General features: G+C 39.1%; 2 protein-coding genes across 12 annotated transcripts; one reads left to right on the top strand and one right to left on the bottom strand.

Moving 5' to 3' along the window:
* Positions 1-73,594: 73,594 nt before the first annotated feature.
* On the top strand, positions 73,595-446,732 carry BMPR1B (bone morphogenetic protein receptor type 1B). 10 transcript variants are annotated; one of them, XM_070392498.1, is made up of 13 exons: positions 73,595-73,808; positions 234,389-234,490; positions 287,314-287,408; positions 386,924-387,080; positions 398,230-398,332; positions 398,838-398,940; positions 413,840-413,936; positions 414,988-415,126; positions 419,071-419,263; positions 420,433-420,730; positions 434,521-434,696; positions 437,665-437,795; positions 442,853-446,732. In XM_070392498.1, the coding sequence occupies exons 4-13, from the start codon at positions 386,938-386,940 to the stop codon at positions 442,976-442,978; spliced, it is 1,509 nt and encodes a 502-aa protein (XP_070248599.1). In that variant the 5' UTR covers positions 73,595-73,808; positions 234,389-234,490; positions 287,314-287,408; positions 386,924-386,937; the 3' UTR covers positions 442,979-446,732. The 10 variants fall into 10 exon arrangements, with proteins under 10 accessions (XP_070248599.1, XP_070248591.1, XP_070248627.1 ...); XM_070392490.1 differs by having other exon boundaries at positions 386,921-387,080; XM_070392526.1 differs by lacking the exon at positions 287,314-287,408 and having other exon boundaries at positions 386,921-387,080.
* A 2,284-nt stretch (positions 446,733-449,016) lies between these two features.
* Positions 449,017-821,307, bottom strand: UNC5C (unc-5 netrin receptor C). Of its 2 annotated transcripts, XM_070392470.1 has the most exons (17): positions 821,012-821,307; positions 610,392-610,613; positions 575,641-575,784; positions 554,620-554,723; positions 521,793-521,973; positions 520,399-520,566; positions 517,963-518,127; positions 501,674-501,730; positions 499,487-499,678; positions 498,476-498,820; positions 495,551-495,638; positions 484,886-485,054; positions 481,014-481,247; positions 466,330-466,479; positions 463,975-464,139; positions 456,854-457,032; positions 449,017-455,831 (listed from the first exon to the last, which is right to left on the bottom strand). In XM_070392470.1, exons 1-17 carry the CDS (start codon positions 821,133-821,135, stop codon positions 455,666-455,668), a joined length of 2,853 nt encoding a protein of 950 aa, XP_070248571.1. In that variant the 5' UTR covers positions 821,136-821,307; the 3' UTR covers positions 449,017-455,665. The 2 variants fall into 2 exon arrangements, with proteins under 2 accessions (XP_070248571.1, XP_070248580.1); XM_070392479.1 differs by lacking the exon at positions 501,674-501,730.
* Between the last annotated feature and the right edge of the window lie 218,620 nt (positions 821,308-1,039,927).

The following is a 1,039,927-nucleotide window of genomic DNA, read 5'->3' as shown; positions in this document are numbered from 1 at the left end:
TGTCCTTTAAAAATGTTTATTACTGAAATTATTTATTGGAACAACATGTCCTATCAAGCATTCTTTTGTATCATATATCACATTCAAACAACGTAAGTCCACATTTTCACATTTTTCATTGACTAGGGTCCTTTACTTCATGCTTAACTCATCCCGCTCTCACTAGCTAACTTTTCTATCACTAGATAGGCTCACCTACTCCTCATTTGTTTATCGGTTTGAGTAAGAATTTTTCCCCCAACTGTGTAAAGTTAAGAGGAATGTTTCTGTCGCAGGCTGTATATTGGGAATAAAAGACAAATTCAAGTCTATTTGCTCACAGTATATTAAACTCCAGAAGCCAAACTTATAAGGGCATCAAGTCTGCATCTGACATTTTAATAGCTGCTGTTTGGTTTCTATCAATCACGTCATTGCACATTAAAATGCACCGACAAAATAAGAGATCTGTCATTCCTTCGTTAAGAAACAGTAATCCAGTACAAGATTTATAGGCTTAAGACTCAACAGTGTGTGTTCACAATAAATCCCCATTCAGTGCTCAAACCAGAACAAGCCTGCCTGTCGTTCAATGTTTGCTGGTCAAATGTCCCCAATATAAGATTATCAAAGGCTTTCTTACAGAACTACATATAAAATCCTTTTTGCCTGCAAAAGCTTAATTTAGGTTGGCGGTTTCCCTTTTTGAGTAGTCTCAGACAAGATCTTGGTTATATCAGAAACACATAGGTACTGATGTATTATTAGCGGGCCTGGTGTTAATTAGGGAGAATTACCAGAAATAGTTTGCTTTGTGGGAATTTATTACAGAATCACACTTGACTGATGGCAGAATAGGAGTTGCTGAGAGAGAGCAGCTCCCACTCATAACCGCTAATTAATAGGGTGCCAAAATTCCGCAGAGGAGGTTTCATCCCGAGTGTGGGAGCCTCGCGGGGAAAATGGTTCCTTTGCACTATTTAAAATTTAAAAGAGGAAAGGGGCTAGGACACATGGCTACCCAACAGGACTCTCAGACTGATACCGTTCTGTGGTGTTCTTATGAATGAGAGCATTGAACTCAGGAAGCACTAAGCCCAGAAGTTTGTGAAAGCACCCGTTTCCCCCCAAAAGTCAGTAGTGGGCTGTGTAGTGATCATACCCGGGAGATATGCGTAGTATTTTGAATGTGGCAAGTGTCTGATTCGCTCAAATCTTTGTTTTGTGAAGAGAATTCAAAACACACCGTTTGTCTGCCGTGTTGTATTTCTGAAGTTTGACTCTTTAGTCCATGAGTTACCAGTAGACGCTGTCCGAGTAGGTGGCAAGGTCACAGCAATGCTTAAAGGGAAAGGTGTGGCTTCCACACCCTGAATGCCGCACTGGTGTGCGGGGGGCGGGGGGGGGGGGGGGGGGCAAGGTGTGTTTAGTGATTGGCACCAACGGCAGAGCACTGGGGGAGCCCTAGTAAATGAGTTTGCCAAGAAGGCAATTTCCCCCCTGTGTGTGTAACTGTGTGTGATCACATACAATAAAGCTGGGAGCTGGTGCTTAGCATAGAAGAATAAGAATAAAACATTTCCTTGTCAGAAAACCACTGATCGCTGACCGCAGGGAGAAAAGTAAAACAACTTAGCATTCACAGAGAGTGTAGTTTTTCAATTTCTCTTCAGGCAAATATAGTTCCCAAGGAAAATGACTTCTAAGTGCCAGGTCCCTGAACCGATTGACATGGTCTCTAATGCATCCAGTGTTTCAAGGGACAAGGTTTCTGTTGAATAACTGGGTTCCCAATGAGTTTTTCATCATCAGGCTCTCAATTGTCACATTTGCTCTCTAGTTCAAATACACTTAGGTTTGTTTTTTCTCCTTTTTTTCTCTTGCTTGTAAAGCACACACAGCTGGTGCTGTTCTAAGCACTTACTCAAAAATGCCATTGTTTAAAGTGTTTCAATAGACGATAATGTCCTCAGAGGTGTCTTGATTTTTTTCCTAGTGTATCACTGATGTGGCAAACTGTTCTCTTGGTAAATAAGACGGTAAATGAACTCCAGTGACTTACCACACAAGTATAAATTTCTATGTAAATAAAAGCCTTTGCTTCGGTGACGCGATATTGATGTCACGTGACCCTGGAAGCCTGCTCTGTCCCCGTGTGGTTGCGAATCCTGAAGCTCTCAGGCCTCCTTCGTTGAATGAAATGGAGAGAAGAAAGCATGGAGCTTTCCAAGTATAAACTTGGAAATATAAGTCAAAGTAATTCCGGCTTTACAAACTGAAACTCGCCATCCATTTTGCTCTGTATAAATGATTTTGCTGCTGCTGAATAATTTTTCTTTCCTGGCACCATTATCAGTGCTTCAAATGAAGCACGAACTTAATAAGCACTAAAGTGAACCCAGTGCTTCTGCCCCAAGAAAAGATATAAGTCATATTGTGACTGTATTATAATTTGCTTACTCATGAATATCCAGGAGGTTCTCGATCAGGGGTGGGCAAACTTTTTGACTCGAGGGCCACAATGGGTTCTTAAACTGGACCGGAGGGCCGGAACAAAAGCATGGATGGAGTGTTTGTGTGAACTAATATAAATTCAAAGTAAACATCATTACATAAAAGGGTACGGTCTTTTTTTTTTTTTCTTTTTTTTTTAGTTTTATTCATTTCAAACGGGCCCACGGCTGTTCTAGATGAACTTTAACAATATCCACGTGGTATAGATGTGAGAGGAAATCAGAGCTTAGCGGGAAAATGTGTTTGATTACTCCTGGGGGTCAGACAGGGTCCAGTCAGGAGGCAGAAATCACACAGTAACTTACGAGAAGTTCAATGTGAAGAATTACTAAGCTGTGATAAGAAAATAACTGTGAAAATAGAGAGAGGACTCCAAAGGTAACGTAGGGCTGAGAGAGAGGACCCAGGGAAGGACAATGTTAGGAGGAGTTCCTTGTTGGAGAGAGCGGCTGTGGTTTCCTGAACTGAAGGGCAGAGCACTCTGTTTGCTGAGACTGGGCCTGGGAACAAGGCAGCAGCCCTCCAGAATGCAGGTGAGCCAAGGTGGGTGGGTGTGCAAAGGGCGTCGGGGTGCTGCTGTGGGTCTGAGGCCTGGAACACAGGGTGTCCGCATCCAGAGGGCTGTAGCAAGGTGGCCACCGGCCCCGGCCAGGGATGTGAAGTCACCGATGTGTGCACTGCGTGCACTCTGGGGCAGAGCTCCACCAGATGTCCCCACACACACACCATGGATGGACCACGCAGCCCGAGCAAGAAAAAGCCAAGTGCAGCACCTGGGACCAGGAGAAGTCCTTTCCTTCTGAAATACTGCCTCAACTCCCTCGGCTGATGGCCGACAAGCTTCACACACTGTCAAGGAGAAATGCTTGGGGGTCCAGTTTATTGTCACAGAGCAAGTAGTGAAGGTAAACTTGGAACTGAAAAATCAATAAATTGACAATTGGCATATCTGGGTGCAAAATAAGATTTTCAACTATATTGAAAGCTTCATAATCCAGGACACCTATGCATATTTTTAGGGAAATGGAAAGTCAACACTCAATTCTTTTTTTATTAAAAAAAAACACCTCTGATATTATGTCTTCAGTATGAAAAGTAAACATAATGTTTCATGGACTGTATTTTTCAAGGTCGATCCTCTAAACATCCAGTATAATCGAACAGTTCTAAATATTTCAGAGATTTAATTAGATCTGTGCTAATAAATAAGCAATGGGTTTTAATGGGTTAATTTTATTATATACTCTAATGCTTTTCCTATAGTTAAAACTAATAAAACCTTCTTAGTTGAAGGTTTGGGTTTGTTAATTGAGATTTCAGAAGTTTTCATGTATCAACCTAAACCCTTATCATATAAAAATGTAATAGCAAACATATTCACAATTTCCCTTTCTCAATAAACTAAACCATGAAGGATGAAGCCCCATGGGTGTATAAGAATGCCATATTTTTTCTATACTCTTTGTAATTCATGTGGTATATTATCTGTTACACTAGTATACTGCAAGGTTATAAATTTGGAAAAACTCCAAGAGGCAAGTATTTTTAACACACATATTAGACATAAGAAAATTAAAACTCAAATAATACTCTGAAAACATAGTTATAAACTGGCAAATCCAAGACTTAAACTTTCTAATAGATTCTAATAGATTAGAAAGAAAATTTACTATAGCATCCACATTCTCTTAAGAGTTCCTCTTATTAATAAGGGACAATCCCAAGTTTTCAGTTAGTAAAGAACAGGTTTAGGAATTACTTAATTTTGATAGAGTATATAAAACTTAAAAGCTGTGTCTCTGACTGACGCAGTTGCCTGCAACCCAGATGTCAATATTTGGGAAGTTTGCAATCGGACCATCTGTTCTGCAAGGGTATGTGTGATGTGGTCGGCCTCTCTGCAATGCACCATTTGCTGTTCTTTGTGCTTTTGCTACATTTCAAAGAAGTACAGGAATCAGAGTAAGTTGGTTTGAAGTGTAGGTAGCACCAAATGTGATACCACGCAAATGTTGGGAAGGCTGTAGGAAATGCAATAAAAATTACTCCCACATCCAGAGCTCAATAATAGCTCTTTATAAGAAGTTGGAAAACAGGCCAGAATGGGTGCCACCTAGCTCAGTGTCACTTTGCAGTGTGATAAAGTTAGTTCCAGGCTGTGAATCTGAAGAATGGAAGATGGAAAAGGTGTGTGACCTCAGTGAGAAACTGCATATACGTCCAATTACACTGACAAGGTTGCCTAAGGTTCTTTTTTTTTTTTTTACTCAATTGAAATAAAATCTCTCTGCAATTTGGTAATGGCAGGCACCACTGCTAGGGCTGCTGAAGCATAGCTGGAAAATCCAGCTGCCCTCACATCTGTTTTGCATGACCTTTCAATCATCAGCAAATACTTGTGCCACTAGGAATGGAAGTCTGGGTAGGTTATGGCTATGTGACTTTTTAAGCTATCGCTATGGAAAACATATTGAAACAGAATTCACGCATGCCATGTATTGTGCCCAGAAATTATAGACTTGTCTGGGTGGTGTTAAGGCTTTGACCTACCAAGAGCGCTCACACCTGCTTCTTACATTCAAGTTGTTAATCCTTTGTTCAGAAAATGAGACATATTGTGAAATATGTGAATGGACTGCTATGGCTGAAGTCTTAAATGTTTAGGATCTGAAAGTGGTTCCCAGTAAAATAACCTTGATGAAATATTGTCGTTTAGACTTTGAAAGCTTACGTTTACTATACATCAGAAACCTGCGTGGCTTGACTTGGCTCCCGGCTTCTTTGAAAGCCAGGACTTCATTATGCAATGCTTGTTTGAGTTCCAGGTTGGAGTGAAATGTTCTGAAAATAAAAGAAGAATCTCCTGAAAAGATTGTAATGAAGTTTACTCTCATGTGAATAAATCTCCTTCTCCCACTAATGGGCAGGGAGTGGGGGCGGGGAGCCATTGGAATATGTTCAAGAACACAGTTCAGTTTATCTCAAGATCAGCGCAAGCTGTTGTGCAAGCAGAGCTTCTCCAGTTACACTGAACATGGGGGACTGTGTGTAAACGCACAAGTCAGGTGCTCACAGAGAGGGGACTTTGCTTTGAAGAACACTGAAGGGCACTGGCATTTGACAGACCTCTCTGAGTGTGAGTCTGGACTGCACCCAGTTGGACGTGTATGTAGGGCTGCCACAGGCAGGCTGATTCGGATCACCTCCAAATCACTGGTGTCACTTGTTTTGCTTTTTACTCGACATTTAAGTAGAGGGATGGCTGAGCACTTTATGGAGAGAAAGGAGGAGGTGGGGGAATCCCTGGAAACAGAGAGAACCTCCTAGAAAGCTCTGGCCCACTTAGCTCTGCCCCATCCTTGTCCACCCCACTCAGCAAAGCAGCCCTTAGTCAGGGGTGAGCCGGTGTTGCTCCACAATCTCCCTTAAGAGTCTCGGTGCCTGACTCTCCAGGGCTTATCAACCCCATCCAACCCCGAGGAGTTCTCTCTCCAAGGATCACCCTCGTCAGTTACAATGTTTTCCATCTTATAAAGTTCCCAGCGATGTTTTTAGAGCTTCTTGTGGATCGGCACCCTGGGCAGTCCAACAACTTCTGTGAGTGCTGTTCCCTCACTCATGAACCTCTGACTTGGAAAAGCTACAGAACATGTCGAACCTTTTTGTCATTGTTGTTCTACTAGTGTGTCCCCTCACCATCTTGAAGGACACTTCTCTAATGTCTTGGAGACTTGTTGCAACACTTAAGTGAGGTAGTGTGTGCACATACCAGAGCCACAAAGAACCTATCAGGCCTCTTTTTGAGGAGATAGTAAGATGGAACAACTAAAAAAAACTAATTAAGTTGTCAATCTTTTGTTCATAAAATGAGACATAGTATGTAATATGCAAATGACTGCTAGAGCTTAAATCTTGTGTTGCCATGTAAATTTGGAAATTGTCATCAACTATCTCAAGAGATTGACAATGTGCATAAAAGCTGAAGAGTCTCGCCATGAAAAATTTAGAGAGGTGCTTCCCAAATATATTTGACCACAAACCCCTTTATTTATAGAGCATCTGGTATTACCTTATTTGACATAATACAATTTGGAAAATACTGGCTTATGCTTTCCCGTTTTTAGGGTGAATGCCCTGAGTCATGCCTCTCTTCACATTTTAAACTAGTGGTTCGCAAACTCTGGTGTGCGTCAGAATATTCTGGAAAGCTTGTTAAAACCACCTTGTTAAGCCCGGCTGGTGTAACTTAGTGGTTGAGTGTCGACCCATGAACCAGCAGGTCAGGGTGTGATTCCCGGTCAGGGCACATGCCGGGGTTGCGTGCTCGATCCCCAGCAGGGGGCGTGCAGGAGACAGCAAATCGGTGATTCTCTCTCATCATCGATGTTTCTCCCTCTCCCTTCCTCTCTCTCTCAAATCAATAAAAAAATATAGTATACTTTTAAAAACTACCTTGTTGGGCCCCACTCCCAGATTGTCTGGAGCCGGGTGAAAATCTGCATTTCGACCATGTTCCCAGGTGTCGCTGATCCTGCTGGCCTCGGGAAGCCTAGCGAAGCACCTGTTCCAGAGCCACACCAATGCTGCCACGTCAAAACGCTGAGCGGCACCCCCAGGCCCATCCCAGACACGCTGACCTCCTGGGGTGGGATGGGCCCAGGCACTGCCTTTCCGAGGCGCTGGGTGACGCCACTGCCGGCCCACAGGCCACAGAAACACAATGGTGAGGGGTCTCCGGAGACTCCAGGTACAAACCAGCATTTTCTCTCTTCTTCTTGTATCTAAAACCAGAGGCTCACTCTTCTGTTTCCGAAAATTAGATGCATAGAAAACGTGATCTGCTGGGGAGTTTGGCAAGTTTATTTGAGTCTTTCCTTCCCAGAGGCCGGTGGCACTGCTGGGAGCAGGTCCCCGGCAGGTCAGGTCGGCCGTGCCCGCGCTGGGCTGGGCCACTAGACGCCTGCAGTGGACTGCAGCCTGCAGGTGGCAGCTTTGGTTTTGATTTCGTCATTTCAGATCAGGCACGTTCATTTCCCTGACCTTTAAAGATGAACTTCAAGCGCAGGGGGAGGAGCAGTGAGTTACGGAAGAGCCAGGAGTAATGGATTTGAGCGTTGGCCGTTTGATCACTAATTCTTTCTCTGATCCTAGAAATGGTACGTATCCAATCCTGACCAGACCTTCCTTTCCTATAAAAAGTAGCTGGATCAGTGGTTTCTACACTTTGTTTGTTTGTAACTCTCTTTTGAAACATCTTCAAAACCTAACAGAAAGCAGGCAAGGGGTGAGCACTTGGCACTTTCATTTCTTAATCTTTTAGCCGAAGAAACTTCCAATTTGCAAAAACAGTAAAGAAACCCTGGATTCCTCAGGTTCTCAGGAACGGGATTTGTACATTACTTACCCGGAAGGCCGCCGAAATTGCTTCCAGTCCAACGTGAAGCCACCTGTGGGGGTGGTGGGTCTGCACTTAGGTCACCTTCCCTGCACTGACCCTGGCTTCTCCTAAGGATTTGTTGTTGTTTCTGTTTTTAATCATAATCTATTTCTTCAATGCTTTTCCCCCTAAAACTAACAAGCAGGGACTTTGTTTTTTCCCCCCAAACTATTGAAAACGACTTCAGTCTGGGCGGGAGAGGTAGGAAGAAAGGTTGTCTGCAGCCACGCAGGGAGGTCTGGGACTTGCTTTGTTTTCTTAGCTGTGCTGTGCAAATGAACTGAAGGTTTAACACTTAGGTGCTGTTTGAAGCTCTAATACAACAGGGCCTAGAGGTGGGAGCCCAGCAACACGGTTGCCGGCCTTGCCCAAGGCCCCTCGCACAGCTGTTCTGGGAGCTGCGAGGCTGAAATTTGTTGCCATGGCTTAGACCTAAACAAACCGGCGTCTGTTCTGGTATGTAGGCCCTGCTCTTCGAGGACAGCGCTGCTCGCTCACTCTACCTCCATCTGTGGGACATACGGGTTTCAGTCATTTCTCTACCGGTCCCGTTCTCAAGGGGCAGTTTGTTATATGATATAGTGCCTTGTCACTTAGCCACCGACGCCGTGGGGTTGGAATCCGCCCGTTCCCTGGCTTTTCCCGGCTACACTGCAAGCTCTGTCCTCAGGGACCTTGCTGTGGGACCACCTTGCAGGCGTTAATACTTTTCCCACTAAACCTGCTTGGACACAGGCCAACCTGAGTGCTGTACTCGGCGGAGTAATGGAGATTCCAGGACACCCTTGGTTCGTTTGGAGGCAATGGAGCACAGTATTCCCCTCCTCCATCAGATCCTAGAGCCGCCCTCTTAAAAAAATAATAATTAAAATATATATATATATAGTTGAAAGTATTACAGATGTCTCCCATTCCCCCCCCTTTAAGCCCCTCCTCTCAGCCCCCCCCCCCCCCCCCCCCGCCAGATCTTCACTACCCTATTGCCCATGTCCATGGGCTATGCATGGAAGTAAGTAAGTTCTTTGGTTTATCTCTTCTTGTCCCCACATCGAGGTATGCCAGCCTGTTCCATGCAGGGCCATCCTCTTTTAATTCTCTCTCTCTCTCTCTCCATACCACCCACCCCCACCGCCGTCACTGCCGCAAAAACACACACTCTCTGGACATGACCCTCCTTTTGGATTATAGTACAACAATATTTGGCTCTGTTTTTGAGTTTCCTCCATCTCAGAGAACTTAGAGAAGCAATTTCAAGGAGTAGAAAGTCTCCTAAGAAACAGTAAAATCATATTACTTCTAATTCCATGCAACATAGTGAGGAGCTAGAAAATGCACACGCATTCTTGTAGCAACATAAAGTAGAAACACAGCAAAGGAAAACTATAGCACAGACACAACGCACAGGTCCTTTTAATTAGGACAGCCTCTTCCCCTGCGTGCGCGCACACACACACTCGCCACGTGTTAGTAACGACAATGGTATTAAGTTCTTTTCCTGGCAGCTGAAAGAAAGGCGCTATGTGGTCTGCACAGTCAGGTTTAAAGGATGCAAACAAGCGTCATTCCGGGGAAACCTCCTGGCCCTGGATTCTGGAAGGAATGTATTGTGCGGGTCCTTGTGTGAGAGACCTGGGGTAACCAAACGGCCCATGCTTTCAGAGGCTGAATGGCTAGGAAAAAACCATCCTTTGTGTGAAGTCGTATTTCATATCAGCGGCTTCTGAGAGCAAAATAGTAAATCTCGGCTCAAAACACATATGTGTGAGGGAGTGGAGTGAACATGGCCCGCATATGTTGGTGCCTCATCCAGTCTTTCACACATTCATTTATGGACCAAATGGGTATTGGAGCACCTAAGAATTTACATTGTACCATTTGGGTCACCAGGGATTTAACACAAGTCCCTTCCCTCCAACAGCTTGCATTCCAGTCAGGAGAGACACCATCAACAAGGCACCGACTGATGGTGCAGAATATCAGACGGCAAATGCGAACTGAAGAAGGGGGAGGGGAATGTGAGTGTGGGCTAACCAGACAGCAAGGAAGGGAGGGAGGGAGGGAGGGGAGGAAACACGTGGATATTTGAGAGAAGGTTGTTCCAGGCAAAGGGAAAATCTTGGCATGTTCAAGGAACAGCAAAGAGCCAACGGGGTTGGAGTGAGTGGGGGTGGAGAGAGAGGAGGCTGGGGAGGGGGTGTGGGAGGGGGTTGGGAAGGCCCCAGAGTGCCTGGTGGACCATTTTAAGGACTTTTGGCTTTTACTTTAATGATAAATAGTTAACAAGTCCTTCAGGTTGGTATATGTTATTCATTCTCTCTCCCCCCCTCAATCCCCACTTGTGAGGCAGGTCTTTGGCAACTGGAGGGCCACATTCCACTGTCGGAATGAATGAAGGCCTGAGTGTGTCTGTACCATTACTAACCACCTTTGACTTTTACTGTGATTTGCTCACAGGGCAGGGCTTCCTGAGCACTCTATTTTTGGCTTGTAAGAGAAATTATGTAGTTCTCATCTTGATGAAATTTCACAAGTCTGGACTCCCTCTCATTTCCGTAATACAAAATTTAGTAGTCTCCAATTTTCCCTTTCTTGTTTCTTGCTGTTTCTGGGGCTGGAGGAAGCTCATTCTCACAGGACCACCGCGCTCTGAGGTGGCCTCTGACGATCCCTTGTTCAGATCAGCCCTGAGGCCCTGGGAAGGGGCCCCCCATGGAATTCTTAAGGCCCAGGATGAGTGGGAAGTAGGTGAGGTGACCAGCGGGTAAGTGGCTGGCCGCCCAGGAGGTGAAGTCGAGGTGCCCGCGTCCACAGGTGAAGGGAATGGCGTCTGCCTTCTCCCCAGGAGCCCCCGAAAGAACGGCTGTGGAACTCCACTTGACATTTAAAATGAGACTCTTGTCTTTTTTTTTTTTTTTTAATTTCATCGGCTCATAGTCTTAAAGCGATTCTAACCACTGTCCTAGAGACCCGCAAAGCTTTTGGGGAATTGCAATGTGATCCCCACCCCAAACATTTTTGTCCAGAAAAAATAACTATCAGGAGCAGTTCAGAGGTAGAAGGGGTCCGTAAAACATATCATGAATGTCTGCGGGTTAAGAAAGTATCTGAACATGTGAAGACTTGGGTGTTGGGGACTGGCTTGGTGGTGGAGGGTATGGATTTAGGTGTGGCTGGGCGCCTCAGACCCTGTGCAGCACCGTCAATACAATGGCTTCCTCCCTCCTGCCCTTTGCTCGTCTTCTTGAGTGTCCGTCCAGCTGGACAACATTCACCTTGTTCTTCAAACTGCCTTCTGGCCAGGGAACAGAGTGTTCAAAACTCTACACACAATCGCCTCTAAGCACATGCAAGAATGTCTTATACTCACAACACTATTTGTGCCTGCTGGACTCCAAGCGCACCGTGAGCATTTGGCAATGTGTGTGGCTAGTTTTTAGGAGCTTCAGGATGTTATGAACATTTGACAGCTGATCTTTTATTCCGTGTAGGAAGGACTAGTGGGCGTTGCGTCCTCCATGACCACCCGCCTGGGCCCATCCTTCATCAGAATAACCCCCCAAACACGTCTCTCCAATTCTGCCTCCAGATCACCACCTCTATGTGACATCATGGAAACTCGGTGCACACAGATCTCCAGCAAGATCTGTGTTGGACAGATATTGAAATGGATTGCTGCAGGAGGCCTTGCTTATCTCCCTCCAGAGCGGGGCTTATCGCCCCAGCGAGGCTTTGATGAAAAACACTCCCCGGGCTTCCGCGTACCTCGGTGCATCCAAAGCATTTCACCAGCAAGTCTGAACACAGCCCAGAGCAAGATGAGAGCCGGATCTTGTTAGCAGCTCAGAACGAGGGCCATGTTTTGGGGATAGATGAGGAAGCAGCCGTGACAATACATTCTAGGTGTTTCTATTATTGATGCTGTTATTGTCATTTAACTGGAAGGGTAGAAGTAGTTCCTGGTCGTGGCTGTTGCAGTTGGTCCCCGTTGGTTTTGAAAAAGCAACCGCCAGAAAGACATGTCTTTTCCAAGTCGGAATCGGCCTGCCCGGGAGGTTGCTATGACCGCAGGGTTTATGTGTGGGACGATGCTTCCGACCAAATCAGAGTTGGAAACCTATGCAATGTCTGAGTGTTTACTTTTCAAGTCATGACACTCCCTCTGAGGTTAGAAGTTGGTAGTGTGAGGTGATCATTTTCAGCACGTTCTCTGAAATCCAGAAGGAGACAAAGGAATGTTAGACAAAAAGAAAGATTTGGGGTGATGGCGAAAACGAGTGCTTGTGGGGGATTTCACGAGGTAGCCTATGGCAGAGTTAGACCTTCTCTTCAAAGCCCATGTTCTACGCCCTCATCAATAAATCAGGAGGGTTGGACTCAATTGCTGATTTCAAGAACATAATGAAAAGAAAAGGTAGTTTGGGGCTTTAACTAAGTCAGGGCAACATGATAGTCTTCTTTTCTTCTTGTTAATCCTCTCCCTAGAGTATTTCCTCCATTGATTTTCAGAGAGTGGAAGGGAAGGCAAGAGATGGAGAGAGAGAAACATCCATGTCAGAGAGACACGTGGATTGGCTGCCTCCTGCGGGTACTTGGGGATCGAGCCCACAGCCCAAGTATGTGCCCTTGACCAGAATCGAACCCAAGACCCTTCAGTCTGTGGACTGGCGCGCTAACCACTGAGCAACCCGCTAAGGTGACAGTCGTGATGATCATAATTTTTATCTTTTATCACCGAAACTGGAAACAAACAACATGTCCACTGCCAGTTTGGACCTTTATCTGGCCATCAGGTTTTAAATGTTTTAAACATAGTTTCCAACCATACAAATTCTGAAGATTGCACATCCAAAAAGTCAGATTTCTGTTCTGATCTCAGAAAAGAGAGCCTGGGGCTTCCTGATGGGCTGGAGCCGCGTGGCTGCTTGCCCTGGTCCTGACACGACTCCCCATGTGCTTCTGTGACACGCTGAGCACTTCGCTCGTCCTTGCTCTCTGCCTGTCCCAGCAGACACTGAGCATGAGGCCCCTGACTTAATAATGAAGAGTTATGGAGGGCGCTCAGGAGAGTAACATAATTAAAGGTTGAAGAAGCAAGGAAAGGGACCAAGCGATACGTGAAAACAGATCTTTAAATCTGCGGCGTATGGCTGTTCATAAAATGGCTGGGAATCCTTCATATTCACTGACCTTCGTTCAGATCTTCCCATGGAACAAGCTGTGCTGGGGAGTGAAGTGCTATGTGTAAGCTGCAGGGGCCGGCGAGTGCGCCGTGTTACTGTGGGAGGTGCTTTACCGACTGGGTCTGACCCTTGTTTGGCTGCCGTTGAAGGCCCATCTAGGCAAAGCAATTGTGCCCAAGATTACATGACGGGAGAACTGCTCTCTGTAGACTGTGGGTAAGAAAGTTCATTCCTAATGGTGTAAAGTGATGCAAAGTACCAGGTTCTGAGTAAAGTTCCTAAGGGAACTATACACCATGTAATGAGTCTGATTTTTTTTCATGTTTTATGAACAGAAAGTAATGTTACAACCCTCCTCAGTAGATGTCCAGGGTTACGGTGTGGAGGAGGCGGTGGGCTGTGGCTCCCCTGTTAGCCCTGAGACTGGGTCTGAGAATGTGCTAAAGGTCTGGGTCCCACAGTCCTCTCCTGCCCTCCCAGTCTTTGACAGAGGATAGGAGCCAGTCTACCTGAGAGCACATTGGTGGCCTGAAAAATAGAAAACATAGTCCATTTTTGGTTCTGAGGCTTTGAGGTTTTGTGCAGCATTTACGTTTCCAAAAACAGCAAAATTCAGAGGTTGTCAATTTTTAAATTTTCTGCAGATTGACAACTATCATTTGCTATGCAAATCATTGCATTGAAAAAAAAAAAGACTATTTTAATATCAAAGAAGTTGTAAGGACATAATCTCAGAATAACTGATAATTGTTCCCAAATATACATTGTTGGCAATCTAGCCCTGACGTACATAAACGCATTTGTTTTTACGGATACAAATTTGCCTGATCTTGCTCTGAATGAGTGAATGTTTTAACATAGTCTGGTATTTGGGAACATTTGTTCTTAACAGCACCCATTTACAAATTGAAATATTTTTATTGCCACTGTGATTGAATTTTGATTATTGCTTTGTTTTCATGTTAAACATCTGCCAAGTTTTGTTTTTTAACTTCACATTATCCATCTGCCAAGATTTTTCCCCAACTTTTAATTACAAAAGCCATTATCACAACATCTTCCTGTGCTTGTAGAAATGACTTACAGGTATTTATAGTCGGAGTTCTGTGTCACTTCTGAGCACATTCCTGAAACCTTGCGGAAAAGGGCCTCTCTGCCCTGTGTACTCGAATTCGCAGTTCTGCCTGTGGTTACAGTTTGATTCCTTTTAATATAAGCCGTGCAGTGGAGGTGAATGCTGCTTGCTGGTGGTCATGGGTAAGGCAATTATGAAGTCTGACATTATTCTTGGAATGATTTTAAGCAAAATATCATAGTTCATCAAAATCTGTCTGCAAAAACGCCAACAAGTTAATAGTCATTTATGTACAGAAGGAAAAAATTATGGCTGCCAGACCACCTTCATGTGGGAGATTTGGTCATAAATTTTAAATATCCATTGTGAGAATTATATTATGTGTAAGGAAATCAGCATCCTGCAGTTTTACAAGTGGGCCTAGAAGGGCATAATGCACAAAGAAAGATTTAACAAGAAATGTGAGCAGAACAGGCAAGTCAGCCATCTCTAAACCTTCTGGTGCCTGCTAGAACACTTTTGCATAAGGGCATAGTTCCTAAGGTATTTTTTTTTAAGTCAAAAGCATGGCATGGAGTCCTGCATGTTTTAAACACTCAATGTTGCTACCATTTTTTTAATGCTTTCTAGGTGCTAAGTGTCTGACGTAGATCACCTAACATAAGCTTTGGAAGAGCCAATGAGTTGTAGATAGTGATGAAGCTCAAGTCTACTGAGATTGGTAACTTGCCCAAGATCTCAACCTGGTAGGCTAGCCTGTAGCTGGCCCTGGTACCATTTTTTTTTTCAAGGCCCTATCTAAGGTTAGGCAAATCACAGAAGTGTGCCCCACTGGACAAAGGAGTTATAAAAAAGTGTCAGCCGCCTATGTCCATATAACCCTCTCCCCTAAAAGGGGGGGCGGGGGGGATTCAGCCAAGACATCGTGGGTGTAGATATCATCTTTATAAAAAGGAAGTGTCCCCGGAGCAGACACAGTGCTGCACCAGGGCATAAAGCTTGGTGGGCAGTAGGCTGAGTTTTAACTCCAATTCTTGCCTTACTCCCTCTGTAGCTTTGATGCGTTACATCAACTGCCCTAGGCAGACCATATAGCAAATAGAGCTCCTGGGAGCCAAACCCAGGCTGTGTGACCCTGGAAGTACATGCATGATTCTCTCTAACCTTCCTTACTCATCTTTAACCCCTGGGTCAGCCCAATGGGCGGGTATCTCTATCATCCATGCACAAGGCAGCACTGTTTCTTCCTTTCTTCCCCTTTCCACCAGCATTCCGTTCCCATACCAGCGGTCGGCAAACTCATTAGTCAACAGAGCCAAATATCAACAGTACAACGATTGAAATTTCTTTTGAGAGCCAAATTTTTTAAACTATATAGGTAGGTACATTGTTATTAACTTAATTAGGGTACTCCTAAGGCTTAGGAAGAGCCACACTCAAGGGGCCAAAGAGACGCATGTGGCTCGCGAGCCGCAGTTTGCTGACCACGGCCATAGGCCATCTTTGCCTTTACATCCCCAGTGAATGAGGCAGCATGGACCCTGCACTCACAGAACTCATGTTCTAGAGACATCACAGTTTCATAAGCAGTTAAACAAGCAACTGATGCCCACGCTGGTGAGTGCCAGCAGAGGGGACATGGAAGGAGCCCAGGAGGTTAGGGAGGGGCACCTCACGTAGACTGGGCATCACAGGAGACTTCCGGGGCAGCCGGGGCTAAGCTGGTAACTGCAGAAGCAAGAACAGGAGCTCACCATGAGAAGGGTGGGGCACGAGATGTGGGCCGTGGAGAGGAGCAGGGCGAGGATCATGAAGGACCTCCCTGGCCACTGCGAGGAGTTTGGAAGTTATCCTGGGGCGAAGGGAAACCATTGAATGTTTTTAAGCAGAAACATGGCTCTGAGGTTTGCCTTTCAGAAACATGATGTCTTCTAAAATAGTCCTGCGTGCTCATGTTTCCCTATGACTTCAGAAGTTTGCCTTTACTTTACACTCATGTTGCATAACATGTTATCTGTTTTTTAAAAATAATTTGGAATCATTTTTAACAACATTTCTAATCTTTCCCCAAAAGGTTACTCTGGTCTGCAGACCAGACTGGCCCCCACTGTCCTCCATCACAGCATTTAGCGCAGTTCTCTGCAGGCTCATTTCTGCAAGGCTTTGTTTGCTGCTTCCCCGATCTGAATATAAGCTCTATGTACTTAGCACAGTAAATACTCAATAAATATTTGTTAAATAAATATCCAGTCATCCCCAACAGATGATCCTTGGGAGCTGGAGCCCAAGGCATGATTTGGAAACTCCCTGCCACTGAAGGGGAGTTTAGAACAGGCTCTCAGGTTGGGCACAGTTAACGCTGTGTTCCATGCGGCCCTCCCTGGGTTGACATTACGCTGCCATTGTGTCTCCTCTGGGGGAGTCCATGGCTCTCATGCTCTCATTATGAACAGACATAACTTATTAGAGACATTTGCCAGCCTCTGAAAAAAGTAGGGCTTTGGCTGCTGGAGCAGAGGGATGGCCAGTATCTCCCTCAGTTTGGAGGCCTTGGAACTGAAGCCTTTACAAACTCGTATCTTAACATCTACTTACATCTCTTGTTTTGGACTGCAAACCGGATTACACATTGGCCCTCATCAATTCAACAAACATTTATTAAGTACTTGTGTTCCTAGACAACGAATCTGGTTCTAAAGTAATCAGGAGCAGACACTCTCTTTGGCCACTGGGCTAGCTTCCTATTTGTGCTATAACATTTTTCACAAACTTAATTGCTTAGAACAACAAAATTGTATCTTACAGTTCTAGGGGTTCAGAAGGTGCTATATTGTGATTTAGAATAAATATGTATTTAGTCTTTGTCCCCATTCCTGGCCCAGAGGTCCTAAGTCCCTTGTAATTTCCTACATGATGAGAGCAACAGAGGTGTCTTTTGTTACGTTAATGAGATAACTTTTGAAAGCACCTAAGGATGAGGGCTGGTTGCCAGGGAACCGATCTAGTGATTGAAGGTTGACCCCAATGGCCAATGATTCAATCATGCATATGCAATGAAGCCTCCCCCAAGCCCCCCAAAGGATGGGGTTAGGAGAGCTTCTGGGTTGGTGAACCTGAGGAGGTGTTTGGACAATGGAGCGCCTAGGACAGTGATGGCGAACCTATGACACGCGTGTCAGAGGTGACACGTGAACTCATTTTTTTGGTTGATTTTTCTTTGTTAAATGGCATTTAAGTATATAAAATAAATATCAAAAATATAAGTCTTTGTTTTACTATGGTTGCAAATGTCAAAGAATTTCTATATGTGACACGGCACCAGAGTTAAGTTAGGGTTTTTCAAAATGCTGACATGCCGAGCTCAAAAGGTTCGCCATCACTGGCATAGGGAGTAAACTGTTTATGTGAGTTCTGTGAGCCCCTGTAGCAAATTAATCGAATCTGATCTGTAGCCAGTTGGTCAGATGCACAGGTGACAGCCTGGACTTGCGATTGGCCTCTGAAGTGTATGGAACTGAGCTCTGTGGGGTCTGATGCTCTCTCCAGGTAGATGGTGTCAGAATTTAGTTGAAATGCAGGACACCCAGCTGGTGTCTGAGTGTTACTTAGTGGTGTGGGAAAACATACACACTGGAGTTGAAATTGGTACCGCACTGTAGAAGTCCAAAATGGATCTTGGAGGGCTCAAAACAAGGGCTTGACCGGGCTCTGTTACACTTCTGGAGGCTCTAGGGACACATTTATTTCTTGCCTTTCCCAGCTTCTGGAGGCTGCCTGTATTCCTTGGCTCTCAGCCTCTTCCAACAATTGCATCACTGTGACATCTGCTCCCAGAACCACGCCTCCTTCTCTCACTCCCCTCTTTCATGTATAAGAACCCCGGAGATTACATTGGCACATCTTCATAATCCAGGATAATCTCTCTATCTCAGTCTCCTTAATTTAATCACATCTTCAAAGTCCCTTTTGCCATGTAGATACTATGTTCCCAGGTTCTGAGGGTTAGGATATGGACCCTTGGGGGCTGTTATCTGCCTACCTCAGCTGCTACCTGGTGCTTATATCTAATTGGTTTTTAAAAAATGGTGTGGATTTTAGACTCAAATTAGTCCAAATCCTGATTCATCCCCCTATTTCCTAGAAATACAACTTTAGGAATGTTATTTATCTAAGCCTTGCTTTTCTAATCTGTCAAACGGGGAAAAATATTACCTTACTTCATAACGTTATGAAGTTAATAGACAATAGTACATGTCACTGCCTGCACCTAGTAAACACTTTAAAATGTTAGATATTACCATTGTTAATTCCTTCTTCTTGAGCATCATCCCTGATAGCACATGATTCTCTTTGAATTGGGGAGATTTTCCAAGGTTTGCCATATTTCACTATTTTCTTACCTAAGATTTTGGTTCACTTAAAATTTTATAGTTTTCATAAAAGGGACCTATAAAATACTCAATAAAAGGAAGTTCAGAAATAGTCACTGAGCGCAATACCAGTTTTTAAAAATGGCTTTTCATTCCACAAAGAATTTTATGTAATTTAGAAGCTGAGTATGCCCTCAGAAATGTTTTAAAAGTGCATCGCTGCCACTTCAGTAGGTTCAAAATTCCCCTCCGCCTTGGGTGCTTGTGGTCTTTATTAGCGCCTACTTTCCTCTCTTGAGACTTGGCCAAAATTGCTTCTGGACTCTTTACTAGAATCATCATGACATATTTAGGGCTTGCACTGTAAATGAGGCTGTGCACACCCCTACCCTCCTCTCTAAAGCTAAATTCCCATAGAATAAGGCTCATTTCCTGCTGCTTCTTTTCCAGCTGACTTTTGGATAATCAATTTCCTATAAATTCAAAATGAGATGCCAGTTTGCCATAAAAAATTTAGAAAGATCCTCAGCAGCTGCCTGACGCTGCCTTAAGGCAAGGCTCTGTTAGCCCCTTTCATTTCCTTTCTCCTGCTGGAGAGCAGGCTCCCTGCCGAAGGACAAGCTCTGCTCCTTGCTGACAACGGCACTCCGTGTCTCCGCACTGAGGTCTGTGGACGTATTTTGAAAACCTTGCCAGGACAGAAGGAACAGTGCCTTTGTTGAGGCCATTTCTAGGAGCTCTGAGCTTTGAACAGGACAATTTTCGCCTTACATATGTTTACAGAAGAATTACAAAACTGAAATATGATTATGAGCAATGAAGTTGGTTTCTAACAACATGCCAGAAATTCTACATCCAATGGCAGTAGATCATCTATTCATTCATTGCACTTACAGGTATGAAGTTAAAAGATATTGTTAAATGACCAGAGTTTTTACCCGTGAGTAGTACATGTTAAACCCTATGATCACACAGTAAGTGTAGGTTACTGCTTTTGCAGAATAGATGGTTCCTGAAATATTATGTGTTAGATTTTTGTAATTAAGTTGTTATGAATGCCCTATAGGATTTAATCATTTTAAACCTTCTTTCAGTAAATCTTTTCGTATAACCGATACGTTCTAAAACAGTAATTGGAGTGGTGTTGACACAAGCATAGACAAACAGTTCAATAGCAACAAACAGAAGGTCCAGATTTAAACCCATGAACACAAGAAAATTTAATCTTAAGCCACAGAAAGTCACCTTTTCAATAAATGGTGCTGCTGTTACTGGTTTCCCATGGAGGGGGAATATTGGATTTATACTTTTCATTACACACAAAAACTTATTTCAAGTGTATAAAGATGGAAATGTAAAAAGTCAACCTTCAAAAGCACTAGAACAAAATGTAGGAAAAAATTTTTATTACTTTGAGGTAGCATAAAAGTTGTAAAATATCTCACACACATACCTAACTTGTTTCCATATCTTGGCTATTGCAAACAATGCTGCAATGAATGTGGGGGTACATATATATCTTTTTTAGTTAGCGTGTTTGTTTTCTTTGGATAAATACCCAGAAGTGGAATTGCTGGATCATATGGTGGTTCTATTTTTAACTTTTTTTTGAGGAAACTCCATACTGTTTTCCATAGTGGCTGTACCAATTTACATTCCCACCGAAAGTGCACAGGGTTCCATTTTTTCTTTTTTTAAAAAAATCTTCACCTGAGTTATATTTTCATTGATTTCAAAGAGAGAGAGAGAAACATCAATGGGAGAGAAAAACATTGATCCTTGCCTCCCGTAAGTGACCCTACCAGAAACCAACTTTGCAACCTGGGCATGTGCCCTGACTGGGAATCAAACCTGTGACTCTTCAGTACAAGGGAGGATGCTCCAACCAACTGAGCCACACCAGCTAGAGCACAAAGGTTCCCTTTTGCCCACATCCTTGCCAACACTTGCTAGTTCTTGTCTTTTTGGTAATAGTCATTCTAACAAGTGTGAGGTGGTGTCTCATTGTGATTTTGAATTGCATTTCCCTGATAATTGTTGAGCACCTTTTCATGTACCTGTTGACCATCTGTATGCCTTCTTGGGAAAGGTGTCTATTTAATTCTTCTGCCCATTTTTTAATCAAATTGTTTGTTTTGTTGGTATTGAGTTCTTCCTACATTTTAGACGTTAACTACTTATCAGATATATGATTTGCAAATATTTTCCCCATTCAGTAGATTGTCTTTTTATTTTCTTGATGGTTTCCTTTGCTGTGCAGAAGCTCTTTAGTTTGATGTAGTTCCATTTGTTTATTTTTTGCTCTTGTAGCTTTTGCTTTTGGTGTCAAATTAAAAATATTGTTGCCAAGACTAATGTCAAGGAGCCTACCACCGATGTTCTCTTCTAGGAGTTTTATGATTTTATGCTCGTCTTTAATCCAGTTTGTGCAATATAATGGTTCCTTTCATTAAGACAATAGTTTTATTCTTTTGCATGTGGCTATCAAGTTACCTTAACACTATTTATTGAAGAGACTGTATACAATTTTCCTATTGTATATTCTTGACTCCTTTGTCATAAATTAATTGACCACGTATGATATGTGGGTTATCTCTGGACTCCCTATTCTGTTCCAATGCTCTGTATGTCTGTTTTTAGGTAAATTCCATGCTGTTTTGATTACTATAGCGTTGTAATATAGTTTGAAACCAGGGAGCATTATGTCTTCAACTTTGTTCTTTTTTCTCAAGATTTCTTTGGTTATTTGTGTTTGTGTGTGTGTGTTTTCATACAAATCTTTGGGTTATATTTCTGTGAAAAATGCCATTGGAATTTATAGAGATTGCATTGAATTTGTAGATTACTTTAGGTAGTATAAATATTTTAACAATATTCTTCCAATCCATGAGTATGGAATATCTTTGCATTTTTGCATCATCTTCAATTTCCTTCACTGTCTCATAGTTTTCAGTCTTTCACCTCCTTGGTTAAATTTATTTGTAGGCATTTTACTTTTTATTGATGAAGTTGTAAATTTGATTATTTTCTTCATTTGCCTGTCTGATAGTTCATTATTAGTGGATAGAAACACAACAAAACTTTTATATTGATTTTGCATCCTGCAACATCATTGAATTTATTGATTCTAAAAGTTTTTCGTAGAATCTTTAGGGTTTTCTAAATATAATATGTCATCTGCAAATAGTAACACTTTGACCTTTTTCTTTCTGATTTGAATACGGTTTGTTTCTTTTGCTTGCCTAATTGCTCGGATGGGAACTTTCAGTGCTATGTTGAATAAATATGGTGATGGTGGGCATCTTGTCTTATTCCTGGTCTTAGAAAAAAAGCTTAAAGCTTTTCACCATTGAGTATGATGTTAACTTGGACTTGTCCATATATGATCTTTGTTATGTTGAGATACATTCCCTCATTTTATGCATTTTGAGGCTATATTCTGAGGTGCATACACATTTAAATTTTTTGTATTTTCCTGGTGAGTTAAGTATTTTGTCTTTATTAAATTACTGTCTTTACTTATAGTAATACTTTTTTTTTTGGCCTTAATGTATAATATAGTTATGTCAGTTGGGGGCACTGCTGATATAGAGCCACCTTAATTTTCTTAAACAACCCAGGTGGTGTGAACTTGGACTACAAATCCAGGCCAGGGCTGGCTGGCCTGTGATTCTCAACCATATCCTGAAGGTGTGGCGCATTTGCACCCCTGCTTGTTGTGGGAGGACTTCCTGTATGCGATCCCTCATTTCTATTTCATTTGTCAGGCAAGGCCATTACGGACCCATTTGCAGATCTGAATCTCTTCGAGCAGTGGTTCTCAACCTTGGCTGCACACTAGAATCACCTGGGAATCTTTTTAAAATCCTGATTTCTGGGCCTCATCCTCCAGAAATTTTGTTTCTTTGTTACTAATGTTGTGGCCCCACCCCATAACAAAGAAACAGAATTTCCGGAGGATGAGGCCCAGAAATCAGGATTTTAAAAAGATTCCCAGGTGATTCTAATGTGCAGCCAAGGCTGAGAACACTGTCTTAGAGGAAGAGGCATCAGCCACATTACTAAAGCTATATAGATGCCAAAGTGTCTTTTATTCTTCTACGCTCCTTAAATTGTGAATTTTATTTGGAAGTGGTTAGAAGAATATCAGACAAAAGTAGTGAATATACTTAAGTGCTATGTTTCCCAATTATAGCTACAAAATAATCTTTTTATAAAAAATACTGTTACGTGACTAGCATGTGGTGAGCTTAGGATTCAAATCCAGACAGTCTGACTCCAGAGTTTACAGAAATCAGGTGGATACAATAAAAAGTTAATCAAAGTAAGAGCTCTCTTCTTGATGGTAAAACCTGGCCACATTTCTCCCTATCATGTGCCCTTCGAAAAACACCTGTTAGAAAACCAGGATTCCACATTTATCACCATAATAAAAGCCTCCATCATTGAGTTCTCTTCTTTGAAATTCAACAAGTCTGACTACAACAATTGAAAAATATTGTTAGAGAAATCTTTCCTATCGTCAGTCAGCATTTGAACAAAATGAAGGTGTGTTCTCATTAACATTACACAAATGTACCGCATAAATCAATATTGTTTACAATTCACAAAGTACATTCATATCCTATACAAATGCTGTCCTTGGAAATGGCTTCATGTTCTTTGCCCCCTTAAGAACACATTATTTGTTCATTTTCCAATTTTGTTTAAAGAAAGTAAACTGGGTGTCACCTTCTGAGGTTAATATATTCATAAATTTCTGTTAAGTTCTTCCCAGTTCTTAAACTTTATTCTGAAGTAAAACATCCTGTCTTCCACCCTCATTTTCTGGCAACAATTCTTTTGCTCATGGTGCCCAATAATGAAAGTCGGTATGATGTTTAGCATATTTAATACATTTATTTCCTTGTCTATGACTAAGCCATGTTTGTAATTTTTCGTAAGCCTGTCCTTTAGAATTTTCTCTTTTTTCAAATTGTGGAAACTTTGGTACTATTGGCTCTTGATCTAATGGTTACAAGAGAATATTTAATGAGTTGGTGGCAGTTTTATTGCCCCTTAAACATTTAATAGGTTTTCTGCATAATTTCTCAATGTGTTCTTATTTGTTTACTTTTTTATATTTTTGGTGTAAAATTGAAAACTTATGGTATTGAATTTTATGACATTGGCACAATTCCTCCTCCATAGTGGTAACATATACTTCCATTATACTCTTATTTCTAGGGGCTAAAATATGAACTTAACAGCGCAACATGGCCCCGATCCATAAAGTTTTATATTTGGATCACTGTTACAAATTGAAAACTTTTTCTTTACTAAACTAATATGGTTAGAGTTTCTTTTTATTTTCATTGTCACTTAGTATAAATACACTGGCAAACTCTGGAACTACATTTTGTTATCTTTTTTTTTTCTTAATTAAACATCAGTTTGATCAACTTTGTTGTACTTGCCTAAGTCTGTTCTAATGGAAATGGCACTGGGGGAGAAGTCAGGAAATTCAGATTCTAGTCATAACACAGCCGCTCATGTAGATGCTGTGATCCTGAGCCTCTACGCAGAGACCCAACATTTCTTAAGGCAAATTATGTTTAAACAAAAATCTTACAATGTGAACATCAGACCATCTGAAAGAGAGTGCAATGTATTATCCTTACGGCGTTATTTTATAATTCCAGAAGGATGCAGTTTACTTGATCAAGCAAGTCAGCCCTTACCAGAGACGGGGCAGAGAGGATTTTTTTAGTTGTTTGAAATTACTATTTTGCTCTTCATGGTTATTTAATTCACAAACACAGTAATTATTCGCTTAGAAGGTACCTTTGTTAACAACTTTTGCAGATCACTTTATAAAAAGCTTTCTATCAGTCTGTGCACCACTGGCATCTCTATTGGTATTTATATTCACAATTTAGCAAAAATAAAGTTTAAAGAGGCATTTTTAAAAGTCAGTACTTTAAATGGGAATAATCCTAAGTAATACCGCAAGTGTTTTAGTGTGGTATTTAGACTTTGTATAAGGGGCACAGACATAAATGTTTTTGTTCTCACATTTCATACATGAGAAAGTTCATGACAATTTCTTCTCTTGTCCTCTGGAGAAAGCTCCGAAGGAAGCTGACTGCGTTTCTCAGTTGATTTTATTTTGTTTTATTTTTCTCTCAGTTGATTTTAGCCCAGCCATTCCATGCATAATTCAGAACCCACTGTTATGAGACAGAACACCATTCTGTTTCGTTACAGGAAAGCTGAGTGTGAATGCCCACTCTACCTTCTTGTTCATGTCTCTGAAGCCTCACTGGGACCAGCACCCACTGATGTCTTTGTGCACATACTTCCCTTTTGGTGACCTAACCCCAACCTTCATCTGTGTCCCCGCAGCCATCCCAGAGGGAGGACTTCTCAGCAGCTCTTCTCCCTCGGGGAACCACTCCCTCCACCCTTGCAGGTTGTTCAGGAAATCTACCCAGGATCTCACTCATAAACCTCCTTATTCCCCTCTCCTGTTCTCAGTTTCCTAGCAAAACTTGAAGTTGTCAGTACCCATTCCTTCGCACTGGTGGTTTCAGACCCAGTCTTGCCTCCTGCTTTGCTTTTGTGATGCTCCACAGACCAAGCCTCAGCCAGCCTCGCCGCCTCACCCAGCCCTTCCAACCACTGCATTGCTCTTGACCTAACTGGGCAGAAACAGCCCCTGCCTGCCCTGCTGCCTCACCCTCCCCAGGAAACCCAGGAAGGGTTATATTATAAGCACCACTTATAATTATGGTGTTGCTTTTGTGAGTTGAATAAATTCTAAATGAAAGATGAGTTAATATTTAATTAAATTTATTTATGTATTTCAGAGAAAGAGCAGAAGGGAGGGGGGAGAGAGGAAGAGGGAGAGGGAGAGAGAGAGAGAGAGAGAGAGAGAGAGAGAGAGAGAGAGAATGACTTGTTCTTCCACTTATTTATGCATTCATTGGTTGTTGCTTCTTATATGTGTCCTGACCAGAGGATCAAACCTGCCACCTTGGTGTATGGGGACAACTGAACTACCTGGCTAGGGCATGAGTTTATGTTTTAAAGTTACAGTTGTTTAGGCTGGAATTCTTCTTTTAGTTCAAAGAAGGACAGAAAGAGCCCTGCAAAATCAATTTCTTCTTTTTTCTCCCTGCTGGTCTCCAAATCAGCTAAGACTCTTTGAAAGCTTGTTTTGCCATGACCATGTAATACAAGTCCTCTTCGGATGAACTTAACCAATGTTCAGGTAATAGTTTTGGACCCTATTTTATGTGTACACTGAATTAATTAGTATTTAATTTAGTAATTTTATTCTTGATGCCTTAATGAATAATTCATACATAGTTGTAGCACTGAAAGGAACTTTGGTCTATGTAGGTGGGCAAACATCTGAAAATACTGAAGTAACTATTATTTCTCTAGTAATGTATTTCTTTTCATTGTTTGATGAAACAAAATTTATTAGGCATTTATGCTCTACAGGATCCTATAAGGGAAAAGTTTACAATCTAATGAACAGGTCAAAATAATGAAAGTTCATCCCAATATTTATTTCTCCCCTCTGTTAAAAATCAAAATTCAACTGAGTAAATCTGAAGACCCAATTGGCTTTCATTAGACAATTCATGAGTCAGGAGTGCCCTTCTAGTTGCTAGATGAGAGGCTGCCTGGTTCATGTGTATTTTTGAGATGGATTGAAGCCTTCCCCTGCTGTATGGCTGATACCTTCAATGGCCAAGAAACTGTTAGAAACTATGTTTTCACCTTTAGACCAATGTCTACTGGCATATGACCTTTTGTTGACCCCTTGTCTCACGCTGATATGACCAGCTACTGTGACTCTTAAAGGTTTTATGCTGAAGTCCATCAATAGCAGGTTAAGGAAGATATACAAGACCTCAATTCAAGGGGCCCTATTGGGTAGAGTCTAAAGCCCCAGGACTGGGTATTCTAGAGGCGTTATTAGAGAAGCACCGCCTTCTAGCCCCACCAAAAGGCACCTGACCAGGTACTCCTGACCACTAACACACTTGCAAAACTAGAAAGCATCGAGCCTTGGGCACACATCTCACAGCTGAAGAAGGCTTCACCTTCTGATTCTTCACACCAGCTAGAGACCCCCAAATCAAACTGACTACGAGGAGAAATAGCTGACATCAATGTAGACTGCTCCCACCCAAGATGCCAGATGAAGACTTCCTACCTTAGCTACACATGAAACCCTTTTCTTCTGTTCTTTTTCCCCTGCCATTGGACTACAAACAGCACCATCATCCATATCTCCCAGGCCATTGCTAAGGGAGGTAACCTCTGTAATTTAGAACAACTTTTTATTTCAGGCTAGGATAAAATTACTGGACCCTTGGCTTGAATGGGAAAATGTACCCCAACAAGATTTATCCTTGTCTGTATCAGTTGAGTCTACAAATGCCTAGCTTGCGGGCGTAGCTGAGAACGCCTCTTAGATTCTCTAACTGTGCTCTAATTGTTCTAGAAAGGACATGCCAGGAGGCACAATCCGTGATTTAGGGTTTTCTAACTTTGGCAAAGCCAGATTTTTCTGGTTATAGATAATAATAGGAATATCATCAGACACCTCTTCTTAACTCCTGGAGACATCATAGATCTGTTTGCTAAGGCATTAGCTGCCCAGGAGGGATCCTTAGACGCACACTGAACAAGGAAGTATCTGTGCTATGGCCAACACCACCTGCTCTACCTGGATCAACACTCCTGGGGAAGTTGGAACATAGTTACATAGCATCATTGAGAAAGCCATTTGGCTTACAAGGGTGACTCCTACAAAGGGGGCTTTCTTGGTCTTGGTCTTGGGGGCTATGGTTCTGAAGCGCACTCCTACCATTGGGAATTATTCTTCGTCTGGTTATCATAAAGCTCTCTCTGTATTCTCTCAAAAGCTTTGAATGTGTGTTCGCAGCAGCTAACTGCCAAGCCAGTGACCTCCCTAAGACTGGAATGTCGAAGAGGGAACAAGACCGATGTATGGATTATGAACCTGGAACCATGACCTGTGAAGGTGACAGCAAAAAGGTCACGTCACACCAAGGAACAGCAGAGCTGCAGAGCAGCAGCTGAGGGTGACACCAATGCCTCAATTTTGTATTACATTTCTCAGTTAAACTGAGAAGTATGATCAAAGGGCAGGGGGGTGGAGGTTACTAAACAGAAAACTGGCCCCAAATGGTGTCACTTGTGCTGAAAGCCCATGATACCAAACATAGACGGAATTCCTGAACTAACTGCAGTTTCCGCCTCTCCCCAAAACTGTCTTAGTCAGCCTGGACTTTTCTGATCAATGCTGGTGAGGTACTCTGCCGGGTAAGACCCACAGCCTCCGCACTTGCTTGAAATAACCCACACTTTCAACTTCTTAGTCCTACCCTAAGCCACTTTTCAAATTTCTTAGTCCCACCCTCTTTCTTCCATTGCATACAACTCACCGGCGGCCCCTCTGGTTGCTAGGTGGGCCGCTGCCCATTCATGGATGGCTAATGAAAGTCAATTAGATTTTCAAAGTCACTTGGTTGAATTTTGTTTTTTAACACTTCCTTAGATGCTTATCTTATAGGCTTATTTGTCTTCTTGCAGGAAGGACAAAATCCCTCTTAAATATACTGTTTTCACTAAATCATGAAAGATGTTTTATGTCATAGTTCCACATAAAAGCTTCAGTTCTTATACTGTTAAACACAGTATTATGTCTTAAACCCTAAACATTCTTGCTTGTGAGCTGAAAATCAAGAATCAGGATCCAGTCAAGCCCTTCCAATTGCTTTTGGAACAGGTGTGGGGGCAAAGCTGTGAAAACAGAAAGCTGAGCACCAAGAATTCCCAGGGCCTTCGAGACCGGCGCAGACCAAGCCAAAGGGTGGTCTGGCATCCCCGCCAAATGGCACAGCGTGCTCTAATCGCTGTATATTTTGAGAGCAAATGCCCTGGAATAACAAAACATTTTTTACTTTATTTTTACATTTTGAAAAATTGGGACTATGACAGTTGTGAGAATTTTCTGTGTTGGAAAGAGAGATTATGGGGAAGGCTCTGAGCTTTTTCATTAGGGAAGCGAAAGAAAGACACAGGTCCCTGTTCCTGGGGTACAGTCTCCTAGGGTTGTCTGTGCCCCTTAACATTGGGCTCGAGGGTCCTCACAGCCGGAAGTGCCGTGGGAGAAGGCAGAGTGTGTCACTGTGTCCCGCACAGCGCTCCCCAGGCCTGCCACCGCACTGCGACTCGGGCCCCTTCTGGTGCTACCACCCTCTGGGCCCTGCCCCCAGTGCTGCTGGAGCCCTCTGGGTCAGGGAGCGGTAGGGACTCCGTGCTCAGGAACCCCAAATCTTGTTTTGCTCCGTGGACCGGTCAGTAAGCATCTGTGGGACTCCATTTCCTCATTCAAACAGGATAAATAACACAGGCCCCTCGCGGGGTCAAATGAAAGGATGTATACAAATGGACTTTTCAAAGCTGAAGTCTAAGGTGTGAAGGTGGGTATTTTGATTTTCACGACGAACTGCCAGTCGCTCTATGTGCTTAGAAGTTTTAGGGAGGGAGAGCATGAAAACAAGAAAGGTGTTAGTTGAGAAAAAAAGAATTAGAAGAGATGTAAGGCCAAAATAAAATGAAAGTGAGAGGAAGGTAAGGGGGAAATGGACAAGCAGTCAGAAGTGGGAGGTGAGCTCAAACACTGAGTGTCTACTGTTGCTGGTTACAAACCACGAAAACACACTGTAGGTTGTGCTGGGGCGAGGGGCTGGGAGTGTGAGGACAGGAGCAAAGGGCAGGAGTGTGAGGAGGGAATTTATAAGTGATGTGGGGACAATAAGCACACTGTAAACTCCTAAAACAGGAGCCATTTTTATCTATTTACTTCACCTTGTCCAGAGCAATAATGATTTTTAAATATATAAATAAAGTCTTAAATCTTGCAAAGCAAAAAGAAAGAAACCTCTGACAATCTTAAATTAAAAAAAAAGTCATTTATTGGAAAGCTACTGAACAGCTCACAGAGATTCTAGGAAAAACCAAAGGATCAGATCTGCTCGCAGGGATGATGGGAGCCTTTCCAGGGCACCAGCAGCGGCCATCCAAGCTCTTACTTCCTCCTGCCTACAGTGCACAGAAAGGAGAAACAGCCTAGAGATCTTATGTTGAAATTTCATGGTTTCTTTTAACATTTTATTTTGAAGTAATTTAGACTTACAGAAAAGTTGTGCAAATAGCACAGTTCCCGTATACCCTTTCCCCAGCCTCCCCCAGTACTAACATCGTGTATAGCCACAGTGCAATGATCAGAAGCAGGAAATGGACTTTGGTGCAATACTATTAAATAAGCTACGGGCCTTATTTGGGTTTCACCAGTTTCTCACCAAGGAGTGTTAGTTCGACGGAGTCCGATCCAGGGCTCCACTCTGCATCCCCTTAGCCTCCTCCAGCCTGTGAGGTTCCTCACTCCTTCCTGTCTTTCTTGACCTTGACACCCTTGAAGAGTACTGGTCGATTATTTTATAGAATGTCTCCCAATATGGGTCTGTCCAATTTTCTTTCTTTTTTAAAAATATTTTTATTGATTTCAGAGAGGAAGGAGAGGGAGAGATAGAAACATCAATGATGAGAGAGAATCATTGATCAGCTGTCTCCTGCATGCCCCCTACTGGAGGTCAAGCCCACAACCCAGGCATGTGTCCTTGACCGGAACCTAACCTAGGGCCGTTCAGTGCACAAGCCAACGCTCTATTCCCTGAGCCAAACCAGCTAGGCCTGTCCAATTTTCAAGGATTAGCTTTCAAGGTTAGATCTTTGGTCAGGGCATGTACAAGAAGCAATCAATGAATGCATAAATAAGTGGGAAAACAAATTGATGTCTCTCTCTCTCTCTCTCTCTCTCTCTCTCTCTCTTGTTCCCTCTTTCTTTTCCCCTTGCTCTCTCCTCCCTCCCTCTAAAATCAATCAATCAATAAAAAAATAAACCAGTTAAATGTTCAGACTTATATGATATGGTGTGGGAGGAAATATATTTAAAATACACATAAAATCGTTGTAAAGAGGATATGTAGTCCCGTTAGAAAACCAGAGGCCAATGGTAGGAATTGTTCCAAAAAGAAGCAGCTTTCAGTAAGTGTGGGGAGAGTTTTATGAAATAATTTGCCACCATTTTGATAAAAGAAAGTACACAGGGGCTCCACACTCTAGCCTCTAAGTCAGGAACAGCCCTGGGGGAGAAAAATTAAGAGCCTAGAGTAACTAGAAGGTGTTAAGGAGGCAATAAAACCTTTTCCTCTACATGGCAGCCAGGAACTGGCTGAAGGAGAAGGTGCCAGGGGCCATGAAAAGGTCCAATAACTTGAACCTGCGGCATTATTTCAGATCACAAAGTTTAGTTGGAATAACTGATAAACACTTTGCATAAAATGAAGTAAATGTTCCTAATTTATAGGGTCAAGGGGAAAATGAAAGAAAATAAAACATACTTAACGATGGCCGGTATTCAGTAAACAGTGAATAAACAGTATTCATTTTCACAACAAACACCCAATTGAGTGTTCATGTAGTTTTACATTAACCATTTGGGCCCTAGTCCTTTGTACTCATAGTAATGACTTCTGAAGTGCCTTTTAACTCTGAAATGCTATGACTGCACGGCCCTAAGTGGGGAATTTGAAACAAAAAAAACCTGCATGTTGGACTTGTAGAAAGGCCGACCCAACTGCCTTCATTTATTTATTTATTAAACACTGGCTATGTGGCAGGCATTATGCTAAAGGCCAGAAATTTTTAAACTAAATAAATGGCACTCATTCCCTGACTTGCTTCAGCCTCACATTCTATTTTGACAGATGACCATGCAAACAAAGTACTGCTATGTAGTATGGCAGAGCAGTGGGCGAAAGGGGTGGTCTTCCTGTGTGCGTGGGGGCTGGCCCATGACGAATGAGAAGAAATGTATCCAGCCCTAGTTTGTTTGGCTCAGTGGATAGAACACCAGCTTTCAGGGGTCCCAGTCCCAATTCCAGTCAAGGGCACATGCCCGGGTTGCAGGCTCCATCCCCAGGAGGCAGCATGCTGGAGGCAGCCGATCAATGACTCTCTCTCATCATTGATGTTTCTATCTCTCTCTCCTTTTCCCTTCCTCTCTGAAATCAATAAAAAAATATTTTTTAAAGTTTTTATTAAAAAAGAAAGAAATGTGTCCAGGAGAGGACAGTGCACATTAGGTAAAAGAGTTTGTTTGAACCAAGGCATGGGGATGTGGAAGTGCAGGGTGGTTTAGTATCATTCTTGAGTGTGTAGACAAGAAAGTGGTTGAACATGAGTCACATTCATTTGGCAAGTCTAGAGTTTGACCCCTACAGGCAATAGGAAGCCATTGAATATTTTTCAGTAAAAGAGTCACAAAATAGGTAATATTTTATGAAGTATTTTTCATCAGGGTAGAAAATAAAATTAATGGGGAATGACTTGAGGCTGAGAAAACAGTTTGAAAGACTATTTCAACAGTTCAGGTAAGAAGCTATGACTTCAACTATGGCAGGACCCATGGAAATAGAGAGGAGGGGAGGAATTTCATATGTATTTGGAACTATGGTAGCCTCTATGAGCTCCACATCTGTAATATGGCTATCAAAGTATTTACACTAACCTTCTCACTGAAAAGAACTACAAGTGCTGTGCATGTGTGTATTTTTTTAATCATCAAAATGCAAAAAGAGAAGAAATATTAGGCCAACACCCATGTAAAAGGCAGTAACCAGAAAGGCAAGCAGAGCTGTTATGCTGAACTTGGCTTAATTTATCAAGGCCTTGGGGAGTGTGAAGGGCAGAAGACAGAGCCTTTCTAATGTAAAGCTGAGCAGTCTCACAGGCAAATTCCTAATATAACTGGGACCTCAAAGGGTTATGCCACATGTGTAAGGATGTCAGAGTGAACTAATAATAAACTCTCTCTGCTTCTTTCTCTCCCCCAACCTCAGGGGATCGTAAGAATTGCAAGAAAAGTTATTGGGCAAAGCAGGTATGGGGGAAAATGAATAAAGCAATCTCTGAGAAGTTTCAACCACAAGCCTGTGCTAAAAAAAATTTTTATAGGCAAATTTACATCTTTTGAGAGCCCTCCCCCCGCAAAAAAAGTTCAAGCCTTGAATTTCACTTAAAGTGTTCCAGGACTGCTAGTACCCCTGTGTACCTAACAGAAGTATGGGCCCAGCACGCTTCCGCTGTGCTACTCTGCTGCTCCTAACAGAAGTATACAAATCCCTGTGGAGAGACCCACCTACATTTAGGACTCAAAAAATTAAACTAGAATTTTTCAAGAGAAAAGAGTAGTTGACAGTGAAAGATAATGAAGCACACAAAAAGATAAAGTACCATAGGCAAGAACAGCAGGAAGCAAAACAGGATTGGTATAAATTTCAAATATTGATATGAGACACATTTTAGGGTAAACATAAGTATAAATTTATATGTTTAAGACAAATCATTTTAAGGAAAGAAAAGACAAACTTAAAGATACTTGCAGGGAACAGGAAAACATTTTTCAAAAGTCTAAGCAGATTTTACAATGAATAAAACAGAGCTAGACGAATGATAATTGAAATTAAAAACTCAATAGGCAGCTTTAACTGCAACCACAGCTGAAGACGGAATTAGTGAAGTTAGACAGGGGCCAGGAAAGGCCTTATTAAGAACCAGAATTTGCAAAAACCTAAGGCAAGAGTATGTCAGGTAGAGGGGATAGAAGAGCAAAGAACTGGAGAAAGGAATATGCTTACATGTTAGAAGACAGAAAGAAGGCCAGGGATCTGGAGCATAGCCAGTGAGACAGAAAGTATAGAAGTTGAGGTCAAAGGAGGAGGTGAAGGCTATAACACATAGGACTTCCTGTTCATAGGACTTCTTGCCATATGGAGTTGGATAGTACACTAAGTGTGATGGGAGCCACTGGAGAAGAGATTTTAAGACAGTCTAAATTATATTTTAGGAATCACATTCTGACTATATTTTATACAGAGTGGATTGTAAGGGGATGATAGTGAAAACATGGAGAACATTTAGAATCCCACTGAAGTAGTGTCAGTGAAATGTGATGGTAGTGCTGATTAAGGTAGAAGGAATTATAAATACTCGGATATCTGATTTATGGTGGAGGTACTGGGACACGATTCTCTGTGGGTCTCTCATATTTTTGCATGTCTTGTAGAAGAGGCCCTGGTGGTTTTGGTTCTGGACTACCTTTTCTGGACTATATCCCTCTGTAGAGGGAACAGACTTTGAGAACAGAAATAGTGTCTTTCTATGGAGCAAAGAGCAGGCATGCCTACTGGCCATTAGAAAAGATTTGGCTTCTTCAGGTTCAGTATTCCTCTCCTAGAAAGCAATCCACTGTGCATGCAAGTGTCACCTCATGGCCCTGTGAAAACTGGGTCTTGACGAACTGGTGTAAGGAAATGCTAGATCTCTGGCTCTAACTGATGAGTAATAAACTTCTTTGTCTCCAACTGGCTATCCTCCTGCCTTTGCCAGCATCCATAAAACTGGGGCGTGGTAGCCTGGTAGGTTGCAAGTTGGGGAAAGTATCAGACCTTCCAGAGTTCTTGACAAGAGGTTGAGACTGCACAGTGATCAGCACAGTCCAATAAGAATGAGACATTGTCTGAGAAGAGTTCCCGGTAACAGAAAACCCAAGGTTGGGGGTCCTTGGAAGTTCTGGCAATTTATATAAGGGAGAGTCAGCCATAAGAAGGAGAAAGTAGACCCTGACCAGGAGGATAAGGACAGAATTGTATCCTAGGTATGATAATTGATAAGAGCAGGATAGGACTTCAGTTCTAGACGTGTGCCAGAGCACTACATTAGGGTGTGAGAAGTTACTTAAGCAGAGGGATCACAAGAAAACCCCAGTGATACGAATGAGGGCGTGTGGAGGAAGGAAACCCAGACACAGAAATACGTGCGTGAGCGGTTGAACAGTGTGGTGAAGTATCAGACAAGGAGGTTAACATTGGGCAAACAGTGATGAAAGTGAGAGTCAAAGGAACACAGTTGGCACACTGTGGGAAGAATGTGGGCACAGAGCTCTGACCCAGGAGCCCTGGCCCTGGCTCATGTCAAAGAGGGAAGTACTCAATAGAGCTTCACCGGAAGGGGGGCCAGTTATGGCTCAGGCTGTATTAGTTACCGTCTGCTGCGAATCTGGATGGATTTAGGACTAAGGGTGTGAAATGGGCAGGTCACTTGTTGGGGCTGAGAAAGTCAGAGGTATTAGAAGTGAGTCAGGTGTTGACATGTGTATTCACGCTACAAGCAAGTGCCGTCTAAGTAGGTTCTCTCTTTGCTTCTTGTCAGACATGCCCTCATCAACTGAAGCCTTGGCAACAAATGTCAAAAGACAGGAATCTGTAAATCGACTAACTATGGGTTAAGGTTATTAATTAATTGTTGAGAGAGAAGCCCCTTTACCGTGGTAATTATAAACTCCATTTACCCAGAGCATTCAAGTGTCCCTGCCTGCAGGATATGGCAGAGCAGGGGCCAGCACACTCACCAGTGGACACAATGTTTCCCTCGCATCTTGGACGTTCACCACCGACTTGGAATGTGTGGTGGTGCTGGAAGGGTTTGGGGGCCCAGAACCCCCAGGGGAGTGAAGCTACTAAGTGTGTTTAACAGTTCAGGTTGTGTCAAGTGGGGTAGGTCCAGCCCTGCTGTGCGTGTAGTGGGGACTCCACTGGAGAAGACAAGGGTGAGAGTGGCCCCACAGCACGTGGGTGCTGGGAAGGAAGTTCAGGGATACGCTTGTCCCTGGTCCCGGACACAGGCTCTGCACCTGGGAGGAAATGACTTCTGACATAAGGTGAGTTTATGATGTTTAAAATGCCTGGAGTGTTAAAGTAAAATAATAATTTTTTTAAAAAGAGTCAGAAAAGTCCTGCTTCTATGACTCCATTCTCTTGCATTGATGCCTTCCCGTTTCTTAGCATCGCATGCCACAAATCTTTCAAATCTACTTCTCGTTTCTACCTTTTGCATGTTGTAAACACTTGATATATACAGTAACGATGTCCTCAGCCCTTTTTGACTGCTTCCAAGACATATTTTCCTTAGAAACTGGTTTCTTAAATTATCAGTTACTTTTGTTAGGAATATTTTCTTTTTTTCTTAATCTTTATTGTTGAAAGTATTACATATGACCCCCCTTTTCCCCGTTGACCCCTTCTAGCCTGCACCCCCGAGGCATACTTTCAATCAGAAGTAACAGAATACCCAAGTAGCTGTGGGTTAAGCAATAAAGACTTCGGATTATTTTACACAACAGGAAAAGTGAAGGTAGGCATTTGCAGGTTTCATGAAGAAACAGCGATGTCACCAAGTTCCCTGGTTCTTTCTACTTTTCTATTCTATCATCTTTCATCATGGTAATAACAATTTGGCTGTAACTTCCTCACTCGGGGATGCAAAGCAGAAAGAAAGGGAGGTAGTAGAAGGCCTTTGCCCAAAAGGTTGTCTTTTCACCTGGGAAGAGCACTTGTTTCCAGATGCAATGTGCTATCTCTCCAGCTTCCCTTTGGTAGAACTGGATCCTTACACATTAGCCCAAACTGGGCCACATGCCTAGCCCAGACCAATCGCTAGCAAAAGAAAGGGATTATCATGATTGACATAGGACAGCATGTAATGTCAATCATGTAATGTCAACATGGGTCAAAATTTGCTGCATATGGTAATTACCTTTGGAGCTTTAAAATAATACGGATACCGCAGACTCACCTCCAGAGATTCTGCTGAAATCGTTCTGGGGTGTGGTCCAGGCTGCAGACTGGTTTGTTTCCCAGGCGATTCTAATATGCAGCTGAGGTTGACAACTGCTACCTACAACACCAGTCATAATCTCTGAGGGCTGGAAGGAGGGCCTGGCCTTTTCAAGGGCTCTTAGCTTCCAACTGAATGAAATTGAAGTAGGAAAATGACTGCTGGTATGCTTAGATTCACACTTTGTTCAACCTAGCCAATCCAGGGGGAAGGTTCTCTTTGCCAATATTTCCAGCAGAAGTCCAGAACTGAGTCCCTGTCTTTGGGTCTGTGCCATCCTTGAATCAATCATTATGGCCAAAGGGATAGAAAATACTAATGAACCAATCCTGGGTCAGTGCCAGGAAAGGAAATTACATGAATGGAGCCAAGTAGACTGCGAGTGGGAAAGGGGAAGCATTCTCCCCCAAAGGAACATGTGGGTGCTGTTATTAGAGAAAAGGGGAAAGGAAACCCAGGAGGCTCACTAGTGCTCAGTTTATATTTATTAAATGAGTGAGTTGTAGAGTTCTATGTATTCCTCATCCTTTCCGCCCCTAAATGAGCACAGGGCGTAGTTAGCACACCTCAGCCTTATTCAATCTGAGTTCTATTCTCCACAGGGACTCTATTGATTCACAGGATGTGGATCTTTGAAATACAATTTCTTTTCTCTTCATGTGTTTAGGACTATTATTTCTATTCTCAGGCAGTGGAGTAACTTCCACTAAACATAATGAGGACAGTGGTGTGAAGAAAGACATACATTTAGGAAATAAAATTGAGTGTTTTTGTTCAAGTTCAACCCTCTGATTATGACAGTACCAACTGTGCATCTATACTTGTTAAATGTTTTGTATCATAGAATATCATACCACCTGATTATCCATTTTCAGTAAGCAAAAGTATTTCACCTGAAAATAATTGTTTTCTTCACAATCAAATCAGAATATGGCTTTATTGCTGATACTTTAAAAAACAAAACAAAAACAACTAAGTCCTATTGTGGCTTGTTACCCTGCCTTTGTTGTCTATTTGCGTATTAGCATAGCACTAAGTTACAACCTCCGCAGGTCCTGCAGGAATACCTGGGACACAGAAAGCACAGTCACGAAGAAGAAAAAGTTCGGAAGCCAGAAGCATTTCACACAGTTTGTATCCTGACTCTGTGACTCTCTACTGTGGATTAATCATTAGCTTTAGGGTAATTGCTCTGCCTGCTGAGTTTTTCAAGCATTTTCCAAAAGACATAAAAACAATATTTTTATAACTGCTTACATGAGGGAGCAGTGAGGTGCCTCTTACAACCTCCAGGTAGGGTGAATAGAGGGGACAATGTGGTTTTTTTCAACATCACTTGTGACACTCAACCCAAGTCAAGCTGGGAAAGGAGAAATGTTGATGAGTCTTGTAGGGTTTTTGTTGGTGGTGGTTGGTTTACTTATGTGCTTGATTTTAATATCTTATATAATAAAAGCCTAATATGCAAATTGACTGAACAGAGGAACGACCAGTGGAATGACCAGTGGAATGACTGGTGGAACGAATGGTGGAATGACCAGTTGCTATGATGCACACTGACCACCAGGGGACAGATGCTCAATGCAGGAGCTGCCCACAGCCTGCAGGCCCCAGGCCAACCAAGGTGGGTGCCAGGGGTGACAGTGGTGGCAGGGGGCGGAGCTGGCAAGCTAGTGGCACTAGGCCGGCCAAGGTGGGTGCCAGTGGGGGCCCCGATCACCCCGCTGGTCACCCCACAGATTGGCCCTGAAAGCCAGCCAGGCCTAGGGACTTTACCTATGCACAAATTTCGTGCATCTGGCCTCTAGTAATATATAAAACATGTTTTTACTAGCTTTCATAGGTCTATTGACTCAAAGCAAACAGCAAAGGAAATGAGGGTTTCATTGTCTTGTTTCATTCTGAGTACCTTGAAAGAGAAGTATTCTGCAGAGTCAAAGTTTTCAGTACTTTCTAGGGGTGTAGGCACCATGGTGGTAGGAGAAGCAGGTACTCATGTGTGTGTGTGTTGAGGCGGGGGAGGGTTGGTAACAATACACGGGACATAGAACACAAGGATTGAATTATGTTTTTAATGCCTGACACTCTAAAAATCACCAGCTCATCCCAACGAAGGAAATTTACACATAATCCTTTGATTTTGCATCCGTGTGAGAAACCTCAGTCCCACCTCAGTTATATTTCCTTTTTTCTTTTTTGGTACTTTTCATTGGAAATTTTAAAAAGATAAATGCATACAAAGAAGAACATCACATTTCTACCACTCAGGATGAACCAATCTTAACATCCTTCCTTCCTTCATTCCTACTTTCTTCTTTCAACTTAATCACTCTTTTATTTTTAAAAAAGGATACATATTGACTATAAACAATCCAAACAATAAACATAAATACAATATGAAAGAAAAAGAGCCAAATTGCTCATTCAGAAGTTACCATCATTAACATTAGGTGAACAACAATTGCAATATTTTTCTTTCCATGTAGAAAAACAAAAATTCTTTTATAAAACTGGAATCATACTATAGATGCTGCTTTTAATATAAAAGTATTCATTAATTTTACTTGACTTTAAGAAAAAGGAAAACTGAAATGGAAGAGAATTAGTAGCTTAATACATACTTATACATATGAATATACATATACACCTCAGGAGATATTGTTTTCTCAAAAATTATGCTAAGGCTTAAAATAACTGAATAATTCAAAGTTGGTATCGTCATGATTTTTTTTAAAATTATTTTTAAACAGTAGAAATTGACCTTTGGTTATAGAAGCTAGAACAGGAGAACCCTCATAATACCTCATTTTCTCTCCTTCACATCCTGACTTTTGTTGTTATATTATTGCCTTTATATTGCCCAGGTTTATAGTTTAGCACTTTGTACTGTAGAACATATGCTTGTTCTTATTAATTCTATGTTTAAATGTACTTAGTGCTACTATCATCTCATCGCAACATTCTCATTTCTACATTCAGTATTTTGAAACAACTCAATGGCTGGATTTCATCATCAAGTAATTTTTTTCAGAAGGGCTTATAGGGCTGTATTCTTATGTTCCTTTCTTGAGGTGATGTTGGTTAATAAAATTATATAGGTTTCAAGTGTACAATTCTATAATACATCATCTGTATATTGCATTGTGTGCCTACCGCCCACAGTCTTGTTTCCTGCTGTCATCATACACTGCACCCCCTCTACCTTCCACCACCCCCACACCCTCTCCCCCTCTGGTAACCACCATGCTATAATCTGTCTGTTAGTTCCTATGTCTTATTTGTTCATTTGTTGCTTTCAGTTCTGTATTCCACATATGAGTGAAATCATATAGTTCTTGACTTTTTCAGTCTGACTTATTTCGCTTAGCATGATATTCTCAAGATCCATCCATGTTGTCACAAATGGCAGTATTTCACCTTTTCTTATGGCTGAGTAGTATTCCATTGTATATATGTACCGCATTTTCTTTATCCAGTCATCTATTGAAGGCCAAGACATGGAAACTTATGTTCCTTTCTTTATCTGAGAATTCTGCCTGTTGTATTTATATTCGAACATTTTGGTTGATAGTAAAATTTATGGGTCATACTTTCCTTTTCATCAGAACTTGGCAAGCACTATTTCATTGACTTCTAGAGTTGAACTTTGCTTTAAAATAGATTGAAAATATAGGCTGATATTTCATTCCAAGTAGATTTCTTTTTCTCCCCCCCCCCCCCCGCCCCTGTAACCTGAAGTTCAATAATTTAATTGTGTGTGTGTGTGTGTGTGTGTGTGTGTATAAGGCTTAAGATTTCTGTATCAGATTTTCTGAAATATAGTTTGTATCCTGCAAATATCATTTTTTTCTTTATTTGAGAGAAACTTTCTTATGTTATCTTTGAATATATCGTCTATTCTTTTTATGGGCTTCAGAGAACACAGTTATCCTTATTTTGGAATTGACTTTGTTTTCCCAAGCTATCAACCTTTTTACATTTCAATTGAAATATTTTTTTTTCTCTCTCACACAAAGTGTCCCATCCGTAAGATCTTTTAAAATTATTATTGTTTTGTTATTCTCATTAAGATGAGCAGTGCAAAGCACTTAAAAGGAATCTCCTGTGTATTAAATTTTATATTTTTCTGTCTTGAGTTTTTGTTCATTTGGGTTTGCTTTGAATTTTGTTGGTTTGTTCCTATGCCCTTGCTTCTCTTTGTTGGTAGGATCTTGTTTTTTGTCATTTTAATGTTTGCACATTGCAGAGCTGCTGGGCTGTTTCTTTTTGTACTAATAATGTGTGAGTGGTTTCTGAACTCTTTCCATAATATCTGAGGGTTGTTGTTTTTTTCACTTCCCACCTACAGCTTGCGATTCTATACGTCCTTACCCTTTTCTCTGTGCCTGTAAGGAATGCAGGGGACAGGAATAGTGTGTGGCTATGTTAGAGAGCCTGGGGTCCTGCACCTTTTTCCCGAGATGTTATTCCACATCCCAAACAAGAGTGCACTCCAGCTCAATCCCATTTACACCAGGGAGGTCTCCTGGGCTGTGGATGGCTTTCTGTTTCACCCATTTTCCCCTTGGGCCCGTTCCCACTATTTCACAGTCAGAAGAGGAATTTGATAATAAAACCAACTCAATTTCTTTTCCTCCATATTTGGAAGTTTTTGTGGGAATTCTCAGATTTTTGTGAACCCACCGTTACGCTTTCTGGACAGCTGAGGGCTGTCTTCTAACCAAGCTTTGTCTTTCACCATCACTTCATTTTGAACCCGGCGGTGTCTGACTGCAGTGCTTATGCCTCTTTCCATTTTGGGTGATTTGATAAATTTTTCCTTTGTTGGTTTGCACATTTTTTTTAAACCAATGAAAGGCAGATTTAATGGTGCGGATAAAGCATGTACTCTGGAGTCGCCCTGCCTGGCTTCAGGTCTCTGCCACTTGCTCGCACTGAGACCAGGGGTCAGATATTCAGTTTCCACGGTGTTAGTTTCCCAGTCTGTCAAGTGCCTTTCTGACAGGGTCGTTACTAAGATTAAATCAGTTGATATATGGAAAGCGTTTAGAATAACTTCCAACATATAGTAAGCACTTAATGAATGGTAGATGATCTTTTTGTTTTTATTATGGCTAACTTTAAGTATTGAGCAGTGGAAAATTCTTTTCAACCTATTACTTAAACCAGAAGTCTCTGATTCTAGTCTTCAATTTCATAATCTTTTTGCATCTATGATACACATAGTCTAAATCCACAATGAAGTTACTCAGAGATTGTATCCATCGGTCCAAATTTTCATTTGCAAACTCAAATCATATCAGCATGCCCATTTTTCTCCATCTTCCTTTTTCTCAAAAAAAAAAAAAAAGCTGTCACATGTTAAGAGTGAGAAAATCTATGACTTCGGGGGAGTTTATTAAGCACTTAACAAGATCTGGTGTATGGTAGGTACCAATCAATGTTTACTGAATAAAGATATTTAAGAGTTGCTTCACATTGGGCGTTTTTTGTCCCTCTAAGGGTCATTTGAGAGGCCATGCCATTCTTTTATGTATTGTGCATCCTGAAAAGAACCAATTAAACTAGTCATCTAGACATCAGTTTTTATTGTTAACATGGTATATTTTAAAATATTTATTTTGGCTCTCTTTCAAGAAAGCTGACCTCTACCGGCGTTGCCCAAATAGCGGGCCCTACAGGTGTGCCACAACCAGGGTGCGCAGGCAGTACTATCGATTCCTTCTGCAGGTGGGCTGAGCCTGGGCAGTTGGAACTCCCTGCCTTGGGCCTTTTCTGCTTGCACTACCACAGTGATCACTGAATACGTGCGCCATGGCGTGGGAGAGGTTCGGAAGCATGAATCTATGCAGTCAGGAGGTAAATCATGCTGCACAGCAGGAGCCCTCAAGTAGATCCAGGACAATCAGGCTAGAAAACCAATGACGGGCTTAAGAAGGTCCACAAAACCTCGAAAGTTCTGTGCAAAGTTTGGGACGTTGTTTTTCTGAGCAAAGGGTTTGTAGTTTACAAAAACCACAAGAACAGTGTTTTTCAAAGTGCAATCTGAGATTCAGAATCATCTGAAAACAATGATATTAAAAGTATAAATTCCCAGGGCCCATCTTATTGGATATTAAATCCTTTTAAATTACTAAAATAAAAAATCCTGTGTCTAGCAGCGGTTCTCAACCTGTGGGTCGCGACCCCTGAAAATACATCCTGCATATCAGATATTTACATTACGATTCATAACAGTAGCAAAATTACAGTTATGAAGTAGCAACGAAAATAATTTTGTGGTTGGGGGTCACCACAACATGAGGAACTGTATTAAAGGGTCGCGGCATTAGGAAGGTTGAGAACCACTGGTTTGAATTTCTTTTTTTTTCCTATACAAATGTCAATTTTATTAAAATGAGGTAGGGGTAATGCTTGTGGCAAAATTGTAAAAAAAGAATTTATGGTTCGTATTTGACAGTAAGTCTGGATTTAGTGATAATATAAACAGGTGACAACAAGTTAATAAGATCTTATGCTTGACTGATAAGAGTTTACTTGTAAATAAGAGAGATAAAAATTTCCTTTAATTCTCCACAAGTTATATACATTTCAAAAACTTTGAATGGAAGTTATAGAAAAACTAACTTTAGATCATAAAAAGAACTTTCTCTCAATCAAAGCTGTTTAATGATGGAATGGGTCCTTCTTGGCAACAGTAATTTTCCATCTCACTAGAGGGATTGAACAAAAGGGCAAGTTCACTTCTAAGTATACTGTAGACAGGGAATTCAAACTTCAGGAGTATTGGGATTCCACTGTTGGGGTAGTGCTTGTGGCACATAAATATATGGAAATATTTTTCCTATAGAATTGTATTGTGCCCAATGGTTTAAATTACTTTTTCACTTGATAGTAATATATTCTGTTGATAAATCTTACTTAAAATTTAAAAAACAAAAATTATATTCTATTTTTCAATTACAGTTTACATTCAATATTATTTTGTATTAGTTTCAGGTGTGCAGTATAGTGGTTAGACAATTAGAATATACTTTTTAAAAAATATATATTTTATTGATTTTACAGAGAGGAAGGGAGAGAGATAGAGAGTTAGAAACATTGATGAGAGAGAAACATTGATCAGCTGCCTCCTGCACACCCGCTACTGGGGATCGAGCCGGCAACCACGCCCTTGACGAGAATTGAACCCAAAACCCTTCAGTCTGCAGGCTGACATTCTATCCACTAAGCCAAACCAGTTAGGGCTAGAATATAATTTTTAATGTTTACCATTTATTTAATCTTAGGGATAGTCATATGATAATACTCTTTTAGTTATTCTCTGATATTAAATGTTTAAATTTTTCTTACTCTTGGTAATTATATACAATATTGCAATGCACATCCATGTATGAAAATTTTGTATATATCTGCATTGACTATTGCTGCACTAACAAATTACCCCATACTTAATGGCTTAAAACAACAATGAACATTTATTATCTTCACATTTTCTATGAGTCAGGTTTTAGAGAGAGGCGTAGCTGGGTGGTTCCTAGGTTGTAGTCAAGATGTCAGCTAGGGCTGTAGTCATCTGATGTTTTTGTTTGTGTGTTTATTTGTTTTAAGCATACAATACAGTGTTACTAACTATAATCACTATGCTGCACATTAGATACCCAAAACTTAAAATTATTCATTTTATAACCAGAAGGTTTATACTTTTGACCAACATCTCCCCTTTTCCTCCTGGTAACCACAATTCTTTAAGCTTGGCTCTTTTAGATTTCACATATAAGTGAGATCATATGGTATTCATCTTTCTTTGACTTATTTCATTTAGCATAATTCCTCAAGGTCCATCCATGTTGTCACAAATGGCAGGATGTCCTTTCTCATGGCTGAATAATATTCCATCATATAGAAAAATACATATATTCTCATATTTGCTTTGTGCATGCATCATTAGGTTGTTTCCATATCTTGGCTATTGTGTAGTATGCAATGTGCAATGAATATGAGAGTGCAGATAGCTGTTTTTGAACCTGTTTTTATTTTCTTTGGTTATGTAACCCAAAGTGGGATTATTGAATCATATGGTAACTCTATTTTTAAGTTTTTGAGGAACTTCCATACTTTTTACCATAGTGTCTGCACAAATTTCAGTCTTACCAACAGTGCACAAGTGTTCCCTTCTTTCCACATCTTCATTAACACTATCTCTTGTCTTTTTGATGTCAGCCATTCTAACATATGTGAGCTGATATCTCGTTGTGATTTTGATTTGCATTTCCCTGGTGATTAGTGATGTTGTACACTTTTTTATGTACCTGTAGGTCTTCTTTGGAAAATTGTCTACTCAGTACTTCTGTCCATTTAAAAATAGGAATGTTTAATTAATTAGTAAATTTATTTACTTATTTTTTGCTGTTGAGTTATATGAGTTCTTTTTAAAAATTTAAAATATATATATATGTTTTAATTTTAGAGAGAGCAGAAGGGAGAGGGAAAGAGAGGTAGAAACATCAATGAGAGAATCATCCATTGGCTGCCTTCTGTAGGCCCCCTACTGGTGCTTGCAACTTGGCCATGTGCCCTGACCAGGAATAGAGCTGGTGACTTCTTGGTTCCTGAGTCAACACTCCACCACTGAGCCACACCAGCTGGGTGAGTTGTATGAGTTATTAACTGCTTAGGGGTTGTATAATTTGCAAATATTTTCTCCCATTTCATAGGTTGCCTTTTCAATTTGTTGGTGGTTCCTTTGGTAAGTTTTTTAGTTTTAGTCTCACTTGTTTATTTTTGATTTGAGGCCAATCTAAAAAGGCATTGCTAAGGCTGTTGTCAACAACTTACCCCCTGTTTTCTTCTAGGAGTTTATGGTTTCAGGTTTTATATTCAAGTCTATAACCCATTTAGTGTGTGGTGTCAGGTGGAGGCCTAGCTACATTCTTTTGCTTGTGGCTGCCCAGTTTTCCCAACACCATTTATTGGAGAGTCACCAGAAGTCTTGCCAGAAGCTGAAGACTGACTTTCATGGCTTACTCTCATGGCCAGCAAGATAGTGTTGGTTTTTGGCAGGAAGCCTTAGTTCTTCCCATGTGGGCCCCTCCACAGGCTACTTGAGTGTTCTTACAACATGGCAGCTGGTGTCCCTCCCCAGAGCAATAGATCTGAGAGAGAGAAAGCCAGACAGAGCTGTTCTTTTCATGATTTAGTTTTAGAATTCATATAGCAGCGTATCTGTCATGTTGTGTCTGTTGATGAATTAGGCTCTATCTTTTGAAGACAAGAGTATTAAAAATTTTTATGGGTGCATTTTTAAATCACCCCAACAATTAACCTTAAAATAAATTCCTAAAGATGGGCCTTGAAGGACCAAGTGATATGGAATATGTTAAGGGTTATGTATATTTCTGAATTGCCCTTCAAACAATTTATACTAATTTAACTCCTATAGCAGTACATATGAGTTTTTATTTTTTTGAGCCCAAGGGAACACAGAAATTCTCTTTAAAGCAGGGCCTTCGCTTGTCCAAAAGGTGCCTTTGTAAGAATAAGAAAATGGTGTTCCTTCTCTGGGCAGACATAGGCCCCCATCACAGTGTATGGCATGGTATAAGGAATGCCAGCTGGTTTTCAGCTCTCCCTGGCCTCTGGACTCAACACCCTGGTACAGTGGCCATGTTCAAAGTTTATTTTTTTCTGAACTAAACTACAAATTTGTCTTTTTCTACTCATTAAAGCATTTTGAGTTTTCTTCTCATTCTAATCATTAAAGAATGGCCCTGTCTAATTTACACTTTAAATTTATTATTATGTATATTGGAGAATAATAACAACTTACTTCCTTAACAACCTGTTCTATACACATTTTACTAAATTGGGCTGGGTTTCTTATCCGGGCTTGCCCTGTTTCTAGCCACTATCCTAAATAAGGGTAGTGCTGTGTCACCACATTATGACAAAATTGTCTGTGATTGAAGTGATTCTCAGTTTGTTATGATACAGGCGAGATTCTAAAATGCTAGCCAGGAAAGTTAAGTATGTACTTATAAGCATCAATTGCTATTGACCATATTCACAGCTTCTGCTTTTCTTTCTTTTCTTTTTTTTCCCCTTTCATTTCCTGTAAGGGGATGTGATAAACCACAAAACTGGCTGTGAATCCTACACCTACTACCCCTTGCCATCCTGGCACTTATCTATATATAAAAGCCTAGGTGACCTTTACAACCAAACAACCGGAACGACCGGTTGACCTGTCGACCAGTCGCTATGATGTGCACTGACCACCAGAGGTCAGATGCTCAACACAGGAGCTTCCCCCTGTTGTCAGTGCACTCCCACAGCCAAACTCCCACAACCCCTCCCCCTGACTGGCCCCCCGATTGGCCCTGATGGGGGGAGGCCAGCTGGCCAGGCTGAGGGACCCCACTCGTGCACAGATTCGTGCACTGGACCTCTAGTCTTTCATAAAATATGCAAGCATATTTATGCCAGTTGATATAGGAACACAACAGCCTATTCACATGTTTTCTATTAGAAAAAATATTTAAATTACAATGTTTATGCTGCTTAAACCAGGCTATAATTACCATCCATTGTAATGTAACCCTCTCTGTTTTTGTACAAGATCAACATCAATTTTTCCATAGTTTTATTACTGTTACTTTCAATCATCACTCATGTCACATCCTTCTTAAGATTGAAAAATATTTTCATTAAGTGGTAAAAGAAAGATTTTATAACTGAAGTTTTGGGAACCTTGTCTAATATAAATGTGGATGATATTGTTAAACAGTTTGACTATTTTAACTGATCTGACCACGGCGGTGTTTTTGTTTGTTTGTTCGTTTGTTTTGTATTAAATTGACCATTCAGTTGAATCATAAACAATACAACTGTTTATGTGGTTAGCATAATGAAGCCAGAGACATAGTTGCTGTTTCTCAGCTCCAATATTTGGGCATGATATTATCATATTCAGTTCTTCATTAAATCTACGCTTGGCAGTAGGTATTAAGAAGAAGCAAGAGCTCGGATTTACTTCCACAAGACTCATGGGAAGTATAACTGAAACATTACTTAGAATGTAATTGCTTTTCCATCAGAAAATTTAAAACTGAGAGATCACTTTTCCAGGTGTCAAATAAGCAATGAATTTTTTTTTTAAGTGACAGAGTTGCTGACACTTATCAAAATATATTCTTTCTATCAAACAAAAATGAGTTCCACTATCCCAAGAGCATCCAACCTCACTCATAAAAAATATTTGAGTGGTCACTGCTAAATAGATATGAGTTAAGTAATTTTCATGAAGGTGTACAAATCCTAATATGACTAAAACAGGAAGCATACTAGTGCCTTAGAATTCATTCTGAAATGGTCCCATTTCAATAGATCAAACAGAAGTATTTTAATAGACATCTCAATTCTCCATGTCATCTGTATTATATTGTAAGAAATCTCCTTTCCTCTAAAATGTGAGTGTCCTTTCTTTAGTTGTCAACCTGAACTTTACATCAGCGGAGAAAATGGTGTGAGAAAAAGCGTTAAGTGGGCCAAGAGTTTTGCTTAAATCAATTTCTGTTAAAGTGCTTTCTCATTTATCACCTCTGAAAGGACATTGAACAAAGGCCCTCTGAGGTAACTTTTGTCAGAGTACCAGGTAAACTGCTGCTTAAACATTAGCTTAGTCTAGAGTCTGAGTCTTGAGGAAGGAGGGGGCCGTCTTCAAATGTTAATCTATTAGAGGAACTAAATTTATTTTGTTGAGTAGTGAGCTTCTTTTTCAAAAATAAAAATCGGTCACTTGAGGCTTAACGGTTTCATGTCCAGGGTGGGAACGACAGTGTGAAGCGTGATCTAGGCAATTAAGAAATTTAACGGTTAAAAAAAACAGATGGGTGGATCGCTGGAAAGATCCTTTCCAATGCGACAGTATAAAAGGTTTTATGTGTACTGTGAACCTGGAATATTTGGATCTTGTGGGGGAAAGTTGACTTTGCTGGCAGAGTTTGCTGACTTTTTTTCTTCTTGTTTTTATGTTGTCTTGGTATGTGGCACCAAAACCAGACTTCAAAGTCAAGTGCAGATTTTATATACGTGGGGAGTAAAATCATGTCTATGAGGCGTTTTCACAGGTTTTGTTTTATTTATGCAAGTGATCAAAGTCTAAGGGTAAAACAAGAAAATGTAAGGTGAGATGCCGCTTGGACTAAATGGTCTTAATATTTAGGGTACAGCTGTTTTGAGGGCACCATGTATCTGAATTAGTCCCTTCATTCTCCGCATCTCCTTTTTGGCAGGGACATTCTGAGGGTAGACCAAATTAGAGGTAGGCAATAAATTGGAACACAAAAGGAAAGATTATGCCTCCACCGAGCCTGGCTGCACCACCAATGTTTATTGGAACTTTTTCTTTTTTATTACCACTTGGAATTTGAAAGGAAAAAGAGAAAATCTTTTCTGTTTTATCACTTATGTTGGATGTAGTCAGGAGGAAAAAAGCACCTGTGGGGATTTTAGTATTTATTTCTGTTTAAACGAGAATATAAATAGAGCCAGAAAACCCTGACTGTACGTGTGTACGTGTGCTTGCATGCGTGCGCGGGTATACAGTCTCCCACCCCCTCAGAAGTGGCTGTTACTCTGAATGAGGGAAGCATAGGATAGGATGCTGCATAGAAGAAAATATACAGTGATAGACAAAACTTCCAAGATGAAAATGAAATGCATTGACCTTTTATTTTTTATTTGATTCTTTTTTGTTGTTGTTAATCCTCACCCAAGGATATTTTTCCATTGATTTCAAGAGAGAGTGGAAGGAAGGGAGAGAGAGACGAAAACATCAATGTGAGAGAGACACATCGATTGGTTGCCTCCTGCACATGCTCCGACCTGGGGCTGGGGATTGAGCCTGCAACTGAGACACATGCCCTTGACCAGAGTGGAATCTGGGACCCATCGGTCTGCAGGCTGTCTCTCTATCCACTGAACAAACCAGCCAGGGCTGATTCTTCAAAATGCACTTTGAAAAATATATAGCATGGTACGCTGGCACATTAGGTCCTCGATAAATATTTTTTAATAAATTATAAGCTAAGCTCCTGCAGGCCTCGTGACCGCTGCACGAAGAGCAATAACTCCTGCTCTTTGCAGGCTAGCTGCAGGACCAGGTCCCCTGCCGTCTCACCCTGTGATTTCTGGGAGTTTGAAAGGAACGTCTTACGTGAGCTGAATAGCAGGTCTGCATGGCCTCTGCTGCATCCCTCTTCTCGATTTCTGCTGATTAGAAGCTGCTTGAGGGGCTCGACATGGCCATGCTGATATCTTTGCTAAGCTGCAGCCTTCTGATCTTCTGAGCAGCGTCGCTGAAGTTCTGTAGGTCTGTGTGGACCACAAAGGCTAGGCTCTGCACAGCCTCATGGAGAAGCGTGTTCATGCCCTTCCATGTAAATGGCACTCCCTGGAGCTGTGCTACAAGGAAGCTCTGCTTTCACATTCTCCGGGTATTAAAAAATGGTACTGTATTCCCTTGCTTCCATGCTATGGCGATGGCGCGTTGGTGAGAAAATGGGGAAAATCCTCTTTCCCTCCATGCGATACACATGTGGCCACCTGAGCACTGACGAGCCCTGCTGCGTCCTGTCTCCTCTGACAACAGCAGCTTCAACTCCTGGCTGCAGCCGCTCTCTACACAGGCCCCATCAGGTGCAGGGGGACCAAGATTCCAGAAGGGTCGATTGCTGACCCGTTCTCCTAGTCCTGACTCCACGAGCCATGAAAAGATTTCACTCAACTTGAAGAGAGCCCGACACATCTATTTATTAGGCACGTTTGTCATGTTTGATTTTTTGTTTGAGATCAAGCCTGGACTCTGGCTATATTTTGAGTAAATGAATGAGTGACTGGATTTTGGTGTCTGTACCTATACCTATATCTGTATTAAACTTGGTTTGTGATGGGAAAAAAAAATAATAAAGCCTATATGTGGAATTGGTGGAGTTTAAACCTGAGATCTATCATCAGCATCTGTTGGAAAGATAAGTTCATTATCTCTATGTTTTCTGTTTATTTAGACCCTCTCTGTATGATTGGATGAAACACCTTTGAGTTTGATAGAGAATCCTCACTAAACTTCCTAGTAAACTGGCCATTGACTGAACAGTAGGAGACGGCCCCTGGGGGACATGTTCTCTGGGGGAATTCCTATAATGTCAGGGCTGTTTGGGTTGCTTTACGTGATGGATACCTAATGGCCCCTGGGGCATCTTTAGTGTAAGTAACTTTACCCTTAATTTCAAAACAAAACCTCGGTTACCCTTAAGTCACAGGAGAATTGTGGTTTTCTATTTAGAGGTGCATTCACAGTCTGGAGCCCCTGCTGTTAGGGGCCGAACTCCCTAATGGGAAGAGCCAGGACCTCCAGCCAGAATGCAGTGATCAGCACTCACACCCACACATCAGCCCGAGGCCCTGCAGCAGGGAGTCTGCGGATGCAGGTTACTGAGGACAAGACGGTATTTTGCTCCCTCGTGCAGTTTTTGTTAAGTGTAGTGGTTCTAACCCAGTGGTTCTCAACCTTCTGGCCCTTTAAATACAGTTCCTCATGTTGTGACCCAACCATAAAATTATTTTCGTTGCTACTTCATAACTGTAATGTTGCTACTGTTATGAATCATAATGCAAATATCTGATATGCAGGATGGTCTTAGGCGACCCCCGTGAAAGGGTCGTTCGACCGCCAAAGGGGTCACAACCCACAGGTTGAGAACCACTGTAAGTCACTACTCCTTCTGTAATATCTCCCAGTTTTCCAGGAATATGCTCATTGGATTGATTCAAAGCTTTTGAAAAGCACTCTCTATTCCTGATAGATAAAAGTTTAAACCCTTCAATTTGCTAATAAGGCACTGAATAATGTGGCCCCCAACCTCCCCTTCCCCAGTTTTATAACATCTCTGGCTGTATGGCCTATGCCCGGCCAACACTAGACAGTGTCATTGCGCATCTACATCTGACAGCCTGCTTGGCGTTCCTTCTGTCTGGAACCATCTGCCTTCTCTTCTTGCAACATGGTCTCATTAAGCCATAATAACTACAGTCTTTAGGGCTGTTTACAGATGACCAGTTCCTCCTGCTTTCAGACTCTTGGTAGGATTGCTTTGCCCCTACCCCATTTTAATTTAGACATGGTCGTGTGACTTCCTTTTTCCAGTGTGCTGTGAACAGATGTGCTATGTATCAGGCAGAAATTGAGAGGACTGAGAGTCCCTATGCACCCCCACCAGCCCTGCCGCCACCCCTCCCACCCCCCACGGCTGGGACAAGGTATGTGTTGAGATGAAGTATCTGCTGAGCAGCAGCAGTTCCCTGCCAACTAGAACTGGATGTGTAAGGAGAGAGAGAGAGAGAGAAAATTTGGAGTCTGTGTGAAATCAACAGAAATTTTGGTGCAGTTGTTACCTGGCTTACCCTGATTGACATACTAACTGAACCCAATTCAAATGTTAGTTTATCTAAGAACCAGGCTCTCTCAGAAGAACCCTCTGTCTTCTAAGGGTCTTTTCTCCATTCACTGTGGCAGAGCCGAGAACAAAATAGAAGCTGAGCCTTCAGCAGCACAAGCTGTATTCAAGGGCCAGAGAAAGGAGAGGCGGGAGTGGAACTCATATCAACTTCTGGAGAAGTCTGGGGGAGGGGCACCACATAGTGAAGGGAAGGCATGTGCATTACTTTTGGGGGGTTGGGGCATCACCCCTTCCTTCCCTTTTAGGGTCAGAGTTGGATCTCTCAGGGCCAGGTGGGTGCGGTTACCATGCTAATGTATTATAATGAAGTTCAGGGTCTCCTGGAGGTCAGGCTGGCTCTGCTTGTTTTTTGTTATTCTAGCCCTCTTCCCTTTTACCCTAGACCTGAAATGGAAAGATAAGTGCACAGGATTTCAATAGCGAGGGGGCAATACCTCTCCCTCAAAGGCACATTGATCACAGGGCTCAGTGCTTCCCTAATGCTTTGTACATAACTTCATGGCTGCACTTGCCACGGTGCAGTGATTGATCTTTATTGACTAGACTCTTTCCCCTGTCACACTTTGAGCAGCCCCAGGAAAATACCATATCTTCATCACCATGGTTATCCTTTCCTGGCGTCGATGTTTACTCATTCTCTGGAACACTTTTTGGCACATGGTTATTTAATGACTATTTTTAAATAAATAAGAAAAAAGGACAGCAGGAAACCCACTTACCTTTTATGATTAGAAGAAGGTTTTTAACAGCTCCTTTGTTCAAACCGGGAAAATAAACTCATTAAGTTATCAGGGCAAGCTTTTTTTACTGTTATTCATTTAAAGTCAAGAATGTATTAAATTTAGGTAAATGACTATTTTTTCCTAAAATAATCTCAAAGGTTGATAGTTAATCATTTTATTGATTATGTTTAAGATCATTAAAATCTGCCTCTGATAAAGTCATTTCTTACCTCACTCACATTAAATTAATCATCAATATTGTGGTTGCTTATAAATATTTCATTAATTCAGTAAATATTTATTGACTGTCCATGCTGTATCTGGCACTGTGCTGAGCACTGAGGATACAGAGATGAGTTAAACACTGTGCCTAATATCAGGAAACTTACAGCTTAGTGGCACAGAGATATAAACAATTAAAATACAATGTATAACGGCCATGACTGAAGCACACACATACATCATTTGTGAACACAGAAGCAATAGTCCAGCCTGAAGAGTTTAAATCAGGAGAGTGACATGATCATATTCACAAGGGGAATCAAAGATGGCTATAGGGTAGTGCCAGAGATGAAGACCATGGAAATAGAAGCACATGTAGATGAAACTTAATAGAATGATTTGGACATGTTGAGTTTGAGGTATGGGTAGGATATCCAGGCTCTATATCCTGTGGAAAGTTGAAGATACAAGTCTGAGCTTAAGAGAGACCTGTGCTAAAGACAAGGACTTGGAGTTAGCAGCATTCAGCTAGAACACAGGGCCCAGCAGGTAAAGAATAGCAAAGGAGAGATTCAGACAGATAGCAGAGCCATGGTTCTCCGGAAGGGAGAAGAGCAATACTGCCTCAAAAGGGGGCATTCTGACCATCACGATGATTCAAATTGGAAGTGTTATTGGAATTTACTGTCCTACAATGAAAGGACAGTTCTACTCAATAAAAATTATCTTGCATTGCGTGTGACTTTTGAATATCCTGGTGGACACTGATGCAGGTAAAAACGGGTTCTGAGTCCAGAACTGACTCCATTTTATATGTAAACAAATGATTTATTTTTCAGGGTTTTAATATATAAGGATTTTCCAGAAATGTAGCTACCTGATAAATAATTGTGTGGTTGTTTTTTTATGCCTGGAAGTTTTCCAAGAGTTCCTTACCATTTTAGAAAATCATACAGTTGATGACAACATCATTCATGGTATTTGAGTTATACAATTGTATTAATCTATGTTATAATTGTCACCATGGATAATCAAAGATATAGGTTAAAGAATTTGATTATTTAATTATGGCTTTTAGTGTAGTTGAATCAAAGTATTTACATATGGAAGTATGTACTAATTTATTATTAATTACTCCCTTCTCATTATATTAGTTAGCATATTTTACGGACTGTTTTTAAACTACATGTTGAAGAAATATTATTCATTCATTTAATCTCAGGATCCTAAATGGGGTACCACATGATGTATATGTATGATAAAAAGGGGGGCATTGGGGCTGAGTGAGTCTGGTAGGCTATCTCCAAACCCGAAAAGGCCTGCGATGCACTGTGCTGCGTTCTCAGTGACAGCAGAGCCGAGATGAAACGATTTGTCATTTATTTTTGAAGGGATTTCCTTGCATGCCCTTAAAATGGTCACTGACGCTGCAGGCTCCTGAGCTTCAGAGATTACCTCCCATCCTCTGGGGGGGCGTGTTTCTAGCAAGGCAGAGGCCTCTGCTCATCTTTCAGAAAGGTTCGGTGCACTAGTCTTCAACAGAGAGGGCGGGCCACTCGACAGGCCCAAAGGGTTCAGCAGAACCTGAGATGTCGAAGTTCTTGAGTGCATTGACTGAGCTTTTACTATCCCAAGTCTCAGGCTCTTCCAAGCCTGGTGCTGTCATCAAACTGACTTGGCGGGTTTGAGAATGCAAGCTGTCTTTCTAATCCAGGTCAAAGCCCGACCCCCTGCTTTTTCTGCCCTCCAGCTGTGGGAGATGAACTTCTTTATCAAGGAAGGTCTATGACTCATACTTCGTAAACTGGTGATTCATCACCATTATCTTCACTGCCTTTTTCTACTGCATCAGTAATACCCAACAACAGCCATCTAATTCCCTGGTGCTATAACCAGTATATCTCTGTACTTCTGAAATGACTGAGACAATAGCACCTCTCCGTGCATTCCTTCCACCATCACCCGATACTCCTTCATGGCGGTGAACAATGCATTGCTGCAGTATTCCAGGGGCTCTCATAACCCACCTCTGAGCCCCTCCAAGCCCCATTATAGAATTGTTCCTAGGACCACCTCCAGTTCTGAGTCCTAGGTTGGATTTCCTAGAAACCACTCTGAGGTGGAGGTCTGCATGTAGCAGGTTTCTTGGGGTGGGTTCCTGGAGTAGCACCTGCGAGGAAGGCATGACTGGGCAGAGAAGTCAGTGGTAACAGAGCCTCAGCTGATGCCACTGGGGGTCTGCAGGTGGGAGTCTCCCAGATTAAAGCAAGGAGCTCTGGGGACTTTAACATGTCACATTAACCAGTGATTAAATGAAAGCAAACCTGAGGAGAGGACCTCACACTGGGACCTTACTTTGACTAAAAGTAATTCCCAGAGAAGAATGCCGTTATGACCCATAACAGCCAAGTGATCGTTATTACCTCCAGCTCTAGGGGGTGGGTGGGGCGGCAGAGGTGCCTTGGTCCTGGGGGGACCACCTGCGTGGTGCACCGCAGCAGCGCTATGTTAGGAATCGCTATTTTAGAGGTACTGGGAGGGGAAAGGGACATGAGGATTCCAAGCAGCGGGAGCGATGAACAGAGTCGTGTTCTTCCCTGGACCCCTTTTTATTGCCACTTACTAATTCAACCAAGACGAGGTGGAAAGAGCATGAGCGTGGGAGGCAGACAGACCTCTTTTCAAAATTACAGTCTGAAACTTGCCAGCGGTGTGACCCCAGACAAGGTATTTTAATGTATACTTCAGGGTTTTTACGTGTAAAATGAGGCTAGAAATGCATTGACATGGGGCGATCATAACCATTAACGAATAGTTGGCATTTATGAGTTTTTGCTCTGCACCAGGAGCTCTTCTCAGTGCTTCTCATGTATAAGTTCATTTACATGGACTAACCTTATCAGGGAGGGATTATTCCCAGTTGTTTCACAGATGAGGAAACTGAAGCGCAAAGATGTTCAGTACCTGGCCCAAGATTTCAAAACCAGTAAGTGATAGGGATGGAGGTTTGAATGTACATAGTTAACGTCACAGCCTTGACTTTTAACTATTATTCTGTGTTGCCTTGTAAAGTATTTTGTTGAAAGAACTCATGAATGTAGAGTACCTGCCACACAGTAGGCACTCAATAAATGATCATTTCCTTCCAGTTTCCTCTTGGATGAATTTCTGGAATTGTCTAGTGTAGCTTGGTCTTCTGGCCCATGTCACAGGCCTCATATGACCAGAGCCTATGTGTTTTATTCACGTCATGTACTCATATATTATTGCAAAATGCTGAAAAAACATTTATTAAATAAGTGAAAGAATAAATGACAATTTTAAGAAAATATTGTCTAGTAATAATCTGTAATATGATTGTGGTCTTGGTTATACTACGATATACACTGTCAAAATGTATTGCATTAAACACTTAAATGGGTAAATTTTATGTACATTATTCCTCAATAAAGCTGATTAAAAATAGCTTCAACTCTTAGAGAAATAAAAAAGAAACATTCTGTAATACATTGAGTCACCATGGGATGCTGAGAAGAGTTTTCTATCACTAGAAAGGGAATCTAGTAATACAATTAGGTCTTCCATTGCAGGAAGATTAAGTTTCTAGTTCAACCAAGATAATATAACAACTTGGGCTCAATGTTTCTTTAATTGATTTACCGTTTACTCTCTGCTGCTTCCATTATTCTCAGAATACCCTGAGTAAATTGTAATTTTAATTTTTAACATGACTTACTAAATTTTCTAGGAAATTGAACCTCAATAGCATGGTCATTCTGGCCATATCCATAAAACTCAATGAACAGGAAACGGCGTATTGTTCTGTAGTCCCAAATAGTCACATACAGTAATCTCAATCGGCCATGTTAACACGGGAGGATATTCCACATTAATGTTATGCAGTCTGGAGTAGGAAGACTCCCTCAAATGCTATTATTTTTTAAAATATATATTTTATTGATTCTTTACAGAGAGGAAGGGAGAGGGATCGATCAGCTGCCTCCTGCACACCCCCACTGGGAATGTGCCCGCAATTAAGGTACATGCCCTTGACCAGAATTGAACCTGGGACCTTTCAGTCCGCAGGCCAATGCTCTATCCACTGAGCCAAACTAGTCAGGGCGCTATTATTTTTTATTATAAGAGGGATGAGGTGGTTTCATTAAGTACATTTGTATGTTTATTTTCTTAAATTGTCAAACCCTAAACATAACTTTATGTTACGACTACAAATGATGCCACTAAAAATTATACCATTTGGTTTGGAAATAGTTAATAGTCAACTTTGAGAATCAATATTGAAAGTTTTTATTGTGTAAAAACAACTTAACTTGGTTTTCTATAGTATTTATTTCCTCAGGAACTGATCTCATGATAATAAGATAAAATGCTGTATTGGGTGTTTCAAAAAGTTTATGGTTATATGTTTATAAATAGAACTTTGTTAAAATTATATAGGGCAAATAATGATGTTTCATGTTGTACTTAACTCCTGGTTTAATGATTTTTTCCTTCTAAAATGATTTGCCAACTCTGGAACTTTTCAGAGTTTAAACTTCTCATATATTAAATATGCATGAACAAACTTTTTCTGGGGTCCTCAAAGTTTTCTTTTTTTAAGAGGATCAAGTTTTCCCAAGACTAATAAGTTTTAGAAATGCTGAGGTAGACAAAAAGATCCAATATCTCAGCCTCTCAGTTCCTTGCCTTTATTGAAAGCGTATTTACCACCTAAGTATAATGGAAGAACAAGCGGCAACCATTCATGTCTGATCTCCACACAGAACACCCAACATAAGCAATTTCCTTCTTAACATCTCCAATTAGGTGTCTCAGGGGCTCCTCAGGCTCCTCATGTCAAAGCTAAATCTCTTCATGTTCTCACTAAACAAGTTCTTCTTCAACTTTTACTGTTTCAGAAAATGGCATCATGATCCACCCAGTGCCTTAAATTAGAAGCCTAAAAGTAATCTTCTATGCCTCTCTTTCTTCCACCTCCATGTTTAATCATTTATTAAGTTTTGTCATTTCCGGTATCTTTTTTTGTGTGTTCACCCTTTAAAAATATTTTTAAATTTTATTTATTTACTTAAACTGAAATATATTTGACATACAACATTGTGTAAATTTAAGGTGTACAGCATGTTGATTTAATACATTTATATATTATAGTATGATTGCCCTTGTAGCATTAGCTAACAGCTGCACCACATCACATGCATGCACGTGAGTGTGTGTGTGTGTGTGTGTGTGTGGTCAGAAAATAAAGCTCTAATTTTCTAGGAAGTTTGATGTTTATAATATAATATAATATAATATAATATAATATAATCCTATATAATAAAAGTCTAATATGCAAATTGACCAAACAGTGGAACGACTAGTGGAATGACTGGTGCCTATGATGTGCACTGACCACCAGGGGGCAGATGCTCAATGCAGGAGCTGCCCCCAGCCTGCAGGACCCCAGGCCAGCCAAGGCAGGTGCCAGTGGGGGGCCCCCTGATTGCCCTGCCGGTCGTCCCGCAGAGGGAGGCAACCAGTGGCGGCGGGTGGGGCCGGTGAGCAGGCGGCGCCAGGCCAGCCAAGGCGGGTGCCAGCAGGAGCCCTCCCCTGATTTCCCTGCCGGTCGCCCCACAGATCAGCCCAGATCTCTGGCCAAGGCTAGGGACCCTACCTGTGCAAGAATTTCGTGCACCAGGCCTCTAGTATAATATTATAATTAATATAATATAATATAATATAATTAATATAATTAATATAATATAATATAATATAATATAATATAATATAATATAATTAATATAATATAATAATCACTGAACTTTGTATTAGATCTCCTGGACTTATTTATCTACTAGTTGCAAGTTTGTACCCTTAAACATCTCTTCTATTCTTCTCCCACCACCCTCTGCCCCTAGTAATCACCATTTTACTCTCTGTTTTTACAAGTTCAGCTTTTTTTAGAGTCTACATAAGTGATATCATACAGTGGAAATCTTGCCATTTGTGACAACATGGATGGACCTTGAGGTTATTATGCAAATGAGATTAGTCAGAGAAGGACATTTCTTAATGGCTCTCAAATCTGTGTATTACTCATCTCCAATCCCAGAGTCACTATCTTAAGTTAGGACCACCAGCAACTCAAATCCTGATCACTGTGACAGACTTCCAAGTGTCTCTTTGTTCCCCTCAAATCTGCATTCCACATCTTGCACAGATGATCTGAAACAGTGGTTCTCAACCTTCCTAATGCCACGACCCTTTAATACAGTTCTTCATGTTGTGGTGACCCCCAACCATAAAATTATTTTCGTTGCTACTGCATAACTGTAATTTTGCTTCTGTTATGAATCATAATGTAAATATCTGATATGCAGGATGTATTTTCATTGTTACAAATTGAACATAATTAAAGCATAGTGATTAATCACAAAAACAATATGTAATTATATATGTGTTTTCCGATGGTCTTAGGCAACCCCTATGAAAGGGTCGTTCAACCCCTAAAGGGGCCGTGACCCACAGGTTGAGAACCGCTGGTCTGAAACAAGCTAGTCATGTCACTTTCTCATCAAAAACCTTTTATGGACTCTCCATTCACCTTAAGGCAAAGTATAAACTTCTTAAAGTATGCTCACTAAATGATAGTACCTACTTTTTAGGTTGTCTTAAGGGGAATAACTATGATACCTGTTATCGTCCTCTTTTAAGATAAAGAAACTAGAGCATGGCGTGGTTATGTAACATGTCCAGTTTATCAGTCAGCAAAAAAAGATCCACTTTGAGTTAAGAAGTAAGGAATTTATTATAGTATTGGTGTAGTATTATGAACTGTTGGAAAGAAGGTCTTAAAGGAGAAGCTGAAAGATCAGAGGGGTCACCAGCAGGTCAATGAGAAAAGCCAAACACATTTAGCCATACAAGGGGGACTGTGAGAGTGCTGGCAGGTAAGTCTGTGGGAGCTGATGACTTTGTCGGTCTGCAGTTAAGCACCCAGTGGTGCTCCTTGGACTGTTCTTGGTCAGAGGAGCCAAAGTTGAGGAGGAAGAGAGCTGGGAGTAGAACAGAGGATAGTGAGGACAAGCTGGACTCCTCCATACACCTCTAGGTCTGTCCATCACTACATCCAACCATGATGACCTTAAGAGGGTAATGGCTGCAGCTTCACTTCCATCTCCTACATCTTGCACAAGCTCCTCATCTGGTCAAAGCTAACAGAGGACTAACTAGGGAAAGAGAATATGAAGTATGAGTCTCAAGTTGACCAGGTTGATAATAGAATGATTCATCAAGACACAGCTTATAAGTGTTTCAACCAGGATTTGAACCCAACCAGCCTGTCTCAAGTTCTGTGATGGTCCCCCTTATTATGGCCTTCCTGATCTGATTCAAGATTGCTTTACTTACCTCTGCTATTACAGATTCCTGTTGTACATACTCAGCATCAACCATACTGAACTACCTCTGTTTCCCGACTATGGGCTGATCTCTCTGCCTTTTGGGCAAGTGCATCATACAGCCTGCCTTTCTTCGTCCATTGTCTGGCTGAGTGTTATTTTCCTTTCAGGCATCCCTACGCTATCACTGCCTCCATAATGCCTTCCTTAGCCTCTAAAGCAGTGATTCTCAACCTTGGCTGCACATTAGAATCACCTGGGAATCTTTTTAAAATCCTGATTTCTGGGCCACATCCTCCAGAAATTCTGTTTTCTTTGTTACTAATGTTGTGGCCTCAGCCCATAACAAAGAAACAGAAATCAGGATTTTAAAAAGACTCCCAGGTGATTCTAATGTGCAGCCAAGGTTGAGAACCACTGCTCTAAAGGTTGATTTAAGTACCCTATGTGTGATAGGATCTAATGCTTGATGCAGTCTTAGGACTTACCATGTACCCTCTACCAGAGCAGGTGCCCGACTGTCTTGCTCACTGTAGTTACCAAACACCTAGCACATTGGCTAATAAATCATGAGTAACCACAGTTTACTAATTTCTTATTTATTTAACTCCCTCTCTGAAATATAAACTCATTTGAGACAAAGATTTTTGTCTTGCCTGATGTACCCTCAGCATCCAGCATAATGTCTACTTGTATAATATATGGTGAATTAAAGAGGCCAAAAATAACTGGGGAAAACTTAAAATTCAGATAATCAGTTGAATATGTCCTCTACCCGGTAAGTTTGGTAGACAAAGAACTTGTGAGAATTAACGTCTACTTGAATACTCTTCAGGTTATATCATTAGACTCATTAATCACTCTTCTCTATTCCTCTTTTCAGGTATGATTACCAAGGTAAATGTATAGCATGAGATGCTAGGTTATTCTCTTTCTAGGTTTGATAACACCACAGTGAAATTGCTTCTTAGGAGATTCACAGGTGGGTAGTAAAGATGTGAATAAATTATGGTTATCAGAGAAGGGGGAAAACTCTTTGACTTCCTTTGACAATTCTTGTTGATTATCTTGTTCAATTACTGGGAGGGCTGGGTTGAGCAGTTCTGCTGGCTCATGAATTCTGATAAAGTCCAGGAATGAAGTAATTATGGTGCCCGTTCAGAAGGAGGCTGCAATCCAGATGTAGTATATAGAAAGGTAGAGTTACTAATGTGTTTTCTATGAAAATACACTGGTTTAAATAGGAAAACCAAAGCGAAAGAATGTGCTGCACATTAAAGTGAATCCTAAATCTTATAAATCCCTCTATGAGGAAAAGAAACATGGAGGAGGAAATTACATGAACTAGAATGTGATCTTGGAAAAGATATGTAATGTATTCTTAGTGGCTCTATTGGCATGCCACAGGAGAGGGAGATGAACATTTTTTAAAGGTAAAATCAATAGTATCAGCCACCTAAACTAAACATTAGGACAAGATAAGCTTTTGAGGGATAAAGAAAACAGTTTTAAATAAATGATTAGCATGTCATACAGTTTTACTTATTTTAACAAAAATGCAACCAGAAGTGTTAATTAGCAAGTTTATGAATCCAGGCTCTGTTTATGTGGTCTTATGAAGAATAATTATTTGTTAGTATAAGATTTTTAGTCCTTGATACTGAGTGTCAACAAAGGCGAGTGTTGGCTGAGCCTGGTGAAAGATGAGATGTTTATGATATGCACACAATTGTGGAAATTCAAAATCAGACTTTTTGTTTAAACAAATGATTATGGTTAAAGTAGAAGTGTAAACAGGACTACAATTCATGACACATCCATTCTTTTTCCTGCTGCAGTCATTAGCTTTTCACCTTCACAGTCATGCCCATATGACTGCAGTAAAATAGACCATGACTAAAGGATTTGGTAAGACCTTGCTTTACCTGAAAACAACAACAACAAAAACCCAGACAAGACAGTAAGCAAAGTGCTGTGAAGTGCTGTTTAGTGAATTCCCTATACGTACAGAATTACATAGCTAGGCTATGGGAATTCAACTGTCTGAATCTTCCTTCTTTTCCAAACCTGTTATATGTATATTGACAAATTCTAGGTCTACATTATACAAATTAGTCAGATCCAGGACTTAAATAGTTTTGAAGAAATGGAAACCTTGGCATCAGGGTTTTCCATTTGCTGTCATAGCAAGATCTATATTACATGTGAGGAAAATGGTTGAATGCAGTCAACCTGGTCATAATATATAGAAATAAATGCTGTTTTTTTTTTATTGTGGTAGATTGGTATACAAGATCATATGTATTTTATAAGTTTATAGCACCACTACTAAATTCAGAAAAAGATTATATGCATTTCAGGTGTACAACTTTATAATTCATTATTTGTATACACTGCATAGTGATCACCACTGTAAGTCTAGTTACCAACCATCACCATGAATGCTGCTTTTTAATAACATAGTAAAACTTAGGAATCTTAAAATTAGAAGTCTATTCTCTCGTGGGTATGCTGAAACAAGGCCTTCAAAATGATTATTTATTAATTGGAAGGTGCTAAGTAGAATGGCAAGAATTCTGAGCGTAGTGCCTTTTTGGTATAACAGATAGCAAGGCTGGTAGGTAACTGGATTCTAACCTTCTCACCTCCCTATGAGCATCACACCTGGGCACTAGTCTATCATACTCCCAAGGAGAAGTCATCCTGGAGAGCCAAGATCATTAAAAGAACCACAGCAGCTGCTAAAATAATATTGTGCTTAATACCTTAGCTACCTCTACACTAATTCTAGGTACATTACACATTTATGTGCTTTCACAAATCTTGTATTTTAAACACAAAATTGTTCAGTTGCTAAATGTAAAAATATTATCAATAATTTTGAGATTATGATGAGTTGCAGATACAGTAATAATTGTTTAAATTTACCTTTATTGTTGAAAGCACTACAGGTGTTCCTCTTTTTCCTCCATTGACCCAGTAATAATTCATGTAAGATGTTCTATTGAATGATTTGAAAGTCATTAAAAGCCCTCACAATCATTAACTTTTTGGTCAATTGCCTTAATTACTTTCTCCTCATAAAAGTGCAATGGCTTGGGCAGCGTAAGGTGCAACTTTATTAATGCCTGTTCAAAAGCAAAAGTAGTCTTACTTGAAAAGAGTATTTCTAGAATACTCTTCATGCTTGTTCGGTGTCCTTTGGTTTGTTAGCACTATTCTAAATACTGTTTCTGTAAAATGTGCACAGTAGGCTATTGTCACAGGTTTCGTTTCTTGTCAGCTTTGAGAAAACTCTCTCTCTTTCCCTTTCTCTCACAGAACTGATACTTGGAGTCTGAAGGGTGATATGCCTCTATTTCAGGACTCATGTTAGAGTATTAACATGGTTTAACTCCATTTACCCTTTAATTCTGATCTCTCTCTCCTCTTTCCCCTCCTTCTTCCTTTCTTCCCCTTCCCTCTCTATATCTATCTATCTCATAAATATAGGACAGAACAAATATACTATGATTTCAAAATGAGATAAGAGTTGCCTGATTTATATATATATATATATTCATTAAACATGTATTCATGTTGATTAATATGCTACAAAGTGTGCTACATGCCAGGGGAAACAAAAATGCAAAGATATAGTCTCAACCTCAAGAAGTTTAGCAGTTAGAAGAAGAGAAAAGATGAAATAAAAACTTAAGATTTAATATAATTTCAATGCCTTAAAACCTTCACTAGAAGGAAAGGGAGATGCTAAGTTAAAATATTTCCTTACTATCTGTTAAATTTGGAATTTCAATTAGGCATAAAATTATATTTTTAACATCAAACGATATTGAAAGTCCTCTCTGGTATCTGCATGATAGCTTTCATTAACATTTCACTGTCTGTGATATCATCTCCATAGGTCACAGCGGTGAAGTAACTTTAAGGGAGTGAAACATGATAAAATAGCTTCAATCATTAAGTGTTTTCCTGTTTTTGTTTCATGGTAGAACAGTATTCTAAGGTAAGTCCATGGTTCTAGATGGATTTGTTGCTAACAGCAAAAAGAATGAAATGATGTATTTGGTTAGAAGTGCACTAGCTTGCACTTTTCATTATAGATAAATGTGTGGCAGTGTTCAGAAGTTCTGGTTAAGAATGTGAGCTCTATACCCTAAAAAACCTGGCTTTAAATAACCACTCCATCATGTACTAATTCTATATGTTAGCAAGTTACTTAATTTCTCAAAACTTCTTTTTCTTCCTCACTAAAATGATGGCGTTAATAGTATCAAGGAATAAATGAGATAACAAAGTAAATGTATAGTACCTAGTACATTAAAAAGCAATGAATGAATTATATCCATTATTTTTACCATATTATTGTTCTTGGCATTTCAGTTCAGTCCAAATATTATTTCATTTGATCTATAATAGCAGTTTGTGTGGAAAAATCAATTTTTATTATTCCATAAGAGCACTTGGTAGTTGAAACAGTAATGCTATGAAATTGATATACATTGTCATACTAGGCTATTCATTCTTCATATGTTTATCAAATCCTTAATATGTACCAGGTGCTAGATTACTAATTGTGTGTTTGTGTCCTCAAGGAGCTGTCATTTACATCAGAAAGGAACTTGGAACACTGCGTGTTCAGATAGGAATGCTTGAAAATCTGATGACATCCTCAGCAGTATATGATTTGATGACTGTTTTCTTTTTACCATTTAGAGGTAATAGTTTTATTATGGACTAAATGCCTCCCGCTCCCAATTCAGATGTTGAAATTCTAACCCTTAATGGTGAGATTGAGCCTTTGGGAGGGTAGAGCTCTCAAGAACGGGATTACTACCCTTATAGGGCAAGAAGGGACCAAAGTTTTCTTCTTTTGCCATGGGAGGGACAGTGAGAAGTCCGTCATCTGAAACCTGGGAGCGGCCCTTATCGGAACTAAACCGTGCTGCTACCTTGATCTCCAACTCCTAGCCTCCAGAACTGTGAGAAATACATTTCTGTTGTTTAAGCCACCCAGCCTATGATATTTTTATTGTATCCATCCGAATGGTCTAAGAAAATAGTCTTTGAATTCCTGAACCAGGAATGAAGTTACTGAGACAGTAACTCCCAAGCCTGACTGAACTGCTACCATCTAGGCCTTCCCCATTCCATACCTGACCCAAATTACTACTCAGGTTGGCCTGGCCATTTTGTGCAAGGCCATTGCTTGCTTTGACTGCACAGTAAATAAAATTGTGTGGCTTTTACCTTCACTTAAAAAACATTTTTCTATTTTGATTGTTTTTAATAAATCCCAAACAGAACTCCATGTATCTATCTGCCTATATAACCCATTTGTAGGGTATTAATTGTTAGTTCAAATGACCTCTTCTGAGTGGCCAATACAGTTAGAAATCTACAGAAGGTTCTAAAATCCAGCCTCATGAGTTTAACATAAGTGTGAAGTTTTATTGTTCTATCTTCTTTCAACAGCAAAGATATATGGAACATCTATTATGTCCTAGACACTGTGACATGTATTAAGAATATTAAAAAGTATTAAAAAAATGACAGTGGTAATGCAGAAGTGTGAGGAGTGACCAATTTGCCAGAGGAAATGAAAACCTATTTCATGAACAAAAAGACATGTGACTAGGGTCTAGAACAGCAGTTCTCAACCTGTGGGTCGCGACCCCTTTGGGGGTTGAACGACCCTTTCACAGGGGTCGCCTAAGACCATCGGAAAACACATATATAATTACATATTGTTTTTGTGATTAATCACTATGCTTTAATTATGTTCAATTTGTAACAATGAAAATACATCCTGCATATCAGATATTTGCATTACGATTCATAACAGAAGCAAAATTACAGTTATGAAGTAGCAACAAAAATAATTTTATGGTTGGGGGTCACCACAACATGAGGAACTGTATTAAAGGGTCGCAGCATTAGGAAGGTTGAGAACCACTGGTCTAGAAGGTGAATGCCAGATGATGAGGGGATCGTGGTCAGGGGTCCAGATGGTATATTAGCCAGAAGAAATGGTGGGAGGTAGAAAGATGTCCGGCCAGCAGTCTGTGAGGTTGAAGTTTTTGGTAAGAGATTTGGCTGGAAGGGAGATAGTGAGCCCAGATTGTGATGCACCCTGAAGATCCTACTGGGATGCATGGACCTTTTCATAGACAAATGAGAAACTTAAAAAATTTTGAGCAGGTGAGTTATAATCATATCTTAAACATTTCATGTATTCTGACCTGTTGTGGAAATATCTAACTCAATTGAATGAAGAGTGCTTAGTGACCAAATCACAAAAACGATGTATCCAAACTGAATTCTTTCTTCTAGAAAGGAAAGCTATCTAGATATATTTGAGCGATTTACTCAGTTTTCCTCCTTGATCTTTTGCTTCCTCATTCCTGTTTCTTTTTGTTTGGTTGGTTACTTGGAGGACTTGTTTTCTCTGTTGGTTCTTTCCTCCTTAGACTTCAGTTATTTTCCTTTTCCTTAGTAATAGCATGAAACTTCCAGAATTTGTTGAATATTGCTAATGAGGTCTGTGGCTTTGTTCTACAGTATGCCCTGGAGAACATCAATTTAGCTATTTTGTGGCATGCAAATCTATATACCTTTCAATGTTCTAGTGTGGATATCTTCCCAATAAATAATTTCAATGCATATTATATTCTTAAAATTAGGAATGTCAACAAGAAATTTCTAAAATGTCATCTTTGAGTTAATATGATTATATAAAATATTATTTCTGACACTAACACAGTGTTAAATCTTTCTGAATAAATATTAGGCACAATCTGAATTCACGGGACAGAGGTTCATTTTTTTTTCTCCACTAGCTTAAAAGAATTTTCAAATTTAAGAACATATGATGTAAAGATAGGCTTTCAGTTAGTAAGAGTCAAAACCCATTCTTTTCCGGTAGCTTAATAGATTTACTCATGTGTTTTTGTTCTCTAACGTTCTGTTCTCTTTTCTAATACAGAAGGAAATAGTTGCTGTATATTTCTTCCTGAGGCACACATTGTAAATATACTGTGAGTCAGGGAAACACTGAAAAGTTCCAAGGTTGGCAAATTATTTTAGAAGGAAAAAGTCGTCAGGAACATGAGACTCCAAAGAAACAGATGTAAGAATTACTTTTTATAAATTTTGTTGCAGAACTTTTTTCCTATTTTTCCAGTTTGAGGAGTTATGTAGGTGTATGGAGTAGGATGGTTCAGAAAAAAAAAGATGCTTGGGCTTTAGAAATTTAGAAAATACATTTTTAAAGTTGAAAAGAAATGACATTGTATTCCAATTAAATTTCAAAAAAGATTAATTTATATCATCAGCTCTGGATAATTTGCAGCTTATAAGTTGGTGGGTATTATATCTGCTTTTATTAAAAGTTGGAACAATGCTGACAGCTAAAGAAAGTAAAATCATTTTAGCATTTCTACTTCAGGTTTTTTTTTCATGGCTTGTTTCTGTTTCAATTGAGGAATTCTATTTTTCTTAAGCTTGCATATCGAACAAAATTAATTTGTTATGTAACTAGAATAACTAGAATTTGTGTGTGTTTTTTCCCATATGCAATCACAGGTGTTTGTTACAAATTGAAATAAAGAGAATAGCAGAAAATAGAAGTTTTAGGATATAAGCTTGGGAGTACTTTGAGGTATATTTTAATTGCGAGATAATCGCTGACATGTTTTGCATCAGAATGAATTATTAGCAACAGTCATTCATATTAATATTAAAGTTATTTAATATCCACATTAATATTAACAATTATGTGAATTATGTATTAATTATATTTATGTTGATATTTGTATTAATATTTTACATTATTCGCATTAATGACCTTAAATATAGATCCAGCATGTAGAGAGGGGTCTTAGAGATTTTTGGTCTGCCCTCCCACCCACTGTAGCAACCCCTTCCATAATATCCCATCACTACCTCTCCTTGAATGTTTGTAATGGAATCTCCCTACCTTATGATGAAACTTCAGCATGAAAAAATCGGATTTTGAGCTAAACGCACCCATTTCTAGCCAGCAAAAATGGTTGTGTTAAAAATAATGTGGTTGAGGAGAATAGGAAAAGACAGGGAAGGCATCCTCAGGAAGTTCACAGCTTGGCATTAAGTGCTGATCCAGGGAGTGAAATGTTCAAAGCCACAATCCCAATTGTCCCATGTTCCTGGCATTACTGGCTTCCCCCGGCAACTGCTAGCCCTCCAAGAGCTTAGGAAGCTGCTTAACAAAATGTAAAGGACTCAAGTACTTTGACTTTTTATACTGTCTAGGACCAGGCTCATATATTATCTTAGATTCAACATCTTTATGTCTTTTTGTGTAGTGTCTGTTTATTAGATACTTTAAAATGTTCTCATTGCTCTGGAGTCGTTTAGTTCACTGACGAAGGCTCAGGTGCTGTCGCCACATTGCCGGGGCTCATCTCCTGCCTCTTCCACTTTGTAGCATGGCCTTGAGCATGTTATCTGGCTTCTCTGGGCCTCAGTTTCCTGATGTGAAAATGGGTATAAAACAGTACCTCCTCTAAGACTTCAATGTGTTAATATGTGTGAAATGCTCAGTAGTGTGCCTAGCCCACGGTAATTGTGCACAAATGTGGCTTTTATTGGAGAAGCCACACATTTCACCAGTACTCATACATTCTTGTATGAACAAGTGAGGATTTAAATGCTCAAGTTATGGAGAGGTTTGACCTTTCATTTTATGTATGTAGAGTCAATGCATTAGCAGTGGGTTATAAAATAACCACAGCAGTATGAATTGTGGAGAAAATAAAATATTTCTTCCTTCCATTGCGATATTTCTTTCACTTGATTCCCAAAGTATCTCAAAAAAGAGACAATCTTTTATTCCACATTTAGAGAGAAATAATTTAAAAGCGCATGGTCTAGAATGTTACTTAACATAGTATACCTTGATTTATAATAAAATATTATGGTGGTCAGATCCTATTTAGTTTTGCAAGAGGAGTAGAGGCAAAGGGGAAAGATGTGGGAATAAGGGGTATCAATGGAGAAGAAAGAGTTGGAGAAAATGGGAAGCTGAAAGCACAGAAGCCAGTTCACATTACCTTGCTTCCAGGTCTGTCCCATTTAACTGTGAATTCCCCAAATTGAGTCCCGTAAAGCTGAGCAAACGTCTCCCTTAATGGGAAATAAGCCTGCGAACTCACTCTGAGTCCTTCCTCTTGCTGCCTTGGTGTCCTCTCCTGAGATGCTTTGCACTTTTAGATGATTTATGTTTACAATTGGGTAAAAAAGAAATTGTGCTTTTGCCCAAACTTGTCAGGCCACCAAAGTGAGCCGCTCTCTCCTCTTGTCCTCAGTAGCTCCTTCCCTAGTAATTCCTGTTGCAATCATGAGCACCACATCCCGGTAGCCCTGTCACTGTCTTGGTTCAGATCTTTACTCTTTGCATGAAAGACTCCTAATTGGTTCTGTGCTTCTGTTTCTCCTCTCTAGGCACTTCCAAATGATCTTCCCAAAATCCCGAGGCACCATTTAACTCCCTGGTTTAAAAATCTCTAATGCGTCCCCATCGCCTTACAAGGAAGAACCTGTTTCATTAGCTTATCTGATGAGTCCATTCCTGAACCCTGCTTAGCCTGAGATTCATTTGCTGTATTTGCTTCTCATGACTTGGGAACAGCACTGGGCCACCAGCTCTCCCTAAGGCACCGTGCTTTTTCACACGGTTCCCTCCGCTTAGAAAGCTTATTCTCTTTTTAACCACCCTCTGTTCTCTGAACATCCCTGATAAAATGGGACAATTCTGCATTTTTTTCCTGGCATTCCCAGGTTGAACCATCTTTTCTTCCATGATCCAAAAGCCATGTGTTGATTACTTCTCAGAGAATGTTCTAATTTAAAAAAGAATCTTGTCTCTTATGAGTTTCAAGAAAGAATGGAGAGGGTTTGAATCTCAAACACAGGTGTGTGGCATGCCCTGGGTACTCAGTAAATGTTGATTGCTTAATAGCTTATACCTGAGATTCCACATCCCCCGCCTATTGGAATCCTGCTTTCTAGGGTCCAACTCAAAAGTTTCCTTAATTGTGCCCTCTCTGATTCCCTTCCACCCAGAATGTTTTTTACTTTCTTCTTCTTTTAAAAAAAATATGTTTTTATTTATTTGAAAGAGAGAGGGAGAGAAATATCCATAGGCTGCCTCCTGCATGCCCCCTACTGGAGATTGAGCCTGCAACTCTGGCATGTGCCCTGACCTGAATTGAACCAGTGAGCTCTAGGTGCATGGGGATACTCAACCACTGACCCACACCCGCCAGCAGAATGCTTTTTCAAAAAATGAAAACCTATAGAAATTTCTTTATTCCTCTGATCTGGATTTTTTAAAAAAGTTCTTTATTTTTTAAAGTATTACATATGTTTCCTTTTCCCCCCATTAATTAACCTCTCCCCAGCCGCCCCCCATGAATTTTTTTTTAATATCTTGTAATTTTAAAAACCTACCTACTTTTTTTGGTAAGTTAATTGAAATGGAATCTCTGTGTCTTCCCTACACAGAGATGTCTACATTCCCTGGATCAATGTTTGTGTCCAATAGATGCTTAGAAAGATACTAGGGGCCCAGTACAAGAATTTGTGCACCTTGAAAGGAACTGTGGGCCACGAGGCTGCGGTGGGCACAGGGGCGGGTCGCAGCCCATCCTCTGCGCCCCTGCCCGGCACCTCCTGCAGTGGCCCCCGGTCCCCTGTCTGCTGGCAGCCCTGCTCCTGCCAGCCCTGCTCCTACCACTGCCACTGCCACTGCCACTTCCACATGCTGACAGCGCTGGCCCTGCTTGCACCTGCTGACAGCGCAGAGCGATTGGGGCCAGCACCAGCAGCAGGTGCAAGTGGGGCCGGCGCTATCAGCAGTGTGAGCAGCAGCTGCTGCCCCGATCACCCCTTAGGAGCAGGGGGAGGTGGAGAAGCCCTCAGGGGTGATCAGGGCCAGCAGCTGCCACCCATACCCACTGACAGGACTGAGCTATCAGGGCTGACACTGGGTGCTGGCAGCAGGTACGAGTGGGGCTGGCACTGGCAGCAGGTGTGAGCGCTGGGCGGGACCCTGGCGCATGGGAGCAAGGAATTTTCAGTAACCACCAGAGGCTCGCCCCGATGACACGACTGGCACCCTGCTTTGGTCTGGTGCCCCCACTCACCTGCTCCACGAACCTGCCGTGGCCAACGCCCGCCATGTTCCACGCGTGTCCCCTGGTAGTCAGCGCACATCATAGCAACCGGTTGTTTGGTTGTTCCACCATTCGGTCTATTTGCATATCAGCCTTTTATTATATAGGATTTGCTGTATAGAGTTAAGCCAAGGACAGCCAACCCTTAGTACAGCTTCTGAATAGATGTGGGCAACTCCAATACACTCTGTTACAAAACGTTCCCTACAATATTGGATTTACTTCACTGCAGTTTGTGAGGACTGAAATTCTAAGAGGGAAAAATGTATTTGTCAAATTAAAGTTATCAGTAATTCACACAATAGGAAGGGATCCATTCAATCAGATTTCTTTCCTCTTTAAAGCCAGTTAATATCAGAGAATAGAAATGATAGAACATTCGACTAAGGACCAGGAGGAAGGTGACGGAAGAGCAGAGAGGACTTAGGGTGAGGGTAAAACTGGTGGACTCTACCTTGGGAATCTTGGGACAATAAGATAAGTACTGGTACTAGGGACTGGAATGAAGGTGGAGTAGGGGTGGTGAGATGATACCAATGGCAAGTGCTACTTGTTGAAAACTTTCTATTGTTAGGTTAAACAGAACTTTTTTTGTTGCAGTCTGGCCCAGGAACCAGAATACAGGTTAGTTCTGAAAATAATGTGGTCCAGAAACATTTTGGGGCAAATAGACTTTCATGGGGACCCTAACATTTCTTTGATGGTAAAAATGTGCTCACATTTCACAGACTCTTCATAAGTTCCTGGAGCACCACCTGCCTCTAAGTGGGAGCTGCATAAAATAAATTGATACATATTTGGATTTATGTTCTTATTGATAAGTTTCAAAGATTATATTTACTGTCTAGTATAAAAAAGATTTAATGGGAATAATCTAAGAAAAGGGAGGACTTGAGAGAAAATAGTAGGCTAAGAATTAAATAGACAATAGAAATACATGTGAAGAAAGTTGTAAAAGCCCAGCTTGTGTGGGTCAGTGGTTGAGCCTGGCGGTCACTGTTGGATTTCCAGTCAAGGCACTGGAGTTTTGGGGCTCCATCCCCAGCAGGGGGCGTGCAGGAGGCAGCCGATCAATGATTCTCTCTCATCATTGATGTTTCTCTTCTTTTCTGAAATCAATAAAAGTATATATTTTAAAAAGATATTTAAAAAAAGAAAGTTGGAAAAAAGCTGTATCAGTGAAATTGTATTACACTATTTAAATCACACACTCGATGCTCACTAGAGAGGGTTTATCAATACATTAGGGAGATGGCAAAATTTTACACGAGGAAATTAATTCTGGAGGATAGGCAGCTGAAAGGCATTGGGAGGAAACAATTATTTGGAAGTCATTAGCTATCTCCCTGGGAGATAGAATTGGCAAAAAGACTGAATTTAAAAGTCTCCTGAAAGACTGTGGACATATATTTACGTTCTTAAAAAATGTTTCAACACTTAAAGGTTTAGCAAGGAGACCACAAAGTAAAGACATATACTTTTCCAAAATAAACAGTCCTAATTGTAAAATGTCATCAAATACAAATGGAAGGAATTTCCTTTTTGGGTTAGTTTTTGTTTGCTTGTTTTTTAACAGCTTCAAGATATTTGAAGAAAGGACATATTTAATTTTCCTAGGAGACCCAACTCTATGTTTCAGGGTTCTTCAACTCCCTGTCCAGAACCGCAGGCGTAATTCGATGTGCATATGTATTGTTTTTACGAAGTGTGTCAACGTCTTAGCAACTTCTCCAGGGTCCATGGCCCTGAAAAGTTTAAATCTACTGCACTAGGTCAGCTTTGGGGGCGCCCTTCCAGCTCTCAACAATCTTTGTGCTTCAAACATAGATTTGAAAATAAATAAATAAAATAAAAACCCCTTCTTACACACGAGAAAGCGAGCATCTCTGATGGAAATGCAAGTGATACTCCGTGAACCACAGGGAGCTTCGACACTTCACCCCTGACCCAGGGCCGGGGCCTGCGTGACGCCCCGCAGCACCCCAAGGCCAAGGGCCCTTCCTCGGACCGGCCGCGTGCCCTGGGGCAGCTCCAAGTGCGCCGAGCAGTGTAATCCCTCCGTTAAGTGCTTGGCTCGCAGTCTCCAATCACTAGTGGGAGCTGGAGAGGGCAAGTAAAAAAAAAAAAAAAAAAAAAAAAAATTCCAGCGGCCGCGAGTTGCAGAGGGAAGAAAAGTCCGGGGCGCGCGGCGGGGCGGCCACTGCAGCCGGAGCGGACGGTCGCGGTGCGGGCAGCGCGGGGCGCGGAGCGGGCGCGAGGCCTGTGCGGGCGCCGGGCGGTGCGGGACGCGGCCCCCGCGGCGCCGGGGCAGGGACGACAGTGCGGAGCGCCGCGCCGGCCAAGGCGGTAAGACTCGGGCGGACCGCGCGGCGCCCCGAGTGCGGGAGGCGGCGGCGCCGGGCGGGAGCTGCGGGCGCCGGGCTCGGGGTGGCGCTCCCGGCGGGAGGGAGTGTGCAGGGGGGTGAGGACTACAGCCGGCGGCTCAGCCGCGGGGCGGAGGCGACGGGAGGTCCGGGGGTGGCCGCCGGGGCTTTGTGCGCGGGGGGCTCCGCCGGACCCCGAGAGCCCGCGCCCGCGTTGACCGGGGCCGGGCGGCAGCGGGCGGACACGTGCTCCGGCGCTGGGGGTCGGGACCGGCTGGGCCAGGGCTGGGGTCGGAGGGGAGCGAGCGGAGCGCAGCCGGGAACGGGGACCTGGCGGGGAGCCCGCCGCCGGCCCGGGAGGCACGGAGCCCGCGGCCCCAGCTCGCCAGCCACCTGCCTCCGACGCGGGGACCCAGCCCCGCAGCTGCGGACGGTGCGCAGCGGGCGGGTCCCACGTCCGCACTTGCTGGGACTCCCCTGCCACTACCTGTCCCTGTCCTCGGTCTGCGGCTCTGTCTGTCATGCTCCCAGTATTTCTGTCTGTCTGCTTCCTCTAATTCTCTCTCCCGTTCCCTCTTCCCACCCCCTCGGGCTCGCTCTCCCTGGTCAGCTTGTCTCTCTGTCTCCTCTCTCTGGCTCCCACTCTTTCGCACTCTCATCTAGAGCCTGACTTTGGGCTCCTGGTCTCTCCTTCCTCCTGGCCCTGGCGCTCTGCGCGCATCAGTCTACCTGTCCCTGCTTCGGTCGGTCTGTCCCTTGCGGCGTTAAGATTTCGGACGTGAAGAGAAGACCCCCCTGCAAGTTGCCCGGTGGGTGTCTTACTCCCTCTGAGCCCCGCTCAGCTGCATCGGGGCCCCTGGAAGTAGTTTTCGGTAGACGGGGAGCGCGGTGGCTTCCCTGTTACTGTTAGGAATCGCTCTCGTCACCTTCCCACCAGGGTGAGGTCAGTGACTGAGCAGCCACAGAGGTGCCCAGGGAACGAAATCAGGAGAGGAGGGCTGCTTAATGGCCTCCAACATGTCAGGGGGCTGTACCCCACAGACCTGCAGCGAAGCACCACCACCTGGGAAAGGTTCCTGACCTCCCCCAAGAAACACAGAGGCTCCACCACTAATGGGAGGACACAGCTGGGAAGCACAGGCAAATACTTTGAAAAAGCACCTACGAACATTTCTTGCTTCACTAAACTGATGCCAACCTGTTTTGTTTGTTTGTTTGTTTTGTTGGTGTGTTTTTTTACATATATTTTTAGGGTCCTAGTGACAACTCTCCTAATTATTGTTTTGGGAACCTTATGAGAAATGTTCTATGTCAACCGGGACATTTGTCTTTAAGAAAATACTCGTCTTTGTACTCTTATACCTCTTCACACTCTAGTGATCAAGAAGAATTATTTCTACCTGCAAAGAAAATAGGAAAGGATTTGTCAGTAATTTTGAAACACGAGACTTTCCCGAGATCAATAATTTCTTTGGAAAATTTTCTCTATAAGGATGTTTTGAAGGATATTACATCTTAGTGAAATATGCACGTTATTACACACTTAGGTCATTGTGCGATGCAGAAGAGGGTTGTGTGCTGTAAGCAAGGCATAGTAGTGATGGTTTTTGTTTTTATGGGAAACATAGCTGGGAAATTAATTGCTCTGATTTTCACTGTTTTCTTTAGTCATGTATAGTGTACCTTTGTTTTTAGCCAAATATGGCCCAGGGCTACAAAACTCGATACAGTGTGTTATTTGTCCAATCTGAATTACCATTTAGAAAACCACCTTTTCCTTTTGGTCACAAGATATAAGTTGATATGATCTCATTACTCCTGTGCTAGGGTCTGCTGATGAATTTTAATGGCACTGCTTTGTGATTCTAAATCAAAATGTTAGTGTTTGGTGAGTTAAAATCTTGATTTATGTCATGTTAGTGAATCATCACTATTTATGGGGGCTTTGCCACCTTGTCTGCCAGGTGCTGCCCAGCCTGTGGCCCAGGCAGGGCTGTCGGAAGCTCCCTGTTAGGGTATTGTCCCTGAGTGACGTGCTGCCTCTACTGACGGCGTGTTCATATACGTCCCCCTCAGAATGTTCCAGTCATTAAATAGTATTTATTAAAAGGAAATTGACTTAATATTTCCCTCATAAACTTTGAAAACTGTGTGCAAGATGGCCTGATAAATTATTTTTATTATAGTAAATGCTGATTTTTATTCGTTTATAAGGCAATTTAAAATGTGATATCTTTTGGTGCATGTAGCCACCTCCACACTTCCTCTGCGCTCAACTCCTACTTATCATTCACCTATAAAGTCAGTTGTCTCCTACTCCAACCTAATTTTCATAAAAACCCTCATGGCTGCCTCTTAAGCTTCTGAAATCGTCTCTTTCAGCATTCACCTCTCTGCGGTATAATTACTTGCTTGGCTCTTTGTTGCTGGGCTGTTTTCTCCGTGAGCTGGGGGTAGTATTCCTTTACTTTTTTTCTCTGAATTTCAGCGACCCAGCAAAGTACCTGGCATATGAGAAAGACTCAAAAAATCCTTGAAGGATGACCTGTGCTCCAATTTGTCTCTACCTTGCGGTACTAATTCTTTGTGGTTGCTTCAGGGAAATACTTGAGCATGGAGTAATCACAGATCATAGAATGAGGGATGAAAAGAGTCTTAGAAAGCATCTTACCACACACGTTAATAATGAAGATGAAGTAGGTGAGGCTCCAGGAGCTTGGACACTACGCTCGGAAGTAGGCAGCAAAGCCACCTGGGCTATAGAACTGAGACCTTGTGCTCTTTTTCCAGGGGCCACAGTTCCTTTCACTGGACTCATGCTTGCCTTCCTTCACTAGAAATTGATAAGTCTGTTGCTCGAAGCTAACAGTTATTATATGAGCACTGAAGATTTCTTCTCATGCCACCCAGAACAAGGTCATGCATGAAATGTATCAACTGCAGTCACTGATAATCATTTGTTACACATATGTATGGCGGTAATATTTGCCTTTTTAGAACACTGACTTCTCCGTGCTTTCATGTTTTGAGTGCTGTGTCATCTTGGGCAGACTAATTATTTCTACCTGCAAAGAAGATTTAGGTTCCTTGCGACTTACATGTTCTCTTCTATAAGTTTCTGCCTGTGTGTGGAAGGGGGGTGGGGAGAAAAGGAAGTTTGGACCAGATTAGGGGTTCTTTTTGAAGTTATTCTTCAGAGACCACCAGTTTAACTCCCGGAACAACTGCAAATTCATCTGTTTTACATATCAGACTTCCTTGTGAGCTTTTGTTTGAAAAAAGGCTAACACAGTTTAAAAAAGGCTTGAAGACCACTTCACTTGATGTTTTCCAATCTTCCTTCCAGTACTTGAATTTCATAATCAAGATAATTTCCAGCTTTTAAATGTGGGCATTCGGAGGATGGGTGATAAAGGTCTTAAGGACAGAAGGAGAAACTGAGTTTGCATGAGAGATATTCATTCCAGGTTTCCATGTGGCAGATTTGATGCAGTGGCCAGAATGGGGCGGGGGGGGGGGGGGGGGGGGGGGAAGAAGGGGGGGTGCACATGGGCCTGGCTAGAAATATAGATTCAACAGTCATTCACAGGAAGTTAATGATTAAAATTGAGGAAAACAATAACTTTTTAGGTATCTGGGAAGAGAAAGAAATGAAGATTTAGGGGTGGACAAGAGGGACATTTTATGATACTTCTGAATATTTTTTAAGCTCATGTATAGTATTAAGATAGAAAAGGATAGATAATGCATAATTTACATCAGACAACAATCTCTTTTCATGATTTTTAGAGCCTCTGCTTATATGTCAATTATCTTAATTACATCCATTTTTACTTAGATGTTTGAGTGCCTACGTTTGCCCGGCATTATTATATGCTCTGAGGACACGCAGCCATATGAGACCCAAGGTCCTTGCTGTCATTGAACTTGCATGCTAGAGAGTGAAACACAACGAACTATAAACAAGCACACTAGAAAGATCATTTCCAGTAGTGAAATTGTCATTAGGAAAACAAGATAGGGTGATATGACAGCAAGGGACGGGGGCTACTTTGTACAGGGTGGTGGTCAAGGAAGGCTTCTCTAAGGATGTTCTGAACAGCAAGAAAGAGCCAGCCCAGGGAAGATATGGGAGGACTTCCTGGCAGAGGCAACATTAAGGCTGTCTCTAAAGGGGCTGGGTGCACATTGGACTTAGGCAATTAGGGGAAATGGTAGGAATGAGGTCAGGGAGATAGCCAGGCCCATGCTATGAAGTGTGCATTTCATTCAAAGTAAATTTTATTGAATCCCTGGAGAATTTTAAACAGAGAAGTGAACAAATCTGACTTAGCATGTCTGTCTGTAGTGTGAGCAAGAATGTCTGGCGATGACGTGGGAGGCTATGAGAAGTCCTTAGCTGAGTGTTTGGTGGTTTGGCCACCGGTGGAACCGAGCAAGATTGATCCGACATTGTTCTTATCACAGAATGAGTCATTGAATTGAATCAGGCTTCCCCTCCCTTTCTTTCTTTTTTTTTCTTTTTTTACTTGATCTACATTACAGCAACCCACTGGTTCAACAGTTGCTTTTACTTTTAAATGCAGACCCCAGCACCTTACAGTTCCCAGATGTCACATAAAGTTTGTGTTCTGGTTACAAAGGAAAGGAAGCAAATCAGAATTCTCTAATCAGGTTCCAGTGTCATTTTTCTCTACCCCTCAGCTTTGAAAACTTCGCATGTTTCTTGAAAAATTTCACTGTAAAGTCTGCTTTGTTAGATCTGGAACTCACCCTTCATTGTATATACCCAACTCTTTGCAATGAACTAGTATACAGTAGGCATTCAGTAAATATTTATGGAATGTTGTTGGATGGAGTCTGTTAGAGACCCATAACTTTTTAAAAAGCTTTTTTTATTGATTTTTAGAGAGAGAGGAAGGGAGAGGGAGAGAGAAAGAGAAGTATCGGTTTGAGAGCGAAACATTGATCGGCTGTCTCCTGCACACCCCCTACCAGGGTTTGGGCCTGCAACCTGGGCATGTGCCCTGACCGGGAATTGGAATTTCAGCCTTTTGGTGCATGGGATAACACCTAACCAGCTGAGCTACACCAGCCAGTTTTGATTCAGCTGACTTTGTTTTGCCTATGTATCAACAAGTATATGGCTCCTTGGGCCTTCAACTTTAGAAGATATTAAATAGCAAGTTTAGAGATAAGTTTTCTGAAAGCTGTGTTTATTTAGTGGCTCAAGGAAAAAAGATACAATCCAATAATTTCTATAACATCTCTTGTCTGGCTGTCTTGAGATAAACATTTTAGTCATTTTTATAGCAGTTAGATAGATATAAACTTAAACAAGTACAGACACATCTGTCACTCGTTAATTTGTTGATTTATGAATCTGAAACAATTCCAAGGAAGTCTGTAATGATGGTGCCTTCGTCTAAATTAATCTCTTGATAGAAATCAGTGAGTGTTATCTAACTAATACACTTTACAACTGTCTATAAAAGGTACTAAATTATCTAATCTGTTCTTTTTCTGGAACAAACTACGTCTTCAGCTGTTGTCCACTAACCATTTAGCTGTAATAGTACACATAGTGGGGAAATACCCTCTTACTCCTCCTATTACAGAATGTAGCACTCTACTCAAATGGGGTTGCATACAGCTTGGACACATTTTTATATATCTAGCTATTATCTTTCATTGCTTCTTTAGCGCCCTTTCCGTTAGTCAAGAGTCCCTTCTATATCTGAGTGTCTTTTCTTACTGTGTAACTCAGTTTGCTAAAACCTCACACATTATTACATTGGCCTCTATGTCAGATACCTTCTGTTGGCCTCCAGATCCTCAGGCAATTAGGGGAGATGATAGGAATGAGGTCAGTGAGATAGGTAGGCCCATGCTATGAAGTGTGCATTTTATTCTCCCTTACGTTCTTTGCCCACTAGGCTACCTGGGTGAACCGCTCTGATTCCAGATGGCTTAGGGCCGTGGTCGGCAAACTGCGGCTCGCGAGCCACATGCGGTTCTTTGGCCCCTTGAGTGTGGCTCTTCCTAAGCCTTAGGACAATGATGGCGAACCTTTTGAGCTCGGTGTGTCAGCATTTTGAAAAACCCTAACTTAACTCTGGTGCTGTGTCACATATAGAAATTTTTTGATGTTTGCAACCATAGTAAAACAAAGATTTATATTTTTGATATTTATTTTATATATTTAAATGCCATTTAACAAAGAAAAATCAACCAAAAAAATGAGTTCGCGTGTCACCTCTGACATGCGTGTCATAGGTTCGCCATCACTGCCTTAGGAGCACCCTAATTAAGTTAATAACAATGTACCTACCTATATGGTTTAAGTTTAAAAAATTTGGCTCTCAAAAGAAATTTCAGTCGTTGTACTGTTGATACTTGGCTCTGTTGACTAATGAGTTTGCCGACCACTGGCTTAGGGCATTGGGAACCCCCAGCAGGAGATTGGAGTGGAGAGGCAGTACTTTTTCTTTTAGCTCCTTCCCTGCAGATCAGCGTTGGCTGCCTGTGTCCAATGCTCTCTCAAAGGAGTCTTCTCTGTATTATTCTGTCCTTCCAGATTCCAGTAATCTCTTGAATAGCTCCTCTGCTTTTACTATCCTGATTTACTCTACTACCATTTAGGTTCTTTCACATCCCTGCCTATACTTACTAAGTTGTTTGTAAATAAATCCCCTTCTACTTATTAGAAGTATTAGAAGTTGTAAGAATTAAGTGCCCATTTTCTGTTGATTCAGCTTTTGAAAGCCTCCTCTTTTTTTGGAACCTTCCTGGATTGATTGGTAAGAGCAGTTGACCTCCTTACCTCTGTTGGACATCTGCTTTCCAGTCCGAATTATATGCTTCCATCAGTGCGACAGTAGCTTGGAAAACCTAGGCTGTCATTATATAAACACTTTTCTGTTGACCAGTTTATTGCTTTAACCTTCTTACTTGATAGCCTGTATGCCTTCCGCACATGTAATTTGTTGTCTCATTCACTCTTTTATTCATTTGCTACTGCAGTGCCATATTTATGGAGTCACTTTTTAGGGCAGGCGCTGTGCAAGGTGCTCTGGATACAAAAAGGCAGATGTTTGCCCTTAATTGGGATGAGGATTAGGGAGGAGATAGGAAATAAAAATAAACTTAATATTTACAAATCCAGTTTGTGATGAGGGCTGTGAGAGAGAGGAGCAGAGAGGGCTAGCATTTGCTTGAGATCACAAGCAACTGAAAGGCCGGGGCTTTTCTGAGGGGCTTTTGCTGGCCTGCATCTGTTATGCAGGCTTTTCCAAATAATACAAACAATAAATGTCTTGAGAGGAGAGTTAGAAATTGCAGGTAAACCTACAGAAAATAAATTGCCTTAACCTAGTACCTAAAGTTAATATTTTAATATATGCATATATATATATAATAGACCCTTTAAGAATTTTCTTGTGCATTTTTATGTGTTTTTAAACAAAAAATGTCACATATATTATTTTGTTACTTGCATTTTCAATGAACTATACATAATACCATTCTATATCAATATATTCATTTTGAAACATAATATTTAGTGAATAATAATTTAATGTAAAATCACAAGCTTCCTCATCTCCCTGCTGGTTGTATTTATTCAAATTGTTTGTTTGTTTATTTATTTATAATCCTCATCTAAGGACAAGTTTAGAGAAAGGAAGGGGGGAGATGGGGGGGGTGGAGAGGGAGAGAGAGAGAAACATCTATGTGGGAGAGGAACATCCATAGGTTGCCTTCGGTACATGCCCTGAACCCAGGTATGTGTTCTGATCAGGAATTGAACCTTCAACCTTTCGATGCACAGGATGACGACACACAACTAACTGAGCCACTCTGGCTGGGATATTAGAATTTTTTAAAAGTTACATAAGCATGAAGAAGAAAATAAACATGACTAGTAATCCCACCATTAAATAAGCTTTAGAAATTATGAGACATTGGAATTAGAGTATAGAAATGTCCTAACTCATACAAATTTTTACTTTATAATTCTTTTGGTTTATAATGTCTGATCAAATCTACACTAATAAAAGAGAAACATGGTAATTAGCATACGACCGCTACCCTTTTCATTGGCTAGTCAGTGAGTATATGCAAATTAACTGTCAGCCAAGATGGCAGCCGGCAGCCAGGCACTGAAGCGAGCAGGGAGGTTTGCTTGCTTCAGTGACTGCAGACTCCAACGTTCCCCGCCTCACTTGCCGGCCTCTCAGCTGCAACTCTAAGAAACTATGTACTATGTTGCAAATAAGAAGCTAAACAAAACTCCAGAAACCCGCTTTCAGTCAGCTGGGCTTTAGCAACATTGTATCGATGTTTTCAGCAGCGAGGCCTCAGAGCTAAAGCTGGCCCAGAATAAAAAAAAAAAAAAGAAAACAAGGAGCGGTTGGGAGCTTCAGTCACTCGCTTCCGGAAAATAGCCCTCAGCCCCTCACCCAGACTGTCCAGGCACTCCAGTGGGGACCCCCACCCTGATCCAGGGCAAACCAGCCAGCCCCCACCCATGCACCAGGCCTCTATCCTATATGGTAAAAGGGTAATATGCCTCCCAGCACCGGGATCAGCGGAGCAACGAGGCTCCCGGCACCGGGATCAGCGTGACAGGGGACAGCGCCCAAACCCCCTGATCGCCCTGCGGCTCTGTGTGTGACAGGGGGCGGGGCCACAACCTCCCTATCTGCCCTGCTCTGTGCCTGATAGGGGGGAGCTCCCCAATCCCCTGATTGCCCTGCGGCTCTGTGTTTGACAGGGTGCAGCGCACCAACCCCCTGATGGCCCTGTTCTGTGTGCGACAGGGTGTGGCGCCCCAACCCCCCCCCCCCCCCCACGGGCCCTGCTCTGTGTGTGACAGGGTAGAGCCATAACCTCTCCATCGGCCCTGCCCCGAGTGTGACAGTGGCGGCGTCCCAACCCCCTGATCGGCCCTGCTCTGTGGGTGATAGAGGGTGGCGCCCCAACCCCCCTCCACAGGCCTTGCTCTGTGTGTGACAGGGTAGAGCCATGACCTCCCCATTGGCCCTACCCTGAGTGTGACAGGGTGCAGCGCCCCAACCCCCTGATCCGCCCTGCTCTGTGTGTGACAGGGGGCGGTGCCCCAACTCCCCTATCGGCCCTACTCTGTGAGTGACAGCGGGGAGCTCTTCAACCCCCTGATCGGCCCTGCTCTGTGCGTGACAGGGTACGGAGCCCCAACACCCCTGATGGGCCCTGCTCTGTGCGTGACAGGGGGTGGCGCCACAACCTCCCCATCGACCCTGCCTTGAGTGTGACAGGGGGCAGTGCCCCAACCCTCCAATCGGCCCTACACTGAGCGTGACTGAGGGTGACATTGCAACCTCCCGATCCACCCTGCTCTGTGCATGACGGGGCGGCGCCCCAACTCCCCAATCGGCCCTGCTCTGAGCCTGACCAGGGGCTGCACCTAGGGATTGGGCCTGCCCTCTGCCACCCAGGAGCAGGCCTAAGCCAGCAGGTCATTATCTCCCGCGGGGTCCCAGACTGCGAGAGGGCACAGGCCGGGCTGGGGGACGTGCCCCCCCCCCCCCCCCCCCCCCGAGTGTACAAATTTTTGTGCACTGGGCCTCTAGTTAATTAAATAACAACAGAGAGGGAAAAACAATGTAACCAAACTTCTCTTGTTAATCATGTTGTAGGGATTTTTAGGTCTTCTACCATTGCTAGTTCTTTTTGTCTCATTAGATATTAAATGTGAAACTAGAGTTTGAAGTAGTATGAGCTATTTGACTAATTCAGATAAGCAATTTTCATATAACATTATGTTTGATTTGATTGCATTTGCTTTCTTGGGGTGTGCCATGGAACAGTGATTTTGTGGAATGTCAGGTGTGTAGCCAGCACAAAAAGGATCCTATGGGCGGCAGCAGAGCCTACTGGGTAATTGTGGGGACTGGAGTTGGCCTATCTTTGAATTTTGGCTTTATCACCTGTTAGCTGTGCAGCCTTGGCCGAGTTACTGAACCTTCTGTCTCAACTTCATCATTTGTAAAACAGGGATGGCAATACTAGTGATTACTTTATAGGTTTGTATGAGGATTAGACTGGCAAATATTTGTAAAGCACTTAGAGCCAAGCTAGGCACATGTAAACACCACGGAAGCATTTGATAAGTAAATAAATGCTAAAAGAAATCTGGGAATTGCTGATCTTTTAAAACTGCAAGCCTTCTTGTGCCTTTATTATGCTGATGTGCACTGTGCTGGTCCTGAAGAGGGGTATTTGACCATGGGGCATGTAGTTTTCCCTGCATATGTCACTGGACTAATAATGTTCCTCAGAACACACTTTGGGGAAAGATGGATACAAATAATCGGCTAAACATTTCACCATTCTTTTGCCAGCACTTGTTACTCTATCCATCGCATCTATCAGAGAGTAGGAACCCAGGTCTTGCTGTTTTTTTCCTTCTCCTTTTCTTTTTAGAGGTAAAATGAATGTTTTTCTTTATTGCCCGGAGAAAGGCGTTCTTGCCAGTATAGATACGAGTATCCCCTGGGGATCGCTGAGCCCCAGGTTTGCAGTGTATAATGTTTTCTAAAAAGCTTCTTATTATTAGTTTTTCTAATAATGTCCATACTCATTGATGTGAACGTGGGAATTATAGGGAACTGTAACAAATAAAATAAAAATCACTCACTCTACCACACAAAGATAGCCACTATTATGAACAGTTTGGGTCTTTTTTTTTTCTTTACAAAATTGGGAGCATAATATAATATGGTTTTGTATCCTGCCTTTTGTCCTGCTTTGACTTTATTTATATAATGTTCTCCATCCGAGACGTGCGGTGATTTCTGGCTTTCAGATGATTGGTAATCTACATTTCAAAAGAGCTTCCTTCCTTACGTACCAAATTCTGCGGCCTGAGACAATATGAAAATAAAATGGTGCATCTAGCATGAGTTTCTCTCTTATTTTAAGTATTCTCGGAAATTGGAACCACCTGGTAAGCAGTTGGCAATTCAGTTTAAAAGACCTGGAGTAGGTGACCTCAGGTTGCTTCATTTTTATGAGTCATTCCAGTGTTCTAGCCAGCAGCCAGACGGACGCATCGGAATCCACGACCAGGCTGGTTTGGAGGCATTACTGACTCACCCTGAGTGACTGTAAGTGAACTTATATCATGTTGAGATTAACTAGGAAAAGTTATCCAGGGACGCCCAAAATAAATATAACTACTATTTACGTTTTAAATGATAAATCTGTTCCCTCCATTGCATGTTGGAGGTAGGGTTCTAATAATATACCAACATGGAGGACAAACATTGTCTCTGACTATTTTATCTTGTCCTATAATTTCGAATAGGAAATAATATTATATTTATATGGCAGCACATAACTAAGAACTTTAAAAATACTAATTGTTTTCAGTTTTTACTCTGTGTGCTTCATGAAGTACATAGATGGATGCCATAATGATTAAAATATATCAGCTCAGTAAGCCCTTTTTCATTCATATGTTCTTCTTCAACAATTTTGAATCTTCAGCTCACTGGAGATTAAATTAATCACTCTTTACAACGCTTATCTTTTACATCAGTTAGCAAATTAAAATATTTAACGTCTTTCTGAAGAGAAAAACCATGCTATGTTGTTTAATTGAATTAAATTAGCTTTTCATGGAAATTTACCTAGGAGCTGTTTCTGGAATCAATTTGGAAAATGATCTTTGTATTCTGTGGCATTTATGTTTGATTATGTTTTTCTTAGTAATTCTCAATGGGCCTGATTCACTCCTTGCTTTAGTCATCAAACCCTTGCAATTTTTGTAGGCAAATTAGGCATTTCCTACCCCATAATTATGCATGTTTATGGATAATGTATGCTTCCTCCTTATGTTTAGATGGTAAAGAATTCTTAATTCTATAACCTAAAATTATCTATTTTATCATTCTGTAGAATATGTTAAGGCTGAGCTAAAAGTCACATGTAAATTAACTTCTTCCAAAAAATGTTTTGTAGAATTTAAATTTTGATGCTTTTACCAATCACAGCAGGTGCTGCTGCTTGTAAAAAAAAAAAAAGAAAGAAAAGAAAAAAAAAAGGCAGATAATCTAAAACTTCTTTTAAATCTATTGCCTGGGAGCAATCTGTATCTCAGGCACATCAAAGATTTTGTGCACTACATTTTTTGCATTCTCTCTTGCCCTGTGATCTGTGATTTACAAAGTCATGAAGCAATGGAAAATTGCTTACTAAAAAACTCAATTTTCTAGTTTTTTTTTTTTTAGCTGTAACATTTATCCTTTGTGATCAACAGCATGAAAATATATTTTATATACTTGGACTATAACTTAATGCCTTTATTTCTCGACTACTTCATATTTAGCAGTTTAAAGAACTTTACAACATATTTAGCTTAAAAAAAACACACAAACCTTTGCAGTACCTGCCACAATCTGGATGTTAGAACTGTGTTGTTTTTCTCCTCAGTCCTGTGAATACAGGAGTGTTCATTGAATTCTCTTTACTTCCCTCCTCTTTTCTTCTTCCTTCTCTTTTTCTCTCACTTTTGCACCTGATTTGAAAACCCTATTTCCTCTACTTTTTCTGAACCAGAGGGTGGTTAAACACATACTGGTTTTTATGATCCTGAGCCTCCAGAGCAGCGGTTCTCAACCTTCTGGCCCTTTAAATACAGTTCCTCATGTTGTGACCCAACCATGAAATTACTTTAGTTGCTACTTCATAACTGTAATGTTGCTACTGTTATGAATCGTAATGTAAATATCTGATATGCAGGATGGTCTTAGGCGACCCCTGTGAAAGGGTTGTTCAACCGCCGAAGGGGTCGGGACCCACAGGTTGAGAACCGCTGCTCCAGAATATTTCCTTAGTCCTTACTAGCTTACCATCCTGTGATGGATTGGAGTTTTTGACTAAGTTAGCATAATGATGATTAGTGTTCTGTAAATATGATCTTAAAATACTTTAATAATACTATAGACAGATAATAACAGTAAGGTGCATTTATGTTTTGTTATGAATCACTTATTTAATTACATATTTTCATTCAAAATATTTTTATGAAATGTCCATTTAAAAATATATTTTTATTGATTTCAGAGAGGAAGGGAAAGGGAGAGTTAGAAACATCATTGATGAGAGAGAATCATTGACCGGCTGCCTCCTGCACGCCCCCCCCACCGCCCCTCCCGGGGACTGAGCCCACAATCCGAGCATGTGCCCTGACCGGGAATTGAACCATGACCTCCTGGTTCATAGGTCTACACTCAACCACTGACCCACACTGGCGGGCAAAATGTCTGTGTTTTAAACATTTAAACAGATGCTTACAGGTAAAAAAACAAAACTAAACTAAAATGGTGCAGATATATATTATATAAAATATATTATAGCTATTACTTGGGTCTAGACAATTTTCATTCCTTTATATAATCTGATGTACAAAAATCTAAAATTTTATTATATAGGGTTTTCACCAAGTACTCTCAGGCTCCTATTTTATTTGAAATTCCATGTATTTATAATTGTGGTTTGAAAACTCTTAGGCAATCTTGAACACTTTTTTTTATAAGTTACATGCAGCCTGACTAACCATGAGACTGTAAATTCCATTTTTGGCTCATCTCTCCTAAACCTGGAAGGTATAATGCAGTTTAACAATAATATTTTACATCTTTAGTTTGTGAATAATGTCTTTCTTACAAGTGGGATTATTAAATATTTATGCAGTATGAAAGAACTTGATGCCATATATGTCAAAGAGATAGTCATGTCTTGCTCTAAGGGGAAAGATGTTTAAAATCACAGAAAATACACTATCAAAAAATAAATGCAGAGCACAAATAGCCTGAATATGAGAAAAATAAAATAAGTTAAGAACACTTATGAAGTGCCAAATTGATTCAGTCTATTATCCTGTCTTTAGGCGATGCCAACAGGAGATATATTAGGGAAGTCTAGGTCTGGTGTTTCATGATTTCACTTTCAAAATTTAATATTATATCCTCCAAATATCTTAGTTTTCCTCAATATAAACCACTGCTCTCTTTTGGAACTGATGAGAATTTCTTAGTTTGTTTAACTTCTTGGCTTTACATTTCATTCCTTAACCAAGTTGAGTATTATAGTTGAAATATAGCAGCCATAGCTTAATATTTGTCTTGTCTATACTTTCCATCGTTACATAGAGTCTGTGAGTCTTGACATCTATAATATTTCCTTGTGGCCTTCACCTTTCTAGACTCAAAGAATGCTGATTTTTCTTATTTTACATCATAGGCCTGTTCTGTGGACCACTTGGTCATTTTATTTTTATTTGGTTGGATTTTCCTCAGTTTCTAAATACCCTCTCCCCTTTTCCCTCTTTTTTGGAGTAGAGTTATTTTTTTATTCAGCAGCAGATATTTTTAGAGTGCTAGGCTGTATTAGACTAGAACTGCATGTAGTATTTCAAGTAGAGATGCCCCATGGTTTTAAATAGGATAAAAATCATGTGTTTTGCCCTAACCGGTTTGACTCACTGGATAGAGCGTCGGCCTGTGGACTGAAGGGTCCGAGGTTCGATTCCCATCAAAGGCATGTGCCTTGGTTGCGGGCACATCTCCAGTAGGGGGTGTGCAGGAGGCAGCTGATTGATGTTTCTCGCTCATTGATGTTTCTAACTCTCTGTCCCTCTCCCTTCCTCTCTGTAAAAAATCAATAAAATATATTAAAAAAAAATTATGTGTTTTGTTCTTGGTTGATGTTGGTGCCGTTGTTAGCTTTCTTGGCTATGGGAATGCATTCATTCCATGACTTTTAAGCTTCTTTCTGTTATCACTAAGGCTCATTATTTTGAGCAGTACAGTCTGTATATTTTCTCTCCTACATGCATAACCCTATAGTATTCTGCGTTGAATCATATTTGATGTTTCCCCCTAGTAACTCATAAAATTTTGGAAATCTTGTAGGTTATCCCACTAACTTGGCATTTCACATACTGGAAAAACTTAGTATCTTTTGCAGACCTGGAAAATTTTATCTACATTTCCTTTTCTACATCATTTATAAAGATGTTAAATAAGACCATTTCCAGCACCTTCCCTATTTATAGTTTTCTGCCAGAGTAATGCCTTTTTTTTTCACTGTCTTCTTTGTTTCTCCAGTAAAAAGTTCACCGGATCCTATGGTGATTCAGTTCTTTTTAATAACTTTTGTGGTAGTACCTTGTCAAGGGCTTTTTTAAAAAATGGAGTAGATTATATCTACTGATTTCTCCCTTGAGGCTCCACTCGGCTTTTAGTTTGCCAACACATGATCACCCTTGAAAAAAATCAAAGCTAGTCCCGCCCCATTGTTTGCTAAATTCTTCAGTGACCTTATGCTTTTGCATAGATCAGGGGTCCTCAAACTTTTTAAACAGGGGGCCAGTTCACTGTCCCTCAGACCGTTGGAGGGCCGGACTATAGTTTAAAAAAAAACTATGAACAAATTCCTATGCCCGTGGGCCGTAGTTTGAGGACCCCTGGCATAGATGGACCTCACGAATGTGTCAAATTGCCAAGAAATAATTATAGCACTAAGTTGAGGGAATGTGAAAGGCTGTGGATAAAAGAGATGAAATTTAGCATCAATGTGGATGGTTGAACTATATAAGCAAGCAAAAAATAAAGAGGTTACCTTGTTTGAGTCTTTCTTGTGTTATAGGCAATGTGCTGAATATCTTCTTTAACAGAGTAGTGATTGCTATCCCATTTTACATATAGATAAAAGAATTTAAGGCACAGCGAGGTTCCCAGGTGGTAGTCCAGGATTCTAGTATAGAACCATCCGATTCTAATTCTCTCTTTAAATGTTGGAGTACTGTTAGAGCCAGACATTGTGTTAGTTACCGGTGACACAAAGATGGCCAGCACCCTGATGGTTTGAGAGCTTGGAAAGACCCCAGAGGGAAGGAAGAGAACTGTGCGTACAACTGTGTGAGAGCATAGAGAAAGATTGATCATTGAAGAGTGCTCAAGATAGAGGCTTGGGTTATTGATCCTATTTTGAGAAGAGGGATGGATAAAGAAAGGAAATGTTCAAAAACTTTGGAAAAATATATTTTGAACCTTAAATGTTGTAATTTTCCCTCTCTCCCTCTCCCCCCACCCTTTCAGTTATGTATCATTTCTATACAGAGTACTGGCACTGTTTTTGTTGTTGTTGTTGTTTCTTTGTTTTTTAGAGCAAATGTACTACGTCTTTACTAAAGTGGACTTCCATTTGATCCACATGGTGTGTGTGTGTGTGTGTGTGTGTGTGTGTAAGAGAGAGAGAGAGAGAGAGGTAAGATGAAATGTTTTAGTGAATTTGGGAAATCAAATAGCTTTGGTAATTTGCTAAGAATATAGACATGCGAATGATGAAAAAAGATAATTTAAAATTGATCAATTTATCTGAAATGACATTTAAAAATTTAAACAATTAGTTTGAAGGAAGCACCGTAACATATGCCTAATAGTAAACATTGGATTGTGAGACTTGGCCAACGTGCAGTTGTTGGCAGGAACCAAAAGGTATGCACTAAAGATATAATAAAAATCTTCAAGGAGAGTTTGATCTTGAAATGCTTGTGAATTGTTTTTCCCCTAATATTTAAGTGGACTCTAGATCACCATGTGCAATAAAGATATTACCTGTATTTTAATCTCCTATTTTGATTTGTCAGAATGTGCTAGAGTGAAATGAAATTACTTCAGTCGCTTTCCAGGCTAGTTTGCAACCTGCTCAAACTAACGTTGTCTGCCGGTCAGATAGTTTACTTCATATCTCTTCATGCGTCTTTTCTATAAAGAGTCATAAGACCTCTTTTGCTTTTTACAAATTGTGTTTACAGAGCAAAATGCAATGAGGTCTTTTGGCTGTGGCCATGGAGTTTAGCTAAGGCAGAATTATTAAATTAAAAAAGAAATCTTTAGTTTTCCACATAACCAGATTAAATGTGTATTTTACGTGGAGCCAAAGTGCTATGGGGAAAGTGAAGTTTAAATAGATTTCGGCATTAAAAGTAAAATGGTAATTTTTAGAAATTTAACATTAAAATACTATATAATGTTAAATCAACACATTTTTTTGGAAGCCCAGTAATCACCATTTGATTTTCCAAAGGAATATAAACATCACAAAAACATACTAAGCTATAGTATAATTTGTAACAAATCGAAAGTTTCCTTGGAGTGACTTTTTATATTCCAAAATATAATTTTCCCATTATGGAGAATTGTATTTATGTTGAACATAAATAATCAGATATTTGCTTCACTAATGATCCAGATTATTTTAAAATCATGTTACTGGATTTAACGATACGACCTCTGTTCTGCAACCTTGTGTATACTGGAGGCTTGTTATGCATGCCAAGGGTATTTCCTTTTATTTGTTTTCATTTTACCTGCCATTTAAATCATTGAATGACCCTTCATAATTTTATTATGAAACCATATAATAAGGAAGGACTAGTCGATTATTTTTTACTTTAACTTTCATAATCTTATATAATTCAGATCTTCTTTGTGTTCTCATTTCTCAGGTCAAGTAATTCTTGTTTTGCAATTTCTCATCACAGTAATGAATGGATGGAGTAATATGTTTCAATATATTTATTGTACTTATTTTAGCATTTTACAGCTGTTCTCTCTTTCAGGGAAGGGGGGCAAGTAGTATGTTGAAAAGAACACAATTGGGAGGCAGGAAGGCCATAATTAGTATTGGAACCTCAGACTGATCATGGAAATAAAAGATTGGCCAACCTCTCTAAGGTCTTTCTGGCTCTGAAATGCTATGATCCTGTAACCCAAACTGGCAAATCTTATCGTAGTTGAGAATTGTAGTATGGCGCTAGTTTCTGGAGAGCAGGGCACCAAAACTGTTTCATGTTTGTGTTTTTCCTCTCCAGGTGGTTTTGCAATTTCAGAGACAAAAGAGAATATTCATGAGTTAAGTCCCTTCCAGACCTTATCACCTCTGAGATTTTATAATGATTTACAAGAGAGACTGATACTTACAAATTATGTAATTATACTGGGTATCATTTTACCTCTTGTTTAAATAAATCTTTTATTTGGGAGTTGCACATAATTTTGGTTAGTAGGAAGTAATTCTGCCTTGGTCAATACTGTACTTTTTTGGAATTATTTTCTAAGAACTTTAAGGCAGTTGTTGAAAAAGGTTTTGTTCAGAAATTAGATTCAGTTTCATGTTTGACTGCATTAGCTTATAATGGCTAATTTTACTATAAATAAAATATGCAGAGCATGCCAGCAATATAGGTTAGTTTTTTTGTGATTGTAATTTTTCACTAATCAATAGAGTGAGTTTTTTTGTGTGACTTATTGTTACCCATTCTAAGTATTCTCTTTTAAAACCCTTTTTAATATAGAAGCAAAGACTGAACTGGGTTGAAATGTACATTTAAGCTGGTTCTATGAGAAATTAATGCCCAGTGTATCTTTTCCTAAAATATTCTTTTTTTCTTATTGTTCTAGGATTAGATTAGTGGTCAGATTCCTTTAAAATATCTAGGACACTTGATATGTTATTATTTTCAAGTTGAATAGTAATTTTCTTTTAAGAACCATATTTTCCTACAGCACTCAACTCTTATTTTTGTATGTGGGAAGATTTCAGTGGTATTTTCTAGATTATCCATAGCAAATTTTTAATGTGAGCATGTTTCTGGGCAACCTTTCCCTAGAGCAGTGATGGCAAACCTTTTGAGCTCGGTGTGTCAGCATTTTGAAAAACCCTAACTTAACTCTGCTGCCGTGTCACATATAGAGATTTTTTGATATTTGCAACCATAGTAAAACGAAGACTTATATTTTTGATATTTATTTTATATATTTAAATGCCATTTAACAAAGAAAAATCAACCAAAAAAATGAGTTCGTGTGTCACCTCTGACACGCGTGTCATAGGTTCGCCATCACTCTAGGGATGACTGCTCTAGGGTTCGCCACTGCTTAGGGCAGTGATGGCAAACCTATGACACGAGTGTCAGAGGTGACACGCGAACTCATTTTCTTGGTTGATTTTTCTTTGTTAAATGGCATTTAAATATATAAAATAAATATCAAAAATATAAGTCTTCGTTTTACTATGGTTGCAAATATCAAAAAATCTCTATATGTGACACGGCAGCAGAGTTAAGTTAGGGTTTTTCAAAATGCTGACACTCCGAGCTCAAAGGGTTTGCCATCACTAAAGTATGTCAGTATGGTGTTGAAGGAATCTAGGCTAACAGTACAATTGTACTTACCGAGCTGAGTAAAATAGAATTGAGTAAACAAATTATCGGTGCCCCTCGAAATCCTTCCTGGAGCACTTGCTTTTAACGTGAATCAGGAAGCCGCTACTGAAAACGATTGAGTTGCTTGTTTTACATGACTTATTTGCTCTTAGGAGATAAGGGAAACACGATGAAGGAAAAAACTGAAGTTCTTAAGAAATGCTGAAAACGTTCTTGACCTAAAATTCTTGAATCAGAAATGAGAAAGAAGGTGAAACAGAGTAAGGCCCCTTCATGTGAAACTTTGGAAGTTGGATTGAAAAATGAAAACATAATCTAATTACCTTTATGCCCAACACATATCACTTTATTATGAATTTCTCATCCTGATACTCTTCTTTTTACTTGTGATTTCCTCCTCTTTTGAAATCTGATTTATAGTTCACTTTCAGAAAATATTCTATGAATCCCATTCCACTGGACTCACGGCTTCCTTTTGTCTGCACGCACCTGGTCTCCGTTCTTATGTTCTTTTCTGCACTGTATCGATATGTGATTACTCGTTTCCTGAATCAGTGTAATTAGCATCCTCACCATTTTAACTGTATTGAATGCTAAAAACTGTCTTTTGTGTCCCTGATTTTCCACATGTTTCACAATATGGGTACAGCACTCAAAGATTCTTGGTCAGTGTTGATTGGCGTCCCTCATTTGTATGGTTCTAACCTTTATTTCCTTATCATTGTGAAATTGTTCTCTTTGAAAAGAGATAAGGAGCCTTAAGACTTAAAAAAATCTATCATTTGTTGTATTTGTTTTAAAAATACATCCTGGGGCATGAAACAGAAAAAATATTCTCTTCTGTATTTTGACTAAAGCCAGTGTACAAGTTGTACACTGGAATTTGGAGGCAGATGCCTGGCTCTCTCACTCATTGTCCTGATCTATAAAATGGGGATAAGAAGAGCACCTCCTTAGTAAGGATATGTGGGAATTAAATGAAACACCTGGAACTCCACCTTATACAGTAATTGTTCAGTAAATGTTCACTCTTATCCTTTATTTTAGACTAGTGGCCCAGTGCACAAATTCATGCATATTGAAAGGAAATTAATTAGAAGAAATATTTTATTATCACTGTTTGCCCTTTCTCAGAGTGTCAACCAAATTCACAATCGACAATGACAGTTGGAAACACACGCGTGTGATTGGTGCCAGTGAGAGCTTTATATGTATAGTTCGTGTGCGAACCAACTTAGCCTTATATATATATAGAATAAACTTGCTTAATTAGACCTGCTTTCTGATTTAGCTAAACTTTTTTTTAAATATTTTATTGATTTTTTTATAGAGAGGAAGGGAGAGGGATAGAGAGCCAGAAACATTGATGAGAGAGAAACATCGATCAGCTGCCTCCTGCACGCCCCCCACTGGGGATGTGCCTGCAACCAAGGTACATGCCCCTGACCGGAATTGAACCCGGGACCGTTGAGTCTGCAGGCTGACGCTCTATCCAGTGAGCCCAACCGGTTCTGGCTGATTTAGCTAAACTTTTTCCAGCCCAGTGAAGCACCCCAACTTCTCTTTCAGGTAATTGTCAGCAACACAGCAGTAAATATCAACATGAAGCAGATTATTATTACAGATCACGCAGGGAGAACAAAGAATAAAATATTTAACTGCAGCGGTGTTTGACTATGTTCTGTGCAGTGAGAAAACCTGAAGTCATTTTCAAGGTCCACCATTTCTTACTTCTTTTCAGTCAGGTCAAGTTTCTAAGCTTTCTAAATATCCATTTTCTGGCTAATGAAAAGAAAATAGGATTCCACCGAGTCTCCTATCTACCTACTCCAGGACTTCTGTGAGGATCAAATGAGATGAGGCACGTGAAAACGCTTCACAGACATTTGGTTACAATGTAAAGTGTTTCCACCTGGCTATAAAGCAAGCTGTGTTCCTGGCTGAAGAAACTCTAAGGAGGCTAGTCGCTAGGGAGAGGAAGCTGGGCGTTGCTACATGACGTCATTATCTGGATGGTCAGACACTTAGCATATTAGTCTTTTATATATATAGATTGCCAGTACGCATCATACGTACCAGCTGGCCGGTCAGTTGGACGGTCGGATGGACGTACGGTCGGTCGCTTAGCCTTTTATATATATAGATGTCTCTAAGTGGCATTGGGGCTTGGCCTACTTTACCAGGTATCTGTAGGAGATTGTTCTGCTGAAACAGAATGAAGAAATTTTATAGTTAACCAATTTCAATGAGAAATAATTTTCTTATGTTTCCAAAGGCAAAATTTTTAGGGCACAAATATTCATATTAAAATGTTAACTGTCTAGTTAGAAACAAGAAACTCCTAGAGAGAAAGTTATTTCCTTCCCTTTTTATTCAATCTGGTATCCTTCTATTTCTATTTCAAATGCTTCTAAAAAAAGTTTATGTAATGAAATAAGAAGATCAATTATGTTCTTATTAATTTGAATGACATTTTCCCCTTGGATGAATTATGAAAAGTCTGGTTAAGTTTAACATTAGTGGAGCTTGAAGAGATGTTAATATTAAGCAAGTGTTTAGTTGCATGACATGATCAGTTTACACTATTGCAGAACCTTAATTAAAGTTTTATTAAACTGTGTAAACCATGATCCAGTTTGGATTTGAGAGTAGATAGACATCTGTTTCAAATATTATTACTACAGTTAGAAATTAATAGCTCTTTTCTCTGAAAGTCTGACAGTTTCCCTTTTGAATCTTTTGTTTCTGTCTTCTCACTGTTCCCTCTATTAAAATTTGTTTGAGATGTTAAGATTATCTTAAAAAATCACATTTATAATCTGTCAATATCTATGCAAAAGAAAAGCAGAGGAGTGTTTGGGGGTGCTTATAGAAGAACAATAAAACAAGACTCCTTTTTGTTTTATGTTAAAAGCAAGTTCCTGCAGCGCTGTATCAGAAGCGTTGAAGACAGTTTCCTTGACTGGGGGCCTGGTGTCTCATTCCTCCCACCTCTTTCTTCTCTTCTACTTTCTGCTTTTTTTCTTTATGAATTCAAGGCTAATTCTAGGTAAATTTTGGTGTCATTTTGCTCACTTAAGCTGTAAGCATAAAGTGCTCTAATTTTCTTATATTGTTTCTTTGCCTTACATTAGAAAATTCTCCAGTAAATGCTTTTTTGTTAGCTAATTGTATATGTGTTTTATTCTTAGTTCTGGAAAGGAATCTTGATATCATATTTCACTTAAATGGAATATGAATGCTATCTAGGGTAAAAATATTAGAATTTAAAATTTTTAGTAAACCATGCTCACTAAAATGGTAGAAAACACTACTTGGAGTCTGTTATTTGTAACCATTTTGATATATTTTTCTCACTCTCATGTATTATTTTTAGATTTTAAAAAAGGTGGAAGTTACCATCTTAATTTTACTGTGTAAACCATGTGTATTTATTTGATTTTTGCTTGAAATTATATTATGAATGTTTTCTCATATCATTAAATATGCTTCAATGTATTTTAATTAATAACTGAAAATATTATCTATTTGTTTACATTTTTCTTATTTTTCATCATAATTAATACATTAGTGGATTTTTTATGAATAGATCTTAATTTTTTATATGAAAGTTTTTATATATAACATCAAATTGCTTACCAGTGAAGTTATTCTAATTTATAATCCTACCAACAGTATGTCTATTTAATTTTACTCATAGTTTTAGGTGTGTTAATAAATATTTCAACTATATTCACAAAATCTCAATTAGGCTCAGAAAAGACAAAACAAAATATGAAAGACCCAAACAATGAAGTAGTTTTGAATAAGTAGGAACATGCTCCATGTTATTTTTATTTAAAAAAAAACACGAAAAAAAAAACCAGTTTTTACTACTTACAAATACTGACCATTACCTTTGAAATATAATTTCATAAATTTATAAATGAAATGCAAATTAACTTTAATCATTTTTCAATTATATGATTCTGCATTTAATTTATAACACTAGGAATGATTTAAGGAAAAAGCTATTAATTCACACAAAAATCTTTGAAGTCAAAGGCAGAAGTGACCTAGGGGGAAAAAAAATCTCATCCAAATTTTCACTTGATATGCAAATGAGATTTAAGATGGTTTTGTGCTTTGTGAAAATACCCTTGTATCATGCAATTGCTTTAAGAGGGACAGACTCATTTCTGCATCTACAGAGAATACTGTGCTGCATACTAGCCCAGGATGCAATCAGAAGGGTGTGCAGCCCTGTATGGTTTTGACAGGTCACCTGTCAAACTCAGGACATTGGTAGGGACAGAGTAGGACTCTGAAACTGGGAAGGGAAACATTTGGGTAGATGTGCTTACTGTATAGAAGCCTCAAGTTCACCTGTATTTTTTGGCCAGAGGAACATAGCCTTCCCTTCTCTGGAGTCTATATAGTGACCTTACCTGAAGTTAGTGCTTTATAAGTTGAAGCTAATACTTCTTGAGACCTGTCCCATGATCTCTCGTTACTTTCAGGTTGAATAGTCTGCGTAGGGTCTCATCTTAGCACAGGCTAATTGGGGGATCTCTGCTCCAAGAAGAAGGTACTGTATGTGAAAACAATTGCAAGGTAGTATGTCCTTTTAGGGATCATGTGAACATTTGTGGGAATAGATCTTGAGGATATTAAAAGATGGTTAAGACATGGACTATGAGACACTATTGGGTATAAATTCATTATCATATGGATACTTAATTGTGAGGTGGGAGTAAATGTTCAGGCTAGGGCATGTGGAAATGTCAGAATTTCATTAGCATGTTATTGAGGAAAGGGTCATAAATCTTAGTGAGCAGGATTAGAAAGGATTTGCTTCATAAGACTTGAGAATCCACCACGTACATTTCCTAGGACATTCTCTTCACCAAGGCAACAAGGGATGCATTGCTGAGCCTTCTGCTGACGGCCTAACCTGCTGTGGCGATAGATACTGAGCCCTCGATATGGCACAATCCAGCCAGCCCCTGGTGGCAGATGGGTTATCTTGGACATGTTTAATCTCGGAAGAGGTAGCAAATTGTCCTTACCCAGAATTGACATATATACCAGATAGAGGTTTCTTATTCACCTGCTTGCAGAGACGGGCCAGTATTATCTGACTGTTTAGTCTACTGACTGTCTAATATATTAGCATGATACCCCATGTGACATTTGCTCACACTAAGGGGCCTATTTTTTACTTGAGTCCATGATCACAAGATTCTTGCATCTTATTATGTCCCCAACACCCAGAAGCATGTGGGCAGAAGGTGGAGTGGCCTGTGAAATAGAGGAAAGGCTCGGTGAAGGTAGCAGCTTGTGGACAAGTCTGGGGTTGGATGGACTATATATGGTGCTGAGTTAATAGCTGATAGATAGATGATGGATGATAGATACAGAGATAGAGAGATAGATAGAGCTGAGTTGGTACAGACGTAAAGAATCTGGAGATGAAGGTTGAGAGTTGGATTTACCTTTTACCATCAATCACAGTGACCCTCTTGCAGATTTTATACTTCCTGTCTTTGCAGTTTGGGGCTCTGATGGGAAAGAGGCCCTGGTTCCTGGAGGGTGGGATGAAGAGCACTGTAGCTGGAGTTATCAGTGAGAATTCCATTGGGTGGAACCTGTGACTACCACCTGTTCACTGTGGGCTTATGACAGTGCACCGGCAGGCATAAAAGACGTTGCAGCTAGACCAGCCGACCTTGAACACCAGGGAATGTTAAGGTTACTACTACACAGTTGGTACAGGGAGCAGCATCCTGGTCCTGGGGAGTTCACTGGGCCCCATTCGGGTGCTTCTCTGCCTGTGGTAACTGTGAATGGATGATCTACACAACCATAGCCTGACAAAGACAAGGCAAGTAGAGGCCCAAGCCCCTTGGGAGTAAATGTCTGAGTCACCCCAGAAGGCAAAAACCCAGACTACCCAGAGCACTGGTCAGGGGAGAAGGAAATCTAAAATGGGACGTGGAGGAGGGGATGACAACTACAAATGCACTGAACCAGCTGTGCCTGGCACGTGAACTGCCGCTTGGTTTACGACTCCCTTTTTCCACGATTGCGGGGCACCACCATGACCTGCACCCTCCATCCTGGAGGAGAGGCAAGGGCCGCCTCCTGCTTTCTCACAGGAGAGCTGCATGTCTTAAGGGAGTGCAAGTCACCTGAGTGGCACCAGAGGAGGATTGCACTTCATCCAGTCTATGTGCCTTCTAGGCCCTCTAGGCCCCGCCTGCCCACATCTCAGCAGCTTCCTCTGCTTCCTCTTTGGAGCAGCCCTGGGATATCACCTGTCTTCACTGTGTGCCTGCCTCTGCCACCACCTCATCTTCGTCACTTCTGTCCCAGCCTCCTCTGAGGAGATGAGGGCCTGGCTCCACCGCCTTCATCACTCCCACTGGGATAGGAGGGTCAGTAGCCCCAGTGCCGAGGTGCCACCTGAACAGAGAGGCTGTGCTGCCTGGGAAGCACAGCTTGGAGTCTGAAGGAGGTGACACCCTGGGGTGGCAAACTGCCTAATAAGAGGCGGGAGAAGGGAAGGAGGCAAACAGTTGTTCATCTTTCCTTCCACAGCTCATTCTAAGATGCAGTGGTGCCATCAGCCTTTCTGTGTTGTGAAGGCTGAATATGCATTTAACAGGTAAACTGAGGCAGGAGGAGTGAGAGGTGTTCCAGAGAAAGAGCGGCAGCCTCTGTGGCATTATTAAGATCGGAAGAGGCAATCTTAATGTGATTGAGGAATTGGAATAGTTTGGTAAGTTGAGATCATAGGAGAACTGGAAAAAAAAGAGATTTGAGTGGCAGATAAAGGCCTGATCTTGAAGGTTTAAACGTAATCCTTGAGTTTAACAGTGATTGCCAAAGTGGTGAGCTTGTTCATGGAGGTGGAGGAAGAAAAGAAAACTTGTTAATACTTATTTTCAGTTTCATCCTTGATAAACTTCTATTTTATGTATATAAATATATTAGTATAGTAGGTCATATCTTATAAAATACATATCTTATAAAATATTTGATAGAAGCCAAGGAGAACCAATATGAGTTGTTACTGTTGCAACATAATGAGCTAACATAATCAGATGCCACTTTTTTATTTTTAAAATATTTTTATTGATTTCTGAAAGGAAGGAAGAGGGAGAGAGAGAGAGAAACATCAATGATGAGAGAGAATCATTGATCAGCTCCTTCCTGCATGCCTCCCCCCCCCACCCAGTGGGGATCGAGCCCGCAACCTGGGCATGTGCCCTGATCGGGAATCAAACTGTGACCTCCTGGTTCATAGGTCAACGCTCAACCACTGGGCCATGCCAGTTGGGCAGATGCCAGTTTTAGAACAGTAGCTCTATTGAGTGCCAGGATAGGTTGTGGGGTGGGGGTTCTGGAGGCAGAAGAGCTAATTAGGAGGTTTATGACTTCCAAATGCTGAGGATGCATCCTCACCACCTCCTCCCTTTGTGCTCTCACATCAATTGCACTGTTCAGATAGTCACAAAAAGGGGAAAATATGGCGTAACTAATTTCCTAGGGAAGGATATATAGAAAACCTGTTATTGGAACATTTTAAAAAACGTGGGTCTGGATTAACTTAATAGAAATGAAAACTTATGCCACTTTGAGCTTACTAAAACAATTGGGGAGGTAGGTTACAGTAGACAGAACTACAGACTGTGTCACCTCAGGTCTTGCTGTTTGAATTTCTGTTTGGTAGAGTCACATTGCATTTGTAAAAGCAGTGATAGTACTTTGCATATTTGGAGATGGCCGATAAATTGTCTGGTCAAGTGTGCATGCGCTTTTAAAAATGCTGTCTTAAAATTTTTTAAAATGCTGTTTTATTCTGCAGACATACCAGAGTTGGTGGTGTTTAGGTGAAGTAGTATTTGTAACAGTAGGTCTGGCTGTTCTATTGAACAGTAAGTTGGGTAAAGTTGCACACTGTGACAGATGTTTGCGGCATCAAAATGTGTCTTAACAGCCTGGACATCCAGTATGGGTATATATTGAACACACCAATATTGTAAACCTTTCTCTAGTTATTTACAAATACGGAATAATCAAACCTTTGAGAGGAGATTTTAAAGATGTTTTTAAAGTTTTACATTGATTAAAGATCAGTCTGAATGAATGGAATAAAGGACATTACTTAAGCACATCTCTTGATTGTTCTTCAGCCTCATCACGGACAGACTATAGATAACAGATTTTCCCAGGAGAACGTATTCTTTCTGTGCTTTCAGTTTGTGTGTTGCCCATATGTCTTTATTGGACTTCCTCAAGTTTCTACTGATCACACAGTTCCAATAATTACTGCCCCGTGTTTCTGGACGTTGTTATTTTGTGCTGTAAGGAGGCAACAACAACAAAATAACCTCCAAAGTAATTTTTGCTTATTTCTCATTTATCTTTAACCTGCAATTGTGATCAGGTTAAATAAGGTTTACCTATTTATTTAAATACTGAATATAATATGGAAATATATAAAGTATAAATAGTTTGGCCTCTGCTGGGGTACTCCGAGTTCAAGAAATATATGTAAGATATTAATATAATTTATTTGGAACCATTATTTTATCTATTTCTTGAATATTTATTTTTAAAGTGCTAAGGAAATATTTCAGGAATGTATATTGCTGAAGTATCTATCCTGTGAGCGGAAGTGCAGTTACAAATGTGTTGTATGGAAGAAATGATACAGCTAAATACTAAATACGAATTTAAAGGTGTTGGGAACTATTGAGGCAAAAACTGTGACTAACTTTAGGTCTAGAGGTTAACAGTGAAGTGGAATTCACATTGACCTAGGATGGACTATGTAGTATTTCCCAATTTTTCCTAATAACAAGATTTTCCTGGGTGGTGGAGGGTGTGTGTTTGTGTGTGTGTGTGTGTGTGTGTGTGTGTGAGAGAGAGATTGTGTATGTGTGTGTATTTTAAAACACTTCTGGGCCCTTCCTGGAGAGATTCTGATTGAGTAGAGTTGGGATGGGGCTCAGGAGTTTGTATTTTTAACAAGTACACTATGATTCTTCTTATTTAAGCATGCTTGGCAAACACTTGAGTGGGTGAAAGAGTTAGACTGGCAAATAGTGTCTATTGACTGCAGCTGCCAAACAAAGAGTAGTGCTTGTGCTGTTTTATGAGGACTATTTCCCATGTTAGTCAGTGGTTGAATTTATAATAATGATGATGGGGAATAGTCCTAGTCATATATAACTACGATGCTTCTTCATCATAACAGCTAGTGTTTAGGATATACCAGATATTGTATTTATTTACCACATATAGCATTTGTGATTATTAGTTATATGTCTCATCTGATTTTTTATTTCATTTATTTATTGTTTGAACAGTAATACTTTTGAAAATAGTTTAAGATTTCTGCAACTCTTATTTTATTTTTTAAATAATTCCTTAGTGTTGAAAGTATTACATATGTCCCATTTTTTACTCATCTAATTTTTTAAAAAATATGTTTTTATTGATTTGAGAGTGAGAGAGGAAGGGAGAGGGAGAAAGAGAGAGAAACATCGATGTGAGAATATTGATTGGCTGCCCTCTGCACACCTCTACTGCGGAGGGGTCCCTGGCATATGCCCTGGAATCAATGCAAGAGCTGACCCTAAACCAACTGAGCCATGTGGACCAGGGCTCACCTAATATTTTTAAAAGATTTTTTTTTTACTGATTTTTAGAGAGTAAGGGAGAGAGAGAACATTGATGTGAGAGCAAAACATTGATAGGATAGGCTGCCTCCTGCATGCCTCGTACTGGGGATTGAGGCCACAACCTGGGCATGTGCCCTGACCTGGAATTGAACCAGCAAACTTTTGGTGGACTGGATGTCTCCCAACAAACTGAGCCAGGGTTAAATTTTATTTTTTAATCCTCACCTGAGGCATTTTTTAAAATTTTTATTGATTTTTGGAGAAAAAGCGGGGGGGGGGGGGGGGGCGGGGGAGAGAGAGAGAGAGACATGTGAGAGAAACATCAATTGGTTGCCTTCCATACTTGCCCAACCAGGGATCAAACTCAAGACCAAGGTATGTGCCCTGACTAGGAATTGAATCTGTGACCTTTTGGTGTACAGGACAATGCTCCAGCCAACTGAGTCCCCCAGCAAGGGTTGGATCTCATCTAATTTTAACCTCATTGCATAGGTATGAGGAAACCAAGACTCTGAGAGTTGGGACTTAACTAGCGTCAAATTTAGTGAGTGGGGGAGGTAAGATTTAAACCCAGGCAATCTGTTGCCAGAGTTAGCACTCTTAACTGAAGTATAGATTTATTGATTCCCTCTTTCTTAGAGAAGGATTTCCAATTCCAGGGCTCCTCAACCCCAGCACCCTTAAAATAAGAAAGCAATTCTGGTAAGAGTCACTTTGGGAGTTTTGTGAAGGGACTGTTGCCGTCCCCAGTGAAATGTGGCCCTCAGCTCTCGGAGTGCTTTAGTGAGCAGAGAGGCACAAGTGGCCTGACGTGGTCCTAGGCCAGTGACGGCCAACCTTTTGAGCTCGGCGTGCCAGCGTTTTGAAAAACCCTAACTTAACTCTGCTGCCGTGTCACATATAGACATTTTTTGATATTTGCAACCATAGTAAAACAAAGACTTAGATTTTTGATATTTATTTTATATATTTAAATGCCATTTAACAAAGAAAAATCAACCAAAAAAATGAGTTCGCGTGTCACCTCTGACACGCGTGTCATAGGTTCGCCATCACTGTCCTAGAACATCCCCATTCTTAGTTGTGAGTCTCCAGATATCAGCTGAGAATCATACATAAAACCTCCATTTTCTCCCCCCCCAAATACACCCCCCCCCCCCACAAATCCCATTATATGAAGCCTCCCACACATACACTTTCTTGAAGCCAGGAAGCATCGTCACATGTGTTTTTACTTACTGACAGGCCTTCGGCAGGTTTAGCTGCCTCAGTCCTGAGGGTAAGTTTTATGGTGACATCTGCCTGTCAGCCAGAGCTGCAGAGTGGAGGGTTTAGTCCCGGTGCTGATAATCTGAGGTGTTGACTGGGGGTGAGGTCAGGGGTGGGAGAGTGTGATTTACACTTTGAGTCCTCAGGATTATAGACACTGAAGGTTTCTCTTCTCCTAGCCCTACTCCTCCCAACCCCCATGTTTTAAAACAGATTAATTAATCTTAGTGTTGAGATCTGCTCATTCACATTGCTCTTCCAAAAGCCGCATCCAGGGAGGAAGATAGCAGACAGGCAATGTCCTCAGCAGGATACTTGTTTTTTTTTTTGTGTGTGTGAGTCACTTTGGTTTTCATCTAAAACTTCCCAGTGAGCATCCCAGGCGTGTTTTAGTGTCGTTTCTCAGACTACCCCCATAAACCTTTTCTCTCCAGTCAAGTTTGAAACGAAGGAAAGATGATAGTACTCATAATACGCTTCTAGAATGTAACTTCATTGGAGCTTTCCCATCAGTCATTCTGGTGCGAACTTGTTCTCTCTGTTGCTCTCCTGATGTCTGAATAGATCATATCTGAATAGACTTAATGGTAACGACATCGGATGGAGGCACAGACTCAACCTCTCATCTCCAGGGAGAGAAGACACTAGGAAATTCCTTCAGACGTTTTAGACAAAGGGGAACTGAAAGCCAAATTTAAAAAATAGGTGATTTCGCTCTTGTGAAGATGACTGTATGTTTTTTAATTCTTTTTTTTAAAAATATATTTTATTGATTTTTTACAGAGAGGAAGGGAGAGAGATAGAGAGTTAGAAACATTGATCAGCTGCCTCCTGCACATCTCCCACTGGGGATGTGCCCGCAACCCAGGTACATGCCCTTGACCGGAATCGAACCCGGGACCCTAGAGTCAGCAGGCCGACGCTCTATCCACTGAGCCAAACCGGTTTCGGCTGTTTTTTAATTCTTGATTCCCCCCTCTTGTTTTGGGTGCATTTGATTCGGTGGGTGTCACTTTTTCTAAGTGGAATTCAGTCAAAACGTGTAGTATTGGTGATTGGAATAAATGTTCTCTTTTTAGACAGAACTAGAGGATGCTCCTAGGTTTCTTTCATCGTTGCCTTTGTGCTGTCTCTAGCAAAAGACATTCTTTCATTGCTGTGTCTACAGACAGACATTCCAGACTGTTGGCAGGACCTCATTGGCTACGTTAAGTCAGGAGTTGCTCTTTTAGCAAGGTTTACACATTTATTATCAGAGATATCATTTTTGTAGGAAGAGCTTTTGGATCCAGATGTGAGATTTTTATAGTAGTTTAAAGTTTATATTTAAAGCGTGTGTAGGAGATTTATTTTATGCCATTTCAGGGATTGGGAAATAGCCTAGTATAAAAGTTTACTTTAAGGCTTATTTAGACATTTACTTGTGGGAAGCAAAACTATTTTAAGGTCTTTTAGTTGTTCTACTGTTTTCTTTTGGTCAGTAAATGGCCTTTCAGTGAACAAGACAAGGACTATTAAACACGTACTGTGAGCGCAGTGCTCTTCCAGAATGCATGGGGGCTGCTGTGCAGGCGTGAAGCCGGCATGCCTGGGTGGCCTGCTTGCCCTGGCCATTCATTAGCTGTGTCACTTCACGCCAGTCCCTTCCCATCTTTGGACTTTAGTGTCCTCAGCTGTAAGGTGGATATCAGATCACAGCCGCTATTTGCCTTCCTGACTGGGTTATTTTGAGGATCAGGGAAAGCTATTCTTTTCACCTATTAAATGATTATCTAAAATTTAATTTATATATATATATATATATATAACAATTTATTCATGTGAGCAGGGTTTATGTAAAACAGATATTTAAAGAGCAGTGTAAAATAGGCTACAACCAAATGCAATTCTTTTTCCGCAGTCTGTTTTTTAGATCAGGAAGGGGAGAGACGGATGGAGGTGGGTTAGTTGGAGGGATTGGAGCTGGAGGGGCAAGTGTGGATAGGACACAGAGTTATCACGGTGGTAGGAAGGAAGGTAGGTAAGCTGATCAACCTGATTGTTCCCAAGGCCATGATTTGAAAAATTTCTGCCTTCATCTGTCATTCTAAATCCTTCATAGCGGACCCCCATGGTGCCTGGGACTCTGCTTACTCCTTTGTTCATAGTATTTCCTCTTCCTGGAATTTCTTCCCGCCTCTTCTCCTCCCAATCCACTGTCATATTTCTCATGACCGATGAAATGCCAGCACCCAGTGCCCTTGCTGCACAATTGAGCCTGCCCCCCTCTGCTTTCCTACCGTACTTTCTGGTGGACTCCATTATTGACAACACTTTGCGCTTGTTAGATGTGGTGGCCTGTGGTTTAAATGTATCATTTCATCATTATAATAGCTTCATAAGTTAGGTAGTAATATTATTATTCATATTTTATAAATAATAAAAATATTCCTGAGACTTTGGAAATTTAAATTTGCCCAAGGTCCTCTAGCTAATACTAAGGATATGTACCTATTCTTTGCAAGGATGGAGAATTGAAAGATACTATCTAGGTATTTGATTTTCAGAAGTGTTTACACAAATATGAAAGAAGAAAACAAGACAAAAATAGACGTGGAAAACTTTCCCCCTGGATTTTGCTGAGCAATAGATAAAATGTACTCTATGATTAAATAAATAAAGGATAAGTAATATGTTGAATTAATTAAGAGTTAATTATACCAGAATCAGGTCTTAGGAATGTATTTTCTCTTTTTTTCACTGGTGAGACTTTATATGATTTAGGTCCAAAGAATTCTCTTTTTTAAAAAAAATATATTTTTATTGATTTCAGAGAGGGGAAGGGAGAGAGAGATAGAAACATCAATGATGGCAGAGAATCATTGATTGGCTGCCTCCTGTACATCCCCCACTGGGGATTGAGCAAGTAACCCGGCATGTGCCCTTGACTGGAATGGAACCTGGGACCTTTCCGTCTGCAGGCCGACACTCTATCCACTGAGCCAAACTGACTAGGACCAAATAATTCTTTATTCTGGTTATAGGGTTCTGTTATTTCATATTTTAAAATGAACATATACCCAAGCAAATTGATTGTTTAAAAGTGATTTGGTTTGCCCTGGCGTGGTTGAGTGTCAACCTATGAACCAAAAGGTCATGGTTCAATTCCCGGTCAGGGCACATGCTTGGGTTGTGGGCTCAATCTCCAGTGTGGGATGTGCAGGAGGCAGCCAATCAATGATTCTCTGTCATCATTGATGTTCCTCTCTCTCTCTCCCCTCCCCTCTCTGAAATCAATAAAAATATATTTTAAAGTGATTTGGTTTATTTTTTGCTGGGAGGAATACTTTTCCAGGAGACAAAGCATGTTTTATAGGTAGTTGTAGTAGTTGCCTTGTATAATTGTGAGAGACAGGTAGGTAGGCATCACATTTGTTGGATGTTTGACTTCCTGCTTTTTCTAGGTCATTGGTTCTGGCTGCACCCCAAGCATTTGTGTTGAGATTGGCGTGACCTAGGACTGTGACAGAAGGACTGTGCGCCTTGGCAGCAGGCTTCAGGAGCTGGGTAAACTAGGCCACTCTGGGAGACTCTTCCTTTTTGTTTGTTTTTTTAACAAAGGTATCTTTGTTATCCCAGGAGTTCAAGCATCTAGCCTAAAATTACCTTTGTCCAAGGAGGTTGGTGAAGAGAGAGATGAGTAAGGTAAAAATAGAAGACTTTGTGGTAAATGTGGAATTTGAGCTGAACCTTGAGGGATGGTAGGTCTGACTTGGATGTGTGGCACAGAGGACATGAGCATAGATCTAGAACTGATACCCCATTGAGAGTCTTCATGGAAGTTTTCATATGGTTAGAGGAAAATGTTTCATGGGCCATAAAATTCACTTTTATTAAAACTCAATTGTACAGGGAAATATGTACTTTATTTTGTGTATAACTGATCTTGACTTTCTAGCAAGGCTCATTTACTCATTGCTCAAAGAGTGAAAAAACAAAACCAAACCACCCATTGAGCCAATCTAGGTTAAAAATAGTTTGAGTTTATAATTTTAGCAATCTACTTGGGTAATAATACTTCTCACTAGGAAATATCACTCATCTCTCAGATATCTCATCCTTCTTCCTAGCACATCTCCCAGATGATGCGTTGCACAGGATGCTGGGTAGGGGAGAGTTATTGACTTTGTGCCCATTGCCCACTGCCCTTCTCTCTGGGGCCATGCCTCTTGTTTCCCTGGTTGCTAAATGCGCTTTTACACTCCAGTGCTCATGCTTGCACCTGGTGAACTCATGTTCCATTCTTTTTCATTTCTCTCACTGAGTACTCACTTGCTGCCTCCAGGCTTCTCCTTGGCTCTTGCTGGACCATGGAACCCTTGAGGTCTGGCTGTGAGATGCACTAGGTCATGCCTGAGTGGTCCACCTCGCAGACCGTGTTCCAGCACTACCTCAGTTTATGGCAGTGACCTCCCTCGGAGAAGCTTCTTGGCCAGATTCTTAGCTGTGTCTGGGTCTGGTCTACCCCACAAGGCATTCCAGTGCAGTTCAGGAAAGCTACCCCTCAGTAACTCCCTTCCTGCCAGTAAACTGTGGTTTTCTGTGATATGGCTTCATCCCAGTTCTGTAAGAGCATCCCAAGACTCTCCAGTGAGAAAGGAGCCTGTGAGCATAGTGGGATTATGAGAAGTAAAGGAGCGAGAACACTTGTCTACTCATCTCAGTTTCCTGTCCTCTCCTTTTCCCACAATTCTCCCAGTGTCAAAAATAGGCAGGATTCTTCCTTCCTCTTCCTCTCAGACCTTCCTTATGTAGGATTCTATAGTTCAGCTCAGCAGAAAAGGCAAAGGCAGTGATATAGGGGCTTTATGCTATCTTCTCTCAAGATAATAACTTGGTTTACAAAGCTCTCATTTTGCTGCAAAAACTTACTCTCTGAATGTTACAAGTTGAGTATTTCTTGTCTTGCTTTGCCTTTGCAATTATTCTCTGGTACATCCTATTCTCTCCACGATGGAAGGGTGGGACAGCTATGGGAAGAGGTTATGTGCTCAAAAAGTCAAAAGGGAAAAAGCACATTAACATTTCAAAGTATGTTCCTTACAAGTGGTAAAAAGTGACTCAGAAAATTGACCCAGGATCTTTGAACCAGACTTTCTGTAATTTGTAGGATTAGTTGATAGCATGCTTAGAACTAGGGGCCCGGTGCACGAAATTCGTGCACTGGGGGCGGGGGTCCCTCAGCCCAGCCTGCCCCCTCTCACATACTGGGAGCCCTCAGGGTATGTCCTACTGACGGCTTAGGCCTGCTCCCTGCTCCCCTTGGAGCCGGCTCCTCCCCTGCCCCCTCTGATCACCGGCTCCACCCTTGCCCAGGCCTGAGGCCTCTGGCCGAGGCCTCTGGCCTGGTCAGGGGACCCCCAGGCCCTCCGATTGCCCGCTCCTCCCCTGCCCCCTCCAATCGCCAGGTCTGCCCCTCTGCCCCTCTCCCCCTGGCCTCCCCTGCCACCTGCCTGGCCAACAGGCCTGGACACTTCAGCGGCGGGGCTGAGGGGACTGGGTGCCGCCATCTTTGTGACGGAGTGACAGCTAATTTGCATATTACTCTTTTATTAGATAGGATGATTCTTTCCAAAAAGGATGTATGCCCAAACAGCATATCTGCCTCTTGGAAAGTTATAACAAATATTAGCTTATTAAACGTTCTGAAAAGTCTTGCATTAAAAAATGTATTTATTAAATTTTTGACTTCGAGGCTTAAAAATATTGTTAAATACCTACTAATTCTTAGAGCTCAAAACCAAACAGAAATCAGAGATTTGATGGCTGTTTATACAACTTGCTTTGTCATTTGAAAACTTTTTCTTTTTTTTTTTTGCCAAGGACCATTATTGAGCCTCTAAAGAAGGTATTTTTCAAAGTTTAAGTGTATATTTCAGACCTGTTCATCTAGTATTTACTTTGAACTGCACTTCAGGTAGAAATCATTTTCTTTGCGAACTTATTTTTTGTCAGAGTAGTTTGTGTGATGTGGAAACCATTGTGTAACACATATGCCTAAGCAGTGAGCCTTCTGTTAGATCCAGTTAGAATTTTCTCTTCCGATTAAATGTGAAATTTGAAATGTTGTTTCACTTGGCTATAGGCAAACAAATTCACTGGGGACCTCTTCTGTGCCAGCTTTCTGCAGACGAAGAGTGTAATATTAATAATATTTACGTTTACATAATTCTGGAATTCATTATAGACAGAAAAGGCTAGGAGGTAGACTGGCTGAAGTAATGTACCAACTAATAGTGCTTATTTGAGACTTTTTCTATGACCTACAAAATGAGTAAATAAATATGTTGTACCTGTTAAAGGGATAGATGAAGACCAGAGTTAAAGAAATAAGGACACACAGATTTTTGGAACTGGGAGGAACTGAGCTAGTGTCTTTATATACCATGTATTGAAGCAGAGAAATGAGGTCCAGAAAGTTAAATAATAATTTTAAGATTCTGAAATGAGCACTAAAATGTAAGTTTACCTTTGTAGGTAAGCTGAATGATGATTTAACATGTAAGTAAATTTGTTTTTGGATAAAACACTACACTGAAACTCAAGAAATTTTATTTCTTTTAAGATCTTAAAACAAATGTACCTTACGGATGTTAAATTCCCTCATTTTCTATCTATATTTTATTTACTGAAAGGAAGTATATTTGCAAAACTTATAAATATGAGAATGAATAGTTTATATTTTTATTTTGAAAATAAGAATATTTTGTGATTGATGACAAAGGAAAACTTCACTTTGTTGCAGAAGTCTTTTTGTCCCCCAGGTGGAATGGTTTGTATTGAGCCACCGGGAAATGAGCTGTATATCATACGTATACTGTTGTTCCCAACAGTTGCAATGGGTATAAAAGTTACAGGATAATTATGTTGTCCTGATGGGGGTAAGAGAATTAATATGAGGAGTAGTGGGAAAACAGTGCGGATGTAGATGGAGACTCTGGCAAAACCCTAATATCCTCTGGAAATGAATGCATGTTTTATTTTGTCCTAAACTGTTATTTTTTATTGTTGAAATCTCCATGTCCTAACACATGGTAGCTACTGGAAAGTTATATGTAGAATGAGTGAAGAAAATACATGAATGAATACACATGGATTTAGAAAGTTGTAGCCAACAATAGTGTAACAAAAGAAGATTTCCCATGCAATTATTAATACACTGAATTCTCTTACATTTACTTGATATTTTCTTTGCCTGGATATAGCAGTAAACCATACATAATGGAATCCAGTGCAGGGCGATAAATATTTTTCCAAGCAATACGTTTTTCAGAGATGACTTGTGTTGTTCAATTTAGCTTTATTCAAGGAAACCAGTCTTTTGTGATATACATGGGGTGTTCTCCTTACTGTGCCACGTTGATCTTAGGGGCATATATAAAATAAACTCAGGCTGTGTCAAGGCACTTTTAACACTAATCAGTGAATTCCGTCAGTGTCCACAGTGAGTATCTATATCTCAGGCCCAGAGTTAACAGTCTTCTTCATCCTAACTGGGAATTTGAACAGACTTAAGTAGTTGGCTCAGTCATTCACCTTGACCACGTTGTTGGTAGCAGACTGTTAACTGCTGGGCTTTAAACTACTTAAGCTCAAAGACTCTGTTTCCTAAGGAGCCATCAGAGTAATACCTGCCTCAGAGGGTTTGGGTGAGGATGCAACGGGTCATTTGATTTGTCACATTCAGGAGGAGTAACTAGGAATTCCTTCTTTACTTTCCCTCCTCTGTATTATGTTACTATATTGCAGGTCAAAATATAATTAACTTAGTTATGCTTCCAATGTTTTGATACTCCTTTCAGTACTTCTAGGGCTGCCAAATAAAATACAGGACACCCAGTTAAACTTGAATCCCAGATAAACAACGAATAAATTTTTAGTATTAATTTGTCCCAAATATTGCATGGGCATACTTATACTAAAAAGTTATTCATGTTCATCTGAAATTCATATTTAACTGAGTATCTTGTATTTTTATTTGCCTCATCTGGCAACTTTATTACATGCTGAATTTTACATTATTAGCAATTGATATTCCTTTTTCTTTTTCTTTTTAAATCTTTTTTTAATATATTTTATTGATTTTTTTACAGAAAGGAAGGGAGAGGGATAGAGAGTTAGAAACATCAATGAGAGAGAAACATCGATCAGCTGCCTCCTGCACAAAACAAGGTACATGCCCTTGACCGGAATCGAACCCGGGACCCTTGAGTCCGCAGGCCGACGCTCTATCCACTGAGCCAAACCGGTCAGGGCTGATATTCCTTTTTCTTATGACATTAAAGACATTACTATTATGTAAGCTCAATAATAAATATATAGTTGCTAGTAATTTGTGCATTATAATATTATATAATGAAAATCATATATAGTAAAATAATCAGATTTGATATAAAAGTTTGGTATGGTTTTTATTATAAATGCCTGTCTTAATTCCTTAATTTTTGAATTAAGAAACCATTGAGAGAGAGAGAGAGAGAGAGAGCGCGCGCACAAGAGAGGAGTTAGAGAGAATGAATCAATTCAGTAGAGAGAAACTGTGAATGTAATTTGGATTATAAATAAATTAACTAATGAAAGGAATCCACTTAAGTAATTAAGAATAATTTAACATCGACAGGTGAACTGTAGTAATGTGTCAGCCATAACTGGAACATTGTGATTGGAGACAGTAACATCATGATACAGTATTTTTGTCTGTGGAGAATAGAAAGTAAATTCTACCTGGACCCAGCATTATGTTTAATGGAACTTTGTTTTCTATAGCTTCAGCATTTAAAATAGTAAATAGTTTGCCCCAAACTCCAGGTAGAAATCATTTTCTTTGGGAACTGTTTTTTGGTAAAATAGTTTATAAATATTTAGACATTCTTAGATTTGAAAATTAAAAACTGTAGACTTTTTTATTGCAACATTGTTTTATTAATATTTGCAATTTTTAAAAAGTATATTTTTATTTACTTTTTACAGAGAGGAAGGGAGAGGGATAGAGACTTAGAAATATCGATGAGAAATATTGATCAGCTGCCTCCCGCACGCCCCCTACTGGGGATCAAGCCTGCAACCAACGTACATGACCTCGACCAGAATCGAACCTGGGACCTTTCAATCCATGGCCCAATGCTCTATCCACTGAGCTAAACCGGTCAGGGCAATATTTGCAAATTTTTATTTTGTATTTTTCTGTAATTGTGACTTTGTAGCATTTCTAAAATTAAATGAACATCCTATTTGTTTCTAATGCTATTTTAAAGTTTTTTGCATGTTCTTTTCTACATAGGCATTTTGTATACAATATAAGAAATATTTTTCTTATGGAAAAACCAGACAGAAAAATTACTCAGGGCTCCATTACCCAAAGAAAACTACTGGCATCTTTTTAGTATTTTGGTCTTCATCTTTATCTCCATATGTATTTTAGATTAGTCATAATTATACTATTATTTATAATATAGCAACATTACATAATTATAATTTTAGTGGCTACTTAATGCTATGTCTTGCTGGGGTATAATAACTTACTAGTCTAATATTGTTAGGCATTTAGTGTAGTTGCAATTTGTTTTTATTAGAAGTAATGTTGATAGTGAGCAGTTTTGGCATATGGATTTTTATATGGGCAAGATTTTACTTTAGGCTAGTTACCAATGATAGAATTGAATGATTCAAAGAAACATATAAACATAACGTTCTAGATACTACTTTCAAAATTATCTGAAAGGATTGTCCTTATTTTTGTCAACACTGGCAGTCAGTGTAGAATTCCTGCTTTTATGCCACCATTTCAGCATTGACCTTCCTTATATTTTCAGTAGTTTTTGCTAATTTGATAATTAAATAAAAGTAAAATTTGTACATTTCTTTGATTAATTATTACTGTGATTAAACCTTTTTAAGGGTGTTTGACCCCTGACTCTTTTTTTGTTCATTTTACTTTTTATGATAGTTTAATCAAATTTTAGAGTAACAATGTGCTATGTAGGCATGTGAGGGGACCTTAATAGGTTCTTGTTGCTTGAATATTGTAGGTAGGTAGAACATTAGATAAAATTGTCCTCTTTGGATACTTTTTAGTTTCACCTCCTATACACCATTATAATTAAAAACCCTGCAAGTTTGCTTGAAATGAAGTTATTACTACCCTGTGAAATGTACTAGCCCATCAGTTCTTTCATAATGTATAAGATGATATCACTTTCGAGTCTCTGAGGATCATGCTGACTGTAAGTCAGACTACAAGCAACAAATATCTAGTACAGCTGTCTTCTTCTTTATATCTAAATAGTGCTTCCCCCCATTCATGTATTCTGTCTCCATTTTGCATACACTATGCAATCCCTCCATGCCAGCTTGTAGAAAAGAGAACTAGTATTTGCATGAATAGTTTTGATCCTTCTCTTTCTAAAACACATTTGTTTTACTCTTCAGAAACAGTGGCCAAGAATCTGAAGGACTCAGAAATACCAGTCAGCTTTCTACAGTAGGAAAAAGTTTTTGCATAAAGCTAAATACCCATCTGGTCTCTGACCGTATCCAAGATTTGAATTAAAGTACAGCCAAGTGTGTACCCACGAGGAGAGGGAGGGACTCGGGGAGCTGTTATTATTGCACTCTTGAACCTGAATTCTCCAGAGGAGCAAGTATGTGTCAGTCCCACCTCTCAGTTGTATTGCAGTTGTCTCAAACCACAGAGGAGCAGGTGAATTTATAGCTTTTTTTGGACCCTAAAACAGGTTGGCAATGGACTAAGATCCAAATGGCATAGTGTTTTTTTCTGTCTAATGAGCTTTAAACTGAACTCTGGAGAAATGAGAAGGGAGTTCTATGCAGGCTGTCATTCTCCATCTAGCTGTAGCACTTTGAGGTACATTCCCTTGTCATTCTACATGTTGGCATTTATTTACTTCCATGCCAAAGTATTTTTACTATTTTGTGTCAATTTGTTCATTGTTTGTTGGGAATATACTGTCTTGAATGAGTGCCATACTCACTTAATTATACTCAGAATGCTAAGCAATATGTGGAAATTTGAAAAACACATAACTTACAACACTATGAATAGGTTATAACCAAATACTGCCAATAGTTGAAGAAGTCATTGTGTTCCTGTTTTGTGGAGTGATGTCTAGTCATTTTCCAGGGTTAGAAAGCCAGTGCAACGGGAGAAGCTTGAAATTTGGTGTGTGAATGGGAACCAGCAGTAACTGGTGTTGTGTTTTTGTCCCAAGGTCAGAAATGCAGCAAGATGGGGATGTAATCAGATGTTTCCTTACAGAGACAAAGCAAATGCAATATTATTTGTGTTTTGTATGGCGTGCAGAGCCAGATTAAAAAGTCTGTTCTCGAAATACATGAAATGTACTTTATACCTAAACCTCCCCTACTGTAAAGATGTTGGGAATTGGATATATTGGGGATTCCCAAAAAATGGTACACACTTTAACAGCTGAGAACTTGGTTTTCACTCCTTTTCAGTTTTAACTGATTTGAAATATTGGTGAAGCCAGACTAAGCTTTGAACAAAGAAAATGTATCTTAAAGTGCCACTAGACTTTTTTATGGGGACATATAAAAGATTAAGGTTCGGGTACAAAACCGGCAACAGTTGACAAATTGAGGGCACACAAATACTGAACAAAATGAATCTTGATGTTTGCGACTCCATTGTTTCACATTATCAGGCGTGCCTAGACCAGAATGGTCATCAGTTTGAAAATAGACATTGGAAAAAAATTATTCATTTCTGTAGATTCTTTCAAATTTTGAAAATGAACTATATGTTAATAAACACTGACTTTATACTCATTCAAAATGTGTATACATTTTTGGGGGATACCCTGTAGTTATTTTTCCCAATGTCTCTTCTCTTTAAGATTCTAAAGAAACAGACAAAAAGTGGTAGAACTATAATAACGAAGGATGAAACAATCTTAAATCTTTAAAAGAATAAAATTGGGTTACTTATTTTAAAAAAGTTAAATCGTGTTTCTTGAAGCTCTTTATTACAAGTAAAGCCAAAGAAATAGGCCAAGTATGCATTCCTACTGGGATCCATATGTCATTTTTAAACCTTGTGTGCTGAGTGGCTACCTCGGTGTCAGGCACGTAGTAGGGTGGTTAATTGATGCTAATTGGGTTAGTTAGGTATGATTGTTTAAAACAGGGATGAACTATATTAATGTGTTGTATAAATTATATTTATTTTATAAATTATATAGAATGGCATGTATTTAATGTGCTTTACATATATTTTATATGCTTTATATACTTATATATAAAGCAGGGATAAAATATCTGTATTTGTTATATATAATATGTAATATATATGAGGTACATATAAAAATCTTTTATAGTGCCTAACATAGTGATAGGAAGATTGTGTAGAAGATTTACTGATTACAAGGAAAAATCAGATGCTCATATGATTCCTTATGAAACGAGAAACAGTAGTATAATACTAGTAAAGGTGACTGAATACTTACTGAAATTTACAACTATTAATTTTAGACTCAATGAGTATATCCTAGTTACAAAATTGCTAACTGTTGTGTAACAAGGATATCCCAAATTGTGCAGTGCTTAGCCGGTAGAAGAGATCGAAGTTTATTTCTTATTCACATAAAGTCCAAAACAGATTTTCTGACCAATTACTGGTTCTCTGGTAGTGACTCAAGGACCCAGGCTAATCAAGCACTCAGGCTAATGCCTTTCCATGTATAACCTACGTGGGGCTTATGTGCATCAGGCCAGCTGCAGGGAAATTGATGTTGGAGTTTCTCCCCCCATGTTTGAAGGTGCTTCACATCCCATTGGCTAGTCCTCATCTAACCGCAGAGGACTGGGAATATAGTCTAGGATGCTAGACTACAGATAATGAGCCACAACCCAGCCTTCTTAAATCACTGTTTCTTTTCATTGGTGAATAAAATGAATCCAATCTGATTATTATACTCCAGTCTGGGCTGATTATTAAGAGAATTAATGTGGTTTTTTTTAAATCAAGCTTATGTTGAATGTTTGAGTACAAAACTCCTAATTTTAAGAACTGCTAAGCTTCAATAACTTGGTCATGACAGCTTTCTCCAGTGCCAGAGAGGGAACATTTGAATCCAAATATTTTCTCTGTATAAAAGGCCCACCCACAATAACATTCATTTGCAGAAGGAAATGATTTATTGCTCCCTGTGAATGAGTGCCAAAAAAAGTTTTCTACTGAAATATGGTGCCAGTGTTTCCATATAAACACAATTTTACCGTATTCAGAGACGTGGAAATGTATTTTTTCATAGAATTTATAGGTTTTGAGATGTAAGGGGTCCTCATAAAGTCTTTGTGCAGTTCAGAAAACTTGAAAACATTTAACTTTTATAGTTCAAAAATGCATCTTCTAGAAATGATACAAGCAATATCTAGAGGACATTGAAAACTTTTTTCTGTTCTTCCAATTTATGTGGTCTGTTGACCAGAGGATATTGGCTTACTGTTCTCATTCATTTAACAAACATTTTTTGGCATGAACTGTGCCCTGTGAGATAGACACACGCTTAGTCCCTAGTCCCCCAGAATTTAAACTCATTTAAGGAAGAGAAGGGCTAAGCTGTGAACTGTAACATGATACCCATCCTATTATAGAGGGAATAGTGAAAGAGGAAGAGACTAATGTTTTTGAGGAAAGTTTATGAAGTTTTCATAGATGATAGCATATCATCTTGTCCTTGAATAATCAATTGGTATTTGCCTGGAATAGAAAGAGGTTAGAGAATTCAAGGCAATGGGCAGGATGGGCAAAGTGACGGAAGTTTTGAGAATTCCTGGCACGATTGGGATCCTGGAATTAATTTCAAAAGGCTGGAAATGTAGCAATTTGGGGAGGAATTGTGGAATGTGAGCCTTCTTCAATAAGTTGAACTGGTTTTATACATCATACTGAGCCTTTCTGCTTTTTCTTGTAGGCACTGGTTCGGTATGTGAGTTTTTATATTTTTATTGATTTCAGAGAAGAAGGAAGAGTGTGAGAGAGAAACATTAATGATGAGAGAGAATCATTGATTGTTTGCCTTCTGCATGCCACACACAGGGGATTGAGCCCACAAGCTGCCTGGGCATGTGCCCTGACCAGGAATCGAACCGTGACCTCCAGGTTCATAGGTTCATGTTGGCCAGGAGGTCTGTGAGTTTTTAACTTGGGCAATGATATAGTCAGATCTGTATTTTAGAACAATAACCCTGTTAGCTCTGCAAATGATGTGTAAATGTTGAAAAGACCAGAGGCAGGGAGAGTGCAATCATTGGGAGTGGAGAGCCCAAACTGGTTAGTAGAGAGAGCCCACAGGTAGAATTGCCAAAAGTTCATCAGTTTGTTTCTGAAAGTATTTTTTTTTTTTGGTTTGTCATGAGAAATTGCAAAGATAACAATGAGTTAAACTGAGTAGCATAGTTGACTCACACTTTAATAAATTTTTAAAAATACCTGGTTTATAGACTTTGCAAGTCTAGGAAAACAAATAAAAATTAAAAATATATAAGAAGATTAAGATAACCTTTATTTTTTCTTGTGATAATGTTTGCTGTTTTACTCGAAGGCTTCTTCCTTTGCTTCACCTCATTGTCTAATTTTATTAATTGATGTGTTAATCCTATATAATAAAAGGCTAATATGCAAATTGTCTCCTTCCCTCGACCGGGAGTTTGAAAGGGAGTTCGACTGGGAGTTCAACCTGGGGGCAGGGCCGGCTGGCCAATTGCCTGTGGCCCCTCCCCCCTTACCCCCACCAGCCTGGCCTGATAAGCCCTGATTGGGCCTCTAGTTAATTACATAAATGTTTACAGAGCACCTGCATATAGTCAGAGATGATCTAGGTCAGTGGTTCTTAACCTTGGCTGCTCATTAGAATCACCTGGGAATCTTTTTAAACTCCTGATTTCTGGGCCTCATCCTCCAGAAATTCTGTTTCTTTGTTACTAATGTGAGAATTTCTGGAGGATGAGGCCCAGAAATCAGGATTTTAAAAAGATTCCCAAGTGATTCTAATGCGCAGCCAAGGTTGAGAACCACTGGCCTGGGTTGTGAAGAGAAATTATACCACTCCTGCCTGCATGGATTTTAATATTTTCTTAAGGGAGACAGATAACATATCAAATAAATAAGAAAATCTATACAGTGGCAGGTGGTCATAACCTGTAACTAAAGCAGTGGGAGCCACATGGCAACAGTTGAAGGGTCTGTTGTTTCTAGACTCATCAAGGAGAGCCACTCAGAGAATGGAACACGTGAGGAGAGACCGACAGGTCATGAGGAAATAAGCCATCGGGCTCCTACAGGGATTTCCAGGTGCAGGGAACAGCCAGTGCCAAGATTGAGGTAGAAACCACCGGTCTACAGGTGAGGGACCCCAGGAATGGAATAGTATGACAGGGAGGGAGAGGAGGTATGAGAGGGGATGGAGGCCAGATCACTGGAGCCTCAATGGCTGCTCTTAGGGTTTTGGCATTTTCTCTTGAGTTTAACAGGATGGGAGAGTTTTGTGTAGCGTTGTGACATCATCTGACTGAAGTTTAGAAGGAAAGCATTGGCTGCTGTGTTGAGAGTAGACTGCAGCTGGCCAAGGTGGAGGTGGTGAGGCGCTTAACTTGACAATCAGTTAAGAGAGAACAAGGTGGCTTAGACTAGAGTGGTAGCGGTGGAGGTGGGCCATATCTGTTGGCAGATTGCATACATGGTATCAGAGATGAGTCTCTCTGACTCCCCAAGGTTTTGGCCTGTCCAACTGGGAGATGGAGTTAGCAGTGTCAAGATGGGGAAAGCAAGAATGTGGGGTGGAAATAGCAGGAGTTTAGTGTGGGGCATCTTTAAGGTGCTCTGTCTATAAGACATGCAGGTGGAAATGCCAGGTAGGCAGTTGTCAAGTAGATCACCTTAGAAGTCTGAAGGTTAGGGTAGAAGTCTGAGTATGTTGTGATTATATTTGGGAGGGGGGAGAGAGAGAGATAGAGTTAATTTAGAACTGGTTGCAAAAACCTCAAATGTCATCTGTTCATAAATATTTAAAAAGATGATAATATTTAAAAATGAATAAGGATATGTTATAGTGACAAAAGTATTGTTTTTATAAAATTGTATTTCTCAGGGACCTCTTTCTGTTTTCATAATATTGTCTTAAAATTATCTTTTTAAAACAGATTCTCATTTTTAGAAATCTGGAATTTGGTAAAGGGGAACTGAAAAGATGATTTCTCTTTACTTTGGGTTCAGAAAGTAAGCGTTCCTAGCCCCACGGCATGTTCCCGCCATACATAAACATTGTGCTTACTAATTGTTTACCTATGTCCTTACCCTGCTTTCCAGGAATAAGCATTTTTGACAGGGTCACACGGTGAGTGCCAAAGAGCAGAACGGCGTGGTGGTTAAGAGTGTGGGCTCTGGAACACGTCCTGGCTCAGCAGTTTATTAGCTGGCTGAACTCAGGCAAACTCCTTACTGTCCCTCCACCTCGCTCTCCTTGTTAGTAAACTCACTTGACATAACGTAAGTATAGGATTGTTGTGAGGATTATAGATGTTAATGCATAAAAAGTCCTTAGAACAGCGCAGGGCATAGAGTAAGTGCGTAAATGTTAGCAATTATTATCTGCTATTGGTTAGTGAGATGGTTACTCTTTGCCAACATTTATACTGGGTCCTTTGCATATATTATTGTACTATATAATTTTAAACTATGTTTCTGCACAGAATATCTTTACTGCACAAAGTAACAGCATTCATGGGAAATTAAATTTAAAAAATGGTGTGACCTCTACACCTAAAATGAATAAGGTCTTTTCATTTCTTTCTAAGTCCCTCTGAGACCTGTTCATTTGCATATTTAATGTATCTTTTTGGCAATTTTCTATGTTGTAAAATGGTCATAATGATTATACATTTTAATATAACAAGAATTACATTACACAGTTATACCTCTGTTCATGGATATTTGGACTTTATAATCAGTACTGCTATCTAATGTGAATTATGCATATTGTCCAGCAAATAATTCTCATTTATTCCACTTATTTCCCAAGGTTATATTCCTGAAAGTGGAATTACTGGAAATTATTTTGTTTTCTTGCTCTAGAAACATTTTGCTAAATTTCTTCAAAACTGCACCATATTCTCCTATTAGTGATGTGTAGTCAATATTGGTATCAATATTAGTAATATTTTTTTATTTTGCTAATTTGGTGGTTATTAGAATACTGGTAAATTGGTTATTGGTAATATTAATTTTTGTTTTGGTAATTTGAGGGGACACTGTGCTCAGCTGGAATTAGGCTGTCTGCATTCAAATCCCAGAATCGCACCTGACTAGATGTGTGAGCTTGGGAAAGTTACTTATCTATTCTAAATATCGGTTTACTGGTCTGCAAAATGTGGAAACACCGTAGCCTGCCTAATATGGTTATTTTAAGAAGTAAATTAGATGATATGTATAAAAAGCACATAGTATCTGACATTTTATAAATATCTGACATATACCCAGTTATTTTCTTTCTGTACTTCTACTAACATGATCAGTGATGCTGATTTCAAAACAGTTTTGATTCTTGTTTACATTTTTATTACTTTTGTGTGGCCTTGGCCTATTTTATCCTAAACAATTAGTATATTTTTCATAGGATGTAATATATATGTTGATATTTTATCTGTCATTTTGGCATTTTATAATTTCTTTGGTATATTGGTTTTCCTCCCTTATATTTTATTTAAAAACTATATGTCATTACAACCCCTTCTTATATATCTGATAGTCTAGTTTATGTTAGTTTTTATATAATTTGAACTGTTTGGATATTCCTCTGCATTCTATTTGGAATTTTTTATAAAATGTGAAATATGGTTCTAAATAGTCCTACATTGTTGACCATTGTTCTTTACCATTATTTTCAATGGCTCAAGCTCTTCTTCATATGGAAATAAAAAAGATGATATAAAATGCTTCCTAATAAAAATCCGGCTACTGCATTGTTTACTATACTTTATCTTTCAAAGAGTGAAGTTTACAGAAGTTACAGTCATGTAGCTTAGAAAGCACTACTATTGAGGAAAACAAAGTGGCCCAGGCTCATCCCACTCAGTAAGTCTTTAGTTGGAAAAGAAAGGTGCAAGTCGTTTTTCCCCCATGTGCTTGTTTGTGGAAAGATAGTAATGTCACACCTGTAAAGTCTTTTGAGCATTCTTGGCCAGTGCAGAAGACAACAGTTTAATTCTGAGAAAAATGTACTATAAATTCCTTAGAAAATTTGTCATCAGGCACTGAACTTTTCAAATACTGTGTGTTATTTTCCTTTCATAGCTTCAGAAATTTCCCCTTTTCATTCTTTGATTACTCCCAGTTCTGGCTTTACTGTTTCTTAGGTTTGTGGCCTTTGACACCTTAGCCTCAAGGCCTCACTTTCTCTTCCTCATCTGCAAAATGGGAGTCCTAATACATCCCTTATAGCAGTGGCTCTCAACCTTGGCTGCATATTAGAATCACCTGGGAATCTTTTTAAAATCCTGATTTCTGGGCCTCATCCTCTGGAAATTCTGTTTCTTTGTTACTAATGTTGTAGCCCCACCCCATAAGAAAGAAAGAATTTCCGGAGGATGAGGCCCAGAAATCAGGATTTTAAAAAGCTTCCCAGGTGATTCTAATGTGCAGCCAAGGTTGAGAACCACTGCCTTATAGGCATGGCTAATAATCAACTATATGGTACTTTGTTGCATTCAGGTGGTGTCACTCTGATTGATCAGTGCCTGTGTCTCACTGGCTGTTAAATATGTTTAAAATTTCCCCTGCTTGCAGGGTTACTGTGAGGATGAGAGACAGTGTCTGCTATTTGCTCCAGGCTCGAGAGGGTGCTGATGGGAGATAGATGCTTTTCAAGAGAAGGCATACAGAAAATCCTTCCTGATGGCTCCACCCTTCTCCTCTGCCAGCCGCGTTCTTGAGGAGTTTCTCATACTGATGGCGTGTGTTATATACCTCAAATGCGTTGGGTGGAAAAGAATGGAAACCGTAAATCGAGCTGGGTGGTTGTTAACTATTGCTTCTCAGTAGGATCACCTGGGAGGCTTTTAAAAATGAAGTTAGAAGCTCTGACGTGGGCCCCAGGCAATCCCTTCTTACAAAGCTCTGCGGATGATTCTGATGTTAATCTAGGTTTGAGGACAAATACTCTGGATTATTTTTCTGTAATAAAAGCGGTACTGCTCTTTGCATTCTCTCTCTATTTGATCACTCTATTAGGACTTCTTTCTAGATGTCCCTGTGGTCAGTTCCTTACAGTACCTTTGTCTTCTGCTTTTATTTATACTCTTGCTATTTTAGTTTAGCCTTCTGGGTTTCCTTCTTTATTCATAATAATAATGTCCAATATTTATATACTGCTAACTTTGTGTCAGGCTCTAAGGACTCTCTATATTTAGCTCATTTAATTTCCATGAGCGCTACAGAGGATACGTACTATGATCACCCCCATTTTCATGTGTGAGGAAACTTAGGCACAAAGAGGCTAAATGCCTTGCTCAGGGCTACACAGCTAGTAAGAGACAGAGCTGGACCTCATGGGTAGAGTCTACGCTTTTAGCTTCCAGGCTCTACTGTCTCTGTAGTTGTCCCAGGGACTGTTCTGGGTGCTGAGATGAAAGCATCGGTTCTCAGATGGAACATCTACACTCGGTGGAACATACAGTTTAGTGGAAATTGTAAGCGTGCTCCTGATTTTTGAGTCAAGATCTTGTGTTTCAGCAAATGCTCCAGCCCTAAGCTATTCCCTCACCCCACATAAATACATAGAGTTGTGTATAATTGAAAATATATAGTATTCCTACTTCAAGAAATGTTTTATTAGTCTAGCCTGATTTGGAGGTGAGTGGACATTTATAGAAAAAAGTCCCATATCCAGTCTCTAGACCAGCGGTTCTCAACCTGTGGGTCGAGACCCCTTTGGGGGTCGAACGACCCTTTCACAGGGGTTGCCTAAGACTATCAGAAAACACATATATAATTACATATAGTTTTTGTGATTAATCACTGTGCTTTAATTATGTTCAATTTGTAGCAATGAAATTGGGGGTCAGCACAACATGAGGAACTGTATTAAAGGGTCGCAGCATTAGGAAGGTTGAGAACCACTGTTCTAGACCTTTTAAGTCTGTTTAATTTTCTCTTCCAGGGTTCATCTTGGGCCGAAGGGTACAATTTTATAGTTAAAACTTGCTCAGTCCTCTCAGGGAGAATGGCTTTGATATATTTTCCCCTCTTCCACCCCTCCCCCCTTCCCCCTCCCCCAGCTGGACAAAAGTCAAGTCTTCAGACCTTTCTTAACCTTCATTCACCATTACAACTTCTCTTCATGGCATCTCATTCTCTCTGAGCCCTGTTAAATGACACAAGTGGCTAATGAACTAATTGGAGCTAAAATATGGCTGATAATAGCTTCAAGAGCTACCCGCTCTGACTCCAGTTGCATTTTAGCAGGCGTTTCTTCGTGAGCTCCAAAGCAGGGACCGTGTGGGAATTCCAGGCACCCGGCACAGCCAATGGAATTATTTTTAGCTCAGGGGCCCTTTCATCACCCCCTCCAGTAACACCACTTAAGCAGCTGCTTACTCCCTGTGTGTGTAAACAAGTTCTTCCCCTCCTCTCCAAGGACCTAGATGTGAGCCCCTTATTCAAGCCTTCACAAATAGAGCATTGGTGGGGACCTTCCACTCTAATCTGGACGCTCTTGAGATTTTCAAGTACATGCTGACAGAGATTTTGTGGGAATATGTAAGTATCTGCTTCATGGTGAGAAGCAAGTTTTTAACAGGGAGCTCACCCAGTACTGTGCATTTGGACACAGTTGGTCAGACCTTAACAGTAGACCAGAATTTACTTATTGATGTTTTTTTTTAAAGGTTGGCTTGAAAACATTTTACTCAGTTATAGTTAGAGGAGGGCTTTCCTGCCAAAAGGTACAGTTCCCAGAACAGACTGTCATTCTGAGCTTTTGTTCTCTTCTCATTCTCCTTAGCACCATCTATTCTCTCCCTGCCCTCCCCGCCCCGCCCCCCATGGTTAGTGAGTAGCTGAACGAATAGAAATTTCCTGGGTTTATTTTCAGTGTTTACGACAAAACTGTAGGATTCTTGCAGTTTGGGAAACACACCTTGTTCTGAGTATTGCTCAGTACCTCCCGGAGTGAGGCCCATGGAGACCCCGTTATATACCTGAGCAAAGAGGTAAGGGAAGCTAGAGCAAGTCTCCTAGGATGCTCAACCTTGACTCTGCGGAGCAGGAATGTTAGCCAGGTGGCCCGATTCCAAAGTTTATGGCATAACTTCACCGAAAAATAAGTTATTAAATGAATTTAAAGACCATTGGGATATATGCCACCCACAATAAACCTTTGTTTTCTTGGAGAGCCTTGCAGAGCTCATGATTCTGAGCAGTTTATCAGTGGAGGGAACCTGATTGCCGGTCTGCCTTTTCTGTGGGACTGTAAACTCCTCCAGGGCAGGGAGAGCGCTTTGTTCATAGTTTATTCCTGGGACTGTGCAGGCTGTTCCATGGAAAAGTGTTTTTTAAGTGACGTAATGTATGATTCAAACATTTTTCTCATAAAGTTTCAGCAATGACTTGCATCAACAACAGAAGCCTTTTCTCTGAGTACTTGAAAGAGATCAGAACTTTTAAGGAGACGAACTTGTTCTCAGAGGGCTGTTGTACCTAGGATTCTAAACTCAGGTTGTAAAATACCAATGACAAAGTCAGAAATGTAGGTATATTTTCAGTTTTATAGGCAGTAACAAAGTTGCATAAATAGCTAATCTAGTGGATACTCAGAAACTTCATGTATTAGAAGAGGTAAATTTAAACCGATTAGGAAAAAAGAACCCAATTCATTTTACTTTTAGCACTCACTTCAACCAAAGAATATATGTTGCTAAAATTGGAGTTTTCAAAAATATGGTATTCCCAATAATTAGAATAATGGGTTCTAGGAGAGATCATTAGAGCTCACGGTGCACTGTAACTCTTCCCAGCTGTGACAGGGCACGCCATCACCCTTCCTCAGATTTTGCCTCAAAGCCTTAAAAGAATCTGTTTATAAACTGGAACCAATACTTAAGTGTCACTGGATTAACACTTCAGAATTTCATGTTTACACATCTATTTCACAACTCTCTTTAATATGCTTTAAAGCTGGCTGAGACTTATTTATGTGTTACACAGCTATACGGGGCTCCATAATCTATAGCTACTTTTTTTGGAAATTAAATTTATTGCCACAGAAAATTGTGGCGAAAATAAAGCCAAAAGGTGTTGCAACCTACTAATTGGAAACATGTATTCTGTATCTAGTAAGCATTAGTAAGCACTTAAGAGGTAAGTTTAATTTAGCATATTTGATGGTCAATACTAACAAAAAAAGATTTAAAAATATTGCTAGTAAAATTTTCTCAAAAATAACTTTGGTGTACACACACACACACACACACGTGTATATATAATTTCTTTAAAAACTTAAAACAATCTAAACTCTAATCCCAAATGGAATTCATAAAAAGTGTTAAGTTTTGGCTTAAGCTAATGTCGGAAGTGGTTCCTATCTGTAAGGATCTTAAAACAATGAGATCAATAGAGTACAGTAAAAAGCAGTACCCATGAATGTTTGAAGTGAATTCCATAAAACTCTGGAGTGCCTACTGTTTGTGAGGCATGGTGCTAGGCTATATGGATATAGGAATGGACACAATACAAGTGCTAAATTGTATGGATTTAATTATAACTGGAATAAGGACAAGGTTCATAAATGCTTTCTTCTGTGGCCTGGGTGGAGCCGCATTGTCAGCAGCTAGTTAAAAGAATGGGTTGCTTGTGGCCAATGCATCTGTTCAGGTGTAGGTGAGTGAGTCTGCAGCTGCCTTTGTTCCCCCTCCCACACGAATGAGACACTCCTTTCTGGATGCGGGTACAGAGCTCCCTGGTAGCACTTGTGTAGTGACTGCTTATCTGTCTGATTTTTTACTGGACTTGGAGCTCCCGGAAAGCAGAGACCACCCTTAGGTTTACAGTCCAGAACTTCATGGCACATTGAGCATTGTTAATGGTGGTTGGATTGATGGGTAATAGAATACGTTGGAAAGAACATGGGAAATTGAAAAAGAGAGAAGAAAGACCAAGGAAGAAGATGGACAGGGTAGAATAGAAGGAAAGGAGGAGCTATAAGAGAGAATAAGAGATGGCTTACCTCCTCTTTCCTGTCCTTTTCAGATAACACTAACTGAACTCCTGTCCCTGGGGGTGGGGAGGGCGTGATATGGCTTTGCGGCTGGGTTTGGGCTGAGGTGGGTCCCCAAAGGTTATGGAAATGTCAGTGCCATAGGCATGACACATGACTAGTTTGGGTGCATTCCAGGAATACAGGCTAAGCTAGGCAGTGGGGGACCTGTTCACCCCTATTTAGTCTCCTGAATAGCAGCTTTACCTCATCAGCTGCTGAGCCAGTGGGAAGGATACAACAAGACTTTTCTAGTGTAATGCTCTCCTGCCTAGCATTCTTTCCACAAGGCTGTGGTGCGGTCCCTGTCAGCTAAACTGTGGCTGGTGATTGCATTTGAATGGGAAATCGTATTCCTAAGGTGTGTACTTCAGTTGAATAACATTTTTGCCTCCTAGTTAAAAAGCATTCATGTGAAAAAATTAGTGTCTTCAGGTTAATTTTTGGTGTTAACGTTTGGCAAACATTTCCCCAGGCAGCCCCTGTTGGTGCCATACTGTAAGCTTTCCTGTTAATCAGAAACTCTTCGAAATGCTTAGTTGAAATACTTTGAAGTCATCTGTTACTGAGGGAGGCTGTGTTGAACTTTCTCAGCTCACATCCTAAATTTGGCTCACTGAAGTGCAGCGTAAGTTTTTAAAGAATTCTGAGACAAAGCTACTTTTCAAGATTTTGTTTAAAACGAGAGTGGCATGGACAAAGGGAAGGGCTCTTTGCCGTTGAGGGGTTGGTGGGAAGACTGACTGAATGGAAAATTAGCTTTGGTTCCCTTCTCTTCTGTGCTTCTCTCCTGGTGGGCAGCCAGGCTCCCTGGGTAGAGGTGCATGAGCGATGGGAAAAAGTGGGGGCAAGTCTGTTTTTAGATCTGTGCTTTGAGGAACTCTGCCCCCACTTCAGGGAACCAGTGGCTGGAAAGTGATTCTGAGAGATAACTGGCAGAGGAGAAGAAAATAGTGGTTACGGTTATGAAGAAAATATAAAAAGACCTGATTACATGCATAACATACATTACACAGTGAGCCCTTCACTGCACACACAGCCCAGCCTCTCTGTTTGCCAAAGTACTGACCCTACATGTATTTCCCGGGGCTGGTTTCTGCCTGAGATATGAAATAGAGAAAAGGTTCAGTGTACCTATCTGAGCAGCCTACAGATTGGAGAACATATTTATCTTGGTGTTTTTTTAGTTTTTAGAGTTGAAAGTCTTTGGTGTTTACATTTCTTTCAAAACTGCAGTTAAGTAAAATTAAATGCATAATGGAGCTACTAATTTAAGTGGTTAACAGTTTAAAGCATTTTTGTTTGGGCGTTGATGCATTAACGTACGGTATAATTCTAAAATTCTAATTGGCCTCATCACAACCAGCACTGCCCCGACATCCATCTATTCAGCAGGAAGCTGAGGAAACCTTCCCACCGTAACTTTTTCCTTCGTTGTGATCACCCCAGTTAAGAAGAGATTCCTTTCTTTGGGCTGGTACATAGCTCTGGGGAGCATTTATTTTATTAAATGGTGGTTGTCTGTTCCATGCCTGATTCCTTTAGTGTATCATGAGTGTGTGAACATAGCAGGTACCTAATCACCTGTGCAGCTTCTGTGCTTTAGCCACTTCATGGTTTGGCCCTAAGCACATCCATGTGATATTGAACTGACTCATACTTAAACATCCTAGTTATTTCCAAAAATCTCACTAGATCTAATAAATTATAAAACTCTTTTTTATGTGATGTTTAGAGGCTTAATTTTGTTTGAGAGAATGAAAACATTTAATTGGGAAAGAAGACCAATACCAACCTTATTCAAAACTAGAGGCCCGGTGCACGGATTTGTGCACCGGTGGGGTCCCTCAGCCTGGCCTGTGCCCTCTGGAAATCCAGGACCCCTCAGGGGATGTTGGACTGCCAGTTTCAACCCAATCCCCGCAGGCCAGGCTGAGGGACCCCAGGCTGCGGGTATCGGGCCAAAACTGGCAGTCTGACATCCTCCAAAGAATGTAGTAGTGCATGAAGTGGCAGGTAGCCGGGGAGGGGCCTGAGCCTGGGCCAGGTGCCGCGCCACTCCCACTCATCCTGGCCCCGCTGCGCCTGCCGCTGCTGCTGCTCAGTAAACTCACTGAGCGGTGCTCCTGCTGTGGGAGCGCACTGACCTGTGTTGAGCGTCTGCCCCGAGGTGGTCAGTGCGCATCATAGTTACTGGTCGCTTAGGCTTTTATATATATAGACTAGAGGCCCGATGCATGAAATTTGTGCAAAGGACTTGGCTCTCACAGCCCTGACCAGCCCTCGCAGCCCCTTGCAGCCTTGGCCAGCCCTTGCAGCCCCTTGTAGTCTCAGCCGGCCTTCGCAGCCCCGGCTTCATATGGAAGGTGGTCCAGACGGTCGTCTGGAAGGATGTCTGGAAGGTCGTTCTGTTTGGTCTAATTAGCATATTAGCTCTTTATTATATAGGCCTAGAGGCCCAGTGTACGAAATTTGTGCATGGGGGGGGGGTCTACCTCAGCCCGGACTGCGCCCTCTCACAGTCCGAGAGCCCTCGGGGGATGTCCGACTGACGGCTTATGCCTGATCCCACGGGGAGCAGGCCTAAGCCGGCAGTCGGACATCCTTAGCACTGCCGTGGAGGTGGGAGAAGCTCCCGCCACTGCTGCTGCGCTTGCCAGCCATGAGCCCAGCTTCTGGCTGAGTGGCGCTCCCCCTGTGGGAGCACATCGACCATCACGGGGCAGCTCCTGCATTGAGCATCTGCCCCCTGGTGGTCAGTGCATGTCATAGTGACCGGTCATTCTGCCGTTTGGCCAATTTGCATATTAGCCTTTTATTATATAGGATGTTTGAGTCACAGAAAACTTTTCTGTTAACACATTTCGTACCGCTCAGGAGTTTTCTCGTGTTTCGCGCGCCATCTATTAAGGACCGCTCACGAGTGTTCTCGTTTTTCATGCCCATGGAAAAAGGAGCGAATGTATATACTTATGTAAATTTTGTTTGGTCCCTCTTCATAGAGGAAAATGTTTTACGCAGTACCATACATTAAAAAACTACTAGGAACTTTAATTGTTTAATTGTTTTTGTAAATAAAAATGTTATAATTATTGAAAAACAATACCTAAAGTGCATTACGATGATTTAAATAACGTGCAGTTTGCCCCAAAACGTGTGGTCCCTGGCGTATGTCTTAGAGACTTCTATGTGGTACACAATGTGTTAAATCAGGAAAACAGTAGGGGAACCTTGGTGGTAAACTTTTGAGTAAACACATTTTAATATTAGGTAAATTTCTGTTTTGGTCTGTAAATTTGAAGCTATATGTAGTGTTCAAATTACTGTCTAGTTTGTATTTTCTAAAAGAATTTAGTTACTGAATGTTATAGATATGAATGGAGCCCTTGAGTTAGTTTAACTAATCTAAATTGACATTGTATTTCATTGGTGTATCAGTAATTTTGCATTCAGAGAGAAAATTCCAATTCAGACTGACTTGAACAAGAAAGGAGTTTATAATCTCTCTTAAGTGGATGTCGAGTGCCGGAGCTGATTGGTGCAGATGAGAGGCTCAATATTTTTATTGCAGACTTGGATATTTTGCTGGTAGTTCACCTATAGTCGCTGACAGTCTGTGTTGACTTCGTCATTTTGCTATTAGCATCACATACCACCTTCAGGGGAACATTTTAAGAGGAAGAACAGGTTCCATCTCTTTTTCTGTGTCTTTCTTGGTATGGAAGAATCTTGCCCAGAGCCTCAGAAAAGACTTGTCCTCTCTTATTGGAAAAAATTGGGCCACTTGCCCATTCCTAAATCATCATTGACAAAGGAAATGAATGACAATGACTGGCTTACACTTACCATTTGTGCTAAAATAGATGTTGGGGAGTAAATCAAAGTGGCTACTCTAGTAGATAAATCTACACTGCCTATGTACAGATGTCAGAGTGCTTTGCCGAATATGAAAGCAAAATGTATTTCATTGCACATCAGTGAAAATAGTTGTATAAGAAAAAAAACCCCAAATCTGATAAATATATATTACTTTTGTAGAGAAATTAAAAAATACGACAAGGGAACTTTTTCCTCTGGTTTTCTGAACTTTGGAGCCACATACATGATAACATTTCTTTTTTATTCCATGCCTTGCATTAGGGTATTACTTTCCCCTCCATGTCATTGATAACTGGGACAGGGTCTAAAAGTTTGAATTTACTGTGTGAAAAATACTTGAAACATTTGTATGAAAAGAATATGAAATATTTTCTTTCTTCGTTTTTTTGTTTCTTAATCCTTCCCTGAGCACATTTTTTCCATTGATTTTTAGAGAGAGTGGAAGGGTGGAGGTGAAGGGGGAGAGAGATGAGATAGAGAGAGAGAGAGAGAGAGAGAGAGAGAGAGAGAGAGAGAGAGAGAGATACATCAATCTGAGAGAGACACATCGGTTGGTTACCTCCCATACTCACCGCTACTGGGGCCAGGGATCGAATCTGCAACCCAGGTGTGTGCCCTTGACCTGGAATCGAACCTGCGACCCTTTGGTGCACAGGCCAACGTTCCAACCATTGAGCAACACTGACCAGGGGCATATTTTGTTTCTTATTTTCTTTGCTCATAGCCAGTCAAGAGATAAATGGCTTGACAGAATGGCATTGAGTGTGGAACTTAGATTTTTGAAGATCTATTGTGAAGCATAAATGAAACATTAGTTACTTAAATCTGAAGTAAGTAGAAATCTCACAGGAGGCTTTTGGCTGCAGTCTATTGGTAGTAGAGTTTATAGCTGGTGAAGAATGTTAAGGTTAAGTCAGGGTTGAAGGGATATTGCAGATGTTATTCTTCTGTCAAGGGCAGCCATTTGCACACCTGCAACATTGGGGTCTTCTTTCAGTGTGCATAAAAAGCTCACCAGACTTTTATGCCAGACTGTTTCCAGATTTACTTCCTGTTCACTTTGTTCTCTTTCCCACTGTGCTTTTCTGCCGTGTCCTCACTCTCATTTGTTTAAGCCATTTTCATAAGGGATGTTGTTCTTGTGGAGTTTAGATTTTCTTGTAATATTAAAAAATAGGGAATCGTTGAGATTCCTATTAAAAGTTTTTTTTTGCCCACTTAATTATCCTTACTATTAATAAGGTGATTATAAAGGGAAACTAGTAAATGTATTCTTTGGGGAACACCAGTGAAGGAGGAACATCTGGAAAGTTCTGTGCAATAATAAAAATGGAAACAGATGCATAATCGCTACCCTGCCTCCTGTCAGAGTCTCTGTTATTAGTAATTTAGGAAAAATTTTATTCTGTCTACCCACGAGGAAAGGTAAATATATAGTCATAATATTAAATTGTTGAAACTGAACTCAATACTTTTATACTAATCTTAGAGATTTCAGTGAAAGGAATCTTACATTTCCAAGGGTAACAGTTTTGCCAGTAAAATGCAGGAATTAAAATATAGTAACTGTGATATGACTTGCCAAACAGATGTAAATTATTTAACTAAAATAATTTACATGATTAAAAAAATGCAGCATATTACTACTTTCAAAATGATATAATTATAAAAATAAATCCAAATTACTGAATTCTAAAAAAAAAAGTTTATGGATTTTTAGGAAGTAATTTTTCTAATATGAAATATAACCTAATTTGGCTCACTAAATGAATACTCTTCCGAAAATGACATTCTATGTCGTAGGTGTTCTCTTTGCCCCATTTCTTTTTCTTTTTGAAAAAGCCTATATTGTTGAAAGTAGTACATATGTTGTGTCGCCCTCTCCCCCCGGTTGAACCCACCACCAGCCCTCACCACACTATTGTCTGTGTCCATGGGTCATGCATATACCCATGCAAGTCCTTTGGTTGATCTCTTCCCACCCGCCTTATCTCTGAGATTCCACAGTCTGTTTCATGCTTCGATGTCTCTGGATCTATTTTGTTCATCAGTTTATTTTGTTCATAGATTCCACATATGAGTGAGATCATGTGATACTTGTGTTTCTCTGACTGGCTTGTTTCCCTTAGCATAATACTCTACAGGTGCTCCATGCTGTCTCAAAGGGTAAGAGAGCCTTCTTTTTTATAGCTGCATAGTATTCCATGTTGTATATGTACCACAGCTTCTTATCCTCATTTCATTTAGCTCTTCTTCTGGAGAATTCTCTTGTTCTTTCATTTGGGGCTTTTCTTTTTGTCTCCCATTTTGGCTGCCTGTTTGAGTTTGAGCCTATGTATTAGGTAAATGTGCTAGGACTCCCGGTCTCTGGTGCAGGACAGTGTCAGAAGCTGTTTGTGACTGGCCCTGGGTATTGTTTGGAGCTATCAGCAACCCATAGCTTGTGGCTCCCTCCACTGGAGCTGGGAGCCTTTGGAAAGGACCAAGATGTGCACCAAGGTCTGCTTTCCTAGCCCAGAGTTCAGGAGGAGCAAGGCAAATGCTCAAAGCCTCCAGGGACCCACCTCTGCTACAGTCTGATTGTTACTCTGGCCCTCTTAACTTGCCTCAGGCTATGGACTCCACAGGGTGGGTGAGAGGTTTTCCAACAGGGTAGGGCAATTGCTTCTCCCCCAGGCAAAAGCTGGCTAGAAGGTAGAGGTCTGCAGGAGAAAGATGTCCTCTGCAGTAAGAGGGAGTGACTCAGCACAGGAAACCGGGGTGGCTGCCCTCCGAGCTCCAACCCCAGGGCCCCCAACCCTGGACTCTCCTCACACAGCTCTAGTCCACTCTGCCCTCCTTCTGCCAGAGCCCAAGTGAGTGGCTGTGCACGAAGTCTTATGCACTGACCCTTCAAGAAAGTACCTGAATTTCTAGCTGTCTGTCTCTGGATGTTGTGGGTACCCTTCTCAGTTCTGGTGCTCTGGGATGTGGGGGGTCCTGCTCGGGGTTTAGACACCAGACTTCTGAGTGGGAACCCCCACAGCTGAGATATCCCTTCGGAACTTCAGCTGCTGTTGTGGGAGCCCGGCCAGCCCTTCACACTTCCTACCTGTCCTTGGTTATTAGGGTTCTTTCCAGCTAGTTTTCAGTTGATTATTCAGGATGGTTTTTTTTCTGTATTTTAATGATAGTTCCAGATTGGTCCTCTCTGCCCATTTCTAACCCCCCACTGTGTTTCTCTGGTTGTGTTGGTTGACACTGGAGCAGCAAAAGCATCTTTTGTAGGATAAGAATTTCAAGGGATAGTTCCTCTGTCTTGACCTTTGGAAATCGAAATAATCCTTAAAAATCAAGTTTATATAGAGGACTAAGCTCCCGCAAACATATTATGTTTCTGTGCTGTTTTGAAATTGCTGCTTCTCAGTCTTTTACTCACAAATTCAACAAATATGTATGGAATACCTATAGTGTGCCAGGCACTGGATTAGTCACTAGAACAGACAAAAATCTTCTTCCTCACTGAGTTTACATTCTTTAAATCCTATTAAATATTCACTGATGCCTTCTTATTTTTTAAAAATAATATTTTTATTTATTTCAGAGAGGAAAAGAGGAGAGAAAGAAACATCAGTAATCATTGATAGGCTGCCTCCAGCATGCCCCACACTGGGGATTGAGTCTGCAACCCAGGCATGTGCCCTTTACCGGAACCGGACCTGGGACCCTTCAGTTCTCAGGCCAACACTCTTTCCACTGAGCCAAACTGGCTATAGGGCCACTGATGTCTTCTTTAAGAATTAAGTCTTTTCTTTCTTTTTATTCCCCTAGAAATTTATTCTTGCTATTCTTATGGCAGCCAGCAGTGCTTAGCTTTTAATACAGCACTATTCGTACTATACAGCACGGATCTTTCACTATAACATGAAAGATTTTAAACATGTACTATATGTACCGGTTAATAATGGCAAATTTTTGTAATAAAAGAAAACACGATAATTTCAGGAGAAACATCAAAAGTGCTTTATTCAAAGTAATGTCCATGGTGAGCTACACATTTCCCCATCTTTCAGGTAATTTGTGGATACCATCCCAATAGAACTTTTCTTGTTTTAAGGCAGACCATTCAGAGACCCGATTTTCCACTTCTTCGTACATTTTGAAGTGCTGCTCAGAAAGTGTGTGTGCCATCGATCGGAACAAGTGGTCATCTGAAGGAGCAAGGTCTGGTGAATACAGCGGGTGGGTTAATACTTCCCAGGCAAGATCTTTTAACATGTCTTTAACTGGTTTTGAAGTGTGTGATGGTGCGTCATTATGAAGCAAAATTACTTTGCCGTGTCTTCTGGCACATTCTGGTCATTTCACGATCAAAGCATGGTTCAAATTGATTATTTGTTGTCGGTAGCGATCAGTATTAATGGTTTCACCTGGTTTTAGAAGCTCATAATACACCGCACCTTTCTGATCCCACCAAACACAGAGCATTGTCTTCTTTCCGAAGCAATTTGGACTTGCAGTCGATGTTGATGGTTGACCTGAATCAACCCATGATTTTGTGCATTTGGGATTCTCAAAATAAATCCACTTTTCATCGCCAGTCACAATTCAATGCAAAAAAGACTTCCTTTTGTGCCGTTGAAGCAACATTTTACTGATGACTTCGGTTTTCTATTTGTCTTTCGTTCAGTTGATGTGGCACCCGTTTTCCTTCCTTTAAAATCTTTCCCATTGCTTGTAAATGATCGGAACTTGTTTGCTAAGCAACGTTTAATCTTTCTGCAAGTTGTTTTTGAGTTTGACATGCATCTTCATCCAATAATGCTTGTAATTGTTGGTCTTCAAACTTTTTCGGTTGACCTGGACATTCTTTGTCTTTCACATCAAAATCATCACTTTTAAAGTGTTTAAATCAGCATTCACAAGTATCTTGAGATGGAGCATGTTCACCATAAGCTTTCCAAACTATTCAGCAGCACTTTTCTTCAAAATAAAGTAATGAATTAAAACTTCCTGCAAATGCTCTTTTTGTGGCATGAAATTCGATATTTTTAAGTGTAAATATATCTATGATGTTAACATCTTCAGAAAATTTGACATATGAAGTTTTGAAGCTTGTTGTCAATACAACAAAATAGCATACATATAAAATCGCATATATATCAACATATGTGTAACTCCATCTATTGAAAAAAATCCGCATTATTAACCAGTACACCTAATAATCACAGTTTTTGTGATTAAAAGGAAGGAGAAAAAGAAAAGTTGCTGGATAAGATGAGTATAAAAGTTACCAAAGAGGCAGTGCAGTGTAATAGAGAGATGACTAGAATGTGAGTCAAAAGACATGTCATAACTTAGTTCCATAAGTTGGTGACTCACCCTGCTGCTCCTTTTCTAGGTGAACTAACTCATGGTAACACGCAGGGAGGAATGCCACACAGCTTTGCACAAGGTCTTTATAAACCATAGATTCGATCATATGTGAGAAAATATTTTGACCTGAACATACTTAAGGCCTTTTATTCCATTGCTTTAAATATTTAATTAGTAAATGTGAACAAATAATACAGATTTGTGGCTGTCAGTATTTCAGATTCAAAACAATGTTAAATTATGCATAACTTTTAATTAATGGATTGATGATTGAAGCATTGTGAGAATTTGATAGTCACACCACAAAGTACAAAAATTAGCTTTGCAAGAAAGGGTATTCATGGTTGGATGATCCATGCCTGATCTGAAGTTGAGATGCTGTTATTTTATTTGGACAGGATTTATACATGGTAAGAAGTTGGATTATTTCCAAGGACGGAATTATTTTCTGCTGAAATATATTTTAAGAAACAGTTCTAAAGAGTCAAATGTTGGTTTTTCCAAAGTGTATTCCTCAGAGTGTGGTAGATGTTAATAATTGTTCTTTGACTAAAGGATTTCAGGGTTAAACAATTTTGTTTAACAACTGTTAATTTACAGCAGAACTTTTCCGAGCTTTTAATATGCTAATGTGCACAGTGAAATTTTAAGAGGGCATCCAGAATATGTTGCATTTTCTCTAACAATACTTGAGAATGGATATTTTCATTTCACGAAACACCTACTAACAACACACTAAGGTGTTAGTCCTCGGAGTGTGGTCCAAGACCAGCAGCATCCGCCATCATCTGGGCCCCTCTCCCACACTTTGCCTCAGAATCTCTGAAGGTGGGGCCCAGCAGTCTGTGTTTTAACAAGCCCTCCAGGTGACTCTGATGCATGCGAGAATCACTGCACTGGGTTCCTGGAACATACTTTGGAAAATAAAGATCTAATGAACTTAAACTGTATATGCTTTTAAAATAAAGCCAGCATTCTGTTCTGAGTAGTGATATTTAGATCTCAGCTTTTCATGCAGGAGTGTGTGTGTGTGTGTGTGTGTGTGTGTGTGTGAAATCATCAAAGAAAAAAAAGTAAATGTATTCTTGCCAAGTAGAATAGGTGTGGTGGAATAAAAAAAGGTGTTGAAAGTTTATGATTCAGGATTTAGTAAAAGTGAAGTTGGATTAGCTTCAGATTGTGCATCTGACCTTACGCACCACACCCTGACTACTTTAGATTTATACTTCCATAAATTGAAGAAGTGCATAGTTGCACACCGTGGATTAGAAAGAATTTCTCAGGATTTTAATTTTCATGAGGAGCTTTGCCTTTATCCTTTTCTTAAAGCTTCTTGACTCCCTCAGTTTATTCCAGCAGGTCATAATTTCCTTACGATGTTGGTCTTTGGAAATTCTTTGAACAATTACTGGCTTAGTAGGGGCTTGGTAGGCACTGTGCTAAGTGCTGCAATATGTTGGTAAATAGGGTGCTGACCATCACACAGCTTGTTGTGTATGGGACGGTAGAGGCAAGGACACAGGATTGTCTAAGGAGAGACGTGCTCTGGTAAGAAGTCCAGATGCTAGGTAAGAAGGAGGGGCACACAGCCTAGACCTGGGGCATTGTGGAAAGTTCCTTGACAGAAATGCAGAATAAAATATGATGATGTAATGTATGAAGTTATTTGTATTGCACAGTGTTTAACTTAAAAAATAATATAGGAATCTTCTAAAGTGTTTCTAAATTTTGGAGGGAAAAGCAGTACTTAGTTTGGGAGCATGTCTGTGAACAGTGGGCACGTCCTTATGTAGGATAAATTCGGGGCGTCTGTCTTTTGTAAGTTGGCTTGTAGAAAAAACAAAGACCATAAGAATCTGAATTAAAAATGTTTGGAATTGGAATTTAATAAAATAAGTATATGATGATGGAGTTATCTATTATAAAAAGAATATTTATATTAAATAAATAACTCTTGCATATATTTTAGTTGTTGTGAATGCCCCTGGAAACAAATAACAAGTTATTTATTCAGATATCTTCCAAAGGGAAAACTCCAAATTTAGGGAAAAGATTAGAAATATTTATGACTTAACACCTTTCTCAGAGATGTTGATGTGTAAATATGATGTGTGATTAGAGAATTCTGTGTATATTTTACATTTATGTGCTTCAGTGTATTTCATCATTTGTGGATATAGCTGTCTCTTTAGACACATAAGTTGTACATACTGTGTGAATAAATCTAGTCTTAATGTTGAAGTTCCAATATTTGAAATATTTTTGAGTCACTCATCTTTATTAATTACCTGCTAATTATCAACATCATATATAGGACTTGATTCTATGTAGATTATAATTTTATATTCTTCCTCCCTCCCTTTTAAAAAACTCTTTTAGGTACTGTTATTTTACTGGGGTTTCCTTTTGGGAAATTTACCTCTAATAGAGTCTAGATAGATACTGCCATAGTGTCTGAATAGTAGAGGTGGATGTTAATTATATAAGTATGTATATAAGTATTATTATTATTATTTTGATTTACTGCTGGAGGTAAATACTTACCTATTTCAGACACTATTATTCCTCCAGTTAACTAGAATCCCTAAGCCTTGATGGAGAAGGTGTATTTGCTCCATGGAGCAGCTGGCTTACCTGCATAATCAGGTCGGTCTCTTGTAGAAAGGGGAGTATACAAGTCACACTGCATAGGTCAGATCCCCACTCTGCTCGCACATCAAACTCTGTCCTTTACAGAGTTTCCTCACCTTTAAAATGTTGATAGAAGTACGACCTGCTTCATAGAGTTGTTATGAAGATTAAAATGGTTAATTAGTATGAAGAACTTAGAATAGTCCCTGGCACATACTCAGTGATCAATAAATATTAGAGATCATCATGCTTTATTTGACCTTCAATAACCTTTCATTATTCTCAGGGTAAAGAAAATACCCTTAACAAGGCCCATGAAACAGCCCCATTATCTGGGCACTAACTGTTCTCCACATTTCTCTTTCTTTTTATTCTTTGGGGGATTTTGTACCTGTTTGTTATTCTCTCCCCTGAAATGCTCTCTTCCTCATCCTCCGTTGGCCAGCTGATTGTTTTCTCATGGTTTTAGCTCAAAGGTTACATCCATGCTTAGCCCAAAGATAGATAATAGTCCCACTAGCACTCCACATTCACGAACTAGATGCTGCCCCTGTTACTAGCTGTGTTCCATCTAGAACTTTCACTGTATAATGATACAGTTGGCTTGTTTGTCGTCTCTCCACACTACAGGGTATTACGGACCCACAACTGTTCTGAGCACACAGTGAGCACAGAGTAAATATTTGGTGAGTGTGCAAGTGAGGAAGTCGGTAAATTATGAGTAAATGAATTGCCCTGTGTACACTTGGGTATTATGCACATTTGGGTATTATAAACACAGTCACCAGATAATTCCTGATACATGAGATTAGACATTTTTGTTCTTGAAACTTAAGAAGGTAAATGCTTTCCTGTATGCAGGTGTGTTTGAGAAGTACCCACACAGAGTGTAATGTTTGGTTTAAATGAAATCATTTCTTTCGATATTTGCAAATTGTGCAAAATGGAACAAAATATTATTGTGCTTGAAATATGCTAATCATGATTTGAACATTGCCAGTCGTTCCCCATTACATGTGGGGATTTAAATATCGCAACTTGAACAGCTTTCCCAGGCCGCTGTGGGGCTGCCGGAGGCTCAGCTGTGTCCCTGGGGGTGTGCCTGCAGGGATCACCCTGAGGCAGTTGACTGCAGGAAGTCATTGAGAATCAGGATTAGTTGGATGCCAAAGGCCTTACCAGTATAGTGGGCACAGAGCACTTCCCTTAGGTCATCTCCCTTGTTTTCTCCTCTCCTCCTTGTCCCCCTTAAATTTGTCCCACTGTCTTCCCTACTTGTAGTATGTTTCTCCCTTCCTTTCCCCTCCTTCTTGCAGCTTTGTACACTTGAAAACGAACCCCTGCTCCTTCCTCTTTGGTTTGAAAAGCTGAAGGGAGGCTTTTTTTTCCCCTTTGAAATTCTTTTTTTTCCCTTTTGAAAGATTTCTCTTTTGAATGAATTGCTGAAGTCTGCTATAATAAGCAGTGAAAAACTGGTCAGAATTAAACCTGTTCAAAGACCTCAAATTCCTGTTTCACTAGGAGATTAAGGTTTAGTGTAGGAAATGAAATTCTCCAGTTTAGAACATTATGAACCAGAACCAATAAAATGGTTCACCAGAAAGGGAGTGTTTTATATTTTCTGGATCATTGATTATCCAGTACAGAAGGTTCAGCATCACCGACACACAGCAGTTAGCTGCTCCTGCAGATCTTACTCTGAAAGGGAAGTGGCGGTGGCTATTTGAGATATTTTAATAATAAAGGGGACTAATTTTCCCCCCACTGATTGGACAGTTCTAAGGAAGGCTGTCATTAAAATCTCAGGGGCATCTGAATATTGTGCCCTGTATTTGTTTTTCTTTGGAAATATTCTTTAAAGATAAAGAATAGTCATTTCTCCTCAGCTTGTTATCCATTTGACAAATATTTACCTTTGAAGTTTCTTGGCCAGTTTTAGAAGACATAGATTTTTTCTATAAGGTGTTTTAATTTTGTATAGAACACCCAGGCTTATCTTTACAGCAATATTTAAAATGCAAGACATGATTTGTTAACACTATTTTTTGGGGGGCGGGGCGGCAGCAGTTCGCACACAAGCTCTTATTCCCAGTGCATGCCAAAGCCATCTGAAATTATTTTCTTAAAGAAATGCCTTTAAAAAATGGAATGACTTTCTAGTAGGGTTAAAAATTTTTCAGAATTGCAATAAATGACATCAATTGGCAAAACATTTTACTTTGTCATAGGGGTAATCTCTTTGGTGATTAAGCAGATATGACCAGAAAGATGAAATAATGTATCTTTAGATGCCAATTCATCATGTGTCAATTTTGTAAAACTCTACTATGTAAAGATTCTGTCTCCTAAAACCATGCTAATTTTTCTTAAAAAGTAAGATTGCTAGTTACTTAAAAGCCATCGTTTTTCCGATTATCAGTAATGACGGTCCATGAAGTGGTTGTCAGTACTGTTTCTTGGTTTACATTCAAATCTTACTTTAGGGGCAGTCTTTCCTAGAGAGCCACTTTAAGGAGATGACTGCTGGAAACATTGAAGGACATTATTTTAATAATGACTCACCTACTTGTGGTTCTTCAGCATGGGTAGATGCTTTAAGGGCTTGGTGCAACAGACTAAAAAGGGCTTAGAGTTTTGGTTTTAAAAGGTAAATAATCTTGGAGACAGACTCATGGATACAGAGAACAGCTGTCAGAGGGGGGGGGGGTCCAGGCTGGGTGAGAAGGGTGAAGGGCTTAGCAAAGGAAAAAAAAGACTCATGGACACAGACAATAGTATGGTGATTGCTGCAGGGAAGAGGGCGTGGGGGGAGGTAGGAGAGTGGAAGGGGGTGTACATGGTGATGGAAGGAGCCTTGACTTGGGGTGGTGACCACACAATACAATATTCAGAAGAAACTATATTTTAGCTCAAAGGGCATATCTATGTACATTCAGAATTGTATACCTGAAACCTATATAATTTTATTAACCAACGACAGGCCTGGTGCATGAAAATTCATGCACTGGAGGGGGGTCCCTCAGCCCGGCCTGCCCCCTCTCACAGTCCAGGAACCCTCAGGGACGGGAGGTGACCCGGAGATCAGGGGAAGGCGACGCCCCATCACACCTCTGCTGCTGCCACTGCCTGTGCCTCGGGCTGGCCCTGGGTGGCTGGGGGGCTGAGGGGACTGGGGGACTCCGGAGGCAGGCGCGTGGAGTGGCCGGGCCCACCTCGGGGCGGGCCTGGTCTTTCCACACGCCTGCCTCCCTGGTGGCACTGAGGGGACCGGGCGCCACCATCTTGTGGCTGTGGACGCCACCCTCTTTGAGGGCGGGGCAGTCAGTTAGCATATTCCCTCCTTATTGGCTGTGGGCACCGCCATCTTTGCGACAGTGTGAGGGTCAATTAGCATATCCCCACTTTATTAGACAGGATGCTACCCCAATAAATCCAATTAAAAGAAGATAGGATACAAAAAAAATAAAAAGTAAGTTATTTCATTTACTAAGGGAATAGGTTTTTTGGCACACGTATAAAACTCAGCAGCGACAAAACTAAGCTTCCTCCTGCTCCTGGCTCCCAACCATTCACATGTCCTCTTCAGGGACAGTTCTGCAACCAGGTTCATCCTTCCGGAGATTTAGTGTGTGTGTGTGTGTGTGTGTGTGTGTGTGTGATACATAGATGCACATGATACCAAATAGTGTACCTAGCATATATATTAGAGCAGCTATGCATCTTGAAATACACTGTTATATATCTTGCTTTCATTTAATGTATTTTGTTAGTCATTCCACGTTAATACATGTAAACCTACATTATTATTTTAAATGCAGGGCATGAATCTGTTATAATATTTGGTTCCCCAGTCATTTTCTATTTATATAGATGTGTGCACAGAACCGCAGGAGTGTACTTGTCCCTACTGAGCTTGTACCGATTTCCACGCCCACCCACACTGTGGAAACTGTGTCCTTTCCTCTGTGCTACCACTGAATATCTTAGCAAGCTCTCCAACTCTTGCAAAGCTGATAAAGAAAATGTTATTTCGTTGGTGTTTTAATTTACATTTTCTTATTATGAGAGAGGTTCAGCATCTTTTCATATATTTAAAAACCACTTATGTTTGATTTTTTTTTTTTTTTTTGTAAAACGTTTCTTCGTATTATTTTTTTATGACTTGTTGGACTTTGTTCTTGTTTATTTTTTAGGCACTTACTATATAAAAGGGAATAAATAGCCCTTTGTGCAGATTTGGAAATATTTACTCAGTTTGTATTTTGACTTGGTTTATGATTTTTTTTTTGGCTCAGAAGCATAAGTAACTTATTTTTGCCATTTACTTTCTGCCAAGCACCCTTTAAAACCCTTTAATTCATCCTCATAAACTTATTTAATCCTCAAAAAATAAAAATAACCCTGAGGAGTTAAGTGATTTTGCCCGAAATCTCACAGCTAAATTGAACTCACGTAGTCTGGCTTCAAAGCTCACACTCTTAACCACTATACTGTACTGCCTAAATCCATTTTTCTTAAACATTAAAATTGAAATGCTTCTAAATTTCTTAAAAAACATATAATTTACCAGGTTATTTCCTCCTGATGGTCAACTGGTTATTAGCAGGTATACATTTTAATAAAATTTTTCAAACAGAACTACAGGGACAGTTTTACTACTCACTTCAAAGTAAAATGGACAGTTATTTATTCTTATACTCAGATTTTTACTTTTGATGCAAGGAATTTTAGGCAGAAACTGATATCTGGAAGGTAATATTTATAAACAGTAGTGTATTGTGCTTTATCTTTTTCTGTCTGAAAAAAATATGAATACTTATTTACTGTGAGTGGGTTTTAGGTGAGATGTAAATGTCAGACTGTTAGGAATATTCTTTGGCATTGCAGAACCCTAAGGCAGGCAACACATAGATGTGGAGTCAGGTTTTTATGGGATTCCCACCTTCAGAAAAGTGGGCAGAGGCTAGAGTGCTATCTAAACCTTAGCTCTCTATTACGCTTTCCTGGATAAGCCTATTATTGAGCAAGACCTTCTGTGAATACACTAGTTGGTTGTTTTCTGTCTTATATGTAAAAACCCATTTAAAAAAAAAACAAAACAACAACACTGCTTTTTTTTTTTTAACCTGATTGCAGTTTTTAAAACGTTCCTGCTTTGAAAATAGTATAATTTAAGGGCTTATCTGTAGTCAAATTTTATGGGTCTGCGATAGAAATCAGTAAATCATACAGCAGGTCCCAGAGGAGGAAGAGTTTCACCAGGGAGGGAAGGAAGGCAGGTGGGAAGGGCTCCGGGGATGAGATGGCCCCTGAACTACTTATTGGAAAAGGAGAAGGAAGCAGAATTGCAAATAGGGAGTTACACACAGAAGAGACACACTGTTCGCCTGAGGGCTGCAGGGCTTTTAGTGTGGTCATGTGGGAGAGAAGACACAGCAGTTGAAATTGGTTGCCCCAGGGGCAGTGCTGTGCAAAAACATATAATGTGAGCCACGCAGGTGATTTAAAAATTTAAGTTGCACATTATGGAAAAGTAAAACAAACAAACAAGCAGGTAGAGTTAATTTTCCACTTTAAGTAGAAAAGTTGAATGGTCTTTATTGGTAGAAAGAACTTTTCCCCTGAAACTAGGAGGCGGAGGAGGACAGGTAAAGATTCGTGTCTTGTTGGGGGTTTTGAAAGTCTAGGGAAAATGGAAGATGATTTATCAGGTATAGATTTTCAGGAAGAAAAGGAAACTTTTACAAAATCCAAATTGTTCATAAGTGAAGAACTCTATTACCTTTGTTCAGTTTGTTCACATTGAAGAAATGGCCTGTGATTCCGAGTGCCACGGAATATAGATGGCAAGAAATATCAAGAAAGAAGCAAGCGCAGTTTCATTCAGATTTTGGGAGGGCGATTCTGGGCTGACTGTGCCACAGACAGGATCTTGGAAGTTTTAAGCTAAATCATAAAGGCAGGGGTGGGTGTGGACTGATGGGCATTCTTGATGTCAAGCCCTAGGAATAGTGATGGAGAGAGAATGTGGAGCGAGAAAGCGGAATTGACTTGCATCCAAGAAAAGGTGAATGGATAATATAATCTTTGCTCTCTCAAGGCAGTGTTTATTCAACTTTTTTTTTTTAAGAAAAATATTTACAACTTGTTACATAAAATGTATCTCAAACACTTAAACAATGAAAGAAATGTACTGGCTCACAGGATCTAAAACAGTGATTCCCAAAGTGGGCGCTACCGCCCCCTGGTGGGCACTGCAGCGATCCAGGGGGGTGGTGATGGCCACAGGTGCATTTGTTTTAACTTTTTTTGTATTACCTTTCTATTCTGAGTTCAATAAATAGTTTCATAATTTCAAACTTCAATGTTTCTAATTTACACCTTTCTTTACTATATTTTACGAAAAAGGTAGAAACATTAATACATATATCTTTCTGTTTAATTGCTATTAAAATTTTTAAAAAAATTAATTTGCAGGGGGCGCTGAGTAATATTTTTTCTGGAAAGGGGGCGGTAGGCCAAATAAGTTTGGGAACCACTGATCTAAAAGGTCAGAGGTGCCGAAATCGGTTTGGCTCAGTGGATAGAGCGTCGGCCTGCGGACTGAAGGGTCCCGGGTTCGATTCCGGTCAAGGGCATGTACCTGGGTTGCGGGCACATCGCCAGTAGGAGATGTGTGGGAGGCAGCTGATCGATGTTTCTAACTCTCTATCTCTCTCCCTTCCTCTCCGTAAAAAATCAATAAAATACATTTAAAAAATAAATAAATAAATAAAAGGTCAGAGGTATCAGGCTCAGGCAAGGTTCACCCAGAGGCTCCGGGTGTCACAGGGACCCAGCTCTGTCTTCTGGGATACTCCGGGCTCTGCTCTGCTGCGCCTGTTGGGGCAGTGCCATCCTCAGATGGGATGTCCTCATTAAGTCACATCTTCATGTCTTTACTCTCCAGAGGAAGAGCCAAGTGCATTTGCCTGAGAGATTTCAGTGAGTGTGCTGAGACTCTGATTAGATGGCAGCTAGATTGTGAACTCCCACCTTGGGGCCAGGAATGAAGTTACAGTCCCTGGGATTACATGGGCCCCCAGTGGAAATCAGGGCTTATTGGGGAAGGGGAAACGATGCTGGTGATACACCGAGTTCCCACAGAAACAGTGGGAAGGGCGAGTGAACACTCCCCAGGGACCTTGGAAACACAAACTTAAAAAAAGCCTCCTGTTTTATATTAAACTAGAGGCCCGGTTCATGAAATTCATGCACAGGTAGGATTCCTAGGCCTGGCTAGCGATCACGGCCGATCAGGGCCTTTTGGCTGCTGGCCGGGGCCTTCCTTCGTTCTGCGCCGCCCCCTGGTGGTCAGTGCACGTCATAGCGAGCAATTGAACTCCGGGTCTCCTGGTCAAACTCCCGAGGGGACACTTTGCATATTAGCCTTTTATTTATATATAGATATTAATTACAGTTCTACATTATACTTCACAATACACTTACATAGAAATAAAATATTCTGCTTGATTCTTTGAGTAAAGAGAATGATCCAAAGCTATTGTTTAACCCAGGGGTGGGCAAACTTTTTGACTCGAGGGCCACAATGGGTTCTTAAACTGGACCGGAGGGCCGGAACAAAAGCATGGATGGAGTGTTTGTGTGAACTAATATAAATTCAAAGTAAACATCATTACATAAAAGGGTACGGTCTTTTTTTTTTTTTTTTTAGTTTTATTCATTTCAAACGGGTCGGATCCGGCCCGCGGGCTGTAGTTTGCCCACGGCTGGTTTAACCTGTGCCTTTAAACAGCCTTCGGTACCCAAAAGTGTTTGTAAGCAGGTCTTACATCATTTTAATCTGATGGGCTCTTTAAAACACATGTTTATGTATAAAATAAGGAGAACACTGAAAGGTATTTATTAAATATTATATCCTAGATATGTTTCAACCATGTTTTTATTTTATTTTTTAAAATTACGGTCCATTTTAAGGGCAAGTTACCCACATTTCACTTCTGTTTACAAGTCTTTGGAATTAGCCACCTCTTGAATATTAACAACCATGGTAAAAAATATCTGAGAACACATGATTTTTTAACATGTTTTGTACCCTTGGCCATTACTCTTAGTCTGTGAATGTGTTTAGTAGCTGTAATTGTGCTGCAGAACATTTTAAAAGCTAGAAGTGAACTCTTAACCCCAGGTTTCCTCGGAGATAATTACAGTATGAAAAATAACTAAGAGAAAGAAAATCCGTCTTCATTAATAAAAATGCCTTACTGGGAGTACTGTTCAGGACCTTTTACATTTAATGATATTTTCGTTTTATACATACATAAGCACACGCTTACGTCTGCCTGTCTGTTTTTAGGAAACAGAGTTAGTTATCCATTTACTCTGATACCCAGATCTTGGGATGGGATTTGGATAGTAAAGAAACCTCAGGATTATTTTCCATCAGGAATAGGATTTACTGTATGCCAGTCACTGTCTTAAGGTTTAAAATATAATTACATTTAATACTTATATCAACCCCGAAAAACTCAGGCTCCAGCACAGCCAGTAAATTATCACATTGTGGGATCCAGGCAGCTGGACTGTGGTGTCCCTGGTCTGAACCACACACTGTTTTATTCTTAGTTATTCTATTAATAAACAGGAAGCCTCTGCCAGGTAAAGCCAGGGGAGTTCATTATGAAAACAGTTTGCGGGGATCCTGTTCGGAGGTTTTCCACGTTTGAGCTCTGGCATCAGGGCAGGCTGTTTCCCAGAAGCTCACATCTGTGCGGTGCCTTTTGAAGTCACGCTTCACTGGGTCTTTGATGTGTTTCCTCTGTCCAGGTTCCTTTCAGGTGTCTGACTTCAGATGAATGGCAGTGGTGCCATTCTTCCCCAGCAGCATAATGGAGCTGGGGCTCTTTCATCCTTGTTACGCTGGTCAGAACAGGCTGGATTACTGGAGAAGTTTGTTTGAACTAATCAGAATATTGAGTTGGAGGTTTAGTTTTGGTTGTTATTTTATGTGTTTAGTTCACTCAATGACAAATTAAATTAGAAACTTAAAAAGAAAAGTGTATGGAAGCACCAAGGGCTCTATTCAAAAGCAGTGTGGTGAGTGATTTCGTTTTTGTTTTGGTAAGCAAGGACTGGATGAGGAGTCCTAAGGATCTTTCCTCTCTGGGCTCATTGGGATGCAGCTCACCTTCACCTCCCTTATGTGGGGCACTCATCTCATGCTTCAGTTTCACAATGCACTTCCAGTCTCATTGGCATAGTGTGGCTACCACCCTAGACAAAGAACTTCGAAGGAGTATTAAATGCAAGTATACTTTTCTTTCTGTTTTGAATCATCAGTATGATTTTAATAAGCATAAATTATTTGAATTATTTGAATATTTTCAGTGTGGATTGTTTACTTTGAATCATTTCATTGTGGATTGCTTTTCCATTGTGGATTTGCTTTTTCTTGTCCCCTACCCCCGTCCCATTCAGCTCCCTCTATTATAGTTACAGGAAACAAAACAGTCTTAAGGAAAATAGGTTTATTGGGAAGATTCAGAACAGCTCAAAGGAATAGTTGAACAATGAGGCTTTAGGATTGGAGCCAATTGCCTCTTGACTTATCTCTAGATATTCCCAGGTGTGGATGACTTGTCTCTGGTCATCTTCTCTGCTCAAGATTCAGTATCTGGGAGAACGTGTAGGAGGACCCCAGTCAGTTCCCCATTAAGCCCCTCCCCTGGGCCACAGGGGTGGGGTGCACCAAGTAGGGGAGCTGCTGCAGAAGGCTGGAGATGGGATGTAGGCCAGGTCTCTCTCTCTGCCTTCCTCTTTGCCTTTGTCTCTCAGATTCCACCCACACTCCCAGACATAGGCAGTCTAATTTGATGCAGGATTTTGCTCTAGGGAAGAAAGACATGCTGAAAAAAAGAAGTAATGGCTCTGAATCCCAAATCACTTTCATATTGATCGCTGGGTAATTCTCAGTGAGCCATGGTTTTCATTAATCAGGAGTGCAAATTGATAAGATTAATGAATGTGGCTGAGAGGATAATAGTGGGCCAGAACCTAGAAACCATGTATTTCCACCTGTGCTCTTCAGGGGAAAGCCAGAGAGGAAGGAGGAGGAAGAATTAGATTAGTAGTTGTGCTGGTTCCTCTGGTTTAGCTCCTTGGAGACCTCTCTGCTGTCACCACTGAGAGCAGCATAGAATGTTAACCCTCAAGGATGAGAGAAAGAAAATCCTCAATATATCACAGATGACATATTTCATAGAAGATTTTTAACTACATAATTTAAAGAGTAAGTAATTGGGTAAAAAGTTACATGAGGGAATAGTTTTCCTAGGCTAAATTTATGTTTTTTAGTCATTTTAGTTCAGTACCAAAAAGTTTTGCATTTTAAGGCAGTTCAATATTAATTGTTTGGTTAGAAAAGGTGAGACTGACAATAACCAGGAAATTCATATTTTAAGAAAGACTCTTTTTAAAACTTAGGGAGACTCCTATTTGTTTCAGTCACAGCCTAAAGTTTCTATCTCATATCTATATCCTTTATTAAAACCCGTTTTTAATTAAAATGCTGTCTAGGTATAAGCAAACGTGTGGGGTGTAGTACATTGACATGTAACCCTTTAAGAAGACATGCTAACTCAGTGAGTGTTATTATTTTGACTTAATAGGCGATCAGGATACAGGGAAAAACTGTAGAAGAATTATTTTCCCCCAGGAATCTGTATTTAATCTTTGTTAACTTATCAAGTATATTAAAATTGCAGTGAAAGTAAGCATAAAAATATCCAGCTTAATATAATTGAAGTATTGGCAGATGAGTTCTAGCCTATCTGTCATAATCTTAGGATTCAGTTAGGAATTCATAGGAAGGGTAAGCTAAGTTTCAGTTAAGCTCTTTCATTGAGTCTATGCAAGTCATTTTAGGAGGGGAATTAAAATTCATTGAATTGCTGTGTATAACAGTTCTCTGTAATTAATCCCCTTAAGTATCCAGTGGGCACATCTTTCGGTAACAGAAGTATGAACAGGGGGGAATTATTTTAAAGAACTAATCACTGCAGTGATTTTCATGTATTTTTTAGGGGGAATGTAGAATTCATATTCTGTGGGGGAAGAGACGTCCTGGGGAGGGAGGGACAGATGAAGATAACCTGAGGCGGCAGTGTGACTGAGTGCTGGAAGCCCAGCAAGGAGGCCAGCCTGCCTGGGGCGCAAGGACCCCGGGGGGAGCACCAAGAAGGCATTCGGAGAGCTGACAGGCAACACGGTCATGCTGGGACTTGCAGGCAGCCTTAAAGACTTCAGCTTGTATTTTTAGTGATATGGAAAGTCCTGGGAATGTTTTAATCAAATGAGTAACATGAGTTGTCATTGGCTTTCAAAAGAGCATTCTGACTGCTGCATGGAGAGCAATGCGAGGACGAAGGATGGGAACAGAGAGACCTGCTGGAGCTGCCTGCGGTGATCCCGGTGAGCCGGGGTGGAAGGCATGGCGCTGAGGACAGAGAGTACGATCCCATGTATTTTAAAGGACAAACTGAATAGATTGAGTTGGATGAGGGACATAAATAATAGGGGAGCATCAAGAACAAGTGCAAGGATTTTTTTTCAGATCAAAGGATGAATATCCATATATGGGCTGGCCAAGGGAGCCTGAGAGGTGAGGGTGTGGGTGAAATCAGGAGTTCGGTTTTAGGACATGTTGAGATGTTCATTAAAATGGATGGGTGAGGCTGGAGCTCAGGGAAGAGCCTGGCTGGAGATAGGAATTTGAGTTGCATTGCATATAGGTTTTTTTGTTTGTTTGTTTTTTAATATATTTTATTGATTTTTTACAGAGAGGAAGGGAGAGGGATAGAGAGTTAGAAACATTGATCAGCTGCCTCTTGCACACCTCCTACTGGGGATGTGCCCACAACCAAGGTACATGCCCTTGACCGGAATCGAACCTGGGACCCTTCAGTCCACAGGCCAACACTCTATCCACTGAGCCAAACCGGTTAGGGCGCATATAGGTTTTTGCTAAAGGCACTAGAGTGGATGAAACTAGAAAGTGAGAGTAGATAGAAACTAAACTTGAAGACTGACCCTGGAGCTCTCTGAGGTCTGGAAGTTGGGGAGATGAGGAGGAGCCAGCAAAGGAGGTGAGGTAGAAGGCCCTGTGTGTATCCAGGCAGTCATGTGAGGAAAGTATATTAAGGACAAGGAATCGATAACCTTAATGAAATCCTGTTTAAAGCTCAGCAGCAGGGAGGGTCAGCTGATGACCTTGATGAAAGCAGGGTGGCACATGGAGGGAAAGCCTGATGCAGTTGGTTTCAGGAGAGGACAAGAGTGGAAGAAGACTTTGTGGGCAGCAAGTGTAGACGGTTGTCTTGAGGAAAAAGGTATTTGGGGTACGAAATGAGGCAAGAGACTTTTTTGGTTTCCATTTTGTTTTTTAAAACATGGAAGTAAATCCAGCATGGGAATGATCCGGTTGCAAGATACAAGGGGGTGGAATGACACTGCTGTGCTGCTGTCCTGCGTTGGCCAGGGGACATGGGATCTAGTGCAAAAAAGTCACTGGGGTGGGGGCCTAGTCTGGATGGACACACACACTGGTTAGTCAGGAGGAAAGACAGAGTGTGCGGGCACAGACGCAGGCCCGTAATTAGATGTGGCGGGTAATTAGATAAAAGTGCGAGGGTTTTGGGTTTTTACTTGTTTATGTAGTTTGGTGTTTAGTTCTTGTGGGCTGTCCTATAGAGAGGATGGAAGGGTGTGGAAATGGGAAATAAGGGCTGGAGAGAGCAACCAGAGCTAGAAGCAAAGGAAAGGTCAATGGATTTTTATAACAGCGGTGGCCTGCTACAGGGTGTATTGTATTCTCTCTCCATTTATTCCAGTCCTTCCGTCAAAACCTCCAGCACATAGAGGATTGTCCCCTGATTTGCTTCTTTCCCTTCCGCTTCGTTCCTGTTGGTGCCGTTCCATCAGCCCCGACACTGCACATGAACGCCAGGGCTCTTAGTGTGCAAAAACTCTGACTACAGAATTGAGACAGTGCAGGGAGATGCCAACCTAGCCCTTCCTACCTTTTTTTTTTTTTAAATCCTTTCCCTCATGCTTCAGAGCAGTTGTTCTTCCCTTTTTGTGCCATGGGTCCCTTTGGCAGACTCGGGAAACGGATAGTTGCCATCCTCAAGATAATTTTTAAATGAAAAAAAAAATTCATAGTATTACAAAAGGAAACCAGTGAATGAGATACAGTTTTCAAAATATAAAAAAATACACATGAGTCTTTTTGTGCGTGAAACAATAAGCTCTAGTGGCATGACCGCCTCAATTTCAAAGTAGTTAATAAGTAAACAACATCGTGAGCTCTCTGTAACAACTGAGATCTGATATGAAAATGGATTTCCACTGGTGACAAGGTCACAGGTATTGATACTGTGACTTGTTGCCTATTTTCATAATTAAAGGAAATGCCACATTTCAGCTAAATATATATTTTAAAAAATCAGAGTGAAATCTTTCCACCCATCCACGTTCTAGCCTGTGTTCTGGGAATAGACCTTTAGGGCATGTGTAGACTTCAGGTTAATCACTGATCGTCTAGCCTCCTACCCCCATTTTCTCTGAGACCTGCTCCAAGCAGGTATCCTAGATTGCTTTTATACCCAAATGTCTTTCTCTATCCATGTGTTGTTTTTTCCCTTTCTTCTTAGAATAAACTTGCATTTCTTCTGTCTTCTGTCTCCCAAGAGCACAGTAAATAGCCTTACTTGCCTGGGTGTGGCCAGCACAGTGATTGGCATGTGTTCTTTAAATTTACTGCTTGTAGAAGGTGCTAATTAAATGTTTATTGAATAAATAAATAGATGCTCTATTTCCAATGGAAATTCACAAACCTTTGTATAAATTGGAGAATGCTAGAGTAACTGTCTTCCTGCTAGTGAGGGGAAAATCCTTATAGGGTTAATGAACATCATGCAAGCCCTATTGGTAAACTCAGTAGAGTATGTAAATTCATCAGTTAACATCCTCAGAAAGGAATACATTACATTTCCAAATTTAAGTAATTTTGATTTAAAAAAGTTGAGATTGACTCTGTCAAACCAATTCGTTGGTTTCCATGAATGGCTGGTAAAGAAGATGATGTTGAATGATTTATAACTTGCTGGATTTAAGAATTAAATTGGTTAACCTTAATTTCTTTAAGTCATATGTTTCAAAATATAGTTTAAATTTAAATTTTGCAAATTAATGTAGACATGAGTTATCTTAGATTAAAAGGATAGATTTCAATGGAAATAGAATTTAGTTTTGAGAAGAAGTCACTATTAGTATTAGAGCATGTTTTTTGTCCTTAATATAAAATTATTTTTATTCTATCAATTTCCTGAATTAAATTTTCTCATAATCCTATAACTGATATTCTTTGAATACATACCTCTAATTGAAATAGCTATTTTATCTTACTGTTGTTATTTTCTGTTATTCTTAATTATTGAATTGTTACTTGAATTTTTATATGTTTATATTTATGCCAACATAAATGAGTCAATGGAGGCAATTTTAAAGCTGTTAGATCAGTGCTTGGCATATAATAAGTCTTATACAATAAAAATAAGGAACCATAAACATACATATAAAGAAACATTTATTCTCTTCAACTATATAATAAACTTGTGTGTAAGCTCTTGTGCGTCTTGTGATCTCCTGTTTTTGTCTTGTACATCTCCTTCTACCAGACACACCTGGCATAGTGTTTGGCCCCTAGTAGGTTATCAATAAATACATGTTGCATGAATGGAAGCCCCTAAAGAGGAGTGGTCATTAGAGTGGAACAGATGGAGAAAATATGTATTTTTCTGGTAACTCGTGCTAAAGGTGAACACGGTTTTCCTTCTTACCTATGAGTGTCCAGTGCAATTAGTATTTCTCACATATACAAAATGAGCATGGTTATTGCAGGTTGCAGAGGTGGAAGGAGGTACAGTATTCAGCTAGGACACTGCAAGGCTGTCTTGGTTCTTTATGGCCAGCCTCCATTCTCATTGGCTCCATATGGACCACATCAGTTAGACAGCATTTTGAATGTCAACTGTGGGCATAAGTGAATATTTGGAAAAAAATTTATTCAATTAATCTGTATAGATAGAAAAAGTATATTTGTACATACATATATATGGACATTACTATATGTCTGATATGAAGCATCAATATAAATTTTAGCATATAACCAATATAAACAATTTATAAATTAAAGCACCTATATAAGTTAATTTCTTTAAGTCACGTTTCAAAATATAGTTTTGTAAATAAGCTATATTTTAATATGACTAAAAATAAGGTATTTTAACATGTTATTTTTCCTAGTTCCAAATGCAGTCATGGTAATGAAAGTATGTGATTGGTTTTATTACATTTAGATATTTGCCACTTCAGTAGGGGATTCAAATATTTTATAGGGCCATGAAAATTAATCAGTAGTATTTCCTTCATGTAATGATAGGCACCCACATTAAAATGATCTCATTCCATGTATCTTATTTTTTGATCATCATTGTCTTATTTCTCTCCTTAAAACATAGACAGAGCAACTACTGCAGTGTATATAAAGTAATTTTATACTTGCCAGTTGATCTTCCCTTGGGGGCTACTGTAGTTTTTATAAATTGCTTGCTGACTTCGAAGAAACATAGTCCTGTTCTTAGGAACTCATCTGGAAAGGGCATTTCTTTGGGGATATGGAGACCATGTGTGGAATTTCAGTTACAGGAAAAATTCTGGAATTTAGACAAAGAAATATTGGGTGGTTTAAAATTGAAAGTCCATTTGTGAAAAATTGGTTTGCTCTTAATAGCCATATTTTGTTTTTAGAACCTAATATATTGTGGCCTCCTGTCCCCAGTCTGGAGTTTTTAGACTCCTAGGGACCTGCAGACACAGATTGGTACCACTAGTTATATTATCCCTGTCAAATTTACTGATTTGAAGTAGTATAGTCTTGATTTATTTAAAATGAACAAATGCTGTTTATTACTTAAAACCAGCAATTTGTTTGGTTTACTAAATTTTTCATGACATGAAGTTCATAGCGTAAAAATAACAAAAAGGTCCCCAGGGAAAGACTCATGTCATTTTGAAGTTTGACCAATACAGTTGTCAAATATGTGAGATGTTCCCTCTGAAGATTTGTATTGATTAATGTATGTTAATTTGTAATGCTTAAGAACATAAACTATGTAACTGTATTTTACTGTTTTTGAAAAATGAGATATAATTGACATATATTAGTTTCAGGTGTACAACAAAAGATTTGCTATTTGTATACATTGTGAAATGACCTACACAAGTCTAGTTAACACCCATCACCATACCTCAATGCTTTCTTCTTGTGATGAGCACTTTTAAGATTTAATTTCTTAGCAACTTTCTACAGTAAAGTATTATTAACTCTAGTCACCATGCTGTACATTACATGCTGTACAGAACGTACATGTTTTATAAGTGGAAGATCGTACCTTTTAACCACCTTCACTCATTTCTGAATTGTGCTTTTTAGTGAGTATCAGAGTTTGGCCCTGGCCAGGTAGTTTAGTTGGTTAGAGTGTTGTCCAGATATGCCAAGGATGAGGGTTTGATTCCCAGTCAGGGCACATACAAGAATCAACCAATGAATGCATACATAAGTGAAACAACAAATTGATGTTTCTCTCTCTCGCCCTCCCTTCCTCCCCCTCCCTTCCTCCCTCCCTTCCTTTTTCTCTCTAAAATCAATCAGTAAAAAAAATAAAACAATTTGAAATACTTTAAAATTCTTGTTTAAAGTTGCAAATGGTTGTATTATATTTTGGTGATATGTGTATATTTATATATTATTGTCCTCAATTTAATGGATGTGATACTAAATTCATATTTTTTAAAGTCACTGTTATAGTACTGGGATTAAAAGATATCCAAAATAAGCTTTGCTCTTTTCAGGGCCAGTATTATTTCTTCTTTCTTTGTTTCTTTTTAGTTTTTTTTTTTCTTTCTTTCTTTCTTTTTTAAATCTTTTCCTTGCAGAGGTGACAGGAGGTCATGGTTAGACTAGCAGCACATGCCACAATCAGGCTTTAAGAACTCTGAACAGATATCACACTTCACCCTCAGTTTCTCCCTATCGCTTTAAAAACACTAAAGCTGTTACTGAAGACTGAATTTTGTATGGATGAATTATGCAGCATTGTGGAGTTAAAAAATAAATAAATAATTGTAGAATTTTTTACAGTCCAGTTTAATTTTTTTTTTTTCTGAAGGAAGGGTTTATATAGCCAAAATGCTAGCAAGAAAGGACCAGGTCCTGGCGCATACTGAACCAGCAGAAGCAGGCAATTTAATTTTTAAGAAAGCTTTGCTCATTACATTCTTAAATATGCTGATAAGAAATTTATCATTCTAGTGATTTGTAGTCCTTTTCTTCAGGAAGCTGTTTTAAAAATACCTAGCCTAAATTCTTTATACTCAAGTTATATTTACTCTTTCCTGTTTAATCTGTAGTTGAAAGTAAAGTAACTGAGTTATTGCATTTTCTATAGTCTAACTTATGTTTGAGGACTACCACGAAGCTGTGTAGCTCTATATTCCTTCAAATTCGATGCTGTCTCGTCTATTTTTAACATCACCTTAACATCCTGAGTGATAAAAGTTGATATGATACTCAACTGTAATCCTCATAAAATAAAGCAAAAGTCTCATGAAAATAAGTAAGTTATTTTTTATAAAAAATTTTAACACATACATTTTATTTTTTTAATCCTCACCTGAGGATATTTTTCCATTGATATTTAGGGAGAGTGGAAGAGAGAGGGAAAGACAGAGAGAAATATCGATATTGAACCCAGGACCCTTCGGTCCGCAGGCTGATGCTCTATCCACTGAGTAAACCCGCTAGGCTTAATACATACATTAAAAAATAACATGAATTTCTATATGGAAATAATTGGGCATGACTATTCCAAGAACTATGAAATAGATTCTTGTTTACTAGTATATGTGTAGCATCACTATGATGACCATAGCTACGATTCAGGCTAAAAGGAAATTGTTGTATCAGCGATGCAAAAGCAAGTAGTATTGTGATTGTGGGGGCAAGTGTTTGATGGGACGAACCACTTTTGACAAGACTTTGAACAAAACAAATTCCTTGATTTGCATAGTTGCGTTCTTGAAAAATTCAGTGCATATTAAAAACCTTTCCTAAGTACTATGTGTTTCCATAAAATAGAGTAAGTTCTATATTCTGATAATTATAAACATATTTTTCACTCTCATGAGTCTCTATTCATTCAAAGTCTTGAGGGACCCAATAATATTCTCTGTTTGGAATTCTCCTTTGTGTATTGCACTAAACTTAAGCAGACCTCTTTTCAGCCAGGAAAAGCAGGTAATATTTCCTTGTCATTTGGCGAGCCAAAAATGTGATCACTTATTTTCATAAAGGCCAACCCCAGGTGATTCTCTTGAGAATCTTTGCTCTAGGCTCAGCTCTTAAACATAGGGTCTATTTTCCAATGCATCGGGGTGTTTTTTGTTTGTTTGTTTTTCCTCCTCTGTAGACTACCCACTTTTTCCTATTTTATACTTTAATCAAAAAGGATAAGGTATTCATATTTGTTTATCTTAGAATAAGCTTAGTATCCATTGAATGGTATAAAATCTAATCATCTAGGTGTAAAAAGAAATCTTTAGGCAAATTACTGATTACTGACAAACCATTGGAGTTGATTACCAAAGAGAGCCTTTCCTCTCCTTTCCTCTAGTAAGTGCAGATTCACTTCATGGAAAGATTGAGCATTTTATTTTAAAATATGTGGGGGGATGATGACAACATGAAACATTTATAGAACACTGATCTAACAGCTGTGTTGCTTGCCTTATCTCTTTAAGTCTACTGGCCATCTGATGAAGCAGGCATGGTTAGAGCCATAGAGAGGTTAACTACTTTGCTCAAGGTCACACAGATATTAAGTAGTAGAGCCAGGATTTAAACTCAGGGTTCTCGGACTCTGCCACAGTTGCTGATAAGTTGCAGTGGTGTTCAGATGAGTCTTTTCAGAAGTGGCTCATCACAGTGAAAATGTGTCTAGTACAGACCTTCAGAGAAGCTAATTTCTAGTAACATTGATCTGTAATCCCCCTTCTTTTACCTTCTTTTGAGTCAGCTAGATGTATGGGATATAAAAGTAAACTGTGCACAGAAAGTCTACTTGGTGTTATTTAAGTGTCAAAATGGCAATGAGAAATTGATGGGGCCGAGTCCTTCAATCTTGCCAACATCCTGATGCTCATCAGTGATAAGTGTGTGAGCTTAGTCTGCCTGTGTGGTCTAGAATGGTAGAAAATATGAAAACATGGCCACGTTACTTAACAAAACTATGTGAATAACAAAACCCAGAAGGCGAAAGATAATGCTTATTTTTTCTTAACCCTCTCAACTTCAACTACTGGGAAAGCCTGCTCATTTTCCATTTTTCTGGTGCCAGGTACCAGAGAAGAAAAGGAGTTCGCCTTCTGCCACTGGCGATGTGTTTGTGACTGTTAGATAAACAGTGCCTGCGAGTCTCCTGTGTGTTGTTCTTTTCAGCGTTAATAAATTGATTTAAAATAAATAAAGTTACATGAAGGGATCAAATGAGCTCTTGTGCTTGACAGTGAAATAATCAGATTTTAACTTACTTAAAATTTAGAGAGGCTTCCCATTAAAAATAGCATTTGATTGCAGCTGCCTACACAGACAGCCTCTTCCAATTTTCTGCTAAAAGACGAATGAAGAACTAGAAACAAACAAAAGCATTAATGAGGAGGAAAAGAACTAAATTGCTTGACATTTTGATGCATTTCCTTTCCCTACAAGGAACTGGACTGGGAAACAGAGCCAATCTCAAGCCATGATCTTTGAACAGAGAGGAAATGGAGCAGCTCTCCGTTGAGGCAGGAGTGCTGCTTTTCTGAGGATGCTGTTGTATTCCCATCACTTAGGCCTCCATTATCTTACATCTGCACAGCAGCTGTCAGTACAAAGAAAGCAGCAAGAACATGAAGCAGAGGGAGAGTTGGAGCCACTATACTCTATCCTGAAAGGAACAGGTCACCTCAGGTAGAGGGATCAAGGTGGGAATGGAGAACGGAAGGGTAAGGCATTTTAGTCTGTGGGTGATTCTTTTCAGACCAACAGTGTTTAAAGCGAAGGTCCCTCTGCAAACCAGAAGACCAGCTTTAAACGAACTTAAGTCACTGAGAATTGGACTTGTACCTCTCTGTATTTATCTATATTCCGGCTACAGTATTGAGAAGGGATTTCTATAACCATCCAAGAGCACAAGGCAAGCCCTCTGTTTGATGGTGGACACCATCATCATCACAGGAAGAGGAAATAGAACAATTCAACTAAGTGGGAGCAATGAACATATACTGTTGTACTTCAGGCTAAACTCATGTCATCCTGGAGATGCAAGAGAAAAGCACATTTTTTGCAAATATTTAGAAGAACATTTAGAAAACTGTTTAGCATAGCAGAAGGTAGAAGGTATGGTGTCTGTGGAACGGCAGCAGAGAAAACATGTTTTAAGAAAGGTAAGGAACAATTGAAGGAACACTGAAACTGGGAGTGGGATATAAGTCTACAGAGGAGGCAAGAAAGAAGAATTAGTGTTTTGAAATACTAAATGAATGATGTGGACAACAAACTTGAGGAACTTTTATAGAATTTAGAGAAGAATCAAGATTGAAAACAGTGAGATGAAAGATAATGTGGGGAGAGAGAACTAAAATTGAGTCTAAAAAAGATACATGAAAATGATAAAAATCCAGCCTTATTGTTAGGCAAATAAATATAAATGAAAATAAAAATGTGTTCTCACTTTGTGTCAATCACATTAACAAATATTTACCAAGTGATACACTTTTGACACAAGTTCTAGTGAAAGTGCTCTTTGAAATGTACATTAGTTTGGCAACATTTTCTTAAAAAGGTTAGCGTGTAATCTGAAGGAACAAATCATATGTAATAAGATTTATATATAAAGATAACAGAAATTGGAAAAAATTAATAAAGTATGGGAGACTTAAATATTGTAATAATTTATAGCCATAAAATTATGGTTTTGAAATTATTTCATGATATAGAAATGCCCTTCCCATCTATATGTTATAAAAACCTAAGCGACCGTTCGACCATTCGACTGGTAGCTATGATGCGCACTGACCACCAGGGGGCAGATGCTCAATACATAGGTATGGAAACATGGAATAGACTGATGAATCTCAGAGGGAAGGGGGGAGGGAAAAGGGTGGGAAGAGGTTAATCAAAGATCTTACATGCATATTAGAGGCCTGGTTCACGAGCACGAGTGGGGTCCCTTGGCCTGGCCTGCAGGGATTGGGCTGAAACCGGCAATCTGATATCCCCCAAGGGGTCTCGGATTGCGAGAAGGTGCAGGCCAGGCCGAGGGACCCCACCAGTGCACGAATCCTCAAGTACAGCGGTTCTCAACCTGTGGGTCGTGACCCCTTTGGGGGTTAAACGACCCTTTCACAGAGGTCGCCTAAGACCATCGGAAAACACATATATAATTACATATTGTTTTTGTGATTAATCACTATGCTTTAATTATGTTCAATTTGTAACAATGAAATTGGGGGTCACCACAACATGAGGAACTGTATTAAAGGGTCATGGCATTAGGAAGGTTGAGAACCACTGCTCTAGTATAATATAATTTTAGTGTTTCCTCAGCTGGATGCTGATAGGTAAACAAGGAAAATAAATTTGGGAAGCTGCTTGCTACCCAAATTAGTTTTACTTCAAGGCATTTATGATTTGAAAAGTCATAATAACTGTTAGCACATTATAGACTCTGAGAAATTGTCCAATGAAGATATCTGCTAACTTTGCTTAAACTGCTTTATACCATTTAATATCATAGAAGACTGCTTTTAGTGGAATAGATATTAACATGATATTATCATCTGCAAGAAGAATGTCCCTTAAATACCAGTTTGGGAAACAATATATTAATTTAATAAAAATGAATGTAAATATACCAAATAACTTAAAATTATCTCTGAATAGTGGAATTGTTTTATACATATATGGATAAAAAAATTTTTAAATAAGAATTTCTTCAATAGCAATGTAATCCCTTTTTTTGTTGTTAATCCTCACCCGAGGATATTTTTTCGTTGATCTTTTAGAGAGAGTGGAACAGAGAGGGAAAGACAGAGAGAAACATTGATATGAGAAAAACATAGCCATTGGTTGCCTCCCACATACACCCTGACAAGAGCCTGGGCCGGGGAGGAGCCTATAACCAAAATACGTGCCCTTGATGGAATTGAACCCGGGACTGGATCAGCAGGCTGATGCTCTATCCACTGAGCCAAACTGGCTAAGGCATAACGCCCTTTTAAATAAGAAAACACAGTAAATGTATTATTAAAAAATAGGTTTGGAGAACTGCTGGTGTAAAACTCAGTAGTCATTAGAGGATATAAAATGGACCCATAATTCTGGTGGAATTTTATGGTTATTTGCTATTACAAAATTTTGGATCAGGTATTTAAAAACTAGAGGCCCGCTGCACAACATTCATGCACCGGTGGGGGAGAGGGGTGTCCCTCAGCCTGGCCTGCACCTTCTCGCAGTCTGGGAGTCCTTGGGGATGTCTGCCTGCCGGCTTAGGAGTGGGCCTACGCCAGCAGGTGGACATCCCCCCAGGGGTCCTTAGCACTGCTGCAGAGGCAGGAGCGGCTCTCGCCACCGCCGCAGCACTTGCCAGCTATGAGCCCGGCTTCTGGCTGAGCGGCACTCCCCCTGTGGGAGCACACTGATCCTCAGGGAGCAGCTCCTGCATTGAGCGTCTGACCCCTGGTGGTCAGTACACATCATGGCAACTGGTTGTTCCTCTGTTCGGTCAATTTGCATATTAGGGTTTTATTATATGGGATGTGGAGAGAGAGATTCTGAGCAAATATTTAATGACACACAGAGTTGGTTCCTCCTTAACTGTGTGGGTGATGAGTTCTAATAGACCAAAAACTTGAAAGAGTTATCCTGAGTCAAGTAGATGAACATAGTTGTTTCACCAGTATGTTTCATGATTTCATTCTAATCAAAGAACTGAATACAGTTCTTATCTTATTTGCTATTAAACCCCAACCATGAAACATGGGGCAGGAAGGTTAGCCACTGACGGTGGAGGGGGTATGTGTGTGTACGCTCCTGTGTGCATATGTGCACGCTGTGTTTAAGCTTTCTAACTTCTTCCTCATTTTCTTCACTTGTAATACATCAGTTTTCTCAACCTTCTGGCCCTTTAAATACAGTTCCTCATGTTGTGACCCAACCATAAAATTATTTTCGTTGCTACTTCATAACTGTAATGTTGCTACTATCTAGGTTTTGTTATGATGACTGTTATGAATCATAATGTAAATATCTGATATGTAGGATGGTCTTAGGCGACCCCTGTGAAAGTGTTGTTCAACCACCAAAGGGGTCAAGACCCACAGGTTGAGAACCGTTCTAATACATCAAAGTGAAAGATATTGTAATCCTATCTCTTCAGTCTTTTCCCACCCTTTCCAAATCAACTAAAATTCTAATTATTCACAGGTGAGATTAAGTCCAAAAGAATTCTTGTCTATGTTATTGTATTTCTCTTCTTTCAGAGATGACTCCTTTCTTTTTGCAGGTACGTTAATAGATAGGCATGTCAATATAGCTTACTATTGCCATATCATATTATTGTGTTAATGCAAGAATTTTAGACTAAAAGGCAAATCTGGAAGTGATTTTGCTCCTTGCCTTTTTGAAGAATTTGAATTGTGGTCCCATCAGACTGTCTAGAGCAAGTTAAATTGGGAGGTGAAAGAATTAAGCTTCAAGATGTTACACTTTATGTTACAATGGGTAGTATTCACTTTAAGTTGTAAAGTGAAGTTGAAAGAAATGTATGCTCTAGTCAATAATTCTTTTTTTAAAAAAACCCCCAGCTTTTTCTGTTTTCAATTATTCAAGTTAATTTTTGTGTGATTTAAACTGAAAATGGTAGGACACAATATGAACAGCTTTCTCCTGAGGGGTGTTTTAATGCTGACGTCAATAAACCAGTCTTATTTTATGTACTGTGGCATATATAGGTAAAAAGCATTACTCCTCCAACATTAATTAAGTAGGTAAAACAATTTCAGAAGACCCTGTGCACCTTTATTTTTTGAACATTCAAAGATAGAAAGTACCGGAATCCTCATATGGTCAGCTCCTGCATTCTTGATTTGGTGAACACTTTGATCAGTGTAGTGTGGCAGTTTTGCAGCCAAATCCCAAACCAGGTGGCATAAAGATGATGAGCTTTAAAACAGCAGGCTTCAGGGACAAGGCTTTTTTTTTTAAAGAGTTAATATGCAGTAATAATAATAATAACTGAGAAATATGTGAAAATAACAATAAAACAATTTTGAGTAACTTTGACCCAGAATGTGAGCAAATGACTTAATAGCATTTAAATGACTAAAGGCTAGTGTGGTTAGGATTTCAAAAGGAAATCACTTCCATTTTATCCAATCAAAATCCTCTTCCTGGGTCTCCAGGAGCTCAGCTAATGATTTGCATTGTGACCAGTGTGGTTTTGGGGATCTTCATCTGTAACTAATTAGAACTGTGTTTTGTTTTGTTTTTAAATCTGGAATTCCCACCTGGAACTCCCTAATTGGAATAGGAGAAGCCAGTTTTTCTGCACCCATTCTCCCTTCCCAAATAGTTCCCTACTATTTCCTAAACTGGGTGAAGTACTGCTGTTGAAGGGAGAAATTGAAGATTGAAAGAATTAACAAGGCTGTTTATTTTATACAGATTTCCCTACAAAGGGGAAAATTTGGTCGCCTTTGGGAAAGGAGGAAATAAAGTGAGGTGTGAGAATCAGATGATATAGGCTACAGACTTGAGGAGTAAAAATTGTGTATTTAGAAGAATGTGGAGTCCCAGAAACATCATTAAGATGCTGAGCAAATAAATACTGTTTCCAAAGTAGTCATCAGATGCTGTGGAATGAGATAAACATAATGTCACAAAGGGCAGCTCTTGAGGACAAGGGGCACTTCCTGTTTATTTTTTAATTCTTAGGTCTTAAACAGCAGTCTCACACAATAGGTTTGCTTAAGTATCCATCAAGAAAATGAAAAAACTGAGGCATAGGATTCGTTATATGGATTAAATTCTTTGTCTCTTTCTTCTTAAACTTCTATCTGTTGGTCTGTGTAGCGAGGTATATTCCTATTTTTAAGAAGATGTCTGCTATTTATAGATACTCATTTTATTCAGTTTTTGCAGGAGTTTGCTCTTCTTCCTGTTAATAACATTGAGATTACAGTGCAGTAAATTCTGTTTTTAATAGTTAACATGGAGTTTTGCAGATCTGAGTCATGTTGATTCTATGCATTTCTCTGCCAACCCATCTTACAATACGTTCTTTGAGTCCACCGGAAAGTTCACTTTCGTATGTCTGGGTGTCTTTTTCTTGCACAGATTCCCATTCTGTTCCATTTCATCCCATTCCATTCTTTATTCTTTCATATAGGTGTATAGATTTTTCACTTTTGCCTTGAGAGATAATAGCATAGCATTAAAAAAAAAAGAGGATCATCATAAGGCTGACTTTCATCCATGTAGGTGAACAGGCTGCATTTACTGCTTATCATTTTAGTGGAAATAATAATAGTAGTTGCTAACTTTCTATAGTATTTACTGTGTGCCCTATAGTACCTGCCTACCAACACTGAATCTTGACCGAAAAGCCTTAAAAGAAGGCAAGATGACTTGGGAGATCCCAAAATGTAACTAAAAATTATGAAACTTAAAAAAATAAAATAGTTTACAGAGTTCTGTGTTTAATAGAAGTGGTGCTTCTAGATAGCGCGCCGTGCTGTCTCTGTCCCTGCAGGACACTGGTTGATGGTAGTCGCCACACCAGGTGCAGGGAGACAGTGGAGGGTCTGTCCTTGGCACTCTGCGATGGTGAAGAGCGTGCTAGGATGTTCTTTCCCATAAGGTCCTCACTAAGATCTTCCGAACTGCAAGGTGAAGAAATGACCAGCACGCTGTATTTGTTTTGCAATTGCTGTTTGGTTTCTAATTTGGGTTGTGTATTTTCCTTTAATGCTTCATTTTGACATAATGTATTTTAAAATGGACTTTTCCTGTGGATAAACATTTTATGATAGGATTTTTCTCAAGTTCTAGGCGACAATGTGGCTGTGTTTTATTTACTTGAATCATTTGTGATGAGAACCAGACTCAAACTTATTTCAGAAATAGTGTTAATTATACAAATGAAAGAGGCAGATATCTTTGTGGTTCATCTACACATTTCATAGTTGCTCTGTAGTGCATTCCTGTAACCACATCTAAATAATCATACAGCATCTTTTAATGTTGGCAGATATTTTATACTTGCCCATTAGAAGTTGTATTTATTTAATGACTATACAACAATGCCTGGTTTCCAGGCGAAATGAGAGTCAGTACATGGGTAGGTAGTATATGGAAAAGAGGCTAAAGGTCATGGAAGATACATTCAGATATACATGAGTTGTGTATTTGAATTGTTCCTTTAATTTGTGTAGATTTTAGTTGATATCCTAATGGTACTTACAAAAACAAAAGTAAAAAAGATGGCAGGTCAGGATATGTTCTCAAGCATCAACATTTTGTGTGGGCACAATTCCAGGCGTAGGTATTGTAATAGCAATATTGTAAAGAAACAGTAGTCTGGCTTGAGTGCCCACTGCAACCCTGTCTCCATAAGACCCTATTCAGATTGGATCTCAGCCTCTCTCCTCGTTTACATCTCCTCGTAGCAGGTGGGAAGTAACGGTGACTGGTGGGAGGAGGTAGGACTAAAGATCAGGACTTAAAAAAAATTCGTTTATTAAAAAATCACCATCAAGAGACTGTTGAGAAGGTTTTGGCGGGGAGGAGTAGAGGTAGAGGGAGGATTGAAAAGTCATTCCGTGTATTAGTATGACTTGAATTCCATAGGAAGGAAATGTTTAGGTACTATTTCTGAGCCATGTAGTTTTGTTTTTTGTTTGATATTTTATATTATACATAAAAGTATTTTAATAGCTTAGTAGCATATGGAGGTTTGTTTTATCTGTTACAAATGATATACTTTAGTGCAATAGTTTATAGAGTTGTTAAGAACTTTCAGGTTTATATGTATATGTAGATTCATTCAGAAGAAAAAACGTAGATTTAGTGATTTTTACTATTAAAACAAATATGAGAATGTAGTACATATTTCAAAACACAAATCTGTGCATACTGTTTCCTACTTAAGATCTTTCAACAGTTCCCATTGTTTCAAGGTGAAGTGTCCAACATCTCTATCATGGGAGCCTCTTATTTTTCAGTTATTCATTTGCAAAGCATGTGCCTGTCTCCAGTCTACTCCTTCTCCCATCCCCAACATGGGGTTAAGACGTCATCCATCTTTTCAAGCTCTTTACATCAACATAGCTCCGTAGCTTTTCAGAGGATGACAGTTTCTTTTCTCTGATCGAGAAAATACGGGTCATGAGAGATGTCCACCAGCATCCGCCTACATTCCCACACATTCACACTGCCTTCCCTTCTTTCTCAGCATGAAGATTCTCCCCTGTCTGAAGCAGTATTTTTCTATTCAGTCTTTTTCTATTTTCTCTCCTTCTCTTCTTCTCTGCTAATTCCTTCTTTACCAACTCTTTTCCCTTTCAAAACTCTTCCCTGACCCTATGTCAGCTTCTAACTGCTGCTCTAACTCTCTCTGGAAGGAAGTTGTTCGTGTTCTTGACCACCTTTCATTGTTTATTTCGTTGTCTGTAGCAGGAATTGCTGTCACTAATGACCATTGATTTGCCAAGTCCCATAAACACTTGTTTAGGCCCTGTCATATCCCCTATATCCAGTGGTGCCACATATCGAGCACAATAAATATTAGTTAAGTGAATGACATTTTTCACTTATCTTACTTCTCTTCATCTTATTTATATGACTTCCCCTTCTATAGGCTCTTGTACTGGCTTTTTAATATCTGTGTTCTCTATTGTTGAAAGTAAGACAGATGTCCCCTTTATTTTGTTTTTTTTTGTTTTGTTTTTTTCACCATTGACTCCCTCCTCCCTGCACCCGCCCCTCCAAAGCTTTTGCCACACTATTGTCTGGTTCCATGTATACATGCATATAAATGTATCTTCAACAATAAAGATAAATTTAAAAAAATAATATCTGTGTTCTCTAGGTTCTGAGAGACCACTTTGTCTCTCACTCTAGCTTGATTTACTTTTTCTTTGGATAGACTCACATTCACAAGCATGCCTCCATATACTAGTAGCAGGTCTCTCACCTTAAGTCTTGATCCTGGATAAAAGACTTCAGTTATTTTGTGTATTTTAACTCAGTATGACCAATTTTGAACACCGGATCAATCCCATCAAGTGTAGTTCTTTTATGTTATTACCTATAAGTAAAACCCCTCTTAGTGACATCACTAGGTACATAAATACTGAAACCAGAATCTAGTATATTAATTTTGAGTCTTCCTCTTCTTTTTGTTCCCATATCGTAGGGCCTTGGCTCAATGACATCTCAATTTTCAGCTGGAATGGCCTTAGTTTAGTCTCTCTTCCTGCCTCTCTAGCTTTGGCTATCTATGTTTTGTTATTTTAATTCTTTTTTAACCTAAAGAAAAACTTTTTAGAGTTTCACATGAATACAGGACATTCTTTTCTTCTGGAGTAAATTAAAAATACTAGTTTTCAAATCTTTGGGAAAACAGAATTTTTCAGAACCTCAAAAAGTGATTGACACATTGCTTAGTGTTTATGGCTTAAATATAATTATGGCATTTTTGAAGATTAGTTTTAACTGCATATTAAGATAATAATGTACTTTCTTATTTAGTAGAAAAGAGGCCTGGCTCCCCACTGTCATTGGCTCTGGGCATGGGGAGACTAATGGGATTACATTTCCTTGAAAGGGGCCAAGAAATGCTCTTTGTTTCCAGTGTTGAAGGTTAAGCATGACTTTAACTGTTGTATCTGAGGGAAAGGCCAAGCTAGGCAGAGAAAAGTCAAAAGCCAATGTTTAATGCTGTGAAAAGAATCAGGGTGGAAATGATCTTGGAACATGAAAATGTTTGAGTTTATCCAAATGCATTTGACTTAATTAATCAAAACTATTGCATAAAAAGATGAGTGTTTATGTTCAACTTAATTTATTTAGACATATATTTCATCTCAGGGATTCCAAGTTTGGTAGAATAGACATGATGGATTGAATGTTGCCCTTTAATTTCTTCCTTAACTCATAATTTCTTGTTAGCATGGCTTATTTACATAGTAGCATGAGTCTTCATGCAGTCATTTAAAAATTCAATGAGTTCTCTGAGGACAGGGCTAAAAAAATCAAAGCCTGTATCTTGAATTTCTGTAAACCCATTTTTTAAAGATAAGAGCGTTGTAATTTGTGTGTAAATTCTTACTATCTTATCCACACATATAAAGGAGGAATGATTTGTTTTGCTACTTGCTAGATAATGTGTGAATTTCATTTTACTCTTTTCATCAATGTAAAAGATAAAACCTCCATAGCTTTTCTTTTAAAGTCTAGAATCATTATTCACATAATGTATGAAAACAATTTTACACTTTTTCCCCTTCAAACCTTTTTCCTTTATATTGCTAAACACTAGAAGAAAGTCAGATTTTTCCTGTGATGCTAAAATTTCTTCCAGATCGTATGCTGAAGTACCCTATTCCCTTTTCCTTTGAGGCCCTTCTTAAATGATCAGATGTAGACTTTTAAGTATATTTGGCCAGCTCTTTAATCTGAGTTACTTTGTCTAAATTTATACTCCTCAGATAGCATGCATCTTCAGTTTTCAGCTTTGTAAATACACTATACTTTAACCAGGTAGTATTTCTCTCTCTTTTAGGTTTGATTAAAATTATATGTATGTTCCATCTGTATTGTATAGGTTCAAAACACCTGCTTGGTTTTGAAATACAATTATTCATTATAAAATATAATGTGACTGTGTTTCTAAGTATGTATACTTTTCCTTATTGGTAACATTTTAATTTATTTTCCTGAGATCAAATAAATATCTCTTTCAAAAATTTAGTTTTTATCAAATTGTTTATGTTTTATATATGCTTGGTCTTTATTCTTTCTAAAGATGTGAGGATGAGTGCTTTTAAAAAACAGCGGTACCACTCTCTACTTTGAGGTCTGGTCAGTATTTGTGTAAAGCATAACAAATGTCTTTTAGGTTGAATACATCATTAGTAGTACTTTCAAGGTGATATTTAGCAAGTCTTATGGATAACAGAGTCGAAACAATATGTAGTTTATATGTTTAAAAAGTTACATTGCTAATGAAAGAAGTTGTAGAGGAAATTTAGATTTTTAAGGAAAAGAAATTTATCTTGTCCTAAACAGCCTTTAAAATTCTATTTTTACAAATTCTGTCCAGTCTTAACTAAATTTTGCTTTTAAACCTTTGGACAAAAATGCATGTTACATGGTTTCCTGCAGTGTGAACTTAATGCCGTATTTGGGCTTGTTTTTGTGATTTTCTTTCACAAAACTTGGAACGCAGTCTTGAAGAAAGGTTTTTGGCTCTCACGGGCCATCATAGTCACACAATAGTTCTTCATCACTGTAGAGTGTCTTGCTGATGTATCTCTCAGTTTTTTGACTTCCCCTTCTCTCTCTTTACTCTCTATTTATAGCCAAGACTTCTTGAAATGTTTCAACGAGAGAGAGAGAGAGAGAGAGAGAGAGAGAGAGAGAGAGGGAGGCAGTTTTACCATTTGTGATAGAGAACATGTTTACCTGGTTATGCTATTTGCTGTGCGATGATTATGGAATTACTGCTATAATAGAAACTGTCAGCTTTGAGTTATCAATACATGTTTTGGATTAATAGCATCCGTAGCTTTTATTTCTCCTCAGTCCTTGTGCTTGTTTCATCATTTAATTGAACTTTCCTTGAGTATGAGAGAGAAATCTATATTTTCTTATTACGAGGCTTTTGCATTATTTGTGGAATTCATATTCTTCTCACAAAAATTATCCCCTGTTAGCACAGTGATCGTTAATTGCTCCAGCAACATTAAAGATCTTGCATTGGCATCTGACCTTGCTCTGGAAGCGTTTTCTCTACATATGAGGTGATACAAAAGTTGACATAACTTAGAGTCTGAGGTTCCCCATAGGGGCGTGGATGGTGTCTGATGGTGTGCTCTTGAAGGACAATTGGGGAGCAGTGGAAATAGCCTCAGATGAGCAGCTGGAGAATCTGCGTTCTCAAGTGGACTCTTGTTGACTAGGAGTTTCAGGCATTGACCTTTAAAAATGATGATTTTTTTGGGGCGGGGGGGAGGACAAGGGAGAAGTATTATATTAAATGATGTATGTGCATTATTTTATTTAATTCTTATAGTAAATGTGTGTTAGGCATTCTTGTCCACGTTTTACAGATGAGGAGAACAGGGTTAGTGAAGTTGAGCAGTTTGCCCCCCAAGATTGACCGCACAGCCAGTCACTATAGAGCTGGAGTTCATATCCAGGGTCTATCTGACTCTAAGACTTAGCTCCTCACTGCCCTGCGTTCCGCTTCTTGTGAAGACCATGTGTGTATTGTGCAGAGTTAGTAAGCTAATGTGTACATCCTTTGTAAAGTAAGCTATGCGTCTCGGTATAGTAAAATAGGAACATATTTGGAACTTGGAACTGTTGTTAATCCCTTCTGCTATTTTTAGGCTTTCCATTTATTTCATAATTTTATATGTAAATATTTTACACCATCAGGATTGTTAATATTTTGCCAATGTCATGTCTCTTGATTTGTGACTTATTTGTGTTATTTTTAAAACCTTTACTAAGAGGGAAGAAAATCTATGATTCCCACCCCCACTTTGTATTCCATGGAGTTTTGTTCTGGAAAAAAAAAATCAATAGTTTTTTTCCTCAAGCTTTAGGATTTTCTGGACTTCAGAATTTAATAATTTGTTACATCATTTACTTATAATTTTATGCTACAGAACAGGATCTTTAATAACACTTTACTCTTTTGAACAATAGTACAAGATAAACACATACAGGAAAAGATTAATTGCTTCAGTAAGGATACTGAATAGTCAAAACATTTTAAACAACTTAGTTTACTACCTATTTACACAAGCTATTTTGAGTGTTGTGTATTGCTGAGATACTTGAAGGGCTTATTTAGTTGGGATGCATTGCTGAAATACCCTAAGGTTTGATTCTAGAATGCTTGAAAATTTTTAAATTGCAGGAGGCTAACAAGTGAATGCTTACTCATGTTGTAACACTTTTCTGTAATTTCCCTCAATTTCTGAGGTTGTCCTCTGGTACCTTTTTTTTTCTCTTCACTTTAGGAATAGATTTTAAGTACTCTTGATTCCAAGTAATTTGTCTAATTGTCTTAATGCTATCTTTATAATGATTTTAAGCTGCGGCACTCGGAGTGCGTGCCCAGGGGCTGGATAACTGACATCCAGGCCATGAGGTCTGCTTTCTCTTACTGGCCCCTGGGCAGCCTCTGTGACCTCACCAGGGCAGTTTAAAACATCTTTTACCCTCTAATCGCTTTGAAGGCAGAGTTTTAGAATATGGTTTGGGAATTCAAAAATGATAGTTTAAGAAAAAGTAAATGTAAATATTTGTAGACAAAGTTCTCAAGTCTAAACTAGTTTAAATACCCTCTAAAACAGCGGTTCTCAACCTGTGGGTTGCAATCCCTTTGGCGGTCGAACGACCCTTTCACAGGGGTCGCTTAAGACCATCCTGCATATCAGATATTTACATTACTATTCATAACAGTAGCAACATTACAGTTATGAAGTTGCAACGAAAATAATTTTATGGTTGGGGTCACAACATGAGGAACTGTATTTAAAGGGCCAGAAGGTTGAGAACCACTGCTCTAAAACTATAAAAAAATTTCAATATTATTTTTTTTAATGCAGGAGCAATGTGGTAAAAAAAGTCTCTTATTAGTTTCACGTATTGAGTGATGGCTACAAGTATTTGTTCAGAATTAGTATTTTGAAATTATATTTTTTGAGTACAGTAGAAGTATATGAAATTATTAACCTTACTTTCTGGTGCATCTACTGTTTTTTGTTATATGTAAGATTCATCTTGTACTAACCACATTTATATACCTCATTTTGTTCATGCATTCATCTGTCTGTGGGCATTAGGGTCGCTTTCACCTCTTGGCTATTGCGAATAATGCTCATGTGGGTGTGCAAAAATTTCAAGTGTTTAGAACAGCCCCAAGTAAACATTCAGCAATAGATAATCACTGGTTGCCCAGTGACTTATAAATGCTTTCTGTGGGCATACAACTGAAGGGTATAAGATAATTTCTGCTTCTAAGAAGTTTGAAGTGAAGACATTTCAATTTCATACTATTGAAAGGTAATACAAGTCCACGCTGACCTTAAAAGGTTTTGTGGGCTGTGTCTTCATTTATGAGAAACCCAGCTGATCAGGTGGCCCAGCTCCTATGTGCCTAGACCAGTGGTCGGCAAACTCATTAGTCAGCAGAGCAAAATATCAACAGTACAACGATTGAAATTTCTTTTGAGAGCCAAATTTTTTAAACTTAAACCATATAGGTAGGTACATTGTTATTAACTTAATTAGGGTGCTCCTAAGCTGGCCTTTGCTAAAAACGTCCTCAATCTGATTGAGGTACATTCGCTGAGGTCGACCCCTTCCAACTCTCTCACCCACACTCGTCTTGTATACTTGTTTCATCTATCTCCTTTCCGAAAACCGACTTCTGTGCATGGGCCACAAAGTTTCAATCGCACTGTCTGTGTGTGCCCGCATGTGGTATTTTGTGGAAGAGCCACACTCAAGGGGCCAAAGAGCTGCATATGGCTCGCGAGCCGCGGTTTGCTGACCACTAGGATAGACTATACCTGGAAATATTCTGTCTGAACTTTGCTCACCTTAAGCCAGACTTCCTGAGTGAGCTTTGGGCAACCTTGTGACAAGTGTTCCAGATGACATTATCTCAGCTCTCTGGTCTGTCTGGTCAGAGAGGTATATTTTTCTGTCATATCAGGACTCTCCCTAGGGTTCTGACCACCTCAGTATATGTCCTCAGTCTCCTTTTCTAGTTTTATCTTCACCACTCTTCTCTTATTTGCCTGTTTGCCTGAATTTTTGCTTGTTTCCTTCAAATACTTTTGTGTAGGTTGGATCATCTACCTGGTCTTTTTATGCCTTCTCTGATTTACTAAATCTTATACATATACTTCAAGGATATGAATCCTGACTTTGTAACGTCATTCATGTTACGTATTACCTATGCCTTATTGCCTTTAAAAATTGTGATAGAAAGTACATAACATACAATTTACCATCGTACTCATTTTTAAGTGTACAGTTCACATATAAGAATATTTATATTGTTCTGCAACAGACAGCTTTTTATTTTGCAAAACTGAAACTCTATGCTCATTAAATAATATCCCATTTCTCCTCTTTCCAGCCTCTGGCAGCCACCATTCGACTTTCTGTTTCCATGAGCGTGATCAGTTTAGACATGTCATATTAGTGGAATCATACAGAATTTGTCTTTTTGTGACTGGTTTATGTCACTTTGCATAATGTAGCATTTGACAGTATTTCCTTCCTTTTAATGGCTAAATAATACTCCATTGTTATGTGTATACTACATTTTGTTTATCCATTCATCTGCCTGAGGACATTTGGCTATTGTGAATAATGCTCATGTGGGTGTGCAAATATTTCTTTGAGATCCTGCTTTTAGTTCCTTTTTTAAAAAAATTATCTTTATTGTTGAAAGTATTATAGATGTCCTCCCTTTCCCCCATTGAATCCCTCTAACCTGCTTCTGCCCCTCCCCCCTAGGCCTGCACCACACTGTCTGTCCATGGGCTATGCATCTATGCATACAAGGTCTTTGGTTATTCTCTCCCTGACCCCCCCCCCCCCTCCCCGCCCACCCGCCTTTTCCTCTGAGATTCCATATCTGTTCCATGCTTCCATGTCTCTGGATCTATTTTGTTTGTCAGTTTATTTTCATTATATTTCACATATAATTGGGACCGTGATACTTGTCTTTTTCTGTCTTAATTCCCTTAGCGTAATTCTCTCTAGGTTCCTCCATGCTGTCTCAAAGGGTAAGAGATGCTTCATTTTTACAGCGGTATAGTATTCCATTGTGTAAATGTGCCCCAGCTTTCTTATCCACTGATCTTCTGATGGGCAGTTGGGCTGTTTCCACATCATAGCTAGTGTAAATAGCGCTGCTGTGAACATTGGGGTTTAGAAATGGGGTTGTTGGATTATATGGTAGTTGTATTTATAATTTTATTTATTTATTTTTAAAATATATTTTATTGACTTTTTTACAGAGAGGAAGGGAGAGGGATAGAGAGTTAGAAACATCGATGAGAGAGAAACATCGATCAGCTGCCTCCTGCACATCTCCCACTGGGGATGTGCCCGCAACCCAGGTACATGCCCTTGACCAGAATCGAACCTGGGACCCTTCAGTCCGCAGGCTGACGCTCTATCCACTGAGCCAAACCAGTCAGGGCTGTATTTATAATTTTAGAAGACCTGCCATGCTGCTTTCTATAGTAGCTGCACCATTTTACATTCCCACCAACATGTACAGGGTTTCTAGAGTCTCCATATCCTCCCCAGTGCTGGTCATTTTCTTTTTTTTTTTTTTAAACAGTAGCCATCCTCAGAGGTATGAGGTGGTGTCTCCTTGTGGTTTTAATTTGAATTCCCCTGATAGTTAGTGACGTGGAACATCTTTTCATGTGCTTATTGGACATTTTGTATATCATCTTTGGAGAAATATCTATTAGGTCCTTTGCTCATTTTTTAAAATTGGATCATTTTCAAAATTGGTATGTCAGAGTTCCTTATATCTGCTGCATATAAAACCCTTGCGAGCCATATAATCTGCAGATATTTTATCCCTTCCATAGTTTGCCTTCCCGTTCTGCTGATGGTGAAGTTTCTGAAGTTTGGTGCACGCCCACTTGTCCGTGTTTGCTTTTGCTGCCTGTGCTTTTGCTCTCCTATCCCAAGAACTCATTTCCAAATTCAAGGTCGTGAGGCTTTCCCCTTATGTCTTCTTTTAAGAATTTTATTTTAACTCTTAAGGTTTTTAATCCATTTTGAATTAATTTTTGTGTAAGGCAAGGGTCCAACTTCATCCAACTTCTTCTGCTTATGGATATCCAGTTTTCCTAGCACCATTTGCTGAAGAAACTGTCTTTTCTCCCATTGAGTGGTCTTGGAACCTTTGTCAAAGGTCACTTGACCAAATATGTGAGGGTTTGTTTCTCAGCTCTCTGTTCTGTTCTATTGGTCAGTATACCTATACCACCCTTTTTTTCTTGGCTTACTGGATATATTTTTTTTCTTTCTTTGAATTGGTTTGGCTGTTTGGGGTAGTGCCTTTAAAAGCTGTTGTTGGCATCTATGTGTGCATTTTGTTTTTGTTTTCTAAATTATATTTGTAATATCTCCATATTCAAAAGAATCTGTTTTGCTTGTTTCCTTTCTCTGAAAAAGACCTCAGAGTTGGGCATTTCTATAAATAGAGTCTGCAAACAGTATATACAAGAAGTTTTTATCCATAAGTGGCTTAAAAGCAATCCTATATAATAAAAGGCTAATATGCAAATAGACCGAACAGCAGAACAACCGAACAACCGGTCACTATGACATGCACTGACTACCAGGGGGCGTGTGTGGAACATGGCAGGCATTGGCTGTGGTGGGATGGTGGAGCAGGTGAGCGGGGGTGCTAGACTAAGGCAAGGCACCAGTTGCTGTCATCTGGGCAAGCCTCTGGTGGTTACAGAAAATTCTTTGCTTCCGCATGCAGTGATCCCCCCAGTGCCTGCACCTGCTGCCAGTGCCCAGCACCAGTCCTGATCAGACACATTGCCATCTGTGGGTGCGAGAGGCGGCTGCCAGCCCTGATCACCCCTGAAAGCTTCTCCACCTCCCCCTGCTCCTGAGGGGCAATCAGGGCAGCAGCTGACACTTGCACCCACTGACGGCACTGGCTCTGCTTGCACCCGCTGCTGGTGTGACCCCAATCGCTCCACGCCATCAGCAGGTGCGAGAGGGCTGGCGCTGTCAGCGCCTGGAGTGGTGGCGGTGGCAGGAGCAGGTTGCTGTCAGACAGGGGACTGGGGGCCATGAAGGGAGGGGCTGGGCAGGGGCACGGAGGATGGGCTGAGACTCGTCCCTGTGCCTGCTGCAGCCTCGTGGCCCACAGTTCCTTTCAAGGTGCACGAATTCATGTCCTGGGCCCCTAGTACTATAATAAAACCAATAACCAAAAAAAAGCTAATATTTTTTGTAGCTTATTCATGTTTGTATCTCCTGGGCTTGTTGCAATGTCTAGCATACAACAATTATTTAGAAAAGACTAGTTAAATTACTGCTGTAAGCCCCTTTTCAAATTGAATTTGTGTGAGTTGGATTCTCTGGTGAAGGGCCCAGTATTCTACTCACTACCAAGGTGTTCAGCTGGCTGATCTTCCAAAATAGTTGAATTATATATACTCAGTCCATGTATTCTATTTGTGCTGGATGGAAGGAATGCAGCTGAATAGTGAAAATGAATTTTCACTACAAAATAAGCAAGGGAAGGAAACTACAATGTCTGCATACTTGTCATAACAAAACATATAATTCTTAGAGATTTTCTCTGAGAATATAAATTAAGACTCCTTGAGGTAAGAGGATAACAAGTTTTCTGGTGTGATATGAATTAAAATCATTAACCCTATTTCAACCAAACTCTTCTTTGGTGAATTAAAAAAATCATTGAAGCTCTAGATTCTTAAAAAATTAGAACATAGCACAGGTATAAAGCCTTCCTCCGTAACAGATGTGTTTTTCACATTTATTAAAGCCCCGATGAATGACAGGAAATGTGACTATGTAATTGCTTTTTGCTGTCTGTGAATTCAGCCCCCTAAGCAAGGAAAAGGTTTCATATTTTAAAATAAATTCAACACAAACAGGTAAGTTAATGAATGAACAGCTGATGTTTACTTTTCTTCAAATTGAGTACCTGTGGTACTCCTCATCATTTGCTCATTATCAAACCCAGATTATCAGTGGTGTAAAGTGGTTTAAAATTCCTGAAATTGAATCAACATTGCTTCCTGTTAGATATATTCTCTTATGATGTGGTCATGGGAAATGACCGGAGACTTCTTTTTGTCCTAGCATCTGTCATTGGGTCTTCGGCATTCTGCTTCCAGAGTCAAGGCAAATTATCATTGAGGACTAAGGCGTGGAGTTTCTCTGGAGACTCAGTGCTTACACTGAGAACTGTCACGCCAGTAGATTGTTCAACATAAAAAGATTCCTGGCATCAAACAACAGTCCTTAGCCCAACAGTTTCATTTTATCAGCACTGCTATCCTTTTGATTTTGCTGTTAGAAATCACATTTTCACCTCTATGTTTCCTTGAGCTTAAGTTTATGGGAAAATGTCTGGAAGACATTGGGGCCCCTGATCTAAGCCTTGCTATCTCTTACTCTTCTCAATTTCACAGAAGGTTGTTAGTTTCCCACAGTCAAAATTCACTTTTTTAATTCTTTTTTGGGGGAGAAGGGCAAAAAACTAGCATCATGTGATTTAGAGATGTATGCTTGACTTAAGACTTTTACAAATTATTAGTGTTTGTATCTTTTGATAGTCATGAGTGCCCCACTCTTTAGGAAAAGAGATTATTATGGCAGGATGGAAAAGACAAGAAATAATAAATATTTTAAAAGTTCTAATATTGGGTTGTTTACTCAGAATCAAAATTCCTGTCATATAGTAAGTAGGCACTCAATATTTATTTTTTCAGTGCACAAATAAAAATTTAATGTAATGATCTTGAGAATTATCTAATTCATTGCATTAATCATTCTGAAGCTAACATTTATCATTGACTGTTAGGCATTTTCAAAACACTGTGACTTTTTACAGATAAGGGGATTGAAGTCCAGAGGAAGGTGAGTAACTCATTTAAGGCCAGGATGAGACATGTTTATCAATTCATTAATTCCTAGTTACTTGTCAGATATATGCTCTGTACCAAGACAATATTTCTAAGTGAATTGGTCTCATGTAGGCATTTCAAGCAAGACTACCTATTCTACATAAGGATTTCAATTTGATGCTCTTTGTAGAGTGATGTGATTTATGTTGATTGTGCCATTTATTAATAATTTTTCTCTGTGATTGGAATACTTTTAAACTTGCTATGGCTTTAAAATACAGAGTTAATAAAAACTAAATCAACTAATTTCTTATTTGGCATCATAACCCTATGAAATTTTCTTTTTTTTTTGTGAATCTAAATCAAGGTCCCTCCTGATTTTGGGTTAAATATATTATATTCCAACAAAATTCTATGGTAACTTTGAATTAACTGTATATAAAATTGATTTTATTTTGCTTTGGAATTGTGGGAATTTTATTGCACTAAGTTTGGTAGTCAAATCACTTTGTCAATTAAATTCAGATTTTAATTTGTTGGCCTACTTAATCTGAAACTACTATAATGAAATAGTATACTATAACTTCATACCCTATCTGTAATTCTATCATATGGAGTATACTATATTTTTTTATGTTTATAAGCTAGGAACTCAAAAATTAGTTCAAATATACATTTTTTTCCCAATTTAATTATTACATTGGCTCTGCATTTAAATTGACTAAAGGTCACCCATACTTTTCTCAAGCCAATAGATTAAAGTAATAGCAACTCAATTTTTCCCTCTTTGTTGACAGGTTGGAATTCAACTTATTCTTTCTTAGATTTGAAAGGAAGGGAAGGTCATTTCATGCTTTGTTGGTAAAATTAAGGGCATAGTAATTATTAAAGAGTTTAGGATGTTTGTTAGGCATCATTTTTGCTTTTTGACATTTTGAGTTTGTGGTATGCTGAAGTCAACCAAACGATAATATATTTTATACAATGAATGGAATGCACAATTGTTCCTTTAATTAGCTGTAAAAACACATAAGATAAGGAAACTGGTGTAAATCAACAGGACAAAGTGGATGTCGATATGTTATATAATGAGAAATTAACTTGTACCCTTTCATTTGAAATGCTAGCTTACACATTTAATCTGTTCAGCAAACATTTACACTCTTAGTAATAACCTTTTCCAAAATATTGCTGATATCATCATGATAACATTTTTGGAATTATGCTGTTTTCAGGCAAATGCAATCCATTATACTTTCAGGCTAGTAGTTCTAGTTGGCTGCACTCATTTGAGAGGGCAAATGTGAAACAGGTGGTATGGACCTCAGAGGGCCCAGCCCCGAGGAGATTGCCATTGACCTCGGTGACTTCCTGTGGAGGCTGCTTTCTAACCAGTTTGTCCCTCTGTATAGCTACTTTTTATAGTGAGCTGTAGTGTTTGGGCAATGTTACAAATACCTCTTATATTTTCCATTTAGTCTTTACAACAGCTTGGTAGAGACTATACTGTTAATACTTTCCCATTTTAAAGATGATAAAACTTAACTTTGGAAGCTTAAAGAAAACCTGTCCAAGATTACCTGGCTTGTAAGTGATAGAGCTGGGATGAAGTTACCACTGCGTGATCTTTATATTGCTAATGTTATACTGAAAACCTATGATATCATTTGAGCAGTTACCCACTAGCAGACTGTTGGTGGTCACATATCACTGACAGCTTCAGCTGCAAACTCACATCCTTGGCCAAATCCTGCATTTGGGTAAAATTCTATATTTCTCAAATCTCTTCAATATTGACCACCTAATTTGTTCTCAGTCAGAAACAAATATATAAATATTTCTATGGGAGTACCAATATTGACTCTCCTTTAAGTTAATCTCCACAGTTCTGTTCGTGCTTTTAAATAAATAAATTGTTGTAACGAAAGTGAGAATAAGGTTCAATAAAAGAGAATAGAATTTTAACCTTTTGGTTAGTGACTCATTATATTTTCTAGTTTTCTTTTTAAAAATTGTTCTGGAAAATATTTTCTTTATTATTTTATGCTTCCTGGAATATTTGTTTAATATTACAAGGTTAATGGCAAATTCTATGAGAGGAAATCACTGCATATTTCTTTGAAAATGCAATACTTAGGAACATGAATTAAATGCTTGTTTGAGTGAAGAAGTTAACATTCATAACATGATAGGTTTCAGACACAGGAAACTCTGGTCAGAAAAATCTTCCGAGTAAAGAGTGCAGGAGACTGAGGAGATCTGAACACCTGTTCACCAGGGCCGTGTCATTTTCAGATGTATTCTACATTATAATTCTATTGGAAGGCTTATGAATTCCAGTAATGTTTAGTTGCTCTCTTTTTAGAGTCTTCAAAAAATTAGTGAAATTGTTCACCCTTTTAAAAAACATATTTTATTGATTTCAGAGAGGAAGGGAGAGGAGAGAGAGATGGAAACATCAATGATGAGAGAATCATTGAGCATCCCACACTGAGGATCTAGTGCACAACCTGGGCTTGTGCCCTGACTTGAAATCAAATCGTGGTTCATAGGTTGACACTCAAGCACTGAGCCATGCTGGCCAGGCTCATTTGCTCTTTAGAAATGCTCTTTCTGGCACTAACTGATTTGGCTCAGTGGATAGAGCATTGGCCAAAGGGTCCCTGGTTCCATTCCGGGTCAAGGGTATGTACCTTGGTTGCAGGCTCCTCCACAGCCCTGGTCAGGGTTAGGGCTCATGCAGGAGGCAACCAATTGAGGTGTTTCTCTCACATTGATGTTTCTTTCTATCTTTCCCTCTCTCTTCCACTCTAAAAAAATCAATGGAAAAATATTCTTGGGTCATGACTAACAACAAAAAAAATATTGCTTTTTTTGTAATAAAGGTAGTGCCATCCACCTGGTGGCAGCCACCTGAATTATACATCTAGTACAGGGAGAAAATGAGAAGGCTCTAGAACAGCGGTTCTCAACCTGTGGGTCACGACCCCTTTGGGGGTCGAACGACCCTTTCACAGAGGTCGCCTAAGACCATCGGAAAACACATATATAATTACATATTGCTTTTGTGATTAATCACTATGCTTTAATTATGTTCAATTTGTAACAATGAAATTGGGGGTCACCACAACATGAGGAACTGTATTAAAGTGCGGCATTAGGAAGTGAGAACCACTGCTCTAGAACTTTCGAACCTAAATCTCTTGAATGACATCCTACTACACCTAAGGTGAATAAACACCTCTTCAACATGAGGCAGAAAGTGTTAGATGAAGAACAAGAACAGTGAATGTGAATTAGCTTTTAAGCATCTGGATGCCAGAGAATTTATAAGTCAATTTAGAGAGGTGCCTAACTTGCTTTTAGGAATTGGAGATTAAGTGAAATCTTAATGCAACTTGAAATGGCTTCAGTGAGATTGAGCCACTTCAGGTTCTATAAGAAAAAGAAAAAAAAAAAGATGAGAACATGAAAGAGTTGATTGACACTTGTTCTGTGTGAACATTGCAGGGTGAGCTGGTTCATAATAATGATGGGAAGATGTGCTTTATTTTTCCTATATCTTTTCTAATAACATGAGCAGTAGCATCATAAGAGTTACACTCTTGATGTGTTTCGCTTTAATTTATCACAGCGAAGTCTATCAAAATTTTTAATATCACATCTGATCAAACTTTTCCAGAAATAAAGTGAGAAGAATTCTGCCAAAAATTTTTATATCATTACTAAACATACTTAGTAAAGTTTTCAGAAAGTTACTCATTCCATATTTATAAAAGATTTCTTTGCTTGCTTTAAAACACAACAACACAATTTTAAGAATGAAAAAACAAGACAATTTAGAACTATTATTGTTACTGCTTTTTGGGCTATCAATACAGCTTAATTTTTCTCCCCCCAAGTTAAGGGTTTTGAGGTTACATTTTCCACTTGGTAAAGTCTAGTACATTATGCCATTATACTGAAAACTCGACATTGACTTGGGTATCAGAATCATGGAAATTTCCTCTTGGGGAGAGATGGTAGGAGAGCGAGCCAGAAACAATAGGTCTTGATCTGGCTGCTGCCTGCTTCCAAAGTATAGCATCTGGGGCCTGGGGCAGGGCTGACGTGCCAGGATGAGGAGTTTGGAAAAAGTTTCATTCATTTATGAGTCATGTTCCAAGTTGTTGATGGGATCAGGGGTTGGCTTCAGGGTTGGGATTTCTTGCTCGTCAGCGAACCAGAATAAATTGGAGAAGCAGGGAGAACCTCAGCCTGTGAAGCAGGCCCTCATCATTCTGCTGGGAGTGAGGATGCCTACAGACTTCTTTCCCAAGGAATAAGGTTTAGGATAAATGGAGACTGTAGGTTTAATCTTGACCCCACCCTTCAGTATGCAAGGCTTCTCACACAGTCAACCCTGGGAGTTGCTCAGCCCATAAGTTAAAATCTTCACTATATTTATAAAACACTGAGAACAAGGAACATAGGAACTGAAATGCATATATATTCTTCACGTAATGTCAGCTGTCAAATGTATTGAATTTCATTTCATATATGTATTGTCTAGAACTATATTTAATCAGACACTTAAACATACTTTTATTAGTGAAAATAATTCATGTTTATAATAGAGATAGCAGAGGTAAAAGGAATTCTACTAACTCAGGACTATTTATTTAAAAAAACCTGTCTTGTGAACCTATTGGATAGCCAAGTTTGGAATTATTGGCATGAGAAAGGCTCATATGTTGCCATCTTTTACTATTCTTTCTTCATTGAAGGACTGGGGAGGGGGCCATCTTTCTGTATATTGTTTAAATTTTTGTCTTTCTTTCCATAGAGGGAAATTATCTTAATAGCATGCAGAGGGAAGCATGATCGTCTTTATGCCTTCCCTAGTCCAGGAAGCAAGAACTAGTCTATCACCAGATCCATGTTTTCATGTGGGAACACATATAGCTTTGCCTTATCTTGGAAACAAGAAACACTGTTCACCTACCTCAGCAGAGTTTAGCTTGAGAGGGTGAGATCTGCCACTTCGCCTCTCCCTTCCGTTATTGTTCTTGTTTGTTAAAAGTGCCTCCTACTTGTTAGGTACTGTGCTAAGCACTCAGCAAACACTGTTTCATTTCTTGTCAAGAACTCTTTAAAGGAGAGGAGATACTATAATCTGTTCTTTGTACAGAGGATGACTTTATTAAGCAGGCTCAGATAACCTGGCGAGAATTGGTGGAGTGGACGTTTGAATTTAGGTCAGTCTGACTCACAGCACTTTGAAAAGATGCGGTGTTTGTGGTTTTCAAATAGGGTTGTCAGACTTCTTCAGAGGTCTTGATATCTGAGCAAGATTTCAGGAAAAATATTGAATGCATGTGTTATTCAAAGCACTAGACCAGCAATTTAATGGGACAGTTTTGCAAGTGCATAGCTTTTCAGGGAGGGAGAAAAAGGTGAAAAGAAGGAAGAAGAGTTCCTTAACAGTTGATAGTGAAGGGGGGAAAAGGAGGAAAGGGGCTACATTTTGGATTCTATAAAACAAAAGAAAATCACTGTGATCTCTCAGAACCCACAACCCTTGCCCCCTACCACCCATCAAATAAATAGACATGTGAACCATACTACCCAGCTAAAGTGCCAGCATCATCAGTGCATATAACACATCATCTGCATGTTGCATTATGTATTCATTTTTCCAGACTGACAGAAGAGAGCACCAAAAATATTCCGATATCACCACTCTAACAGAAGGAAAATAAATCCATACAGAACGAGTGAGAAAATCAGGAAATGAATTTTTGCTCAAATCATTAGTGCAATTGGTTGGAGGAAAATAACTCCCCTGCCCTGAAAACAACCAAGACATGGGGAAAAAAACCCCCAAACAAACCTATGTCTACACTTCAAACAGAATTCAAGTACTCAATAAGTATTTAAGTCACTGTAACCGGTTTGGCTCAGTGGATGGAGCTTCGGCCTGCGTACTGAAAGGTCCCAGGTTCGATTCTGGTCAGGGGCATGTACCTTGGTTGCGGGCACATCCCCAGTAGGGGGTGTGCAGGAGGCAGCTGATCGATGTTTCTCTCTCATCAATGTTTCTAGCTCTTTATCTCTCTCCCTTCCTCTCTGTAAAAAAAGTCAATAAGATATATTAAAAAATAATAAAAAGTATTTAAGTATATTATAACCCACCTTTAATCAGATGTTTTACAACTAAAAACAAATTGGGGGAAAAAAGCAAGGAAAAATGAAAAATAGTATTGAACTCAGAAAATAAATGGAAGAAAAAAGTTATCTCAAAAGTAAAGATAAATTAAAAGGCACCCAAAGGGGAATATACGCAAATGAAAATTAATAAAAGCTATCAAAGGAAGACAGGAAAAGTACCAAGAGAATGCAAATGACATAAAGCAGCAAAACAGATCAGAGAGAAAGTAATGAAAATGGAGGACAGGCAATGAAGGAATAATTTGACCTCCTGAAGAAGAAAAACAAATTTATGTATAGAATAACATAACTCTTAAAACTACAGTACAGGAAAACTTTCAGAAATAGAAAAACACCCTCAATATCTGCACATCAAATATCTGTTTACAAGGGAAATTTAACCTCAAAAAATCAACTCTGAGATTTAGCCTATAATCTGTAAAGGCAAAATAATTAGACTGGTTATCAGACTTTTCAACATCAACATACAAACAAAGCAAGGCAACAAGGAACAGTTTATTATTATCATTAAACTCAATGAAAATAAGAAAAATTTAGTCCTTCCTGAATACTATTCCAAATCTTTTAGCATAGCAAACAGCAAACATCAAATGTAATAAGTTATACACAATTGCACAAATTAATGCACATTTCAGACTAAATGCATCAGCCATAACCATAAATGTGAATGGGGTTAACTCAATTAAAAACATTTTCATTTTGGCACACAAAATAAACCCAACTGTGCACAATTCTGTTAGAGCAGTGGTTCTGAACCTTCCTAATGCCGCGACCCTTTAATACAGTTCCTCATGTTGTAGTGACCCCCAACCATAAAAGTATTTTTGTTGCTACTTCGTAACTGTAATTTTGCTACTGTTATGAATCGTAATGTAAATATCTGATATGCAGGATGTATTTTCATTGTTACAAATTGTTACAAACATAATTAAAGCATAGTGATTAATCACAAAAACAATATGTAATTATATATGTGTTTTCCGATGGTCTTAGGCGACCCCTGTGAAAGGGTCATTCGACCCCCAAAGGGGTCTCGACCCACAGGTTGAGAACTGCTGTATTAGAGAAACACCTAAATCAAGATGATTTTAAAACTCTAAAATAGTGGTTCTCAACCTTCCTAATGCCAAGACCCTTTAATACAGTTCCTCATGTTGTGGTGACCCCCAATTTCATTGTTACAAATTGAATATAATTAAAGCATAGTGATTAATCACAAAAACAATATGTAATTATATAAGTACTTTAAAATTTTTTTTTAATTGATTTCAGAGAGGAAGGGAGAGGAAGAGAGAGATAGAAACATCAATGACGAGAGGGAATCATTGATTGGCTGCCTCCTGTAGGTTGGACCGAGCCCACAACCCAGGCATGTGCCCTTGACCAGAATCGAACCTGGGACCCTTCGGTCTGCAGGCTGATGCTCTATCCACCGAGCCAAACTGTCCAGGGCATTATATGTACTTTTATATCGTTTTATTTTGTATATTTCATAACAATCTTTTAAATAAAAGAAGAGGTTGTCATTCCACTTGGTAGATGAGAACCTTCTTCTAAGCAGGTATTTTCTGAGCTGCTTCCTGCTCAAGGAGCCCTTCTCTTACTGATTTTGGCATAGCAGTGAGATGGCCACTTAAGTCTTGTTTTTATTGGTAAAAAGTAACTTTAAACTTTTTAAAATTACTTGAGTTAGACTTGTTTTAGCCCAACTGGAAAGTCCAAATTCGAAAAGAAGAAAATATTTCCATTCATTCTGTCACCCAAGTAACCCCTTTTAGCACTTTGGTCTCTATTCTTTTTGTCCTTTCTCTCCCATTTCCTTAGCAACTTCCTTTCCTCCTCTTTCATGTGCAGCCTCTATATGTGTGTAATTAAAAAAGATTTTATGTATGCACTGTTCTTTTATATAGTGTGATGGTGGGGCCAGGGACAATGATAAGTTACAAGTGGGAAGTTAGAGGAAGCCATGGAGAAGGCGACTTCTGATCTGGATCTCAGAGAATAAGGAAGGGTTTTTGAAAGGCAACAATGCGGAAGAAGATGATATCATGGTAGGTCAAGTTCTCTTACTAAAAGCACAGGGGTAGGGAACTGTAGATTGTGTTTGCAAATGCAAGCAATAGCGGCTATATTATTGTTCCTTACATAATGGCATGAATAATAACAGTACTGATGGTGAGACTTAAGTGCTTTCTATGGACTAGGCACTGTTCTGAGCACCTTGTAAACATTATTTAACTCTTTCCAATTGTATGAGGTAGGTGCGATTATTAGTCATGTTGTAGATAAGGAAAATAAAGCTTAGAGAGATTAAGTAGTAACTTGGTACGAATGACCCAAAATTTCTAGGCTACTCCCAATTTCAAAATTTGTTTAAGATTATTTACATGGATTTGAATTGTTTCATTGGATTTTATTGTTAGAAAAGTTACTAATGATAGATATCTAAGGAAACCACTTAGTCTGTTGTTTCCTGCACTGAAAATCTGACATTTTACCCATATTGAAATATTTTAAATTTTATAGTATACAATAATAAACTGAAATAAGAGTAGTTTTCAAAAAATATAGGCTTCAGTAGCCATATTTTTCTTATTTTAAATGTATACTGGAGATTCAAAGAATGAGAAAGACATTTATAATGTAGTTCTTTTAGTATGTCAGTACCAGAAGTCTCTCGTGGGTCTAAAAGAGACCCTCATCTTAACAACTTTCTGTTGTAAATGGGACAATGGTGATGTTTCAAATGTGTTATCCAAAAGGGAACTTAGTGAAGTTTTAGTAAAGATAGTTTATCCCTTGCCTTTTCTATTTTTAATTACACACACACACACACACACACACACACACACACACGTTTCAGAGAGGAAGGGAGAGGGAGAGAGAGAGAAACATCAGTGATGAGAGAGAATCACTGATTGGCTGCCTCCTGCATGCACCCCACCAGGGAGCTGGCAACCCGGGTATGTGCCCTGACCAGGAATCGAACCACGAAGTCCTGGTTCATAGGTTATGCTCAACCACTGAGCCATGCCAGCCAGGTGCTGGCCTTTTCTATTTTTATCATAACCAGGCTGTGGTTAAACTTTTCCCAATAATAACACATAGTATACTAGATTTATCAGATATCTTGCATGTTTGATAACTGTATTATTTCCATTTCTCAGATGAAGAAATTGAGGCTCAAATTAGTAAAATGAAAATAAGTTAAGATTGAAATTTAGGTTTGTGCAGCTCCAAAGCTCATTCATAGTCTACTCAGCAGTGCTAACATTTGGGTCCTTTCAACACACACACAAAAAACGGTCATTGAAAAAAAAAAGAAAGGTTTTTACTCTTTGTTCTGATATGAACAGAGGAAGTGCTATTCTTCCTGGGTCTCCCCTGGTTTTTCCCATTGATCCTGCTGGCCGTGGAGAGCTTTCCCGTCCGGAATCACCGTAATGTCCCACAGCCTTCGTGCTCCCAAACAGGAAACCTGAGAAGGAGCCACGGTCTCCCTGTAAGCAACAGATGGTTACTGTTTAAAGGAGGGTAAACTCTGGATCTCATCTGTGAAGTGATTTTAGGGTTTCGTGGAGTGGGTGGGTTTGGAGGCTTAGCTGAGGGAACAAGCTAGGAACAAGATTTAGGAGGAGGAGGAGGAAGAAATAAACAAACCCAATTTGTCTGTAGCTTTTTCACTCTTATATACTCCTTAATCACAATCACATGGCAGGTTGTATTTTCTGCCCCCTCCTCCACCCCAAACAGAGGGGGAGGGCATGGCAGGCTGTCGAAATTTGTAGTGTGCTGGCATCCAGCAAGTGAGCTTTGCTCTGGGGTAAGTCCTGTGGCTTGTTTTCTGCCTTCGTGAATAGAGCCTTTCCGTCTTTGCCAAGCCCACAGTTAATGCGGTCAAGGGATTTATTATGAAATGTACTAAATCTTGGCATGGAGCTAATTGCATATAACAAGAAGCATGCTAGGGGCTGGGACCTGAGAAGTGACACATGCAAGAAGCATTCTCTCTCTGATGCTGCTGAAAGAGGTTTTGTGTAGGGGAATGTCTGCATGTCTGCGCTTATTGCTAATGAGGTAACCCCTCACCCAAAGCCTATTTCTGGGTTACTTGTTAAAGGGAGTGCAGAGTTAGTTCTCGTTCTCTCTCTCTCTCTCTCTCTCTCTCTCTCTCTCTCTCTCGTTTATGAACAATTGGCAATTCAAGAATGAATGTTTATTTACTGATTCCAACTTCCCCTCTTACCATATCATAAAACATACATTCATGGCAATTTAAACCTATGTAAAGGTATAAAAGGTAACCAGATAAATCGTGTTAGCTCAGGCTGCCATAACAAAGTTCCATAGTGTTGGTGGCTGAAACAACAGAAATTTGTTTTCTCGTGATACTGGAGGCTGAAAGTCAGACCAGGTGCCACCATGATGCATCTGAGGAGGGTTCTCCTGCTGGCTTGGAGGTGGCTGATTTTTCACTGTCTCCTCACTTGGGGTGGGGGTGGGGTTGGTGAAGGTGTGGAGCAGGTGAGGGTGGGGAGCTCTCTCCTCTCTTCTTCTAACAGCACTACTCCCATCATAAGCCCCCCAACTCCCACCTCATCTAAACCTAATTATCTTCCAAAGGCTCCATCTCCAAACCATCACATTGAGGTGTAGGACCTCAATACAGAAATATTTGAATGGGGAGGGGACAGGGCACATTTTAGTTTATAACAGAAGTATATAAAGGAAGAGAAAAATAATGCATCTTTCTTAGTCCAGTGCATATCCTTAAAACTTTATTCATTGAAAAATTTTAATTTAAAAGTAATTGAATAATTTAACAATAAAAATGGAATATTGTGTATTCTTTTCTAATGTTTTCACAATATTTCACAAACAATTTCTAATGTTTGCTGTATGAATTTTCTCAAAGCTTTATTTGGGATATTTATCACCTTAATCTATGCATTGCATGTCATAGTGCTTAATACTTGTTTGGTATATTAAAAACTTATGTTTTTAGCATTTTTCCCACAGTACATACCTCATATGTCTTAATGTACTGAAATATACAGAGAAAACCAATAAAAGTTGGTTCAATGAACGATTCACATCCTTTCTTGAATATTATGAGAAACATTTGTCCGCATAACACAAAGAAATAACAAGAATTGGTTTAAAAGGGCACATTTAGGAATTAATGCAAAGTTTTATTTTTTATCTTCCTAGATTAGTAATTTTTGTGTGCACACAAAGCTAATGTCCTGATACTTAAAAGTAAATGGGAAGAGAATGATCTTAGCGGTTTCTCTCACATGGTTAACACTAATCTTTTTGGTACTAGTGGTTTTTGAAGTGGAAGTAATCCTTAAAACAAAACAGCTTGGCCACAAATTTCAGTCCTGGCACAGCAAAAAGGAAACGTTGGAGTGAAAGTGTTTGAAGCATTTGAAAAAAAACATTAACATTCAAAACCAGAACAACACAGAGATCATTTGTATCATCCCTCTAACATTGCAAATTCATTCATATTCAGGGCTTATCACATCAGTTTGAATTTTTATCAAGTGCCAGAAATTAGCATTGATCGCGATGAAAAAAACAATTTGATGAGTTACAGAGAAGGAACGGGTTGTTTGCCTGCTCATTCATTCATTCAACATTGATTTACTGAGGTTCTCCTGTGTTTGAGGCACTATGCCCAGTGCTGTGACAGCGAGATAAACAAATCAGCGATAGCATTTACCCTCGAGTACTTAATTTTGTACTTACTTCCCTAATGCCAAATTGAGTCTCTCCTACACGTATAGTACTGTCCTGCCTGTTGTTACTGAAAATACAAACTTCATTAAGGATAGTCCTTTCCAAAAAAGCTTGTGCCTCATCTAGGGAAATATACATAAACACATAATTGCTCTTAGTTATTAAGTTTAATCACTGGAGGTTCGGTGCCAGGTCTAAATAGAGGTTAACATTTAAGGAGAACATATGGTGTTCCTAAACCATTCACTGAGTCTGGTATGTGCTACCCCAGTCGTTTAAATCCTTGCTACCCTAAGGGTGGTCTGAAAAGCAGCAGCAATGCCATCACTGGAGAGAGGTTACTGGAAATGCACAACCTCAGGTCCCACTCCAGATCCGCGGACTCAGAGTCTGCATTTTAATAAGAAGTTTTGCATGATTCACATAGGTGTTGAAGTTTGGGAAGCTGTAATGCAAGTTTTGACTTGTATTCATAATTATATGAGATGAGATTTTATCTGATCTCATAGCTGAGCTGTTTTATTTGCACATGTATTCTTTTAACAAGCATTTATTGAACACAGAGATTTATTGAACATGCAACCAGGTGCTGTTGACCAAAAAACTGATGACCAAAAAAAAATAACTTTTAGCCACAATTAATAGCTTAATAAGTTCTGTAACCTAGTCAGTCTGGAGGATAAGGAAACTTTATAGAAGACTTGATACTTGACCTGGACCTTCTTAAAAGATCCATAAGGATTCATTCAGGACAAGAGGGAGAAATATCTCAGATTCTTCTCTCAGATTCCATTTATCTGTCAACTTTTGCATAGTTTAATTACTAGATATAGGTTGTTGAAAGTGTTTTAAAAAATTAGGTAAGCTCCCAAATCAAGGTTTGTATATTTTGGTGCATTCTGTGAATGAGATGTTACCTTTTTTTTTTTTAAAAAATATGCTTTTATTGATTTTTAGAGAGAAAGAAGAGGGATAGAGAGATAGAAACATCGATTGGCTGCCTCCTGCACGCCCCCTACTGAGGATCGAACCTGCAACCTGGGCATGTGCCCTGACTGGGAATAGAACCAGTGATCTCTTGGTTCATGGGTCAGTCACTGAGCCGCACCGGCCAGGCTCTACTACTTCTTAAGGAAATGTTATCTAATGAGCATTTGAGTCCAGTGTGAGTAATTTTTTACATTCTGAGCCTCAGTTTCTTTATGTGTAAAGTGGGAATATCAGTTCTACAATGTTTTAATGAAGATTACAAAAAACTTAGCACTATGTAGTCCAATAAATTATAATTGTTATTAATAATTATAAGAACAATTAATTTTTTCTTGACATATGTTGCTAATTTATATTAGAAAAAGGAAAATACAGTGTGATACATGTTTAAAATAAAAAATATTCCTCTATAATATTAAGTAAATAGTAAAAAATCTTCCTGTACAATCTAAAACATGATAAGGTAAAAGGGAGAAGTCATGAGTCATAATGCCCCAAAACTGAGGACATATTTTCACCTTTCAAAGAGGAAACTTGCAAACTTCACATTCTCCTTTGGCTCCAGACTCCGTACTTGACTTTGTATAGTCAATTCAGGACAGGCTTTCTCTGTCTATAGTAATGGGCCATTTCGATCCTTCTTAACAAGGCTTCACCCAACTGCCTTTCAAATATTTGAATAGTAAATTTGTGTGAAGTGGACTCTTCAACGTGTTGTGGGTGGGCTTCCCAAGAAGAAATGTATGCACCTGTTCTTAGAGAAAAATAGGACTTTTCTTTTTCTTTTTCTTAATTCACAAATTTGGGAAACACATTTGAGTACCAAGTTGATAAAGAGCCTTTCTCATATAAGCAGAAATTGAATTGATTTTCTCTAATCGGCGAGGAAGAAGTGTTCTTTATTCCGCGCTCAGATACTGGGTTCACTCACTGTTCTATAGTTGGACTCTCATGACTTCACAAAGATTTCTTGGTGCCTTTCCATCCGTGTAGAATGGCCATCTGAGAACCACCAGTTGAAGGAAAATGTCAATGGGAGGTGTTAACCTGAAGGAAGGTGAGAATGACGGAGAGCCCGACTGTGTGGCCTGGTCAGGAATGGACAACAACATAAAGGGGCCAAGGTACAGAACTGGCCCACAGTGAAATGTGCTGCTCTCGGTCAACAGTCCATTGTTGTTGTCGTTGGCAGTTCTTGAGAACCTTGTCATGTTAATGTAGTTACTGAAATTGAATTTGGAAATTGTAATGTTGCTCTCATATTTCACTTAAAAACAGTGCTAACTCCCACCTTGAAAGGGATCACATATATCTCATGAGGAGGGCACTGCTAATATTTTAGTAACCCCACAAGAAGGATAATGAAATGAAATACTGTACAAGCACAACCAGCTTGCACTTTCTTTTCCAAACTTGCCTGCAATGAGATACATAATGTAAAAACAACCCACTACCAAGTTCTCTTTGCAAATGCCCAAACGGTACCCATTGTGTCAGAGATCACCCTGGGTTTGTGTGACCTTGGCAATGTTTCAAGGGTTACATTTCACAGGAATCAACTGTTTTCGAACAGTTTCTCCAGTGTATTGGCACAGACCAGGTTTCCTTAAATAGTCAGCATTTATATCTCCTTTTCTCACCTATTTTCCTTCAGCAAACATAGCCATTATGGCATTTATAAAAGCAGAGAGAGACAGGGAGACAGGGAGACAGGGAAGAGGAGGAGAAGAGGAGGAGGAGGGGAGGAGGAGGAGGAGGAGGAGGAGGAGGAGGAGGAGGAGGAGGAGAAAAGAGAGAGAGAAAGGAAGAAAGGAGCTCTTCATTACCATTTGTGCAGAAATTTCCATATAGTCTCAGGGCAATGCTGTGATAACTTTTTGTATTTTAAGGGATTGGTTCTTTAAGGACTTCCTTTTGGGAACACTTTATTTTGCTTATTACTCTCCAATAGAACAGTTTAAGATATATTTATAAAACAGGACATGTATTTTCTTTGACATATCTTTCGGTCATTTTTCTCATAGTCATTGATTTGAATTTTGGTTATTTTGGAATTATTTGAAGAATAATTATTTTCAAACTTGGTAATCTTAGGCATTGAATACTAAGAGAGGCTGCTAGCTATTTTTTTTGTTCTTTCACATTTTAGCATACTTATTAAAAATGGCCAAATAAAGGCAATCCTTTGATCATTATTGGATTTAAAATTATATTAAATTCATGATGAAATTACTAATTTCCTCCTCTTAGCTGTCTAAGGATTGGGCTGAATAGTTATTCTGGAAGTACCGTCATATGGAAGAATAATAGTAGAAAAGAAAAATAGTTTATATTGATGTCTGAAGTTCTTGAATATAATTTCTCTTTGGAGAGACTTAGTAGTATCATGTCCAATTTTTAATGTAAACAAGTATCACAAAATTCTTTTTTTTTCTTGGTTTTACAGCTGTATAGCTGGTCCAAAGTTGAAAATGTGTTTGTTCTTGAAAGAAAAATAGCCCTCATTGCTTAGATTAATGGTGCTTTAAGACATGTTTATTCAAAGATGCCAGCAAAGAGGTGAATAGGCTAACCGCTATACATTAGAGATCATTGTGTCATTCACAACAGATGCAGTCAGTGGACTGTTTATGCAGCAGCCTTCAATTTTTCTTTGATTTATAATCTAGGAAAAAAATAGAAATGTTTTATCTTTATTTTTTCCTTTTTTTAACAAAAATAGGGGGAGTTTGGACAAAAATCCATTAATTATAAAAATTAATTTATGAAGAAAGCTTAGTTTGCCGCAGTTCAGCTGTGATGTTAAATTATACATTCAGGGTCTTTCAAGAGCTGTTCCATCGTAAAGTTGGATCAAGGAAAATTATCTTGATTTTGGTATCTTAGAGGCAGCTTATAGGTTTACACATATAATCTACTGGTTACATTTGAACATATTGCACTTCAAAGTAATCATTAAGAAATACGCTGGTGTTTATAAGGTGTTTGACATTTGTCTTTTTTGAAGGGTATAAAAAATATGCTGTATATAGCACTTAGTTGTTTTTTCTTTAAATCAAGATTTTTCCTAAACTGTTACGCTTCTTTTTTGTGTTCAGTTACTGGAATTCATCATATGAGCATTCTAAAATTGGCAAACGTGATTGCACTATATGCTTTATTTAATGCTAAAATGTAATACAAGCATATCAATCATAAAAGGAAAGGGAACTAACCAATCTGTGTTTATATGTAAGGTTTCTCAAGAGAGTTTCTGGTTGGCATTTGAGTTGAATTCTGTTGGTGACATTTTATATATATACTAGAGGCCTGGTGCACGGGTTCCTGCACCAGTGAGATCTCTCGGCTGTCCTGCGTCCTCTCGCAATCTGGGACCCCTTGGTGGATGTTGGAGAGCCAGTTTTGGTCCAATCCCCAGGCCAAGGGACCCCACAGGTGCACAAATCCATGCACCGGGCATCTAGTATGCATATAAGATCTTTGGTTAATCTCTTCTCGCCATCACCCCTTCCCCCTTCCCTCTGAGATTCATCAGTCTGTTCCATGTTTCCATGTCTGAGGTTTCTGCTCCTGCGTTGAGTGTCTTCCCTCTGGTTGTCAGTGCACATCATAGCTATGTGCTATGCCATTCGCTTAGCCTTTTATATATATACTAGAGGCCTGGTGCACAAAAATTTGTGCACTGGTGGGGGGGGGTCCTCAGCCTGGCCTGTGCCCTCTCGCAGTCTGGGACCCCTCGGGGGATGACCACCTGCTGGCTTAGGCCCGCTTCCCAGGGGGATGTCCAACTGCTAGTTTAGGCCCAATCCCTGATTGCCCCTAACCCCCTGCTGGCTTGATCTTGCCCCCAACTGCCCTCCCCTATCAGCCTGATCACCCCTAACTGCCTCTGCCTTGGTCACCACCACCATGGCTTTGTCTGGAAGGAAGTCAGATGTCTGGACAATGGTCGACCGGTCTAATTAGCATATTACCCTTTCATTAGTATAGATGTGTGTGTGTGTGTGTGTGATCAGTCTCACCAGTATTTCTTTAGATGTAACTTTTAGAATGGATAGCAGTAAAGACTTTCTACTTATAGATATTTATTTTTCATTTAATGATGTAGTTCTGGTTAAAAGCTTTTGGGGGGCTTATAAAAATAAAACTTAACTCAAATGATAAAAATGAATAATATCTTTACAGATTTGAAAAATTTGTCCTCTTGTTCTATTGAATTGAAGTTAATGTAACTTTTCAAATTTATTATATATATACTAGAGGCCTGATGCACAAAATTTGTGCATGGGTAGGGTCCCTAGGCCTGGCTGGTGATCAGGGCCGATCTGTGGGGTGACCAGTGGGGTGAATGGGGGAGGCCCTCCTGGAACCTGCCTTGGCTGGCCTGGTGCTGCCTGCTCACTGGCCCCACCCCCCGCCACTGCTGCTGGTTGCCTCCCTCTGTGGGGTGACCAGTGGGGTGATTGGGGGGCCCTCACTGGCACCCACCTTGGCTGGCCTGGGGCCTGCGGGCTGGGGGCAGATCCTGTGCTGAGTGTCTGCCCCCTGGTGGTCAGTGCACATCATAGTAATGGTGGTTCCACCGAGCAATCTGCTCTTTGGTCGATTTGCATATTAAGTTTTTATTAATAGGATATATCACTAACTTATATCACTGGGTCTGTGCATATATTCATAGCCCATAAGTACAATATTTTTGACAGTTAAATCTAGGTTTGATGATCAAAACACCTGTTTCAGTACAGAAAAAAAAATTGGGAACAGAGTTTTAAATTGACATTTGATAATTGGTTTTATTTGATTGTTTTTCTGATGCTCTGAAGCTTGCTGCATTCAAATATGAAAATACAAAATTAGTTCTAATTTGAGCCTGGTCTTTCCTCCACCAATTAATTATACTAGTAATTATCATTTCTTCGAGAACTTATTAAGTTCAAAACTAAAATATTATAGAACTCTCTAGGGTGTATTTACCAATATAAAATGTCTGTAAATTCATTCTACAATCTAAATAAGAATGTAACATTTTGAAAAAACTTTACTATGTTGTTACATTTTTTGTGTGTTTTAGGTTACATTAAGTTTCTAGAGTTTTACAGGAGTCATTTTTTTTTATTTGTTCCAATAGGTGAAATTACAGCTATGAGCAAATATTTGTCAAAAATTATTGGCTTTAGATTATTAGGATCTTTATATATAAAACCCTAATATGCAAATGGACCGAAAGGCGGAACAACCGAACAACTGAACAACTGAACAACCAGTAGCTATGACGTGTGCTGACCATCAGGGGGTGTGCGCGGAACATGGTGAGTGTAGGCCGCGGTGGGATGGTGGAGCAGGTTAACCAGGGCAGGACGCCGGTTGCTATCATCAGGGTGAGCCTCTGGTGGTTACTGAAAATTCTTTGTTCCTGCGCACCGTGGTCCCACCCAGCACTTATATCTGCTGCCAGAGCCGGAGCCACTGCTCGCACCTGCTGCTCTCATCTGGCGCCGGCTCCGATCGCTTGGCACTGTCAGTGGGTGTGAGCTGTGGCTGTTGGCCCCGATTGCCCCTTAAGAGCAGAGGTGAGTGGAGAAGCCCTCAGGGGTGATCTGAGTCAGCAGCCACTGCTCACACCCACTGCCAGCGATGGCCCCACTAGCACCCGCAGCTGGCTCCAGAGCTGCCACTCACACTTGCTGGTGGAGCCCAGTGTCAGTGGGTGCGAACAGTGGCTGCTGGCCCTGATCACCCCTGAGAGCTTCTCCACCTCCCCCTGCTCCTGAGGGGTGATGGGGGCAGCAGCCACTGCTTACACCCACTGATGGCACCTGCCCTGTTTGCACCCACTGCTGGCACTGGCCCCAATCGCTCCATGTAGTCAGTAGGGCTGGCGCTGTTAGCACATGGGAGCGGCGGCAGCAGGAGTGGGGCTGCTCGCAGAGAGGAGACCAGGGGGCTGCGGCGGAAGGGGCTGGGCGGGGGCTCAGAGGATGGGCCGAGACCCACCCCTCAGCCCACTGCAGCCACGTGGCCCACAGTTCCTTTCAAGGTGTATGAATTTGTGCACTGGGCCCCTAGTATGTTATAAGATGATTAAGTGTCAAAAACATGACTCTAATATAAGGAGAGACTTGGACCAATAAATTAAATTATATCCTGAATCTAAATAAGTGAAATGCAGAGAGAGTGCTGATTTGAAAGGTTGGATATCTTCTATGTATTTATGCTTATATATAGTAGTCAATATTCATGAAAGTCTGACTTATTGATTCCTTGGCTTACTCGTGAATCTGAAAAGGTTACAGGGAAACCTGAAACATTTTACCTGATAGGATTTTCATGCTTACATGTATCAGCTAGTCAGTATGGGTTTGCAGCCTCAGCCTTTTTTTCCTAAAGTTCTCTGATCAGGAGAGCTACCCTGTCCCCCTGGCCAAACCTGGCTCTGTGCTGCACCGTCATCATGACGACTGGGGATTCAGTCTGCAGTCTGAAATGACCGCATCTGGCTTTGTCCCAGCTCTTCCTGCTTGTGTAGGATGACCTTGAGTGGCCTCCAAAACTTCTTGTGCTCCCAATGTAAAGTGATAATAATATCCACCCTGTGTGACTCAGGGAGATTCAAGGAGATTCAAAGACATTGTAGGTGATGTGATACATTTGAAGGCATTTGGGAATTTTGGTTGGTACGGTCTTATTCTTATTTACTAGAGGCCCAATGCATGAAGATTCGTGCAAGAATGGGCCTTCCTTCCCCTAACTGCCGGCACCGCCTTTGCTCCGGCTGGGAGCCGCCTTTCTGCCTTCCCACACTGCCCAGAGGCCTGGAGTGGCAGGGGCATGTGGAATGCCTGCGTCCTGCCCCGCCCCTGGCTGCTTGGCACCTGCTTATGCAAATTAACCCAACCAGCTTGGTTGGGTTAATTTGCATACTCACTCCCAATTGACTGGTGGGTGTCACAAAGATGCGGTCAATTTGCATCTTTCTCCTTTATTAGTGTAGGTGTCTTCTGATCACCCAGAAAACTGTAACATTTGAAGCTGCCACCCCCCCCCCCCCCCCCACACACACACACCCTCTCTCAAAGTATCTGGTGTATTTTAGTAAAAATTTAAAAAATGAAGCAAGGTAAAAGTGAGCTATAACCCTGTATATTTCTTTCCAATCTTTGTATACATTTGAAATAAGAATTAAAAGCAATAATGTATAAATTCTTTTTCATGCTGCTTTTGATATGTAATATCATACATACCATGAGTTCTTTACCCCAAATTCTTTTTAAAAAAATATATTTTTATTGGTTTCAGAGAGGAAGGGAGAGGAGAGAGAGATAGAAACATCAATGATGAGAGAGAATCATTCATCAGCTGCCTCCTGCATGCCCCCTAACCACGATCGAGTCTGCAGTCCAGGCATGTGCCCTGACTGGAGTTGAACTGCAACCTCCTGGTTCATAGATCAATGCTCAACCACTGAACCACACCGGCTGAGCTCCCCAAATTCTTTTTAAATATTATTTTTGAGGAGTGTATAAAATGTTTGGCCGAGGAAACATACTGTGGCTTACTTAACTCTTCTTCTATACTTGGATGTTTAGATTGTTTCTAGTTCTTCATATTATAAAGTGCTACTAGGAACATTAAAAGCCATAAAATTTTATCTGATTTGGGTATGTATTGTTAATATTGGTTCCTAGCTGTGGAATTACTGAATTAAGGAGTAAGAGTACTTTAATGATCCTGATATTTACTGAGAAATTATTTTCTGGAAGGTTTTCATTGTTGTTTAAATTTGCTCCCTGGACTAGGCATTCTCTTGACTTTTCACACTTCAAACCCTCTTCACGTTTCTAGGTCTCGCTCTTTCAGAAACCCTTCCCAGACTTCCCCCAGCACACTTGAAGAGGGCCTCTCATTCTTCCAAGTGGTTGGGGACCCCTCATCCCCAAATTTGTTAATTTGGGAATTCAGTGTTATCTTAAGATAATAGCAGGTATATACTCGTATTAGTTTCCTGAGGCTGCTGTACTAAATTACCATGTTTAGTTGCTTAAAGTAATAGAAATGTATTCTTTCACAGTTCTTGAGGTCAGAAGTCCAAGAAGGACTGGTTTCATGAAGGCTAAATCAAGGTGTCAGTAGGCCCCTGCTCCTCCGAAGGCTCGAGGGGTGAATCCATTCCTTATCTCTTCCAGCTTCTGGTGGCTCTTGGCATCCTTTGACTTCAGGCCTCATCACTCCAGTGTCTGCCTCCATGGTCCGTTATCTTCTCTTCTGTACGTGTGACATCTCCCTCACCCTCTTTCTTCCGGACACTTGTGAGGGCACTTAGTGTCCACCTGGGTAATCTCCCTGTCACAGGGTCCTTAATCACACCTGTGAGGATCTCATCATATCCTGTAACATTCATAGGTTCTAGGTAATAAGACCTAATGTCTTGGGGGCCACCATTCAGGCCCTTACGATGATATGTTACTAACATGGGTTTGGTACTTTGAATAATGATTTAGTTTCTTTAAACCTTATGTATTAGAGCAAATAACTGATACCACTGGAAAATGATATAGTTGAATATGAAATGGGAATATGAATATAAAGACGTGAAGAGTTCTAATTAGTATTATCTCACTAATAGTATGTGACCTGCTGTTATGTGATTTATTAGAAATTTCCTAACTCAAATTCTTGAAAAGTCACTGAGAAAATTTTTAATAGTGTCAAAATTAAGTATATTAAAAACATTTCTTAAAATGGGACTATTTCTTCTGGAATTAAATTGGGCATATTTTTTCTTCCTATAAATACGTTTGGTGTCAACTAAATTTCCCTGTTCACCCACACGTTGTACAGTTGTAGTTTCAGGTATTTATTTCTGACAGTTTATATCAGGCACAGAGATTGCTACTCAAATCGCTACTGTGCAGTTCCTGAAAATAGCAGGTTGTCACTTCTAGACTCCCTGTACGAGGGAGGAGCTCGGGGAAAGGCAAGGGTTAGAAATAACCTGCCAGTTCTAATCTTCAGAACCTTTGCATAAACAAGATTGGAATGAAAACAGGGTTGGTTTTTTTTATTTTAAATTTGGAAACCTGTAACTTATCCAATCATAACATTCCATGCTGAGTGCATGTACACTTTCAGAAAGACAGCACATTGTAATGCATTAGGTCCCCAAATCTGTTTCAGTACTGGCTTTGTGTATAACTTGAACTTCAGACGTCAATTGGCTGGATGATGTATTTTGATATCGCATCCAATAAAATGGAAAGAAAAGATAAATAGCCAGAAAATTATAGTCAGCATAGCAGTAACAAGTCTTAAGAACATTTTATGTGTTAAATCAAAATGTTAAGTCCTGTACTTATAATTCAGAATTATAGATGTAAAGTTTAAGTTTTCATATGTATATACAAATATTTAGATATTTTCAGGGCTTAGGATCAGCTAAATACAATGGAAGTGTGCTAAAAACAGGGGCCAGGTGTGAGAAAAAGAAAAGTTAACAAAGAAAGCAATTTCAAATAAGCCAAACATCCTAAACCCGATTATTTTTTTTCAAGGATGCATATATTTATAGTATTAGTTGAGGCCATAATTGGGACAGTAAAGAAGATGTCTGTGTGTATTTGAATGGTAAGAAAAGCAAGTAATAAGTTATTTGGCTGCTTCTTATGGGCACAGAAGCAATTTTGTTATTTTATTTTTTTTTATGGCAAATCTTGGAACTCAAGTAACTTAAAAAATAGAATATGCTTGCAGGCATATTCAACATATACTCCTGGTCCACATCTATAAAAACTGTAAGACAATTCACCAAAAGATAAAGCAGAACAAAACAAAACAATAAAATCCCAGAATAGTTAAAATAGCCTTTAATAAGAGTGTCAGACCTCACATGATCCTGCCCTGTGTCATCCATGTGAAAGTAAAATAAGCTCTTGTAACACTAATGGGCCAACCTTCTGCAATGCCTTGGGCAGAGGTTGAAACTCACAAAACATTCTCTTCTTTCTAGGTGAATGGGATATAGAAAAGATCCATTGGTTTTCATGTTGAGTGTAGTGACCCATTAATGGGGCTATATCATCAATACAATGATTTATAACTAGCAATTCAATAGATTAAAATAAAATGGAAAATACTAGAGTGCTTCACACATAAGGATAAGCATTGCTTTGTGAAATTTTGTTTATAGTTTGTAACAAGAAGATTTATGCTACATAAATTTTCTAATAAATTATTCTTAGAGCTCTCCCTTAGTGGGCAAGGAGTGCCTAATATACTGCTAGACCTTTATGTTCAGATCTTGGGAGGGGTGGAGACACTATATGGTGGTTTATTATTGCCGGTAAGTAAATGGGGTGGGAGCAGATACAGAATGTTCTGAGGTGAATTTAACATGACTGAGAGATTCTTGACAAGCTACTCACTCTCCTAAAATTGTGGATAGGCAACTCAAAAGGTTGTGTCTAATCTAGGAAATAGATACTAAAACAGCAATGAAATACTGCTTTATACCTATCAAACTGGCAAAAAAAAAAAAGTCCCACACAAACAAACCAGTATCTAGTATCCCTAACATTTGCCTAAATGTGGTGAGGGAATTCTTTTCTATAACATTGGAAAGCAATCTGACAAATCTTGGTATAGTTGAAGATGTGCATATCCTATGACCCAGCACTTTCTTGGCTATGTGTCTACTGAGGAGAAAGGAACTCTCTTGCATGTGCACAAGAACACTGTAGTAGAGTGTGCATTGCACCATTCATACATGTATGTATCTGTATGTAGATAGACATATCAAGTTATAGATACATACTGACTGCATATAATACATGGATAGCTGATTTCTGCTATACTCTGTTTCATTAAAAAAAAAAAAAGAAATGATTAAGAGGGTAACCAAACTTGCTTTGAATTTTTTCCTTTTGTTCTCAATATACTCTGTGCAAACTGTGAGTGTGTACGTATGTGTGTGTACAAGAAACAACCTGACCATTCTTCTATTGGGGAACAAATAACAAAATAAGGTTTATTTATCCTGTAAATACACTAGAGCAGTGGGGTCAGTGAGTTAGATCTACCTGTACTAATGGGAAGATAGAAAAACACTGCAAAGAATTCATATAGTTTTTTTATATAAAACTTCCCGTTGTTTGAACCACCCAGTGTGGTATTTTCTTTTTATGGCAGAAGGCTAGAACACTAGTACACTTGTGAAAGTGAATAAATATGTACACATTTATGTTTTATTTTGTAAACTCAATTTTAATAGATAATGAACTTCCATTTATATCTTACTGAAATATGGAATCCTTATATTAAATATGTCACATGTATATTCTGGATGGTAATCGTATATAATAAAGAGATAATATGCAAATTGACCATCACACCAACACACAAGATGGCCGTCCCCATGTGGTCAAAGATGGCCTACAGGGGAGGGCAGTTAGGGGCGATCGTGCCGGCAGGGGAGCAGTTAGGCGTCAATCAGGCTGGCAGGGAAGTGGTTAGGGGGTGATCAGGCTGGCAGGCAGAAGCAGTTAGGGGCAATCAGGCAGGCAGGCATGTGAGCGGTTGGGAGCCAGCAGTCCTGGATTGTGAGAGGGATGTCTGACTGCCCTGTGGGATCGGGCCTAAACGGGCAGTCGGACATCCCTTGAGTGGTCCCAGATTGGAGAGGGTGCAGGCTCGGCTGAGGGACACACCCTCCCCACCCCTGTGCCCAAATTTCGTGCACCGGGCCTCTAGTACTTTATATAGTTCTTTGTACCTTAAATACAATGTCATACATCACTTCATTAGCTAGCAAGCTGACACCAATGACTTACTTTAAAATGCATTCCAGGGCATGGCAGTATTACAGTATTTATTTGGCCATATGACTTACAGATGTGCAATTCTATAATAATAATTAGTGCTTATGGTAATGACTTGAAGTATTAGTACCTCTCAGGCAGTTTGTCTCCTTGGTTAGATTTAATATTAATTTTATTTTATTCCAAAAAGTGGTAAGCAATGCATATAAATATGGTAGCAAACAGTTAGTTAGAATGTCAGGTTAATTTAAGTGATCATTCTTTACTTTGAGTAATAGCTAAATATTATTTACTACATTGGCCTTGTAGTAACTAGCTGTGTTGGTTTCCATTCAGCCTCACCAAGTGATTTGTGAATTACTAGAAAGAGTAATCAAAGATAAAATTGTGATCATTGGTGAAGCAATTTTTTGCTTCTAAAATGAAATATGACAATAATGTAAAATATTATTTCTCTAATAGCAAGCTTGGAGGTAAGCACTCTGGGGTTTTACGATTGTGAAATTTAGGTATGATAAAGACTGATTCTGAACCGGCTCACTTTTTTAGCTTTGCTTTGCTTTTATTCTACAACATGTCAAAGATCAAGAAAACAAGCTTGGGTTATTGCACTCCTCTATAACTTGTTTTTGTTCCCCATCCCTTAAAATTCTATGTTTACTTCAAATGGTACAAGAAGATAAAGGGAGTATTTTATATGAAATAGACTGCCCTCAATTTTGAATACTCTATTTTTAATAATCCTGAGCTTTAATAGTCTTGGAAACTTTAAATAATCCCTATTTTTTGGCAGACATCATGAGAATTGTTTGGGATAAATTATTTTAAAATAGATTTCTTCACTTACCTCGTGTACTATTTGTGAATTCCTTCACAAACATTGTCCAAAGACAGGGACATCTTTCTGTTAGTTTAAGGTGGTCATGACTGTCAGAGTGTCATGAATTTCTCCCCTGACCTAATAGCATGCGTTGACTTAAATGAATTTTCTTAGTTTTATTTATTGAATAGCAAATTATTTTATTTTTCATTTCCCAATTTTAATCATATTCAGAATATACAGATTATATTTTCACTTCCTATTGCTTCTGGAGTGGAGGCTACTAATTGCTAACAGAGTAGTTAATCCTTTGTAAACTATAGCTTTTATACTTTAAAAACAGTTCTTAATAACTCATATTGTTGATATGGATTAATCATTAAAAATTAATCTATATTTTCTGTGGACTTGGATTTTATAACGTCAGATCTTATTGTTACATTGCTTTCCTTCAATTTCCCCTTTAAGTAACTCCATTATATATGAAACCAAAAGGTAGGCGGTGGGACCTTGGTGCACATTCTGCGTTCATTTGCATTCCTGAGATACTGAAGGCCCTGTACCCAGAGTACCTCTCGTTGCCCCAACTTAGCTAAAGGCCAGTCCATTGAAGCTGGGCATGCGGAGGGCAGGGGAGCACATCTGTCTTTCTGATTTTATTTGAATTACTTCTCTGTCTTGATGGAAAGTTAGGAATTTTTACATTTACTAGGAGAATAATGACTTATTTTACAATTTAAATTGAATTTATCTTTTTTTTTTAACTGTTCATTCTGATTTTTCACTAATAGCAGTAATTTATTTCCTTTTGGGACACCTTAAGCTACAAAGGAGTATTTAAAGCATAATAAAATTTACAAAGTAATTTTGGTGATTTTAATGAAGTCTTTCACAACTAAGGTTTCTTCTTCTCAGAGAAACTCTTAGCTTCTGCTCAGCCAAGATTTTTCTCTTCTGAAAAGTATTTGGATGTAATTCACATTATCTCCGGTGACACTGCTTTTTCCTGGCCGCTGAAGCTGAGTAACTGTTCAGATTGAAAATTTGTTTCTGTAGATATTTTGATAAATCAATCTGTTTTCAGTCACGTCTGGTCGATTTGGGAATCCAAATGGGTACGTGCCTTGGAAATGCCTCTGTGGACCAAATTAAAATTAAAACCTCATTTTGTTGTTATGCTTGATATTTGCTATTTTTGTTATGTCAAAAAGCCCAGTTCAAATACCAATGCATTTCAGACCAGACATCGGAGTTTTACACAGGCAAAAATCACATAAAATATTCATGCTTCAGGGGCAGCAGCCAAAAGCAAAAACATTTCATGACTCCCTGGTAGTCTTCCTGACTGTTCATCCAAGAAAGACACATCCTTTCATTTTACATCTCTCTGGCCTCATCTGTTAGTGCTGAATTAAACACTGGAGGGCAACCATATGTCTCTTACTTTCAATATTGAGGGGAGAGCTCACATTTTAACTCCTCAATACAAACAAGGTCTATAATATTTAGGCAAATTATGGGTTTTGCAGAGCAGCTGCTGGATTATAATCTCTGCCAGGATTATCCCACCTGTATCCTGGCAGATATCTCAGAGTATAGCAGGTACTCAAACCTGCTGTCACATTTGAGTACCTTTCCAGCATGATGTTTGAGCCATAGCCCTCAGATCAGGTCATGAACTCTGGGCTGTGAAATATAATCAGTCACGTGGGGAGGTTTTTCAGAATGGGCATGCCTGTGCTGTCCTACACCTGCCCCCTTATCATTTCAGAGGTGGTAGCTGGGCATGTGCATTTTGGAGAAGCTCAGTGTATTGTGACACACTGATGTATGGTGACCAGGTGTTGACTCTACCACATGAGTATCATAAACTCTGAAAATATGTCACTGGCATTATTCCTGTTTTCAATGAGATGAAGGCATCATTTGTGGTTTCCTATGACATTGCCTATGACAGGTGGAAGGGAATCAGGCTCTATTAACAGTAAACTATTAGTCATTCAGCATTAAACTTCTCATTCGGGAAGTATTTAATTGGGTGCCTGTTATGTGCTTCAAGCATTCAGGATTTGATACTCAGGCCATAAATACATGCTCAGTCTGCTGTGTCCAACACCCCTCTCTTCTCCATTCCCTCTTTACCTAACTAACTCATCTCTTAAGACATAAATCAGGAAATGCCCTCTTGTTTCAGGGGACCTCTAGGTAGAATTAAAGGCCAACTCTCTATAGATCTCTGGAATCCTTAGCCTATTGCTGTCATCTTTGTATCATACTGTATATAAATGTTCTCATTATTTATGGCTTACTTGTGTGTGTTCATTCATTGAGGATAAGGGGTGGTGACTTACAGCCTGGGAGACCTTTATGTCCCCATTGCTGAACAGAAAGATGGCTTGTTAGTGTTCACTGGATGACTTATTCATTTCTCTATCTAGTAGTAGAATGAATGGGAATGCACACCTGGCTGGAGCCTTTATAAGTTAAAAGGTAAAAGGTCTTCAGGGAAGATAGATTCTAAAAAACTAGGGGGGATTTCACCTTGAACAGGAGACAAGGAGAATTGCAATTCTTGAACAGGAGACAAGAATTTTTCATAAGCATTGCATTTTTAGACTTAATTAGACTTAAAAGTATATTGGAACTTCAGAACTTTGTAAAGGTAAATGTAGCGTATTACTTAGTGTATGTATCCGATATTTTACATTTGAATTCAGCTTTTTGGTCACTTGTTATTTGTTCAACAAGCGTTGTTTGAATCCCCTTCTAAAAACATTATTATCGTGTGTCCTCTGGGAAGCTCTTCTTTCCTGGTAATCTCGAAACTCTCAGCTCCTCAGTCTCTCTTGCTTGCTTCTCACCCTAAACTTCTAAATGGTAGCGTTCCTTAAGATTATGTTCAGATCAACTTCTCATATTTTTATACATCATTATCTGTAATGATATTATCCTTTCTCAAGGTTTATCACATCATTCATATGTCAGTGATCCCCAACTTTTTTCTTCATCTTCAGTCTTATAGGTAGTAGTTCATTTCAAAAGCTCAGTCATGATTAAAGGGTGGACTGATGGTTATCTGCAGCTAAAGACAGGAACTTTCATTAAATCCAGTGGTGCCTCATTAATGCATTCATGTCAGCTGTCTTTTCTCCTTAAAAAAAAGATGAAAAACCCATATTCTTTGCTTTATTAACTCTTCCATGTTTATATTTCTTATTGACTCCTCATGACCTTACTCTCTGTATTAGTTTCCTAGGGCTGCTATCAGAAATGATCACAAACTTGGTGGCTTAAACAAAAACAATTAATTTTCTCATATCTCTGGGGCCAGAAGTCTGAAATGAAGGTGTTGGCAGTGCCGTGCTCCCTCTGCAGGCTCTAGAAAAGAACCCTTCCTTGCCTTTTCCTGGCTTCTGCTGGCTTCTGGCAGTCGTTGGCATCTTGCCATTTGTAGCTGCATCAGTTCCATGATACAAATCGGTGGATTTAGGGCCCACCCTAATCCAATATGATCTCATCTTAATTATTTCTGCAAAAGACCCGATTTCCAGTGTTCTGGGTGGACATCAGTTTTTGGAGGACCCTACCTACTATACTCTAGGTTTATCCATGCTGAATGCCCAACACGAGAAGCAGCTGCCATGTAGAGCCAGTGGACAAAAGCTAGGAAATGACCTCCAGACTTTACTGCTTATGAAGGTGTGGCCTTGGGCAAGTTACTTAATCAGTTTTTTTCTTCAACTTTTTCACGTATAAAATGGAGTTATGATAATGCCCGTCTCATGCACTTATTGTAAAGATTAACATATTTAATATATGTAAGGTGCCTAGAATAATAGCTAGCACAAAGGAAGCAAATGTTGGTGTCAACTGCCATTGCAGGCTTCTTGCTTAATAAACCTATAAAGATTCTTTCCTGAAAACTTTCTCCCTCTTCACTCTTTCTCTTTCTCACTGTGATGACTTCTGAGGTGTTGTGAAGGGTATACTATGATAGAGCAGCCGCTTTTGCACACCTTCAAGGCCAGTTCTGAACCAGAACCAACCCACTCAGAAGCCTGTGCACGGCTGAGTGGCTGGAGATTGTGGGGCTGATTGTGTCTCCAGATGCCCACGGTTGCATGGGACCCCTGGAATGCTAATTAATTTTCATATTTCCTTTTAAGTTACTTCTGTCGCTACAACAAAGGGTTTCTGAGCTGGGTCCCAGAGCGGCATTCTCATTCACTAACACCCTCCTAGAAAACTGTATTTGAAGCTTTCTTGTCATTTTTAAGACTCTTAGTAGTAAAAGGCAATCTAGCTTTGCAAATCTAGTTTAAAATAGGCTCTGGAACTTTAGGTGACATATTCATACTAAAGATGCTAGGATTACTTTAGACTGTGTGCCTTCCAATAGTGACACAGATTGATGGCAACTAAGGGACTCTAGATAAAGGTAGGTACTGTCTTCTTTCCTCTGAGAACCTTCTGCCTTTATTAGAAGGGATTTTTGCTTCAAAGCATGCCTCATTTATACTGTTCTCTGCAGTATTTTTCCCCCTCAAAATTGAAGAAAAAACACATCAAGAATCTGAGATGATGGCAGTGCTCTAAGCTTACGTTGGGACTCCAGATGTATTCACTGAAATAAATTCAAGTCTTTCCAGCCAATAGAGACCAATGACAAAAAATGAGACTTGGTCAAGCCAGTAATTTTATATATAAGTTTGGGTGTTCAATATAATTTGTAAATATATATTTTTTAGATATAATTGCTTATTTCTACTATACTTTGAATTTAAACTACAGTATTATGCATTTCAGATAATTCAGTTTAGAAATTTTTTTTGATAAAAAAAGAGAATTCATTAAACAAAGTTGACTCATCTAGTACTTATGGCAACCATATATATTATATCCTGCCTTTCACTTTATTGACTTGTTTTTGGCTATTGATAGATACTAATGTATTCAAAACAGACTAGTCTAGTCTTTTGTCTTTGCACAGTGGGAGGAGCTGAGAAAGTTATTCATTCATCAATGTTATTTAGAGTGTAAATTTTATTGACTTGATGTCAGACTCTAAGGATATAGAGATGAATGAGACTCCGCCTTATTTTTCAGGTGAATCTGGAACAGAGAATTGATGTGTAAACTGTTAAATTACAATGTAGTGTGAAAAGGGCAAGAGATGGAAATTATTAACCTTATCTAGGAATGAGGGTGGGGAGAAGAGCTGTGTTTTAAAACAAGGGAATCTTGTTGGCTGATAGAAACAAAGAAGAAAGTGAGCAAGGGCTTCTCAGTGCCATGCATGAAAAATAAAATAAAATAAAATAAAATCGTGATGTATTAAAGAATTACAAGCAACTTGGTTTTGCTTGAGTTTATAATGCATGCCTGTTCTGTTTTTAGGATTTGTCTAGTTGCTGCAGTCTTTGGTATAGTTTGTGGAAATTAAGAAAATGTTATTAACATCATGATACGTGCTAAATCATTTGAAGAGGTAATATCAGTGGAATGAGTGAGATTAAATCCTGATTACTAAAATCACAAAATTAGAGATTTGAGAAATATTAGCTAATACTAGTCATACCATTTTCAGTCTCCCGCTGCTCTAGTACGTCTGTGTAATGCACTCCCATTTGTAGTGGTGGCTCACCAGGACAATGACTCTCAATCCTGGGCACTGGTATGGGGGTATGTTCAGTATATGTGCTAAGGACAGTCTAGTATTTATAAAAGGTAAATCTCCAAATACGAATGGATTAACACTCTAGATATTAATTTCTCACTTAAGCGAAGTACAGAGTAAGATTGTTGACTAGTGGCAGGATATGAGGTGGGTGGAGGTTTGGTGAGGAGTGGGCTTAGCTCCATTTAGTTGCTCAGGGATCCCCACTTTCCAAAATTCCTTGGGTGTCCCCAGACCAGTGCCATACGTGAGAAGAGAGATTGTGCAGAAGGCCCATCAGTTTTTTTATCTGCCCCCAAGTCCTGAGGTGACATACATAACCTTTGCTCATGTTCCCTTGTTGAGACTCAGCCACAAGTCCCCACCTAAATGCAATAAAGAATGCGAAATGTGGTCCCCTTTTCAATGAAACGCTGTGGGAGATGACCACATATCTTTGCAGGATAACCAGCCACCCTTGCAACCAGGGTGTATTATAATTTTTAAGGGCAATAAGCGGGCTTGGGAGTAATATATAGTTTGAGAAAGGCTTGCAGGTGATTCCAGTATGTCCTCTTAGGGTATCTTCCTCTTTTCAACGTATTAAAATGAGCCAAATGCCTTTCTATGCAGGTATGGATCCTAAAATTTAGGGAGGGTAAGTCTTGGACAAAGTTAAATTTGATTTACTATTTCATGTATATCCTGATTTTGTTTCTTTTTCTAAGAAGTCATAGATAGGGTGGTGGTGGGATTGCTGCTGCTTCTCCTCCCCTTCCTTTTCTCTCTCCCCCTCCTCCTTTCCCTCCCCTCCCCACTCCACTTCCCCTCCTATTCTTCCTCCTCTTTTTCTTCTTTCTCCTCTTCCTCCTCCTCCGCATTATTATTATCTTTATGCTTTTTCCAGCCAATTTTCAAAGGCCATTTTCCTTAAAATTAGAATTCTTATAACTCTTAGAAATAATCACTTTTAAATACATCTGGAAAATTATATTGCTTTTGGAAGAGGTGAAAATACTTGGATTCATGAGGATTTGGTTTAATTTTTTTAAATGTAGTTTTAGGTATACTTAGTAAAGATTCCATTAGGAAATAATTTCCAAGTAGACAACATATATGTATTGTGTAGCTCCTAAGCAGAGATTGAGTGTGCTTTTTGCTGTCCATCTTCAGTTCAACAGCAGATGCTGTGAGATTTACATTATTAACATATAAACTTACTTATCTAAGAGGCACTATGAGTATGAAGACTAACAACAACAAAAAACCTTGGAATGAGATGCAGGATTGCTGCCACTGCTGATAATTGGTTTTGGTTTTGAACAAAGTCATTTCCTTTTGTTAGCCCTTGTAAGGAGTGGACTGGAGAGTAAATGAGATTTGTAGTGGGACAGATTTGAACCACAGTTTTCCAGTCCTCTGAAAGCCATTCTATTTAGGTATGTAAACTTTGTTCTGCTTTCTAGATAAATTCTTTTAAAGTATGACAAAGAGATGTGCCAAATAGTAGATGGTGTTTAGAAGATGATTTCTGGTCATTGTTCCATTGTCTTATGTTCATTCTTGCTAGTTAGTTCACTGTGTCTGTGTGTGTGTGTGTGTGTGTGTGTGTGTGTGTGTGTGTGTGTGTATGTGTGTCATACTATGTTTCAGGCTCTGTTCCTAGTCTCAAGTGGTCACAACATGCTCTCATGGAGCTTATGGTTTAGAGCAGTACTCTTCAATAAAACATTTTTAATGATGAACATGTTGTATATCTGTGGCCACTAGCCACATGTGGCTGTTGAGTACTTGAAATTCAGCTAGTGCAACCAAGGAACTGAATTCTTAATTTTATTTAATTTTAATAGCTAGACGTGCTGGCTGGTGGCTATTTTATTGGACAGTGCAAGAATAAGGGAAAATTATACATTATTCAGGCAATCACACCATAAAATGTAAAGTGTCCAGACTGGTAAGTGGTATGAAAGAGACAGATATACTGCTCACATGAATAGAGGTTTATTTGGCTTATACAGGACTTTAAAGGTTTACGTTTGGGTGATAGAGATGGAGAGAAGTGGACAAATTTGAAGGATCAATAGGGTGTAAAATGAAAGAGATTTGGTGATTATTTTAAAAAATTGGGTGAAAGTAGATGGGTCCAAAATGACTTCTAGATTTCTTGTTTGTGCAATGAATAGAAAGGCCTATTCACTAAGAGAGAACACTGAAAAAAGACCTGGTTTGTGAGTGAAGCAGATGAGCTTGGTTTTATAACATTGGGTTGGAAAATACAGGCTTGAAACACAGAATAGAGGATTGAGATGGACATAGCCATTTGATGGTTGAAGCTCTGAGCTTCAATTTGAGAGTTCAGTGTTTTATTTTCTTTATTCAAGTAAGCATTTTGATTATAATACATGAAAGCAGCATGAATCTTTCTTCAGATGCTGTGTCATTTTCTCTCACCCATTTTATCCGCCATTACTTATAAAAACTCCACTCTAAATTCTACCTATAGTATACAGTTAATAAAATGGGAAGTTAATATATATTTTTCCACATTAGAAAGAGAGCATTAATTGAGCCAAGAGGGCCCAGGACAAAGTGAGAAATCCCAGTGCTTAATGGTGGGTAAGCATATGAAGGAAGGAAACAGATAACGGCTTCTGAGAGAACGGAGGAGTCCGTGAACTTGAGATTCCAGTGAAGTCAAAGAATGGTCTTAGTGGATAGAGTTGAGTGAGTAGGCTTAGGGGAAAGAAGGTGATGGTTCATTAAAATGTTTGAATAAGTGAATTTGATGAGGAATGTTGGGGGGTACTGATAATATTCAGGATCTGCCTATGGGAATTGATGACCAAAATATAGAAAGTGATTATAGAGATTAATGGAAAAAGAGACCATACTAATTAATTAAAGTGAAAACATTTAATTCTATTTTGTCTAAAAGGCAGTCTAAAACTATTATTAGAATTATAAGGTGGTTAAATGTATTTTATAATGTGTATATATTTAAGTAGTAAGACATATATTTTATGAAATTCACTTGGTATGTTACATAATAAAGCGAATGATCACATAATATCTTTTAGGGAGGTTTTGATCATTTAAAAATTGAAGGTTTTTTGTAGAAGGTCATTTGAGAATGATTAAAGACGATTTATCCCATTATGTTAAAAATTTATGTACCCCCTCAACCTTGGCAGGTTCTATTAAAAAAAATGCCTGAATATTGTATTTGTAGCTTTGAAGGTATTATTATAAATTAAATCACCCACCCATGCTTTGAAATCTTTAAAACTGAGTATTTGTTCTTTTTTTTATTGGCTTTGACTGTTTTTGGCTGTCCTTACATTTTTGCTTCCTTTTTAAAATAATTAACTAAAACCACAACCTGGAAAGAACATGAGTTATTTGAATCTTATTCTGAAAAAGCCATTGAAGTTTTAAAACCTTCAGGGAAATAGATAGTTATCAAAAACATTTTGAATCACTCTCTGAACCAATTCTCACCCCTCCCCCCATCCTTGCAAAGATCACACATATATGAGTTGGCCTTTCTACTGAAGACTAAATTGTAAAATATAATTCTAAAATCATATTAAAAATAAATTGAATATAATTGTTCAGTTTGACAAATGTTACTTCTTGTTTTGCTTCTCTTTAAATGTTTTAATACCAAGACATTTAATTAACATGATGAAAATATCAGTACAAAGGAATGAAAATACCAATTTTCAGCTGTGATTTCTTTGATCATTTCTGTTACTTCATAGTTGCTACTTGTCTGTGTATATGTACAATTACACTCGGTCACCTTATCAATGGCTTCACAGGTAACAGCAACAAGAGGTTTTTTTTCAATTCTAGAATGAAAGACATTACTCACTAATTTTACTCAGACTTAAGTGTGGGGGCAATTACATTAAAATTGTACAAATATACTTACATCACAGCACATTAATAAAAAATTAAGTTCCTTATTCTCATGGGTAGCCTCATCCTTTTTTTTTTTTTTTTTTTTTGCTGTTAATCCTCACCAAAGGATATTTTTTCCATTAGTTTTTAGAGAGAGTAGAAGGGAGGAGACCAGGCGGGGAGAGGGGAGAGATAGATAGATAGAGGGAATAACATCGATTGGTTGCCTCCCAACTGGGGCTGAGGATGGAACCTGCAACCGAGTTATGGGCCCTTGACCGGAAATCAAACCTGAGTGCAGGGGCTGATGCTCTAACCACTGAGCAACACTGACCAGGGCAGATCAAGTCATTCTTTTTTATGTTTTATTAATTTTTCACAGAGAGGAAGGGAGAGGGATAGAGAGTCGGAAACATCGATGAGAGAGAAACATCTACCAGCTGCCTCCTGCACACCTCCTGCTGGGAAAGTGCCCGCAACCAAGGTACATGCCCTTGACCGGAATCAAACCTGGGACCCTTCAGTCCGCAGACTGATGCTCTATCCACTGAGCCAAACTGGTCAGGGCAAGATCAAATCATTCTTGACATGGAAATGGGGTTACTGTTAGGTCTGATCAAATAATTGAATGGATACCCCCTCCCCTGGGAACTGACCTTTAGACCACTTCACAACTGACATTCCCTTTAGCTTAGACCACATTCCGCTTGCTAAGACCAGTGTCTTTCCCTTTAGGACCCACCCAGAGAATTCTTTGCCCAGAAAAAGCCCAACTACAGTCCTTTAAAAATCTCTGACTCCTCATCCCTGGGTGTTGGTGCCATTTTGGTTTTCCAGATGACCTAATACATTAATAATTCTTTATCCCTTTCAGCCTCGTGCATTCCTCCTTTGGTGGCTCTTAACAGTTACGAATAAAAATATGTTCCTTTAATTTTCTAAAACTATCACCCCAAGACCATGATTAGGATCATGCTATTATATTAGGAAGTATTTTGAGCCATTCTTGTCTGTTCTGAAAAAAAACACCTGATGAATAAAAGTGAGGACAGTAAGATCATTTTGGCATTATATTATTTATTCTATTATTAGAAAGTATCTTTTAGTTGTTTATGAATATTAGTAATTATTTAAACTTAGTGGAAAAAGTATGTATTTGGAAGATTTCACTGCCTTTGGGTTAGGAATTTCCAGGGGTTTTTTAAAAACACAGTTTATATGAGTTTTAAGAACGTATGTGGTGAACTTATTTATCGTGTAACTAGAAGTTTATACTTTTTGACCACCTTCGTCCATTCGGCCCACCCTCTGCCTGCCTTTGGCAATCACCGGTCTGTTTTCTGTGAGTCCTGGGGATGTAATGTACAGCATGGTGACGATAGTTAACAATACCGTATTGTGTATTTGAACATTGGTAAGAGAGTAGACCTTAAAAGTTCTCATCACAAGAAAACAATGGTTTGTAACTGTGTGTGTGGTGATGGATGTTAACTGAACTCACTATAGTCATCATTTTGCAATATAGACATAGCAAATTGTAATGTACACGTAAAACTAATACAATGCTCTGTGTCCATTATATCTCAGTAAAAATTAAATGGTATCAGAAAGTCAGATCCAAAGCAGATTTAGTGGGTTCATTGAAAAAAAGAGGAAAAGGGGTGTTAATTGTATTTTCTATATTAAAAGGCATTCGGATAAGTTGTTCCAAGTGTAATAATCAGAACCACCATACCATGCACAAGGAAACCCTTTTTCTAAAGAGCAGCTATTCCTACTTCTTTTACGTATGTAAACTATTGCCCAGGTTTCTTAAGGTTGTTTTTTTTTATTGCTTTTTGATTATTTTTATTGAAATGCGGATTGTCTGTTGTTAAATAACTACATTAATTATACAGCCAGGGCCCAGCTTCTCAACCTTTTCCAGAAGAAGCCCCTCGTTTCCATTAAAGAGTTTTATGGGGGCTCCCCACACGTCAGATTTCACACAGCCGGCTACACTGACTTTTTATAAAGGTCTTTGAATGCGATGCCAAGGCCTCCCACTAATTGGTTTATGGGCTCAGTGTGGGATCTGTATCCCTGCCTGGGGAAGCCCATGTTAAAGGACTGTGGGAGTGAGGACTTGTCAAACATCCCCAGAAAGAGCACTAAAAAGTCCTGGTTGGCTGCACTGTTGTTGCCAAGGAGCATAAGCAGAACACGAAACATGCCAAATGCTGACTGATTTTAAACAGTGACCCCTATTTCAGACTATACTCACTTCATTACATTTTTGGGAGCAAATCAAATCCCAAATAGCTCCATAGTGAATCTGAGTGCTTATTGCAAGGTTTGGCACTGGTTAATTATTGTTTTCCAAGTGGTTAAACAGTCCAACTAACTAGTTATTTTTATGTATTCTTTCAAAGGGAGATAACTCATCACGGTTATCAGTGAACATTTAGTCTTGGATAATGTGCTCCAAGCTGAGTGCTTCATCATCTTCTTTTCCTCTGCAGAGGTTAAGGAAGCATGAGTACCCATTAAGCTGCATGTATCGACACTAAAAAGAGTGATTTCCCAACTTTAAAGAAGAATTGCTGTGGCAGAATGAAAACTCCTACTCCTTCGCCAGGCCCTGGTGTTTTCTGTGTCTCGAGAATCTGCTTGGCATTCTGAACCTGTCTTTATTCTAGAGACTGAACCAAGATGTTTGTGAGGTGTCGGTGTAGCTTCGGAGAGTGCTTCAGTTTGGTTAATGTTGACATGTGAACAGAATTAGTAGAGCCATGCTTCAGTTGGCTTAGAGTAGAAATACTGCATTTTGTAGGCACATAAGTACAACCTGTCTCCTTGAAGGTTGATAGCATTAAAACTAAATGACATATTGAGATTTTGGTGAATTTTGAAATTTCTTTTCTTTTTTGGAAGTTGGTGAAGGAGAAAATTAAGTAGAGTCCTTTTTCATGTGATCCAAATGTGCTCATCTTGAAAAATGATGTACATATTTCAAATAAATAATCTTAGATTGGCATTTCTTTGTGAAAAATTGTAATTATTTCCTTAGCATGTTTCTTATATGCATGTGTCACATGGATATTTTGTTTGTGTGATACTCATATGCTATTCTGTTATACTATTAATATAATAGCAATGTGTAATATAAGCACAGACCATAAGTGAAGCATTATGCGTATTAAGTGCACAATTAGTTTAGTTCTGCAAACTATAAAAAGTAATATCAGTAGTCTGCTAATAATATTTTATTTTTTAAATATGTATTTATTGATTTTAGACAGAGAGGGTGGGAGGGAAAGGGATAGAGACAGAAATATCAATGAGAGAGAGAGACATCAATTGGCCGCCTCCCACACGGTCCCCACCTGGGATTGAACCTGCAACCTGGGCATGCACCCTGACTGGGAATGAACCAGGGACCTCCTGGTTCATGGGTCAATGCTTAACCACTTAGCCACACAGGCTGGGCAATAATCTTTTATTAATGCAACTATTACTTTTGTTCTTTCAAAGGTGGTCATAAGATTGCAAAATCTAAAGCAGAGAGGAAGCTTGAATGGTAATTTCTTTACCATGGTGACTCCATGATATTTTTATCTCCATGATAATGTGTATTATAATTATCTTAATATATAAAATTATGTTAGCGTGCTATTATTTATTGTCTGAAAAATTACTTTTTAAAATCAGATTTTATCTCTGGATGACTCCTTGCTATGCCTTTATTTTGAATAAGGATCAGCTTTTATAGTATGATCCATAAAACCAGCCTTACTAATGTATATTAAAGATAAACATTAAGCTACATTTACAAGTTCTTCTGTGAACTTAAACCCCAAATTATGATGCAATCTTTTAACCATTGCTAACATTCCTTCTCTAAGTTGTACTAAAGAGAAGGGCCAAAATGCATAGAATACTTACTTGCACTGCTTCTGTGCTACTATTAGATTCCTACCTCTCAATAGAACTCACATCACAAGTGCTATTTCATTGACTCATTTCCAGTGTAGGTCTCTAGAATGTTTACAATCACACAAAATATTCTTGTGTAGAATTAATCCATCTTTACACAGCTTGCTTTTCTTCATCAGACACTTGGCTTTATAATTGTTTTATTCAAGATCCTTCTGTTCATTTTTTTAAAAATAAATATATCTTTATTGATTTCATAGAGGAAGGGAAAGGGAAAGAGAGATAAAAACATCAATGATGAGAATCATTGATTGGCTATCTCCTGCATGTCCCCTACTGGGATCAAGCACACAACCCAAGCATGTGCCCTTGACCTGAATTGAACCTGGGACCCTTCAGTCCACAGACTGACGCTCTTTCCACTGAGCCAAACCAGCTAAGGCCTTCTGTTCATTTTTAATGAAAACAAAACAAAATTGTGCCACCTCGTAATAAAATATATATTTGTGTTTTGAGTCATTTCCAATTACTATTACCAGTTAACATGTATTTGACATGATCTCAGTTCTAAAATGTACTTCATATTTTTAGTCTCTTTTAATCCTTCAGAGGAAGCACTATGTTATTTCTCTTCTCAGATGAGAAATTGAGGGTTAAGAGAGTTAAGAAGCTATTCTTCAGTCTCTGAACAAGTAAGCAGAGTTGGGATATCAATGCAACAGGCTTATGTACTCTGAACATTTTTGTTTATGAAAAGAAATACTGAACTTGAAGGTGTTCTTTAGATATTCTGATACATTGTTTTTTGGTGACTGCAGACTGGCTTACAGAGACTGCTCTAGGTACATAGTAATAGCAGATACATAGTAATTGTTGAATGAATTTCAGAGTCCAATTCTGGTGTTTATACTGGGTAGTGAAAAATGATTGAAACTTTTTGGATTTAAGTTTCTCAGATCTAGTTAGAAAAATAATGAATTTAGGTGTTGGAAAAATGGGACATCCACATGCAAAAGAATGAAATGGGACCCTTACACTATGCACAAAAATTAGTGAAAATCAACTCAAAATGAATGAAACTGTAACTGAATAGCTGCTAGAAGAAAGCATTGGGAGAATCTTCATGTCATTAATCCTGGCAGTGATTTCATGGGTATGCCACAAATAGCACAGGCAGCAAGAATAAACATAAACAAGTGGGACTCATCAAACTGCAAAGTTTCTGCACAGCAAGGGAAACAAACAACAGATTAAAAGTGCAACCTACAGAATGGGAGAAGATGCTTGCAAACTAGATATCTGATAAGTTAATCTCTAGACTAAATTAGAAACGCCAAAAATGCAATAGCAAAAAAACCCCTAATAACCTGATTTAAAAAATGGGGTAAGAAGTTGAATAGACGTTTCTCCAAAGAGGACATACTGATGGCCAACAGGTAGATATTAAAAAAACACACACAACAACCATGCTCAACATCACTGATTATTGGGGAAAACAAATCAAGTGAGATATCACCTTGGACCTGTCAGGATGGCTGTTATAACAGAAGACAAGTGTTGGCATGGATGTGGAGAAATTGGAACCCTTGTACACCATTGGTGGAATATAAAGTGGTGCAATCACTATGGAAAACAGTATGAAGGCTCTTCAAAAAATTAAATATAGAGCTATCATATGATCCAGTCATCTCACTTTTGGGTATTTATTCAAAGAATTGAAATCAGTATCTTGAGAACATACTAGCACACCCATGTTCTTTGAAGAACTGTTTATAATAGCCAAGATGTGGGAGAAATTAAGTGCTTATTGACAGATGAATGGATAAAGAAAATATAGTATCCTATCTAATAAAAGAGTAATATGCAAATTAACCATCACTCCGACAAAAATATGGTGGCGCCTAGTCCTCACAGCCCAGCTGGAGTCCTCCAGTCCCGGGGTGGCCGCTGAGAGCAGGGCCTGGTTGGCTGTCGCCATGGCGACCTGGGAGTGGCGACCTGGGAGTGGCCAAGCGGGTCTGGCAGACAGTGCACAGCAGGGCCTGCTTGGCCATCGCCAGCGGTGACCCGGGCAGCAGCCAAGCGGGCCCTGCAGACAGCAGAGAACCATGGGGAGCCAGCCGAAGCCATCAGTACAATATTTCCTGAGGGCTCCCGGATTGGAGAGGGTGCAGGTCGGGCTGAGGGACACCCTCCCCCACCCCCCATGCATGAATTTCGTGCACCGGCCTCTAGTACACATATAATGTCATACTATTCAGTCTTAAAAAAGGAGGAAATTCTGCACTCTATGATAAAATGGATGAACCTTGAGGGCATTTTACTGTATGTGAAATAAGTCAGTCAGAGAAAGATAAAAATACTGCATGCTTTATCTTCGTATTACATGAGGTATCTAAATTAATTAAAGTCACAGAATTATTTAAGAGTGGAATGGTGGTTGCCAGGGCTTGGGTGAAGAGGGAAATGGGGAGTTCCCAACCAACAGGCATCAAGTTTCATTTAAGCGAGATGAAGAAGCTCTAGAGATTTGCTTACAATTGTGTTTGTTATCAACAATATGTATTGTACACTTAAAGTTTGTTAAGAGGGCACATATGTTGTGTTTTTACAATTAAATATTTAAAAAAGAAAAAAAATAGATTAACTGTTCTTTCGATACAACGATCTTTGGTCACATGAAATATTTTTCAGAAGCTATTTTTTTTGTAGACTAAATAAAATCAGGCATGTTCTTCTTAGAGATGTAATAGTGGGAGGAGGGAGTGGTTACAAAACCTCCTTTGCTCTGCTTTGCAGTTTGAAATGTACTAGATTAGATGATCTTTCAGCACAAGGGTAATCTGAGTTCTAGATCTTCTTGATCGTGCTTTTCTGAAAGTCTGTCTTATACGTGGGAAGGGCATTAGGAAAATGTGCAGTATGGAGCTAACTAACACGAATAAACTACCATCGAGAGGGTTGCCTTCCAGGGTCAGTTGTTTCCAATTACTATGGCATTCAGTTTCAGGATGTTATGTCTTGACTAGCTTATGCTGTGTTGGAGACTGTGGTATTCTCTTTCATTTTTGGAAGAAATTTCTCTTCCTTCTGAAAATACTTTTCCTTTTCCTCCCTGCCCTTAGGTATTTAAAACATTTACTTGACACATCTGTATTACTCCTATGTGGCCACTTGAGTTCCTTGTTTTCACTTTTGTTGCGACAAGCAAGGTAAAGTTGGAGTTTCAGAATTAAGGAAATCATCCTACCATCTGACATATTTCCTTTATAGTGACTGCTTGCTTTTATATTTTTAGGCAAAGTTTACTGTACTCTTACATTGGAGAAAATATATATTATTTTGCTTTGTCAACATTACAAAATCTCAAAACAGGGGCTATTAAAAAGGGCAGAGGCAAATGTCTTCAGATACAGGATCAGAATATGTTCCAGACTTCATTGGTGGGGTAAGCTCTTTGATTGCCTCCCACCATTTATTTGCCAACTTCTCTCCTACCAAAAGCTCATGTTTTCCTTCTGATTGTCTGTGAATTTTCAGGGAAACTGACTTCACCTCCTGCCGTTCAGATCAAGACAATCAGGGTATTTCATCCTTCTGGCTCCAGTGAGGTATGCAGGGTGGGTATGTGACCTAAGCCAATTCAATAAACTGAATCACAGGACTTTGGTTGATATTTCAGAACAACAATGCTTTCTTTCTTGGTGAGCAAAGGGACTAGTCAGCCTCAGGAATTGCTGGCCCCTGTGTTGGAATAATGAGCTAAAACGGTATAGTGGAGAAGTGAAATGGAGCTGGGTCCTTGGTTATTTCATTGAATCATTGGATCAGGCCTTATCAGAAGCTCATACATACTTCTTAACTTTGCAGTAAGGGAGTCAATAAATCTCCTTTATGTGTAAGTTAGTTTGCGTAAATCATTGCCACTGACGAATTTTGCTTAATACTTCAAAACCTTTGGTACTTTTGCCTGGATCTTTCTAACTTAGTTTTCTTTCCTAGAAGTAAAATCTCCTGTCTGCGTAGACCTTAGTTTCCTCACCTATTAAATGAAGAGTTTGTATTGGACTGTACAAAATATATATTGGATTACTTTTTCCCTCTGCTTCCAAGAAGTGAAACTCATGCCTGCTTGATCAGAAATTTGTTGACCTCCCTCTACCTATTTAGAAAGACTCTAGAAATGTGGATTTCTCCCATACTATATGTAGAACAGCAATCATGTTATATTCTTTTAGTCAATTTTACAATCTACGATCAACTCTTTCTGTTTTTGTCCCAGAAATATAGGGACAAATGATAGGGCTAAGATTTATGATGCCAAAGTTAAGCAGCCTGTCCCAATCTAAATCAACTAATTTTGCTGTTTTTTAAAAATAACATACTGGCTTTCTAACCTTAGTTAGCTATATCCTAAATGTCGTCAATAGTTAAAATAGTTATTTGAAAATAGTTTCACAGATCAGCACAGATCTTTCACCTCGTATTAGAAGAATAACTCAGAGCAGATGTCTCAAAGATATTCTGAGTCCATGTCAAATTCACATGTAAAGAAAAGTACAGAAGAGCTTTGAAACTCTGACATTGTACTGGAGGGATTTTAATGAGAGCTGGGAAATTCGGACTTCAACCATCTATTTAACAAGATAAGCTAAGGAACCAAGCAGATTTCTAAGTCCCAATAAGGACTTCAACCATCTATTTAACAAGATAAGCTAAGGAACCAAGCAGATTTCTAAAGCTGAATGGGTGGTGATGGTGGTGGTCGGTAGGTGTTGGTGGGAAATAACTTTTATTGGATTGTGCCAAATGGTGACAGGCAGCAATCAGGGCTTTAAAAGAATTCAGTGAATGGTAATTTGCAACAATCCAGTTTCATGTAGCAAAGATTACCTGCAAGGCAGACATTTCTTTTTCTTTTTGAAAATGACAGCTTTGATATGTGTGACTCAATGATGAATGACTTTGTGAAATACTATTTATGAAAAATAGATGTGCTCCTCCAGATTGCACTGTAGGGCATTTAATGTTTTTTTAATGAGCATATGTTTTACAGATTTTGCAAATTTTTGTATCAAGCTCTTCTTGGTCTTATCTATAAAGAAAAAAAGCACATGATCATATTTGGGTCTTATATTGCTCTATTTTTTTCTGTTATGCTTGCTAACCAGACTTTAACAAAGAGCTTTCCTGTGTTCTGAAGTATTACTTAAATTAAAAATGTTTACACTTTACAATCTTAATTTAAGGCCAACCATAATATTAGCCTAGAGGAGTTTGCCCTGGAGTTCAGATGCATCTGCCATTTTGAATGGATGCTCCGGGGACCTGTCTTATTTTGTTTCTCTCAAGAACACCTTGTTAAATTTGGTGATCATGTCCAAAGTCAGCAATGCATGCTGAGTTTCATGAGTTATTTGGCTATACATTGGGTTGCATTTTTTAAAGCTGTCACTATTTTCATTGAATCTTATAGTGTTATATTGATTTATAGCTTGTGTGCGAGTGTGTGTGTCTGTGTATGTGATGGCTACATTTGCTTTCTGCAGATTAAGAAATAGTTTAAAATAGTATCTTTTCATCGTGTTCATAAGGTGAAAATCCAGTAGATAAAATTTAGAAAACAGAGGGCCTAAAATTTACTTGTGTTGCTTTTTAAAACACATGTTTAATTTAAAGCATTTCTTTTTTTCTTTTTAACTTATTGAGAGATTACTTTTTCCTATGGTAGAATAATAGGAGTTACTCTAAAAAAAGGTATTTCCTGTCTCAAAATTGGCCTAATATTTACTTTCTCTGTTAGAAAGTTATTTGTATGTAATCTATTCATCCAAATTTCCTAAGTTTCACTGACAGTTAACTGGTAAACTCAGATAATCTGGACGCAACCAGCAGGAATCAGCATGGTTCACAGGAAAGGAGCCGTAAAAGCTCTAAAGGACAGAGCAGTTCATTCACTCCTTGTGATGAACTGATTTGCCTCCAAACCTGCATTAATGCATGAGCATTTTCTATTAAATGCAGCAAGTACTGACAGTGTTACTATGGTCAGATTATTAGGCGCCTTGAGATGAGAAATAGCCGTGGCACATTTCCTGCCCTCATGGAGCCAATGGATCACTAGTGGCAGAAGACAGAAGCAAAAATCATACCAAAGACATATGTAGGAAGCATAGGGGACACAGGCATTCTGTGAGGGCTCCCCGAAGGACAGGGTCAGAAGCAGCTGGGGAAAGGAACCATTATGAAGGAACCAATGCTTGAGATTCTTAGTGAAGCATTAAGTAGCCTTTTTGGTGAGAGGAGATGGGGGAAGGCTTTCAGTTGGCAGAAATGCCCTTAGTACAGACTGGGAGCTTCAGATTATTAGGCCTTAAGTAGGTTGTTCATGAAGAAAACTGGCATGTAGTTGTGTCTTAAATGCCAGGTCAAGGAGTGTTTCATGTACGTACTTCGCTAGGCAGAGGGGAATCACTCTCGGCTCGAAAGCAGTAACTTGGAACTGGACTTTATGGGGAGCAGTTGAAACTCCTTAGGAAGAACTGGAATGCATTCGGAAGTTGCTCAAAGAGTAAAGGGCCTAACTGCACCTCGGAGGAAGGAATGGAAAGAAAGAGACAAATGCCTGGCGCATTGAGTACGTGGAATCCATTGTATTTGGCGATTATTTGAATATAGAGGCTGAGGGAGACTGGTGTTAAGGAAAATTCCAAAGTTTTGAGGCTGTGTGTCTTTGGAATGTTGGTTATTATTATTTTAAAAATATCTTTTTATTGATTTCACAGAGGAAGGGAGAGGTAGAGAGAGATAGAAACATCAAAGATGAGAGAGAAGCATTGACTGGCTACCTCCTGCACGCCCCACACTGGGGTTCCAGCATATGTTTTACAGATTTTGCAAATTTTTGCATCAAACACTTCTTGGTCTTATCTATAAAGAAAAATTACATGATCATATTTGAGTCTTATATTGCTCTGTTATATTATTTTTTTTCTGTTACGCTTGCTAACCAGACTTTAACAAAGAGCTTTCCTGTGCCTTAAGTTAAAAATGTTTATACTTTACAACCTGGGCATGTGCCCTGACAGGGAATCGAACCTGGACCTCTTTCATAGGTTGATACTCAACCACCGAGCCACGCCAGCCATGCTGGAATGTTGGTTATCTTATTGACAGAAATCTGAGGGGTGGGGGTTAGAAGAAGGAGCTGTTTGTGGAGAGAAAACAGGAATTAGGTAAAATGGACTTCACATGTGTTCCTCTCCTCCCATGGTACAGTGGTTCTCAACCTTGGCTGCACATTAGAATCACCTGGGAATCTTTTTATAATCCTGATTTCTGGGCCTCATCCTCCAGAAATTCTGTTTCTTTGTTATGGGGTGGGGCCACAACATTAGTCACAAAGAAACAGAATTTCCAGAGGATGAGGCCCAGAAATCAGGATTTTAAAAAGATTCCCAGGTGATTCTAATGTGCAGCCAAGGTTGAGAACCACTGGCTTAAATGAATCTCAAGTGCTTATTGTAATGAGTGTCCCAGAGCACTTCTCTTACTGCCCACTGAGGTTTCAATTGTAGTCAAAGCCATCATAAAATATTTCTTGGTATTGCTTTGGGGGATTGTGGCATATTTTTAAAACTTGGGCAGGGTGACATGAAGTGGAACAATGTAAATTAGAAATACTTGGTATTCTTAATTTTCATCCATGTTGTCTCGAATGTCAGTATTTCATCTTTTGTATGGTTGGGTAGTATTCTATTGTATATATGTACCACCTCTTTTTTAAAAGTTATTTTTATTGTTGAGAGAATTACAGATGTCCCCCATTTTTTCCCTTTTGCCCCCATCCACTGGGCTCCTGCCCCACCCCAGGCCTTCACCACACTATTGTCTGTGCCCATGGGCTATGCATATAAGTTCTTTGGTTAGTATCTTTCTACTCCCCTCCCCTTTCCCTTTGAGATCTGTCAGTGTGTTCCATGCTGCCATGTCTCTGAACCTATTTTGTTCATCAGTTTATTTTGTTCATTAGGTTTCACATATAAGTGAGATCATGTGATACTTGTCTTTCTCTGACTGGCTTATTTTGCTTCAACCTGTGGGTCTCCAAGAATGAAAATACATCCTGCATATCAGATATTTGCATTATGATTCATAACAGTAGCAAAATTACAGTTATGAAGTAGCAATGAAAATAATTTTATGGTTGGGGGTCACCACAACATGAGGAACTGTATTAAAGGGTCCCGACATTAGGAAGGTTGAGAACCACTGGTAGAGGGACTCTCCATGTCCCTCTACACAGTCTCAAAGGGTAAGAGATCCTTCTTTTTTTTTTTTTTTTTTTAAATATATTTTATTGATCTTCCACAGAGAGGAAGGGAGAGAGATACAGAGTCAGAAACATCGATGAGAGAGAAACATCGATCAGCCGCCTCCTGCACATCCCCCACTGGGGACGTGCCCGCAACCCAGGCACATGCCCTTGACCGGAATCGAACCCGGGACCCTCCAGTCCGCAGGCCAACGCTCCATCCACTGAGCCAAACCGGTTTTGGCTGAGATCCTTCTTTTTTTACAGCTGCATAGTATTCCATTGTATAAATGTACCACAGCTCTTTTATTCAGTCATCTACTGATGGGCAGCTGGGCTATTTCCAGATCTTAGCTATCTATCTAACTATATATATATAATAGAGAAATATGCTAATTAACGAGGACGCCCTAATGGGTCAACCGGACAGGAAGTTGTGGGCTCACAGCGTCTGGGGCGGGGCGGCAGGGGTCTCCATGCACCTGCGCTGGGGGAGGGCCTGATCAGCAGTGGTCACAGCTGCTTCAAGGGCCAGAGAAGGAGGAAGGGCCGGATCGGAGAGTGGGCGGCGCCGTGCGATTTCGAATCATGCGCTGGGATCCCAGTTGTAAATAAAACTGCATAGGGGTGCACACATTCTTTCTGATTGGGGTTTCAGACTTCTTAGGATGTATTCCCAGAAGGGATTGCTGGATCCAACAGCAGTTCCATTTTTAATTTTTTGAGGAAACTCCCTATTTTTTATCCATTCATCTATTGAGGGACACTTTGGTTGTTCCATGTTTTGACCACTGTGAATGATGCTGCAGTGAACATAGGGGTGCACATATCTATATGAATAAATGGATCTTGACAATATAATGCTAAGTGAAATAAGGCAGTTGGAAAAAGTCAAGGACCATAAGATTTCACCTATGTGGGATTTAAAGCTGAAAGCAATAAATGAACAAACAAGACAAACAAAAACTTATAGACGCAGACAACAGTATGGTTGTTATCAGAGGGAGGGAAGGTGGGGGGAAAGTGAAGGGTAGAGAGGGCCAAATATATGGTGACTGAAGGAGAATTGACTTTGGGTGATAAATATACAATGCAATATGCAGATGATGTATTATAGAATTGTACACTTGAAACCTATATGATCATATTAACCAGTGTCACCCCAATAAATTGAATTAAAAAAGGAAATAGTTTGTACATTTCATATGTCCAAGGTGCTATGCCAGAACTTTTTTTTTTCTGTTCTCACATCATATTTATCCTTAGCAGCTTTTGTTTCTCTTCTGTTATCATCTTACCGCTAAAACTATTTTTGCCAAGGTCATGGATTACCTCTTTTGCTGAAAACTCTGTTGGCCTCTTTTTAGTGCTTTTGCTGTATCTCAGGATCATTTGAATCTTCGGTGTTCCCGTCTCAAAACTGTTCTCTGTGCTCTCCTAACCCACTTCTCACCACCTGTGCCGATGCCTCTACGTCTCCTTTGCAGGTTTCTCCATCCCTCTGCCTCCTGCTGGGGCTCCCATGAGTTTAGTCTTCGGCTTTCTTCCCTGGCCCTCTCCTGGCTCATTCGGTCCACTTTCCTAACTTCATTTATTAGTGTTAAATGCTAATGGCTCTCATATCACCAGAACAGGTCTCTCCCCCACAAAACAGGCCCTCTTGTGCGACTTCTACACATCTCCACTTGGAATGTCCACCGGAGCGTCAGGTTTGACATACCCTATGTCCCAAGCTAAAGTCGTCTTCCTTCCTTTAATCCCAGTGGGTTTGCTGCTCGTCCTGTGTCCTCTCCATTAGCAAACTGCACTGTTATTCTCCCTGTTGCCGAAACCAGGAACCTAGGCATTGTCTATGATATCTTCACTGCTGTCTATCTCCTCAACCCAAGTTTTTAAATCTTTACTGTTTTATTTCCTTAATACTTCTCAAGTGTAGCCACCGTTCTCTGTTCTGATTATCATGGCCTTAGTTTAGGACCCGTGCTTTCTCACCTTGAATCACCATACGTGTCCCTTAACTGGTCTCCCTGCAGCCAGTTTTGCTCCTTCCATTCTAGCATCTGTTAGTCAAGGTGACTTAACAAAAACTCATTCTTAAATAGTTCCTCAGAATAAAATGCAAAATCCTCAGTATGGCATATGAGACTCTTGGATATATGGTGCTGCTTAAATCTTCTGATCTTGTATTTCATCACATGTCTGTGATTAGCTCCCAGTGGTCTTCAGAACCTAGCTGAAGCATCCACGGTAGCTCAGATCTGCCCTGTGCCCTGCTGTTCCAGGTGAGCTCTCTGTCCCTCCCTTGTGCTCCTGTGACACATGTGTTGAACTCTAAGACAATGTATGGCAATAATTTGTTTGTTATACTTTTAGTATTTATGGAGAGGATCTGTGATGCTTTGCCACATATACTTATTATTTGTAAGTATTTAACATAAAGCCAGTAAGGGTACAATAGGAATATTAAATGAATTAATGAGTAACCATACTAAGATCAATAGAACCCACATTCTATTCTGAAGTAACTCACTGCCTAGTGAGATTTATAAGTACAAGTAATTTAGAAAAGCCATCAGCAATTATGCTAGAATGTGGGATTAGCTATTAAAACTCATGTTTTTAAGTAGGAAGTGATCAAATGCTAATATTTCAAGAGACTATCTCTTGAGGATTCTATATGATAAAAGCCTAATATGCTGTGTCTGGTGTCTGGTCAGCCAATCAAAGTGTAATATGCTAATGATATGCTAAGGCCACTCAACCGCTCGCTATGATGTGCACTGTCAACCAGGGGGCAGGCGCTCCAACCAGTAGGTTAGCTTGCTGCTGGGGTCCTGTGAACAGGACTGAGTGAGATGGCACACTCTGGAGCCCTCCCGTGGTCTCTTCCTGGCTGGCCAACCTCCCACATCCCCCCCTGGCCCTGATCATGCACTGGTGGGGTCCCTCAGCCTGGCCTGTGCCCTTTTGCAATCCGGGACCCCTCAGGAGATATGAGAGAGCTGGATTTGGCCTGATCCCACAGGCCAAGCCAAGGGACCCCACTGGTGCACGAATCCGTGCACTGGGCCTCTAGTATATAATAAAATGACACAGAAATATTCATGACATTCAACCGTCTCTTTGAAATGAGGCATCATTATAACGTTTAAGGTATCCAGAGTACTTCACAAAACATTTTTATTGACTCTTTAAAACCTGTCTTTTGTTTTGTCAGTTTTAGGAGAACTCAACAAATGTGCAGCAGGGTGTATTAAATTTCTGGACATTTAGTTGGCTAGCTAGGATGCATGGGGATCAATGCTTGTTTTTCTTTTCCTTTCTGAAACTACTTATTATTACCTAATAAGATTGCACATGATTTTGGCCTCTGACTCTATGCTTTATAATTAATTCACTAATTACCAGAAATATAGTGCTTTTTTTTCCTCTGTCAAAAACAAATTTAAGAGGACATAATGCATTTTTAAGAACTTGGGCCTGTTTGATGAACTCCCAGAGTTAAAAATCAAGGGGGCAAAATTTTGTAGAAAATAGTCAGCGATGCCTAACAATTTTTAAAGTTATAAATGACTGTGTATCATGGATTTTTACATTGCTTAGCATAACCGAGACTGTGAGTATTAACTCTTTGATTCCAAGGACAGGATCTCTTTAATTGGTTTTTAAGTCATGATTCCAGAGCCCTAGAATTCTGAAGGATGTTTAAGGAACCTTGTGAGGAAGCCAAGGAGTAGGTGGGCAGGCTGTTGGTAGAGCTCTGTGGCCCTACCTTGCATCTTCCCCTCTTCAATCACATCCGCTGTTTTTATGTTGTCTATTGGAGGTGTTTTTTTTTTTTAGTTTTTTTTTTTTTTTTTAAGGATATTATTTAAGAGTGGGGGGGGGGGGACTTCTAAAATACTTTGGAAACCATTGGTTCACTTGATGCAAATATTCGAGGAAATCATTTTGTTGACAATCAGGAAACCCATGAAAATAGAAAATGTACAACATTTCTTTCATTAACTACTGTTTCCATGAGCCACCTACAGTGACATCCTCAGAGATTTGGGGGAGAGCTGTACAGTTAAGGTGCGACATGAGCAAGGTATCCTGTCTCCTTTGTTTTCCATCACTCGCAGTCAGCCCATGGCATTTCCATGTCTGGTCATTAGAACCTTTGGACCAGGGCCTGACTAGGATTGGGGGAAGTGGGAGGTGGGAATTTGGGGAACAGCGAGAAACAGAATTTTAATGCTTCCTAAGAGCAAGGGAAAGGGTTGCTGATTTTGCCAGTGTCATGGTGTTCTCATCATAATGCTAAGTACTTTCATTCCAGGAAACTGAAGACTCAGGGCAGAGTTTTATAGATTTTGGCGAAAGGCTGTTCCAGGGGAAAAGTAAATGTTTAAAGGTGCTGACCATTCCCCTAACTTATTTCATTCTTTTGGTTCCATACTTTTCTTTCCCACCCCAAATAGGATTATCCTAGGTGTAAAATCCAGATCACTACCATAGTAACCACACAAATACAGCACAAAAAAGTGCTATTTGTTTTGATTTCGTAGTGATGGAAAGAAAACTACACAGAGAGCTGTTTAAGGGACATAGATGATGGTACAAAAAACGTTGTCTATAGGAGATGAGTTGGAGTGTACTTTGCCTATACAATAATTTGTATCTGAGAAGTAGAATCTGGGGAGTAACTGTATCTTTTATACAGTTTTAAAAAAGTTGGCAATGTTGAAAACAACTCACTTTCAAAATGATATTTTTGGGGGGAGGGAAATTGAACTGTTAATCAGAAGCATGGGATTCTTTGCAGCAGAGATGGAAAAATATGCATTGCCATATGCAAAGAAGGTTGAGGGCAGTTTATCATAAACAGATGAGTATGTCAAATACATCCACACACACACCCCTGTTTTGGCCTCAGAAGACAAAATTCTAGGGCCACAGATAGAGAAATATTGTGTATTTGTACATCTCTCAGATAAGTAGGCGTTTTATTTATGCACATATTAAGAGGAAACAGTTTAAGAATAGGGATTAATCATACCTGGGGCAAAGATATTGGAGGTTATCAAATTTGCTGGACCTGGTTAGAGTGAGATCTGAGCAAGTGGTGAGAAAGTCACCCAGAAGGTTCTGATTCATCCTTTATTCCACTGCTGATTATACAAGAAGCATCACTGGACTCCGGACTCAAATTATTGAAGTGACTACAACCGCTTCAATTCTAATTGTAAAGGCAATATGTGTAGAATATAGTTCTACTGCCCAAAGTAACCTCTGTATACACTTTGGTGTCTTCTTTCTTCTTTCATATGAGTGTGCATCTTACATACAAAATCTATATAATACATTTTAATATAATGTGAATATTGGTATTAAAATTTGAATCAAAATGCACATGATTTCCTAAACTGCATTGTGGTTTATTCATTTAACAATTCTTTATTTTGTGCCTGCCATAACCTAGGGATTCCCGGAATTCAACATTCCCTGAAAGCATGGCATTTAATGACTTCTTAATATTCTATTACATGGTCATTTATTTAACTATCTCCTTATTGTTGGGCATTTACATTGTCTCAGTTTTTTGCTATTATAAATGATATTAAATTATTATCTTATCTAATTTTTTCTATGTCAGTATATCAGATTTTTTTCTGAAGTAAAAGCCCAGTAAATGTAATTATATTGTAATAATCCTCAATTTAATGGCGCTGAGTTTGGAGAAAATTAGCCAAACAATAGTAACAAATGTAAGACATAATCACTGCGGTCGTCTTTTCAGTCATCCAGAATTCTAGATGGAGTTTAAATGGCCTGGACTTGAACATCATTTTAGTGTGGGTGTATCACCATTGTAGCATAGTGCAGTTGCCTAGTATGTAACAGATATTTGTTATGACAGATGGTGTCATTGTACACCGAGTTATTCATCTCTCATGATTGTTCTTGACATCTCAACACCCAATTCTTATGCATAAACAGCTCTTAGAGCCTACCTGATCTCTTACACTCTTCTGGGTCATTGATGCTATAAAAACATTTCACTGTACCATGGCCCCACTGAACAAAAGAGAAGGAAAAATTTAAAGAGAAAAGAAAATTCCTGCCCAATGCATAGGTGTTCTGTTGTCTTGCATGATAATAAACAAATTTTGCTTTTGTTGAATTTTGAACTATGTATGGTATTTGGTTCTTTTAGAAACACCCTGCAAGTAGCTGATGGCTATAAGATAAAAGATAAGCCATAGTTCTCCTTCTCCCTCCCCTTTCTCTTCCCTTCTGTGGGGGTATGTGTGTGGGCGTGTGTGTGCACGTGTGTGCATGCTCACACATTCTCACATGTCTGTTTTTTCAAATATGCGATTCGGTTCATTCATTTCAGTCATTTGTAATATTCACAAACATTCAGTCCAAAGTGTTTAATCTTCCCACGAAGCGCTTCAGAGATTCGTCATATGAGATCATTGGTTTCTCTTTAGTGCTAAGTCATAGCAAATTATCATCTTTTTTTAGGTTGATTTTGTAGAGTGTTAAATGCCATTTAAATTTCCCTTAGATATGAAGCCATTTATTTTTCTCCTAATCACTTAAAATAGCAAGAACTAATCAACCAGAGTTTTTCTCCTGGTTATGAATACACCAATCTACCCCTGACTCACGTGCGTGTTTCTGCCTTTAGGTCAGTGGGAACTTGTCCCAGCCGTGTTTTCTTTATTTCCCTTCATTCCTAATTTCTCTGAGGAACAAATGGCAGCATAGTTAAGCATTAGGAACTTGTTGCCGAAGGTGCTAACCTAAACATCAGTGCCAGGATACGACTGAGACTTAATAGACTAATTAATTTGTCTACTGCACCCCTGACCTGGGGATTTCGTACAATGGGCTATACTCAAGGAACTGAGAGTCTGGTATCCAAAGTAGAGAAATGCAACTTTGTGTGCTTTATACATCAACATGCAATTAATACTGGGTTCTTTAAGAAAATAGATTTTGAAAATGGAACTTTATTCCATCACATGTTTTTGAAAATACGATACTGCAAGATTCTGTGTGCCTTTTTGTTTGTTTTCTTCTCTGACATTTTATAGCAGTGCTACACAGAACCCTCACGTTATTTAACCCAAATGTGCAGCTGACCTCCAGAGGAGCCTAATTATAGAGAATACCACAGGTCCTGAATTACCTCTTCTAAGGGAGGATGCCCTCACGACCACAGTAACTCGTAGGAACAAATAGGAACTTGAAGCTTGAATGACATTTTAAAAAGTGTTTGCATTATGAATTCCTGACTGTGGTGTTCATGTTCCTTTCAGTAAGAAGATTAGTTTTATTTCCTCTTATGTTCCTTTTCTCACTTCTCTTTCATGTTGGAGACAGTTTAAATATACTTGAAGGGCAGTTAACATTCGACTACCACTGAATCCAGGGCACTGGATAGAAGCTCAATTGAATAAATCTATTCATATTAGTTTGTCAAGCTATGGGTTATGCTTCTCTCTGGATCTTGAGAACCCACAGAGAGGTAACAAATAAATGCTTTCCTGTTAGGATTTTATTTAGAACAGAATTTGTGAATTTGGAAGCATTCATTAGACCACCAAATGTCTGCGGAGCAAACGGCAGGCACTGTGGTAGGCACCGCGGATAAAGCGGTGAACAAGAGTGACTGTTCCCAGCTCTGCTGCAGCTGATGGTCCAATAGTGGAAGTCACACAGAGTACGGTGGTTACCCCTTATTCGAGGTTTCAGTTTGCATGATTTCAGCTATCTGTAGTCAACCGCAGTCTAAAAATATTTAATGGAAAGTTCCAGAAAGAAATAATTTATAATTTTAAATTGAGTGCAGTTCTGAGTATGGTAATGAAATATTTTGCGGTCCCGCTGCATCCCTCCTAGGATGCGAATCATCCCTTTGTCCAGAGGAGCCACACTACCCGCCCCTTCCTTACTGAGTTGCCATCTCAGTTATCATCTAACTTTTATTTTGGCATACTGTTACAATTGACCTATTATTAGTTATTGTTGTTAATCTCTTAATTTATAAATTAAACTTTTTCATTGGTATATTTGTATAGGAAAAAACATAGTATTATATATGCATCCCCTGGGGGCCGTCTTGGAACATACCCCCTGTGGATAAGGGGTACTACTGCAAACACAAAGAATAACAACAGAACTCAAGACAAGGCTGCTGTGATGCAGACAGTGGAACAGGGTAAAGGGACAGAGAGCGACTGGAATGTGTGTGAGATGTTATGTTAGCCATGGCATTAGGGAATAGCTTTCAGGAAGGCTATATTGGACCTGAGAACTAAAGGATGCGATGGTAGCCTTTGGGTAGGGGCGGTCCTCATTCACTTATTGGCAGTCAGTTCACCTGAAGGTGCATATACAAGATTTTCATGCACTTCTCAGTACAGGTGTGCTGCATGGACGTACTCAGAGTCCATAACGCTCAGAGCTGATGCTCAGAAAGGATACTAGCTAAATGAACAGAATAAATAAATATTGGCGTATGATTTCAGGGGAAATTGCTTTGTCTTTCTAAAGTTATGTTGCCTCCAGTAGTGGAATAAAAGATTTAGGTGTGTGCATTTTTGTTTTGTTTTTATGGAAATGTGAAGTGAGCCTCACACGGACAGTTTTTGTAGTTATATATTATTTCTTTTATTTTGCAGGTTTCAGCGTGGTCAAGAGAGTGAATGTATCGGAAGTGGGTGTACCTTGCATGAATCATCAAGAGCATTGTATGCTATAAACATCAGCAGCATATTTATCTGGTTGGTATTCTAAATCAAGTCAGACTTGGCCTGATAGTACACCTCTTAGAAATTAAACCATTGATATTAAGGGAAAGACCATAAATTGATTTTGTGTATCAGCTTATGTTGGGACAATTCACCACGTGTCTAGCGAGGCCACGTATAAGTTAGTTACGGTGTTAACAAAGTCGTTTGAATTCCCGTGGGGTGTGTGTGTGAAGGGGGTGGTACTGGTGAAGGCAAGAAGTCAAATGGCGTAGAGGCCAAGTGAAAAGAGTGACTGTGGACTTTAGGTACTGCCTGCAAGTGAATGTTATTTGTATCCATTTTTAAAAGAAAACCTGGCGAACAGGTATGTTTGCAGCCCTTTGACAGGTTGGGGGTGGGCAGGGGAGATGAACATTGGAACATTTAGTGTTTGAAAGACAGTCCAAGATCAGTAGATAGATAAACATAGTTTCCAGTTTAGGCTTTAAAGTTATTCTTGACCTGTTTCTTCTTGTTTTTTTTTTTTCATTGGGAACTGCAGTTTTAAAGGTAGAAAAAATATTTCATTTATTCTCGAACTAAGAATGGATTTGATTTTCAGCAAAAATTCATGTTATATGTTGATGTTGTTCAGAGTCTTTTCTTTGGCTCTTCTCTCTACTCGCTCAGTTTAATTGTATTCGCCCACGTCTATGCTTTCAATGATTATGATTCAATTCCTCGAATCCCTTAGTTCAGATCCTTATCATTTCTCAGTTATACTCTAAAATAGTTTCTTAATATCTATCCACTTTTCTCCTTTCCAAACTGTCCACCATTTTGTCAGCAGAAAGGATATCTGATCCGACCACTCTACCTTCATTGACAGTCGATGCTTCCAGGATTATGTCCTTTGGTATATATGTCCTTCAGCTTCATCTCATCCTTGCCTGCCATTCTCATCTTGTCACTTGGCTCTATCCTTTCTATACCTGTATGCATAGCCTATGAGTTTTCTATAGTTTCTCAGTTCATTTGCTTGCTCATTCGTTCATGGTTTTGTTCCTTGGCACTTTCTGTTCCGTTTCTTGAATGGCATTCCTACTTATTGTTTACTTGGGAAATTTTTTATTTATCCTTCATGATTATATTTAAAGAAAATATTTTTTTCTCTATCATTCTTTCCCTGGCAGAGGTAGACACTTCCTTTCTCTCCTTCCATAAGCCTTGAATACATCTCTGGTTTGATTGTCCATATAAACTTTAAAATGTTTCCTTGGCTCTCTAGAGTGCTCTGTAAACCCCTTCTGGATAGACACTGCCTTCTGTTTTCCTCTTTATCCCTAGCCCTCAGCACATTAACTAGTAGGGCTTCAATTGTCATGTGTTGAATGAGCAAATTAATACATGCTTCATATTTAGCACATGATATTTATTATGGAACAAAAATTATAAGAATATGATTTAGTTCCTCTCAATAAGGTTGTGATTTTGTTTGGTGGACAAGACTTAAACACATGAAATAATTAGGGAACACAAGATAAGGCATAGTGTACAAAGGAATTATTTATATTATAAAAGTTTAGTTAGTAGATATACATACACATATACTCATACAGGTACACACATACCTACATACAGTAGGTGGAGGAAGAGCAAAGGTCAAGTTTAAGTATGACAGAGGCTTCATGAACTAGATAAGAGTGTAATGGGATAGTGAAGGGGTGTACCTTAGTGAGTCTTAGATTGTTTATATAGGTTTAGTATAAAGCCAAATAGTAATCGTTTTTATTTGTAAAGGGCCACAGATAAAACAGGAGAAATTAGAACAATGAATGAAAGTTGAGTTGGGTTCTTGGTATGTGTTGGAAAGAGATTAATCCATGCATAGTGAAATCTGCACTGAATAATTAAGTCCTAAATGCAGATGCCTGAGTAGGAAGGGGAATGATTGACAGAAGGATCTTACAGTGACAGTAAGGTAACTTCTCTTGGGCTGGGTTTAAACAATAGCTGTAAACAGTGTTTATTGGGATCTAAGATGTTACAACTAGAACACTGTTCATCCATGTGGGGAAAAGGAAAACAAAACCAGAAATGAAAGCAACACAAACAAGTCAGATTCATTAGTTTGCAGTTTGACAGTGAGAAGGGTTTACGTTGAGTAGATGAGTGGATAAAAGAACTGTGGTACATTTATTCAATAGAATACTATGCACTTGTAAAAAAGAAGGATCTCTGAACGCCTGAGACATCATGGAGGGACCTGGAGAGTATTATGCTAGGTGAAATAAGCCAGTCAGAGAAAGACAGGTATCACATGCTCTCACTTACATGTAGAATCTAATGAACAAAAGAAACTGGGGAGCAAAATAGACCCAGAGACATTGAAGCATGCAACGGATGTATTTCAGAGGGAAGGGGTGTGGGAGGTGGGAAGAGATTAACCAAAGAACTTACATGCATATATGCATAACCGTGGACACAGACGTAGTGCAGTGAAGTCCTAGGGGTGGGGTGAGCTCGGGGGAGAAAGGATTAATGGAGGAATAAAAGGGGACATCTGTAATACTCTCAATAATAAAGATAAATTAAAAAAAGAAAATGAAAAGACAAACAGAAATTAGTTAATTAAGAGAAACCATCTTCCTGAGGAGTCAAAAAAAAGAAGAAATGAATTGGAGTGAGCAGGAGGTTCACAAACAGCAAGTGATTAAGTCTACAAAGGCTGAAATCTACAGCCACAATATGTACTATACATTTCTCATTTTCATATTAGTTTCCTGAATGTATTAAAGATAAAGCTGACTCAATCCAGGATGTATGAAGCAGAAAGAAAATTTAGGGAACTTTATACCCATATCGTTCCCCAAGGTCCTTTGCACGTTCCATGGTCTTCTGTGCGTGTTTTGTAGATGGTGTCCAGAGTTTTTATTTGTCCTCATGGGAGAAATAGCAAATACTCATACTCCATCTCAGTCCAGAATCACTGCGATTTTTACAAATTCTTTTTGGTCCTTGGAACTTAGGATTGGAATATGTTCAAGCTTTTCAAACGTAGGGAGATAGTAGCTTCAAGGCACTGTGGAATCTGCGGCACCACAGAAAACGATTAGATTAATAGCTACGTTTACCACATACCAAACTCGCTTTCAAAGCACCTTATAATTTCCACAATACCCTATTTCTATGACAACCCTATTTGGAAGGGAGACTAGGGCAAAGAGAGGTATTTGAGCTTTGCCCAAGATCCCAGACAATCTGATTCTATAATCTGAACTTTTAATCACTGTGTCCCCTCTACCATTTGAGAAGGAAAAATATTTTTTAAGGCTCTGAGATCCTAAATTGGGAACCAACAACTTTCAACAAATGATTAAGGAAATTGATGATGGAACCAGATTCCTAAAGTGATGGATTCTTATGAGAATTCTGTATGTGAGCCAAAAAGAGCTACAATTAAAATTTTTAATTTTTCCCACATTTCTCCTTTGCTCTAGAGTTAATTTCACAACTTCTATAATTAAGGGGTAACCCAATACTATGAGTTTAAAGCCAGAGTAATAACTAAACTTTTCAACATAAAATTAATGGTTCTTGACAATGTAGTGGTCTGTGATATTATTAGGTTGTCATGAAAATTTTAAAATTGCAATTTGAAAGTGAGCTTGAGTGCCCATTGTACTTGCAAATTTGGAAATTTTCCTAGACTAATGCAGTATGAATCTGTGCTTGATTTTGTCAAGTTTGTAAAAATTCATAAACTTTGTTATTTAAAGTCAGGACCAGAGGAAACTGATAACTCATATTTCATATCTAGCCATAACTTCATTATTTTCTCATAATTCCTTGATAGAGGCAATCAGGTAGAGGTGATATATTACTCATACAATTTTGTAATATGTAGCAAACAATCTCAGTGGTCTTTTTAGAGTTTTTAGGGTTAGTGATTATATTTTCTGATTTTCAGAGGTTGATGTAACTTTCTCCAGATATTACGTAGGAAAATGTCTTGTTTTGGTTTGAGACATTTTAAAGCAGAAGTCATTTTAGGATACCTTGACCACAATTGAAGAAAGCCAACACTCATGAAAGTACCTGGAGAACTTCAACAGTGTTCTAGTTAGTGTAGCCAATGCTGTAATATGAATTGTTTATCTTGAATCAGATACTAATTACAAATTAATCTGATACTACTTCCTCCCCCCTTTCTTTTGGTCTAGGAACTGGGCCAACAATACTAATGCATTTGGAGTATGATGATGATGATGTAAAAATCAAACATTTATGAAATAACAGAATACAAATTCAAGATACAATTAGATACTGGATTTGGTGTGTGTGTTTTTTTCCCTCTGACTTCTTATAAATAAATTCAGGCTTTTGCAATATTGCTTTTGGGATCTTCACCATGCCTTAGTCCCTGCAGATAAAAATTTCTTTAGTCTTACCAGAGCTTTACGTCTTTAAAGATTCCTTTTTGTCTTTACCACAGTTGTTGAAGCTGTGAAGAAAGAGTATTTACTGAGTTGTACAAGACACATAGGCTGCCTTAATATGAGCTACATTGCTAGTTAACTTAGATTATTATTCAATTCAGTGTTTTGGGATTTTTAAAAATCATGTCAGCTATGCATTTAGGCCACTGTAACTACACCAAATTTATTCCTCTCCTTTATGCCGAATTGACTATATTACCAAGCTCTATTATTTTATCCTGTGTTGGTCTCCAAAATTCACCCCCAGAGTTCATTCTCACTTTCACAATTTTCTTCATAATTTTCTTTCATTCTTGAATGACTGGTGTTTGGCACAGACTTTTAACCGATTTCTCTGTTTTAGTTTTCATTAACCCACTGCATAAAAGTTGCTCTGAATTTTGAGGTACTTGGGGCAGGTGTATTATAACAATGCAGTAAATGATTATTGATTGGTTAGAAATGAGTTCTGAGTTCTCAGAGATAGAAATTTAGATACTTCATTTGAATGTTGGGACTTTTAATGATGACAATATATGTAATGAAATGCAGCTAGGTTCTTTCTTCACTACCTTTTATATTTTAGTTATAAAACTTGAACCCTGGCTATCCTGTAGGTGATAAAAGAGAAAAAAGAAACTGGTTATTTATTTTGAGTGAGTAAACATTTAGTAGTTCAAAATGGTAAAGCTAAAATTAATATTTTCTTCATATGTATTTCCTATATTTATTTGTAAAATATATTTAGACATTGAAAAAGATAAAAATTGTTATGAAAGTTTTAGCAGGCAATATGGGCAACATAAAGAAACAAAAGTCAGCATTTTTATAGACCTTTTTCACATATCTGTGATATTGTTGATTGGCAACCATTCATTTTTGGGAGCTTATTTCACCGGGTTGCTCTGTGTTTTCGAGAAAAGAAAACCCAAAAATGCTCATCTAATTCTAGTTTGTTGCTTTTTCATCAGAGCGTTTCAATAAACTTTTAATTGTTGATGCTGAGAAGTGTGCAGTAAAGGTTGTGTGAGCAGGGCTTGGCTTCTATTGTTTTGTGTTTCAAATATCACTCATCCATTTCCAGCAGGTGTTCTGCCAGCTGTGCCCCGAACGTTTCAAATGGTTGAGAATCTGTTTCCATACTTACCTTGCATTGTGGCTGTTTGCTGTAAAAGGAGTTCTCTGATTACATAGTTTTCTGACACAGCCGAAGACCGGCAGAGAGAAAAGCCAGTCTAATTGGAAGTGTACCTGCATGTTGTTATTGCGTCCAGAGAAGGAAGAAGTGGGAGGACTGGGATTGTCTTGTGTGTAGCTCTGGTGCTGATAAATGGGCTTTTCTTTTAATCGTGTATATTTTGGCACATATATTTATGTTGTGGCAAGAAGGAATTTAAATGGAGTCAGGATAATTTTATTTTCACAGCTGCTGGAAGATACAATATAAGAGTTTGAACACTCAAAATTTTAGAGCTAGGTGGCTTATTAAAATGGAGGGAAAGATCTCTTATATTTTGCCTGTTTGATGAAAGGTAAAACAATTACAAGGTCTTTTCTATCTGTAAAATTACCTGGTTTGTGATCATATGACTGGATTGAGAACATGTAGGACATTTTATGAATAGATCACACTTTTGTCAAGATGTTAAACGAACTGTTGAACTTCTTGAATATTTATGTTTCACACCACTGAGATTAAACTATCCTTTGTTTACTTATTATTAATCCACCAAATAAACCCGTCTAAATAGGCAGTACATTAAACAAATCCGTTTCCCAGGGTGATAAGTAGAGTTTGCCTTTAGCTATAAATAATCATGCCCGAAACATCTCATTTTCAAACTGTAGTTATTTGTAACTGATACCATGTTTAAATGTCATTTTATAGCTGATATCAAATTTAACCGTTGCTGTTACTTTATGGTATACCATTATTGGAATGAATTCTATCCCTCAGCACAACTCTAAATATAAGCAGGCGTTAAGAAATATTGCCTTACAGTTGCAGGCATAAGATACAGTATGTCCATGCAGATAAAATAGTCTTATTTGCAGCATTGAAATATGTTTACATTTAATAGAAAGAATAAAACTGATGAGGAACTAAGGGAAATATCCAATACTTCCTACGCTTATATACGGTACTGGGTTGTAAAACTGCTATGATCTAAGGTACTGCAGTATCCTCAGTCATTAAACCTTCCACTAGTAAGTGCTGACTTTTCCTATTTACTAGAAAATTAAAACAATTAGAACTCTCCATTCCAAAGTATATGCCAGTATATGTAGTCTAGCATGGTGGTAGGAAAAGCTGGCTCTGGTGTTCGCTGTTAGTACGTGAATTCTCACTCTCCCATTCATTTCTTGTGTGACGTTGGATAAGCTGCGTCACGTGTATGTTCCTCCATGCCTTTACCTCTGAATGAAGATAGTAGCAGTGCCTACTTCATAGGTTCGTTTGAAGGTTAAATGAATTAGTATGTGTACAGTGCTTAAGACAGGGAGCTAGAATAGCTTAGCTGTCATCATTCTGATGCTTGGTCCTCCCATCCCTAAGGAATGTAGGATGAGAATACTATTGTGGGGAAGTGGAGCTTCATATATCAGTGTTTGTCATGGTATTCATTTTAAAGTTGCAGAAACTAAAATTGAATGCTGTTTAATATTTTTTTTTCACAATGATATGATTAGTGGCAGATTTGGGACTTGAGTTTAAGATATTTTCAGTGTCTTGCATCTGTTCTGTTTTTTGTTATTTTTTTCTTGAGCACTCAAATACTTTTAATAGTTATAATTTACACTAGAGGCTCGGTGCATGAAATTCGCATGTGGGTACAGTCCCTTGGCCTGGCCTGCGATCAGGCACACCCCCCGCTGCCATCCACCCCTGGTTACCGTTTGCCATCAGGTGATTGGAGCCTGCTGGCCGGGGGGCAGGAATCAAGAGGTCAGCCGTTCCTGCCTGCTCGCCAGCCCCACCCCCACTGTGGGTTGCCTGCTGTGTGTGGGGTGACCAGCAGGGTGGGGGCCTGGGTCTGGTGCCGCCCGTGTCCCCCGCCACCCACCCTCGGTTCCCTGTTTGCCATTGGACGATTGAAGCCTGCCGGCCAGGAAAAGGTACAGAGAGGTGGTCAGTGCGCCTCATAGTGACTGGTCAAATGGTTGTTCTGGTCGTTCTGCTGTTAGGGTCAATTTGCATATTACCCTTTTATTGTTTAGTATAGAGGCCCAGTGCACAGGTGGGGGCCAGCCGGCCTGCCCTGATGGGGACCCTGGATCGGGGTGGGGGTCCCCACTGGGGGGCGGGGCCGGCAGGGACAAGGGGCCACAGTCATTCTGGTCTCTGGTCGTTCTGCTGTTTCACTCACTGGGCTTTTATTATATAGGACCAAAGGCCCGGTGTATGAAATTCGTGCATGGTGGGGAGGGGTGTGTCCCTCAGCCCAGCCTGCACCCTCTCCAATCTGGGACATCCCTCTCACAATACAGGACTGCTGGCTCCAAACCACTCACCTTCCTGCCTGCCTGATTGCCCCTAACCACTTCTGCCTGCCAGCCTGATCACCCCCTAACCACTCCCCTGCCAGCGTGATCGACGCCTAACTGCTCCCCTGCCAGCCCGATTGCTCCTAACTGCCCTCTCCTGTTGGCTCGGTCACCCCTAACTGCCCTCCCCTGCCAGCCTGATCACCCCTAACTGCCCTCCCCTGCTGGCCCGATTGCCCCTAATGTCCCTCCCCTCTGGCCTGGTCATTCCTAACTACCCTCCCCTGCAGGCCTGGTCGCCCTCAACTGCCCTCCCCTGCAGGCCTGGTCACCCCCAACTGCCCTCCCCTGCAGGCCTGGTCACCCCTAACTGCCCTTCCTTGCCAGCCTGGCCCCTAACTGCCCTCCCCTTCAGGCCTGGTTCCCCCCCAACTATCCTCCCCTGCAGGCCTGATCTCCCACAACTGCTCTCCCCTGCAGGCCATCTTATGGCGGCCATCCTGTGTCCACATGTGGGCGGCCATCTTGTGTGTTGGAGTGATGGTCAATTTGCATGTTACCTCTTTATTATATAGGACAGTTGTTGCTCCAAGTTTCTCTTTTCTCTAATTTGGCACTTCACTAAAATAGTTAAAATTGTGCAATGTATAGAGTGCAAACTTTTATAATATTCATGCTTTTCTAAAATCACTTCAAAAATTCTCACTTGGGAAATGGTCTGTATGTTTTCCTGTAAAATAATACTAAAATAAGGAAAACCAAACGCCTCTTTTAACATCTCCTTTTCTGACTGTGCCAGAGTGTGAAACTACTTAACATTCTGTGCCATATGTAATACATAGGTAAGCTCTTAAAATTAATAGTGTATTATTGCTTTCCATTTCTTTGAAGACCAAGATTCAGTCCATTATGCTTCTATGTAAAAATATATGATAAGTAAAGGGAAATAGTTTTCTTTGTTTAGATGACCTTGTATAGTTTCCTTCAAGGGCCTAATGATTTATATTGTAACTAGTGGCCCAGTGCACAAAATTTGTGCACGGAAGGGGTTGTCTCTCAGCCCAGCCTGCACCCTCTCCAATCTGAGACATCCCTCTCACAATCCGAGACTGCTGGCTCCAAACCGTTCACCTACCTGCCTGCCTGATCACCCCTAACCACTCTGCCTGCCGGCCTGATCACCCCCAACTGCCCCCCACCAGCCTGCTTGCTCCCAATTACCCCCCCTGCTGGCCTGCTCGCCCCCAACTTCCTCCCCCTGCAGGCCTGCTGACCCAAACTGCCCTGCCCTGCCGGCCTGATCGCTCTCAACTGCCCCCCACCCCCCCGCCAGCCTGATCACCACCAACTGCCCTCCTGTTGGCCTGCTCGCCCCCAACTGCCCCACCCCCCCCTTGCTGGCTTGATCGCTCTAACCACCTCTGCCTTGGCCCCGCCACCATGGCTTTGTCTGGAAGGACATCCGAAGGTCTCCCAGAAGGTCTCTCGGTTTAATTAGCATATTACCCTTTTATTAATATAGACTAGAGGCCTGTTGCATGAAAAGATTCGTGCAATAGGCTTTCCCTTCCCCTGGCTGCTGGCACCAGTTTTCCTCTGGCACCCGGGACCCAGACCTTCACTCTGGCCACCGCCTTCCATCTTCGCTCTGGATACAGTCTTCACTGTGGCTGGAGCCTTCAGTCTTTGCTCCTCACTCTGGCGGGAGTCTTCAGTCTCCGGCCGGGGCTGCTCCTGTAGCTCCTTCCGCCCCCCGCCCTCCCCCTCATAACTTGATCGCTCCTTCGCCTACAGACCTCGCCGAGGGGCTCCTGGGTTCCAGGGGGCCGCCTTGCCTCTGGCTTTCTGATCCAAGATCACGGGTCGTAGGCAAGGCGGCTCCTGGGTCCCGGGGGTGCCGCCTTGCCAGCTGCCCGGCTTTCTGATCGCGATCACTGGCTGGGAGGCGGGCAAAGGTGGCCCCAGTTCTCTGATCCAGGGCCGGGGGGCCCTGCTCTTTCCTGCCGCCTGGGTTTCCGATCACCGTTCTTCTGTCCTTCCCCTTTCACCTCCCATCATTGCGCCTAAGTATGCAAGTTAACCGCCATCTTTCTTAGCAGTTAATTTGCATATCACCCTGATTTGCCAATGGGAAGCATAGTGAAGGTATGGTCAATTACCCTTTTTGTATTTTATTAGATAGGATTTTTGCAAAGCTTTGTGGTTCACAATAGGGTATCAGACCGTGAGATGGTGATGTTACTTTTTGTGTAGTTCCAGTGGTAAGTGGGCTTCCTAAAGGCAGAACTGTAAAGAGGCCCTCATTACCTTCCCCCGGTGATTTTCTTTAATGAATTTTTGCTTTATTGTAATGCTACCGTAATGTTTACAGTGCAACCTGTATACCTGCATTGAAGAGACATTGAATGGCTTGGCTGTCTGCAACATGTAATACATTCCAGCCTTTTTCCGTGACATCATTGTTATAACAGACTTCTTTGAGAATGTGAACAGCAGCTGTACACTTGTGTGAGTTTTACTTTATGAACCATGACCACCTTTTCAGGTCTTTGCAAGTGATAGGGCAGCTTGATGCTTAACCAATGAAGCCAAACTCTGAGCTGTGAAACTGTGAACAGATCTAGTAATGTCATGGGCCCCATGTATGGAACATTTTGTAACACAACAAAGGAAAACAACAAGGGGGACTGCAATTTACCACATTGGCTAAGAGGGTTTTCTTTATCTCTTTCTCAGTGTAACTTCATAGAATCAAAGTAGAATTGCAGTTTGTGTCAATAGATATAGCATATCTTTCATTGGATTTTATATGGAAACTTGATCATATTTTCCAACATTTGACTGTTCTATTTCCCAGCTTTTAAAGAGAAAAGCAAAAAATTCTTGTTTCTTGAAGATGAAAAATATAAATGCTTATTCTTACCATAAAGGTAATAATTAATCTAATATGGCGGGACATAATCTCTTGATTAAGTATCTATGGACTATTTATGTATAGGAAAACAGATCTATCTATTTCTAATCTGTATAATAGTAAAGCAAAAATAAATCACTTTAACAGAGAAATTTACGTAACTGTTATAAGCCTACCTGAAAAGTTCCTTACTTCTTGTGTCTCAATAAACATTTTCTTCTTGAATAATAATTTATTACTGTAATTTGCAGTGACAAACTATGTGCTTTCCATGTGTCTCTTTTCTTTAGATAAAGTAACCTTGAAATAATGTCTTTTCCTGGACGTTTAAAATTCTGCAGAGAATTTATATAAGAAATCAAAATTCCTGAGATTGGAACATTTTTATAAGAATATCTTTTATAATTCCCTATTTTATTTTAAATCTAGACTTTTAGAACATCAGCAATCTCACATTGCTGAAAGCAGTGAGTTTTGCCATGGAATATTAGTGAGTATAGTTATCTCTTTGAATCTTAATACATTTTTAATACATAGGTAAGCTCTTAAAATTAATAATATATTACTGCTTTGCAGCCTTGAGCTCTAATTTTTAAGACTGCTATTGATGTCACTTTTCTTTGGGGATTAGTTGCTTCCTATGTAGCAATGTCAGAAGACAGAAATGTTTATTTTTCTTTTTCAGATTCCCAGTGAAAATGAAAATTGTTTGTGGTTTTAAAAAATATCAAATCTTGAATTTATTAAGGAATAGTAATTCTAAACTTCTATCATTTTTTCCATTGTTTTCATGTGTCGTTTAGTTTGAAGTGAAGGTTAAAGGAAAAATGGCTCTGGGAAAACTCTTATAGAAGGCATTGCAGCAGTTTTGAAATAAGCTACATAAAATGAACTTTTCTTAGTGGCAAGGTTTGAACCTATAGTATATATTGTTAAGAATAGCCTAGAATTATGAATAAATGGCGAGTTTACAGTTTTTAGCTTCAATTACTAAATTACTTCCTCTGGTTAAGCAAAAGGCCTACATTAAATACTAGTAGATATGCTGTTCTTTTTCAAATGCTATATTTTGAGATTAGAACTTTAGTTTATATCATGATATTCAGAAGGGCAAATTCAGATTAAAGACCTGTCTTTAGTAGAAAGGATGTGAGGTCAGAATCTTTGTGTTCTTATGATTAAATTTGGATTGATTATTACTCAAAGTTGAGAGATTTAATGGTTTGTTTATTGAATATGTCACAGCCATTTTGTGAACTTCTTTCAACAAGTGATATTTTCTTAGTTAAGAAAGTTGTACTTTTGCCTGCCAGATTGTCTTAACACTACTTACATGTTTATCTCATAGTGAAGGTAGCTTTAACAAATTGGATAAAGTGAGACTTCCCAGTGAGAGATTGCTTATAGAGTATTAGTATGGAATAAAACCATCTTAAAAATAGTCACAGTTCTTCCCAGATGCCTGCTTGCCTGTTCTGAGATAATTAGTGGCTGCCTTTCATGTGTATTAATCGTTTTTCTATCCTATCTAATAATAGACAAACATGGTAATTAACCATACCTCCGACATGCCTACAATTGGCTAATCAGGGCAATATGCAAATTAACTGCCAACCAAGATGGCGGCCGGCAGCCAGGCAGCTGAAGCGAACAGGAGGCTTGCTTGCTCCAGTGATGGTGGAAGCCAAGATTCCCTGCCTGCCACCGCCCAGCTCTGAGCTGCACTCTAAGCAACTATGTTGCAATTATAGAAGCTAAACAAACCCCAGAAACCTGCTTTCAGCCAGCCAGGCCTCAGAGCTGGAGTTGGAACAGTGTTTCAATTATAGAAGCTAAACAAAGCCCAGATAGCTGCTTTCAGCAGCCTAGGTCTCAGAGCTGGAGCCAAGCCTCAGAGCTAAAGCCGGCTCTCAGCTCCAGAGACAGCCATAGAAGGTAAATAAATCCCAGAATAAAAAAAGAAAAAAAGAAAAAAAGGAGAGGTTGGGAGCTTCAGTCACCCGCCAGCCTGAACGGCCCTCAGCCCCTCACCCAGACTGGCCAGGCACCCCAGGGGGGACCCTCACCCTGAAAGGGGTGTGACCAGCTGCAAACAGCCATCATCCCCTCATCCAGGCTGGCCAGGCACCCAAGCGGTACCCCTACCCTGATCCGGGACACCCTTCAGGGAAAACCAGCTGGCCCCCACCCGTGCACCAGGCCTCTATCCTATATAGTAAAAGGGTAGTATGCAAACTGACCCTAACAGCAGAAGGACTGAGAATGACTGGTCACTGTGACACACACTGACCACCAGGGGGCAGACGCTCAATGCAGGAGCTGCCCTCTGGTGGTCAGGGTGCTCTCACATGAGAGGAGCTCTGCTCAGCCACAAGCCAGGCTGATGGCTGCCAGTACAGCAGTGGTGGTGGGAGCCTCTCCTGCCTCCTCAGCAGCGCTAAGGATGTCCAACTGCAGTTTAGGCCTGCTCCCCGCTGGCAAGTGGACATCCCCCAAGGGCTCCCGGGCTGCCAGAGGGATGTCTGATTGCCATCTTAGGCCCAATCCCCCGGGGAGCAGGCCTAAGCCAGCAGGTGGTCATCCCCTGAGGGGTCCCAGACTGCAAGAGGCACAGGCTGGGCTGAGGGACCCTCCCCCGCCCCCCCGAGTGCACAAATTTTTGTGCACCGGGCCTCTAGTTAGATTATAACAGGGGTGGGGAACATCTGGCCCGTGGGCAGTATAAGGCCCCCAAAATCATTTGCTCTGGCCCTGCCAAGGCATTAGGAGTGAGTTAATTAAATGTTTGACCAAATATAGCAGGCTAATTTTTAAGTTGATAATTTTGTATGGCCCGCAGATGATGTTATAAATATCCAAACGGCCCTTGGTGGGAAAAACGGTTCCTCACCCCTATATTTTAAGGTCTTTGAGGAGTGGAACATTTTTTTACCTGTAACCCCTCTACCCGCTCCCTGTGATTGGGATGAGAGTAAGTGTTCAATATAAATGTGTTAACTGAAGCAATATGCTTGTTAGCCAGCTAGTATTTGGGAGTCAGGTCACATACCTTTGTGTGATTGGATCAGCTGGACAAGTAGCTAAGGATGGTGTAGTAGTAAGATTTAATGTTCTGGCTCATCTTGGCTCATTTAGCACCAGTCCTTGCAATTTCTTCTTCTTTTTTAATAATAGTATTTATTTATTATGAATTTATTTATCTGAGAGAGAGAGAACATCAATTTGCTGTTCCACCTATTCCCCACCTCTTCATGCATTCATTGGTTGCTTCCTGGAGATTGAGCCTGCAAACTTGCCACATCCGGAAGATGTTCTAAGGAACTGAGCTACCCTACCAGGGCTGCAATTTTATTTTATTCTTGTAAAGATGCCCTACAGCCTGCACCCTCGGGCTATTCATGGCTTTAGTCCTGAATCACACTTTCTCTAATCGTATCCCTCTTCCAGCTACTCACAAATTCAGATCATACTATAGCAGGTCCCTGAACAACATCATTTCATTCAACACCACGTTGGTATAATATTGATTAGGAAAAAAGTCAATTCCCAGCTGGGGCCACCGTCTGGGCGGAGTTTGCACATTCTCCCCCGTGTCTGCATGGTTCTCTTCTGGGGTCTGGTTTCCTCCCGATTGCAAACCTGTGCAGGTGTGAGATGAATGGCTTGTCAGCATTATCCCAGTCTTAGTGCCTGTGGGTGTGAATACACGTTGAGCTGCCAGGATAGTCCCTGGCCACCTCGACCTTGGACGGGAATCAGTGGGTTGGAAAAGAATGATCTTACTTGTGTTTATTCATCTTTCTTCAGTGTATGTGTAGCTCACATGTATTCCAGTGTTTAATATTAGAAGTATTTTTGGTCTTTATTTAGAAGTTTGGAGATGTTTTGTGACCAAAAATATGACATAGGAACCTAACTCTTATTTATATCAATTAGCCTGTGGTAATACTGGTTTCATTATGCATCATTTTGCTTAAAATCACAGTTTCAAAGAACTATCCATGACCCTAAGGACTTACTACACTGGGATTACTACTATGAGCTGTAACTTTTGGACTGCCATTATGTGTTAGGTACTTTATTTCTATGCAAATTCATTTAATTTTCAAGCACTTCACATGTGGAAACAAGTAACATGTCTAGTGACAACCACCAGACAGGGTCCCATCAGGGCTTTCTGACTCCAAACCTCTGTCCTTAGCCTCTTCCTGGTCACAGCCTGGTTCCCCTGTCGCCTGTTCCCTTGGATTTCTGTAACTGTTAAAACCCTTCTCAAGTGCCTTTGTCCACCCCAGGTGTGTTTTCTACAGTAATACCACCAGATTCATTCTGAAAGGTCTTAGAAGAAGAGCATGTTGCAAAGCATGAATGAAGAAGATGGAAGACAGGCTGAAATTAGGGCTAGACTAGAGAAAGCAAGAGAGAATCCCAGTGCCTCAGTCTCTGACTGCAAGTTTTCAATTTCCAAGTCAAATACTGTATATTTAAGCACAAAACCAATATTTCGGCCTAAAACTAAACCAAGTAAGTAGGTCTTTCGAGGCAACTAATCTTTCTCATCCAGATTTAAGCTAAAAACAAAGAAAGAGGAAAAGAACAGGGACATAAAGAGACATGGCTCTCTAGTCCCTATCCTCGAGGAGCCCAGGGCCTTTAAGAGTTCATATGACCCGAGGTCCTTCTTAGCCAGCCATGTGACCTCGGGCAACATCTATAACCGAGCTTAAATTTCATTATTTGTAAAAGGGAGATTGCAAGTCCAGATTCTGGCTGCACAACAGAATCTCCTGGGATCTCCCTTTCTTTTTTAAATATACTTTTATTGATTTCAGAGAGGAAGGGAGAGGGAGAGAAAGCTAGAAACATCAATGATGAGAGAGAATCATTGATTGGCTGGCTCCTGCATGGCCCTAATGGGGATCGAGCCTGCAACCTGGGCATGTGCCCTTGACCAGAATCGAACCCGGGACCCTTCAATCTGCAAGCTAATACTCTATCCATTGAGCCAAACCAGCTAGGGCCCACCTTCTTTTTTAAACTACAGGTGTCTAAATTTCTGCCTAAATTTGCTAAATCACAGTCTCTGCCTGGGCTTGTATAGAGGTAGGGAGTTGAGACGGGGTGGGGAGGTAGTGACGTATGGGGCTTGATTTGTAGCAGGCAGGGAGGCAGGGAATGTTTTTAAGCAGTTTACGGCTCTTCTCTTACAACAGTGAATGAAGGGAGGCAAAATATATGCCATCAAACAGGTAGTTAAACAGGTCTTTATTTTCTGAAATGTATAGTTTAGATTAAACGAATTTGTCAGCACATTCTCTGAAAAGAATAAAGGTGAAGTCAGTTAAGAGACTAGCCTTTCTTTTCATGGATGGATTTATATTTCTAATTTGTTTGCAAATGAAAATTCATTCATTCCTTTTATTCGTTTAGGAGCATGTTAATTGTGTGCCAGACACAAATTATGTTACTCCCTCAGAGAAAATAATTTAATCTTACTGAACTGCTGCCTACGTGTGGAATAATTGAATTGGGTGAGTTTGAATCAGGTGAAGAAGGCTAGATTCCTTAGGACCTTTTAATTGATAGGAAAAACGTGTTAATTTTCTGTCTCTCATTTGTACATTTCTCTTACATAAAAAGACAACTGTAATTTTTAAAAACCACAATTGTATTAGCCTTTGGTTTCATTATCAAATGCAGAAGGATGTGCCACAGATGGCATTGTTTATCGTTTGCAGTTTTTCTGGTCTAGTCTCCAGTTCCTGCTGTTTGTATTTGGAACAGGTTGCATTTCTTTTCCAGAAACCTTGTTATGGGGGACAAACAAGTCTCATTTAGACTTCGGCTTTAGTATTTGCCATTACATTTCTTTCCTCATTGCTCTTAAAATGTTGGTTGAGGTTCTCTTTATGGAATATATATTTAAAACTTTTTTTCATTGATTGACTTGAGACAGAGAAACAGAAACATCAATTTGTTGTTCCACTCATTTATGCATTTATTGGTTGATTCTTGTATGTGCATATGTGCCCTGACTGGGGATCGAACCCACAACCTTGGCATATCAGGCTGATGCTGTAACCAACTGAGCTACCTGGCCAGGCTGGAACATAATTTTACAGTAAGCTGGAGGCATCTCGAAGCTATTTCAGTTTCAACTAGCAGGCGGTAGAAAAGAGTAGCTGCTCTGGGCTTTCAGTTAATTTTTTTTTTTAAGGTCCAGAGATCACAAAGGTAAACCTACTCATCCAGATTTATAAATTAATTGATACTGAATTGATTGATACTTAGGGGCTTGAGGCACCATGGTTTAGTGGAAAGAAAAGCAGTTTTGGATTTGTCATAATGTCTCCAAGAGGCTACAGGTTGCTAGACTTTCACCTTCACAAGTTTCTTAAGTAAATTTCTTCACCAAGACTCAGTTTTCTTATCTACAAAATGGCGGTATTAATTCCTATCTGATAGAATTACTGAGGGTAAAATGACTTCTACAAATATGTATCAAATTTAATATTTTCTTTTAACTTTGTTTTATTTTTCAATTACAGTTGACATTTAATATATGACTTTCAGTTGTACAGCATAGTGGTTAGACATTTATTTAACTTACGCAATGATCCCCCCAATAAATCTAGCACTCACCTGACACCATGCTTAGTTAGCACCATATTGTTGACTGTAATATTGAGTCTCGATAAATGTTATTTTCCTCAGAGAAAGGGTTCCAGCCACTCTATAGGAGCATGGAAGTGTACATCACATGGGCATATCATGAAACCCAAGAGTTCTGTTATGGTTGATTGATCATTGATTTTTATTGACTTTATTTTTAAAGAGCAGTTTTAGGTTCAGAGCAAAATTGAGGTGAAAGTACAGATGTTTCTCATATGTCCCTGCCCCCTCATATGCATGGCCTCTCTCCCATCATCAGCATCCCCCACCAGGTGTAGCTTTGTCTTGGTTGATGTGATTAAATGGTAGGACATACAGTCAGACCGACAGACATCAGCAGGAGTTTAGAAGAGAGCCATGTCTATAAAAGCTGTGTTCAGTGAGAAGAGCTTCCTGGGGGTGCACCTTGAATGGAGTTGTATGTGAATAAACCACACCAGGCTGGGCCTTCAGACAGTGCTGGCAATGCTATTTGTTAAGACTAATAGCTAACACTCATAGCTAATATTAGTATTAATCCTAAGGGCAAACACTAACATAGGATACTACGCAAGGCATTGTTCTTAGTGCTAACACATTTAATTCTTACGTTAAATATATGAGGCAGTAACTGCTATGATCCCCATTTTAAAACTGATTAACGTGATGTTGCCAATAGATTTTACTTAGTTGTGATCATGGTGATACGTTCATTTTTCACAAATTCACAGTGAAATGAAAGCCTTTACAATACCTCAAGATCCAACATTTAAAATTGTCTCATCGTATTCTTAATCATGCCCTATAATCTTTCTTTTTTTTATATATATATTTTATTGATTTTTTACAGAGAGGAAGGGAGAGAGATAGAGAGTTAGAAACATCGATGAGAGAGAAACACCGATCAGCTGCCTCCTGCACATCTCCCACTGGGGATGTGCCTGCAACCCAGGTACATGCCCTTGGCCAGAATCGAACCTGGGACCTTTCAGTCCGCAGGCCGAGGCTCTATCCACTGAGCCAAACCGGTTTCGGCATATAAACTTTCTTTTTAAAGAAAAGTTCTTTTTTATCATAGCCTCATTCCCATAAAGACATAATATAATTATTAACAACAACACAAAAGATAAAAGGCTTTCCTGGTTTTGGAATGTGGGGTAGCTTATTTTATAATTTTATAACTTCTTTTATAATTTAGATCAGCACATCAGATTTGCATGCTTCCTTATTTGTCTGATTAAAAACAACTGGTAAAGCTCATCTCTAGTGAGAAATAGAACAGAATGTTGAGTTTGCAAAATATTTACGATAGTAGGTTTAATGTCTAGTTACTTGGATGCATAACAGGCTTGACTTTTCTTTTTAACAACTTTGATAGACTTAGTGTGCTCTTGTCAAACTTTGTAACATAAATTGTGTATCGTTGACAAATCCCATCAGTAGTTTTTTTTTGGCAGCTTTTTGGTGGAAACAGACTGATTTTTATTGTGTTGTTTAAAGGGAAAAATAATTGAAACTAATCTATCACTTTTTTCACTCATCAAAGAAGCTGAGTTTCAATTTGATTTGGTTGTAACTCTTTTTCTAGTGAGATGTAGGCTGTATTCTTTGTGACATCAAAGAAAATCCTTTAGCTTCTATCAGAAATAGGAATTGTTTACGAGATAGTTAAAGATGAACAGATTTGATTGTGATAAAAAATTTTTTAAATTGTGGATTCCTTTATTGATGCACACAGCTTTCAGTGATTGGTATTGGTTTGTCCATTTGCCAAAATAACAGATAAAGAGTCAATAGGGCCAGTGTGGAGTCCTCTAATTGGGGCCATATTTCTTGTGGGTATTAACTTATCTTTCTTTCTTGTTGTTCACAGACCTTGCTGTGGATTAGTGTTAACAATCCTGTGTTTGAGCATAGCTGTGAAACTGGATGCCTCACCTAGGAGGCCTGCCTTCCAAGGCGGTATATGAGGTGTGATTATAGAGTGTGAGATTCGCTTCCACTTGATGGGCATACTGTGCCCATGGAGTTTGCCCCTGTGGGGTGGTTTTTCGTTTTGCAGTGTGTGTGTGGGGGGGGGAGAAGGTGTTCACGAATTCTGTGTGGCTCTTCCTTTTTGTCTTTTGTCTTGCAAGACTTCAGGATGTTTGAAATGAGCTCTGGTACTTATCCTGCCAAGTTTGCTATTTCATTGGCTCTCTTTTGCTCCCCATTCTTCATTGTCTGCACTGTAATTTTGGATGAGAAACATTTTTTTGTTAGCTGGCCCACCTCTCCTGTATGCCTTTAGCTCATCACAGGGATGCTTCAGAGATGATTTTGTTACCATCCATTTTTTTCACTCAAGTCTAAGAGGTAACTCCAGTTAGTGAATTAAAATACATCATCCACTCTAAGATGTGTGTTCTAATTTCAGAGATGTAACGGTGAAAATATGCCTATTGCGGAGGTAAAAATTTTACTGATATAAGATGTATTTCTATCAAGGATATAAAAATATTTTTAAAAATCCACTTATTTCACTACACTATTTTGACAGATCAGTGAAATATGGTGGTTGCTATGGGTTATCACTGATATTTGATATATAGTAGAAGAGGCATAATATGGATGGAACCCAGATAAATATATATATATATATATATATATATATATATGCGCCAAATTCTATTCTTTGAGCATTTCTCTAAACAAGTCTGTTTTTAAAAGAAAAATTTTTTAAAATCCTCACCCGAGAATATTTCTTATTGATTTTTTTTTTAAAGAGAGAGGAAGGGAGAGAGGGAGAGAAACATCCATGTGTGTGATCCGTTGCTTCCTGAACAGACACTGACTGGGGATTAAACCTGCAACCTGGGTATGTGCCCTGACTGGAAATAGAAACACCATCTTTTGGTGTACAGGGTGACATTCCAACCAACTGAGCCATCCGGCCAAGGCAAGGCTTTCTACTTGTTAATCCATCAATTCTTCAACCATCAACATTCTACTGAAAAAGCAGTAATACTAGTAGTAATGTTATCATTGGGTCATTTACATATGGTCATTAAAACATGGTGTTTAATGCCATAAGCTTTAGAGGAAAGTAGACTTAGGTTCTTCTACTTTGAGCTTGAGCACATTACTTCATTTCTTTCAGTTTTCGCAGATAGTAACCACACCTTCTACATAGAGCTGTATTCTGGGTTACACATTAACATAAGGGGGCACTTTCCACAGTGTCTGGGCATGTGGCAGCTATCTTAGTCTGCTAGGGCTGCCATAAAATACCACAGACTGGGTGGCTTAACTATAGAAATTGATGTTATTAAAGTTCTGGAGGCTGGAAGTCCCAAATAAAGGTGCTGGCAGGGTCAGGTCCATAGGGGGTTGCAGATGGCCACCCTCTTGCTGCCTTTTCCCTTGGTCATCCTCTATGAGTGTGCATTCTTGGTGCCCTAATCTCTTCTTTCAAAGACAGCAGTGGCATTGGAATAGGGTTCCTTCTTACAGTCTTTTTTTAAAAAGTATATATTTTATTGATTTTTTACAGAGAGGAATGGAGAGGGACAGAGAGTCAGAAACATTAATGAGAGAGAAACATCGATCAGCTGCCTCCTGCACACTCCCTACTGGGTATGTGCCTGCAACCAAGGTACATGCCCTTTACTGGAATCGAACCTGGGACCCTTGAGTCTGCAGGCCGAAGCTCTATCCACTGAGCCAAGTTGGTCAGGGGTCAGGGGTCAGGGCCCTTCTTACAGTCTTGTTTTAACTTAATTATCTCTTGAAAGGCTGTCTCCAAATGCAGTCCCATTCTGAGGTACTTGGGGCTTCAGCATAAGAATGTTGGTGGGATGCAATTCAGCCATAACAGCAGGTCCACAGTATTGTTATTTAGAAATGCTCCTGGCTTACTTACATAAAGACTTCTTAGGTTATGCCTGGTGTCACAGTAGTGTGGTATCATTGTGGTGAAATAAGTGGATGTGGCCCAGGACAGGTCACTGAGAACATTAGGGTTTTCACTGGGTGGGGAGGATGGTAGTGCGAGTTTCAGCAAAAGGTCAGGAGTTATAAATAATGTCTGAAATCTTGAGTTTTGAATGGGAATGGTATGGTTGGAAAAATTGTGGGAGAAAGCTGATTTGGCAGGAAAATAGCTTCGTGTTTGTAAGTCGTGAGGGGATAAATGCCTATAAGATAAGGGGAGACCAGCTTTAAGAGTCACTTGAAAGCCTGGTTGTTGTTGTTGTTTTTTTTTAACTCACAGTAAAGACAATTGAACTGGAGAGTGATATGAAAAAAATTTTAGGAGGTTATAAACCATTTTTTTTTTTTTTACTCTACAAATTTCTGTGTTTTTAAAAATTATGTATTTTATTAAGATAAGCAAAAAGTATTATAAAATATTTAAGAATTTGGAGTCTTTCTCTTGGCCTTTTATTTTTATTTTATTTCCTCTCTTTTTTTATTGTTGAAACTATTACAGATGTCCCGTATTCTCCCCACTTTGCCTTCCTCCACCCTGCCCCTCCCCTCCCCGACCTTCATTACATTGTTATCTGTGTCCATGGGCTATATTTTTAACATGAAAAGTAAATATGTATTCACATATTACTTATATAATTAAAATAAATGCATTTTCAAAGCAATTGAAATGATCTTGCTAGCAATCCATAATGATGGTTAGGTAGTTAGCAGCCTCATAAGATGAGGAGCACCTTGAAACAATGTGTTCAGGGGCTCCCCTCTCCCTCCTCTGTGAGGTCTAAGAATTTTTCCCAAACCAGTAAGGTTGGCCTCCTGGGTAAGCCCTGAGTGAGTCAGTAGGCATTTTACAGAGACTCCTGAAAGTTGAATATTGCTTTGGATTATTAAAATATTTCTTACTTCTCACATTTCTGTTAAATATTTTTGCCATTATTACTGTCTGAGCCACATTGGCTATCTTTATAAGGATAGCATTCTTTCTTGAAATGTAATATAAAATTTCATTACAAAATATGTAGTTGAGTTCCATTTCATAAAGTTAATTTACTTCACAGAGCATTGGAAATGCTTTAGCTAGTGAAGTTTTGATCTTTGATTAAAATGTCAGGTAATAAAAATATTATGTGAGTTGAGATATATCTGAAAATCTAGGGTAGAGAGAATGTCTTTAGTTACAACTTGGAAAGTTTTGTGAATTATTTATTTTTGAAATCCCTTTAAAAGTAATAAAATAAAAAGATCAATGTGAGAGATAATTTAAAAATTAGTTTTCAAAGATTTAAATGTTAATTGAATTGTCTACAGGCTTTCAGTGTCAAAGTAAAAGCTTAATAGTTTTTGAATTATTGTTTAAATCGAGATTTAGTGTCAACACATGTTGAATTATTGCATGAGCCTAAGGACCAATCCTCTCTTAACTTGTTAGAGTAATCTGAGATGCTTAACTTTTATCTCTTTTAGCTAATATGAAAGGCCAATAACTTAGTGACTCTTTTGCTTTATGATTGCAATTTTAGTCATAAATCATTTTTTAAGGAAAGTAAAATTATGTCTCAATAAGAGGAAATATTGTATCTGTGTTACCAGTTCTAAGTGAAATATCTTGTCATAATGGTTGTATTATTAAGGCTCTTGTTTACTTTAAATATAATTTCACATCACAAATCTCCTGTGTGCTAGAATCTTCAAGAGATCTTATCTTTGGGCATTGTTGTGTCTTTTGTTTTTTTCCCCTACACGCTATGTCAATGAACTGTATTCAGGGACAACCAGAGTAAATGGGGTCAGTTTCTTTTATGTCCACGTGTATTTGGAATAGGTGATAGTAATGTTAGAACACAACAAGAGAAAACTATTTGACATCCTGAGGCAAATTAGGTATAAGGGTCTGCTTTAATTTTAAAAACAAAAGCTCTACTGTTTCTAGCCAGAAAACCAAATATCTTGGAGTTAAACATGGAAAATGTTTATAGTGCTGTATAGTTTTATTACTTCAGACAGAAGGAAAACAGTTTATTGAGTAACTTTTCAGCCAATAAGAAATTTTATACAGGCCAAAGAGGTGAACCAAAAAATATTTTCTGGTTTAGGGAGAATGAATGATAAAGGCTTAAAACACTTTAGCCATTCATTTCGAAATAAGTGTAATCTGTTTGTTTCGTTTTTGGCTTTTACATGACAGTAGACAGCTAGTCAAGTAGAAAGATTTGTGAGTTACAGAATTGTTCTTAAAGTGAAAAGGTTTGCCTTTTTTTTTTTTTTTTTTACCCTTCTTATCTGCTTTGCTGAAGTGCTTATGTGATGGCTGGAACTCAAGCAAATATCTTGAACCAAGAGCTAGCAGTGACATGTTGAGGATGGTGGGGGAAAAATGATACGAAGGAGACGGGGTCTTTTGGGATTGTCGAGTTTTCATACTAAACCTGTCTGTTACCTGGGGATTTTGTTTATGAGAGAGAAATAATTCTTTTTCTTGTTTAAAGCCATTATTTTTGGTTTTCTATCACTCACGACTGAACATACTAATGACGGACGCACCAGCCCTAGCTGTATCTAGTCCTGGATCAGTCAGCTGTGCTCTGCAGGTCCGGTCCAGCCTACTGCCTGCTCTGTTCATAAAGTTTTATTGGCATACAGTCCCACCCACCTGCTTCCATAGTGTCTACGGCAAGTGTGGCTGCTCTCCTGCTACAGTCAGAGTTGAGTAGTTGTGTTAGGGACCATGTGACCACAAACCTGAAACATTTATGACCCGACCATTTATAGACAAAATTGGCTGACCTCTCATCTCGTCTATTGATTGACCTCATTTGTTTTTCTTTGAAAATGTCTCTTTTATCTTTTCTTTCCTTATCCCTTACCAGACTAAACATTGTCATCTCATATCTGAACTACTTTAGATGTCTTCTTGGAAGCGTCATTAAATCATTGATAGTTTTATGATTTATTCACTTTATCAGATATACTGCAACATAGTAAATGTTATACTTTATATCACTTATACTTTATATCACTCCTCTGGTCAAAAATTTTGGTGACTTTCTATTTCTTGTAGCATCAGGTTATAACATTTTTGCTTGTCTTTTCTGATCCTTTATATTCTTTCCTTTATCTACAATGCCAAAATTGTTTCCTATTCCTTTATTTATTAATCACTTAACATGCTTTTTGAATACCAAAGTGTGCTAGGAAACCTAAGAAATCCTCAGTTCTAGTTATCCTTTGCTTGTGAAATAGGTGCAGCTTCTGATTGGTCTCATTGCCACTAGTGTCCCCAATTCTGGTCTGTCATGCACACTGCCTGCTGGGTGAGTTGTTGGGAAGGCAGGTCTGACCCTGTGACACTCCAGATTCCAGCCTTGGGTATCCCCACGTCACCCCCAAGACCGAATGTGCAGTTAAAACTCCATTTGTAGGGTAGTGTGCAAGGCCTTGTCTGACTTGGCCCTTGCTAAGCAATATTTTTGTAACTTGATGTCTTTTTTTGAGGCAACCACCTTTTACTCTGTCCTTGAGGGTAGCTTGTCATTATTTGTTATCGTTTGCTTGTGAAATAGCAGCAGCTTTTGATCGGTCTCATGCCACTAGTGTCCCCAGTTCTGTTCCTGTGGCACATGCAGTACCTCTTTCTGAGGTATCCTTCTTTCTCCCCTTTCCTGCAAAAACGTGTCCTTTTTAACTCTCACCAGGTGAAGCACGGATGCCATCTTCATCGCTAGGTGTCCCTTCCCTCTCTGGCTGAGTTCAGCACCACCCAGTCTGTGTTGTTATAGAGCAGTGGTTCTCAACCTTCTGGCCCTTTAAATACAGTTCCTCATGTTGTGACCCAACCATAAAATTATTTTCGTTGCTACTTCATAACTGTAATGTTGCTACTGTTATGAATCGTAATGTAAATATCTGATATGCAGGATGGTCTTAGGCGACCCCTGTGAAAGGGTTGTTGGACCGCCAAAGGGGTCACGACCCACAGGTTGAGAACCGCTGTTATAGAGTCTTGTACATACTTATTGTTGAGCAGTGATACTTGTATAGTTGTTGGTTCACACAGTGCCTTCACCTCTACTGAGACAGTGGCTCTTTAGACTTAAGTTTCCTGTCATACATTCTCCTTGCATCTTTCACCCTTCCCTCATGCCAGATGTCATAGCTGTGTTCTGTTTTTCTTGGTGGTGTTATTTGATTGATGTCCTTCTGGTTTACCACAACCTGACCCCAGGCCAGAAACCCGCAGCTTTGTGTTAACCATTACATTTCCCACTGTGAAGCTAAGTACCTGACATACAACATACATTCAGTACTTGGGTTGTAGAATAAGTAAATAAACTAGTGGAGGGTAAAGGCTTTTTTCTTTTCTATAATATTTGTGTCTGTGTCACATAGCTCAGAACTCAACAATGTTCATCACTAATGAAACCTTAAAGATTTTTTTTTTTAACACCAAGAGATTCTTTTCTTCAAATCTTATCAGGAGTCCAATATATAAAACAAATAAAAGCAGAGCCATCATGTTTGAATACTGCCCCCCCCCCCCCCCCCCCCCCCCCCCACTGGACTCCTGAGGTAATGTCACAGAATCCCTGGCCTGAGGTGCAGTTAGGAAATGGAGGGAAGCCACAGTTAGAGTGGGATTTGCATTGGCTGTACAAGTAGGTGAGCAGTGCTTTTCATTAGCCCTGGCTGTCGCTGTGCAAGCGGGCAAGCCATTCACCACTCTGGGACTTGTTTTCTTATCTTTGAAATGAGAGTTTCCTCTAATGTTCTTAGTGTTTCTTTCCAGCTATGTGAGTATGTTTAAAAGTTTCAGATTTAGCCCTAACCGGTTTGGCTCAGTGGATAGAGCGTCGGCCTGCGGACTGAAGGGTCCCAGGTTCGATTCTGGTCAAGGGCATGTACCTGGGTTGTGGGCACATCCCTAGCAGGGGGTGTGCAGAAGGCAGCTGATCGATGTTTCTCTCTCATCAATGTTCCTAACTCTCTATCCCTCTCCCTTCCTCTCTGTAAAAAATCAATAAAATATATTTTTAAAAAAGTTTCAGGTTTATCCCAGCCCTTGATCCTCACTTAGATTCCATCTCTTATTGGAATACCCTTCCCTCTCCTTTATGCTAATGCTGTTTTTCTTGAGCCCAAGACAACTTCCCACTCATCTTAGAAGTCTTCTCAAGCTACTCTGCTTACTGCATCTATCACATTCATTGTCTCCAGCACATAACTAGATTCTAACATGCAATTTCCCAGGACAGAGTGTCCATGCAGGAGCAGGTTTTAGCAAGTGCATTGGCCAGTCACCCATTTTGCTTACCTTTAACAACCTAATATTAGTTCAGAATATTAAGGTACATTCTTAATATGTATGTTATTTGCTTCTGAAGTTATGCACATTTTATAGGAACACTGTGTAAAGTATCTTTTATTGATCAATCACCTCAATTAGCTTTATTTGATTAATTGCAGAGACCTCATCTTATATTTCTATGTACTGCCTATCATTTCTGATTTACTTGTTGATTGATCATTTGAAAAGCAAACACCTGTTTAATTGCTCAAGTTATAAATAGAAAAAATGTGTTTTGTATATTATTTGCTGATATTGTAATTCAAATGAGATTGCATTTACTTTTACAAGGGGGACAATCCAGTAAACCCTTCTGTGTCCATTTTTCATTAGATAAAAGATAAGCACAGAAGAGAGACCTACTATTGTAGTCCTACTGGTTTTGATTCATAGCTCTGCATACTTTTTGTCAAATTGAAACCTCTTTGACTTTATATTCCTTATTGTTAAATGAGGGAATGCCCACTTTCTCAGGCCTGTTGTGAAGATGACTTGAACTAGCATCTGTCAAGAGCTATTCATGTAATAGGCACTCCACCAAGTTAATTGTTTATGGTATTTCTTACCCCTGGAGAAGTCTGAGGTAAGCTCTCTATAACCAAAGAAAAAGATGTAGATATTCGAGAGAGTTCATGCAATATGCATCCATTTATTTTCTTCCTTGGGTTATGTAAGATATTTCAAATTAAAGTGACAAGACTTTTTCTTTTTCTTTAGGCTAGTTTTCTCCTAGTTTAAGAACACTGAAAAAAATTAGAGAGAATATAGAGAGTTAATAACTTTGATTAAGTGTTTCAAATTCTGCGGGACTGATTTTTTTTGTTTTGAATTTATTTGGTGGTACACTGAAGAAATGTTCTTTCTGGTGAATATGTTTCAAAGAAAATATAGTTTGATTTAGACTGAAAGAGTAAACTGTGTATGTTCTCATGTTTACATATATATGCACAAGAGTATTGATATGATAAATATATCCTTAGGCACTCAACAGCTCTGAACAGTATTTTAAAAAGTAACAACCCTGTGATCCAACAATGGAACATTTGTGAAATTGGAAAAGACAAAGAAACATTGGAAAGCAAGGTCATTGGCACACAGGGAAAGCATTAGCCAGCAAAGCACTTAGAGTGAATGGACATGCGACCACACAGTTGTAGAAAAAAGATTCTGAATCTCTCAACACAAAGTTTTGGCTTTGGACTCCCTTAGTTTAAATATTGACTTTTGAAATGGGATGAAAGTTGATATATGCCGTGTTGCAATATCTTTCTCACCACATGTTAAGTGGCAGTAATGCAATCTTGTTGGATAACTAGTACTGTGTTTTTTTGATTTACAGCCCTGGTAATTTTTCTTGTTCTGGGAATACATTGCATGAGAACACATGTTGAAGCTAAAATTAGCTCCAAACCTACCTAAGTAAAAGTAGTTATTCTTCTCATATAACTAACTTACAAATATTTAGATTTTAAATGGTGTTTAAATCTATATATTTAATTAGCTTTCTCAGAAATTATTGAAAGAATAAAAATATGAGTATAGAAGCAAAAATAGCACCAGGAGTAATTACAATGAATGATAGCTCAGTTTTAGAAGAAACTAGAACACTTAACATACCCATGAAAAAAAACAATGTAAATTTTTATTATTATAAAAAACAAGCATATGTCCACTTATTCAAAGGATAAGAAATCTACTGTAAGAAAAACATACAAACTTTTGAATTGGTCATAATGTTTTTTTAAATAAATAGTTCATTATTCAGTGGATATTCTTTAAGTCATGAGTTCTTCATACTGAGCTATATGGAAATCCTCCCAGTAACTGGGTTGTTTCATAACCTTAACTTGATATGTATATATAGCATAAATGTTCTTGAGTTTATGATTTAATTGTCATGCTCAAGAAATTATAGCATTTTATTAGCTTTAAAGCACAGATAGATTGAAAACCTAAAGTTTGATGACTAAATTTAGATTATATGCAGTCATTGAAAGTATTTTATATCCTAGGTTTATACTGGAAAATTTTTATGAACATACCCAGGTGTATCTTAAGAAATGGTGGGGAAGTTGAACAGATTCTGGAAGTTCCATAAAGGGAATGACTAACATTTGGAGAAATGTTAGTCAGTCTGTAATGAAGCAATTATTTTATCTTAGGAAATGCCAAGAGGGAGCAGAGAAACCAAGTGTGTGAGGTATATACAGGGGTTGGAAAAAGTAGGTTTACAGTGGTGAGTACATGAAACACAGAGTTTATTCTTGTATTATTATTGATTCATTATTGCATTATTTATTTGTATTATAACTGTAAACCTGCTTTTACCACCTCTGTAATACTGACATGCAGCAAGGAGATAAAGATCTCAAAATATCTCAAAGTTGGATTATATTCAATCTTTGTAGGTTTGTAGAAAAATAAAACTATAGAATTAAGAGATAGTTTTCTCTTATATTTTTGACCAAGCCTTTTTAGATCTTTTGTGTACTTTTCAACTCTATTAGGTAGACATACAAACATATTTAACATCTTTCTCAGGCATAATGAATAATGGTATTTGAATAGAGAAGGCTGCCTAAAACCAGAACCATTCAGAAAGTAGAGACTCTTATAAATGCAACTTTACTGTTATAGATTATGTACATCAACCACAATTACTGCCATTTTCTAAAATTGCGCTCCATTTTCTTATTAACTTCTGTTAAAGAACAGGTAACTTTTATTTGCATGTGTTTTTGTCCATATGAAGGAGATTAGTTTTCTTTTTACTATTTAATAAAATGGTAAGAACATTCAAAATTCTGGTTGAAGTACTGAAAGAGCTCAAAATAAATCATATACAGAAATTTTTAGAGATCCTGAGATATCACACATAAAGGAAGAGTGATCCTAAGATCCTGAGATATCACACATAAAGGAAGAGTGATCCTATTCTTTATCTCACTTAGAAGGTATCTCCATAAAAGTAGTGGTAACATTTTAGTAGTTTGATTAATTTTCCCATTAGCTATATAAGTACAACTTTATATTCAGGGAGATATTGTTTCTATTTCTTTTTGTCACTTTCGGACTTTCCTGACATCTCTCTAGATGTCATTACTTAGTAATATTAGTATGCTTTTATTAAACTTTATTTTCTCAGGAAGGAAGAGGTAGCCAGAGACCAAAGTGATTACAGCTTGCTAGTCAGAGTGGCTCCCTCCTGCCAATGACTGTCCACCTCACTCCCATGACCAGACCTCACTGAGCCTCCACGGGGAGGATTATTATAAGGCTAAGCTCTGGCACGTGGTGAGTAATTAATTTTTATGAAAGTAAGGGCAAGTTTTAGAAAGCTATTTTTTATGGGCTGCCCTTTAAAATGAAATAATGAAAAAGCTATATTGAATTCTGGGCAAAATATGTTTATTTAAAAATTAGATATCCTACTTTTATTGGGTAGAAGAATGTCAGAGAGAAAATTTTCACTGCCTTTTTAGCCACTGAAATGTGAGCATCTTATCTAATAAAGAGGGGATATGCCAATCGACCGCCACATCATAACTGTCAAGATGGCTGTGCCCACAGTAGAGGCAGGGATTCCATAACACAATATGGCTGCGCCCACAGCGGCCCCGAGTTCCCATAACGAGCCTTAATGAGCAATAAGCAGGGACCTGAGGCTGTGTGGCGCTGGGCTGGGGCAGGGGACCTGAGGCTGCGCCCCCCGCCTGGTGGGGCTTGACAGGGGAACTCAGGCCATGCCCCCTGTCTGGCAGGGCTTGACGGGGGACCTCAGGTCACATCCCCTGCCCCAGCACCAGGCTGGGGGCCCTCAGGCTGTGCCTCCTGCCCGGGCACTGAGCCAGGGAACCTGAGGCCACACCACCCACCCCGGTGCTGGGCCAGGGGACCTCATGCTGCGCCTCCTGCCCTGGCGCCAGGCTGGAGGACCTGAGGCCATGGCCCCCCACCCAGTGGGGTTTGATGGGGGTGGGGTCGGTAAGGTCTGAATCTAGCCCAATTGGGTGGGCTGGCTGGGTCTGGATCTTGCGTGATTTTGAGGCACACATCGGTGGGCGGGGACTTGACTCTGGTTCGCGTGGTGCGCCCCAGACTCTGACAGGAAGAAGATTTTCATATACATTTTACTAATTTTCTTTCATCTCTGACACGTCTATTATAGAGAAAGGGCAAATAGCAATATTAAAATATTTCCTCTAATTAATTCCCTTTTAAAGTGCACGAATTTTGTGCACCAGGTCACTAGTGGAAGAATAGTGGCAATCTCAAAGTCACTTTATACCCCCTCAGTTCGTTTGAGCTTTGATCCTTATTCTAAAACTTCTAGGCAGCTCATGGTGTTGGGCAGGTGGCAGTCAGCTCTAGAACCCGTCCTGTGCTAGGTCAATGAGAATTTAAGATCTTTCTTGATTAGGGAGTTTTACCATTGGCACCATTATATTCTTTTACCTTTGTTCTGTGTTCCCAAGTAATTAGATCTTTATTCCTTGATATCCACGTCTACTCTCTACTCCAGTTTCTGCTCTTAGGTTTCTCTGGTGTTCTACATGCTTTGCCCAGCGTCCCCTTTTACTTGCTATGTGGATTTTCCAGGAAAACTTCGTACATTCCAGGTCTCCTTGCGTGGCAGCATTCCACCAATCCTTGTGAGTGCATTCTGACACTGGACATGCTTCCCAGGCTGGTGTAAACTAGGCCATTCATTCTGTTCCAAAGCGGAAGGCCTTTTTCCCATCCCCTCCCCCCCTTTTTTAACAATGGGTAATATTCTCAGAAAACTCATAGCCCATCACAAAGCCTTTGTTTTTCTTTCTAGTTTAGCCCAACAAAGTCCTGATTGCTTTCAAACTTCCCTTTTGCATTTTGGGTTTAGGAGCCTATGTTCTTACTGGAATCACAGAATCAGTAGAGCAGAACTCTTCCTTTTCTGTTTTAGTTTTCTCCTTAGCATTTATTACTAACATATGATGCAGTTCACTTTTGAATGTTGTTTATTATTTGTCTTCCCCACTAGAATATAAGTTCAATGTGGGCAGGGAATTTTGTCTGCTTTGTTCTCCTCTGTATATTTAGTTCTCTAACAAAGCCTGGTGCATAGTATATGCTCAATAAATATTTGTAAACTGCAATTATGACTTTGTCAAATAATTATGTCTTGAAGTTTAGATGTCTCCTAAGGAGTTAATGATCACTATGTTCTGTTTAAAAAGTTTCCCATACTTTTAAAAGTTTGAACATTTACCACACGTAAGATTTACAATTATAGATTAACTAGAGGCCAGTGCATGAATTTGTGCACATTGAAAGGAAATTCATTAGAAGAAATATTTTAATATTGCTTTTTGCCCTTTCTCTATAATAGAAGTGTCAACCAAATTCACAATCGACAATGACAGATCAAAACACATGTGTTTGATTGGCGCCAGTGAGAACTTTATATACATAGATAAACTTGCTTAATTAGACCTGCTTTCTGATTTAGCTAAACTTTTTACAGCCCAGTGAAGCACCCCAACTTCTCTTTCAGGTAGTTTTCAGCAACACAGCAGTTAGTATCAACACGAAGAAGATTATTATTATGGATCACACAGGGAGAACAAAGGGTAAAATATTTAACACATTGTATGCGGGTAGTTTTCATCACGCGCTAACAGGTGGCATGTGGCGCGGGCCATTTTTGCTAATTTTTTTGCGCAAATGGCAACGTTCAGTAAAATTATGATAACTTTAGTTTATGTATTTATACGTTACCCACATTCTACCGCTAGTCTATTAAAAAAACGTACTAATACGTGTCCTGCTCTCTACTTACTCCCAGTCAACGTAAAACATATAAATACGTTTTCCGCATTCAATGTGTTAAATGCAGCAGTGTTTTACTATATTCTGCGCAGTGAGAAAACCTGAAGTCATTTTCAAGGTCCACCATTTCTTCTTTTCAGTTGGGTCAAGTTTATAAACTTTCTAAATTTCCATTTTCCGGCTAATGAAAAGAAAATAGGATTCTACTGAGTCTCCTATCTACCTACTCCAGGATTTCTGTGAGGATCAAATGAGATGAGGCATGGGAAAACGCTTCACAGACATTTGGTTACAGTGTAAAATGTTTGCACCTGGCTATAAAGCAAACTGTGTTCCTGGGCTGAAGAAACTCCAAGGAGGCTAGTCGCCAGGGAGAGGAAGCCAGTCATTGCTAAGTGACGTCATTACCTGGTGCCCACAGCCACCGTTTCTGGGCTGGGCTGGGCTGTGGCCTGCACAATGGGGTCTCGGCAGTGCTTTTAAAAAGATAACTGTAAAGTCTAGTGGTTTAAAACAGCCGAACCAAAGTTATCACCTCTCCTGATTTTCTGGGTCAGGATTTGTTGCAGAACTCAACTGAGCGGTGCTTTTGCAGTCAGATGGTGTCTAGCACTGGAACAGCAGGAGGCTAAAGCGGTGAGACGCTCAGCAGGCTTATCTCTATTTATGTAGCATCCAGGCCTCTCTGTTTTCTCCACATTGGCTAGTTTAGTCTTTGTTACAGCAGCGTGCCTCCACAAGGTTGGACTGCTAATGTGGCAGCTAAAGGCTCCAAGATCACGGATTCTGATGAATGAATTAAATCACATTTCATTGCCTGGCCTTGAGGCACATAGTGTCACTTCACCATAGCCATAAGCTCATCCAGTTTCACGGAGAAAGAATTGAGATCCCATTTCTCAACAGGATGCAAGAAGAGCAGTTGGGATGGGGGAATATTGCTGTGGCCATCTTTGAAAAATAACACCTTCTACACTTCTTTGTATCCAATCTTTATAGGTTAATTCCAAAGTGATAGAATATAGATATACAAGTCAATGGAGATGTAGACAGTCTTTTATGGTAAACAAACAACAGCAACAACAAAACACACACACACACACACACACAACTTGATCATCCTTGTTTTCATTGTCAAATTTTGCTATTTAAACATTCAGTGAATTTCTGGTTACAGCATTTAATGAGACCCTAAAATTGATGTTTTCCTCTTGGCTAAGCCAAAATTATGATTGTGGGTGGTGCATGTTTTAAGTTATATCAAGTTCTCAGACATGCAGAATTTATGAATGGTAATAGTTTGAACTGGCCAGCTATTGAAACCTTGTGTTTTTGTAAGAGAAGAGGAAAAATGTTTCCTAAAAATGAAGAGAGAAATTTTAAATCTAGCTCCGTATAAGTACTGACAGGTTGTCCTATTGATTCTTAAAATTAATCTTTTAAAATATCAAGAGTCATTTGGTTGAGCTTCATGACTATGAACAGTGAAAACTTCATTAAAGGTGATGAATGTGCAGCTGCCAGCATCTCCTCTCTGCTGGGCCACCCCAGCTCAGTTTGCCTCCTGTCACTGCATGAACGTGCGCTGTGGAACGTTTCTGGCCGTTGCAGATGTTTAGTCTGCATCGGCTTGGACCCTGTTCACTGCATCTTATTACCTGGGTTTCCCCTTCTGCTTTTAGCAACAATGCTCCCCAGCTAGCCTGTGTGGGCGAGCCAGGCATGAAGCAGCTTGGGAAAGCCAAGAAACCAGAAAACTGCTACCTGGGATGACTATGTCTTCACAGGGCTGTCAGGGGCCACCTCCCATGCAGCCCTCTTCACGAGATCAAAGGTGACACAAAAAGGAATGGAAAACACCACGATAAATCATCACCACTTCTTGCAATGGTTGTACCTAGGAAAACACCCTACATTTTAGCCATCAACCTGGCCTACTGACAATGAAATTTTGGTCATCGCTAAATTGAAGGCAGTGTTACTTAGAGAATTATTGATCTTTTAAAATATATGCAAAATACAATTAAATAAATTCCAAAATGGGATTGATTATTTATGTAATAGTTATAATTTGCCTCAACAGTTCAACCTCAGGTAAATTTTTCTGAGATAAAATGTGAACTCCGGCAAACAGCCTAGTGAAACTGACAGTAAGTTTGTTCATTTAATTATAACCTGATTTTTTGAAATAATTGAATTGTGTTTTCAAACAAAGGATGTTAGAGCTTTAGGGAAATAGTAAGCCTATAAAAGCAACAGATTACAAAAGAATATGAAAACACTGAAAACTGGATCATAAGTAACATGAGGTGACAATTGAAATGTCAAATTTTGATAAAAATATTTTCAAGTTATTTCAGTTTACTTCAATTAGTAAAGTAGTTGTTATACGAAAAGGAGTAACAATTTAGTTTATTTAGTGTTATTATTTATTTATAAAAATTGAACCTGTCATTCAATTAAATGTTTTATTGTTAGTTTTCTACCCATATTCTAAAACTTGTTTATTTCTTTTTTTTTAATCTTTATTGTTGCAAGTATTACATAGGTCCTCCTTTTTCCCTCATTAATCTCTTCCAGCCCTTTCCTGTCCTCCCCTTCATCCCAGGCCCTCACCACCCCATTGTCTGTGTCCATGGGTTATGTATATGTGCATACAAAAAAAACTTATTTCTAAGAAGGTCAGTAATTATTGATTATCAGAGTAGTAATTATGTTAAGTATATGTATTCAGCATTGTGTAAGGTCAGATAACCCAAAATTTGTTAATAATTAAAATTGTTTAAAATTGATTTTTAGAGAGAGGGGAAGGGAGAGGGAGAGAGAGAAACATCAATGTGAGAGCAAAACATCAATTGACTGACTGCCTCCAGCACACACCCTACTGGGGATCTAGTTGCAACCCAGGCATGTGCCCTGACCAGGAATCCTCCAGCTACCTTTTGGTGCATGGGACGAAGCCCAACCAAGTGAGCCACGCTGGCCAGCACTGTTAATACTTTTAAAACAAACTTTTTAGGCCTTTATGTTTTTTCCTTCCCTCCCCTCCCAGCCTTCTGGCCATTCTCCACAGAGCTTTATGTGTAGCTTTTAAAACTGCTCAGCAGCTTCTCATTGCCAGGCAGATAAAAGGTAAGGTATGTTTTCATGACAAACCAGGCCCTCCAGGATCAGGCACCGTCTTCCCTTACATTATCGCCTGCCTCTCCTTGCACTGGAGCCTTGCTACATCACAGAGACTTGCTTCACATCCTGGCACAGACTATCCTCAGTCACAGCTATGCCTTTGCTCTACCTCTTTCTGGAATGGTTCTCCCCCTGCCTCTTCCTCTCCAGTGGTTCTCAACCTTCTGGCCCTTTAAATACAGTTCCTCATGTTGTGACCCAACCATAAAATTATTTTCGTTGCTACTTCATAACTGTAATGTTGCTACTGTTATGAATCATAATGTAAATATCTGATATGCAGGATGGTCTTAGGCGACCCCTGTGAAGGAGTGGTTCGACCGCCAAAGGGGTCGCGACCCACAGGTTGGAACCGCTGCTCTAGACTAATTCCTATTCACCTTGTTAAGACTTACTTTCACCTTACCTCCCCAATGATATAGTTCCATATATCTTACCACTATGTGTAGCTCTTGTACTGCTCTTATTACTGTGCATTATAGCTTTTGTCTGTGTGCTACTTGGAGGCAGTAGTTGTGTCTTTTTTTACTTTTGTCTGTTACAGTGCTTGGTATATATTAGATATTCAAAATTGTTTACAGAGTGACTGAATGATTTATGGTCCTGTTTTATTTTTCATTTGAGTCTGCAGTCTCTAATCTTTGAATCGTCTTTCTCCTTGATCTAGCCTTCTTATTTGGAGCACAGCAGTTACCTCTCATTTCATATTTTCAAGTATTTCTGACTTCTCTTTATTTTACCAAGATGGGAGAGAATAGTAGTCAGGGCCCTGAAGTGGTAATGTGTATTTGCAGAAGTTCATATAAGAACTATGCTGCTTTAATGTGTCTTACCTTCAACAGTGGAAGGTTAAGTCTTCATTATACATTCATTAATTAGGTGTTTCTTTAACACCACAAAGAAAGGTACTGTGAATATGGAAAAATGCATAAAACATAGCTCCTGATTTCAGTTAAGGTATTGTTTTCTGGAAAAGGGAAGCCGGATGTAACACAAGTTGGGAATGCTGTAGGTCTTCTAAAGGCACAGAAAGAATTCAGAGGCTGTTTTGAGGTAGATTACCTTGGCTGGCTTTATCAGAGAGAGAACTTTAAGAAGAAAGGGTTGAGTAGAAATTGCCATTCTTTTTTACTCACATGCTGTGAATTCCATAATAAATGGACTGTGTGGAAAATGTGTTGACTTCTTTTTTGAAATACCTTTAAAGAAAAATTGGGGGTTGTGTAATATTGATACATGCAATTTTTGATAAAATACTGTTTGGGGGCATGTAAATAAAGGAATATGAGTTTATGTTCTATGGAGTGGTTGAATTGTTAAATGAAATTCCTTCAGGTAGTTAGTGGATTTTCATATGCTATTAGACCAGAAGAGATGATATATCAGCAGAACTCTTAGGACTGGAGCTTCACACGATAGTTAAATTAATTTCCAGCTGATGGGGTTGCTTTCCTGGAATGTGAGCAGGATTTGGATAGCTTTTGCTTTTCTTACAATTTAATTTTGGTTCCTTAGTTTGTGCATGATTATTAGTTGTTAAAAAATAAGAATTTAAATTGACACTAAGATTTGGGGAATGCAACCTTTTACTACTGTGAGGAGACTTCATTCTCTACTAAATACACTCCAAGAAAGTGTGTTGATATGAACAATAGATACCAGAATTATGTGCCACAAAATGATGTACCATTTACAGCAGATGGGATCAAGTACTCATGTGACCCATATTCGAGGGATCCCATGGTCAATGTTACATATTAAAAAAAAGAATAATGTAAGCAAAATTTATGTACTGTCTCAAATGTTTTGTTTATCTTTTTTTTTCTCTCAAGAGACAGTGAAGTTACTCATGCCCTGGCCGCCAGGCTCAGTGGTTAGAGTGTTGGCCAGTGCACCTGAGGGTCTTGGATTCAATTCCCAGTCAAGTGCACGTACCTGGTTTCAGGTTTGGTCCCTGGCCCTGGTCAGGGCTTGGGGCATGTACAGGAGGCAACCAGTCTATGTTCCTCTCTTACATCAATGTTCCTCTCTCTCTCTCTCCCCCTCCCTCCTTTCCTCTCTCTCTAAAAGTCAATGAAAAAATATCCTCAGGTGAGGATTAACAAAAAAAACTTATTCACAAATGATAAGCAAATCTATTCTAGAATGTATAGGGCAACTACATAAAAGCAATGAATCAAACATGGATATAATTGCATTGGGCATTTCCAGGACAACTGTTTACCTAAATGATTTGAATTTTTAGAAGGAAGTATTTCCATAATTGCTTTTGTTTTTGTTCTGGAGGAGAATGTGTTTTGGAAGCTAACATATTCCTAAAGTGTATTTCTTCTTTTTACCAGATTAAATATGAAACACTTTACTTGCCTGGCAGAAATTTCAGATGCAATTTTAATCTTTCAATGGCTGCTTATGTAATTAGACTAAAACTTAAATTCCTTACTGTGGCTTGAATTCGTGCTTGTCACTTGGGGCTGCGAGTCAGAATTACGTGGAGGGCTTTAAAAGATACTGGTCTCTGCCTCCTGCTCCAGTGATTCTGGTTTAACTGGTCTGGGATATGACCTGGGCATCTGGGATTTTATTTTTGTTAATTTTAAATTAAAAAAAAATATATATATATATATAGATTTTTATTGATTTCAGAGAGGAAGGGAGAGGGAGGGAGGGAAAGAGAGAAATATCAATGATGAGAGAGAATAATTGATCAGCTGCCTCCCGCATGCTCCCTACTGGGGATTGAGTCTGCAACCTGGGCATGTGCCCTTACTGGGAATCAAACCATGACCTCCTAGTTCCTAGGTCGGTCGATGCTCAGCCACTGGGCCACACCAGCCGTGGGAGCATATGGGTTTTTTAAAGCATCATAGGTGATTCTAATGTGCAGCACAGTTTCAAAACCACTGGCCCAAAACACCCACCTCATCCCGTCACTGTCTAATTATTCGACTTCATTGTGTGCCAGCTCTTGCCTGCCCCTCCTTTTTTTTTGTTGTCACTAGAATACCCAGGGTGGTTCTTACCCAGGGGTCTTCCTGTTAGCAATTTCTTCTTCCTGGAATGCTCTTCCTCCACGTCTTTACATGGCTGTCTCCTTCTCATCATCCGGCCTCAGCTCCGGCAAGGCTTTTCCTAATCACCCCCGTGGAAGCTTTCTTTTCCCAGCACCATCACTTTATTCTGTGTAACTGTTATCACTGCATGCCCTTTCTTTTTCTCCATGAGATGTTATCATATTCATTGGTTAGTTTCTTTTTATTGGCCACAAGAATGTGAAGTCCAGGAGGGCATGCCCAGCATGTTTGGTTCACCATCATCTTTCTAGCACTTAAAACCAAGCCTGTCATATCACAGTTGCTCAAGGAATATTTTTTTGAGTAAATGAATATAAATGTTACCCTGGCCAGTTTGGCTCAGGATAGAGCATTGGCCTATGGACTGAAGGGTCCCAGGTTTGATTCCGGTCAAGGGCACATGCCTGGGTTGTGGGCTCGATCCCCAGTGTGGGTCATGCAGAAGGCAGCCAGTCAATGCTTCTCTTTCATCATTGACGTTTCTTTCTCTCTCTCCCCCTTCCTCTCTGAAATCAATAAAAATCTATTTTAAAAAATGAATAAAAATGTTGAGAAAAAGTGATTACGGGAATACGCATTGTTATATCTCCCCCCAAGAAATAGCCTTAAAAAAACCTGGGATCCCATTTTAAAAAATGAGAATAAATCATAGGATGAAATGAGTGAAAATGTCAATAGGCAAAGACGGAGTAAACCTAGAAATGCAGCAACACCCAAGACAAACTCTAAGGGAGGTGATATTAAGCCTGGGATAGATTCCACCAATTGAGGCCCTTATTCACGCCATACTTTGGGGCAGGGTGTGTGTGTGTATGTGGGGGCGGGGGGATCTTACTATCATCCTGTAGTGCCACACATTTGAAATTGTCATATACTCTGTGGTTAACTTCTATTTTAAGGAATCAGATGATCACCTCCCTCTGTAAAAAGCCTTCCCTGAGCTCAGTGACTAGGAAGAGTCAGGTTTTCTGTGCTGTCTGTCTGTCCCATGGCCACTGCCATGCCCTGTTATAATGATCTGTGCACCAGGCCTCTGGCCCCTTCTCCAGCCTCCAGCCTCCCTGAGAAGAGGAACTGTGTCTCTAGTGCCAAACCCATGACAGGTGTTTTCTTGAATGAAAGTGTAAGTAAATATGAAATATTCCACAAGAAACATTACAACTGCTAATTAAAATTATAAAATAGCCCTAGCCGGTTTGGTTCAGTGGATAGAGCATCGGCCTGTGAACTGAAACGTCCCAGGTTCATTCCGGTCAAGGGCACATGCCCGGTTGCGGGCTGGATCCCCAGTGGGGGACTTGCAGAAGGCAGTCGATCCATGATTCTCTGTCATCATGATGTTTCTAGCTCTCTCTCCCTCTTCCTTCCTCTCTGAAATAAATAAAAATATACTTAAAATTATAAAATATATTTGTCAGGAATATGAGGAAGCTGAAATAGTTTTTAATAGAGCAGAGCAATAAATAATGGGGGTGTGATGTTATGCACACTTAGGAAATTAGGAAAACGTTGCTGGTGCCAATAAGTCTGGGCACTAGCTTCTGACTAATACATGGCTTGTCATCTGAACAAGGTTTTCATCACTCACATGGGACTTTTTATACATTGTTTACCCTTTTTGATAAAGTTCTTTTTAATAGCTGCTATTCAGATGGATGCATTTTCCAGTAACACCTGATATGCATTTTAAAAGTAGCCTTTAATTGCTATTGAATGCTGGTAAACCCAAAGATAACTTTCATCCCTGTACTCTGAACTTTGATGTTCTGCCCAAAAGAAAATGTAGCCATCTTTGGGCATATAAATGTTTCAAAATTCTCTCTGTAGAGGCGCTATTCTTTCCATGGGTGCTCTTGACACAATTTTAGCACTTAAATACTACTTAGGGCCACTTTTTCAGATTATATCCTGCTTCAAAATCTCGACAGTACTACTATGCATAATTTTATCTGAAAGTTGGATTAGTAGGTATTTCAAAAGGGCAGTTACGCAGTTGAAATGAACATATTTTGGTTAATGTGCAATTCTTTATTGCCTCGTTTTCTGTCTATAGTGCCAAACCCATAACAGGTACTCAGCAAGTGTTAAAAAAAACAGAGAAGAGTGGCTACTCGGGACAGAAATGCTGGTCAGGTCTCCCCGAATCATCCTGAAATGCACGGTGGTGTCCCTGCTTTGCTGCCGGCACTCCGGGAACTGGTATGTGCTTTTTCCCTTCTGTTTTTCGGAGGGATCACTACCAGTGCAAATCGAGCCTTTTGACGTGTTTTTAAGAAGGAGGTGACAAGCAAAGAGAGAGAGGAGCCTTGAGTCACAGCATCCAAAGAAGTTTTCTCTTTTTAAACTTTAATTTGCATTCCCATATAGTTGGAGCTAGTCTTGTACCAGCTGCAGTTCCGTAGAAATAGAAGTTTACAGAAGGTCATTTTATGAAGAGACACAGAAGTGTGGAAGAGCTGTTACATTCAGGATTTCCAGTGAGCATGAGGTTGGGTATGGTAGGAGAATGTAATGTGGGATTTGTGGGCCAAAGGGAAATGAAACGGAAAGGGTAGCCCCCGGTCAGGATAGTGGAGAGGCCTGTATTCTGTGCTGAGAAGTTTGAACCCTCTGTTGTCGGCTAGAGGAGGTGTTGAAGAACAATCTTCCGTGGAGTAGTGGCGTTGTGGGAGATTGGCGGGGCAGCAAGGAGCGTGGTGACAGGAGACTAGACTGTGATTGTCTCAGTATTTAAGGTCCCATAAAAGCTCAACCTGATTTTTGGTAGGAACAGAGGGAAGGGAAAAGAGGGGACAAACTTGAGAGTCTATATTTCAAAGATAGACACCTGAGTATGTAGCAACTGATTGGAAATAGGAGAGAGCAGAAGTGGAACGTGGAAATTTTTAACTTGGATGACTGAGTGGTGGTACTGTCATTACCCAAGTAATATAATGTGTGTGTGTTGCCATTCTCAACAAAAATATGTGTGCTTCAAATTGGAAGACTTCAGTCTGTCCCCTAGAAATTATTATTTTTTCCACAGGAAAATAACTTTTTGAATACGGCCCCTCTGATATTATTGAAAAGTGTAGTAGTGAGGGCCAAGGACTTAATGAGAAAGGACCTGAATTCAGTTTCTGTCTCTGCTTTCATACTCTGACACATTGGGCTGTTCCCTTACCTGCTTTGAACTTTGGTTTCCTCATACATAGAATGGGAACACTTTCTCATTGGCTTGTCCTGATGATCAAGTGAGATGAAATGTGAAAGAATACTTCTTAAATACAAAGTGCCATGCAAATGTGAGTTGTGAGATTTGTACATACTATTAAGAGTTGGGCAGTGAGAGGTTTTACCCCATCAACAGGGATCCCTTGACCCTGAGGGCATGTTTTGAGATTCCTGTAGAATATTATTACATATTCTCTACTGGTGCTACTTAAGCATCAAGTTTCAGGTCCACTTTTCTAAACACAAATTGTTATGAAAAACACTTATTTCAATTCAGTGTTGAAGTTCAATACAAATTGTCTCCAAAATAAAACAAAACAGCTGGTGTGGCTCAGTGGTTGAGCCTCAACTCAGGAACCAAGAGGTTGCAGGTTTGATTCCAGGTCAGGGCACATGCCCGGGTGCTGGGCTTGATCCCTAGTAGGAGGCGTGTAGGAGTCAGTGAATTCATGACGTTTATCTCTCGTGGATGTGTCTCTCTCTCTCTATCTCTCTCCCTTCCTTTCTCTCTAAAAATCAATAAAAACATATTAAAAAACCAAAACAAAACAAAAATACAAGCAAGTTATTACTAAGTAGAGGTGCTGTTTAACATTATTTCATCTTTTTATTGGAGCATAAAAAAATTATAAGGACATTTTTTATTCTTTTCCTTTCTCCTTTTACCACCTACTTATCCTCAGGCCAATTCCAGCTCTGTTCTTGGTCACCTTAGACCGAATACCAGAATGAAGCAAATGGGAGGGGGGAGGGAAGGGGGCTCATCATTCCCTCCTGTTCCGTTTTCATCTATTCTAAAGTAGTAGGACTTTTTCCATTTTTAGGCTCTTTTTCTGCGATACACCTTAGTTAATTTTGATAGTACATTTCAAGAAAGTTTCAGGTCCTTTGAAGCAGAACAGCCAATAGAAACATTTTATATGTGAACCAAAAAAGAGTCATGGTTAGCTCATCTGTTTCTTGTTAAAATTAGTTTGCTTTATTTTCTTCCTGTTTCGCTTGCTTTCTTTGGAAATTTGTTCTGATTAGAAAAAGTGGCTTTAGAGTGAATAATTCTATTCCTCAGCTTTACGGTCTAAATCTCCCTCTGAAAACAGATTCATCATAGAGCAGTGAAATAAATGTTTTATTTTATGAATGATCAGATTTAATATATATTCCCATTTTCACCGCCTGATAAACAATTTTAACCATTCAGCGATATTTTTCTGAGCTACTGCCTTATGATGAATGAATAGTGAAAAAGGTCAGCTTAAATGTGGTAAACAAGTCTTTCCCTCCTCCATGGTGTTGTCAGTGTTTGGGGAATCCTCCCTGGCTGGGATTCCTCCCTTTGCACGCTAAGCAATGCATGGCGTAGCTTGTTCCCTGCTCTTCTTTCCTGCCTTAGAGAGGACACCTACTAATTTCTCCACATTTCAGGTCCACTGTCCAACAAAATGTACTGTAATTTTGTCTAGAAATAAATATTTCACTAAATTAATATCACATTGCTTATCATGAGTATCTATACTAGTATAAATGAAAAGATCCTCACGTGAGTTGTTCTTGAAAAAGTAACAAGCATTTAGAGTTCAGCTACACGTTTAGGACGAAAGAAAACTATTCAGAGATTAATGGAATTAAAAATTCTCATAGTAAAGATTCTTATTATCTCATAGATTTAACCTAATTTCCATTTTAGAGTGATGGTAGCAAAATTTAAATTAGAATTAATTCCTTCATTTTCAGAAATGGGTATTAAATTTATATGATGATTTTAAGAATTGTATACTTTTTTAAAAAGTAGGAATTGCTTGATATTATATTGCAAATGCTTGCTATATTAAAAACACTTTTTGGTATTATCTTTAGTAGTATATAAATATGTGTGTGGCTATAAGAGCAAAACAAATGGAAATACTGATACATAGCTGGGAACTCAGATATTATTAAGCACTTGTATAGTTTTGATGTAAGTCCATTTAGCAACAACTATCATATTAAAGTAACTTGATATTCCTGATGCTTTTCACTCTTTATATCACCTTATTTTATTAAACATAATTGAGCTTTATTATTGATTCTGGTTATATGTGTTCTACACAATATGAATTTCAGAACAATTCCTACTTATAAATGATAAAATGTTTTATTTAGTTTGGTGCTAGTTGGAAAGTTCAAAAAGACACCCATTCTGTGCTATGGCTTTCTTATTTAGTATTTTTCTTCTTTCAATTTATATACAACATTGTTCTAGTTGAAAAGAACAAATCACCTATTTATTAACTGTACAGTCAATACTTCTGAAACTAATCATGGGTAAGTACAATAAACTGGCAGCAGTGAAGGTTAGTAGACTTGTGTATGATTTTCCTGTGGGTCCCGAGAGCCCAAAGTATTTATTACTTGAGAACAAAAAGCCTTAGAGTTAAAGGTAAGTGACTCTGTATATGATACGACTAGCCGTAGGCCTGTAGAGGAAAGAACAAGGAGAAAACAGACCATTGTAGAGTCAGTTTTCTTTTCTCCTCAGTCATTTCCATTGAAAGCCACATATCCCCTCAGGTCTTTCTAAAATATGACGAGGAGCTTGGGTTACTAATATTTTCCTGTACCCATTTGCCCCTGAGGAGTACCTCGTTATTTATAGTGGTGGATAAATCTGTAGTATTCATTCCTGATTAAGTTTGTCAACAACATTTAAAAAATCATTCACTACTTAATCAATATTTTGCTTTTTTCACCTCTACCTTCAAGGAAGCACTAAATGAAAATATTAATGGGTAACTGGATTACAATTCTAGTTTCCTAACATTGATCTGATAGAGAACTTAGTATTACCAGACTAAAAATACTAATGCAGATATTTACCATCATACTAAACAAAGGATTAGCAGATTTTCTTGGCAATTGTATTTTTTTAAAGTTTCTTTTCCTTTGAAAAGTTTCTCTTACTTTCTATTGAAATTGCATAAAAATTCAAATGGTTAGTTAAAAAACAAACAATATAGTAATAAGTCAAGGATTTTAAAATTCTAATATTTTATTTGTTTATTAGTTTAATCATTTCTTCAGCTAACAAGTGAGTGGCTATATCTATGCCAGGTACAACAAGCTGGACCCTTAAAAATATGTTTTAAGTTTTATTTGGTCCTAGAATTTTCTGAAATTATATTTAGTGGAAGTGAAGAGTAAATAGCCAAAAGGCAAATAAGTACTTGAAAAATGCTCAACATTATTAGTCATTAGGGTAGTGCAAATTAAAACCACAGTGAGATTCTACTTTATATCCACCAGTATTGCTGTAATAAAAAAGATAGATAATTACAGGTGTTTGAAGGCTGTGGGGAAATTGGAACCCTCATACATTGCTGGTAGGGATATAAAATGATGCAGCTACTTTGGAAAACAGTTTCACAGTTCTTTAAAATGCTAAACATAAAATTACTATATTACTTAGCAATTTTACTCCTAGGCATTTATCCAAGCATAATGAAAACATATGGTCACATAAAAACTTGTACATTAAAGTTCATAGCAGCATTATTTATAGTAGTTCAAAAGTGGAAACAACCCAAGTGTCCATCAGCTGATGAATGGATAAGTAAAATGTGGAATATCTATACAATAAACTATTATTCAAAAATGAAAAGAAATGGACCACTGGCATTCAGTGACACAGGAAGTAATAGTAAACCCATTTTATTGATGAGGAAACTAAGGTTATAGAACTTATGTAACCGAGACAAACGAAACTCAAGTCAGCTTGACTTTAAAACACGTCACCTCGATACTGTAGTGAGTTGTTGGTATTATATCTGTTTGTAGTTTTAGGTTGTCACCTTTACCTTTCTCTTTTTGTCCTGGCCAAACTTTGAAAGCGAGATTTTATTCTGTCTCACTTCACTTGCTTACCTCTCACACCAATGGAACAGCTCAGCCACCATTGCTCTCTTTCTATCTTTTTAAATACATGCTTTGTTGAAATATAATTTGTAATATGCTAAAATTCATCCTTTTAAAATGTGCAGCTCAGATATTTCGAATCGCAGTGCTTGGTGAGTGTTATGTTTAATGGGCTGTTTTCAATCCCTTTCCTATTTGATCTTTCCGTGGCATCATTGTTGACCACTCCTTCCTGAATGCTCCATCCTCATTCATTTTCTCATTTTCTCATCCTGCTCCTACTTACACATATAATTGTCTTGCAGTCTGTGGGCTTCTCTTTCTTGACCCACCTTTTAAATGCTGGGTTTGGGTTACTTTTCATTATCCATTCTGTCGCTGAGAGACCTCTTGTCTTAAGGAACCACCTATGTTGGCCAGTGGCTCACAGATCTCTAAGTTTTTGTATAGAACACAAAGTTATTGGGCGTTTATTGTGTTTAAGACCCAGTTTAGGCACATGAAATCTGCGCTGTCACTGAACTTACATTATATTGGGAGAGACAGGCAATAACAATTAAATGATAAATAAGGAAGTTTGTCATTTTGAATAGTATGGTAGTGGTAGGATTCCCCGGAAGGTATTTGAACGGGGACCTGAAGGAGGTGAAGGAGTGAGCCACAAAGCTGTCTGCAAGAGAACATGCCAGTGCAGGAACAGCGAGCTGAAGGACATGAAGGGCAAACTTGTCAGGTTCATTAAGGAACAATAGAAGGACATGCGGGCTGGAGCTGAGAAAATGAGGGGGCTGCAGTCGACGCTGTCAGAGACATAATGAGGGGGCAGATGGAGTAGGGCTTTATGCATTATGAGAAGTTGAGCTTTTCCTCTGAACAAAATGGGGAAGCAGGTAGGGTTTTGAGTAGGAGGTGAATATTACCTGAGTGAATTTTTTTTAAGTAACTACTTTGGTTTCTGTGTTGAGAATCGCTTTATATTGGTTTCCAGCCCCAAAACAAGAATGAAAGGCTACTGAGTTGGTATCTTTCTCTCTCCTGTATTATAGGTCAATATATTTGAATGCTTTCTGAACATATACAGAAACCATATACTTGGTTATAGCAGATACATCAAGTTCATTCCATTAAAGACTAAATTTATCTTCCAAGTTGTTTCTTCTTTCTGTATACCTCTGCCTTGGCAAACACCCAGCTACCAGAAGGAGAAGCCACCTTTGACTTTTTAAAGACTACTTTTTTAGAGAAGTTTAGGTTTACAGCAAAATTAAGAGGAAAGTAGAGTTTTCCCATATGTTCTCTGCCCCCACACATGTGTAATCACTATTATCAGTGTTTCCACCAGAATGGTACTTTTGTTGCACTTGATGGGCCTACACTGACACATCATTTTTATCTGAAGTTCATAGTTTAAGGTTCACTGTTGGTGATATACAGTCTATGCGTTTGGATACATATGTAATGACATGTATCTATTATTATAGTGGCATACAGAGTATTTTACTGCTCTAATAACCCTCTGTGCCTTGCCTACTTATTCCTCTCATCAGCATCCCCTACAAATCCTGATCTTTTTACTATTGCCATAGTTTTGCCTTTTCTAGAATTTTCAGTAGGTGAAATTATAGTATGTATCCTTTTCAGATTGGCTTCCTTCACTTACTAAAAGGCACTTAAGTTTCTTCCATATCTTTATGGCTCGATAGCTCATTTCTTCTTAGTGCTGAATAACGTTCCATTGTTTGGCTGTGCCACAGTTTATCTATTCACCTACTGAAGGGCATTTTGATTGCTTCTGAGTTTTGGCAATTATGAATAGAGCTGCCATAAACATCTGAAAGTTCCTGTTTTTCTGCATCCTCTCTAGCATTTAGTGTTGTCAATGTTCCAGATTTTGGCTATTCCAGTAGGTTTCTGGTGGTATCCCATTGTTGTTTTAAATTTCATTTCCCTGATGACATGTGATGTGGAACATCTTTTTCATATACTTATTTGCCATCTGTATGCATATTTTTTTTGGTGAGGTGTCAAGGTCTTTGGCTCATTTTAAAAAGTGGTCTGTTTTCTTTTTGTTGAGTTTTAGGAGTTCTTTGTAAATTTTGGGTAACAGTCCTTTATCAGATGTGTCTTTTGCAACTATCTTTTTTCACAGTCTATGGCTTGTCTTCTCTCTCTCTCTTTCTCTCTCTCTCTCAGAGAGACACAGAGAGAGAAACAGAGACACAGAGAGAGAAACATCCAATGTGAGAGGGGCATCAATAAATTGTCTCCTGACCAGGGCCAGGAATCTAGCCAGCAACCGAGGTACATGCTCTTGACCAAAATTGGACCTGAGACCCTTTAGTCCATGGACCGACATTCTATCCACTGAGCCAAACTGGCCAGGGCTGTCTTCTCATTCTTTTAACATTGCCTTCTGCAGAGGTGAAATTTTTAATTTTAATGAAACCACTTTATCAATTATTTCTTTCATGGATTGTGCCTTTGGTGTTATATCTCAATATTCATTGCCATACCCAAGTCATTTAGGTTTTCTCCAACATTACCTAGGAGTTTTAGAATGTTGAATTTTACATTTAGGTTTTTTTCAATACATTTTGAGTTAATTTTTGTGAGGGGTATAAGATCTTTCTCTTGATTCAGTATTTTGCATATGGATGGCCCAGTTGTTCAGCACCATTTATTGAAAAGATTATCTTTGCTCCATTATATTGTCTTTGTTCCTTTGTCAAAGATCAGTTGACTATATTTATGTGAGCCTATTTCTGGGCTCTCTGTTCTCTTCCATTCAGCTATTTGTCTATTTTTCCCCCAGCACAACCCTATTTTGATTATTGTAGTAATTTTGAAATTTTTTTAAAATTTATTTCAGAGAGGAAGGAAGAGGGAGAGAGAGATAGAAACATCAATGATGAGAGAGATTCATTGATCAGTTGCCTCCTGCACGCTCCCTACTGGGGATCGAGCCTGAAACCCAAGCATGTGCCCTTGACAGGGATTTGAACCATGACCTCCTGGTTCATAGTCAACGCTCAACTACTGAACAAAGCTGACCTGGCAACTGTAGTAAGTCTTGACGTCTATTAGTGTCAGCCTCCAACTTTGTTGTTCTTCTTCAATATTGCATTGGCTATTCTGAGTTTTTTGCCTCTTTATGTAAACTTTAGTATGGGTTTATTTCTACAAAATGACCTCCTGGGATTTTGATTGGAATTGCATTGAATCTAAAGATAAAATGTGGAAGAACTGACATTTTGACAATATTGAATCTTCACACTTTTGACTCTTTTAAAAAAAAAAGTATATTTTATTGATTTTTTACAGAGAGGAGGGGAGAGGGATAGAGAGTTAGAAACATAGATTAGAGAGAAACATTGATCAGCTGTCTCCTGCACACCCCCCACTGAGGATGTGCCCACAACCAAGGTACCTGCCCATGACCAGAATCGAACCTGGGACCCTTCAATCCACAGGCCGACGCTCTATCCACTGAGCCAAACCGGTTAGGGCTACACACTTTTGACTCTTGATGTGTTCCTTTCTCTTCATTTGAATTTGAAGATAAAACCCTTTAAGGTCTTCTTAATAGGGCATATCACTTACTTTAATTTTGTCCACTGGTTTCCATTGATTAATTTGTTAGTCTCTTTTTTGTGCTACCGTTTAACACTCAACATTAAAATTCTCGCAGTTCCTTAAAGAAGTGCAGGAAGAATCTTTTTATTCCTTCTGATTTTGTTAGGGTACTGTTGAATCCACTTCCTTGCCCTGCCTGGACAACCTCTATCTTATTTAAATGACTCATATAAAGGCAGCATGTGGTACTGTAGTCCTGTATGGTTTGGGCTGAATTTCAAATCTACTGTTCATTAGTTAATATGATTTCAGACAAGCCCCTTAATAACTGTAAGCCTCATTTTCTCCATCTTCAAAAAGGCAAAGGCATACCCATCTGTCAGGGTTGTATTTAGTTAGAGCATGTATTTCTTAAGCCCCTGTTAGGTGGTAATTGCTCAATAAATTATAATGCTCCTCTCTAGGCACATGCTTCAGAAAGACAAGAGAAAGATTTAACTAAAGTCCATAGTTTTCATTGGGGCTCTCGCTTTGTGTGGTACAGTTCTAGGACTTTGCTAAATGCATAATGTCACGTACCTACCAGTACACTCTCACAGAGAATAGTTTCACTGCCCTGAAATCTCCTTAGAGGGAGAAAGGTGATGAAAAGTTTTATATTCCAGGTTAAAAACTTGGGTTTTATACAGTAGGCTAGCAGTCTCCAACTATTTTTGTTCACATACCTTTAAAAGAATTTTGAAAAACTATGTAACCACTCACACATTACCAAGTTAACATCTACAGTTTTTCACCTGTGGTAAAATATGTGCTTGCAAAGAATTTAATTTCTACCCTATTGGAACTATTGGACATTTTAAAATAAAACTTGTATCAACTATTTTAAGAATACCCAATGGAATCTAAATCCACAGTAATTTAATAAAACCATTATTCATTTAAATAATAATGAATAGACTCTTCTGTGAAAAGCTGAAAAATTTACATTACTATTTTATTTTCTTGACCTGTATTTCCATCTCACTTCCTCATAGAATTTTTATGTGATATTTTTATAGTTAAAAGTCTTTAACTGTTTTTCTATCATACTTCTCTTCAACAAAAATGTAAGGAATTAATTGAAATTTTAAAATTATGAATTTTCTGTGACCCTAGGGCAATCTACTATAGTAATATTTGGGATATATGAGAGTGTCCCTTTCTTCTGTGAAGTAAAAGGAAGGTTGTTGTGAATAAAGCATCGCTGTTAGCCGGATATTAATACAGAGTTTATGTAGAAGAGAATTTGGAAATTGACTCCATTAAAACTATCCATTCAATTGCTATCTAAAAGAAACCAGTCTGAAGAGGCTATAGTGTATGATTCCAACTATATGACATTCTGAACAAGGCAAAACTATAGAGACAGTAAAAAGACCAGTGATTCCAGGGGTTGTATAGGGGGAGAGGAGTAAGTGAAGTGCATTCTTTAAAAATTTGTTAAACAAATGTATTTTCTGCTTCACATTCTATGCTCCAGCAAGAACTGCTTGAAGTTCTATGTCATGCTTTTCCATGCCTGTTTGTCTTTATTGTCTTACTCTTTGCCTTCTTTGCCTCACTACCTTCTACTCATATTTTAAGATGCAGAAGTCTCCATTGAAGAATTACTTATTATACCTTTACTTCATATGCTCCCTCACTACTCTCCTATGGTCTCCCTTATTACATGAACACATTTTTTTTGTAGTTAGGTTTTCTTTCCCCTCTGAAATTGGACTGGAAGATCTCTAAGAGTAGGAATTACATATTATCTTTGTCTTTTCAGCAACTGGCTATGTACTTCTCCTGGTAATAAGTTAATTTATTGGAAAATTTTAATTATTGAATGAAACAAGGCAAAGTGGATTTCAATTGTTATAAAGTTAATTCTTGTGCAGAACTCTTTTGGGTCAGTTAAACTGTAAAAGGCTATTTTTGTTTTATGCTAGTTATTTTTCTGGCTTATGGTAAGGTTTCAGTAAGATTTCACATGAAGATAGGATTTTGAACTTAAAAATGAATTTGAGAACCACTCTTGTGCTAGAAAGAGCACACCATTGTGAGCAATAAGGGAAGGACTCTGGTTTTAACTCTGCTGCAAACTTCCCTTGTGACTTGAGAAGTTAACCAATCTGGGAGTCCACTTTCTCAATTATAAAATGAGGTAGTGACCAAATTATTTCTGAAGTTGCCTTTATTGTGAATTTAACCAAGGGAGGAAATTTTAATAAAGCAAACATACGATTATTCTTGGCTAAAAGAAAAAAAAATGTGACCTTGATTTATTTTCTAATCATTCCTACTGTGGATATTGTATGTGGCATATGTGTGTAATGCTGACCTAGTTCATATCATCTGCAAACATCATGGCTTAGAGTTTATCTTTAATCTGAAAAATATATAAAGTAAAATAATTATAATTATTTTTAATTATTTATAATTATAATTCTCAGGATTAAAAACTAGTAGTAGTTAATATAATATGTTGATTCATATAATTTAAGTTATGTTTTAGCTTTTTTCACCAAATACATAATTTGATCTTTATTAATATTATACTTTCCAGTGCATTTCTATAATTCTGGAACACAATATTTCTTTGTGTTCCATTACTCATTAGGATTTTGAACTAAAAAATGCAACCTTTTTCAATGAGGAGAATTCACAACTATGGCAGAAGATGCTTTTCTATATCTTTTGCTCATTCACAATATGTAGGAATTGTAGTAATTCAGTTCTGTGAAGCTTGATGGAATGATATTTAGGTCTGACTTTTATAAAGGGTTTGAGATTATGTTGTTTGGCCAAAACAAAGGCAGTATTTCCTTTCTTGTCTTCCACCGTGCCCAGCCCCCCTTCTTTCCACCTGCTTGAGGAAAACGATTTCTTCAGACAAACCTCATAATTGCCCTTCTGTGCCTGATTTGGGCCTCAGGAAAGGCCCATAGCATCTGTAAAGCTGGCAGCAAAATGGTATTTCCAGGCAGGCACAGGGTTGCTGGGTAGTGAGCCAATCCCCAGCTTTGTCTGAGCAGCTGAGAACTTTGCCTGCGCATTACCACGGTGTTCAGTAACACAGACCTGTGCCATGAGCAAGTAAAGCCCGGAGCAAGTATCAGGGTCAATATTTATAGACCACTACGTAGCTTGCCTTGCAAAGAGAGACAACGAGAGACGCGCACACAGAGGGCAAGGAAAGAAATACTGCCGTGCTGGGGGACGTTCATTTCTAATGTTTGTTTTAAATTAAAAAAGTTCTTTTTAACTGTCAGGTTCAAACCTCTGCTGAATCATAATCATTTGCCGCTGAGCTATGACAAGAGAGGAAACAAAAAGTTAGACGAGCAAGCCTGCCCTAAGTGAGAAGGTAAGTAATTAGCCAGCTCAGTCTCGCTTTTACTCGTAAACTCCATCTCCCTGTTGGCTGCTCTGCATCAGGGCGCATAGGGCTGTGCAGCGTGTGAACGCCAAGAGGGGGGCTGCCTGCTGTTTGAGACTGTTCTGGGTGGAGTGTAGTTTTGTGTGCTGTTCTTAAGAATGCTGTGTGCGTTCATAACACGCTTTAATAACGTGGGCGGTGGGACTAGGACGCCAATTTCATGGTGTGTCCTATCAGCGAGTTTCTGTTTCTTCATTCTGTCAAACTTGTGGTCTTCCTGTTGATAAATTCCTATTTGCTTTCTACCAGATTTAGAACATGAGTATTAGTACATTTCAGTAGCCTGTGGTCTAGACATGGAGTAGGGGGAAATTCAGGTGAACATGTGAAGATGAAGTAGTAGACCTTGTCAAAATGCCCACGCTCACACCCCTCTGACAGTGCACCGGCGTGAAATGATGGTCCTTGTGGGAATAGAGAGAACGAGTGATGGAAACTAGCAACAGTCTCCTTAATCCACGGGGCAGAAGGCTCCGCATGTAGGCGAGCTTCTCAGCTTGTCCAGTGACTTGTGAGATTGGTTCTTACAAAAGGCAATTCTCTACTAAAGGTGTTGACTTAACATCCCTTGCTCTACAAATTCATAGTTTGTTTGTTCCGTTCGTCACACGTAGCACTTTTACACACGCTTCTGGGGTGCTCAGTGCTGGAGTATGTTCAGTTAACATCATTGCTTTGCGTATCCCAGGTTAACACGAAGAGCAATGGTGCTGAAGGGGCAGAAAAATAGTTTTTGATGTATTGTCTGATTTAGAAAACTCATGGGATGTGTAAGCCTATGTTCTATATCTACTACACATAGCGTGGAAGGTAACGATGTTGCTTTGCTGGAAGTCCGGTGTTCTCTTGATGAGTCTTATCTACTGATGTAGTGAAAACTTCCTTGTGGCTGTGAGTTGTTTTTTTTTTTTTTTATTGTGGAAGATAAGCATTATCATGATTATTTAAAATTTTTAGGTTAGGTTATACATAGCAGATGATTACATAATTCCAAAGGATTTGACTTTGGGTGGTGGGCATACAAGGCAATGTACAGGTCATGTATCATGGAAATGTGCACTTGAAACCTATAAAATCTTATTAACCAACGTCACCCCAATAAATTTAAAAAAGGAATTTCTGGATTACATATTTAAGTTAAAAACAAAATAATCTTAAAGTTGCTGTACAGCTTGACTGTGGGCCAAAAGACATACAAAGAGAAGCGGATACGCTGGCACAGGTTTGTGTTAGGGCTGATACACAGGAGCCAGCTCATTCTAAAGTGAGATAAACTCCAGAGCAGCAGCTGGAACAGGTCTGCATGTCATCAGATGAGGCCAGTGGTTGTAGAGCATCTCTTCTGAAAATCACCTATAATTTTTAAAGTAATGCAAAATGTTTTAAAATCAATTTTATTCAAAAATGCTTTAAGGCTAATCTAATATCTAAATTGAAACTATATTTTAACTTTCATTTAATGCTTGTTTTAGCCTCTGAATCAAGCTTTTCCTTTGTACTTTTTTAAGCTCTGCATTCTAGTTTATTCATGAGTTTGATTTAGATTTTTGACAATAATATATTTATTTTGAAAATGTAGCCATGATTGATCTAGAATGGGCATTTCTTAATTAAATTTTTCTTTTCTACTGCCTCTGGGTAATATCTCATGATCAAGATTGTAAGTTCAGTTCTTAATTCAATGTCTTCTATTTATTCACTTTATACATCGTATAAATATATGATATTGCTTGCTTATGCCTTTCTTATTGGTCTTATTTTTATTCCATCTGGTATGTTGTTCCTGAGGTACTGTGTGGAAATTTTTGGTGGAAACAGGCCAAATAAAATTACTTCAATAAAAAGAAACTAAAGAAAGTTGTCCCTTGAATTAAGAGAAAAAATATAAAATTGTGACATTGGTTGACAATGTCTAAAATGTAATATATTTTCATTGAAGGTTGGTTGAGCATAATAAAACCTGAAATGCCTTCTTAATATATTTTGGCTTTAATGTTAATCTGATATTGGTTATTTATCACATTTGTAAATAACATTTTATATATAGATATATTATAAAAATGACACGAGGCCCTTTGTATCTTGTGTTAGCTATTGAAGCAAGATTAGTGAATTTAGCTTGAAATGTTAATTAAAGCTACCCTCCTAATGGATCTCACTGCCCCTACTCTCATACTCTCATTCCATCTGCTGTATGACCCTTAAAGGGGTCAACGCCCACACCATGGCCACTTCACTGTCCATGACCGCTTCACTGTCAGGGTACCTGGTACAGTGAGTCTCTTCTTGATCCCACTGCTACTTTTATTCTGCAGTCACCTTTTGCTCTTCTTTCTGGGTTATTTTCTACATCTCTCTTGCCCCCATGAGAGTATTCTCCTTTTCTCTGCCTTATGCTCCAGCGATATTGAACATCTTGTATTTCTCAAAATAATCCATACAGTTTTGCACTTTCCTGGAGTATTTTATGGTGCTCCCTATGCCTTGAAAACCCTCTTTCTAGTCTTTGCCTTTCAATCATAATGAAGGCATCCCTGCTGGCCCACTGTCCGCCTCTGTGGTCTGGCCTCCTGTATAGACCCTCTGTCACAGAACTTTGAAAGTCTGATATGTTTTGTGTTTCTTTTTCAACACGAGACTGCAAGCTACTTGTAGCCAGGCTATAGTTTTTTTTTAATGTTGCTCCAAGATCTAGCACAGCAAAAACACTCAGAACTTGAACTAAAGAAAAACTTTATTCTGTTGATCTTAAACCGCCTTTTCTCTTTTTAAAATTTTATTTTTTTTTCTGTCATCATTTATCCCCTCCATGTCCTCTTCCACCTCCACCCCTGCAACACCACATTGTTGTCCATGTCCATGAGTTTTCTCTCTCTCTTTTTTATTTTTTGCTCAATTCTTCCCCACCCCAACCCTCACCTGTCTGCCTGCTCTCTATTCACATGTCTTTATTTTGCTTGGTAGTTCAGTTTGAGTGAAATTCCACATATGAGTGAATCATATGGTACTTGTCTTTACCTGACTGGCTTATTTATTTAGCATAATATTCACCAGGTCCATCTATGCTGTTGCAAAGGGTAAAATTTTCTTCCTTTTTATGGCAGAGTAGTATTCCATTGTGTAAATGTACCACAGCTTTTTTATCCACTCAACTACTGATGGACACTTGGGTTGCTTTCAAATCTTGGCTATTGTAAACAATGCTGCAATGAACATAGGGGTACATACATTCTTTCAAATTAGGGTTTCAGGTTTCTTTGGATAAATTCCCAGAAGAAGAATCACTGGGTCATAAGGTAGTTGCGCTTTTAATTTTTTGAAGTAACTCCATACTGCTTTCCACAGTGGCTGCACCAGTCTGCATTCCCACAAACAGTGCCCTAGGTTCCCTTTTCTCCTTTGCTGATTTATTGATGATAGCCTTCCTGACAGATGTGAGGTGATACTCGTTGTGATTTTAATTTGCATTTCTCTGACACTTAGTGACATTGAGTATTCTTTCATATATCTATTGGCCATTTATATGTCTTTCTTGAAGTGAATATTCAGGTCTTTTCCCATTTTTAAAATTGGATTGTTTATTTTTTTGGTGTTGAGTTTTGTAAGTTCTTTATAAATTTTGGATTATATCTCTTTGGTCAAGGGAAACAAAAGAAAAAATAAACAAATGGTAATACAACAAAGGAAAGAGTTGTTGCACCAGCAAAGGAAAACATCAACAGAATTAAAAGACAAACCACTGAATGATACATCTAATAAGGGGTTAATATCCCACACTGTCTTTTCTTTATAGACTTTTATTTTAATATGCTTTTAAACTTTGATGAATTGGATTGCAGGAATGCCCCTCAAGTAGATGATAAGTGCTTTTGAAACAATAACAATGATTTAAATTTTTTATTTTCTTTCTCTTTCTACCACCAATCACAGTAACAGAAGACAGTGTTACACCTTCGAAAGGCCCAGAAAGAATTTCAGGAGATACTAGGTCCATCCTCATGTAGCTACAGAATTACAGAGTGCAATGACTCCTACTGTTACTGATAAAAGTATATACTACCTAATTATATTTACTACTAGGGACCCAGTGCACGAACTCATGCACCTTGAAAGGAATTGTGGGCCATGAGGCTGCGGTAGGCACAGGGGCAGGTCTCAGCCCATCCTCTGCACCCCTGCCCGGCCTCTCCCACCACGGCCCCTGGTCCCCTGTCTGCCAGCAGCCTCGCTCCCGCCCCGGCTCACCTGCTCCACCATCCCACCGTGGTCGACGCCCGCCATGTTCCTCGCATGGTCCCTGGTGGTCAGCGCACATCATAGTGACCGGTTGTTCGGTTGTTCTGGCTTCACCGTTCAGTCTATTTGCATATTAGCCTTTTATTATATAGGATTGTAGAGATAGTAAGGGATTTTTGAAGAAATAATAGAAAATTATGCTTTAAAAATTGTCAAACCTTAAGGGGGATATTTCATTTCAATTAGGAGAATTTGCTCCTCACAATAGAAATGTTGAAAGAAAAGGATGTCACTGATTAAAAAAAGTACGTAAGAAACAGCAGCTGTTTCTTTTAGTTCTGATATTCAATAAAAACAAAATTTATTTTGCCTTTAATTGTGTTTTATTTTCCTACCATACATAAAATACTTAGTTTGAATATGAAATATTTCATAAACCAGAAACACATGTAAAGCTTCATGCACAATTTAGAGTGATTCACAACCTTTAATTTGATTATTTTTACTTCTTAGTGCATGTGACCAGCAGTTTCCACTACTGTTGAAACCTTATAAACCTCTCCCCAACATTGAATGTGACTCTTTTGTTTGTTTAACCTTGAATTGTATCTGTCTTAGGAATGAAAACAAGATTGGTATTTTCATAGGCAAATGGAGTAGCCTTTTAATTTGCTTGGAGTGGATTATAATTCTATATAGAATTTCTCTTCAGATATTTTTCACCCATATAAGTATCCTGCAGTTAAATAGGTATGGAGAAGGGGACTTACCAAAGAGTTATAAGCATAAACTTTATGGAACTCCTGTCATATCAAATAATGTAAGTATTGTAAAACTGGAAGAACAGGGGTTCCTTTGGTTGTGGACATGGAAATGTACCTAGTTCCCATCAGCCAGTGATAAGAGAAACCCAAAGTTGCCTCAGTACTAAAAGATTACTATAAAAATAAAAATAAAAAGTAAGAACACTGCCACCAAGATGAGGTCAAAGAACTTTGTGGTTAGAATGAGGCATAAAGGATTTTGGCAGAACAATAAAGTCTTATTTTAATATTGTTAGCAGCCTAAGTTGCCAAAGTTTTTCTATAACTCTATATCATTGAATTCATAGAACATTAAAGGAAAAGAATAAATTAATCATGGATATGGAACCTTAAACCTCTTCTACTTTAACTTTTATTTTATAGATATGAGCAAATGTGATATGGAGAGACAATGTAACTTGCCAAATATTGCTTTTATAACAGGTATTTCATATTTTGATTAAAAAATTATATTTTATTATGGCTTTTTCTGTTTGTAATTGTTCTACTTTTATTCTGCATATGGCATGTAAAGCTCAGTTTGTCATATCTCTGTGTTTTGTGTTGTATTAGACACTTTTGCATTGTTTCATAACTCCCGAAAGTTAAAGCTAATAATTACTGCCCCCAACTGGGATGGGGTACTTTTCCACTCCTCACCATAATATATTCATATATATACTGGCTTTCATGGCGTCCCCAGTGCTCTCTGGTAGTACTGTCAGATTTATGCCCCATAACTATACTCCTTTTTAGCAGAACATGGCAGATAATCCTGAAGCAAAAGACAGAAACTGAAAAAAAAGCTGACGACATCTAAGGGATTCCAACAGAGAATATATGGTTATGTTTTATTTTATAACTTTGTTTTTAAGATGATTTTTTGTTCTAATTAATGGTTGGAAAACTTTTCCATTAAAGCAAAAATCAAAGAACCAAATGTGCTTTTGCAGAGTACATTGACTTTCATCTAGGGTTCTTTAAATAATGTAAGTAATTAAAGGGGCAGGGAAGGTCAAAACAAGCTTGTTTTGTATGTGTCAACTTCTAGTAAGATTTGGCTCCGTTATTTCTGTTCCCACCACTCCCTCCCCCCTCAAAATGAGGTTCTTTGGTTCCTTTAATTCTTATAAATATTAAGATCCCTAGAAAAAAACCCACTTGTATATCTAAAGATGAAATAATTTTTGAGCAAATAGCTGAAGATTGTTCTCAACCTCAGGCTATGATTTCTCTATCTTCTGTTTCCTCCTCCCTCAATTCAAAAATCAAAGTGACCATCTCAATCAATGGTAAAAGTCTGATGAACCCTTAGTGAACATTTTTCCTTAGACTGGTACTTTGCACTTCAAGTATATATCACCTGTCTTTGCAAACTCTTCCCTGCTAAGAGATTTATAATTTTAAATCTTTCCTAATAAGATAGGGGAAACTGATATTTTATTTAATTACTAGTGGACTTGAATCTGATGGCAGTATTAGTTACTAATATTTTATTCTTTATCATTGATCTACTTATATGCTTACTCTTTTTTTCGGAGCTGTATTTCTCTTGGGTTAGAAGAGTCTCTTTTTGGTAAATCAAGGATCTTAATTCTTTAAAGTTCTACTTTTTAAGTTTGTTTTATACATTTTAAACATTAAGTATGTTTTGAAATATATTTATAAAATCTAATCAATATATTCTTCATAGCCTTTCAAACTTTAAAAGCTCTTTTCTATCCAAAAATAGGAAAAAGTCTTTTTTACATTTTATAGCTTAATTTATTCAACTCTTAATGTTATGATTCACTTGGACTTTATTAAACAAGTGCTTCAGTACTTTTGTTGAATTATTATTCCCCTTCCCCCCATTTTTTGTTGAAGTCACCTCTATATTGTATCCTGTGCTGCAAATTTAAATCTTCATGTTACCTCTCAAGTTGTTTTGCATTAAAATTTTTATCTCTATGGACTAAAAGTTCATGTTTCTTGTGAAATGAAATTTAAGCATTGGAACATGTTAAAGTGTTGTTGGATTTAACTTGGCATGCTCCTTGAAATTACTGTAGACAGGAGGCTGTATATATTACTTATGTTAAAACAGACCTAATAAGAATATGATTCTGTGTGAGTAAGAAATTAGGCATTAATAATAACCACCATTTATCAAGGTTTCTAGATACATATATGGCATTAAACCAAGTACTTTATATGATTTCATTTAATCCTTGTAACAGACCCTTGAATGACTTATTCTGATTTCCTCTTTTCAGAATAAAGAAACTGAGACCCCCACATGTAAAGTAGCTTGATCAGCCTCACATAGCTAGTAAGTGATAGGGTCAGGATTTAAAGTTGGACCTGGCCAAAGTCCATCTCTTAGAGAAGCATTGCCAAAACCAGAAATTATGCTTTTCTCCATAAGTGATAATAGATGTGGGTCAGATGGCAAAACCCTTCTTAACTTGGGTCCATCTGTGAAAAAATGAGCTCAGGAACAGTGACATTCAGAGTAAATAGGCAAGTCAGTGGAATCGATGCTATAAAGAGGCTGGTATTATTGGGGATCAGCCCTGAAGATGCCAGAATCAAAAAATGGCAGGGAGTAATCGTATGCTTTAAATCAGTGTGAAAGATGCTAAAAAAGAAATCTTTCAACTTCTTCAAATGTTAGTACCCCTATTGGTTGTATCATTTTCTTCCCTTTGGAACCAACTCAGCCTTCAGTCCTGCCTCATATGCTTCACATACAGCACCATTCCCGCCCTCACACATCTGCTCATGACCTGGGCAGGAACATTGGCACGGACCTGCCAGGTCAGCAGGGAGTGATTGTGCCTTCTGGGTCCCTGTTTCTGGAACTACACGTTTCATTCCGGGGAGAAGTGAGTCTACCTGACTGGCATCCTTCATTCTCATCTCTATTTTCAGCTCCTCGGTTGAGAGATTCAGTTGTTGTGGTACAGAGCTTTGGTGTTTAAAGCAGAGAGGGAATTGTGGTATCATTAGACCTCAGTACATATATACTAATTGGTTACCTTGAAGACATAAAAGAGGAGAGCTTAATCTGCTGTGAATGGACATACCTCATAAATACAGTTTTTGTTTGTATATGTGTCGGTGTGTGTGGGGATCCATGTAAAAATTTATAGGAAGCCATAATTTGCAATCTTGTTTGTTATACATTTGGCCACCATGAAGTTATTTGTTTTGTTTTTCATTGAACTCAAGGCAACCTATTTTGCTTAAAGATAATCCAGGACTTTCTTCTCCTTGGGTCACTCTGCCCTTCGTAGATATGTTCATATATCTGTGGTAAGATTTACACTACACGTTGCTGGGTTTTTTAGTTTATAGCCCTGCCTTGGAAGTAATTATACTTTTTGTGTTATTAGTTAGAAAAGTATGAACCCGTCAGCATATGTACTAATTAACAATCTTAAAAATTTTAAAGAGATTACTCATGTTATTTATCCTTTTTTCTATAATTTCTTTTTAGTTTCCAGCTTTATTATATAGATGAGTAGAACTGCCCAGTGCATAGTTGGAATAATATTCCATATATGATTTCCTATATTAATTTCCCAGATAAATGTTTGCTTTTTCTACATGTAAAATTCACTTCACTAAGCGTCTCTCTCTTTTCCATTTCTCTCTATACCAGCTTTAACTTCATCAGTAAATCAATATCTCATTCACAGTACTAGTTTAGCTTACTGACCTTGAAATTTACTTGTCTGTTTATTGTCAGAGCTTGTTGACAAATTGAACTTGACAAGAATAGAGAAGGAAATCATGGTGACTTAGAACACATTGTTCTACTGAAGTAATTCACAATTCTTGAAATGTGTATTTTTTGTTTTTTTGTTTATATTAGTCAACAAACAATGAGTATAGTCTTTTGTAATCCTTTTAAATTATTATTGACTAGAGGCCTGATGCATGAAATTCGTGCAAGAGTAGGCCTTCCTTCCCTGGCTGCCGGCACCGGCTTCCCTCTGGCACCCGGAACCCAGGCTTCCCTCCTCTGGCCGCCCTCAGGCACCTGGGACCCGGGCTGGCTTCCTTCTGGCCCTGGCTTCATCAGGAAGGATGTCCGGAATGATGTCTGGTCTAATTAGCATATTACCTTTTTATTGTTATAGTTAGAGCCCTGACCAGGTAGCTCAGTTGTTAAGAATGTCATCCCAATGTGCCAAGGTTATGGTTCCATCTCTGGTGAGAGCATATACAGGAATCAACCAATGAATGCATAAATGAGTTAAACAACAAATCAATGTTTCTCTCTCTTCCCCTCCCTTCCTCTCTCTCTAAAAAAGCAATCAATAAAAAAATATTACTGGTAGAAATAGACAATTACTTTGAATGGCATTTTTTCTTGTGCTGTTGTGGCAGTCTAAAGTAGATTGGTTCTTTAAGCTCCTTAAGCACAATGTCAGCTTAAAGTACGTCTACGAAAACCATGTGTTCTTAACTAGGGGAGCTGATTTTGTGGTCAATTTGAAGCCATTCTTATACTTCATGTTTCCCCTAGTAGAAAAGAAATGTGATATTTATGCTAACATGATTTCAATTTCTTAATAATCCAAACTGCATATGGTATGCACCAGAGGTTGAAAATCATTTTTTTTTAAGTTTTGGTTAGATTTTAATGAAATATTTTCTGTGACATACATATGTTTCTGTTTACTAACTGTATATCATCAGTAGTATTAATTGATGCTCTTAGAGACTAAAGCATGTACCAGATCAAACACTGGTTCACAAACATTATAAGGCATGTAGAACACACAGATGGCCACTTATCCTTTGTGTTTCTGTCCTGCGCTTACCGTATGGCTCCTCACTTCTACACTGGACAGTTCAACAAGCAGGCTGACCTGGGATGACCTGGTGGACAGCAAAGGATCGACCCCGTCCATCCAGGAGCCATGCAGGCTATCAAACTCCAGCCCGCAACCCTGTTACCATCGTCCTTTACTGGCTCGCTCGTCTTCCCTCATCTTCTTCCTTTGTTTCCTGGTTATTTTATTTTATTTTATTCATAAGTGTCTGTTGCATCTTAGCCAGTTACGTATTATACCAAGTTGTGTGGTTGATTTTTTTTTAAAAAAAACTTTAACATTTCTATCTTTTTCCTTCCATTTGTCACCCAATTATATCAGAAAAGTCTTTTTTGGTACAATTTGAAGGAAATCTTTGTGATTTCAATGGAAATATTAAATGCCTGAAAGTAAGAAAAAAACTGATATCATAAAAATGTTAAAGTGCACTTAGTATCTTTCACAATTTTCCTAAAGTCATTTTCTCTCTGATTTCATAATTAATGGTGACTTGGTCAACATTATGCCATGGATTTGTATATAGGACAAGAATCTCATTTATCCTAGTCATTCTGTGAGCTCTTTCTTTTTTTATTACTCTTATTTTAAAAATGAGGAGTAAATTCAGGGAGGTTAAATAATCATGGCTAAGATCACAAAGCTTGGGACATAGGACATGTGGGATTGGAACCCAGTTCTTTCTGATTCTAAAAACTTTGCAGTAGAGAGTGTGGTTTTCTTTTGAGGTAGGTAATTTCACTTTCCCACTTCTATGCATTTGTAACTGTTTGAGACCTTGCATAGCAGTGCAGGCCACTTTCCAATGTAACCGAGGTCCAAACCAGGGGGCTGAAACTTTATTCCCTACAAGGAAGACGAGGCTCTGTTGTTACTTACAAACAGAAAAAGTAAATCTTAATTATTCTCCTTTCATTCCTTACTTTTCTCACTTCTGTAACCCTTTCAAGGTTCATTTATGTAAAGAGATAACAAAACAAATACTTAGGAAAGTATGTTCTTTCCAGATAAATCTACTCTGTTCCTTCAAATGTGTTTGTGGCAGGTAAATCTTCAAGTGTAATCGCTACACTCTTTGATTTCAGTTAGACTTAATAGACTTTCTCATTAGTTATAAATCACACTGGGATGAGTTACATTGTAGGTTAAATGTTTTTCCTTTTCCTTGCTATTTTCTAGGAGCTTTATTAGAAATTATGTGGGGCAGGAAATAACATTTAAACAAATATAATTTATTTTCAGACTAGTTAAGAAACTTAAAAAAAAAAAAAGACCACATGAAAGAAAGTAAAAGAGTAGGGAAAAATGACCTTTAACAATTATTGATATTTTTCCATGACCATTCTAGCCCCATATTTGTAATATGAAATTAATATGTAATTTAATGTTGTTATAAATTACTAGAGGCCCAGTGCACGAATTTGTGCATGGGTGGGGTCCAGCTGGCCTGCCCTGATTGCAGCCAATCAGGTCAGGCCACCAAGGGGGAGGGGACGCAGGAGGTTGGCTGACTGGCGCCGCCCCCTGGTCAAAATCCTGGTTGAACTCCCGGTCGAAGGGACAATTTGCATATAAGCCTTTTATTATATAGGATAATTCCTATTTGTAATTTTTTAAAGCATTTCCACACCCATCCCTCTTTTGACTTTTTGCTCATCAAATGTTCTGAAGCAAGTATATGCATTTATGAATGGAAAAATTAACATAAATTGAGGGTGGGATGAAGATCCTAGACTGGAAAGCTAAGAGTTTTGACCTTACCAGAATAGTTACTCACTCAATGAACGTAATTATAATATGTGAAAATATAGGAAAATAAATATGTAATTATGTTAACCCATAGCAGACACTAGCAGAAGTAATGAGTAGCAGGTGCAAGTCATTTAAGAAAAATAAATTATGAGAGTGTTAATACTGAGAACATTTTATGAATTTAATTTGGTTGTTTCTGAAACTATGAATTTAATATGATTATAGTGGCAGAACACCTAAACTGAGCTTGTAGGAGTCCAGTTGGAGACTCACTGATTTATCACATAAAAATTCTTAATCAGTTTATAGTGTAGTAGTAATATTTTCCTAAAGATTTTCATAGAAGTGTTGGTATGTTGATAAAGCATTTATAAGGAATACAGGCCAGTTTAAATAAACTACTGAATGTCGTCTTACTCTATATGGGGTAAAATGCGGATAGTATGATGATGATGAGTTATATGAGCTATGTAAAAAGTCATAAAATTTGAATGGAGTGCATTTATCAAATTGTTTTTCTTTTCCTTTAACTCCTTTTCTTTCTTCTCTCTCTCTCTCTCTCTCTCTCTCTCTCTCTCTCTCTCTCTCTTTGTTTATTGATTTGAGGGGGGAAAGAGAGAGAAAGAGAAACATTGATTGGTTGTTCCACTTATTCTTGTATGTGCACTGACCAGAGATCGAAACCTCAACCTTGGCTTATCCCCGAGTTGCGGTTTGCCGAGCTGCAGTTTGCCGACCACTGGCTTATCCTAACAAGTCTCTAACCAACTGAGCCACCTAGCTAGGGCTATTTCTTCTCTTTCTTATCATCTGTAATGACATGCTATGGGATTCAACTTTTCAATGCATCCATCCATGGCAGATACCACCAGTCCATTGGTTTTCTCTCCTTTTGAGTCCCAGTGAGTCTTGAATCTGAGCTTCCACTGAATAATCAGTGATTAGTTATTTGTACTGAGAATTCAAGTTGAACCATACTCACCTCATTTCATTAGCAGAAGCAGATTCTGCGTGGAAGAAAGACTTAACTATGAAAGAAGATACTTTAATATATTTAGAAAAAGATTTATTATTGTAGGGTAAGATAAGAATTTAGACGTAAACAGAGGACACAGTAGGAAAAAGATTAATACATCCAACAACATTAAAATGAAAAACTTAGAATGGATTTTTTAAGACTTGTTTGTCAGCTAGTGTACTATTTGACGGAAAGCTGTCTAGGCTGCTGTTTTACTGCAGTAAGTATTTAATTATGTGTAAGAGTTTTCATCTGTGACCTAGACTGTACATGAAGACCCCCGACAGCCCAGCTTTGGTATAAGAACACATTGCTGCACCTGCAGTGCTGTAGACACGGTGGTTGTTAGCTGCACCTTCTTTTCTTGCACAGTTTCTTCTTCCTAAAGGAGAGGTCATAGTAGGTTAAAGTTGATTTCATGGAATTGAGGAAATAGGATATTTAAGAAGTATTTATGGTGTATATGGCAAGCTCAAGCATCAGTGTTCAAGATAACCTTATTATCTACTTTGATAATTTATTTGATAGAGTCCTAAGATTTTGATAACTAATTAAAAGGGTAGGCTCTGAAGTTAGAGAGCTTGAGCTCTCAGCCTTCCTCTACCACCAAGTAATTGCATGAACTTTAAAGACACTAGTTAACTCTCTGGGGCCTCAGTTTCCTTTTCTCGAAAAGTGGGATTTTGCACTTGGGAAGAGTCCCCCTCTTGGCATGGAGAATGGGTGAACAGAATGAGACCTAATGAAAACGTTGACTTAAGACTGAGGCAGAAGGCTGGAAGATAGGGGGAACAATAAAGACTTGTTAAAAAGCAAAAACCAATTAGTAGGGAACAGGAATAGTGACAAAGACTCACATGTTGTCTGACCTGGGCTGGTATGGTTTATCAAGCTAGAAAATATAGCAAGGACTTGTTTTAGAGCGGCGGTTCTCAACCTGTGAGCTACGACCCCTTTGGCGGTCGAACGACCCTTTCACAGGGGTCACCTAAGACCATCCTGCATATCAGATATTTACATTATGATTCATAACAGTAGCAACATTACAGTTATGAAGTAGCAGTGAAAATAATTTTATGGTTGGGTCACAACATGAGGAATTGTATTTAAAGGGCCAGAAGGTTGAGAACCACTGTTTTAGAGGAATTGTTGGTACATCTCCACGTGTAAATAGTCATCTCGTACTTGGAAAGTAATACGCACAGTCATTCACAGGGCTGTGATTGTGTGCCTGCGCTCTGTGTCTCTCCTGAAGACTGTTTACATACATTCCCGCGGATGGTTGTTCATTGGTGTGTTTTCTGCTCCTGCTGGGATAAGTCCTTGTGTGCCCTGAAGCAGTGTCCTCTCTGTTTTGGAGAAACATCCTCAGTTATCCACTCTATTGCAACCAGTTTTCTCTAACAACCGCATCATCTAGGGCCTTATTTTGATGATCGTCCCTTTCTTTTTAGTGTCTTGGTGGACTTTGCTCTCAGAATCACCCCAGTTCAGAAAACAATTTCAATACCGTTGAACTTCAATAACAATGGAGTTAGCATCTCTGCTCCTCAGAAATTACTTGGTCCAAATGAAGCTTCATTAGACCAGCCCTTAGACCAGCTCTTTAAACTCCAGGGCACTGAAAGCAACGGAGAGTTCTATACCCACGTACTCCAGAGCAATGGCGTGTCTTTACGTTAGGGCTCTAATAAGAAAACCACTCAAGTATTTAGTAATAGTGTTATGCCCAGAGTTAGGGGTCCCCAGTAATCAGCCACCAGGGAGCCTTTTCCGATGCAAAAGCAAAGAGTCTTTATTCATACCCGGGTTTGGCTCCCAGCCTATTTCCGACGCAGCGGCGAGGAGAGAGAGAGAGACAGACAGACAGACAGACAGACACCCGGGAGAACAAAGGTTATATAGGGCTAGTCATTTGGGTGGGCTTAGGTAAGTGACGTGAGTTACAGAGATTGGTCACTCTGGTCAGGGTTTTTCAGCAGGGTCTTACAGCACAAAGGTTAGGAAGTGACCAGCACATTCTGAGGCTTGAGCCGTACCCCACTATAGCCTTATTAGGACCTTAGCTGCATTCCTGGAGCTTCACTGGTCCACTCAGGTGGTGGTTGGGGGAGTTAGGACAGTACTGGCATTCTTGTGGTCACTCTCAGAAAAGGGAGGGGGCTTAGGCTGAGGGCCCAGCCCTACAAGACAAGATGGAGGAGAGTTCTTTGTCCTTTCAGTAGCTAAGGAATATTTGCTTAATTGTAAGTTTTGGTGTCCATATAGATCAAAGTTGTGTTAGACTTGTAACATCTTATGTGATAGACTAGGGTCATCCTCAGCAGCTATCAGGGCATAGTGTATGTGTTTAATGTCTCCTCTTCTGTATATAATCTTTCTATCATTTAGGAATTGCATTTGGATGCAAGTAATGGAAACTGGAAATAACGGTAGAAAAAGAGAAGTTTATTGCTTTTTCATATAAATAAGTACAGAGGTAGGCAATCCAAGGAGGGTGTGGCAATTCCATAGACATCACGGATCTAGTCCCTAGCACGGGGCTTCCATCTTCAAAGACACATGATGGTCCTTGGTTGCTATTGCTGTTCCAGTTGTCATGTTCAATTTTTAGGCAGCAGGACAGAAGGAGAGATGAGGGATAGGTCATATGGGTAAACCTCCTACTCAAGTACCTTCTGGTGAGCAGCGATTCAAGATGTCCCACCTCTGGTTACATTTCCTGGCCAGCTTTTAATCAGATGACCACATCATGGTCTTTTAGTTGGTTATATTGCTGCCCTGAAAAACCAGGATTCTGTTGCCAAGGAAGAAGGGAAGAATGAATAATGGGTGATGACTAGATTTTTTTTTGGCCTCATATATTCTACTTAAGATATTGGTGGAAGTATTTTATAGGTAAGTAGAAAAATGGACGTTATTCTTTCATCATAAATTTGATGTGCAGGTGCCCTATCCTGAATTATCCCTGATGGGTAGCTTTAACATTCATTAGCATTCTAAACTGAGAAAACAATTCTACTTGTTTGTTCTTAACACATAAAGTTAAAATGCATGGTTCCATGTAGAGATTAGAATAACTATTCCTGTTAATATGTTAGATATTGAGAAACTCAGGGACCAGCTAAAGAAGTCTGTGTTTCAAGGTACAAATATGTTCAGAATCTTAGGTCTGCCCAAGGAAAGCTATGTGTTTTAGGCAGGAGAAAATGAGGCAATAATTTGTCAAAAGACACAAATGAATAAATTGAATTATTTCAATAATTACAGGATTTATGAATCAAAGGGAAATTGATTCTTGATATATTTGATTCATTTGCAGTCTTAAGTATAAACATTTAACCTAGCCATCAGACAATTTTATATGACTCTACCTAGGCTGCTTCTAATTAATATTGATTTTGAATTAATATTAGCTTACAACAGTTATTTTTGGTACTTTTCCAGCTGTGTAAATACCCTTATTGCATAAACAGACTAAATTTAATCACAGAATTTACTGTGCTAGCAGTATTTATAACATCATTGTGGGCCCAATGTTTTAAACATCTGTCCTTCATTTACTATATCTTTTATAGACTTTTATAACACAGGCTGAATTATGAGTATTTACACAAAGATAGCACAATAGTACTTGGAGGAAAGAACAAAATTTCTGAGAAAAGAGTTTCTTTATAATGAACACTGTTTAGGTTAGTAACGCTGACTCCCATAAAAGCAAATAGGGACCGGTCTGAAATAAGTAAAGAGCATTTTTAAGAGAGCTCCTGGAAGACTACATTTTTATAATATTAAAAATGTCGAAATCAGGTTTTAAAGGGGAGAGTTATGTTGCTGGTTGTTATTTTTAAATGTCTTTGTCTTGTGTTAAAACCATCATGCAGCTTTTCCATTAAGTAACAAGTTCTTCAACCGAAGTAACATTGTATGGCCTGGGGAGAATTAGGAAGGTGTACAAAATAGAGGAACAGAGTTAGTAAATAGGATTTTCAAAAGTGATTTTTTTCCCCCCCATCCAGCAATGGGAGACAATATCTGTCCAGTTTGGTTATGTAAAAGTCGTAGAATTTTATGTTTATAGTTAACTTTTAAGTTCCAGCCCTGCAAGGCTCCGCATGTATTTCCTCCAACTGATTTTATTTTGGATAAAATAATTTTTATCTGATTTTCCTTTGAGAAAACATAGACATTTGCTCCTTGGCTGCCTGACAGGTACGGCTGAGCACTAAAGGGCCCACGTGCATTAGCCACAAAAGACAGCCCGCCCCACACAGAGATGCCTCCCAGGCTGGCCGTTTGTCCTCTGCGAGAGGCTGGCCTGCATGAGAAACGAGGACTGAGACTGCCCTGCTCCTCAGGATCTCACACTTACTGTATAGCTAAGGGAGCGAGCAGTGTTCGTAAGGATGATTGAAGACAATCAGGAGATGTAAACTTCTGGAACAGAACCACTGGTGCTTGGGAATAGAAGCAAATAGTAAGGGCAAAGAGGTGGTGGATTTGGAAGAGACGCTGTTTGAAGTTACCAACCTGCATTGAACTCTGGATGTCTGTTGCACTTGTATTCTATATTATAAGATTAGCATTTTGTCGTACTGTTTTCTATTATATATCTGCTTACATATGTATATATTATTTTCCCTAAATAGATGGTGGGTTTTCTGTGGAAACTACTATCTTTTACTTCTTTGGGATCTTCTCTAGCATCTAGCATTGTCTCAGATACTTTATTAGCCTAAAATACAGATATTTAGCTGGACCTGGGTGGCAAATTCGGTTAGTCATGGTGCCTTGGTTCAGAGTTTTGAGGATCCTGAGGCTATGCCTGTGTCAGTAGAAAACAACTGAGTGATCAATTTGCCAGGGACTTTGATTTATATATTGTTATATATCTGGAGCTTAGAGTGGTGCCTGACAGTTATGTAAGTACTAAATCAATATTTGTTAAATGAATGAATAAATGATTCTGTAATAGTTGAGAGAGAAAAAAGAATGGCAACATTTTTGCATCCTGTTACTAAATTAATGCTAAAGTACCTTCTAATTCTAAATTCTATGATTAGTATTTGTTAATTCAGCAAATGTTATATCAGCATCCAAATTCAGAAGCTGGAGTATCTTAAAATTAATAGACTCTGTCCCCAAAATACAGGTTCCAGGGTAATAAGAATAAGTTAATAAAGATTATCTTTTCTGAGTGTTCAGTACCATGATTTAAGAAGCAATGAAAAAAATCACACCTATATTAACTTGATTAATATGTTTAAATTTTAATATTATGCTAAAATCCAACTAATATGCAACTAGTTAATTGAGTGACATTCTTCTTCAATTTACTTGCAGTTATATAGAGTGAAAGCTCATTAACCTGCCTGTGGATAAGGTTCAGGGAAGACTGAGTTCAGTGTTCTATGTGAGCACAATCGTATTAGACCATTTACCTGATTTCATCATTTAACATCAGCATCCTAGAAGAGACTTTCTACATTTTCAATTGAAATCCTTTACACATAAAGTGGATTCCTGGAGATCAAGTGATTAGAATTGCAGATATTTACTATCAGGGTTAACTAGTGCTCCGATCTCCTGACTTTAAAACTGATGCCTTTTTGAAATGTCAGTATTTCCCAGTGATTTTTCTCCTACATATTAGTTAAAGGAGATACTCTGTTAAAGAACAAAATGGCTATGTGCTATCCAGAGTGTCATCCATGAGGGTTGTGTTGGCGTGGAGATACGGGTGGGCTCTCTAGTACATGTGAGAAGGCGCAGCCAGAATAGTGGCCTTCAAGATAGTCTCTGGACTGCTAAAAGGTTTCCAAAAACCTTTCAGGGCGTGTGTGAATTCAAAACTCTTTTGATAATAATACTGAGATGATACTTACCTTTTTTACTGGGCTCATTTTCTCTGATGGTTCAAAAGCAATGGTAGAGAACGCTGCTGGCATCTCGATGCCAACCGAGGTAGTGGTGGCAGCAGGTGTACTGTTCACCATTGTGTTCTTTACTGTCACACCCTTGAAGAAAAAAAAAAAATGAACTTTTAACCTTAAAATGTCCTTCGTAAAGTAATGAAAATTATCAACTTATTAAATCTCAGCTTTGAGTACATACCTTTTTAATATGCTGTGTGATGAAATGAAGGTATGCCTAGCCCTTTCACTGCCTACTGGAGATGCTGCACACTGCAAGTAAAACAGTTTTACTCAAGGAATCGTTGTTGAACTAATTTCTTTTTCATGGATCAATATTTTTAATAAAAGAATGACTGACAGACTAATTATGGCAATTTAGGCTTGAATATTTTGTGCACATGTTCTTAAAAATGAGTGAAGTGAGCCTATCAAGGAAAAAATTGACAGTATTTGTGCCTCTGATATATTTTGAGCTTTCAAGTACAAATTCAAGTAAGTCCAGTTCTGGAAAACTTGTCATTGCCACCATAAGCTTGAGACTATCCAAATGTGTAAAATATCTTTTTTCTCTTTAAAAATTTTTTTCCTTACATTTTACATTTCAGTATAAACTCAAGTTCAGAAATCCATCCCTTTTTTCTCCTAACGTAAAATGATTTTTGCCTAGTTAATTCATGATTACACTTTGTACCATAAATGAGGAAATATAATAATTTAATATTCATACTACTGTATTTATCACCGTATTTATTTAGTTACCAGATTGATTAATTTGTTTTTCTTTGATGTGACATTTTTATGACATTGGTGCTGATAGTAACAGATGTGATTTCTTTTTGCTATTGCATAAATAAATGTGTTAACTTTTGCAAGTTTACCATGAGTCAGTAAAAATATTATTTTTGTCATTTATTGATATTTTCCAAGTGATTGATGCATGATATTATAATGGATAAAATATTTATTCGAAGTTCCAGGAAGTAGAATGCTTTTAATGTAGCAAAATACACTTATTTTATTGTTAGGATCAGATTTGACATCGCAATTAAATTTTAAGAAACTACTACATGTTGAGTTGTGGTGCAGTACCAAGGAAGAGCATCCACAATATCTGAAGGGCTATTGAAATATTTAACCCTTTTACAATTCTCTCTATCTGTGGGAGACCGGATTGTTTTGACATACTTCAACCAAAGCAACTTAGTCACAACATATTGAATGCAGAAGCAGAGTTCAGAATCTGTCTTCTGTTAAGCCAGATACTTTTCACCACATTATTTTTATTTGAGGGAACATGGCTATTATTCATGAAAATATTTATGGTAACATTCAATAGATTTATATTGTTATTTTAAAATTAATAATTATATATGTCTTAGTTTTAATCTCTAATATGGAAAATAAAAAATCGAAAAGAAACAGACAAAAATAAACAAACGAAAGTTCTTTGCGGTTCTTAATATTTTTTAAGACTGAAAAGGAATCCTGAAGACATCAACTTTGATAATTACCTAGACTCTAGATTAGAGCAGGGGCCTCTTTGCCTAGGTAGAGAGTGATGTTGCTTAGTTTTGTCTCAGTAAAAATTTTCTTTTCTTTTTCTTTTTCATTTATTGATACATTCAAGTAATAATTACTATATACCTTTTGTCCCCCAGATACCTTATTAGGTGGTGGGAGTTATTTCAAGTAAAGATTGTGTCCCCTGCTTATTTTTAAGCTCCTCTAGTGCCAGGTTCATGTGTTATATTTCTCTTTACCCTGTTATGGTAAAGTTGTTGAATATCTTTCTGATTTTCTTCATCTTGACAAATACGGAGATGTAGCTTGGTATTTTCATGTTTTTGCCATTTGCTACTATTGCAGTGATTGGCTAATACTTGAACAAGTATGTCATGTTTTCATTCCCCTTTCTTTATATATGGATTGTAAGGAAAAGACACAAAAATGGCATGGGAAAGAGAGAGATACAGAGTATTAACAAGGGATTTGCAAAGTGTTTTCCAGTTCTATCCCTAACTTTTGCAAAGCCTGGGGCAAGAATACAAATGGAGAATTACATACCATGTGCCAAAATATTTAAAGGGTACAAATTAGGCTAACATAATATTATATAAAATATGTTTATCCTTTTACCCTGACAGATATACCATCTAACTTATTAGAAAAATATATGTAAGGCAACAGTTTATGCCAAATAACTATGGATAGCACAAACTCAGAATGATCATCTTTCTACCAGTTTATTCTAGGGAGACGCTGCAGCATTGACCAGACAAGATAGAAGTGTAGGGAAGAGGATTTATCCTCATTTTTTTGCCATTCCAACCTCTTCTTCCAAACATTTGACACAGAGAAACACCCACTTTTATTTTCCTTATATAAGAGGAGGTTCTTTCTTCTCCACTCAATATTCAGCTGCGCAGCCATCTTGTGCTCTTCCCTTAACCCCACTATCCAAGACATCACATGTAATGCCCAAATGAGGAGTCTGCAAGGTTTCAGATCTTCAGTCTTCGGCTAACCATGCAGGCATCTCCTCTTCCTGACGACATTGCTCCTTTGAAGTCTTCAAATGAACCTGAAGTTGGAAGGCCAAGTTGTTCCAACGGAGAGTCCCATTTTATCTGAATCCTGTGCTGGACTACTGCTGGCTTGGGAGGGATGTCTGACCCTGGTCCTTGCCCGCCCCCCCGCCCCCCGATCTTCCCCTCTTCCTTCTTACTGTGCCACCAAGGACTTACCTTGCATATGTGGATATCTCAGCCCTCTTGTCCAAATCCTGTCTCACATGGCCAGTACTAGTTGCTCTTGGATATCCTTTTGGTTTAGGATTGTTCTCTCTGGCTCTTTGGGAAGAGAATTCTGGGGTCACAGGTATGCAGAGTGAGATCTGAAAGGAGGGATGGTAAGGTACAGATAGGCACATCCCGTTGGACCCTGGATCATGCAGCCAGAAGAGGATTGGAGCCACTACCTCCAAAGTGTAATCCTCAAAATAGGGACCCTGTTTTCCTGTATCTAAGGGCACTTCTGGTATGGGCCATATATTACTTGTATTAGAATGACCAGGTGTGCTCTTTAAGGATGCAGGTTCTTAGGCTTCACCATACCGGACTTAATGAATAAGAGAGCAGTGTGGCACAAAGGTGGGTGTTAGGAGTGTTGCCTGTCATAGGTAATGTTTCAGGTGTTTCCTGGGCAAACCACTGCAGTTCCCCTTAGCATTGCTATTTAATTGTGGCCTTCCAGGAATCTTCTTGACCATGTAATCTAACTTAACTCTTTCAGTAGCTCTTCGAGGTTATTATTCACATGTATCACAATGTATGCTGTAATATCATTGTGGAATTTGGGTCTTGAAATGGCCTTGGGATATAGCTTTCAGGCCAAGGTTCTACATTTTTTCATGAGGATTTGAAAATATTATTGTTATAGAGTACATTCTCTTGCAGTAATGGTGACTCTAGAGATTAGATAAACTTACATTTACATCAAAGAGAAAAATACTATTGTGAAACGGGTAAACAGATGTAGAAGGCTTCTGTGGAGGGAAATCTTCTTTAAATTTTGAGGAAAACTCTGTCATTTTAATAAAATCAAGTCACATTAAGTAACGCAAATTTTATTATACAAGTAAAATTGGAATATTAAATAATGAAATTTAGTTATTAAAAACTATATTAGCCACCTGTGTACACCTGTAACAGTGTAATAAAATTTGCATTTTCATTTTGTTCATAATTTGTATTTATGGTGCTTTTTATTTTGAGAAATAATTTTAGGTTTCCAGAATAATACTATCTATAGAGAAGTTACAGATCTAGCTGGGAAGTGTTTGGAAATACCTATATTATATTATTTTTGGAAAATCCTTTTTATCCAGTGATGTCAGTGGTGTATTAAAGTCCCCTACTATGATTGTATTGTTGTCGATCTCTCCCCTGATATCTGCCAGGAGTTTTCTTATGTATGTGGGTGCTCCTGCATTGGGTGCATATATGTTTACCAGGGTTATATCCTCTTGTTGTATTGATCCCTTTAGTATTATGAAGTGGCCTTCCTTATCTTTTGTTATGGCCTTCACTTTGAGATGTATTTTGTCCGATATAAGTATTGCTACCCCAGCTTTCTTTTCCTTTCCATTTGCCTGAAAGATATTTTTCCATCCCTTCACTTTCAGTCTGTGTGAGTGAGTCCCTTCTAATGAGGTGGGTCTCTTGTAGACAGTAGATGTATGGGTCATGTTTTTTTTATAGATTCAGCCACTCGATGTCTTTTGGTTGGAGCATTTAGTCCGTTTATGTTTAAAGTTATTATTGAAAGGTACTTGTTTGTAGCCATTTCTTTTTTTGTGTGTGACTGTTTTCTTTCTGAGCTTTTTATTTCTTCTTTTTACACCAGTCCCTTTAGCATTTCTTGCATGGCTGGCTTGGTGGTGATAAACTCCCTTAGCCTTTTTTTGTCTGTGAAGCTTCTTATTTCCCCTTTAATTTTGAATGATAGCCTTGCTGAATCCTTTGCTTTGCATCACTTTGTAGATTTCCGTCCATTCTTTTCTGGCCTGATGTGTTTCTGTTGAGAAATCATTTGACAATCTAATGGGAGATCCCTTGTATGTAACTTTCCGTCTCTCTCTTGCAGCCTGTAAGATTCTTTCTTTGTCCTGAACATTTGCCATGGTAATTATGATGTGTCTTGGTGTGGGTCTTTTCGGGTTCACCTTGTTTGGGACTCTCTGGGCTTGTGTGACTTTTTTCTTCCCCACCTCAGGGAAGTTTTCTGATATTATTTCTTCGAATAGGTTTTCTAATCCATGTTCATCTTTCTGTTGTTCTGGCACCCCTATTATTCGTATGTTGTTTCGTTTCATGTTGTCCCAAAGCTCCCTTAGGCTCTCCTCCTGTCTTTTAATTTTTTTCTCCAATTGCAGTACAGTTTGAGTGTGTTTTGCTTCCTTGTCTTCTAATTCACTAATTCGGTCCTCCGCTTCTCCCAGTCTACTGTTGATACTTTCAGTGGTGTTTTTTATTGCAGCTATGTCGCTCTTCATTTCTTCTTGGGACTTACTTAAGTTGTTGATTTTTTCATCTGTTTCTTCTTGCTTCTTGCATAGATAGTTAATTTTTTCATCTGTTTCTTCTAGCTTCTTGCATATGGTATTGATTTTTTCCTCTGTCTGGTGCATGTACTCTAGGACCCTTATTCTGAACTCTTTTTCCGTCATGTTGCATGCCTCTGTCTCACTTAGCTGCTTTTTTGGCGAGTCCTCCTTTTCTTTTCTTTGGGGGTTTCTTTGTCTACCCATGTTTGATCTCACTGACATATCTAGTTGTTTGATCTCACTGACATATCTAGTTGCTCCCTGGGTGGCAGTGGCTGCTCCCTGGGTGGCAGTGGCTCCTCGGGCTGTGGTTGCTCCTTGGGCAGTTGTGGTAGCAGCTGCTCCTCCGTTGGTAGCAGGGCCTCTGGTGGGTGCTGTTCACAGCTGTGGTGGCTCTTCTGGCTGGTGGAGGGAGGCTTCACACACAGTAACTGTTCCCCAGACAGAGCGTGTGGTGATCAGGAGGCCGCTGTTGCTTGAATCTGCTGCGTTGATTTAAAGGCACCAAATACAACACAACAAGGCACAACGTACCAGGCACTGAACACGAATGTATTTATGATATTAATAACCCCAAATAAAGGTGGCCACCCGAGCGAAGAGAGTTAGGAGATAAGGAAGAAAGAAGAGAAAAAGATAGAAGAGAAAAAAGAAAGAAAAAAAAAGGAGTGCAAAAATGAACTTGGAAAAAGGGAGGGAAAAAAAGAAGAGGAAAAGAAAAAAGTAAGAAAGAAAAGAGAATGAAGTATAAGAGGGGAAGAGACTATTTATATGAGGAGAAAACTCCTAGAGAACTGCCACTAATCCCAACAATTTACAGCAACAGATTCCTGGAGATGAATACAAACTACAAACAACCAATAATATCAAGCAACGCAAGGGAAAACAGAAGCACAGAAATAACCGGGGGGGGGGGGGGGGGGGGGCAGAAAAATAAAAAGAATAAGCAGAATAACCTTGCAAACAATCCTAAAAAAAACCCCCAATATACTCGTCAATCAAGCAAACAACAATAAAACAATAGAGAGAGAAAAGAAGAAGAAGAAAAAAAAATTTGGATAGTGAAGGAAGATAAGGGAAAGGTGTATAAGGATTTAGAGCAGGGGATTGCACAAAGGATATATAAGTAGGGTGAAATTTTGACAGGGGATAAAAAGAATAGGGAAAATCTAAAGCTGGAGTAGGGTAAGAGAAACAGGACAACAAAAGGGAAAAAGTGGGGAAGAGGGTTTAGCACAGAGGCAAATTGAGGTAGAGAAAAATGTTGCTAAAGGGACGATGAAAATAGAATGGAGAACAATGGTCCCAAAATAAAATAAAGACAAAATAAAATGACACTTTAAAAAATGGTAAAATGGTAGCAGTAATAATACTAGTTAAAAATAAAAATGTAGTAATTGAAAGGGTAAAATCAGGTGATGGGAAAAAAAAGAAAAAAAATGTTTTCTTAGTTAAAAGGTGAAAAAGTAATTAAACAAATAAAAATAAAAATGTGCAGTAATGCAGGTGCTTCAGATCTTCTACTCTTCTTTTTGGCACGCCTGGAATTCAGGAGAATGTTGAATTTCCCTCTGATACACTGTTCCTCCGTGTTGTAGGCCACAGTCCTGATTTTAAGGCAGGCTGTATTGGTCCCCCATACTGCCTTATCTGTATTTACAGAAGAGTCAGTTCGTGGCTCTGCCTCTGGGTGGCAGTGTGTCTGGATTGACCTCCAAGGCTATAAGTCCTCTCTGACCAGGAGTTGTCTATTGTACCTGAACCAGCTCCGCCCAGAGCTGGCTCCCCAGGCTCTGTTTCCCAGGCTCCCCCAAAACAATCTTCCCCTACCGGCTCCGCTAGCGACCCCAACTGGGCAATCCCATGCACTGGGTTCAACAATCAAACTCACAGATTTAAGAGGAAGTGTGTAAACAAGAGCCTGGGAAGCTGTGCGAACTCGCAGGGCTCCACCTTCCAGATCTGCACGGAGTCTCTGCGCGCGCTGGCCCCTGGCACCAAGTAGCCAGCCAGCTGGCGGAATCTGAGGCTGCCCCTTTGCATCCAGTCCAACTATGGGCTTATTTATAGTGTTACCTTCTGCGAGCAGCCCTGTGGGAGCCCTCCCCACTTGCGGGTCACGCTGGCCTCTATGGGCGCGGATTTTGGGGGGCGCAGATTACCCCCCGCGCACGCGTGCACGTTCCCGCTCCAACCTGAATTGCAAATCGCACCTTTGGGGGAAGTCTAACCTTTCCGTGGGGGGAAGCAGGTCTCCTCTGAGTTCATGTAGTCGTGCTGCTTGAGAGCTGTTGCCTCCGGGTAAGTAGCCGATCTCTGGATGCCGATAACAGCTACTCAAGATGGCGTGGTCTCGCCGCTGAGCTGGCGCCCAGGGGGAGGTTTTAGCCTCAATCTCTAACCATCCCCATTTTGTAGGAGTTCTCTGTCTTTCCTGGCTGCAGACTGTTTCTCAGCTGAATCTCCTCTGCTTGTTCGGGCTGTATGTTACCTGTTTCAGCTGCTCGGCCTTATCTTTACGAGAGTTCGGATTTATGAAGAACACGAAGCAGTGTCTGTTTCTGGAATAATATGCTTATCTGCTTCTCAGGTGTAAGCTCTGCGAAAAATGGAAAATACTTTTTAAAAAGAGTGACTGGTCGAATGTAAGAGTAACTAATAGTAGTTCTATAAAACTGATAATGAAGCCATTTACTCTACTCACTTTAAAAAATCTGTGGTCTTAGGCCTGTAAACTGTTATTTAGTAGCCGGGGGTTGAGGTGGGGGGGCGTTGCTAGTTACTACTAACCATACAGTACTCTAGTTGTTTCCCAGAGTTAATATTAACTACCACAGAATTGTAATTTATAATAGGAAAGTATTTCAGTCACTGGAATTGTCTGGATTATTTAGTATTTTGCATCTCTGTGAAATCCTGAATGGCCACTTGTTCATGGAATCATAGGAACTTTTTGGACAGCTATTTTGGAAATTATTTCATACAACTGAAGTGTCTTCCTAATGATACTGTTTCCCTTTTAAAAAATTGCCTAGGATTCAGTTTTGGCTTGCATAGGCAAATCCACATAGTCCACTTAAATAATGGGACCTGAATTGGAAGAGTTAATCTTCAAGTTCAGCTTGAGCTGTGTTTACTGATCCTTTTCTGTTTCTTGTTAATTGGCACCTCAGACTATGTACTAATTAATGGGAGAGCAAGGGGCAGGTGGCGCCGTTTTATTTTGATAATCCTTGTCAGCAATGTCTGTGTAATCTTCTTGTTTAATTATAATGAATGTGCATTTGGGGTGCATGAACTTTCAACAGCTTTTTTCACTGGAAGTTCACTGGTCAAGGACAGTTTTGCAGCTGTCAACCACTGCTACATCTTCCATACAAAGCCATTTGTTTTACCACTTTAGTTACGGGCTCACACAAATGAATGTCTCTAATGGAGGTACTATGTGTTTCTTTGAAACTAGACAAGTATAACTCTATCCAGAGAAATGAGAGAAATCTGCGCTTCCTTTAATTGTGCTTGTGTGTGTGTGTGTGTGCAGCGAGGGTAAGAAATTTTGTTTAAATAGGGGCATTTAACTTTTAGAGTACTTAATGGATGAAAATATTAGAGTAATGTTTTCTCTGGAAGGAAGAGCCTAGGCAGGAAGTCAAAATAAATGGAACTGATTTACTTAAGAATTTGCAAGTTTTAGTTGTGAAATGACTAGATAAATGATTCTGTTGGAAAGGAGGTGTAGCTCCTAGAAGAGGCATATTTTGCTCATTTCCATTTTAAAGAGACTGTTATGCTTGCAAGTGTAAAGGTGGGTTTAGGTAAAATAAATTCACAACAGTTTCGAAGTTTGGGGATCAGTCTTAAACTTATGTTCCAAGCAATGCGTTGTTTATTTGGGGGAAGCAGGAGAAAAGGAGGGAGGAAGAAGTAAAAAAACACCTCCCTGTTAATACCTTGAAACTTAGTGGAAAGGAAATAACACCCAATTTATAAGAACTCCAATGTAAACAAACAGGAGCTATGATAGGAAATAGCACTAGGGCCAATTTATAAGACTTGGTCCATGTTCATTTTTCAGATAAAACTTCCTGTACTTACTCCTAGCCATTTTGGGCCAGACCATAACCAAAATAAATCTACCTCAAGTGGTGAAAGGAAACATCTTAATTGGTGATATTTTTGAAAAATCAGAAATAGTTGCTTCTGCTATTGATACCTTGAGACAATTTAATGTATTATTTAAGATAAAAACGTAAATTTATATAAGTTTGCATGTTAATTATATATGTATAGTTTAATGCAAAATATTGACATTTATTGGTTTTTGTACCTAATCAGAGAATCTTCACTTAATTTAAATTTACAATTAAAATGAAAATAAAAATCTGTGAATTTCACCTAAACATGCGATTTTCAACCCAAAAGGCAGCTTTATTCCCGTTCCCCGGCCCCAGGGGACATTTGGCAATGTCTTTAGTAGATATATTTTATTTTTACCTACGGGAGGAGGTGCTACTGACATCTAGTGAGTAGAAATGGGGGATGCTGCTAAACATCCCAAAACGTACAGGACATTCCCCCACAAAATATAATTATCTGGCCCAAATGTGGTTATTGCTGAGATTGAAAAACCTGCTCTACCTAAATGATGCCTTCTACTGATGAAACACTATTTATAATCACTGGATTGTGAAGATGATGGAAATTTCCCATGAAATGCTATACAATTAAAGAAACAATCATATGTGGGTATGTAAGTATTGGGTTGTGTGAGATTATTTAATAAATAACATAATGGAACAAAGTTGGAGGGATCACAATACCAGATATGAAGTTATACTACAAAGCCACTGTAATAAAAACAGTCTGGTACTGGCACAAGAACAGGCATATAGATCAGTGGAACAGAACAGAGACCCCCAAAATCAACCCAACCCATTATGCTCAATTAATATTTGACAAAAGAGGCAAGAGCATACAATGGAGTCAAGACAGTCTCTTCAATAAATGTTGTTGGGGAAATTGAACAGATACATGAAAAAAAATGAAACTAGACCACCAACTCACATTATACACAAGATTAAACTCAAAATGGATAAAAGACTAAATGTAAGTCATGAAACCATAAAATCCTAGGAGAAACCATAGGCAGAAAAATCTCAGACATCTCTCGTAGCACTATGTTTGTGGATATATCACCTACGACAAGGGAAACTAAGGAGAAAATAAACAAATGGGACTACATCAAAATAAAAAGCTGTCCAGCAAAAGAAACCATCAACAAAAGGAAAAGGAAGCCCATGGTATGGGAGAACATACTTGCCAATGATACTTCTGATAAAGGGTTAATATCCAAAATATATAAGGAACTCATACAACTTAACAAAAGGAAGACAAACAATCCAGTTAAAAAATGGGCAGAGGGCCTAAATAGTTTTACTATATTTATATTCAAAATATAAGAAAGCACAGTAGTTACTTGGCTTAGAAAGAATGTAGTGTGACCAGAACAGGTGATATGTGTCATGTCACATGCTGTTGTGTTTATAAAGCTTGTATTATTTCCTTGGTGCAGAATAGCTATGTGTTAGAGATTTTCAAGAGGATGTTAGCCGAGCAGCTAAATTCAGGCCTCAGTTCATCAGATTTGAGATATTTATTATCACCTCTTACTCATTTGTGATCTTTTTGTTAAGATAGGGTCATAGATAAAATTTAAACCAGGTGTTTAATTACAATGGAAACAATATCTTGATTCCAAATTAAACAGTTGAAATTTCATCTACTCATTATTCTTCATTCATGACACTAATACAACTACATATATGCTGAGCAGTACTTATCAAACACCCTTTTTTGGCATTCTGGCATTCGTCATTGGCCTACCAAAAGTTGCCAGATCAGTTCTTACTGATTTCCTTGTATAATAGGGAAGATACACTATGTACACATTTAAAAACTATGCAATATTTTACACATACTATCTAAGGCATATGTAAGCAATGCAGCATAATAATATTTTTCTGTACAACAGTGACACTGTACCTCAGAAGTTTAAAATCCCCATTGTTAATGCTGCTTGATATATTGGCTGACATAGAGATGCTGGTTTGCTTTTTGAACTCCGGTCTATTCTCAGGTATTTTTGGCAAAGTGTGTTGTATTCACAGAGCTCAGCAGAACATTAATATAGACTGAGTATGTGAGAAGTGGGAAAGATTTTTGTTAAAATATATATGCCCCCCAAAAATAGCTTTCTCAGTAAATGAAAGGTAAGTTGTTTAGAAAACGATTCAGTCATCTTTAATGTCTCACTGCTGGGAGAGGAGAGCTAGGACAGGCCCTGTGGCCCACCGAGTCTGGGAGACGCAGGAGGCTTTGTCCACAGAAACACGAAGGCGCATTCAGCTCGGTGCCTGCAGTATATTTTATAAGGAAATCTGCGTCTAAAAATAGCTGCTGAATGAAACTTCTTTTAGAGCACAGGACCATATGGTTGTTAAAGGGCCACTTTGTTTTATTGGAAAGAAAATATGAAAACTCCCCATTTGGAAGCAAGTCTTAGTAGTGGCTGTTAGAAAACACCTTTTTGTGCAGTTACTAGGTAAGTGTTCCAAAACAGATGTGTTTGCTAACTACCTTGATTAAGAAACTACCTTAATCAGCATTTCTCAATTTCTGTTACAGTGTGCTTTTTATACAATCATTTGGCACATTTTGTTTTGTTTCTGTGTATTTTGGCAGATGTTCAATATTTGAACCAAAATATGAAATTGAAGAAAATTGTATTGAAGTTCTAGGTGATCTTTGCTATTTAGTCTTTAAAAAGTCACATGATCTGCCCAGTCCAGAGATGCAATGTTATCTTCTATGAGAGGAAATTTTTTATATCTGCAATGTTTATAAGTGCATGTGCCTATGAAGAAGTCCATTTCTGTGGCATTAATGCAGTTTCCGAAATGTGAGTGTATAAAAAGACTGGGAATTGAGTTCTAAATGTGACTTTATTAAAATGATATCAAATAGTATATGCCACAAAACTACTACCAATTTAAATGAATTGAAAAGATGTAATATAAAGTATTTTCCTCTGACAGAGGAAAAGAGGACAACCTGATTTATTGTAGGTAGGACTATGTTATGGATTACCAGTAATCTCTTGGAGCTGTTAAGTATGTAAAGAAAACTACCCTGTTAGCAGAATCATATTCTAAAGTTATATGAGGAAAACTTCAAGTGCTTTGTTTACCTCTATAAATGCAGTATATCTTGCCAAAACCGGTTTGGCTCGGTGGATAGAGCGTCGGCCTGCGGACTGAAAGGTCCCGGGTTTGATTCCGGTCAAGGGCATGTACCTGGGTTGCGGGCACATCCCCCGTGGGAGATGTGCAGGAGGCAGCTGATCGATGTTTCTCTCCCATCGATGTTTCTGACTATCTATCTCTCTCCCTTCCTCTCTGTAAAAAATCAATAAAATATATTTAAATAAATAAATAAATAAATAAATAAATGCAGTATATCTTATTTATAGTAAATTGCCATTATGTTTATTCTCTTAAATGTGAGAGTATTTCCTATTTCTGATGAAAACCCCATACAGTTCAAAGTAAATGAAACCTAACATATTTCCAGCTTGAACACACACATACACACACACCAAACTTTTTTTTTTTTTTTTTTACCTCCTCATACCTTTCTTCCCTCTCCCTCTCCTCTGGGACCTCTGCCTTCTATACAGCACATGCCTGCCAACAAAACTTCTAGTATGGCAAAATGTTTTAAATTTATATGTTCTTTCCAACTATTATGTCAAAGACCCTTGAACTTACTTCAGATCTAGAAGCAATGATGGAAGCCTTCAACACTCACTTCTTTTAAAATGTGTTTATACGTGTTTGTATAATACATTTTGGGGTTCCCTGGTTTTTGAAGCATATGCTCCAGTGAAACAGACCTCTCAACAAAACATATTTTAACATATGCATGTTTATACTACATGAATGAGAACGTTCTAATGGGAGGGCTTTAATTTTGTGCACTATCTTACAGGTTATACGCTTTCACGTGGGATATGTCCTTTGGTGTGTGTGACAGTATTGTGAGGCATAAGGAGGTTTCTGTTTCCTCGCAGGAACCGATGCTGAGGGACTAATTGCAGTGGAGCTGGGATCTGTGACCCTCAGTCCAAGGCCCTTTCCTTTAGACCACCCTAACAATTGTACTTTAAAATTCAGCGAGATAACACTACTTACTAATAGTAACTAGTTGCATTCAGATCTGCTGAATCTGCCTGTAATAAAGCCCAGGAGGCCAACATTCTTAGCTACTAGAGTAATGTTGATTCTAGTAGCTAATATATTAGAATCTCTAGTTGCACACCACATATTTTTGTGTATTAAAGGAAGAAGTAACATGAATTTATCTGATCTTGCTCTAGGGCAGTGATGGCGAACCTTTTGAGCTCGGCGTGTCAGCATTTTGAAAAACCCTAACTTAACTCTGGTGCCGTGTCACATATAGAAATTTTTTGATATTTGCAACCATAGTAAAACAAAGACATATTTATGATATTTATTTTATATATTTAAATGCCATTTAACAAAGAAAAATCAACCAAAAAAATGAGTTCCCATGTCACCTCTGACACGCGTGTCATAGGTTCACCATCACTGCTCTAGATTGATCTTGAAAACGGAAGATATTTCATGCTTTTCAGATTAAATTTTTTTTCTGCAGGCGAGTGCCCTCGCCTTTCAGGTTTTCCCAGGTCAGCGCTAGGGAAAGCTTTCCAAAGCCTCATGGGATCGGCAGAGGGGTGTCCGGTGCCGGTTCCTTCCCCTGTAACCCATGGCGCCTGCCCTTGTGAGGGTTGCCTGCCGAGTTAATCTGTGGCCCAAGCCATTCCAGAACACAATCAGCAAGAGTTTATTGTATCTGTGATACAATATGATACTCCACCTTACTTCAGACATTCCAAAAGTGTCCCTTGTGCCAGTTGTGTGCCAGGCAGAGTTATAGATGCTTTGGACTCTGTGGTGAACATGACCAAGTTCCTGCCTGAAAAGTGCTGATGTTCAGGATGAGTCAGATAATAAATACAGGAACAAAGATGATCAAGCGAGGAAGAGACAAATGATCTGAAGGACATAAAATAAGTTAGAAAAGTCGGTGGTTACTTTTGTTAAAATGGTCATAAAACTGAAACCTAAATAATGAGGATAAGCTAGGGAAACAAGTATAGGAATCATGAAAGGAAATGAATGTGGTGTGTTTGAGGGGTAGGCAGAAAACCAGCATTCATGGAACACTTTGGACAAAGGGGAAAGTGATAGGAAATGAAGTTAAAGAAGCAGGCAGAGGCCAAATCATGTCGGCCACTGTAGTGAGTGTGGTTTTATTTGTAATTGGAGGTTTTAAGCAGGGAAGTAATATGTGACTTACACTTTGTGGATGTAACTTTGATTGCTGAGTGGAGAACTCAGTCGGTGGCAGGACATAGTAGAATCAGTAAACTAAAGAGCAAGCTTCTCCAAGCTTCCGCAAGATACATGATGGTACCCTGAGCTAGTGTCTTTGCAGTGGCAGTGGTGAGAAATAGTTCAGTTTGGGATATATTTTGGATATAGTACTACCAGGTCTTGATATAATGGATTGGATATGAAATTAATTGGAATTAGGAGAGACCTAATGGTTTGTGAACAGAAATATATATCTTTTAGAGCAGTGGTTCTCAACCTTCTGGCCCTTTAAATACAGTTCCTCATGTTGTGACCCAACCATAAAATTATTTTCGTTGCTACTTCATGAATCGTAATGTAAATATCTGATATGCAGGATCGTCTTAGGCAATGCCTGTGAAAGGGTCCTTCGACCGCCAAAGGGGTCGTGACCCACAGGTTGAGCACTGCTGTTTTAGAGAGTGAAATGCTGATGACTTGGTTAGCTGGCTTGCTTGCATTCACTCATTCAGTTTTGTAGAAGTGTTAGGTATCCTGATAGACTCAGCATTTTGCACAGGAATTCCTTTCCAGAGGCTGCTGCTTCAGAAGGTTCCAATGCACTTTGTCAGAAGGAGAGAAGGTGAATGGGATGGATTTCTGAGTCAGTTTTTAAATTTCAAAGTGATTTTCAGGAACATCATTTTTGCTGGGAATAACTTTTTGACTATCTGTGTAATTGTGCTCAAACTTTCTATACACTGGAATGGTGTTTTTTTTTTTCTGTTTATCATATTTCTGTTTACCATAGTTTGGTTTATCAGGAGAAAGTGAAGAACATTGACCAGATTTATCCTATGAATTAAAAAGACTTGATACAGTCTTAATAGCTTATTTTAAGATAGTAAATCTCATTGTTAAACTCTTGTCTAGGTTTTTTATAGCTAGCATAGGTCTATGATTGCATCTTTATGTATCACAGCACATTTGACAGTATGTCAGGGCCCCTTGTATAATCAGTGTATACATTATATCTTTGCTCATACTTTATGTAGTATATGGAGGTTGATATTTGAATCTTTAAAAATTTTATCATATCATATACATCTCATTTTATTATATGTAAGATTCAATTCTGTAATCTTAGGAATTCAATCACAAATTATAACACTATGAACAACCCTAAAATTACAAAAAGGTGTAGACTTCAGAACACCTTTGTAAAGTTGCACCTCTGTACAAATTTACTTTTTCTCTATACTGGCTCTATCCAATTTATGCATGATTTCTCACCATTTCATACTTCAGGCACGTTTTGTCTTTATGTTCTTGGTGTTATTAGTAGTATTTTTCATTTTTCTGAAAAAAATTTATTTAATCTTTATATGAATTTTTAGATAACAGAAGTTTTTTTCATAATGGCTATATTATTTTAGGTAAAAATGATAATCAGGATTATTCTGAATCTCATTTTTGTAAAATGTGGTGAATTATGCTACAGTATGTATGTGTATATATATGTGTGTGTATACATATATATATATATATATATATATACACACACACATATATATGTATATATATGTACCATTTTAAAAGGAAAGGCAGATTTTTCTTAACTAAATATTTAAAAAATTCTTCATAGTCCATGCTATTTTTTCTTTCTCTGTGGCCAATTACAAAAGGAATGGTGCTCTTTTAGGGTCATAAGATCAACTAGAGTTTTTGTAAAACATGATGAAAAGCAGGATTCATTTCCAAACCCAGAATAACCTGTTTCCCCAATTGATTTTTTTCTTATGTGTTTTTCTTTTTAAATAATTTAAACTAAACTAATTTAATTTGTGGATTAATTTCTTGAGGTCTGAGATGTTAAACCAGTTATCTGAGATTATCTGATTAAAAACAGGGATGAGAGAAAACCAAAATTCCTCCATTTCTCCTGACCAAGTCCCACATGCTTTTTCCTCAGTGTGTGATTCTGAGGGGCAAACCCAGCTTGCTTTATTATTCAACTTTCCTTTTGAACCGATGATAAAATGCTGAGCCTTCATGTCAAGCCTGTTCTGAAGATGTCCAGAGTCACAATAAGCCCATTGTGATCAGAACAGCAAAGGGTAGCTACTTGCAAAGTTGAAAATCCTGAACTTTCTTATTATCTATATTCTAATTACTTTGTGCCTCAGCAGTCTTCAGCATACTGATTGGGAAAACAAGAGTCAATATACATAATCTTAAATAGATTATAAATGTTTTCACTTTCAGTCTTCTACTTCAATACCCAGACCACTTAGATAATATATTGGTACATGAGATGCCTGCTTTTATGCACATATTTGCATATGTTGTCTGTAATGTTCTATACTTTTTACTAGGGGTGCTAATAATTAATGGCCCTTTATCTGTGTATCATTAACTTTCCAATACTTTGTATTGTATTGCAGAGGCAAACTTTCTACCATGGAAGAGCCACCAGAGTATACTATTATTGGAATAAATTTACTTAATGAAGATCATTTCTTCAATGCAGAGGCAGAGGAAGGCAGGCCAGAAGCATTTACCGCAGGAGGTTTTATAGGGGATGATTGCAGACATTCCTAAAGACAATGAGGCACTGGCATTTGTTTAAGAGAGGGGCTATTTCACTCTGAGGACTCATGCTGGAATTAACTGGTGTCATTTTGAAGGAGGGTTTTGCTAATTGGCATCTCCCAATTGTATATAATGCCAACACCTTTTTCTATTAATTATTTCCCATAAGCATAGCCCAGTAAAGCCAAAGCTCAGTAAAGCCAAACTCTCTGCAAAGTTATTAAGGTTTAAGAGGAACTGTTGCAATTTAATTAGTTTCCAAAACCCTGTGTGAACTGTAACAGTTGGTTGGGATTACTGGTATTTGTAAAATTTTTGTTGTTTAAAGCTGGAGGCATTATGTTCATGTATTGTGGTGATGGCCTGCTGAGCAATTGCAAGGTTCATTATGCGACCAAGACTGTCAAGGGGCATTTATGGATATTCGTGTGCAGTGAACCCTTGAACTTGAACTGGTCATTCTTGTCTCCTGTGGCTGGAATTGTGTTTACTCTAAACGGCAGGAGAAACTTTAATTATGAAGCTAGAAAAGAGGCACAATTACCTCAGTTTAAAATGGCAAATGGACTGTTCATAAATGTACCTGCAGTTTTTCCCCTCTACTATAATAATGCTTTCTGTACTCTCAAGGAAACTCATCATAAAGCTAAGGTTTAAAATTTTTAAAAGATGTATTTTGGGTGGTAAATATAGACTTTCAAAATTTTGTGTTTCTGTGTAAAAGGATATTAAAAATCAGTTATCCAGGAATTCTATTTATAGACCAAATATAAATAAAATTTTAAATATTAATATGAAGTTTTAAAATATGGCCTAAGCATTACACACCAATTTAAAATATGGAAGCAATTAAAAAAGACAAGCTCAAGAAATATGCATATACATATTTATCAGCACATAATTATGTGTCAACACTAAAGTATATGTCACAATTATTAGACTAATGTCTTAGTTAGTGTCCCTCAACTAACTTTTAAGTTCTTGAGAATAGAAGCATTTTCTTAAGTAATCTCTGCATACTAGCTCCCAGTGCTCAATGCATAGAGCATGTTCAATGCAATTTTGTGAAACTGAATTGAAGAGAGGTATGAGAGAGACTGTGGTATATTAGAGAGGATTGCAATTGGGAATAAAAAGTTACTGTTGGGGTGCATGGAGATTGGTAGCAAGAGATGGAATTAGAGAATTAGGCAGGGAAGTTGCTTCTCTTCTCAAGTGCTTGGCTTACCTCCTGGAGCCATTGCAGCACTTTCAGCAGCTAATCACTCTGACAGCAATGCGGAGAATGGGAATGGGGCAGGAGTAAGAAGCCAACAGATTCATCCAGGCTGGGAAGTGGTATCCTAGAAGCCTGGGTTAAACAAGGGCTTTTTTGTTGCTTGTTTTCCTTAAAAAAACAAACAAAACAAAAAAACCGCCAAACCACTTAAAATTCTTGTTGTGGTAAAAGCACACAACATAAAAAAAAATTACGACTCAATCATTTTTATGTTACAGTTCGGTAGTATTCAATACATTCATATTGTTGGGCAGCCAATCTCTAGAGCTCTTCATCTCTGTGAAAGTGAAACTCTGTCTCAGTCTGCTCAGGCACCAATACTATAATACAATAGATTGATTGGGTGCCTTGAATAACAGACATTTACTGTTCACACTTTTGGAGGCCTGGTCAAGGTACCAGAAGATTGGGTTCTTTTTTTAAAAATATATTTTTATTGATTTCAGAGAGGAAGGGAGAGGAGAGAGAGAGAGAAACATCAGTGATGAGACAGAATCATTGATTGGCTGCCTCCTGCATGCCCTGCACTGGGGATCGAGCCCAAAGCCCTGACTAGGAGTCCAACCGTGACCTCCTGGTTCATAGGTCAACACTCAAGTGCTGAGCCATGCTGGCCGGGCAAGATTGGGTTCTTAGTGAGGTTCCTCTTCCTGGCTTGTCATACTGCTGTCTTCTTGCTGTTTCTTTACATGGCGCAGAGAGAGGGCAAGAACACAAGGGAGCTAGCTCAAGTCTCTTTCTCTTTTTATAAGGGCACTAATCCCATCATGGAGGCCTCATCTTCATAACCTCATCTAAACCTAATTATCTCCCGAAGACCCCATCTCCAAACCATCATAACAATAGTAATCTTTCCGTTACTGGCTTATTTCACCTAATATGTCTTTAAGGTTTATCCATGTTGTTGCATATCTCAGAATTTCCTTAAAAGAATATTTTGTTGTAAATAGACACTACACTTTTTTGTTCATTCAGCTATTGCATTGCTTCCCAAATTTGGCTATTGTGAATAATGTTGTTAAGCACCAGGGTGTATAAATACCTTTTCAAAACACTGATTTCACTTCTTTTGGATATATATATATACTCAGAAGCAGAATTTATGGATCATATAGTAATTCTATTTTTAATTTTTCAAGGAGTTATCATACTGTTTTCCATAGCACCTTCATGGTTTTACATTCCCATCAACAGTGCACAAGGATTCCAATTTTTCCACATTCTTGCCAATGCTTCTTCTTTTGTATGTGTGTTTTTAGAGCAGCCATCCTGTTGGATGTGAAGTGATACATCATTGTGGTTTTGTTCTGCATTTCCCTTATGATGGGTGATGTTGAGCATCTTTTCATATACTATTGGCCACTTATATACCTTCCTCAGAGAAATGTCTATTCAAGTCCTTTGCCTGTTTAAAAATTGGTGGTTTGTTGTTGTTTTTTTGGTTGTTATTGTTGAATTGTAGGCATTCTTTATATATTTTGGGTAATATAACCCTTTATTAGATATGACTTGTTTATTTTTTTTTCGTATTAGCTTGTCTTTTCAAGCTATTTATTATATCCTTTAATACATAGAAGTTTTAAATTTTGACGTGGTTCAGTGTATCTATTTAAAAGATATATATTTTTTTATTGATTTCAGAGAGGAAGGGTGAAGGGGGGAGAGATAGAAACATCAATAATGAGAGAGAATCATTGATTGGCTGCCTCCTACACATCCCCTACTGGGGATCATGCCTGCAACCCAGGCATGTGCTGTTGACTGGAATCAAACCTGGGATCCTTCAGTCTGCAGGCTGAAGCTCTATCCACTGAGCCAAACCGGCTAGGGCTAATATATCCATTTTTTATTGCCTGTGCTTTTGGTGTCATATTCAAGAAATCATTGCCAAATGCAATGACATGAAGCTTTTCTCCTATGCTTTTTTCTAAGAGTTTTATATACTTAGTTTTTAGATTTATGTCTTTAATCCATTTTGAATTAATTTCTGCATAAGGTATAAGATAAGGGTCTAATTTTTTTTTTGCAAGTTGATACCCAATTTTCCCCCAACACTGTTGAAAAGACTGTCCTTTGCCCATTGAATGGTCTTGGCAACCTTGTTGATGTTCTTTATGTACTGCTGGAGCCAAAGGAAAAAAGGGCCTTTGGTGCATGTAAATGAAGGAATGACCTAAGACAGAATCTTGGGGAGCCACTAGAGACTTTCTAAATCAGTTAGTCATGGAGGTAATTCCAGGAATGGATTGGCCAAACCTTGTCAGATCAAGAGCACAGAAGGAGGGACTTAGAGCAGCTCCCTAAACCAGAAAGAATATATATGCAATGTTTTGTTTTTTAGCAGGGTTTCTGAAATAGGAGGAAATGTTACAAACATGGACACAGGTGATTGACAGGCACTTCACCCTAAGGAAATATAAACTGTAGTAGGAAAGGCAGCATTCAAAAATAATTATAATGCAGGATAAAATAATAAGATATCATGAGAATGATACTGATAGAATGCTATGGAATCTAGAAGAAGAAACAATTACTTCTGCTTTGACTACCAGGTTGGTCTTCCTGGTAGTGGCAGACATAACCACAGAGATTGCTGACTAACCAAAATTTCAAGGTCAAAAGCAATAGAAAGCAATCCCCACTAATTTACACAGAAAACAAAATTATTAAGAATATATGTGCTAGTTCATAGAATCTCCAAGAGTGTATGTGAATCCAGCTTGGAAGAGAACAATACTTAAAATTTCATCCCAGAATTTATTTTGCGGTAAGGACACCATTGTCAGAACAGTTTAGTGAAGATAGTTCAACTTATGCTGCCCTCATCATCAGTGCTAGATCTGCCTTTGGAAAATGAATGTAACCGCTACTGCTCCCACTACTACCAGTCACAATGAATGTCCTGAGACCCTCTCTTAGCTTCCTATAAAGTCCAGACACATGCATCTGATTTGGAGGTTTCAGTCAGGTACTCATGCCCCAGCTATAGGAGAGGCAAACACAGTATCTGAGGTTTTTTTAGCTTCTGTTTTGATAGAGTTCTGTCCCAGACAAGTGGAAAATGGGCAACATATAGGAAGTGAGAAGGGCTTAAACCTAGGTGGCCACAAAGTATGACAATGTCTACAGAGATTAGAGAGATTATTTGAATTGCTGTAGAAGAAATAATAATATTTAGTAATACATTGGCAGGTGGAAATATGGGGTGGCAGTTCAGAAAAAAGATTTATCCTGATAGTCAAAGTGGTATTAGATGAAGCCTTGACATTAATTACAAGGGAGCATGTTTAAGAATAAAAGAAATCATTGGGAAAGAATCATGATCACCTATATTTATATGAACACAGAGGAAGAAACTGGAATGGCTAGGCCCTCATCATGGAAAACAAAGGAAGGGCTTCTAGTAAGTGTCTATTACATTTAATTTGTTCAATGTAGTATTAAATGTGATGCTCTTAAGAAGGGAAGTACTTGCAGTACCTAGTATTCGTTAGGGATGAAAAGGATAAAGACTAAGAAAAGTTCATTGGATTTTTTTACCTTGAAAAAAGAATTTTATTAGAATGGTGACAATAGAGGTCCAGTAGGGTCCAGTAGGGATTCGGGGATGGGGTTTGTAGTGGTAAATAGAGCAGTAGGGTAGGCTTCATTGAGATGAGGTTGAGTGAAGACTTGTGGGAGATGATGGAGGAAGCTAAGTAGATATTAAGGGAAGAAAGTGTTTTACGCAGAGGAGCAGCAGATACACGGCTCTGAGCCGGGGCATGGTGTGTTTGAGCAACAGGATGAGGAAGAGGGAGAATAATAGGAGAAGAGTCCAATGAGATAATAGGACCTTGTAAGCCATCACAAGGACTTTGAAAGGACATCCCAAGCACTACTCTAGGAGGGCAGCACTTTGATATTTCCTGTAGCCCAACATGAAGTTAATCTATAATGTTTCATACAATTCAGAAAAACCTCAAGCTTACTTTCCATAGGCTATTTCTATTTGTAACAACATCTGGAAAGATAACCAACACAGAGAGGTGATGTTATATAACCAATACAAAGTGAGGCAAGATTCTTTACTGAAGAGGCGAGGTTAAGCTATGCTGAATAATTTGTAGTCCTTTCACTGGAATTCACAGAGTGAAGGAAACATTTTGTTGTTCCATTGTCAATTTCTGATTATACACATATCATCTTAATCAAAAATTGAGAATTCTTTTTAAACAACTGTTTCTAAAAGAGCAGCTACTTCATAAGAACTTTCTTTTTTTCTTTGCACGTCCTTTGCTGGAAGTGCTAATGAGATGTATTGAGGTCTTGAGGTGTTTCCACTGTAAACTTTGGGGAGACCTCAGTGTGGAAATGATGATGACTATTTAGGTCAGATTGGTCATCTTAATGGACCCTAAATCATCGGGATAAATGCAAGTTTTATTCATTTTGGTTAAGGGTAGAGTTGAATGTTTTATTTGGCATAGTCCTTAAGATAACTCAATACTTGACTAATATTTCAGCTGGGTATTTGGTAGCAGCAGACATAACCACAGAGATTGCTGACTAACTGTAACAAATGTAGAGCAAGGGGGTCAAATAAAGGAATGCCTGTGTAACTAATTCTTTTGTATTAGACATGAATAATATTACAATTTTATGTGTTTCCTTTGGACTGGTAAAGAATTATTTTTGTGTCTAAATAGGACACTGGTTTTATCTGTTATTGTGATCATTAAAGCTCTTCCTCTTCACCTCCATAATTTAAGCCTCTTGCTTCTCTTATTTCATGCACGTCAAGTATTCCCTGATTTTACCACAAAGCTCTAGATCAGTGGTTCTCAACCTGTGGGTGGAGACCCCTTTGGGGGTCGAACGACCCTTTCACAGGGGTCGCCTAAGACCATCGGAAAACACATATATAATTACAAATTGTTTTGTAATTAATTATGTTCAATTTGTAACAATGAAATTGGGGGTCACCACAACATGAACTGTATTAAGGAGTCGCGGCATTAGGAAGGTTGAGAACCACTGCTCTAGATAGAGCACAGAGAGAACGGGTTGCACTAAGTCTGATTTCACTGTTCTGTGTCGTTCTCTGATCGAAAAAGGTCTGTAAGTGGGGGGTTCATTTCATTTCTTTCTTTTTTTACAAACTAGTAGTTTAAACATTCAAACCAACCCCCAGTCTTGTGAAAAATTATCCATGTATGAAATCTGTTAGAAAGGCTTTAGTGAGATTATCAAAAACTGTTACTTCTCATTAAAAAAATTCAAAACACTAAGCAGCTGTGCTTTATATCTGGGACAGGTGAAGGAAGATAAGGGGATTGTATTTATGTATATTTGGGATACAGTATGTTCCAGGCATCCTTTTGGTGTCAGCCATCTGTCATTAGGAGCATATTTGAATATACACAGTTGACTTCTGGTTGGTACAAGAGATGAAAAGGTTTAGCATGTCAAGAAACTGAGAACATACTTTATTTTTATGAAAATCTTTCTTTATATGCACGTAGATTTAAAATGTCACTTTAAAATAATTAACTTTCTGTAATCTTTGTATTTCTTCTAGCATCAATTTTTAAATGCTTCTAAGAAATGGACATATTGCACTGTTGAGACTGTCTATGGAAAGGCTAGTATATGCTAAATAAAAACAGAGCGTTTCTCGGTTATGAATGTCTCTTTTCGTACTTTAAGAAACTTTTATCATGTCATTCCTTATATACATACTTAAGTATTTTCCAAACAGTGAAAAATAGATTGTCCAGGACCTGTCTTCATATGGTGTGTGACCTTAAGCCTCGATTCTTTAAGTGTTCAAATAAGTGCTATACTTTAACTCCTATTATATTTTTATACATATATTAAAGTGTTCCTTCTTTATTTCTCACATATAGTCAGAGGGAGTTATGAGGAATTATACAAGATAAAATAAAATTTTATTGACATTGTTCCTATTTAAAATTTTATCTTCAGTTTACTTGGTGTTTCTTATTAGTTCAAGTTGGATTTGCATGAATTTAAGGCACAACTGACTTTAGAATGAAGTAAGAGTGATAGTAACCCTCTTTAAGGGGTGGTTTATGTATGAAAGTATGTTCAGATTTTTCTAGTGGCTAGCATGGGATGCACACAGGACTAGAGATGTTGATCTTCTGTTCAGGGATGTGTTGGAACTAATGATGAAAAGATCGTATCCTGTGAATACCTCTGCAACGGAGCTGCAGGCGAGTCAAGTTACTGCTTCAGTGGTTCAAGATGTTCCCATTGAGTAACTTTAATTCTGAGGAGTCTGGGGCCAAAGTGGTAACAGTTATGATATTAGGATAAACCCCTTTTTCACATAGTGCCCTGTAGTGGGGCAGAATGGATCCAGAAAAGCCTTCTCATCATGTGAAGAAAGCAGCCTCTTTTGTTCAGTCCGACTCATTTGCTGAGGAAGACTACCTGACAGGGTTCTGGTGCCTCCATTCACCCACTCATTCTTTCTCCTAAGCCTGCAGAGCGGCCTCACTATACCTCCTAATGCACAGGCCTATTCAAAGAAAAAGAAAAACAGAAACCAAAAAACCTCTTCCTCAGTTCCAAGGCGCCCCACTCACCTTAGTTGCTCCACTTATAAAATGTGCTTGATGATACCTGCATCGAAGGGCTGCTGGGAAAGTTAAATGAAATGTAAACAAGATACGGCTTTAAATTTGTGATAATATGTATCTATTTTAATTATTGTCATCATTTTTATAAAGAAAATATGTATTTTACAAAATACATATTTTACAAATATGTATCTATTTTAATTATTATTATCGTCACTTTTATAAAGAAATAGGAGAGGTCCATCTCTCATTTGATCTGAACCTGCTGACCTCTGAATGCACTGCCGTGGCTACCAGAGTGCCTGCTGTCCCCCTTCTCTGACGTGGACAGGTTTGAGATTCAGGGTAAGAATTTCTGGAGGTCACGTTCCCCGAATGAATTTCACTAGACCCCAGAGTCTCTGAGTCCTCTTTCTACTGAATGGACCGTTTCTGCCCCAGTTATTTCTTACGGAGCAAAAACATAGGGGGCCCTCGCTAGTGATTTGCTGGTATCAGATCCTGCCAGCCCTCACCAGTTCCAGGCCTTGTTGACACAGGCACTCGGCATTCTCATCTGTAAATGGGGGTGAGGATACTGACAGGGAGGCAGTGAAGATTCAAAGAGGTAGCATATATGGGGTACCTAGCACGGTGACTAACGAATAATAAAAGTTCACCAAGTGGCATGTATCATCATCATCATCATCATCATCGTCATCATCCTATACTCTATCTAGAAATTTCTTCTATAACTTGCTTCCCAGTTCCTGCCAAGACATCTTCCTCCCATTCAGTTTTAGCTTTTGGCCTGAAATAGTTATATCGACCAGGTCATGGATTACTCTATAGTGATTAATGTCAACAGTAATCTCACATTTTATGTGTCACCTAGTTCCCTACTACTAGGGTACAGGTTTGACCTTATTAGCTGTTGAATAACCCTGAAACCAGATAATAAACTAAGCAGAATATGCCTCTACTGGGTTAAAGGGAAGTCTGGAAGTTTGTTTTGCTTATTTTAAAATTTAAATTCTTTATTGTTTAAAGTATTACGTAAGTCTCCTTTTCTCCCTATTGACCTCTCCCTGGCCACCTCTACCCCCCAGGACATGCCTTTACCCCCTTCCCCTGTCTGTGTCCATTGGTTATGCTCATATGCATGCATACAAGTCCTTTGGTTGATCTCTAACCCCCTCACCCTTCACCTTCCCTCATAGGTTGGACAGTCTGTTCGATGCTTCTATGATTCTGGTTCTAGTTTTGTTCATCAGTTTATGTTGTTCATTATATTCCACAAATGAGTGAGGCCATGTGATATTTATCTTTCTCCAACTGGCTTATTTCACTTAGCATAATGCTCTCCAGTTCTATCCATGCTGTTGCAAATGGTAAGAATTCCTTCTTTTTTACCGCAGTGTAGTATTCCATTGTGTAGATGTACCACAGTTTTCTAATCCACTCATCTGTTGATGGGCACTTAGGCTGTTTCCAAATCTTAGCTATTGTAAATTGTGCTGCTATGAACATAGGGGTGCATATGTCCTTTCTGATTGGTGTTTCTGCTTTCTTGGGATATATTCCTAGAAGTGGGATTACAGGGTCAAATGCAAGTTCCATTTTTAATTTTTTGAGGAAATGCCATACTGTTCTCCACAGTGGCTGCACCAGTCTGCATTCCCACCAGCAGTGCACAAGTGTTCCTTTTCTCTGCCTCGCCAGCCAGCACTTGTTGTTTGTTGATTTGTTGATGATAGCCATTCTGACAGGTGTGAGATGGTACCTCATTGTTGTTTTGATTTGCATCTCTCAAATGATTAGTGACTTTGAGCATGTTTTCATTTGTTTCTGGGCCTTCTGTATGTCCTCTTTCGAAAAGTGTCTGTTGCTTTGGTTTTTAACTGTAGAGCTTATCTTAGCAAATTAACTGAGTTAATTTTCATTGGTAGTTTAATCACGCAAGTGGCCTTTATGTCTCTTCCTATTCTTTAATGTTAATTGCTTTTTGAGTATAGTCTGCTTATATCGTATGCAGGCTGTGCCTGTCCTTGTTACATTCATGGTCTCAATGAGCTTTTAAAAAGAACTCTGCAATCTCCAGGTAAGTGATAGTGTCATAGATTTAAGATACTCTATTATAAAATTCCATGAAGCATCTTGCTCTGATGAGTTTGGCTGTGCACTGATGGCCAAACAATGCCCTCCTAGTACACAGTGTTCCAGTGTTTTAGAAGATTATAGTTTGAGGCTTATTTGTTCTTTTTCTAAAGCTACCTCAGTTCTTTTGAATGAGTTGCGGGGAGGTAGGAAAGTTAAAAGACCAACATTGAAAGCCTATATCAGATGATATTGTCATGTCCATTCCATAATACTGGGGCTCTACACTGTTAATAATGATAATATTTATATTAGATGAAAAATGTTTTATGCTATTGATTGGTGTTTAATTTATATTAGGATATATGTGGAGTATTTTACAAATGTATCTCCTCTATTGCTTTCATAAATTCTTCAAAAAAAGATACCTTTGATGTGTGGTTGTTATACAAAATTATGTTTTCAGTTCTTGAAATATATACTTAAGGAACAATTAGTTTTGAAAAATCTTCTAAAGCCACTGCGACCTGGTTTAAAGTAAAAGTCTTGACATTGGAAAGCTTGGGGTGAAATCTGGATGTCTTTATATTTGTGTGTGAATTTTGTTTGTTGCCACTGGTAACTATAGAGAATTTTTTTTTTCCAAACAGCACCCTTTTAATAACAATGGTCTCCCCAAATATACTGTGGCATAGCTTTAAACTTGATTAAGTCTGTCTTGGACTCCCCCCTCCCTCTCCCTGAGTAAATGGAAGAAAAGTTTGGCAGGTTCCATGCTGTGCACTTGATTGATGTCCAGAACATCTGAAGGACTTTTGTGTCCTGCCTGCTCTCCATGAGTGCATAATGTGTGAATACTTAAAGAAGGTCAGCCCTGATCACATGTAATCTAGGCCTGAAAGCAGATCAGCAGTGACAGTCCGATCCCGTCAGAAAGAACACAAATCATTCTCTCCATGCTTCAGACAAGTTGTGGGATATTTTCTCTCTCTTTTTACCCCTTCCCACTCACGGGGACCTTGGCAGAGCCATGAAAGCGGAGGGAAGACGTGCTCAGAATGCTGTGTCCCGCGCTGGAGGGAGGAAGGGATTGTTTATTTGTAGGGATGGGATGGGCTTTCACTGTGCAGCTGAAGGGAGCTTCGGGTGGTTAATGACCAGCGATGTGGAATGCTGCAAATGAGAACGGGGTGAGAAGGCAGGAGGCAGCCCGAGAGCGGGCTGAAGTCGTGGTCTTTATAAACTCCAGAGTCAGGAAAGACGTTTCTGTGCAATTGAGTTCTAGTGCTCTTCCCCTCCCCGCCCCCCGCCCCATATGGAGTAACTTTTTATATCGTTACGTTAAGTGTATAGCCAACATTCAAAAAAAATAAAATGAAATTTTCTGTACTGTTCCGAGTGCACTTTTCTACTTTTGGCACACCGAGCATGAAAGTTTGAAAAAGATTTTAGTGCAAAACTCCAGCATGGTAGGGACCTCAAATCTATAGCTTCCAATGGCAAGAAGGACCTAGCTGTTGTTTTTAGGTGTCTGTGTGTTTGAATAGAAGTTTAATTAAAAAGTAGATGTTGATCTAAATAATATTAGCAGGGATGTTCAAGTAATAAAGAAAACATTCACCCCACTGTTCTCGTTAAGGATAATGAGGATATTGCTCCATTTTCTCAGATAAAAAGGAAAATATTTCTTATTTTACCTCAAAAACTTGCCTCGCTCCTTTTGAAATATAATCAGCTGCAAGAAGTAGTTGCAGTCAGTTCACACGATGTGCAAATACCTCCTTCAGAAATGAAGGCATTGCTTCCCTGTCTGCAGGATCAGATCAAATCAGGTTGTGCCTAACTTCTCCCTTCGACTTTTCCAGCCTCAGGTCGCTGCTCTGTAGGCATCTCCAGTCTCAGACTCTTGTGTTCTCTGCAAACACTGCTCTTTTTCTTACTCCTAAATGTCTGTGCTATCTGTTCTCTTAGCTTAGTCTTGCTTGGCCCTTCCTCCGCCCCGTGAATTCCTTCTTATCTTTGAAGACCTAGTTCAGATGCCTGTTCCCCACAAGTCCACTCCCCACCCCCAGAGTTAATCTTTGTTTATCCACTGGATTTCCCATGTTCCTTCCCTATAGCAGGCAGTAACTGTATTGCACTGTCATTGTTTGATTGTATGTTTGCCTTCACCCATTCCAGGGTAAGTTTTGTCCGGAAAGCAAGTACTATTCTTTTGAATATACATAATTTTATTACAGATTTTTAGGAGTCTGTGTGTTTGAACAGAGGTTGAATTAAAAAGTAGATGTTGTTCCAAATAACATAACATTAGCAACACTCACCTCATTGTTCAATACTCTAAAAGACCCAAAGTTTACTATTGATGCTAATTCCTATGAGTTTGCTGTGCTATCATACACAAGTCAAGAAATTAACCAGTAAATTTTAGAAACATTTAATATCAAAAGCCATTAAATCTAATTGTATAGTAGCCCCTCAAAAAGTTACAACCTGCATTTTTTTTAAAAAAGTAATTTTCTACAAAAAATCTTATCCGCTTTGCAAAAACCTACACAGTTTTTATGCTGAAGCTGCACTTGAATTCACACTCTTAGCAAAACAATCACCTGAGAGCACACACGTACTCCACACATATCATTACTTTGTAATGTTCTCATATCCCCTCACTAGACACAGTCCCTCGTACGGTTTAAAAACTGTATAAATACAAAAATCAAGAGATTGGGGGGGTTGTGAAAATAAGTCACAAATCAAAATTGTTAAAAAGATAGCGTAATTTACAACTGTTTCATGTACTTCTACTTCAATTATGTGAACATTTAATTAATAAAGTACAAATAACTTGAATAAATAAATATTTGCTATTGAAAACTTCAAAAACTTGATTTAACATCAGAAACACTTTGCATCCGTTAGTGTTCACATTGTTTGTGACCAGGAAGGAGCAATTTGGTAAATGTTACATTAAAGAACATTATTGTGAATCAGGGTTTTGTGGGATTATTTTTATCTGAAGGCAGGGGAGTAGTGAGAATTGTCAGCAAATTGCTGACCATTTTCTGATGTTCTCTTTTCTGAGCACTGTTGTTTATTTACTTATTTAATCGTATAAAATCTTCACAGTTAGGTAATGAATAAACTGTAGAACAGAGTTTAAATAATTTGCCCAAGATTATACAGATAGCGTACAAGGCTCTCTCTGCTCCACAGCACAGACTCCATTAATCTATAATGAGTGGGTCTGTGTAAGAACTCTACAGTGACATGTAGCAATGACACGTCCTGTTCATATTGGTAGTGCGATCTGAAGTCGTCCTATCCTATTTCCTTGTTTTTCTCTTGTGTATCTTTTCAAATTGAGACCTTTCTCTTAATATTGTCTCAGAGCTTTCTTTGCAGCCTCATTTGGTGTGTACTTTAAGGTGAGCATGCTGAATCATAAGCAAATTGGGATTGCCTTGCTAAGCCAGATTTCTGATCTACCTTATAACAGTTTTATTAGATCTTTCGAGCCTCGTTGTCTGGAACCTAATTACGCATTTTATAGAACATTGTTGGCACCCAGCATATGTTAAACCACATAGGCAAAATGGAAAGAATTAATAGGGATAGGTCTTGTAAATGAAAGAAAGAAATCTGCATTAACAAAACGTTGGACTCAGTGGAGACCTTTCCCCACATTTCTCATCTAACTTTCCGTTCATCTCACGTAGTTGGAAGTTTAAGTTCAGAGGCCCATCCTATATGCTGAAATCTGAAGACTTTAAAAAAAATCACCAATTCCGATATTTATTTATTATCAACTACATAGTCCAAACTTGTAACCTGTATTCAGAGTCCTGCACAATCTGGTTCTCATCTGTCCAGCTTTCCCTCCAACCATTTACTAATAGGAACTGCCTGCTCCAGTAAGATTTTTCTTCTCATGCTGTTGCACAAATGAAATATTAATCTCACCTCTAATTCTTGTTCTCTCCTCCCCATCTCCTCTATTCTGTATATATTAGTTATATTAGTTCAGTTCATATTTCAGCAGCCAGCTGTCCCTTCAGTGTTTGGCCTAGTCTAACCCTTCCCCTACTCTGATTTCCCATCTTTATTGAATTCATGATGAATTTATCATCTTTATGATTATCTTCATCATAAAACATCTGACATTTTTATTTAGTTATCTTATGTATATATAAAATGCTTATATTGCTTTTTCTGTGGTATTATAAATTTCTTCAGAAAGCACATAGTACAAAATCAGAAAGGGTTGCTGATATGAATTGCTTAGAACTGAATTAGGATTCCAGGAGGAGACCAACAATTCTCTCTTTATGCTGTGAACCATGTATGGATGCCCGTACTGAGGAAGTGTGAGCGGTGGGAGCTGTCCCACGTTTCAGCCATTCGCTCCACGTCCAGAGAGCAAGGCTGGCTTCCAAATTGGCAGTGGAACCATGTTGTGATGTGGCTCTGATCCCAAAACAGAAAGTTTGAACAAGAGATCCTATTGCTTGATTTTTGTCTGCTTTCCCCACATGTGACCCCTCTGCTCCTCATCACTCTGATTCATGTTAGTATGCCTCAATCTCCCTTCTTAGCTTAAAGGGATGTGGATAAATGATACTGAAAGACAACCTCGTTCACCACCCCCACTTCCATCTTCCTGACGTGTAAGTGGCATGACTTCTGTAAGATACAAAATGTGTGGGTTCTTAAGCGTAGGCTACTCCAAGATATCCTACATGGTTAAAATCGCCATGCTTCTGTTAAATGTCATCTCATAAAAGTGGGAGGTTTGGATGTTGGGTTGATAGCAGTATTTGTAAAGTCACTAAGAACCATTGTTGGGCTACCCTAAGCTGGAGAATAGATTTGAGTGGCAGCTAGAACGGTAATGCTGGGAGATGGCAGTATGTGTGCTGGAGCGGTGTGGGTGTCTCTTAAAAATAAAGAAGATGGCAGAGATGTTTTTCCAAGGTAATAAATCTTAAAATATTAAGTAAATACATCTGATGACATCTTAGAGTTAATCATTGCAGTATGTCTGTGGTCTCATAGTCATGAATCCTTAATAACAACTTCTGTTTGTGCCTGTCCGTGGCGACATTGCAGTTCCTACACATACTGGCAATTCATTTGTATCTCTTGCTATTCTTTTATTATTGTCAATTCTCAGAGAAAAAGAAAACAAATAGCCTTTTGAAGTTTTTTTGTGTTGAAAAAGCTCACCAGAATATCATGGAAAATCAAATTTTACAAAATGTTCATTGTTTACCTTGAGGCACAGTTACATTTAAAATATAAAATATTGAATAACTTACAGTGGTTTTATTTACATAATAAGTGGTTAGTTTCACAGTAGTTCTTATTTTCTACATAGGAAACTTCAAACTGTAGTCACTTAAATTAATTGATTAATGAGTAGCTTAACTAAAACATTTTAACTTAAAATATTCATTAAGGGCGTGTATTATAGGTGGCCCTTCTTCCTATCTGTGCACCTGACTCATAGGCATTTGCTTCATTATTTAAATGTAGATACGGGGTGAGAACACTGCCATAGCATGACACTTGATGGGTTGCAATATTTCTATTACTTCACCCTATTAGAAAACAACCACATTTTTTTCTCCTTGCCTTTCTCCAGTTCCCAGTGAGCAATGTTAGCAGAGAGAAACCCTTGAGCAAAGACATAGTCTCTCTTTCATGACAGTAAAGTGTAGGTGTGCGATGCTTTGGAATCCCTTCCTCCCTGCCCCAGAGATCTGGGGGATTTGGCGTGGCCAGGGCAGAGGGAGGTGCCTGCCTGTGCTGGCCCCTGTGTGGGCAGCTGGGTCAGGCGCTTTTCTTAAGAAAACAATCCTGCTCGGGGTCCTCACCGCCCTTTGTTGTCCTCCCCACGAGGTGATCAGTGGAAGCCTCTGTGGTGACAGCACCAGTCTGTAACAGGCTTGTCTTTCGCGGTCCTGTCTCGGGCTCGCTGGCAGGCTTGCCTGCAGCTCTGAGGAGGGTGGCAGCAGAGGCGTCTCAGGGAAAGAAGGGAAGGCGAGAAACAGGAGGCTTCCACCAGGCAGGTCGCACTCACTGCTCTCCTGCCGCAGTGGGTTGGCTGGAAGAACTACCCTGGCAGCTTCACATTGCCTTGCTCATCCTTCTGTCTATGCACACGAGGGGTAAGAGGACCAGTGCCCCACAGGACAGTGCTGACAGGGGCCTCCGTGAATGTCTGCTGTTGTGGCTCTTATCACAGAATGGAAAGTTCAGGGCAGAAGTTGAATGGCGAAAGGTTTTCAAACCCCATCCTCCGACTGCTCTGTAATTTAACTAGTTTCTCTGTGAGGGCAAAGCTTTCTAGGTAGGGTATTCAAATAATTTTAAAGTGACTCAAAGTTTCTGTTTTCTCTAGCAATTAAGAAAAAAGTGCAGCCCGCTTTGGAGCTTTGATTATAAAGATGATTGTCAGCATACTGTCACAGCTTATATGGGGAGAATTTAAGAAAATAACACTAATAAACTTTGTTTTGATCATTTTAAGTTGAATACGGTTAGATTTTTTATAGATTAGCTAATTAACTTTGAAGTTTGCTTGAATTTTTATATGGATGCATGGAGTAAATCTCTAGTTTTATAATGGCAGTAATTATAATTTGTGAATATGTCAGAATTTATGCACATTTAAGAACAGGGTTTGCTTAGTGATCATTTTGTCCAGAAGAATTATTTTTGTATAAAATTGACTAAAGGGTAGCACAATTTTTTTTAAAATAAAAGAGTAATTATAAGAGTAGGTGAAGTATTTTCAAGTTAGAAGAAAGGCGATTTAATGAACATGAAACAACTCTCTGATAGTGATTTGCAAGGAGGAAGTCATTGCAAGGTTGGAAATAAAGAGAAAATGGCTTTATAAAATTAAGCCAGGGGACAAAGGGAACATGTATGAGATCAAAATACATTGAGAGTTCAACCTCATGTGCTTGCAAATGCATTTTACAGAACCAATTGGCCATACTATTTATTTAAAAGTGTGTATTATCAATTGGCATGTACTTTTGATTGGCACTTATAAGATTGTTTTCATAATCTCAAAGTACTCCATGGCACTATTGCAATATTGTATTTTATGGCTTGGCTATGAGTGATGCTTTTAATTTCTGGTCTAGATAAATGTAGTTCAAAGGAGTTTTGTGTATTTATCTGAAGGAACAATGGGTAGTTCATTTACCTGGTTTGATAGTTTATTTTCCAAAAAATTGTTATTATCTGATACCTTGTAGAAGACTAGAAAGACCTCAGGGTAAATATTTCTTAAGAATGTTTCATGAAGCTCAAAGCATGATGTATGTGAGGTGAAATCCTTATTCCTATATTCATGCTATCCTATTTCTTGATTGCCTGAGGTAACTTTTCACTTTCTTTTAGCATTTTCCTTGAAACATATGCATATCTAGTTTATTATTGAGATATGTCAATAAAAAGCAAAGAGGCCATTTGCTAAAGACCGAATCTTCGAATCATAAAACTTAGGCTTAGAATAGACCTGAAAATAATGGATAGCTGCTTACTTTTCCAGTAAGGGAGTTGCTTCCCTTCAGGTAACATAGTCTTTTGGCTCCTTGTCCAGGGCACTTTCATGTGTGTATTTGTGGGTGAGTGTATGTTTCTACTAATTTATTCTGTAGCATAGTGGTTAAGAATATGAACCCTGGGCCCAGGATGCCTGGGTTTGAGTCTTAGCTCTACCACTTATTACATGTGTAAACTCAAATGAGGTATCTTATTATTTTCTCAAATTTCTCAGCTGTAAAATGGGGATAATAATATTTGCCATAGGGTTGATTTGATTACTAAATTAGTACACACACATAAAGCGTTTAGAATAGTATCTGGAACATATGATTAGTATCATTATTAATAATATTAATTTATGCAGGAATAGGAGACAACCAAACTGGAAATGTAAATTGAGATACAATTTCAAAAGAATCCCATAGCTTATTTTAGTATTATTAACATATTGAATCTCAATATGTATTCTTACCTTTGTCAACAATGAACTTTTAATTTTGGGGGGGAGGAATTTCTGTACCTATAACTTTTTATAAAAAATAAGTTTCATGGTTCTTATGATTTTTCCCTGATGAAGAAAGAATGTGCTATAAGCAGAGACCATGAGTTTAACCAAGACTAAACAACTTTAACTCTCAAAGTCAAATATTCATTGACATCTTGTAATGCTTTGCAATCATAACTTCTGCATATACTTCAGAGAGAGTGATGATCACAGAAATAGATAAATGAGAAGCACAGGCAGATGATGTGGTTATGATTCTTAAGTTAATGACAAAGCCAAGATTAATATTCTGACCTTAGTTCCATATTTAAAGTAATTATGTTTAAAAATAACTTAAGACATTTGGAGAATATGAGGTTCAGGCTAATAAAAAAAATTTTAAAGTAGATATATGGAAACCTAAAAGTTCTATATGGAAGAAATATGTACACTAGTGCCAAGTCACAGTAAGTGGAAGGAACTCTTCTCACTTGGAACAGAGTAGCTGGGGTGACCTGTGTGCGGGGTGATTCATCAGCCTAAATCTTATAACTGCTTACATCTTATCTTCAATGTTTTACTTGAGGAGACACAGGCTTAGAAAAAAGGAAGCAAGGGTACACCTTGGTAGATGCTTTGAACAACGTGTTTTGTATATTGGTACATTGTGATTGCTTCAGAAATGCATTTTTTAAAGGTGTAGGGATCGTGGGATGGAGAATTGCCGTCTTGTTCAAAAGTGAAAATATGAACTGTAATGGTGAAAATTTGTAGTTCTCATTTCTACTTAAAATGTACTACCCTGCTTCTTACTTTTCCAAACACAAAAGGGAATCACAGGCAATTATAATAAATATAGTGCAATGTGCAAACAGTATTAAAGCATTATTTTGGTCACTACCAGTCTTCTTAGTTCTGCTGAAGGAATTTAGTGAGGATGTAAATATGATGGGTTGAGAGACCTAAAAACTAAAGGACTCTTTCTGTTTGTTTTTTTAACACATTGGTCGCAATAATGTGCCCTTCCTGACATGGATGGGCCTCCTGTTCTGGAATTTAAAAAGGTGAGATATTTATTTAGCTTTCTGTTAAATATATATGTGAACATTTCTACAATGTTTTTCCCCCTTAAAATCATGGTAGTAAATTATTATAGCAATCAGATAAAGATCAAAATTGGCAGCCAACTTTTTTTTTCTTTAGATTAGGACTAGTTCTATACCAATAAAGACTTATAGAAAAAATAGGTGAGATAGGAAGTAGGAATCAGATCTTTTTAAATACATAAAATCCCCAAATCCAATGAATAAAAATAGCTCCCCATCTTTATGGTTCTTACATTTTTATATAACCTAGATTTTACATCCTGCCTCTTCATTGCCAGGTCATATCCCATAGATTTCCTATTGCAATATTTGTGTTTGACCTGGTTAACACTAATTTAAATTCAGAAAAATAAGTGTTATTAAAGATTTTAAGTAGGACTGAGGCAAATAAGGAATGCTATAACAGGAGGATAACAAACATAGCTGTGAATCTGTAGTTTCAAAATTAGAATCGTAAATATTGCTATAGGGCATCCGTTTTTGGTAATGTTTTAAGTGAAAAATGATCTGTGTTACCATATGGCAAAATACAGTGAAAATCTGAACTGTTAGACCAACACAGCTGTTAAATGCGTAAATGCAGTTCTGTGTTTAAAATATTTTCTTCTATAGCTATTATGTGGCACTTTCAACAATTAACCTCAGCCTATGAATCGGTAATAGCTGCAAGTGGTGGGGAGCATCACAGATGTAAGAAATTTGATCTCTGCGGTAATTTACCTGGGAGGAAAGTGACTAAACTGTTTGAGACTAGCTGTGTATGTACATCTTTCATTTGATTCTTGGAAATTAATATCTGAAACTGTTTTTTGACCCCTCCTGGGGTCCAGAGTAAAATTACTGTACACATCCAGCTTTTTAAAAAAAACCTCATGAGTATGTGCAGAAAACTGGCTTTAGTTCATAGGTTTTTACTGCCTGACAGTATCCTGTGGTACATAATGTTCCCAAATTCATCTTGGTATCTTCACAGTTTTTATGGGAGTTTTACATGTAAGGAAATAGTGACTTGCATCACTTGGGCATCAATCATTCAACTTCTGTGATGTGGGAACTGCACTGAAGCGATATCAGCCAAATGTGAGACAATTGAATATAACGAGGCATCTTAAAGTTTTTCTGTTTTCTTTCAAGTATAAGGTACGCCAAGGCCAATAGCGTGCAGCTTCAGAACAGCTGAGGCCAGGTTTGTTTTGCAAACTCTGCATGAAGTCATCTTTCTGTCATGTTTGTAGGAATATTTGTGATCAAACTATGCCTTTGCTGAAGTGCTTAGCTTCATTTTGGTTTCTCTTTAAGGAAAACGAAGGCAACATTGTTTTTCAAATCTGAAAAAAATCTGCCAATTCTAGATGTATATAATTTTAATAATTATGCACCTTTTTATAGGGCTCAATCTCAACTGAATGTTTGTCTTGGTTAAAGTTAATATACTCAATTGAGTATTGTTTTCAAATTCCAGTACAGAGTCTTTTTATGTGTTTTTTTTTTTAAGGTTAGTGTTATGAGAGTAATATGTTGTATTTACCCATGAATTCTTAGCTCGTTTGAGTGAGGGAATGGCAGCAGCTCTTTGGAGGAATATTTGAGTGGTCTCTGAGCTTCAGGTAGGCTCTGAAATCAGCTGAGCAGTTGAGGATTGTGCAGTGACCTGGAAAACAACAGGAGTTCCATCGTGACATGGTAACAGAAGGGACGATGCCATCTAATTGAGGTTGCTAAACAAATTGCCTTTTTACTTCCACACATTCCTATACATATTATACATAGCCACACACATATGTTTCTTATATATTTGTTTTCATAGGCTTATTACAGCTTATTGAAATCAGGGAATATCACTAAATATTTCCTACTTGATTTCCTATGCCCTGAGTGAAAACTTGTTCAAATTGGAGGCGGGTCTAAAGGAAAAGGACCCTCTTGCTAAATCATGTGGTTTCACAGACATATGACTTTTTTTTTCCAATGGGCATTTCTGGATATTTGTTTTTGGCCTGGATTTTATGAATATATACTAAGCAGTTTATTCGCAACATGCATTTTAATAGCTGTTATGAATATTATTAATCTATTCTACTTTACCTCTTAGAGTGAAAAATATATTTTCTGGGGGTTTTTTTGTTGTTGTTGTTGAACAGACTTAATGACAAACATCTTGCAAATTCAATTTTCATATATTTCATCTCTTTCTTATGCCCAATTTAATCTATCAAAGCCACACATTGTAGAAGACATCTGGTATTGAGCTTAAGCAGCTGGGTTTCATTTGTAAAGGTTTTGAGCAAATTTCGGTGCTTGCCAACAATAATATAGCAGTTGGCCAATGTGTTTTCTTTGTGGCAGCTTGGTGCAGTGTGGCAGAAGAGTCCTGAATTCAGGGTCAGGTGACATGAGGCTTTTCTGCAGATGTTGGAGGAGCACTGGCTGCCGGCTCGCTGCAGTGGCTGTCACAAAGGAAGCAGCCTGAGAGCGGTGTGCGATCAGTATGATCCATCCATTTGAGAAACAAGGAGTCCATAGTTTCCCTCATGTCCTGCTTCAATGTATTTCCTACATCAGAATCTCTGTAGGTCATTTTTAAGATGCACTTTCCTGTACCTCACCCCAAATCTACTAAACCAGATATTTGGGAGCTGAGCCCAGAAAGCTGCAGTTGATTAAGCTGCCCCCTCTCTAAGGGATTTGGTTCACCCCAGATTACAGTTAATACATTTCAGTTCATTCTTTACCTACAGACAAAAGCTATACCCCTTCCCTCTTCTTTTCTGACCAAGAGAAGAACCTATTTTATTATCATGTATTTCAAAGAAATAGGAATTGATTTCAAGAATAAATTACCTAGGTAATTTAGAATATCTTTCATAAAATATTACATTAGTATGGCCTATTATTTAATAAAAGAGTCCTGGCACTATTAAAATACTAGGGGCCCAGTGCATGAATTTGTGCACCTTGAAAGGAACTGTGGGCCGAGAGGCTGTGGTGGGCACAGGCGGGTCTCAGCCTATCCTCCATGCCCCCACCCAACCCCTCCCACCACGGACTCTGGTGTCCTGTCTGCCTGCAGCCCCGCTCTGCCGCCACCACTTCTCCCACATGCTGCTGGTGTGGAGCGATTTGGGCTGGCGCCAGCAGTGGGTGCAAGCGCCGGGCAGGGGCAGGACTGTGGCGCGCAGGAGCAAAGAATTTTCAGTAACCACTGGAGGCTCACCCTGATGACAGCGACTGGCACCCTGCCTTGGTCTGGCGCCCCCGCTCACCTGCTCCACCATCCCACTGGGGTCAATGCCTGCCATGTTCTGCACTCTGCTGCCTGCTGCCGATACCTGCCTGCCATGTTCCGCATGTGCCCTCTGGTGGTCAGCGCACGTCATAGTGACCGGTTGTTCAGTTGTTCTGTCATTCAGTCTATTTGCATATTAGGGTTTTATATATATAGACTAGAGGCCTGATGCATGACATTCATGCAAGAGTAGGCCTTCCTTCTCCTGGCTGCCAGCACCAGCTTCCCTCTGGCTCCTGGCAGGCACCCAGGACCTGGGCTTCCCTCTGACCCCGGCTTCGTCCAGAAGGATGTCTGGTCTAATTAGCATATTACCCTTTTATTATTATAGATTGCCCCTATTAACACTTGGAGTGCGGGTGAATTTCCCGCCAAAATATAAGATGGCTCTGTCTTTTGGTTTTGTTCCATCCACCAAAAGGGTGGATTACAAACAAATATTTGGTAATACGCAGTTACAATCGGCCCGAGTTTACACGTTTCCCGCACTCCACCGCAAATCTATATGAACCGAGTTAAAGACGGCTCCCGCGGAGTACGCGCAATTCACGCGAGCCGACTTAACTCGTTTCCCGCACTCCAAGTGTAATGAAGAAGGGATAATAAGTCTTAATATACTTGGAACAATCCAGGTATGAACTAAAGGATTTCTTTGAGAGTGAAATGGAGATGAGAATACAAATTTCCTCTTTCTAAGATATGTTAATTAAATAATCTCTATAGTCATTGGACACCTGATAGGCTCCTGGAATTTTTTTCAGAGTTTAACTCTGTGAACTACCCCCAGAAAGCATCCTATTGTCATTTGGATGCTCTTAAGCCTTATACCTACCTCTACTTACATTCAACGTGTTATTCCCAATGAAAATAGTTTGCTTATGAATGCATCTTCTATTATCTCAAAACATAACTTTATTAAACTACAATTCCATAACTTTCACTGGTTATTAAATATTACTGTGTCTTAAAAATTCTTAGAGGACTACTGTTTTAATATTAAGCTATAATTTCCCCCCATGTTTTCCAGATATAAATAAACAAGTTACATTTAAAAAAAGAGAATAGTTTGTCTTTGTAGCTGTTTATGCCATTTTGGGGACTGTTCTGGAAATAAACCAAGTTATAACTCTGCTTCTGCTAGAAATGCTCTGTGCCAGAATCCTTCCTACTCCAGTTTATCATTCTTGTTTTGCTGGTTCTGAGTCCAGAATTGAGTTTTCCAGATAAACACTGTGAGGTCCAGGGCAATATGGAAATATATGCAGAGAATGTGTGGTTTGTGTTCGGATTGCCTCTTTGGAAGGTAATAGGTAGTGACCGTCTGTTGTTAAAATGTCATTAACTAGAAATGTGCTTTTTACCTTGTTTTTCTTTGGAAATTAGCACTCAATGTAGTCACTTTAGGGAACTCCTGCATTCCTTCAGGGGCTTGATTTAAAATAAACACAAACACATACACCCACACATACACCCCATGCCGGAAAATATAACATTAAGAGGGTTCACTTGGGACTGTCTTGTTCCACGATCCGTGTCATTCATGGGCTATATCTGCAGCTTTTTAAAGTTTCTGGAGGAAGCTCTAAAATGCAGCTGTCTCTAATGTACTGTGAACCTTGAAAAGGAATTTCCTTTTAAGTAAAAACGGAAGTAGTTTGTGTGTGGGATGATGGCGCTAGAGGTTTCTTTTAACTGGAAAAAAAGTGCCATTATATAAACAAACATCTACACAACCTAACGTAAACCCAGTAGGAATATATGCTACTGGCACCCGCACTTCTACTTAAAAGACCGAGTTAACTTTAATGATCTACTTGTGTTTTCTCATTTTTACAAGTTGTTAGATGACTTACCTAAAGTCTCACTATTACTTCTAGAGCCAGAACCAGTACTTGGGATTCCAGAGTTTTAGTTTTTGTTCTTTGAGGAATGACATTTAAATTTGACTTCAGAATTGCTATTTATGCTGAGCATTTAGAAAGTCAGAACAAAGTCTTTGCACATAAACATGCTACTTAAGAGAGAGATTGCAAAAACACACATCTCCACCACCAGGAATAAATAATCCAGTATATGAATAAAGCTCAGAGCTCATAATTTCTGCTTTGGTTTTCCTATTTATTCTGATACATACTAGTTTGTAAATAGTACTCTATATTCAACCACATTTAGGCTATCATAATTTGGTGCTCAAGGGAATGCAACTTAATTTTTTTTTTTCTGAGCCACATTATCTTAGCATCTGATGTGAGGAGAAGATTAAGTTAGGAACACATCGGAGTTGTTTTCTAGGAAAAACATTTGCATTCTGCATTCAACAATGGAGGATACTTATCTTTTTCCTCTTCCTAAGTTTTCTTGTAAATGTTAAGTTGAAGAGACTATTTGCAAAATATCCTATGTTGCTATGACTGCAAACAAGAAATGTGATCTGCAGCTTTATACTTTGAGAGCGAGTGCCAACACCTCTACAGGTTTATTTCTTAGTGCTAAAATTACAAGGTTATTGTTCCTTTCCATTGTAGGGTATCACTTATACTGAGATCCTTTAGATTTACACATTGGATTTAACGGTTTGGGCAGTTGCTATAGAATGTTATAGAATAATTGATGAACTGTCTTTACCAGGTAAAATCTCTGTACTGTTGATCATAATTTTTCTTCCTCTCCTTTGACTATTTCTGTAGTAACTGTGAATCCAGACTGTGGCTTTTGCAAACTGAATGAGAATACTTGGTCTTTTGTTCTGTGGCTTTGGTTTGGTTCTTATCTTTGCTACTTAAGGGGTGTTAAAGATCTGTTGAGGATTTCATATCATCTTTTTGTATCTGCAGGATACTTGGAGCAAAATCACCCCCCAAAAGTTCTCTAATATTAATTTTACTTCTCAGTCTAGATTGTTTGTTTTTTATTCCTATGGCTTTCAGTGAATCATAACCTTATTAATTATAAAATAATTGAAAAGGTCTAGGGGTAGAAAAGTGGCATTTATTTTTAAAATATATTTTTATTGATTTCAGAGAAGAAGGGACAAGGGGAGAGAGAGAGAAACATCAATGATGAGAGGGAATCATTGATCGGCTGCCTCCTGCACGCCCCCACTGGGGATGTGCCCTGACCACGGATTGAACCGTGACCTCTTGGTTCCTAGATTGATGCTCAACCACTGAGCCATGGCGGCTGGGCAAAAAAAGCGCCACTCTTATATATAGTTCGTATAGATATTAATCATTTCATAGATAATAACTGGCATATTTCATTTGTGATTTTATAATTCATGAATCCAAAGATGCAAATGTCAGCATTCTTATCTGTTAATTTGTGAACGACTGCATTTGTAGATATTAAACACAGAGCAAGGTAGGGATACCTGCTCTTCTTCACATAAAAGCATATATGGTTTACAAGTTTTATAGCTATAGTAATTACAATAGTGTGGTTATGACTTATGGTAGAAATAGACCAATGGAACATAATAGAGAGTCATGTATATGGGAACAGTATGTGTAAAAGGGGACATTGAGGATCACTGGGGACAGGTAGACTATCTGAAAAGCTCGCCTTATACCATGTATAAAAATCAGCTCCAAGTATATTAGAAAACTAAGTGTAAAATTCAAACATTGAAAATGTTAAGAAAATAATAATAGCTAATGTTCCAGGTATTGATCTAATCATTTCACATATTTTAACTCATTAGCACTCCATACAATACGAGATAGGTGCCATTATTAGCCCCATTTTTTAAATGAGAAATGGGTTCAGAGAAGTTAAATAATTAGCTTCAGATTACAAATTAATACGTAGTAGAGTCTAGATCAGCGGTTCTCAACCTGTAGGTCGCGACCCCTTTGGCAGTCGAACGACCCTTTCACAGGGGTCGTCTAAGACCATCCTGCATATCAGATATTTACATTATGATTCATAATAGTAGCAACATTACAGTTATGAAGTAGCAACGAAAATAATTTTATGGTTGGGTCACAACATGAAGAACTGTATTTAAAGGGCCAGAAGGTTGAGAACCACTGGTCTAGATTCAACTTAAGATACCTGGTCCTTGTGTCCTTTCCATTAGCATGTATACAATACAACATCTCTTAGACGAGAATGTTTGTATCACTTAACATTTAAAAACAGATGTAAAAGCCCTAATCGGTTTGGCTCAGTGGATAGAGCATCAGCCTGTGGACTCAAGGGTCCCAGGTTCGATTCCTGACCGATGTTTCTAACTCTCTATTCCTCTCCCTTCCTCTCTGTAAAAAATCAATTAAAAAAAACAGATGTAAAAAACTCAAAGCAAAAAATATTTTATAATTTCTTAACAGTAAATTTAATAATAGTTCAACAAAGTAAATCACAAATAAGACACTTGGAAAGCCTGTTGTAAGACATGTAACTGAGAAATTATTATTATTATCAGTTGTATGTAAAGAATGTCTTCAAAAATGAAAAAATACAAAAAAAAGTGGCAGGAGGCATGAGCAATCATTCATAGAGAATAAAATGGAACTATAGAGGGAAAAGCTAGCTAAATAGAGAAATGCAAGTTAAAATAATATAAACTACAGAGTTTTGGTTAACAGATTGGCAAAATAATGAACTTTCTGAAATCATCAAGGTTTGGCAAGGATGTGCAGAAATGGGAACCCTGAATGACTGTTAATTGGAACATACACTGTTTCAACTGTTGAAGAGTGATATATCATTTATAGATCTAGATAGTAATTATATAAAATATTCATAAGGTTAAGTAATAGTTTCTTATATATGATAACAAAAGCACAAGCAAAACCAATGGATTTCATTAATTAAAAAAAACAACAACGTTTGTGCTTCAGAGTACATCATCAAAAAAGTGAAATAAGACCCTGTAGAATGAGAGGATATATTTGCAAAAAGTATCTACATAATTAAAGCCCAGCGACAATTATGGCGGAACTATCCGAACCACTGGTCGCTATGCTGCAAGGGCCCCAGGGCCAATTGCGCAGCTGCCACCAAGGCACTGGCAAAGAAGAACGGAAAGATGGCCAGCGTGAGTGTGCAGCTTGAGATGAAGGCCCTGTGGGACGAATTCAATCAGCTGGGCACCAAGGTGATCGTCACCAAGGCGGGCAGGTCAGGGCACCCCTCTCCCTGCTGCAGCCCTTCCCATGTGGCACCAATCTTGGGCAGCGGGCTTTGGCCTGATCCACGGGAGTGAGGCTGAGAAGCGGGCTTGGGGGGGGCATGGCCTGGCCACCTGCGGGTACAGCTCCTTTTCTCTCCAAGCCCTGACTCTAGCGACAGCCGCCTGGCACGCCAGGCCAGAGGGTACTGCTCAGGAGGCCAGGAAGGTGGCAGAGAGAAACCCTGTGGACCTGCCACCGGACCAGCAGCCCCGGACCCGGCACCGCCAGAAATGGGCCGGCTCAGAGCACACCGAGCTTGGGGGGAAGGCAGCTGCCAGTGAGGGGCCTTGCCACCAGCCGGCTCCCAGTGGATCCCACCTCAAAGGAAACTTGGTCTTTGGTTCCTTAGTTCAGTGTATCCTGGCTAAAAAGGAGCAGCTGGGCACATTTTAGGGGAGAATTAAAATTCTAAAACAATGTGTTCTGTTCTGTGGAGATTGCTACCCAGTTGTCTTAGGCCTAAATTCTGGGTGATCGTGGGGCCTGGCTCTGCCACTGGGACCCGTGTCTTCCAATTGGCCTGTATTTGTCGTAAGGGCCCAGAGAGAAGAAGGGGAACAAGTTTTCCCACGCAATGGATTTGACCAACAGACAAAGGAGAGTATGGGCTGTGCCTAATGTACACACAGAGACACCTTCTCTGAGTCTGCCTGGCCAAAGGGAGCTCAGTGCCTATTTGCAGAGCCTTCTGGTGGTTTCTGTTTCCTTGATGAGGCTGTCCTCCCTGGGAAGCCTGGGGCCCATGATCAGCTCCAGCTCAGTGGGTCTTCTCCAGGCCCCTCCCCCCAGCCAGCCCCGCCCCTGATCAACCCTGATCGGGGCAGGCTGGCCAGACCCCACCCATGCACGAATTTGTGCACTGGGCCTCTAGTATATTTGGTAATGAACACGAATGTAGATTGTATAAAGAACACTTCAAAATCAATAAGAATAAGATAAATAACCCCAGTTAAACATGGGCAAGTACCTGGATAGACATTTCTCCAAAGAATATATACAAATGACCACTAGTCATATGAAAAAGTGTTTAACGTTATTAGCTATTAGTGAAAATCAAAGCAAGACCACAATGAGATACTACTTCACCCACTAGAATGGCTGTAATACCATGTGTTGGTGAGAATGTGGAGAAATTGGAACCCTCAGACACTACTCCTGGGAATGCACAAAGGTGCAGTCACTTTGGAAAACAATCTAGCAGTTCCTAAAAATGTTGAATATTAAGTTACCATATGACCCATAAATTTCACTCCTAGATATATACCCAAGAGGAATAAGAACCCAATGTCCACAAAAAAACAAAACAAACTTGTATACAAATGTTCCTAGCAGCATCATTCATAATAGCCCAAAGGTCCAAATGCATGGATAAACAAAATGTTGTATGTCTACATAGAATATTATTCTGCAATAAAAAGGAATGAAGTACTGATACATACTGTAAGATGAATAAATTTTGAAATCATTATGCTAAGTGAAAGCCAGATGCAAAGATCACATGCTGTATTATTCTATATATGAAAAATCAAGAATAGGTAAAACTAGACTGTCAGAAAGCAGATAAGAAGCTCTGGGTTTCTGGGATGGGATGCCGGGAGCAAAGAATGGGGAATGACTGCTAATGGGTATGGTGCTTATTTGGGGGGTGATGAAATGTTGTAAAATTAGATATGGTCACACAGCTCTGTACATATACTAAAAAGCATTGCACTGAACATGTTAAATTGGTGCATTTTATGGCATGTGAATTATCTACACTAATAAAAGAGAAACATGGTAATTGGCGTACGACCGCTACCCTTCCCATTGGCTAATCAGTGTATCCTTATGCAAATTAACTGTCAGCCAAGATGGCGGCCGGCAGCCAGGCAGCTGGAAGCGAACATGAGGCTTCCTTGCTCCAGTGACTGCAGACTCCAACGTTCCCCGCCTGACTTGCCGGCCTCTGAGCTGGCAGTTTGAAACATTCTAACAAATATAGGCCGGGATCTCAGAGCTGGAGTTATACATTGTTTCGATTATAGAACCGAAACAAACCAGATACCTGTTCTCAGAGCTAGAGCCAGAGCTAAAGCTGGCCCAGAATAAAATAAAAAAAAGGAGCTATTGGGAGCTTAAATCAACAACCGCCAGCCTGAAAGCAGCCCTCAGCCCCTCACCCAGACTGGCCAGGCACCCCAGTGGGGACCCCCACCCTAAGGGTGTGTGGCCAGCTGGAAACAGCCATCATCCCCTCATCCAGGCTGGCCAGGCACCCCAGTGGGGACCCCCACCCTGATCCAGGACACCCTTCAGGGCAAACCAGCCGGCCCCCAGGCCTCTATCCTATATAGTAAAAGGGTAATATGCCTCCCAGCACCGGGTTCAGCGGAGCCGCGAGGCCTCCTGGCACCGGATCAGTGTGACAGGGGGCAGTGCCCAACCCCCCTGATTGGCCCTGCTCTGTGTGTGACAGGGTGTGGCGCCCCAACCCGCGCCCCCCCCCCCCACGGGCCCTGCTCTGTGTGTGACAGGGTAGAACCATAACCTCCCCATCGGCCCTGCCCTGAGTGTGACAGTGGCTGCGCCCCAACCCCCTGATCGGCCCTGCTCTGTGTGTGACAGGGTGCGGCGCCCCAACTCCCCCCACCCCCCAGCCCCACGGGCCCTGCTCTGTTTGTGACAGGGTAGAACCATAACCTCCCCATCGGCCCTGCCCTGAGTGTGACAGTGGCGGCGCCCCAACCCCCTGATCGGCCCTGCTTTGTGGGTGATAGAGGACGGCGTCCCAACCCCCTGATCCGCCCTGCTCTGTGTGTGACAGGGGGCGGTGCCCCAACTCCCCTATTGGCCCTACTCTGTGAGTGAGAGGGGGGAGCTCCTCAACCCCCTGTTGGGCCCTGCCCTGTGTGTGACAGGGTATGGAGCCCCAACCCCCCTGATGGGCCCTGCTCTGTGTGTGTCAGGGGGCGGCGCCCCAACTCCCCAATTGGCCCTGCTCTGAGCCCGACCAGGGGCTGCATCCAGGGATTGGGCCTGCCCTCTGCCACCCGGGAGCAGGCCTAAGCCAGCAGGTCATTATCTCCCGAGGGGTCCCAGACTGGGAGAGGGCACAGGAAGGGCTGAGGAACCCCCTTTCCCCCCGAGTGCACAAATTTTTGTGCACTGGGCCTCTAGTCTATATATATAAAAGCCTAAGTGACTGTCCGGCCGGTAGCTATGATGTCCACTGACCACCAGGGGGCAGATGCTCAACGCAGGAGCTGCCGAGCTGCGGTGACTTGGCAGCTGCGCTTCTCGGGTGATACACATGGAATCAGAGAGGAGGGAGCCCAATTCCGGGGTGCATCACCCGAGAACCACCCTCTCACAATCTGGGACCCCTCAGGGGATATTGGAGAGCCAGTTTGGGCCCGATCCCTACAGGGACCCCCGTGCACCAGGCCTCTAGTATTTCTATAAAGCTCCTAAAATATTCATAGGAAGGATGAATAGCAAATTTAGGATAGTGGGGAGAATGGGCTGGTACTTATTTGATTTTATTCTATAATATTTTATCCCTTAATGATAAAAGATATTAAGGTTTTATAAAAATGAATTGTGAGAACACAGTATGCTCAAACTTTCTTTTTGTATATTTTTAGAGGTTTCTACAATAAAAAAGACAACCAGAAACAAAATTAAGTACAGATCCACTCTCCCTCTCAGTTGGAAAACATTCTGGGTTTTTCTTTTCCCCTAATAATTGAAAACTTTGGTTCCAGAAAATATTCTCTACAAATGAAACATTGAATTAGGGCTCCTTCATTAACTGTTGTTTATCTCTTCTGATATCAATTGTAATAATATCTTATCTCTGAAATCAGAATTTTAGTGAGGCTATTATATTTACCATTTTATTAGTTAGTTTATGAGAAAAATTCTTTGTGATTAAGAGTTAGCATTAGTTTTGGTTAAAATCAGATCATTTTTCCTTTGATAAAAACTTAGAGTAGTCCACCTGCAATCCTGCTTGCTCAATTAAAGGGAAAAGATATCTTTTGGGGACAGCTGCTGTCGGTAATTCTGAGTCTGGGCCTTGTGGGAATCTGTTAATTTACTTCTGAAGCTTTATCATGAACTCTTCCTACACATATTAAGATTGTCTGGGGACAGCGAGCACACCTATAGGCCAGAAGGATAAATCCTGAATCAGAAACGCCTGTTACTTTTCTGTTTTTGCTGTCATGGGGTAAAGTGGTTGGGCCCACACTGACAACCGCTTCACAGACTGGAGGAACTCATAGTCATAACAAAACATTTCCCCCCAGACTATTGTTTCATGCTTCTCCCACTCAGGGCTTGGCCATCATTAGGTGTGAAAACAATCTCAATGCTTGATGTTTTTACATCAGAATATTAATAACAAGTGATGCTAAAGCTGCGTCAGGGTAAATTGGACTATAGTGTGGCCACATTCAAATACAGTTGAATCATCTTCTGTCACCATATATTTGGCCCCTTTCTACCCTCCCACCCCTGGAAGATGATTTGGCTTTGGGTGGTGGACACACAATGTATACTTGAAACCTTTATGATCCTATTAACCAATGTCACCACAATCCTATATAATAAAAGGGTAACATGCAAATTGTTCACCCAACCAGGAGTTCAACCTGAGCTCGACCAGGGGGTGGGGCTGACCTGCCAAATGTCTGGGGCCCCTCCCCCTGGCCGGCCCCACCCCTGATTGGCCCTCCACACCCCTACCGGGGGCAGGGCCAGCCAGCCAACCGCCCAGGGCCGGCCAGACCCCACCCGTGCACGAATTCGTGCATCGGGCCTCTAGTCAATTTAACAAAAAAACCATGAAGTGATATCACAAGCAACATAAAAAAAATATGGTTAAGCTCTGGCTGGGTAGTTCAGTTGGTTGGAGTGTTATCCAGTACATCAAAAGATTGTGGGTTCAATTCCCAGGTAGGGCACATACCTCTGTTGCAGGTTTGATCCCCGGTCGCATGCATATGCGAGGCGGCCAATGGATGTTTCTTTCATTTCCGATGCTTCTCTCTCTCCTCCTTCCTCTCTAAAATCAATAGACATATCCTTGGGTGAAGATAAAAAGAAAAATAGAACTGAAATACAGTTGTCCTGTAGAGGACAAGTTAAGTAAAAGTTATTTTAACCCCAGAGTCTATAAACAGGAGCGACTGGAATAGTTAAACAAACCAAAGGATGAGAAAAAGTGCAGAGCCAGAGTGTGTGGGGGGAGTGTAAATTGGGCCACAAATGGTGAATTGTGACTGGCTGGTGGTTTTCAAATTGTGGTCCTTGTGTCAGCATTACCTGGGAACCTGTTGGAAAAATAAATTCTTGGGTCCCAATCCAGATATACTGAATCAAAAACCTCAGGGGATGGCTCCAGAAATCTGTGTTTTAACAAGCCCTCCAGAGGTGATATGCACGTGCAGCTAAAGTTTGAGAGCCACTGGACTAAATTATGTTGCTTTGGCAATGCCAGGTGAGTAAGCTTGAACTTGATCCCACAGGCACTGGAAATTAGGGAAGATTTGTGAGCAGAGTTGTGGAATGATTAGTGTTTTAGATAAGGGAGTCTTCTGCTTTATTTTTCTAGTAAAGGCAGTTTTGTTTAGGAAAATATAAAAATTCCACAATATCTAGTGATCTTATTTAATCCATACTTTTTTTAAAAAAATATATTTTATTGATTTTTTACAGAGAGGAAGGGAGAGAGATAGAGAGTTAAAAACATTGATGAGAGAGAAACATAGATCAGCTGCCTCCTGCACACCTCCCATTGGAGATGTGCCCGCAACCCAGGTACATGCCCTTGACCGGAATCGAACCTGGGACCTTTCAGTCCACAGGCCGACGCTCTATCCACTGAGCCAAACCGGTTTCGGCTTAATCCGTACTTTTCAGAAGGGTATATTAATTTGTAGTTTCTGATAATTGAATATGACAGTTTTTTAGTGACTCAATAGAACTTTGGAAGTTTCCAACTTAAGTGATTTTTATTCACTATAAATTATAGAGTGAAGTTTTCTTTTGTATGTTACTTTATTCTGTGAACTTAAAAAATATTTTGCAGACTTAATAGGATCTAGGTGTACTCTTAAATCCTAAAGATATTGTCCAAATAATTTTAGAAAATGGCTGAGGCCATTCCCCAGGTCACTTAACTGTGTAATTTTTTCCCAAGTATGTTTTGCATTTTAAATGTTTTCATTTTTCCCTTAATCTTGTTATGTATCAGTAACACGTGGTGTGCTGGCATCTTCTGGAATAACACATTTGTTCCAAGTGAAAAGGACTAGGTTCAGAAAACCTAGTCAGCCAAGAAGTTTACCCGACAGAAACCTATATTGGGTCTAAAACTAATGTGCTCACATTTTCCATCAGAATTAAAATGGAATGAAATCAAGAAGGCACTATGAGAAGTTTGCTGGTCTCAGACCTGTAAGAACCGCATTAACTGCATATGCCATTTAGTCCTCTAGGACCTAGAGTCTAGGTCAGTGATGGCGAACCTATGACACGCGTGTCAGAGGTGACAAGCGAACTCATTTTTTTGGTTGATTTTTCTTTGTTAAATGGCATTGAAATATATAAAATAAATATCAAAAATATAAGTCTTTGTTTTACCATGGTTGCAAATATCAAAAATTTTCTATATGTGACACGGCACCAGAGTTAAGTTAGGGTTTTTCAAAATGCTGACACGCCGATCTCAAAAGGTTCGCCATCACTGGTCTAGGTGATAGACCGCATGTTGAAAAAGTTCTTTTACCTGGAAGTCTGAGGTAGGCTGACTATTCCCAACATATTCTGTCCCTTTTCCCTGCTTTATTTCTTTAGATTGTACTTATCATATATTTTCTTGCAACTACTCTAAGCCTTGTCAGGCAAGGAATTATGCCTATTCCCCCACCTCCCCACTGTGCTATGGCCTTGGGCCTGGAACAGAGCCTGGTACCAGATAGGTGCCCAATAAATAGTTGAGTTAAGCAAGTGAATGAATATGTCATGTAAAAAATTGTGATTCTGGCTGTATTGTAAAGTTGGATAAAGGAAATTAGGAATAGAGAGCAGAGATCAGGAGCCTGTTGCAGGCAACGGGGTAAGAAATGACGAAGGCCACATTTAGCATGGCTTCAACAGCATCAGTGCAGAGCTGCGGAAGGATTACAGAAAAATTTAGAAGATTAAAATGATTACGTTGTTGATGGATTGGGTGTTTTGGATGTGAGAGGGAGATGGCTAGGAAGATTCTCAGGTTTCTGGCTTTGGCAGCTGGGTGGATGGTGGTTCTGTTCATCAGAGAGATACTGAAGGAGGAGCAGATTTAGAAAGGAGAGGGCTAGGTGGAGAACCTTCAGGGAAGAAGGAGAACCTCAGATCTAAATATCTGAGTTTGATGTATCAGCAAGACCTCTTAGCCTGAAATTATAGAGACCCTGTAGTCGGCTGAATTTATAGAACTAGAGCCCAGAAAAGGACACTTGGGAGTTAACTAGTGCCTAGTAAGGGTGTTAACTAGTGCCTACTAAGGGGGGTTGTGACTTGATGTAGGCTAGTGATCTTGCCACAGTCAAACCAGGAAAAGCCATATATTACTCTGTGTTCTGTATGAGCATAGGAATTTTTAACTGTTGTTACTATTTCTTCTCTAGACTGTTTTTTAAGTTATAAAGAGAAAGCTTTGAAAAAGAGAAAAATTTAAAAAATATATCCGTGATTAATTTTTGTTGGTACATTTGGAAAGAATGGAAAGGCATTTATCTTAGGATGAAGTGTCTGAGTACCTCTAGAGTGCAAAGAATTTACCTTTAGCTTGTCCTGGCTAGCCTCAAACTCTATATTTCACTTTCGCAGCCATCTTCTTTTATTGAAAACATGTTGAAGTACTTTTTTTCCCTTTTAGTCACCGGAAATAAGTAAGCTCTTTAGTAAAACATCCAGAATGCATGCAATGAAAAATGTCTACATATATTGAGTAAGATTTCTGGCATATATGTATCTGCTTAGTAATATAAATGTTAAACGGTTATGTTCTTCCCCAACACATTTTTCATGTATTTTGAAGCTTAGATTTTTGCCAATACCTTTTATAACTCTGGTTGATTTTTATTACCTTATTTAGTAGAAGAGAGTCGAGCATCTTGAACTGGTTTTCAACCTAAAATTTATTTTAAAAATTTGATTTCTCAAGGGGGAAGCACTGTTGAAAAATACTACTATATACAGATTCCTAGGCCATTTGAGGATAGTGAGGGGAGAGACACTGCCCAGTGAAATTTACAGAAACTAAAACAAAACCACTCTGATCTGTATCTATTAGTTGGTGAGTGCACTTTAGCTTTGGGTGAAATCTTTGACTTGTTATTTGAATTTAACCCTTGCTGCTTATTCTCATGTTGACACTTTGCATTACTCATACGATGTTGATGATCTCATAGTCTTAGCTTGCATTGGATCCTCACTACTGCACAGAGGCATTAGGGGCTACACCGCCTATATTGCTACCAAGAAAACATAGATTCTGAATACAATATGTGGGATCTAAACTAGATTGCCAACAGTGAAATTATAGTTCCTTATTAGATGGAAGAAATTCAATTGAAGGGCCCAAAATAAAATCGAGATTATAAGAACCTTTTATATTTACTTAAAAGAAGCCTTGGGTACTTAAGGGCGCTAGGAATAGGCGTTAGATTTCTCCATAGAAACAGAACCAACAGGAGACATATATTAAAATTATAATATAAATTAATATATATTATAAAGTAAGCATGTATTTTTTATAAAGAACAGGCTCTTAGGATTATGGAGGCTGACAAGTCCCAGGATCTGCAGTCAGGAAGCTGGAGGCTCAGGAGCCAGTGGTGTAGTCCCAGTGCTGTGGCCACAGGCTGGAGACGAGGAAGAAGAGCTGATGTTTCCGTTTGAGTTCAAGGGCAGGGCTAGGTAGTTTGTATGTCCCTTTTCTTGTTTCTTGAAGTAGGCCTGTAGTGCTATCAACTTCTCTCTCAGGACTGCTTTCACTGTGTCCAACAGGTTTGGGGGGTTGTGTGTTCATTTACATTTGTTTCCAGAAAGTTTTTAATTTCTTGCTTGATCTCGTTGGTAATGCAGGAAAAAACCCCTCTGTCCCAGGTTGAAGGCAGGCAAGCAGGCAGGAGGAATTCCCTTATAGTTGGGGTAGAGTCAGCTGTTTGGTCATATTCAGGCTTTCAACAGATGGCATGACGACCATTCACATTAAACGGTAATTAATCTGCTTTATTGAATCTGTCAATGTAATTGTTAAACTCATCCAAAAATTCCCTCACAGAAATACCAGAATATTTTTTGATCAAATATCTGGGTATCCTATGACCCATTCAAGTTGGCACATAAAATTAACCATCACAATGACTTATTTTAAATCTGTTTAAATTCATTCAATCAATAAGCATGGCTCAGTCTGGGTTTCTAAAGAAGGAGACAAGTGTTAACCCTTAATAAACCAAAATAAAGTGATATAAAATAAAAAATACACGTTTTTCGTGTTTATATTATTTTTTGTTGGTTTGTGTTTTAATCCTCACCCTAGGATATTTTTCCATTGATTTTTAGAGAGAGTTGAAGAGAGAGGGAAAGACAGAGAGAAACATCGATGTGAGAGAAACACATCGACTGGTTGACCTCCTGCATGCATCCTGACCAGGGCCCGGGCTGGGGAGGAGCCTGCAACCAAAGTACATGCCCTTGACCAGAATCAAACCCAGGACCCTTTGGTTCATAGGTCGATGCTCTATCCACTGAGCCAAACTGTCTAGGGCTCATGTTTATATTCTTCACCAAGACATTTTTGTGTGTATGTTGAAGCTAAATACATGGACTAAAATGGACTTTCTTATTCTGAACTTGAAATTGTTGAACAGATGTTGGAAAATCATATACTTGTTTTTTCCTTTTTATTTGCTTATATCATAATACATATTCACCTGGAAGGTGGTAACATAATCATAACGTAATGAACTAATAAACGCTTAGTCTGTTAAAAATTATTATTATATCTAGAGGATACCACAAAAATGTTTTCTTCAGCATTTTTGGCCCCTGAGTTACATTATTCTATTCTTCATATTTGTGGCCCACTTTTTCTGCTGTGTGTTTCTGAATTCAGGCAGTGTAAAATGTTTGTGTTTACTGGACATAGTAGATAAACAAAGTTTTTATTTTATTTTTTCTTTGAAAAAGCATGAGAGTCCTTAGAAATATAATATTTAGCCACAAAGTATATAGCTTATCACAGACATGCCCCTTTCCCCATCCCCACCTGCACTCAGCCTCATCTACACTTTATGAATGGAAAAGTACCAGGCAATTGGGGAAACAATTTCAAGATTTTAATAAGTGTATTTAGATTATTTAGGCACCTTGGAGTCAAATACAAAAACAAAAATTACCTGATTATTTTTATTTTAAAAATTTAAAGAATTTAAATGATTTAAGAATTCTGAATTTGGCTCATATTGGAAATTATAGAACTAAGAACTCCATTAAATAAACATACTCATTTTCTTAATAGTTGTGTCTTAATTTCTCCAAATTTGAATGATATTTCTTGTTTCTGGTTACGTGATAATGATAAGGTAGCTACTTTTACAATGCAAAGGCTTTATGAAAGTGCCTTTATAAAATGTATGTTTATCTCTCTTGATTGAGGAAACAAAAATTGAAAGAGAAAAGGGGCAAAACCATTACTGTACATCTGGAAAAGCAAACGCATTTTCCCCTCTTTTATAGGTACCTTTGTCAGCCTGACTCAGTGAATCAGATGTGGTGGGATTGGAGTGATTTGCTCTCAGTGAGTTAATATTTGACTTGCCAGCCGGTCTCATTTTGTAGGCTGACCTTGGGAGCACTGGCACTGCCATGATATCTTGTGGGCATCTCCCCGCTTTGGGTAGCTAGGAAGTATTTGAGGCTGTGGCTTCATCACGAGAAGTCTGTCTGTGTGATAATAGTCCAGACTGCTGTGTGGCGTTCGTGTAAACACCACACTGTGGTGAATGCTTTCTCTGAAGACTCAAGTCCAGTGTGAAAACCTTTTTCTTTTTCTGAAAAAGGTTTGTGGCACTTTCATAATAGCCAGGCCTGCCCTGTTGATTTAGATCAAAATCATTTCCTCCCAACATCATAACCATTTTTTACTGTTCAGTGGTGCAGAAGGCATCATAAAGAGTTGGTGAAATGTTTTGGATCATTTGGAATTGAATGGGTGGTAAAAATGAAAATATCTTCCACAGAGGTGGTAGAACTTCTTCTAAGGGCAGAAATAAAAGTATCTCCACGCTAGGAATTTTCTGATGATATGAACCATTTGGAGAAACATCTAAGACAAAGCCGAATGTTTGCAATTCCACTTAGTCTTTCTTCATGCCTACTCTACAGTGGAGTCTTAACTGTTTTCTCTTTCACATTTTCGGGAAAGGATTCACAACTCCTCTTAATGCTTAATTAATATTTATGAAGTCCTTTGACAATGAAGGACTCATTAAAATTCACTTCAAAAGAAAAAGAGATAAAAATACTTGAAGACTAAAGCAAAATGTGGTGGCAACTAGAAATTCACATCTCTTTTTCATTGTGAATTGCCAAGTCAGGAACACTGCAAACAAGTAAGATTCTTTAAAAAAAAAATGTTTCTAGGTTAAAAAAATGATTCTGGGTAGTAGTTAGACTATAATCCACATATTTGATTATTACATAGTGACTTTAATTTTGCATTGACTATTATCTTAGATGAGTGCTTTTTTTCTGAAGATACTAGGAAATTCTACTTCTATATAGATGGCATATCACAGAAGATCAGACTTTGGAGTCAAACTTTTTGTGTTTAAATTTCAGTTTCAACTCTTCCTAGCTCTATGACCTTGTATATTTAGATTACTTAGGCATTTTGGAGTCAAATACGAAAACAAAAACTGAGGCACATCCTCAGTGACTCAGTTTCTGTATTGTAAGTTGGGGAAAATAATACTGCATGACTCATAAGCTTGTTGGAAGAAGCAACTGAGTTAACACATGAAAAACACTTAGAATAGTGCCTGTCACACTGGTGTTTTTGCCTCAAGAAACTTTCAATTTACACTTCTTTGGCCCTAATTAAGGCCCTTTGGAAAGATCTTTGTTTTCCCTGACTAAGGTGGTGCAAAGGAATGGTTAATGAACCTCACTGATGGGCAGCATTTCAGCTTCCTTTCTCATTTCAATTTCCCTCGTCTTCCCAGAACGTCAAGGCACTATGTCCTACCACTTAGAGCTACCTCGGACTGCAGCTGTTCTCTTGACGGAAACATGACATAGAATATAGGAATATCTACATATATATTCAGTTGCTTTCAAAAGCACAGTCTTTTATGAATGAGAAGTTAGTGAAGTTCAACAAGGTGTTTTGAAGCTAGAACAGTTATACCATTTTGGTGTTACTCCATGTAAACCATTGCTCCTTGGTAATGGAAATAAAGAAATACCTGAGCATGAAATTGGGTAATTGACTAGAAAGTTACTTGCCTGTTCATCATTACTTTAAATATGAAATAGAAGTATTGATATGAGCAGAGAAATACTAAGGCATCCATCCACATATTTCTTTTTCTGTGAGGTTTAACATTTGCAGAAGTAAGCACTGACCTGGAAACCAAACATTTGTGGTTCTGTTGATAAATGTATTCCTCTAAAGAACATCCCATTTATTCTGAAGTAATTTGCCATTCTACTTTACACACTATAGGTCATAAGATTAAATTTGTCTTTGCAAAGAGCTGAGTTGCTGTTATTTAACTCAAACCTTATCTTTAAGACAAGCCTCATAAATTTAATAACAATTAGTCATAGTTTCCACTGGAATTTTTACTGCTTTCACCATCTGTCCTTCTCAGTCTATACGCTAGGTGTTGGATCTGTTTCACAGTAACTGAATAAACTTCCACTTCTAATAACTATTTTCTGTTGGAAACGTGATTGCTATATTTATAATTTTCGAGAAGATGATAGTGAATCTGCTGCGATTTATTCTTCAGTTTTTAGATGTGTCATAGGGAGACTGTCTTTTCATTTGTTAATGTGTGCATGATACCATATTAGTAATGACCCGAGATTAGGATATATAATCCTTTTACCATTTAATGGCTATTGTGGGCTTGGTTGTGTACTCCTGGTTTTGAGTGCTAACTTTGCCTTTATAATTTTTAGCCATCTAGTCCTCATTTTGGAATGGAAATGCGTTAGTTTAGAGAACGCAACTAAATTATCTCTACATTTCCAAGGTAAGCACTCCGGGCATTAGTACTGATCAGTCTGCTTCTGTTTGCTATAATAAGGCTACTGTTTCTCAGCTCAGTGTGGTTTCTGGCTCCCTTCTCCCATCCAACCATTATCAGAACCCGGAGTCCACTTCCTTTCTAGTTGTCAAAGCTAACGGATCCAAGTTGTCACATTGTCTAATGCAAAGAGAAAAAGAAGAGAAAGAGGTCCAGGTGTTGAACTATGAATGTTCTGTAATTGTAAAACAGGCTTAAGTTTTTTTGTGTAAATGGCAGAATGCTCAGAATGCGAAGAGAATTTCTAAACTGTGTGCAGAAATGAAAATGTTCGGTGAATAAGCTTATCTTCCCCCAAGAGTCCTACCTTGATTTACAACTCTCACTTCACTGTATATGCAATAAAATTTCAGGATGAAATGGTTCTTTGCTTGGAGCGATGAGATTATTTTGTGCTCTGCAGAAATCCATTCCAACTTTATTAGTATTGCGCTCTAGGAAGGTCTTATAGTATAGTTGGCTTGTCTTTTAGTCCATTATGATAATGAATATGTTTACTTATATAAAACTACTTTGAAAAGCTATAAAGTAATCTAGCTTTTTTCAAAAGTTTTTTTATGTACTAAAAACTTATATGTCTTTCAAAAATTTGCATAGGCTAAAATCAGAATTGGATGCATATGTGAGCCAGTTAACATCAAAGTGTAATTATTTGATCACAAATTTCAGCTAATAATAATATACAAATTGCTCATGCTTCTATGGAGCAAACTCAATTTAAAGTACTGTTCTAATCATTTTACATCTATGAATTAATAAGTACTATTATCTCCATTTTTGCAGATGAGGAAATAGAGGTTCATGGAGGTTAAGTAAATAGTTTGAGGTCACATAGCTAATTATTAAAATTAATAATTGGGTAATCATATATAAGTAAACTGTACTACTTTTAATAAGTGGATGATAATTGATAGGCCAGGATATATATTTGCAATTAACTTGTTCAAGGTGGGGTAACATATATAACATGGTAAAGTTCCATGGAAACATCAACAAAGATGCATATATAGGGTGTCCCACAAATATATATATATACACACTTTAACAGCGTTTATAATTACTCAAAGTGTGTATACATTTTTTGGTACACCCTGTATTTCTGATTGAGAAATGTTACATAGATGGTGAAGGAGAGGGAGGCTGTTGTGGGCTGAAAGGATATTATGAGCAAAGGCATGGGGATATAAAAAACATGGTGCATATAAGAAGAATAAGGTGTTGACAGGGAGAAGGTCATGGTAAGAGATGAAATTGGAAAAGTAGGTTGAATCAGTTCACGAAGAACCCTGAATGCCTTCTTAAGAACTTTAGAACCATTAGAGCTTTTTGTTTGTTATGCTTTAGCTTTTTGGTTTTACAAGTTTATGCACCTGTGTTGTTATTTTTAGAAGGCAGCAGTGCAAATAATGGGCTATAGAAGTGGAGGGAGATCAGAGAATACAGCAGTAGTACTGATTAGGGACTGGGATAGAAATGAGAGGCTCTGGTTATTAGCTTATATTTTGCCATAAGGGAGCTTGTATTTTGCCATAAGGGAACAAAGCAGGTTTAGGAAAACCTATTCTTGTTACTGGAAAAAACAACAACCCAAAGCTAACATCATCATCATCATCATCATCATCATCCAGGTGATTTGGTTAAAATAGTTATGTGGAATAGTGAAGATCTCAGCTCAGCCTTATAACCTCATATCTGAGCCTCAGTCATTCATAAAAATGGGGATAATTGTACCACCTGTGGTAAGTTTTCGGTAAATAGTAGTTTTCTTTCTCTTATTTGTGGATCATTTCAGTAGTTATTTACTTGCCTAAAGTGTACACAGCATACTGTGATAGTCGATGTATACAGTAAAGGGTTAATTGACAAGCCACTTTCTACATACAATCTTTATTGTCTTCTTACATTTTAAAGTGAATGTCCACATTACCTATACATCCTCTTAGTTCTATTCCTATTAGAAATTGGACATTAGAATCCAGCAAAGTTATATAACTAGATTTATATGATTTTATAGGGTGCGGCAAAAGTAGGTTTACAGTTGTGAGTACTCAAAACAGGATTTATTCTTGTATTATTATTTATTATTGTATTATTTTCCATACGAACAACTGTGAACCTACTTTTTCCCCACCCTGTATATCAATGGAAGATCTGAGGTAAATGATTAAGTATAGGTTAGTTATAAAACTTCATTAGCACTTTATGTGGATATTATAGAATGTATATGTGTATAATTTTTTAATCAGTTTAACAAACACATATATGTTCATGTACGAATCTTGCCAAGTGCAAGATGCTAGGCAGATCTACCAAATTGTTAACGAGTAGTAGCTGATACTACCTAGCAGTTGGCGATAACTCATCAGGTGAATTGAATATGGCATACAAGGCATCTGTTTTTAAGATGCACTTATATAAAGTGCTCTGAAGGCAAAGCTGATAATACAACCCTGAATATGAGTTGGTAATGTTGGCGATGCATCATGTTCTGTCCTGCTGTTTCTTTGAATGGTGACACATGTATTTATCAGCAGTGGCAGGAGCTGTGTCTTCTTTTCATGAAAAAAGAATGCATATCAGCCAAGTAGAAGTTATGTAGAACCATCATGTGTTTGAAGTAGAAGGGAGGTTGGAGAGCATGTCTTCCTACCAACTCATTGGACTAATATGGTAATTCAGGATACACAAACTATTGTGGCCCCTAGGTTGCTTTTTATTATGGCAGCATTTTTAGCATGATTGTCCCCATCTTTTCTGAGCCTTCTATTCTTTGCTTGACCAGGCTAAAAGAACTCAAGTATTTTTGGCAGGAACTAGACTGACTTACACAAATGACAATGAAAACAAAAACACACAGAGCAAATGAGACACAGGACTGAAAGGCTATGGTAAGTAGCCATAACCTCCTGTGACTACTGGGTAACAACCATAACAGATTATGTTCATGCCTTTGGAACTCAGGACTTACTAGAAATTTAGCTGAAGTGATTTAAAAGGGGGCAATACTGCAAAAAAAAAAAAAAAGCGAAAGGAACTGGAAGTGTTTGTAAGTTCACATGACAGGATCAGACAACCCATCTCTCAGAGCAGGCTAATAAGATTTCAGGGTAACAGTATATTTCAGTGGTCGCTAGAGGAGGGCATGTGCTATCATGCTGCTGCTTCCTCTCTTCATGCACAGCCCTATAATACCTTATGGAGGAGGGAATTCACGTTTTGGTGCCACCACTCTCTGATGTTTGTTCTTTTTTGCTTTGTAATTTATTCCCATTTTACTAACACTAAGAAGAATTAAAGACACAAACTTAATCAGTTGAGTTAATATTCTGTATCAGAGCAAAATTCACCCTTTATTAACTGTAGTTTATAATTCAGTTAATAAAATGCTCAAAGGAAGTAAAAGTTATTTCCAGACTAATATGTTAGTTTAATTTTGGAAATTCACAACTGCTGTTCATTTTTGGCTTGTCATTTTTCTTTCTTTCAGTATAATATGGTCTCTTTAATCTATCCTAACCCCTTTCTCAGTAAACTCATTAATGCAACTCACAACATAAATTGTTTTATATGTGTGCAATATTCTGTAAATATGTAAATGTACATCAGCCTTAAGGTCTGCCTGAAATTAGGTGGGTAAAGTCAGGGAATATCCACCTATACATCCATATGTAACATATAGATACATGGCCTTAGTTGTGAAGGATTTCCCATGTTTGTAGCTAGGCAAGCTTGGATTTATTTTTATTTCTCTGTCCATAACTAGTTATGATCTTAGGCAATGAGGCTTGGATGCCCTTTCCCCAAATTCTTTATTAGGTAAAGGAAGTAGCTGGAAGTAGTTAGAGGTGTAACACATTACAGTGTTTTGGAATGTTTTGGTTACCAGAGCAGCCGCTACTTTCTGCACATGATTCCTTTCTTTAGAAACACCCATTATCACTCTCTCTGTTACCCATCCAGGGAATGTGGTCATGGGAATAGCAGTTACTGTGAGGCACTGTTATATGATGGTGTTGCCTCGGGTCATTTCCTTCACACTAAATTTCTAATCTAGACAGGTATGTTTGGCTGAGTCTTGTCTAGTGAGCTAATTCATTCATCGGTATTTCTTCCAGAAACATATCCTGAGAACCTGTGTTTACCACCTCAGCTTTATTTGGTAAATCGTCACCATGCTGGTTTTTCAAACCAAACATTCTGGCCATCCGGGAGATTTCCAAGTCAGTAGCATGGCTGGGGCAAGAAATGATGATTCCAACACCTGTTTCGAGCCATGTTATCCTGTTACACGTGTGACTTGGCCTATTATTGTAAGAGCCGGTGCTCGGTTACGTGTTTTGTATACAAGTGACTGCATTTTGGTATAAAGGCATGAGCATAGCATCGCAGGTGTTCCTTTCAGGGAGGGTCCTTTTGCCTTTCTCCCCAATACACTCACTCTCTCTTTGTCCTAAAACCCCTTTTCAGGTGGGCTGATCTAGGCTGGGAAAACAACTCCTTTTTTACAACCCAGAAAGGAAATTGTGAAGGCCAGCCACCCTCTGTGAGGCTGACTGGGGCCCTGGGTGTGTGAGAAGAGATGGGATCCAGCAGCCACATGGTGGGGGGGGGGGGGGGGGGACTCCCCTGAGATGACAAGCATGAATAAAAGTTCACAGTTAGGAGGTCTGTGTTGAATGGAGGGGGGCAAACAAGGATATTCCACACCTGGTGCTTCCTGTCTTTGCAGTGAGAGTGGGAGGGAAGAAAGACAGCTGGGTCTTCAAGAATATTGAGGTTTTTGAGAAGCCACTGGGATTGGGAGACAACACATGACAAAGGGAGGCAGAGGAGGACCTAGGATCAAACCAGCATATTCCGCTCGTCTCCTCCAGCAGAGAGAGCCTCGGCCCCCGTGTTCCTCACGCATGTAAAACAGGGAGTGGAGGCCTCTGGATTTGCTGCTTACTGACTAGAAGTGTGAGGCTGAGAGACTTGACATGTGCAGTTATGAAATGTGTATGTACGTTTTTCAGCCGCTCCCCATACTGCGCTCAGAGTAGCACTGTGCATCCTGCTCAGAGCATTAGCTCTTGTTCAAGGCCCTGGAAAAAGAAAATACAAACATGTTTGAAAGGTTTCAGTTTTTTGTGTTTTAGCATTATCCTGGGGGAGGGGGAGGTTGTTCAGTAGTGAGATATTTCTGAGGTTTGGAAAATACTAGGAACATTTGGCAGAAAGAGAGGTTTTGTGGGAATAATTTGTTACTGGTAGATCCTCACTGTGGACATACTTGTGGGAGGGTGTGAAAGGAAGGATTATACAAATACTGAATCTTTTGAATGAATGTGAGTATGATTGATAGTGATGTTTTAAGGCTCGGTGTGATTATTCTGGATCATTACTAAACGTAATTAGAAGGCAGACTTTTTCTAATCTTGATTGGGAACCCAATCATTCAATGGCCAGCCTTTCCTTTTGTGACTATTTTTTTAGTTGTTTTTTTTTTTTTTTAAATAATGTCACCTTTAAGTCTCTGAGTCTAATGCAGGTTTTGAGTGACTAAGTACACCGTTTTTAGTGCAAGCGCTGATCATATACCATTTGCTGGATATGCTACTGCCATTTTTCTGATCCAGGCTTGTTATACCAGCAGTGAAAATATAGTTTTCCCAAGACCAACGAACTAATCATTATTCTAAGCATTTGCTACTGATAGCCCAACATTTAATTTTTTGTGTGGGTTGTCTCAGTTCTCTTGGTGTAACAGACATGTATGTTGATTTTGAATATTTTATTGTTGTTCAACCCGTTATATGATTGGTGAAACAGCCCAGAAGAGGTGATAGTGGAGAAGGCATTAAAGGTTGGCGAAGCGGTGGCAGGGTGTTTGATGTTATGCAGCAGAGATGCTTTTGAACAGTCCTGCTAAAAAATACATCTCAGGAGATGCAGGATGTTTTCTAAAAGGAGTCCGCACTGGTGTGCTGTTCCTTCAGGGAGCGTTTGTAATGCGCACAGGAATGTGTTGGTGGAGGGATCAGATTCCAGGCTAACCCTTCAGTTGCTTTCAGTAGTTGACATAACACACACCTGTGTGTTCTCTTCTCTGACCTCAAATTGTTTTGAAAAGCTCCTGACATCTGGAGGTGTGAAAAGGAGCAGATTGTGATATGGTTTCTGACAAGTAGGAGAAGTAAGTTCTACATGTAGTGTTTTACCTGAATGTGGCACTTGATTTATCTCATGTCCTTCTAATCAACTGTAAGAAAACCCCCAGTGTTCCCTGATACATCGGTGTTTTTCTTGAAACATTGGAACATGCTAGAGAGAGAAACGTGTAAACGTATTTCCATGAAAAATAGCACTCATGTAGTGTTTCATTTTCTTGAGAGGAGTCATTTTAGAAACTCTCTTTCAAAATAGGGGAATTGTTTGTGAGTAGCAATAGCACTGACAAAGGAAACAGACCTAATGCAACCTCACCTTCTACATAGCAGTAGGTAAAGCTTTCCTTGGTAACATCAGCATCAGCATTGCCGTAAATGTTGTCACTTAAGAGAAAATATCCATCAAGTATCAGTAAATTTCCTTTGACCTTGAACTATTTGGCAATAACTTTGGTAATGGAATCTGTGGTCTTTTTATTTTCCCCCTTCCTTGGTCATATTTTCTTTTTTATCTTTTTATTTTATCTTTATTGTTGAAAGTATTACAGATGTCCCCCCATGGCCTTTTAACATGTAGGTTACAATATATATTTTATGTATTGTATTTATATTATAAAATAAAATGTTTAATATTTTTGTATTTCAACATCCCTGGGATCCTAGACTGATTTTTATTAAATTCACAGATTTTTCTTTTCAAAATTGGTCTTCCCTTGGTTTGGCATCAGTAACTTATTCCTTGCAATCTACTTAATTGAGTAGCTTCTGCTGTTTATCCTAAAATGCAGATAAATGGCTTTCAGCACAGTGTTTATAGTTTAATAGTTCCTAAAGTGAATCAGCATTATCTGCAAGCGCGTACGTGTCATTACTAATGATCTCTCTGCTTATACTTTCGTGCTAGTCAGGAGACACTGAACTCTACAAAGGCAAGAGCCTGGCACAGTTGGGGGTGGGTGGGCTGTTTGGGATGGCGCCTATTGGCAATACGTTCTTTTCCCTTATTGGTATAAAATGGGAAGAGAAATATGTGCTTTACCACAATTTTAGCGCACACAAAATTGCCACAGAATGCCATATTCTAAGGGCTGGGGTGAAGATAATTTAGGAAGTGGCTATTAGAGTTGTTTGATTCCAGGTTATCTGTCTAATTAATAATCAGCACAAGTTTAATACTTTTCTGGTTAGGCTATTTGACTACGTGATGGAAAATGGGCGCCACTGGGAAACGTTCATATTCCTAACAAAAAGCTGCTATGGTTTTAATGACGAAAACACATATTTTTGTTTGCCAAGAAAGATGGAGAGAAAATAAATAAGTTTATTAACTAATCATTTACCATAAATAAGACTTGTTCCTTTTGAAAGATCATCTTGCTCTTTCCTTACGGAAAACAAAACAAAAAACAACTGAGACTTTGCTCAGAGGGGGATCCAGCGGCCTGATGACCGAGTGAGTTAAAACTGACAAGTTGTACAGGTCTCTAGTTCATTAAAGAGTGAAAGTTCTTGCCTGCCATCCCCCATGATTTCCCAGTTGGTTAGGTAAACGTAAGATAATGGTTTCTCATGGCTGAGTACCAACTGTTAAATGTTGGTAAAATATTTTGTTTGATCTATGTTCTCTGTGAGTGTGGAAAACTTTCTAAGTGAAGTGGCACTAAGCATTGTCCTTTGTTTCCACATTAGTATTATGGTTTGGGAGCACTTTGGTCATTTAAATAGAACATGACTTAAGGATATATTTCTTACCTTCTTAATCTGACACTGATATTTAAGGTCATATATCCAATTTATCAAAATATCTCAGGCAAAAACATATGATACAAAGGTACATCTAACTTATGTTAATATGGCTCAATATACAGAAACACCTAAAGAAAGGGTTTATGAGAGATAATTATATTTCATGTGGCATCTTAAATTCAGGTTTCTTGTTCTTTTTTTTTTTGGTTGTTTATTGTGAAATCCCATACTGATAATTATTTAAAAGTGGAAGAAGGAAACATTTTGATCAAGAATATGATGTATGTGCAGGTACATTATTGGCATACATGAAGAGATATAAATTGGATGAGGAAAATTTAAAGGTAAGATCAATAAGGCTTTTTGGAGCCTGGGCCACTGAGTCTACTAGGCTTTATATGATTAAACACACACACACACACACACACACACACACACACAGATTGGTTTTAGAGAATGTTGTGAAAACTGAAGCCATTTGTTTATCGAAAGAGGGACAGCTTGAGCAGCATCAGGCCGGAGTGTTCCTAAGTGTGCCATACTCAGACTGAAGAGAACACAATCATTATTCTAACGTAGTCTCAATTCAGACCTTTCCTCAGTGTTTCTGCCCAGAGTCAGCAAGATTGTCCTTTGGCCTCTTATTCCTATAAATCACAGGGACGTGGATGGTGCTTCAGAATCTCAGCACTATTTTAATATTTAAGTATAATTTGGGGGAAATTTTTTATATTAAAATATCAGGAGTCTGTATATTGCTAGTCACATAAATACATACCCAAGACCCAGTTCAACCATCCTATTTCACTTTGGATGCTCAAACCAGATTGTGGGAATAGTTAGGAGAATATTAATATATTTTGTGGCATACCTTTTAAATCTTGGTCCTCCTTTGGTTGGCCTCAGAGTATGACTAGGGACTTGGATGCAGTATCACCAACACTAACGTCTGCATGTATGAATGTCTGAATATAGGGAAAAGCTATAAGACTTGCCAGATTTTGATGGGAAGAGAATGTTTTTATGGACATGGAATTCCTTTTGATCTAGTATGTATCATATGGAATTTTCTTAATAACATTTTTTATAGACTGATTGGCTTAGCAGGGAATTAATATCTAATGAATGAAAAAATAAAATATTGAGCATTTTCTTTAATATACACATTTAAGTTATATTTACATTTTAAAATTGATATTTTTTAAAATTTCAACTCTTTGTATATATAAATGAATGTTTTTTTGGTTTTTAAACCATCTGCTATTAGGAAAGGGTATCTGTTTTTTAGATAAGGTTTTAGATTATTTATTTAAAATGGCATGGATACTAGCCTGGGAGACAGATGGTTTTGTGTTTATAGAGAGTGTAAAAGGAAACAGTGAAAGTTTTGGTGTGAGTGATTCGTCAGCAGCCTTTTTATGACAAAAGAACAACAGTAAAAAAGGTAACTTCTCTCCCACTCTCCCAATTAGATTTTAAGGTTTGTGGGCATAGCAGTCATTTCCTCTTCATCTCTGTGAAACCCAAAGTGCTATGTAGGCAGCCTTGTATATGATAAATATTTCTTTAATTAATCTAGATTGGTAGCAGTTTTATGCTAGGTTAAAACAAGTTTGTTGTTTTTTTTTTGTTTGTTTTTTTTTTGCTGTTTTACCATACATGGTTAATAGGATAGTTGTGTCTGAAACATAAAGTTTATGTAAAAAAATTTAATGAGGCAAGTCGATATGGTGGGATTTAATAAAAAGACAAAATTAATGGTAATCATTTAGTTGTCATTTTTCCTAACATTTTGAACGGCTCCAAATTATAAAAGAAGTTTGACATTTAGTATAAGTAAACTTCTTAAAAATGTTTATGTAGCTGATCAATTTGTGAGGTTGTGCTTATTTTAAAAATAAACTTAGGAATTGCATGTTCAAGTACCCTTCTGAATGTCAAAGGATAATATAAAAAATAGATTTCTAGATATTCAAATGTCATCTATTTTTCTGCCTTGCATAGAATCAGAAGCAGCTTTTAACCATCTGGAAATGTTACATAATACACCGTGGTCACTGACTTTCTTTTGGTTTCTTCCTTTTTATTTATTTTATTTTTGATTCTAAGGTTTCCTTTCTCTTTTACCTTTCCATTGTCATATGCCATGTATCCTGAACATAGCTCAGTGCCTGGCCGGAATAATCTCTCTTGCCAGCTTATAATCAAAGGGCGTACTGAGCAAAACAGCTGAGCTGTATTAGGCAACCACAGTCTGGACTGCATTGCTTAACTGCTGAATAACACATCACAGGTGCAGGATTAGTGCTGCCTACGGTGCTGGTCTTTTTAGTGGAAACCCCTAGCAATTCTGTGCCTCCTCCTCATGTCTCATCCCAGGGAACCTGGCAATGATCTATCAAGCGCACAGAAATCAAATGTGAGTAGTGGGAAAGGCTTTATATCTTACAGAGGCTCGTTTTTCCCCTCCAGAAATTGTAAGCAAGATCAGTTAAGCCAATTCTGGCACAGGCACAAAAGAAGATGATAGAATTTAGTCTTTTCTTGGCATAGAGAGTGAAACAGAAAAATTCGGGGGGAGGGGTGTCAAAAATTTTATGCACAAAAAATCACATGGCAAGGAAATGCAGTTTAACTTAGCTGCCCCAGCACTGTATAATTTAGCTGACTTCTAAACTACAAGCTGAAATGTCCACATATATTGCTTTAGCTTTTGCATTGCATTGTGTTGGAGTACGTGGTGTGCTTGCTTCTACACATTTTCAACACTGTCCTGGTGAAAATTAAATGTTGTGGCTGTGTAAAGTCCTTGGGGTGTAATTTAACCATTCTTAGTTTGTGGCTCTGTGAATTCTTCAGCTATCTAGGACATATGACTAAATTCACGGATTATAAAAGTCAAGGTTGCTTTCTTGCAAATATGGCCTTTAAAAATGCAAAAATATGTTAAAATATAAATTAAGGATCTGAATATTAAAACAAATGAATGTTTTAAAAATAAAGTAACTAAGTCATTTACTTTTGATCAGGAAGGTTAGGAATTGTTTTAGTGAGGTCAAGTATATTCTCAGCAATGAAGGCGATTTTAGTAATTCATGTCACTTTTGGTGTCTATCTTAGAAAACTTTCTATGAAGCAAAGCACATGAATGTAAACAAAGCCCAGTAGATAGCACTGCAGGTTTTGAACAGTTGTGTATTTAGTTTAGAATTTTTTTTTCTTAAAACTCTATAATGGCATGCTAATATTCACATTGTTATTTTTATTTTATTTTTTTAATTAAATCTTTATTGTTCAGATTATTACCGTTGTTCCTCTTTTTTCCCCCAATAGCTCCCCTCCACCTGATTCCCACCCCACCCTCTGCCCTTACCCCACCCCCCCACTGTCCTCATCCATAGGTGTACGCTTTTTGTCCAGTCTTGCTGATTATCATTATTCCATATTTTTTCATCAGAGATAGATCTTTAAGTTTATTGATGATGGTAGTAGTTGATAACAGTGCATTCTGTGATATTTTAAAAGTATGTATGTATTTTATGCCTCAAATATTTATTTTTTGCCTCAAATATTTAAACACTTGAAATAGTGTTATGTGTGTATTTTTAAGTCGATAATGCTTTTTAACAATTATTCAGTTAGAGGATGCAGACAGTATGGGGAACAGAGAGATCCTAAATGCTTTCCAGGTTTTTTCTGTGGGGAAAAAGAATGGCATGAACATGGTGATTTGCATTTTGGTCTGTCTGGCTTCATTGTCACTTCTCTTCTCTACGTATATGAGTCTGTTCAAAGTAGTTTTACACATCAGGCTGACTTGGAAGTGCTTTGCAAAGCGGCAGAGTACGTTTTAGTGTGGGGGCAAGTTGAACATCTACTTTGATTAGCTTCAGAACTCTGTGAAGCAGAGCATTGATAGAAACGTCTCTGAATAGAACCCGAGTGGCTGGCCTGGCAGGCTGCCAAGTCTTTGACATTATTGTCGAAGAGACCATGTGTCATTTTCTTTTCCAACAATGTGGATTTGACCAGACACATTTAATATTTTTAAAAACAGAGATATTTAGAATTTTTTAATCGTTCTGTCAGCTATGATTATCCTATTTGGTGGGTATAGATTGAGTTGGATGTTAAATTATCTTTAAACATTGTGGCTACTTGCTTGTCAAGCCCCTTATTTCTTATATTGATGCTTTTATTGAACTACTTATACTCATGTTGTGTTTGGAATATTTTCAAAGATTTTTAGTTTGTTTGAACATTTTGGATGATTTTCTCCAAATTCAAAAGCATCTTAACATCTGAGGGAAAGGTTAACTGCTGTTTTACCTTTAAAGATTGTATGTGTGATAACCAAAGTACTGTCATTGCTATCATAATAGATTATTATGCATACTCAGGCTCAGAACTCTGTAGCAGTTGCCTATAAAACCAACAAATATAAGTGTCTATATTGTCTGTTCACATTTATGTAATCTATTTAATCTTTCCATGATTTGCACAGGTCCTAATCTAGTATCCCATACAACGAAACACTTGAATGATAGAAGGTTTCACTTTTTATCCAGGTGGTTTGGAGCCTCTTGGCAGGGTTTGTAAGATATACTGGTAAAATGTTGAAAACATGATTATTCTGCAGAACCTGAGTGATGTGGTAATGTGGATGTGTGTGGTGAAAAGAGAAACAATTGCCATTAAATGGAAACATGTAGAAATACTTGATGATAAAAGCCCCAGTGTCTATAGACAGCCAGCACATCTCCAGCATGTTAAAACTAAATGTGTTTTTCTTAACCTACTCAATAGTGTTAACAATGAACCACTGAAATGAAAAACTGTCCTTTTGTCTCCCTGGTTTTGCTGCTTATGTTTTCCATAAAAGATTGTGGTTGATTACTGCCACCCATAGTAATCTTTCCTTCTATGCACTCCTACCTAGGACTTCCTTACATTTGATAATTGTAAGTGGCATTGTGACATCTATATTATTGTTTTCATATACTATTTTTGGGTTTCCATATGTAGTTGATTTTTCTTACCATGTCCCATGTGTAGTTGATTTGTCTCACCAGCAAAATTATTATTTTATTGAGGATACTTCCAGTGCTCGGGGCCATTATGTTATGTAGATGGAATAGGTTTTATGATTACTTGCTAAATAAATGAATGTACCACAGGAAAAGAAAAAATTAATAACAACACATTAGTTGGCTCTGAACAAATTTTCAATGTTTCTTAAACCAAAAGGCTCTGTATTTTTATAGACTTTTGCTCACAGTGATGAATCTAGAAAAAAAGGGAAAGTAAAATAAAATAAAATGAAGTAATATATTTGAAGAAGAAAAGGAAGAGAAGTAGAAACATATAGGAGACTAGTGGCCCGGTGCACGGATTTGTGCACATTGAAAGGAAATCAATTAGAAGAAATATTTTAATATTGCTATTTGCCTTTTCTCTATAATAGAAATGTCAGAGATTAAAGAAAATTAATAAAATGTATATGAAAATAATATGTAAATTGGTTAATAAATAAACAATAACAACATGATATAACAATAACAAAGACATGATATAACAACAACAAAGACATGATATAAAAATAACAAAAACATGATATAAAAATAACAAAAACATGGTGTAAAAACAACATTGATAAAAATAATGACTGATAAATTGATTAAACTTATTCTAATATCTCCCTGTATACCACATTAAGAGTAAAAACACTTTCAGAGTGCTGACTAATTTCCCTTGTGATGAAGTATTTACAACTTTACCTTTAATGTCACATGCTCTTCGAACTCGAGAGAAAGCAACTTATAACTGAGCATGTCCGAAAATGGGTTCAGGTAGGAATATTCCTTTTCTCTCTAGAGTTTGTCCTTGTGATTTATTGATAGTCATCACAAATGCTGGCATCACGGGAAACTGTCTTTGAATTAATGTAAATGGGAGGCCAGTGTCAGATGGGGTCAAATAAATTCTTGGAATCAGAACAACTTCTCCTTCCGAAGATCCTGTTAATACTTCAGCTTTGATTATCTTAGGACACAATCTTTTGATAATAAATCTAGTACCATTACAAAGATCCCATTTACTATTAAGATTTCTCAGTAGCATGATGATTGCACCTACTTTCAATTTTAATTTATGACACAGCATTTCCAAAGGATTAATACTATTAAGAAATTCAATGGAAAATTTTCCTTTTTGGCATTATCTGTTGAATCGATGGAATCATCACTCAAATAGGTGTGAAATTCTCCATCGAGTATATCCAAAATTTCTTTATTTAATTTATGAACGTGCTCATTTTTAGGACAAAGAATTGCATGTTTAGATATATTTTTAATATTATCTATAGATAAAGGCAGCTTCAAAAATAGATTCGTTACAAATCATTTCACGGAGGATTTCAGTAGTATCCATTCTGAGAGCTATGTATATATTGCGCATGCACGAGTCAACGTTTATTTTTAAATTGCCAGTGTGCGTCATACGTACCAGCCGGCCAGTCAGTTGGGTGGTAGGACTGATGTACGGTTGGTCACTTAGCCTTTTATATATATAGATGAGTGACCAGGGACCAGAGGAACAAAAAATAAAATAAAATAGGAAAAGAGAAAAATCTGAAGAATTAAACAAACAAAAATAGGAATAGCAAGTTTCTGCTGCCCAAAAAAACAACGATTCTCTCTTACTATGTTCAGGGAATATAGTAGGTGCTTTTCTTGGACTATCTCATGCAGTTTTCATAGCAAACAGATGAGTGCTGCCACTCTCCACATCCTCTGTAAGGAAGGTTAAGTGACTTGCTTAGGCCACAGAGCAGGGAAGTAGCTGAACTGGGTTTGAACTGTTCTGTCTGTTTTATACTCTATCCTGGTCAAGTCTGCATCTACTGCTCGGGGAACACACCTGATACTGCTTTCTCACCCAACATTTCATCCCCCTTCACCTTCCCTTGTCCCTCTTTCCTCTGACTCCTGAAACTCTTGAAGAAGAAAGATTTCCATGCAGGTAACATTACAGTTAATAATAAGAAAGTATAACCTTCCCTTATAATATACTAGAGGCCCGGTGCATGAAAATTCATGCACTTTGAGGGACGGGGGTGTCCCTCAGCACAGCCTGCGCCCTCTCGTAGTCCAGGACTCCTCGGGGGATGTCCACCTGCTGGCTTAGGCCCGCTCCCTGGGGGATTGGGCCTAAGCTGGCAGTCAGACATCCCTCTGGCAGCCTGGGAGCCCTTGGGGGATGTCCGACTGATGGCAGCGGGCCTAAGCCATCAGTTGGACATCTTTAGTGCTGCTGAGGAGGTGGGAGAGGCTTGGCTTGTGGCTGAACAGAGATCCCCCTGTGGGAGTACACTGACCACCAGGGGGCAGCTCCTGCGTTGATCGTTTGCCCTCTGGTGGTTAGTGCATGTCATGGTGACCTGTCGATCTGCCATTTGGGTCAATTTGCATATTACTCTTTTATTATATAGGATTATTATATAGGATGTGATTTTGCTTTGGTATTTTTGAATCAAAATTGTATTTATATTTTGTTACTTTTCAAAAAAATTAGGCACATTTCCTAACTTTGTAGTAATCATTGGGTTTCATGTTGTTTATATGTATATGTGTGTGTGTGTATATATATATATATACATATATATATATATAAAGTTTTTATTACAACATAAAAATTTATTTGAAAATGTGTTAATAAAATAAAAACAGGTTAAGCAATGAAAATTGAGGAAGCTTAATAGACAGTAAATTAAATCATCAAATTGAGTGAAATGATTCAAGATTTAAGTGATAAAATAAAAATTAGTTATCTATTAAGTGTTCTTATTTAAGATCACTAAAAGTTATTTTTAAAATTAACATTATTTTTAAGCTCTGATTTAAGTTTTATTCCTGTTTATTATAGACTCTTGTTTTTAACAAATGCATTTAAACCAGTTTTAGTTAAGAAAGGAAATAGGCATTGCTTCGTGTCATTTATTATCATACACGATAGCTAGGGGTAGAAAGAATCATTCCCAAAGCATTGCTGGCCAGTCCAGGACTTTCAAAATTTTCTTCCATTCATCTTTTTACCAAAAATACTTAAGTGCAAACTAGTGTGATAAGAATTGCAATTTCTCTTCTTGCTCCTTGCCTGCCCTCTGGTGTAGAGGGGATAGAACAGTGAAGACACAAAATTTTACTACTTTTTTATATATTCAGAGAGCTAAAAAATAAGCAAAAAAGAAAATGAAGGAAAACAATTACTAAGTAGATCCTGTGGCACAAAATAATAATGTCATTTTTAAATGAATTTTGATAACTCAAATTCATTTCTAACCATATTCTGTATTGATACTTAATTTTCCTTACATTACCTTTGTTGTTCATAAAGATTGCTCTCTATGTATTTTAATGTTGGCAATGGATTCTGATGTTCTCTTCACTATGACACATAAAAACTAAAAATGTCTCACTTATGGTATATTTGCAGTGATAAAAATGTTACTGAGAAAAAAAATAATCAAAATTAAATATAGCCAAAACATTTTGGGATCTAATGGATGAATATAGAATTTAAAATTTATTAGTTGTAGAGTTGTAGTTGAATTGTACATTTTTTTAGCATTTCACTTTTGTCTCTGATTTTTCTGGGAAAAAAAATCTTGTTCCATTTTCTTTTGTAAAAATCATATGGAAGAGTTCATAATATCATAAACTATATAGGAATATTTTAAAAATAAACTTATTTATTAAGTTTATACATCAAAAATAGTTATTTTATTGTTTATACCAGGTTTCTAGCTAATAATTGTCCACTAATTCCAAATAAGTAGTTTAAAGAAACTCTGCCTTATTTCCTAACTTATGCAAGAAGAGATGCCATAAAAAACTTCATGTAACTATACACAAAGCAGCTGAAAACATGTATAGAACTATAACATATATCCCAGAGAAGATATTCAACATTCAAGAAAAATAACTTTCTATTTAACCTTTGTAATTGAATGAAAGTCACATTATTGCATGCTAATTATTAGGTTATTTCATGAAGTTTGATTAATTTGCCTGGGAATCTGTAAATCTCTTATATATGGAAGTCCTAAGTAATATAATTTAGTTGTGATTCATTAAGAGTACACACACAGATAAGCACACATGTCTGGAAGTGATTTTGTGGTTCATTTATTCCTAAAAGACTAGTGGTCCTTTGAAAAACGAGAACCAATTTACATTGGCTTCCACATGCCCTACTTTGTATTATCTTAGTAATTTGGATAGTTAACTCCCTGGGTTATAATGTAACCAGCTAATCTAAACAGGATGCATCTGAAATGTCTGGATTCACACTATGGGACTCAAGATTGGTCATGAGAGAGAGGAGGAGTGAGGGAGGAGAGAGAAGGAAGGTGACATATGCGAAGAGCTCCTAAAGAGTGACTCATTCAGTGTAGGATTTATTCCGTAGGAATTTCTACAAAGTCTGACTTTTCTCAGTATTTTTCCTTTACGTTTTCCTGTCAGCTTTATTAATAATTCTATTATTAAATATTTAAAAAGCTGCAATTGCCCAGAGTGCTGTTGGGAAGAAATAATCAATTTTGTTGAAATTCTGTTCAATTTAATTAAATAGAAGCCGTTCGCTCTTTAGCTTTCCTTGGTGGAAAAATCTTTTGAAGATTTAACGTACTAGTTTAGAAAATAAAATGTACTAAATTATACTTAATGTTTCTTTAATGGTTAGTCATCTTCCAATTGTTTCAATGATTAGCTTTTCTATAAAATTTAACACAAAATTAAGTAGCATGAGAATTAATAAAGACCTTACATTATCTTAGTGAGCTTACTAAATCAAAGTTTTTTATCTATTAAAGTCTGCCTTTGTTGTGTTTCAAATGGAAGGACACTAAAAATATAATAAAATGTGAAAAATATATTTTGATAATTGGACATTTGATATGTGGGATATATCTTCATTACTGCTACTCTATTCTTCATCTGGATATTCACCATTATCATAAATACATATCTTTGTCTTACCTTCTAGCTCTTACTTCAGCATCACTATTATCAGACTGAATTCATATCTTTATAAAATGATTATTCTTTGTCAAGCATTTAATTGCCATTTTCATGTCTTAGCTGATGTGTTTTGTCTTTTTTAAAAATGTATCTTTATCATTGAAAGTATTACAGATGTCCCCCTTTTTTTCCCATTGACCCCTTCTACCCTGCACCTCCTCTCACCACACTATTGTCTGTGTCCATGGATTATGCATGTATGCATTTAAGTTCTTTGGTTAACCTCTTCCTCCTGCAAACCTCCCCTTTCCCTCTGAGATTCCATAGTCTGTTCCATGCTTCTATGTCTCTGGATCTGTTTTATTCATCAGTTTATTTTGTTCATTGGATTCCACATATGAGTGAGATCATGTAATACTTGCCTTTCTCTGACTGGCTTGTTTCACTTAGCATAATACTCTCCAGGTCCCTCCATGCTGTCTCAACAGTAAGAGAAACTCCATTTTCACAGCTGCATTGTATTCCATTATGTAAATGTACCACAGCTTTTTTATCCACTCATCTACTGGTGGGCACTTGGGCTGTTTCCAGATCTCAGCTATTGTAAATAGTGCTGCATATATTCTTTCTGGCTGATGTTTCAAGATTCTTAGGATAGATTCCTGGGAGTGGGGATCACTGGATCAAATGAGAGTTCCATTTTTTATTTTTTTAGGAAATTCTATACTGTTTTTTGTAGTGGCTGCACCAGCTTGCATTCCCACCAGCAGTGTATTAGGGTTCCCTTTTCTCCACATCCTTGTCATTTGTTGATTTGTTGATGGGAGCCATTCTGGTGGGTATGAGATGTTTGATACCTCATTATTGTTTTAATTTTAATCTCTCTGCTGATTAATGACTTTGAGCATTTTTTATATGTCTTTTGGCCATCTGTATGTCCTGTTTGGAGAAGTGTCTATAGAGGTCCTTTGCCCATTTTTTAATTGGATTGTTTGACTTCCTTTTGTCAAGTTGTATGAGTTCTTTACATATTTTGGAAATTAACCATGTATCAGATGATGGACAAATACATTATTCCACACAGTGGGCTCCCTTTTCATTTGGTTGATGGTTTCTTTTGCATCTCTGTGATGTATATATCAGGTTCACCTGTCCAGTCTTCTGCAGGGGTGGGGGAGGAAGGTTACTGGCCTCTAAGGACTGCGACAAGATAGCTGAAGTTCTAACAACTTCTAAAATAGATTTAAGCTTCCTCCTGTTTTCAATACTCCCTTCTCTCTCACTTCCAAAACTAATTTGTGGTACCAGTATGGAGACTTCTGGGTTGAGTGGTAAAATTATTTTGACTCTTGGCTTTTTTCCACCTTTGTCTTAGAAGATCAGCATTTGGGGCTTTGTTAAATTAATTTCTGGCCCTGGTTCAGTGGTTCAGTTGGTTGGAGCATCATCCTGTACACCAAAAGCTTATGGGTTCAATTCCCATTCAGGGCACATACCTAGGTTGCAGGTTCAATCTAGTTGGGGCACTTAGGGAGGCAACTGATCGATGTTTCTCTCTCTCTCTTCCTCTCTCTCTAAAATCAATAAACATATTCTTGGGTGAGGATAAGAAAATCAGTTTCTGCTTTCTAGGTTTTTATTGCTAGTATCTTCTCTTTATCTCTTTTACATTGTAGGTTCCTTTTTTAGCCCCTTTTGCTGTTATAAAAATAAAATTTTTGTTCAAAAGGACAGGACCCTGTAAATCTACCTTTTTCAACAAAAATTACATTTTAATAGTCTTTCTTGTCAACAAATATTCTTCTATAGCAACATTTTAATTGTTTCATAGGAATCTCATTTTAGAGATCTAACTTATCTCCTGTTTTAAACAGGTTGTTTTAAGCAATATTGCAAAGAATTTTCTCATAGCTGAATCTTATATCATTCTTTAATTTAAATAAATTTTAATTGTGACTCCTTTAAAATGTTTCTTACAAATCAACATCTTATTTCCAATAGTATGAGGATATTTCCTTTCTAATGTAGACCATCCTATGTAAACATTTCATTTAATAACTTTTCTCACCAAATGGTTAATTCAGTGTATGTTTAGTTTATTCTACTTACAGGCTATGCCTGGAACAGGATAGGTACCCATTACATATTTTAAGTAGGCATATTCACAATAAATGAAATTTTATTATTTTGTTTATAACTTCGAAGACATGGGGTCTGGTATAGACTGAAAATATCTCATTTGCATCACTTTGTATTACTTTGAGGTAATTCAGGCCATAACATTAGTAGTATTGAGAACCAGAATTCAATTAATTAGCTTAATATACAGAAAATCAGGAAAAATCACCACAGATCTTTTTCTAAATTTTTCATTTTCTGCTATACCAATGGCTGAAGGCATCTATTTTCAGTTTTTAAAAATAACACATGCACACTGCTCACTTCTATTTTGTATATTGCACTTAGGCCTAGAATTTTATTTCTTTAGCCTTACAATCTGTTAGATAATATTTTTGTTGAAATTTGATTTAATTAAAGGCCAGCTGCATGTGCTGAGAGAGATTTACAATCAAACATTGCTCAGGGTGACAATTTGTGCAGTGATATTGCATGTTGAAAGCTTTTACCCCAATGTCTAGAAACATACAATATCGATTAATGCGTGCGTCCTTCTCAGACATAATTTCTTTCCAGAAGCAGTGGTAGTGAAGAAGGAAAATAAGGAAACTATGTTACATAATGAAACATTGTCTCACTATTTAAAATGTGAAAAAAATTATTTTATATAATATCAACTAACATTTATTAAGTATTACTATGTAACATATATATTCTAAACTGGACATGAGGTAGGTGCTTGTAAGTATCTTCCTCTTAAAGGTAAGGAAATGAGACACAATGAGATTATTTATAAAGTCGCCTGAGGTCAACTAACTGATACATCGCAAAGCCTAATTTTGACCCCAGAATATCTGACTGTAGAGATCATGTCAACTGGAGTGTCTTCCATCAAAATGTAGACTCATTGATACTAATATGAGTAGCATTTGCATGAGTAACTTTTGCATAAACTGATGGGGAAGATGTATCTTTTGAAATGTACCTTAATGATAAGTTTTCATCTTCCTACCCAGTTTTTCAGGTTAAATATTTCAAATAATTTGTTTAAGAAATACATATTATACCTAAAATACAGACTCCTAAGTAAAGAGACTCCTGGAAAGAGAGTTTTAGGGGCCAAATAATCTAGGTTTAAATGCTGGCTTTGTGATATTTTTTTTTTTTTTAGATTTAAAGCTATAGGACATGTATTTTGTATTTAAATCTAGAATAGCCAGTATTTATGTTTGTTATAAACTGTGCAATACGGTTACGCGGTCACAGTGACCCTGTAGCCCCCGAGCGTCCCGGAGGGAGCCCGTGTCTTAGAAGCTGGCATGTTCATATTATGTGATAAATGTCTAACGATGCTGCTGCCAAAATGTAGTGCCGGGGCGCGCGGGCCCGGCGGCCGTGCCACGGAGGCTCCTGTGCGGACACCGTGGCCGTCACCCGTGGCGTCGGCGCGTGTCCTACAGGGACGGCGCCCCAAGCCTCCGAAGCGGCAAGTCCGCCTTCATTTTAAGAGGAGCAACTTCGGCTTCAAAGATCCTTTTAAGCTTCCAAATGGATCGTTTAAACTATTTCTTTGCCTAAAAGCTAAACTAGAGGCTCAGACGTTTGCTTGTGAAGGTAACAGACTTTCTTAAAGGGGTAAATGCATCCCGCTGGCCAATCGATGTCCGCTCCTGGCGAATGTTGGTGTCGCGCTATCACACGCCATCCATGGTCCCAAGATTGTCTAGTCCCAACAGTAGGTGGTTTTTCCCTTCATCCGAACCTGCGTGGTACGGGAGCTGCGAGGTGTTGCCATAGGGAGAGATGAAGGGGCTCGTCCCGTTAGAGCTCCGCGCTGAACGCTGACAGGTGGCGCTAGTGAAAGAGCCCCGTTTTGGTTTCTTTCTTTGTCACGCGGATTCTCCTGCGGTGGATGGAGCGTGTGAGAGGAGACTGTCAGGTCTGTTGCTGAGTTTTGCACCCGGATCTCATTTTACAAGAGACTCTTTAGGCAGGGCGTGCTGAGACGTGAACGCTTCCCTTCTTGGCCACTCCAGCGGAGCGGGGAAACTGAGGCCTGGGCTCAGTGACCCCGGAGGTCACAGCCAGAGGTCACGGAGACCCTGGCGGTACTAGTTCGTGGTACTAGTCAGGCTGGCCCGGCCCAGGGCCCCCGCCCTCCCCGCCCTCCCCACCATGAGGCCTGGGCTGGGACGCGCCCCCCCCCCCCCCCCCCCCCCCCCCCCCCCCCCCGGGAACATTTTCCCCGCAGCAGCCCTGGTCGCCAGGGGAAACCGGCGTCCTGCCCGGGGCCGCCCACCACCAGCTGCAGGGCACCGCCCAGGCTCCGCTGCCTGTTCCCAGCGCTCCCTCCTCCGCCTTCACCCCGGTGCCACCTCCGCCCTCTCCCTGCCCCGTGTCTGGCTTTGTGATTTATTAGTTGTATGAAAATCACTTCAACTTTTAGTCTTAATTTTCTCATGGGAATATGGGGACGATAATATCTACCCATAGTATTACCGTACAGATAAAACTAATCTATATAAGGGTGTCTCACTGAGCTCCTTGCGCCCAAATACAAGATAGTAATTTAATCAAAGAGTCATGAGAATTTCCATATTCTACATGAGACATATAATTATATATGCTACCTATAACTATATAATCTCTTATTTATAGAGTATAATTTTAATATAAAAAAACATAAAAATACCTGTCTTCTGTTTGAATCTTTAAATGTCATGAAAATTCAATATTTTGTTTGATGTCACATTATTCTTTAACAAAAGTCTTCGGCTTCGCTATGCCATAAGCTTAAATGCTTACCCTTTCTCCTTTTCAGCAGACTTCCTTGATAACATGCTTTTGCGAAGTTCAGGAAAATTAAATGTGGGCACCAAGAAAGAGGATGGTGACAGCACAGCCCCCACTGCTCGTCCAAAGATCTTGCGTTGTAAATGCCACCACCACTGTCCGGAAGACTCGGTCAACAATATTTGCAGGTTGGTCATTACATTATTCAGACCTTGTGTGAACAGAAAGTCCCTACTAAAGACTTGTATGCCAATGTTTCCAAGAGCACGTTTTAGTCAGTGCCCAAGCCCACTGACTCTCAGGGTTGTGCCTGTATTTAGAGAAACCAGGAGTTGCATTTCTCCTGAAATGCTGCTCTGAGATTCTCCTTCCTCCAAACATCACACATGCACATAAAATAAACATAGAGCACAGGTCCCAGGCTCCATGTCACGGAGCAAAACCCAATTATTTTCTTTTAAAAGACCTGATCCCCCAACTTAATTCATCAGGGAGTATCAAATGTGTGTTTTTTGGTTTTGTTTTGTTGTTACCATTTGTCATGCTGCTGGTGCTAGTGTTTTCGCAAGAACTCCTAAGCTGCCAGGATTTATTCAGAAACAGACTCTGGGAAGCAGGATGGTGACAGGGCTTATGAGAGTCTGCCAGATGATAGGAAAAACATTGTCCAAGTACTAGACAATACACTCCTCAGCAGATAATTCTGTTTGCATAAATATTTTCTAACATTTGAACCTGGACGCTTGCCTCCTTCTTCCATACACATCTTTATGCAGCCGCATCCATTTCGCAGGTCAGTGTAGCTGCACTTTCTCTCCTGGGTGAGGACAGCAAGGGGTAGAGGCACAGCCCAATAGGCAGGGTGGCCCAGGGCGAGTGGGCCCAGGTAGCCAGACAAGTGCAGGTCTCAGAAGTGAAATGTCAGAGCAGCACAGTCTGCCTCAGGAAGGATAATGGACCCAATAAGGAGTCGGCTGCTGGGTGAGAAGTGCAGGCAGACACCTGGGCAGCCATGTGGGGGCCTCATTATCCAGAAAGGAGCATGAAGTTGAATGCATTTTTCCTTCCTGAAACCCGTTTTTTGTTTTTTATTTCTTACAAAGTGGATCTCATATAAGCTTATCAGTATGTTAGGAAATACATAGCTCAGGAAAGAGATATTAACTGAGCGACAGGGAGGGAAATGGGGTATACACCTAAGGATATATTTCCTTTAATCAGAAAAACAACTGAGCATGGTAGGGGATGCTTATTTCTTACCATTGGACGTAAGGGATTTAGGATCCAGAGAGGCCTCAGAGCTTGGCTCTTGTACAACAGAGCAAGGTTGGGATCACTGAGTCTCGAGAGGTAAAATGATTCTAAGCTCAGACACTATTTCCTGGGGAACAGTGCCTTTTTAAAATTTATTTTTATTTATTTCAGAGAGAAAGGGAGAGGGAGAGAGATAGAAACATCAATGATGAGAGGGACTCATTGATTGGCTGCCTCCTGCACGCCCCCCACAGGGGATCGAGCCCACAACCCTGGCATGTGCCCTTGACCGGAATCGAACCCGGGACCCTTCAGTCCCCACGCTGGCGCTCTATCCACTGAGCCAAACCGCTAGGGCGACAGTGCCTTTTTGTAGTGAATAGAAAAAGTATCAGGAATTTTACAAAGTTTACTGAAGACAGTTAGCAGGCGGAAGCATATTAGGGGGCTATACTGCTTTTTTGTCTGAGTCTCTAGTAACTAAGAACAAATCTGTGTGTGTCATTTAAATCATAGTTCTGGTGATCATACGTTCAGGCTTTCTAAAACTACCCCAATTTCACGTCTTTTGTCCTTTTTTCCTTATAGGCCATCGAAGTGTCCTAAGTTCATTGGAAGGACAGTGTTCAGGCAGGGTTAACTGCAATGCAAGTCCTCTGTGTGGGAAGGGGCAGCGTGGTTTTCTTAGAGTGCAGGGGGAGGAGACGTGGAAGGAGTTGAACCTGGAGACTAGGGAACGATTGCCAGTGGCCACGTGGGCTGTGTTACAGATATTGGTCTTATTCCTGAGAACACAGGAAGCCATGGAAGCTAATGTTTAATTAAGCAGGAGAAACAGTGACGATTAGCTTTTTTGAAAAATTTTCTTTTCTTCAGAGTTTTGGATGTACTCGAAGGAAACAAAAATGAATTTGAGAACAACAACAGTTAGGTAAGGGAAATTGAAAAGTGGATTCAGGAAGGACAGTTCGTGTGAGAGAACATGATCTTGTACGAGGGTGGTGCTGGTGCAGGAGAGGTGGATGTGTTGGAGAGCTATTTAGAAGGAAAGTTTTATGCTGGTGAATTGTATATGGGAGGGCTTCACACGTTTCTGGTTGTACATTTAGATGCATAGTATAGCCTTTCAATGAAGAAGGACAAAGGAAAACAGTTGGGTTCCAATCTAGGCATGTTGAGTTTAAGGTTTCTAACACATCCAAGTGAAAATATCAAAGGGTAGGCATAGGGTGTGGATTTGGAACTCAGATACAAGGTTGGGGAGGGAGTGAGTCAGTTTTTGCTATGGAACAAGTTCAAAATCATAGTGGCTTACAACTAAAGACTATTTATGTATTTATTTTAATCCTCGCCTGAGGGTATTTTTCCATTGGTTTTTTAGAGAGAGTGGGAGGGAGAGAGACAGAGAGAGAGAGAAACATGGATGTGAGAGAGACACATCAATTGGTTGCCCCCTGTACACAACCTGACCAGGGCCAAGGATTGAGCCTGCAACCGAGGTAAGTGCCCTTGACCAGAATTGAACCTGGGACCCTTCCATCAACAGGCCATGGCACTCTATCCATTGAGCCAAACCGGCTAGGGCTATTTATTTTTATTTTTAAAAAATTCCTTGTTCTACAAATGGGCTGCCATTGTGTTGAGCTATGCTGGATTGGGTGTGCTTGGCTTCAGTCTGCTACTTGAGCTCAGGCCTACTCCACATGTTTCTCCATTCTTTTTGGACCAGCAGCTACCCAGGGCATATTCTTTCTCACATGAGTGTGGGGGAGCAAACTTTTAAAGCTTCTGTTTGTGTTGTGTCCTCTAACATTCCATTTACAAATCATATGTCATAGTTAAGCTCAAAGTCACGAGACTATGTCTAGGGTGGGGCACGAAGAATTGAGAACCATACTAGAATAATCCAATCCACCAGAGGAAGACAGCCTTGAGGCATGTCATGCTTGGGTAAAGGAGGCTCTCCCAGGAGACTGAGAATTAGCAGTGAAGTCTGGTGTCATTAAAGCCAAGTTTACAGAGGGAGGATGCTGTTAGAGGTCAAATAGGATAAGAACTGAAATGCAGCAATCACATTTATTGATCTTGATAACTGCTGTTTAGAAATATTTAATGTGGAAGTAGCAATGGAAGCCAGATGGGAATGGGTTGTGAATTATATGGTTTCAAACTTTGATTTATGACAGCAAAAAAACAAAAACAAAAACACCACTACAACCCAAAAAAAAAAAACCCCAGCAACAATAACAATGGAACCCCTCAAAAAACATGGATATATACCATGACAGTCAACATGAATCAGTTAACTTGTAGACATCAATAGAAAACTAATACTTATTGAGTATTTTTTATAAACTCTAGCATGTTTATTTTATAGCATTCCCTATAAAAAAAATGTAACATTATCTACATTTTTCAGGTGAGAAATCTGAGGCTCTGAGGGGTTAAGTAATTTTTTACTAGGTCACTGTTCGTGCTGATATGATGAGAAAATTGTGGCCAATATTCCAAAGTCCTGAATCCTTGACCAGAAGCCAACGCCTGACACTGGCTCTCAAAGGAGTGAATATTAACTCTTAAGTGAAAATGCAAATCTATTTGCTAATGATATATTGACTCTAGTTGAGTCTCCTGTGCACAGAGATTAATTGTGGGTGAATCACAGGGGCTACTTGTGGTCCTTCGCCCTAAGCCCTAGAATAAGTTCAGCCTTTGTGCCCCCATTCCTGGAAGCCAAGGTTACACTCATTGACTTTCAAATCAGTACTTGTCAAACTATCTCTGTTGAAAGACAGCCTCCCTCCTCCACCCCCGCACTCCCAATAATTTGTACACTGGTACTTTTCTAAATACAATAAAAATTTATTATAGATTAATTAGAAAAATAAATTTAAAATACTTACAAATTATGTGCTCCTTTTTTCTCTTTTCCATTAGATTCAACAGCTAAACGTATTGCTATACAAATTTCAATTTCTGTGTTAATCTCACAGACCAATAATAAGCTGTTTGCTGACTTGAAAGGGAGCACCCTTTGAGTAATACGACACTCATTCCTAGGTATGAAATTTCTAAACACAAGGGTGTCCTCGCTTGAGGCTTAGATAAGGGCTGGTCTAAGCTGTCTGGTTGGCTATGAGGCAGATCTTAGCCAAGCTTGAGTGTCTAGGTAGATCTCATGCTCATTACCACTCCCACATTCCTAGAGAGAATAATCCAAAATGTGGCCCAAATGAAGAGTGCATCATAGTTAAGAGATTCTGAAATCCCACATAGTAATTGAGAGAACCTGTGCCAAGTTTAGAGGGTTTTAAAATTCTTCCTGAGTACCATCAACGATTTACTAGCCAACACCAAGGCCAAAGTCATTCTTGGCCTTGTTTCCTATCAGGTGCAGATGTGTGTGTTTCCAAAATCTGTGCCATTTCCACAGCCTGATGGCATGCATGTTAGAGGATGTGGTGTAAATATGTCATGCATTGAGCCTTTTTAATATCCATAATTCAGAGTAAGAAGTGAAGCCGTTGTAATATCTCCCTCACGATAATATCTGTCTTCTAAACATCCTTCCAGGTGTTATTTCACACTGTTAATCTTTCCCATTCCATTTCCAGATGCTACTCCTGGAACCACAGACTATCACTGCTTATCACTGGAAAGCTGCACAGTCTCCTTCAATCACTCTTTTTACATGACTTTCACCATGCCAAGATTCTGTCTCATTTTCCTGTCCTACCAAGTGTAATCTCAGCCTGCTTTATTTTTTTCTCTACATAGAATCTGGTCCCACTTTACATATTTTTCTTTGTTTTACTTAATTTGGTCTTTAATAGTCATTTTTGTCACTGAATCATCACCTCTCTCAGGTTCCTCTACTCCCTCACACAAGTTTATTCATTTCTAAAATTTATTTTTTTTTACTCTTTTCCAGAGATAATTTTAAATACTTTCTCCTTTATCTTATTGAGTTCAGACTAAAAATTCTCCTGCCTGGGCGGTTTTCTGCGGTTACTGGTGTAATCAGTCGCATCAGATGTTCGCACAAAGGATGTGTAAGTGACACCAAGCTGCCTACATGAGGAATTAGATGAGTCTCCAGCTGGGCTTTGAAGAGTCACAAAGGGTAGAAGGAAAAGCTTAGGGACCTTGAGCCTTTTTACAAAGTTTGTATTAACCCAGGGCTTTGAAAGCCCTTGCTGAGTGTGGTGGTGTGAGTTTTTAGACAGGTGCTCCTGACCCAGGGTCTCTGAGTGTTTAAAGTGCACATTGTTCTCATTTGTTTATGTAGCTTCCATTGCATCCCGTTGATCCCACTGCTGCCCAGGCCATCTGAACACTGAGCTTTAAGATCTCTATTTATTTATTTTTAGTGGATGTGGAGTTCAAACCAATGCAGTAATGAGAGTGGTGGGTCCTGCATCAGAACTGGTGATTTAGTAGGAAGAGGCTATAACTTCAAATTTGCTTATGAAGTCTCTTACAAGGAGGAACTCTCTTTTTGTGCCTCTCAGTCCTAGATGAGAATGTTAAGTGGCCCATTCATTGTTGGACTTAATAGAAAGTGACAGCGTTGGGTTCTTTAAAACCATATATAGGGAACCATTGGAGATTTCTGAGCAGAGAAGGAAAAACAAGGTTTATCAGGCAGAATCCAGAGAGAGGAGCGAGGGAGTCCTGCTGGAAGGCTCTCAGAGCAGTCAGGTGAGAGAGAGTGAAGATACCTGCATCAGGTCTTGGGGGTGAGAATATACAAGTGCTCTATGAATATGAACATTGAGACTGGTTCAAAATATCTTGTACCTCACTGAGAACAGACTAGAATGCTAAATCACTTGTTTGGCTGCCAGAGAAGGACAGAAGGACATATGAGAGTTACACGTCCTTGAGGATAAAGTAATAAAAAGGCATCTCGTATATTGACGCCTCAGAGGAAGAGCTGGAGAAAGGGGACAGTAGTAGTCATATGTATTTCCAACTGTCCATTAAGAACTAATGAGAAATTGGGGTCCCAAAGGCTGTTTATGATGCATTCGATCATAAACGAGAAGAGCCAAACCTTGCAGGTTCTGGGTGCACACCTGCCAAAAAAGAGTAGCACTCGTTCCCTCAGAACTTGAAGCCAGGTGTACCCCTTTCTTTATTGATAGTCAAGTTCACTTGGGCATTCCCAGCATCTCTTGTGGAAGTTATTCCCTGATGATCTTTCTAGATGTTACAAACACTTGTTTACCTTTGGAATATTGGGCAGATCCAAGGAGTTTGAATCTGTAGTGCAGCAGTTCTCAACTTGTGGGTTGTGACCCCTTTGGCGGTTGAACGACCCTTTCACAGGGGTCACCTAAGACCATCCTGCATATCAGATATTTACATTACGATTCATAACAGTAGCAACATTACAGTTATGAAGTAGCAACGAAAATAATTTTATGGTTGGGTCACAACATGAGGAACTGTATTTAAACGGCCAGAAGGTTGAGAACCACTCCTGTAGTGCCATCCAAGGGCTGTAACAAAAATGTTGTTATCACTGCTTTGACCTCATGTGACTTTTAAATTCTCAAATGCTTTGCCTTTTCATTAGTTAACATTATGTGGAGAGGCATTTCAGTATTGATCATTTTGGGATTCAACTCTTGTTCCATTTGGTCAATTACTTTTCTTTGCCTATAACTCAGGGGCAGCATTTTTTTAAAAAATGTTTTTATTGATTTTAGAGAGGAAGGAAGGGGAAAGAAATATAAAAGATAAGAGAGAATCACTGATTGGCTGCCTCCTGCACGTCCCCTACTGGGGAACGAGCCTGCAACCCGGCTGCACTGGGAATCGAACTTTGACCTCCTGGTTCATAGGTTGACTCTCAACCACTGAGCAACACCGGCCAGGCAGGGGCAGTATTTTTAATTTGTAGTCCTTATTGGAATAAAATGATTGATCCTACATTTCTGTATACATAGCGCTACTTTCAATTTTGTCTAAAATGATTGCTGCTTTTGTTTTCTTCATGATCTTCATCTCTTGTTGTGATCACTTTCAACACTCTGGGAATGATGTGGCAATAACTGAACACATGTCAAAACTAAGCTTAACATGGCAGCCAGAGAGCAGGATGTCCAGACAGGCCAGTGGGAGGAGTTAGTTGCCTCTTGTGCCATTCAGCAGCCATCCCATAGTGGGGGGTGGGACTGTTCAGCTCTGACTGGAGCATAGCTTTGTTTACATTTGTGCTTGCTGGAGAGTTGAAAGTCCTCAAGTAATTCTTAAGCTTCTATAAGAGTAGAGTTAAAAGGACCAAGGCTTGGGTAAACCTTGTAAACACTGTTCTCAGTAAAATAAAACAATACATAGAGCACCTTCAAGTTTCCTTTCTAGCTAGCGGTTTCAATGAGAAGCTTATAAATTATTTTTGCTTTGTTGCAGATAATATGCACTTGATATTCTCTCACCCTCTTGCTCTTACTCCAACAACATAGTTGATTCTTACCTTACTTGATGACTGTGGGACACTATCTCTTTTCTCCAGGGTCTCTCTCCCTCCCTCTCCATCCCCTCTCTATAATTTTACTAGGGGCCCAGTGCACGAATTCATGCACCTTGAAAGGAACTGTGGGCTGTGAGGCTGCAGTAGACACAGGGATGGGTCTTGGCCCATCCCCCGCACTCCTGCCCCCCATCCCCTGTCTTCTGGCAGCACCCCCTCCTGCCACTGCCATTCCCACATGCTGATGGCAGCCGGCCCCGCTCACACCCGCTGATGGCACGGAGCGATTGGGGCCGGTACCAGCAGTGGGTGCAAGTGGCCCCTCAGGAGCAGGGGGAGGTGGAGAAGCTCTCAGGGGCGATCGGGGCCGGCAGCCAATGCTTGCACCCGCTGATGGCGCTGAGTGATCGGGACTGGTGCCAGGCACCAGCAGCGGGTGCAAGCAGGGCCGGCGCTGGCAGTGGGTACGAGTGGGGCCAGCACTGACAGCAGTTGCGAGTGCTGGGCGGGACTGCGGTGCACAGGAGCAAAGAATTTTCAGTAACCACCAGAGGCTCGCCCCGATGGCAGCGACTGGCACCCCGCCTTGGTCTGGTGCCCCCTGCTCACCTGCTCCACCATCCTGCTGCAGCCAGTGCCCGCCATGTTCCGCACATTCATGTGGTGGTCAGCGCTTGTCATAGTGACTGGTTGTTCGGTTGTTCCGCCGTTCAGTCTATTTGCATATTAGCCTTTTATTATATAGGATTTCCACCCTTCTTTGCAGACAAAGGAATGTGTTTTTAACATATTTTTATTGATTTTAGAGGGAGAAGAAAAAAGAGAGAGAAACATTGATGAGAGAGAAACATGATCAGTTTCTGCCTCCTCCATGCCCCCTGCTGGGGATCAAGCCTGAAACCCAAACATGTGTCCTGACTGGGAATTGAACTGGCGACCTCCTGGTACGTGGGTTGATGCTTAAGCACTGAGCAACACTGGCTGGGCGGTAGTGCGTTTTTAAAGCTTAAAATTACCCTTGCTGATGTTTCTTTATATTTCCTAGGACACTGTAACAGTAACTTGCCAATAGGTTTACCAGCTTTTTCTGTTCTCATTCTTGATTCTTATAAGATACTTAAAAGTGCATTTCCATGTATTCAGATTTTGAGCAAGGGGAACTCATGATTAAGAAGAAATTAGTCTTTTTGGATTTAACATACTGAATCAGCTTTTCTAGTCTCTGTGAATTCCTATGGTCAAAAATTTAAGAGGACTTTATTTCTGAAAATTCCTGAATTTTACTTTCAATGAGAAATGGAAGTTGCACACATAATCTAAATGTGTAGGAAAGGAATAAAACACACACACATGGGTATTGTTTGCTTATATTGTTTACAGTAAATTTCTAAGGGACAGCTCTTGTATTTATAGCCTTCAGTATTTACATGCTTTAGATTGTCATAGCAATGTCAGTGTATGGGCTGAAATGCCCCAAATAAATTTAAGCATGGGCTGCTCAGAGGCATTCTTTCTTCCACAACAATATTCATGCAGTTGACCTTGGTCTAAAAAAGGGAGATTTATCACTGGCCCTCCCCAGCCATTTATTAGTATGTTGGAACTTGGCTCTGCTAGTTTTCATAAACTGAGGTATTTTGGATCACTTGAGCCTAATAAGCCAAGTAAGCAATACTAAGGGTGTTGATGATAACCAAAGGGCTAAGGTGTGGCAGAATGCTGCTGCCACCAACACAGAACAGACCAACCCAGAAACCATGGCTAATAGCATGCTCAGAGCTTGCCTCCCTGACCTTTGAGGACTGTGCTGTCATGTCTGTCTTGGACACTGAGCATGCATGTACATGAGGAAAAGATGGGGACAGAGTTCAGGCCTTTATTTCGTAGCTCACGCAGCAGGGGTCTATGACTTATCTTGGGAGTCTGCTGGCATGCCTCGCACAAACTCGTGAAGACAGAAATGTTTGTTTATAAATATTTCTATATATAACAGTTCTTGTTTTCCATTTTTAGTCCCAGGAGGGGACAGTGGAAAAATGTGTGGGAAAGAAGCAAGAGATTCTTGATGAAAAGCCAGATACTGTAACTGTTTGCTTATTAGACTCTCATAGCTTTAATTTCCTCGTCAGTGAAATAGAAATAATCACTTCTCATTGTTGTTAAGAGGACTAAATGTGATAGAATAAGTGAAAGTTCTTTTTAATGTAAAAACCCATACAGAAAAAGAATATATTGTTTCTTTACTTTCTAGGCCCGCGATTTTCAACGGTGTACTGCAAGAGGCACACTGGTGTGCCGCAGGAATTTTTAAAACACGTGATACCTGACTATTTAGTCAAGGGCCCTGACCTCTTTTCCCTTAGATTATTAAATTTAAAAAAAAAAAATTACAACAGCCAACACAACAGTAGCTGTTTGGTGTGAATGACTCAAAATTATAGTTTGTTTGGTTTTGTCAGATCAGCAAAAACTCTATTTTTTGGCATGCTGCAGAATTTTAGTAATTAGTTTGTGTGTGCCATGAGCTGAAAAACCATTACCAATGATCTTGTTAAAACCCATTCATTTCATTGTCCAACTTTACCCCGCTTCCAGTGTAAGTCCAGACTGCTGAAAACAAAACCTGATGTTTTCATCTGACAGGCCAGCCCCGAAGCACAAGTACCAAAAGGCAGAATCTTAGCTCACTTCTGCTGTGCTGATCCCAACTCTACCCCTCCTTAGTTTAGTTGTGTGCCTTGGTAAGAGGTGAGTTTATTTCACATCCTCAGAACAAGGAGAGCCAGCATAGACATTCACCTGCATGGGTTCAAACCTCTGCTGTGCATACTCTCACTAGCTGTAGGCCTTTGAGAAATTACTCAAGTTCTCTGAGCCTCGGTTTCCTCATATAGAAGGTAAGAACAGTGCCACCTTCCTCAGAGTTGTTTTGTTCTGGGGGCAGGAGGTAGCAGTCAATGATTCTCTATCATCATTGATGTTTTCTGTCTCTATATCCCTCTCCCTTCTTCTCTGAAATCAATTGAGAGAGAGAGAGAGAAAGAGAGAGAGAGAGAAAGAGAGAGAGATCGAGATCTACCCTAGCTGGGTTTGGCTCAGTGGATAAAGCATTGGCCTGCAGACTGAAGGGTCCCGGGTTCAATTCCCAGTCAGGGCACTTGCCCAGGTTGCAGGCTCGATCCCTGTGCAGGAGGCATCTGATCAATGATTTCTATCTCTCTCTCTCCCTCTTCCTTCCTCTCTGAAATAAAAGAATATATGTATTGTTTAAAAAAGAGAAATCTCTTGCCAAGGACCAAAATAAGTGTTTAGTAATTGGTATATGTGGTTATTAATTGTATATGTGATATGGAAATTCTGGGTACTTCTTTCTCAGTTTTCTGTACAGAGGAACTATTACAAAATATTTATTGATAATTAAGTCAAGTTCCATGAAAGGAAGTTTCGGGACTCTCTCAACAGACTGTAACTTGTAATGATCATTGAACTTCTTGACTTTAATGAAACAAATGATGAGCATCTTCTCCCCCCCCCCCCGTCCTCCCCCGCCCCCCCCCCCCCCCACACACCCCTACACTCACACTCCTTGCCTGTTTGGTCTTTAGCACAGATGGATATTGCTTCACGATGATAGAAGAAGATGATTCTGGGATGCCTGTGATCACGTCGGGATGTCTGGGACTAGAAGGCTCAGATTTTCAGTGCCGGGTAAGGAAGAAACTTGATTCCACTAGATTTCAAACAGTCAAGTTTCAATAAGAGAAAGCAGTTGTGTGGGGGTTTTTGTTTGTTTGTTTGTTTGTTTGTTTCATTAGCCTATTTTTAGTGATTTGGAAAATAATTTGAGCATTTTCATTGGGCCAGTTCTCCCTTCATTTTGAAATGAAATATGATGTTTATTTTTGCTGTTAATTTCTGGCTTAGTGTCTCATTAGACCTTCCAATTTAGTTAACTGCATTATGCCTAGCTTTCTTCATCCTCTTACACTGTGCACACCGGTTATTACAAATGTAGTAGTAATTTTGTTGAAATGTAGACATTGGTAATGCATGATAATTTAAAAGAAATGACCTAAAAGAAAAGAATATTTCAGCATGTTTGTGCAAGAATTTCAAGTAAGTTACCTAAATAGTCTTAATTTCTTAAGTTTGAGGTTATGTGCCTATAAAATTTAGGGAACACCCACTAATAGCTTTTTGGGTTTAATTTTAGGACACTCCCATTCCTCACCAAAGGAGATCAATTGAATGCTGCACAGAACGCAATGAATGTAATAAAGATCTACACCCTACGTTGCCTCCACTGAAAAACAGAGGTAAGGAAAGGCAGGCTTCCAAGCTGGAAAAGCCTTAGGCATAAAGACCATAAAAATGTGGATTATCCTTTCTTTTCTAAATGAATCTACCTGTACCATTTTCCACTGCTGGGGCAGAGGACAAGGCAAGACGCCATAATGAAACATTCAGAAACATGTGCAGGCAGTTCTTGGGAAAGTAGTCTTACATGGCTTCTCTCCAGTGAATCTTATTTCATAACCTCTCCCCTCTTCTCCTAGAAAACTAGTTTCTAGAGCGTGTAGTGTCTTTCCTAAGGGCGGAGGAGGGGGACAGAGCTTTATGCTTATCCCTAAATATTACTCAGAGGGTGTATTTCCTTCAAAAATGAGTATTTGTCTACATTTATTTCAAAAATAAAGGACCTTAAATAAATAAATAAATAAATAAGTAAATAAAAATAAAGGACCTTAGAAAGGAGCACATCAGATTATTTGCTGGATTGTGTTTCCTTTTATCTATGCTAGAGTATATTTTTAGTCAAATTTTATATTATATATTGATAAAATATATAAAATGGAGAAAACATCTACAAAATTTAATTTCAAGATTTATGCATTTAAATTAGCACCCCCAGAGACTTCTTGTTAAAAATAGCTCTCACATTTCCTTTCCTCTCCTTTTTCTCACCAAAAAAATCAGTGATTTGTAATTGTCACAGAAATCAAAGCCCAAAGACTTAGATAAGTGGTTTAAAATGATTCTTCATGAGAAAAATTTTCCGACAAAATATAATGACATTTCATGATTTTCATGATAATATTTTATAACTCTTGTTCCTACTGTAGCCTAGAAAGCTCTATAAGGTTATTCATAATAATTCACATCAGAATTCAGTCAGTTGTTTTGTTTGTTTATTTGTTTGTTGTTAATCCTCACCCGAGGATATTTTTCCCATTGATTTTTAGAGATAGTGGAAGGTAGGAAGGTGGGGTGAGAGAGAGAGAGAGAAACATGGATTGGTTACCTCCCACATGCGCTCCTGATCCAGGCTAGGGATCAAGCCTGCAACCCAGGTACTTAACGTGCCCTTGACCAGGAATGGAACCCGTATCTCTTCAGTGTGCAGGCCGATACTCTAAGGACTGAGCAACACCAGCGAGGGCAAAACTCAGTCAGTTTTAAAAATTTGCCGATCAACATGCTATGTCTTAAGGATACACAAATGGATGAAGGACATTTTTGCTCTCAAGATGTGCACAGTTGGTTATGAGAAACATGTAAATAATTATACAGCAGTAGAGTTAGATTATAAAGTATTGTAAGAACACAACAGCGTGAGTGGCTCCCTCTTTCTGGCATGGAAAGATGTCAGAATAGCTTCAAAGAAGTGATACTTGAACAAGACCCTTAAGTGAATAAGGCAAGAATAAAAATTTAAAAAACTAAAATGGCTAGTACAGCCAAGCATTATGCTAAGTTTACATTAATTAACCCATTTGAGCCTCACAACAATCCTATGAGGTATTTAGGATTATTAATCGCCATTTAAAGATGAAATTACAGCACAGTGAGGTTAATTAACTTTCCCAAGGTTGCACAGCCTGTAAGTAGCGGTGACTCTAAACAGAGACAATGGTAAGTGCAGAGGTTTGGTTTGTGAAATTTGAGAAACAATAGCTAAATACAAGCATATGAAATAGCAAGGCTCGTTGGAGAAAACCTCCTAATTAAGTTGTTTGAAGCCTCACTATTCAGAATGGGCTTGTAAACTAGCGCATCATTATCATTTGGAGCTCCTTGGAAATGCAGAATCTCAGGCCCCATCCCAGACTACTAAACCCACATTTTTAAACAAGATTCCCCAAGTTATTTATGTACACATTAAAGTTTGGGCAACAAGCCCTAGCTGGTTTGGCTCAGTGGATAGAGCGTCAGACTGCGGACTGAAGGGCCCTAGGTTCGATTCTGGTCAAGGGCACATGCCCAGGTTGTGGGCTCGATTCCTGGTTGGGGGCATGCAGGAGGCAACCCATCGATGATTCTCTCTCATCATTGATCTTTCTATCTCTCTCTTCCTCTCCCTTCTTATCTGAAATCAATAAAAACATTAAAAAAAAAGTTTGGGCAACAATTTTGCTAAAAAAAGACCAAGAAGTTTACAGAGAAGTTCACTTATGTCAAATTGTAGTAAAATTCTAAATGTTTACTTTCAGTTTCCATAGTTATTTCTTTATGAGCCAGTTTCAAAAAGTAGGTGGTCTGTGGACAACATTTTGAATAATAGCACTAGTATATGGGCTTATGGGTTAGTAGGGAGGGAGAGTGGAGAGGGGAAGAGTGGCTGGAAAGGAAGGTAGAAATGATAGATTTTAGAATCTCTTTGTCAAGGAGGAAAGGTTTTTAATGTGCAAGTGGAAGTGATGTATCCTAGAAGTAACAATAGGATTTAGAAAAATTCATTCATTCTTTCAGAGGCTGAAAGGACTGCAGTGCATGTGTTGTCCTGTAGATGGAGCCAGATTCTAGTTAGGACCAGGCAGGTGAAGGGGTATTCTCTGAGGAGGTGGAGGATGTAGGGACTTTAAAAAATAGTGGGATAAATATCTAGAGAACTGAGTGAAAGGTTTGAAAAGAAGGGCAGCAGCACTGAGAAGACATCCTTGGTTCAGGGCATTGGGAAGAGGATGCAGGTGGATTATACTGAGGATTATGCAAAGTGTCTGGAGTTCAGTGGCATTAGGGTTACCTCTTTAAATGCTGGGGATCCCAAGCAGTGCCTAGGCAAGGTCTCGGTGGACGCTACCTCACACTTTTGTCATGCTCACTTTGGTGTGCAGTAAAGTCAGTGCAGACTGTGGTCTGAAAGCACTGGCATTTTTCACATAGTTATACCATATACTAAGGGGTTTTTGTTTGTTTGTTTGTTGCTTCCAGCATGTACGTTTTTATTGGAGGTATACTATATATCTTTACTGGATATCAGTAATGCCTTGGTCAGGAACATTAGAGTTGCAGCCATATTGGATTGTGTTTACACTAGTGCCCTGGTGCACAGATTTGTGCACATTGAAAGGAAATTAGCTAGAAGGTGGCCAGGGGTGGAACTGGGTGAGACTGGCTGGACACACCCCAGAGCCAACCTCCTGCGGTCCCTTCCCGGTCGGCTGCAGCTGGAGTAGCGCCATGTGGCTCAAAGGGCATCTGCGGAGCGAGCAGGGTCTCTCTGGCAGGTAGGGTCCCTTGGCCTGGCCTGTGGGGATCAGGCCAAAACTGGCTCTCTGACATCCCCTAAGGGGTCCTGGATTGTGAGAGGGCTGTTCTCAGGTGACACACCCTGGAATTGGGCTCTCTCCTCTCTGGTTCCGGGGTGTGTCACCCAAGAACCGCCGCTGCCAAGTCAAGGCAGCTCAGCAGCTCCTACGTTAAGCGTCTGCCCCAGGGTGGTCAGTGCGTGTCATACCTACTGGCCGGTTGGATGGTTGGTTAGCCATTTATATATATAGATATGATATGTTAGTCTAAAAGTAAAAGGCCAAGATGAAAAGCAACAAGCACTTATTTGAGATTCAAAAGAATAGCTATTCAGGAAGCATTTATTCAGGCAGAAATCCAAATTGTGTTTCCCTTAGGAGGGGAAGGCAAGGGGTTCTTATGGGAAAGGGAAGGGGAACAATAACATGAATAGAAGGAAGGAATTTCTGTAGGTGCAGATAAACTAACATAGTAATGCTAATTCTAAAGAGTGTCTTTAATTTTCATATCTGCTCTTAGTTATTTTTGCAAACAGTTATTTGGAGTATAGTCCTGCTTTCAGGCCCAGTCCAAAGGTTATTTTGTTCATTTTTAACATTCCAAAGATTTGAGGAGTCAGACTTGCACGCCAGTTCCTCTTGGATGGCAGCTCCAACTCCATTTTGAAGTGGCTACATTTATATTATTTTTCATAATTTATATTGGAGGTATGTGTGTATGTGGTTGGTATAAAACCCAGCATAAAGAACAGGGGTGATATTAAAGAGTTATAGAGCCACCTTTTGCTATTTTTAATTTTTGCTATTTTTTTAAAATACTTAGAACTATCCCTAACTGGTGGGGCTGGGGTAGTAATATAAATGTATGTCCACATATCATTTACCTACATATTTAAAATCCATAAACCAATATAGAAGACTGGTAAATGAACTACATTAGGTTACCTTAACAAATACAGTCTCATAATGATGATGGAAAACATCAGGTTGGCATTTAGAATGCTGGAACTACTGAGACATTCTCTCCGACATGGGAGTGAGTGGTGGGGATCCCCATTTTCATTTTTCTCCTGCACTGTGAGGTGTCTCTCAGGCATGCACGTGGACACCTGTGCCGTGCTGGTCTCAGCCTATGGATGGCAATGCTGTCAGCTGGAACACCTGCAGCCCCCACCTGGGCCTGCACTGCTTGTGGCAGCCCCCACACACATTCCCCACCTGGAGTCAGTGCTGTGGCTGGACTGGGCCTTATGGTTCTTATTATGATTGTAAGACACCTCAGCAACAACCATCGGGGTGCTTTAAAGAAAAAAAAAGATTTATTATTCACAGGTTCTGGAGGGTATAGGGTAGTGATGGCAAACCTTTTGAACTCGGGGTGTCAGCATTTTGAAAAATCCTAACTTAACTCTGGTGCCGTGTCACATATAGAAATTTTTTGATACTTGCAACCATAGTAAAACAAAGACTTATATTTTTTGATATTTATTTTATATATTTAAACGCCACTTAACAAAGAAAAATCAACCAAAAAAATGAGTTTGCGTGTCACCTCTGACATATGTGTCATAGGTTCGCCATCACTGGTATAGGGTATGCCTGAGGGCCACACAAGGTCATGGGGGGCGGGGGAGAGAAAGAAAGAGAGAGAGAGAGAGAGAGAGAGAGAGAGCGCGTGTGCGCTTGGATCTGGGGTTCTGTTTTTGTTGGACTGAGTGCGTGGTGCCTTGAGCTTTATAGACTCACTATTGGTGAATTTAAAACAAAAGAGCGATAACTAGGTTAGAGTGCAGAAGCAGGGTTACTGGAGTGGCCAGTTGTCTAGGTTATCCGGGGATTTCTGAAAGGAAACTTCATGGTTATTGTGGTCTGGTATCTCATCTCACTGTTTTCCTAGTGGCTGTGTCTTACAGCCGGCAATATGGTTATTGGAGATGGATGTCTTTGAATGGATGCCTTAGTGATCAAAAAGCTTCATTATCAGGCACTTACGCCGGAACAGTCCAGCCGTCTGGTTTATACTCCACTCACGTCTTGCTCCAGACACCCTTGGCCACCCCTCAGGACTTGAGGTACACACACCCTCTCCTTGTCCACCCTCAGGGGCACAGGAGAAAAGGAGAGGGCCTCACAATTCCTAGACACAAACCCAGGCATGAGGCCTGTTAGACAGGAGATTCCAGACTTCTGGGCATCGGCCAGTGGTTTACATGGAGAGCGGAATGGGCCAAGTTCAGGGTGGACACATCCTCTGGGTCCTGCAGATCCACGGCTAAATGGAAAGGAGCGAGGTTGGAGAGAGCCAGAGCAGGGCCCTCTGAAGCTCAGAGCTCAGACCAATTTTCTGGCCTAACGGCAATGGAAATTATCATAATAATCGTGATTATTGCTTATGTGAGTGGAATGCATACTTATTATGGCTCTTTTTAAGTACTTGGCATATACTAACTCATTTCATCCTCATAACCACTCATAGAAGAAGGTACTGTTATTATTATTCCTATTTCACAGACCTGAGGAATCCTGAGATTAGATACTGTGCGAAGTTTACGCAGCTAGAATAGGTGGTGGAGAGAGGACATGGGCCAGTGTGTCATCTCACTGAATATTCTGTAGAAAGCTCTGAATGACATTCTAAAAAGATGCTTTTCCCCATGTGAGTCAGAAAACTCTAAACAGTGGTATTTCACATAACAATGGAAAACAATCAATATGACTATTTTCAAAGTAATATTTCTGTTATATTTGCCTTACACAGAAACTCTCGGACATGGATGATTACTATTTTTAGAATCTAGTGTTAGAGGTTGCTTGCTCTGCTTCTTGCATGTCCTGTGTGTGTTCTTATACTCCCTCGCCCTCCCTCCTTCTCCTTCCTCTTCTTCCCTCTAATTTAACATTTATTAAGTCCCAATAGTGTACTAGGCCATTGGCTTTCAAACTTTAAGTGCATCAGAATCATGTGGTGGGCGTGTTAAAATGCAGATTACTGGCCCCCACCTAGTTTCTGATTTAGTAGGTGTGAGTGTGCCCCAATAATTTGCATTTCTAAGGAGTTCCAGAGACCACATCTTGGAAAGCCCTGTACTATGCACTGCCTAGTAGATTAATGTATGATATATGTTATTATAGATTTACTAGAGGCCCGGTGCACAAAATTTTTGCACTGGAGGGGGGGGTTCCCCTCAGCCCAGCCTGCACAGTCCAGGATCCCTCTCACAGTCTGAGACACCTCGCTCCTTACCACCCGCCTGCTTGCTGCTCCTTAGTGCTCAGCTCCCTGCTCCTTAGCACTGCAGTGGAGGTGAGAGAAGCTCCCGCCACCGCTGCTGCGCTCGCCAGCCATGAGTCCGGCTTCTGGCTGAGTGGCGTTCCCCTGTGGGAGCACACTGACCACCAGGGGGAAGCTCCTGCATTGAGCGTCTGCCCCCTGGTGGTCAGTGTGCATCATAGTGACCAGTCCTAGTTGTTCCACTGTAACGGTTGCTTAGGCTTTTATTATAGAGATTATAAATCTATGTCAAGGTACTATAAAAACAAAGACTATGTTATTAGAAGAATAGAGGGAAGAAAATTCCACCTCACCATTTTTTGTCGTTGTTGTTCTTTAATAATTACTCTTCCAAAAAAGTGAAATGATTAGCCTTATGGCAAGACTTCTGTGTTACTAGATGCTAAACAATAACAGGCTTCTGATATGAGAAGTAGGGGTGAACACCTACAAGTAATTTGTCCTTATTACAAACACATGCATAGGAAACCTTTGCTACCAGTCCAGAGTTTTCTCGGACTCTCACAATCACATTCAGCAGTACTTATCAATGTATATTTATATCCTTAAATTTTATTTGTCATCTTTTGTTTCAAAAAAAGAAGATCCTGAGTGGCCAGAATGCAGCTAATTTTTTTAGGAATATTCATTTTCCTTTGCTTTGCTGATTCCATTTCAGCACTAGCAGAGCAGAATACCCTAGGAGAAAAGTCTCCTGAAGGAGGAAATGTCAAAGGCAATTAGATCAAATGCAGCATCTTCATCATAAACAATAAGGTGGGATCTGGGAAACACAGTAACACGGGGGCTGGTGCTGAGAGGAAGAAGAGATGTCTGTGTTGATGGAGAGGCTGTAGGGAGCAGTGGCGGTCCTGGTGTCTGGTCTCTGCCTGCAGAAGCAGTGGTGCTGGGGACGATGGTTTAGGCCCTGACTCAGCATCAGGTGGTTGCACCAAGACTTTGTGAGTAAAGGGTCCTCCTGAAATGGCATGTGGGTGGGAGATTTGATAAGCTCTCCTTCAAATTACTCATTATAGTCACTTGTTTTTATTTAATTGTCTTAAGTGGGCACTTGAAGCTGTGAAAGACTGGTGTTGAAATGAACAGAAGCCCTGGCCTAATTAAATGGGATCCAATAATTTGGCTCTTACAAAATAAAAGTTGATATCACTTTTGAAATAGGCATAAATTTCTTTAAATATGGGAATTATTCATATATATTACATATTTATTTCATAAAAATGTATCAGACATAAGATTCTACTATGAAATATGGTAAATACATGTATTTTAAGGCAAACTATAGAATTTCCAAAGTTAAAATTTCCCTTATTTTTTTTTTTACTCAATTAAAAAATATATTCTGATCAGTTTACAGATTTTTTAAAAAAATTGCTATTGGTTATTTTAGATATGCCCGTTACAAATTAAACTCCATAGGTAACAGGTATTTAACGAGTGAAACATCTCCAAACACAGGTAGATCCAGTATATGATGGTTTCTAAAATGCAAAGGACAGAATTTTTCTCCTGACACCTATATTATGCCATACCAACATAAACCAATACTGAGCTATATTCCTTGCCAGGGAGTAAATCTACCATTCCTTGAAATGTTCAGCTCCTATTTTGGAATTTCCGGTTAGCACTGTATTGAAAGGATTTTAGAAATAGTCTTTTTATTTCTGATTGAACAAAAGTAATCTGGATATAAAAACTCTGTCTTAACTTCCTTTATTACCAAAACATTTATTGCATTTCCTATTAAAATTCTTATTGTGATTATGAACCATCTTCTGGCTTCATGAGCACGGTCCTGTCATTTTAAGCAGTGACAGTCCAGCTAATTATCAAAGAGGAGACAAGTAGTGGCAGAATGCTATTGGGAGACCACTGGTGACTCTTCCTTGCCTCTCAGGGTGGAGCAGACTTCCCTGGAGAGTTCTCCGTTCCACTTGCCTGAGCAGCTGGAGGGACCATGCAGGTCAAAATCTGCTGCCCTAGGGAACTGCAGGCCCGTTTCTCTCCTGATAGGCATCTGGACGTGTTCGCTTTCCAAGACTCTGGCAGTGACTTGAATGTTTACATTGTTAATGCTCTGAGCACGGGTAATGGCAGATTAAAACATGACCAGCACGAGGGACAGAAACAAAGGTTTATTGATAAGGATCACCTATTCATGACAGAAGACAGGGAGGCAGAGATGAGGCTGCAGGGGATAGAGTTATTGGGGCAAAGAAAAGGAAAATGGGAAGGTAATGCTAGCCTTAGAAAAGTGCTGGATGGCAAGGAAAGAATCCCTTCGGTCCTTCCGGGTCTCATTGCTCTCATAAATCAGACATTTGATAAGATGAGCAATAGATACAGAGTTCTTACAGGTCAGAGTGTATTCTGCATTTACATGGGAAATAAAAGGCAGTGAGGCTGAGAGTTTTAGTAAAATTATTTCCCTTGAATGAGAAAGTATTCTGTATTCATATACTGATAAGCATACTTTATGCTTATGTAGTTAGCTCCTCTAGTTTTAATTGTATCCAGCATTCTTCTCTTTGGTTTTCTTCAAATTTCAGGCCTTTTGTTTTTGTTATCCTTAAAATTGGAAATGCATTTTAAGCCAAGTTTCAAGAGATTGTATTTGCACATATATGTGCCATGGCATTTGCACACCTGCACATGTAAACATTGTGAATCGGACTCTTACTGGCAGAGGTATTATGCTCACCTTGTGTTTATTGTTAACTTTGCCTAGAACCTAAGGGAGGTGGGGGGTAGAGAAAAATTTTACGGAGACAGATCATCGTGCAAAGTCTTAGCCTACTTAGTTCTAAGAGCCCACAAATTATTTTCAAGATTTCCTAAGTAACACTTTTCAATTAATACATGTCTAATTATATCTGATTCCTGTTAATATTAAAGCCTTAAAGGCCTTTGGGAAATGTACGGTAGTGAGTCAAGTTTCTGAACTCTTTTTTTCTGGACCATTGACAATTTTTCTGAATTTGTTAATGTAAAACTGCTTATTTTATTTATTTATTTTTAAAACTAGAGGCCTGGTGCACAAAATTTGTGCGTGGGGGTTTGGGGGTCCCCTCAGCCCAGCCTGCACCCTCTCCAATCCGGGACCACTCAGGGGATGTTCAACTTCGAGTTTAGGCCCGATCCCGGGGATCGGGCCTAAACCAGCAGTCAGACATCCCTCTCACAATCCGGGACTACTGGCTCCTAACTGCTCACCTGCCTGCCTGCCTGATTGCCACTAACTGCCCCCCTCCCCCCCGCCAGCCTGGTCACTCCTAACCACCTCTGCCTGCTGGCCTGATCACCCCTAACTGCCCCCCGCTGCCGGCCTGGTTGCTCCCAACTTCCCCCCTGCTGGTCTGGTCACCCCATGCAGCCTGCTGTTCAGCCGTTTGGTCATCCCTCACTAACCCCCCTGCCAGCCTGGTTGCCCCACACAGCCTGCTGTTCAGTTGTTTGGTTGTCCCTCACTAACTCCCCTCCTGGTCTTGTCGCCCCACACAGCCTGCCAGCCTGCTGTTCAGTCATTACTGTTACTGTGACGGCGTCTCAACAATTTGCATGTTTCTCTATTATTAGTATAGATATGTATATTTTATTGATTTCAGAGAGAAAGGGAGAGGAGGAGGAGAGAGAGAGAAACATCAGCAATGAGAGAGAATCATTGATTGACTTCCTCCTGCATGCCCCACGCTGGGGATCAAGCCTACAACCCAGGCATATGCCCTGACCGGGAATCAAACTGTGACTTCCTGGTTCATAGGTTGACGCTCGACCACTGAGCCACACCGGCTGAGCATAAACTGCTTCTTTTAATGGTGTCTCATTTAGTCTTTTCAGATGCAGACTATTTCCAGTAATGTTTGGCCAGTAGTATAGCTCATAACTAATTGTTAAACATATATTTTAGACTAATGAGTATATCGTAATGTTAACCATTATAATATTAGGGAAAGAAATTAATAGAAAGATATGTGGATTTTAATTTATTATAAATACTCTAAACTCTCTGAAATATTTCAGAGTAAGCTTGATTTTCAACTTACGTGTTCATGTTCATTTCCTGATTTTGGTAATTAGATTACCAGTTGGTGAGACAATGTCCTTGTTCCCAGGAAGGGCACTCAGAAGTGTTTATGGGTAGGTATGTTATGTCTGTCACTTCAAATGACTCTCCAATTATAAACACATGCAAATAAATAAATAAACATGAATGCAAGTATATCCAGCGATGCATCACTTAATGATGGGGATACATTCTGAGAAATGAGTCATTAGGTGATTTCATCATTGTGGGAACATCATAGAGTGCACTTACACACACCTACATGGTATAGCCTCCTGCACACCTAGGCTCCATGGTATAGTCTATTGTTCCTAGGCTACAAACCTGTATAGCGTGTTACGCTACTGAATACAAAGACTATTGTAATTTGTTACACCACACTGTTAGGACACCTACAGTGACACTAGATGATAGGAATTTAAGTTTCATTATACTATGATAAGATTATATAATCTGTCATGTATGAAGTCATTGATTGAAATGTCATTATGCAGCACACAACTGTGCATATAGAGATAGGCACAAACACACACACTAAGGGAACAAGAGAATTATAAAGTAAATATGGTAAACATTTTTTAGATTGGAAATCTCTGTAAAGGGCATATTGGAATTCTTTATCCTTACAGGTTTTCTGTAAGACATTATTTCAAAGTGATTAAAATATGTTCCTATTGATGGGGAAATAGAAACTGTGGCAGTCTTTTCTTTAGGAAATTTTGACAATGTGTATAAAAGGACAAAATATATATCTTTTGAACTAATAATTTTGGTAAACTAATAATTGTGGCAAAATACATAACATAAAACTTAATCATCTTAACCACTTTAAGTGCACAGCTGTGTATTCAGTACCTTCATAATGTTGTACAACCATCACCACCACCCATCTCCATAGTTCTTTTCATTTTGTAAAACTGAAATTCTACATCCATTTAACCTTAACTCTCCCAATTCCACCATTCCGCAGCCCACCATTCTACTTTTCCTCTTTATAAATTTGACTACCCTATGCACCTCATATAGTGGAATCATGCATTATTTATCTTCCTGACAGGGTTATTTCACTTAGCATAATGTCCTCAAGACTCGTCCATCTTGTAGCTCATGTCACAATTTCCTTCCTTTTTAAGGCTAAATAATGTTCCAGGTATTTATAAGCCACATTTTTTCTTATATATTCATCTGTTAGGGGACACTCTGATTTCTTCCATGTTTTAGCTATTATGAACAATGCTCCTATATACTTGGGTGCATATAATAACTTTTAGTGAAATATTTTGTTCATGAACTTTTTTTGTTCATTGAAATGATACTGCAAAGGCATAAAATAAAATGTTGGTGGTAATTTTCCTAAGCAGTGAGGTGATGGCAATTTAATTTATTTTTGTTTAGTTTGTGGTAATTTTTTTTTTTTCATGGAACATATACTTTTCATTGAGAAAAATACGTTGCATTGGGTGGTATACGTTCCCCAGCCTAAGTGTTTAGGTAGCCATACAGTTAAAGGTATACAGCACAGTTGGAAAATTTCTTCTCTGTAGTAACCAAAGTCATAAATTACAAAACTACCATTTAAAATTCAATAACAGTAACCACACTCTCAAGGATATATGATGCCCTTAATAAGAATGGTGCTAATATTATTACTAAGTAAGTGTACCTGATTGTAGGCCAATTTTCTCAAAATATGTACCCGAGATTACCTGCATATAAATCACTTAAAATTATAGTAAAATATAAAAAAAATACTTTGAATTAAAATCTCTGGCATTGAAGTCAGTTAATGTGCATTTGTCTAAAGTTGTCCAAGTTATTCTTATTTCTGTGATGTTTGAGAAATCACACTGTACATAAATCTAATTTGTTAGGAACCTGAGATAAAACAACATGAATAATCTATATATATAAAAACCCAGCGACCAGAACGGCAAATGATCAGAACGACCAGTGGCTATGACACGCACCGCGGCAGCCAACCAGCCTGATCCAGGCCCCAATCGCCACCCCCCCCCCCCCCCCCCCCGGCTGGCCCAGCCCCCAAGACCCCGATCAGGGCAGGGTAGGCTGGCCAGACCCCACCCATGCACGAATTCGTGCACTGGGCCTCTAGTATTTAATAATTTTCTCTTTAAAAGGATCACACAGTAATTCTTTGAGTAGACCATACCCATTCTTTTAATGAAAAATTCATGTATGTATTTTTGAAGGGCATCTTTATTTAAAGTGAGGTGCATGCACATATACTGTACTTGGGAACATTTGAGGAATTCTATTCCTTTGTGTCCATCAGAAGATGACTATGTTTTATATGCAATGAATATAGATTTTTGAAAATACAAATTCATGATACAAACCACATGAGGAAAGCCTGTAAACCCATCAGCTGGATCTGAAATAAAGATGAACTACCTAATTATATTCTAGGGGCATTGATCAATTTATTTCATTTGTTTATATTCTGTACTTATGTCTTACTAGAAGCCCGGTGTATGAATTTGTGCACAGGTGGGGTCCTTAGGCCTGGCTGGCAGTCAGGACTGATCAGGGCCAGGCTGATTGGGGCTGGGCTGATTGAGGCCTGTCGACCGAGGGAAGGGACAGAGGAGGTTGGCTGCTGGCCCCAAGCAGGGAGCTGACTCTTGCCCCGCCTGGGAAAGGGGCCATGTCCGCCCTACCTACCCCCAGTTCCCTGCCCCAGCCCAGAGCCCAAAGGCCCTGGTGGGGTCAGGAGAGGAGGCGACGGTTGCTGGGCCGGGCACAGAAGGAACGGACACTGAAGGCCGCTGGAGGTGCCCTGCCACCACACGGTTCCCCTCTCCCCCCTGCTCCTTCCCTTGCCACTGTGCCACCACTGCGGTGGGTGGGTGGCCCCCAGGGAAGTGAGAGGATGGGAGCGAGACAAACCCTTGTGTTGAGGGCTGACTTTCAATAGATCGCAGCAAGGGAGCTGTTCTGCCACATATGAAACCCCGACCCAGAAGCAGATTGTCTACAAATGGTTTAGCACCAGGGGCCAATGGGGGCCGGCTAGCTCGTGGGAGGGGCCGTGGGAGGTTGGCTGTGGTAGTGCAATGACCACCAGGTGGCAGCTCCTGCGTTGAGCATCTATCCCTGGTGGTCAGTTTGCATCATAGCAAATGGTTGACCAGTCATTCTGGTTGTTCGGTCGTAATGGTCGCTTAGGCTTTTATATATATACTAGAGGCCTGGTGCATGAAATTTGTGCATGGGGGAGGGGGGTCCTTCAGCCCGGCCAGCATCCTCTCCAATCCAGGACCCCTCGGGGGATGTCCAAATGCTGGTTTAGGCCTGATCCTGCAGGAATTGCCTCTGCCTCAGCCTCAGCCCCCGCCACCGTGGCTTTGTCCAGAAGGATGTCCGGAAGATGTCAAGTCTAATTAGCATAAACTGGCAGTTGGACATCCCTCTCACAATCCGGGACTGCTGGCTCCTAACCACTCACCTGCCTGCCTGCCTGATTGCCTCTAACCTCTCCGCCTGCCTGCCTGATCTCCCCTAACCACCTCTGCCTGCCAGCCTGATTGCTCCTAACTGCCTTTGCCTTGGTCCCCGCCACCATGGCTTTGTGAAGAAGGATGTCCGGAAGATGTCCAGTCTAATTAGCATATTACCCTTTTATTAGGATAGATAGACTATAGGCCCAGTTGCACGACATTCGTGTACTTGGCGGGGAGGGATTCCCTCAGCCTGGCCTGCACCATTTTGCAGTCCGGGAGCTCTTGGAGGATGTCTGACTGTCTGCTTAGGCCTGCTCCCTGTGGGGAATGGGCCTAAGCTGCAGCTGGACATCCTTAGTGCTGCCGCAGAAGTGGGCTTCTGAGCTTGCCAGCCGTCAGCCCAGCTTGTGGCTGAGCGGTGCTCCCCCTGTGAGAGTGCACTGACCACCAGGGGGCAGCTTCTGCATTGAGTGCCTGCCCCCTGGTGGTCAGTGTACGTCATAGCAACTGGTTGTTCCACTGTTCAGTCGATTTGCATATTACCCTTTTATTATATAAGATGTCAAGCACATTTCTTCCAGCATGCTCTTGAACTAAGTGCCAGATGAATGATGATTCATGCTAATTGAAATTATTTAATTTGGGATATATATACATGGTGTACCCCCCAAAACATATATACACACTTTGAATAACTATTAATTCCAATGGGATAAATCTGAAAAGAAAGGAACAGCAATTGAGCTACCAGAAAAAAGCGTGTATACATTTTTTGGGACATCCTGTGTGTGTGTATAGAGAGTTGCTTCCTAATTTTTAGGTGAAAATACTCTCTTTATCATGATACTACTTACTCTCTTTTAATTTCAGATTTTGTTGACGGATCTGTACACCACAAAGCCTTACTTATATCTGTGACTGTCTGTAGTTTCCTGTTGGTCCTTATCATTTTATTCTGTTACTTCAGGTAAGTTTCCAACTTGTAGAGATAGAATTTTGAGTTTATCTTTGTCAACCTACTATCCTACCCTTGGCTCTGCCACCCCAGCTTCCTTTAACCTAATTAGATCTTAGATTTCATTGATAATATTGTTACTATTGATGAGTATTTGTCCTAATGAATCTATTAATAGATACTATCTCATTTGTACTTCAGATATCAAAATCACCCAGATAAATTTCACCCCTATGGAAATTAGGGCAGTTAGGGAATTAAGGAACTAGTTGCTACTGAGTTTGATTCTAAGCAGAGAAATTAGCATGTTGAACTTATATTGTTCTAGTAATTACTTATTTACTGAGTTAACAATTTCTCTGGTATTGAAAGACTTTTAAAGATTGTTTTAGATAATCACGTTAAATAAGTTTAGTTACTATATTAAAGTTAACTATGGTGGTTATAAAACTTTTAGTCACCTACAAACTTATTTTGTAGTTGTTGTAATATCAAGGACCTTTAAATTCATGTCTCTTGCCTTTTTTAATACTCATTTATGATACAATTTTGCAAATGGGAGTTGATTCAAATAAATTTATTTCTAACCATTGATAAAATTTTTTTTAAAGCTTATATTTACTTATCTGTATTATTGGTCTATATATTACCTTACATGACAGGTAAGGTTAGCCATAATGTCTTTTGCAAACCAAAAATTTATATCTATATTAATTAGGGGGACCTTAAATAGGGAAAGGCTTTAGGACATGAATATAATGGAACTACACAGAAACATTAACAGACTATAGCCTGTTGGGAAATAATCAAAAGGAATGGAGAAGAGTTGTAGATGGTTAAGACTGAGTAAAAACATGTAGTTTACTTTAAAGAATCAGTTAGGAAAATAATTGTAATTTGTGTTTTGGAAATCATTACTGAGGGAAATAAATACCAAGCATGTAATCTTGCATTGTTTTTGTGTGTAAAGTAAAACCTGCCAGGATTAATGTGTTCTCTGCAGTGTTTTGTCCGTATCATTGCAACTCAGTGTCTAAAATGATGTTCCTCTGTGCATCTTTAGGTATAAAAGACAAGAAGCCCGACCTCGGTACAGCATTGGGTTGGAACAGGATGAAACTTACATTCCTCCAGGCGAATCCCTGAAAGACTTAATTGAGCAGTCTCAGAGCTCAGGAAGTGGGTCAGGCCTCCCTCTGCTGGTAGGAGAAGGGCATATTGAGTTTAAAGGAATGTTTTCTGAGAGGAAATGTCAGTAAATACAGGGTTTCATTTTACTGAAACAGATAGGGCAGGACAAAGAGGACGTTCTGTGCAATCCGTTAGATATCAGATCTCAGATGCGGGGCTTCCTGATAACATTTTGACATATTGGGGGTAAGGTGATTGTTTTTTAATGTCAGTGTATGGTTACAATCCAGACCCTCAGACATTCTGATAAAGAGCAGATTAGAGAACATGAAACATGGGGCCATCTTCCCTCTGTTTTCAGTCAGGATAGTATGACTGCACTTTGGCCTGGCTTTTGAAGGCGAAAGGATTACAACCAGCGGGGATCTGAGTACTTTTACCAGGGAAGAAGGCTGCGTTTCAGCCGGAGGGTTTATGTTTCAGGGTGAAGTCCTGGCTTTTCCATTCAGGAGAGGTTTAATTTTCTGATGCTCCACACTGCCAACCTGGAAGAAAATATATACCGAGTCCAAGGCACTTGCCTTAATGAGAAAAACATTCTGTTCCTTTATGGACCAGGCCAGAAAAAGGTTGTTGGGACTCGGGTTGGAAATAACAATTTTAATGAGAAATATTTTCCTTTATAAACTCTTACGATTGATTTTTTCTAATCTTTGTTGTCTGGGTCTGGCTTTGGATATCTTGTTTACTTTATTCCTTAGGCCATTTTTTATTTAGTACTAAAAGTAACATTAAAAAAAAATCTCAAGGCAAGCATTTATCTTCTAACATTATTTTTGGGTATACAAAAAGCTGTTTATATTTAATGAATACAACTTGAAGAGTTTGGAGATGAATATATACCTGAAACATCACCATAATCTATGCCATACACATACCCATCAGCTCCAAAAGTTTCCTCATGCCCTCTTTGTTTACTAATACTATTTTATGATAACACTTGATATAAGATTTACTCTCTTAGCAAATTTTAGAATACAGTACACTATTGTTAACTGTAGGCACTGAAGATCTATGGGACTTATTCATCTTGCATAACTGATACTCTATGTTGACTAAGCCTCCCCTGAAGGTAATAAACCAGACAGAAAACCATTTGTGAAGTAGTCATTATGACCAAACTGATGCTACCGAGGATGTACATTTTTCTTATGTAAAAATCCTTATCAAATTACTTGATTTTTATTTTGGAATTAATATATATCAAATATAGTTCTTATATTTAAGATAGTACACATTTTTAAAAGACAAGTACAAATATTTAAATCCCTTTTGGTATTAATGAATCAGATACTGATGCTCTTGGACTTGAAAACTATTTGTTTTCTTCCTTCTAACCCATCTTTCTCATTACTATGGTGCTATCTCTCTGAAGTCTTTGACCTTACTATGTTACTTCCCTGGATAAAACATTCTAATGTCCAATAGCATTTATGGGTCTTCTACATTAGCCTGGTCTGCATGGCATACATCATCTTCTACCTCTTCTCTACCTGCTCCCCGAGCCCTAGCATCAGCCTTGAGTAATGGTTTCTCAAACGCAGTAAGTCCTCATTTGACGTCATCAATGGGTTCTGAAATGACATAACAAAACCAATTTTACCTTAGGCTAATTGACATAGACAAGAGTTAAGTCCCTACAGCATCTCTCCAAGATTTTAATGAAACGACATGGAATGAAACAATGATAACTTTATGGGGAGCTCTTCAGACTTCTGGCTCCTGTCCTACCTCACATTTTATCTCTGTGACAACTTAACCAAACTGAGCCAATCTATTAATCCTCTGTCATAACATTTTACTTATAGTGTCAGTATAGCAGATTAAAATACTGTTAAATTGATGTTCATATGTCTATGTCTAGGTGGGCTCTCACTTCTTCAGGGGTGGAGACTATACTTTGTTCACTTTGTATCTCCCCATTTGATTAAAGGGGCTGTTCAATAATTTGTTTTAAAAGCTTTCAACTCCAACTTTTAATGTCCTTGAAAATACTATCTTATTTTTACAATCTAGATACAGAAAAATAGCATTTGGCTTATATAAAAAAATGATTAAGAACAGCCAGATCACCATGGTTTGAATCCTGGCCAGATACTGGCCTTTATAGATTTGATCTCATTTAATCCTTGTAGCAACCCTGTGAGGTAGTTCTCAAACTATATCCCTGCATTACACACCAGGGGAACAGGCCTAGATAGGTCCACTAGATAGTATGTGGAGAAGCCAGGATTCAGACTCAGATGATCTACCTCTGGAATCAGTTTTCTTGTGTTGTTTTTTTTTTGTAATTTTAAAAAATATTTTTATTGGTTTCAGAGAGGAAGGGAGGGGGAGAGAGAAATAGAAACATCAATGATAAGAGATAATCATTGATCGGCTGCCTCCTGCACACCCCCTACTGTGGATCTGCAACCAGGGTATATGCCCTTTGACCAGAATAGAACCCGGGACCTTTCAGTCCCCAGGCCAACACTCTATCCACTGAGCCGAGCTGGCTAGGGCTGGAATGTGTGTTCTTGATGTTTGTGAGAAGTGAACCAAATGTAAGTTAAATAAAACAAAGGAAGGCATTGGATAGGGGCAGGCTGGGAAGAAGATCCTATAAAACTAGTGAAGGAAAATTATCAATATTACAGATTTAAGATCTTGTTTTAAGACAATGCAAAGTGTGCAAAAGTATGTGAGTATCTCACCTTGATACTAATTTGTTATATATTTTAACATAAGGGGAAAATTTATGCCTTTTATATCTTTTTGTCAAATATCTTTATGTATCAATTTTTAAGGAAGGAATATCTTAGGGTAGTTGTAACAATTAAGATAGTTATGCCTGGCCTGCGTGGTTCAGTGATTGAGCGTTGACCTATGAACCAGGAGGTCATAGTTCGAGTGCCAGTCAGGGCACCTGCAGGAGGCAACCGATCAATGATTCTCTCTCATCCTGAAGTTCCTCTATCCCTCTCCCTTCCTCTCTGAAATCAATAAAAATATGTTTTTAAAAAATAGTTTGTGTCTCCCCACTATATATATTCATATATGCATTTGTTGAATACATAGTATATATTCAATAAATGATAACATTATTTTTTATTCATAACCTATTTATCTGACCCTGTAATGGTAAAGAAAGTGAAGTAAATTCTCTAATTGAACATTAAGCCTCTCAAGTGAAGAATCTTTTGTGAAAAATCTTTCTAGCCTTGGCCAGCATGACTCAGTGATTAGAGCATTGGCCCAAAGGATCTGGGGTTGGATTTCCAGTCAAGGGCATGTACCTGGGTTGCAAATTTGATCCAGTTGGGGCTTGTGGGGAAGGCAACTAATTGATGCATTTCTCTCCTATTGATGTTTCCCTCTCCCCCTCTCTCCTTCCTCCCTTCCATTCTCTCTAAAACTCAGTGGAAAAACATATCCTCGAGTGAGGATTAGCAATAACAAAAAGATCTTTTCAGTATGTATTATTAACGCAGCCTTGTTAAGCAAAGTATTCTAAACTGTATATTTGTGTGTAGGGTGTGTGTGTGTGTGTGTGTGTGTGTGTTGCTAATTCAGGGACATGTTAGAGAGTACAGAGCATTATGTACAGCTGTATGTTTTTCAGTGTTTATATTTCTGAAAGAGTGGTAATTCCTTTATCATAAAAGCAGGTGTACCCATTTTACATAAAATAATTCTTTTTCTTTCTTTTTTGGAGTCACAATTATAGTGATTGTATCTTACAGGCATTTTATTTATACAATCAAGCCTTAAAATAGATATCTGAGAATGAAGTATAGAATGAAAGTTTAGGTAGAGAAAGACCAGAAACATTTGCTAAATCAAATAAAAACTTAAATAAACCGGCTAACTCTATTTTAGATGTAGTAATTGTTTCTTCTCTGGAGGGGGAAAAAAGATTAAGCAAATCTGTAGTGCTATGAATATACTAACAGTGTGTTTTGGGATCTAACAGGTCCAAAGGACTATTGCTAAGCAGATTCAGATGGTAAAACAGATTGGAAAGGGTCGCTACGGGGAAGTTTGGATGGGAAAGTGGCGTGGCGAAAAGGTGGCCGTGAAAGTGTTCTTCACCACCGAGGAGGCCAGCTGGTTCCGCGAGACAGAGATTTATCAGACGGTGTTGATGAGGCATGAAAACATTTTGGGTGAGTGTACAGCGCGGTTCAGGTTTTTCTAGCTTTTCTCTATTTTTCTGTTAACATCTGCATATGAACTCATCTTCACCCATTCTGAAATATATAGACATTTTCTTCTTGGCATGAGCCCAGGGACATCGTAAGCTTCCAAGGGGAGACCTCACAGGAGGCATGACTAAGGCACTTTTGTGAATGAGCGATGGGATGGACATGGAGTCCTCTCCAGGAAATGCAAATACAATATGGGCATTTCTTCAGGTTTTTGAGGGTTTTAAAGGAGCAAATTTTTTGTTTAAATGTTGTGGAAAGTTGTAAGAATTTTATCAACAGTGTTTATTATATCCACAGTTGATAGGGATAATTGATTCCTTTTTATTTTCTCAAATTAGAAATGACCTAGTTCAGTGGTCGGCAAACTCATTAGTTAACAGAGCCAAATATCAACAGTACAACGATTGAAATTTCTTTTGAGACCCAAATTTTTTAAACTTAAACTATATAGGTAGGCACATTGTTATTAACTTAATTAGGGTACTCCTAAGCTGGCCTTTGCTATAAACGTCCTCAATCTGATTGAGGTACATTCGCTGAGGTCGACCCCTTCCAACTCTCCCATCCACACTCGTCTTGTATACTGGTTTCGTCTATCTCCTTTCCGAAAACCGACTTCTGCGCATGGGCCACGAAGTTTCAATCGCACTGTCTGTGTGTGCCCGCATGTGGTATTTTGTGGAAGAGCCACACTCAAGGGGCCAAAGAGCCGCATGTGGCTCACGAGCCGCAGTTTGCCGACCACTGACCTAGTTGGATTATTCAACTGCAAAGGGTGTAAGTTGATCTGAAGTGTGTGCTTTGACTGGTGTTCCTGTTTTATAAGCAGTGCCTTGTGTATGACTATAATACCAGGAGCTGTATACTGTTAATTGGAAAGCATTTAAATATCCGCAGCTGATTAAAAAGAGGTCATGTTTTCAGATACAAACTCTTAATTGTTCTCTACCCCTCTTGTTTTGATTGATATTAGTAAGTTCATACTGTGAGGGGCATAGTCAAAAAACTGAATGAAATGCTAAACGAAAGACATCTATGACAAAGCATGGTAGTTGAGAATATGAATTATTCCTGATAATATCCAGAAAACACTTAGCTCCAAATCTTTTTGTCTTCTTTTCTTTTAGGGTTCATTGCCGCCGATATCAAAGGAACAGGGTCCTGGACCCAGTTGTACCTAATCACAGACTATCATGAAAACGGTTCTCTCTATGATTACTTGAAGTCCACCACCCTGGATGTTAAATCGATGCTGAAATTAGCCTATTCTTCCGTCAGTGGCTTATGTCATTTACACACTGAGATCTTTAGTACCCAAGGCAAGCCAGCAATCGCCCATCGAGATCTGAAAAGTAAGAACATCCTGGTGAAGAAAAATGGCACTTGCTGTATAGCCGACCTGGGCCTGGCTGTTAAATTTATTAGGTGAGTAAGCAAGGTGAACAAATGCACTTCTTACGATTCTTTTCTGTCCCTTTCTGTAGATTATACATAGTGTAGGTCAGTGCTTCCAGGACATTTAGTAGAGGAGGAATTTTTATTGCTTTTGGCTTTACTTGGGAGGGAAAAAGAAGAAATACTTTCTTTGCAGCACAAAGTGTTTGGGTCCATGCTACCCATTTCTATGCTCATCATTGTCCTGGCTTCAAAACAGTGTTTGCACATCATTGGGTTCGTAGCTGTCATGAAGCTGTTCAGAAAAGGGGTAGCTAATGTCTCCGATTATGTGGCCAGAAGTCTTGGTAACATTTTAAGTAGGAAAAGGTTTCAGGGAAGATCTACAGATTATGTAGTGATAAAGGCAATGTTTTTTTGTGTGTGTGTGTGTGTGTGTGTTTATCTGATAAAAGAAAGATAACTTGCACAGGTGTTTTGTGAGAAAGAAATGAATAAACTAATAAACAGAACACAGCCGTATTCAGCACTATTATACTATCGCTTAACCAATGACTATAACACCTGACCACATAAATCAGCAAGTGCTATAAAACAGGGGTTTTCAGATCCTGATTGGGGAGTGGTTAGGAGGGTGTGGAGTTGGGGGAGCTGCATGGCTTCTACCGCATGGGGAGGAGGAATGCTCAATGCCTGAAGCTCTATTTTGCTAACCTTCTCTATGCAGAGCAGCCCCTTTTATCTTGCAGATGACTTAGTTACAAGAAATGGTCCCTCTGCTTCGAAAATAAAACAGCCACACAAAGTGAGTTTGCAAAGCACTGGCTTAGAGGGATCATCATATACCCACCTTATAAAGACTAAATTTAGCCCTAACTGGTTCTGACTCAGTGGATAGAGCATCAGCCTGCAAACTGAAGAGTCCCAGGTTTGATTCTGGTCCAGGGCATGTACCTTGGTTGTGGGCACATCCTCAGTAGGGGGTGTGCAGGAGGCAGCTGATTGATGTTTCTCTCTATCCCTTTCCCATCCTCTCTGTAAAAAATCAATAAAATATATATTTTTAAAAATAAAAGACTAAATTTAGGCTTCGTCCTTATTAAATTGTTAGATCCTCTTGTGGACTTTTTTCCAAAGATGACTCTGTAAGATGTAGGAAAGGGCACAAAGGGAAAGCCATGGAGGTGATTAAAAGTTTGGAAAATGAAACTCACGAGAAAGAACTAATGAATTCGTATTTTCACCCAGAAGTGAAGACTGAGCAGGGGTTGAATAATAGGCCCCAGCATAGGAAGGTCTTCACCATTAGAGGAAGGCAAATTGAAGCTCTTGATCTTTAAAACAGCGCAGTAGGAAATGAATGGAACTGTAGAGTTAGGTTAGAAATGTGAACCTCCTGCCAATAAAGATTATTAAATCCCCCCTCTCTTTTGAATTATTTTTTGTTTCCTACAAGCTTTTTCAAGTCTTTTTTACAAAAAAAAATTCCCATCTTGCTTCTCAAATTAACAGCCTCTCTCTTTTCCTCCCTGTTAAATCTCTTGAGAGTTCCCAAGAATAATCTGCTTTCACAATCCAGTAATTCTTCATACCTGGTAATTTGGCTTCTCCATTCTCCACTGAATCTCCTTTATTGAGGGACAGCCTTGGTCTTGGTCACCACATGGCTTTCTGAATGTCCTCTCACTGACCATGGCGCTTAAGCCTTCCTTTCTCCTGTTTTTGTGACGTGCCTTTCTAGTCCAGGTTTGCCTTCTTTCTCTCTCTACACCAGTGGTTCTCAACCTTCCTAATGCCGCAACCCTTTATACAGTTCCTCATGTTGTGGTGGTTCCCCAACCATAAAATTATTTTCGTTGCTACTTCATAACTGTAATTGTGCTACTGTTATGAATCATAATGTAAATATTTGATATGCAGGATGTATTTTCATTGTTACAAATTGAACATAATTAAAGCATAGTGATTAATCACAAAAACAATATGTAATTATATATGTGTTTTCTGATGGTCTTAGGCAACCCCTGTGAAAGGGTCATTCGACCCCCAAAGGGGTCCCGACCACAGGTTGGCGACCCACAGGTTGAGAACCGCTGCTCTAGGGTCTGCTTTCTGGCTACTGCTTAAAGGTGTTCCCACAACTAGTTTTCCTGCCATATCTGCTTTTTCTTCCTAGTTTCCAGTTTGGGTTGATCCATTCTAAAATGTGATGTGTGGGCCAGCTGGCGTGGCTCAGTGGTTTAGCGTTGACCTATGAACCAGGAGGTTATGGCTTGATTCCTCGTCAGGGCACATGCCTCGGTTGTGGGGAGTGAAGGAGGCAGCCAATCAATGATTCTCTCTCCTCATTGATATTTATACCTCTCTCTCTCCCTCTCCTTTCCTTTCTGAAATCAGTAAAAAATATATATATTTTAAAAAATAAAACATGAGGTGCAGGACATTTCCTTTGTCTGGAAGTTTTTGGTTTGTGCAGCTGAATAAATCCTGTCGCATGATCTTCCCACTTGAGCTGGGCCAGTTGGGTCCTCTCTACCATGTTTCTAGGCTCTGGAGGAAAGCATTTTGTAGTTGCTTCCAATTTCTAATTTTTTTTTTCTATGTGCAGCTGCCAGATTTATTTTCTTGAAGCATAATTTTGAACATTATCATAATTTCATCATTTCTTATGGCTTTGGGTTAAAATTGAGCTTTTATTCTGAACACTTTTTACTTTCTCACATCTTCAGGTGTTTTTAACATGCGTTTGTCTTTACCTGAATACCCAACATCCCCTCTTCTACTTTAGATAACTATTGTTATTCTCTTACAAATCTGACTTTAAGTTCGTCTTTCTTACATACTCCCATGTGACCCTGTCTGTGCACACTCTCATGACATTTCTCACATTGTCGTACAGTAATCACTGACCACTTATCTGTCGTTCACATTGGAGACTGAACACCATGAAGGTAAAAATCATAGTTTTCTGAAATTTGCATCACCAGTGCCTTTCCTTGGTGCCCATTACTTAAGCGTTGCTTCGAAATTTTGTAAAATAGATAATTGAATGATTTCGTAGGGACGACAGGATGAAGGGGGGAAAGACCTTTTCTTTTAGGTCCAGAGATCTTACACGCTCTGGATTCCATCCACCTTACTAGTTTTGTACCTACAAAGTTTCCAACTTGTATGCTCTCTTTAGCAAACCTGAAATACTTGCATTTTTTCCTTATATTTTTCCTCCTGCCTTGTTTTTTATTGCATGAGCTATAGATTGGACTGCCCATCCTTCTCCATTTACCTTAATCCAATCTCAGAGTTAGTTGCCTTTAAGTCACTGTATTCATCCCCCAGCTAGGAATAGTGACGTCATCTTTTCTACTCTAATTCCTGGCCCTTGACTTCTCATATTATAATTATTTTAGCACATGCCTCATCTTTTTTACTAGTCATTGGGCATCTTGAGAGCAAGATCCATGTACAAATTAATTAATGTATTTCCCATTCAACATGACATAGTGAGTTACCCATTATAGGTATTCCAACATCATTTTGAAATAATAAATATTGGCCATATAAAACTAATTGAGAACTCATCTTCTATATAGACCTTAAAACAAACAAGGAAAATAGGTATCTATCATATTTATGGAACTTAGTTCTGCTGAGTCTAGGGAAATAAACTGAATAACCTCTAAAATTTCATGCAAACCCTGAATCTAAGAAGTGGAGAGGAGCCCAGCCTGCATGGCTCAGTGGTTGAGCATCAACCTATGAACCAGGAAGTCACGGTTCAATTCCTGGTCAGGGCATTTGCCCAGGTTGTGGGATGTATCCCCAGTGTGGGGCTTGCAGAAGGCAGCCAATCTATGATTCTCTCTTATCATTGATGTTTCTATCTCTCTCTCCCTCTTCCTTCCTCTCTGAAATCAATAAAAATATGTGTTTTTTTTAAAAAAGAAGCTGCAAAACTTATTTTTTTTAAAAAAAGTGGAGAGGAATATTTTAAGGGCTAATTCAGCAATGTGTTTGGCATAAATAGACTAGTTCATCAAGAAAGGAAATATTTGAGGATGCCTGTTCAGATGTGCAACTGCGATGGCTGTGGGAAGCACAGATCTCATATGGCTGAAGAATCACTGTGGGACCATTTACCATTCTGGACCTCAGTCTTCTCTTCTATTAAGCATAGTTTGCATTTGATAATTTCAGATGCCCTTTCACTTTTATGTTCTACTAGTGGCCCGGTGCATGAAATTCGTGCACATTAAAAGGGACTTAATTAGAGGAAATATTTTAATATTGCTATTTGCCCTTTCTCTATAATAGAAGTGTCAAAGATGAAAGAAAATTAGTAAAATGTATATGAAAATCTCCCTCCTGTCAGAGTCTGGGGCATGCTGCGGGACCCAGAGTCAAGTCCCTGCCCACCCTCATGCTCCTCGAAATCACACGAGACCCAGATCCAGCCAGTCCCGCCCCCACCAAGCCCCGCAGGGCAGGGGAGGGGACACAGCCTCAGGTCCCCCATCAAGCCCTGCCGGGCAAGGGCCGCAACCTCAGGTCCCCCGGCCCCGGCACTAGGGTGGGTGGTGTGGCCTCAGGTCCCCCGGCCCTGGTGCCTGGGTGTGGGGGGCATGGCATCAGGTCCCCCAGCCCCAGCGCCTGGGCGGAGGGTGCGGCCTCAGGTCCTCCGGCACGAGGGCACAAGGGTGTGATGACCATTTGCATATTAGCTCTTTATTATATAGGATGTTTGAAAGGAACTTTGATCTTATCAATTTTTGAGCCTCACTTTTAAACCATGCTTTACATATTCCTTTGGTTCCCACTCTTTTCCTGACTTGCCTAATTTAGGGGTGCATGTCCATGGGTATGCGCACACACAGATATTTAGAGCTTTTTATTACAATTGGGGTCAAAGCTAACCCAGGTTTGAGTTCTTAGACGTCATATGTGACCTTCCTGTGAGAACTTAACACTTTACACTACATGGTAAGTGTTCTCTCAGGCTTTTAAGTCATTTCTGGGAGGTTCCAAGAGAAATTAAGAGCAAACTGTGCTTTAGAGATTTCCTGCACATATAATTTTTTTAAAATCCTGAATTGGTTTCTTCATACACTGTCCTGAAAGTGATGTAAGTGCTGTTGCACTTCCTGGCCAGCACAGATTTAATCCAGGTGATGCCGTGGCAGACATTACCATTGCCCAAATCTCTCTTGGGAGGAGAAAACAGGACCCGTGAAATCCCTGGGAGGAACTTAACAAAGCTTTTTATTGTGTATCTGGAGGATCAAGGAACCCTTCTGGTACTACAGTGTCAGAATAATGTATATTTTTAGGGGGGAAATAAATCCTGGCTTGGGGCCTCTCGGGTATTATATTTTAAATAGAAAACCTACAATGAAAACTGGGCTGTAACACGTGTCTCCCAATTGGTGATTGTTAGCTTGTCCGAGTGCAAAGGAGACAGAGTTGCCCAGCCCAGAGGGCACTAAATTTCCTCAGAGTCTTTCTGATGTCGCTATTTTTAGCACTGTGTCTGGTTTGTGTACTTGGTGGTTTTTGAAAAAAAGGGACATGGCTCAATGACTTGCCAAAGTCACAAAACTAAGCTAATTAGGGGCTGAGTCAGCTCTCCCAGTCAAGGTTTCTGCAGCCACATCCACCTCCTATTGAAGAGTTTTCAATATTAGCTCTTAGTTCTGAAGTTCTGTGTTTAAGAAACCCTGAGATTGCTCAGGATTTAATCATGAAAGCCATACATGCTGTTAAAAAGTGAGGCTGAAACTCTCCTCTTTAGTTAGCATCTGACTGGGCAGAGCTCAGGGCAGCGAATCAGTCCCACAGCTGTTTGCAAGATGACCAGAAACACTATGGGCATCCACAGCCCTTCTTCTGGAGGCTCCTGAGGATCATTCATGCCCTGGGAGGTCACTTTAGTCTCCCTCAAAGGTGATTTAATATTATCTGGTATATGTGGTTAATTTCAAACCCCACTTGTAAGCCACAAGCAAACCCATGGCCTCCCTCACATGTCTTTTGCCCCCAATCTTTATTTATTTATTTATTTATTTATTTATTTATTTATTTATTTCAGAGATAAAGGGAGAGGGAGAGAGAGATAGAAACATCAATGATGAGAGAGAATCATTGATTGGCTGCCTCTTGCACACTCCGAACTGGGGATCAAGCCCGCAACCTGGGCATGTGCCCTGACATTGAACTGTGACTTCCATGGCTCAACCACTGAGCCACGTCATCCAGGCTTATATTTTTTCAAGCGTTTAGATTATTAAAGTGCACATGTTTGTTTCTGCTCTTTCTCTATTACCTTTTTACCTCCCTTCTTCCTCTCCCACCTTTCCTCTCTGTTTTAGGCATCAGCAACATCTACCAAAAGACCCTGCATGTGTGCAAAGGCTCAGTGAGATAGAGCAGCCTCGTTGCAGCCAACAGGGGTGTTCCTAACTGGCTCCCTGGGCCATAATGGGTTCTGCATGTGACTTTCACAAGCCTGTCAGTCTCCCCGCACTTGCTGGTCCAGGGGGGATGTGCACTGTGCTGGACCAAGCAGGGGCTTTTCCCTTTGCATAACCCTTCTTGGAAGAATTCCTGCTATCTTATATAATAAAAGGGTAATATGCAAATTGACCAAATGGTGGAACTATAGGAATGCCCCTGGCCCCCCACCCCAGCCAGCTCGTCCCTGCTGACCCCTATCGGGTGGGTCTGCTAGACCCCACCAGTGCATGAATTTGTGCACTGGGCCTCTAGTGGATATATAATTAGGAGAGGCTTAATTACCATGAAAAATATTTAATACAAAGCAAGGTGAAGACAGTTACTAGGTTTTTTAAGATCTCCTTTATTTCCGGACACCAATATAAAAATGTTTTGCCTGTCCTTCATCCAGTGTATGACACTGACGTTAAAAGGCGTTCCCTGCTCCACTGAGTCCTGTGGGGAGCTCAGATTCATTTTTCAGACCTCTCAGGATCCTATCTGGAGGCTCCACTTTCAGCCTATCAGATTCAGCAGGAGTTCTGTGATTGCCTCCCTCAGTTACTCTAATCCTGTGGTGCACACACACCACTCTAGGAACCAGGCCAAACCAAGGAGGACACTGCAGGCAGCCTGCCTAGATGTAGGCAGTAAAGCGGCTCCCTGTCTGTAGACATTAAAACCAATAATGCCTGGCTCAGTTGGTTACAGTCATACCATTCACTGGAAGGGTGCGTATTCGATTCCCAGTCAGGGCCTGTGTGTCTCTTTCACATTAATGTTTCTCTCTTTCCCTCCCTCCCTCTCTTAAAAAATTCAATAAAAAAACAAAACTAAACTAAACTAAAACCAGTAACAATGATCACCTTGTGCCCAGGTTCTAAACAGTGTCAGTGATGACATACATTTCCCAGCAGGTGCATTGCTTCCACCTTCCCCTCCTCAGTAAGCCCCTACCTGGCACGTGCAGAGAAGAAGAGGAACATCTTAGTCTTACTTCATTTCCGCCCTTCCCTCCTCTCCTCTCCGTTTTCCTTTGTCTCACAGCATCAGAGTCTTTGCTCCCTTCCCGGGGCCTGAAGCAGTTGCCTTGGGAGCTCTCACTTGTGTGTCCTCCTGGGTGAGAGGTGCCATTCAGAGTGTGCACACCCTTAGGAGGCCTCTTGGTCTTCAGTGTAGACCTCTTACTCTCTGTGCTGCCTGCTGCTTCTTCATTTTCTAATTAACATACCACTGTCATCCAGGGGACTTTGGTCAGGAATATAGCTGTTTTCATGCCTCTTTATGCAATCCCAGCTGAGGGCACTCTGCATTTTAAGATTCATATACAGATAAACATCATCCTCATTCTCACCTAGTACAGTAAGGAACTCCATGTCATTCACAGTTCTTTGCCATATCAGCCCTCTCCCTCCCATGTATGTTGTACCTTTTCTACATGATGTAGCTACTGGTTCTTTTCTTCCCCAAATACCATCAGCTCAAGGTACATGTTTTGTAGGGTATTGTGTAAAATTTAGTGAAAACATTCATGCTACCAGAATATTTTCCTGATTTTTTTCTTACAGGGGTTAACATCTTCTTATAACCCAGGGCAGAGGGGAGGACCCCTCTTCTCCCTAGCTGACTTGCTCGTTGCCTCCAACCTCCCAAGTTACTGTTTATTTATTTCTCAGAAAACTTTAGGTGTTTTTATTTTATCCTGTCCCAGCTCTACTTTCCCTAAAGTTCATAAAGAAAAACACCCATTAGAGTGAAAAGTGTGATTTCAAAACAAAGGAAGTTTTTTCTTTGAGAGCAATCTACTTGACATCCCTTAATTTATTTTATTTTGTTTAAGTTATAATTTTATTCTCTTCCAATTCTACTTAAGTCTGTATCACACCAGTACTCACATGAACAGGGACAAAGGCTATGGTGGATCTGATGGTGGCATCCTATATAATAAAACCCTAATATGTAAATAGACCGAACAGCGGAACAACTGGACACTATGATGCGCATTGACCACCAGGAGGCAGATGCTTAACGCAGGAGCTGCCTCCTGGTGGTTAGTGTGCTCCCACAAGGGGAGTGCCACTCAGCCAGAAGCTGGGCTCATGGCTGGCGAGTGCAGCAGCGGTGGCAGGAGCCTCTCCCACCTCTGCTGCAGGCGGGCAGTAAGGAGCGAGGGGTCCTGGACTGCGAGAGCCCCAGACTGCAAGAGGGACATCTGACTGCTGGCTTAGGCCCAATCCCTGGCAGGTGGACATCCCCTGGAGGGTCCTGGATTGTGAGAGGGCACAGGCCGGGCTGAGGGACCCCCCCCCACCCCCAGTGCACTAACCCATTAATTATAAAATCTAGTTAATTATAAAATCACGAATGGGGAACAATGCCCCTGTAATTCTGGAACCCAGTTCTTCAATCATGAAAAGTGAGAAGAAGTTTTCTGTATAATGAATGCAATGCCCATGATTTTGATGGGATATTTTCAGTTTTCTGGTAGAAACTTATTTTTCTGTAATTTTGTTGTTTATTGAGACATTTTTTGATGGTTAGAGCCTTCTGCCTCTAACCTATGCCTTCATCATTGAAACATATGTCTTTCTTGTTCTTGATCCTCCTGAGTTCTTTTTAATTAAAATATATCTAATTCTAGTTTATAGGGGTGGGGAGGGGCAAAAGTAGGTTTACAGTTGTGAGTATGCAAAACAGAGTTAATTCTTGTGTTATTATTTATTAATTATTGTATTATTTTCCATAGGAACAAGTGTAACCCTACTTTTGCCCCACCCTGTATTTTAAACATAAAAAAGTAGAAAAAAAATAATGAAACACTTATGCAATAACTTTTTTTTTTTTTTTTTTAATAAATCTTCACCCGGGCATATTTTTTCCATTGATTTTCAGAGAGATTGTAAGGGAGAGGGGGAGAAAGAGAGATTAGATAGATAGATAGACAGACAGACAGATAGAGACATCAATTGGTTGCCTCCAGCACACTCCCTGACTGCGGCTGGGGATTAGGCTTGCAGCCCAGGTAAGTGCCCTTGACAGGAAATCAAGCCCACAACCCTGCAGTGTGTGGGTCAATGCTCTAACCATTGGGAAACACCGGCCAGGGCTCATATAATAATTTAAGGTCACCAGATGTTACCAATTTGTCTTATTTTATCTGGTCTTTCTTTTTAAAACAAATACAGTGTTGAAGATAGCCCTGTTGCATTCTCTTCCCTACTTTATTCCCCATTATCCCTGGCAGAGGTAATCAGACCTGAAGTTGGTATTTATCTTTCCTGTATATGATTTTAGAAATTGACTCCATGCGTGTGCAGCCACTGCAGCACATAGGGTTATGTTGTGGGTTTGGAGCTGTTTTCTCTGACTCTGCTCCCTTGTGAGTGTCCATCTCTTCTTGCCAGCCTTGTTTCTCACCCCTCCCCAACCCTCAATGGAAAAGGAGGGGGTGGGGCGCTGAAAGTACCCTGACCTTTTCTGCTTCCTTCTTTGCTCTTGGGCCCTCCTCCAGTTACTCCCTACCTTGTACTTGCATGCTCTGCACCATCCCACTCTACTTGCTATCTCTCTTTCTCCCTTTCTTCTCGGTGTCCCAGTGTTCAGTGAGTTTAGTTTCTGTTTGTGGCCTTGAAGATTACGAAGCTCAGTTTTTCTCTGTCCTTATTTAGGACAGGTAAGATCATGTTTCTGAAAACCCAGGAGAGAGATGCAGGGTAATTACTTTCAAGTACAGAAACCCTCCTGAGGGAAGAAGAAGCAGAGCTCTATGTTTTGGAGGATCTGATGTTTTATAATATCAGATGTGAATTACAATTATCATGGTGGTTGTTTCAATGTAGTTCTAAAGGCATTTGCCTTTAGGTTAATAGTAATCATTTGCAAATTAATTTGCTTAACAAAATTCTATTTGTCCTCTGATTATCAGTAATATCTCATTTTATGATCTATACATAATAGAGACTTTTACATTTATCCTTAAATTATCCAAAGTGAACTTTACTGTAAACAGTCCTCTTTCTTCTTTCATTTAAAGTATATAATTTGCCTGCCTGGTGCAGAGCAGGCTGTGAGTGGAGATGGATCAGTGCTCTCCTCTTTAGGGACAGACCACCTGGTTGTGACAGATAGTCAGGGCTGAGAGGAGTTTACCGTCTTAGGCGGAAGACAGATATTTGTACAGATACTACAGGTGAGCATATTTATTTGGGTACCGTGAGGAAAATCACCTAGGGTAGAAAATCACCAAGGTGGAGGAGGGACAGTCGTACCCAGCATTCCTAGCCTGTATAGGAACTGGTTTTGGGGGATTTGCTGGCCATACACAATCCTTGACTGTATGTTCTTCAGAGTTTGAAGGTTTAAGAGCTTAGAGGTGAACTCTATATAGTCTGGCCATCACAAATCTTGACTCTATTATAAGATAACAACTAACTTTCAGTTTCCCACTGATGTTTCAATGTCACACATTCCATTAGCTCTTCCTGACCTCCCAAATACAAATAATGCATTAAGGAGCTAAGAGTAAGAATGGAAAGGAGTTGCCTAAAATCTTTATCAGCTGTGGTCAGAGTATATCTTTGACCTGAATGCACTCCTGTGGGGCCAGTGCTAAGATGGTTTTTGGTTTCCTTTTGCAGTAATGTTCTGGAACATAATTTAGGCTCTTTGCTGTCTTTCCATCTGCAAACCCTCAGGTTTGTTTCTCTGCATAGAACTCAATTCTGTAGCTAGGGTCACCACTGTCTTCCTCTAATGATTCATAATTATAAATTATAACACACACACACACACACACACACAGAGCACATTAATGAAATCCTACTGTGTGCTCACAGGAGAGGTGTCAGTGGAGAGACCTTACTTTATAATTGAAGGTGGAGCTTTTGCAGCATCTTTTAAATCTGATATTTTCCCAGTTTACCATTCAACCTCTTCTCAGCTCACTTGCCTTCCTCACCATTTATGACTTAGGTACACAAATGACATTTGTTATTATACCATGTGGGTAAATACTAAAAATTTATGTTTTAACTTCATTTCCTAGTCAGAAAAGAAGCCAGAACACTAAGACTTACATTTACAGATGATAAGCAATACCAGCTATTTAGGGTTTTTTTCAGTGTTATAAATTTACACTTTAACTTTTATTTTAGGAAAATAAACTCCATCAGTCAAAGCTCCTGGGAGATCACAAGGGGCCTATGGGTACACTTGTGCCATGTCTGCTGCAGTAACTCTAGAGTGAAGATTTTAGCTGGAAGTGAATTTTAAAAGGTTCAGAGAAAGAAGCTTTGGATTTATAAGTTTTAGTAACTGTAAACAGTTTTGAGATCTGCAGAGGGGCATTTGCTACCCTTTAAATTTTCCCAAATGACAATACGTATTTTATGTTTAGAAGACAGAGATTGAGGCAATAAAATCAAGCCAAGAAGCTCCCCTCCCCCCAACAAAAGGCACTAGTGTTTTGGAAAGCCTGGTATTGCCTGTGACTCAGCAAGATAAAGGTGATGTTCCATATTTCTAACTCTTTTCAGTGTTGAGGAGAAATAACATGTCAATGCTTGAGAGTCAATGGAGTGTGATGAAAAAAAACAACAACAAGAAAAACAAACAAACAAACACTTTCTTGGGAATCAGGAGATAGGCAGGTTTATCAAAGATGTCCCCCAAACTTCAATTTAATGAATTTTTGTACCTTTTCTGTTTTATAGTTTCTTCACCCATCAGCACTAGGGTTTATTGCTCTTCTTCCTAGTTCTATTCATTTCTATTGAGGTAGTTCTTGTTAAACCTACTATGTGCATCCTCCTGAGCTGGCGGCAGTGTTATGTCTCCTTTAACCATCAACCTGTCAGGCAGTGGTCGTTCAATCACTTTGAAACATGGGTGCAGCACTGGGGCCCCAGCTCCCGGCACGGAGGCAGCGGTTCTCCAGGCCCAGCCTGCAGACTGGGGTCCGTTCATCACAAATTTCCTTCCAGTCTACAGGAAGAATTACAAGTGGGTCATGTTGTGAAATTTTCATAAAGATAAAGATATTATATTCAACTAGTGGCCTGGTGCACAGATTTGTGAACCTTGAAAGCAAATTGATTAGAATTCCTGGTGCTGCCGCAGCTCGAAGTGCATCTGTGGAGTGTGTGTGTGTGTGTGTGGCGGGGGGGGGCGGGGTGGGGAGGGAGGAAAAAGAAAGAAAACTCACGCTAGGGTCTTCCGGCTCACAGAGCTGGCTCCAATGCAGGGATTAATGCAGATAGTTCCGGGTGGTGGCTGGCAGGGCGGGACTGGAAGAGATGGGCCAGGCATGCCCTGGAGCCAAACTCCCATGGTCCCTTCCCGGCCCCCAGCTGCACCTGGGGTGGCACCTTGGCTCGAAGGGCATCTGCAGAGAGAGCAGGGACCCTCCAGTAGGTAGGGTCCCTCGGCCTGGCCTGTGGGGATCGGGCGGAAACCGGCTCTCCGACATCCCTCAAGGGGTCCCAGAGTGCGAGAAGGCACTCTGCAAAGTTGCTGTCGTACAGGGTGTGGGACCCAAATGCAAGTGTGAAGTAAATCAGATTCAGGGCCAACAGTGCCCAGCAGCAACATAACCCACTGCCGAAGGAGGAATTTCGCGGCCCCTCGAGGGCCCCCACAAGGAACTGGGCTCCCTCCTCTCTGGTTCCAGGGTGCATTACCCGAGAACTGCCACTGCCAAGTCACTGCAGCTCGGCAGCTCCTGCATTGAGCGTCTGCCCCATGGTGGTTAGTACACACGTCATAGGTACTGGATGGTGGGATGGTCACTTAGCCTTTTATATATATAGATTACTCCTTCCATCCTTTTATGCTATTTGATTCATGAAATGTGATAGTAGAAAGCTTTTTTAGGTCCCTGCTTATCAAAGGAAAACATTTACAAGTCTTTGTTGGTTCTCTGTCCCCTTTCCCTTTTTTCCTTGTTTGGCTATCTAAAAGCCTCATAATACTTGGCTTAAAAAATACTGCCTCAAATAATCCAATTTTGTATTGCGTAATTCATTTTTCAGAAGAAAGTTATTGAAATACGAAGGAAAGGGAGATATTTTTTAAGCATTTAATTTACGTTTAGCAATTATGTAGCGTTTATATTTGACCTAGTGGTAATGCAATCTTGTATTCTGATTGTCATCTTCATTGTGTTTTTACCCGTGAATATTTAATATAACTCTTGGCCAGAAATATTTTCCAGGAAACGGTTTTCTCTGAAGGGATACCTTTTCCCATCTTCCACGAAAGCCCTGGTTCAGGAATCACCTTGATTTGACACTTGGTTCTCTCCAGTACTGACGGTGCTCTGCTTTACTTTTCCTTAGCGATACAAATGAAGTTGACATACCACCCAACACTCGTGTTGGCACCAAGCGCTATATGCCTCCAGAAGTGTTGGATGAGAGCTTGAATAGAAATCACTTTCAGTCTTACATCATGGCCGATATGTACAGCTTTGGGCTCATTCTTTGGGAGGTGACTAGGAGATGCGTATCAGGAGGTAAGTACCAGTGGTACCATTGGGCTACTACAATTCCTTTTTTTTTTCCTCTCTCTTTTTTTAAATCCTCACCCGAGGATATTTTTCCATTGATTTTCTTAGAGAGAGTGGAAGAGATAGGGAAATAGAGAGAAACATCGATGTGAGAGAAACACATCAACTGGTTGCCTCCCACACGCACCTGGGCCCGGGCCCGGGAGGAGCCTGCATCAGAGGTATATACTCTTGACTGGAAGTGAACCCAGGATCCTTTGGTCTGCAGGCTGATGCTCTATCCACTGAGCAAACCAGCTAGGGCCAAATCCTTTTTTCTGATCAGAAATCAAAGTTGTCTACAAAATCAAATTTTGTCCTTTATTTCTGTTGACCCAGTCATAATCCTCCTAGGAAATAATACTTCACATTATAGAATTACCTTTGACTGCATTCTTCTCTCCACCTATGACTGAGGCATCTCTTCTAGGCACATTGTCAACTTCCTCTGTCTTTTCGAAGATCACCCTGTTCTATTATATGTATTGTCTCACTTCTCTCTTGAACTCTTTCTCCAGCCATTGCTTTATCAAGTTAACCTCCTTCTCTACCCCTTCCATCTTCTTCTTACCAATCTGCTGGGCCCCCTGCCCAACTCTAGTGCCCCATTTCCTGTGGCTTCCTCTGCTCAGATGAAAAGACATAACTGTGGGGTGGGACACCCATTATTTAACCCCCCGCCCTACTTCTTAACTTTCTACAATACTTACTCATCAAGCAATTTGAAAACATCAGTTTTTATCAAAATGAAATTAAAGCATAAGAATATTATTATTGGTCATGGTAATCTTTTTACAAACATAAAGTTTCCCTAGTAAGACTAACTAAGGAAACATCCTTAAATATTCAGAGGTGTTATTATTGCTTGTAGCATTGTGTCTACTGCTGCATAATTTGTCTTTTAGTAGATTCCAGCACCTTTCAGTTGAGGAGCTGAGTCTGAGGCTCTTTGGTATCAAGTATGTTGTTTATGGTTCTAGTCATGGTTGTGCTTGATAAGTAAATCCTGGTACTGCTGCTCTTCCTCTTGATGGAGGTGAGTTAAACTCACCTTCATGAAAATTGGAGCTTGCCCAATATTCTGAAAGTGTAGCCTACAGTTAACTAGTCCTGGCACTTGTATCTGTAAACCTTTGACAAGTTACTAACTTTTCTTTCTTTCTTTCAGTTTTCTTATCTTAAGAGGGAGATGGATTATTGCACTACCTCAGGGGGTTGTGAGGTTTTTGTGATTGTAAAGAGAATTAACATTGCCTGACCCATAAATAGTACTCAATACATGTTAGCTGTTATTTTAAATTTTCACTTTGGTTGGTAAAGCCTTAACTTACATTTAGAATCCTATTGAAATATAAAGGAGAAATAGTTAATCAATAGGCATTCATACTTCTGTAGCAAGATCATCTTCAGTGGTACAGTGCCTTCTAGTCACTCTAGAGATTCTGAACTTCTCATTAGCTTAAGTTGAAATAGAGCACATCCCCTCTGAAGTGAGAGAACTCTTTTTGGTCCAAAGGAAGTTAATGTAGAACATATTTCTGATTCAGATATTGAATAAATCTCCCATCATATTATGAAGAAGAAAAGGAGCAACAAAAACATAAATTAACTAACTGCCTATGCTTTGATTTTGTTTTGTAAAGAGGAAGTGAGCATGTTTTTGAACAAAATGTTTATACTTATTTAAGACTAGAGGCCTGGTGCATGAATTCATACACAGGTGGGGTCCCTCAGCCTGGCCGGCAATCAGGGCCAATTGGGGCTGTCTTGCCCAGTCGTGATTGGGGCCGGCCAGCGGCGGGGAGGGACCGCAGGAGGTTAGCCAGCTGGGGGGAGGGACCCTCAAGAGGTTGGGACCATGGGAGGATGGCCAGCTGCAGGGGGTTGGCTGTGGGACCACACTGACCACCTGGCCAGCTGAGGGTAGGGACCAAGGGAGACTGGCCAGCCTCAGGAGGTTGGCTGTAGGAGCACACTGTCACCAGGGGGCAGCTCCTGCATTGAGCGTCTTCCCCCTGGTGGTCAGTGCACGTCATAGTGACCGGTTGATTGGTTGTTCAGTCAACCGGTCGTAATGGTCACTTAGGCTTTTATATATATAGAGAGAGGTTTATAGGAGTTGAAGGAATAGGATAATATAAGATTACTTTTCAAATTATGTTTCCCTGGAAATCTAAAGCAATTAAGGCAACAAGAAGCCTGTATTTGAAAGCCTGTGGTTGGAATATGGGCAAAATGATTCTTAGCTTAAAAACAAGCTGGGGTACCCTGGCCAGAGTGGCTCACTTTCTTGGGTGTTGTCCCATGCACCAAGTAGTTGCTGGTTCATTTCCTGGTCATGGCACGTGCCCAGGTTGCAGGCTTGATCCCAGTAAAGGCCAGGAGGTAGCCGATCAATGTTAATATTTTTAGGTGTGTACAATTCTCTAAATTTTAAATATAGAAGAATGCATTCTTATGATTAAGCAGAAAAAATGTAAATGTGACATTTTATTCAAGTAGAATACACTGCCAAATTTATTATGAGATTCATAATCTCATATTGCAGTAATAGAAATGATCACATATTATACGTATGAGTTTGGAATGTGTCTGCCAAATTTGCATGGAGATTTAATATAGATTTTAAAAAAATTTTGGCATACAGGAGCCTTTGTAAAATTGGAAATAAATTTGAGGTGCTTATTTTACTTAGCTTTTGGAAATTAGAAGAAAAGGATTGAAGACCTAAAGTAATATGTTTCTTTGGGATTTTCATTCATTTAAAAATTAGATTAAGTGTCATTTGGGAACATTTTTTTTTTTAAGATTTATTTTGCTGTTTTTCAGGCTTGTCTTTAGTACCGACAGAACTTTTTTTTGAAAACAGTTTGTATGTTAGAATTTTATTTCCATTTCACAGAAAAAAAGTGTAATAGTAAAACCGTGTTTTCAGGTGCAGTGGAAGAATACCAGCTTCCCTATCACGACCTGGTGCCCAGTGACCCCTCTTATGAGGACATGAGAGAGATCGTGTGCATCAAGAAGCTCCGTCCCTCATTCCCCAGCCGGTGGAGTGGCGATGAGGTAAGGTTCCGGGAAGCCATGTGCTATAGAAATTTTCCCTTTTTGCCAAAATTCCAAATATTGATTGCAGGAGTTCTTATTCTTCTTTGTTCTGTTGGTGATGATAGTGATGCCTCACTGTGATGATTTATATGGTGCTACGTGTAATGTGGTAAATTGTTCCTTTTTTCCTAACTTGATTTTGCTGCTTCCAAAATATATTGAGTGGGTTAACATTTAGCCATCATAACAGGTAACATTATTTCATTTATTTGTGATGTCCTGACAATGGCATAAAGGCTCTATTTCTCTCTGTGTGTGTTTTTGTTTTTATTTTTATTTTTTACTTTTTAAAAAATTCTTTATTGTTTAAAACAGTGGTTCTCAGCCCTCCTAATGCCACTATCCTTTAATACAGTTCCTCATGTTGTGGTGACCCCCAACCATAAAATTATTTTCGTTGCTACTTCATAACTATAATTTTGCTACTGTTATGAATCGTAATGTAAATATCTGATATGCACGATGTATTTTCATTGTTCATGACCCACAGGTTGAGAACTGCTGGTTTAAAGTATTACATATGTCTCCTTTCCCCCCTATTGATCTCTCCCAGCCATTCCAACCCCCCAGCATATGCCCTCACCCCGCCCTAGTGTCTGTGCAAATGGTTTGTGCTTATATGCATCCAAAAAAGTCCTTTGGTTGACCTCCCCACCTCCCCTGCCTTCCTTCTGAAGTTGGATGGTCTGTTCAATGCTTCTATGTCTCTGGACCTATTTTTGTTCATCAGTTTATGTTGTTCATTATATTCCACAAATGAGTGAGATCATGTGATATTTATCTTTCTTCAACTGGCTTATTTCGCTTAGCATAATGCTCTCCAGGTCCACCTATGCTGTTGCGAATGGTAAGAGTTCCCTCCTTTTTACAGCAGCATAGTATTCCATTGTGAGGATGTACCACTGTTTTTTAATCCACTCATCTGCTGATGGGCACTTGGACTGTTTACAAATCTTAGCTATTGTAAATTGTGCTGTTATGAATGTAGGGGTGCATATATCCTTTCTGATTGGTGTTTCTGATTTCTTGGGATATATTCCTAGAAGTGGGATCACTGGGTCAAATGGGAGTTCCATTTTTTGAGGAAACTCCATACTATCTTCCACAGTGGCTGCACCAGTTTGCATTCCCACCAGCAGTGTAAGAGGGTTCCTTTTTCTCTGCATCCTCACCAGCACTTGTCGTTTGTTGATTTGTTGATGATAGCCATTCTGACAGGTGTGAGATGGTACCTCATTGTTGTTTTGATTTGCATCTCTCGGATGATTAGTGACTTTGAGCATCTTTTCATATGTCCCTTGGCCTATGTATGTCCTCTTTCGAAAAGTGTCTATTTAGTTCCTTTGACCATTTTCTGATGGATTGTTTATCTTCCTCTTGTTAAGTTGTATGAGTTCCCTATAAATTTTGGAGATTAAACCCTTATCAGATACAGTAGGTCCTTGGGTTACGTCAGAGATCCATTCCTACAGCGACATAACGTGATTTTCACTGTAAGTGGGAACCCGCTACATAAGCACCTACGTCACTCACACGGAGCACATACACAGCAGTAATGAAGTGAAACAGTAAAAAAATTTAAAAGAAAGATAATTCCTGACCTTTACTTGTGGTAAATCAATAATAAAAAACATAAAGCACATAATGCACATACATCGAAATGATGGAATTTTTTTAATATAAATAAATGGGAGATGGCAACGTAACCACGAAACGATGTATGTCGAGTCCGATGTAACCCGAGGACTGCCTGTATAACATTGGTAAATATGTTCTCCCATGCAGTGAGCTTTCTTGATGTTTTTTTTGATGGTTTCTTTTGCTGTGCAGAAGTTTTTATTTTGATGTAGTTCCATTTGTTTATTTTCTCCTTAGTTTCCATTGCCCTAGGAGCTGTATTGGTAAAGATATTGGTATGGCATATGTCTGAGATTTTGCTGCCTATGGATTCTTTTAAGATTTTTGTGGTTTTCCCGTCTTATGATTAAGTCCTTTATCCATTTTGAGTTTATTTTGTCTATGGTGTAAGTTTCATTTTTTTTGCATGTATTTGTCCAATTTTCCCAACATCATAGATTGAAGAGACTATCTTGACTCCATTGTATGCTCTTGCCTCCTTTGTCAAATATTAATTGAACATAATGGCTTGGGTTGATTTTTGGGTTCTATGTTCTGTTCCATTGGTCTATATGTCTGTTCTTGTGCCAGTAACAGGCAATTTTGAGGACAGTGCCTTTGTAATACAGTTTGATATCTGGTATTAAGATCCATCCAATTTTGTTCCTCTTTTTTTTTTTTTTTTTAGGATTGCTGCAGCTATTCAGGTTTATTTATTTATTTATTTATTTATTTTTATTTCATATTTGGAGAGTTCTAGATCTGTGAAATATGCCATTGGTATCTTAATGGGGGTGCATTGAATCTATAGATTGCTTTGTGTAGTATGGGCATTTTAATGATGTTGATTCTACCAATCCATGAACATGGTATATTCTTCCACTTGTTTATGTCTTCCTCTATCTCTTTATTCAATGTTCTGTAGATTTTCGAGTATAAGTCTTTTACCTCCTTAGTTAAGTTTATTCCTAGGTATCTTAATTTTTTTGTTAGAATGGTAATGGGATTGTTTTTTTAGTTTCTCTTTCTGTGAGTTCATTATTGGTGTATAAAAAGGCCATCTATTTCTAGGTGTTAATTTTGTATCCTGCTACATTACCGAATTAATTTATTAAGTCTAGTAGTTTTTTTGATGGAGTCTTTAGGGTTTTCTACGTACAATATCATTTCATCTGTGAATAATGACTGTATAACTCCTGATTTTCCAATTTGGATGCCTTTTATTTCTTCTTGTCTGATCACTATGGATAGTACTTCTAGTACTATGTCGAACAGGAGTGGTGAAAGTGGGCATCCCTGTCTTATTCCTGTTCTTAGGGGATATGGTTTTAGTTTTTGCCCATTGAGTATGATGTTGGCTGTAGGTTTGTCATATAAGGCTTTTATTATGTTGAGGTATGTCTTTTTCTGACAGGGCTTTAGGTGGGGGTGGTGCTGTATCGCTATTTGGTACTGAATGGCCCCTATTCAAACCAGTCCCTGAGGGCTCTGCGGGGCTATTCAGTCTTTATTTCCTTTGTAAAGCTCAAGGTGTAGGCTGTTTATGGCTGTATTAGCTCTCTTGAGGCAGCTGGGAGGGGCTGGCTCTGCAGGAGAAAAATGGCTGCTTAGATTTGGAGGGTCATGAACTCCTGATCACCTCTCCCTGTCCTGTTCTCCACTGCCTCTTCCCAGACTCCACAAATCTGCACCTCTACCTGCATCGCAGCCTCGGGTGAGTGTTTGCAATTGAAAGTCCCATGAACAGGGTTTAGCAAATTAAAGCAAAGACAAAACAGAGGCAAAACAACCATGTGACTGCCAGTTTCTCTCCCCCTGGCACCCCGTGGCTCAGGCAGCTCTTCAGGCCACCCTTCTGGGCGCAGCCCCTCATGGCTGTGGACTAAGATCTAGATTCCCCAGCTGCCAGCACCCCTGTGGACTTCCTTTCCACAGTTGGATGTTACATCTGTCCCCAATGGACACGGACTTGGTGCAGCGCAGTTCCTTCTGGACCCTCTTGGCCCGGTGGTCATGCATCTCTTTCCAGCCCAGATCCCTGATTCTACCATTCTCCAGGCGTCCTCTGCCCTTCCCGCTGTGAATTGTCTCACCAACTCTGTCTAATTCTACAATTCAAGGAGGATGTTATTTGACTCAGTTGCTCCCTTTATCTACTCTGGAACAAGGTGCAGGACATGTCTGCCTATTCAGCTGCCATTTTTCCTCTGTGTGTGTGTGTGTATGTGTGTGTGTGTGTGTTTAAAGCATCATGAGTTTTTCTCCATGAAAAACACACATGCAACATTCTCACATTTTGATGAGAGAAAAGATAGGCATCTGAAAAATGCCATTTTCTATATAGAGAAGTGATACAAGTTGACCTAGTTGAGATGCCTGAGGATGCTGTGGATCTTTGTTAATAAGGATGAGGAGATGTGATTTGAAGGAATCCACGTGCAACAAGGCTGTAAGGGTACAGTGGTGAAGCCTAAAACAGGTCTGCAAAGAAGCTGTGCATAAGGAGGAACTGAGTGGGGTGGGCCTTGCCTTCCCTGACTCATCTGCTCCACATCCTCTCCATCCATCCTCTAAGCTTGTATACTCACCAAATCCTGGAGCGCTCTGGCAGGCTGGGTACCTTCAGAGATGCTTGAGCATCAGACATGTACCAGAGCCAGGGCAAACATGTGGGCAGAGCGCTGTTTATGAAATAATCCTTCACCGTTAAATGCATTTAAAAACAACCTTTGGATCTTTGGTTTTATGCTAAATCATACATATGTTTTCCAATGAGCTATGCAGAAAGCTTTATGAGATGCTGGAGTTACCTTCCTTTGAAGCTGGTTACAGGCACTGGTATTACCCCAGATTCCTTCACTGAGGATTTCTAATGAAGTGAAATTGTGCTTTCAACAGGAAGACCAATAATTTATGTAGGAGAAAGTTTCAGCCAGGCCCCGCACAGGTCATGCATCTTGTTAAAAGTGACAGTGTGATGCTATTATTGTAGCAGACAGCTGCGACTTAGGAATAACGGTGTTTGTTTGAATAGTATGGAAGGAGATAAAAGATTTAAGCTGATCAAATGTTATAAACAAACCGGGAGTGTGGAGTGGAATACAGACTCCCTGAGTATTTTTGTATGTATTTAATGCTAACTTCAAAGACACTCTTCTTCAATCAGCACAACCACTTGCTTACTCCTATCAGAAGAATGTTATGAAAATCTGTCTTAGTCATTGAAAATTTGCATGAAAAAAGAAGTGTTATGAAACATGGTTTTAAAAGGAGCTTGTGAAACTCCTATTCAAACTCTAGGAACCCAAAATTAAAAGCCAAATATCAAGGGCCAGCCTGGCACATAATAAATACATGTCTCTAACGCCACTCCCACTTTTCTGTTTCCCTCCCTGCAGTGTCTGAGGCAGATGGGGAAACTAATGACCGAGTGCTGGGCTCACAATCCCGCGTCCAGACTGACAGCCCTGCGTGTGAAGAAAACACTTGCCAAAATGTCAGAGTCCCAGGACATTAAACTCTGATTTGAGGGGGGGAAAAGAAGACAAAAGAAAAGTAAAGAAAAAGAAAGCATCAGTGGAGAAAGCCAGCTCTTCCTCTCTTTGCGGGCAGAGTAGAAAATGTTCCCGAAGCACCCACAGTCCAAGCCTCGAACAGCCCTGCTTCCAGTGGGTTCAGTGTCACCACTCGGGGAGCAGCGTGGACAAAGGCAGAAGTTCCCAGAAACAGGGATCCCTTGTGTGTGGCGGAGGTTGAAACCGCTCGGGTAACTTGTTGAAGACGTGGTGCACGTTGCTTTCTAAGAAAGCCCTGTATTTTGGGATTGCCCCCTCTTTTTATTTTTTCCTTTTCAAAAGATGCTTTAATTTTGCCAAAATATAACAAAGAATTTAGATGTTTTAAGGTTGTTACTATTCTAGTTTAAATAATAACAATGAGAGTTCTTTGCAGAAATTCTGCTAGAAAGGAAATTAAAATGGTTTTTTTCATTGGTAAAATTTTGTTGCACTCTACACACCAGAAGACAGTCTGTGAGGTTGGAGACCACAGAATGGAACTGTCTGAACAGCCCGCCCCTGCCTGCTCTGACCACTTTGGCCAGCCCTGCTTGGGGGGCTGCCACAGCAATGTGAATGCACCTGGGTACACATACCACCTGTCTGGGACCCGCTTGGGGATTCCTGCAGGTGACCTTTTGCAGCTTCAGAGGATATGGAACAAATGAAGATTTTGTGTGATTCTATTAGAAGTCAGTGTCAGTGTTCTTCAGAACCACTTTGTGTTTCTGATTCTGTTAGGTATCTCTTTCGTGGTCAAATCTCTTCCTTTTCATTAAACATAAGCAAAGCTTTTTTTTTTAATGTGCAGAGAACTGACCGATGCATGCTTTTGATCCCTCAAATGAAAGGCTCAGTGAAATTGCCATCAGTTGAGTTGTTGACCACACCCTTTAAAATAGAGATCATGGCTCTTGTGTTGTGAGATGCCTGTGTTAGTAGGGTAGAGGATGGGGTTGGAGGTGCACATGGCTTGTTTCCTATGTATGCAGAGAGCCGATCACAGAAGCCTGAGAGTAAACGATGCACACCTTATTTTGTATAGATAAGACCAGCTTCTTTTCATTATTGTCTGTGTCTTGTGTCTGAGTTAAGGGAAGGAGAGGAAGCATATGTCAGGTTAATGTAACTAAATTTTAATTTAACAATAGATAACTATATCCTCCGAATGGGACACACAGGAGAGTTAGTGGGAGCCACAAAGTATTCCGGCTGCTGTGATTTATTTTTCTAGAATAGATATGGATCCAGCATGTACGTCATAAGTGGTAATTTCATATCTTTTATCTATTTTATTTTATTCTCATTATGTTCAGTTCACTTTTTAATTTATTATTTTTGTATTCTCTGTGGCACTTGTGCAAAACATCTCTTCACCCACTTAATTCTGCAGAGTTTTCACTGTTGAGACACATGAGTCCAATCATGGACAGGGCCAACATTCCTGAGCAACAGGAACATCAAGTTCAAAATTGTACACATCCCCCTCACCTGTACTCATTTACATGTTCTTACTATGGTTTTCCTTTACTTCGCAGAAATTCTGTAATTTCATAAGGAATTGGGAAATACTTCCTCCCTAGTCTTAAAAAAAATAAAAAATAAAAGGCATTCCTTCCAGAATCCTGCAGAGGGCAGTGTTTTATAACACATTTGCACCACTTGGTGATTGAAGGATGGACATTTTTTGAAATTTTGACAGCTGTATGAAAAATGAGAAAATATTTTCCTCACTTCTGAAGTCGGCTTGCAGCTGGTGACTTGTTCATTCGGAAAACACCCTAGAGCAGAGAGTGACTGTGAGCTGTGCTTAACAGTCTGAGAGAATCATAAGAAACACAGTGTTCCGTATTCAGCATTGACTTCCCAATGCTTCATAGCCACATTTTGTTTGTAACAAAGAAATAACTTGGTTTTTAAAAAGTTCTTGAATATGAACAAAATTTGTTTACCATAAAGATTAAAAACAGTTGGCTCCAAATAGAATTTTAATCAGAATGCTGCTTCTGGTGTTATTAGAAGAACCTGAATGGCAATGTAACGGTTCCTTTCTCTTGTGTCAAATTGTGTTCTGTGTGATAGCTTAGAAGGAATATGTGGCTAGAACTAAGCGTGATAATCATCTGAGCCGTGGAGAGAAACTTCATTACCTCTAATCAGATCATCTACAAACAAATAAGTAAACATTTATGTCCATAACTGGGAACATGTTTTGTTTCTTGATTTTTTTCTTAAATTTAAGTGCGGTTGGACTTCTTAGATAAAAATGTGTGCTCTTTTAGGTAAGTTTTTATACATGATAACTGCAAATCAGAACATTTTTGGGGGAAGTGATGATTTGAAAATACACTTGATTTCTAGGGAGGTGTTGGTTCCAATGAAGAATGGCAGGAAACTTCTTCTATCTTATTTGTTTAGTTGCTTTGGAAAAATCAGTAGCTTACTTTCTAATTCTCAGTCTGATTTACTCATTATGAACATCTAAAGATTGTTCCTGAGGTACTTCAAAAGACTTATTTAGTTAGTATAGTCTTTCAATGCAACAAGAATTTATTTATGAATAGATTTTTTTTTTGTCTTCACAAAATTCATCTAACTTAAGGAACCCTAAATTGTTCTTAAAGAGACTACCTACTTACTTCCAAATTATCTTTTTTTATTTTTAAATTTCTAGTAGCTCAGAAGAAGTGAATTGTATTTTGTTTTACCTTTCTATAGAATAAGTGGGGACCTGGAAATTAATAATGTAGATGATTTCCTCTTATCAGGACTATTTCAAAGACTAAGATTTTCTTCTAGTTGCTCCCCCAAAGGAATCCTAAAATACTAGTTGCTAGCTAATATAAGTTTTGTATGCTAAGATGTTCGGGTTTATAGTTTATTATGTGTATATATATTATATAAATATATATGTTTATATAAATATTTTGTTCAGTTTGGAGTCTGGCACAACTCCATTTTGTGGATTAGAGAGTAAAATATTAGAGATGATAAAGTACTAAATGAAACATAATATTTATTTATAAAAGTGTTGTAGATTGTTAAATCATAAGTTACAGTGCTACAAACATTGTGAAGAGACAGGCCTTTGACCTCCTGGAAAGCACTGTTCAAAAGTGACTAGTGACCATTCTTTTTAGTATCAAGACATAAAGCATCTTAGAAAACATGCTAAGATTTTATTTACAGGGAATTCTTTGTTTCAGTTGTTGTGTAGTCAGGTATAACAAGGACCGAATAACAACCAGAATTCACGTTCCTAGAGTCAAGCATATTCATTGGAAGTTACAGTGTTTTATGTCGCTGGTCTGTTCTAGCTCTCCATGTTTGTAGTTGGAAAGGCACTGAAAGAAGTACAGTTTTTAAACTTGAATTGTTCTGTGGTTATATCTCCTTGGAAAACTCAGTCACAAAGCAGTGGAAACGAACAAAATGGCATCCGAAGTGATTTAATTTACCCATTATGATTCCTCTTGTAAAACAAAGCAGAAAAAACAATGCCATATTTTTTTTTTTTTGGAGAAGAGTTGGCAATAAAGAGTTTTGTTGTCTGTTTCAAAAGAAGACTCGTTGTGTTCTTTTGGGGAACCAGTGCCTTATTGAATTTGTATATACTGTAATTATTCAGGACTAGGGAACAAACAACTGTATTGTATTTGTTACAAATTGTATATGGCTTTGTTTGAACATTCCCCCAAATAAAACGGTTTCATTCTCCCCTTGGCAAGAACGTGTCTGTTATCTGATTGCTGTGCCTTTTTCTGACGTTGACACTATCGCACTGTATCACAAGGCAGCCCTGAAGAGTGAGGCAGGTAAGTGCACACACCTGGTGGCAAGGGAGCAAGAGCAATGGTCTGATGGCTTCTGTTTTCTGTGTAAGTAGGAGACACGGTCATTTGCTGAGAGTGAGAAGAAAGGTAGGAAGTCAGTGGTTTGAAGAAGTGAGAATTGTACTGTGGAAAATGACAGCTCGATGGTGGTGGGCGACGCTGAGGGCCCGATCAACATTGATGCTGTGGCTGAGTGGCCGGGAGTGTGGCCTCTGGACCACCGGACAGCCTGTCTGTGACTCCTGCTTACTCATTCCCTTGGCTGAGTGACAGTAGGCTCGCTTCTTCCCCTCGAGGATAGGAATCACACTAATATCTACTGCATTGAATCTGAAGATGAAACGGAGTGATCCATGTATCAAGCATGAAGTAAGCCCGCATCCATCCAACGAAGCATTAGCTGTTGTTACAAATTCATAGTGCTACTTATCCATGTGGTTTGAGGATTTCATTTGTCTATCAGCAGCCCAAAGGGTAGGCATGGAAGTGGCAATACTTGGATTCATTCAGGGTAGGGTTTATCAGGCCTGTGGAGCAATGGGTCATAGAAAATAAAGATTACTATCATCTGACATGGTCCACACTAGGGACGGGTTTAAAGAGGAGCCAGCTGATGGGTCAAAGGACCGGGAACCCTGAGGGGGGTGAGTGGTACATGAGCAGTTTCTGAGAAAGTGGCTGTGGTCAGAATGAAGATTCCAAGAGGAATCACCTGGGGTCTGCCCTTGTGGATGCTGAAGCCCCTCAGGATGGTGGCACAGAGGCACAGACAGAGGGAGGCCAGGCCTCACACCTCTCCAGGGACCTCAGCTCGGACGGGTTTGAGGCAGGCCGTCAGCCTTGACTTTGGAAGTGATTTCATGCTCTCCTGGGCTCAGCTTTCCCAACAGGAACCCCAGCTACCAAAGTTCCAAGTTAGGGCTCCCTGGGTGATATTGGGCTGTCTGTGCTGCCCTCTGTTTTCTTTCTGAAGTGCTGTTTTGTTTTGTAACTGAGTTTTCATTCTCTTACATGGAGTTGAATTCTCTAGTTCAGCCACAGGACTCACCTCGCTTTTATTCTTAGTTTATACAGTATATTGTCACTACTTTCTGAGCCCTGGCAAACATTTGAGCTTGTAACCCCAGCTTTGAATCAGTCTTAAGTCACTCTCCCAGTTTGGGGTGAGGGGGTATTTCTTAGTGTTGGCACAGCTGCTCACAAACACTTTCTTGTTAGGGGTCGGGGCTGGTTGCAGTCCACCTGACACCCTTCTCCAAGTACAGTCGATCCTTGAACAACATTGGCGTTAGGGGCATCAAAACCCTGCACGTTCAAAACTCTATGTGTAACTTTTGACACCCCCCCGAATCTTAACTAGTAATAGCCTACCGTTGACGGCAGCCTTACTGATAAGGTAAACAGTCAACAGATATTTTGTGTGTGATAGGTACAGTACACTGTATTCTTACAATACAGTAAGCTAGAGAATAGAAGGTGTTAGTAAGAAAATCCAAAGAGGAAATGCAGTATTTAGTGAGAAAACCCCACATGTAAGTGGACCCGTTCAGTTCAAACCCCTGCTGTCCAAGGGTCAGCGGTAGTTCTTTCCCCAGGGACAGGGCTGCCTTCCCCGCCACGCCTCGGTCTCATAGCTGCTTTCCAGCACACGCTGGCGCCTTTTTCCTGCTCACCCGAAGGGAGTGGCGGCGTCCTGTACCAAGGTGAACGCCTGCTGGGCTTCTGCTAGAGCTCTGGGCATCCTGTGTGCCTGGCTCACCCGTCATCTCCCACCTCTTAGTGCAGTGGTTCGCGTGCCTCACTGAAAATCAGATCTCTCAGGGTGGGGGAGGGCCTCATATTCTTAGTCACAAGCTCCCAGGGGCCGCTAAGGCAGCAGTTCTAAGACTCTGGTTCTCCCCACCAACTGCTCAGCCGTATCACCTGGGAGCTTTAAAAACTATCCCTCCCCCCCAACCCCCACTTCAGAACCTCTGGCAATGGGACCCAGGCACTCATGTGGTTCCAATGTGAGAAGCCACATGCTGGAACCTCGCCCTGGCCCTGAGGGGCTGGTGATCGCCACCCGTGCAGATACCAACAGCTCTGTATCCTCGTGAAGGAGCCCAAGGTGACTCTTCTGGGAGAAGGGCTTTGCTAGGAAGAAATGAGAGACAGCGTTCTCTGTTGCTTATAAATATAATTTATTACCTGATTAAAAATTCTTTCTTACATTTTGTACATGTTGGCTGACAGAATAAATGCAGGCAAGTTACAAACCCAGGGGGCTGCAGGGAAATGGGGAGGGGCAGCCAGAGAGAGAGCAGAGGCACCGGGCCCTCACCTCTGCTTCGGCCCCTCGGTGGGCGGGTGCCCTGCCTGGAGCACTCCTCCTCCCCGGGTTTTCTAGAAAAAGGAATTGCATAGAAGATACAGCGAGAGGGAACTCAGCAACAACAAAAGAAGCGTCCCATGTCTGAAACACCAAGGTGGCCTTGTTGTGTTTAAAAAAAGAAAAATGACAAAGCCCCGGACCTCCATCTGACATCCCTGCCCTTGAACTGTTCCAAAGGGAACAGCGGGTGGACGACACCGGCTCTTCAGCACGGACTGTGGGGCTCCCCCTCTGACACACACTGGCTGTCTTCTTTAGAAAGAGCCAAGAGGAAGGCCAGCAGCTCGCTGCAGCTCAGCACTGAGCGCAGTGAACACACAGCACTGCGCCAGCTCACGCGCGGATGGGGATGGATGCTGTTCCCTGCTGCCCAGCTAATGCACTGCTGGGGGAGGGGGAAGGGGAGGTTGGTTGCGGGAGGGGAGTGTGTGGCTTCCCCACCAACAGGTCTAGGAAAGAATGAAGGGAGAGTGCACATCACAGATCTTATGTCCCACGCGTTCCTTTTGCTGTCCTCTTTCTTCTCCAAGACCTGGAGGAGTAACCACTTGTATTTATAACCCTACATTAGCAGGTGTCATAGGAGACTTTAAAAATCTAAAAGGGCAAAGGTGTTTTCCACCGGACCTGGCTCCCTCGCTCTTTTAGGCCATTCCACCGTAAAACAGATGCATTTTAACATGACAACATGGCTCAGGTCATGGTGCTTGGATGTTGCCTCATCATCATGCTGAGGTTCAGAGGCCCAGGTCTCCTCATCCTGTAGGCTACTGATCAGCAAAACCTGCCCACCATTCAGGTTCTGAAGGCCAGCACTGAGGGTTATGACCGGGGGTCAGTGCCGTCGGGTTCAACAGCAGATCTGACCGTGTCAATCCCAGTAGACCTTTGGGATTGAAGGATGATGACACATAGGATGGAGGCATACTTGAAAGGGGCCCTGAAGTGCTATGGCCTTGAGCTAATAATTTTGCCGAGGCACAAATCTGAAATGGCACGTTGAGAAGCTGGTATATTGTAACATATACTTTGGCTGGTGGGCAGCCGATGGTATCTGAGGGTGTCTTTCCTGTTTTCTACCCAACCATTGGTGGGCCATGACCCTCAAGACATTCAGCATGGATTCCTGACTCGGAAGACCTCTGGGCAGATCTCAATACACAAGTGCCCCGGGGGCAGAGGATGGCAAATAGCCCCTCGTCAGGGCTTGGTTTTGTGTGCTAGTCCCTGGGTGGAGTTTTTATCATCCAAGGGATGTTTTCCTTGACCATGCTGGAATACATCTGGGACATACATTATATTTGGTTGAATTAACCCATTATTATCCCACCAAAGATCAATACAGGGAGGTGATAGGCCACTGGGAAATCTGGGAGCCATCAATTCTTCTGAAGACAAATTTTTGAAGTAGGCTTTTTGGAAATGGAGGCAATCAGGTTGATAAGACTAAAGGATCAGGAAGTTAATTGCTAGACTTGGTCTATGGGGAAAACCCACCCAGTGACATATAAGGCCATCTCCCTACTTTATAAAAATAACACGTTATCGGGCATGAATTCTGGAAATAGTTATGACTTTGTTTGGTTTACTTGACCTGTAGGGACATAGGCTTAAATTAACATTGCTTACAATGTATTTATTCCTCTTATGCCTTGTTCCATTTAAAAAAAATCTTTAGAGATACAAGGGAAATCTTTCAAAATGATCGTTACAGTCAAAGATTATACAAATAGATTTCTTAGGGTAGAGAAACAGCACTTCATTGCACAGTGGCAAAGTTTTAAGAATTTCAGTCAACATTAGCTCTGTAAAGTTAAAAACAAAAGAATATACAGAAACACAAACAAAAACCCCAATGTGTAATAGTTGGTCCTACGAGGCACTCGAAAGGTAAAAAAAAAAAAAAAAAAAAAAAAAAAAAAGAAAGAAAGTTTTATTACCTTGAGATAAGAATAAAAATATTCCCTTATTGGATCTATAAATTTTAATGCTCATTGACTATTATCATCTTTGTAAATAATTGGCTTTGAGCAAACACTTTCTGATTCACAAAAGTTCCTCTGTTCTCAAAGAAGATGGATTAAACCCCATTTCATTTCAGCTGCTTCCCTGGTCCTTCTGTCTGGCATCAGCCTTGGAGTTGTACTGAGGTCTCTAAGTGAAACAGATAAGTTGTCTTGAGCAACTGCTCAGCAAAAGCTAAAACTGACATTCAACCTGAAGCTGGAAACTTTCCCCACCTCCTTTGCACTCTCTTGCAGGTCTTCATATGGTTTTTATTCACTTGTGAATTCTGAGGAGATAGCAATCCCCTTACTGGCTCCCTTCCTCCTACATTGATGACAGAAGAGTAGGTGGACCAAGAGCACAGCTGTGTCCCGGATGTAGATGCAGAGGGTACATAAGAAAAGAGCCTTGTCTGATCCTTTCCAGAAGAAGTAATAAGTTTGATTCTATTATTGGAATGCTTCCTTGAAGGAAATAGGAGAAATGCCATTCAAATATATGCTTACATGTGTAGTTGCCAGAGTGTCCTGAACTCAGTCTCCCTGATGTCTCCCTAAAGAATGGTCTGCTATTTGAATGTTGTGAATTGAAAATCTACAGAATAGTAGGATAGATGAAAATAGCCAATGGTGAAGCAGTTTAATATTGATCACCTCACCCAAGATAATGCTCTGCCTTGGAGGAGCCTCCACTGCTGATGGGGGATGGTTTTTTCTAGGTAACTGAGGTGGGTTCCACGTTGGTAGTCAGTCACACTGTGTGTGGAAAGGCTGTTGGCTGGGAGGACCTTGGTGTTACACATTCGCATCACCTCGTGCCCAGTTGTCAATTCTGAATCCAACTTCTAGTCCTTCCAGATCACTTTAAGGAAATTTGAACGAGTGTGGTGAGGAAAAAAAAAAAAGAAAGAAAGAAAGAAAGAAAAGAAAACTTCCGCCCTTAGGTCCCCAAATTCAGAAGAAAGAAGCTTCTTTTTTTTCTCCTTGACTAACAACGACAATTTTCAGTTACTTAGACATAGGGTACTCATTTTCATACATAAAACATTTCTTTCCAAGCGGATGCATCTCACATTTCCAGAAATAAATGTTAGAGGACCAAAAATAAGGAGATTTAAAATAAAGATTTAATATAAAGCCCAATGAAAAATATAAATGTTAAAATGACAATTCTTCAAAGACTGTTTTATAAAGATGCTTATGTATTTCTATTATCAAAATCCGACTTGAGATGTGTCATGTAGGAATGAGTTGATGACATAATATGCTCATAATGACATGCAATTTTTGATATGGGTACTTTAATTGAGAAGAAAAAAAGTGAGAATACGAAAACTATATTTGAAGTGAAGTGTTCGCACATCTACTTGTTATTAAGGCCCTATTGACTCTGCAGGTTTTCAGTTCCTTTGTCAAACAACTTTTAGTGTTTTTATATTAAACTGAAAGTAGATTGTGTTATACACCACTAGATGGCACCATGCACAAGTGATAGGTATTCCCTTCCAAATGAAGTAAGCCTTGTCTTTCTGCACAAGCTAAATAAGCATGAGAGGCAGGACTGGTCACATAGAATGGTTGGTGAAGTGACTCCCTTGAAATGAAATGTTGGCTCTGGAGCTTCTAAGTTTGAGAGCAAACTAACAGTTATCACACTTTTCCAAAGAAGGAAATCAGAATTCATAGTGAAGATTATCTGACATAAGTGGTGCATTGTAAGTATGGAAGTTGCCATTTACTTGATAGGAAACATAACAGGGTTCTACAACAGATGATAGATGAGTACCTTACTTAATAAAGAATCAACCACTCTTTCTGTTTCTGGTGCTGGGATGCTGAACCCAAAAACATGAAGCCTCTGAAGTGAACGCCAAAGGCCCTCGATGGCTTTGATAATATAGTCCCTGCCTGCTGTGTTCAGTATTTCTGCGTTGATGACTTTTCAATGATTTTTTTTTCTAGTTCAAGTTTTGAATTGGTTATCTGGATAGCTGGATATTTGCTCCTCTCTACTTTTCACTAGGCATGAAAGTTCCTTTGAGAAGCCTTCAGATTTCTAATTCTTGATTTCCATAGATGACAACCCCCCCCCCCCCCAAACCAGTAATGATAAGCAATCTTGAGAAGTTATTTTAAGATGCAGCAATGGATAATAGCTCTTTTTTCTCCTCCTCCATTTTAAAAAATATATATTTACAATTTTTTAATGTAGAATACAATTTTACTATCTTTTGGTCAAATATGCATTGGTACAGATATTATCCACTGAAATTGTTTATTAGTGCAATCTTTCCCTTTCATGATAAGTGTAACATATTTTATATATGGTGCAGGGAGTGGCCTGAGAGAGACTGGTTATAGAATACATACCTACAATAGAAAATGATAAATAAAAGGTCTGGAAGAAAAGGCTCCATATCAAGGTATCAGTATTTTCTCAGTGACAAAGATGGAGGGGGCTGGAAATATCTAGAAGTCACCAAAATAGTCAGGAGAGGAAATATATGTGGAAAGAAGGGAGAAATATCTGAAATTACTTCTAATTCAAATCCACTCAGCAATCTGGACACCTCTAGCCCAAAAGTCAACCACAGCCATGTTTTGAAGGTTCTTCTTCAACTACGTGGCTTCTTGTTTTTCAGTCTTGGCTAGGCCACTGGGCTGTTAACTCTCTAATCCCCGCCTGCTGAATGAATTGAGTCCCTGCGCTAAAACAAAGAGCCTGTGATGGTCCTAAGGAAATACTGTATCATAGTTTACACAAAATAGTCCCTTGATGAACTATTTTTCAGTTAAAAAATTTTTTTAATTTAAAAATTTTGACCAAGGCAATAATAGAACATAATTTGCTACTAACCAGGAAGGCAAATAGTCCCAAGAGAGGAAAGAAAGTGAAAATAAAGGATGCCATCTCTCAGGGAACAGCATAATCCAATGATGCAAAGACAAGACTTGAAAGCATAACAAATATGTTACAGGTTAGAATCATTGTCTTCCAAGTTGGAACTATCTGAAAGGCATAATGTAGCCTGGACAAGAGTCTAGCCTTGATGGATCTTTAAATGATCCAGCTCAGAGTCCACTGTGGTTTTCACACTGATGAATGGCACTGGAGTGGAGGCCCAGTGTTTTGGAACCTTGAGATTCTCTAACCCCACCCCACTATTTAACAGGCGAGGACACTGAGGTCTAGTGAGGTTAAATGACTTTCCCAAGGGAGCACAGCTAGACAATGACAAACCCAGAATGAGAATTGGTCTCCTGATTTCCATGTCAGAGGCCGTTCCTCCAAACCCGCTGCCTCTAAGGGAGAAAGAGTCCTGAGGGCAGTCAGTGTGGGGCCACATGACCTCAATATTAAGTGAACTTGAATAGAGGACTCAGAGGAGAAAGACCCTGCCTGAGCAAGCCGTTAAAAACAGACGGACAAAGCCAGTAAGCATTTACTACCTTTCTGGGGCAGAATGGTGGGAAAAGATGAAAGGTCAAGGAAGTAATGCCTGTTTAATTAAACTGGTGACCACGCCCACCTTGTTATGGGAGAAGGTGAGGCAGGTCTAGTCAATAGCTAAATATTAAGTACTGCTAACAAAAACCGAAGCTAAAAGAAAAGCCTTTTACTAGAATACTTGTAAATACTCATCAATAATAATAATGATAATAATGATACCTTAAAAAACACCACTTCAGATTGCATATTACAAACACACACGTTGTGAAGAAATGCTTGTTCGTGTGGTTGAACGTGAATCACTGTCTTTCCTGCCACGCCGCAGCTTTATTCCCAGAGGGCACCGGGTGGGTGTCCCGAAGGAATAAGGACTCTTAGCTATTTCTCCTTCACACTTAGATTCTCCACTTCCCTGATACAAACAGTAACACTGGTTTTACAAGTTCTAGAAACAGAACACGATGGGAGGATTATCTGAGACACTTGATGCACGTGATTTGTAGCAAAAGTCTGTGATTTCTCTGTGAATTACTAATCTGAAATAGACACAACAAACCGTCCACAGCTTCAACTTCAAATGATTTAAACAAAAATAGAACGAGCCATGGACAGTGTCTGCATCCCTGTCCAATTTGATGTAAACAACGTTTGTAGAAATTGGGTTTGTTAAGAAAGTTTATCCATATATCTGGATAGCAATAAAAAGCGTTTCCTAGGAAACTGTAAGATCCTGTACCACACAGCATACAGCCCAACAAAGAGGAAAATTAGGTTGGTTTCTAAATTCAAGGTACAAATGTACACAATTGTTCTTAACTCTGGTGACGAGGTCCCATAAAGTGGGCGTATATAGCGGTAGTTCGTATCTGTTTTCCTTCTCTCTCCAGCTGCCATCTTGCCTGTGAAGCTCATTGGTCTGGTCTGGGTTTCCTCCTCAGCTGTGATCCCCGGGACGGCCACAGACTCCCTGTGCATTCAGTCCAGCGTGGGTCAATACTGTCCTTCTGCTGCTAAAGACACGACGGTTTCATGTCTTCCCATTTCTTCCAGGACAGCTGCCAGCATGCTCAGGTTTCCATCTGGGAAGTTCTGTGCTTCCCAAAGATCCAGGATTACTCCAGTGGGGCTTGATTTGGTGGCAAAGTAATTCAAGTACCTATAATTGGGAATGGGCAAATGTGCTGCTTAATGGCATAATTTACAGATCTATTTTCTCTATATACTTTTATTGATTTCAGAGAGAGGAAAAGAGAGGGAGGGAGGGAAGGAGGGAGGGAGGGAAGGAGAGAGAGAGAGAGAGAGAGAGAGAGAGAGAGAGAGAGAGAGAGAAACAACATTGATGAGAGAGAATCATGGATTGGCCAGGCTGCCTCCTGCACGATGGGATTGAGCCAGCAATTCAGGCATTGAACCGTGACCTCCTGATTCATAGGTCGACACTCAACCACTTAGCTACACCAGCCGGGCAATTTTCTCTTTACTTTTTACAACCCCTTCTGTCTCTCCATTTGCCTGTTAAGTCTCTAGGTCTCGCTTGAGAGAGAAACTGTGTTTTACAGTGAACCATCCTAAACAACTAGCCCGTACTTAATTAGATCAGCCCCAGACAGGAAATGTAATGTTTAACTTTGTTAACCTCAACTCTGAGTAAGATAATTTAAGAGACAACATGTGTATGGGTCACATCCTAAACAGAAAATCAAGAGACTTAGGTTTTCCTTCCAGAAAAGGCTCTGACCATCTTTGACAGGTCACTCCGTGTCTCCCGCTTGGTAGCGATGGCAACGTTTTACAAGGACCAGGCCTCTGAGGTCTCCCTGTAACTGAATGTCAACGCTGCGTTTTGCATATTAGTGACTCATGCGGCTGGAGGTCCTGCTCTACAGGAGACGGAGAACAATAACTACTTTAGTGAGTGGATATATTACTTAGGGGGATTCAGCCTATCCGCTTTGCAGAGTCAATCACAAAAGCTGACACTTATAAATGTCAGATAAGCCCAGAATTTCTCTCAGCAATGTGTTTGCAAGATACAGAGAAGAAGCATAATGCACATTTGCAGAATGAAAGTAAATAGATGTATGGAGGGGAAAAAAAGAACGCCACCCTATGTCTAACTGTTGCCTGCCTGGAGCCTCATGTCTAACAGAAACTAGTCCTGGCTCTGGCCATACCCACCTGTCCAGGCTTAGCTTGTGCGCCAGCATCCTCCAGTCGTGACCTCTTGTCTGGGGGGCATCCAGGCTGCTGCAGAGCTTCTGCCGGATCGGGGGAGGGATGCTGAAAGCACTGGGGCCTGTCAGGGTGGTGATGGTGCTCGCGGGGTCCAGCAGAGGCAAGTCGATGCCAGTGGGTTCCTGTAGTTCAGGCACAGGAACAACGCAGCATTATTTCCGGAGACAAAAGCAGTCCCAGTCACCATAATGCCTTTTTGAGCAATAACAAGAGGATGGGGGCCACTGTTCTTCCTAGTAAGAGTGGCTTCTTCCTGCCTGGGAGTTGTGATTAGCTATCTGCGACCTGGCTGGGAGGAAAGGTACATGTTGGGCTGACTTTGCATGGCCTTGGATTATTTATGAGTGAACAGATCTTGAACAGATCTGAGATCAGAAGGCCACAAGTTCAGAGCTTCAAGAGACTGCCTGGCCCTGAGGGGGAAGCCCCAGGCAAATGCCCCAGTAACTTCTCGCTCTAACCTCCGCAGGAGACGGCTCCGGCTGCTTCTGTTGAATGAAATGGAACATAGCTCTTCTCTAAATGATACCAAATTAAGACTCATTTTTTGAAGAAAATGGTGAACGCAATATATTGCCATAGGGCAAGCTGCTAATGGCATCTTCCCATGGCCGTGCACCCTTATTTTGTTTAAATCTAATTTTAGTAGAGAGAACCATACATGGGCTTTTAAAATAGTTTCAGCTCATAAAACAGCACAAATGCAAAAATCCGAATTTCATCTGTAGGAGAAACTCTAATCATTTTCTGATCTGCTGCCGGTTGGAAAAGCAAAAGCAAATGTTGCCTGGGAACGATTAAAGCAATAACAGAAGAAAATCTCCTTAATCTACTTTAAATGTCACCTCTCTCTCTTTTTCTAAAGCAGGTAGCTCCTTGGGGTACGTAATGAGTTGCTGGAGGATAGAGGAGACACACACAGCGCCAACCATCAAGGAGACTCTGGTGTCTTGCAGGGCTAGGCGCAGGGGTCAGTGCCGCCACACCTCACTGCTCCTGTGCGCGGGGCTGGCTGCCGTCTGGGTCCCAGTGTTGGCTGACAGTGCACCCTGCATTCTGGGATCAGCAGCCAATAGTCACTGCTAGGCTTGTGTAATCCCACTGCACAGGGTGCATACGCACATTAGAGCTAAACACATTTTTTTGTGTGTGGTAATACAGTGGTGTTGGCTGCCATCACAGTGTTTGGCTTCAAAACCCAAAGCTTGGCAAATGGAGACTCCCAGGATTTCATTTGCTCCTTTGTGTTAACTCCAGCAGCACATGCCAGGATTTTAAAAGACTGGTAGGAAACACAGAAGCAACAATGGGAGTTGGAATCCCTGAATGAAAACATGACCCACAATTCTTTCCCTTCATCAGGCACGGAGCTCCTCCCAAGGGACTGTGAGGAGAGAGGGCTCCTGTCCTCAAGGACACAGGGCTCCAACGAAGGGAACCAGAAGCGTTATCTGAGAGCGCTTGGTGTTTATCGATGGCTTTATGATGGGGCTGTCCGAATCCAAGTGCCCAAGCTTACATTAGGCATAAAACGATGTAGGTCTCATGTATGTCCGGGTTGGGGAGGGGAAGATGCGGAGAAAGCACATGGTATTTCCACAGCTTACTGCCATCCGCCACATGGAGTTCCTGCTTGCTTCTTGTGTGGACAGTAACACCAGAGTCCAGGAGGAAACCCACCATGTCCCTCAAATACGACCACACCCTGACTGTGCCTCCCTGGAGGTTCAGTTCTTGCAGGGAGGGGTCTGCTTTGCACAGCGCTATCTCCAAAGACTCTTCTTGCTGTTGGTCTCAGGAGCTTCCTCCTGCTTACGTGCACCCCATCCCTGTCTGCCACACTGATCTTCGGAAAGTGCCAAGTTGATGCTTCTCCACCCCCTCATTGAGAAGTACTACATGCCCCTCTTGCCACATGGAGCCCCAACTTTTAATCAGGCAATTAGGGGTATCAGCACCATCTACCTGGTCAGCTGGTATGAGGTCCCAGAGGTGATGCCTAGAAAGTGCAGAGCTAGGTCTGACATGATGGAAGGACCCCATACCCAGGTGCTCCCACCACCTGACACTGATCCTAGCCTTTCTCAGGTTGCCTTGATGTGACTCAAACTTTCCTCAGATTGGATCACTCACTGTCCCTAGCACCTCTTTTAAGATAATCTCCGCCAGGCAATCCCCTCAAAGTCTGGACCAAAACCAAGTCCCCTGAGCAAATTCACCCATCAACCTGGAGACCTACAGCACTTCCCCCAGCTCTTCTGCAGCCCTCGGAGTCTGCCTATGCATACTGGCTGTATTTATATGTTACTTCCTTTCCTCAAATTTCTTGGAGATGAGAGTATTTTTGTCATCCTCAGAACTCCTGTGATACTCAGCACATGGGAGCTACTGAGTTCATATTTGCTGGAATGGAAGAAAATATTTTTCCTAGTACAGAAAGGGTCTGAAGCCAGTTTCTGGCAGACGCCCACCCCACAGAGTGGTGTGTGGAGCTTCCTTCCAACGAAATGTGACTAAGAGTATGGCTCTTCTCACTGCTACATCTGAGGGCAAAGGCCAGGGCTAGGAAGGCGTGGCTTTCAGGAAGGTCTGCTCACCTCTCCATGTTGTCAGCCTTTTCCTAGTGAATAGAGAACCATCCCCACTTCACGTGGACCTTCCAGCCTGAGTCTCTCGTCTGGGCTACTGTGTCTGTTTACTTCTGTGTGTGGATGAAACAAGCTCAACAGGGCATAATGTCTTGTCTCTTTTATCAGATGGCTGACAACAGCCTTGGCGGTAAAAGAAAAATGCACCTCTACGGTTACATTTAAATTTCATCTAGTAATTTCAGTTCCTATTAGCTCTTCCTTCACTTCCAGGTAAAAGCGGAGTTTACACTCACAGAATGCTTATTACAATAATCATTTGTGATATGGGTACCATCTGTCTTTGACGTTGTGAGTCCCTAGTTAAGCATATGGTTTCTCACCATTAACCAAACAGCTGCTATGGGTGACGACATGCATTTTCAGCACCCAGTCCGCAGCAGATTCAACTTTCCACTCCCATATTCTGACTCTTCCTAAAGTCCACTAGGAAACCCAGGCTTTCCAATGGCCGCTTTGAACAGAGTGCAGAAAACAGAAGAGGCCAATAGATGGGAGGGCTATAGCAGAGTGATGTTACTTTAAACATTTTAAATATTATTTATTCTCTATGTACACTAAAGTGTTGTGTATTAATAGTTAACAGGGGTTATAAGATCTTCCTCTATAGCTAAAACTGAATGGAAGGCTTGACGAAGGCATGTTTCTCTCTTGGTGGTGATGGGTAGCTTCCCTGTTATTACTCCTCCGTCCCTCTAAAAAACACACAAAAACTTTTCTCATTTACATTTTGACATTCACTTATGCCCATACTTTTCAAACATTTTCATTCTTCTTTTTTAAATAATGTATTTCTCTTGTCAGAGAGGAAGGGAGAGGGACAGATAGAAACATCAATGATGAGAGAATCATTTATCAGCTGCCTCTTGCATGCCCCCTACTGGGGACCTAGCCCCCCAGCTGGGGATGGAGCCTGCAACCCAGGCATGTGCCCTGACAAGGAATCAACAGTGATCTCCTGGTTCAAGCCCTGAGCCACACCAGCCGGCAGACATTTTCATTCTTAAATTTCATGTCTGCGAGACTACAGGCTTGGTTTCCAGTTAAGGAATGTCTGGCCAAAGCACTTGGAGAGGAACAATTGCCGGCTCCTGACATCACCATGGTCTATGTCAAGCACAGCCTGGCCTCCCTGGCGGGCAGGGGTCCTCAGCCTGACTGCAGAGGCCAAGGACCATGTCTTGTTATAAATGACTGCTGGGGAGGCCTGGAGAGGTGGGTGGCTAGGGGCGGGGCGGGGGGGTGTGGGGGAGGCGCGAGCAGCACATTCCTGGCAAGTCAGCTCATGCTTGGGAGGCAGGACATGGCCACTGCAACCCTGTCCACCTGCCAGCTTGCGGGTGACCCTAGGAAGGAGCCCTGTGAGAAGAAAGACCTCACAAATGGAGCCTTTCTCTGTTTGGTTATGGTTTGTCCATCACAGTGCACCCCTTGTCGGAGCTTTTGATGAGGAGCCCAGGCTCAGGCCCTCCAGAGCAAACTGCTCAGAGCTGAGGCTCACTCCTCAACCTCAGAACCCAGCCCCACACTCCTCCCACCCCCCTCGCTAGGCTGCCTGCACCGCATTCAAAGGCTAACAACAGTGGGACTCAGTGACCCAGAAATAAGAGCAGCACAGAGCCCTTTAATCCCCAAAGTCATCTGAATGCGGTGATTTCTGCCCCTCCCTCTGATACCAGGCTGGCACAGGCCTTCTAGGGGACTGAGGGCTGGCCTCTCTGAGCTGACTGCCACCACGTTGCCAAAAAAATCCTCTTTTCCTCCACGTTGGCACAAGAAAGTCCTTACATGGCGAGCACACTATGCAGAACTGTCTCTTCCCTCGGAGGGCGGCGGACCTGGCGGGGAAGGGCCCTCCATGGCTCGCTCTCATTCTCTGAGCATCTGATCCGCCTTTTCATCACACAGCCAGCCTTCCCGCTGAACAGAAAGCAAGCATCAAAGGGGCAGCCCTCCTCGCCCCCTCCAAAATCCTGCAGCCTTTGTTGTCGCCGGGCCTGGGTGGTTATTGAACTTTGCAGACCTGCTGGGCCCGGAAAGTGAACACACCCTCCGGAGCCAGCAGGGGTGGTGCTGTGCGCGGGGAGACCGGGCTGCGCGGAGAGCCCTGCGGTTGCCATGGCACCCTGACACCCAGCTCCTTCCCGATGAATGTCACGGGGTCTGTGACTAAAGTTGTTTATGAGTCAGAAGTCTCCTGAAACTCCAGGAGGAAATGATGACCGCCGGGCAGGCTGTGGGAAGAGGGATGGAGCGTCCTGGAGGCTGAGGCTCCCCGCCCTGCCTGGCAGAGGAAGACGGTCTGTAAATACAACGTGCAGAGCGAGGCTTGCTGCACCGCCTGACATTTCATTCCTCACTGCGCCCGAGACAGCGAGGGAGAAGCCGTCTTTTAAATCACACGCTGTCGCTGTAGTGTTAAAATACGAGGATCCCGGGCGCTGCGGCTCAGCACGCAGCACGGAGCTGAGCCCCGCCAGGCCCTGGGCGAGCTGCCTCTGATCCCTCTGCTTATTCTGCGTCCTTTGTTCCCAGCAGGGTGTCCACTGGCAAACCACAACCCCGGGAACCTGGGGACCCGGGGACCCTATCCCTGATCCCTTCCTGGCACCCTCTTTCCACACAGAGCGCTTGCTTACACGTAGCAGCACGTGTTGCTGTCTCTGTAGTGGGGACTTAGGAAAGTGACCAACTGAACTGAGTGAGGATCACAGCAGAGAAAGGCAAAGGGAGGCAACTAGGGGGGAAATCCGCAGATTTTACTTTTATTTATGGAACACTTATCCTACCCAGGGAAGGGGACATCTTTTCTTTGTTTTCTTAATTATCTTTATTGAGGTATAATTGACATAGAGCCTTATCCTATATAATAAAAGCCTACTATGCTAAGTGTCTGCTCGACCAGTCGGCTGTTCAACCAATCAAAGCGTAATATGCTAAGGCCGCTCAACCGCTCGCTATGATGTGCACTGACCACCAGGGGGCAGATGCTCCAACTGGTAGGTTAGTTTGCAGCTGGGGTCCGGCTGATTGGGACTGAGCAAGATGGGCCGGACATGCCCTGGAGCCCTCCCACGGCCCCTCCCTGGTTGGCAAACTTCCTGTGTCTCTTTCCTGCCCCGATCGTGCACTGGGTTGGGGGGGGGGGAGCCCTCGGCCTGGCCAGCACCCTCTCGCAATCTGGAACCCATTGGGGGATGTTGGAGAGCCGGTTTTGGCCCGATCCCACAGGCCAGACCAAGCGACCCCACTGGTGCACGAATTCATCCACCGGGCCTCTAGTATTATGTATATAATTCAACATGTGTGTAGATCGTGCAATGATCACCACAGTAAGCCCAGTTAACATCCATTCTTATATACAGTTATTTTTTTTCTTGTGATGAGGACCTTTAAGATCTACCCTCTTATCAACTTTCAAAGATGCAATACCTTATTGTTAACGCAGTCACCATGCTGTGCATGACCTTCTCATGGCTTATTTGCTATAACTGGAAATTTACACCTTTTGACCCCCCTCACCCATTTTGCCCACACCCACCCCTGTCTCTGGCATATCTCCTTATATTTGGAGAATGATGTTTCCCAGAGATATTTCCTTTCAACAAGGAGGAAAAGGAAAGAGAAGAAAAAAGGAGGGGTGGGGGCAGAGGCCAGTTTCTCTTCCTCCACCTTAGTAGGCAGCACATGATTCCAAAAAGGTAGGTGAGCTCCCTAATGATAGAAGGGGGCAGGGAAGAGAGGTGGCTGAGATGGGGATGTAGCACATCAAGGGATGCTTTAGGGAAAGTTACTCCATGTGCACATTACTTACATGAACCTTATATTTGGGACTCAGATCTGCTGTAGAACATTAGAACATGATCCTTCAATTTTTGTCAATAAAAGTAAGACTTGTTTTTCAAAAAGGATTCCCTATTTTATTCCTTTACTAGAGGCCCGGTGCATGAAATTCATGTACTTGGGGAGGGGGGGTCCCTTAGCCCAGCCTGCACCCTCTCACAGTCCAGGAGCCCTTGGGGGATGTCCGACTGACGGCTTAGCACTGCTGCAGAGGCAGGAGAGGCTCCTCCCACTGCTGCTGCACTTGAGCCCAGCTTCTGGTTGAGCGGTGCACCCCTGTAGGAGCGCACTGACCACCAGGGGGCAGCCCCTGTGTTGAACATCTGTCCCCTGGTGGTCAGTGCACGTCATAGTGACCAGTTGTTTCACCGTTTGGTCGATTTGCATATTAGCCTTTTATTATATAGGATGTATCTAGCTCTCTGTATTCATTAAAATATCATGTTATTAACAATTAGGACCTATAGAAAGCTTTTAAGGACTTCCTATGTGGCCTGTATCAAGATACCTTTGTACTCCACATTGTCTCCCCTCCCCAGGGTCATTCTGTCCCCAGATTTCGGAGCTTCTTACCTCTGAGACGGTACAGTTGAGCTGGAAGATCTGCCCTTCTCCTTCCACCTGTCGCACACACAGTTTGCAAACCAGCTCCACTGTGTTCAGGCTGAATCTTTCCAGAGTGAATGTGCAGTGGAGGTTTCTTTGAGACCCACTCCAGATGTGGTAGAAAGGAATTTCCTAAAGGATACCAACGTATTCACCACAAATGAGTGACTAATACCAAAGGTGAACTATCAGACACTGGGTTGCCAAGTACTCTTCTCAGCATTACACATACTACCTCATTTAATCACAACAGGCCTACCTCTCTATAAATCCATCCCAAACTGCTTTTTGAATGAAAACGCTGAGGCCCAGAGATGTTAAATTTGCCAGCCAAAGCCCCACAGCTAGTAAGTGGCAGAATTGAGACTTGAACCCAGGGAGTCAGCCTCCACAATCTCTATACCAAACAGTCTGCCACTTGTCTCTCATTTACAAAAAAAAAAAAAAAAAAAAAGCCATTGTAAATGGATTAAATAAAACCTGCACACTCCAGTCGTTGCTCATTAAAAGGAAGCCCTGCTGTGGTGTTCTGCAGAAAAGCAAAGAAGCTCTAAAGGACAGTGGGCTGATCCAGGTCCCTTTCATGCCCATATCCTCCCTCTGCACAGGACAGAGGGAAAGCAACGTGTACTGTCGCTGGAAACTGTAGACTTGGTTAGCTGCCGCAGAAAAGCCCTTGGCCTACAAGCACTGAGCCTCTAACTGGGGCTCCACTGTGCATGCATTTTCACAAGTCTAGATCCCCTTACAGAGCCCATCCTAAAATCTGTTTCAATAAAGGAAAGAGAAGGTTGATACATAAAAAACGGATGGACAGGTGGCTAACGGCAGAGAATGAAGTACAAATGAGGACACACTCCCCTCACCTACTTGGTGATTTGGGGCAAGTTACTTAACCTTTCCATGCCTCAGTCTCCTCATCTGCGAAAGAGTAAGCAAACGAATACCTAAGTCCAACACCAGCTGGCGTTAGATAGGTAAACCAGAGTGCATGAGTGTCTGGCTGAGCGTAGGCATTCAGCCAGCCTTAGTTGAACTAATAGCAGATAATCATTATTATAAACGTACGATTTCCCCTTACGATTACACAAAGGAGATTGTTCATAAAAGGGGAAGACTTGTGGACTTTTATGGCAGTTGCAAATTAGGGAGAAGAAGAAAGTAAAGGAAGAGATTTAATGAGAAAGTTAAAAGCCAGATCTCTCAATCAAGTGCTGAGTGATAAAGAAGACTCTGGCATGCACCCCCATCAAAGCGCAAGACTGCTATCCATTTGTCTCCCACCATGTATGTGTGAGTGTTAGACATATGAGAGTACGAATGGAGCTGGACAATCTCCCCTTCGTTCCTTCTAGTGTCTTCATTGACTTACACCAGGAAATCACAACCAGTCCAGTCGCAGTGCTGGCATGGGATGGGATTTACATGCATGGAGACCAGTTTTCGCAGCTTATCGAGGTGTGTCTGCATCTCCGGGACTGGAAATGAGGCTAGAGATCCTGCCACATAGTCTCCTGATAGCTCCGGCTGACAGAGGAGGAGGTGCAAACCCCTGTAGAGTCCCTATGCTTTTTCCACAGGAACATGCAATGGGGCTTGGGGTCAGTATGCTAATATTTACTACAATCCTGACTAGGTTTTATTTATTGTTTTAAAGTGTTTTTATTGATGTTTAGAGAGGGAAGATAGGAGAGGGAGAGAGAAAGAGAAACATTGATGTGAGAGCAGAACATTGATCGGCTGCCTCCTGCACGCCCCCTACTGGGGATCTAGCCCGCAACCTGAGCATGTGACCTGACCAGGAATCGAACCAGCAACCGCTTGGTGCAGGGGATGGTGCCCAACCAACTGAACCACACTGGCCAGGGCCCAGGTTTTATTTTACATTCTATTTCAGTTTCAAAACTGGGGTTTCTTCTAAGTTTTCAAAGTAAAGGGACTCTCCTAGCAAGGTCAAAGCCTAATTGTGCCATGAGGGATAACAGTGTTCTTCTGTTTCTCTTATGAATGCCTTCAAGAGTTTTTAAAATCAAGCCAATGTAAACATTTACCCTGAGAATGTCATGAGGGACTTGGAAGTCTTATTTGCTAGCACTAAAACAATGATAGTTCAATTATTTGAAGGAGAATTAAGAAAAAGGCATTCTTTCAAATATGTCTAGAGTATTTTTCAAAAATCTCAAATGATCCTAAATTATTTTGGAGAAACAAGTGCTGATGTATGTCTGATTAACTTTGGAGATGGGAATATGTTATGTCTAATACGTGCAGTCCTCCTTCATGGAGTTGGCTCCAATCTCTAGTTCATCTTAGGCACCTTACCTGATACTTAGCCAGCAATTTGCTCTTCCAGAGGGAATGGGCGACGTCGTGAATGGACAGGCGCAGGTTGTGGGTGCTGCCTTTGAAATGAAGAGCCTTCGGTTCTTCTAGGAGCTGTCCTCCCATCTGTCTCTCAAGCTGCAAAACTTCCTGCAATGACATGGCCCAAACCGAAAGCAAGTTACTGAATTGTGTCACTTTCATCAGCTCTCTCATCCAATGAGTGTTTCCTTGTTGCGCCTTCCCACCACCCTGCTAACTTGTGCAATCTGTGACCTCCACTGCTGCAGCCTGGAGGCCCTTCAGCTGAAGCCCCTGCCAGTGTGTATGTGACTGGATCCTACTGACCATCAACTCCGCCTCAGCAATCACACTGTGGGGGGCAAATTCATTACAAAGAGCACTTCCCGATGAACAAGCGGACTACTTATTCACATACAGGAAAATAACCATAAGAACCTCAAATGAAAAAAAAAAAGAAAAGAAAAAGAAAAAATAGGTGGAAATATAAATAGATAAGTAGATTTTCAATGAACTTTTAGGGAAAGGGGAAAGTAACTAGCAAACAAACCCGTGTCTTGGACTTTGGTAAAACCAGCTCATGAACAAAAATTTGGAATGTTTGGGGAATTTTTTTCAATCTTTTGTAGTTTCCATACCTAAAGAAATAAAATAGTAATATTTTGTTTAAAATAATCCATTGTAGGATTTCAAGTTATCAAAAAAAAAATGAATTGTGTTCACTATGTCTTATTAGAGGAAAATATACTGATATAGATTAGAAAGGTTTCTCGGGATCATAATTGAACTAAACAATTCCTTAGCTTAAATTTTAAAAAGAACATTTCAGTAAATGTGGCTGATAAAAAATGCTATATAACTTTACTTATACTATGAAGATGTAAAACGAAGACAAATCCTATATGTACTTACATCCCTCAAGCTGGTTAATGGGAGTTAATGGGGCATTTCCACTACAGCTGCAATTATCCAAACAGCATCAAACCACAGGTGATCAATGAACAAAATACCGTGGGTCTCCTTTGCTGTCTACAGCACCCCTGTGCTCGCTGTGCACCCCTCATGCTTTAAAAGTTTTAGTGACACAAATACGAGGTACATTGCAACCTTTTTTTTTTAATAGGAGTTCAAGAAAACAACAGATTTTAGAAAATTGTAATTTTCTTCTTTGGTGAGATTTCAATAGAAAACATGGGGTTCAATAACAGAGGCCGTTTCACACACATGTATTGGGCCCCTACCAGGATACCAAGCACACATGGGTCACAGAGGAGAATTGTCACTATGGAACCAGACTGCAGTCCAGTAAGTGCAGGGCTCACCAACATCATTGATTAGACGTAGACAGCTCATTTTAAGCTGCTTCTTTAGCGGTTCTCAGCATCCATCCTCTCTGAGCCAGGCCACTATTCTAAACAAGACAAGCTGCTGAGAGGTCCTGTAAGGCGTAGGAAATGTTAGGATTTCAGACTGGGTCTGAAATGGTCTCAGACTGGGACTCCCCTAATTAGTGTCTAATGGAAGAGATGAGGCAATAGCACATTGACGGAAAGACCAGCATGGTCCAGCTGCTTGAGAGTATTGACGCTGAGGTTATTCAACTTCTCTAGCTGATGAGTAGCTATTACTTGTGACAGGAGCCTGAGCAGTCAGCCAGTCCCCAACCAGTCAGTTGTCACCCGGACACATATGTTGTGTCATGGTGTCCTGGCTCTGCTGTGCCTGCAGCTCGGCAGGCTCCGAGGGACCCCAGTAGCTGCACAGATCCACCCAGCCCAGAACCACATGCTCCTCTTGGACCTCCTCCTACAGCACTTCACACTCCATTCTGGATAAGAAGCTGGCCATGTGGAAATGAAGACACATAAGAAAAGGGAGGGTTAATTGCAGTTTCTTTTGCTTCAGCAGCCAAGTATAATGAGCTTATGTTGATCATGTTCATGCTCAGTGTCTAGTTAGCATAATAGAGAAAGCTGATGTTCCCGGTGAACCTGGCACCTGACAAATTCTAAAGCTAAAATGATGTTTGTTTATAAGCCATTAGAAGAAAAGAAACATAATTAGAAATCTTTGAGATTACAGTCATGCCAATCAATCAGTTCTAGCTTCTTTCCAGTAGACCCTAATTACCTCATCAAGACGTCTAAAGAGCAATCGATAGTAATTATCTGATTACTATAGATCTTCATTATGTCCAAATTATCTCCCTGGGATGTCTGAAAAAAGATGCATTGTATTCCGGGAGGTAATTGTACCCAACAATGTATAATCCACACTCCATTCCTACAATCAACATAGATTGCAGAGGATATAGAGAGCATTGTCAGTTTTCTTGGCAAGGAGGACAATTGAAAAAAAAAACACCCTAAATTGCCTATTGGCCATGACCTTGAAGTCAAGAAATCTAATGCCACGTTTTAAGCACAAAGTCTGGGTTGGTATCAGCCCAAGACTCAGTCCTTGGCTTTGGCATTGACCTCCAGTCATGGTAAAGAGTTCTTAGCAGGGAAAAGGACTGGGCCAGCTTGAGTCCTTTTTGGAGAGAAAGTCCCAAGTAAAGTGCCATTTTATTACATTTTTTAATTTAATTTTTGTAGTTACTTCTTTTTAAAAAGTGACAGTTGATATTGAATATTATATTAGTTTCAGGTGTATAGCATAGTGGCTAGACATTTATATAATTTACAAAGGGATTCTCCCTCCCCCCCATAAGTCTAGTACCTTCCTGGCACCATACATAGTTATTAAACTAGTGTTGACTATATTCCCTATGCTATAAAGAAAGTGCCATTTTAGACAACGAGACCAGGAAACACACACTTTCCATATTCCTAAGCTCTCCATCTCTCCACCAACCAGGAATGACACTATACTGCTGCCCAAAGCTGGAGGAACCTGCCTTTTCTCCCCTTCATTTGGATGTGAACCCTGGTGAACGATAGACTGCCCATCATGCTTAGAGCATCCATGCTCAGAGCAGAGGTCTCTAAACATATGTGATTGCCTATGCCTATCAGCCCAAAATCCTGAGCATGCATTTTTTGAGCGGTATGTTTATTTATAAATCATATACCTATATTAGCATCAACATGTTAATCTATACTAATAAAAGCATAATATGCTAATTAGACCGGACAGCCGAACGACCTTACAGACGTCCTTCCAGACAAAGCCGGGACTGTGAGGGCCGAGGCCTTTGCACAAATTTCGTGCATCAGGCCTCTAGTATATTATAAAAGCACAAACAAAGGCAAACACAGATAATTTATGCTGTTTTTCCCCCTGGGGTGTGCAAACGCCATTTTGGAGATTGCTGGCTTAGTCAGCTGTTCTTTCACTCATACCTTTGGGAGAAATCAGCCCAGGTGTAAATGACTCAGTTAAAAGGATTCCTACAAAACTGAAATTAAATGTGTGTGTGTATGTGTGTGTATGTGTGTGTGTGTGTGTGTGTGTGTGTATGTGTTGTTTTCCCCCCCCTAAAAAGTAACAACTGGTATCATCACACTCAGGATGTTCAACCTCAAGGAAACAACAAAATAAAGGAAAAGACGATAACTAAAGCACAAATTAAATATATTAAAGTGGAAATTAAAGATATTATAATTAATAAATAAAACAACTCCTTGACAACTAAAATAACCTAAAACCATACATGAGTTGGAGATGACTTGCCACAGACAGTAAATCCCATATATGGCTGAGTCGGAAGACAGAAGAAGCAAGCCCCCTTGATGGGCTAATCAGGCTTTTACTCCATATTGTTATGGTTTAAGTGTTATAATTTCAGATATTTTATAGCCGATCCCACTTAAAGTACTGTAACTCGTATTTCAAAAAGCTTGATTTCCGAAATTCCTTCTGCATGAAATTTTGGTTATTATACATATGACACAGATAAGTAAGAGAACATTAAAGTAACAGTTGTCTGAATCAGTAAGATATAGTGTCACAGTTCAGTGCTTTCCTTTCCTTTATCTTCCTGGGCACGTTCATTCAACTTCAACAAAGCCTCATGCTCTGCCAGGAACCATGCCAGGCTCTGGGGCACACAGACAAGTAAGTCCCGGTGCGTCTCTGCCTCAAGCCGCTCAGGGATCGTGGTCGGGAGACTGACAGATAAATATGTAACCCCAGCATAGAGTGCTCAGCTCCAACACAGGCTGCCTTTGGATCCCAACCATTAGGATATCCCATACTCCTTAAAGGAGAATCAGAACAAAATCTATTTAAAGTCAAAAGATTAGGAAGACTTAAGAAAAATATCATGACCTTGGAAAGAAATGCAGTAATAGGAATCAGGATCATCCAGGCTCTTTATTCTCAGAAATACCAATGCCACCTTCCTTGGCCAAGGTTGTCGTCCCTAATGGCAGCACCCCACCTCAGCGCCTTGCTTGGCTCTGGGTGACTCTACCTGTTGCTCTCACCTGCTCGCTCTGCCTCTGTGGGAGAGGTCACTTTCTGACTTTGTCAGCTCCATTTGCACCCTCTAACTTAACTTTTAAAAGACTCTCTCAGGGGTCAGTTATCAATAGAGGTGTTGCTAGCCCATCGCTTCACAGTAACACACACTAGAACCCCCAGTATAATGTCACCAGGAGCAGGCCCCTGTGTGTCAGAGCTTGGTTCCCATGGGAGCCTGAGCGATCCAGTGAGCTGGCTGCGTCCCCAGCACAGTGGCTGCCCAGCACAGGCCCTGGTGGAGGGCTGTATTGATTCAGGGCACCTATGAGGGATTGCACGGAAAGCAGGGACAAGAGATTCCTCAGTAGAAACAAGCAGCTTTCACAATAACCAATTAAACCAAGACATTATCCATGTCCAGCCATTAGCCTGGGCCACTTAAGAGCCACAATAAATCCAAGCTGTTATAAAAGGCTGGACGGACAAAGGGAGCCCTTCTGGCCTATACCCAGCGCTCTCGCTCTCTCCCAGGCTCTGAGATGATAGGCTCTTCCCTCATTAGGGGCTGACAGAGCAAGGCCCGTAGGAGGAGCCCCACAGCTCCAACACTCTGGTCCCCTAACCCAGAACGTCTCTCTGCATTTCTGCCTGGGTTAGACTGCATCCGCCTCCACTGCCACTCTTTTTTTAAATTTCAATATATTTTTCTTGATTTCAAAGAGGAAGGGAGTGGGAGAGAGAGATAGAAACATCAATGATGAGAGAGAATCATTGATTGGCTGCCTCCTGCACGCCCCACACTGGGGATGAAGCCCACAACCCGGGCATGTGCCCTGGACTGGAATCGAATGCAGGACCCTTCAGTCCGCAGCCTGATACTCTATCCACTGAGCCAAACCAGCTAGGGCTCCACTGCCACCCTTGTTCTTCCTCCTCCTCCGGGTCCTTCCCAGCCCCGGCCAGTTTCCCGTAAGTGTCAGTCTCACTGAGTGCCCATGAGAGCCCCAGGCGACAGAGCTGCTTAGTCTGAGATTCATGAAGCCGGTACTTAAGAACATGACCACTTTGCCTGAGCGCAGGGCAGTGACTTGATGCCAGAAACCTTGTGAGGTGCTGGGGCCCTGGCTCTGTCCTCCACACTGTGTGCTCACACTTATCCCCTGACCACCACCCCCTGCCAGGAATTGCCTCCTGTCTCGCATCAGCATCACTGCTCTGAATTGTGCCTCCTCCTCTCCCTTGGAGGCACTTGTCTTAGCTTCCAGTTTCTCAAGAGATGAACATCCTACCTCTGCGCATCTGGCCTTTAGCTTCCTTCTATGTCTGGGTCTTGTTTTCCCTCCCACATCTCTCCTACCACTCCTTTCCCTTTCTTATTAGAAATCTTATCAGGAGAGAAAGGAAGACGCCTATGTTGAAGGTTAAATCTCACATAACTCATTAAAATCTCGTCTGCAAGAGAAGGTTGGAGGAGGTTAAAGCCAGGCTGTTTGTTGTGCCTTGCTTCTTTCTCGGTATTGTCTGGATGAGATCCGTCTGCACACTCTTTATACTTGATGGAAACACAGAGCCCTGAATCAGCCGCATTCAGTGCTGCCAGGGAGCCTGGGGACAGCGCCAGGACCTGAGCAGGTGGAGGCAGCTCCTATGGGCAAACCACCAGTAATACCACCCAGAGTTGGAGCACAAAGGGCAGTGAATGAAAGCGCGGCCAGCCTGGCACTCCGGGGGATCTGTTTTGGTCTGACTGTACTGCTCCCTGGAGAGGAACCCACACTCCACACCCGGTCTAGGGCTCTGGACCAAGCACCAAGGGCCGAGGTGGGCCGTTCCAGACCTGTGCCCACCTTCCCCATGCTTCTGCCATATGGACACAGAGCTCTGGGGGCACAAAGAACAAACTGGCAAACGTTTGTTCAGCATGCCACGCCTGTTAAACCTCAAAAGATCAACCTCCAAGGATTGTGCTGACTGGTGTTTTAAAAAAATCACATCTCCCATCAGATTTTATGGAACCTGCTTTGCTCCTATTCATGCTTCCATCCCGTGTTGAAAGCTGCCCTTGTCATACAAGGATGAGGGGTTTCTGTCTTTGCTGTGAAGCTGGCACCACTGTGGCTGTCACAGCTGTGGGCCTGCACTCTTCCAAAGCAGAGGCCAGAGAGGGCGCCATCCTTCCCTCCTGCTCCCCGCCAGCTTTCCAGGGTCACTGCTCTCAGCTCCCCACATGCCCATCCTCCTCTGGCCTCAGGCCTCTGTCTGCAGAGCTGGCCACGGGGACATCTGACTGTCAGCGGCCTGGCCTCCCCCACCTGGCTCTCGTCACCGCTGCTGGCATCAGGCCTGGCCATGCTACTCTCTCTCCCACTGCTCACGCTGGGGGGCTCTGCCCTCCCCCTGAGTTTTTCTGCCCTACCTCACCCTAATAATAAGGCTGGGCTCCTGTGACCACGTGCAAACACTTCCCAGCAAGCCACTCTGTTTCCAGGACTCTGCCTGCTGCTCCCACAGCTGCCGCCACCACGGATGCTTGGTTTAAGCTGCCACTTCCAGCCGTTTCGGTCATGGTGGCTTGTGATGCTTGTGCAGCAAAATGCCAAAGGGTAGCACTCAGGGAGGTGGGCGTGTCACTTGTCCACTTCTGCTCCTACTTCTGAGGAAAGACGATTCTCATGTCTATGTATCAGGAATAAGACTTTTTAGGTTGCTCTAGAACAATGATGGCGAACCTTTTGAGCTCGGCGTGTCAGCATTTTGAAAACCCTAACCTTAACTTAACTCTGGTGCCGTGTCACATATAGAAATTTTTTGATATTTGCAACCATAGTAAAACAATGACTTATATTTTTGATATTTATTTTATATATTTAAATGCCATTTAACAAAGAAAAATCAACCAAAAAAATGAGTTCGCGTGTCACCTCTGACACGCGTGTCACCTCTGACACGCGTGTCACCTCTGACACGCGTGTCATAGGTTCGCCATCACTGCTCTAGAATTTCTGAAGGCATCTTGTGTTTCTTTTCACCCTCAGCACGTCATTTTTAAGTTTCTGAATTAATTTTCTGTTTCCTCAGTAAGAAATTGCCATACCCTTAGGGCCTTGGAAAAACACGCATTTATCACCTTCCTTCCTGCAGGTTAGTCTGACCCAGGTTCCCACTGAGCTAAAGCCACGGTGTTGGGGGGCAGCCTTCTTTCCCGGAGGCTCTAGGGGAGAACGCTGCCAGGTCCCTGCGCCATGTAAGGGGACACGTCACAGCGTCTGAGCACTGTGTGTAGATATCTTTGCCTGATATGAGCACTGAAGAGATGCCTGCCCACCGCGACTTCTATTTTATCATCCCTCTTTTCTCTGTCTCTTAAAACATTTATTCTAAATGGCAGGTCATTTCTAGAATATACGCTAGGGCGAGAGCCAGGGCCAAGTCTCATGAGAGGATGACAAAGGTGAGTACATTTGGAGGCACCAAATGATCCATGCCTCTGAACGGCTGACCCACCAGCCTGCTACCAAACCTGGAAGTCATCCCACAATTAGATCGCAATTAGAGTTATATTTTCATTGAACCATTGTCTTCAAAACGCCAGTATAATCGAACTGCCCACCTAAGGATAGTTACCATTATCAAGTGTCTATTTTGTGCCAGGAAATTGAGTGACTTTGGTCTCCTTGAATCTTCTAAGGGTCCCTGACGCCGACCAAATGACCGTCCAAAGTGGTCAAGTTCAATGACCAGAGCCACAGAGCTGAGAGTGGCAGAACCAATGAAGCCAGCCAGCCTGACTCACCCTTTCCTTCACGCCACATCCTTCCACACACTCGGCAGGGAAAACACATTTGTAACCTTTAAGGCATTTTTTGTTGATGTTATCTAATATATGGGTTACCTGTATGAATATATTCATTTAATTCCCGAGACCAGGATCCTGAAATTACATCAGGTTAGTTTTGAGGCTGTTTGAGGAAATGGAAAGAAAAGATGTGGTTAATGGGGCTAATTCAGTAGAGGGCTGGCCTTGCGGGGGCGGGGGGGGGGGGGTAGACAGGGCCACAGGTGCTCCAGGTTCAGTAGGGTCACGTTTTGTCACAGAGGGGGCATCAGAAGGACACCAATGAGGAAGGCACCCGGAGGCAGAACAACAATAACACCTTTTACGGGCTCCCCGACGTCTATCCATTCAGCCCCCAAAACTGAGTATGGCACAGTCCTTAACTGGATTTCCTACTTTCTTTCATTTTCAGCATTTCTTTTATTTTTTTCCTATTTTTTTTAACCAAAATATGATATTTCACAGAGTTACTGTACCAAAGCTGTAGCCTAATGTAGGGCATGTGAAAAACGGAGCAATGCAAAGAAGAGTCTTCTCATGGCAAATAACTACATGAAGAAAGCCAGCCTATATTAATACACATTTCTTTGTGTCCATAGGCATGTACATTTGCCAGAAATTCAGTAACCATCACAGACGGCCCAGCTCATATGCAAATAATTCCTCTTTTAGGTTCTGAACCTCAGAGTTCAGCATAAACCCCTTTATTAACATAGAAAAAAAATCTCATAAATTATACCATTAGGATAAGGGGGGCAGAAATTACTTATTTCCACGTAGATGAATGTTTCTCCTGGAGTGTTTTTAAACTTATTGCAAATATAACCTTGTTCTCTATTAATTTCTGGTTTATTATCACTAGGATTTAAGTCTTTGCAAATAATGAAATGAAAAACACCAATATCCTTAATTTAATCACCTGAACAGGAGGGAAGGTGGAAAGCTGTAATAACACCCAATACCACCTTTTCAATAGATGTGACCTCTATGGAATTGGTTCTAAACTACTCTCAGGATTCTCAGCATCTTCATCTCTTTCCAGGAACTCAACTTGCACATGGCTGTCACAGCTCCTTCGAGCATATGAGCAGGGAAAAACAACAACCCACGTGAAAGGGGTATGAAAGAATTCATTTGTCTCCCAGCAGCCTTGCCTTTCCCTCCAGCAGTCACTGCCGGCATTCTAATTCTACATCAGTGCTTCCAAATTGCTAAATTGCAGCTTTTAAGTTTCAGGTGATCATTTTTGCCCTCAGGCTTAACAAAACTCAAGGAAATTGTTATGAGAGCTGCTGAAGTGCAAGCGGTGGGTGGGAAGATAAAAGAATGCAGCAGGGCTGCTTGAAACTAATGCAGTGGTCTTGTCCCTCCAACCCCCATTCCCATGGACAATACAAGTGGAAATTCGTATTCTGGCCATGTTCAGCTCCAGACACCATCTTCTCCTAACAGCTCTCTGGACGGTGGGGTCCTTAGCCTTAGAAAGAGAGCTCCACTGGGCTCCCCACTCTGCCCTAGCCCAGCATTCTGTGAGGGTTTCTGCAATTCAGAAAGAATCCCCAGTGCACAGCCATAACCGTAAGAAAATATCAAGTCTGGGGAGACCCACTTTGGGGCAGTATTTGCTGTGCTGGCGGTGCAGGTGGTAGAGGAAGGAGAGAATTAAAGCACAAACAAGGAAGCGGGGCTCCTTTTCATCAGAGCCCAGACTAGGTGCGGAGAGGCTGAAATGAAAGGTTTCAAGGGTGAAGGACAGTGGCGGCTGAGGGAGCATCCCTTGGGTGGCTCAATAGGAGTTAAGTCTTTGTGAAATACAAAGGGGCTGTGATAAAATCAGGGACTTGGAGAGAGCAGGAGAGACTTAGAAGAAGTGCTCTGTGAAATCTGATGTGTTAAGGAGGGACAAATGAGGTCTGGCCTGTGTGCCTCAGTTGGTTGGGCATCATACTGTGCACCAAAAGGTTGCCGGTTTGATACCTGATCGGGGCACATGTCCGGGTTGTGGACTTGATCCCTGGTAGGGGGCATCAATGTTTCTCTCTCTCTGTCCCTCTCCCTTCCTCTCTCTCTTAAAAAAAATCAATAAAATATTTTTTAAACTATATATATGAATGATAAATGAAAAGATTGTGGAGAATCAGGGGGAAACATAGCTCAGGGCAGATATCTTGAGGTTACAATAGACTCAATTAGCAATTTATGAATTTTTAGAGCAACTCAACATCCTGGAAGTAGAAGTTGAAGGCTCGTTCGGTGGAGGTCCTCTTTAGCTATGCAAATGAGAAAAACCTGCAGCAGTTCCAGATGGTAAGACATTTCAGAGTGGGAGTGAGTTCACTGTGGATATGGCTATGAGCAGATAAGGGTTTGTGGACCAGGAGACTGCAAAAGGTTGAGGGGGTTCTTCCTTAAGAACAGAGGGAAGTTGCTTGCACCTTGTGTATAAGAGCTGGAAGGTCATGTGATTGTGGTCAGGAAGAAGTAGCTTCATAAATGGAGACCTGGGTGTGGTTGTAATGAGGATTAAATCTAGAGTGTGTCTACACTGGTGGATAGATAATACGGGATGATGTGAAAAGCTACTAGAATAAATCTAGGCAAAGGAACTGTGATTAAGTGGTGACTGAATTTGAGAGGATGCTGGGAATAAAATGGGTAGAAAAAACAACACAAGGCAGGTACTGCTAGCGTGGGGATATACAGGGTGGGGCAGAAGTAAGTTTACAGCTGTGAGTATGGGAAACACAGAGTTTACTCTTGCATTGTTACTTATAAATTACAACCTACTTTTGCCCCATCCTATATATTAAGGGTATTCTGCACCAAGGAACTAAAATGGGTAATGAATAACAGAGTAACAGAAGAAATAATAAAAGAACAGAGAACTAGTCCCTGAAATACAGCGACGCCCCAGAAGTGGTCATGGGGTGTGAGAAGTATTGGCACTTTTCCCTCCTGGCCCTGTGGTAAGTTAGAGGGTGTCGTCCTGACTGTAGGGATTGTGAGAAATGTCATGTTGCAGTTAATGTGAACAGGTAAAGGGACGGGGGAGAGAAGGATTTGAGGATGTAGGAAAGTTTGTCCTTAATAGGGTTAAAGTTCCAAAAAGATCTGTGAAAGTGTTTTGGATAATAGTTCCGAATCTTGGCTGCACAATGGAATTATCCAGGAAGTGCAGAAAACAAAAATACTGTACAAACAAAAACCAATACCCAGGACAATTAGATCAGAATTTTTGGGTTGGGATCCCAGAGCAAATCTTTTTTAAAGCTCCCCACCTGGCTCCTATGTGTGTGGGATAGAGAACTACAGATTTAGGAGGAGCATAAGTGAGAAGTGGGGCGGGGGGGTGGTGGGCGGGCTAAAGAAGGAGGAGGTATTTGCAAAAGACAGTGTTTATGGATAGCAGACAATAGAGAATTAGGGATATGGTAGAGAGACTGGTGGGGAACCCTGGCAGGCAGGGTGCCAAAAAGGCAGAATTGAGGTAATGAAGGGCCTTTTTCTGAGTTTATCGGCCCCTAGTTTCCAATTCCAGTTTGGTTGTGGCTGAACAAATTGTCTCCTTGTTAAGTTACTCAACTTAGACCGCTCACCTGTAACTAGAATTTTGGCATTTCTGCACTATTCAAAGGCCATGAGGTATAAGACGCCTTATCCATTATTCATGTTTGTTTCAGGCTAAGTGCTGGATCCCCAGATGCTGAGAATTTATAGATGTCTACTTGGAAAGCACTGACCACAACACAAACTGCTCTTGGGTTGTTTTCACGGCTTAAACCTGTGCATCAGTCTTTCTTGGTGTTGACCACTAATTAAAATAATCAAAATTACTTACAGACTATTATTTTGTTTGCATGGATTTGTGTGTGTCTGTTGGGAAGAAAGGTCAAGAGTGCCTGAGTGTAAGAACTATGTGTGTGAATACAAAATACGTGTATCAAATAGTTCAAGTATGATGTAGATCTTCTGCAACGATTTTTCTTGGAATCCTTAAAAAGATTCACCTTAATCAGATCCCATGACTCCTCTACAAATACACTTTTCCCTAAGAAGAATTTAAGCCTAGGATGATTTCTATCCTGACAGAGCCTTAGAAGTATCACATTTGCAAAGAATATAAAAGAAATAACCTTAGGCTTTACACTTGAGCTGTGTGTTCACATCATTTATTCAACATCAGAAACTCCTACAGGCTCAACCATCAAAAATATATCCAGTGACTGACTGTCTCATTCTCTTCATGGACCCAACCAGCCACACTCAGTCTTCATGACCCAGAAATACTCTCTGGATAGAAACACCGGAAGGAAATACCCTGATTTTTCAGAAAAATTGCTTTACTTGACACATTTTTCTTTCACTTCTCATCTTCCTTCTCTGGGTGCTCATCCTTCAGAAGCTCCTTTGAAAGCTTCCATTCATCCTCCCTTGCAAAGCCAGGGCTCCCCTTTGGTCCCTACTATCTAGGGCAAGCATGTCAAACTCGAGGCCTGTAGGCTGCATGCCTCATTTAAACAAGGAAGTGGCCCTTTGAGAAACCCACTTTAGGATTGGAGAGTCCAGACTGCAGCCAGAGGCCTGGGAGTGAGGCTTGTACTCTACACTCAATAGCTGTGTGACCTAGAGTGACTTACTTAACCTTTCTGTGCCTTGGATTGCACTTTTTAAAAATGGGATAATGAGCCCTAACCGGTTTGGATCAGTGGATAGAGCGGCAGCCTGCGGACTGAAGGGTCCCATGTTCGATTCCGGTCAAGGGCATGTACCTTGGTTTCGAGCACCCTAGTAGGGGGTGTGCAGGAGGCAGCTGATCGATGTTTCTCTCTCATCGATGTTTCTAACTCTCTATCCCTCTCCCTTGCTCTCTGTAAAAACTCAATAAAATATATTTTTTTAAAAATGGGATAATGCTATCTTATAGGGCTGTTGTGAAGATTATGTGGGTTAATAAAAAATATTTAGAAACTTGTCCAACACATAGCAAGTTCTCAGTAATGTTTATTATTTTTATTATTTTCTCCCTCTACTCTCCCTTGATATTACTTTTTATCACCATGAATGACAACTATCAATATACAATTGGTTCCTGAGTCTCTATCTCAGGATTTACTCTGTTCAGAGAGCCACACCCATATTTCTATGCCGTGGGCTTTTTTGTCCTGATATCTAATTCCTATTTTGAACTCAATACCCCCAAAGCAAAGGCACCATATCACACCCCGAGCTGCTGCTGACCACCTGGGTTTGCTGCTGTGACTTGAGGCAGGCTTGCTCCACGCATTCGGTGTTCGTTAGCAGGTCCTGCAAGAGCTACTCGAACAGGACCTTCCACACCTATCCTCTTCTTCTCATGCCTCTGTCATCACCCCAGGTCTTCCATGCTTTTCTTCTTAACTTGACTCTGTCTTTCCACTGACATCAGACTAAGACTTTAACATCTATTTCCAATCATGTCTTTCTTCTGTTTAAATTTCTCCAGTAAGTCCCATTAACTCAAGAAACTGAATCGCAACTCCTCTAGCTGGCAGTCAAGGTTCACCCAATAAAACTCCCATCTGTCATTCTACTATGCACCAGTAGAATCTGTATTCAGTGTCCCCTCCGTTTCTTCATGCTGTCCCCTTCACCTAGAAATCTTATAGTTTTTTTCCCCATTATTGCTGGTCAAACCATATTTTCTTTAGGGCCAATATAAAATGTTAGCTTCTCCTATTTCCTTAAAATAATATGATGCCTCCCTCTCTTGAACTTCCACAGAACTTTGCATTCATCTGTGGTCTTTATCACACTCTGACTTGTCTCCTAGTCCTTGGCGTGCTGCTTGTATTCCTCCTTTTAGATTGTAACTTCTCCAAAGGCACTTACTATGTCCCTTACAGCTTCAAATGGGATCAAATGAATGGCAATAATGGCACCAGGTACTAAGCTTATTTATTCTGCAAAGCAGCAGCCTGTTGTCAAATGCTAACCCTCTCCCTTGCAGTCCTCATAAAAAGAATGGGAAAGCATATAAATGCAGTAGCACACAAGAGGAACATATAGTGTGAGCAATTATGCCAATTCCTTTTATAGGAAGAACACAGCTGAGATAAACATGGAGGCAGATTATTTACCAGCCACAAGTCTCCTTGTCAAATTCTCCCTTCTTAATTTTTCATTAAAGAAAATCAAGGAAGGTAAACAAAAGTAGCCCTTGGGAGGGATCAATGTAGTGGAAACAGCTCATTTATCAGCCTTGTCTTAGAGAAATGTCTCATTTTTTTTAAAAAAATTGCATCTTTTGAGGCCAAACACTTGTGTTCACACACGTGTGCGCGCGTGCACACACACACACACACACACACACACACACTCTAGGTGTGTGCAGCCAACCTTTGGGGGGAAGGTGAAGAGGGCAGGTCAGGCAGGAGCCACTTACCTTCAGGGCATCTTGGGTGTCATCCAGACAGTAGACTCGGACGCTGTACTCTAGAGAGGAGCAGCAGAGTGGCCCGAAGATGGCCAGCTTCAGGCGCTTGGCGGCCCCTTTGGTGATGGACTGCCCGACCAAGGTGTAGGTGCTGAGGTTCTCTGTGAGGAGGTGGCAGGCTTCTGCATCCAGCTGAATGTAGCAGGGGGTGGTGAAGTTTTCCTCTCCCACCACCACCACATCCTGTGGGACAAGAGGGAAGGGATCCTAGCTGAGCACAGAGGACCCTGATGCCGACCAATGGTGGTAGAGGCCGCAGGACCTCTTCTCCTGAATTTGCTTATGAATTTTCCTACTCTTTTTTTTCTTTCCCAGGCTTTATTATCCCTCTATTTCCATCTGTCTTTGTTATCTCCTTACTTCCCTTGCCTTTACTGCTTATATTCTTTATTTGGATGCTATTCAGTTAGCATGTTTCGATCTGAGAATCTACATCTAATTCCAAAGCAAATTCATGAACTATCTTTTATTTCAGTGTAGCTGTATTTATTATGTGTTTACGAGAATTTAATGTTTTAATCTCCAAAATATTTTTGAGACCAAAAGTACTATTTTATTTCAATGCAATTATAGCAGTCACTTTTTTTCTTTTTCCTGAAAATCTAGGGTTTGAAAATAATTAGAAAACTTAAGGAATCATGCAATATCATTCTACCGTGTTCTTCCAAACTCACCTGCCAATTATTTTCTAAAGCAAAACAACTATTTTTCCTCAATAATTTGGCCAGCTGGGCTCTACAGAAAGCACAGTATGGCCAACTCCATGCCTTTAAGATAATTTTCTGTGTTATTTTTCATGTGAGCCTTTAAATAATCTTTCCTTAGATGTTGAAAATATTTAGCAAGAAATAAAAATAAGTGGAAGTGATGAATTTTGTGAAAATAGTTACTAACTCAATCAGTTTTTAAAAAATATGCTTTTATTGATTTCAGAGAGAGGAAGGGAATGGGAGAGAGGGCTAGAAACATTAATGATGAGAGAGAATCATTGATTGGCTGCCTATTATATGCCCCCTAGAGCCTGAAATATAGGTATGTGCCCTGACCGGGAGTCTAACCGTGACTTCCTGATTCATAGGTTGACACTCAACCACTGGGTCATACAGTTTTAAATTTATCCAAATGACACAGGCAACAGAAATTATCTGAAAGAGCAATCATAGAATCCATAAACCAAGGGTCACAGTTCCACATGCTTCCCAAAGCATCAAGGTAATAGGAAGACAATAAGGAGCGATGGAGACTGTGGTAAAGCAGAGCATAGGCCTGTCTAAAGAGCTGAGTCTCCACTTGGATTCAGCCCTTTGTAGCTTTGCATAAACTTAGGGCTACTGAGCATACAGCCTTTAATTTTTCAAGAGAAACTGGAAGTTTAGATTTTTATGTGAAATCGTCCTTTTCATTAATTCAAACTTAAAGAAAATTTCATGTGGGAGAAATAAAATACATGTGCAGGTATAGCTCACCCTCTGCATTAGGCTGCTTCATCTCCACAGAGGCAGGAATTATATCTACTTTGCTTCCCACTGTGTCTCAGTGGGCCTGGCTGATGGTGAGCAAATGGTTATTTGTCCAAAAAATGAAGGCATGTTTCAACATAAATTGAGTCCCTGGGGCTGGACAAAAATATGAAAGAAGTAGCTCCCTGAGGTGCCTGTTTTTTTAGTTAGGCCTTGCAACATCATCTGAGCTCCAGTTCTTTTCATAGCATCCATGAATTTGTTTCTTCAACTGAACCTGTACCCAAAGATGAAGTTCAACCTGAATGGGAAAAGCTCAGCGTCTCCAGGTTTATTCCTGCCTGAAAGGACACCTGGAAAGCAGCTGCTTTCTCTAGCAGGGTGAACACTGCCTCGGGCATCATCTAATAACGGCATGTCACAGAAAGCCTCCTGGAGGATATGGTCAAGAATATAGATGTCCCTGTCCCTGTCCCAAATATAAGTGTTTGCGTAAGGACTGTCCTCTTCTCTTCACATCTCTTTCCTTTATTAGTATTGATGTTATTATTGTTATTACTCAAATTATTTTTCTTCACATTACCCAGACATAGTGTAATTGTGTAGAGAATTGTGCAATTTGGGGTCACTAATTGTGCAATTTGAACTAATACTTTGGAATGTTTTTGAGATAAATTATTTAAAGCTTAATTAAATTAAAGTTAGATTTGGTTAAGTCTGGTCTTAACATAGAGGATATTCCTAGACTTCAATCTTGGACTGGAGGTCCTCTAACAAGGAGTGATCCCCTCAAGTGGCTGAAAGAACATGTCCATAGAAGGAAATTCCAGTTAATCCAGGGATGCCCTGCTGCTCTTTTAAGTCCAATATTTCCTAAAATATTATGTATAGTTTGTTCAAATGTTTCTTTCCTAAAAGAAAAATATGATATGTAATCACAAAATACGTAACATATAGATTGGATACTTGTCTTTGTAATGATTACGCAAAAATATAAAGGTAGCTTTTAAAAGTATTCAATTTTTTAAAAAAATTGTTACGTTTTTGATAAAAAAATTCCTGAAATGTCTTTTCCTGAGAATAATCTAAAATGTAATTTTTAGTTGGCTATTTTCCATATAAACAACAGACACTGTTTATTCAAGGGATAATAATGAAAATATACAAACGTTTAAACAGGTATTAGGTCTAAAACCTTCATGGGAAACATAACAAATCCTCTGGCACTTAACTGCGGGTGCTAACTGAAGGGTTCTGATGTCAAGAACAGGATTTTCTTAAGGCGCTGTCCTCAAGCACTGAGGGTGGCAACAGCCACAGAGAGGCAAGATGCCACAGGTGTGCTTCGTTCTAGTGGAGCTCAGAAGACTGTTTCTGTAAGAGCCTAACACTCTCTGAGCCAGGTGCAATGTTTCTTTACCCGTAAATTTAAAATTTATATATATTCACCAAAACATGTATACGCACTTTAATAGCTGATAGCTCAATTGATGTGTTTTTTTTTTCTTTTTAGCCAGACTAAGCTTTGAACAGAGGAAGCATATCTTAAAACGCTACTGGAAGTTTGCAAATGTAGTTGAAGTTCAAATACTACCTTTATAATTATTCAAAGTGTGTATACATTTCTGGGGACACAAAGTACCCCCCAAAATGTCTACACATTTTAACAGCTGATAACTCACTTAATTTTCACTCCTTTTCAGGGTTAACTGATTTAAATAATGGGTGAAGCCAGACTAAGCTTTGAACAAAGAAAATTTATGCACTAGATTTTTTTATGGGGACACATAAAAGATAAAGTTTACGGTATAAAACCGGCAACAGCTGATGAATCGAGGACACACAAATATGGGACAAAACGATGCTTGATGTTTGTGATTCCATTGCTTCGCATTATCAACAGTGCCTGGACCAGAACGGTCATCGGTTTGAAAACAGGTATTGATTAAAAATAATTTATTCATTTCTGTAGATTCTTTGAAAATGAACTGTATGTTCATAAACACTGACTTTATAATCAAAGTGTATATAAATAAATTTCCCTTCCTGAATAGTATAGTATGTATATTCCAAAATGTGTAAGATTCCTAAGTGTACTTTCCCTTTGAGCTCATGCTTGACCATAATTTTCTGTGTCTACCAGTCAACAGATAAAGCATTCAATAAACAGTCTGTCTGTCTTTCCCCCTTCCTGCCTCTCTCCCCCCTTCTCTCCTCTCTTTATCCCCTTCCTCCACTTTCTCTCTCTTTCATTTTGAGTGTAAGATAAAATTCCATCCATGTTTTCTTTGAAACATGCTTGGTCCTGCTTATCTGCATGGATTGCTCCTGAATTCCATCTTTATCCCAACAGCAGCTCACCTCCCACTGCCCCTGTGCTGCCTGGTTCTTGAGCTGTATCTTCCAGTCCTCGGTGTTGGGATCTGCGCAGTGATGCATAGTGAGGATGACTGGGCGGGTCAGCAGGGCTCCCGGAGGCCCACAGCTCACCACAGGGGTCAGGAGTGTCTGCGTGTCTTCCATGGGTGGCCTAGGAGAGCAGAGAACAGCATCAGTGACATTTCCATAGCATTTATGTGTATGTACTCTGAGATTTCAAATCTAAAATTGAACAGGGTTTTTTTTGGAGTTTTTTTTTTGGGGGGGTGGGGCGGGAGTTAAGGCAGAACCAAATTGGAAGATATGCTCTTTATACTGAGACTTTGATCTTGCCAGACTGGAGGTCTTTATGATAACAGTGGGTCTGCCAGCATCCCTTTGATCCCCTTCCCACAGATACAGGTCTGCCTTTGGTGACTTCCTTTGAAATTCATGTACAGATAATTTCAGGATGGAATGAGAAGAAACAGTACTTATGAGGTTATGTAACCATGCTTTCTGGTAACACTTGCCATTGGTCTCACAGGGTTTTAAGTACTTTTGTGTTTTGGGGACCTAACTTGAAAAAATACTTCAAAAATATCACTTAAAAACAAGGACACCCTAGAGCTAAACTTCCTCCAAATGATTTTCGGGAATAATTCAAGTTAGTACAGTAAATTCATTCTTTCAAAAGTGGCCAGACAGACTCTAGAATTGTATTTCTACAGTAATTTAAAATGAAATCTCTCTCCTAGTATACTTCATATTATGGGAGCCTAAATGGAAAAAATAAACCCTTAAAGAACCAAAATCTTTATTTCACATCTCTCTTTTTAATTGCCTTAAATCTTTTCTCTGACAAGATTGTAATCAACAAACAAATGGATAAGTGAACCCAAGTTACCAGTTGGCATGTGAAGATGTAGTCCCCAGATGTTGAGTGGATTGCCCAAATCTCACAACTAACAGCGCTATTGCTGGGACTAAGACCAATCAATGTCTTCTCAACAGCAGTTCTCAGTATTACTCTGTCAGGTAATGTGGCTTAAGGAATCATTGACTCATATAATTTTAAAGGAGGAAGGGCCCTTGGGATCAATAAGTACCATCTTCTGTCCAAAGCAGGAGCCTCTCTATAATATGCTGACATGTGGTTTTTAGTTTTTCAATTTTTTTTCATCCATTGATTTTAGAGAAAGAGAGGAAGGGAGGGAAGGAGGGGGGGAAGAGAGAGAGAGAGAGAGAGAGAGAGAGAGAAACATTCATCTGCTATTCTACTCATCCATGCACCTATTGGTTGCCTCCTGTATACACCCCAACTAGAGATGGAACCCACAACCCTGATGCATCAGGATGACACTACAACCAACTGAACTACCTGGCCAGTGCTGGTTAGTGCTTTGACACATCAAAAATTGTAGTCCATGACTGCTGAGGCTCATTTCATCTATTACCAACTTACATATACAACACATTCTTATTTAGAATGAACACAATCTCCCTTCCTGACACTTCTCAATAAATCCTTGACCTGATTTCTTTCTACTGTGGCATGAAAGCCTTTCAAATATTTAGAGATTGTTACCATGTCTCTAAAAAGTCTTCTGTATTTCAGAGCAAACATTCTCTCAATTCCTTAATGTTTTAAACTTCAGCTAGAAAATCATGGTTTCCCGCTCTCTCCCTATATTTCTATCTTCACTTTCATATAGATGTCTATCCGTGTTTCAATATCTTCACTAAAGTGGGTCATGTTGGAATGAATGTAATGCTCAAGTAGGCAGTACAAGGGGACTACTATTTTCTGGGTTTTGGAATATGCAGTTTTATCGATACCTCACAAAATCATTGCCTTGGGTTATTCTTAATCAAGTAATTATTTATAAATATTTTTAGCATGCTTGAGTTAGATGGGAAGATGGATATAATATGGTTAAACATCTTCTGTATAAAATGAGGCAATAAAGCCCCAAGAAGGTTGGGTAATTTGTTAAACTAACCAATCTATGTATTTCTAACATGAGAGGCTCTTAAGCTAAGTCTCTATAGTTACGTGTTTGCAATGATGATGGCTTTTGAACCTATGTACAGAAATTTATATTTAGCTATTTAATTTCTCCTTAGTAGTTTCAGGCAAAATTTCAAGACATCTATTTCTTAATGCTATGTCTTTCCTCCAAATATTGGCTGCCTCATCCAGTCTTTTACCCTCCATAAATCTGATATGCCTGCCACTTATGTTCTCATTCCAATCACTGATAACATTGTAATACAAGAATAGGGCAAGAGACAGAGACCTTTCCAAGGGCACCATTTGCATTGTCTATCCGGTCTGACATCAATACTCCGAGTTCTTTAGTTCAGCCAAATATAAACCCATTGAAATGTACATGGTCTCGTTCACCTCTTTCCATTTCGTTCATGTGGATATTGCAGGGACATATCAAATTCCTTTATAATGGCCAGGGGCACTTCACATGGATTTTTCTCATCTTTATTTGTGGCTCATATATTAAATACTACATAATCTAGAAGTTAACTTGTCTCTGTGGCATCATTTAACACTCAATGAGCGATAGCAGTTGTTACTATTTTTTTTTAACACCGATGGAAGAAAATTCTCCATGGAGCGCTCATGTGTTTTGCACGTTCCTATCTTCGCAAAGCAGTTGCATAGCACACACCTTGGAAGATAATACAGGGCTTAGCTCTGGAGTAAATGGTAGACATACCTGCTTCTAATGATAAGAGTCTCAGGTTCCCTAGGCCCAGGAGTCCTTTCCCTGAGAGGCAACCATCGGATGTGTAGGTGTTGTTTATCTCTCTTTGCATCACTCCTGCAGAACCTGGGCTCAGGAAACTGGCAAAGCAATGAGAATACTCTGGAGAGCGCTGTCCTTGTGAGTAATGAACTGTACTTTGTCTCTGACTAGGATTCTTGTGCCATGTGTCAGCGTCTAACTGGCAGTCTACTTGGTAACTCACAAATAATGTTAAATCTTAGAGATTCCTTGGTTCTTGACAATTATTTTTATAAGTTCTGAGAACTCAATTAAAACTTGGCATATTTTTCCCTTAATAAAACTCGGCTGTCACTGCTTCCTCTCTCATTCTAAAATTTTACTAGCATCTTGCCAACCTATGGCTTTCCCCTCTTCCATTTAGGAAATCAAAACAGTTTTTGACTCCTTTTCGTCTTTTAATATCATCTCCATTCTCACTGAATAACAACACAGTTTTATTAAATCTAAAGTTATCAAAGTACTTGGAAATCTACTTATATTTGGACTTTAAGGTTATTGGCAGCTTAAGAATTCATTACTATCCCCTTTGCCCCTTCATTTTCATTTCCTCTTAACCTAGTTTTCCCTCCTTCCTTCCAATCTGAAATGCATTCTCTTAGATCATGAGTGAAGCTTTGCTTTTATTGTGTCATAGTTAATATTACACTCTCTGCCCTGAGCTTTTTGAAATTCGACTTTTCCTACCAGAGACAGTGGAGATGGGGAAGCAATGATTGCATTTTCCTAAGCACTGCTCTTACCTTTTAGTTGCAATGGTACCTTGAGCATTAAACTTTTCTAAAAATATTTTTTATGTAATTTAATTTTTAAATTGAATTTATTGGGGTGACATTGGTTAATAAAATTATATAGGTTTTAGGTGTACAGTTCTATAATACATCGTCTGTATATTGTGTTGTGTGTTCACCACCCCAAGTCAAGTTTCCTTATGTCACCATTTATCCCCCCCGCCCCCTCCATATCCCCTTCTACCTCTCACAAACCCTCTTTCCCTCCGGTAATCACCATACTGTTGTATGTGTCGATGGAGCATTAAACTTTTAAGGAAGGAAACTAAAGTGGAAACCATTTCGAGTGGTCCTTGCAATACGATTGAGGATTGGAAACATCTGTCCCTCAGTCTGCTGTTAGCAGCAGGTGCTTGAGGCGGAAGGAGGAGGGGATCTTCTCCTCACTGAGGGGGGACAGAAGGGAGAAGACTCCCTGCTGGCCCAGGGAGCTGTCAGACCTGCTCTCCCCAAGCATACCCCAGGCATGCAATATTGATGGGCGCCATCCTTAGGGGATGGATAGCAAGAAGAGGAAGGGCAGTAGGTGTCAAAAGAATTTATTAACTCAGTGAGGTGCAAGAATGTAATGAATATGGAAGTGGTGAAGTGAAATTCATAGCAGGGAATGAAAAACAAAGAAGGAATAATGATAGAAATCTTTTTTGTGTTTTTAAGATGAAAGCAGTGCTGAAATTGGAAACATTTGCAAGCACTTACAGGAGCGACTTAGGGACCAACCGTTAAGATTTACCAAAGGTCAGAGTGTTTAAATTTACATCTTCTTTATTTATATAAAGAGATGATATTAAAATCCATTACACAGAAATAGTAGAAAATAAATATAAACAGGTCTGATTCACGTGTTTGCAGAGAAGGGTTTATATCGTGTTATGTAAGCTATTTAAGCAAACATTGAGTAAATATTCATTGCAGATGATGTGGAAATGAACACAAAGCAAAAATTAGCCGCAGAAGCAGCAATTAAGTAGAATTTCAGTAATGAGCACTGATTAAACTTTTACAGGCTTTTCAAAGTCCAATAACGACAATATCATAGAGAACGCTGGGCAGTTCTGAGGCCTCCAGCACAAAGCTGTCAGGCAGGAGTTTCCATGTCCTGTCAGAGGGCTTTTCCCATATTTGCCTGCTGTGATCAGTGAGGGGACCATCTCTTACACAGAAGTGCATCAGTTACAAAACTTTCACAAGAGCAATTGCATTTGCTGCTCATGGCACAGGTGGTTAGGATAAGGATTTACGTTACCTCTTTTTCCAGAAGAGGAAACGGAAACCCGGAGATATTAACACACCTGCCTACGGCTGCACTAGTCACAGGCAAAGCTAGAATGCAAACAGAATCGTTTGGTTTCCTTCTCATAATGGTGTATTTGGGGTTGCTCATCTGGGTCCAGGGCCTTGAGAAATTTGTTCACCTGTTTGCTAGAGCAGGTTGAGAAATCTGTTTGCCTGTTTGCTTATTGAAACGAAGCTGTCTCCGTCCACCTCTGTGTGGGGCCGAGATGCCTTCTAGTAACAGGCATGTCTTTTGTCAGGTCCTCCAGGATGACAACCAACCCTAGGCTCAGCTGCCTTTTAAAGCGGTTTCACATATAACTGGCAACTTGAAATATTTAAACTCTAGGTATCTGACAGGGAATATCTAACTCATTTGCTATAAAAAACTCAATTGAGGAAAAAAAAATTATGGCCCTATCTGGTTTGGGTCAGTGGATAGAACGTCAGCCTGTGGATTGAAGGGTCCCAGGTTTGATTCCGATCAAGGGCACGTATCTCGGTTGCAGGCTTGATCCCTGTCCCTGGTCTGGGCCTTGCAGGAGGCAACCAATCCATGTGTGTCTGTCACATCGATATTTCTCTCTCTCTGTCTCTCCTTCTCCCTCAGGTGAGAATTAACAACAACAACAAAAAAATTTAAAAAAATATTGATGCAAGTTATTCTAAAGGGAGTGTCACCAATTCCCTAACCTAAATCTATCCCCAGATTAAGAAAGAACAGCTAAGTGTTGTGCCCTGGACTGAATTACTAAATCCTTGTGTAATTATTTCACTTTGTTTATACTTGGACCTTATACCATCCACTTACATTGAGGAGCACTAACAGAAGCAGCCCTATGAAACTCATTGCTGTGTCTATTATAAGGATGTTGTTCTTTGTATTAATAAAATGTCTCCTTTACGAGAAACCACAGACATTGAGCTTCTCCCAGGAACATTTTTTTTCCTCATGGACACATGGATTTTATAACTTACTACGTCCCCTTTTGGAAAACTTCGAAATAGTAAATCTAAGACCTAGACCTGTTATCAGAAATATGCTGGGAACATTTTATATTTTAACTCTTATCTGACTTTATCTTATCTTTTTAAATTATATTTTTTCCATTTTTTCATCCACTTATTAAACATTTTTTTCTCCCATTGAAAAGACAGTTTTTATAAATCACCTTGAATCATTTCTTTATAAGTAGGATTTCAATAAATACACACTGCAGAGAACAGTAAGAAAATAAGACTTAAGTATACCTGGGCTCGTCTCCCTTCCTCCTATACCTTTAGTTGTTCCTTCAAAGGGAGAATTTAGGGCGCTACTTAAAAGGAGAATACCTTGGGTTCCACTGAGAAATAATAATGTCAACTGTTTACAAAGTTCCAAACTGCTTGTTAAAATGAATGTAAACTTCCTTCTATATAATTACCTACATAAGAGATTTTTAGCTCACTATCCAAACACATTATTTATATTCAGTAAATATTTATGACGAGAGACCCAGTGCATGAAATTTGTACATGGGTAGGGTCCCTAGGCCTGGCCAGTGATCAGGGCTGATCGGGGCCTTCTGGCTGCTGGGCCAGGGCCTTCCTTCATTCCACGCTGCCTCCTGGTGGTCAGTGCATATCATAGCGAGTGATGGTCGAACTCCTGAGGGGACACTTTACATATTAGCCTTTTATATAGAGAGATAGTTTTAATTGCTTCACCACTAACTTGCACCTTAAACCCTTCCTACTGGGATTTCATCCTTTAAAAAAGTACCTAAAGACCATCAATGTCCTCTAGTTGACAAATCTAATAGTTTTTAAATTATTATTCTTTCTTTATATTTTAATTTTAACAACACCTCTATCAACCATTTCCTCCATCTTGAAACTCTCTTTACATTTGATTTTCCCCCCTATGACACAAACATTCATTCTTGCATTTAAAACATTAATTTGAGGGGCCACTATGTGCTAAGGACCATGACCGATGCAAATTCTTTATCCGCCTTATCCTTTCATGTTCTATTTAGTGTCGCTCATCAAATCCAAACTGTAAATAGGAGTATTTCCCAGAGTTTGTTCCCCAGTTCTCTTCTTTCTGCTTCTGCATCTTTCCCCTGTGAGGATCCGCTCACTGGTGACTTGCCATCTGCATCTCTAGCAGGAATCCCAGATCCCCGCACTCACACACCCTGCGCCCATTTAACTCAGAAATTGTCCTTTCTCTGCTCGAACCAGTTGCTGCTTCTGACCTCTCTCATTGCTCTCACAATTCTCACAGTGCCTAAGGCTTGGTACCTCAGTCTGTATTCTTTGTGTTTTGCATCACTTCTAACCAGTTGTGAAATACCTTTTCTTCTGAAATATACTTCATTTTCTATTCTCCAGACTTGATCTTGGCTCTGTCCCCTCGCCCCTCACACCTAGAGTATCGCCACAGCCTAATCAGGCACCCAGCCTTCCAAGGTGTCTTTCTGTTCCCTTTACCAATTCATCTCACACACCATTTGCCAGATAATCTTTAAAAAGCATTGCTATTCCTGTATCACTTGGTTACTCAAAACCTTTCCATGGCCTCCTCTATAGTTTATTTAAAAAGTTCTATTTAGTTTTATAGTTGAAATGTCTAAACAGATTTTTTTTTAGTATTTTGAGAAAACTGCTAGGCAAGTAGAGAATACAAAGAAAGGGAAAAGTAATGTTCATATCTTCAATTCAAATTGTTGTTCGATAAGCAATGACAGTGGGTAAAATTTCTGTCTGAGGCTCATTTTTTTAAGCTGCTACTGGAAACAAGGCAAAAGGCCCATGTGAGTGCCATTTAATTGTGGAAATTGTATCCACGGGGGGAGGAAGAGGCTTTGCAGCCCCTTCAGAGACCCATAAGGCAGGGGAGGTAGGGTTCTGGGCACAGCCTTGCAGCTCTGCTCCCTTTTGGTCAGAGACAGCGTGTCCCATCTCTGCAGCTCATTTAGGCTGCTCATGTGCCATTCAGTGCTTCCTCTTAGAGCCTATTCGGTAATGATAAGGCCCCTCTCATCACATTCTCTATGCCGCATGCAATTAAGTTCAGGCTTCCCTTTAGACAGTGCACAGCAGCAGATGACCAGCTAGATGGGATCCAGCTAGAAAAACACCCAGTTCTGGATGCAATAAAGGAAATGAGAAAGAAGGAAAATAGAGAAAAATAATCCAAATTTCCAATCAGTGCCTTAAAGGAACATTCATATCTCCTAATGTTCTCTGAGTCTCCTCTGCAAGAAGTTGTCTCTCACATTATGTGAGGATAGAAGGGTCTTTAGTGAGCAACAGAAACTGGTCCAGCGCACATTAGAATAAGAAGGCTGAGGCGTGGCTTTTGCACTGGTGAGATGGAGGACTGACGGCATGTGAGAGCGAGCCGAGAGCTTTGTGGTAAGGTAACCCAGGTGTGAATCCTGCTTTCTCTCAACCCTTAACTGTGAAACCTTGGTTATGTGACTTCAGTTCCCCGAGTTTAGATTTTCCCCTCTTTTAAGTGGAGCTCATCACAACTTGCAGAGTAGTAGGGAGGAATAAATGAAATTAGGAGGATGCTGAATAGCCTGGCTGGTGTAGCTTAGTGGTTGAGCATCAACCCATGAACCAGGAGTTCACGGTTTGATTCCTATTCAGGCACATGACTAGGCTGCAGGCTTGATCCCCAGTAGGGGGGGTGCAGGAGGCAGTCAATCAATGAATCTCTCTCAACGTTGATGTTTCTATCTCCCTCCCTCTCTCTGAAACCAATGAAAACATATTTTTTTAAAAAGTATGCTGAATAAATGGTAGCTATGTTTTATATCCTAAAACACATTCTTGTCATTGTGTTTTTACAAGAGCAAACCCGTCTGATTCACAACAGAAAGAGAGGAACTTTCTCATTTATTGGAGAGAGTTATCTTTTTGTGTTTGTTCCTTGTTTCATGGTCTCTTGTGCCTATTTTTTTTTTAAGATTTGAAGATTCTCTGGCTTCATTTTGACAAACAGAGCTTCTTTGATGTACACCAAGTTCAATAGAATAATCCCCTCTGCATGTAACTTCAGGTGGTGGGCATGGCAAGGAGGGATTTTGTTTCCTTTTCTTTAAAGTCAAAGGCAGAGGAACCTAAAAGCAGAAGTTTGTCACTTTATCAATTTTCTGTGTTCTCTCTCTTTCATCTAAAAGGTACAATTATCCTGGTCAGATGCCGACTAAACTATGGGAAGGGAAACCGTGGGCGGCAGGTGAGAGCACACGTCTTTCAGCTTCAGCGGGCCTCCTCTGGCTTGATCTTCAGCTAAAGATAATGCTGACCAGATGGAAAATAAGAGCCCGTGAATACCTCTATGCTCCTTGGGATAAAGTCCCAGCCCGTACTCATTTTTGTTTAAACAAAATATCCATGTTGGCATGGCCTTGAGAGATGGCAGTACTTAGCACTAACCTTGACTCTGAACACGAGAAAGGAGAAAAACAAAGCAACAAAGGGATCTTGGAGTTTGCTAATCTTCATTTCTACTGCTGCAAGAGAAGGCCTCGGAGGGCCCATGAATGTTACTTTGCATTGGAGAATGAAAAAAATGAATATTTGATGTGAGTAAATATACGTCTTTTAGTGATTTTCTGTTGCTCAAATTTAAGGCATGAATAATGCTCAAGGAATTTTATTATTTTCTGAGGCTAGTGTTTATGTAGGTGAAAGCACACCACCTGGGGAAAAATGTTCTGGGTCCTACAGATTATAAATATCAGTATCTCCACCCGCGAGCATGATAAAAGAGCTTTATGGCTACTGAAGAAGAAGACGACTAAAAATGGATGTTTTTCTGAGGATGATAGAGGGGAAGAAGAAAGGTATAATGTGTTATAATGATAACCCAATTCCACATTTGTCACTAATGCTTTGTATTCGGAGCTCAGGACTAAAGAGCTGATGCCTTTCCCCTTGGGAAAAACAGCAGAAATTACATGTAAGGATTATTATTTTAACAATATCTTTTATTTTAAGATGTATGTACTCTGGAAGCATACATCAGTCAGGCCCCTAAAGCACTATTGAATGCATGCATTTTAGGTGGGAACTAAGCAAGAAATACCAGAATTCGTTAGAGGCCAGACTGAAAATTGAATTTAGGACTTCTAAACTCCTCTTGCTATTTTCACTTAAAATAGCTGCATCTCTATGATTATGCTATATTCAAAATGGAACCTTTTGGTTCATTCTAGTTTTAATCAACCCTAGCTCCATTTAGAAAGGCCCAGCATAGAATTCATAGGAGGTAAACATAAGAAGGAGGTTGATAATACTTAAGTTAAAAAGAGTCACAAAAAGAACAATCTACAGGTGAGAAGAGAGAATGAGGTTGAAGTGGGGGTAGCAGTCACAGGTTTGAGTTTGTCTAATTCTTTGTGACCTTTAATTCAATGATGGGAAAAGGTTGGATTCTTGAGCCAGGCCACATGAACCTGATGTCTCTGTGTCTACCCACGTGTCTCTCTGATCAACCTATGGGTCATGTCTCTCTGGATCGTGTTTATGGCCATTTTTACAGCTAATATGGCCACAAGTCTACTTGGGAAGAGATCTCTGGTCTTCTGCCCATTCTCAAGATCCTCAAAAGTGTCTGCAGCTTCAAAGATAAAGAGCAGTAAACATTCACATTTATACATCTTGGGAGACAAGGGCATGCCAGAAGCAGGGCGATCAAGACACAATGTTTTGGGTTTATTATGTCTATTGTACAATTCTCTTTCAACTCAGACATGATTGATAAAGTCAAGTGCACCCGAAAGAAAAAACATATTTACCTCATAGTTTCTTTCCTGTGTACAGTCACATACATTTCATAGACTCTCCCTTGGGGAATGGCCCCAGCAGGAATCAGTAAGCTTACTCCTGAAGAGCAAAAGAGAAGAGGAAAAGTTACACAAGACATATTGAAAGAAAGGGAAACTTCACAGAATGCCTTTGAAGCAAGGGAAAGGGAGTGAGATTTTGTGGCCGTGTAGCCATAAGCCTACTTTTTCTCTAAAGACATGCAGATATTCATGGCTGCCTGGCTTTCTTTCCTTATTGGCCTCATTTGTTACCACAGCTCCCTCTGAACTGTTATAGAATTAAATGCATGATCTAATTTTTAAAACTCTTGTTTTATTTAAGGAATAGACAGATGATTCCAGTCATTTTCCTTGTAAAAGGAGGGGAAGACCAACAACTGCTCTTAAAATTTCAAACAGCTGTAATGATGCATTGTTTCTAATTAAAAGAAAAATCCCCGCAGGATTCAAAGTCAGGGAAATACTAACTTCGGCAATATAAAAAACATATATTTCTGAAGTATCTGGTTAGCATCAGTGTTATTCCGGGACAGAATAATAATGGATGAAGAAGTCCTTTCATCATACATAACTCCAGAAAGTGAACAGAACCTACTAGTTGTACTCACAACCCATCAAGCAGGCTTTTACTTAGTTGTGAATTAGTACCATTTTGTAGGACATTGGATTGACCTCTGTTCTAGTTAACTGTGCCTATAGCAATGGCTTGCAACTTGAACTTGCATCAGAATCACACGGAACACTTGCTAAAACATGGATTACTGGATCCTACCCCAGAGTTTCTGATTTGCCAGTTCTAACAAAACTATATACATGTTTGCAGCTGTAACAAGTTGCCAGGTGATGCCAGGATTGTTGCCTGTGGACCACACTGCAAGAACCACTGGCCTGCACTGCTGCAGCATCACCTCAAAGAGGAATTCAGGGTGGGCAGCAACCTGAAGGTACTCAGCTTCATGATTTCATTCCAATAAAGGCAGCTTATTCCAACTCACTAAAAATTTATGGAGCACCATTGTGAGTATAGTGTTTTGGCATTGTTGTGAATGCCAAGAAGTAAAAGATAGGGTTCTTATCTTTGAAAAGGCTATAATTTAACGAGCAAAGAAATGGAATATGCCAAATGAGTGTAGGGCAATAAGAAAACTTGCCTGATCACACTGGAAAGTATCAAGAATAAAGGATGGAGAATTAAGGAGAAGTAGGTATTCAGGCCTTTGTAAAACAGGTTGAAAATGTTGAGGCCTGGCTTTCCTGAGAAGGTGAGTAGCATGGGAGCTGTGCCGCTGTGGGACGTGGAGTGTCACCCTGGTGTAGTGACTGGTCTGTTGAGGCACAGAGGGGGAGCAGGCAGACCACACATCAGGCTACCATGCCTCAGTATTGTTCTTTTCCCAATGGGAACAGTATGTGTACCTGTGTATGTGTTACAGGGATGAAATAAAATGATGGATGTACAATAACAGGAAGAAGGCCTGACATACTTTAAGTAACTATTGTTATGCTATTAAATAAAACAGTGTATGTAAATCACCTTTGCTTAGTACATAGAAAGTATTGGACATATGCTAGTTCCCTCCTTTCCATTTGAGAAGCCTTTATAATAATTAATCTGTGAAAAAGTATCAGGTGTAGAAATGGGAAGGAAAGGTAGACTTCAGTGAGTATGATTTAAGAAACCATTGTCCTGTGAATAATATAATGCTTAAACAATGAAGAGCTATAAAGTATATGTTTTCCTATCCAGTTGATAGACTATTAAAATATATTTAAAATAATGGTTTCTAATGCACATACAAGAGCATGAAACTTAATGAGAAAAAGGTAAAGAAAGCATTTCATATAATGTATTATCCCAACTATGTAAAATGTATAGAAAAATAATATTTCATCAACTATTTAAATTTCTTAAAATATACTTTTAAAGGTATGGGGTGCAAAATTACCAATGCATTGAAATGGGGGACTGAATTAGAGAAAGAATCAAAGACACGTTCATATTCAGACCCTGAAGACCAGTTGGTTCTGTATATCGGCTGTATGGCTGTTGACACATTATATGCTTTTCTTATGTTACATGAAAATCAAATTGTTTCTTAATGTTGCATTTGCAAAATACTCAGTCTTGTCCAAAAGAGAGAAGTTTGATTCACAGAGGAATCCATTAACCCTCTTATGACTCCATAGTTCCAAACCTAATACTACTACTGATCAATGAATGCCAAAGTTTAACAAACACACTATTAGTCATTAAGTTAAACTCATAATTTAAGACCTTTATGGGGCTTATTCTCTCAAAGCAGATGACTCAATAAAAAACTGAAAACAAAATAATACTACCAAAGGACACACGCAGAAGCTGTGGTTCTAGATAGCTATACAGGAGCAGGAGTAAGGATCTTCTAACACCTTGAGGCTAAAGACTGCAATAAAGAGTTAATAACTAAAGATTGGATGTCTATTATGATGTCCTCTGATCATCTGGAAATTAGTGTTCTGAAGTATTGCTTCCTCTAGTGACTTGGAACTGAACCAACTGATATGTTTTCTAACTAATTTGTCCTTTTAAAGTGCGTTGACAACAGTGAGAGCTTCTAGCTGGATGTGCCTTCTGAAGCTCTGTTAAAAGAAGGTCAATGACAGTCCTAAATGACACCTTGGCAGAAAGCTGTGAGCATAATATTTATAGAGGAAGTGTTTCCAGAATTGGTTGCAGGAAGATGGATGGTTTTGCTGATTTTGTCTGAAGGAGTGTAGATGTACATTGAAAGTAGAGTTGGGTTAGATAGGCTACATTGAACTTTTCAGGCCTCACAAAAACAAACAAAAAATATTTTGGTACAAAAAAATACGTTTTAAAGCTCCATCTTTGTGTTTTAAACCTTCAGGAATTACCTGAATTGGGAACAATAAGGTGGCCCCCGAGAGAGTTGAAAGTGCCAAATGCGGTGCAGGACGGATCAGACTGCTTTGCCAGGCTCTGACTCTTCAGGTTCAGGGCCTCATTCTCCAACAAGGACTGGGTCATCTGAGGGGACAGCTTTGATGCAAACTCAGAGAGGTCGTCCTGGGGGGTGACAGCACCGGAGGTGTTGTACACTTTGATTTTCAGGTTAGGCAGTGGGTCCAGAATTGGAGAGTTGGTCATGGGGATTTTGTCCGAGACATCGTGTAAGGCATAGACAGGTCCCCTGTACATGGCTGCAGCTGATGTGAGGTCTGGAGGTACTGCCAGGAGATCTGAAAGAGAAAAGGAATCTACTTGAATACTTCATTCAGCCAACTTACATTAGTCAGTCTCCCCCTGACACTTTGAGTCGAATGCAAAGAAACTCAGCAAATATTGGAGATATGGACTCTACAGTTTTGCTGAAAACAGGGCAATTAGATGACGAGGATCCATTTTATGTTTGGCTACAAATAAATAGACAGATTCCGTATTTTGCCTTGAAGCCTACTCATTGCTCTGAAGGTATTTAACTATTTCAACAGATGAGAATCCTAGATAGTGAGCCCCACTAGGTGGCAATAGGTATTAGCCCCCTTGTCTCTACTGGATTTCGGTTCATCTGTAGACCACTGTACTCATAGCAATACGAAATGCCCTGTCAAAGAGAAAAAAGGGGATTCCAGAATCAAACAGTCCATATACTTTTTTTTCAACTAAAAGTTAAAAAGTATGACAGAGAAACATGTTAGAGAATTAAAAAAAAAAAAAGATCCATGCACCTTGTCAACTCTAACGTAAGTGAATGAAGTTAATACAGTAATTAACAAAACAGACCAAACCCCTATCCTCATGGAGCTTACGTTCGAGCTGAACTGGATATTGCACTGATTTTAAAGCCACACAGGGAGGTTACTTATTTGCTTAAGTTGTAGATGTGAAGTTCAATGTCAACTGACCTTGTCTTGCTGCCTTGATGTTCACAGGCTGAAAGCCTCCGTTGAGTGCCGAAGAGTCAATAATATCAGACTCAAAGTCACGGTGATTCTTCCGATACACAAAGAGGGCCACAACCACAGAAATGGCCAGGCAAACAATCACTGCTATGACGATGCCAACATACAGAGCAATGTCATCTGAATCAGGAGCAGCTAGACGGGAGAAGGAAACATTGGCCACTGGTTAGGGAAGTTTCCCACAGCAGACATGTGTATTGCTATAATTTTTTCAGACATTTATTGTCTTTTTTTATAGGTTAATTTCAAATCTAATCCAAAAGCTATATAAAACAACTGTGGCCTTTCAGTGGAAAATTACCCCTGATTTCTTTCCCTTTCCTACTCCGCGTCTATCCACCCACTCATCTGTCTTAAATGGGGCAGCATAACGGATCATTCATTCCAAGGCATCAAAAGAAACTGGAGCTAAAACCTTCCTGACCCATAGGAGACAAAAAGATTATTGCAAATTTCAGGTGGAAAGTTTGGAAGGTGGCTGGAATTCACTGATAGTTCTCTAAAAACATAAACACTCTGCTAGAAATATTTGGCATGTTCTGAATCTGTATATTTACTGAACCAGAATACTTTCCTAGAATCCTTCCAAGTCACAAAATAACTTTCTGTAGGACTCTTCTCACTTTCCCCTAAATCAATGAGTGGGTGGGTGGGGATGGTGTAACTACGCAAAGCAAATATTAGGAGCAAACATGTTGGGCCTGAAAGGTGTGCTTTCAGAAGACCCAGATCTGAGGAGCAGAGGTCGCCACGGTAACTCCGGGCTTTTATCCAGACTCAGTATTACCTCTGAGAACCCTGAGCTTCTCACGGTCTCTTGTCAGAGATTACATCTGAGCTACTCATTACTGGAATAAAATACAGCTCTACGGTGTACCGAGTAAGATAAAGGCCTGGTTCAGTGATCAGAAAGGTCAGACTAGCCCCAAAGGCAATTAAGCATTTGACCAACACAGTGTGTGGTCAGATGGGGGGCGGGGGGGGGGGGTGTTTCTGGGTAAAGGAGAAGAAAATTCCTGTAAATATTGCATGTTGCCTTGGTGGCATAGAACATGCTTTGATCCAATGGCAAAAGGTGATAAATAAAACAAACAAAAGTAAACTTTTCTTGAATCCTATTGACATCTTTAAATCTGTTTTTAGTTTTCTGGGACCCACACAAGTTTGCAGCAAAGTTAACAGACGCTTCTAGGCTCACTGTAAAAGAGGTGATTAAACAGGTACTCCAGGTGGTCAACAGCCTTTCTATGCTCAATTTTGTATCTACGTGCATTGGGGGGATTGCAGATTTGTAGGTCCCAGGACCACCTAAGAGTTGAGGAACCACTGCTCTCTCCTAAGACTCACAGACAAGCTTTATACAGTGAAGTGACTTCATTCAAATTGCCAGTGGCTCAGGGCACCACCTACACTGTCATGTCATGATTTCGTTGAGGCACTGGCAGTACAAAGAAATTGTCTGTTGAAAAATCACTACATCTCTTTTAGAGTTTTGTATTTAAATGCACTGTATGTGAAAGGATTATTATTATTTTTATTTTCAAACCACTGTTTTTCCCCAAGTGTCCAGAATATCCGCTTTCCCACCAATCAAGTCAATACGCACAGATTTTTTCAGAAAACCAGTAGCATCCCAAGCTTGGTTGTGTGAGCCCTGCTTTCAAAGTGCTGACTTCACTCTGCTGCCGGGTCCTACCTGAGGCCCACGGCAGGATTCTGAACTCCGGTCAGAAGATGATACCGAAATCCTTAATGTTTTATTTTACCAGGCTGCAATTACTTATTCAACATTCATGATTTCTAACTCAATAGATCTGCATTTTCTCAACCCTTTACTTTTTTAGCATTTCAACCCAGCCTTTTATTTACATCAGCATTTTTTACGATATGTTTTGTCAGCTACTAGGCCCAAGCTTTGGATGTAGGCTGATAGATTTGAAAGCGGGCAGAGACTCGAAATGACCCTTTCTTCTCTTCCGAGGTGAAAATCTAATTTACTTTTCATGTTAGAATATATTAGGCACCTATTTCCTGTGTGCACATCTGTGCTCTAAGGAAAGGTAAACTTGAACTGGGGGCGATAACGTTAAAAGATTATTCAGCAACATAAAAACCAAACATCAGACTTACAAGAAAATCCATATTCATTCTGGGTTCTCTGTTCAGTTGAAATAGGATAAATGAAACCTTGAAAAGAAACAAAAAAATGACACAAAAATAGGAACAAAATCAAATTAATGAGGAACACAAAATGAGAAGCATGAAAAATGGTTCATTAAAAGAAAAGGAAACGAATCCCAGGGTCCTTTAAAATTCGGGCTCAGTGCAGAACTATGCTTTTGCATCTCCTGCCTGCTCTGGAGTCTCAGTAAGAATTAATAAGTAGGCAGATTGAATTTCAGAGCAAAAACTGGTCTCGAGTCACTAACTTTGGAGTGCTTAAAGTCTTTCTTTTATTGAGCATAACTCTAATGGATCTAATTTATTTCAGACATCATGGGTCATTAGCATAAGGCAAATCTTTTTTCCTTATCCCTGCCATATGCTTTAATTCCCAGGACATATTCAGTAAAGCCCTAAACAGTTTTTTTTCTTTTTTATTAAATCATAACAGCTTGCTCTTGGTCTAATAGAACTAAAGGGGACCTGTCGTCATTGGTCAAAGGTTAAATACCCATTTACTGAGCTGAGCCTCCACCACCTCTCCCTGCTCCATTTCTTAGTCCCTTTTTTGGAATTTTTGGTTGTTGTTTCCTGCCCCCTCCATTTAATGGGAATCCAATAGGGTTCGCCCAGGGACTGGCAGTTTGTCAATGCAATGGAAAGTGGAAACTTTTTATTTGAAATCATTCAAAAATCAATAGGGCCTAGAGGTTACAAGGTTATTTATTTCAGGGCTTCAGAGGAATGGTGTAAATCGGGCAAAATGGAAACCTCATCTCAACAGTAGAGGCAGAAATAACTAGCAATCTTATTTTTCTTTCTTTTTAGTATATCTCAAGGTAGGAAACAGGAAATAAGAATAGTCATAATAATTAATAAAAATACCAATGTGAGGTAGAAGATTAGTAGAAAAGATTTAAAAACATGAAAGATGAACTTTTTGAAATAAAAAAAATATGGAGATTTAAAAAGTACAACTCATAACTGGCTCCCGCAGTTTTCTAATATTTAATATGCTGCAACATGAGTTAATCAAATGATCTGGCACCGTTTGGATTAATCAAATGGAGATGAATAAGAAACATTAAACTTTCCTAGCGATACCCAAGGGCAGACATGTAGAGGATCTACAAGAATCACAATTAATTGGTTCAAAATCAAAGGTGTGTAATGCTTTAATTCTAAATCGTGCCTCGGGTAGGTTTTTTGGTAGTTTGCAGAACACTCGGTTCTTACAAGCTATTTACCTATTTGGGGGAAGTAATTCTGAGAAACATGCAGTGCCACCTTAATGAAAGAGAGCTTTGCTGCAGCACAGACAGGTTTGCTTTGAATTAATATTTAATGCTTTACTTTAGAGCAATGATTGCAACCTCCAACTCAGTTTTATAAATATTATATTCCTTACTCCAGGTGTCTGAGTCCATGTATTAGGTTTGATTTTCATTTTAAAAGCTTCTGCCTGGTAATAACCCTTTTCCATTTGTATTCTGTGAACTCAATAATAGGACATCTGGGACATATACAGGCACTAGAGAAAACGCTATTTATTTCTGAACCCCAAAGACTTAAGATAATACAAGTTCACTGCTAGGAGAGGAGACCAGATCACTAATGTTGTCCTTTCGGTAGGGATGATGTTAAAGACGGATGCCAAGAGATATGTTTTTGGCTGGTGAGAGGCCCTGGAAATTAGTGTAAACTAGGACATTTGGGTATGATTTGATGTTCACCATGAACGTTTTGATAAGAATCGTGAGGGCCTGCTCAGTACACAGAAGAGCTGGAGCTCATAAAGGGAGAAGCCAACTTCCAGAGAAACAGAGCATGAGCTGAAATCTCTCCCTGTAAAGCCGTTCTGGGTTTTCTTGGCTTTTATGCCTACTTCCCAATAGAGTCCCTGTTTTTGATAGGCTAGCCAGGGAATAATAAAATTTTTTTTTATAATTTTGATTTTAATCTCAACTTTCCCACATTTATGGAGATCTGGACCACTCAATAAACATTTTTGTGCCTTCTGGTATTTATCTGAGTCTTATATTTCATTATAGGCACAGAACTGGAATCCATTCATTCATTCACTCATTCATTCATCCAACAAATTCTCTTGAACCTTAATATATGCTGGGTTCTATATTAGCCAGAGGGGTACAATGACAAATGAGATGGGAAAAGTCCCTGCTTTCATTCTAGTGTAACAGAAAAACAAACAGGAAAATAAATGATAAATAAGATCATTTCAAATGCTGAAAAAGTCCTTTTAAAAAATAAGACAAAAGAATACAATGTGAATGGATATAAAAGGATGACAAAGTTAGGGAATCAGGGAACAATTTTTTTGTTGAAATGAAGTCTGAGCTGAAACTTGAACAACGAGAAAGAATCAGCCAAATACAGATCAGGAGGGAACGATGTTCCATGAAGAGGGACAGTAAATGCAAAAGTCCTGACATAAAAATAGAGTGGCTAGAGGGCAGTGAGTGAGAGGAAAAAGGGCCACTCAGAGGTGTGAGCAGCAGCGAGATCATGTAGGCCTGGTAGTTCATGACAAGGCATTTCGAATTTATTCTAAATGAAGTGCAAATCCTGTGATCAAATGTAATTTTGAAAAGATCATTTGGGTTTCTCCATAAAGAGCAAAGTGACGTCATTTTATGGATGGTTTCTACAACACATGGCTTGGGAGATGTCTACCAATAGTTATATATATGTATTTGATGAAATGTTTGCATTTGAGGTTGCTGGAAGATAAAATTAAAAAAAGTCTTACTAATAGTTATTCCTCATAACCATTTAGGACCAATCTAGACCAACTGTTATTTTCCTACATGGGCACATTTAAAACAGAGCAGTGCTCAGCATACTCACCAGCGGTTCAACACCCCAAAATACTCCGTTATGGGAACACTGATAAAGAGATTTGGAAGGCAGCTCTGTAAAACTTTTTCCATCCTTTTCCAAACACTTCTGCAACTATAGAACTAAAACATCACTTAGGAGGCTGGGAGTCAGGAAAGAAGGGGGTGACTGTTCCATCCCTTACACAAGGGGAACAGAATCACTGTCTAGAGTTTGTTTTTACACTTCTCCATCTCTCACAGAACAACAGGGTCCATTTTCTTCTGCTAATGAGGTGACCCTGCTGAGAGTAGTCCCAGCAATAATGAAAAATAATATCTCGGGCAGAACACAGTACAAAATAATTGTTTTCCGTGTCACTATCAGTAGCCTGGTTTGTAAGTTAGGGATTTCAGTTACTTTTCCTACTACTTGAAAGTAAGGCCAAATGAGAAAGCACCGTGGCTATTGGCCAAGGCAGTGAAACTGAGTTTTTCAAGTGCGTAGACTTTTGTTTGACTCCTATTTCTGCCCCTTCCTTAACCATGAGGACTTGGTCAAACCACTGCACTTCCCAAAGCATCAGTTTTCTCATCTGTGTAAGGAGATAGGGAGAATCACTTCCATACAGTTGTGAAAAGGAGAAAGGAGATTTGTAAAATGCTGGTACATAGCAAGCAATCAATAAATGGCAACTATATAATATCATTATCTTGCACATTATAAGTACACTGAGATGCTGGGCTCTTAATGGCTTTTATTTGTAGAGTCAAGGCAACCTATTATTTAATGAGTGACCTTAGGACATTTGTTTGAATTTCAGATTCCCTAGTAATTATAGAGATAAGAAGCCCAGTTTTTCTGAGAAACCATGAGCAATGCACTCTTCTAAGTACTGTATACTTTCTCACCCTCTCCATTTAAAGAGGTTTATTTCCTGGCCTTTGTGGATTCTGGCAAAGATATAGTGGCGCGTTTCAGAAGCAAATGTCCAAGACTAGAGTGAAACTTGATGCTAAAAAGGTTTGTCAACCAGAGCCAGTGCCACTTCTAAAAGGGGGCAGGGGATGTGTTCTTCGATTGTCATGACGATCAGGGGGGTTTTGTGGCATTTAGTGAGTGAAGGCTAAGGCTACTCACTTACTCAATGAGACTTGCTTGCCCCATTGGTTTCAGTAGCCTTAGCAACTGCAACTAGGCCAAGCTAGTGCTTCTACTATGGGACATGCTCATGCCCTATGACCTCCTAGTTTTGTTGTTTTTTTGTGTTTGGGTTGGTATTGTTGTGTTCTTTTTTGTAATTTTAAAAAACATATATTTTCCAATGGAGAGATTTCCCTGACCTGAGAGAATAGGGGTTGGGAGAGTTTCATTGTGGGGAAAATTAAGCGAAGACATGAACAGTACAGAGCAAGGGGAGGCTGTCTCAGATACTGAAGTGCTCCCCCTGCCAGGAAGCCATCTCACTGTTGCTCAAGACTCCGTTTAAAGAGGGTATTTATTCCAGCGTTTCCCAATGAGGAAACTAAGTCCCAGAGGTGAGGAGTGATATTTTAAAGTTACCAACAATGTTGAAGCTGAAATCTGATTTCACCCTCTTGGCAGTAAAGCTCACGATGTGAGAGTTTTGCATTGTTCAACTCTAGGGCGGCGCCATTCACACCTGTGTTGTTGACTGACTGTAGATCTGGATTGTCACTAGAGGAATCTTGTGGCTGATGGTGGCTTGAAGAAAGGATGACTTTTTCTAATTTTCACAAGGTCACCCTTTAGACCAGAGGTGGGGTTGCCCATATTTTCCAGCAGTTGTCCAACTTTTATAAAAGATGAGAGTCTATACTCAAGTATATTAAAAAGGAAAGAGCTTTTCTTGGTTTTCTAGTACATGGCCCCGAAGTACATGGCTCCTAATTGTGTAACGATATGTCTAAACATAACCTACTTGATGTGTCTATAGTTGGGAAACCTCAGAAACATTGCCAGAAACCATGTGTAAATCTTAATTTCCCCAGTAAACAGCAACTGGGTTGATTTTTCCAGTCTTAAAAAAATCATTTTCCTGCTTTACAGATGACAGTGACAGCCAAAAAGGATCATGATTTTGTGATTAATTGAAAAAAATGATAATGTAAACTGTTTTTATGCTATAGATAATATTTAATAGAAAAAAAACTGCCAAGCAAATATATTGATGTGAGAAGTGTCAGAACTTCTGAGCATCACTCGGCAGGTTTAAAGTCCTCAAAACCACTCTGCCTCACTACCTCACAAACCCCCAGGATATTGGTGTCAAAATAGATCAGTGGTTAGGATTTCCTCCCGGAACCCTTTATCTGCAGCCTAAGGAGCAGGAGCATAGAGTGGTAAAAGGACTTGTCCAACATCACAGAGATGGTGAAACAGCAGACAGAGTGCCCAGTACTTAGGCTAAATAGCTCAACAGCCTTTTAAAGTGTTGTCTGGGCATTAATTGGTAGACTTAAATGAGGAGAGACAAGGAAATAATAGAAAAGAAATTGATATATTCATGGATTACTTTGCATTTCAGTGATTGAATGAGGTAATGCTAAAATAACAGAGATTTTTCACCCTTAAATGAAACAACTTCCAAACAGTGGCCTTTGTCTCAAGTGTGGGGCAAGGCAAGAGGTGCACCAAAGTTGGATATTTCTATTCTAATGTAACTGGAGAGCCAAGCTAGAATGATGCAGTTGTTAATGTAGGATCATCACATTGTATTTGGCATAAAACCCTGCAATAAATAAATATTTAAAAGAGAGACATTGCTTTCCTCAAATGATACCAGCATGAAAAAGGAATAAACACAAATAATTGGAAGGACACTACCCATCAGAAGAAAATCATATTTTAAAGCAATAAAAAGCTGATAGCTAGTTGTTTCCACCATTTAAGAGCGCACACGAAAAAAGGAGAATTTCAAAATGTGACTGATTTGGGTTCCTATGTTGGCTCTTGCACTAACTTATAGATGACATTGAGGGGGCTGTTTCAATTTTACACCTCCGTTTCTTCCTTTACAAGAGAGAGCAATGATTAGAGGCTTACCAAAAGTTCTGTGTGTAAGGTTATTTTTTTTTGTACTTTTTGAGTTTTATTAAATTAAACTCAGCTCAAGTTTGTTTCTGCATGGCCATATCTAACATAGTAGACTAGAGGCCTGGTGCACAAAATTCATACAAGGGGCTCGGCCCTTGCACCCTCACAGTCTCGACCAACCCTCTTAGGCCTTTGCAGCCCCTCGCATACCCAGCTGCCTTGGCCAGCCTTTGCAGCCCCAGCTTTGTCCAGAAGGTTGTCTGGATGGTTGTCTGGAAGGATGGTCGTCCAGAAGGATGTCCGGACAGTCGTTCTGATGTTCTGTCTAATTAGCATATTAGTTCTTTATTATATAGGATGGGAGTCAGAAGCAATATTTGCCAGGGCCTAAAGTCAATGCATTAAGTAGAAAGTGAATAAAATTTAAATTATATCTGTAATTCCTTTAAACTAAAATACATGTGATACTAGCCAAAGGAAGATGGGTGGAGTTTTATAAAGTGTTCCTGCCTGCCTTCCAGATTTACTCATTATATTTCAATAGGGAGCTGCTTTGATGACCTTAATACATGTGAATCGATTTATGATATTGTGAGCATTTAAAAAATAGAGGATACTTCATATAGTATATGGGAGTTTGGATGTAAATTATGAATACAACTTAATTATAGTTTATAAAAAGCACTGTGTTCTATAAAAATACATGTGTTTAAATCATCAAGTTTCGGGTGAGTTTGAGTCATATTCATCTATCTGAAGTATACGTGAGCACTTCAAAAGATCTGTCCTCATTTTTATGATCTTAGAGTTGAGAAGACTCTTTAATCTTGATGGATTTTCCCCTCTCCTCAACCTAGCTGCTTGGTCTTTCTTTTTGCCAGTGACTTTACCCTAAGCCAAAATATGTGATTTTTCTCACCCGGGTTACATTTCTTCTGATGCAAATGTTCTTACTGAAAACCCCCAGGGCCATTCAGGATAAGCATGTCCAGGTTTTGTTTTTTCCTTTTAGGTCAGCTCTTATCTAGCCAGCCCATCAGGACTGCACTAATGATGTCAAAGGTCAGGTCTGTCAAAGACACTCAGGTCATTTATTATAATTTACCACTCTTCTGAGAGTTTATCTATTGACAGGGGCTTAAGGATCTCCAAATAAATGAATACATAAATTCGAGGACTTGCCAACAAAAATTGCAAAGACCATTTGCTTATCACTGCTGTCAGTTGCCTAAATTGCTGTGGTCATTCGAGCTGCAGCTTTCACAGGATAGGAGGCCGTCCTGACTACACTGCTGGCCTTTTTCCTGACGGCAACAGCCACACCCTCTGAAAATGAACAGCTCGGAATTAACCTCTCAGGATGTAAAAGTCTTATCTCGTGACTCACAGTAGGTGAAGAATTAATGGCTGAAATTTAACTCAACAGTTGAATCAAATCCACAGTTCAGCTGCCCAAGTGTTTTTAATGAAGTAGACTCTATCCCCATCAATATTCCTTAAGAAGAATAATGAACTATTAAATCCAAAGGCAATGACATTATAATCTGTGGCAGTAAAGACATCTGGTGGGAAAATAACAGAGTCCTGAAAAGGCTGCTTTCTTCTAGCATATATCACCCTATCCGCTGGGCTTTTAGGCAAAAGAAAATGTGATTGAAAGCCCTGGCTCCGCACCCATGTAATTTGAAGGAGTCCACACTCTACTGTGGTTTTCAGAGGTGGCACCTTTCTTGAATTGCTAGGAGTTTCCTTTCCATCATAGAAGCTGAAGCCCTTGCATCCGTCCTCTCACACTAACCCGTGTGGGGGCTCCTTAGGTGTTCAACAGGTTTCTGTGGGTGACAGTTTCTAACCACATCCCTGCTTTCAAAAGCAGGAAAATGTTTTACCAGAAAGGGAAAAAGCAAAGGCAAAAAAAAAAAAAAAGCAAAAAAAAAAAAAAAAGCAAAAGCAAACCGCGCTTACTATCCCGGAGACAGCAGAGCACTGTGTCGGGCAGCCAGTCCACACGCAGGATATTTATTTGCCAGCTGGGACACAAAACCTGTCAAGGACTGTACAGAAGCAGCTATAACATCAACTTCTTCCAAACTACAGATAAAAGCACGCGCTGTCTGACACTCACAATGTTGCATTCCCCATCAAACTGCTGTGCTGACAAGAATTGCACTGGAAACTGACTAGCACCTCCTCAAATGCTGGCTATAGCAGTCATAAACACATCATTCTGAAGTCAAGAAAAAACTATTTGTAAAGTAAATTATTTTCTCACACTAAATGCACCTGGGATTCTGGGGAACCGGGTATGCAATGTGTCCATACCACAATTTACACAGGCTTCCGCCACTTCCTCTGTATGTCAGAATTAAGGGAAGAGCTCTGTGACATGTAAATTTTTTAATGAGGAGAAAGTGCTAAATTTGCAGACTGCATAACATTTTAATTTCCTGAAGTCAGGAAGTTCACTGATGCAGACATAATTCCAGGCAGTTCTTGTTTGTAAATTGCAGTTTTTAATTTGTCCACTGTGGCATAAGCCCTCTTCAGCAAGAAGGAGCATTTCTGAATTCAGATTTGAATTGTTACATATCCCTATATGGGATTCCAATCTTCAAATAGGATTAAAAGCTAAAGTCTACAGGAATAGAGTCAGCATGTAATAATCTAATTGAGTGTATTCATATATACATATAAAGCACCATTTCTGGACTAAGCCATATGTATAGTCCTTGGATCGCTATTTTGAAAATAAAAAAGTAGCATGAATTGAACCATTATATGGTAATCATGACAAGGTAGATCTTACTACATATTCATTACAGAGAATATAAAAGTTCAAAGTTGTCAGGTCTTGGTAATACACTTGTATCCTATATAATAAAAGCCTAATATGCTAAGCATTGGGTTGGCCAGTCAGTCATTCAACCAATCAAAGTATAATATGCTAATGATATGCTAAGGCTGCTCAACTGCTCTCTATGATGTGCACTGACCACCAGGGGGCAGATGCTCTGACCAGTAGGTTAGCTTGCTGCTGGGGTCCAGCCAATTGGGACTGAGCAAGGCAGGCCAGACACACCCTGGAGCCCTCCCAAGGTCCCTCCCCAGCTGGCCAACCTCCTGGGTCCCTCCCTGGCCTCAATTGTGCACTAGTGGGGTCCCTCAGCCTGGCCTGTGCCTTCTCACAATCCAAGAATCCTTGGGGGATGTTGGAGAGTCGGTTTTGGCCCGATGGCAGAATGACCGATCACTATGATGTGCACTGACCACCAGGGGGCAGATACTCAATGCAGGAGAGCACTGCTCAGCCAGAAGCCGGACTCACAACGGGGGAATGCAGCGGCGGTGGCGGGAGCTTCTCCTGCCTCTGCGACAGCACTAAGGATGTCCGACTGCTGATAGTCCAGGGGGCTCCCGGACTGTGAGAGGGTGCAGTCTAGGCTGAGGGCCCCCACCCCCCACCCCCCACCCCTGTCTCAGTGCACAGATTTCATGCACCGGGCCTCTAGTTTCAACATAAAAGGTAAAAAAGGTAAATATGCTTTTTGACTTAGCATTTTTGGAGATCATCCTAAGTGCTTTTTTTCTTCTTCTGTATCTTTTTCAATTTTGTCTAAAGTTCTCTCTCTCTCAGTCTCTCTTGCCAGAACTATTTCAAGTAAATCCTATTTCAAAACTATATGGCAAAACCAGGGACTATTGTAATATAATTTTAGGGATGATATAAAGAAACCTAAATGGGTACACAGCACAATGGATCTCCCATTGAATAAGATACATTATTCTGCAGTATTATTAATTAAGTAAAAACAGTCTCATTTGTTATTAATGCTAAGTTTCTCATATCAGACATGTGTGTTCAGTTATTTTCAATAGTGAAAAATACTCCAAGTCATCTACCCTTTCTTGTTCAATGCAATTCATACCCTTCAGCATACCAAAGGAATCCAGTTTTTAAATGGTTTTTAAAATAACAATGTACTTATAAACCAAAAATGTCCAATTTTTTTCTGGGACATTAAGTGACTTTGATGGTTTTTAAATAACCTTTAAGAATGTGTTAATAACACCAATTTCTAGAAGTTCTTAATTTGAAGGCAGTATCTCCAATATAGGAACTACTTTTTCAGGCCAATAACTATATGTCCAGTGTAACAGATAATGATATATATTGTACTTCAATATCAACTAATGCGTACGAATGGCCTAAAAACCTTAGTCGAGCTTCTGAAATTGCTTAAAGACCATGACCTTGTTTCACAAATGAAATTACACAGCATCACATAATGAATCCAATTTATCAAAGAGTTTAAGGATAAGTGTGTTTGCAAGTGTATAAAATAGGCAACTGGGAAATAATGCAAAACTATAATTCAGTTCCAAATCCCCATGTCTTCAAATTCCTTTTATATATGCACTTGATTTACTGGCTATAAGTAACTCTTGTTACCTAGGGTTTTATAAAGCAGAGCTTTATGCAAGTATTTTGTGCAAATACATTTTTGGTAATCTCATTTAAATCTAATCTAATGTGAATCAATGTGACCAAATTCCCAGGACGCATCAGTGATTTTGCTACATTTCAAATCCTGGGATTCTGCTTATAAGATATGCAGCTGTTTCTGGCAGTCCTCAACATCTCTTTTTCAAAAAGTCATTTACATTTATAAACATAATGAAATACGAAATATAAAGAATATGGAGAATAAAGTGCATACGGAAAAAGAAAAATAATCAATTATAATCTCACAAGCTTAAATGCCTAAATTTCATTCATCTTTTTCTGACACTTACTTTTAGATACTTATGATGAAATGCATCTACAAATGTATATTATACTTTTCTTGTTCAACCAGCATATATACATATTTTAGTGGCTGTATGATATTCCAACTTATGAAAGTAGCTTTTGTTACTCAACCAAGGCTCTAATATTGGACTTTCAGATTTTGCTTTTTTTTTTTTTTTACAGTAAAATACAAAGAATATTACATATTTGGCATATATCTTTTTCGGTATTTTTATTACTGAAATTTTATTCATTGAAGTAGAATTACTGGGCCAAAGGCTATGAACACTTTTAAAGCTCTTAATTCATATTGTTAAATCATGTCCCCAAATAATGGTAAAAATTTCTATTCCCATTAGTAAAATACAAGAAATTCTATTTTACTGCACATTTGCTAGCATTTAGCATTACTATATCTTTAACATACTATATAATTTTGTAAGTAAGCCTTTTAAATTTTTAAATTTGTGTTGAGGAAACATCTGATTTCTAAGACTTCTTACACAAACAACTAATAGCCAGGTAAACAATTTAGAAAACTTTTGATTAAATATCCAATTGAAAATTAAACATTCTAAGAATGATAAAGTCAAGAAAAATCTAAATTAAAACTGCAAGCAAACAAAATCTCCAAGATGTATTACTTAAGCACAATGGGAAATGAAATTAAATTAGGAATAGCCCAATCAGTTAGTCAAAGCCATTAATTGGACTTTATAAATAAAGTTTGAACTCTATTGTAAGTTCTACTTCTTACCTGTCAGTCTTTCTCTATAATTATGATTTCATTATTTCTCTCATAAACAGTATAAAACTGGATTCTTTTCCTACTACAATTTTGAATTTCCTTTAACAGGTGAATTGAATTCATTTACATTGTTATCCCTGATTTATGACGATCTCTGATGCATATATCTCATTTATTGTTTTAATTTACCACATTTTTTGTTCTTTCTTTATTGTTCCTGCTCGGTCCTTAAAAATCTTATTTTGAATTTATGCATTCAATTTTTATGTGTGTAGTCGGTCTTATCTGTAAAGTCTAATGCAGGTAGTATTATTGTTCTTTCCTTGAACAAGATATGGAATTAGAAAATTGTAACTCAGTCACACCTAGTTTGGTAATTTACTAATGAGAGTTTGTGAGTAGTAAGCCCTCTTTTTTTTTTAATTGATTTCAGAGAGGAAGGGAGAGGGAGACAGAGATAGAAACATCAAGGATGAGAGAGAATCATTGATCAGTTGCTCCTACACGCCCCCTACTCTGGACCCAGCCTGCAACCCAGGCATGTGCCCTTGACCAGAATCGAACCTGGGACCTTTTAGTCCGCTGGCTGACACTCTATCCATTGAGCCAAACTGGCTAAGGCAAGCCCTCTTGATTGTTCGAAGATATTTTCAATTTCGCTCCCTTGCATAGTAAATTGTGGTTATCCTCATTTTATCCTCCGTGGGTTTTAGCCTCCCTTTTATATAATCACTCACTTTATATTTCCCCCCTGTATTCTGAGAAGTTTCATGAGCTCTACATTTCATTTTACTAATTTTCTCTCTAACTTTATCTAAAGCTTTCTCTAATTTGATCTGATTTTTAATCTATTGAGTTGTAACTTTTAATCATGTTTATAATTGTAGACTTTCCATTTGATTTCTTTCCTAAATCTGACTGCCCTTTTTACAATATCCTATTCTTCCATTTGTGCTTATATTCCTTTTAAAATACAGTTTTTGTTTCTATTTATTTTATAGTCTCATTCAGATTGCCCTAGAAATCCATGTTACGAGAGTTCTAACTCACCCATACATTATGTTGCTGACTCTCCTTTAAGCAGACTGTTCCCTTGGGTGACATGAAACTTTGTATTATAAGCTCATTTTCCAGACAGAGCTATTTTTATCATAGACCAATGCACTTGGGTTGTGGAAAGAACTCTAAAGAATGGCCTGCTCTGTGCCCAGCCGGTGTGGCTCAGTGGTTGAGTGTCGACCTATGAACCAGGAGGTCACAGTTCGATTCCTGGTCAGGTCACATGCCCCGGTTGCAGGTTTGATCCCCAGTGTGGGGCATGCAAGAGGTAGCCAATCAATCAATGATTCTCTCTCATCATTGATGTTTCTATCTCCCTCTCCCTTCCACTACGAAATCATATATATATATATATATATATATATATATATATATATATATATATATAATGGCTTGCTGTTTGCTTCTGCTGGTACCCCAGAAGTTTTACCAAATATGTAAATTACACATCTTTTATTTTTGGCCCCCTGTACTTAGACTCCATTCCAAAGCTGGGTGTAGGACTGTGGTTTTACTATAGGTTTTATTTATTTTTCTTTTCGCTGCCATGAATTTTCCTGTGGCTTCCCTAGGTTGGTGGATAAATATTTTTTAGTTATTTTTCATGGAAGGAGCTGCCATTTATGAAACCCAGCTTTATGCAGGGTTCTTGCTTTCAACTCCTGGCCTCAGGCTCTTGCAAATTCAGGGCTTCTGCCTCTGTGCCAAAACTGAAACCCTCACTCCCAACCCCACATCCATGTCCAATGAGGATATACCTTTCATCCTACAGCCATGTTCAAGGCCCCTCTTGGTTATTCCCGGGTCTACTCAGAACATTACTTCACTAGCTTTTAGTTCCTGCTTCATTTCTAGCACTTGAGGAATCCCCTGTCTTTCTCTTGAACTTGATTCATTCTCTCTCTCTCTCTCTCTCCCTCCATTTCTCTTTCTCTCCTTCCCTCCCTCTCTTCCTCCCGCACTCCCTCCCTCCCTCCCTCCAACACACACACATATGCACATACACCATATGTATGTAAGTCTTTTAGGTTTTAATATGTTATCCAAGATTTCTATATATCTGAGTAAAAGGTGTTTGTAATTTTATAATATGGGAGATAAATAAGAAAGCAATGTGTCTGAATACAACTGTTTTGAACAAATTAGTGAATAAGCATTGACAGTGATATTTTCCATATATTCTACATTGTATTGCTTTTGACTACCACTTTGGCTTTTAAAATATACTACACTACGTTACCTAGGTAACTCTGAACTCTACTGACATCCATGATGAATCCTGAATTTGCCCTACCCAGCAGCTTATCTATATTTGACAATTTCAAGTGAATTCAGAGGTTGTATTGCATACTTGGCTCCATGGTAAATAGGCTAGCTTTATTTTGAGATAATATTGCAATTCTGATGAAGAACTCTTTATTCATGCACTGAAGACACTAATTCTCCTAAAGTAAATAAACATTAAATGATAATTCCTAACCGGCAATTGCAACTTTCTGTCTGTCTTTTCTACTCCCATACTTTTTCTTAATACAGGCCTGTCCTTCTTAGAAGCTTAGTACTTTCACTATGAGAAAGCCTTTTGTTTTCCAAATGAAAGGCGAAGAGCAACAATAATTCTTTGCAAGAATTTGGCAACAATGTTATGTCAGAAACACCCAGTTTACTGGTAAACAGAAACTATTGCTTTCACTGTAAAATATTATAATTACACAGTGCAGCAATATCTCTGTGCTTTTTATCAGGGAGGAAATCAATAATATAGACTACAATTCTCTGTTGCACTAGAATAGACATAGAAGGCAGATGAAAAAGAGTTTATTGACTTAATAGGGGCTGTTACTATAGCAAAGCAAAACTGTAAAAGAAAATAGATTTTTAACTGATTTTAATCCAAACACCCAAATGTTTCAGTCTAATAAGAGATCTGATAAAAAAAATAAACAGAAACAAACAACAACCAAAAAACTCTCTTGTAGCTTCATTCCCTTTCCTTATTTACATACACACTTCATGCCATCATTATTGGCAAGTATCCAATCATAAGAAAAAATCCCATTAATGCTGGAAGAAATAAGCTAGGCGTTAAGGGAATGCTATGTCCTGAAAGTATTAATTAGAATATCTCATGTTTGTATCTGAAAAATGTCATAATTTAGAATGTGCCATTTTGTATAACTAATAAAAGGCCCAATGTTCTGTCTTGAGGCTTTGTATTCCTTGTTAAATAGGTTGCTTTGGGAAATTTTAAATATGCACAGTGGAAGCAGCAGGCAATTAAATCACCCAGAGTTGAAATATAATATTGAGACAGGGAGAGAGGGAGGAAAGAAGAAGTGAGGGAGAGGGAGAGGGAGAGGGAGAGGGAGAGGGAGAGAGAGAGAGAGAGAGAGAGAGAGAACAGCCTCAAATTTTGCTGTGTTTGATCACATGAATCAGTTTGTCAAATACTAAAGGAAGAATAATATATCATTAAAATGCTAAAAGAAGAACTCGTGTGACATATGTTTTTACTTTAATCCTCACTCAAACCATGCCTAGAGGAACAGACCCTGCATGTCTGGATAAATGGTTAGTAAAACAGCTGTGTTACTTTCATGCTGCATTTCGGGTACGAACTTAGTGAGATGCAGTCCCCAAATCATAACCGGAAGCTGTGCTTTTTACACTCAGCAGCAGCCCATTTTCAAAGAATATAACCTACCGTGGACAGAGAAATAAAAGGCCTATTGGATTTTTATTCTGTGTCAGCAACATAATTACATATTTACTAGTATTTTAAGTAAGGTTTCTTTTTAAAAGGTCCCTGTGTGTATCAATTCTGGAAGGTAAACAGAATATCATAAAAATGGTAAGAATAAATTATTTTATTCGTAAAAACTTCTATACAGATATATTTGGTTGTTTTGATTCTGTAAGCAATTTGTAATGTATTCTAAGAAATGTCAACATTTGCCTTCCATTAGTTTAAGATATAAAGATATCACATTGTTTGATCTATTCCTCTTTATAGGTGTACATGCAGAACAAATCTTAGTATCTTAATTCATGGTCATGAAAGAGGTGGTAAATTTTGTATATCTAAAGGCTCCTTAATAAAAAGATAAGACTTTGTAGGTATGGAAATCAAACAACCATCTCATTAAGAAAACCTAAGGAATGAAGCCATGAGAAATGGTGACAATTTAGCTTAAAGCACCCATTGTATTAGCACACCAACCTTCTATGCCTATTTTAAAATTGATGTTTTATTAACAGTTTCCTTTCAAAAAACATAATTTCTAACAAAACCCAGCATTTTCAAGGAGCTGTGAAGATGTTGCCATTACGTATGTGTAAATTGGTAAATCTACCTGCAGAAATGTTTCCTGTCATATATATATCCAAGGGACCTTAGTTCAGGCACAGCCGTGGATTAGAAATAAATAGCTTGTGTGTTGGATTCCATGTGACTCTGTGAGGAGGTTAGGGTGCCCTTGGTGCACTCTCACAAAACTGAGTAGTGGTCCTGAGTCTGGAAAGAATGGCAGTCCCTGCATGGAAATGTGAGCAAATAGCACTCTGTCACTTGTCAACTGGGCACAGTTATTCCCTTTGGTTCCTGGGAGTCTACCTTTTTCAATTTGGGGAGATAACTAGTATATTGGTATATTATTGAAGTTTTTGTTGTTGAAATAATTTTTCATTTCTAATATTTCCTGCCAATAATTCCAAGTGGTTAAATCTCACATCTCCCCGGTGTGTCCTTGGCTGACACAGACTTACTCTGCATGCAGAGCCCATCAGTGCAGTTCTTGGATTGCAAGACCAGACCATCGCAGTCCTTGCCTCCGTTCTTGGGGGCCGGCGCCGTGCACTCCCTCCTGCGCCAGTGCGTGCACTCTGTCCCACAAGTAGACCACTTGCTCCAGGAGGTCCACCTGCCATCCACTGCCACAGAGAAAACCCAGCGTCAGGTCAAAGGGACAGGAGCTGTGAGGGCAGAGGGGAGCTGAGCCCAGGAGTACAGCAAACAAACAAGCTGAAGAAAATGCCCCCGTGGAGCACTGGATCTCTCTCAGCTGCGGAAGTGGACCATGCTCTGCGCACCCCTGCTGGGCTCTGTGAGCTCTCCTGTGAGCTGTGTGACTGCTTCTTCAGGGACACGCAAGGGAGGCTTAAAGGGACACACAGGACCAGAATTGTCACCAAAGCTGTATAAAAGTAAGTCATGGTGGTGCCCCTTTCTCTATCAAATGGTAAACGTCTGGATTTTGTGTTGAAAATTAGGGGCCTTCTTTTTGGACCCCAAATTCCTTTATGCATAGTGTCATATGAGTGGTAGAGTTAACTTATGTGGGAGAAATGGTTGGTTGAGTGGGGAATAAATCTACCTGTGTACCCACACTTCCATCCATTCATCTATCCATCCATGTATCATGAATCAATATCTATCTATCTATCTATCTATCTATCTATCTATCTATCATCTATTGATGTCCTATATGCCTTTTTATTTTTTCATCTGGGCTAATTGATTCTCTTGAGATCTTCAATGCTTTCTTAAAAAGACAATTTTCCATTTATTATTTGATGATTCCAGTCCATTATTTTATGACGTATACATTTCTATTTTTATTAAAATATATGTAGTCATTTTTAATTTTCTGCCGTGATTGGGTAATTTAGAATTGACTCACTTTCTTCCTATTTTTGGTGGCTGCCTTGGTAGTAATTTCAATGATAATGAGCTGAGATATCTCTATTTTAAAAACAATTTCCATTCCTAAGTTTAAAAATATGTAGTAAATTTATTGAACATCTAATATACATAGCATCTTATACCTGCATATTGATAGAAATTATATCAATTTTAATAGTTTATGATATGATTTTACATTCAAATTGTGTAAATATATTATGCATATGTATAGAGATATAAACATGCCCACATGAAAAAATGATGAAAGCATTAATACTTTAATGGTTCAGAGCTGCCTATATAAACAGCTCTCAGCTATCTGAAGAAAAGGCATTTGCTTTGACCTAGAGCCTTAGATCCTAGACCGTTCCCAATTACACACTCACACATTTCTATTTCACTCAAAAAGCTCAGTGCATTTTTAACTGTGGGAGTCAACATGTAGGTAAAATATTTAAGAGTACAAGATAGAATCCTGAAATTGTAAACCTAGCTGGGTGTCAAAATTTGTTCCATAAATAAAAGCTCTCAAAGGGTAGGTTACTATTTTGATATTTGGAAATCAACACAGGAATATAAAATATAGATTATGTTTTTATTTCAGTTCACTTCTTCAACCCATCTCTCAGAAAGTTTGTACTAAAGGATAAACCAAACAAAAAACAAGCAAAATAAAAGGAAGTAAAAAAGACTGTGTATCGAAACAATGAAATTGACAATATAATAGCTACCTCGATGGAGTGCACTGAATTTATGGATTATTTCAAAATAACTCTAGCTAAACTTTTCAACTTATTGATTAGAGCTTAGGGAGTTTTGGTTTTAGTGGGTGTTAACTTCAGTTACCTGGGGATAAGAGCAGGTGACAATATAAAATAGCACAGAGAGATGCTCAGAGGCACCGGATGCAATCTGGGCATAGGTACTACTGCACGTAACTCACAAAACAGGTGGCCAACCTGTACAGATAATAAAGTGCTGACTGCGTTGTATTTTCAAAATCCATTAGCTCATGTGTCACAACGCTTAGACTTCCTTTTCATTCAGTCCAAACGTTTTATTTGCTCTTGCCCAGAAACTGACACCAAATATCAAATATTTCCGTCTAAACATTATCTGGGTTTTAGTTCCAATTAGTTCCCATGGCTTTCTGGAGATCAAGGGTTTTTTTTTTGTTTTGTTTTTTTTCTAAAATGTGTGGCTTTCAGTGGTGCTCAAATCTCTTGAATTACAGAACCTGCAATCTTGGCTCCAGCAGTTTTGTTTAGTAATAGAGAGGGATTCTGTTGACGCGTGTTTAATCTCCTGTTTTATATGATTTTTCATGGCTCGGTAATACAGTTAAGTACTCTTTTGGGGGAAAATATTTGATTTCCCAGCAATGTAAGCATCGAATGGGATGATGCATTTAAATAAAGTTTATCGCACATGCAGGTCAAGGAGAAGGCTTTGTGTAGACGCCTTAAATGCATCTCTGGAATGGGAGGAGACAGCTGGAATGAGAGCGCTAGTTTATTTACCTGGGCACAACGTGGTACAGGCGATTTTCTGCACGCTCTGCCCTTCGCAGAAGGCACCACCGTTGAGGGGTGCTGGGTTGGTGCAGGTCCTCGTGCGCTTCTGAAACCCCCGTCCACAGCGGCTATTACACACAGACCACTCTGTCCAGGTGGACCAGCCACCGTTTACTGGGAGGAGGTAAATAATAACATGTGGGTTACATGTTTGTGCATGCACACACAGACGCACAAACCACACACAACACATCGACACAAACTTATTCCCCAAGGGATTATAAAAAAATCTAAAATTCAAAGCTAGAAGAGACCATGGACTTCATATCATTCAAATTTTTATCACAGAGCCGAAGAATCTAAGCACAGAGATTACAAAACAAAAACAAGAATGAATTACCAATGTTTACTCACCTACCCAGAAAAGCAAATAGGATTGTGTTCTCTTTTCCTTGGCCATTGTTCTTTTTAAAACAAAATACATCCCCTTACCTAGTCAAGCTCCAAAAATTACTTTTGACAGCTTATCTCAAATAATAAATGTTCACATCCTTATGCCAAGGCTGTAAGTGGATCTGAAACATGGGAGCTGAATAAGATCATTCCGTCTTGTCTTAATACCAGATGATTGATTGCTTTTCTTTAGCATATATAAACTGTGCAACCTTGTAAGGATTTTTCGTCAGTTTTATTAAGTAACCACTGAACCTAGTCAATAAAATAAAATAAAATCTTATATTGCTGGGTTTTTTACTAATGGGTAGCTATGTGACTGAATTGACAATTAGTTGATGTAATTGAAATGAACACCTATTTTGTATATGAGAGCTAATTATGGTGTTTGATGGAGATGTCACCATAGATGAGATTGTGAAGCCTACGTTCTTACACTCTGCTCATTATTTACCTCGGAGATCTTACTCTGGAAAACACTCCTCGCTATGAATGCCTTGATGGAGCATGTAAAGCAAGTTCCAGGAAGTTCAAGTTGCTCTGATGTGTAGGGGGACATGTCAGCTCCAGTTTACCTGGGGTTTTGCAATCACTGGACTGAGCCAAGGTTCACAGAAGAGGCAACAGACTGCTTTAAGCATCTTCTATCCAAATTTGCTCTGTATCCCGGTGGCCCAGGGTAGGGAGATAGGAGGGCTCAGGAAAGCAGCTGGCACGTAGGCAGATTTCCTTCATTTTCTTATTAACTGACTGACAAAGGACTAGGAATTTCCAAGACCAGTCTTCCCATGGGCATCAGGGAAGCAGTGAAACCTTACTGTCCACGTGAGCAGCAGGAAGAGACCAGCCATGAGGATTGCCAAGGGGCCGCTCATCTGATGTTTTAAAATCAAAATGACACCTGCACTTCGACATGAACTAGATTGAGACCCCAAAAGCTCACTCACCATAGACGATGACAGTTGCCGTTGTGCTTTTCCTCTTGGCAACAATGTTTTTGGCGACACATGTATAGTTTGCGGTATCTGAGAGGCGGGCCTGCTTGATGATGAGGTTGTGATCAATAGTAATATAAAAATTCCGGTCTTCAACTGGGTCAATGATGTCTTCATTTTTCAACCATTCCACCTAAAGAGGCACAAGAGAAATAGATAATGTCCCCGTATGTATCCCCAGACGGCTGTCTGTCCTAACTTGGGTTTTGCAATATGTATAACATTGCTCCGAGCTCTGAACTTCTGCAAACGGGGAGGAACTAACTTTGGGAGGTCATGTGAAGTACCGCTCACCTGCCAGGCATGCTGATTCTGTCTGTGCTGCCGTATTCTCAAATGTCAATGAACCCATGGGGAAATGCAGTGTTCAAATTGTTTTCACTTTGCCCTGCAGGCAGGAACAGGGAAGGTGCCTCTGCCAAGTTCCGAACCCAATCAAAGGTAATAGGCTACGCGTTTCCAACTGAACTCACACCTTTTGCTATTTGATTTGTTTACTTGCGGCCACCGACCTGCAGCTTTTCGGGGGGAGAGTGTAAGAACGACGTGGAAAGCTCGAGAGCAGCTTCCACATGTCGCTCTAATAAAAGAACATTTGGATGATTTCCGCGTAGCCCTTGCTGAAACATATGGACTAGATTTCCCTGAAAATGCATTCACTGTAAACACATATTTGGAGATGCATCTGAGCCAAAATAGTTGGGGGGCGGGGGGAGGGGGGAGATTTTCTACCAACTCTCAATATAATTCAAATAGCAGGGAAGTCATACCCAAATCTCTCCCTTTGTGTATCACTAGCAGCAAATCTTTGGCTTAAGGTTTGCTTCTGGGGAAACCTGATGGCAGGCACGACTGTCCAAAACTAGTAAACTGATCATTTTCTATGCAATTAATACCAACTGAGCAACCTAGATGTTATCCCTGCAGAATGAAAAGAGGGAGATGCATGTGTATAAGCGGTCCTATGAGGGAGAAACCATTTCTTGTCCTGTAAATTGCTTCTTTTTCCCACCCCTCTCCCTCATGCACAGGTTTTTCCATAAAGGAAAACAACATCGATATTTACCACATTTCAACGTTCCTTTAGCATTAGTGGGCATGTGAATGCAGGTAACCTTCAGGGGTAGGGAGTCAACAGTGTTGCCATTTTCAAAATCTTAAGCAGCTTCTCTAGCACCACAGGCGGCCTGGAAATTAATCTCTCAGTCTGTCAGTGGGCTTGACAATGCAAAGCTCTAAATTAAATCTAACCCCGGGACTCTAAGATAATGCTCCTCTAATCCGTAGAAGAGAGGCCACAATTTAAAGAGAAAAACAAAAACCAACAACAATCCTGAAAAAAAAGTGAGAAAGTAGATAAGAGCAACTATTTGTAATAATGTACATTTTGAAATAGGTAACCGTTCTTGGTATTGACAGTAATGGATGTGAGAATGAGAACAGAACCCATTAAAACAGTGGAGCTTTAAAACATGCCTTTTGTCCTCACATACAGACTGCACGTTCAGTCAGGGCCATCCTTGGAGATGCGTGTTTGATCAGATGCTCATACTCACTTGACCTGGATGTCCTCACCTTTGGCCTGTGTGTGTGGTAATGTGATCCTGCTAGAAGTGCAAGGGGAAGGTAGCAAAAGTCACAGAGTCAGAAATCGACTTGACAGCCATTGAAAGCTGACATGGACATCTTAATCTAATCATTACCTAGCTTATCTATGCATTTTAAAGAAAGCTTTCCACTTAGAGAAGCCACGGTGGGGTTCCCGGAACTGGTCTTGGATCTGAGTCTTGGGTCCCTTCTACTTATGTGTGTGTCTGTGTCTGTCTGTACTCTGTGTGCTTTTCTTTCAAGTACCTATACCTGCGACTGTGTTCTAAAGAGCAGCCATCAGGCTCCTGGGCTCTTTGCCTGGAAGTGCCTAGGGGTTTCCCGCTCCCCCACTCCCCTCCCCAATTTCCCCCTCCATAATGTCTTACAGAGTGTGGAAAAAGCCTTAGGAAATTGGCTAATCCCAGTTGGAATCTGAGCTGTTACTCTCCAGACTTCTCCTTGCAGGGTTACGCTGAAACTATCTCCTTGAGCCTTCACCTGAATGCACATTTTTTTCTGGTATTCTCCTTTCTCTCCTGCTTGCTCCACCTCTGAGGCTCTCCTGGAAGTGCACCCATAAAAACCACTTGCATTCAGCCCTAGCTGGCTTGGCTCAGTGGATAGAGCGACAGCCTGTTGACTGAAGGGCCCCAGGTTCGATTCCAGCCAAGGGCACATGCCTGGGTTGCAGCTCGATTCGCATTGGGGGGTGTGCAGGAGGCAGCCAATCAATGATAATCTCTCATCATTGATGTTTCTATCTCTCTCTCCTTCTCTCTTCTCTGAAATCAATAAAGGAATATTTTTAAAAAACTTAAAAATTAAAAAAACAAACAAACAAAAAACCCCACTTCCATTCAAACCTTTGCCTCATGATTTGCTTCTGTAGAACCTGCTCTAAGTCTCGACTATTCAAAACCATGGTTTCTTCTATGCATGTAATATCCGTTAACAACAGTATCATTATCCTGGTCAGAAATGACATCAAGAATCCCAAGGGATATTGCGAGCCACTTTGTATTTGAAGAGTTTATTACATGGAGGAAAGAGCGCAATTGGAATAGTTGACAAGAGATTTAAAAAGACGTACATGATTATTGGGCATATGGCCTTTACTTGCTTATACAGTACATGGCTGCCTTTTCCTTTCTTACCAACCTTGGAGAGGGGATTATGGCCTGAGCCCTGAGGACCCCTGAGGAGCCCCAGTATTGCTGGGGGGCACTGTCCTCCTCCCTGAACTCTGACTTTAACCAGAGAAGCTCCTCTTTGATCTGTTTTCCACACTGGCTGATTTGTATGCCTTTGTCTGAAGAAACGAAGGGTTGTACTGCTAGAAAATACCTGTAGAAATGAAGAGGGAAGACCAGGACTTCTCCAGCTCTAATAAGACCCTCCCCCTCCGTTCTGCACATCGCAATACTCGCAGTCATGCCACATGTCCTGCTTTGAGGCCACCGTCTGCACGAGGAGCTCAGGACCAGTCTACAGGTCATCGCTCCCCCCTGTACTAAAGCCTCATCCTGTCTACACATCCCCATCGCCCCTCCTCCCAAACCCTCAGAGCCTTTCCATCCGGCCTTGGAGTAGTAAAACCCTCCCAAATTTCCATTTCTTTTCAGATGGTTTTCTTCACTTTCCTCTCACTGAAAACCACACTCTCCATAATGCTACTGTTCTTCTGGACTCAACTCAAATGTGGGGCGTTCCCCAAATCAGCACACCGCTGCGCCCGGGGCTCCAGTGAGTGTCCTCCTGCTTCTGCATTGTCTCTTCCCGACCGTTCCGGCCAAACTCCTTTGTTCTACATCTCATGCCATCAGATTATGTCACCCAATTCCAATATTTTTGTAGTCATCTACGTACCTCTGGGTTCACAGTCATTTTATCCAGCACAACTTCTGTCATAATTTCTGATGATTTTAATAACCAAAAGATGACATTTCCAACATCTTGGCCCCTCAGTTCCATAACCCTCCCTCCTGTGATGACCTTGACGGCTAAGTCAACTACATTCACAGTCACATATTCCAGGACAGAGGTGTTCAACCCAGAATAATGTGGAGGGCATGTACAATACATCATTTCTAAATCCAACCCAGAGAAACTCTGATTCACTGGTCAAGACTAGTTGAACAAGAGTATTTTTCAAACTCCCCAGGGCGCTGTGGTTTGCTGCGAGGGCTGAGGAATACCACACGGGACCATTGCCTTTCAAGTGAGATCGTGAACCAACAGTATCTATGTTACCTGGAAATTTGATAGAAATGCAGAATCCCAGACTCTGTCCCCCTAGACCCGTGGATGGCAAACTGCAGCTCTCGAGCCACATGCAGCTCTTTGGCCCCTTGAGTGTGGCTCTTCCACAAAATACCACGCGGGCGCGCACGTACAGTGCAGTGCGATTGAAACTTCGTGGCCCATGCGCAGAAGTTGGTTTTCTGCTTGGGCGAGTCTATTTTGAAGAAGTATTGGTGATATTTGGCTCTGTTGACTAATGAGTTTGCCGACCACTGCCCTAGACTTACTGAATTAAAATGCAAATCATAATATCACCAGGGGATTTATATGCACATTAAAGTGTGAGCAGAAGTGGCCTAGCTCTTGTCTTTACCACTAATTGCAAACCTTCCTAAACTCAGTTCCAATATCCTCTCATCACCATTTTCTGTCTTTCCTGCTTCTGCTCTCTAGGACTCCTATTTTAACAAACCCGCACCAGGACCCACAAGCTATTGAACTTACCAACTTTATCTCTCACCCTCTCATGGTCCCTATTCCTTTTTGTCAAGTGTAAATTTCTGACTTTTCCTACAATCCCTTGAATTATACCCTCAACTCTCTCATTCCTTTTTCACTGCAAGGTGCTCACTTGCTCACTCTTCCCTACACCACTGTTTATCCTGGCAGTGGAAAATGGCTGTGGGCGTATCTTAAAGTCATGATAACAGAACTCAAGTGGGCCCTTAATTCTGCCAAAAATAATCACACTCTATTTCCATTTTCTGTTCACCGTCTTGCACTCCTAGACAGCTATTTCACACCTTCTCCTCTCACCTTAAACACTGCTTCCCCCTCGATCATCACTTTCCGCTGATGACCAAGTTTCCACACTGCTGAGAACACTGACAATCACATCTTCCGAAGCTCCCGCCGTCTGCCTGCCCACCTCGATTCTGCACCGTCTGTCTTGTTCCCGGGTCAGCTCTCTGTGCTCCTGTCACCTTGCATGTGTACTCTGCATCCCATTGCCTTCTCTTATTCAAGGGGGAGCCCAGCAATCCTCTTCTCTCTTAAATCACTCATTTCCCCTCTCCACGGAATCATTTCCATTAGCATTCAGACGTGCAGTTATTTTCACAAAGTAAAACAGAGTCGCTCCCACTCATTTCTGCCTCTATTGCCCCCGCATTTTTCTGCTCACCTCACAAAATGCCTTGGAAGAGTTGTTTGTATTCACTCTCTCCAATTCCTTTCCTCTTCACTGCTACTGCGCCTACTCTAATCCGCCTCCACCATTTCACAGAGCTGCTCTTTTCAAAGGCATCGATTACTTTCACTGCGTTAGCCGTGCTGGTAAGGGCTCCCCGCTCTCCTGACTTGGCTCAGCAGCAGCGTTTGACCTGGTTGGTCCGTCTCCTCACTTGCTTTCTCTGGACACGGCACTTTCCCGGGGTTTGTCCTACCTCATCCCATCCCCCATGGCTTTCTTGGGCTGAGGACTGTTCCCTGAGTGGACTCCATCCTTGGAGTCCTTGCACTAGAACTTGGACCTCTTATTTTTTCTATTTTCTATTCATATTCACTTCCTTGATGAACTCATCCAGTCCCATGCAGATGACTTCTAAATTTATCTCTAGTCCAGTTTTTTTTTATAAGTAGAAAGAGTAGATTCTAAAATAATGATAAAAACTATGGTATAGTAAGTATACAAACCAGTAACAATTGTTTATTACCATTATCAAGCCTTATGTGCTATACTTTTATACAATGGGCAGCACAGTGGGTTTGTTTACACCATCATCATCACATACACGTGAGTAATGCATTGCACTAGAACAGTATGATGGCTAGGGTGTCATTAGATGACAGGAATTATAATCTTCTGGGACCACCATTATACGTGGGGGCCATGGTTGACCTACATGTGGTGATGTGGCGCATGACTGTACTCCCTCCCTGTCTCTCTTCTCTTTAGCATGTCAGCTCCTTTGGTGGCCCTAATGTACATCAGGGGGTGCTCTGCCTTGGTGGTTTGAGTCTGCTGTTGTGCGTGCCTGGAATAATCATAACCCAGGTATCTACACGATTTGCTCCCTTCCCTCCTTCAGGTCTTTATTCAGATCTCACCTCAACAAGTCACTTCCTGATCAACCTTTAAAACAGCAACATCTCCTTCTGCCTATGTCCCCAATTTCTCCCCCTCTTCTCCTTAATTTCTCCATAGCACTTCTCATTCACCTTCTCGTATAGTCTATATTTTATTTATGTTTTTTATTATTGTCTCTTCCACCAGAATTTAAGCTCCACAAATGTTAGTCTGTGTTTTTTATCCTCATCTGAGGATATGCTTAGAAAAAGGAAGTGGGGGAGGGAGGGAGAGAGAGAGATTAAAGAGAAGAGAAGTGAAAGAAACATTGATCAGTTGCCTCCTGTATGTGCCCTGACTGAGAATCAAACCCACAACCTTTTGATGTATGGGACAATGCTCCAACCAGTTGAGCCACCTGGCAAGGACTTGGTTTGTTTTTGATCATGGTTATATTCCTGAGGCCTGGAATATAGTAGGTGCTTAATAGTAGGTGCTTAATTAGTGTTGCTGAATGTATGAACAAGAAGACATGTAGTGGGATCAAGTCTGTTTAAGCATATACATTTTAGGTCTCTATCAACTTGGTGTTTTAACTGTCAAAATTAATATTAAACATATTTTAAACACCCTTTCTCATTAAGTTCTGCTTCAGATTAAGGACACACATCTCTGCTGCCTGAAGAAAATTCCTATAGAGCTGGCCTGGATTCTAAGTGGACTCATTGGAGAAATCATGAGGTAGAGGAGGGCCTCTATCGTTATGCTGGGCAACCCCCATGTTTCTTCGCCATTTATAAATCTGAAGTGGCCAGGCTGTGTTAGCTCAGGTGTCTTTGAAAGTGGCGGACCTCTTTAGACCACATCGTACCTATGTGCTTGCTGGGGGGAAAAAGGTGTTTGAGTCATTATTACAGAATTTCACATAGCAAACGCAGAACCTAGGTGCTCATAGTAAATCTGAGCCTACAACACAGCTTCCTAAGAATTTTAATTTTCAACAGACGAAGAGTTAGGCATCTTGTGATTTCAATTACATTCCACAAATACTGAATACCTACTATGTGTCAGGCATTGTGTCAAGCTCAGGGGGACAAAGAGACTAATCAGATACGTGCTTGCTTTGTGGAGCTCTGGGCAAGAAGACAAAGCTATACACAGTGCGATAGAGAAACCACACACACATGTGCCGGGTGAAAGGAAATTGAGGTTCAAGTAATGTGGGGAGAGCAGGGAATGTCTGACTTTCTGAGGGGTGAAATTAAGCTTACTGGGAAGGCAAAGAGGAAAGTGGAGGATGTGGAGGACGTGTGAGGAAGAGGACACAGCAGGTTCTCTGGCACAGGCGTGAAGCGTCTTGGGAGTCTGGGCCCTGGACAGTTGGGTGTTAACTGCCATGGGGTGGGGTGGGGGGGGCGAAGCAAGGGTGAAGTTGCTTTCAGGAAATCATTCCAGGGGCTCCAATGCCCTTCGCACATCTGGTCTTTAACTATAGCGGCTGCAACCCAGTGAAGCGTTTAAAGCGAGGAAGCATAATGACACTGACTTAAAAGCTATTGGTTTAGGGGCAATGTGGAGTAGAAAGGAAAGCTGGAGACCAGTTCTACACACTTGTCATAGTCCTGAGACCAGGAAGAGAGAATTAAGGATGTAGCGAGAAGGCTCCGGAAAAAGAACGAGTTCAGAATGTGATTTGATTGGACAAGGGATAGGGCAGAAGAGTTGATTGTATGTGGAAAGGAGGGTGCAAGAGGGACCCATCTCCAGTTTCTGGTTTGGTCACCTATGTGTGGGTCAGGGATAAAGGAAGCAAAAAAGATTTGAGGACAGAAAGGATAATGATGTGTTCAGATTTGGCTACAATTACAAGAAATCCAGGCAGCTCAGCATGATTTCAACAGCAGCTAAGTTGCTCAAAATTCCCATTGTGTCCATGAACAGAGTGATTGTTTTCTCTCTCATGAACTAGTAAAACAATGACAACAAAACCTGGAAGACTTATGTTTCTCTTAAATCATATCTATCTTAGCACTAAGATGTAACTGAATGTGGGTATTGATAAAAAATAATTTATTCCCATTTTGGCTTAGACTACAATGAAAAAGTGTTCAGTGAAAATTTGAGGGAGAGTGTATGGAGGGAAAACAATGTGTGAGGAAAATTCTGTTTATCCTGTAAGGGATTGTCTGAATCAGCAAAAGGAATCCATATAAGAGCTTTATAAATATATCCTTTTATTTAAAAGTATATCCTTTTTATGCAGTGTCTCCAGAACCCAACACCACCAGAAAAAGTGACACTCTTCCATTTGAAGGCAATGTCACAGTAAGTTTTCTTACGTAAACTCTAAGTAAAATCCCAAGAAACAGTACAGTATCTTTCATAATGCTAGAATTTTATTGTATTGAATAGTAAGTAATTATATTGTTGCAGTGCTGTTTATTTGTAAACTAATCTCAGTTAACCAGGGGTCAGCACTTTGGCCTCGCCTCTGAATTCTGTTCATATTTCAGTCATTTCAGTGCTTCTCGTTGATTTCACCAAGACTTTCTTCCTCTCATCCTCCCCATTTCACAAACCATCTGACTTCCTCGTGGGAGAAGTCTTTCTGAGTTAGGAGTTATTTTTAGCTTTGCATAAAACATTCAAGAAAAGAGAAAAAACAGGTTGGCATTCAGAAGACAATAAAAGGCTTTGCCCATAACTCGTTGCCAGGTTTGCAACGAGGCAAAGTGCTGTTCCTGTCCTGGCTCAGTAACTGCAGTCTTTTCAATAATGTGGGGCATATTTGAAGTAGTTGATTCAAGTGTTTATAAAGACATGAGGTTTTATTAACAGGTAATACAACAGTTACAAGGAGAGCTTAGGATGTCCTATTTGCATATCCTGTTGTCATGTTCTGTTGATTAATCCCATTGTATGCAATCGGGAATCTTACTTTAAGAAGCAGTTCCTACAGCACCATCTAAGAGGGCTGCTCTCTAGCCAGACTGCCTGGGTTCAATGCTGACCTCCACCATTTCTGTTCCTCTCCTGGGCAAGCTTCTTATCTCCCACTAGAGGCCCAATGCACAAAATTTGTGCAAGGGGCTCAGCCCTTGCAGCCCCTGCTTCATCTGGAAGGTCATCAGGAAGGACGTCTGGAAGGACGTCAGGAAGGTCATTAGGCTATCCAGTCTAATTAGCATATTATACTTTTATTATTATAGTTGTGCCTCAGGGTACTCATTTATAAATAAGGATCATTCTCAAACCCATTTCATGATGTTTTTAAGAATCAAATGAGTTAATACACACACCTGGAATACAGTAAATATTCTTCAATTCTCCTATGTAATAAAAGGCTAATATGCAAATTGTCCCCTCAGGAGTTTGACCAGGAGAGCAGGAGTTCAGGAGTTCAATCACTCGCTATGATGTGTGCTGATCACCAGGGGGCAGCGCAAAACATGGTGGGCGACCAGTGGCGGTGGTGGTGGGGCACTGAGGGAATGAAGGAAGGAGAAGGCAGGGAGGCCGGGAGGTGGGGAACCTGATCAGCCCTGATCACCAGCCAGGTCTAGGGACCCTATTGGTGCATGAATTTTGTGCACCGGGTCTCTAGGTACTAATATTAGACTAGAGGCCCAGTGCACAAAAAATTTGTGCACTCGGGGGCGGGGGGGTCCCTCAGCCTGGACTGTGCCCTCTCGCAGTCTGGAACCCCTCGGGGGATGACAACCTGCTGGCTTAGGCCTGCTCCCCAGGAGATTGGGCCTAAGCTGGCAATCAGACATCCCTCTGGCAGCCCGGGAGCCCTTAGGGAATGTCCACTTGCCAGCGAGGAGCAGGCCTAAGCTGCAGTCGGACATCCTTAGCACTGCTGAGGAGGCAGGAGAGGCTCCCACCACCACCGCTGTGCTGGCAGCCGTCAGCCTGGCTTGTGGCTGAGCAGAGCCCCTCCTGCATTAAGCTCTGCCCCCTGGTGGTCAGTGTGTGTCATAGTGACCAGTCATTCCCAGTCGTTCTGCTGTTAGAGTCAGTTTGCATATTACCCTTTTATTATATAGAATAGGAGCCTGGTGCATGGGTGGGGGCTGGCTGGTTTGCCCTGAAGGGTGTCCTGGATCAGGGTGGCGGTCCTGCCAGGGTACCTGGTCAGCCTGGGTGAGGGGCTGATGGCTGTTTGCAGGCTGGTCACACACCCTTCAGGGTGGGGGTCCCCACTGGGGTGCCTGGCCAGCCTGGGTGAGGGACTGATGGCTGTTTTCAGTCTGGCCACACCCCCTTTAGGGTGGGGGGTCCCCACTGGGGTGCCTGGCCAGTCTGGGTGAGGGGATGAGGGCCGTTTGCAGTCTGGCCAAGCCCCCTCGGTGATGGAAGCTCCCAGCCTCTCCTTTTTTTCTTTTTTTTTTATTCTGGGATTTATTTACCTTCTAGAATTGAAACTTTGTAGCTTTGAGAGGAACTCCGAGCTGGCCAGGGTGGGCAGGAGGGAAGCTTGGCTTCCTCTATCGCCAGGGGCAACCAAGCCTCCTGCTCGCTCCAGATCCGTGGCCACGCCGGCTGAAAGCAGGTATCTGGGGTTTATTTATCTTCTATAATTGAAACTTTGTTGCTTTGAGTGGAGCTCAGAGCCGGCCGCGGCAGGTGGGGAAGCTTGGCTTCCTCCATCATTGGGGCAACCAAGCCTCCTGCTTGCTCCAGCTCTGTGGCTGCCGGATGCCATGTTGGTTGGGTTGATTTGCATATAGTCACTCTGATTGGCTGGTGGGCGTGGCTTAAGGCGTAGCGAAGGTATGGTCAATTTGCATGCTTGTCTTTTATTAGTGTAGATGATTAAGGATATACTAAAGAAGAGGGGAAAGAACCCAAACCACTCTAAAAAATACTGGAGAAATGGTGTTAACCTAAAAACAAAAAGTAAAATATATTCATGTCTGAATTGCTTTATCTTTCACTGACATTTCCATTGGGACAAAGTCAACTCATCATTAGATTACAACTTTTTAAGATTGTACAAGGAATATATAAATAATTAAGTATAAAATTGACCAATCTAGTTTGTATGCTAAACTTAAGTACACATTTCCACTTAAACTCTATGAATCCATGTTTCCAGAGATGTAATTAACATGCATGTGCTTTAGAACATGACATTTTAATCAGTCTGTATAAATATTTTCTAATTCTTTTGGGTTATAGACCAATCATCACACTACATTAATTGTTAAAGGTATAAGTAGAATAGACTTTTAATAGAAGAACTTTTATAACATTAATTTGAGAAATTTTCATTACTGTACTTCTTATAAATGATGGAAAATTTCTATATTACTATTACTTTTACCTACACCTAGGCCATCATGTTTTTATAGTTTTTATTTTATCTCTGTGAGTTCTCGTTTTTTCTCCTGCTATTTCAAGTTCGTCCTCATTACTGGTTCTCTTAACGACATAAGTTTCTACTCCACCCCATCCCCTTACAATGGCACACACATCATTAGTTTCAACACCTTTGTCCACATCCTTAAGAAATGGAATTTCCTCCCAGCCACCTCAGTTCTTCCCCTTGCCTGCCAGTTCAGGAGTGAGTGTCCTGAGCTCTCCTCTGCTTCTCCTTCTCCCCTCCAGAAAGGATTCTGGGGCAGAGGGACTTGTGTGGTGGGAAAGAAGAGAGAAATTATGACTCACATCCTGGGGTTCTGGAATCATCATCATCCTTTGGTGGGGGAGAAATAAGGGGTGTGACATGGAGGGGATGAGGGCACCCTGTGGCCCTTAATATGCATCCTGACCTGGCTGAAGACTGCCCAAAAGCAGATTTTCCCTGTGCTGAAATTGGGAGGACAGAGACGGGGGTGAGAGGGATGGGGTGTGTTGGTGAGGAGTGAAAAAGGAAGAAGTCAGTGAGCTAGTGTGGAGCATTCCAGGTACCCACTAGGTATTTTATATTTATGATCTCTGTACCCCACAACTGCCCTGAGAAGGTATTTATAGTCCAACTTTTCAAATGAGAAGGACGATGCTCACAGAGAAGCTAGCACGGCTTACACAGCTCCTAATGGAGCCCAGGTCAGGACCAGCTGAGCCCTGGGCTCTCCTTGTTTACCAGCCCAAGAGCTGCCAGGGGGCACCTATAGTGGGGCAGGCTTGAGCCTGGACAGGGTGGGCTCAGAGTCAGGTGATGGTGACACCAGGACACACGTTAGCCCCTCCAGACATGGACTTGGGCTAGCCTCTGGCCGGTGCTCCCCAGGAAAAGTGGTGCCATCCATAGGAAAGAGGCATCGGACCCGTCCTCTGTTATCACCTCTGCCCTGCTGACTCTTGGAACGGACACAGGTTCACTTTCAGAGCTGGCCAGAGAACTGGTTCACTTTGCTTTCAGAGGCATCTGAAAAGCCTCCTTGCACTCCAAAATCACTCCCACATTGTTGGCAGCGACTTGAAATGTCTTTAAGGAGTTTTTAATTCTGCCATTAGAAGGTTCTCTTCACATGCATATTACCTTAAGAAATATCATCTGAAACCACGTAAAGGATTATAAAACTCAGAATATAAATGACTAAGGGAGAATGCTTTCCAGTTTAGATAAAGAGGAGTTTGAAGGCAGTAGGATTTCAAACTGGGAGTCAAGTACCCAGCCATCTGCAAAATTTTCTAAGTGGTACACATGCAAAACTATTTTTAAGGAAATCAGTACTTATATCTTTAACTTCCATATGTATTTCATCCTAAAATTAATTTCCCCTGATAACTTTCCCCCTACTTTTCAAAACAAAGGATCTCTTGCCTCCCAATCTTACCATGGATTATTGCATAAGGGTTTAAAACCTCCAGGGTGCCAAACAAGTGAATAATTGGGGATATACGTGTGATAGTTGACAGAATAAGAGTCTGTAATGATAGGGTAACAAATCCTTTTGCAAATCAGGTGGTTTACAATTCATTGCTCTCATCAAAATTGAAGGAGGATCTAAGATGCCAGCTGATGTGTCACTAAACATAAACTTTGATGATAGAACACTATGTGATTTTTGGCAGGTGATTCTGATGTGCAAAGAATGAGTAACTCCATGTATTCCTATGGATAAAAAGAATATTATCTGTATTTGTGTCTATTATAGATAACCAATAGAAATAAAATGTATTTTATTCTGTCTCAAGTCAGTGGTAAGTAACATTCAAACATGCTAAATGAGCTAACTGATGGAGAGTACAACTTCACTTACCTATTAAAAATCTATTTCCAATAAAAATTTAGTATTTATGCTAAATAATTATTTTTTGAAATTTGCAGTGTATTTTGGTTGTTTAGACAAATCATATGCTACTAATAATGAGTATACTGACAACTTAATCCAAAAGAAATTTAAGACAAATATCTATGCTTAATAAAATTTACATGCATATTTTATTACCCAAAAAACATGAAATGATCAATAAAAATTTTATGCACAAAATATATTAGGGTAAAAATCTATAGAGGAAATAATGTAGCAGTATAAGCAAAAATAGAAAAGGAACACACACTATAAATATTCTACTACTAAAAAAGAATTTGTTCTCATATTTTGTCAATGGATGATGTTGAGTAAGAAATCATTAGGAGGTTTGAAAAGATACTAAATACTTATAGTAAAACCAGACATAATATATTTTCTCATTATTTAATTTAATGATAAAAATTTTAGGTACCAACTTAAAATATCTTTCATATTTTATAAATTATATATAATAAAATATATGTATATATAAAGTCTTTTAGGGATATGCTAGGAAAAATTTGAAAATCACTGCACTAAGGCATGGGAACATGGTGATTCTGTCAGGGGAGAATGAAGGAGGCTGAGATATAAGAAGACAAAATTACAGGATAATAAGAGTGGCAATTGGAGACCAGTGAATGGAACCCTCCATGTATTCCTCCTGGGTGCTTCTGCAGTTATGCATATTGCTTCACTTTTACATAAGGCCAATGAAATCTTGACAAAAGACACTTGAGTCTCAAGTACAAAAGCCTAGAGTTAAGACTCAGCTCTCCCATTCATCAGTTCTATGCTTTTAAGCAAGTCATGTCACATCATTAAACCTTATTTTTCTGACTTTAGAATAAGAATACTAATATCTGTCCTAATTCCCTCATAAGTTTCCTGTGAGATGTGAAAATCATAATATGTAAAAGAATTTTTATGACTGCTATACAACTTTAAGCTGGTATTATATGATTATTTTTCAACAGAGTAAATAATTTATTTCAAGACATTATGTTTTACTAGCTTAAATGACTTTTATAAATTAAGATTTAAGTTTAATAAACAGGAAAGAATGATATCTAGTACAAAATGAATGATATTTTAAAATGCTTTTACTGGGCACATTTTTTAACCTAACACATTCTGTTAAGTTCTGTCCTAAAGACATCTTCTGTTAGAGGACATCTAGACACTGTGATTCACCCACGTTAAATCTAATGGAACACTCTGTGCAGTTTATTATTTTCTTAGGCAACATGCTTCCTGGTAAGGATGCTGAGCCTTGTGATATAGCAAAGGGTTATCTTCATGTTGTGAAATATTGTTCCACACTCAATCAAGGAAAGACAAACAAAAATAAGGTCATCCTATTCTAGCTGAAAAGTGTTAGCAAATAGAAAAAAGAGAAAATTTACCCAGAAGACACAAATTTGAGGGCGTATGCATCACAGCCAAGACTATTCCCAACTCTGCCTTGCTGAATCTTGTAATTAGAAATTGCCCTCATTGGTCACTTCTTCCACCACCTAGGCTCTTTGAAACTCTAGGTCATCACACATTTCTCAATATTTTGTGATCTCCCTTAATATGATTAGATGCTAGAGCACATGTGTGTTTTTTTTAGCAGACCAACGAAACCAAAAGGTATATAAACTCTTCTCAAAGCTCTTTCTTTCTTCTGACTGTCAGGGAACCCACAAACATGCGTATGTCTCCTCCATTCTAAAAACAAACCATCAATAAAATCACCCCTTGACATGCCTGCCCTTCTCAGCTGTGCTTCCACATTCTCTTTTCCTTAGTGGCTAAAATGCTTGAAAGAGCAGAACATTCATAGTCTCCATCTATTCACCCACCCATTAATTCTTCAATTTGCTGCTGTCCGGATTCATACTCAGCACTCTACTCAAACTCCCCCTTCAGACATGACCAGTGGCCGTCCTCCCTCTCCAGTGCATGGGCATTTTCTCTGTCTTTGCTGTTTGGTTGCTGCCTCGTTAGCTGTTTTTTCTTTCTCAAACCTCTTTCACTGGTCCCTTTATTTCATCCATTATTTTCATAGAGTTCTTTTCAGGAATCTCCTTAATTTTCTCCCCTTTTAATGTTATAGCAGTGGATCTCAATTTTGTGCATTGGGATCACCTGGGGAGCTTCTAAGACCTTCCCATACTTTGGGTCCCACCGGCAGAGGATCTGATTTAATCTGGCCGATGAAGGGCCTGGACATTGGTGTTGTTACATCTTCTCAGGAGATGCTACTGTTCAGCCAGGTTTTGGAACAACTGGCTTTCATTTTGCTGGGTGATCTCACTCACTCTCATGGCCAACTCAAACATCATTAACTTCAGTCAAAATTGTTGGCAATTCCATCTGGATGCTCAACAAATACCAAAAACATAGCAGGTGCTGAGTTGATCTCAATATCTCTTCACATCAGTCCTTTCTCTATAACCTTGATCCTCCTGATCTTCCTAATTGGTGGCATTATGATCCTCCTCCCATTCTTACACTCACAGCTTCCAGCAGCCCTCACACCTCTCTTCAAATCTATTCCACTAAGTTATGAATTGTACCTAAAATGGTAGCATTCATAACTTAATGGAATAGCCCTGCTTTGGCTATTGTGACACTATTTTAATTCTCATTAAAAAAGAAATCTTAAAAATAGTAACTTCAACAAAACAGTTCTCTGTTGTAGCATTGTTTCTCGGTTAAAATCCCAACTTCGTAATATGCCATATAAAACCTTTTATAAGCCATCCCCAATCATTGCGTAACCTTGAAAGCTTAATCCTACTCTCTAGACATATTACACTTCCTGAATTGTCCTCAGCATGTGACTGTCATTAACATGGCCACTCAGACCTCTCTATTTTTTGTGTACTCTACCCAGAATGCCTTTTTCTTCCTTTTCTGCTGAGATAATTTCACTCATTCTTCAATATTCTCCTCAGGAGATCCTTCCTTTCTGTAGCCCTCTTTGTGTCTGCTAATTAGGGTCAGTGTTTTCCTTCCATATGCAGCTCTAGCATTCTTTACTGTGTAATAATTTGTGTAAAATTTGTGGACTCCTTCCATGGGAACTCTTGAGAACATGATTACGAATATGTATATGATATATTCAGTATGATACATTTGAACATATATTAATTTGTATATATATATTCATTTAATAGTATGTTCATGGTACCTAGCACAGCACCCCAACAGAAATGTTCAAAATGCTTTGATTATTTACCCAATGAATATTTGTGGAGCATCTACTATGTGGCCTCATTCCTCCTGGTACCTGGAATGCATCAATAAATCAACTAATTCTCAAGAGAGAGAACAATATGTAAATAAGTAAACATACTGGATAATTTCAGTGGTCCTAAGGACTAGGAAAAAAAATAAATCAGCTCTATACCATGCTTTAGTTCAGGAGTCAAAAAACGTTTTCTGTAAAGGGTCATATAGTAAATATTTTGGCTCTGTGGGCCATATGGTCTCTAAACAGCAGCCATAGATAATATGTAAATAAATGAACATTGTTGTGTTTCAATAAAACTTTATTTATAAAGTTAGGTGGTGGGCTGTATTTGGACTGCAGGCTACAGTTTGCTGATTCTTGTTCTGAATGACAGGGAAGGCCTCTAGGACATGAATAGGACAATAAAACATGAATACCTAGAAAATGCTAATCATTCTGAGCCAGAGTGTTGCCGGTACAGGGAAAGGTAACTGCACATATTGTTATTTGAGAAGCAGAAATAAGGCCTTTGTGATTGACATGTGGTGAAAGAAAGAATGAATGAATGTATGAACAGAGGCATGAATGAATGAAGTTTACCTACACAGAAAATAAAAACTACCATAAGCAACAAGATTTGAAGCATTGCCTAAAATGAGATATATAGCCACATTCAAAGAGAAGAAACAAAGACATGATTGCACAAGAAAGTAAAAGTCAGTAGGATCTACTCAAAATTGGCTCACTAATTAAGTATCTATTAAACAGCTACTATGTAGCAAGGGCTACTGCAGGGGCTAGAAATTAGACAAAATGTTTAATAATTACCACTTGTAACATTTCAATAACAATATTTTGGTATCTAGAAGCTGAAAATGACTTTTAAGTACTAAGAAAGTATTGGTTATCACAGAACTAAGAGCAGGATTGTGACAAACCAAAAATATGTGCTCTGGATACATATAGAACATACCAATTAATTTTACTTTAGAAAAATATTTGGAAAAAAATTCTTAGAAATCACTAAAATGAAATGTTTAAAAATTATTGACATATTCTGCCCTAACCGATTTGGCTCAGTGGATAGAGCATTGGCCTGTGGACTGAAGGTCCTGGGTTTGATTCTGGTCAAGGGCACATGCCCAGTTTGCAGGCTCGATCCCCAGTAGCGGGTGTGCGGAAGGCAGCCAACCAATGATACGCTCTCATCATTGCTATTTCTATCTCTCTCTCCCTTTTCTTGCCTCTCTGAAATCAATAAAAATATATATTTTTAAAAAGTTTTGGTATATTCTAAAAAAATGGACCTGCAATTAAGTTTAATTTCTCTTTTGCTTTCTAAAATTCTAAATTTTTCATATTTCATGAAGTGTAGACAATAGCAATATGAAAAAAATTATCATGCTTACTTTTAGAAAACTGATGAGATGATGTAACACTTTTTAAATAAATAAATATTCCCCAAAGGTATCTTTGTCAGGATATGAAAATTGATCAGCTATCATATCATTGTAATGAACTAAATTTCAAAACCACAGTCAATGACACTTTTTTTTGGTTAGAGGAAAAAACACGGGCTTCGGATTCGGCGAGACTTGGCTCTGTGTCTAGCTCTCCCATGTGCAGAGTTTGCAGCATTGTGTAGGCTATAAACTCCCCAAATCACAGTTCTCACCTGCACAAAGGGCTGGGCCTTCCCTCCTGGGGTTAGGGGAGGACTTAATGAGATATGGAAGGAAAGAAAAGTACTTGGATTTAAGAAACAGTCTATACGTTAAATTTAATTGCCTTTTCTCTAAGACTAAGGTGATCCAAACAAAGCTACTAGTATATCTGCATCAATGTATTTTTTTAATATACGTATATTTTTACTGATTTCAGAGAGGAAGGGAGAGGGAGAGAGAGATAGAAACATCAATGATGAGAGAGATCGATGATTGATTGGCTGCCTCCTACACGCCCCATACTGGGGATTGAGCCCACAACCCAGGCATATGTCCTTGACCAGAATCGAACCTGGGACCCTTCAGTCTGCAGGCTGACACTCTATCCACTGAGCCAAACCGGCTAGGGCATCAATGTAGTTTTTAAAAATATGTTTATATTGATTCTAGAGTGAGAGGAAAGGAGAGGGAGAGAAAGAGAAAACACATGGATGTGAGAGGGAAACATCAATGGGCTGCCTCCAGCCAGGGATTGAGCCTGACCAGGAATTGAACTGGCGGCCTTTTGGTGCATGGGATGATGCTCAACCAACTGAGCCACGCAGGCCGGGCTGTATCGCTGTATTTTAAACGTTGAAGATTCAGTGTTGCTTAGTGTCTCTATTAAGAATTATGTATCTTCAAATTCATAATACCAACCAGGAAAAACAAACCTGGGAGAGATCTAACTTTCATCTCACCGCTGCACAGGCCTATCTGTACTGGCTTATGAGTCTCCATTCATAAAACTCTTATTTACAACCTCATTTCCTTTCAGTGTAGGTACCAGAAGAGCTGTCATATTTCTAGCCTTCCTGCATGAGGAGTGGTTCCCAGCTCTCATAGTAGGGAGATAAAATGTTTAGAAGTCCCTCCAGCAGTTAGGTCTTTCAGTTCTATTGGTACCTTCAGTCTGGCACAGAGGTCTCAAAACACCAGCATGGTTTTATTAATGAAGACCAGTGGTTCCCAATTTGATTTTGTTTTAGGACTGGAGCATATTGGCCCCATACTGTGTGTGCATAGGGAAGGTATATAAAACTGCCACCCCTTCCTCTGTGTGGTGTGATTTAAGGATCAACTCTTTTATGGCTCCTAGATGCATGGTTTTATAGTTTTACTGTTTACTGATATTTTATAAAACCCAGAACTATTGGCTATATAAGTACTGCCCGAGAAAGAGAAGTTTTGGCAACAAAACATGGAAATTACTTTTCAATGGCTCAGGCTTCCATAACTTAATTTGAGAGGCTTCTCCAGCATTCAACAACCCCCATGTTTCAAAAATTCTGTACTATATCTTCCCTAAAAATGTAATTCTTCAGTTTAAATTTAATATTTGATTTATTTATCATCAGCAAAGACAGAGAAAAGTAGATTAACATTCCCAATAAATTATCCATGTATTGCTCATAGTATGTATGGGATAAATTATAACCCTCAATGTAATCTTAAATTCCTATACTCATTTTTTCACCTTTATTCCCTCCCCTCTCCTCTTTCTAATTTAACAGCATAAAAGCTAGACCACTAAGACAGATTCCAACAATTCCAATGTTGTGTCTATGAAGGGGGAGACCCATTTACACAAGACCATTATTTTCCAAACATTACTTATCTCCAGTAATTTTTTTGTGTTTTACTACTAAAATTGTTTAGAACATAAATATGTTCATGTTTTATCATAAAAAATAAAATACAAATATTTTGGGTAGAATGATGTAATAACAATAAATCACAATCATCTCCTCTTTCTTGTTGCCTCATCCTTCCAACCCCTGGGCAAAAGGAACGTATTGCAGAATGATTCATATTAAGGCTTTTTAGGAATGCCTGACACTATATCAAATGCAGATATGTTAAAGTCTGCTTTGAGTTGTTCCTTTGTTTTGTTTAGCAAATCAATGTCACAGTAAGAGAAAAAATGTGTAATCTGAAATTCTGGTCTTATTTTCTGACCAACTCTCTCTAAAAGAGTTGTAGTGAAAACATATTTGAAGCCACAATAATATAGACATTATAACAACAATGGTGGTGCTTTATTTTTACATGACAAAGGTACATAGCTGAATATCATTACACATCAGGAATGTGAGCCATATTTGCTACAGTGTATATACTTTAAATTCTAAATTAAAAAGCTTTACCTAAAAAGTGCTTAAGATTTGCCTTGATTGTTTTCAAGAAGACTAATGTGATGATTTCATAACTCTCTTTTCCATACCGTCAGAATCAACACACGGGTAAAGGCATCATCGTATTATGAAATAATTTGGCTGCATCTCCATCTTCTAAAACCTTGCCAAGTTGGACCACTAGTGCCAATAAAACAAACGGAACAATATCAATTTTCTTTTAATCAGAAAGCTCCAAAGTTAAAACACAAGAAACCTATAAGCAGAAATTGTCACAAACTATAAATCCAGTGGTGACTGACATATGTTTCCTACACCTGCAATACAATCCTAAAGGCTGAATTTTGTGATTTCTTTCAGTGTGATCTCTTGTATCAAGAAAGCTGAATACTTTTGGAGCGTTTTAAATAATTCTACTTCAGAACTTGTTTCTTTCCATAGTCCAGGGAAAATAACATTACCTGCATTTTACTGATAGGGCAGTGTAATTTATTTTCTTTAATGGAAGGAAAGACCACTTAAATTCTTTGCAGAAGTTCTTTGGAGATAGTTGGACGTTGGTTAGGAAATTACAAACAATAAGAGATGTTCGGCCCCAGCCAAGTGGCTATTGGCAACCTTTGTCCTTATGATGTATGAACTTTTTAACTGTGTGATTGGTTAAGGAATCGGCTAATCATATCTGTCAATAAGAAAGAGTAAAGCACCTTGCAGTTTTCCTTCCTATTCCACTTCCCTGTGAAAGACAGATGTGTTGTGTCTAATTATTCTCTGATTGGTATCGGGAGAAACATTAACATAATTGGCACATTTGTTCTAATTAACGGAGGGAAACTGCCACATGCCACCCAATATGAAAAGTGAGCCCAGCAACCATTAGCTAGAAAAATCCACATCTATCAGAAAGGTTACTATTGAACCCAAACTGGCCCTAAAGTCAGAACACGGAGGTTACAAAGGACATGGCAGAGCTGAGAGGAGTGCACGCCTAAGAGGATGGAGACGGGGCCTAGAGTCATTGTGTGCAGCGACATTCATCAAACAAATGGGAAAAGCAATTATGTGACAATTATCAAATGCACACTCAGCCAAGCCAAGCTTCTAGAAGAATTCGTTAGAAGTTGGGAGTCTGCCAAGTTTTACTGACTGGTTTAGAAAGGGACAGGTTTGAAGCTTTTCCTGTACTTGTTTGTTTTAACCTTGTCCTTTAGGCCACAGATTCTCAAATTTTGTGGCATTTTAGAATCACCTGGGAAGTGATTAAAACCCTTGATGGCCAGGCTGCTCATCATACCTAGTGAATAAGCATTTTTGGGTGGGATATAGGCATGAGTATTTTCTAATGATTCCTAGGTGATCCCCATGTGGATCTGAGTTCAAGAACGGGTACAGCAGGCTGGTTCTGATGATCTTGCTAAAATGCAGATTCTGATCAACTGGCCTGGGGTGGGGGGTTTGAGATTCTGTCTTTCTAAGCAGCCCCCAGGTCATGTTAATATAGATAATCTATGCATCACACTTTGAATAGAAAGGCCTTGACAATTCTAAAAGATAACTATAGCTAATAAACCTCTGTAGACTTTCACCAGATAATGTTTAGCTCCAACTGTTCTAGAGCTTGAAATCCCAGAATTATTTTCTTCTGATTTCTCACACCAAATATATATATTTGGTTTTTTACAGAGAGGAAGGGAGAGGGATAGAGAGTTAGAAACATCGATGAGAGAGAAACATTGATCAGCTGCCTCCTGCACACCTCCCACAGGGGATGTGCCCGCAACCAAGGTACATGCCCTTGGCCGGAATCGAACCTGGGACCTTTCAGTCCGCAGGCCGACGCTCTATCCACTGAGCCACACCGGTTAGGGCTGGAAAGAGGTTTCTTACCACCCTTGTAGGTACCTTCATATGACCAAGAAAGTCTTCATTATAGGGCGCAAATGAATTTTACCCATAAAAGTTGTGGATAAAAAGTGTCCTAGTGAATGGATGAAAAGCTGCAGTTCATATATACAATGAAATATTACTTAGCCATAAGACATGATGAAATCTTACCATTTACGACAGCATGGGTGGACCTAGAGGCTGCTATGCTAAGTGGAATAAGTCAGAATGGGAAAGACAGATACTATATGATCTCACTTATATGTGGAATCTAAAGAACGATATAAACAAACAAGCAAAATAGAAACAGACTCATAGATACAGAGAACAGACTGATGGTTTTCAGCGGGGAGGGGACTTGGGGGCTGGATGAAAAAGGTGAAGGAATTAAGAAGTACAAATTGGTAGTTACAAAATAGTTACATCACGGGTATGTACAGTACAGCATAGGGAATATAGCCAATTATATTTTAATAACTATGTGTGGTGCCAGGTGGGTATGTGTGCAATATCAGGATGGGGGACACTTTGTAAAATGTATGATTGTCTTAACCACTAAGATGTACACCTGAAACTAATATAAAATGATACTGAATGTAAATTGTAATTGAAAAAAAATGAAAGTGAAAAACATGCAGCCAAGTGATTAATGTCTATATCCAACTCAACAAATAAAGAGTATTATCATGTAAAATGAGGAGTCTTAAAATATAAGAAGCAAAAGGCCATTTTAAAAAGTATACAAAGAACCCCCACTCCCATGCTCTCATGGAGACTGTTCTAGATCTTCTCTCTTGTCAAGAATCCAAGGTTTTTTTTGTTTATGCAGCTATTTCCTTCTCAGATTGGCAATAACATAAGGTGCTCATTTACTTGTGCTGACCACTGTCCAATATACTTTGCCCCCTTTCAGTGGGTTTGTAAAAGTATGTGCATTTTTACGCTTGAAAAGGGTTGGTCTTTAAAACAATTAAAGTCATATCTTTAGATAATTGAAAAAAATAGCCAAAGGACAAAAAACAAGCAAGTGGAAATTGTAGTGACATTTTGCTCAGTTGTTGTAACTTCTGCAAAGGGAAGAAATTTGCTAAGAAAGGGAATTTGTTTTCCTGCTGGGGAAACACTCCCTTAATTGCACATATGCCTGGCTCATTGCCTTTGAGAGCTGAATGTTCACAGACCATATTGGAAGGCAAACTTATCTTAAAACTTGGTCCATTTCTAAAGCCTAAGTTTAACTATGAAGATGTAAAAATGTGTTGATACATGAATAGTGGAAACTACCAAAGAACCCAAAAGTAGAATGACTATACCTAATATCTTCCAAGGGAACAAAATGGCACTGCAAAGTCCTCAACATGCTAAATTTTCCAGGGTAAAAGGACTATAAATTGACTAGTCCATGGAAAGTTCCTAACCAATCTTTGCTATCAACTTCCCTTTCAGGATAAGTAACTCTCAGCATTTCTTCTTATTTACCAACTAGAGGCCTGATGCATGAAATTCGTGCAAGAGTAGGCCTCCTTCCCCCGGCTTCCCTCTGGCACCCAGGACCTGGGCTTCCCTCTGGCACCTGGGACCCGGGCTTCCCTCCCTCTGGTCACCAGCAGGCACCCAGGACCTGGGCTTCCCTCACATCCCTGTTTGTCCAGAAGGTCATCCGGAAGGATGTCTGGTCTAATTAGCATATTATGCTTTTATTATAGATTAAGAATGTTCATCAGTAGATGAGTGGATGTAGAAGATGTGGTGCTGCCTGGCTGTAAAAAACAAGGAAATCTTACCTTTTGCAACAGCATGGAGGGACCTGGAGATTATTATGCTAAATGAAATAAGCCAAACAGAGAAAGACAAATACCATATGATTTCACTTATATGTGGAATCTAATGAACAAAATAAGCAAACAAACAGAACAGAAACAGGCTTATGGATACAGAGAACAGACTGCAGCTGTCAGAGGGGAGGGGCATTGGGGGGCTGGGTGAAAACAGTGAAGTGATTAAGCAAAAAATCCCACACAAAACCTCATAGACACAGACAAAAAGTAGGGTGATTACTAGAGGGAACGGAGCAGGGGGTGGTGGTGGGAGGTAGAAGAGGGTAGAGGGGGATAAATGGTGACGGAAGGAGGCTTGACTTTGGGTGGTGAACACACACACACACACACACACACACACAGTGTTTGGGACCCTGGCTAAGTCTGACCACCTTTAGAAAATACTGGCTTTTTGCTCCCTGTGCATCCACAATGAATTTGTAGTACATATTGACTAGAGGCATCTGGAGAATCATTAAAAGAAGTTCCAAAGCAAGACAATTTATGGAAGTAACATGAATTTTTTCAAGAAATAAAGGCTGTGGAAATAAAAGGCCTTCTTGCCCTGTGATGACAGACACAGGCCAGGTCATTGCCTGCTGCTGAGAGAGACTGTATGTGAAAATAGCTGAGATCTACTAACCACGGATTTGAGGTCATCGAAGAAAAGCTCACTCTGGTGCGGCTACTGAGCTCTAACATGGGAGATGTCACTCTCTTCTGAAAGGCCAAATAGTTTCTAGATTTTGCTTATTTAATAAAGTCAAGTTTAAAAATGATGCTCAGAGTTTTTTTCTTCCACAGGAATGAAAAAAAGCCCTTTATTAGCTCCACATTTTTTTCATCTCGTCTACTCTCACCCAATGACCAGCCACCCTCTTCCCTTGCTTGGGTTAAGGCAAGATCTCCTAAAGGGTGTCCCTGCTTCCAATCTTACACTTCCAAAAGCTGTTTTCCATAGAGCAGGACAAATTATCTTTCAAAGACATGCACCAGGACATGATAATCCCTTACTGAAACCTCCAATGAAATTTCATGCACTCAGCAACAATGCCAAACCCCTCACCAGGTCTGTAAGTCCCCAAGCTCATCCTCCGCACTCTAACTGAAGGTGTCCTGCCCTTGTCATTGCTCAGTGTCTCAGAGACTAGCCTCCTTTTTCATCGCTAATCACATCAGTTCCTTCTGAGTCTGTGCCCCCCACCTGGAGTTTCCTGCCCCAGATCTTTTTCAAGTCTGGTTCTTTCCTGTAGTTCAGATCTGGACTTAGACATTATCTCCTCAGATAGATTCTCCTTGGATTGCAAAATGACTCCTAATCCCCAGCAACCATCAGCCTCTCAGATATCATCTTGTTCCATTTCCTCCAATTTGCAGTGATCTGACAATATCTTTCTCATTTATTTCTATTCTTATTTAGTGTTTTGATTTGTTTTATTACACTTCAGGGATTTTGACTAGACTTGTACCTCCTGTAGCTAGAAGAGTGTTGTCCCTAGCTGGTTTGGTTCAGTGGGTAGAGCATTGGCCTGGGGACTGAAGGGTTCCAGGTTCAAATCTAGTCAAGGGCACCTGCCCCGGTTGTGGGCTCAATCTCCAGTGTGGGGCATGCAGGAGGCGGCCGATCAATGATTCTCTCTCATCATTAATGTTTCTATCTCTCTCCCACTCTCTTCCTCTTTGAGATCAATAAAAACATATTAAAACAAAAACAAAACAAAAAACAAAAAACTATAGGCCCAAAGAAACTATGTATGTGTAGAAACCAGGACACAAATCCTATATAATAAAAAGCTAATATGCAAATAGATCGAATGGTGGAACAACCGAACAACCGGTTGCTGTGACATGCGCTGACCACCAGGGGGCGTGCATGGAGCATGGTGGGCATTGGCTATGGTGGGATGGAGCAGGAGTGCCAGACCAAGGGGGGGAGGGGCACTGGTTGCTGCCATCAGGGCGAGCCTCTGGTGGTTAGTGAAAATTCTTTGCTCCCACACGCCTTGGTCCCGCCCGATTCTTGCACCCACTGCCAGCAACTGGCGCCAGCCCCGATCACTTGGTGCCATCAGTGGGTGCGAGCGGTGGCTGCCAGCCCTAATTGCTCCTCAGGGCTTCTCTACCTCCCCCTACTCCTGAGGGGCGATCGGGGCACCCACTGCTGGTGACAGCCCTGCTTGCACCAGCTGCCAGTGTCGGAGCCACCACTTGCACCCACAGCTGGCACCGGAGCCGCTGCTCACACCTGCTGCCAGTGCCCAGGGCCGGTCCTGATCGCTCAGTGCCATCTGTGTGTGTGAGTGGCAGCTGCCATCCCTGATCATCCCTGAGGGCTTCTCCACTTCCCCCTGCTCCTGAGGGGCAATCGGGGCAGCAGCTGTTGCTCGCACCCACTGATAGCGCCGGCCCCACTTGCACCCACTGCTGGTGCTGACTCCAATCTCTCTGCACCTTCAGCAGGTGCGAGAGGGGCCAGCACCATGAGCGTATGGGAGCAGTGGTGGTGGGATCAGGGCTGCCGGCAGACAGGGGACCAGGGGCTGCGGTGGGAGGGGCCACAGGAGGGTGCACAGAGGATGGGCTGAGACCTGCCCCTGCACCTACTGCAGCCTTGCGGCCCACAATTCCTTTTAAGGTGCACAAATTTGGCACTGGGACTCTAGTCAATTATAAGTCAAAGAAGGTTTATTATTTCTTATTGTTTTTTTAAAAAATGATGCTGATATTATTTAATTTTATTATTATTTTAAATTTGGCTTACTTGGTTATCTGGGTTTGCAGTAATCTTTGTGGATATAATATATAAAGGCTAGATAATGACAGAAAAACACATGGGGTTGCTATAATAAAGAGGTGACAATGGCTGACCTGGCCAGTGTGGCTTAGTTAGTTGGGCAGTTCCGATCCCTGAAGGGTTGTTGGTTGGGTTCCCGGTCAAGGCACACGCCCAGGTTCTTGGCTCGATCCTCAGAGGGGGACAAGTAGGAGAGTGTAAACTCTGTTACACTCTCACATTGATGTTTCTCTCTCTCCCTCTCCCTTCCTTTCTCTCTAAAAATCAATAAAAACTATTTTTTAAGAAAAGAAGTGACAGTGGCAAACATTGATTGGACCAACGCAAAGCTTGCCAGCTGACTATGAGCAGCGAACCTAATACTTGTGCAAACCTGTTTGCAGGGCTGATCATCTTCTCAAAATCAACCCCCTTCTTGTTGGTATATGCATGCTGGGAGAAAATTCCAACAGGTGTTGGTGGGCACGGACAGCAACGTCTCTTTCCAAATTAGTATTCAAACGCTCTTATCTCTAAATCTCTTTTGCTTGCAAAGAATATAAAGCACAGCTCCAGAGACAATGCACCTGCATGGAAATGCGGCAACATGAAGCTCCAGCTATAAGGAATGGCAGCGGAGCATGCAGGCCTCTCATGAAACAACGTGTTCAGTGGCCACATTAATAATCAATTAACCTGAGAGCCACCTGATGCTGCTCATCTGGTGGAGCCTCCAGCGGCCAGCAGCTTTTTTGCTCTGGCAGTATCGGCTTTAAAAATATCTGTTCCCTGTTTATTAGGACTAAACCCGGCGAAATAATCTATTCTTTTTCATGTCACCCCATATTTCCCCACTTGCTAATTAAAGATGCAAATGTTGATAAATAAGATGCCGTTTTTGGAGCACAACTGGGTCAATAAGTTGAACACTGTGCCCTGTTCCTCCAATTAAACTCCTGTGAGAAATAGCTCCATTATAATTAGAGGAGCAATTATCCCCTTGTTAAAGGTGAAACAAATGGCGGGTTTTAGTGCAAAATTCAGTGTCGTTCCTTCTGCCAGGCCAGCAAACCTTGTAGCCATTGCTGTTCCGATCCCGGTACTCTCCAAAAGAGGCAATCCGAGGACATAAAGCATCTCTGGGTGTATTTCTGGCTCACCATGTGACAGCAGCATTTTCTAGGCATAAACCACAACGAGCAAAGAGGGATTCATGTCCTAGAGTGCTGCTGTCCTGCGGGAGCAGCCCCGCGCCCGCGCATGGGCGCATTCATTCCCGGGCTTCCTCAGGGAGATGGGGAGGTTTCTGTTGGAAGCCTGGTAAACGCCTCCCCAGAATATTTTTGCAGAGATCCTAGCAAAAGAGTGATTAAAAATACTAAGCAATACCACTTCAGAGTATTTCTAGTCATTCTTTATCTTTCTTTCACTCAGTCTAGACTTTAAATTTTAATATGATTGTTATTAACCTGCCCCTATAGTCCTCGAACGAAAGTAGCTCTCAATGGCCTTTTAGTTCCCGTCCTGGTGGGCTGGGACCTTCGCTGCGCACCGCTTTCTCTCTGTAGGTTGCATCCTCAGAGGTGACAAATACCCTTTTTGTGGAATGTTCCATTTCCGGAGCTGCAGCCTCCGTGCCACATCCATCAGGGACTCTATATTTCATTTAGTTAAATAGACTTAAGAAAATCTACTAAGGAACCTACAGTCAGCTGGTATTGGAGAGAAACATAAAAACCCCTTTTGCTCCTATTTTATTGCCATCTAATTAGGCAGCCAAGGAGTAAACAGACACATTTGAACGCAAGTCGCAGCCAGAGCTATTTAAAGTCATGATACAGAGGGGCTGACATTCAGCCAGTCACACTGGTTGGTCCACACCAAGTGTTGGGTGCCATTGTTCTGTATCTGCTGCTAAGTAACGGAGTGCCACCCTCACATGCCCCCCCCCCCCCCCCCCCCCGGGGCCAGTTGACTCCCTGGGAATGAGCTGCTGAAGGCTGAAGCGTTTATAGCTGTTATAGCACAAGGCCCTCAGACCCTGTCCTGTGTTAAGGAAGCAGTGTGCTTGTTAATTATTTTATTTAATTTAAATATTTTTTTTATGGATTTTGGAGAGAGAGGAAGGGAGAGGGATAGAGAGATAGTGACATGGATGAGAGAGAGACATCCATCGGCTGCCTCCTGCATGCCCCCTACTAGTGATTGAGCCTACAACCTGGGCATGTGTCCTGACCAGGAATTGAATTGGTGACCTCCTGGTTCATGGGTCAATGCTCAACCGCTGAGCCACACTGGCTGGGCTGTTAAATACTTTGAACAAATAAAATAGATCTAAAGACAGGGCTTTGTAAAGAGACCAGAGGAGGACACGACCAGGCCTAGAGATCTGAACCATTGTGTCTCATCCCAAGGTGCCCACTGCATCGGTTTCCTTCACCAATGACTATTGAGACTAGTCTTAGTCAAAACTGTCACCACCTGGAGACACAGAGTATAAGGAACCTGGTTGGGCCTCCTTCCTCCCCCGAGGCTTTCCTTGTCATTCTCTTTCCCTCTCTCTGGAAAGTAGAACTACCGGCAGTCCCCCCAGCCTTGATTTCCTCATATTCAGGAAATAAGAGGGCTGGGCCAGTGTCTTGGAATCATGATGACTATGTGGAGAACAGTAACTTTAAAAATCAGCGTAAGGACAGCAGTACATCGTGACCTGTTACAGGTATTTGTCATTGATACATTAGACATTTACACAGATAAGGGCGTTTCCTTGTTTTCCAGCTCACAATACCTTCATTTGTAGCATTTATGGATTCTAACCAGAGCAACTGGCTGGAGAGCACAGCAGGGCATCTTGGTGACTCTTCATAGGACAGAGGCTTTGCCTCTCACACCCACAGTTCCCAGCAGAGGTACAATGTGCTCAGTGACTGTTTTGAATTCTAGAGGTTGAATTTGGTGTTCTGTGAATCACTAGGTGATAACAGAATACTAGCACTAATCATGGCTGATATTTCTTGAGTGCTTTCTACATGTTTGCATATATTATCTCACTGAAACCTCACAACTACTAGTATGTTCTAGATAGATACTATCATTATTTCCATTTTGTAACTAAGACAACTTAGGAAGGAGAATTGAAATACCTTGCTCAAAGTCAGAGTTTGAAATGGTGATGTTTGGGCTTAAACCTAGAGTTCTGTAAGGAAATTAGTTTAATATTCTGCAATTAAGACTAAAGCCGAAAGAGGGGAGAAAATGAAATGTCATTACCTCAAGAAATACCTATGACATTATTTGCACCAAATAGGTGCCATTTAACTTAAGATTAGTAGAGTTCTTTAGAAACTTACCAACTTGCATGGAAGAAAGAAAACCATTGTTTTCTGATATTCTGCAAAGAATGTACCTGACTATTTCTCTAATGGAGTGAAACATATAAACCAAAGATCAATTGACTCCAGTGTTTAGTGAGCATTTACTATTCCAATTCTACAGAATCATTTGCCTTTGGCACAAAAGGAGCAAAAATTCTTGCCCCTGTGACCTGATAACTTAAGGACAGATTTTATTCATGGTAAAACGTAAGAGTTTTACCTGCTGGTTTTTCTTTAAGATTAATATTTCACTCTATGCTACTTTTATGCATTTAGATTCTTCAAAAAATAAATAGAATATTAAATAATAAGTACATTTATCATTAAGTTAAAATAATCTTATGATTCTTAAACTCACAAAGTTACATTTCATCCCTTTTTAAAAAAAAATTATCTGCCACTCTTGAGTAAATCTTCGTTGTAATGAGTCACGTTAAGATACTCATTAGCTTTGAGATCTTGGTGATTCTAAGGGCTTGAGAAGAATCTACATAGGAGTTTATTAGCCTGCTCTCCAGTATGTGTGTTTGATCGCTTCTCTGACTTGAAAAAAAAAGGAAAACGCATTAAATACAGTTCTTTGAATGCCAATGGGTATATGATTTTTGAGCTTGCCAAGTATTAATTGGCCTCTTCCCCAGTGGTGATACAAATACAATTTATAGCCATTTCATTTGCAGTCGTGAATCTTTTACTCCTTGACAAAGTGAGCCACTAAAAAGTGAAGTTACTAGTCTCTTTAACTGAAAGTCTTTGCAGTGATCAGCTATCTTTAAGAAATATCAAGTCAAAATGAGGCTATGGATACCCATGTTCCTCAGGATGTGTTTTGGTCTTTAAGGTAGGTTAGAAGTGGTTATAAACCTTTTGGCCCTTTAAATACAGTTCCTCATGTTGTGATCCAACAATAAAATTATTTTCGTTGCTACTTCATAACTGTAATGTTGCTACTGTTATGAATCGTAATGTAAATATCTGATATGCAGGATGGTCTTAGGCGACCGCTGTGAAAGGATCGTTTGACCGCCAAAGAGGTCGCCACCCACAGGTTGAGATCCGCTGGGTTAGTGGATGAGTTTGCATTAGAATTTTAGAAATGCAATTAGGAGACAGATGCACTATTGTAATATGTGAAATGACATAGTGAATAGAGTTGCCTCCTTTCTAATCACAGCAAGTCATTCTGCATGTCAGTGTTGGAAGATCATTTGGTATGGTTGGGAAAAGCAGCTATAACTATGCCACAATCTCTGATAAGATGCTAGAAAATGCCATGGAATGCCAGTTACAAGGCAAAAATAGCTCTCTTATTTCAAAGTAAAAAAAGAAATTTTATTAAGAGTGCCACTTTGTGACTTTTCATTGACACATGAAGATATGAATGGCTGTGACAGAAAAATTGAGTCATTTTGTAAAGGCACTGCCTAAATTTCTAACTAATTCATTATTATTAAATAGTGAAGAGCAATCCGATGTTTAATTTTGTTACCCATGGGACCAGTTAACTGAGCTAACTCCCACCTTTGCTTGGACCTTCAAAAAATTAAAAAACAGAAACCTAATAGTAAGTACACTGTTAGCTATTAAGCAGTTTTTTGGACAAGTTGTAAGTCAAAGTAGTAGTATTTTGCAATTTCTTAGATAGGGGTAATTCAGGACTTATTTTTACAAAATATCAGCTGACCCATATTTAGGCCCATATTGCAACAATTTCAAAAATACCTCTTTCTGTATATGTGATAACGAGTAAAAATTCCAAAGGACTCAATGTAGTTTGGAGGTTAACAAGATCCACCAACCAATTGACAACTTTGTCATTTGTCAAATTAAAGTTTTTCTGGGCTCCTAGGATACTGGATCAGCTAGGGTAATAGTGTCTTCATGCACCTTAGGATGTTTCCCAATTGTCATAAAAGGGTGATATTGTTCAGAGTCTGAAATTATTTGTTAACAAACAAAGGACATGGTGTTAGATGATTTTCCTCAGTAGTGTGCTCAAGGATGATGGGAGTACCTCAAGAGCATGGTACTCTCTGGCAGGCCTGTCCCCCACAGACAGGCATTTGAAAGAACACTGCATTGTATGGTGCTAATGAAAAGTCAGGATATGAGTCTGATTCATAATACTCATCAGCAATCGATAGACTTTGTTTTAGCAAAAACAGAAAATGAAAATGAAGAGTTTGATGGAAAGCTTATAGGTTGAAGTTAATTGACACTTGTCATTCTTCAAGCATGTTTTTATTCCTGGTGTATGAATATGGCTCTTACGTATATGTCCATGATTAGATAATGGAATAGGAAATACATATGTGGAGTGCACAGGCTCACTGACACACACACACACACACACACATGCATACACACATACTTTTTGCATATTTATCAAAAATAGTAATACAATTGATGGTACATTTTTAAGACATACCATTTCTCTCTATGATAAGCTCCAGATAAAATAAAGCAGGATTTCTGAGTTCTTGAAAGAGAATGACAAAAATCAAACCACGCTGACTGGCTTTGTCCAGTGGGGCATTCTAATTGACTCCCAAGTCATTAATCAGTTCCCAATCAATCTATTTTGCCAGCAGCAGGCAGTTAGGACTCCATTACCAACCATTCATCATTCCATACCCTAATTCACTGCGCCATTAGCCACGGATTAGGCCTCTGTTAGAATAACTAAGTGCCAGTTGCTAAATGCAAAGAATTTTTGTTACTCACTTCTGCCACTGGGATCCCTTCAGGCGGTCGACACTGGAGCAAAACTTCCTGTTCCAAGGATACTTCCTTCCCCAGGGGTTCCTGCTCAAATGTCTTGCGTAGATCTGGAAAGCGGAGGTAATAAAATACATGACAAAACTAATCTACAATTATTCACCTATAGAAAGTGCAATAAGCTCTTTCCAGTTTTTTATGTCATGTGTCTTTTTTTAAACCACATGTTGTTAATACTGTACTGCCACCTGGGTGATTATATTCTGTGTGGTGGAAATTATGAAATTCAGAGGTTATTCACTGTTCCAACTTTAATCTTCACTGGAATGCTTTGAAGGTCACATTAACAATTAGTGAAATTCTTTCCTTGCATTTCCTTATGATGATGATGTTCACATTTTTAATCAAAAGAACAACCCCATTGTCATGATTTTTACACATACAGAGTCCTTATGTACATAAATATTTTCCTCTCTCTTGACAATGAATAATATCAGAGTTGTAATAACTCTGAGATCTTTTGATCAATAGCTCAAAAGCAAGCTTAAAATCAGAATGCTGGAGTCTTAAAATAATAAATATAACCTCTTGAGGTATCTCAAAGATAAGGCAGGGGAAAGAGGAACTGTTCAAGTGAGTCCGGACATCTCTCACTATAGAATAATGTGGCCATTTCTTCAATAAAAAAATTAAATAGTCATTTCTGCCCAAATATACCAAGTACCTAGTTATGTATTTATATAGTTGTAGTTGCCATAGCAATATGGAGGCTTTTAAAAATTATTATAGATGGTCACAAAAATGTTAGAAACTAGCTTGTCATTTTAAATACCAACGTTAAAAAAATAAACGATTCAGCCATAGAGCTTTGAAGCAGCACACCAAAATTTTTATTTCATACTTGTATAATTCAGCTCCTTTCAATAAAAAGTTATTGGAATTTTATCCACTTCATTTTAATAAAAATTTAATATCTCTGTCCTTTTAACTCATATCCCTGATAAAAACTTAAGAACCTAAAAGCACCATTTTAACCTGATGAACTAATAAGTAAAAACACCAAAGCTCTAGAGTATATACCTCTGTCTTTCATGGAGCTATCAGAAAGCACCACCTGGAAAATGCACTAAGGAAAAAATCTATTGTTACATACTTGTCATTTTGTTGAATTTCTTGGCAAAAGAAAACCTTCAAGAGCTTAGGGATTGTGAGAAAATTATGAATGTGTGTGGGTCTGAGGTAAGACAAGAGACTGTCCAAATAGTGACAGAATTTCTGTCAGAAGGACTCTTCTCATTGAATTGTAAAAAAATTGAGTATATTGTAGAAGTGAGCATTGAAAATCCACAGTTATTAAAATGGGAAGTTATCTAAGTCATGTCCTTAATTTACATATAAGGAACATGTTTACCAAATTACTCAAAGCCTCACAGCAAAAATAACGGGTGCAGCATTAGAACCGGGTGACCCCTGATTTGATACTTATTTTGCCATCCCACACATCCTTTTAACATCTCTTTTGGTTAAGCTGTGTCCTTCCCACAGAAACATTAAAAATACTCCTATTCTTTCTCTTCTGATATTGTAGCTTCTCTCTTTTCAATCTGCATTAAGATAAAAATTTTGGTAATATACTAACTACTAATAAAAGAGCAGAAACGAATACATTTTTTGGGATAAAAGGTTCCTGACAGAGTATATCTACTTTTTGAAATATAATTCTGAAAACATCCATCTGCTGTGGGGTAGAGTGAAGACATCATGACTGGAGTTAGTTCTCAAATAATATTTTGACTCCCTTCTGGTAAAATTTATTAGCATATCACAAAATGAAGGCTGAGAATGAGAAAAAGTGAGTCACATGTGTATCTAAATAGTCAAAACAAATTCCTTTAATAGTTATTAATTATCTACTTAAGGTAAACACTCTACTAGGTGCTTACGATGAAGATGTGAAAGATACAGAATCAAGACAAGAAGGATAAGTTGAGATCTATTTATGAAAAGCCTTTCTGCCATGCGAAGGAATGGCAAACCCTAAAAGTTTTCTAAGCAAAGGAAGGAGATCAGGTGTCATATTGCCCTCAGTGTTACAGGTGGATTGAGACAGAAAGGAGTTTGGGAACCATCTGAGTAGACCACAGGATGATCGGGTCCTCTCATAGTGGACAGAAAGAGGAGAAAGCAAATTCTAGAAATAAAGAGATCACATATTCAAAAGAAGACCTAGGTGTTTGAAAAGTGCCATGAGGCAAAGATAATACTATATTTTTAGCTATTGCAATTGTTAAGTTGTTACCATTATTAGTTACTAGTAATGAATTGAGCAGAAAAGCGAGGAGAAAAAGCAAATTAATTTTGTTCCATATTCAGTTTGGTGTGTCTGTGGGATATGCAAATGGAAAAGTTCAGTACACCCAGGTCATGATTTCTCAACCTCAGCACGGTTGATGTTTGGCACTGGGTAATTCTCTGTGCATAGTGCTTAGCAGCATCCCTGGAATCCACCCAGTAGAAGCCAGTAACACCTCTCCCAGCTGTGACAAAATAAATTGCTCCAGAAAATACTATGTCTTCCAAGAGGAAAAAACAACAACAACACACCCAACGTGAAAATCACTGGATGTAGAGCTTGGAAAAGAAGTCAGGGTAGAAGATTTGTGCTTCGTTGTCTAGGAGATAGTTGAAGTACTGGAAACAGATGACATCACAGGGAAAAGACTGAAGCATTAAAAAAACACACACACAAAAACAAAACAAAACAAAACAACAGGACCCCAACATTCAAGAGCTGCCAGTAAAAATGACATGGTGTGAACCAGGAAGCAGGTGAAAGAATTAAAGACAAGTGTCAGAGGAACCAAGAGAAAAATAAAGTTTTAAGAAGATGGGAGGTCAACAGGACAAATATAGCAAAGACTCAAAGGGGAGAAGTCATTGGTTTGGGAAATTTAGGAGTGACCGGAGGAGACTCCAAGCTGTGTTGAGGGGTGGACAGGAAGTGGAAAATGGTCATCATGAGAAGCTATTGCTCTTTTGTAAAATTTTATGGTGACAAAAGTCAGCAGCACCATTAATGGAGGATGGATTTGAATGACGATTGTTATAATTTTTCTGAAAATATAGTGTGGTTTTTGGCACAGTTTTTACATTCCTGCCCTGTGAAGGCACACCTTAGGAGATCCTTGCTTCCTAATTGAGAATAATGACCATATGACAGAGGTATGTACTGCCAGAGACAGGTTTAACTGAACTATCGTGGAATACCTTATAATTATTTTGTTTTAATGGTTTGACTTCAAACTCACTATAAATATCATCTCATTTCTAAAATGATCTCACATTTAACTCTCCACAAAGCAATCCTTCTTTCAGAAAAAAAATCCTTTTAATTCCTGCCATAAAGCTTCCTTCCTAGCTATCAGGTAGAATAATGAGCTTAGAAAATACTGTGGTGCCCAGCACAGTAGCTGCTCATTTCAGTATGCCTCCACATTGCTCTGCAAGCAGAGGAGGGGTAACTTTTTGAGTGTATCCTCTATCACGGGGAGCTGTGATAGAAGGCAGGCCGATACCTTGCAGGCAGAGAGAACACACGGGTGACGAATGAATAAGCATGAAAAACGGACACTTGTCAGCCAGGCATTAGATGTAAAACAGAATGGTTCAGAACAATGTGGGCACTCCTGTCAGGGAAAAAGATGAATTTCAGCCCTTGGAAGACCTTTATGATTCTAAATTTCTGTTTTCTTTCCATTAGTTCTAGGGCTGCTACCAAAATAAGTATAAAGGCCTTTCATTATAACCTACATTACTTTTGCAAAGTCAACCTGCCTACCTCTGATTTAGTCATTGATTCCACCAATTAAAAGAAAAACCAGCTTTGTCATATGCATGCGTTCAGAGAGCTGTTTACTTAGGAACATGAATATTGGCTTACTAAATCCATAAAGAGAAATCCAATTAGCAGATGTAGAATTAGGCCTGAAACTATATGGATTTCTATTTACCATTTACACAGTAATCAAAGAAAGGCTTTTAGAATACAAACACGTGTGGGTGCAAACAATGTCTCATTTTCTATTAGAGAATTCTGATGCATTCAATGATTTTTTTGCACAATAATAATAATACTGCAGTTACAAATTATTTATGATGTGGAATACCTTAATTCATGGCATTCTCCAAATATGAACTCTGCTTTTAGACAATGTGGTAATTACAAAGGGAGGTTAACCAGAAGTTCAAAGACTTTGTGGCCTTCACCTTCTCCATTGGTAAAATGAAAGGGAATGACTGGATACTTTGCAGGTCTCCTTTGTCATAAGAGCCTATGACTAACTAGACTAACATTTTAATTGTATATTTTAGGGGGGGAGCTTATCCTTTGTTAAATACAACACATCTTGGCTATATCTTTAAGGAAATATACCAATTATCAGTGTCCAATATTAATAACAGAATAAATTATTTTTTTCAAATATATTTTTATTGGTTTTTCGAGTTAGAGGAAGGAGAGGGAGATAAAAAGAGAAACATCTGTGTGAGAGTGAAACATCAATCAGCTGCCTCCTGCACGGCCCCTACCAGGGATTGAGCCCATAACCTGGCATGTGTCCTGACAACGAATGGAACAGGCAACCTTTTTGGTGTGTGGGACGATGCCCAACTAACTGAGCCACAATGTCTAGGGCAAGAAATTATTTTGATGCATCTTTGAAGGGAACAGCTAATAATTTTCCTTTCAGGACAAATTTCATGGAAGTTTTGAACACTTGGATAGACAGGTACGGGTAAGAGTATGACAATGGGAAATGAGTGGGTTTCAGAAGATGCTGTGTTACAAAAATCAGAAAATTCTTCAGACAAATCCAAGGAAGAATCACAAAAGCAGATGAATATTAAAGGTTGGATGATTACGAATGTATTTGCGATTACTTTGAGAAAACTAATTTTTTGTCTCTATGGAGAGATGGGAAAACTAATTTTTTGTTTCTATGGAGAGATGCGAAACAGCATGCAAGAAAGCCCACCATGTCAATGTGAACATTTATGAAATGGGCAGAAAATCACATCCCTGTACCGAACCAACATTCCTCAGGCTACTTTGCCTGACACCATGTGAAAGGTGAGTGTGACCTACACTGGGAAAGTTGAGGATAGACAGGTCACAGCTAGAGTATAATGGGTCTTACTACCATCCGAGTTCCCCTGAGCCCTGCTGAGTTTGGAAGGAACTAGAGAAAAAATACCAGCAAAAAGATCTCCCTATGGTGCAGCAGGCAGTTTGCTGATGCTATTGTCTTTGAAAAAGATAATAAATGTGTTCTTATTCCAAATTTTAAAACATTATTTACATTTATTAAAAACTAGAGGCCCGGTGCACAAATTCGTGTATGGGTGGGGTCCCTTGGCCTGGCTGGCAATCAAAGCCTATCAGGGGGGCCAGCCGGCTGGGGAGGAGGGGCTGCGGGAGGTTGGCTGTGGGAAACACTGACCACCAGGGAGCAGCTTCTGCATTGACCGTCTGCCCCCTGGTAGTCAGTGTGCATCATAGCGACTGGTCAACCAGTCGTTCCGGTTGTTCGGTCCTAACAGTCGCTTAGGCTTTTATATATATAGATGTGTATCCCATCAGCAATGCTACTTCATTATGCTGTACTATTTATTAGAATGAAATATTTTTTAAAAGACAAAAATCTTGGCGATATGGCAGACTAATACTTTGAACACAAGAGTTCTCTGATGAAAATATTATAATAGATATTTCTAGTGGAAATTAAATCTTAAATTCCACATAAGATCAATAAAATATTATATTACTAATGTTGGTTGTTTTTTGTTTTTAAACCTCAGAGGGTTAGGTGAACATTAAGAGCTAGTGAATCTGAAAATGTTTTGGAAGAATATAAAGGACAAAACACATGTAATAAACAATTACAAGTATTTCTATTTTTATTACTCAGAGAGTTCTGGCATGAAAGATGATTAATAATAGGAGTAAATTTTCAGTATGTCATGCTCTTACATAATTTGGTCATATAATCCATAAACCATAGTATGTAATATTCTTTACTATTTTTATGGAATTTAGGGTTTATTGCTGTGTTTTCCAAATGTGAGTCATGACTCCTTAGAGGGTTATATATCAATTTAGTGTATTAAAAAATCAGCATTAAAATATGAAATTAAATAAATAGAAGATGTCAAGGTATATAATACACAGTGTTAATATATATGTATATGTATATGTGTACATATATATATATATATATATATATACTAACAGCCACACACACACACACACACACACACACACACACACATCTGTGTACATTTGTATGTGTGAAGAGAAGGGTATTATTTAGTAGATCATGATATAAACAAATTTCATTTTATCGTAGATCACTGTGAAAATGATCTGAAAACAACTGGGAAGCAAAATAACATTGTGGTGGAGAGCAGGATTCAGGTCCTAACTCTACCACTTGATGAGGTGTGTGACCTTGAGCACATTGCTTAACTTCTTCTTACCTTAGTTTATTCCACTGAAAAATGTCTATGACACTAGGGACTATCAGATATAATAAGGTCATAAAGGAAGAAGCACCTATAAAATTCTATCATCATGCCTCGAATATAATCAGTGTTCAAAAGAGAGTAATTCCCCCATCTCATCTTTTCCCATAGTATTAGTAAATTTTATTATGCTACACAAACATTAGGCATTATCCCTCTTAGACAAAGAGTGAAAGAAAACAATTAGGAGTGTGGGAGGACTAATGATTGAAGGTGATATGTCACAAAGAGAAACCCAGGGACTAACATGCTATGCTTGAAAAAACACAAAACAGATCTTGTCCTTAGGTTGGGCCCTGGGAATCTATAGTTTTAAACATGTTTTTATTGATTTAAGAGAGAGAGAAAGGGAGAGGGAGAGAGAAAGAGAAATATCAATGTGAGAAACATTGATTGGCTGATCAGCTGCCTTCCCCAACCAGGCATCAAGCCTGAAACCTGGCCAAGTGGAGTTTAACTGGGGACCCTTCAGTGCATGGGCGACACCCATCCAACTAAGCCGCACTGGCCACGGCAGACTCTGCGATTTTAACTGGTCCCACAGATGTGTTTTATGCACAACACTAATATCTGAGAACCACAGATTGGCTGACTGCTTATTTATGGAACACCCACCACATGCATGGCACTGTGCTGGATCCTGCAGGCTGTGGGAGGGAGGAGCTTGGGAGCCTATGGGAGCCAAGCTGGCCTGCTTCTGCACTTGGCTCTTACCACCTGTTTTACTGTACAATGAGTCCCTCTTGGCATGTCGACAGTGTCAGGAGGACTCCCTTTTGCACTGGATGATGGCTTACATTGCCTAGCACAGGACTTAAAATTTTATTTGTTATCTAGAGGCCATAACCGAGAGAATGTTAGGAACAATATTTTTTCCCCCCAGAATCATGGCACCCACATGGTTTGTCTATTACTTTTCTAAATTTTAATAGAGACATGGGTATAAAACCTACCCCTTAACTTTTTCTTCTTGTTGCTCAGCTCTATCTGTATGTTGCCATGCAGGAATGCAGGCTTAGTGGATCACAGGCAGCATATATGATTGCTAACAAAAGTTAGTAATGTATCTTATTAAAATTCTAAAATTGTTGTCAACTGCTTAAAGTTTATCAAAATACCTATATGAGCCAACATTTTTAAAAAATATATTTTATTGATTTTTTACAGAGAGGAAGGGAGAGGGATAGAGAGCTAGAAACATCGATCAGCTGCCTCCTGCACACCCTCTACTGGGGATGCTCTTGACTCGAATCAAACCTGGGACCCTTCAGTCTGCAGGCCGACGCTCTATCCACTGAGCCAAACCAGTTAGGGCTATGAGCCAACATTTTAAGAGGCAAAAAGTTGGTGTATTATACTGGGCCTGTGGGCTGCCATTTTGAGGTATTGGTCTAGCACAGTGATTCCCAAAGTGGGGGCGGTAGCAGCGATCCAGATCCAGGGGGGGCGGTGATGGCCACAGGTGCATTTGTTTTAACTTTTTTTGAATTACCTTTCTATTCTGAGTTCAATAAATAGTTTCATAATTTCAAACTTCAATGTTTCTAATTTACACCTTTCTTTACTATATTTTACGAAAGAGGTAGAAACATTAATACATATATCTTTCTGTTTAATTGCTATTAAAATTAAAAAAAAATTAATTTCCAGGGGGCGCTGAGTAATATTTTTTTCTGGAAAGGGGGCGGTAGGCCAAATAAGTTTGGGAACCACTGGTCTAGCAAGTTCAGTGCTGAGGGTGTCACAGTGATGTTAATAGCTCTTGTGGCCTCTCTCCCACTTCAGAGATAATCCTCTAGACTTGTCCCCACAGCTCCCCTCCTTCTCACTTTCTGACACTTAATCAAGAAAGCCGACCAAGAAATCCCAGTGGCAAAGCCGTTTCTGTGAGTAGGATAGCACATGTACCATATCCTGAATTAGTCTTTTGTAATTATTAGTTTATGTTCCTTCACTGACTTTCAGAAAGAATGGAAGGCAATACGTGCGAGGACTTCAGAAGATTAAGCAAGATTTCTTTTTTTAAAAAATGCAAGCTATTAGCACCTCAGTCAGGAGAATCAAAAATTTCTTGATGGCTGAAAAGACACTTTGTTATAATTCTTGTAATTCCTGACGACCATATGGAATAAAAATGTCCCCGCATTCTTTTCTGAAGCAATACGTTCATTGCTACAGTTGCCATGTCTGAAAACCGGAAGCTCTTTCATGTACAGAAGTAACCTGTCAAAGGCGATTATGATCTGTGCTCCATTCTTGCTTTTAGAATAGGAATGGCTGCTTTCCCTTTCGGCTAGTGTGCCCATAAGTAACCAATCACGGTATATTTCTCTGTGTCTGGACTCAGCCTCAGGATCCTCCCCTACGCAGGCCCCTGGGAGGCCACAGCTAGCATTCAAGATGTGGTGCATTTGCATCCGTCACCTACAGTTCCCTGTCCAGAGCCTCCTGACGTGGGTATGACTGCACGGCTGTGGCTGTTTTTCTACCACATATTACATCGCTGCTAAATTTCACTTCAAAAAGTGAACTAATCCCAGTCAATTGCTTAATTTTTACATTCTACAGTGTTTTGAGGTCAAATATATCTTGGTGCTTAGTGCATTATACATCCCGAATAAATGCCAAACTCAATTCAATTTCCAAAATAATCTCCCATCCCCTTTACTGAAGGTCTGATGAAAACAAATTCTCTTATGGTGCGATACGACTAGGACCCTAAGAAGTTAACTCGCTTGTTCTAGATCAGTGATGGCGAACCTATGACACGCGTGTCAGAGGTGACACAAGAACTCATTTTTTTGGTTGATTTTTCTTTGTTAAATGGCATTTAAATATATAAAATAAATATCAAAAATCTAAGTCTTTGTTTTACTATGGCTGCAAATATCAAAAAATTTCTATATGTGACACGGCACCAGAGTAAAGTTAGGGTTTTTCAAAATGCTGACACCCCGAGCTCAAAAGGTTCACCATCACTGTTCTGGATCACAAGCTTTTTGGAAGCTGCCGACCCCGTGATATGGGTCTGCTGAAGGAAGAGTGTTGCTTAGTGGCTTTATTTCTCGTAGAAATGACCACTTTTGTGCTTTAAAGCAACTGATATTTATTTTCTTACAGTTTGGAGGCCAGCGATCTGAAGTCAGTTTCACTAGGCCATAATCAATGAGTCAGCAAGACTGTGCTCACTCCAGATTCTCAGAGAGAACCCATCCATAGCTTGCCTCTTCCAGATTCTGGTGGCTTCCAGCCTTCCTTGGATTATGGCTGCATCCCTCCAGTCTCTGCCTCTGTGGTCACATGGCCTCCTCTTCTGTCTGTGTCAGGTGGCCCTCTGCCTTTCTCTTATAAGGACACTTGTAATGGCATTTAAGGCCCACCTGGATAACCCACGATAACCTCCACATCTCAAGATCATTAATTTAAGCACATCTGCAAAGACCCCTTTTCCATGGCAAGTAAGATTTACAGGATCAGGATTTACCTAGTAGGACCATTATCCAGCCTACCACAGGGGTTAAGAGTGTGAAGCCTGGGTCCACGTGCCTGACTTTAATCCTGGTTCTGTACTTAATAAGGTTCATGTGCTTTGGTTTTCTCATTCTAAAATGAAGGCAATTCCAGTACATATGGGGTTATTGCGAAGGTTAAATAAGGTGATACACGTAAACACACTTAAGTCAGTGCTGTCACATAAAAACCCTCTATAAATGTCCTCTTTCAGATAACCACTCCATCATTGTAGCTGTCAAACTTTCAGAGTTCATGGTTGTATTGATACTTAAATAAATTAATTACTTTATTTACTTATTTATTTCTACCAAGAGGCCACATTCCTTGTGTCACAATTAAGCCTCTTACCTCCCAAATTTGGCTGGTCTTGACAAAACGACTCCAGATTTCGGGAAATTTTGTACTTAGAGAGATTCATGTGGAGTTATCTGCTGCTGGCCATCTATACTCTGTGACTCGGGCCTGACCTTGCATTAAGCAAGTACAGCTGCTTTACAATGATTCTCATTTTCCTACTTTCAAATTCTTTTTCAATTAATTCTTCTTCATGCTTAATGAATAGAGGTGCTAAATACATTTTTAACTTTTAAAAAAATTGCTTTAATGTACTTCCAAAGTACTCCTCTAGTGAATAAAATAATTCTATGGTCACATATAGTAATAATACTTGTGTCATTAAAGGGGAAAATGTGCCTTTCTTTCAATAATGGTAAAAGGGGCTAATTATGTTGTCAGAGTAGAGTACAACTTATGCTTAAATCACCAGATCTGGCTGCTAACAGGACATAACTGCTGTGAACAGACCAGTACAGCACATATTGTGAGAACCAGATTAGTTTTCTGCGCTTTGGGCACTTATTAAAAGTGAAAAATGCCCGAGTGTAGGCCATTATAACCTTAAAAAGTTTGTCCTAGTCTCGTTTTTCAGGAATTGTGTATCTTACCTTTGCTGGATTTCTTTTTAAATCATGAAATTATTTATTTATTTTTAAAATATATTTCTATTGATTTCAGAGAGGAAGGGAGAGGGAGAGAGAGATAGGAACATCAATGATGAGAGAGAATAATCTATCAGCTGCCTCCTGCACGCCCGACATTGGGAATCGAGTCCCAAACCCAGGCATGTGCCCTGATTGGGAACTGAACTGTAACCTCCTGGTTCATAGGTCTACACTCAACCACTGAGCCACACCAGCTGGGTCAATCATGAAAATGTTTATATTCAGAAAGTCTGTATTTTTTAAATGTAAGGAATACAGTATGTAAAAAACAGATGGAATTTTTTTCACTTGCTTTTTCTTCTAGAATATTGGGAAATATAAAACAAAGCAGACAAAAGGCATCCAACCAACCAACAAAAATAAACTACATGAAGTTTCCTCTATGGTTAGATAGAAAAGTCAAGACTTGTCACGTTTCTGAAAATCTGCACAATGAACTGGACTGCAAAGAGAAAAGTTTGCTTAAAACTCAGATTTACCATTTCCTAAACAAGTGACTTAGGCAAGTTACCTGCTTCCATACCTCTGTTTTATTATTTGCAGAATAAGGATTATACCCGGATGTCTCTCATAGGATTGTTGGGGGCATCGAGACTGTTAACAGGCACGCAGTGGTTCTCAACCTTCCTAATGCCGCGACCCTTTAATACAGTTCCTCATGTTGTGGTGACCCCCAATTTCATTGTTACAAATTGAACATAATTAAAGCATAGTGATTAATCACAAAAACAATATGTAATTATATATGTGTCTTCCAATGGTCTTAGGCGACCCCTGTGAAAGGGTCGTTTGACCCCCAAAGGGGTCGCGACCCACAGGTTGAGAACCGCTGCACAAGGGGCTTTACAACAGAATTGGGCACACAGTAAGGACACCATAAATGTTGGCTACTTGGAAAGATAATTTTTAAAAATTTAATGAAGAGGAAACACTTTGATTGGTTTCTGTTATTTTGTAACCTCATCTTACCTTTGAAAAGGTTGTTTTTGATGACTCTTAGGAATTTATCACCAAAACTTACCATAATTCACACCTAGGGACAGAGGTTAGAGTGACCCTTAAGCAAATAAGCTGAAGGTTATCGTGGTGAAGGGTTAAGTTGTGCTGAGGCATGGCTACTTCTTACTGCACTGAGGTCATTTCAACAGAGAAATCTCCTGTGAACACAGTCCCTGCAGAAGGGAAGGACCATTTCAGCCATTCTTTATTTCTTGGCTTTGGGGCATTTATAGGACATATTTGTATTCACAGAGTTCTGCTAAAATTTTTTTCAAATAAGTATGTTAGAGCTAGAACTCCAAATGACATCCATTACAGAGAAGAGGAAGAGAAAAAACACATGCGAAGCCATTCTTTTATAATTCACACTGCATCTTTCATTTCAGAAAAAAATGATTATATGTCATCACAACATTTTTTAAGGCATGTCTTAAGGATAAATAATAAGAAACATGCCAACTTTATGGATGAGTACCTGACATATCAAAAAGTTAGGACTCTTTTTTTCAGAGTACAAAAAAAGAATGCAATGATTGCAGGCAAGCTTTTTTTTTTTTTTTTTTTGCAAATAAGCATTTTAGCCATAAACTTCCCTTTTCACCTAGCATAAAACATTGCTTTAATGTCACATTTTAGTCTGGTGGGTTACCAGCTCTTCCTATAACAAATAGATAAATGATTTTCCCCAAAATATAACTTATGAGACAGTTTTCAATCAATTGGATGTCTAGCTCTCAAAATACATATGGGCTATAAATGTCTATAGATTTGTGGGCTTCCACAAATCTTGGGACCTTCTATCCATATATAAAAGCAAATATGTTTGGAAAAATATAGACTCATACTATTATAGCATTTAATCTTGAAATAGAAACAACATGATTAAATACTACTTAATACAATAGCTGAGATTTATATAACACAAGAAGAAATTAATTGTTAAAACTTTCTCTTATCTAAAAAGTCTAAATTCTACAATTAATCTCCTCTATTTCAAGATCTGGCCTCTGTAGTTTATAATGGGCTTATTAGGGGCTTAAATGGTTATACAAAGAATCAAACAACACTTTAATAAATAGGTGATTTATTCCAATGTGTTGGCAAGCCTGCTAAGCTCTATCAAGATAGTTGGCATTAAACATCTAGATACTTTCATAGTATAATATAAACCTTTCAGAATACCTAGTTAAAGAAATACATTATTTGGCTAAATTCCATAATTAATTAATTTTGGTTTTTGCTAGGTAGAGTAGATAGGAAATGGAAAAAAAATGACATAAAAGGCCATGAATAATGAGTTCTGTATAAAAAAAAATCAACACAATAATTCACAAGATTATGTATATATTTAATTGCAGATACTATTACCACTACTATAGAACTATCAATTCATTCATTCCTTTAAGATATTTATTAAATTCCCACAGTGTGCCCAGCATCATTGTGGGCATTTTGAATTAATCAGTGAAAAAAACAAACATAAATCTTTGTCCATAGGGATCTTACTCTCTAAGGGGAGGGAATGATAGACCAAAAAGCATAAACATAATAACTAAGTAAATATGTAAGAGTTTAGAAGTTAATAAGTACTACGGAGAAAATGAATAAGCACAGAAGTGTAATGAGGGTTTGAAGTGTGTGTGTGTGGGGGGGGGGGGGGGGGAGGGGGGGGGAGCACAGAGGCAATCACTTCAGGCTATCTGATGTCCTTAATTCCTTGGGTAATAAATGCATTAAATTCCTTGGGCAATAAGAAGAACAAATGATTAGCATTCAATAGCATCATCACTTTGCCCTATCATATGTTTTCAATTTAATTTCAGTTTTATACGTCTTCATTTACTTAGTGCCATCTACATGCAAGGAACTATGTTTAGGTATTGGGGATGTTAACCTTTAACAAATAAACACCCAGATATTTCTGCAGCAAAATAGCTTTTTTGAGAACAAACACTTGCAATTCAGGACATGCAGTCTAATGGCGAATTCAGAGAAACAAAGGAGAAGTATGCTCTTTTACAGACTTGAGCGGGTCTATTGTAGATAAAGAGTCCATTGGAGGAAATGGAAAATTTGAAGTACAGTGACTTTTCATTGGCTGAGTTATATCATTCTCCCATTGGCTGAACTGTTATGGGCAAAGAGGAATTTTCTTCCTCCTGCTGAGATGGAAAAGTAGTATCACTTCTTATCCAACATTCCAGGCAGTTTGCCAGGGTTCTTGTCCCATCATCAAGAAGGGTTCAAGAATCTGGAGAAGGCTGCGTGTAGATTTTAAATAAGAGTCCAGAGACGAAGTATAATTTTGAAAGGCATTTGAGGGTCAGAGGAGCTTAGCTAAAGGAGCTAAGATCCAAGATCTAAATTCTCAGGTATCCTTGTCCCAGGACCACATGCTTTTTATTAACACAACTAGTAGCCCGGTGCATGAAATTCGTGCACTGGGGTGGGAGGGGAAGGGGCCCCTCAGTCTGGCCTTCACCTTCTCCAATCTGAGACCCCCTCAGGGAATGTCCAACTACCTGTTTGTGCCCACACTTTTAATAGATAGCAACTCCATTGTTGTTTCTTTCTTATGCTTAAAACCATTGGAATTAGTAGGTATTCAAAGTGTGTATACATCTTGGGGGGGGATACCCTGTATATCTCTAGTCAGCGGTGAAAGAAATCAACAACAGATTTGGAACCCCCAGACAGGGAACCTTGCTCACTCCCCACATGTCTCCCCACTTCACTTTCCACCTTCGTGGGCAGCAGGAGAATCAACGTTTTCTCTCATTAATTCGGAAAAGCACGTCCTGTCACCCCCTGCCCGGCAGGAGTGCGCTAGGCCCCAAGCAAGCAAGGCTCAGTCAGGGCAGCCTTCACTCATGGGTGCTGGCACCCAAAGTGCACATTCCTCCTCTACAGTCGCCCCGACTATCCCACTGTTTCACTGAGAGGATGGAATTCCTCTCCGCCTCTGGGTTCTTGATCTTGAATGCTGACTGAAGGCACCTCAGAGAGGGCCGCCGCTCCCACCAGGTGTGTCTGTCTGCACCTGCTCCTGCCTCAGCACCTGCATTAACCCCCCAGAGGTGATCTCGTAGCTGCACTGGCCTCCGTGGGAACAGGGCATCACCACTCTGCCCTCTCACTGTCATCTCACAGGCGCCCACCCTCAGCACCCAGAACACCCAGACACTCTCCAAAGGACGTGAGCTCATCAGAGGGGATGTGTGCACATCCTGTGGGGGTGTTAGGCATGCTGGGTTGATGGAAGTGCAGTGGAGAGGTGGGGGGGAACTTGTGCATGCCTTGGTTTGCAACTGTTGCAGGCATGGGAGGGTGACAGTGTGCTGGGGGATGTTCGCACACCAGGGGGGATGTGCACACCAGAGGCCTCTGGCTTTGCAGATCCACAAACCCCCATGGTACAGCCAGGAGGATATCAGTCTGGCCCGCCACGGTGGCTGTCCCTGCGATCCTGCACCTTCTGGGCCAGGAGGAGGATCTTGCGCAGCCACTCCTGGGTGCTGATGGCCTGCAGGCTCTACTTTAGCTCAGCCTGCAGGCTCCACTTGGCGCACTCACAGCTGTCACCACCTCCATGTGGCGAGTACAGGCCGCCCTCCGCCAGCCTGCCTCCCCTGTCCAGAGGCTCTCTGCACTGCTCACCTGCCCAGAGTGACTGGGGCTGGGCGGAAGCCAGGCGTCCTGCCCTGCCCAACCCAGGCCAATCCGCCCCTGTGCGAGCTGCCGCCCCACCGGGAAGGGTCACAGATCCGGGTCCCAGGACTGCGGACAGCCTCAAGCACTGCCTCCCGCCCGGCAGGGTCACAGATCGGGTCTTGGGACCGCGGAGAGCCTCAAGCGCTGCCCCCCGCCTGCCAGGTCACAGATCTGGGTCCCGGACTGCAGACAGCCTCCCTCAGTGCCCCTGCCTGGCAGGGTCAGAGATCCAGGTCATGGGACAGCAGACAGCCTCCCGCGCTGCCCACCCCCTGCTCCCCGCCCCGCCCGGCAGGGTCACGGATCCGGGTCCTGGACCGTGGACAGCCTCAAGCACTGCCCCCTGCCTGCCAGGTCACAGATCCGGTCCCAGACCGAGGACAGCCTCAAGTGCTGCTGTCCCACCCGGCAGGGTCCCAGGTCCGGGTCCCAGACCACAGACAGCCTTGACCGCTGCTGGCCCGCCTTCAGTATGCAAATTAGCAGCCATCTTGTTGCTTCAGGGTGGGGGTCTCCACTGGGGTGCCTGGCCAGCCTGGGTGAGGGGATGATGGCTGTTTGCAGCTGGTCACACCCCCTTCAGGGTGGGTTTCCCCACTGGGGTGCCTGGCCAGTCTGGGTGAGGGGTTGAGGGCCGTTTTCAGGCTGGCGGGCGACTGAAGCTCCCAACCTCTCCTTTTTTTTTTTTTTTTTTTTATTCTGGGATTTATTTACCTTCTACTGCTGTCACTGGAGCTGAGAGCTGGCTTTAGCTCTGAGGCTAGGCTCCAGCTTGAGGCCTCAGCTGCTGAAAGCAGGAATCTAGGGTTTGTTTGGGTTCTATAATTGCAACATTGTTTCAGTCCTGCTTGCTCCAGCTCTGACAGCTGAAAGCAGGTTTCTGGGTTTTGTTTAGCTTCTATAATTGCAACATAGTTTCTTAGAGTGCAAGCTCAGAGGCCGGCAATGGCAGGCGGGGAACCTTGGCTTCCTCCATCACTGGAGCAAGCAAGCCTCCTGTTTGCTTCAGCTGCCTGGCTGCTGGCCGGCATCTTGGCAGTTAATTTTCATATCCTGCTGATTAACCAATGGGAAGCATTTGGGCATATGGTCAATTTGCATGTTTCTCTTTTATTAGGTAGGATTTGTCCTGAGGCGAGGCAGAGATATACACTTCAAAGGGTCAGGGTTTCCTACAGAGTCCATTGTCAGAATGGGGGAATTAGCCTAAGGCTGTTCAGGTGTTTGGCCAGTAGGAGACAATAACATGTAGATTAAGATGCCTTTTAGCTGTCTGGCAGCCAAGCAATAATCCCTTTGCAGGTTTGGGGAAATGCCTTCAGCCATTCCCAGATGCAGCCCTGCTGATCATGCTGGAATTGGTCTCGGGCAGCAAGTTACTTCCTGTTGGGGTCAGTTGGGTGCCCATACCTGAGAGTTTTTTCTTCCTGCCTCTTGAATGCATTTTAAATGAGGTTTCTGTTTCTTAATTTTCACAGGGATATAATGAAGAAAATAAAGTGCCTGTCCTTGTGAAGCTTATATTATAGTGATTCACACAGTCAACATAAAAAGAGAAAAAAAATAATGATTAAGAGAAATTTTCTCAAGGAAAAATAAAAGCAGGCTTGGGGTTAGGAGAATGACAGAGCTGAGGTCAGTAGGTTTTAGGTAAATTGGTCAAGGTCTACACCTCTGTAGAGGTGATCCCAACCCCCTCCCCTCAGAGATCTGTCCTCTATTCCAAGCTCCATGCCTCAGGCAAGATTTTTAATCTCTGTTGGTTCTCAATTTACTCATCTGTAGCATGATGATAATAAGATCTATCACATAGAGTTGTCCCAAGGATGGAATGAGATAATCCATGTAAATGTTGGTCAAAGGTTACAAACTTTCAATTATATGATGAGTAAATTCTGGCAATGTAATATACAGCATGGTGACTATAGTTAATAATACCATATTGTATACTTGAAATGTTCTAAGACAGTAGATCTTAAGTATTCTCACCATAAAAGAAAAAGGTGCCTAATTGAGGTAAAAAAAATAAAGTTAATTGGAACAGCTCCTCCATAATGATCATTATTCTAGAACCCATCTGCCCAGTACCAAGCGCACGTGCCTCTTGAGCAATTGACCTGTGGCTACATTTAATTGAGAAGTACTATTGGTGTAAGCACACCAGATCTCAAGGATTGGTATGGGAAAAATGTGTTTATTACTTGTTTATATCAGAAATAACTAAATAGTATATTTTCAAAATTAATTTTGCCTCATTATTATTTTTTATTTTAATTTTAACTTTTTTGGTTAATCCTCATCTGAGGATATTTTTCCATTAATCTTTAGAGGGGAAGGGGGGAGGGGAGGCAGAGAGAGAAACATTGATGTGAGAGAGACACATCAACCTGCATGTGCCCTGACCAGGGCCAGGAGTCAAGCCTACAACTGAGATATCCAACCAGGGACCCTGCAGTCTGCAGGCTGACACTCTATCCACTGAGAAAAACTGGCTAGGGCTAATTATTATTACTTTTTAAATCTTTATTGTTGAACGTATTCCGTATGTCTCCATACCTTACTTTTCTCTGCTCATGAGGAGTCTCCTCTCATTCAGTCTCTTCCAGCCACTATGGCCAATGTGGTTTTCTTGGCACTGGCCTGCCTTCTGCCTCAGGATATCCATCCATACTTTTCCAACTTGCTGTTCCCTCTGCCAGACTCCCTCCCTCTCCTCCTTCAGGTTCCTTCAATTGCCACCTTCTTCCTGAGGCCTTCCTTGAACACCACCCCGCAGCACTGCTTGGTACCATTTCTTGCTTTGTTCATAGAACTTACCACTTGTTTGTACCTGATTATTATTGATTAGATTTTTCCCTTCCTCACCAGAACACAAGCTCCATGAGGGCAGGGATCATCACTTTTTTTTGGGGGGAGGGAGGGCGTTCATACCATATCAAATACCTACAATTGGTCCAAGAACAGACAACATGTTTGCTAAGTATTTGTTAAATAATTGACTTTTTACAAATAATGAAGGGAAGTAAGAGAAGGGTGATATCCTTCAGTATGATCAATTGCTGGAAAGCATAGAAATCAAAGTATTTCTAATGTAGCATGCTTAATACGAAGAATTTCTTTGTGGTCAGAGTTGAAAACATAGGCTGGATATATAAACCATGAAATATGGTGTTATGGGCTGCGTTGTGTCTCCCAAAATTTGTGTGTTGGAAGTCCTAATCCCCAGTACCTCAGAATATGACTTTATTTGGAGAAAGGCCTTACAAGAGGTAATTAAGTTAAAATGAGGCCTTAGGGTGGCCCTAATTCGAAATGACTAATAGTTTTTTTACTGTTTTTATTATTGATTTTTAGAGAGAGAGGAAGGATAGAAACATAGATGAGAGAGGAAATGTCATTGATTAGCTGCCTCCTGCACGCTTCCACTGAGGATGGAGCCAGAAACTCAGGCATGTGGCCTTACCAGGAATCCAAGTGTGACCTCTTGGTTCTTGGGTTGATGCTTGACCACTGAGCAATACCAGCCGGGTGAAATGACTAATAATCATATTAAGAAGAGAAAGCTCGACCTGGACTTTTACAGAGGAAAGAGGACTATCTACAAGCCGAGGACAGAGGCTTCCCAAGAAATCATTACTGTTGGCATCGTGAGCTCAGATTTCTAGCTTCCAGAACAGTGAGAAAAGACATGTCTGTTATTTAATCCACATACTCTGTGGTGCAGCGGTTCTCAACCTGTGGGTCACGACCCCTTTGGGGGTCGAACGACCCTTTCACAGGGGTTGCCTAAGACCATCGGAAAACACATATATAATTACATATTGTTTTTGTGATTAATCACTATGCTTTAATTATGTTCAATTTGTAACAATGAAAATACATCCTGCATATCAGATATTTACATTACGATTCATAACAGTAGCAAAATTACAGTTATGAAGTAGCAACTAAAATAATGTTATGGTTGGGGGTCACCACAACATGAAGAACTGTATTAAAGGGTCGCGGCATTAGGAAGGTTGAGAACCACTGCTGTGGTGTCTTGTTTTGGCAGCCGTAAAACACTAACATAATGATATATGCCATTGTAAGGAATTTTGACTCTTCACATGAGCCCCTGTAAATTTTAAGCAGGGAGAGATGCGATGAGGGCTGAGTTTTAGGAAGATTGCATGTGTGGTAATACAGAAGAAGGTTGGAGGAGGGCAAAGGCTTGAGGCCCAAACACTAACTTAGACGTATTTACAATGGTTGTGGTCTACCTCATGGTGAAAGGAAGAGGCAAGTATGGGATTGGGGAAGCACCCGAGCCAGGACTGTTGGAAACTTAGTGACACCGTAGATATAAGTGATATTGACATCCGCCACAAAAAGGGATTTAGAAAAATGCAGACCCGCAAAGGGGTTCAGAGAATAAAACTTGCATGGATTGTAAGCTTTGGTTTCATACTTGAGAAAATTTCTCAAAATGGAACCTTAAAATAGATTATAGCAGCATTCATGCTGCTCAGGATGTGAATAGTATTCATTGAAAAAAGGAGTCTGCAGAAAGAGCTGCAGGCTAGATCTCCTTTTGGGGATAATAATACCATACCAGTACATCAACTTAGCATATTAAACATCAGCATATTAAAGAATCTGGGAAGTTCTGCAATGAAGAAACTTCTATAACTTTGGCCAAAAAGAAGGGGGTATTTTCAACATTGATTTGATTATACAACGCATTTTGTGAGGCACTGCTGAACCTCTCCCTGAACATGAGTACTCTAGAAATTAACACAGCGTGGAGAATAGTGGTAATTCTGATGCAGTGGAATGTTTCCAAAATAAACAGAGAAGCTTTGTCTGGGTAATCTTTGTTCCCAATAGCAAATCTAGTCAGCATTGTTTTAAATTGGCAGCATAAACTCATTAAAGGAATATAGTTGGTTTTCCCATAACCTAATTATTACCAGATTCTCAAAACATCAGAATCTTTTTGAAGTAGCACTATTTTTTTTCATGTTCCAAAAGGAAAACTATTCAGTGCCTTGAAACAAACAAACAAACAAACAAACAAACAAAAAATAGTAATATTCTGCTGACTTAAGGGAAAAGTGCTCAAATGCAGAAATCTGAGAGCCATTTTTGACCAGGTTTTTTTGATGCTAGAGCAGCCGCACTCTAAATTTTCCCATATCCCACCGGCCCCCCACACCCACAGGGTGCGTGCACAATGACTCACATGCGATGCGCACGTAGGCCTTCCGGCTCTTGGTGGTGCCCGCTGAGCTCCAGGCCACACACTGGCACCAATAATCATCAGGCCCAAAGAGTTCTTCCACTTGCTGGCGTGAAATCTCAATGCTCACTTCCCGAACAATGAGACCTAATCAAAGAAAGGAAGAATTAAGTCTGGAGAAGATTTGTACTAAAGAAATACAAAACATCATACCATACTTTTTTCCCACTCTGTGATCCTTCTTGATGCCATAGATCAACATCCCAGATATTGCCTCTCATCTCCTCTGATTTTCCTCTGGCTCCAGTAACTTGACTCACAACTTTTTCATTCTCTTATTTGCTTTTTCAAATCTTCTGGATTCATCAGAAGATGAAAGTGAAGATCTATTATTCCACAAAATTACACTTTTCCTCATATGGCCTAATAGTCATCCTCTACCAAGTTATTGCCTCCTGTATATTTAAATGTGAACTTGAATTTCACAGCTTCTAAGGATTCTACCTCAATTACATAGGCTGTGGGTAAGAGACCCACATGCTGTACAGAGAATTACAGATCTAAATCTTCTTAAGAAGATTTAGTTCACATGAAATGAGAGAGAACCACCTAAAACTATAATCATAAGTTAGAAATATGTATACCTACATATCAGGTTTTATCATATCAGCAAGTAATTTATAAATATGTGATCATTATTTAACAATTAAATTATGTTAGCAGATGTGTTTCATTTATTAGGCACACGTTTTCTGGAAAGATATAGTAGCCCCAGGTAACAAACCTCTACTATTCTATCCAAAGAATGTATAACTTTAAGGTTTTCAGGCATAATATTTTAATAGCACAAATGTTTCTCTATAATTGTGATGTAACCAAAATCCTGTTAAAGATAAAGTGGTCTCCAGCTAAAATGCTCAAATACTTAGAATTTGTTTCACAGAATTACGTAATCCTAAATAACATAAATTTAACTGAGAATCTGGGATTATCATTTGAGGAGTGTTTATCTTGAGGATTCAAAGCCTATTTCAGAGATTCATTCTGCAGTTTGCATCTTTGCACTGAGCAACAACAGAGATCTACAAGATATATGTCCGTGACTGTCAGTTCTCCTAGAGACTGAACTTGCACTTTCCAGATGGAGTGTCTATTGAGAGAACTAACAGGGCACCCTTGGGGAGTAGAAGAATTTGTTCTGCGTCAAGTATGAGCACAGGAAGAAAGTTTAAACATATTACTTTCTACCGTCGACTCATTCATTCATTCATTCATTTAACAAATACTTATTATGTATCCATTATATAAAAGACACTGCCCTGGGCTGTTGGGAAATGATGAGTAAGATGGTGATTTTCCTCAATGAACTGATATTATTGTGAGGAAGGAACATATTAACTACAGATCGTACAATTTATTATTTAATCATAATTGTGTTCAGTGCTGCAAAGGAGACATATAGGGACACAGAATGAATAACAAGGGGAATAAAAGACCCAACATGAATTATGTTTGTTAAATTATATGGGGAGAGTGACAGGGCATATGGAAAGAAGCAGGAAAGAGAATGGGAAGATTGAGGTTCCAGGAGAAGACAAGTCCCAGACACAGAAAATAATGACATGGATGCAACTAGAGATGAGAAGGGGACCAGTTTTTACAAAGTCTTGTAGACCAGTGGTTCTCAATGCAGACCCCAGTACAGCTGTGCTAACATCACCTGGAATTTGTTGGAAATGTGAATTCTTGGGCCTCACTTCAGACTCAGAATCAATAACCTTGAGAATCAGGCCCAGCAATCTGTGTTTTAACAAAATCTCTAAGAACTCTGATGCACGCTATAGTTTGAGAACCACTGTCGCATAGCATGGTTAGGATTTTTAATTTCTTCCTGAGATCTATGGACGTTATTAAATTATTTTAAGCAAGTAGATGATATAATCAGATGATAGCTTTTAAAAATACGTATGTGATGTATGTGATAAGTGGTATATATAGTTTAACTGGTTCTTTGGAGTTTAATTAGTTCCTCAAAGTTATGATTTCTTAAAATGTTTGATTATGACTTTTTGGTACAGGTGACATGAAAAGGGTGTCATCTAGAGATTTTAAAAAAAGTATCCCAGAACTTACCCTAAAAACCAAGGATAACAGCACTCAGGGAAACTAACAATTACCCAATGAAAGTAGTTGCTGACCCAGTGGGGAATAAACAATATTTCCAACAAAAGCTGATGGGACTTTGAGTCACAGAAATGGCTAAGCCCTTAGGTTCATTCACAAGTCTCTGAACTGGGATGAAGCCCAGGAAAGTGGATTTTACAACCTTTAGTCGGGGAAAGACCCTGAGGGGCAAGTCTATATTGTCAAGACTTACTGAGTATACTTAACATTATTTTGAAAGTTAGTAATTTTCTTATCTTATCTAATAAAAAACAAACATGGTAATTAACCATACCTCTGCTATGCTTCCCATTGGCTAATCAGCAGGATATGCAAATTAACACATTGTATGTGGGAAACGTATTTATACGTTTTACGTATTTATACGTTCTACCAGTGTAGTAGAGCGCGGGATAAAAACTACCCACAAACAATGTGTTAACTGCCAACAAAGATGGTGGCCGGCAGCCACGCAGCTGAAGTGAACATGAGGCTTGCTTGCTCCAGTGATAGAGGAAGCCAAGCTTCCCCGCCTGCTGCGGCCCAGCTCTGAGCTCCAGAAGCAACAATATTTCAATTATACATGCTAAACAAACCCCAGATACCTGCTTTCAGCCAGCCACGGCCTCAGAGCTGGAGCCAGCTCTCAGCTCCAGTGACAGCTATAGAAGGTAAATAAATCCCAGAATAAAAAAGAAAAAAGAAAAAAAAGAGGCTGGGAGCTTCAGCCCCTCACCCAGACTGGCCAGGCACCCCAGTGGGGACCCCCACCCTGAAGCGGGTATGACCAGCTGCAAACAGCCATCAGCCTGTCATTCAGGCTGGCCAGGCACCCCAGTGGGACCCCCACCCTGATCCGGGACACCATTCAGGGCAAACCAGCCGGCTCCCACCCATGCACCAGGCCTCTATCCTATATAGTAAAAGGGTAATATGCAAACTGACCCTAACAGCAGAAAGACTGGGAATGACTGGTCACTATGACACACACTGACCACCAGGGGGCAGATGCTCAATGCAGGAGCTGCCCTCTGGTGGTCAGTGCGCTCTCACAGTGGGGAGCTCTGCTCAGTCACAAGCCAGGCTGATGGCTGCCAGTACAGCAGTGGTGGTGGGAGCCTCTCCTGCCTCCTCAGAAGTGCTAAGGATGTCTGACTGCAGCTTAGGTCTGCTCCCCGCTGGCAAATGGACATCCCCCAAGGTCTACTGGGCTGCCAGAGGGATGTCTGATTGCCAGCTTAGGCCCAATCCCCCAGGGAGCAGGCCTAAGCCAGCAAGTGGTCACCCCCGAGGGGTCCCAGACTGTGAGAGGGCACAGGCCGGGCTGAGGAACCCCTTACCCCTGAGTGCACAAATTTTTGTGCACCGGGCCTCTAGTGTTTATATAATGATCAGCTTAAATTTTTTTTTCAAGTAACTGGAATATTCCAATCCCTCACTCCTCTATGAAGAGATTAGTATATATTTTAGCCAATGCCCAACTAACAAAATATCCTCCACAGCAAAAATTCCAATTTAGTAGCAAATACTACTTTCCTTCCTCTTTCCTGGTCCCTGCCTAAGCCCCTCATTTCCTATCTTTTTGTATTTATTGTCATTTTCCCGACATCTAGAAATCCATGCAAAGATGGATCACCGCTTTTCCATCCCTCCCCCACCTTTTTAAAAATTCCACTTTCTGGTGTTGAATACTTTTGCCTGTTTTACTTGTTTATACCTTCTCTCTTGGTGCAGAAATTCACTTACTGGAAACAAAGCTCTTCCTGTAAAGTTGCTGCAGTAATTTACAGTCACCAAAGGGCTGATAAACTTGCTGTCTGTATTTCCTTAGACCTATTATGGCTCTTTCCAAAATGCAGAGCAGCCACAAATGGGCTCAGGATATAAAACCACATACAAATATTTTCTGCCCCAAGATGATAACTTTAGGTTTCATTCCCCTCACCCCTTTTACTTAAAGCAATTACAGGAAACCTAATTAAATGCTAGGGGAACGTCACTAGGGCCACTGTAACCTTTTAGTTCAAGTACATTCTACTGACCACGGATCTGAAGCTTTTTAAGAAGCCACAGACCGACCCTCCTGTACAGGAATTATTCATAGTCTGTATGTTCTGAATTGTGTGGCCCAGGCTCCCTGTGGGTGCTGGAGTCAAGCACACACTGATTTTTGTCCTCAGCCTCACAGACACCCCATTCAGAAGGGGATGGATTGCAGTTGCATACAGTTGTCCTACCAAAGGCTCAAAGATTACTTCCAAATTTCGGTCAACAACACAAGAACAAGAACTGAACACAAAGTAATTAAACACAGCTTAGAATCCCTGAGAACCTGCTGCATTATTCAAACTCTGAGCTACTTGGTCACATACCACCTTTTCATTACCACGGGTACATTCACTCCTTATCCCATTTCGCTCATCAAACCAGAAGCTAGTGGTGTGGGTAAAAGCAGGTAATATCCTTTCTCATGGAAAGTAAAATTGCAAATCCGCTTGAAGTCTTGAGACAGAAAAAACAGGCTGCCTTGAAATTTGAAATGCCATCAGCATTACTTCCAAGGCGGGCTGCTTTGAAGAGCATTTGGGAACTTGAAATTGGTTTCAGGTTATTTAAAGGTGGGGAGGAAATGCTTCAATCTCCAGGACTTACTCAAACACAAATGTGCATTTCCCATCACATCTGATAACATCAAAGACTTCCCATCACTGTTCTTCCTTTAATAGTGGCGTCTCAAGGAGGCATGTTGTTTGAAGTTTGCAGTGATTTGCTTTTATAATAGGATTCATTGTGGTTTGGGAACCAGAGTGCAGGAAAGTAATTAGCATCATATACCGAGAAGTCTCATAATGAGTACAAATATGCACTTGTTAATAGGGAGTTTCAAATGATTTTAAAAATTCAGATGCAAGTGCAACTCTCTGGATTGTGGTGAGGTTATCCATGATTATGGCAATAAAATCTGCTAATTGACATCTATACCTTATCTCTAGCATAATTTTAATTTCATAAGAGTGGTCAGGTTCCACAAATAGTGCTGTTTTTTTTAAGAGAATACTATATAGGGATCACAAGTACATGATGAATCCTGTAGTATAATTATTTAAAACACGATCCATATTCCCTCAGAAATGTAACCTATAATGCTTCCAACAGGTATGAAAAGTCCATGAGTGTCAAAATTACATTCAATTCCAGTAATGTAAAGATGGCTCAAATATCACCTACAGCCTTCAGTGGTCATTTATTAGGTGATATTTATTTATTTTTTTGTTTATTTATTTATTTATAAAGATTTTTATTGATTTCTGAGAGGGAAGGAGAGAAAGAGAGAGATAGAAACATCAATGATGAGCAAGAATCATTGATCGGCTGCCTCCTGCATGCCAGACACTGGGGATTGAGCCCGCAACCCCAGGTATGTCCCCAAACTGTGACCTCTTGGTTCATAGGTAGAAGCTCAACCACTGAGCCACACTGGCTGGGCTCTGAAGTGGTATTTAAAAAATCCTTCATCATCCTAAAATTTTTTTTTAAATGTGGCTATTAAATTTGTACCTTCTGATACCCCAAGTATGTTTCACTAAAAAGCAGCCTAGCCCCACCTTAGACTTAGATGCCTGAGTTGTATTTCTCATCCCTTCTAGTTGCTTTGTCTTTCATCTGGCAAATTGAAGTTTTGAGATATCATGTTCTGCAGACTCCCTCCCACACTCTTCGTATTTCGTGAAGAGCTACAAGGGTCACTGGGCAAAATCTCATTATGCTACATTCACAGTTAGGGGTTGGTGGACAATGTACAAAACTGCAGGTAGGGATGTTCTGGAATATATTACATTTTATTGAATTAGTGTGGTCTCTTTTTCATGTTTTCTTCCAGAGCCTAATCCTATTAGTTTTCACTAATATGGTCTAAAAATATGAAACATATCAGTTCTAGATGTCTTAATATAAATTAAACCACACAAAACACCATCATTATTTAAAAGGATGTCATGCCATAACAACTGACAATTATTTTCACAATTTGTAACTCACTAAAATAATCAAAATATGATGGCTTAAAAGACAGGACTTTATAATCAAGACACTGTTTCATGTTACATGAAGTCATCTGCCAACCTTTAAACTACATCTGGAAAAGGAGACACTGTGGACACATAATTTACAAACTTTCCTCTGAAATGTTTTCCTCAAATTTTTAATATGATATTTAATATGTAAATAGACCATCTAATTAACTAAAATTACTTTGTGTAATTGGGAATTGGAACTTATTGGTGTATTAGATTTATCATGAGTATGATTTTGTTTCAGTTACAGTTACTATCTTTGTGATCCAGATCAATTTACTGAAAAGTTAAAGGATGACATGACTGGGACTGAACGGTTCAAGGGATTTGTTTGGGAGTATTTCATACCTAGGTCATTGACTTGATTTCTTTTTATGTGGTAGTTTCTAGTCACTTGGTTCTGTCTGATATCCTGTGTCCAGTGAGGTTCTGTGTATTTTTGTTGTTGTTGTTACATTTTTGTTTTGTCTATAACTGAGAAGAAAATATTCATTGATTGTTCATCTGGAAGGAGGAGACTTCTAGAAAGCTATATAGCAACCTTATATAAATTCAGTTTTTCCTTTTAAAACTTGAAATTTTAATTGCAAAATGATGTTAAAATGGTGACAAATGTTAAAATATAGTGACAATTAACACCATTTTCCCTTTCCTTTCCAGCCACCATCAAGCTTAGAGATGCAAATATGAAGGGTATTTGGAGTGTGAGTGTGCAAAATATCCTTTCTTACATATAGAGTTGTAATGAGTTGATAGAAATTAATCCTACCTGCTTTGGCCCATCATTTAATTCCTGTTCTTATCTTTGGTGATAAAACCCTGTTTCAAGAAGCCTTTCTGAGATCAAAATGGGAACTAAATGCTTTTTGTAATTTACCTCAGCCTTGTGTGTCAATGTTCTTTAAAATATAAAGGAGCAACTTTGTGAAAATATGAAGGTAATTTGTTTAATTTGGAAGGACAGAGCATATTCCATTAAGATAGCAAATGCATTACTCTTCCTTAATATTTTCCATTAAACACCTAACTTACTATCCTCTCTAATAATAGACAAACATGGTAATTGACCGTACCTTCACTATGCCTCCCATTGGCTAATCAGCGTGATATGCAAATTAACCGCCAACAAAGATGGCGGTTAATTTGCATACTGCAGGCAGGGTGGGACACCAGGAGCCACCATCCAGACCCCGTTGTGCGACCCCAGGAGCCAATGGAAAGACAGGCCACAGGCAAGGAGACCACCCTGGACCCAGGAGCTGCCTTGCCTGCCGCCGTGATTATGATCATGATCGAAAAGCCAGGCCACAGGCAAGGGGGCACCCCGGGACCCAGGAGCCACCCTGCCTACAGCCCGTGATGGTGATCGGAAAGCCGGGCCATAGGCAAGGCGGCACCCCGGGACCCAGGAGCCCCCTTGCCTGCAGCCCGCGTTCATGATCATGAACGGAAAGTTGGGCTGCAGGCAAGGTGGCCCCCTAGAACCCAGAAGCCCATCGGCAAGGTCTGCAGGAGAAGCAGAGATCAAGCTATGAGGGGGAGGGTGGGGGCTGAAGGAGCTACAGGAGCAGCTCTGGCCAGAGACTGAAGACTCCCGCCAGAGCGAGGATCAAAGACTAAAGGCTCCAGCTGCAGTGAAGGCTGTGTCCAGAGCGAAGATGGAAGGCAGTGGCCAGAGTGAAGGTCTGGGTCCCGGGTGCCAGAGGAAAACTGGTGCTGGCAGCCAGGGGAAAGAAGGCCTATGCACGAATCTTCGTGCAACGGGCCTCTAGTATATATATACTAGAGGTCCGGTGCATGAAATCTGTGCACTGGGGCGGGGGGGCTGTTCCTCAGCCCAGCCTGCACCCTCTCCAATCTGGGACCCCTCAGGGGATGTCCGACTGCTGGTTTAGGCCTGCGGGATTGGGCCTAAACTGGCAGTTGAACATCCCTCTCACAATCTGGGACTGCTGGCTCCCAACTGCTTGCCTGCCTGGCTGCCTGATTATCCCTAATCACTTTTTCCTGCCAACCTGATCACCCCCTAACCAATCCCCTGCCAGCCTGATCAATGCCTAACTTCTCCCCTGCTGGCCCAATCGCCCCCAACTGCCCTCCCTTGCTGGCCGGGTCACCCCTAACTGCCCTTCCCTAGTGGCCTTATCACTCACAGCTGCCCTCTCCTGCAGGCATGGTCCCCCTAACTGCCCTCCCCTGCAGGCCATCTTGTGGCTGTGGGTGCTGCCATCTTTGAGGGTGTGACAGTCAATTAGCATATTCCCTCCTTATTGGCTGTGGGCACCGCCATCTTTGTGATGGTGTGAGGGTCAATTAGCATATTCCCTCTTTATTAGCTAGATAGGATATAAATACATATATATGAATGTATAATTCAAACATTTTTTAAAAGTATAGTGTTTAATAATTATCTAAATCTAACAACATGCATTTCTATGTATCCTAATTTCATGTAATTTATCCTATTTAATAATAGACAAACATGGTAATTAACCATACCTCCGCTACGCTTCCCATTGGCTAATCAGGGTGATATGCAAATTAACTGCCAACCAAGATGGTGGCCGGCAGCCACGCAGCTGAAGCGAACATAAGGCTTGGTTGCCCCAGCAATGGAGGAAGCCAAGGTTCCCAGCCTGCTGCACCCGGCTCTGAGCCTGAAAGCAACAGCTCCGAAATGCAACTATGTTTCAATTATAGAAGCGAAACAAACCCTAGAGACATGCTTTCAGACAGCCGGCATTGGAGCTGGAGCTGCAACAAAGTTTCAATTACAGAAGGTAAATAAATCCCAGAATAAAAAAAAAAAAGGAAAAAAGGAGAGACTGGGAGCTTCAGTTGCAGGCTTGGCCCACCTGAAAACAGCCCTCAGCTCCTCATCCAGGCTGGCCAGGCACCCCAGTCGGGACCCCACACTGAAGGGGGTGCGGGCAGCCTGAAAACAGCCCTCAGCCCCTCATCCAGGCTGGCCAGGCACCCCAGTGGGGGACCCCCACCCAAAGGGGGTATGGGCAGCCTGAAAACAGCCATCAGCCCCTCACCCAGGCTGGCCAGGCACTCAAGCGGGACCCCCACCCTGATCCGGGACACCATTCAGGGCAAACCAGCTGGCCCCCACCCATGCACCAGGCCTCTATCCTATATAGTAAAAGGGTAATATGCAAACTGACCCTAACAGCAGAAAGACTGGGAATGACTGGTCACTATGACACACACTGACCACCAGGGGGCAGACACTCAATGCTGGAGCTGCCCCCTGGTGGTCAGTGTGCTTCCACATGGAGGAGCTCTGCTCAGCCACAAGCCAGGCTGATGGCTGCCACATCAGTGGTGGTGGGAGCCTCTCCTGCCTCCTCAGCAGCGCTAAGGATGTCCGACTGCAGCTTAGGTCTGCTCCCCGCTGGCAAGTGGACATCCCCCGAGGGCTGCCGGGCTGCCAGAGGGATGTCTGATTGCCAGCTTAGGCCCAATCCCCTGGGGAGCAGGCCTCAGCCAGCAGATGGTCATCCCCCGAGGGGACACAGACTGTGAGAGGGCACAGGCCAGGCTGAGGGACCACCCCCCCACCAGTGCACAAACTTTTGTGCACCGGGCCTCTAGTTAGTAATAATAATGGAAGCGATTTTAACAAAACCTTAAACAAGATTCCTATCAAAAAGGGTGGGGAATAATAACATGTTTTGGATATCTAGTTGACTGTATACTTGTGAATTACTCTTGTTCATTTATTCATTCAATAGGTATTTATTGAGATTCTATGTGCCATGGACTCCTCTATGCACTGTGAATACAGTGGTGAAGAAGACAGAGGAGGTTTCTGTCATTCCAACATTCCATTGTGGAGGTAGTTCTTGAGCATCTATTGTGTGCACAGTAATTTCTAAGATAGCTATAGAGATGAATTGCTTATGGATTCTGCAAAGTGTTCTCTCTAATACTAGAGATAAAAGTAGAAGTTTACTGAGTAAAGGAACTCTGTCATATGCATTGTATATCTATCAAAATAGTAATGAGTGAATAATTTGTATTTTTGTAGCCATAACACAGTGGTGTTAAATTCCAGATATTAAGTAAATTTAATTCTAATTCAGAAGAGTAAAGGTAAGTGGTATTTATTGTACACCTAGCATGTGTCTCAATTAACCTGTATGATAAACCTTGAGGATTAGTATTGAGGATTAGTATAATATGGGCAAGTAGCAGACGTCAGAATTGACACAATGTTTTGCACAGCCAATAATTACTGAAATCAGGATTTAGCACTTGTCTAAATCCAATATTTTTAGTGTTTTCACTACACCAAATATCCCTCAAACTGTGTCTCCAAAAATGTTCTCTGGTCAAATGAGTTTGGGGATTTCTGTTTAGTATACCCTCCTCTTAGAAGCTCAGCATGCTCATCAGTATATTGAGGCATTGGTCAGAACCTCTGGCATAAAGATGTCTGTTTAATTTGTATTGCCACCATTTTCCCCAAATTTATTAATTCACAGAATCCTATAGTTAACATAAACACAGAACCCCATCTTATCATGGCTTTGAATGTGATTTTGTTTCTAGTCTCCATACATTGATTTAGTGAATAAAAGAAATTGATTGTTTGGAAAATTCTAATAATCCTATGAAGAAAGCTGTAGTGCAATGAGGTCGGAGGGGGTGATCAGGAGAAACACAGAAATGGAATATTTGAGTGTGATGCTACAGTGTGGTTTGGGTTTAAAGATTTAGAGAGGAATCAGAGATACTTCAGGAGGAGAGAATAGCAGGAAGCCAAAGGGCAAAGAGAAAAAGCATGGAATACTAGAGGGGAGAGTAGTTTATATACAACAATAGAGTTAGATGGAACAGAGATTCACTGAGAGCCGTGAATGGCAGCTAGAGAAATGTGCTGTGTGGAGCAGGAAGCCTCTAAAAATTGTAAATTGGTGAAATGACATTTTAAAAAATGACATATGCTTCAGGAAGATTAATCTGTCTCTACCAGAAAACAAGAGTAATCTGATTTATTTAAATAATTTTAATTATTATTACAAACTTTGTGTTCATATCTCTGATCATACATTGTCATTAATCAGAAGTGTTAACAGCAATATTCTGGACCCTCTGAAAACACTGTCTGACAATGAAAGCCAGGCTCATACATAGAGAAAATGATTACTCATATTGTTGGGCTTTCCTTTTGTACTTACTCCAAACGATTTAGAAAAAAGTATTAAGAGCAATCACCTCCGGAGTCATGGCCACTCATAACAGTTCACATTCATCATATGTATTTGGGACAGCTATTTGTTTATACTAAAAGTAATAGACCATTATTTCATATTCTTAATGAAACTTCTAAACCCAACTTTAAAATTTAACTCATCCAAAAACATTATTACAGCTGGGGGCTAGACAAATATTCATCCACTATACAATAACCTACTGATTTATTTAGACAAGAAAATAAATTCCTGCCCTGCATTTACTATCTGACTTTTGGAAAATCATTTTCGAAAGTCACAATTGTTCTGAGAATAAAACTATATTCTATTCACAAAGTTACCATTGGAGGTACTAATGGGAGGAGCACCTTGATTAGAAATTTTTTTTTTTTAATATATTTTATTGATTTTTTACAGAGAGGAAGGGAGAGAGATAGAGAGTCAGAAACATCGATGAGAGAGAAACATCGATCAGCTGCCTCCTGCACATCTCCTACTGGAGATGTGCCCGCAACCCAGGTACATGCCCTTGACCGGAATCGAACCCGGGACCCTTCAGTCCACAGGCTGACGCTCTATCCACTGAGCCAAACCGGTTTCGGCACCTTGATTAGAAATTATATTAGGCACATGTCCAGCTGAGAAAGAAACAACTGGTTTTAAAAATTTTCAACAGAGTCAGGAGAGTTAGGTCTGGGTAGGGACATTAAGTGCCCATGGAAATGCAGATATGGCTACCACATTTCAAAATGATGTTCAAGCAGCAGGAACCAGATCTAGTGAATCACCCTGAAGTGTCTTATACTTCAGCCAGCTCACTCGGGGTTTCACTGATATTTTAAGTCACCCACTACTGAAGTACAGGTGGCAGGAGTGGTGCTACCTTGACACGATGAGAGGAAGGGTCTACTTATTTTGGCAACTAAAATGCTGGCACAGCTCATCTATTAGGAATTCCTTATATCCTCATTCCAGCATATAGGTGAGACAAGGACATTCAGCAACTGAATGGGAATTGCTAAGTGAGCTCTGAGTAATTTGGGGCAGGATAAGCAAACTTTCATATTTAAATGAAGATCTAAAATTGATGAGCACAGTGATGTCTTCTAGGGTTTTCTCTTTCCAACTAGGATGTGAGTGCCATCAGGATAGAGGACTGTGTTTCTTGCATGCTGTCGCTGTGGCCTGGAATAATACCTGGCCCATATTGTTGGCATACAATAAATATTTGTTGACGTAACAGAATAATATTTCCACAGGACTCTAGTACACATTTATTGAAAATATATGTGGTTGTCTCTAATTATGTCTTAGAAGAAAGAAGCTTGGAGTCATGATGGCAGCTGTAGCTCCTACCCTGCCAGAAAAACATCCTGACACACAATTTTTGACTTAAACTTTGAACATACTTGGCATTTACACTAAGAATAGGGGGAGGGTATGTAGTTATCATAATGCTTTTTTAGGGCCTCCAAAATTGTTCAACATAGCTGAGTAAACATAGATTAAGTACCAATGAAAAGATTCTTTATCCTTTTTTTTAAAGAGGTCCAATATATAAGAATGACTAGTCACAATAAGAAGAAAAAATTTAACTTGTGAAGTTCCAAGCAGTGCTGAAAAATATTAGCATTTAATATTTTCAAGCCCAGACTATGGATTTTGATCTTCTACAGAAACACAAGTTTTCAATTTTAGCTTTACGTAGGGTCTGAGAAATAACTACAAGGGTGGGCAAAAGGAGATTTACAGTTATAATACTCGTAAATAATGCAATAATTAATAAATAGTAATACAAGAATAAACTTCCACGTATTCACAACTGTAAACCTACTTTTGCCCAAATCTGTATGTGTTTTGATATTTCCAAAATATTTCTATATATTCTGAGATCATTCTTTTAACTTTCCAAAGAGAGAGATAATTTAATAAAAACAATGCAACCAAGTATAAAGCACTTAAATCCTCCCCCCCCCACTTTTTTTAAATACAGAGAATGTCTCCTTGCTCTTCTAATGATTCTAAGTTAGATATACTTTGATAAACACAAAGCTTTAGGTAGAATTCCAGAAGATAATACTGCTACAGATAGGCCATAAAACCTGATTTTTAATTAATCCTTGGCCAGTAATTTAATTGAGAGTATGATCTTTGAAGAGGTTGTGGTTCAAATTCTGATTCTTACAGTGACTACATGTATTAAATTGAGAATATTCCTTTGCCTCACTTTTCTTAATAGGAAATAACAATCAAAATTCCTAACTCAATGGGTTGTTTTAAGGATTAAATGAAGTGATACATGTAAAACTCTTAGCAGAATAAGCCCTTAAATAAGCTAATATAATTTCAGGGGCTAGAATGATTTATGCTATGCTGTGTATTAAATAACACCCCTCATTTCAGGGGCTTTACAAAGTAAAAGCTTATTTTTCTATCACAAAAGTCCCCAGGGAAGCTGTCCCACATGAGTGTTCTTAGCGATTCAGGGTGCATCTATGCTGAATCTACATCCTCTTAATCATGGCTACCAGGGTCTCTGAGTGAGGAGAAGAGAGAAGAGAAAGCTCATACCTGCTCTTAAATGACCTGGCTCAGCAATGGCGACATAATTTTAGCTCATAGTCTGTTGACTAGAAGTAATCAGTTGGCTTGGCTGAATAGCAAGGATGCCAGGACTTGTAGTGTTCCTGCGTGCCCAGGAGGGAGAGCAGAATTGGATCTATTAGAAATCCTACTCCAGTAGAGTTGATACAGCTACTTAAATAGAAAAACCAAGGAATTGAATTTTTAAGAAATCCCAGTGACATTAAAATATTCATAGTTATCAAGTGAAAATAAATTTGGGTTTGTTTTCTGTAGTGTGAAAGTTTTTACTGATAGAAAGAGCTAAATATAGAAAAATAGAATATTTGACCAAAAGAAAGAACATAAACCAGATTTTTGATCTTAGCTTGGCTACCATCATGAGTAACTTTAAAGAGGCCTTTACATTTCTTATTTTCTTAGTTTAAATCAATAAAAACAGATAGTTCTTTACCAGTGTACTTCACAAAGATTTTTACTTAACAGGAAAGTAAGAATAGATAGTTCTAAAAAAAAAAAATTGATCAAAAGAACTCTTTAAGAGAAAGTACTTTTATAGACAGACTGCATGTCACAGCCTGGCAGCTCCTTGCCTCTTCCTAGGAACATGACTTGATCACATTTTCTAGCCTCCTTTGTTTCAGAAGTGGCCGCAGAAACAATTCCAGTCCCTAGACGGTGAGTGGAAGGGACATGTAACTTTTCTCGGCCAAGCTGCTGAAGAGGCTGGTGCATGTCCTCCTTGCTGCCTTTCCTTTCCTGCTGGCTGGATGCAGAAGAGGATGAGGCCTAGGAGGATGGCAAAGCCACAGTTGGGAGGAGCCTAGGTCCATGCCTGACCAAAGGGAGCTGTGCTGTCCTGCAAACAAGGGTACCTTCCTGCAGGACAGATGTCCCATTCCACCGTGGCTGAGCCGTTCTGTTTTGTGGGGTTCTCATTGTTACTGCAGTTTAGCACAGCACAGACGTAAAGGATATACTCTAATATGCTTGGAACAACGCAATGGGTCTTCATAAGTGACTATTGAATAAGTGGATGAAGAAAATACTTATAAATCTCATGATACTTTGGTTCAATTTTTACTATTGAGGCAGGAAATTAAGAAGCTAGGAAAATTCCTTTGCCAGTGGAATGGGGAAACTGAGACAGATAGCTGATTCTAACTGGCCTCCTCCAGTGCCCTGACTCACCTGCCTTCTTCTCCCTTGCATGGCCACTCCCTTAAGCATGAAGCCCACAGGACAATGAGGTTCTGATCAGCATCAAATAGTCTTAGGAACAAAGCCTCAGGTTGGTTGTACGCAGAGACAGAGTTTTGGTCAAACTAGAGATAACATCTAGGCCTAAGTTGTGTTTCAGGTCTAGGCCCAGACAAGCAGCAAAATCCGATGAAGTGATGCCATGGCTGCATCAGGACCAGATGCAATGACCAATGACCGCCTTCCCTAGCTACCACAATCAGTAGAGATCAAAACCTTAACCATATAAGCTCATTTTGATGAGTCAGCATATTGACACACCTAGAAAGCCAATCACTATTCTATTGAGATCCTCCCTTGAGACCTCTCCTAAAATTACTCTCTTTAGAAAACAGGTAAAAACCCTTAAGATAAAGGACACAGTGCATGCTCCTGCACCTCCCTTCTTCAGGTGTGCATCTTAGCTTCCTTTTCTCCTAATCTCGAAGGGCCCTTCTTTTGCCTCTGTAACTTGTTTCCCGAGTCCAAGCAGCCCACTGGGTTCACCTCTGTCTCTGTGACTTTCTCTCTAAAAGGCCAGAGCAGCTCTCTAAGCAGCACACTCAACTATTCTCTTTGAGTGTACGTTCCTTTTGCATGCGAAATAAACCTCCTCTTGTGCTAGAGTCCTTGGCTGGGAATTCTTTCTTTGCTGAACTCAAGAACAGAGAGCCCACATCGCAGGTAACACTATGATTTAGAGCTTAGCTCCAAACCATTAAATTGTTTTTTATTCCGCAAAGTCTTGTTAGATACACAGAGAAGCTTTATATTCATTCCAACTTCTCAAATATCTGAACGTGTAAGTGTAATATATGCTCGAAAAGCTATAAAACAGAGGAATTTGCTCATTATGTAACAAAATAGGAGTTTCGAAATATTATGTTTATAAGATTTTTCTTTTTAGAAGAGTGACACCTGATTCTGGCTGCTGTGTGTTACTCGTCTTCATATCCACTCTGTATTAGCATCACAAAGAAGAAGGAAGGAGAAGTGATTGTTTTCCGCTCGGAGCTCTGATCTCCCGATACATTTATGTGACTGTATAATACTGCCAACTGAACAAACAGCTTCAATCATGTGCTGTTCATATCTCCAGGCAAAGTTTTGTTCTATTTTCTTCCTTTTATAAATGTATTCCCTTCAAAGGATACATACCGACTGGATAAACAGTCTCCATGGGGGAACAGGAAAGCCTGGCTACTTAATGTGTGCGGTTCAGTGTCATGAGGTGTGGAGTCACAGTAAATAATATTTGTGATGACACTCCTGCTAATGAAGATGATGACATTTTCATAATTAGCTATGTTTTTAGTAAAGGGAAATTAATGGATAAGACTATTCTGTCTGAAGGATGCTTACAACATGCTGACAAACGAAACTGGGCTTTAGCATAAAATGGGTATGTTACACAGACAGTATACACATGCACCTAACATTACTGTGTCTATGTATATGCATATCATTCACCCAGTATTTTCTTTTTACCTACAAGTTGAAGTGCATTTACTTCGTACCCTACCAGGGGCCCATTTAGTCACATTTGTGTCAGGTCCCACTTGCATATGCAGTGTTGAATAAATCAGAGTTTAATAAATGTCCTTGGAAATAAATGTCCTTGGAAATATATTAGAGAAAAATAATGAACTACTATATCTGGTCATAAATGTATACTTTTTTTACTCTCAGAATCCTAAAAGAAACATAACCTGACCTATTATATACATATATAAAAAAAGAGAAAAACATATAGAGTTGTCATGTAAAAGGATCCTGGTTTATTATTCTTGAATGGATACGCTATAGACAAAAACATGTTATCATAACAGTTCAAAAATTCTCTTGCAAAGGAAATACTGAATGAAGTGGAGGGTCAACCTTTCCATCATGTTTTTTTGTCACAACTCCATGGGCTTGTGGCCCTGGGCCAGCCTGACAGCAGACAGCTGCAGGGCACTCAGAATGCCAACCCTTCCATGCCTGTCCTCTCAAAGGTACTGCTCCAGCTGACCACCAGCACACTTTTACTTTGCAGCAAGATGGTTTGGCAAGCAGACTGGGAGGGCAGTAGGGATAGGAATACAGATCAAGTACCGATAAAAATAGGTTCACCTTGATAAATAAAAACAAGACTTTTAGGTAATAATGTACATGGATGTAGTTATTAAAAAATGAGAAGGGCCCTGGCCAGGGTAGGTCAGTTGGTTAGAGTGTGGTGTCCTCCCTTGTTACTGTCATAACTAGCCAGCTGATATTAATAATAGAAAAGGAGCGAAGGGGAGGCCAGAGATAATAAGCATGGTCATCTGGGCAGCTTCACCAGGTAGCTGCGGGTTTACACTCCCCAGGGAACCACGGGTCCTTTCCCTGCAATTCACTAGGGAAAGCTGTCCAACAAAGAGGAAGATGAACATGTGCTGGGATGGTATAGGGAATGTGCTTGTTTGGCGATCTAACTTGGGAACAAAGATAATTGGCTAGGGGGTGAGCCACTGCAAGTGCACAGAAATTTGGGAATACAAAATCCCCAGAAACAAAGGAATTCTCTCTCTTGCTCTCTCATCCCTCTTGCTGCTTGTGCTGCTGTATCTGGTTTGTTCCATGACCCAGACTAGCCACCATGTGGTCCTAGAAGCAGTATAGCCCACGGCCAGTCAGACCTCACAGCTAGCCAGGTGCTGGACTGGACTGTGACTTATTAATACAGAAACTCTGGGAAGTGGCTTTAGTTCTATCTCTGTTGAAGTAAAAATGGATTTTTTTCCCATGGTGGGATGGAGGGAGATGGGAATCTTGGAAACGCGGGGGTTTCATTCTATAGAAATAAAACTTTCCACACTACCTCATCCACCCATGGGGGCCTCAGGAAATTCTTATTCCCCCAGCACCCCAAGAGTTCAACTTCCACTAGCAACAAGTAAGAACACAGAGGCGGCCCCACTAATAACACCAATACTCTAAGGTTGTGGTCCATCCCTGGTCAGGGCACATATAAGAATCAAGCAATGAATGCATAAATGAGTGGAACAACAAAATTGATGTCTCTCTCTCTCTCTCTCTCTCTCTCATCTCTCTCTCTCTCACATAAGATCAATTGAAAAAGAAAAATGAGCCCTAGCTGGTTTGGCTCAATGGCTAGAGAGTCAGCCTGTGGACTGAAGGGTCCAGGGTTTGATTCCAGTCAGAGACACATACCCGGGTTGTGGGCTCCATCCCCACTGTGGGGCGTGCAAAAGGCAGCTGATCAGTGATTCTCTCTCATCATTGATGTTTCTATCTCTCTCTCTTCCCTCCCTCTCTGAAATCAATAAAAAAATATTAAAAAAAGAAGAAAAATGAGAAGTACAATTTCTTTCTCATGAGAAATTTTGACAATCGCCTTACAATTGCCTTTACATTCTACCCCAACCCCTCTCCATAACCCAATACCTGTCCACTTCCTACACCTATGCTTACTAAATAATATAGATGTATGTCCCCCACACATGCCTCAAAAGTGTCACCCATCCCTCTGCAAGCTTCCTGCTACTCATGCAGTTTCAGGTTTGTCTGAACCATCTATTACGTGAGCCATCCCTTAGCAATACTTTGAAGTTCCATCCCTATTAACAGTTAAGAGGGACCTAGTGTCCTAAGAAGAGAACTAATAACAGTGCATGGCTATTATTTCCTGAGTTCCTGACTCCGAAATAAATCTCACTGCAAAAAAACCAAAAAGACCACATGGGCCAAAGTTAAAAAATAAAAGGCAAAAAATAAAATGTAGAAAGTTAAAAGAAAACACATACAGTCTTGCCAAAGGTTTGTGTTTTACATAAAGCTGCAGTTGGGACTTCACAGAGGAAATCTCTGCGCCTTTTATTTCTGGTTCAGAGGATTTACATGCTCTTTCTAATGATCTGGGCCTGCAGCACTGCTAATGCCTCCCAGTCCCCAGCTTAGCGCTCATGCAAAATTGAAGCACTTTGGAGGCAGTTTAGTCGCTGCAGATGAATCTCGACGTTCAGGAAAAGGCATAATGGCTGTTTAGCACTTGCTAGGAGAAGCCGAGGAGATCAGGGGGAAAAATCTATTGAACTGAAGCCATCTGGGAAGCCAACTGAGAGCGACTGCATTAACACCGTGTTTACATTCCCATTGTGTTGTAGGCCAAGCAGAAGTGTGCGTGTGTCCTTGTGTGCAGACAATTACCAAGTGAAGCCCTGTGGGTTATTTCGGCTATTTTGGTTTAATTTTGGCAACCCACGTCCTAAGCATCGTGGGTATGAGAATTTCCAGGTCTTCACGAGACAGGATGATTGCTAAAGTGCAGAGCTTGGCAAGGATGCCGTGGGCATAAGGGGAGTGAGCGATATGCCTGAGCCTGGCTGAGCAGTGCTTTTCCTGTATCTGGCTCGCAGTCCAATGCAACAGATTGGGGGAGGCTTCAGAAAGCTGGTAAAGAACACTAGGGAATGCTTTCATTGCCTGCTCCATTTATAGTTCTTTTAGAGATTATTCACTAAATGAGGGAAATTAGCCAGGTAAATGCCTTCACTTTCAGGTCCCACCACCCCTCCTCCCTGCCTCCATCATCATGGTCTTCTTTTCTCATGGTATTCAATAGAGAAGTTACAGGTTTCCAGCAAAATTGAGAGGAAGGTACAGAGATTTCCCATATACCTTCACCCCCACACATGCATGGTATCCCCTATTATCAACATCCTCCACCACAGTGGTGTATTTGTTACAATTGATGAGTCTACATTGACACATCCTTATCACTCAAAGTCCACATTTAACATTCACTCTTACTATTGTGCATTCTATGGATTTGGACAAATGTATAATAACATGTATCCATTAATACCATGTGAGTACCACTGCCCTAAAAATTCTCTGTGCTCCACCTAGTCATGCCTCCTTCCCTGTTAATCCCATCAACCACTGTTCCTTTCACTGCCTCCATTATTTTGCCTTTTCTAGAATGGTATATTGTGGGAATCATACAGTATGTAGCCTTTTCACCCTGGCTTCTTTCACTTAGTAATATGCATTTAAATTTCCTCCATGTATTTTCATGACTTCACAGCTCATTTCTTTTTAGTGCTGAATACTATTCCATTATCTGGAAGCACTACAGTTTATTTATGCATTCACTTACTTGAGGACATCTTGGCTTCTGCCTAGTTTTGGAAGTTATGAATAAAGCTGTTATAAACATTTGTGTTTTTGTGTGGATATATAAGTTTTCAACTCCTTTGGGAAAATTCCAAGGATTGCAATAACTATATCATATGGTAAGAGTATGTTTAGTTTTGTTAGAAACTGCCAAACTTTCTCCCCAGCAATGAATATGAGTTCCTGGTGTCCCACATCCTTGCCAGCATTGGTTGTTTTCAGTGTTCTGGATTTTGGCCAGTCTAATAGGTAGGTAGTAGTGTCTTGTTCCAATTTGCATTTCCCTGATGATGTATGATGTGGAACAACTTTTCAGATGCTTACTTGCCATCTATATATCTTCTTGGTGAAGTGTCTGCTAAGGTTCGTTGCCTTTTGAACAGTGATATTAAGAGACATTTTCTTAATAAATGCTTGATGACTGTAGTGGGCAGAATGGGGGCCCCTAAAAATGTATGTCCACACATGAATCCCCAGAATAGGTGAATATTTAAATTAAGGATCTTGCAACCCTGAATTACCCAAGTGGACCCTAAATCTAATGATGTGTCCGTATAAGAGATACACAGAGAAGGCAGATACAGAGGAGATAATGATGGAAAGGCGGAGGCAGAGACTGGAGTGATGCTGCCACAAGCCCAGGAATGCCAGGCTGGCCACCAGGAGCTGGAGTCTCCTTCGGTGGTGGGGCATTGCTGGATTTCAGACTTCTAACCTCCAGAACCGAGGGAATACCATCTGCTATATTAAGCCGTGACTTTCATGGTAAATCACTGTGCAGCCCTAAGAAACTAATACAGCGACTAAGGGCATTTTCTCTCTGTCTCTACAATCGGAGAGTGGACTCAAGAATCTGACGGAGCAAAAGGTGAGGAAAAGTGGTCTGCCACGTGGTGTTCTTCTGGTCTCACGAATACCCAGTGGAACGGGTGTGGGGAGGTAGCCTTTTAGTCACGAACGTCACTTCATACAGAGGGCATCGTTGTCTCCAATCATCGCGGCAGGGTTATAACAAGAGGCATGCCATCCATTCCCTGCCCTTCCTGGAATTGCCTTGTACAGAACATTCCCCTGGGTTTTTCCAGCTAAATTTTAATTCACTCAAGCCCTGGAGTTCCCCCTCCTCCCTCAGGAGGCTGCTATCCCTCAGCCTGAGAAGCTTAATGGGCAGAGACAGAGGGGAGGATGTTGAAGGAAGCAGGGCGCTCCGCCAGGTAACACGATAGCACGGGACCTCCAGAAGGTTTCATGAATTCTCATAAAGAGAGGAGGACCTGAGCAATGGTAAAGCACACACATTGTTCCCTCTATCTCTTCCCTTCTCTCTTTTGTCCCCTCCAGTCTGTGATATTAAGTGCATAAGTCTTACGTGTGTCTGCTTACAGCAAAGTAATATCTGGGCCATAGTTTTTGAACAGCACTTCTCTGTACTGCCTCTATGCTGCGTTTTCACAGTGTCTCTCCACTTCCCCAGGCCTGGTTAACCAGCATTACTGGAGATCTTGAAACATGCAAACAGGTAGACCAAAAAAGGAAAAAAAAAGCGTTGCCGTGTTCCCCGTTAAATCTGGGGGTGAGGCCAGGCCATAGCGTATTCAGCTATCACCCACCTCCCTATGATATGCAGCCGGGGTTGACAGATAATGCCCTAGCCATTCCTTGTGGCTCTTGCCTTCATGTTCTTGGAAATTTCTTCCAAAACAGAGTTGTTGTTTTTTTAACATCAGGGTAAACCCTTGACGAAATCATAAATGAGTCCAAGACTTCCCTAATCGGAATTGCTTTTCATGGCTGCATATTATGCTTCCTACATGCTATGCTTGCTTTTAGACCAGGTCCTGATATTTTGCTAATTGTAGCTCTCATGTTATGCATGCTGGCTTTGTAGCTCCAAATAGTGCTTTTCAGAGGAAGTGGCAAGAGTGCATATTTCAACAGGCATCCACAGGAGGGCTCCAAGAATAGCTAAGGGACTGCTGGGAGTGGGGGGAGAAGACTAAAGGGTCCAGTACCAGGAAAGCCCACTCCCCTCAAGGTTAGCATTATATTACTCATTGATTGTCGCATTTTTAACTAAAACAATCTCTCCTGTGTCTTCTCAAATGCCAACAAATATGTTGGGGTGAGGAGAGAAAATAGCATCAGAATTTTAAGCAAATTATTGAGAGAATTTTGGATAGTAAGAATTAGTGACACAGAGACTCAAAGAGAATGGATAATATTTTATGACATCACAGAATAAAAAGGACAACAATCTAGGTCATTATCTCATATGTACTAACCAGATATTTTTATATTTAACACAATAGGTACAGAGACCAAAAGGAACACTTCAATTTTGAGAAAAAGTCATGTTCTTTTAGAAAGCTCTCTCTCTTTTAAACTGAAATTTTTCTTCAAGTCCCTTAAACAAGATGATCAATCTATTTCATATTTCAATCCAGAAACTTGTTAAGTATGTTTCTTCCTATGAATGAAGAACAAGAAACTCTCCTTAAAACCCTCACACAGTTTAGCCAAAGGTTAGCTTAGAAATACATCATTACTTTTAACACTTGTGCTATCCTGGCTTTGAAGTGGGCATATTAAAACCTGAAGCGACAGCATATGCATGGTTGCTGGACACATGGCAAAATTGCTATAGCAACACAACCACTAGTTTTGTTCCTGAATGCTCTTTTTGGGTAGCAAGTAATCTAGATGAAGAATGGGCCCTGGACTCTTGCTTCTTAATGTAGCCTTTGTGTGGGCCTGAAGATGGTTAGCACTGGATTTTACTCTCTTCTAGTATATGTGCTGCCAAAGCGAGCACATTTTTACTCTTTTCTAAATTTGGAAAAATACACACACACACAAATACACCCACACACATATACATAGGTATGTACCTACATATCTACTTTTAGGCATATTCCTGACTGAACTATATTAATCAATGTTTTCCTCTTAGCTGTGGGAAGAAAAAAGAGAAATGCATTACAAGTAACCTTGCCCTAAGTGTTAATTGCCAGGAGAGAATTCCTTTGTGTCTATTACATTCAAAAGTCTCCCTGTCTGTAATTTTAGAAAATTTCTGTTTTCCTCTAATGAAACACAGCTTGCTTAAAACTGCATTGAAAGGTGTAATGCTTTCTTGCTTCTACTTTACAATCATGTTCTGGGCTGGATCTGGACAATAAACACATGCTATTAACATTTTCTATACAGTATGTAATGCAAACATTAAAAATCTTCCCCATGGGATATAATTAAGTTAAATTACACAGTTCTACAAATATGGTATACTCAGGGTGTCTTGGTGTATATGCAGGGTCTATAAAATTAATATTTGCAAATATTGAAGTTACTAAAAATGAGTAAATCACAACAATTAAAAACTTTACAACAAAAGTAGATTTGAAACGAACAAACAAACAAATTCCAAATGTGTAGCCTAAAATTTTTCAAGCACTCACTTCTGTTTGTAAGTTAGGACAAGAGCAGAGACACACACCAGGTGTATAGACAATGAGAGAGCCCAAACCATGCACCTAGTTGACGGGATCTTTGAGCTAGAATGGAATGGCAAGAACAGCTAAAATCTAAGTTCTGGAACTCTGATCCAACCGTGTTTTTGTAATTGTAGCTGAGATTATATAGGCAATGTCAGCCCAGGTGTTTACATTCTTAATGTCAATGTGAAATTAGGATGAATCAATAGTGAGCACTAACAGAGGAAGACTATGAGAAAGTATTTATTTCAGGATAATTGATACTGTGTTATCACCAGCTACTTTCCTGCCAAGTTGTAAGACTGACTAAGTGGAAACGCCTTCATGTACTCAATGGATCCTTGCCAATTTTCTACTTTTATTTTGGGGCCAGCCTCATACTGAAAAGAAAAAAAAATGTTAGGTTCTGGTATTAAAATAAATACCTCTGAGAAGGATATTGATGATATATTAATTGATTTATATTCTAGAATAATTTCTCTTTATTGGTAGACACATATATTATAGATATTAGCCTCTATTCCTGAAAGGCAATACTCCTATTGACTTAAATTTAAAAAAGATTATGGAATACAATTCCAATAGAGCTTACAAATTTTATGCATCATTTACTAAAATGTAAACAAAGCCCATCGAATTTTCTTTTGAAAATGTTCACTATGTCAACAAGAACTGAATGGAAAGTAATTATTTTGCATGGAGAATAATGATTGGTCTGATATGTGTAGTTAATGTGTAAAATAACTCTTCTTACAGAAGATTATGCTATCATAATGTATTCCTTAAATTACCTATTCATGAAATATTCCAAATAAAACATCATCAGTATGTCTCACTAAATTTAAGTTACCCAGATTTAGTAGGATGAGTGGCTATAACCCCACAAAACAACATTTTATCAATCATCCTCTGTGTTCAGTGCCTTGTGTTATAAATTTCAGAACGGCAAAAGCTTTAGAAAACATAGATCATATCATACCGTTCCAATCTAGTTGAAGAGACTGAGTTTTTTTTAATCCTCACCCAAAGATATGATTATTGATTTTAGAGAGAGAGGAACAGGGAGAAAGAGAGAGAAAGAGAGAGAGAGAGAGAGAGAGAGAGAGAGAGAAACATCAATCATATGTTCCCTGACTGGGAATCAAACTCAAAACCTAGGTTTGCGCCTTGAATGGGAATTGAAACTGCAACCTTTTGGTGTACAGGATGATGCTCCAACCAACTAAGCCACCCAGCCAAGATGAGACAGAGGTTTTATATATATAAAATATGTACGTAAATATATGTATTTATTATATACTGGAGGTCCGGTGCACAAAGTTCATGCATGGGGCGTGTCCCTCAGCCCGGCCTGCACCCTCTCACAATCTGGGACCCCTTGGGGGATGTCCGACTTCCAGGTGGGATCGGGCCTAAACCAGCAGTCAGACATCCCTCTCGCAATCCTGGACCGCTGGCTCCTAACCTCTCGCCTGCCTGATCACCCCTAACTGCCTCTGCCTGCCTGCCTGATCACCCCTAACTGATTGCCTGCCTGCCTGATCGCCCCTAACCACTCTGCATGCCTACCTGATCGCCCCTAACCCCTCTGCCTGCCTGCCTGAGTGCACCAACCGCCTCTGCCTTGGCCAGGTATATTGTGGTCCAAATAAGTCCTCCTCCCACCCCGCCCCAGGAATGTGCTGTGGCTTTGTCCAGAAGGACATCCAGAATGACGTCTGGAAGGTCGTTCAACTGTCCAGTCTAATTAGCATATTATGCTTTTTTTATTATAGATGAATATAACACTTTAAAATAACATGATATTAAATTATAAGAAATTACCATTTTGTTCCTCAAAATGGTTGAATATTGATAATTTCATATGGTTTAACCTGCTACACATTTACACTTCACATTTATAATGAAAACGAAAGTACAAATAAGAGAAATGTAGACATGTATGACTTGAGTTTTATAGAAAGATTCATCCATGAGATATCATTTGAGATACTTCTTTAAGAATGAGTAAGATTTTAACAGAGGTGTGATGGGAGAAAGTATGGTATAAAGTCATTAATTCATACAATACATATTTATTGAGCACCTAAAAGTACCCAGCACCAAGTTATGCATGAACTAGAATAGTGAAAAAGACACAATCCCTGATTTCACGGAGCTTATGCTTCATCTCATAATGTTTACACTGAAGAGGAGCAATAACTTGGGAAAGGAGACTGATAAGAGAACTGTCCCTTTTAGTATTAAAGATTAGTAAGAGGCCAGAAGGTGAACAGACCTATTTCCTAAAGTTCCATGGGCCGTAAGTAGGACCACTAAGTCAAGATAACGAAAAACCAATCACACTCTATTTAATGAAGAGCATGCTCATAATTCAGAGTTTAAATTACTGTTGTAGTCTCACAACTTAGTTTCTATGATTCTTAAGATATAATAGCATAGAGTAAAGATTGTTTGCCTTCATTTAATAAATTTTTTAAAATCCCACCTAATTTCCGACTGAAATTATATAAGCAGCATTTTCTAAATCATGTAATGGGGTGACATTAAGTTCTCACGATAAAGGTTCTGTGAAAAAGATTTTAGTTGCCAAATATGAGGTTAAAAAATGTTTTTCACTGCAGAACTGCAGGACTTTTACATGCAAATTGACTTTTTTTTTTCCTCAAAAAGGAGAATATAACGGTTACAATTTCCTAAATTATTTAACCATAAAGCTTTTGTTGGTTTGCTTTTTTTTTCTTCTCACGAAATAGCATTGATAAGACCCTGGTGGTTCATTGAATGAAGTTTAAGGGGAAAGCCATATTGACCTAGTATATGAGGCATGTGCTGGGGGAGAAGCTATTAGAATAAGGCTAGAGATTTTGATTAGGAACAGACTGTACTGAAGCTTTTGAATACATTACCAGAGAAGATGTACTTTGTTCCATGGAGAAAGGAAAGCCATTACATATTTTAAGAAATTAAAATAATATAAACACTTAGACCAGTGGTTCTCAACCTTCTTGCCCTTTAAATACAGTTCCTCATGTTGTGACTCAACCATAAAATTATTTTCGTTGCTACTTCATAACTGTAATGTTGCTACTGTTATGAATCGTCATGTAAATATCTGATATGCAGGATGGTCTTAGGCAACCCCTGTGAAAGGGTCGTTCTATCGCCAAAGGGGTCGTGACCCACAGGTTGAGAACCACTGACTTAGACCTCTAACTACCTGGAGAATGGATGGCTAGGAGAAAGGCTGAAATCAAGAAGGGATGGGAGGCTTCATAAATAAACTAAGGGGTATATAAGGAGGCCTATAATAGGGAACAGCAGCAAGAATTAAAAATGAAGGTTGTTTTGAGGAAGAATTCTGAGGTGAAATTGGCTGTATTTGATGATCACTTTGTTGGAGTAAAGGATGAAGCTGAGATTTCTATTTTTGGTCATGGAATGGAGAGAAGAGGTGTATGAGATAGAAATACAAGAGGAGAAAGAATTTCAATTGTGCCATAACTGCAATAAACAGGGAACTGAGTGAGCACGGCATATCTGTGAGAACTCCATTTTGAGAAATGCAGTTCACTTAAATTTGTGCCCATTTATAGCTTTGCTTCATCAATTTCTTTCCCTGTCAGGGTTCACCTTTTGTTATTTGGATAAATGTTAAATATACTCAAGAATAAGAAGAATCAAATCATAAGTACTATCTTAAGTTATTACATTAAAGAATCACAAAAGGCCATATTTGGAAAACCTGACATAAGGCAAGAAAGGCAGATGAAAGCACGAGAGATAAAAGTTGAGCTGACATACTGAATCAACATTTCTTTTCCTGAGAAAAGAGGTCATTATATTACACTAGAGGCCCGGTGCACAAATTAGTGCACCAGTGGGGTCCCTCGGCCTGGCCTGCAAGATCGGGCCGAAACCAGCTCTCCAACATCCCCCAAGGGGTCCTGGATTGTGAGAGGGTGCAGGCCAGGCCTAGGGACTCCACAGTGCACAACCAGGGCTGGGGAGAGATGCAGGAGGTTAGCCAGCCTGGGAGGGGCCACTACAGGAGGGCTCCAGGGCATGTCCGGCCTGTCTCACTCAGTCCTGATCTGCCTAATCCCAGCAGCAAGCTAACCTACTAGATGGAGTATCTGCCCCCTGGTGCTCAGTGCATGTCACAGTGAGCAGCTGAGTGGCCTTAGCATATCATTAGCATATTATGCTTTGATTGGTTGAATGGTTGACCAGTTGACCAGACACTTAGCATATTAGGCTTTTATTATATAGGACTACTAGACACTCAGTGCTCACCGGAGGTTGGGGGGGGGGGGGGTGTTCCTCAGCCCAACCTTCACCCTCTGGCAATCTGGGACCCCTTGGGTAGGGTCCCTAGGTCTGGCCAGCGATCAGGGTCTATTGAGGCTTTCCTTGCCCCAGCTGCCGGCAGCTGGCCCCACCTTCTCCCCTGCCACTGCTTGCCATCGGTGCAGCACTACCCCCCACCCCCACCACCAGTGGCCTCCCTCTACAGGTGACAGGCATGGGGTGCAATCGCTTGGCTGGCCTGGGCCTCCCTCTGTGGGGCGATTGATCGCAGGGCCCCCAGATCGATTGCCCTGCAGAGGGAAGCCCCACCCACCTGCCACAGTGCTGCTAGCTGGGTGGCCTGGGCCTCCTCTGTGGCCACTGGCCAAGTAGCCTGGGGCTCCTGCTTTGGGGCGATAGATCACGGGGCTCCACGATCGATCGCCCAGCAGAGGGAGGCCCTGCCCACCCAGCTAGGGCTCTGCGATCAATCACTGTGCAGAGGGTGGCCTGGGCCTCCCTCTACGGGGCAATCGTGGGGTGATGATGGGCCCCCTAACCAATTGCATCACATTCGCTTTGGCTGGCCTGGCGCCAGTGCGTGTCATACCATGGTCATCCAGAAGGTCATTCGGACGGTTGTTCTGCTGTTTAGTAGTTCGGTGATTTTGCATATAATACTTTTATTATTGTAGATTATTATAGATAGCTCTTTTTATTTCTTTTAAATTTTTAGTCTGTTCTGTGTATAGTAGTTTGGGCAGCATTTAGGGAGACATTGGATACAAGGGCCAAGAGAGCCCTGGATTCACCTCCTGCCTCTGTCCCCTCTTACCTGTTAGAGTTGGGCAAGTTAGTTTTTTTATCCTGCCGAGCCCCAGTATTCTCATCTACAAACCAACCCTAAAATTATGTGATGTGATTGTTGTGGTGACTAAATGACCTCATACGTGTAATACATCCAGATAAAGCTTGGCACTATTTTTATTGTTGTTGTGTTGCTACTATTGATAACATTCTCCTAATGTGGGATGTAAAGGAAAAATGTTTCTAAACTCCCTTGCTTCTTCATAGAGGAGCAATAGTTGCTTTTTGTTGATGAATCTTAGGTATCCTGGAAACAAGGGTTGAAAAGACTTTAAGTAAATAGAAAGAAAGCAAGCAGCCAAGCCTGAGTTTTGCTTAAAAATGTAACCTTAAATTTTTGAACAGATCAAGATTTCAATGGAACTCTGAAGAAACTTAGTTACTTATTAATATACTAGAGGTTCAGTGCATGATATTAGTGCATGGGGGGGGAAGGGGGGTCACCTCAGCCCAGCCTGAACACTCTCCAATCTGGGATCCCTCAGGGGATAGGGCCTAAACTGGCAGTCGGACATCTCTCTCACAATCCGGGACTGCTGGCTCCTAACTGCTCACCTGCCTGGCTGCCTGATCACCCCTACTGGCCTCCCTGCCAGTCTGATCACCCCTAACCACCTCTGCCTGCCAGCCTGGTCACCCCCAACCCCCCCTGCCAAACTGGTTGCCTCCAACTGCCCCCCCACCAGCATGGTCACCCTTAACTGCCCCCCTCCAGCCTGGTCACCCCCAACTGCTCCCTCTGCAGTCCTGGTCATTCCCAATGGCCCCCCACCAGCCTAGTTGCCCCTCACTGACCCCCTCTGCAGGCCTGGTTAACCTTAACTGCACCCCCCTGCCAACCTGGCTGCCTCCAACTGCCCCCCCTCTGGCCTGATCACCCCCAACTGCCCCCCCCGCCACCTTGGTTGCCCTTCATGGCCCCTCTCTGCTGGCCTGGTCACCCCTCACTGCCCCCCCCTGCAGGCCTGGTTGGTGCCAACTGTGCCCCCTGCCAGCCTGATCACCCCACACAGTTCAGTTGTTTGGTCATCCCTCACTAACCCCCCTGTTGGCTTGGTCGCCCCACGCAGTCTGCTGTTCAGTTATTTGGTCCTCTCTCACTAACCCCTCTGCCGGCCTGATCAGCCCATGCGGCCTGTTGCTCAGTCGTTTGGTCGTCCCTCACTAACCCCCCTGTTGGCCTTGTTACCCCACTCAGCCTTTTTGGTCCTCCGTTCGGTCATCTGTTTGGTTGCGATGGCCCCTGGCTCTTTATATATATAGATTGCCAAATCAAGAGCTTCTGAATATTGAAAATTTCTAAACCATCTAATCTGCTTTCCACTTTTCTGTTTCTAATATTACATATTTGCAAGAAATGCAAATGTGGTTTAAGTGATGGAAAGGCAAACAATACCAGTAATGAATGAACTTGAATCAGTACATTTTATGATCAGTGGTATAGCTTTGCTCAATGAGTAAAATAATTGTTTGCTTCAGACTTCAGAGCAAGTGAGTCTATTTAATATTCCATATTTAAAAGGAAATATTTTTTGAGTTAGAGAAGAACTGTCATTATTTTCTTCAGCTTATTGTTCTGTAGTTTTTCAATGTGAAGGTATCTTTGATGAGGATATATTTGAATGCAGTTGATTATTTTCAGCTACAAGGCAATGTATCAGATTGCCACTAAACATGCTTCCAATATCATTATTCTAAAATGGAGGTATCTATAAAGATTAATTGGTTTGTAATGACGTCTCTCTGTCCTGTCATCTGAGAACCAATTTGATTTTTTAAATATCAAGAAAATTTCTCCAATTTGTAATATATTTCAAGATTTAATGTATTCTAACATGTCTTATGATTAGGAACCATTACAACCCCAACAAAACTATAATCAGACTATTTTAAGTGGAGACTTGAGGACCAAATTTTCAAGTGTATCCAGCTTCAGAGATTAAAAAAACACACCAACAAAAACAAGCAGTTCAATTTCAATACTATTTATATTATTTCTGATTTCACAGGAAAGCAAAGAGCTTTAACTACTAGAAATCTACCCATTTCCCCCAATACTATAGAGATTGGAGACTTATCATAGCAGGCAAAAAGATGCAATAAAGTGCTTTGAGCTTACCCCTTCTCCCCCAGGTTTCATTATTTATTATGAAAATAACACATTCACAGAATTGGGAAAAAATAATAAAAGAAATCTCCTATCACCCCAGACTCTGAGATGCCAACTACTTGTTATAATTTTCTAGAAAATCCCAATGCATAGACAAACATATGTGTATCCTCTTTCCTACATAATGAGAAAATATTATATACAGTTCCATACTTCAGTTTTCACTTAAAATGTTATCTGAGAGATTTTACTATAGCTTTATATATGGAGAAAACTCATTGCTTTAAAAAGCATCATAGCATTCCAGCCTAGGAATGAACAAACAGCCGTTGATAGGTTACTGTAACAAGGGTACAATGGACAACCTTGCATGCAATCTTTGTGCTCATTTAGACTTTTACCTTTAGACTGTCTAAATTTGTAATTAGTGAAGAAAGGGTATATACATTTAAGTATTGATAGTTATTTGAAAACTGTCCTTCAAAAAGATTGTGCCAATCTCATCAACAAAGTATGAGATATTCTCTATCCACTCCTTTTTCAGCCCTGTATACTAACGCCTGTTTTGATCTGGACAGCATCTCCTTAGATGCCTTTTAATCATTTGCCTTTTTTCCTATATCTCCATGTTCAAACTCTGCTGAATTTTCTAATGGGTTGCTGATCTTTTGATTAAATATCTTTAAGAGAGGGAGGAGTGTTGAAGGGCTGGGTGGAAAAGGTAAAGGGATTAAGCAAAACAAACAAACAAAAACCCCCACATAAATAACAGTATGGCTAATACCAGAAGAGGGAGGTAGAAGAGGGTAAAGGGAGGATAAATGGGGACTGAAGGAGACTTGACTTGGGGTGGTGAACACATAGTACAATATACAGATGATGTATTGTAGAATTGTACACCTGAAACCTACTAGTATATAATTTTATTAACCAATATCACCTCAACCCTATATAATAAAAGCATAGTATGCAAATTGCCCCCTTGACTGCAGCTGTTAGGGACCCTGCCAGTGCACAAATTCCGTGCATTGGACCTCTAGTAAATTCAATAAAAAAGAGACATAGTTATACATTAATTAAATTAGCCCTTTGATTTATATACTAGTATGTTCACAGATATAACCAATTGTTTTTTGTATGTTTGTTTTAGGGTTGTTTTTTTTTTTGTATGTGTGTGTTTTTTCAGAGAGAGGGTCTGTACCTTGGTTTTCTTTGGATGTTCAAATTAATAATCTGTAATAATAAAAGGGTAATATGCTAATTAGACCAGACGTCTTCTGGACGTCAATCCGGACGTCCTTCCTGATGAAGCTGGGGCCAGAGGGAAGTCAACCCGGGTTCCAGGTGCCTGTGGGCAGCCGGAGAAGGGAAGCCCGGGTCCCGGGTGCCGGAGGGAAGCTAGTGCTGGCAGCTGGGGGAAGAAAGGCCTACTCTTGCACATATCTTCTTGCATCGGGCCTTTAGTGCTTTATTATAAGACTTCTCCATGTTGTCTTCATTAAAAAGGCTCTTTCCACCAATGAAACCAACCAACAAACCAATCAACCAATTGAATTTGTCTCCTAGTGATGATGGTGGTGATAATGATGACATTAAAGCCCTAAAATCTATAATTTATTTTATTTTAAATATATTTTTTATTGATTTCAGAAAGGAAGGGAGAGGGAGGGAGAGATAGAAACATCAGTGATGAAAGAGAATCATTGATTGGCTGCCTCCTGAACTCCCTACACTGGGTTTTGAGCCAGCAACCCGGGCATGTGTCCTGACCAGGAATTAAACTGTGACCTCCTTTTTTACTTTTCCACCTGCCTACCTTGTGGTTTGAAAAATCATCTTTATTGCATTGTAAAATGCCTTAGAAGTTTGAGTATTCTCTGGTCAGACATTCTCAATGTCAGAGCAGTTTTGTTTTTATTTCTAATATTCCTATGTAGGCATTTTCATTACTTTGGTAAAGAGAAGCCTAAATACGTTTGTGACTCTCATTTTAACTTTTATGATTTCCTTCTTTTCTTCTTACCATTAAAACTTCTGTGCTTGAAATCTTTACAAATAAATGAGCTAAAACAAATAAAACTCAATTCACTTGAGATTTTGAAGACATCTGGTGAAGTTATTTTCTGAGTAATTAGACCAAGAGGTGGGACAATTCCCTAAAGTCAGCTACCCTGCAGTTGGCTACCCAGTCATTTCTGCAGTCATCAGCTTGCATGCAGTGAGCATATTGATTCACAAACTGACAAACAATTGGGTAGAGCTGCCACCTGATTTTTCTCAGACCATTTGTGTTATAGAAATATATGCCTCACGTGTGTTTTAGAAAGATGCCTCTTCTCAGCCGGTTCACAGTATGGTCTGTTTCTTTATTTCCCATCATCTCAATATGCTCTTTATGTTTTAAGAGACATTAACAGCAGACCCCCCTCAAGTGCTGGCCTTTGCTTGCCCTTGGTTAATCCCACAGTTGGATACAAATATGATCAATTAATATTTTCAAAACATGTATCCATATTTAAGAATGAAAATGAAGATATTTCAATGCTTCCACTTTTGTCATATATGGCACTATTTAGCTTGGGAATATGGATTAGCGAAGTCTTAATATTTAAAATATATGTCTTCATCTTATAAAGTCATAGATCTGGAAGTGATCTGAAAGTTCACATTGTTATTCTCCCTGCTGGAGAGCAAAAACACTTAACCCACTGCGGAAAGACATATATCTTTCCAATTTAAAATAACTCTAGGAGATTCCACCACTCTCTTAAGTTACCCACTGTGGAGTAAATAATTGCTATCAAGAAAGTTTCCTTTATAGCCAAGCTAAATTTCACAGGTTATTAAAATCAACTTTGTCCTCTCTACGCTTTTATTATTACTGTTAAGAATATTTACAGCGCAATGCAATCAGGAGTTTGAACCATGCCAGGAGCAAAGATACTCTGATCAAGATGCATCTTGACAGATGGTGACTGCACTCACCATTTCTCCTCTGCATGGACCCTGCACCACCACTATTCCCAGTCACCCTCAGTTTACGTTTAGCTGAGCTAAGTAATTAGGGTTCATTTTTTAGATGTAAGTTAAGAATACAGGATACTTTGAATCTGTAACATTTTAGATTGTTTGAAAACGTATAAGGAGAAATTATCCATGTGAATTAACATTGGAGAGTCATGTAGACAAGTCCAGTTTATCCTGAGTTGAATATGTTCCCCAATCACAGGCTATTTAGGCCTGACACCAGTTTTGACACAGAAGTGACATCCAACAGCATCTTTTACGAGGGCATTTACCATTTATTCAGTCTATTAATTCTCATTATTTATCTTAGCATGAACCATGTTTTAGTTCCATGGAATCCAACAGGAATCAAGTCAAGATTTATTTATCACATTTTACTCTGCAGCGCATGAAAGGAGATCACCAAATACTAACCAAACGGATTCAAACTTTTGGCCACAGAATAATAACTCAATTTTCAGCTTAACTAATTGAAAGGACAGTATGACGACATGCTAAAGTAGTAAGTGGATCCTAAGTCACAGTCCAAATGCAATGGAGAACTTACCAGAGGTTTCATCCACTCTCTCGTCTACTATGTGGTCCTTCTGATGAACCCACTCACTATTGCACTTGAAGTAGATCTGGGTGGCGGGGCTGGCTTTACAATACAGGTTCACAGGCTTGTTCTTCACAATATAAGCTTCTTCAGGCTCGATCAGGAAATGTGGCAAAGGTTCAGGTGGGTCAGATGGAAAAGTTTCTGGCAGTTCATGAAAAAAGTCGTCGTCTGGTAAAACAAGAAGAAAGTGGAAAATGTTCAAAACATAGTAAACACCTGCATTTTACTTGCTACTCACTTAAAAATAATGCCTTGTAATCTAGGGAAGCAATGTGAATGACTGCTGTGCACTAGGCGGTACACTAGGTCTATTGACTGGTTGCTCAATAAGGATTTAGATCATTCTCATTTTTGTGCATGGCAGAACTCAGCATCAGGGAGAATAGATATCTTGCCCTGGCACACAGGTAGAAAATAGCGGAAGTGCCATCAGACCCAGGTTTGTCTTCCTCTAAAACTGGGATTTCCAGATAGAGTAACTACACCTCCCACTACACAGTGTTACCCTGGAGAGTTGATAAAAGTAAAAGCAAATTTTGAAAAATTCTTTTAAAATACAAGGTTCACAGGTAAATCTTTGCAAGGAACTGAGAAGGAATATTAGAAACATGAATTAAGTATCAAATCTACCCTTATTTTTAAAAGTGCATGACATAAAATATTCATTCATTCAACCGCAAATATTTATTGAGTTCAGAATTATGCTAAGTACTAGAAATATAGATGGTAACTTCAACTCAGACAACAGGAGAGCCACAATGGAGCCTAGAATCTAGCAATTCTGTTTGATCTTATTTTGAAACTATGCCTCAAATGTCAGATGTGTTATATGAGTAGTCAAACCTATTTTCATTATATTACTAAATATTATTATGAATAACAATAGTCTCATTTTTACATCACTGAAAATGTTTAAGTATATTGCTGTTGCCTGCTGTTTCAACACTGATGAATAAACAAAACCTAAAAACCCTTGAGATATTTGCACACTTTAAGGTATATTTTCTTTTAATTTGGGTTATGCATAATTCCAAATTTAAAAAAATAATAAAAGTGCCTTCAAAAAAATCCTTACATTTCATGAAAGTGAAATAAAAAAATAGTCTTCCAGCCCGGCCAGTGTGGCTCAGTGGATTGAGTGTCACCCCTTGCACCAAGAGGTCATTGGTTTGATCCTCGATCAGAGCACATGCCTGGGTTTGGGGCTTGTTCCCCAATAGGGGACTGCAGGAGGCAGCAACTGATGTTTCCTATCGATGTTTCTCTCTCTCTCTCCCTCCCTTACTCTCTCTCTAAAATCAATAAAAATGTATTTTTTTAAGAAAAGTCCTCCCATACACTATAAATAAGTTAAGCCCCATAATTCTCTTCCTATGAGGGGCAGAGGAGACTACAATTATTATTAATTCTCTATGTTGATTAAGCACCCCAGGCTAATATGTAAGTTTAAAACTCTGAGTTCACAATTAAAAGTTTTTACAAGTTCTATAAAGTGTATATATATATATACACACAGTGGGGCCTTGACTTACGAGTTTAATTCGTTCCGAGACCGAGCTCGTTAAGGAGCTCCTTAACTCAAATTACTCTATCAACGCAATGCAAAAAATCGGCCGAGAGACAGCTGGTATCTCAAAAAACTTGTTAGTTGGGACACTCGTAAGTCAAGGTCCCGCTGTATTCAGTAGCAAATAGAGGGTATGGTATTGGTAGTTAAAGACTGATTGCTCAGATGTTACCTTGCAACTCATTTCATCGGTCACTCAGTTGCTGACCTGTTTTGGCAGACAGCCATGGACTATGTGGATGTTTGTCCACTAAGGACCCTGGCCAGGGACTTTTCATGTAGGTCATGGGATAGCTGTCCATCAGAAATGCATCCGGTCTTTGCCTATTTGTTTTGCAGTAAAAATTGGCTTTACTTGCATCACAGACAAAACTAGCTTTCAAAGCTGCTCTACCATTTTAAATTCCCGACACTGGATATAAATGACGTTTCCTGTGGCTAGCTTCCTTTCTCACTTTGTTTTTTTAATTTGCTTTCTTTAGGCAGAGCATCACTTCTGGTTTTTCTATTGTTAAACAGCAGGATCCAAACTGTCAGGGTGCCACAGGATAACTCTGCCTCTGTCAATTTCAGCTCCTTTAGTCAATATGCAAGAACACTCAAAACTGCTTAAATAAACAATAGCTCAGAAAGGCAAAGGAATGGGGAATTGAGGTATTAGATCCATCAGCACGGAGCTGATGTCTTGAAGGCATTGTTCAATTTTTCCTTTTGAAGCACTGCCTGTTATATGTAATGACAGACTGCAGATAATCAATAAAGCTTCATAAAATATCAGACTCGAATGCTGTAAAATGTTAGCTATTGTTTTTAATTATTGTTCATGAAGGCAGAGGGTCAATTAGATTTATTTTTACTCTTGGTGTATATTCATACACACAAGAACTTGCATATGTCTTTCATAACAATATATGTATTTAGGTACGCAAAATATAAAAAGCCGTCCAAGTCATTGATTTAGAAGGTGAGACTTGTTCCTTTAGAAGGAATGATGATTACAAGACATCTGAAGGCTATATATTTCCTTACCTTATTCAATAATGTAACAAAAGTACTTATACATTTACATTCTACAGAAAGACAGAGAGGCACTAAACATTGATTACCCTGCCTTGCCAAAGCATGTATTTCTTTTTTTCTGATTATTTATTGTAAACCATTGTGAGGCCTAAGGGAAGCTGAGGAAGTCACACATATCTTCAAGTCAGAAGGAACACTGTTAAGTTCAGGGGGAAAAAAGTAATTATTCAATAACGTACTTTAAAAAAATATGTGAACAAACTAACTTTGTATTTCCTTAATTTGGGGTTTTAAGACAAGAGGATTACTACAAATAAAGAAAAATAATTCTATGTCTTGGTTCAAGGCTTTATAAAGTGTTGAGTTTTCAATATGCTTAATAACGTTTAAGGTGCAAGTTATAATAGGAATTCTTTCTATCATTTGAAATGTATTCACCATGTGGTAAATTCAGTGTTTCTTTCTTTTGCATATCATTCTAGCTCTGTAGGAATCTCATGTCTTAAATTTGATCTAGAAAGATACCTTAACTAACCACAGCATATTAGCTTATTAATATTTCTCATAATATGCATACAGCATATTTAAGTCTATGCTCTAGATGAATTCACATCAGGCAATATGGCACATCATTTCTAGTACTCAATTCAGGTGTTGGGAATGACATTTATGAAGATAATTTTCAAGATTCTGTGTCAGTGAGGTATGTATAGTGGGAGAGATATAACAGCATGCAAATGGGTGGTGAGGAATCCCTCATTCTCCATTCACCACTGTTAGCCTGGGTACCAGGCCCCACCATGGAAATCGGCCCAGATAACTGTTCCCTGGCCATCAGGGTAAGCCTGCTAAGAGAACGCTTTCCTTGCTCTAGACCAGTGATTCCCAAAGTGGGCACTAACCTTCCCCCCCCCCCACCTGTGGGCGCTGCAGCAATCCAGGGGGGGCAGTGATGGCCACAGGTGCATTTGGGGGCGATGAGTAACTGCTATTAAAATTTAAAAAAATTAATTTCCAGGGGCTGAGTAATATTTTTTCTGGAAAGGGGGCGGTAGGCCAAATAAGTTTGGGAATCACTGCTCTAGACAAAAATGGAGTCAGCATTAAATTTAAAATAAAATGGTATTTCAGAAATTGTCTTTTTATGAAATGGATTTTTTTTTGTCTAGAATAAGTTTTAAAAATCAAACAAGCAACCCAATTCTCTTCAATCAAACAGATAAAGGAAAACTGCTGAGTATTTAAAGAACCAGCATGGCTACATCTATATGTCTTTAACAAGGAAAAAATGGTCCTAACTAAACAACCATGTGTATTTAGCAGGAAAAAAAGGACCATGTACACATTCTTCTTCAGGAACATTTAGTTCCTCTGCACTATGCATTTGCCTCCCACATATGTGGAAGAATCTACTTTTCAGTTTTTGCAGCTAGTTTTATGCAACTATTCCCAATTTTTAAAAGCCAGGACTATATAGAAGTAAGTGCTTAACACTAGAATAAATGTTCTTTGAAGGCGGGGACTATGTTGTTTTCATGTTTACTTTCCATAAGTCTGGCAGAGTGCCAGGCACAGTACAGGAGGTCAATAAAAACCTTATAGAAGCATAAATATTATGACAACTTTGATCATTCCTAAAACAACCTAGTTATTTAGAGCTTAGAATGCCTCAAATTCAGTTATAAATATAGTGTTATAACAATAACATCTACAAACTAACTGGCTAGAAAATTTGTGTAGCCCACTGCAGAGTGAAAATACAGGAATCCTTGTTAAAATGTATGAAGAATTCAGAGATAGTGACGGCAGAGCGTTAAACCAAGCCCAGGTCTTGGGTGGCAGGACGGGCCCCACAGCCAGGAAGCTAGCTCTGTCTACAGTGTCAGTTACTGAGCGTTCGATTCCATGGCATGTCTGAGGAATGACACTGCATCTCTATCAGTGAAGATTCACTTTGGAATGCATTTGGTGTTCCCCAGCTTCTTATGGTGATTAGATGTTTTCTGGAAAAGACATGGCTTTTCAAACTATGAAACCGAGACTCCAATCAATTCTCTAAGCACAGGTGCCTGCAATGGTGTGCAAGTGAAAGTGTGCGGTTTTATCTGTTCATGTTTTCCTTTTGGATGTACCCCAGTGCCCACCTTGAGCCTGATCCAAAACAAGGAAATCTCTGCCCCTCTGAGAGAAACTCTGTCCAGTCCCTAGGGGACTGTAATACAAGGGGTGATGAGGTTGGAGATTCTTCTTTGAGCTGGTAGACTGTTTACTGAGATCGGTTCCTAGCATGCACTTCATTTCACTATACAAGTAAGCCAACTTTCTGATATTATTAAGGTCATGCTGAAAACCTGGATGCTATGAAATAATGATTTAATTTTTCAGTAGGGAGAACTGAGTGCTTCCTCTTACCACTTTATTTCTTAATCAAAATATCTGAAGAGGCTCCTGAAGTCTTCGGGTGATAGTAGAAACTCAATGTGTAAACAACCACCTCAGACTGGAAACCCATTTCTGGTAACACGCCACAGCTATTCCAAATGTTTATGTTGTGTAAAGGCACACCCAGATGCTGACATTGACTACATTATGCTATCTGGGCAACATGATTGATTAATTACATTGCTAAATACATTTTCTACATGAAGTTCATTCAAGTTAACAAAATAAAATTTTCTGAGTTGGCTTTGTGTTGTACATTGAATTCAGTATTAACTTTGAGCTATCATTGCCTTTTTTATTCCAATTTAACATAACTATTCATTTTGCCCTCCTCTAATACTTGACTTAATTTCCTACTTTCTACTATTACTCAATAATGCTATTGACATTCTAATCTAGAAATCAGGTAAATCTCAGTATTTCCTTTCTCTGTTATCTCACACAGCCTTTTGTTTTGTCATTTATATACAAGAAAAGAAAGCTTTGCACCATGTATTATTTTTATAGACTTTCATTCCACCTAATTCTCGACAGGAAAATATTATGCTAGGCACATCAATCTAGGAAGTTTTTGGTTGCTGGTTTTATTGCTATATATCAAGCTTTAATTTTCATCAACTTAATACATAAGTTTCTGTATTTCAGAATCATAAGACTTAAACTATTATTGCTTATATCATAAAATATAGGACTATTATCTCTTTGTCAGAGACCTGAAGCATATTCTGCTGAAATGGAATTCACTTCCAAATGATTCAAGAGCAATTTAAAATGAATGACTGCAAAGCTAATTTTATCTGCATTTGGCTGCCCATCCATCAGAGAGATAATTCATGATATATTACAACAAAAGGCAGCTGGAATTAACTATTTGAATGAGACTCCAGCTTATTTTTTTAATATTTTGATTAAAATATCCTTTGAAAGACAAAGACTATGGTCTATATTTCAAGCAACATATTAATGGATTCATCATTTAAATTTAAGTAGCTGAATATATAATGCCGGAAATGTATTGTGCAATTTGGAGCTACTGAATAATTTCCAACTCCACAAGAAAAAAAAAACAAAACTTTTCTGCTTTTAAAGACACACTTTCTACCTAAACTATGTCCATACATTACTCACAGTGACGTGAAGTCAACATGCTATCTGACATGCACTTACCTGTGAAACAGAGGCACCTCCTTCTGTCTCGGCTTCTCCTTCTGCTCTAGTTTAAGCCTTTATGATCTCTGACTTTTACTAATATAAAATTTTTCTATATGTTTTCCTGCCTACCCTCTCTACTTCTGCCATGTGTATATATCATGCTCTTAGGAAAGTTTTTCAAAAGCTTATTTACTCTCTCCTTCAAGTAATTTAATAAATACAATATAAAGCAAGATGGCAAGATTTTTTTTTCTTTCAAATTAGCTCAAAAATATTGGAAGATTGATGAGGGGTTAAGGCAATGTGAACTTGTATATACTGGCTGTGGTGTAAATTGATTTATAGTAGATATAATTTGACAATATAAATAAAAATTAAATCTCTGCATATCTCCAAATAGATTATCCTCCTTCTTGGAATCCATGTAACAGACACTATGACACACACACACACACACGCACATACAAAGATGTTCAGTGCAGCATTGTTTATTTAAAAAACAAGTGTAATATAACAACAAAAGGGAGTTGGAATTAACTATTTGAATGAAACTGAGGACAACTAAAAATCACTTGAGGGATGGTTAGATAATTATTTGTAATATGTCCTCCCTAGAGAATACTGTTTCAACAGTAAAAATAAGGAAGCAGATTTTTTATGTATAAAATCAGAAGGACAACCATTATTTACTAAGCAAGTAAAGCAAGTTCTTAGCCAATATGTATTAAAATGATGCCACTCTTTGTAAAGCAAGGAAGGAAGATGAAGGAAGGAAGAAAAGGGAGAAGAGAAGAAAGAAGGAAAGAAGCATGTTAGTGTGTGTGTGTGTGTGTGTGTATGTGTAAATGGCTGCTTCAGTAAGTCACAAGAAGTGTGAGGTAAAGCCTACAAGCTGCACACACAGACATATTAACAGGAATTACTTCTGGGAAGAAGACTTGAAGACCTTAAGGGGAAGTTTTACTTTCTGTTTGAACTAGGTCTTACAAATGCCACATCATTTCCCCCCACAAATACTACATTATTGATGATTTCAATATATTTAATGTGTGTTTTTTTAAGTTTTTATTCAAATTAAGGAAATTAAATAATCCCATGTGCAACTATTGCTTCAGTCTAGAATAACCTCCTCAGGGTTCTTCACTAACTTAGACCTACGCAAATCAATTATATTGACACCATAAAGCCTTACATGATGTCTCCATTAAAACATGTTACTTGTATAGCATTTATTTCATTCTACCTAGTTTACTTCATTTCCTCTTATTTTTCATTGCCTAAAGTTCCTATCACTGTGACCTCTGACTTTGAACTAAAATAGTTTACTATCTTTCTTACATTTTGTTCAAAAACAAATATTTGTTGATTTGCCTTTTATATGCTAGAACTGTCACCACTGTGGTAGTTGAAGCTGCATTTTATCTCTCAATGAAGTACATTTACTTATAAAAAATGAAATAAAAGATATTACATTTATGATCACCTAAATTAATAATACAAATTGGTCAATGAGTCTAGTGATGTAAAGAAGATGTTCATAACTTATCAGTACTTGACATTCACTTTAGAGTGCTTTAATTTTAGGATATTTGAAAGGTTTGCCAAGATGTGTAGAGACTTGCATAGTGAGTTAAGGAAAAGTTCTATTTTCTTACTCTCTATTAATAGTTAGGGCTACAAAGTCTATACTCTTACTAGAGGCCTGATGCATGAAGATTTGTGCAAGAATAGGCCTTCCTTCCCCTGGCTGCTGGCACCACCTTCACTCTGACCAGAGCCGCCTTTTTGCCTTCGCTCTAGCCCAGAGCCGCCTTTCTGCCTTTGCTCTGGCCTGGAACTGCCTTTCTGCCTTCCCACACTTCCCAGAGGCCTGGAGCAGCTGGGATGGTGTGGAACGCCTACATCCTGCCCTGCCCGGCCTCCGCTTGGTGTCTGCAGGTGTGCGTGCTGCCCACAGGCCCACCATCTTTGTTGGGTTAATTTGCATACTCACTCCTGATTGGCTATGGGTATCACAAAGGGATGGTCAATTTACATATCTGTCTATTGTTAGTATAGATTATGAACTTCAGGAATCTTAAGAACAAGTTCAGAACAAGTTCAAAAACAAGTTCAGAAGAAAATTATAAAAATTGATCAATTCTCACCCTGACCGGTTTGGCTCAGTGGATAGAGTGTCGGCCTGCGGACTGAAGGGTCCCAGGTTCGATTCCCATCAAGGGCATGTACCTTGGTTGCAGGCGCATCCCCAGTGGGGGATGTGCAGGAGGCAGCTGACCGGAGTTTCTCTCTCATCGATGTTTCTATCTCTCTATCCATCTCCCTTCCTCTCTGTAAAAAAATCAATAAAATATTTTTTAAAAATTGAGCAATTCTCAATAGATAAATAAAACAACATAAACTTAGGGGTAACCCTTACTAGTTAACTAAAATAATGATTTATGGTTTAAGAGAATCAAAGATTTGCAAATTCAATGTTATAATATATTCACAGGACACATGGTGATCTCTTTATAGGAGACTCTCTGTGATGGTCAGTTTCATGTGCCAACTTGGCCAGGAACACATTTCCTGGTTATTCAATCAAACACCAATGTAGGTGTTGCTGTGGAGGTATTTTGTGGATGTGATTAAGTCCATAATTGGTATGCTAAGCACAATAAGCCAGTCAGAGGAAGACAAGTATTACATGATCTCACTCATATGTGGAATCCAATGAACAAAATAAATTGATGAATAAAATAGATGCAGAGACATTAAAGCATGGAACAGACTGTGGAATCTCAGAGGGAAGGCAGGGATGGGTGAGCGGGAGGAGAGAGATTGAAGGATTTACATGCATAACCCATGTTTGGGGAACAGCTGTGGGGTGGAGGGGATCAATGGGGAAAATGAGACATCTGTAATACTTTCAACAATAAAGATAAATTTAAAAAACAACACCCTGAAAAAAAAAGACATTATCCTAGAAAGACAGTCTGGGTGTGTTTCATTCCAGAAGTTGAAAGGCCAGATCAGTGTTTGATTGAATAACCAGCAACAGCAGCCTAGCCAAACTGACACATAAAAGTGTCATCATCCTTCTCACAACTTCATTGCCATCCTGTTTCTTAACTTTTGCTCATGCTTCAGATATCAAATATCCCTTCCCCTGAATGCTTCCCCCCTCAAAATGCTGGACATTAGCCCCTGCTGTCATCTTCCATTACTCTCTACTCTTCTTCTTGTTTGTATTTCTCCCCCACTGCAAGGCAAGTTCAGAACATTAAAAACAATGTTTATCTTATTCATTTCTGCATAACTGATATGTAGTCCAGTGTCTGGCATGGATTTCAAGTTTCTTTTCCTTTCCATTTGAATTGCTATTCCTAAAGAAGAGCTATACGTTAGGATATAGGGACTACTCTATCAATAGAAATCATGAGAATAAATCTTTGGCCCTGGCTGGTGTGGCTCAGTTTGTTGAGCAGCCTTCAGTACACCAGAAGATCTCGGGTTTGATTCCCAGTCAGGGCACATATCCAGGTTGCAGGTTCGTCTCCCAGCATCTATCTATATTTCTCTCTCACATCGATCTTTCTCTCTCTCTCTCCTTCTCCCTTCCTCTCTCTCTAAGATAAAAAAAGAGAAATCTTTGCACAAAATATAACAGAAACATGCATTTTATAAAGGTGGTCCTTTAGTACTTATAAGTACAGAACCAGTTCCCACATTTAAAAAAAATCAATTTACAACTATCTTCTACACAAGTATTAATACCATATATCATAAGGCGTACACAGCCTTGGATTAAGAATATTCCCTCAGTAAATAATGAGTTTAATTTAAAACATTGTGTGAGTGGGAAATAACATGATGCATCTGATTACAGTGCCTCTTCAACTTCTTGGCCTCATTTGACACTTGACTTCAATGCTCCACTCCCTCCTTTTTGAAACTTTCTCCTCTCTCTGGGACTGTGCATTAGCACTAGATGGCTTCCTGCCCCACCTCTTTGACCTTTCTCTTTCTTCTTCGCTGCTATACAGTCCAACACTTACTAAGGTTCATTACTTTAGTCTCTCCCTTGGGCATCTCATCCACACCACTAACTTCAATTATCAGATCATGTCACATGCACAACCTTCCACTCCTCCCACCGCTACTTCTTAAAACCATCAATGTCTTTGCATTGACCAAGAATGAAATCAGACTCTTTACCAAGGCCAACAAGGACCCTCCTGATCTGATTGGCGCTGGCTTCTCTCTCTGTCTCATTTTCTACCCTCCTGACCTTTGTTCTTGGCTGATATTTATATCTTTGAACACACCAACCTCAGGGCATTTGCACTTGCTCTTCGCCCCTCTAGAAAAGATCTTCCCTCTCCTTTTGCCATTTAGGTTTTAGTTCAAGATGTCTCCTTGACAAAGTAAGATTCTTGACCACCCAATCTCAAACTCTTGGTGTTTCTCTCCAAGAACACATCATTCTATTTGATTTTGCATCACCTACCACCATCTCAAACTAGCTTGTTCACTAAGTTAGTTGCTTATTATTCTTTTTGCTCCCACAAAACAATCAGTTTCATGGGATGGGAAATTTTATCTATTTTTTCAACACTATCCTCAGCATCAACATCAGATGAACATATCTTCACTCTGAAGCCAGCTTATCCTTTTTGTTCAGCTCCTTTTTTTCTGACTATATAATATCATTCTCATAGTGAAAAGCTTGAATTCCGGTCTCCCGACCTGATTGAATCCATCTACTTGTACAGCATTACATTGTCTCCCTCAACCTCAATCCTTATTCTCCTTTTCATCATGAGAACTCAATTTGAAGCCCTTACCATTTTCATTTGGATTATTATAAGGGCTTTCTTGTTGATTTGCCTTGATCCTGACTTTCCTCTCTTAATTCCATCTCTACCACTTTACTATATGACCACTTGTAAATAGAAAGTGATATCATAACAGCTTCTGCTGGAAACCTTCAGGACTCAACAAAACATGGCTCAAAATTGATTTTATTTTTAGCTTATTTACCACCTCTTCACCAAATCCAAATTTGGTCATCCTATAGTCCATAAACAGTTTTGAAAATTTCCCCCACTTATGTATATTTGCTCTGCACATGTAATGCCTTATACCTTATTGAACTTTAGATTTTGAATTAGTAACTTCTTAAGAGTGCCCATTCTTTCTTTTGGGTATATAGTTTTGTCTCACCTTAGTTTTCTCTCTTTTTAAATTTTAGACATAATTTATAAATAAAATTTCCAAATTTGTTTTTCATTAATAATCTCCATATACAAACTGCAGTTACTATATCACTTCCCACCATCCCATTCCCCAAACCTACCTACTGTCGACACTACTGTGCATTGTTCTGGATCTTTCTCTATACAGTTACTTATGCAGGTGTGTGTGTATAAATGTGTGTGGGTACATATATAGCACTAAAAATACAAATGCTTTGTGTTGACTATTGCTTTTTTGGTTTGTTTGTTTGTTTGTTTTACTTCTCACATGAGGATATTTTTTTTCTATTGTTTTTCAGAGAGAGTGGAAGGTGGGGGTGGAGAAAGAGAGAGAATGAGAGAGAGACAGAGACAGAGACAGTGAGAGATTGATGTGAGAGAGACACATCCACTGGCTGCCTCCTGAACACAACCCATCTGTGGGCAGGGAGCAAACCTGCAACACAGGTACATGCCCTTTACTGGGAATTGAAGCTGAGATCATTTGCTCTAACCATTTAGCAACACCAGCCAGGGCTTGACTACTGCTTTTTATAGTAAATTCTCTGCTTTACTTGATCCATCATTTGTCAAAGTTGGTGCTATGATTACTCTGTGCCAACCACTATCCTGCAACGTTTAATATAAGCTAACATCCAATGTTCAAAAACAAAGCCACTGTAACTTTATGGTTTGGTAATGTTGCATGACACCAAAATTTCTGCAGATGTTTTCTAACAAAGACAGCATCAGAACCATTATTAAAAATCATGTTATCTTTAGCTGCTGGATCCCTGTGCATAGTTTCCATGTGGCATGTGATAAAATTCATATTTCGTGATTTTGCTGGGAAAGGATTAAAGGATTAATTCTTCCTGTTGAGTGAAGGTACTGATTATGAACCAATATTTCCATTTTTTATCCTTTTTGATGGAGCAAATTTCATTCTTCCAAAATTTACTGTTTTGAAGGATAACTACCCAGTATCCTGAAGAAGATGGGAAGGGAATGCATCATCTCTATGTACCACCGCAAGGTACAGGGGTGGCTAATGTGTCACATTTTCAGTTCCCTGCCACTGGGAATCACAGCAGTTGACAGTGGGTCACAAAATCATTAAACCTGAAGGCAGCACCTCCTTCTCCATGTGAGACTTCACTTCTCCTTGACACTTTACTCCTGAAATCCCCTTAGGCTCCTGGCCTTTTCTCCTGCTTGTAACCCCCACAACTAATTAAAATTGGACAAATCTTGGCCGAAAACAGTTTTCTTTCAAAGTGATTCATTCAAAGTCCCCTCCACCCCCCGAGGCATTTTTTGTCACTTCAGCTTAACCTGCCATTTTTACATGACTTTGAAAGCGATGAAGTATTTTTATAAGATAAAAAAATCTTTCCAGACCTAAGTCTACCTTAATGTCTCAGATAAAGACTAGATTTTGAAATATGACAAATGCTTCAGCATTTCTAGAAGTTTACGAGTAAACAAAAAGTTCCAAAGACTCTCGTCTCACTAAAGACAGCTAAACTTTTAAAAATGTATTATTATATTTAGAACTATAATTAAATTCTGCAACAACAACAAAAAGAGAATTAAGTGTAGCTGAACTGATTCCTAATAAGTTCCTTTTGGGAATTATATTGAACTTCAGAATTGAGCAGCAATTGTAATATTGTTGTAAATTTAGAAAAAGACAAAAATGAAGATCAAAGGAAATAAGTCTGGGATGTGGCACCACTTAGTTTTTTTATTTGTTTGTTTTTTACTGAGATAAAATTAAAATTTGCCAAATTGCTAGTACCATGTTTTACAAATAAACAGAAAATATTCCTTTTATTTGGCTTGAAAATGTAAAGATGGGCAGTGTAGCTTTTGTTGTTGATAAGAGGGCTGAGCTCTAGGGCTGAAGAATGAATGAGATTTACTGATAGCCTCTGTCTACCTTCTCCTGGTTAAAGCCAGAGAAGTGTTTTCTCAGTTTAGCAATTGCTACCTGTATAGTTTCTAAGAAGAGGTAAGGGAAGATTTCTATATAAAACTGTTTTTCTACATTGTTTAATAATATTATATTGGCATCTCATTTTTCAGCTACCATGTGGAATGCAACTTTTTTTTAATAGAAAGTGTTTTGTTTTGTTTTCTGTTTTGTTTTTATTGATTTAAGAGAGGAAGGGAGAGAGTGATAGAAACACCAATGATGAGAGAGAATCACTGATCGTCTGCCTCCTGCACACCCCCTTCCAGGGATCCATGCCCTTGACTGGAATCCAACCTAAGACCCTTCATTCCCTGGGCCAACGCTCTAACCACTGAGAAAACAGGCTATGGCAGTATGTGACTTTTTTTTATAATAAGCTCCCTATGTTTTTCATAGATGAAAGCACGAGTTTTGATAGTTTGAGTGTGAAAGAAATTCAGGTCCTTCTGGCTTTGTGATTCTGAGAACTCTATGGGTGATGCTGCCTCCACAGCATGAAAACTTGTTTGTGAAGACAATTTTCTTACAGTGCTATTGTTAGAAATGGCATTTACACAATGACAAAAAAATAACAAATACTTATAAAGCACTTACAAAATGCCAGGTATCCCACTAAGTACTTTATAATTTATTCCCTCATTCAATTCTCACATTATCTCACTGTAAAGACAAAACAAAACAAAACAGAAGAACAGAGAGGCCAGTTAACTGGCTCAAGGTCCACACAGCTAATAAGAAGCAGAAATTCCTTTTGACTATCACTCAACACACAGACTTAGAGAATCACCTGATGAATAATCAGCTCTGTGGAGTTTCTCAAGGAGGTGCCAACATCTATTTATTAGCTCCAGGTCAAAATGAGTAATATACAGATGCTAATTTTTCAATATATAATTTTGTGCAACCTGTATGTGCTATACTCTTCAGAGATCACAGCGATATGTTCTCATTGCCCTTTTATTTGGTTTACTTTCTAACTTACTAAAGCCTACATGTTTATAATAACTGCTTTAAATTACCTGTAGAAGCTAGTCTCTAAGTTTAGAGAGAGAAAAAAAGACTTAGCAATTCATTGTTCATTATATGGAGAGGAACGATCAAACATGAGTGACACGAATATGTGTAAGCAATCTGAAAACTGTTAACTGCTTCCCAGAATAAGGTATTAGCACTGTTTAAATTATTGTCATATAAGTAATAACAAGCTACGACAATGTGCAAAAAGAATGTAAGGAAAGTATCCTAAGATGTGTAATACAACTTAACTGCAAAGTTTAACAACTTTTAGCTGTTATTTTTGAGCAAAAATCTTTACTTGCATTTGAAGTGCTTCTTTAGAATACCAATAATATAAATCAAATGTTTATGAAGTAGTATAAACTGAGACAGAGAAGGGTGGTTTGAATAAATACAGGGACACTGAGGGTACAGCTCTGGATTTTTTTTTATAGGAGGTGGATTTTTTTTGAACAGTATCAGTTTTCCTTTCAATAAGGTCTCTGTTTTGTCAAGCCGCCAAAAAGCGAAATAGGAGTTGACAATCTTTACAAATATAAAGGCCAATGATTTGTGGCAAGGAAGAATAACAAGGTTTCCTCATGTTAAGGAGGTGTTTTATCAGAAACGCACCCAGGCCTAGAAAATCCAGGTCTTTGAGCACATGTGGTTCTTTTCAGGAATGCCTACCCTTGCTGTCTTCCACTTCAGTAAGCTCGGGAAGCGAAGAGCCATTCTGTGAATACAGCTAGTCCATTGACATCAGCAACATATCATTTTCCAAAGTTTGAGAGAGCAATGGATTGATTTCAGGGTTCACAGCAGGGCAGGGCAAGACATACGGCTCATATGGCTTTCGGAAACAATATAAATTCATAGAGCTATTTCAAGGTTTCATGAAGATGTGATAAACTACTGGATTGGGTTACACGTTTCCTCCTGCAGGGACTATTTTATCCACTCCTCTCAGATAAGTCAGGCTGATTTGTTGTTTTCATGCTCTGCTTTTCTTCAAATCTACTTAAATAAGCAGGTTGATTTCAGGGCCGACTCCCTCACTCCCTCTTTCTCAGTATGGGTTCAACTCAAGTTCTTGTGAAATCATGATCCTTCTCATACCTTCCAGACTGACTGCTACAACAAGTGAATCCAAAAGTAAACAAAACTAAAAGAAAATAAAATGCGGTCACCAAAGGATATGCTGTTCTGTGCCCACGTGGATGCAGAACCAGGCAGTATTCATGGACATACAACCTATGCAGCGTGGGCTGCAAGCAGATCGAATGCCTGTGTCTCTAAGAATACACACAAATCCATCAGGCCAAAGTGCCACTTTACTCTCACCACAACCAGAACCACATCTAAGCCAAAGCACACAAAATCCTTCCAATAGTCAGGAGAGCAGAGACGCAAGGAAGCTATAAGAATTGGGTTGTTTCAGTTGAAATCACTGCCAGTGCTTCAGGGAAAGTTTCCACTTATATGATCTGTGAAGAAAACCCAACTGCCTGTTTTCATAAATTGGAAAATCATGTTGAATCCTACTGAACCATAGACTCAAAAAGTATTCTTATAACTTATCCATTTACCCATTCACTGTTTCTGGTTCTTCAGTATTCTCAGAGTACCATGCTACAAGCCTAAAAAATGCCCTTACTGTTAGTTACTTATAAACATGATACTTCACAGAGATGATTGCATGAGAGATAACCTGCAAAACTCACTGGACTCGATGTCAGAAGACTGATATTATCATGACATACATCCTCTCTGAGCCTTAGTTTCATCACCTTTTAAATGGAAGATAATGTAACAGAAACATGTTTTCTTTTCTTTTTTTTTTTCCATCATCCATTTCCTCTTGTTTTGTGTCAGAAATGTCTTTTATACTCTCAGGCCATGTGTTTCAGTTTCCCATTCAGGTAACTGTAGTCCATCAGAACATTCCAATCCTGTGACCACAATTACTGGTTCAAGGTGAACACATGACCCAAGGTAGTGTCATCAAAATGAAACCTGGGATTTTGTCGTGATGGAAAGAAAATGATTGCTGAAAGGACTGGCTCTTAGTGTGGTGCTGTTATTGGCCAATTGATGTGGGATGGAAAGAGCAAGCTTGAATGAAGCCAACCAAAGAAAGGCAGAGCTGGGAGATGTAAAGAGAACATAGTGAGGTCATCATTTGGGCAATGGGTCTGGTGGCAACTGAACTTAAATGGATCTATTTATGGGATTTATGTTACCTGAACCACTAAATTCATTTTTTTAAAAATTTAATCATGTTTGGTTTGGCCTTTCACTTGCACCTGAAGATTCCTAACTATTATAGCGAGGAGACTGAGCTGACATACCAATCCTATATAATAAAAGCCTACTATGCAAATCAACCAAACAGCAGAATGACAGGTGGAATGACCAGTCACTATGATATGCACTGACCACCAGGGGGAAGACACTCAACACAGGAGCTGCTCCCAGTCCGCAGGCCCAAGGCTTGCCAAGGTGGGTGCCAGTGGGCCCCACTCCCAAGATCGCCCCACTGGTCACCCCACAGATCGGCCCTGATTGTTGGCCAGGTCTAAGGACCCTACCCATGCACAAATATCGTGCATCGGGCCTCTAGTATGAATAATAATTTTGTAGAGTTCTTGTTTAAACTCAAAAGCCAAAATCTTTGGGTTTTCAAAATATATTTGCACTTTTTTCAATTAAATGAAGCATAGGTACTCTACTGGAGCTTGGCAATTTTAAGAAGAAGAAAATATTCTAAGGAAGTTTATAGGCAAGTAGGAGCTCTAACATGTGTTAATAGGAAACTATAAAAAGGTAAAAACTCTGGACTCTATCACAACCAGGGCTTCCATATTACACAACTCTAGGGGGCACCGCTGACACCATAGCTTATGTATATTTCATCCCCTGGTGGCACACAGAGAAACCTTAGCTCAACTACACCTCTGTCAGCTGGCAGGCTGGGCCAGCCAAACACTTGTACTAGCAAGTATTCTCAGTCTCCGTGATTGTTCTTGGCTATTGCATTTTGTAGTGAAGAGATTATGGCCCACTGTCTTTGAGTTTTTAAGGAGATTTCTGGCAGCCAGCTGGCACACAGGTTTACCATGACACAAACCAGATGCCAATCTTGGTGATCTTCCTTGGCTGTGCTATCATTTGTGAGCGCTCAGCTGGCAGAGGCGCCCTTAAATCAAGCACGTGCAAACAAAACATCCCATCTCAGGATTACAGAGGTCTCTGGGCAGTGGGAGATTCATTGAAGACCAGATTAATTATTTGGCAAAACAAGTGGAGCTTTTATGACTCAGAGGTCATTTACAACAACATACTTTCGCACTGTCGCCTCAGCGATAATACTTCATTTTAAGTGGCAAACTCAGACTGTAAGTAAATTAGTATCCGAGTTAATCCACCAGCTGTGTGTTTTGATAGTGATTAATATGCACCATATAAAAGAGGCTTTGCGTCTCTCTTGTTCTCAGTCACAAAAGAGAGAGAGAAAAAAAGGTTCTTTGATATAATGCCCCTTCTGAAGCAGTGCCAAGGTAGTTCATTGTTTAATTACAGAAAAATACTCTGAGACCTTCAGAAAGACGCTGTTTTCTTTTTCGAGTGGAATGACAGCCACAACTCCCCTGGTCACTGTCCTGAGCTCTCCTGATGCCTCCCTCCTGGGGTCAAACTCAGACGAGGCCACCTCCCATTCACAGGCAAGACAGCTTCTCCCGGGTTTGGGCTGATTGCTGTATTTTCCTTACAGGCTGAAGCTCACTCTTCTGTAGGAAGCAGGTGTAACACCGAATTTGAACTAAGGTGGGCGAATTCTTTGGATAGAGTATAGGACTGCCACCTCCACAGGCTTTCATATCCGAATTTGTCGCTAGCTTGGGAGCATGTCCACAGTTATCTATCTCCAGCTGCTGCCCTTACCCCTGATGTGACATTTTCTGAAACACCGAAGGTCAGGAGGCCGAAAGGTCTGGCTGTAAGCTGAGCTGGCAAAACACACCTGTGTCCGCCTGGCTCTCGTGCTGATGCTCAGAGGTTTGAACACTTTCAAGAGCAATTTATGGATGTGGGGGCAGCGTTGGACTCTGGGTATGATTCAATACATGGTGCAGTGAGACTGTTTCAGATGCGTGCTTAAAGTGTTCCATTTTTGATTGCCCCAGGATGACTGGTATTTTTATCCTATTTGACGCTATGATTGTGTCTCCAGGTTTGGTTTAGCTGCTCAAAGTCTTAGAACCACATTGCGGAGCCCTGTGAAAGCTTCGTGATTCTGTGTGCTTGTGCTACAGAGAAGACGCCGGACCTCGGCGACCCACAGCCCGGGCTTGAAGGCCAGGCGGCAGGTTTTGAACACGGTTCTGCCTCTTTAAGTCTGTAACTTGGGACATGTAGCTTAATATTTTCTTCTTCATCAGTGAGGATTAAATGTTTCTACATGAAAAGAGTTTACAACAGTGCCTGGCATTTAGAACACACTGAATAAAAATGTCATCATCATCATAAATGATCATCATTGTCTTGATGATTTTCCTGCCCTACCAATTTCCTCAATGATTTATCTTACTCACTGTGGTTTATGTATTTTTCTAAGCATTGCCAAGTTCTTTATCGAGCACTGTGCAGTACAAACAGAACAAAATAAAACAAAACAACATACATAATTTATTGTTTTAACTTTCTAAAAGGAGTCTAAAAGGCGCATGCCCTAAATATCAATGCTTATGAAAAGTTATTGAGAATTAACAACATGAGAAGTAAGTGCAATAAGGAGACCAGTTGTCTGGGATGACCAGTCTAGGGGGTCTGAGCTTCAGCATTCACCAACAGGGCAGTATGTTCTTTGCTATCCTGGATTTCACTGTCATGTCCCAAGTAATTTTCCCCCTCCCCAATATCTCTCCGCACTAAGAAATTTCCTGAGAAACAGTTTTTACCTATTCAAAATTTTTAAATCTTCACCCGAGGCTATGTTTTTTATTGATTCTCTCTCTCTCTCTTTTTTTTTTTTTAAGGAAGAGAAGAAGGAAAGAGAAAAAAAGCAACCATCAATGTGAGAGAGAAACATTGACCAGTTGCCTCCAGTATGAGCCCCTACTGGGGTTTTGAACCCACAACCTAAGTATGTGCCCTAAATGAGAATAAAACCCAAGACCTTTTGGTGTATGGGACGATACTCCAACCAACTGAACCACCTGGCCAGGGCTCATAGCCAAATTTTAATCAATAATATATGTTGTTTTTCTACTACTTGAAGACCAATTAAATGTGGTCCTATGGAATATCATGAAGCAAAGGTACTAAAAATTTACTCTCTGGTCCTCTCACAAAAAAGAGTTTGGAATTACCTACTTTTCAAAAGAGAAAGGTATGAGTTCATGATTTTTAAGAAATGATAAGCATTCTTCTATATTAATACAACTTATGTAACCTTGAAAACACTAATCACTGTACAAATTATATTTCATGCGAAATGTACTATGAGACATGAGTCACTATACCCTTTTCTCCTGAACTTCTTGAGGAATCTAAGAAGCTGGAAGCGTCCAGCAATAACAAAGCAAACACAATTGCAATCTGCAATCCCACTCTTTTTTCTGGATTCTTCTAAGTCTTGAGAAACTGTTTCATAGACTAAAATCTCCCATGTGAATAAAAAGTCAAATCTTGAACTTGACATACAATTAATTGTAAAATATAATAAGGACCCTGGTTAACAAAGTGCTGGTTGTACATCTAATTTGCAAAGTGACTCCATATTAAAACCTTTGTGACCTTCTGATTAAGTCCAGTCAAACCTAACTTTGTATTTTTTAACTGTTACAACTTATTTTTGTCACATTAAACAGCAGAGCTGAACATTTAGTTTATTTTAAAATAACAGTAGCTTTTCTCAATGAGGCAATTTATGCCAAAACACTTCTCTTTGTGACCATGTCTAATTTGCAATGATATCAAGTCTACAAGCAGCTGAAGAAAGTAAAGGGACATTATTAGAAATTCTAAACCTTCTACATATTAAGTATCTGTACTTACCTTCTAATTATGATCTCCTCTGCTCACAAACCTTATTGGTTACTCCTAGAAAACTGGAATATACTGAGATTAAGTATGTTTTCCTAATAACATCAGATTTTTGAACATTACTATATATTATACTAATTTAATATTACCTTTGTTTGTTCTGATGTTTAAACTTTTGCATAGGCTAATTTGCATGATTATGTCTATTTTAGTTGTTTCAAGAAAATGGATCACATGGCCTACCATACTTAGCCCATTGAAGCTGTTTAAGAAAAATCTCTTTGAATTGACCAGCTTCTATCTAAGGAGACGTTTGTAAGAATGTGTTTGAAATGGAACACAAAAAATATATTCAGAAAATTATTTTACATTATCTTCCTAGAAATGGCAGAGAAATTCATTCTGATGAAAGACAGATACAGTGCAGTGAATAGATGCTTTCACAGAAACATTAGAGCCTATGAAAATAACGCAGACACAGTTGAAATCAGCCCCTGGTGTGCTGACAGCCTGCTCAGCACGGTGTATGAATACTCCTTTCATGATTTAAAAGCATTTTGATGTCTAAAATAACATGAAATCTAGTTATCTGTGATATATGAAATTGTATAACCGAGTAGTTCAATTGAACACTGAGGTATTTGGAAACACAAATTCAATAAGATAATAAATCTATGTTTTCTTTCCCCCCTTCCCACAGAATCTAAGCAAAACAGCCTGTGTTTTTATAGTAACTTTTTTTTAAACTGTCAATTTCAAAACACTTTAAAAATTATATAAGTACTATTACATTTCAGGTTAGTGTATGGCAATGGTACGAATTATTAATTGATTCAAAAACATAAATACACGAAAAAAAAACAAACGCAGAAACAAAAGAGGGAAAAACATTTTACAGAGCAATATGTTGAAAGGTAGGCCAGCTCTGATGACTGCTAATGTTTATTTATGATGCACTTCATTAAACCCTTTGACTTTTTCAAGGGGCCACCTGTAAATCAGGTATAATTTATACTCTTTAGGAATGTGCTCTTCTCTCAGTCATTACTCTACAAACCAAGTGTTTGAGACATTCCCAAAGCCCAAGTAATTTTAAGGACCTAAGCCAGAAATGCCCAATACAAATATAATGCAAACCACATAGGCAATTTAAAATTTTCCAGTAGTCACATGACCAAAAATAAAAAGAAACGCATTTAACTTAAATAACATGTTTTAACTTAACCAGATATATATAAAAATATTGTCATTGTAACATATGTTCAACATAAACATTTATTGGTATTTTATATTCTTTTACTTATACTAACTCTATAAAATCCAATTTGATTTTTTTACAAATATATTTTATCGATTTTTTACAGAGAGGAAGGGAGAGGGAGAGAGAGTTAGAAACATTGATGAGAGAGAAACACCAATCAGCTGCCTCCTGCACACTCCCCACTTGGGGATGTGCCTGTAACCAAGGTACATGCCCTTGACTGGAATCGAACCTGGGACCCTTGAGACTGCAGGCCGACGCTCTATCCACTGAGCCAAAACGGTTAGGGCCCATTTGAATTTTATTGATAATTTTAGCAATCTCAACTTGAGAGCTAAATTTTCACTGGAATTACTTGATTTGAATTTGGTTTTCACAAAGTTTATAGTTAACTAATTTAGTAGATTCACACACCTAAAATGTTCCAAATGTATTTAAACATTTTAAATAAGTGAATCTAATATCAGTTTTAAATTTAAATTAATGAAACTTAAATAAAAAAAAGGATTTCATCCTTTTGTAACACTAACAATATTTTAAGTCTTCAATCATTCAGTATAGATAGGGTTGTATATTGGACAGCCTCAACCTAAACAAATTAAACAAAACAAAATTTTCAACTGGAATAATATTATTTTCTAACTTGACCCTTCTGTGATAAAAATATTAAAATTTTTATTGACTCTAAAATATGAGGAAATAAGAAGGCTGTGACATTCTAGACCAGTGGTTCTCAACCTTCTGGCCCTTTAAATGCAGTTCCTCATGTTGTGACCCAACCATAAAATTAGTTTCGTTGCTACTTCATAACTGCAATGTTGCTACTGTTATGAATCGTCATGTAAATATCTGATATGCAGGATGGTCTTAGGTGACCCCTGTGAAAGGGTCGTTTGACTGCCAAAGGGGTCTCGACCCACAGGTTGAGAACCGCTGTTCTAGAGGAAGAAAACAAGTAGATATGGCTACCTTTTGCAAACCTAATTTTAAAACATGTTTTCTTTTTATCCTATATAATAAAAACGTAATATGCTAATTAGACCAGACATCTTTCTGGATGACCTTCCAGACGAAGCTGGGGCTGCGAGGGCCAAGGCAGAGGCTGAGGAGGCTAGAGCCGAGCCCCTTGCATAAATTTTGTGCATAAGGCCTCTAGTTAGTAATAAAAGTTTTAGTCTAGAGTTGAACTGTCTAGAACATTGGCCACTAGCCACATGTGGCTACTGGGCATTTGAACATGCTAATCCAAATTGAAAAGTGGTGTAAGTATAAAATACACATTGGATGTCCAAGACTTTGTACAAAAAAGAGGTAAAATGACTCATCAATAATGTTTTAAGTCTTACTGCATGTTAAATTATCATATTTTAAATAAGATTATATATTATTAAAGTTAATTTTACTTGCCTCATTTATTTTTAAACTAGAGGCCCAGTGCATGAAAATTTGTGCACTTGGGGAAGAAGGGGATCCCTCAACCTGGCCTGTGCCCTCTGGCAGTCTGGGACCTCTTGGGGAATGTCCACCTGCAGGCTTAGGCCCACTCCCTGGGTATCGGGCCTAAGCTGGCAGTCAGAATCCCTCTGGCAGCCTGGGAGCTCTCGGGGGATGTCTGACTGACGGCTTAGGGGAATGGGTCTAAGCTGCAGTTGGACATCCTTACCACCGCCAAGGAGGCAGGAGAGGATCCTGCTGCCGCCGCTGTGCTTACAGTCATCAGCCCGACTTGTGGCTGAGCAGAGCTCCCCCTGTGAGAGCGTACTGACTACCAGGGGGAAGCTCCTGCATTGAGCTTCTGCCCCCTGGTGGTCAGTATGTGTCATAGTGACCAGTCATTCCTGGTCATTTTGCCTTTAGGGTCAATTTGCACATTACCCTTTTATTATATAGGATACAGCTACTAGAAATTGAACATTTCATATGTGGTTGTATATTTTTTATGGGACAACTTTGTCAAGAGAGAGAGCTTGCATCAAAGAGTTGATTCCTGAGGCTTCATTGCTTGGTTTTTGGTTTATTCTGGGCATGTGATTTCTAATCTTCAGAGAACTCCTCTTCACCAATATGCTGCCAAAAAAAGACCACATAGTCATGGTCACAGTGGGGTCTGATGACCCACTTTCTTGTCATTGGCTTTTGCAAGTAAAGTTAGGATGGACCCTTAACTTTTTGAAAAGGAGGTTTTATTTGTACAGTCATGTGCTGCTTTTTGTCAAGGAATCGTTCTACAAAATACATCTTTAGGCAATTTGGTAACTGTGGGAATGTCGTACAGTGCACTGACAAAACCTAGATGGTATAGCTTACTATATGCACTTAGGCTCTATGGTATATAGCTATTGCTTCTAGGCTGCAAATCTCTATAACATGTTACTATACTAAATGCTATAGGCAATTATAACACAGTGATACGTGCTTGTGTATCTAAACATAACTAAACACAGAAAAGGTACACTAAAGTATATGGTATAAAAGATTTTAAAATGCTGCACTTACATAGAGTATTTACCACGAATGGGGTTTGAAGGCCTGGAAGTTGCTCTGAGTGGGTCAGTGAGTGAATGTTGAGTAAATGTGAAGGCCTAAGACATTACTGCATATTACGGTAGACTTTATATAAACATGTATACTTGTGGGACACCAAATTTATAAAACAACATGAGATTAAATCAAGCACACGATAAAGTGATGCAATCAAGAGATGAAGTAAACATGAGATGTATGAGGCTGCTGCCAGCGAAACACAGCGTACTGTTTTACAGCGAACTTTTCTTTTAATTAAGTAGAAAGAGTACCCTCTAAAACAGTGGTTCTCAACCTTCTGGCCCTTTAAATGCAGTTCCTCATGTTGTGATCCAACCATAAAATTATTTTCGTTGCTACTTCATAACTGTAATGTTGCTACTGTTATGAATCGTCATGTAAATATCTGATATGCAGGATGGTTTTAGGCGACCCCTGTGAAAGGGTCATTCGACTGCCAAAGGGGTCGCGACCCAAAGGTTGAGAACCGCTGCTCTAAAACAATGATTAAAAAGTATAGTATAGTAAATATATAAACTGGTAACAGTTGTTTATTGTCATTATCAAGTATTCTGTACTATACATAATTGTAGGTGCTATACTTTTATAAGACGTAACGTGTAGTAGGTTCATATATACCAGCCTCACCATAAACACGTGAGTCATGTTTTGTGCTAGGATGCTTCCATAGCTATGATGTCACTAGTTGATAGTAATTTTTCAGTCCCACTATAACCTTATGGGACCTCTGCTGTGTACAGGGAGTCCCCTAAAACTGCATGCACACTTTAACAGTTGATAGCTCAATTTTGAAAATGAGATGCATTTTAATAAGCACTACCTTTATAATTATTCAAAGTGTGTGCATACATTTTGGGGGACACCTTATATATGGTCCATTGTTGACAGAAATGTTATGTGTCACCATGACTGTATTCATTTTCAGCTAATTGCTGTTTTTATTCTGTTAACCTTTTTTGCTCACGTACGTTTGGCAGCTTGATTTGTGCTTTTCATTCTTTAGGAGTTGCAAAAGTAGCCAATACACCACCCACGGTGGGCGACTCCAGCAATTACTGCATGCAGTTTCACATTTGTATCACAGTAGGACCAAGGCACCATTAAAAAGGCACTGCACAGATGATTATATGAATCACAGGGTGCTCAAAAGAGTAAGTGATTTTTACAAATGCAGCTCAAAGTGGTCATTCATGTCTTTATACGCAGGCAGTTTGTAGTTTTATTTAGGCCTCAGTCTTCACATTGTCAATCTGGTTACCATATAAGTAGCACAATCCTGAGGTTGGCAGGAAAGTTGAAAGCCTGTTGCCTGCTCTGCCTCATTCTTGCTGAGCAAAGAAGAGGGAAATGTAACCTCTGTAACGTTATACTAAGAGATACTAAACGATTACCTGGATTTGGATTGCTTAGGTTGTACAGATAGACGCTGAAGTGGCATCTGGAAACTTGAGTGTGGAGAGCCCATATAGTGGCATTATCATAGCAGGTTTTCTAGAACATTCTTTACATTACTAACTCAATCATATCCGGCCTCTGCACTCTATCTTAGCACAGGGCACTGTCACCAGTTCCTCAAAGCAACCTGACACAGACCGTGTTTGCTCATGTTGCTGAGGTGCCAGCACCACTTCTGATGCTGACTGTGCTTTACGAAGTTTCCTGGCACCTCTCAGGAACAGAGAAAGTTTGCTTCTACACCACAGGCTCTCTGTGTTTAGCTCCTGAAAGGAATTTTGCCTGGGGCCCTGGGGCTCTGATACAACACACTCTTGCTTGGCCCAGATAACAAGAAGCAGATTTCTACCCTGCCTGTAAGGCTGTGCTAATGTGCCTCTAAGGATCCCATGAAGGACGTCCATAGAATGCAAAATAGTCAAACTTCATTAAAAATACACCATCTAATATCACCATTTACAACCTCAGACTTTCAACAGGAAACAGCAAACAGAGTTATACAGAATGATTGCCTACTGGAGGACCATCAACGTCAGTACTTCCTCTCAAAGGGTTGATAAGGTTGCCAGTAGGACTGAAATGGAAAACAGCTAGTGTAATTCACCTTCAAAAGGTTAATCTTGCTGGAAGACAAGAAGTGGATTGGCAGTTTATGTAAACACTGACATTAGCACTCCATGTGGTATCTATGTACACTTTAAATGCATAAAACAATACATTGTCTAGTTTTAATAAATAATTATATTTTAACTACTAATTCCAGTGACTTTTGAAAAGAGTCAAGCTGCTATATTAATAACATAATATATGCCCTTTTCTCTCAAAATTATTTACCTGAAATCTTGACTACAAATAGAAAAAGCATATCCTTGGGAATAGAAAGCCAGAGGCATGAAACGTTGATACACGTTTTTCTAATAAAAATCTGACAAGTATTGGTAGAGGTGGAAAGAAAAGAAGGAATACACTCAGGGGACTATGCCGAACATCTGTCCATTAATTTATGGCTTGAATAATATAGAGCTGACATCATTAAGTAGTTTAATATCTTTTTCTTGTTGTTATGGTCAACATCTATCATCTTTCATTCATTTAATTGGCACTGTTTTTCTCAGGATTTCCAAGACTTTGAGTTAAATAATATTACATTAGTTGAGTGCCCACTGTATCCAGGCACAGTACTTGGCACTTGAGTACATGGCCTTCCTAATCATTACAACAATCAGCTTAAGTATGAGCTTCATATAGTTGAGGAAACCAAGGATGAGAACAGGTTCCCCAGGGTCATGAGACTTGTATATACCGTAAAGTGAATGCTGTTCTGTCCGACTATAGAACATGGGGTTTTCTTTTAAACTACACTGTTACCATGAAAGAAGTTATGAATGATAAATATAAAATTTTAAAAATATGGTACTATCAGAAAGGATATATGCATCCCTATGTTCATAGCAGCACAATTTACCATAGCTAAGATTTGGAAACAGCCTAAGTGCACTTCTCAGATGAATGGACTAGAAAACTGGTACATCTACACAATGGAATACTATGTTGCTGTAAAAAAAGAAGGAATTCTTACCATTTGCAACAGCATGGATGGAAATGGAGAGCATTATGCTAAGTGAAATAAGCCAGTCAATGAAATAAAAATACCACATGATCTCACTCATTTATGGGTAATAAAGACCATTATAAACTGATGAACAAAAATAGATACAGAGGCAGAGCAGCATTGAACAGACTGTCAAACTATAGCAGGAAGGCCGGGGAGGGTTGGGGGCAGGAGGGAAAGGTAAAAGATCAACCGAAGGACTTGTATACATGCATATAAGCATAACCAATGGACACAAGACACTGGGTGGTAGGGGAGGCCGGGGGAAGGTTAAGGGGGGAAAAAAGGGAGACATATGTAATACTCTTTGTAATACTTTAAGCAATAAAACAAAATTTTTTAAAAAAATATGATACTAATTGTTACCAGTGGCCAGAGTATTATTCTAGAATTTCTGCCTGCATAAGCCCTTAGGCAAAAAATTATTTTTCCAGAATTTACAGAATGAGTAATCTAATCTGATTTCAAGAATGATCTAAGCTTTTAATGTCTTTGACTTCTATCATTAAACTTAAAGTTAGGCCCAGTTGGGGTGATTCAGTGGTTGAACTTTCACCCATGAACCAAGAGGTCACCAGATTGACTCCTGATCAGGGTACATGCACGGGTTGCAGGATCAATCCCTAGTAAGGGACATCCAAAATGCAGCCAATTGATATTTCTCTCTCATTGATGTTTCTATGTATTTGTCTCCTTCCTCTCTCTCTCTCAAATCAATAAAAACATAAAAAACAACAACTTAAAGTTAGTAATTTATATCACTTATTTCTATTGACAAACAGAGATGCTGTCTTGATATTGAAAAAGATTCACCTGAGATAAAGGTGGGTGCCTATTACCAACTAGCATTACTGCAGCAATTATTCAAAAGTAAGTACTGAGGTTGGTTTTTAAAGCTTGGTGATATCGTGATTTTTAAGAATTGCTTGAAATAGCATGTTCATTAAACTTAGGAATGATTTTAGTGAAGTACAATTTTTGTATTGAGTAATGTTTACATTGACTATCATTAAACTAGAAGTCTCTAATCCCTATGACATTTCACTTAAATAATGTTCTAAATGTAGATAAATAAAAAATGAACCTATAAAGAAACTACATGTTCTTAGTCATATAGAATACAATAGGACATATTTTAGTGACATTTAATAAAACCACAACATTTTTAAAAAAATATATTTTTATTGATTTCAGAAAGGAAGAGAGAGTTAGAAACATCAATGATGAAAAAGAATCATTGATTGGCTGCCTCCTGCATGCCCTACTGGGGATTGAGCATGCAACCCGGGCATGTGCCCCTGACCGGAATTGAACCTGGGACCCTACAGTCCACAGGCTGATGCTTTATCCACTGTCAAACCACCTAGGCGCAGTGGTTGGCAAACTGCAGCTCAACAAACTGCGGCTCGAGAGCCACATGCGGCTCTTTGACCCCTTGAGTGTGGCTCTTCCACAAAATACCTACTTCTGCGCATGGGCCACGAAGTTTCAATCGCACAGTACGTGTGCACCCGCATGTGGTATTTTGTGGCATTTTGTGGAAGAGCCACACTCAAGGGGCCAAAGAGCCGCATGTGGCTCACGAGCCGCAGTTTGCCGACCACAAATAGGATAAAGCCACAACAGTTTTAATCATAACTCACCCTCCATCTGTTAACACTAATTTTAATGAGTTCACAGATAGGTATTCTAATTATGCAGCAGAACAATCCTTAAATCCAGTCAGACAAGAAATGGCACATGGCTGACATTAGCCTGTGGTCCCTTCAGTTTTTTTGTCTGATAACAAATTGAAAGGTTGTTCAGGGAATTATCCTCTATCTAAATGATGAATTGTTCAAGTTTATGGCCATCCAAAGGAAATCTCATAACTCTTCTAGCAATTCAAATTCTGTATGTTCGTTTCTCTCTATATATATTTCTCTATTACACTCTTCAGGTAGCATAAGAAGGCATTAAAGGAAAATAAGCCAGTTTTGTGTAAGATTATTAAATTTAAAAAAGCAAAGTGATTTTTCTTTCCTATTCAAGTTTTGATTTGAACCAATCATGGATGAGCTGGGGGGAACAAAGAAGTAAAAAAAAAGTTTCACAATGAAAGTGTTAAATGCTCAGAACTGTGAGAGGGATAATAATTAGGTAGTTATTTATGATTTTATATATAATTGAAAATTGTGGAAAAGTTTGGAAGGAACATTTACTGAAAGCAAAGACTTGATATTTGGGCTAACATTTCAATTCTTGTGATTATTTGACTGAAGATAGCTTGTTTCCTTAATGCTGATTTATTTTCCCTTTCTTTCCCTGTATACTCTTATCCCCTTTCCTGACTTTAGTTCAATAACTCATAAATCTGGATCTCTAGATTGATTTCTATGGGTCAAGTGCAAGTTACCATCTTAATGGACATCTTCACTTAAATATGCCATTCATATCTCCCAATTCAAAGAGGGTGTAAAAAAAAAGCTGGCATTTTTAGACACCTGTCATGAGCAAAGTAATTTATGTCTACACAAATTTCATATCATTACCACTAGTTCAATTCTCTTCCTGTGTTCCTTAGCTCAAATAGTGTTAATTAAATATAATTTTATCTTAAGTTGACAAAGTTAGAAACATAGGAATCAAGTTTAATTCTTCCTTCTCCCTTACTCCTCACAGCTACTCCTTTTTTTAAGTGTTGCCATTTTTACCTCCAACATGTGTCTAAATTCCACTCCACTTTTCTTTCCCACCAGCTTTTGGTTGGGTCCTCACCAGCTTGACCTGAATTTTTACCAGGACCACCTATCTGTTTTTGTTGTCTAGATCATCAAGACACCTCACTGCCTATGGTTTTTGTTTGTTTGTTTTTCTAAAATGCACTCTAACCATATTACCAACTTTCTCCAAAATATTTCATGCCTCCCCTTTATCTCTGACATTAAAGTCAGTCATCTTGCATTTATATTCCAAGTCCTTGATAATATGGCTCTGGTCTATCTGGTCTAGCTTTTCAGCCTCATCTGACATCTCCCACACTACATTGGTTATATAGGACTTTTATTCTTGGCCTTACTTCTTAGCCTATTATTCTTAACTTCAATCTCATTTAACTTGTTATAATTGCAACCCTCCCTCCCCAATCCAGCACTCCCAATTCTTCTTGCTTTGCTCCACCTTTTTCTTGCCACAACATCTCTCACCTTCATACCTAAGAATAATTTACTTATTTCTCCATCACTTACTGTTCATTTTTATCTCACTATAACCAGGGCCACACTAGAACAGGGATTTTTGTCTTTTTGCTTATCTATTTATTTTTTCATTGGAATTTACTAGAACAGTTTCTAACACATAGCAAATGTTCAGTAAATATTTGTTGAATAAATGAATAAAGTCCCTGAATGATATTGTTCCTTTATCATCTGTTTCCAAGGCACCCTCATCTCTTGCCTGATTGACCATCTTCTAGCGAGAAAAATCTCACCTATCCTTAAACTCGTAGATATAATATTGCCTTCTTTTTGAAGCATTTCTTGATTTTTAGGTGTAATTAATCAATACTCATTCCATGCCTCCAGAGCACTTAACCCACCAATTTGGATATGGTTTGCTGTCTCCACTTTCAAAACAACAACAACAACAAGCTGTGGTACATCTACACGAAGGAATACTACACTGCTGTAAAATGGAAGAACCTGGAGAGCATTCTGCTAAGTGAAATAAATCAGTTGGAGAAAGATAAATATCACATGATCTCACTCATTTGTGGAATATAATGAACAACATTAACTGATGAACAAAAACAAACCCATAGACAGAGAAGCATCAATCAGACCGTCAAACCTCAGAGGGAAGGCAGGGGGGGTGGGGGTAAGGGGGAAAGATCAACCAATGGACTTATATGCATGCATATAAGCATAACCAATGGACACAGACTCCAGGGGGGCAAGGGCATGAGCAGAGGGTTGTGGGGGGAACAGGGGGATAAGGGCACATATGTAATACCTTAATCAATACGGAAAAAAAATGAAAGCAATATATCTTCCCATCTGTCTCACTATGCACACACAGTGGAATTAATACATGTTCAGTAAATTGTTTAAACAGAACTCTAATTGGGACATAAACAGAAAAACAAAACAAGGGTTTATGAAACCTAGTAAGGCTACTATTTTACTTGAGAAACAGCAAGGACAAAGGGAGACAAGGTGTAATTTCCTTAAGCTCTACTGACTCTTCAGACAGAAGAACCAGACAAGATTGAATAACCTGTATTAAGTCAATAACATAAAACTTGGAGACTCATTATTATTTAATACTTTTAGAACAGCTGATGTTAATTTTAGATATACTTAAAAGGGAAAATGCCATATATAAAAACAAGACTTCTAGAGAACTAAAATACATAGTCCTTGGTTGTTTTGCAACTCCCTTTGTCCATCACAGCTTAGCTTAAGAGATCTAAGGACATCACAGCAGTGGAATTTGCTTCAGGCCACTAGTGAATTCTGTGTGCTAAGACACTACATGGTATGTCAAATGTTAATTAGACAAGGACATAAACGAGAGTTGGCATTAGAAAAGAGGCAAGCATTGATTTTCCTTTTCACTTTTTATTTATTAAAATGCTATAGAGGAAACAGATAAACTTTCTTGGCTCAATATTTATGACCAATTTCCTTCTTTTAACTGGAAAGGCCAGTACCTTCAAAGGTGAATCAAAAGCCTGTTTTCAGTTATCCTTTCGTTAAGCAACTTTTCCCCAATTATAATAGGCTCCTTGCCATAGTGCCATTTGGTAGATTTTTCCCCCATAGGTTATATCTTGACAGAAATAGTGTAATAAAAGAACTAAGATTGTAAAGGATGAGAAAATCCAGACTACTAAAAATAATGCAAACACACTTTGCAAAAAGCAGGCCTGTCATTGTATTTCAACATTTGCTGAACCATTTGTTATGAAAAGAAAGAAACAAAATCACTTAAAATTATTAGATATATATATCTAATATATATATTAGAAGCCTGGTGCATGAAATTTATGCACAGGAGGGGGGGTCCCTAAGCCCGGCCTGCACCCTCTCTAATCCGGGACCCCTTGGGGAAGTCCAATTGCCTCTCGCAATCCAGGACTGCTGGCTCCTAACCGCTTGCCTGCCTGCTTGCCTGATCACCCCTTACCACCTCTGCCTGCCTGCCTGATCGCCCCTAACTGCTTCCCTGCTGGCCTGATCACCCATAACTTCCTCTGCCTTGCCCCACACCCAGTACCCAGGATTCCCTACCTCTGGCCAGCCACAGGCATCCAGGACCCTGGCCGGCTTCTCCTGGGCCAGGTTCTCCCGAGCCAGCCACAGCTGCAGGGGACTGTTGGTGGGCATCTTTGCCTGGACTGCAGTTGCTGGTGTCCGGGACTGTGGGGCAGGCAGCTTGTCCCACTCCCGGGCCACAACCTGGCTGGTCCCCATTCCTCTCCCCCGAGTGTTGAGTGTCTGAGCCATTATGGTGTGACGGTGTGAGGGTGTGATGACCATTTGCATATTAGCTCTTTATTATATAGGAGATATATATATATATTTCTTTATTCTTTTTTGTTTTCCCCAATTTCTTACAAGTAGGAATTTTTAAAATAAATAAAATTTCTTAGAGCAAAATAAATAAATAAATGAATACATAATAAAGAAGATGCAGCATAATCTGTCAGTTAAGAGATTAAGAGCCAGGTCTCTGCCTCTACATTGCCTGACTTGACCATTTAATGAACACCTGTGTGAATGTAGGCAAGTTACTTAACCTCTCTGTTCCTCTGTTTTGTTTTGTTTTACTTGAGAAATGGAGATAATTTCTTTACCAAGTTCAAAGCATTGTTATGCCGGTTCAATGAGTTAATATGTACAAAGCACTGGGAACACAGGGACTATATAAGTGTTTGTTAAATAAATCGCTGTTTACAGAAGGAAGCAAGCTCAAAACCTCACAGTATACAGACACTTGAGAAGTAATAAATCAAATGGGTATTTAATTCAAATTTCCACTCAGTACAACATCTGTTCTTTTTCAGATAAAACATTAAAATGCAATAACCCTTACTAACCCTTGGCAATTTATTTATAAAGACCATTTTCCTCATTTCTTAGCATTGGGTTTCAAGGTACCTGTCTTTCTGGTGTCTAGATTATAATGCAATTGGCACCAGATAAGTGCACTGCTTTTTGTCATTTACCTCTTCAATGCAATGTCTCCTGAAACCATTTCCTAAAACATGTAACAATCCTATCACAGAACGTGTAAAACCTAGGACACCGATGCCTGTGGTTTAAAGCTGATTTCCTTGAGTTTCCAGAGAGGAATTGCTATTGACCACCTTCATTAGGAAGCTATTGACCCTTCTCCAGTGGAGCATCTTGAGAAGAAATTCACTAAATATGCCCATATTTCATCTTTTGAATATCAAGGTGCAATAGGCATGCTGAAGGATATGGTTTATTTAATCCAAAATTAAAATGTTATAGGCTACATTACCTAAAGTAAATTGCTTAATAAATTTAGAACAGCTGCTTTCTCAATCTTTGACATCTAGGTAGTTGAGGCCTAAATTAGGTGAAGGCACGTACACAAGTGCTGACAAAATAGTTTCCGTGATATTTCCAATGTTTTACCCAGTCCTCCCTCCCCAATCACATACACAAAAGCAATTTTCAAACAGGAAAAATTTTCTCATTTAGGTAGCATTGATTCCAAAAAGATTTCTTAATCCTTCTTCTCACTTTCTTAATCTACAAAATTGAGAAATAGTTAAAAAAAGAGAGAGAGAAAGAATAAACATCCTGATTTTCCTTTTTTTTTCAGGCTTGTTTGGGGTAACACTGCATTTTTATTAAAAATCAGTATTCATTCCACTTTCAAAAATAGATCCGAGGCATCTTCCAATAGCAATACATTTAAGGCAACAACACTTAACATCAAGCTGAACTAATGTGTGATTTCTGGTTTGTGAATACGGGAGAATTTCTTGCTTTGTTTCTAAGCAAAGTACCCAACATTAATTCTATAGTGTTCAGAGGATGCAAACATAACAACGGAATACAATCTAGATTACTTTATAGTTGAGTGTAGGAGATGGTGCCAACTCTAGACTCTCAGGAAGATATACTAACACATGACAGAAAAGTACAAAAACCCCTCCAAACAAACAGAATTCTGCCAGTACCTAAGAACTGATTTCTGCAAAACCATTTATACCAAAAATTCAACCATTTCCTACAATGTGCTCTGTTACCCACAGAGTGCAAGTCATGATGTTTTGTCTTGTACTATCATAATCACCTCCTTACAGTTTTCCCTATTTTGACCTGAAACTCTTAGAATACAACTATTCCCCAACACCATAATGATCTTAAAACATAAATGGACACATGCCACTATACTACCTAAACCCAGCCATCCCTTCATTTTATCATGGTCTAGAATGCCTTATATCTACACAACCTGACACTAGCTTCCCATCCTTACTTCCTACCACTCTTGCCCTCCTCAACTCTGTTCCAGCCACTCAGGCTTTTTGGTATTTGCCCAACAGTCTCTTGTCTCTTGCAGTTCTGTCAACTGGGACATTTCTCTTTCCACTCTGTTCTCCCAACTCATCAAGGACCCTTCTCTATTGTCACCCCCCACCCTCCCGCCCCAAGAGAAGCCTTCCCTGACTGTTCTCTCTCTTTAATTACTACTTCATTCTTCTTCATGACCTTGTCATCCAATATTATGACACATGTTGATTTGTTAATATAATTGTTTTCTAATTCTTTATATCAGTTGTCCTCAAAATGTTTGTTTCATTGCTGTATCCTCAACATTAGCACAGTGACATACTAGGTACTCAACACATGACTACTAAATAACAGAACAGATTTCCAGTTCATAGGAAATAAATGACTTTGCTGTTAGACTATGGGATATAGAATGAAAGACACTGGCTTATTTTACAAAACTGGGAAAAGGGTGGGATACTTCCACTAACTACCTTTTGGTTGTTGAAATATGTTAGGTTTTAAAATAAGAATTGGTTTGTGAAGCAATTCTAAATAGAACAGTTGTTTTCATGACACTCTCTAAGTGAATCACCATAGATGAGACCTACTCTCCAGTGGGCTTATAACAGTCATCTTTCATTAAATCTGAAGAATGAGTCTGTATTAACCTTTCAATGATATTATAAACAGGTCTACCTCCCAACACAAACTGGGGAAGTGTGCGCTCTGATGTTAAAAAGAGAAGGGGATATCATAGCAACAACCCTGAAAATATTGATGTCAATGAGTTAGTAAAATAACCCAAGAAAACAAAGGAAAATAATATTTCAACTGAGACCTGCTCCAACATTTTCAGGCTCAAAACAAGGGTGCAAATGAATACCATATGTCTAAATAGTTCAAGGTTAGATCCCTTAGTTGCCCTAAGTGGCCTTATAGGCACCTGCATGGCCATCCCCATCCTCCTGCAGAAGCTCTGTCCATACTCCTTATGAACAGTTGTCTCTTGACCACCCATTAGACCTAAGGATGTACACAGTGATATCAAAGTTTGCCCTCCAGAGGATAAACTGAGAGAACTGGTAAGAGCTGGTCCTGGAATCAAGCTAGAGCCATATAAACAGAGAACTATGGATCCATGGGTACTCACAACATAAGAGGTGGGTGAGGAGGGGCATAGCTGGAGGAGGGCCAGAATGGGGCCCTGTGGAGTAAAAGCCCTCTCCCCCAGGCCTAAGTGTGACATGGTCCAGTGCCAGTCAGAATCTTTCTATACAGTAGTTAAAGAAGGAAGCCAAAAAAGTATGAAAATCAAACACAATACCTAAGTCATGTGAAGTATATATAAAGTTTAGAACATAAATTACAATAATATTATAACAGGTTGAATTGTAATCCTAAATAGTTAAATCAGCACTTCAAGCATTAAATAGCAGAACTGAAATGGAAAACAACATAGGCTGGAGTAACACACTCTGAAAATACTTAGAGCCTAGGAGTGGACATTTTATCATATTTGGCTTTCCTTCATTCACCTTGCCTAGAAGCTTGTCGCCCAGCTGACTCAAACATTTGGGTGAGCAGTAGATGAACAAATGAAAAGTTGAATTAGAAAGAAAGTGAGAGGATGTGGCAAGCCTGAAATATAGAGGATATATTTTAAGGTTCTGAATTAACTTCAAAATGAATTAGAATTGATTATTAAGGACATAATTGAAGAAACTAGTTTAAAATTTAGTTAAAATTAGCAGAAAGAAACCATTACCAAAGTTCTTTCTATTAAGATTCTTTAATTTCATAGAAAAATAAAATTTAACACTCCCAAAGAGGGTGAAAAAACAACAATGGATTATTTTGAAAGAAACCATCACCAAGAAATGAATATAGTATTTCTGCAAGTAAGAATAACAGAACAATAGTAGTAGTGCAAACATGATTTTAAACATACTAGAAGCACAGTGCACAAAATCTCTGCACAGGAGGGATCCCCTCAGCCCAGCCTGCACCCTCTCTAATCCAGGACCCCTTGGGGGATGTCTGATTGCCAGTTTAGGCCTTATCCCTAAACCGGCAGTTGGACATCCCTCTCACAATCCTGGACCACTGGCTCCTAATCGCTCACCTGCCTGCCTGCCTGGTCACCCCTAACTAACCCCTCTGCTGGCCTGATCGCCCTTCATTGCCTCTGCAAGCCAGCCTGATTGCCCCCAATGGCCCCCTCCCTGCCAGCCTGGTCGCCCCCAACTGTCCCCCTACCTCCCCTGCCAGCCTAGTTGCCCCTCACTGCCTCCCCTGCCAACCTAATTGCCCCCAACTATCCCCCTGCTGGCCTGGTCGCCCCCAACTGCACCCCCCCTGGCCTGGTCGCTTCTTACTGCCCCCTCTGCCAGCCTGGTCACCCCTAACTTTCCCCCCTGCTGGCCTGGTTGCCCCCAACTTCCCCCACTACCAGCCTGGTCTCCCCTCATGGCCCACTGCCAGCCTGGTTGCCCCACACAGCCTGTTTGTTCAGCCGTTTGGTCGTCCCTCACTAACCCCCCTGCCAGCCTGGTTGCCCCACGCAGCCTGCTTGTTCAGTAGTTTGGTTGTCCCTCACTAATCTCCCTGCCGGCCTGGTCCCTGGTCGTAAGCAGTCATCTTGTGAGGGCATGAGGGTTAATTTGCATATTACCTCTTTATTATATAGGATCAATGCAACCTACTAATCTGAACAACAGACATCATATCATTAATTTGAGCCCAAAGATATTTGGTAACCTTTAACACTTATTCCTAATAAAACTATTGAAAACAGGACTAGCAGAAGAGTATTCTATAACAAAGTACCTATTTTAAAGTGAAAAGCAATGTTGTCAATGGCAAAATTCTTAAGAAAGTTCCATTAAATCCATGTTCAAAATAAAAGTCCCCACTTTATTTTATATTATTTTATATTTTATTATTTATAATATATTATTTAAAATCCCTTATAAAATGTTTTTAAATAAAGGAAATAAACATAAAAGATATTTATTTTTTTCATTTATATTAATGTCCTTACTATATATATCTATACCTTTTTAAAATTTTATCCTTGAGATATAGATATACCTCATACATATTTGTACACACACATGCACATACACATAAACATACTTTTCTGTGAAATATGTTTGTGCTACAGCTTGTATTGTTGAGCTATAAGGTGGTTCATAATTCCTATCCTAAAAAAGTTATCTGATATTAGAGACTAAAAGGAAATAGACTGTTTTTAAATATTAAAATTATTTTCATGTTTTTTATGAAAAATTAGGTATGCTAGTGTATCACTAGCTATGTTGGTTTAAAATAGAGTCAGCTTGAAAAACAGCATTCAACTTTTTACCTTTAGATGTTTCCTTTTAAAGAAATAAAAGTGTTTTTATAATATTTATTATAACTAAATTCTGAATATATAACTTTGAGTCCAATTGCAGTCTTTTGACATTAGGTTAAACTTAATAGGGAATAAGCGTAGGCCACAATTACATAGGATTTCTTTGATTAAGTACTTTTAAATTACTTTCAAGATAAAGTAATGCTATTGTGTACACACACCCCCTGTCCTTTTATTACTTTATTGTTAAAATTCAAATTTGATTATTTAAGATGTAAGCACTTTCATGAAAATATAGTTTCTTCTTACAAGTCAAGCGGAGTCTCAGCCTGGGCCCAGGGTCTCACCAGTGTCCGTAGACAGCTGTCTTGGTTAACCTGCCTTTTGCCTAGTGTTTTCAGCTAAACCCGGTGAAATGTTATTATCATTCTTTTCTCGTAGGCCTTCATGTGAAGAATTGTTAAACATGAGACACAATTTGTATAAGCAAATCACTTTTCAGTAATTTTCAGGGAACGTAATCTGTTGCTTGATTGTATTTTGAAATGTAATAGCACTGAGGGAAAAGGAAATCAAACAGCTATGACAAAAAGAGCAGGTAAGGAGGCTTTACGATGGCAGGAAGGCTGCATTTAATATTCTTATTTTAAAATCACACTTTTCAATTTTATGCTTTATAATGAATTACAGCCAATTACTTCCCATCAACACTGATAAAAAGATCTGTCCAACTGTTCAACATTTGCTCTACTAATTGAACGATCAATTATTCAAATAAATGATTCTCCTTATCAAGCTCCAAGAAAGTCTTGGTCTTTGTTCCAGCTCCAGATATAACACAATGTGGAGCGGTAAAGAGACCACATCCTGGTAGAATTCTAAATTGTTAAGAGAAAATCCCTCTAATTGGGCTACGGTTTACAACTAGAAACTGCTTCTGCATCTCATGGGTTCTGATCTTTTCTGAGAAGCTAACCCCACTCTCTCATAGTCTATTATTTTGCTGATTAATTCATTGCCAGGTAGCACTGTGTTCCTTAGGAACATGCCCTTTGTTAGGTAATGGGTTTTAATGATTAGTCTAAATGTACTCCTTCCTTGCCAGCAAAGAAAGACCTCTCCCTAAGTTATCTTAGTCCCAAGAGGACTTGGTGGGGAGTGGCTTCTGGGGAGGCGGCAGGGGAATTCTCAGCTGACAGATGGCAGATGTGTTCTGCATTCACACCCTACATTTAGGTGGATTAATAGTAGCTGAAGGTCATTCTGTGGATTTGGTCTTTTAAAGGCAAAATAACTTTTTTAAAACACTCAGACTGCGTGTATAAGTGTTCATAGTGTTCAGGATTCCTTCTGCATAAGTGACTAGCTTTAAATACATACACATGCATCTGAGCAGGAAGAGCTCACACTATGGGACAGGTTTTATCTCAGTATTATGTTCACACACAGAGTCTGGACACAGTCATGTTTTGAATAATTTTCACTCATGTCTTATCTTACATGGGAACCTATATTCTTTTCTTTCACTACTTTTGCCTGCGTCTAAAAGCCACGTCAGTAATAGAAACTCAAGATTTAGTAGCGTATTTACAAGTGGCCTAACTTTTTTATCTTCCCCAAACTAAGAACCCTTCAATGAGAATGAAAATTATAGTTTTGAAAATTCATATTAGTTTTCAACTTAATTGTCCAAATAAAAAGTATACAGTAAATGGAAAGTGTAACCTACTTTCAGAATAGGAACCAAAAATCAGATTCCCAGATAGAAATATAATCTATAAATGGTAGGAACATTTACTAAACTGGATGGGATGCTATCTCAAATCAGGCTAGATTAAAATACTGATAAAAGCCCATGTAACTGTAGCAATTTTTGATATCCTAAGACTATTATGGTTGATGATCATTTAAGGAACTAACAATAGAGTCTAATTTTTTGCATGTACAAACAAATAGTGCTTATGTAAATATCTGCTAGTAATACCTTCCTTAGAGAGTGTCTGAGGGATCACTAGGATATGAGCATTATAGAGTTGGGACTTTGACGCAGTACCTGATAGTGGCTGGTCCATCATTGGTGTCCTATGGATATAAATGAATGAAAGAATGACTCCAAGTAGCCATGACTATTTCAAACTGTATTTAATTGTTCTTTCACAGTAAATTTGGGGGAAAGCGTGTGATTTGAAAATTATAAGTAGATTAAAAACTACAACTCCTTACATTTTACATTAGTGACTTCCTATGAATACAAAACACAATAATGTAGGGTTAAGGCTACTTAAAAACAAGTTGACTTACTGAATGTTTGTTATATTTCTAGAGAAAACACTACATTTTCTTGGTAAAACTTACAAATTCACCTAACATTTTACCAATATTTTGTTTTAAGACTTAACCCGATTGGCCACGTGATAATGCTCTTGGGTTGAAAACTCAAAATTATTATGTGTTTTGAAAGTAGGAACTAAATACTGAGGATAGTTTATTGGTTTTCTGATACACATCATTTGAAAACTATTAGTAGATAGAGGAAAAAGGATAACTGGGACAAAGAGAGACAAATAAAGAAACAGTCTGATCAATAATAAATAGGATACTAAGATACACCCCAGAGACTACATGCCTCCAAGTTCACTTAAGTCTTAACGTACTTTACATTTCAAATCATATCTCACAGAACAAGTGATAGGATTACACTGCTAAATCCATAAGCATTGATTTTTGTCTCAGTCACAGATGCATGCTGAGCACTATTGGAAAATTGGCTAAAGTAGGTTTATGTCATACGGCGACTACCACGTAGCAAGCATTCTTTGTATAAACTTGCTGAAGTCTTTAATAAGCAATTATCTAAGCTTTAGAAAACATAAACAACATTACAGTATGCAAATTCCTCTCTGAGCATGTTTAGGCATCGCTCCCGTTTTTACCATTTTTCATTGTGGCAGAGGCCTTCCTATTCCCCAAGCGGAGTATCCCGCTTTCTGAAAATCTCAGCACATGTGTGTGAGCTTTCAAAGTGTTTTAAGGAAATATCCCCAGTGGACTCTGGAGAGCTTGCCTTCCGGTCAGAGAAAGAAGAAGCGCTCAAATGGGCTATTATTTTCACTGATAGGTTGACCCCATTCCTTGTGGAGTTTTGGATTTAGTTTCACATGATTTAATTTCACAGGGTAGTAGATCAGTGCTTAGCAGCCATCAGAATAATAAGGACTTGGCACTTTTGAGGCATGGGGAGGAATCTGGGCAAATGCATGCTTAAGAGAAGGAGGTGACAAGCTGGGTCCTTAGGCTGGGCCAGTAGATGTATAAGAGCCATGAATAGCTGCTGGAAGACTTGTGGCTTAATGACATAAAATAATAAGTATCATTGCAGCATTTTTTGCATTCATTACTTTGCAACACTACTCTTTGCGATGAGGAAACTTTCTGAAACATCCTTTTTTAAAGTTTCTGTTTTGAAAATTCTCTTAGTTCCTTACTTTATTTTCATGTGCTTTGATGGAAAGCAATCATATTTGGTCCCATTTTTGTTTCAGCTATTTTCTCATTTCTACTTTCTTTCCATGTACTTTAAGTGCATCTTAAATATACTTTTGATTTTAATGTTTAAACTAAAATGGAACACTTGAAATTATTTTTAAAAAATCAAGATTATTAATTTGCATTTATGTGTCATTGACATGGTCAAATTTGAACAGAATATACATAATACATTATAAAGAACACAAGTTTGCTAATATAATTTGTATTAAAAATTACTATTTTCCTTAGGTATAAGAATTTATATTCCTTACGTGACCATCTTTAGCATAACTTCTTAAAATTAGTCACTTACAAAAGAACAAAAACAAAACCAAGAAAACAGACTCTGCAAACCAAATCCCCAGATCTGCTGTGATGCTATTTTTCTCCTGTTCCTTTCAATGTGTGACAAACAACTTCCTTTTGTGAATATCCAATTTATTCAGAATTCATTAAGTGATCATCTCTAATTGCTAAATGATTAGGCATTGAGATTCACATTTTGCATGTAGCTAATAGCACTGAGTCCACTTTAATGAACTCAACCTCATTAAAGAAAGAATCTTTTACCCAGCGACCACGTGACCAGTGAAATGTTAAAATTCATATTTTATTCAATTTTACCATAACAATTTAAAGCCTGCATTGTAACATTTATTTGTTATATGTGTAATTTACACCAGAGAGGATTTTACTCCAGATACAGAAGAAAACAAGATCCTTAGCATTTAAGTTTTTTTAAAAATTCTAATACCCAATATCATTTATGTTTATTTATACTGTATATATTCTGAATGAGCTTTGTATTTTAGAATCATGCTTTTTAGAAAAAAAATTACTACACTATCATCAAAGAACAAGAAACAACTTGAACCTCTTATAGGCACACATGAGATGCATGCTTTGCTTCTGAGTATGAACATGCACCATTATTGAACATCACAGTGCTTCTATGAGAGCCACTTTGAAGAGCTACATCATGGAGCTGGCTGTGTTGACTGTATATTTCTGTGAAATTATTCATGAAAGTGCTGAATGGCTTGAAGTTCACAGCAGATCTGGTGTGAAAGGAAAATATGTGTCTGTGTGTGTTTGTCATGATGCTAGAAGAAAATGTAAATGGAAGGAGGGACTGCTCTAATTCTTTTTTTATCTTTTAAAATAAACATGCCTTTTCTAGCTTTGTCAAAAAAAGAAAAACCACAATATATCCCTGATTGTGAGGTAGTAACCTCGAGTAGAATTAACTTTAAAAATAATTAAAACTAGAAAAATATGTCTAAAGCTCAGAAATTAGAATGTCAACTTAAATTGTACAACTTAATTATCTGATACTAACTTCTGAGTATTTTACTATCAATAATGGAGATTTATAAATACCACATAAAATAGTGCATAGTAGTCGTTTCCTATCCAGTATTTTGCTTTCTGTTGTTTGTCATGAGTAGTTTGAAAATATTAAATGGAAAAATTCCAGAAATAGACAATTCATAAATTTTAAATTTTGTGCTGTTGTGAGTAGTCTGTTGAAACCTCGTATGTTTACTCTTTGTCCTACCGAATCCAAGCCATTAAACTTCCCTGTGGCCAGCATATCCTCTGTCCCTCAGTCACTTAGTAACATATCGGTTATCACATTGACTGTCCCAATAGCACAGTGCCTGTGTTCACATAAATTCACTTTATTTCACAATGGTCCCACATGACTTGTGAGGCTAACAATTCAATTCAGGTATGCCAAAAAGAGGCCATGAGTGCTTTTTTTAAGTGAAAATGTTAATGTTTTCTACTTAATCAGGAAAGAAAGGAAATTGTATGCTAAGTTTCTAAGATCTACTGTAAGAATGAATCTTACATACACATACACACACACACACACACACACACATCACACATATATGGGGAAAACAGAGTATGTACAGGGATATACAAGGTTTTGTGCTATCTGAGGTTTCAAGCATCCACCAGGGGTCTTGGAATGTACCCTGTGAATAAGGAATACTGTACACGTCCCAACTACTTAAATGGCAATCTAAGTGCCTAGATATTAAGAAAAAACCTGCTAACACATTACATAAAAACTACAGATTTACAAGACTACCAGGATAATCAGACAATGGGATCTTCTCATGGTGATATGATATCAGTTTAATGATGATTGGCAGTTGACCACAACATACCTGGGATGTAGGTCTGAGTGTGTGTGTATATGTGAGGGGCAGATGTTCACTAACAGAGTGTTGCTGGCAGAAAAGAGCGAACTCCAAACCTGGGATTACTACAGCATCCACCTGCCAGCTCAGGAGCCCCAGAGGCAGCTGATAAAAGTCTGGATTCCCGGTTTCCCAGACGATCTGCTGCTTATGATGATGAGTAAGTTCAGGTCAAAAGTTGCCTGTTTCAAAGTCCAGTGTCAGCACTTGGCAAGTGTAAAGTCCTTTTAATCAGAACCATCCTCTCTGATCTGCAGGAATATGTCCAGGTGGTTTTGTGGGAACTTAAGCTTACAGAATTTAGAAGCCTCATTAAGAAAAGAATCCAAAGTTATGTACATAAATTTAGATACAAATTAAATATTTTATTTGGAATGAGAGTGGAAGTCATAAATTAAAAATTGGGAAAATGACATATACTACAAACATCACAAAGCCCAGAAAAGTAACACTATTTTCTTCTGAAATAACTGCATTTGTTTTGTTGTCCACTCTGAAGGCCTTTCCACGTGACAAAGGTTTTGCATTTAGTATGTATGAACCTGACGTATCTCACTTCACCAGGTTATAATAACATCCTATAATTTCAAGCCAGCAGCCCATTCTCTTGGTCTTCGAATCATTTTTCAAATACTGTTTCCCTCTGGCGTCTTACTCCTAGGCACAGGTGCTTGGTTCTACTTTTGATGGCATGCAGCAGTGGTCCCGGTAGTACACCTATTAAGTGAGTCACTCCTCTCCGTTTAACAGCCCAGCAGATAGGACAGGGGGCTTGGTGTCACCCCTGGCTTCTCCCTGTCACTGCTTTGCTATCTTTCCTGACACCACTGTCATTTCCAGTCTTTACTTAAAGCAAGTTAAGATGGGGATTGGTAGTCTAGAACCTGAAATGTTTTGATTTTTGTTTTTTGGTGTGTGTGTGTGTGTGTGTGTGTGTGTGTGTGTGTGTGTGTGTGTGTGTTTAAAGCAGAAAAGCATTGATGATTGCTGTGGGGGATGGGAAATTACTTTATTTAATATGAAAAAAAAAACATAAAAAGCTCACATTCAAAGAAGTGCTCTCCCAATTTTTGAAAAGCATCTTTATTGCCTTTCAATCTTTTAACACTTTCTGGCCCACTATTTGAGATAAACTTCCATACTAAAACATAATGTATACATTCTTCAAAGATCTTTTATTCTTTGAAGTCATGATCATCGTGCATATTTGATTACTTCCAGTGCCCTTCATGAGAGAACTTAGAGCTATCGTGTGTCGTTTTGCATAAATCAATCTTTTGGGAGCAGATAATGGCTTAGCTTTTAATCATGCTTATTAATATATGAGCAAGTTGGCACTCAAAAAGGAATTTCTAAGGCATTGGTGATCCATCCCCTAATTTGGGTAAGTACATAGTATAGAGTCCCCAGGCAGTGAAATGTACTGTCAGCCCGTGTCCCTTTTTGGCAAGGGGATAAATAGCTTGCCATCATTTGATTCTAAATTGATTCTCCTACTTAGCTACGGCTTTATCAATGCTTGGCTGGATGGGAAGCTGGAGTGAGCGACTTCCTCAGGGTGCACTGCTTTTGATGGGTTGGCTGTCAAATGCTCCATTGTCCAAATTACACTGCTACTGTAGATTTCCTGCTAAGAAACAATTTACTGTAGCACTGGGCTATCAGTCTTGTGGGTTGTGTTAGTTTTGGGGTATCAAAATCTGATTAACTTACTGCAGATACACAGCAGTTCCTACTGTTGCTTTCCCCAAATTTCCATTTGCTGTATTGTTAGCAGGATATGATAACAAAGGCTCTATACAAGGAAACATCCTGGAATAAACAGCAAGCAATGCTGCCAAAGTCTGATGCACTATCAAAGCTGAAGATAAGCGTGAAAATAACGAATATACAAGAAAAAAGAGGAAGCTAAATCCCCAACACTTTCTCGTACCTTTCTTCTTTCAACAAAGGACACCTAAATTATCCGCTATCTGTTTCCTTTTAGTCAGACATATTTTCCAAACTGATAAACACCTATAAAGGATCGCCACTCCAAACTGAATGTGCATGGATTTTCTTTATTGTTGCTGTTAATGGCACATAAATACTGGGATGTTACAAAGAAATCTCTTTTGGTGATTTAATGTTTTCTCCTTTTTAAAAACTATTCCCATAATAGTCATCCTCAAGATTTCTGTTTGGGTAAAGTCTCAATTATCCCTTTACCGATGCAGCACAGCAACTTAATGATGAGTCTGTTTACCTTTTTCTAACTGCCTATTTATATAAAGACTGAATAACAGTGTACCAAGAAGATTTCTGTGAAAATGCCAGATGCTTACTCTATTCAATATGAGGGAGTTGAGCACTAGACTTAATTTAATCAGTGCCTTCAAGACAGGACTGAACATCATTTCTAATATTGAATCTGTGATAGATAATATCGACATCCATATTTACTAACTTAATTGAAGCATGACAACTAGCTTTAATGCAAACTTCCCAATTTTTAATAAGCTGAGCCATGGACATCCTCATTACACTGGCAAATAACTGTACATGTAACCTTTTCACCTTCATTCTCAATAAGAACCACTGGTTTCCTCTTCACATTAGGGTACTCAAATTTGTCTCTTTCATCTTACACAAATAGGATTTTTTAAAACATTATTTTACTTTAGTCCACTAAACATTTTTGTAAATAGTTTAATTAATTTACTTAATAAAGTATCATTGATTAAATTAGTGGTATAGTGTTGGAATGTGATTTAATCTAAAAGAAAATAATAACTAGAACAGTACGTTTCCAACCCAAATATTTTATTGTATATAAATATAACTAACTATGTATATATCCCAAATATATATGTAACACATACATGTATATATGTATATGTGGACATATATACAGCTGATCCTCAAACAACATAAGTTTTAACCACACAAGTCCACTTACACACAGATTTTTTAAAATAAATATTGGAAATTTATTTTCTCTCCCTTATGATTTTCTTAATAAAATTTTCCCTTCTCTAGCTTACTTTATTGTAAGAGTACGGTATATAATACATATAATATACAAAATATGTGTTAATCTACTGGTTATGTTATTGGTAAGGCTTTTGGTCAACAGTAGTCTATTAGTAGCTAGGTTTTGAGAGAGTTGAAAGTTGTATGGTGATTTTCTATTGAGTGGGAGGTTGATGCTCCAAACCCCATGTTGGTCAAGGGTCAACTGAATATATATATTTCAACATGTTTTATATAAAAGCTTGTCAATGTGATGGTTAAGAAAAAAACTAAATATTATTTTAACATTAAGCCCATCTCTGCTTTCCTTTTTAAATCAACTTCATGAGGGAAATATTATTGAATAATGACTATACCTTGTATACTAAGTTCTGTGCTTGGTCTTCCAAATACGACATGCTTATGGATAGCCATTGTTCTTAAATAGTTCACAGTATAATGAAAAAAGAGTTTAAAAAATAATTACAAATGCAAGAATAATAGAAGTATAAAGCAAAGGGCAAAGGGAACCAATTGTGTCTGCAAGGGAAGAGTCAGAGGAGATTATGTCTTAGCAGGATTGTGAAGACCACCTGGTTAGGTAGGCAAGTGGGTAAAGGGCACTACATACTCTTGCCATGTTGCTGAAGTTGGCCCAAACAGAGCCAATGTGAAGAAACATGGGAAGATTGGTACAACTGGGACACTGACCTCATGCCCAGGAGTGTGGATAAAAGCTCCAGAGTAAATAAGTGCCTGGCTGGTAGAATCAAGAAACTGAGAAACATCCTCTCAAAAGGCTATTAAATAATTTTTCAGAGGAGAGGGTCAAGTCCAGATTTCCATTTAAAAATGCTTATTCTGATGGTTATGTGGAAAAGGGACTGGAAGGGGTAGAAGACAGAAAGAGGATACGTAGACAGAAGAATATTGCTAATCTGGTGGGAGATTATGGAAGCCTGTACCAAAACCATGGCTTGGGAGAAGATGAGGAAGAAATTTTATTTTATTTTTTATTTTTATTTATTTATTTATTTTTTTAAATATATTTCTTTATTGATTTCAGAGAGGAAGGGAGAAGGAGAGAGAGATAGAAACATCAATGGTGAGAGAGAATCATTGATCGGCTGCCTCCTGCACACCCCTTACTGGGGATTGAGCCCGCAACCCAGGCATGTGCCCTTGGCCAGAATCGAACCAGGGACCCTTCAGTCCACAGGCTGACGCTCTATCCACTGAGCAAAACCGGCCAGGGCGAGGAAGAAATTTTAAAAGATCCTTTTTAAGTTTTGAGGTAACTCCATACTGTTCTCCACAGTGGCTGCACCACTCTGCATTCCCACCAGCAGTGCAGGAGGGTTCTTTTTTCTCCGCATCCTCTCCAGCACTTGTCGTTAGTTGATTTGTTGATGATAGCCATTCTGACAGGTGTGAGATGGTATCTCATTGTTGTTTTGATTTGCATCTCTCAGATGATTAGTGACTTTGAGCATGTTTTCATATGTCTCTTGGCCTTCCGAATGTCCTTTTTTGAAACATGTCTATTTAGGTCCTTTGCCCATTTTTTGATTGGATTTTCTATCTTCCTTTTGTTAAGTTGTATGAAGTAACTATACATTTTGGAGATTAGAGCCGTATCGGATATAACGTTGGCAAATATGTTCTCCCATGCAGGGGGATCTCTTGTTGTTTTGTTGATGGTTTCTTTTGCTGTGCAGAAGCTTTTTATTTTGATGTGGTCCCATTTGTTTATTTTCTCCTTAGTCTCCATTGCCCTAGGAGCTGTATTGGTAAAGATATTGCTGTGACATATGTCTGATATTTTGCTGCCTATGGATTCTTCTAATATTTTTAAGGTTTCCCATCTTACGTTTAAGTCCTTTATCCATTTTGAGTTTATTTTTGTGTATGGTGTGAGTTGGTGGTCTAGTTTCATTTTTTTGCATGTATCTGTCCAATTTTCCCAACACCATTTACTGAAGAGACTGTCTTAATTCCATTGTACGCTCTTGCCTCCTTTGTCAAATGGAACTCCCATTTGACCCAGTAATCCCACTTCTAGGAACATACCCCAAGAATTATGTTCATAGCAGCATAATTTACAATAGCCATGATTTAGAAACAGCTGAAGTGTCCATCAGCAAATGAGTGGATTAAAAAAACTGTGGTACAACTACACAGTGGAATACTATGCTGCTGTAAAAAAGAGGGAATTCTTACCATTTGCAACAGCATGGATGGACCTAGAAAGCATTATGCTAAGCAAATAAGTCAGTGGGAGAAAGATAAATATCACATGATCTCACTCATTTGTGGAATATAATGAACAACATAAACTGATGAACAAAAATAGATTAGAGACACAGAAGCATCAAACAGACCATCCAACCTCAGGGGGGTGGAGGGGAGGAATAAGAGATCAACCAAAGGACTTGTATGCATGCATATAAGTACAACCCATGGACACAACACTAGGGGAGTGAGGGCATGTGCTGGGGGTGGGAACAGCTGGGGAGAGGTCAATGGGGGGAAAAGGAGACATATGTAATACTTTAAACAATAAAGAATTTTAAAAAATAAAATAACCATTATAATATAAAAAAGAATTTCATTTTATTTACATTTCTTCTTCCTTTAAATATCCTCAGGACTCACAGGGCATCAAATAAATAGATAAAAAGATCCTTAAAGGCTGAACTGAAAAGATGAAATCTTCCATTCGATATAGGTACTGGAGGAAAGAGAGGAAGTGTCTGGCTTGGCTGATTGGTGCTACCAATAAATTAGACGAAGAATGTAAGAAAAGGACAGAGTTTCAAAAAGGGAGAAGGAAGATGAGTTTCCTCACATTGCATTTTGCCCAGAGGGAGGTCTGGAGCCCATTTGGAAGTGTCAGTGGGAAATCTCCCAGAGTAAAGCGAAATGTCTTCAAACACTGGAGCAATTATGTGTTCCTTGTTTATATCCTCTGTTCACTCACTGCTTTGTAGACTCTCAATTAAAGAAAGAAAAACTTTCATGCTCATAAAGACTTCATTTTATTTCAGACATGCTCTGAAAGCACAACTGTGCTGTTCATTATTTTCCCCTGTTGTGTAGATAAGCTGGATTGCTCATACCTATAAAAATTGTAGATTACAATTTTCAGAAGGATAGGAGAACATTTAATGTTGTACTGCTCAATTTCATTTTGTTCTTGTAAAAAATTTATATTTTCATTAAAATTCATTTTTATCATCACTAAACAAGTAAGAACTAAAGCCAAATGTCTTTGAATGATACTTTCCAGATCTATAGAGCATAGAAAGAGGAATTTTAATAGCACAATAGTTTATTCTAGAGTACTGCTATTAAAAGTGTTAGAAGTTTCCATTGTTATCAAGTGGACAGTTTTTACATTAGAAGGAGGAAATAAAAAAGTGCTTATAAACGTGCCAATCATCATATCCTTACAACACAATTATTATATTTGCTGATGGCTACCCAAATTTTATCTCCAGTGCTGGCCAGTGGCTGAAGGTTCATTCCGGTGATGACAGATTCCGGTAGACAACCTACCTAGACATCCTGCTGGGACCTCAGATTACACATGTTTAACAAACATAAACCCCCAGTTTTGATATGAGCTCTGTTATGTCCAGAATTCTTTTCTTTGGCCATATTTTAGTAATTACCTGAAAAAAAATCAGGCTATATTAAGATAACAATTGCTGCATAAAGCAAAACCTAAAAGTTGCTCAGGGCCTTACTCAGATTTATATAGAGTAGAAACATCAAAAGCCCTAGTCCCCTCCAAAGGACATCTAATGTTCATTCTACATAGCATCTGTTAAAGGTGCCATTGTTATTGCTGGAATCCATTCTGAAACTTGTCCCGACTCATTTCTAATCATCCTATATAATAAAAGGCTAACATGCAAATCGACTGAACAGTGGAAGGACCGGTTGTTATGAGGCATACTGACCACCAGGGGGCAGTCGCTCAATGCAGGAGCTGCCCCCTGGTGGTCAGTGTGCTCCCACAGGGGGAGCGCTGCTCAGCCAGAAGCTGAGTTCATGGCTGGCAAGTGCAATGATGGTGGCAGGAGCCTCTTCCACCTCTGTGGCAGCGCTAAGGATGTGCAACTGATTTCCCCATGGGCCAAAGCCATCAGTCGGACATCCCCTGAGAGGTCCCAGACTTTTGCAAGTAAAAAGATCTTCTGTCCTTTGGGTGCGAGTTTAAATCCAGGTCATTATCGCCTCGGTTTAAATAAACCCTCCGTCTGTCGTGTCATTCCTTATTTTTCTGTTTCATTGTGTACCAATCCCCGGGAAATTCTCTTGTCTTCGTTTCCTACACACAGAGGAGCACTGCTCTGGGAGAAGCCAAGTCCCATTAACTGTGAAAGCAGGTGCTCACGTGTGTCCTGGTGGCTGATTGGGGAACGCCTACACAGAAAAGAGTCCATGCTCTGTTTTTTGCCAACTGTGTACAACGTCCACAGCAGATGCAAACTTCGGTGAAATAGTCCTGGTCTATTTTCCCCAGTGAAATTGCATCTGATTCTCCAATACCTCCTGCACTCGGCATGGCTATTTTTTGCAAATCAGAAACGACGACGCTGAGCTTGGAAAGATGACCTGGCAGGCATGAGACCTCGGAAGGCTGGGCTCAGGAGGCACCTGCTTGAGAGGTAACCTGCAAGCCACCGACTGGTCCTCCTTGTCCTGGAGACCCTCCCACCCCCATCTCCCAGTGCAGAATTGCATGCACCAGACCTCTAGTCTATCATAATTTGCAGTCTCTCCTCCTGTAACTTTTCTAATGTTTCTCCCATTTGTTGTTTCAGTGCCCATAACTCACTCTTGCATTATTACAACCATTTCCAACTGGTCTCTGAAGTTAGGTTCACATGTATTTTCTGCATATCCTGTTGGCTAAACATTCATGTCTTCACATTTTTTCAGTGTTATCTCCTTTTTTATAAAAGGATATCTTTTAAAATTTTTTAATTTTTGATTTGAGAGAAAGAGTTTTGTTGTTCCACTTATTTATGCATTCATTGGTTGATTCTTATATGTGCCATGATGGGGATCAAACCCACAACCTTGGCATATCAAGACAATGCTCTAACCAACTGAGCTACCCAGCCCAGACCAAACACTGACCTTTTGATATACTCAAATATTTCTTTCTTCTGAGCACACTTAGCACAGTTGCACAGTTTGAACATGAATGCCTTTGGTCATTCCACCACTCTATCTGAAGCCCTCTGTTCTATGCCTGTTTAATCTTTCAAAAGCAGATGATCTCAAAGTCTCTCTGATGGTTATGCTCTCCCTGACATATACAGCCAAACTTATGCTTTGGCTGTGACTTGGTAGTTTCTCTTGGGGACAATAATGGTGAGAGCAGGAGACCCCAAGGCCATGTCCTCACTTTCTTTGTTGGGGAAGGTGAATGCTGGAGCTATTCTCACTTCCCAACAAAAATGTTTTTGTCTTGTGCTCCTATTATGTTTAATTCAATGTAGTAAAGCACTTTTATTTTCCATGAGGATGTTCTTGTGGATCTTAATGGACATTCATATGGATTATAATCTAAGATTAGAAACCTATACAAGATGTCAACAAAATGCAAGATGTATTATCAAGGCATGGACATGTATGGCAATGTTTAAGCTAACACAAACTCTAGCCTTCTAGAAACAGTTCTCTTTAGTCTTCACATAAATAAAATATGAGATTTTAAAAATAGTAATTAAAATCTGGAAGAAAAATATATTTTAACTCATACAGAAATAATATTTTTAAAATACATTCATGTTTTATGTGACATGATGCCCTATTTGTTTAAAGTCAATATCTTTAAGAATAAACAGACATACCCAAAGGAAATATTCTGACATTTCTAAGTTTGTGCAACTTTCTGACCTAGTTCCACTTTTAAAATGTAAAAAAAAACAAGTGCTCTGAAATTCCACCCAGATGCAATGCTAACAATTCAACATTAATGGTTTTAAAAATAATGCCAAGTACATTCTAAAACCCCATGCTTCTGCCACTGCTGACCTGACTATGAACTTTTGTAACCAACAAGAGCAAGAAAATATTATTTTTGCCTGTGATAACACATCTTAAACATGAGTTCTGTGTAGGCTTTCACTGGAGCTGACAGAAACCTCCGTCCTAAAATAGTCTTACTTGTAATAACCTGATTATCTCAATGAATTTGCTGTTCAGTGGAAACTGCCTAAATGATTGACTGCTCCCCAAAAGTATAGGAATGACTTCCAAGCTATGTTTTCAAGGCAGTTAGGCAGATAAGCAAAACCCATATAAATTCTGCTCAAGAGATGGATGGTTCTACATTTGTTCCAGAAGGATATTTTTCATGTTCAATGAGTAAGCACATTGGCTTTAACATTGAAAACTAGTGATGATCTATTTTTATGCAAACACTATAAACATTACACAGGCTACATTAATAATAATAATACCGAAAAGGGTTCTGAGGAATAGAAATCCAGGTATGTGCAGGATGATGTAAATTAAGAGACAACCAACAACAACAATAATAAGATAGCGAAAAAGAACAGTGATTTACCAATCTGGCACGACATAAAACTAGCAAATGTGCCTCATGATGCTTATTTTTGCTATAATTTTCAGAACATAAAGCCATACCTTGATTAAAAGTCTGATCTATTATTCATAGAATAATTTTCAAAAATTTGTTTATAAAGTCTTGTTTCAAAACAAAACAGATGCAAACTAATCATCTTGGAACAGGTAGGCAAAGCAAAATTTTCACAGTGAAGCTGATAAACTCTGCTGCTTTTTTAAGAAAAAGCACTTGCACACTAATTAAGCAACAAGGACAACAACAGAAAAAAACTGACACTCTCTGCTCTTTAGGGTTATATACTTTGCCTTTAGGTGACCGTGGTCATTCATGTACAGCAGTTGTAAAGTGTAAAGATGCCTAGAGTTCAAGCAGTCTCCTTTGATAATAATTCATATTCTGAGCATCTACTCTGTGCCAGGCACAGGGCTGAAGATATATATATATATATATATATATATATATATATATATATACTCATTTAATTCTTTAACAACCGTATTCATTAGATCTTATTCTGATCTCCATTCTAGAACAAGGAAACTAGGACTTGGAAAAGTGAAGTAACTGCACAAATTTACATAATTTATAAATGGTGGAATCATAATACAAATGCAGCCAGTCTGATTCCAGAGCCATGCTCTCAATTCCTTTGCTATAGCATCTCTCTGTATGGCCCAAAACACTACTATTTTAAAGTAGTGGTAATTAATAAGCATATATATTAAATAAAGAATTATTTTCTAGAATCTGCCAGGCAAACATCCACTGTAAAATAGAACAATGTCTGTTTTTCTTTCTTTCTTCCTTTTTTATTTTTTGGCCAGGTACAGGGAATGTTGCAAAAAGTCACCCTAAATATATTCCATGGATCTCCCACTTGGCAATTTGATAGGCCTGTTATTATTCAAAAACACTTGTCCCTAACCATAATAGAGCAATTAAGTGAAACAAAGCAGGTTACTTTGAAAGTGTTTATAAAGCAGGGCTCATGGTTACACAAACCCACAAAGCATTCAAAGCTGTTAGAAAGGAAATCTGGTTAATTCAAATACTGGGAATCACAGTTAAGGCAGTTTCCCAACATTTATCTTCCCATCTGTTTTTATAATAAACTAGGGGCCTCGTGCAAGAATTCGTGCACCTTGAAAGGAACTGTGGGCCTCAAGGCTGCAGTGGGCACAGGGGCAGGTCTCGGCCCATCCTCTTCACCCGGGCCGGGCCCCTCCCCCCGTGGCCCTGGTTGGTCCCCTGTCTACTGGCAGCCCTGCTCCCGCCACTGCCACTCCCATGCACTGACAGCATCTGCTCCGCTTGCACCCACTGATGGTGCAGAGATATTGGGACCAGTGCCAGCAGCAGTTGTGAGCAGAGTTGGTGCCATCAGTGGGTGCGAGGGGCAGCTGCTGGCCCCAATCACCCCTTAGGGGCAGGAGGAGGTGAAGAAGCCCTCAAGGGTGATCGGGGCCAGTAGCCGCCACCGCTCACACTCACTGACGGCGCTGAGTGATCAGGACCAGAGCTGGGTGCCAGCAGCGGGTGTGAGTGGCAGCTCTGGTGCCAGCAGAGGGTGCGAGTGGGGCCGCACCAGCAGTGGGTGTGAGCAGTGGCTCCATTGCTGGCAGCTGGTGCAAACAATGGGTGCGAGCAGTGGCTCTGGCTTTGGCAGCAGGTGCAAGAGCTGGGTGAGACTGTGGTGCATGGGAGCAAAGAATTTTCAGTAACCACTAGAGCAGTGGTTCTCAACCTTGGCTGCACATTAGAATCACCTGGGAATCTTTTTAAAATCCTGATTTCTGGGCCTCATCCTCCGGAAATTCTGTTTCTTTGTTATGGGGTGAGGCCACAACATTAGTAATAAAGAAACAGAATTTCCAGAGGATGGGGCCCAGAAATCAGGATTTTAAAAAGATTCCCAGGTGATTCTAATGTGCAGCCAAGGTTGAGAACCACTGCACTAGAGGCTCGCCCCAATGACAGTGACTGGTGCCCCGCCTTAGTCTGGCACCCCTGCTCACCTGTTCCACCATTCCACTGCAACCGATGCCTGCCATGTTCCACACTCTGCAGCCTGCTGCCAATGCCCGCCATGTTCTACACATGCCCCCTGGTGGTCAGTGCACATCATAGCAACTGGTTGTTCAGTTGTTTGGTTGTTCGGTTGTTCCACTGTTCAGTCTATTTGCATAGTAGGGTATATATATATATATGTTTTACTACTCAGCATGAAAAGGAAAACTTCAACTTAAATATTTACTACAGAAGTTATGTGGAAGATATTTGCATAACAAAATAAAGCATTCAATAAAATAAGATAAAATAGATGGATAAATGGATTTCTGTCTCTTTTTTCTCCCACATAAATAGGGATGTGCTAAACAAGAGCATTGCAATCTTGTAGAACTGAGCTATCCTATATAATAAAAGGGTAATATGCAAATTGACCCTAATAGCAGAATGACCATTCAACCAGTCACTATGAGGTGCACTGACCACCTCTTCATCCCTTTCCTCAGCTGTCAGCCTCCCATTGCCCAGTGACAAAGGGGGATCCGGGGGTGGGTGGCGGGTGACATGGGCAGTGCCAGGACAAGGCCCCACCCTGCTGGTCATCCCATACACAGAGGGTGACCCATGGTGGGGTGGGGCCTGCAAGCGGGCAGAAATGGCCACCCTCTCATTCTCTTCTCCCGGCCAGCAGGCTCCGATTGCCCAATGGCTAACAGGGAACCGGGGGTGGGTGGTGGGACCAGCTCCCAGCAGCCGGGAAAAATGGCCCTGATCACAGGCCAGGTCTAGGGACCATACCCGCACAGGAATTTCGTGTGCTGGGTCTCTAGTCTTAAATAGTAGCCACTAACTTCATGTGGTATTGAGCACCTGAAACTGACTAATATAACTAATAAATTGAATTTCTAGCCCTAACTGGTTTGGCTCAGTGGATAGAGCATTGGCCTGTGGACTGAAAGGTCCCAGGTTCGATTCCGGTCAAGGGCATGTACCTTGGTTGTGGGCACATCCCCAGTGGGGAGTGTGCAGGAGGCAGCTGGTCGATGTTTCTCTCTCATCGATGTTTCTGACTCTCTATCCCTCTCCTTTCCTCTCTGTAAAAAATCAATAAAATATTTTAAAAAAATTGAATTTCTAATTTTTAATTATGTTAATTTACTTAAACTTAAAATTAACTGATACTCAATTCAGTTACTGGAAAATATTAAGTTATCTTTGGTACAACTTGGATATATAAGTTTACTTTTTTCAAATGCAAAATCTATAAAAGCAAATACAGATCATGTATTTCCAATGAAACTTCAGTATCTGAATTGAGATGTACTGTGAGTATGAAATAAACATTGAATTTTAAAGACATTTAAAAGAAAATGTAAAATATCTCATTAATAGTTTTAAAATATTGATTACATGTTGAAATGATATTTTAGATATCTTCAGTTAAAAGTAATGTTCCAGGTTAATTTTACCTGTTTTTTGAAAACAGTTTTAGTGTGACTTGAAGAAAAGTTACAATTACATATGACATGCACAGTCTAGTTCCATTGCTTGTTTTGAAAATAGTTTAAAATTGTGTCCCCAAACTTAGGAAAATGACATTATATCTTAATCATAATTTCCTTTCCAGTTTTTGGACAATAAGAAGTATCATCCTGGTTCTTTATTAAGCAGAATTAACAAAAGGTAAATCACCTCAGATAAAAGGGAACTGGGAGACTCTGCGGGGTGTTTAACTCAACCCATTGCTCCAGTCACCACTGGTGGGTTAAAGTCAGGATTTGGTGAGATGCTTAGCTGAAAACTAGTGCCAGAAAAATTGCAAACATGTTCAAAAGTAGGCACACTCCCTAGGACTTATAAACAGGGGAGTTTCAACTGAAGAAATCTCTATAGCATTTTCATTCTTGGCTTCTTTTACATTTTCAAGAGATAAAGTTACAACTCTAAACTTCTTCAGGATTCCAGTGACATTTATCCTTTGGGCTATATTTGATGGGGAAATATAACCAAACAAATAAACACACAAGTAAACAAATAAGATGGCTCAGTGTGTCAAGAGGTTTGAAATGAAGTCCAAGTCCAGTGTGACCTGAAGCAAAAGTCACTACCTCTCTGGCCCTCTTCCTTTATTTCTCAAATGGAGATGGGGAGGTTCATTATCTCCAAAGGCTTCTTTTAGCTCTAAAAGTTGGCGATTCTAAATGGATTCTAAGAAGCTAACTCTTACAGGGTGCTTTCATTTTTCATAGCACCTTCCGAATTTACTTCACAACAACCCGGTGACAGGCTTCTTAACCTAATCCTGTACTAAGGAGAAATCTGAGACACAAAGAGGCTGAATGTCTTCCAAATTGACACACTTTTAGAAACTGGGGAGCCTGGGACTGCAACAAATCTAAATCATTTTCCATTATATTATACTGATTGTCATTTTCTGAGAATTGCAGAAATTATGCTGAACAATTTTTATATATTAAATCATTATGAGAAATGGGCTAGACAGATAACTATCATTTCTTTCTAATATATCTCGAACTCTTTTCTTTCATTGTCAACACCACTTATTTTATATGTAAACTCTTAGAACTCAGTGGGAACATCTACTAAACATAGATAAACAGTACTTAGTAGACACTGTCATAACTATTTTAATGATGGCAAACCTCAACTTTTTTCAATTAACATGTACAAACTATGAAGTGAGCCATGTTTTTTTCATGGTAAAACTATTTTTAAGTAAGTACTAATAATATTTACTAATGTAGGTTGAATAATAACTTAAGACTTTTTACAGAAATGTATCTTTTGGGCCTAGAAGAACTAAATAGCTTAAAAATGTACCTAATTTTCACCCAAGTACCCTTCCCCCCCAAAAAAAACCTGGTTTTTATTGAGTAAATAAACAGTTATCTCTAACATTTTCTGTGAATCAGTAAAATATATTATATAACTGAAATATTTTTAGGTTAAAAGAAAACATTCCAGTTAAAATAACTAGGAACTAATTTGTCCAAAATGGGACACATTTTTGGCATAATTTCAACAATTGGAAGAGCAAAATTTTTAAGAGAGTTTGGATTATCTAAACACTTTCCCAATAGGCTATTCAACTATAGAAATGTTATCACTGTGAAGTGATTAAAAGTGTCACAAGATAGAAAATAAGATAATTTTAATTTATCAGATGTTTTATAAACCAATTCTGCTAAACATATATTACTGGTTCTGAAGTACTGATGGCACATTGACTTAACCATGACTATCTAAAAGTAAAAATCTCCCAAGAGACTATAAAGAAGATATATACATGTCACATCCCCCCAGGGAAATTCCTTCAGATCAGTATGTAGGGTATTAGATGTCCACAAATGCACCCTTTAACCTGGAAACAAAAGAGAAAAGAAACAGAAGGGAGTTCTACCCTTGGGGAAACATAGTAAGTCACTGGTTTAGATTTATTGTACTGCTCTTCTATTATGTGTCACTTCATGATAAAATGCAAGGTGGGAGTAGAACAGATGGAGGAATTAGATGGCTCAGAAGGAATCTAAAGCCATGCCTATTAAGTGCAATGTTACCTCCCCCCACTGAGATATTAGGAATTATTAATAGGATAAAACATAAAATGTTGAGTAAATGTAAATAATTTGAATTTTCCAAGATGGAACTTCTGTGACCTGATCATACTAGCTGCCTGTGGAGTAGTGTTGGAGAAATCAAGGGGGAAACATCAAGAAAGGAGGTAAAATGCCCCTCCTATAAAATACTTGTAAGGCATGCACTATGTGGGCTGGACTGGTAACTCACAGGACACTTACTATATCTTAAGGTTCTCCTGGAGTATTTTCTAAATTAGAGTTCTTCCAGTTGGCATTTAGACTTGATTAGGAGGTTCCACTGAGTGCCATTAACATTCCCAAATATTTTTTCGTTGCGTCTAAATATTGAATGAGGTTATTATTTCTGTGGTCTAATTACCCACCCCCACTTCTGAAATATGGACATGTGTATAATTTTATCAGGTTTATGTGGAGAAGAATTAGCTTGCTGATACTTTCTTCCTGTGATCACTTATTCACTTGAAATTAAAAACATAAAGTGGGCATTTTTCTGATGTTTTATTAGAGCCAGCTGTTCCATAAATTACAGAGTTTTTTTTTATAAAACAAAAACAAACAAAAAACCCAAAGAATTTTATAAGCAATTTTATACAACCTGCTTTTTTCAAGATCACTTACTGCATGTTTCTCCTCTAAGCATCAACCTGGAGGACAATTGCAAGTAAATAAGATTCAAGTTATGATAATGACACTCAGTTTTGGAAAACTTAATCTCTGATAGTTTCTTTAAGAAAAAGAAAAACAAATGAAGAGGTATGGCTGGGCAGCTAAGGACATCTTACCTGCAAACTCATGCTGGGTATGGTTAATGCATTGTCCTTGGTGTGCTTTTGTTGTCCGAAAGAATATACTGATGCTGTGAAATAAATCTACTATTTTCTGAAGTATTGCTACTTCAGTTTTTTTCTTGACTTCTGTGCCCAGCTGCTTTCTAACTATCTAAGTCTCTTGTTCACTCCTGAATTTTTTTGAATAATTTGTGAAGGTATCTTCAATCTTCATAAAGCAATTTTTGAAAAGTGGTAATGAAACCTCACACACGGGGGGAACTAGCTGTGCAGTCAGTGCCTCCTTATACTAGCAATAAATGTTCCTAATTGGAAAACTCCTCTTAGTAGCATAAGGATCGACCTTTACCTACGCTAACTGCCAAAGGATGAAAACTGGAGTAAATATAACAGAGTTCACTTTAGCAGCTAAGACTCTAATGTAATACTTTTCCATTGATTTCCAGAGATAGGAGATGAATTGGGCTGGAAAAGCTTAATACCGGGATAAGTACCTCCCAGCAGATTTATTTACATAAATCAGAAGGGGTAAGAAAAATACACAATCATCTTTCTGGAAAGGTATTTGCTACATATATGTATGTTTTTCTCCTCCGTCATTATCTGAGATTATTTTTGTCCTTTGTTGGTGTTATTCTGCTGTTTGCTACAAAATACGCTCTGCAACAAGATGCTGGCTCAAAGCAATTTTGCAGGACAAACAGTACTAGAAAAATTGATAACAAAAAATTGGAATAAGAACAACAAAAAAATAAAAACCCTCGCTCACTTCTATTGCTGACACCTTCAACAACAGGCTGTGAAAATGGTTTCATTAAAAAATAACAAGCCCATGCTCACCAGGGGATAGTCGGGGCAAGCTGAATAAAAAATTCCTCAATCACTGCTCAAGTAGGTCAACTAGAATTAATTCAAAGGGCAAAGATTCACAGCGAGCCCCCTATTTCCCGCCAGTCTGCTTCTTCAGTCCTCCTCTGGCCACAAGGTAAATGGCTTGAAGGAGCCTTCCATGATGGGCAGGCCATTTGTACAAGCCTCTCTTTACATCAGTGTAGAAGTGGCCCCATGTCCTGTAGACTACTAGTTTGAGCTCTGGGAGTTGTCTACGTGGAAATGCTAACAGACTGCTAATTGGATCCAAAGTTATTTGCCTCTTAACCATGTATTTCTGTGACTTTTTTTTTACCTTGCTTCCTTACTTTTCAATATAGCCATTAATTCGGTTGGATGGTTAAAATACTGATTTTCATCACAGGAAAGCTATTTTTCTTCTGCACAATTTCTAGTAAGGCATGATTAACGTTATTCTTTTATATCGAGCTATATTCTTTATTTTAAAAATCAGAACCAAGTTCCTGTATGCAGAGCTAGAGAGGAATCGGTCCTGGTTAGATCTCTAGAGTCCAAGTCTTAGAGTTCTCTCTTTTGCTGACATCCCGAAGCTAAAGAGCCCTCTTCTTAAGTAAAAGGCGGCATGCTGCTCCAGTGAAGACACAGCTCTCATCTTTAGTACTAATGGAGGCGTTTACAATCCTGAGTTTTGCTATTAAAAGCATCTGGGTTCCTCCCCTGCAAAGCAGATCTAAAGTTTCCTGAGTGCCCAAGGATTTACAGCAAAGACCCACTATGTCTATGGAGGGCTGGCCAAGCAATTTGTGAGGCTGAGAAATCATGAAAAATTGGGGTTCCTTGTTCAAAAACTATTAAGAATTTCAAGATAGCAACAGCAGTTAAACTAAAATGGGGTCCTTGAAACAGCCCACGCACCCATTAGTAAGTGTCAGTCCCCAGCCCTTTGGGCTGCACTCCTGGTCACACACCCATTAAGCTGGCCCTGAATGCATCTCAGAGGTGGGATGAGCATGCTGGCAGCTTTCAGAGCAGCACAGTTCCTCTCACTCCACCAAGTAGCAACTTCTTTATTTCTTTAAATCAGCCTTTGAGGTAAGAGCCATAGGAAATAACCTTCAGGCTATTATAAACAGATACCTGACAAGGAGTTTCAGCTTGGGATCAATCCATAACATATGACTCGGAGGGTTTGTGTCTCTAGGACCAGGGAAACTATGAGGAAAGAGAGATCCTCAGTGGAGAAAACATGTGCTGCCCCGTAAAAGCAGAACACTTGGGTTCAGGATGTGGTGCTCTTTCAAGAGCTACACAATCTTTTTTTTTTTTTAATATATATATTTTATTGATTTTTTACAGAGAGAAAGGGAGAGGGATAGAGAGTTAGAAACATCGATGAGAGAGAAACATCAATCAGCTGCCTCCTGCACATCTCCAACTGGAAATGTGCCCACAACCAAGGTACATGCCCTTGACCAGAATCGAACCTGGGACCCTTCAGTCCACAGGCCGATGCTCTATCCACTGAGCCAAATCAGTCAGGGTGAGAGCTACATGATCTTATGTGAGATTGTCCAACTCTCTAAAACTCCTTTTTCTCACTTATAAAGTAAAAGTGTTGGATATGATTACAGGGTTCTTGAAATGTTTACTAAGTCTATGAAATAAAGAAGAGAGATACTTGGATTTTCTTTTCTCAAAGAGGGAGACATCTTTATTTTCAATGGGCATTTAATTTCAGAGGAGGAAGAGAAGGAAGAGGAGACTACCTGCTGAGCTCTGATTACGTGCTTTACATGTTCCATTTAACTACTTTATTTATTTACTTATTATCATTTTTATAGAAAATTTTATTCAGCATACATTTTCCAGCAAAAAAGGCAGTATACAGAAAGAGTTGGTGTACACTGCTGCTATAGAATTTAACTAATTTAGTTTACATTTATTTAATCTAAACTTCCTAAGTACTTTATGGGGTAGGTACTATTATTATACCTACTTTCCAGGTATGGGAATTAAGGCCCAAAGAGCTTAAGGTTACTGGCATTTACAAAGCTCCTACTATGTCTAGAACCCAGGGTTCCAGTATATTCAGACCCAAGGAAGCCAGCAGGCTGAGTGCCACCAGAAGGGGTGGGAGAAAGAGAAAGGGTACAAAGTATTGTGTATATTCTCTAGGCGCCATGAGGAGTAGAATACAGAAGAAATATGGTTTGACAAGTGGGAAGTAAGGAAAATTTTCTTAGAGAACCTGCAATAGGTTCTACACATAGTTCTGAGAAATACAAGTGTTTTCACAAAGTGAGAAAGTCTAATGAATCCCATGGCTAATAAATTGATACCTTTAAAGCTTTGTCAATTGGTTATATTTTCAACTAAACAAGGATGGGTATGAGAACTCACATTTGGTTTTCTTTTAATCTCATTCCAACAATTATTTTTAAGTAGTATGATTAGGGAAAAGTCAGTAAGAAAACACCTAGGCACCTAAAGGAGTTAGTTAATTATGCCCTAGACCAGTGGTCAGCAATCCGCGGCTCGCGAGCCACATGCGGCTCTTTGGCCCCTTGAGTGTGGCTCTTCCATAAAATACCACGTTTTAGCAAAGGCCAGCTTAGGAGTACCCTAATTAAGTTAATAACAATGTACCTACCTATATAGTTTAAGTTTAAAAAATTTGTTTCTCAAAAGAAATTTCAATCATTGTACTGTTGATATTTGGCTCTGTTGACTAATGAGTTTGCCGACCACTGCCCTAGACAAAAAACAATTTTTTTATATCTCTCATAATTTTTCATTACATATTACACTAACAATCAGTTTTCAGATAAACACCAAATTTGTTCTTACACTATAAAAAAGTACATTGGGCAGGATACACTGCAAGTAGAAACTTAAATAGCTCTTTTAACGTATTTTATCTGTGACACTGGATGCCTAAGAAATGAATATATATAATGTGACCAGTAGCATTCTTAAAATTCAGTTCTTTGGACAAACATCCATATATGGAAGAAATAATGTATTTTTTACTGCACTTCACATTTTTAGACATAGACTTCAGGGAAAAAAGCTCGTTTAAATTAGCTGTGCAAAGCAGAGAGTAAAGATCACCTCGTTCTACAACATCAAGACAACTATCAAAAACATTTCTTTAAAACTCTCATGTATATTTTAGAGCAGTGGTATTATTAATTGTCTGCATTCTGCTCCATCTTCATAATTCAATGTCCAGTTCCACATATGCTTCAGAAAATTGGCATGTTTATTGCACCCTTGGGACACAATTTCCCAATAAGAACTAGCCAAACATAGCTTATTTTGCTTCCTATCTGAAATGCTACAGTGGATAACATACATCCTGGCTCCCAAAGAGCAGGAAGAAAATTTATATCACTAACCACATGCAAACGGAAACAAAGGAGTCCATGCTTATCATCCAAACCATTTACCGTGGTCATCAAAATGACTTGGTAACCAGAAGAAATGATCTCCCCAGAATTTTAACAAAAAGCACCCTCTACTGCAGAGTAATTGAATCTATTCCGAATTTTACCAAAGTTGCAAGGAAGAAACCCTCATTTCCGATTATGACACCAGTCCTGCCCAATTCTGGTGGCCAGATTCTGCAAACCATCTACCAAATTAGTGAGAATAATCACTGCAATTCACAAGTGTAACTTCACTCAAGCCTCCATTGTTCATTCATTCAATTATTTGAGGGTCAGCTAAGCAAAGGCCTGGGTAAAGTTCTACCACAGCAGAGAAAGCTCCCCATTGTTTGTGTCATTGTAAACCATTGTTGACTTGCTAAAACTGTCCATCTGAAAATAAAACTTAGATTTTAATTACTAGTTTAGACAAAGCAATGAATACATACCTCTTGTTTCTTGTTTCTGTAGCAAATTATGTGTTTCCAGAAGACAATAGGGCATTGATTTCAACCGCAAGTAAAGCAAGGCATCTGGACTTTGTCTTAATGAGATAAAGTTTAGTTTGTGCTTTCTCAGTGGGATGGTTTCTGCTATTTAATTAGTAGCAAAAAACTTCAGCAGCCTGTCCTTTTTCTGCCAGCAGTGGAAATGAGGTTGCTGCAGAAGGCTTTCAGGGAGAAATGCAGCTTTATAACTAATTAGATAAAAAATCACAGAAAAAATCTTGTTTATTACTTGAGAGGAAACGGAAAACATTATTTGACTCCATGAATTTCCTGAATAACATAGAAAAAACATAGAATTTAGGTTCTGTATTTCTCCACTGAAGTCTTCCAAAATAAGGCCAATTTACTTCAAGCACGATGTTTTTATTACAGTATTTTCTAATATCTTAGACAACATTAGGATACCAAATATGAACAGAAGTATGTCACCTGGAATGCTATGTCCTGAAACAGAAATGCAATCACTATAAAATAAGAAAAAAAATGACACAGGAATTATCATGCCAGAACCAGTATTCTAAAAATGCTAATGGAGACATGATTAAGTACCAATTACTTTAATTTAAACAGAGCCTTCCCTGGAGAATAGCAGAAAAACCTTGTCAACAACTTCACAAAAAAACACACTAAACTGCACACAATAGGCAAAAACTATTTCAAATTACTGAGGATTAAAAAAAAAAATCATGGAAAATATGTTTTCTCCATTAGTGTTTTCAAATTGTATCAGGTGTCTTTCCTGCTAAAAACCCTTCAATGGATCCCCACTGTACTTAGGGAAAATCCTCACCAAGGCCTGGAATTCCTTCCTACCTCACCATCTTCATGCATCCAGACTCCATCTCCTCTATTTACACTGGGCCTCTGCCAATCTCTCAGATGGACTTTGCCTTTCCTGCTTCAGAGCTCTTGCACTTATGTTCTTCCGGCCTAAAGTTCCCTTTCTTTCTTCTTGGATAGCATATAGGCCAGTGATGGCGAAACTTTTGAGCTCAGCTTGTCAGCATTTTGAAAAACCCTAACTTAACTCTGGTGCCGTGTCACATACAGAAATTTTTTGATATTTGCAACCATAGTAAAACAAAGAATTATATTTTTGATATTTATTTTATATATTTAAATGCCATTTAACAAAGAAAAATCAACCAAAAAAATGAGTTCTCGTGTCACCTCTGACACGCGTGTCATAGGTTCGCCATCACTGAATAGGCTTTCTTTAGGTGTTCAAATAATGCTTCTTTAGGGAAGCATGCCATGATCACCAAATCCCAAGTACTTTTGTCTTGTTATCCTCTCTAACACCCAAGTGGGTTTTCTTCATTCATGTTTTTCTTAGGACCCTTCTCCTTCACGGTACTTAAGAGAAATTGTACTGACTAAAGCACAGACTAAACTTTATCTCATTAACATAAAGTCCAGATGCCTTGCTTTACTTGTGGTTGAAATCAATGCCCTATTGTCTTCTAGAAACACATAATTTGCAACAGAAACAAGAAACAAGAGGTACGTATTCATTGCTTTGTCTAAACTAGTAATTAAACATCTAAATTTTATTTTATGTATAGGAGTAGGATTTTTGTTTGTCTTTCATATTAGTCTCCCTTATTAGAGTATGTGTTCCTCAATTACAGGGACTGTGTCTTCATTGTTTAGCCCTAACTAGCACAATGTCTGCATATATTCACATATATATTTCAGAAAAAAAGGTTACATTTTCAATCATTGTTCTTGGTTCCTAACACTGCTACAGATAAAAGTAACCAATCGTGTATGTAAGTGCATATATATGTTATAGTAGACAAAACTGTTGTAGTGAACATATCCTAAACCAGGGGTGGGCAACCTTTTTGTGAGTGCGTGCCAAAACCAGCAAAATCTTTGACTCAAAATTCTTCTGCTTGCCAACCCTAATTTTTTGAGAACATGTTACACCTACTTGATATCTCTTAAGGTGTACGTATGTGAAGAACCTTGAAGAAATAATAAAATTCATTTGAGTGACAAAAACACAGTATATGATGATGAAAAATACATTTATTTTTTAATGTATACATGTACACTGATAGTCCGACAGAAAACTTTATGACTCCATTTGATATTATCAGTGGGACTTTTGCTGCTGCATCACTGATGACAGAGATTTTACATCAGGTTTATATTTCGTGACCTTCAGAGATATGCACGAGCTACTACTTTCATCCGTCAGGCTACTCCTATGACAAGACTTAACAAAATTCATCACTGAGAACAAAGATTCACAATTGTAAATGGAAGATTATAAGAGAGGGTTTCGCGTGTCAGCAAAAGTTACTAGTGTGCCATGTTTGGCACGTGTGCCAGGGGTTGCCCACCCCTGTCCTAAACTGATCCCTATGAGTTACATCGTTGAATGATCCTCTTTCCTGTGACCTGCTTCTAACAGAATATGGTAAAGCTGATGGAATGTTGGTTTTGATGAAATAGGCTGCTGTGCTCTGAGAGGGGCCTGGGGTGAAAAGCTGTGGGCAGACTGTAGGAGCTGAGAGTAACCCACACTGATAGCTAGCAATGTGGCCTTCAGTCTTACAGTCACAATGAAATAAATCATCCAACAACCTGAGGGAACTTGCTGGTATTAGTGGATACCCCCAAATCAAGTATCTGATGAGAATGCACTCTTGGCCAACACCTGCACTACAACCTGTTGTAGCCTTGAGTAGAGAAGCCAGGTAGGCTGTGCCTGGACTCCTCACCTGCAGAAATGATGAGATAATAAATGGGTGCTACTTTAAACTGTTCACATTTAATTGGTTCATAACTAAGTGCCTTCCATGTGCACTACAGGATTCATAAGTTAAGGTGCACTTTTCAGAACCTGTGGTGGGTGTGATGCTGTTAGACGAAACATATAGTCCGATAACAATAGGACTTAATAGAAATGCAAAGAAGTAAACGTATATATTCAGTGCTTTCATGATAATTTTATTCTAGTCCTTATCCCAGCGCCGCTGGATTGGAGCCCTTGCTGGTGTTTGGGGACAGAACAAGTGGCCAAGGGCCTGAGAGAGGTGAGACTGATTGGATCTGATCACAGAGCTTTCTGATTCCCCCCTTTCATATGAGGCCAGGAACAATATTTTATTTACCTGTGTATCCCCTAGATGCATAGTTAACATTCAAGAAATACTGACTTTTAATTGAAAGCCCAAGAGACACTAGAGTATGATGGAGCATGGCAATGATAGCTTCTTAAAAGCAGCATCTTAACATTGGTTATTAAAGATGTGGACAGTGTATTATCTATAACTAGAGGCCAGGTGCATGAAAAATCATGCACTGGAGGGCGTGTCCCTCAGCCCGGCCTGCCCCCTCTCACAGTCTGGGAGCCCTCAGGGACAGGAGGCGACCCGGCGATCAGGGAAAGGTGACCTCTGCTGCTGCCACTGCCGGCAGTGCAATCCTCAGCCGGCCCTGGTTACCTGAGCCTTGGGTGGCCCTGGAGGGCTGGGCAGCTGACAGCGGAGGCTTGACTGTGCCTCAGGCTGGCCCTGGGTGGCTGGGGGGCTAAGGGGACTTGGGGACTCTGAGGCAGGTGTGTGAAGCAGCCGGGCCCACCTGGGGGAGGGGTTGGCCTTGCCGTGTGCCTGCCAACCCTGTGGGGCTGAGGGGACTGGGCACCGCTATCTTGTGGCTGTGGCACCGCGATCTTTGAGGGTGTGACAGTCAGTTAGCATATTCCCTCCTTATTGGCTGTGGGTGCCACCATCTTTGCAATGGCCTGAGGGTCAATTAACATATTCCCTCTTTATTAGACAGGATAATAAAAGTGTAATATGCAAATTGACCAAATGGCCGAACAGCGGAACAACAGTCTGGACAACCTTCTTGAAGACCACCCTATCACATGCACTGGCGCCAGGCCAGCCAAGGCAGGTGTGATGTGATTGGTTGGGGGGCCCTGCCATCGCCCCATGATCACCCCACAGAGGGAGGCCTGCTGTCCAGGCCACCTGCTGGCGGCACTGCTGTGGGTGGGCAGGGCCTCCCTCTGTGGGGTGATCGATTTGGGGGCACCCCGATCCATCACCCCACAGAGAGAGGCCCAGGGCACTGGCCAGCAGTGCTATGGCGGGTGTGCAGGTCCGGCCAGTGATCGCCCTGCAGAGGGAGGCCCAGGTCAGCCAAACAATCACACCCCACGCTTGTCGCCTGCAGAGGGAGGTGACCAATGGTGGTGGGGGGGCAACACTGAACAGATGGCAAGCAGTGGCAGTGGCAGGGGCGGGGCCAACTGCCAGCAGCCAGGGGAAGAAAAGCCCCCAATAGGCCCTGATAACCAGCCAGGCCTAGGGACCCTACCAAGGCAGCCGGGGTTGCTAGGGCCTACCCTTGCACGAATTTCATGCATCGGGCCTCTAGTTAGAGATAAAGGAAAAACAGCTTTTCTCCTATCTTTTGTAATTTCAGGTACCAAGTATCTCGGTTTTTCCCCTAAAATCTGTTTCTAAAAATGTATAATTTGTAGTTTTATTCATTTTGTGAAATGTAAATCTACTAATGCAACATCTTCATTTCATTCCACTTCTACCTACTTGAAATTTTTTTCAGAATGCTTTCTCATCAATGCTATTAAGCCACATAAAGATATCATCTGTTTCACTTGGCTGGTTATAATTTGTAAATGGCTCTTGCCCCTGTGTAGCATCAATCAGACGTGCATTTCCAGGTTCCTCTCTTCGGCCTGGGCCTGCTGCCCTGGCTCACTGGAGGCTCTGACATGAAGAAAGAGCTCTGGGCATGGACAAAGGAGTCCTATGTTTAAGTCTGGGCTCTGTGATCAAGCACACGTCTCTCAGGGACTTATTTTGTGTAATAGGCATAATCATTCTTCATTTATTTCTTGAAGAAATGCTTAGCCTTGAGGGGAAAAAGTGCATGTAAATGGTTCCCCCTGTTTCTAATCACACAAGACATTAGGGGGGAGGAGTAAACAGATAATCCCAGGAGGCCTTAAAGGGTAGGTAAGTACTTAAGTGTTCCAGGGTGGTTTGGAGACAAATATAATACATTAAAAAATTTACAAGCTATAACACCTACTATCACTATATAAATATACTTTAACAAACAAATATGTATTATCTATTTCATAATTATACCCATGTTTCCCTTCTCTCCACTTTAGTTCATTTCTCTTCTCTAGATTATTACCTCCACTGAGCTAAATCTTTGTAAACCTATTTGAAATCCTGGTTCCTTGGCAGCAATTTCTCTAGAGTCTCTTAGTCTCAAGAGATGGCTCCTTTTTTCTAAAGTTGGAAACTAATCTCAACTCTCTTAGGGGCTCTTCTTCTGTGGTCCTAACAGTGATAGAAATTCTGGGTTATTTACTTTTTTATGGATTAGACACCAATTCTTTAAAATACAGTGCAAAGCATTAAGATATCTTCCCAAGGTGTTAAGTATAAATTGCTTCTATGTTCAAGAGGATGTCAAGAACTTCACAGCCTTGGAGGCAGAAAGGGAGTTTTAGAGAAGTGTGCGGGTAATTATAAGTGGGACGCAGGAGTAAGAGCAGTAAGTATCTATTACAAATGAAAGAGGAGGAAAAGATTGCATCTGGTTGAGAGAATTAAGTCAGGCTTCTTCGAATAAGGCCTTGAAATAGGCCTGCCAGTGTTGCTGAAATTTCCAAAGCCAGAGACTGGGAGTTGGCTGGGGAGAGAACATATGAAGCAAACAGCCTGAGCAAAAACATGTTGGTAGAGCAACCAAGAGCCTGTTCTTGAAGGAGTCAGCTTGGCAGGAACACAGCCCCGGTGCAGCGGCAAGGACTCACGCTTGGGGACAAGCTCGGTGTGGAGGGGAAGAGGAGGCATTGAATTTGACAGTCAGTGGGAAGCCACCGAAAGCTTCTCCACAGGGAAGTCGGTAGCGCTCACTATATATTTACTAATATGTTTGTTTTATGTCTACTACCTTCCAAAGGCCTGTTCCCCTTTGGGAGCTACTGAAATATTTCAAATGTAATACTTCCATTGTGGAAACAAAATAAGTCTATATTTTCCATATTCACAGCCAGCTACAGATGGATCACTATTTCACAAGTTCATTTCTTCTGGCCTCAGCCCATCGCCTTCCATTTTGCTCAGTGTCCGTGTCACTGCACTGCTCCTCACTGCTGCATGGATCTTTTCCAATCCCTTGTTTCAACCATTTGCTTCAGGTCATAATTAAAAAAGGAAACACTGGTATGCTTCCTCGGGAGTGTTTGTTGAGTCATCATTTAAAGTTCTTTCTTATAGAATAATCAATAGGAGGATATTTCCAAAGAAGCCAGCCTGGCTCACAGATGGATCGCTCTCCAGCAATAGAAAGCTACCTTGGGGGAAGGAAAGTACTTAGCCTCCTGTGTGGCAAGTACATTAGACATATATAACACGATAATTAAATTGATGAAGAGTCAATAGACTCTAAATGGCTGCGAGGAAAAAACCAAAAGCACATAAACACTCCCCTCTTCCATTCTGCTTTAAGAATAACTTTTATGTGATCCACTAGAACAACAAATTAATAATGCAATTGTTTGAAATTCTGAAGTAGAATTTATAATGTCTGCTAATCTTCATAATGCGCTCCTAGAAGGGGTTTGACTATACTCCATATTTCAGTTAGATATAACCAATAAAGGGAAATAGCATATTTCTGGACAAGACTGTCCAAAGTGTGTCCAGAAAAAAAATATTAGTAGTCCTTTGAATTATTTTTATGAGCTGCTGGCATTGATAAAGCTAGTCGTGTGATATCAAGTGCTCATGTGGCTGAGCTCTGTTTCTTTTCTGACTGCATTTGATGTAAAAATTTTCAGCATCTAAGCATTTTTCAGCCCTCACTTCTTCTTACAAGCTCCTTAAGGTCAAGAAAACCATATCAAAAGGCCGTAATGTTATTATATGAAGAAGACCAAAGCAGACACAATTTTAGGACAAGGTCCAAAAATCCAAGTAGTTCTTTGCCTCTAACTATTCAGTTATGTGATAAGGAGCCACATAAGTTTTCCTTAACATTTTAATTTCTCAATTTATTAAGTAAGTGTTGGTAGGGGAAGTTAGTCTTTGTGTTCATTAAGGGTGCTATGCTACCAGCTCTAAAATTCTATGAAAAAAATGTTAGTCTGTTCTTCTATAATGCCTCTGCTCCTTATGAGATACTGTGGATGGTTATCCTTAGCTTCTTCATAATTTTTCACTCTTTCCAGTTGCATCATACTAAAAACAACCTATACTGTACATATGTTCAGGGCCAGGAAAAAAATCCTTGAAATCACATATGAGAGGTTTATTAAGACATCTGACTCCTCATTTTATTTTTATTTCTTTAATCCTCACTGAGGACGTGTTTTTCATTTATTTTTAGAGTGAGAGAAAGAGAGAGGGAGAGAGAGAGAAACATTGATGTGAGAGAGAAACACCGATTGGTTGCCTCCCATATGCCCCCGGATGGGGGTTGAAATTGCAACACAGGTATGTGTCCTGATTGGGAATCAAACCCACTACCCTTTTATGCACAGAACAACACTCCAACCAACTTAGCCACACCGGCCAGGGTTGACTCATCATTTTAGATCCAGAACCAGAAGCTGGCAAAGTTAGATGACCTGACTGTGTCATACATTTTCTATGGAGAGAACCAAAGTCCACACCTCCTGTCATCTCATCCTGCACCAGTGCTTCCCAAACCTCAGCTGCCTGTGCTCTGTGTTTACAATTTCTGATATATTTGCTTGTTATTTGAACTATTATTTGTGATTTTTTAAGACTGAAATCAATTCATGTTTTGACTTAAGTATATTTATTGTAAGAGGAATCTGTATGTCATCATAGCAATTAGAAACCTGTAACAACTGCCATCAATAGATCACCATAACATCTAAAATTAATGCAAAAGAATGCTTCGTCATTTAGTTAGATACTTTTGCTTGCCATAGGCCTGGAACTTAAGGCAGACTCTCTTTGTTAGAAATTAGAAATAAAGATTAGCAAATGTGAAGAGATGTCAGCCATATTACTAGCAAAAAACAGAGAGCCTTGTTTAAATTTAATGGGACCAAAAAATACAAAGACTATACTTTCATGATAGATCAAGATATGAGTCCAAGATTATTGCCTTTCCAATATCTTGACTTCTAACACCCCCCCCCCACACACACACACACATAAACAATTTGCTGGTCCTAGTTCCCATTTTCCTGCTTTCCAGTGCCCTGCTGCCCATCTGTTGGAATAAATACTTCCTCTTAATCAATGTTAGGTCAAGAAAGAAGTTGCCTGTCTTCAGCTAATATGCTGCATTATATGCCATAAGCTTCTTGGAGGCAATGCCATGATCCCCAGGTACTGTGGCAGGTTTTTTAAAGACGTTGGATTCATCCTAAAAGTTATTGTTTAATTCCATTAGGGTCAGTGCTGATCTCATTTCTCTAAAATAAAGTGTGATGATTCTAGTTTGGGCATAGCTTTTATGTAATGCAACTGAGGTAGACTTGACTCATAGTCCAAATTTATCAGAATGTCACATCTATATGATGTATAACAAAATATAAGTCATAACCACAGACTTCTCTTACTGTTAGTTCCTTAAGCCACCCAACTTCGTTATCCAAGCTTATTCATTCCCTATCTCCATGTTTAAAGTTCTGAGTATAATTTATAAAACAACTAAAACACTGAGAAATAAAGTGACATGCTTTTGAAGAATAAAAGCAAGATGCAAATCTTAATGTTTAAAAATATTAAGAAAAGCAACTTATATATTGTTCAAAAGCTGATTTACTCCAAATTATTTTTCAGCTATGTCATTATTAAAGAAAATATATGACTGTTCAACCCCCCCACATATTTTCTTTTAAATAAAAATAATGCAATGGTTATAGATGGCAAATTTAACAAACATGGCTAGTGGACATGTTTCACGGGTTTCATGAAGGAGGTATAACTTATTGGTTATACATGAATAACTGCACCTTGCTCCTGAAACTCCTACTTCCAATAAAGAAACAGAAAAATTAAAAATTACAAATGCACTAGAACAAAGAGACTGGGATAGCTGACAATAGTAAATGAAGGTTGTCAAAAGATGAACTCTGGAAATGAGATAATGAATTATTTAAAGCTAAGATTTTTAGATAGAGTTCTTATCTAAAATTCAATAAACAGCACATTGACTATGTGTGGAGAATGAAGACATTTTCAGATATTAAAAGGGCACTAAAATTGTGTATTTTAGACTTATCTATTCTTAGGAAGATTCTGAATTCACAACAGCCTTTCATCTTTGTGTATTTTCAAATCAGTGGACATTAAAAGCACAATTCCTTATTCCATGGAGGTGGTCAAACTTTTGTGAGGTTGAAAGGGAGAATGAAGTTGGGAACTTGATGCCCTGTTCTCGGAGAGGCCCTCCTTTACCATCCAAACTCAAGTAAGCACCTGCTGGACCACTGTTCTCTGTCCCTTTTCTCCTCATGTTACTAGTCCCACACGCATTCCATTTGTCTTGTGACTTTTTCTGAAGTCCTGTGTACTCAGCTCCATCTCCCACCATCACAGGAGGGTGTGGTCCATGGGACAGAGGCACTGCTGCTCTATGCACTGTATTGTGCACCTAGGACTGGCCTGGCTCAAAGGAAGGGCTTCATCCAGCTCTGTGACTTCTTGTGGGAGGAGCATTGCCACATGCATGCTCCCAGCTTGCTCCTGGATCTACCCCCTTAGAAAGTAGGTGATCATTATTACAGTATATGTAAAAAAACAATTATGCCAGGAAAAAACGGTGACTGCTAAGTTAGTATCTTTCATTGTATTTAGTTCCCGGTCTGCCAGGTGGATATTATTATCTCTACTTTGCAGGTGACAAAATTGATTTTCAGAGGAGTGAGGTACTGTACCTGGGGCCACAGGAGAAAGAAGTGCTGATGCACTTTTTAACAACACTTTCATGTTCCTAAAACAATCCTAATCCACCGGGTTATACTGTCCCTGGTACCAATCCAAATGCACGGCACCTCATATTAGGTCATTGTCTCCTTAATGAATAATAGATGACCAAGAGATTCCACTTCAGAGGCTATCTGTCCTCTCTTACTTTTGTGTATTCATTATAAATCTACTCTTTAGAATTTGACAGATGCTTCAGCAATAACTAAAATCTCCCATTATTTTTTTTTCAATTCCTGGAGGCAGGGAGAAAAGGGGGAGAGAGAAATGTTCACAAAGGGAAGTCTGTGATGCTGAATCAGCCTCAGAGCTGAAGCGCGGGCCTAGGATGCTGCTACCACCCAGAGCAAATGAAAGAGCCACTTTGTTAGTAAAGGGAGCGAGTGTTAGGGGACACAGCGTTTAGCTAGAAGAAAGTCAAGCCTCAGGCACAAATCAGGGCAATTATTGAACGAATCTGGGGGCATCACATTCACTCTGAACACTAAAGAGATGATCGCCTTCTGCTCAAAGGCAAACGGTAGCGTTCAAATGCGTGTCCCACCCGAATTCAGCCCCTGCCCCCTTTGCCCAGGATAAAGAATCAAAGGGAGTTCAGCCTGGCTCTGCCTCTGGGTTGACAAATGTGAGACCGGCCCCTCCCCATCACCACCTGGTTCCCTTTGGACCTTCTAATGGTGCAGAGGGCAGAGGCATAATGCAATTTGTCAGGAAAGGGACAAATGCTGCAATAACAATGTCCATGTAAACGGAGCAAACGCTCGCTTTAATCGCCTCTACAAGCCAACCTCGCAGGAGTTCAGCTGGGAAAGCTGATGATCCAAAAGAAATTATTTTCTTATCTTTTATTGAAAATTTCAAAGAACACACATGCCACAGCCCCTGGGGACAAACCAGAGAAGCGCCAGGACAGGGAAGATGGATGTCTTCCAATGTCTTGACACATCTAACTTTAAGATATTGAGGACACTATCATAACTTTCTACCTTAGATGTCTTTATTAGAGAAACAAGATTTATGTCTTTGTTCTAGGGGGCAGAAGGAACTTGGATGTCCATAGAGGGTCCTGTGTCAGGCACTCAGCCTATCTGATTAGGAGCACATAGAGCAGAATTTTAAAGAGGAAGTTATCTTCCTTTGGGTGGCCTGCTTTCTCTTCCTTGCAATTTACTTTTATACATTCCCTTGAGCTTTCTGACACATTAGATTACTTTTTTTTTTGTTTCTGTTATAAGTTCCTGCAGGAAATACTAACTCTCTAGTTTCCTGATTTTCAAAAATGAACGTAGACATATGTTTAATATCAAGCTCTCTGGTACCCACCCATAAGTCTCTACATTTGAAGAAAAGTACATACATGTTATTTTAATTAATATATCACAGTGTGAACCGGTATTACAATGAAGAAAATTAGGCAAATGAAAAAGTCACAATTAGGATCTCAGTTAGGATCTCAACCTCCTTATTGGTAAGTTTTAAATCCTTATAGTTGACTAAATGATATCTAGGAGTATGCAGCTGGTTATGAAGTTGGAGCTTTTCAGATGGCTTTTAGCAGGGACAACCATGCATTCCAGACTACTCATTATTTTTCCTCCCATAGGTCTCCTCCCATCGGTGTCCATCGCTACTGCCATCATTAAGAACCTCAGCACGTGTTGCCTGACAACTGCATAAACTAACTGGCCTCCCCTGGCCTCTTGTCCTCACTCCCTCCCATCAGTTCTCCAGAAGTGCTGTGGAACGTTTTCTGAAAACACAATTCTAATCATGTCGTCTCTATTTCTTCATTGCCTTCAGGGTGCAGAGGTGCATCCTGAACTGGGGTGACACAGTGTAGGGTGCAGCTATAGGTTTAAGCCTCGGACTGACCTGTTGGCAAAGCCACAAACAAGTCCCAGCTTAGAGGGCACAGTCCTCTTAGCATAATTAGGCTTGACCTTATGACACTTCCTAGATCCTTCCTGGTTAGCTAATGGGCTGTGGGAGGTGCAGCAAGTGCTGCCAAAACAAGTGAAACTCACAAGAACACTGTAACTATGGCGACCACTACCTTGTTTACCTCTGGCTATAAAATAAAGGCTCAGCTTGCCTCTGGATCTCTCTCCGTGGCCTCAGCCAGGCACAGGAAGATCCACCTAGACAGACCCAGCTTATTCTCTCTGTCTGTCATTTCTCCATCCTTTTGCCGCCCTCACTCAGGCTTTCGAACCCTTGGCTGGGCTGGCTCGGCACAACATAGGAGCTTCAGTCTCATCTCTTGTCCCTACCTTTCTCTCCCAGCAACATCACATGTTCAAATTAGGCCAAATGACTACAATTCCTCACATGTAGGGTGCTGTTTTAAGCTTCTTTATGATCACACATTCTACTTCTCATTTTTAAAAACTGCCCATTCTCATTTCTCTTCAACAGGTTCCTATCACTTTAAACAAAATTCAACTCCAATATTCTCTTTCCATGAAGGCTTCTCTGAACATATTCACTGTGGACAGCTGTCCCATCTTGGGGGAGGGGGCACTTCCCACTGGATCTGCTTTACTTTTCTCACACTTTATTGTAACCTTTCTGCACTTAAAGTTCCTTGAAGGAACTGACTTTTATCTTATAATTGTTTTTAAGAACTAAGAGTTGTGCCTGGCATATATAAGTTGACACTCAGCAAATGAGTGTTGGATAAATTAATATATTAAGTTAAAAGTAACTGTATTAGGTATAATATGAGAAGCAGTGGAAGTCAAACATTTTAAAAAAGAATGTACTGATGCCTAAAAATCTACCTGTCATGCATGATTTATTTCCTAAGTAACCTATTGTTTTATACCTGGGGGACTATTAAAATGTAAATAATCTTGTGAGAGTAAGCACAATAAGTCAGCAACTCCTGACCTTGAATACTCTTTAGGTTTCCACTGACCACAGGGAGAACTGGGAACAAAACCCCAAGATATAGGTGGTGAGAGAAAGGGCAGGTAGCAAAAGGATGAGGTCAGGCTGTATGGGGAGCAAAGGAGAAAAATAAACATGTATTTATCAGCCTCATCATTTCCCCTTGTCCCAGCTCTTGCTTTGTACCTTCTCAGCCAGGATGCTCCCCATTTCTTTCACTTAAGAGAATTGAACAAAAGTGAAAGGGGCAGCTTCTCTTTCACAGGCACAAAAGATGGTAAGTGAAGAATGGAACCATCATTCCCATGTGATCCACTGAGAAACCCACCATCCTGCTTCACTAAACTCAGTTCCCCAAACCCATATCCCAATCCCTTGTCACACCCTTGAGTTTTTGGAGTTCTTACTTACTTTATTATACTTGAGGCATATCCCGTTCAGTTTTTGTATTGCATCTCCTCTGCTCCCAATATCTCTCATAACATTATTAATGAAACCCAAGTGGCCTTTTTCGTGTGCTGTCTGGAGAAGTTGACTAGAGCACTGACCGGTATTTCTCTGCCTGCCTCCTCAGCCTTGCTTTCTCAAGGGCCACCCATGGTGGAGCCTGGCTTCCAACATTTTCCCACAGAGGGCCACTCTTCAATCTTATCAGATTCAGATTAGATCTAACATCTAATTATTCTGATTGAACCACATTCATGTGGAGGCTCTTATAACCTTTCCACTTTATTGAAGACAACATGCTTCTTACAAATCAACTGAATTCACTCTCCCAATGATGAGAGGCTTTAAAGCTACGCAGATTGGTTAAAGTGTCTCTCAGCACTGACTGTGTATACCTTGTTTTTCCTCTTTCTCATAAAAATAATTTTACATTAAAAGCATGTTTTTTCCAAAAAGTTGAAAACTCTTCTTCATAGCCTATTTCTGAGTCTGTGCAACAGCCAAGGAAGCAGATCATGAATTCAACTGTTCCTGAGTTACTAGGCCACACGGCTCCCAACTGCACACCCTGCAAATGTACAGGTGTTCAATTACCTGCAGAGACACAGCCTACGAATGGGAAGGATGAGTCCTCACCTTCAGAAAAAAACCAGCTTTTAATTTGCACTCAGACACAAAAACACTGTCAAATTTCATTGTACCTTAATAAATAATGGAGGCACTTTACACAAATGCCAATTTCTTTGTATCAGACCTATGAATCATCTTGAATAGCACAGCAAATTAATTTATTAAACAGTTTACATGATTTGAATAATTCTGAAATTAAGGAGAAATTATTTTATCAGTTCTTTAGAATCACCTCAAATTCCTTATGTTTTAGTTTCCATCTCCCCACTCTGCACACACACAGTATAGGTCTTTGTGGGGAGAAAAAGGCACTCACACACACAAAAAGGACAGATAAGAAAAAAGGTGAAAGGTCATCTTAACAAAGAAACTAGTCAGGCATCCAAGGTCTACTCTGCCTGCCAAGTTGATTCTATGCTCCCAACACCTCCATGACTGGTGGGAGATTCTGAAGACAGGAGCTGATTATCTTCGATTTGAATTCTGTTAAGCAGAGGGTGGTCTTACCTGAATTTTCTGTCACAAAAAATTTCGCTGTTACTGTGTGACCATGGGACTATGACCACATTGTGCTCTCATTTTTTTCTAACGTTTAGTCCACAATCTATTCTAATAAAATATACATGTAAAATATAATTCAAGGTAAATACTCCTCTGTCTGAGAATATGAATGCTATAACCTTATCCACATGATGTAAATGGGCAAGCAGAAACTCACAGCATAATACTCTGAGGTAATTTTTTCAGATTCAGTAAAATGCCTTTGAACTTTGTAAACACATTTTCATCAAGTAGGTTATATAGTGCAGTGAAGGAGAAAAAATGATCTGGATAATTATACTGAAAATGTAAAGAAAACAATTTTAGAGATTATTGTGACCTTTCCTGTACAAGTGGGAAATAAAATAAAGTCCAAATCTTCAGTACAATATTTACTCATTATATTAAATTCACATAACCTTAACCCTCTCCCTGGTTCATAAATCCATCTGAGCCCTAGCCATCACAGCTAAGGACTTCTTTCTGTTCTCACCTTTTTGATACTTTAGCCAGAGCTGTTGTCACAGACCTCTTTAAAACTTCAAGGGAGTGCCACAAGCATGAATGTAGAAGAACAAAGTAAATGATTTTCAAAAACACTAGACATGCAAAATTTTTATTAGTTATTACTATTGGTTTCACCCTATTCTACCTTTACTTACACCCTACTTCCTTCTTCTAGTCACAACTTTATAGTTCAAAGTTCCCAGATAATTTAGGACATTGATCTTCGAATTATGTGGCAAAAGGAATCTCTTACATTGTTAAACCTATAGCATCTTACCTCTAACTTGACTTTCTGTAACCAAATTTCAGATGAAGCTATAGAACACAAATGATTCATAACAAACAATTTCCATTCCCTCTAAAACTCAGATTAAAAACACACACACAAACAGAAAAGCAAGTCAATAAATACAAAATAAATATGCTAAACTGATTATTTGTTAATTGGGCTAATATTTATTGAGTGTCTCTTACAGGCCAACCACTTTTCTAGTCCCTGGGAACTATTTAGACTCTAGTGATAAGGTGGATTTTCTGGTTTTAATAAGTGCAATGCCTCATTTCATTAAGGCAAAGTTGGTTTTTAAAAAGAAGGCTTATTACATGTATTGGATCTTATTTCCAAAACCACCTTGATGGGAGTCCATGGTGAGTAAATTAGAAAGTTTGGGGTATATAGGGTGGCCTTATTGTATGCTCAGGAGTGCAGGTGCCAAAAGACAACCCTAAGTGTGACCCTATCATTTTGAAAAGAGACACTTACTTGGAGACCACTTTTAAGTACTTTGAAAATCTTTTTAAATATATATTTTATTGATTTTCCACAGGAGGAAGGGAGAGGGACAGAGAGCCAGAAACATCGATGAGAGAGAAACATCGATCAGCTGCCTCCTGCACGCCCCCCACTGGGGATGTGCCCGCAACCCAGGCACATGCCCTTGACCGGAATCGAACCTGGGACCCTTCAGTCCGAAGGCCGACACTCTATCCACTGAGCCAAACCGGTCGGGGCTGAAAATATTTTTAAATTTAAAATTGCTTTTACTCTGATAATAACTGAAGGATACTAATATCCCTTTCCCCTTACCCCCTCAAAATTCATTAGATTATGTATAAACATTGATGGAAGGGGGCGTGTTAAGAAAGGGGTCCTTGAAATAAATTTAGTAAAAATGACCAGAGGGCAGAAGTACAACTGGCATGTGGAAGTTAGAAGATTTAATTCATTGTCAGAAAGAACTTTTAAGCATTTATTTTATGGAAAGGACTGGATTGGCAGCAGAGGCAAGGGGATCACCTGTCAGGGTTTCTGTGGGAACGCAGAGAACGGGTTTTGAAAGATGACAGGCTATGTATGAGTTTTTTGAGCGAGGCAGTTCCTGAAGGGATGTATGCTACAGCTTCCCTAAAGAATTAGGAAGTTTAATTTAAGGAAAGTTTAATCTTCAGTACATTGTATAACTGTGTCTGCCTTTAAGCCCAGTGGAACACCAAATAACTAAAAACTGCCTTGGGGACATTAACTTAAATGAAAAACTTGTGTAAATACAATGATGCAAATCCTCTGTTGTCATGGATAAGTGCTACCTCGATTCCCTGGCTCTACAGGATAGAAAGAAAATGAATGTGCAAGAATTGAAAAGAGATATAATTTAATTCAAGATAAATGAGATTTTTCTGACAATTAGGAGTTATTTCTAGTTTGCTTAAATATGCTTTTATCAGCAGTACAGAAATATGCTTTCACTTTCAAAACTTCTAAGACATCATCCTCAAAATGTCCACATGGCCACATCCAAGTCCAGGGAAAGAGGACAAAATATCTGGCATAATTAAATGGCTCTTGCTTCTTGGAAAAATAAGCATTTCAACAGTGTGTGCAATGTAAAGCTGTTTGAGAGGACCCAGCACCTAGAAGAATGTCTTTCCTGCCAAAGGTAGCCAGTCCATAGAGATGTATGAAATGCACGTATTAGGACTACATGAACGCTATGATAGCTCTAACTTCTGTCCCAGGAACCCAAAGCATGCTAACTGTTGTGTCCTATTTCTTTCTTTAAATAGCCCTGTGAGGAAGGTTCTATGGCACTTCTCTTGCTGGTCAGACACAGAGGCCAAGGAACTTGCCCAAGGTAAGTGCAAGAATCAAGAATCAAACCAAGTCTGTTCAATGCCCCAAACCACATGCTTAGGCGCAGTCTGGGCTGCGGGATCTCCATACACTCATGTTTTAACAGAATTTTTTGTTAGACATCTCAGAATGAGGCCCCTAAGGACCTCTGTGGTATGAAGAAACATACGTCTAAGGACACAGAAAAATGAAATGCATATGGAAATGATTTTCCCAGGTGGAGATTTAATGCATCTTTTTTACATAAATTAGCACTGAAAGTTCTAAATGTGCATTAAGTTTAGTCATTTGTTTTAAATGTGTCTCCCCTACATGCAGCCCTTTGACTTCTGTTCTGTTACTTTCATTATTAATAAACTCCCAATGTTTGATATCATGCACTTGTTGCATCGTGATTTTCACATTTAGTGAGCCGGGGAAAATCATCCTCTTGATAATCATTTTGCAATTCTCCTTAAAATGTTTCCTTGGGATGTTGTTCAGATTGATTAAAACTAATCCAGAGAAAATAGGAGGCAAGCATCTTCAGTTCCTAAGCTAATTAGCATCATATAAATTCTGTAATTGACATAATATTTCAGAGTTGTATTTCATCATTCATTCGATGATTATTCATGAAATATAACTAAGGCTGGAAGAAAATGGGGTCAGGCACAAAGGCAATGGGTAGGTGAATGTGCACATGGGACTGAGTATATGCCTCTGGCGCGATGCCAAATCCAAGGAAAAATGTGGGTAGCTGTTGTTTTGTCAAAGCCACACAAGATATTTCCTCTCCCTTGACCTGTTACCAAGCACAACTAAAACAACTACTAGTATATATGGCCCTGGCTGTGTGGCTCAGTTGGTTGGGGCAGTCCAGTGCACCAAAAGATTGCTGGTTTGATTTCCAGCCAGGGTACATGCCCAGATTACTGGCTTGATTCCCAAAAGGGGGCGTGCAAGAGACAGCCCATGGATGTTCTGTCCTCTTGCGCTCGCTCTCTCCCTCTCCCTTTCTCTCTCTCTCTCTAAAAAAAAATCTATAATAATAAAAAACTACATGTGAACACAGGAAATACAAAGCATATGAGAGAGACAGAAAATCCTTAAAAATCCAAGCATGCTCTATCAATATTATGCAAAGAATTCTGTACACAATGGGCATTTGGGGATAAACAGCACCTGTTTTCTCTCCAAGAACCTCAATTGCATAAAATTAGACACATAGCCAAACATTCCCCAAATATTTTTGGTTATCCATGAATTTAGTGAAATGCTTTATGCATCTATTTATGTTTTTAGCTTTATCTCCTTAGAACGATTAGAATCTTCTGTTGAACCTAGTATGCATTTTACTTTATTTGACTTAAATGCATCTTCCCCAAACATCTTAAAATGGTCCCAAATTCTGGAACTTCACAAAATGGACTTACTTGCTTACTAAGTTCGTGAAGAAAGTTAAACAACTGGAAGGTGTCTGCTGTGCTTGTGGGTCTGCCCAGCTCCTCCCCCTCACAGGCTGCCTCTCCCTCAAGCACCAGATGATCGCTGGCTGCTGCTTCTCCCAAGGAAAAGAACTTCCCGATAATTAAGACATTTAATGATCACATGATGTGATTAGAAACTCTATTTTTGTTCCTTCTTTAGTATGAAGAAGGGGTAGAGTGGGGATGAGCAAAAAGTCGAGGGGGAGGTGGGAGACTGTTTTCTGAATGAGCCACACCCTGCACAGTCATCTAATGACCAATTCCTCCACTTCCCTGAAGGAGCAGTAAGGACTCGACCCTCTTGTGGTGCCTGCAGACGCTGATGGCTCTATAGCCTTCGTGTTGCTATGGGGAATGGTGTACATGTTTCAGAAACAAGCGCGACCTCCTTTGAAACATCAGGTTTTGGCTCTTGTTCTCTTTCAGGATTCGATTCTAAAACTATCCAAGTTTGGTTAGAAATGCCACGACGAGGGGTTTTCACTCGGATGTGCTGATATTTTTGGAAATGAGAAGGAGTTTCATGTTCTCCTTTAAGCGATTTTTAGAATAAATTTGGTTAGAGATGGTAAGAAACACAAAATTGAGAAAGAAATGCAAATGCATCACAAGCCATCATGCTGTGATCTGAAATGCACAGCATGACTAGGAGGCAAGGGGTGGTTGGGAAGGATGGGCAGCAACCTAAGGCCTGTCTTGCTCCACAAAAAGGTGAGTACCGTTTACGCAACAAGCACCAGCGGCCGTGGCTCTGGCTCCTGAGGTTCATGAGCAGAAAAGTTGCTATCTTAACACTGCCCACCGTGATGGAGGAAAAGCAAAGCTTGCGGTGCCTATAAGAGAAAACCTTTCTGTACAAAGATGAGAAACGATTACAAGACAGTCCCTGTTCTTCATCCAAACCAGAGGCCAACACCAGCCCAGGCCCCAGATTAACTCCATTCCTCCCTAGACTGCTGCCCATCCCCCTCCCCGCCCTGCTCCCACCACCCATGGCTATTGAATGTTTTTCTGCTGCTCACTTTCTGTATCACTGCCTTCACTTTGTTTTGGGAGCTCCACCTCATTAGGTGAGACACAATAATCTTCCATATTTTTTTTTACATCTTTTTAAGTTCTTTTCCCATAGAGAAATATGTGGGATTGAGATAATATAAACAAAAATATATTATGCCTTAAAGTCAATATTCCAACAGCTGAAACATTAAGATATCAAATTTGTGATAAATGATTGATGGAGAGGGAGGTAACTACATCCAGGTGGTTTTTGGCTGGTTTCTAAATAGTCCCTCTCACTCACCCAGTTTTATAGAGGGAAATTCAGATGACAAAGTGGCCTTGCTAATGTGTATACGCATATAAAGAACAAGTAATTCTTAATTTCTTAAGATGATGAAAACCATGAAGAACTGAAATAATTATCTGAAAACCTATATTTTACTCCATTTGCCTTTTTGTCCATAGACTGATGATAACATAAATTTTTTTTCTATTAAACCATTTTACTGATGATCAGAATGAAATCATAATGGGTTTTACAGCTTGAGTCTCCCCTTAGAGCAAAGGTAGACACTAAAAAGAGGTTGTGTTCCCTTTGAATCCACAGAGAATATGCTATGGTTCTCAGCCAGCCAAATGCAGCTGGCTGCCAGAAAGGATTTCTGGTAAATGTCATTTATGCCCATTCAATTAAAATAAACAGATATTTATTGAGCGATACTATACATAAGACAGAGTGTTACAGTAACATGGTAACGCAGTCACCACCTCATTACCCTACAGAACTTTTCCTGGTTCAGAGTTCCACACCCAGAGAACTCATTTCTCCAGTGGTGCTTTTCTGGTGCATGTTGCACGTGTACAAAACATGAACTCCTGCTGCTATAATAGACAGACAGGATAATATAAAACACCCCAAACAAAGGATTCTTGCCTCCTGGAACATAACTTCTAAAATATAAGCTCAGAATAGCTCAATAGTTTCCATAGAAATGGACAGCCTGCATCTTACAAGAGCTTATAAATAAAAGGAACTTGATATGCAACACAGTATTTCCATAATGTTTGGTGGTCTTCCTCTGAAGAAATGCCATTTTCAACATTTCTGCTTAAGATTGCTGAGAATAAATACAAATAATCAGATGTGAACACAAAGCATTCGTAAGCATTTCAAATTTGCTAATTTATTCTGCACTGACATGTGTGTTTCTGACCAAAAAGATAGATCAGGTTAAATAATGTGTATTATTTGATAAGTACTATGAATCTATACCCTCTAAAATATGATGAAAACTCACTGAACAAGTACCAAGTCAGTATCTTTAGGTTCCAATTCCAGTTATTCTTTGTTGTTATATTCATTGGGGAGGTCTAATATAAAATCAAGGCAGTTTTAGTCTATTTTATAAGCAATTTTATTGAGAATGTCAGATTATTTGTATCAAAGGGGACACATTACCAAAAAATCAATATACTCATGTCTAGTGATTCAACAAATTTGATTTGTTTTAGCTACTAGTATTTGCAACCTTTTATTTTTAAAAGGGGCTTATTAAAAGTTTTCTAATAATACTTTATGCAACTATGTTTTATTGATGCATCTTTTAAAATATATAAATATTTTTTAGATTTCCAAATTGGTTTAAACTCATTTATTTTTTTCCTTTTCTTTTTTAAAATATATTTTTATTGATTTCAGAGAAGAAGCGAGAGGGGTAGAATGATAGAAACATCCATGATGAAAGAGAATCATTGATTGATCAGCTGCTTCCTGGGGATGGAGCCAGCAACCCAGGCTTGTGTCCTGACAGGGATTCGAACCATGATCTCCTGGTTCATAGGTCAACACTCAACATGCTGGCCAGGCTGTTTTCCTTTCCATTAGATGCGAGTCTTTTTACAATTTTATTACAATGAGCTGCAATGAAAAATTTCAATAAAACGTTGGCTTCAACACAAAGGTTCTGTAAACGTAGCAGAAACCATACTCTCATGTCTCCTGGAGACATCTGTACATTGTCACTGTAACATGGGAACGATACCTGAGAGGCACGGAACAGAAAAGGGAATGTAAATAATCCAGTAACATTTTTAAAAGTGCTTAAATAAAGAAAGAGTTCCAGTAAAGAAGAATAGAGGCTAGTTTGATCAAATTTTATAAAATCATATAATTTGCTCTTGAGATGAACAAACCAAGGCCATCCTGGGATTTAATTCCAGGTCTACCACCTATTAGATATTGAGATTTAGGGCCAGTTCTCTGAAAGATCTAACTATCCTCAATTTCTATAATGTTGTAGCTCAGAGTTTTTACTCCATATAATATAAGCAATCTATAATAATAAAAGCATAATATGCTAATTAGACCCGACAGCCGAATGACCTTCCAGAAGTCATTACAGACGTCCTTCCAGACCAAGCTGCCATGGCAGGGGCTGAGGCAGAGGCAGTTAGGGACGATCAGGCAGGCAGGCGAGTGGTTAGGGGCAATCAGGCAGGTAGGCAGGCAGGCATGTGGTTAGGATCCAGCGGTCCTGGATTGCGAGAGTGATGTCCGACAGTCAGACATCTCCTGAGGGGTCCCAGATTGTGCAAGGGTGCAAGCTGGGCTGAGGGACCCCCATCCCATGCACGAATTTTGTGCATCAGGCCTCTAGTATAAATATAAACAATGCTTTTCCACCTTTCAATTAGCAGACATATATTTCCCACTTACTTCTGCCTAAACAGCTTACTCTGCATCCTCAAAACTTCCACCTGATCTTTCTGGAACAGACTTTCCTGACTCCAGTTACCTTCAAAGTCCCTGTTATTGAATTCCACTTTGCTACGGTAGTGCTTTCTTCAGCATGATAAAAAAGACCTAATAAACTATGAAGGGTACTATCTGAATCAATGGCTTTGCAGACAGATAACAGCAAAGGCCAACTGAGCACATGTCAGATGTGCTGACTGGTCCCAAGACAGCAGGCAACATGCAACAAAAAAGAGAAGTTCAAGACCTCACTGCCGACAACAAGCTGCAGCCACAGCTTCCCAGCTGAGTGACAGGAAAGCCCATAATGGAAACATTACTCGTTTAGGTAGGCACACATGAAAGATTAATTTCCTGGATTGTCTGCATTTGCATAGTAATAATAAGTTCATCTCCTTGGCTTGTTCTGGCTTCAATTAGCAATTCTATTGTCATACCTGAGATGGGGAAGGAGGAAAAGAGAAAACTAAAAAATGTCCCTCTGGAAACAGCAACACTAATGGAGCTTATCACTCCCATCATTAATTTAATCAAAATCCTTGAGGCAGAGGGCTAGAGCAATCTGTTAAGGAAACATTTTCTAAAATGAGAGTGCTCCTCATTTCAATTAGGGTCTTGCTCTTTTCTCTCTCTTTGAGACTTTCATTTTCTCTGTGTCCTCTCCCTCGCCCCACCCCCATCCCTGACAATGATCTGCAACTGGGGGCTGTATTTTTACTGAAGAATGTCTTCTTGCAAATGGACAACTGTGCAACAACACCACTCTACCCCACCTTCTTAACTAACTTCTTTTTAAAAAATGACATCTCAATTAGTCCAAACCCACTGTACCAAAGATAAAGTCCTTGTATCTCAAGGAGAGAATACTCTCGAGAGAATGGAGTTTGCTTCACGGTGTACATGTTAATATGCTTTTCCCTTTAATTGTTTTACAGCTAATGGCTGTCAGTGGGTAATTCTGCTGTACTTGTAGGTATGTACTTGCATGCATGATAACTGTGTTGATTTTTAAACCTCAGGAACATCATTATTAAATACACATAAAGTGGTGGTGGTCTGCACTCAGCAATGAGGCTTCGCCCTCCTACCTGCTGGGGATACCTTTACTAGTGTAGGCAAATCTGTTGACAAGCAGCCATTGCAAAGATGACATTTTCTATATGAAAGGGTTATATCTTTTGCCAGAGAGAATTTCCTGAGCCGAAACTCAAGTAAGTATCCCAGAAAGAATATGTCTCTGGGACTTGGAGGAAATAAAATTGCATTTTGGACCTCTGTGACACTAAAGACCATAGGGAACTGTGGCCATGCAGCCCAGAATACAGGGGCACCTTCTCCACCTATGTTCACTGACAGCTTATCCAGTGGATGCTGCTAAATGGAGATGGAAGCAAGGTGCCTTCTGGGCTCATCTTTCCCAATGCAGCTTTGTTGAAAAATTTTAAATAGCTGTAAGTAGCACTGTAGAAGGAAGAGGTCATGGAATTGCATGTAATGGATTCTATCAATGTATCGCTACAACATCTGAAAAAACAAACAAAGGCTCAGTAAGTAAAGTACATTTGCACTATAGAAAATAAAGTTTTTATATTGTTCTTTTCCATTCAAGCAAATAAGTGCTGGGGTTATTGTTTTCCTGTCCTACCTTTCAATATTTTAAATATGTTTGGAATTTGGGGAAGATAAATCACAAATAATCTTATAAAGCATTTTGGGAGTAATTGGCTTTAAAATAGAGAGTATGTAGCCAACAGCCGAAGTAATCTCTCTCTCTCTCTTTTTTAATGCAGTCTATGTACTCATGCCTGAGAAAGAAGTGCCTGTCCATGTGAGCATGGCATTGGTGTGATTAAGAGACAGGCTCCAGTGTCTTATGTCCATTGGTTATGCTCATATGCATGCATACAAGTCCTTCGGTTGATCTCCCCTCCCTCCTGCCCCCCAACCCTCCCGGCCTTCCCTCTGCAGTTTGACAATCTGTTTGAGGCAGCTTTGCCTCTGCATCTATTATTGTTCAAAAGTTTATAATGGTCTCTATTATCCATGAATGAGTGAGATCATGTGGTATTTTTCCTTCATTGACTGGCTTATTTCACTTAGCATAATGCTCTCCAGCTTCATCCATGCCGTTGCAAATGGTAAGAGTTCCTTCTTTTTTTACAGCAGCATAGTATTCCATCGTGTAGATGTACCACAGTTTTCTAATCCATTCATCTACTGATGGGCACTTAGGCTGTTTCCAGATCTTAGCTATGGTGAATTGTGCTGCTATGAACATATGGGTGCATATATCCTTTCTGATTGGTGTTTCTGTTTTCTTGGGATATATTCCTAGAAGTGGGATAACAGGGTCAAATGGGAGTTCCATTTCCAGCTTTTTGAGGAAACTCCATACTGTCTTCCATAGTGGCTGCACCAGTCTGCATTCCCACCAGCAGTGCACAAGTGTTCCTTTTTCTCCACATCCTCTCCAGCACTTGTTGTTTGTTGATTTGTTGATGATAGCCAGTCTGACAAGTGTGAGATGGTACCTCATTGTTGTTTTGATTTGCATCTCTCGGATGATTAGTGACTTTGAGCATGTTTTCATATGTCTCTTGGCTTTCTGAATGTCCTCTTTTGAAAGGTGTCTATTTAGATCCTTTGCCCATTTTTTGATTGGATTGTTTATCTTCTTTTTGTTAAGTTGTATGAGTTCCCTATAAATTTTAGGGGAGGCCAGGGGATTGTCAAGGGCGGGGGGGGGGGGGGGGGAGGACACATATGTAATACCCTTTGTAATACTTTAAGCAATAAAAAAATTTAAAAAAAAAGAGACAGGCTCCAGCACCTTTAGAGTAAATATAACCTTATACAACTAAAGATACAAACTACAGTAAAAGAAGCATTTAAGTATAGTTTTTTTATTATTTCTAGAATGAATAGAAATATGCTCCTGACCTAAGTAAGAGGTCTTAACATAGACAGCTATAGAAGAAAATGAATCAACTTCCACAAACATTAAACACTAACTGAAAAGGCCAGCATGAATTGGCTTCCATAAAAAGCTGTTGTCTTTAACATGAGGAAAACATTATTAAGGGTTCTATTTTTCTCTCTCTGATTCATGAAATTTTTAGTAAGTCACGTTGAAGAATGAGAAACCTGGTCAGTGATTTCTGAAGGTACTAAGCTAGATAGATAAATAAATAAATAAACAAACAAACAAACAAACAAATAAATCTATACTAATAATAGAGGAATATGCAAATTGGTCGGGATGCCATAACACAATGACTGAACAGCAGACTGCATGGGGCCACCAGGCCAGCAGGGGGGGGCAGTGGGGGCAACCAGGCTAGCGGGGAGTGGGTTGAAGTTAGGGGCAATCAGACCAGCATGGGGGGCAGTTTGGGGCGACCAGGCCAGCAGGGGGTCAGTTAGGAGTGACCAAGCTGGCAGTGGAGGGCAGTTATGGGCGATCAGGCTGGCAAGCAGGTGGTTAGGGGTGATCAGGCTGGCAAGGGGGGGCAGTTAGGGGCAATCAGGCAGGCAAGCAGGCAGGTGAGTGGTTCAAAGCCAGCAGTCCCAGATTGTGAGAGGAATATCTGAATGCTGGTTTAGGCCCTATCTCGAGGATCGGGCCTAAGCAGCAGTCAGACATCCCCCAAGGGGTCCCAAATTGGAGAGGGTGCAGGCAGGGCTGAGGGACACACACCCCCCCCCCCCCCGCCCCCGTGCACAAATTTCATGAACTGGGCCTCTAGTAAACAAGCAAACAAACTAACAGGAATATACTTTGACACCTCTCTCCCCCAACTCAACAGGAATATACTTTGACACCTCTTTCCCCCAACTCCCTCCCATATTTGCATGCCTAGCCATAGAAACCAAAATTGAAATACTGCAACCATCATATATAGATATTTTTTAATGTATGAAAAATAGGTAATACCAATTTCTCACACATGTCAGGAATTCTGTTGAGTGCTCTGTATATATTAAAGTGCTCAATGCTCTCAGCTACTTTTACAGATGAGGAAACTGAGGCAAAGAGAAATACTGAAACTAGAAGTGATTGGAATGGGATCTAAATCCATAACTGCCAAACTATTCTGTCTCTACTGGAGGGAAAAGAATTGTAATAGGTTTCCAGAAATTTGACTCAGTTTCATTCTTGTCCATTATAAAGGCTCTGGATCTCCATTTTCTCATTTTAAAAATATCTAAATTACTTGAAGTTGTAGATTTCTATGTCACTATTCAGTTCCAATCTGCATAATCTTTCAATTTGTAAATTGCCCCCCTCATCCCAAAAAGTTTAGTGATGGTGAAAGGACTTTTGAAATCACCAAATCCCAGCTCCCTCCCACCAGTAAGGAAATCTATTCTATAGTATCTTTGATTTGCAATTATTTTTCTATGTGAATTCTTCCAATGAAAGGCACAGCCCACAGGTTTTACTCAATATTTTAATGTGAACACTTATCCATGGCTGTAACTATTCTTGGTGAATATGATTTATATAATTTCTTCAGCTTCTTTATATTTTTAATTTTTACACCTTTTAAGTTTTTTGAATAATTCAGATAATCCTACTCATAACTATAGACATTTCTTTTATAGTTTCTTTATCTGAAATCATTCATTTCAACTCCAAAAGAAGTTAAATATTTGCTTCTATTTTCTTATGTTATTTTTATGGTTTCTTAGTATTTCCCTTTAATTTTCTCTTTAATCAATCTGTCATATATACTGGCATATATTTATGCAGTTGAAGAACTATAAATTTTGTGAAACCTTACAAGTGATATTTATCTATATAATAGGACATATATTTGAAACCATGATCATCCTTATTTCTTTTCCATCCAATAACAATTCTCTATATTAAATATGATCAATTCCTCCTCTTTTCAAAGGAACTTGAAAAGTATTCTCCTCTGTATGTTTTAAAACTTGCCAATTTTATTAGGAAGTGTGCTGTTTACAATTAGATACAATTTTTAAAATAAGCAGTGTCTATGCATTTTAGGGCAGAAAATTATAATTCCATAAATGCAACTATAATTAAATAGGATTACTGGCTTCCACATCATATCCTTGGCACATATACAACTGGTACTTAACTGAAATCTCCCAGATCTTTTTGACATGAACCACTATTGTCCAGCCCTATTTTCAGAAAATGCAGGCAATTAATCTGCAAGACTTTCATCTATGGGGCAATATATATGCATTTGATATACATTATGCTTTCAAATGGTGATTGTGTTTATGATTTAAACACAATTATGCAATTACTTGAAACCCACAAGGGGACTCAATGAGTGGTTTTGATAAGTGTGATAATGTGGAATATACAGATACTGGAGTCTCTATTAAGTAATTCTTCCTCATAAACATACCGAAACGTGATGACAACAGAGTGAGCAATACCTTCATTTAAAAAACACACCTACTGTCTGATAATAGAGATATCAAGAAATCCCTTTAAGGACACCAAGAAACAAACTTAACCCCCACCTCCCCCCAGAAAAAGAAAAAAAAAGAGGAGTTTTTGGCACCAAATGAACTGAGCGGACGACTTTTTTGCAAAGCCCTTTGTGATCTTCTTAAGCTCATCTATTCAGAGTAAAGGTCAAGTGGGCAAACCCAGCGGTTCTATTTTCCCACAAAGCTGCTACAGTTTTCTGTCTCCTGACAGCCTCGTCACTAGGAGTCTATTATCTCTGATTCTGTGTCCAGCGCCACCCAGATCCTTAACTGGAAACCCATTAAACAGCTCCTTCCTTTCATGGGTTGACTTTCAGCTTCTTGTAATGGCTTCATGTTATACATCTAAAAGCTTTCTTCCCTTGCTCTGTTTGTTTAAGGAGGGCAATTTGAGAAAGCAAAGCCCACCCTAAACAAGCTTTTCACTACTTAGTAGAGCAAATACAAGTGCATTGGCTAATGAAAGCCTCCTCTGGTGCATTAGGTGGCACTTTAAAAGCAGCATTTAGAGAACACGTCCAAAAACTGGTCTTAAAGTCTGTCTTGAGAACTTGACTTCTACTTGAAGGAACACTTTGCATCTTCCTTTCAATAATAGTTAGTAATGCTTTCAAAAACACACACAAAACCCAAACTGAAGCTTGCTGTCTAGTCTTACAGACTACAGGTTGTGTCTGCATTCTCTCAAGACACAAGACACCGTAGAATAAAAGCTCTTTCTTGTTCCAATACCTGTTTCGCTTGGTAGCTGTTTTCTTGTTCAAGTCTTAATCCAGATCAAGAAATGAAACATGAAATAAAATCTAGTTGTTCTGAGGTGACAGCTGCTTGGCAGATCAAAAAATCAAATCCTCCCACTTTCAAAGTTAAATGGAGAAAAAAGGAGAGGGAAAAAATTTTGTTCCTGGCAGGCTCAAAGCTTTCCATTTGAAGGTGTTTGTACACTAATGTGACAGAGTGGGGCCAAAGGACTCATGTTCACAGCAGGGGAGTCAACACATCAAGTTGAAGCTCAAGTTAGCTGTTTTCTTATATTTCATTGCATATTTTCTTGCCATTTCCTGACTGGCTATTCTCAACACATGAGCACACATATAAACACACTTATCCTTAACCAGGAAGAGAAAATAAGTATGGATAACTTACTGAAAAACTAATAGCCAAAGGACATACACATGAGATTTCCTGAGTTTGAAGGTTAATGTACATATTAACATTAATTTGTGGAGCAGGATAAGGATATATACTTAGTTATTTAAATTCCATGTTAAAATGTATTCAAAACAAATGATTAGAAAAATCCTGGTTTACCTTCAGTTAAATGCAATTAAAAATACAGGTCACCCAGGTGATATGTTGTAGAATTGTGCACCTGAATTCTGAATGTTTTTGTTAATCAATGTCACCCCAATAAGTTCAATGAAAAGGAAAAAAAGAATACAGGTTACAGGTTCCAAATGGCAGAATTTTAGACTAGTATTTTCCTTTTATCTTTATCACATGACATTACCACACTGCTACTGTTCTCTTCCTGATATTTATGAGACAAAGTCAATGAAGAGAACAACTTGAATTATTAGGTAGCAGTTATCTTCGAATAAAATACAGTCAAAAAGCCATTCCTCCCACATGTTACATCCTGACCTGTTATTTCTTGGGATTTCTACCCTTGGTACTTGTAGTGGATACACTGAGAGCAGCTGTCTTCTTAAAATGTTGAAAGACTCAAGATTACATGGAGCCTAAGAACATAGGAAAAGGACAAGGACTAGCAGCTTATAGGGATTCTGGTGGTGGCCTGCAGGATGTGTCCCGAAATTGCTGACTTGGCTACAAGAACTCTGTAGTCTGATCTCAACTCACTTCTCCAACCTCATCTTTCTATCACACTTCCTCAACCATTCTAACATATCCTTCTTCATCTATACAGATCTATTTGTGGACCCTAGAACCTACCATTTTTTCTCTAGTCCCTAATCCTCTGCACTTGAATTTACTTCTACCTAAAATGTCTTCATCTTCTCATTCACATTAATCCCAACTGTGTGACTGGTAACTCCCTCTCCCTCTTCAGTATCAGTTTGAATCACAGTGATGCTGCCAGGTCAATGTCGGTTCCCCCCTGTGTAGTTTTGCAGCACCCCTTCCTCACCTTGTGGCACTCTACAGTTGATGGTATGAAGCAGAGGTTTTCAAAATCTGTCCAAAGGTTGGGTGCATCAGAGCCTCCTCAGAGGCTTGTTAGAACAGCATTTCTGGGGGCCCCATTGTCTTGGGGAATCAAAAGCTCTGGGAATGCAGGTGAGAAATCTGCACGTTAAATAGGCTTTCAAGGTCATTCCTACCCATTCAGAACCATTATAGGGGGAAATATGTGCACTGGGGGAGTAAAAACAGATTAAAGATAACTTTGCTTTTTTAATATATCAAGAGAATCAGGGTAAAGACTAAAAAAACCTAACAATATTTTAAAACTGGAATATAGCCTTTCCATGGGGGTAGAGACATCTACATGTCTGAAAGACACACATCCTACCTCATAAAAGGGTGATATGCAAAATAACCGTCACTCTGTCACAAACATGGCGGCGCCCATAGCCACAAGATGGTGGCACCCAGTCCTCTCAGCCCCACTGGAGTCCTCCAGTCCCGGAGGGGTGGCAGCTGAGAGTGGGCAGCATGAGTGGCCACTCCTCCAGAGTCCTCCAATCCCAGGGGGTGGCCGCTGAGAGGGGGCAGCATGAGCGGCCTGGCAGAATGCTTGCTTTGTTGCCACAGCAAGTGTAATAAAAGTTGGCTCCAAAACAGCCTGTTTCTTGGTGAGTCTGGGCAGGAGGTGGTCCTGAGAGCTCTTCTGCTGGCTGCTCAGGAAACAGTGCTGATGCCGCCAAGGGAGCCACTGGGGAGGAGGTGGTAACCACCGCTACGGAGCCAGAGCAGAGGAGGCTGGGGAGCCAGAGCAGAGGAGGCTGGGGAGCCAAAGTGGAGGATGCGGGGAAACGGAGCGGAGGAGACAGGGCTGCCTCTGCTCCCTCAGGGGTGGTGGGTGAGCCGCAGTTCAGGAGCCTCCAGGAGTGGTGGTGCCAGGCCATTCAGTGCTGCATCCAGTCCCTGAGGCATGCTCTCCAGCCCGTGATGCCAAGTGCCCGTAGCTGTCCTGCCAGAAGATGAGGTGGGTTGTGCAGCACATCAAGGGCTGCCAGCGCAAGACCAATGGAGGTTGTGGAGTGTGCAAGCAGTTCATGGCCCTTTGTTGCTACCATGCCAAACACTGCCAAGAAAACACATGCCCCATTCCCGACTACCTCAACATCAAGCAGAAGCTCCACCAGCAGAAGACACAGCACCGCCAGCAGCACACATAGCTCATGCACCAGTGGATGCCACCATCAACACCCACACCATGCTTCAGCCGAGTCTGCCTTCCCCTCCTTCAGCATCACCCCGGCCCCCCACACTGCATCGCAGCACACCCTGGACACCACAGCCCCCCACTCTGCCCGAGACCTCGTCTGTGAGCATGTCACTAGCCGGCTTCTCCAGCGTGGCCAGAACTAAGCTCCCCACCACAGTTTGCACTGGAAAGCCCACTAACCAGGTGCCAGCCCCACTACCCTCCACCCAGGCCCACCTGCAGCAGTGGAGGCGCCCGGCAGATTGCACGTGAGGCACAGCAGCAGCAGCATCCGTACTGGGTGAGCACCAACAATGGTTTACCCCTGAGGCACAGTGACCCCTGAGAGCCAGATGGCCCCCATGGGCCTTAATATGACCCAACCAGGGCAGTGGGCCTGATATTCTGCCCCCTGGGTGCCAGCAGTGGCAGCCGGCACCCATCCCCCAGCAACAGTCAATGTGAGGCATGCCCAGACCCGTGATTTCTATGCAGGCCCAGGGTGCAGCCACCTCAGAACATCTCTCCAGGTGCCCTGCAGGACCTGCTGTGGACCCTGAAGTCTCCCAGCTCCCCCAGCAGCAGCACATGCTCAACATCCTCAAGTCAAACCCTCAGCTAATGGCAGCTCTCATCAAATAGCACACAGCCAAGCAAGTGGCCAGCCAGCCCGGGCTTCAGCTCTAGCCCAGCCTGCTGAATCTGAACGCCATGCAAGCCAGCGGGCCACCAGCTGCTGTCCCTCCGCAGCAGCAAGCAATGGGAGGCCTGAACCCCCAGGGCCAGGCCTTGAACATCATGAACCCGGGGCGCAACCCCAGCATGGCGAGTAGGAACCACAGCACAGAGAGTTGCCACGGAGCAACAGCATCAGCAGCAGCAACAACATTGGGAGAGGCATGTCCGACTGTCGGTTGTGATGGGGCGTCGCCTTCCTCTGATCGCCGGGTCGCCTCCCGTCCCTTAAGGGTTCCCGGACTGTGAGAGGGGGCAGGCTGGGCTGCATAAATTTTCATGCAGCGGGCCTCTAGTCTCTAGAAAATTTTCTTCCCTCTCTAGTCTAGAAAAATGAAATCATGTCCTATACATGTCAATTTCATCCTCCCTTTTAAGAAGACTGGAGAAGAACGCGCGTGTGTGTGTGTGTGTGTGTTGCAGGAAGGACTTTTAAAAGAGACATTTTAATTAACCCTAATTTAATAGGCAATGCTGAAACACAGGGGACTTAAGACATTCCTGACCTATAGCTTTTTAGTGATAATGATGATGATGAATGAGGCTACATCCTCTAGTCTAGAAATACTTGTCACAGACATGATTTCTGAACTTGCTTCCCCCACTTCTCAGTGCCTCAAATCAAGTAATAATGAAGTCAATCACAGGAACAGAAAACTGAGGGAACCAAATAAAAAATATGTAAAAAAAATGAATATAAATGAAGTGATGCAGCTCTGGAGACATTTTTTAAAACTCAAACTCTAATAAAGATAGTTTAGAAAGCGGAATGACCCTCAAGGTTGGTTCTGCAATGAGGATTCATGATTCCTGAACAATTTTGGTGTTGTTTCTTAGGTTTTAATTAGCAGTGGTGGCACCATGAACAAATCCCCAGCAATTTCTCGTGGACTCCAGGCCATTTGGTCTCATTATAAAAGTCAGCTTTCATGGTTCCTGCAGTACCATTGATCTTAGCACAGTTGCTAATGCCAACAATCATCTCATTATTTTCTGTGTAATGTGGAGAATGAAAGTAAGTTTCTCTGTAGAAACGTACAACATATTTTATTTTTACAATGTCTGATGGCTTTTCAGAAAAAGGGAAATAACCATATAGTTTCCTAAATGCTAAACTATTTCTTCATGTGTGTCAAAAACATTGATTTTGGCCTTTTGCCTACACCAAGAAAATCAGTGCTTTGAAGGCTTAAGCGGTTGACTACTTACACAGGAACTGTCATAATCTCTCACCCCCTACCTTTTTGGAAAAGCAGAATTCACAGTGGTTGGTCAGAATTCTGTTTAGGGCTGGAATAAGCCAAGACTACTCAGAAGTTTCTAGAGCCAATTAAATACCCTTGATTTACCGATTTAATAAAGAAACTCTGTCTTCTGACCTCCAAGGGTCAATAAGAACAAACATCAATAAAAGGGAAATGTTTTCATTGAAAACATGGGGAGATCAAGCACAAGCTCCTGATGTGATTCTGTGATGCACTAATTTATCAGTGAAATGCTCATGGAGGGTAACAACTCATCAAGGGAAAGAGCAATCTCTATTCCACAGCTTTCAGGTTGTGCTACTTAAGTTTTCACAAAAGGATTAGAAGCCAACCTACCCAGTATACTGATACTCTCAGGCACACTTAGCCAACTTTCAAGGAAACAAAAGTTCTTTCATTTATGTCATCTAGGTCAACCACAAACCTGAAAACAAAAATTGTAAAGTAGAATCGTCTGCAGATAGGTGATCACACTGATAGACTCATTTCCTTCCTGCTACACTGAGAGGTACTGGTGGACAGCTGAGGACTGATGAATTCTAGTCTAATAGTTATCTTTATACTTACCCAAAAAAATACTTGTCAAAAGATTCGATAGTTTAAGTGACATAAAACTGCAAATAATTTGAAATCTTTTTTTAAACCTATGGGATATGCTTATTATTATAAAATTAGGTACCAATTCTATAAAAACCCATAGAAAAAGAATCAAATGGTAATATACTAGAATAATCCTTCCTTTTGGGTATATATCTTTCCTTATTATCATTTTTGAGTATTTGTATATTTTTCAACATTTTCCTATGAATATTAATACAAATATATGTCAAATTTGAAGGGATTTTACAGTGAATATCTGTCTATAACTCCTAGATTTTACCAGTAACTTTACCTGTTTTATTATATTTCTATATATCTGTTGATTCTTCTGTCAATCAATCTTATTTTTTGAATGCATTTTAAAGTAAATTACAGCCCTAGGAGGTTTGGCTCAGTGGATAGAGCATCGGCCTGTGGACTGAAGGGTCCAAAGTTCGCTTCCGGTCAAGGGCACATGCCTTGGTTACAGTAGGGGGCATGCAGGAGGCAGCCGATCAATGATTCTCTCTCATCATCGATGTTTCTATCTCTTTCTCCCTCTTTCTTCCTCTCTGAAATCAATAAAAATATATTTAAAAAAAAGTAAATTACAGACCCCTGTATACTTTTTCTTAAATACTTAAGGGTGCATATCATTAACTAGAGTTTGAAATGTGTTTAGTTTTCTATGTAATAGTCAAACAAAATAGACTTCACAAATATTAAGTCCAAATTTGCTAAGTTTTGACAAATGCATGTGACCTTATCCCTAATTAAAATCCAAACCTTCTACCAAGCATGATCTGCCTGAAGCCTGTTTCTCTAACCACCACTCCAGTCCATTATGCCTACCGAGCTCATCTCCTATTACACTGGCCTTCCTTCTGTTTCTCACACAAGCTGAGCTCCTGTTGTTTTCACAGCCTGTGCATTCTTAGGTTAATCCTTCCTTTTGCCCCTCATCATTCTTCAGCTGTCACTTTTAAATATCACCTCCTTAAAAATGCCCATCCTATCTGCTTATATAGACAGTCTTCCAAGTTATGCTCTGTAATCATTTTATTAAAACCTGAATTACACATTTGTTTATGTTTTCTTTATATGATACCTGTTCACTCTACCAGATTATAGGCTCTGTGATTTCAGGGACTATATATTTCTAATTCACTATGCCATCTAAAAGTGAGATATAGTAGGCAGATAGCAGATAACTGTTGACTGAATAAATTATAGTCTCTGATTTCTTCTTAGAGGCTACTTATTTATTCTATAATAATGCACCATATTATTTCTCAGCCAATTTGTATGCTGACCTTTTATCTCCTCCTGTAGACAGGAAGTTTTTGAGTTACAATGCTTATCCATTTATATGTTTATTAAGCACCTACTCTGCACAAAATAAACTAAATATTGGGGCATTTAATAGGAATGAAGCAGACATGTTCCTGTCTTCATCCCATAACAGGAAACAGAGAAATATAACACAGCATGAAAAGTGCTTTTGAAATACAAGAAGGGAGATGTAACTTCGATCAGAAGGGTAGGAAAAGACTTCCCATTGAAAGTAGCCTCCAAGCTGAGTCTTGGAGTAGATCTTAGCCTTACTATACTTCTTTTAAACACTAAATCCAAGACCCCCTTCTCTCTCATGTGTGAACTCCCTTTCACTTTTATCAACAAGGACTTTGGGGCACTTTTCTCTACATGGAGAAAGAGCTAGTAATGTGTCAGAGTGACTCGCTTGGTTTCTAGCAAGTAAAATCCAGGGCAAGTTCAAAGCTATGACTATATTATCTTTCTCCCCATTGGTCTCCTTGAATATCCCACGGTGACTGTGAAGTTTCAGCCCAAAGAACTTATTATTTTTCTACTCTGTGCACTGAAGTCTAGCTCGGGAATATGAAAGCATATTGCAAAGGCCACAGAAGCAGTAAAGTCTGGCAAAGCCCATTCCCTTCCAATATTTGTTAATTTCTCTTAGAGTATGGTAACACATCACAGGAAAATTTTGCTCTTGCAGAAAAACATATAACAGGATTTTGGATACATTGAATACACTTTGCATGTCCCACATTTTCACTTATTTAAATTCATTCAATCATTAAATAAATAAAGAATCATATGTTTGCTTGTACTGACTGGTTTGATCAGCACAAATTCTGGAGAAAGCAGACAAATGAAAGATTTTTAAATTTTAAATAAACATTCAGGTCTTCCTGATTCTGATAACCCGTCCAAGTACCATGTTATTTATCAATGCAAAACAAATTTGATGATTGAATCGATAGAGGTTGAAGTTCAGTGTTGTATGACAGTAGATAGAAATATAAAACGGTTGCATAGTAATTGTACTGTTAGTGACAGTATTGATCAGTCATACCTTTTTAACAGGGGGCTCATCATCTTCAATTAGAAAGTTAGTGTGTCCATCTTTCAAATTATAGTCAGTTCTGCTATAACTCTTTTTTAAAAAATGCAAATGCCCAACAGGGAAAAATCTAGGCATGACACAAAATTTCTCATTTGATTGTGCATTTTATTTTGCATGTAAGAATGAAAGATGAACACAGAAAATGCACCCATCTAAACTGAACCACATAGGAATACACAAAATGCAAACACACACACACACACACACACACACACACACACACGCATCCTTCAAACATCTACCAGCTACTTCAGTTTGCCACATGTGTTAGGAACCACACCCATTCATATCTGGTGTTATACAGCTTCCTATTGGATTTCAGATAATCCTTTCACCTCTTTTCAACAACTCTCAAGCTGCAGCTCTTCCATAAGCAAACTTTAGGTCTCTTTCTAGGTAAAGTCCATATTTATTGTAACATTTATGTATTTCATAACAACTTACATATGTAAAATTATGCTACCATGTTAATTAAGTTTCTATATTTGTATATTCTAGTTCAAAATTTGAGTGTTTTGCCCAACCACATTTTCCCCATAAGTGTTTATGATTTTTATTTCATGATTTTGCATATTGAGGTGACTTTTAGGAACATATATGTTGTATAATTCCCTATATTTATTTGTATAATTTTTATGAAACTCCGCTCCACAATTTAAAAGCACCATATAATATTAAATGCAAATTTAGCTTAAATAATTTTGTACTAATAATTTCCTGTGATTATCCATATGCAGGATTGATAATAACTAGGAATATAAGAAGTTATAATTCCATTCATGGAAAATCCAAAGAGAATACTAACTGGAGCAATCATTCACTGATGGATTAAAAATAACAGTGTGCCATCCTCACCAGTTTTGCTCAGCAGTAAGAGCACTGGCCCTCGGGTTGAAGGGCTTCAGGTTCTGTTCTGGTCAAATGGGCTTGAGAGTTATTGAAAAGAGGTGAAAGGATTATAGCTCGGTTGCAGCAACCAACTAATGTGGTCTCTCACATAGATGTTTCTCTCTACCCCTCCCTTCAACTTTCTCTAAAAGTCAATAGAAGAAGTATCCTCAGTTGGAGATGAACAACAATAACAAAAAGAGCCCATAATGCTACTTCTCTGAAATTCAGAAAATGCTCCTTTATTACATAATAGTATCTTCAAAGATTCCATGAGTGATTTTCTTAGAGGTGGACTCGATCTTTTTTAAAGGTAAAAAAGATTCTTTAGTACGAGAGAGTGTGAAAAAATACAACTATGAAATTAAAGAGAAATTGTAACCTCACTGATGGTGGATAGTACAAAAATATACAATTGAATACAGAAACTGCTTTGGGTGAATGGTATAGTTCTTGTTTATTTTTGAGACAATCATCTTGTTAAAAATGTGAAGACTGGTCAGGTGACTCATGACAAAAGGCCCTAGCTTGTTTCTGTTGGTTAACTCTGGGGATAACTCAGAATTAAAGAAACACTTTCAAGCTACCATGATAATAGAATATTTTACCAACATATACTACAATAGGGCTAATTGGTCTACAACCAATAGAAATGTAAAGAAAGTTAGCAAACTCTCATAAAAAACTAAGAAGGGGTATAGGGTGGTGTTCCCATGACATTTTTTTGGAACTTAGTCAATATTATTATCTTATAAATAATAATCATTAGTGTGATTTTGTGGCTTATTAATTTTTATTGTATATTTTCTATGAAAGATGTATCATGGGATTTGTATAATGCTTCAATGAAGGCAAGAAACATTTTTGAGGTATTCAAAAACTCTGAATAAACTACTTGGATTTAATCAGACAAATTTTTGCTTGGATTTTTCTTTCTAATAAAAAATAGAGACTTATTATAAAACAGCAGGTCTGCAACTTTCTCACTAAGGAAATAAAGGGGAAAAAAACCTGACAGAGCAAATCCAAACTAATTAAGCAGAACAGAAACCATCTTAAAGTGAATAGAAGCATAGCTGAACATCAAATATAAGTCTAATATTTACGTGACTATAATATACAGCTCTAATTGTGAAATTTACATAAGTGTATTATGTCAATTCTAATATGTTCATTATATTTTGTTAAAAATATTATTAAAAATTCATATTTAGATGGCCCTGTATACTTGAAATAGTGATGTTAATATCCCCATAGTTCTTTTTGTATAATCTAAAATTCTTAAAGGGTTCAAAAAATACAAGATTTAAAATTTTAAGGTCAGTATTTTTATTGAAGATTATATTTAATAATATGATTAAATGAGAAAATAAAAGCCTGTGATGTATTGCTATTAGGAACCTGTAGCACTAGGGGAAAAAATCTAGAATTTTATAAGTGCTCAATAATGTGTAATAAAGGATATAGACTGTCTCTCTCATGTTGACATGATATAACAAGAAACTCTAAAAATAGACTACTGAACATTTTTGATTAGCACAGATCACCATATTTTGTAATGAGCAGAGTAGATATTAAGGGCCAGTCCAAAATAAAACTATAATTAGTTTACCTGCAACACTAGTTTAGCAAAAATGTTGAATAAGTTGGATCCAATCACTGGAATGATACAGCTTCAACAATGAGCTCTAATGTGATGCCATATGCTTCATGTTATAAAAGCAAAAGCCCAACTTAGACAACTTTGCTAAACTGCTTTGCAGCGTCAGAAGAGTGGCAGGATCCTTATCAGAGCCCCAGACTTCCATGGCATTAATTGCACAATTTAGCCGTAGTTCATTAGAGTGTAGAGATCAAGGCAGAGCTGCTGGTAAACGTTGTACATTCATGGTTCTAAATTCATAAATAACCCATATGGATTATTTTTCCCATCCCTACAACAAAACCCACAGTGAAAGAAACTTTGCGCAGAGAAACGCCATAAACAGGCATTGATGCTGTCCTACTAGATCAGAGTTTGGGGGAAGCCTATCATCATAACTAAACACTAAGTTTGTTCTGTGGGGATTGCTCATGACCAGTAACATGACATTTCTCGTAAAGATGGCCCTCGACCTGAACTTAGTGATTTCATAACCAACTCCAAGTAAGAAGAATAAAAAAACTTATCTCTTATTTCTGTATTAACACAAAGCTCCCAAATAACTACATACCACTATTTAGCAGTACAGGTTAGAAAAATCAATTCTAGTGGCTTTGACGTCAAGATGACTGTCTGATACCAGGTACTCTCTCACAATAATACAACCATGTGAGTTTATTTTTGAAAATTTCTATATATGAAAAGATAATAAAATACATTAAAAGTGTATATGAAGCAAACATTTATTACTCAAAGCGAAAATATGATTTGTGAAAAATGTTCTTAACTTTTTACTGATAAAAAATGAAAGCAAAAATACAGTTATCCCTTAAACACCCTTAAGAGAGAAGTGTGTTCTTTTTATCTGCATTTTGCATCTGAGAAATCTAAGCACACATTACCTAAGGTGTGCTAGAATGGAAAATGCTTACCATGTGCACAATATCTAAACCACTGTTTCTATTGATCCACTTATTTATAAAATTTGCAAGCAGTAGCTCCAGTTTCTGAAGATATTTAGTGTTCCAGAAATGAGCTACACATACCTTCTCCTTTTCATGTTCTCCATAACCACTGAAGCAACTCAGCAATAAACTGAGGAGCATTATGTAGTACTAGGTCAAGCCTAAATGCTATGTGTCTTTGCTTCTCCCCAAATGAAGATGATACAAGGCAGCTTTGTTTTTGATCTCTAAATCCTCAAAAACTTTATCAGAGACTCGGCCTCCCTCCGCCCTGTCATGCAGCAAGAAAAATTACACAGGCCAAGTTCAGTTTGTTTTTCTTTTACTGGCTCTTGCAATAAGCAGTACATTATAAACAGTCTTATTCATCAAAGCTGGCCCCAACAATACAGATAAATAATGAAGCATGCTAGGCTTCTAAAATGTAAAAGATTTATAAGCACGGCTGGCATGGATGGCCAGAAGAGTTGAGAGGCCATCTGAGCCATAAACTCAAGAGGAAAAATTGGAAGCATTTAGCAAAAAGAAGTGTTAAGTGAGTTTTTGTTTTCTTTCTTCTTTTCCTTTTTATGTTTTTACACAAAGTCTATTTAACATAACACATAAACATCCCCTTGGTTATCTGATATGGTTAGGGTCATGGTAATGTTTCTAATAGATGAAAGAGAAACACTTTCAAAGACAAAGGATTTTTTATTTAAAGTCTTTCTGAAGGAAACTTTCCAAAAACATATCACATACTTCCTTGTTTATGTGGAATGTTGAAAGTGCAATTAAAAACCTTTTTGGGTTATTTATAAAGCATCATTCCCCAAAGTGCATTCTAGAACACTGGTTCTAAAAGGGGGATGTTAATGGTATATAAGGGGAGGGGGGAGTGTTCTGAGGTCAAATGAATTTAGGAGATGCTAATGTCAACTTGGATGTTCTTAAAACATTGAACTCTGATCTTGACTGGCTAACTGGATGGAAAACATAAACCCGTACGGCAGAGGGTGTAGTGACACCACAAGCACTAAAAACAGGATGTCATTCATTCTCTTGTCATCTCATGGCGCTGCTCCTTCACAGGAGACCAAGCCAAGAGCTTACACACCCATGACGCTGATTATTTTCTCTTACTCGCATTTATCTCCTGCCTTCCAGCTCTCTGTGGCCACAAATTTGGGCAACTGTTGCTGCTTTTGCTTTCTATTGATGGTGCTGCCACTTCTGTTCTCTATTTGACAAGACATCTGCCTTCAGCTGCTTTTGTTGGTGTTACTGTATGGACAGTTAAGAATCACAGATAGACTCACTGTTTTTCTACATGGATAGAGATGTGGAAATATATGTAATTGCATCATTTGTGAAAAATGTCTTTAACTTCCATATTATATTCAATGAATGGGAAGTGACTTCCCTGTGTTTGTTGGCGCTTTTTTTTTACACCCTTTGCACTAGTTTTAGAGAAGGAAATAAAAATGGAAAAACAGAGAGCCCAGATGAATTTAGTCACCTCTAATAAAAGTATTTTGCTTTCTAACTGCAAGAAATTAAAACAAAACAGATGACGGTTTTATAACCTTCATTAAGAGTAAGTTAGTAGTGATAATTCATATCATTTACCATCAAGGTAGAATGGGTAGATTTTCTCCAATCATTTAATACTCTTACAATTGTTTCATATATTAGTATGATTTTTAATTAACAAATAATTTTAAAAATTAATAATTAAAACATAAGTGGAGACCGTACTTATTTCTTCACAGTAAAAAGATAATAGTGTGTATATAGCTAATCTCATCTGCATATAATTTTAAGTTGTTATTATATAGTTTTTCAGATGATAGTTATGGTGATGGTTAAAAAGAGAAAATTAGAATTCCTAAGACCTGACACTAAATAAAATAAAACCAAAAAGAGAAACATTTTCTGGAATGCCTGAATAGCATTTCACATGCCTGAGTGGACTTTTGAAAGGAGTTCAGTGAAATGAAATTTAAAAAGTACCCATCAGCAAACCTAAGTCTAAAATGCTTTTCTTTAAAAAAATAAAACTTATATTGGCACTTACATCACAATTTATTCTTCAAGGTACTTTACAAACATTAAGTAATCTTATAACACACCTGAGGATTAACAACAATATTTTGCATTATTTTTATAGTTACTCATTTGAAGTACCTAAAAATATTAAACTGAAATCATACTCAACTGATTCTAAAAAGGAGAACTGGAACAAAAGCAATAAAACATTCCAGGCCATTGGAAATAGACTTAACATAACATTAGAATTTAGAATTCCAAATTTGCTTTTACTTCATGGAGGTGGCTTACATTCAAGAGTGTTTGAGAAGCTAGTTCAAAAATTGATACAAAAGGGCTAATTTCATTTTATAGCCACCAGACTTCCATTTTGTGCCTCAATTCTATCTACTGCCTAACCAAATATGGCAATCTCCTCATTATCCAGTTTAATGAAAGGAAGCAATGGCATTCCTAATGCAAGGCATAATATAAAAATCATCCATAATGGACTTCAAATGAATCTATTACTCTCTTGGCACTAAATTTAATTTTTTAAAATTGTATATATTTCCGAAGATATTACTGAAATTGTTTTACATTTAATTAATAGTGATGGAGGACTCCTTGGTTAGTGGTGAAAAATGAGTCCAGAGTGTTATTTTCTTAAATTGACATTTAACTAATAAGAAATTTCTAGATTACTTGGGCTAGGTGTGGTTATCTGTTTAATATGCTAGTACTTGACTTTTTTTAAATCCTAAATAATGTTACAAACCAAAGTTTAAAAATCTTGTAAAGATCTGATTATATTTAATCCTCACAGAAAAAAATAGTATTGCTATTTTCATTTTATGAATGAAATAACTGAGGCACAGTCGTATAACTTACCTAACTAGAATGATACATTTAGTGAATGGTGCAGTCAGAATTCAAACAAGTTTCTTTAATGAGCCTGGGCTCTTAAGCATTGTTTCAGAGTAAGTCACTTACATGAAGCCACATAGTTTAGAAAACCACCAGGACCACAGATGCCAGGAAGGCAAGTCAATGGATAAGCCAGCACAGAGGAAAGACAGGCAGCTTGGTTGATGGAAAAGATGTTCGACCTCCATTCAGAATCCAGTGTGGAGAATGGCTTGTATAGTCTACTAGACATGTGACACCATGCACTGTGTCACCTTTTTGGGTCCCATTTACCTTAACTGTACAACAGAGGTGGATAGAAAAAGACTGAATTACGAAGTCTTGAAGGTCCCTATGTTTTTTAAGAATGTATATTCTCTTCTATATCTACCATTTGCAGTAGGAAAATTTTGGTGAGGTGAAATAATTTTGTGAGCTATCTCACAAAGAATAATAGCAACATACTCTAAATCAGGGTCCTCAAACTTTTTAAACAGGGGGCCAGTTCACTGTCCCTCAGACCGTTGGAGGGCCCGACTATAGTTTAAATAAAAAAACTATGAACAAATTCCTATGCACACTGCACATATCTTATTTTGAAGTAAAAAAACAAAAAGGGAACAAATACAATATTTGTATTTGCATGTGGCCCGCGGGCCGTAGTTTGAGGACCCCTGCTAGGTGCGTGCGCGCACACACACACACACAGTCACTCATGTGCATACAAATATATGCTATTCGTAGCTTCCTCCGGTACCATTTCTCATGCTAGTAACTCAGGCAGGCGTTCCCTAGATGCAGGGGACATAGTGATGAACAGGGCAGTTTTTGCCCTCAAAGAGCTTATATTCCAGTAGCGGGAACATGAAAAAAATAAGCTAACTGGAAATAAGGTGTGAGCAGGAAGCTGGGATATATTAGAGAAGTGAGACTTCTCAGGAAAGAGCTAGATGATAAGCATAAAGAGGCAAAGAACGAGGAGCACATTCCAAGGGGAGGAAACAGCTAACAGCAGAGCTGGAAATCAGCGTGGATAAGCCAAGAAGCAGCAGGGAGGCTGGTGAGACACAGGCAAGATGAGGACTTTCAGGACTGGACCAGAGGGAACACTGCCTCCGGGAGGGCCTCAGAGCCCTTTGTTTTTGTTATTATTTTTCAAGTATAACTGGAGGGCAATAGGCTACCTATTTTCACTATGCCTGCTGTATGAACTAGTGTTTTAAATATAATTTTCTCCTTAACTTTCAGGAAATTAAATCTTTACTCTGGGTTAAGACTTCTTAACTTACAAGAGATTCTTTGGGATCATCTAAAGGCTACCTGCTATCCTAAACATACCTCAGTATTGTACGGACAATTAAAGCAGTTGGCCAGTCATCTTTCCCTCATGGGGCTTCAGCGGAATCTAGAACCTTTGAGAAGTTAATAAATAATTTCTCCTTTAGAAATCTGTCATATTTGAAAATATGATATTTAAGTTTTTTCCATTTGTTATTTTACTCTATCACTTTAAGTTTGTACATTTTTTAGTGATACAACATGAAAATTGATATTTCTGAATAAAAATTTACCGATTTTAAGGGAAACAGCACATTTTTTCGAGCTAAATATGTCTCTTTGTAATATTTTTATTTATTGGGCTTCTTTGGGATTATGACATTTTAATTCTAAATGTTGACAAGATTTAACCTGTTTCATCCTGCATGATACAAATTCTTCATTTTTCATTAAAATAAACTCAAGCCAAGTTTACAAAAACTTTTTAAATGAAATTATGAATGTTTTAGTTTATGTAGTTGTATATTAATCCATCATCCTTTTTAAACACAAGAAAGATTTCCTTGGTCTTCTATCATGGAGATGGTTATCAAAATAGTATGTCTCCATATACAATAGTATCCCTCATCCTTGGGGATATATTCCAAGCCCCTGTGGATGCCTGAAACCACAGATGCTACTGGACCCTATAAATATAATGTTTTCCCTTACACATACGTACCAATGTTATAGGTTAATTTATAAATTAGGCACATAAGAAGAGATTAACAACAACTTTCAACAGGTGTACTGAGAGAATTTTTAAAACATGCAAAACCTGACTATTTGGTCAGGGGCACTGACCTCTTTTCCCTTAGATTGTCAAATCAAAAAATGACAACAGCCAACACAACACTAGCCATCCACTGTGAATGAGTCAAAGTTTTTTTGTCAGATCGGTAAAACATGTATATTTTTGGTGTGCCGCAGAATTTTAGTAATTGCTTTATGTGTGCCATGAGATGAAAAAGGTTGAAAATCACTAATCTAAATGACTACTAAGTAACTAAGGACCAAGGAGCATATATGGTGTGGATACAATGAAAAGGGATGATTCACATCCCAGGAGGGATGGAGCAGGATGGTGCTAGATTTCATTACACTACCCAGAATGACTTGCAAGATCAAACTTAGGAACTGTTTATTTCTGGAATTTTCCATTTAATATTTTTGGACCACGGTTGACTGTGGGTAACTGAAACCTTGAACAACAAAATCACAAACACGCTATTGAATGTTTGAAAGCAAGATCTCTCTTCATACATAATGTAGGAAATGACCAGACAAGCAACAGATTTGGGGTTATCCCTCATCAACATGGGATTCCACAGTGAAAACAACACTGGTTTGATGGAAACCTGCTTCTCCTTAACCTCATCTTCCTTTTTTGTAAACTACAGGATCCTGGCAAGTTCACTGTGGCCTCAGCAATCCCTTTTGTAAAGCGGGGATACTTGACAATAGGCAGCCGGCACAGATTGCCTTGTGAAGTCCTTTAGGAACCAAGGGGACATTAAATATGCCATCATTTTAAGGAAAATAATCCTTAGAACTGGAGCAGTGGGATAAAATTCTTTACTCCACTGACGGCTGGAACTCACAGTCTCTGGGTCTAGCTCAGATATTCGTGTATTTTAAGTGAATTACCACCCCTCTGCAAATCCAAGATTTTGCTCTCATTAAAAAATTAAATGAAATATTATATTGAATCAGTCTTCAATTATATTTAGAAATGTACTAAGAAGCATATAAATAGCCACTCTTGGTAGATTTATTCTAATGGAGCCTTCAGTGCAGGGTTTAATAACATTGGAGGTAACTAAACTGACAGCTGTGGAGGCAGAGCCTTGGGTGCCTCATTCTGGAAGGGAAGGAGAGAGCAAATCCAATTAAAAAAATGACAAAGCTGTCACCTCATTCGACTTATTTTCATTATTAGTTGTCTTTTGATTTTCTATTTTTGCAACAGAGAGACTTTAGAGACATTTATATATCAAATATATATCACATTTCAGGGGATGCTTGGAAAACGAAATTACCAAGGTTTATTTTTCCCCTCTTTCCTTGTAAGTGTATGTCATTTTCATTCTTACCTCTTTTCTGTTTAATTTTATCTGATCACTCTACCTCCTTTTCTTACATACGTTAATTATAGGGATGAATCTTTCTTTTTCTTTTAGGTAACAGTCAAAAAGGGAGAGGGGTATAGCCGAATGCAGTTTAGGGATATGTTCCTCTCCAACTGGAATCAGATAGGGCTTCACCCTGGGACAGCCACAGCCACAGCCACAATGTAAGTGTTGATGCTTTTCAATAGGAGCCTGTAATAACCTAGCACGCCAAGTACAATAAGTCTCCACTTAACATCACTGCTAGACTTTTGGAAAGTGAGACTTAACATGAAACCGATTTTTCCATAGGTAAAATCCTGTTTATAGGTAATTGATATAAACAAGTTCCTATAGTATATTTCTGGTCACAAAAACATCAGTGAACTTCCAAATAAAGACCTCAAACTCTTCTAATACTAAACATTGAAATAAATGTGAGTTAGAGATAGATTTAGAAAGATTAACTAAAATTAATTAGATAATGATTTTCCAACCCACTTCATCCAGTTCAGGGCAATGGGTGGCCAAAAGTTACTTATAAAGAATATCAAGCCTTGACCGGGTTGGCTCAGTGGATAGAGCGTTGGCCTGCGGACTCAAGGTCCCAGGTTCGATTCCAGTCAAGGGCATGTACCTTGGTTGTGGGCACATCCCCAGTACAGGGTGTGCAGGAGGCAGCTGATCGATGTTTCTGTCTCATTGATGTTTCTAACTTTCTATCCCTCTCCCTTCCTCTCTGTAAAAAATCAATAAAATATATTTAAAGAAAAAAAAAAGAATATCAAGTTTTTGAAAATAAAGAACCTGCAAAGAAGTGATTGTTTGTTTGTTTATTTTGTGGTTTTTGTTCTGTTTTGTTTTTACAAAAGGAGATTTAATAACATCTAGAATGAAAGAAAGATACATTTCTTCTCTACTGAGTGTTTAAAAGAGAAAGGCCCTCATTCAGATCCCAAATACAGTTCTTAAAGTAACCAACACTTTAACAAGTTTTTTAACTGGACTTATAATGATACAATAGATGAAAGTGGTAAATAAGGAGGGGAGAGTAAAGCAAAGAGTAACAAAAGGGAAAACTGAAAGTAAGTTGTTAAGATAGAAGGGAAAAAATCTACAAAATGGAAGATAAGAATCCAAAAATGGTTGTCTGAGTCCATTCAGGAAAAACTAACATCCTGCATAATGATGCACTTTGAGACACTACTTAGTATAATAATACAAATTCTTACATACAGTGATTATTCAAAAGTCAATAAGCTCAAGATGATGACTATTTAAGAAAAGCTTATTTGATGCTTAATATTATAAGTCAGAGGATTATTCAATTAAAAAATCATTATGACATGATTTTAGTTATAATTTTAAAAAATCACTCTAAAACATAGTTCAAAACACTTTACATAAAACCTTGCAATCCATTCCTAGACATTTACCCAAGAGAAATGAAAGCTTATTTTCAGACAGTAACCTGTACACAAATGCTTATTAGTGGTTTTATTCATAATTACAGACAGCTGCAGGGAAATTTAAACTCGTCAGTGGCTAAGCAAGGCGTGGTATATGCATACAATCGAATACTACTTAGAAATAAAAGTAATTGACTATCGACACATCCAAAAACCTGGCTGAGTCTCAAAATAATGATTAAATAAAAGAAAACTGAGAAAGAAGTTACATATTATAGATTATCCTATATAATAAAGAGCTAATATGCTAATAAGATCAGATGGCAAAACAGCCAGTGGGGCTGAGAGGGCTGAGCCCATTGCACAAATTTTGTGCACTGGGCCTCTAGTATTTATATAATAGTCTGGAAAAGGCAAAACTTTAAAGACAGGACACAGCTAACTTGCCAGAGCTGGGAATAAGGGAACGGGCTGACAAAAAGTGGTCATAAAGGCACAATTTGACCCTGGCCAGGGGCTCAGTTGATTGGAACATCCTCCTGTACACCAAAACATTGCCAGTTAGATTCCTAGGCAGGGCACATAGCTAGGTTTCAATCCCTAATCAGGGTGTGTGTGGGAGGCAACCAATTGGCTTCTCTCTCATATCAACATTTCTCTCTTTCTCCCTTGTTCTCTATCTCAAAAAAAGTCAATAAAAACATCCTTGGGTGAGGATTTTTTTTTAAAAAGGCATGTTTTGGAGGTGAGGGAAATGTTCAATGACATTCAACCTGAAAGTAGCAGATCCAGGATTTAAATTTAGGCTGTCAATGATAAATTCACTGTCAATAATAAATATTCTATATCTTCCTTACGTTGGCTATATAATTTGTGGTGGTTACATAACTGAATGGGTTTGTCAAACCTGTTATAACTGTAAACTAAAAAGGATGATTTTGACTCTATGTATATTAAAAGAATTAGTTCATTTTCTGAGACTGTCTGACTTGTAACTGGTGGAGCATTAAATATGTCTTTTGTTGATTATGTCTAGGGTACCAATATTACATATTAGCTATCTATTTGCTAGGTGGTTCTCATTTTATTTCTCCATCATCCCATATCACAGTTGAGTAGATTGGGAAAAGTTTACCATGGTCATTACCATCTGAGCTTATTTCTTTCTCTGTTTGACCCAATAAAAAACAACACTATAAACATTATTTCTTAAATATATTCATAGTATTTTGAACCATGGAATCAAGATAAAAGAGTTCTCGATATTCTCTTTTCAAATATATTTTTCTTGATTTTAGAGAAGAAGGGAGATGGAGAGAGAGGTAGAAATATCAATGATGAGAGAGAACCATCATTGGCTACCTCCTGCATGCCCCCTCCTGGGGTGGGAGCCCCAACGCAGGCATATGCCCTCACCTGGAATTGAACTATGACCTCCTGGTTCACAGGTGGATGATCAACCACTGAGCCATGCCGCCTGGGCAAGAGTTCTAGATAATCTTATATAATTCTATATCTAAACTGTGCTAGATTAATAAAAAGATGATATGAATAAAATTCTAGTGAGATACAAAGGCCAAAAATGATAACAGCTATTACTTATTAAGCACTTACTATGAGTCACATTTTCCATGCTATGAACATGTTTTAAGTTTGAAAACTCTCCTATGAAGTAGGTGACCTAATATACAGAAAAGAAAACTTGTACTAGCCAATTTAGCAACTTTCCTGATGACACACAGCTAGTTAAAGTGGCACATCTAAGAATAAAATTCAGGTCTGTCTAATTCTAGATTCATTGAGACACAATGATAGAAAATAGAAAAGTCTAAAACAAGAAATATATATATATATATATATATATATATATATATATATATATATATATATTTTAGAGGAAAAAGGATCTGCATGGAAAGGATCTTCAGAAAGAAGGAGCTTGGAGCTGGTCCCGGCAGATGGATACATTGTTGATAAATTAAGGTGAGAAGACTTCGCAGTAGAGGAAACAACCACATCTTTACTAATACTTTTCTATCTGATGTCCAGTGGGAGTGTGATTTCTCCTATGGTGAGGATCTTCACTAACCTCCAAAGGAGACATACGCTTGATTGCTGGACACTGTATTATAACATATGTGGAAAGAATACTGAAATGGCGTTGTAGTCCCACATGTAGCACCTGAAAATCTTATCATGCGACCAATCCATATAACTCAGCTGGGTTTTAGTTCACTAATCTATAAAAACAGTTCAAGATAGTATGATCTGCCCTGTCCACCTCTTGAGATGGTTGTGAGAATCAAATTATATATAATGTCATATACACATAATTTATAAATATATAATGATATATATAATTTCATATATATATTTTCATATATAATTATATAGATATAATAAAGTTCAAACTCCAATAATAGCACTTAAGGGATCATTTTAAGGAAAGACTATTTAACATATATCTATTTTCCTAGTCTGGCTTTACCAGATGCACAGCTCAAATATGGAGCTGAACAAAAATGGTGGTAGTAGATGTAGACATGTTGCAGGTGCCCATAATGTGCAGGGGTGTGAGAAAGTGTGAAGCAATGGGATTTTCTAGGGACTTTCCTTTGATTAATTACAACTACCAACAATGCTGGCAGATTTTTTACATGAAAGTATGATAATGTCATAACACCTGAGAAATACTCAGAAAATTTGTCAGCATTCGATACACTTTGGAAATAAAGATTTTATTATTTTATAATTTACATTCTTTAAAAAGAAGAAAGAGACAAGTGAGAGTGACATGTTTTTGTAGACCTGGCAAGATCTAGAAGGAGCAACTCTATCTGATATCAAAAGGAAAGACCACTGTTACCTGGCCCACCTCTAAATAGCAAACCAATTAAGACCCCACTTTGATAAAGTTTTTACCTCTGGGATTTTGTTTATTCACATTCTAGGTAACCAAAAGCAGAGAGGAGCACTGCTCTGCCACCAACATCAGAATTCCAGGCCTTTTGTGAAACCATCCCTTAAAATATTTACACAGTGATCCCAGGTGTCATGTCTAGAACTAAAGTCGTGCCTTTTTGCCCTAGCCCAGTGGTCGGCAAACTGCGGCTCGCGAGCCACATGCGGCTCTTTGGCCCCTTGAGTGTGGCTCTTCCACAAAATACCACTTGAGGGTGCAGACGTCCAGTGCGATTGAAACTTCATGGCCCATGCGCAGAAGTCAGTTTTCGGCCTGGGCGAGTCTATTTTGAATAAGTGGCGTTAGAAAAAGTGGGGGTGTCGGTTGGTCAGGCGATGGGAGACCGGCGCAGGTGGGCGGCGGGCAGTGCGGGGGAGGTACATTGTTTTAAGGTACCTAAACTCGTCTGTCTGAAACAAGTATACAAGACGAGTGTGGATGAAAGAGTTGGAAGGGGTCGACCTCAGCAAAGGTACCTCAATCAGATTGAGGACATTTTTAGCAAAGGCCAGCTGAGGAGCACCCTAATTAAGTTAATAACAATGTACCTACCTATATAGTTTAAGTTTAAAAAATTTGGCTCTCAAAAGAAATTTCAATTGTTGTACTGTTGATATTTGGCTCTGTTGACTAATGAGTTTGCCGACCACTGCCCTAGCCGGTTTGGCTCAGTGATAGAGTATTGGCCTGTGGACTGAAGGGTCATGGGTTTGATTCGGGCACATACCTCGGTTGCAGGCTTGACCCCAGCCCTGGTCAGGGTGTGTGCAGGAGGCAACCAATCAATGTGTCTCTCTCACAGTGATGTTTCTCTGTCTCTCCCCATCCTTTTCACTCACTCTAAAAATCAATGGAAAAATATCCTTGGGTGAGGATTAACAACAACAAAACGCATGACTTTTTTTCAACAACCATCTTTTCCCTCAAAAACTTGGAAGCCCCCACAGATGATGAAGAATGAAGAATATATTTTAAAGTGCCTAAAAATTTGCTTAGCACAGAATATTCAATGCATTTGTAGTGATGAAACTTAAGGATATTAACTAATATTGATTCCATGTAACATAAAGACTATCTGTGTGTCATAAAAATATGACAAATTCATAATCCAAGCAGTCGCTGACAGGCTGTTTATAGCATTTAGAATTCTCCCAGAGTCTCCGAGTGAAAGTCTTGTTACTTTGATCCTGTCAGTGGCAACTGAATCAAATGACACATCTAAATAAACGGATCTACAGAGACCTTATTCAAAATGGCAGGCGTTGCTGATTTAAATGAGGCTTGAAATCCACCATAGCAACTTGAAACGTTTCCTACTCACAGTTGAGTAAAGTGATGTTTGTTTCCAGAAAGGAAACATTAACAGGAACCTATAAGAGAAGGTAGGCTGCCATTTCTGAAAAGCAACAGAAAAAAAAAAAAAAAAAAAAAAAAAAAAAAGCCCGCCAGGCTTATCCCATCATCTCCAAATGAATGAAAACGTAAAATCTAGAAATAGTAATCATCAGGCAGCAGCAATATAGTAATGCCACTAATGTATGGTGGTAAAGTAGAGAAATTAGAAATGCTTTATGTCATAAATACACATCAAAGAATACAGACAGGACTTAATATCTGCTAAATTTCAATGATTTTTAGTCTTTCATTATTAAGAAAAAAAATTACCTATTGCTTCTGTCTGAAATAAGATGGATGACAAGTAATAAAATACTTACAAAAAGGGCACTGTATTGTTTCTCAGCTTACTCGAGCCAGAAAGTAACTACATTTTTCAAGAAAGAACTCTTTCATCAAGGTCTCTTTGGGGCTATTATAAACATTGTAATATACGGAGATAAATATTAAATTATTAACATAGCTATTACAGAAGCTGTATTTATGTTTTATCTTATATGTCCTGAACAGTTAAAAACTCTGACAGAATTTCTGTTTGCAAAGTCAATGGGACAATGATAGCTCATGAAACATTATTCGAAGTTGTAAGTCAGGAAAAAATCCATGGGAGGGGGGAGATAAGAGAAAACCTCCACCAAATTTAAAGATAATCATGTTAGGCAGCTATTTGTGATTCCTTAGTCACAGCACATTGATTAAAACAGTGGTAATGTATATGCTGCATGATTTTAGACGTGTCAGTCCGAAAAGTTTGCTTCCACTGGTTATAATTTGTTTCCACAAATTAATTTTTCACACTGAAGTATTTCCCCCCTCCAAACCTCTAATGAGAAGGATTGGTTAACACACAATGAATATGCTCTAACACTCTCTTTGAAACCCTGCAGTCGACTCTTTGCATATAACTTTCTAATAGAAAAAAAAAAATCCCACATACTTCATTTTCCCTAAAGAGCAACATGAGATTTCCAATCCTTTGCTTGAACACATAAAATATTAAGAGCCAATTTTCAGCTGTACTTCTGTCACTTCCATTATCATTCTACACGTCCAGAGGTGATAATGGACTCTGTAAATTGCAGTCTTGCTCCATCCCGCCCACGGAGGGTTTCACCAGGGGACAGTTCCACACAAAGGGTGGCCCAGATGTATGTTAATGGCACTCAGCAGCCAGTGGCAGACACCCCACACAAGATGATGTGATGTGTTACCCAGAGGACAGACAAAATGAGCAGAAAACAATGTCCTTAGGAATTCAGGAAAACCAACGATGGCCTGTTCTTGCCCAGAAATCAAATAGGTAGCCCTATCTTCACATCTTCACAGATTAACATCTACTTTTAATGCCCCACCTGTGAAGGAATTGTCTGTCTAACCCAACACAGAATGAGAGCTCGTGGACATGACATTTAAAGAATTATGGGAAAAAGGCTGTTGTTTCCCTTGGGGTTTTTTCAGACGTACCAAACAGATCTGCCAGCATTAGCAGAATTATCTTCAAACAGGAAATGAAAAAAGGGAAACATAAAGAAACATGTTTATCTCATGCATTGCTGCAACAATACCCACCACCCTCTTTGGTGGGCAATTTGTCTACTAAAAAGCACGCTGTCTTGTAGGGAAATGAACAGGGGTGACACTGGTCTGTTAAATACTCATGCTTCCCACTAACCCCTGCAAAATAAAAATCATATTTTGTGGAAAATGTATAGGAGAAAGTGATGCGGATCTGGTTTTTCTCTCTTTTCCATTAGCACTACTCTAACTATATGTCACACTCTAGGTCTGGGTGAGTGTTCATTGATTGAACCCGTGGACTGAATACTGATGCTTTGGGCAAGGGGGTGGGAACAGGGTTGGGAGACAAGGAGGAAAGAATCCCCAGAGAAAGAAAAGAGACAGAGCAAAATCAGATTGCATCACCCGGGATAATTATGTGTAGCTCTTTCACATTACAATCTATAATATACATGATGCAGAATCACTGCTTACTTGCTAATAAAGCTAAAGTTAGATACACCAAAGTAAGGTCAATGTTATTTCAATAAATACATTTTGGGGCCCATTCTATATTCTTTTAAGTAACTTCAGAAAAGTTGGACCTCAAAAACTAGCAACACACACACACGGAGGGAAGAAAGAAATGAAAAAAAAAGCAAAGAAAAAATAAAATAAAAGCAATCCAGTATAATAATTTCTGTTTATAAATTTAGGTTAAAAGATATTGAATGAGCTCTACCCTACCTCTTCTCCCCTCCCACTCCCTTCGGCAAACAGCACTAAGGTGTATTAAAAGTGCTATGCAAAGCATTAGGGCTACAGTAAAAAAAGTACCCCAGTGATCACAGTTTTGAATAGAAGACGGACAAGCAACACATTGTTACAACAGTGCGGTATTTGCTACGGGAGAGGTATCAGAAGGCCTGCCACCGTTTTCTGGACGTATTCGTAGGATTTTACATCCTCCTCCTCCATATCTCTTTTCTCAAGAAAAACGGGGTATAAAATCAATGCATGAACAGAATTTTAAATTGATACATATTTACATTTCGTATCACTGAAAGCCAGAGTGAGTAATTCCGCAGATGCCGGAAGCCTATCATGGTTGCCAAGGGAAGGGAGGAGAGAGAATTGGAAAGTTAGTACTTTACGGTATAAGGTGTTCTTCTGGGTGAAAAACTTTTAAAACTACAGAGCCACATGGTGAATGCACTAAGTGCCGTTGAATTGCAGTTAGAATGGTTCGTTGTATGTGAACTCCACCTAAAAGTTTATTTAAAAATAAACTTTTGAGGAAACTCCATACTGTTTTTCCACAATGGCTGCGCCAGTCTGCATTCCCACCAGCCGTTTTCACAAAAAGTTAAATGCACTAAGTGCCATTTGACCCAGTGATCCCACCTCTAGGCATATATCCTAATAACCCCGAAACACCAATCAGAAAGAATATATGCACCCCTATATGCATAGCAGTGCAATGTACAATAGCTAAGATTTGGAAACAGCCCAAGTGCCCATCAGTAGATGAGCGGATGAAAAAGCTGTGGTACATTTATACCATGGAAGACTCTTCAGCAGTAAAAAAAGAAGGATCTCTTACCCTTTGAGACAGAATGGATGGACCTGGAGAGTATTATGTTAAGCAAAATAAGCCGGACTGAGAAAGACAAGTATTACATGTCCTCACTCATATGTGGAGTCTAATGAACAAAATAAACTGATGAACAAAAATAGATCCAGAGGCATAGAAACATGGAACAGACTGTCAAATCTCAAAGATAAGGTGGGGGAGGTTGGGTGGGTGGGAAGAGATCAACCAAAAAATGTGTATGCCTATTTATGCATAATCCATGGACACAGACAATAAGGTGCTGAGGACTGGGGCAGGGGCCAGCTAGGAGGGGACTGTAGGGGGTGGGAAGGGGACATATGTAATACTTCCAACAATAAAGATTAAAAAACAGTAATAAACTTTTGAAGTACTACTTCATTTCAAATTTTGTGTCACTGTTTGAAATAATCATTTTGTAGCATCACAAAAATTTACAGGATTAATCAATCTCTTTCTTCTCTCTGTTTTTCTTGCTTTTTCCCTATATGCAGAAAATGGTGTGATCCTCTGAAAAAAAATCTGAGCAACTTTTTATATAATTGAAAAACTAGAGAAAAGATAATGCCTTTGAGATACTTTTTAAAGTTCTTAAGAGTGTAATAGTACAGTAGTATAACAGGAGGTACTATGATTGCATATGCCAGTCTTCCCAAAAATGTTCTTTTCTATGAATTTTTCATGATGCAAGTAATTTTTTCAAGATCATTGAGAGAGCAAGAAGTTATTCAGACATTAAATTTGTTCACAGTTTCTTGGCAACTCTGCAAGAAAAGAAGCAAGTGGGATTCCTGGGGAAGGGGGACTGGTGTACTAAAGACATGATTAGAAGTATTATATAATTAGCTGCAGGTATAGCTGATTCATTTTTCAACCTGGCAGAAAATATCTTGGTGTTCTTGAGCATAGAATGGGACTCAGAATTAATCATTTTTGTTTGCAATTTTGGTTAACAACACATTCATATATTTTTAAAGTGTCTACCTCTATAGAACACATTTTCTAATGATTTGAACGTACCAGTATCTTAATATCTGCTTAACATTTATAATTTTACAGTGGAAGCTAGGGGAAGGGCGTTAAGAAACACACACTTGTCAATATTTGCAATCCAGAATGAGAGATTCCTCAAAAAACTGAAATTAGCCCTGGCCAGGTGGCTCAGTTGGTTGGAGTGTCATCCTGCACACCAAAAGGCTGTGGGTTTGATCGCTAGTCAGGGCGCATACCTAGGTTGCCAGTTCAATCCCCAGTCAGGACACCTACAGGAGGCAACCAATCTATATTTCTCTCTCCTTTCCTCTCTAAAAATCAATTAAAAAAACAAAACCAAAAAATTTTTCTGGTGAAGAATAAAAACAACAACCTTGAAATAAACAAGAAATTATACTGTCCTCTTAATGTTAAACTAAAATATGGAAACAAAAAGGAACTAAAAAGTAGCATGGAAAATGTACATATGTATTAAAAAGAGCATTTCAATCCCTGGAGATGCAGAGGACCATTAATCATCTATGGGCCATGCGGAAAAGGGAGTCACAGAGTTTAATATTCCAAGTATCTTTTAAACATTATTCAGGAGAGTATGAACTTGGGGCAATTAACTTTAAGAATTTCTTCCCATTGGCAAAGTCATGTCTAAGCTGGAGATAGATGTGGGGCTTGTGCTCTTTCCTTTAGCAATACCTTCTGCACTGTATTTGGTGTCCACCGCAATGGCCCAGAGCCATGTGATCTATCCATATCTCTTTCCTTGATCTCAAACAATTTTTATTGCTTATTTTTCTATGCACATTCGCCTGCAGAGAGAAAATGCTTTTGTCACACAGACTTTGATATTCTGCCCCTGAGATCTTCTTACTGTACATGAATTACTTGGTATTCTATATGACTTGACTCCCCATGTTGAGAGAGAATGCACCACCATGGTCCCTACGAGCATGTCACTCTACATAACTGTGTTTCATTTCAAACTGGAATTTGGAGTTGATACCTCAGTGTACCCATGAGAAAAGATTAAATCCAGTCGTGTCTGAAACTACAAGTGTGAGAGCCAGGCTCTAGATGCCAGTTTATTTGCTAAGAGAATGACTGCTGTTCCATGCTGCTCGAGGGTGACAGTTGAGGGCTTATCCAAGGTGAACAACAAGCAGCTCTCAATATTGCAGAGAGACTGCAGGGGGAGGTACACCTTCCTCAAACTTTAATTGCTGAGTGTATTGTGGTAATGATTATAACAAGGCAATGAAACATTAATTCAGAATGTAATATTAGCAAATGGAGCAGACCACCAACTATCTAAGAGAGATTAAACTCATAAAATTAAGAAGAGAAAATCTGCTCAAGAAAAATAAAATTACAGGGTAAGTTAAGTTCATGTTTAAATCCTAGCAGTATAAGGAAGGTGTACAAGTAGGATACCAGGAGTGCAGGAAAGTAGGGTGTAGGGGAAGAGAGCTCATTGAGTTGAATGAAGGGAACATAGGGAACATAGGGATAGTAGAAGTGGACTAACTTGTTATGGTAAACTCAGCCATCATAAATTTGTATATTGTCACTGACTGTGTCATTAAAACTATCCCAATTTTTGGATGTAAGATATTAATTTGGTTCTGGTGTATAATATAAATTCTGAAAATGAAGTGAATGACTTCAGATAACAGATATCATCTGATTTAAAAAAATATTTTTTGAGCCAAGACATATTAAGGAAATTACAAATATTCAATCGAGGACTTATCTGAAATTTGGACATTAAAAATTTTGGGTAAGTTGAAGAAGGAGAAATCATGTACTTGTGTACAAAAGAAGGTTTTCTTTTTAAAAATATAATTATATTGTCACATTAAATGGGCACAGCACATTCATTGATAAGAGATTTAAACAAATAGTATTAGATACTATATTTCCTATGTAAATATTAAATAGAGATTTATTTCTTTAGAAAATTAAAAGCAAATGAGAACATTTTCTATGTCCTAAGTACTTTAAGCCAAAAAATTGAATATGAGTAACATATGCAATAAAATAGTATGTTCATTCCTAACTTCAATAGTCCCAGAAAATACTACACATTTTAATACTTATTACTCTTGAATGAATTATAAATCAGTTGATGTAATTTAAAAATGCTTTCACCTACATGCTTATAAACACATTAAAAATAATCTAAATCACACTTTTTAATACTGGTTTTCCATTCAACCTGAATTCAGAAGCATTAGGAATTCACTCATTTTCTGTTATTTCATTTTTTCAAACCTCTTATGCACATTGATTGTAAACAAATATTTTTAATCGTAGAGAAGGGAACAATTTTGCATATAGAGCACAGATTTGTGATAGATTTTATAAAAAACTGTTTATTGAAATAAACAGACATGCAAACATCAAGAGTACCTTCCCTCATCCTCTTTATCCATCATCCAATTTATACTGTCAATCATGGTGACCATATCAAATACTCTTACCACCTTAGTCATTTTTCATTTGTCTGGAAAAGGCACAGGGGATAATACTGTAAGACACAGGACAATACTCCTGTACATCACATTTCCTGTTTGTACATTTAATGCTGTTAACATTTCAGTAGTTGTGGTGCTAGGGTCAAACTGAAAATTTAAATATTAATTATGAAGATTGAGATTGACAGTCAATGAGAAAGAAAAAGAGAGGAGAGAAGAGAGAGAGAGAGAGAGAGTGAGAGAGAGAGAGAGAGAGAGAGAGAGAGAGAGAGAGAGAGAGGGAAAGGGAAGGGAAGGGAAGGGAAGGGAAGGGAAGGGAAGGGAAGGGAAGGGAAGGGAAGGGAAGGGAAGAGAAATTCCCTTTTTAAGAATTGACAGCTGGCAAGAAAACAGTACATTAGTCCTACAACCATAGGAAGCACAGTAACTAAATTCTGCCAACAACCAAAGACCTGGTATGAGGACTTGAACCCAGATGGGAACGGATGGGATTGCAGCACAGGTTAACACTTTGTTGGATTTTAGCCTCAGGAGACTGAGAAGAGAACCTTGCTAACTCATTCCTGGATTCTGTCCTACAGAGCTCAGAAAAGTGAACAGCTTTCTTTGTGGAGCTAAACTAGAAGAATCTATCCTTAGAAGTGACTCAAAAATCTCCAGTCTAAGATCACTTTCTTTGCCTCATAAGCAAAAGGAGAAAAAAGTGAATAGCATATAATGTATGACATGGAATCTGGTGTCTAAGAATATTTACTTCTTATGAAGATATCTTTGTGTTTTCATTTATATTTCTTTTATGTTTCTGTTTCTGCTTAAAAATGTGGTGTGTGTGTGTGTGTGTGTGTGTGTGTGTACATGTTATCCTTCATTTATAATTTTTATTACATTTTTCAATGCAACTTATAAGGAGATGAGGCTCCAAACTGCCTATTATTAATATAGAGCCAACAATTTTTTAAGACTGTAGGAGTTTCAAATGAACAAAAACGGAATCTACAGTAGGCATGAACAAGTCTTCCCAGTAACATTACATTTAAAAATATTGTAATGATATTTAAATATTATTGTAATATTACATTAAATGTTATTTTTACCTCTGTTTGGCCAGAAAATAGGGGTCACTGAGATAAAAAAGATGGTTTAGAGGATTTCAACATCACATCTTTCTACCAATAGCATTTTTGCTGAATGTGATTTTTCAGTCAGGTGAAAACTAAATGTGACAATATAATTTTATCTCTCCCTTGCATATCTGTTTTTCTTTTCACAGAAGCTAACAAATAGTTTCAGTTTACCTTTTCTATTTCTCCCTTTTTCTTTCTAAAGATACAAAATTTGTCTATCATTTTTTTCCTTCTTAACCTCAAAAGTTATAGTCCCTTAGCAGACCTCACTGAAGAAAAGAAAGAACTTCAGTGAGATCTCTCCTAAGGACTTTCAAAATTAACACTCATTTTTTTCAGGGCCGATTGATTATAAAAATAGATCTTCTCTGTCAGATGGGTAATTGATACTTACAAAATTTTGGTTTAAATGAATAAGTGAATAATAATGATTAAATTTTATTGAGTACTTACTATAGTTTTATACATGTTAACTACTTTAATCCTCATAATGATTCAGAGTGCTATTATTACTATTATTTTATAGCATACTGAAGTTCCCAGTGGATCCTAAATTTAATTGGTATGGCAGGAATTTATAACCATCAGTTAACTTTTACTCCAAGCTTTTATGCATTAATATATAGATGGATTAATATATTCTAAAATTACAATTTCAATTGGCTTGTTCTAAAAAGATTTCTACTTCTCATATCTTGCAATTCCAGAAAAGTTATGTGGACATTCTAGCACTTTTTCATTTATACCACAGCTAGCCACTTAGGAATTTGCCTGGGTTATTTTCTCACTACAGACAATTTTAAGAATAAAGTTAAAATGAACCATTTCCCATTGGAAATTTTTCTTTAATTAGAGGCAAAAAGTACTACGATGGTTCAGTGTTTTTCCTGCCCCTTCCAAGTCTTGAATTTCCCTTCATCTCCTTAGTCCTTTCCTATATTTAATTCAATTCAAATCCTTTCATATGACATTGTAATTATTACTTTATGATCTTTGCTCTAAAAACGACTTTGCATTATACCAGAAGATTAAAAAGAAAAAAAGAAAAATGTACAGTCATTCAGTAGATGGACACTGTATCATTCCAGTAATCAGTGTATTAAAAGTCCCTACAGGCTCATTAAGGTTTCGGGCTATACTGGCTCCAGACCTGCCATTGTGCATTTTGGTTCAATAATGATTAGGCACATGTAATTGATTGAGAATATACCAGACTCATAATTCACATTGTAAGTGGGTAAAATACAATAAATGTATACAAATAGACTATAATTACAACCCACTTCAATACAATGGATTTGATAAACTTCTTTATAAGTTATAAATATTTTAACAAGCTTACGAATGACTCTGCCTCCAGTTTTATCAAAGAAAATACAACTGGAGGCAGAACAGTTAATGTGGGCACCAACTGCTTTGGACGTAAATGAGGACTTGCATGTCACATCAATTCATCTCACCTGCCTGTGTGGTCTCAGGATGGCTTAAAAGAACTCTCCTTAAAGACTCCTGATTGTAGAATAGCAATCATTTGTTGTGATGATATTTATTGCAATACAATGTGGCGAACACATCCATTCCTTGAAATAACACTGTCCTCAACTTTACACACTTAAAAATGTCTTTCTATTTTTCAATAATTTTCTACAAATGTAACATGTTTTTTACTTACTCATGGATTAGGAATTTATATGAATTATAATTCATAAAACATTAACTACCTTATCAATTATTTTAAACAGCAATTGAAGTTATTTTTCTTAATTGCCAGTGAGTCAAAATATACTGGCAAATACTAAATTCATTTTCCCTTTGTTACATATGAAAATAAATTTTCTTTGAATAAAATATAATAAAACTTCATTTTAATAAGGGGTAAGAGTAATAAATTACCAGCGAACATCCATCACATATGTCTGTGGGTAATTACATCTTAAAATGTGTGTCTGATATCAAAATTCAGACTTTTAGGGGTAGAAGTATAAAGTGTGTTTTTCATATGCCCATATGGTCAACTCACTTTTTGAAGAGATCTATCTATCTATACATATAAATTCATAAAAATTAAATTTAAAATAGTTATAATTATTTTATATAACATATTATACACTTATATATAAAATATAAACACATTTATATGAACATATATAAATACATTTATATAATAATAGTTAATAACATAATAATAATTTTTCTCTATAGAATAACTTAAACAGTTAGCAATATGCTTGTTTCACTCTGGCTAACTCAATGTCAAATGTTTATGAATCTTAATTATAGCTGCAAAATCCCTTTTGCCAAATAATGTAACATAATGATAGCTGTGACATCCTATCATATTCATAGATTCCCCCACACTCAATGGGATTCTACAGGTTGTATACACCAGGGGGATATAATCTTGTGGGCCATCTTAGAATTCTGCCTACCACACAGGTAGACAAAAGATGCTTATTATCTGTAAAAATTGTAGACAGCATAATATTGTATATGTAGGCACAATTGATGGATTAAAGTAGTTCAGATATTTTCTGATATGCTTTATTACATTCTGAAAACAAATATTTTATTATTATACAAATATTTATGAATTTTAATTTTAAATTATTGACCATGACATCTATTCTATTTAGTTAAGTTTTCTGCTGATATACTAGTAAACAGTTCCTCTTTTTATTCTTTCAGAAAAACTTGAATGGAAGACTTCTTAATGCAAAACATCTCTTCCTCCAAGGATATTGTAAGAGACTAAATTAATAATAATTCACATACAGTTATAGTGATTTTTCCCCTAAAGTTAAGATGTGATAGTCTTTTTCCAGTATGGGGCAGAAGGCAGGAATGAACTGAAAAAGTGTCAGAAGAGAGGAATCAGAGAAAGAAGGTTTTATTCTCTTTATGACTAAAATATTTTATTATGAACACATTATAATCAAATGCAGATATAAAAATGCTACCCTAGCCCTAGCAGGTTTGGCTCAGAGGATAGAGTGTTGGCCTGTGGACTGTAGGGTCCCGGGTTTGATTCAGGTCAAGGGCACATGCCCTGGTTGCAGTCTGGATCCCCGATGGGGGGCATGCAGGAAGCAGCCGATCAATGATTCTCTCCCGTTTCTCTCTCTCTCTCTGAAATCAATAAAAAAATAAATGCTACCCTAAGTAAAATTATACATTATTGTTAGCTTTTTCAAAATACAACTAAAATCCAGAGAGAATCAAGTATGCACTTTAATCTAAATGCCATTTCTGTTGTATTCCAAAAACTGAAGATGATAAATGGGATTAAGAGTAATGTTAAAAATGATACATTTTCTGGTCAGTTAAATTGTTTTCTGACACATTTCCTTAGTCTTTTTCTATTAAAAACAAACAAAAAAAAAACCACCCAAGCCATTTACTTTAAATGGGTCTGTAATGGGGCAAGTTCTAGTCCCTCCTCTTACCCAGTGTCTGCCACAAAGGAGGAAGTCAGGGTGATGCAGGGTGATGATACTGATGATGTTTGTAATGCTGTGGGCAAAAACAGACTGCTTCCCCTGCTAACCCACATATCCCTTCATATGGGCAAATGTAGAGGAAACATTTCTTTGCTTCTTTTGATTTTTTCATTTTTATTTTGTGGTTATATGATTGTGGATATATGTGGTTATATATATTTATTGACTTTTTTATTTGTTTACTGATTTCTACTATCCTTTCTTCAACTTTTGGGTTTTTTTGAGGGGTGAAGGAATAGAGAGAAAATGATGTCATCATACCATAAAATATAACCACAATTTAAAAATAGCTATTGCTCTTTATAACCGTTACTGAATGTGCAAAATATTTCTTTGATATTCACTCACTTTCCCTCCCTCTCTCTATATAAATTCCTTCTGTTTGACATATGTACGTGTATACAGATTATACCTAAGCAGATACATGCTAAATAATTATAAACTCTGACAACAAAAATGGAACATCCAAATCAGTCACAGGATAATGGCACAAAGTACATTATGGGTTTATTTATAAATTTAAGAAATATTTGTTGAATGATAAATATGTTATAGGTACTATATTAAGCATTAGGGATAAAATCATAAACAAGACCTATTCCCTGTCCATAAAGGCTTAAAAGCATTCTAGTGGAGAATATAGTCAGGTTAACCTTGAATATAAACATGAAATCCTCAGGAGTAATTCCCAGTTCAAGGGTCAGTTCTTGTAATATGGAAACACACAGGAGGCAATTTCATCTTAAGGGAAAGTCAGAAATAGCCTTCTAGATTAAATGAGTAAGAACTGATATCTGTGACGTTTTAGACCTTTCAAAAATATAAAAAAATACAATTATCATTAGCATATATCCTCAGTTTAAATTGCAAATGTAAAAAACTTGAGCAGATGATTTCTCCGAATGTATTAAAATAACTCTTCTTGTTGGCAGGTATATTCAAGGTATGTAAGTGTATATATTTGTACTCTTTGATTCTCCAGATTACTTGATTAAAGTAGAGCGGCGAGTCACATACTCTGAAGTCACCACACTCAAGCACTTGAACTGTGTAAAAACTGTGAAAAAACACACAGTTGGTGAACAGTTATGGGTCAGGAAAGGGTGAAGGCCTTGAGGCTGTTCTGCTAGTCTTCACATCTTTGAGGGTGGCAGTGTCTTTGATCTGTCTGCCTTTTAAACAAGGAAACCCGGGAATATTAGGAATGGTCATTTGATCTGTTTATCGTGAGGCAGGTAGTCCTCTAGCTGCCACCCTCAGACATGCTGTGCTCTCCTTACTGGCTAAACCCTGTGTTTTTATGCTGGAGAAAAACCAGGCTTCCAGTCACATAGACAGTTGAAGAAAGGGCTGATGAATAAGGTTGGCAATTCGAGTGGCAGCCAGGCTGCATGATCTAACTGTGCCCTCTGCACAGGGACAGGTGGTCGCAGGGGTGGTGGAGCAGCTAAATGTGTGAGAACAAGAGGCTTCTGCTGCTAAGAGGAAGGGTGTCCATATAAGGAGGACACCAGGCTCTCCCGAGTTAAAGGGCAAGACTTAGCCCTAATGTGCAATGAATGGTGAACACAGAGTGAGGCACAAGCAGAGGCTGAAGCTCAGGTGACTGGCCATGAGGCAGAAGGACGCATGGGATATTCTAATGAAAGCTGCAAAGTGGAGCATGTCACAGAGGAAAGAGCTAGAAGCCCAGGGAATCTCAGTACTGAACAATCCTCCTAGCAGAGACTGTGAGGAACCTGCATTACTACAGGTCTTGTGAGACAAAGAGAGAGGGTAATGGGGCTCTTGAATATCTGGGATATTGCAACTGTCAAGATTACTGTAAATGCAGATCTCAGCATACACCTCATAGCCACATTCACCATTTAACCATTCATTTATTTCCACACAGACTTTGTTGGCATTTAATTTGCATATCTCGCTGATTAGCCAATAGGAGGCGTAGCAAAGGTACGGTCAATTACCATGTTTATAAATTATTTGATAGGATATATATATGTGTATATACATATATACATATATATGTGTATATACATATATGATTGATATCCAGTTAAATAAAGGAGCATCTTAATACAATTATTGCTGAACCTTATTGTAAACAGGCTTTCTGAGGAAGGGCAAGATAAAGTACATCAATGTAAATACTTTTATACAAGCTGAAAATATGAGCTTACATAGAAAATTGCATGCCTTATTATTCACTGAGTACCATTTTTATCACATCACAGAAAGGAGTTGGGTATGTGGATGAAGACAAGCATCTCAACTTTGTTACCCAATAAAATCTATTTGAAAACTACTGATACTGAACTCCACCCTCAGGCTCATCTAACAAGCTCTGTACTGGTTTACTTTTAGGGAAAACTATTTGGCGAAGGCCAAGTCATCCTGCTGGGAGGAATTGGGACAACAGGCCTCCTTGGCAGGCTGCACAATAATGAATTGGTTCCTAAGGAAATGAAATTGTTACTGTTCGTTTTTGTCATTTACAATTGATTCATGTTCTGCATCTGGCATTTTAATCTTAGCATTTGAGAGCCATTCCATCTTTCTCGGGGACATGGGAATTAGTCAAAGACAGTTAAAGAAGACAAGTATTGAGCGCAGCATCATTAAAAGGAGTCTGATTAGAGAAGTTTCTTTCCAGGCCTTTGGAATTGTTATTTGACAATATCCTGTGTGGTATGTGAAAGGCATTTGTTTAGCTAGAAAAGTAAGAGAATATGATAATAGTGCCATTTTAAATCCTTTACTTATGAACATAATCATATGTGCTCATGCGTTATCTATTGACAGTGTAATACAGAGTAATATTTCAATAATAATACTTCCAAATGTCATAGATGCTTTTCTTAATTTTAAAATTCACATCATTTTGTATTTGAAATGATTTATTAGAATTATTTGTTTGAATTTCTCTTATCAATTGCTGTCTTATTTTGTTATCATGAACATGAAAAAAAAAATTCCAAACAAGCTTTTGTTTCAACCTGAATCTATTGAAGGTGTCTTCCCATGTATTCTTTGTGCAAATTGTAAAACTAAAATATAACAGCTATTAAAAATAAATAAAATAATCATTTTCCAAACTTTGAACATTCACTAGTTTTCTGAATGGGTTAAATGCTCTTTTTCAACCTTGTGCAAAATAAGTGAACCTGAAGAGTTCTAATGTTCAAATGAAATGACGTAACCGGGTGTTAAATAATGAAAAAGAAATCCTTCTGCAGCTTTTCACAGAGAGACGATCCAGGCTTAAAGTGATCCCAGCGATGGAGAGGACAACGCGGCTACCTGGCTTCCTACTCCTCAGGCACAGAACCACTCCTGGGCCACCTGCAAGCTATGTTAAGTGAACAATAAGAATTTTTTATAGTTTTTATTTATTAATTTTTAGAGGAGAGAGGGAAAGAGAGAGAGAGGGATACTCTAACCAACTGGGGCCTAAATGACAGGAAATTTAGAAAAATGGTCACAGAAAGACTCATGAGGGGAAAAGAACCAGTCTATTTTTGAATAGACTCCTGATGTGATCCATCCCTATCCCTATCTCAGGGGTGGGCAACCTCTGGCACGCGTGCCAAACATGGCACGCCAGTAACTTTTGCTGGCACGCAAAACCCTCTCTTATAATCTTCCATTTACAATTTTTTTCTTAATATCGACTTTTTTATTTTTCAGATAAATTCAGTGTAGATGCATCTTAGATAAATAAATAATTTTACATAGCATGTATACATTAAAAAATAAATGTAGTTTTCATCATCATATACTGTGTTTTTGTCACTCGAATGAATTTTATTATTTCTTCAAGGTTCTTCACATATGTACACCTTAAGAGATATCAAGTAGGCGTAACATGTTCTCAAAAAATTAGGGTTGGCACGCAGAAGAATTTTGAGTCAGAGATTTTGCTGGTTTTGGCACGCACTCACAAAAAGGTTGCCCAACCCTGCCCTATCTCAAGCAACATTGTAGCCCTTAATTTTCATTTCCCAAAAAATAAAGAAATGCATGGGCTTAACTGTGAAAGCTGTCATATTGACACAATTTAAGGCAAACAATGATTCAAATTCTCTCATGGAATAAAAGGAGATTAGAGTACGCAGTCCCTAACGTCCCTTTGAACTCTAAAATATATGAATCATTGTGGAACACTATGATATTCTGTGGGGCTCTCAAAGATGTCCTAGCTCCTCCGTACGTATTGCCTTTCCTTTCCCTCCCATCCTTTCTGCATCGACTTGGTGGTTCTTTAAGGTAGATCTGCACCGTCATTTTGGGTAACATGTAGGATGGGTAAAAATGAATAGAGAATATTCAGTAGTTTATTTTAGGATCTGTAGTAATTTATATACGAGAAATTAGGAAATCTAATGGTGACAAATATACATAAACTAGAGGCCCAGTGCACAAATTCATGCATCTTGAAAGGAACTGTGGGCCATAAGGCTGCAGTAGGCACAGGGGCAGATCTTGGCCCATCCTCCATGCCCTTGCCTTGCCCTTCCCACTGCGGCCACCAGTCCCCTGTCTGCTGACAGCCCCGCTCCCACTGCCGCTGCTCCCAAGCACTGATGGTGCAGGTCCCACTTGTACCCACTAACAGTGCGGAGCAATTGGGGCTGGCGCCAGCAGCAGGTGCAAGTGGTGGCTGCTGCTCCAATCTCCCCTCAGGAGCAGGGGGAGGTGGATAAGCCCTCAGTGGTAATCAGGGCCAGCGGCTGCCACTCGCACCCACTAATGGCACTGAGCAATGGGACTGACACTGGGCACTGGTAGTGGGTGCGAGCAATGTCTCCGGTGCCAGCAGTGGGTGCAAGCGGGGCTGGCGCTGGCCGTGGGTATGAGCGGGGCCAGTGCCAGCAGCAGGTGTGAGTGCCAGGTGGGACCACAGCACGCGGGAGCAAAGAATTTTCAGTAACAACCAGAGGCTCACCCCGATGACAGCGACTGGCACCCTGCTCACCTGCTCCACCATCCCGCCACAGTCAATGCCCGCCATATTCTGCACTCTGCCACCTGCTGCCGATACCCCCATGTTCTGTGCGAACCTCCTGGTGGTCAATGCACACCACAGCGACCGGTTCTTCAGTTGTTCTGCCATTCGGTCTATTTGCATATTAGCCTTTTATTATATAGGATGGATCCAAAGCACCAAAGTTTTAAAAAAGCAATAGTTTTGATCTTTACATTTATTTACTTTCTAATTTCAGAGCCAGAACTGCAAATGAGTGATTTCTCCTTGATCTTCCTCCTTTTGGACCCCTGTGGTGGCCCTGGAATATGTACTCTATCTTCACCTCTGTTCAGGCTTCTCTCAGCCATACTTTGACTGTAAAACCTGGCTGCCCCATATCTGACCATACACTTCCCAAGGTGCTAATAAGCTAGTCAAGTAAACTGTGTTATTCCCAAGGGCCTTTATCTGGGTAACAGCTATAAGTGTGTATTTCAACAATAGATATTTACATATAAACTCTTTAACACTGAAAAACTTCAGCCCACATAAAAGGAAAAATATTTTGAAGATCTCTAAATAAGGATAACCGTGACTAAACTAAATCCCTACAAATGACAAGTTAAGATGCTAACATCTTTAGTTTAGTGAATATTTCAGTTAATTCATTTAATAAATATTCATACAGGTCTATGTTATCTCAAACAATGCCTCAATGCTAAAGATATTGGCTTGAACAAAACAGGCAAAAATCTTGTTTTTTATGGAACTAAAACCTTGTAAAGGTAACAGACAGTAAACAAGATATATATTAACTGACAATCAACTGTTATACTACTACATAACACACTATGTATAAACTACATATGTTGGACAATAAGTGGGAGATAAATTGGGACACTTGTAATTGGTACAACTAATGTTTCAAAGTAAAAGTAATAAACTCATTTAATTCTATTTTTCCCATGTAACATTATTGGAAGCAGAGCAAGAAGAACAAAATGTTGGCAGTTTTTTATCTTTAGATGTTTAAGAAACACATCCCATGCTTTGGAGACATTGATTAATTAATTCTATAGTTATTCAACACCTACTATTCATCAGGTTCTATGCTTGACTTGAATTATGGATACATGGGTGAATAATATACACCCTAATCCTCAAAGGAAACTCATACTGTTATACCTTTAAAAGCCATTAATAAATCTCATTATGGTCTTAACTTCAGCAACTAGAGACATTTTATTTCTTAATAAGCATGGTGGTTTTAAGACATGTCCACGAGTTCTTTAATGTTGCTCCCTTCAAGAGGTGTAGCTGAACTGCATTCCAATTGGGTGTGGATTGGATCTAGCAACTCACTTCTAATGAACAGAACAAGGTGAATATATGTGGTACAACGTTAGACAGTGGTGCAAGATGAATGCCAGGTATGTGTGGTACAACAATCAGAGGCATGTGGCTTGCGGCTTGCCTTCTTGCTCTCTGTGAGATCACTTGCTCCTTGGAAGCCAGCTGTCATGCTGTGAGGACACTCACACCAAGATGAGAAACTGAGGCCTCCTGCAGACAACTATGTGAGGGAGCCAACTTGGCTACAGACCTTCCAGCCCTAGCCAAGCTTTCACATGTCTCTGGCCCCTGCTGATAGCTTGACCGCCACCTCCGGAGAGATCCTGAGTCAGGACCAACCAACTAAGCTCCTCCAGGAGACTTATTTTCAGAACTTGTGTAAACATAATAAATGTTTTTGTTTTGAAGCTGCACAATTTGGGGATAACTTGTTACACAGCAATAAATAACAAATGTAATCAGATAAGCAGAAATTACTAATTATGTTATAAATTGCAAGAACCTGCTTTACTAAAAAAAAAGTATGAAATATTTAATTTTTCAACAAGATAGACTAATGGGGTTGAAAATTTGCTAGTTATCTATCATGACTGTCAGGAAACACTTAAATTATTTTTATCTTTATTGAAGAAAGGAAACAAAGATGGAAACTATTATCCAAATAAAATGAAGCCAAATTAGGGAATTTAGAAATACCCTCCTACAACTTCTTAAATTTAAATATAGAAAGAATGGCTGAAACTGAAAACTCGTTTTTTCTGAGTGTCAAGAGAGGGAAGGGACACAGTAAGCCAGTAGTCAGAGGGTGGCATTAAAAGCAGAACAATGCCCCCCCCCCCCCTTGGGAATGTTAATTCTGGTTTGTAATTGGTTAAATAAAAATAATATAAATATATTATAAATATATATCAATAAATAATTCAGTGCCTCTGTTAAATCTAAAAAACCTTTAGCTTTGCAGAAAATTGGAATAAAGGCATATTTTCACATTTTCTGTTTGTTTCTTTAAGAATACAGGCCCAACCTGTTATTTACAATTTTATTCAAAATTTCCAAAGCTTTGGAATTGAAAAGCATAGGTGTGCATCGAAACAGCTACTGAAGGAATAACAAACAAAACTTATTTTAAAGACTGAAATGGAAAATATTTTGCAGCTTCCATTTGATGGCTTTGCTGTCATAATCTGTCATACATGTGATATTTAAAATATTTTTTTCATTCTAAAGTATCTTAATTAAGTCACAAGAGTGTAAATTAAACTCCTATGATGGAGTGTGAGGCTTTCCATTTCACATATTCACTATGACTTCTACTTTTTACTTAAGTTTTCCAAAATATTCTTGCATGAAATAAGTTCCAAAGTATTGAACTTATCTGACTTTAGGCCCAAATCCCTCAGATACGGGGATCCTGAGAGATAGATGACTACTCCCTTGCCAGCTGTGTAACTTTTCAGCCATCGACACAGTGCAGATTTGTGTTTTTTAGGTAATAGTTTTGTCTAATTATTCTCCATATTTTTAAATAGCTTATGTTTCCAAAGTGAGGACATGAAGACTAAAGAGTGGAAATCTGAAGTGAATGACTCATTTTATCCTTTGCAGCATCATTTCACTGCAGCCTGTTCCCTGTGCTGAGCCCCATGGTACTCGTACAAATTCACCTTTCAATCATCTGTGCGGGTTAATGACACTGAGTAATAGCACATTAGCAAAGTGCCATTCCAGACACCAGCCAGGCATGCCAAACAGATAATCTGACAATCGTTTCTGATTCATTTTCCACGAACAGAAACACTGTTCAGGCTTATTAACTAGCAAATCTGCATAAGGCACAGTATAGAGCACAGAACCTCCATTAAAAGTAGCAATCTATCTCATTAATGTAATTTACAAGGATATTTGGCCCATTCTATTGTTGTGAAATCTTAAAAAAAACCAAAACTAAAAAAAACACAGGCTCCTGTTCAACAAAGCTGTCCTTTATTTGTAGCAAGTTCTTATCATGTCCCTTATGCTTCACTGAAATAAAAAGATCATCAATTTGTTAGTAACAAAACTGTTATTCAAATATCTTATATTTGCTGCCAATAGCACAGAGAATTTAGAATTGAATTATTTTATTCTGAAATTTAATCTGATGATAAACGAAGCGGATGTTAATGAATGCTGAATCCTCTTCTTTTGTGTTTTGACTTTCTACTCACAAATTGCCTTAAAATTTACCCTTGGAACATATGATCATGGACCTGTTGAACCTCAAATATACGCACTATGATTTGAATAAAAATACACACTTGCCTAAGATTTCTGCCTTATGTCCATTCATGGTAGTCTGCGGTCCTGTTTTATTTTAACATCTATGAATGGGAAGTTCATCGGTGAATATTGAAGTTCTCACTATATCGCTGAGCAACATATTCCCTCTTTCTCTCTTGAGAGCTTGCTGCTTCTTTGTGCTTTAAGAAGAATGTGTTGTATCTTTTCCTATTTTTTTGGGGGGGGGGGGGGATTTCCCTGTATTTATCTTCAGATTTTGTGATAAGAGCAAATTCCACTTAGAATTCATCTATCTTTAACAATGGTTTAATTTCCTTTCATGTATTCCTGATGCAACTATAGCTTTATGTTAAATTGAGGTGACCTGTTCTTAAGTATTCATTTTCAAGAAAGCTATTGAAAGAAGAATTCCTGTTGGAGAGCGTCACATACAGGCAGATTTTCAAAAGTAGTGCTAAATGCTGACATTACTCAAGACGTATTAAGATCTCCAGTAGTCTGTGGCATATTCCATGTCTAGTATCACTTGCATTGAAAAATTCTGCATGAGGGAGACAGTAGCCATGAATGACTTAATTATGGAGAGTGAGGTTAGCACAGAGTCTTGAAATAGCAGAATTCTGGAAGGAAAATGTTTGTCAGGATAATAGTTCCCACCTGACAATCTGTTTCTTCTCAAGGTCCACCTACCTGACACAGATCACAGGGTTTTTCAACCCTGCTAGGCAACAGTCACAAAACACGTTTTCCCCTCAGTCTTCAATTTCTCTGATGAAGAGAGTGATATTTCATATAATCACATTCCTTACTTATATTGCCTAAACTGTCAATGATAAATTCTTCCTTCAGTGGCTTTGCACTTGATATTTTCCTTTCATCAGAAAACATTAGTGTCATTATTTTCCCAATTTTGTTTATATGGCAGAAAAATGTACTTGAATTTCTCAGAGTTGATTTGTCTTGTGACTGGCCTTGTGCCACAAACTCTAAATAGATAGACAGACAGACAGATAGATAGGTTTATTAGATAGATCTATTAGATAGATAGATAGATAGATAGATAGGTAGGTGACTAGGAAACTTCTATGGTCAGTATTAATTTGTTATAAAATCAAGCTGTCTTTTTGTTTTAATCCTCTGTAGGTCTCATTTGTTTTGTTTGCCTTGTCATTTTAATTGATATCAAAATATTTCAAAACTATATAAAGGTAGAAGTTTTGCAGAATAAAAGACATTTTGCATGATCACAGCAGTTAAGATAATTGCCCCTTTAAAGTCACAAAAGGATTTTAAAAATCAGTTCTCCTATGCTAATTGGCTACCCACCTGGGAGACCTTGGAACTTACTGTTAACTATCTGTGTCAGCATTTCCTATCTCTTAGAAAAATTATTTTTTTTTTGTAAGAATTTCTTGCTTGACTCTGAATCAAAACTGTGTCCAGATTCTTCATTCCCTAAATAGGCAGCAAGATCACTGCTGGTACCAAAAGTTCTCCACTACCTTGTTTAGAGGAATAAAGTGTTTGTAAATGTTCATATAATTATGCCATGCACAACACTTCTAGTCAGATAAGCAAATACTTCTGAATGGAAACCATGTGATGCATTGTAATAACTGAATGTGGCCCAATTTATTCACCTTTATTAATATTCATTACTTAAGTCAGTTTGTCTAACTTTTTACTTCACACATATCATTTGATCTGAGTCCATTTCTTGGCCTTTCTTTGTAAACACATCCTTTCTAGAATTAAGAGAACTTCCCTCTGGGCTCATTGCAGATTGCTTCAGTAATGAGCCCTATTTTCAGCTGTTAGTCATGCTCCTTTTCTTCAGATCTCCGATACACGGATTAGCTTCTCGGTAAATATTTCTGTGTGAAAGCAGTTGGTCTCCAGTCTTTGTAAAATCTTAAAAAGCCTGGCATCTACCATCTCTGCAGGGTACTTTGCAGTTGTCAAAAGAATGCCAGAGTTTGGGGATGAAAGACAGTGAGCTATTTTCTTTACCCCAGAAGATTACAGGTAAAACATTCCACAAATTACATAAAATCTCACAGAACCAAATGGAAAATAATACAACTTTTTCAAACTGCGGTGTCCATTAATTTTGTCTGAGAACATTTCCTTTATTACCTTTTCTGAATTTAAAACTATGAAAACTAAATTTTGATATAGTTTCTGAAATGTAATTTCTTCATATGCTGCTAAGAGTCATATATCTCACATTAACCAAAACATAAAAGAGGAAAAAAAAAGCTAGTAAAAAATCCAATGTAAAACAAAGATTGCATAGACTGAAAGCAGCAAATGTAAATGAGCAGGACCCAGACTTAAGAATCAGGCCCAAGTTCCAAATGATTGGTGCTTCCTCGCAGTGGGAAGCTGGGAAAGTTTCTTACATCCTCTTTCGTAAAATAAGAGTAAGATTTGTCATGAAGGTTTAGCAGCAGCTTCTTTATCCTTTGCTTTACATGTATTAATTAACTTGTGTCTCATGACACCAATTAAGTGCCCAATAAAAGCCAACTATCATTTGTTACTAAATTGGGAACCGAAAACTCACGTGTATGAAAACAATCCCCAGTACATTTTGGTTTAGGATGACATGTTGTTCAGATAAGATCAAGTCAATGTGATCATGTACATGGTTACTGTTCTGCCAGAGTTCCACTTTATAAAACAACAACAACAGTATTGCTTTGAAGAGGGGAAAGATATACAACTATTACTAATAAAAATGATAGTTGTTTAATGTTCAATGATGCTTATCAGAGCAGTGAGAAATTTTATATGCTATTCTTGATTAAATCTTCTTAATTCCCTAAGGTATGTACTATTCTTACGCCTAGTTTCGAAATAAGAAAACCAAGGCTGACAGACATTAAGTAACTCCTTATGGTCACCCAGGGTTGTTTCACCCAGGTCTGCCTGCCTCCAGAGCCTGTGCTCTTTTCCACAGCCAAGCGTGGGGAAAAGTAATCCATACAAATTAGGTAGCCTCTTTCTGGGACCAAGAGTAGCACCTAATAAATAGGTTCACATGCAAATTAATAAGGTAATAAAGTAAAAACAGTGCATGGCACATAGTGCTCAACAGATTTTAACTATTATTGTTGTTGACTCTATTGTGATTATCAGTAGGCTTTTTAGCTCAATTCTACCACTCCCCAAACCCAATACTGAATCCTAACCCTTTATTCAGTCTCTACACCATGCCCTCTCTATTCTGGCAACCTCCTCTACATTTTAGTTTTTTATATTCAAGCTCTTTCCACCACCCCATTCCTTCTGGATAACATCTCTTCTCTAGTAATCCTTGCTAATGAAGGCTGTGCCTTCTCAGTGCCTCTGTAGTCAACCTTCCTGACTCACAGGACAAGGGTAAGAGACTGTCCTGCTTATCTCTCACTATTACTTTCCCCAAGATCTCTCACCAACCTCTCCTCTTTTGATATCCGTAGTACCTGACAAGTACTTTCCGTAATCAGCTAGTCACCGTACAGCCATTCTGTCATCTTTGGGGACAGCAGTGTTGACAGTGACAACCCTTAAAGTATGTTTTGGGTGGTTGCTTCTATTCCACACCATTGTTGAAAATTAAACCGATGTGTACACTTCCCCACAAGCCATTCAGGTAGCTTAAATGGGTACGAGTGACTTTTCTTTATGTGATCTGCACTTTTTTATTTAACTCTATTAATAATAGACACAATAGTCTATTATGTACAGAATCTAGGGTCAAGAATTTATGCATATATCCATAAGGGGTTTATTAGAAACCCAAGAGTGTGAATGTATTTTTCACCCATAAACCCTCTTCCCCCACAGAAATGTAATTTACTTGTCATGGGTGTGATAGTTAATTTTACTAGTATGTATCTCCTTGATTGGGCAAAGGACTGCCCACATATTTGGTTAAACATTATCTTAAATGCCTCTGTGAGTGTGAGTGTGTTACTGGATAAGAATAACATGTAAATCAGTAGACTGAATAAAGCAGATTGCCCTCCCCAATGTGGGTGGGCCTATCCAACCCTTTGAAGGCCTGAACAGAACAAAAAGGCTAAGGGAGAATTTGTTCTCTCTGCCTGTCTTCAAGCTGGGACATGGGTCTTTTCCTGCCTCTGCACTCAGACTTGAACTGGAGCTTATTCCATTAACTCTCAAGCATTCAGTCAGAATGGAATTTCACTATCAGCATTCCTGGGTCTTTAGATTGCTGATTGCAGATTGTGGGACTTCTCAGCCTCCATAATCACATGACCCAATTCCTTATAATAAATCATATATATTTCTTTAAAGAACTCTGACATACAATGGGGCTTCAGTTTATTACTTCTGAAATACTTACTACTTTAGGAAATTATTGCCTAAAATACTAATCGTCATGTCCTCAGCAATGAGCAACAAATGTTACCATTTGCATGTATATATGTTGGAAAGTGGCTGAGAATTTTCTCAAAAACCACCCTCTGTCTTTTTTCTGCCATTGCACATAGCCTGCTTGTTTTGCCTCAGATAAAAATAAAGGGGGATGGGGGTGGGGGGGATGTTAAGATAACCACAATGCCACAATGGAATTCACTGGAACAGCAGCAGGGAGTCTCAGCAGTTCCCACAAGCCAGTCCTTTATGAGCACCAGCCCATCACTACCTTGTTTCCAAGACCTCCTGCTAATAGTAAATGTCTTGGTTTTGGTTCTGGTTTGTTAGACTGTCCACTGGCAAAGAACTCCAGTTCCATTCAGGCATAATAAATCATCAGTCTCACACTAGCAAATAATTCACCCAGACTCCCTTCTGTCTTCCCTTTTCTGACTGTTCATCTCCTGTCAAGTGAACTAAAAAGGGTAATCACATTCATCATTTTGCAAATATTAGTCACATCAGCACTTTTCATATTATCTTTAACTCTTTTTCCTTATTTTAAAAATACTCACTCCTAACTCTACCAATATAAATTTTGCATATGTATAAAAATGTGTATTTTACTCTGGCCATTCTGTTGGTTAGAAATTTTAAACATAAATTTAAGTTGGTAGAACATGACTTTAGTATAAAAAATATCATCCTGATTAGCGTTCTCACATTAACCATCACATAGTCTCACTGTAAGAATGAATAAAATAAAGCTATGAAACAGTTCCATGTATTGTTCTATAGTCTATTATTAATTATTTGGCTCAGAAGGACCTTAAACAATCACCCCAAGTCAGGCCTCTGCTTACCTGCAGGGTTCCCTCTCATTGACACACTATCTCAATAGAGTAAATGTACCCCAGATTTGGCTGCGATACCTCATCTTTATGGTTTTCAATCTGGATCCCTTTAAGCATGGAGCAAGTCCTTGTAATTTTAGTCATACTCTTCAAAACAGGGGAAAAATGAAAAGAAAAACAATTAAAAAAACAAAAACATGGTTGTTAAAGAATAGTGTATGAGAAACAAGTTAACCATACAGAGGAAATGAGATTCTCAGTGCAGTTACTAGGACAGCCCATTCATTCATTCATTGATTCACTCATTCATATTCTGACATGTCAGGCACCATTCTAGGTGTTGGGGTTAAAATGATGAGCTAAATGGAATCCTCGCCCTTTTGTAGCTGACATTGTGGTAGGAAGAGACAACAAACAGACAAAACCAATAACCAAGCATAGTTATCCGTAAGTCAAAGAGTGGCAAGTGCTATGAAGAAAAATAAAAGTGGGCCGTGAAGAAGAGCCTCTCTCATAAGGAAGACGGAAGGAAGTGAGGGGTCCGTATTCAGCTTTGTGGTTCACAATACGGACACTGGTTTTTCTTCTGAGTAAGACAGGGAGACATTGAGTGATTCTGAGCAGGGTGACATGATCTGACACATAGAAATGACCTTCTCGGTTGCTGTGTTGAGACTGTCCTGCGGCAAGGAAGGGTTTGAATCTCTGATATTAGTGTGAGAGACATGAGTGCCCAGCAGATTCCGGTTCTCTTTCTCTGCAGGGGTGTATAAGAGGCACCGTGGTCCCTCTGCAGGTAGGCGGGGCCACAGGCCTGGTGTTGGACAGTGACCTGTGAGCAGCAGGGAGGTGTGTCACTTCTTTGCTTAAGCTTCCAGATTCTCCAGTGTTTTTTTTTTCCCTTATTGCTTTAGCTGGCGACACTGTGAAGAGCACAGCCTCTGTCGGCCTGGATCCCGGAGGGACTGTAACAAGCTCCCCGCAGCCCCTTAATTTTGCCAAAATAAAAGCAGGCATTTTCTGAATTTGGGGGTGTTAAGCCTCTGAGGTTTGGAGGTTGGAAGTCATTGTTGCAGAAGCCTCCTCTGTTCGGATGAATCGACTAGTCAGGAGGCTATTACAACTCAGTCCAACAGTGACAGTGGGTTGGACCAACGTAAGAGGAGTGGGGATAAGATTCCAGATAAAATTTGAAGGTAAAACCAAACCATTTGACAAATTTCTGCTATCTTTAGAATTACTTTTAACCTGAAAATAGTTTCTAAATCTGTGTTCCTGGTTCTAAAATGTTTGACAAGTGACAAATATAACCCATCCAAGCAAGCTTATATACTTTCTTTGGATTGATATTACATATTCCTATAAGTGGTCCCAAAACAAAGGTCATGGTGAATATCCGATATTTATATTTTGTCTTCCTTTCTTTAGTATGATCATATATTTTAAAAATTATATAAATTTCTATTTAATGGGACACCTTATATTGTTAATTAGATATTCTGGCAACAATTTTCCAATAAGAAAACATACTGGGTGGTATGAAAGTAGGTTTACAGTTGTGAATATGTGAGACATAGAGTTTATTCGTATTATTATTTATTAATTATTGTACCGTTTTTCTAAGGAATAGCTGTAAACCTACTTTTGCCCCACCCTCTATACAAAAAACCCCACCAAAACAATGCACTAAACTGCATTGGGTAGATACCTCAAGCTAAAACATAATATGACAATGTCTACTATTATCTATAATAATAATAAAAGCATAATATGCTAATTAGACCAGACATCCTTCTGGATGTCCTTCCAGATGACCTTCTGGACGAATCCGGGGCTCTGAGGGAAGCCTGGGTCCTGGGTGCTGGAGGGAAGCCAGTGCCTGCAGCTGAGGGAAGGAAGGCCTACTCTTGCACGAATTTTGTGCATTGGGCCTCTAGTAGTGATATAAATGAGTGTCCTTAAAATTTTGCCTAAAGTTAAATAACAGAAGCTATTTACTTAGCAAACACATAATAAGGAAACAGTGATGTGGTGAGAACCTGTGCTTTGCATCATGATCAAATACAGAAATCATTGACCTTTCTAAAATCAGTGCCTACAACACAATGTGAAAGAACCTTATGCGGTCCCAAAGTAAATTAACAATGTCCTAATATTGTGTAATATAGCCTCCGTCCTCACAAATCAGTGAAATATTTCACATTTGCTTTAGGCATTTCACAACATAAGTACTTGAAAACTGAATGATTATCATACTTATGATTACAATGATGATCTGAATTAAAAAGGCAATATATGCAATGTCTTGATTCTTTTATTTTTAAAAGGGAAGGGAAAAAGATGTTTTGGTCAAAGTTTGTCATTTATTCTAATTTATATTTTGACACTTAAATCTTAGCTATGGTTTTAAAAGGGACAAGACTTGCAGGCAGGGTTCTGTAAACTACATTTCTGCTCTACCCAGATGGCCACTTTTAAGAGTAATACTAGTAACGGAATACCCACAGGTTCAATCATGCCTTTAATTATAAAATCTCCTAACACCTTTTCCATTAAGGTTATTGTGATAGTTAAAAAGCATGTTCAATGACATCATATGCTGTTATAAATTTATGTTGGAAATAAGTTATAAAAAACTTTTTTTCTAAAAATATCAAGTTACTTAAGGGTAACTTTTGGCTGAAATAGTTTTGTCTGATTTAATTAGCTTTGATTTTAAAAAACATTATCAGGCTTACCTTTTTAGTTTCTGATTTGTTCAAATTTAAAATGTCAAATATACATAATAGAAAAGAAAATGTATAATTTTATAACTTATAACCATTACAGAAGTTTTTGTTTTGTTTTGTTTTGTTTTTACTTTAACCTTAGTGTACAGTATGTTCCTAAAAATAGTACCTATTCACCACTGACAACATCCTCTTTGTTGTAAGCATCATTTTCTAGGCTATTATTTCCTAACCTGTAAGAGGCAGGCCTTCACCATCCATCGTCCTTTTCCTCTCTAATATTCTTTGACTCCAAATGTATAATTATAAGATATATAATTATAAAATGTGTAATTTTATAACTTATAACCATTACAGAAGTTTTTTATTATTTTAACCATAGTGTACGTGTTCCTGAAAATATTACATACCCCTGACAATATCGCCTTTGTCTTCGACTATGTGTAAGCATCTTTCCCTCTTTTAAGTAAGTAAAAGATTTGATTGGGGATCCTTTTTGTCTGGCACACTATTTTTTACTTAGTACTGAAAAGTATGTGCTTGTTACATAAACAAATAAAGGAATGAATAGCCATCTCTAATACCTGAATGCAAGGTTTTAATAAAGGACTGAGGTAGCATATTTTCTATGACTCCATAAATATTTATTCCTATTTTAAAATATGCCCATAAATCTCTAGCACATATTTTGCCACAAGAGATACAAAAAGAAAATGCTATATAAACACTAAATTCTTGGTACACTTTTAAATATTCAAACATAAAATCACTCAAAGTAAAACATTGCTTTTTGTCTAATTTATTCTATTTAGACAAAGAAACCAGACTGGTTAAATTTATGAGATGGTTAAACGTGCTAGTACTGACTTAGACTATTATAAATACTTAACGTGCCACCAAAATTTGGCATGTAATGAAACGTTTTTCATTTTCAGAAAGAAACTACAAATGTAAAGTGATATATTAGAGAACTGCTTCCTACCACATCCTAGTTATTTTAAATGGAATCTAAATTTGGGGTTTAAATTAGGAGAATACATGCAGCATAATTTAGAACAGGAAGTTTCCCTGGTAACCATATATAAGTTGGCAAGCAGCACAAGAAACTATAGCCTTAGGTTCTTGTAAAGAAATAGGAAGTATACTTTATGACCTTGAATTCATTGCTGGTTAACTCCTTCCTCCTAGACTATGGCATTATAATTTTTGGTATGTCTTTTTCATTTAAATCAATTGCTTACAAGTAGATGGAAGAAAAACTTAGTAAGTCCCACCCCGTTTTCTTCAACATTTTTCAGATGTTTCATATTGGTATTAACAATGGTGACAACCTTTCTTCTTTTTTGTGGTTAATACACTTGTCCAATCAATAAAACAATCTTTAGTCTCCTTCAGTCAAACTGCAGTGAGCTCAAATGACTTTTTAAAGCCTCCATTCTGAAAATGTTCTAGAAATAACCACTAGGTTAATGGAAGAAATATTTATGTCAAACATTTCCTTACTGTAATTTCTGTGAACATAAATGTAGAACCTTGAAAAACAATGTAATACTGAATGCAGTATACTACCACTATTATTCATAATATTATTTGTATTCATAGTAACAATTAAACACAAATACAATGTTATAAAGAGAAATTTGCATTAACTTACTTGATATAAATGCAAAGGAAAAAAGACAGACGAATTATTCTATGTATACTTCCTAACAACAATAGTCCAGTTCTTCCTAGTTTTGTTTTAGCAGATTTTTAAAGAAATTATTCTCAAGATCAAACAGCACAATACTTCCATAGCTCCTGAAGTTAGTTCTTTGTTAAAATGAACATCTAAGATTTTTTTTTAAGTATCTCTATAACAGCTCTTTGGTATCTGTGTTTCTTTGCAACCATTACTCTAATTGTTATATATCATTTAAGGAGAAAAAGCATGTACAGGCAAATTCTACCATTAACAACAGGAACTCATAACACAAATTAATGGTAGCACATGCCCTTTTGTGGTTAATATAACATTTACAAAAGCTTTTTGTTATCCGTAGCAATATGCTGAAACTTCAGGACCATCTGGAAATAATTCTATTCACAGTCTCAGGAGGAGGCAAGAGTTATTAGCACAGAATATTTCAAATATTTAGATAACTTTAGATAATAATAACGTTAGGTAAAGTAGTAGCTCACGCTCACATGGACATGCATGCTCTCCAGCTCTCAGAGGAATCCTCAAAAAATATCAGGGAGAAAAATGAGAGTTTGACTAAAGCATGCATTTGGCAGATATGTATTTATTCTCTGATAGGTGAAATTGTATTATCCCCAGAGGGAATGAGCACTTAATGTTGTAATAAAAATGAGAGAATTCAGGAGGAGGAAAGAAGGAAGGAAGGAAGGAAGGAAAGAAGGAAGGAAGGAAGGAAGGAAGGAAGGAAGGAAGGAAGGAAGGAAGGAAGGAAGAGTACTTTTCAAGATCTAAGGATTTGTGATACCTGTTAAGAAATCATAGGTCATTTGACTTCTGATGATAGGCATTGCAAGCAGAATAAAAGGCTCTATGATGGAAAGGACATTGGTGTTTTTAAGAAACAAAAATCAAGGCAAGTGGAGGTCATTGAGAGGTAGTGAAGTACACATGAGAAAGTAAGGAAAGGGGCTGGATGGAGAAAGTGATTATGAGGAGAAATCAAGAATTCTGTTATGAACAGCCTATTACAGGCGGATATGTCAAATGCAGCAGGCCCTCTGATAATAACATCTCATTCAGCATCATCCTATATAATAAAAGCCTAATATGCAAATTGTCCCCTCCAGCGGTCATTCAAGGAAGTTCAACCAGGAGACTGGGAGTGCGACCACTCGCTATGATGTGCGCTGACCACCAGGGGGTGGTGCAAGCCATGGTGGGCATCTGCAACGCGCTGGGACCTCTCAGCAGCTACCTGGGGGAGAGGGTGATGGGATGGAGGTGCAGTGAGAATGCGGGGTGTCCCTCGAGCTTGCTCTCACTCCCCCTGCTACCCTCCCCTGGGACACCAGGACTCACGCACAGGGAAGCCCCCACACTCAGGTGCCAGGTGTCTGCAAGGAACCTGCCCCGCACCCACGTGGCCTCTTCCAGGTGAGCCAGGACCGCAGGGGCCAGTCGGGCTCCCCATGGGTTCATGCAGGAGCCTGTCTGTGAGGCTGGCCCAGAGAGAGCACGCTGCCTGCCCAAGAGGCCCAAGCTGCGCCCTAGGCCAGTGATGACGAACCTATGACACGCGTGTCAGAGGTGACACGCAAACTCATTTTTTTTGGTTGATTTTTCTTTGTTAAATGGCATTTAAATATATAAAATAAATATCAAAAATATAAGTCTTTGTTTTACTATGGTTGCAAATATCAAAAAATTTCTATATGTGACACGGCACCAGAGTTAAGTTAGGGTTTTTCAAAATGCTGACACACCGAGCTCAAAAAGTTCGCCATCACTGCCCTAGGCAATGTCCAGCCACGCTCACCACATCTCCACGTGGGGATTCGGGGTGCGTGACTCAGGCGGAAGTATTTTGAGTAGTTAGATGTTTGGTGATTTTCTTTTGTGACTTAGAAATATGCCTTAGGAACTTAACTCTTATTTCCATCAACTAGCCTCTGGTAAAACTGGTTTTGTTATGTGTCATTTCACTTAAAGGTGCAGTTTCCAAGAAACTATTGATGACATTCAGTAAGGACTTACTGTATGTAGTTGACTATATAACTCTGGATTTCAGGGGGAGGTCAGGGCTGAAACTTGGAATTTAGGAGTCATGAGCATGAAATGTCATGAAACTAAGTGAGATTACCGAAACAGATCATCAGAGCCAGGGCACATAACACAAACAAATATATGCATATGCAGAGGCCCCCAATAAGGTAGACAAAGAGGAGAGAGATCCAGGACGGAGCCAAAGACATCAACTAATAGGATTGTGTAGAAAAGGAAGAGTTAGCAAAGGAGACTGAGAAGGACAGATGTAAGAGGCATACTAGTAGAGATGAAGAGGGAAAAGGAGGGAGAAGACCATTTCATGGCAGGCAGTCAAAAAAAAAGTATTTTGAGAAGAAGCAAGGGGTTGTGTTGGTCAAATTCAAATGATAGCAAGTTATCAAAGTCCTTATAGAAGTAACTGAAAAAAAAAGGCATTATAATGTGAAATGCTAATAATTTTGAACTTTACAAGATTTTTCTTCCAATAAACCTCCTAAAGTTCATGGTAAAACAAGCATTCCAATCACATTTCATTGCTAATCTGAATTGCTGATTCCATTGTGAACGTTTAATTAATATATAAAAAGAGTGCCTACATTGATTCATTCTAATCATTATAAAATAATTAGCATTTTGACTATGACTCAGATTCTGCATGTATAGATCTATGAAGTAAAGCATAATTAAAACTTGTATTAGATTCAGCATCTGTGTTTTAGAGAGTGACCTTATTGCCTCAATAAAACCTTACTGAAATGTCAGCATAACCACATATATAAATGGAAAAGAAAATTAGCATCCGATGGTTATCTTTCAATAATCTTCCTACTAAGGAGAAATTGTGTTCCTGAGATCATTTATCTGTTTAGTCATATTGATTATAAGGACATCTAAGACAAAGTCCATTATGTCTCTAAAGTTTTTAATTTGTATTCAAGGATAAATAACAAAATACTATAAAAGGTAAAATATTCTGTAGATAAAACATGTTTTAAATTGAACAACTATTGAATTATTATACAGCCAGGCAGACTCATTTCACCTACTAGATCAATTATAGAATATCATTTATTTCTGTAATTTTTATATGTTTCCTGCTTCTGCTAGTTGAAAGGATTTTCATGTCAGGAAATTGGGTTATCCTAATTCCTCAAAGTTTACATCATGGAATAGAGTAGGAACTTAATATATACTTGGTGAATGAATAAATAAATGGACAGGTGGAAGCATAAACGTAAGATAGAAGGAATACACAACATTGCTTCCTTTTTAAGGGCTTAATATTAGCAAACAAAACATTTTTCAATGACTGGTCTGAAAAGCAGATTGTGTGTGTGTGTGTGTGTGTGTGTGTGTTAAGAATTTATATGAAACAAGGAAGGAAATGTGAACACAAATTATTTAACTGGAGACTGACAAAATAATCACAGACACAAATGGAAAATCTTCCCAGTACAGTAGTGCTTTGCCATTTTAAAAGCGGAAAAGGGAAAGCATTTTGAAGAAGTGATCATATAAAAATGACTAGCTGAATTTGGCTTAAGTCACTAGATAAGGGTTAGGCAGTGGTACTGTTTGGTGAATGTGAAAGCACAAGTAAATGAGATTTGAATCTTTTTGCATTTTATGAAAGAGCAAAGTGTTTATAATTTAATGGCAGTGTCAAGAAGGAGTGTCTATGTTCAGCTATTCAACTGGCATAATAATAATGCATCTTTTGATTCATTTATAGATTTCAGAAACATTAAATGAATTACTATTGATAAGATTTTTCAGCTGTTAAAAAAATTAATACTTTTTCTCATTAATCATGTTTTCCCAACAGGCATAAATATGACAACACATTGTCTTGATTAGGTTCATAATTTGTCAGAAAAAAATCTATTTTTAGAGTATCTAAGGCTTTTAATTCAATTCAAAACCACCAAAATAAACATTGCCTAATGAAACAAGCAAAAAAAAAAACTCTACATTTTATTTCCCAAAATAATATAAAATTAACTGGAATTTTAAAAAATTATACCAAAGAGTTCCCATAGTTTGCTTAGGGTACTACAGAACTTTTCAGATCTTATTGTCACACCCCCTTAAGTATAGCTAGAAGAATTTATTGCTTTTATTAAAGGAAGTGCATGGAGTGCCCCTCACAGATGTACCTGTGTTTAGATCACTTTCCCACATTAAATTGAATATGTAAAGCTTAGACTCGAAAAAGCAAATTAGGGGAAGGAAGCGGGGGGTGTCTTCTGTTTCTAAGAGGCAATGCTAAAATTAAAACTTATTAAACGAAATCTTAGCTAAACTTAAAACATTTTAAAATCCAATTTAAACTAAAGATGTTTGCATAATACAGCGGTTCTCAACCTGTGGGTCGTGACACCTTTGGAGGTCGAACGACCCTTTCACAAGGGTCGCCTAAGACCATCGGAAAACACATATATAATTACATATTGTTTTTGTCATTAATCACTATGCTTTAATTATGTTCAATTTGTAACAATGAAAATACATCCTGCATATCAGATATTTACATTATGATTCATAACAGTAGCAAAATTACAGTTATGAAGTAGCAACGCAAATAATTTTATGGTTGGGGGTCACCACAACATGAGGAACTGTATTAAAGGGTTGCGGCATTAGGAAGGTTGAGAACCACTGGCATAATGCATTCATATGCTCTCAACGTGTAGAAACAATACAATTTTTTAAGTCAATACCTATTGTGAAAGTTAATGTCAGTACCCAGAAATAACTCACTATTACTTTTCTTTAAATTTGATTGAAAAAATTAATTGGGGGAAAAAGTTGATTTCATTATAAATTAGAATATTTTTATTTATATATATCATCACCATAAATGGAAATATTTGTAGATTGGATTTATATAGGATATGTCTCAACATGTGATGAAAGTGACCCAGTTACATACACTTGTGTTTATCATTCATACAGGCATTTCTAATTATTTTTAATGGAAATTAGCTAGTCATTAAGCTGGAAAGACTTTTTCTATTTTTCCCCAAAGTCCCATATCCATTTTCATTTTCTTTATTTCAGAGAGGAAATTATTGCTCTCTATTTTTTCTCTGTCTACATAATACCTTATTTTCTAACCCTAAATTAAATGAAAACTATAACACATTTCTCACTACCCTCTCCACAAGCTATTCTTTTTATTATTTGCAACTTTTGTCAGTTTAAGACAGACATATTGTACCAGTATAGAGGTCAGGTTCTGTTGGTGTATAGAGGCTGCCTGAAATTGACACACCAGAAGGGAAAGGTGTGTCAATTTCAAGATCAAATTAAACACTGATTTTTTTCTTGGCATTTCTAGGACCTCTGAGGAAAAGGGAATTGAGATCTACAAAATTATAATAAAGAGATAATAATTGATATGTAGTTATCATAAAGATCACATTAGCTTTGCATATACTATCTCTCTGGACATTCAGAACAATCTCAGTGAGTGAATAATCCATATATTATAGGCAGGGAGTAGAGGCTCCAGCAGATTAAATGGCTGCCAAAGTTCAAACAGCTATTAAATAGCACATCTAGGATTTAAAATATGCAGTTCTGACTGAAAAATTCATATTTATTTGGTTGACAATACAGTCATTCTCATTTTTTTAAATTATGAATTTACTGGAACTCTCTTAGTTGACCATCGTAGCAACAACAACATAAACATCCAAAAAGAAAGAGAAGCTTTAATCTAAAGATTTACCAAAGTTCAAGTACATGACAAAGAATCTGGGTTCCATGCAACACTCTATTCATATGGAGCAATCAGAAATTATTCAGGGGTACAATATTAATATTAATAGCAACACTTTCATTTGTATATGGCTTTGTACTTTTTAAGGCATTCTGTATACATTATTCTATTTATATTGCAGATAGGAGAAATTCAATACATGTTAGTTAAAAAAGAAAATAAATAATGGAAAATTACTACAACTGAAAAATTGAAAATCTGAGGACTGGGTGATTAGACTATTCTAAAGAAAAACAGTATTGCCCATTTATACATACATTATCTTGCATAAATCCTTACTTATCAAAACTTAGCAGGAGAGTGGAATCCTCTTTGATAAATATACACATTACTTTAAAGCATATTTGGCATTTTCCTGATTTTACAAGTAAGGATTTACTGAGACTAAGAAATCAGGTTTTAACCAAAAGTGCCCAATAGTTTTCTGCTATTTTTTCAAACTAATGAGAGACTCAGATTGATCAACAACAGGTACATACGTATCTAATTTAAAATTTATAGTACTGAGTGTAGTTCAAACTGTACCATACCTGAATAGTGTCATATGCTAGGTATCTGAAGAATACAGGAGAAATAATTATAAGTTGCTTTTATTTTAATTCGAAAATTATGGACCTCCCATCCTCAGTCCATTTTTAAACTAACTTAAAATATTTTAAAGTATGCTACTAACAAAAGAATCACTGGATTTATAATAGAAACATTATTTCATATCCAGGAGAACCTTCATTTGATCAAATGACATAAATGAAAACAGTATTAAGAACAAGTATAAAAATCAATATATATTTGTACTTCTTTAAAAGTATAAATCCATATTGACATATGTCATGTATGAAATTTGAGAATATATTAATTCATTCTTTCTTAATATATTTTTTATTGATTTCAGAGAGGAAGGGAGAGGGAGAGAGAGATAGAATCATCGATGTGAGAGAATCATTGATCGGCTGCCTCCTGCATGCTCCCCTCTGGGAATGGAGCCCACAATCCTGGTATGTGCCCTTGATGGGAATTGAACCCAGGACCCTTCAGTCCAAGGTTGAAGCTCTATCCACTGAGCCAAACCGGCTAGGGTTATATATTAATGAATTCAATGCTTATTTCACACCCTCTGTATTATTAATGAGTTTTAAGAAAGACCCTGGTTTATTCAACAATTTGGGGTTTATTTTATGAACACTACGGACCAATCATGATGCTGGATTCTGAAGACCACACTCATGTGGAAATCACTAATGAGTTTCTAGGAGTGTAAACAAATTGTAAGACCTAGTGTAATAAGTGGAAACTAAATTTGCAAAAGGCACACAGGTAAAACAAATAACAATTAATATTCTCCACATACTCATTTATCACTCAATCTATTGATTCATTTGTTATTTAAAAAGAGGAATTTATGAGCCATCTTATACAATAAAAGGCTAATATGCAAATAGATCGAACTGTGGAACAACCTGAACAACCAAACAACTGGTCGCTAAGACATGTGCTGACCACCAGGGGGCATGCGCAGAACATGGCAGGCATCGGCCGAGGTGAGATGGTGGAGCAGGTGAACAGGGGTGCCCGACCAAGGTGGGGCACCCGTTGCTGTCATTGGGGAGAGCCTCTAGTGGTTACTGAAAATACTTTGCTCCCATGCGCTGTGGTCCACAGTCTCGCCCTGCGCTCATACCTGCTGCTGGTGCCAGCCCCACTTGCACCTACTGCTGACACCGGAGCCACTGCTTGCACCCACTGCCAGTTCTGGCCCCGCTTGCACCCACTGCTAGTGCCTGGCACCAGCCCTGATCGCCCCTCAGGGCTTCACCACCTCCCCCTGCTCCTGAGGGGCGATTGGGGCCAGCAGCTGCCTCTCGCACCCACTGTCAAGGATGGCCCCGCTTGCATCCACTGCCAGTGCCAGAGCCACCACTCGCACCTACTGCCAGCTCAAACTCCACTCACACCTGCAGCCAGTGCAGGAGCAGCTGCTCGCACCCACTGCTGGCACCTGGCATGGGTCCAGATTGCTTGGCGCCGTCAGCAGGTGCTAGCAGCGCTGCCAGCCCCAAAAACCTCTGAGGGCTTCTCCACCTCCCCTTGCTCATGAGGGGCTGTCAGGACAGCAGCTGCCACTCACACCCGCTGCTGGTGCCGGCCCCAATCACTCCATACCGTCAGCGGGTGTGAGTATGGCCAGTGCTGTCAGCTCGTGGGAGTGGTGGCAGCAGGAGCAGGGCTGCCAGCACAGAGGAGACCGAGGGCCGAGACAGGAGGGGCCAGGTGGGGGCACAGGGAATGGGGCGAGACCCATCCCTGTACCCACTGCAGCCTTGTGGCCCACAGTTCCATTCAAGGTGCAGAGATTCATGCACTGGACCCCTAGTATAATTATAATGGTACTAAAGAAAGGTTAGGAAGTACAGCAAAAAATAAACTCAAAAACTACTTCACATGGGACATTTTCAAAGATAGACCACATATTGGGACACAGGCAAAGTCTCTTCAAATTCAAAAAGATTGAAATCACATCAAGCATCTTCTCAGATCACAATGGCATATTAGAAATCAACTACACTAAAAAAATGAAAAAATTCAAACACTTGGAGGCTAAATAGCATGTTATTAAACAATGATTGGATTACCAAAGAGATCAAAGAAGAAATAAAAATCATCCTGGAAATAAATGAGAATGAAAACACAACAATCCAAAATCTATGAGACACAGTGAAAACAGTCCTGAGAGGCAAGGAAAGGAAAGGGAAGGGAAGGGAAGGGAAGGGAAGGGAAGGGAAGGGAAGGGAAGGGAAGGGAAGGGGAGGGGAGGGGAGGGGAGGGGAGGGGAGGGGAGGGGAGGGGAGGGAAGGGAAGGGGAGAAAAGAAGAGAAGAGAAAAAAAAGGAAGGAAATAAATTATCTAACTCTACAACTTAAAGAATTAGAAAGAGTGCAACAAGAAAAGCCCAGAATGAGCAGAAGGAAGGAAATAATAAAGATCAGAACAGAAATAAATGACATAGAGACAAAAGAAAATATAAAAGATCAATGAACCAAGAGCTGATTCTTTGAAAGGATAAGATTGATGAACCTCTAGCCAGGCTGACCAAGAAGCAAAGAGGACCCAAATAAAGAAAATCAGAAATGAAAGAGGCAAAATAACAAAAGACCCCACAGAAATACAAAAGATTGTTAAAAAATACTATGAACAACTCTATTCCAACAAATTGGTCAACCTAGAAGAAAGGGACACATTCCTAGAAAAATACAACCTTCCAAAACTCAATCAGGAAGAATCAAAAAATCTGAATAGGCTGATAACTATGGAAAAAATTGAAGCAGTAATAAAAAAAACTTCCAGCAAACAAAAGCCCTGTCCAGACAGCTTCACGGGGGAGTTTTACCAAATATTCAAAGAAGAACTAAAACCTATCCTCCTCAGACTATTCCAAAAAATTCAAGAGGAAGGCATACTTCCAAGCTCTTTCTATGAATCCAGCATTACTGTAATCCTAAAGTGAGATAAAGACACTATAAAGAAAGATAATTGCTAGCTAATATCCTTGATGAACATAGATGCTAAAATCCTCAACAAAATTCTAGCAAATTGGATCCAGCATATTAGAAAGATTATGCATGCAAACACTAGTCAGAAAAAGATGGTATATAACTCTATTAATAGGAAATAAAATGGCTTTAAGGCAAAAAGTTCTTCAAAAGACTTGTTTATTATATGAAAACTAGAGACCCAGTGCACGAAATTCGTGCACTGGAGGGGGGTGTCCCTCAGCCCAGCCTGCACCCTTTCCAATCTGGAGCTGCTGGCCCCCCAGGGATCAGGCCTAAACCAGCAGTCAGACATCCCTCTCGCAATCCAGGACTGCTGGCTCCCAACTGCTCGCTTGCCTGATTGCCCCTAACTGCTTCTGCCTGCCAGCCTGATCACCCCCTAACCACTCCCTTGCCAGCCTGATTGACGTCTAGCTGCTCCCCTGCCGGCCTGATTACCCCCAACTGCCCTCCCTTGCTGGCCATCTTGTGGTGGCCATCTTGTGACGACATGGGGGCGGCCATCTTGTGCGAGGGCATGATGGTCAACTTGCATATTACCTCTTTATTGTATAGGATAAGGGTCTAATCTCCAAAATTTATAAGGAACTCATACATCTTAACAAAAGGAAGATAAACAATCCTATCAAAAAATGGGCAAAGGACCTAAATAGACACTTTTCAAAAAAGGACATAAGGAAGGCCAAAGACATGAAAGCATGCTCAAAGTCACTAATCATCCAAAAGATGCGAATCCAAACAACAATGAGGTACCATTTCACACCTGTCAGAATGGCTATCATCAACAAATCAACAAATGACAAGTACTGGTGAGGATGTGGAGAAAAAGGAACCCTCGTGCACTGCTGGTGGGAATGGAGACTGGTGCAGCTACTGTGGAGAACAGTATGGTGTTTCCTCAAAAAACTAAAAATGGAACTCCCATTTGACCCAGTGATCCCACTTCTAGGAATATATTCCAAGAAGCCAGAAACACCAATCAGAAAGGATATATGCACCCCTATGTTCATAGCAGCACAATTTACCATAGCTAAGATTTGGAAACAGCCTAAGTGCCCATCAGCAGAAGAGTGGATTAAAAAACGGTGGTACATCTATACAATGAAATACTTAGCTGCTCTGAAAAAGAAAGACCTCTTAACTATTCTCAACAGCAAAGATAGACATGGAGACCATTATGCTAAGTGAAATAAGCCAGTCAGAGGAAAATAAATATCACATGATCTTACTCATTTGTAGAATATGATGAACAACATAAACTGATGAAAAAAAATAGATCCAGAGACAGAAAAGCATGGAACAGACTGTCAAACCTCAGAGGAAGGCAGGGAAGGCAGCGGGGAGAGGGGAAAGGGAGGTAAGAGATCAACCGAAGGACTTGTATGCATGCATATAAGCATAACCAATGGACACAGACACTGAGGGGTGGGGGGGTGGGGGCATGTGCTGGGGAATGGGAGTGGCCAGAGAGAGGTCAATTGGGGGAAAAAGGAGACATAAGTAATACTTCAAACAATAAAGAATTTTAAAAAAACTACTTTCATCTTGCATGTTTTCTCCAGTGTTTTTAAATATATGCATTTTTATTTATTGCCTCACAAGCATTTTCATATAATCTTACATAATTTATGATAAGCTTTATTAGCCACATAATATTCAAGTCACTGGAATTGTCCATATCATAATCAAGGTATAATGCAAAGGCCACAATCTTTCAAATGTCATAAACTGTGTTTAGATTTAGGTAACTGATTTACCAATTCACTACTCTGTTTTCTTTTTATAAAATGGGAAATAGTATATACCTTTCAGGCTTTTCAAACATAAAAGATTATCAATTTATGAAGCAACTATCACCGACACTGGAACTCAGTAGAGAACTAAGAAATGGAAGATATTGCTTATTACTCTCTGAATACTGTCAAATTAGATTACAATGTGGGGGTAGACAAAAGTAGCTTTACAGTTGTGAGTATGTGAAACAGAGTTTATTCTCATATTATTATTTTTAATTATTGTATTATTTTCCATATGACCAACTGCAAACCTACTTTTACCTACCCCTGTATTTTGAATAATTATTCCTTTACTCAGGTCCACTACTTATAATGAACCCTGAGTTTCTTGTTTTTAACCTAAAAGCAGAAATATAGTAATTATTTTGGGGGAAACCAATTATTTATGAAGCCATAATGATGGGCAAGATTACTGTGGATGTACTTACAATTAAACATTTCACTTTGACTAGTTGACAAGTATATATTACATAAGAAGAAAAACATTATACTATAAAAATATCAAATGAAATACTACCTGTCAAAGTGCTCTAAAATTTTAAATGTGTACACAAATCGTAACTAACACTATCCATTAATTATAGGATTTTTTTTCTTCATTGATTGGTTGTGGCTCAAATTTTAAGTCAACTTCCACATATTTGAAAAGAAAGTAGAAAATCCCTTCTATTATATAATTTTATTCCTTCCAAAATATTTCATATTGGAAAATACAATTTTTCTGGGGATGATGTATCATTATAACCGAGTTCAAATTTGATCTTTAAATATTTTATTTTGAAGTTGATTTCTATGAAATGACATGGTAAAGTTCACTGTGGTGGAGCAAGACACAGAAATACTTTAAATGCTGATACTTTGTTATCTTTTACTGCAGGAAATCTATTGTTCTGTTAAAATAAAAATGCACTTTTCTATGCTTGGAGAAGAAAAAGAAGCAAGTTTACACCATTCTTTATTGGTAGAGTGTTTAGGTAATGAAACCTCTTTTCCTTTATGGAAATTGAGGAAAAGGAAAGTTTATCAAGGACCATGCGAAATGCAGTCGAGTGAGGAAAATATTTTCAGTCACAGAATTTTAAAATATACTTCTTAATCTAGGTCAGATCCCATTCATTACGTTGTTTCCAACTTGAAAATCCCAATGGTTCTCAGAGTTCAAGGTGGGAGATGGATAGAATCGGTGGACTAAAAAGTCAGCTTCATACCCTTAGGCAACTGAGACCCTTCAGGAATCTTTGAAGGCCAACAAACCACTCAACTACTGTCTTCTCTTTATAAATAATTTCCACAGGCTGTGGGGAAAAAGGCTGGACATGGCTTTCAGCTTCCTTGCAGGTCCTTAAGAGCATTCTCAGGTCCTGCTTCTGCGTAAGTGACTAGGACTCTATGGGAAACCCTAGTGATCTCAAGGAGGGTGGCAAGGGCCGGCAGCATAAGGGTTCTCTTGCCTGGAAACCTCACTCCTGTGCACTATTCCTTTAATCAATCATGAAGGAAAGGTCACCTGACAGCTTTCAGATAACTGATTCACTTAACTACTGACACTGATCTGGGCCTGAGAAGGGAAGTTATGGGGAAATAAAGGGAAGAGCACAATGGTCAACCACAGGAAAACTGAACACCTTTAAGCCTCGTAAAACCTTTTAAAGAGACCAAACACATTCCAATGAGCTCCCTCCCCTCAGTCACAGATACGTGCCAAGTTGTTAAGGTGTCTACACTGATGTTTAGTTAGAAGTTGGCATATGTGTACACATATGGAAAGTGTACACATACATACGGGGGGAGAGACACAGAGGAGGGAAAGGGCAGCTCTTCACTGCGATTAACAAGAAAAGACAGGGCCCTGTTTCAGAAAGGTTAGCAGGCTGCATCCTAGGCTACTAAGTGCAGGCCTGGATTTTAGAAAACAGAAGGTACATGAGGATGAATCCCTCCACCCTTTGAAGACTGAACACACCTTTCCTGTCTGGCCCATTAGTTGCTGAAGCACTCTAAAGGTAGTCTGTCAAGCTCGTTCACATGGAGACTTAATACAAATAACATAAACTTTGGAAGTTCATTTTGTTCCTGGAGCCGCCAATCCTTTAACACCTAGTTCACAGAAATGTTGTAATATATCCTTTTAAGTAGAAAATAGATTTAATTTCCATTTTGGTTTCATTCTTGGCACCTCATCATGCCACAAAGAATATTAGTGAGAAGCTCTTTAGTTTCAAAGCAGTTAAAATTTCCTACAAGCCTTATCCTACCCATTTAGTTTCCTCCCAGATAATAAGCTCAAGGAGGACAGGGGCCATATGCGCTTCCTCACCATGATAATCCTATTGCTAATAGCGCAATAACTGGCCCACACTGAGTCCTAAATAAATAAGCCAATTAATGAATAAGTGAGTTCCCCAAAACCTATGCCTATCATAGTCACATCAATATTTTTAATTTTATTGGGATGACATTGGCTTACAATACCATACAGGTTTCAAGTGCACAACTGAATAAAACATCATCTGCACACTGCATCAGGCGCCCATTGCAACAGGAAAAGTCTCCCTTTCTCCTAAACTTTCTACACTTATTTCATTGGTCATATTTCTATGTGTTACTTTTGATTTAGCATAGAAATAATAAAATGAGTATCCTTGATCCAAGGTTCCTCAGCTGAATAAACAACAACTTGCTTTTATTTTTGATTAAGGAGAGCCATTACATGTTTTTCCTCAAGCTATTAGTCTGCTAGGAACATGCTGTAATTTATAAGTCCTATCAAAACTTTCCCTTTAATGAAATGAATAGGAAATTAATGCAGTCAGGCAGAAAGCTCTGTTAGCTAATAGTTTTTAGCATTTTCTTCTTTGAAATACTAGAGAACAATTTTAATTTACTGGTTATTTAAGGAGGGAAAATTCAGTCCCATTGATACCACCTTGATTGGGCTGATGTACAATGGTATATTCTTTCTTTTAGGCCAGCTATGTTCTAGAACATAAAAAATAAATAAATAAACACTCCCACTTTCTAACATTAACAACTATTGTAAATAGTACTACATGACTATTAGCAAGTAAACTTCTAGAATAATACTATTTCTTATGTGTTAAATATTTGTAAAATGTACATAATTGGGGGTTAGTGATAAAACACTGTATTCATGGGCATTAAAAGCATGAAGGGACCTGGAGAGTATTATGCTAAGCAAAATAAACCAGTCAGAGAAAGACAAGTATCACATGATCTCACTCATTTGTGGAACCTAATGAACAAAATAGACTGATGAATAAAATAGATCCAGAGAAATTGAAGCATACAATAGGACTGATGGTCCTAAGCCAGTGGTTGTCAAACTCATTAGTCAACAGAGCCAAATATCAACAGTACAACGATTGAAATTTCTTTTGAGATCCAAATTTTTTAAACTTAAACTATATAGGTAGGTACTATATAGGTAAGTTGTTATTAACTTAATTAGGGTACTCCTCTAAGCTGGCCTTTGCTAAAAATGTCCTCAATCTGTTTGAGATACGTTCGCTGAGGTCGACCCCTTCCAACTCTCCCATCCACACTCATCTTGTATACTTGTTTTGTCTATCTTTTGTCACCCGCGCGCGATTTGCAGACGTGACTAGCACTAACCACTGCACATGAGACTGCTGACTGACTGGCTCGCGCACACCTCCCCTGCGCGGCGTATCCTGCGGCCAGCCTGCGCCATGTCTCCCGTCACCCGACCGAACGACACCCCCCAATTCTTCTAACGCCACTTCTTCAAAATAGACTCTCCCAAGCCGAAAACTGACTTCTGTGCATGGGTCATGAAGTTTCAATCGCACTGTACGTGCATGCTTGCACGTGGTATTTTGTGGAAGAGCCACACTCAAGGGGCCAAAGAGCCACATGTGGCTCGTGAGCCGCGGTTTGCCGACCACTGTCCTAAGCCCTCAGTCGGACATCCCCCAAGGGCTCCTGGGCTGCAAGAGGGTGCAGGCTTGACTGAGGGACCCCCCCCCAGGTGCACAAATTTTGTTCACTAGGCCTCTAGTTTATATATAAATGCATTATTTAGTTAAGAAAAGCTGAATGGAGTTTGCTTCCAAAGAAAGCTAATCACTGCCATTTGCAATGTATTTGTTGTTTTGTCATATGCTTAAGGAACACTTTCATAGCCAAAAGGTCATCTCCAGCATATCAAATAGTAGTATTTTTACATGCTAAAGAGTATAGAAATCTTAATCACTGTTGTTAAAATAATAAATCTTTTGACTCTTGTTACTACATATACAACTGAAACAAAGTAAGTTAGAAGTGAAAAAGCTTTATAAAGGATTCTTTTGTCTATTATAATTCATTTTGAGGATTTAGCTTTGAGGCAGTTTTGAATTTCACATCTGATACCTCCTTTCAAAATATTCTCAGTGATGAATGACTTCTTCCATGTAAAACACTTTTAAAAATATATATGTATATTTACCAAAGCTTTTTTCCTCTTATATTAGAAATGTTTATTTCTTGATTGGAAGCCCGTCGTGATGCAGTCACAGATAAATACTACAGTAAAAAGAGTTTTATTTTCCCTCAATTTATTAAAATTGTCAAGTAATATTACAAATGAATTGTACTTTTGTGTTGACAAATTAGGCTTCTAAGAAGTGGTCTTTATTAAATTCAAATATGTTCTTCATTAGTTTGAAGAATCCTTATATTTTCAATTTTTACCATGGCTGTGTATTATTAGCTTTGACAGAAGTTAATGAGTATTTGAATTTGATATTTTACTAATAAACATATTCCTTCTAGTTTGGCTGGTTGTCTTATTATAATGCCTTTGATTGAGCTCTGATCACCTTATAAAAACTTTGGACTAGTTGTTAGTTTAATTCTCATATAAATATATTTTGACTTATACATAATTACAAAGTTACATGACATAATTACTGAACAGTTAAATGAAAATGGCTGATGTGCAGCATAAGCTTGACAACCTATAGATAGCACTGAGTATATGTCAATCACCATTTTTGCCATTATTAACAGTGGAAATAAACATTTTCATTTTATGAAATGCTTAAGAAAAATGCTCCCATAATTTCCTTTTAAGGCAAAGCATAAATTGAGCCCAGGTTATTTTAAATATTATAGTGATGTAAAATATTACCAGAATCTTTAAACTTTTTGCCTTGCCAATACTCCCACACATCTCCTATCCCAGATTTTTCAAATTATGTTATCTTGGATTCTAACTAGCTTTCCAGCCCTTCTTTCTTCATAAAAAAATTCCTTTGGCTTTTATTAATAATCCCAAAATGTACTCCATATCTTAACTTCTTATTGAGGAAAAACGTTTAATTAATGTCTTCCATTATCTTTATATTTGTAATTATTGGACAATATATCTAACTTTTCCCTTTCTTAACATTAATAAGTTGACATTCATTTTGATTCTTATTGTAATTTATTGTCTATTAGAGTCATTTGACATTATTCATCTCCTAATGCAATACATTCAGTGCCTTTTTTCTAATACTGTTTGGCTGCCATTAGGACAAAAACCTTCTGAAAGCTATTGAAAAATAAAAACCAAATGAAATAAAAACCAGAAAATTTATTAAAAGCCACTAAAATAATAGAATATCAGCCATATGATTTATGTGTTTTATTTGATTTCTACTCTTCTTACTTGAGAATATGCAAAACCATCTAACCAACTCTTTAAAAAAGCATAAAACAGCATGGTCCCCTGTCCTACTGCTCTAAGTTCTTCATTGTTGTCAGACACTTAACACTGTGTCTATTTTCTCCCATGTCATTTTGCTTATCCTCATTGGAAAATTTGTACTGCTAGCCTCAATGCAACAAAGCCACTTTAGTTTCAGAGACCTATGCATTTCTCCTCTTTCACCTGAGTCCTTAATTATCACTTCATATCAGCATAAGAGGGACTTCACATTAATGACATTCATCAATCGTCACTACTTAATATCACTAAGAATCCTGAAAATCTATTTCCTATAGCTTTCACAATGCATGATTTGATTTTCACTCCATTCACATTATACAGTAGAGAACACTTCTGTTCTTAAAGCCCCACTGACATTTTCCATGAAATAATCAACATTCAATGGGTGATAATAGAAGATAGTACTTCCTGGTGTTCAGATCCTCGAAAAGGTTTTCCATTTTTCTCTGCCTTTGTACACTAGGGCTTTTCCCCCTTTCTTATTGCAAACAGCTGAAAAAAGTTACCCGCTGCTCAGTTCTGAATATAATCTGAAAACTTTTAGCATTTCTTTAACCTGTCTTCAAATCCTCAATTGTCCATTTTGGGCACCTATTATTTCCTCTTAACCCCAAGTCTGTGACAAATATATATATAAAGAACATATGAATGTGTTAAAGGAATCATATTTTTGTGAGCCTAACTTCTTAATAGTACTCTTAAAAATAGTATACATTATAATCATGACCCTGGTAGTGAATAATTTAGGTAGTATTTCATTACTGATTTCATCTATTATTTAGAGTAGAAAATTTATAAAAGGAGGAGAAAATCACACATCACTTCAAGTTTATAAAAATAGTAACAAAATTGAGCTGTGGTTTCAAAAATGACACTCACATATTAGAATAGGTAGTTAAAATTAACTCTTGTGCCGAAATCAAATTAATAGCTCTTTAAAAATGTCTTTTCCAAAGACATTATACATGCATATATGTGTGAATCACTGACTGGTATCTTTGCCTTATGACATAATTGATTCTAATTTAAATTTAGGGTTCATCTATTTTATAATTTTTATAATATTTCCTTATGATATTTTTTAATCTTTACAATTACTTTTAATAAAAATTTCAATATTTTTAAGAATTATTTAAATTCAACCAGTCTGAACTCAGAAGCTTAGCCTATTTATCTGACTATTCATGGTACTCTCTTTAAAAATAACAATGCCAGATACGGCAGGGAATCAAAGAGAAAAATCAACAAATATTCATTTCTTAATTTAAAAATTTTGCTTCCATTTCAATTAGTCCATTATCAAAGTTTGGTTTTAATTATTCATTAGTGGGGAATAATTTATTGATGAAGAACAGTAGCAAATGAACAACTTAAGGCCCCCAAAGTGTTACCACCCTGGTACAGGTCAATAGAACTAGGCAAACAAGAGGCCAATTCAAGAGTTCCTGCCCAATTTCCTTCCACAACCAGGTCTTTATGAGCAAGCAGTCGTGGAAAAGATCCTAAAAAAATAAACTGTGGAAACATTTCAGCAACTTAATTGAGATTTTGCAAGGCTCTCAAAGCCTGCATTGTTATAGCCCACTCTCATCAAAGACCATGATTCAGCTTTAGAAATGGTGCTATTCAAACCCTGCTGTATTAGCCATATATCTTAGGAATTTACTTCCTAATTATGCAGTATGCCTTATAAACACATTTTTGTTCTATCATTGGGTGACATAATATTTTAAGCAAGTAAAGCAAATTGGTTTGATCATTATTATGAAATGTTCTTCCTCAACACATGTCAGATATAGGTTATGAGAATGATCTCTAAATGAATTTAACACTTACTATGCTATGGGGGGAAATATGTGTCCATATAATTTTTATATCTTCTTATATCTTCTACTGCCCCGCAATTTGAAATACATGGAATGTTGAAACAGTAATACCATAGTTTCTGCAAGAAGTAAGAAACTATGTCTTCTGAAAAGATGAGGCGGTAAGGTCACACAGCTTTGATTTTATCTCTGTCTCTGGGGAAGTCCAAGAAAGGATTCAAAGAACACAAGACTGAACTCATTTCAAGGGTGAACAGTAACTCTAAAGTGCTTTATGCTTGGGAGTGCTACCGGAAGACTAGGGTATGTGCTGACTTACATTCTTTCTCTTAATATCTGGCAAAAAAAAAAAAAATGATAAAAAATGTGTTTCATTTATTTACGCCATTCATCTAATTTTTATTTTCATTATAAATTCATTTTAATCCTAACAAGTGGCTGGCTTTATTTTTACAACCTTCCCAGGAAGTATAGACAAAGTAGACAAGATTCTGCTATATGTAAATAATAATAAAAATCACTTGAAAGTAAAATCACTAGGTAGTTGTAGGATATTCAACTCTGGACAATAAGTTCAGAGCAACAGTACTATGAGAGCATTTGTATTTAGGATGTTGTTTTTATCTGTTACAGATGAGTAAGTATCATAAATTACTACATTTGATTGATGCCCAATAATACAGCACATTCCAGTCAAAATATGTCACCAAAAAACCAACACTGCATGATGGGTTTTGCCCCTAGGTGACAGGGATGTAAAACATAATATTCAGTAGTAATTTATCCTGTCACACATTTTAAAGTTGCTATTTTGAGTGGTCTTCAATATACATGTATATTCAAGCCTAGAATGTTGAATAAGGCTAAATGGTAGAGGGAAGAAAGATCTAACAAAATGACTATGTAGTTGGCCTAGATGGATGATAAATATGAGAAAAATTAATCAGAAACCACATCACCAATATGGTTTTTTAAAAAATAGCGGTACTGTATAAATAAGAAGAATGAAACAGGATAAAATGCCTGCTAATGTAAGTATCAGTGATAATGTCCAGGATACATCTGATTTTCTTCCACAATTGTTATCTCATAATGTCATCACTCTTTGATTCTGAGGGCAAGCATATTAATAAATATAACACAAAGTATAATCTTGGTGACATAAACATTAAGTGGTGTATGTATATATGTGTATACTTAAAACACACATATACATTACAGGATTAGAAACTGTACTCTAAACCACCTGAAAATCATTATAATTTTATTTTAAGGTACATGGTAGGAACTGAATACATATTTGAGGACTTAATAAATGTGCTAAATTTTTCAGTTTTCAATGTTTTTACTCTCATGAATTTGAGAATATCAAACATAGCAGAAGAGACTGGAGCATAATCATTTAAATTTCTTCTCTGATATAATACCATATTGTGCAAATGAACTGACAGATTCAATGGAAGTGAACAACTATTTAAACTGACTAATGAAAATGAGCTAATGATACACCACTTGATAATTAGGATAGATAAATGACAGCTGGTAACTCTGGAATGACTAAGTTCTTGCTAATGACAGCCAAACAGACCTACCCAATGAAATGACTTAACGCTTTCCTCCCTCTTTCTAGTTCTTCTCTCTCTGTTCCTCCCTCCCTCCCTTCCTCCCTCCTCTCTCCCTCTAGGTATTCTTTAACAATGTTTACTGTTATCACTACAGATATATTTTTCATCACTTCCATTTTCTAAAATTCTTAGTTTCCTTCTCTGACTTCTCTTTTTCCTCAAACTTGTAACACCAAGCAGTTCCTAAGACTTTTTTCTCTAACCTCAGCTATTCTTATCTAATGCTCAGCCTTAAAAACTCACACTATGATGGTGCTGATGACTCCAATTCTCTATGTATACGCATTCTCTCTCCCAATAAACACCCTCCGAATTCTACAATGCTGACATCATTTCCAATTAACGATCTTTGAAACTCAGACTCATCATTTCCCCTATGACATTTTTTTTTCTGCATGAGTTCCTTGGTTTGTCAGTGGTATCATAATCTTTCCCATCATCTTGTTCAAAATGCCACAGTCAGCTATAACTGATAGAGGGAACTCATGGGCCGCTCGTTTAGCGCTGGCATGGTGGCTGCTAGAGGGAACTCCTTCACTTCCCTGGACCAACGTGAAGCCATCAATTAGGTAAAGATATTTAACTCTAATGATTCCTTTTTATAATCTCTAAACTTCAGCTCTTCCTTTTTATTCCCACCACCATCACATTAAGGATGTTAGAATCTCACACTTGTTTTACTGCAAGAACCTACTGACCAACCAATTTTTCTTCTAGTCTATTTCCTCTTGGATCCCCTTTCTTACGAATCCAGATTAATCTCCTATGCACACTGTCTTTATACCATAGAATAGAGTTTGAGGGCAAACGTTTTGGAATCTCACTGCTTGGGAAAGCATGCATGCCAGTTCTTTCACTAGGTTACTAATCCGGTAAAAATATTTGCTATTTTGTTGCCTACCTATTCCCTACCTATAAGAGAGGGTTGTTGAGATAAATAAATGGATTAATACAAATAAAGCACTAGAAAAGTTCTAAGACAAGTACTCAAAAAACGATGGCCATTATTATTACTGCCATTATCATATTCCTCATGGAAAATTTGTATCAGCTTCCTGTACAAACGCGTGATAAAGCCCAAACCCCTCAATCTGGCAATTAGGTTTTGTAGTCTGGCCCCACTTTAATGGCTCAGATTCAATGAGTAGCATTTGCCAATAGGAATTCTCTGGCCAGCCAGGGTGAACTAATAAAACACACTTTTGAAATTATGTTTTCATTTTTGCTGTGACTCATGATGTTCCCCTCTTTGCTTAATGTGTTTCCTTTTCTTTCCATCTTTAACATACTGTTCATACTTCAATGCCCTACTCAAGTTTGTTGATTTTCTGAGAGGATCAACCAGATCAGCATTTCTAGTGGCCCAAAGTTTCCAGAAAAAAAAAAGGTTCCTCAAATTTGGACAAAGCTGTTTTTTATAATGCATCTTAGAGCTTAAAAAGGCACATTAATATTTAATGGGTTCTGAGAAGTCCTGCATTAAACAGCTCTTTAAAAACACAGTGTTCCAAATTTACTTAAAGATGAAAAAAAATTTTCCCCTTCTAGAATCTATGAGAAATGAGGATATGAATATTCCAGAGCCAGGGCTAAAACTGAAAATCTTAATTTTTAAACTGGGCTTTATTCACAATATCTCACTATAACCCTAACTTCCAGAAGTGAGTCCAAATGAATCCTGGAGAATTAAGAATGTGGAAAACTTCATTTTTAACCCAGTAAAAATTTCAACATTTGATACCACTGGAATAACAACAATAGAAAATGTTTACTCTTGACATATCAATTAAAAACTTTGAATGCCTAGATAAAGACTTTTTAAAGCTTTTAAAAAAAGTAACCATAAACATATCTACCCACATTTTCAGTGTAATTTTTATGTCATATCTGATGGCAGTTAGTAAAAGAAGTATAATCCAATGTTGATTCAAGTTTTGTTTTAAGCTTCCTTATCTATGAATTGATTTCTTATAGACACTCTTAATCTATAATTCTATGCTCTTTTGCAAACATTTTAGCCTTTGACTCTTAATTTCTGGGCCCCACATTGTAGCTAAAATAATTTCATCTTTATTTCTAATATATAAATTATAAACTGAAACAAAGAAAGGCAAGGAGATGATGGAATAGAAACAAATTAGACGGAGAGATTTAATACAAATTTGAAGATTGATATGCAATATTTTGTTATTTTATTATTTTTTAAATTGAAATTCTTTATTGTTTAAGGTATTACATAAGTCTCTTTTTCCTCCCATTGACCTCTCCCCAGCCACCCCCACCCCCCAGCACATGTCCTCACCCCCCCAATCCGTGTTCATTGGTTATGCTCATATGCATGCATACAAGTCCTTTGGTTGATCCCTTACCCGCTGACCCCCTCCCACCTCCCCCACCCCCCGCCTTCTATCATAGGTTGGACAGTCTGTTTGATGCTTCTATGACTCTGGTTCTATTTTTGTTCATCAGTTTATGTTGTTCATTATATTCCACAAATGAGTGATGATGTGCAATCTTTTAAATAATTATTCAATCACTGCTGCTTACTAAAAATGTACGTACCCTGTTAATTCAATTAAAATAACTGTAATCATATGGACTAAAGATAATTATTTGACAATTAGAGAGTGGTTAGGAGAAAAACACATTCCTCAAAATGTAACTTTTTATAAATGTTCATTTAATTTCATTCTTATTAGATAATTATCTTGATGTTAGAATAGTGGCCCGTTTTTTTCCAAATCATTATTTGCATAACAGTAACCAAACGTAAGCAACAAAAATAATATGAAAAAAACCTAAGTAAATATTAATCAGGCACATTACTATGTAAATTGTCAGTTTTCTATGTAGCTATAATCAGAATATTCCAAAAGAAGAGTATATTTGCATTTAATGTCGATAATTACAATACTCTGTTTAACATATTTTGTTTTCCACTTGTGAAATACTAGATTCTTGAAAGACAGGACATAATATAAACTGCATATATATTTTATTTAAGGCACAAAAATTGAGAATAAACTTAAAATATAATAAGATATCAATGTCACATATGAAATATCTGCATGTTTCTTTTATTTTCGGTTTCCCAAATTCTCCATCATATATAATTTAAAAATATATATTTTAATTATATATATACATATATATAATATACATATATATACATATATACATATGCATCCATTTGTAAATACTTTTGATTATCTAGTAAATATTTATATTTTAAAAGGCAAGCTACAGTCTTATTTTTCTATTTCATTAAAACAGACCACTAGAGGGCAATGATCTCAGTTATAAGTGAATGGATGTAGGTACTTAAAATAAATGAGTAGTTATGCCTAATGTTCATTCTTTCCTTTCTCCCTTCCTTTATCCTTTCATTTAAAAACTATTCTTCAGTGCTTACTGTGTGCCAGATGCTAGGGATTCAGAATTAAAGAAATCAAATCAAATACTGCCCTCTCTATCCCTGTGTCTCTCTGCATATACACATATGCATGTATATTTAGAAAAAAATGGCTTTAGTACATTCCTTTAGTTTTTATTTCTTCATAATTTCTTATCTTTATATTTTTAACATAAATGCAGTGTTCTAGAGCAAAATCAGATATTCAACCTTTACCAGACAAGTTGCAGTACAGAACTTGGGCCTCCCCAACACTGCCCGTCAAAGAGCAGCTTTGGTATTAAGTATATTAATAAGTAACATCTATAGCCCAGAGGATGTTCTACAACTCTTTCCAAAATTTGCCTCAAAATTTTCCTAACCCATTTTGTCCAGCCTTGATATACAAAGAGAAAAGTGGTTGAGCTGTTGTAAGAGACAATTAAAGTCTTCCTCAAGTCCCCATGAGTCAGTGCCCTGAGAAACAGGTGGGACGATTTCATAATTTTGTTGGTTATTAAAAGACACTGACACCCTGGGGATATTGATTCTGAAAGACAGAAAGAATAGCTGGAAAGCTCTTTTGGTGACAGAGAAGTTAATGATTTTGTGATTCACCCAAGAGAAACTCCTTACAAGCTTTGATAATTACAGGGCAGCTAGTGCCACTGCTGACCTCATCAGATTAGCTGGAGCTAAGAGATCCATGGTAGAAACCGAACCTAAATATTACAAAGGAGTGATATGCATACATTTTTAAATTGTGTTTGCATGTGTGTGTTTTCTCCAACGAGAGATTGCTTTTAATCCTTGTTGATCTTAGATCCAAAGTGCTTTCTAACACGCTTTCATGGCTCGCTAGATACTCCAGACACACTGTGCCAAGCGAGGGGGGGAAATGGAAGCTGCCTCTCTTCCAAATGCCAAAAATGAGTCTCCCATAACGAGTGTTGTGTTAAATGCTCAACTTCATTAAATTGCAAAGGGGGGAAATTCCAAGATACAGAACCTGATAGAGAAATGTTGAAGCACCAGGTCACGATCTACAGTTATTCAACTAGTGTTTTTTCTCCACTTATTCCTTCAGAAGACATATGCAGAGCTCCCATTCAGGCTCCACGGGTACAGCGGTAACAGATCTGCTCTCCTGTCTACCTTCTAGAGAGAAAGTGCATGGTCCCTGCTAGATGCATAAGATATCCCTTTGAAGGTTTTCCTCTCACAGTGAGGTCTATGTGGGGGAAAGACATAGAAATTCACAACTATGCAAGGGGCAAACATAGAGAAACATAGAAATGTGTACCAAATATTGAAGCAGAGGTGGGCGTTTTCTTCTGAGGAGATGGGGGTGGGGCGTAACATCCTGGGCATGGTCTGGAAGAGGATTTGAGGGAAGATTGCTTTGTCAAGATCATCTTGTTTTGGAAGAAAACTGAAGGATGCATAGAAAATACTAGCTAGACAAGGAGGAGGCAGCATGCCAAGTACTGGGAATTTAGCGATTTAATACTATGGCAATACACGTGAAATATGCAAATAAAAAGGGCTGGAAAGGAGGCAGGAGGAAGGACTAGAATGTGAAGGGGCCCCCATGCCTACAGAGCATTGTGACTTATTTTAGTTGGTAATATGGGACCATTTATGTATTTTAAGCAGAGAGATACCCTTGAACTTGATGTTGGACACATAAAAATTATTTTTTAAATGTAAAAAAGGTATGAAAAAATAGTACTTTTGCATTTCATACCCACAAAAATATAAACTGATGAAGGTCTGAGTAATAGGTTGGAGTTCAGCAGTTCTTCCTATGTTTATAGATCAGGATATTGACAGAGAAATTGGTTGCAGTATTTTCAACCAAGCACGAGGGATTTCTTATTCACAGCTAGCAGTCATCTATTCCTCTTCTCCAGGAACAATGTAGTAAGGGAAACTTGTCATGGGTCTAAAAAGAGTTCAGGCATAAAAAGCAATGAGAGAACTTCACCTCTCAAAATCTCTGGGCCTTCAAGGCACCCAGGGAAGAAACTTTCATGTAAATAACTGAATGATTTAAGTATATTTAAATTGATATCTGCTTACCCATAAAAAATAAAATCTAAAATTTGCCATTTCTCACATTTTAGTAGGACTCAGAGATTCTCTACCTGAAATTATAGCTGTTTTGTTAATGATTGTGATAAATTAGATTTTCAACTTATTTTAATGCCAGGTTCCTGGAAACATGCTTAGGTATTTTCTGCTACTGCTTAAAAATATTATTTTTCAAGTCCTAGGTTAACTGGTAAGAAATTAGTATAAAAATCCATTTTTTTCAGGCCACAAAAGTCATTTCTCAGATGTGTTCAACTATTAACATAGTCAATATTTTTAAAGAAAACAAAATCCTTGATCAGTTAATTAATGTACCTTATAGATGCTGTCCATATGTACTTTAGCCCCAGGCAAAGGTGTCTCTCAGTGTAAAAAAACACACCTATTTTCTTGAATGAGGTTAGTGTAGCACCTCCACAAGTAGTTTGACACACTTAGTTCTTGTCATGGTGTTTAATATGTAAATCACACTGAATGACTGAGACTAAAAGCAAAGTGACAGTGACTGCCATTAACCATGGATCACATCCCAGCATGTAATGCAATTATATGGCAGGACACAACTAATGCGGGCTGCCCTGGTGGGAGGAGGGCGAAAATATTGAATTTTCCTTTGTAATCTATTTACATCTCGAAATGGGGGCATTAGTCAGATTAAAGTTCAGAATGCCAGACGCACACAGGCCCGGTGTGCTAAGTGGTGCCATTCATAATGTGATAAGAAGGTAATGGTTAGGGAAACAAATATATTATGACCCCACTGATTCAGGGGGCAATTTTCTCTTATAAACTTCCATTTCTGTTACACTGTTTCAGGATACAGAGGGAAATCTTTTTGAAATGTAAAGATCTGTCAGCATTATTAAGTATCAGCACTACTTTTCCTTTTCTCTCATGAGTAGACAAAGTATATTGATTTTTAATAGTAATTCATGATAATTTTCACCCAGAGTTTAAGCTTAATATATAGTATCAAGACACATGAACAGAACTATTAAAATGTACATCTCCTCAATTACTTTATTTCTACAGCTGAATATATCAAATTAGAATACACCAAATTTAAAAAACAGATGAAGTGGGATGGAGGGGCTTCAGGCAACAGCTTTAGAACAGCTTGGAAAATCTCTTTGAGTTTTTCGGGAGTTGGAAAATTCAAACCTAATGATTTTTCTTGGATGCTCATGTATTACCAATAATCATGACAAGCCTCTTAACTCGTTTCTCCCTCTTTCCCAAAGCAGCTTTCTGACAATACCATTTTGTCAGTCTCAGGAACACATCTTCATTTTTCCCTGGCCTCTTTCACCAGAAGGTATTTATACAAGATAATGGTTCCAAGATTATAGATAGCAAATAATAAATCAAGAACAAATTTATTGTAGGTATGTTTGACTAGCTAAGGAGTAACTCAACTAACAAAGTATGAATTTATATCTAAATTAAGAGAACAGAAACATTTTATGCTCTGAATTAGGAACAAACTTAAAGTAAATACACACACTTAAAAATGTGTCTGACCTTAGTATGCTTTGACTAATTTATAAAATTTTATAGTTCTATTGGCCCTTGAAGTGCACTGAAATTCCCTTTTTGCTGGGTTGATTCTTGTCTAATAAGCTCCTTTATGATAGAGAAAGAAAGAAATATTAATATAGAAGCCTTCCTTGTCATCTCCACAAGTTATTATATGTTTCTATAGTTTGCTGTATCTTCCCTTTAAGACACTTATTACAATGGCAATTCGATAATTATCTAAATCACTCTTCACTGCTTATCTATTACACTGGCCTGTGTCTTCCTTGAGAGGAGGAATCACACAACCATTATATTTATACTGAATCTTTAGATACCAGAAAGCTGACTCACAAACAGTAGGGATTCAACAAATATTTATCAAATGAATGAATATATGAATAGTGGCTTATTCCTAGATATTTTCACAATTTAGTAATATACTATCTTAAAGGTATTTAATTTCTTGTTTCTGAAATAAATACACATTAGGTGTATGGTTCTCCCAACTTCTTTAGGCATTCTTTCAATTTGCATAGAAAGTCTTAGGAGATGTTTACAATATATAAATGACAGGAAAAAAAACCTAAGTAACCTGAATAACTAACAACAATTCAAAAATAGCATCAATGATATCTCCCTTCCTATGCAATATATCTTTTAACTAGTATACAGGTAACTAATTTACTAATTATAAGCCAATTCCTAATTGTAGTACATTAATAGATCATGCTGCTTTCACATACATCTTCTCAATAAATTATTACAAGGGTCTTAGGGTAAAATGTTATTATCTATATCTTACCAATGGGCAAACTGAGGCTTAGAACATTAAGGGTCCTGCCCAAATTAAAACAGCTGGTAGATGTTCCAAACAGAATAGAATCTGTTCAGCTTTCTACTCTGAATGAAATCCCAGTGACAGAATTCTAAGAGTATTCCAAATCTTGCCCTTAAAATAATGTATTTGTCTTAGTATCTAAGTTTTCCCTTGTTAGCAGAATAAAATCGATAATTGAAAGCATATAAAATTTTCCTTTATGATAGAGAAAGAAATATTAAGCATGAATAATGCAGCTAAGTAGCTATAATCATCTACTATGCATAACCAATAGTCAACAGATGTTCAAAATAGATCTAAGGGGGAAAAAACACACTTAAATATCTAGCAGGAATTTTTTAAATAATGCACCTTAAAATGAAGGTCAATTTTTTCTTTAAAAGAAATCAACCTCAGCAATTCTTACTTTTAAAGATAACATTTTTCTATTTTAGGGCTGTATGATGATTTCAGCCAAGAAAAACTTGGAAGTCTAAAGAGTGTATATAGATGTTGCAAATTTTTATAAACATTAACTAAACAATCTCTAAATGATGTGGTATTGTGCATGTATATATATATTGAAGAAGGGCATGTATGTATGCACATATTAAATTTTGTATTATAACTTGTAAACTGTGCCTACATAAGACAACTCAAATACAAAATTAAGTAACTATAACTACATGCTTTTGGTCTGGATCACCCAGGCAGAAACATCTTCACTACTTTTTTTCCTCAATATTGTAGTAGCAATATAACACCTACATTTTCCATTATAATCCCTAAAAGAAATCAGCTATAGTCCATCATTTTATTTGAATTAAAAGAAAATGTGATTAAAATTCATACTTGAATAAAATATGGTTTCTTGAACTAATCCCAGAATATAGTTCCTTCACACACAGTGCCAGAACGTAAATTCTGAACCAGAGGTTCTAAATGTTAAGCAAACGAAGACAATATTCACAGACATAGAATATTACACCGTATGAAATATTCTCTGTCCATTCAAGCAAAACATACTAAGCATTGAGCATACAGCAAAGAGTAAAAACACACATGGCCCCGTTTTGGTGAAACTGCTGGAGTTGGGCCAATTTTTCAGATTATGAAGATCAAACACCTTCTTTTCAAAGATTTTTGACTGGTGGGCAGTGAAAATTCAAGGACGAGTGTGTGTGAGCACCTGGTGGTGGTCAGCCTCCTGTTCAGAGTGGGCACATGACCTTTAGATGGACGGAATGAGAGATTTGCAAAATATCCCACTGCTCCCAGGGTGTTCCTCAGTGCTGTCTCTAAGTCCACTGCTCTTGCAATCAAAGTAACATGCTCATCAACTCGAATACACATTTTTACATCAACATCTGCATCTGCTGTTTATCATCTTTTTTAAAAACTGAATTTATTGGGGTTACATTGGTTAATAAAGTTATATAGGTTTCAGGTTTTTAATACATCATCTGTATATTTTATTGTGTGTTCACCACCCCAAGTCAAGTCTCCTTCCATCTCCATTTACCCCTCCTTGACCCTCTTCTACCTCCCCGCTCTTTACCTCTGGTAATCACCATGCTTTTATCTGTGTCTATGAGTTTTTGGGGGTGTTTTTTTATGCTTAATCTCTTCACCTTTTCCATCACCCCCCAACACCCCTCCCCTCTGATAGCTGTTAGTTTGTTCTCTGTCTCTTTAAGTGTTGAAGAGCCAAGCAACAGAAGGCATCATTTCAACTACACATTTAAAAATCCCTTCTCGAAATGACACTTCCTACATGCCCTAAAGGACTTATAGCGAGTGCCCAGTTACTGTTTTCCCATGATACATACACATAGAGAGCACTATAAAAGGAGAACTGAACCCCAGGATAGAGGTCTATGAAGCATGAAATAATGGAAGAGCTTCAGAAGGGAAAGCATGTGCTCATGGCTCAGTCACTCACTGATCAGCTTTCTTTTCTCTGAATTGGGGCATTACACCTTTTCTCCTTACTGAAAGATGAATCCTGAAGGTTGAATGTAATAACAGATATACATTCCTTTATAAAACTTAAAGCTATGTACAAAACCTACTAATAATACAAATATGAAAGTGTTATTCAAATGCAAGACAGTATTATTTTGCTCCTTAAATCTAACTCAAAATAGCTTGATTCCTCCAAATACAACTTTTACTTCTTTGAATGCTGCCCCTTCTTCATTTTGTTGTTCATTTATACTTTAATCTATGAATTAAGAGGTTTCTAAGCCCCACTGACCTTATGAAGGAATCAAGCTTATTACATATAAATATATGACTACCTGAGGTAGGATGCTTAGAAAACACAATAAAAAGGATAAAGAGGGTGTTATAGCTATATCAACACACACACACACACACACACACACACACACACACACACACACAACTAAAAACTAAAACAATGCAGAAACTTGAAACAGAGTGAAAAAGGAGAACCATAGTAAAGTGCTGCTATACATATGATAAATACAATTTTCAGAATTAAGCTACTAACTCAATAGCACAGAGATATATTCTTCCAGGTTGGGATCATGCTATTTCTGTCCCTAACTGAAAATTGAAAATATTTTATGGTCATGAAAAGTTGGCATTGAGACAGCATTTAAAAAAAAAAAGGATACCATTAAGAAGGGACATCTGGTCATTTTGGCATGATCACATTTCTGTTACTCAGTGCAAATAAATTCTTTATGAGAATGTGTCATTGATTACATACTCTGCATTTTAGCACTGTTTCCAAACATACTGTAAATTATGTTAAGCAACTCATTGAGTCTCTGATACAGCTTTTATCCCCCTCAAGCAAAAAGATACTGTTTGCTTCAAAAAGAATAAACTAGTAGACAAACCACATATATAAACTCTGCAAGTGACAAGAGTGATGTTAAAACATCTGGGACATGTTAGAGACTGCATTAACTCTAATCACGGATCACATGATGGCAGAATGTTTTTTCTTTAATGAGGAGAAAAAAACTGAGATAGTGAATGTGTTACTCAACATAACCCTGAAGTTCTTGTCCAAGAACTGATAAAGCACTAGAGAGAAGGCCTTACCCCACCAGATTTCCAGGACTCAGGCCACACAATCTCCTTTATGTTTGGCCTACGTGTCAATGCTGACAGTGTCTGAAAACACCAAGCTCCTTTTCTCACTCCAATAAATCACAGGCTACCCAGCACCCAATATTTACATTGAACAAGAAGATGATCCTGTTCCCTTTCTTCTAGCAACACTCCATTTATCTGTTAATTGATTAACTTAGAGAAGAGGTCGCTACAGACAAGACTCCATATACAACGTTAAAATTTTAATCCCATCAACTGTAACATACATGAGAAAACCTGACTTAGAAATTACGCCATAAAACAGAGTGAAAATATTTTTAAATGGTGGCTTTAAATATAAACATTTATAGGGAAAACCATATGGAGATCCAACATCAGATACATAAACATGGAGAAAGGCCAAAGAAATTAACTACAAGTGCAGTAGCTCACCTTGGAAGAGGTTTCTCATATTCAACACGCACACGAATAATCATCTCACTTCAAAAAGTGCTTTTCAGCCATTTAGTCTTCAAGAATTGTATTTTTATTTATTTTTTTAGAGGAAAGCAGTCAAACCCACTTTGTGTTTGGTGACTGAGCTCAAAGAATAAGTAAAATATGACTTTCCCATTGATGAAGACGCTGCTTTTCTAAGATATAAGTTCTTATAAATGAACATTGTGTTTTTAATCCTCACCTGAAGATATGTTTTCCACTGATTTGCAAGAGGAAGGGAGAGGGAGAGAGAAGAAATATCCATATGAGAGAGAAACATCAGCCTTCCATATGCACTCTGACTGGGATCAATCCCGAAACTTGGGTATGTGCCCTGAACAGGAATCGAACCAGGGACCCTGAGGTGCACAGGACAACACTCCAACCAACTGAGCTACACCACCAGAGCTAATCATGTATTTTTAAAACAAGGCATAGATGATGCTCCAGTAAAATATATATATAATGTAATATTTAAAAATATAATTGCGACACCCAGAGAATATATTAACATGGATGTCTTAGTGCTAGAGTATTAGAGAAATTGGTAGCAGTATTATTTCCAAACGTGTCTTATTTTAAATTCCTTTTTAAGTTGAGAGAGAGAGAACATTTGACTAGAGAAGCAGTTCCCTATTTTTTATGAATAGCACTTTCAGAAATGTTGCTTTACATTTAAATAAACATTTGGGAAATGTTGCTTCAGGACACAGAGAAAAGGGAATTAAAGATAATTTTATGATGATGCTGGGGTACATTGTTAAGCTACAAGCAGCTGGTTAAGGAAAAAAGTTCTAAGAGTGTAGTAATTGATACCTGAACCCACTAAGAAATGGAACTGGGTGCGTGGCTTTAGAGCAATGAGTTTGAATCCCCAAGAGAAGTGAGAATCCATTTGGAGGGAGAAACCAGAGATCTCCCTTCAGGCCATCATACCACCCATCATTCCACAGTGATTAAATGACTTCTCCCCTTTATAGACCGTAAAATAGACTTCAGATTATTTCATCATCAGCACCATCACCATTACTTACACCCATTGACATAAAAAATTGCTTCATTTATTAATTCAGAAAACTTCCACAGAAAAACAAATATAAATACCACACACACACACACACACACACACACACACACATTTTCTTTCTTTATTAAGCCTTTCCTCCTTCAAGTGCTGACTGAAGCAACATTTTGATTGAAATGCACTGGAGTGATGTACAATCAACCCACCTGCCTAACTGCTTCACAGCAAACACTTTCTGATGTGAATGCAAGTGGTGGAATTAATTGTGGGAGCATTCATTAAATGTTTTAATTGTCCAAATGCATAAGGGAAACAGAAAGAAGAGACTTTTTATGAATTTCCTAATTCTTCCACTGTCTGCCCTACTTACCTTCAAACCTAAATTGCAAACATAGCTGAAGGTATTTTTGTCTTTCCTAGCTGCAAATGCCTGCATCTCTAATAGAGATGATTTACAAAGAGATTTGGGAACATGCTGACTTCCTAATGAAGAAGGTCTATTCCCAGAGCAGTCATTAACCGTGATATCACAAGTGCCTGAACCGCTGGGAATCATACATACTGTTCCATGAGCAATGCCAAGATAGATTCTTTGCCTTTCAAATAAGCTGAAGTACAGAGGGTCTCTATCAACCCCCCCCCCCCCCGCCCCCGGCAAATGTTGATATGCATGAAGAAATTGAAGCTCCAAAAATACTTTCTCAAAGTCACACAGCTCCTTGGGTGTCTAGATACACAACCTAGAACAAGATCTTTAGATCTCTTTACAGATCACACTACTTCCACATACAGACAATGAAATATATTTCTACGTGTATCAATCTTTTGTTCTGTCATTGTTCTAAGATTGTCCAATTACCCAGTTAACTCAAGACAAAAGGATGGGCTTTATCTCAAGTAAGATTCAAACCCAAGTCAAGAGTAAACTTCAAGACTTACTTTTTTTCATTTTTTATGATGGACTGGCTCATATTTGGTCTAGTTATATTAGTTACTATAACAAACTCCAAAATCCAGAATGGTGAAAACATGATGGAAGTTTATACCTGAACTCTGATATAAATACTTGATCCAAAGAGACTGGGGAAAAATGAGCATTTTTTTCTCTAATTTATTTCTGGCTTAATTTCATATTACATACTAAATTATACTCCATTTTCTTAGATCATCTACAAATCTGTCCCTGGCTGAATAGCTATATGTGAAAAATATATTATTGAAGCATTTTATAAAAATTTAGTCTATGTATTTGATTTCCAGATATTAAATTATATGTAAAACAACGTTTGAAAAAAAACCCTATCCATAAAAGAATTAAAAACCCAAACCCCTCATTTCTTCATATATTAGTACCCTACAAATGACCAGGGGCTTTAAATGATAAATTTTGAAAGTGTAGTGCTATTTTTTTTCCAGTAAAAATGCTCAATGCTGGAGGAAAGCCATTTTGAAAGAAGGTATGAAAAAGAGTGAAAGCACCCACAAGTGTGAATGAGAAGTGAGGGAGGGATGGAGAGAGGGAAGGAAGAACTGGAAGGAAGCAGGGAGGAGAAACGGAGAGGGAATAGAAAGGATGGGGAAAGAAAGGAGGAGGCAAAGAAGGAGAGTTTGTACTAAAATTGTAGCAATTTAATCTTCTTTAAAAATTTTTATATTTTTTATAAAAATTTTTATATTTATTATTTTTTTATATTTTAGAGAGAGAGGAAGGGAGGCAGAGAGAGAGAGAAAGAGAGAGATCAGTTGCCTTCCACACTCACCCTGACCAGGGATAGATCCCACAACCTGGGTATGTGCCCTGACCGGGAATGGAACCAGCAACCTTTTGGTGCCCTGGACAATACCCAACCAATTGATTCACACCCGCCAGGGCATAACAATTTAATCTTTATGAGAAGATTATTAACATAAAAAATAACCTACAGCCCTAACGGGTTTGGCTCAGTGGATAGAGCGTCGGCCTGCGGACTGAAGGGTCCCAGCTTCCATTCTGGTCAAGGGCATGTACCTTGATTGCAGGCACATACATCCCCAGTAGGGGGTGTGCAGGAGGCAGCTGATCAATGTTTCTCTCTCATTGATGTTTCTAACTCTCTATCCCTCTCCCTTCCTCTCTGTAAAAAATCAATAAAATATTTTTTTAAATAACCTACAAAATATGTAATGTTTTAAGACCTTAGAGAAAGAAAAGTGTTCTGTATTTCCAGTCTTTTAAAGTGCAGCATAGGGAGTGGACTGCCAACATCACAGTGGCTTTTGTTATCACCACTAACCTTCAGTGCCCAGGGCTACTGCCATCCCCAGAAGAATTCTTAAATCACTCCAATATATTAATCTTAGCCTTTTTTTTCCTTTTTCTCCTAATAGTCACTCTGTACCTATAATAGAGACTTGCTGGGGGAAATTGCATGTATTCCAAGCCATACATTCTCAGAATTATTCTATTCAAAGATTCCAAAGTCTTCTGGTTTTGAGCTACACCAGGGAGCAGGGCAAAGAACAAGAAATTAAGGGCCCCTTATATTTTCAGGCAAATCACAATGCATTTCAACAACATAAGTACCCTGGTACAAAACAGGTAGCCATTGCTTTGTTCCCACCTTAAGGAAACCTACCAAGAAAGGCAGCTCCTAGTTCAGCCAAAGGCAATTCTTTGAAGAAAGGAAGAGCTGTGATCCCTTAGCCACCAATATCACAGCAGCTGGGGGGTGCTTGCACTGGGCCAGTAAAAGAGATGAGAACAGGGGACCAGCAGCATCCACTGTAGTCCTGCTCCTTAGAGACCTCCCATCACCTCTCTTCTGACACAAATGATCGTTTCTTCATGTAGAAGAAACAGACATTAGGACAGACAACTTATGATTGTTATTTGGGATAGAATGTGGGCGCGCGACTGATTAGGGGCATAATTTGTGGAAGAACGCATGGCTGAGAGAGAGAGAGAGAGAGAGAGAGAGAGAGCGCAATATCCAAAAACATTACTATACTAGTCTCACTAAACTGAGAATGATGCAGGGATGCTACTGTATTCAAAATTGAAAGAACAGGATAACTAATAACAAAATATTTTAAATCCTCACCAGAGGATATTTTTCCATTGATTTTTAGAGAGAGTAAAAGACAAAGAGAAATATCAATGTGAGAGAAACACATCGATTGGTTGCCTCTGGGGAGGAGCCTGCAACCCAGGTACTTGCCCATGGCAGGAATAGAACCTGGGACCCTTCGTCCCCCACAGGCCAACGCTTTAGCCACTGAGCCAAACCAGCTAGGGCCAAAATAATTTCAATAATTGCAATTAATATGACATGCAATAAAAGATCAAATGTAACCTTAGAGTCAATTAGATTTCCAATTCCAAATATACAATAAATTAAATTGAAACAGTATTACCTTCAGGATAAATGTCAAAAGTATCAACATCCTAATAAGATTTTTAAAAGCCTTAATTTCATCTCTATTAAAGGTATACACATAATTTATTGATTTTTTTTTCCAGAAAGAAAATGAGGAGAACTATATGTCAACCTAAATAGGACCCAACTAAATAAGCAGTTAGAAACTTATTACATCAGAGATGTGATTTAAGTTCTAGAAGTTATCATGGCCCATGCTTAAAATAATCATCAGTTTACATGCCAATTTTGTTCAGCAGGCCAAATACCCTGCTCTGTGCAATGTTACCCTTCATCTTCAGGGACATAGTGGTAATTCAAAAAGTGTTCAAAAAGCCGAATTGAAATGGATTTTGGAAGACTGTACAGATTCATCAATCCAGTGATGGCTGAGCCATCAGGGAGGCCAGAGTGTGAGGGTAAGATGAAGAAGTGCAAATCAGACAGTTTTAGGCTTCAATCCTAGCCCTGAATTTAGCTGTTGGCCTTGGACAAATCACTATAAACAGCAGAACCTCAGTTTCCTCATCTTCAATGCTTCCTTGTGTTGTTCAGAGGAGTAGAAGAAATAATGCTTAAATGGCACCTTGCATGTTTTAAGCAACAGGGCCTGTTATTGCTGCTGCTGCTGCTGCTGCTTCTGCTGCTGTTAGGAGACGAGCAACATGCATTTAAGTGGAGGTCACAATCTGGCAGGCAGCTGGCAAAAGTCCACCTGCATCCAAGTTTTCTGTAGCCTGCCTGCCTGAAAAATTTCAAACAAAAAAGCGAGATTTCTGGCTTTTCTTGACAAACTGGAGGTTGTCACCATATAGGGCCCATGCTCCTGCAGTGAGGACCTGAGCCTTGCATGTCAGGCTGTGCTCTCTGGTTTGTCATAGTCCCTAACAGTGCCTGTCATCCTCCACTCAGCACACCTACTCAGGTAACCTCAGTGGTTCCAGTAGACGGTGACCCTTGAGTTTGCCAAGGAAGAGTAGGACTCAGAGGCATGAAAGAGAAATGTGCACAGGGCCGTTGAAGAGGTAGTGCCGTGTGGTAGGAAGCAGCGGGATCTTGGAGCCAGGGGCAGGACTTGTCACCCTAGTTCTCCGTGAACACCTGTGTGAACTCGGGGATCTCTAGGGGTCTGTTTCCTCACCTATAAACTATAGGTACTGGGGAGGTCAGGTTTCTGAACACAAGGCCCGTCAGCTCCCCATCGGGGTTTCCGCTTCTCATATGTTCTTTTTTTGAAAAAGATGCCAAATTCCTGGGTCACTGAAGCCTGGCCAAATCACTGAAAGCCTCTCTCCACATGGCCCTGTCAAAAAAAGAAACATTGCACACAGAGTTGATGGAACACATTTGGAAGCTCAAATGCCAAAAGGAAGTATAATATACATAATAGTAGCAATTTTGAGAATGCCCTTTCCTGTGTCGCTGGCCTTATGCATTAGTTCTAGCTGAGTAAATATAACTATTTCCCCAAGTTTATTCCTCTTCCTAAAATACCAATGGATGCTCGAGTCCTAGTGCTCATTAAATCTGCTTGACAATTCTTCTTGGGCAAAATTTCAAACTTATCCTCATGACTTTGCAGAACTATGTTTTAAAATTGAGGTATTTAATCATCATTCATTCTTTCTGTGTTTTTCATTTTGTAATTTTTTAATAAAATAACTTGTAATTTCACAAGATAAAAAGGTACAAAACACATGTAACTCAAAATGTGTCACCAACATTCGCATCCAAAATAAGTACGTTTGAAAAAATAACCTTAGGTAATCCTCATAACAATGAGCTGAGTCTATTTAAAAAACAAAGATATACAGAGCAAATAAAATCTGCTTATGTCCAAGATAATTGTTTGGAAATACTACTCCTTTTCAGTCCAAAAATCCATTTCAGTCCTTACATTGGATTTCTACAGAATCTGTAGTAGAAATTAACTAAGGCAAGTAAACCAAATTATTCAAAGTTTACTCATGGTTTTCTCTGCTTTGTGTTCTTGCTGCTGAGTAGCCATGGGCTGCCCCAAATCAACATGTTAACACAACCTCTCAAAGCAGATGGCCATTTAGTGACAACTCACAGTAGGAGAATGATAACTAACTAGAACGGGAGAAAAGAGAACAAAATATATTCTAGTTTTTCAAAATAAATCTTAATGTCTATTACTTAAAAAAAAATCTATTACTGGAAGCAAACTATTTTCTTTTCCACAGCACATTTTATTTTTAAAAAATCATCTAGGCATCATGAAGAGTGAAGGTACACAGATAAAGCACAGTCTATTATTGGACATGGGCAAGAAAGTAGCTGTTCTGGTTAATCAATTATTCTCTACAATTTCATGAAAATAAAATAAATTTTCAAAAGTATGGAATAAAGCAGTGATAGCGAATCTTTTGAGCTCGGCGTGTCAGCATTTGAAAAACCCTAACTTAACTCTGGGGCCGTCACATATAGAAATTTTTTGATATTTGCAACCATAGTAAAACAAAGATTTATATTTTTGATATTTATTTTATATATTTAAATGCCATTTAACAAAGAAAAATCAACCAAAAAAAATGAGTTCGCGTGTCGCCTCTGACACGCGTGTCATAGGTTCGCCATCACTGGAATAAAGTATACTTAATTCTAAAACCACTAAGAACATGACCTAACTTTTTCCATAGTGATTGAAAAGGCATTGCAGGATTTTGCAGTCAGTTTCCTGGTAGGGTGATTATTCACCCCATTTTTCCAGGACAATCCCAGATTATGCTTGTTGTCCAGGAATAATTCTTAATAGCTTTCCTTTTCACTCACAAAAATGACCTAATGTGGGCAATAATTATGTGGTCTCCCTACCTCTAGGTCACTATTATGCATCTAGTTGTCCATTCAACACACTGTAGACAGATATGTAGGTTCAGTGATCCAATTATATTTGATTTTTAAAATGCTCTAAAAAATGTTCGCCATACAAAATACAAATAAATATATTTTTACACAAATTTTAGTCAAGTTAAGGTTACATTTAGGTTAGTTAGGTAATGAAAAACAAGTTTTAATAAAGAATGGTCAGAAATAATTTAAAGTTACTAAACTAGTAATATTAGAACGAATCTATTGCTTGCAATAACTATGAAGTTTTACCTTTCTGTCTGACAATCTAAAGCCCAAACTATTTAAATAATCATAATAGAACAATATTCCAAACACTGTATAATAAATGTATTCAAGTTAAAAACAAAGTTGAATATAGGCCCTAAATGAGCCTCTCATTTTCAAAGTTGAAATAACATTCTCAAAATAAGTCAATTTTGCCCTATGCTGGGGGTCTCTAACACTACTCATGTGGATTGGGTATGACCCTAAGGTAGTTATATTACCAACATTACAAACCAACAATAAAACCCCAAAAGAATTATTGTTTGTATTCATTCCCTCTTGAATAAAAGTAGCTGAGAGTTCAATTTTAAATTTTTTGAAGAAAAAAAAAAGTAGCACTGAAAAAAGCAATAATAGGAACCAAAACATGTCTTTGTGATATCCTAAAAAGCATGGCATCATAGCTTTTTAGGGTATAGTTTTGAGTCAAGTGACAATATTAAAAATCAATATAAAAACTCTACAAATAAATGAAAATATATAAAGTAAAATGACAAATATTGACTAAATTCAACTTAAACAATGTGGTCAATTTCAATTCTAAATATTTTAGTAACCAATAATAAAACAAACATTAATATGCAACATATATCAGTATTTTCCAAATTTTACACTACTTGTCATATTTTTCTTGCCTTTTACAGTTTTATACTAATTACTTAATAAATAGTATTTATTGAGAAATAATAGTTAACTCACTTTTAATCACAGGGGTATATGACTGAAAATTGGGGCTTCTAATTAGTATTACCACTGAGTTAATAATGCTCATTTTTTTAAAAAAATATTCTTTAGTAAAGATTGTTATTTGTTAAGCTTTGCAACCTTAAGATTTGAAATATTGGAGTAGTTCTCAGCCTCTGTAACTTCATGGTCTTCAACTCTGTAGTCTATAGCAGAGATTTTCAACCAGTATGTCATAGCACACTGGCATGCTGCAAGAATTTTTAGAACATGCAATACCTGACAATTTAGTCAGTAGCACTGACCTATTTTCCCTTATATTGTCAAATGAAAAAATTACAACAGCTAACACAACAATAGCCATCTGGTGTGAATGAATCAAAATTATACCTAATTTTCTTGTCATACTGGCAAAAAAATAGATATTTGGTGTGCAGCAGAATTTTAGTAATTAGTTTGTGTGTGCCATGGGGGTTGAAAATCACTGGTCTAGCCCTAACCGGTTTGGCTCAGTGGATAGAGCATCAGCCTGCGGACTCAAGGGTCCCAGGTGTGATTCCGGTCAAGGGCAGGTACCTTGGTTGCAGGCACATCCCCAGTAGGGAGTGTGCAGGAGGCAGCTGATCGATGTTTCTCTCTCATTGATGTTTCTAACTCTCTATACCTCTCCCTTCCTCTGTGTAAAAAAATCAATCATATATATATATAAATATATATATGTATATTTATATATATATATATATATATTTATATATATATATATGCTAGAGGCCCAGTGCACAAAAATTTGTGCACTCGGGGGGGGGGGGGGGGCGGTAAAGGGGTCCCTCAGCCCGGCCTGTGCCCTCTCGCAGTCTGGGACCCCTCAGGAGATAACAACCTGCTGGCTTAGGCCTGCTCCCGGGTGGCAGAGGGCAGGCCCAATCCCTAGGTGCAGCCCCTGGTCGAGCTCAGAGCAGGGCTGATTGGGGAGTTGGGGCGCCACCCCCTGTCATGCACAGAGCAGGGCGGATTGGGAGGTTGTGATGCCACCCTCAGTCATGCTCAGGGTATGGCTGATTGGGGGGTTGGGGCACCGCCCCCTGTCATACTCAAGGCAGGGTCGATGGGGAGGTTGCAGCACCACCCCCTATCACGCACAGAGCAGGGCCCATCAGGGGTGTTGGGGCTCCGTACGCCGTCACGCACAGAACTGCAGGGCGATCAGGGGGTTTGGGCGCTGCCCCCTGTCACGCTGATCTGGTGCCAGGAGGCCTCGAGGCTCCGCTAATACCGGTGCTGGGAGGCATATTACCCTTTTACTATATAGGATAGAGGCCTGGGGGCCGGCTGGTTTGCCCTGAAGGGTGTCCTGGATCAGGGTGGGAGTCCCCACTGGGGTGCCTGGCCAGTCTGGCTGAGGGGATGATGGTTGTTTGCAGCTGGTCACACACCCTTCAGGGTGGTGGGCCCCAATGGGGTGCCTGGCCAGTCTGGGTGAGGGGCTGAGGGCTGCTTTCAGGCTGGTGGTTATTGATTGAAGCTCCCAACCGCTCCTTTTTTTTTATTTTATTCTGGGCCAGCTTTAGCTCTGGCTCTAGCTCTGAGAGCAGGTATCTGGTTTGTTTCGGTTCTATAATCGAAACAATGTATAACTCCAGCTCTGAGATCCCGGCCTATATTTGTTAGAATGTTTCAAACTGCCAGCTCAGAGGCTGGCAAAGCAGGCGGGGAACGTTGCAGGCTGCAGTCACTGGAGCAAGCAAGCTTCATGTTCGCTTCCAGCTGCCTGGCTGCCAGCCGCCATCTTGGCTGACAGTTAATTTGCATAAGGATATGCTGATTAGCCAATGGGAAGGGTAGCGGTCGTACGCCAATTACCATGTTTCTCTTTTATTAGTGTAGATAAAGAAAATCACTGGTCTATAGTGTTATCAATATTAATATATATTTTATATACATAATAAAGCATTCATGATTATTTTTATTATTATTTTTTAAATTTATTTCTATTGTTGATAGTAATACAGATGTCCCCATTTTTCCCATTGATGCCCCTCCATCCCACTCCTGTCCCCTCCCCAGCCCTACACCCTACTTTTGTCTGTGTCCATGGGTTATGCATATATGCATATAAGTTCTTTGGTTGATTTTAGATTATTATTTTCAGATTGGTGGGTCAAATGAGAAACATAGCATTTGTTAAAAATTATCAATACTTCATTTGAGAGAATGCTGGGTGATTTTCTTATTAATCTAAAATATAAAGTTTCTTTACAGGTATGTTTGAATACAATGAGGTCAGGAACTTTTAATAAGATCCTACCATGTGCATGCCTATGACACTAAACTGCAAAATCATGTCACACTCTTTTCCCATATTCTTCCCACATTTTTATTTTCACATTTCTGAAACTGGAAAATACCAGAACTTCAGAAATATTCATTGGCATTCCAGATACTGTTTACCCTAGCAATACTCTTAGTTTCTCCAAATGACAAACGGCACAAGAAACATTTTAAAAGCCTTTATTAAAGGGAGAGTAAGAAGTAAGAACACTACAGCTCTAAAAAGTATTACTTTCAAATTTAAAATTAATATCTATCAATTATCTATCTATCTTTTCCACCATTTGTGAACAATGTTAGGCAAAACATTCCTGTGTTTTGAAATTAGAATCTAAGTTTCAGAATTATCCATATAGATCCCTCAACCCTTACAATTTAAAGTGACCCGAATAATTTCAGTTAATTATAGAAATTTTTACAATTGACTTTGAAGTAGTTCTACAGGGTGCTTATGCTTAACTCTGCCCACTTTCCCACCCATGGAGATTCATGCAACAGGTCCTCCCTCCACTTCATACATCCTTTAGCCTGAAGTTTAGAGAGAAGGCGGAAATATCTAACACAGCAATCCTCTACCTTCAAGCACTGACGTCATTTTGCAAACATCAGACCACTAAGGAGACCATTACTCAAAATCCAAACAAGTTTTAAAACATATAAAACTGTATTTCAAAGGAGACAACAAACCTGTACAACTTGACAAACTCAAACTGTTGTTGAAAGATGCGGTAACGTCTAGCCTAAAGTAGCTTAGCTACAGCGTATGTACTAAAACAGCTAAATTTGGATTGGAGACTCATTTTGCACTTATCCTGCGAAACGTAGCCCTGGGAGAGCAAAGGCAAAGAGCAACCGAAGAAATCAGAGACCAGGTCTCTGTAACTCCTCACTTCAGCAAAGACATGAGCTGTTAATAGGAGAAAGCCGGAGGGCAGAATTGCTCTCAGAATGGAAAGGTGGAGAAAATGGGAAGAGGTGGAGAATAGAATCCTGCCTGGCTATCACAAAACAATGCCAGTGGCCTTTACGTTAAGTGACTGCAGTGCTTTATACCTTTCTCAAAACTGGCTGAAGAGTGTACCCCTGCCAAAAGTTCTAACCCCAGATCCTTTAATCTCTTTCAAAATATTTTCATTTATTCTTATGTCAATTTTCCATCTTGAAGTTTTATATATTGTATCTTGTAATAGTTCATCTTCTTAAGATGATTTTAAGGTTTTTACAGACAGGCACAAGAAGCTATACTAGTCTACCTCATTTATCTCTATGGGATTCAGAAATTAATACTTCCTGAACTGAACTGACCTCAGCTGTACCGAATTACTTTCTCCATCGCGAAAGTTAAACCGAACTGTGGTTTGAGAGAATATACTACATATTAAAATGATTAGAAATACTCTAACTTTCACAGCTACCAATTCTGACCACACCTCTCTCCTCCATGTAAATTTTCAATTTCGCTAGTGAGAATGCACGCAGCTACCTGGGTGCTTTGTTCACCTGCATAAACACCGGCCTTACTCGAGGCTTGGTTTAATTTGCTTGACAATCTGAAGCAAAAGAATCCCAAGTGTCCAATGTCAAAACGTGCTGATAAATTACAAATAATAAAGATATTATCCCCACCTCTTCTTACCCATGTGTTTTTTGGATAATTCTTGAATCTCTCTTCCATATTTGGTGTCCACTTTGAAGAAAGACTGAGATCCTCAACAACTTACATATGTATTTATAGATGGAGCTGTCTTAAGCATAATGTGCCAAGCTTGACTTAAGTTTATTTTAATTTATCTACAGAGATCTTTTCCTTAGCATTTTTGAGGGCTGGTCTGTCTTGGTAAATTTCCAGAATAAATCTTGCGTCTTCCTTTGAGTAGGGCAAGATCTTGACATACAACTACTGTGGGAGCTAAAGGCATTTCTGGCAAGAGCGGTGGATGACTGACTTCTCCACTTGTTTTCATAGTAATAAATATATGGTTAGAATTAGGCAGGAAAACAAATATTCCCCAAAATACGTGCTAAGCACATCTGAGAATGAATGGGGTCATACAGATTCAGTGCAACTCCTCTCTCCATTAGAAGGTATTCCAGTTCATGAGGTTCATTCATCCCACAACATAAAAACAGCCAAAGTGTATGCTTACTTGGGAAAAAAAGAAAAAGAAAATTAACCATTTTAAAATGTAAAAGACTACCCAGGCAATTACATTTTTGTTTTGTTGATTTTCTTTAGTCTGTCTATGCCTCATATAATAGCATTTCCGGTAAGTTAGGGTAAACCCCAGCCTTTGGTGTATACATTAAGGTGAAAGAAAAATCTATATATATAAAAGCCCAGTGACCGTTACACGACCAGAATGACAAGAACGACCAGTGGCTATGATTCGCACTGCAGCAGCCAACCACCTTGATCTGCCCGATCAGCACCTCACACCCCCCCCCCCCCAGCAACCTCCCACTGCCCCACACCTAGCCACCCCGCCCCTGATCACCCCACCACCACCTGCTGGTCTTGGACACAGGGAGCACACACTGCCAGGTATACAGAAGGTATACAGAAGGCGCTCAGCAAGGAGTCCGCACAGGTTGTGTTTGCACCTTCATGCTGTTCCCCCTCCCCCACCGCAATGCGGAAGGAAACCTGATTCAGGAACACCCTGTGCTGACCATCCACACGGAGAACACCGTGTGATCACCATCATGTCCCGCAGACGCCTGAATCCACCTCCAGATGCTACAGACCCAGAGCAAGAAGGTCAGGACTGAGACAGAAGGCCAGGGAAAAGCAGGGCCGCGGATGGCTGTGTTCTTTCTGTGTTTGCTGCCCGACCCTGCTTCCCAGCCCCCTCCGTGTGCCAAGCACCTGCATTGCCACCCTTGGACAGAGGCCTGTGAGTGAGTGAAGAACTGTGGGTGTGGCTGTGGCTGCGCCTGTGGCTGAGCTCGGCCTCCTGCCCCCTTGGATAAGCAGGAAACATATTTACATGCCAGAATCTAAAACCCTCTTCATCGGTAATAGTGCACATAATGCAAGACCCACATGTGTTTCTAAACAGGACTCTGGCTGCGTGCGAACCCAGATTGAAGGCGTGCTCTCCGCCGAGGAGGCTGCAAAGGCTGCTGCTCTCTCGAACAAATGCAACCTGGAGCGGTTTAAAGGGAAATGGAGATAAAAATAAAACAAAATAGCAACAAGCTCTGAAGCCGCTGCTGATGCCACCAAATCCTTCGTGGTGCTGGTGGTGATGTCAGAGCCCATCTCCCCACGCCCAGGGCTCAGGTGGCCAAACTGCTGACACTTGCCAGGTTGCCGGGCACGGGCCTCATCTAAGCGGCCACTTTCAACCTCCCGCCACCTCCTGGAGGCGGGTGGGCTTGCGGATGGAGGCTTCAGTGTTAAAGCAACCCTGCAGGTGTAGCACAGACACGTGTGGGCTTTTTGATGAGAGAAAATCTATACCATCCCTTCAGAAATGTGTTTTTCACTGTTCTGAGATCAGGCTCCCAGACTTGGCAACTCTCAAATAGGCCTTAGCGATTCCACTCGCCCAATGCAAAGACTGACCTGGGTTTCACCGAGACCGAACCCGAGGCCCCAGCAGACATGTCCTTTCAAAAGGAAGGTCACCCTGGCTGCAGTTCCTTGCTTTTCATCACTTTGAATATTTCTTGCCACGCCCTTCTCTACCCAGCAAAGCTCATTTAGAATTGAAGGCCAGATGAAAAGCTTCACAGACAAGAAAAAGGTAAAGGAGTTCATCACCCCAATCGGGGATGAGGCTGGCTGGGCAACCTCCTGTGTCTCTTCCCCCAAGCTGGCCAGAAGCCCTGATTGAGGCAGCTGCAGGACCCCAACTGTGCACGAATTTGTGCACCAAGCCTCTAGTATTAAAATAATAGTGCACTATCAAAACAACTTAGCTAAGTGTATTCTTAAAGTAGACCTTGTATTTTGTAAATCCATGTTTAACATTTCTTTTATAACTTGATTAGAGGTTTTTATTGTAAACACTTTACTGTATGGATCATTATTATTTTTCCTATCACTTAGAAAAGATGATATTTTGTTTCTTTTAGAAAAAGGTGAAAATTGAAAAATGGTATCACTGAAGGGTGAAATTTTATGCAACAATGAACAAATACCTAATAAATTAATATGCAGTAAATTAGTAAAATTTAAAATGTGTATTAAAGTTTTGGATTCCATTAAATACAGAATTTGTTTTGTTTGCCTTCTTCAACTTAAAAGTTATAACGGAGAATACTAACATATAATTGAAATCAAAACTTTTGGTCATATGCGGTAATGAAATCAATGATTTGGTGTCCTTTGAAGACATGAAAATTCATTTTAGGAAATAAACTAATTTTTCCATTCATTCAATTTGTTCATGTGATACTCATTAAAATAGAGAGCAAAGCTGTTGGTTACACAATAAATACACCTTTTAACAACTAGAAATTATTTAATGTTGCTAAGTCACCTTTTTTTCTAAAAATGGAGTTGCGTCTTGTTTCAGACTTCATTTCTTGATAATGTTTAGGCATGTGGAGAATGTGGTTCATGTGCATAAAAGGAATTTATTACATTTACTTCTGTTTACAAAGAAGTATTCTTTTAATACTGCTCTCAAGCCAGTTTTTATTTTGATGTTTTTTGCTCTATGTTGACAGTCTCAAAGTCTTTCCTGAAGTAATATTTGCCCCTTTAAACATCTCTCTGGCATTCCATTATGGGCACCTGCTGCCCATAATTACAGGTCTGTCTCCTAACCACTTCCTCTGCTTTATGTCAAGGCAAGATTGAGGCTGCATGATTACAAACAACTACCAGATAAAGACCACCGCATAGCTCTCGGTGGTAATTATTCAGGGCAAGTTGGGTCTGTGTTTACTGACAAAAAAGATGCAGTTACTTGTTATAATTTCCTCTTTGCTGGCAGTGTAGCATAATCCATAATTTATTTTGGTCACCTTAAAAGTACCGATGAAAATATCTGATTCAATAATGCTTTGTAATGACATATTTCACTATGCTATTTCCTAGACTAAAAAACAAAATATCCTGCCCGAAGATAACATAGGCTGTGGTCTTAGCAAAAATAATATTTCAGACAATGGTCAATTATAGGGAAACAACTGAGTTTAACATGTGCTCCAAATGGATGTATTGTTCTTGACTCCGGGTTACTCTGTCCCCACCATCACAAACTTCTGCCCCCAATCTTATATTGAGAACAACTTAGCTAAGTGTATTCTTAAAGTAGATCTTGTATTTTGATGATATTTTATTTCTTTTAGAAAAAGGTGAAAATGTTTGTGTCCCAAAATTCATATGTTGAAATCCTAATGCCCAAATATGATGGTATTAGATGGGACCTTGGGAGAGTTTTGATCATTAGGGTGGAGCCTTGATGAATGGGATTAGTGTTCTTGTAAAAGAGGTCCCATAGAGATCCCTTGCCCCTACCACAGAGAGAAGGGGTTGTCTATGTACCAGGAAGTGGGCTCTTACCCACATGACCATGCTGGTGCCTTGCTTTCTGACTCCCAGCCTCCAGAACTATGAGAAATAAATGTATGTTGTTTTTAAGTTACCTAGTCTGTGATATTTTGTTCTAACAGCCTGAATAGACTAAGACACATACCCTGCCAGAGGCTTGTTTATAGTGGAGAGAAATAAGAAGAAATACTCTGCAGAGCAATTTTGGATGTAATAATAATCTATATAAAACAAAATTTCATCCACCAGTAGAAACTCCATTTATTTTAGCACTATTACATGCTAGAATTCTACACCTGAAAATGGGAAAGGTTCTCTGAGGACTGTCAGCGGGTACTGGTTTGACTTGGAGACCCTTTAAACTCTTGATTCTGTGTTTAGGCAACTTGACCAAACTAGTTAGAGTCCAACTGTGCTCATATTGCTTACCCATCAATTGTCTGAGCTTCATCTTCTTCAACTGCAAAAGAATGCCAGTTCTTCATTACTTAAAAACCCCAAATTACAGGGTAGACAATCTGAAGTGGATTTCTGAAGGACAGGGAAGGTGATCGGCCTTTTAGGCAGAATCTAAGAGATGGTGAACGTTCATTCCTGAGGATTTCTTCATGGTCCACTTACAACTTCCTATTCAGCTCACTCTGTCCAGTAGCTCTCAAAAAAGGATGAAGAAGAGAACCTGGAAAGTTCTCACTAACTCCACCACCGCCATGACAAGTCCCAAGTCCCTGGAAGATATGTTATTCATGCATGAACACAATATGCATTCATCCAACATCATTCAAAAGATCTACATTACATGCTGACTGTGTGTGTCAAGCAGCTTGTCACGTACTGTTCTAGAGATACTACGGTGAACATGGTTCCTGCCCTCCTCATACCGACATGCTAGCTGGGGACAGAGAGAAGAGAAAAGAGTATCACCACTGCATGGCAAAGGTAGCCTTATGAAGGAATGAAGGTGTAAACTAGATCATAAAGACAAGATGGAAGGGAAGGCAGCCAGAAGGAAGGGATGGAATGTGAGGAAGGAACACTTGTTCACAGCGAAGGGGTAGGCCGCCATGCTCACTCGCTCACAACTGGCCAAAACCCTGAAGCACGTCCCCGCCTAAGGCTGCACTGGAGCAACCTGTGTAAGATCTGGTGGAGGTGCCGGACTGAGGAGACTATAACTACAACGAACCGAGGAATGGAATTAGAGGCCTAAGAACAAATATCACTGTCAGCCAAGTTGGCTGTTAACTCAGAAAGCCAAGTTAACAAAGTTAGATCTGATTCTCGATGCAACAGAGAGAGACATCAAAGGATTTTAAGCAAAACAGCTCTACTGATGTCATCCCTTAGCGTTTTCCTGGCGGATCCTCTCCTGTGGAGGACGGAGAGTGGGGCCAGGCAGGAAGCAGGAAGAACCTTCTTCAGAGATCCATTTGGGAGAAATGGACATATTTGAAACATATTTAAGTAATACATGTCATCTTTTCTAAGAGAACGTCATTAAAGGGTTGAATATGTTTAAATGTTGCAAACATAATTATGTGAGACTATGAAATAATCTAATTTTTGTTTGTTTGAACTACTTGGCTTTCTAAAATTGCTCCCCTCCCTCCTTAAGAAAATAATAAGCAATGAACATTCATTCTGGCACAAATAAATATTGTTCGTGTCAGTGAAAAACACACAAAAACCTCAGTAATCAGACAACAGAACTGTGTAAGACAGTTCAATGTCCAGAAAAAATGAACTCTTAAGAAGTTTATCTTTATTAAAACAAAAACAAGAAAAAAATTCAGGTATAGCCTAGAAGAAGGGGTTATAAATAGTCTCATCTTTTTAGCGGTTGTGGTTTTTTTCCCCTTTGGAAATCTTCAAAGAAAACTACTACAAACCAAATGTTCTACACAGCATAAAACCCCAAATAAGCATTTTAATCAATCATTAAAATGATTCTAAGTTGCTTCTGTTGGGTTCTTTAAACAGACTAAGATCCTATAAAGATAAGAGGTTTTATAATGATGGAGGGACTAAACCACACTGCTGATTCCAGAGTTCTTATTAATTTTGCCTTTAAAGAGTGGGATGTTTCCTACAGGGCTGCACTTGGGGAGCTGGGGGAGGAGGGCTAGAGTTAAACACTTAAAGAGTCTTACACTTGCTTCTTAGACAAAGAAAATTACAAAGGAGTCAGTGTTCAATGGGCCAATTAAAAGTGTTTCCTGCCTGGGTATTATTTTTGTGTGGTGAGTGAGTTATCCTTGTTTATTTAGTTACTGCATCTATTACATTCTGTTGGCTAAAGAATGTAATAAATGTAGTAATTACATAAATAAGTATCTATTGTATTATTTTGGGTTACAAATGTTTGGGGTTATGTTCTTCTATTATGTTGACACATTTTGAGAGAACAAGTTATGTTTTGTCTAATTTTTCCATTTACAATGAAACATTTTAAAGAACAAAAGGACAAAAAGGATTGATTATGTGATGTCACAGTGAACTGAACTTTATAACACTGAATATTGTCTGCAGCTAAAAGCATTTTCTATGCCTGTTATTGTTTTTTATTTCAAAATAAAGTTGTTATTTAAGCAACGATACACTTTCCTTTTATAAATACAAGTTGAAAAACATTTTTCAAGCAGAACTATGATCTCTGAATATTTTCCCCTTTTCATTTTTATATATCCTAAATAATACTTGTGAGCCTATGCAAAGCTAGAGAGTCCAGCACAGTTTGTTCATAAACTAATCCATTAGAAAAATACTTTATTAAATGCAGTACACATCAGTCACAACACATATATTTAACAGTTTGGTCTCTAATTTCCCTTTTTGCGTACATTATAATATGGCCCTTATACATGTAACAATGCTGGTCTTGCTTAGAAATAGCAGTTTAATAAATTTTGTGTCTATCCTAGGATCAGTAAATGCTTAATGTGTTAAAATTTCTGATATAAGTCAAGAAGTTTGTCTCTATTCCTCTAGAAAGAATTTAACATTAACAAAAAGTAAATAATTTGCTAATTTTTTTTATTCTTTTAACTTATATTTGTCTTTGCGAGTATAGCCAAAGTATAGTGGAAAAAGTATAAACTGATTTTTCCATTGACATTTATTAGGTACTACTTTTAACAGAATATATTCTAGATTCAAAATCTGGCACAGAAAAAAATGATCAGATCTGCATATATACATACATCTAATATATTTTTACTTCCATAACAGCCAAGAAAAGGGAAATGTTAAACTTCCAAAAATAAAAAATGAGAGGTCCTTGCAGGATAGCTCAGTTGGTTAGTGCATCATCCAGTTATGGCAAATTTTCTGATTTGATCCTTGATCAAGGCAAATACAACAGACCAATGAATGCATAAATAAGTGGAACAATAAATCAGTGTTTCTCTCTCTTTCCCTCTCACTCTCTCTTCCCACCCCTTCTTCTCTCTAAAAAAGTAAAAGAAACCTAACACCATGCACTATTCTAAAGTCATGATAATCCCACTATGAAATGGATATTATTAAATACTAGAGGTATGGTGCACAAAATTCGTGAACCGAAGGCCTCAGCCAAGCCTGAGCCCTTTCACAGTCTGGAAGCCCTCAGGGGATGTCTGACTATATTTTTAAAAAATCACCCTGTACTTAATTTTCTTACTAACTCCTCCTTTAAACTCCCCTCACTCTCACATTCTGTTTCTTCTTTTTATTTAACTATTTTCCTGGCCTCACCCCATTTTAGCATCCTTGTCTCTCCTGCTTTCTTTCCCTCCCTCTCTTTGAACCTTCCACGGCCCCTCTCCCTCCCTCCCTCCCTCCTCCCTTCTCTCCCTTCATTCCCCGTGTCTGTCTCCTTCTTACTCCTCCCACCCTCCCCCCCATTCACCTTTCCCTTGTGAGCCTGAAACCTGCCTCCCGCCCTCCTTCCCTATTATTACCCCCCCCGCCCCCCATGTTCACTGGTTTCTCTTTTAAACCTTCCCCTTTCCTCTCTGGGACCTGCTTCCAGCCCCACCTGAGCACACTTTGATATTAAAGCTTCTGTTCAGGGGGTGTTAACCCCCAGCCCAGGGCCCAGTCCCGGCCAGACCTTCACCACCCCCCCTTCCTCGGCTTCCCCGCCGCATCCTCCTCCCATTCCCTGCTTAGGACACCCCAACTTCTAGTCAACAAAGTACACTCAATGGGCCACCAACCTTACCCTGGCCAGTGTCTTTGGGGTCCAGCCATGGGGATGAAAGCAGTACCCTCCTTAGTGTCTGACTCCGCCCCAGCTAAGCTGCCCCTCCCGGCCCAGCAAGGGTAGCCAAACTACACTATATATTGTATTAACTTGAATTTTTTTTAAATATAATTCTTCATTAAAAAAATAGAGAGAGATACACTTGTAAAGTTATCCAAGAAAGTAACAGTATGTTAATATTGCAGGATAAATTTTTCTAAAACCTATTCCAAACTCTAATGTGATAATTGTCCTATTTCAATCAGTCTAGCATCATCTTGTTATTTTCAACATAATTCAATTTAATCATACTAGTTCATAGATGTGTACTAATTTATTGTGGGGCAAAATACAATGACATTCTTTTTTCATCTTGCAATAGAATTAAGTTTTATGCAATAGAAAAGAGAAAACATATGGAAAATAGTCACTTTTAACAGATGTTTTAATCTGAAAAAAAAAAGTTGGTTTAGAATTAAAAATCAAAGTCCACTGGCTGAACTGAGACATATTTCCATCTGTTATTAATGTTCGAGTTACATATTAAAGATGAGATTATTCATCAAGTTCCTCATATAATACATTAGTAAACGGGATTTTGGTTAGAAATGTAATTGCATAAACTCTGTCCATCTAAGTTTCCAATTCATTCCAAACAAACCTTCACAGTGGCCTGAATTGAATTAAAACAGTTAACAACACCAAAGAGTACTTCTTGATCTTATTAAGAAACACTGGTATGAAAATCTGTGAACATAAAAGGGAAGCTTTTGCCACCCCATTATGATTAAATAGTAGTCCTTTTCTTCTTTTAATTTTCATTTTTCCTCCTTTTAAGCAATACATGGTTATGTGAGGTGGTTTTTAACATAATAAAGAAAAACTGACTAAATTTTAAAATATAAATAAATAAACAAGTAAATAAATAAATGATGTGATGTCTCAGACTTATAAATAGTACTCAGGTTAGAAATGATGAATAATTCTGAGAACTAGAAAGTGTGATGAGAATTCAAGTGACCATTGTGAAAATGTACACAAAGCTTATGCCCGAGTGATTGGGGTCATAAGCTTAAGCGGGACTCCCCATTGCTGCCTGCACAGGCTTTCACTAATGGTCTGATAATGAGGGCTGGGGGCTGGACAGGGAGGTTCTCATAATACTTTACAGTGGGGTGAGCATGGCAGCCGCTTATTAATTACTGCCCTGTTCTCATCTCACACATTAGATTCCCGAGCAACCCTCACTTTGTCTCCACAATGGTCTCAGAGTTACAGAACACTGTCGTAGGGAATTCTTCAAGGTGACTTATTAAAGAATTCTTGTTCAACTTCCACAGCAGAGGGGATAAATCATGATGGAAAAATGAAATTTAAAAAGACAAAAAAATGATTCTTGGATTCTAACATATATTGGCAGTAAAAGTTTTTGTCTTTCAGATGATTAAAATGGAAATTAAAGCCCTACTGGTTTGGCTCAGTAGATAGAGCGTCGGCTTATGGACTGAAGGGTCCCAGGTTCGGTTCTGGTCAACAGCAGCACATGCCTGGGTTGCAGGCTCGATCCCCAGCAGGGGGCGTGCAGGAGTCAGACAATCAATGATTCTCTCTCACCAGTGATGTTTCTATCTCTCTCTCCCTTACTCTTCCAATCTGGAATCAATAAAAACATTTTGTTTGTTTTTTAAAAAAAGGAAAGTAAAGGATAGTCAAAAGATAAAAAATGAGGGGAATGGTGGACATTTCCACCTTTGGTATCATTGCAGGCAGTACTAATACATCCTTATACTTTCAAAAAATACCACTGTGGTTATCACCTTAAAAATGGGAACACATGGAATTGTACCTCTGTTTTCACTTTTCTCAAAAGCTTGTGTCTCCCACCCTTTACACACAACTACTTACATACATAGCAGTGCCTAAGGAAGGGACTTCCTGCTGTTTCAAAATGCACTGAAAAGGTAAACACTGAGGCAAATAGTAAAGAATCTGTTCACTTTAAGTGAACATCTCAAAGTCGTGCACACGAGTATGTGTCCCTATGAAAACAGCTCTCTCTGAACACCAGCTTAAGCTTCTCCATATGATTTTTCTCAAAGGCTCCCTTTTAAAACCATCATGACCACTCATTATCTCCTTGTTATATAGACTGTTTCTTTTGTTTCATCACCAATCTCTGCCTGTTTAGTAGCAGCCCTGCCACTACTATCAGATGACATTTGTTTCACTTAATGTATGTAGTTTTAGAAGAAATTATAGAACTGCTATTACTGAATTATAGCAAAAAAATTCCTACGTACATTTAGCTGACACTGCATCAGCTGCTATTTAAACTGGGCTTAGCTAATGGACTTTTAATGTCAGTGGGGTTACGTGCAGTGACTGGCTCTTAGCAGAAATGGCTCCTTTCTACAAAAATCACTTTTCCTCAAGTGTGTTGTTTGAACATTCCTTTCCCTAATTTAGTGACTGTCACTGAATGGAAAACAAACTCAAGGACTCTGGAATCTGCTGTTATCTCGAAGACCCTCCTTTTAACCTTGCATTCAGCATTTAACAGGCAACCTCCCTCATTAGCATTTAGACTTGTGATCACAAGACTTGGTGAGGCATTCTTATTTACTCTGCTGTGCTTTGCAGAGTAGTACTCATTTTGCTATGAAATCCCAGTGTCATCCATGAATGTAGGGAACGCAAAAGAATATACAAAACAATTTTTACTGCACCTTAGGATTTATTTGCATCTTTTAAAATCCTAGTTCAGAAATGCCAAGTAATGTAGACACATGGTAATTATTAATATATAGTTACACATGGATGTGACTTGTAAATATTTAGACATTACCTTGCGCTCCAATACAATATTAAATTAAACAAGGACGCACATTATCCATCTGTCTCGAGTGAAGTTCTGTATATTCTTTCAACAGTAACAACCTCTTTCCCCCTCAACTAACTTCATTTTTGCTCAATTAAATAAAGCTTTCAATACATGTAATGGAGGCACCTATCCAGCCTTAGAGGGAGTCCAAGGAAACCAAATGTCCCCTAGCCTGGGAAGGTAACTCCACTTGATTAGTAAGTTGAAACAAACTATCACAGAATTCAGGAAAGAACAACAGGGGTCTCTCCTTCTCAGCCCACAGAGGAGGTCGCCTCCCGCAGGGTACACACCAGGGAAGTCATCTCTCTCTTGGGATCTCCCTGAGAGGGAGTCCTGCTCGCCGCTGAAGGATTTTACCTGCGCATGTGTGCAAATTGACTTTCTCCTGCGGTCAACAAATTTAGTCCATTCTGTAGGAAAACAGCAGAAGTCCCCCAGGGGTCTGTAATAGCGCAGGGAAAGGGAGAGCCCCTCTCCGTCCTTGGAGGAGAGGAGAAAACTTGTTTCTATCAGATAAGCCACTGCACCAAGGAGGCAGAGGCATCGCCCCTGCACAGGACATGAAGGACTTAGCAACTGCTAGTGCACCGGGCACTTCTTGCAGGAAAGTCGGATGTGATTTTCAGTCTCCATCCATTGATGAAATCTGATTTCCTACTCAATGACTACCTTTATGAATGCGTTTTATAAGTAAACATGTTTGGTTTTCATTTCTTGAAAGGTTCTGTTTTGTGTGTGTGTTTTTTAAGTATATTGCCAATTTTATATGAAAATGAGCTCTCATTTTTAAAATAAAAATGGTTACACAGACATGCACCATTTGTGCAAGTATATATATATATATATATATATATATACTCATAGGAATTATTGAACTATACTTGTCTACTCCTTGTAACTCTTCATTTCATTAAGACTCTGCCTGGAAATACCCTCCTAGGAAATAATTCCACCGTTATTTAATTCAATAAAAAATGCCATGTGTCTCTTACATATGATCATCATTTCTAATAAATCCAATAAACTAGTTACCCCATCACTCTGGAAACATGCCTATCATTAAAACTTTTCCTAGTCATCCTTTTATTTTTTCATCATGTTATAGTAAGTAAATCATAACTTTCTTCACTGTGGTCTTTTAATTCTATATAGATATATGTATGTGTGTGTAAATATCAACAAAAATAAATAGATTAGTATATAAGAGAAAGATATTGCCAACATTTTTTAAAGTGTACAATAACAGATAAAACTCCACTTAAAATCTTTCCCTGGACAAAGAATGGGACTGGATCTCTGATGTAAGGGTGAGAGTTAAGATGCAGTGTTGGTATTGTTATTAATGACAATGTTTAACAGCAGCTCAGAAACTGGCAATGCATTCTATTATGACAACTGAAGGATTAATTATATATTCCAGAGGAATATACTCTAAGTTACTATGTATCAGCATACCTCTGATTTAAGTCTAGATTTCTCAAACAAGCACATCCTGCCCAAATAGGTCCAAGTATAATCCAAATGTAACTTTCTTCAAATAGATGCCTTTTATATACTGTCTTTTGCTCTGTTAATTGAAATAGGTGCAGATGAACACTCTATTTAGATAAAAGTTTCAAGTCAGAGGGCCCGTTGAATAATATTATTATGAAATACTGATTTCAGGTTTCTCTTCCAGATAGCACAAATAAATCATTTGAGCATGCCTGTTTTTTCTCAGCTTCTGAGAGCAGTTACTGAAATGGGCTTCTGTTTTCCACCAAGCTGCATACTGTGTTGGTGATGGCCACTGGTGGCTGGGAAGGCAATGTCTTAGGCTCCTTGTATCCTTGGGTTTGGTCCATAACACATTTGAAAGCTTATACTCTTTCATTATCTTATGGAGATCCAGGAGAAAGAAGGAAAGTTGCTAAAGAAAATGACAGGCAATGTAATTACTGTCTTATTTAGAATGACTTTTAGATTGTTACTTGCTAAATTTGTGTACTTCTAATGGTGGCTATTATGTGTATATTTGGCAAACTCTTTAGTCAATGGGAGATAAAATATATCATTTTCCCTTTATAAAAAGCTAAATTCAAATGTCAACATATTTCACACAGACATAATGTTCACAGTGAAATTGCCATTATTGACTACAGCTTCCCAATCACAAAGTTCTTATTGTGATAGTAATTTGTTTTTCTGTTTGGTATGGATTAGAGATAATACAGGTCTCTGACAAACACTTTTAATAAAACAACAGAACTTCTGTTATTGACCATCACTTTTAGTTCCCGTAAAAGGTAGAGGATACTCTTCCACTTAGAGCTTAAAAGGATTTTTTAGGTTCTTGAAATTTCAAAAAGATATTAGAATTACACAAAATATCAAGTTAAATATAAGTAACAAATTTGTGAATTCATAGAGAATAGAATGGCCCCTTTAGCTTTAATCTTACACATGTATGTGTTTCACTATGCCTATAATTACAACGGAATATTATTATACCACATGCCCTATCATATTACACTAAACTTCTATTGTCTAATAGAGTATACATTATAAATTGATTTAAAATGATTAATTTTCTATAAAAATATATACTTTACACTACTCTTTTATCTGTTATATTATTAAAAACACCAGTTCTCTTTGGAAAGAAAACATCTGCCTTTTTATTCATGGATATACATGTCCTTATAATTGGGTTGCAAGTACTAATCTGTTTTTATTGAAAAAAAAATGATCATATACAAGGTTTTTCTTTTGAACAACAACAAAAAAAGAGAGAAGACAATAAATTATTGTTGCATTCAGGCAGGCCATGATTAAATAATCAATTAAGACATTGACTAAAACTGCTAAATGTTAGCATTCATCAATAAACTTGTTAAATGTGCTAAGGGAGTTTCTGTTGTTTAACATCCTTAGTTTGAAGAGGAGATAACGCATGTTCATCTACCTAAGGCATTTTTATGGCTCTCATAATTGCTGAGAAATGAAAGTAGCCACAAGATCTAAATGACAATGATTAATGAAGGTTAAAAACTCCCTATCCTCACAACATTTCTAAATAAATAAGACTGGTAAGTCTGGAGTTCAATTCGATTAATCAATATCATCTGTTAGCATGATTCTATTGAGCCCTCATATTTAAAATAAGAACTCTAACAGGCACATCAATATAATGAAGTCTCACCTGGATCCCGTCACTCTCAGGTTGCCCTTCTACACTGGCAAGAAGATATGGTTGGTGATTTAATTAAAAGAGGCTATTCCCCAATGGTTGGAGTTTTCAGATGTTAGACTTCACTTCTGCCACACCAAGCACTTTTGAATCACTGCTTAGGGCTAATAAAGGTATACTGACATAAGGGCAAATATCTGCATATTTGGCACTTTCAAAGCTATAGTTTGCTTCCTAAATTATGACTTCAATTTAATTAATGTTGAAGTTGTTTTAACACTATCAACTCCGTAAAGAAAGCAAAGTATGTCTTAAGTTACTGCAAAATCTAGAGACATTCTTCTGTGTACTTCAAAACCTCATATAGGATCCTAAGGGAGCAACTTTCTAGGGGCAGGAATGTCAAAATTAGAAACCATATTAAACTTTAACCCAAAACTTTTTTAAATTTCTCAAATATAAAACAATACTTTCCAACATTTAGTTTATAAAGAGTCCAAATATTTGAAACATAATGTTTTGGGTTTTCATAAAAAGGCAGAAATTCTGAGAGTTCTAATCAATTAGAAAGAATAAAAAAAGCTTACTGTCTCTGATCCTGATAGCTTATAGTTATTACTATAAAAATTTTTATGTAAATCTCTAAATTTGGAGTTGACAAATATTTAAAATAAGAGAAACTATAAATTATTCAATTTTGGGATTTCTTTTTAAGAACTAGGATAAAGGAGATAGTAGAATTGCAACATTGCTCAAGGCAAATTTACTCCAAAAAAAGTTACATAAAATTACATGAAATTACATAAAATAAAGTACTGAGTTTCTGTGAGCTCTATTTCAAACGTCCTTGAACTACGTGCCCCTGGGGCAATAACCAAGGCTTCAGATTCCTGTACCTTCCTATACAAACACATAAGCAATTATAAATCCAAATAAAATATGAAGTTCAAGAAGAGTCCATACATAGCTTTGAGAAGTTATGGTTTAAAAAAGAGAGAATGAGAAAGTTCAGGCTCTGTAAGAGCACACCAGGCAGTCAGACATTAAAAGCAGAATGAAAATACTGTAGAAGAAAGATCTGTCCCAACATAAAAAACAAACTAACAAATATCTTGTTTTATCATAAAAGTTGGGCAAAAACATTTGCACCAAATGTGAAAAATTAGCAATAACCACTTACCAAGTAGAAGTAATTAAATATGAAACTTTAAAAAACTGTTATCTAGATTATTCATGTTATTCTAAACTATGGTACTAAAACTTTCTATTGCACATATAATCTTAATAGATAAAATGCCTGGTGAATATGCTTTGCCTTCAAATCAATCTAATTTTCTATATGTTTCATTGTGTTGTTATAACATGTATTCAATTATGTTCTTTAGACTGTACACCTGTATCCATTTTTTTTAAGAAAACCTACTGACATTTTGTAAAGGGCTGTTTTCCCCAAACCCTATTTGAAAACATGGGACTTGATATGTGTTTTTCTTTTAATAAAAGTGTTTATTTATTTATGGAAGTCTTTTTTCCCTTCAAAATTCATTGTAAAGAAAGAAAGTCAAGGATGGAGCTTGTAGCCAGGACCTAACTGGCAGGACTTGACCTGACATTTCCAGAACTGGCATTGGGTTAATTTTCGCAGAGGAAGCAGAAAGGGAGAAGTGGGACTCTGAAAGGAGAGAGTTTCCACATGCCGTTCAAGGAACCATGCCCTGCCCAGGAGTTCCCAGCCATACACTTTGGAGCATCTCCTCAGATGGCTCAGCCATCCCACTGTGAGTTCAAAATTATTCACCTTTAATTTCTTCAACTTCTAGATTTCTTTGCCAATGGTTTACACGGTTGGAAGACAAAGAATATTGCTGTAAATACTTTGCATGTATTAACTCATTTTCAATCTGAATATGACTTGTCACGATCCTCATTTTATATCAGAGGACATTGAGGCACAGGGACACTAAATAACTCATTCATTGCCAAACACCGAGGCAGGGTGGAGGCAGGATCTTGAGAAGGTGGTAACCACTAAGATAAATAGCAGAATGGGCACACACCACTAACTGTCTTTAGCTTGTGCCTCCCCAAAACCAGACTAAACATATATGTAATCTAAGTAAGATTTAATTTAAGGTAGTTGCAATGCAACCTTCCCATCAAGCTCACCCTCAAGTTCCTTTGTGTAGAAATTTTAGAACCCCCACCAAAATCCCCTAGCCTGACCTATGTTTACTATCATTGGATGCTTGAATCCAGAAAGTACTACACCTGTGCCCACTGTTACCTTTCAGAATGTGAGTTTCCATTATATGCTTATATATCTGTCTTTCTGAAAAATTATCTCGTTCAACTCTGCATCCCTAACAAATAGCACACAACCTGGGACATAATCAGTGTACGATACTTGTTTGTTAAGAACTTTACTTTGAATACCACCACCACCCAAATGAGCTAGTAAGTTTTTGATTTGTGAAGAAACGTGAGCAGGTTTGTTTTTAACTGCCACAAATACAAAAGTCAGACTGAAAAAGATGTAGGCTAAAATCTAAAATCAGAGGGCAAGAGTGCTGTCTTAGTCCCTGCCCCACACTTCCCCCCTTTATCTTTCCGAAGTGGCTGCCGCCTGTAACGTTAATGTTTCTTCTGCCAGTGACTCCCTCTGCTGCTCCAGCAAAGCCATGACCTAAATCAGAAAAGTGCTAGACACAGTTAAGGCTTCACAGACCACACCCTAGCTGTTCTGTTCACACTAACTGGGGAACTTAGCACACATTGGAGAACAGTTATTTTTAAGTCTCAACAATAATTATAAATAAGCAAAGAGGGGTGGCCTAGTAGAGCGCATGCCTCATTCCTGTTCATGTCCTTTTTAAAGGGTTGCTTTAAAAAGATCAGTATGGATTCTGATCAGGACTACAACGGGAGATGTTAGAGGACCCTGTCGTGTTGAATTCTGAACCCCCAGGATCCAGAACACAAAAGACCAAGGAGTCAATAAATGTGAACAATCGAATGATTCCTACTCTATGCAAATACTTGAGAAGTTTGTACTCTGAAGCCTTTTAAGCATCCCCTAAGTGAGAATGCATGACATTATTTGTCTAAACAAAGGTAAGCTAGCCTAATTTTCCTTACTGCAACTTCCAAATGTGAATTTATGAATTTACTCTGCTCCTAAAATGGAACATATATAGTATAATTGTAATGAAATTCAAGGTTGTGTGTGTGTGTGTTTATGTCAATTGTACCATACCAACATGTATATATGCACGAAAGCAATTTTTACTCTGTTATGGGAAGTATATTACTTGTTTATCAAAAATATTATAAATCAGTTTATGACAGTAGAGAATTATCCTAATATGATTAGACTCTTCAGTCATTTTCTGTTCTGCGTTTGGTGGTGTTAACACTCGAAACACTAGTTGGTGCTAGATAAGCAGAATTTCAATGCTGTATAGTCCAGAAATAAAATGCACTTATGAAATAGGACACTAATTCTGAGGCACACCATTCAAACACACACACACACACACACACACACACGCACACACACACACACACACACACGCACACTTTTCCTACTAAAATCGTTCATTCTTGAAAGTCAGAACCACCACAAATTCCCTAGAGCTAGGAGTTCCCAGCATTCCTGAATGAAACAATCAGGGCACAGCCTGAGAGGAGAAAGTTGTTGCCTAAAGCCTAGAGGATCTCCCAAGGACCTGCTTAAAGTGACTGCTGTCTTTCTTTAAAGCACAGTTACCAAACGCAGCACACTCACAAATAACACTCACTATGTTTTTTTCATCTTAAACATCTGTTGTTTTCTTGGCTATCTCTGAAGAGACACATTTCCTACAACTTTCAATTTTCCAGTACTTCTCTAACAACAGAATAAAAAAACCTCATCCACATTGTAAAATGCTTAAAGTAACTTTCTCGTCATAATTGCATATGTACTGTCATTCATAAAAATAGTTCATTCTGATGCTGAAATCCTCAGCACATGGAAATCATACTTCCAGGGAGCAACAACATCTTGTGTTGCGCTAGCATGTAGTCCACAAAGAGGAGAAAAGACAAGAAATTAGAAGGAAAAGGAGAACTGACCACGAGACCATGATAAAAGTCCGATTCTGGGAAGGAATCGTCCCGTGCTTTGACAGTAAGCAGGCAGGGGAATGGAGTGGAGTGATGGTGATAGTAGCTGATAATAGCCACTAGTAGAGTTTGGCGCTTTCTACGTTTCTGATACCTAACAGACAAGGCAGGAAGGGCTGGTATCAGGGAACATGGAGGATAACAAAGATAAAAGAGGTGAAATAATGTCTTTCGAAGATCCCAAGATTCAAACACAAATAGTTTATTCGCCAGGAACTGAAAAAACTAAGTAAACTAAATGGAGGAGACCAGTACTGAAATACACACATCCGGTAGAAAACATTTTACTTTTCCACTTAAGATCTGAAGAGCAGGTTCGAGTCTCAATCTCTGGCTCCTCTAGTCTATAAGAAGAAACACAGCACCAGTGGCAAATGTTGTCTACCCTGAGCATCTTTTACTTTCATCTCTCTTTCTTCTTCCAATATGAATCCATTTACAACCTCCAGTTTATCTTTATTGATCCCTTTTCCTGTGCAGTCTTTTTTAATTTGGCTGCAGTAAGCTCTGGGCAGGGATGTCAGATCTCCTGTTTGGCATCCTTGGGGACTTTAACTTGTCCTTTCTCCAAATAGTTCTCTCACTGCCCGGTCCCTCTCCCAGCCCGCACCCCAGGCTTTGTGCACCCAATAACAGCAGGCGAATTCCAAGGGGAGTCAAGCAGTTGATTCCATAACTATTCATCAGGTTGCCCACTTAAACTTCCAAACAGAGTCCCCCTCCCCCCCAGCACCCTTGGCTGCCGCCCTGAGAACTTCTTAACCAATTTCACGAAACCTACAAGTTCATGGGAGTCTCCATGGAGATTGCTTTCTGAAATGGACAGATGAGCTCTGGAAGTATGCACAGGAAAACCAGGGCAGAACCTGGGGCGGGAGGCATCTGGCAAGGAGGAAAGGATTTATGAGCGCGGCCACTTAAGGCGGCAGCAGGAAAATTTACTCCCGAAGTAGAAGTAGCTATGGCTAATTCACAAAGCCTCGCTAATCACTTACCTCGCTACCCGGACCGCGCCGGCCTATGCTCAGCCCTGCGCTGGACTTCCCACGCCCTCGCCCCCAGCGCCCTCTCAGGTCAGAGTGATGGCTGTCGGGACCCCCCGGAGTGTCTGAGCAGCCGTGTAGGCTATCGCTGCACCTTCTCTGCTCTCTCATGTTTAAAGAGACGTAACCGAGACGATGGGATGCCTGAATCATCTCCCAATGCTGCAAAAGCTTCCTCCATTCCCACCCCAACCGCACCCCCGCCGCGGGGAAAAGCGGACCTGCAGCTTCAGAGCCAGCGACCACCAGAGAACTAGCCAAAAGGACCCAGGCTGGCGCTTTCCTTGGCCAGGAGGGTGGGAGACCAGGTGACACGAGACAAACCGCGGAGGGGGCAGCGTGGGCTCTTTCCTCCCCGTCCCTCTTCCACTCCGCTTCCTGGGCTCAGCAGGCTGGGAGCCGCCGCTCCCGATTCAAACTCCAGGGGCAAGAAGGGAGCTAGGTGATCAGCCCCCCTTCCTCCCCTCCTCCCTTCCCACCGCCAACTCCCCGCCGCTCTTCTCCCAAGCCCGGTTTGGCCCAAGGCCCCGGGCACTTATTTTCAAGCTCAGACGCGTTCCATGAAAATGTCAGAGTTATAAAGCGGCCGGTGACCCCGGGGACTTTCGGATTTGCTTTGAGCGACCAGTCCGCTTCCCCAGAGCTCACGGGCTCTAAGTTTCTGCGCGGCCAGCCGGGAGCGAACCGCCGAGGCTGTGCGTGCGGAGGCGCACCCCCGGGCCTGCCGCGGGCTGGGTGGAGCGGGGCCGGGTGGGCTGTGTCTCCACGGGGCCCTGAGCAGCAGCCGGGGGGGCCCAACGCTGAGTCCTCCGCCCTCAGGGACACATGTCCTTAGCTGAGTGCCCTTCCGCGCCTGGCGCGCTCCGGGACTCACGGAAGACCCTGCCACCCCAGACGTGGCACAGCGCGGGGAGCCTCCGTGCACCCGGGCGCATCTGTGCAGCCATACGGACGCGCACACCGCGCGTGTCTCCACGTCTCTCTGGGCACCGTGTTCCACACCGTGTGCGCGTGGGGCAGGAAGTGCAAAGGGCGCCCCAGGAGCCCACACGCCCAGGGGCAGATGCAGGTCCACACCCCGCGTGTCCCTGGCCCATCCGTGCCCATCTCGGAAGACGAATGAACCCTAATGACCAAAGCTTCCCGACTAGTTGGGAAAGCGGGTTGAAAGTGGCTTAAGTGAGCCGCGTGGAGGGACCCGGGGGCTCACGAAGGAAGCGGGGAGGACCGGAGAGGAGGAGAGGAAGAAGGAGGGAAGGCAGGCAGCGACGAAGGGAGGTGGCCTGGGAGCCTGGCGAACCCCTTACCTTGAGCGGCCGAGCCCGTGCGGCTGGCGCTGAGCAGGGCCAGGGCAGGGAGCACCAGCATGGGCAGCACGTATCCCAGTCCCAGTCCGCAGCGGGCCGCTGTCGCCCGCAGACTCTCCCTCATCGTCGACCGGGGTGGGCAGGGGGAGCACCGGCGCGAACCGCGGAAAGCCCACCGGGCAGCAGCCGAGTCCGTGCACCGCGCCGCCGTCCGCGGGAAGGATGACAACCGCGCGCCGCACTCCACTTTCTCCAAGGGCAGAGGCCAGGGGGTGGAGAGGGGGCGCCGAGGCGGAGTTTACAGGACCCGCTTCCCCGGTGCCTTCAGACTGGAGGCTCGGCGAACGGCCGCTCGGCCCCCACTTGGGAAGTCGGGGCGACGCCAGGCGGCCACCTCGGCGCTCCTCCCCGCAGCAGCAGCCGCCGCAGCTCCGCCGCGCGCCCAGCCCGGACTGCTCTCCAGGTCCCCTCGCCCGCGCCCCACACTCTCAGGCACCAGCGGGCGAGGGAGGGGGGAGGGGGGAGGAGGCGGAGAGAACCGGAGGGAGGAGGGAGTGGAGAGAGAGTTGGGCACCGTGAGGCGCTCTGCTCTCCAATCTGTGTTCTCGCCACGCGTGGAGACGTCCCGACTGCCACGGCCGAGTGGCCAAGGAGGGTCCCCTCCCCGCGTAGGGCGGCGGGAGGCTCCGAGACGTGCGCCGAGGAGGCGTGGAGGGCGCAGCCTGGCTCCACCCGGGGGTAAGCGGCGCGGGAGCGCGCCCGGCCTTATGTAAGCTGGGATGCAGGGATGCACGCCTGGGGCGGGAGGTGGCGGTCGGCTGCGGGGTACCCGCGGGAGCGGGAAGAGAAACCTGCGGGAAGAGGCGGCTGCGGGGCGGGGGAGCGCGCCTGCCCCCCGCGGGGCGCCAGACCCCGGCTCCCGGAGCGGAGCGGCGCGCCCAGAGCCACTTGGCGGTGTGCTGTGGAGCCCAGCCCGCCGCCTGCCAGCTTCTCCACGGAGCCAGCGAAGCCGGAGCCAGACTCCCGGGGCCGGGACGCGGTCTAGCACTTCCAGTCTGGAGACTGGTTAAGCCGGGGCCGGGCTGGAGCTGAAGTCCTGCGTGACGGGGCAGAAGGCATGAAGCTCTTGCAGTGCCCCAGCCGGCTGCCTTGTGGGGATGGTCCGCTCCACTCAGACTGCTGTATGCTCTAGGCGCCTGGAACCTCTCTGTCGTGGAACAGAAACTAACAGCTCAAGGAAAACTCAGACTTGAAGAGAGCTTTACCTGCCTGCATCTTGGTGAGATGACACCGATGCCAGGAGAAAGTCCCAGCAACAATGCACAGGGTTTGTAGGGACCCACTTAAAGTGGTGGTGGAACTTAGGACATGTTTTCCAAACTCCTAATGGTGTGTATAAGTAATCAAACTGCTATGAATTTTTTTAACAGCCCCCTCCCCCCCTTTTTTTTTCCAGGGAAGAATTGGCTGGGCAGCTAAGGAAGAATGTAAGATGGGTGGATAGAATAAGGAAGGCTAGACAAAAGGAAAGTGATTGCTTTTTGCAAAGGTTAATACACGCTTGCACAGCTAACATTCTGGGAAGACGAAAACCACTTCCCCAAATGAGTACATTTTTAAGCTGATAATAAATCATGTATCAGGAAAATGTAAGCTCTTCGGTGCCAAGGAGGCAAAGTGTAAACACACACCGAGGAAGGACGCTTTCTGTCTAATCTGGGCTGTGCTCATAACTCGCTCTGTCATTCCGGACAAGTCAGGTAAACTGCATGTCTCGGTTTCTCCATCTGTGCAATATTTTATTGGATGGTTTCATAGTTCTTTTCAATTCTAATATTCCACAATGCTGCTTGCCAACCTCCATCCAAACCTCTACTCAATACAAGGTGTCTTGGATGAGTCTGATAGACCTGAAAAGGTCATCCCTGGCAAAGACATTGACAGATCTGGCCATCTCCCATTTCTATGCTAAAATATCTTTCCTCTCTGTGGTTTCCCCACACCAAGGGATCATGATATTTTGGTCAGAGTGTAGTTTCCAGCACCTGACTGGCTGGGCTAATTCTTAGCATATCTTATTACTAGTTGATAGATATTGAACAATAAAACTAAGTTCCCTAGTTTCCTAATCTGTAAGGTAGGCCTGGTAGCAATAACTACCATACGGTTTTGTGAGAGATACATGAGTTAAACGTCTGCGAAGTGTCTAACACATAAAATTGTTAGCTGCTGTTCTCACCATTGATACAGATTCCCATCAGCTGCATGCTGCAATGATGAATATGTTCATGCCTGTGCTCTCCAAAATGGTAGTCATTTGACACATGTGGCTACTGAGCACTTGAGCAATGTGGCTATGGGAATTTTAATTTTATGCAATTAATTTTAATTTAAATAGCCACATGGCTAGTGACCACCATGGTGGGCAGGGCATCTAGGCCACTCATAACCTGTCATTTATTTTGAGGATGACATCACCAGAAAGGATTATAATTATATTCCATATTTGTCTTTACAGTTTTTCCAAGAAGGACAGCAGTAGTAAGGAAGAAACCCCCACATTTATCACTTTCACATTAACACTATCTAAAAGCTGTTTGTTTGTTTACAATTTAAATGCCTACCTCTCCTAATTAGAATTAAACTATTTTTAAGGCAGAGATCTTGTCTTGGTCATCATTTCATCCCCAGATCCTAACATAGAGCCCAATATATAGTTGGTGTCCAGTTAACATCGGTTGATTGAATGCCAAAAAAGGCTCAATAGGAAAGAATCCTCAAAGTCTAGTTAGTTAAACAAAATTAAATTGTCACATAATCCTTTTTGGGGCATTGAAGTGCTCAATGACAGATACTGCATGAAATTAATCCTTTAAAAGAAACGTAAAAGAGAAGAGGAGAAGTAGTTCAACACTGAAACTCAGCCCCCAGGGGGCTGGGAATGGTAAGTAGAGATGAAGTGGAAAAGGGAGGGGAAGAGTGATAGCACCAGAACTAGGACAGGGAAAGAGCCAGCAAATAGTTCAGCTTTACCAAGCAGTTGAGTTTCCTTTAATCAATGGTCACTCATAAAACTTTCCTTGACACATCCTTCCTTGATTTCTTTTATATTTTCTTCATGAAAGATATAATGCAGTGTTGCTTAGGCTTCTGAGTGTAGAATTGCTAACTCACTTCACTTAGATCTGGGTTCAATTGTCACTGCTTAGAGAGACCTTTTCTGATCAACTACCTAAAATAGCACTCACCTCACCTTGCTCAATTGTATTCACCTGGTTTGATTTTCCATCCAACACATCTACATATAGGTGTATGCAGACATATGTGTAAACATGTGTCTATGTATATGTATGTACTCTATCATAGTATGCTTCTCAAGGGGAGAGATTTTTTTTCCCTAGGTGTTTCACTGCTTTAGCCCCAGAACCTAGAAAACTGCCTGGCACATAATAGATGGTCAATAAGCACTTATTCAATATTAAGTGGAAGAATGAAAGCCATTAGATTTGAAAACTTATTTAAGTCCTTTAATAAGACTTCTTTTACCCCCAAGACCGACTTTCAAATTATGAATATGTTTTTCTAGTTGTTGAATAAAATCAGATTTGGGTAAATATTTACCAAAAATGAATTTAATTATGAATTTTTCAGGATGGAATGCTATAAGTGCTTAAGGAACAGACATGAAATTTATCTCGCTCTGAAAAATATTTTAAAAACCCACTTAATTTTAATCCATGTACCAGGGCTTTCTTTTTCTTGGCTGCAGTGAGTGGAGAATTAACTCTGAGATAATAAATCCCAGTGACAGGTGCTAATGGGAATTAAGCATGCAAATCCCCTGCATATCCCTCCAGTAATCGACACCAAGAAAATTATGCTATTTAGCATGTAGGCTGCTTACTTATGATATTATTTACCCTAAACCAGTATGGAAAAAGTTTCCAGCTTAAGATTTAAGAAATAAAAAGAAATAGAAAATATATTTTAATTGTAGAAATATTTTATTTCATTTTATCTCTCATGTTTGGTTTCACACTTTTTGTATTTTATATATTTTTAAAAGGAATCATCCTAGCAGGAAGTATAGAATAAGGATATTTGTGAATATAAATAGGATGGTGATGAAGAAACTCTTTTCCAAACTAGGAGTTGGAGGTAAAATTACTGATAAGACATCAACTAAGGAGAGCCAGATGGTCTTGGGTCAATTGGTTCAATCCCCCTTCTCTGCCTCAGTCCCCAGAAGGGAATTTGGCCTGCCATAAACCCATACACTGTGGGGCTTTATGCTTTATGTTAATTGTTTTAGACAAGACCCTTTTGGTTGAAAGTGATAGAACCCCAGCTCAAACCAGTGTAAGCAAAAAAGAGAACTTATTGCTGTACATAACTCAAATGCCATATATTAAAAGATCTATATTAACAAAGGCTAATATGTATTGATCATGCTCTGTGTCAGACACTGTTCTAAGTTTTTTACATGTGATATCTCACTTAAACTTCAAAGTGAAGATTAAACTGAGGTGCTATAATCATCCTCATACTATACACAAGGAAAGAGAATGGTTAAGTAATTTTCCCCAAGTCACAAACAGTTAATATTTATGAATGCCAGTCTAATTTAAGAGATCATTTTCTAGACCCAAGTACTGAAATACTCCCACTCACAGGACTTGGTTTCTCCCTCCAATTCCCTTCAATCTTTAGGTTCTGCCCCTTTCTCTTTGGAGTTCATTCATAGACCTGTGATGTCCACACTGGGATTCCTGGCACTTCCAGATTTATGATGTCTTTACCATGATCAGTCTCAGCACAAAGAGCATTTTCTTTCCCAACTAGCAAACAAAATTCCAGAATTATGTTCTTGGCTTATCTTGGGCTGCATACTCTTACCTTGGCCAAATGGTTGGACTATACTCAATGGCAAGGCCTGGATCATGTGCCCATTTCTGCAAGTGGAAACTGGAATTGAGAGTTGGAAGAACAGCTTCCCTCAAAGGAAAATCAATATGGTGAAGAGGAGGAATAGAAACCAAAAGAACGGATGTAGAGCTGACAAAATAAATATGCTTATCCCATGGTGTTGAGGCAAAATGAGTTCTTCTCCAGGGTTGAGTTGTGTGCAACAGCACATCACTGTAGCAAATGAGTTGGTTAAGGAGAACTGAAGAATGGCCCCTATTAGATTATTTTTTCCAATGCCTGGGAGAATTGAATACATTCAATTCAACTCAACTCAATTCAATTCAACTTATCTCAATTCAATTTAATTTTCAAAACTTTTACTCAGCCCCTATCCTATTGTGGATACATCCCAGAATCCCTGGGGAAGAGTACTCATGAGTAACAGTCCTTGAGCTCCAAAGGCTTGTAGACTAACAACAATATAGATGGATCAACAAAAGGATTCCACATAAAGGCCAAGATGTTATGGAAACACGTGGATAAAAGAAAATTTTGAAAAAGGGTATCTGAGAAGAAAATCACCTACGAGTAAGATTCAAGCACTTGTGTATCAGTAATGCCAAGCTTCACACAAAGGGTGTATTTCTCTCTAACAATAGAGGTCTAGAAGTAGGCAGTCCAGGGCCATTATGGACCAGGAGCAGCTCACTCATGCTCTTTTCATGCCTTGGTTCCCTGTCCCATAATGTGTGGCTTTCATTCTCTCAGTGGCTTGATGGCTTTTCCACTTTCAGGCATCATGTTGCACTCTCCAGGCAGAAAGAAGAAGGAGCAACAGGCCCTGGGGGTGCAGCCACATTAGGCACCTTCCACAAACATTTCTGGGAGGTCTCAGCCCAAGCACTTTCCATTTTCTTGATAGCCTGTCAAGTGGTCATCCTAGACCAGTCACCTGTGGTGGATAAAGAAAAGGGTGTATAAATGCTAGCTGGATCACGTATTTTGGACACAATTCTGTCTTATAGAAGGGACTAGAGCAGTAATGGCAAACCTATGACACGCGTGTCAGAGGTGACACGCGAACTCATTTTTTGGTTGATTTTTCTTTGTTAAATGGCATTTAAACATATAAAATAAATATCAAAAATGTAAGTCTTTGTTTTACTACGGTTGCAAATATCAAAAAATTTCTATATGTGACACGGCACCAGAGTTAAGTTAGGGTTTTTCAAAATGCTGACACGCCGAGCTCAAAAGGTTCGCCATCACTGGACTAGAGGAAGCTACAAAGAGAAGCTATGAAGCCATGAGATGGCAGAGTATATTCAGAGAGTTGTAGATGGAAAGTAATTCTCTCTTTACTTGAGTAAAAGGGAGGAGTGTTTTTCTATCTCATTGCAAAATGAAAGGATGGAGTAGACTCTATATTCTTTAGTTCACTAAAGTATATTGAACTTTTGGGAAGTATATAGCACTGAAATAGAGTCTTCTCTATAGTTGGGGCATAGAGATAATATTTGCAAAATAGAAAGAAAGCCATAAATAATAAAAGATGACATGAAAGACTAAGAAGGAAGAGAGGAGGAAAGATCAAGGGAAAGAAAGAAGGGAAAAGAGAACAACAAAAAAAGAAATAAATAAAAAGAAGGAAATAAAGTTCAGTGTGATTTCTTCATTTGTGTAAGATGATGTAATTGCTATAACATGAAGAAAACAATGAAAGGCTCAACAAAATAATAGAATATGTAATTTAGAAAAAAATTCCTGGGATAGATATTATAATTATTATGTAAGAGAGCTTTTCAAATACCTCATTTTATTTTAAATTTAATTGCCAAATTGGACCAAAGTCATTTTCCTCATTTTACAGATTGAACAAAAAATACTCTATACAATGGTGGGATGATTCTGAATCAGGAAACATAGATTTAAGTCTACATTTATCTGACTCATTTCTCAGATATTTCTGTAACTTCTTTACACTGAACAATATGAACACATGGCATTGCCCTAAAAATGAAATCTGTCTGAAAATGCTGTATAATGTGTCAATACTTAGGACATTATTATGATGAAGTATGTTCTATATTGCTCATTTTATTTAATTTACATAATCATCTAAAGACTAACATTAATGATGTGAATTATACCATCCTACCCTAAACTTGGTGCTGTTCTCCGTATCTCCTTTACTTTTGCTCACATCACCTATTCAATTTCTAAACTCATGCAATTTTACTACTTAAAGATCTCCAGGATCTATCCCATAATCTCCATACCCACAGACACACAATACATTGGCATGTTCCACGTGGTGTCTCATAATTACTTCCTTAGTAGCCAGTCTGCTCTCACATTCCAATCCATACTCTCCACATACCCCAGAATGACCTTCAAATATAAAAATCCTGTGATTTTACTGTCCTAAAATCCTGTTCGACATCCTTGTTGTCTTAGGCCCCCTTTCTCAAAGTCCATTTCAGGGAATTTCTGTCCTTAAAAAGGAGTACCAAAGAAACTGTAGTGAGCTAGACTGCATTATGCCTGGCCCTACTTTTTCCTTGTTAATAGAATTGCTTTTTGCAATTGCATTCCTACTCACTACAGGTGGGATGGAGTTCCCTGCCTCACTGATGGTTGCTTTTGTCAATGAATGTGGGAAGATGTGCCAGTTCCTTCCACTGCACCTGTTTTCATGTGCTCCTGCTGTAATCATGAGAAGAACATTCTCCAAATAACCATCAGTCCAAGGTGAATGAGACATACATGGAGAGATGTACAGCCTGAAGCCTGGTGTCTACTGTCTGGAGTCCAGAGCCTGGGTCCAACCCAGCTTAACTGAACTGCAGCAGACCCAGTGACCCCTGAGTAAAAACAAACAAAACCAAAAATGCTTGTGTTCAGATACCGAGTTCTGGGTGATTTTTTAATGTAGCATGATCACAGTAAGAAGTGTCTGGTATGCATAGTATGAGAAATCTGTCCTCAGATTAAGCTCAAGATAAATCAGATGCTAATCTCCCCTGTAGTGCTAACAAGCTAGCAGAAAATAAAACAGATTACAGAACTGAATTGGGTGACCCTGGGGAGTGCAGTGGGAGAAGTATGGATACATGTCTATGAGCGGTGTGTTCAATTTCAATTAAATTTATTTTAAATTGAACTGATCATCAGAGTCTTAAATGAGATTACATTAAGCCTGGTCCTTGAAGGGTAAATAGAATTTCTGTTTGGTGAGTTGGAGAGGAGAAAATTTCAGGCAGAAGAAACCACTGAGGCAAAAGCAGGAAAGAAGAGTAGAACATGTATGTCAAATATTAAATGACTTATTTTGAAGCCCAGAAGGCATTATACTTAATAATATTACAAATTGTAATTTAAAAACAATTCTACCTGGTAATATGTTTGAACTATCATTAGTTAGGCGCATATATTTATATTTATATTATTTATATATTCATTTAATACACACAGCATTATGTATGAAGTAGATATTATTATCTTCATTTTAAGCATGAGTGAGAAAATTAAGGCTCAGAGGAGTAAAATAACTTCCCTCGCTAAATTATAGTCAGAATGGGATCTGAACCCAAGTTTATCTGGATGCAGGCAAATACCAAAAGGTAAATTTAGACAAGAAAATAGGACTAATTTTCGAAAAGCCTTTCATGGTTTGCTAGGTGATCTATCCCACATTATGTATATACTAGAAAACTACCAAAGGGTTTTGATCAATGAAATTATATCATGACCATGTCTTGCATCATTGTGCAAAGTGGATTAAATCTGGAAGAAAAATCATGAAGTCCATTTCAATAATCAAGAGGAGAAACAGTGAGAGCTTAAATGTAATGAGGAATAGGAAAAAAGTGAAGGGTAAGCTCAACTGGGATGGTGGCTACTCATTCCAGAACACAGGATGAAAATTTTGTAACATTAAATATTCATGATATAATTAAGAATAAATTATGAAACCTTGAAAAGCTACTTGTAACAGTAAGCTACCCTCAACTTAATTAAAAGCATTAAATAATTAGAAATAAGATATAAAGGTTGAGAGGGACATAAATTTGTTGAGATGACAGGTGTTAATCGGGACTTCAATGGTTTGTTCAATATTGATATATTGTAATGATTAACCAACATTTTGGTTGCATAACCAGATTATTTTTTGTTGTCCTTAATATTTTGTGTCTGGCACATAAGAGATAATCAATAACCATTTTAAAGGTAAAGAAATAATTTATAAGACTCTTTAATAATATATAAACAAATTAGTTATCACATATTAAAAATATTTTATATTCAGTTTTTCCTAAATGTATTTATAAGTTCATTGTTAGAAATGTGTTGTGCTTTATATTATAGAAAAATGCCATAAATTATGGTCTAGAACTATGCCTATGAAATCCTGTTGATCATGTATCTGGTATATGGAAACAATAATATTGCTGAGCATGTAATCCAATCAAGAAATGAAGCCATAAATTACAATCAAACAAATATAAAAAATGTGACATTTGTGCTTATGGTAGAAAGTACTATAAAGGAGAAAATGTAAAATATTAATATTTCTAAGTTCATTTCATGATATTTCCAATAACTCAACAATGGAGCCACTTCAACTTCATGTCTAATTTCAAATGGAAATAGTGGATTTTGTTTTCTTTAGCATAGATGTTGCACTAATGCTAACTAGCATTATCTTGATCATGGTTGGGTTTTGGTTAATATATTGAATTAAAAGGAACCAAGAAGGTAGTAAGGGAAATACATTTATTTCTGACAAAATTGAGGAAAACAAATGAAAAATATAAAGAAAGAAATAAAAAACAAAACAATTCAAGTCAGAAGTATTTTAACCAGAATTGTGTGAAACAAAAGCTAAAAAGAATGAGATGAAAGCAATGAACTGTGAGGAGGCAACGTTTTTATTATCAACAACATCCTCCACCGTCCACCAGATGGCCCCACTGGCCAAGAACAGCCTGGTATTATAGAGCAGGATTCAGTGAGCTAGCTAGCATTAAGATTTAAAAGATTAAAATTCAAGTACTTTTAAGGAGAAAGCCCATGCAATGTTTGGCTTGCTTGTTCATATGTAATTATTCTCTAGACTTTGAGCTTCTCAAGAAGGATTTTACTTTACCATAGTAATATTTTATTCATTAGCATTATCTGCCTCAATACCTAACTCTTACAAGACCCTAATAGTGGTTACAGCCTGGCCTAAGTGCGTGGCTCAGTGGTTGAGCATTGACCTATGAACCAGGAGGTCATGGTTTGATTCCCAGTCAGGGCACATGCCTAGGTTGCAGGCTCGATCTCTGCTGGGGGGTGTGCAGGAGGCAGCAGCTGATCAATGATTCTCTCTCATCATTGCTGTTTCTATCTCTCTTTCCATCTCTCTTCTTCTCTGATATCAACAAAAATATATTTTAAAAAAGAGTGGTTGCATAATGAAAAAAAAAGTAAATGAGTCAATGATATAATACATTTATGTGTATTTTAATTTAACCAATTATTTTTTTCTGTTGTCATTTGCTATTTTATTTATTGTTAGGCCCAAGAAAATCTCTTGATGATTATTATTCTCCAAGGTATATTTCACTTCACATTTCTGACACTAGTGAGGTCAAAGAAAACCACTTTTTTACTTATTTTTTGTCTGCTGACATGTTGTTTTTTAAAAACACAGAGACCATTTACATGCAATGGTTTACTTTTCATCTTATTGAGTATCCCAGCCACAGGCCACAAATTGTGCTGGTTATAAATTCACAAATTTATTGAGCAAATTTGTGATTGCAGGAGATAGGACCAAATAACTTAGAGACAATCTATTTGAATACCTGCAAAGGCTAAGACATCTCAAGAATATTTAAAATAAGGTATTTGAGCCCTGGCCGGTGTCACTTGGTGGTTGGAGAAATGGCCCAAGCACGGAAGGGTGGCTGGTTAAATTCCAGGTACCTGGGTTGAGGTTCACTCCCCTCCTCCAATCAGGACACGTGAGGGAGGCAACCAGTCAACTGTGTCTCTCTCACATTGATATTTCTCTTTTCTTTTCTCTCTCTCTCTCTCTCTCTCTCTCTCTCTCTCTCTCTCTCTCCCTCCCCTTTCCTCCTCCCCTCCTTAAAAAAAAAAAGATAAGTTATTTGAGAAATGGTGTTGACATCTGCAAACTGGTGTTAGAACTTTACCTCTGCTTCCATGCCCTCTGCATTGCCAACTTCCATTCTCCCAGGAATAAAGTCTTTAGTCTGGTCACAGCCTATTACCTGGAAAATTGATAACTTGCAGTCTTTTTGCATTTTCCCATGACAGTTGCTCTACCTGAAATTTCTTTCCTCACAAGTAGACCAACCACTTTTTGAAATCTAGCTCAAATGTGCTAGCCCAGTATAAAGTTTTCCCTGAGCCTTACAGTTAGAAGTGCTCAGTCTTTTCCTGATGTCCACATGCTTTTATGTCACCTACTATTGATATGCCTATACATGTATAGTTTCCTTCTATTAATTTATATGGCATTTGTGATTCAAATTTGAGTCTCAGACACCTTGGACTCTTTAGCAACAGTGAACTTGTTGTTCAACATATACTAAATGAGTAGTGTTTTTTAAATGTATCAATGAGCTCTTCTCTTTTGCCTTTCCATAAACAGAATAGTTCTCCTAGTCATTGCAAGGCACCCATCTACGTGGAAATAAAGGGAAATGTGGAGAAAATGGGCACACCTGTGGTTATGTTACCAGTGGGGAAAGGTCCCCATCTATTGCTATGGGCATGGAATTATTGGAATCCTATCTAATAATAAAGAAACATGGTAATTAGCTGTACCTCCGCTACCCTTCCCATTGGCTAATCAGGGCGATATGCAAATTAACTGCCAACCAAGATGGCGGCCGGCAGCCAGGCAGCTTGAAGCGAACATGAGGCTTGCTTGCTTCAGTGACGGAGGAAGCTAACGTTCCCCACCTGCGGCTGCCGGCCTCTGAGCTTGCAGTTTGAAACATTGCTACAAATATAGAAGCTAAACAAAACCCCAGAAACCTGCTTTCAGCCAGCCTGGCTTCAGCCAGCAGGACCGCAACATTGTTTCAATTATAGAACAAATGCAGATCCCTGCTTTCAGCCAGCCGGGATCTCAGAGCTGGAGTGAGCAGGACCGCAACACTGTTACAATTATAGAACCCAAACAAACCAGATACCTGCTTTCAGCAGCCGAGGCCTCAGAGATGGAGCCAAGCCTCAGAACTAAAGCTTGCACAGAATTTTAAAAAAGTAAAAAAGGACAGGTTGGGAGCTTCAGTCACCCGCCAGCCTGAAAACGGCCCTCAGCCCCTCACCCAGACTGGCCAGGCACCCCAGTGGGGACCCCCACCCTGAAGGGGGTGTGACCAGCTGAAAACAGCCATCAGCCCCTCACCCAGGCTAGCAAGGCACCCAAGCGGGACCCCCACCCTGATCCAGGACACCCTTCAGGGCAAACCAGCCAGCCCCCACCCATGCACCAGGCCTCTATCCTATATAGTAAAAGGGTAATATGCCTCCCAGCACCGGAATCAGCGGAGCCGCAAGGCCTCACGTCTCAGGATCAGCAGAGCCGCAAGGCCTCCTGGCACTGGGATCAGCGGAGCCTAGAGGCCTCCTAGCACAGGTATCAGCAGAGCTGCGAGGCCTCCCAGCACTGGGATCAGCGGAGCCGCGAGGCCTCCCAGCACTGGGATCAGCGGAGCCGCAAGGCCTCCTGGCCCCTGGAGCAGCGTGACAGGGGGCAGAGCCCAAGCCCCTGATCACCCTGCAGCTCTGTGTGTGATGGGGGCGGGGCCACAACCTCCCTATCTGCCCTGCTCTGTTCATGACAGGGGAAGGTGCCCCAACCCCCTGATCGGCCCTGCTCTGTGCATGACAGGGTGTGGTTCGGCAACCTCCCCATCGACCCTGCCTTGAGTGTGACAGGGGGCAGCGCCCCCCCCCCCCCCCCAATCGGCCCTGCTGTGAGCCCGACAAGAGGTTGCACCTAGGGATTGGGCCTGCTCTCTGCCACCCGGGAGCAGGCCTAAGCCAGCACGTTGTTATCTCCCGAGGGGTCCCAGACTGTGAGAGGGCACAAGTGAGGCTGAGGGACCACCCCCCCCCCCCCCCCGCCCGCCAGTGCACAAATTTTTGTGCACCGGGCCTCTAGTATACCAATAAAAAGAATTTTATGAAATTTGCACAGGAGAGCAAGTGATTTTTATTTGCATGGAATTAAGTCCCTGAGTTTCCAAAGTCCTTTCTCCCTTATTCCTGCCATAAAAGAAGTAGACCTGTGGCTTTCATAGGAACAGAATCAGAGACAGTGTCCAGTCCAATACATCATCTGGTTAGCTTAGTTAGTGTTTCCCACTGCAGTCCATCAGTCCATCACGTGTGGGTCCCCATGGCTATGGGTCATATGGGCGAATGCAAGGAATCAGGAAGGAGAGAGCCAGCCCACAAGCCAAGAGTCAAAAGTCAAGAGCCAAGAGCCAAGAGAGATGTATTCCCTAATTTTCACTGGCTTGAAGTGGCCACACCCATTCTGGCCAATGATGTCTGTTCCCAGGTGTGACTGACAGACACCTTCCCTAGTCATCCTAACGTCACTGAGCATCCATCTATCTCCCCTTTGTTGGAACTCTTCTCCCAGTGATCTGTGGGGAATGGACCGGTGGTTTCCTGGAGAATGTGAAATTGCAGCTTCCTGGTGAAGCTGCCCAAATGTCATGCCTATAATGTCTGCCTTCCCATCACTCTTTTCCTATTATTAATAACTAGCTAATTACAATGGTTTCAGTTGAGCAGAAATGCATAAGGGAAAGAATTCACATGTAGTTTCTGAACTGCAAGATGGAATTTCTATGTCTATAGTCAAACAATGGCTTTAAAAATTAGCTTAGATATGCCATAAAAAAGAATGAACTCTAACCTTTTGTGGCAACAGAGACATAGGGGATATATGCTAAGTGAAATAAGTCAGACAGAGAAAGATAAATACCATATGATTTTTACTGATATGTGGAATCTAAATAAATAACTGAACAAACAAAGCAGTAACAAACTCACAGATACAGAAAACAGACTGACGGTTGTCAGATGGGAGGGGCATTGAGGGGCTCTATGAAAAAGGTGAAAAGATTAAGAAGTACAGATTGGTAATTACAAAATAGTCACATAGATGTAAAGTACCACATGGGGAATATAACCAATAATGCTGTAATACATATGTATGCTGCCAAGTGAATACTTTACTTATTGGGGAAATCACTTTGTAAGTTATAACAATGTCTAACTACTATGCTGTACACTTTAATATAATATTAAAAAAAGAAAATCACTGCTTTAACGAACACAAAGAGACAATGTTTGGAAATATGTCACATAAGCTTTTTAATTTTCTAAAAAAATTAAGACTGTTTAGCAAAATAAAAATATCAATTTACTGGAAAAATAAACTAATATAATATTGAATTTCAACTGTAATTTAAAAATAATAAACATTTAAAATTAGCCTGAATAGTGTAGAGAAAGATGCTACTTGTGATTAGGATTGAGACCATTAGCCCTGACCGGGTTGGCTCAGTGGATAGAGCGTCGGCCTGAGGACTGAAGGGTCCCAGGTTGGATTCCTGTCAAGGGCATGTACCTTGGTTGCGGGCACATCCCCAGTAGAGAGTGTGTAAGGAGGGAGCTGAATTGCTGTCTCTCATCGATGTTTCTAACTCTCTATCCCTCTCCCTTTCTCTCTGTAAAAAATCAATAAAATATATTTTTTAAAAAAGATTGAGGCCATTAAACTTCCTTATTTAGAGGATATAATATGGGGAAGTGAATAACCCCAAAGTGCAAACCTCATTCCATCTCTAAAAAATTATGGCATAAAAGTAGAAAGAGAAGAGCAAAGAAGTCAGGCCTTGTTTCTATCCATCGTTTTCCATGGGGTCCACTTGTGAGGGAGTGGGATACAGAAACCCTTTGGGATAAAAGGAGGAAACAGCAAGATCACCTTACATCAGCACCACGGGCCTCAGTGGGAAGCAACTTAAAAAGGAGAACTATCCTACATCCTGAAGGCAATTTTGTGTCAGTGAGGTGCCCAGAATGCCCATAACGAAAACACACACAGGGCAGTACTGATTTGAAAGCTCTGGGAACCTCTACATGAGCCACTCTGGAAGGCCACTGGCACGCATGGGAATTGTTTTGTTCCGTGGGGAAGGCAGCATTCAGCTGGTAACCACAGAGGACCGGCGGGCCTGGACCGTGACCAAGCGTTTTGAAGCACACACTGGGCTGCAAAGTTGCCGGGTTCTTGCCTTAGCCGGTTTGGCTCAGTATTAGAGCGTTGGCCAGAGGACTGAAGGGTCCCGGGCTCAACTGCAATCAAGGGCACCTACCTTAATGGGAGGCTGGATCCCTGTGCCTGGTTGGGGTGTGTGCAGGAGGCAACCAACCAATGTGTCTCTCTCACATTGATGTTTCTCTCTCTGTATCTCTCCCCCTCCCTTCCACTCTCTCTAAAAATCAATGGACAAATATCCTTGGACCCAGCCAGCATGGCTCAGTGGTTGAGCATTGACCTATGAACCAGGAGGTCATGGTTCGATTTCCGGTCAGTGCACATGCCCAGGTTGTGGGCTTGATCCTCAGTGTGGGGAATGCAGCCGATCAGTGATTCTCTCTCATCATTGATGTTTATATCTCTCTCCCTTCCTTTCTGAAATAAATCAAAATGTATTGAAAAAATATATCCTTGGGTGAGGATTAACAACAAAACAACTAAACGTGCGTGATTCTAATCCCTGCTCTATCCCTTACTTTGTGACATTAGAAAATATGATAAATTTTTCATCAGCACTCTTGTCTAAATTTAGATACTGATAATAACTACCTTATCATGCTGTTATAAGAGCTGAACAAATTAATTCACATAAAACACTACTCACCACGCTTGGGATTGAGTAAACATTAATAAATGTTAGCTATCTTAAAATATTATTAACATATTTCAGTAAATAAGAATCTTCCTGAAAATGAGGTTTCAGAAATCTTTTAGTCATTTCACAGATATAAACACTTGTCCTATCAAATATATTTGTAATAATTTAAATATTATAATTCCATAAGTACTTTTGTTTTACCTTAGTTCATACTAACATTTTTATTGACAGAAGTGAAAAATGTAACTTATGAATACTATGTTTAAAAGCTCAACATATTTTGTATTCCAGATATTTGGCAAAAGCATGCTAGCACAAAATGATTCAATTATGTGACTACAACGTAAAAAATAAAATGTGAGCAGCAAAAGTGTTTAGGTTTGTATCTTATTTTCACAAAGCTTGTATCAAAGGAGGCCTGGAAGGTCAGTTCTGTGGAGAACAGAACAATATCTATAAATCCTCACAATGTTTTTTAAATGGAAAAAAGTACCCCCCAGGGACTGTGACACAGTCGTCATAGGAATTTAAGCAACGGGAAACAAGTGTATAATAGCAGTGGCTTTTAATGCTCTTTGTGATATAAAGTTGATGTTACTCACCCATCACACTTTTCTAATAGTGTTAATTTGAGCTGTGTCTCCCAGACTTTTTTCACTTAATTCTACAAATGTTTGCATCTATGAAAGTCTCACAGAATGAAGCTTATTGACCTATATGCGTAGCAATATTTATCTCATTAGTACAAGGAGCTAACCACCTGAATATATCACTCAGAAAATATAGACATATCCATTTTTTAACAAGTCAGCATCCAATTGAAAAATTATGGCACTGATGTATGTTTCAGCTCCCCCCCCCCCTCCCCACACACACACACCAGGCATGTTAGAGGCTCATGTGCAGAAACCTGCCCTTTTGGAGATAAAAATGCCTATTTGTAAGGGAACAGATGGTATTCCTCAAGTTCAGAGACACATCTTAGGCAGCATCTCAGGGGGAGGAGGCAATGCGGGGGAGAAGGGCTGGTGCTGTTTGAAAAGCCTTCCTGGGTGATTCTGATAGCTGCCCACCTCGCCCCCACTGTGCAGCGCTGATTTAAAGCTTAAGGATACATAAATGTCATGTAGGAGCTGATTTGAGCTGCAGAGTAAAAAATGAACCCTTTTCCCGGTTGGAACTTGTCTGATTGCATTTCTCTGCATTTTATGTCATAGTTTTCAAAGCCGGAACCTCCCAGAAATATACTAAAATAGACTCATTTAAAAACTTGTGATTAGTTCACTTATGACATTATTTTCATTTCTTTTGTGGTGTTGAATAGCAGGTCCCACGGGATCATTGAAAGATAATTCTTATTTTGGGTGTGTTCCCATATACATAAGTCACCATAAAAATAGGTCACATTCTGTATGGCATTATAATATAAGCAACCACATGCACAAATACTATTAGTGGAGCCATTGAAGTAAGTTTTGAGAGTCAGAATAATTAAAATAATTTCAGCCCCACTTACCTTTGAAAAATCCTTTAAATCAATTATAGAGAATAGTACATGTTTTGTGTGTACACATTTGCCCAGCAATCCTTATGCATGCTAAAATGTGAAGCTCTCTTGTTAAATTAAAGGAGAAAAACATCAACATGCAGATATCTGAGCATTCAAACCATCATGACTTTCAGGTGGTGCTTGAATCCAAAGAAGTGCGGGAGGCCGGGAAGCAGGGCTGAAAAGTTGCCCTGGTTTCCCACAGGGTGAAATAGCCCTTGCTGTGTACCCATGGAAGGCTCCCATCCGGGGATACACTCTGTTACCTTTGTTTAGAACATGTTGGGACGGAATTGATTTGGAACACCTAAACAGAAGAATTTGCTGGAATTGGATGACTAGGCCTTGGACAAGGTTGTGTTTGAAGTTCTGCCTTGATAAGGCCGTGAATACCAGAGCCCTTCTTGACCAGTTATGAGCTCACCCAGCACTGCCACGGATTCTGGTATGAGTCTCATTTGCTTTAGTCTTTTTCTCTTTGTACATATCCAGTCCCCTCTGGGAATGAGTGTCTTACACCTGGTGACTGGCTGGTGGATTCCTCTGTGTAGGACTTTCAAACAACAGGATCTCTTAATATCATGGAACCCGTGGACTCTCCAGCCCTTCCTGAGTCTGTTTACCTCATAGAAGAGCCAAGATATCAATGTTTAATCATTTCTCTATAAGGGCGCTGTCAACTTCAAGGCAGGGTGATATTTTAGGGACATTTCTGAACACTGATTCTGGAATCTTCCACTCTCAGTCCCAGCCCCCACATATTACTAGAGTCCACTTAATTTTGATTTTTTTCATGCTCCCCTCTATATCCTCTCTTAGGGTTAATATTTTGAATTAGGCATGGATGGCAGGCTATTTCCCTCAAAATAGTTGAGACAACATGACATTTTGCTATATGACAAGGAAGTATAAACTATAATACAGAACAGTAAACAAATAGTCATGTTTCAGAAATGTAGGTTTCTGCTCCTTCCAGATGGTGCTGCTTTGCCTTTGTGAGCATCTCATTGAAGTTCATGCCCTCCTGGGTGTCCGGTAGATTTCATGGTTGACACCATTCCTCCCGACTTTTCTACTGCATATCTCTTGCCATTCAAGGTCAAATGTAGAAGGCTTTGCCCCAGCTTCTTTATAACTCTGTGCAAACCTCCATCCCCCAAACTATGCCTTGCGTAGTCAGTAGCTAGACTGGGCGGGGAATGGGGGTGAAGCAATGTGTGATCTCAGTCTTCTTCTGATTTTCTGTTTGGCCCAGCCCTGCATAATTTCCTGATTTACTTCCTAAGACATCTTCCTACCTCACGTGAGGAGAAGAGAAATGTCCACTTGTTATGGAGTTTCCTGTTAAATTACTGCTCATCCATCAAAGCGACTTAGTTCTTGTCTCTGGAGTAAGCACTGGCCCTTCCCTGAGAAGGAGATAATCACTCCCTCCCCTGGGCAAGTTATTTATTTGCATATCTCTGTCCACATCTTTACTGCAAAGACACTGAAAATTGCTTTCCTGGTTTTGAGCTTTATATCCCCAGATCCCAGCACAGTCCCTTCCAGAGAGAGATTGCCCAAAATACCACAGCAATTGACTTGTATAATAGTTTAGAGCAATGATTTTCAACCTTTCTCACCTCATCCCACACATAAACTAATTGCCAAAATTCTGCAGCACACCAAAAAATACCTTTTTTTGCCGATCTGACAAAAATATGTATCATTTTGACTCATTCACACAGGCTGGCTGTTGCTGTGTTGGCTGTTGTCATTTTTAAATTTGATAATCTAAGGGAAAAGGGGTCAGTGCCCCTGACTAAATAGTCAGGCATTCATGTGTTAAAAATCCTTGCAGCACACTGTTTGAAAACTGCTGGTTTAGGGATATACCTATCCTGACATCCATCCATTCAAAACCTGCACACATATAATCACAGAAGGGCCAAGTGCTCTAATTCACCCAGTATTTGTGTAGTTCTGACCTTTCAATCACCTGGATCTGGGGTTCACTCTGGCCTTTCAACTCTCATGCTCCTTCCCTGTGAAAACCACAGTTCCGGTGTGAGACCCCTTCCTTGCCCATGGAGATGGTCTCTGGCAGATATACAGTCAGTGCTAACTGGTTCTGACTTTTGCCATCCTTTCCATTTCTACAGGCTCCCGTGATAAATCTTGAGTTATAAAACTGCTATATTTCTCCATATAACACAGGGATAAGAATGAGAATCTGGCTAAAGAAGGAGAACCAAAGGAAACAGAAAAAAAAAAAAAAGGAATAGAAATAGTTTCCCTTTCCTTTAAAAAGGGCAGGGCAGGAAAATGTGTAAAATTAGATGGATTCAATTAAAAGGATGACAAATATGCAGATCAAAGATGAATAAGGACTGGCAGGTACCCTTCGCTTCACTATTACAGCTTCTTACGCCCCAGTGTCTAAAGAGGTCTTCTATACCCAGTGACATAAGGAGGGCGCCCACCTCCATCTCTATTCTTCATTGCACTTTCCTTCTTATGTCTTTCACTCCCAGGCTTCTCTGTCATCTCCAACTCAATGAAAGACCAGGAAGGCAGTGATCTATCTTGTTCTCCACTGATTCCATAGTGCCCCTCGCAGTGCCTTTCACATAGTAGACAACCCGTAACTATTTCAATAACCAAATGGAAAATGTTACATTTTAAGAACCTGAAATTTAAAATTTTTAATTCACCCTTAGTCTATTCTGAATTAGTAAATATATAGAATTATTGAATATTAGGTCATTGACAAAACTATTCAATACAAAAATTATTAGAGTTAAACACTAGCATCATTTTGTGAATGCTATTTAAAAAAAGATTCCATTAGGAGAACATTTTAGGGTAAAGTTTTAATAAGAGATATCAAACTGAAGATAACAGAAGAAAAAAAACCCTACCACAATTGCAATGATAAGGACAATTATTAGAATAGGAGAACTCCCCTAAGGGAAGTAATGTGCTCGGACAATAACAGCCCCAGTGGAATACATTTAGCAGAATACATAATAATGGCTTAAGTGCTCATATAAATAGGGTGTTACAGTCCACACATTAATCATCCATGCTTGAGTGTCTGCTTAAGTGGGTAATGTACAATATTTAAAATGCCATATTCAAATACATTGTTGTTCAAATGGATTAAAACTAAAAGTTCTAATATTGTAATTAGTATAGAGGTGCAGCACATTATAATTCATTTAATAAAATTAATATTTTGCTTCATTTTTGTCAAAAAGATATTTGCAAAGTGAAGAGAGTAGAAAAATGACTTTTCTTTAAAAGAAATTAAAATCAGGATGTGATAAATCATCTAGATGCCTTACGTTAGCAGTGTCTATGTAAAGGCAGAGATGAATGCATGCGCCTGTGATACCCACCCTCACCCCACCCCCACTGCCTGCCTCCTTTATGTCCAAAACCCATGGTGGGGGAATGAAGAAACAGGTGTGGTGATCAGGAACCCTATTTTGAGTTCACTGTCTTTTCTTGCCATTTTTGAGGACTCTGTATTATGTTCCTCTCAGTAAGCATCAACTAAAAATTTTATGAAGGAGTATAAAGGTTTTTAGAATTCATAGTACCTAACTATTGAAGGAAAACTTAGAAGACCATTGGACTAGTTCTGGTGTATTTAGAGACTGTTTCTTATCCACAATCAAAGGAAATTTATTCAACGGATAGAAATTTCTACCCAGAAATGGAGATGAATATAAATGGATGGAACCTCAAATAATCATCTGGTCTAGTTTTTAGCTGACTGTCCAGATGGGATTTTTTTCTGGAATCCTATGAACTGAGACTTAATTTATTGTACCACAATAATTATTACACCACATGGACTTGTTATGTTGAAAAAACCTGCTTTGAATATGAATCTAAATTTAATTACATTAGTATTTATTGAAAAACTAATAACTGTTCAGCCTATCCAGTTCAGAAACATATGCACTTATGGAAACATGTGTAATATAGATACATATAGTATATTAATAAATACTATTGTTAAATAAAATGTATGTATATTAGTAAATATTATTTTTAGTCATTATTAAATTATATAATACATGCTATAATAGATGTTAACTTAAATTTCTTATTAACATACTAGAGGCCCAGTGCACAAATTCGGTGGGGTCCCTAGGCCTTGCCTGTGGGGATCAGGCCAAAATCGGCTCTCTGACATTCTCCGAGGGGTCCCAGATAGCAAGAGGGCACAGGCCAGGCTGAGGATCCCACCCGTGCATCAGGGCCAGGGAGAGACCGCAGGAGGGCTCCAGGGCATGTCCAACCTGTCTCGCCCAGTCCCTATCAGCCGGACCTCAGCAGCAAGCTAACCTATCTGTCGGAACATCTGCGCCCTGGTGGTCAGTGCACGTTATAGCGACTGGTCGAACGTTCAAACAGTCAGATGGACACTTAGCATATTAGGCTTTTACATATATAGATTACTTACATCTAGTACAGCCGTGGGCAAACTACGGCCTGCGGGCTGGATCCGGCCCGTTTGAAATGAATAAAACTAAAAAAAAAAAGATCGTACTCTTTTATGTAATGATGTTTACTTTGAATTTATATTAGTTCACACAAACACTCCATCCATGCTTTTGTTCTGGCCCTCCGGTCCAGTTTAAGAACCCATTGTGGCCCTCGAGTCAAAAAGTTTGCCCACCCCTGATCTAGTTGGTACTCAGTAAAGATTGTTGATTAAAACAATTGTTAGTTTTATATATTATGACATACATTTTTCTTATGCAGGTTCAATTTTTCCATGTTTATTTATACCAGTTCCTTTACAAAATCATGCAAGTCCTATTTTATGTATTAGAAGAGCTGATAAGACAATAAATAAAGTAATACATTTCAAAATTTAAAGATACTCAACATTTTCTCATATTTATTATGCTAATGTAATACTTATAGCAGTAATTATCATTTAGTCATAGATAATATAGTTTATAATGGATTCTGATTCAGTTAGATTCCACAATTAACAACCTACTCAATTATCCTACAGAAATTGGATTTTAGTACATCAGAAATAATGACTAAAACAAATTGTTTATATCTGGTTGAAAACCTACAAACAGATGAAAATAGTAGCTATCCTTAATAATTTTGTTTTATGTGTTTTAAATATATTTTAAGATTTTTACGAAAGTACTTATTAAATGAAAGAAGATAACCATGCTAATGTGGTTTGTATTATTATCCTAACTAAAATTGACAAGTTTCTCAATTTGGAATTGTTTTTCAGAAAACAGATGTGTATTCCTTAAACAAACCATGCTTTACATAAAGAAGACTTGACTGGCAATGACATTACCTAAGATTTTATATGGCAAGCAGTCTAATTTATTAAAAAGTGAAAATGCACTTAAAGTGTTCTCAGATTCTTCCTGGAAAATAGAAATACATTGATAATTGTTATCAGTGGAAATATATTATGGCAAGATCATTTAATTTTCTGATCATCATGCTTACACTGTGAAAATCTTGAGATTCACATGTAGTGGAAAATATTTATATAGATAGAAGAATGAGCTGTGAATAAGAAGATCCCAACTTAGGTATGTGACTAGTCTTCAGTCAGTTGTAGTTTTTTAAATTGTTTAAAGATGATGTTCATATCCATTGCACAGAATGTAGTCAAATCACAATTGCAGCACTGTGTTGAATCTTTGCCTCATAAATTTAAAACATGAACATATGCAATGTGATGCAAATGTAGGAATACATTTTAGGAGCATTGGCAAACTAGAATGCCTCTAGAAGAAGGCATTCAGGGTTGTAAAGGTCTAGAAAGCATGTCATTGGAAGCCGCTGAGATTATCTAGTCTTGAAAGAGTAGACTCAGCAGAGCCATCTTTAAATATTTAAACAACTTTGGAAATAATAAAAGGATTAGATTTTTTTTTCTATTATGTTCCAAAATTCAGAACTAGGCTTAATAATGGAAGTGAAAAAAATATAGATTTTTGTCTGATTATAAGAATTAATTATAAAGCACAGTTATTTGTCTTCTGGGATAAATTGCCTCATGAGATAACTACTCATTGTGGAATTACCTAAGCTGACCTTCTTTTAGAAATTTGGTAAATCATACTAAACTCTAGGGTTCCTATATATTTAAGGTTCTTATGGTAGTTTGAAATTTTTTAACTTCTAAAATTCAGTTTTTCACATGTTTTATTAAGAAAATCTCTTTACTTTTATGTATGGTAATAAGATAGTTTTAATTTTGAATACACTTTCATTCAACCAACAAATATTTATGGAGCAGTTACTGGGTACCAATGGTGGTGTTGAGTGCAGGGGTAGAGTAGAGAGCTAAACTAGACATAGTGTCAGTTTGATGAAGATCAGAGATTAATAGAGGCAGACATTACCAATAGTCATAAGTAAATGAGCAATTACAAACTCTGCTAAATGACATGGAGAATATGCACAGTAATGTGACCTCGTATCACGACTACAAGCTTCCTTCCATTTCCCCATTACCATCTAATGCAGCTGGCTTCATCTGTTACCTGAGGTACCACACAGCTGATTTACTGAACTCCCTGTTTCTATCTATGCTGCCCTCTAAACCTTTCTCAGCTCCACAAGAATAATTTCCTCAAAATGTAAATCATATCATGCCTCCACCTTCCCTGAAATCCTGCATTGCTTCTGATTGCTCTAAAGATAAAGGCCACGATTATCAATGTGGCTTGAAAATATTTTTATAATGTAGTTCATTTCTATCTCCAACGCATCACAAGTTACTTTCCCCATTTTCTATATTCCAGCCCCTCTGAGGATTGTCAGCACTGGACCATTATTTCTTCTGCAACTGGGCCTTTGCACATGCTGCTCCCCCTACTAAGTTCTTTATTCCATTAACTTTTACCTAGCTAACTCCATCACATGTAAAATCACATTTTGCGTTCTTACACACAATCATAAGCCTTTCTCTTATTTGATTAACACATATTTATTGAGGTCATGTTATGCACCAAGCATTATTCTATGTCTTTGGACTACAGGAGCAAACAAAACAGAGACACTTGCCCTTGAAGGAGAATAAACAAAGATTCCTGATAATTTATACTCTATCTAGAAAGTTAAGCCATTATCTACTTGTTTAGATCAAAATTCATTGGATATACAACTATATTCTTACAGATTTTCCAGTGTTAAGGCTTCTAATAATTCCTAGAAATGTAAGATTAGATAGAAGACTATATATAAAATGGTTCTTTGACAACAACACACACTATTTTACATTTGCAACTTATAGAGAACTTATAGAGAACTTGGCTCATTCCATGTCCTAAGATTTCATAACTAAGTTGATAGATACCATTATAGCATATGTATGAGTATATGTATATTTTATGTCTTTGTATACAGGGTGGGGCAAAAGTGGGTTTACAGTGGTTCATATGGAAAATAATACAATAATTCATAAATAGTAATGCAAGAATAAATTCTTGTGTTCTCACAACTGTAAACCTACTTTTGCCCCACCCTGCATTAGTATGTACAATGCACATGTATATTAGGTATGATAACATAAGTAGATTCTATACTAGTCTCCATAGAAGGATATAAACTAGTATTTTACCTTGAAAGTATTGAGAAATTCATTCAAAATTAGTTTTAACATTTGAGAAATTAAACTAATGATTTTATAGATACTGATTATAAAGTTTACTTGTTTCAAAACAAGTGGTCATTAATTAACTAACTAATTAGTTACTTTAGGAAGCCTTTATTCATCACATTTTATTGCATTGAGCACGAAGGGAGGCTTTAACAAATTATGAATCATCTTCACTGGTCTGAGGAATTTATAGTCCACCTAGAGAAACAACATAAATGAAACAATATGAGGCAGTATATCCACAAAGTACAACCAAGTACAGTAAAAAGTGAATAAAAAAAAAGAAAATAAGGAAACTTTTCCTCACCCCAATTATTTTCAATACACTCCCTTATTCAGCAAGATAACAGCAGTACAGCCATGAATTTATGTTGCATCAGATAAAATTCACTAGCGAGACTGTGATTTCCAGTAAAAGAAATAACTGCTAACTGGTGTTTTGTACTACTCAGAAAAAATGTAGAGGCAGCAATCTGGAGTCTCCAGGAAGCTTCTGGAAACATATGATTGTTATTGTATTCTCTTATGATCAGTTAGAAGGCTTTACAAGCTATGGATCTTAAGAGAAAAATAACAGTTCAGTAAGAGTTTCTCCTTTGCAGCTCCCTGAGATGAGGGAAAGGTCAAAGGCAGTCTAACACATTTGTAGCTGCTTGGAAAGTAGCTGTGTCCGTCAAGGCAACTGCCAGATAGGATTTCGCGGTAATTGCAGCTCAGTTTTCTTCCATCACCCTGACTATGGTAAGAGCTGAGAACTTGGAGCAGTGGATTGAGGAAATGCCATGAAATGAAAGGACCATTGGTCTGGATAAAACTACAGTCAGTAAAAACAGAAAATAAACTTCCATGTGTTTGACCTTTAGCAGCCTCAGAGACTTCAAATAACATTTTCCCCCAAATTGCTTTTGAGTCCTTCATAGTTGTAATGGTTTTTCTTTGGGTCACTTGAGAGTTTAAAATCTGCTAGCAGTTGTGAAATACCAAAAAAGGGATGTTATATATATATACTTTTTTTCTTAAATGCTACTTAATCCAATAAAATTTAGGCCAAGGGCACATGGTAATTTAAAAATTTATTATCAATCTTTACTGCAGATGATATTGATAATGTTCATACTCTAAAAATATCTTTATTTGCTTCAGGGTTGGCCAAAACAAACTTGTGTTCATTGGCCTACATCTTGTTTTCATAGGACTCAGTCCCATCAGTTGAACAACTTAATGTGACTCCAGGTTTCAGCTATTATTTATGCTAAATGGTTTTGTATGTAGGGCACACAGTTTAAAAGGGTGCACTCTGTAATATTAAATAATATGAAAAATGAATGCTGAGAACAGAATTTAAATTTGAAAAAAACTAACATGCTGACAACTGACAAATGGCCCAATTAACATTACAGACATTTTACCAAGTTGAAAAATGAAAAGCAAACAAACAAAAATTTATTCATATGGGAAGCAAAGTTTAAAAGTTTATGAAAATTATCTTTTTCCTATTTTAGCAAAATGACAGGCTTATTTTTTTAATTGCTTACCTATGGTGCTTTTAAAGAAAGCATATTATATGTGATTAACTACCATTTAGGGGAGTTATTAAAGCGATTTCATATAAATTAGATATTTATGTATTGAATCACTTTGTGCCATTGGCTCAGTCTTTTAAGCCTCTGAGAGCAGGGGTATCTGACTCATTGCTAGAGCCCCCAGGAGATGGACAATTGTGGGAATACATCAGATCCTTAGATCCTCAAGACATTTTGTTGAATGAATGGATAAAGGCTCCAAAAAGAAAATGAACACAGAAAAGCAAAATATGACCCTGAATATGAAAGCATTCTGGGTATACTATCAGTAAAATTGAGTTCAGGATGGTAAAAGCTAAGTTTTGCCAAATTGATCATGCAATATGAATAGAAGATGTTATAATTCTCCCAAATAATTTCTACCATCAGCTCTGTAGGAAAAAGTGAGTAATAAAATATTAAAAGTGCTCTAAAGATGAATTTAAAGTTACTTATGTACCTTCAATCATAGGAATAGTTTAAAAGAGCACACCATTTTTAATTTTTATTTTTGGAAAATTGCTCTTTGGTTGGAAAAATGACCAGAAGACAGAAATAAGAAGGTGGTGAATCCACAGCAAAACTACAGCATAACATATTTGGTGGTTTCAATTCTTTCATCAAAATATTTCACTAAAGACGTTTGTTCATTATTTTGCCCCTTCCTTCCTTCCTTCCTTCCTTCCTTCCTTCCTTCCTTCCTTCCTTCCTTCCTTCCTTCCTTCCTTCTTTCCCCTCCCTCTCTCCCTCTTTTCTTTCCTTCCTGTCCAACCTTACACAAATGAAGCTATAAAAAAAAAAATTTAAACATCTACTCTGGGATTTGAACAGGTCTAAGTAACTTTGCGGAGCTATTCACTTTAACAGATGCGAAGGACGTGATTCAGGTAAGTATAGAAATTTGGAAATAAAGGAGAGCTTGAAAGACACAATTTCCCTATTTTCTTTCACTTGCTCCTTTCCTTCATAGTCCCTCTCTTCTAGGACACTTTTGCACTAATCCAGAAGCATCTAGTGTGAACAATAAATACCTTCCTTGATTCTATACATTTTCTTGGACCTTCATTTAACTCTATTGAACAGAAAGTATTTTTATTATTTCATTAGGTTTATCTAATTCTCATGTATCAGGATATCATACAAAATCTCATAGTAATAATTCTAATGCCAAGGTATGACCTATCGCTTCATGTTTATCACATGTCTCAGAGCCACATGCCTCAATAATTTCTTAATTTTTGAGGAACACTCTTTTTAAGAATATAATACCGGACTATGTAGAAAACATCAGATTGTGTCTCAACTTGTTGGCACTGGCTAGCTTTCCTGGAAGCACAGCCCTTGAAATGACCTTACAGCATGAGAGGCCGAGGATCAATTCTCCTCTGTCACTAAGAATCTGCTGGGGATTATACCTAAGTATGAAGGTGCCACACTCTTTAACAAAACCAAAAGGTTAACAAAGTTAAGTGATATTGGGCTGCTGGGTGCCAGAATTTTTAAAGCAAATTCATCTACAAAGTCAATATGGACACAAGACATTTATCGCATTGTTTTATTATACATCCATACCTCAAACATTTAACATGTTGTCAGAAATAATACTTTGAGCTCTTAAACCTTAACCAAATGTAAAAGCAAGGACCACAGAAAATTAAATCTCCAGTGAAGCAATAGATCAAATTATATGATTTTTGTTCCTAGTTATTCCAATGAATCCATAAAAATAAATAAGCGAATAAAAATATGACTTAAAATGTAAATAGAATTTGAAAGTGTGCCATATAATAGAAATATTTTTTAAAAATATATTTTATTGATTTTTTTACAGAGAGGAAGGGAGAGGGATAGTTAGAAACATTGATGAAAGAGAAACATCAATCAACTGCTTCCTGCACACCTCCTACTGGGGATGTGCCCGCAACCAAGGTACATGCCCTTGACTGGAATCGAACCTGGGACCTTTCAGTCTGCAGGCCAACGTTCTATCCACTGAGCCAAATCAGTTAGGGCAATAGAAGTATTTTTGAAAGTATCACTGACCATATGAAAGCATCAATAAAATGGGATATCTAGTTGACTTAACAAGAAAAAAAGAAAAGAAAAAAAGAAGAGAAGAAGAAGGAGGAGGAGGAGGAGGAGGAGAAAGTAACAGACTTATAGAAGGTGAGAAAGTGGCTGTAGGAAGTATTTTAATTTGAAGTAGTTCATTCTTGACAATTTCCGGCCTTTTGGGAAACAGGTTGTATAGGACAATTGTGTGGTAATAAAGTGGCTCTAATAAAGAAAGTTTAAGGGCCAAAAGAGTAGTGTGAATTGTGAAATCTATTTGTAATGTTGTCTCATATGTGTTAAGATAGGTGAGTGCTATAGAACATTAATCTGTGAGAGGAAACCGTATGCTAGATAAACGCATATGTTGTTTGCTTGACCATTAAATTCATGTTTAAATGATAACAAAATGCCTAGATGAAGAGTAAAACATCGATTATGTAAATGTTCAGCTTTATAAAGTCTATCTATTCACAAGACAATTTTCTGAATAACCAATGTTTATCTAGTATAGGCATGAAGTAGGATTAGCAAGCAATGCAAAAATAAAAGCAAAAACAAATCAGAGTAAAAAATATCTATTGCATCATGCTTCTTATAAAATATTCATAAGGCTATATTTAATTATTTAGGCTTCACTCTATAGATTTGTCTAAGTATTTGAGTTGTATAACCCCCCCCCAACAATGTTTTCTAGTTTAAATAATGTTGAAAAAATGTCTTATCAGCAAGGTAGAATTTATAGGACATTTTAAATCCAATTTAGCTGTATAATCAAATAGTTTTTTTATATTATAAAAACATTATTTGATTTCTCTTCCCACATACTAAGGATTCAAATTCAATTATTTAAAATTATTAAGCAACTCCTATACATAAATACACACAAATGCATCCAATGAAAATATACTCAATTGATCAGCTTGTTATTTATGTTGAATTTTTAAGGAGAAAAATCCCAGGAAAATAAGTTAATGTCAAAAAATTAAGTTTTATAGCACCCCTATTTTAATTCAACAATCATATTTCTAAGATCTGGGGTTAATATATATTCAGCCTGATTTTTTTACAACTTTTATTTGTACATTTATTTTCATTAAATTTGACACTTGCAATAAACTTTTAGAATAGTGAACTGTATCAAAACACCCTTTATTCTGAATATTACAACAAAGAAAGTGATATTATATTCCTATAAGTCTTATCCACATGAAAAAATATATTGCAGTGTGATGAAAGGAGATAAGAATATTATATTACAAAACTGAATACAATCTTTAAGAATAGCAGTATTGCTACTATGGTTTGAAAAGAAAAAGAAAAAGAAATTTCCCTGTGTGAGTAAAAATCCATGTTTGTTTGATGAAGCAGTATTAATATTTTGATAAGAATAAGATTTAATATGTAATTTTAGATGATCAACAACTTGTATCAAACATTGGGCTTTTTTTGAGCAGCATATTACTCTTACCAAAAATAATTTCTTTTTCTCCTTGGAGATGCTCCGGACTCTTGCAAAAGTGAAACTGCATAGATCTGATGGTATAAGTCTCTGAGGCCCAAGATCTACATTGTACAAGCTAACTAATAATCTTGCCATTGATTGAAATAAAACATGTTAATAATTATGTAGATCAGTCAGTTGATTGTGATTTTCATTCATGTGATCTTCATTATTTTCATGGCAAACATATGAAAATTCATTTGCCTAATTGCCTGGGAAGGCACTAGAGTGATGCTATCTTTTGATTTAATCATGTCCAGTGTAAACTGTATATATAAATAATTAAGAAATTAAATATGAGTCTGGAAGAGAAAGATGATGAGATCACTGTGAGATATGTAATTATGAGAATTGTATTCTTGAGATGAGATTATTATGAGATTATGTAATTATGAAATTTGTATTCTCAAATTTTGCCACATTAGTGACTCATAAATTTAGAATGAATTGGGTGAGAAAAACATCATCTGAGAATCACCAGAAGTAAGTTTATATTTGCTTAGGAGCTCAGAATTTCTATGCTTCTCCGTGATTTTCAGTTTGTTATTTTGGTCATACTCCTTTATTCAGTATGACTCATCACATAGAAATCAAAGCTCAATCATCTGTACTGACAGGAAGCGCGAGGACTATTGGTCTGAGTTGTGAAAACTGTTGGCTCTTGGAGATAAATTGTATGTGTACACTGAGTGGAAGAATATATAAATAAGATAAATCAAATAGAGTATTGCTAGGACAATTTTACACAACCATAATTATGGAATGAATCATTAGGTTTCCTTGAGAACATCCAAACAAATGCTAAATTGTGTTAATGTTTTAATTCAGAAGCAAAACTGGTTTTTTGAGGTGAGACTGAATTTCATCAAATTTTCCCACATCCTCTACTGGACCCCTATCCTAAACCTACCCCCACATCCCATCCCATCTACCCTTTCAATTTCTGCTTCTTTTTTTTTTGTTTTTATTCATTTCAAAGATAAATTCACCCTTAAGTCTCCTATGGATTTTTTTTCAAACATACCTTGAGCCTCTTGAAGCACCATGCTATGTGTTGTATAAATGTTATTCCATTTACTCCCTAAAAAACACTCTGAGGTTGAGAGCATCTTGTTTTATAAATGAGAAAATTGAGATTGAGTGAGATTAGATTACTTGCCCAAACCTGTGCATCAGAAATTGTTGGAGCCAGGAATTAACCTCAAGTCAATCAGACTCTAAAACTTATACTCTTACAACTATACAAACTTTTAAAATTTAATTCTCCAGACTTCGTCCAAGAGAAAATCATGTTAGCTCATGAGAGCATTCAAATTAGTCACTCCTTTAGTTTAGAAGTATTTTCTAAGTACCTCAGGTGAACTCACTGTAGTAAAAGAAAAGATTAAGGACAGGTTTAAGTCCTGCCTGTACAAAGTACTTAAGTCTCCGTGTTTTCGTTTACTCATCAATGTTGGGTAATCATGTTCATCTCACAGGTCATTGTGAAGATTCAGCGTGATGTCCAGTGTAATAGCACCTGGCACAGAGTGAGAAAGAGTTTTTAGAAAGGATTATTATGTTATCATTAGGGACAAAGTCTGTGCCAGGTGGGAAAGATGAGTGAATAGAAAAGTTAAAATATAATTGAGGGACAAAGGACCAATGCATAAAATGATTATAGGACAATTGTAATGCAGGTTAGAGTATAGGGGCCCAGTGCACAAATTCGTGCACCTTGAAAGGAACTGTAGGCTGTGAGGCTGCAGTGGTCACAGGGGTGGGTCTTGGCCCATCCTCCACGCCTCCACCCAGCCCCTCCCGCCCAGCCCCAGATCCCTTGTCTGCCAGCAGCCCCGCTCCTGCCTCTACCACCCATGCACTGAGGACACCAGCCCTGCTCACACCTGCTGATGGCTTGGAGTGATTGGGGCCAGCGCCAGCAGCGGGTGCAAGTGGTGGTTGCTGCCCTAATCGCCCCTTAGGAGCATGGGGAGGTGAAGAAGCCCTCAGGGGCGATCAGGGCTAGCAGCTGCTGCTTTCACCTGCTGACGGCACTGAGCAATCAGTACCGGCGCTGGGCACCTGCACTGGGTGCGAGTGGGGCCAATACCAGCAGTGGGTAAGAGCGGCGGCTCTAACACCAGAAGCTGATGCAAGTGCCGGGCAGGACTATAGTCGTGGGGTCAAAGAATTTTCAGTAACTACCAGAAGTGCATCCCGATGACAGCGACCAGTGCCCTGCCTTGGTCTGGTGCCCCCACTCACCTGACCCACCATCCCGCCGGGCCAACGCCTGCCATGTTCCGCACTCTGCAGCCTGCTGCCGACACCAGCCATGTTCTGTACACATGCCCCCTTGTGGTCAGTGTACGTCATAGCAACTGGTTGTTCAGTTGTTTGGTCTATTTGCATATTAGGGTTTTATATATATAATAGAGGCCCAGTGCATGGATTCTTGCCCAGCAGGGTCCCTCAGCCTGGCCTGCGAGATTGGGCCAAAACTGGCTCTCTGACATCCCCTGAGGGGTCCTGGATTGTGAGAAGGAGCAGTCCAGGCCGAGGGACCCCACCGGTGCATAATCAGGGCCAGGGAAGGACGCGGGAGATTGGCCAGCCAGGGAGGGACCACAGGAGGGCTCTGGAGTGTGTCCCATCTCGCTCAGTTCTGATAGGCCAGACCCCAGCAGCAAGATAATCTACTGGTTGGAGCGTCTACCCCCTGGTGGTCAGTGCATGTCATAGCAAGTGGTTGAGTGACCTTAGCATATCAGTCAACTGGACACTTAGCATATTAGGCTTTTATTATATAGAATATATATATATATATATATATATATATATATATATATATATATTTCTAAGTGAGGACTAATAACAGTAATAAAAGGGAGACTAGGTATTACAGAAGATTTCTGGGAGCAGGTGCATTGCAACATGTTAAAGGGCAAGTAGTACTTGAGATTAAGGGTAAGTGATTTAAAGGAGAGGCAAGAGGGGGAATTGGAGGGCTCAACTGACATGGAACCTTGAGGTGTTTCTAGTTTATCTCTCCTTCAAATCAAATAACAGCTAGTAATGGTTTAGTGCTTTCTAGGTGCCAGGACCTAACTACCATGCTCAGTCCTCGTAGCAGCTATATGAAGAAGGTGCTATTCTTGTTTCCTTTCCACAGGTAAGGAAACTGAGGCACAGAGATGATGACTGCCTTGCCCAGGGTCACACATCTAGGGAGCAGCAGATCCAGAATTCCAAAGCTAGAATTTCCCACTTACACAGTCTGGTTACAGAACCTGAAGAGCTTCTAGAGAGGCACTTAGCACACACTAGGGGCAGGGTAATCTGTCAGGAGAAGGGGTGCCATGGAGAGCCTGGTCTAAGATTAAGGACTGGAGACCTGTGCCCATTGTTATGTTAATTGAGAGTTTAACCCAAATGCTTCCTGCTTAATTCCTAAGAATCAGAGGATCTGAAACCTATCTTTGAGATGCAAACCTTTTGGGAATTGACTAGGAATTTTGCTGCAGAAAATGACAAGCAAGTTGGATTAAAGGACTAACTCCCACTTCAGAGACAATCACATACAAGAGGGAATGAACAAGAGATGTAAATCACATTACAAAAGTCCAAGTAACTGGGGTCAGGATGCGGCTTGGAAAGGAATTTAGAAGGGAGGAAGAATATGTTACCTAAGATTAGTAAAGAGATATAGTGCACACTTAGGGGGAAATAGAAAGGCTAAAAAATAGATAAGCAAGACATCTATCAATATTAAGCAGAATTAAAAAGGTAGAAAAATTAAGGTGAAGTGGAGCTGAGCTGGGGGCAAATTTTAACTCATTTATGAAATACATTTCTCTCTGAACAACTTTTTACTGGAGTTAAGCATTTCCAAACATAAATTTTAGTGAATTACTTGTTGACAGAGTATGAGCAATAAAAATGTTATTTATTACAGCATTATAATTACTTTGTTATTATTTTTAATTCCCAATATATCACTGTCTTGCCAGGGGAGTTACTCTAGCTTGGATTCTCATTTTTTAAATAATGTTTTTGTATGTCTGAAGCAACCAAACTATCTGCCTTTTCTTGCTCTTCTATTAACCTCCAAATCTGTTTCAGACACCATCCTAGAGAGTTGGTTTATTTTAATGGAGAATGGTGCCGGGAAGGAAGATCGGGGTATGGGTGACACAAAATCCGGTTACCGCTGGCCTCTTTGGCCATGACATACTGGGGACTGGGTGTGACTATTATCGGCAGGGTGCCCTCTGTACCCTCCTCTATTACTGGTGGAAGTGGAGTTCTTGGGATGTCGCAAGGAAAGGAATTTCCTGAGACTGGCATGGGAGGATGAGTGATCTTTTCCCCATGGACTTAAACGCTTGGATTTCCAAAGTCCCCTTTCCCCTGCCCCACCATGGTCAAAGGCCAATTTGGTCTTCAGTGGGGTTAGAATTAAGGCCACTGCCCAGAGTTTCTGCTCCATATTAAAGCACAGTCCAGCCCAGCGTTCTCTGTGTGAAGCTGCCTGAGGCCACATGGCTATGACGACAGACAATGAGTGCAGGTCATGGATCAAGAGAGTGCAAGGGAGCAAGAGCAGAACAAGAGGGAAAAAACTCTTGTCTGGGATTATAACCAGGAGCTTAACCTTTCAAGATTTTGAGCACTTGCAGTGGTTTCACCCTCCCTAGCCAATTATCTTTTTCCCAGGTTAGACTAACAAGCAAGCACCTTCCCTATGGCACTTCCCTCCCCTACCCGCCACCTACCTTATTGCACATGCCTCCATCTCCCTCTTTGTTCCATCCCTTCCCCAGAGATCTGCATGGAGTGGGCGGGTGATTCCCCGAGGGATGTGAATTTGTAGCTTCCTAGTGAAGCTGCCCAAATGACCATGCTTGTAATGCTTGCTTTTTTTTTTCCTATTATTAATATTAATATTAATAACTAACTAATTACAATGATAGCAAAACCACTGTTGGTAGATAGGGAAGAAAATTCCTTAATACGATAAACTTGAGTTGATGTTTACAAATGACTTGCACAAAACTCTGTACTTTCTTTTTAACTATTGCTTCAATATGATTGGTTGATTAAGGCATTATCTATCTATCTATCTATCTATCTATCTATCTATCTATCTAAATTGTCCTGCTAAATTTAATATTTTAATGCTAGAAGCTGCTTCCCAGGCCATGTGTTTAAATTATAAGGCTGTCTAATTTTAGGCATCATCCACTTACACGATAAAGGATCATTTCTGTGTATTTTTTATTTTATTATTGGCTTTGCAAGGATTAATATGATTTACAAATAGAATGCATGAGTAGAACCTTTATGGGAATAGTGTGATAAAAATGCTTTTCTGCTTTTCCTTGTTTTTCTCTTCTCTCCTTCTTGACCTTTAGTTATCTGGAAAGTGGCCCAGGCAAGTGTAAGTTCCATGATCTTTCCTGTCAGCCTCACCAGAGTTGAGTTCCATATTGTGGAAAGAAGGACATTTTCAACCCGGACCCCAAACATAAGGAAATAAAGCCCCAGGCTGACAACAAAGACCCCTGCTTTTTGCACCCCTGTTATTCTATTGATGGTGTGGGGTGGTCTTTCTCCACAAGTGGATTTAGGGATGCTTATTTCTCGTTTTGAAAACTTTGTGCATTTTAGCATCATTGTGAAACAACACCCTTCCCATTCTTCCCCGGGTAATGTCCATCAATTTTTGTTATCGTTGTTGTCTGTGCCCTTTTTTCCTGAGTTGTTTAAAGATCTGTAGTTTGACCTTAGACTGAAATAAAATAAAATAAAACAAAAATTTAAAAACTTCCCTGCCCATGACCAAAGCATCAAATCTTACTAGGCAAAAAAAAAAATTAAAAAAAAAATAAAAATAAAAATAAAAAAATTCTAAGCAAACTTTGTTTTATACAAAATTAAGTTAATTTTTCCAGGTAACAAAGATATCTGAGCTACTGAGGTTTTCCCAATGGAACTTGTACCTAATCTCAGTTGCTTATCAGCACTTAGAGGACAAAATTGAAATCATATAAATACATGGTGAAGAAAGAGATTTGACTTTGGGTGGAAAACACACAATGCAATATACAGAGGATGTGTTATAGAATTGTACACTTGAAATCTATATACTTTTATTAACCAAAATCACCCCAATAAATTAAAAACATTTAGAAAAAGAATTTTTTGGGAAAAGTTTTGTCTTGTGCTAGCACATAAAAACTATCAGCCAGAAATTTCTCATGAAACAATCTATATAAATAAAAGGCTAATATGCTGTGTCCCTTCTACCATCCGACCAGTCGCTATGATGCGCACTGACCACCAGGGGGCAGATGCTCAAAGCAGGAGCTGCTGAGCTGCAGTAACTTGGCAGCTGCGGTTCTCAGGTGACACACCCCAAAACCAGAGAGGAGGGAGCCCGATTCCTTGCCGGGCTGTGTGATTCCACCTTCGGCTGTGGGTTATGTTGTTGCTGGGGCACCGTTGACTCTGAATCTGGTTTATTGCACACTTGTGTTTGTGTTCCACACCCTGTACAACAGCAACTTTGTAGAGTGCTCTTTCAAACTCAAGGACCCCTCAGGGGATGTTGGAGAACTGGTTTCGGTCTGATCCCCGTAGGCCAGGCCAAGGGACCCACCTGCTGGAGTAACCCCATTAACTCTGCAGATGCTGGGGAGGGACCTGGAGGTGTGCTCCAGGGCGCCTCCAGCCCATCTTGCCCAGACTCGCCCCACTGGCCACCTTCTTATTAATTTCCTTTCAATGTGCACAAATCTGTGCACCAGGTCACTAGTTTCCATATAAGACTTTAAATCTCATTCAACTCTACAAAAAACAACAACAAAATAAAAACAACCAAAAATCTAATTGCCAATCCCTTAATTACAAGGTATATTTACATTACAATACCACAACTTCATTATAGGGAACTCCAACTCAACCCATCCTCCTCCTTCCTTCTTTCTTTTACTCCCTAGATCAGTGGTCGGCAAACCGAGACTCTCAAGCCACATGCGGCTCTTTGGCCCATGGGGGGTGGCTCTTCCACAAAATACCACATGCGGGTGCGCACGTACAGTGTGAAGTTGACTTAAAACTTTAAGTAAAGTTTATTAAGTTAATTTTAGGGAAAGTTGTGGAGTGAAAGAAGATGTAGTGTCAAGGATTGAGAAAGGTATGTTGAGATGGTTTGGACATATATAGAGAGGATGAACGAAAGGAGATAGACAAAACAAGTATACAAGACGAGTGTGGATGGGAGAGTTGGAAGGGGTTGACCTCAGCGAACGTACCTCAATCAGACTGAGGATGTTTTTAGCAAAGGCCAGCTTAGGAGCACCCTAATTAAGTTAATAACAATGTGCCTACCTATATAGTTTAAGTTTAAAAAATTTGGCTCTCAAAAGAAATTTCAATTGTTGTACTGTTGATATTTGGCTCTGTTGACTAATGAGTTTGCCGACCACTGCCCTAGATGTTCAGAGTGAGTTGAATAACAAACATTGAATATTTTGGTTCAAATCTCCAGATTTTTCTTTTTCATGAGTTATAAAGGTCAAGTACCTACTTGGAATGTTGTGTTCAGAATTAGTTACATGTTATCACACAGCTGAATCACATCCTCACCTCAGAGAAGTTTACTTCAGGTGGGATCATTGAGCAAGAAACTGAACTGAGGAGTGATATGCTTCTCAGTTCTTTATACCGTATCTTTTTGCAACTTTCAAGAATATAATAAATTATAAAAATTACTTTACATCTGGAATTATCTAAAAGAGGAAAATTATTGTTCTGTTTCCCTTTTCTTTTAGAATAAAAATGTCATCAGATAACAAAAATCCTAAAGCTCAAATCTTTCACCTAATAACTCATTGAAAGCATATGGCCTTTTTAGTATATTTGCATTTTTTAAAATATACTTTTTATTAATTTCAGAGAAGAAGAGAGAGGGAGAGAGAGAGATAGAAATATCAATGATGAAAAGGAATCTTGATCGGCTGCCTTCTGCACACCCACACTGGGGATTGAGCCTGCAATCTGGGCATGTGCCCTGACTGGGAATGGTGACCTTCTGGATCATAGGTTGATGCTCAATTAGTGAGTCACATCAGCTGGGCAAATATATTTGCATTTTTATCTGCAGTTGATTTCACCTCACTGAGTCAGTAGTTTTGATGCTGGAAAATTTCTTCTATGAAATGGAAATGAAATTACTCCTAGAGGATGGAAAAAAGAATGCCCATCCTTCAAATAAAACCAGGAAAATTTTTGGACATGTTAAAAGAGGTATCTTTACTCACACTTGATAAAAGGGAACATATGCATAAATTGTCTTATAGCTCTCCCAGATGGGGGAATTATACCTAAAATAGGAAAAGAAAATAACAAAGCATGTTAGTTAACTAACTTTGGTTTAATTACTCAAAAACCAGATATTTCTCTAGCAAATCTGAATGCCAACTTGTGTGATTTCTACTAGCATCTGGAAGGTTTAATTGTTGAATGGATGTTCTTGACACATGCAAAAGGGAGAAATGGAGAACAAATACAGGTGAGTGCTCAGAGGAACAGCCAGGACATAATTGTTCCAAACCACATGCTCATAGGAGAAGGGCTTTCACAAACTTAAACAATGAAACTTGCAATTTCCAAAGGAAGACTCCTTTTCATTTTTAAACTGCAGTTTCTGAATACTGAATAATCTTACTATCTTTTCAAATGAACTGTAGAGTTTCTAAGTGAGACTTTATTCTATCCTGAAGAAATAGCTTTTACAAAAGAGATTAAATGCATGCAGTTTTATAAAACATGATTTAGAAATAAAATTTAAAACTTGACATGAATGTAGTTATCCAGAGTACAGGAGTGAAGCTCAGAAACCCAGGTATCTCTTTATCCCTCAGATGAGTCTGGCCTCAGGTGACACATTCCATGTCCTTGACTCCTACTAAGGGCCTAGGTTTAATCCTATTTCATGCATCTCTACTGAGCTGTGACAGTTATTTGAAAACTGACCTATCTGGGGTGGGGCTTGGGGGCAGGCTAGAAGAGGTCAAATGGCGGGGGGGGGGGGGGGGGGGGGGGGCATATGTAATACATTCAACAATAAAGATTTTAAAAAAAGAAAAAGAAAAAAGGAAAACTGTCCTAAACTGGAGCCACACAGACTACATTTATCTAATAATCAGACTTATAATGATGTAATGTTATTTCTCACTTTCCTTTTGCACATTTCTTAATAATTTAAAATTGTAATAATCTCCATCAATTACTTGTAGAAGAATTCTTCCAGGACCTTGTCCTGAGTGCTCCCCAAGCCTTGGCCTTAGGTCTTTCCTGGGCCACAATGAGGTTGCTTCCCAGTGAGTTTCCCAAAGTGATTAGCATCCGCTATTTCATTTGCACTTGCTGCCTCAGTGCCAGCAATAATCTGAAAGCTGGTGAGAATACTCCATGCCCCCAAATTGGACTTCAATGGACTGTATGTTTTGTGTTTGGTCCACTGGTTGTGTCTGCTTTCACCTCCTGTCTGTCTTTTACTTTTCAATACTACCTGAGGACTCTTAGGGATGCTTTTTAGTTCCCCCAACCTTAGCAAGTGTGCCTTTATAATCACAAAGTTGATAGCAAATGTAGAGCTATTACTTCTATCCTATCTAATAAAAGAGAGACATGGTAATTAGCCGTACATCCGCTACCCTTCCCATTGGCTAATCAGGGTGATATGCAAATTAACTGCCAGCCAAGATGGCGGCCAGCAGCCATGCACTGAAGCGAACAGGGAGGCTTGCTTGCTCCAGTTACGGTGGACTCCAACGTTCCCTGCCTGACTTGCCAGCCTCTCAGCTTCAACTCTAAGCAACATTGTTGCAAATATAGAAGCTAAACAAAACCCCAGAAACCTGTATTAGTCAGCCAGGCTTCAGCCAGCCGGACCGCAACATTGTATCAAATACAGAAGGTAAACAAAGGCCAGAAACCTGCTTTCAGCAGCCGAGGCCTCAGAGCTAAAGCTGGCCCAGAATAAAAAAAAAAAAAAGAAAAAAAGGAGTCGTTGGGAGCTTCAGTCACCCACCAGCCTGAAAACGGCCCTCAGCCCCTCAGCCAGACTGTCCAGGCACCCCAGTGGGGACCCCCACCCTGATCCAGGACACCCTTCAGGGTAAACCAGCCGGCCCCCACCCGTGCACCAGGCCTCTATTCTATATAGTAAAAGGGTAATATGCCTCCCGGCACCGGGATCAGCGTGACAGGGGGCAGCACCCAAACCCCCTGATTGGCCCTTCTCTGTGTGTAACAGGGTGCGGTGCCCCAACCCTCCCCATGGGCCCTGCTCTGTGTGTGACAGAGGGCAGCACCCTAACCCCCTGATTGGCCCTGCTCTGTGTGTGACGGGGTAGAGCCATAACCTCCCCATCGGCCCTGCCCTGAGTGTGACAGTGGCAGCGCCCCAACCCCCTGATCGGCCCTACTCTGTGAGTGACAGGGGGGAGCTCCTCAACCCCCTGATCGGCCCTGCTCTATGCGTGACAGGGTACGGAGCCCCAACCCCCCTGATGGGCCCTGCTCTGTGTGTGACAGGGGCTAGCACCCCAACCCCCTGATTGGCCCTGCTCTGTGTGTGACAGGGGGTGGTGCCACAACCTCCCCATCGACCCTGCCTTGAGTGTGACAGGGGGCGGTGCCCCAACCCCCCAATCGGCCCTACCCTGAGCGTGACTGAGGGTGACATCACAACCTCCCAATCTGCCCTGCTCTGTGCATGACAGGAGGCGGCACCCCAACTCCCCAATCAGCCCTGCTCTGAGCCCGACTACGGGCTGCACCTAGGGATTGGGCCTGCCCTCTGCCACCCGGGAGCAGGCCTAAGCCAGCAGGTCATTATCTCCGGAGGGGTCCCAGACTGCTAGAGGGCACAGGCCAGGCTGAGGGACCCCCCCTTCCACCCGAGTGCACAAATTTTTGTGCACTGGGCCTCTAGTTTAATCAATAAAAGACAGTAAAATCACAAAGACAGTTGAATTCCATTATTATAGTTTATTACTGGGTGGTCTGATGATAGGTTGGCTAAGTTTACATGAGTTATAAACTCATGAAAAATTGTTATATTGTATATATTTACTTCATAAAATTTTATTTTCTTGTCTTCATTTTAGTATATTCCCCAACTAGGTTATTGTAATTAAGATGTTCATATTTTTTGTTAAACATTTGTTGAAGCCGTATAATTCTTATATTTTTTTAATTTATTAATTTCAAGTTAGAGAGTTTTATCTTGGCTGAGGCAGTAGTGAAAGGAATGAAGTCCTTAAAGCCATATTTAAATATAAAATAAACAATAATCATGATACTATGTTTATATACTGTAATGGAATCTCATATAAATTATCATAGTTACAGAAAATACTACCAACTATTTTACTTTTATCTTGCAGTTTACTGGCACATCACAATTTTTACTGCTTAAGCAGTATATAAGTACACACAGTGTTTATTTTATTTTATTTTATTTTTTTATATTTTATTGATTTTTTACAGAGAGGAAGGGAGAGAGATAGATAGTTAGAAACATAGATGGGAGAGAAACATCGATCAGCTGCCTCCTGCACATCTCCCACTGGGGATGTGCCCGCAACCCAGGTACATGCCCTTGACCGGGATCGAACCTGGAACCCTTCAGTCCCCAGGCCGACGCTCTATCCACTGAGCCAAACCGGTTTCGGCGCACACAGTGTTTATTAAGATAGTTTTCTTTTAAATATTTTAATGCTATGACAGTAGCATAATTAAATAACAATATATTGCTCAATTTGGCCATGTATACCTTAATTCAAGATTAAATCTTGATCTGTGATATTCAGTAAAGTCTCTATAGAAATTAATTTCAAGATTTAAATGTGATCTAATTTCCTTAAATTTTATTAGAATGTTATATCTCATGTAAAATTTATTTCAATGAGAAAAAATTCCCTAAATAAAAAATATATTAAAAATTTAAAGTAAAGTGTTCAAGTTTAAATTAGTTTTGTAACCTACTCTATCATGATCAATATTATTAATACTTCATACCAAATAGCTGCCTGTAGCTCAAGTTAAAAATTAATTTTATTTCTACCAAAAAACATGATTCAATCATGATTTGAGGAACTTTAGCTTATTTCCTTAATTCTCCTAATGAATTTTGTCTTGTCTACATTAATTACGATGATATAAACAAAATTTAGTCAGCATTCCCTAATGTGTCTCATCATCATTGTAAGATCAAATGAGAACATGTTTTATTAAGCTGTTTCACCTTTGGGCAGATCGGTAAATATCATATACTCCTTGTTTCAAATATCATTATTGCTATTGGCACCACTGAGACCGTATTTCCTTGTTACTCTTTCACACTATAAGCCTTGCTTGGCACAGAAACCTAAAGTTTTAGCCAAAATTCTGGCTTGAAGACCCTTTTCTTTGAACCATTATGCAATTATCTTTGAAATTGATGCCTAAGATTGAAAGCTATTTTCTCAGTTCTGCATTTTATTCAAAACATAATCTTTTTACACCAAGTAGAAAAGCAATAAAAATATCTTTAACTTTGATTTCTATATTTTTATCTGGTACTTTAGTAGTTTGTATAATAAATATAAGTTGTTTAATATGATTTTTGTTCCTTACAAATTAGTTCACTTGTGTACCGTTTCTTCTTTTATTTTGGCTATGATGACATTTCTGGTTTTAATAGCCTTTATATTAATAATATTATTCTGAATTATTTATCCTAGATAGTAATTATCTGTTTTAATATTTTTACCTGTCTTCATTTTTGTTTATTTTACCATTATATTGGTAAGTCACTACTATTAAATCTAGTGATTTTCCATTGTTTTAAAAAAAATAATGCACTGCTATTACCATAAAAGCATTATTGTGCTCAGCTCAATATTGAAGGAACATTACTAATGTTAAGAACAATATTGCTATGTTCTATATAGGTAATTACTTGTCTGTGTTAAATGTTATTGAATCCTTACTATTTATTCAAATTTCCCTCCTTCCCCCACCCACCTTCTAATAATTGCTTGTATGTGTGTTCTGTGTCACATTTCCTATTTTATTCTTTTATTTGCCAGTTTATAAATCTTTTTAATCATAAATCAGGCTCCAAAGTTGATCTTGAAGATTGGTTGTGAAAAATGTTAAAGTAGAAACAAAATACTTTGCTTTTGAATTTTGAATCTAAAAACCTAATTTTCTGGGGTGAGGACAGAATGGGTAGCTATTGTTAAATTGGTACACAGTTTCAGTTTAGGATGATATAAATTTTAGAGATGAATAATAATGGTTGTACAATAATGTGAATGTATTTAATAACTCTAAGTATACTCAAAGATAATAAAATGGTAAGTTTTGTCTTATTTTACCATAATTTTTAGAAAGCCCATTTCTACAGTTTTTTATCCATTTGAAACAATTTTGACATAAAATTAAATATAAATATTCTGCTAGGATAATAGAAAAGATAACTGTAATAATAAAATTAAGTAGGATTATGTTTTGTTACAAATATTATCATGCTCTCAGAATGATATCATTGGCATTTCTAGAATTACCATCCAATAAACAATGATCAAGAACTTTTGTATTTTCTTGACTAATTTACCAACTTCATAAATATAATTTTTTCATATTCTAACAAGCAGTCCAGGGTTGCATTTGTTGCCTATAAAATGCAAATTTGGTATGAGTAATTCTCCTTTCTGTTTTCATTGTATTGATCACCAATTAATCATCCAGTAGATAATATGTCTGATTTCATCTGACCTATTTAAGCTGAAAATTAGATGATAAATTTTTATAATTTTATGTTTATTTTTATTATTTTGATTAGAAACTAAAGCATCATTAAATATCTAGTAATGTCCCATTTATGAATTTCATATGTCATATTTCACAGCAGTCTACTCACTTTTATTGTTATATATTTAACAATTTAAGCAGATCAATTGTAAAGGTTTATTTTTTCTTTTCAGCATTTTATGAGCTGCATTTACATAACTTCTATTTCTATCATGATCTCAAATTGTGATAAATCACAATGATATAAAAGTTTTCAAAAATTAAGTGTAACTGCATTGAAAAAATCAAAGTTGAATATATTTTAATAAAAATAAACATTAAAGTAATATAAAATAAACAAAAATGTCAAAGATTTTAAATTATGTTTCATATATGTGCTGGTTATTAAATTCCTTTCTTTATAACACTTGACTGCAGCAATTGGGAGAAGGTACAATGATGCTTGAATCAGAGACCAATTAATTACATTATTTATTCTTATAGCAAGAATAATTTATCTTGGAATCAAGGTTGGATGTTGAAATGATCATGAAGAAATTGGGAGGACTATGTCTGGAACCAAGTTGATTTCCTGAGGTTCCTTTAGTATTTATACATCAAACAGTAAAAGTTAGTGGAAAACTATACCAAGCAAAACAAACAAACAAAACACTGAGGTTTTAGTTAGATTCTTTAGGAATTATTTTTTGGATCACCCCAACAGGTAATGAATCCTAATCATCCAAGGTTTTGGCTGAGGCAAAGGTAACATAAAATGGATAATGAAAGAAAGATAACTAAGGCCTCATGGGCAATTATGGAATGAGAATTTAAACGCTGGACTGATTTTTGCTTGCTTTTTATGCAAGCATGTCACCTTATATAAAGCTGGTTGTTCTGCAGTTGAGTCTTGAGGTTCGAGAATATACAGGTGGAAATTTGATTGATTTTTAAGAAGGCATTAATAATTCCAGAGAAGAATACTGTGATTGTCACAAAGTATACCACAGTACATCCATAGATTGTATTGTAACAGTAACTGTTCACATATATGCCTCACCTTTTGGGGAAGAAAGTGAGAGTTTTGTTTAAGAATGACATAGTTTGGTAGACAAAAGAAGTTTTTATAGTGGCATGAAAGTTCAAATACATGGAGAAGATAGATGTTGAGTAGTCAAGGGGTATAAGCTGTGTAGGTTACTAAATCTTTGATTCTGTGCTTCAAAACCACCCTTCTTTGTATTACATTGTTGTGCTGAAACTAGGACATGGCAATCCACATTTCTTCTCTCTTTTTTGGGGGGGTGGGGTGGGGTGGGTGGGTGATGGGGGAAGGGAAACTGGTTCCTGGTTGGGTTCTTCCAATAGAGGCACTAGAGGAAGACTGAAAAGCAGGAGAAGAAAGAGGACTAGGGTCTATTGTACTTTTACTTCCTGTTTCTGTCAGAATCTCTTCAGCATTGGTTCTCCACCCTGATAGATGCTGTTGGTTTCAGGTTCTTGTTTCTTTTCATTTATTATATATCTAATTATGTCTAGAACTAGGCATATGCATATTTAAGAGTAATATAAGTTGTTAATGTTGCATAATGTTCTCAGCCATCTTGTACAACTGTTGTGAATACCAAAGTCAGGAGAACATCCAGAGATCTCATTTGAAAAACAGAGAAAAACAATACAATACATGCTCACATTACTGAGATTGATTCTTTTTTTATATATAATTTTTTTATTGCTTAAATTATTACAAAGAGTATTACATATGTCTCCTTTTTTTTTTCCCCGCCCTTGACAATCCTCTGGCCTCCCCTACCCCCCAGTGTCTTATGTCCATTGGTTATGCCCATATGCATGCATACAAGTCCTCTGGTTGATCTCTTACCCCCCCCCCCCCGCCAGCCCCCCCTCCATCCCCGGCCTTCCCGCTGTAGCCTAACAGTCTGTTCGAGGCAACTCTGCCTCTGTATCCTCTGTATGTATTATTGTTCAAGAGTTTATAATGGTCTCTATTATCCATGGATGAGTGAGATCATGTGGTATTTTTTCTTCATTGACTGGCTTGTTTCACTTAGCATAATGCTCTCCAGTTCCATCCATGCTGTTGCAAATGGTAAGAGTTCCTTCTTTTTTACAGCAGCATAGTATTCCATCTATGCTGGAAAACTACCAGAAAACTGTGTAGATGTACCACAGTTTTCTAATCCATTCATCTACTGATGGGCACTTAGGCTGTTTCCAGATCTTAGCTATGGTGAATTGTGCTGCTATGAACATAGGGGTGCATATATCCTTTCTGATTGGTGTTTCTGGTTTCTTGGGATATATTCCTAGAAGTGGGATCACAGGGTCAAATGGGAGTTCCATTTCCAGTTTTTTGAGGAAACTCCATACTGTCTTCCATAGTGGCTGCACCAGTCTGCATTCCCACCAGCAGTGCACAAGTGTTCCTTTTTCTCCACAACCTCTCCAGCACTTGTCGTTTGTTGATTTGTTGATGATAGCCATTCTGACAGGTGTGACATGGTACCTCATTGTTGTTTTGATTTGCATCTCTCGGATGATTAGTGACTTTGAGCATGTTTTCATATGTCTCTTGGCTTTCTGAATGTCCTCTTTTGAAAGGTGTCTATTTAGGTCCTTTGCCCAGTTTTTGATTGGATTGTTTATCTTCCTTTTGTTAAGTTGTATGAGTTCCCTATAAATGTTGGAGATTAGGCCCTTATCAGATATACTGTTGGCAAATATGTTCTCCCATGTAGTGGGCTTTCTTGTTGTTTTGTTGATGGTTTCTTTTGCTGTGCAGAAACTTTTTATTTTGATGTAGTCCAATTTGTTTATTTTCTCTTTAGTTTCCAATGCCCTAGGATCAGTATCGGTGAAGAAATTGCTTGGGCATAAGTCTGAGATTTTGTTGCCTTTGGATTCTTCTAGTATTTTTATGGTTTTCCGTAGTATATTTAAGTCCTTTATCCATTTTGAGTTTATCTTTGTGTATGGTATAAGTTGGTGGTCTAGTTTCATTTTCTTGCATGTATCTGTCCAATTTTCCCAACACCATTTATTGAAGAGACTATCTTGACTCCATTGTATGTTCTTGCTTCCTTTGTCAAATATTAATTGAGCGTATTGGTTGGGGCTGATTTCTGGGCTCTCTATTCTATTCCACTGATCTATATGTCTGTTCTTGTGCCAGTACCAGGCAGTTTTGAGAACAGTGGCTTTGTAATACAGCTTGATATCTGGTATTGAGATCCCACCTACTTTGTTCTTTCTCAGTATCGCTGCAGCTATTCGGGGTCGTTTTTTATTCCAGATGAATTTTTGGAGAGTTCGTTCTAGGTCTGTGAAATATGCCATTGGTATTTTAATGGGAAGTGCGTTGAATTTATAGATTGCTTTGGGCAGTATGGACATTTTAATGATGTTGATTCTACCAATCCAAGAACATGGTATGTTCTTCCATCTGTTTATGTCTTCCTCTATCTCTTTTTTCAACGTCCTGTAGTTTTCTGAGTAGAGGTCTTTTACCTCTTTAGTTAAGTTTATTCCTAGGTAGCTTAATTTTTTTTGGTGCGATGGTAAATGGGATTGCTTTTTTAGTCTCTCTTTCTGAAAGTTCACTATTGGTGTATAGAAATGCCATAGATTTTTTGGCATTAATTCTGTATCCTGCTACATTGCCGAATTCTTTTATTAAGTCTAATAGTTTTTTGATGGAGTCTTTAGGGTTTTTTTAAGTATAATATCATGTCATCTGCAAATAAGGACAGTTTTACTTCTTCTTTTCCAATTTGGATGCCTTTTATTTCTTCTTCTTGCCTAATTGCAATGGCTAATACTTCCAGTACTATGTAGAACAGGAGTGGTGAGAGTGGGCATCCCTATCTTGTCCCTGTTCTTAGGGGAAATGGTGTTAGTTTATGTCCATTGAGTATGATGTTGGCTGTAGGTTTGTCATATATGGCTTTTATTATGTTGAGGTATGATCCTTCTATTCCCACCTTGCTGAGAGTTTTTATCAAAAATGGGTGTTGAATTTTGTCAAACGCTTTTTCTGCATCAATTGATATGACTATGTGGTTTTTTTCCTTCAATTTGTTTGTGTAATGTATCACGTTTATTGATTTGCAGATATTGAATCATCCTTGCATCCCTGGGATAAATCCTACTTGGCCATGGTGTATGATCTTTTTGATGTACTGCTTGATCCGATTTGCTAAGATTTTGTTGAGGATTTTGGCATCTATGTTCATGAGGGATATTGGCCTGTAATTCTCTTTCATTGTGTTGTCTTTACCTGGTTTTGGTATTAGGGTGATGCTGGCTTCATAGAATGAGCTTGGAAGTGTTCCTTCCTCTTGGATTTTTTGTAGTAGTCTGAGGAGGATAGGTTTTAGTTCTTCCTTGAATGTTTGGTAAAACTCCCCTGTGAAGCCATCTGGTCCTGGGCTTTTGTTTGCTGGAAGCTTTTTGATGACTGCTTCAATTTCTTCCATAGTTATTGGCCTGTTGAGATTTTTAGATTCTTCCTGATTAAGTTTTGGAATGTTGTATCTTTCTAGAAATATGTCCATTTCCTCCAGGTTGTCTAGTTTGTTGGAGTAAAGTTGTTCATAGTATTTTTTAACAATCATTTGTATTTCTGTGGGGTCTGTTGTTATTTCGCCTCTATCATTTCTGATTTTGTTTATTTGGGTCCTCTCTCTTTGCTTCTTAGTGAGCCTGGCTAGAGGTTTGTCAATCTTGTTTATCCTTTCAAAGAACCAGCTCTTGGTTTCATTGATTTTATGTATTTTTTTTTGGTCTCTATGTCATTTATTTCTGCTCTAATCTTTATTATCTCCTTCCTTCTGCTCACCCTGGGCTTTTATTGGTGCTCTCTTTCTAATTCTTTGAGCTGTAGATTTAGATGATTTACTACCATTTTTTCTTGTTTGTTGAGGTAGACCTGTAGAGCTATAAACTTCCCTCTCAGGACTGCTTTCATTGTGTCCCAAAGGTTTTGGATTGTTGTGTTTTCATTGTCATTAGTGTCCAGTATGTTTTTAATTTCTTCTTTTATCTCATTGGTAACCCAATCAATATTTAATAACATGCTGTTCAGCTTCCAAGTGTTTGAGTATTTTGAGTTGTTTTTATTGTAGTTTATTTCTAATATTATGCATTTGTGGTCTGAGATGCTTGGTATGATTTCAATCTTCTTGAATTTGGGGAGACTTTGTTTGTGACCCAATATGTGGTCTATTTTTTAATATGTCCCATGAGCACTTGAGAAGAACGTATATTTTGTGGCTTTGGGGTGAAGTGTTCTGAAGATGTCTATTAAGTCCATCTGATCTAGTGAGTCATTTAGGATTGCTGTTTCTTTGCTGAGTTTTTGTCTAGAGGATTTATCCAGTGATGGCAGTGGCGTATTAAAGTCCCCTACTATGATTGTATTGTTGTTGATCTCTCTCTTGATATCTTCCAGGAGTTTTCTTATGTATGTGGGTGCTCCTGCATTGGGTGCATATATGTTTATCAGGGTTATATCTTCTTGTTGTATTGATCCCTTTAGTATTATGAAGTGGCCTTCCTTATCTCTTCTTATGGCCTTCACTTTGAGGTCTATTTTGTCCGATATAAGTATTGCCTCCCCAGCTTTCTTTTCCTTTCCTTTTGCCTGAAAGATATTTTTCCATCCCTTCACTTTCAGTCTGTCTGAGTCCCTTCTAATGAGGTGGGACTTTTGTAGACAGCAAATGTATGGGTCATGTTTTTTTATCCATTCAGCCACTTGATGTCTTTTGGTTGGAGCATTTAGTCCATTTACATTTAAAGTTATTATTGAAAGGTACTTGTTTGTAGCCATTTCTATTTTTTTGTGGCTGTTTTCTTTCTGGGCTTTTTATTTCTTCTTTTTACACTAGTCCCTTCAGCATTTCTTGCATTGCTGGCTTGGTGGTGATAAACTCCCTTAGCCTTTTTTTGTCTGTGAAGCTTCTTATTTCCCCTTCAATTTTGAATGATAGCCTTGCTGGGTAGAGTATTCTTGGATTCAGTCCTTTGCTTTGCATCACTTTGTAAATTTCTGTCCATTCTTTTCTCGCCTGATGTGTTTCTGTTGAGAAATCGTTTGATAATCTGATGGGGGATCCTTTGTAGGTAACTCTCTGTTTCTCTCTTGCAGCCTTTAAGATTCTCTCTTTGTCTTGTACATTTGCCATCATTATTATGACGTGTCTTGGTGTCGGTCTTTTGGGATTCATCTTGCCTGGGACTCTCTGTACTTGTGTAACTTTTTTCTTCCCCATATCTGGGAAGTTTTCTGTCATTATTTCTTCAAATAGATTTTCTAATCCTTGCTGTTCTTCTTGTCCTTCTTGCAGCCCTATTATGCGTATGTTACTTCGTTTCATGTTGTCCTGAAGCTCCCTTAGGCTCTCCTCCTGTTTTTTTAATTTTTTCTCCAGTTGCTGTTCAGATTGAGCTTGTTTCTCTACCTTATCTTCTAACTCACTAATTCGGTCCTCTGCTTCTTCTAGTCTGCTGTTGAAACTTTCCATGGTGTTTTTGATTGTAGCTATATCACTTTTCATTTCTTCCTGATTCTTGCATAGGTTGTTGATTTTCTCATCCATCCGGTGAATGAATTGTACAACCATTATTCTGAATTCTTTTTCTGTCATGTTGCACTCTTCAACTTCATTAATTTCCTTTCTTGGTGATTCCTCATTGTCTTTCCTCTGGGTGTTGTGTCGTCTCTTCATTCTGATTATCTCCTGATGGTTCAAAGGTCGAGTTGCGTGGGCCTGGGCCGTGTGCAGTGGGAGCCTCCCACCACCCTAGTGTCACTGAAGAGCTCTGACACTAAGATGTGTGGTTGTTGTTGGTTGGTGGGAACCAGGCTCGCTCTGAGTCAGTGTTGCCAGCGCTCAATGTGGCCTCGTACGTGCCCTTAGAATCAGGGACCCTGCCTGCACCATGTTGAAAACCAGAGCCCCCTAGCATGCACCAGGAGTCAGAGTTCCCCAAGAGACCAGTATCAGAGTCTCTGTTGCTTCACGTGACCTCGCCTTGAGAATCAGGGTCCCTGTGTGCCCTTGCACCAGGAATTGGATTCACTGGCTCTTAGCATGAATGCACAGGGAATCAGGATCTCAGGCGCAGGTGATAAGAAACACACTCAAGTCACTGGTGCTTGGTGCTGCCTCCTGCCCTGCGAAATGGGGTCCCTGGGCCTGTGCTACGCAGACCAATTCCTGTTCGCGAGTTTGCTCCCAGCCCAGAGCTCCGAAGCCCGCAGTGGGCGTAGGATCAATTCCCGGTTCTCGCGCGTTTGGTTTGCTCCCAGCCCAGGGCTCCGAAGCCGGCAGTGCACAAAGGATCAGTTCCAGGGTGCTCGTGCACTTCCAGGCCAAAGTTTCTGCAGCACTGAGGCCCCGGCAAGGGGTGGGTCTAACAGTTAGTTACTCTGGGGCTGCCTGCGAGCCTGCGGGAAGGGAAGGGGGGATGGGCTCTGTTACTCACAGATCTGCCGAGGGGATCTCTGAACTTTTGGTGTCCGCAGGTCTGTAGCTGTGGTCACAGGTCTCTGTCCCCAGTGGCTGCAGGGTCCTGGTATGCGTCTGAGATCAGACTGGGTGGTGCTGAGGCCAGGATCCTAGTCTCAAGCAGCTCTGTTTCCCAAGATGGCGTGGTCGCTGTGCCTGTGCTCACTGCCCAGGAGTGTCCGCGCCGGGAGCATCAGGACTCTGCTGCCTAAGACTGCCCGGTTTAGCAGCCCCTTAGAAGACCTGCAGAATCTAACTGTCCCTAACTCACACACACACCACACACGTCCACACACTCCTCTATCACTTCCTTGCGCTCTCACACTCTCTCCCTCCCTACCTTCCTGCTGGTCGCCATTTTCCTCTCTCCGAGATTGATTCTTTACTGCATGAGGATTCACTTCTTTATGCTGAGAGGAAAGATTTTACAAAAAAAAAGTAATTTATCATGTCTTTTACTTGAACAATGTCACAACTCAAATCCTTCCCTCTTGGGAGTTGTGTTCTCTTACATCTATATCTGTACAACTCCCAAGACTTCAGGGCATCACTACGTAATGACCTGTTTTGAGGTCATAGGACAAGAATCATGGAGTTTTTTTGTGGTTTCTCACTGGTCATACTGTGTCAGTGTGTGTATGCGTGTGTGTGTGTGTGTGACTGTGTGACATAACACGGGAACTGGAGAAGAGCTCCTCCCTCTGGGGACCTGAGGACACTACAGCTCACCTTAGTGTAATGAGATACTTCCGTGTTTACTGGATTTTATTTTTAAGACCATAAAACTTTTAACATCTTTTTTTGGTCTTTATTTTATTTCTCTCCTCTCTTTACCAGCCATCAATCTTTATTTCTTTCCTAAAATCTATCCTTTTTTAAGTTTTACTCGTTCCCAGAGAGTTTTATTTTTTCATGTTTCTATGACATAACCAATGATAGATGTCTTTTGTTGTCCCCTTCATTCTGGTCTTCTAGTCCTCTTTCACTGACCCATTTTTCAAAGCAGCATATGACTTGCTGGCAGTTTTCACAATTCTAAAGCTCACTTGGCAATGTACTCACTATTTATTTACCTGGATCTGTATCTTCCTCAAGGGCCTCCATTACAATTGATGAATTTGCTCCAAAACTCACAGCCTCTGAAAACCTCCAGTACAATGACATTCCCTTTGATAACTGATCTTATGAAAAACTTTAAGATTTCGCTAGGGGCCCCCAGGGTCCTTTTCATTATGTAAGAGTTAAAAGTCTACTCCTAAAGTATAAAAACCTAGCTTTATTGCTATTATCAGAGTCACAATTACCTCCATTACCCAATGTATCTACTCACTTCAGCTTAGCCTTGGTGTGCCATGTGGCCTCTGAAGATAAAGAAAATCCACATAGAAACCTTCTATTCTCTTTATTTCCACCTCATGGAGACTTTTTGCTACAAGAAGTAAACAAGGCTCCTTGATTCCCAAATATCCAATTTAAGAAAATGGACAAAATATAGTCCTTGAGTTTTTTCTGAAAAACTGAATTTCTTGCTCTGGTTGGTTTAGCTCAGTGGTCAGAGCGTTGACCCGAGGACCAGAGGGTCACAGATTCAATTCCCAGTCAAGGGCATATAGCTGGGTTCCCCAGCCCTGTAGGGGTGTATAAAGGGAGGCAACCAATTTATGTGTCTCTTTCATGTAGATGCTTTTATCTCTTTCTCTCTTTCCCCCCTCCTCCCTCCCATGCACTCTCTTTAGAAATTAATGGAAAAAATATCCTCCAGTTAGGATTTTCAAAAACAAACAAACAAACAAACAAAGCAAAACAAAACAAAAAAACCTGAATCTCTTTTCCAGCCCTCAGACAAAAACTTCTGGAAGGGAGTATGGCCTAATTACCACAACTTGTCATGTTAGGGTGCCACTTCTCTCTGTCTTAGGCACTCTCAAGTGTTTAACCTGAAGTTGAACTTCTTGTCAGAACTCTCTGGCCCCTACATTCTTCTAGTCATAGAATTGTTTTACATAAATACATTTATTTTACATACAAGTAGTTAAAATAATTGAATATAATTTTTGGTTTCAAACTTTTATATTTTATTCACTTTCTCATTATCTACTGAACTCCAAAATAAATAGCTATTCACCACTAATCCTTTCATACAACTACATTTAATATTCTAGGTTATTCAAACAGAATTAAAATACATTAATTGATTAAAAAACTATAATAAATTAAACACATTAGGAAACAAAACTATAAAACTGAGCATACACATTAGACTAGAGCAAATATACATAAATACTTGCCAGACTTTTTACCAAAGTAATGATTATTTTTTGTATAAATGTAGAAGGTAATGAAATCATCCAAAGAAAATTTTAACATCCTAGTAATATAATAAGCAATAAAGAAGAATATACTAACATTCCCTTTAGAGTTTTATATTTAAAAAAGAATATTTGAACTTTTGTGTGGTCATGAACTTACTTTACTATTTGATTATGCCAGAATCCTATATAATAAAAGCTTAATATGCAAATTGTCCCCTCGGGCGGTTGTTCAACTGAGAGTTCGACTGCTTCCTATGATGTGCTCTGACCACCAGGTGGCAGCACAAAACATGGTGGGTGTTGGCGACGAGGCGCTGGCAGTGGGTGGCAGTGGAGGTGCTGTCAGCCCCAATGGGCCCCGAAGACAGTGGGACTGCAGTGGGATGGTGGAGCAGGTGAATGGGTGGTGCCAGGCCAAGGCAGGTGCGAGCAGGGCCCTATAGTCCTGCTGATCACCCTACAGAAGGTGACCAATGGCAGCAGTGGGAGGCGGGACTGCCACCCTGCTCCCAGGCACTGATGGAGCTGGGTGGGGGTCTTGGCCCTGATTGATCTCCCTGCAGGTGGGATGGTGAAACAGGTGAGGAGACAGTGCCAGGCCAAGGCAGGGTGCCTTGGGGCTGTGAGAGTGGGGGGTGCGAGCTGCAGCCCGACCCCGAAGGCCACCCCAAGGGACCCCACCTGTGCACAAATTCATGCACCAGGCCTCTAGTAATTAAATAAGCTTGATGGTTCTGAAACCTTCTTAAAATCTTCACAGAATAATTATGAAGTATAATTCACAGTCTTTTTGTTGACAAAGTACTATTTGCATGTGTATTATAGTATACTATAGCTTTATACACAAGGTGGACAGAATAATCAATCAACTTCCTCATAGAGGTATGTGAGAATTTAAGGGAGTATGGAGCATGTGTCATTTGAATACATAATTTCCCCCTTTATCCAAATCCCTAAATGCAGTTGAAAATCACTGATGGTGTTGCACTTCTGTTGGTGCCCTGCACAAGTTTTTTAGAAAGCAATGCTTGAAAATGCTATTAAGAACCTTAATATTCAAATAAAATTTGCCTGAGTTTGAACTTGATAGTAAGACATGTAATAGGGGTAGTAGTGACTCTCTTAGAAGTGCCAGGTATCATATTCTCTCATTGACAGTAAGTCCCATGGAGAAGACAGATATTCAATCAGAGCCACCTGGATAGCAAAGAGCATGCTTGCATGGCTTAAAATTAAACACATTTTACAGATTAAGCAAATACATTGATGGTCTGAACCCAATGGCCTTCTCTTATCTTGAAAGCCCATCACCCATCTTTTGCTGACTCCCCCATTCTCATGTTCTAATTCATGACATTTCTCTGAGGACAATAATTAAACTATAAGGTAAAAAATGAATTAATTTAAGCCCAAGCCCAGGCCTTTATTTATGCCAGGTATTGAAGATTAAATTGATATAAATGAAGTTTAGAAAGTTTATCTGATCAAGAAGATGTAAAAGTAAACATTAGGGAACGATACTCATCTGTATCAGGGAATGGATGTGGACAGTGTTCTCTGTCGGGCCTAAATTATTCAATTGAAGGACAGGTAAACAGAAGACAAGGTAAAGTTTTCAGATTCTTGAGTACTATTTCCTGTATTATTGTTATGGACGGCCAATTACATGCATGTAATGTATTCTTAAAAAAGATTGTATTTCTTTTTCTGCTCTCTTAACTTGCAGTGCAGACTTTGACATTGAATTTTAGGCAGACAATACATTGCAGTGAATAAAATGCAAGTTTTAATGCAATGTAAACCTAGGTTTCAGAATTGCATCATCACAAATTATTTGTTTTATATCCTTGGTAAGTAAATTTTTCTCTATTTTTTCATTTCATGACTTGTAAATTCAGGGTATTAATACCAGCATCACTGGATTATTTAGTATTAAATAAGACAATGAAAGTAAAGAGTCTTGCTCATAGTAAGGACTCAGTGAGGGGTAGTTATTTTTGTTGTAATTATTTTTATAATTTCTGCAGAGTTTTTCTATAGAGGAAAATTAAAGAAAACAAACAACAGAATGTCAATGTACTAGAAAATGCACTGAACCAGAATCAGAAGATAAACTGCTAGTTTTGACTCTACCAAGACATTCCAGATTCATTCAATGACTCTGTAGAAATGAATTACACTGGACAATTTTTGTTTGTTTCCTCATTTGTAAAATTGGATGAAGATATTTGAAACCTTAACTCAGGTATTCATAGTGTAGTCAGTGTGTGAAGTTATGTTAAAAAGTATCAACATCCATCATATTTAGTTGCAAGTAGACAAATAATTAGAATTGACAAGAAACTGTTATATTATCAGTGTTTTTAAATTATGAAATAGTGTGCACAATTGGAAGGACATAACGTTGCATATATAAAGTGGTAATAATAAAGTTGTTGAAGCTCCCAACAAGAAAAATAGAGCATTACTGTGGCAGCATCCCTTGTGTCCTGTCTCCATCACACTCCCCTGGCTCCATAAGAAGTAGCATGATCTTGATATTTATAATTATTATCTTGGGCAGATATGTATTACCACAAATAATATATTTTAAAATGAATAGACTTAATATCACACAGGGGCATTCTTCTGTGACTTTAAAAAACGTCTTTTGGGATGTAATTCACATAACATAAAATTATGTAAAGTCTGCAATTCAAATATTTTAGTATATTCACAGACTTATGAAAACCAACACAACCAAATTTTGGAATATTTAATTAATCCCAGAAGAAACTCTATATCCATTAACAATCACTCTCTCTCTACCTCCTCAGAGGTAGCCACTATCTATATTCTATGTGACTTGCAATTTACTCATATGTTTCTGAAATTTATCCATATTGATTCTAGTGATATTAATTTATTTTCATTGCTGATTCTTTCCTGTTTAGTCTATCAGCCACTGGGAAAGACTTGTAAAAATCTCCATCTATAATGGTTGATTTTTCTATTTCAAAGCCATGTCATTAAAGACATATACATTTAGAATGATTAGGTTCCTGGTCTCATGAAACATGTTTTCATATAATAAACAAATCTTTTGAAGTACTTTTTGCCTTAAAGCCATTTTATTCCCTATTAATTGAGTTATATACCATCTTTTTCTGACTAGTGTTTGCATGTACATCTTTTTCTATACTTTGACTTATCATTTAGGTATATTTCTTGCAAAGAACATATTGGTTAGTATTTATCAGATTTTGAAAAAAACATTTTATTTTCAGAGAATTAAATATATATATATATATATATATATATATATATATATATATATATTGTCTTATCTTTGATTTTCTAGCCTGGTCTATGTTGGCTTAAGCCATCAATAGGCAACATAATAAAAAGGCTTGATTCTTTTGGAGGTTGATGTTCTCACCTTCGCTGAGAATATTTTTATATCTCAGCAAAGCAGGTGTCTAGTCAAGGAGAGCTAATAGTATTAGTTTAGTCAATTCATTTTCCAATTTAATCTCAAAATGGAAGCCCTGAATATAAATGCTTCACAAACTAGAAGTGCCAAATTTTCGGTGCTCTTTTGTGAACCTTGGGACAGTCCAAGGAAACAAATTGAAGCTGCCTAAGCACCTTTCTAGAGGCTGACTGTGTGGGTGCTGGAGGCCAAGTGGATGCATTCATCATACAAAGACTTACATTTGACTATAAAGTTATTTTAAATGACCGTTTCCAGACTTCTGAGCAAAACTCAGTTTGAACAAAAAAAGGAAGTTTCAGAAAGTAAGCGGGAAGACACACTCTTGAATAGACTTAATTAAGAATCATTTCCCAAGGAATCTGAACCCAAATTGCTTCACTAAAGAGCAATTACTACCAGGTAAGAAAATAACCCAGGTAAGAAAATAACCCACATCAGGATTGGAACATGGGCCATCTGTTAAGGCATTGCTGGCTTCTTTTCACATCTGTAACATGGCGACTACAATGATACTTGTCATTAGTTTCACATTTATAATTTTTTTTAAATTACCCTTTATTATTTTATTATTAAAATCCATTAAGTATTAATTCTGCACTGAGCACATTACTAAATGGATGTCGTGAGTTATTGGATTTAATCTCACCCATTATTATCCCCATTAGTATTCAGGTGAAGAAACATTCAGGACTGGAACCCTCATCTGTCTAAATTATTTTTTAAAAAATTTTACTTATTTATTAATTTTAGAAAGAGAGAGAAACATCAATTTATTGTTCTAACTACTGATGCACCCTCTGGTTCACTCTTGCATGTACCCTGGCCAGGGACCAAACCCACGACCTTGGCATATCGGGATGATGCTCTAACAAACTGAGCTACCTGTCAGGGCTAATTTCTTAAATGCCATGCACTGCAATTTCATAGCACTGTTTTATACCCTGGTTTTCTTCCTACTCCCATGAACTCTTTAATTATATTTCTTCAAATACTAGTAACTTTTCTTCTACATGCAACTCTAGACATTTTCTGAAATTTCTGCTCTTTATCCTCTTTCTTCTTAATCTATGATATTCTATGATCTCATCTACATCTAGGTCTTCAGCATTCTCCTTTATTAATTCTCAAATTTACATCTCCACCTTGATGGCCCTCCTGTATACCAGATTCTTATTTTCGACTACCTACTGAATAAAATCACCTGGTGTTCTCATACTTCAAACTTACTATGTCAGATCCTGAACTCTCAACTTTCCTTATAAAACTTCTTTTGGACAGCATGGATGGACTTGGAGATTATGCTAAATGAAATAAGCCAGCCAAGGAATGATTTCACGTATTTGACTTTTCATAATGGAGACATTTGCAGCTGAGAGATTGAACTGTGGCTGAAAATTTACCTATTTGACTTGGTTCTGACTTTCCTCAGCACTTCTAAGGAGTGACTTCTTGCCCTTACATATTGCCGTTCTAAATTCAATGAGGAAGATATTTACAGTTCTATAAATATCACTTTGGCATTTTACATCTTGTAGGAAAGAGCTTTTAAATTACAGCTCATTGCATAGTTTAAGATTTTTAAATGCCAACTAGAGACATAGAAAATAGACCTTTACTGGAGAAAACACCAAGTTTCAAATTCAACATTGAGAAATGTGCAAAAGTTTTTGGGGCTGCTGTGAAGAGTGAATATGTTATTTGATGAGAGAACATAGGACTTCAGCTTATTTATTGAGCCACAGGGGAAAAATGAGACAACATTTGAATAATAGAAAGAAGATAGTTCTGTACTATACTTCCTTTATATTCTACTTACATGATCACTGGAACAGTGGGTAGAAATCAAAATAGACACTCCTGGGCAATTGCAAATTTCTATACATCTTGGTAGGTTGTGGAGACTGGAGGCATTCATTGTAGATGTGAAGATTTTAAAGGTGGATCGTATTAATCTGTCAATAAATAAAATTCTGTAAACTTTTAATTGCCTTTATTAAGAGACTAATGAGTGAAGCAGCATCCCATCCAGCAACAAGAAGGGTAAGCTAAAGGGTTGCACAAAATGAAAGGTTTTTCATACAAAGAAGGGTGGGAAGGGAGCTATTAGCAGGAAGAAAAGAAAAGATGATTTTTAGGCCAGGACATCTTTTGGGCAGGGAAGGGAACAATAAGGTTGTTTTTCTTTTTCAATTATAGTTTGCATTCAAGATGATTTTGTGTTAGTTTCAGCTTAAGCAGAATTGTAGTTAGACAATCATATACTTTACAGGGTTTCCTTGATATTTCTGGTAATCACTTCTCACCATGCATGATTATTACCACATTATTGATGGCATTTCCTATGTTGTACTTGATAGCCTCATAACTGTTTTGTAACTACCAGTTTGTACTTCTTAATTTCTTCACCTTTTTCACCCAGTCCCCGCAATCCACCTCTCCTTTGGCATCCATAAGTGTATTCTCTGTTATCTATGAAAGAAACAGCAAGGGTTTAAGGGTTTTATATGCAGATTGCCTCACCTTCTTATGTGTTTGTGTGTATATGTGTGTGTGGGCAGGGGGAGGGGATTGAGAAGGCCCATGTGACAGATCACCTCAATGGTGTTGACAAGAAAATTCCAGACTGTTTGATTGAGATTATATCTAGTTATGGTTGAAACTGCAGTTAGGTCAGGTATGAAGTCCTGGTGTTGACACAAGCGATGCCATTTTGGGCTCATGGTTTTCTCTTTAACAGTCTTCTCATAATCTAGAAAGAAAGTTCAAGAAAATATAAAGTTTTTGAAACAAACATTTAGACACTCAGCATGGCTTAGGGTTTTTAAAAAATTATTATTGAAATATAATCAGTCTATTTGACAGATTAGTGATAAATAAGTTATATAAATAGCTTTTATCTATCACATGAAAATTATTTCTCTGATATTTTTGGAATTTAAATGTCAACAGATTTGGTAGCTTCAGACAGGCATGAGCTGCTGATGCTGGCATGGAAATGTTGATGATTAAAGTCTGATTGTAGTATAAGCTTTACTGTTCTTACCATTATTAAGGGAAGAAAATTAAATGACTGCATTTTAGTTACAATTGCTTCTCTGATTACTTTTTATTGTTTTCCAAAAACAGCATAATATATGATAGGAAAACCCACAAAAAATACAAATAAAAAGGTATGTTTGTTTATCTGGCTGTTGCTGACACTTCATGTTTTCTCCAAATCTAGAAATGTTATCTTCAATACATATCTTGAATACAGTTTCTGTTTGTGTTTTTATTTTTGTGTACATTTTATTAAAGTTTTAAACTTTATTTATGTATTTATGTATGAATTATTTTTGGTTTGAAGGGCTGGCTGATGTAAGCTCATATTATTAGTTGAGAGATCTGGGAGCTAGTGTGGGAAAGGAGCATAATCTGGGTGTATAATTCCAGGAGGATATATGCTTAATAAATCTTTATCTGAAAGATCAAATGTCTCTGCTCTTTCTCCTGGCCTGGCCTTTCTTACAAATATGTGGCATGATGATATCTGACCTCCTGATTAATGTTGCTTTCATGCTCATGTCAGGTGGAAGGAAGCCCACTGTCTCTTTAGTTAATACCCTACTGTCCTTCCCCTGGGTGAAGCTGGCCAGCACACTATTGTGGACTTTCTTTGGGGAAAATGAACCAAGAAAAGTGCATCTAATTTGTATTAGGATCTCCTCTCAACTTCAGTCCCTTTATTTTTCCAGTTTGAGGAATCTAAGCCTCCTTTACTTGCTTTCTTGCATTCTCAAGCAAAAGAGTCAGGACTCCTTTTTGACCAAATTGCACTTTATGTAGTAATTGTTTCTCATTATTATTTTTTTTTGGGGGGGGGGGGATGGGTGATATTTTCAAATACTGATTCCCATTTTTATATTATGTTATAATATGTTTATAATTATAATTTTCTTTCAGATCTGGAATAGGTTGAAGGTGAGGTGAATTAGAAATTTGGGCTCAACTGGCCATTGTACATAGATTTTCGAAAAATCACTTTCTTTCTTGCCTTGCCAACATAATTTGATTCCATTATATAACCTATTTTATTATAGGCTTAATAACTGGAGAAATTTTCCAGCCAAAACTAAGTATCTGCAATTTCCTTCTCTAACTTTTTATTTGTCCTTTTCAAATAATTCTGTTAGATTAGCGAGAACTAATGTTGTCTGAATCCCAGTAGGTTGCACCTCTGGAAACAGCACTGCACCTATGCTTTCCTGCCATGGAGATAAGGCTAATTAATTTGAGTGTGACCTGTTTCTTTTTCTGGAAACTTTCTGAGAGTTGGAATACACCTTGACAAGCCTCTGTTTCTCTGAAAGTTGGTATTTGTACAATAAAGGCCATAAACATTAATCATGGCTTATAAAATATATACTTATGCATTTCCAAAATTTTGGTTGAAAATGCAGTTTTTATGCTTTCCTTATGTCTAGTTCATCAACTAATGTAAAGCAACCAGGGTCTCTATACATTTTCCTTTACTTCTTACTTGTCTGTGAAAAGATGACTTGAGATTGGAATATTCCAAGTAGATTCTTTTCAATAAAAGCCAAAACAAAGATTAGAGAGTCTTTGCTATTTCGTTCTTATTCTTGAGCATAAATTTGGTACCATAAAGACCAAATGGCCCCAATAATTCCAGCTGTAAATTTATTTAGAGAATTTATTTTCACAAACTGTATTTTACACGCTAAGTAGCAAGTAGGAGTGCCTAAATGTTCACACCCATGTTATTATTTGTAAAATTATCCTTAGATGGTCAGATCCACTCTTTTCATTTTTACCCTAACAAGTGCTTCACTTTCTTTTGGTATTCTCTTTTCTGAAATTGAGTAAACATGTCATGGATATCAATTACGTCAAGGTCTTTCTTCACTTGCTGCCAACTATTTCAAACATTGATTTTGCTTTTATGCTTCTAGTATATGTCTGGAAGCATTTGTCTTTATTGTCTGGCTTGGCATTTCTGCAGCTTCCTATATCTGCCAGTTGTTTGTGGCTTGCAGTGGATTATTTTGCTGTCCCATTTTTCTCAAGTACATCATCAACTTGCAACAGTCAACCTTTGCAAGGCTAGTGTCAATCTGAGTGTATTTGCTGTTCTGCATCCATCTTTTTACTCATTTCTATATAAAAATATAAAAATCATTTTTGGCCAACACTTTGTATTTTAGTGCCAACAGACTGGTTACATTTTTATTCATGCTTTCTCTTTTCTCCCAATGAGTTCTTCTATTTTTTTCTTCTCTTTCTTATAAGAACCTTTCTGTGGGTTAGTTCAAACTTCAGTGTGTTCTCAGCAGTTCCAGGTGATACTCACTATATTTCCCTGCCAATTCATTCTCCCAGTAAATAAAGTCCGCTGATGACTTTGCTTTTTATTTCACTAAGAATATGCAAAGTTTTATTGCACTAAAGGGATCTGTTTGCCTGCACGCATCACAGCCCAATAAAACAGGAGTTTGCAGCAAAGAAACTAAGTTTATTTTTGGGAAGTGAACCATGCCTGGAGACACAGGTGAGCTAATGCTAAAAGACCTGGCTCCGGATGGCTTCCGGGGGATGGGTTATATAGGGGGAGAATCATTAACCACAGTGACCAAGGGAGTTAGGATGCGATGGGGGTCTGGTCTCTACTGATTGGTCGGCGCTAGGGCAGTGCATCTGGCCCTGATGTCAGCTATGGCGTCTCTTTGTCTGGTTTTCCTGCTTTTCTGGGCCCGGAGCTGAAATACAACTGAAGTCTAGATATTATCTCTAGCTTGACTGAAACTCTGTCTCTGTGATCCCCAGGCCTGAGTCTTTGTTCTTAAGATTATTTGATGCTGATAGAACCTCATTGCTCTGAGGGCTTAATGTTTAAAGGAGTGGTCCTGCCGGGAAGAAGGTGCATCTGCATTGAGTGCTGGATGAGGTCAGTTTGAATCAAAAGGGAAGACAGAAGAAAAGGTCATATTTTAAAAAGTTAAGTTTCTCTTGGTTCCACAAGCAATGAGAAGAAAATGTATTTTCTTCCTGCCACAAAATGTGCAATATAAATAAATATACACCTATATACACTATCTTTCCTCCTGCTATAATGCATCCAGTAGTCCTGTTCTTATTGAGACTAAACTTATGTTTTAGATTCTATTCATTTTCTTCTACGCAAGGACCTTGGCTCCTGCAAATATGTCACGTCTTTTCTAGATCATGGAATTTTTTTTTTTCTGTTAATGTCTTATTCCCATTAGCATGCAAACATACTATAATATTTCCCATTTAAAACAAAGGCACAGGATGATAGAGGGATGATTATTGTCATTTTTCAATCATTCAAATTTTACTTCAGTCAGACATGTTAAAATTAAACATAGTAATAAGCCTCATGCATTAACAATGTCAATTAATGTAATCTCTTGACACCAACTTTTTTCTATGCACTATATATGTAAATTCTCAGCACAAGCCCTATTCTCTTATAAGGTAGAAATCAGATGGACCCAGAACATGTTTCTATTAATTCTTAGATTGCCATCAAAGAAAAATATATTTAAAATTCAGAGGAATCTTAGATTCTGAATCTGGGACTGGAGTTTAAGAATATTTTTGGTATAAAAACAGGGTAGGGAATTAATTCTGAAGCTGGGTCAGCAATAAATCTGCATTTACTTGCCTTGAGTGTCTTCTGAGTGGATTTTTCTCATGGATATGGAGAAAGAGGACTGCGCATGGATTTGTATATTCATGGATTTGTATATTCCGCTCTCTCTGAGCCAAACCTTCTTATGTATTTTCATGATCAATGTTCAGTGGTACGGTGACCCCTTTATACATCTTTAGGTTATGATTGTCACTAACAAATATAATAACAAAATTTTAAATTTGTTATTCATTCAAATAAAATCAGATTTTATGATCACTCAACTAAGTCCAGTGATTAATATGGTGCAACCGGTAAAGCAGAGAAATCAAAGCACTGGAGTCAGGAGAATGCATGTGTCCAGGCTTTGTGCTCTTTGCAGCATTGTTTTCCTTCTCTATAGACTGGCTGTGTTAGATTACATGATCCATATAGTCTCTTTTATTTATTTTATTTTAATTTTTTGTTAATCCTCAATTGAGGATATTTTTGCTATTGCTTTCTCAGAGAGAGTGGAATGGATGGAGGAGGAGAGAGAGAGAGAGAGAGAAACATTGATGTGAGAGAGACACATCAACTGGTTGCCTCCTGTACATGCCCTGGCCAGGGGCAGGGAATGAACTCAAAACCCAGGTACATGCCCTCACCCCAGAATCAAACCTGGGACCTTGGGTGTGAGTGCCAACATTCTAACCAGGACCAGGGCTATAGCATCTCTTTTAGATGACTCATATGTTTTAATAACTCAAGGAATTTCTTTGGAGGTGCAACTAACCTTTAAAACTAAACTTTTTTTGAGCTCTTCCTAGTTACATGTCAAGGCACTATTTTAAGTGTTAATATGGATTACATGATTTAATCCTCACAATAACCCTTTGAATTTTGGTACAAATAATAGTACAGATAACGACAGGGATGCTTAAAATACCCAAAGGCTCTCAGTTGGTAGTGGGGAAGCTGAGATTTAAACCTAGACCATCTGACACAAAATCTGATGCTCTCTTAACTGTCTCACAAGACTACCTCTTTAAAAGAGTGAACAGATTGGTAGAGTGAGCTACAACATAAGCAGAATAAAATATTCTATAATGAAGATCTGTGGTGGAATTCAATTTTGAAAATTTTAAACCTGGTAATTTTTTCACTCTTTACCCTCCTATTCCTAAGAGAGGAGTATTACTTCATTGCTTCAGGAAAATAAAGAATAATAGAATACAAAGAACAAGGAGGCAAAATTTTGACTTTTGCACATCTAAACGCAGGACAAGGTAATTAGTCTTCTGAGCTGGACATTGTTTGATATGTAAGGATTTGGGCTTTTGAATTTCAAATGGTTAGGTTCTTTGGAGTATTGAAATAAAGTTCATGTGTTGTTGTTGTTGTTTTTGTTTTTTTGGTCAGTACTCTTTCTCTTTACTATTTAAATCTTTAAAAAAATCTTTATTGTTGAAAGTATTACATATGTCCCCTCTTTTCTCCCATTGGCCCCTATCGCCTGCCCGCTGCCCCAACCCAGGCCTTCACCACCCTACTGTCTGTGTCCATGGGTTATGCATACAAGTTCTAAGCTCATGTTGTTAAGGATGGAATTAAATGGGCAGACACGGAGACAAGCTTACCCCCACTCAGAAATTAGATAGAGTAGCCTGGTCAGAGAAAAGGAGTTGGGAAAGAAGCAAGAGAATTGTAGCCTCAAAGAAGGACATATGTTCTCTTGGGTTGGAAAGTTCTGGAATAGGGGAAAAGCGATAGAAACCCCAGATACTCTTATAAGGAATTAAAGTGTAGCACACATGTGAGTCAGCTTTCCTTTTTCTGGATCTCAGAAGATCCTCATGGGAGGGGTCTATCTATGAAATGGATATCTAAAATGAACATGCCTCTGTAGAAGAACCAGAAAGTTTGAGGTAAATTCAACAACTTTTCTGAGTTTGTGTCAGCATGGAAGGACACTGCATTGCTGTGCTGTTCCAGAGTGTGTGGAAGTTGGGTAAGAGGAGCTTTAACTCTGGAGCAGACTTGAGTTAAGGATAAGGGATAAGACTGAAAGGGCATCACCCCGATGGGCCAGGAAAGATAAGTGGTTCTAACAAGATGTCAGAAGAAATAAAGAAGTATCTATTAACAGAGAGGGAGTTATAGGATAACGAATAACGCACTCCCCAATTACCATATAAGTACCCTAGGAAATTAAGTGTGTCAGGTTCAAAAAATGAGGCAAGGGTGTAAAATTTGGTGATTGAGTTAAACCCGACTGGGAAAAATTGTGGCGTTGACTAAGTTAAGTTTTCTGTCGTCAAGTAGAAGAGGGCCTTGAAATAGAATCATAGTTCATTTTTAGAAAATATAGATCAGTTAAATATTTCTTGCAGACCCAAATAAGTAAACTAACATCATCATAGTATAAAAGGAATACTACATTGAAGAAGTAGGGAAATCTTCCCAGAGGATTTGGGTTCTGAGTTGAGCCTTGAAATGTGAATAGCATTATTAGGCTAAAAATATGGGAGAGAGGCAGATGTGGAAACGACATACCAGCTGCAGAGCGAAGAAGGCACATAACTGTGAAAATTATTGGTGTATTCAGGGAACAGTATAACAAGGAACAGGACTCTTGGGGGCATAGTAGGATACATAAGAAAAGTGGATTAGTGGTTAATCATGAATGGAAAAGAAGACTATTCTTATAGAATTTTGATGTTTCATACCTGTAGACAATGAAAGGCTGTTGAAAGATTTTGAGTAGGGAAGAGATATAAATTGCTTGCCTTTTTGTTTCTCTCTTAAGGCCCATGCCTTTTTACCTCACTTCCTACTTGACATTCCCACTTAGATGTGTCACAGACAGGTAAGACTGAACCATTTTAAGGGTAAATTCTTGACTTCCTTCCAAATATCTTCCTGGCTTCTCTATTCTAGGATATGGTATTTCCTGCTCCCTAGGTGCTCATGCTGTAATGCCCTTGTTTCAATTACTTCTCTATTTTTGCCTTTTCCCCTATTTTGTCAATACTGCTAGTGTAACAGGTTTCAAATGTTCATGCTTCTCTCCATCTCCCCCGCTATCATTTTCCAGTTCAAGTCACCAGTTTCCCTCACCTACATCTATGCAATAGAGTCTACTCTTCTCGTCTTCCATTCTTGCTTCCCCTACTCTACCCTTTTCGTGACACCCAAAATAATATTTCCTAAACAAAAGTAAGTTTATGCTATGCTCAGATTCCTTCCATCACTCTTTACCACCTTTATTTTTTAAATATCTTTATTGATTGCAGAAAGGAAGGGAAAGGGAGATAAAGATAGAAACATCAATGATGAGAGAGAAAAATCCATTGGCTGCCTCCTGCACTGAACCACGATGGCTAGGCATTCCTTATCACCTTTAAAACGAAATCTGAAATCAACATCATCAGCAGGCACTGTATTATACACTCATCACAAACCTTTCCAGTGGCACATCTTTCCTCTCATTACTTTACCCTTTAATCTTCAGCCATACTGACTTTCTGGTGGTATTTTCAAATGTTCCTCTCCTCCATCTCTCTGGTAACTGCTCATCCTTTGGTTTCCATTAGTACCATTTTTAGAGACTTCGGCTTTCAATCTCAATCCAAATCAGAAAGATCTTGTTTTAACTTTCATGACATCATTTCCTTTTTACATCACAGTTTGAAATGATACATTTTCCCCTTTGCTTATTTGTTTAATGTTTGGCTTCCCTGATAGACTATAAATTTACAGTTTATTCTGTTCTGTTCTTTGATCAATCACCATTGCTAGGCCAGTGATAGGCACACAGTATATTCTTCTTAAATATTTGTTGAGTAAGTGTATAAAAGAAAGACAGTTAATGTATGAAAGCCAGGCATCAAGTCTGATGAAAGAAATTGTTTAAAATCTTGATGATAAAAAAATAATGAAAGCTGAAATTTGTAAAATATAAAAAAACAGAAGATAGAAATGGATCACTTTTATATCCTAGAGTGGCACAGCAGCTCCCCAATCATCAGATTCCTGGGTGCCATATGTTTTACTGCACTACTTTCCCAAGAATGCCACTACCTGAATCAAGATGGCCACACAAATTCTACCAACAGGTCCACATCTCAGGCAGTAGAGAATGAATGGGAGGCGTGAGGAATGGGAGACATAGGGCATGGCTATTCTCTGTAAGGAGATTTTCCAGAATCCACATAAAACACTTCTCTTTATATCTTGTTGGCCAGGTATTAAGTGGTCATAGCTAGTTTCAAAAGGGCCAGGAGTATGGTTTTCTAGCTACGATTAGGGTTCTGTAATCAAGAAAGAAGGGGAGAATGAGACTGAGTATGAGACAATTGCTCTCTGCCATATGGTGTTCCGGTGAAAATAGAAGGAGTGAAACACATATGGGCCATTGCTTAGAAGTCCTGAGTACTCAGTTCTGATTAGGTGCCCTCTACTACATCTCATTTTATTAGTGAGAAAAATGAGGTCAATTAGAATTAAAATGTATATCGACACACTTCCTTACTTCCTATCACCCCAATATCATAAGGATCATTCTGGTCAACAAATGGTTTCACTTATGCTGACATTTTCAACAAATTTCATTTGAACTAAAACTTTGTTGTAAGAAAGTCACAAAACATCCTCCAAATGTTAAACAGTTTGCACGGTATAAATATTTAAGACAAATATATCCTAATATGTAAACACAGAGTGGCTCATCTTTCTTGTAGATAAATCCAAACATAGCAAGGGGGGCAGTGAAAAGTCAGCTATCTTTGTTCAGATGTTGTTTAGCATATCCCCAGATGCAGTGGAAACATTTTGGGAGTATTCTTTCCTTTCTGCTAATCCTTTTTATCATTGCATGATGTTTCAAAGTTTGGAGATATAATCCTGCTAATGGAAAATGTGTCCAACTAAACTCTCATCCACATAAATCTGTTTTGCTCCCAGGATAAAATTTTAAAATATCAACAAAGGTGAAATACTAAAATATCAGCTACCATTTTTGTTTTACATTAACTTATTTTAATTAAAAAACATCCTAGGCATACAAAATATCTGTACGGCCTGTAGAGGTTCATCTTCTAATGCTGTCTTTTGTTTATTACTTAGGCTAAGGCCTAAACTTTCTGTTTAGTAATAACTTCTCATATAAAATGGGAGCTTTTTTCAAAATTTTATCACAACAAAGTACAGATGTTCTTCAACCTACAGTGAGGCTACATTCTGATAAACCCACCTTAAGTTGAAAATATCCCAAGTCAAAAATGCATTTAATACGCCTAACCTACCAAACATCAGAGCTTGGCCTAGCCTACCTTAAACGTGCTCAGAACACAATATTCAAAAATCGTGGACAACACAGTACACTGTAGAGTATCAGTTGTTTGACTTCATGAACATGTGCCTGACTAGGAGTTGTGACTCACTGACACTGCCCAGCTTCATGAGAAAGCATTGTACTGCATATTGCTCACCCTGAAAAATATCAATCTTCAAAGTATAGTGTCCACTAAATGAGCATTGCTTTCCCACCATCATAGAGTCGGAAAATCAGAGGTCCAAACATCGTTAGTGGGGGACCATCGATACAGTAATATATTGATTTACTGCTCACTAACAATCATAAGACTATGGCAACAATAGCAATAAACCAAATAGTGATTAATTATGGAGTATTTGCAGAAGTGTTGGCATTGACCTTGGTACTTGACACACGTTTTCCAATTTAAAATGATTGGTGATCTTTTTCATATTTCTGTGATGAGGAAATTAAGTTAAAAAAAATAGTAAGCATTATATCCAAGAATATAAAGCTCACAGAATCAAGCCAAACCTGTGTGATTTAGGCCCTCTATTACCCCACTGTAGATTATGTGTATCTTGGCCTGTCTTCCCCTTAACCTTGATAGACATTTGTCTTGATGGACATTATATTGATTTAAAAACCTAGAAGATATAATTAAGAAGAGCTGATGAATTTGTTTGCTTTTATGAAAGGTGTGGGTCACCCTGGCCGGTGTGGCTCAGTTGGTTGAGTGTCGTCCAGTACCCCCAGAGGTTGCCAGTTCGATTCCGGTCACAGTACATGCCCGGGTTGCAGGCTCTATCCCCCATGGGGGCATGCAGGAGGCAGCTGACCCGTTTCTCTCTCACTGATGTTTCTCTCCCTCTCTCCCTCTCCCCTTCTCTCTCTCTGTAAAATCAATAAAAATTTTTTTTAAAGAAAGAAAGTGTGGTTCCACACCTTAACAAAAAGGAAGTCCATTGACCCCAGTGGGTTCAAGAATATGCTCCAAAGCCTGTGAACATCCTGCACTTTTGTACATTTATTTAGGGGGAGTGTTCATAGCCTTCATTAAATCTTACAAGGATTTGTGCTTTTGAAACATCTAAGATTCCAGAAAAATCAATAAATATTCATGAGTGATGAACATGACAAACTGATAAGAAATTGTGTTCACATATTCCTTTGAAATATAGCACTGCTCTTTTTAAGAAGCCTGGGCTGGTAAGTGGGTGAGACTTATTGAAATATATCCACTACTTTAAATTAGTATAGGAGAAAGGTTGAGTCAATATTTCCTAGAAGCCTGTTGCTCCATTGGAAGGTACCGGGGTGTTTCCTGAGAACATAGGAACAGAGGTGTGAAGGTGGAATTCTACTTGGACTCAGACTGTTCCCTCTCTGACTTTGGGGTAAGTTTCTTATTCTTTTTCTCAGTTTGCTCATCAGTTTTTAAAAAATTGGTATGATGATATAGCCCCATCTAACCAATAGGGGCAAATGAGATTGCAGATCTAACAAACAAAGAGAACTATTATTAGCAGTGAATTAAATATCTGAACTTCTCTACTTCATTCCAAGTTATATAATACTGACAGAGTAGGGGAGTCACTTTACTCTCTGGGACTTTAATTTCTCTTAGAAAAGTGAGAACAATCTCTTTCTACTGCCTCGCAGAAACAGTGTTTGGAATAGCAATAACAACAAAGTGATATTCAAAGTTGATTTCTTCAGTGAAGCCTGCCTATCTGAAATAGCATCAAGTTTATTAATTCAACAATAAACTAGATTCTTAAACTAGATGCTTGAACTAGATGCTTAAATTATAACTGGAATTAGAATAATGAACTAGGGTCATCAAATGAGTAGTTTTAATTCAATAGTCAAATAAATTACATAATTAATTCAATAGTTCTGCATAATTCAATATCCTTTCTTCCCTATGATCCATTTACTACCTGATATTACTTAAGTTATTCATTTCTTTGCCTGTTGTTTCTCTGCCCCAGTACAATGGAAAATATATGAAGCCTAGAGCTTTGTTTGGGTATTTGCAGTACCTACAATAATGCCTGAAATAGAGTAGATACCAACAAATACTGTATGAATGTTCAATAATTTACAAGTACAAAATGCTTTGATAATACTGAGGCAAAAGTTATTATCATTTCCATGCAAAATATTATTGCAACTCTCTAACTCATTTCTTATTTCTCTATTATTTTTCTTCTGTCATCTTTTCTTCCCAGTTGTTGACGAGTTCTCCATTGAGCTCCTATTACTTCCACCATAAATCTCCTGCATCTCTGTTGGGCACTGTCCTGTCACTGCTGCAGGCGTAACACAGGAGCCAGACTGCGTGGTGACAATGGCTCCAGCTCTGGGTGTCAGTCATGTGTGAGCATCCGGACGCAGCCACGAGCATCTGTGTATCCTAGGAAAACTTGATTAACCTTTCTAAGCCTTAGTCTTTTCTAATCTCTAAAGTGTGCTTTCCAACCTAGAATAGAGCAAGAAAGAAAGAAACTAGGAAAAGGGGAATCACACAATTTACCTTGACTAGACAGTGGAGACTAGTTTATCTTAAAAAGCAGGGCTCATAGCAATAACCTTGAATACAATTAGCAAAAGGAGTGAGTTTTAGAAGAGTGACATGGATTTTGGTCCGATTTAAGATTCAACAGCTGCTGTCGTAACTAAGAAAAGCTGTTATATCTTTCAGTAACTACAATAATAAGCCCTTCTGTGGTGGTTCTCGCTGCTTGGACTTTAACAAATGCCCTAATTATGTGTTTTTGGGGGTGGGACATTTGATTATCTTCTGAAGCACATCAGGAGCTCCTGTGTGGGCAGAGACACAGACTGTTGAAGCCATATGGGCCTGCAGGCATAAGTATAGTAGCATGCTCAGAAACCTTCTTGGGGTATTTCTTCCATCCAAAAACTCCTACTTGGTGCATATTCCTTCTTCAAACCTTAGCACATAAGTCTTTTCATGTTGAGAGCTCTAAACTTTCTCAATAGGAAGGTGAAGTATGAAGATATAGGACATAATTCTGGGAGAAAACCAAGTATTACAGATGCCATTCTACTAAAAAGCTTGGCTGGGGACAGAAAGTCCTGAGGTCAGTCATGGCCAAGTCATAGTTAATCTCTCACTTTTGAATATGAATTAGATATTGTATTGAAGTCTTTGGGCTGATGGGTAATAACAATCGGCTGGGGGCATCTGGAGTGGTAGAATTAAAAGGGTTAGGAAAATGTTACCCATATTGGATCAATCTGTGAATGTGATCTTCCTGCGCTAATTGTGATGAGATATCCATTTTTTTTATAGACTCCACAGATTTTAACAGGACTGATGGCAAAAGTGAATGGGCTTTCCTTTATATTTTTGATCTGTTTTGACATCTTGATATTTACACATGGGCCTTGATTCAGTTGGTCTTAATAAAAAATAAAGAAGCTATGAATTTAAGTTACTTGCTTATTAAGGCAGAAAGATGCTACCTGTACCTGCATGCATATTTGCACCTGTGTAGGTAATTTGTCTCAAAATGACAGTAAAGTTATAATTGGCTTGGATTGCCACAACTTAGGTCTATGCCATTTTTATCACGGAGTGGTGGAGAAAGGCTGCAAAGTTTATTGAAATAGGGGAGTGTGCCAGTTACCATGGATGCCTTGCCCGTATCTCCTCAGCACTCACCATTTGTATATTCTAACAGATTCTGATTATAAGCACCTGTGATTCCTGTCTTTCTCAGCTTTTTGTGGAGTAAGCTGCAAGTGCCTGGTTGCTAACAATTCTAGGGATAGACCTTAACCCATGATGGACAGACATTGGTGCCCCTGGGATGGGATGACTATGCAGCTTACTTTCTGGAGCTCCCAGAAGTCCCCCACAGGACTGAAACATCACACCATGATAATCTACTCATTGTCATGCTCTGTGTAAACTTTCTGTCCTGTTTTATTCCCTCACCCTAGTACTTAGGATTCTTGGGATCACTTGCTAAATAAACCATTTCACTCAAATCATTACCTTCAGCTCTTCTCCTGGAGGCAATCTAACCCAAGACAGGGAGTCATGGAAGAATGCAGAAGCAATGTGGTTAGAATGGTCAGAAAGAGTAACATGGATAAGGGTAGACCATATTCATTTATTCAGTTATTCATTCATTTACTACTCAGTCATTCTATGTTTACTTGGTGTGAGCCTGCACTGTACTCATGACTAACGTAGACTTTGTAACGATAAACAATACTTGGTTTCTATTTATGGGGAGCTCATAGTTATTGAAATATCAGGCCTTTTAAGGACTGTAACTATTTCAATTTATTTTTCTTCCAATCCTTGGGACCAAACCCCCAATTGACATGATGGGATACAGAGGATTTGCTAACTCTTCATACAAATGATGGGATTTGCTAACTCTCAATACAAATGATGGGTATTTTAAAAATAACCAAAGGGCAGGATAAAACAGGACCCTGCCAGCATGGACGACCATTTTTGTTTTATATGCAAAGGGAAACCATTGCCATGTGGGCTCTCTACCCTCAGTTCATTAGCAGTGTCATTAGTGAATTCTTTTTTGTGTGGATTCCCTGGGTTTAAGATGCTCCGTAAGTGCAAAGCATTATGTTCTCAACTCTTACTATATTTTTTTCTTTAAAAAATCACAGTTTTGGTTTAAAGTGGCATGTAGGAGGGTTTCAGAAAACACATTTTATTCCCACTCTCTCATTCTGTTCCTTGAGTACCATCTGGTACAAGGGAGAGCTTCCCTAATTGACACTAATGACTGGGAGATCCATTGCAAATTACTGAATTTTGCAGATTAGCAAACATCATTAGAAAAATCAAGGCGTCTTCATTGAACTAATGTACTTTGTTGAGAACTAAGAAAAAAATTTAAACACATTATTAGAGCTTAATCTGTTAATATAAATAGATACTTAGTAGGGGTTGACTGTGCCATTAGGGAACACTGGGACATAATGTTCTGTAGAAGAAATTAATTGCAATTTAAAAAGAAGATGTCCTCATTCTTTATGCTTATTCTGAACTCTACCAGTATCCACACTAAACAAAAACTAAGACCAAGGTAGTGTCATCTCATAAGAATCTTAGAGGTCATCTGGTACCATTTGTTTGGATGTAGAAAATGCTCAGAGATTATTTGTGTCTGTGTGTCTTTTTATGTTGCCTCTTATTGCTTTATAATAACACTGCTTATGTTAATGGAACTTTTGTGGTTTGTAAACATTTTAAATGTCAGCTGTTGAGGTTCTTAACGTTTATTCTCAATTCCCATTCCTGCGTGATACTTGCTTTTTATCGAGCAACAAAAATCTCTCGCTTCCTCCTACACACCAGTGTAAATAGTTTAATAGCCACAACCCATATATGCACACAACTTTCTTAGGTCCAGCTGTGTGTGCCTTCCACATACTTCAGGAATTCAAGAGGGGTGGGATAAGGAGGAGGGTGGGAAGGGGAGAATAAATATAGGGAATAGAGTCACAGTATAGATAATTTAGAGATTTTTTCTACATTTAGGTATTGTAGTATTTAACAGTGTGTATTGTAATGTCACAATAGTATTGTCAACCTCTTTTCAAAAAGCAAAACAAAACTTTTCTTAAAAAATCAAGTTGAAGTGAAGTGTGAAATTTTGTGCTCCAGAGATTGTTGCTCTGACCTTCCTACTTTTCTGACCTCAAGGAACTGGGATCAAAAAGGTCACAGTGCCATTTACTTCATGGTGATACAGACAAGTCAGCAGGACAAGCACGCCCAGCAGAGGTGGTCAAGAAGTGACTCTGTGCATCCTCTCCATCTGGGAAGTGCACTGCAAAGCATTCTGGCTTACATGTGAGATGAAGTGAATGCATTTGAAACTAGAAGCAGGAAGACAAAAGATGTACATCTCATTGTATGACTGGATTAAGAGAAATGATGTCATCTATTGTTGTAAGACAAGCAGGACAGTACTTAAGCCTTTGCCTATTTTGCTTAGTCTAAGTTTCCTCTGTTATTAGGGCTCTTAACCACATTTGAGTCTTTAAAATAAGTTATCTTTAGAAATTAAAATTAAAAAAGTATAAAAGCAGTTACATAATTTACTTTATTTTGTTATGTTCATGACTTAATAAATAATATATTAAACTTACTACGGGAAGGAAATTAAGATAGAATGCAAATACATGACACAATTTTACTTTTTTTTTCCCTTAGTGAATCTTTTATAATCAAGTTCTGCTGAACGTTCTCATTTCTCACTGAACAAGTTGGAAAAGATTAAAAGAGATTATCTTAGTCTGAGATATTATGTGGATTTAGTTTTCCCCCTTTCATTGTAATTCTTTAGAGTACATTCTCTTAAGTGGTTTTCTGTCTTTTGCTATTTTAAACACTGTCAATATTTTTGTTTGAAGGCTGTTTTATAGTGAGAGTCTCCTGAAAATTGAGACTCCTAAAGGATTTTAGATTATAAATGTAAGTGACTTAGTCACTGAATGGATTATGCTGATAATGACTAAAACCTCACAGATCTTCCCAGCAAATATGCTGAGATTTGTTAAAATTAATCCAGAGAGAAATTTTGATACAAATGCATTCTTCATTCATAATACTTAAAAAAACAAAAACAAAATATAGTAAAGCCAAAAGTTACCATATTTTAAGCACTTAGTATGTGCAAAGTTCGCAAGAGTTGGAAAAAAATTAATCTGCATATGAATGACTAGAATAGTGAGTTTTTTAATTTAATTTAATTTAATTTTTTTAAAAATATATTTTATTGATTTTTTACAGAGAGGAAGGGAGAGAAATAGAGAGAGTTAGAAACATCGATGAGAGAGAAACATAGATCAGCCGCCTCCTGCACACCTCCTACTGGGGATGTGCCCGCAACCCAGGTACATGCCCTTGACTGGAATCGAACCCAGGACCTTTCAGTCCGCAGGCCGATGCTCTATCCACTGAGCCAAACCGGTTTTGGCTAATTTAATTTTATTATTTTAGTTTATATTGGTTCACCTCACTGAAAGAATTGGAAAAAGCACAGCACAAAAGAGGGGTTAATTGCTTACGCTTGCATCAGAAATGCATGACATCCTATGGTAGCACTGAATTTAATTGGAAACAACTAAGAGTTGGATGATGCAGCCTTTAAAAATGAGGGTAGATAGGAATGTGTAGCATATTTTCGGGGGGGGGGGGGGCGGTGGGGAACTGCGGAAACTTCAATCAATACAAGGGAAAAGATAGAGTGAATGGAGAGAAACTCTAATCTTTTCCCTTAGGAAAATATTTGCTTGATATGGATGATATGTTGGTGAAGGAACTGCTGCTGAGTTGTGCTTTGCTGTTCCTGTCTGTCACTGCTGTGGTTGAAAAGCAGTCATTTCCAAGAACTTGAGAGGCACTTCTGAACAGTCGCCATAATGTTTACCCTCAGGGATTTGGGCTCAACAACTCCAGCAACCAAATTGGCTCAAAGACATTTCATTTCAAAAGGCCTCTGTCATGTTCAAAAGGAGCAAATCATCTTTAATCTACTGTTTAAATTGAAAGTGAAAGAGAGGCGACATTAACCTGAGGTCTCCACTCCAGTCACAGTGTACAATTGCATTAATATGCCTTGCTTAGAATGGCAGTCTAACAACACTGTGTGCTGCTGCTTTAAAATATTAATCATGCTCTTGTAGATCTGGAAGATGGTATGCAAATAAAGAAACAAATGTAGGTGATTATAGGGACATTCCACTAGAGCCTTGGGAAATGTTTTAAGCAATGGGGGAAAATATTCAGACTAGAAAAATACTCTAATTATTGTATAATCAGACTCTTCTGTACTTATGCAACAAGCTGTCTCCTTTCCACTCCAATGCTCTAATGTGGGCATATGCTATTCCCATTTTAAAGATAAAAACACCAAGACATGCCTTTTTTTTTTTGCTGTAATTTTACATTAGTATTCTTAGTAAAATAGAACCCAAATGGAAGAGAAGGTGAAATTAATTTCTGAGCCAGGCTAATAACACAGAGCTCTTGAGTTTCAGGCTTTGGCTTATTTTGTCATGTCCTACTGCTTCTTTCCTTCAAGCAGCCATCGGTTCTTCTGAAAGGATTCTGTTCCAGTTTAAGACGTGAGCTGGGATGGTGCTTCGGAAACCATATGGACATACAATTGTCATAGCACAGCATGAGGCATATGGTGGCCCCAGGGTGTCCAGGGCTGTTTGTGGGTGCTGTGGGGTTCGCTGGAATTGTGATCTGCTTGCCAACTTGTCTCAACAACTTTGAGCATTTCTAACATCAGCCACAGTCAGTGTCATCTAAGCCTCTCAAACAAATCACTCCTTAGACAAAGGTAGGTAAAAAGTTTGAGGAAAGAAGGTACAAGCCTAATAGCAAGCCATCCTGGAACTTGGACCTTCTCCAGCTTTGAGCCGTAGTTTATAATGACCAGTCTCCAAACTCCCAGTCACTGGTGGTGTCGAAGCAAGAACATGGACTGTCTTTTCAGATAATAAGTGGTCTACTGGACAATTTTTCTAACCTCTCTAAGACTTATTTGCTTTTCTAGGCAAAAACATGTATTATAAAGCCCAGTTCACAAGGTTGCTTGGAGGGCTTAACATTATAATGCTCCCAGCACAGTCTCTGATCTGATGAAGCTCACTAAATGTCTGTTCTTTATTTTGCCTTCCCTTTTTAACTGCAGTAACGGCACCTGAGTCTGAATGTGTGAGTGGTGGTGGCAGAGACTGTGTTTTCTTTCAGGCAATATCTCCAGCTCCTAGAAAAGTGCCCGGAAGAAGATGGTAGGAGCTCAGGAAATGAGATTTCTCATGTCATTACAGCCTCTCTTCATTCATAATGCACCAGACACACTGGCCTTCCCACTTTTCCTTGCATCATTCAAATTCATTCCTGCATCATTTGAAAACTCTTCTTTCCTTGGCTGGAATGCTGGTCCCACGGCTCTTCATATGGTGACCTTCTTCATGTCATTTGGGTACCAGCTTAATGGCCTACCTCTTTGGTGGAGGCCTTCCCAGGAATATTTATATATGAACAGAGTCCTTTTAAGTGAAGAGTCCATCTCAGGCCCAGATCCTCTGTGTGATCCCTCGGGCCCACCCACAGGCAGCCACAGGCTTTGCATGTCAGGTCTCACTGCCCTCTGCACCCCAAAGCTAGTGCACTGCAGGCTTCCAGAGGGAGTTGCAGTCAGGACTCAGTTTCTCCTTCCCCTGACCAGGCCGACTGTGCTCATGCTCTCAGATGCACACCTGCACTTCTAGCCCAGTCTTCTCCATTCAAGGCCTCCTTATAAGGGACCGTGGTTGAGGTATGGCTTCTTTGACTCAATACCTTTCCTTTCTCCTATCCCCCCTCTCACCCAACCCATGGATCTGTAAAGGTAAAGGAGCCTTTTGTATGAGGTTCCTCTTCATTGAGATGATTCTCCCACCTGTGATTCACCCATCTGACTCTTGCCTTGTGCTGTTCCTTGGGAGAAAAATGGAACATTGGTGAGTTAGTACTTTAGGCTTCTTGCTTGAACTGTGGCAGTAAGTGAGTACTGGCTTGATTGTTACTTTCGGTTTGGCTCATTGTCCAAAATGACCACCTCTATATATGATTTCTTAACATGAAGGACTTGTCACTATTTGAAGTTATCTTGTTTACTTATTGAGTGGATTTACTGACTTGAATGCAAGTCCATGATTCTAGGAATGCTGTCTGCTCTGTTTATTGCTACATCTGCAGTACTTAGCAGAATAGCTGACATGTACTAGGTCTTCAATAAAAATATGAACACAATAAATGACAGCTACATACTTAGTAAACTACTTTATCTAGGATCATTCAGCAGGGAAATCCATGAGCACCATGCTTTTCCTAAGGACAGAAATAAGATTCAGGCTTTTAATATCCATTCTCAGGTTTTCTTTTTTTCCTGATGTAAGATCTATCTTATACCATATGCATTCTCCACCTGCTTAGAACTTCATCCATTACTGCTTGTAGAACCACTTGAAATAAATTCCATATAACTTACTGTGGTCTACACTTATAATTTGCATTGCCTTTTCTGCTACTGACTGTAAGTTGGCTAGAACATTCCTCAGTTGCTTGTTAATTATTGCTTCCTTTATTAAATACCTCATCTCTATAAGACTGTCCTTTCCCATGTCCTGGGAATCATACAGTTGACCAATTTCACTTATTATAAAAGAATGCCAAACTCTACCAGAGGCCTTGTGCATGGATTTGTGCACATTGAAAAGAAATTAATTAGAAGGTGGCCAGCGGGGTGGGACTGGGTGAGAAGGGCCGGGCATGCCCTGGAGCCAACCTCACACAGTCCCACCCTGTCTGGCCACACCTTGGGTAGTGCTGGGGCTCAAAGGGCCTCTGCGGAATGAGTAGGATCCATCCAGTAGGGCCTGCGGGGTCCCTCAGCCTGTGGGGTCCTTTGGCCTGGCCTGCAAGGATTGGGCGAAGCCGGCAGTCTGACATCCCTCGAGGGGTCCTGGAGTGCGAGAGGGCACTCTGCAAAGTTGCTGTCACTTGGCAGCTCCTGCGTTGAGCATCTTCTTCCTGATGGTCATTGTCTGTCATAGCTACTGGCTGGTCGTCTGGTCTCTTGGGCTTTTATATATATACTAGAGGCCCCGTGCACAAAATTCATGCACTGGGGGGGGGGGGGGGGGGGCTGTCCCTCAGCCCAGCCTGCACCCTCTCCAATCTGGGACCCCTCTGGGGATGTCCAAATGACAGACATCCCTCTCACAATCCGGGACTGCTGGTTCCCAACCGCTCGCCTAGCTGGCTGCCTGACTGCCTGATTGCCCCTAACCGCTTCTGCCTGCCAGTATGATCACCCCCTAACCACTCCCCTGCCAGCCCGATCACCCCCAACTGCCCTCCCCTACTGGCCTGATCACCCCCAACTGCCCTCCCCTGCTGGCCCGATCACCCCCAACTGCCCTCCCCTACTGGCCTGGTCACCTCAAACTCCCCTCCCCTGCCAGCCCAGTTGCCCCTAACTGCCCTCCCCTGCAGGCTCAGTCACCCCAATTGCCCTCCCTTGCTGGTCTGGTCATCCCTAACTGCCCTCCCCTGCAAGCCTGGTCACCTCCAATGCCTGCCCCTGCAGTCCTGGTCCCCCCAACTGCCCTCCCTCTCCTGCAGGCCCAGTCACCTCCAACTGCCCTCCACTGCTGGCCTGGCTGCCTCCAACTGCCCTCCCGTGCTGACCTGGTCACCCCCAACTGCCTCCCCTGCTGGCCTGATTTCCCACAACTGCCCTCCCCTGCCAACCATCTTGTGGCAGCCATCTTGTGACCACATGGGGTGGCCATCTGTGTGAGGGTGTGACTGTCAATTTGCATATTACCTCTTTATTATATAGGATTTAAAATATTATAAGTATACATATATTTAAATCTTTATTGTTTAAAATGTTACATATGTCCTTTTTTCCCCCCTCATTAACCCCTTCTAGCCCAACCTCACCCCCTGCCCCCTTGTCCCAGGTCTGCACCACACTATTGTCTGTGTCCATGGGTTATGCATATATATATGCATACAAGTTCTTTAAAAAAAAAAGAATATGGAATAGAGACAGTATGTACCCAGTAAAACCTAAAATATTTACTATCTTGTCCTTTGCAGAAAAACATTGCTGAACCTGTTCTAAAATCACCCATCCAGCTCCAGTGGCGCTAACACCCATAGGTGCACTAGCCATCAGCCAAAAGGTTGTGCTGACATGGCTAGTTAACCTCCAAAGAAGGCTATTTACTTAATTATAGAAGAAATTAGCTCTATTATCCTTGGTTTCTGTACCAGGAGTTTATTTTTTCAAAGTGATGTCCTATATACATCTGGGGACCAAGTTTTACTTGCCATTTCAAATACTAAGCAATCCCCCAAACACATCATATCTGCTCTTCTAATAAGAGCAGAGAGTTTGAGTACTACTTTGGACTTGTCAGTACAGTGCTTGTGAGCTCTTTGAACCTTAGGTCTGGTGGCAATTATTTGCAACAATTTACTCTGGAGTCCATAGAGGATCATTTATAAATAAATAGTACTGAGATCAGTTTCTGAATTCATGCTGGCAAATATGAGAAGGGTGGGCCAAGGTGGGAAGACAAGGGGATTATAAAACCTAGGGAGGCAATTTGCCAAGGCACAGTCAGCAGAAATATAAAACTGTAGAAACTTCCACTGAATTTTCTGTTATTTTGATTAAAAGGCCTGAAAGGAAAGTTGACTGCATTTAGAAAGCATAGAAATATCCTTTTGGTTGAGAAGAACAGTGATCTTTATCCATTCAGTGACTATTCACTGAACATCTGCTATTTATTAAACACTGTTCCAGATGATGGAAATGAAATGATGAGCAAAATAATGTTCCCACTCTGACCCTTCCCCTTAGTGTGGGAGACGAGTATGTATATGTCAAGTGGTAAGTTTCATCAAGGTAAATAAAAATAGAGTATGGGAGATAAGAAGACTCAAAGAGGGAGAGTTGTTATTTCACATGGAGAGTATAAGGAGAGTCTGGCTGATGAGATGACAATAGATCAGAGAGGAAGGAGTGGGAGAATTGACATTGGAACAGGAATATTTAATGTAGAAGGAATTGCAAGAGCCATGACCCTAAAGTGGCACGTTTTGTCTGTTCAAAGAATAGCAAAGAAGTCATTGCAACTGAGAGGAGGAAGAAGGGGAGAGTGGAGAAGGCAAGGTCAAAGAGGAAGAATGGAACCAGATCTAGAGGCCATCATTACTTTCTATGTTTAACTAGAGGCCCGATGCACAAAAATTTGTGCAAGAGTAGGCCTTCCTTCTCCCGGCTGCCAACACTGGCTTCCCTCCAGCACCTGGGACCCGGGCTGCTTCCCTCCGGCCCTAGATTCATCCAGAATGACACCCAGAAGGATGTCTGGTCTAATTAGCATATTACCCTTTTATTATTATAGATGAGATAGAAAGCCACAGGGGCTTTTAGTGTAGGAAAGAAGTGATCTGACGTAGACTTTAAAAGGATACCTATGACTTAACCTCTGTGGAGAATCAATTTGAGAGGACAGGGTAGGATAACCTCTGGGGTTTTAGTTAGAAGGACATTTCAATAACCTAAGAAATGATGATGGTCAGGACCAGGTGGTAACATTAGAGGTAGTAAGAAATGTCTGTTTTAAGAAAATACTATATTTTGAAGCTATATCCTATAATTTTTATGGTTTGGATGCAAGGTATGAGAGAAAGAAAGGGTCAAAGATGATTATAAAGATTTTGTTCAGAACAAATGAAATGATGAAGTTGACATTTGCTGAGATGAAGAAAAATGTGGGAAAAGCAGATGTGGGATAAATACAAAGTTTCATCTTTTAATTTTGAGAATTCCACTGGACATCTAAGTGGAGATGTGGAAGACACAGATGAATGTACAATTCAGAGAGAGGTTTGGACTGCAGAAATATATTTGGGAGTTTTTCTTTTTAAATTTGTTACAGACATGAAATGGTATGAGTTGCTCCAGGAAGTCACTGTGCTAAGAAGAAGAATAGATTTCTGAGAACTGAGCTCTGGGTTATAGCTACAGAGGGAGACTGGGAAGGAAAAACCAGTTTGCATCCCACCAGCAGTGTACTAGGGTTCCCTTTTCTCCACATCCTTGCCAGCATGCTTCCCTCTGTCTTTCCTTTTCCTGTTCTCTCTAAAAATCAATGGAAAAATATCCTTGGGTGAAGATTAACAACAACAAAAAAGAAAAAGAAGAAAGAAAGAAAGAAAGAAAGAAAGAAAGAAAGAAAGAAAGAAAGAAAGAAAGAAAGAAAGAAAGAAAATGAAGGAAGGAAGGAAGGAAGGAAGGAAGGAAGGAAGGAAGGAAGGAAGGAAGGAAGGAAGAAAGAGAAAGAAAGAAAGAAAGAAAGAAAGAAAGAAAGAAAGAAAGAAAGAAAGAAAGAAAGAAAGAAAGAAGAAATTGAATATGTCAAGAAAGGTATGGTCAATTCTGTCAAATTCTGCTAATATGGAGTAAAGTTAACTTTGGGTTTAGCAATGTAGTGGCCATCAGTGTTCTTTGGTGTAGAGCAGGGGATGATGGAGGCGGTTTAACAGAGAATGAGAGAAAAAAGTATGAAACCAATTACTCTCTTGAGTAAACTGCTCTTTAAAGGAGTTTTACTATAAGGGAACTTGGCTAACAACTAGATGGTATATACATTTAAGGGAACATTTGTAAAGGGAAATATTTTAGTATATGTGACTGCTGAGTAGTATATGAGAATGAGTTGTGAAGAAAGTATTTAAAGTGCTGAAGAGGAAAGGACAATGGCAGAAATAGTGTATCTTAATGCATGATATTGAAAGATTAGAGGAATTATCATGGAAAATGCATCCTGATAAAAGGAGAAATACAGCTAGGCATGAAAAGTGGTGGTAAGAGTGAGTGAAAATTCTTTGGATTGCTTCTATTTTCTCTGTGTAAAAATAACCAGGGTCATCAGCCAAGAGAGAGGATAGGAGAAAAAATATTGCAGGCTTGAAGAGTGATTATAGAATAAATGTGAACTAGGTAACAGCCAGGTTGGGGACTGGGCCAGATCAGGAGAGAGGTCACTGTAGTTGCTCATGGAGCTCTGGTCCTGCAAGCAATGTAGATAGAGCAGAAACCCAAAGGTGTAATACTTACCATGAGTAGACAGACTAGCATTAAGCTTCAGATTCAGGAGATGTTACAGGATGAACTAGTGTGGGCTATACAAATATAAAAACATATAGCAACCAGATCTCTTCTTTAATAGCAGAAAATAGCACCTATTCTAATTTTGAAAGACCTCTGAGAGAGTGACACGCTTTGGCTCTGGGAGTGTCGTTGATTCGCTAACCCTCCCAATGCACGGAAGTCAGTCAAATTTAGTGTCTTTTTCTCTATGGGAAACAAGCATGGGGATATGGTGACAGTCTGAGGAGTATAGGGGAAAATATGTAAATAGCGAAAATAAATTTAAAGCCATGATTTTCCTGTGCTATTTTAATGGAGCAACAATTTCTGTTAACCAAATGAATTCTGGGTAAAAATTAAGATCTTAGAAGTTTCATGAACCTTCTTCCTTTAATAGGTTCTATAGTTAATCTCTCTAGACCCAATTTAGTCATTTCTCTAGGACCCATGTTAATAATTTGCCAGAGAGGGGGTTGCAAAATTAAGAAAAACACACAGAAGGACACGTGGTTAACATCATCACTTCATTGTTGGTTATTGGTTGGTTGATTATTTTCTTAGGAAGTGGATGTGGATTAAATATATGCTTAATTTTACCTACAAAAATTTTGTTAAGACTTATTTAACATCACTGTGGCTTTTTATTTAATGTGTAGCAACTGCAAACATTGGGAGAGCATGGTGTTACAACCACTTCTTCAAGTTGAATTTTATGAACAAGAAGATGTTTTTAAAATGCTAGAGTTTCTACTATATTGTGTTTTAAATTTGTCCTATTAAGTGACCTTTTTGTTTCATTTATAATCACGCTAAAATGAGACTTTTTCTCTTGTAACATTTTTAAGTACTAAAAAAGCCTTTATACTCAGTTGGCTCTAAAAGTCAATCCTTAACATTCAATAGATATATTGCAAGTACAAAATGCATTTTATAGCTTACAATTTTTTTTATTACCCAATAAGGATGTTGTTCAAGGCTGAATTTTGCTATTTTATACTTCCATATTCAATATATTGATATTTGGTTTAGAGAGGAGTGGCTATTATAATAATGGTTATTATTATGTAAAACTTAATTAGGAAGAGCCATCAGTTCACATTGATTTTGGTGTACATCAATGTTAACCAAAGCTTCCCATTAAATTTTAACTTTAAAGAATTACAATGATAAGTATAAGTCTATTTGCTGCTGCCTACCACAGAAGCACGTCATATAAGGAGAATTCTGAGACTGGTGTGCTTTTGTATGTGACTTAACCCACTGGACTCTCAATCTCTTCCTCTGTACATTAAGGAGATAAATGAGATGGTTTTGGGATCAAAGCTTTCCCAGCTCTAAGATCCCATGAATCCATTTGAAGTTATATGAGTCCTTGCACATTTAAAAGAGAAGTGTCTAATGTTTATCTGCTTGGTAAGCACATCTGAACTTGCTATCTAGTTAAATGTTTCTTAGAGTCATTACTTACCCGCCTCTTTTCATTGCCACTGCATTGGCTTCCAAGCTGCTTTTTCTGTGATTTCTATCCTGCACTCTAATGATAGGTTGTTCATTATGTAATTGATTCAACAAGTATTTACTAAATGTCTACTAGTTTTCAGGTATTATTTTGCCCAGCAAATACACAAGTTAACAAAACAGATGAAATGACTTTATTTCATAGAACTTAAATTCTAGTGAAGAAAGACAATAATAAACCAGTGAAAATATATATGTGAAGAATAGTTAAAAGTAGAGTGAGGAAAATAAGGAGGGTTGAAATTTAGGGAAAAGTAGAGTGGGGTGGGATGGAGGTTTAATTTTTAGTGGGATGGTCAGGAAAGTCCACTGATAAAATGACTTTTTAACTGAGACTGCTCACACATTTATTGTGAGTACTCATTTATTGTATGTCAGATAATGTGTGGCCATAAGGCATTTGCAAGAGGAGAAAAATGTATAAACATAATCTCAAAATTCAAGATTAGAGTCAAGTAGAGATGAACAAACAAAGCATACAATTAAAAAAAGAAGTGTCTATGATATAGTGCCAAAACTATGAATTTAGTTTCATTCTCTTCCATTTTCCAGTTTTCAGTTGTATAATCTGGGAAAATTACATAGCATTGCTAAACATCAGTGTGTTCATCTATAAAATTGAGATAATAGCAGTGTGTTCATCTATCAAATTGAGAATATAATTATGATTATAACCTGCACCCTAAAATAAGTACAAAGGAAGGTTAAATGTGCTCATACATTTTTGTTTGTTTGTTTATTATAGACTTAATGCCGTAGCCAGCATATAATGAGTTGGCACTTAATATGTGTTTAATGATTAAATAAAAGAACAATAAATTATTCTTCAAGAAGTGATTTTTGTTTTATAGTTTTACCCACTGTACATAAACAGTTACATAATTTTAAAATAATAAATATTGGTTAAGCTTTTAAATTTATGCTTATCTTTTGAATTATCTGAGCTATAACATAATCTGAGTATAATAGCAACTATGAATTGAAAACAAAAACAGTCTTAAGAACAACACTGATTAAAATGGTCAATCTTTGCTTTGTAAATATAATTTTCTATAAACAAAAATAAATGTTAACGTTAAATCCACAGTTATTTTTTTAAACCTCACAGCTTCCTAGAGAGTATCAAAGAGTGTTATTTTACAAAATGAATGAGACTATTTCCTTGTTCTATCTAGTACCTAGGTAACTGTATTTTTATATTGGATTGGAGTTTGTGTTTAGAACCATTTTTAAACAGAGTAAAATAAGCTCTGTCTCTTTTGATGCTAAAATTGGGTTAATCAAAGAATTTAATCAATTTCATACCGTAAAAGAGGTAATAATACAATATAAGTACTGTTATATTCGCTTTGTTTCTCAGCCATGCAGCACAACTGTAGAGACCCACAGTACAGTATAATGTAGGAAAAGCAATGTTACTTTTTGTCTCACACACTCACATTTTCAGTATGTTTAAATTAAGAGCCATGTTTAGGATTGCATGAGAAGCCGCAATTCCGATACTTCATACACTTCCAAAATGGCAAACCTGATGCCAATAAAACCAGAAAATTGTTTTTGATGCATCTTAGCTTTTGCATAAAAAAAATTGAAATAAGCACTTAAGGCAAATAGTTGTCTTTCAAAGCTATAGTAGCTTTTTTCTCCTTCACAGAATTCATCAACTTTTGAACACAACTAAGTCATTCATTTGAAAACAGAGGTTATATTAGAAAAAAATCACAATGCATGCATGACTAACAAAATCCTCTCATTCATGAGAAAATTTTTATTTAAATTTCAAATCAGTAGGGAACCTTATTCAAACACTTTTGACCAGGAAAGAAAATGAACTCTGTATTTTTATGGAGATAGTTTGTGAAGCATAACATATGATTGATCTTATCTTCCTTACTAGAGGCCCGATGCACGAAGATTAGTGCAAGAATAGGCTTTCCCCTGGATGCCAGCACTGCCTTAACTCCAGCCAGGAGCTGCCTTTCCACCTTCCCATGCTGCCCAGAGGCCCGGAGCTGTTGGGGCAGGGCGGAATGCCTGTGTTGTCACCATGCAAAGATGCAAACATCCTGCCCCACCCCTGGCTGCTCAGAGTCTGCACTCGTGCGTGCTGCCCACAGGCCCACCATCTTTGTTGGATTAATTTACATACTCATTCCTGATTGGCTGTGGGCATTATGGAGGGACTGTCAATTTACATATTTGTCTATTATTAGTATAGACTAGAGACCTGGTGCACGAAATTTGTGCACTGGGCAGGGAGGGTGTCCCTCAGCCAAGCCTGCACCCTCTCCAATCTGGGACCCCTGTGGGATGGGGCCTAAACCGTCAATCAAACATCCCTTTCACCATCCAGGACTGCAGGTTCCCAACCATTTGCCTGCCTTTCTGCCTGATCAGCCCCTAACTGCTTCTGCGTGCCAACCTGATCACCCCCTAACCACTCCCCTGCCAGCCTGATCGATGTCTAATTGCTCCTCTGCCGGCCAGATTGCCCCCAACTGCCCTCCCCTGCCGGCCCAGTTGCCCCCAAATGCCCTCCTCTGGCAGCCCCGTCACCCCCAACTGCCCTCCCCTGCTGGCCTGGTCCCCCTAACTACCCTCCCCTGCCAGCCTGGTTGCCCCTAACTACTCTTCCCTGCTGGCCTGATTGCCCACGACTGCCCTCTCCTGTTGGCCATCTTGTGGCTGTGGGTGCTGCCATCTTTGAGGGTGTGGCAGTCAATTAGCATATTCCCTCCTTATTGGCTGTGGGTGCCACCATCTTTGAGGGTGGGGCAGTCAATTAGCATATTCCCTCCTTATTGGCTGTGGGCTCCACCATCTTTGTGATGGTGTGAGGGTCAATTAGCACATTCCCTTTTCACTAGATAGGATATATTTTCTTACTACTGGAAGGTGTAGCAGGTCATGAAAAAGTACAGCACAGCTTAATGTTTAATTCACTTCATCAGTATACATCATTTATATGAAGCAAAATAATCCTTGATTGAACCCAATTATAATAATTGCATTACCCTTGGACAAACCCTTATGTTATGTACTGGGAAATACTTTTTGATGGTTGAAAATAAACTTTAATATATGCTGCTTGTAAACATATATTAAGTCATGTTGAATCACAGAAATGAACTATTTCTTATTTTCAACCATGACACAGGGCTGATGTCACTTAAAATTTTTATATCCAGTATCATTATTTGCAAGATTAGCTAGTCATCTTTGATTTTTAAAAATACATATTATACAACTGGTTTGGGAAAGTACTTGTAAAAATATATTATACAAAACTAAAGTCAGCAGAACATTTGAGAAATAAAAAGAAATGAAGGTTATTATAATTTTCAGTCTGAAAGTGACTTTAAATTAAGCTCTACAGACAAAATTTGACAGTGTAAGAAGCACAAGGAATGTAGTCAATTTAATATTTCCTGGTTTGGGGTATTAAGCAGTTTATAAATCAGATAATTAATTAGAAAATATATTTTAGAGACAAAAGGGGCAGGGTTAGGAAGTCTTAGAATAAAGATGGTCCATGAGAGAGGAATGCATAGATAAGGGCTTTGAGACCCAAAATGCTTATCTTATTTGCACAGAAGATAGAGAAACGCCAAAGGATAAGGGGAGGAAGGCATACATCCACAGAGGATAAAGAAAAGTCACAGGATAATGGGAAGAAGGAAACATTTTCACAGAGGACAGAGGAATGTTGCAGGATGGGGGGAGAAATAGGGGGGCACCATGTGGACTTTGGACTTTGAAACTGATACTATTTAGCAGAGTGAACCACGAGGAAAGCACTGGGGTCCTAAATTAAAGAAGGGTCCAATTAGAAAGGGTCAGGTTCAAACAAAGAACTATAGCATATATAAATTGGAGACAAAGGGACACGAGTCAGAATTTTTTTTTAGATTTTAGATTTAGATATTTTCCCATTACAGAGAGAGAGAGAGAGAGAGAGAGAGAGAGAGAGAGAAGGTTTTCCCTTTTTGGGGGACCCTCCCCAAGGGGGTCCCCTTTGGAGACACTCCTGCCCAGATGGAGTTTGTATATGCTTTCAATAAACTTCCATATTGTTATTAAATAAATTTGTTAGTCCATGAATTTATTCTTCATCTTCATCAGACAAAGACCCACTAAAAAAGTCTGCACCCCAAACCCCACATTTCAATTATATTTTTCACTTCTCTCAAATGTTTGCCATTGAGAAATGGCATTGTATGCATTGCCTTCCTGGATAAAATTTTGATGAGGCCACAGATTATGTGCTCTGGGCAACACATTTTCCTTTGCATTACATCAAATCTATATGACTACCAAACTCCTAATCATAAATAGCATATATCACTAGAGAGCAATGAAATATGACTCATTGGGGGTGTTTTGGAGACAGAGAGCCACAAATAGCATGCATTTTCTACACACAAGGTCTGTAGAAATCAGAACCAGAAAGATAGGAACCAAAATATCTCTTTCACGGATACTGAATATTAAAGGACTTGGCTCATATCTGAAGGCAAGTGGGCTTCATAATACTTAACCTCAAGTTAGGGGGACACTTTCCATAGTGACAGAGACTTCCTTGAAGAGCAGGGTCTGTTCTCTTATGAGAGAGAAACAGAGGAATGGAATTGTAGGTGCACATTTTCTCCCACATGCTTCCTACTTAGGAAAATCACTCCACCTGAGATGCAGTCAGAATGTGGATAGAGAGGGCAGGAACATTAGCCAATGGAGTATCCTTCCATGTTTGAGGAAACATCAGGAGTGGAGAAGCAGGCTGACCCTTGCTTCACATAAAAACCTCTTGGATATGAGGTAACAGTTCCAAATATGGAATAGTGCAAAGGCAGAAAGGGATCTGGACTAAAATTGCTATTTTAATCAATATTTTGCAACCAGTTGCCATATGCTAAAAGGACAATGTTTTATAAATATTGTTGCAAAGAGGTTAAGCTCAATAAATAATTGTTTAATTAATAAAAGAATGACTTAAAATTGCCAACTGAACATAAAGATCAAAGTTAATTGAGTTAATTGGTGCCACAATTCCATTTGCCTTTAAGGTTAGAAAAAGACAAAGAAAGAAAGCAATATTCAGAGTTCTAATTTGTCCTGTTATGTATTTAATATCTTTATTTATGTTGTGATAGATGGCAAGAAATGGCCTCAATTCTTCCTTGCTTCAGGTATCCATGATCATTGTCATCTAACTTTGCAGTGTTCTAGGATTGGCCATGTGGGCTTGTTTGGGCCAGTAGGGTGTAGCAGATAAGACCAAGCTGAAGCTGAAAAACTGCTTGAATGAACAGACTTGGCCTCGGTCCTACATTGCTTCCATTACCATGCCTGGTCAGAGCCTGCTGGAATAGAAGACATGTAGTAAAGTCGATTTATTCTAGTTGTCCCCCCTGAATCCTGCCCAAGTAAGCCGAATGCCAGTAGAACAAGTGCAACGAAGTCCAGCAGATCCAGCTAGAAACCAATGCAGACACTTGGGCATTGAAAGCTTATTGTTGTATGCCATGGAGGATTTTTATGTAAACCGTATGGTGGCAATAGATATATGGTACAGTGTATTTTCATTCTCCTTCCCTCCCTTTCTCTATTGCTCTTTTCCTCGGCCTTCTTTTTCTTTCTTCCTTCAGTGATAAATCACAATTTATTTGTCCTTTGCTGTGTGCCAGGCATAGCCAAAGAAATGGACATGTAAGGATAAGGCCCAACTGCTTTGTCTATCAACATCAATAAGCTATAAAATTAAGTGACTACCTGCAGCCAAGTATAATTTGGTTAATTGTTTAATTTAAAGCCCTTTGAGCATCTAACTGAAGGTAAATAATAGACAGTGCTTAGTCATTATATTTTTTTGCTAACTCTAGCCTAATGTCTTAAAACCTGGGCATAAAGCCATGTGCTAATCTGTAAGGGTGTTGGTGTCTGCAGTGCCAGGAAAAAAAAAATCAAATGTTAGTTAGACACTTTAATCATAGGAGTTGCCAGAGAGAAAATATATTCTAATGTGGATCTATGTAAGATGTGATGATGTAATAATCAATATTAAAAGTCATACTTTTAATGGCTTTATAGAAAAATCTAAAACATATTGATTATATTTTAATTTAAAAGTTTTATTATGGAAAATTCTAACTGTAAATATAAAAGTAAAGAAAAAGTATAACAAGGCCATATGCCTGTCAACCTAAACTCAACAATTATCAACTCAAGGCCATTTTTGTTTCATCTATACCAACACTCACCTCCCTAAATTTTATTTTGAAGCAAATCTATAATTTTTTCTATATTATTTTATATGTAAATATTCAATACATATATCTAGCAGATAACGTTTGTAAAAAAATTATATCATTAACACAATACAATTAATAATTTATTTTTAATATTAGCAAATTCCATGTTCAAATATTACCAGTTGTCTCAGAAAAGTGCTTAAATCCAGAGTCCAACACATTTCATACATTGTAATTGATAGATATCTTTTAAGCTCTCAATTTTAAAATATTAAATTCTTTTTCTATTTCTTTTCCCTTGCAATTTATATTTTGAAGACATAGAATCATTTGTTTGACTTCACAAAGTTTGAATTTCTCTCATTCTTTGTTTGAATTTCTCTGATTCTTGTGTTTTCTGAAACATGGGAATTAAATCTATGGGCCTGATCATATTTAGGTTACATTTTCTTGCAAAAACACTTTAGAGATAGTTTTGTGCGTTTTCATCGGGAAACACTGTTGCTTCTCTTTCAAATCTCTTAATGATCTAAATCCATTAATTCATTAAGAACTGTAAAATGGCGATACCCTATATGTTTTTCACTTCTTAGCTAGAACAAAATGATAAGGAGAAACTTCTCAAGACATATTTGGTTATCCTAGGATACAGTTGGTATAGGAAAAGGTGGATAAGTGCTTAATTCTTATCAAATAATGAATTGATGAGTTTGCATCTTCCAAATTACTTTCCTATTTTTTCTTTTTCCCCCTTTCTGTTTTATTGTTATGGTTTTAAAGAACCTCAATGACTGCTGGATTGAATCACATTGTATGTATTTTAATTCTTTGGCCAGTGGGAGATGCTTCAAGTTGGCTATTGTTCTTTTAATTACTCCCCCCCCACACACCCCCCGTCTTTGATGTCTTCTTTTTCTTTATGGTTGCCAGGATGTGCTAGACTTAGCTTCTACATTTTCTTTCCCTGAACGAGAATAAGATCCTTCTTAAAGGACCCTGATTTCTATGCATGGAAAATTATATTTTAAGACTACAGTTTGAGTACCAGTGTCATTATGAAACTAGGCTCATTATAGTTTCTGGGCATTTTCAGTGGAATAACTTAATAAGTTCACTTATGATCTTGGAATTCAAGTTTAGTAGCAACTGAATTAGAATTGTATATAGCCTCATTGATCTTGTATGTGTATCTCTTATCAACCAAGTTGACAATTTATGTTCCCAAAGACACCAATATAATTATTCATTGTCTCTATTCTATAATACACATATAATATTATCACTACTACCAGAAAAAACTATCAGAAAAAGTCTTCACTACTTCCAACAACACAATCACACAAAAAACTTTGAGATTATTTTTAAATCTTTTGTATATTTAAAAAATATCTAGGAATATACAGTTAAATTTTGTGTTTAGTCACTTGAAATAGTTATTTTTGGTTAGGTCAGCAATCCAATAAATAATGTAAATGTTTAAAATTTAGCTTCACATGTCAAGCTATTTCTGTGTCATTTTAATTTCTCATCATATTTGTTTACAGTATTTTCATTATTTTAGAGACAAACTCACAAACAAATTGTAGTAGCCAGTCTCCAAAGCGGCACTCACAGATCTTTGCCTCCTGGTATGCATGCCCTTGTACATTTTCCTCTCACAAAATCAGTATGAGCAATGATGTACTTTGGGAGTGAAGATGTGTGATTTCTAAGAATTAGTCATAAGAAACATTGTGGCTTTATTATTCTTCTTTTGAATCACACAGGGGAGAAACCAGGCACCATGTCTAACATATTTCTCAATTTTTTTAAAAAATATTTTTTTATTGATTTCAGAGAAGAAATGACAGGGAGAGAGAGATAGAAACATCAATGATTAGAGAGTATCATTGATCAGTTGCCTAATGCATGCCCCCTACTGGGGACTCAGCCCACAACCCAGGAATGTGCCTTGACCAGGAATCCAACCATGACCTCCTGGTTCATAGGTCCATGCTCAATCACTGAGCTACTCCATCTGGGCTATTTCTCAATATTTTATTAAAAGGGGTATCCTTAGGGCCCACATGAGTGTTCAGTGTGCAGTTGTGCATGAATCTACTTCCAAATCCATGTCTTCTGAAGCCTTTAGATTCCTTCTTCTATATTATACTGAAGAAAATCAACTCTATTGCCCTGGCAAGTGTGACTCAGTTGATTTGGCATCGTCCCTTGCATGGAAAGGTTGCCAGCTTAATTGCCTGCCCGGACACATGTGCAGGCTGCTGGTTCCATCACCGGTGGGGCATGTGCAGAAGGCAGCTGGTCCATGTTCTACTCTCACATCAATGTTTCTCTCTTTCTCCTTTTCCCTTACTCTCTCTCTAAAAATCAATAAAAATCTTTAAACAATCAACTTCATTGATAATAGGTGCTCTCAAGTCAATATTTTAGTTTAAAGCAAGCTCCTAGAGCTGCTTATACTGCTGCAGCTACCACATTAAATCCAGCCTCTGTGATACATGCATCCATATCAGACATTGGGTACAATAAAAATTACATTCTGTCCTCTATGGTTTAACGCTCTTAAAATTCATACCACATATGTTTCCCAAAGTTTCTGGTGATATAGATTGACAAGACATTGCAAATGTTCCAGAGTCTAAACTATTCTTCTTTGTTAGACTTCACTCTTGTTTTCCCCAAGCCTGAGGAGACCTGGCACTAAATATAGATTACACGCAAAAATGAATGGTCTGGGTGGGTCTTGAGGTGCACAGCTGGTGCTTACCATGGTAGTGAATCAGTAAGTTTATAGCATTGTGTTCAAGCAAGGCAGAGCTAGTTTTCTCAGACGTGGGAGAAGGGCAAGCTTTTGCTGTTAAAGAAGACTCAGGAAAACAAGGGGTTTCAGGATGCTCAGCATTATTCACGTTCACCCAGGTGTTCTCTTTCCAAATCTCAGGGTCCCTATTTTTCCCAATCAATGCTCTTCTAGTTGGTGAATCTGTAAGTTCACCTTATATTTTACTTCTTCAGGTTGTGCAATTAAATGTGGGGTCTTATTTTTAGCAGGCTTGGCTCTAAGGCTATAAGGAATAGTGATTCCATTGTTTGCCATAGAAGCTCTCTGGCTCCTTGTGACTTCAATGGGAGTTTAAAGCCCCAATCTTGTCATCTTTTTGTAAAGTTCTTCAATGCATGAGAAATAGTCTTCCATCCTCCCAGCTCTTAAAGTTATCATTACCACCACTTTACAGTTGTAAAGTGCAACAGCCACTTTATCTGTCCTGGTACTTAACAGGCACTTTGTCACGAGCAGCTGCTTATAACTTAATTTACCATGATGCCTTCAGATGCTATGGGTTGCTAGGATTCTATTTCACATTGGCATGGAATCTAGCCAGCCCTCAAAAACATTGCCAACCCACCAAAGAATTTTCTCAGTTAGGATCTATACAGCAATAGAACAACCAAACTATGTATTTCAACAGAGGGAATTGAATATATGAATTGATTTCACAGGTGCTGAAAATCTGAATGAGCAAAGAGGGAATACTGGAGTCACATGGTAATGACTGTGCAGAAAAGCTACCACATTTAGACCTGGTAAAACAAAGGGAAGGAGTATGGGCTAGCAATACAGAGAAGCTTACGTGAAAGTATCACATAGCTGTACGCAGAATTTCCTGTCGGAGGCCTGTCCTTCACCAAGGATAATGGTGAGCTGCCTGGGACAATGGAGTAGTGCAGTTGGAGGCTAGAAGCAAGGTTCTCTGCTGTGGTGCAATGTCCTGATAGGGCATTACTATTAGGAACAGTGTGGAAGCAGGGAAAGAATGAATTCATTCTCCTTTTCTCTGCCTTGAAGTCCTGCTATAGTAGCTCCTACTATTGGCAGAACCTAATGGGATGCCTGTTGGCAAATAGCATGCAAATTCCTGCTCCAGTATCACAGAGCAGAGTATAGAGAATATGTCTGCACCTGAGGGTTAGTAGGCAACTGACCAGCACACCTATTACTGGCTTTTCTGTTCTCTTAGTAGAGAGGGATATGTTGTCCAGCTTCACATCTTTGGGGTACCCTCCTCTGCTGTTAACAGTAGCTGTTCAATAATATAGGCTTGTGTTCTGTGATATTGGTGTCATCTGCTTCTCTCACTTTTATGTGGAACTTATTTTACCTTTGCCCCAGTGCAGGGGTGGGCAAACTTTTTGACTCGAGGGCCACAATGGGTTCTTAAACTGGACCGGAGGGCCAGAACAAAAGCATGGATGGAGTGTTTGTGTGAACTAATATAAATTCAAAGTAAACGTCATTACATAAAAGGGTACGGTCTTATTTTTTTATAGTTTTATTCATTTCAAACGTGCCCGATCCTGCCCGCGGGCCGTAGTTTGCCCACGGCTGCCCCAGTGTCTCCTTCCTGTTCAATTGAGTTTATCTCCCAGTGGTTCCTTTTCAGGGTGGACTGAGTTCTGAAAAGCAGTTATAGTTGGTTGGTTTTTAGAGCTTACAGGACCCAGAAGGCAATGTTCTGACCACATATTCCTATGCCTCCTTTATTCACCTGTGAGCCGGAGCCTACATAGTCTCTTTAGATTTCAGTGGGTGTTCTCAATCCTCCTGCTGAACTTTACATGCAGGTTGAAGACCCATTTGTGGATGAGCACTTGTTGACAGTTCACTTCTTGGAGTCTCTGGGCCATTGTAAGTGTCTTTACCTCTTTCTGTGTCCTCCAGAATGGTTGCTGCTACCCACAGATCTTTCAGCAGTTGCACCCACTTTGACACTTTAACCACTGAGTCTAACTGGCCAGGGCAAAAACATTTATTCTTAGAGAATAATGCGTTAGCTCTGAGGTTTTCCTAGATCCCTGCATCAGTTTGTGAAAGTTTTCTTGTATTCCTAGTTTATTGAGTATTTTTAGTTAAGAATGGGTGTGAATGTTTGTCAATATATATCACTAGAGGCCTGTTGCACAAAATTCATGCACTGGTAGGGCTGATCTGTGCCTTCCAGTTGCTGGCCAGGGCCTTACCTCTGGCTGCCGTCCAGGGTGTACTTTCCCCAGCTGCTGGCTGCCGGCCAAAACTTTCTTTTTCTGTGCCGCCCCCTGGTGGTCAGTGCACATCATAGCGAGCGATTGAACTCCCGGTTGGTTGAACTCCCAAGGGCACACTTTGTATAATTCTATCTAATAAAACACAAAAAGGGTAATTAACCGTACCTCCGTTATGCTTCCCATTGGCTAATCAGCGAGATATGCAAATTAACTGCCAACAAAAAGGGCAGCCGGCAGCCATGCAGCTCAAACGAGCAGGAGGTTTGCTTGCTCCAGTGATGGAGGAAGCCAAGGTTCCCCACCTGCCGTGGCCCGGCTCTAAGCTCTGAAAGCAACAATGTTTCAATTATAGAAGCTAAACAAATCCCAGATACCTGCTTTCAGCCAGCCGCGGCCTCAGAGCTGGGAGCACCAGTGAAGGCAACAGAGTTTCAATGATAGAAGGTAAATAAATCCCAGAATAAAACAATAAAGAAAAAAAGGAGAGGCTGGGAGCTTCAGTCGCAGGCCAGCCTGAAAACGGACCTCAGCCCCTCACCCAAACTGGCCAGGCACCCCAGTGGGGACCCCCACCCTGAAGGGGGTGTAGCCAGCCTGAAAACAGCCATCAGCCCCTCACCCAGGCTGGCCAGGCACCCAAGCGGGACCCCCACCCTGATCCGGGACACCCTTCAGGGCAAACCAGCCGGCCCCCACCCATGCACCAGGCCTCTATCCTATATAGTAAAAGGGTAATATGCAAACTGACCCTAACAGCAGAAGGACTGGGAATGACTTGTCACTATGACACACACTGACCACCAGGGGGAAAATGCTCAATGCAGGAGCTGCCCTCTGGTGGTCAGTGCACTCCCACATGGGGGAGCTCTGCTCAGCCACAAGCCAGTATGACGGCTGCCAGTACAGGGGTGGTGGTGGGAGCCTCTCCTGCCTCCTTAGCAGCACTAAGGATGTCTGACTGCAGCTTAGGTCTGCTCCCGACTGGCAAGTGGACATCTCCTGAGGGCTGCCGGGCTGCCAGAGGGATGTCTGATTGCCAGCTTAGGCCCAATCCTTCGGGGAGCAGGCCTAAGCCAGCAGGTGGTCATCCTCTGAGGGGTCCCAGACTGCGAGAGGGCACAGGCCGGGCTGAGGGACCCCCCTGAGTGCACAAATTTTTGTGCACCGGGCCTCTAGTTATATATATATATATATATATATATATATATATATATATATATATACATATATATATGTCTATTGAGATGATAATGTGTATTTTGTTTATTGCTTTTTGTATGGGAAACTAACCTTTCATTACTGGGTTGAATCTTTGTTGATAATGGTATATAATCCTTTTTTATATGTTTTTGAACTTGGTTTATCAGTATTTTATTGAATTTTTTGCCTATACTGATAAAAAATATCAATGTGTAGGTTTTTTTGTTTCTTTATTCATTTTTGTTTTTTGCCTTGGTAATCTTGTTTTGTTATCATGGAAATACTAACTTCCTAGAATGAGCAGAAAAGTATTCTATCCTTATCTACTTATGAAAGAGCTTATGAAAAATTAATCATAGTTATTAACGTGTCTGGAAAAAGTAACCAGTGAACCATGGATTTTTTTAAGTAAAGAGTTTTTTGATTATTAATTCATTCTTTTTTACTTCAAATAGATAGATTCATATTTTCTATTTTTTTCTTGAGTTAGTTTCATAGTTTGGCTCTTTCTAGGCACATATCCTTTTTATCTATGTTACCTATTTTGGTGGCATACAATTGTTCATTGTATTCCTTATAATATTTTTTATTTCTCTAAGATTGGTTGTGATGTGCCCTCTTTAGTTTCTGATTTTCTTAATTTGAATTTTTTTCTTCCCTTTGTCTGTCTAGTTAAAGTTTACTAATTTTGCTCATCTTCTTGATAACCAACATTTGGTCTTATTAATTTTTCTTTATTACTGTTCTATTCTCTATTTAATTAATTTCCTGTCTATTTTTTATTTGTTTGCTTGTGGTTGTTTTTTGTTTATTTTTTATTAGTCTTATCTTAGTGGTTCTGATTTTATTGGAGAATTTAAAAATGACTTTGAAGCCCTTGCCATTTTGCCTAATGCTAATATAGGAAATTTTAAAACTGCAGAAAAAGAAATGTTTGTTGATATATGGGTTCCAGTCATATAAACTTTTTAATAAATTTTTTTGAGTAAAAAAATATGATGCTGTTGACCCATCATTAAAATTGTGCAATTTCTTTAGCTGTTACTTATAAAATCAATAACCATTTTGAAGAAGTCAAATTGATCAGTTAAAAATTATTTAATTTCCAAATTTTGTAGACCTGAGTTAGCTAATAATTAACTGCATATATATTTATACATATATGTGCATATGTGTATACATTTATATATTTACATATGTATATAATTATCTTATAAACATTACATATGTATACTATCCTATATAATAAAAGGCTAATATGCAAATTACTGAACAGCAGAATGACCGGTCGCTATGATGCGCACTGACCACCAGGGTGCAGATGCTCAATGCAGGAGCTGCTCCCTGGTGGTCAGTGCTCTCCCACAGGGGGAGTGCTGCTCAGCCAGAAGCCAGGCTCATGGCTGACAAGCTCAGTGGCAGTGGCAGTGGCAGTGGCGGGAGCCTCTCCCACCTCCATGGCAGTGCTAAGGATGTCCGACTGATGGCTTAGGTCTGCTCCCCTAAGCCATCAGTCGGACATCCTGCAAAGGCTCCTGGATTGCGAGAAGGTGTAGGCTTTGCTGACGGACCCCCTTCCAGTGCACAAATTTTGTGCACCGGGCCTCTAGTATACCTATATATGTCTATAATTTATATTCACATACATATATTTTCTATATTTATATACATGTATGCATATTTAATATGTATATACTTTATGTGCATTTACACATATTAAATACATATGTATATATACATGTATTTATCTATACTAATAAAAGGGTAATATGCTAATTAGACCGGGTCAACCAGCCATCTTCTGGATGTCTGACTTCCTTCTAGACAAAGCCATAGTGGTGGGGGCCAAGGCAGTGGCAGTTAGGGGCGATCAGGCTGGCAGGGAAGAGCAGTTAGGGACAAGATCAGGCTGGCAGGGGAGGGCAATTGGGGGTGACCAGGACTGCAATCCACTACATCTATATACAATGTGCACATTTACTGCTGTCGTGTCCCTTTCTTCTCCACACTTCCTTTCCTTGTAGTTTTATGTACATAAAAATATATTTATATACACTTTCTTAATAATTTACTTTATGATATGAATGTTATCTTTTTAATGAGACACTTGGCTCTGGGAAATTTGACTTTTCATAATATCACATAAAGAAACTTTGAATTCTTAAATATGTATAATTAATAAAAATAAGAATGAACTTTAAAAACTATGGGGTATGTATTTCATACGCATTATTTCACAGAATTCTTACTATTCTGAAAATTGAGTATTATCTCCATATTAAAGAAACAGGCTCAGAGAGGTAAAGATCTTGTGCATAAGCATACAGCAAAGATTCAAACAAGGTTTGTAGAATTCCAAAAACATACTCTTTTTTTATGTATAGCTCTGTAATGTCTCTTCAGGATTAGATGTGAAATACTTTCAAGTACATTTATCACTCCATGTGAGGAGCCCGCACATTTTCCGTATTTAATGGGAGTAAACTGAAGAACATGGAGGTGAGCTGACTAGACTTATTTTGTCTGCCTGAAAATCTATATATGATTTAAAAATGTGGTGAAAAATAGAAAACTGACATTATATCAACATATATTTCTGCAGGATTGAGTGGCTGGTATGCTTTATAGCTCTTTGTAATCACTAAGATTTGATTCTGTGTTCACAGGTTTCCTAATTCTGCTACAGTAAAATGGACACATGGCTTTCCAAAGAACAAGTCATTGATATTGACTTGTAAAGCCTTAGAACAGGTATAAATATCCCAGTTGCAGTCATGAACAGAAACATGAAGAACTTAGTGATGAGTGACTTCTCCATTCTGGACATTCTGATATGATTGATTATGGAGAGTCATAAATGATGTGAGTGATCACTAAATGGAATAGCCTCAAGGGAAAAAGACCTTTGTCTAAGAAGATGAGTGCAAGAAGAGGGTACAACACTCTATATGAATTATATTTAGGATTAGGAAGTGATATATGAGATCCTTCTATTGATATTCACGGGAACCCTGGGCTATTTGCGATCCTTAGGTAATGGAACTGCCTCAGGAGATAGCTGCTTAGTAAGAAGGGTCTTTAAAGTACTTTAGTTGACAGGACTTTTATCTCCTTAAGAACAGTACATTCACTGGGATTTCTGAAAGTCCTGAGGTCATCTGCATATCACAATTTTGTTATTTCCATCTCTCTCCAACCCATTATCCCATGTTGACCATTTTCAAAGAGAAAATAAATACTATATTCTAAATGTCAGTTATGTGAAATTGTAAAAGATTGCTTCACACCTACATTTTTTGTTGCAGTGTAAAGGTTGCAGAATTTTACCAAGAGAAAGCAAAAATGCATGAGCTCCACTTAGTGCAAACATATCCCTCTTGATGGAATGATGACTAATTTTGATGCCTGATTATGAAATTTGTTGAATGTGTGAACTACTGCCATGTTCCTTTCTTCTCCACACTCCATGCCACCACACTACTGCCCATGATTATCAACCAAGAGGCCTGGGGCTTTGTTTCTGATAGTTTGCTTCTGCTTTCCTCTCCTCTGTAGGGTTAGCCTGTCTGTCACATTTAGTAGACACGGAGGGACTCTTGTCCAATGTTAGACACAAGGCAACTCTCTTTGTTCCTTCTTGAGATTCAAAGTAAAATTGCTAAAATGACCTTGTCCTCCTGTTCAGAACTCCCTTTGAATTCAGGGCATAATGAAAACTGTCAAAAGAGATCTTAGCCTTAAACTACTCCTCCTACCACCCATTTCCTCTCTTTTATTCTTCACTTTTTCTTCCTGAAATCCAACCCCTTCAAGTATATACATGACCCTCCTGGAATTTCCTGCTGTGTTTTCTATGTTTGCTTCAGCCATTAAGTGAAGCATCAGGGCCTTAAAAAACAAACAAATAAATATTTTCCTTTCTTGTTATTTTTTTATATAGTGCAAGGTGGGATGGCTTCATCTTTTTATCTGGATTAGACCAACTTAAAATAAAATGAAGATATAACTGCTTAGAAGTGGTTGTGAATTTAAGGAAAACAAAAAATAATCTAACTGCATACCAACCACTGTGCCATGCACTTTTACACATGTTTAAGTTAGACTTTTAGCTTTGTGGGCTGGCTAGCTTGTCCATTAAGAAGTAGGAAGACAGCAAACCATACCAGAGCTCTGGATGTTATTGGACTATCTGTTGTTTTCTATTTTTCATGAAGTGATTGAAGGAGAGGTTGTGGAATAAGATGATGAGTAAATCCAGTAACAGTTTGTGACCTCAAGAAGTTTAGCATTAACTGCAGGACAGACCTGTTCGGAGTAGTCTCATAATTCAGTCAGTAAGATGAAAATTTAAGAAAAGAAAATTCAAGTTTTCAGAGCAGATAATTTTTATTCCTACCACTATGTACACGCATACTAACTGAGGATGCTATTAAAAAGGTATTATTTTCTTTCTTTTTAACTTGATGTTTTCTTCCTCATGAGCTTGGATTTATAATTTCTGGCAGTGTGTGTGTGTGTGTGTGTTGTATGTGTGTGTCTGTGACCTTGGACTAATGTTTTATTTTTCTTTCTTTTAGTTGCACCAGTAGTAAAATGAGGATGGTAGTATCATGCTAAGATTAGCGAGGACCTTAACTAGATAAAGCCTGTCAAGTTTCTGTAGCTCTTGTCATTTGATGCAAGCACATTTGTAAATGACTAAAGATACAAAAATCAAGACTTTACTTGACTTATTTTAATTTATATTATAAAACTTCATGTATGTTGGTATTTTGTCTTCCTGCAAAATACCATAGGACTCAGAACTATACTCAGGGTCAAGTCTAAGACAAAGCAATTATTATACATCATGGGCAAGAGTTTTATGATGAATAAAATGTGAATATGAAATAAAGTTATTCACATTTTAAATGTGTTTGATGATTAAAAGAATAAAGGCATTTGGTAAAAGTAAAGAAGATATCCCACTGCTTTAATATATAAACTGCCATTATGTCTCTACAGCCTTCTTTCTTAACTGTTTCACATTCAAAGTCTTACAACCCAATTTAGTTGGAGGAACATTTTAACCACAAGTTTCTCAGGAGAGTTATTTTCCTTTAAATTGTAGCTTTTACCCTTCATTGGATCACTGATTCTATTCGGTATCTATTAAAAGTGGTGACTTGTCTGCCCAGGAAAAAGTACAATGTCAATTGAGGGTCTTCACTGAAAGCAACTCTGGTTGGCTCAAGCAGAAACATGATTTACTAAAGGATTGTAAGTAGCTCACGGAATGTTTGGGTGGGACGGAGAATTAGGTTTGCAGGCCATGTAGTTCAGAACAATGCCCAAACATACTACAGAATGCTGTTGCCCATCCAGGGCTGGTATCAACAACACTGGATGCTACTGCAGGAAACTTGACTTTTACTGTTTTTGGAAACTAGTTCCTATTGATAATACCTTTGCCACAAAGTTTTGAGGCCTCATGGGAATGAGCATCATGGGTAAGTGCACAGTCAGAGTCAAATAGACTGAGCCTATCAGTGCCTAGATAGCAAGACAAGGGGAAAGAAGCATAGTCCTGCCCTAGCTGGTTTGACTCTGTGGATAGAGCATTGGCCTGCAGAGTGAGGGCCCCCGGTTCAATTCCAGTCAAGGGCACATGCCCCGGTTGTGGGCTTGATCTCCAGTAGGGGGCGTGCAGGAGGCAGCTGATAAATGATTCTCTCTCATCATTGATGTTTCTATCTCTCTCCTGCCTCTCCCTTCTTCTCTGAAATATATATATGAAGCTAGCCCTTGGTTGGTTCATTGATTTAGCCAATATCATCATGTAAGATCTGGGATGCTTATTGAGTACTAGGAAAATCATGAGGAATAACCCAAGATAATAGTTTGTGGGTTTTACAAAGTTCCTGAGAAGCCTGAAGATGACTCTGGCTGAGGCGAAGGGATTTTGTAAGAATTTTCTCTGGAAGTATCTGATGCTTTTGGCAAAAGCTATAGCACTGCTGTGGGAAATGAGCTATGGTTGAGTCAATAAAAATCAGTGGTATCACCCATAATGTTATAACAAATAATGGGAAATCCCAAGAAACAGGTAGGAAAAAGCTCACAAAGTGGTGATGTGAAAATAATGTCCAACATGGAATTAAACAGTGACTTAACCTAGAAAGAAACATTACAATGAGGCAAAATTTGAAATAGGCATATACATATAAATTTAGTCTCAAAAGCCAAGTAATGAGAAAACACTGTATGAGTCCATTTGGGCTGAAAAACTACATACTACTGATTGGGTGGCTTAAATGACAGAAATTTATTTCTCATATTTCTGGAGGCTGGGTGTCCTAGATCATGCTCCAGCAAGGTGCAGTTTTTAAACTTTATTACTTCTTTCTAGGCTCTGTCCCAAATAAAGCCACATTGGGGGTTAGGGCTTCAACATAAGAATTTCGAGAGGACACAATTAAGTCTACAGCAAACATTTAGTATATTTTATGCAATATTGTTGACATTTTATGATGCTAGGAATTTTTGGGCTAAGCATTTTTAACCCAATCACATGTCATTGTAAGGAATACTAGAGCAATATATATTTTTTGATATATGATCAAATATGTAATACATTTTTTGACATTAAATAATTTTTTTTTCAATTACAGTTGACATAGAATATTCTTTAGCTTCAGGTGTACAGCCCAGTGACCAGGAATAATATATCTTATTAAGTCAGCGGTTCTCAACCTGTGGGTCGCGACCCCTTTGGGGGTCGAACGACCCTTTCACAGGGGTTGCCTAAGACCATTGAAAAATACATATATAATTACATACTGTTTTGTGATTAATCACTATGATTTAATTATGTTCAATTTATAACAATGAAAATACATCCTGCATATCAGATATTTACATTACATTTCATAACAGTAGCAAAATTACAGTTATGAAGTAGCAATGAAAATAATTTTATGGTTGGGGGTCACCACAACATGAGGAACTGTATTAAAGGGTTGCGGCACTAGGAAGGCTGAGAACCACTGTATTAAGTGACAACCCTGATAAATCTAGTACCCATTTGACACCATGCACAGTAATTATAATATTAGTGACTATATTCCATATGCTGTACTTTCCATCCTTGTGACTATTCTGTATCAATTTATACTTCTTCATCCTTTCACCTTTTTCACCCATCCTCTCAACCTCCACCAATCTATCATCAGTTTGTTCTCTGTATTTATGAGTCTGTTTCTGTTCTGCTTGTTTATTTTTACTTTTTTTTTTTTTAGTTTCCACATATAAGTGAAATCATATGGCATTTGTCTTCCTCTGTCTGACTTACTTTACTCAGGACAAAACTCTCTAAGACTATCCATGTTGTTGCAGATGACATTATTTCATTCTTTCTTATAGGTGAACCATATTCCATTGTATATATGCACCACTTCCTTATCCATTCATCTACTAATAGACCCTTAGCTTGCTTCCATATTTTGTCTATTGTAAATAATGCTGCAATGAACATATGGATGTATATGTCCTTTTTTGGCTTTGTTTTTGTTAATCTTCACCTTAGTATATTTTTCCATTATTTTTCAGAGAGTGGAAGGGAATAAAGGTGGGTGGGGGGGGAGAGAGAAACATGGATGTGAGAGAGACACATCCACTGGTTGTCTCCCAAACATGCCCCAGCTGGGAGTGGGGAGTGAACCCACACCCCAGGTACATACTCTTGACCAGAAATCAAACCTGCGACCCTTCTGTGTGCAATTGGAGCTCTAACCATTGAGAACACAGACCAAGGCATGGCTTTTCCATGTAATGCTTTGATCTTCTTCAGAAGTGGAATTGCTGGGTCATTCTTTGTTTCTTGTTCTATAGCCTTTGTTTTAAGTAATGCTACCCCAGCTTTTTTGATTGTTTCCATTTTAATTAAATATATTTTTCTACCCCTTTATTTTCAGTCTCGGTGTTCGTTCAATCTAAAGTGGGTCTCTTGTTGACAGCATATCTAAGGGTCTTGTTTAGTTATTCATTCAGCCACCATATGTCTTTGGATTGGTGCATTTAATCCATTTGCATTTAAAGTAATTATTAATAGATTTATATTTATTGCCATTTTATTATTCATTTTCATGTTACTCATATTTTGTCTTCTCCTTAAAGAAGACCCTTTAATACTTTTTGTAATACTGGTTTGGTGGTGATGAACTCCTTTAGCTTTTTCTTGTTGGGGAAGCTCTTTATCTGTCCTTTGATTCTAAATGTAGCTTTACTGAGTAGAGTATTGGCTAGAAGACCATAAGACTAAAGGACCTCAGATATAGTTTCTTTAGGCATTTTAAAATTTTAAAATTCAGATTCTGCATTGATATAGCAAAAAAGTATAATTCAATATTAAAAATAAATTAAAAAGCAACCAAGTAAATATGCAAACAAAAAAACCATGCCATTATTCATCAGAGGTTGCAAACCAGAGCATTGATATTAACAATCATGTCAATCTTAGAGTATAAATTTGTCATCTTCTACAATAGTACTTTTCTATTTTAAATTATAATGAATCCATATCATTTATCCTCCCCCAACCTAGTTTAGAGTGTACAGTTTGAACCAAGTTTCATTTGTCTGATAATATTTTAAGTAATACATATTATGTAGATATCCTCAAAGGTTGGTATGTGTTCCTTATTTGCCTGTGGCTAGGGCCACAGGGATTGTTGACTAAATCTATTTCTTTCCTTAAAGTGACACTTTTCCCTGTTTAGAGTAAAAAGCCCCACTGTGAAACCTGATTTCACTAAGCAATTTATTTGCTTACTTCATGGACATGTTTATAATGAAACACTTTTTAACTAGAGCAGGTTTTGTTTATGATATATGATGAGCATATAATTAAATTGGTAAAGAGACAGACAAAGCAAGTTTTCTAAGAGACCATAAATATGTTGACTAAATGAACATTTTACACTTGAAAACAATGCATTTATAGTTTTGTAAAATAATAAATATTTTTAGTGGTAATTTTAAATCAGATTTACTTGTATTTATTTTTTGGAGGAAGGTGTTTGGAATAATAAAGTGAACTCATATATTTTATTCCTACTCTGTTTTCCTTAATTATTTTACCTTAAAAATCCAAATTAATGGTTTATTTGGCTTGTTGTTTAGACAACTAATAATCTTTTCATATCATAGTAGCATTTATTAATTTTCAATAAAAAGGAAACTTTTAAATAAAACATGAACCTAACAATATTCTGGATCAGGCTTTGGGTTCTATTACTAAGGTATACAACCAATTGGAAGATAATAAACTTAAGCAAATACTTGTTGAATTTTAAATATATTTTATCTTTATTAAAGTGTATACTAACAGTATTTTAATTTATAAGATTATTTTAACTTATTAAAAACTGTACAAGGTAGAATTGACATAGAAAGATATAAAAGTTTAATTTTGTTGTGTTTCAATAATTTAGGAAATTTTCTAAATATTCATCCTACTAATGTGATTAAGATTTTACAATAAACCTCTAAAAGTGAATGTTTGTGGTGTCTTTTCATCATTCTAATATTCATTTTTTGTTGAGATATTTGATAGACATAATAAGTAGTATCCAAAGGATGTCTATGCCTAATCTCTGGTAGTTGTGGATATATTACATTTTATGACAAAGGAAAATTAAAATAGCAGATAGAATTCATGTTGTTAATCAGCTCACTTTAAGATTGAGAGCTTTCCCCAGATTATTTGATTAATTACATAAGCAATGTAATTACAAAGCTTTTTAAATATGGAGGGAACTAGAAAATGTTGGGGTGACTCAATTTGAGCGCTTGACCCACCCTTCCTGGCTTTGAAAGTGGAGAAGGGGCCAAAGAATGCTGGTGGCCTCTAGAAGCCAGAGAAAAAATTAGGAAACTGATTCTTTGTAGAACCACTGTGCTGACACTGTGCCAGCCAGGAGTTACGCTCGGTGCCTAGAGGCTGCCCTCAGGTCCTAGCTACTTGGTCCTCTCATGACATTACAACTTATTTCTTTAATCTTTCCAGGCTATTATAACATGTGATAGGTAATGTAACCTAATCATGGAAGAGATTATCCCCTCATACCCATACATCCTGCTACACTCAAGAAGAATGCATATACAGGTTGAATACACCAGGAGACAGGAATCTTGAAATTCTGTCTACCACACTCTAGGTCTCTCTTTCTCTCTCTCTCTCCACATACACACGTACATCCACAGTATTTTGTCAATGTAGACATATCAACTTCATATAATATTTAATTTTTTTTTGCCATTTCACTCACGATAATTCTCTGTTTTAATGACAAGATCCCATCTGAGTCATAAAAACACCATGGAAGACCCTGGCCAGGTGGCTCAGTTGGGTGGAGAGTCCTCTTGTGCACCAAAAGGATGCAAGTTTGGTTCTCGGTCAGGGCACATACACAGGTTTTGGGTTTGATCACCAGTCAGGGAGCCTATGGAAGGCAAGCGATCAATGTTTCTTTCTTCTTTCTCTCTTTTTTTCTCTCTTTCTTCCTCTTTCTAAATATATCTTCAGGCGAGGGAAAACAAACAAACAAATAAAAAACACCATGAAGATAAAGAGGATTAATTTCTCTGCGCATCCTTTCCCTTATGGCATTCAATTGCATACCCGCTATAACCAAAACCCCACAATTACTGACACTAACATTTCAGATAATCTTTTTAAATATTTATTTATATTAAACTTTTAATTTATGAGATTTAAGTAAAAATTAATGCACAGCTCTGCATTTATGGTGACAGAAATATCTGAAAATTTTTCACTGATCTAGCACTTCGTATTCTCATTGAGTCAAGTGATTAATTAAATCATAACTCTCCTATGAAAAATGATTGGGCATTTTTATAAATAAGAAATATTACAGCTAAGAACTTAAATCAAGTCATTCTGATTGTCCATTAATGCATGCTCCTCAAATTAAAAATGTCTAATACACAAAAATATTGAAACATTTTCACTGAAAGATAACAATTGGTGTTATAAAATATATTTATTTCCACAGTAAATTTCTAAAAAGTATATGATACTTTTATAAGTAAAAAGGAGTTATAGACTATGTAAAATATTGTGTGTATGTACATGTGTGTATCAATATTTTAAGTGCAGTTACAGACATGAATGAGAACTATGAGGCATTAGTTCAGAGCATGTGTGATAAGCTCTCCTCCCCTGGGCCCAACCCAAAGTTTCCTGACCCAACTATATTAACTACAGACTAAAAATGAGCCTCTTTAACATACTGTGAATGATTCATTTTTTTGTTAGGGAAACTTAAAATTTTCTAAAAATATAATAGTAAAAAGTGATATGTTTAATGTATTAAGTTGATATTTTAAGAAATAAACTGCCATTTAAATACATCTTACAATTTTTCTAGGACTGCAATAACTCTGTAGTGAAAAACCATCTCATCTTTCTGAAAGAAGCTTATATATTTAACTAAAGAGTCATTTTGTTATAATCTGGGGCCCAGGCAACCATGCACTACAAATCCAATTTGGTTACAATATAGACAAATATCAATTTTATAAAAAATCAGAAAGAAAAAAACGAAAGAGAAAAGTCACTAGAAATCACATTACTATCTCCCCACATACTACCGTTAATAAGGACAGATTTCCTTTTGGTTTTTATTCTTTCTTCCTGATGCAGCTGCCGTGTGGATCAAGTATATCTTGTGGGATACAATCACAAAGCATATTTATTCTTGTCTCCTCCTGCCTTTTTTCATTTATTCTGTTGACTAATTCTCCTCCTAGACCGAGTGCTTTTCCTGAATGGAATTTAGGGCAAGTCCCCAGGCTTATCTAGTCACTTTCAGATAATGAAATCTTCTTCAAGCAGTACTTAATATTTTTAGTGCATTGTAATATTCAACATTTCAACTTCATTCAAAACATTTTCCTAGACCATGCCTGCGTGTAGGCTGGGCAGTGACAGGAGAGAGAGTGCTGTCTTCTCTTTTCCTGACTGAGGTCTCTGCCCCTCCTTCTTTATCTTGTCAATCACAGTGTCTGAACCTCTGCAGGGGGAGGGAGGGTGAAGGAGGAGAGGAAGGGAGTCAGACACTCTTTATTTTTATTTTTTTATTGAAGGGAAAGGAGATAGAAACATCAATGATGAGAGAGAATCATTGATAGGCTGCCTCCTGCACGCCCCCCACTAGGGATCAAGCCCGCAATCCAGGCATGTGCCCTTGACCGAACTCGAACCTGGGACCCTTCAGTCCATAGGCCCTTGCTCTATCCACTGAGCCAAATCAGCAAGGGCAACTCTTAACTAATACTGTTCAGAGTTGGAATGCGCTCTTTGGGCATGGAGATAGTTAAAACTGACTTTCCTTCATGGGATAATTTCTTGGGTTCTTTGGAGATGGTTTTGCCTGGCCCCTTTGCCTCACTGGAGTTTTCAACTGCAGTTCCCTTGACCAGGCCATGGTCCATTTATCTTGTTGTTTTTTGTTTTTTTTTTCTTTCTGCCTGGTTCTCAGTGTTCTGCCTTCACATAAATGTTCTCCTCCTCTTGGGGGTGTCATTGGCCCTCACGGTGGCGATCTTAGGCAAAATCAGGACAAACCCACCAAGCTGTCTCTCACAAGAGGCTTATATCTGGTCCCCTGTCAGGACAATTTTGAGGGGACAGGCAGATCCCAATGCAGAAGCACTTTTCACCTCAGCAGATTAACCTGTCAGAGAATTACTCACCCCCAGATTTCTCAAACTCATCCTGACATCTGTCCACCAGGTACGCAGACTGCAAGTGACAACTATTAAGTTCCTTGAGTAGTTTCATTATTGCCCTCTCTTTTTATTTGAGGTGAAGGAAGAATTTCATTAATTCTTCTTCCTGGCAGAGAAAGGTAGATGAACTGCATGTACATCAGAACACCGAAGATTCTAGCCAACTCTGCTAATCTACTTCCCCTCTTGATGTATATGAGAAGGTTGAAATCAAAGGTTTTCCACAGCCTCCTTTTGCAAGTTCTAAAATATACTCTCACACTTCATTTGGGGACATAACATCTATTTTCTTCATCCTCAGCAGAAGCTAAAAAAAAAATATTTGGTTTTAACATTGTATTACATTAGCTTTAAAAAATTATAAACACTGCATATTAATGAATGTAAAGTTTTCTTATCAATCTTGTGATTCAATTATATATCCCTTCTTATTTCATTTTTACATTCTAAGCATTTTCCATCTTACTACATATTATTTGAAAACATGATTTTAATGACTATATTATAGTTAATAATATAGAGGCACTGTCAATTATTTAACCATTTTCCATTGTCAGGCATTTGCATAAAAATTGATTTTTAGGTATTTTAACATAATGAGCATCTTTTTGCCAATTTTTCTTTCTAAAAGAGGTAATTTATATTCTCACCAGTATTGTTTAAACAAGTCCACTTTTGATAATCATTACCACATTTTTTTCAGTGTTATAGGTAAAAATAGTATTTCATTGATTTGTCCATTTGTATTCATTTGTTTAAGTGACATTGAAATATTTTTGCATGGATATTGGTATTTCCCTATCTGAAATGCTCCATCTTTTAATAGATAGGTTTATTTTTTATTAGTTTTCTCTATATATTTACTTTTAACATATCATTTTTAGAAATTCTGGTTGTAATCCCTTTTCCTTTCTTGTCTATTTATCTTTCACTTCTTTTGGTTTGAGGAAACTTTCTGCAACCAGGGGAGCAAAGGGCAGCTGCAGCTCATCCCAGGCTAATCCCCTGAACCTAGCTCCAAGGCCTTCTGTCCTCTGACTCCCAGTGAGCTAAGGCAGCCCAGCCTAGGCTCTCCTGCTTTTTACTAGTATATGGCCCCCCTTCTTTTACTCTCCTAAGTTTTTGTGTTTTGTTTTTTTTTTTTTGTTTTTTTTGTTTTTTTTGTTTTTTTTTTTTTTTTTTTTGCTGCTGTCCATAAATTCTGGCTTGCATTTAAAAAAAACCCCAAAAGGTAATTAATAGACATCAACCTCAGTGTGAATCAGCTTTCAACATAATCTGCTAAGGGTCCCTTAAAGGTTAGGGGATATCTGCAGGAGGCAGGGGAGGAGAGGAGGAAGGAAATGGCATGGGTGGGTGCCCTGGAAGGAGAGTGCACCGGGACCTTAATTTTCAGGGGTTTTAAAGGCTGGGCATTTAGGGGAGTTCTTAGGGGCAGATCAATAGAATATTCATTAGCTTTATGCTCATGTACCAAAATGAGATTTATTCTCTCAATTTGTCTATACTTGGGTGTGGTTGGCAAATGGCACTAATTGGATTTCTGTAGTCTGTCTCCCTGAGTAGTGGATTTTAAACTATTTGCCCTCTGGTTGGGAGGAGAAGTGCAAACCATTTACTCTTTTTAAAAAATATATGTTTATTGATTTCAGAGAGGAAGGGAGAAGGAGAGATAGAAACATCAATGATGAAAATCATTGATCAACTGCTTCCTGCATAGCCCCTACAAAGGATTGAGTCTACAACCAGGGCATGTGCCTTGACCAGGAATGGAACCATGACTTCTGGTTCATAGGTCAATGCTCAACTACTGAGCCACACCAGCCAGGCCAACCATTTACTCTAAAGTGTCATTGGTTTAGGGAAGATAAGATTTACTAGGTGGCTGCAAACTGCTGTTTAATAATCTGTTTTAGTTTGCCTATTCTTGTTCTGGAATTTTCCTAGCTTTATTTTTCTCTAACCTTCCTCCCTCAGAGATTTCCACCCCAAAATTCTCTTAGGATTGATGAAGGAGGATGATCTGTCTTCAGTAACTGCTTCCTGTTGATGATAATGGCCAATGTGGGAAGGCATTGCTCAGTTGCTAGCTTCCCCAGCCTCCAATCTGGAATACAGGAAAAGCGAAAAGCTAACCTATTCCTCAAAAACTCAAGATCTGTCTTCTTCTTCCCACCTTTCAGAGTCTTCTTATGTTATTTGCTCTACGGTTTTGTCCATGGTTTTACTTATACTTAATAGAAGAAATAGTTATAAAAAGAGTCTATTCCACTTTGTCTGGAACTGGGACTCATGTTGCTCAAATCCAATTTACCCTCAATTATATTATTAGTGCCTCTAATGACTGATTTTAAAACAATTCACAAATACATGAATACTCACAAGTGTTATATTTCTACTTGGTATACATATTTATTTCTTAAAAAATCTAACAGCTAGTCAAATTAAAGAATCCTAGTTGATATACAAATAATTATCTTTTATAGTAAAACTCTGCTTTATCAATTTGGTAACTGTCTTCACAGATAAGGAGTGATTTTCATTTAGTTAACTTTCCTTCCCAATGATATTTAAAGTCTTAATACTAAAAATGAGACTCCAAAGTTGAAATTAATCCATTACAATATTTAATCTTTCAAATGCTTTAACAATTTGAAAGAAATGACAAGGATTATTCATGGCTTATTCTGCTAAGAGGATCTAATTATGTTTAATCATGTTCTACTAGAGTTAATATTGCATGTGGAATGAATGGACTTGTTTATCAGAAGAGTTTATGCCTGAGCCTACAAACATTTTCACATTGATTTTTTGCAAAGATGTTAAAGATACTTCAAGAGTATGTCCTTGAAACACATACTTTTTTAATGATTTTTTATATCTTTAAAAATTGCACATAAAGTTATAAAAGGGGCAATATAATCTATGTAATTTAAGACTTAAACTAATATATTATTATGCAGACTTTTGAAATCTATTTAATATATTAGTAATTGCCTCCTAATAATGTACATAATTGCAGCTTTTAAATTTATAGTATTATTTAACATATGTACTGTTACATTGTTGACAAAGCAGTTTTAGGCTCAGATGTAATATAGAATTAATATCAAAAGGGATTTAATTAAATATTTTATAATAATGTTAAGTTCCAGAAGAAATATGTTGGTTATTTTGTTTGCCATACAACTTGAGAAAAATGTATATATTATGTATTTTGCAGATCATCTCAAAATTAGAATTTATGTGATCAGTGAGGCATATTTCTGTTACATAAGAATATTTATTGGCTATTGATTTTTATGTTTTATTCATAGTATCTGATGTAATATTCCAAATGCACATATTTGAATTAATATGTTAGTTAAAATGAGTAATATTTGTAAAGTGTGCAACAAAAATTATAGGTCTGATGCTTTTTAATACTTTAATACTGGGGTTCATGGCATTTAGGCTAAAAGAGGTGGTATAGCACTGTGGCAAATAAGCTACTTTCTGAACTCAGCTCCATGAATGACTTACTGCTCCTTCAAGCTATATGAGAAGGACATTAGTGTGTGACCCCTCTCTTTCAAAGATATTGGAAATTATTGCCTATAAAGCATTATCAATACCTGGGAAATGGCTATTTTTTAAAAAAAATTCTTTATTGTTAAGAGTTTTACAAATGTCCTTATGTTTTTCCCCCAATCGGCCCCTTCCACTCTGTTCCTGCCCTGCCCCAGGCCTTCACCACCCTATTGTCTGTGTCCATAGGTAATGCATGTATGCATATAAATTCTTTGGTTAATCTCTTCCTGCTCCCCTTCACTCTGAGATTCATCACTCTTTTCCATGTTTCTGGTTCTATTTTTTAAAATTTTATTTTATTGTTTAAAGTATTACAAATAGTAATACATATGTCTCCTTTTTCCCCTATTGACCTCCCTCCTGCCTCCCCTACCCCCGAGCACAAGCCCTCACTACTCCCCCAGTGTCTTGTGTCCATTGGTTAAGCTTATATGCATGCATACAAGTCCTTCTGTTGATCTCTTACCTCTCCCCAACCCCCCAACCCTCCCCTGCATTCCCACTGTAGTTTGATAGTCTGTTTGATGCTTCTTTGCCTCTCTATTTATTTTTGTTCATCAGTTTATAATGTTCTTTTATTCCACAAATGAGTGAGATCATGTGGTATTTATCTTTTACTGACTGGCTTATTTCGCTTAGCATAATGCTCTCCAGTTCCATCCATGCTGTTGCAAATGGTAAGAACTCCTTTTTTGCCAGAGCATAGTATTCCATTGTGTAAATGACCAAGAACTCTAATGAATGAAATGAGCTGATGAATAAAATAGAACCAGGAATTTCAAGATGGTGACCAGCAAGAAGGCAGAGAGGGAGAGTGTATGAGAGAGTGAGGGAGTGATAGAGGAGTGTGTGGACATGTGTGGATTTTGTCAAATGCTTTTTCTGCACCAATTGATATGATTATGTGATTATGTGATTTTTATCTCTTAGTTTGTTTATGTGGTGTATCACATTTATTGATTTGCAGATACTGTACCATCCTTGCATCCTCAGAATAAATCCCACTTGGTCATGGTGTATGACTTTTCTAATGTAATGCTGACTCTGATTTGCTAGAATTTTGTTGAGAATTTTGGCATCTATGTTCAAGAGGAATATTATCTGTAATTCTCTTTCTTTGTAATGTCTTTATCTAGTTTGGGCATTAGGGTAATACTGGATTTGTAGAAAGAGCTTAGAATCAATTGTTGATAGATATGTATATATTGTCATTTTACTGTTCATATTTTTTATTTTTTCTCTTCTTCCTCCTCTTCCCTCTCCTCCTCCTCCTCCTCCTTCTTCTTCTCCTTCTTAAAGAACTAGAGGCCCATGCATGAATTCTTACACAGGTGGGGTCCGGTTGGCCTGCCCCCATTGGATCCGAACAGGGGTGGGGCCAGCCAAGGGGGAAGGGTCTTGGGAGGTTGGGTGGGGCCAGATGGTCGCTGTAGTGCGTGTCAAAGCGACTGGTCATTCCGGTCATTATGTCGTTCCAGTCGCTTGGTTTTTATATATATAGAAACCCTTCAACTTTCATGTAATACTGGTTTGGTGGTGATGAACTCCTTTAGCTTTTTTGTTTGTGAACTCTTTACTTGATCTTCAATTCTAAATGAGAGCTGTGCTGGGGAGAGTAATCTTGGTTGCAGGTGTTGCTATTCATCACTTTGAATATTTCTTGTCACTCCCCTCTGGCTTGCAAAGTTTCTGTTGAAAAATCAGCTGATAGTCATATGGGCATTCCTTTGTAGGTAACTAACTGCTTTTCTCTTGCTGATTTTCAGATTCTTTCTTTGTCTTTAGCCCGTGGCATTTTAATTATGATCTGTCTTGGTGTGGGCTTCTTTGGGTTCCTCTTGTTTGGGACTTTCTGCACTTCCTGGACTTGTAAGTCTATTTCTTTCACTAAGTAGGGGAAGTTTTCTGTCATTATTTCTTCAAATAGGTTTTCAATATCTTGCTCTCTCTTGTCCTTCTGGCACCCTCATAACATGAATGTTGGTGTGCTTGAAGTTGTCCCAGAGGCTCCTTACACTGTCTTCATATTTTTGGATTCTTTTTTCTCTTTGCTCTTCTGATTTGGTGTTTTTTGCTTCCTCATATTCCAAATCGTTGACTTGATTCTCTGAATCCTCTACTATACTGTTGAATCCCTGTAAATTATTCTTTATTTCAGTTAGAATATGTTTAATTTCTGACTGGACTTTTTTTCTGTCTTTGACATTCTCACTAAGATCCTTTAAGTCTCACTAAGTCCTTTGAAGTTTTAATTAAGTCCCTTAAAGCTTTCATTAAGATCCTTGAGTAACCTTATAACCATTCTTTTGAACACTGTAATTTTTTTGCTTCCATTTCTTTCATTTGTAACATGTTTTTTTGTCTCTACTTTTGGTTGCTTCCCTGTGTTTGTTTCTATGTATTAAGTAGAGCTGTTATATCTCCTGAAATTGGTAGATTGTATTTGTGTATTAGGTGTCCTGCAGGGTTCAGTGGCTCAGCTTCCCTAGTTACCTGAGCTGGGCACTCTAGTTGTGCCTCTGTGAGGGCTGTGTGCACAGTCTTCTTGTAGTTGGGACTTGATTGCCATTAGTGTCACTGGGAGGGATTGACCTCTAGGCAAATTGGCTAGTGAGGACTGGCTGTGACTACAGTGGAAGAGCAGCTGTGCAGTAGGCACCCTTATGGAGCAGGACTTCCTTCACTGGGGCTTTGGTACTCACTGAGTCTGCCCTTAGAGTGTGTCGCTCATAGATGTGTATAGTTGTAATCTGGTATGGTCTGAAACTATCCACCAGGTTCACTTTCTCTGAGGCCTCCCAGGAAATGCAAAGTCAGCTACAGCCTGGGGCCACCTGGCAGGAGCTACAGAGAGGTCTGCAGATGGCTGCTACTTGTATTGTGCTTGTGAAGTGCCCAGGTGAGGTCAAGGTGTGAAGCAAGGCAGGTTAGTGCTAGTGTCTGGTATTGGGCCTTGCTGATGCCATCTGCTGCTTATTTAAGCAATTTTAGAAAAGTCTGAAGCATGAGCCAGGATAGGTCATTCACATGGAAAAGCTGCTTCTAACAACTTGGGTGGGGCTGCAAATTGGATGGGGTGGGGTCTCAGGGAATCACTAAGGCAGAGTGAACAGTGTCAGCCAGGCTGATGGAAACTCAGATATGGCTACGATAAGGGAGGTCCCAGCAAAGGAACAATGAACCTTGTGAGCACCCCCATCTGGGAGAAAGCTGCTCCAGAGTTCCTGCCCTGATGCCAGAAAATCCAGTTCCTTCTCATATGTCCCTGAACCCCCGAAAGCCACCACCCCAGCACCAGTGCTCAGAGAGAGTGGAACCATGTAAGTTCCTGCATCTGACCTTTAAGAGGAACTGCCTGGGTCTCCAGTAGCTGCAGTGTCACTCAGCCACAATCCCTGCTAGTTTTTATAGCCTGAATTTACAGGGACTTCTTTTACCAGTTCTGGATCCTTGGGCAGAGGGTCTGGTGTGGGGCTGGGACCCCTTGCTCCTCACAGTAGGCCTCCATGGCCAAGATATCCCCCCCTGATTAAAAACACACCACATGTGAGCATTGGACCAGCCCATTCCATGCCTCTGCCCCTCCCACTGATCTACTGATCTCAATGTGCTTTTTTCTTTACTTCTCTAGTTGTAGGACTTCCATTCAGCCAGATTTCAGACAGTTCTGAATGATGGTTGTTTTGTATTTTAATTATAATTTTGATGTGGGTATGGGATGCAGTGAGTGCTGGAGTTTCCTTTAGCCTCAATCTTGGTTCTCAGAAATGTCTATTTTGAAATCTAAGGAATTCTGTTCTCAAGTAATTTTGTCTTCTATGGGAAAAAGAAATACATATCCTCATTTCCAAAATACTCTTCAATGATCAAGTCACCATATGTAGAAGCAGAGATGTTACAATTCTATGTTCTTAGCAATAATGAGATTGGAGATATAGCAAAACCATCTCTAGAGATATTGTGAGGGATATTTCAGTATGTAAATGATATAAAACTCCCTATCTTCTCAACAACAGACTTCATTTGCATATTTTCCCTCATGAACCCTGTGTTTGGAGAAATTTTCTCTACCAAATCACCAGATTAATTTGCAGTCATTTATTTATTAAAGAAATACTGTTGATTGCCTGCTATAAATCAAGCATGATTTTGTATCTTGTAGACACAATTCACATCCTGTAGCTTAAAATATTTCTCTATTTCATAGTAATCAAAGACATAAGCAAATTTCTGATCCTTAGGTAAAAACCAAGGCCATTATACTGGCTTGTTATAACACCAGACAAAAGTAAAATATCTTGGTACTTTGCTTTTCTTCTTTAGCTTATATATCCTGTTTCTAAATTTAGAAAATAGCCCAACAGCCTTTTATTAATACCTGCAGGCACCTAAGGGTACAGAGAATTCCTCTGGGAGCAATTGTCTTATAGCTTGAAACTCTGCTGATTTAAACACTAAGATCAAATGTCAGAAGTTTACTAGAATCTTTATTAAATTCTCTATTTGGTTAATTATATAGTTCCTGTATATATAGTGAGCATTATTAGGAATGAAATTATCTACATCTCTAAAAATTGCTCATTTCTCTCATAGGTTCTCTTACTATTTTTCATTGTATTCTGAATTTTTAATGATATTCCTACTCCTTATCATTTTTAATAAAATCCAGTTCACATGCATGATATTAGTGTAGCATGAGACTCTCATGGTACAAACTGTGTGCGTGTGTGTGTGTGTGTGTGTGTGTATGAGGGAATTAACAAAAATTTGACAAAACTCTATCTTTAGAGTTTCTTAATAAGCATATTCTTTGCTTAAGGCCTCTTGATCAATATCTATGTCACTGTCATGAAAAATTGGTTATATATTTTAAGTGTTATATATAATAAAACAGTAGTGGCCTTCAATATTGTATAGCCTATCCTCTTTTTTTCAAATATTTTCAGTCTTCTATCTTTATTCCTGTTTTACCTATCTTTTTATTGTTTTGAACCAGTTACTTAAGAAATATAATTTTGATGGATCACTTTCCCATGTATTGTCTCAGTGATCTGTGCGAGGCTAAACTTGGGGGAGTCCTTGATAGTCATGCCCTTGTGAGTATCCTGCCATATCAACTCCAAGCATGGCCATGTGACTATCTCTGGCTAATGCAACATTAACATGAGACATTAATCTATCTTCTTAAAATACTGCTCATGGATTCCAGATACCATGATATATGAGGAATTCCACATGAAGGAATGGTTCACATGAAGGAAAACTGGGCTCCTGACTGTCATCTCAGCTGTCTACCATGTGAAGTAAGCCATTTGGACCTCTTTTGTCCAGGAGTCTACCTGATGCTACATTGTGGGAAGAAAAAATTCTCCACCACTAAGAAGGGACCAGAACAGAAATTTTTGATACTTTTTAGACAAAGAAATAATAAATTTGTGAAGAAATAATAAGACAAAGTGGTTTGAGATAGTGACAGTAAATTGTGGGGAAATGACTAGAAGATATATCAAGGGGGTGAAATACTAGAAGAAGATAAGGATTATTTTGGTAAGTTTGTAGAGACTCATTTCAGCATGGACTCTTAGTCTGAAGTAATAAGGATGTCCTTTCTTCCTAGTACAGGAAGACCATCTTCTCATAAGAATTTATGGCCTGTTTTAGGGTAGAAAGGTTAAACCAGAGAGCATTTCTAAATTATCTTCAGCTCGAAATAATTAACATGACAAAGCAGCATATTTTGGGGTGGCATGTCCTGAACTCCTTCAACATGAAGCAAAGGAAATTCATGGTCAATGCACTAACCTACATAACCATTACTATTAAGTTTCAGAATTGTTTGTTAAACATCAATATATAGCCAAAACATGGCATGCTATTCCCCCCTGACTTTTTTTTTCCATAGCTAGATTTCATTCCTCAGAGCATCTGTATCAGGCTACCTAGTCAACAACTGTATTTCCAAATACAATCTATACTTTAGAAAAAAATGAAAAATAAATGGCTTATTCCTGAAGGAGCTTATAATCTAGTAGGAAAGCTATGACATTTATAACTAAATTTGAGACTGAACGTGATAGGTTTCTTGAGAGTTTCAGAAATAAAGTATTATGATGGTTGAGTTGAGGATGAGTGGAAATGTCACAGAGGTATTTGGTGGCCATGAAAACACATCACTCAGATACTGTGTTGAGAGGAGAATAGTTGACCTTGAGTGCTAGCAGCTGACCCTCTTGCCCCACACCTGTCATCCACCCTTTCCATCAGCTCTAACCAGCCAATGACTGAGCATGATGATGGTACTAGTTCTGGCCCATTCTTTTGAGATGTGCAATTCCTCAAATGGGAAACTGCATTGAGGATTTCAGATTGGCTTAGCTAAAACTTTCCTAAAATTGTACTGCATGATTCAATTATTGCCTCATGCTCCTTTCTTCTACCTTTCCTCCACATGTTTCAGACTTATATGTCCTTGCCTTCTTCTCCCTTGTCTTTAGTTTCCACAGGCATTTCTAGCAAAATATTTTTTCTTACATATCTAATCAAATTTTTGAATTTGTTTCTCAAAGAAGCTGAATTAACACACCATGTGTTTTGGGCCTCAAAGACAGGATTTGAACACCTTAAAGAATTACATTCAAGGTGATAAAAATGATGTGCAAAATGTCCACAAAGAGGGAAATCTTGATGATGCATATACAGAACAAAATTTGACAAGATGCTAATGAATAGGAAGTAGAATCAAATGAATAAGATAAGCAAACTAGGGTATGGTTTTAAATGAAATGCAAAGGAGTTTGAACTTTGAAATAGATAAAGGGGAGGCATAGTGATTTTGCATAAAGGGGTGACACAATCTGAGTTTTGCTTTAGGAAAAGTAACTGAGGAAGGCTGAATTAGAGAGATAACAGGTACAGAACATGAATTAAGAGACTATTGCATCAAAATAAGCCAGTCAGAGAAAGATAAATATCACAGGGTCTCACTCACTTGTGAAATATAATGAACAACATAAACTGCTGAACAAAAACAGATCCAGAGAAAGAGAAGTATTGATCAGACCATCAAAGCTCAGAGGGAAGATAGGGGAGGGTGGGGGAAAGAGAGAGAGATCAACCAAAGGACTTGTATGCATGCATATAAGCCTAACCACTGGACACAGACACCAGGGGGGTGTGGGCATGAGTGGGGGGGGTAGGGGGCAATGGGGGATAAGGACACATATGTAATACCTTAATCAATAAATAAAAAAATAATAAAAAAACACATTGATAAAAATAAACAAACAAACAAAAAAGGGGGGCCTATTGCAGTCTCCTATTTCCTTCAGTCCAGGAGGAAGTTAAATAAGAAGCCTGATCTTGTAAACTATGGAACAATTGGCACAGCCCTGTCATTTATACAATGCTCTGGAGTTCATAAAAAGCCGTTCACATAGATTTAATTTTATTGTCATGAATTTATGGAGTTATTTCTAATCTCCATTTTATAAAAGAAGAAACTGCTGAATTTCAGAGCCTATGAAAGATATTGTAGTTTACTTATAGTGCAGATTTTGTAGCTAGCAAAACCATGGCTTAACACCAGATTTTCTAATTCCAAGTCTAGTGTTCTTTAGAGTTATACCAAATTTGAAATATATTAAAAACATGAAAGTAAAGTGAGTTGGCCAACTTAAATGAGGAATTAGAAAACATATACCAAGTTAAGATTGGAGATGAATCATTTGGACCCATATCTAAGTGCATCTGGGGGTAGTCATGGGAGTTGATGGGAATATCAATGAAGAGACGTTGGATAGAGAAGAGCAGCCAAACAAGTCTGATGAACACTTTTGTTCAATATTGAAGCAAATAGAGGAGGATCTAAGCAGGAGAAAAATAACAAATGCTCATTTAAAAAATATTTATTGTCACCTACCATTACCAGCCTGGAATAAAGAGTAAGAAAAACAGACAAAAATGGCCTTCATCAAGAATCTTACATTCTAGAGATGTTCAAAAAAAACCGGCTTTTAGATTTTTAACACTCATTAATGAAGGGGCTAGTTTTAACAGTCCAATTAACAAACATAAACACCACTCTGGTGTTCTTGATTAGAAAATGTGAAAGCAATTTACTTCTGGTGAGTTAAGGTATAGCCCCTGGTATCTGTAGTCTTACAAATGTTTATAGCCTTTGTTTGGGTTTTAAGAAAAACACATCTATCACTCAGGATATTTGAAATTTTCCTAGGAGTGTTTTTGCTTTGAAGAACTAGTCATCCCAAAGAAGATATTTTTTTTTGGCGGGGGGGTGGGGGGGGTGAATAGAAGATAATGAATATGGCTGCTGTTTCACAGAATGCTACTTCCTGGACTTGTGTTTCTCTGTTCTTACTGTTTTCCATGTTACCCAGACACATTGTCAGATGCAACAGAGGATCAGCAGGAGTATTCAAATCATCTTATAATTGCTTCTTTGTTTATAAGAAATATTTACTTAGATTAAGAAGATCATCCAGACATTACATTCTTCTCTCTTTAATTTTTTTGAACAAGTAGTTTTTGATACATTCTATAAGCTCTCGTTAATTAAACTTAAGACAATATCATCTTTAGAATTACTGAATTTCTAAATTGTTCACATGTATGACTTCAAGTGCAAAAGCATTCCTTCATGTAACACACACACACACACACACACACACACACCCTTATGTACCAAACTGAAATTATGGCTTCAAGTTGTAAAATGTTATGAAACAATTTAACTGCAGGGCTGTTAATGTGAAAGTGTATAATGCTAGGAAGCTGCCCACTGAATAATGCCTCTCCAGAGAGAAGTGCTGACTACACACCTGCTGCCCTAAATGAAAGCAGACCCTGCGCTTCATTCCATCCCTTCACCCTAAAACTGCTTGGAGGCCACACGCCTGGTTTTGATATATCTCTCACATGAGTGACAAGTGTGTACCTGGGATAATAAAATGTGCTAAAATAGTCTGCTTGGCAGTGTTTTTGCTGATGTATTCATTCATTCCCTTCCACGTGCTATATCACCATCATGGATAACCAGATTTTATGAGATGGCTCACTGAAGTGAAAATCAAACCAATGAATTGTTTAATATGAACTAATGAAACCAGATAGAAAAGGCTTTAGGAAATGTTTTTGGAGCTTTAATTGTCAAGTGGATATAAATTATGAGTACCAGGAAGTAAAGGAAGGGGCAGTAATGAAGACATTGGGACCACTTTATGATAAGTGGTTTAATGAAATAGTCATGTGAGCAATGGTGTCCCAGAGGAAGTCACTGAAATACGAAGGGGCAATGTCTCCAAGGGGGAGATGCACTTTGAAAGGGAAAGGAGCTCACCAATACGTTTACTTTTCATTGCTGCCTTTTGAAAGAAAATCTTGTGATATTAGCACGTCACAATTTTTTTTTTAAATTTCTTTGTTGGTTAAGGTATTACAAATGTGTCCTCATCTCCCCATTAACCCCCAACCTCCCCCCCACTCATGCTCTCATCCCCCTGTTGTCCATGTCCATTGGTTTGGTTTATATGCATGCATACAAGTCCTTTGGTTGATCTCTTCCCCTTGCCCCCTCCCTCCCCTACTTTCCCTCTGGGGATTGATAGTCTGATCGCTGTTTCTCTGTCTTTGGATCTGTCCCTATTCATCAGTCTATGTAGTTGTCTATATTCCACAAATGAGTGAGATCATGTGGTATTTATCTTTCTCTGACTGGCTAATTTCACTTAGCATAATGCTCTCCAGTTCCATCCATGCTGTTGCAAATGGCAAGAGTTCCTTCTTTTTTACCACAGCGTAGTATTCCATTGTGTAGATGTACCATAGTTTTTTAATCCACTCATCTGCTGATGGGCACTTAGGCTGTTTCCAGATCTTAGCTATGGTGAATTGTGCTGCTATGAACATAGGGGTGCATATATCTTTCTGATTGGTGTTTCTGGTTTCTTGGCATATATTCCTAGAAGTGGGATCACTGGGTCAAATGGGAGTTCCATTTTTAGTTTTTTGAGGAAACTCCATACTTTTCTCCACAGTGGCTGCACAAGTCTGCATTCCCACCAGCAGTGCAGAGGGTTCCTTTTTCTCCACATCCTCTCCAACACTTGTTGTTTGTTGATTTGTTGATGATAGCCATTTTGGCAGGTGTGAGGTGATACCGCATTGTTGTTTTGATTTGCATCTCTCGGATGATTAGCGACTTTGAGCATGTTTTCTTATGTCTTTCGGTCTTCTGTATGTCCTCTTTCGAAAAGTGTCTATCTAGGTCCATTGCCCACTTTTTGATTGGATTGTTTATCTTCCTATTGTTAAGTTGCATGAGTTCCCTGTAAATTTTGGAGATTAAACCCTTATCGGTGATATCATTGGTAAATATGTTCTCCCATGCAGTGGGCCTTCTTGTTGTTTTATTGATGGTTTCCTTTGCTGTGCAAAAGCTTATTTTGATGTAGTCCCAACGTCACAATTCTTTATGCAGAGTTCACTTTGTTCAGAGAAATCCCTAAAAGCTCTTAAGGCATATTGAAATATAAAAAACTAACAAAATATTTCAAAACTTCTCTTGTTTGTTTATGGCTTTGAGGTGATATATTTGTGGGTTGCCATTTGATTAACTGTGGCCATGTGCACAAATTTGCTATAAAGGAGACAGCTATAAATACAGCACCTATATTATTCTTGGATGTAAAAAAAGATTTTTATTGTATTAACATAAGCATTGTCTATAATTGATTCAGGAAAATGTGACCAGCAGATGTTAAAAACCAGGGGATGAAAGATTTTTAGGGAATAAGATATTGGGAAAAAGGTAAAATATCCAACAGATAATTTACTAAATGCAAAGACAATGTTACAACTTTAGGATGAAGATATCTATAGATCAGAGCCTTATATAAGTAAACAAACAACATAATCACTGATAATTCTTCTTGATATGGTACAGTAAGAAATATATAATATCACATGTAATATTTGTGCTGAAATGCTAATACTGAATTTAATTATGAGGAAGCAAGTCCAGTATGTGGAGCACTCTACAATTAGTCTGGATACTAAACCAAAACCCCAAAACCAAGACAAAACCTACAGTGTCATTAAAAAAAATAAAGCAATCCAAAAGTGTAAAAGGAGGTGGCACCATGTTAATCTAAAAGATATGGAACACTAAAGGCAATTATTAATTCTTGGATAAGAAAAATAACAAAGCAGATTATACAATACTGCCTTTGGAGAAACTTGTAATGTATAGTTTATTTTGGCAATTATTGCATAATAGTGATTTTTCAGAATTGCAATAGTATTGTACTAATGTAGGTAATTGCCTTCTTTTTAGGATATGTAACTGTAGTGGTAAGTGTCAGGATGTTCCCAACTCTGTCAGATGGTACATCACCAAAAACAGCAATAACAAAAGAAGAAGAGATAAAACAAATGTGGCAAGATATTTACAGTTTGAATAATACAACTGAGGAGTATACATGTTCATTGTACTAATATTTCAACTTTTCTGTAGAGTTAATATCTTGAAGATAAAAAGTTGGGAAGACTGATACAGCTTATGGCATTTTTTAGTAGAGATTAAGTATACTTCCGGCCTTCTGGATATATACATACCTTACTGAAGAATTTAGATTCTGTTGCCACCAAGTATTATGAAACCTGCTTTTGAACAGTTATGTACAGATAAATTAGATCATTCAAAGTGGTAATTATTTCCTGAGAAGTCACAACTCAAAGTTTTGACAAAAGACTCAATGACATCAGTTGTTTTGGCTCGGTATTGAAATAAGAAATTATTTTTAGCTTTCTTAAATTGTATAGGTGAACAACATTACATAGAGATTAGTCAATGCATACCTGTAATCTAGATAAAGAAAATTTTATCTTTGCACATTTTCAAGAATGTGGAGATAAAAAAATAAATAAACAACCTCATTCTTAAAAACAGACATTCACGTGAATTTTCTTATATAAGCATTAAAACAACCTTGGGAAATAAAGAATTCAATCATTCAATTATTTTATTCATACCATTTGTTTGACTCATTCTGTTCAATAATTTGACTTCTCTTATTCTTGCCAATAGATAAATTTAGATGTTTGCCAAAAATCATGCGTAGAAGTGATGTTAAGAACATTTTTCATGGCAAGTTTTTCCAATCTAACGGCTTAGTGCATTTTTGAATTTTTGTGTTTACATGCCCAATGTGTGAAACAGTTCTCCTAAACATAGAATTGAAAACACACATCAAGCTGTTTTTCAAAATAGTAAAGTCCCTAAGTGTGTGAATGACTTTTAGCATGAGTTTTACTGCATAAACTTTATGCTTATTAGTCTAGTTCACTATCATATGTGATCTAGGAGAAGCCCAAGAATACAAGGATGGTACAATGTCAAGAAATAGACTAATATTACATATTTAGTTAGTAGATCAAATACATTAAAATCTGTCTTTTTAAAGAGATCCTAAGAAGGCATTTAAAAACATCAAAACAAATTCTATTAAAGAAACAATACATTCTATTAAAGAATAAACCAATGGATATGATTTTAAAGTAACATCATACAATTATTTGCTTTAAATAAACAGCTATCTTCATATTTAACAGTACAACTTTAAAAGCATTCCCAATAAAATCAGAGGAGTTTAATGATTGACAATAATACCATAACTTTTATCCTTTGGGGGATGTAGGTTTTTTATAAATCATTTTGAAAATGTGTATGTATTTGTGAAATAAGTAGAAAAAAAGCCATAATTACTTACAGAATATGTTAATATATACTCATAAAACAAAAGTGATTTAATTGAGGAAAATAGACACAAAGCCTTTAGATCCAATATAATAAACAATAGCTTTTTAAAATAAAAATAATTTACTATAATAATATCTTAACATTGAGAATTAAATTTAACAACCTTAAGAATTAAAAACCTTGCCAAAACCGGTTTGGCTCAGTGGATAGAGCGTCGGCCTGCGGACTGAAAGGTCCCGGGTTCGATTCCGGTCAAGGGCATGTACCTGGGTTGCGGGCACATCCCCCGTGGGAGATGTGCAGGAGGCGGCTGGTCGATGTTTCTCTCCCATCGATGTTTCTAACTATCTATCTCTCTCCCTTCCTCTCTGTAAAAAATCAATAAAAATATATTTAAAAAAAAAAAAAAAAAAAAAAAAAAAAAAAAAAAAAAAAAAAAAAAAAAAAAAAAAAAAGAATTAAAAACCTTGAGAATTAAATTGAACAAGAACTTGTGTAGAATATATGTGAGGAAAGTCATAAAACTTTGATAATTGAATGAAGATTATAAAAACACAAAAATATCCAATAACTGAGAAATAGTTAACTAACTTGGTATATCCACTCAGTGGAACATATTGGGACATAGGGAGGATTCAACAACTGCCTTCCCTTCTGAACTTTGAACTAATTGAGCCATGAGCTGAAAGTGTCAGTGTATGTAAATGTTCCCCCTCCAAATTTAGATGTTGATGCTCCAAATCCCAGTGTAGCTGAATTGGGACATAGATCCTCTAAGGCAGTTAAATAAGATCCTAAGGATGGGGCCTTGATTGACAGGATCCATGTCCCTATAGGAAGAGACTCCAGAGACCCAGTGCTCCACCCACACCCACCCTAATGCACAAAGAAGAAGTCTTGTGAGCACACAGGATATGGCTGTGCTGCCCACAAACCAAAAGAGGCCTCAGAATGAAAGCTCCCTTGCCAGAGCCTTGTTCTTAGACTTCCCAGCTCCAGAACGGTGAGTAATAAATCTGTGTGTTCAAGCCCCCAGTCTACGATACCTTGTTATGGCAGCCCCAGTGGTAATAAGGGGAGAAGGAGAAAGTGACCCAAACCTGCTCTCTTGATCATTGATAGATTACCTTTATCCACTTGAGAATTGTGGGGCAAGACAATCACCCACAAGCATGCTCTTGGAAAAGTTTAATAATCCTTCTACTTATGTGTAAATGTCCTCCTCTGATCTAGTCTAGTATGTCTCTCTTCAGCATCATCAATTCACCCCTTCCTCCCACATCTTTATCAGCAGCAGCATCTATTGAGAACCTGACCACCGCTCACCTCCTCCACTGCTAGTGTTCTGGTCCATGCCCAATCACCTCTCACCTGCCATAGCGCTATTGCGTCCTAGTGGATTTCCTTTCATCTTTCTTGCACTTTTCAATCCATTCTCACCCAAGTGATTCTGTTAGCCTTAAATCAGACCATGTTGTTCACCTTCAGGATGTCCTCCTAAAATGTATACACACTTTGAAAGATTATAAAGTCAGCATTTACTAACATACAGTTCATTTCCAACATTTAAAAGAATCTACAGAAATGAATGATTTTTGTTTTTTGTCAGTGCCTGTTTTCAAGCCAATGACTGTTGTTGTCCAGGCACTGCTGGTCACATGAAGAAATGAAATCTCAAACATCAAGAGTCATTTCATTTGGTATTTGTGCACCCTCAATTCTTCAACTGTTGCTGGTTTTGTAGCCTAAACTTTATCTTTTAAATATCCCCATAAAAAAGTCTAATGGGTAAATTTTCTTCATTCAAAGCTTAGTATGGCTTCACCCTGTATTTCAAATCAGTTAAACCTGAAAAGGAGTGAAAATTAAGTGAGATATCAGCTGTTAAATTGTCCCCCCAGAAATGTATACACACTTTGAATAATTATAAAAGTAGTGCTTGTACTTCAATTGCATTTTTAAACCTCCAATAGCATTTTAGGATGAATTTCCCTTGTTCAAAGCTTAGTCTGGCTGAAAAGAAAGAAGTATCAATTGAGCTATCAGCTGTTAAAGTGGTATATATATTTTGGGGACATCCTGTATATAAAACCCCACAATGTCTTATCTATTTCACGGTGACAGCTAAAGTTCTTACCATGGCCTGAAAGGCAGACCATCTTAGCCCTTGTTAGCTCCCTGACCCGATCCCCTATCACTCTCCTTTATTTCTCGCTCTTTTTTTAGTCACTCTGACCCACCTTGTTGCCTCTTGAACATACCAGGAATGTCTCTTCTTCAGGACTTTTGCATTTCCTAGTGTGTCTGCCTGGAACACTCTTCTCCAAGATATCCCCCTGACTCATCCTTTCACTTTTTTCTGGGCTATTATTCAAATATCAGTTTTCTTTATGAGATCTCACTTTTCTGCTGTTATGGGTTGAACAGTGTGCTCCTGAAAAAAAAAAAAAAAAAGAAGAAGGAAAAAACACACACACACACATAAATTGAAATCCTAATACCCAGCACCTCAGAATTTGAATTAGTTTGGAAATAAGGACATTGTAGATGTAATTAGTTAAGATGAGGTCGTACTGGACCAGGCTGCCCCCTGATCCACTATGCCTGGTGTCCTTAAAGAAGACAACCATGTGAACACAGAGACAAATGATGAGGAAGGCAGAGGTTAGAGTTATAATACTTTAAACCAGGAATACAAAGATTGCAGGCAAACCACTAGAAGGTAAGGAAGAGTCAAGGAAGGAATTCCCTTAAAGATTTCAGAAGTAGCATGACACCTTGATTTCAGGCTTCTAGCCTACAGAACTGTGAGCTGATTACTTCCTGCAGTTTTAAGCCATCTGGGTTGTGGCCCTTTGTTATGGTAGCCCTAGGAAAGGAATCTGCCCCACCTGAAATGGCAATTCCAGGGACTTCCTGTCCCTTTAACCTGCTGCATTTTCACTTTAGTATTTGACATAATCTAACCTACTGTAGTTCACTTACTTATATTGTGTATTTTCTGCCTTACTATCCCCAAACTGTACTCCAAATGCCAGCCACATGAGGCTAGAAGTTTTTCCGTTTTCTTCATTGCTCTGTCCTCAGCACTTAAAACAGTGCAAGACGCTGTACAGATCCTCAGAACATGTCTGTTGACTGAAGAAATGAAGATAGGAACGAACGGGGAAATGAGCCAGGTAATTTGTTCCCTCTCTGTGGGGAAGAGTAAAGGCTGTTTCACAATGACAGGAGTGTTTTGGAAAATTGTTCCACTTACTGTATAAACTCTGGTAAGTGGAAAGAAGTGTTCTCTCTTATAAAATATTACACAGCAATTAAATGTAATTTGTGAAGAGTTTAAGTGACATGATAAATTCTTACTGTTTTATGAAAAAAGGTGGCTTATAAAATAGTTTCTGCAGTATAATCATAGCTGTAAAACAGACACTTCAAATAAAGAATAAATTAGAGAAAATATTACAAATTTCTAATGATGGTAGGTTGTTTGATGATTACATGTATGATTATTTTTTGTGTTGATCTTACTCTAAAATTTCTGGACATTGTGAAATTTATAAAATTATAATTGATTTTTTCAAAATTATTTATCTCAGTTAGCCTCATGGCTGCCCATGCCTTTGAATAATACCAGGAAAGAAACCAGGAGTGAAGCTGTGATGTTTCAGTGATGAAATTTCAAAACCACATTATAAAAGTAAGCTACTAATGTTGCCCCCACTTCTGTCATGTTCAGTAAGTTTAGGAACAGAAGCTTCCACCACACTTTTCTGTTCCAGGGCCTTGCTACGCCCATTCCTCCATTCCTTCAGCCAGAAGCTACTGAGTTAGAAGCTCCTTGTTCAATCAAGGAACCACAAATGATTCAAAAACCTTGAACTTCTAATGATAATCAATGCTAACTAAAGAGACGTTGCATTCTGCCTCTATCCCTTGTTAATTTGAGTTAAAGTCTAGTGTATGTAATTGGCAGTACCTAAATTATATCAAAATTCCTACCTGCTATGGAGACTGGGAGATATTTTTAGCTCTACTGCATCTGTGTATTAGAAGCTAATTGGTGATTGCCCGTTAGCTGAAAACGAATTTATCACAATGAGGAGAAAGGTCATTGTACTTTCATTTATAACATATATTTGGGGGCGGGAGATGAGCTACCCAACCTGTGGGGAATGGTAAAATAGAAAATAAGACATTATTAGGAATTACCCTCAAGAATGAAAGAAACCTTCAGTTTCTTGGTTCTTTGTAAGTAAAAATTGTTAATAATGTGAAGGAGATCAAAATTGCTTTCAGAGAACAGACAGTAGAATGTAATGAAATTGAAGAACAAGTGTTTGTTGGCTACTTTCATTAGTTATGGCCAATTTTTCTGACTTTCAATTTTGCTACGTGCAAAATCCCCCCCCCCCCCCCCCCCCCCATGTAGATGGAACTAAGCCAATCATTTAAAATGTATCTATTTGGTTGGACAGGGACCTAATTCAATCATTAGATACAATCTTGGAAAAGAGCTTTTAGGCTGTAATATAAAGAAAATGAAACCATTAGATTAACAAGAATCAGGCCTATAAATTGATAAATTGAGTTAGGCCGCAGTGTAGATGGAGAGGAAAACCAGGAATGATTGCTGCAGGTAGGGTAGATTGGGCTTACAATACTCTACCCATAGAAATGCTAAAGAGCCTTTGTAGTTTCTGAATAAGGAAAACAGATGTAACTAAATTCAGTATATGCTGCCCCTTCCCTTACCACCCTACCTCATCTGTCCTCAAATTCTTTTGTCTTCACAGTGTAACTCCTTGGCAGGCTGGCCAAAGATGGTCCAACCTTGATATTTTCAAAGAAAGTAGAACATTGAAATTTCATTTAATTCATTTCTGTTTTTGCAATATTTGTTAGTTGAATGTTAATTAGGTCCCTCAGGCCAGTCATCAAAGCACAAATGTCAGAAAATATTGCAACTTATGGAAACTAAATTTGACTCTAAATATAAAAACGTCTTGCATTCACCAGTGAATGGTGGGTTTAGGATATTTAAGACTGCCTTTATTTTAGAAAGATGTGCCATGAAATAAAGAAAGACCTCAAGGGTTAACAAGAAGTTTGAACTTTGTAGTGAAGGGAGTGATAGGATTTGTGTTTTGTTTTGTTTTATTTTTTTTATTAGAGCTATGCTTTAGAACTAGGAGAGGTGGTACTGCAGCCAGATTAATCGGTTAGATGACTGTACAGTACATTATAGGAGCCACACCCTAGGTTTCACAAGGAATTCAGCAAATGCAATAAAGAATAGCAAACCAACTCGATATTCTGAACCACTCTACCTACTCAGTGCTTTCCCTTTATTTTTCTCTCTTAACTTTCACAATTCCTTGCTACATCTTGCTCTTACCACCCACTCAGCTATCCATCTGCCTTTGTATCAGCTTAATCCTATATAATAAAAGTCTAATATGCTAAGTGTCTGACCATTCATTCGACCATTTGAACAGTCGCTATGAAGCTCACTGACCACCAAGGGGCAGATGCTCCAAACTGGTAGGGGTCCAGCAGATTGGGACTGGGCAAGATGGGCCAGACATGCCCTGGAGCCCTCCTGCTGTCCCTCCCCAGCCCCGATCATACACCGGTGGGGTCCCTCAACCAGGCCTCTCCCTCTCACAATCCGGGACCCCTTAGGAGATGTTGGAGAGCTGGTTTTGGCCCGATCCCCACAGGCCAGGCTGAAGGACCCCACTGGTGCATGAATCCGTGCACTGGGCCTCTAGGTTAAACATAAAGTTCTCTTGGGCTTTTGCTCTGGGGTATTGCCAGACTCAATTTTTAACTTTCTCTCTTGACATGGAGAATTTTTGAATTACCCTATTTGGGAACAATTTTCCGTGGGTCTTTTTTATTTCTGCAAGTCTTGTGAATGAGGCACTACTTGTTTTTTTGTTTGGACTGTCTTTTTGCATGTTTGTGCAGAAAATAACCTTGGAACCTATAGATAATGTCACCCTGGAGGGCAAGAAGAAAGTTTGCCTACAGACTTGAGAGATGGAGATAATGTCTTTCTGTAGAAAAAAGAGCAAAGAGGGCAAATTTAGTGGCCATTATAAAAGATTCAGGTTTCCCAAGCTCAAGATTCCACTCATGGAATGCAATTCGTATTTGTAGTTATCCATCTAGGCCCTTCTGAAATGCAGGGGCAAGAAGAATAGAAGCAAATATGATGATGTTCATGCTGTTTTCTGCACTGTGAGTAATAAAGTAACTTTGACCCAGAAAGCCTGTATCTTTTGTCAGCATCCTTGAGAGGGTGGCAGGTTGATTTTTCAGCTAGCAAGCAGTGTAATATCTCAGGCTTTTCGGTTTTTTGTTTGTTTTCTTTTCCTCTTTGGGATTTTTATTTTATTTGAATTGTATACACTATACTGATAGATTAACATAACTTATCATTATAAAGTGTGCAAATCAATTATTTTTACTGTATTCCCAGAGTTGTACAACCATCTGCATGATCTAATTTTAGAATATTTTCATTACATCAAAAAGAAATCCTGTACCCTTTAGCTATCATCAGCCAATCTTCCTATCCCTCCCATGCTAATTTTTATCTCTACAAATTAGTCTATTGTGGATATCTATATCTATCTATCTATCTATCTATCTATCTATCTATCTATCTATCTATGTATTTATATAAAACCCTAAGCGACTGTTGACCATTCAACCAGTTGACTGTTTGACCAGTCGCTATGATGTACATTGACCACCAGGGGGAAAACACTCAACACAGGAGCTACCCCCTGTTGGTCAGTGTGCTCCCACAGCGGGAACACCACTCAGCTGACCAATGGGCGCCAGACACCTGGCTCGCAGCTGGCAAGTGCAGCTGCAGCTGCATGAGCCTCTCCCGCCTCCACGGCAGTGCTACTGAGCAGCAGTGGTGGACGCAGTGGGTCCAGGATGAGCTGGAGCAGTGCAGCACAGACCTGGGCTTGGGCTCCTCCCTGGCAGCCTGCTGCTTCATGCACTACTGCATCCCTCAGATCGGGCCAAAACCATCAATCCAACATCCCCTAAGGGATCCTGGATTGTGAGAAGGCACAGACCAGGCTGAGGGACCCTCTAGTTTCATATAAATAGAATTATGCACATATATGTTTTTAAGGTTTAAGCATGTTGTGATGTATATTGATACTTCATTCTCTATATTTTCAAATAGTTTTCTGTTAAATGTTTTTACCAACTTCACCTTTCTATTCTTTAGTTGATGGATGTTTGGGTTGCTTAATTTTTGCTACTATTCATATGGCTGAACACTCATACACAAACTTTTGCTAGAGCATATGTTTTTATTTCTCTTACCAGCAGTTTTTTATTTTTTTTTCATGCATGTATTTCTTTTCTGGAATTGTTTGCTTTCAGTCTGAAGTATATTTTTAGTATTTCTTTTAAGGTAAGCCTACCAGCAACAACTTTTTTCCATTTTTGTTTCCCTGAAAGTCTTTATTTTGCCTTCTGTTTTGAAAGGTAGTTCTCTAGATATGTTTCCTGATTCACAGGGTTTTTGTTTATCTCTAGAACTTTGGCTATGTCATTCTAGTGCCTTGTGGCTTCTATTGTTTCTGACAATGCCAGCAATTGATCATACTGAGTTTCTTTTATAACTAATAAATCATTTTCTCAAGATTTTCTCTTTGTATTTGTCTTTGAACATTTTTTTTTCAGTGATGAGTCTGGGTGTAAATCAATTTGTTTTTATTCTACTTGGAATTCATTGAGTTTCTTCAGCAAATCTTTCTTTAAATATTCTTTCTCTTTTCTCTTTTCTCCTGGTAGTCTCAATATATATATTTAATGGTGTTTCATATTTTTTTCTGAAGCTCTGTCATTTTTCTCTTTTATAATTTTTAAAGAATATTTTTATTGAGTTTTAGAGATAGAGGAAGGGAGAGGGAAAGAGAGACATCGATGTGAGAGTGGAATATTGATCAGTTGCCACCTGCATGCCCCTACCAGGGATCCAACCTACAACTTCTTGGTGCACAGGCAACACCCAACCAACTTAGTCACACTGGCCAGGTATCTGTTATGTTTCTTTAACTTTTTATTCTTTCTGGTCTTCAGATTACTTACTTTCTATTGATCTATTTTCTTTTTAAAATATATTTTTTATTATATTTCAGCAAGGAAGGAAGAGGGAGAGAGAGAAACACCAATGATGGGAGAGAATCATTGATCGGACACTTTCTGCACACTCCCTAGTGAGGATTGACCCTGCAACCTGGAAATTGAACCCTGACCTCCTGAATCATAAGTTGATGTTCAACCACTGAGCCACCACGGCTGGGCTATTGATCTATTTTCAAGTGCAATTATTCTTCTGACAACACAAGCCTACTTTTGAATCCTTATAGTTCGTTTTTTTATTCTGTTTTTATAATTTAAGCCCTAGAATTTCCATTTGTTTCTTTATTAATAATTTGTATCTTCTTATTGATCATCTCTATTTGATAAGACATTGTCATCAGAGCCTCTATTACTTCTTTAAACCTGATTTTGAACATCTTTATAATAACTGCTTTGGAGTCTTGCCTGCTAAGTTAACCAACTAGGTTCCTTCAGAGATAATTTCTATTGTTTGTTTCCCACATACCCCACCCCATGGATGGGTCATATTTTCTTGTCCTTTGCATGACTTGTCATTTTTCTTTGTTGAAAGCTAGGTTTTAAATACTATATTGCGGCAACTCTGGATAATTATTACCCTTACCTTTTGGAGACTTGTTTTTGTTGTTCATTTTCTTTTCCTTTGTATGTTTAGTGTTTGGGTTGGACTGTTTTGGTGAAGCTGTTTCCCCTGCAGGGGGCAGCCATTTAGGTCACTCCTCAGAAGGCCTAGTCTGGGACAGGTGCCCAGTCTGTCTGGAATAACAGTGGTTTCTCTTTACAAGGGCCCTCTGCAAGGTTCTCTTTGGGTGTCTCTTTCCCTTATCTCTCTGTTAAGCTGTCTGCCTCTGTTGGTATCACAGGTAGCTGTTAACCTCCACTAATTGACTGATGGTGATGACAGAGATAATTGCTGGCTGAGTGGCCAATATTCTCACTATGCCTAGACCAGGACTCATAGTGACCTCCAGTTGTTCTCTGATGCTAGGAGGAACAGGGCATCTTTTATTTATTAGCCTTTATTTTATGGCTTATGTATGTATGTATGTATGTATTTTTATTTGTAAAGCTTATCAGCTGCTCTTTTGAAAGCATGGGCTTCAGTGATGGGATAATTTTTACATAAGCTGAGGCAATTTTTCTCCCCAGTGTTGAAAGCTCTTACACATTAGAAACTCTACTAGCTGTGCCTGGTCTTTTGAGGAACACATTTTGGTCATACAAGTGCAATTGATAACAGCTGAGGAAATGTCATTTTAGCTCTAAGTTATCATAAGCACCACTTGGTCTGCTACTGACGTACTGACTGGATACAAAAATTACTATTTTACCTGTACTGAATACTTCATGTTTAAAAAAGATACGTTGTACATCACTTAGGATTAATTTAAAATAATGATTGCAATGCACTCAAACCCTCTCTTTGTATAAAAGAGTTGGGAGTTTGTTTTTGTTTTTATAACTTAGACCCTAGAATTTCCATTTGTTGGAAATTCTTTTTTCAACCCCCAAGAATGTTTCATAGTGTCATATAATTACCATTTTTGCTGAACTTTTTGTATTATTGGTAGACAATAATACATTAAATCCTTCTGTTTAAAATTTCTAGAAGAATAAACCCAAACCATATAACATATTGCATTCATTTCAACATTTTATTCTGATATATATATATATATATATATATATATTTGTCTATATTATTATTAGTTTAATGGTATTGGAAGTTCTTTTGTTCTTTGTTGAACATTAAATGAGCTAGTTTGAATGTGTTAGTAGAAATACTAGCTTGAAAAAATGCAATTTCCTTCACAATATTTTATTTATCAGAAAAATGTTTACTTTTCAAGGAAGAAAATATATTTGTAAGAAATTATCAAATTACTAAAATTTTACTTCTCTTGTTTTTTTCTGAAATACATTGCAATATATACGGAAGAAAGCATGCTCATGGAACCATCTATGTCAAATTAGCAATGAGAATTTGTTTATACATAACAAAGACCTCTGAGGTCTTTTATGGAGATTTTGCTGTTCTTTATACAAAAGCCTTTTTCCTGCTTGGGTACAAACCCACAAACAGTACAAACATATTAGATCCTTTCCTATCTTAGTGGCAATGATAATTGAAAAAAAGCATTATGATTGATTCAGTAATAAATAGAAGACACATTTTTCTTTTCAGAAAAACGAATGTTGTAGATGAATAAGAACCAATAAAATATTTTCCTCAGAGAGATATGCTATACTAAATGCTTTCACAATCTATACATTGCCCAAGTTGGAATTTCAAGATCATCCTCATTTTTTTCTTTTACCCCAAATGTGTTTGGTTATGAAAGGTAGTCAGTTCTGTATTTATAATACTCTAAAACTTTGTCTTTCCTCTCTATCATCACTTTCTTGGCTCAGGCCATTACTGCCTTTCACCTGTTATGACAATTGTCCCTTCCTGATCTCTGTACCTCCAGACTTCTCCACATAAATCATTTACCAGAAGGACATTTATAAAACATCAATGTTATTTTCTGGCCTTAAAGCAGTCCATGGTTTTTATTATCTTAATTAGAGGCCCGGTGCATGAAAATTCATGCACTGGAGGGGGTGTCCTTCAGCCCAGCCTGCCCCCTCTCACAGTCCAGGAGCCCTCAGGGGTGGGAGGCAATCCGGCAATCAGGGGAAGGCGATGCCTCATCACACCTCTGCTGCTGCCACTGCTGGCAGAGCAAGCCTCGGGCGGCCCTGGTTACCTGAGCCTCAGGGAGCCCTGGGTGGCTGGGCAGCCGCCATGCGAGGCTTGCCTGCGCCTTGGGCCAGCCCTGGGTGCCTGGGGGGGGGCTGAGGAGACTGGGGGACTTGGGAGGCAGGTGCCCTGGTGGGGCTGATGGGACTGGGCGCCACTATCTTGTTGCTGTGGGTGCCACCATCTTTGAGGGAGGGGCAGTCAATTAGCATATTCCCTCCTTATTAGACAGGATGATTAACACACAACTCTTTAGCAGAGTAGGCAAGGCCCCTCAGGACTCAGCCTCAACCTTTGTTTCTCAGCAATTTCATCAAAGGCTCCTTCACTCTCCACATATTATTCTCCAGTCTATAAATCATTTTCAGCTCCTTAATTTTACTATCTTTTACTTTAATCTCTTCTTATTCCTCTCTTGCTCCTTCTTTCTTTCTCTCTGTCTCTCTCTCCATTATTCCCTTGTGAAAATTATATCTTGTCTGCCCATAATCGCCCTTATTCTTGATCCTCACCTGTCGAATTCTTATATTAACATTTAGCATGCAACTATCCCACCTCCTTTATACTAAAGTAGTTTGCTCCCACACCCAAAGTGATACTTCCAAAACACTAGGATCACTCCCCAAAGTTAGGGAGCACTTTTCTAAACATTGTGTCAGTCTGAGTTTATAATTGTTGAAGGCTTCATGACTCTATATCAGGGGTTCTCAACCTTCCTAATGCCACAACCCTTTAATACAGTTCCTCATGCTGTGGTGGCCCCCAATTTCATTGTTACAAATTGAACATAATTAAAGCGTAGTGGTTAATCACAAAAACAATACGTAATTATATGTGTTTCCAGATGGTCTTAGGCGACCCCTGTGAAAGGGTCGTTCGACCCCCAAAGGGGTCGCGACCCACAGGTTGAGAACCGCTGCTCTATATTATTGTGCATTTCTTTGTTTATCTCAAACACATGGCTCTGAGCTACTTCAGGGTGAGGATTATGTTTTTCAAATATTATGATCACTAGTTCTAAATAAATAGCCGATACATAGTTGGGACACAATAAGTGTTTAATAAGCATAGTACTTTTTAATGTATTTTTATTGATAGGGGGATAAATAGAAGTTAGCTCTTTAAAGAGAAATCAGAAGCTTAAATAGTTGTTAAGGAAATAACAAAATAAAATAATATGACTGCATAATTAATAATTCTTGACATAAATCCTCTATAAAAATATGTATACACACAAATGTGGAAAACACTGTTGAAATAAAAGCAACAAATCATTATGAAGCTTGTGTTTATGGCGCTAGAACTCTGTTGAGTCAACTTCAACTACTTGGAAGGTTATCATAGTTCTCTATTTTTTTATGAAATAATAACCATTGGTTATTAATTATTCATGTAAGCTATTTTGTGTTTGTTTTTATTTTTTTATTTGCTGGAAAGTTGGATATGACAACCAAAGATGGATATGGCAATTTTAAACTAGCAGGAGATTATACTATTGTCTTCATCCTTTTGTTTAATTGTGTTCCCAGATCCTGTACAATGCCATAACATCATATTATGATTTTACATTATAAAATAGTGTTTTTCTTCTGTGCTGGAACAGGAAGCTTATTGTGAAAATATATTTCATTAGTCTCTTTATCTTCCATGTCTCGCCCAAAGACTAGGGTTTACAGGCTATCCCAAGGTGTTTTTTAATGAATAAATGGAATTTCTCATTTGCCTGAAATAATGTGATGATTTATAGTATGCTCACAAACTTTTATTTCATTATTAAAAATAAGACAATATACCCTTAACCATTTGTTCTGTTTGGCTGTTTCCATGATTAAGCCCTAAGAACAAGGAACAGGGTCCGTATCTTGTACTTACTAGGCTTTCTGTAACTTCCTTCTAGCCGGATCGTCTCATTACATGATATGTATTCATTTTTTAAAAAGTAAACAAGAAATCACCTTTAAAACATCAAATTTCCACTAAAGGTGCACATTACCACATTGTTTTAAATAAAATTCTATGGGAAGTAATTTGAATCAAGTTAAAATTGGTAGCCCCTAGGTGTTTCTTCAACAAGTTGGTCTGCTTGTGCGATTTTGGCTTATATAATTGATATTTGAATTGTGTTGTAGTGAAAATTGTATCATGGAAATAATTTTATTTGGTTGATAAACTATTTATCCATATTGCCACAGGATTTAAAGTACTTTGAAAGATGAAAGACAATGTTTTATATTCATTCTTATGATAACCTAACAGATTTTATCATGTTGAGATATCTGCTACAAAAAGGTGGTTCCGTGAGCATATCACCTGCTATTTTCCAAACATACAGGAACTTTAAGCCTATGATTGATTAATATCCATGTTATAGGTTCAATTGAGTCCCTCTTCTCCACCCCAAAAAGATATATTGGAATCCTAAGACCCAGCACCTCAGAATGTGACCTTATTTGGATTGAATCTCTCCAGAAGTGGTCAACTAAGCATGAGGTTATTAGGGTGGGCCCTAGTCCTATATAAACATGAGATGATTGATGACCTCATAAAAACAGGGAATTTGGACACAGACATTCACATAAGGAGAACACCTTGTGAAGATGAAGACAGAGATTGGAAAGATGTGCCTACAAGTCAGGGAGCACCAAAGATTGACTGCAAACCACCAGAAGCTAGAAGAGCGGCAAGGAACAGATCTCCCTCACAGCCCTGAAAGAAAACCAACCCTGCCAACACCTTGATCTTGGACTTCTAGCCTCCATCATTGTGAGACAATAAGTTTCTGTTTTTGAAGCCACACAGTATATGATACTTTGCTATCACAGCCTTTGGAAACTAATAAAAAATGTATCCCAAGTAATGAATGACACATATCATTTGTTCACAGAAGAGTTTTGCATTTATTAGTTCAGATCCTCAGAGAAAGAGATACCAAAAAGGGATTAAATGTGCAAGTATTTTAGTAGGAGATATGCCTGTGTGAAAGAAAGGAGGGAAGGGGCAGGTAAGGCTGGGCAGCCGGGTAGGGCTTGGAGAGCCATAAGACCACATAAGTCTGACTCTGGGTGGAAAGAAGAGAAGCGAATGGATGGGAATTTCCTAGGTTGTCCTGCAATCTAAGGAAGATTCAGTTTCACAATGCAATGTGGTTATTCAAGTGAAAGTCAGCTGTCAGTGATGTCTGGGTTTTCCAGGTAGAGGTTGGCCTTAGTATTGCCCCAGACTCATTCATGGACTGTGAGCAGCTGTGAGATGTGTGTCCTCACCTCTTATGAAGTGATAGATTTCCAACAGCAGTTTGGGGCCCTTGGTGAATTCTACTCCCTGAAAGGAGAAGGTCTCTGAGGCACAGTACCATGGCCCCAGAGATGCTGCTCCAGTAACTGAAAAACTGATACAGAATTCAATCCTTGAAAAAAAGTGAACCAAAGGGAAATAGCTGTACAAATTAGAAAAAAATCCAGTCCTCTAGAATATAGGTTAAGGGAGACCAGGTTGTAGAAAATACATCAATCCTGATATGTTAAGTCTTAAGACAATAGTAAATCTTTGTTGCTCACAAGGCAGTGTAGTGGTAGGAAACTTGGGAGTGGGGGTGAGAAAACTTCCAGATCTACATAGACAAGGAGAAGACACATAACAGTAACTCTACTACGTTTAAAATGGAGCTTCCAACTTTGTCCCAGGATGGAGTTTGTGGCCACGGCACCAGTGAGCTGGAAAAGAAACAAATGGAGAGAGAGATACGGGAGGTCTAGGCCTTGAAATGGAACAGGTTCGCTCCACTCACTTTCCACTGGTGAAAACTCTGTCATTCAACTGGACCCTGTTGCAAAGGATCTGGAAACGTGCCTGAGTTGTGTGCACCCAGGAGAAGAGGAGCATGGACCTGCAGCTGATCTATCTTTATCACACTTGACATGATAACTATCAGCATTTGTGGCATCAAGTGAAAAAATTCCAGAAGATTGACTACAATTCTCATTTTTATCCAGCTGTTTGGCATTATGCAAGTACAGAAAATAGTCATTAACTAATAATAATACTCTTAAGATTAAAGGTGTCTACCATACTTGAATATACATTTTATAAATTAAGCAAGCACTAAGGGGATTATTACAATTTCATGTTTCATAATGATATAATTTCTCCCCAGTTTGACAAATAGAAAAATTTAATCAAGGATTCTAGAAATAGATTTACAGATGGTACAAATGAAAAGTGTATGGAGGTGGATAAATGTGACATGTTGAATCAGTTCTATAAATAAATTCCTCTTCAGTTTTGTTTTACAGGTTTTTAAAAGTGTATTTTCAGGCTTTAAAAAAATTATTATCTGTATTCTAGGTGTGTATGCATTCATAGGATTGTAATAAGAAAGTTATAGGGGACTAAAGGAGTATAAATTATATTTTTAGTGGCAAAACAGTTAAAAACATAATTAGGAATAAGTTAGGACTAATTATTAATAATACTATTTTTTTGTAGAAAAAGAATATTAATCAAATCTGGGCAATCTGAAAGTTCACAGTGTGCCTTGCTGTCTACTTCTCCATAGTTTCTACTCCATCCTTGCCCTACTGTGGACAACGTGTGATCTGCCATCTGTAGACAGTCTCACTTTTCCCAAATAGCTCTGTAACCCAGCCTAACAATTATTAGTGTGGCCATATTGTCAGGTGAACTTAGTTTGGAAGGCCAAATGTATTAATTGAGAGCTCTGAAAGTTTCCAAAATGCTCTAAACATCAATCTATTCATGTATCAAACAGGAATGACCATACCTCCTCATAAAGTTGCTGTGAGAAATAAGTGAGATAATTTAGGCTTAGTCATTATCACAAACCTGATCTATAATTACTGTTCAATTTACGATAAATTGTTACTATTATTATAATTAGTATTACTATTATATATATTAAATTACTATTAGTATATATTAGTATATTTAGCAATATTACACATATTACTATTATTACATATGCATATTTTAAACCTTCTCCTCAACTACTTAGTGGTATCCAGAAAATAGTTCTCAGTTCAAGCTGAAATGTTTGAAAATTTAATTGACCACTTAGTGTTTCATCTATACTATCAAATGCAGGTCCCTAAATAACACTGTAGGAGCCCTAACTGGTTTGGCTCAGTGGATAGAGTGTCAGCCTGTGGACTGAAGGGTCCCGGGTTCAATTCCGGTCAAGGGCATGTACCTTGGTTGCAGACACATCCCCAGTAGGGGGTGTGCAGGAGGCAGCTGATCAATGTTTCTCTCTCATCGATGTTTCTAACTATCTCTCTCCCTTCCTCTCTGTAAAAAATCAATAAAAAATATTAAAATAAATAAATAAATAACACTGTAGGAGAGTGGTCCTTCTGTTTAGTTTTTGGGGAAGTTTAGATTTGTGTCCTATGACCACTGCCAGCGGCTTCATATTTGCGCAACGCTTCCTGGGGGTCAGGCTGAATCCATGCATTTTTCATCCTTATTTTACCTCTGCTTCCAACTATCAAGCGAACACCTTCCTGTCAGACCAGGCGTCTCAGCAAAAAGAGCCAATGGACTGGAGTTACTAAGTTTTGAAACTGTTCTTTGGTTTAAGAACCCTCCCTGGGTCACTTGTTCTGCCCTCAGACTGTGCTGGTTGTTACCCCATGTCTTCCATACGGATTGGTCTCCCTTCACATTTTCAAGAGAGATGAAGCAGTTTAAAAGTAAATTATTTGTATATAGTGTAAGTGATTCTTTTATTGTTAAAATCATTATTTTTTTTCTGGAGTAATTTCTCTATATATCTTGGTATAAAATATATATATACCAGAGTGAGTAACCTCTCATCTCTAAGATGTGTGCAAAGGGATTCGGAATACACAGACCTTCAGTTTTACAGAAATATGGATTACAGAGACCAGGGCAGGACCGAGTCTTTTCACTGGTTCTTATGCTACACTGAAGGGCTCTCCTTCCTCCCTATCATCACTATTCTCCTATGTAGGATGAAAATGTCAAAATCAGGTTCTGTCCCCAACTCTGTTCCTCTCTAGCCACCTGGGTATAGTGGATCAGTGAACTCTGCAAAGCCAATGCCTAGCTCTTCTCCTGGAAATGACACAGTAATTCCATACAAAAAAACTTGAATGTAATGGAAGTCCTGTCATCGCCCAGAAAACCACCTCATCTCCAGGATTGTCACTTACGAACACATGAGGTAGCAATAGTCCTTTTATGGATTTCTTCCTAAGTAAGTTGAAAGAAAAAGTTGTACTATGTAATCCTAGGCAACTTGTTATACTTAAGCAAATGAGAACACTAATCTCAAAGAATAATAATAATTGTTGTGGGTGTCAACAAAGTAGGAATTAGAGGCTCTAAAAAGGATCTGGTCTTGATTGTTTTCAGAGGATCAGTGCAGAATCATGCAAATGGAGACACACTAAATTTTTTGAATTTAATAATGGCAGTAAGAACTAAAAGATACAGGCCCAACTACTTAAACAGATTCTTTACAACGACAAGAATTTGTCCTTATGATTCCAAAGCTATTGAAGTTTATATTTTAGCTACCCATAGAATACTTAGATTCTCAACTTTCCACATTCCATTTGTCTGTTAATTTTTTGTGAAATTCACATTGGAGAAACCAGCGAGAGCAAGGTTCTATATTCACTGTTTTCTTTTTTTTAGTTTAAATGCATTTTATTTTTAGACAACCTACATGCCATGCTTTTCTTAAAAATAATTCCTCTGCTCCAAATAAATTAAGGTCAAGATAAATGAAGTGCTCAATATACCATCCATATGATTTGTCCTGTTGTGGTATGTGGAGAAAAACAGCAGACAGTTACTATGACAGGTGATAGGTCCAAATTTCCAGATTGTTAATGTTTTTTCCATTTCCGAACCATCCTTAATGAGTATCATATATGGGTCACACCATCCTCACATAGTCCAGCAGAGCAGCCAGGCCATCTGTATTCATATCTTCACCAATACAGAAATGGCAGTTCTGAAATCAGCAAGGATGTACTGGATTTGTTCTGTAGCCTTGTCATAAAAGTTTTTACTCTTGCAGGTCTCTGTTGTTTTTGTTTTTGTTGTTATTGTTTTAGAGAAAAAGGAAGATAAAAGAAGAGAGAGAGAAACATCATTGTGGGAGCTGAACATTGATTGGCTGCCTCCTTCATGCCCCCTATCAGGGCTGGAGCGTGCAACCAGGGCATGTGCCCTAACTGGGAATCTCCGTGCACCAGACAATGCCCAACCAATTGAGCCACACTGGCCAGGGCATTGATTGATTTCATGTCATCTTTGATGCGCTTCTTGTAGGCTTCTTTTAGCTTCCTGCAAATGATGGTTCCTGACAATATCGACACCAGTGATGACTGTGCTTTCTGTACTTTTGCCCTCGTGGCCTTTAGCAGTAGCAGTTCCACTAATTAGAGAGTCATCAGTGTTACCCTCAGCTTTAGTGACCATCTTTGACTCTGCCTCCCAGTCACAGCCAGACTGAGATCTCCCGTATCTTGTAGATGTCGAAGAACATCTCTTCACAGCAGAGGAGATCCTAGTAGATGATCCTGATGGCAGCTGGGGGCAGACAACAGCTGTGTTAGCTTAGCAGGAACCCTGAGCTGGTGCTGTGTGGCTGGAACAGTGCCATGGGATGAGAGGGGGCACGGGTGGAAAAGTTTCACTGATTTTTTGAGTTGGGTGTATTTTACCCTTGAAAAGATAGGTACTATTTTTTAAAAATATATTTTATTGATTTTTTACAGAGAGGAAGGGAGAGAGATAGAGAGTTAGAAACATCGATGAGAGAGAAACATCGATCAGCTGCCTCCTGCACACCCCCCACTGGGGACGTGCCCACAACCAAGGTACATGCCCTTGACCGGAATCGAACCTGGGACCCTTGAGTCAGCAGGCTGACGCTCTATCCACTGAGCCAAACCGGTTTCGGCGATAGGTACTATTTTTAATAAATTTAAATATTAGTGATACCACATGTTAAATTCTCATGTACAAGTGAAGTTCATTTATTTGCATTTTTATACTAATGATATGATTATATGAATGTGTATATATATATTTATATATTTTATATATTTATATATTTATATATATTTATATATATTTTATACTAATATGATTATATGTGTATATATTATATATATATATATATATATATTTCAATTTAACTGAAAATTAGTGCAGCAGATCCAATCACATAAATGACATAGGATCTCACCCATACTCTTTTATCTTTTTAGAGTTGGAAGATGACTGTTCTCATGTATTACAATTGTGTTCTCTAATTATTCATATTTGATAAAGAGACATAAAGTTAAATTAAGAAGACCTTTTGCTTCATCATTTTCACTTACACATTTATAAATCATTGTAAGGTCCAAGATGAAAGGATCCCACAGCTGACACTTGTCACTGACACAGATTTGGGGAGCCAGTGACAATGCATCTCTGTTAATGGTTTAACCTCTTGCACTGTGTTTCTACCAAAGGAAATACAGCTTTCAGCTTGAAGTATGGGGAGGATGGAGAAAAGCAACAATGAGCCTAAGTCCTAAAGACAAGGAAAGGCAGTGCTTAGCACTGAGAGGAGAAATGGCCCCATTAGCCTCTGCAGGGGCTGCTCTCCAGACTAGAGCTGCCTTCGAGTTTTGTGTGATCCCTTGCCTCCAGGCACCCCTGTCTGAACCTCAGGATGAACTATTACAACAGTTTCTGAGACTTTTAAAAGAGAAATTACAAAAAGTACCACTTGCTCCTTTTTATAATTGTTTAAAGAGAAACAAATAGAAGACAACAAAATTCTTTGTCAGTTACTTACGTTAGCGATGCTGGGCAGACCTTTCAGAAAAATAGCTAAGGAAAGGGAAGATTTTCCCTTTCCCATTCAGCAGGAAATAGAAAAAAAAGCACCCTGCTTTCATGAAACACGAATCTCAAGAAAAACATTTCTTCCCTGAGTTATTTATTTTCAAATTATAAAGTGAGTTAAGAAAGAGAAAATGATAATACACACACACACACATAACATAGTATATGTCATGTAGATGTATATACATATCTTACACATTCACACTAGTACACACTCTCATACTTGCCTGGTTTCATCACTATTTTCTTTGCTTCATCTCTTTGAAATCATAACAGCATCAGAGATGGTCATAAAGTCATCCAATATGTTCCCTTGCTAAAGAGAAGTTGTTCTCCATAGTATGTTTTTTAATTCTTTGCCCACTTTATGTTTAAATCACTCAGCCACAGGGAGTTCCCTTGAAAAAGTGTCCCATAGGCTGACACATTAGTGTACACAGATGTCCCATGATTCTAATCTAAATTTTCTTTTATGTGATTCTATGTGGCTGTTTCTAGTCCTGCCTTATCTCTACTATCTTAAAATCTTCTTTAAGATGATCAGTGCCTTCATCTACCAAGAGAGACTATAATTATAAAAGCATCCTAGTTGATCATTATTTCACTTGTTATACCTACCAAGTTGCGTTGCTTCATTTTAAAACACCCTACTTTCCCCTTAGTCATGTTCTGTGAGTTGGGTAAACTGGTCTCATTACTACAAATACTTATTCGTTAAATAATTTGTTTTTGTTGTAATTTTAAATTGACTCTTATTTTGAAAATCTCTCAGATAATGACAGTCAGAAATGCCCATGCAGTTAGTTCAGCGGTTGTGGGTTCTTAGGCAGTGGGAGCTAAGTCTTACTCAGACTTTTATCCCTACTGCGGCACTTGTGTAAACAAGGTACTCAGTGAGACAGTTATTGAATGAAAGCAAAACCTTGTCCCCTCAGCTTGAGAAGCGATTGAAAATATAGTGTTTGCTGAATTTTAAACATCAAACCTGTTTCTTCCTGCAAAACTGGCCCTTGTGTGATATTTCATTTAGATGGTCTCCCATTTCATTGCTGCTGTATTGCATATCGCCTTAATAATTTCTGTTTATGTTCACTATTTCAACATTCTTTTTTCCTACATCGATGCTCATTGAAAGGTTTTGAGATAGTTTTGAGCAGTGCAATTAGGAAGGGGGACTAAGAATAAAATTGTGGGTCATACCAAAATTTTTTTTTTTTAAAAAAGAGCCTCCTGGGAAAAGAAATAAGCAGACCCTGTACAGTCACATGGGTTAGCTTTTTAGCTTCTTTCTCTTTCTCAGTTCTTAAGTCCTGCATTATGTTGAAATTAGATATTTAGTTGAACTAAGTATTACACTTAAATTCCATGTAAAAAGGAATAAGGCTATCCAATTTTTATTTGATATCTATGTTTTTGACTGATTGTGTGTTCCTTTGCTTAAGTTGGTACAGATATTTATCTATTTATTTATTTTTTAATATATATTTTATTGATTTTTTACAGAGAGGAAGGGAGAGGGATAGAGAGTTAGAAACATCGATGAGAGAGAAACATCCATCAGCTGCCTCCTGCACACTCCCCACTGGGGATGTGCCCGCAACTAAGGTACATGCCCTTGACCGGAATCGAACCTGGGACCCTTGAGTCCGCAAGCCGACGCTCTATCCACTGAGCCAAACCAGCCAGGGCAGATATTTAATACTATGATCTTCTTGCCCATCCTGGGGCACCTCTTCAGCTTCTGGATAGTCAAACCGGTGGCATCTATCTGGGCACAGTTACAAGTTCTTTGTGGATATTGACACAAGCATGCATTTCCTTTATGGCCATGATAATTCTTAAACAATTTCCATCACAACTTCATTGTCTACTATCAATTAGGTGAATCAGCTTTGGGCCTCACAAAACTGTATCTTTCACCAGGTCTTTGTGGATACTGACATGGCATGACATTACCAGCAATAACGCTGGCACTAAATATTACACACACACGGGACTCTTAGCCCCTCCTCATTCATGTTCAATAACTACTTTAGATTCTACACAATTCAGACACAGGACCAAGTCCTTTCAAAATCTTTCAAAAATATTGTTTTATCATGTATTCATGATTATTGTAGTCTTAATAAAAAATGTGTGAAGTTGCTGGAGGGACAACATAAGGCAGTACACAGAATTCTGGCACAAGATTTCCACTTACCACTATTTGTTCTTGTCATGCCAAAGGGTTTCTGTCTCCCAAACAGTACCAGTTCCGTAAGTCTCATCTCTTTTTCTTACAGGTTCCTTCCAGTGTTGGGCATCTCCGAAGGCCCATCCCAGCAGCAGGGCTGCTTTCAATCAGCTGAGATCTTGTGGTAACTGAATAGCAGTCTAACTCCTCTCTCTACACAATCTGGCTTATTTCAGTGCCCTACAAGTGGGATCCCTAGAGCACTCCTTAGTAAACTTTCTGCACTCAAATCTCTGACTCAGAGTCTATTTCCTAGGAAACCCAACCTGCAACAATTATATTTTTAACTTTTCCTTTCTGTGTAAGAGGGAAATAGCTAACATAAACATTGAAATGTTAACATAGAATCTGTAGAGATTTTATATACTTACACACCTCTTAAAAGTGATGTTGAAATGAATCTCTAAGTATCTCAAGCCAAGATGCTAGAAATTTACACTGTGTCCCCCTGTAAGAATTTAAGTAGAGTTTAAGATCATGCCCTTGATTTTTATACAAAACACAGCCATTTTCAATTACTTAAAGCTGTTACTATAGATCTAATTTATTACATTCTTTCTGTACTTCATAAGTAAAATGTTGGTTGCAATGTCTTCTCTCAGTATTAGGGATATATAAGTTTATTTCCTCCTGTGTACTGATTTATTTCATACCTTTAATCTAGACGATGGGCAAATTTTTAATTTTCTGTGGGAAATCATTATGAAAATCAAGAACAAAACACAGAACACCAAACACCCTTAATATTATACATGAGTATTATTTGGAAGTAAAGTTAAGATTATAACATTATATATTAATCACAATAATCCTCAAAATATGGTTACTTGCCTATTTTATTAAGATGGAATTCACACAAATCTTTGCAGGGCAATGTGTCAATAAAAACAATAATAGATGGAAGACAATCTAGAAAGTATCCTCAGGCAAAATTGAAAGGACACACAGAAGAATGATACTTAAAACATGATAGCTGCTAGGATTTACAATTTTATTATGATTTGCCCCTGGATGTCTTGCTCTCTGCTTTGCTCTGATCTTGGTAGAGGGCTGGCCTCTGAAGGTTGTGTCCACCGACTTGCAGGAGAGAGATTGGAGGAGGCTGAGAATGAGGGGAAATAGTACATCTTTCCCTCTCTCTGTGTTGGGTTTGTGTCTGCCACAGCAGCTGCCTCCCCTCTGCTGCTCTAGCTCTTATCCGCTTTTCCTATAGGCTGAGCATAGATAGCATTGCCAACCCCCTAAGTCCTGCCAGCCTAGCTGTGGCGGCTGCTCTGCTATTGTTCATCTTTGGTTTGCTCCAGCACCCCCTTCGGCTTTTCAGCTCTTTTCTATTACCTGGGCAGTAAAGTCTCTATTTCCCTCTGATTTAAATACAAAGAATGGTTTGTGGTTGTGCTGGATGGCCAGAACTACCTGAAGAATACTCTTGTTCATTGCAACCAAAAATCCCAAATATAAATGGCCTTCAGACCATTAGAGAAAAAGAAGTGATGTTATTATCTACATTTTACAGAGCAGAAAGGTGGGCTCAGCATTTTGCTTAGGGTTACGTATGCAATGCACAGCTTACATGAGGTCTGTGGCCTCTAACGTTAGATAAACTGGGTTTGAATCACTACTTAACCAACCTGTGCTCAATTTTCTCATCAATAGGATGGGGTCACTAGTCATATCTATCTCAAAAAACGTTGTGAAGACTAAATAAATTACGAAATATTAAAGTTGGTAGAACAGTTACTGGAACATAGTATATGCTCAATAAAAGTTAGCTATTATTATTAGCCATGCAGCTTCAGTATTGTTTTAAATTACTTTGAAAATACAAACCAAGTTATAGTGATTGCTGTTGGGGTTTATGGCCCAGTGTGTGAGTTTTGAAAAGAAACATTTACATCACCCTGGCCAAGGAGCTCAGTTGGTTAGAGCATCCTCTGAATACACTAAGACTGAAGTTTTGATACCAGGTCAGGGCACATATAAGAATCAACTAAATGCATAAGTAAGTGGAACAACAAATTCTCTCTCTCTCTCTCTCTCTCTCTCTCTCTCTCTCTATCATTAAAAAAAGAAACATTTACAAATGTATGACGTCATAGCATATTGAATGATAATATCTATTTTGGTTAAAAATCTAGTTCTCTACCCTTGATTATTGGAACAGTTTAGAAAAGCAAGATTGATTTTTTTGTGTGAAATAGTCAAGAATTCCACAATAGCTTAGGGCACCAAATGATTGCAAACCATCATCCTGCAATTAAAATGGCCAGAGCTGACCTGCTCTTTATTAAACATTAATCTTTGGCTTCTTCCGAATGCACCAGTGAGTTCAAGGTCTGGATATGCATGACTCATGCTAGCTCTGTGTCATTAAGCTATTTTATAGGAGAAAACTATTTTTCATAGTATTGAGTCTGAACTTGAGATTCTTTTTATAATTTGAAAATTAGCAGTTCAGAGTATATTGAAATGAAAAATGCTGGCATTTGTAACCTTCACCCAACTGAGAAGAACAATGTTTTCACCATTGAAATAAATACTGAAAACACTGTGGCCTAAAACTACCATGAGCATATATTAATATTTCATATATAATATTGTTAATATATCTTTAGAATATTTTAATATTTAGTAGTTATCTTTATATGAATTAGTTAAATTATGCTATTTATTTGCAATCATGTCAACAAAAAGAAAAACAAATGCATATATTATAAATAAATTTTCTACTAATTATCACTTCATTGTATATTTTATAATGTTTTTAAGGTGTGACTGTGTGTCTAGGTAATACAAAATTAAGGGGCCTTGAAATAATCAATCTGAATAGTTAGACATATAATTGTACCAAACATATTACTTTTTCAATTTACTTTAATCTTCATTATATTTTTTACCACCTGCAAAAACTTTCTATAGAAATTTCCCCCAATAACATCCACTCTATAATTGTATCTTTTATATAACTAACTACAAAACTTAACCTATGGCAATTTTAGTTATTTAGACGAATGAATGTGTATTTAGAAGATTTTGACATTGACTTGGTAGCTGGGTGCCCTATCACCTTTGGATATTAATGATAACCTGTGAGTGTGTGTGTGTGTGTGTGTGTGTGTGTGTGTTTTAGTGATCAAATGGTGATAAAAATGTCTTATGATGTAGATAGCTAAAGGGATATCCAAATTCACTGTCAATTTTGTGTTAAATCGAGGTTTTTAAATTAGTGTATTTGAAAGGAAATGTAAGGCATACCTAACCTTCACATATTCCAGTCTTTTAAGCCAAAAGTACAAGCAAATATGATTTATAGTGGAAAGAAAGATGAAGGCTAATTTTACACTAAGTATTTTTAAGCATGAAATTTATGAGGACAAGGAAGCTTGAAGGAAACATTTTAGGAAACATAATTTTTTAAAATTTAAAATTTAGAAAGGAAAGAACTACTTTTAAACATTTCAAAATAAAACATAAATTATTTGTCCAAACATATTCATTTATTGTGTACATGGGTTAACATAACTAATGGCAGACTAACTGAAATGAGTGTAACCTTACAACAAACCTAAATATACTATGTGAGATAAAACACCAGATAGTCTCTGCCTGTTCTTTTTTATTTATTAATTAGTTTTAATTGAATTTATTGAGGTGACATTGGTTAACAAAATTATATAGGTTTCAGGGATACCATTTTAAAATACATCATCTATATGTTGTATTGTATGTTCACCACCGTAAGTTCCTTCTATCACCATTTGAAGAGGTCACCCATCAGTGATGACATCAATTTCAAACTAAAACAAACCTCAAAATAAAATGAGTATAATTTCTTTACTGGACAATTTTCAGGCAGGGGAGGAGATATAAAGTCAAGAAGGATCAAACAGACCAAGTTTCTTAAGAACTTGGTATACAGACCAAAAGTCTGCTTTTTTTGTCAACTGAATATAGGCCAGCCCAGATATACAAATCAGTTATCATAAGTAAATTAATTTTTACAATTACACACAGACTATTAAAGCTTCTAACATGGATTTTTAGATGGAGGTAGAGATGGATTCACTTTCAGACTCTGCCCACAAAACTTTTGGATCTTGGGTAAGAGCAATACATTCCTGACTTCATATACTAAATATATAATCCTAATATAAAAAGAGCCAGGGTTCTTCATGACCTAAATATCCTGATGGATGACCAAACACCAGGCAAGGGTCCCAGCAGGCATGGCAGAAGTCAGTCCTGAATCCCAGCTGCCTGTGGAGGGAGGCCCATGGTGTGGTGGCGGGACGGAGCCATGGGCCCCAGCTGCCCAAGGTGCAGCAGCGGGAGGGAGCTGTGGTAATGGAGTCATGCTGCCATCAGACTGTACTCTGGGTCCCTACTCTGCCTGCAGGCTCTGGGGAACCAAAGCCGTGTTGCCATTGGACTGGCCTCTTGGTCCCTACCCCCGGCCCGCAGGCTCCGGAACTGGAGCCATGCTGCAATCTGGGAATCTTGGTCCCTCCCACCCATCTGCAGGCTCCGGGGAACAGGAGCCATTCTGTGATCAGACTGGCCTCTTGGTCCCTCCCCCTCACCCCAGGCCCCCTGGCCCGAGGAACCAGAGCCATGCTGTGATGGGACTGGACTCTACCCAAGGGGTCCCGGATTGTGAGAGTGTGCAGGCTGGGCTGAGAGACCCCCTGAGTGCACGAATTTTCATGCACCAGGACTCTAGTGTATCTAAAATTTGCATTATTACATATGTGAGAACTAGAGATTTAAAGCAAAGTGCCAGGGGTACCTGGTTTGTAGTTGTAACTTAATATTTGGTAATCGGGGGAAATCTACCATTTGAAGTAAGAATAGAGAAGACCATAGGTGTAGAGTTTACTTGGTTTATTTTATATTTCCATACATTCCCTGAATTATTTTCTAACAAAATGCTGTGTTAATTGCATCTTATACATCTACTTCAGAAATCATGTTGCTATTTACATTTCTAATTCTTCCCAAATTTTGGTAGCCCCTCTTCATTGTGTTTTTATTTTGCCATTATTGATTAAATATGTAGAGTGCATGCATGACATGGAGTTGTAAGTATTCTAGACTTAAAATTATTTGTTAATAGCTGCTGAGCCCCACATCTAATGTATGATCACTCCCATCATTAGAACTGTATACTCTATAAGACCAAAACTCTTGGTTTTAAAAATGATTACTATTATGTATTAATAATTGTAGGGAAGCACAGGAGACTGGAAAGTCTGTAAGGAGGAATCTCCAAAAGGTTTGGGGCCTCTGTGGGGACCTTGCCAAAGGTGGCAGACCCTGCCATGGCTTTTCCAAACAAGTCTGTGCACGCGTGTACCCCCGGGTGTTTACTGGAATCCTTATGCTTAATCTTTAGGTGTCCTTGCTTAATGGACACTGCAGACACATGTGTCCTCCCAAGATTACTTACCCTGTTGATTGTATCTAAAAGATAAACTTTATCTCAAACTGCTGTTACAATAAAAGCCTGATGAGGCAGGTGATTGAGCCTGTCTGGTTCCTTTAGCCAGGCAGTCCCTTAGCCTTCTCTTTCACAGCAAATGTTGTGTCAGAGTAATCATTCATCCGTCACTCAGGGTCTGCTGGTCATCCCGGCAAATAATAATAGCGCTAATTGTTGGGCATGAAACATTGGGAGCTGACTCATATCCTTAAGTTCTATGTAAATGACATTTTATTTGTTCTGAGGATAAGACATAGGAAAAGACACCATATGGGAAATATGAGGTTAATCATATCCTGAACTTCCGTGCTGGGCTTGTTTCTGGCTCAAAGAGACCTAATCAAAGTTTGTCACAGCAGTAACTGAAGGATTTAATAATGTATATCATGTATATCATGCATGTATGTAACAATATAGCACATTGCCCTCCAAATCAGAATTTGAAGAACAGATCTGGGTACTTTGTCATCTACTGCTTCTGTGAAGACATGATACACGTCACATAGATTTTTCTCAGTCCTTCTGTAACTCATATCTTGGGATCCAGAGGCTGCCTTATGGATATTCTTGAGGACGATGACAGTGCCATGGACTTTACTGTATTCCTTGTGGCTGCAGCTGGCCACCAAGGTCACGCACAATTGTAGCAAAAGCCTTCTAATAATAATAACCATAATAGCTACTTTTTGTTAAAAGAATAAGAAATATACTAAATTATACAAATTATCTTATGCAACCTCAATATAAATGTACAAAATACGCCATATTATTATTCCTATTTTATAAAAGAAAAAAGTGACTATGATTAACTTGACCAAAGGCCTGGAGCTAAAAGTGGTAAAAAGAGGATCAGGTCTGTTACCAAATTCCAAGAGCTTGGTCACTATACTTTACTACCTTCTACCCAGGCTGTCCTCACTTTGTTACTCTTTTAAATGAGTATTTGTAGAAGCCAGGTGATAGTAACACAGGAGCTGTGCATCGCAGTTTGCATTTGGTCTGAAATATTCCTGGTGAAAACGATTCCTGTTCGGAAGCCTACGGAAAAGTTCAGCTATTTCGAATGCAATAAAGACTTACTTATTCATTTCTGTGTCTGAGGCTTCTGTGCGAAAGCATTTTCAGACTTGGAAAAGTGTTTGAATTTTCTGAGATTTGGGAATACGATGGAATATAATCTTTAAAGCAAAGACTGCACTATAATTTTCTCCACATGCATTAACTAAAGGCATACAAGATGGAGATAAAATAGAAATCAAAGGCGCACCAGAGTAGAAAAACTAGTGCCAAGCAAAAAATGAATTGTTGATCCATCAGTTCTTTTCTTTGAAGTTTTGATATGAAAAAAAAATCAATGAAAAGAGGCTGTGGAGAAAAACAAACCAAAGCAAAACTTGTTTCAATAAGAGTAAAACTAAATGTAAGTTAGGTAATTTGCTCTTTTTCAAACACCCCAAAGAAGCCAAGCTTAGGGTAGAGGACAACTAATTAAGCAAAAGGACTTCAAGGTTCTTACATGAAAATGGAGGACACCTTCATTTTTAAAGTAGCCAGTTTCAAAGGAACTGTCCCTTGATTCACTCATGACACCAATGTGGTTCAGATGCTGTGATCAGTAATGCACTCCACGGCAAACTCATTTGACAATTCCTTCAGATACAGGGAGTTGTTTGGAATTATTTATAAACAGCCTCATTTGAAAACTGGCTCTGTCCTGGTTGTGTGAAGAATGTTAACCACACTCATTTGGGGAAATTTACAAACATGATACATATAAATAGAATTCAGTTTACTGAATTTTGTGAATGCTTGAGACAGGCAAAAATGTATAAACCACCTGGGGCTTTAACAAAAGCAAAGGAAAAAGCTAGTTGTACATATTCCATTTATTTATCAACTGTTTACTGAGCTCTATCACTGAAAATATGAGGGTGTCTTAAAAGAGGGAGTGGCCTCAGAGTGTTGAGGATAAACAGGAGTTTTCCAAAAATATGAAGGTGTATCAGAATTCCAGGCAAGGGAAAAAGGGAGGAGATATAATAAAGAGTCCAACCATTACGTTAGGATCTCAAATCACGTATAGTATGATCAGTTGGAGTGTCTGTTAAAAATGCGTTACTGTGTCTTGTTCCAGACCAAGTCAATTACAATCAGTGGTAGCAGGGGCCAAGAATTTGCATTTTGAATACTGACACCTAAGCGGTTTTCATACACTTTAAGATTTGAAAATTATTACTATAGATGATGGTAACAGAATTTCACAATGTGCTTTACATTTACAGAGAATATGCTGATGGATGAGGGTTGGGCATAAAGAAAAGAGACCCTTACAAGACTGATGCGCTGATCCTTACTTAACCTCCTGTCCCTTTCAGTCTACTTCAATCGGCTTTTGTTCCTAAACTCTCTCTTGTCAAGGTTACCAAGGATCTTTAGCTTTCCACCTCACTAATTCTCGACCTCCATCTCAGGAGTATTTGAAAAAATTGATCACCCACTCTAAAACATTAAATTTTCTTCGCTCCTAAGAACCCAGCCGGTATTCATTTCCTTTATGCTTTGTAAGCCTCTCTTTCTCCTTTACTGGATCCTCTAAAACTTCCACCTCTTTTTTTTTCTCTCTTTCTATACTTACTCTTTGAAGTTGTAGTAAATAATCATCTATGTAATTAAACCCCCACATATCTATCACCAGATCCCTCTCTTTCCTTTTATTTTACACCTATATGTTCATCTATCGACTCCGAGTCTCCACTTTGATGCCTAGGAAGGAATTCAAAAGTTTATGTTTAAAAATGGGAATGCTTAATTAACACAAACCTTCTTTCCCTCTAGTCTTACCCATCTTGGGTAATAGCACCCTCACTTTATCAGGCCAAAAACTTAGTAATAGTCCTATTTCTTTTTCACATTTTATGTTTGATCCACCAGCAAGACCACTGGTACTTCCCTTAAGCTATATCCCAAATCTGACATTTTCCCATCAACTCCATGGCTATCACTCTAGTTCAAGCCCATCATCACCTATTGCCTAGACCAGTGGTCAGCAAACTGCGGCTCGCGAGCCACATGCGGCTCTTTGGCCCCTTGAGTGTGGCTCTTCCTAAGCCTTAGGAGTACCCTAATTAAGTTAATAACAATGTACCTACCTATATAGTTTAAGTTTAAAAAATTTGGCTCTCAAAGGAAATTTCAATCGTTGTACTGTTGATATTTGGCTCTGTTGACTAATGAGTTTGCCAACCACTGCCCTAGACAATAGCTATGGTCTTCTCAGTAACCTCCCTGCCTCTATTCCTGCCCTATATGGTAACTTTTCTATAGTGATCCTCAATGATCTTTAAGAACATAAATCAGAAAAATCTACTCTCCTGATTAAAATCTTCTAATTGCTGCCCTAACTGGTTTGGCTCAGTGGATAGAGTGTCCTCCTGCGGAGTGAAGGGTCCCGGGTTTGATTCCAGTTAAGGGGGTGTGCAGGAGGCAGCTGATCATTTCTCTTTCATTGATGTTCCTAACTCTCTATCCCTCTCCCTTCCTCTCTGTAAAAATTCAATAAAATATATTTTAAAAAATAAAATAAAATCTTCCAATGGCTATCATACTTAAAATAAAACACAAAGACCTTACCAAGCCTCACAAAGTGTTCTGTCTCTCTTGGCAATATTCCCTATACTTCTTTAATTTTACTGCTTCAGCCACCATGGTCTTGGTGTTTGACACACTGAGTCTGTTTTTCCTCAGAGGTTTGCATTTATGGTTTCCTCCAGCTGGGATGCTCTTCTTCGAGGTATCACATGTCTCTCTTTCTTACTTTATTCTGCTCTTTGTTCATGTATAACTTCCTTTGAATGTTCTTTCATGTCTACCTTATTTAAATGATTTTCTCTCCTTCATGTTACTCCATATTCCCCTACCATGCTTTCGTTCATAGCATTATCATTCACATTGTCATAGAGGTATTTGCTTGTTTATGTGTTGTCTCTCCTCCACATAGCAATATAAACTCCATGGAGTTATTAATTGGCAAGAATACAGCTCTATGGTGCTATTAATATTATAAAACTTTGTAAAAGCATGGCATCTTATTTGAACATTTTATGTATTAATTATAGTTAAACTTTTATGGGCATTTCATTGCAAGCTTTCATCAAAAGAGCCTAATAACATTTAGAATTGTTGAGGTCAATAAAACTAAAATTTCAATTCAACTGTTGAAAGCAGTGGTAGAAATACTATTTTCATACGAAAGGTAGTGCAGGAAGCAGTTCTTTTCTGAATAAAGTGACTGTATTCATGATTTAGCAGAATCAGTTACTTTGCAATTGATTCTGACTATAGCTAATATTTGAACTTTAAGCTCTGTGATCTCAGGATTTTACCTAAGGGCAGATATGAATCACTCAGGGCTGCTGCAAAAACAGGCATGATGTGCTCAATAACGATCCCCTCAGCATTAAAGAAACGTTCTTCAAGGCAGGCTTCATGAAAAGTCCAGCCATGACCTTAAGGTATGACAGCCTTTTCCATAAAATACAGGGACTGGGAAATTCAGCATATTGTAAGAAGCTCATTAACCCAGTGGGTAATACAGCATACAGCAACAGCCCTCGCTAGCCATTGGTGAAACAAGCTGAAAGTTTGAGAGCGGAACATGTTACACATAATTAAATATGGATCCTTCCTAATCAATAGTGAGGGCATAATTACTTTCCTCAAGGTTAGTTAGGCAGGGTTGTTTGAGGGGACAGAAACCAGAGTGAAGGGAATCAAGAAGACATACTAGAGAATCATGCATTTGGAAGCTGAGGAGGCTATTAGGAGCTCTGGCACACTTGAAAAAACCCGACTGCAATTTTATCAGTCGTCTCATTACAGAACTATTAGACAAGGTCAAGAAGGCCTATGAGAATTGATGCGTGCATTTAAGCAGTGTCTCCTTGCTTCACCAAGTTGCTCAATAATGGCTGCCAGATTTTCATGTCTCTGAACAAAAACATCTTACATGAACATCTCAAAGTATTGCTCAATTCTGCCTTTTAAAGAATGTCATTACTACCCTGTGGAAACTATCAGTGATGAATTAATGAACATTTTTAATTGTGAACCGAAACTATTTCAACCACTGACTGGAAATCACAAGGGAGATAAATATGTACTTAAGTATGTGTTTGTAAACACGTCTTCCCCAAACCAGACCCCTGTGAGGGAGGAACTATGAAGAGAAAGAGTTGAACAGCTTAGTCCCATCAAGCATGTGGGCTGGTTAGCATTCTTAAAAATGTGGTGAAATATTTTATCTTTGCTCCTTCCCCTCCTTTTCTCTCCATGCCTAACTATTTATGGAGTAACTTCCATGAGCCAAGCATTGAATATAGATAGGAGTAAACAATTCATTGGAAAGCTGTAAATAATAATGCTCATGATAAAGCCAGTTCTGAGGGTCTGCCAAGTGCTTTCAGATTAAAGGCTTTTCATTATACAACAAAAGGGTGACTTGCGCTCTTAGTCACATGAGACTGTAAGAGGGTCTGCATATTAGACTTTAGATACAACAATGTATGAAGCGATTTCAAATTTATTCCAGGAACAAATAATGTGAATTTGATTTGTGTTTAAAGAAGGATGCTATAGTTCTGAAATATTTTTTCCCAGCACAATTGATAAAAGTTCTTATTTCAGAGATTTTTTTCCCCCATAGAAATTTATAGCATTTTTTTAAAAAATATTTTTATTGTTTTTTATTGATTTCAGAGAGGAAGGGAAAGGGAGAAAGAGATAGAAACATCAATGATGAGAGAGAATCATTGATTGGCTGCCTCATGCATGCCCCCTATTGGGGATTAAGCCCGCAACCCAGGCATGTGAATCAAACCATGGCCTGGTTTATAGGTTGAGGCTCAATCACCAAGCCACATCAGCCTGTTAGCATTCTTAAAACAGTCTAAAATTCTAACAAATAAGACCCTGAAAGCACTTGCTTTTCTTACTTTTATTTCCAAAATTTTAATCTGTGCCTTAAAGAGACAAGGAATTTTTTTTTTCTTTGTCTCTTTAAGCAATAAATATATATCACATTTTGTAACTACTATGAAGTGGCCAAATTTTGATAAGAGATAACATATGTAGATATATAAAATGTTTGAAATTAAATAAAGCCTGAGAAAGGAAAGTCTCTTGAGTATTATTTAGCAGCCTTTATTTATTTATATTTCAATATAAAGCACCAACACCAAATCCTCCCCTCCCCATCCACTGGATTTCTTTCCAAAGCTCATTACAGTGGAAATTGACACCCCATCTCTCTCCTTCCTGATACAGTGTGGACTCTGTTTAGTGACTTGCTTCCAGAGGACAGTTGGAAAGCAGTTGGAAAACAAAAGTAACTTTGCAATGGAGTAAGCCAGGTGATCAGGGTGAATTAAATCAATAAGTAATGCATCCTTGATATGACGTGACAAGAAAGGCACTTCACTTCTGTGGGTTTCCTCTCATAAATCTATAATCCCAGCTTAAAAATGAGAAAAAAAAAAAACATAAGACAAACCCAAATTGAAGAACATTTTTAAAATATCTGTGCAGTACTACACAAAACTGTGAAGGTCATCAAAAGCAAGGAAAGTATGACAGATTGTCACACACCAGAGGAGACAGGATGACTATATGTAATACTAGAGGCTCGGTGCATGGATTTGTGCACTGGTGGTGGGGCATGACCTGCAGGGATCAGCCCGCTGTGGGAGCGCCACTCGTCCTGTTCAGCAGAGCAGAGCTCCCACTGTGGGAGCACACTGACCACCAGGGGGCAGCTTCTTTGTTGAGCGTCTGCCCCCTGATGGTCAGTGTGCATCATAGTGACTTGTGTACTGGTCATTCTGGTCATTCCGCCATTAGGTCGCTGGGCTTTTATATACATAGATCAGTGGTCGCCAACCTTTCAGACCTCATGGACTACCAGTGGTCAGCAGACCACCAGTTGGCGACTGCTGATATAGATGGTATTTTGAATGGGAATAAAAGAAGACTTTGAGGAGGATATATTAAATTTCAAATAAAATATGGAGTTTAGGTAATAATTCCATCCCCATGTTGACTTTTTAGTTGAGACAAATGTTCCATAGTAGTATCTGATATTAACAATATGAGGGATAGACAGGAACTCTCTGTACTTTGAAACTTTTCTATAAAAATGAGACATATATATGACTAATAATATGCAAAGTGTCCCCTTAGGAGTTCGACTCTGAGACCAGGAGTTCTATCACTCACTATGATGTGCGCTGACCACCAGGGGGTGGCAGGAAATGAATGAAGGCCCTGGTCGGCACCTAGAAGGCCCCAGATCGGCCCTGATCACCAGCCAGGCCTAGGGACGCTACCCATGCATGAATTTCATGCACCCGGTCTCTAGTCTAAAATAAGAACTTTATAAAAAAAATCCAAAAAACATCAAAGAGATTACTAGCGGTTTTAGTAATTATAACCAAAAATTTTTATAACACAGAAGTGTGTGTTTTTTTTTAAAAAAGAATGTATTATTGAGTAAACTCTTTCTGAGTTTCCAGTTTCCATTGTTCAGCGCATTCCAGTGTTAGACAGGAATGCTTACAACATGGAGTCAATGAAACAGCACTCAGCACATTGCCTTGTATAAAATAAACCCTCAATAAATATTTATCAATTGATTGAATAGGTTGGCAAATTAGTTTTCATCTTGGCTAAAAATACTTATTACTTTGTTCTGTTTTCTTATGCAATAAGTAGATGGGTTTAGCGAGAAGCTTTTTCAAATATGAAAATACTAATCCCAGAAACTAGTAAAAATCAATCAATAATGTAGTAGGTTAATCATCCAATGAAGTAATTCATCCTGTGAAATGGTCTCAGTTTATCCTGGAGGAGACTTGAGACAAGTCCACCTAATCAAGGTGACTGGGGAGAATAGGCTCAGGAGTGCATAGAATAGAATTGATATGAAGAAAAATCGGTGGATCAATGACATTAACATTCCTCAAGATAGCATGGTTAGCCAAAGCGTGAAGAAAGGGGACTCCGAGGAGAATAATTTGTCAGCATTTCCCCAGCACTCTCCATAGATGCCTCAGGCTACCATAGCTTGATGTCATTAACTATTAGGTTCATTCAACTGACCTACTCTGCTTGCTCTGATTAATTTTATTTCCCATGCAGATTTTTTAGTAGAAAAGTAATACTCTAGGGTCACTTTTTTAGTTATAGTTCCCATGCCACATTTGTAGATTTGCATTTTTGGTTTACTCTCTTGTTTCTTGGGCATTTGGTTAACCTAGTTTTCCCTTGTGCTTAATATCTGTAATATGATTACCTGCTTTATACAATTGATTTGAAATTAAAATTAGTGATAAAATACATGTGTTGCTTAGTAAAGTTTCTTTAATAGGCAGTCATTAATTATTGAGACATGCTGTTGACATAATTGTTTTTGTTTGTTTGTTATTGAACCGTTTCCCATCTTCGTCCTGAATTGGAGCCGTTCTGACAAAACTAAATTCTTCAACCTGAAAACTGAAGCATTACATTATGAAGCAGTTAGTCTCTGATAGAAGGAAGCTTTGCTTGGCCCGCCTAAGCAGCCGGTTGGTGTCCCCTCATTCCTCGGTCTCTGCTTGCACCTTCAGCACCGGCACCCGAGGATCATGGAGTGCTCCTTACACACTCATGACAGTGAGGAACAAGTAGGCTACTTTACAGGAATCTCTTAATTCATCACTGAAATGAGGCGCGTCTGGAATGGAACAAAAACATTATTTAGCCGGCAGGTTTAGCAGCTGTGATACATGGTGTGCGTGAGTTCAATTTGAGTAGAATTGTGTTTAATTGAAAATTTGGCCACTACATAAAACTTTCACTGCAAAGATTAGTAGTACTCCATTGAAGGGCTGCCAAGGGTGCCAAAAATGTGAAAGAAAGAGCCACTTGGGTTTTTTATTTCAAGAAGCAGTCAATGTTTTATAAAGCAGAGTTCTAGAAAATATGGCCCGGCCCACTTTCATCAGAATCACCCGGGCGCTTGTTAAACTGCAGACCCCATGGCCTACTGGATCAGAATCTCCCCAGGGGGAATCCAGAGATTTGCAGCTTTTACCGGTTTCATAGGTAATTCTTATGTGGCCGATAGTCTGAAAACTTGGTTTTGCTTTATAAGTCATGAGAGAGCACTTCATAACCCAAGTGCTGACAGAATTTATTCATGGTGTTCACACCTTTCCAGGAAGTCTTGAACTTAGAACTTATTAGTACCAGGCAAAAAGGAGGACGGTATGATGTTTAACTATTATGCCTGTTAATCAACATTTAAACCACAATATTGCTAGAATATGTCTTGTAAGCTAAAGCTTGTACTGTGCATTTCAAATAGTGGATGTTTTGATGACAAACGTCCTTTGGTTCAGAAAGTTTGCCCATTTCGCACAAACATCTAAGCAAAGTGTCTCTTTCTAGATGCATGGCAAGTCTACCAAGCCTGATTTTTCTTTGTTTTGCATTTGTCAGAATCCTGCTGTATTTGAGGTTGTTTTTATTTCAATAGACATTATATTGAACATATATCAGAATCAAGCTCTATCAAATTTAGTCTCATTGATAGGCATCTTGTTTTGATCAATTTTCCCAGGTATAAACTTGACAGATTTGCTTTGTTCATTGTCCAATGAACCCTGATAGGTGTTTGCATTTTCAACTTTCACAAATCATACCTGAAGGAAAAATACATCAGACTGGTTTATTTGCAATGGAATGTTCATTGTAACACCAAGGCCACTGGAAACAATCATGAATATAAATTCCCTCTGGTCACATTGATGGAATAAGTAGATGATTGAGTACAGGAAACCTATGTATTTGTTGTATGACTTTGAATACATATATCTCACATGATTTCTGAGCCCCAGATTGCACACCTATAAAATGGGTTCATCAAATAAGATATTTTTTAAATGCCTGGCAGTTGGTAGCTAGAAAGTAAAAGAAAGTAGCCCTGAAAATAGCAGGACGCTGGTGGGAGGGCAGACTGCAACTTGTGGGGCTCTGCTGTGTACACAAAATGCAGAACTCTTCATCCTGAGCCCTGGACACCCAGTCTCCAGGGGAGGACTGAAGCCATTGCAGATGGAAAAGAAGACGGAAGGAATAAAAGTCGTTTTGTGGCACAGCTAGAACTCTGCAATTTTGTGATTTTTGAATTGAAAAGCGAATAAGAATGTTATTTACTTCACAAAAACATCTCCGTTGTACCATGGTTGAATGAATGTAGAATTCTTAATAAAGGCACTGTGCTCTGAGAAATATCTCTTGATGCAGTTGAACTTATATTTCCTGTGTTACTGTCTTATTCTTTGACTTCCCATTTCCTGTCTCCCCCTTTATACATAATGAATAAAAGTTGTTTCTACATCTTATATTCTCCTGCACTTTTTTTTCTTATTAACATTTTTATTTTCACAGAAAGAGAGCAAAACGCCATTTCCCATGTAGAAAAGGAAGAGCTAAGGATTTTAAAGCCTTAACAATCTTGAAAGCGATTAGATTCATTACTGTGCTTTCTCCAAAAGAGCTGTTTTAAAGGGAAATGGCCTTTCACCTTCTCCTGATTATGCAGTGATAACAGTTCCCTAATGAACAATGTTAACAGAATTGGATTGATGACTTGAGTTTTTGCACAGTAATGATAAGCGAAAGGTAATATTTTCATGATAGTGAACTGGTGCTCTCTTTATAGTACTTTTTGAAAATGAAATCTGTGTACCCCTTTAATTTGGATTCAAATAAGAGAAATGAAACCCCACTCAAAAGAGGTGTGCAGTGTTCTGAAAGAGTTTTAATGAATCAGAAATAGAAAAAAAAATTTGCTTTGATAATTAGCATAAATATAAAATAGAATGTATGTCATTTTTCAATGTAGGAAAGCTTGTTGATCCATACAGAAATACAGATCCATAACTTTAGATGAAATGATAATAAAGAAGGAACTGAGCCTATGAGACTGCAGATGAAAAAATCATTTTCTGGAAAAATTCCCCAGAAATGTACGAGCTTGAAAATTTGGATTAGAAGGTTTTGTTTGTTTGTTTTCATGTATTTCCATTTTGTTTTTATTACATGTGCGTATATACATTTTGTTCCAGCTTATGTTTCCTTAGAATAGATTTCCAGAACTAGAGTTATTGTGCTGAAGGAAAATTTAAAGCTGTTTCTATATGCCATTAGGAAAAATGTTTCATATGTAGGATAGAAAAATGTTGCCAGACTTTTTACCAACATAGCATCTAAGAATGCCTATATGACTACATAACCATTGATGTTTAGCATGGCTACTTTAAAGTTATTGAAAATTCAGTAAGTAAAAATTACCTCTTCCTTTTTGCTAAGTTTATTTGATTACTAATAATGTTTTATATATTTATTTGTAATTTGCAGTTTTGTGAACTGTTTATTTATAAGCATGACCATTTTCAATTTGAGAATTAGCATTTGGTTTTATGCCTCTCTAGAAGTTATTTATATATATTGAGGGTGTTAATGTCATCACTCAAAACTGTTGCAAATGTTTCCTCAAGTTTGTCTTTTGACAAATAAGTTTTGATAATTTTAAATACAAAAGTATAATATTTATATATTTAAAATTTATATTTGATAAATAAATGAATGAAGGCCTGAGGGGGTTAGAGGTGGAGGAGATTAATGGGGGAAAAGGGGACATATGTAATACTTTTTTTTGGCTGGCTTCCTTCCTTCTTTCTTTTTTAAAAATATATTCTTATTGTTGATAGTATTATAGATATCTCCCATCCCCCCACAATACCTTCAACAACAAAGATAAATGTTTTAAAAAGTAAAAGAAAAGTTAAACAGCAAGTAGGAAATCAATGGTAAATAAAAAATTAACATAAAAAAGATGAAATTATAACATGAACAATCAAATTATAGAATGAAAAAGAAATAGTATAAGTTCTATTAGAGCACAGTTTTGGCTGTCTTGTGCTATGCTATATCTCCAGCACCTAGCATCTTTCTAACATCCAGGAGATGCTCAGTAACTATTTTGTTGTGAATTAATATTTCTAGGTGTAACGTATTTAATTATTAATAATTCTGACAAAAATAGAATTCTATGAAAAATTAATTATTAGTGGTCTTATCTTTTATCTCTATTATTTTACTCTTTTAAGCCCTTAATTATCATATAAGCATTTTAAAATAAATGACTGTGTTTTATGCATGTCTGTATACATGACATAGCTTATTATGGTGCCGTTCATACCAATTTATAGATCTGAATTCGGTGCAAAGAAAAAAATTCTGCCACATACAAACATACTTTCTTCCCCAAATCTTCATCTTTACCAAAATTTATATTTTTAATAATTATTTACTTGCTGCCTATTCTGTACTAATCATGGAAGTTGTGAGGTAATAGAAAATATATATGTTGGTCACTGGCACAGAGCACCTAAAACTCTTGTAATTCCCTGAGTGATAAGATCATTAGAAGCATATTATTTTTTTCGAATGAGGCAACTTTGGATGGGCTCTTAGATGGCTCCTGGATGAGGTTTAGTCACTAGAACATCCAAGCTTGGAATTCAGCGCCACCTCCCACCTCCCAATCTCATGAGATTGTGTTTATATGATGAAGCCTCCATCAATTCCCCCAAATATGGGATCAAGAGAACTTCTGTTTGCGTGAACACACGACGATGCTAGGAGAGTGGCACACCTGGAGAGGGCATGCAGCCCTTTCCACATACCTGTCTTACACACCTCTTTCATCGGGATGTTCCTCTGTATCCTTTAGCATAGCTTTTCATAAAAAGCTGAAAAACATAAGTAAATGTTTCCCTGAGTTCTGTGAAGCACTCTAGCAAAGTAATTAAATCCAATGGGGAGAAGGTCTTGGGAAACTTCAATTTATACCCAAGGTGGGAAATAGTTGTGATTAATTTAGGAACTTACTACTTGTGATTGGAAGCTGAAGGGGTGGCCAGGGCCTGAGCATTTCACTGTGGGATCTGATGGTATGTCCAGGTAGAGAGTCAGAATTAACTTGTAAGACACCCAGCTGGTGTCAGAGCACTGATTGGTGGGGAAACCTCCATGCATTTGGTGAGCAGAAGCATCAGAAGTGTTCTGTGTGAGGAGTAAAGGAGACACACAGAGAAAAAAACACACGGTGGGAAGAACTGCGTTTTTACCTACATGGAAAGGGGGGGAAAATTCGAGTGTTTTCTTAACAGAAGTTTTACTGATTTACCAGGCAGGATTTTTTGGAGGCAGGCCATGCTAAAGAACTTTGGCTATTTCAGACAAAAAGAAATGTGCTAGAATTGCAAGAGAATGAAGAATAAACAAACGTCATTGCAGGCCTGAAAGATGACTAGTAACTAAGGCTGCCCAAGAGGTTACATGGACACAATAAAATTTTGGTTAGGATGGTGTTAAAACTCCTGAGGATGTCATTGCTAAAGCTATAAATAGATCCTAACTCTCCCTTTGTCTTTGTGTCACTAAATCAAGATTCAAAGATGAAAACACAAACATCTGATTGGCGAAATCTAGGTCACACATTCCATGCTTATTTTCTGAGAATCAAACCAAGGAGAATTTGCATCAATCCATCCAGGTTCTTTAGGTCAATGCCTCTCATAAGACTGGGCACACTGGAGCATTCACTAAACTAGGAGCTACTGAAGGCTGGAGAGAAAACAACGCATATATCTTATTTATGTAGAAAGGTTGAACAAAACAAATATAACGTTTTCCTTTTTATGGCTTACCATCTCGAAGAAGAACTAGGTATAAGTACAATATTAAAACTGTAATAAGCACAGTTAAAAAGCCTTGTATCAAGATTTCTTTCAATTGTGAGAGACAGAAATCCAGCTCACAGTACTTCATAACATAAAGGAATTTGTCAGTTAATTAAAATGTCCAGAATTATGTCTGGCTTCAAATGGCACTGGAGTCAGTCTCAGACAGTTTGCTATGGGTTAGCTCCTCTGTCTCCATCTCTGGGTTTTAATTTCTCTCGCGTTGGGTGCATTTTCAGGTGGCCACTTCCACACAGGTTAGGAAAGGTGGTTCTACAGAAGCTCCACTGAAACACATTCTTCACACTTTGTAATTCCAGAGAATTCAGTGTTGGAGCACTGAGATGGAAGATACAGAAAGAATAACTAACAAGAAGAGTCGTCACACATTTATAAGTGATAATCCTAAAATCAGGGAGAAAACTGAATGGAAAAGTATCTTCACTAAGAGACATTGAAAAAAAAAAAAGGCCAGCTTCTAAGTTCTATATACCCAAGAAACAGTCTAGCCAGGCCTAATATGTCATATTTGTTCTTCTACAGAATATCCCTTTATCAAGATCTCTACTATGGCCATTATTAATTATTTTTTCATCCCAAAGTAATTCCCCATAATCCACTTTTAGTTGTCTATTTTGTTACTTCAGAGTGTCTTAATGACCAGAAAAAAAGAGCGTATCCTTGCAATTATTTCAGCATTTGAGCACTGATTCAATCCTTTCCTATATAGTAAAGAGGTAATATGCAAATTGACTGTCACACCTTCACACAAGATGGCCACCCCCATGGTGGTCAAAGATGGCTACCACAAGATGGCTGGCAGGGGAGGGCAGTTGGGGGTGATCAGGCCAGCAGGGGAGCAGTTAGGCATTGATCTGGCTGGCAGGGGAGTGGTTAGGGGGTGACCAGGCTGGCAGGCAGAAGCAGTTAGGGGCAATCAGGCAGGCAGGCAAGCGAGTGGTTGGGAGCCAGCAGTCCTGGATTGTGAGAGGGGTCCCAGATTGGAGAGGGTACAGGCTGGGCTGAGGGACAGCCCATCCCCCCCCCCCAGTGCACAAATTTCATGCACCGGGTCTCTAGTATTGATATATTCTAGGATAAGGTTGATAAGATATCACTCTAAGTTTTTCAGTTCTTAGCCATGCCTAAGGAAATGATTTCTATCAATTCTATCTTTTTCCTTCTCAACAAATAAGGACTGTGACACCTATCTGTGATTTGGAACACTAAGGAAAATCACTTTTAAAAATGATGATAAATATGATAAAGATGACAACCTGAAGAAGATTATAGGTAAGCAGATAAATTAATATGTGTTTGTGGTATAGTCACATAGAATGAAGCCGACCATCTTGAGAAACTAGACAGCTATGTTCAGAAGGTAACAGGAGTGATTCTAAGTACATTGAGGTCATGCAATTTAGTAGGGGTTTGGGAGAGGTAATCTGGAGAAATAAGACAGAAAAAAAAAGGATTACCCCCAGTGAGCAAATCTGGCAAAAGGGACTGGAGAGCATGTCAGAAGAGAGACATCTGGAGCAGAGCCATATCCTGTTTACATTCTGGGTATATGGAAACTGGGTAGATTTAGACAGTGAGGTTTGAGTCAATCCAAAGTTCCAAATCATTGAATTTTCTTTGTACCATATTAATCATCATGATAAATATGTTGTCATATTTTGACATTCCTTCAGTTTTGAAAATTTAAAAACTTCAATATTTCATTATGATAGGAACCGATTTTTGTTCTAGCTCCTTTATTTCGATATTCCCAGTGCTACTGTATTGCACAAGCTCTATTTCCAGATTGCCTGATCCCTAGTCCAGGCTTCACTGGCTCACATCTGCATTTGCTTTGTTTGTTATGTGGTGTAGATTCTGAATTCATTTCTCATCCTTCAATCTCTTGTAACTTGTTCTCCATCCAGAGCTATCCTAACTTAGGTTAGAAATTCCATTTTGACTCTACATTTCTGGAACCTAACACCTTAGATACAGCGACAGGAAAGACTGATTCCTATAAGTTGTTGGAATAAATATTTAAATCAAAATTTGTAAAAGTAAAGATTCTAGGTTTAGATACTATAATTCTTCTGTATGTCTAGAATCTTAAGAATTTGGAAAGAGAGGGCCAGACATTTAAGAAATGACATATTGCCCTAGCTGGTTTGGCTCAGTTGATAGAGCATTGGCCTGTGGACTGAAGGGTCCCAGGTTCAATTTTGGTCAAGGGCACATGCCTGGGTTTCGGGCTCGATCCCCAGCAGGGGATCTGCAGATGGCAGTTGATCAATGATTCTCTCTCATCATTGAAGTTTCCATCTCTCTCTCCCTCTCCCTTCCTCTCTGAAATCAATAAAAATATATTTAAAAAAAGAAATGCCATATTTCATAAATTAAGAGGAATAATTTTCATTACTATAACAAAACAAACAAACAGGATACCACTGCTGTATTTGAGTGGCATCAAAGTAGTAAAAGTTTAGAAATCAGGAACACAGTTCTATACTTAGAGGCCTAGGAAATGAGAACTGTCATAGTTATGATGTAATGTATATTATACATTTTTGCAATTTGGTGAAACAAAAGAGTATGCTCTGATCGATGAGTTGAGGGACATACAGTTTGAATGTCCTAGGCCAGGCAAGATAATGGCAACATAAAACTTGCACTTGCTTCAATTTATCTCTTTTTAGACAGGTCTGTCCCTGGTTCTCTGTAAATTGATCAGCTCGGAAAGAATAAAAGGGCAACTAACATGCCCGAGATATTGTAAATTTCTGGCAGACAAAATACTATTTTATTCTATCCCTATATGATCTAATAAAAGCAATAATAGGTGCTTGACAAATATGTGTTGATGTCATTTCTTTGATTTAGTGAGCACAGTGGGAGATTAGAATTAGCACAGGGCTCACTCTCTCATCCTAAAGGCTTTTAATCTTTCTAGGAAGACAAGAATTTATAGGTATTTGTTGAGAACCAGAGGAGTCTTAGTTCTATTTACAACTTTCTAAAGGACCCTAAACTGTGATCATAATGATCTTACATAGGCATTTTGCTGTAGCATGTGGTTTGTTTCTTCTTAAAAGCCATGATAAAATATTTATGACTTTTAATATTTATATATCAGTACATAGGTTGAAAAATGAGACTAGTGACCACCTGTAAGACTGATAATTTTCCATTATTAAAATTTTTAGTTCCAGTCAATAGTATGCCTGTATGTTATCTCACTATTGACTTAGGTTTTCTGTTTGTTTTATATTATCAATATTCTTAAAATAATCTCCAGTATAGTTCACTTTTAATTTTTCTATCTTTTAACATCTAAAATGAGGAGAAAGGTCATAACATATTTTATTCTCTTAAAAGTATGAAGTCATATCTGTCACAAGATTAAATGTGTAATTATTCATAAGGTTTGTGGTGCTAAAAAAAGAGCTCATTTTATGAGTGGAAAAAAATCAACATTTAACTTAATTTGTGAACATAAGATTCAGTACTTTTGTGTGTATTCTTCATGTAAAGTCATTAATATTAAGGAAAGCAAAGAATTTACGTTACTTTTATAGTTGAGCCAACATAATTCGGATGTTTATTTCTATGAAGTCTTAAAGTCCATATCTAGCTCTTCAATGGCTGGATAGATATTAATCATCTAAAGAAAGTTTGATTTATGCAAAATTGCAGTCCTCAAATCAAAAAAGAATTTCACCAATTTCTGTCTTTTCTCTCACTCCTCTGTGCCCAGCCTCCTGGATCACCAGTAACCTCAAGAAAAGCAAGGCGTCTTCAGTGATATCCAAAGATTTCTGTCAATGAATTTCTAAGAAAATTGGCTCAACTGTAAGTCTGGGCACAAACCTGGACAAGCAGAAGCCGCTCTGGAGGAGACAGTGGGAGAGGAAATCAGGGGGAACTGGTGACAAAGGCCTGTTGCTTTGTGGTCACAGAGGAAGGAGATTGGAAAGGACATTGGTTTGTTTCGCTCTTCTCACTGAGTGACGTGGTTTGTGCAATTTGGCTTTCGACATCTACTCAGCTAACAAAAATATAATATCTATTGTGTCCTAAGACCACAGAGTGCTCTTTGTGGAAATTATAATAACAAACTGACCCATTGTGCTGGGAATAAAGTTCAGGACAATTTATAAGCATTTCTTTCTCTGCTTTCAAAACCACTCAGTAGTGGGGAGGGGTGGCTGAGGAGGAATTACCTAATTCCTCAAGAACCATAATTCAAATCAAAAGCACTTACTTAGTCTAGATTTGTTTTACTATTCTTAAAATGAGTGTAGCTCTTATGTGAAAAAACAAAGCTTTGGTACTGTTTCTTTGATAGCTGATCAGTCATAAAATGGGTAAAATATAAGAATTAGTCATTTGCAACTGATCTGAATTGTTATATGGTCATTCTCTTCTTACAGCTGAAAAATCAATAAACACATGGTGGTTAATGACTATTGCCGAACCAGCTGTAAGTGACTCTCCTGAGTAGAGAAAACTTCAGTAATTTTTAACATGCTCCATGGTCTATACTTACCTGAAAATCTCTGCTTTCCTGCTTCTGCAAGCGACCTTTTAGCTAATATGTTTTATAAGACCCGATGTTTGGCCTACACTAAAGAAATACATTTAACATGGTATAAACAAAAAGACGTTTTAACAGTCATTGTAGGAAAAAAAGAAAAGAAAAGAAAAAGAATTCCTTTACCAACAAACTAAATCCTCTTCTCTTTAATAAATGAAACCTTCAAATGATATAATTTCTTTCCCAATGTAGAGGTTGTCATTTAGTTTTGCTTTTAAAAGCAGAATGACTTGTGCTTACACTGTCTTTGAACATTGATTTAATATTAAATATTTGAGGAGTTGCTGTCAAATTTGCTGATGAGAGTAAATCCTTCAAAGGGAGTCTGTTTTCCTCATTTTATGCAGTTTGTGCCTCCACTTGATTTCAACCCACTCACTGAAGAGTAGAGAATACCTGAAACCAAGAAAGAGCATTTGGTAGGCATGTTTAATGGAAATGTGCCGATCTTCACTTTGTATTTTACATACAGAGTCATTGGCTCATCCATCCAAATTCACTCATGTGTTTGTATTGGAGCACATACATAGTGGATGTCAGCTACATTCGGCGATTGAGGCCAAGACTCGGCTACATACAGAAATGGGTCTAGCTAGCCCAAACTTGAAATTAGTAACCAGAAGTAAAATCCTCACTAGCATAAAGTACCTGACCTCAAAGGGTAATGTATAGCTCCATTTTGACATGTGCAGATATGAACTTATAAACAAGTGAGATTTGTTGTTGAAGAAAGTGTTCTGAATCTTGGGAGAAGAAAAGAGTGCTGTTATGAAGTACAAATGATTTTATATAAAACCAGAATGATTTCTTCATGCATTTTGGACATGCCATCCCTAGGTGTGATTGGTGATTTTTTAAAATAACTAATCTTAATTAGTAATGAACAAACCAGAAAGTAAAAATTAAGGTAACAGCAATAAGCTGCTAAAATTTGAGAAATGTTAGGCATCACTACATAGTCTAATAGATAAAAACCTATAATGAATATCAAATGATTTGTTGATAGAGAAGATGATGGCTGTGTAATTCTGAGTTTACAAAAGTGGAAGCTATTTTAATACACTTTAGTTATATTTATCTATCTGTATTTGTGTTTAAACATATTTATAATTATTATGTTTATGTCTTATGATTTTCAACAATTATAAAATGATTATAAGTGGTAAATATTCTATTTGGATAGAATAATATCAATTTAATGAGGGATTCAATATAAGGCTCCTGTCCCAATTAAGCTAGACTAAGGTATGAATAAGTGGAATAATGATATACAATACATACTAAATGTGTAATAGAAAGTTTCTCTGGGTATAAAGTAATGCTACATCCTGGGCAATAGCATTTTTAGTAGAACCACAAATGTTCAATCTGATTGCCTTCTGGCCTTGGTATTCTTCCCCAGTGGTTTAATCATCCTGATAAAGTTGTTCAAATTAAACCATATTTGGGGGGCATACTCATTTTTACTATAATGCCACAGTTTTGTTGCCATGTAGCTTTTACTTTGGCTCTTGTTCCCACTATTACAGAGCATAATTGTAATCGCTACTTTATATTGATCAGTTTTATTTTTAATTAAATTTATTGGATGACATTAGTTAATAAGATCATATAGGTTTCAAGTGTACATTTCAATGAGACATGCTCTGTATATTGCCAAATATATAGTAACGGAAGATGATTCAACTTTGCGTAGTGGGCACACAATGCAGTTGATGGCTTCCAACATAGTAAAATTTGCTTAATCTTTGCTAAGATATCATGGTATAGGGATAATTGCCATCATTTCACACAATGATGAAACTTAAACTACGAAATTTAATCAATGTGCTCAAGATTATAAAACTAGTATTTGACAGCCCAGCCGGTGTGGCTCAGTGGTTGAGCATATACCCACACACCAAGAGGTCATTGCTTCATTCACGGTCAGGGAACATGCCTGTGTTGCCAGCTAGATCCCCAGTAGTGGCATGCAGAAGGCAGCCGATTGGATGTTTTTCTCTCATAGATGTTTCTATCTATCTCTCCCTTTCCCCTTTCTCTCTCTCTAAAACCAATACAAACATTTAAAAAAAAACACGCAAAAAACCCAGAAAACCTAGTTTTTGAGAGAGTCCAAAAGTCTGTGTGGTCTTGCAGTTACAGCGACTCATTACAAGTATGGCGAGAAACAGGTGATAGCAGAATTGAAGTGTCTCTCCACATTCCATAAACAAAACATAATTATATCATCACAGTGTAACTTTTCATTTTTTCTGCTCCTCTTGATGTTATTGTATCATTAAGAATTTTTGCTTAGAAATGAACTGGATAAATAAAAATTTGCTAGAAAAGAAAGATCTACTTTCACATCCAAAGCATTTTATCTACTAGATGCTGACACCAAAAGGATCATCTTATGGGAAAGAACAATGGGGAAGGCAGAGAGGAGAATCATTTCATGTTTAGAGTCCACTGGGAGCTTCAGAAATGTGAATCGATGACTTCAAGTGTGAAATTATTCTTCCCATTCTTCAGTTGGTTTTATTGGCCAAAACTCATGTGTCTAGTTGCATAAACACCAATTTCTCACAAATAAAATCTGTGTGGACATTTAAAATTTTTTATGCAGGGTAGAAATATTATCACATTCTTGTACTAGCACCTAGCACACACATAGGCCTTTTGTAAAGAAAAATTCATTTTACTGCATTACAACAGCATAAGATTGATTCCAGTTTGGATTGAATACCAGTACCTTAATTTTGCTTTCCAATTTGTAACTTACAAAGTGTTTTTATGTATACTGTCTTGCTTGGATTTTTATAAGTGATAATTCCATTTTACAGAAAAAGGCAGTGAGCCTCAGTGTTGTTTAATGTGGTGCCAGGAATTTGTCTATAGTGGCAGAACTTATGAGTTTTAGAAGTAAAATATTTAATCAAGATTTTTTTTTGGACTTCAAGCCCAGAGTTCTTTCCACTCTATAATGCTAAATCAGTTTAGTGATGGCATGATTCTTAATGAGATTTTTCTGATAGTGGTTTGTTCAGTCAGTGAAAACTATTATTCATTTACTCTTGAATTTTTCAGCAAAATGTTCAGATTTTTATATGCCAGGTTTCGTGTTAATCAGAGTAGGTGTAACAACAGAGGAAGTGAACAATTGAGGAGAAATGAATTAGTGAGAAATGAAAAGGTTTCTGCAGAGGAAACTACCTTTTGTAGCGAATGCAGATGAATAGTTTACAAGTAAAGATGTAAGGAATAATTTATATGAGTCAGTGTAGCACTTAGAACCTGACTCTTGTAACAGAAAATGTTTCATATTATTTTCTAAAAGGAGAATAAAGCCTTTAACTCAAGAAAACAAAGGACGACTCACTATGGTAAAGCAGAATTGGCAGGGGTAAGGAGAATCTTGACTACTTGGCCTTTGTTTTTTAACTAGACTTTTCATTGGGCCACCTGCTAAAACTCTCACGGGAATACTTACTTGCTATCAACCCTGGATGTCTGATGTGTTTCTATATCTTGCTTTACTATTCTTACTGGTGAGGGTTCAGATCAGTCAGGTTTTGATAGGAGTTAGTTATATGGGAGGAGAAGGGTAACTGGTTTGAATTTTGATTCTTCTCTTAACTTGCTGAACTTGGCTGGTAATGGCCAAGTTCATACAATCAGTGTAAGAAAATCATGATTAACACAAGGTGTTGTATTCAATATGTATCATTGGGGAGGGGTGAATGTTGATTTCTGAAGATTAGTTACAAATGACTAGAGGAAAACAAAATCAATATAGAAGTTAGGGATGTATTTTAACCCTGATTCAAGTCCTAAAATTTCACTTATCTGCTTAAGCTACTTTCAGTCTTTATGTTCTTGACATATTCAGCTATACCCCATATAATCAAGACCTTTCTTAAATGACTTTATCTTTCCAAACTAGCCTCCAAACCATATTTTCCCCTGTGGGCTTTCAGATGGTATAAATCCTACCCTATTCAGAGTCTTCAATATTACATTTGTTAGTACTCTTTCTGTCTCTATACGCTCTCACTTATTGAGCACATATATTCCAAACACATGGCTAAATCCTTTATATTCATTTTTCAACAGCCTGGATGGACTTGGAAAACATTATGCTAAATGAAATAAACCAGTCACAGAAGGACAAATACCATACGATTTCAATCATATGTGGAATTTAAAGAAAAAACTGAACTGTTAAGCAAAACAGAGATATACTCATCTATAGAGAGCAGGCAGACAGCTCTGGGATGTGCGTGTGTGTGTGTGTGTGTGTGTGTGTGTGTGTGTGTAGGGAGGGAGAACTCATGAACATGGACAACAGTATGGTGATTATGGGGATGGAAGAGATGGGTGGAGCTGGAAGCGGGCACAGGGGGATAAATGGTGATGGAAAAAAATTTTAAAATGGATGTAACCTCCTCAATACCTCTTTGAAGTAAATCAGATCAGATAAAGATACTAACACTTTTATTGGCCTAATAGCCAATAAATTACAGAGTTGGGATTAAAGCTCAAATCTCTCTGATTCTAAAGTTTTGGAAGAGACAAGTAATTGCACCTCATTATCTGACATGCTCTTCTCTATATTAATGGAAGTTTCATATGAGTAACTATGTAACAGCTTTCTTTGCTGCAAGGAGAGAGCATGTGACTGGTTCCCACCTAGTGAACCTGCTACACAATTTCTGGGCCATGGCCATAAGAGAAAATGCTCTCCTATATTGCTTCCTTCCTTGCTGCTGGCTGGAATATGGTTATGAAGGAGAAATTCATTAAACACCCTTGTACCTCAAGATCAAAGCTGCATGTTTAGAATGCAGAGCAATAAATCAAAAGGTGACTGCATCCTCAGCACCACAGGTTGCCAGGTAAGCACCCACCCAAATTATGAACACTTCATTTGGTGGTCTTCTTTTTGTTCCTTTTTTGTTAGTGTTTAGTTTTTGTTGTTCTTTTTATTAAATTTGTTGAGGTGACATTGGTTATATAGGTTTCCAGTGTACAATTCTATGTTACATCATCTGTGTATTGCATTGTGTGCCCACCACCCAAAGTCAGATCTTCTTTTGCCACCATGTAATTGACTCCCTTTACCCTTTACCAGCTCCCACTCCTTCTCTCTGCTAACTACCATACTGCTGTATGTGTCTATGAATGATGGTTTGTTTTTGTTTGCTCATTGTTGCTTTCACTTTATATCCCATATATTAAATTAAGTCATATGGTTAACTTTTTGTCTGACATTTCACTTACCATGATATTCTCAAGATCCATCCATGTTGTTGCAAATGGAAGTATTTCTTCTTCTCTTATGGCTGAGTTATATATATATTCACATCTGCTTTATCCAATCTATTGAAGGACACTTTGGTTGTCCTTGGCCATTGAATAATGCTGAAATGAGCATAAAGGTGCATATATCTTTGGAAATAAATGTTTTCAAATTTTCAGGTAGATACTCAGAAGAGGGGTTTCTGGGTCATATGTTAACTCTATTCTTAATTTTTTTGAGGAGCCTTACACTGTTTATCATAGCAACTGTACCAGTTTACATTCAATTTTGGGGTCTTTTATATCAGCCTAACTTCTATCCAGACAACCAGAATAAGCAGTATGAAGGAGAAATCATTTAATAATAACTTTTGGGGGATTGCAGAAACAGTTTGAGCAGGTTTTGATAATTCATGCCAGAAGAGAAGGAACCCAGGCTTGGGAACATTAATAGCAACCAAGAATAATGGCCTTTAGGAGAATGTTGGCAGTTTCACTATGGATAGGTGAGTGAGGGTTTAGGGAACAATTTGAAACATCCAGAACAATTGTGATCCAAAGAATGAGAGAAGGTGTAGAATATTAAGAGGCTCAGGACAATTTGCCTAGTAAAAGTAGAAGGGACTGGGAATAGTCAGAGTGCAGTTTCAGAAATGGGGTTAAGCGTGAAGAATCTGAAAAAAAATTCTAATTCTATAAGGTTCATTTTTTCTGGCTCTGTTACATTGTTTCTGCGTCTGTCACAAATATAATTTATTTTTGTTCCATTTAGATGCTGTGCTTTTAATGAATGCCCAAATAATTATCTTCCTTTTCTTGCCTGTTAATACTTTGGTTAGCCATTTCCTTTTTACATAAATATTAACAACTGCCTTGTTTTCAACAGCTAAAACTATTATATTTTTAAAGAAACTAACTTTTCAAAATTCAGTATTTTATTGCCTTCAAAATGCACTATCTTATTTTAAATTGATTATATTTGAGGAGATTTATGATCATTTAAAAATATTAAATAAAAACTATTAAAAACAAAACATCCATATTTAATTTTTTATAACCAATATGAATCATAGACTGAATTCTAATTTATGACTTTTCTAGACCTATATCAGATATGATCCAATACCATTAAAATGCATTCAAGAATCAGAAACATGGTTGGAGTCTAAGCCGTAAAATTCCGTAAAACTTCTTTGTGGAGGAAGGGCAGTCATGCAAAGCAAAAAGGAGATTGACTTTTCGTAATAGACCATCGATCATACTGAAGGGGTCTGGGGAAATTGGGTATTCCCTTAAGGGAAAGAATTCACTCATTATTGGAAATTCAGATAATAAAATATTGCTCTGAAAGATTTCTGTTGTAATTTTCTATGATGTTTCCTTTACAGTTTAAATAAAACACATATCAAACACAGCAACTTTCAAGTACTTGGTTCTGCAATTATTTTAAAGGATGATGAGATATTACTATAAATATAATAATCTGGTGAGGCAAATATAGTAGAATCCATACTTTAATTAAAATTTCTATTTTCCACTTGTTTTATTCCTTTACTTTATTTTTGCCTTCAAATGTTCAGAAGAGAGCAATTCCAATAAAATCCTTGAAAGGCTTTCCAACTCATTCAATTTAATCACCAGTCATTATGAAGGCTAGATGCAAGCGGTAGCCTGGCTATGGGGGAAATATCCTTCTGGTATAGGATCATGTGTTGCGGGGTGTTAAATTGTACGTTCCAAAAATGCCTGCATCCATATATAGCCCATCCCACATCCTTCTCTTTTAATGTGGCCTAGATGCTCCTCTACTGGGAGGTAGAGTGTGTGTTCCCTCCCCTTGAACCTAGACAGGTCTTTGTAACTTCCTCAACCAATAGAATGCAGCAGAAGTGATGCTGCATGACTTTGAGGGCTAAATCTTACCTGACTGCTAACTGGTCTGTTCTCTTTTTTGGGACACTTGTTACCATGTCATTAAGAAGCATAGGCTATATAAGGAAATAACAGGTGGATGTCCTGGCTTACATCACCAGTTAGTTCTTCAGCTGAAAGCCAGCATCAACTACTGTACGTGTGAGTGGATTGAAAACTTTGGATGAGAGCAGTCCCTAGACTTTGAGTCTGTCAGCTAACACCCTGGAAATCATGCTTTACCCAACTTCACATCTGACCTAAAGAAATTATGAGAGATAATTACTAATTATTGTTATTGAAAACAATCTAAATATGAGGGTAATTGATAAGTAGTAATAACTAACTAGTACATGTGGTAACTGGGCACTCATGGTTACGAACAAGTTTTGAGAACCCTTTGATTTATCTGCTGACTTTAGAATGACACTGATAACTCTGTTGAGATATCACCCCAACAATGACTTTTTAAAAAGTTATAGCTTCTTGAACAACTCAACAAGCAAAGAAATCAAACAATCTAATCCTTAGATTGCTAGAAACACATGTCAAAGTTATGGAGCCTAAAGTGACTTTGAGGTTATTAGTATGAAGAAATACAGTGAATGTTTTTGGAAAAAATTCAGCTATCATCTTATTTTCAACACAAGATTTTTTGCAGTTCAAAAATTTCACTGAAGACTTCATCTGATCATTTAGTTTGATGTGTTCATATGTATTAGCTTCCAAAAGTCTCTTTTAGAAATTTGTAATTATATTGAAGAAATTTGTTTTTCTCCAATTAGTTTTCTAGTTGTTTTTAAAATGTGAGCAAGTACATCTCATTTTGATCTGAAATCAATCTTGTTGCAGGTACCAGATGGACAGAAGTGGTAGGTGCAGTTCTGTTTTTAGGCTGCGAGCAGATGAAGCTCCAGGGGTATGAATCATTCTCCTCCACACAGTCCTGTCTCTGAACATCCTGTGCAACTGTCCCGCTCTGGGGATCACCTGACCATTGTCTTTCCACTGGGGCTTCAGGAATAGGCATTGATTTTAGTATTTAAAGACTTCTGATTCCCCAGGAATTGCAGTTAGGCCCTCATTTTATTTTCATACATGTTTATGTACTGAAGGGCATGGAGGAAATGACATATTTCCTTATATACATTTTTTAAAAAAGTATTTGTATCTATTTTAGGGAAGAAGGAAGAAGGAGATAGAAACATCAATGATGAGAGAGAATCATTGATTGGCTGCCTCCTGCACAACCTCTACTGGGGACTAAGCCCACAACCCGGGCTTGTGCCCTGACCGGAAATCAAATCATGACATCCTGGTTCATAGGTCGACGCTAAACCACTGCACCACACCTGCCAAGCCCTTGTATGCATTTTTTTAACCCAATTGTGATGAGGGGATTTGAGTTGAGGAGTCTCTTGTCTCATTGATCTATTGACCTCATTTCCTTTAGCATAGGACATGGAACATGTATATGTTTTCTGATGAGGTATATATGTTTTATTTCACTGAATATTAAAGATTTTTTTTAAGTCTGAGTATATTTTCAGTGGCATGGAGTACTAACATTACTGTGGCTAATTAATTTTTTCATTTTATAGATTCAAATTTCAGCATTTAATGCACTCAATACATACAAAGTCTCCCAATTAACACATTAATGCAATTACAGTATCTAATAGACTGATGTTTGATTAGGCCCTAGAAGGCCTCTGTGAAAGGTGGCTTTCGTGTTCCAACAATATCCCGTTCTCTTGCCACTTGGAAAGGCAACGTTACTTTGTTGTGTGCTTTTTCTTGCATTTACAGCTCATTTTGTCTCTGGTTTGGCATGCTGGAAGCGCAGAGGAATGAATGGCTCCGGGAGCAGCCCTCAACCAATGCTGACAAAAGTTGATATACAGCATTATCCTTTCTTCCTTGCTCCTTGGAGAGGTTAACGCTGAGGTCATGTGTTTTACATGGGCTCCAAAGTGTCATTCTAAAGATTAAGCTTCAGTTACCTACAGTGCTGGCTGGCTGGGTAAGGTAGCCCTTCATTGGTTGTTTTCCTTTCCTTGTTTCACATTCCCATTCTCCAATGCATATTTCTTTCCAGGCCCACTGCCTTCTCTGCTGCCTAGAAAGAAATGCTTCTCTCTTCCCCCTCCCAACATGTCCCAGTAGACTCGTGCTGTTACTGAGTGTTTGTTTGGAGAGGCATGGTGGTGTCCTCATGTACATTTAGCTCGGTTGCATCTCTTCTCACCTCAGGTCCTGCCCTTCCTTAGAAACTTGTCTGGACGGAAGCCATAGGAACCATTAGGTTTTTAAAAAGTGTGTATGTGTGTGGGGGAGGGTATAGGAGTACCAGGCAGAACAATAAATTTTCCCTTTAAAGTTTATATAAGTGTTTGGGAGTCAGGGTGAAGAATGCACCGAAGAATAAAATCACTAGTAAATATTTAGCTCTGCCTCCATGTGGATGGCCAGTCCTGTAGTTTGGCACTCAGACCTCTATTAACAAAGTTGATACTGACCAATTCCCAGGGGGACAATCTAAATGGTGCCAAAGCATCATATGGGTGCAAAAATAAGGTAGCAATAATTGTATTTATGGTGAGCCAGATGAGTAGAATATATATTTGTAGGAATAAGGTCTTTTAAGTTTGAGGGAGGTGAGACAACCAAGGGGGCTAATCAAATAACAATAGGAAGCGTGTTAGAAAAAACATCCAGTCCTCCTCCAGTGTGTCTCCTTTATTATCACACATGACTACCACACTTACAATACTTCTGACACTTGTAGTCACCAAATTTGTGGAAGAATTTTTCTCTCACCAAGTAATTTCCTGCAACACAAGCAAGGAAATTTAACTCAATTTAACTCAATATCTACCTAGAGATAGTGTCAGATCCCACAGGTTAAGGGGTCCATCTCACAAGACTGCCCTTACTCTACTTCAGATGTCGATTGCAAGTCCAGGTTCTCACTTGTGCTTCTGACCCATCCATCCACTGTAAACCTCTTCAGGTTGAATTAATTTGCTAGAGTGGCTCACAGAACGTAGGAATCCAGTTACTTATGCTTACCAGTTTATTAAAGAACATGATCAAGGATACAAATGATCATGATGAGATACAAAGGGTGAGGCCTGGGAGGGCTCTGAGTGCAGGAGCTCCTCCCCTGGAGGTGGTGTGTCACCCCCCAGGGTGGAGACATTCAGCAACCCGGAAGCTCTCTTTACTCACACTGCTGGGAATTTATGGAGGTGCTCTCACACTGGCATGATTCATTGTTAACTCCATGTCTAGCCCCTTTTCCCTTTCATGGGAACCTTGGGGATGGGGAAAAGGCTGACAATTCCAAGCTTCTAGTCATGTCTTGGTCTTCCTGGTGACCAGACTCCATACAGGAGCCCACTCAGAGTTGCCTCATTGTAACAAAAGATGCTCCTAGTGCTTTTACCACTTGGGGATTTTCAAGGTTTTTAAAGGGCTTGTATCAGAAACCTGGGCCAGAGACATAATTTTTTCTATTATCTTACATGTTTTATATCTTTCAGATGCTGAACTGCCTTCTAAGGTACATGGGTCTAGTTCACTGCTGGTCTTTGCTTTGCTTAGAGGGGGCATGTGAACTTGGGTCTGAATCAAATTATTGAGGACAAAAAGGGAAATGTAAGCACTCCAACTAATACCTTTTTCTCACACAAAGTGCCCGGCCTTTCTTCTTAGCAAATGTTAATAAAAATTTTTTGAAAATAACATTTATAAGGCATATCAAATGATTAGCCTTTTCCAAGTATCCATTTCTTAGTCTGGTTTGGTTTGTTGTTTTCTGATAATACATTTTGTTCTTGAATATGCTACCACTGACTCCACTTCTTGAAGTCACCATAAATTATTAATAGAAATAGATGAAATATAAATTATAAATTAATACTATTATCAACATTACTTCTCATATTTGTTTTTACAGAAAATAGAATATCATTAAAGTAAATCCATCAACTCTGCTTTCATCAAGACACCCAAAAGTCCCCATGCTGTAATTAAAATTAAAATTTGAAATTACTAGAAGTATCAGCAAGTTAAAAATCTCCAGAAAATATGATTAGTCCCTTCCTTTTTCTGATGCTTCTGGAACTTCCCTTAAAATACATAAATGCGGAGACTTTTAACAGGGTTTTAAAATATACTTATGGTTTTTATGGGCTGAAGTATGAAATAGACTTGAAAACTAGAGCAAAATATGGTTCAAAGAGTATTTGTTTTTCTTTGGGAGCTGAAGAGCTTGTGAGTTTGGAACTGTAGCAGTCATGGTTGTAAAATTCCAATAAAATTGTTAACCAGCTCCCTTCTGATATGGGACTGGGAATTACTAATTATCAGTTCGATGTCAGAGAGCTCGTGGTTATCTAGTCTATGACCTAGTATTCAGATCAAGGCCAATGAGGATGATTCTGATTATTATCACAGAATCCAGTGATAAGAATCTTCTGATGCAAGCTATAAAAAAACAACACCCCTGTGGCAAACATCTAATAGTACATGTGTTGTGTCAGTACTTCTGGTGAAATATCTAAATGCATGATAGTGGTCACAGGTTTTGTTTCCTCATCTAACTAGTGCTAGAGTAATCCCCTTGCTATGTTCATGTTTGATGAAGCATTTTTGATATTTCATCTATTATTTTGCCCCACTTTTTTAAGCCTTTGATCCTTATTCTCTCCCATGTAATTTTATTTCTTTTTCATTAATATTGGCTTTAATAAAGAAGACCATTAAGATACACTCTGAGGCTGACAATTAGTAGGCCCAGAGAGTTTCTAAAATGATAATAGTTGATTTAGCACATTAGCTTGTTGAAGTTATCTGCATGGCGGAGATGGCAGTGTTTTGTTTCCAAGCCCGACTTCCACATGCAAGGAGTAGCAGAGCATGTCTTTGCTCCTTTTATCTTCCTCAGAAGAGCAGCCAAGTGGCATAATCAATGCTATCAGCCTGTGTATTTCACCTGGTGTTTACTTTGGTCATTGCTTTGAGAGTTGCCCTTATTTTACCTTTTTAAAATCTATTTGCCTTTTCTGCTTTATCTTATAAGAAAATAAGATTATTTTAGTGCAAGGTCATGGTACATTCATTAAACACGAATAATATTTTTTTTCTCAGCATGCACAAAGCAGTGAAAAGTTGTCCTAATTACTGAAATAGTGTCAAGCTTTGGATATACAAACAGCAATCCCTGTTACCAGGTGCTGAGGGAATCAGAGCTTTGCAGATGGCTTTGACTCAGTAGCTTTGCAGTCACTGACATATATTATTGTACCTAGGAGAAATCAAGCATTAGATTGACATCTTTTGTACTATGAAAATAAAAATCCAGGAGGTATACATTAGGTCTTTGATGGATCAAAATAACTCTGTTGCTTTACAGAATTCAAAGGCAAAAGTTAATTCTCAGATTTTCACGAATGACCAAGCTGGCTTTGTCCTTTAGGTTTGCTGTGTATGTTTCCAAGCCATTCAATTAACAAGATCAGGATACCGTTTCTGTGTGTTAAAGGTCACATTAGGGAACTTCAGGCCTTTTCTTTATATTGCTGTTTTTTAGCAGTCAACACCAGCCACCTGGAGGAATGGCTACTACGAGGCCATCGCTTCTTTTGAAGTGACATTTGCTCAATAAATTTTTGTCTGGGCAATAATTGAAAAAAGTCAAAATGGTGTGAAGAAGTAAATGTCATATTCCCACAATGCAATATAAATGGAATTCATAAAGGCTCACTGACTCACAAGACAGGTTAATTAAAGCCTTCACGTGGCACATGGAAGTTAGCACAAAATTTGCTTGACCATGTTATTTTCATGAGTGCATGGAATGAAGCCCTTAATTGGAATACCTAGCCGATACTGTAATCTGGTGTCAAATATAATTTATGTTATTGTTACTTACTTTCTTTTGGATTATTTTATTTCATTTCCCATTGCCAGGCAGTAATGTTTTGAGGACTGGGTTTTAATATAAAAAGTCAAGCATTGCTAAAAGGCAACACAATCCCTGTCTCATAGGAGTTGCTCTCCCTGTACCAGGAATGCATGAAGGATCCACAGCATAAATGAGGAAAAAGCAGGTAGGGCTGTGAAGGAAACCACACGTGGACTTGGAAAATCACATTGTCTATTAAGTATGATCATATTGGTTTCTCATCCCTACATGTTCCTTGGGAATCTAACAGAATGGACCCTGATATTTGGAATTAACTTTTCCTACCTTATTTGAACTAAGGAACAAACGTCAATAAACATACCCAAGACAGAAACATCATTTCGATTTAGAAGAGGTCGGGGCCCTCTTTACCTCTGGGCTAGCGGAACAGCAGCTTACACTCCAGCTTCTGGGAGGATTAGCTACTGCCCCTGCATTGCCTAGGACTGCTCCCTACAGGTCAAATGAGGCAAGAGCCTGAAGAGGAGGGGCGGGCCTCTTTTTATTATTATTATACTTTTATTGATTTCAGAGATGGACAGAGAGATAGAAACATCAATGAAGAGAGAGAATCATTGATTGGCCGCCTCCTGCATGCTCCCACTGGGGATCAAGCCTGCAACCCCGGCATGTGCCCTTGACCAGAATTGAACCCAGGGCCCTTCAGTTCACAGGCCAATGCTCTATCCACTGAGTAAACCAGCTAAGGCAATGGGGGTGGGCCTCTTGAGCCTTCTCATTGTGGCCTGCTTGTCTGCATACTGTAGCAGAAGCATTACTGCTTCTTTATTCTGCTAAGATGGACAAATGACATGAAAGCAATATTGAATTTTTTTTAAAGAAGTTGAGAGATTTTCATTTGTTTCAAAAAAAAAAAATTTCAGTCCTTGTAAAAGATAATGCAAAAGCTTATTTCATTACAACCAAAATGTCTAATTTTAAATCTTGAAAGTAGATTAACTTCCAAGTTATCCATACAGCTATACAGAGATATATAAAGATACATATGATATAGAATCACAGAATATATATATATATATATATATATATATATATATATATATATATATATATATATATATACTAGAGGCCTGATGCACGAAATCTGTTCAAGAGTAGGCCTTCCTTCCCCTGGCTGCTGGCACCGGCTTCCTTCTGGCTCCTGGGACCCAGGCTTCCCTTGCAGCCCTGAATTCGTCTGGAAGGTCTTCCAAATGGACATCTGGTCTAATTAGCATATTATTCTTTTGTTATTATAGATATTACATGTAATAGCTATGACACAGAAGAAAAACTATACATATTTCTTTGTGTCAGAGACTTCAGGTTTCCTACCATGGTGCCTTTTCTTAACATATTTTTAGCTTAGCACATGGTCATGCAAAATGAAGATACCTTGCATGCACAAGCAGAGCAATCAAATTGCTGCTGCTGCTGGAATTGAAACCAGTGGTTCTTCCAGCCAAGGACTCCCCAGAGAGCAGAGCACCTTTCAGAGGAGACATAAAGACACTTTTGTCTTGCTTAGGCCGTTACCATTTTGCATATTTCTGTTACTCCTTACTGGGCACAGTCTTACTATTCAAGTGGTGGGATCATCACAAAACAAGTATTTGTAAAGGATTTTAGATCCGTTCAGAAGTTCAAGTCTGATTCTTACCTCTGCCTCTTGCCAATTATGTATCTTTGGGCAACTCACTTCATCTTATTTGTTTCATTTGTAAAATGAGGAGGTAATTCCTACTTGAATAAGGAAAAAATGAGATATTGAAATATTTGGGATGAGCAAACCTGTTTCCATAAAATGATCATATATAACCTAACATGCTAGTGAATATCTGAGACATCTACCTACATATTTAATAAGGAAAAAGAAACACTATCTTTTGCATTTTATCTGAACATTTTCAGTAAGTAGACTTCAGAATCTTTTTTTATAAGATAAAGTTAGTGTATCTTCTACTTTATTAGAATCTTGCTTTAGGTAGAATCTCAGTCTCTCAGGACCTCTGTATTAATATGACTTTCTTTGCACATTTAACTTTACTTTGCACTCAGCTAACCACCACTCTGCCTTAATCACTATTTGCTAACATAAAACTTTATAGATTTATTTAAGATTACAATAGGGAAAAGGCGAGAATTTCATTTTTGTCACTATATCACACTGGGAAAATTACTACAAGAGCAATGATTTCATTACTTGTAATACAAACTTAATGACAGTTCTGAAGCAATATTTGATAGTAACTTCAGAGTATTTGTTAAATAAATCTATATAAGTAGCACATAAAGCTACCTTAAAATATTCAGAAAATACATAATTTGCTTAAGATATCTAAAAGGAGCTCCATAATAACCAAATAAAAAACATACAAAAATATGGGTTACACACACAGATGCTTATTACAATCCTGACTTTCCCACAATACCTAGTCTCTAAATCCCACAAGTTGCTACTGTTTTTTATAACACATATGCATAACATATTGTTTAAAATATGTTTCAATAAACTTTATTTGTTTAATAAATCTTTGAGAACAAAGAGCTTACATTTTCATCGTTTGTTGAATGGACCTTTATTTCTAAGAAAACATTAGAACTGAGACTTCAAAAATACATTGTCCACCACAAGTGAAAAATAACATAAAAATCACTTTCTATTATTTAGCAAAATTATACCTTGGGCATAATATACAACCTAATTTCTGATGACTTTTTATGTTACCTGAAGTTGAAAAAATTCATATTACTTGAGAAGTAATATAAAAAATATCCTAAACTAAATTATCTCCTGAGAGGTATGATTAATATTGAGAAGGTAGTAGAAGAATTACAAATTTAACATTTCTAAACCACTATAGGTCAGAAAACAAACGTTCCATATACTGCACACCACAAACTATTATTTTTCACATATTAAATTGTCATTGCTTAGAACCAATAGCTCCTAGCCAAGAAGACTGAAAAGTCCTATTTAAATTGTAATCCATAATTATCACCATCTGTTAGTTTGTGGTTTAAACATAACAAAGCCTCAGACAAGTTAGAGAGGACAAAATGTCTGGGGATTTTAGATCGCGTGTTTTTCCCAGCAAAGGATTTGCTTTGGTTAGATATCTCAATCTGTTACCTAGGACCCTGAAAACTATTAAGAAAAATCTATGTTCCCTTCAAAGTACAGGCATTGTCACTTTCTATAATCTCTACATGGAAACACAATTAGGAAGCCTCAGTCCTGACCATAAAATAATGTTAAGTGACACTTCTTGTCCACCTAACCTACTCTCCTTTTATTTTTCCTTTTCTGCCACCTTCTCTATATTTTGTCTGATTTTGATACCACTGCGTTTTAATTCATTTAATGTTAGGTAAACTAGCTTCTGTCCCACCCCTTTTCTTAATTTTTTTTTCTTTTCAAAAATATTTATCATTTCTTAGTGACCAAATCACATATTTCTTTGATACCTTATCCTTTTTGACTAATCTGTTGTGTGTTGGATTGGGAACTAGCTCTTCTTTCTTGTTAACATATATTTTTTAGGACATTTATTCACTTCCTCTCCATGTACCCATTAGAGATTCCTCCAAGTAGGCAGGGTGCTTAAAGGGAGCAATAACCTTCGAGCATCAGGCCAGGCATGGACTTCCTAGTTACTCTGGGTTTATGTCTGAATCTACCAGATTTCCATTTACTTATCAGATAAGTATTTATGGAACACCAATTATGTGCCAAAGCACCCAGTGCTAGAGATACAGTGATGGACACTCAAAATCTGTGTGCTAAAAAGGACTTTAAGGACTCAATCATTAATTCACCCATTCATTCAAAACTGTAACTTATAGAATACACATTATATGATAGGCACTAGTTTAGGCACTGTTAATATAGCAGTAAAGAAAACATAATAATTCTTGCCTCATAAAGTTTATATTCTCTGGGAAAAAGAGATCATAAAGTAAATGGGCAATATAATATGACAGAAAGTTATAACAGCTATGAAGAATATCAAATTAAGATAAGGTTACAAGGTTGAGAGACAAAGATCCTATTTTTAGATGGGATAATTAAGGAAAGCCTTTTTAAAAGAGGTGTTTTGTGAGAGGAATTTTATGGAAGTAGAGAGTGAGCTATGTGAATGTGTGAGGGAGACCATTTCCAGCAGAGGAAATAGGAAGTGAGAAGTCTTGAGATGGGATTTTGTTTTGTATATTTCATATACAGAAAAGCCAGTAAGGCTGGAGGGGACTGAAGGAAGAAATTAGATTAGAGTTAAAGCTAGGAAAACCATCTTATTATGACCTTTGTAGAGCATGGTATAAATTTTATTCTAACTATAGTGGGAAGTCATTGGAGAGTTTTAATGATTCCTTTAACATCTATGCAGAAAATAGACTGTAGTGGAGTAAGAAATGATGAAAGGGGACCAATTGAAACCAATACACTAACTTGTCCAAGGAAGATATGAAGGTGACTTAGCTAAGGCAGTAACTATTGAGTTATAATAAGTCTTATTCAGGATATATTTAATAGATACTGCATAAATGGCTGATGGGTTGGCGTGGGACTGTGTAAGAAAGAATATAATCCAGGGATGTTCACCCAACTGAGTGGAGAAGACTGGGGAGGACTAGATTAACTTACCCTATTGTTGAAGTGAAAAAGATGAGAACAAGCAAGCTTAAGTTAAAAAAAATCAAGAGTTTGAGTTTGTTCATATTAAATTTGCCAGGCCAACTAGACATCTGAGTGCAGCTATCAAATGAGTTTGGATACATTGAGCTGGAGTTCAGGGAAAGTTGAGCATTAGAAATCTGTATTTGCCAGTCTTCTGTCATGGGCCAGCTGAGATCACTAAGGGAATGAATGTTGATGAAAAAGAAAAGTCAAAACTGATTTCCTGGCACTCTGATTTTTTTTAAAGTTCAGCAGTAGGAGGAGGGGTGAGCCAAATAAAATAAGATAATAAAGTAGGAACAGATTCAGGAATGTGTGGTGTCTGGGATACCTAGTGAAGAAAGTATTTCAAGGAGAAGTCAACCCTCAACTCTGACTAATGCTGTGGAAAAGCTGAATAAATGACGTCTTGAGAATTGTCCCTGGGTTTGGCTATATGGAGGTCACTGATAATCTTATTGTAAATACTAGGGGCCCAATGGACAAATTCATGCACCTTGAAAGGAACCGTGGGCCTCGAAGCTGTGGTAGGCACAGGGGCAGGTCTTGGCCCATCCTCCGTGCTCCTGCCTGGCCCCTCCCTCTGTGGCCCGGTCCCGTCTGCCGGCAGCCCCACTCCTACCGCCGTGCCCACATGCTGATGACACCGGTCCTGCTCACACCCACTGATGGCGCTGAGCAATTGGGACTGGCGCCAGGCACCAGCTGAGGGTGCGAGTGGGGCCGGCACTGGCAGTGGGTGCGAGCACCAGGCAGGACTGCAGTGCGCAGGAGCAAAGAATTTTCGGTAACCACCAGAGGCTCACCCCAATGACAGTGACCAGCACCCTGCCTTGGTCTGGCAGCCCCACTCACCTGCTCCACCATCCCACTGTGGCTGATGCCCACCATGTTCCGCACATGCCCCCTGGTGGTCAGCGCGTGTCATAGCAACTAGTTGTTCTGTTGTTCAGGTTGTTCCGCCATTTGATCTATTTGCATACTAACCTTTTATTATATAGGATTTTCAGAGAAGTATGGATAACAGAATGACGGGAGTGAGTTTAAGAGAGAAATAGGCCCTAGCTGGTTTGGCTCCATGAATAGAGCGTCATCCTGTGGACTAAAGAGTCCCAGGTTTGACTCCAGTCTAGGGCACATGCCTGGATTGCGGGCTAGATCCCCAGTAGGTAGGGGGCATGCAGGAGGCAGCCGATCAATAGTTCTTTCTCATTGATGTTTTTATCTTTCTCTCCCTCTTCCTTCCTCTCTGAAATCAATATATATATAAATATATTTTTTAAAAGAGAGAGAAATAGAACTGAGGAAAGAGATACAGTTAATACAGATAATTCTATTGGAGAGTTTTTCTTTAAAGTGGATCCTGGAAATGGAGGTGAATGTTGGGTAAAAAGAGAAATAGCTCTTGTTCTTATTTAAGTAGAAAAAGTGACAAGATCATTTTATGCAATGAGAAATAGTTTGGAGAGAGGGAAATCTTAGGATAAAATAGAGAGAGCAGATGTATTTATGTGAAAATGGATGGTATTGGTCACAGAAAAAAACACAATAGTCTAGCATCAAATTTGAGTGTGTTGGAGTTTAGGAGATGACTGAAGTCTATTTGTGTATTTCCTTCCAAATATTTCTCTGTCCTTGAGTTAGTCTCTTTATTAATTATCTATTACTGCATAAAAATCATGCCAAAACTTAGTGACTTAAAACAGTATTCATTTACTATCACTTAAGGTTGGGATATATAAATGAGGACTTTGTGAGAAGCTGAGACAGGCAGCTCTGTCTCAGGATCTTTCATGGCATGAAGCCAGGTGTCAGCTGGGCCTACAGTTTTTTGAGGCTTTTCTGGGGCTAGAAGATCCATTCCTAAGGGGGCTCACTCATATGGCTGGCAAATTGAAGCTGACAAAGTGTATCCTCTCCATTTGGGCTTCTTGAATGTTCTTACATGGTAGCTGGACTCACCTGGAGCAAGTGATCTAATAGATCAAGTCAAAGGCTTCAATGCCTTAATGACAGAGACTTGAACATTATACATTCTCACATTTACAATATTCCACTGACCACAGAGATCAGTCATGATTACAAGTGAGATGGGATTACACAGGGCCTAAATACCTGCAGATGAGGACCATTGGCGGCCATCTTGGAGGCTGACTGCTATAATCACTAAACTGTTTTTGGACTTTCAACCTTTCATTATCCTCACCTGTCAAATATGGAGATTTTACTGCATGAGTTCAAGTTCATTTTTAACTCTAAAATTTCATGATTTTATTTTTCACCGGGGCATATATCTCTCAAACAGAACATATGAAGGAGAGAGGGTTGAATCAACTAGAATTTTCTGTTTTTTAGCCTCCTACTAATTTCTATTCCAGTCATTTTTATTTTTAAAAAGTAGAGTATAGGATGGCACTGCTTATTGAAAAGTGAAAGAAGTAGCTTTTGGAATAGTAAAATGCTCATCAGCTGGTTCATAAAGTAGACTGGGCCATGTGTATAAACAAAACAACTACTACCACCAAAACAAAAATTCCCACCGTAGCCAGTTTGGCTCAGTGGATAGAGCTTCGGCCTGCAGACTAAAGGATCCCACATTCGATTCCGGCCAAGGACACATACCCGGGTTGCAGGCTCAATCCCCAGTGTGGGGTGTGCAGGAGGCAGCTGATCAATGACTCTCTCTCATCATTGATGTTTCTATCTCTCTCCTTTCCTCTCTGAAATCAGTAAAAAATATATTTTTAAAAGTTCCCCTGCTGTATTGAAGTTGATTTACTAAGTCATGATTAGAGAGTGCAGCCTAAAAATCCTTTAGGAAAAAAATATTAAAATACCACAAAAAAGAGAGTGTGCCAGTAAAACAACTGTTAGTGACCTGATGGAAGGACCAATGGCTTTGGATTAGGAAGCAGGTTTGAATTCTTGCTCTGTCTTAAACAAGTAGCTAATCTTCTGCAATCACCTAATCTCTATGAACCTCAGTTACCTCATATGTAAACATGGATGATACTTCACAAGATTTCTTAGAAGAACTAACTATATGAACAATGTGAAACAATTATGACCATGTTTAGCACAAAATAGGTGTTAATAATAGTTATTTTTCTCTGGTCTATATATTCTTTCCTAATCTCATTAAGTCCCAAGTCACTACTGGTGAGTAACTTGATTCATATATAATTATTTGTCATTCTATTAAATACCTAATTACTAGAACACTTAAACTCCCCTCTGAGACTGGAGTGGCTAATGTGGTGTAATAGAGTATCCTATCTAATAAAAGAGAAACATGGTAATTAGCGTACGACCGCTACCCTTCCCATTGGCTAATCAGGGCGATATGCAAATTAACTGCCAGCCAAGATGGCGGCCGGCAGCCAGGCAGATGGAAGCGAACATGAGGCTTGCTTGCTCCAGTAATGGTGGACTCCAACGTTCCCCACCTGACTTGCCGGCCTCTGAGCTGGCAGTTTGAAACATTGTAACAAATATAGAAGCTAAACAAAACCCCAGAAACCAGCTTTCAGCCAGCAGGGATCTCAGAGCTAGAGATGATACAGTATTTTGATTATAGAACCGAAACAAACCAGATACCTGCTTTCAGCAGCAGAGGCCTTGACCCAAAATAAAAAAAAAAAAGAAAAAAAGGAGCAGTTGGGAGCTTCAGTCACCCACCAGCCTGAAAACAGCCCTCAGCCCCTCACCCAGACTGGCCAGGCACCCCAGTGGGGACCCCCACCCTGAAGGGTGTGTGACCAGCTGCAAACAGCCATCATCCCCTCATCCAGGCTGGCCAGGCATCCCAGTGGGGACCCCCACCCTGATCCAGGACACCCTTCAGGGCAAACCAGCCAGCCCCTACCCATGCACCAGGCCTCTATCTTATATAGTAAAAGGGTAATATGCCTCCCAGCACCGGGATCAGCGGAGCTGCAGGCCTCCCGGCACCGGGATCAGCGTGACAGGGGGCAGTGCCCAAACCCCCTGATCACCCTGCGGCTCTGTGTGTGACAGGGGGAGGGGCCATAACCTCCCTATCCGCCCTGCGCTGTTCGTGACAGGGGAAGGCGCCCCAACCCCCTGATCAGCCCTGCTCTGTGCCTGATAGGGGGGAGCTCGCCAACCCCCTGACCGGCCCTGCTCTGTGTGTGACAGGGTGCGGCACCCCAACACACCCCCACCACGGTCCCTGCTCTGTGTGTGACGGGGTAGAGCCATAACCTCCCCATCGGCCCTGCCCTGAGTGTGAGAGTGGCGGTGCCCCAACCCCCTGATGGGCCCTGCTCTGTGTGTGACAGGGGGCGGTGCCCCAACTCCCCTATCGGCCCTACTCTGTGCGTGACAGAGGAGAGCTCCCCAACCCCCTGATGGGCCCTGCTCTCTGCGTGACAGGGGGGAGCTCCCCAACCCCCCTGATTGGCCCTGCTCTGTGCGTGACAGGGGGGAGCTCCCCAACCCCCTGATCGACCCTGCTCTGTGCGTGACAGGGTACGGAGCCCCAACCCCCCTGATGGGCCCTGCTCTGTGCATGACAGGGGAAGCGCCCCAACCCCCTGATTGGCCCTGCTCTGTGCGTGACAGGGGGTGGCGCCACAACCTCCCCATCCACCCTGCCTTGAGTGTGACAGGGGTCAGTGCCCCAATCCCCCAATCGGCCCTACCCTGAGCGTGACTGAGGGTGGCATCGCAACCTCCCAATCCGCCCTGCTCTGTGCATGACAGGGGGCAGTGCCCCAACTCCCCAATTGACCCTGCTCTGAGCCCGACCAGGGGCTGCACCTAGGGATTGGGCCTGCCCTCTGCCACCCGGGAGCAGGCCTAAGCCAGTGGGTCGTTATCTCCCGAGGGGTCCCAGACTGCGAGAGGGCACAGGATGGGCTGAGGGACACCATCTCCCCCCCCCCCGGGTGCACAAATTTTTGTGCACCGGGCCTCTAGTACTAGTATAACTAGCTATTTACTAATATCTAATGTCCTCCCTGCAGGAGAATTATGTTCATCTACCGTTGAACTGAAGGACACCCATATAACTTTCTTTGGCCAGCTAAATAAGATATAGTGTGTCCTGTGCCATATTCCATGTTCCTTCTGCCACTGAAGCTATCAATGTCCCAGAAAGTGGTTGCATGTCAATGACAATACAGAGTAGAGCCTTAGCCAATGGTCATAAAATGAAAGCAAATTATACTGGTACATCTTTGTGTCTTTAAGTGACTGAGATTTGGGTGATATTCTTTCTCTCTCCTGACTTATAGACTTACTAAACTTGTTTAATACTATTTAAGAGTGGGACTTTCTCTACTTCATTTTTTACCACAATACCAATTTGAGAGACAAAGAAAAGAGACAAAAAAATGTGTACAGAATTTCAAAGGCATTAGAGTCTAATGTCCAGTGATGGCGAACCTATGACACTCGTGTCAGAGGTGACACGCGAACTCATTTTTTTCGTTGATTTTTCTTTGTTAAATGGCATTTAAATATATAAAATAAATATCAAAAATATAAGTCTTTGTTTTCTATGGTTGCAAATATCAAAAAATTTCTATAAGTGACACGGCACCAGAGTTAAGTTAGGGTTTTTCAAAATGCTGGCACGCCGAGCTCAAAAGGTTTGCCATCACTGCATTAGACAGAGCCTGCATCACGCTTTGAAATTCTATATCCACTTGGAGAATCTAAAAGATCATTTTTTCTAGAACAATTTTGTGGTCAATGAAGAGATTTAGTTAGAGACAGCAGTTGCATGTCTGTACTTTCGTACTCAATCTCACACATTTTGGAGGGTGGGTGGGGTGTAGCGAATGCTAATTCTAGCTAGAAAACTTCAAGCAGGAACACTGGGATCTATTCAAAATGTATTTTTTGAAGTTGGGAGATACAGAGGTCTGGAGCCTGAATTCTGCCCCAGAGAGGTGGCATGAATGGATTGTGGATTGGAAGAAGGTGGAGGTCTAATTTTCTCTAGGAAACTTAAAGGACAAGAAAAATACGAACTGTGTGAGAGCTAAGTGAGGAGGGTGCTACTTTATTGGGATCTGCTGGCCTAAGTGTTACCATACAGCTTACCTGGGGAAAAGATGCATTTGTATTTCTGAGGCACAAGAGTAAGCCACCAGGAAGAAAGAAGTGCTTGGAGAGCATTGTGGCCCCTATCTAACAGAGCCCCATGGAAGGGCAAGAAGACTTTAGCAGAAAGAAGGTGGAGGTCTGGGATGACCTGGCATTCAAGTGAAGGCAAAAAATAGAAAACATCTGTCAAGATTAAAGGAATTTAGGAGAAACTGGCTCAACAGATAGTCTATTAAAATCCTTCAGAACACAGAACTGAGTCAGCTTTCAACTATTAGCGTGGACAGAGTATAGAGCTGCCCAACTAAATAGTTATGTTTTATCCTATACTCTTTTCCTTCCTCCACACTTTGACCTCAGATCAAACAACTGCTAGTGTGTTGATGGGAGAGGTGACTATGAAGAGAATGTATAGCAAAAGGGACCATCCCACTGTGCAAAGGGAGCAGGGCTGACGTATGTGACTATGTGATTGTGCAGAGTGTCACCTCAACATTCATCATGTGTCTGTCATCTGAATCCTCTGAGTGGATGAGGTGGGACTAAAGTTCAGTGACTTTCCGTTGGCCAATCCCTCTCCCTGGCAATGGATTCTAGTGTGCTCAGAAAAAAAGGGGTACTTTTTAATAATTTTCATGGAGATATCTTATTGGCTAACAGAGAACCTGACAAGAAGAAGATTAATGGTAAACTCAAGTCATATTTTTTATCCATAGTATGAAATGAACTTAATAATTTCCAAACTGAGATACTGGTTTTGACTTAACATGACTATGGCATGGTGTGTAAGTGGGCAAAAAGGTAATGTAATATGCTGGAATTGTCATAAAAAAAGAAAAGGAAGATTGGCATCACTGAATATAAAAGGAGAGTAGAAGAAAATAGGAAATTCAACTTTATTAGGATCTGCATTACTCAATGTATTATGTGAAGTGCACAGAGAAAGATAAGGAGATAGAGTAACGAGAGAAAAAAGAAAGAGAACACATAACTGAGCAAGGCAGAATCCTCTGTCCTATTCACCCCCCTTTTCCACACCATCTCCCCTCTATCAACTAAAAGGGACTTATAGAACAATAAGTTATTAAGTTAATACAATGCCATAAGAGGCAAGTGACAAATATGAACAACAGAGAAAATTTGTTATTAGTGTTGTTGTTTGGTGGTGCCATTTTTGTTGTTTTTGCTATTGTTGTTGTGTGTTGGTTTTGTTTACTTTTTGAAATTTTTTGGTGTATTCGTTTTTTTTGTATACACTCCCTCCTGAAGAATGTAGGAATCCACTATGTTGTATTAGGATAGAAACATAAATTTATCACTCTAGCCTTGATTTTGCAGGATTGCAGTATGATATACAAGCCAGAAGCAGAAGAGTAGCCAAAAACAAAAGCGGAAGGGAGACTAAGGGAGAAATTGCTTTTAGGCACCCATTCAAATTGGATTCACTCCAAATTCTAGCAATCAATTGAGATCAGTAACTAATTACTTTGCATCATCCTCTGGATTCTGAGTTTGGCTGTGATTATTGACTGCCAAGACTATTATTTCTGATCATGGACAGTAACTATATATTCTTCCAGAAGTTTCTGAACTCTACATCTATATATGCATAGTCAGATAGATTGACAAATAAATATATACTAGAGGCCTGATGCATGAAATTCGTGCAAGAGTAGACCTTCCTTCCCCCAGATGCCAGCACCAGCTTCACTCTGGAACCCTGGACCCGGGCTTCCCTCTCAGCCTCAGCTTCATCTGGAAGGTCATTTGAAAGGACATCTGGTCTAATTAGCATATTATGCTTTTATTGTTATAGGTATATTTATATATCTACACTAATAAAAGAGAAACATGGTAATTGGCGTACGACCGCTACTCTTCCCATTGGCTAATCAGCGTATCCTTATGCAAATTAACTGTCAGCCAAGATGGCGGCCGGCAGCCATGCACTGAAGCGAGCAGGGAGGCTTGCTTCCTCCAGGAACTGCCGACTCCAATGTTTGCGGCCTCTCAACTGCAACTCTAAGCAACTATTACTATGTTGCAAATAAGAAGCTAAACAAAACCAGCTGTCAGTCAGCCCCGGACTGCAACATTGTATCCATGTTTTCAGCAGCAGCCTCAGAGCTAAAGCTGGCCCAGAATAAAAAAAAAAAAGAAAAGAAAACAAGGAGCGGTTGGAAGCTTTTAGTCAACTGCCAGTGGGAAAACAGCCCTCAGCCCCTCAGCCAGCCTGGCCAGGCACCCCAGTGGGGACCCCCACCCTGATCCAGAACACCCTTCAGGGCAAACCAGCCGGCCCCTACCCGTGCACCAGGCCTCTATCCTATATAGTAAAAGGGTAATATGCCTCCCGGCACCGGGATCAGCGGAGCAGCGAGGCCTCCCGGCACCGGGATCAGCGTGACAGGGGGCAGCGCCCAAACCCCCTGATCAACCCTGCTCTGTGCCTGATGGGGGGGAGCTCCCCAATCCCCCGATTGCCCTGCGGCTCTGTGTGTGACAGGGTGCAGCGCACCAACCCCCTGATTGGCCCTGCTCTGTGTGTGACAAGGTGCGGTGCCCCAACCCCCTGCCCCCATGGGCCCTGCTCTGTGTGTGACAGGGTAGAGCCATAACCTCCCCATTGGCCCTGCCCTGAGTGTGACAGGGTGCAGCGCCCCAACCCCCTGATCCGCCCTGCTCTGTGTGTGATAGGAGGCGGTGCCCCAGCTCCCCTATTGGCCCTGCTCTGTGCGTGACAGTGGGGAGCTCCCCAACCCCCCTGATGGGCCCTGCTCTGTTAGTGACAGGGGGCAGCGCCCCCACCCCCCTGATGGGCCCTGCTCTGTGAGTGACAGGGGGCAGCGCCCCAACCCCCTGATCGGCCCTGCTCTGTGCATGACAGGGGGTGGCACCGCAACCTCCCCATCGACCCTGCCTTGAGTGTAACAGGGGGCAGTGCCCCAACCCCCCAATCAGTCTACCCTGAAAGTGACTGAGGGTGGCATTGCAACCTCCCGATCCACCCTGCTCTGTGCATGACGGGGTGGCGCCCCAACTCCCCAATCGGCCTTGCTCTGAGCCTGACCAGGGGCTGCACTTAGGGATTGGGCCTGCCCTCTGCCACCCGGGAGCAGGCCTAAGCCAGCAGGTCGTTACCTCCTGAGGGGTCCCAGACTGTGAGAGGGCACAGGCCGGGCTAGGGGACCCCCCTCCCCCCCGAGTGCACAAATTTTTGTGCACCGGGCCTCTAGTATGCATATAAATAGAAATACACATATATATTTCTAAGGCACTTATTAATATTTTTTGTATTTATACTCCCCCTATATAAAACAGTGTTCTGTGCAGTTCTATTTAGCATTGAGTTTGTAAACATACTGCCATACAAAAAGTGAGCATGCATGAATGTAATTAAGTTAGTAGCTTGAGTAGCAATTATCTAAGTTAGCCAATCAGTTTCTCTAGATCCATACCTATTTCTAAATGGCAACCACTCTAAAGAAGACTCTAGGCTTTATCATGTTCAATGTTTTTGGTGTAGAATTTTGTAGTTGGAAAAAACAAGAATAATGTGTTCTAGGCATATAAAGAAGTGAAAGGGCTTTAGTTTTGTGATGGAAGGAAATTCTGAGGAATTCCCTGGGATAGGAAAGGAGGGAAGACAGTAATAAATTTGGAAGAGAGGATTCTACTTTAATGCTAAATTGAAGAGCTCTGGAATCTTAAATTATGTCTATTTCAAGTGGCTTGCCTTCTGCTTCTTGATGAAGTATCCGTCTTCATGTATTCTGTTAGTTTGCTCTCTGAGGTAGTTATTCATCTCTTATCAAAAACACAGGTGGCTGACAAAGCCATAGCCAGCAAAGCTTTAGCCAATAGTCTATATCCTGCAGCAGACGGCATGCAGGAAATTAGCCAGAAATGCACGTGGATCAGTGGTGGAAGGCCTACCTCACTTACAGTACAGGCATAAGTGTGAGGTACTACCAATCCAAATGATGGCTGATAAGGTGCAGTGAACTTGCAATCATTCAGGCTTATGTCATTAATCATGGCACAAATCTGTGGAGGTGGGGAGTAGGACTCTGTGACAGGACTTTCCCAACAGCAGTAACTCCAACTTCAGAGTCAGGCAGCAAGTACCTTTTATATTAAGGGGACTTTGCTTCTATTCAAAGCATACCTAGAGCCACTCTGGCCAAGTCTTAATGACTGAGAGGATGGGAGAAAGGATGGAGGGTAAGAAAAAGGCTGCAGCTCTTTGGGTTTGGAGCAGCCTGGCTTGTGAGATGAATTGCCAATTCCATTCATTCACTAATGCCCTAGCATGAACATGATTACTTATGAAAACTGTGGACAGACACTGATGTTTGAAAAGTTTGAGTGAAAGAAAATTTTCAATAACTGCAGTTGAGCATGTTTAGGAAAAGTAGAAAGATACAGGGCATGTCAAGGGAGGATTGAAAAAGCAAGGGGGAGGTATCCAAGGACATGTTTACCAAATATTTCATCATGGAAGGTAGGGAAAAGAATCCAGTTCACACAGATCCCCAACCAAATCTTTAATCATTGAACTTTGAAATGCTCTGAGGGCATAAATCCCTAACTGCACCATTTCTAATGAAGCTCAGCTTCTCAGTCTTAACTCCAATGTCCCAAAGGGGCCTGATGGGGCAAGACTCCTTACACATCCTATCTAATAAAGAGGGAATATGCTAATTGACCCTCACACCGTAGCAAAGATGGCAGCACCCACAGCCAATAAGGAGGGAATATGCTAATTGACTGCCCTGCCCTCAAAGATGGCGGTGCCCACAGCCAGTAAGGAGGGAATATGCTAATTGACTGCCCACAGCCACAAGATGGCTGCACCCAGTCCCCTCAGCCCCGCCTGCCTCCAGAGTCCCCCAGTCCCCTCAGCCCCCCAGCCACCCAGGGACAGCCCAAGGCATAGACAAGCTTCAGATGGTGGCTGCCCAACCTCCCAGGGCAGGCCCTGAGCCACAGGCAAGCCTTGGATGGTGGCTGCCCAGCCGTCCAGGGCTGCCCGAGGCTCAGGTAATCAGGGCCGGCCAAGGCTTGTGCTGCTGGCAGTGGCAACAGCAGAGGTGTGATGGGGGCGTTGCCTTCCCCTGATCGACAGGTCGCCTCCTGCCCCTGAGGGCTCCCGGACAGTGAGAGGGGGCAGGCTGGGCTGAGGGACACCCACTCTAGTGCATGAATTTTCATGCACCGGGCCTCTAGTTATTTAATATTCTCAATAGACAGTTCTGTATCCCATCTTTGGAACTAAAAAGCATACCTTCTCCCCATTACTTCATAATAAGACTCAGTAACAGACTGACTGGAATAGGCAAGTGTTTTCTCTTCTTTGTCTTTCACCGAGGAGCTAAGGGACCCTTTACACAAATGAACTTGTGATGAGTGCCAGGCATTTTAAAGTCAGACACAAGAGTCTTAAGGGATACCAATAGTCCAAATCCTGGCTTTACATATTTAAAATGTTTTAAACGTATGTTTCCACAAATCTTATTTTAGCAGTACAGCTCTTCGGCTTTTCTTAAATTTTTGAGCAAATATATAGCACACAATAACAACAAATCAAACAGCACTATATCCATTTCAGTCCAAAACCCTGAATCTCCAACTCTTGGAGAACTGAATGTGCTTTTAAACTTAGAAATTATCTTCTCCACTATTGAGTCTAAATGCCACTATAATTATAGCCACCTCAAACTTATTCCTATAATTTTTTCTGCAAGATATACAATTAAAATAAAGTGGTAATCTAAACAATGAAAATAAATTGGAGCCCTGCAATTACATAGTCAAAATTTTCTCATGTTAGAACAGAATGAAGAATGGCATTATTTAATTAAAATGCCAAAAATCCATGAGGAAAATGAAGCATGCCATAAGTATGGAAGATAGAGGGTGATCTTAGAAACAGAACCACATGTCTGATGCTTGTCATGTATAAAACTGAATGGTCCTATTCTCTGTGGTCACCATTAGTGACTATATTCCATACACATAATTTTAAAAATATAACATGGGGAAAAAAATGTGCCTGCAGCTGACTAGCTCCTTCTCCTGCTGGCCACAAGCTCCTCAGCATGCCTCTCTGACCCACAACTTGTAGTACATCCAGCCAGCTTTGCTCTTGTAACCAGCCCCTTTGAGTATCTGAGATTACAAACCCTAACTGCAAACTGTCTTCAAATGTTTTTTGTAACCCCTTTACCCAAACCCAAAGCAGCAATGCTGAGAACAAAGTAAGTCACAATGGGAAATAGTCACTTTCAATTCTGTTAACAATACTTACCTGTAACATTAAGTCCTGCCAAGTTTAAATATTCAATATGTGATGACATAAGCACTTCATTTAAAAATGCTAGTGAATGTTTTGCTAGGCTTATTAGCTGACATTTTATTTAATACTAAGTTGTTATTATAAGTGAGTTTGATGGGCCATCACTTCCTGATTATTTACAGGGAAGTGTGACCAAACTATTGGCAATTTAGAGTAAATGCTTATTTAATAAGTAAATAGAATATGTTTAGTTTCTAAATATATCATATTTGTACAATAAAACAAAGAAGCCATATACATATGAATATAAGAAATATGACGCATCATAGTATATAAATGAGGAGAACCCTCACTAACAATAATAGCTTTTTAAAAATATATATATTTTTATTGATTTTAGAGAGAAAGGGAGAGGAAGAGAGAGATAGAAACATCAATGATGAGAGGAAATCATTGATTGGCTGCCTCTTGCACACCCCCTACTGGGGATCGAGCCTGCAACCTGGGCATATGCCCTTGACCAGAATCGAACCTGGGACCCTTGAGTCTGCAGACCGATGCTCTATCCACTGAGCCAAACCAGCTAGGGCAGGGGTGGGCAACCCCCTGGCACGCGTGCCAAAAATGGCACGCCAGTAACTTTTGCTGGCACGCGAAACCCTCTCTTATAATCTTCCATTTACAATTTTTTTCTTAATATCAGCTTTTTTATTTTTCAGATAAATTCAGTGTAGGTGCATCTTAGATAAATAAGTAATTTTACATAACATGTATACATTAAAAATAAATGTATTTTTCATCATCATATACTGTTTTTGTTGCTCGAATGAATTTTATTATTTCTTCAAGGTTCTTCACATACGTACACCTTAAGAGATATCAAGTAGGCGTAACATGTTCTCAAAAAATTAGGGTTGGCACACAGAAGAATTTTGAGTTAGAGATTTTGCTGGTTTTGGCACACACTCACAAAAAGGTTGCCCACCCCTGAGTTAGGGCAATAATAGCTTGTTATTATTGAGATAAATGTAATTAGCCTGCCCTATAATAACTTCCAGGTTTAAGGGTCAAAAACTATAACTATGTAATATATATTATTATATAGATATACAATATATTATATATTATACAAGTATAATCTATATATATATAAAAGGCTAAGAGATCATTAAGACCAAACGAACGGAAAGACCAGAATGACTAGTCGACCAGTTGCTATGAGGAACCAGGGGAGGTTGGCTGGCCATGGGAGGTTGGCTGTGGGAGCGCACTGACCACCAGGGGGCAGACGCTCAATTCAGGAGCTTCCCCCTGGTGGTCAGTTAACTCCCACAGCCAACTTCCCATGGCCAGCCAACCTCCCCTGGTCCCTCCCCCCGGCTGGCAAACCTCCCGCAGTCCCTCCCCCCATCTGGCAGGCCCTGGCTGGCAGGCCCTGGCCAGCCCAGCCCCGATCAGGACTGGGTGAGACAGCCCTGATAGGCCCTAATCGCCAGCCAGGTCTAGGGACCCCACCCATGCATGAATTTTGTGCACCAAGCCCCTAGTCCTATATAATAAAAGTCTAATATGCTAATTGTGCAACCATTTGTTCAACTGTTCCACCAGTCGCTATGATGTGCACTGACCACCAGGCGGCAGACACTCCAACCAGTAGGTTAGCTTGCTGCTGATGTCCGGCCAATCAGGACTGGGCAAGACTGGGCCAGACATGCCCTGGAGCCCTCCAGCAGTCCCTTCCCAGCCCCGATTGTACACCAGTGGGGTCCCTCAGCCTGGCCTGTGCCCTCTCACAATCCAGAACCCCTCAGGGGATGTTGGAGAACTGGTTTCAGCCTGATTCCCACAGGCCATGCTGAGGGACCCCACCAGTGCACGAATCTGTGCACCGGGCCTCTAGTATATACTATAAATATAATATGCAAGTTTATATTTGCAAGTTTAAGGGTCAGAAAAAAGTTAATTTATTTATGCCATATATACCCACAGATATAAAATATATAACATTAAATGAAGTGTTTAAAAATATTTACCTTAAAAATTGCAGATTACATTAGAGTTATCATTATGGCAAACACTTAAATACATATGTAATGTCCTAGGCATTCTGTAGCATAAAACAAAACTGTAAAAAGAAGATTGCTGGCCTCCAGAATGATAGATTTTAGTTGAAAAACCAAGATTCTCCACAAAGAAAAAGTGACCCTGTCCTGACTGTCCTTCTAATGGCATGTGGTTTCATCCTCTCCGCTCGTGTTGATACCTTCTCCTTTGTTTGTCAAGCAATGTCTTCTGCTTACTCTTTTCCTCCCTCATGTTTGTTTTTTTGTCTTTACATGAGCATTTGGTACTTATTATCTCGTGTTTCTAGCCTCAATTTTCTTCTCTTTCTTATGGTACACATGTTGCATAAGCAATATTGCTTTCTCTATAGCATTGATGCCGATGCTGTTAAACTCTTGTCCTATTTCCAACTCAGCTCATTGTTATGCCCTTGCTATTAACACTCAAATCTCAGATTCCACTCAAATCTTTCCTCGGAGGTGTGATGCCTACTGGACAATATAACTGTTGCACATTTCCAACTTTAATGTCTAAAAGCACATCCTTAATTTTACTGACTTTAAAGCCTGAAACATTTCTCTCCTTTTTTATTTATTATCTAAGTTAAGGACACCACCACACACCTAGTGAATAAGCTAGAAATCTAGACGTCCAATTGGACATCACCTGCCCTCACCACCTACATCCTTGCAGGTACCAAGTCTTTGTCAATTTTGCCTGATTGGTCATTTTATTTTATTTTATTTTTATTTTCTTAAATATATTCCACTGATTTTTTACAGAGAGGAAGGGAGAGAGATAGAGAGTTAGAAACATCGATGAGAGAGAAACATTGATCAGCTGCCTCCTGCACACTCCCTACTGGATATGTGCCCGCAACCAAGGTACATGCCCTTGACCGGAATCGAACCAGGGACCCTTCAGTCCGCAGGCTGACACTCTATCCACTGAGCAAAACCGGCTACGGCCTGGTTGATCATTTTAGATAGTGCTCATTACTTCCCATCCCCTTTACCAGGCAGCCTTAATTAAAGTCTTTACACTTTCTCACATAGATAACTGCATATCCTCCTAACTGCTCTTCCACTTTTTTGGCTGTCCCATTGAGGACATAATAATGCCAGAATGATTGATCGTCCCAAAATGTAGATATGATCGTGCCATTTCTTTGTTTTTAATATGTATGGTTAATCAATTTTTTTAGAATAAGTTCTAAATACACTTGTATATGACAGAAGCTTCCTCATGTGTAATTTTCAGCTCTTGCTTAATTTCTTGACACTTATACCTCAAGCTCTGCTTCCATAAATGCAATGTGGAAATCTATATAAACTGTCCTCCAAGTCTGTCTGTGCAATGCTCCCTGTCTAGTACACTTTGTTTCTCACATCCATTGACATTCTTTCTCTCATATGCTTCTTAAGCACACACAAACACACGCTTTACTTGGATAAATACAATTGTTTCTTCAAAATCAGCTCAAAGTTTTGGAGAAGATTGTCCAATGACAAAACCTCTCACCTGGATGTGCAGTCTACTAAACTCCCACATGGTCAGGTGAGCACCTTTTTTAAAGTCATTTACACACTGGATCTTAATAAACTTTTTTTTAAAAAAAAAACTCTCCCTCTAAACTCCAAAGTGTTTCTTAGAAGAGTTCTTGGCACTTGGAAGTGTTTATATTGGTAGCACTAATTATTAAGCAGTGTGGGAAGAACTTGTAGGAAAATCTAGTCCTAGTTAAAATGTAGTTGACAAAAGTCAAGGTTATGGTGTCTCTTATTCTTAAGGAAGAAAAAATTATTTAAGAAGAAATTATTTTATTTTCCTCTAGAGTCAAAGAGTAACAAATTCTACTAGTAGCTCTCAGCATATTTTCAGAACAAAGCTGTAAGTACTTTAATTATTTTCAATCAATATTGAGTTATCTTTTGAAATTAAGGCACAATATAAGCAATAATTTAATTAGAGTTTTTAAAATGAATTTTCAAAGTGTCACTTTTCTCTTCAAACTTTCTGGTGACCCCAGCTTATTAAAAATAGAATCCAAAGTCTTTACTGTTTACAATGCCAAAATGATTCAACTCATTTTCCCCTATCTCAGTGGTCGGCAAACTGCGGCTCGCGAGTCACATGCGGCTCTTTGGCCCCTTGAGTGTGGCTCTTCCTAAGCCTTAGGAGTACCCTAATTAAGTTAATAACAATGTACCTACCTATATAGTTTAAGTTTAAAAAATTTGGCTCTCAAAAGAAATTTCAATCGTTGTACTATTGATATTTGGCTCTGTTGACTAATGAGTTTGCCGACCACTGCCCTATCTGATTGCATCTCCTTTTACATAGCATCCTCTCAGTAAATATTAGTAAGTAAATTCACTCTTAAATATATTATATTTTCAGAATTCTCAGAAAGGAAATGTATGGATTTGTATGAAAGAATGCCTCAGAAAATGATAATTGCTTATGTTCCCCATGGATCTCATTTGCTGCTGATTCAAGCATCTATTTAGCAGGATGTAGTCTTAGGTATTTCTTTTGCAATAGAAAAACCATCTCAAAATGACAATTGCAAAATACATGTTTTGTGAAGTCTCTATGTGGTATATAATTACTATGGAGAAAGCATATGTTGAGAATTAAAATATTTTAAGCTAAGTTTAAACCCTAAATTTGCTGCAAAATTATGAGTTTGGTTTCCTTGAAACTGATAGTGAAGTCTATGTCAGGTATTTATTTGAAAATAACTTTGTACACTTTAAGAAATTCTTTATTCTACCTAATCACTTAAGAGTAAAAGGATAAATTCTGATACTCCAAGAGGAGTATCATAGATGATTAGATTGAATTTGAGTTAAATGGAGGGAAAAAATTAAACCTTAAGCTTTGCTATGGTATAAAAGATGTACTAAAATTATAGTCCCTCCATTGAACATGGCTGCATTCTTCAAGCAGCATTACCTAGGACTTTTTACACATATTGTATAAAAATGTATATTGTTATTTGGTTAATCAACATCTCTTATCTTTAAAATAATATAGGCTTTCCATAATTCAATGTTTAAATGAAGAAATGTGTAATGTACTGTCGACTTCAACACATTTTTGGAGTAATTATATCTTTTATGATTGCTTTTTTTCCTTTTGGTCAGCATCTACATTCTTTCATAAAAAGGACCTATCTTCAGGGTGAAAGTGTGGAAATGCACAATTAAAATAAGTATATTACTTTACTCTTTGTTAATTAACTGAACACTTTCAGCAGCGGATCTTTCAGCTTGCTTTCCTGAAGTTTTAAAGACTAAGCATTGTGAGACGGAGGCTTTTTGCAGTGTATGTGGTATGGAACAATTGGATTTATTTCATCTCATGTGCAATAACATAGTGTGAAAATAAATGGGGAATGAAGGCATCGGTAATTAAAAGATGCTTTGTTTCATTTTATATGAAATGCCTTTATTCTATTTCCAAAAATAAAAATCCCTTCAAACGCACAAACAAAAACCCATACATACACACAAAAGATGAAAGTCATGAGAATTATAAAGGTGTTCAAGTTAGTGCAAACCATGAATACCAACTCAAAACAAGCTAATTGCTGAGAGTAGACTAGCTATTAGGAAATTTGAACTCTGGATTCCAGATATGTGCAGTACAAACATAAAATCTTCCAAGAGATACATTTTTATAACTGTCAGAAAAGAGAAGATTTTTTATAAAAACCAGGCCACAAAATTCATGAATGAATTAAGTAAATAAACTAACAAACAATTTGAATTTACCCCAGAAAGTCTAGGAGAGTTAATTAGTAGGAAATCTAGAAATATAATCATTATTTAACAGTATGTTTTATCTAGGTTATATAAATTAAACATAATATCCTACATAATGAAAGGTTAATACACAAATAGACCAAACGGCAGAACAACCGGAACAACCGAACAACTGGTCGCTATGATGTGCACTGACCAGCAGGGAGCATGCGCGGAATATGGCGGGCATCGGCTGCAGTGGGATGGTGGAGCAGGTGAGTGGGGGCTCCAGTCCAAGGAGGGGCACTGGTTGCTGTCACTGGGGCACGCCTCTGGTGGTTACTGAAAATTCTTTGCTACCACACACTACGGTCCCACCTGGCACTTTCACCCACTGCTGGCACTGGAGCCACCACTCACACCCACTGCCGGTGCCTAGCGCCGGCCCCAATCACTTGGTACCATCAGCGGGTGCGAGCGCGGTTGCTGACCCTGATCATCCCTGAGGGCTTCTCCACCTCCCCCTGCTCCTGAGGTGCGATTGGGGCAGCAGCTGCCACTCGCACCCGCTGACTGTACTGGCCCCGCTCACACCTGCTGCTGGCACTGGCCCCAATCTCTCCGCACCATCAGTGTGTGTGAGCAGCGGCAACAAAAATGGAGCTGCCAGCAGACAGGGGACAGGAGGCCACAGAGGGAGGGTCCAGGTGGGGGCATGGAGGATGGTCTGAGACCTGCCCCTGTGCCTACAACAACCTCGTGGCCCACAGTTCCTTTCAAGGTGCACAAATTTGTGCACTGGGCCCCTAGTGTTATATATTTATGTATATCTATATAATCTATATCTATCCCTTCTCCTGGGGTGCACTCTATCTCATCTATGTCTTAGAGAAGCTCTAGGACATCTGCCTATGAAGTCATTCTAGGTGCCCATTCTTTAGCATCAGTTCCATGTGAGTGGCCAGGCATGTGGATTACTTCTCCTGACTAGCATGGTGGGATCAAGGAAGACTGGGTTCCCAGATTTGTACTGACACACTGATTTTGCATGATTTTCACTCACACGGGACACAGGACAAATTCCGGGCTTTTGGTTACCTGTAGTTCAGCAGCAATCTTTGGGTTTGAGCATTGGGTACCCATTGCCTCTTGCACATCTGTCTATAGCATGGCAGTAGGCATCCTTTGTGATGTGTGCCAATTATCACCTGTACTTATGATAATCAGACAGCCCTTCCTGATATGACTTTCAGTGGACTGTCTGAGGCTCTCCACTAAAGACGTTGTGCTTGATGGCCATGAGAAGCCAACATGCTGCTGCTGACAAGCCAGAAATGGTATATAAAGAAATTCTCAAAGATCTTGGTGCTCCATCTGAAGTGGTTCACAGAATCCCAAATACAACATTTCCCACTAAGAGACTTGCATTTGAGAGAATGTGTTTCAGAAAACACCAACCATGCTGCTTACAACTTGTATCCAGTCACTCTGGAACCACCGTGGGCGACTATTATACAGCCTATTGCCGGAGTCCAGTGACAGGAGAAAGACACACTTTCGATGGTTCCAGTGTCACACCCATGTCCTCCAGCTGAATGAGCACCAGCAACACCTTTTTGCTCTTCTACTAATTTGCCAGTCCACTCTACTGCAGGTAGCAGGGAGGAGCTACATCCCTTCCTCCCTTCCCTGTGGTAGCACCACACCCTAAGGTGTTTTTTTAAACAAACAAACAAAAAGCAACAACAACAAAAACACCTGAAAAATAAGGGAAAAACAAGTAAACTAAAGCTGTAGGGTGCAGAAGCGGGGAAGAGTGGTTATCCAGCCTAACCTGTAATGGACAGTTTACACTTATCTCTTCCCAGAACTTTTAAACAGTTATTTCACAACACCAAGAGACCCTTCTTATAGATTTCCTCTTTTGCTTCTAATTGATATTGTGACATCATGCTCTCCTTGGTTGGTCTTATGCTGTGCCACAGGTGGGAGAGCCATTTATTGCATGAGAGGACTGCTCATCTCGCTCATGCCATGGCCACTCTTGCTGGTGGTGCTGTGTGGAAGACAGGAATGCAGTCCACATGGAAAGAAATCACATTCTAGAAATACAGTAATTATAGCCTAACCTGCTCAAGGGAGGACATAGAAGATGTGCTGTTCTACATTTATACCATAAATAGCTGAAAGGTAAATTGATCATGACTGAAATAAAATGAGCATTTACTTTTACCTGCATACTCTGGGTAAGACTTGTATTTGTGGTCATCATCAATAAAACACAATAGCAACCTTTAAGAAGTGGCAAGTAATATGTTGCAGCATCAAGAGTGGTGGTGTAACTAGAATTAAATAAATGACATTGGGAGTTATAGAGTCAATAGATCTATATTGTTTTAATACAAACAGATTCTAGAGAATCACTGCTTTGTGATTAATAACAGGTATTACCTTTTTCTTGAGGAAGCAGATATTAAATTAGCTAGAAATGATGCATTTAGCAATAAAGAACAGAAAAGGTGGTTCTTAAATATGAGTAAGAATAGACTGCTCATTTTGAATACTATTAAGAACCTCCACAAGCTCTGATTGGACAGTAAATGTGTAATTATCTCTCCTCTACCCGTTATTCTGAATCATCTTTGATAAATCACTATACCCTGCATGAATCCATGAATTTTGTAATGCATTTTGAAGCTCTGTAAAGATATATTTGCCTTGAGTCCCACACAGAAGAGGGGGTAGCCTTCAATGACAATATATTAATAAAGACATGATACAACTAGCCTGGCTGGTGTGTCTCAGTGGTTGAGCATCAACCTATATACTGCGAGGCCAAGGTTCAGTTCCCATTAGGGACACATCCCTGGGTTGCGGGGCTCGAGGAGAGGGTGTGCGGGAGGTAGTCAATCGATGATTCTCTCTCATCATTGATGTTTATGTCTCTCCCTCTCCCTTTCACTCTGAAATCAATAAAAATATATTTTTAAAAAGAAGTGATATGACTAACTCAATAAGTATTGAAAAGATATTTGAAAATTTTAATGTTTTTGTTTAAAATGTAGTAAAAATTAAGTTGTGGGTATTTTCTGAACAAAATATGTATTTCAATCTCAGAGCTAACTTCATAATTATTGATGAAACAGTAGAATCTTTAGAATTAGAAAAATCAGGATTTGAGCCCAGTTTCTATCACTTACTAGTTTTTGGTTCCTGGAAATGGTTACTATTAAAACCTTAGTTTCCTTATTGGTAAAATAAATAAGTCAGTCTTATCTATGTCAGGGTTGTAGTGACAGTTAAGTAAAATATTGCTCGCAATACACTTAGCAATGTTTTTGGAACATAGTAGAGGTTGATAAATAATTGTCTATTCAAACACCATCACCCAAAATGAGAAACAACTTTACAAACACTGGATAGGATATGCATGAGGAGAACCATATGATGTCAGTGTGTAAAGTTGTGAATAAGTTGTGAGATGCATATTCTTGGATGCCAAAACTAAATAAATATTATAAGACAGTTCTCTCCATTTTATTTTCTATGTTTAATGGAATTCTAGTCCAAATTCCAAATTATATTTTAATTTAATAAAATTACTATGATCTTCATATGAAAGAGTATATGAGCTATAAACTCTTTAAATTTTTTGGAAAAGAAAAGTAATGAGAAAAGGTTTAGTCTATCAAATATGTAATTATATAATGCTTGAATAATTAAAACTGGGAAGTGCTTACATAAAAATAAGAGGACTGATACTAAAACTAAAGGGCCTAGAAACAAAATTTTGAACTTATGTAGATGCTGATGTACACATAGATATATAGATATAGATATGAAGTTAGCATCCCCAAATAATAAATATATAGACTGTGGAATATATGTGATGTGGAAGAATTGAATGTATAAGACTAAGTTGTAATATCACCTCTTTGTGTTATTCATAACTTCTGGGTGTCTCAAAGGCTAAATAGAAAAGAACAAAATCATTAAAAATAATAAGTAATACTTGCCCTGGTTGGTGTGGCTCAGTAGGTTGGAGCGTCATCCCATAAATCGAATAGCTGCAGGTTTGATTCCCAGTCAGGGCATATACTTAGGTTGCCAGTTCGATCCCTGAGCAGGTGTGTATGGGAAGGCAACCAAACAATGTTTCTGTCTTACATAAATGTCTCTTTTTCTCTCCCCCCGCCCTGCTGCCCCCAGCCTTGTCCTCTCTCTAAAATCAATAAGCATGCCTTTGGGTGAGGATTAAAGACATTAATAGTAAGTAATTATTTATAATATATTAGCACACAATTATGTGCAAAAAAGTAATGGAAACATAAGAGATTAATATATTGGGTACATTACATTTTTGTGTTAAAATTGTAAACTAAACTTTAAAATCAGTACGCTCTCTAATGCATAGAGCCTGGAACACAGTGTAAGATTGGTTATAAGACAAGTGTTCAGTCTTAGGAGAAAATTTTAGTTATTTATGGCACATCCATATGATAGAGATTTTTTTGCTGCCATTGAAATGATCTTTTAAATGGATTTTGATTATTTTGAAAATAATTATAATATAATACAAAAATCTGAAGAGATTAGAAATGCTTAATATGATCCTAATTATATTGGAAATTTTTTAAAAAAGAAAATAAATTAAATTTTAACAGCAGTTATCTTTGGGTGATTTAAATATCTCGTCTTTGTGCTTTATTCATTTACAGTATAAATTTTTTCAAATCACACTATAGTCAAGGTATATTTTAAGTTTATGAATCAGTAATATGGGTCTCTAATGATAGCAAGAAATTTGTGAAGAGGATCTATTTTTACTAAATGGTTAGAAGGTAGGAAATCTTTCTTTACAGAAATTTTCACATGTAAGTAGCTATAGGGCTTGCAAATGGACTTTTTTTCCTGATAGAAAGGAGGAAGGGAAGTTAATGTTAAAAATGTAGTTCGTAGTTCCCTACTGGTGAGAATTAAACCAATAAATCACATGAGATTGTGGGTAATCATTGAAGCTGGCAAGAACAGAGCATATAGTATTAAACTTTAGACCCACATTTACTTCTTGGGTCAAGGTTGACATATCAGGAAATGAAGTCTGGGGTATGAGCAGCATGAGAACATGATATATTTTTTGAAGTTAGGGTAAGGGAATATCCATGGAGAAAGACTTCCGTTATGTAGTAGAGTTCTAGAGAGAGATAAGACTGAAGTTGTCATTAAATGTAGCCAAGTCCTTGATGTGAGAAATTGCAGTTCATTGTTGAGGACACAGATTGCAGAAGCATATGGAAGCAATTAGAGGAAAGTAAATGGAGACTGAGGGTACAGGCTGCATGTTTGCAGAGCTTGACTAGATAAAAGGAATAATATAGGTTGAGATCTAAAAGAGGCAATGAGGACTCCGGTGTCTCCTTTCAGAGCTGAGGAAACATGAGCAGGAAAGACCCAAAGGAGAAGACAAAATTGATGATTCTCTAGTAGGGGATAAGGGTGGGAGTACATGAGTGAAAGTAGTGTCTCATTTTGAGCGAATAGCAGGTTCTGCAGCAAGGCTGAGGACTTAGATTTCAGATAAGAAGAGAACTTCTCTTCAGCTGAGATGAAGGGGAAGGAAGCTCTGTAGATATAAGAAATCATCAGGAGACAGGCAGCTGGGATGGGGGAGCAGTGTAATATGTGCGGGCAAGGAGCACTGGATCTGAAGATGAGACTGGCTCTTTATAAATTAGATGCATGACCTGAGGACATGCCCAGTGTTTATTGGGCTTATTAACCTTGCCAAGTTGGGTCTGTTTCTCCTTAAGTCAATGGGGATATGATACATTCCATATAATTTTCTAAATAATTTAGTAAAATTCATTAAATTTAGAAAATCTCTTTAAAAGTCATAATGCTTTTTTATAAGTAGATGGTAATTTTTACCATGAAATATGGTGAGAATAGGGATAAATGAGGGCAGATAAAAGTTAAGTTTTCAAAAAAATACACCATAAATTTCAGTGCAGGGCTTGTGGCCTAAGAGAATGGAAGCTGCTTAGCCAGCTGGTGGCCCTGACAGGAGCTTGTTAAATTTCTCTAACCATTGCCCAACAAGCTTGCTTTCTGAATATGATGCTATTGACGAGTGCCTAACCTATTTGAGCTCAAAGCTCTCCTTGTACACTATCTTCATTTACCAATGTGGATGATTTTATTGGCCCTTTTCTTTCAAAACCTCCCTGAGGCTTCTCCCATGGTGGCCTTTTAGATTTACAGTGATGGGTACTATGGAAATATTTTAGAATCTAGATGCACAGTGGGTCCGTGGGAACAGAAAGATTCTCACGCACAAAAAAAGCTCCATAAAACATCTACAGCCATTGTCTTAGGTTGCTCAGAGAAAATGCATTCATATTCATAATGTACTGTATAATTATGAGATCCTGATTTTCATATTTCCCAGTGTGCTTTTTCAGCTCTGCTGTATTACCAAATTAAAGGAGACAGCACAACTTGACAAAATTAGAATATTCTGTTTTGTCTGTTGCAGTTTGGCAGTACTCTATTTTTAATTTGCTCATCATTGATCCTCATAAAGACAAACTGTCACTGTAACCATTGCCTAGAATGCAATACATTAGTTTTATTGTCTCTGCAACAGCTGCTCATGTGTTGCTTCCTCTGTCATTCAATAATGATGTGTCCCTTTCTACATGTAGTGCCAGAAAAGCTGAGAGCTCACGGCACACCTCCCTGTGAGCTGGATTAAGTACAGGAAACTCTAATTGAATGTCATCATTTTGTTTTTACTCCTTAGTTCAAAAAAGGGATGTAGAGAAGGAAGTTACTTTGTAATATGTGTTGAATAAGTGAAGAATAAATATCATGTTTTTACATTTTTACTGGCTTTGTACGTTTTGCCTTTCACCTAATCTCTCATGGCCTGGGTTTCCTCATGTAGAAATTGAGAATGATAGCAACTTCCTTACCTGCCTCTGTGAGGATCAAATGAGCAAACTTTGTTAAATTCATGTCTCCAGCAGAGATTCAAGGCTATCACTTACCTGGGCAATATTTACAACAGTGCCTTAAATCTCAATGAATGCATATGGAGCTTAATATTTCATCTTCATTATTTAAAAAATATTTTGCCAAAAAATGTTCCCTGTTTGCACATGTTTGCAGGGATCTCCTGAGAGAGCCTAGCGATCTAGCAGAATCTCAGTTTAGGATGTGATAACAAAGACTGCACCCAAACTTAGCTACAAAATAGGGCAAAGGAAACCCATGATGAGGCCAACAGTACGTTGTTAAAATGGGGCATAAGCGTTGACTTCTTCCTTAGCCTCCTTTTCCCAAGATTTGTCTGTAATGGTCAAATGTGCTGCTCGAACTTCCTTCTAGGGGGCAGCAATGCCTTGGAATTTTGCCAACATTCCCTTGTCTCTCTTTAAATCTAGTTCAGTGACTCAGGTCTTCAAAGAAGCAAATCAAAGGAAACTATTGTGTACTGATATTAGCAAAAGGTAATAGTCTACCCAAAGTTGGTAGAATGGAAGGCTTATTGGAGACCATCTATAAAGAAAACACCATAAAATGATACAGTTAAGAGAAACTAATATATCATAAAAGACTGTGCAAGAAGTCCTCATTTCACTATTTAATATGTAGAGTTTCTTTTTACTATCACACATAATATGTACTTCTTGGCTATTAAAATTAAGGTTACTAGGGATAAATATGTGTTTATTTAAAGAATAAAAAATTGAGACATGGGTTTTTAAGTATATGAGATTGAAAATCTGTTGGGGGGGAGAGGAAATACAAATGTGCCTGACTTCGATTTGGGTTTTGTTGAATTTGCTTTGATTTTTTAGAGATATGTATTGAATTGATTATATTTATTTTGAATGAGGTTATGATTTTACAAAACAACTCAAAGAACTGAACAGAAATCAGGACACAACTCTTGACTCCTCTACTGGTCCTCTACTGTTTGAGATACTAGGCATTAGTAAATCTTGACACTACATTATACATTAATTTTTATTTTTTATTCCAGCTGGCCACATTCAGTTAAAGTTCTATTTATAAGGACTTATTAAAAATGTTTGGAAAGAATATTTAAAATATAGTTTTGTATTATGATTCCTTTTATCATTATCTCCTAGAACTTGGTTTCAAACTCTAGGAGTAGGGGGTGAGTACCTGGGCCACAATGATTCATATGTCTAGGATTATCCAGTAGGAGAAAGATGGTGGCTCCAACAGTTGTTACTAAAATTAATCCATAACATCTTTCCTTTCCTTACACCATCACTATCTGGGTGGAATGAGAAACATTATCATTTTGCCTCTTGTTTTCAATCAAATCTTCTCTTCATGGTAATTCATCCTGAATTTTCATATAATGACTAGAAGCCCAGCGTGCAAAATCGTGCAGCCTTGCCCAATCGCGCACACCTCTCCACACCTGCCGGCTGCCAGCCTTGCTGCGATTGGAGCCTATGGGTCATGGGGGAGGGACTGAGAGGTGCTCCATGCACTTCATGGTGACCAGTTGTTTGGTCGTTATGGCATTATGGCCATGCGCTTTTTATAATATAGACTAGAGGCCCGGTGCATGAATTCATGCCCATTGAGAGGGAATTAATTAGAAGAAATATTTTAATATTGCCATTTGCCCTTTCTCTATAATAGAAGTGTCAACCAAATTCACAATCAACAATGACAGATCAAAATACATATGTGCGATTGGCACCAGCAAGAGGTTTATATGTATTGTTCATGCGCAAGTCAACTTAGCCTTTTATAGATATAGAATAAATTTGCATAATTAGACCTCCTTTCTGATTTAGCTAAAATTTTTCCAGCCCAGTGAAGCATCCTAAATTCTCTTTCAGGTAATTTTCAGCAATACAGAAATAAATATCAACACAAAGCTGATTATTATTGTAGATCATGCAGGGAGAAAAAAGGGTAAAATATTTAACTGCAGCAGTGTTTGACTATATTCTGTGCAGTGAGAAAACCTGAAGTCATTTTCAAGGTCCATAATTTCTTACTTCTTTTCAGTCGGGTCAAGTTTCTAAACTTTCTAAATCTCCATTTTCCGGCTAATGAAAAGAAAATTACAGGGACTAGGATTCCACCAAGTCTTCTATCTACCTACTCTAGGACTTTTGTGAGGATCAAGTGAGATGAGGCATGGGAAAACACTTCACAGACATTTGGTTAAAGTGTAAAATGTTTCCACCTGTGTTCCTGGGTTGAAGAAACTCCAAGGAGGCTAGTCCCTAGGGAGAGGAAGCCAGGCATTGGTACGTGACATCATTAACTGGATGGAGGGAAGGATACTTAGCATATTAGCCTTTTATATGTATACTAGAGGTCTGGTGCACGGATTCGTGCACCAGTGGGGTCCCTCAGCCTGGCCTGCGCCCTCTTGCAAACCAGAACCCCCAGGGGATGTTGGACTGCCAGTTTCAGCCTGATCCCTGCAGGCCAGGCAGCCAGGGAGGAGCCTGAGCCCAGGCCTGACGCTGCTCCCACTCATCCTGGCCCCACTGCGCCTGCCACCACTGCTTGGTAGCACTGCTGCAGAGGGGCGAGAGGCTCGTGCCACTGCAGCTGCACTTGCCAGCCGTGAGCCCAGTGGCTTCTGGCACCCGACAGTCAGCTGAGCAGCGTTCCTGCTGTGGGAGTGCACTAACCATCAGGGGGCAGTTCCTGTGTTGAGTATCTGCCCCTTGGTGGTCAGTGCAC

The sequence above is a fragment of the Myotis yumanensis genome, unplaced genomic scaffold (assembly GCF_028538775.1).
Source record: "Myotis yumanensis isolate MYYU_CA2020_CCGP unplaced genomic scaffold, mMyoYum1.0.hap1 SCAF_1, whole genome shotgun sequence".
NCBI classification, from domain to species: Eukaryota; Metazoa; Chordata; class Mammalia; order Chiroptera; family Vespertilionidae; genus Myotis; species Myotis yumanensis.
This window is presented reverse-complemented; position numbering and strand designations above follow the sequence as displayed.

Bases quoted from the DNA above. Each gene is read 5' to 3' on its own strand.
- BMPR1B (XM_070392570.1), top strand. The intron at 419,264-420,432 runs GTGAGTGTACAG...CTTTTCTTTTAG, and splicing joins GAGGCATGAAAACATTTTGG to GGTTCATTGCCGCCGATATC. The intron at 420,731-434,520 runs GTGAGTAAGCAA...ACTTTTCCTTAG, and splicing joins CTGGCTGTTAAATTTATTAG to CGATACAAATGAAGTTGACA.
- UNC5C (XM_070392470.1), bottom strand. From the start codon at position 821,135: ATGAGGGAGAGTCTGCGGGCGACAGCGGCCCGCTGCGGACTGGGACTG. The intron at 518,128-520,398 runs GTAAATAAACTA...TCTCTGTGGCAG, and splicing joins CTGTACCACGTTGTGCCCAG to TGGATGGCAGGTGGACCTCC. The intron at 466,480-481,013 runs GTAAGTGGCTCC...ATGTCATTGCAG, and splicing joins ACACCCAAGATGCCCTGAAG to GAAGTTTTGCAGCTTGAGAG.